Genomic DNA, 1,153,433 nt, shown 5'->3' with positions numbered 1-1,153,433 from the left:
TACCTTTGGGAAGTCCTGTAGATATCTGCTACATTATCTTTAAAGCCCCATGATGAAAATGGCCCAACCACCTATGCCACAACTTGCCAATGTCTTGGCTTTGCACCAATTCTACTTTTGTACACAATGTTGGACAATCATCTACCTCTAGCTTATAGAGATTCTTCACCCGAATCCTTATCCTCTTGGTCTGACCTGTGGCTATGTGTCTTAGGAACGCCTTTCTTTTACTTAAGACAACATCGTAGCCTTTGTCCTCCAACATCACGACCGATACCAAGTTCTTCTTTAGTCTAGGCACATACATCACATCTGTCAAGGTGAGAGGAGCTCCATGCTCCCTCTAAAAGCAACCGTGTCCACTCCAGAAACACTATACCTTCCATTGTCACCCATCTCTATGTGTATCTTGAGGTCTTTCTCCTCCAAGGCACTGAATAATTTTTTTCACCGATCATGTGGAATGAGGCTCCACAATCAAGATACCAGACACAACCCATCATCAATGACACCATGCATGCGATGAGGGTAAAGTCCATTTTGAACTAAGAGGCTAATGCCTCACCTTCCTATCCTTCCAAGGATCCCTTCTTAGACTTCTTCGATGGGAATTAGTCACCTAATTTCCCATCTTGTGACAATTAATGCATCTTACTTATACATGTCACTCTTCTTCCCTCCATGAGAAGAATTCGATTTGAAATGGGAAGCCTTCCTCTTGCCTTCCCTTTCCTTACTTGCTAAGGCCAGATTCTTCATCATCATTCTTGGATGAAGAACCATCTCGTGTGCTCCTCCTGATATCCTCTTACATAAGATCTGACCACAGTCGTTCCCAATCCGACAGTTTCTCCCTTCCATTCATAGAGTCCTAGTAGCTATTCCAACTCTTTGGAAGGCCAAGGAGAGTGAGGCTCACCATATCATCATCGACAGTAGTTATTCCCACACTGCCAAGCTCATCTCTGCAGGTGGTGAGCTTGTTCAGATATGTGGAAATAATATCACCCTTCTCCATCTTGATTCTTCAAAGCTTATCCTTGAGCGCCAATTTCCTCTGGTCCCTATTGTTCTGGTAGAGGTCCTTCAATGTCTTCCACATTAAAAATGGAGTATCCTTCACATGGAGACTCAAGACAATATGGTCTTGAACTCCCTCAAGGATGATATGTCTCACCTTCACCACACACTTCTTCCACTCTGTTATCGTTCAGGTTGTTCCCTAGCTCCTAAGGGAATACGGTCGAGGTAACCACTAACCAATCTTTTAGCTACAGGTCCTAGCCTACCTGCAACCAGAGAGGGCTCTCTCTTTATATTCTAGCTTTGCTTTGGAGTAATTTTAGGCTAGTTATGATGTACAGGGTTTTGTTTTAAATTTGGTTGGATGATGATTTCAAATAGAACTGGTATGCGGTTTTCATAACAGCTTAGACCATTGGGCAATGGAGTCAATGATTTTGTACTGCTGAAAGTGCTTATTGGGGAAGAGGTAATGCTACAGAGCCAGACAGGCATCTATGGAACAATTCTTCAAATTTGGGAGATGATGGCATGACATCAGGGAATGAAAGGTAATCAAGGATCTTTCACTATGCTAATAGAGGGAACATATGAGAATATTATCTAGGAGCAATTAAGAATTCCTAAACAGAATTCATAATAAGAGAATCAATGCAAACACGAGCAATCAAGAATTCATATTTATGACTAATTCTGAAGAAAACGTAGTTAGTAATAGAGATTGAGCTGAGGGTGCATTCAAACAAGTCCTAATCTATTCCTCTTCCCTATTACTAAGATCATGAAACATATATGTGAATTTTGCAAACACAGAAAAGACAAAACATGGTTTAGGAAAACTTATTGTTCCATTAAACAACACATGAATTTTGTAGCAGAACGTAGCTCATTACTTTCACATCCAGACAGTGCAGAGACCATGAACTTCACCAGCCATTTGTATTATAAAGTCTGAAAATTTACAGCGCAACTCTTAGAGAGAGAATCACCAACCAACCCAAAATACATTCCATGGGGAGGTATATATACAAAATAAGATACAAAATATCTAGATGATGAGTCTTCATGTAATAAATTACATCACCAACTCTTCCAAGGAAGTAAATGAAGAAAGTAAATGCTGCAGTAAATATTAGTGTATTAGCTGTCCATTCTGTCAGAGAATTTTGACTTTTGGGACCAACTGAGTCGGTTGGGGCCGCGCTTTCAAATTTGCATTTTTTCGGGCTTTCTTTCCGAGCACTTTGATGAGTCATTGGTTTGACCTGCTCCACCTGTTGTCTAACTGCTCTATCTGGTGCCTGCGTACTCAGCTCTGCTGACCTGTAGATGACCTGTAGCTGACCTGTAGCTGACCAAAATTTTAAGCTGAAAGAAGAGGAAAGAGACCGAAATCACTTGGGCAAAATTTCCAGCATTGCCTGCCACCAATCCTCTTTAGGTAGTTGATGTCTTTGTATCTTTATTAATGTCTCATCTGCCTCAGTATATCTGTAAAAATTGGGCGGGACCTCAAACAAGTGATTGATCTCATGCTCAATGTAAAACATGTTTTCTAATTTATCATAAAGAGATTGTCCAGAGGGAGGGCCTGCTTCTTCTAAGGAACTTGAAGATGCTGTAATCTGATTTGTAATAAAATTATTCATCCTGGTGGCATACTGTTCCCGGGTCAGCAGTCTCCCGACGCTAGTCAATAGACTGGGCAATCCTCTGCTATGCAATGCTACAAGCTTTAGCTTGAAATCATCTACTTCTGCTTGCATTTCCTGACACTTTCTTTCTATACTTTGCACAAAATTTCTTAGAGTCAGCACCTTTTTTGTTGTCAGAACAGTATCTGTCTTGTTACTGATGTCTAATGCTGCCAACTCCTCTTAAGTATGAGTGTTCAGGAAATGAATCATTTTAGTAGCCTGCTCAGGCATGTTTCCCAATGCTACCCTAGCCCTTTGATTCTCAAATTGAGCTAGGCCTATTAATTCTATCTGTTCATGCATGGTTTGGATTGATTTCCATTGTCTAGTGATTGATTGGCCAATTTTGGCCCACAAAATCTTTTTTATTTCAGCTAGAGTTTTTTCCAAATTCAGCTCATTCTCCAAGGCTTTTATTTTGTCGTTCAAGGCCTCTATTTCCCTTGTTTTTCAGATACTGTCACCTTGGACTTATCGTAGCTTACTTCTAGTTTGGCCAGCTTTTCCTTGGCCTCTTTTATCTCTGTTGCCTGAAGTTCTAGCTCCTTGACAACTTTCATCATTTCATCCATGCTCATGCTAGATTCAGGTGCTGTTGTTGTTGCTGCTGCTGTAGCATCTGTGGTGGATGAAGCTGTTGTGGATGTTGGGATGATAGGAGGGATCGCTGCTACTTGTGTAAGAGGAATAGGGACATCAGTTGGAACTGTTTGAGGTGGCTGGGAGGTCGACTCTCCCTGCTTGCCTTGAACTGCTCTTTCCAATTCTTTCTCCATATGAATTATTCCTTCGTTCATTCTCATCAGTAGATCCATTGTATCCTCAGCATCTTTTTCTTGCACCAGCTCTGCAGTTTGTGGGTGCATAGTAGAAGACAACCCCAATTGTTTTGTAAGGGCAACAATATCATCTTCGTTTTTCTTCATAAGGGCTCTGACACCCTTAGGATCCTTGGGATCATTTCCTAGGTCCACAATAATGTCCTCCAATGTCTTTATTCTGTTGTCTTTGGTTGAGGAGGACATTCTTTCCAAGTCTAGCTGAGTATTTGTGTTCTTCAAAGACTCCTTCAATTCATGGGCCAACATGGCCTTATCTGCTAGAGTGGCATAGACCATCTCACCCGTTTTCTTGTGCAGCTCTATTTGATCCGGGTGAATGTCCTTAGCAAGGACCTCTAAATTTGTCTTGACATATTCTGCAGCTGACTGTGGCTGCTGTATCTTGGGCTTGAAGTGGCTGAGAATCATTTTTTCCTCTTTGAAGTCATATGCTGCTATCAACCTTTGCTGTTTGGCAGGTGTTGCCTTAAGAAACTGATCATATAACTGTACTCTTAACAGCTCATTTTGAGCCTTGATTTCCATGAAATCAGTTTTGATACTAGGTGGCCGCTTGCTCTGTTGTGTTGAGGAGGATACCTCCATGCCATGCTGGCTCTATTGCTCTTGCTGGAAAGAGCTAGTAGGTGTGCATTGGGTTGCTTCCCTTTCTCTCCTTGGACTTTCTAGGATGTATTCACTAATTTCCTCCTCAATTGGAGGATCAACTCTTTGCCTCTTGGCTTAAGGCTGCTGCGTAGACCCACTAGCAGGTGTGGAGTCTTCTCAGTTGTGCTTCTTACCTCTTTCCTCATTAGCAGGAGTTTGCAATGCTGGCACTTGTAGTGCCTCAGTCTGTTGTGGAGGGGCCTGCCCTTGATCCTGCTCTTTTGAGGTAGCAGGCTGTTCTGTAACCATTTCTTGCTCTGCATCCATTGGATCCTTACCTTTTGTTGTGCCTGTTGCTGGTGTAGACCGTTGTTGGGAAGCTTGTGAAGATGCAGCTGTAGATGGACCTTCTCCGACTTGCTGTGGCAGTTTGAAAGTTACTTGGTCAAAAGAATCCAAGTCAAGAGTTTTTTCTAGATCTTTGACATTTTGCTCCATAATTTCCTCTTGAGTAAACTCCTCAGCTAGTGTCCATGCCAGCCACTCATCTTGGTTGGCATATTGTTCATTTTGTGGGACTCTACAATGCTCATATGCTGTCAGCCTATATTTAACTATTCTGGCACTGATAAAGCCATCCGAGTCATAAGGAACCCACCAAAAACTTCTTTTCAACTTGACTTTCTGCCCCAATATTTGGTCAGCATCTTGCCAACCCTCTTTCTTGTTCATAATAAAGGGGCCTAGATAGTCTCTAAATTTTAGGCGAGCTTTCTTCTTGGCACTATGAAAATGAGTGAGGTCTGAATTGATGAGTTGCTTGTAATATTCTAAGGCAAAAAGTCTCATTGGTACATATCTTGGGAGCCTGTAAGGACAGAGCTCACAACCATAGATTCTAATGACAGTGTGATTTTGGTAGAGATACCAATCACCTATTTTGTAATTCTTGGACAGCTGCAAGATCTTCTGCATGTCATATGATAATCTAGGAGGAGGAGTTCTCATTAGGAGACAAGAGACTGGGTATACAAATTGGTCAATGAACTCACAGTAGGAAAATGGAGAGTTTTGAACCTCATGAAAAACTGATGACCAAAAGATGACAGACCTTCTTTCACCCTTAGAATCCAACTTTTTGATGGGGCATTGGAAGCATTCAGACTGGTAATACATGAACAAATGATAGATATATGATGAATATTTAAGATTCCCTCCCTATCCAGCTTCACTAGTTGGTCATGTATTTTATTGGCTATGAACTTGGCATAGTTATACTTGACTGTAGGGGGCTGTCCTGGGCTGTATGCAGATAGCAGAACCAGCACTGTTTCATCAATGTGCTCTTTTGTTCTAAAACCTAGCACAGAGGAAATCATATCTACAAGCAGCTTGCCCACCTAATTGAAGTTGACATATAGGAATGGAGGTGGCTCAGTGGGTTGGCCGTCTGTCCTCATGAATGTCTTGGCAATTCTTGCAATCTCAGAGCTGGAGAGCTTGGAGCCTTCATCAAGTAAGTAGTTCATAGAGAAAGGAAACAATAGCTGAGTCTGTTTGAAGTTTAACATCTGGTTGATAGAGTTAGGAGTAATATGAAAAAGTATGCTCCCAGATGGAGACTTGACAGCTCTCTGAGTTGGCTCATAGTTCTCAGCACACAGACGGATAATCTCAGGAAAAATATTAACAGAAGGAAGGAAGTAAAAACGAAAATTAGACTCCCATATGCCATACATGTCACAGTTGCCTAAAAAACTGTTTCTCAACTGGCAGAAGGTTTGCAAGTGATTCCTGTCCCCAACTAAATCATGAATGAGCTAACCTTGATCAGCTAAGGGCATTGCTTCAAGCTCTTTGTTGGGTGGATTCATAGGAGTGATGTTTATAGCTTTTGGACTAGCCATCATAAAACCTTTTTTGATGTTATATTTGGAGTTCATTTTAGAGCAGTAACAGACTGAGGATAACTGCTTCTAAGGATTTGTAAAGGGGTTGCAGAATGAGTTCAACTGAGCAATAAGCTCCAATGTTTGTGGCTATCACAAAGAGGACAATTTGCAGAGTTTGGAAGGGATTTTCTATTTTTGATAAGCTCTCTGGATTAACAGACTGTAAGGGCAACTTGCAAAAATAAATGAGGATTAGCAAAACTCAATTTATTGTAGTTTTTGAATGGAATGTGGTAGAAAAAGGATAATGCCGAGCGGTTGTGGAATTTTGTCGGGAACCCGAGCTTAAAAATGGTTTTCCATGGTGAAATTGTGAATGGACGGGGGTTGGCAGGGTTTTCTTCTAACGGGGGAGAGTAATGAGTGAATTTAGGTAGTATTTAGGCATGTGAGATTTCAATTTAGGAATTTGCAGGTTTTTTAAGTATGTAAAACAGAGAGAATGGCAAGAACAGGGGAAAACGGGCGAAATTGGGCAAATACATGGTTATAGTGGCACCGAGGGAAATTGAGCTGGTGCAATGGAGAATAATGGCGGCGAATTTGGAGACGGCAGGGGCACGCTTGGTTGAATTCAAATTCTGGAAGCAAATGGACGCAAAACAGCACACGCAGCTCTCCAACACGACCAATGAAAATGACTAAAAACAGTCGAAACGTGTGTTTTTTTATAAAAATTTGGCATATTTGCGCTTTTGGCGATGACCTCATCATGATGTCATCGGCGGGTCCTCGGTACGGAAGAGTGACGTGGCAGCTGATGAGGATGGCAACATGGAAGAAGACACGCTGGCGGAACAGGGATGCAAGCGTATGAGGTGGCGGTGACACGGGGCAGCGGGAGGGGCCGACGCGGTGGTGACGTCACGGCAACGTGGTGCTGACGTCGCTTAGCGGAAGGTGGTTTCTGGTTTCCTCCTGCACCACCTTTTAACATAAGCAGTATCGGGGAGGGGGCCTCTGAACACGCCGGGAGGACGACACGTGGCGGGGGTACGATAGAGAAACCGCCCATCCCCCGGACCTTAACCTTCGGCGGATCGGGGACTGAGAATGACCGCCCATTATTGATCTATTGCATGGCAGATCGGACGGAGGACGGCACAGGTGAGATGATAAAGGGTTAGGCATGGGACCTGCCAAATATATTAAAATAATAACGCGCCAGGGGGGGCCCAAAACTTTGGATAGTGGGTTTTATGGGTATACGCTGGGGGTAAAGTTTAATGTCTAATTAAAGTATTTAAACACCAAACATTAACAAAGAGCGCGAGAAGGAGAAGGGTTAGGTTTATCCACAAAGGAGGAGGACCATGGTTATTACTTTAACTAGAGGTTAAAGTAACTCCGGGTTTAGGACGCGGAAGGGTTCATAATAGTCCCAGATGGACTATTATTTCCCGAAACTATATTTACATAGCTATAATTCTATAGGGTAGGATATGTAATATTTTTTGGAATTTTATATAGTTTTTGTAGCAATAGGGATGGGAAAGTAGTTAGGGAGCTATATAATAGAATTAGAAGTTAATATGAGTTTGTGAGGTGAAAGAGTATGGGAGAGGCTAAGTTTATGAACTGAAATTTAGACATAAGAAGTGAATGGAATGTGGAGGAGTGATTTTACACAAGAAATGTGGCTTCTTTTCATTGAAGAAAGTCAAAACTTGACTTGATATTTTACAAGAATGAGGTGAAAACAGGACTGGTTGGGCAGATCCCAAGGTCCTCAAGTGGTGTTAGTAAGAGACTTTTTTAGGGGGAGTGAAGGGAAATTAGACATGCTTCCAAAGTTCTGCCACCAAACAACTGCTTTGACACTTCTGTCATTGATGAGACAAGTTTTGTTTAACCATACAAAAAGAGATCAAAATCCTACTTCTGCAACCTCAAACTACCTACCCAGCCTAATACACCTAACATTTTTTATTCCTTGTGAATGGGTGCACTTAGACTTGCAAACCCTGATTGTCCTCTTTTCTTTTGATTTCCCTCCTATCTAAATGTACCCTTATCTCTTCCAAGGGCCCAGATTAAGCAGTTGGGCTCCTTTACTTTCTCTTTCTAGCTACTCATCTGCCAAGCTTAAACTGTTTGGACAGATACTCTTTCTCTATTCTATAATAAGCAATTTAAACATGGAATGATCCAGATTAAACTATTGGATCACCCATCAAGTATGATCAGCAGCAATATTTACACATTGTGAGGCTGCTAATGAGATAGTAGTGGCATTTTGGCTGGCCACTTTCCTGGTCATTATTTGGGGTTCATTTTTATTTTTCTTTATGACCAATTTACTCTTTTTGCCCTTTGATGATTCTTTTAGGGCATACCCTCTTTACATTTTTTAACTTTCTTTTTTCTTTTCACAAAATATGGAACCTTTGCAGCATCAAAGATGAACATATTTGGCACTTCTAATGTCAATCATGAAAAATGAAACCTATTGGTATACGAACCTAACAGTGGCTCCACTTGGGGATGGCTTTTCCAGGTGAAAAGCCGAGAACAACAGGTCAGATGGCCTTATTTTTCAAAATAGCCTGAAACTTCCTTGTGTTGGAAACAAATGATCTAAATCTTTGTAACTTGTATGCAGTACCTTTTGAACTGATCTGTCTGAAATTAAAGCTCTGATTCTTGCTGGTTCCTTTGAGTGCTTATCAACATCTTCATACTTCCCAAGTCCTTTTCTTTGTTCTCTGTTGTAATTTCGAACTATATACCAAAGTGGAATAATTCCCTAATTTTTTCCTCAAAATCTGCTGCATTTGTTCTTGATCTAATTGCTGTAAATAAAAACTGCTGGAAATACAAATATTTATGTACAAAATACGATTGTGGTATGCTCATCAAAGGGGATCAAAATAATGTTTGAGCATTCTCCCATTGACTGGGCCTTCTTCAGTATTTGTGCCATCCAAACTCTTCAAGAAGTAGGTATTGTTACCTTGTACAACATGAATAACATAAGGTCCTTTCCACAGAAAATCAAATTTTCCATGCTTCCCTTTATCTTCCCTCCTAGAATCCCATCTCAGCACTTTGTTTCCTATGAAGAAGTCTTCAGCTTTTGTTCTTTTGTCAAACATCTTTTTCAGCTTCTCTTGCAGTACTTGGGTTCTGTGATATACTTCTTCTCTTGTTTGCTGCAAGTGTATAGTCTGATTGATCCTTCTTTGAATATCATTAGGCTCTGCTTGTATTTCTTGCAGCAATCTGATCACAGGGATTCCCAAAGATGAAGGGAAAACAACCTCTAGACCATAAACTAGTTCATATGGACTTGTACCAATAGATCTTTTGGTGGTCAATCTGTCTACCCACAGTGCATTTACCAGCTTCTTGTGCCAATTCTTTTTGTTCTCCTCCAAGACCTTTTTGATGATGTTGATGAGGCTTTTGTTGGAGGAATCAGCTAGGCCATTACCTTGAGGGTAATAGGCTATGGAATGGCCTAGAGTAATGTGGTATCTGTGACAGAAATTGATCATTCTTTTGGATTTGAATGCAGCAGCATTGTCTGTAATGATCTTTTTTGGACAGCCAAACCTGGACAAGATATTGGTTTCCAAAAATTGCATGATGATTGAGTCATTGGCTTGCCTACAAGGAATGGCTTCTATCCATTTGGTAAAGTAATCTGTGGCAGTCAAAATCCATCTATGTTGGCCAGAAGATGAAGGGTGGATTTCGCTAATGAAGTCTAAACCCCTTTGTTGGAATGGTCTTTCAGTTGAAATAGGTTTGAGGGGTAAAGGTAACAGCTTTCTTTTGCCTTCAAATATTTGGCACTTGTGGCATGAGACAACAAATTTCTTCACATCAGCAAACAAGGAGGGCCAATAGAAACCAACCCTTAGTATTTTATCAGCTATGGACTTCCAATACAAGTGTCCACCATAGTCCCCTGCATGAAATTATTTTATAACCTTGTCAGTTTCATTGAATGTTAGACAATTAAGAAAAATACCTTCATGATTTTTCCAAAACAAGGCACTGTCTATAATAGAAAACTTTGATGCTTTCATTTTTAAGAATCTCTTTTTTGTTCTGGACAACCCTGGAGGAGCTTGCAGGTTTAACAATACAAAACATATATCAGCATACCAAGGGGATTGTAAAAAGGCTTGATTGATCTGTGGAGTCGCCATCTCCTCTTCATTGTCTAGTTCATTGATATTAAGGGCTTGGAAATTGGTTTCAGTCATTAGTTTGGCTAGTCCTTGTCCTTTTATCAGTTTTGTAGGCTTGATTTCAATGTCATATTCCAAGATATTGGCAATCCATTTGCCCCTTTTGCCTTCAATTCCTTCTTGAGTTAAAATGTCCTTGACCACTGCATTTGGAACATAGGCTATGACATGTGAGTATAAAATGTAAACTCTGAAATCCTTGATGGATTTTACAAGGGCATAAGCTTGTTTTTCCATGATCTGATATTTTAAGGGAGCATCTCTAAGAGCTTTGCTGAAAAAGGGAATGGGCTTCTCACATCCTTAGTCATCCTTTTGTAATAGGACAACAACAATTGTATGTTCAGAAGCGAAGGAAAAAATGATGAAATCTCTATCTATTTAGGGCTGGTGAGAACTGGTGCTTTTGTTAGGGCTGTTTTGATGTCCTCAAAGGCTTGTTTGGCTTCCAGGGTCCATTTTACTTTAGAATCTTTCTTCAGCATATTGTTTAACAGTCTTATGAGCTCGGCCAAATTAGGAATGAATCTTCTCAAGAAGTTAATCTTCCCTAGAAATGCTTGTAGTTCTTTGATGTTTCTTGGATGGGGAACTTGAAGGATAGCTTGAATTCTGTTCGGGTCAATCCTAATGCCATCTTTTGAAATGATATGACCTAGGAGCTTGCCTTCCTCTAGGCCAAACAATGGTTCCTTTGGATTCAAGGATATGCCATATTTTCTGCAAATTAGAAACACTTGCCTTAAATGTTCTAAGTGTTCTTGGTCTGATTTTGAAAAGGCAGTAAGATCATCAAGGTAGACTACTAGGAAATCATGGATTTCTTTGGTGAAGGCTATATCCATTGCTCTTTGAAAAGTGGCCCCTGCATTTTTGAGTCCAAAAGGCATTTTGACATATTTAAAGGTCCCCCAAGGTGTTGTAAAGGCAGTTTTGTCTTGATCGTCCCGGTGCACTAGGATCTGATTGAAACCTGAAAATTCGTCTAACAATGAATTTCTAGAAGCTCCCACTACCCTTTGTAGGATATTATCCATTTTTAGTAAAGGGTAGTGATCTTTGAGGGAGACTTTGTTCAAATTTTTCAAATCAACGCATAGTCTTATCTCTCCCGTTTTCTTTCTAGTAGGTACCAAATTTGAAATCCATTCTGAGAACCTAATAGGTGCAATAATTCCAGCCTCATACATTCGTTTAACTTCTTTTTCAATCAGGGGAAGGAGGAAAGGATTCACCCTTATAAGCTTCTGTTTAAAAGGCTTTTGATTCTCTTTCAAAGGTATAGTATGTTGGATGACTGAGGTATCATAGGACTTGAGGTCCTCATAACTCCAGGAAAACACATCTTGGAATTCCTTAAACAAGTCAATGTATTTCAATTTCTGATCAACAGGCAAGGCTTTGGAGAGTTTTACCATTTTGGGATTTTCTGAGGTTCCAATGTTGCAGTCCTCAATTTCAGCATTCAGTGGTTGCATTTTTGGCTTCCTTGAGATGTCATTTGAATCGAATAGATCTTCCAAAGGGGTTAAACCTATAGGCAGAAAATTGTCTTTTAGATCAATTACTTCAGCTTCTGCCTCAGCTATTTCATCAAAATCTGTTTGCTTCAGCTCTTGTAAATTGTTGACATCAAAAGTGGTTGGGTGCAAAATCAGATTTGTTGTTTCAGCTGATATATGTTGTTCAATTCTGTCTATCTGTTGTTGATCATCCACAGTGTTTGTGTCAATGTTCATGCTGGAAAATTCTTCCTTCAAAGTCAGGAAGTTATTTATCTGTGTGTCACTTTCAAAGACTTGCCAATTTTTGACATTATCTGGGACAACAGGCCTATGTTTGATTTCAGCTGTGAAATGGTGGTTAGGATCAAATGGTAGCTTGCATGTGCTGGCAAAAGTTGCCAAGCTATGTGCATGTAAATTATGCTCTCTTGAGATTTTGGTGAGTTGAGATTCTGAGAAGGTGTCAAGTATTTCAATGGCTGCTCCTCTGTAAACTCTCAACCTATGATCATTTGTGACAAAATTTCCCTTCATCTGTTGTATGATTAGATCTGAATCCCCTAGAATTGAAACCTTGGTTGCCCCTAGACTCTTGATCAGTTTGAGACCTAATAAAAGGGCTTCATACTCAGCCATATTGTTTGTACACCTGAAATTTAACCTATATGCATGACCTTCAGCATGGTCATTCTGCATGTTGTGTATCCAAACCCCTGCCCCTGCTCCTAATTTATTGACTGAGCCATCAAACTCCAAATACCATAGGATTTCATGGTCAAGACTAGCATTGAGAGTTTTAGAAAGTTGCACCATGGGCAGATTGGGTTCTTGTAAGTCATTTGTTATGTCATTTTCATTTGTTGCATCAACCATATCAAGGATTTTTTGATCTTGGCCACTAGATTGTTCATCTATGCCTTGTGTTTGTGCTGCTTCTAAGAGTTTGAGATCGGTTTTGGGACACATGTCAACATTATATAAAATGTATGAATCCATGTCAGAATGTATTGAATAGATGGGGAAGTTTTGGGGTTTTTCTTGACTGCTCACCACATATTTCATTAGTGTTTCCCAATATAATCTCTTTGGCTGTCCAAATACTGAAATAGTGGCATAGGACATGTCTAATTGCAAAGATCCTTGGAGTTTGGCCCCCCAAGATCTTGACAAAAGCATACCATACTTGGGTGGAATGTCAGCTACCACCACATCCATCAGAATTGTTTTGGTTGGATATTGGACCAAGGAGACACACAAGTCTTTAATTAGGCCTAGACACCTGACTTGGCTGGAACCAAATGAGAATAAATCTTTGTATGGTCTTGTGATATCTAGGTCTAGTTTTTCCATCACAGATTTCGGCATTAGGTTATGGGAAGCTCCTGAATCAAACATTGCATTGTGCAACACCTTGTCATGAATATTTAAACTGACATAAAAAGGTGTAACTCCTCCGTTCGCTGTTTTTCCATTGACCTCAGGACCAAAAAGTAATTCAGGTTGATCATCTAGAACATTTACATCATCCCTATTTTCTGGTATTTGGGGTGACCTATTGATTTGCTGTCTATATACTTCATGTTTGGAAAACTCAGAGAGAGGAATGGCTATTTTCAGCTTACCAATTTCTGCTTCTAGATTGAAGGGTTTCTCCACTGGACTTCTTGTGTTGTGATCAACAGACTTTTCTTTTTCGGCTGAATCTTCAGTGATATTCTCTTGATTTTGAATGTTGTTTTGAGTCAAATCTGTTTTTAAATTATTTTTAGGAATACTGCTTGAAATTTGTTTTGTGGGAGGGCATGTAAATGTCTTATTTTTAGTGCGTTGTACCTCTGATACATCTTCCACAGTAACTTCTCTTGGGTTTGGGTCTATTTTATCAGAGGATTCTGTGAGATCAGCTTTATCTTTTACTTTCTTTGGCTATTTAGTATCTTTCAGCTTGCTGTGTTTAGGCATGTCTATAGTTCTACTCCTCAATTTGTAATGTTTATGAACCTCATAGACTGCTGCATCATAGCCTTCTCTAAAATCAAATGACTCTCCTGATTTCGTTTGAAACTGATTGAAATTATGGGCCTCTTGATCTTCTTGTGTTAGAAAGACTTGGTGTTCACTGTCCAAACCCATCAAGTTGATGTGAGGGTCCTCGGTTGGTTCACTAGATGTTCAGGCTTCAGCATAGTTTTCTTGAAAAGGAGGTCTAATGTTCTGATCAGGGCCAGGCCTTCCAACATTTGGATTTTGATTCTTTCTAAAGTTTGGGTTTCTTGCAGTACTTGGTTGACCTTCCCATGATGACTTTCTTTCGATGGTTTCCACTCTATCTCCTAGTCTGTCCATACCTTTGATGATTGCATCCAATTTTTGTTCAAATGCTGAAGGTTCTTCTTTAAAATTAGTTCTCCTTTCAACTCTTGCCCTGTTTCTTTTAGCAATTAGGTTTGCCTCTACACTAACAACTATATTCTGCATGTCTGCTAAGGTTGGAGGGGCTCTTTCCCTCAGTTGATATGCCATGTCGGAATCAAATCCATCAGGGAATTTGATCAAAGCTAAGTCAGGTGGAGGTCTAAGGTTTTGAGGAATGGCATTGTAAACATTGTTGAATCTTGCACAATAGTCTAGGACAGTTTCTTGTGGGCCTCTTTTTATAGTGTCATACTTAGATAAAATGTGCAGTGGATATTTTTCTTTTCCCATCTGTTAAGAAATGTATGGTAAAGAGCATCTGGATTGGCTATGGAATTTGCAACAAGTGCTCTAAACCAAGTTCTTACTTCCCCTGTTAAACTTTGGACAAAAATTTTCATTCTCACATCATCATCATCTATCTCATAATTCTCAAAATAGTCCTGCATTTTCTTAGTGTGTTGTAGGGCAGTATATGTACCTGTACCATCAAAATAAGTGATCTTACTTTGATAATCTTGAGGCATAGCCCTAGGATTTCCAGGTAACTGTAAAGGGGCATATCTATTTGCCATATTGACAGGGATAAATGGGACAACAGGAAGGAATGGAACAACTGGGACAACAAGGATAGTAGCAGAAATATGTGTAGTGGATGGAGGTGCAGAGAAAGTGCTTTGAGAGGTGGATGAGGAAGAAGGAGAAGAAGGAGCAATGTGAGGACGGACTGAAGGTTTAGCAGGAGTTGGAATATAGTTTTGCTGAACTGTTTCAGGACTTGAATCAGCAAAACCTTCTTGTTTCTCTTGTTTCCTAAGGATCTTTGGGATTAAGTTGGGATTGTAAAAAACAGTTAGAGGGTCTGGGTCAGGATTTGACCTGGTATAACGAGTCTTCTTCTTTGGAGCCAGCTTCCAAATTTTTTTTGGTATTTTTCTGGGAATGTTTTAGATTAGAAGGAAAATGGTCAAATTTTGGAACCGCTGTTTACAGCTTAAAACTAGAATGAAGATTGATTGAAGCAGCTTTTATTTAATCCTGTAAATGCAGAGCAAGAACAGTTTCAAAGGCTTTCTGGCTGACAGTTAGGCTTCATCTGTAGTTTTAAGGAATAGACAACAATTGGAAAAATTCGTTCTCCCCAGCAGAGTCGCCAATGATGTTATCGCTCAGGTTGTTCCCTGGCTCCTAAGGGAATACGACCGAGGTAACCACTAACCAATCTTTTAGCTACAGGTCCTAGCCTACCTGCAACCAGAGAGGGCTCTCTCTTTATATTTTAGCTTTGTTTTGGAGTAATTTTAGGCTAGTTATGATGTACAGGGTTTTGTTTTAAATTTGGTTGGATGATGATTTCAAATAGAACTGGTATGCGGTTTTCATAACAGCTTAGACCATTGGGCAATGGAGTCAATGATTGTGTACTGCTGAAAGTGCTTGTTGGGGAAGAGGTAATGCTACAGAGCCAGACAGGCATCTATGGAACAATTCTTCAAATTTGGGAGATGATGGCATGAAATCAGGGAATGAAAGGCAATCAAGGATCTTTCACTATGCTGATAGAGGGAACATGTGAGAATATTATCTAGGAGCAATTAAGAATTCCTAAACAACATTCATAATAAGAGAATCAGTGCAAACACGAGCAATCAAGAATTCATATTTATGACTAATTCTGAAGAAAACGTAGTTAGTAATAGAGATTGAGCTGAGGGTGCATTCAAACAAGTCCTGAGCTATTCCTCTTCCCTATTACTAATATCATGAAACATATATGTGAATTTTGTAAACACAGAAAAGACAAAACATGGTTTAGGAAAACTTATTGTTCCATTAAACAACACAGGAATCCTGTAGTAGAACACAGCTCATTACTTTCACATCCAGACAGTGTAGAGACCATGAACTTCACCAGCCATTTGTATTATAAAGTCTGAAAATTTACAGCGTAGCTCTTAGAGAGAGAATCACCAACCAACCCCAAATACATTCCATGGGGAGGTATATATAGAAAATAAGATACAAAATATCTAGATGATGAGTCTTCATGTAATAAATTACATCACCAACTCTTCCAAGGAAGTAAATGAAGAAAGTAAATGCTGCAGTAAATATTAGTGTATTAGCTGTCCATTCTGTCAGAGAATTTTGACTTTTGGGACCAACTGAGTCGGCTGGGGTTGCGCTTTCTAATTTGCATTTTTTCGGGCTTGCTATCCCAGCAGTTTGATGAGTCATTGGTTTGACCTGCTCCACCTGTTGTCTAACTGCTCTATCTGGTGCCTGCGTACTTTCTGACCTGTAGATGACCTGTAGTTGACCAAAATTTTAAGTTGAAAGAAGAGGAAAGAGACCGAAATCACCTGGGCAAAATTTCCAGCATTGCCTGCCACCAATCCTCTTTAGGCAGTTGATGTCTTTGTATCTTTATTAATGTCTCATCTGCCTCGGTATATCTGTAAAAATTGTGGGGGACCTCAAACAAGTGATTGATCTCATGCTCAATGTAAAACAGGTTTTCTAATTTATCATAAAGAGATTGTCCAGAGGGAGGGCCTGCTTCTTCTAAGGAACTTGAAGATGATGTAATCTGATTTGTAATAAAATTATTCATCCTGGTGGCATATTGTTCTTGGGTCAGCAGTCTCCCGGTGCTGGTCAATAGACTGGGCAATCCTCTGCTCTGCAATGCTACAAGCTTTAGCTTGAAATCATCTACTTCTGCTTGCATTTCCTGACACTTTCTTTCTAGACTTTGCACAAAATTTCTTAGAGTCAGCACCTTTTTTGCTGTCAGAACAGTATCTGTCTTGTTACTGATGTCTAATGCCGCCAACTCCTCTTTAGTATGAGTGTTCAGGAAATGAATCATTCTAGTAGCCTGCTTAGGCATGTTTCCCAATGCTACCCTAGCCCTTTGATTCTCAAATTGAGCTAGGCCTATTAATTCTACCTGTTCATGCATGGTTTGGATTGATTTCCATTGTCTAGTGATTGATTGGCCAATTTTGGCCCACAATTTTTTTTTTTATTTCAGCTAGAGTTTTTTCCAAATTCAGCTCCTTCTCCAAGGCTTTTATTTTGTCGTTCAAGGCCTTTATTTCCCTTGTTTTTTCAGCTACTGTCACCTTGGACTTATCGTAGCTTACTTCTAGTTTGGCCAGCTTTTCCTTGGCCTCTTTTATCTTTGTTGCCTGAAGTTCTAGCTCCTTGACAACTTTCATCATTTCATCCATGCTCATGCTAGATTCAGGTGCTGTTGTTGTTGCTGCTGCTGTAGCATCTGTGGTGGATGAAGCTGTTGTGGATGCTGGGATGATAGGAGGGATCACTGCTGCTTGTGTAAGAGGAATAGGGACATCAGTTGGAACTGTTTGAGGTGGCTAGGAGGTCGACTCTCCCTGCTTGCCTTGAACTGCTCTTTCCAATTCTTTCTCCATCTGAATTATTCTTTCGTTCATTCTCATCAGTAGATCCATTGTATCCTCAACATCTTTTTCTTGCACCAGCTCTGCAGTTTGCGGGTGCATAGTAGAAGACAACCCTAATTGTTTTCTAAGGGCAACAATATCATCTTCTTTTTTCTTCATAAGGGATCTGACACCCTTAGGATCCTTGGGATCATGTCCTAGGTCCACAATAATGTCCTCCAATGTTTTTATTCTGTTGTCTTTGGCTGAGGAGGACATTCTTTCCAAGTCTAGCTGAGTATTTGTGTTCTTCAAAGACTCCTTCAATTCATGGGCCAGCATGGCCTTATCTACTAGAGTGGCATAGACCATCTCACCCGTTTGCTTGTGCAGCTCTATTTGATCCATCGGGTGAATGTCCTTAGCAAGGACCTCTAAATTTGTCTTGACATAATCTGCAGCTGACTGTGGCTGTTGTATCTTGGGCTTGAAGTGGCTGAGAATCATTTTTTCCTCTTTGAAGTCATATGCTGCCATCAACCTCTGTTGTTTGGCAGGTGTTGCCTTAAGAAACTGATCATATAACTGTACTCTTAACAGCTCATTTTGAGCCTTGATTTCCATGAAAGCAGTTTTGATACTAGGTGGCTGCTTGCTCTGTTGTGTTGAGGAGGATACCTCCATGCCATGCTGCCTCTCTTGCTCTTGCTGGAAAGAGCTAGTAGGTGTGTGTTGGCTTGCTTCCCTTTCTCTCCTTGGACTTTCTAGGATGTCTTCACTAATTTCCTCCTCAATTGGAGGATCAACTCTTTGCCTCTTGGCTTCAGGCTGCTGTGTAGACCCACTAGCAGGTGTGGAGTCTTCTCAGTCGTGCTTCTTACCTCTTTCCTCATTAGCAGGAGTTTGCAATGCTAGCACTTGTAGTGCCTCAGTCTGCTGTGGAGGGGCCTGCCCTTGACCCTGCTCTTTTGAGGTAGCAAGCTGTTCTGTAACCATTTCTTGCTCTCCTTACCTTCTGCTGTACCTGTTGCTGGTGTAGACCGTTGTTGGGAAGCTTGTGAAGCTGCAGCTATAGATGGACCTTCTCTGACTTGCTGTGGCAGTTTGAAAGTTACCTGGTCAAAAGAATCCAAGTCAAGAGTTTTTTCTAGATCTTTGAAATTTTGCTCCATAATTTCCTCTTGAGTAAACCTCAGCTAGTGTCCCTGCCAGCCACTCATCTTGGTTGGCATATTGTTTAATTTGTGGGACTCTATAATGCTCATATGCTGTCAGCCTATATTTAACTCTTCTGGCACTGATAAAGCCATCCGGGTCATAAGGAACCCATCAAAAACTTCTTTTCAACTTGAGTTTCTGCCCCAATATTTGGTCAGCATCTTGCCAACCCTCTTTCTTGTTCATAATAAAGGGGCATAGATGGTCTCTAAATTTTAGGCGAGCTTTCTTCTTGGCACTATGAAAATGAGTGAGGTCTGAATTGATGAGTTGCCTATAATATTCTAAGGCAAAAAGTCTCCTTGGTACATATCTTGGGAGCCTGTAAGGACAGAGCTCACAACCATAGATTCTAATGACAATGTGATTTTGGTAGAGATACCAATCACCTATTTTGTAATTCTTGGACAGCTGCAAGATCTTGTACATGTCATATGATAATCTAGGAGGAGGAGTTCTCATTAGGAGACAAGAGACTGGGTATACAAATTGGTCAATGAACTCACAGTAGGAAAATGGAGAGTTTTGAACCTCATGAAAAACTGATGACCAAAAGATGACAGACCTTCTTTCACCGTTAGAATCCAACTTTTTGATGGGGCATTGGAAGAATTCAGACTGGTAATACATGAGAAAATGATAGATATATGATGAATATTTAAAGATTCCCTCCCTATCCAGCTTCACTAGTTGGTCATGCATTTTATTGGCTATGAACTTGGCATAGTTATACTTGACAGCAGGGGGTTGTCCTGGGCTGTATGCAGACAACAGAACCAACACTGTTTCATCAATGTGCTCACTTGTTCTAAAACCTAGCACAGAGGAAATCATATCTACAAGCAGCTTGCCCACCTCATTGAAGTTGACATATAGGAATGGAGGTGGCTCAGTGGGTTGGCGGTCTGCCCTCATGAATGTCTTGGAAATTCTTGCAATCTCAGAGTTGGAGAGCTTGGAGCCTTCATCAAGAAAGTAGTTCATAGAGAAAGGAAACAATAGCTGAGTCTGTTTGAAGTTTAACATCTGGTTGATAGAGTCAGGAGTAATATGAAAAAGTATGCTCCCAGATGGAGACTTGACAGCTCTCTGAGTTGGATCATAGTTCTCAGCACACAGACGGATAATCTCAGGAAAAATATTAATAGAAGGAAGGAAGTAAAAAGGCAAATTAGACTCCCATATGCAATACATGTCACAGTTGCCTAAAAAACTGTTTCTCAACTGGCAGAAGGTTTGCAAGTGATTCCTGTCCCCAACTAAATCTTGAATGAGGTAATCTTTATCAGCTAGGGGCATTGCTTCAAGCTCTTTGTTGGGTGGATTCATAGGAGTGATGTTTAGAGCTGTTGGACTAGCCATCATAAAACCTTTTTTGATGTTATATTTGGAGTGAAGTTTAGAGCAGTAACAGACTGAGGATAACTGCTTCTAAGGATTTGTAAAGGGGTTGCAAAATGAGTTCAGGTGAGCAATAAGCTCCAATGTTTGTGGCTATTACAAAGAGGACAATTTGCAGAGTTTGGAAAGGCTTTTCTCTTTTTGATAAGCTCTCTGGATTAATAGACTGTAAGGGCAACTTGCATAAAGAAATGAGGATTAACACAACTCAATTTACTGTAGTTTTTGAGTGGAATGTGGAAGAAAAAGGATAATGCCGAGATGCTGTGGAATTTTGTCGGGAACCCGAGCTTAAAAATGGTTTTCCACAGTGAAATTGTGAATGGACGGGGGTTGGCAGGGTTTTCTTCTAACGGGGGAGAGTAATGAGTGAATTTAGGCAGTATTTAGGCGTGTGAGTGATTTCAATTTAGGAATTTGCAGGTTTTTTAATATGTAAAACGGAGAGAATGGCAAGAACAGGGGAAAACAGGCGAAATTGGGCAAATAGCTGGTTATAGTGGCGCCGAGGGCAATTGAGAATAATGGCGGTGAATTTGGAGATGGCAGGGGTGCGCTTGGTTGAATTCAAATTCTGGAAGCAAACGGACCCAAAACAACACACGCAGCTCTCCAACACGACTAATGAAAATGACTAAAAACGGTCGAAATGCGTGTTTTTTATAAAAATTTGGCATATTTGCGCTTTTGGTGCTTTTCTGCGATGACGTCAGCAACGGGTCCCGGGTACGGAAGAGTGACGTGGCAGCTGACGAGGATGGCGACGTGGCAGAGGACACGCTGGCAGAACGGGGACGCAAGCGGATGAGGTGGCGGTGACACGGGGCAGCGGGAGGGGCTGACGCGGTGGTGACGTCACGGCGACGTGGTGCTGACGTCGCTTAGCGGAAGGCGGTTTCCGGTTTCCTCCCGCACCACCTTTCGGCATAAGCAGTATCGGGGAGGGGGCCTCCGAACATGCCAGGAGGACGACACGTGGCAGGGGTACGACAGAGAAACTGCCCATCCCCCGGACGTTAACCTTCGGCGGATCGGGGACTGAGAATGACCGCCCATCGTTGATCTATTGCATGGAAGATCAGACAGAGGATAACACAATTGAGATGATAAAGGGTTAGGCATGGGACCCGCCCAATATATTAAAATAATAACGCGCCAGGCGGGGTCCAAAACTTTGGATAGTGGGTTTTATGGGTATACGCTAGGGGTAAAGTTTAATGTTTAATCAAAGTATTTAAACACCAAACATTAACAAAGAGCGTGAAAAGGAGAAGGGTTAGGTTTATCCACAAAGGAGGAGGACCATGGTTATTACTTTAACCAGAGGTTAGAGTAACTCCGGGTTTAGAACGTGGAAGGGTTCATAATAGTCCCAGATGGACTATTATTTCCCGAAACTATATTTACATAGCTATAATGCTATAGGGTAGGATATGTAATATTTTTTGGAATTTTATATAGTTTTTGTAGCAATAGGGATGGGAAAGTAGTTAGGGAGCTATATAATAGAATTAGAAGTTAATATGAGTTTGTGAGGTGAAAGAGTAGGGGAGAGGCTAAGTTTATGAACTGAAACTTAGACATAAGAAGTGAATGGAATGTGGAGGAGTGATTTTACACAAGAAATGTGGCTTCTTTTCATTGAAGAAAGTCAAAACTTGACTTGATATTTTACAAGAATGAGGTGAAAACAGGACTAGTTGGGCAGATCCCAAGGTCCTCAAGGGGTGTTAGTAAGATACTTTTTTAGGTGGAGTGAAGGGAAATTAGACATGCTTCCAAAGTTCTGCCACCAAACAATTGCTTTGACACTTCTGTCATTGATGAGACAAGTTTTGTTTAACCATACAAAAAGAGATCAAAATCCTGCTTCTGCAACCTCAAACTACCTACCCAGCCTAATACACCTAACATTTTTTCTTCCTTTTGAATGGGTGCACTTAGACTTGCAAACCCTGATTGTCCTCTTTTCTTTTGATTTCCCTCCTATCTAAATGTACCCTTATCTCTTCCAAGGGCCCAGATTAAGTAGTTGGGCTCCTTTACTTTCTCTATCTAGCTACTCATCTGCCAAGCTTAAACTATTTGGACAGATACTCTTTCTCTATTCTATAACAAGCAATTTAAACATGGAATGATCCAGATTGAACTATTGGATCACCCATCAAGTATGATTTAGCAGTAGTATGTGCACATTATGAGGTTGCCAGTGAGATAATAGTGGCATTTTGGCTGGCCACTTTCCTGGTCATTCTTTGGGGTTCATTTTTATTTTTCTTTATGACCAATTTACTCTTTTTGCCCTTTGATGATTCTTTTAGGGCATACCCTCTTTACATTTTTTAACTTTATTTTTTCTTTTCGAAAAATATGGAACCTTTGCAGCATCAAAGATGAACATATTTGGCACTTCCAGTGTTAATCATGAAAAATGAAACCTATTGGTATAGGAACCTAACACACTCAACCAACTCTTGTGCATTAGCTGAAGCTGGCTTTGGGATTTCTTGATCAATGATTTCCTTCAAGCCATTGACTTCTAATAAAACCTCCATTCTATCTTTCCATGCTATGTGATTTGAGCTACCTTCCAAGGCATACTCGAGTCTCAAGCCATATAATGCCATTGGCCAACCTTGGAGTATGATATGAATTAGATTTGCACATGCAACCCCGAATTTCAAACTTCAAATTCTCTTCTCAGTATACTTTTCACAACTCCGATACCTTGTAGAAAATTTGTGATAGGTTAACCCGATAATGCAATATAAATCAAAGCAGAATACTATAACCTACTTCTACTATCAATTTTCAGAAGCTTAAATATCGAGCTGAACAATATAACCAGAAGAAGAAGAATCAATGGCACAATACACATGAAAATACTTTGGGGAAAGTCTCAGATAAAAACCCCACACTATTGTATTATCATACATGGTGGAAATACATAGGACTTATGCAAATCCTTAGCTCTCACAGCTAGCCAGCTCTCAGTAAAATCCTCACAGATGCTCATAGGCAATCTTGGCTTCTCTCCAGCCTTCCTCTTTTCCATCCAAGCTCCTATTTCCTTGCGCTCTTCCTTGTGGATGATTATCCTATTACCAAGTGTAAAAACAAGCCTTCAAAATTGCGTAATCCTTAAGGATGAATCCTTGACTGCATGCATGAGTTTTCTCCATGAGAAAACACATGCAACTGATAGTACACTGTCCTTGAACATTAATCTCAACTAGGTATTTCTCAGAATAGATGTGCATGAGTTTCTGATGAGGGAATCTTCAGTTAACTAGAGTAGCACTATTTGAGTGCATTAATGCATCAACTGACTGTTAACTCACTATTAGTTCCTCAAATAGTTTGGAACTAATTTAACTAGACTTAACTCTGTAAACTGAGTTAACTAATTACAACTCAAATATAACTCAATCTTATCTCCTTAATTTAAGGGATAACTCTTGCATGACTTCAGAAATACTTCTAACTTGAATTTCTCCAACTAATTAATTTAAAATAAATTAATTAATTATTTCCAAGTAGCTATTAAGACTAAATCTGATTTTAATTCACAATTTAATTCAAGGACAAATTAAACTGTAATATTATTGTTTCCATATTTCAACATACATATTATCAAGGAGGGATAGTAGATGAAATGGGGGGATTATTTAGCGTAAGAGAACCCTAAGACACCAAGAGAATTCACCAACACCCTCATGTAGTGGACATCTTCAAAAGACACCAGTGGTTGGGTTTCTTTGAATTGATAAAGGGGTATGATGATGATCATTCTCATGAATTTTCCATGCCATTACATTATCAAGAGGAAGATAATGCCACCACTATTATCAGAGGGTTGGCCATCTCTCTCAGTCCTGAAACCTTAAGCAGAGTGACCACCTTGCCTTTAGGAATTAGGTGGAGCAACGAAGACAATCAAGTGAGTGTCACAACTAGGAAAAACTTCTTCCTTTAAAAAGAGAAGCTTGCAGAAGATAATAATGGACTAAGAAGAGAAAGTCTACCTTACCCTAGGGATGAGGTAGCTTACCATATCCTCAAGTATATATCTTGTGAAGGAAGATTAAGTGTGGTTTATGCCTACCACTCTAGATTGCTCCATGAGTTTAGATTCAAGGCATAATTTCCTTTCCCTCAAAGACTTAATGTCCCCCATTTCCTCCTACAATCAATCACGGAGATGAGTCAGAAGGTGAGGGAGGGGAAGCACCATCACTTAGCTCACCATGGACTCATCAAGTTAATAGCAATGGATGCTTTGAACCACTTGAGGATCCCTATCTTATGGAAAAAATTTGTGGACATTGATAAGGATACTTTCATAGAAACCAAATCCATCACACTTGGAGAGAAACCAACTTCTAGCATTGGGGGTAAAGAAGGAAAAATAGAGCAATAAGAAGGAGAAAAAATAGAGGAGTAAGGGGTGGAAAAAATAGAAGAAGAAGAGAGGAAAATAGAGGAAAAAGAGGTAGCAAAGACAAAGGTAGAAGGAGCATAAATGAAAGGAGAAGAGGGGGAGAAGAAAGTAGAAGAAAGAGTAATCCTTGAGGAGACTTCTAAACCTAAAGGAACATAAGAATAACCACGTCAAACAAGTCTATCTCTAGGGGATACGGAACAGGGAGTAGCTACAACATTAGCTATATTGGGCACTCCTGTCAAGCCCAAGTGGAAGTAATCAAAACAAGGTCCCATGTATTTTAGAACCAGGAAGAGTACTAGAATTAGAAAAGGAAAACCACAAACTCCTAGAAATATTCCTATCATTATTGATGAGTCACCAAGTAAAAAGGAAGAAATAGGACCCAGTGACGGAAATATTGAGGAGGTCACTCCTCCTAAAACCAAAACCAAGTCACCTGTAGCATCTATGAGTAGGCCCACCACTAGGTCAGTCATCTTTAAGAAGCCAAGGACACAATATTCCTTTAAGAAAGTAGAAAAAGAGAAGCTAGAGGAGGATTAGGGTTTGCGACAGGAGAGACAAGGTTTGCTATATGTGGGGTAGAGTCTACTACAAGAATAATAGGGGAGATTAAGGAGCACAAAAAAGAGCTACAAATGGAAGCCACCACCTCAAGGTCAATTGGAAAATACCTACAAGAGCTTCAAGAGCCTAACCCACAACCTAGCTTGGGATCCTACTACAAATTTATTGAAGGAGGAAGGATTATCCTTGAAAATTTTGTAATCCCACTCCTCCGTGAGCTAGAGATAGAGAGAGGCAGAACCCACAGGTTGATGAAAATTTCCAAATTCAAGAATGTGGAAGTTGTGGGCCTCATGGAGGATAATGCCATTGAAATGGTTAAGGAGTTAAGTGATTTGATACTGAGGGAGTCTATTATGAAGGAGAAACTATAGGCAAAAAACACAAGTTTAAGAGAGAGACTATAGGAGAAAGAAACACAACGTTCCACCATGGAAAGTCTCTCTATGGAATCCTTGCAATGCAAGAAGCCATAAAAGCATTATGCTCTCTTCCTCAAAGAATAGAGACTTCAGTTCCAAATAAAAACTCTAGCCCAATATGGATCTCTTCCTTTTCAAGACTACAAGAAGTTTATTGAGTTTTGCAACCAAACTAATATAGAATGCAGGGAAAAATTAGCTAAACTCTATATGCACAATCTCACTTTGACAAATTTGAATTTTTGGGATCCCAATTCAAGATTTGGAGACATGCAGCTACTAGAGTTAGCATCTTGGTTGACTCATGAGGAGACAAGAGACAAGGAGGTGAAAAAGGTAATGGCAAAGGAGGATAATGAACCCTTGTATATCAGATGAGAGCTAGTGATCCATAAGGATGTCATCGAAAATCATGGCCTCATCTCCAATGATGGCACTTTAGCACCCAAATACATTGCTACCTAGGAGCAAGCCATTCTACACTTTGAAGACACATTTAGAATGTTGGAAACCAAAATTCTGCAAGCTTTCTAGAGAAGATGGCATGCCTTACCCCACAACCTACAAATCAGAGAATATCACTCTCTTGAGAGGCTAAGGAATGATATGGGGAGAACACCATTCTACAAGATAATCATGTAGATAATGAAAATTAGGTGGATAGGACTCAAACTTAGTCCACCCTTGCTCCTAGGCTTACAAGAAGGAAAAGATGAAGCATAAGAGCAGAGGGAGTGGACATAGATAGAAAGGAATGTAGGTTTTCACCCATAAGAGGGCACACCATATGAGGAATCTTGGGATGTTAGGAAGGCCACTAGGGTAACGAAAGAGATTCACATAGACTAAGTTGTTCAAAGGATGAGCAATACCTTTAGCAGGGGCGTGATGACAAGGCCCATCAATAGGTATATTTTGAATATCATCATGCCATCCTCCAGCCTTAAAACTATCCTTCTCTCACATCAATTCACATTTTTTGTTATATTATGCCTATTAAGAGGAGAAAAAGGTGTTTTCATAATATGTGGTTTAATTGCAAGAAAAAGAAGCATTTTTGAGGAAATTACTATGTAGGGGTTTGATGGAGACAACTAGGAGAGAATCTAGGGGGGTTTTCCACCTCCTTAACTCCCTACCTCGACTTGGGATCATATCATCCTATCTCACCAGTTCAAATTCATTGGCAGCTGAGTGACTCTTAGTCCAAGTGACACTCAAGAGGGACAAGATCCACTATTTCGGAGATCAAGGAGGGAATCACTCCTACTTTCAAGGGAGATTATATAAGCTGACTTTTTGTATAAATAAACAAGAATAAAATCTCATTAGGATTCAAATTTTTTGTTCAGCTAGGTGTAGCTATTGAGCTAATCTTGACATTGTCACTTTGAACTTTTACGTGATGTATGAGACTTGTACTTTTTGATAATGAGAAGTTGGATTTTAAGCTGCATCTGAGTTAGTTTTAGAGGGTTGAGACCCTTGGGTTTGGGACCAACCAAAAGGATTTGGTCCCTCTTCTTGTACTTATGTTTTTGTCTTGATTCCAATAAATTCATAGTTTCTTTCATTTTAGTAGAGATTAAGCTATAAAAACCTATGGTTGCAAGCCTCTACATCACCTCTTTTGTGGGAGAACGAGTGGAAGGATTCAAAACCTCAGTCCAAAAATATCATGTTTATGATTTCTTGCAAATAGATGAATTTTAGTTGTTCCGATTTACAATTTATTTTGTAGATTAGAAGTCATTTTAGTGATTAGAATAGTGTTATGGCATAAAATATATTTTATTTAAATTCAAATCATCTTTTCCATCATAGGTTATCTCATTTTATTAATGATCAATGAATGTATGTATGTGATTTATTGCATTATTGTGTTGATCTACAATGAAGGGAACCTTTACCACTTCCACCTTCTCTTTCCAACTTCCATTCTATCTTAAAACTCCGTTTTCATAAGTCATTTTTCCGAGTAAGTTTAGGACACCCTGAGCTTTCATCCTAGTGCAAGATAGATCTCTGAGAGGTCCTGAGCTTGGATAAGTGGCTCAACCCAAAATCCCTTCTTTTTATTCAACCTCCATCCACCTCTCCATACCCTCAAGATGTCATTTTCACCCTCAAAAGCCACCCGAAACCCCTCCTACAACATTACAGGCCCTCTTGTAGCAATACGGGACCTCCTGTAGAAGCCACGTGTAGCATGCATGTAGCAACACTTTCCTTCATTAATTTTTATCCCCACTACAATTTGAGCTCAATAAAGATGAATAATGACCCTCAAATATGATTTGATGATTAGGGGAAGCTCTTAGGCCACTCCAACCATTCATTTTCCTAACTGCAAAACATAGTATAATTAGTTAATTTTTTATCACAAGTATGATGAAAGTAGGTTATAGATTTTCAAGCAAGTGTGAACTAGGTAGATGATACATGAAATTATGATTGGTAGTTTGATGAATTATGCAAGATAAAATAACTTCCTTTCTGTAAGTAGATTTGGTAGCTTGATGAATTTTGCAAGATAAAATAACTTTCTTTCTGCAAGTAGGCTAGAACTTATCCTTTGATGAATTGATTAATTAGAATCTACAAGTTGAGTAAATGGAATTTCCACTTTCATAGCTAGAATTAGTTTTCAATTGTACTTTAATCAACAAGCTTTCATTTCAATTCAGTAGGAGGAATGGTCTCTGATAACTTTGATCTAATGTCATGACTAGGGGTGGCATGAGTAGAATCCAATTTTTTGTGCATATAGAACTATCACCTCTAAGTTTGTATAAACCCTGAGTTGATAATTTGAGTTTAGGAGCCCTTGGGAGTTGCAACATTATTGGTGCAATAATAGGGCTCACCAATAGGAACATTAGTTTTCAGATTAAAGAAAGCTTTGTATGGGATAAAATAGGAACCTAGGTTGTCATATGAAAATATAGGTTCCTTCTTTCTTTAGCAGGATTTTATGTGAATTCAACGTGATCCAAATTTGCATACCAAATTTGATGCAAAGGGGCATGTAGTACTGATTTATTTGTATGTTGATGACCTAATTATTACATGAAATTTAGTCAAAGTAATTGATGAAATTAAGGAGCACATGTTACAAGTATTTGAGATGAATATTCATAAGTTACATCACTGTCTATGTCTTGAATTTTGGAGAGATGCTAGTCAAACTTTTATTACTCAGGGTAAGTATTCCAAAGAAGTGTTTAAAAGTTTTAATATGGATTAGTGCAAATGTGCTTTTGTTCCAATGCAACAAAATGTGAAACTTCATTTTGATGATGGCTCAAAGGAGGTAGATGGTACATTTTATAGACAATGGGTGGGAAGTTTGAATTATCTTACTACAAACATACTTGGTTTAGCATATTTGTTAGTGTGTTAAGTCGATTTATGGCGAGAATTCTAGAAAGCCATTGCAAAGAAGCAAAAGGAGTACTCAAGTATCTTGAAGGGACAATTGATTTTGGTCTAGAGTATACTTATTCATTTGATGTTGAGCTGACAAGTTACTCAGATTCAGATTAGGCTGGTAATCCAAATGATAAGAGATTTACTACAGGTTATGCATTCAGTATTGGATCCAGGATTGTTTCATAGAGCAACAAGAATCAAACAACTGTATCATTGTCATCTACTAAGGTAGAATATAAAGCTTTGTGTGCAACAACTTGTGAAGCGATTTGGTTAAGGAGAGTTCTTCAAGATGTTGGAGAAGAAAAAAAGAAGGCCAAAGTGATCAAATGTGACAACCAAAGCTCAATCAAGTTGGAAAATAATCCTATGTATCATTCAAGAACAAATCATGGTGATTCTCAGTTTAATTTTATTAAAGATAAGATACATTCTAAGGAATTTTTTCCTAAATATTGTAATACTTGTGAAAATGTTGCTGACATTTTCACAAAGCCCCCTTGGGAAGATGAAATTTGAATTGTTTAGGGAGATCTTAGGTGTGGATATTAATCCTTTCTTCACTAAGGGGGGAACTTAGAAATAATGGAGAAAGGTTGTTTTGTTATTTCGATTATTTTTTAAGATTAGAATTAGATCCTATTTTATAGGATATTATTGTGATCTCCCAAACAAAATGTAACCATTTATATTTCTATATGTGTGATTGTTTTAATCAATGAAAGCAACGCTAAGGCACCCTAAGGTGATCCCCACCTGAGTTGCTGTGGATTCATTCACTTGTTTTGTCTTCCTATTTTTAATTTGAAATGTAACATATATTGTGATATTGAAATGTTATTTTATTATTATATATATGTGTGTGTGTATGGTATTATTATAATAGTATTTTATATGTAATAATTTATAGATGAATAGATTATGGGATATGAAATAAATATGATTGTTAATTTTAGAGTGAGAAAAGGATGTTATCATAGGCAAAGTTTGGATGAATAAAGTTTTTGACTTAGATAAAGTCTTATAAACATAATTTTCCACACAACATGCGAAAAATTTTATAGCTTATACCATAAAACACAAAGGAGGATAGATGACGTACCTCTCTTTGATGCTAAAATCCGTTGGTTTTGTCCTTGATTCTCTCTCTTCCAAGCTCAATCTCCTCTTCGCCATTACAAATGAATACTTGCAAGGAAAATCATGTGGAGACAACAACTGCATACATAGCAAAAACAATTTTGATATAAACCATATAACGAATCAAGGAGTATTATACTAAATGCGAAATCATTGACACATTTATGGAAAGCAAACACATAATGTATTATTAATATATGGTAAAGGGAGCATTACAAAAATTTAAGCCTTGATGTTGGAAGCCTCCTTTAGGTGAGTTTCCAAGTCCTAGCCTTAACCTTGAAGCACTCCTTTCTCCTTAGCAAAATGGGTAGCATTTGGGCATATTTTAGCATTAGGAAGGAAACCAAATAATATCCAACCAGTTGTGGATAATAGGGATCTCATTTATAGGGAAGGAGAGGGAGTTAATGATCCATAAAAGGAGGGAGGGGTTCCAAAACTCAAGGTAAGTATCCATGATAGTAGGAACAAGGACCAAAAATGAGAGATCTCGCTCTAATCCTTATTAACATGTAACCAGTTCATTGTTCTCGAGACTTCTAGTAAGAGAATATTCTCATCCACTTTAGGAAAAAATACCAGAAGAGGTTCAGTGCAAGTTTTCCTTATAAAATTTGTGTTGGTTGTGCTAGGATAGTATAATGCAACAAGTTACTGGCACAAGTCACTAGTGATGCAAAAAGTGTTGATCCTGAAAACAACGTTTCTTGATAAGTTTCTTCAGAATTATTTTAAGGCAAGTTTTCTTCTTTTCTTTATGGATGATTCTAAACATGTTTCATGGTGAATACACTGACATATTTCACCATTTTGACACTTTAGGATATGAGACGGGGAGTGTGAAAAAATATTGTATAACAGATGCCCCCTAAAGCATGAAGGAAGAATGGGAAGTGACATTTTAAATGCTTTATAAGTCAAGGTAAGGACTCAGAGAAACATCGTTAGGAGACCTACAAATCAAACACGATACAAGATATTTAACATCTCTTATGAAAGTATGCCTAATAATACATCTCTGAGTAGGCATCTAACAATAGATGAATCCACAGCATGGACACATCCATCCAAATAAAAAGGATTGTGTGTATGGATCCATGGCATGGGCGCAACCGTACGAATAGAAAGGATCATGTGTACAATCATGAATATCTAATAACTTCACACAACCTGGATTTATCAGACGAAACCCAGGGTATTCATCTCTATCTCGATCCAACCAAATTATGAATCCCACCATGTGAATAGATGTGTCAAAGTCGAACATGGTAGAAAACCACCTGATTACTGGTCAATGATGGAAACTGTTAACATGCATGAGAGAAACCACCAATAATGACGATGGCTCTCAAGGTACAACAACACAATCCACGAGTGTGAACAAGGAAGTTGAAGTCGATCACTCACAAAATCATTCAATCGAAAACCTGTCATGTGAACCTATCATCGAATGTGAAGAACCTGCCATTGAGGCATGCAAGCTCCAAGGTAACGAAAGAAAGTTTCTAGACCATATTCCTAGATAACATGTTGGAGTCGAAATGAAGTGATCCATCAAAGGAGGGCCATAATGTTTCCCATATCATTGACACACAACATAGTATTTATCAGAGTTGGCAAGATTGATTAGGATTGTTGTAGAAAACTCAAACAGGTTATAAGTGGTTCGAAGTGCAGATGGTACTTCTCTTGAACATATCAGTGACATGACTTTGGACTTGGAAGCATTTGACTCAACATACAATCATAGGTCTTGATGACAATAGGATATAATCGAGTGAGAGGCAAATGGATTCCCAAAACCCAAAAAGGCAAGTGATGAAGTGAGGATAACCCAAACGTGACAGGAGAAACAAATAAGTTTCATGTTCAAGACCGACATGTTTCCTTTATACAAAATAAAGGACATGCTTGCTTCCATTTTTCCCCACTATTTCTAGCAAGTACCTCTTTATTTTTAAACCCATGCTTGAAGAGGATACCATATGCTTGTCGTGTAAGTTCATCCTTCAGATGAATCCATCCTAGTATTTTTAACAAGCCCTAGGAAGGAGTAGCTTGGTCTCGTCATGGTGACAATTCCTTCATTATTTTAGTTTTACAAGTCCAACGGAAGGGTAACTTGACATCTTTTTCATGTTTAGAGAGTTTGTAAAAGAGGAAAAAAAGAAACTCTAGAGGTCCTTTTTCGTAGATAGTCTCTTAAGCTCGAAAAGGTAGAAAACAATACTCAAGAGAACCTCTTAGATGCTTGACTAAGGTATTCCTTTTTCATAACTTAGTCCATCTCAATCTGAAAAAGTATTAAACCTATACTCAATAGACATCTTTTCATTTACTTTTACGAGTTTGAAAAAACAAGTGCTCGGAAATATTTCCATATTTTTGGAGCCTGAAAGAGTTGAAAGAGAACTCCTCTTGGAGGAATGAGTGGTATAGAGGGATAGCATCTGGCTCTAGTGATAATGGAACTGCTCAAAACATAAAAAGGTCAAGAGGCTAGCTAATAATACCACTCATCGCAAATGTTCCTCATTGGGCAAGGGTAAAAAAACCAAGTGAAAGTGTATGAACTACCAAAGAGATCGTGACGATGGAATGAAAAAACCAAGGCTCATATAGCAAAAAAAAGGTTGATAAAAAAGGAAATCACGAGAGGTAAAGTGGGAATGGTTTCATTTTTACACAAGCTTGAAACATGGGAAACTATGCTTGAGGATACTTGAAGATGGTTTCATTTTTTCACAAGCTTGAAACATGAGAAAAACCTATGCTTGGATTTGGTTTCATTTTTACATAAGCTTGAAACGGAGACAAACTATTCTTGAGAAAAGTTTTCATGCCCCTAACGTAATGACTCAATTCGAGGTACATGCTCCCCAAGCTTCATTTCATTCACCTAAGCATACTTCTAGATACTAATAGGTGGATGAGATGAAGGTCTATTTACAAGATCAAGTGAAAGAATCAACTAGGAATTTATGAGATCTAATCAAAGACTTGAATTGGAATGTGATTTGTTTCATTTTTTAATGAGCTTGACATAGGAAATGAACCATTCTAACGACACCTTGTTTCATTTTTTAACGAGCTTGACAAAAGGAACTCTGCTTTGGGAACCTTGATTCATTTTTCAAGGAGCTTGCCATGAGAAAAGTAACTATGCTCCAGGAACCTTGATTCAGTTTTTAAGGAGCTTGACACAAGAAAAGGAACTATGCTCTAGGAACCTTGATTAATTTTTTAATGAGATTGGCACAAGAAAAGAAATTGTGCTCCAAGGTCCTTGATAATGGCCCATAAGAGGCCATGGATTCCAAGAGGTTCTCATCAGATGGGAGAAAAACTCTTTAGAAGGGATACACATCAAGGGATCTAATGGAAATATTAGGCTCCAATGCCCCTAGTACATGATGCACTATATCACTGGCTAGATCATAAGTAGATGCTCATGGAAAAGGTGGCCACATAATTAACCTGTGGCAGGGGTGATACTACTTGAATACACGAACCATTTAGGGAAGATGGTTGATTGGGAGACAAATTAGGACCAACAAACAAAATTTGATCAATGGCCACGATTCTTCCTTCATGCGGGAAACATATCACACAAAAGAGAGAAGAGACAAGAGCTCCCATGACATAAACATAATCATGGCCAAGTAGTAAATTAAAAAGCAAAGGGCCTTGAAAAACCATCACATTGATATAGACAAATTTTCCTCCCAAAGTAATAGGAAACTTAGGAAGGATCCATAATGGTTGATTGGTTCCTCTGTTAAAAGCTAACATATTATGGGTAATGGGCACAATGTGTGGATAACCTAAATCTTTCCAAGTAGTTGAGGACATAATACTAACAAATGCCAGGTACGAGTATATTATAAGCTCATATAGTGATCTGAAAGGGCACGTAAGAAGGATGACGATATCCTTCCATTCGACTCTAATCAAAGGAAGTGACTATACTACTTGGAGGGGTTACCATGGGAATGGGAGAATTTCCCCCTTGCATTATAGGAATGGGAGGATCACTCCCCTGTACCGTGGGAACAAGATAATTTCCCCCAAATTATTTGGAATCTAAAGATACAAGAAGAACCTTAGTGGTATGAAGTTCACTCTCTACGAGAAAGGTACGATCAAATAAAGGTGGAATCGATTCAAACATTTTCTCAACCAATTGTTGGTTTGGAATGAGCTCATGCGATCCAAATTCAGAGAGAGTGGGATTGACTAGAGATGAATTCTAATCAATTACTTGATCAACTAGTGAAGCATCGGGGGAAAGCTTTTGATAACCAGTTGAAAGACGAGGCTGAGAAGTTGTAAAGTTGTCCAAAACTTTTGAGAGTTCATCCATATAAGGAAAAAGGTGAATATGATGATTTCCTTCACATAAACTATAGGGAAATTTGACTTTATCCATTTTCCCATGGACCTTACTATCACTAGTTGAGGGTTTGTCACCAACATGATATCCAGAGGATGATGAAGAAGGTTAGTGTGAGCCTGTAGACCACACTTCTAATACCTTGGGAATACCAGGATAATCTCTAAGAAGGTGGTCACCCTTACAAATTATGCAAGGGAATTTACCTTTACGGGGTTGATTGGAAGGTTTCTCAACATCAATTGCATCGATAACATTGGTTGCTTGGTTTCCCCCTTTCTTATTTTTCTTATTCTTAATATTCCTTTTCTTCTTCTTCTCATCCACCTAGTTACTAGCTTACAGGCTTTCACCAGACGAAGCGGAAGAAGAGGAAGAAGACCGAACAGGTGAAGAAGGAAAAGAGTCAACTTTAGTATTAGTTGGAGGTTGATATGGTTTAGGTGGAGGAGAACCCAATTGAGAAGTAGTTTGGAAATTCGGAACCATAGGGGTTGAAAACAACCAAATTGAAAAACTAATGGTAAATCCGAGAAGGGACAACATTGACATATACAGAGCACCAACATTTCCAAAAGAAGGAAAAGGACTAGGATTCTTGTCGGAGGGGTTTCCTTGATTGATGGAATCAAGAACTATTGCCATTAGAGTCAACCTAAGATCTACTAAGGAGTATTTCCATAGGAAGGATGTTGTTCTGAGGTCAATTAATTTTAGAACTTAAAAGAAAAAAAAAATGTTAAATAGGCACAAAGGTTTACCAAACAACCGTGAATTGCAATATAAACCTTGGCAAACCAAGGAAATAACATACGACCACCAATATCCCTAAAAGTTATGTTTGATATATCACAATCTACAAGGTGGCATACTTGATTTCCTATGGATGAATAGGAACCCATAGGGGACTCCCAAAATATACCCGATGGTATGTGGGAGTGCAGTTTGTAGTAGTGTTTTCTAATGTGTAACCGTTCAATGAGAGAATTCCCATATACTTTCCATGCATGGAGCACCTCCAATATACCCGAAAGTACTAGAGAAAGATCCTATAGACTTCTGTACATGGAAGGGGATTTCAAACCCATGATGCAACACTGGAAAATAATGACAACTCCTACATTTAAGGACATGGGAACACATCTCTAGCCTAGGTCTTTGAATATTTTCGTTAATGTTCAAAATTCTCCATAGGTTAATTGAGGTAAATTTTAAAGTTGATCTTGAATTAAGTTTCAGTTTCAAGGCTCAAAAATCGATGTCACTTGAACACACATATAATGCAACCAATATGAAAAAATGATTCTTTTCATTTCAATGAAAGCTATCTAGTGTAGGGAAGAAGTTCAAACATTGATACACCAACCAAGTAAGAAACAAACAAAGCTTCCTAACTAGATATTCCACTTTCACTATTCCAATGCAACGATAAAAAAGTAAATGAATTTTAATTCACTAAATTTCACCTACATGAATGCTTTTTATTTTTCTTTTCAATTAATGAGAATGCACTTTTATCTTTCAATGCTAAGAGATGTAATCTATGCTCAATGATAATCCCAAAAATGACTTTTCAATGCAATGTAATCTAATGCAATTTCGAAAAGTAAACTTTGAGATAAAATCTAAGAAAATGAAAATTCCATTTCTTTTATGGTTTTAAAAAGAACTAATAATGCTTTAACCAAAAACAAATTAGTATTCGTTCCACACACACAAGCAACAAACAGTAAATTCAATTGACTCAAAGACCTAAATGTTGGTTGTGGATCCTGATTATCTTATTTATTCAGAGGTATCGTCGTGTTGGACCCCAGTTCGTAACATGGTGACAACGCCACCCATCATTTAATCGTCGTTGGGAAGGTCATGGGGGGTGACAATGATTATGTGAGCCCCCGTGAAGCTAAAAATAGATGTAAAATTGCCTTGTAAAATATTATAATTTCGTAGTCAATGCGAGTCGTTCATTAGGTGGATGATCTGATCGTAAAATTTACATTTAATTTAGGATTTTTTCCCCTAGAAGGTGTTGAGGCCTCGAAAATCGTTGCTTCAACATAGGGTGAAAACCACCCAATCGAGACCTTAAGACATCTCCTTTCCATTTAAGTAGTGGCTCTAACTGCGGATAATGGGACCAATTTCCCAATGAAAGATGATTGAATGAATACGTAATGCTTATAGTGGAGTGAAGTAGATGGATTTGAAGCAATGAATCAAATGGAAAAATAATTGCATTAATCTATTCTATAACTCGGGATTGTTTAACGTTTATCTAGATGTGATCTATAATGATTTTCCATAGTAAATGACAATATAGAGTACTCAAACACTAATGGAAATAAAGCTTATTTTAAGATGATCACTTTGATTAAGTACTTAATCAAAATAATGTGTAAACTCATATTGCATTTAGAATATCACAACAAATTGTCTAACATGTATAAAAATATCAATGGCATCATGATCAGTAATGAATACATGTAACATTGTTTTTTAAATATCAAGTACTAAGCAGTTTGAAAAGATAAATTTACTATTTACTTATGAAGAAAATAAAGCTACAATGATAGAAATACAAGATATACTTCACTCATCTCATAAAAGAAATAGCAACAGTTTATTCCTTCTCACAAAGATGATTCTAGGATTACAGTAGTGCAACTTCTCAAAATTATTTATGAAAATCCAAAAAACAATGTTTGAGTCATTCTACTGAGAAAAGTATGAAAGTACAATAGTGCGAGCTTTTTAAAGCCTTTCTTCATAAAATTCAATACCATTATTTACTACAACAGCTAAGCTTAAAAAGCATAAAACAATTCTAATCTATTGTGCAAAGTGTTGAAGGCATTAAATAGATCCCTTCAACAATGCTTAAAGGAAAACAATATTTTGGTAGAAGTTTCTGAAAATGGTTTGTTGTCATCATTAGCTTCATTTGTTCCATTGAATTATTCAGATGTCTATCTATCTATTTGAGCTGATCCGCCACTGATCAACACAGTCTTCTTTATCTGTCATGAACCTGAACACGGAAAACAAGAATCGATAAGATGGAAATAAATGAGATTGATAAGTGAGTTTTATTTGAAACAAATCACTTTTGCAAGAAATCAGGAAAACATAGAGCGCAATAAATCTAACATAGACATCATGGAGAGGAATGCTGAGTGAGGAGGTGGAGCTTTACGGCTTATCGGAAATCAGAGTTTTGGGGCAGGACTTCAGAATAATCGCAATCGGTATAGCCCGAGAGTATTTCATATAAAATCCAAAAAGGGGCCTTCTCAAGTAAAATTGCAATCGCAGTCGCAATGGGTAGGAGACAAAGAAACAATGTTCTTTTGTTATTCGAGATAGCCGAGGATGCGGGGTATGTATGGGTTGGAGTGAATAATCTCATTGGGTTCGGTCTAATCGCAAATCGCAAATAAGCTAGGTTGAAAGGTTTATTATAAGCCATGTCCCTTTAATTTTTGTGATTGCGGGATCATGGGTTGATGTCAGGGATGACATCATAGTGACATCACTATGATGTGGCGGATGATATGAAATGGTGGCGTGGAAAATGATGTGGTGATAATGTGGATTTGACGTCATTGATGACATCATATCGTAATCAACGTTAGGATGAGGCATAACATTTTTATAATTTTGTGATTGTGGGATAGGCCCCAGATGCGATATAAATATAAATCGCAATATATAATCCCGACGAGTCTGGGCCTTATCGCATATCTCAATCAGAAAAGGCAATGGTTCTTGCGATAGCTCCAGACGCGGGATTTAAATGAATTGAAGTTGATAATCCCTGCGGGTTTGGTTATATCATATTATCGCAATCGACATTCTGTAGCAGGCAGAACCTTTAGACTCATCAATACTCTGATAGCTCTAGAAGCGAGATTTAAATGAAATTGATTTTATAATCCTGTGGGTCTGGGCTTAATCGCATATCATAGTCAGCAAAGGACGCTGTTCTTCCGATAGCTCCGGGCGCGAGATTTAAATGAAATGAAGTTGATGATCCACGTGGATCCGATTATATCGCATATCACAATCAATAGTGTATAGCAGGCTTAAGTTTTTTTTTAAAGCCTGTGGTAGTCAGGGACCCGGGGTTTTATGGTTTGTATTGGATAATCCTCGCACGTTCGATTTATATTACAATTGCAATGGAGTTTTGTGGAGTGGTCTAGTTCCTTATGATACTTGTGATGTGGGGTATGGATGCGATATTTTAACTTGGCAGATTTAAATCTCTGGTCACGTTCAGAGTGATATTGTATATCGCAATTAGTTAAGGCTCAGAATTATGTTATTTGGAACCTTTTGCGATAGTTATGGATGCGGGGTCTTATGAATTAGGATGTATATTTTCTCGTCAGGTCTAGTTTAATCACAACCACAATGGAGTTTGGATTATTTCAACATTAGGGGATTAAAACCCTAATTTATTTTGTTTAAATAACCCATATTTTTTAATACTTAAGGTTTTTTAAGCCTAAGTATAGACTTGATCTTATAGGGCTATGAAAATTTGGTTTTTTGGGATAATCAAGGTTTAATACTTGGGTTTGAATTAAAAAACCTAAGTATTAAACTTTGATTATAAGATTTTTCTAAAATGAAGGGTCCTTATTTTAATATAATAAATTTCATAGGAAATTTATAATATATTAAAATGGGGGTTGTTGGAGAGTACAACAATTGGCAATTTACTGGAAGAACCAATTATATATGATAAATGAAAATTTCCAAAAATTCATAAAAATAATCTAAGAAGTGAAAACTATTTTTGGAAACATCTAGATAAATAAAACTACTCTCACTATAAAACTCATTAACTTGCAACCTCTTTTAAAAACCTTTTGTGAATTAAAAACACCTATTTACTTGTATCATTCATTAATCAGTTTATAAAAAATAAAGTAAGGGGCCTTTTACGACTTAGATTTAAAATGTACTCGTTCGTCACAGGTAGAGCCATTGCTGCCAGTAGGCATTCATAGCCTCGACAAGGTTACCTTTTATAAAACAATAATCCAGTGTCCCATCCATTTAATAGTGCAATAATTAGAGGTAAATTTTATTTTTTCTTATATATATATATATAATTTTTTATGCTAAAAATCCATTGTCCTGGTTTGGTGGCCAGATAATGACAATGCCATTCACTGGTAACAATTAAACTGAACAAGCTGGCTCGTGATGAGACCCCTTGTCTTACAATTAAAAATCATAAACCATTACCTTGATTTGGTGTTCAGAGTGGTAATGTCAATTTAATTGGTTCCTTACGAACATGGTAAGCAGGCTCATGATGAGACCTCTTATCTTTTTAGATTTATTATTTTTTAGAATTACACTCTAAAAATTCCCTTTTTAGTGGATGGGAAGGATCAATGACTCCTTAATCGTTTTGGATGACAAATCTAAGTTGAAAGTTTTAAGTCGTAAGACAATCTTTACTTTTTAAGGATAACCTTTTTGACTAAAACTAGAGTAGAAGGATATAACTTTTTGAGGTTTTTTAAAGATTTTACAACTTAATAGAAAATATTTTCAGAGTTATATATTTTTTGTCTAATTTTCAATTTTGGTAAGTACTTCTTAAAAATTCCTACCTTCAAAATAAAAAATAAAAATAACTTCAAGAGATGTTTGAAAAGTCAATAGAGTATTATTTAACATTTATTTAACAAAATCTATAAAAGGAAAATAAATTGCAGTGAGATGTACAATGGGAGTGATTTTTTATAAATTTTATTCTTTATTCTATTTTTTCTTTTAAGAAATTACAAAAATAATTTCTTTAAGATGAGCCCATTTATAGGAAGATAATCTCTCTTTCCTGATAAATCTTGAAGTATGAATGTAGATGGGCTTATCTGTTCAACAATCTTAAATGGACCAAGACATAATTTCTGAAATTTGGTATGCTTCCCTTTTTCTCCGTGTGCTTTGTCCCACTTGAGAACTAGATCTCCAATGTGGAAGGATCTTTGTGTGACAAAACTTGCATCAAAAGAAGCTTTCACCATTTTTTGATGTTTGGTGTGTGTGAGTTTGGCCTTTTCCCTTTCTTCTTCTAGTTTTAGGATTTGTGAATTTCTTAATTGCAATGAAGAAGAAGTTGTTTCTTCAATAAATTGAACTAGGGCTAATGAAGGAAGATGTAAATGTGATGGAATAATGGCTTCCTTCCCATAGACTAGGTTAAATGGAGAAGTGCCTATAGAGGCCTTTTGAGTTATCCTATCAGCCCATAGAGAAAATATTAAAGCTTTATGCCAGTTTCTTTGATTATGACCTACAATTCTTTTTATTATTCTAAGGAGATTTTTATTAGTGATTTTGCCAAACCATTTCCCTGGGGATAGTAATTAGAAGAATATTTGATTTTAAAACCTCTCTTAATTAAAAATTCAATCATATTGGTACCTGAAAAATAAGATTCATTACCAAATATAAGTGCAGAAGGCAAACCAAATCTTGTAATGATAAATTAATCAATAAATTCAATAACAGATTCAGAATTGACTACCTTTAGTGGAATTTCTTCCACCCACTTAGTGAAGTAATTTGTAGCAGTCAGAATATACCTATGTTTTTTAGAAGAATGAGCAATGATCTCACCTATGATATCTAGTACCCATTATTTGAATGGTTGATAGATGTTGACTGGCTGCAGAGGCAAAGTTGGTTTCCTTTGTCTTCCAGAAGTAGTTTGGCATGTTTTGCATTGCTTCACATATGCGTGGGCATATTTGAAGAGAGTGGGCTAGTAGTATCCAACATGTAAGATTTTGTGTGTTGTAGTATCTCCTCCAAAGTGTCCACCTGCTGGTCCATCATGAAGCTCCTGTAAAACTGTTTGTGCTTCAGACTTTTCTAGGCAAATTAACAATATGGAATCATAGTTTCTCCTAAATAACACATTATCAACGATCTCATAATTTTTTTCTTTTAATCATAAATCTCTTTTTCTTTTATAATTGAGTTCGGGAGGAGCATATCCATTTTTCAAGTAAAAAATTAAATCAGCATATTGGGAATCAGTATCAATTACACTTACCTCAGAAATGTGTTTATTGTTACCTGTATCCCCTTCGGCTGGTATGTTGGATTGTCCTGTAAGCAGCTTGCAGAAACCTTTCCCTCTAACAATTTTGGCTGGTTTTATTTCGATATTATATTCCTACAGAGCTGTTACCCAATTTGCTCTCTTTTCTCCTAATTCTTTTTGCAATAGTAATTGCCTCACTGCTGGGAATGGGACTATTACTTTCATGTGTGTTTTTAAGAGAAAAGGTCTAAAATGATTTACAGATTTATATACAACAAATGCATGTTTTTCTACTTCTGAATAATTCAATTCAGCACCCTAAAAATTTGAGCTAAAAAATGAGATGGGTGCTTCAATTTTCTAATTATTAATTTGTGTCAAAACAACGTCATAAGACGTTGAAGAAGAAAAAATATGTAAGATGAAATGATTGGGGAAATTAGGAGTATTTAAAGAAGGTGCATCGATAATTGCATGTTTAATTAAATCAAATGATTGTTTTTCATGCTGGCCCCATTTAAGAACTGTGTTTTTCTTAATCATTTGTTGTAATGGTAAAATGATTTGTGAGAAATCAGGGAAAAACCTTTTAACAAAATTGATTTGTTCGAAGAATGATTACATGCTTTTTTTGTTGTATGGTGGAGAAATTTATGAAATTTCTTTTATTCTATCAAGGTCAATGTAAATTCCATTTTTTGACATTGTTGTTCCTTAAGAAACCAATTTCCTGGCTATAGGGAAATTGTGCTTAAGACGTTAATAAATATGATTTACTGTCACTTAGATATATGTTGTGTCTTTAAATGGACCTGGAAACTTGGTTTTTAACCTTTAGTACATGTATGACCAGAACATCTCAGAATGCCATTTGTTGCTAGATTTAAATGATGAATGAAGAAAGCTTGAAGAAAAGTTAAATATAGTATGCTGATCTTTCACAGAAATTACTATCCATCACTTAGAAGAATTATGGAAATGAGAACTAAATCATAGAAAATATGCTGCTTAACATAGAAACTACCACCTATGACTCTAGGAGAAGTTAAAGATAATATGTTGGTCTTTCACAGAGACTATTATCTATAATTTAGAAAATAAGGTGGGAACTTCAAGTATAGGAGCGCTCTTTTAAGGAACTTTAACTTTATCTACATAAGCAAATAAAGACCTGCAGCTTCATTACTATACTTGAAAGAAGAAAACATAACATGACACATAATAGAGAAGGTTACAAAATTATACCCAACAAATCCTATAAAGTTTTGATTCTTTCATTAATCAATGATGATATCAGGAATACAGTGGCCTAGTCTTCAGGTTCTCCAAAATTCCCACCATCAACCCTTTCACTGTAAATTTTCCTCCTTTTATACATTTGTGAAACAGTTGTTGATCTTTGAAATTGTTAAATCAATAAACTATTTATCTAACTATCTGAAGTAAGAATTATTGCAAAATATTACCTAGAGGGTAAAGACATCTCAAAGAACATAAAATAACAGAAAATAACTGAACATAGAAGAAGACAATGACTGCTGGCATTCGACTCTGTTAATCGGCTCTTGAGTTCCTCTGTGGATGCTTCAATAATACTTAATCCATTTAAACCGTAATTATCTACATTAAACTTTTACTTGTGCGTAGACTGGGGCTTACGTATATATTCAATGCGCTTATATTGGCCAAAACATAAAGAAAACATGTCCATCTGCCTTTTCTTCGGATTTGGCTTTAACATTGATTTTTCCCTTTACCAAGTGAAATTAATGCAAACCTTTGGTAACTACGGGACTGAAAAAGTATTAACTCTGCTTCATAAATCCATCGGATCCGCCTTGTCAACCCTTCGTTGACTTCCCATCGCATTATTTGCATTAATTTATATTATATCTCTTTTATAATAGATATACACCATAAACATGCTTTTTTTGCTTCTAACATGGGATCTGCACAATTTTCGAGGTATAATTTCCCGCCAATTCATCCCCACCGTAGATCTGCACTTTTTAGATTAGACAATCTATAAAGGTTTCAGGTGGGACATAAGTGTTTGAAATAATACTGAGAGGGGGGTGTGAATCAGTATTATTAAATTATTTTCAATATATCTTCCAGATTTATACTTTAATTTATTCTTCAGATATTGATCATTAATTTGTATGTCAGTACCATATAATAATGAGCAAGAACAAGAAAAAACAGATAGTCACACTAAAGAACACCAGATATAAGGTGGAAACCCAATGTGGGTGAAAACCACCTGCTGCAATATGTCTCTATCTTCTTTCAATTAGAAACTTCTTTTACAATAATTTTGTATTGGTGCAGTCCTTTACCAGTACGCAGGTTGCAACCTGCTGAGAGCTACAACCCTCTCTCATTTTCCAGTCTCTCCTGGAAGGGAGCTACAACCCCCTTAGCTCTTGTACTAGCTGATCTACTAGTACGTAGGTGCTGACCTACTTCTTTTCTTCCAAGGACCTCGTTTCATTAATTTTCAGACTGGATCCATGAACATCAAATAATCATCAAGTACATGTGAATCAACCAATCTCCTTTTACAATCACACAATGAGTCAACCAATAAATTCTCAGAATGCAGTAACCAGAAAGGCAATACCAATAATCTAAACCTAGAACTCTTCAGAAATAGATAAAAGGCAGCCAACAAATATTTCAAGAAAAGTCTGCAACTTCACCAATAGAAACCTGCAAATATCCGCAGCTCTTTTGTGTCTAAACTGCGCAGATCCGCACCTGATCCTTCTTCTGCTCTACGTACCTCTGCACCTACTCCTTCTGCTGCACTACGTACCTTTGCGCAGATCCGCACCTGCACTGTCTACCTGACAGTGTACGTCTGCACCTGGTCCTTCTGTTCCTCTGTGTACCTTCGCACTGTGCCTTCTGCTACGCTGCGTACCTCCGCACCAGCGCCTTCTGCTGCGCTGCGTACCTACGCACCTTCACCTTCTGTTGAGTTGCATACCTCTGCACCTGCACTGTGGATCACCTGCGGACCTCCGAATAGAGCCAATTTATCAGTCCTCCAATGTGCCACAGACTGTCAGATCCACAGATCTGATCATGCGCCAATGAGATCATGATAGATCCGCCTTACAATTTACAGAATTCACCTTGATTTAGATCTAGTGTTATCAAACCGATCACCCAAAATTTCAGATCTTAAGATATTCAATATTCAAAAGTATCTAGCCAAATGATCTCCTTTCCTTTTTATAGGCAAGCCCATACTCAAACCAAGGGTCAAAACCATAGAGAACTGATACAAGGGACCCAAAACCGGGGTTCAATAATTTAGATGCTATACCATGGACCAAAACCATAGGATCATATACATCGGACTAAATACCATGGACCATTCATAAGAATTCCCACGTGCGCGTGCTTCTCTGCATTGAAGTGAGTGAAATTGAGGTCCACACCTTTTGAACAGAGTACTTGCGGGTATGTCCGCACTTCTTGGTTGGGGTACCTGTGGGTCCGCAACTTTTCTTAGGCTCACCTGCCGATATCTCATTTTCTATGATTTTGAGAGCTTGAACAGAGATATGCCTCTTGAGTGAGTTGTCATCAAATACAACACCTGTGCCATAGTTCCAAACCTGAATCATAATGCCAACAATAAGCCCGGAGAATACCCGCCCGAAATGGGTAGTTTCCTCTCTCCTCTCGACTGCTACATGTTGAATATTGAGTGGGATAAAACCATTTACCATTTTTGCTCCACCCAAAAACCTGCCTTATAACTTGAAATCTAGTTTTCGTATGCCTTGCAGACCTACCGGGCTTATAAATCATAATATGTATGCACTTCAGGTTCGGCTTTTCTATTATAATCCTTTATAATAGAAATACATATAAAGTTGCATAAACAAAATATATGAAGGGCTTATGATATAGTGGACCTGCAAGAATTTTAAACATGATATATATAATATTGGGTCTAGATCGTTGTCACAAATTGCAATAGGAAAGTGTTATGCAACATTGCAGACCCGCTGGGGCTTATAAAATGCAACATATAGTATTTCGGGTCCGGTTCGCCATCGGTCATCGCAAGCGGCGGAACCAATGTACATAACCTCTGTGATAAGTGGTCCTACTGAGACTATTAAACATAATGTATATCTGTTTCAGGTACGCCCATCGCAAATCGCAATCAGCGGAACCCAACCTGTATATGTATATATATATATATATATATATATATATATATATATATATATATATAAGGCTCTTTGTTATATTGCGGAACCGATGAACTTTATAAAGCATAATATATATATTTCAGGTCCAGGCCTTTAACTTTAACACTTATTTCCTATGTAAATTTGATATATTTATGCTTTGCGATATATATGTATATGTATATATATATATATATATATATATATATATATATATATATATATATATATATATATATATATATATGCATTCATATAACCATTAGCTTCATCCTGGGCTATATCGGGGCCGATTCTTCTATTTTACTTGTTCCTTTACAAAGAAAATATACCTGATATACCATTATTACTCCTTCCTGTTGCTTTTATCTATTTTTGAAATATCTTCAAGTTCTTGTATGAAAAATGAATATTAAAGGTAACGAAAAATGCATGTTACAACATCTGGCTCCACCTGGGGATAGTGCTTTTTCCACAGAAGCACTAAGAACCGTAGATTAGTGCCTTATCCATTAGGCATGGAGTCATATATTGCTTCGCTAAGCTTAACTGTGTGAAAATTTGTACAGTGAACACACACAAATATCTGCAGTGATAAGATGCTTGCGATTTGATAACAGAATATTGAGAATCTTAGACTAGTAGCCTTAGTTGGGCATGGAGTCCAAAACTGTGAAAACCCTGAAATTTGACAATTGAAACCAGACAGTCTTGAAGTCTAACACCTCTGCAAACTAGTTTCCAACTAGGAAAGTCACCCTTATTCATCACTTAATGATGAAACTGAAGAACTGCAACTAGAAACCAAATGCTCAACACCTGAGCTTATTTATGTACAAGGTCCTACATATGTACATGACCGACCTCAATCAGGTGAATCCAATCTTCCAATGATACCAGATTAGCATTTGATTGCATAATCTTGAACCATTCTTCCAGTGAATTTCTAAAATACAATTCATCCTGAATGAAAAATAAACTATGCATAAAGGTAGATCACAACAAAAATTATAAGTATATCCACAAAATGATATTTGTATACTACTGATAAATTCCTCCATGTAATCTGCCACAGAATCTTCAAAGTATGAGAAAAAATATGTTCTTGATTAGCTCCAAAAAAGAAATTCTCTATCTATGAAGGTTCTTGCTCAATTGAACCTTCTGTTGGAATAATACGTTCAACAGAACAATTAGCAACATCTTTAAGAAAATTATATATGTCACTTTCATGTCTCCACTTTTCATCTCTAAGCTTTGATTGAAAATAATTTGTAATTTTAACCTTAGGAAGAAAAATAATTTTTTTCACATTACTAAATGACATATGGTCAACTTCAAAGAGATTATTTACCTCTTATCCATGGGAATCCTTATGTTCTTCAATGCATTGATATACCATCTCTTTATCATCTTTCTTTTCACATAATATAGAATCTTTTTCTATGATAGATGGTTCAATATATTGTTGTCCAACATATCCCTCTTGCTGGTTTCTTCCTGTATGTTCAACACCCAACTGATGAACTTGAAGAGCTTCATCCTATTCCCCATTTAAACCATTTTCATTATATATAGGAGGATCATCAAATTTAACAAAATAGGAACTCTGGGGATTTATTTGCAACTCAATCATTTCTTCCTCTTCTTGACTGCTGAGCAGAGACTCTTGATGCATGTTTGAACTTTCCTCCATCTAAATACTCTCTTGATTTGTTTGGAACAAATTCAACCAATTATCTGCTTGGGAGATCATTGGAGAGAAATGTTTTATAAAATTTTCCACATCATTTTGAGAAAATGATGCTCGATCTGCTTGGAACATAGTCAATCAATTCTTTGCTTGGGAGATTATTGAAGAAGAATGCTTTATAAACTTCTCTGCATCATTTTGAGAAAACGATATTTCCTCACTTTCAGAGACTTGCTCATAGTTAATCTGGCTATAATCTCTCTGAATTATTGATATATTATCAACAAGATCATCAGTTTCCTCAACATGATTATCTTGAGCTTTTAAAGTTTCTTTAAAATCATAATATTCGCAACAATTTTTAGAAAGAAACTTGTGTGGATAATAAACTCTACAAGAAGAATTGAATACTAAATGAAAATCTTTCAAAGATGAAATGCTTGAATGAGGCAGAGACCTGAACCAATGCCTAGCTTCTAGGTCCAAAGAAAACATAAAAAACTTCATCTTAACATCTTCATGAATGATGCCATGTTGCTCCATGCATTCATGAAACTCTTGGAGATGCTGAGCTAGATCTTCATATTCCTTTCTACTGAATTTTGGAAGATACTCATCTTGGACATAATATGCAGGAATATCATGAGGATAGCCAGTGATCCTAGTAAAATCAAATGGATCAAATTTATGGGCTAAGAATGTAGGGAGAGCCATTAAAACCCAAAAAAGAAAACTTCAAAGTAAAGTGGAGTCACCAATCAATGTTGTAAGTGAAAATCATAGGTGTGAATGTAAAACCTCTTGCTGAAACTTGTCACTCTCAAGAATCAACTTCAAACTTTAATGAATTCAAGAAAAAGTGTTCTTATTCTATTGCTTTGTAGTCTGTGGTCTTTGTTACAATGGATTTGCATTTTATTAATTTTATTCAAAACAACCAAGTATTTCCTCCTCACTGAACAACTAGAGGAAAATAATGAAAACCCAGGGAAAAGTGTTCTTGTCTTCTCTCGCTGGCAATGGCGCCAATTAATGTTGTTCCTTAAGAAACCAATTTCCTGGTTATAGGGAAATTGTACTTAAGACATTAATAAATATTATTTATTGTCACTTATTTGTCACTTAGATATATGTTGTGTCTTTAAATGAAGGACCTAGAAACTTGGTCTTTAACCTTTAGTACATGTAGGACCAGAACATCTCAGAATGCCATTGGTTGCTAGATATAAATGATGAATGAAGAAAGCTTGAAGAAAAAGTTAAAGATAGTATGTTGATCTTTCATAGAAACTACTATCCATCACTTAGAATAATTATGGAAATGAGAACTGAATCATAGACAATATGCTGCTTAACACAGAAACTACCATATGTGAATCTGGGAGAAGTTAAAGATAATATGTTGGTCTTTCATAGAAACTATTATCTATAACTTAGAAAATAAGGTGGGAACTTCAAGTATAGGAGCGCCCTTTTAAGGAACTTTAACTTTATCTACATAAGAAAATAAAGACCTACAACTTCATTACTATACTTGAAAGAAGAAAACATAACATGACACATAACAGAGAAGGTTACAAAATTATACCCAAAAACTCCTGGAAACTTCTGATTCTTTCATTAATCAATGATGATATTAGGAATACAATGGCCTAGTCTCTGGGTTCTCCAAAATTCCTACCATCAACCCTTTCACTGTAACTTTTCCTCCTTTTATACATTTGTGAAATAGTTGCTGATCTTTGAAATTGTCAAACCAACTATTTGAAGTAAGAATTATTACAAAATAGTACTCAAAGGGTAAAGACATCTCAAAGAGCATAAAATAACAGAAAATAACTAAACATAGAAGATGACAATGACTGCTGGCATTTGGCTCTGTTAATTGGCTCTTGAGTTCCTCTTTGGATGCTTCAATAATGCTTAATCCATTTAAACTGTAATTCGCTGCATTGAACTTTGACTTGTATGTAGACTGGGGCTTACGTATAAATCGGATGCGCTTATATTGGCCAAAACATAAAGAAAACATGTCCATCTGCCTTTTCTTTAGATTCGGCTTTAACATTGATTTTTCCCTTTACCAAGCGAAATTAACGCAAACCTTTGGTAACTGGGGGACTGTAAAAGTATTAAATTTGCTTCATAAATACATCGGATCTGCCTTTTTAGTGCTCCGTTGAATTCCCATCACAAATTGCAATCGGCCCTTTCCAGTGGTGTATTAACATAATGTTGGATTTACGCATAAATCCTTCATATTTGTGCTATTTATATTATATCTCTTTTATAATAGAAATACACCATAAACATGCTTTTTCTGCTTTTAACGCGGGCCCGACACAATTTTATAGGTATAATTTCTTGCCGATTCATCCCCACCATAGATCTACGCTTTTCATATCAGACGGTCTATAAAGGTTTCGGGTGGGACATAAGCCTGGAGAATACCTGCCCGAAATGGGTGGTTTCCTCTCTCCACCTGACTGTTATGTGTTGAATGCTGAGTGGGATCGGGTCAGTTCCAATAAAACCATTTACCATTTTTTCTTTGCTCGAAAAATTGCCTTAAAACTTGAAATCTTCTTTTCGTATGCCTTGTGGACCCGCTGGGCTTATAAATCATAATATGTATGCACTTTGGGTCCGACCTTTAAATTATAATCCTTTATAATAGAAATATATATAAAGCTACATAAACAAAATGTATATGAAGGGCTTACGATATAGTGGACCCACAAGAATTATAAAACATGATATATATAATATCGAGTCTGGATCGGTGTCGCAAATCGCAATCGGCAAGTGTTATGCGACATTGCGGACCCGTTGGGACTTATAAAATGCAACATATAGTATTTCAGGTCCGGTTCGCCATCGCTCATCGCAATCGGTAGAACCAATGTATATAAAATCTGCAATAAGTGAACTCGCTGAGACTATTAAACATAATGTATCTCTATTTTGGGTTCGCCCATCGCAAATCGCAATCGGCGAAACCCAACCTGTATATCTATATCTATATCTATATCTATATCTATATCTATATCTATATCTATATCTATATCTATATCTATATCTATATCTATATCTATATCTATATCTATATCTATATATATATATATATATATATATATATATATATATATATATATATATATATATATATATATATATATATATATATATATATATATATATATAGATAAGGCACTCTGTTATACTGTGGACCCGACGAACTTTATAAAGCATAATATATATATTTCAGGTCCGGGCCTTTAACTTTAACACTTGTTTCCTATGTAAATCTGATATATTTATGCTTTGCGATATATATATATATATATATATATATATATATATATATATATATATATATATATATATATATATATATACACTTACTTATGCATTCATATAACCATTGGCTTAATCCTTGGCTATACCTGGTCCGATTCTCTTATTTTACTTGTTCCTTTACAAAGAAAAAATACCCGATATACCACTATTAGTCCTTCCTCTTTCTTTTATCTATTTTTGAAATATCTTCAAGTTCTTGTATGAAAAATGAATTTTAAAGGTAACAAAAAATGCATGTTACAACAGACACAATAAATCCTAAGCGTTTCCCTTCACTAAGAGTGAATTTTTTTTTTTTAGAATTTAATGAAATACCATACTTTCTACAGTGTTCAAAAACCTATTTTAAGTCCTGTAAATGCCTATTTCTATTTTTTGAATAAACAGTAATATCATCCAGATAAACAACAACTGTTTTATTTAACAAACCTTTGAAATCTATATCCATGGCTCGTTGGAAAGTAGCCCCTGCATTCATTAAACCGAATGGCATTTTTTTGTAGGCATAAATTCCCCATTTGGTTATGAATGTAGTCTTTAGCTTATCATTTGGGTGGACCATAATTTGATTATATCCAAAGAAACCATCAAGGAAAGACATAAGTTCAGAACCAGAAATTGATCGTAAAATCTGTTCCATAGTGGGTAGAGGGAAATTATCCTTTTTACTAGCTTTATTAAGATTCCTAAAATCTATACAAATTCAGATATCGCCATTTTTCTTCCTAACAGGTACCTAGTTGGAAACCCATCTTGAATGCCTAATAGGAAAAATGATTTTAGCCTTAAGGATTTTATTTAATTCTGTTTTGATTTGATTTTCTAAGTTCGGATGAATTTTCCTTAGTTTTTGTTGGACAGGTTTATCATTTGATATCATCAGGATTGTATGTTGAATGATAGAAGTGTCAAATGTTTTCAGATCTTTGTAACTCCAAGAAAATACATCCTTATATTTATTTAACAAATTAATGAAGGATAATCTTTCTTCAGACAAAATACCAAGTCCTAAATTGATGTTTTGGGGATTAAGATTTGTCCCAAGATTTATTAATTCAAATCTCAGAGTTGAACTCTACAGTTTTGAATTAGTAACTCTTTTAAATCTATCTTTTAAATCATATAGACCCTCAAGTTTAACTACAGAATTGGGTATGGGATTATCCTCAATTTTTTGTTTTAATTGATCATCTTGTTCATCCTCATCAATTATTTGGTCATCGTATGATTTTTCAGAAGTGAAGAAGTTTAAAATTTCATCATCATCATTGAATACCTGCCAGTTGGTGGTATTATCAGGAATGGATGGCCTAAAGATTAATTCTACAGAAAATATATTGAGACTGTAATCTTCAGATGAGATCAGTTTTGATGCAACATTAGCAATAAGGTCAGTGTTGGCATTCTGAATTCTAGGAATAACAGAAATATTAAACGCTAAAGAATGTGAAATGAGAGACTGAACTAATGACGGATAATGCTTGAAGTATGTAGAGATACAATGCATCATGTTTCTCACTTATTTAATTACAATTTATGAATCTCCATAAAATTGAAGGTATTTAACGTCAAGGCTAATTGATTTATAGATATCTTGCACCAATGCCTCATATTCTGCAATATTATTTGTGCATTCGAATTCCAATATGCAAGTCAGAATTGTCTTCACACCTTCAGGATTAATCAATATGCAACGTGCTGCTGCTCCATCGCTTGATTTCAACCCATCAAAATACAATGTCCAAAATAAAAAATTAAGTAATGGTTTTTCTAGCATATTTACACATCTGGAAAACTCTGTCTGTGAAAAATTTTCAATTTGAGAAGTTACAAAATTACTCAGAAATGGTGACGTTTGTGCTTTAAAATTATCAAAAAATTATTCAGTAGAGTAGTTTCCAAGAATGTTGTTATTAAATGCTATTGCCTCATTTTTACCTTCGAAATCTGTTACTAAATGTTTTATGTGTTTTTCTCAGTTGATTCTAATTTGATTCGGCTTTCCATTAAGTGGGAGCCATAAGTGAGACCAATCAGTGGCAAAATAACCATGTAGTTTTTCTGACCAATCTCTATGAAGAATTAAACGTAGAAATCTGGGATATCAGCAACAAGTATATCAATTATTTGACAAACTTCAAGGTTCGAAGATAATCTAATAAGAACTGAATTCATTTCTCCTATGACATTGAATTTTGTCCTATCAAGTTGCACAATGTGAACTGGGGTTTTCTGGTGTGACATCTTTAATTTCAGACAAAAATGTATATGACATGATATTCGAAGAGGCCCCTGAATCTACCAAGCAGTTATGTACATTTTTATTAAATATTTCAAAAGTCAAAAGAAAAGGAGTATGTGAGTTAGACCTGTCACCTATCAGAATAGCATAATTGGAATCAAATAATTGATGAACAGGAGGTTTACCCATTTCGTTAGAAGCTTTGGATACAAGATCAGTAGGAAGAGGAGAAGCATGTACTACATTCAACTCTTCTAGTAAAAATTTCTGTTTTTGTTTGAGTTTAGTGAGTTCATGGAGGGAAATGTTTGCTTTTATTTCCTTCATATCCTCAACTATATTGTACTGAATAGTATCTAAAACTACTAAGGTTCTAGGTGAAGATGGAGAATTGAATGAAGATGGAATCTCTTGGGGAGAAGTGGAAGTGGATTTTTTAACAACAAATTTATCTTTAGCAATGGAAGTTGAAGGTTTCTGTTTCTAAATTGATTGTTTAGGATCAACTGAACCTTTACTTCTTGTGCTAATAGGTAATGCTTCATATTCATTTTCACTATCAAAAATAGGAAGCATAAATTCCCACATTCCATTTAACTCAACTATTTGTTCATCTTGGGATTCATCAACAGAAAATGTTGCTTCTTCCTCATCTTCATCATTAGTTTTTGCATTAGAGATTGTGTTTGGAGGTTGTGGATTAGGTGGCTGATTTCTTCTGAATGGTATAAAAGGTTTTTTGGAAGAGGATTCAACTACTTGTTTTTTTATCTCTACCATCTCATTAGACAAAGTTTTAAGGACTTGTTGTAAGCCTTCAAGATCAAAGGGATCTTTAGGTGCTTTCTTTTTAGTTTCATCCTTAAATGTAACTCTTTTTAATTTTTTGTCTTCTTGATCTTTTTTCTTTTCTAGTGCATTTATCCCCTTCTCTACAGACACAACTTCTTTCATGTTATCTACCAAGGTATTTTTATTATCTCTATCTACAAAAATTCCTATGTTAGAAGGAAGAGATGAAATATACCATTCAATTTGTACATCGACACCAGGTCTAGAAGTAGCTGGGATTTTATTTAACAATTTGTTAAATCTAGAATTGAAATCTTTTATCTTTTCCCCTAAATTCATTTTTAAATTTGAAAGTTCATTGATAAGAGATGCAGTTGAGTGATCATCACCAAATTTAATAAAAAATTGTATTTTAAAAATATCCCAATTAGTAATAGAATTGGCTGGTAATGAAAAGTACCAAGACCCTATTGATACTGTAAGAGTGTATGAGAATAATCTAACAACAACATCTTCTTCGTATACCCCATTAAGATTGATGGCTAACATATAGTTGTGAAGGTGTTCTTTAGTGCTAACATATAGTTTTGAAGGTGTTCTTTAGTAGGTAACCCATCATCAGGATTGAATTTTGGAAGCCATTTTCAGGATGTTTTGGTAGAGGATGAAGTGTTGCTGGCATTTGAACAACTCTCGGATTGGACCATGGTCTAGCTACCATTGTAACAGTTGGAGAGGTGGATGTGATGAAGGAAGAAATGGTAGCTATGATACTACTTCTTGAGGCAACACTAGTTGTTTGTGTAGAGGAAGTGGAAATAGATGAAGTGAATTGTAGAGAAAAAGGAAATGAAAAGGGAAGAAAAGGAGATGTTGGTGAATGAGAGAATGAGGTAATATCACTAGTAGATGTTTGGAAATTTGATGTAGCAGTTTTCGTTCGGTGGGATTGAAGTGGAAATTGAAATGGAAAGATGCCAAATTTTTCACTTTGGGACCGAGTTAAAACACCAATTCTTGGAAAAATAGAAGTTATTCTTCCTTCAAAATCTTTGGATGATTCAGACTTTTCTATTGAAATGGATACGTCTTCTAATTTCTTTATCAAAGATGTAATTTTTGGTGATACTAGAGTATAATCCACAGGGATTACCTCGGGAAGTATTATAGGAGACTTCAGAGGTGATTGTATAACTTCTAATCTAAAAGTAAGAGGTTCTGGAGGGGATCTGGAAGTTGTAGGAGATTCAGAGGGAGAATGACTCTTGGAATGGCCTTTTTCTTTTGGATTGGAATTACTTGCCATTCATAGTGTGCATGACCTCCTTCTAGTGTGAAAAATTGTTGAGGCCTTGAAAATCACTGCTTCAACACAGGGGGAAAACCACCTGGTCCAAACCTTAAGACAACTCCTTTTCTGTTTAAGTAGTGGCTCCGACTGGGGATAATGGGACCAATTTCCCAATGAAAGATGATTGAATGAATGTGTAATGCTTATAGTGGAGTGAAATAGATGGATTTGTAGCAATGAATCAAATGGAAAAATAATTGCATTAATCTATTCTATAACCTGGGATTGTTTAACTTTTATCTAGATGTGATCTATAATGATTTTCCTTAGTAAATGACAATATAGATTGCTCAAACACTAATGGAAATGAAACTTATTTCAAGATTATTAGTTTGATTAAGTAGTTAATCAAAATAATGTGTAAATTCATATCGCATTTAGAATATCACAACAAATTTCTTAACATGTATAAAAATATCAATGGAAACATGATCAGTAGTGAATACATGTAACATTGTTCTTTAAATATCAAGTAATAAGCAGTTTGAAAAGATAAATTTACTATTTACTTATGAACAAAACAGAGGTACAATGATAGAAATACTAGATATACTTTTCTAAGCTCATAAAAGAAATAGCAGCAGTTTATTCCTTCTCACAAAGATGATTTTAGGAGTACAGTAGTGAAATTTCTCAAAATTCTTTATGAAAATTCGAAAAACAATGTTCCAATCATTCTATTGAGAAAAGTATGAAAGTACAATAGTGTGAGCTTTCGTAAGACTTTCTTCATAAAATTCAGGACCCTTATTTACTATAGTAGCTAAGCTTAAATAGAATAAAACCAATTCTAAACTATTGTGTAGAGTGTTGAGGGCATTAAGATCCCGTCAACAATGCTTACAAGAAAATAATATTTTGGTAGAAGTTTCTGAAAATGGTCTATTGTCATCATCTTGTCTGTCTGTTTGAATTGATCTGCCACTGATCAACACAATTATCTTTCATTGTTAAGAACCTAAACAAGGAAAGCAAGAATTGATAAGATGGAAATAAATGAGACTGATAAGTGAGTTTTATGTGAAACAAATCACTTTTGCAAGAAATCAGGAAAATGTAGAGCTCAATAAATACGACACAGACATCATTGAGAGGAATGCTGAGTGAGGAGGTGGAGCTTTACGGCTTATCGGAAATTAGATTTTTGGGGCAAGCTTTCAGAATAATTGTAATCGATACAGCCCGAGAGTATTTCATATAAAATCAAAAAAGGGGCCTTCTCAAATAAAATCGCAATCGCGATTAGAATAGGTAGGAGATAGAGAAACAATGTTATTTTGTTATTCACGATAGATGTGGATGCAGGGTATGTATGAGTTGGAGTGAATAATCCCGTCGGGTCTAGTATAATCACAAATCACAAATTGGCTAGGGTGAAAGGTTTATTATAAGCCATGCCCCTTTAAATTTTGTGATTGTGGGATCCCACAGTAATGTCTAGGATGATGTCATAGTGATGTCACTATGACATGGTGGATGATGTCAAATGGTGACGTGGAAAATGATGTGGTGACTGATAAGTTATGTGGAAGGTGACGTGGTGATAATGTGGATCTGACGTCATTGCTGACATCATATCGTAATTGGCATTGGGATTATATCATATGCCTCATCCCAATGCCGATTATATCGGGTCTAGCTATATCGCATATCACAATCGGCAGTGTGTAGCGGGCAGAAACTTTAGACTCTTGGATACTTTGATAGCTCTGGACATGGGATTTAAATGAAATTGATTTTATAATCCCACGGGTCTGAGCTTAATCACATATTACATTCGACCAAGGCAATGGTTCTTGCGATAGCTCCGAACACGGGATTTAAATGAAATGAAGTTGATAATCCCCGTGGGTCTGGTTATATCGCATATCACAATCTACAATGTGTAGCAGGCTTAAGCTTCTTTTTTTTAAACCTACGGTAGTCACAGACATGAGGTTTTATGGTTCGTATTGGATAATCCCTGTGGGTCCAATTTATATCACAATCGAAATGGAGTTTAGTGGAGTGGTCTAGTGCCTTATGAGACTTGTGATGTGAGGTATGGGTGCGATATTTTAATTTGGTGGATTTAAATCTATGGTCGGGTCCAGATTGGTATCGCATATCACAATTGGTTAAGGCTCATACTTTAGTTATTTGGAACCTTTTGTGATTGTTATGGATGCAGGGACCTATGAATTTTGATGTATATTTTCCCTTTAGGTCTAGTTTAATCGCAATTGCAATGGAGTTTGGTAGATGGATGTTAGGCCCCTATCCTACTAGTGCAACCCCTTATTGTTATTAGTACAACCCACTTATTATATTGATGTACCCATGTGGTGCCCATATTGTTACTATTGTGCCCCATAGAAGCCCACTATTGTTATTATTGTGCCCCTACATTATTATTGTTATGTCGGCTCTGATTATGTTATGACCCCTTAGACTCCTATATATAGAAAGGAGGTCTTTTCATTTGTATCATCGAAGAATTGCTCATTTATGTAATGTAAAGGAGGTTGCCCCCTTGAAGAGGCTAAATTCTAAGGCATTGATCTATCTTTTCTATCTTTTCTTAAGCTGGTTTCATAACAATGGATCTTGAGCCTTTGTAACTTTATTTATTTGCAATGCGGGGAGGCGGGATGAGTCAGAGTTTGTTAAGATTTCAACATTAGGGGATTAAAATTCTGATTTATTTTGTTTAAATAACCCATATTTTTTAATACTTAGGGTTTTTTAAGCCTAAGTATAGTTTTTATCTCGGGGGCTTTTAAAATTTGGTTTTTTGGGATAATCAAGGTTTAATACTTCAGTTTTAATTAGAAACCTAAGTATTAAACTTTGATTATAATATTTTTCTAAAATGAAGGGTCCCTATTTTAATATAATAAATTTCATAGTGAATTTATAATATATTGAAATGGGGGTTGTTGGACAGTACAACAGAAGCAAAACCCTCGCTATATATGAGGGAATTGTATTGCAGCTAAATATATGTGTATTTGGAGGGAGAAAGAGAAAGGAGATTTTATGAGAGCGAAGAGGGAATTACAATAGATTTTTAGTAGGTTGTATCTCTTAATTTTTATGGATAATATAAAAGGAAGAATTGGTTGTTTCTCCGTGGACGTAGCCCAAAATGGGTGAACCACGTATATCTTTGTATCTCTCTTATTTTATGCATTTTCTATGTTTATGTTTATGCAATACTTTATGTGTTCCATTGCAGCTCTGTAATATATAATTTTCTATCAACTAGTATCAGAGTCGATGCCTATTTGGATGCTAAAATTGCAGGAGAGAAGGGTTACTGATTCGAGTGGGAGAAATGGTGGAAGATGGTAGGTTTAGGGTAAAAAAACTTGACGACTAAAACTACCAGTTGTGGAAGATGCAGATGGAAGATTATATGTATCAAAAAGATCTGTACCTACCACTGAGCAGAAAGACAAAGAAGTTGATGAGTATGTCAAACAAAGAATGGGATATTCTCAACAGAAAGGCACTTGGAACAATACGGTTGTGCCTAGCAGCGTCAGTAGCCTTTAATATTTCGAAGGAAACAACCGTAGAGGGTTTAATGTCAATATTGAAAAAACTATATGAAAAACCCTCGGCCTTAAATAAGGTATTTCTTATGAAGCATCTATTTAATATGAATATGTTAGAAGGTGGATCAGTTGCTAATCATTTAAATGAATTTAATATGGCAACCAGTTAGTTATGTTCTGTAGGGGTAAATTTTGATGATGAAGTTAGGGCTCTGTTATTTTTGTGCTCATTGCTAGAAAGTTGGAATGGTTTAGTTGTGGTTATTAGTAACTCTGCCTCTGGATTTAGTACTTTAAATTTTGATGATGTTGTCAATGCAATCCTTAGTGAGGAAATGTGACAAAAAATCTCCTGTGAGACATCAGGTAATGCTTTGATTGCAGAGACTAGGGGAAGAAAAATGGAAAGAGGAAAGAGCCCAGGATATCACAATAAGTCAAGGAAAGGTGGGTCCAAGTCCAGATCCGGGATAGTGTGCTGGAAATGCAGGAAGAAAGGACACTTGAAGAAAGACTGTAAGTCTTGGAAGGGAAAAGAAGGAGACACACAACAAGAAAACAATCATGAAGTGAATGTGACAGGTGATGTGTTGCAAGATGCTTTGATTCTTTCATTAGAAAATATTATTGATGCCTGCATGGTAGATTCAGGGGCCTCATTCCATGCCACACCTGATAGGAAATATTTTAATGATTATGCTCAAGGAGATTTTGGACAGGTTCGTTTGGGTGATGATAAGCCCTGTAAAATCATAGGAATGGGTAAATTTTTCATAAAATAGAGAAATGGAAACCAATGGATATCAAAGGAGGAAAAGCATGTTCTATATCTGAAGAAAATTCTAATTTCTATAGGGTAGTTAGGAGGTGAAGGTTGTGTAGCTACTTTTACAGATAAAACCTAGAAGGTCACTAAAGGATCCCTGGTAATAGAAAAAGGAGAAAATGTTGGTACATTGTATTTATGCAATGGTATTTTCAATTCTCTTAATGCCTTAACCTCTATAGGAGTAGATACATCATTGTGGCATCATAGGCTCGGGCACATGAGTGAGAAGGGGATGCAAATTCTTCACTCAAGAAATTTGTTTCCAGGTTTGAAGCGTGTTGATTTGGAATTTTGTGAATTGTGTTTATGGAACATAGAAGAGTTAGATCTCTGAGAGTTGGGAAAGAAAAGATGAATGAAAAATTAGATCTTGTGCATACAGATGTATGGGGACCTTCTCAGGTATCATATCTCAGTGGCTCTTGCTATTATGTTACTTTAATTGATGCTGCAACCAGAAAAACCTAGATTTATTGTATTCGAAATAAATCTGATGTATTTGATACTTTTAAGAAATGGAAAGCTTTGGTTGAGAATGAGATAGGAAAAAGGTTTAAGTATCTCAGGTCAGACAATGGAGGTGAATATTGCAAGAAAGAGTTTGATAAGTACTGTTCAGAGCATGGAATTCATAGAGAGAAGAAAGTTCCAGGAACACCACAAGGAAATGGTGTGTTAGAAAGGATGAACATGACAATCATGGAGGATGCAAGCTGCATGAGATTGCCTTTACAATTTTGGGTAGATGTTGTAGATATTGTTGTTTATCTAATAAACAGAGGTCCTTCAAGTTCCTTGGATGGTGGTATTCTAGAGGAGGCATGTATAGATAAAATGGTAAACTACTCATTTTTAAGACTTTCGGTTGTGAAGCCTTTGTCCACATTAATAAAGAAAATAGAACAAAGATTGAGGCAAAATCAAAGAAGTGTACCTTTATTGGATATGGTTTTAATGATTTTGATTATCAATTTTATGATTATGAAAATCAAAAAATCATTAGGAGAAGAGATGTCATATTCAATGAAAAGGTTTTGTATAAGGATTAGATGCAAGAAAATAAACAAGAAAAAGAAAACAAAGAATACACAATGCTTGTTGATATCACATAAAAAGTAAAGCTGTCTGAAAACATAATGATTAACAACCACAACAACAACAAGCACATCAAACACCTGAAAGTGGTGTTAGAATATCTACCAGGATAAGCAAACCCCATGAATGGTACTCCCCTTCATTATATTATGTATTTTTTGCTGATTTTGGAGAACCAAAATATTATGAAGCAGCAATGCAGGTAGAAACCAGGAAGAAGTGGGAGATAGCCATGAAAGAAGAGATGGACTCCTTGGTACATAACTAGACTTGGGACTTAGTCCATTTTCCTACAGGTAAAACAACATTACAGAATAAATGGGTTTACAGGTTGAAGGAAGAACATGGAGGTAAAAAAAGGTATAAATCTAGACTTGTGGTGATGGGGTTTGCACAGAAAAAAGGTATAGACTTTGATAAAAAATTCTCCTGTTGTTAAAATGAATTCAATCAAAACTTTTTAAGTCTAGTAGCAACAAAAGATCTGCATATTGAGCAGTTATATGTAAAGGTGGCCTTTCTCCATGGGGATTTTGAGGAAGATATCTATATGCAACAACCCCAAGGATATGAGGTCAATGTTAGAATATTAGATCTACTAAACTAGCTATCTATCTAAGAAACCAACAATATATCAACATATAAATAAGAACATAAAGAGAACAAGGAAAAAGAATACAACAGATATATGTGGTTCACCCAATTGGGTTACACCCATGGGAAGGTTGTCTTCTATTATCTCTAGAAATCTCTTACAATCATACAAAGAGAGCAACTACAAATAACCCGATACAAATGGCAGTATGTTGTGAGCCCAAGAAAAGATATAATGGTATCACAAAATGATATATATCTTAAGATGCTCCCTTGACCATATTATATACCCAGAGATGTGGAGGAATTACTCTCACATATTAAATGTGGGATAATATAGTTCTCCAAAATAGCACCTCTTTATATAATAAATGGATACAAGAGTATACTATGCCATAATAAATATGTGATATAATGTATTACTCTCTTACATAAGGTTGTGGACAAATTCTAATCATAGAGCCATGGCTACTATGATCTAGAACTTTCTTTGAATTTAACCATCAACGTCTATCTTCATTTTTTGTTACCTGGGCACTCATTATTTTTTGTAGATTTTCTTTCTATCTAGTCGCCATTAGGCTTCTCTTCAGATCTGGGCATGATTCTACATATTTGAGTTTTTTTTCTCATAACCCTAACTTTGTTATGTAGTTTTTTGTAGAATTTCTTTTTTCAAGGGGCTCTTGATTGTTTTTCTGTAAGATCTATATGGTTTTTGGATTCTCCTCAAGGAGATCTATCTTCCAGTTGTAAGATTTGTGATTTTCGTCCAGTTTTTTGGTCCTTTTTTTGCAGGGTGGAAGATTGGCGAACCGAGGGTTTAGGTCAAAATTTCGTCCACATAAGTGGATGTAGAGTGGTTACACCATTTCCAAAAATTGGTTATAATAATCATTTGGAGCATTATTGAGTGTGTTTTGTTTTGACACCTAACATTTTTCGTCAAATCTATTACATTCTGTGTAGAATTTCCCAGAACAGAGTAGGTATTTTGGTTCCTCTCGCTGAGCTACCCAATTTTAGAAAACAAATAAGCTCAAACAGAGTACTGGAAGAAAAATTATTGTTGATTTAAGATTGAAGGTTTTTTCAAGTTTTCTGGTGACGGCAGAACGAACTACAAAAATTTACATTTTTCTATCCACTTTTTCTCTTGTCATTTCTTGCATTTGGATTTATATTTATTGTCAAAATTTCTATCATTATGACTTCAAAAGTAGCTTCTATTCTTGAAATTTTCAGTTCTAACTATCTTGCATGGAAAAGGAAAATGATTGATGTTCTCAGGCATAAGAATCTATGGAGGTTGGTTAATTGTGAACACAAGAAACCTACAGATGCTCAATCCTTGATTAAATGGGAAGAAAAGTGTGATCAAGAAAAATGGCTTATTGGTCAAACAGTTATAGATAGTCTTCAAGAGAGTATTAAGGCAGAAGATAGCCAGGTTGAGGTATGGATAATTATTGCTTCTTTATTTGATAAATCCGATGATGTTTCTACTTATTACCTTGAAAAGAAGATTCATGAGCTAGATCCTACTAATTTTGATAGAGTAGAATTATATCTTGCTAAATTGAAAACCTTCAATGAAAAGTTAAATAATTGTGGAAAATATTACAAAATGATAGATACTTCCCTTATCATTCTTGTAGAATAAAAATTGCCATCTTGTTTTGACATGTTCATCCAAACTAGGAATAGGGCTCTTGAATTGTCTCAAAGTACCACGAAACCTGCTTTTGATTATTTATGTAAAGGGTTGATTAATGAGTAAGAAAGGTTGATTGCTTCAGGAAAAATCTCACCTAATAATTCTCGAATGGCACATAATAAGAATCCTAAGAATATAGAAATTTTGAATAATATGACACTTATTCACAGAGATTATCCCGATTATACACTATTGTGGAATGCATGCATAATACATAACCTCCTCTATGTTGATCATAAATTTTGCGGAATTAAAAACAATGAAACATCAATCGCATGCGCACATTAACACAGTATGTAACCCGGGGAAAGCATACAGCTGAAAACCCCACACTATCTGTATATTATAATGATAGAGAACATGTAACAATACATAGTACAATACTCCTCACAAGTACTCAGTACTATCTCCACTTGCTACACATAAACTAGCTTAGATCTGAATCAATCACAGGTTCAAATCTCCTCCCCTGCTTGCCTGCCTCCATTGCGCAATCCTGCATGAGAATGAATGAGAATGGCTAATCCAAACTTGTATTTTCCTTGGCTGAACCATGCAATCCTCATTGGCAATACTCAATCCATTGATTGTGCAAGATCTCATGCACAACTATAGTCACAACTGATAGCAATCTCAACCTCTAACACCTGTCTCCACTGAACTGTCCATGCACTGATTTAACTGATGTATTCTTTAGTTGCTTTATGAGTTAATAATTAGTGAATTAATTAATAATTAATTCACATCACTCATCACTAGTGTATTCTGCAGTTAGACTAAATACAACTAGTTTAACCAAGTCAAACTGAACACAATTCAATCAACTCCACCAAAACTCAACCACTTGAGTTCTAACTGAAGTCCACCATGCAATAGCTCAACTAACTCACAAGAAAAGCGTATTTCCTTCTGACAGCTGCATGTGCCACATCTGTAGCTCAAACTGAAGTTCTCCAAGAGGATAAGATAATGTTTATAGTCCAAATATTATTAAGAGCTAATAATATTCGATTGTTCTATTTTTAGCCTGACAGTTTAAAAATAGACTCCGCCCATATGTCTAAAAATAGAAGTCCATCTATTTTTACCAACATGACCAATCATCCACAAATATCATCCTGCAACTCATAGACCATGATCCATATGTCTAAAAATAGACTTTGCGCCAAAAATAGCCTGCGGGCCCACTTAGTGAAGGCGACTCCTTTCCACTAAGATCCATCATCTTGTTGCATTTTCAAAACTCCCTCTCAACAAGATATGGATTATCTGCAACCCCTATCCTACAGCTCTTGAATGTTCTGCATGCAACACATTTACCCGTTCCACTTGCTCCATCAGCACTTGGAACAAAAACACTCCCAACTGACCACTCTGTTGGGCTAGGAACATACTCTGATGCTGAAGCTCTATCTGCTGCTGCAAAGTGCTCCCTCTCTGAAATCTGTGCTACTGCAACATCTCCATGAATCTCGCACCATTGCACACTTCTCTGTGCCACCTAGCACTGTGCAAAACACTTGTGCCTCTCGCATTGCTGCAGCCTGCTAGCTATGCGCTGTCCTGGGATTACCTACACTGTTGTTCTCTCTGCCACTCCATCCGCATCTATCTCTACCCAATCAGTCAGTTCCTACTACTCCACATCGGGGCTCCCGTAGCAAGGTATCATCCAAGAGGTCGGGTACCTCAAGGATCCTGCCCCTCCTCCTTGGGATGATCACTCTATATCACCCCACCTCCTACCTGGAGGTATGGCTACATGTGATCCCTCAGCCCACCTGGCTCAAAGTTTCCCCCTACTGGAGGTCTCTGCATGAGTAGATGTCTCTACTCGATCTCCTCTCAGCTTCCCTTGTTGTGGCTGCTCCACAACCTCCTGAAGCTGCTGCACCAATCATGGCTCCTCCACAATCGTCTGGGACTTCTTCTGGCTCTACATGTTGAGAGGTAATATACGCTCCCTCTCAACCACCAAGTCTCCATCAGTTGCCTCGCTGCTCAAGGCTTTGCATGCATCTTGAACCTCAAGAGCATACAGGTTCTTGACTTGAACCCCTATCTTCTGGGTTTCTCCAGTTGTCTTACTGCGCAGGAAAGCCTTTCCCTCGCTGAAAACAACATCATATCCCTTGTCTTCTAACATCGTGATTGACACCAAGTTTCTCTTCTGTCCTGGTACATACTTGACATTGGTCAAGGTAAGGCGAGCTCCATGATCCCTCTGAAAAATAACTGTTCCTACACCTGAAACACTATACTTCTCATCATTACCCATCACTATGAGTATCTGGAGATCTTTCTCCTCCAAAGTACTAAACAAACTCTTGTCACCGGTCATGTGGAAAGAAGCTCCACTGTCAAGAAACCAACCACTTCCCATCATGGATGAAACCATGCATGCAAAAAGTGTGAAATCCAACTCAAACTGTGACGCAAGTGCCTCACCTTCAGATCCTTCCCCAGATCCCTTCTTGGATTTCTTCTTTGGGCAATTAGTAGCATAATGGCCCAACTCATGACAACGAAAGCATCTCAACTTCGACTTGTCAACCTTCTTCCCATCATTGGAAGAACTGGATTCGGAAAGAGAACCCTTCTCCTTCCCCTTCTTTGCTTTGGCAGCCAAAGCACAATTTTCTTCATCAGATGACTTTGATGAAGATCCGTCCCTGGTATTCCGCCTTATCTCCTCTTGCACAAGATCTGACCAAAGTCTCTCCCATCCTGGCAATTTCTCCCGACCATTGACAGAGTCCTGATAGGAATGCCAACTCTTCGAAAGACCAAGGAGAGCCAAGCTCACCAATTCCTCATCATTGACAGTCACCCTCACACTTCCCAGCTCATCCCAACATTGGGTGAACTTCGTGAGATACTAGGGCATACTGTCTCCATTCTCACACTTAATGTTTCTGAGTTTATCCTTGAGCGCCAACTTCCTCTGGTCACTCTTGCTTTGGAATAAATCTGTTAATGCTTTCCACATCAAGTATGGAGAAGCCTTTCCATGCAGGCTGGACACAATGTGATCCTTCAGGCCCTCCAACAGAATCCTTCGACACTTTGCTGTCTTCTTTTGCCAAGCCTCAACGTGAGCAGCATCAGCAGGCTTTGGGACCTCAGCCTCTATGAAATCCTTCAACCCATTGTCATCTAACATTGCCTCCATCCTGTCTTTCCATGCAATATAATTCGAGCTGCCTTCAAGGGCATACTTCAATCGCAATCTGTTGAAAGCCATTTCAACTTTGACACCAAGAAAACACTGTTGCAAATTCGAATTCCACCAGCTCAAAACTCAACTGCTTCTGATCTAAAATTCGTGAGAACAAAGTATTTCTTGTATAGATATTGATTGTATGGGCATTCACCGGATATCTCACCTTCCAAAAGAAGGATGAATCCAGAGGCTACCTGGCCCAATTACAGACTCTGCCTGAAGAAATAAAATGTAATCACTTTCTGAATAATAGATCTGATGATCAACTCTGCTCTGATACCATGTAGAAATTTTGAATAATATGACACTTATTCACAGAGATTATCCCGATTATACACTATTGCGGAATGCATGCATAATACATAACCTCCTCTACGTTGATCATCAATTTTGTGGAATTAAAAACAATGAAACATCAATCGCATGCACACATTAACACAGTATGTAACCTGGGGAAAGCATACAGCTGAAAATCCCACACTATCTGTGTATTATGATGATAGAGAACATGTAACAATACATAGTACAATACTCCTCACAAGTACTCAGTACTATCTCCGCCTGCTACACACAAACTAGCTCAGATCTGAATCAATCACAGGTTCAAATCTCCTCCGCTGCTTGCCTACCTCCACTGCGCAATCCAGCATGAGAATGAATGAGAATGGTTGATCCAAACTCATATTTTCCTTGGCTGAACCATGCAATCCTCATTGGCAATACTCAATCCATTGATTGTGCAAGATCTCATGCACAACTATAGTCACAACTGATAGCAATCTCAACCTCTAACACCTGTCTCCACTGAACTGTCCATGCGCTGAGTTAACTGATGTATTCTTTAGTTGCTTTATGAGTTAATAGTTAGTGAATTAATTAATAATTAATTCACATCACTCATCACTGGTGTATTCTGTAGTTAGACTAAATACAACTAGTTTAACCAAGTCAAACTGAACACAACTCCATCAACTCCTCAATCAACTCCACCAAAACTCAACCACTTGAGTTCTAACTGAAGTCCACCATGAAATAGCTCAACTGACTCACAAGAAAAGCATATTTCCTTCTGACAGCTGCATGTGCCACATCTGTAGCTCAAACTGAAGTGCTCCAAGAGGATAAGATAATGTTTATAGTCCAAATATTATTAAGAGCTAATAATATTTGACTGTTCTATTTTTAGCCTGGCAGTCTAAAAATAGACCCCACCCATATTTATAAAAATAGAAGTCCATCTATTTTTATCAACATGACCAATCATCCACAAATAGCATCCTGCAACTCATAGACCATGATCCATATGTCTAAAAATAGACATAGTCTAAAAATAGACTTTGTGCCCAAAATAGCTTGCGGGCCCAATTAGTGAAGGCGACTCATTTCCACTAAGATCCATCACATTGTTGCATTTTCAACAAAGAAAATTTTTAATAATGATAAAGGTTTGTATTCACACACTTCTAATCATACTAATAATAATGGTCATTCTTCTCATGCACATCATGAAACTAGTAAGAGGAAGAAATTGTATGATCCTTGTAAGCATTGTGGTAAAACTAACCATCCTAAAAAGAATTTCTTTAAAGTGAAGCATTTAATGGCTAAAGCTAACAAGAAAAATTCTAATGAATCTCAAGTAGCTTTATGTGCATTTGTTGTTTCGTCTAGTAATTCTTCTTCTAGTGTGGAATGGATAATGTATTCCGGTGCTTCTAAACATATGGCTGGTAATGCTTCTTTATTTACATGTTATGACATTAATAAGCATTCATCTCAAAAATTCTCTATTGGTGATGGTAAACAACTTTTTGTAATTGGTTATGGAAATATTAATGTTGCTAATGGTCAATTGAAAGATGTTTTTCATGTTCAAAGCATGCCCATCAACTTACTTTCTATTTATTGTGCATGTCATAAAGGTTTTAAATTTCAAGCTTGGCCTGATCAGTATGTTCTTAAATATATCAACCGAAATTAAAAAGTAGTCTCTTCCGGTCCTATTGACCATACAATTAGTTTATATAAATTTGTTGGTTTTAATTCAACTAAGAGAAAACCCTTTTATTCCCATGTTGCTCATGTTGATGAACTAAGTCAATTATGGCATGAAATATTAGGTCACTTGAATTATGGTAAAATGAAAATACTAACTAAAATGGTTCATGGTTTGCCTCATATTTCTTCTACTACTGGTGTTTGTGAAGGATGTGTTCTTGGTAAACATCATAGAGAAATGTTTGATAAAGGTAAAGCCTGGTGTGCTAAAGCACCTTTGCAATTAATTCATAGTGGTATTTGTGGTCCTCTTGATGTTACTTCAATATCTCATGCAATTTATTTTCATACCTTTATTGATGACTTTAGCAGAAAATATTGAGTTTATTTTTTGAAAAATAAAAGTGAAACATTTGTAAAATTTGAAGAATTTAAATCCATGGTTGGAAATGCATCTGGTAAGAGTATTAAAACCTTGTGATCTCATAATGGGGGGAATTTGTTAAGCAATAATTTGATGCATATTTATCTAAACATGGTATTCAACATCAAAAGATTGTTCCTTACACACCTCAACAAAATAGTGTTGCTAAAAGGAAAAACAAAACTTTAGTTGAAATGGATAGATGTATGCTTTATTCTAAAGGACTGCATAAGAAATTTTGGACTGAAGCTATCTATTGTGCTAATTTTATTTTAAATATAGTTCCTACTAAATATGTTAAGCATGCTAACCTTGAGGAAAAATGGAATGGATGCCAACCGGATATTAGTAATTTTAAGTTGTTTGGTTGTGAATGTTGGGCTCATATTCCTGATGAAAACTAGAAAAAGTTAGAACCCAAATCACACAAGTGTATCTTCATTGGTTATGATGAGAATTCCAAGGCTTACATGTTGTTTGATCCTTCTAATCAAAGTGTCATAATCAGAAGGGATTTTCAATTTCATGAAGTATCTTCTCCACTCGAGTTTGTAGAATCTCATGTTACCCTGAATTTACCAATACCAAATGTTACTCCTATTCTTGTTACTCCTTCCAGTTCTGTGCCTCTTATTGATCTTGATTCTTCCTCTCCCTCAAGTATTCCACCTAAAACTCATGAAGCTTCTGAAGTGACTCATGTTCCTTCTACTCTTCCTATTTGGGCTCGAAAAACTCTTGAATATGTAGGTAGTGAGGTCAGAAATCCTTCTGACACTCGTCGAACTAGATCTAACTTTGCTCTTATGACAAAAGTTAAGAGAACAAGGAAAAATAATAAAATAGATATACATGGTTCACCTAATTGGGCTACATCCACGGGAAGGTTGTCTTCTATTATCTCATAATTATCCTACAATCTTACATAGAGAGCAACTACAAATAACTCAATAAAAATGGTAGTATGTTGTGAGCACAGGATAAGATGTGATGGTATCACAAAATGGTATATATAATAAGAGGCTCCCTTGACCCTATTATATACCTTGAGATGTGGAGGAATTACTCTCACATATTGAATGTGTGATAATATAATTCTCCAAAATAACACCTCTTTATATAATAAATGGATACAAGAGTATATTATGCCATAATAAATATGGGATATAATGTATTACTCTTTTACATAAGATTGTGGGCAACCTCCGACATAATACAAAGACATTATTACTTTCCAAGGAATATAATATATTCCAACACTCCCCCTTAATAATGTCTAGGAGAAGGGACCATCCTAAAACTAAGGAAGGAAGGAGTCATTACTGATCCCCCTTGATGACAACTTCCCTCATCTTAAGGATTTGGTGAAGATATCGACTGCCTACTACTCAGTGGGACAATACTCCAGAGAAAGAAGCCATGGGTGATAAGACCTCGAATATAATGAGAATTAAGGTCAATATGCTTTGTCTTGGAGTGATATACTGGATTATAAGCAAGCTAAATTGCACCATGATTGTCACATTTCAACACAGGGGATGATTTCAAAACTAGACCAAGCTCGGTAAGAACATGCCATACCCAAACAACTTCTTTAGCTACTCTATACTTTGCCTCACATGAAGATAAAGAAAGAGTCTTTATCTTCTTGTTGGACCAAGAGATCAGACCTAAACCAAGTTGAAATATGTAACCAAAAATTGACCATCAATCAGAATTGTCACCTGCTCAATTAGAATTTGTATAACCAGAGAGTAAACTTGTAGCATTGCTCAAATAAAATACACCACAATGCAATGTCCCTTGTAAATATCGAAGAATTCTCTTGGCTGCATGCACTGACTTTGATGAGGTTGCTGCATGAATTGAGAAACCATACTAACCGCAAAAGAGAGATCTGGTCTACTGTAAGTTAAATATATCAAACTAGCAATGAGTTGATATTAAAGAGTAGCATCAACTAATGGAGTGGTACACTCAAAAGTCAACTTTACACTGGATTGAAATGGCATAGGAGCAGGTTTATAATCACTCATATGGAATTGAGCTAATAAATATGTCTCATACTTAGGCTGAGAGAGAAAAGTACCATCGGCGATATGCTAGATCTGAAGACCCAAGAAATAGTGCAATGTATCGAGATCTGTCATCCTAAACAACTTCTAAAGAGAAATTTTCATATCTTGATTAATAGAAGCTAGTTTCCAGTGATAATTAGATCATCCACATATAAAAAATAATGAGGACATTATCACCAAAGTTCTTAACATACATATTTGGATCATATATATAACGATTAAAACCATTATTCAATAAATATGCATCAATTTTATCATGCCAAGCCCTAGATGCTTGTTTGGGACCATATAAATATTTGTGTAATTTTCATATTAAACTTGAGGATTCAGCAAAAATAAAACTAGGTGGTTGTTGCATTTAATTTTCTTTAGTAAGATCACCATTTAAAAAGGCACTTTTAACATCCATTTGATGAATTTCCCACTTATAAGATGTAGCAAGTGATAAAATGGTTCTTATTGTGTTCATTTTAGCAATAGGAGCAAAAGTTTCATTATAATCAATACCTTCAAGTTGATTAAAACCTTTTGCAACTAATCTAGCTTTGTGCTTTTTGATCTATCCTTTTGTAATGAAATTATTTTTATAACCCATTTACACCCAACTAAATTCTTTCCTAAAGGAAGAGGAACAAGAGACCAAGTCTTGTTTCTCAAAAGAGATTCATATTCAGTAGACATAACTTTTTCCCAATGAGGCTTACCCTTAGCTTGATCATAAGTAGTATGATCATCCGTGGCCAAAAGAGAAAAGTTGGATCTAGTTCAACAAGTGTCAGAAGCATTTCTGACCTCACTACATGCAGATTCAAGAGTTTTCCGAACCCAAATAGGAAGAGTAAAAGGAACAAGAGTCACTTCAGGAGCTTCATGAGTTTTAGGTGGAATACTTGAGGGAGAGGAAGAATAAAGATTAATAAGAGGCATATAACTAGAAGAAGGAGTAATAGGAATAGGAGTAACAAGTGGCATTGGTAAATTCAGGGTAACATGAGATTCTACATACTCAGGTGGGGAAGAGACTTCATGAAATTGAACATCCCTTCTGATTATGACACTTTGATTAGAAGGGTCAAACAACTTGTAAGCCTCGAAATTCTCATCATAACCAATGACGATACACTTGCGAGATTTGGGTTCTAACTTTTTCCATTTTTCATCAGGAATATGAGCCCAACATTCACAACCAAACACCTTAAAATTACTAATATCCAATTGACGTCGATTTCATTTTGCCTTAGGGGTAACATGCTTAACAAATTTAGTTGGAACTCTATTTCAAATAAAATTAGCACAATATATGGCTTCAACCCAAAATTTCTTATGCGGTCCTTTAGAATAAAGCATACATCTATACATTTCGACTAAAGTTCTATTTTTCCTTTTAGCGACACCATTTTTTTGAGGTGTGTAAGGAACAATATTTTGAGGTTGAATACCATGTTTAGATAAATATGCAACAAATTATTGCTCAACAAATTCTCCCTCCCCCCCCCCCCCCCCCCCCCCCGCATTATCAGATCAAAAGGTTTTAATACTCTTACCAGATGCATTTTCAACCATGGATTTAAACTCTTGAAATTTTCCAAATGTTTCACTTTTATTTTTCAAAAAATAAAGCCACGATTTTCTAGTAAGTCATCAATAAAGGTAAGAAAATAAATTGCATGAGATATTGAAGGAACTTCAAGAGGACCACATATATCACTATGAATTAGTTGCAAATGTTCTTTAGCATTCTAGGCTTTACCTTTATCAAACATTTCTCTATGATGTTTACCAAGAACACATCCTTCACAAACACCAGTAGTAGAAGAAATATTAGGCAGACCATGAACCATTTTAGTTATCATTTGCATTTTATCATAATTCAAGTGACCCAATATTTCATGCCATAATTGAATCAGTTCATTAGCATGAGAAACATAGGAATAAGAGGGTTGTCTCTTAGTTGAATTAGAACTAGAAATTTTTTATAAACCAGTTGTATGATCAACCCGACCATAAGAGAATACTTTGTAATTTCGGTTGATATATTTAAGAACATATTTCTCAAGTCAAGCTTCAAATTTAAAACCTTTCTAACATGCATGATAAATAGAAAGTAAGTTGATGGGAATGTTTTGAACATGAAAAACATCATCTAATTGACCATTATCAACATTAATATTAACATAACCAATTACGAAAGAACCATAATCCATAATCCATTCCACATTAGAAGAATAATTGCTAGATCATAGTAGCCATGGCTCTGATACCATGTTAGAATATTAGATTTACTAAACTATTTATCTATCTAAGAAACCAACAATATATCAACATATAAATAAGAACATAAAGAGAACACAGAAAAAGAATAAAACAAGTTGCATCCAGGAGAATGTTGTCTTCTTCTATGAGCACGGGATAAGATGTGATGGTATCATGAAATGGTATATATCTTAAGAGGCTCCCTTGACCATATTATATACCTAGAGATGTGGAGGAATTACTCTCAAATATGGGATATAAAGTATTACTCTTTTACGTAAGATTGTGGACAACTTCTGACATAATACAAAGACATTATTACTTTCCAAGGAATATAATATATTCCAACAATCAAAGGGAAGGAGAAACTAGTGTGCAGGTTTAAGAAGAGCTTATATGGCTTAAAACAAGCTCCAAGGTAGTGGTATCTAAAATTTGACAGGTTTATGTCTGAACAAGGTTATATTAGATGTCACTCTCATCATTGTGTTTATCTCAAAAGGAAAAATTATGGCAGATATATTATATTATTATTTTATGTAGATGAAATTCTTGTTCTAGGTAATAACATGAAGGAAGTAAATGTGCTCAAAGGAAAATTGGCAAATTCATTTGCAATGAAGGATTTGGCTACTGTAAAACAAATCCTTCATATGACAATAACTAGAGACAGGAAAAATCACAAATTAACATTGTCTTAGAGTGGGCACATACAAAATGTGTTGGAAGTATTTAATACGCAGAATGCAAAACTAGTTACTACACATTTGGCTAGCCATTTCAAACTAAGGAGATGTGTCCCAAGTCTCAGGAAGATATGGTTTATATGTCTAAAGTTCCATATGCATCAGTAGTTGGAAGCTTAATATATGGAATGGTCTGCACAAGCCTTGATATTGCACATGTAGTGGAGCTTTAAGTAGGTACCTAAACAATATATGAAAAGAACTTTGGATGACAGTGAAGTGGATTCACAGATATTTGAGAGGTACCACAAATCAAGCATTATGCTTTGGTGGTTAAAATATTGATCTATAGCGATATGTTGATGCAGATATGGAAGGTGATAGAGATAACAAGACGAGAACCAAAAGGTATGTGTTTACTGTAGGTGGAACAACTGTCAATTAGGTTTCAAAATTGCTGAGTGTTGTTGCACTCTCAATGGTGGAAGAAGAGTATGTTGCTGCTACACAGGCTAGTAAAGAAATGATTTGGTTACAAAGGTTTTTGGATGAATTGTGTAAGAAGCAGGTGTTGGGTAGGTTATATAGTGACAACTAGAGTGCCATTCATCTTGCAAATAGCTTATCATTTCATTCCAAGACTAAACATACAAATCTCAAGTACCATTTCATATGATCAGTGTTGGAAGATGGAAAGTTGAAGATGGAAAAGATACACACTAGCCAGAATCATAGAGATATGTTAACAAAAGTTGTAACCAGGGAGAAACTAAGATTCTTCTCGATTTCAATTGGTCTTCAAGTATGATGATGAAGATGAGAAATATCCAGGTCCAAAGTGGAGTCATTTTCCATCAAATGAAGCAATGTGGAGTTGTTATCATCAGTTTCCAAGTGGGAGATTATTGGGTGTGGAGCTTGATTATCTTCTTTGTTTAGAGCTATCATTGTGTTGAACCCCAGTTCATAATGAGGCGGCAATGTTGGCCGTCATTTAATCACCGTCAGGGAGGTCCAAGGGGGGTGACAATGATTTTATGAGCCCCCTCTTAGAAGGGGTTCGGGGTTAGTGCCCACAAAGCTAAAAATAGATGTAAAATTTCCTTGTAAAATATTGTAATTTCACAGTCAATATGAGGCATTCATTAGGCAGATGATCTAATAGTAGAAGTTATGTTTAATTTATGGTTTTTTTTCCCTAGAAGGCAACCCTCACTATACATGAGGGAATTGTATTTCAGTTGAATATATGTGTATTATGAGCGGGAAAGAGAGAGGAGTTTGTGTGAGAGTGAAGAGGGAATTACAATGGATTTGTTATAGGTTGTATCTCTTCATTTTGCTAGATAATATAAAATGAAGGACTGGCTATTTCTCCATGGATGCAGCCCAAATCAGGTGAACCATGTATATCTGTCTCTCTCTCTCTTGTTTTATGTGCTTTCTGTGTTTGTGTTTATACAACATTTTATGTGTTCCATTGCTCTGTAATATATAATTTTCTATCACTAAAGACTCAACCAAAATTCACTATCACTACTTCAAACAATGGGATGAACTTTTGAAAACAAATAAGAAATCAACAAAAATAATGGCAATTTCTATGCACACAGAGCAGGAGAAATACTTTAGAGATCAAGACATTCTAGATCTTCTATCAAAAACCCTAAAAAAATCCAAATTTTGGGATCCATGCTACTTTAATGGTAAAAACCCATGTTGTCAAGGTCTTCAGTGTGACTGTAGTGGGGAAAATTTGCACTGACAGCGTGAATGGTTCTGGAGAAAATGTGTTGGGTGAGAAAGACTTAGGAAAATGAAAAGAAACTGAAAGAGATATCCAAACTTCACACTATAAAGAACATACTACTTATAATGCAAACCCATAATTAACCTAAATTACAGATCATTGGGAGGTTGGCCAAACTAATAAAAAAGACTAAACATAAAAAGGAGGTTTGAAGGGTTATAAGCTCCCCAATGGAGTCACCATTTCATTGTGTAGGTAGTCCTTTCTGTGGACAGAAATGATCCCTTGTGTCCTATGGGAGGATCTAGCAACAAACTGGACAAATATGGGAAAAATTTCCTAACTTATACCATAAAATACAAAGGAGGATAGATGACCTACCTCGCTCTGATGCTAAAATCTGTCGGTGTCATCCTTGATTCTCTCGCTTCCAAGCTCAATCTCCTCTTTTCCATTAGGAATGAATACTTGTAAATTCTGTGGAGAGAGCAAACACATACATAGAAAAAACCATTCCAATATAAACCATATAATAGATCAAGGAGTATTATACGAAATGAGAAATGGTTGACACATTTATGGAAAGCAAACACATAATATATTATTAATAAATGGTAAAGGGAGAGTTACAACCATTTAAGCCTTGATGTTGGAATCCTCCTTTAGGTGAGTTTCCATGTCCTAGCCTTAACCTTCAAGAACTACTATCTCCTTAGCAAAATGGGCAGCATTTTGGCATAGTTCAGTACTAGGAAGGCAACAAAGAAATAGCCAATCAGTTGTGGATAGTAAGGATCTCAATTATAGGGAAGGAAAAGGACTTAAGGATCCATAAAAGGAGAGGTTTCACAACTAAAGGGAAAGATCCATGAAAGTAGGATCAAGGACCAAGAATGGAAGATCTCACTCTAATCGTTATTCACCTATAACTAGCTCATCGTTCTCGAGATTTCTAGTAAGAGAAGCTTCTCCTCCACTTTAGGAAAAACTATCTGAAGAGGTTCAGTGCAAGTTTATAAAAGCACCACTAGTAGTGCTAGGACAATATAGTGCAACAAGTTACCAGCACAAATTACTAGTGATGCAAAAACTTTGATCTTGAAAACAAGGTTTTTTGACAACTTTATTTAGATTTTTTTCAAGACAAGTTTTATTCTTTTATTTAGGGATGCTTCTGAACATGTTTCATGGTGAATACAGTGACAAATTTCGTCATTTTGACACTTCAAGATACGATATGGGGAGTGTGACAAAATAATCTATAAAAACTATTCCCCCCATGATTTGTTACTGTGATTTTCCAATGTTTGGCAAAACAATACTCCCAATCCTTCTCTTAGATGTCTCTCTTCAAATCTAGGGTAAAGTTACTCAAAATCAGGCTTTTTGCAACTCTCTATACTTTCTTGTAGTACAAAGTCTTCTCCTATAGCAAATTTGTCCCTTCCTATAGCAGTGTTGTTTCTCGTGTAGCATGGTAGTTTTTGCCTTAAGCTGCACAGTTGTGGGTTCTCTAGTGGTTGGCCTTCTCATGGGTGTCAAAAGTTGTTGAGAAATGGAAACAAGAAATTCTAGTTTAATTTGTCCTCGAATTAAACTGAGAATTAAAATCAAATTCTATTCACATAACAACTTGTAAATAGCTAATTATATTTAATTAGCTTAATTAGTGTTACCACCAAAAATTGATCATCTAGCCTAATTTACTAGATAGATTGAAGTACACCATGTATAGTAAAATTGCTTTTATTGTGAGAAATTAATTAATAAACCACCTTTGTTAAGTAATTTATAGTTAAACCCATGATGAATAATTAAATAAATCATTATTTATTTGATTTTCTTCTAGGAATAATATATTAAACCATTTTTCAATTATTATACCTTGTCATATTTGACCCAATCATGAAAAATAAATAGATAAATCATTAACTATCTTATTTTTCACAAAGAATAATTAATTAATCACTAATTAATTATTATTCTTTTTCAAATTTGACTAAATCCCTTAGGAATAATTAAATAAATCCTTATTTGTTTATTATTCCTTAACTAATTCCTTGAGATAATAAATAAATCATTTATTTATTTATTATTTGTAAATAAAAGTTTAAATAATTTTTCCCTCCTAACCAAATATAATAAAATATTCCAAGTGGTTATTCCAAGAATGGGATCAATAATATTTTATTATTGCTCATTATTCGAGGATAACTCAATATTTTGTTATAAATAGAAGGGTTTTCCATTCATTATTCACTTTTGATTATTTTCATTGTTGCATTCACTGTTGTAACTCTGATTATTTTCATTTTCGCACACCATATTTTTGTTGGGTTTACACATTATAGAGGAGAGAGACTCTACATAAGCTGAAGACATTTGAGGATAGCCAAGAACCCATCCCATAGAGGGGGAATGGTAACATTTATTTGTTCCCTTCACAAGTGTTATAATAAAAATATTCTTTGTATATCTAGTTTCCATTGCATGATTGGAGTCATTGCTCTTTATTTTTGCTGTTTAACTATGATTGTGGCATAGATCTGAACTTTGGTAGGTTTTGTTTCTATCAGTTGCTATAGATCTACAATGTTTAGCATCCATTTATATTGTTGAGATTGTTTGTCATCCACAATCTTAAGTGGATTATTTTTGTACATCTTTGAGAAGAAAACACTACAACAAAATTTGCGACTCCGCTGGGTTTTATACTTACGATCTAGAAACCTGGGTGACCTTTGGTTTTTAGCTTATGATTTCTTCTTTTTTTAATTCCCTTAATGTTTCCAAGTTTTCTAACCCTAGATATGTTAAAATTTTGACTTCCACAAGCTTTCTGCTCTTTTCCGTAGGTCACAGGAACCAGTTGTGACAAAGGCAACACTTTTTTCCGAGATTTTCTGATTGGGATTCAAGGAGCAGAAATCACACTTTTTAGCCCAAAAAGTGAAATATGAAGGCTAGAGTGCACTTATTAGCCCAAAAAGTGCAATCCCTACAAGAAAACAGGCCAGTACCTGCAATTTATGGGTTTTCGGGTTTTTCTCAGATTTATTTCTGGGTTTTGCATAGATTTATCTACTGGGTTGTCTGACCTTTGTCTTATCCCGCTTAGGCCTTAATCCACTCTGATTTAATCATCGAATTTGCAATTAGCCTCCCATAGGGCTTCTAGTATGCTTCCACCTTTCTAGGAGGAGTTTAGCTGAGTGAGTAGTCTGAGTTTCTGCAATGCTTTCAACCACATTTTCCAGATCTGTACCCTTCTGTTTTAGATCTATTAAGATAGGTTGTTACCATCCATGGTTCCACATTTAAACTTGTTTGGTCATTGGCCTTAGGGTCCCATCGTTTTCCCTAGGTGTTACACCCATCTCCCTATATTTTTGCAGCGATATTCCCCTTTGTTTTTTGTTGTTGCTGCACCACTTTCCAGCAGCTTAGTGTCACTTAATCTGAGTCACATCGAAATTTAGATCTCTTAACCATTTTAGTGTTTTTCTATTGATTTAGCCACCAACCAGCACAGTGTTTGCAAGCTCAGTTTGGGTGGGGTTTAGTTAATTGTTTTGCTGTTCAATCTATTATTAATTTCAGTTCATTTTCAGAAAGCTTTTTCCTTTTTTACAAACACGATCCGGGCTTAATCAATTATTACACTTGCACACACAAGAACACCTTAAATGAAGGGAGCTTGGTTTATACCGCCAAGCCAAGACTTAACATAATAAATTTATCTCCCCTCATCGAGGCAAAGGCATATTATTGATCTCCCTTCACCATTTCCAAGTCACGTGTGTCTTACCACCATTGTGCCACCAAGGTGATTATCGTGGAGACTATTAGGCCTTCACCCCTAGTTTCTGTTTGGGCATATTACCCCTCCCTGTTAGGTTCGAGTTCATATCCCTCCGAATCCCCATACTGAATCTTCTCCTGGTTCACCTGATTCCTCATCATATTCTGAGCCTCCTTCACCGCATATCGTCACCATATCTAGAACCACAGTGGGCGTAGAAACCCAACCTAGTGTTGGCTCTGGTTCTATCCTGGTGGTCACATCAAGAGGAATAGTCTCAAGAACTGTTTCGATAGCCCCCATGCTCCCCTTTATAGCTGGGTTAAGTTTACCAGATTTTAACTAGTTGATAAATGAACCCATAAACCATGATCTTGGTTGGTATTCTATGCCAACTAAGCTTACCTTAGACATCCCAAAGTTTGAGGGTAATGCTAGAGAGGATTCTACCAACCATGTTCGATCCTTCCACATGCGGTGTTCATCCAAATCCATAACCGATGACTCCATCCATCTTCAGTTATTCCAATGCACGCTCACTGGAGACACTACAAAATGGTATGTAGATCAACCCATCACATCTCATTCCATTTTCACAATGCTTTCTAAAGAATTCCTTTCATATTTCTAGTTACCTACCTGGTATGACACTAGTATAGATATATTGACCTCATTCCATTAGTCTTCCGCCACTTGCCTTTCCAATCATGTACAAGAGTGGTGTCAAACGAGGAGCACATGCTATGCCCCATCCTTTAAGGACCGTGTCTATCTAGATTGGTTTTGTAGGAGCCTCTGAGCACCCATTAGAAAAGATGTCACATCCCATTTTCCTCAGATTGAGAAAGAATCTCTCCAAACCGCTCTGAGATATGACCTGATTTATGCATAATCTGGTTATGTCTATACCGTCATTCCAAACCTCACTCATCCTAGAAGTGATAATGCACCGGGGGCATCTCATGCCACCGAAGGTATCGTTGGATCCCTTTCACAGTATTCACCATATAATCAACAAAGTTATGGCTATCTGCAGTGGGGCACCAGCTCCTCTAACACTTATGCCTCTCCTGCTAGCAACATGTTTTCCAAACCCCAACTTGTCTACCAGATTGTTTCTCCTCCTTATGCATAGCCTAGCACTCCAACCCCTCAAGCATTAGCACCACCGCTTCCCATGAATCCTCGGCCCCAACAACCACCACCCTCTTAGGGTCAGGTATTTGCGTAGTAGAGTGTAACCAGTCCCCAAAATTCAAAGAAAAAGAATAAGGGGAAGGGTAAGAAGGGTAACTAAGGTAATCAAGATAACCAACCTAGTGAACCCTAGGGGAACCAACCTAACACCAATAACCAACAACAGGGTAGCCAACTCAAGCAGAATAAGGCCATTCATACAAACAAGCCTTATGCATGTTGTGGTGTACATGGTCATTATACACATGAGTGTCCTCTCTTACCCTAGATGCACCAAATGTGGGAAGATCAAGTAGCTTCTAGAGGTCAATAATTGCCTCAGAATCTTGCGCCATATCAATGTTAGTGCTCACAAATCCTTTCCCTCAACAAGGATTTATTGTTGCTCAACCTCAGCCAGGTCACACAGCCCATCCCCCTAACCTTCTAGCCTTGGTGACTACCAGATCCTTATGATGAACTTTGATGAGGTTAACCCCTCCAATATCAACCTGCAAACTTGGTCACGTCAATATGACAACCCCTCAACTTCATCTGCCACTAAGTCCAAAACTAAAGTATCTACTGAGCCTCTTACAACACCAAATGGTCTATTATAGATCCCTCAACCTAAATTTGAGGCCATTCCTAAGATCCCAAAGGGACCATTATGTCGTAATGCGGCTTCTAACCGAACTGCCCATACACACAGTATAGTAGATGACTTGGTGCAATCACCTGCTGCCATGTCGACGTTGGAAGTGCTCCAATCATGTCCATATCAAAAGAAAGCTCTACTAACTACCTTGGGTGCAGTAGATCCTTCTGACGATCATTTGATTGTCTTCCTGATTGATACATCAAAACATCCCTCACTCCATTCATCTATTGCTTTCCACAAACTAGTTAGAGTCCAAAACTGCATCATCTCCTGATGCATTACTGATGAAGGCACATTCACCTGTGCGATGTCCACTGCTATTTGGAAACAACTTAAGTCACTTGATTTGTCCCCCTCCACCATCACTTTGCGTGCTTGGTGTTATAGACATATTTGGGCACATCAACCCCAAAATTATATGTCGATTTATTAGGACTCATCAACCCCTAAAAGAGTTGTTTCATACCCTAAAGGAACATAGTCATCTGAATACATCATTCCCTAAAAGTTCCATATGAGGAACCATCCAGAAATTGCCTAAATTGAACCATACTGGTTGCTCCATTGGCAAAGTGCGATGCATACTGAGTGGTACACTACCAGGGTGTGATGCATACTGTTTAGGCCTTCTATAGGGTGCGATGGGTGAGGATGGACAAATTTCCGAGACAGTTTTTTAGTTGGTTGCTCATGGAATCTTCTAGAAACTTCTCCTGTGCCACTTGCCTCTCTGAATTCGCCCAGGGATGAACAAGGGAACTAGGAAACCATCTCCAATCCCTTGTCTTGTGGAACCAATTGTAACAAGTGGAATGACACTAATCAAACCCCATGGATGACTCACACCCTTGCAAACATCTATAAATGGATCCCTCATCTAAGAGATTTGAAGGCTGGAATGTTGTGAATTGCAAGTAAGTGCTGATAGTTTGTAATTGAGGAGAGAGCATTGTATTCTTGTTGGTGTGATCTTGCTATTTCATGAGGTGAAGAAGGATTGAAGCTAGGAGGATGGCATTGGATCAGACAACTAGGTTGTAATTCTCCTTTCTATTAATAAATCTCTTCAAGTTTTCTCCCATATGATTGTGCAATTGTGAATGCTATCATTTTGTTCATTATATATCTGATTCTGTAATGTTTATGTTGTAATAGATCACGATGCTTTGATGATTCTTTGTTGCTGTATTTGTGTAGGTACTCTCCAAGCGTGTTAAGTACGGGGAGGAGTTACTGGATCTGCCAAAGGAGAGAGAGATTAGGGAAGGGATCAAGCAAAAGTTCCAGGTTGGTTTTCTACTATCTTTCTCTTATCTGTTACACATAGGAAAGATCATTGAATTGCTTTAAACTGTTGTTTCTAGGGTAGCTTCCAAACCTAGAGGGTTAGTCGTTCAACAAGACACTAATTTTCCCAGAAACAAATTGGTGACTCTGTTGGGGAAATAATATAACATATGTTTGTTTGTTGTTATTGTTTGTTTTATGTTCAATTTGATAAACTATAGACAAAGTCTGAAGCTAGCCAGGTAGCTTTCGAACTGCTCTTGCTTTGCAATTGCATAGTAGATGAATACTGGTTCAGTCAATATCTGGTTTAGTTTATGAATTAAACATTTGAATTGCAAGCAAATCTAGATGCCCTTTTGGTAGCTCAATAACCTCTCAAGACATTCCATCATACTTTGCTCATCATTTTTCATCAAAACCCATCTTATTTCATTAAAAACTGCTCCACATTTGAGCCAAAAACCTTTTCAGTTGCGCTCCCTAGACCATCGCACTATGTTCCACTGTGTTCCAGTATTCATAGCACCTCCTGAGTGTAGAAAGTGCGTTGCATATCAATTTCTGTGAAGCCTAGGTGCGATGATTGATTGAACTCTTTTTCCATTTAGAAATTGAGGGTTTTTGTCCTGTTTTCAGTTTTGTTTTGTTGTTTTGCTGCATATGAACAGTACCGCTTCGCTAAAGCTTACTTTCATCACTTAGATAAGCCTCAATTACATTAGGATTAGTGAATGGTTTTTTGTATTTGTTCCTCATTTACAATCCCTTGTCGAAAATTCGTTTTAGTCGATTTGTCGCTTTGATACAAAAAGTGTCGTAATTGTCATTTTTTGTCGAAAAGAGAAGTGTCGTAAATTCTTCCTTCCCTTGATAATCGATTAAACTTTTCTTGATGTATTTGATTTGATTTGTTTACATTCAAAGTGTCGAAAGCATTTTTATTTGAAATTGAAAGTGTCGTTTCGAGTCTTCCTTTCCCTTTTGAAGGAGAAATTGTTGAAAATGTCATTTTAAGTGAAATATTTTAGATCTTTGCTGCATTTAGTTTTCCCTTTTGCATCTTTCACATTAAGGAGAACGAAAACAAATACATGCATTTGCATTTAGCATTTTTTATTTGTGTGCGAAAAGATGATTTAGGGAAATGCACTAGTGTGTGCTCTTTTCTCTTTGTTTAAAAGCACTGTTATCTTCTTTCCCTAGTAGCTAGGATTTTCATTGCTCAAATAAACAAAAATTGTTTATCATTGTAGATATCATCATTACACGGTGAACCATTGAAAGGCAAACTCTAAACAAGATCAACTTTAAATTGAATTTCAATGAACCTAACAACACTTTGGAACTTAACGCAACATATCTAGAGGTCTAGGCTAGTGACGTGTTCTGGCATTGTTAAAATTAGTGGCTATCATTTTCATTGAAGGTTGGATGATTCCTCCTCCTTGATACGACAAGTACTAGCACGGACTTGTGCTCCCCATACTGTCACATATATATTGGGAGACCACAATAGGCTTAAATCATTTATCCATAGGAAACCAAGTCTACCGCCTTATTGGTCGCAATGCACTGAACACAGCATTTGGGAAGATTGACTGCTGTACATAAGTCCTTGGTAATTTCTCTTTAATTTATCACCAAGGTGTATATTGCAGCTTTTCAATTGGTTTGGTAATCCCTTTGTCTAGATTTTCCAGAGTAGTCACTTTCATTCCTTTTCAACTCTCTAAAAGAAAAGGTTCATCTAAGCACTTGTCCTTTCAGGCTCATTAAAAATCGAAGGTGACTAGAGTCATCTTTAGCTTTTTCTTGACTCTTTAAAATTGAAAAAGCAAACTTGCGTCTAAAGTGTCGTTAAAATTAATTGATTACAAATAACATCCCTATTCCTTAGTTGATCTTAGGTTGAGACATATGGCGACAAATCTGGAGTCCATTGATCAAGGAATCCCTTTTGATGGGAATCCTAGTCCTTTTCCATCTTTCGAAAATATTGGTGCTCCTTATATGGCTACATTGTCCCTTCCGGGATTTACCATTGGCCTGCCAGTACAGTTGTTTTCAACCACTCTGGTTCAAAATATCGTGATTTCTCCGCAATCGAGTACACCTCCAACTGGAAAAAATCAACCTCTAGTTGATCCTAAAGTTGACCCTTTTCCTTCTTCCTCGTTTGTTTCTTCTCCACTTCTTCCTCTTCACTTGGTGAAAGTGTTGGTACTAGTAACCAGGTGGCTAAGAAGAAGAAGAAGAAGAAGCCAATTCAGCAAGGAGGCAACCAAGCAACCATTTCTCTGAATGGAACATTTGATGAAAATCTGTCCATTAAGACTCACAAAGTCAAATATCCATGCATAATTTTTGCGGGAGACCATTTTCGTTGAAATTGTCATTACTTTCCTCAAATCTTGAAAGAATGGTCTTCCCGTTCACACCATCCCATGTCATCAACCTTTGAAGATCATGTTGGTAACATACCATCAACTAGTGATAGTAAAGTTCATGGACAGAAGGGAAAAGTCAAGCTTCCATGTAGGTTATGTGAAGGTAATCACCCCTTTCACCTTTGTTCCTATTTGGATGAAGCCAAAAGAGTGTTGGATAACCATCTTACTTCACCGCAGTGACTTCCATCTGGTTACAAGAAACTCTCCCTAAATCCTTCACTAGTTGATGAACCGACTGACCAAAATCAATCATCGGTCGAAACCACTCTCTCTGAAAGTGAATCCTATGAGTTTATACCCAACCAAAATCAACAAGTCGAGGTAACAGTTGACCCGATTTCACCTTCAGCTAATCGTACCTTTCCCGAAGAGAGTGAAAATGATACCACTCAAGTTCTTTTTGTTACTTCGAATTCTAACGACCTTGGGGGTAATCCGCCTGTTCCATCAAGATAGGAGGAAAATCCTCCAGTTCTCGTAACTCAAGGGGTTAATTCTCCCGTTTCTTTGGTACCCCCTCCAAGTAGTCTAGTCACTTCCTTTGATTGGAATCGATTGGCATGATCCCACCTTCCTTCTTATGTGCCTTTCCAGATCATAGTACAAGTTTGTAAAATGATTGTATCTGACACTATTATAGGTGAAGGTGCATCAGTGAGTATCCTTTCCTCAACCGCTTGGAAAGCACTTGGTTCGCCACCACTTGTACTTGTTACACAGAATTTGTTGGGCTTTAACAGAGGAACCAGTCGATCGTTAGGAATCATTCCTCAGTTACCTATTACTTTGGGAGGGAAAACCATTTATCTGAACATGATGGTAGTCCTAGGCCCTTTAGATTACAATTTACTTATTGGGCATGACTATGTTTATCAAATGGGAGCTATTGTTTCAACACTCTTTCGAGTGATTTGTTTCCCGCATAAAGGTAGGATTGTCACCATTAACTAGCTTTCATTTCCCAGTCCAAATATAGCTCCTAGTCAACCATCATCCCTAAATGGTCCATTTATACCAATGGTACCATCCCTGCCACAGGTTAATTATGTGGCAACCTGTTCCATATCTACATTGACTGACGATCAATTCAACGATGTTGTACATTATGTATCGAGGGCATTGGAATTAGATCTCTCCTTCATGACCACTTACGAGTTGTGATAGGAGTCTGAGGATAGTTCTTTGTCTTGTGTCAACCTCATTAAAAAATGAAACCAAGGGTCTCAGAGGATAGTTCTTTGTCTTGTGTCAACCTTGTTAAAAAAATGAAACCAAGGGTCTCTCAGGATAGTTCTTTATCTTGTGTCAACCTCGTTAAAAAACGAAACCAAGGGTCTCCAAGGATAGTTCTTTGCCTTGTGTCAACCTTGTTAAAAAATGAAACCAAGGGTATCCAAGGATAGTTCTTTGTCTTGTGTCAACCTCGTTAAAAAATGAAACCAAGGGTCTCTGAGGATAGTTCTTTGTCTTGTGTCAACCTCATTAAAAAATGAAACCAAGGGTCTCCGAGGATATTTCCTTGTCTTGTGTCAACCTCGTTAAAAAATGAAACTGAGGGTATGAGCAGAGTTCCTTGTCTTGTGTCAAGCTCATTTACCAAAAAAAAATGAAACAAGGTCCCAAGTTAGATTTCGTAAAATCCCAGTCGATTCTTTCACTTGATCTCGTAAAAGAACCTTCATTCCATCCACTTGATAGCCATGAGTAGTCTACTTAGGTGAATGTAATGGAGCTGGGGGGCATGCACCTAGTGGTAAAGATAAGTTTCCCTGTAGGTTATGTGATTGGTCTATCACATCATTCACCTTTTTCTATCTGGACAAAGCTAAAGAGGTGTTGGATAACCATCCTGCTTCATCGCAGTGACTTCCATCTGGTTACAGAAGACTCTCCTTTTCATCATGCTAGGGGCATGTAAACCAATTCAAGCATTTTTTTCGTTTTAAGCTTGTGTAAAAAAGAAACTGAAGCCAAGCATAGTTTGTTCGTTTCAAGCTTGTGTAAAAATGAAACCGAATCCAAGCGTAATTCCCCATGGTTCAAGCTTGTTTAAAAATGAACCCATTTTCAAATTTTAACCCTTGTGATTGCCATTCTTTCAGTCTTTTTTGAGCCTTGGTGGTTTTCATCTCATCACCACCATCTCTTTGTCTGATTATACATTTTCACTCGTATGTGACCTCAGTTAAATAATTGTTATATGAAGGTATTACAAACTCATGTGCTGGTGTGTGTCTATGTTATTTTAGGAAACATATCGATCAGATTGCAAAATACACAGACACTGGAAAATGGAAAACAGTAAGGAAAACACAGTAAGAAAATGTAAGAACACAACAATTAATAAGGAGTTCACCCTATTCTCCAGGGCTACATCTCCGTTCCAACTTTCAGTGGTGGCCTTCTTTTATTGTGTCTTTAAAGAAGAGAATTACAATGAGGAGCTCAATTTGAGTCTCCTGAAACAGAGAATGTTTGGTAGGGTGCTCCTTGGAACCCCTAAGCCACTAGAGTGCTCAGACTCTTTTCCTTGCCAAATCTTGACCTCTTTGGTCTTTAATGGGAGTAGCCCAATATGGTACTCAATTCCAGACAGATCCTCATAGGGATTAATTTTCTGTTTGATGCTGCCTTACACTGTAGGTCAGCTTGGCTCTCTATTTTTTTGCTTCTTGCTTCACTATTCTTTTGCCTCCTCTCTCTGTCCTCATTTTCTTCCTTTCTTCTTTGTTCTGTTCTATCTCTGTTCATGGCTTAAGGCCAATATATCTCAGGACTTCTCGTCTCCTCTTCTGCCCCTTCAGTTTGCCTGTTGTTGTTCACTTGGAGTTCCCTGCCTTCGCGTCTTCGCCAACGTATCAAAGGGAGTGGCCACTTGTCCTCTCACGAACTGTGCCAGCTCTTCCTCAACAGTTCAGTTTTTCGGTTACACTGTGAAATGAGTCATCTGCCAACTTAGCAGTCAAATCGGACTTCAAACTTATTTATGTCGCGGCTTAATCCCCTGTCAAATACATTTCCTCCATCGGGCGCAATCTCCACCATCAGATCTGGAGCCCCCAGATCCTACGACATTCACTCATTTTGTGTGGCTGATTTGCTCGACCGTTAGCACGTGATGAGTGGCAGTTTCCTCTCTCCTCTTCCTACCACACGTCAGGTGCTGAATGGAATCGTTCGTTTTTCTCCAAATCCGCTTACCACCCAAGGATGCCTCCAATATATACCGCTAGTTTTTGGAGCGCGGGTCCTGCCTTTCGCTTTAGCACTTTCCCCACGGTTTTCCTAGCTTCCATGCTATCGAGTGCTTTAGGGCTTTTCCTTCTCGAGGGGTTTTTCTTGCTAATCGCGCATCAAAAATGCCCTCCGTTTCTTGATCCGGGCTTCCCAAGTGCTAGTTTTGCCACCTACACAGTCTCCATGGGCCTCAGTCAGCGCGCTTTGACCGTGGTCCTCGTCGTTCCTTGTTGGCTGCAAATTGCCACCGTCCAGAGGTTTTCCTGATCACTCCTTATCCATAAATTCGAAGTCTGTCTTGATTTGATACAGTCATGGCACTTTGATTATTTTTCATGGATCTAATTTGGATCACGGCCTTCCCACTGAAAAAGCTTTTGGACCACCAAAAGTTGGTTTTCAAGCATTGACTAAGTGAGGGTACGATCGTCTCACTTGTCCAATCTCTATCCACTTTGCACTACTCAGATTTGAACCCTTGAGCCCAATTCTGAGGTACTCAACATCTACCCTGCGCATCTTCCTCACCTTCCTGTCTAGCACTGTGTCTTCCTGCGATTCATCAAGATATTCAGGTAGCAGGTCATCAATAGAAGGCAATTGACTCTACTCTTTGGGATCCTCAATTAGTGAAGGTTCAAACAACGTTGAGCAATCTGCATTCACGACTGAGTAGATGTGCATGTAAGCTGGTAGATCAAGGTGAAAATAATTCTCACCAATCTTCTTAAGTATCCTAAAAGGTCCATACCTGATAGGCTTTAGCTTTTTACCTTCACCTTGCATCTTGTCCTTGCTGATGTACAGCCAGACTTGGTCACCAACTTGGAAACTATGCTCCAACCGATGCTTGTCATGCCTTGCCTTGTATTTGGCTTGGCTCTTTTCCAGCTGTTCCTGTACTGCCTAGTGGATCTCTTGGATCTATTCAATGAACCTAGTTGCCCTGTCCACATCACTGTGTCCCTCAACTATGGTGTCTTTACCAAAGACAAAATCCAAAGGAGACCTTGGTGTGAAACCAAAATAGGTCTCAAAAGGAGATCTTTGTGTAGAAGAATGTTTTTCTCTGTTGTAAGCATGCTGCACATAACACAAATGCTCATCCCAAAGCTTAGGATGTTTGCTACAATATCCTTTGAGTAACTAGATCACTATCCTATTAACTACTTCTGTCTGGCCATCAATTTGTGGATGAAAAGTTATGATTTTCTTCAATTTAGTGTCCATCAGTTCCCACAGACTTGACCAAAACTTCCCCACAAATTAGGAGTCTCGATCAGATACAATGGAAGTGGGTCATCTAAAATGAACCCATTCACGTTCAAAGAACAATTTTGCAGTTTGTTCAGCTGTAATTTGTTTATTACAAGGTATCAAAATACACATTTTTTTGAACCTATCCACAACAACGTATAGATAATCATGACCTTTCCTAGATTTAGGCAGTCCTCCAACAAAATCCATGGAAACACTTTCCCAAGGGTGAGAAGGAACTGGTAATGGAGTGTACACGCCTAGTTTTCTATTGCTGGGCTTTCTTTTAGCACACATAGTACACCCTCTTACATATCTAGAAGCTGTCTCATTCATATTTGGCCAATAACAAAATCTTTGCAGCTGTGCAACTGTTTTACTTACCCCAAAGTGACCTGATATTAAAGAAGTGTGTGCTTCTCAAATTATCTTTACTCTTTCAGTTTGTGGAATGCATAACTTCCCATAATGGTATAAGAGTCGGTCATTTACATGATAATCCAATTCTTCTACTCTTTTTCCTTGACTTAAAGTTGCATATACATCCTTAAAGTCTACATCTTGAGCATATTGTTCAATGTAACTCTCATGTAACACAAAATTATGCTTAAGTATAGTAGATGCGTTTATAATGGGTCTAGATAACATGTCTGCAACTTTATTATGTATGCCCTTTTTATATTTGATGACTAAATGAAACTGTTGTAGAAAACCCATCCATCTATAGTGTCTCGATTGCTGCAACTTAGTTTGAGAGTGTAGATATTGAAGTGATTGATGATCAGTAAGTATTACTGTCTCTTTGCCCATTAAGTAATGTTTTGACTTTTTCACACTCTGTACTAATGCATATAATTCTTTATCATATGTAGGATAGTTAACTATTGTAGAATTAAATGTCTCAGAATGATAACATATGGGTTTACCATGATGTGTCAACACTGCTCCCATGGCATAGTCACTGACATCTGTTTTGATCTCAAATGGCCTCTGAAGATCAGGCAGTGCTAGTACAGGTGCTGTATTAATCTTTTCTTTCAAGGTGTCGAAGGCTTTCTGATGTTTTCCTCCCCAATGAAACACCTTGTTCAATCTTGTTAAAGCATGTAAGGGAGCTGCAATTAAGGAAAAGTTAGAAATGAACTTCAATATTGTGCTGCTCCTAAGAAGATTCTAACTTCTGTAGTAGATTTGGGTTTAGGCTAGTTTACAATGACTGCCACCTTAGAGGGATCTATATTCAATTCACCACCTGCTACTATATGACCCAAATAATTTAGAGATGTTTTTCCAAATTCACATTTTGAGAGTTTAACATGAATTTTTTCTCTTTTCAAAACATCTAATGTCTGTTTAACATGCTTTAAGTGTTCTTCCTATGTTTTGCTAAAAATCTGAATGTCATCCAGATACACAATAACAAAATTATCAAGAAAAGGTCTAAGTACATCATTCATTAATCTTGTGAAAGTAGCAGGAGCATTAGTTAAGCCAAAAGGAATAACTAGCCACTCATACAATCCATGCTTTGTTTTGAAAGTAGTGTTCCATGCATCTTGTTCTGCAACTCTGACCTGATGGTATCCATTGTGCAAGTCCAATTTGGAAAAATAAACAACTTCCTTCAATTGATCTAAAAGATCATCTATGCAAGGAAGGAGATAATGATTTTTTATTGTTATCTTATTTAGTGCTTGGTAATCGATGCACATTCTCCACGATCCATCATTCTTTCTCACCAAAATGATTGGTGACCCACATGGTGATGTGCTAGGTTTGATGAACCCTTTCTTGAGAAACTCCTGCACCTGCTCCTTGATTTTAGCATTCTCTAAAGTAGACAACCTGTACATTCCAATGTTAGGCAGTGGAGCATTTTGCTGCAAAATAATATCATGTACTATTTCCTTTTTGGGTGGCAGACCTTTAGGTTCTTGAAACAAGATATCATAATCTGAAACAAATTTTTCTAAATCAGCTTGTTGTTCAACATTATAGCCTTCAAATACATTGGTTTTATCAGGTTTCTTTTCCTTTACAACCATCAGTAAGAATTGTTTGCATGAATTTATCATTCTTTTCATCTGCCCCGAGTTTATGAGAGTATAAATATTCTTGAGCTTATGAGCTCTTACAAAATATTTTATTCCATCTTTAACAAGTAGATACTTGTTCTTAGCTCCATAGAAAATAGTTTTTCTGTCATAGAAGTAAGGACTTCCTAAAACAATTCCACATATATCCAAAGGAATTATGTCTAACTCAACCTCATCTACAAATGCTGACCCAAAAGAAAACTTGAGTTTGCACTGTCTAGTCACTTGTAGTTGTGCTTTATCATTCAATCATCCTAATGGGTATGGTTTCTTGTGAGGTGTAGTTACTAATCCCAACTTATTTACAATTGCTTCAGAAATTAAATTTACTTGTGAGCCATTATCAAACAAAGTATCAATCTTTTGATGTTTGGAAATAACTCGAATATGGAAAAGCTCATGTCTTTTTCTCTCATTTTCTTCATCAATAATAGATTGTGAAGAATTACTAGTAGAAGCTTCAGAATTCTTACCTTTTATACCTGTGGCTGCAATAGTTGTTTCATCTCCTGAGTCTGACCCCAAATCCTTCTGAATAGCTGCAATAGTATTCTTCTTCTTTCCCTCGAACTTCTTAGGTCTCAACTCTGGATGCAAAATCCAATAGTGCTCATCATCATGCCCATCCTTTTTACAGTGAGTGCATGAAGCTTTGCTCTTCTGTGTAGTATTAGCCTTCCTTGCTTTCCATTTCTACTTTCTTTTTTTCCTTATTCTTACTTGCAGTGGGTTGGGATGATCCCCCAACTTCTGGACTTCCATTCTTTCCTCTAGCTTCTAGATGAGTAGCTTGTGTAGATACCTCATATGTACTAGTGGGATTAAACATGAGGATAGTGTGCCTCATGTAGCTGTCTAGACCACCAATGTACTTCAACAGAGTCTTAGGTGAGTCTAATGAGATTCCTAGAATCAATGCTCTCTTTCTAAATTCTTGAGTATACCCTTGCACACTTTTCCCTTTCAACTATCGAAGAGTTTGCCAACTCATCATGGCTTGCTGTAGGTAGGCCAATGGATAGAATTGTTTTTTGATTGCAGAAACAAATTCACTCCAAACAGAGATAGTCTTACCATGTCTCTTCAGGTCAGCTTGGGTCCTACCTTCCCACCAAACCAAGAGTTTGCCAACTCATCATGGCTTGCTGTAGGTAGGCCAATGGATAGAATTGTTTTTTGATTGCAGAAACAAATCACTCCAAACAGAGATAGTCTTACCATGTCTCTTCAGGTCAGCTTGGATAGAATTGTTTTTTGATTGCAGAAACAAATTCACTCCAAACAGAGTTAGTCTTACCATGTCTCTTCAGGTCAGCTTGGGTCCTACCTTCCCACCAAACCAAGGCAGTGCCTCCAAGGCATAGGCTTTCCAGCTGAATCTTGCTCTTGTCTGATTCAATACTCTGCACTCTACAATAAACATCAATTTGTCTAATCCAATTGTCCAACTTTTCCACATTCAACTCTCCATCATATATAGGAAAAGTAAATTTAACATCTAGTTTGATCAAAGATGATTTCTTTTTATGTTCAGGGCTATTAGGAGGTGTGAGAAAGTGTTCTTCTTTCCCTTTTCCTTTTGAGTGGTCATGGAGGAAAAACTTATCTTCTCCTTTGTCTTGTTTGGAGCCTGATGCATCTTCATCCTTGTGTTTTACAAAGTCCTTATACATTTCTTCTACCATGGACCTTATGGCTAGGAAACTATCTACGAATTGAGGGTCTGGCCCTAGAGAGCCTCCTTCTTACATTGTCTTTTGAGAATAGACTCTCCCAATTTCAGGATTAGTTTCGACCAACTCTCCTTCTCCTAACTTGAGCTTTGATCTAGTTAGCATTCAACAGCTAAACCAGCACAAGCTTATCTAACCTTAACAGCCTAGAGCTCTGATACCACTTGATCTGAAAATCACTTGTATGTGACCTTAGTTAAATAATTATTATATGAAGGTATTACAGACTCATGTGCTGGTGTGTGTCTATGTTATTTTAGGCAATAGATTGATCAGATTGCAAAATACACAGACACTGGAAAATGGAAAACAGTAAGGAAAACACAGTAAGCAAATGCAAGAACACAACAATTAATAAGGAGTTGACCCTGTTCTCCAGGGCTACATCTCCATTCCAACTTTCAGTGGTGGCCTTCTTTTATGTGTCTTTAAAGTAGAGACTTACAATGACGAGCTCAATTTGAGTCTCCTGAAACAGAGAATGTTTGGTGGGGTGGTTCTTGGATCCCCCAATCCATTAGAGTGTGCAGACTCTTTTCCTTGCCAAATATTAACCTCTCTGGTCTTTAATGGGAGGAGCCCAATATGGTACTCAATTCCTGACAGATCCTCAGAGGGATTACTTGTCTGTTCGATGCTGCCTTACAATGCAGGTCAACTTGGCTCTCTGTTTTTCTGCTTCTTGCTTCATTGTTCTTTCGCCTCCTCTCTCTGTCCTCATTTTCTTCCTTTCTTCTTTGTTCTATTCTGTCTCTATTCATGGCTTAAAGCCAATCTATCTCATGACTACTCGCCTCCTCTTCCGCTCCTTCGGTTCGCCTGCTGTTGTTCACTTGGATTTCCCTGCCTCTACGTCTTCACCAACGTCTCACAGGGAGTGGCCACTTGTCCTCTCACGAACTGTGCTAGCTCTTCCTCAATGGTTCAGTTTTTCGGTTACATTGTGAAATGAGTCATCCGCCAACTCAACGATCAAATTGGACTTCAAACTTCTTTATGCCACGGCTTAATCCCCTGTCAAATCCAGTTCCTCCATCGGGCGCAATCTCCATCGTCAGATCTAGAGCCCCTAGATCCTATGACATTCGCTCATTTCACACGGTTTACTTGCTCGACCATTAGCGCGTGTTGAGCGACGGTTTTCTCTCTCCTCCGCTTGTCATGCATCGGGTGCTAAATGGAATCACTGTTTTTGTCCAAATCTTCTTATTGCCCAAGGATGCCTATGATATATACCGCCAGTTTTCAGAGCGCGAGTCCTGCATTTCATCTTAGTGCTTTCCCCATGGTTTTCCCAGCTTCCATGATATCGAGTGCTTCAAGGATTTTCCTCGTCATTCCTTGCTGGCTGCAAACTGCCACCATCCAGAGGTTTTCCTAATCACTCCTTATCCATAAATTCGAAGTCTGTCCTGATTTGATACAGTCATGGCACTTTGATTATTTTTCATGGATCCAATTCAGATCAATTCAATCTTGTCTAAAAATGAACCCGTTTTCAAATTTTAACCCTTGTGATTGCCATTCTGTCAGTCTTTTTTGAGCCTTGGTTGTTTTCATCTCATCACCACCATCTCTTTGTCTGATCATATGCTTTCACTTGGTTGTTTTACCCTTTTTGAGGAACAGTTGCAATGAGTGTTCTTATTAGCCAGCCTCTTCCCATAAATCAACATGTTTTGACAAGTTCCAATGTCACTGGAACTAGTTGCTTCCCTAGAGACCACACATTCCTCAAAATAGAGTCCTCTTTAAACTCTTTTTAGACTCTCTAAACATGAAAAGATTGTCAAGCGCTTGTCTTTTCCAGGTCGTTAAAGTATTGGAAATGTAATCCCTCCTATATTATTTTATCCTTTTTCAGACCTGAGGGATTATTTTACGAAAAAGAACTTATGGAGTTTTCTTTTCGTCCCTTTTCAAACTCTCTAAACATGAAAAGGACTGAATTATCATTGTCATTAAACTCGTTAAAATAATAGTGATAAACTTGTCCATCTAGATGAGACTGAGTTTCACTGTTGCTAGACTCTTTAAAACATCAAATAGCAACGGGTTTTCTCGAAGGGAAAATTATAAAACAAGCATATGTTATCCTCCTCAAGCTTGACAAAAATAAAGAGGCACTAGTTAGCAATGACTGGGGAAAAAGGGAAAAATCTTGAAGAGTTTATGGTAGCAAGTCACTCTTGAACATGACACTTTCACTTCATCTCCATAATTGAGTTGGGTTGGGTTATTCCATTCACCGGTCATCATACCATTGGCCTTTCATACCATCCATCTTTTGGGGTTAATGCTACCAATTCATCTCAGTGTCGCCTGACATGTTCAAGAGAAGTCATTCAGTTGAGAAATCACCATCCAGTTAATGTCTCATACATTGCAGTACCTCCAACCTTAATTTTTTCATGACTGCCATTCTAAACCTTGTGTCGTCAGTTCATTTTCACCTCCAGAAATCATTTTCTTCGTTTCATGTCGTAGATGTGGGATACATCAAGGCCCTCCTACGACGAGTCACTTCTTGTCGACATTAGATCATTATCCAAGAAGTTGACTTAGAAACTGTTAGCGCTTGAGATTTCACCCTAGGCTGAGGAAGGTAAACCTTCAAGGCAACATCAAACCATTTCACCTCGTAGCTAGCCCTACGGGGTATGAGAAGGCTCTCTCCGGTCTATCTCGGCAAATTTTCAATGGGGTGAGATGACCAATCAAAGGTAACACTAATATTAGGCTAGTAAACTGATTAGGAAGTGTGATTTGGGGTTTTTAATTAAATGACGGGGCTTTTCTGGGCTACATGGACAAAATTACAGCTTGAACAGAGAAATATAATGACTACACAGATTATCAACTGAGGCAAGGTAGGCAAGCAATTTAACACCAAATCTAGATTTTTAAATGGGATGGCAAGACTGGTGAGGAGCTAAGGAGGGCAAATAATACTTTGAATCCTCCTTAAACAGAAGAAAACACTGAATATGAGCAAATTTATAGGAGGAGCATACAATACTATGAATTCCTACCTAAACACTTCATTTGCTCAATTAGATATGATCATGAGGTGAATGAAACATAACAGTTTACATGTGAGACAAAGGGAAAACTTATGCTAAATTAACATACCACATGAATCTCAGCAAACAGAGCTGTGAAATTCCATTAAATTCTCTGCCAAAAAACTGTACAATGAAAGCTCTGTTCCAGCACTCAGCACTCAGAAAACTCTCCCCTCTTTTCTCCTTAACTTACAAATGAAGTTTTTTTTTTTTATATCAAATAAACACAGCTGGGGGAAAAAACAATCGACCCCAAGACCCGGCATTTGTTTTTATCATTATTAATAAATAAACTAACAGAAACAATCAGCTCTTTCTGAAAATAAAAATGCGCTCCTTCTTCTACTCGAACTGTTGAAAACTGATGAAGCGGTGGCATTAGTGTCATTACAGGTGTCACTCCCAATTACTGAAAATAAACATGAGCAGTCGAATCTGTATGTCACTTTGCACATTCTGGGTTTCATAACTGCGCCCCAAATCTCTGCGCTGTTACAATTACAAAAATTAGAAATGGGCGTTTCATCTATGCTAAACATAGAACAACCTTTCCCTAAAATCCTCTAATGACTGACACATGGAGCGCAGATCCCGTTGAATAAAGTCTGGAAATAGGAATCGAATCCTATTCATCTGGTAACAGGTGTCTTTGTTTATTTTTTGGCTGGAGTGAAGGACCAGGTATCAAGGACGTGAGCCAAATTTTCCCACGTTGCTCTGCTTCAGCGAATATTTCTCCATACATTCACATGTATCTTCAACCAACAGGGTTTTGTTTGACTTGCACTTTTGATCTCATCCAGCAATGGAACTCAACGGTCACAGCATTTGATTTTATTTCAAATAGCAATCTCTTCACTTCGATTAGTGTTTTGGTTCATTAGCACAGAGATGGAAATTCTCGCCAAGGATTTGACCACACCTTGGTCACGATTTATTTGTGGGCATATACATTCCCAACACTCCACCCAGAAATTCAACTCAACATTGAATCTACAATAATGCTCAACGCATAGCAATATTGGTCCACGCCATGACAACAAAACAGGTCTGATTCATACATATGTCAAAATGACGCTCCAACAGTGATCCAACCTCTATCAATATACAGCAGGTGACAATGGTGATCAATAAATTTATTTTTCTGCTTTGAAAATGCCATGGCCCCTTTCAGTTCAAGGAATAAGTCCTGTTGTAGAAGAAACTGCTCTTTGGCTTTCATTGTTGATTCCCTGCGCGAATGCATTCCAATGCTGCCCATGGAAACTGTCAGATAGACTACTTAAATAAAAAACAATGCCATCGGACACTGAATATTGGTGATTTGAAAAATGATCGCTGCTTATCCTACTTCTGCTTCCTTTACTAGTTGAAGATAACGAAGATCCATATAACTGAAGGCCATGCGAGCCAGAGGGCAAGGCCTCAGGATGGAATCTGTAATCCCATCTTCTTGAAAGTGGGGGTGAGAAACTCCCATTTGTTCGCCAGTGGGGCTCATTGGGGCCAATGGACCACTCACTACTTTCTCTATTAGATCCATGTGGCCTTACGGCCACACAACAAAGAGACCCCGTCTTAGCTCTGCCGTAATGACCCAGAGATTGATTTCTACTTAGACTTCAATGTCAACGTTGTATCCAATCATTTACCCTTGTATGTGAATAATAACAAGATCCCACAGCCTGCATCCAGAGTGAACTTTCAATATATGGCAACAGACTTTTACTCGAACTCCTGACTGCAATTAATTCCTGGATTTACCATAAGTGGTCTAATATTTTATTTCCTCTGTTCACCAAAAACGTGCAATTCATAATTATAGTGCTCCTTCCGGTTCCTGTTAACATGTTTTTTGACAAATAAATGCCTTGACAAACAGCTTCCCTTGCAATCATCACTTTCCAGCAGAAATTATGGACCAAAAATTCATTAACACACGGTAGATGATATCCATAGAATACATGTAATACTTCCTCTAGTCATATTCTCCAAACCACTTTCTGAAAATAAGATCGGACCTTCAATCTGCCTCTTCCAGGCCCATGTGTATTATCTTTAAAGACCCAATCCTTTTATTCATTCAATAGAGTACATTCATTTTGTGATAAACACCAATGTCCATTATCAACTAACAAAATACTGTGTAAGAGCGTGGGCAAAGCACTGTAACTCAATCAACCCTAATTGAACGTATCCTTGGACCTTTTCCCAAATCTTATTTCAGTGCAGAATGAGATACTACTGTAATGCCTCTGATGGCAAGGATTCCAGCCTGGAAAGAAAACCAATATTCATTCACTTGAATCTCTTCTTTTTGAGTGCTGGACAATTATACTCCGTGGCCTTTTCCCAATCTGAAGGGAATTAATGACAGCTCTGCACAAGCCCAGTAGACAATGGAGCCACTAGAAAAATTTGGGTCATATTCTCCACAACATCAGAAGCACAATCTTTCTACAGTCCCAAACTACAGCCAGACTTATCAATGATTTTCGGTTCAGAAGACTCTGACTGAGAGACCAATGAGCAGCAACGTGTCTTTCTCTCATCACCACATGCAATCATAGGGGAACTCTCGGCAATGGAATCATTCTTATTGGAAGGGCTTTGATTCTCACCATCTGAACTTTTCTGCAGAACTGATTGCATTAGTGCCTTCTCAACTTTGTGGCGTGGTTTACAATTAACATCAATAGAGCTTGAAGCAGGATTCGATGCAAGATCTTCCTCATTCCTGAGACTGTAAAGGGCTGAATCCAACTTCTTTCCACCTCGTATGCATTCTTCAATCCAAGCATGAGTAACAATACACATGTGACTTGACTAAACCAGCCTCCATTCTGGTTCACTTAAACTTTTTTTAAATAGAGCCCCAATGTTGAAGCCCAGAACGTACAAGGTCTTTTGAAATATTCAAATCTTTCCCCGGAGCTGATGTCCCAATGCCTTTGTTCCTTGATTTCAATGAATATCCATGGCTTGATTAAGGCTCCTTGAGCAACCATGCATGTTGAAATATTTGAACCATTCTTCTAACTTTTGCAGGGATCCACATCAAAAACATTGTCGTTTGAAGAACTGTAGAGCCTTGAAACATCATGACAAATTACAAATTAATGATTTCTTCTTCAAAACAGGGTTTTGAAGAAGAATCAATTTTACACTGTCATAAGATGGAGTCTAACAGAAACAACCCTTTTAGGCTTTGAAGCTTGCATACATCAATGGCAAGTTTCTCACTTCCGGTGACAGGTTGACATCAATGGCCTTCAATTGAAAGATTTTGCGTGGTGTTCGACATTAGATCATGTATTCACACCACGTGAATTGTACTGTAGTACCTTGAGGATCATTATCATTATTGGTGATTCCTCTCATGTCTATTAACAACTCACATCACTGGCTGGTAATCAGGCGATGTCTTTCCATGTTCAACTTCAAAACATCTCTTCACATGGTTTGACTTATACATCGAGCGAAGATTGAATGAGTTTGAAGACCCTAGATCTAGTTTCATCCATTCGGGCTGCAATATATTCAGGGATACAAAACATCAAATGTACAAAGGCTCTACACAGATGGTCATACTAATCATGGATGATGACTCTATATCTATAGAATCACCAGTCTGTACCTGCAGACGACTATCTGATCTATGTACATGAAATGAAAATTTATAACATTGAGCATGGGAATGTCTCCCTCAGCTAGATCATGAAAATCATATTATGATTATGTATTGTAACTTATGCAGGCCACCTTTCAGTTCAAAACTTCGGATCCTCATGATAAAGCATTTCACCTGGCATGAATTTTTACGACCTCATGCTTTAGGGGGCAACTGTTATAGACATATTTGGGCACATCAACCCCAAAATTATATGTTGATGTATTAGGGCTCATCAACCCCTAAAGAGTTGTTTCATACCCTAAAGGAACATAGTCATCTGAATACATCATTTCCCAAAAGTTCCATCTGAGAAACCATCTAGAAATTGCCTAAATTGAACCATACTGGCTGCTCCATTAGCAAAGTACAATGCATACTGAGTGGTACACTACCAGGGTGTGATGCATACTGTTTAGGCCTTCTATAGGGTGTGAAGGGTGAGGATGGACAAATGTCTGGGACAGTTTGTTAGTTCGTTGCTCATGGAATCTTCTAGAAACTTCTCTTGTGCCACTTGCCTCTCAGAATTCGCGCAGGGATGAACAAGGGAACTAGGAAACCATCTCCAATCCCTTGTCTTGCAGAAAAAATTGTAACAAGTGGAATGACACTAATCAAACCCCATGGATGACTCACACCCTTGCAAACATCTATAAATGGATCGCTCATCTAAGAGATCTGAAGGCTGGAATGTTGTGAATTGCAAGTAAGTGCTGATAGTTTGTAATTGAGGAGAGAGAATTGTATTCTTGTTGGTGTGATCTTGTTATTTCATGAGGTGAATAAGGATTGAAGCTGGGAGGATGGCATTGGATCAGACAGCTGGGTTGTAATTCTCTTTTCTATTAATAAAGCTCTTCAAGTTTTCTCCCATATGATTGTGCAATTGTGAATGCTATCATTTTGTTCATTATATATTTGATTATGTAATGTTTATGTTGTAATAGATCACGATGCTTTGATGATTCTTTGTTGCTGTATTTTTGTAGGTACTCTCCAAGCATGTTAAGTACGGGGAGGAGTTACTAGATCTGCCAAAAGAGAGAGAGATTAAGCAAGGGATGAAGGGAAAGTTCCAGGTTGGTTTTCTACTATCTTTCTCTTATCTGTTACACATAGGAAATATCAATGAATTTCTTTAAACTGTCGTTTCTAGGGTAGCTTCCAAACCTAGAGGGTTGGTCATTCAACAAGACACTAATTTTCCCACAAACACTTGGTACGAACACTCCTCCTAGCCCCTTGGCATGTACCACAACTATGGAGTGACCCTTGCAGGCAAGATTGTCCATGTCAACATTGATGCCCCTTTTTATTACAACATTCTCTTAGGTCATAGATACACATATTCCATGTCAGCTGTCAGCAGTCATGTCTGCGGTGTTCCGCAAGATGTGCTTCCCCCATGAAGGGAATATCGTTACCATCAATCAATTGACTTACTACAAGCCCACATCTGTGACCTCCCCCGAGTCGATTATCTTGTCAATGTCAAATAAACAATCTTCACCTCCTCTCGCTGGTGTTTCAACTAGAGCCTATAAAGATTCCTCTTTGTTGGGTGCTTTCTCGGGTCCTCCCACTCCTATCTCAGAGCCTAACTCTATGAGTGTTTACATGTTACAAGTGTGACGGGCTACCCTTAAGCATTCTGGTACACCTGATCAACAACCATATCCTAAGCACCCTATTATTTCCATTCTAGCTGAGCCTTATAGATCCACCCCCTTAGGACCTCCTCCGTTTGTGGGTTCCTATCCTATGTTTCCACCAGGTCTCAACCATCTAAGAGCTATTTCGCCAGGACATTACCTTGTAGGCCAGATACCTTTCTTATTCCCCCCTGCAGGAGTATTTTATGTTCTTGTCATGGCTTCATTGGTCCTTCCTAATATGACCCTAGGAATCCCAGTATGGTACATCGATCCCCTTGCAAACATTCTACTTGGTTAGATAAGACCTTATCATGCTTTGACCCCAGTCCAACCGGTCCCTACAGCTCCTGTCACTAGTTCAGTTCCATCACAACCTCAACAGGAACCCATTCTTATTGATAGGGGGAAAATCTAAGAGGAAAGAACCTAAGGACAAGGCTCCCCAAGCTACTTCAGCCCTTAAGGCCCCAAAGCTGTCACCTTTGTGCGCTTTGTGTAAAGTTGTTGGGCATGCCACCAATAATTGTCCCGAGCTTCCTCAACTTAAACCTTTGGTTCATGAAATGTTCCCTGAGTCAAATATCCCTGAAGTCCATGTTAACTTACCGGGACCACCTAAGAAACTCAAAACATTGTGCACAAGCCACCCTTATTCCCTGTGCGATCATCATGGTCACTATTCCCATTATTTCCATCGTCTCGATGAATTTCACGATTGCATTGAAGTGCTTCGTGAATACGAGGCCACTCGTAGTGGAAACCCCCCATCTACCCATGGATTTTGGTACCCCTATTCAACTAGAATATGGGGAATCTGTTCCCACCATCATGGTCCCTCCCCTTGATGTCGAGATGATGGACACCACAGGCGATATCCTTTACGTGTCATCATCCTTGAGTTCCTCACAATAAAACCTTTCTGAGGTTATAGCGAGCGCTTCTATCAAACCTCTTTCGGCTGAATCCCATGTCTCAACATTTGTAGATCCTCCATCTACTATCCCATTGTCTACCATTCAAGATGATGTGTATGTGAACCTTATATCACAGGTTGATGCACCAGGTAACACCGTCGCGTCATGTAGTCAGTCTTCCTCCAGTCCGCCCATCTCCCAGCCTGATGAGGACACCATGGAAGCTATGTCTACCCATGATTACCCTTGCACTTAGGCAAGGGGTCATTTCTATGGAAGATTTTGAAGGCCATTTCCTTCCTAATTCTCCCCATGCGCTCTACCTCAAGAAATTTTTCTCATAGCACATCCCTTTGATTTGCATGTCTTTATTTATGCCATGAAGTTAGGTAGATTGCATCATCTCATATGTTTTCTTTTGAACCTTTCAGATGGATCCATCATCCACATCGTATATCGGTCATGTCAACAGTGCGAGTCACTTCTCCTGGAATCTAGCCTCGGCAACCTAGGCCATTTTTACCTCCTTGCATACATTAGTCCTTTCAAAAGGCATGTGCATTGGATTTGCCACCAATAATCAAGCCAAATATGATGCAATGATAGGTTTGTTAGTTCATTCCCTCGCTCATCACATCCTTCATCTTCATGTTCATTTAGATTCCTTGCTACTTGTCATGCAATTGAATGGTGTGTATCACGTCCATAACCAAGTCCTATTTAGAAACTATCTATGAGTTAAGATGTTGGTACATGAATTTGAAACCATTACGTTCAGTCATGTTCCTAGAGTCCAAAATCACTATGTAGATACCATCGCAAACAACATTCTAGATTGGCATTTATCACATGTATACCACAAAATATAACCATAAACAAAACAAATGGCAAACCATCATCATCATATAAAATTCATAATCATATTATGTATCATAAAAGTGTTTGGAGCCATAGCTCTAAATACATCTGACATGCCCATAGCATGTTACAAAAATCACAATCAATGGGACCCACATGTCCCTACATCCAGTCACTGTCCATCAGATCTCGTGCCAAAGGCTTTGCTCCACCTGCACGTAGATCACATACTACCTAACTAGCCATCGCCACGCATCGCATAATACCTTGCCACTCTAAGGGAAGACCAGTGCACTCATCTATGTATCGATCCTCTAATTCATGCCATCCGTGCTTTGAAACTCCGGTCAAGAGTACGTCAAACCTATGATAAAGATTAGCGAGCAGCATAGTATCCTCTGGACCCTGCTATGACGATGATGTCCCCTGATCTGTAGCCCCAGATGCTGCATCTCGACCTACATATCCTATCGGCTTTACCAGTGCTATGTCTGCATACAACATATTTTACACTTAATACCATATACATGTGATAAAAATATGAAATGCGCCATAGGAATAGCAACTTAATACATACCGTCTGGTCCCCATGCTTGCCCAAGTAGAAATGGCAAGTCAGGATCTCCCTAATAGTTCATCTTGCTATAAGGGTGTTTGGTCAATTTAGTGTGTCCTAAATTGCTACATTAATTATTAATCCGGGAGTCATAAACTGATGAAGTGTGGCGCACTATATGTGCAAGATAGCCTCTTTCTTATGTTTTTGTCATTTTTCATTTTTTTTTTTGTTTTGGGGGTTTTTATTTTCATTTATCTCCTAATGCGAATGGAATTCCTATTCCTGAGTCTCTAGAAGGCAAGTATGGTTATATATTTTAAGGTGATTGTGTCCTCTATAATGGTTCCCAAAACTTAACACTTCAGAAGGTCTTAGAACATACTAGTGATGAAAGTAGTACTTGAACAAGAATGAAAATGTGCTGCTATTTAAAACAAGTAAATAATGTGCTGTTATTTAAAACAAGTAAATAATGAACTACTGATCATGAAACTATCATCTCTACTGCTGTCTAAATATAGAAAAATGATTTAAGCTACTGCACTCAAAGCAATTAAAAATTGCAAGGAAAGTAAAACTAAAATCAAATTACACATTCATAATTCGAGCCCTCGCCAGTAGTCTAGCTATGGCTTTCGGAGGTAACCGACAATGATATGAGCAATTTAATATCTAATTGCAAAAAAGTAAAATTAAAATCAAATTACACATTCATAATTCAATCCCTCGCCAGTAGTCTAGCTATGGCTTTCGGAGGTAACCGTCAATGATATGAGCAATTTAATATCTAATTGCAGAAAAGTAAAAATAAAATCAAATTACACATTCATAATTCAATCCCTCGCCAGTAGTCTAGCTATGGCTTTTGGAGGTAACCGTCAATCATATGAGAAATTTAATATCTAAGCTAACTAATAAAGCAAGGAAACAAAACTAAAATCAACAAAACAGAACTGGAATTAAAAACTAGGAAAAGCAAAGTCAGCAGAGAATTAATCCCATGTCATTAGTCATTGTGAAAATTATATGCAGATGCCCGGGCTGCCTACTCTATCCTGAAACATACATGCACTGATCAGTGTTATACAAAGCTGTAAAATCATGAACAGAAGTGGAATGTTAATACCATGATAATTGAAATATACACAGGTGGAATATATGCAAATGGAAATAAGAAAACAATGCAGGAAACTTTACAGCAACAAGAGAAACAAAACCTCAGCGTATAGGGGCCCTCTGCACAGCCTCAGTCAACAGGCTATCAATCCAAGATTATGTTCACACAATCATGTAGAAACAGAGTCTTCTCATATATTTTATAACACAGTTACAACAATAAAACTAGTGTCACGGCACAGTGGGCTTGAACAACAAAAATTACATTCACAAAAACTAAGACTATGCGTTATAGAAACAAGATATTTATAACAAAGTTTACATAACTGTTTTCTTGTAGAACTGCGTGAACAGGGCACACGTAAAAGATAGCATCCACGGATTTAGCGTACTGGTTGTCGAAAATATTAAATCTATCAACTGTGGCTATTAGATTCTTGACATGGGTTAGTCTACAGGTGGCAACAGACCCCAGAGAGTCAGGAACGGCCACACATCCTTCAGAATCCTTCACGTGCTGGAAAATAGAGTCTGGTTGCCGTAGGACCCTTACGTAGGACCATCGTTTGACCACCATTGACCACAGCTTCCCTTGATGAATTCGGCTGAACCAATAGGACCTGATCCATGTCCAGGTCATTTCTAACTTGCCCATGTGGCTTGTTTTGCCTGGTGACACCTTCAACATAGAATTTAACAAAAACAACTGCAGAAAGTTGAATCAGCTGCGGAAAGTGACTAGATTCCGCAGCTAATGAGCAAAATCTAGTTCAAACAACAAACACAAAAACATAGTCAGAAAACCACTTAAATTCTCTTTTAAAATCAATATGCAATGATATCTGATAGCTTATGGAGTGCTGGTGAGGGAAAAAGTCTGGGAAAAATGTGTAGGAGAGGTGTAATTTCAAAGCTCTACATACCCCCACTGTGAAGGTGTTGCATGTCCCCATGCAACCAAAATTTTAATCACCCTCCTTCAGTTCATGTGTTCTGAGACCTTTGCCAATACATCTAGCCTTCTCTTCTTCTTTCTTGGGACCACTACCATCCTCGACTTCCTCATTAGACACCTGAATTTAAGGTTGATGAGAGCCCTGCTCAACCTTCTATTCTTTCTCTTTAATTTTCTATTTTTCTTCTGCCATAGCCCAAGATGTAACATGGTGTTGTCATGAATGATCTTATCTAGCCTGCTTTGCTCCTTCAATGTTTCATTCTCATTTTTAATGTGTCTATTTAAGACCTCCAGCTCAAAAACTTCCTGTTTCAGTGATTGGATTTGAGCTTCTTGAGCTGTATTAGGCTGGGCAGATGAAGTGCCTGGGTCTCCAGCCATTTTCTCCAAGGAATCTATATAATCATACATTTCTTGCTGGTTCGGGCCTATCTCAGGTGTGGTCTGTCTTGGGCTGACCCCAAAATCCTGTTGAGAAGGGCTGATTTCAAAATATGGCCGAGAAGGACTCATGTCAAAATCTGGCTGAGAGATAGGAGTATGGTGGGGACCACGGCTAGGAGGGATTGCTGAAGGTTGCTCCGGTTTTCCCCTCCTAAATCAATAAAGTGGGGTCCTTTAGTTTGTATTTTTCTCAACTTCCCCTTAAGTCTAGAACTTCTCATTAAGTTTTGTGGGTTGGTGTCCTCTTTCTTCCCACTCTATTTTTCTTTCCCTTTTTCTTTGCTGCAGCTGACTGTTCCTAAGGGTAAACTAGTCTTTCAGATAGTACTTGATGGTATTCTTCTAAGGAAGGTTTTGGGGTTTGATGCACAACCTCAATACTTCTTTTCCCTTTTGATTTTCTTGGCTTCTTACCCCCAGTCTTTCCTTCCTACTTTCAGATAGTCTTTCTTCCCTACTAGTTTCTTCAACTATGTTAGTAGGAGTATCTTGAATTTTATCACTTGTTCTCTTTCTTCTGCTTCTCCTTGATGTGCTGCTTTCAGGGGTTTCTTATGGATCTTTAAAGAAATTTCTGACCAAAAATTTCTCCCATGTGTCCTTGTTTTCTTTTAATTGTTTTTCTATCAATATTTTCACAAGGCCGTGGTGATACAAGTGGGGTTCTACGTCCCCTAGATTCTTTTGGACTGTGGTGGACATTTTCTTCAGGCTATTTAGCAAGAAATAGGGCAAATTAAGAGTTTGGTTCTCTAGAAAATTCATCAGCAACCGGGTGTGATACATGTACATTGACCCGAATCTTCCCTCACAGGTAATGAATTTCTGGATTATTAATAGTAAACTAGCCCATTTTTCTTGTAAAGCAGAGATAGGGATTCCTTTATTAAATATGGTTACATCCATACCTGGATTTCATAGGATAACCCTCCATGCTCTCTCGTCAAAGCTATTATTATTGAACCACCGTTCTCCCTCCTGTGGGAGCTCGGTTGCAGCTGCTATGGATGCCTCCGTGACTGTGAATTTAAGGTCTCCAATCTCTGCTTCTACACCGTCAAAGGACCTCACAAAAGTCTTCGTAACTTCCTTGTTGTAGCCTCTGAATTTTTGAATAAATTGTAACCACCAAGCCTTTCTTAGCATGCCTTTCACTTGCGGATACCCTTCCATAAATTTGGGCCCTTCCAGTTCTGCTCTCAAAAGAGGACCCATTCTTTCCTCCTGTCTTTAAACATGTCTGCGTGGGTATTGGATGAACGGAGGTGAGATGACTGGGTTAGTGGGAGTTGGCCAGGATTTATGGAAAAAACCAGTGACTGTAAACGGAAAACAGAGAACAGGTAGTGGGAGTGAGTTTTTGCAATGGAGCAGAGGCTTATGTGAAAAGGGTAAGAATACAAACACGACTTGAATAGGATAGTAGGAGAGTAAAATGAGCTCAGCAGAGTTTTAAACTGAAGTAGATGTAAACATGCTCAAGAAATGGCTGTGGAATTTGTGCGGTGGAGTAAAGCCGTGATCAAATCAACCACATCCCATAATTACAGGTGGAGTGTCAAAGTACAGCCGAACACGAGTTAAAACTGGAGGCTTGATCTTGAGGCCATTTGAAAATAAATGCAAGGCTTGTGGAGGAATCATACAGAGGTCGTGGAACGGTTATGGAGCTATCAACGCCAATCATTGCATATAATGGAGCTGTGGTTTCAAAACTATGTAAAATGTGCTTTTAAATGGTATTTGAAATAAATCTTACCCATACCTTGGAATTTTTGCTACTTTTCGTCCATTAACCTTTGATCAGCTACTCCTTGTTGATGCTTTTAGGTGCCTCATATCTTCAAAATAGGTCCTTGGTCATACCTGCATTTGATTTTCATGATCATTTAATTGACATCTGACTGTCAGTTTTGAAAAATAGAGTGAGGGTTGCAGAAACTTCTTCTGGCTGTGGAAACTGGGTTCAGTTGCGGAAACTGACACAACAATCATATGACTAAATGGAGATGGATAAATGATGACTGACTGAATGAAAATGGTCATGAAAAAACTTTTATTGGCAGAATGAAATGAAATGGATGAGATGGAGTGGAGTGGAATGAAGTGGAGTGTCACAAAACTGTGAAATGAGAGAGAGATTTTTTTTTTTTTGGAAAATATAGGGCGTCAGGAGTTCTTGATTTTCACCCTGTATTCTCTGTATAAGACTGCCAATCAGTGATTAGTTTTCAGGCTTATACACTTTTCTTTTTTTTTTAGAAACAAAAAGGAACGAAGGCTAGGCTGGTGGAGAAGAAGGATTCTTCTTCACCAGCCTTATTGCAAAATTATCCTGAAAGATTTTGACAAATTCCTCTTTTGAGAGTGGCTTATCATAGATCTTTAATCTATGGCCATTCACAATAAGAGGAGTTTGATGTTCATCAATAGTTTTGATTCTTACCGCTCCATTGCTAAAGATTTTGTCAATCTCATATGGCCCAAGCCAATGAGTCTGAAATTTTCCTTTAAAATCTTTAAACTTGGAATCAAATAGCAATGCCCAATCTCCTTCTTGGAACTTTTCCTCCTTGATGTATTTGTCATGCCACTTAGGTCTTTGATATTGAACTAGATTAGTTCTTAGGATTGCCTCTTATTTGATCTCATCTAGCCCATTCAACTGCTCCATTCTATGCTTTTGGGCTTCTAATAGATCCATTCCCAACTGAATTGCCATCTTAAAAGTTTTGACTTGGAACTCAATGGTGAGCAGGACTTCTTTCCCAAAACAAGTGCATAGGGAGAATGTCTTGTTGTATTTCTCCATGTAGTTTTGTAGGCCCACAAGGCTTCAGGAAGCCTTTCTGCCCAATCTCTTCTGTGTAGATGAACACTTTTGGTGATGATGGCTTCAATAGCTTTGTTTGTAGACTCCACTTGACCATTTTCTTGCGGATGGTAAGGAGAAGATTTTGTGTGCTTGATTTTGTATTCTTCCATCAGCTTCTCCACCAGGTTGTATGTGAATTGACTTCCCTGATCTGTCACAATTTCTTTTGGAACACCAAAGCGAGTAAAAATATCCTCATAAAGAAAAGTAACAACTGAATTTTCAGTAGCAGAAAATAATGCTTTGGCTTCTACCCATTTAGTGACATAATCAGTACATACCAATATATACTTTCTTTGTTTAGATGGTGGATTAATAGGTCCAATGAAAGCTAAAGCCCATTTTTCAAAGGGTTTGATGAGTACCTATGGTTGCAATGGCATTTCGTTTGAAAGGGTAGGTTTCCCTACTCTTTGGTAGTTGTCACACCTTTTGACATATTATTTTGCATCTTTGAAGAGGGATGGTCAAAAATATCCTGAAGAGAGGATTTTATAGGCTGTCCTTTTGTCAGCAAAGCGTCCGTCGCATGGTTCATCATGACATGCTTTGAGGATATCAGGCACTTCATCTTCTCTAACACATCTTCTGATCACAAGATTTAGCCCTGTTTTAAACAATTCGTTAGAAATCCATGAATATTTTGAACTCTCCTGAATAATATTTCTTCTTTCACTAGGAAATAAATGTGGAGGTAGTTTCCCTGTAACCAAATAGTTAGCTATATCTGCATACCAAGGAGTCTTAGTAGTTACTACAAATAAATATTCATCAGGAAACTTATCCTCTACAGCAGAATTCTCTTTAGTATTCTGAATCCTAGACAAGAAATCAGCTACTGTATTTTGTTTCCCTAGTCTATCCAACACAGTAATATTGAATTCCTGTAAAAGTAGGAGCCATCTTGTAACTCTCCCATTAATAACAGGTTTTTTCATTAGATATCTAATCACAGAATGATTAGTATGAATAAAAGTTTCATAGCTTGTTATATAGTGTCTAAACTTATTGATTGCATGAACAACAGCTAAGAACTCCTTTTCAGTTATAGTATAGTTCAACTCAGTGGGAGTCAAATTTTTACTGGTATAGTAAATGGCATAAGGAACTAAATATTTTTGACCCAACACAACTCCTAGAGCTGTATTTGAAGCATCTGTAGAAATATGGAAAGGGAGTTTCCAATTTGGTCCTCTCAAGATAGGCGCTTCAGATATTTTTGTTTTCAAAGTTTCAAATGCTAATTGACAATCAGGATCCCATTTGAATTCACAGTCTTCTGTAAGCAGTTTGAAGAGTGGAGATGCTATTTTAGTGAAGTTTTCTATAAATCTTCTATATTATCCAGTAAATCCTAGAAAACTTCTAACATCTTTTTGACAATTTGGAATAGGCAATTTGGAGACAACTTCAACTTTTGATCTATCAACTTTAATCCCATCCCCTGAAATATGATGTCTTAAAATAATACCTTCAGTAAACATCATAAAGAATTTTTCATGGCTTAATGAAAGGTTTGTCTCTTTACATATTATAAGGACTTTTTCCAAATTTTCTAATGCCTCTTCAAATGAATTACCATAAACTGTAAAATCATCCATATAAACCTCTACACAATCATGGATTAGATCATAAAAGATTCCTAGTATTGCTCTTTGGAATGTTGCGGGTGCATTACATAATCCAAAAGGAAGCACTCGATAAGCAAAAGTTCCCCATGGACAGGTAATTTGGTCTTGTCTTCATCCTCAGGTGCTACCTGAACTTGATTATAACCATTAAAACCATCTAGAAATGAAAAGTACTTTTTGCTTGCTAATGTATCTAATACTTGATCGATAAAGGGCAAAGGAAAGTGATCCTTCAAGGTTGCTTTGTTCAATTCCCTGTAATCAATGCATACCATCCATTTACCATTCTTTTTGGGTACTATAACCAAAGGAGAAACCCATCGGCTATCTGAAATTGGATAAATGAAGTTTACATTGAGTAGTTTTTGGAGCTCTTCTTTCACTATCTCCCTAAGATTTGGATTCATCCTTCTCTGAGGTTGTCTGATTGGTCTACTATTTTCCTCAATATAGATATGATGGATGCAAGTATTAGGGTCAATACCTTTCATATCAGTATACTCCCATGCAAATGTAGTAGAATGTTTTTGCAAGATTTTGGTTAGCTCTCCCTGTTGTGATTTTTCCAAGTTTTTGTTGATATTCAATGTTTTACCTGTAAAAATCTCAATGGTAGAACTACCAAACTCTCCCATAGAGTAAAGAGACATTTGTCTTGATGATAAATACTCAATGTTAGAATCTAACTGAAATTGTGTGTGGTCATATTCTGAAAATGTTTCAAAATTTTCTAATGTGTTCAGAATTTGACTATCTTCACTAATTTCAGAAATGGTAAAGACAGGTTGTATAGTGTCCTCATCATCGACCCATTCATTGTCTCCTACTTCTGTAATTGCTTTTGCTGGAGGATACAAATTGAATTTCTTTGTCGAACTACCTTCAGAAATGTACATATCCTCAGATCTACAACTAATGAAAGCATTAGATGTGGCTAGCCAAGGTATTCCTAAGATGAGTGGGTGCCCTCCTAAATTACTCTTGGGAGTCAAAATCATGAAATCTACTGGATATTCCCAAGAATCTAAGGAGACTGAAGTATCTTCTAATACACCATCTCGTTTGATTATTGATCTATCTGCAAGTTGCAGTAAGGTAGGAGTAAAAATAAGATTAGGAAGTTTTAGCTGTTCCATAGTATGTCTACTCATAATGTTGATAGCAGCCCCTAAGTCAATCAAAGTATTTGGAATTTCTATCCCATTTATATGTGTCTTGACAATTTGACTTCCTGGATCTACATATTTCTGCATGGTAATTTTTCCTACCAAGTGAATTCTTCTTGTATCTCTTGGTTTCCTTCTTGGTATTTTAAGACTCAACTCCTTTATTGTTTTTGCTAGAATAGGAATCTCTCTAATGGCTTGTAGCAAGGGAATCTTGATACAGACATTCTTTAATTCATCTAGGAAATCATAGTGAGGCAACAAGATTTGTTTTTCCACCCCTTTGTCAATTTGTAATCTTTCAGGGAAAGGAGGTGTGGACGAAGATGTAGGTTTCTCAACTATAGGAGTTGTGGGGGTTGAGTCTTTTTCTTTTTCTTTTTGAATGTTTGGGTTTTAAAGAGATGCTTCTTCAGAACCTTTATTGGCTTTAAGAGAATCCTCCTTAGAGGTATCTTGCTTTTGAACATCTATAGAAGGCTTTTCCAAAACTCTACTAGACCTGAGTTGTACATCGTTGAGAGGAACAATCATATAGGTAGGAAATTGTTGTCCTTCTACCATGTAAGCATTCTGAGGATTTTTGTTATTGGAATTTGGCAATGGCTGGGCTGGTAGTTGATTTGTCTTTTGTTGAAATGGAAGCAAGAGTTGAGAATTAGGATTTTGTTGAGAAGGTTGTTGTTGCGGAAATGGTAATGAAAGTTGTGGGTTTTGATTTGGAATTTTTGGATTTTGTTGATTTTGAAAAGATGGAGGATATTGATAAAATTGAGCAAATCTCCCATAAGGATTTTTCATCCCTTGTGCCCATGATTGGTATAGATTTTGAGATTGGGGCCAAGGTTGTTGCCAAGAATTCCAATTTGGTGGGAACTGAAAGTTCATAGGATTGTTAAATCCTTGATTTTGTGGCCCTTGCCATGGTCTTCTTAAAACAAAACAAAGGGATTCTACTGAATTTGGATCTTCCTGAAAGACATCTTTGAGCCCAGGAATTGAAGGACAATCCTTGGTCTCATGGCTTTTTGAGCAAATCACACATGTCTCTACAACTTTTGCATCCAAGGGACATTCCCTTAAAGCATGTTTCTTTCTACATTTTGGACAAAAGATGGCTAAGGCTTCGGCTTCTGCTTTCTGCTTGTTTTGTATTTTAAGGGTGTTTAGTTGTTCACTAAGGATCCCTAGAATATCAGTTTTGAACTCATCAAGCATATTGCCAATCTTTGCCCTACTTACTGATCCGGTTGCAGATTTGTTTGCTCTAATAAGAGAAAGATCTCTAGGCCCTTTTCCAGTTTTAGATTTTCCCCTTGAGAGATGGACACATAGTTTTGCTATGTCATGAAGTGAAGTTGAGAAATATCTCCCTTCCCCATCATGTTTAAAATATCTATACATTCATCTCTAATGGCTTTCAATAGAAGGGCTTTTAAGGTTTCCTCATCTAAATTACTCGTTTTTTCTTTCTTTAAGTTGTATTGAAATATTTCAAGTAAATCCTCCTAGTTTTCATCTTCTTTTTGCATCATCTTGAATACCTCATCCTTATGATTGGTGGGCGTACAATAATCCAAGTATCTATCCAAAAATGTTTGTTTCATATCATTCCAAGTTCTAATAGATTGAGTGACTAATCCCATGAACCATTTCAAAGCTACTCCTTTCAATGTTGAAGGAAACAATTTGAGTTTTTGAGAGTCTTCCATATAATCATAGGTTCGGCACAAGACTTCAAACTCAAATAGAAATGTTTTAGGATCCTCAATTCGCAACCGATAAAAGTTTGGGAGGACAGATGGTGAAATATTTTTCATTGTTGTATGAGTCTCCTCATCGACTATAGGAAATCCAAATGAGTTATCTCCATCCCTTTTTACCCCATTGTTACCTCTACCTCCTCCATTGTTTCTTCCTCCTCTACCTCTACCTCTACCCCCTCCTCCAAATCCATTTACTACTTCCTCTGTCATGATAGTTTCCTCAGAGTTTTCAGAGTCCTCTCGTTCTTCTATTAATAGCGAACAAGGAGGAATTTCTCCCTCTTCTTCTTCAGGTGATTCTACTTCTTTGATTACAATATGTTCCCCTGTAGAAGTGAAGAAAGGTTCTTTCCCTAGGTTAGATTTGATGGATAGTGTGGGAGAGTCTCCTAATTCAGCTGCTGCCCCTTGAATTCCAGGAATCCTAAGGCTGGGAGTGTGAGTTGGAGATTATGGAGGTGTATATTTTCTATGCCTTGAAGTAGCTGGAGTTGTAAAAATCAAACTTTTGGCCCTAGCTATAAACCTTCCCCTAGAATCTCTTGCTTTATGCATGTAATTTTTTTTTATTTTTTTCAAAGTCGGGCTAATAATTCTCTTTCTGATCTTCTAGGTCACACTAGGTGCAAGAAGAGAGCATAATCAAGAAATTATAAAACTAACAACTCTCTTTTCTGATCCTCCAGATCACACTAGGTGCAAGAGGAGAGCATACTTTAAGAAGTTATCAATTTTTCCCTTTTTTTTTAAAGAGATTGGCTACCTAGTTACACTTCCTCGGCAACGACGCAAAAATTTTTGGTCAATTTAGTGTGTCCTAAATTGCTACATTAAATATCAATCCAGGAGTCGTAAACTAATGAAGTGTGGTGCACTATATGTGCAAGATAACCTCTTTCTTATGTTTTGTCGTTTTTTAGTTTTTATTTTGTTTTGGGGGTTTTTATTTTCGTTTATCTCCTAATGTGAATGAAATTCCTATTCCTGAGTCTCTAGAAGGCAAGTATGGTTATAGATTTTAAGGCGATTGTGTCCTCTATAATGGTTCCCAAAACTTAACACTTCAGAAGGTCTTAGAACATAGTAGTGATGAAAGTAGTACTTGAACAAGAATGAAAATGTGCTGCTATTTAAAACAAGTAAATAATGTGTTGTTATTTAAAAAAAGTAAATAATGAAATACTAATAATGAAACTATCATCTCTGCTGCTGTCTAAATACAGAAAAATGATTTAATCTACTGCACTCAAAGAAATTAAAAATTGCAAGGAAAGTAAAACTAAAATCAAATTACACATTCATAATTCAATCCCTTGCCAGTAGTCTAGCTATGGCTTTCGGAGGTAACCGACAATGATATGAGCAATTTAATATCTAATTGCAGAAAAAGTAAAACTAAAATCAAATTACACATTCATAATTCGATCCCTCTCTAGTAGTCTAGCTATGGCTTTCGGAGGTAACTGTCAATTATATGAACAATTTAATGTCTAATTGCAGAAAAGTAAAACTAAAATCAAATTACACATTCATAATTCGATCCCTTGCCAGTAGTATAGCTATGGCTTTCGGAGGTAACCATCAATGATATGAGCAATTTAATATCTAAGCTAACTAATAAAGCAAGGAAACAAAACTGAAATCAACAAAACAGAATTGGAATTAAAAACTAGGAAAAGCAAAGTCGGCAGAGAATTAATCCCATGTCATTAGTCATTGTGAAAATTATATGCAGATGCCCGGGCTGCCTACTCTATCCTGAAACATACATACACTGATCAGTGTTATACAAAGCTGTAAAATCATGAACAAAAGTGGAATGTTAATACCATGACAATTGAAATATACACAGGTGGAATATATGCAAATGGAAATAAGAAAACAATGTAGGAAACTTTACAACAACAAGAGAAACAAAACCTCAGTGTACATGGGCCCTCTGCACAACCTCGGTCAACAGGCTATCAATCCAAGATTATGTTCACGCAATCATGTAGAAAAAGAGTCTTCTCATATATTTTATAACACAGTTACAACAATAAAACTAGTTCATGACACAGTGGGCTTGAACAACAAAAATTACATTCACAAAAACTAAGACTATGCATTATAGAAACACGTTATTTATAAAAAAGTTTACATAACTGTTTTCTTGTAGAACTCTATGAACAAGGCACACGTAAAAGACAGCGTCCACGGATTTAGCGTACTGGTTGTCGAAAATATTAAATCTATCAACTGTGGCTCTTAGATTCTTGACATGGGTTAGTCTACAGGTGGCAACAGACCCCAGAGAGTCAAGAACGGCCACGCATCCTTCAGAATCCTTCACGTGCTGGAAAATAGAGTCTGGCTGCCGTAGGACTCTTACGTAGGACCATCGTTTGACCACCATTGACCACAACTTCCCTTGATTAATTCGACTGAACCAATAGGACCTGACCCATGTCCAGGTCATTTCTAACTTGCCCATGTGGCTTGTTTTTTCTGGTGACACCTTCAACATAGAATTTAACAAAAACAACTGCGGAAAGTTGAATCAGCTGCGGAAAGTGACTGGATTCCGCAGCTAATGAGAAAAATCTAGTTCAAACAGCAAACACAAAGACATAGTCAGAAAACCACTTAAATGCTCTTTTAAAATCAATATGCAATGATATCTGATAGCTTATGGAGTGATGGTGAGGGAAAAAGTCTGGGAAAAATGTGTAGGAGAGGTGTAATTTCAAAGCTCTACAAAGGGTAATTGTCAATGTAAAGGGGCTTCTGATTCCAATGTGAAAAAAACTTTGGCGGAACACCCGTCCGACTCCCCCTCCTTCTCCTCTCCATAGTAGCTACCCCCAATGGTGCATCCTGGGCTCTTGTGTGCCCCCATCTTGGATATGCACATGACGATGGATGGTGGGTATCTTCTCAAAGAAGAATGCACAAAGTATTGTACCAAAAGTGCAGTCACAGTTCACTTGCCTCCTATAAAGACTCAACAGTCCTTTCACTGATGACCGTATCATCTACACCCACCCATAGTAGGTCCCGACCAAAACACTCTCGACCAACATCATCTTCCCACCAGTGATGTGGTGGAACGCTTGGCTACCTAGGACCCATAGCATAGCTGAGGAAATAACCTATGTCTCTAGCCTCTCTATATCGACAAGCAGGATAGTCGTGCCCTTAACAGGAACACCTCGTCGACAATGGAGCCCCAAAAAATCAGTAATGTTTCTCCCATGAGATAATGTTGGATGAATATCCCCCACCACTTCGAGGGGAGGTAGTCTGGTCAAGAAGCAAGTATCCTGTAATGTGAGCTGAATCTTGTGCCCCTGTACGACAAAGACCTCTTAGTCTAGATACCAATAGCTCACAATTATCGATAGCAAGGGCTCACTTGCCCTCATCAGTGGGTTCTCTACCAACTTGATAACCCCATAATGAGCCAATGCCCCCCAAATCACCTGATCACCCTGGATCTCGGATCGAAGAGTATCCAAGTCTATTCATGCCAGTTGATATTTAGGTCTGCCATGCCTACAAAACACCACATGTCTTGTCAGTTTAAAGGAGAAAATAATGGTCTGGACTAATCAACCTATAGTCCCCACCAGGCTAGGAAACCAACCCTCTCTCTACTCCCAAAATGAAGTTTTCAGCCTAGAAAGTGCAAGCTCATAGGTTTCTAGCTGTTTCCTGCAACACAGATCGCACTTCTGGGCCCAAAAATTGTGATGCGACCGTGAGCAAGGGCATGGGTCTCTCAGGGAGCTGTCGGGTGTCAAAAATGAGGAAATAAACCACTGAAATTGAAGAGATGAGTAAGGCAACCTACTTGAAAGTTGTAGATCCTAATTTCGAATGTTGGTTTGTCTGATATGATCTCCACAAGATTTAGGGCCTTTTCCTCCTCTCCAAATTCACAATATCTCACTTAGCAAATGAATCCGAATTGGAGGGAAAACATACTTTCATAGAAAAATCCTCAATTTTTCTATCGCCCATTACGACTAGATCGCAGCTCATTTTTATGAACGTCAAAACCATTGGAAATCTCTCACTAAACTCTATAATGGGTCTTCCTCAGTTTTCGATGATTTGATAGTTCACCAGGAAGCCATTTTTCCAAGAAAGGTCACATTGTTGCCTCTCAAAATCGAATTTTGTTATAAAGCGACACTTGTAATTTGAGGACCCCCTCCTCTTAATACTTTTCATACCATATTTCAACTTTTGTCATGAGTAGCCATCATTTACTCATGCTTTTATGGTCTCCAACGGGCCTAGTCTGTGTGGCGACATCATCGAGTAACCCTTGTTCAAAGCATCTGCGATGAGTCACCCTTGCATTCACAGAGTCTGTTTCATGTCCCATTATATCATGTCATGGTATTCCATCCATATTTTCATACCGTTCATCCCGTTTTGCTCATTTTAGCCTCCATTCATACTGTCCCCTTCCCCTCCGGATAGTCATCTATTTGTCCCTCAGTCCCACTTTTCCCCATTATCCTTAGTGCCAGTCCATCATTCACATTACTATTTTCCCTTGTGCTTTAGTTAAGGATCCTTATTGCCTCACTTATCGCGGGCCCTATTATTTCAACATCCACCCATTTATCCCAAAAGAAAAGCCTAGAGGGCAGTGTATCTTGGTTCCATCTTCCATTTTCTTGGTGCCTTGGATCGAGGACAGGGACTCATCATTGCCCTTTGACATGGTTGTTTCATGTTTGTGATCCACACACTTGATAGTCTAGTGAAGCATTAGATTGTACCAGTGATTCTCGGGTGTGTGTGAGATGTTTCAAACCTCATGAGGGGGTGGCCCTTTAGGTAGCCCCCCACATGCCCGGATGCATTCCTATTATGATACAACCTCATATGTAGTTCCAAAGATTTGATGGGTTTGGTTCCTACCAATTGCAATGTTCATAGCATGCACATCTCCTTCAGATGATCCATTCAGTTTTGCAGATCCCTTCCCTGTCCAACAGGGCTTCTCCAGTTGTTCTACCCTCCCTCCCACCCAGTTTTTGAGGGAAGGGTAATTATATCTCATGTACTTAGATATTATTGTATTCAGTCCTACCTCATATTTTTGCAAGTGCATTATGTATATTGGACACATTGTATTATTTTCTGGATCTGTTATGCCAGCATTTCATGTACCATTCAACATGTACTTCATTTCTCAGTTTTATATTTCTCAGCAAACCATTAATTTTGTACTAAGTTAGCTTGGCGGGTATGGGAATGCCTCCCCCACCTCAGTGAGGTCTGGTACCACAACATAAAAGGATACTTGCATTATTCTTGCCCCCTCTGTCCTTATCCTCTTTCAATTCAACTTCATTGGTCTCTCTCTCTTTCTTTATCTCCCTCTAACTCCCATGTGTTGTCTAGTGATTATGTCTTTACAACGTACTACGGCCATACGTTTTTCTCCTAGCACTCATACGTTGGGGGCAATTTGTTATCACCAAAACAATTGATCATCTAGCCTAATTTACTAGATGGATCGAAGTACACCATGTAAAGCCAATTTTACCATAGTAAAATTGCTTTCATTGTGAGAAATTACTTAATAAACCACCTTTGTTAAGTAATTTATAGTTAAAACCATGAAGAATAACTAGATAAATCATTATTTATTTGATTTTATTCTAGGGATAATTAATTAAACCATTGTTGAATTATTATTCCTTGTCATATTTGACCCAATCATGAAAAATAAACAGATAAATCATTAATTATTTTATTTTCTCTAAGAATAATTAATTAATCACTAATTAATTATTATTCTTTGCCAAATTTGACTAAATCCCATAGGAATAATTAAATAAATCCTTATTTGTTTATTATTCATTAACTAATTCCTTGAGATGACAAATAAACCATTTATTTATTTATTATTTCCAAATAAAAGTTTAAATACTTTTTCCCTCCTAATCATATATAATAAAATATTCCAAATGGTTATTCCAAGAATGGGATCAATAATATCTTATTATTGCTCATTATTCGAGGATAAATCAATATTTTGTTATAAATAAAAGGTTTTCCATTCATTATTCACTTTTGATTATTTTCATTGTTGCACTCAGTGTTGTAACTCTGATTATTTTCATTATCGCACACCATATTTTTGTTGTGTTTACACATTATAGAGGAGAGAGACTCTACACGAGCTGAAGACGTTTGAGGATAGCCAAGAACCCATCCCATAGGGGGGATTGGTAACATTTATTTGTTCCCTTCACAGGTGTTATAATAAAACTATTCTTTGTATACTTGGTTTTCATTGGATGATTGGAGTAATTACTCTTTATTTTTGTTGTTTAACTATGATTGTAGCATAGATCCGGACTTTGGCAGGTTTTGTTTCTATCAATTGTTGTAGATATACAATGTTTAGTAGCCATTTATATTGTTGAGATTGTTTTTCATCCACAATATTAAGTGGATTCTTTTCGTACATCTTTGAGAAAAAAACACTACAACAATTAGCTTAGGAATTTCGAGTTGGAAGTCTTTCTAAAGTCGTGTATATGTTCTCGTTAATTTTTAGGGGTCGAGTATCAGTTTAAATTGAGTTGGAAATTAGATCACTCAGTTTACTGCATTAAGTTAAGCTAAATTAGTTCCAAACTATTTGAGGAACTAATAGAGAGTTAACAGTCAGTTGCTGCACTAGTGCATCCACAAGTGTTACTCTAGTTAACTAAATATTCCCTCATTAGAAACTCATGCATGTCGATTTTGAGAAAGACACAATTTATACTAGAGTGCAGGGACAATATATTATCAGTTATATGATTTACTGAGTTGTATAGATCATGCATGCAATTAGAGAAGGACCTATATTTGGATTGCACAGTTTTGGAAGCATGAAATCCATTTAAATACAGGTTATTCATCCTAGGAATTACGCAAGATATTAGGGGCTTGGGGAGCTGCAGAATTGGCTAAGTGATGGCCAAGATCTAGCTTGTGAGTTGTGAGAGTTGAGCATACTTGTGCAGAATTATTCTAGTGAGAACAAGATTTGTATCTTCACTCATATTTATGATATATACAATACATATAGTAGGGTTTTGAGCAGTGGATTTCCCTAGATACATCTTCTGTTATGTTCCATTGATTTATCCTCTTCTTATTCATATCATTTTCATCGATCTATTGGCCTTCGCTGGTTGAAAATAGAAGAGGATTCTTGTCCCGCGATTTAGTACATTTCATGAACTTGTGAATATATAGGATTTTATACATGGTATCAGAGTTGACAATATACTAGAGGAGATTTTGAGTTTTTGAGTTTTGGGTTACAGGTGAAATTTGAATTTGCAATACATACTTCAGGATCGACAGATGGCATTCTATGGTTTGCAGCTCGAGTATGCCTTGGAAGGGAGCTAAAATTTTATAGCCTGGAGGGATAGAATGGAGGTTGTGATAGATGATAATGGCTTAAAGGAATTCATTGATCAAGAAATTTGTAAGCTAGTAGCATCAGATGCACAAAATTTGGTCGAATGGAAGAAGTGTGGCAAAGGCGAGGTAGATAATCCTTAAGGGAGTTTGAGACCACATTGTCTCGAGACTCCATGACAAGGAAACTCCATATGCTATGTGGAAAAAATTGACGGACTAATATCAGAACATCAATAACCAAAGGAAAATGGCACTGAAGGGAAAACTTCGAAAAATTAAAATGGAGAAAGGCGAGACGATTCCAAAATACTTGACCATGTTCACTGAGTGTTGTGATGAACTTGGAAGTGTTGGAATCATGGTTTTTGACGATGATATCATGAGTCTTGCTCTTCTAGGACTCCCAAAAAGTTGGGATAGTTATCAAGACTTTGTCAATGGTTGGGAGAAGCTGCCAGATTGGGAACAACTGTTGTCGGATTTGATGCAGGAGGTGATCATGAGAAACACCAGGGATGGCTCTTCATCAAAGACTAATGATGAAGAGAAGTGTGCCTTACCTATTAAGGCAAAGAAGGGAAAGGAAAAAGATTCACATTCCAAATCAGATTCTTATCATGGAGGTAAGAAGAAATACATGAAAAAAGTTAAGTGCTTTCATTGTCATGAGCTGATCCATTTTGCTACAAATTTTCCACTCAAGAAGTCCAAAAAGAAGTCCTTGGGAGGAGCGGCGGGTGAGACTTTGGCCTCTCAATTCAAATTGGAATTTTCCCTCATTGCATGCATGGTGTCATCAATGATGGGAAGTGTATGGTACTTATACAGTGGAGCTTCATTCCACATGATTGGGGATAAAGAGTTATTCAGTGACCTAGAGGAGAAATATATCCAGATGCATATCGAGATGGGTGATGACAGGAAGTATAGTGTTACCGGATTGGGCACGATTACTTTTTAGAGGGAGTAGGGGATCCACTAGCATTGAAGAATGTTATGTATTTTCCCAGGATGAAGAAGAAATTGGTATCCTTTTCCATGCTTGAGTATAGAGCCTATTATGTGATCTTCTCAAAAGGAAATGTGTCCCTTCAACACATAGCCACGGGTCAAGTAAAGAAGATAAGATTTAGGTAAAGAATATATATAAGTTCAAGGTAGAGGAGTGTGTTTCTTTAAGCACAAAAGAAAAAGGGTGTAGAGTCGAGACGTTGGCGAGTTGTGGCACAGACGATTGGGCCACTTGCATCATGGGGCTTTGAAGATATTGCAGCAGATCTCTACTGGTCTTCCCAAAGGTACACTTGAGCAAGATGATACATGAAAGGGGTGTACTTTGGGAAAATAAACCAAGTCTTCCTTTCATGATAGAGACAGTCAAGCAGAGGCTATTCTAGAGCAAGTCAATTCAGATGTGTGTGGACCATTCTCAATAGCATCCACGGCCAAAAACAAGTATTATGTTATATTTTTTGATGATTTTTCTAAAAAATGATGGATATTTTACATGCAGAAAAATGATCAAAACTTCACAAAGTTTTGTGAGTTAAAATAATTGTTGGGGAAAGAGTCGATCAAGAAGGTTAAAGCTCTATGGAGTGATAACAGTGATGAGTATGTCTCAAATGAGTTTAAGAACTTTTGTGCAGTAGAAGGGATTAAACGAGAGTTGACAGAACCCCATAACCCTCAACAGAATGAGGTGATCGAGATGAAGAATAGAAGCATAGTAGGGGCAGCGAGGGAGATGTTGCATGATTAAGGCCTCCCACTACAATTGTGGGTTGAGGCATGCAACACAATGTCTTATGTTCAGAACCATAGCCCACATCACATGCTTGAAATGAAGACATCAGAGGAGGCTTATTACGATAAGAGGTCAGATGTTGGTCACTTTAGGATTTTTGGGTCATCGGTATATTTCCATGTGACAAAAGATGCAAGGAAGAAGCTTGAGCCTAAAGTAGAGTTAGGGATATTTTTTGGGTACACTGATACGCCTCATAACTATCAGGTGTAATTGCCAACCAGTAGGATGACAGTGGTTCACAAGGATGTCATCTTTGATGAGGAGAAGGCCATGTGAGTTTCCCTTGAGAGGGAGCTTGAGATACATGTAGATGAGGATCTTTTAGCTCCTAAGATTGAGGAGACTCAGATTGACGTGGAGCAGCCACATATAGAGGACCCGGGAGTGGATACATCCACTCATGAAGAGTCTTCCAGAGAGGGAAAAAAGTGCACCAGAGAGGCTAACAGATTGTTGGATGATCCACGGGAGAATGTGGGAGCACCCACTTCTAAGCACAGGAAGAGGAGGCCACTTGAGAGGTACACTGGATATATGGATCTTATGGGTGAATGTGTTGTGATAGAGCCATCTTCCTTTAAGGAAGTAGTGCAGTAGTTGGTTTGGGTTGATACCATGGTGGTGGAGTATGACTCCATAGTTCGTAACAATGTTTAGGATGTGGTCCCAAGACCAGAGCACAAATCAGTGGTGAGCTCTTGTTGGATTTACAAGGTAAAGAAAGCTACAGATGGTAGTCTGGAGAAGCATAAGGCTAGATTTTTGGCTCATGGCTTAGGTATAGGGGATTGACTATGATGAGACCTTTGCTCCTGTTGCAAGGTACTCGTCAATAAGATATATATTGGCACTATCACCACAGATGGCTTGGAAAATACATAAGATGGAAGTGAAGATAACCTTCCTTAATGTCATGATTGAGGAATAGGTGTACGTAGAGAAACCTGGAGGTTTTGAGACCTTTGATCGTGAGTCACATGTGTGTTGGCTCAAGAGAGTGTTGTATGGGCTGAAGCGAGCACCTCGTGCTTGGTACACCAAGATAGATAGCTACTTCACAGGGTTTGGATTCACGAAGAGTGAAGCGGATGCAAACCTATACTAGATAGTCGTGGAAGGTAAATTGTTGATCATTGTACTTTATATTGACGATCTCATACTAAAAGGTGATGATCATCTGATCAAACCTTGTAAGGAGTACCTTGCAAGATATTTTGAGATGAAGGACATGGGGTTCATGCATTACTTTCTTGGCATGGAGATGGGGAGTTGTTTGCGTCTTAGGGAAAGTATTCCAACAAGATACTTAGGAGATTCCATATGGAGAGCAACAAATGCATGGAGACTCCTCTAGCAGGTAATTAGAGGAAGGAGGATGCTACTTTAGGGGAAGTAGTAGAAGCTACTATTTACAGGAAGTTGGTGAGTTCACTCATTTACTTGGTGAACACATGACCAGATATGTGCTATGCAGTTAACCAACTTAGTCAAGCAATGGTTAGGCCTACCAAGCCGTATTGGAAAGCGACAATGCATGTGTTGAGATACCTCATGGGCACTTCTCAATATGTATTATGGTTCATATGAAAAAAGGGAGTTAATCTTCAAGGCTTCATCGATGCAAATTGGGCAAGGAGTCTATTCGATAGAAAGAGCACATCAAGAGGGATCTTTAGTATTAGGTCAACAATAGTTTCTTGGTACACCAGGAAATAGAGATCGGTTGCACTCAGTTCAGTAGACGAAAAGTACATGGCTGCGAGTCAGGCAGCATGTGAGGCCATATGGATGAGGAAGATCTTGGTTGGTTTGTTTGATCAGTAGATGGATCCAACTGTGATTTACTGCGATAATCAGAGTTGTATCAAACTTTCTGAAAATCCCTTTATTCATGATCAGTCGAAGCATATTGATATCTGATATCATCATCTTCGAGATTATGTATTAAGGTGGATTATGTTGTTAGAGTACATTCCCACGAAGGAGCAAGATGCTGAAATTTTGACAAAGGCATTGTCAAGATGTAAATTTGAGTTTCACAGAGATAGTATTAGGGTAACTAATAACCCCTTTCTTGTTGAGAGGGAGTGTTGAGAAATGGCAACAAGAAATTCCAGTTTAATTTGTCCTTGAATTAAACTGAGAATTGAAATTGAATTCTATTCTCATAGAAACTTGTAAATAGATATTTAAGTTTAATTAACTTAATTAGCTTAGGAATTTTGAGTTGGAAATATTTCTCAAGTCATGTATATGTTCTCCCTAAGTTTTAGGGGTCTAGTATGAGTTTAAATTGAGTTGGAAATTTGATCACTCAGTTTACTTAGTTAAGTTTAGTTAAATTAGTTCCAAACTGTTTGAGGAACTAATAGAGAGTTAAAAGTCAGTTGGTGCACTTGTGCATCCACAAGTGTCACTCTAGTTAACTAAAGATTCCCTCATTAGAAATTCATTCATGTTGATTCTGAGAAAGACCCGATTGAAACAAGAGTCCAGGGACATTGTACTATCAATTGTATGATTTATTGAGTTATGTAGATCATGGATGCAATCAAAGAAGAACCTATGTTTGGATTGCACAGTTTTGGAAGCATGAATTACCTTTAAATATAGATTATTCATCCTAGGAATTACATAAGAGATTAGGGGCTTGGAAAGTTACAGAATTGGCTAAGTGTTGGCCAAGAGAAAGCTTGTGAACTCATGGCGTTGAGCATACATGTGCATAATTTCTCTAGTGAGAACAAGCTTTGTATCTTCACTCATATTTATGATATATGCAATACAGATAGCATGGTTTTGAGCAGTGGATTTCCCCAGATACATCTTGTGTTATGTGTAATTGATTTATCTTATTCTTGTTCATATTGTTCTCATCGATCTATTGGTTTCCGTTAGTTGAAAGTAGAAGTAGATTCTTGTCCAGTGCTTTAGTACATTGCATGAGCTTGTGAATCTACATGATTTTCAACAAAATTTGCTTCCCCTTTGGTTGAAACCTCTCCTCATTTCTCCTACTGCTCCTCGGGGTTACTTGAGTGTATTTTTAATATTTTCCTTAGAGAAGTCTTGGTTGTAGAGAAAGTATCAAATTTTCATTTTTATCTGAGTGGGAGAAGGATGCTAATAATTTTATCAGAACAAAATTTCCTCTATCCCTATCTTGCCTTCAAATATAGCAATTTCCAAAGTGAACTACTGCACAATTGTTTGCTACAGGGTACTTAAGTCAAGCAGAATTCTCCATGCAGATGTATGGAAATTAAAGAGGGAGAAAGCCACTTACTCCTTTCAAGATAAATTTTTCATGTGCATGAGGTTTTAAGGACAACTTTGGTAATTTTGGTTCCCTTTCTCCCTTCAATTATCTCTCGTAGATTCCTTTCAGACCTCCTGTAGCTCCTACAAACATAGTTCAAAGTAGCTCGTTCGCACCCTAGGTAGACTTTGGTAGCATCTAGCTCATCCTTTTGTACCTTGATTGGTTTCTCCAATTGTTTCTTGGGAATGAGTAATTGTGAAAGTGAATTTGAGCCTCGTAATTTAATTCCCTTTTGTGGTAATGGCTCTGTTGTCACTCACTGCTTCCTAAGTTATCAGTTGCCTCAAGTGCCAAACAACAGTGAAATTAAAGTCATTTTTCAGGCCAAATAAGTATCAAAGCCAAATTAGTTCCTCTCCACTATGTAATGCTCGAAAATAGCTTTCCAGTGATATAGAGAAGTCCAAAAAAGGTTTCCCGGATCAGAAGTTAGACCCTGTTGAAGAATCCCTTTGGAAAGACTCATAAAACCCAAAATTGGCTAAGTGTTGAACAAAAATCACAATCGGGACTTGGGAGGCAAAACATATCGCAATCATTGGATTGGCGAGGTCCATGCATAATGACTTATCAGGGGATTATCAACATCGAAGGCTGATATTTTGGTCCTGTAGTCCCACATTACTGCATTTCGGTCGAGCAACATATTTATTGCAATCGGCAGATCGACGCGTCAGGGCACCACATTATCCATATCAATAATGGTTTAAGTCACGAAATAGGAAAGGAGGCCAATTTGTGATGATAGTGTGGGAGGACTAGGGAGAGATGATTTCTGAAATACAAAGGAAATGACCACCAAACCAAGGGTCGAGCCACTCCATCTATCCCCTCCATGCGGTGCAATCCCTCATTATCGCATATCGGTAGGGTTTGAGTCCCAAAATAGCGAAGGGGCGGGGCCAATATTGTGACATGGACCAAAATCGTTGTGGAGAGCCGATCTCCAAAATACAAAGGAAATCATGGAAAAACTGGGCTCGACCAACTTCTTTCTCTCTCCTCGAAGAGGCCAAGTGGCAACTTCTAATTGGTCCTCATAGTTGATGTGGAAGATGACGTCAGTGATGACATGGCAGGGGGACACATGTCACTTGTTTTTAGCATTTTTAGGGTTCCTATGGGGTTGTTTCCAACTGCCATGTGGCACCACTCATAGGGTGACATGTGGTAGTGATGACGTTAATAATGATGTTAGCGGGTTTATGGGCAATTGGTGGTTCCTTGTTTTTGGATTATCGGCGATTGCGATGCGATAAGGAAGGACCCCGTATGCGATATTCCATGAGCTACAATTTACAAAAGTTTTGGGTCTAGGAAATCGGTCGATGCAGCGTTTTGTATGATAAAATGAAAAACCCCTCTGTGTAGTTATTGAGAGCTGTAGCGTTGAAAGGGTCAAGCCCTGGTTCTAGCCCCCCCGTCTTATATGGAGCTTTTATTGAAAGGGGCTATAATAAGGGGCTAAAGAGTAAATAGAGATAGCCCGCGACCATGCACTTGTTCTCTACACCATAAGACAATCAAAGTACTGATAAGACTATACAAAGAGCTTTAAAGGATGGATGAGTTGGTAGCTGGGTGTTTAACAAGGAGTATTGGCACATTTAGGGAAATACGGCCTGTGACACACCTCTATAAGTTAATGCCAAAGGAATTTTAAGACTGAAATGACTTAAGTTGGTTGAAGCATCAAGGAATCACCTCAAACAACTGAAAAAAGCAATGATAGTAGATAACATGGCTCAATTCAAGGCCTCTACTGAAAGGACAAAGAGACACATCCTCCTTCCTTTCTCAATCCTTTTTCTCTCTGTATTAATGTTCGATTTCTTCAAGAAAGGGAATAGATCTTGTTGTAATACTTTTGGGGTAGCAGTGCCTATCACAAAGCTGAGGTAGCTCATTTAGCATGACAGTTGGGGCTCGGGCTCAATATTTTTGTGTAAACTATAATGACAGTTCCCCTCTCTTCTTATAAAGAGGGGGGAGGAATATTAGAAGAAGGGGTTCTGGTTTCAGGTGGTTGTATCGATTCTCGGACCTACAAGGGTTGATATCTTTGAGGTCGATTTGGGCTCAATTTTCTATATTCATGGGAGGGCTTCACTGATTCATTACAGGATGTACAAATTGGTTATTGGACCTTTGAGACTAATGGAAATTCTTTTGCTAATTCCAAACATGGTTGATGTGCAGTAAGTTTTCCCTCTTGTAACTTCATTTCATTGTGTATTTCTTCCTTAAAATGATGTTAAGGCAGTTGTTATGTTTCTGGCTGATAAATGGATTTGTCTTCACTACATAATAGAAGTGAGTACTTGCGAAAAACCACATAATTACTTATGTTATCTTTATGCATGTAGTACCTATCTTCCTTCATATTTACTCGTGTCTATGAGTAGCCTATAGTACCTATGGTGGCTTAGACTTAACTCAATTGTTAAACAGAGTCTGATACCCATTAATATGCAACTTGAAGCTTTACATCAACTCCCCCTATTTCTGTTATTCCACCTTCTTACTCTCACATCTTTTTTTTGAAATACAGTGGCTGAGGACTTTATTTATTATAGCCCTATACATTTGATTTCCTCCTTCCCATATCCTTCTCCTTCGCCACTTCAACTCTAGTTCAATTTGTCTCATTTCCATGTGTAGGCCACTAGAAGAAGAAATCAAGTTGTCTCATTTCCATGTGTAGGCCACCAAAAGAATAAACCATTTCTGTATGAGATTGCTACGTATACCCCCAACATTTGGATCCATGAGTTGGATTGAATCTACCTCATTAAAGGCATATTGAACCAAACCATCCTACCACCATCTTCATTTCTTTACAATTGGAGTGTTGCAAACCTCTCTCGTACCATCTTATAAGCACCCCTGTATTTAACATGTCCTAGGCATTGGTCTACAATCAAACCATAGGTTCTCTCTGGGAGTGACAACAGGCTTAGAGCATGTGGTGACTTGGCCTTTGCATGAATTTTATCTTTTAAGCGTTGTCCCCACTCTTCATAATCATCACCCTTATTAATTTGGTTTTTCCACGTTGCATGAGTGAGAGAGTTAGCTTCACTTAACTAGTTGAGTGTGGTCGAGACTGTTGACCCATCCTTATCTTATAAAACCTCATCTCTCATGCATTGACAAAAAATTTCTAACCATAACATGCTCAAGAGAAGACATGAATAATATTTCATACCTGTACCTACCTGATAGTTCCCAGAGAGGCATGCATGTTGTTGTTAAGTTAATGATCGATCCATGGTTCTCTAGAGGTGCCAATTTCCTTGTTTTTCTTGTACACAGGTCTTCACATGATGTAGTTGACTGATGGTACCTTTCTTTCTTGCAAGTATATCTCCATTTTTTTATTTGTTGTTGTTAGAGTGGATGGTTGACATTAAAATCGATCCTTAGGGATGGTGTGGCTTCCTCAAGCTTCAGGGGTGACCAAATATTCATTTTGGAGAAATAAGAATCATTGGATCATATTTTTTGATGAACCTATGAAGGCTGCTACAGGACCATTTTCCTCCTATAGAAGTCATTTAGTTTATTCTTACAATCTCACACTCCATTCAAGGACTTGGAAAAAGGATTTAGGGACAAGAATAACATCTTCATAAGGTGGTGAAAGTTGTGGGAAAGGGAAAACAAATATGAAGTCAGAGTCCTTTTTCTGTGTTTTTTTTCATGTGTAGTCAAAGGTGGAACCTTGGTGATGGATTTGGTTGAATGGAATGTTGATTGGGGGTGAAGGAATTTGATTGGACATCTCCCAACATTTCTCAATGAAAATAGGACATTTGGGGCTCTTTTTCCAAGTTGATCTCCCTCCTGTAGCACTTTTGGTTGCTCCTGTAGCATTTCAGGATAGTCTCCTATAGAAAAAATATTTTATCCATGTATCTCAAATGATATACTAGATTGACCTAAAAACATTTGAGTAGGTTTCCATCATTCTTATGCATCTCCTCATAAAAACCCTTGGCCAATGGATGCACGAATCGTGAGAAACATAAAACATGGTTGTCAGTGATGGAGGCCAATTTCCAGAAAAGTGTGCATTGGAATTTGCTGAAATTTCATGAGCATGTTACCATCATCCATATGCATCTCCACATGAAACAACATAGCCAATGGATGTACGGTCATCAAGATATGGTAAAAAAAATTTATGAGCTATGTATTTTGGCCTCCTGTAGCGAAACAAAACCCTCTTGTAGCATTTTAGGACAACAAGGAAAATGAATGGGAAAGGCTTGGATGTGATGAGTGTATGTTGGAAATGGATGAGGGTGATGTTTGACATGGGCTTGGTTTTGTTGGAGCATCTGCGCAAAGGAGGAAAATTCTCAAGTTTGACCTCCTTTGACTAGATTTTTGACCAAAATTTTCTTTTGGTGCTAACTTGTTTTCGTTGCTTGCAAAGGTTGGAGAGGACCTGCATGCATCATGGAGGAAAGAAATTTTTCTGTTTTTTTGATTTTTTTTTCTTTTAGTCCTACTAGTATCCTTAATGAGGTTTTCAACTAGTATGTCTGCCTAGGTGCCTCAAAGGAGTTTTCATCTAGGATATTTTCTTTTTCTCTTTTTCCAACCCATTGACTGCCTCATGGAGTTTTTCAATCAATGAGCCAATCTTAGGCGCCTCAAAGGAGGTTTTCACCTGAGATTTTATTTGTACTTTTATTTTTTCATTTTTTATTTCTTTTCTTCTATCCTAGTCTACTTGAAAAAACAAAATCTCTTTCAACTATAAGAATACTTCCATTGGATCCATGTGCACATCAAGATGAAAGATAAACTCATGTGTAGGATTAAAATATATGCTTTTACAAGTGCTTGAATTTTAGAGACCAAGTGCTTTGTCTTTGACCATATCAAGCACTATTGAAGAAGAGGGTGATGTTCCATCTTGTTGATTTTATGGAACCAAACCTCAATATAGATTTGATGCCCTTGGTTCGCTTACCCATCTGGATCATTCTTCATGTCTTATTATACCATGAAATTAAAACCTTCTTCTTTTTGTTGATTATTCTCTTGAACACATGGAGAATCTGATGGTAAACATGAGGGAATGTTCTCAATATTTAATTCTGATGTCTGCTCTTCATCAAGTGCAACCTATGATTCTTTGGTCTTCCTATTTGAATCTTCTCTTTTTGTATGCTTTCCTTCAATGGCATCAAGATAATCTCCTTTTTGCAATACTCTTCTTGTGCTAGGATGAATACCATTTAGATCAAGAGGAGATGTTTGTAAGTCTTGTACCTCAACATTCTAAGTGGGTTGAGTTGCTTCCTTGTGTGGGTTTGGAAATGGTGGTACATGTAGTTGAGTGAGAGTGGATATTTGAGATGGATGTGGTTGAGGTTGTGGTTGTGGTGGAGGTGGATGGTAGGGATAACATGGAGTTGGGTATGGAGGATATTGAGGAAAATATTGAGGATACATGGATTTCTCCCATAAGATCCTTGTCAACCTCGTTGCCAAGATTGGTTTTAGGTTTGAGATGGCCAAGGTTGCCAAGGAAAGAGTGTGCTCCAATTACTTTGAGATGGATGTGCATAATATTGAAATTGTGAATTAGGTTCTTGCATCATATCAAGTTGACTAGGCTTCCATAGTCTTCTTAGAGCTACATAACATAGCTTCTTTGGTGATTGACTTTCTCCATTTGCCTCTTGGTAAACTTCCTTCAACCTCGATAACGTGGGAAATATTTTATAGCATGTGATTACACATGGACAACACAAATATCAACATATTACTTTATATCATCTTGAATTCTTAACATTTCTACTTGTTTTCTTAGATTGCTAAGAATTCCTGTTTTAAAGTTATCAAGAAAATTTCCAAGTTCAACTTGACTTATCAATCTTGATGTTGATTTAGTTACTGTCGCCCTTCCTCTTGATATGTGCTTTCATGTTTAAAAAATTTCTTCAAATGATAATTGGTATATATCACCTCTAATCATGAGATCAAGAAGATCAATCCATTCAACTCTAATTTTTCTAAGCAAGAGGATTTTTAGTGTGTCAAATCCTAAATGATGTAATTTTTCGCTCTTAACATTATACGTGAATCTCTCTATTGGATCACCAATGCTCTCATCTTTTCTTTATTCATTACAAAGGTTTCTTCTTTAAAGTCATGATATTTATATTTTTCTATAAATATATTTTTCATATCATTCCATGATATTATTCAATTAGTCTCTAAACTCATGAACCATTTAAGAGCTCTATCCTTCAATGTTGTCAAAAGAAATCTCAATTTTTGAGTGTTTAGTAAGTAACCATAAGATCTATAAAGGATTTGAAATTCAAAGATAAAGGTTTATGGTTCCTCTAGCCTCATACTATGGAAGTTGGGAAATAAAGAGGGAGGGATGTTCTTCATATGAACACTGATATCAACATCTTGAATGGGAAATCCAAGAGGATATTCTTAATTTTCATCATATCCATCCATTTCTTCTACCTTCGATTCCACCTCTTCTTCTTCTACCTGCAAAATTAGATGGTGATGTGGCTCTTACTACACCACGTGATCGAGTGGGGGGTTTCGTGTTGGAGAAGTATTTTTTATAATTTTTTTGAATAAGAATATTGATTCAATGCAATTTTTCTGTATTTGAAATGAAATATGCTTAATGAAATTCTTGTTCTTGCAGAAAGTAAAATAAATGAATCAACTATGGAAGAAAACAATGCATACTTTGAAACCTTCCTGACAATGGTGCCAAAAAGTGATGAGCCCCATTATTGCAACAAGAATGTTCCAATTCCCAAGGCTACCAACTTAAGCTATCAGCCTAGGGTTTGTACAAACTTAAGAGGTGTCAGAACTATATGTGCAACATGCAATGTGTCCTTATTTCATTGATCTGATGCAATGAAGTGAAAATCATGAAATCAAACACTAACATATTTTCAAAAATGGAAACATTATTCTACTTGTAGAATATAAATTAATACTCTAATTATCGAATGTAGAATGTTGTTTTGAAAAAGGAAATTTGAACTTTTCAACAATAATGCTTGTAACTAAAACCTTAAGGAAGCATGAATTAAAGAATAAATTCAAAACTAATTTGCATTGATGAATCATTCTTTTTATCACTGTGTTCAAGGAAACTTAGATTTAGTAATAGAATCCATGTACTTTTCATAAGAAAACATTCATTGATATTCAAATGTGGAAATCTGTCTTCTAATTATGATTGCAGATTTATACTTGCAGTGAAAGAAAGGTGGCTCTAGAGTGGTATTTGGTTTTCCTCAATAATTAATTCATAGCCTATGGGTCATGATCCAAGCCTAAGAGGAAAAACACAAGATTTTGGAGCAAATCTGGTCAAGTTTACACTTGCTACAGTGGTGCTCCAGGAGGTGCCAAGAGTTGCTACATGAGGCCATGTTTTGCTACAAGATGAGATAACTTGTCGAATGCCCAAGTAAATCAAATGAAAATAGGATGGGAAATTTATTTTTTATTAAGTAGGATTTCTTAGGAATCTATTCCAAGTGGAATCACTCCAAAATACCCCTATTAACACATGCTAAAAAATAGCAAAAAACTAATACTCTAAAAATTGGAAATTCAAGAACTAGAAAACTAGTTAAGCTACCAAATGCATAACCTAATCAAGTGAAAATTATATGGGATAAATTTTGTTATTAACTTAATTTTTTTTATGACCCAATACAATTGGAATAAACTCAAATGAATCTCACTAACATGCTATGAAAAATAGCAGAAAATTACTACTATTTTGCTACAAAGGACTTCCAAATATTCTAAATTCATGACCTAGTAACCTATTGTGGTAAAACACAACCCCCCTATTTTTGACTTGTTCACTTCAAATAATGGAGACCCTCTCTATAATTTTTTTGGTTAAATTCCTTTTAGGATTTTTACTACCCTACGATTATCTTAATTTTTCATTTTCTTTAGATTCTTGTTTTGATTGCTTTGTTAAAATCGATTTTTTATAAGCTTTCCATTGACACATGTTTTACCTCATTTAGTCAGCTGGTTTGTAAATGGCACTACTCTGAAGTCTAATCATTTATGTCGCCCAGGTTAAAAATGCGTAAAATGTACAATATTCCATTTTTGTAATTAAATTAGTTCAATAATGCATTTATTTTAAATATTAACCCCTAGTTAGTTATTACTAACATTTTTTCATTTTTTACTTATACATAACCCAGCCAAATCATGAAGCATCGGGATTTCAGTAATTTATTCCAATTTTCTATTTTCAAATAAATTACTAATCTCAAAAACCCAAAATGTCAAAGTGGTTGTAATTTATTTTTTTATTTTTGTCAAAGTGGTTGTAGTTTAGATAGGTAAATTATGCTTTAGATAATTTCATAACTTAACTAAACCTCAATAAAATTAAACCAAAAAATAAAATAATATATAAAAAAGCGTATATATAATAAAAAATTATTATGTGATTGGAAGATTGCATCAGAGATTTCAATGGCAACAAATTAAAGAAAAAACTCGACACCTCCAGATCTCCAATCTCCCGATTTAATCAAAGGGGCATAAGACATTAAAGCATAAGTCTCATAACAAACTTTGTGATTTGTTAATGTAATTAATATTAAAATAAAATTCATTATCGGGAGATCGCATCGGAGTTTTTAAAATGTAACAAGTTTAGAAGACCTTGACAACTCCCGATCATCGATCTCCCGGTCATTAAAAAAATTAAAGGCATGTCGCATCAACCAACTCTAGTTATAAGCTTTGATTTTTGTTTTTGAGTTTCAAACTCATTCATGCAAATGAGTGAAGTATGGAGTGGTAGGGTAGTTGTAATTTAATATTAGTTTAAATATTTAAATTTTAATTAATTAATATATTAAATATAATTAATTTAATTAAATTAAAATTAATTATTAATTAGATTAATATTAATTAGTTTATAAATAGTTAATTATATATTTTAGTTAATCAAATTAATATTAATTAATAAATAGTTTACTAAATAATTAGTTTAGTTTATGATTAACAATTAAATTAGAATTAATTATTAGATAATTAGAGTCTAATTTAGGATTAGATTTTTTTAATTAAAATTCTGATTTTTAGCCCAGCAATAGAATTTCCAGAATTTTGTCAGATTTGACTCATTAACTTTGGAGGCTCATAGATTGAGTTTTACTTGGCCAAATGAGGCACATGACAGCTCATTGGATGTTAGGTCCCTATAATACTAGTGATTACCCCATTACTATTGTAGCTGTATCCCTTATTAATATTGTTGTGCCCCTATTGTCCCCATATTGTTATTACTATGCCCCATAGAATCCCTCTATTGTTATTTTTGTGGCTTTATATTATTATTGTTAGGTCGGCTGGGTTATATTGTGACTCCTTAGACTCCTATATATAGAAAGGAGGTTTTGTCATTTGAATCATCCAAGAATTGTTCATTTATGTAATGTAAAGGAGGTTGCCCCCTTGAAGAGGCTGAATTCTAAGGCATTGATCTATCCATTCTATCTTTTTTTGAACTGGTTTCATAAAATTTGGTATCAGAGTTTTAGATTCTAGGGTTTTGTTGCTCCAAATAGGTGATTGTGGCATTTTCGCTATAACTTTTTTTCTGAGATGTTTCAGAAGCTTAAAAAACAACCCACTTGAGAAGAAATCGCATTGAACCTTGGTCCAAATTTTAGAGTTTTTCGCGCTATATTTGCGGAGATATGATCCGAGGAAGTTGGTCTTTTTACAGACATCTGAATTACATTCCAAACAGGTGACCTGGAAAAAATCGTCATAACTCTCTCTGAGCATCGGATTGAAATTTCATAAGAAGGTACAGAAAGAGGACAGACTGTAGTTTCTTGTTTATATTTTCAGAGAAAAGGGTCGAAACAGTGACTCGTGGAATGTCATACAATTTCGCTCTACTGAACTAGTCTATAATCAGGTCACTGTGGGAGATTTGGCATAACTCTTTCTTGGAGAATCCAATTTGGATCAAACTGGTGGCATTGGAAAGAGGACACAGAGGACTATTGTAGGTCGCAATTTTAGAATTGGATGATCTGAAATTACAAAGATACATCAGAGGCAATATCGAGCTCCTACAAAGTGAAAAAGGTGTATAGATTTTTTAAAATTTTTTCTTAAGCTTGGTTTGAAAAATTATTTTGAAGAATTCAAAGGGCATAGTAGAGCATTATTATCGGTAACTGATGCCCCAAGGAAAGAAAATGCAAACACCTAGTAAGCAACCTGAAAGCACTAGCATGACTCATGAAGAAGAGGAAGAAATGCTACATGATATATCAAAATTACAAGACCAAGTGCAACAAATGTCACTCTCACAAAAGCTAACAGAAGCTAAGATAAATGGCGTGGAATCTAAGATAAAGGGCATGGAAGCTAAGATGAATGGCATGGAAGCTAAGATGGATGATTTGAAGATAGATTTGAAGACATGCATGGAAGATTTGAAGACAGATTTGACAAAGTTTCTACAAGAAATGCTTACTAATGGTGAAAGGGTAGTAAAGGAAACTCACGATGAGAACAAAAGAAATGTTAATCATGATTTCATAGACTCTAACCTTGGACTGAAGACCCACCATATTCCAAAAATTGATCTGAGGAAGTTTGATGGCAAGGATCCCGCAACATGGATATTACAAATGGAGCAATTTTTCGATCTCAACAATGTGCAAAACACACAAAAGATACGTATTGCAACTTTATATTTAGAACCAAATCAGTTTGTATGGTATCAATGGCTTTGTTGTCGTAAACAAATTATCACTTGGGAAATTTTTACGGAAGAATTGACAGCACATTATGAGGATACAAAAAGCAACACTTTTTTTTATCCAATTGATAAGTCTCAAACAAAAGGGTTCAATAATGGAGCACATTGAAGAGTTCCAAAAATTGAACATAAGGGTAAAAAATATTCCAGAGGAGCATAGGATTGATGTGTTCATAGGGACTTTAAAGGATAATATTCAATATGATGTTCACCTTTGGGAACCTGATTCATTAGAGAAGGCATTCAGGTTAGCAAGAAAAATGGAAAGCAACATTATGGCAACCAGGAAGCATACCACTCACAACTATAAAGATGGAAGTGTTGTTGCCCCTAGTCTTCCACAACCTATAAGATCAACACCACAAAATTGGAAGAAAAAAGAGAAAAAGGGCTTTGTTACAGCTGTGATAGAAAATACACTAAAGGTCATAAGTGTGCTGAGAAGAAATTATTCTACATCGATTGTGAAGAGGAAGAAGAAAAGGAGCAAGAAAGGTCAAAAAGGTCGATATACTCCAGGAACAAAGCCTAGATAAAGAAGAAATGAATCTGACCATATATTGTAATGCATTGGCTGGAATTACCACTCCTCAAACCATCAAGATAAAAGGATAAATCAAAAAGAAAAAGGTAATAGTGTTGATTGATTCAGGAAGTACCCACAATTTTATTCACTGTAAGATAGCAAAAGAATTGAATTGCTTCCTATATCTAGCACCAGAGTGTCAAATGATGGTTGCAAATGGAGGAACTATAAATTTCTCTGGAAAGTGCCATAATATCAAGCTATCCATGGGAGAATATGTATTGAATAGCCCAATGCTTTCCATTCCAATGGGAGGTGTTGATGTTGTACTAGGAGTCCAATGGCTACAATCCTAGGGTACAATAGCTTTTAATTTTCAAGAAATTTTCATGAAATTTTCTATGGAAGGAAAGGAAGTTGAATTAAGGGGTATTTCAGGGAAACTGGGAAAGATAATCAGCTCTAACAATATGAAAAAGCTTCTAAAAAGGGAACAAAGAAGTGTAATTGCACAATTATGTTCAGTAGATGTTTTCACATTGGAATCATCTATTTCTCTAGATCTCCAAAATGTCTTGGACAATCTTTCCAAGGTATTTGAGACTCCAAAAGTTCTCCCACCTATTCGTGATCATGATCATGCTATTCATGTAATTCCAGGAAGTGTTCCTCCAAACATCAGGCCGTACAGATATCCCTATGCCCAAAAGAGTGAAATTGAACATATGGTTGTAGAATGCTAGAGGCAGGTATAATTCAACCTAGTCAAAGTTCTTTCTCTGCTCCAGTAGTATTGGTGCACAAGAAGGATGGATTATGGCGCATGTGTCCGGATTATAGGGAGCTCAACAAACTCACTATTAAAGATAAGTTTCCCATTCCTGTCATTGATGAATTACTAGATGAATTGCATGGATCAATTTACTTCACCAAGTTGGATCTTCGTTCAGGATATCATCAAATCAGAATGAAGACTGAAGACATTCCTAAAACAACATTTAGAACTCATGAGGGTCATTATGAATTTTTGGTCATGCCTTTTGGCCTTACCAATGCACCTTCTACATTTCAAGGTTTGATGAATTCCATTTTTAAATCCACCCTTAGAAAATTTGTGTTAGTATTTTTTTATGATATACTAATCTATAGCAAGTCTTGGAAGGATCATGTTGAACATCTTGACAAGGTGCTACAACTATTGGAGGAGAAAAAATTATATGCAAAAAGATCCAAATGATTCTTTGGAGTGCAAGAGCTAGAATATCTGGGTCATTGTATCTCATGAAGGAGTTAAGGTAGACCCTAGCAAAATTAAAGCCATTAAGGAATGGAAAATCTCCAAATCCATAAAGCATCTGCAAGGATTTATCGGGTTAACAGGGTATTATCAGAAGTTTGTTAAGAATTATGGGAGAATAGCAGCACCTCTAACAACATTATTGAAGAAAGATGCATTTTCATGGACTCCAGGAGCAACAAAGGCCTTCGAACATCTTAAAGAGGTAATATGACAAGCACCGATCTTAGCTACATTAGACTTCACAAAAACCTTTATCGTGGAATGTGATGCTTCAAGAAATGGAATTGGTGTTTTTTTAATGCAAGATGAAAGACCCATTGCTTTTGAAAGTCATCCAATAAAGGGAAAGTTTTTACACAAAGCTATTTATGAGAAGGAAATGTTGGCAATATTCCATGCACTTAAGAAATGGCGACCCTACCTAATGGGAAGACACTTCAAGGTAAAAATGGATCATGATAGCCTTAAACACTTTTTAGAACAAAGATTATCCTCTGAAGAGCAACAAAAGAGGGTCACAAAGATGTTGGGTTATGACTTTGAAATCATCTACAAAAAAGGGAAACAAAATTTGGTGGTAGATGCACTCTCAAGAAAGGATGAGGATGTCGAAGCATTGTTGTGTGCCATTTCTATTATCCAACCAGATTGGATAAACGAAGCAAGGGAGGAATGGAAGAATGATGAAGAAGTGTGGGCACTTATTTGAAAGTTACAATAATATTCCAGTACATCTGATACATTTAGCTGGAAAAATGATACATTATGGTACAAAGATCGCTTATACCTCTATAAGAATTCCCAACTAAAACAAAATATTCTTATGGAATTGCACACTTCTCCCTTAGCAGGGCACTCAGGATTTTTAAAAACTTACCACAGGGTTAAGAAGGAACTTTTTTTGGATGGCCTTAAATCGGATATTCAAAAGTTTGTGGCAAAATGTTTGGTTTGCCAACAAAATAAAGTTGAAACAATTAAGACATCGGATGTATTACAACCTTTATCCATTCCAAGCCAACGTTGGGAGGAGGTTTTAATGGATTTTATCACAGGTTTACCCAAGTTTGAGGGAAAGAGTGTCATCATGGTGGTAGTTGACAAACTTACCAAGTATGCACACTGTTATGATCCTATACCAATAGGTGTCATATTTCATGATTGACTGGTAAAAATCCCAAATATGTTCATCCTTTCCATGCTGCAAAGGTTCCATATTTTCAAAAAATCAAAAAAATTAAAAAATGAAAAGAGGGTATGCCCTAAAAGAAAGATCAAGGGCAAAAAGAATGAATTGGTCAAAAAAGAAGAGAAATGAACCCCAAAGAAAAGACCAGGAAAGTGTGCTAGTCCAAAATGCCACTACTATTCTATTTTTTGCAAAAAGAATCTCATTGTGTGTAATTAGTTGACTTTTGTCTTAATTGATGGATGGCCAAATAGCTTAATCTTGGCTAGTTCATGTTTAAATTTCTTGTTTTAGAAATAGAGAATAAGGTCTATCCAAACAGTTCAAGCTTGGCAGATAAGTAGTTAGGTAGAGAAGCAAAAGAGCTCAACAGCTAAATCTGAGTCCTTGGAAGAAATAAGGGCAAACTTAGATAGGAGGGCAGTTAAAAGAAAAAAAAAGAGAGTAATGGTTTGCTAGTTTAAATGCACCCAAGGAAAAAGGAAGAAAAAATGTTAGGTATAATAGACTGGGTAGGCAGTTTTGATGTTGCAGAAGCAGAGTTATGAGTAATGTTGTCTTTCAAAGGTGATTCATCTTATTACTATCATAAATACCATGGCAACTATGTGGTGACAGATCAAATGATGCATGTCTAACTTCCCCTCACTCTTCTCCCAAAAAACACTTGCTAACCTCCCCCCAAAGAGATTGGGATCTGCTCAATACTCTTAAATCACTCCATTTCATAAAAGGCCTGAGGAAAATAGCATTCCTGCTTAATGCAAATAAACCACATTTCTTGTGTAAAAATCCTCCTGGTCCATCATCCTAAGCTATCCAACTTCATAGTTTGGCGCCCTTTCATTTCCCTAAGCCTAAGTTTTTTGACTCTTTAACTTAGCGCTTTTGATTCAAGACATATTTCTCATTTTAACATATTAACTTTATTATGTAAATCCCTTATAATTTTTTCCTCATGCCCGTACTATATTAATATATAGAACCCCATATTTTTTAAATATTATCCCGACCCCTGGCTAAATTATAGCCATATATTAATGTTATATGGGATCCAAGGTTTATCATAAACCTTGTGATAACCATCTCCGTGCAAGGTTTTGGAGTCAATTAACCCCACGTTATTTGATTAACCAACAAACGTTGCAAACCATATCGAAAAACCCTCCCCGCACGCAAACATTGAAGGTTAATTAACATCGTATTAATTAACAATTTAACACCTCGACAGCCAATCGCAACACCGCCGATATGTTTAAAAGACATTGTTTATTGATTGGGCCCCACACCATATCTTTACACCAGCTCCTTTCACCGCCAACCATCGGATCGGGCCCTCCCCACCCAACGGCCCAGATCCATATCGCAACCCCCTCCGTTGCCAATGTTTACCACTCGGGGAACAGTGGTTTTCTCGTCGTACAGTGGGACGCGTGGCGCCCTCTCGGCATGCTCGCTGCCCCTCCTCTGATACCACCTTAGCCAATAAAGCGGTGTAGGCCCAAAACCGCTTACGGCCCCCGCTGACCCCCTTGCTGAAATCATCACCGCATCATCACCACGTCATCCCACTACATGACAAAATACTTCGTCATGCTGACGTCACCCAACTAAAAAGCGCCAAAATCTAGTCAAAGTCAATTTTTTGTTAAAAATAAAAGAAAACGTCATTTTCACTCGTTTTCGCTTGTTTTTCTCTGCATGACTACTGCATGTGATTTACGTCGAAGCAACTGCTCGACCATATATTCCGCCACCCAGCCAAACAGAGTCCACAGTTCTGTTCTCCAGCTCGTTCCGCAACCTGCAAACTACATATTTTGTCTTCGAAGACAGGTATTTACCTTAATTCGGTTTCCGAACCCTGTGAATTTCAGTTTTCTCTGCAAAATTTTCCAAAGAAGCCAAATTCTAGTTGAATTCACTGTACTGCCTTCAAATAAGCGCACCAGAATCACTGCTCTTTTACCTATTTTTATTGAAAACCCTGCAAATTTCGTTCTTCTTTGTAAATTTCACCCAGTGAGATAAATTCAAATCAACTTTGGTTTGCAATTCCCGAAGAAAAGCCCCAGAACTATTGTTTTGCCTACTGTTGCTACAAAAACCCAAATTCCAATTTGAAAATCATAGAAATTTGAGCAATGGAGGCCCCTGTGGCCCTCAATGTTGCTCCCCTCAATGCACCTCATGAAGACCTAGAGTGGTTACCCCTCGCTGATAGGGATTTTCAAATACAAGACTTAACTGGTTACCAAAACCACCTCCAAGCATTTTGTGAAATTAGAAATAGTCACAGAAGTAACTCTGATTTATATGGGATATGGGAATCCAATCTGCCTAGGTACTACCTCCCCTCAGTCAATGTTTTCCCTGATATAATCCGCTTATGCTGTGCCAATTATGAACCTGTACAAAGAGCAGTTAAGAGTCCATCTGGAACTGTCCTCTTTCATATAACTCCTCAGTCCATAAATGAGATGTTACAATTCAAACCCACTCAGCCTCTGGCTCCTCTTTCTATGGGATTCTTGCTTGAGCAGGGCTCTAAAATACCAAACTCAGAGATAACCCGCATTGCTCAAACATTCATGAGACCAGACTACCAGCCCTAGGAGCCACCTCCCTTTCACCATGCCTGGTTCAATAAAGCTGAAAGATTCAATATTGATATGATATCCTATGTCCTGGGATTTAAGACAAGTGAATATGTTGATGAGACCATCTTAGCTTTGTTGTCCATGTTTACTCCATGACAGCTGATGAGCCCCAAAAATGGACAATTATTCGGGCTCATTCAACCTCTTAATTTGACTTAATCCACCATTCTCATTAGTTTATTGCATGTTTTTGATTATATTTATGTTAATAGAGTGAATTTGGTTAGTCATTATGCCAACAAGTCTAATGGGTGCTTTGTGTAGCCTTTTTGGTCAATTTGGAGACAAAATTGAAGGTCTTAATGAGCACTTGGCAGCCAAATTCGTGGGAGAACAACGGAGAGGATTTGTAGGAAGGTGTCCCCTTCATTTATGGGCCCTTACCTCGAATTCTCCACCATCAGCTCGGAGTTCAAGGGCCACCGAATCAATCAGCACAAGGGCAGCCAAGCAAGTCAAGTAGGACTGCTGTTAACTCCAAGTCTTGGGCAGCCGAGTCCCTAAATTTTAGGAGGACTGTTGGGTCCTCAAATTGTATAAATAAGAATTCTTAGGGCCTCATTTTGGGTTAGCCAGTGGATGTTAGCTAGTTAGCCAGTAGATAGTAGCTAGTAGTTAGTCATTTCATAGCCTTGTTGTAGTCATTTTGTAATTCGATTTGTAGGCAATAGATTAGCTTTGCTTTCAGCTCATTCTCAAGCTCTCCTTGTGGACAGTTTTGATGTAACTCTTCATTCTTGATTAATAAAGATGAATCCAGCTTTGCACCAGCTCTAAATCTCTCTTGGGAGGTTGTAGCTCTTGGGGTTGGGCCCATCTCAAGCGCCCAGTACCTCCCTTGTTTATCTTTATGTGTGTTCGCTGCATTCTTAAAATAAAGTCTGCTCTTTAGATTTAATTCGTGCTTTGTTACTTAGGTTGCTTTTGATGGTTGAAGTAGCTTTTTATGTTTAGGATGGATTGGTAGGAGTTAGTCATGCGTTTATATCTCTTTGATAATGTTTTGTTCACATGCTGTACGTGACTCTTGTCATGAATAAGGTTGCTGTTCACTGATCTCATTAAACTGTTAGATAGATCATCTAATATTTTGATTGTATGCAAGACGTAGTTGGTTTGATCAGGTAAACACTATGCATGGCAACTTCATCACCTCCTCGTTCATCTGAGCCTCGTCCAGATCAGCTCCTCCATCACCAAGTCTGTTCCCTCATCTCCCATCTGCTCTTTTGCCACGCAACCCTACCTTCTTGCCTTTCCATTGCCTAAACCTTCTTTGATGCAAGCTAGACTTCCACACCCTCTCATCACCTCATCCCTCAGTCATTGGGTCATTCCAGGCCCCTACCCTACCTCCCTACCCATTCATGCATTCTCTCCCACTCACCTATCAGTCAAAAACCCAATCACGAAACATCCTGTAGAAGAATTACAGAACTTCCTGTAGAAACCCCTATAGACTTCCTGTAGAAGTTCATAAACACGGTTGCATGGCATCCTGACTTTGTGAAACTCTCTGAAAGGATGATAGGGATCCCTTAGACCCTCTCCGAGTCTTCCCAACCTTTTCCAAGCATTTCTCCTCCTTGATCCACCCCTGCACAGTGAAAAGCCAGTTAAAAGCACATGCATGATAATTCTAATAACTTAAACAAAAATACAAAAAGATGTTTTCTTCAGATAGTGATAACTTAGACACATGCATTTTACCTTCTTAGAAGTAATGGCATCTCTTTCGGTAGTTTGCATGCTCTCCTTTGCATCGGTAGGACTAGCTGGTAGAATTAGGGTTTGCTAGGGTTTGTGTTTCTTTTTGGCTTTCAGTTTCTTTCCGCAAGTAGATTAGCTTCCTTTGAGTTAGCTTTCATCCATCAGTTAAAAAGATTCTTCTAAGAGCTCATAGAAGTTGGCTTGAGCCCCTAGCAGACTTGTGCCAGCTGACCAAGTGACAGCTGCGGCAAGAGCTAGTACTTGTGCATACAGCACCATCGCTTCCAAGTTTGTTACGAACTACCGGGTTGATAAAATTAAAGAAGGGAGTTCCAGGACTTGTAGCATTATTGCTACAATACTGGGGCCCTCCATCTTTTTGGCGCCGTTTCCGGGGAAGCGTCAGAGTATTAGTAATTGTTGCTTTTCTTCTATTTTCCTACTCTCACCTTCTGCCAAGTAGTTTATTTCATTTTCATTCTGCAAAAGTAGCATAGACATTTCCTGCTTTCATAGATTAGCATTTCAATTCCGCAATTTCAATTTTGCAAGCATAGATTAGCATTTCATTTCTGCAAGCGTAGATTAGCATTTCAATTCCGCAAGCGTAGACTAGCATTTCATTCCTGCAATTTCATTTGAGCAAAATAGATTAGTCCTTTCCTGCTTTCATTTCAATTCCGCATTTTCATTTTAGCAAGATAGTTAGTTGCAGTTCAATCTATTTCAGTTTTGCAAGTAGAAGTAGAAAAAAAGCAAAAATCAACCAAAAAGATTTCATTTCATGCCTTGTAGGAGTAGAGATAAGTTAGAAAAATGATTGCACAACACCCCCCTTTGCTTCACACAGCCAACCTTCTCTCTTCTTCGATGGCTGTGACTAAGAAGAACCCATGGGTGGACATCAAGACATATCTGACGAACCTCTAGGGGAGAAGAAGAAGAAACCATTCCTTTGGAGCAAATGGCTACAAGCAGAAATGTTGGGAGCAGTCCCTTGTCCAAAAACAAGTTTGAAGATCAGATAGAAGATTTCAAGAGTGATATGAGGCAGTTTCTTTCCATGCAATTGGATACCTTACAGATCCAAAGGAAGCAAGAGGGAGCCAAGAGTGCTTTGGTCATCTTTTGTCCTAGGTGCACTAGAAAGCATCCTAGGAACGAATGTCCAACGCACTCCCTAGAAGTGTGTTTCATCTGTGAAGAATACCATCCTACAAATCAGTGCCCTTCCTTGCCTGGACTTAAAGTTGCATATCAGAGAGCCAAAGGAGCCACTGAATCACTCCATTATATGAACCAAAGGAGGCCGCATGGACCTAGATCTTACCAGAAGGAACTGCAAGGGACATCCGAGACCTATTATGACCCCTACCAAGCCACTTTCATGCCTTCTTGGGGTCCCCCTGCTCATCCTTCCTGGTTCACACCTCCTCCTTGTTCCTTCACAGATCCATATTATGCCCTACCAGTTGCTCATTCATTTCACTCTTATGCTCAGCCACAGCCTCAGTGGAATGCACCTTATCAAGAGTGGAGGCCCCAGTACAACTTTCATCTCGCTCATTTTCCTCCACCACATGCTCATCCACAACCATCGCCTCCTCCTCCACCAAGGCAACCCCAAATGCCTACCCAACTACAACCCCATCCACATCCATCTCAAATCTACACCCCCACTCAGCTACCCATACCACCATTTCCAAATCCACACATTGGAGTGGTTCAACTCCATTACAATGCTGAGGCACAACATATCCAAATGACTCCTCTTAAGCTCAATGATCTTCACCATAGCTCAGGAAAAGCATTGCAAAAAAGAGATCATCTTGAAAGCATTGAAGGATCACATCCAGCAAAAGAAGATTCCAAAGAGGAGATCAAAGAACCATGGGCTGAACTTGATGAAGAGAAGAGATCAGAATCAGAGATCGAGAGAGTTCCCTCATGGTTACCATCAAATCTTCCATGTGCTCAAGAGAAAGATCAGCAAAAAGAGGAATATGAGAAGGTCATGATAGAAGGTGACATGAAGAATGATCCAGATCAGCAAAAGGACCAAGGATATCAAAGCTATATTGAGATATGGTTTCAGAAGGTCACTAAGTTGCAGCAGTACTCTCTTCTTCAGCTATGTTTGATCCCTTCAAAGTCAGATCATTTGGTCTCTAAAGTCCGGATAGTTGTCCAAGCATGCATTTCGAGCCTTCACATCATTTTTTCTTTAATCTCGATGTGCACATGGCTCCATTGGAAGTATTCTTATACTTGAAAATAATTTTTTTTTAAAGTAGGGTAGGGTAGAAAAAAAAAAAAAAAAAAAAAAAGAGAGAAAAAATGAAAATAAGATGAGAAAATAAAAATCTAAGGTGAAAACCTCCTCGGAGGCGCCTTAGATTGGCTCATTGATTGAAAACCTCCATGAGGCGGTCAATGGGTTGGAAAGAAGAGAAAATAAAAAGGCAATAAGATCTTTGGGTGAAAACCTCCCTTGGAGGCGCCCAAGGCAGGCAATTAGGGTGAAAACCTCCATGAGGCGCCCTAGTTGTTTTTCAAAAAAAAACAAAAGAGAAAAAGAAAAAGAAAAATAAAACTAATTCCATTGGCTAATTGCAGGTTGCAAGAAGGACGTTTCATGACAGGAGGAGCACTCAAATCAAGGTTAAAGGAATTTTTCTTGTGCCTTCTACAGGAAGCTCTGTATTTCTACAGGAAACATCCTGTAGAACCTTTGGACGAGCCAAATCCAATTTCAAAAGTGAATCTAATGGTGGGAATCTGTTGATTAGGCCTACAAGAACTTGTGTGTCCATCCCTTGCCTTTCTCCATCATTTTTTCCACCTCATTATGCTTCTCATTGTGCTTCTACAGGAACTTCCTATAGAAATTGTGGGAAACTAGACATGGATTTCAAAAAGTGGTTTGGCTAACATGGTAGCTTCCTCAAGGGTTCAGAAGTCCTCATGCAATCTTCCAAATCCTCCTCCATCATCTCCATACCTGCATCATAGCCCAAGCTCAGTTTTTCTTTCCATGCAAAAATTTGCAAAATGCCTTGAAGCAAAAATACCTAGAACAAAATTTGTTTTTGCCATAACTTGAAAACCATGCATCCATTTGACAAACCGTTTTATGGGGAATTGTACAAGGGTGATGAAAACATGCCTGAGCAGTTTCATGCCGTTCCGGTGCACGGTTTCCAAGAAATCAGCCTCCATCACCATCAGCCATTTTTGCATTTTCTCCATAACCGTGCATCCGTTTCAAAACCTGTTTCATGGGGATATGCATATGAGTGATGGTAACCTACCCAAGCAGTTTCAGCCGATTCTGATGCACGGTTTCCGAGAAATCAATCTCTGAAATCTTCAGCCATTTTCCATTTTTCTCGAAATCCGTGCATCCATTGATCACGATTTTTCCATGGGAGGTGCATCATGATGATAGAAACATGCTCAACAAGTTTTAGATCGATCCGCTTTACCGTTTGGGAGAAATGGCGAAAACAAGTTCTGGTTCTGTGACAATGCAACAGCAACAGCTTGAACGTGCAGATTTGAACGTGGAAACAAATGCATGCAGCTTAGATCTGGTCAGAGGACACTTGCACAAGGACAAACAATCAAAAATCATCAGCGAAGCCCTCATGCAACCAAAGGATCCAAGCATGCAGCAACAGAACATGAGCATGCAGCAGCAAAAAGCTTCACAAGCAGCCGTTTGACTTCAGGTACGTGACTAAACCTTGTTCATCTATTGCATGAATCTAGTCTAAGCATTGCATGAAAGAATGGAATGGTGAAATTAAGCCATGAATGTAGCAAGACACCCAGTTCTCTAGCACTCACGAGAAAATCACGCAGCATGCGTGGATAGTCATTCACGTGGAAGTTGAGAAACACAGGCAATGGAAGATTTGTTGAGCTTCAGTGCACAGGGCATCAATTGATTAACAAATAGAAGAAGACATGCAGTTCATGATAGCACAACAGTTCATATGGGCTGACACACATTTTTGCCACCTCACTCCACCAAAAATCACGCAGAATTAATGAGCGCTCAGCCAAAACTCATAGACTGCTGTTAACTTGCACTTGCATCATGTTCAACTGAAGTATACATCCTCTGCTTCCTCAAAATGATTAACCTATCATCCTTCGCTGATTGTTTTGGCCTGTTCAAAATTCTCCAGCATACCAAGATCGTGCAGAGGTGCAGAGACATCCTATGGAATCCGGCTAGCATTCTACAGGAAGACAGAGAACTGTTTCTACAGGAAGTTTGGAGAAATGGCAGCAGAAGGAGAAATTGGCCAAGATTTTAGCCAAGGAGGCCACCAGGGCCATCAAAGATGAGGAGAGAGATTGGTTGCTCAGAGGATGAGCAACACTTTCAGTAGGGGGGTGATGATGAGCCCCAAAAATGGACAATTATTCGGGCTCATTCAACCTCTTAATTTGACTTAATTCACCATTCTCATTAGTTTATTGCATGTTTTTGATTATATTTATGTTAATAGAGTGAATTTGGTTAGTCATTATGCCAACAAGTCTAATGGGTGCTTTGTGTAGCCTTTTTGGTCAATTTGGAGACAAAATTGAAGGTCTTAATGAGCACTTGGCAGCCAAATTCGTGGGAGAACAAGGGAGAGGATTTGTAGGAAGGTGTCCCCTTCATTTATGGGCCCTTACCTCGAATTCTCCACCATCAGCTCGGAGTTCAAGGGCCACCGAATCAATCAGCACAAGGGCAGCCAAGCAAGTCAAGTAGGACTGCTGTTAACTCCAAGTCTTGGGCAGCCAAGTCCTTAAATTTTAGGAGGACTGTTGGGTCCTCAAATTGTATAAATAAGAAGGCTTAGGGCCTCATTTTGGGTTAGCCAGTGGATGTTAGCTAGTTAGCCAGTAGATAGTAGCTAGTAGCTAGTAGTTAGTCATTTCATAGCCTTGTTGTAGTCATTTTGTAATTCGATTTGTAGGCAATAGATTAGCTTTGCTTTCAGCTCATTCTCAAGCTCTCCTTGTGGACAGTTTTGATGTAACTCTTCATTCTTGATTAATAAAGATGAATCCAGCTTTGCACCAGCTCTAAATCTCTCTTGGGAGGCTATAGATCTTGGGGTTGGGCCCATCTCAAGCGCCCAGTACCTCCCTTGTTTATCTTTATGTGTGTTCGCTGCATTCTTAAAATAAAGTCTGCTCTTTAGATTTAATTCGTGCTTTGTTACTTAGGTTGCTTTTGATGGTTGAAGTAGCTTTTTATGTTTAGGATGGATTGGTAGGAGTTAGTCATGCATTTATATCTCTTTGATAATGTTTTGTTCACATGCTGTACGTGATTCTTGTCATGAATAAGGTTGCTGTTCACTGATCTCATTAAACTGTTAGATAGATCATCTAATATTTTGATTGTATGCAAGACGTAGTTGGTTTGATCAGGTAAACACTATGCAGGGCACCTTCATCACCTCCTCGTTCATCTGAGCCTCGTCCAGATCAGCTCCTCCATCACCAAGTCCGTTCCCTCATCTCCCATCTGCTCTTTTGCCACGTAACCCTACCTTCTTGCCTTTCCATTGCCTAAACCTTCTTTGATGCAAGCTAGACTTCCACACCCTCTCATCACCTCATCCCTCAGTCATTGGGTCATTCCAGGCCCCTACCCTACCTCCCTACCCATTCATGCATTCTCTCCCACTCACCTATCAGTCAAAAACCCAATCACGAAACAACCTGTAGAAGAATTACAGAACTTCCTGTAGAAACCCCTGCAGACTTCCTGTAGAAGTTCATAAACACGGTTTCATGGAATCCTGACTTTGTGAAACTCTCTGAAAGGATGATAGGGTTCCCTTAGACCCTCTCCGAGTCTTCCCAACCTTTTCCAAGCATTTCTCCTCCTTGATCCACCCCTGCACAGTGAAAAGCCAGTTAAAAGCACATGCATGATAATTCTAATAACTTAAACAAAAATACAAAAAGATGTTTTCTTCAGATAGTGATAACTTAGACACATGCATTTTACCTTCTTATAAGTAATGGCATCTCTTTCGGTAGTTTGCATGCTCTCCTTTGCATCGGTAGGACTAGCTGGTAGAATTAGGGTTTGCTAGGGTTTGTGTTTCTTTTTGGCTTTCAGTTTCTTTCCGCAAGTAGATTAGCTTCCTTTGAGTTAGCTTTCGTCCATCAGTTAAAAAGCTTCTTCTAAGAGCTCATAGAAGTTGGCTTGAGCCCCTAGCGGAATTGTGCCAGCTGACCAAGTGACAGCTGCGGCAAGAGCTAGTACTTGTGCATACAGCACCGTCGCTTCCAAGTTTGTTACTAACTACCGGGTTGATAAAATTAAAGAAGGGAGTTCCAGGACTTGTAGCATTATTGCTACAATACTGGGGCCCACCAACAGCCTCCTGCTATCAAATATGACTATGCTACTTTCATTTCCAACAAGATCCATGACCAACTCTTGAATCTAGACAGAGAAGGAGTCTTCAAGTATACCTCTTATATATATCATCTGTTCCTATATTTTCAAACAGACAGTTTTCAGTTTCCCATCAGAAAATTGGATTCTAAAGGAGAAAGGAGGTCTGTGATCTTTTGGACCTCAGTCTTCCATGAAGTCCATAACTCTCCTTACACTTACTGTGAATTCATTGATTTGTTTATACATCCAGTCTCCTCTCTACTGATGAGAACTCCTCCTCCTAGACTCTCTGGTGATATGCAGAAAATTTTACAGCTCTCCAAAAGCTACAAAATAGGTGACTGGTACTTCTACCAGAATCACACTGAAATCAGAATATATGGCTGTGAGCTGTGCCCTTATAAGCTGCCCAAATATGTGCCTATGAGACTGTTTGCTCTAGAATATTTCAGGAAATTTATCAATTCAGATTTGACTCACTTTTACAGTGCAAAGAAAAAATCTCAGCTGAAAATAAGAAATCAGTTAGGCCCTTTTATCATTAACAAAAAGGAAGCATGGCAAGATGCTGATAAAATATTGGGGGAACAACTCAAATTAAAGAAGAGCTTTTGGTGGGTACCCTATGACCCAAATGGATTTATCTGTGAAAGAAAAGTAAAAAATAGGATATCAGCCTATAAACATTGTAGGATCCCTGAAATAGAGCAATTTGCTAATCAAGATGAGTGGGTAGAGGCCACATTGATAGAAGAGCTTACTGAGCAGGAGAAAATGGAACAAGCTATGAAAAATCTAGAAAGGACTCTTGACCTAGACTCTTTTGGACAAGAATTTTTCAAGCTGTCTCAGCAGATCGAAGTAGGTACATCATCTGCTGGAACTTCACAACAACCTACCCAAGAAAGTACTACACCAGATGCAGAGACATCAAAGGGAAAAGAAGTGCTAGATACAGAGCAACACATAATGACAGATCAGCCAACATCATCAAAGGAACAGGGCCAAGGGAAAATTCCTCCTGTCTAGACCAAAGCACCAGAGATACTGGCATTACAGACTCCTCTAAATGAGGAAAAGGGAAGAAAAAAGAGACAAAGAAGAAGCCACACCCATCAGTGGACCAGCAGAGCAACCAGAGGAAAAAAGGCAAAGAATTAATCCCCTACTTGAAGAGGAAATTATTGAGGAAACCATAGAAAGCCCAAGAGGCGAGAGGGCAACCAACCCACAGACATCCCCAGTAATAGAAACATCCACCAGCTCTCACAGGCAAGACATAGAAAGGCAACATAGTGTGGAAGTTTCATCCACAAGGCCGCAAAGCAAGCAAGGTTCTGATATCAAAAGAACATTCACGGACATCAAGGCCCAGAATGACCCATTGAGGCTGCAACTTTATAATCAATTTCTCAAAATGACCCCCGCCAACCAGCAAAGGTTAATGTCTGCATATGACATTAAGGAAGGTAAAATAATCTTGAGCCACTTTAAGCCTAAAGTGCAGCAGCCACAGTCAGCAGCTGACTACATTAGAACAAATCTGGAGGCCCTTGCCAAAGACATTCATCCTATGGACCAGATTGAGTTACACAAGCAAACTGGAGAGATGGTCTACTCCACATTGGCAGATAAGGCAATGTTGGCTCACAAATTACAAAACTCATTGAACAACACATCGACCCAACTAGATTTGGAGAAAGCATCTTCTTTAGCCAAGGAAAATAGGATAAAGTCCTTGGAGGAAATTATTATCGAGCTGGGACATGATCCTAAGGATGCCAAAGGAATAAAAGCATTGATGAAGAAGAAGGAGGAGGACATTGCTGCCCTCAGGAAACATCTGAAGCTGTCTACTACTATGCATCACAAACTTCAAAGATTGTGTAGCAAAAAGCAGAGGAGGACATGATGGACTTGCTGATGAGAATGAATCAACGATTAAGTGAGACAGAGCAAGCCTTGGAAAAAGCACTACAAGATAAGCAGGGAGAGTCGACCTCCCAGCCACCCGAAATAGCTCCAACAATCACAACTGTTCCTCCTACAGGTATAACATCAGTGCCTCCCACTGTCCAGGCATCAACAACAGAAATCACCACAAGTACAACAACAACAACAACAACAGCAAGCAGCAGCACTACCATGACCACAGAGCAATTAATAAAAGCCATGGAGAAGTTAAAACTCCAAGTATCAGAATTAAAATAGGCCAAAGAGAAATTGGCAAAGTTAGAAATAAGATATGATAAATCCAAAATGACTGTGGCAGAAAAGACAAGAGAGGTGAAGGCATTAGAGAACAAAGTGAAAGCATTGGAAAATGACCTCTCTTTAGATAAGCCTCTGGGAGAACTTAAAGGCATTTTGTGGGCTATCATCAATCAATCCATTTGTAATATATGGAGATCTATCCAGATTATATATGAGCAGATTGACTTGATAGCAGCAACCCAGGCGGAAATTCAAAAGTCCAGAAGTTTATTGGGACATATGCCCGAACAGGCCAACAGGTTAATACATTTTTTGAACACTAAAACCAACGAAGAACTAGCAGCGCTGGACATCAGAGATAGGACAAACACCATTCTAATAATCAAAAGAGTTCTGACCATGAGAACACTGATGCAGAATTTGGAGAGGAAGAGCTAGGACATGCAAGTGGAGGTAAATTCTTTTGTAGAAAGATTTGCAGTTTTGCATGAAAGGGGCTTGCCAAGTCTGGTCAGAAGTAATGAATGTCTGTTGAGACAAGTTGAGTACACACACAAGCTAAATAAACAAGCTGCTGATCAAGTAAATGCTTCATCAAGTACTCCAGGAGAGAAGGCCCTTCCATCTGGCCAAACCCTCTACAACAACTTGGAAAATCTATTCTATATTGAGCATGAAGTGAAACATCCTTTTACAGTCCAGCCTAACTTCTACAGGTACACAGACGCTGATGAGACTTTGAGAAAGCTACAAAGACATCAGTTACCAGAAGAGCAGTGGTGGAAAAGCATGTTGGAAATCCTATAGGCATGTTTCAACTTTTGTGGTACCCAGAATATAACAGATACCATAAAGCGCAGAATGGTAGTGGATAAGAGTCATGCGGGGCAATAGTCTATCAAATCTAAAATTAAATACGCTCGAGGAAGCTGAGGCAGCAGTGCGGAAACATCAGTGGAAGTAGCCACCAGCCGACTCATCGAGCTTACAACTAGCACATCGCACCAACAGAGCGGCCAACACGACAACAATTACTTCTTCGTTTATTTCTCACTGTTTTCAAGATCATTTATTTCTCCTTTTTGAGTAGGTAGAATGAGTTAATGCTAGATATTATCTCATTGAGATATTTTGTAAATGCTTTTGTACAAATACCTCCCCAAGCGAAGTATTCGGGGTTGGTAATACATTTCTTAGATTGCGCTGTAACTCTGAAAACCTTTTGAATACAAAAGCTATTGGAATCCATTGTTGTTGGACTCTCTGGATGTGGAATTGATAGCAGAGGACCATGTTTCAAAATTCTTGAATCATCTTATGGATCAATAAGTCTCTTTTACCTGTGTTTTCAGTTTCTATATTTACTATATCATATATGTTTCATGATCTGAATAATAGAGAAAAAGAATAGCTCAGAATTTGTTTGTTTGCAATGTGCATTCAATCTCTGTTATTATTAATGTTTTCTTCAGAATTAGCATAAACATGAATTCTTAACTGCTCCTATTTCCCCTGGTTCTTACATCCTGAATATTTACTAAGGAATTCTTAATTGCTCCTTAGTAGTACTCAACCATTTTCCCTCTGTCAACATGATGAAGGATTCTTAATTGCCCTTCACCCACTGACTCCATCCCATCTGATTCCAGCTTATAAATTGTTCCAAGATTGATTACCTTGCTCTGTAATACCCCCTCTGTCAAAGAAACATTATCAAGCAGTTCATCTTCATAGACTCCATTTGCCCAATGGACTGAACTTCTCAGATTTACACCCTTGTTCTATTGAATATCACCATCCAAAAATCAAACAAACCCTTGTACTTCATAACTAGCCTAATATACCTTAAACAAAGATAAATTATAAAGAGAGAGCCCTCTCTCGATGCAGATTGGCTAGAACCTGCATCTAAAAGATTGGTCTGTGGTTACCTCGGCCGTATTCATTTTCTTACAACTTTTGGGAACACCTTGAGTGATAACACACACTTTTGTGCATTATCACTTCCATTTAAAGCCAGTACAGTTTCTACTGCATTTATGGAAACAATTCAAAAGCCACATGGAAACCCAGAGATTATTGTAAGTGACAGAGATCCCATTTTCACTAGAAATTTTTGGACATAATTATTTTCTTATATTGGTACTCAGTTAGCTCATAGCTCATCTTATCATCCTCAATCTGATGGGCAAACTGAGATAGTAAACAAATGTTTGGAAGTATATCTTCGTTGCTTTGTATATAATAAACAGACACAATGGGTCAATGGTTGCCTCTAGTTGAATGGTGGTATAACACTTCCTTCCATACAGCAACAAAAATGACCCCATTTATGGCACTTTATGGATATCAGCCACCATCCACCATATCATATTTAAGAGAAAAATCTAAGGTTCAAGCAGTGGAACATCACATCAAACATCAACAACAAGTCCTCCAACTCTTAAAGGATAACTTCGTGTTGGAACAGAATAGAATGAAACAACAGGCAGATCAACATCGCAGCGAAAGAAGTTTTGATGTAGGTGATTAGTTATTCCTACGGCTACAACCATATAAGCAAATGTCCCTCAAGCAAGCTAAGAAGGATACTAAATTATCACGAAAGTATTATGGTCCATACAAGGTGTTGCAAAAGTTTGGTACTATGGCTTACAAATTGGAGCTTCCTGCAACTTCTCGATTGCACCCAGTTTTCCATGTTTCATGTTTAAAGAAGGTCATAGGCAACAAGCTCCCAGTTCAAACAATATTGCTAGAACTTGATGAGGAAGGAAAAATTATATTGGAACTAGAAGCGTTCACAGAAATAAGAACTCGACAGCTACAAAATCGATCAATTTCGGAGTATCTTATCAAGTGGAAGAACTTATCCGCTAAAGATTCCACATGGGAGGATGAAATTTTTATACAGAAGCATCCAGAACTACTTAGGCATTTAGGAAAACACTTTTTTGAAGGAGAGGGGCATGTTAGGTCCCTATAATACTAGTGATTACCCCATTAATATTGTAGTTGTATCGCTTATTAATATTGTTGTGCCCCTATTGTCCCCATATTGTTATTACTGTGCCCCATAGAATCCCTCTATTGTTATTTTTGTGGCTTTATATTATTATTATTAGGTCGGCTGGGTTATATTGTGACTCCTTAGACTCCTATATATAGAACGAAGGTTTTGTCATTTGAATCATCTAAGAATTGTTCATTTATGTAATGTAAAGGAGGTTGCCCCCTCGAAGAGGCTGAATTCTAAGGTGTTGATCTATCCATTCTATCTTTTTTGAGTTGATTTCATAACATTGGAAAGATAAAATCAAGGAGAACATTTCTGAGGAGGTTTCATTAACAGATTTAGTCATTTATTGGGTCTAAAAATAGGCAGAAGATCAAGCTCCACATTTTTAAACAAAATCAATTTTTTGAGTTTTATTTTCTTCATTTTCATTGGCCTAAGCCTCTTCTAATTATAGATTCATTCATCAATAATATCTTTGGTCAATTAAATTCATCATATGAATCAATAGAAAGCTCAGATTTCTTTTTCAATTAATTAATTATATTTGATTGGATTTGTTTTAAATGCCAGAAATAACGTCTTGATTTTATTTTTGCATCTTAATTTATTTTGATTTCTTTTTGCAGAAAAACAGTAGAAGAGATATGGAGAAAAAAATCTCAATCAATGAGAATGCTCCAACAATTAAAGATTGGAATTTTGAGCAAATAAAATTGGATTGGACAGATTTTTCTTCAACAAATTTTCTTCTCAAGAATACCTTTGGAAATATTATAAATGACCGATTGCAGAATGTAATTAGGGGCTGCTCTTCTCTGTGATTTTGAACTTCTAAAAGCATTTCTGCAATAGGAATTTAGATTTGTAGGAGGGAGGAGAGAAAATCTTATATCTAAGGATTATTGAGGATTTTTCCTTTGTATCTTGAATTATGTACGATGTGCAGAGTTTGCACTATTGAAGCTCTATTTTTGAACGCAGAAGTTCAAGCAATGTAAAGGACTCTTTGAGTCCAGGGCCAGAGAAATGGATTTAATATAATTGGTATTTTTAATACTATTGTTTCAAATACTAGTTTCATTTTTATGATAACAAGAATGTATCATTTTATTCATGTTTGTGCACTTGTGTTGATATGGATAATTTATCTCAATGTTGTTATTATGTATATTTACTCTTATGGATTAAATTCTGATTTATCAGTAACTATTTACTTAGAAATCTGTCTTATAAAACTGATTTATTAAATAGTGATGTTTGCGAACTATTTCCACATATTATTGTTTAATTATTGGATTTACTGATTTGACAATCAATATTATTTTTGTGAATTACTCCCTGAATGTTGTTGGTTTATTATTTCAGTTAAGAGGTCTCAATAGGATGTGTTTCAGTATTCATGAATGTCAGTGAATTGAATTACTTCATTAAATTGATATTAACTAAAATCTAGACATATTTAAATCCTTATCATTTAATTATCCTGCTCTTAGTTGGGTTAGATCTATATCTGCCTAATTGAGATAGGATTATGATTAGTTTCTTTTGATTGCATTATAGAATAAGTTTGCATTTAGATTAAGTTCTACATTCTTTTAAGTCCTCTTCTCAAAGAGGCAAAATTTTAGTTGTGACTTGGCTAAACCCAAATCAACTTAAGGTGTTAGAAATTATATATTATGGAGCAATGGAACATATAAAATATTGCAGAAATATAAACACAGAAACGCATAAAACAAGAGAGACACAGATATACGTGGTTCACCCAGTTTGGGCTACGTCCACCCCGAACAACCAGTCCTTCCTTTCTATTATCCAGCAAAATGAAGAGACACAATCTACAACAGATTCGTTGTAATATCCTATGTTTTCTCTCGCAGTCTCACCTCTCTATTTCCCGCTAACCGAATACACATCTATTACATAGCCTCAAATACAATGCCCTCATACAAAGAGAGGGGTTGCCTTCTAGGGCAAAAAACCCTAAACTAAACATAAGTTCTACCGTCAGATCAGCCGCCTAATGAACGGCCCAGATTGACTAGAAATTACTATACTTTTGCAAGGCAATTTTATAGCTGTTTTTAGCTTCGGGGCCACTGCCCCCGAAACCCCCCGCCAGGGGGGGCTCCCAAAGGTCGCAACCGCTCCCCCCTGGACCCCCCCTACATCGAATATTTTATGGGCGGCATTGCCGCCCCCATTTCGAACTGGGGTCCAATGTGGCGATACCTTTGAATATAGAAGATAATCAGGTTCCACACCCAACATAAGGGTCATTCTCTTGCCTGATTAGCAAGAAGAAATGATCTGACATCCCTGTTTATTGGTAGTTAAAAATATTATTGTAAACCAATAGCGATGGGGAAAAGGTAACTCGACCTAGTTAAACCAATCGGAACCACTACTCCAAACGGAAAAGGAGTTGCTTTAAGGTCCGGACTAGGTGGTTATCCCCCAATGTTGAGGCAGACATTTTTGGCCCTCAACACTTTTGGCACTAGAAGGAGGGCCTGAAACTTGTTGTCTATTCAAGTCTTTTCAACAAAATTTTATTTAAATCACGATGGCTCTTCTTAAACTTCCAATTTGGAGTTGTATCCATGGACGAGCATCTTCCAATACTCCACCCGAAGTGATAAGACTCTTGTCTCAGGTAAAGTTTAATGGTAAGAGAAATTCTTCTGCTTTTAATTATGTCTTTCAATTTATTCAAAAATTTTCAAAATATGATTTTCAAGGAATTGATGAAGAAATTTTATGCATAATTCTTACTCTCGCATTCGCGGAAAATGCTAGAAACTAGCGTAGAACTCTTCCAGTTGCCTCAATTCACAGCTGGGATCAATTTGTTACAATTTTAATTTGTAAATATGATGGCTATTATTTTGAACAGGTATGTGATGAAATGGAATATCTACGAAGATTTGAAAATGAGTTTGTTAGAAATTTTAATATTCAATTTCATTTGAATTATTTAAAATTTAAAGTCGAAGATAAACCTACAGAAGAAGAATCACTAGATTGGTTTGAATATATTTGTTCTCTTCCTCCCGTTCTCAATCCATATGAAATTAGTTCAAGCTTTGTTCCATCCCTTTCCAACATAAATGAGAATTCCAATATGGAAGTTCAAATAAATTATGATGAAGTGCTCTCACAAAGCTTAGAAAATATTTCTAACCAAATGCAAGAAGATAACAACAACAATTTTGGAGAAAGAGCTGCCTTGAAATCTGAAAATTACTTTACAGTGAATTCAGAAATTCAGATTGCAAATCATCAAGTAAAAGCAGCAATCAAAGTAAACATAACACGCAAACTGCTGTACAAATTTCTGAATTTTTTCATGAGAAAATGCCAAATTCAGAGAACCAAAGCACAATTCTTCAAGAAAGCATGAGTAGATAAAGGAATGATCTACAATCTGAAATTTACAATGAGCATAATATACAAGAGTTCTTAAACAGAGACATTTTTAAATGCATTGTTTCAGATTCACATTTTTCCCTTATCCTGATATTTTTATTGATGGTAATATTATTCATCTTGTTAGTAACAATATTTCAAAAAATAAAGAGGTTGATCTAGATGAATTACTAATAAGTTTTTATCAATATAGAGAAATAATTTTTTATCATTCTTTTTCCATTAATGAACATGGAATTTTTATTCCTCCTTGTTTTGATATATTGGACGAGATTGAAATGAATTCTAGAGAATATTTTGAAGTCATTTATGATAATTACTCTGACATTGAGGATGTTGATTTCTATTCTTCTCAAGAGAATCCTCACGAGAAAATTCAAATAACATCTAAAAATGATGAACATTTCAAATTAGAAAATTTTCCAACCAATCCTCATTCTAGAGCAGCAAATTATCTTCACGATATCACTATTCGAGAAAACATTCCAATTTATGATCCATATCATAATCAAGCTCTCATTCCTACTCATAATCATAATTCTCTTTCTAATTCACAAGTTGGAATTGATAATTATTCAAATTCCATAATTCTGGTCAGTCGTTGTAAAAAAAAATTGTTTCAAAACAATCCCAATTGTGTTGTAATATTAGTTATATCAATAGTGATTTCATTTTATTTTTTCTTTTACACTTATTTTGTTTCACTTTTATTTATTTTCTAATTTTATTTTCCAAAATTTTGATAATTTACACTGGCATATTGAGCACTTTACTATCAAACACTCAATTGATGCATTGCCCTATTGGGAAATTGAAGTTTCATATTATAATCATGAACATCAAAAGCTATTAATATTTCAATTTCAATCAATGCTAATGTTTTATCAAAAGCTTCTATCTTCTCAAAGGCAATGTCAACAAGAGAATGTATTTTTACAATCTGGCCAGCAATCCAATTCAATTAATAATCTTCCATTATATCTAATAGATTTCCATCCATTTTTCATTAACTCATTTGAAAAATATTTGGAAAGTTTTCCTTCATGGAAGATTGTTAATAGTTTAACACTTACACATAACACTAACAATTTTTTCTAGGCCTTTGAATTTAAAAGCTCATATCCACAATCTGGCCTGTCATCTCCTCTTTTGAACATTTCCCAATCCTTAATGGAAACCCATCCAGATTTTTATGATCCAATTGGAATTCAGTTGGAAAGGACATTTCAAAAGAAGGTGATTGTAAATAAGCTGCTAACAATAACTGTACATTCTGATTTCATATTTAGCTTTCTTACTTTAATTAGATTTGTATTTCTATTACTAACGTTTTAACTATACCTATATGCAGACATTAAAATGAGAGAGTGATTACATTGGAAATATGACTATACCTAGTCAATTTTGTGTATATGGTTAGAATAGTAGTAGAATTAATTTAGTTAGTTTGTTTTATATAGTTAATTTATTCTTAAGAGTTCTGCAAATAAAAATAAATAAAACAAAGAAATCAACCCTTCTCATACATGTTCAGTGAAAAATTTTCTTCTTATTGGAAACTTCTTTTTATTCTTGCTTCCCATTTTTAAATCAAAATCTATTGCAAAAATACCTCTACTCATGACTATATCTCTGCCTGTTTTAAACAATGTCTTGACTAAATTCAATTGAGTTTGCACTTGGCACCGATCACCTCAAAGCCACTTTTCTTCATTTAGAGATTTCTCTTTAAAGTTTTCTTTTTAAATTTATATATCGAAGGTTTCGATGATATAAAGCTTCTTGACATCATTATCACGTGAAAAATATAATTTTCTAAGCTCAAAAGCTTAATACCAATTTGCTTATTATTAATCAGTCTAACTTTTCACTATATTCACATGAAGTTTATATTATTTTCCTCAAAATTGGTTAAAATGACCTTAAGGGTGTCCATGCTACTATGTGCACATATTTGATTATATTCTTTCATAATGAGTGGCTTTATCTTATCCTATTTTTTAGTTTATTATCTGATGCTGCAATAAGCATCATATTTATTTACTAAAGGCATTACTAAACAATCACTATAACAATACAGATTATTCTCAAGTTAATTCGTAATGAGCAGAGGTAATAAATTGTTGTTGCAATTCAAAAGGGAGCATATTCTCATTTTCATTTCTAATGAATTCTATGAATTTCAAATTTTCTGAACATGAATAATTGATTTCCTTTAGCTTGATTGCCCACTCTAATTTAGAATAAATAATGAGATGATTTTGAACAAAGTCAGAATTTTGATAAATCCAAGGAAGAATTTGAAGATTCATGAGGTAAAATTTACAGACAATTTCCTTCCAGGTATGCATTTACAAGTTCATTTTCATTTATTTTCTATTTTCCTTAGTTTATTTCTGATTCTTGTTCTGTTTCATTTGCAGGTTTCCATTTATTTTCGGAACTTGAAGTAAGCAGCAAACCCATTTCAAATTTGCAAGAAGTTCAGAGAAATTTTATTTGTGATTCATTAGAATTTGAGCATTCATTAACTTTTCTTTTATTCATTAAAAAACCCAATAGACATTTAAAACAATATCGAAAGATTCATATTGAAACATTTCATATCGCCGATACTAAAAAATCTATACATCTTCGATGTTCTTTTTCGCTCAGTCTTCGATAAAATGACTTTACCAATATTGTAATGTTCACATACTTCTGGACTCGATATGAAATATCGTGTCCATTCAATTGCAATAATGGTAGAGTCATAATTTTAAAAGTACCGATGTCTCGGATCCGATATGATATTAAATTCTCATAATAAATTTATCGGGTTCATTCTTCGTCGCATATGGGTGTATCAAAAATATGACATCCTCTACTTAATTTTTTCGATCGCCAATTTCTTTTGAGGTCCAAAGCTAGTTCCACCTAAGAGCCATGTCATCCATCGCATTCTCGTTATTGCAAGAATCATATTGGCATTTCCGACATGACAATTTTCCAATATTCCGATATGCCGATATCGCTATCACTTCATCGCATTTTTTGATGCTCATATCGCAATTTCGAATTTGCTATGTGCGATGTGCGATGTGTGAAGTATAAAGCATGACATGACTATCCCCCAATCCTCAACATAACATTTCTTTAATATTGTGATCGCTCCATCTCATCGGATATATTCTCATCGCATGTTATCATATCGCAAATTTGCCATTGTAACAAATATATCACATCACATAGTTAAAATGAAACCTTATCTTAAGATTTTCCGATACGACAAACTCCAATGCATGCCTCTATGCCATTAACATTTAATCGATATATGGCATATCAACAAAGGTGAAATTTTGCAGATTAAACTTTAAGCATGGTGAATAATCATGCAATGCGAATCATCCGATAATGCATTGGCTTGTATGGAATATTTTAAAGAAATCTTGGGTAACCGATATGGTATTAAAGCAATTGATAACAAATTTGCAGCATATTTAAATTATTTCGATTTCTCATATATTTCAGTATTAAATAATTCCATAATTAATATGAAATTCAAGAACTCTTTATCTTCACATTTAAATTTCATTATCTTTGATTTGGTCTTAATTATGGACAATTTAATAAAATCATGGAGTTTATATGAAACTTATAATATTTTGAGAACATTCATCACTGCATATTTTCATTCTCATTTCTGATGCATTTGTTTTAATTTCGAATCCCTTGAACACAAAGCATTCATTTTTTAACATTTTGTTGCTTGCTTTAGTTTAAATAAAATAAATAATGATTTTGCGTTATAGGATTTTGGTTATTTTGACTTCTTCATGTTTTAATGTTAACTAAAACAAGAAGTCAATTAGTATTGGAGAAACTGATACCTCTCAGGTAAGATCAAATGCAATTATCCAATGGTAAAATTCATGTACCCACTTTCATTAATTTCCATTTCGTTACTTCAGTTTCATTTTTGTTTTTCTGATATATAAATCTGTTTTGTAGCTCTTCATAAAAGCTTTCAATCATCCGCCAGATCATATTTTAGAAGTCTTATACTCTTTTCCTGGTTTTATTTCAAGAAGCAACAATAATCTTCGTTGAAATAGCTACACTAGGAAGTTTCTGAATCTTTATTTTGTTTCTTTAAGCATTCATTTTATTAGAAAATGATTAAGATGATGCTTTGAAACAAGAAGATTGACATCAGACAGAAATTTTTCATTGTGTCTGAATTTTATCATCATTGCTATCTAAAGCCTAAAACATTTACAATCCTGCAAGGTATAATTTATCTGAATTTCGACATAAGAGGGAATGATTACATGATTATTTTCCTTTACTTCATTTTGTTGAGACATTGGTATAAACATTCTTGTTAGAGTTTATCTTTCAAAACTTGGATTTTCCTTTCCACTTTTAATTTCTTCATTTTTATTTTTGTTTGCTGATTTCTTTTTTCACTTTAGCTTAAGAATTATTTTCTTTTTGTTTTCAGTTTTAATTTTGGTGACTTTGCCATGATTTATATGGAAGGCCTTCTTGTTACCTAAAAATGGTCGACATACATAGGGAAAAATTGTTAATAGTCTACTATTAGTTTTTTCTTAAAATATTTTAATAAAAATTGTTTTTTTTATTAGAAAGGTAGACATACTTAACAAAGAGATTACAAAACAAGAGAAGTTGACAAAGTATCATAAAATCTGAGAGATTTCTTTTTTTATCAAAATTGTAATTATTTTGAGATTTCAATATTTTATTAAGATTTTTCAAAATTCTATTATTAGTCAAGAAAAATTATTTTTAACCAAGTAAAGACACTTTACAACAAAGCACCTTTAACTCTGAAATTGTCATTCTTAACTCTTAAGGAGTCAATGATTCTCCCTGTCCCAAAAAGTCTTATTTTTCTAGAGTGTAATCCAAAAATATATTTATAATTAAAAATTAAGAGGTTTCATCATGAGCCTGCTTACCATGATCATAAGGGAAAAATAGGTTGACATTACCAACACTGCTAAACAAACCAGGGTAATCACTTATGATTACAAACAATTATAAGACAAGGGGTCTCATCACGAGCCAGCTTGTTCAGTCCAATTATAACCAATGAATGGCATTGTCAACTATCTGGCTATCAAACCAGGACAATGGCTTTTAAGAACTAAAAAAAATAAAAAAAATACAAATAAAATAAACATATAAATGGATTTATCTCTAGGTCAATAATTTTTAAATAGATGAGATTTTGAATCATTCATGATTAAAAGGTAACCCTGTCAAGATTATAGATGTTCGCTGGCAGCAGTGGCTCTACCTGTGACAAACGAGTATATTTTAAAAGCTAAGCTATAAAGTGACCCCTGCTTTATCTCTACAACTAATTGAAGACTGATATGGAGTTTTGAAATATTTTAATTTATGACGAATTTTAAGAAAAATTACAGTAAGATGATTCTTGCTTTTATTTGGAATAATGAACCTAGGCAAGCATTCCAAAAATAATTTTCTCTTCTTTAATTATTTTTACTCTAATTTTAAGAAAATCTCATTCATACCAAACATATATAACTGGTTCTTCTCCCGCGTGTTGACATTGTTGTGGTAATACACAACCATCCCATTTTTTACTTGTTCACTTCAAATAATGGGGACCATCTCTATAAATTTTTTGGTTAAACGTCTTTTATGACTTTTATTACCCTACGATTATCTTAATTTTCAATTTCTTTAGATTCTTGTTTTGATTGCTTTGTTTAAATCAATTTTTTGTAAGATTTCCATAGATACTTGTTTTACCTCATTCGGTCAGTTGGTTTGTAAATAACACTCATTTGAAGTTTAATCATTTACGTCGTCTGGGTTAAAAATGCGTAAAATATACAATATTCCATTTTTGTAATTAAATTAGTTCAATAATGCATTTATTTTAAATATTAACCCCTAATTAGTTATTACTAACATTTTTTCATTTTTTACTTATACATAACTTAGCCAAATCATGAAGCATTGGGATTTCAATAATTTATTCCAATTTTCTATTTTCAAATAAATTACTAATCTCGAAAACCCAGAATGTCAAAGCAGTTGTAGTTTATTTTTTATTTTTGTCAAAATAGTTATAGTTTAGATAGATAAATTATGCTTTAGATAATTTCATAACTTAACTAAACCTCAATAAAATTAAACCAAAAAATAAAATAATATATAAAAAATGTATATAAAATAAAAAATTATTACGCGATCAGAAAATCGCATTGAAGATTTTAATCCCAACAAATTTCAAAAAAACGTCAGCACCTCCCAATCTCCGATCTTCCAATTTAGAAGACCTTGACAACTCCTAATCACCGATCTCCTCATCATAAAAGAAAATTCAAAGGCATGTCGTATTAACCAACTCTAGTTATAAGCTTTGATTTTTGTTTTTGAGTTTCAAACTCATTCATGTGAATGAGTGAAGTATGGAGTGGTAGGGTAGTTGTAATTTAATATTAGTTTAAATATTTAATATTTAAATATTAAATTTTAAATTAATTAATATATAAAATATAATTAATTTAATTTAATTAAATCTAATTATTAATTAGATTAATATTAATTAGTTTATAAATAGTTAAGTATATATTTTAGTTAATCAAATTAATATTAATTAATAAATAGTCTATTAAATTAGTTTAGTTTATAGTTAACCATTAAATTAAAATTAATTATTAGATAATTAGAGTCTAATTTAAAATTAGATTTTTTTAATTAAAATTCTGATTTTTAGCCCAACAACAAAATTTCTAGAATTGTGCTAGATTTGACTCATTAACTTTGGATGCTCATAGATTGAGTTTTATTTAGCCAAATGAGGCACATGATGGCTTCCCTTGATGTCTGGTGAGATTGTACCTCAGATTAAGTCCTCTTATGAGCCGCTCCAGAAATCCACTATCCCGATACTTAGAGATTGACTTGTTTTTGGTACAACTGGAGAATTTGCTCGATGTACCAAGTTTATCATCAATCGCGTACATCATGGTTCGCTCATTGGAAAGATAAAATCAATAGGAACATTTCTAAAGAGGTTTCACTAATAGATTTAGTCATTTATTGGGTCTAAAAACAGGCAGAAGATCAAGCTCCGAATTTTTAAACAAAATCAATTTTCTGAGTTTTATTTTCTTCATTTTCATTTGCCCAAGCCTCTTCTAATTGCAGATTCATTCATCAATAATATCTTTGGTAAATTAAAATCATCATATGCATCAATAGAAAGCTCATATTTCTTTTTCAATTAATTAATTGTATTTGATTGGATTTGTTTTAAATGCCAGAAATGACATCTTGATTTTATTTTTGCATCTTAATTTATTTTGATTTCTTTTTGCAAGAAAATAGTAGAAGATATATGGAAAAAAAGATCTCAATCAATGAGAATGCTTTATCAATTAAAGGTTGGAATTTGAAGCAAATAAAATTGGATTGAACAGATTTTTCTTCAACAAACTTTCCTCTCAAAAATACCTTTGAAAATATTATAAATGGCAGATTGTAGAATGTAATTAGGGGCTGCTCTCCTCTGCAATTTTGGACTTCTAAAAGCATTTCTACAATAGGAATTTAGATTTGTAGGAGGGAGGAGAGAAAATCTCAGATCTGAGAATTATTGAGGATTTTTCTTTTGTTTCTTGAATTATGTATGATGGGCAGAGTTTGCACTGTTGAAGCTTTATTTTTGAATTAGAGGAGTTCAAGCAATGTAAATGACTGTTGGAGACCACAGTCAGAGAAATGGATTTAATAACTTAGTATTTCTAATACTACTGTTTCAAATACTAGTTTCATTTTTATGATAACAAGAATGTATCATTTCATTCATGTTTGTGCACTTGTGTTGATATGGGTAATTTGTCTCAATGTTATTATTATGTATCTTTGCTCTTATGGATTAAATTCTGATTTCTCAGTAACTATTTATTCAGAAATTTGTCTTGAGACTAATTTATTAAATAGTGATGTGTTGCGAATTATTTTTGCATATTATTGTTTAGTTATTGGATTTACTGTTTTGACAATCAATATCATTTTTGTGAACTGCTCTCTAAATTTTGTTGGTTTATTATTTTAGTTAAGAGGTCTCAATAGGATGTGTTTCAGTATTCACGAATGTTAGTTAATTGAGTTACTTCATTAACCTGATATTAACTAAAATCCAGACATATTTAAATCCTTATCACTTAATTATCTTGTTCTTAGTTGGGTTAAATCTATATCTTCCTAATTGAGATAGGATTAGGATTAGTTTCTTTTGCTTGCATTATAGAATAAGTTTGCATTTAGATTAAGTTCTACATTCTTTTAAGTCCTCTTCTCAAAGAGGGAAAAATTTTAGTTGTGGCTTGGCTGAACCCAAATCAGCTTAAGGGTCATTCTCTTGCCCGATCAATAAAAGTAAATGATCTGATATCCCTATCTATTGTTAGTTAAAGATATTATTGTAAACCAATAGGAATAGGGAAAAGGTAACTAGACCTAGTTAAACCAGTGGGAGCCACTACTCCAAACGAAAAAGGAGTTGCTTTAAGGTCCGGACCGGGTAGTTATCCCTCAATGTTGAGGCAAACATTTTTGGCCCTCAACATAACCCAATCCAAGTAGCTCAATGACGTAGATGAATTTTAAAATTTGTTCTAAGGATGGATCATGCTTGTGAATTTGTAATTAACCTGCAAAAAACTCACTTAAATCGTTTAACCAATGTAACCTACAACAAAAGAAGCATGAATAATAATTGCATAAATAAGATATTCAAGTGAAAAAGACATTCAAAGGAAATAAAGAAATTGTACAAGAGGGATTTGAGGCTCCTGGGATGGCCAAGCCTAAGGAAACTTAGAGTCCTATAAAGAAAACTTCTATATGGTAATTATGATTGTGGACAAAAGTATCTCCCCTAGGTTAGTGGCTAACCTAAAACAACAAAGAGACAAGGAACACAATTCTTTTCCTTAAAGTAAATCGATGATGGAGGGATGCCTACCTAGAATCCTTTGCACACTTTTCTCCTTTTTCTTGGAAGATCCAATTCCAACTTTGAAAGCCAAAATTAGAACTTGAACAGTTTGAGAACATAAGCCAAGAAACTACAATATCTATGTAGTATCATTTAAGTACTTCATTCAATAGATCAACATGGTATTGAAATAGATGAAATAACAACATCACATATAGGAAAAAAATGAATTATTTGCATTAATATAAATGGAAGGAGATTACAACCATAAGTAGCAGTTGATCTTATAGAAGAGCTCCTCCAAATTGTTAACTTGTCATTTCCTTGTCACAATATGCACCTCCAATCACCCTAAATGCATGAGATGATAACCACTCACTACAACAACATAAGGGCGGAATTACTCTCCAAATCCAACCCCCAACCACATAGAACACTAGGACTATATAGAGAAATAGGGTAACTTGGGAGTTCTTATCCAATTACCAATCTAGGGCAAGATATCCACCTTTGATAGAGGGATAGGATCAAAGGATGATTGGTGAAAACTCTAAAGTAGGGAAGGATAGGACCCAAATGTTTTATCCAAGGTAAGTAGTTGAAACAAATTCTGGAAACTCGTAGATGGGGAATCTCCTGGAATCCAAATCATTCTCCCGGATTTATAGAACCAATGGAAGTGCAAAGGGGAGAACCTTTTGGTGACCAAGGTAGACCATAGTGGAGCGACATGCAGGTGAAAGCACCCTAGTAGGTTTACATGGAGCGTTGGTCCTCAAATTGGCTCAAATGATGTAGTTTAGGGTTGAAATTCTAGGGGATGAAGGGGACATGTTTAGGGATTTGTGTAAGATGGTGATAAGGGGGAATAGGATGTTGATTGTTACCATTAGGTGGCTCACTGATCAGATGTGACAAAATGTCCTATTATAGAAACCAAGCTTTAGAAGCTAAAAATGGCACCAAACTTCGTTATTTGAATCAATTCATGTACATCTATGTTAGAAATGAAAGTGGAGCTACTAAATAACAAGTTTTCTCCACAATAAGACTAATAAATATCTACCCCTAGAGAAAAATTCGAATTGGTATTTATAAAAATTGGTGGGGAATCATTATCCTTTAAAGGAATAAGCTTTCCCGTCCAAAATCCGTCAAATGGTGGATCTGGTTCGCAATACTAGGAATTTGCATTAAAGAAAATGGAACACATTCCTAGATTTTCTCAATCACTGGAGCTCCATAATTTGTACAATTCATAATATCTTGTTCATTTATTCCAATCTTGATCCTCTTGTAGTAAGGAAAAAGCCCCTAGATCATCTCATCCTCTAAATCTTCATAATTTGCCCAATATTCTCACAATATTCTACAAAAATAAATAAAGTTAGGCACAAATATGAAATTATATATAAACCTTCCTAATGAACGTATTAACGCTAAAAATATGTCATCTAATGCAAAAAAAGAGAGGTTTAATGTGCTAAAGGATGTTGAGATGGGCCTAATTTATGTCTAATTTTGAGGCCGATCAATGACATTAACGGTAAGGGATATGCCATATATATGTAAGAAACTTTCTTCATTAATGAATGATATTGTAGGCACCAACATATTATTACATTGGTTTTCTTGCACCAACCCCCTAAATTTTTTCACTGACACCGCCAAAAGGAGGAACCAACCCCCTAAGATGTTTTACTGGCACCAACCCCATCAAAAGTATAGGCACCGATATGAAAGATGCTTAATTGAATCCTTTGTTTATGTATTTGGCTTTGTTTTGTACCACTTCTATGTTTTTAACTTTACTCCCTATTCTAAATCCTCAACTTCTGTCAATAGAAATCCTCTGAACTTATCCTTTGACCTATTTAGTGATCATACATCCTCTACAAGCTCCATTCCATAGACTTATTTCACATGCACCATAAAACCGCAACACATGAAAAAACAACCTTTGACAAACTGAACGAAATTCACACCCACCTTCCAAACTTCTCTAGTTTATTTATACTACACCAAATTTAAAAAATGTGGTAGGACTGACATTCTCTGGAAGATTATCCAAAACACTTGAAATATTATTTTAATGTCTTTTACTAGGGATCCAATCCAAATTACTTGGATATGACTTGGTTCCATGAGTCCTTGACTCCTCAAGGGCATCAATATTAATTCCATAAAACCATATGATATGACCCCTGTTGAATACATATCCCATTTAATCTAGGTTGGATTCTACTTGCATGTGACTAGTTATTAGACATCTATATTTCCATTCACCTAGATTGCTTTTAACTTCGGGTTCATGGTCTTCAATGCCATACTGTGTGATCAAGAATGGGGACCATAAGCTTAACAACTAGCTCACCTATTCATTTTTATCCAAATTTTGGCTTAAGCTTTAATATGCTAGCTTGCTCCACACTCGGAAGCCCAGATAGCCAAATAACCTCTTATTTGTAGGACCATATTAGATGTGGAACATTGAGTAATTTTCCTTTGAAATTGTATCCAGATCTAGGTTTCAATATTATGTGCATTGTTCCTATACCCTCAGACCACCAAATGCTTGGATAACTTCTCCATTCTACATATACCCAAAGTCTTAGAACATTAACCAAATTAATTTTTCAACTGTATCCAGATTCAGTCCATTTGACGGTGTCAATGAAACATACACCCTAAATTTTAGATAATTTAGATAACTTGCAACATCTTAGAACTGTATCTCAAGGGAACTTTGACCTATTCCTTTGAATTCACTCAAATCCATATTTAGATAGTTTTAAAAGGAAACCTATGACTTGATGAAAACCAAAATCACTAGAGGGATAGAGAGCTTGAAATACATACCTTCTTCTATTTTTGGGAAATTTGCCTTGTTTATCACCATTTTGGCCAAAACTTGAATACACAGAAAACCATGACCAAAACAATCCTTGCCACAAATCATGAAACTTCAAGATCTGCCATGTCAAAACTTCGAGAACCAATCAGAAATTTCCACATGGTTATCTTGCCTCATTGTCTCTACCATGTCACATCCATCGCATCTACCAGACTAGCTTTTTGCTACATGTCATTCAACATCATCGCAACATGTCATTCAAAATAGGCCCACTTAGCCACCAAAAAAGTCTAAATATACCTGCCATGTGTCCTCACCTCAAGGTGCCACATTATCACCATCTTCCACTTGATTCCACTTGCCATCCTACCTATACTACCATGTCATCTAGGGTCCACTTACTAGTTAAAGAAAAAATCTAAAATCCAATGTTTTTGGTTATGAAGTTCTCTATTGCACCCTATAAATGTCTGGATGCAAAGAAACATATCTAGTATCCAACTGTTGGTCCAATAAAAATTGTGGCAAAGGGCCCATATGCCTGGATATGTTGAAGAAGCCTAGATACATTGCTGAGACCTGGATATTAGTAAAACATGGAACTTTGACCAGTTGGAACCTTGCTTGAATTATTCACTTCAAATTGATTTCTCTTTATTTTTTGAGGAGTTAGGAGAAGTGGAATATACCATTGGAAAGGTCTCAGAACATGTTATTTAACCATACAAATTTCATTATCATTTGGATCTGGGAGATAGAGAAGAACTATAATTTTGACAACATTTTATTCATAATAACAACACATATTGAACAATCCCCCATGTTGTTGGATTTTGACATCAATGACGCTATAGTTGACATCAAATGATAACATATGTGCAACAATATCGCCCTTTTGGATTGATGGAAACACTACCAGACATTTGTATATTCATTGATGATATTGGGCCAGACTCCCCCACCTGCTTGTTGAATGTTGAGTGATCCTCTCCTAATGTTTACACATTCTCCCAATTTGACATCATTAGGAAATGGCATATACTCCCCATTTGTTGGTGCATACAATTCCTTGAATGCCCCCTGTCACATACATGACTCTTAGTTGTAATCAATGAGCCATTCCTCTTTGCAAGGAAGAAATTACTCCCATTTTCTATCTAAGATATTCAAAACTTTCTCTAGGTAGAGATTTGGTAAATATGTCTACAATTCGTTCTTTCATTGGAATGTATTCCAACTTAACAATTTGATCAACAATGTGTTCTCAAAGAAAATGGTACTTGATAGGAATGTGCTTTGTTTTAGAATGCATAACGTGATTTATGCTTAGCACTGGTATTGTCACACATAATGTGTATAGTATGATCACCATTTTATTGAAGATACTTGAGATTCTACTTCATCTATAAGACTTGAGTACAACATGATGTTGCTGCAATATATTTTGCTTAAGTTGTGGAGAGGGAAATGGAATTTCGTTTCTTCTTAAGCCAATAAACTAAACAAAAAACTAAAAATATGCTCTTCCACTGTGTTAGGGTCCTATTATTTATAGGATCAAATGATGGTTGAATGATTTCTTTCAGTATTTCATAATGTAAATAATATTGCATACTGCAAATGATTTCCAAAAAGATAAATAAATGAAAATAAAAAAAAGAAAAGAGGATATATAAAAAAAAAAAAATAGAAAAATAAAAAGAACTGATAAAAGAACCCCACAAAAAAGAATAAATGTGAAAGTGATGCCAATTGAAGTGCCATTGATAGTCAAATAATTTGGTAGAGAATAAATTCATGAAATTGTGTGCTGCTTGTTTAAAATGCCACAATACTTCTCTCTGTTTGAAACATATAGTTTAATCATGTTCAAACAATTTCAATTTATGTCAATTAGATGAGAGTGAATAAATTAACCAAATAGTGTAATCTTGGTTGAGATTAAGTAGGTAGAGTAGGTGAATAAATTAATCCAACAATTTAATTTGGATTAATGTAGTTGTTAGATTAGTTTAGTTGTTTGGATAGATATTTTTAAGTCCTTTAAAAATGGAAAAATAAATAGGGTTTGCACTTTTAAATGCACCCTAAATAGGTTTAGTTATATTACTTTAGGGAAGAAGTGAAACGTATCACATGGAAGGCTATTTGTAATATTGCGATTTGTCCAAAGTTTGGACTTTATAGTAAAACTATCCACTTGAGATACGATGTGGGACCACCTATGGTAAACCTTGCACATCTCTTGACACCTAATCATGACCCCTCTTTGATCCAATGGCTCTTAAGCCTTTTTAGATCCCCTGCTATGATTCTCTTTAACGACGAGGAGGGGGGAGGGTCCAAAAATAGGTATAGCCCGATATTACATGTCTTCTCCTCATGATTTCAGACCCCCTTCCAATACCACATACTGCTTTGACCCCCCTTCAAACACAGTTTTCCCTACTCCCGTTGTTTTCCGCATTCCTGCCAACATTCACCCACCACGTCCCTTCTCAATCATCACTACCCTACTTCCACGTATCCATCCTTCCTAACCATTCTCGCTAACGGTCTCATTCCTCCATCCGCCTATCATGCGCCACCACATCAATGACCGTTACACCAATTCCATTGCAGCTCCCTCCTATTACCTCCATCCCGTTGCTGAGTAAATGCAGCGCTAGGACAGTCGTTTATCTAATGGTCCCGCTACATGTGAAAAATTATAAATTCTCACTTTCTCCTGCTATCACAACCTTTCTCACTTTCCTAACTATTACATTGCTCCTGATTCCTTATTTTTTTCCTATCAACCATTGATTACATAGGAATTCCCTCCAAGATTTTTCCCGCAAAATTAATAGTGAACCTCTGCAATTTCGTCTTTCATCCTCTGTAATTCCATTTTATTACCATGATGGATCCTAAAACTACCACAGTGGTAAACCCTATGGTCGCTCCCTATGGATTTAGACCACATCCCCCTTGTTGACAAAGATTACAAAATTGCTGAGACACAGTGTGAATTTGACCTCTTCGAATTATGCTGCTGGTTTCATGATACTTACCTTTCTCTGATGAAATTAACATCTAGCAATCTAGACTACCCCTATTTATCTTTCCCCAATCCTACTACTTCCTTGAATTCTTCCTCAAATGTCATGCGTCTTTCCTCTCAAGTAAGAGGGCTATCATCACTCCTAATGGTGAAATCCTTTTCACCATTACCTCTAAAATTATAAACCAAATGTTGCAAGTCCCCTAGAGTGACTCTCTGACTCCCTTTTTCATTAAGGCTTTCAAAGAAATCTATCAGAAACTCAATTTTCCTCAGAGAGCCAAAATTTTTGAGGTCTTCCTACTAAAAGATTCTCAACTCCCCAAGAAGAATCCCCAATATCCCTCTTCTATTTTTCCTCAAAGAACTAGATATATTATCTTTGTCTTGTCATACCTTCTTGGTTACTTTTTAGATGAATGGGTAGATGAGCCTATTTTAGGCTTTCTATCCACTCTTTCTACAGAAGAAGGACTATTAGTCACCTTTGACTATGGTCACTTCCTTGCAACTATAATTCATGAACAATTCCTTCAGTTTTTAACTGAAGGAATGTTCAGATATTCTTCCATTCTTATGTACATATTCATTTTCTTCCAGACAGATAGGTTTCTCTTAGCAGTAGAAGTTCAATCAGCAAGGAGATCCTCATTCCATTATTTTCTAGACATCCATCATCAAAAAACAATCACATGAATTTATTTTTACAGAGTTTATTAATCAGTTTGTGTATCCATCAACTTGCTTGTTGAGTGGCCAACATATTCCAAGAATAAGCGAGGATATTCAGAAAGTGTTGCATCTCAGTGAACAAGTGAAGACAAGATATTGGTACCTATATTAGTGATTTACAAAGATCAGAGTTTATGGCTCAGAGATGCCACTATATAAACTGCCCAAGTACCTTCCGATGAGGATATTTTCCTTGGAGTACATCAGGAAAATAATCCACTCAGACAACATCCATTTTGTGGCAGCTAGGATGAAGTCTCAGTTCATAATTAAGACATAGATAGGACCTTTTATTTGTAACAGTAGAAGAACAGGAGAGGAAGCAGACCTCCTACTAAAACAAATTAATTTCCCTCTTATATTTACATGGTCTTATAGCGCCTTTGGGGTAATTTCTAAGCTAATATTAGAACAGAAAGAAACTCCCTATGTGCATACCCAAAGATCAGAAATAGAGAAGTAAATGAACCAACAGAATTGGGTAGAGAACACATTACAGGAGGCCAAAGAGTAGGTTCTTTCCATAACTACCTCAGAGACTCCTATACCCAGAGAAAAGACTGTTGGCATTATGATGCATGTGATATGAGATAAGTGTTGTCCTTGATGGCAAACCACACTAATGACAAACCTTGATGGCAAACCACACTGATGACAAATCATAGTGCAGAAGGTCAGCAGCAAGGAATTGATGATCAGTCTACAAGTATGAAGAAAAATATATACACGCTGGTTCACTATATACCAAGTCGCGTATACAAGCAGGTTCACTATATACCAAGTCGCGTATACGCAGGTTCGCTATATATCAAGTCGCGTGTACACGCTGGTTGGATTCAGTAAAAGCACGTGTATGTGGAAAACTTATCTTTGGTCCATGACGGTTATTCCTTGGAAGTTGTGCCTATGGTTTTGGACCTTGGTGTCTCGACGGATGTGTTGATCCCTAGTTTTGAGGATGATGGTATTGGATTTCTATGGTTTTGGCTCTTGGTATTGAACAAGGCCTAAGGCTATATAAGGAGAAGGAAATCATTAGGCAAGGGTATCTGAAATGTCTTGAATATCTGATGAAGTATTAGATCCAGTATGCAGGTTATTGGTTGATGATGTATTGCTTGATTTGAGCTAAGGAGAGATCTCATCGGTTGATGGAGAACAAGATCTAAGGAGAGATCGGGATCAAATGGTTTGAAATGAACTATCTTTATATAGTTGATTATGCGTATTTCTAGATCCGCATGACTGACGCAATATTATGTTCTGGGTATAACTGATGTTTGGTATAGCTGCAAGTTATTAAAAAAATAAAATTATTTTTAGATCTGTACGCAGGTTGTCTTCGGTAAAACCGCGTGTATACGCGGGTTGCCTTCATTGAAGTAGCGTATATCTTTTGGAGCTTGATTTTTGGGTTGCAGCTGGGTCTGACTGTTATTGCAGAGTTCTGTAGTCTGCTCTGTGTTCTGGTGACTGGGTTTGACAGGGTTTCAGTGGTTCAGTGATTCAAAGATTGTTGATGTGAGTATTGGTTGTTTTGTAATCTGCTATGAAGGTTGAATGAATTGTGATTGTAATATTGTGCTTCAGGAATATCCAGTCTGAAAATGTATGAAAAGTGGTACCTGAAGGAAAGAACATTGTAGGCCTGCACCTACGTACTAGTATCTTAGCTAGTACAAGAGCAAAGGGGGTTAAAGCTCCCTTCCAAGGAAGTTTGGAGAACGAGAGAAGGTTGAAGCCTTCTGCAGGTTGTAGCCTGCGTACTGGTATAAGGCTGCACCAGTACAAAAGATTGTAAACTGAAGTTCTTATTAAAGAAAGATAGAGACGACTTGCAGCAGGTGGTTTTCACCCACATTGGGTTTCCACCTTATATCATGGCGTTCATGTGTGTGGCTTTTGTGTGATGATCTGTTCTGTTATACTGTTTACTCTTAATATGGTGAATAAGGACCTGATGCACTTAACTGAAGATAAACTAACTAAATTATAAGTTTTCTGGTTATACGCTGTTTTCTTTAGACACAGTAGCATGTACACGCTGGTTCACTTAACTGAAGTAGCGTATATGTTTCTGAGCATTGAAAAAGTATTATTGATCTGATAATACTGATTCACCCCCCCCCTCTCAGTATTATTTTCAACAATTGGTATCAGAGCAGGTCCTTCAGAGAAGCTTGATTGCTTGAAGGTAGATCGTTCATCATGAGCAACTACGAGAGAGAAGCATCAATCAGGCCACCGGTTTTTGATGGGACAAACTTCAATTATTGGAAGGTAAGAGTTACTGCCTATCTTCAGTCTCTTGGTACAGAAGTTTGGGACATCGTAGAAACAGGCTACGCTTTTCCTTCAGCTACTCCTACAGATGCAGCTGAGAAAAAGAAGTATGAAACAAATGCGAAAGCAGTCAGTACCCTATTAGGATGTATATCCCAAACGGAATTCATGAAGGTAATGCACTACAAATCCGCAAAAGAGATATGGGACAAAATTGTCACGAGCTATGAAGGAGATGAACAGGTAAAGCGTGCTAAACTTCAAACTCTCAAGATTCAGTATGAGACTCTCAAGATGTATAATGATGAAAGTGTGGCTAACTATTTTCTTCGGGTAGATGAGATCGTTAATTGTATGAAAAATTTGGGTGAAGAAATAAAAGAGGCTATAGTGGTTGAAAAGGTTCTAAGATCATTGTCCCCCAAGTTTGAATCTAAAGTATCTGCAATAGAAGAAAAGGAAAATCTACGAATTCTTACTATGTCTCAGCTACATGGAATTCTAACTGCTTATGAAATGAGAAAGGGAGGTCCATCAGACAGAAGAGAAGCTGCTTTCAAGGCATCAGGCAAAGAAGATTATTATGAAGCAAGCCACGTCCCAGAAGAAGAGGAAGAAGAATCAAATTTTGTCAGAAATCTTCAAAGGGGTTCTGGAAGGTTCAGAGGTAAGTTACCTTTTAAATGCTTTGCTTGTGGAAGAGTAGGTCATTATGCTGCAAAATGTCCTTATAAGGATAAAGGAAAGGAACCTGCTAGATGGAACAAGAAACAGAGTGCAAATAAGAAAAGCTACTACACTCATGAAGATAGTGATGGTCTATCGAATAGTGATGAAGATGAACGAGGTAACAAATATAAGTTGTTAATGGCATTTGAAGATGATGATTATATGGATGCTATAGATGTGGATAACCTTTATGATAAAATTACTAGACTCAAGAGATGTATAGAAGAAAAGAATATGATCATTGATACTCTACAATTTCAAATTGATGAAAAGGAAAAACATCTTGAAAAACTAGAAGGTGAAATTGTTGGTCTTAGAAAAGAGATTGAGAAAACAAAAGCTATTAATCTTAAATTTGTTAAAGGATCTGAAACCCTGGATGAGATTATCAATGTGCAGCGATCTCCTCTGATCAAGACAGGTCTTGGATATAATGGAGAAACATCTCAAGCCTCTACCTCTAAAAGTTATCTTGATGCAGCAAGGAAAAGCGAGCAAAGGCCAAATAAAAGTAATCAGGTGAATCAGGGACAGTTTACCTCAAGAACAAATAAAGACCATCAAGAAATTTGGGGACAAACTGCCTTAAGGACAAACAGAAGCTACAATCAGCCACAGGTAAAATCTTCCCAATTTGCTCCAAGAATAAATAGAAGCTACAATCGGCTGGATGATAGATCTGATTATTGCAGAATTTTCTTTAATGGCCAATGCTTTTCTTGCCATAACTTCGGTCACAAAGCAGCTCAATGTGTTGCATACAAGACAATCATGACTAGAGAAGCTCAAAAGCAAGGGAGAATGACTGAAACCATGAAAAGGACTTATAACAACTTTTCGTTTCTTGAAAATGAAGTTGAATGCTCTATTTGTAATAACTTTGGTCATGAAGACTCTGAATGCAGGAGCAGGTTCCGGAAGACAATTCAGAAGGAGCAAAACTCAAATGTCAGAACATGGAGAATAAAGGAACCACAACCAGAAAGATGTGGGATAGCCTTTTATGTAGAAGGTCAAGAAAGTCTATGGTACATTGACAGCGGATGTTCGAAGCATATGACAGGGGACAAAGAAAAGCTTGAGTCATATACCGCATTAGAAAAGGGGAAGAAAGTTTCTTTTGGAAATGATATCTCTGCAGCCATAAAAGGAAAAGGTGTGGCTCCATTGAAAGAGAAGGTCAAAGCTGGAAATGTTTTGTATGTTGATGGATTGAAGCATAATCTTCTGAGTGTCAGTCAGATGTGCGATCAAGGAACAGAGGTAATATTTAGATCAAATGGATGTTGTGTTCGTGATCTTGATACAGGTAAAACAGTGATCAAAGGAAGAAGGACTCCAAATAATCTATACATATTTGAAGAAGGACCACAACAATGCTATTTGAGCAAGGATGATGAACACTGGCTATGGCATCGAAGGTTGGGGCATCTAAGCTTTTCACAAATAAGGAAAGCATGCAAATATCAGGCAGTTCGTGGTCTTCCAGATATCAAAATTCCAGACAACACTATATGCAAATCTTGTCAGTTTGGAAAGAAAACCAGAACTAACTTTCCAGAGAAGGAAGGATCAGCTAGCATGCCTCTTGAGCTAGTACATACAGATACATGTGGTCCATTCAGAAAAAGAACACCTCGAGGAGAAGAATACTTGATATTATTCATTGACGATTTCTCCAGGTTTGTCTGGTTAGGACTTATGAAGCACAAAGATGAAGCATTCGAAAAATTCAAATCCTTCAAAGCCTTGGTTGAAAATGAATCAGGACACAAAATTAAGTGCCTCAGATCTGACAGAGGTGGGGAGTTTACCTCAAACGAATTTTTCGATTTCTGTGAAGAACATGGGATAAGAAGAGAATTCTCTACAGCTAGAACTGCTCAGCAAAATGGGGTGGTGGAAAGAATGAATAGAACAATCCAACAAATGGCTCGTGCTATGCTTGATGAATCAGGTACTCCCGCAACTTTCTGGGGTGAAGCTGCACATGCTGCGGTTATTATTCTTAACAAAACAAATGTCCGAGTAAACAACACTCAAACACCTCATGAGCTCTGGAGTGGCGAGACTCCTTCGGTGAAGCACTTCAAAATATTTGGGAGCAAATGTTATATTAAGAATACTGATGAGCAACTTAGCAAACTTGAACCAAGAGCAGATGAAGGCATTCTTCTTGGTTATTCTCCACATAGCATTGATGTAGTGGTTGATGAGAAGGGATATATTCCTAGGCAAGTTCATCATGAAGACATTGAAGAAGATGAAGGCTACACTCAAAGGCAGAATGATGAAGAAGAAGAACCTCAAGAAGAACCAGAGGAGCAGGCTAGAATAGAAGAGAAGACTCCATCCAGATATGTTCAAAAGAATCATCCAGAATCTCAGATTGTGGGGCAGAAAGAAGCAGGAATACAAACAAGAAGAAGAGTTGCAGAAGCTTCAAGCTATTTGGCATTACCTTCTTCCACTGAACCACAAAATGTGAAAGAGGCATGCAAAGATGAATGTTGGGTCAAAGCAATGGATGAAGAACTTGAGTAAATCGAAAAGAACAACACTTGGGAACTGGTTCCTAGACCAAAAGATAAGAATGTCATAGGGACAAAATGGGTCTTCAAGAATAAATTGAATGAAAATGGAGAAGTAATTAGAAACAAGGCCAGACTTGTTTGTAAAGGGTATGCGCAGCAAGAAGGGATAGATTTTGAAGAGACCTTTGCTCCTGTAGCAAGACTTGAGGCCATCCGAATGTTCCTTGCTCTCTCAAGCTTTCAAAACTTCAAGGTATTTCAAATGGACGTGAAATCAGCCTTTCTGAATGGAGACTTAGAAGAAGAAGTATATATTGAGCAGCCAGATGGTTTCATTCTTGGGAATGATCCAAACCTTGTATGCAAATTAAAAGAGGCTCTCTATGGTCTCAAACAAGCTCCAAGGGCTTGGTACTATCGATTGGACAAATATCTTCACCAACAAGGCTTTTCAAAAGGATCAACAGATAGCAATCTCTATATAAAAATTGAAAATAACAAATTGCTAATACTTGTTGTTTATGTAGATGATATTATCTTTGGCAGCAATGAAGAGACTATGAGTCAAAACTTTGCCTTGGTTATGCAGAAAGAATTCGAAATGTCACTACTTGGAGAATTGACATACTTTCTTGGATTGCAAATCCAACAAAATGAAGGAGGCATCTTCTTGTCTCAAACCAAGTACCTCAAGCAGATCTTGAAGAAGTATGGCATGGAAGATTCAAAGCCAGTATGTACACCCATGGTTACAGGATGCAGCCTCAGTGCAAATGATGAATCAGCAGCAGTTCATCAACCAACTTATAGATCCATGATTGGGAGTTTTCTTTATTTGACAGGTACCCGACCAGACATCATGCATGCAGTCGGAATAGTTGGGAGATTTCAGGCAAATCCAAAGGAGACTCATCTTCAGGAAGTGAAGAGAATCTTCAAATATCTTCAAGGGACACAAAATTATGGATTATGGTATCCTAGAGATACAAATCTCACACTTCATGCTTATACAGATGCAGATTGGGCCGGAAGCGTGGATGACAGGAAGAGCACAAGTGGTGGTGCATTCTTTATGGGCTCCAGATTAGTATCTTGGTTCAACAAGAAACAAAGTTCGATTGCCTTATCTACAGCTGAAGCAGAATATGTGGCTGCGGCATCTTGTTGCACACAACTTCTTTGGATGATGCAGACCTTGCAGGATTTTCAAATCACTTGCACTTCACCAGTCTCTATCTTATGTGATAATACAAGTGCAATCAGCATTTCAAAGAATCCAGTCATGCACTCAAAGACCAAGCACATACCAATCAAGTACCATTTTCTTCGGGAACAAGTGCTTAAGCAGAAGGTCAAGTTGGAGTATGTTCCTTCTAAGGAACAAGTTGGTGATATTCTCACAAAACCACTGCCTAGGGAAACTTTTGAATATCTCAGACAAAAGCTGGGAGTAGTTGATGCTTCATCCTACTGTTGAAGATTGTCTGTTCTACAGAAAATTTGGTATACGCAAGTTATGTAAGGGATATCCGCGTATATACGCCGATTTATGCTGGGAAAGTCGCGTGTATGGTGTACGCGTGTTGCAGAAAGCATATCCGCGTGCATACGCTGTTTTCTGCAGGAGAAGTCGCGTATATGGAGTTCTGAACAGCAAAGGCAGACTCCGGTCGGAGAAGGTCTGAGATGGGTATGCCAGAATTCTTCAGGCACAAGTTCAGGGGGAGTGGGGAGCAGCAGGAGAAGGAGCTCAGAAGGAAATATTGGTTTCTGATCTAAAAGATGTGTATCAGATGCTGCTTGTGACTTTCATAAGTCTTGGTCTAGATTTGTTGTCTCTATGTCATGTATCTCTTCTGTGATATCTCTTTTTTTTGGTGTCAAGGTCATGTAACGGCCTATGTTGGTTTCCCCACTATGCCTGGGATGAATGATGTAATATAATTGGTTGTTTCTGATGTATCCCCTCTTGGTTGGGAGTATGGATGTATGTATTGAGTCTTTTGGAAATAGGAAGGTCCCTTATGGTGTATAAGTCTTGGTTCTTTTGAAGAACATCTTTTGCAGATATTTCCTACAGTCAGGAAGAGCATGAACAGCACACTTCAGCAGTACAGAGACTTGGCATGTACTCAGGGGGAGCATTGACAGATTGGTACACTTTGGCATATACAAAGGGGGAGATCATTCAGATATTTCAACAGATACTCAGGGGGAGTATGGACAGCGAAATGTTCAGCAAAAGAAGAGAACATCTTGGTCCACCCTTTGCCCTTGATGTCAAAGGGGGAGAGTGATTTGGTGTTGTTGCCATCAAGTCCAAAGGGGGAGATTGTTGGCATTATGATGCATGTGATATGAGATAAGTGTTGTCCTTGATGGCAAACCACACTGATGACAAACCTTGATGGCAAACCACACTGATGACAAATCATAGTGCAGAAGGTCAGCAGCAAGGAATTGATGATCAGTCTACAAGTATGAAGAAAAATATATACACGCTGGTTCACTATATACCAAGTCGCGTATACAAGCAGGTTCACTATATACCAAGTCGCGTATATGCAGGTTCGCTATATATCAAGTCGCGTGTACACGCTGGTTGGCTTCAGTAAAAGCGCGTGTATGTGGAAAACTTATCTTTGGTCCATGGCGGTTATTCCTTGGAAGTTGTGCCTATGGTTTTGGACCTTGGTGTCTCGACGGATGTGTTGATCCCTAGTTTTGAGGATGATGGTATTGGATTTCTATGGTTTTGGCTCTTGGTATTGAACAAGGCCTAAGGCTATATAAGGAGAAGGAAATCATTAGGCAAGGGTATCTGAAATGTCTTGAATATCTGATGAAGTATTAGATCCAGTATGCAGGTTATTGGTTGATGATGTATTGCTTGATCTGAGCTAAGGAGAGATCTCATCGGTTGATGGAGAACAAGATCTAAGGAGAGATCGGGATCAAATGGTTTGAAATGAACTATCTTTATATAATTGATTATGCGTATTTCTAGATCCGCATGACTGACGCAATATTATGTTCTGGGTATAACTGATGTCTGGTACAGCTGCAAGTTATAAAAAAAAATAAATTTATTTTTAGATCTGTACGCAGGTTGTCTTCGGTAAAACCGCGTGTATATGCGGGTTGCCTTCATTGAAGTAGCGTATATCTTTTGGAGCTTGATTTTTGGGTTGCAGCTGGGTCTGACTGTTATTGCAGAGTTCTGTAGTCTGCTCTGTGTTCTGGTGACTAGGTTTGACAGGGTTTCAGTGGTTTAGTGATTCAAAGATTGTTGATGTGAGTATTGGTTGTTTTGTAATCTGCTATGAAGGTTGAATGAATTGTGATTGTAATATTGTGCTTCAGGAATATCCAGTCTGAAAATGTATGAAAAGTGGTACCTGAAGGAAAGAAGATTATAGGCCTGCACCTACGTACTAGTATCTTAGCTAGTACAAGAGAAAAGGGGGTTGAAGCTCCCTTCCAAGGAAGTTTGGAGAACGAGAGAAGGTTGAAGCCTTCTGCAGGTTGTAGCCTGTGTACTGGTATAAGGCTGCACCAGTACAAAAGATTGTAAACTGAAGTTCTTATTAAAGAAAGATAGAGACGACTTGCAGCAGGTGGTTTTCACCCACATTGGGTTTCCACCTTATATCATGGTGTTCATGTGTGTGGCTTTTGTGTGATGATCTGTTCTGTTATACTGTTTACTCTTAATATGGTGAATAAGGATCTGATGCACTTAACTGAAGATAAACTAACTGAATTATAAGTTTTCTGGTTATACGCTGTTTTCTTTAGACACAGTAGCGTGTACACGCTGGTTGATCCGGATTTAAACAGGAACGCAACAAATTACAGAGATAACCATATACACAAAGATGCAGCGGAAATAATACTTCATTTCATTAATGGAAAATACTGAAATATGCTTACAAACAGAAATGGCAATAAACTAGCTAGGGCGATGGTAGCTTATCTCTGAGAAGAGATGTGATGGCTACATGCCTCTGAACTGTTCTGAACTGTATTACAATGAGGCTCGAAGGCCTATTTATTGTTGAGAAACAATGGAAAACCCTTCACATACCGAAACCTAACCCTAGAAGATGAAACGCCAAATTGTGGGCCCCGTTTGGGTAAATTGGTACATCAATTTCCCGGGGTCGTAACTTTGGCATACGATCTCCGTTTGACGCGTACGATAGCTCGTTAGAAAGATCTATCCGAGTACTACCACTTTGGGGGACAACAAAGGGCTCGGTTGCCCCAGAATTCCAAAAAAACGTCGTTTAGGGCCTCAAAACGGCTCCGGAAGTTCAGGACCCAAAAAACTGCTAAAAATAGTAAACTGTGCTACAATTAAGGAAACTGAAAATGCTGAGAAAGACAATGGTGGGGGTCCAGGTGGACCTGGCAGGTGGCCACCAATATCCACCTGGATCATTCCTCCCCCCTTAGGAAGCAATGGTCCCCATTGCGTTGAGCTCCTCCATGAGATGAGGAAACCTCTGCTGAACTTGTTCCCTGGTGAGCCACTTGCCCTGCTGAAGGAGTTGGCCTGCTTTGACAACTCGATACAGTTGGATATGCTGTTGGCGAGTGTTCTTGATCTGTGTGTCCATGATCCGATCAGTTGCAGCTTGTTCCATGCAATCTGGATTTAATTCTGTGGGTTTGAGCTGTTCTGCAATGTCGGATGTGTCTAGCAATGGTGGAAAGTATGGCCGAAGGCGGTCCACATTGAACACTGGGTGCAGGCCAAGGAATGGGGGAATGCTGAGCTCAAATGCATTGTCTCCCATAGCCTTAGTAATGGTGTAAGGACCATATCGAAGTGGTCTCAATTTCCGATAGGCTCCAGTAAGGCGTTCCTTTTGCAAATGCAACCAGACTTTGTCGCCCACCTGAAACTTGTGTGGCACCCGGTGTTGATCATGTCGCTGCTTGTACTTGGCATTTGATTTCTCAAGAATGTCATGGACCTGCTGGCGAATATGTTGGATGCGCTCAATGAAGCTGGTGGCCTTATCTGTTTCGGACTGGACATGAGCTGAATTCATGTGAGTAGCTGCAAGTGGCATGGCCACATCAATGGGGCATAGTGGCTGGAATCCTAAACCCACCTGAAAAGGGCTATGGCCAGTGGAGCTGTGAAGAGCTCGGTTGTAGCTGTGCTGAACATAGGGGAGGCTCTCGTCCCATGTGCGTGGATGCTTTGAGTTATACATGCGCAGAATGTGCACAATCATCCTGTTGACAACCTCTGTCTGGCCATCAGTTTGAGGATGGAAGGCTGTGGACTTCGTGAGTTTGGTGTCCAGCATTGACCAGAGACTGGACCAAAATGTGCTGAGAAACCGACTGTCCCGATCTGAGATGATAGACTGTGGGATCCCAAAGTGCACCCACACTCGTTCAAAGAAGAGTTTAGCAGTGGCTTCTGCTGTGATATTCTTCTTGCAGGCCATCATAATGGCCATCTTTGAGAACCTGTCGACGACCACAAAAACACAGTCATTTCCATGCTTAGTGGAAGGAAGGCCTGACATGTAATCCATGGAGATGGATTCCCAAGGTCGACTAGGGGTAGGCAACGGGGTATAGAGGCCTTGCTTCTTAATGGTCGGTTTGGCAATGGCACAGGCAGTACATGATCGGATGTACTTCCCAACATCCTGTCGAAGATTCGGCCAATAGAAATAGTTTTGCAGTACTGCCACTGTTTTCTCGACCCCGAAATGCCCAGCAGCCCGACTGTAGTGTGCTTCCCAAATCATCTTGGCACGCTCGCTTGAAGGAACACAAAGGTGACCGAGGTGGCATAATAGGGCATCCTGGAGGTGAAAATCTGCAACCTGCCGACCCTCCAAGAGTGTCTGGTATGTGTGGCCGAATTCTGGGTCGCTTTTGTAGAGAAGTGGCCAATCAGAAGTCTCGTGCCCGCAAGAGTTGAGCACGGTGGTTAGCGCCATGATCGGTGGTCGACTGAGGCAATCTGCAACATTATTGGTGCTGCCCTTTTTATACTTGATATTCAAGTGAAACTGTTGCAGGTATGTAGACCACTTCTGATGGCGATCATTCTGCAATTTCCCTTGGGTCTGTATGAACTGCAGAGGTCGGTGGTCTGTGTGGATGACCGTTTCCTTCCCCAAAATGTAATGCTTCCATTGTCGGCAGGCCTGTACAATGGAATACATCTCTTTATCATAAGTGGGGTACTTCCGGACTGTGTCTGAAAGTGTTTCACTGTGATATGCCACTGGATGTCCATGTTGAGTAAGGACTGCCCCAATAGCATAGTCAGAGGCATCTGTCTCGACCTCAAATGGTTGTTGTAAATCTGGTAACGCGAGCACTGGTGCCGTGCAGAGGCGATCCTTCAACTCCCTGAATGCCTTCTGTTGAGATTCAGACCAAAAGAATTTTGCTTTCGCCCCGCCCTTGGTGACTTGACTCAAGGGCCAAGAAATATGAGAAAATCCCAACACAAACCTGCGGTAGAAGTTGGCAAGACCTAGAAAGCTGCGGAGCTCTGTTAGAGTGGTTGGAGAGGGCCAATCCCGAATGACTTGGACCTTGGCTGGATCGACATGCACCCCCTGTTCATCAATGATGTATCCCAGATACTGAACCTCGGTCATGCCAAAAGTGCATTTCTCCAAATTGGCACATAGCTTGTGTTGCCGCAGTGTTTGGAGAACCTGTCGGATGTGGTGGAGGTGCTCTTCCCAACTCTGGCTGAAGATCAGAATGTCATCCAAGTATACTACTACAAAGGAGTTGGTGAATGGCCGCAAGATGTCATCCATTAGCCTCATAAAGGTTGCAGGAGCATTCGTCAATCCGAAAGGCATGACCAACCATTCGAAGAGGCCCTCCTTGGATTTGAAGGCAGTCTTCCACACATCTGAGGGTTCAATTGGTACCTGGTGATATCCTGACTTCAGATCGATCTTGCTGAAATATTTCGCCCCCTTTAGTTGGTCTAGGAGGTCATCAATCCGCGGGATCGGGTACCTATTACGGACAGTGATCTTGTTCAGCGCCCGATAGTCAATACAGAGTCTCCACGTCCCATCCTTCTTCTGTACCAACACTATCGGGCTCCCACAGGGCGAAGAACTCGGACGGATGTGACCTTTCTGCAGGAGCTCCTGAATCTGCCTCTTGATTTCATTGTTCTCCAGAACGGAGCGCCGATAAATTGGTCCATTGGGTAGCGGCGCACCTGGGGTCAGATCGATGGAGTGCTTGACTTGACAGTGCAGAGGAACCCCTGCCGGGGAGGTGAAGATGTCTTCGTACTCCTCCACAATCTTGTCCATCTGTAGCTGCCGTGCAGAGGGACCCCGTTTGGAGGCCGCGGCCACTGTCTTCTTCTTCCCTTGAGGGCGTATCATCAGGAAAACAAATTTCCTGGTTTTGGAAATGATCTTACTGCATTGTTTTGCAGTAATCAAAGAGATGGCGGCAGGTGGTGCTACCTCTGGTATCCTGAACAACTTATTTCCCAATGTAATAATAACAGCACGGGGCCTTGATTCATACACAGCATGTCGCTTCCACAAGTATGGTTGTCCTAGTAATACATCACAAACTTCAAGGGGAGCAATGTCACACAATACCTCATCCGTGAAGGGCTTGATGTTGTATGGAAGGCGACACTGCTGGCTCACGCGAAGATCTCGCCCTTGGTGAAGCCACCCAATGGTGTATGGTTGTGGATGTGCTGTGGTCGGTAAGCCCAACCGCTTCACGACCTCTGCCGAAATGAGGTTCTTTTGACTCCCGCTATCAACAATGAACTGTATCGGGGAGCCCTTTACCCACATCTGGGAGTGGAAGAGACGCTCCTCCTCCTCTGGATCTTCGGGTTCATTTTTCTGGATCTTTGCGGTAGCAACAGTGGCGCTGGGATCCGCATCAATGATCTGCTTCCCTTTTTCATACCCCTTATCGGGTTCTGACTCAGAGTCGGAACATGCATCTGATTCTGAAACCTTTAGCTCAGCCACCAGTGACTGCTTGGCCCGACACTCACTTGTGTTGTGAGTGGAGCTCTTATGGAACTCGCACCATTTTCCAGTGTCCTTTCTCGGCTTCGCGGCGTTGCTCTTTGCTTGCAGCTTCGGCTGGTTGTCTTGGGCTGTCCCGCCTTGGCTTTGTCCTTTGTTCTGTGGTTTAGGGGCACCTTTCCCCTGCTTTGGATTCGCAGATCCAAAGTCTCGCTTCTTTTGTTTAAACTTCTGCTCGACCTTGACGGCATACCGGTATGCTGCGCCGAGCGAGGGGATGTTTAGGAACTGTATTTCTTCCTGGATGTACTTGTGCAGGCAGCCACGGTATTTGAGTATCAAATGTTGCTCCGAATCCTTGATACCCAACTTTGTGCGAAGGGTATGGAAAAGATTGGTGAACTCCGGCACGTCTTGGTCCCTTCCCTGCCGCAGCGTGGTCCACTTTATGTATTCATCCTCATAGCTTCCGACAGGGTAGTACTGCTCCTTGATGGCATCCCGGAACGAATCCCAGGTGGGTGCGGCTGAAAATAGTGAGCCAGTACTTTCATCCTTCTGCTCGCAGTAGGTTTCCCACCAGTCCTTGACGTGGGGGGCTGCTTTGAGAAGAGCAAAAACAATCTTTTCCCGACTCGAAAATTCATGAACAGAAAAATAACCCTCTAGCAGATTTAACCATTTATCTACGGCATCGGCGTCTATCTGACCCTCGAATATGGGGATTTCAAAATTAACTTGTACCTTAAAGGGTGTGGCGTTTCCAGAGGAGCTGCTGGAAGCCGATGCGCCGCTTCTGGGTAGCCGCTGAAGGATCTGCGCAAAGCTGTCCATCATCGCGTTCCGTTGTCGCTCGAGCGCTTCTTCGAGCAAGATTTTGATGGGATCTCCTGCCCCCTCGTCTTTCTTCTCGTCCGCCATGGGAGGCCGTCGGGATTTGCGAGGCTGGTCTTGCAAAGGTTCAACCAGTTCAAGCCCTAACTCCTTATATCCCGACCTTGTTGGGGACATGCAAAGAAAAACAGAGAAAAAGCAGACCGCTCTGATACCACTGATCCGGATTTAAACAGGAACGCAACAAATTACAGAGATAACCATATACACAAAGATGCAGCGGAAATAATACTTCATTTCATTAATGGAAAATACTGAAATATGCTTACAAACAGAAATGGCAATAAACTAGCTAGGGCGATGGTAGCTTATCTCTGAGAAGAGATGTGATGGCTACATGCCTCTGAACTGTTCTGAACTGTATTACAATGAGGCTCGAAGGCCTATTTATTGTTGAGAAACAATGGAAAACCCTTCACATACCAAAACCTAACCCTAGAAGATGAAACGCCAAATTGTGGGCCCCGTTTGGGTAAATTGGTACATCAATTTCCCGGGGTCGTAACTTTGGCATACGATCTCCGTTTGACGCGTACGATAGCTCGTTAGAAAGATCTATCCGAGTACTACCACTTTGGGGGGCAACATAGGGCTCGGTCGCCCCAGAATTCCAAAAAAACGTCGTTTAGGGCCTCAAAACGGCTCCGGAAGTTCAGGACCCAAAAAACTGCTAAAAATAGTAAACTGTGCTACAATTAAGGAAACTGAAAATGCTGAGAAAGACAATGGTGGGGGTCCAGGTGGACCTGGCAGGTGGCCACCAATATCCACCTGGATCATTCCTCCCCCCTTAGGAAGCAATGGTCCCCATTGCGTTGAGCTCCTCCATGAGATGAGGAAACCTCTGCTGAACTTGTTCCCTGGTGAGCCACTTGCCCTGCTGAAGGAGTTGGCCTGCTTTGACAACTCGATACAGTTGGATATGCTGTTGGCGAGTGTTCTTGATCTGTGTGTCCATGATCCGATCAGTTGCAGCTTGTTCCATGCAATCTGGATTTAATTCTGTGGGTTTGAGCTGTTCTGCAATGTCGGATGTGTCTAGCAATGGTGGAAAGTATGGCCGAAGGCGGTCCACATTGAACACTGGGTGCAGGCCAAGGAATGGGGGAATGCTGAGCTCAAATGCATTGTCTCCCATAGCCTTAGTAATGGTGTAAGGACCATATCGAAGTGGTCTCAATTTCCGATAGGCTCCAGTAAGGCGTTCCTTTTGCAAATGCAACCAGACTTTGTCGCCCACCTGAAACTTGTGTGGCACCCGGTGTTGATCATGTCGCTGCTTGTACTTGGCATTTGATTTCTCAAGAATGTCATGGACCTGCTGGCGAATATGTTGGATGCGCTCAATGAAGCTGGTGGCCTTATCTGTTTCGGACTGGACATGAGCTGAATTCATGTGAGTAGCTGCAAGTGGCATGGCCACATCAATGGGGCATAGTGGCTGGAATCCTAAACCCACCTGAAAAGGGCTATGGCCAGTGGAGCTGTGAAGAGCTCGGTTGTAGCTGTGCTGAACATAGGGGAGGCTCTCGTCCCATGTGCGTGGATGCTTTGAGTTATACATGCGCAGAATGTGCACAATCATCCTGTTGACAACCTCTGTCTGGCCATCAGTTTGAGGATGGAAGGCTGTGGACTTCGTGAGTTTGGTGTCCAGCATTGACCAGAGACTGGACCAAAATGTGCTGAGAAACCGACTGTCCCGATCTGAGATGATAGACTGTGGGATCCCAAAGTGCACCCACACTCGTTCAAAGAAGAGTTTAGCAGTGGCTTCTGCTGTGATATTCTTCTTGCAGGCCATCATAATGGCCATCTTTGAGAACCTGTCGACGACCACAAAAACACAGTCATTTCCATGCTTAGTGGAAGGAAGGCCTGACATGTAATCCATGGAGATGGATTCCCAAGGTCGACTAGGGGTAGGCAACGGGGTATAGAGGCCTTGCTTCTTAATGGTCGGTTTGGCAATGGCACAGGCAGTACATGATCGGATGTACTTCCCAACATCCTGTCGAAGATTCGGCCAATAGAAATAGTTTTGCAGTACTGCCACTGTTTTCTCGACCCCGAAATGCCCAGCAGCCCGACTGTAGTGTGCTTCCCAAATCATCTTGGCACGCTCGCTTGAAGGAACACAAAGGTGACCGAGGTGGCATAATAGGGCATCCTGGAGGTGAAAATCTGCAACCTGCCGACCCTCCAAGAGTGTCTGGTATGTGTGGCCGAATTCTGGGTCGCTTTTGTAGAGAAGTGGCCAATCAGAAGTCTCGTGCCCGCAAGAGTTGAGCACGGTGGTTAGCGCCATGATCGGTGGTCGACTGAGGCAATCTGCAACATTATTGGTGCTGCCCTTTTTATACTTGATATTCAAGTGAAACTGTTGCAGGTATGTAGACCACTTCTGATGGCGATCATTCTGCAATTTCCCTTGGGTCTGTATGAACTGCAGAGGTCGGTGGTCTGTGTGGATGACCGTTTCCTTCCCCAAAATGTAATGCTTCCATTGTCGGCAGGCCTGTACAATGGAATACATCTCTTTATCATAAGTGGGGTACTTCCGGACTGTGTCTGAAAGTGTTTCACTGTGATATGCCACTGGATGTCCATGTTGAGTAAGGACTGCCCCAATAGCATAGTCAGAGGCATCTGTCTCGACCTCAAATGGTTGTTGTAAATCTGGTAACGCGAGCACTGGTGCCGTGCAGAGGCGATCCTTCAACTCCCTGAATGCCTTCTGTTGAGATTCAGACCAAAAGAATTTTGCTTTCGCCCCGCCCTTGGTGACTTGACTCAAGGGCCAAGAAATATGAGAAAATCCCAACACAAACCTGCGGTAGAAGTTGGCAAGACCTAGAAAGCTGCGGAGCTCTGTTAGAGTGGTTGGAGAGGGCCAATCCCGAATGACTTGGACCTTGGCTGGATCGACATGCACCCCCTGTTCATCAATGATGTATCCCAGATACTGAACCTCGGTCATGCCAAAAGTGCATTTCTCCAAATTGGCACATAGCTTGTGTTGCCGCAGTGTTTGGAGAACCTGTCGGATGTGGTGGAGGTGCTCTTCCCAACTCTGGCTGAAGATCAGAATGTCATCCAAGTATACTACTACAAAGGAGTTGGTGAATGGCCGCAAGATGTCATCCATTAGCCTCATAAAGGTTGCAGGAGCATTCGTCAATCCGAAAGGCATGACCAACCATTCGAAGAGGCCCTCCTTGGATTTGAAGGCAGTCTTCCACACATCTGAGGGTTCAATTGGTACCTGGTGATATCCTGACTTCAGATCGATCTTGCTGAAATATTTCGCCCCCTTTAGTTGGTCTAGGAGGTCATCAATCCGCGGGATCGGGTACCTATTACGGACAGTGATCTTGTTCAGCGCCCGATAGTCAATACAGAGTCTCCACGTCCCATCCTTCTTCTGTACCAACACTATCGGGCTCCCACAGGGCGAAGAACTCGGACGGATGTGACCTTTCTGCAGGAGCTCCTGAATCTGCCTCTTGATTTCATTGTTCTCCAGAACGGAGCGCCGATAAATTGGTCCATTGGGTAGCGGCGCACCTGGGGTCAGATCGATGGAGTGCTTGACTTGACAGTGCAGAGGAACCCCTGCCGGGGAGGTGAAGATGTCTTCGTACTCCTCCACAATCTTGTCCATCTGTAGCTGCCGTGCAGAGGGACCCCGTTTGGAGGCCGCGGCCACTGTCTTCTTCTTCCCTTGAGGGCGTATCATCAGGAAAACAAATTTCCTGGTTTTGGAAATGATCTTACTGCATTGTTTTGCAGTAATCAAAGAGATGGCGGCAGGTGGTGCTACCTCTGGTATCCTGAACAACTTATTTCCCAATGTAATAATAACAGCACGGGGCCTTGATTCATACACAGCATGTCGCTTCCACAAGTATGGTTGTCCTAGTAATACATCACAAACTTCAAGGGGAGCAATGTCACACAATACCTCATCCGTGAAGGGCTTGATGTTGTATGGAAGGCGACACTGCTGGCTCACGCGAAGATCTCGCCCTTGGTGAAGCCACCCAATGGTGTATGGTTGTGGATGTGCTGTGGTCGGTAAGCCCAACCGCTTCACGACCTCTGCCGAAATGAGGTTCTTTTGACTCCCGCTATCAACAATGAACTGTATCGGGGAGCCCTTTACCCACATCTGGGAGTGGAAGAGACGCTCCTCCTCCTCTGGATCTTCGGGTTCATTTTTCTGGATCTTTGCGGTAGCAACAGTGGCGCTGGGATCCGCATCAATGATCTGCTTCCCTTTTTCATACCCCTTATCGGGTTCTGACTCAGAGTCGGAACATGCATCTGATTCTGAAACCTTTAGCTCAGCCACCAGTGACTGCTTGGCCCGACACTCACTTGTGTTGTGAGTGGAGCTCTTATGGAACTCGCACCATTTTCCAGTGTCCTTTCTCGGCTTCGCGGCGTTGCTCTTTGCTTGCAGCTTCGGCTGGTTGTCTTGGGCTGTCCCGCCTTGGCTTTGTCCTTTGTTCTGTGGTTTAGGGGCACCTTTCCCCTGCTTTGGATTCGCAGATCCAAAGTCTCGCTTCTTTTGTTTAAACTTCTGCTCGACCTTGACGGCATACCGGTATGCTGCGCCGAGCGAGGGGATGTTTAGGAACTGTATTTCTTCCTGGATGTACTTGTGCAGGCAGCCACGGTATTTGAGTATCAAATGTTGCTCCGAATCCTTGATACCCAACTTTGTGCGAAGGGTATGGAAAAGATTGGTGAACTCCGGCACGTCTTGGTCCCTTCCCTGCCGCAGCGTGGTCCACTTTATGTATTCATCCTCATAGCTTCCGACAGGGTAGTACTGCTCCTTGATGGCATCCCGGAACGAATCCCAGGTGGGTGCGGCTGAAAATAGTGAGCCAGTACTTTCATCCTTCTGCTCGCAGTAGGTTTCCCACCAGTCCTTGACGTGGGGGGCTGCTTTGAGAAGAGCAAAAACAATCTTTTCCCGACTCGAAAATTCATGAACAGAAAAATAACCCTCTAGCAGATTTAACCATTTATCTACGGCATCGGCGTCTATCTGACCCTCGAATATGGGGATTTCAAAATTAACTTGTACCTTAAAGGGTGTGGCGTTTCCAGAGGAGCTGCTGGAAGCCGATGCGCCGCTTCTGGGTAGCCGCTGAAGGATCTGCGCAAAGCTGTCCATCATCGCGTTCCGTTGTCGCTCGAGCGCTTCTTCGAGCAAGATTTTGATGGGATCTCCTGCCCCCTCGTCTTTCTTCTCGTCCGCCATGGGAGGCCGTCGGGATTTGCGAGGCTGGTCTTGCAAAGGTTCAACCAGTTCAAGCCCTAACTCCTTATATCCCGACCTTGTTGGGGACATGCAAAGAAAAACAGAGAAAAAGCAGACCGCTCTGATACCACTGATCCGGATTTAAACAGGAACGCAACAAATTACAGAGATAACCATATACACAAAGATGCAGCGGAAATAATACTTCATTTCATTAATGGAAAATACTGAAATATGCTTACAAACAGAAATGGCAATAAACTAGCTAGGGCGATGGTAGCTTATCTCTGAGAAGAGATGTGATGGCTACATGCCTCTGAACTGTTCTGAACTGTATTACAATGAGGCTCGAAGGCCTATTTATTGTTGAGAAACAATGGAAAACCCTTCACATACCGAAACCTAACCCTAGAAGATGAAACGCCAAATTGTGGGCCCCGTTTGGGTAAATTGGTACATCAATTTCCCGGGGTCGTAACTTTGGCATACGATCTCCGTTTGACGCGTACGATAGCTCGTTAGAAAGATCTATCCGAGTACTACCACTTTGGGGGGCAACATAGGGCTCGTTCGCCCCAGAATTCCAAAAAAACGTCGTTTAGGGCCTCAAAACGGCTCCGGAAGTTCAGGACCCGAAAAACTGCTAAAAATAGTAAACTGTGCTACAATTAAGGAAACTGAAAATGCTGAGAAAGACAATGGTGGGGGTCCAGGTGGACCTGGCAGGTGGCCACCAATATCCACCTGGATCATTCCTCCCCCCTTAGGAAGCAATGGTCCCCATTGCGTTGAGCTCCTCCATGAGATGAGGAAACCTCTGCTGAACTTGTTCCCTGGTGAGCCACTTGCCCTGCTGAAGGAGTTGGCCTGCTTTGACAACTCGATACAGTTGGATATGCTGTTGGCGAGTGTTCTTGATCTGTGTGTCCATGATCCGATCAGTTGCAGCTTGTTCCATGCAATCTGGATTTAATTCTGTGGGTTTGAGCTGTTCTGCAATGTCGGATGTGTCTAGCAATGGTGGAAAGTATGGCCGAAGGCGGTCCACATTGAACACTGGGTGCAGGCCAAGGAATGGGGGAATGCTGAGCTCAAATGCATTGTCTCCCATAGCCTTAGTAATGGTGTAAGGACCATATCGAAGTGGTCTCAATTTCCGATAGGCTCCAGTAAGGCGTTCCTTTTGCAAATGCAACCAGACTTTGTCGCCCACCTGAAACTTGTGTGGCACCCGGATGTTGATCATGTCGCTGCTTGTACTTGGCATTTGATTTCTCAAGAATGTCATGGACCTGCTGGCGAATATGTTGGATGCGCTCAATGAAGCTGGTGGCCTTATCTGTTTCGGACTGGACATGAGCTGAATTCATGTGAGTAGCTGCAAGTGGCATGGCCACATCAATGGGGCATAGTGGCTGGAATCCTAAACCCACCTGAAAAGGGCTATGGCCAGTGGAGCTGTGAAGAGCTCGGTTGTAGCTGTGCTGAACATAGGGGAGGCTCTCGTCCCATGTGCGTGGATGCTTTGAGTTATACATGCGCAGAATGTGCACAATCATCCTGTTGACAACCTCTGTCTGGCCATCAGTTTGAGGATGGAAGGCTGTGGACTTCGTGAGTTTGGTGTCCAGCATTGACCAGAGACTGGACCAAAATGTGCTGAGAAACCGACTGTCCCGATCTGAGATGATAGACTGTGGGATCCCAAAGTGCACCCACACTCGTTCAAAGAAGAGTTTAGCAGTGGCTTCTGCTGTGATATTCTTCTTGCAGGCCATCATAATGGCCATCTTTGAGAACCTGTCGACGACCACAAAAACACAGTCATTTCCATGCTTAGTGGAAGGAAGGCCTGACATGTAATCCATGGAGATGGATTCCCAAGGTCGACTAGGGGTAGGCAACGGGGTATAGAGGCCTTGCTTCTTAATGGTCGGTTTGGCAATGGCACAGGCAGTACATGATCGGATGTACTTCCCAACATCCTGTCGAAGATTCGGCCAATAGAAATAGTTTTGCAGTACTGCCACTGTTTTCTCGACCCCGAAATGCCCAGCAGCCCGACTGTAGTGTGCTTCCCAAATCATCTTGGCACGCTCGCTTGAAGGAACACAAAGGTGACCGAGGTGGCATAATAGGGCATCCTGGAGGTGAAAATCTGCAACCTGCCGACCCTCCAAGAGTGTCTGGTATGTGTGGCCGAATTCTGGGTCGCTTTTGTAGAGAAGTGGCCAATCAGAAGTCTCGTGCCCGCAAGAGTTGAGCACGGTGGTTAGCGCCATGATCGGTGGTCGACTGAGGCAATCTGCAACATTATTGGTGCTGCCCTTTTTATACTTGATATTCAAGTGAAACTGTTGCAGGTATGTAGACCACTTCTGATGGCGATCATTCTGCAATTTCCCTTGGGTCTGTATGAACTGCAGAGGTCGGTGGTCTGTGTGGATGACCGTTTCCTTCCCCAAAATGTAATGCTTCCATTGTCGGCAGGCCTGTACAATGGAATACATCTCTTTATCATAAGTGGGGTACTTCCGGACTGTGTCTGAAAGTGTTTCACTGTGATATGCCACTGGATGTCCATGTTGAGTAAGGACTGCCCCAATAGCATAGTCAGAGGCATCTGTCTCGACCTCAAATGGTTGTTGTAAATCTGGTAACGCGAGCACTGGTGCCGTGCAGAGGCGATCCTTCAACTCCCTGAATGCCTTCTGTTGAGATTCAGACCAAAAGAATTTTGCTTTCGCCCCGCCCTTGGTGACTTGACTCAAGGGCCAAGAAATATGAGAAAATCCCAACACAAACCTGCGGTAGAAGTTGGCAAGACCTAGAAAGCTGCGGAGCTCTGTTAGAGTGGTTGGAGAGGGCCAATCCCGAATGACTTGGACCTTGGCTGGATCGACATGCACCCCCTGTTCATCAATGATGTATCCCAGATACTGAACCTCGGTCATGCCAAAAGTGCATTTCTCCAAATTGGCACATAGCTTGTGTTGCCGCAGTGTTTGGAGAACCTGTCGGATGTGGTGGAGGTGCTCTTCCCAACTCTGGCTGAAGATCAGAATGTCATCCAAGTATACTACTACAAAGGAGTTGGTGAATGGCCGCAAGATGTCATCCATTAGCCTCATAAAGGTTGCAGGAGCATTCGTCAATCCGAAAGGCATGACCAACCATTCGAAGAGGCCCTCCTTGGATTTGAAGGCAGTCTTCCACACATCTGAGGGTTCAATTGGTACCTGGTGATATCCTGACTTCAGATCGATCTTGCTGAAATATTTCGCCCCCTTTAGTTGGTCTAGGAGGTCATCAATCCGCGGGATCGGGTACCTATTACGGACAGTGATCTTGTTCAGCGCCCGATAGTCAATACAGAGTCTCCACGTCCCATCCTTCTTCTGTACCAACACTATCGGGCTCCCACAGGGCGAAGAACTCGGACGGATGTGACCTTTCTGCAGGAGCTCCTGAATCTGCCTCTTGATTTCATTGTTCTCCAGAACGGAGCGCCGATAAATTGGTCCATTGGGTAGCGGCGCACCTGGGGTCAGATCGATGGAGTGCTTGACTTGACAGTGCAGAGGAACCCCTGCCGGGGAGGTGAAGATGTCTTCGTACTCCTCCACAATCTTGTCCATCTGTAGCTGCCGTGCAGAGGGACCCCGTTTGGAGGCCGCGGCCACTGTCTTCTTCTTCCCTTGAGGGCGTATCATCAGGAAAACAAATTTCCTGGTTTTGGAAATGATCTTACTGCATTGTTTTGCAGTAATCAAAGAGATGGCGGCAGGTGGTGCTACCTCTGGTATCCTGAACAACTTATTTCCCAATGTAATAATAACAGCACGGGGCCTTGATTCATACACAGCATGTCGCTTCCACAAGTATGGTTGTCCTAGTAATACATCACAAACTTCAAGGGGAGCAATGTCACACAATACCTCATCCGTGAAGGGCTTGATGTTGTATGGAAGGCGACACTGCTGGCTCACGCGAAGATCTCGCCCTTGGTGAAGCCACCCAATGGTGTATGGTTGTGGATGTGCTGTGGTCGGTAAGCCCAACCGCTTCACGACCTCTGCCGAAATGAGGTTCTTTTGACTCCCGCTATCAACAATGAACTGTATCGGGGAGCCCTTTACCCACATCTGGGAGTGGAAGAGACGCTCCTCCTCCTCTGGATCTTCGGGTTCATTTTTCTGGATCTTTGCGGTAGCAACAGTGGCGCTGGGATCCGCATCAATGATCTGCTTCCCTTTTTCATACCCCTTATCGGGTTCTGACTCAGAGTCGGAACATGCATCTGATTCTGAAACCTTTAGCTCAGCCACCAGTGACTGCTTGGCCCGACACTCACTTGTGTTGTGAGTGGAGCTCTTATGGAACTCGCACCATTTTCCAGTGTCCTTTCTCGGCTTCGCGGCGTTGCTCTTTGCTTGCAGCTTCGGCTGGTTGTCTTGGGCTGTCCCGCCTTGGCTTTGTCCTTTGTTCTGTGGTTTAGGGGCACCTTTCCCCTGCTTTGGATTCGCAGATCCAAAGTCTCGCTTCTTTTGTTTAAACTTCTGCTCGACCTTGACGGCATACCGGTATGCTGCGCCGAGCGAGGGGATGTTTAGGAACTGTATTTCTTCCTGGATGTACTTGTGCAGGCAGCCACGGTATTTGAGTATCAAATGTTGCTCCGAATCCTTGATACCCAACTTTGTGCGAAGGGTATGGAAAAGATTGGTGAACTCCGGCACGTCTTGGTCCCTTCCCTGCCGCAGCGTGGTCCACTTTATGTATTCATCCTCATAGCTTCCGACAGGGTAGTACTGCTCCTTGATGGCATCCCGGAACGAATCCCAGGTGGGTGCGGCTGAAAATAGTGAGCCAGTACTTTCATCCTTCTGCTCGCAGTAGGTTTCCCACCAGTCCTTGACGTGGGGGGCTGCTTTGAGAAGAGCAAAAACAATCTTTTCCCGACTCGAAAATTCATGAACAGAAAAATAACCCTCTAGCAGATTTAACCATTTATCTACGGCATCGGCGTCTATCTGACCCTCGAATATGGGGATTTCAAAATTAACTTGTACCTTAAAGGGTGTGGCGTTTCCAGAGGAGCTGCTGGAAGCCGATGCGCCGCTTCTGGGTAGCCGCTGAAGGATCTGCGCAAAGCTGTCCATCATCGCGTTCCGTTGTCGCTCGAGCGCTTCTTCGAGCAAGATTTTGATGGGATCTCCTGCCCCCTCGTCTTTCTTCTCGTCCGCCATGGGAGGCCGTCGGGATTTGCGAGGCTGGTCTTGCAAAGGTTCAACCAGTTCAAGCCCTAACTCCTTATATCCCGACCTTGTTGGGGACATGCAAAGAAAAACAGAGAAAAAGCAGACCGCTCTGATACCACTGATCCGGATTTAAACAGGAACGCAACAAATTACAGAGATAACCATATACACAAAGATGCAGCGGAAATAATACTTCATTTCATTAATGGAAAATACTGAAATATGCTTACAAACAGAAATGGCAATAAACTAGCTAGGGCGATGGTAGCTTATCTCTGAGAAGAGATGTGATGGCTACATGCCTCTGAACTGTTCTGAACTGTATTACAATGAGGCTCGAAGGCCTATTTATTGTTGAGAAACAATGGAAAACCCTTCACATACCGAAACCTAACCCTAGAAGATGAAACGCCAAATTGTGGGCCCCGTTTGGGTAAATTGGTACATCAATTTCCCGGGGTCGTAACTTTGGCATACGATCTCCGTTTGACGCGTACGATAGCTCGTTAGAAAGATCTATCCGAGTACTACCACTTTGGGGGAGCCAACATAGGGCTCGGTCGCCCCAGAATTCCAAAACAAACGTCGTTTAGGGCCTCAAAACGGCTCCGGAAGTTCAGGACCCGAAAAACTGCTAAAAATAGTAAACTGTGCTACAATTAAGGAAACTGAAAATGCTGAGAAAGACAATGGTGGGGGTCCAGGTGGACCTGGCAGGTGGCCACCAATATCCACCTGGATCATTCCTCCCCCGTTAGGAAGCAATGGTCCCCATTGCGTTGAGCTCCTCCATGAGATGAGGAAACCTCTGCTGAACTTGTTCCCTGGTGAGCCACTTGCCCTGCTGAAGGAGTTGGCCTGCTTTGACAACTCGATACAGTTGGATATGCTGTTGGCGAGTGTTCTTGATCTGTGTGTCCATGATCCGATCAGTTGCAGCTTGTTCCATGCAATCTGGATTTAATTCTGTGGGTTTGAGCTGTTCTGCAATGTCGGATGTGTCTAGCAATGGTGGAAAGTATGGCCGAAGGCGGTCCACATTGAACACTGGGTGCAGGCCAAGGAATGGGGGAATGCTGAGCTCAAATGCATTGTCTCCCATAGCCTTAGTAATGGTGTAAGGACCATATCGAAGTGGTCTCAATTTCCGATAGGCTCCAGTAAGGCGTTCCTTTTGCAAATGCAACCAGACTTTGTCGCCCACCTGAAACTTGTGTGGCACCCGGTGTTGATCATGTCGCTGCTTGTACTTGGCATTTGATTTCTCAAGAATGTCATGGACCTGCTGGCGAATATGTTGGATGCGCTCAATGAAGCTGGTGGCCTTATCTGTTTCGGACTGGACATGAGCTGAATTCATGTGAGTAGCTGCAAGTGGCATGGCCACATCAATGGGGCATAGTGGCTGGAATCCTAAACCCACCTGAAAAGGGCTATGGCCAGTGGAGCTGTGAAGAGCTCGGTTGTAGCTGTGCTGAACATAGGGGAGGCTCTCGTCCCATGTGCGTGGATGCTTTGAGTTATACATGCGCAGAATGTGCACAATCATTCTGTTGACAACCTCTGTCTGGCCATCAGTTTGAGGATGGAAGGCTGTGGACTTCGTGAGTTTGGTGTCCAGCATTGACCAGAGACTGGACCAAAATGTGCTGAGAAACCGACTGTCCCGATCTGAGATGATAGACTGTGGGATCCCAAAGTGCACCCACACTCGTTCAAAGAAGAGTTTAGCAGTGGCTTCTGCTGTGATATTCTTCTTGCAGGCCATCATAATGGCCATCTTTGAGAACCTGTCGACGACCACAAAAACACAGTCATTTCCATGCTTAGTGGAAGGAAGGCCTGACATGTAATCCATGGAGATGGATTCCCAAGGTCGACTAGGGGTAGGCAACGGGGTATAGAGGCCTTGCTTCTTAATGGTCGGTTTGGCAATGGCACAGGCAGTACATGATCGGATGTACTTCCCAACATCCTGTCGAAGATTCGGCCAATAGAAATAGTTTTGCAGTACTGCCACTGTTTTCTCGACCCCGAAATGCCCAGCAGCCCGACTGTAGTGTGCTTCCCAAATCATCTTGGCACGCTCGCTTGAAGGAACACAGAGGTGACCGAGGTGGCATAATAGGGCATCCTGGAGGTGAAAATCTGCAACCTGCCGACCCTCCAAGAGTGTCTGGTATGTGTGGCCGAATTCTGGGTCGCTTTTGTAGAGAAGTGGCCAATCAGAAGTCTCGTGCCCGCAAGAGTTGAGCACGGTGGTTAGCGCCATGATCGGTGGTCGACTGAGGCAATCTGCAACATTATTGGTGCTGCCCTTTTTATACTTGATATTCAAGTGAAACTGTTGCAGGTATGTAGACCACTTCTGATGGCGATCATTCTGCAATTTCCCTTGGGTCTGTATGAACTGCAGAGGTCGGTGGTCTGTGTGGATGACCGTTTCCTTCCCCAAAATGTAATGCTTCCATTGTCGGCAGGCCTGTACAATGGAATACATCTCTTTATCATAAGTGGGGTACTTCCGGACTGTGTCTGAAAGTGTTTCACTGTGATATGCCACTGGATGTCCATGTTGAGTAAGGACTGCCCCAATAGCATAGTCAGAGGCATCTGTCTCGACCTCAAATGGTTGTTGTAAATCTGGTAACGCGAGCACTGGTGCCGTGCAGAGGCGATCCTTCAACTCCCTGAATGCCTTCTGTTGAGATTCAGACCAAAAGAATTTTGCTTTCGCCCCGCCCTTGGTGACTTGACTCAAGGGCCAAGAAATATGAGAAAATCCCAACACAAACCTGCGGTAGAAGTTGGCAAGACCTAGAAAGCTGCGGAGCTCTGTTAGAGTGGTTGGAGAGGGCCAATCCCGAATGACTTGGACCTTGGCTGGATCGACATGCACCCCCTGTTCATCAATGATGTATCCCAGATACTGAACCTCGGTCATGCCAAAAGTGCATTTCTCCAAATTGGCACATAGCTTGTGTTGCCGCAGTGTTTGGAGAACCTGTCGGATGTGGTGGAGGTGCTCTTCCCAACTCTGGCTGAAGATCAGAATGTCATCCAAGTATACTACTACAAAGGAGTTGGTGAATGGCCGCAAGATGTCATCCATTAGCCTCATAAAGGTTGCAGGAGCATTCGTCAATCCGAAAGGCATGACCAACCATTCGAAGAGGCCCTCCTTGGATTTGAAGGCAGTCTTCCACACATCTGAGGGTTCAATTGGTACCTGGTGATATCCTGACTTCAGATCGATCTTGCTGAAATATTTCGCCCCCTTTAGTTGGTCTAGGAGGTCATCAATCCGCGGGATCGGGTACCTATTACGGACAGTGATCTTGTTCAGCGCCCGATAGTCAATACAGAGTCTCCACGTCCCATCCTTCTTCTGTACCAACACTATCGGGCTCCCACAGGGCGAAGAACTCGGACGGATGTGACCTTTCTGCAGGAGCTCCTGAATCTGTCTCTTGATTTCATTGTTCTCCAGAACGGAGCGCCGATAAATTGGTCCATTGGGTAGCGGCGCACCTGGGGTCAGATCGATGGAGTGCTTGACTTGACAGTGCAGAGGAACCCCTGCCGGGGAGGTGAAGATGTCTTCGTACTCCTCCACAATCTTGTCCATCTGTAGCTGCCGTGCAGAGGAACCCCGTTTGGAGGCCGCGGCCACTGTCTTCTTCTTCCCTTGAGGGCGTATCATCAGGAAAACAAATTTCCTGGTTTTGGAAATGATCTTACTGCATTGTTTTGCAGTAATCAAAGAGATGGCGGCAGGTGGTGCTACCTCTGGTATCCTGAACAACTTATTTCCCAATGTAATAATAACAGCACGGGGCCTTGATTCATACACAGCATGTCGCTTCCACAAGTATGGTTGTCCTAGTAATACATCACAAACTTCAAGGGGAGCAATGTCACACAATACCTCATCCGTGAAGGGCTTGATGTTGTATGGAAGGCGACACTGCTGGCTCACGCGAAGATCTCGCCCTTGGTGAAGCCACCCAATGGTGTATGGTTGTGGATGTGCTGTGGTCGGTAAGCCCAACCGCTTCACGACCTCTGCCGAAATGAGGTTCTTTTGACTCCCGCTATCAACAATGAACTGTATCGGGGAGCCCTTTACCCACATCTGGGAGTGGAAGAGACGCTCCTCCTCCTCTGGATCTTCGGGTTCATTTTTCTGGATCTTTGCGGTAGCAACAGTGGCGCTGGGATCCGCATCAATGATCTGCTTCCCTTTTTCATACCCCTTATCGGGTTCTGACTCAGAGTCGGAACATGCATCTGATTCTGAAACCTTTAGCTCAGCCACCAGTGACTGCTTGGCCCGACACTCACTTGTGTTGTGAGTGGAGCTCTTATGGAACTCGCACCATTTTCCAGTGTCCTTTCTCGGCTTCGCGGCGTTGCTCTTTGCTTGCAGCTTCGGCTGGTTGTCTTGGGCTGTCCCGCCTTGGCTTTGTCCTTTGTTCTGTGGTTTAGGGGCACCTTTCCCCTGCTTTGGATTCGCAGATCCAAAGTCTCGCTTCTTTTGTTTAAACTTCTGCTCGACCTTGACAGCATACCGGTATGCTGCGCCGAGCGAGGGGATGTTTAAGAACTGTATTTCTTCCTGGATGTACTTGTGCAGGCAGCCACGGTATTTGAGTATCAAATGTTGCTCCGAATCCTTGATACCCAACTTTGTGCGAAGGGTATGGAAAAGATTGGTGAACTCCGGCACGTCTTGGTCCCTTCCCTGCCGCAGCGTGGTCCACTTTATGTATTCATCCTCATAGCTTCCGACAGGGTAGTACTGCTCCTTGATGGCATCCCGGAACGAATCCCAGGTGGGTGCGGCTGAAAATAGTGAGCCAGTACTTTCATCCTTCTGCTCGCAGTAGGTTTCCCACCAGTCCTTGACGTGGGGGGCTGCTTTGAGAAGAGCAAAAACAATCTTTTCCCGACTCGAAAATTCATGAACAGAAAAATAACCCTCTAGCAGATTTAACCATTTATCTACGGCATCGGCGTCTATCTGACCCTCGAATATGGGGATTTCAAAATTAACTTGTACCTTAAAGGGTGTGGCATTTCCAGAGGAGCTACTGGAAGCCGATGCGCCGCTTCTGGGTAGCCGCTGAAGGATCTGCGCAAAGCTGTCCATCATCGCGTTCCGTTGTCGCTCGAGCGCTTCTTCGAGCAAGATTTTGATGGGATCTCCTGCCCCCTCGTCTTTCTTCTCGTCCGCCATGGGAGGCCGTCGGGATTTGCGAGGCTGGTCTTGCAAAGGTTCAACCAGTTCAAGCCCTAACTCCTTATATCCCGACCTTGTTGGGGACATGCAAAGAAAAACAGAGAAAAAGCAGACCGCTCTGATACCACTGATCCGGATTTAAACAGGAACGCAACAAATTACAGAGATAACCATATACACAAAGATGCAGCGGAAATAATACTTCATTTCATTAATGGAAAATACTGAAATATGCTTACAAACAGAAATGGCAATAAACTAGCTAGGGCGATGGTAGCTTATCTCTGAGAAGAGATGTGATGGCTACATGCCTCTGAACTGTTCTGAACTGTATTACAATGAGGCTCGAAGGCCTATTTATTGTTGAGAAACAATGGAAAACCCTTCACATACCGAAACCTAACCCTAGAAGATGAAACGCCAAATTGTGGGCCCCGTTTGGGTAAATTGGTACATCAATTTCCCGGGGTCGTAACTTTGGCATACGATCTCCGTTTGACGCGTACGATAGCTCGTTAGAAAGATCTATCCGAGTACTACCACTTTGGGGGGCAACATAGGGCTCGGTCGCCCCAGAATTCCAAGAAAAACGTCGTTTAGGGCCTCAAAACGGCTCTGGAAGTTCAGGACCCAAAAAACTGCTAAAAATAGTAAACTGTGCTACAATTAAGGAAACTGAAAATGCTGAGAAAGACAATGGTGGGGGTCCAGGTGGACCTGGCAGGTGGCCACCAATATCCACCTGGATCACTGGTTCACTTAACTGAAGTAGCGTATATGTTTCTGAGCATTGAAAAAGTAATATTGATCTGATAATACTGATTCACCCCCCCCTCTCAGTATTATTTTCAACATATGTGCACTCCGCTCCACTTGAAAGTAGTACCAATGATTCTCCATCATCCTCGACTACTAAAGAGACTTCAGCTATAACACCTCATACACCAGAGACATTCACAAAACATAGGCAGTTGGATATTTTCCAAAGATATAAAGAAATTAAACAAAGGAATGAAGCCATTCATGACAACATTTCTACTCAATTCAGGAAGAAGTCTTCCTCAATCCAACACAAGCTCATTTCGGCCTATGATATAGAGAAAGGGAGAATGCATATGGAATTCTTACAGGCACAGGTTCCACAACCAAAATCAGTCACTGACTTCACGCAGACTACCTTTGAGTTTGACACAAAGGATGTCCATCCTTTGGATCAAATGGACATGCACAGGCCAAAAGGAGAAATGGTCTACTCGACCTTCACATAGACTGCCCTCACTGCTTCTAAATTACATCTATCTTTAAATAGTGTTCAATCTCAGCTTAAACTGGAGAAAGTTTCCTCTCTGGCCAAAGACAACAGAATTGAATATTTGGAGGAAACGGTGATCAAAGCAGGTTTTGATCCTAGTAATTCAAAGGCCATGGAAGAAATTATTAAGAAGAAAAATGTTGACATAGCAGCCCTGAAGAAGTAGTTAAAGTTTCTTGCAACTGAAGATCCCTAATCAAAGGAGTTAGGAGAGACAGACTTACAGAAAGAATAAATATTAAAGATACTAGTGGAGCGGAGTGCACATATCAAGGAGATGGAAGCAAAGATGGACAAATTTATCAAAGAGAAGGAGCATAGTTCTCAACTACAAGTGGTTCCTCTTGATGCAATACCAATTCCATCCCTACTTTAAACAGGAATTCCGACAATAGCTACAATAGTAGGAACATTCTCTTCTATAATACTTCCCACATCAACTGCAGATGATTCAATTAAGTTGTCCCAATCCCTCGAAAACATGTCTATACAGGGAGAAGAAATAAAGAAGTTAAGACAAGATATGAAAGTCCTAGAGGAGCAGAGCAATAGATATGAGAATTCTCTCATGACAGAGATTCAGAAATCTCAGACACTTCCCCAAAGATTGTAGAAGATGGAAAAAGACACTACCATGGGTAATACCTTGGCCCAGGTCAAAGAAAATATTTGGAAATGGATCAATGAAGATATGATAGATATTTTGCCTTCAATACAAATCATATTTGAGCAATAAGAACTGATCGAAGGATCTAATGAAGCCATTAAGGAAGTCAGAAAAAAGTTGGGTGACAAACCCAGTGAAGCTACTAAGCTCATCAAATTCCTCAACTCTAAAAATAAACAAGAATTAGAAGAGTTGGAGATTTAATATAGAACATAAAATATATTGGAAGTCAAGAAGGTGTTGACTAAGAGAAATTTGGGAATACAACTTGAAGAAAAGTGCCAGATACTAGACATTGGTGTACAGAGATTCTTCAACAAGCTGGAAGCCCTCTACAAAAAGGGACTTCCTAATTTATTAGTAATAAACGTTAAACTTATCATGTGGCCCGATTACAATGAGAAATTGATGACCAAGGCCAAAGACAGCTCTAAATTTACAGGTGGAAGAATCAGCATGACAAGAAAAGCATTCTTGGAAGAGTTGGCATATGAACTGCACATTCAGTATGAAATTAAACACATATTCATTTCCAAACCAAAATTTGCTAAATATATTGAAGTGGACGAGTGATGAGCCTCATCATTGGCTGATTATATGGGCCTTAATTCACCTCCTAGCTTAGTCAAACCAAATTTTCTTACAACTTATTACATGTTTTTGATTATATTTTGTTTATGAGATGAGTTAGAGTGGAATATCATGCCTAGTGGACTAATATGCATGGAATGCAGGTTTGAAGGATAAAATCAAGGAATTTTGGCAAAGACTAAGGTTGAAACTCAAATGGGACAAGGGAGAGGGTTTTTAGGAGGTAAATCCTCCTCATTTACTTCTCCCCTATTCGAATATTCCTCCATTTATCACACTAGCTCGGAGTGGAAGTAGCCAAGTCATGAGGATTAGAAGGCAACCAAGCAAGTGAGAGACAAAGAGCTATTTTATCTCGAGTTTGGGAGCCGAGCCTCCCTAATTTTAAGGAAGTCATTGGGGACTTCAGTTGTATAAGTAGAGAGGCCTAGAGCCTCATTAGGATTCGAATTTTTGTTGTAAAACTCTAAGTTATTTTCGAGCTCCAGACTTGTGGAAGATTTTGATGTAATTTTCTGTTTGGTAATAAGAATGAGTTTTGTTTTGAGCCAGCACTAAGTTAACTCAGAGGGCTGAAGCTCTTGGGTTAGGGCCCAACCCTAGTAGCCAAGGCTCCTCTTTTTGTATCTGTATGTTTAGTTTAGTTTCATAGCTTCATTGTTAATTTGTCTTTAGAGGTATTTTCATTGCAAGTAGTGTAGATTTGACTGGTTGTTTATTAGTTTGATTCCATTTGTGCCTCACTTCAGTAGCATGATTGGCAGGGATAAAAGAAGCACAAAAAGATTGTCAATAGGTGTCTTGGCCTCACTTCTTCCCTCTGGGATCATGATTTGAGGAAGGGACCCTTATGTAACCCCAAAAACAGAGAGCTCTATTTCTTTCATAAGCTTTAAGAGTTTACTATATTTAAGCTAGAATTTGATCAGTTTCGCAAAGTAGGCTTGCATTTCCATCTATTCTATCTCCATTATTGCAGTAGATCTCATCCATGATTCCATTCCTTTCAGTTACTTTCCTCATGCATAAGGTAGATAATTATTTCATTAATTCTGCTTTTCTAGCTTATGAGAATGCTTCTTGTTTACATGACTTTTTATAAATTATACACGTTTAATGCAGAGCAGGTGCTTTAGGAGAAGATAGAGACCTCATAGCCATCAATCACCTTCCACTTCATCTTCCATAATTATTCCTTGATTTCACCATTGCCTTCACTAATTTCATCATTTTACATAAAAATTCTTCCAAGCACATTGAGTGAATCCAACCATATCCTAGCCTTGTTGTTGACTTCTGAGTGATCCTAGGCCTTTTATCACTCCATTACGCCCATAAAACACCTTCCCTAAGCCTTCCATCACCTCCAACACCTCTCGTTTTTCTCTTGGTTGTATCCTGTAGAAATACAGGGAATCCTATAGGTTTCTAGTACATCCTATAGGTTTTCCTGTAGTGGTCTGTTTTGTGGCTAAATTGAGGGAAAACCTTTAGGAAGCCCCCAAAGGTCACCCAAGGGTCTCCCAAACCATCCATTCATCTCCTAAACTTTCCAGCCATCCTCAAATATCCCTAAACCACCTACCACATCACCAAAAGAGATTAGTTTGCATATTTGATTTTGCATGAAAAGAACAAAAAGACAAAACAAAGTTATTTCAGTCCCTTTACTTGCACAATAGTGATGTTTGATGATTTTAACTTCCATACTTAGATAATATCATTTGGTTCATTTTAATTTAGAATTATTGCAAAGCATAGTTTCTTAGCAGTTAATCAGGAAATGGTGTGATTTAGCATTGAATTTCGGTCTTTTTCATTATTGCAATAGATCAGCTCTCTCTTAGAGTAGATTTCCCTTTCTTTCATCAATAAACCAAGCTTCATCTAAATCCATAGAAGTCTATCTTGAAAACCCCCAGTGGTCTCTCGCTAGTCGAACAAGTGATAGAAGGCAAAACCATCACTTTTACTTGTGTATACAACACTGTCACCTCCAAGTTTGTACAAACCCCGAGTTGATAAAGTAAAGTTGGTAGCCTAGGAGTTGCAGCATTCTTGCTGCAATACTGGTGTTAATCACTTTTTGGCACCGTTTCTAGGGAGGTGTCTGAGTAATATGTGATTACTGCTTTCTTTCTTCTACTTATTGTTTCTACTATTGCCATTAGTTTCATTTATGAAAAAGTAATTTAGTTTTCTTTTCATTTTTCATTCTTTGCCCTCCTTTCCATTCTGCAAGTTAGATTTCAATCAATTAGCTAATATTTTCATTCAGTCAGTAGTTCTCATTTAGTTTGCAATTTTAATTCTACAAGTTAGATTTCAATTTAGAAATTAGTTTTTTCATTCAGTTAGTAGTTTTCATTCCATATGCAAATTTAGTTCTACAAAGCACTTTCAAAATTTGAAAAGAAATCACAAAACCAAACCAAAAGAATTTCCTTTCATGTCTCATAGGAATAGGGATAACTTATGGAATTTTTTTCCAAATACACCCACTACATCCAACAACCAACCTTCCCTCTTCTTCGGTGTCTGTGAACTGGAGGAACCCTTAGGTGAGCAACCAGACATATTTGAAGAACCTACGGGGGAAGAAAAAGAACCCATTCCTACCGAGCCATTGGCTGAAAACAGAAATGATAGAGGGAATAGAGAGAGAGAGTTGAGTGTGTCTTCCCCATCATGGAAAACAATAGGGACACTAAGATGAAAAATATGTGCCCCTCTGCCCTTCCTCATTTCCATGGCCTAACCATAGAATACCCTAACACTTTCCTATTTGAGTTTGTTGCTATATGTTGAACCTATGGCTATACAGATGATGAGAAGAAGTTGAAACTATTTCCATCTACCCTCAAGGATGCAACTTTGTGTTTACCCGAGGATAACATCACAACTTGGGCTCACATGCAAAAAGCCTTCAACAATAAGTATCACGACTACTATAGGCCTAAGGACACTAAAGAAGAAATTTTTAGGATGATCTTAGGCAATGATGAATCCCTAGAGGATTATGAAGAAAGATTCCACCTTGGTTACAAAAGGGTCAGGTGCACACTTGACCCCGAGTCACTAAAGTTGGTCCTGCTTAGGGGAGTAAGGGAAGATCTTTTGGATACCCTAGACTTGTTAGCAGGAGGAGATATCTACTAGTTACCCTATGAGGACATCAAGACTATCTTTAGAAACCATTCTAGTGTAGCCAGGAAAAAGGGTAGGGGTAGTAAACCTATGGTCAGTACATCCTCTTCCAACTCATCCATCAAGGCTGAAATTGGAAACATGCTGGAAGATTTCAAGAGTGATATGATGCAAACCCTTTCCTCACAAATCAACACTATGCACATTAAGAGAAATCAGGAGGAAGCAAAGAGAGCCTTGGCCATTTTCTATCCTAGGTGCACTAGGAGGCACCTGTTGTGGCTAGCAACAACCCCCCTTCTTATTTAATATTAGCACTAATACTAAATAAGTGGGGACCCTTATTCAAAATTAAAAAAATCAATTAATGCTTGTATTTCCTTTTTCAATAAAACTTACTATCATAAACTTAGGAGAATACCCTCAAAAACATAAAAAGACTTAAGTTTTATGATAAGTTAGAAGGAAATCACTCCTTAAAGCACGTTGCATTGCAAAAAGGGTAAAGGATACCTTCTCACAAGCAGAATTCTAAAAATGCGAAATCGCGATGCGAAATCATGCATGAAAAACCCTCATCGCATCGCATGCATTAAACCTCACCTATGCTGAAGTACCTCCAAAACACTGATATGCGATATCGCATCTCACAAATCGCATTTCGCAAAAAACACATTGACGAATTCTTGCCGCACATAAAGGATTTGCGATATTGCGACATTGCGATTTTGCGATACTGCGATCTGCGATATTATGAAGCAAATCGCAAAATAGCCTTATCGCAGATCTTCACGACCCGTCATTCAAGAAATCTTTTTCCATAAACTGAGGCCCAATTATGCACATTTATGTTAATTAATGAGTTAGTTGGCAACTATTAATGAAATATGATTTTGATCTTATCAAGGAGCCAGTTCACGTAAGGTGATATATTTTATATGTTTTCTGCATTTAAAGCTTTCCCATCACCTTTTCTTATCATCGTTCTCACCTCATTTGTAAACTGCAGGAGCGAAGAACTGAGAAGTATACAGAGCAAAGAACAAGATACTATGGGAAAGAAGGGTAAAGCTCCCAGTTCCGAAGATAAAGAGATGGCTCCCTTATATACAGACACCACCTGCAACAGAGATGCCGGTATCACTACTTGGGAAGGCATGAATGGTTTACTTGAGGAAGAAGATCCCAAAGTAATGGAGGTAACAGCCACTGTAGGCTCAAACAGGTCTTCTGAGGCATCTATTACAAATCTAGCATGTTCTTTCTTGCACAGGATAGCAGTGAAACCCAAAATTCTCCCATATATGGACATGGTTAAATGGATACTAGATGATGTTGATATCACGTATAAAGAAAACAAAGCTCAGAATCAATCCAAAGGTTAACCAGGTTGAATTGGGATTCTTACTGGGCATACTTGGTAAAGCCACAAAGCCACTGCATGACTCTCAAATGTGTCATCAATTCTACCGAGAAAATGGTGCCAGCTCTTATAGATTTCGTTTTCGCAGGACAGCTAAAGGCAGAAGTCAACCAGCCAACTCTCCTCAAGAAAATGTTGAACGCATGCGATTTTAAGGAGTAGATACATAAATAGTTAGTTAGTAGTTTTAGTTTTAGTTTTGCTTTATTTTTGCCTGAAATGAGGACGGTCATTTAAACCGCATCCTACATTTTTTGTAATAAATTATTTTTAGAATTAGTTAGTAGTATTTAAACCCTTCTCATGCATTTAGAGAAGGGTCAAGAAATTTATCAAAAACTTGTCCTCAGAACATGCACTTTTGCACCCTCCGAGGAGGTTTTCATGAATGAATGGAATAGGATTTATTGATATCTGCATTTAATATCTACTACTGATGTTGCACTTTTGTACTCTTAGTGGATGTTGGATTAAGAAGAAATAGATCATTATTGCTGGAGCTCATGAGTAGAACTAGTTATAAATGGTACTTTTATCTCTTAACTATTTCTGCTTATGTGTTATGTTGATATTCATGTTCAGTTATTTATATATGAATGATTAAATGCTCGATTTATCACTTGGCACTTTTGTAAGGTGATAGCTATTTATTTATGCTTAGTATATGAGTAGCTTACTATGCGATATGTTTTTCACAACTGTTTCATCTAACTTTTATATGAAATAGTTTATCTTTATTGAATTTTTTTTTCATAGCAGTTGAATGATCTTTATTACCAACTGTCATCTGAAATCATTTTAGATCGCATAAAGGAAAGATTACATCCCAGGTTAGTTTAGAATTAGATATTTCTGTTTATTAGATTACAATTGCATGTTGATAGATTAGATTTAGAATAAAGAGGAATCATTAGCTAAGAAATATCAATTCTCAACACACACACACATATATTGGGAAACTGGTCCCATATCCCTAGTCAGACCCACTATACCAAACGGAAAAGGAGCTTCTAACCAAGGTCTGGACCGGGTGGGTATCCCCCTTGTTGTAGACCTGATTTTCGAGGCTTCCACATATTTGGCTCTAGAAGGAGGGCCATAACTGTGAATGAAAAGAAAGTCTAAATCTAAATACCATTCTGAGAGTAAATCACCCTCACCATCTCCCCCGACTTCTCCATCGCACTTAGAATCTCCAAATCTTGAGCAAGAAGTCGAAACAACAACAACCACTGCCATAAACCCTAATATTTCAGAGAAATATACTATTGAACCTACTGAAGTTGAATATTTGATTCATAAACTTCAACGATTTTCAATATCATCTCAAAGATCTGATAAATCTCAAGGTAGTGTGACTTCGTGATATAATCCTACTCATCTTCTCACTAGATTAAAGAGTGAAAAGTTTGGTATTGAGCCAACTAAGTTACCTCTACCTACAAGGAGGAGAGCCAGGAAATCACCTAAAGGGTCTGATAGTGAGACTCTTTTGTCATCATCATCCATCTCAACTTCCCCACCGCAAAGTCAACCATCCATTTCTCCACTTCAAATCATCGTCCATCATACCACTGGAACTTCAACATCTCCTTCTCAAACATCAGGAACTATAATATCCTCATCTTCCCAGCCGTAGGGATCATCTTCTGCACTTTCCTCTATTAGCAGTTCAACGATGGCCCAAATGCCATGGAACAACCTGGGGGCAGTCTTAATGCCTGCGCCCTTGAGTCAACTACTGACCCTTCCTGAAAAATGGCTGCCTAAGTTTAATCCTGAAGCAGGCATGCTAGCGGAAGAACACATAAATAATTTTATGTTATCCATCAATCTTAATGGGGTCACTAATGAAGACGCTATTGTTCAGCTATTCCCTTACACATTGCAAGGAGCAGCTGGATCATGGTATTTCTCATTACCATCCGGGTCTATTACTTGTTGGGACATCTTCCAAGAACAAGTCTTGACTATGTTTGGTGATGACAGGTCCACTGCAACATTAGTCAATGACCTGTCTAAACTTAGAGCTGAGTCAAAGGAACCTATCGAAGATTTTAACTAGTGTTTTAATAAACTATTGAACAAAATTCTTACTGCTTCTAAACCTAGTGAAGAAGTACAAAGTGAATGGTACATCTCTACATTACCATCAAACATAGCAATCTTCGCTGATAGAGCTAACAAAACAACTTTAGATGGAAATATGAAGGAAGCAATAGCGGTAGAGAAATGTATCACAGCTCTAGAAAAGAAAAACGCCATTGAAGAACGTAAATCCAAAAAGGTTTCTTTCAAAGAAGATCCAAAGAAAGAACAGCCCAAAGACCCATTCGATTTATAAGGATTGCAAAAAGTTTTGAAGACCATACTAACGAAATGGTTGATATAAAGAAACAAGTAGCAGAGACTTCTTCTAAAAAGCCTTATAAGCCTTATAGAAGAAATCCTTCGAATGATTCAAAGCCTCCTAGCGCTATTACAAGTTCTGAATCAGAAGAAGAAGAAAAGGAAATTACTACCGACGTGCCTATCGATGAAGAAGAAGTTGTAGAATTACAAGGTATGTGGGATTTCATCCTCCCCGATGAAAAGGATCAAGAGGCATCGCCAGTTAGTACTCGAAGTAGAAATCAACTTGATCCTCTTCAGTCTACTCCTAAGCCAAAAAGCGTAACCTCAATGCCTAAGGATAAAGTGGCAGTCAAGGAAACTACATCCAGAGTGACTCAAACAAGCCTAGTCCAAACAGATTCACCAACTCCATCTAAAACATTGATTGTTTTGGATGAAATGGAGTATAACATCATAGAACACATGAAGAATACTAGGGCCAACATCACTTTTTATGAATTGAGCAAGTTAAAACATCAGCAAAATCTCCTTTTGAAAGAATTGCATGCAGTATCAGTTGCACCAATGCCCACCACTGTAATCTCGCAAGCTTCCCATGAGATGGGAAGACCTCTAAATACTGTGATTAACAAAGTTGAGCCAAATGACATCGCCCTAATTGGAGGAAGGTCAAGATCTCATACTCCGCCATTTCTTCTTACTTATGAAATTTTCAATAAAATTTTGCATAATTGTTTAGTGGATTCAGGAGCCTCATCCATATTTTACCTAAATCAATTTTTGCAAAGATGAACGTTCAACCTCAAAAATCTGTTGTGCATACAGTGCAGCTGGATCAGTCGCAAGTTGAAGTGATCAGCGAATTAAATTAGGTTACTATAAGGCTGTAATCCAATCCAAAGGTATGTCAAGTTATCGATATTTTAGTTGCAGACATTCCAGAATTCTATGGCTTAATTCTTAGCAGGGATTGGTCAGAAAGCTTCATGGATATTTTGCAACTGATTGGTTGCATATGTGGCTCCCTTACAACGGTAAGCCAAATCAGATAAAGGTTGAGCGAGAAAGGCATTAGAAATACATGTAACAAAATTGGAAGGAGTAAACAAACCGGTAGCATACAACAATAATATAATTGGCAACTATTTTGTTGATTCTTTCTTAGGAAATTTCAATGCTCACACTTCACCTTACTTAGAAAATTCTGTTTTATCTCAAGTAGAAAATTTTTCTCAGACAGATAGTTCTAAATGTATTAATTTTATAGATAATCCTGTAAATAAATCTTTATTTTGGAAGTTATTTTTTGACAGTTCTAAGTCTAATGAAGGAGCAGGAGCAGGATGCGTATTAGTTAGCCCAGAAGGAAACAAAACTATGCTAACTTGTAGACTCGAGTTCGATTGCACCAATAATACCGCAGAATATGTGGCTTTAGTCCAAGGATTATAAAAAGAAATCGGATTGAACATCAAATATCTACAAGTCTTTGGAGATTATGAAATTGTTGTCAGACAGGTACGGAATACTATACATTGTCTATCAGGTCATTTAAAGCATTACCAATCTTTAGTACAAGATCTGACTGAACATTTTATAGCATTTAATATTTCATCAATTCCTAGAATCCAGAATGCTAGTGTCGACCTCTTAGCAAACGTGGCTTCCAAGCTCATTCCCTCAGAAGACTTTAGCCCCAATAGATTTTCAATTGAATTAATCTTTAGACCCTCAATTCTTGATAACATTACAAATTGGAGAATTTTCAACGATGATCCTAATATTGTAAGCTTCCTCACCTCTCAGGGATCTTATACTAATCAGATAATTGATGAGGACCAACATGACAGACAATTGCAACAAGATAGCACTAATAATGCTATGCCAAAATCAGTAGTCAAATTAGAAGATCTATATGATTTAAAAGATCAATTCAAAAGATCAACCAATTCAAAGCTTCAAAGTTCAACTTTGAACTACGAATTAGTGAATCTAGGAACTGATACCAAGCCACAGAATATCAACCTAGGCCTTGGCCTGGCTCCTGAAGAAAAACTAGCGTATGTTCGTCTCTTGAAACAATACAAAAGTGTCTTTGCTTGGAACTACGATGAACTTAAGACTTATGACACTTCTATCATCCAACATACTATCCCAATGATAAATGATGAAAAACCTGTCTAGCAGAAACTGAGAAAGATACATCCTAATTTAGAAAACCAGATCAAATCTGAGCTTAATAAGCTATTGAAAGCCAAAATCATTTTTCCCGTACGACATTCTCAATGGGTTTCCAATATGGTTCCCGTTACAAAAAAGAACGGAGACATTAGAATTTGCATTGACTTTCGAAATCTGAATAAAGCTTGCCAAAAAGATAATTTTCCTTTACCTCCTATGGAGAAAATATTACATGCAGTTGCAGGATTAGAATTAATGTCCTTCTTGGATGGTTTCTCCAGTTATAACCAAGTGTTGGTCCATCTCGATGATCAATTAAAAACCACATTCAGGACCAAATGGGGTACTTACGCCTATCAAAAGATGCCTTTTGGTCTGATTAATGCTGGTGCCACATTTCAAAGAGCCATGGACATCGCATTTAAAGGATTAGTAAGCAAATTGGTAGTAATGTACCTAGATTATATAACTGTATATTCAAAGAAGCGAGGCAATCATATCAGATATTTAAAACAGATCTTCCAACGGTGTCAAAGGTATGGAATTTCACTTAACCCAAAAAAATCCTTTTTTGCATTAAGTGAAGGAAAACTTCTTGGATTCATAGTGTCGAAATCTGGAATCCACATCGATCCTGACAGAATCAAGGAAATTTCCGAAGTACCTTTGCCTCACAACAAGAAAGCTATGCAATCTTTCCTTGTCCAGATTAACTTTGTAAAGAGATTTGTTCCAGATTTTTCAAGAATCATGTCTCCTTTACAGGCAATGATTAAAAAGAACTCAAACTTCAAATGGGGCCAAGACAAATATGAAGCATTTAATTTGATCAAACAAGCAATTGTTAATGCTCCATCTTTAGCAACACCCAATTTTTCCAACCCTTTTATTTTATATACATTTGCATCTGATAAATCATATGCTGCGATACTCACTCAACCAAATCAAGACAAGGTGGAAGCCCCAATTACTTTTTTCAGTTCAAATTTACAAGGGGCTGAGTTAAATTATTCAGACGTAGAGAGACAAGCATTTGCTGTTTTCAAAGCGATAAAATATTTTAGACCCTTTTTACTTTAAACCCATACAAATATCATAGTACTGTTTCCAATGGTGAGAAATCTTTTAGTACAGAAAGATGTGGGTGAGAAAAGAGCCAATTGGGTTACCACATTACAAGAATATGACATTGAGATTAAACCAAAAAATATTGTTAAAGGTCAAGGCTTTTGAAAAATGCTAGCTGGAGCATCGCTTATTTCCGAAATACCATCTACAGAGATACAAATGTGCGAGGAAAGCCTAAACGATGTTGATTCATTATATGTTGATATCATATTCTATCTAAATAACGGATATGCCCCTTCAAATCTTGATTATACAAAGAAAAGAGATTTAAGGTTGAAGGCTAAGCAATATCAGCTCATGAACGATGTACTTTTTAGGATGAATTATGATTCTATTCTCCTTAGATGTCTTGAGAAATATGAAGCTGAAAAGGTTTTGTAGGAACTCCACGATGGAACAGAAGGTGGACATTATGCTGGTGATACTACTTCACATAAAATCCTCCGTGCAGGCTATTACTGGCCCACATTATTCAAAGACGCGCATCACTGTGTAAGAAAGTGTCAAACTTGTCAAACTACTGCTGGAAGACAAAAGAAGCCATCATTACCTTTGCAGCCAGTCAACATTGAACAACCTTTTGATCAATGGGGATTGGATATAATAGGTGAGATTGTTCTGCACTCTTCTAAACAACATAAGCACATCCTTACAGCTAAAAATTATTTTACTAAATGGGTAGAAGCAGTTCCTCTCGAGATAGCTAATGCCGAACACTTCATTGAATTTATATATCAGTTCATAATCACCAGGTTTGGTTTACCCTCTGCTTTAATGTTTGATAATGCATCATAGTTTTCTAGCAATGCTATGACTGAATTTGCACTCAAAAGAGGTTTTAAGCTTAAGCACTCTGCCAATTATTACCCACAGGGGAATGGGTTAGCTGAATCTACGAATAAAAATTTGATTAGGATCATTAAGTGAACCATTGACCAGAGTCATAAAAATTGGCACAAGTCTTTAATATATGCTTTATCGGCAGACCGAATAACACAGAAATCCTCTATTGGCACTTCTCCCTTTAATTTAGTTTATTGGAAAGAAGTGGTTCTTCCAACTCATCTAGCAATTCCCTCTTTGGCCTTAGTTCAATATGTTGATGAAACACCAACTTCTTCCTTACAACTAAGGTAGTTACAAATCCTTAAGCTAGAAGAGCAAAGAGAACAGGATAAAATAACTCATGCTCATCACCAAGCATTAGTAAAAGCTTCTCTTGACTCAAACATGATGTCCAGAAAAGACTTTCAGATAGGGGATCTAGTTTTAAAATGGGACAAGGCTCATGAGGAAAAGGGCAAACATAGGAAGTTTCAACAAATGTGGCTTGGCCCTTTCCAAATCGTAGAAATCATAGGCCCATCCACCTTTATGTTACAGGATTTAACAGGGAAAAGAGAAACTTTACCCATTAACGGGTAGATCCACAAAAAATACTTTCCATAAGAGATTGTCCTTATATTTTGTAGATTAGTTTTTCTTTACTTTCATAATAAAACTAGTTGTAGATGGTTACAAGTGGAATTCACGAAAAAGACAAGTATTTCTTTTAGATTTTGTTTTTCTACTTGTATAAATAGAAATAATCTAGAAAGTTGGTCATTATTATTGAAAGATACAGTCAAAAAGCTATAAGCGTGAATATGATACCAGTTTCAACCTTGTAAATTTTTTATAAAAAGCTACCTTTAGTGGGAATTTGTTTTATATCAGTCCAATGAAAGGCCTCAATAACAAAACAAAGATTCTCTGTAGAAAATCTCTTTCCAAAACTCTACCATTGTCGTCCAGAGCTATTCTTAAGGAAACAATGACTTCCTCCCCACTTAAGGAATCACAAGCTTCAAGGAATAATCCAATGATACACTTTAAACTTAAAGAATAAGAGGTATGATCACGAGCTAGCTTGTTCAGCAAAGCTATAAATCAAGTGAGTGGCACTGTCATAATTTGGCTATCAAACCAAGGCATTGTTATTTAAGGATTAAAAGAGAATGAAAGCAATAAGTGTAGATATGGATTTCTCTTTGAAAATTGTATATTTCTCCAAATGGGATACAAGATCATTGCTGGGTAACAGGTAGCCCTGTTGAGGCTATAAACGCTTGCTGGCAACAATGGCTCTACCTATGACAAATGAGAATATTTAAACTAATTTATAGAGAAGGCTTTGTTTTTATCTTTATAAATCAAGTAGTGACTGATGTAAATACAATGACTAGCTCTAGGAAGTAAATAAACAAAGTTGACATAGGCAAAACAAACTATCAAACATCAGGAACTGTAATATCCTCATCTTCCCAATCGCAGGGATCGTCTTCTGTGCTTTCCTCTGTTAGCAGTTCAATGATGGCCCAAATGCCATGGAACAACCTAGGGGGAGTCTTAATGCCTGTGCCCTTGATTCAACTACCGGCCCATCCTGAAAAATGGTTGCTTAAGTTTAATCCTGAAGCAGGCATGCTAGCGGAAGAACACATAAATAATTTTATGTTATCCATCAATCTTAATGGGGTCACTAATGAAGACGATGTTGTTCGGTTATTCCCTTACACATTGCAAGGAGCAGCTGGATCATGGTATTTCTCATTACCATCCGGGTCTATTACTAGTTGGGACATCTTCCAAGAACAATTCTTGACTAAGTTTGGTGATGACAGGTCCACTACAACATTAATCAATGACCTGTCTAACCTTAGAGCTGAGTCAAAGGAACCTATCAAAGATTTTAACTAGCGTTTTAATAAACTATTGAACAAAATTCTTACTGCTTCTAAACCTAGCGAAGAAGTACAAAGTGAATGGTACATCTCTGCATTACCATCAAACATAGCAATCTTCACTGATAGAGCTAACAAAACAACTCTAGATGAAAATATGAAGGAAGAAATAGTGGTAGAGAAACGTATCATAGCTCTAGAAAAGAAAAATGCCATTGAAGAACGTAAATCTAAAAAGGTTTCTTTCAAAGAAGATCCAAAGAAAAAACAGCCCAAAGACCCATTCGATTTAGAAGGATTGCAAAAAGTTTTGAAGACCATGTCTAACGAAATGGTTGATATAAAGAAACAAGTAGCAGAGACTTCTTCTAAAAAGCCTTATAAGCCTTATAGAAGAAATCCTTCGACTGATTCAAAGCCTCCTAACGCTATTACAAGTGCTGAATCATAAGAAGAAGAAGAGGAAATTACTACCGACGTGCCTACCGATGAAGAAGAAGTTGTAGAATTACAGGGTATCTGGGATTTCATCCTCCCCGATGAAGAGGATCAAGAGGCATCGCCAGTTAGTACTCGAAGTATACATCAACTCGATCCTCCTCAATCTACTCCTAAGCCAAAAAGCGTAAGCTCAACGCCTAAGGATAAAGTCACAGTCAAGAAAAATACATCCAAAGCGACTTAAACAAGCCCAGTCCAAACAGATTCACCAACTCCATCTAAAATATTGATTGTTTCGGATGAAATGGAGTATAACATCATAGAAGACATGAAGAAGACTAGGGACAACATCACTTTTTATGAATTGAGCAAGTTAAAACATCAACAAAAGCTCCTTTTGAAAGAATTGCATGCAGTATCAGTTGCACCATTGCCCGCCGCTGTAATCTTGCAAGCTTCCCATGAGATGGGAAGACCTCTAAATACTGTGATTAACAAAGTTGATCCAAATGACATCGCTCTAATTGGAGGAAGGTCAAGATCTCATACTCTGCCATTTCTTCTTACTTATGAAATTTTCAATAAAAAATTGCATAATTGTTTAGTGGATTCAGGAGCCTCATCCAATATTTTACCTAAATCAATTTGTGCAAAGTTGAACGTTCAACCTAAAAAATATGTTGTGTGTATAGTGCAGCTGGATCGGTCGCAAGTTGAAGTGATCGGCGAATTAAATCAGGTTACCATAAGGCTGTCATCTAATCCAAAGGTATGTCAAGTTATCGATATTTTAGTTGCAGACATTCCAGAATTCTATGGCTTAATTCTTAGCAGGGATTGGTCAGAAAAGCTTCATGGATATTTTGCAACTGATTGGTTGCATATGTGGCTCCCTTACAATGGTAAGCCAAATCAGATAAAGGTTGAGTGAGAAAGACATCAGAAATACATAGTAACAGAATTGGAAGGAGTAAACGAACCGGTAGCATACAACAATAATATAATTGGCAACTATTTTGTTGATTCTTTCCTAGGAAATTTCAATGCTCACACTTCACCTTACTTAGAACATTCTGTTTTATCTCAAGTAGAAAATTTTTCTTAGACAGATAGTTCTAAATGTATTAATTTTATAGATAATCTTGTAAATAAATCTTTGTTTTGGAAGTTATTTTTTGACGGTTCTAAGTCTAATGAAGGAGCAGGAGCAGGATGCATATTAGTTAGCCCAGAAGGAAACAAAACTATGCTAACTTTTAGACTCGAGTTCGATTGCACCAATAATACCGCAGAATATGAGGCTTTAGTCCAAGGATTATAAAAAGAAATCGGATTGAACATCAAATATCTACAAGTCTTCGAAGATTATGAAATTTTTATCAGAAAGGTACGGAATACTATACATTGTCTATCAGGTCATTTAAAGCATTACCAATCTTTAGTACAAGATCTGACTGAACATTTTATAGCATTTAATATTTCATCAATTCCTAGAATCCAGAATGCTAGTGTCGACCTCTTAGCAAACGTGGCTTCCAAGCTCATTCCCTCATAAGACTTTACCCCCGATAGATTTTCAATTGAATTAATCTTTAGACCCTTAATTCTTGATAACATTACAAATTGGACAATTTTCAACGATGATCCTGATATTGTAAGCTTCCTCACCTCTCAGGGAACTTATACTAATCAGATAATTGATGAGGACCAACATGACAGACAATTGCAACAAGATAGCACTAATAATGCTATGCCAAAATCAATAGTCAAATTAGAAGATCTATATGATTTAAAATATCGATTCAAAAGCTCAACCAATTCAAAGCTTCAAAGTTCAACTTTTAACTATGAATTAGTGAATCTAGGAATTGATACCAAGCCACAGAATATTAACCTAGGCCTTGGCCTGGCTCCTGAAGAAAAACTAGCATATGTTCGTCTCTTGAAACAATACAAAAGTGTCTTTGCTTGGAACTATGATGAACTAAAGACTTATGACACTTCTATCATCCAACATACTATCCCAATGATAAATGATGGAAAACTTGTCTAGCAGAAATTGAGAAAGATACATCCTAATTTAGAAAACCAGATCAATTCTGAGCTTAATAAGCTATTGAAAGCCAAAATCATTTTTCCTGTATGACATTCTCAATGGGTTTCCAATATGGTTCCCCTTAGAAAAAAGTTCAACGGAGACATTAGAATTTGCATTGAATTTCGAAATCTGAATAAAGCCTACCAAAAAGATAATTTTCCATTGCCTCCTATGGAGCAAATATTACAGGTAGTTGCAGGATCAGAATTAATGTCCTTCTTGGATGGTTTCTCCAGTTATAACTAAATGTTGGTCCATCTCGATGATCAATTAAAAACCACATTCAGGACCAAATGGGGTACTTACGCCTATCGAAAGATGCCTTTTGGTCTGATTAATGTTGGTGCCACATTTCAAAGAGCCATAGACATCGCATTTAAAGGATTAGTAAGAAAATTGGTAGTAATCTACCTTGATTATATAACTATATATTCAAAGAAGCGAGGCAATCATATCAAAGATTTAAAACAGATCTTCCAACGGTGTCAAAGGCATGGAATTTCACTTAACCCAAAAAATCCTTTTTTGCATTAAGTGAAGGAAAACTTCTTGGATTCATAGTGTTGAAATCTGGAATCCACATCGATCCTGATAGAATCAAGGAAATTTCCGAAGTACCTTTGCCTCACAACAAGAAAGCTATGCAATCTTTCCTTGGCCAGATTAACTTTGTAAAGAGATTTGTTCCAAATTTTTCAAGAATCATGTCTCCTTTACAGGAAATGATTAAAAAGAACTCAAACTTCAAATGGGGCCAAGACAACAAATGTCGAACACATCATTGAATTTATAGATCAGTTCATAATCACCAGGTTTGGTTTACCCTCTGCTTTAATGTTTGATAATGCTTCGTATTTTTCTGGCAATGCTATGACTGAATTTGCACTCAAAATAGGTTTTAAGCTTAAGCACTCTGCCAATTATTACCCATAGGGTAATGGGTTAGTTGAATCTACGAATAAAAATTTGATTAGGATCATTAAGTGAACCATTGGCCAGAGTCATAAAATTGGCACAAGTCTTTAATATATGCTTTATGGGCAGACCGAATAACACAGAAAGCCTCTATTGGCACTTCTCCCTTTAATTTAGTTTATTGGAAAGAAGTGGTTCTTCCAACTCATCTAGCAATTCCCTCTTTGGCCTTAGTTCAATATGTTGATGAAACACCAACTTCTTCCTTACAACTAAGGCAGTTACAAATCCTTAAGCTAGAAGAGCAAAGAGAACAGGCTAAAATAACTCATGCTCATCATCAAGCATTAGTAAAAGCTTCTTTTGACTTAAACATGATGTCCAGAAAAAAATTTCAGATAGGGGATCTAGTTTTAAAATGGGACAAGGCTCATGAGGAAAAGGGCAAACATACGAAGTTTCAACAAATGTGGCTTGGCCATTTCCAAATCGTAGAAATCATAGGTCCATCCACCTTTATGTTACAGGATTTAACAGGAAAAAGAGAATCTTTACACGTTAACGGGCAGATCCTCAAAAAATACTTTCCATAGGAGATCGTTCTTCTATTTTGTAGATTAGTTTTTCTTTACTTTCATAATAAAACTAGTTGTAGATGGTTACAAGTGGAATTCACAAAAAGGACAAGTATTTCTTGTAGATTTTGTTTTTCTGCTTGTATAAATAGAAATAATCTAGAAAGTTGGTCATTATTATTGAAAGATACAGTCAAAAAGCTATAAGAGTGAATATGATACCAGTTTCAACCCTCTAAATTTTTTATAAAAAGCTACCTTTAGTGGGAATTTGTTTTATATCAGTCCAATGAAAGGCATCAATAACAAAACAAAGATTCTCTATAGAAAATCTCTTTCCAAAACTCTACCATTGTCGTCTAGAGCTATTCTTAAGGAAACAATGACTTCATCCCCACTTAAGGAATCTCAAGCTTCAAGGAATAATCCAATGATACACTTTAAACTTAAAGAATAAGAGGTCTCATCACGAGCCAGCTTGTTCAGCAAAGCTATAAATCAAGTGACTGGCACTGTCATAATTTGGCTATCAAACCAAGGCATTGTTCTTTAAGGATTAAAAGAAAATGAAAGCAATAAGTGTAGATATGGATTATCTTTGAAAATTGTATATTTCTCTAAATGGGATACAAGATCATTGCTGGGTAACAGGTAACCCTGTCGAGGATATAAATTCCTGCTGGTAGCAGTGGCTCTACCTATGACAAATGAGCATATTTAAACTAATTTACAGAGAGGGCTTTGTTTTTATCTTTATAAACCAAGTAGTGACTGATGTAAATACAATGACTAGCTCTAGGAAGTAAATAAACACAGTTGACATAGGCAAAACAAACTATCATTGACGGCTGAAAAGCATAGTGTATTTTATCTTTCTATAATAAAGTTTAATTTTCTAGGAAATTTTTTGTTTTGGAAGTTTAGGAAAATCAAAAGAAAAGTAGAGATAACTAGTTCTTCCAAGTGAATCGACAATTGTTGTGGCCAGAAACAACCCCCTTTCTTATTTAATATTAGAACTAATACTAAATAAGTGGGGACCCTTATTCAAAATTTAAAAAAATCAAGTAATCCCTGTATTTCCTTTTTCAATAAAACTTATTATCATAAACTTAGGAGAATACCCTCAAAAACATAAAAAGACTTAAGTTTTATGATAAGTTAGAAGGAAATCACTCCTTAAAGCACGTCGCATCACAAAAAGGCTAAAGGATACCTTCTCACAAGTAGAATTCTAAAAATATGAAATCACGATGCGAAATCATGCATGAAAAACCCTCGTTTCATCACATGCATTAAACCTCACCTACGCTAAAGCACCTCCAAAACGTCAATATGCGATATCGCATCTCGTGAATCGCATTTCGCAGAAAACACATTGACAAATGCTTGCCGCACATAAAGGATTTGCGATATTGCGACATTACAATTTTGCGATATTGCGATCTGCGATATTATGAAGCAAATCGCAAAATATCCTTATCGCGAATCTGCACGACCCGTCATTCAAGAAAGCTTTTTCCAAAAACTGAGGCCCAATTATGTGCATTTATGTTAATTAATGAGTTAGTTGGCAACTATTAATGAAATATGGTTTTGATCTTATCAAGGAGCCAGTTCACGTAAGGTGATATATTTTATATGTTTTCCGCATTTAAAGCTTTCCCATCACCTTTTCTTATCATCGTTCTCACCTCATTTGTAAACTGCAGGAGCGGAGAACCGAGAAGTATACAGAGAAAAGAATAAGATACTATGGGAAAGAAGGGTAAAGCTCCCAGTTTCGAAGATAAAGACTTATATACAAACACCACCTGCAACAGAGAAACTAGTATCACTACTTGGGACGGCATGTATAGTTTACTTGAGGAGGAAGATCCTAAAATAATGGAGGTAACGGCCACTGCAGGCTCAAACGGGTCTTCTAAGGCATCTATTACAAATCTAGCATGTTCTTTCTTGCACAGGATAGCGGCGAAACCCAAAATTCTCCCGTATACAGGCATGGTTAAATGGATACTAGATGATGTTGATATCACGTATAAAGAAAACAAATCTCAGAATCAATCCAAAGGTTAACCAGGTTGAATTGGGATTCTTATTGGGCATACTTGGTAAAACCACACAGCCACTGCATGACTCTCAAATGTGTCATCAATTCTACCAAGAAAATGGTGCCAACTCTTACAAATTCCGTTTTTGCAGGACAGCTAAAGTCAAAAGTCGGCCAGCCAACTCTCCTCAAGCAAATGCTGAACGCATGCAATTTTAAGGAGCAGATACATAAATAGTTAGTTAGTAGTTTTAGTTTTAGATTCAGTTTTAGTTTTAGTTTTGCTTTATTTTTGTCTGAAATGAGGACGGTCATTTAAACCGCATCCTACATTTTTGTAATAAATTATTTTTAGAATTAGTTAGCAGTATTTAAACCTTTCTCATGCATTTAGAGAAGGGTCCAGAAATTTATCAAAAACTTGTCCTCAGAACATGCACTTTTGCACCCTCTGAGGAGGTTTTGATGAATGAATGGAACATGATTTATTGATATTTGCATTTAATATCTACTACTGATGTTGCACTTTTGTACTCTTAGTGGATGTTGAATTAAGAAGAAATAGATCATTATTGCTGAAGCTCATGAGTAGAACTAGTTATAAATGGTACTTTTATCTCTTAACTGTTTCTGCTTATGTGTTATGTTGATATTCATGTTCAATTATTTATATATGAATGCTTAAATGCTTGAGTTATCGTTTGGCACTTTTGTACGGTGCTAGCTATTTATTTATGCTTAGTATATGAGTAGCTTACTATGCGATATGTTTTTCACAACTGTTTCATCTAACTTTTTATATGAAATATTTTATCTTTATTGAATTCTTTTCTCGTAGCAGTTGAATGATATTTATTGCCAACTATCATTTGAAATCATTTTAGATCGCATAAAGGAAAGATTACATCCCGGGTTAGTTTAGAATTAGATATTTTTGTTTATTATATTACAATTGTATGTTGATAGATTAGATTTAGAATAAAGAAAGCATTTTACTTAGGAATCATTAGTTAAGAAATATCAATTCTCAACGCACACACACACATATATTGGGAAACTGGTCCCATATCCCCAGTCGGACCCACTATACCAAACGGAAAAGGAGATGCTAACCAAGGTCCAGACCGGGTGGGTATCCCCCGTGTTGTAGACCCGATTTTCGGGGCTTCAACAACACCCTAGGAATGAATGTCCATTAAATTCTATTGAAGTCTGCTTAGTCTGTGAAGAAAACTACTCCACAGACAAGTGCCCTTCTTTGCTTGGACTCAAAGCTGTATATCAAGGAAGAAGGGGTCATTGAGTAGCTCTGCTACCCAAACCAAAGGATACCTCATGGGCCTAGGCCATACCAACAGGGCATGCAAGGGTCATCCCATGCATACTAAAACCCAAACTAGACCACATCCATACCTTCTTGGAGACCCCCTACTCATCCTTCCTGGTCTACACCTCCTCCTTTGGCATTTACATCTCAATATCACTCCCAGCCAACCGGCAGTCATTTCAACCATATGCTCTGCCACAACCTCAATGGAATGCACCGCCTCAGGGGTGGAGGCCCCAATACAACAATTCTCTAGCTTTATTCCCTCCACCACCTGCCCAACCACATTTTTTACACTACTGTCCACCCAAGCAACCCTAGATTCCTTCCCAGCCAAATCCGAACCTGAACAACAGACAGGCTCAACAAGTATATAGTGGAGAGACATCATATCCAATGTATGTTATGGAAATCTAGGAAATTAACCTGAGATCTGGGAGAGTTCTCCCAGATAACAAACCTCCACCTCCACCTAGGGAGGTTGAGGAAGAAAGAGAGGAAAGCATTCTTAAATTAAATCCACCCTTTCCTGAGAGATTAACCCAACCACTTCAGTGCACCCAGAAGAGACTGAACTTCTGGGAGAATTGAAAAATATATGTGTAAAGATTCCACTTCTCCAAGAAATAAAGGATGTGCCTATTTACAATAATTTGATTAACGAGAAGTGCTTCAAGCATCTAGGGAGGCGAAGAAGAGATGCCCCTACCATTAGTGTCATTGGACAACTGTCTGACTTAATGCTGGGGCAGGTAATATGTCCAAAGTATTTGGACCGTGGAATCCCTGTAGTAGATGTGCACATCAATGGTACCATTGTCCCAGAAAATTTGATCGATCTTGGGGCTTCTATTACTGTGATGACCAAGAACACCGTGCTCAAGCTCAACCTCCACGGTTCATTGAGAAAGACCATAACGGTCCTGCAACTTGCAAACCGCTCCACAATGACCCCTGAGGGGATTGTGGAGGATGTGATGGTCTCCATTAACTCTTGGGAGTACCCTGCAGATCTCCTAGTTCTCCAACCTAAGGCTAAGATTACTTGTTACCCTCTCATCCTTGGGATGCCCTGGTTGGCCATTGTTGATGCTTACATCAGCTACAGAGCTAGGAATATGACCATTAAGAATGGGCATATGTCCAAGCAGTTAGTCCTATACCCTCCTACTCAACTATCTCTCGAACATGACTTCCCTTTATGGCTGGAAGAGGAGGAAGAAGATGAAGTTTATACTGCCCAACTTTCTACCTTAGAAACAACCATTGGAGGAGGACCACAAGATGAATACAATTTGATTAAATGCTTTCTCCAGTGTCCAACTCCCAGTACATTGTCCCTATAAGAAGTAGTAAAGAAAACACACAACAACCATCCAATTGATATGTACTTGGCTGATTCCAATCCTCTCCATGTCAAAACCATAGAATTCAGCCCTAAGAAAACTCTAAAAATCAATCCATCTCTTTTTGTTCTCCAAGAGGGGAAGTTATGCAACATGCTAAAGGAACATCTGGATGCCTTCACTTGGAGTTACAAAGAAATGAAGGGAGTACACACCTCAATGTGTACTCACCATATCTATATCAAGGAAGGTTGCAAGCTAGTATGACAACCCTAAAGGAGGATGAATCCAACTCTTAAAGATATAGTCAAGGAAGAACTGCAAAAATTGCTAGATGCGGGATTCATTTATCCTATCTCCGACAGTGAGTGGGTCTCCCCTCTGGTGTTAGTTCCCCAAAAAAATGGTAAGTGGAGGATTTGTGTCGATTATAGGGAACTTAAAAAATCCACAAAGAAGGACCATTTCCCTTTACCTTTCATCGACCAAGTGATAGATGGCCTGGCAGGGAAAAAGTTTTTCTCTTTCCTAGATGGATTCAGTGGGTACAATCAAATCTAGATTAGCCTAGAAGACCAAGATAAACCATCTTCACTTGTCCTTGGGGCACTTTTTCCTATAGGGTCCTTCCTTTTGGCCTATGAAATTCTCCTGCCACCTTTTAGAGAGCAGTCTTGAGTATCTTTTCTAAGTCAGTCCATGATGCAGTAGAAATCTATGTGGATGATTTCACACCTTTTGGGGGTGATTTCGAGGAGGCTTTGTCCAACTTAGGTGAGGTACTGCACAAATGCATTGAGATGAATATGTCTCTCATTCCTGAGAAATGTGAATTCTTGATGATTGAAAGGATCGTACTAGGTCATTCAATATCTCAACAAGGACTACAGGTGGACCCCAACAAAATAGCTATTATCCAAAGGGTCCCACCTCCTCAAATGTAGAGAGATGTCAGAAGTTTCCTAACATCAGCTAGATACTACTAAAGGTTAATAAAGGACTTCAACAAGTTGGCCTCTCCTTTATTTGGGTTGTTGGCCAAGGAGTCTGAGTTTATATGGTCAAAAAGTTGTCAAGAGGCCTTGGACATCTTGAAGAACAAGTTAACAACTGCCCCAATTCTCCGAGGCCCAAATTGGGCCCTTCCTTTTCACATTCATGTTGACTCACACAAAACAATAGGAGCAGCCCTAGGTCAAATATATGAAAATTTTCCTTATGCCATTTACTTTATCAGTAATAATTTGTCAAAGGTCGAACTGAACTACACAGTGACTAAAAAGGAGCTCCTAGCTGTTGTGCAGTTATTGAACAAATTTAGGCATTATATTACAGGCTATCAAACATTTTTGCATACTGACCATGTTGCAATCAAATATTTAATGAATAAACCCGATGTGAATGCTCGTATTATAAGATGGTTTCTTTTATTACAGCAGTTTGATTTAACTATTGTTGATAAGACTAGTAAGGAAAATGTTGTTGCAGACTTTTTTTCTAGATTAACTTTGCCTACAGGTGAAGAGGAAATGGTTAATGACCAGTTACTATATGAGCACTTATTCACCATTTCAGTTCTCTCTCCATGGTTTGTTGACATAGTAAACTATTTGGTATCTCCACAGTTCCCACCGAACTTGTCCTCCAAAGAGAAAAGCAAGATTATAAGGAAGAGTTCCCCCTTCACTTGGATTTGGGGGCAACCTCTTCAAACTTGGCCTAGATCAAATCTTGAGAAGGTGTGTCAGGGAGGAGGAAGTCTTTGACATCCTTCTGACCTGTCATGATGGGCCTTGTGGAGGTCACTTTGTAGTAAAGAGGACAACATTCAAAGTGTTACAAGTAGGCTATTATTGGCCCACTCTTCATCAGGATGTGAAAAGATATATTAGTCATTGTGATCGGTGCCAAAGGATGGGAAATCCTACTCCAAGGGATGAAATGCCTTTACAGCCTCAAGTGACTTTCGAGCCATTTTACAAGTGGGGTATGGACTTCATTGGACCTATTGACCCTCCTTCCAAGAAAAAATAGTACATCATTGTGTGCACTGACTATCTGACCAAGTGGGGAGAAACTAAGGAAATTAAGGCAGCAACAGAGGAGAAGGTGGCTAATTTCTTAAGGGAGAATTTATTTTACAAATTTGGGTACCCTAGAGAACTGGTCACTGATCAAGGTAGCCAGTTTACCTCCAATATGATTGAAGGCTTGCTCAGCCAGCACAAGAGTAAGAATAGGACTTCCACTCCCTATCACCTACAAGCTAATGGGCAAGTGGAGGTGACCAATAGAGCGTTGGAGGGCATCTTGACCAAAGTGGTTAACAGCAGCAGGAAATATTGGGCAGATAGACTAGTTGAGGCCACTTGGGCCTATATTACCACCTGGAAGACCACCACTAGATTCACACCCTATGAGCTAGTCTATGGGAAAAAGGCCCTATTGTCCATTGAGTTTGAGCATAACACACTAAGGATGGCAGCACAACTATATCTAGATCTCAGTAGTGCACAAAAAGAGAGATTGTTGTAGTTAAATGGTTTAGATGAGCTCAAAATGTAGTCCCTCCTACAAATGGAGGTAACCCAACTTCAAAGGAATACATGGCATGATAAAAAAATCAAGGGTAAACAATTTTAAGAAGGTGAATGGGAATTGTTATATGATTCCATATATAAATACTTTAAGGGCGAGTTGAGGACAATATGGCTAGGACCTTATGTTATAGATAGATGTCATGATAATGGTTTAGTGCAGATCAAGACCATAGATGAAGAGGTCATTCCTTTACTTGTTAATGGGCACCGATTGAAAGTTTACAAAAGACCATTATCAAAGCAAGAGTTCATTGATGGTATCAATAAAATAGTGATGGTAGTGGAGCAAGTTTCAACTCTTGCCTCATCAAATCACTGAGAAAAAAAAGAAAAATAAGGACTTAGGTGAAAACCTCCATGAGGCGCCCGAGTCTCACTGTTGGGTTGAAAACCTCTTGGGGAGATCAAATGGTCTCAAAAAAAGGAAAATAAAAAGATCCCTGGGTGACAACCTCTCTTGAGGCGTGAAGGGCAAACAGCTAGGATGAAAACCTTGTAGAGGCAGCTTAGTTGTTTTCAAAAAAAAAAAAAATTCATGAAAAATTATATTTGCAGGTCAACAAGGAGGATAATCAGAGAAAAAAGGAGGATAAAAAAGGGACCTATTTCACTCACATTATTATTTTTCCACTCATTATCATTCATCACTCCACCATTTCTTCCATTTTTTCACCCCTTTGCTTCAGTTTACAAGGGGACTGTGTTTTCTATAGGATCCTATGTAAACCTACAAGATCCCATGAATGTTGGAAATAATACTGAGGGGGGGGGGGGGGGGGGGGTGAATTAGTATTATCAAATCAATCACTTTTCATTTTCATTCTTAGATACATATACGCTACTTCAGTTATGGGAAACTGCGTATATACACAATTGTGTCTAAAGAAACCAACGTATATTAGTAAACTTATGATTCAGTTAAAATGTTGATCTTTAATCAGTGCATCAGAACTTCATTAACCATAAGAACAGTAAATAGGTGTAGTAAAATAGAACAGATCATCACACACATGAACACAAGATATAAGGTGGAAACCCAATGTGGGTGGAAACCGCCTGCTACAATTCATCTCTATCTTCTTTTAATAAGAAACTTATTTTTACAATATTTTTGTACAGGTGCAGTCTTATACCAATACGCAGGCTTCTACCTACAGAAGGCTACATCCTTCTCTGGTTCTCCAGCTTCTCTTGGAAGGGAGCTACAAACCCCTTAGCTCTTGTACTAGCTGACGTACTAGTACATAGGTGCTGACCTACAGAAGGCTACAACCTTCTCTTTTCTTCTAGGGACCACGTTTCATAAATTTTCAGACTGGATCCATCAATAATCAAACATCAAATACATTTGCATTAACCAATCTCTTTTGCTTCATTCAAAACTAAATCAACCAATTACTTCTCTGAATGTTGTAACCAGAATACATTAATAGTAACCAGAAACCAATCCTAAACCCAGAATACTGCAGTAATAAACAAAAGTAGCTAAAACATATTTCATGAGACGTACGCTACTTCAATATGCAGAACCTGTGTGCATATGATGCTATATTAAGGCCAACCTGCATATACGTTGTTTTGAATTAATGAACTGGCATGTATATGCACCATTGCTATGCCGAACCTCCATACAGATCTATAAAGGATAATATTACCCTTTTCAGATATTCAGACATCATTAATACCCAAATCATCAGATTTATAGATCAAGTCATGCGCCAAAATTAACAGATCAAAATCACATAAAGATACTTCTCTTCAAGCCTTAAGATCTTGACCCATCAATATAACTTATCCTTCTCCTTGCGCTCAGGTTCCTTCTTGATTCAAATCCAGCTATGCACTAGTGACCAGTATTCTAGATCTTTCTCTTCATAAGATATTCAATCCTTGAGTACCTTTGCCTAATGATCTCTTTCTCCTTTTATAGTCTTAGGCCTTACCCAATACCATGGTCCAAAACCATAGAGAATCAATACCATGGACCCAATACCCGGGTTCAACACTTCGGACGAGATACCATGGTCTAAAACCATAGGTCCAAATACCAAGGACTAAATACCATGGACCAAAAATAATTTTTCCCACATGTATGCACTTTTCCTTACATGAAAGTGCATGCATACGCATACACACCTTTTTATCGGCAATCCCGCATGTATACGTGACTTGGTTAAGAGGAACCTGTGTATATCTCTTTTTCCTTCATTCTGAGAGCCTGAATTGTGATCTATCATTTGAGTGAGTTGCCATCAAGGACAACACCTGTGCCATAATGCCAACAATCTCCCCCTTTGGACTTGATGGCAACCCCAAGTCACTCAAATTCATTCTTCCCCTATGTCATCAAGTGCAAAGGGTTATGCTCCCCATGAGTACATGCTGAAATCTTTGCTCTGTTGTGCTGTCCAAGCTCCTCCTGACTATAGGCAGGGTCTGCGAAAAGATGTTCTACAAGAAAGAACATGACTCTATACATCATAAATTACCTTCCTATCACCAAAGACTCATACATACATCCATATCCCAAGTGGGGATTCAATCATCTGCCCAACCAAGTGGGGATACACCAAAAGTTTACACATGATAAAACAAGAACATTGCATCATCCATCCGAGGCATAGTGGGGAAACCAACATAGGCCGTTACATGACCTTGATAATAAAAGAAATAAATGACATAGAGACTAAATATCTAAGATAATACTATGATAGTCATCAGCAAGTAACATCAACATCATTTGTCAATCATCATTAAGACTGGCAACCATAATCTCCCTCTGCACCTGTTCCACCTGAAGCAAAAACAGCTGTGAAATTGAACCAAGATCTTCTACGATAATGCCAACAATGCATTATTAGAATTATATGCTCCCCCTGAACCTGTTCCAGATGGTCTCTGTCAGACCCATATCAGACTATTTTCATCCTGATTCTGGCCCCACTGTTTGTCTTCAAACCATAATATACGCGACTGTGTCCATAGACACCTGCGTATGTATGTGGATACACTTCATGAAACTCATGTACAACCACTGTTTTTTGAAACAGATAATTTCAACAACAAGATGATGCATCAACTACTCCCAACTTCTGTCTGAGGTATTCAAATGTATCCCTGGGCAATAGTTTGGTGAATATATCAGCAACCTATTCCTTGGAGGGAACATACTCCAATTTGACCTTTTGTTCAAGCACTTGTTCCTAGAGAAAATGATATTTGATAGGTGTGTGCTTAGTCTTTGAATGCATGATTAGATTCTTTGAAATACTGATTGCGTTTGTATTATCACAAAAAATGGAGATAGGTGGAGTACAAGTGATTTGAATGTCTTGCAATGTTTGCATCATCCAAAGAAGTTGTGTGCAACAGCCACATATTCTGCTTCAGTTGTAGATAATGCAATTGAGCTGTGTTTCTTACTAAACCAAGATACTAATTTGGAACCCATAAAGAATGCACCACCACTAGTTCTTTTTCTGTCATCCACGCTTCCTATCCAATCTGCATCTATATATGCATGAAGTGTGAGATTTGTATCTCTAGGATACCATAAGCCATAGTTTTGTGTTCCCTGAAGATATTTGAAAATCCTCTTAACTGCCTAAAGGTGTGCTTCCTTTGGATTTTCTTGGAATCTTCCAACTATTCCCACTGCATGCATGATGTCTGGTTGGGTACCTGTCAGATAGAGTAGACTACCAATCATTGATCTATAGGTTGGTTGATGCACTGCTGTTGATTCATCATTTGCGTTGAGGCTGCATCCTATTACCATAGGGGTACATACTGGTTTCGAATCCTCCATCCCATATTTCTTCAAGATTTGCTTGAGGTACTTGGTTTGTGATAGAAAGATACCATCTTTGTTTTGTTGGACTTGTAAACCAAGAAAATATGTGAGCTCACCAAGTAAGGACATTTCAAATTCTTTCTGCATCACCAACGTGAAGTTTTGACTCATGGCTTCTTCATTGCTACCAAAGATGATATCATAAACATACACAACAAGTATTAGTAATTTATCATTATCAATTTTTATATATAGATTGCTATCTGTTGATCCTTTTGAAAAACCTTATTGATGGAGGTATTTGGCCAAACAAAAATACCAAGCCCTTGGAGCCTGTTTAAGGCCATAGAGATCCTTTTTGAGTCTGCATACAATTTTTGGATCATTCTTAAGGATGAATCCATCTGGTTGCTCAATGTACACTTCTTCTTCTAAGTCTCCATTTAGAAAAGCAGATTTCACATCCATTTGATATACTTTGAACTCCTGAAAGCTAGAAAGAGCAAGGAACATTCTTATGGCATCAAGTCTAGCAATTGGTGCAAAATTTTCTTCAAAGTCTATGCCTTCTTGTTAAGCATATCCTTTACAAACAAGTCTGGCCTTGTTTCTAATAACATCTCCATTTTCATTCAACTTGTTTTTTAATATCCATTTTGTCCCTATGATATTCTTATCATTTGGTCTAGGAACCAACTCCCAAGTGTTATTCTTTTCAATCTACTCAAGTTCTTCATTCATGGCCTTGACCCAGCATTCATCTTTGTATGCTTCTCTTACATTTCATGGTTCAATGGAGGAGAGCAATGCTAGATAGCTTGAAGCTTCTGAAATAGTTCTTCTTGTTTGTACACTTGCCTCTTTCTGCCCCAAAATTTGAGTCTCTGGATGATTCTTCTGGATGTATCTGGATGGAGTCTTGTCTTCTACCCTTATTTGTTCTTCTGGTGCCTCATAGGTTTCTTCTTCATCATTAGTCTAATTTGATGTTGAAGGATAGTCCTCATCATCTTCAAAAATATTTGTATCTTACCTTCCTTGGATTGTTTCCTGCTTCATCAACCACTACATCAATACTTTCAACAATTTTTCCAAGTTTTTTATTGTAACACTTATATCCTTTACTTCGAGAAGAGTAACCAAGGAGAATTCCTTCATCTGCTCTAGGTTCAAACTTGCCAAGGTTTTCATCAGTCCTTTTGGTGTAACATTTGCTTCCAAAAATTTTGAAATATTTGATCGTAGGAGTCTTACCATACCAAAGTTCATGAGGAGTTTGAGTGCTGTTTAGCCGGACGTTTGTTTTGTTGAGAATAGTAATGACAGTAAATGCAGCTTCACCCCAGAAGGTTGCAGGAGTTCCAGACTCATCAAGCATAGCACGAGCCATTTGTTGAACTATTCTGTTCATCGTTTCCACTACTCCATTTTTCTGAGTAGTCCTTGCAGTCGAGAATTCCCTTCTTATTCCATGTTCTTCACAAAAATCGAAAAATTCATCCGAGGTAAATTCCCCTCCTTGATCAGACTTGCGGCATTTGATTCTGCAATCTGATTTGTTTTCAACCAAGGCTTTGAATGCTTTGAACTTTTCGAAGGCTTCGTCTTTATGCTTCAGAAGTCCTATCCAACACATCCTGGAAAAGTCGTCAATGAACAATACGAAGTATTATTCTCCTCGAGGTGACTTTTTCCTTGATGGACCACATAAATTAGTATGGACAAGTTCAAGTAGCTTACTAGCTGATCCTTCCTTCTCAAGGAAATTAGTTCTAGTTTGGTTACCAAACTGACATGATTTGCATATTGTATTGTCTAGAATTCTGATGTCAGGGAGATCATGAACCGCCTGATATTTGCATGCTTTCCTGATCTGAGAGAAGCTTAGATGCCCCAATATTCAATGCCATAGCTAGTGTTCATCATTCCTTCTTAGATAGCATTGTTGTTGTCCCCCCTTGAGTATGTATAAATTATTTGGAGTTCTTATGCCTTTGATTACTCTTTCTCTTGTATCAAGCTCACAAACAATACATCCATTTGATCAAAATATTACCTCATTTCCTTGATCACACATTTGATTGACACTCAATAGATTATGTTTTAAGCCATCAACATACATAACATTTCCAGCTTTGACTTTTTCTTTCAAAATAACAGAACCTTTACCTTTTATGAGAGCATGGGTGTCATTTCCAAATGAGACCTTCCTTTCCTTTTCTAAGGTACTATATGACTGAAGTTTTTCTTTATCACCTGTCACATGTTTCGAGCATCCATTGTTGATGTACCACTGATTTTCTTGTCCTTCCACATATAAGGCTATACCACATATTTCTGGTTGCGGTTCTTTCTTTCTCCATGTCTTGGGACTCAATGAAGCTTGCTCCTTCAGAGTCATTTGCCGAAACCTACTCTTGCATTCAGAATCTTCATGACCGAAGTTGTTATAAATAGAACATTCTATTTCATTTTCAAGAGCAGAAAAGTTTTTGTAGGTCCATTTCATGATCCCAGTCATACTCCTTTGTTTTTGTGCTTCTCTAGTCATGATGGTCTTGTAGGCAACACATTGATCAGCTTTGTGTCCAAATTTATGACAAGAGAAACATTGGCCATTGAAGAAATTCCTGTGATTATCAAACCTAACAACCAAATGATTGTAGTTTCCATTGACATCCATTCTTGAGGAAAATTGAGAATGATTTACCTACAGTTGGTTGTAGCTTCTGTTCATCCTTGAAGTAGATTGCACTTGATTTACTTGGTGATCTCTATTCATCCTTGAAGTAGATTGACCCTGATTTATCTGGTGATCTGCTTTATACCTTTGTTGTCAATTGTCAACCTATTCACTTCTCCTTGTTGCATCAAGATAACTTTTGGAGGTGGATGGCTTCTGTGCTTGAGATGCTTCTTCAGTATATCCAAGAACTTTCTTGATTAGAGGAGAAAGCTGCACTTTGATAATCTCATCTAAAGTGTCAAATCCTTTAACAAATCTAAGATTAAGAGATTTTGTTTTCTCAATATCTTTTCTAAGTCCCACAATTTCACATTCTAACTTTTCATTGCGTTTTTCCCTTTCAGCAAATTGGAATGTCAGAGTATCTATGATCATATTCTTTTCTTCTAAACAAATTTTAAGTTTAGAAATTTCTTCATAGAGATCATCTTCATCTATAGCATCCAAGAAATCATCATCTTCAAAAGCCATCAATAATCTATAATCATCTTCATCTTCATCACTATTTGAAAATCCATCACTATCTTCATGTGTATAATAGCTCTTTTTACTTACATTCTGTTTTCTATTCCATCTAACTAGTTCCTTACCTTTGTCAAGCTTATCTTTATGAGGACACTTGGCTGCATAGTGACCGACTCTTCCACAAGCAAAGCATTTGAAAGGTAGCTTCCCTCTGAATCTTCTAGAACCTCGTTGAAGGTTCTTGATAAATTTTGATTCTTCCTATCCTTCTGACATATGTCCTGACTCATTGTATTCTCCTTTTCCTAAGGCTTTGAATGCGGCTTCTCTCATGTCTGATGGACCCCCTTTCTCATTTCGAAAGCAGTTAGGATTTTGTGCAGCTGAGACATGGTAATACTCTGAAGATTTTGCTTTTCTTCTATGGCAGAAACCTTTGATTCAAACTTAGAGGACAAAGATCTTAGAACCTTTTAAACTAAAGTGACTTCTTTTATTTCCTCACCCAAGTTTTTCATGCGATTCACGATATCATCTATACGTAAGAAATAATTAGCCACACTTTCATCATTTTGCATTCTGAGAGTTTCATATTTAATTCTGAGAGATTGTAGTTTTTCATGTTTTACCTGATCGTCTCCTTCATAGCTTAGAACGATCTTGTCCCATATTTCTTTAGCGGTTTTGAGCTGCATAACCTTGACGAATTCTGATTGAGATAGATTCCCCAATAGAGTATTGACAGCCTTTGCATTTGTTTCATACTTCTTTTTACCCGCTGTATCTGTAGGAGTTTCTGATGGAATTGTGTATCCTCCTTCCACGATATCCCAAACTTTTGTACCAAGAGATTGAAGATAGGTTGTGATTCTTACCTTCCAATAGATGAAGTTGCTCCCATCAAATATTGGTGGCCTAATAGATGCCTCCTTTTTGTAGTTTCTAATGATGATATATCTTCCTTCAAGCAATCAAGCTTCTTTTGAAGGACCTGCTCTGATACCAATTGTTGGAAATAATACTGAGGGGAGGGGGGTGAATTAGTATTATCAAATCAATCACTTTTCATTCTCATTCTCAAATACATATATGCTACTTCAGTTATGGGAAACTGCATATATACACAACTGTGTCTAAAGAAACCAGCGTATATTAGTAAACTTATGATTCAGTTAAAATGTTGATCTTTAATCAGTGAATCAGAACTTTATTAACCATAAGAATAGTAAACAGGTGCAGTAAAACAGAACAGGTCATCAAACACATGAAGACAAGATATAAGGTGGAAACCCAATGTGGGTGAAAGCCACCTGCTGCAATTCGTCTCTATCTTCTTTTAATAAGAAACTTCTTTTTACAATATTTCTGTATTGGTGCAGTCTTATACCAGTACGCAGGCTTCTATCTGCAGAACGCCACAACCTTCTCTCGTTATCCAACTTATCCTAGAAGGGAGCTACAACCCCCTTAGCTCTTGTACTAGCTGATGTGCTAGTACATAGGTGCTGACCTACAGAAGGCTACAACCTTCTCTTTTCTTCCAGGGACCATGTTTCATAAATTTTCAAACTCGATCCATCAATAATCAAACATCAAATACATCTGCATTAACCAATCTCTTTTTCTTCATTCAAAACTGAATCAACCAATTATTTCTCTGAATTCTGTAACCAGAATACATTAATAGTAACCAGAAACCAATCCTGAACCCAAAATACTACAGCAATAAACAGAAGTAGCTAAAACATATTTCATGAGATGTGTGCTACTTCAATATGCAAAACCTGTGAGCATAGACTGTTGTATTAAGGCCAACCTGCGTATACACTATTTTGAATTAATGAACCAGTGTGTATACGTGCCGCTGTTGTGCCGAACCTGCGTACAGATCTATAAAAGATAATCTTACCCTTTTAAGATATTCAGACATCAGTAATACCTAGATCATCAGATTTATAGATCAAGTCATGTGCCAAAATTAATAGATCAAAATCACACAAAGATACTTCTCTTCAAGCCTTAAGATCTTGACCCATCAATAGAACTTATCCTTCTCCTTGTGCTCATGTTCCTTCTTGATTCAGATCCAGCTATGCACCAGTAACTAGTATTCTAGATCTTTCACTTCATAAGATATTCAATCCTTGAGTACCTTTGCCTAATGATCTCTTTCCCCTTTTATAGTTTTAGGCCTTACCTAATACCATGGTCCAAAACCATAGAGAATCAATACTATGGACCCACACTAGATACCATGGTCCAAAACCATAGGTCTAGATACCAAGGACTAAATAACATGGACCAAAAATAAGTTTTCCCACATGTACGTGCTTTTCCTTACATGAAAGTGCATGCATACGTATACGTGCCTTTTTATCGGCGATGCTGCATGTATACGTGACTTGGTTAAGAGGAACCTGCATATATCTCTTTCTCCTTCATTCTGAGAGCCTGAACTGTGATCTGTTATTTGAGTGAGTTGCCATCAAGGAAAACACCTGTGCCATAATGCCAACACTGAAAACCTACAGGATGATCCTCTAGGAATTACAGTGGCTCGATAATCCTACAGGAAGTGACCCTAGGGAAAAAAATGACCTGTATTTCAAAGAAATAACACCACTACATCAACATTTCATTACCATACCTATGTCCACTTTCGTCAACCTTACAATCACCATAAAAAAAATCAGTTTCAAAAAAATATATTTGTTACAGTCTTCAAAAAAAAAAAAAACATGAAACAGAGAGCAGAAGGGAGTATCACCTGAGTATGTCTCATTTCTCCACACTCCTAGTCTTCCTCTCAATCCATGTCACCATCCTCAAAATCCCATCAGATTGTATGATTAAGAGTTCTGAGGAAGAAGCATCTACAGGACATCCTGTAGGAAATCTTGTAACATCCTATCCCACAGAATACAAATCATGATTGAAACAAGCTTCCAACATAATGGTCCAAGAGTAGAAGGAGCTCCAAAGTAGCACTGGCACCAACATCTTCAACACCAGGTACCTGCACATCAAAGGAATCATCAGAGAGCAATAAAAAAAAAAATAGCATGTAGCCAACACACAACAAACACCTCTGGTCTTCAACAAATGCAGCATGGGTTAGCACCATGGGTAAGTATCCTGCTCACTCTGTCATTTGCTTAATGTAGTTAAAATATGTAAAGGTTATGAGTAAGTTGGTTTATAAGCGAATGTTGGCTAGTTAACTTGTCCACCTGCGTTTAGTCGACGAAGACAAAACAGTTGGTCCTCCCACACGTGGCAATAGTCAAGTCAAAAAAAGGATAAGAACAAGACAAAAATAGTTAAGTCTATGGAGGCATGAACTGAAGGTTGATTACGAGGAGGGGGAAATGATGAGGTGGTAGTGGGGACCAATGGTAAAAAACTAGAAAACTCACCTCCGCTGCCATCACACCACCTCACATAACTCGACCATAAGAAGAAATATTTGTTGATCAACATTCACTCATGGATGCATTTCCTCGAGGCTCACTCTTGCAAAAGCCACTCTCATACCCATGCCACCTACAGAAGAGGAAAACTCCATCATTTTTTCTGCACAGGGCTTCCTACATGATTGCACAGGAAATCCTACAGGATTGCACACAGGATTCCTACAGGATACAAAGAGACAGTCTATAGGATTGGTCGAGAGGAGTTTCAGAGGGGAAAACATGGGGGTTTGCCACGTCAAACACTATGAAGAGGTAGGATTTGTAATTACTTCCGTTTTTCCAAGTGAATTGAACAAGAAACCATCTAGTTTGAGTGAATTTGGCAGCTATGAAAGGGAATTGTCCACGTAGTCATTTTAGTTATTTACTGCCGCATGTAACAATTGTATCAACCCTCTCATTTCCTCAAACTTCACAAACAAAGATGACATGAGGGTTTAATAGAAGGGAGCCCATTAACATTGTGAGAATTCAACAACACCCTTAGGGGCTAGAAATCTTCACAAGGCATAATTGGATGGGGTATTTTGAAAAATTAAGAGGGTATGATGATGAAGTGGCCCGAGAGTTTGCTCTCTCCCTCATTCCACTTACCAGAGTCCATGCCACTATTGTGGTAAGAGGCCTCTCCATAGAGCTCACCCCTGAACTCATCAGCAAAGTTACCACACTTCCCCTAGGAGTACCATGGAGGAAGGAAGACAAGGGAGATAGCCATATTGCCAAGAGGAAATCACTATAAGAAAAAATGACATTGGTGAGGGGCGAAAAACATCACCATAAGCTCATTGGTGATGGTCAAAAGAGCCTTCGTCACCAAAAATTGAATGTCACCGAAGGTCGCACCGCCAAGAGTATAGGTGTTGTGGTGACATTTAAAGCTCGTCGCCTATAATGATTTATAATGACGGATAGATACCATCACCATTTCATATGAGCAATGGTGACAGACCATAGCCTCCGTCACCAAAAACTGAACGTCACCAAAGGTGGCATCGCCAAAAGTATAGGTGTTGTAGTGACATTCAAAGTCCATCACCAATAATGATTTATAATGATGGATAGCGACTGTCACCATTTCATATGAGAAATGGTGATAGACCATAGCCTCGGTCACCAAAAACTGAATGTCACCAAAGGTGGTGTCACCAAAAGTATAGGTGTTATGGTGACATTCAAAGTCTGTCACGAATATTAATTATAATGATAGATAGTGACTGTCACCATTTCATATGAACAAAAACGATTTATTATGATGGATCTTTCATGGCCGTCACTGTTGGTGCATATATATGGTGAAGTTCATTGACCGTCACCAAAAGCTGCATTACAGAAGTATAGGTGTTGTGGTGACATTCAAGGTCCATCACGAATAATGATTACAATGACAGACAATGACCATCACCATTTCATATCAACAACAATGATTTATGGTTACGAACCTTTGAGGGTCATCACTATTGATGCGTATATATGGTGACGTTCATTGATCGTCACCATTTCATATTTTGGTGAGTGTCCAAAAATTTCACCAATGCTAATTGGTGATTGATGATGGTCAAAATAGCCTCCATCACCAAAAATTGATCGTCGTCATTCCATATGAATGTCAGGGCACGATGGAATTGAACCACCAACCTCCTGCTTGTAAAGCAGGTGCTCTTCCATTGAGCTAGCACCCTTTAAAGAATTATACTTTGAAACTTCATAAATTGTAAATTCTACAGCTTTCAATAAATTAAAGTCTCGGCAATATTTTACTAAACAAGCAAAGCAGCATCGAAATTGCAGGTCCCTACGTAATGGTTATCAAAGTTATGAAAAGTGAGTGAAGGGAAGAATAGTTATGTATAAGTGAATTAATATGTTAAATTGAATACTCAATTAGAAGTGAAATTCTGAAGACATTTATAACCTATAAATGACCTATAAATAGCAAATGCACCAAATATTGCAAAGGAAATCTCATAAGTGGATAGCATATGGAAGAAGAGCATTGATGAAGACAGATGCAATATGTTATAGGTTGAGTGAAAGAAAAATCTCAATGTTGTTTTCTGGTGTTTAGATATCTGAATGATATCTAAACTTCTGTGCAAACGTAACACGGATCTCCAGAAACCAAATTCCAAATTGCATTTGGTGAATTTCACAAGTCTGCACTCAAAACATGACAGTAACCAACAAATAAAAAAATTGACTTGGACAAAAATAAATAGCTTCACCTTCATTCTTGAGCTGCTTCTATTTACTTGAATTTGACTTGTGACATTCTTTATCTGACAAGGAATCAAAATTATCACTAGTATTAAATTCATCCAACACAGACTTTGGAGATCCCATTGACATCTGCATTTTTGTTGACATGTCTAAAAACCATGGAGATCCATGTCAATAGTAGAATAAGATGTGTGTCTGCTACTCAAGAACACATTCCTTATTAACCATTGTTACTTGACAAAAACCAAAGAGATAACACAATATCAACGTATGCAAAATCCCCTAACGAAATATAATCATAACTTAGCTAAGAATTCTAAAAGATGTTCTTAAATAATAAACTTTGTATTTGGAAATTTTGTTTCTTTATATTTAAAAAAGACTACATTATACAACACTTATATCTATTTATCCAGGCAATTATATCATAGCATATGTTACACAGTAGAAATCTACAATGCCTAAAGTAAAAAGACAAATTTGCTCAAGAAACTAGATTTAGAAAAGAGCTTTCAAAACTATATGTTTTTCATCAAAGCTTTAATTAGTTTAACAATAAACTAGAAACGAACAGGACAATGGCCAAAGTCATTATTCATACAAATAAAGCTAGAGTCATTATTTCCACTGCAGATAACTGAAATTTGGAAAGTGGTCTAACAGTTAGAGCTTATTTGTAGGGAAGACTTGTCAATACCGTCATTTTTTTCCATGGTTTGTTGTGTCTCTAGATCCATATTAGATAGCTTGCTATTCTCAAGTTCTACCTTTCAAGTATTGATTTCTGGCTCTCCCTTTAAAACAAAATTCTACCACTCCATTTGATTTTGTTTTGTCAATATAATTGGTAGGACCTTCCCATCCTTTGTTTTACATCAATCAATAACCATCCATCAATTATATAAAGAATAAGATATACACAACAAAGGCCAAAGATGCGCTTGTTGTACAACTATGTTCTAGGACTCATATGAGCTTGCTAGTGCAAATAGCTCACCCTGAAAAAATAACATCCATGTGGAATTTACAAAACTTTTTTAAATCAAGCTCCAAGTAAACCAATCAAAATATGAACATCCTTTTAATCAATAAAATCTCTCACTTAATATAAAAATGGCCTAGAATTGAATGTTATATCAACCATGTCAAGCAACTAACATTAGGTGAAAAATGCAAGCCATGCAGATTGGATTATTGAAATAATTGATCTAATAAAGCTCAAAATCAAACAGATAACTTACAGCTAAGAAACACAAATAAATGACTTACAACTAAGACATGAGGTTGCCCTTTCAACCCTGTCGTTAAATAACTCTTCTTTATGTCACAGACCATTAAACTTTTCCTAGTGCCAAGTGGAAGTGGTATTGTAACATTAACCTCTGATAGAGTCTGTTTCCATGACTACTTCTCAAGATCCACTCCATTACCAGCATTTGGGGCTAGATAACATGCAAAAACCATCAACATGAAAATGAAATCTACATCCTTGTAAAAAAATGGGAGGAAAAAAAAAATCCACAAATTGAAACAGATTGTAGGATAACTCATTCCTGCAACATGATTATCCTTTCATGAGCAATAAAAAAAAAATCAAGAGAAATGTAATTTTTTTCCACATTTTGACATTCATTTATTTTTTCATATTCTATGAGAAATTGATGAAAAAAATCAGCTAAAGCTTTTCAACATCAAGATTATAGTAAAACATATACGAACTGCTCCAACACAGATATAATCCTAAACATAAGTATTTATACATATAAGTATTTATTTAGTACATTGTATTTTGTGAAAAATGGAAGTCAAATCTTTGAAATAACACAATTTATGGTACCACTGCCTTACGAATTCCATTCATTCGAGTATTTACGAATTCAATTCAAGAATTTCTTCAAAGTTCAAAGCTCAAACAATTAACATGTAGATTATATATCTCACATTTATATATCCTAATTTCTAGACATTGAAATGACACTTTTTAGCATACTATTGTGAATTCAGCCCAAAATGCTAGAAAAAAATATCGATGGTTATTTTTGTTAAAAATGAAAGCTACGAGAAAATTCTACTTTGAATAGATCCTTTGGGGAAGATAATTGTGGCATTGAATTCATATTTTTGAGAGGACTAAAATCGATCTAAAGATCATCAAATTTGGATAAGTAGAAGTGGAATTTCGAATTTATGTTTCTCATGTAAATTATTTAGGTCGGCCTCAACTATATGTCGGCTTAAGAAGATCAAAATTCATGCCCACTCAACTCCACTAAATTGTATATATAGAGGAGATTCCTCTTTCATTTGGGACACATCAATCAAAAGAAAAGGATATATCGCAGGCAGCGAAGATTAAGGAGGATAAATTATGGTTATGGTTGGCAATGTTTTGGTTAGGGCTTTGTCATAACAGGTCTGAGTTTGGAAGCAGTGCTTCACTATGGTTAAGGAAAATCTTATATATGGTTGTGACTTGTTTCGTATGGGACTTCTTCCTATAGTTTGGCCGCAGCTAGAAGATATTCTCACAGCTTGACCGCAAACCTTGAATCACTTGCCCAAGAAGCTAAAATACAACTGAAAGTCACTGACCTTATATGATAGTATTTGGGTGCTTGTTGAGGATGACATGGAAACTTAAAAACATGCTAGGACTACTAAAAATAATAGAGCCCTTGTAAGAAGAAAAAGGTTGCACTATTTGCAGATATTCAAGGGCTGGAGAAGCATGCTTCAAAAGCCCTAATCTAGAACCACAAAGATAATATCAACGATGACCTTAATGTGGTCATAAACGAGCTCCTTAAGCCAATGAAAGAGAGCATCATGTGAAATAACGAAGGCCACAATAGAAAGGAGGGATTTTGGATTAGTCAACTTAGAAAGCAATGGACTATTGTTGCCCTAACCAGGCTGATCTTCTACAGCAATATGATTCGTCCTCTATGACCAAACTGCCTAGATTATAAGATTGAATGGATCTAAGAGCAGTGATGCCTGATCTTCATATTAGCAAGTTATTTTATATCATTGTACTCTCTCTCTTTCTCTGTTTAACATTTGATGATAATAATAAGACTATTTGATCAAGGGTTTTCCCCATCTTGGGGTTTTTCCCTGGCTTGAGCCATATTCTCGTGTCTTTCTGTCTTGGCTTTTCTTCTGCATTTATTATTTATGTTCTTTCGTCAGTTACTGTTATATAATGTCTAATGTGATTGGTAAATGGATTAATGGGCATATGGTTGAATGAAGTATCTAACTTAAGCAAATAACATGTTGTGAATTACTATAATGGAGCATATTTGATGGCTAGTTTGACCCTCCCTTTTGATGCCACGACTTGGAAAATGATGGCTTGAACTTCTAAGAAAAAATTGGTGCTGGATAGGTTAGCGAAAATTTGGGTGAAACTACCCACAAAAAATACCTTCAACTTACTGATAATAATTGATACGACCTCCTGAAGTGATCCCAAAGTTTGGGAATGAGTGAATCAACCCCTTTTTTCCTACACAAACTGCAGATGGAAAATATGACCTCAAAAAATCCCACGGTCTCTGGTGGTACCCATGACCTGGCAATGAGATGAATCTTTAGCAATAAATACTAGTGAAATATCTAAGTGGTATTTATTTATTTTATTTTATTTATTTATTTATTTGTATTTTATTTATTTATTTTTGGATCAACTAGGGTGGATTTGTTTCACCACCGAAACTAATTCACTCAAGGGTTTCACCCTTAGTAGAAAAGCCACAAGAGCTCTCCAAATTGTTATGAGAAAATGATTGTGCATGCCCAAAGAGTGAGATTCATCTCTCTTTTATCATCAAAATTCTACTGGTGTCTTTTTTATATCGATTTTTTCCCTTGGTGTGATCATTCAGAGAGGAACATTACACTTGCACTGATATTGACTTCTTTGAATATCATGCTATACATGATACAAGTGGGGTTGGCCCTAAACATTGGTGGATGGCTTAACTGTTAAAATTGGAAACTAGGGCAAAACTCCATGTGGGTGTTGGGCCTTAGTTTTGGTCTTATTTTTGCTCTAAGAAACTTACTAATCCATCTATTTGCCATCCATTTTCCCTTCATTCATCCCATTTTGATGTATATTTGATATCCATTCAAGTATTTAATTTTAATTTTTGAATTTCTAAGGTTTTTATGAAAGTTTGGTTTTTAGTGCAAAATTGGCAGATTCAAAAATCCCCGTAATAGCTCTATGGTTGATATGGTTGCAAGACACTTGGGCACGAATTGAATGCATGGATGGACAGCTTGGGAACTAGGACTAAGCCAGCTATGCTTAGTTCAAACAGAACAAGCTTTATTAGGCCCATTTGGTGCTAGTCAATCATGACTAGTCATTCAGAAATCCCATATAAATAGGGCAGTTTTGAGATTCTATAGGATTGGTCATATTTCTTGGGATGGGAGTAATGAATTCAACTTAGATAGGTGGATGAGAGTATATGGGTTTGTTTGAGTGAATATAGATCAATTTGTTTCATGAGACTTCTTATTTAAGAGCCAAAACTTTGATGGCTTATGTATTGACTTATTATACTTTTATGCTGTGACACCTTTGGATTGAAGAGTTAATTTGAAGACCTGTGTTATTATTATTTTTCTGTTCAATGCTATGGATGTGTGACTGAATTTAAGCTTCTGATATCACCTCTCAAGTGTGCAAGGCAAGGGTGGAGCTTCCCCATTCCAAGCTAAGTACACTTCCTTGTTAACTAGTTTTATTTCTTGTAATCTGGTTATTGTAGAACTGGTTTTTCAAAGCTTTATTTCAGATTGCTTTATGGTTCATGCATGGTGATTGATTTCATTAGTTCTTAGCTTATTCATCACTTTATCAAGTTGGAAAAACAAGTGTTCAAGTTGAGCATACCTTCTACTAAAATGATGAATTAAAACTACTTTCCTTTGTTTGCATGCAAGTAGTTTCTTATTGAGATTTTAATATTGAGATGAATGAATTATGATGAAATACCTTATGTGTCTCTTAAATTAAGATCTTCTTTCATTAATCATTTATCCATCTTAAGTTCTTGGTTTTAACCTTTGATTCATTAAGTGGTAATTGAGGCAAAAGTGGACTTCTTGAGTCAAGAACCATTTCAATGTTTTTCCTCTTTTAAACTAATTGAATTAGAGTTGTAGGATGTATTACTTTAAGCTTTTGAATAACTTATCTTTCAAGGTTTGATTACATCTGATCTTCACATATAGTGAACTTGCCTCAAAGCATAAACAACCCGGATTGATAAGAAATAATTGTGTTAATTTAGGTACACAAATTAGCTCAACATTTTGGCGCCGTTGCCGGGGAGGCAAATATCGGCATAGTCAATAGAAAGATAAATTTCAAAACAACAAAAACATTAGTTACATACCTTTTTAGTTATGTTTCTTTATGCCTAGACATAGAGATCCTCAAGGTAAATTTATTAAAAACCCCCCACAAATAGAGATAGGATCATCAAATACTCCAGTTACTGTTAATCCAATAATTGAGGAATTGGCAGAAAAACAAAGAACTGGACAAAGATTAACTTTGATTGAGAGGAAAAATTTGTTAGCTTGGGAATCAAAGCAAAAACAATCTTCAATTTCTGGAAAACAAAAAGAAATTATCAAAGGAAGACAACCTGTCTTTCCATCCATAAATCCTCCTATCTTTCAACAACCTGAATCTCCACTCAAAATTGAAATAAATCAACCAATGGCAGAAGAGGGACATGGATCTATTATTTACACTCCTGAACAACGAGTTGAATATGAAAGACAACAAAGAGAATGGAGAAGAAAGAGAGAGGAGGAGGCAAAACAAGAAAATGATAGAAAGATAGAAAACGATCGAAAAAGACAAGAAGATGGTAATGATCAAGAGTCTACCTTTGGCTTTCCAATAGTAGACACAAGTGCAATATTAGGAGAAGAAGTGAAAATGAAAAATATTCCACCTTCTGTATTGCCAAATTTTTATGGAATGTCCACAGAAGATCCTGATGCATTTATGTTTGAATTTGATATTTTATGTAGAACATATGGATACACTGATGACATTCATAAACTTCGTCTTTTCCCTGCAACATTAAAAGCAACAGCTTTAAAATGGTTTATGGGTTTAGGAGAAAAAACAATAGCTTCTTGGGATGATATGAGATCAGTCTTCCTTAAAAAATATCAAGCTTATTGTAGATCTAGAGATTCAAAGGAAGATGTTTTCGGAATGACACAACAAGAAGATGAAAGTTTAGAAGAATATTTGGAAAGATTTGCATATAATCTACAAAAATCTAAACAACACTCTCTAAATCAAGAAACCATTCGAACAATCTTTCTCAAGGGTGTAAGGGATGAATACCTTGAAATTTTGAATGTGATGGGTAAAGGAGACATTCCAAACCTACCATTCGAAGAAATTGTTGAGTTATGTCAAAAATATTCTAGAGGAAGATCAAAAACAGGAAAAAGAGAAGCAAGTTCAAAAGCAGCAAAGTCAGCTGCAGGAGGGATAACAAGAGCTGAAATAGGAAGCTTATTGGAAAAATTCAAAACAGACCTCTTGAGTACATTAGGGACACAAGTAGATGTGCTAAAAGCAAACAAGAAGAAAGAAGAACAAGAACAAGCTTTAGCAATCTTTTGTTCCAAATGTAGGAAGAAACATCCATTGAGAATGTCCTTTGGATAGTATTCAGGTTTGTGGTCTTTGTACAGAAAATCATTCCACAGAAAATTGTCTAAGATGGAAAGAATTACAAATGAACTCAATGGAAGAAGTGCCAGGAATAGAAGGTTTTTATTATGTAGCACCACAAAGACCATGGCAACCTAGGATGCCTCAACAAAATCAACAACAATTCCCTCAACAAAATTACCTCTATCCACCTCAAAGTCCTTGGACCCCTCCAATGCCATGGAAAGCTTGGCCTCCACAACAATATTCACAACAACCTGCACAAGGTTGGAGAGGATATGGTTATGGAAACTAGCCGCCTCAACAATATCAACAAAAATACCAGTAACAATACCAATAGCCATTTGCATATCCACAATATTCACAATCCATACCATTTCAACAACAACATTCTGAATATCCACAATCCATGCCATTTCCACAGCAGAATCCGCCACCGTTGTTGACCCAACCACAACAGTTGCAGCTACCCACAAATCAACCCAGGCCAACTCAATTACCAGCCCAACCAATGGCAAATCCGAATAATAAGTTGGACAAATCTGCATACACTGTAGAGGAAGCAACATGTTTTCCCAAATATTCGATTCTTCCTCTTAATGATGTCCATCTAAGGTCTGGAAAAGTGCTTAAAAATGATTCTCCTCCAATCATAGAAGAACCAACTGAACAAGGAGAATCACCTGAAACATCACAAATTGAGATACAAATTCAGAAAGGAAAAAACATTACAACACAAACACCACCTTATCCTGAAAGGTTAGTGGAACAACAAAAAGAAATAACCCTTCCTGAATTTGATATTTTAGATGAGTTAAAAAATGCTTATGTAAAAATTCCTTTGTTGAAGGCAATTAAAGAAATACCAATATATGCTAAAACAATAAAGGAATTGTGCATTAAGAAATCAGGGAAAAAGAAGAAGGATCCTACTACAATCCAAGTCATTGGTAAACTAGCAAGCCTTATGTCTACAAAAACCATAGTAGAGAAATATATTGAGCCTGGTATCCCTATGGTTACTATATCAATAAATAATTTCTCAGTACCAAACACATTAATAGACTTGGGAGCAGCTATAAATGTAATGACAATGGAGACAATGAAAACTCTACATTTAAACAACATTAGATCAACTTCTACAATTCTAGAATTAGCAGACAGATCTAAAGTTGTTCCTAAAGGAATACTAGAAGATATCATAGTCTCTTTGGATTCATGGGAGTATCTTGTTGACTTCCTTATCTTGCAACCAAAAACAAATTTGGGAGGACATCCTCTAATCTTAGGCAGACCATGGTTAGCTACCGGTGATGCCTTCATAGGATGCAGATCAGGAAGCATGATTATTTCACATGGAGATGAAAGGAAACACATTGCTCTTTATTCACCTACACAATCAACTTCTTTAGAATCAGTGCTTGAAACTCAAGAAAAACAACAAACAAAATCAGTTTTAAGTATAAATCAATTCTTTGATTTTAGAGAAGAAGAAGAGAATGAAGACTTAATGGATCTTTTCATTTCAGAACCAAGTATTTCAGAGCAGCTTAGAGAAGTCCAATATGAAGCTGCAAGTAACCTTTTGAATCAATGCTTTCAGGAAACTTGTACTGTTCAAACTTTGCGGAATTCTTTTATAGACATCTTTCCTGTAAACACAATCTCCAATCCAACAATAAAAACAATTGAGGTATATCCTGGAAAACATTTAAACATTGGAAACCAGTTGCAATCAGCACAAGAGCAAGAGGTAATTGTATTATTACATAAATATTCAAAAGATTTTGCCTGGGATTATACTGACATGCAAGGAATCCATCCTAGCACATGTATCCACCACATCTATACAGATGATCAACTCAAACCTGTAAGGCAACCACAAAGATGAATGAATCCCATGATGAAAGAAATAGTGAAAGAGGAATTGCAAAAATTGTTAAATTTTGGATTCATCTATCCTATTTCAGATAGTCAATGGGTTTCTCCACTGGTTATTGTACCAAAGAAAAATGGAAAGTGGAGGGTATGTGTGGACTATCGGGAACTAAACAAAGCTACACTAAAAGATCATTTTCCTTTACCATTCATTGATCAAGTGTTAGACTCATTAGCTGGAAAGAAATTTTTCTCCTTCTTGGATGGGTTTAGCGGATACAACCAGATAAGAATAGCAATAGAAGACCAAGACAAGACAACATTCACTTGCCCATGGGGAACCTATGCATATAATGTTTTGCCATTTGGTTTATGCAATGCACCTGCAACTTTTCAACAAGCAGTGCTTGCAATATTTGCTGATCTAATTCATGAATGTGTAGAGGTTTATATGGATGACTTCGCAGTTTATGGAAACACATATAATGATTGCCTAAATAACCTTGAGAAAGTTCTGAAACGATGCATTGAAACAAATTTGTCATTAAGCAATGAGAAATGCTATATGATGTTGACAGAAGGAATAGTTCTGGGACACCATATTTCTGCTTTAGGAATTAAGGTGGATCCAGCAAAGATCCAAGCCCTAGTTAACTTAATGCCTCCTACAACACAAAAAGAGGTAAGAAGTTTCTTAGGCTATGTAGGCTATTATAGACAATTCATTGAAAACTTCAGTAAAATAGCCCAACCTTTGTTCAAACTATTAGCAAAAGATATTGAATTTCACTGGACAAATGACTGTCAAAATGCATTTCAAATTCTGAAAGAAAAATTATCAGTTGCACCCATTCTCCGTGGGCCAAACTGGTCTTTGCCATTTCATATATCAACTGATGCATCGATACCACGATAGGTGCCTCTCTTGGGCAGAAAGAAAACTTATTCAATTATGCAATATACTTTATAAGCAAGAATCTAACACCTGCAGAGTTGAACTACACAGTCACAGAGAAAGAAATGTTAGCCGTTATACATGCAGTAAACAAATTCATACACTGTATAACAGGATATCAAGTTTTCATTCATACAGATCATTCAGCAAGCAAATACTTGATGAATAAACCCATCACCAATGGAAGAATAACAATATGGTTACTGTTATTGCAAGAATTTAATATCACAATACAAGACCGGCCAGGCAAGGAAAATCAAGTGGCTGACTTTCTATCCCGCATACATTCACCCAAAGATCCAAATCCGGTTGTAGATAACTTTCCAGACGAACACCTGTTTGCCATAACAGTAAAAACACCATGGTTTGCAAACATTGAAAACTATTTATCTTCTGGAAAATTTCCAACTCAATTCTCTAAAAAGAAAAAATGAAAAATTGTTAGAGAAAGCTCTAGGTATAGTTGGGTAAATGGTGATTTATTTTATACTGGTTCAGATTTGATGATTAGAAAATGTGTGCGAGAAGATGAAATATTAGAAATTCTAAGAGCATGTCATGATGAACCATGTGGTGGTCATTTTGCAGACAAATGAACAACATATAAGGTGCTGCAATTGGGCTATTACTGGCCATCCATCTTCAGAGACTCTAAGGCATATGTCAAGCAATGTGACAGTTGCCAGAGAACAGGGAGACCAATCACATCAGATGAGATGCCGCTGAAGCCACAGGTCCTCATAGAACCATTTGAGCAATGGGCACTTGACTTTGTTGGACCTATCAATCCACCATCAAATGGAAAGAGGTACATCCTAGTATGTACAGATTATGTAACCAAATGGGCAGAGGCTAAAGCAGTGAACAGAGCAATAGAAGATACAGTGGTCACCTTTCTCTTTGAAGAAATCTTTGTCAGATATGGAGTACCTAGACAAATTGTAACAGATCAAGGGACACAGTTTACATCAAAGCTAGTACGAGATCTAACAGAGAAATACAAGATCAAACACAGGAAATCTACACCATATCATCCTCAAGCAAATGGGCAGGTTGAATCAACAAATAAAGTCCTAGAGAATATCATGACTAAAACAGTACAGATGTACAGAAGAGATTGGTCTGAAAAATTAAAAGATGCGCTGTGGGCCTACAGAATCACATGGAAGAATACAACTGGTTTTAGTCCATACCAGTTAGTATATGGAAAAGAGGCCTTATTGCCTATAGAGTTTCAGAAACAAACATACAGACTAGCAACTGAACTAGGACTAGACCTGACTGAAGCACAGCAGCAGCGGATCATGGAACTGAATCAATTGGACTAGCATCGTCAACAAGCCATAGAACATACTACATTGGTGCAACAACAAAGAATGAAGTGGCACGACAAATATATCAAAACAAAGACATTTCACAAGGGAGACTGGGCATTACTTTTTGACTCCAAATTCAAAGACTTCAAAGCAAAGTTCACAACACACTGGCTAGGTCCATATGAAATTGACGAAATCTTTGACAATGGAGCAGTAAAGATCAGGACAATCGACCAGGACTCCACCTCATTTATAGTGAATGGACATAGGCTCAAAGTTTATAATAGGCCTATCAAGTAAAGAAGCATTTATGAAACAACTGATAGAAGACACAGAACTGGAAATCATGGCACACCAGGCTCAGCCATCTTCCAGTCTTGTAGTTGAATAAAAAAAAAAAAAAAAACATATATATAAAAACAAATAAATTTTTTGCTAGTGAAAACCAGGAAACTGGCACTCAGCAAACACGAATTCATAGGGGAAAACCAAGGCAACTTGGACTCTATGAATTCCTTATTCTTGTTCTACTATTCTCGCATAATTTTAATGCAGGAACTCTCCACAGACAACTGACTTGAGGACAAGTCACATCCTAAACAAGGGGGAGAATTGCATCAGATCTTTAGCTGGAAAGCTGAAGTATAGAAGGAACTTGTATTTTCAACAGAGGGACCTGAAATAAGAAATCATTACAGAGGGACCTGAAAAACAATTCAAGAACCAGAGCATGAAGAACAAGGAGCAGCAATAAAGTTTACTTTTCAATCCATCTACAACATTTGATCAATTGATTTCATCCCACTTGTACAGACATCATCCAGGGGAGTATATGTATAGTCATTTTGTGCTTGAAAATTCAATTTTTTCTTAGAGATTTTTAGTCTTTGTTAAGTTGAAATTAGTACCTGAGGATATTCATTATCATTTCATATCCTATATTCCCTATACATACCCTATAACCCTTATACATCATATTCCATTTCATCTCCATACATATTCCCTATTTATTTCATGATCATTAACCCCTAAGTATTTTTCTTTAGAAGCTTAAAAAGACCAAACTGGGACAACTTTTCAACCTGCACATACGACTCAAGAATTAGTGATGGTGATAATTTTAAATATGACCTAAGATGGTCATTTTAAAATTATAAAGATGTGCATATAATTAAAACAAAAAAAATCATGCGCTATATGAAAATCAAAGCAAATAGATGTCATATGAAAACATATGCCATAGTCCAAATGGTTTGCATGTGCTATAGTCATACATATATCATAACCCAAAGCGCATATATATGATATAAATCAAAGCCTATATATATATGGTATAAACTTAGGGCATGAAAGGAAGGGCGCATATAATACAAGGTATGATGTATAAAGGGAAGGCCACGCCCAAACCATATGGCACGACTGCGTATATAAGTTAGGAGTATTGCAGCGGGGTATTGTTTAAATGATAATTGCACATCAAACTCATTGCAATACAAACGCATGGTTGAACATCATTGCATATGCGAACGCATGAGGAGCACGGGTATGAATACACGACGGTGGCAATCATATTGTATGTAGCCAAAGGTTAAGCACTGAATGAAACAACATCACCAAAACGACAAATACCGGCCAGCACACAGGTACGGGGTAAACACCGTGGCATGGCGACTGTTTGTCATTGGACTATGCACTGTACAGGAGTTATGCGCATGACTTTCAAACTAGAACTATGATTCGGCCATCCTCATGACACAGTCGGGCGACTAGTCAAATAGGACACCCATACCAACCACACACTGTAACACCAATAAACAAGAAGCGCACAGTACACCCATGAAACGGTCATGAACCGACCGATGGTTCTTGCACTGTTTAACCTCATTCTTCATTGCCGAATAGCTCAGAACGATGGTGTTTGGAGCTGCAAACTAGTGAAAAGGAGAGTGAAGCGGGTTTAGGTGGATTTAAGAAGGAAAATTATCCCGGCTTTAACGACAAGTGATCACCGATTTTCGGGATTCATTCAGGTAATGGAATAGTTTGTTTAAGCTCGGAAAATAGTGGAGTATAGTTGTGAACTGTCTGTTATTAATGGTTAAATTATTCTGCCCTTGCCACCAGTCAGTTGAATGAATGAACAGGGATTTGGAGCGCTGTTTAATATTCCTTAGAGCTCGTTGATAACCAGGTAACGCCGAAACCACAGTAATAAGTCGGTTGATTCACTGCGTAAATTATGGCATAAAACACTAGTGAATCACATAGAATTTAAATGTAAAATTACTGCATGGATAACACGTTAGGGTATGGAATCGCATGTGAAGTTTTAACGGCGTGCAGTGTTGTAAATCACAACGAAATATATGAATAGAGGAGGCACCAAAATGTGATTTTTGTGGCATGTTTGTGTTGCATGGCACTGTTGGTTGAATGGCACTATTTGTTGCATGGCACTGTTGGTTGAAAGCGCGCTGTTGGTTGAAATGTGCACCATTGTTTGACTGCGCATTGTTTTGATTGCACATTAATATATATCCTTTGTTTTATTGCGCACTGTTCTCATTCATATAACCGATATATCATATGCCTGTGCATGGAAACGGCCGAATGGTAAACAAACCTAAGGCATGTGTCTCTGTTATGAACCCTTTTTGCTGTTGCGCGTCTTTGTTTTGACCAAAACAATGGATTGAAGTTTATGTGGGCCGAACGAGCCATGTCATGCTTAAAGAAGAGCTGTGCGATTTAGTTGCTGTGTAATGTGTTTAAGACCGAGTGTTGATTGCCAAAGGGAGTAGGGCCGAGCCATTTAAAACTCATTTTAAATGCGCTATTTTTTTAATTTTTGTTTTGAGGCTGAGAGCATTTTGGCAATTTTCAAAATTTTTATGATGAGGCCGAGAGCCATGTGAATGCGCTGCTAGTCAAAACACTGCTTGTTTTTAATGATTGTACATACACAGTGAAAATATGGCTTGATTTTGGTGACAGTATACACAGTGTAGGGTGATGAGCATACATGGAACAGTATGAAAAATTGTTTTCATATGTATTTTGTTTACAAGAACAGAGATTAGCATATTGACAAGGATATACAGGTGTTTGATTGCTTGAACAGGGAGTTAAAACAGTGATGCTGCAGAGAAAGAGTAAACAGAGGTTAAGGAAATCAGAGTTAAATTGTTGTGAGGAGGAAGGTAAGCTTCTTTGCTTTCAAAATTTCATTTTGAAAAAGAACAATAGTTATAAATTTTTATTGTCAAGATGAAATTAGTAACAACAGAGGCATACATTCACTGGTTTTCAAAAACAATGTCAGCCAGAGTAGAGTCAAAATTTTAGATAGAGAGCTGGGGGAAGGAAACTATAGAAAAACTTTACCAAGCGGGGATGATAGGCTTTTTACAAAAATTTGATGGCCACTCTGAAGAGATAACCAGGGACTTTATAAATAATTTTAGTCAGGACCAGACACGAGTAGGAGATGTTATTATTCCTGTAATTCAGGAATATCTTTCCCAAGCTTTAGATCTACCCATGATAGGTGAGAAATATTACAAAGGCCTGCACTTCAAGGAGAAAGCATGGACATTCTTTCTTGAGAAGAACCGGAAAGGGAATTTTGATAGAACAAAAGGGATACCAAGGGAATGGTTCAATGAACCATGGGGTGAGTTGGTTTTGGTCATCGAGAAGTTTTTGACTTGTGATAGAGGATATAGCGTTGCCCACTTGTATCATGTCAGGCTTCTACAACATATTAAGGGAGAGGATAAGATTAACTTGCCATATTTCCTATATAGGAGCCTCTTGAGAATGCTTGAAATAGTAAAACATGAACACAGGCCTAAAGCAGGACAGATTTACCACCAAGGATTGATCAAAATCCTAGTTGAGTATCAGGTGAGGTCACAAGGCATAATATGGAGAGAGTTCATGTCTAAAAATCAGTTCATTGAACAGATTAATGAAGTACAGGATAAAATAGAGCAGGAAAACAGAGGATTGATGAATTCACCCTTGTATCCCAGAACAAGAGCTAAACAACAAAATAACATGGCCATGCAGGAAAATGAAACATCTATTATGTCTATTCCTAGAAGATTTAGGAATAAAAGTCTCATTGACTTAGACAAGGAAGTAGAAACATATTCCCCAAGACAACAAGAAGAAAATGACATTGCATAAGAAGTATTTGAGAGGGATTCTTCATATGATGATGCAGCAGTAGCATCATTAATGAAAACAACACAAGATTTTGAAAAAGAAATCAATTTGGGAAGAATCAGGGACTTAACTGTTGGAAATAATACTGAGAGAGGGGGTGAATCAGTATTAGCTAATTCTTTTAATAAATCTTCCTTATTTGTTCTTTGAATTAGTTTTGCATGTCAGTACCATAAAATAATGAGCATGAACAAAGAAAACAGATAGTCACACCAAAGAACACAAGATGTAAGGTGGAAACCCAATGTGGGTGAAAACCACCTGCTGCAATATGTCTCTATCTTCTTTCAAATTAGAAACTCCTTTTACAATGGTTTTGTACTAGTGCAGTCCTTTACCAGTACGCAGGCTGCAACCTGCAGAGAGCTACAACTCTCTCTCGTTTTCCAGTCTCTCCTGGAAGGGAGCTACAACCCCCTACTTCTTTTCTTACAAGGACCACTTTTCATAAATTTTCAAACTGGATCCATAAGCATCAAATGATCATCAAGTATACGAGAATCACCCAATCAATTGTAGTAACCAGATCAACAATAATAGGACCAAACGCAGAACACAGCAATGATAAACAAAGATTTTAAGAGAAGTAAGCAGTTTCACCCATGTACTGCCTGCTTACAGTAAGCACCCTGCTCAACTGCTCGCCTGCTTACGTACGCACCCTGCTCAACTGCTCGCCTGCTTACGTACGCATCCTGCTCAACTGCTCGCCTGCTTACATACGCACTGTAGTCAACTGCTCACCTGCGTACCTCGCTCTGAGTCCATTGAACTGCCTGCGGACCTCCGCACCTGCAACCCTTCTGTGCCTGCGTACTGGCGCACCTGAAACGCTTCGTTCCTGCGTATGTACACACTTTTCTTTCACTGTACCTGCATACCTTCGGGCATAGATGATTTCAAGACTTCAGAAATAACCCAGACAGTCAGATCTACAGATCTGAACATGCGCCGAAGAGATCTCAATCCATCAGTAGATTCACCTTATTTAGATCTAGACATACTCCCAAGAGATCATAATATTTCAGATCTAGCCCTCATAAGATATTCAACCCAAAACATGCTCAAGCCAAATGATCTCCTTTGCTTTATATAGGAAAGCTCTTCCTTAAATCATGGATCAATACCACGGGCCGACACCATAATAACACAATACCGTCGGCTAAATACCAAGAGTAAAACATAAGAAAACCCCACATGTGAATTTCTTTGCCTTGAAATGTGTGCACTGGGGGTACGCACCTCCTGAACGGGATAACTGCGGGTATGTACGCACTTTATGTAACACTGACCTGCGTGTACGCACCTTATGTAAGGTGTACCTGTGTACCCCTTATTTTCTTCAATATTTGATAGCTGATCATCAATCTCTACTACTGACTTGAGGTACTGTGATCTATCACCTGAATGGGTTGCCATCAAGGACAACACTTTAGCCGTAATGCCAACAATCTCCCCCTTTGGAATTGATGGCAACCTCAAAACTTCAGCTTCATTCTCCCCCTTTGACATCAAGGGCAAAGGGTTATGCTCCCCCTAAGATCATGCTCCCCCTGAATATGAACCAGATCTGCAACGAAGAACCATAATCCACCATGAAAGAGATAGAGACATATTGCAGCTACTTCCAAGATCTCCTTCTGCACATCCTCCATAATGCCAACAATGCATTATATGCTCCCCCTGAACCTGTACCATCAATGAGAAGAGGTTCAGCAATAAGATGATGCATCAACAACCCCCAGCTTTTGCCTGAGGTATTCAAAAGTGTCCCTGGGAAATGGTTTGGTGAGAATATCAGCAACTTGTTCCTTAGAAGGAACATACTCCAACTTGACCTTCTGTTCAAGCACTTGTTCCCGGAGAAAATGATACTTGATTGGTATGTGCTTGGTTTTTGAATGCATAACTGGATTCTTTGAGATGCTGATTGCACTTGTGTTATCACATAAGATGGGGATAGGTGGTGTACAAGTGATTTGAAAATCCTGCAAAGTCTGCATCATCCAAAGGAGTTGGGTGCAACAAGATGCAGCAGCAACATATTCCGCTTCAGCTGTAGACAAGGCAATCGAACTCTGTTTCTTGCTGAACCAAGATACCAGTCTGGAACCCATAAAGAACGCACCACCACTTGTGCTTTTCTTGTCATCCACGCTTCTGGCCCAATCTGCATCTGTATAAGCATGAAGTGTAAGATCTGTATCTCTAGGATACCATAAGCCATAATTTTGAGTCCCTTGAAGATATTTGAAAATTCTCTTCACTGCCTGAAGATGAGTCTCCTTCGGATTTGCCTAAAATCTTCCAACTATTCCAACTGCATGCATGATGTCCGGTCGGGTACCTGTCAAATAAAGTAAACTTCCAATCATAGATCTGTAGGTTGGTTGATGTACTGCTGCAGATTCATCATTTGCACTGAGGCTACATCCTGTGACCATGGGTGTACATACTGGTTTTGCATCTTCCATACCATATTTCTTCAAAATCTGTTTGAGATACTTGGTTTGAGATAAAAAGATTCCTCCTTCTTTTTGTTGGATTTGCAAACCAAGGAAATATGTCCGTTCTCCTAGCAAGGACATTTCAAATTCTTTCTGCATGACCAAGGCAAAGCTTTGACTCATAGCTTCTTCATTGCTCCCAAAAATAATGTCATCTACATACACAACAAGTATTAGCAATTTGTCATTTTCAACTTTTATATAAAGATTGCTATCTGCTGATCCTTTTGAAAAGCCTTGTTGATGAAGATATTTGTCCAAACGGTAGTACCAAGCCCTTGGAGCTTGTTTGAGACCATAGAGAGCCTTTTTCAATCTGCATACAAGATTTGGATCATTTCCAAGAATGAACCCATCTGGCTATTCAATGTACACTTCTTCTTCCAAGTCTCCATTCAGAAAGGTTGATTTCACGTCCATTTGAAATACTTTGAAGTTTTGAAAACTTGAGAGAGCAAGGAACATTCAGATGGCCTCAAGTCTTGCAACAGGAGCAAAGGTTTCTTCAAAGTCTATTCCTTCTTGCTGTGCATACCCTTTACAAACAAGTCTGGCTTTGTTTCTAATTACTTCTCCATTTTCATTCAATTTATTTTTGAAGACCCATTTTGTTCCGATAACATTCTTATCTTTTGGTCTAGGAACCAGCTCCCAAGTGTTGTTCTTTTTGATCTGCTCAAGTTCTTCATCCATTGCTTTCACCCAACATTCATCTTCGCATGCCTCTTTCACATTTTTTGGTTCAGTAGAGGAGAGTAATGCCAAATAGCTTGAAGCTTCTGCAACTGTTCTTCTTGTTTGTACACCTGCTTCTTTCTGCCCCATAATCTGAGATTCTAGATGATTCTTCTGAACATATCTGGATGGAGTCTTTTCTTCTATTCTTGTTTTCTCCTCTGGTTCTTCTTGAGGTTCTTCTTCTTCATCATTCTGTCGTTGGGGGTAGCCTTCATCTTCTTCGATGTCTTCATGATGTACTTGCCTAGGAATGTATCCCTTCTCATCAACCACTACATCAATGCTGTCAATAATTCTGCCAAGTCTTTTATTGTAGCATTTCTATGCTTTGCTATGTGGAGAGTAACCAAGAAGAATGCCTTCATCTGCTCTAGGTTCAAGTTTGCCAAGCTGCTCATCAGTATTCTTGATATAGCATTTGCTCCCAAAGATTTTGAAGTGCTTTACCGAAGGAGTCCTACCACTCCAGAGCTCATGAGGAGTTTGAGTGCTGTTCACCCGGACATTTGTTTTGTTGAGAATAACAACCGCAGCATGTGCAGCTTCACCCGAGAAAGTTGTGGGAGTTCCTGACTCATCAAGCATAGCACGAGCCATTTGTTGGATTGTTCTGTTCATTCTTTCCACAACTCCATTTTGCTGGGGAGTTCTTGCTATAGAGAATTCTCTTCTTATCCCATGTTCTTCACAGAAATCGAAAAATTCATTTGAAGTAAATTCCCCACCTCTGTCGGATCTGAGGCACTTAATTTTGTGACCTGATTCATTTTCAACCAAGGCTTTGAAGGATTTGAATTTTTCGAATGCTTCATCTTTGTGCTTCATAAGTCCTAACCAGACAAACCTGGAGAAATCGTCAATGAATAATATCAAGTATTCTTCTCCTCGAGGTGTTCTTTTCCTGAAAGGACCGCCTGTATCTGTATGTACTAGCTCAAGAGGCATGCTAGCTGATCCTTCTTTCTCTGGAAAGTTAGTTCTGGTTTGTTTTCCAAACTGACATGATTTGCATATGGTGTTGTCAGGAATTTTGATATCTGGAAGATCGCGAACTGCCTGATATTTGCATGCTTTCCTTATTTGTGAAAAGCTTAGATGTCCCAACCTCCGATGCCATAACCAGTGCTCATCATCCTTGCTCAGATAGCATTGTTGTTGTCCTTCTTCAAATATGTATAGATTATTTGGAGTTCTTTTGCCTTTGATTACTGTTTTACCTGTATCAAGATCACGAACCAGACATCCATTTGATCTGAATATAACCTCGGTTCTTTGATCACACATCTAGCTGACACTTAGAAGATTATGCTTCAATCCATCAACGTACAAAACATTTCCAGCCTTGACCTTTTCTTTTAACTGAGCAATGCCTTTTCCTTTTATAGTTGCAGGAGTATCATTTCCAAAAGAGACTTTCTTTCCCTTTTCTAGAGCAGAATAAGACTCAAGTTTTTCTTTATCACCTGTCATATGCTTCGAACATCCACTGTCAATGTACCATAGATTTTCCTATCCCTCTGCATAAAATGATATCCCACATCTTTCTGTTTGAGGTTCCTTTATTCTCCATGTTTTGGTGCTTGAGGCTTGTTCCTTTTTCTGCTGAAACCTGCTCCTGCATTCAGAGTCTTCATGACCAAAGTTATTGCAAATAGAACATTCAACTTCATTTTCAAGAACCGAAAAGTTGTTATAGGTCCTTTTTGTAATCTCGGTCATACTTCTTTGTTTTTGAGCTTCCCTAGTCATGATCGTTTTATATGCAACACATTGAGCTGCTTTGTGACCAAAGTTATGGCAAGAAAAGCATTGTCCATTGAAGAAACTTCTGCGGTTATCGAATCTACCAGCCAATTGATTGTAATTTCTATTGTCATCTATTCTTGAACCAAATTGAGAAGATTTTACCTGTGGCTGGTTGTAGCTTTTGTTCACCCTTAAGATGGATTGCCCCTGATAGTTTCTGTTTGTAATTCGTCCCTGCTTTACCTGATGATCTTCATTGTGCTTTTGCTCATTTCTTCTTGCTGCATCAAGATAACTTTTTGAGGTGGATGCTTGAGAAGTTTCTCCATTATAGCCCAGACCTGTCTTGTTTAGTGGAGACCACTGCACATTGATAATCTCATCCAAAGTTTCAGATCCTTTGACAAACTTAAGATTAATAGCTATTGTTTTCTCAATCCCTTTTCTAAGACCAACAATTTCACCTTCTAATTTTTCAAGATGTTTTTCCTTTTCATCAATTTGAAATTGTAGAGTATCAATGATCATATTCTTTTCTTCTATACATCTCTTGAGTCTAGTAATTTCATCATAAAGGTTATCCACATCTATAACATCCATATAATCATCATCTTCAAATGCCATTAACAACTTATATTCATTACCTCATTCATCTTCATCACTGTTTGATAGACCATCACTATCTTCATGAGTGTAGTAGCTTTTCTTATTTGCATTATGTTTCTTGTTCCATCTAGCAGGTTCCTTTCCTTTATCCTTATAAGGACATTTTGCAGCATAATGACCTACTCTTCCACAAGAAAAGCATTTAAAAGGTAACTTACCTCTGAACCTTCCAGAACCCCTTTGAAAATTTCTGACAAAATTTGATTCTTCTTCTTCTTCTTCTGGGACGTGGCTTGCTTCATAATAATCTCCTTTACCTGATGCCTTGAAAGCAGCTTCTCTTCTGTCTGATGGACCTCCCTTTCTCATTTCATAAGCAGTTAGAATTCCATGTAGCTGAGACATAGTAAGGATTCATAGATTTTCCTTTTCTTCTATTGCAGATACTTTAGATTCAAACTTGGGAGACAATGATCTTAGAACCTTTTCAACCACAATAGCCTCTTTTATTTCTTCACCCAAATTTTTCATACAATTAACAACCTAATCTACCCGAAGAAAATAGTTAGCCACACTTTCATCATTATACATCTTGAGAGTCTCATACTGAATTCTGAGAGTTTGAAGTTTAGCACGTTTTACCTGTTCATCTCCTTCATAGCTCGTGACAATTTTGTCCCATATCTCTTTTGCGGATTTATAGTGCATTACCTTCATGAATTCTGATTGGGATATACATCCTAATAGAGTACTGACTGCTTTCGCATTTGTTTCATACTTCTTTTTCTCGGTTGCATCTGTAGGAGTGGCTGAAGGAAAAGCGTAGCCTGTCTCTACGATGTCCCAAACTTCTGTACCAAGAGATTGAAGATAGGCAGTAACTCTTACCTTCCAATAATTGAAATTTGTCCCATCAAAAACTGGTGGCCTGATTGATGCTTCTCTCTCGTAGTTGTTCATGATGAACGATCTACCTTCAAGCGATCAAGCTTCTTGAAGGACCTGCTCTGATACCAATTGTTGGAAATAATACTGAGAGGGGGGGTGAATCAGTATTATCTAATTCTTTTAATAAATCTTCCTTATTTGTTCTTTGAATTAGTTTTGCATGTCAGTACCATAAAATAATGAGCATGAACAAAGAAAACAGATAGTCACACCAAAGAACACAAGATGTAAGGTGGAAACCCAATGTGGGTGAAAACCACCTGCTGCAATATGTCTCTATTTTCTTTCAAATTAGAAACTCCTTTTACAATGGTTTTGTACTGGTGCAGTCCTTTACTAGTACGCAGGCTGCAACCTGCAGAGAGCTACAACTCTCTCTCGTTTTCCAGTCTCTCCTGGAAGGGAGCTACAACCCCCTACTTCTTTTCTTACAAGGACCACTTTTCATAAATTTTCAAACTGGATCCATAAGCATCAAATGATCATCAAGTATACGAGAATCACCCAATCAACTGTAGTAACCAGATCAACAATAATAGGACCAAACGCAGAACACAGCAATGATAAACAAAGATTTTAAGAGAAGTAAGCAGCTTCACCCATGTACTGCCTGCTTACAGTAAGCACCCTGCTCAACTGCTTGCCTGCTTACGTACGCACGCTGCTCAACTGCTCGCCTGCTTACGTACGCATCCTGCTCAACTTCTCGCCTGCTTACGTACGCACTGTAGTCAACTGCTCACCTGCGTACCTCGCTCTGAGTCCATTGAACTGCCTGCGGACCTCCGCACCTGCAACCCTTCTGTGCCTGCGTACTAGCGCACCTGAAACGCTTCGTTCCTGCATATGTACGCACTTTTCTTTCACTGTACCTGCGTACCTTCGGGCATAGATGATTTCAAGACTTCAGAAATAACCCAGACAGTCAGATCTATAGATCTGAACATGCGCCGAAGAGATCTCAATCCATCAGTAGATTCGCCTTATTTAGATCTAGACATACTCCCAAGAGATCATAATATTTTAGATCTAGCCCTCATAAGATATTCAACCCAAAACATGCTCAATCCAAATGATCTCCTTTGCTTTATATAGGAAAGCTCTTCCTTAAATCATGGATCAATACCACGGGCCGACACCATAATAACACAATACCATCGGCTAAATACCAAGAGTAAAACATAAGAAAACTCCACATGTGAATTTCTTTGCCTTGAAATGTGTGCACTGGGGGTACGCACCTCCTGAACGGGATAACTGCGGGTATGTATGCACTTTATGTAACATTGACTTGCGTGTACGCACCTTATGTAAGGTGTACCTGCATACCCCTTATTTTCTTCAATATTTGATAGCTGATCATCAATCTCTACTACTGACTTGAAGTACTATGATCTATCACCTGAATGGGTTGCCATCAAGGACAACACTTTAGCCATAATGCCAACATTAACTGACCAATTGGAAATTAGCAAAATCTTGGAAAAACAGTTAAAAGAGGAAAACAAGGCAAATAAGAAAGATAATGCTAAGTTGGTCAAGGCAAATGAAAAGTTAAATGAAGAGTTGGGGAGACTGAAATGGAAAAATGATCTGCTTTCTAAGCAAGCATTTAAATGGCTAAAGGAAAAGAATATGTGGCAGGCAAAGTATGAAAAAAAGAAAGTAAAAGCAGCTTTGTTCAAGGAAAGACATGACACAGGTTTGGATTGCTTGTTCAGGGCAGCACAACAGGAAGCATCTATAGGTACAACATCTACTACAGAGAGAAGAAGATCAAAGAGGAGTAAGCAAGCATGAGGACATGCTTGATGATAAGCAAGGGAGAGATGTTGGGCCTTACTTTTGGTCTTATTTTTGCTCTAAGAAACTTACTAATCCATCTATTTTATATCCATTTTCCCTTAATTCATCCCATTTTGATGTATATTTGATATCCATTCAGGTATTTAATTTTAATTTTTGAATTTCTAAAGTTTTTATGAAAGTTTGGTTTTTAGTGCAAAATTGGCAGATTCAGAAATTCCCGTAATAGCTCTATGGTTCATATGGTTGCAGGAAACTTGGGCACGAATTGAATGCATGGATGAACAGCTTGGGAACTAGGACTAAGCCAACTATGCTTAGTTCGAACAAAACAATCTTTATTAGGCCCATTTGGTGCTAGTCAATCATGACTAGTCATTCAGAAATCCCATAGAAATAGGGCAGTTTTGAGATTCTATAGGATTGGTCATATTTCTTGGGATGGGAGTAATGAATTCGACTTAGATAGGTGGATGAGAGTAGATGGGTTTGTTTTAGTGAATATAGATCAGTTTGTTTCATGAGACTTCTTATTTAAGAGCCAAAACTTTGATGGCTTATGTATTGACTTATTATACTTTTATGCTGTGACACCTTTGGATTGAAGAGTTAATTTGAAGACCTGTGTTATTATTATTTTTCTGTTCAATGCTATGGATGTGTGACTGAATTTAAGCTTTTGATATCACCTCTCAAGTGTGCAAGGCAAGGGTGGAGGGCCCCCATTCCAAGCTAAGTACACTTCTTTGTTAACTAGTTTTATTTCTTGTAATCTGGTTATTGTAGAACTGGTTTTTCAAAGCTTTATTTTAGATTGCTTTATGGTTCATGCATGGTAATTGATTTCATTAGTTCTTAGCTTATTCATCACTTTATCAAGTTGGAAAAAAAAAGTGTTCAAGTTGAGCATCCCTTCTACTAAAATGATGAATTAAAACTACTTTCCTTTGTTTGCATGCAAGTAGTTTCTTATTGAGATTTTAATATTGAGATGAATGAATTATGATGAAATACCTTATGTGTCTCTTAAGTTAAGAGCTTCTTTCATTAATAATTTATCCATCTTAATTTCTTGGTTTTAACCTCTGATTCATTAAGTGGTAATTGAGGCAAAAGTGGACTTCTTGAGTCAAGAACCATTTCAATGTTTTTCCTCTTTTAAACTAATTGAATTAGAGTTGTAGGATGTATTGCTTTAAGCTTTTGAATAACTTATCTTTCAAGGTTTGATTACATCTAATCTTCACATATAGTGAACTTGCCTCAAAGCATAAACAACCCGGATTGATAAGAAATAATTGTGTTAATTTAGGTACACAAATTAGCTCAAAATTGGGTCTTCTTATTTGTGGCAACCGATATTTTTCTTGGATTCCTCTTGTCGAGAGGTGTAGTTTTGATCTAAATATCATCCAATTCCGACATGTATTTGTAGGTTTTAACCACATACAGAAATTAGCTGCATGCGAATTCTAAAACACAGAAAATAAACAATGCAAGGGCATAACACATAAAACACATATACACAGAGATTTTCCCCTAGATCCCAAAACCAGGACTACCAGCTTGATTTTTCATTATATTCCTTTCAATGTTATGATACATATTTATACATTTCGAAGCATCCAATACCATGGACTGAAAACCATCGCATCCAAAACCATGGACTATAAACCATACGTAGATTAGTCATGGAAGGAATATAACACAACCCAACATTCTCCCACTTGTTGTTTTCTTTCCACAGGGGGCCATAGGAGAGCTTAGTCATTTTTCCAACCTTGAAACATCCATTGTTTCTCTAAACTAGAAGAACTTTTTAGAGCTCACAGATTTTGTCAATGCATCTGCAGTATTCTTCAAAGTGTCCACCTTTACTAGCAACACCTTTTTGTCTTCTATCATATCCCTCACAAAGTGATACTGAACATCAATGTGCTTTGTCTTTGAATGATAAGCAGGGTTCTTTGCCAAGAAAATTGCACTTTGGCTGTCACAGTCTATCCTTATAGCTCCCTATACTAAACCCATACTTGAACACAATCTCTGCAACCAAACTGCTTCCTTGCTTGCATGAGTGGATGCCATTTATTCTACCTCTGTAGTTGATAGTGCCACTACAGATTTTTTCTTACTCATCCAACTGATTGCACCTCCAAATAGGTTAAACACATACCCACTTGTAGATCTTCTCTGATCCAAATCTCCAGCACAGTCTGCATCAACAAAGCCATGGATATCCAAAAATTTGTCCAATCCTGGTCTTTCTTGGTAGCACAAACGATAATCACTAGTGCCACGCAAATACCTGAAAACCCACTTCACTGCTATCCAATGCTCCTTCCCTGGTTTTGACATAAACCTGCTCAATACTCCCACTACATGTGCAATTTCTGGTCTAGTACAGACCATTGCATACATAAGGCTACCGACTACAATTGCATATGGAACACGGGACATGTCCTCTTCCTCTTCTTGTATCTTGGGACACTGTTCAGTAGATAACTTTACACCTACAAGAATAGGAACATTCACTGGTTTACTATCTTGCATATTAAACCTCTGCAGTATTTTCTCAACATACTTCCTCTGGTTTAACCAGAGCTTCCTCTTTGCCCGATATCTTTTAATTTCCATGCCCAAAATATAGTTTGCAGCACCAAGATCTTTCATGTCGAATTTGGAGGACAATTGGGTCTTCAAATCTTGGATAAATTCTTTGTCATTTCCAACTAGCAACATATCATCCACATACAAGACCAGATAAATAAAATGGTCACCAATTAATTTAAAATACACACAGTGATATGCTTTTCTTCTCGTGAAGCCAAGTCCCCATATAAATGTATCAAATTTCTAATACCACATCATTGGTGACTATTTTAACCCATATAGAGACTTCTTTAACTTGCATACCAGTTCTTTCTTACCCTTCACTGCAAAGACTTCAAGTTTCTTCATGTAGATATCCTCTTCTAGATCCCAACAAATTCTATCTTCACATCCATCTATTCTACCTCAAAATCAAAAGTGGTAGCAACAGATAAAAGTAATTTAATAGAAGTTACCTTGGAAACAGGAGAAAAAATATCACCAAAATCAATTCCCAACACCTAGGAATAACCTTTTGCTGCAACCGAGCTTTGTATTTCTCCACCTTTCCTTCTGCATTTGTCTTCTTCTTGAACACCCATTTTCTACCAATGGGTTTCCTTCCAGATGGCAACTCCACCATATTCCAAGCCTCATTTTTGTGCAAAGATGCCATTTCATCAACCATGGCCTCTTTCCAGAGTTTTCCATCCTCTGAATCTACTGCTTCCTTCACAATTCTGGGATCATCATTAGCAATAGATAAAGCAAAATTTGAACAGAAAGCATATGGACTATACCTTTTTGGCTGCCTTCTTTCTCGAACTGATCTTCTTACACCTGGAGTTTGTGGCTCTTCATCTTCTGATTCCTCCTCTTCTATAGATTCTGATTCTTCCTCCTTTAGCTCAAACTCTATCTTCTTAGGTTCCTTTGGTTGGACTTCATGTTTAATAACATCTTTCACCTCTCTAAACACCACATCTCGGTTGTACACAACCTTCCTTGTTGCTGGGTTCCAAAGCTTATAACCCTTTAAACCATCCTTATACCCAATAAAGATGCACTTTTCAGATTTACTATCCAACTTGGTTCGTTTCTCCTTTGGAACATGTACATATGCATCACATCCAAATACCCTAAGATGTAAAAGAGAGGGTTTCTTACTAGTCCATACCTCTTGTGGAGTCTTATCCTCCAACACTGATGAAGGTGATCTGTTGACCAGGTAACATGCTATCTCCACTGCCTCTACCCAGAATTCTTGTCCTAACTCGGCACCACTGAGCATGCTTATTGCCCTTTCCATCAACGTCTTGTTCATTTTTTCTGCAACTCCATTTTTATGAGGTGTATATGGAGTATTATTATATCATGTGATACCACACTTTTTACAGAATTCTTAAAATTCCTTACTACAAAACTCTCCACCGTTATCTATCCTCAGCACCTTTATCTTCTTCTCTGTCTAGTTTTCCACTAGAGCCTTAAATTCTTTAAACCGGTCAAAGAATTCAGATTTCTTCTTAAGGAAATATATCCATGTATTCCTTGAGAAGTCGTCTATAAATGATACATAGTACATAGACTTATCCAGTGATGGAACCTTCACAGGTCCAAACACATCACTATGCACAAGCTCTAATATTTGTTTCACCCTCTTACCACCAGAGGGGAAACTCACTCGATTCTGCTTCCCATATACACAATTTTCACAGAAATCAAAATCCAGAGATCTATTACTCATACCTTCTACCATTCCTTTACCATGAAGTATTCGAAGGTCCTTCTCTCCAATATGTCCAAGTATTTTATGCCACAACATGGTCTTCTCTCCAGAGACCACTAGATTTTCTACTCCACTCTTTGGAACCACAGAACTGTTGCACCCATCAACAATAGTGCTACCTTGTATCTTGTACAGAGTTCCAGTCCAAACTCCCCGCATCAATACTAGTGCTCCTCAAACCATCTTGCAGGTATCATTCTCGAACACTATTTTTACACCTGCATCATCCAGCTTGCTTACAGAAATCAGATTTCTGGCTAATGCAAGAATATGCAGAACAGCTGGAAGTGTTCTAACTCTTCCACCTTGCAACTTAAACTTTACTTTTCCACGACCAACGATTCTAGCCTTCCTATCATCCCCTAAGAAGACATCACCACCATCGTATTTATCATACTCGCAAAACCACTCTCTATGGGGAGTGAAGTGCAAGGATGCACTTGAGTCAATAAACCATGCCTCATGATCTATATGTGTACTTGAAGAAGCCAAGTACACATCCCCACCTTCATCTGAGGTGGTTTTCACCTATGCAGAAGAAGCATCATCAGATCCCTTTCCTTTGTCAGGAGATTTAGATTTACAGTCCCTTTTGTAGTGCCCTTCCTTTCCGCATTTCTAGCACACCACTTTACAGGTTTTCCTGGAGATTTAGATCTCCATCTATATTTGGATCTCCCAGTCGATGAGTTATTTTTGTTTCTATTCTAGGACCATCCTCATACAGACAAGGTATCACCATTCTGGTTCTCCATATTTTTCCATCTCATCTCCTCCGTTAGCAAGGATGAGATTATGTCATCAAATTGCAAGGCAGTTGCATTGCTACCTATTGCAATAACCAGACTATCCCACGAATTTGGTAGAGAACACAACAAACTGATGCACTTATCTTCATCTGAAATTTTAATATCAACAGATAATAACTGACTAACCATTGTACTAAATGCATTCAGATTCTCTGTCACCAAGGCTCCATATTTCATCCTCAGGTTATACAGGTTTTCTATAGGAACAGTTTATTCACTAGAGACTTACATTGGTACAAAGTCCCTAACTTGTCCAACAAAGCCTTCATAGTAGCTTCCCTTGATACATTCAACAATATTGAATCTAAGACACACAATCGTATTGTGCTCTTAGCCTTTCGATCCAACTTCTTCCATTCTTCATCGGACACTATTGTTGGTTTAGTACCTAGATATACCATGATCCACTGATCTTTATCCACCAACAGATCCTCCATCTTTAGTTTCCACAACTCAAAACTTTAACCATTAAATTTCTCAATCTCTATCTTTCCACTGCTCGCCATCTTCTTTCAACACTAGAATCGATCCCGAAGATCTCCCACTGAACAGGATCTACCACAGGCCTGAGCGAAACCCCTCAGCAAGAAAGGTGTCCCCTTGAAGCCAAAATGGCACTGATACCAAATGTAGGTTTTAACCCCGTATAAAAATTACTTGCATATGAATTCTAAAACACAGAAAATAAACAATGTGAGAGCATAACACATAAAACACATATACACAGAGATTTTCCCCTAGATCCCAAAACCAAGACTACCAGCTTGATTTTTCATTATATTCCTTTCAATGTTACAATACATATTTGTACATGCCGAAGCATCCAATACCATGGAGCGAAAACCATTGCATCCAAAACCATGGACCAAAAACCATATGTAGGTCCGCCCAACCTAATATAGGGTCCAAAAAAAAATTCCTGGGTGCTACCCCGAATCCTGTAGAGGGGCTACCCATCCCCCAATGCACAATCAACGCAATGAAGGGGGGGCTCTGCCCCCCTCTAACACCCCAATTCACTACGTAGGTTAGTCATGGAAAGAATATAACACAACCCAACAATACTCATGAAGTTATGAATTTATTTGTGTTACTTGACAATTTGTTAAGGTCAGCCAACAACCAAATTACCCCAACTTATCATCAACATTTCATTATAAATAGAAGAGTTATTCAAGTCATTTTTCACACACACTTCTCCTAAGATCTCTCTCCACTCATTTCAATTTGGTGGCTAGAGAAATCAAGAGGGAGAATTCCTAAACGCAGTGGAGGAAGGGTCCTATATGTCGTTGATGGAGGAAGCCTAGCCACTGTTCAAAAGGGAGATCTAGCCATGCCCTAAGGATGTATGGTCATTATCTTAGAGGTGCCCTAATGCCCTAACAACAAGCATTATTACGCAGTAGCAAGAGACCTAATCAACAACCCTAATCGTTGTTAAGAGAGACCCATACGCAGTCTTGGGAGGCTCCTATTTACTATCATGAAATGGCCTTATACACAACTCCCTTAGCTACAGTTTATGAGGCCATAATCAATGACATATGAAGGCCAAAAGCCGTAATTAGAGGATCCCTTATCACAGCTTGAAACGAACCCTTAGATGCAACTAGAAGTGTGGACCTAGCCACAGAAAAAGGAGTACTACAACAGTGTGAAGGTTCTGTGTTAATACCACATTGTTGTAAGTGATAGTGTGGTCTCATTCAAGGTTTTTTAGGCATGATAAGGTTGGTCTAGAGCTCGATTTGTGGGCATTAGAAGCCGCTTAAAGGAGGAGCAAGAAACTATTGTTTAATGGCTGATTAGGTCATTGCTTGAAGGGATCAAAGTTATAGTCCATTGCTAGGCTAGGCTACAGGCCATAGCTAGCAGTTGGAGACCTTTTTAGGAGTTGCGTTCAGAAGGTAAGCAACCCTATAAGGCAGTGTATGGTTGGAGGGACTGTATGAATGCTAGTCATAGTCAATAGGTGGAATGTGGGGTGTGTTTAAGGTGTTGTGGCACTTAGATCTTGTGCCCTAACTAGTGACCAAGTCTGCCATGAAATGCACCAGTCCTTGCAGCATATGAAAAGTGCCAGATTAGCAGCCTTATCATGATCAGTGAAGCAACAAAGGAAGGAGAGTCTTATTGAAGGAAAGCCTCAGTATTCTAGGTAATTGGTTGAGTTATTCTAGGACTATCATCTATTGCATATCTTCAGTCCTTGGTATCAGAATTGCAACCTCATTGCATCATTGTCACGGAGAAGATCTTTGATCTCCTATTTGGAAAGTCAAGTATTGACTTCAAATCATTGTACTCTATCTCTTTCTCTCTGCTAAACTATTGAAGAATATAAGAAGAATTGATCAAGGGTTTCCCCACATTGGGGTTTGTCCCTGGTTGGTGTTACATCTTGTGTCCTCTTGTCTTGGCGTGTCTTCTATTGTTTATGTTTATGTTCTATCTGCACTTTACCTTCATGCTAATATGATTGCTAATATGAATATTGACATTGGGTTAATATGAAAAATTGAAGTAAATATCTCTAAGCATAGAACATACCTAAATTTAACATGGTATCAGAGTTGAGGTGAAGACAAATCCCAAGCAAAAGTGGAAGATAAATCACCGAAGACTATTGGAAAGGGAAAATGGCTCAATGGGTTCCTCATCCTAGTTCTCGATTGAAGACAAGCTCCGTGAAAAGTCTGACTATCATGGATGGAAGATGTCTCATGATCTGACATTGGAATATCAAGAAGTGTTTGATTACATGAAGGGTAAAATCCCTGAGCCCTCATCAAATGCACCAGCCACAACAAAGAACAAGTACACCAAGGGTGAAGTTAAAGTGAAGAAGATTATCAGAGATTCCATTGACAAGCGTTTGGTGGCCTACATCTCCGATCTAAACACCTCCAAGGATATCTACGACAGATTGGTAAGCATGTTCAAGGTTAGTGATTCAAATCAAATTTTATTTCTCAAAAATAAGATAAAGGATATTAAGAAGGGTAAAGACGAGGGTATTCAATCCTACTTCTTAACGATCTCTAAGATTAAGAATGATCTTCTATCGATTAGAGAAATCATATTGTATTAATTCCATCTATAGTTTGTGTAGGAAAAAGGGGGCTAGTAGTTGTTGCTAAAGAAATACCAAGGCAACAAAGGAAAATGCATGAATTTTTTGAGCAATTAACTACAAATTTCTTGAGGGTGATAGAGCTCATGGAGGCGTTGGTATCATCAAGCTAGCAAGGAAAAAAGGAAAGTAAATACAAGACTGATGATGATGATATAAGAAGAACTAAAGACTTAGTGGTGCATACCAAGGCAAGCCTAGAGGAAGACTTGAAGATTGCCAAAGATCAAGGAGCTTTGGAAATTACATATGAAGGGAGCCAAAACAAAAGTGATGAATCAAAGGATATGGAGAAGGATATGAAGATCACTTTTCTAGAAAGCACCCTCAAGGAATCGATGAAAATGATTATTTGATAGTTAACAGAGGACCAGAGAAGTCCAAACCTAGCCAAGAAGATTATGGTGACACTGGTCATTCTATAAATAATGTTGGTGGCAGTATCAATAAGAATTATTCTACCACTATCAAGGAACAACAAGCTAAGTTTTCCATCAAACGACTTGGAGTCTTGTTAGAACACATTGGAAATGAAAGGAAGATATTTGAGAGGGATAATCCAGCTATCCCTAGTACTTGTAAAGAAAATATTACTGATCCAACACAAAGTAGTAGGACCTTGGGTTTATTGCCATGTGTGATTACTTTACAAGGAAGAAACATGAAATTTTCCCAAAGTTCAAACAAGGATCAAATTATGAAGGAGACTCTTTTCAACTCTTGTAAAATGGAAGGTATTGAATTGGGGGATATGTATCATCATCAAAATAGCAACAAAAAGAGCTACACTCAATTACCCAACAACATAATTATAGTTTTTGATCGAGGTAAGGGGAGAATACACCAGAAATGGTGTAGTTCCTTTGAGAATGGCCTAATTGAGAAAATGGGCCATTGGCATAATTTCAATGAAGAAGTTGTAGAACCATATCCTCCACTCTTTGTTAAGGAAATTTGTAGGCCAGAGGGTATTAGGTCTTTAAACTTGGAAACATTGTTAAAGGAAGGCGTGCCTAGTACCTTTTGGCCCTTCTTAAATGAATATGATTATCAGTTAACCAACAGTCTGTCTCCTTTTGAGGCTTTGAAGATTTTGAAACGAATACCTCGGAAAACCATGAAAGAATTAGGTGTGACAACTTCGGTAATATATCCAAGTGCATTTATTTTAGATTTCTTTCCTAAATGTGCAGTAATTGCTGATATGAAATTTACACTGAAGAAGATTATTGGCGCCATTGGAAAGGTCAAAGAATCAAATTCTAGCAGAGCTAAATTCTTGTTACATAATCTATATGTATCAGCTTTTGTGGATAGGTTGCATTCAATCTCTTCAGGGTTTGCCCCACTCAATGGAGTCATTCAATAAGAACTTACAATCTATACCCTTGGAGATTTAGTTGCACATTTTCATAGAATGAAGCCAGATGATGATCTTTCTTACTATAGAGGTATTTCTCCCTACAAAATTTGCAAGGCTCTATTTGTAGAATGCCTTTTGAGGCATTAGGCTCACCACTCTTTGAGAAGTGATGGAGAAATTAATGCTATAGAAGAACTACTCGCTCCTCCAGAAATTGATGTTAATGGATTTTAGGGCTCATCAAATAATCATCTAGTATCCTTGATGGGGAATAAGAAATTTCATCAAATTACAATGTTATCAAAAGGCTATAAGATGAGATTGAAGGACCTCTGAAATTGCGCTTATTGTGGGAAGCTTCAAAGGTGAAAAATATAAGGCTAATAAAATACTCAATTGATTGGAACTTATAATTAAGAGGCATTTCTCTTTCAATATGGAATCTCATAATGTTGTATTTTCCTTCCCATTGTATAGTGAGGTTGTTGAATTCGTTTATTATAGAGACACCATGGTCCACACATTTGTACGTGCTTTCACAGATGATATATATAGAGGCAACGAAAGTGTCAACAAGTTTATCACAAGCCAAACAATGTTATCATACTCATATTTGGTGAAATTCCTCAAGGAGAAAAGCTTAAAATTAGATGTTCTTGTTGTTCGTGCAATGCAGGTTGATGATGTTTCTGAGATTACAACAACGTTATTTTGTATAGTTGAAGAAATCAGAGATGACCTTTATTACTGTAGTGACATAATTTGTGCCAGTATTTCTAATTTGAGCAGATAGATGACACATAATTTTCTTCATTTATTGGTTTTGCAAGATTTTCTACCATCCCTTAATTTATCTCTTCCCAATATGAGCACTCTTACATCATTGTATATAACGTCTTGTCTTTTACAAGTGGTCAATAACAAATAGTTGGTGAATATTATTGCTACTGCTTTTCTGTGACCACAAACATTGGCCATTAGAACCTTCAACCCTGAGTGCAATGGTCATTTATTTGTTGGAGATGCTAAATGAGAGCACAGAGGTAGCTATTGGGAACGTGATCTGCCAAGGATAGGTTTGGGGCTAAAATCCCATGTTTTGGGTCTCATTTTGTAATAAATTTGTAAAGCCTCCACATTTTGTGGTCGTTGAGTGTGAAGGTATCATAAGTCATGAAGGGTTGTCCACCGTTATTTTTGTAAAGTAAAGTCAGCTATAAAGACCTACCCATGGTCCGCGGACCATGGGATTGTATAAAAAGAGATAAGTAAGTAAGCTCTAAGTAGTCATAAGAAGTCATAGGTGGTAGAAGAAGTCTTGAGTGATAAGGAGAGAATTCTAAGTTTTAGGTCGTAGCGTAGGTAGAGGCTCTATAGCTAAGTGTGCAAAGGCCTAGGGTAGAAGTCTGCAACTGAATGCGTGGACCCCTACAGCTATGTGCGCAAGGCAGATAGAGTCTGTAATCATTTGAAGATATCAATAAAGAGAAGCATTCTACAAATTTTGTGTCTTTGTTTCCTATTAATGCATCTTGCCATATTGTGTATGAATTTCATTTATAATGCTTATGTGATGTGCGAATGTATGTAATTCCATTGGATAATTGAACGCAAATAAGGATATCTGTTTACACGACGCTAACTGTGATTGTTTAACAAGATAAGTAAGAGACTTAAGCTAGTTGGGAATCTGCACAATACGCTGCCCTACCAGCACGAAAGTACCTAAACCACAGGTTAGGGCTATGCAAAGGCCAATCGTACCCCTATGCAGAGGTATTGTAGGGTGGAATAAAGGGCTAGGCTGAAAAATCCCTAGAACTTAATGACCTACATGTGAGCAACAATAAAAGGAATAACCCAACATCACAACCATCTCAGGGTGCGGAAACTTGGTTCTAGCATCCCCCCCATACTGCTTCGGGTGAGACTTTGGTCCACGCTGCAACATCCCCCCATACGTCTTCGGGTGAGACTTTGGTCCGCGTTGTGTGGGCTAATGCTGAAAGGGCCAGTAGTGTAGGGATTTGTTTGGCTAACTAATGCTAAACCTGGGTCAGGCCCCACCAAGCCAACAAATGGTTTTGTTTCTAGGACCGAAATCTACGTGTATCATTGGAATCCAACTAAGAAAGAGATCAGAGACTAGTTGGATAGGAAGATCCACTAATCTACAGCGTAAGAGGACAAAAATCCACGACTGAAAAAGGAAAAGTGGCTGGACAAGTACCTATACAGAAAGATCCATGAGATCTTTTTCTGTTACCTTCCAGTTGAGCTATATGAGTGGATCACGAAGCTAGAAGATAGCCAAGGAAGGTGGAAACTTGACGGTCCTATTGTCTGGACCCCAGAGTTAGTATAGAGATTCGAAGCCTCTAAGGATAAGATCGCCCACGCTATCGATCATTGGCTCGATCGCATCATAGGAGGATTTGTGACTGAATTTGCAGTCAATACCTTAGTTAGCTATAGCGAGGTGGAGCATTGCTTTTTCAAAGGACCATGAGGTAAGTACTTGAAGTCTTTGAATACCTAGATTAAGATGTTATTGTGTGAAAAACAGGTTATGCAACTACCTTGATGTTCAAAGCTACGTGAAGCAAAAAAACTTACAGAAACGAAGGAATAAAGGGTCTTGAATATAGTCCATTGATTTCACCTCCAATGGGTGATGAAGAGGGAGTAGCGCAAGCTTCTTCGCGAAGTGATATTAAGATAATAAGATAGGGATTCCCGGGACTACCACCTCCACCCACACCACCTCCAACTTCACCACCATCACCTGCGACTTCACCCATACCAACTCCACCACCATCGAAGTTCAATATAGCAAATTCAGTGAAGCTTCCTTTGTTCAAAGGTTTGGGAAATGAGGACCCAGACCAGTTCTGGTTCATCATAAAAGTTGTGTGGGAAGCTCAGGGCATCACGGATGACCACATGAAGAAAGAAACACTAGTTAGTGCTCTACAGGATCACGCGCTAACCTGGTATTTTAAATACTTTAATGATAACCCAAATGTCAGAGTGGTAGACATCTAGATCGTGCTGAATAAGGAATTCAGTAGGCCTAAATCTGAGGCACAGTCAATTGTAGGGTTCAAGGAAATCACGATGAAACAAGGCGAGACACCTTGGGAATTAGATCAAAGGTTGAAGTGTAAAATCCGCTAAGCTAATATGAACTTAATAGATGGACAGCACCGCAAATGGATCGTGGCTTCGCTCTTGCCACACCTAAGGGTTGCGTTATCACAACAGAAGATAACAACTCAGGTAGAGGCCTTGGAGATTTCAATGGGACTACATGAAACTTTGATACAAGATCTAAATATGGGGGTTCAACAAATCCATGCACAGTTGCAAAATCTTGAAGTAGGATAGAATAGTTCGACCAAAGGTGCATGAAGAGGTATGGTGCCTGAAATGCAAGGGTCAGGGGCATGACAAAGACCATTGCCTGGTCTTTGTGAACTACATGGCAGAAGGGGGACCGATGCCTTTGAGGCTGAAAGCTCATGCAAGACCAAGCGCGAGGCTTGCATTGTGGTGTGCTATATGTCAGGTAGCAGGAAAACATGCGACGGATAACTATCATTTGCTGTAGAAGTTTGTACAAACCCTGCAACAACTATTCTGCAACTTCTACAGGTTGGTAGGGAATGATGAGCGCAACTACAGAAGTTATGAATTGATGATGGTGGTGAGCACCAGTATTGCAGCAATAATGCTGCAACTCCTTGGGCTTCCTACTTTCTTTTATCAACCCAGTAGTTCATAACAAACTTGGAAGCGACGGTGTTGTATGCACAAGTACTAGCTCTTACTGTAGGCTGTCACTTGGTCAGCTGGCGCAAGATCACTAGGATCTCAAGCCAAATTCTATGAGTTTCCATAAGAAGATTTTAACTGTGATGAAAGAAAGCTAACTATACAAAGATTGTTCTACTTGCAGAAAGAGAAAGAAGACTGGAGTGTAAGGAAAACCCTAACAAACCCTACTTTTTCCAACTAACCCTAATTTTTCAGAAAGAGAGATGAAAACTAATGAAATGGGTGCCATTAACTACTAAAAAGGTAAATTACATCTATTCAATCTTTTCCTAAAAGAAAATGAGAAAAGAACATCTTTTTGCGTTTTTATGTGTTTTATGTGAAATTGTTATGCATGAGATTTTGTTTGTTTGTGATTGTGGCAGAGGTTCGGTGGTGATAGAGGGTGGATTTGGTTTTTTCAGAGGTGTAAGAAGGTGTGGAGGGGTCCTAAGAAGACTTTTCTAACCTTATGAAGACTTCCCCTACAATTGGACTTCGAAAAATCACTCACAGGAAATTCTATAGGAGGCTATAGGGGATCTATAGGAGGATGCCAAGAGCTATTTTTAGAGGTTTTAAGAGTGGAAAAATGATGGGAGAGGGTATTTGAAGACTAGAGGGATGTGTTGAGGTGTCTGGGGCTTAACAAGGAGGATCAGGAAAGAAAATGATGGTTGGATTTGTTCAAATGACGAGAAGAAAGCTTATGGAAAAAGTGCAGAAATTAGGGCAGATTCGTGAAGGACTGTGAATGACTTGTGAAACCTGTGAGAAATGAGATGATGTTGGCTACTTTATTGATGTACTATGAGCTAAGGTGTGTTGTAAGAGATCTACACATCTAACTACTGAAATTGAGCAAGAAAAGGACTAGTTGCATCAAGAAAACAGAACCATATCTCTTGTTAACCTAATTTCTGACCTAGAAACATGAAGTGTTGAACAATACCCTATGAGTAGAAAAGCTTGCAAAAATATTTATTACAGAAACAAGAAATAATCTTGGCAAAATGAATCTGAAGAAACACTTTAACTTTTCAAATCAAATCATCAGACTAGAAATTGCATGGAAGAAGCAAAACTGTGTTTTTGGTGGCAGCAATGGTGCCTTGACCTAAAATCATGGTCTGAGGAAGGGAGAAAGGAGATCAGGGCTTATTGTTGGCCTTTTTGAATCTTATCCTATCACTGTATTAACCTACTTCACCAACTGAAACAAAAGAAGCTATGCAAACCATCAAAAGCAACCTAAAACAAGGTAAAATGAATCTATGTAACAGAAATTAACTCATGAACTGAAGCAAAAACATATAAGTACAAAGAAAGAGGTGCTAGGAAGCTTGGGCTGGGATCTAAATGAAGAGCTTTAGCCCTATAAAAGAAATCAGTGTTGGCTCAGAAAATATGTCATCTCCATTATCAAAATAAAAGTCACATTACATAAACTGTTCACAAAAATAAGCTCAAAAATGAGCTAAACAAGAGCCCCACAAAAGTTAAAAAATTCTATCAATAACTAGTCAAACTAATGAGGCTCTAAGCCCCCCTATTTATATGAATGGAGTCCCACAACAGCCCTCCTAAAATCAAGGGGCTCGGCTTCCCATAACTAGAGATAGACAACAGTTCTTCTTGACTTGCTCGGCTGCCCCCTTGGATGCATCGATGTGGCTGTTTGTGCTCTGAGTTTCTGATGGAGGATTCGAGGAAGGGAGTCATAAATGAGGGGGACACCCTTCTACAAATACTCTCCCTTGTTTTCCTCGAATATTGGCTGCAAAATGCTCATTAATCCTTTGACTTTGTCCAAAAATTGACCAAAAAACTGCATAAAGCACACATTAGACTTCATGGCATAATGACTAAGCCAATTCACTCTATTAGCATAAAAATAATCAAAAACATGCAATAACCTAATGAGAATGGTGGATTAAGCTAAGTCAAGATTCCAAATGAGCCCATATAATTACCCATTTCTGGGGCTCATCATCACCCCCCTACTGAATGGGTTGCTCATCCATTGAGCAACTAGTCTATCTCTTCATACTTGATGGCTCTGATGGATTCCTTGACATCCCATGATTCTAATGTGATATCCTCCTCTTTATCATGGAATCTTGCCTTTCTATCCACCTATTCCCACTGTTTTTGTTCTTCTTCTTCTTTTACACCTTCCAGTAGTCCTAGCACCAGTGGAGGACTGAATTTGAGGCCAATCCAATTGGTCTTCAAACTTTGCATAGAGTGCTTATACAGTGGCACTCTCCTCAAGGCTTCTCTCATCCTATTTAGGGAGTGATACTCCTTGATCTGTAGGCTGTGTGGCAATGTGTTCCACCTTCTCATGCAAGCATGAATGTAGTCATCTCCAAACAATCTCTCCATGTCCTCAAAATGTGCAATAGCCTGGGCCTGCTTATTGAGATACTTAGGGACAATTTAAGGATTATCTGCAAGGTGTTGGTGGGCACTGATGAGAGCCATGAGGTTTGCTAGCTTAGATTAGATCATTAAGGGTTCATTTAGCTCTTTTGCCATTAACTTCTTGATTTCTGTTGCCCTTTTCTCCTCATGGCTCATCCAAGATGCCATGGCCATCAGTTGAAAGTCTCCTAACACAGCATTGGGGTCCCATAGGTTCCTATCAGTAAGGGCCATGTTATGTAAATAAAACTATGCCAACTTTGCCTTTTCCTCTACTGAACTATGGTCACATAGATCCATGAATTGTCCATAATCCTTAAAAGGTGTGGTTCCTCTCTAGGCCAGAGTCATGATCTAGAACTGGAGCCACTGATCTTTGAGGTATAGTACATATGATTTGGTTGGCTGCTTGCATTGTAATGCCTCCATAGCCCAGCTGGCCATGCAGTCTAATTAGGATTCTCTTTCCTATAACTGTCTCCTTAATATTAATATTTCATTTTCTACTCGGGGTTCCCTTTCTTGTAACTATTTTCTCAACACTTCAATTTATATTTGGGTTTCCCTTTCTTGCAGCTATTTTATTAACATTTCAGTTTCTACCGTGGATCCCCTTTCTTGCAGCTGTTTTCTTAACATTTCATTCTCTGCTTCCAAGTGAGATCTTTTGATTGCTTCTACATGTTTTATAGTCGCCAGATCTCTTCCCATCTCTCTCAACTTGTTCTCCATGTGGCCAATGTCTTCCACCCCTTTGGACTTTGCAATTTGCATCCATCTATGGCTCCTTACTCTTTCTTTTTCCATCTCAAAGAAAAGAGGGACTACAAACTTCTGTGGGATGATTTTCCCTCCTTCCAAAAGGTTGTAATAAGAGCCTAAACTAGGTTGTGGGTCAGGTTCTGGTATTTTTGATGTTTTATCCTTCCCCTTGATCTACTCTTCTACCCTTTTTTCAAGTTTCTCAGTCTCTTGTAGCTTTGTCAAGGTCTCCTGTAGAGCGGTCTGCACCTCCTATAGGACAGTTTTGGAGTCCTATAGCTTTATCCTTTCCCTCCAAGTGGAAGATCTAGGGCTTCCTCTTTCATAGGTGATGGGAGTTCTGGATGGAGATTCCTCTTTTTTAGTAGTAGGAGAATCTTCAATGGTGATAGGCTCTTTTGAGGGTGGTTGAGGCTTTCCCATCTTTATCCTGGTGCTTTTTTGATCCTTGAAATACATGTATAGTTTCCTTTTTATCTTTGGTTTGGGCTTAAATAGGGCTCTGAGTGTAGCAAGAATAGCAGCTGCCTCCCTTTCCAGTGTTTCAGGAGACACTTTTTCCTTTGGTGCTTCTGTTTCTTCTTATTTTGTCTTTTCTGCCTCTACATGTTTTATTTCTTCTATCCCTGTTTTAATTTCCTCCTCTTCTTGTTTAGTTTCTACCCTTTCTGCTGTAGTCTCTGTCTTCACTGATTTAGTCTTTTTCCTTTCTGTTTTAGTCCTGTTTCCTCTTGTCTTAGGTTCTTTCTTCTTCTCCGTTGTGGTCTTATCCTTCTATGTTTCCTATTTTTCTTCCTCTATTTGGGTTTCTTCCTTCCATGTTTCAGGTTCCTCTTCCTTTGTTTGTGTTTTCTCTTCCTCTTCTCTGGTTTCCTCCTCATCTTCCCCTTTTTGTTCTTCTCCCTCACTTTCAGATGGACTAAGGTCATATGTGAGGGCTTTCACATCATCTTCCCTTGTCATATTTCTAAAAATCTCCCAGGCTATGGGGATTGTGAAAGTGTAGAGGGCATCTTCCACCAACAATTTAATTAGCCCATGGTGAGCTAATTGGTCTGGAACTCCTGCCTTCAATTTGATGCTAGATTCTATTAAGGATTGGAGGAGAAAATAGGGAATACTGAGTTTTTGGGGTGCAGGAAGTTCCATGCCATATCTTAACTCATGCAACAGTCTGAAATGGTACCCATAAACTATGTTTTATCTTCCTTCACAAGGGATGTATTTAATAATCTAATAACTGACCTCATCCCAGGGGTAAGGTATGCTTGTTCTCCTGATGCAATTTTTGTCCTCCATAGGATGCTCATTAGGCTGGAAAAAGGTTTTCTTGGCAACTTGGACCAGTAGTTTTTCTTCCTTACTCCAGGGTAGTCCAAGTGGGAGACTGGTAACCTTGTTGATGAATTCTGGGGTGATTTCTATAGTGAGACCCCTGAAACTAAGAGTGGCAATTGTTTTTGAGTGAGGTGTAAAAGACAAGGAAAATTCCTCTGTTACTTCTTCATCATACCCATGAAGCTTTTCAAAGAAGGGCATCCAATTTGCTCTAGTAAAAAGGGCTACCACCTCTGGGTGTTCATGTAGCCTAGTTGAGTTCAGAGGTTCCTTCCTCATAAATCCCCCTGTCATGATGTTCAGAGTATTTTGGAATATCTCAGGTGAAGAGGGAGAAAACAAATTTCAAACCCGAAAACAGAGAAAAAACTGAGGTTTTCTTTCAAGAAACAGGGAGAGTTTTTAATGCAATTTTCCTTCCTTCCAGGCTCAATTTTTCTAAACTTGCATTACTCCTTTGGATATGTGAGTATGAAGGTGGTGAAGGAGACAATATCTTAGAAACAAAGAGTAGATAAAATTGTGTTTTTCTTAAGAAATAAGTAGACTTTCCAATGTAATTTCCTTCTTTACAGGCTTAATTTTTTCTAAAATTGCATCACTCCTTCGTATATGAGAATACCATGGTGGAGAAAGAGACAACACTTCAGCACAGAGAGCAGATAAAAAGATTGTGTTTTTCTAAAAGAAACAAGAAGACTTTTGATTTCAATTCTTCTTCCTTTTCACTCAATCCTTTGCTTGAAATCACATCACCCCTTGTATATACGAATATGCAAAGTGGGTTTACTAGAGCCTACCTCTTCGAGCTCGAATTTGCCATAAAACCCTGATTTTTCCTCTGCGAGACTGCTCACTGGCCCTCCTATAGAAAGGGCTCATGTAGGATCTATTTCTGTTCCTGTAGATCCCGATAATGTTCCTGTAGAATCCAATAGGCAAAAGGGTTCTGAAAATGACAGAGAGTGACTGTTTCGAGGCTCTGGAGATGATAGGTAGCTTGTTGTAGTCGAGAGCACGATGATACAAATGAAAACAAAGATGGTGAGTGTGGTAGAGAGAGCGTACTTAAGCTTACAGGAGAGGTTTGCGGTGATGAGATGAGGTGGAAAGAAGGGTACGTTACCCTCAATCAGATCGTTTGTCCCCACTGCAGTGTCATCATGAAACTTTATGCCGCCTACCCGCAATCATTTCCATCATTTGCATTGGAGTTCAAAATATCTACCACTACCTGTTTTGAGATTCTTATGAGTTGACTGGACACACATGTAGAGTGAAATTTCGCTGAGCGCTGTTGAATTGGACGAGTGTTTCCAGTTAGTTAGCCATCGATCTAGTTTAATCTCAACCATCCCATTTGTTCATGTAGTTTTGGATCATACAAATGCAACAGAGGAACGGGTTTAGACACTTACCTGTAAGTTGAAATGTGCGCGCTACAGTGCTGCTACATGCCTAGACTTTGGTGCTATATCCATGTATTTCTGCTGCCACATGCTCGTGGCTTCTGTATAGGTAGCTCAGTTTCCTTGTATAGGTGATATTCGATCAAGATCTAGCTTCTTATGTGTTTTACATACCTGTGACTGCACCGATTCTGCTATTGGAGCTTGATTTTTAATGGGATTAGCTGCTACAGGAGTTCTACAAGGACTCCTGTAGTTTCTTCTCCCTCTAAAATTTTTAGTTGAGGCATATGCAGGGACATCGGAGGAGTCTATTGAAGATTCCGATGGTCATGGATAAGTAGTCAGTAGGCTGTAGGTTAGTTGTAGGGGTGTTGTTTTTTATTTCCCTTTTTTTTTTAAACAGGATTTCTGCATTTTATTTGCAAGGAGGAAAGAAAAGATTAGAAATGTGGTGGTGTAGGTATGGAATGGATGGTTATGATGACAGATGGCTATAGGATGGCCTATAGGCCTTCTGTGAAAGTTTCTAGCTCTTTAATCCCTTCTTTGACTTGACTTCGAGCTCTTTGTGATTTCTACAAGAGCCTCCTATAAAGCACATAGTGCTTCCTATAGGATCCACAGATTTCAGAAAAAGCAATACCAGAGGATGGAAAAAGATAGAAACGATGAAAGAGGGCCTAGAAGAGATGTAATAGGCTTGTGGCATGTCCCCTTTCCTTCTGTGGTCCTCCTGTAACCTGCAATGCACTCAAAAGAAGTTATTTTTTCTTTTTCTATTTTTTTTTTTTAAGAGACAGATAGGGCACCTTCAGGAGGTTCTCACCCTACCTGCCTACCCTGGGCGCCTCCAAGGAGAGGTTTTCACCCAGGGATATTTATTCTCCTCATTTTTATTTTTTTTCATCTCTGGGCTGCCTCAAGAGAGTTTCCAGCCCCAGGATGGGACTCAAGCGCCTCATAGAGGTTCTCACTGGAGTCCTTATTATATATATATATATATATATATATATATAGATATATATATATATATATATATATATATATATATATATATATATATATATATATATATATATATATATATATATATATATATATATATATATATATATATATATATATATATATATATATATATAAAATGAGTGGGTGAAGTGGAGGCAGAGATTTGCTCCACTACCAACATTATTTTACTTAGCTCTTCAATGAATTCTTGCTTGGAGAGGGGTTTCTTATATATTTTCAACCTATTCCCATTGACAAGCATGGGGATGGCTTCTTCATAGATGGTCCTGATCATAACTGAACCATTGTCATTGCACTTTTCTACTGTGTACAGTCCCAACCATCCTGTCCTTAGTTTTCCCTTGAAATCTTTATACCTTGAGTCATATAGTAGCACCCAATCTCCTTCTTGGAATTGTTTCTCCTTGATGCTTCTGTTGTGCCATATCTTCCTCTACAACTAGATTACTTCTGTGTGGAGAAGGGCCTGCAATCTCTATTCATGCAATCCATTAAGCTGGAGTAACCTTTCCTTTTGTGCATGGCTGAGATCTAGGTCCAACTAAGCTGCCATCCTTAGTGTATTGTATTCAAATTCTATTGACAGCAAAGCCTTCTTTCCATAGACCAAATCATAGGGTGTGAACCCTGTGGTGGTCTTCCATGTGGTGTTATAGGCCCAAGTGGCCTCAACCAATCAATCTGCCCAATATTTCCTGTTGTTGCTCACTACCTTAGTCAAAATTGCATCCAAAGCTCTTTTGGTGACTTCCACCTGTCCATTGGCTTGTGGATGGTAGGGGGTGGAAGTCCTGTGCTTGATTTTATGATGGATGAGTAGGTCTTCAATCAGATTGGAGGTGAACTAACTGCCTTGATCTGTAACCAGTTCTCTTGGATACATGAACTTATAGAATATGTTCTCTCTTAAAAACTCAGCTAATTTTTCTTCGGTTGCTGTCTTGATTTCCTTTGTCTCTACCCATTTTGTCAGATAATCGGTGCACACAATGATGTATGATTTCTGGTTCGAAGGAGGGTTGATAGGACCCACAAAGTCCATGCCCCACTTCTCAAATGGCTCAAAAGTCACTTGAGGCTGCAAGGGAATCTCATCCTTTGGAGTAGGTTTCCCCATCCTTTGACACTGATCACATTGGCTAATATATCTCCTAACATCTTGATGAAGAGTGGGCCAATAGTAACGTGCTTGCAGAATTTTGAAGGCAGTCCTCTTTGCTGCAAAATGGTCTCCACAGGGCCCATCATGATAGGCCAGGAGAATGTCAAAAGCTTCCTCCTCCCTGATACATCTTCTCAAAACCTGATCTGGGCCAAGTTTGAAGAGACTGCCCCCAATCCAAGTGAAAAGGGCATTTTTCCTCATGATCTTGCTCTTTTCTTTTGGGAACAGGTGTGGCGGGAACTGTGTTGAAACCAAGTAATTTGCTATCTCAGAAAATCATGGAGAGTGTACTGAGATAACGAATAGGTGTTTATCTGGCATCTGATCATCCACCATTACTTCTTCACCTACAGGTAGATTTATTCTAGACAAAAAGTCAACAACAACATTTTCCTTACCAAGCTTATCAACAATGGTTAGATCAAACTGCTGCAATAAAAGCAACCACCTAATAATGTGAGCATTCATATCTGGCTTGTTCATTAAATACCTAATTGCAGCATGATCAGTGTGTACAAATGTTTGATAGCCTGTGATGTAATGTCTAAATTTATTTAAGGAATGTACTACAACTAGGAGTTCCTTCTCGGTTATTGTGTAGTTCAACTCTGCCTTTGACAAATTTTTACTTATAAAGTATATGGCATAAAGAAACTTTTCATCAATTTTCCTTAAGGCTAATCCTATTGCTTTCTTCGAGGCATCTGTGTGAATGTGGAAAGGTAGGGCCCAGTTTGGACCTCTCAAAATTGGGGCAGTCACAAGTTTACTTTTCAAGGTATCTAGGGCTTCTTGACAGCTGTCAGTCAATATGAACTCGACATCTTTTCCCAAAAGACCAAACAATGGAGAGGCTAGCTTACTGAAATCTTTAATGAATCTTCTATAAGATCCCGCTAAGCCTAGGAAACTTCAAACAACTCTCACCTTTTGAGGACATGGGACCCTTTGGATGATGGCAATTTTGTTGGGGTCCACTTGTAATCCTTGCTAAGAGATTACATGACCTAGCACGGTCCCTTTAGTCATCAAGAATTCACACTTTTCCAAATTGAAGGACAAGTTCCTTTCAATGCACTAGTCCAAAACTTTTCCCAGGTTAGACAAAGCTTCTTGAAAGCTAGAACCATAAGGAGTGAAATCATCCATATATATTTCCACTGCATCATGAACCAGTTCAGAGAATATACTCAATACTCATCTCTGGAAAGTGGTGGGAGCATTGCATAAACCAAAAGGAAGGAGATGATATGCAAAGGTACCCCAAGGACAAGTGAAAGTGGTCTTATCTTGGTCTTCCAGGTTGATTTAGATCTGATTGTACCCACTAAACCCATCTAGGAAGGAGAAAAAAATTTCCCTATCAGACCATCCAACAGTTGATCTATGAAAGGCAAATGAAAATGGTCCTTCTTGGTGGCCTTGTTTCGTTCTAGATAATTGACATAGATTCTCCACTTACCATTTTTCTTTGGCACTAGCACCAAAGGAGAGACCCATTCACTGTTAGAGATGGGGTAGATGAATCCTACATCCAGTAGCTTTTGCAATTCTTTCTTGACAACGTCTTTAAGGGCTGGATTCATCCTCGTTTGAGGTTGCCTGACTACTTTGCAATCGTCCTTAATGTAAATTTGATGAGTCTAGACTGAAGGGTGCACTCCCTTCATCTCCTTATAGCTCCAAGCAAAGGCATCCAAATGGTTTCTCAATAAGCTACATAGTTCCTTCTCCTAAGAGGTGGATAGGAATGAGTTGATTTTCAAGGTTCTTTTTGGGATGAACTCTATATTGTTAACTCGGAGAGAGGTCGGGTCAGCCACATAGAAATCAACTAAAGGATTGTCTTGGGTTTCTTTCACTAGCTCTTCTAATGGCAACATACTGGGGGGTGGATTCTGAATCAAGTTTTCAATGAGATCATCCTCAATTTGTGGTTCCCCCCCATGGGAGCTTCTACTGCACACAGTGGTGCAGAATAGACTTCAGCCTCATCTTCCTCCTCCAACTAGAGAGGTAGATCATGTTCTAAAAAAGATTGGGCGGGAGGGTATAGGACTAGCTACTTGGACATATGCCCATTCTTGATTGTCATGTTCCCAGTTCGACAGCTAATGTAGGCATTTGGAGTAGCCAACCAGGGTCCTCCCAGGATGAGAGAATACCCAGTGAGCTTTGCCTTGGGTTGGAGAACCAGGAAATCAGCAGGGTACTCCCAAGAATCTATGGAGACCATTACATCTTCCACAATCCCTTCATGGATCATAGTGGAGTGGTCTGCTAACTGTAGTACTGTTGTGGTCTTTCTCAGGGAGCCCTAGAGGTTGAGCTTGAGCATAGTGTCCTTGGTCATCACATTAATGGCAACCCCCAGATCAGTCAGGGTATGGGGGATCATGGTGGCATTGATGTGGACATCGACTACTGGGCTTCCAGGGTCTAGATACTCCAGACAGATTACCTACCCCAACATCAGGTCGGACAATTGTCTTATGACATTGATGGTTGGGGCATCTCTCTTGCGCCTACCTAGATGCCTGAAGCACTTTGATCATCTTGTTGTATATAGGCACATCCTTTATGGCTTCAAGAAGTGGTATCTTTACACATAATTGTTTCAATTCTCCGAGAAGTTCAGTTTCTTCTGGGGTAGGCTGTGTTGTTCTGGATAATCTCTCAGGAAAGGGTGGAATTGCTTTTAGTTCACTTTCCTTTTTATCTTCCTCATCCTCCTTAGGGGGAGGCTGGCTATCTGGGAGAACCTTCCCAGATCATAGTCTAATCTCCTGAATCTCCACAGCTTAGGTTGGGCATGATGGTTCCCCACTATATATTTGTTGAGCCTGTCTGTTATTCGGCTTCGGGTTTGGTTGAGCAGGAATTTCGGGTTGCCTTGGTGGAGTAGGAGGCAATGGTTGCAGTTGAGCAAGTGGTGGAGGCAAAAGAGTGGGAGGAGAGTTGTATTGGGGCCTCCACCCCTGATGAGGTGCATTCCACTGAGGCTATGGCTAAGCATAGGGTTGAAATGAATGAGCAGCTGGTTGAGCATGATATTGAGATGGATATGACCAAGGAGGAGGTGTGGACCAAGAAGGATGAGCAAGGGGGCCCCAAGAAGACATGGAAGTGGCTTGATTGGGGTTGTAGTATGCCTAGGATGTCCCTTGCATTCCCTGCTGGTAAGGTCTAGGTCCATGCAACCTTCTTTGGTTTATGAAGTAGAGTGGTTCAATGGCTCCTTCAGCCCCTTGGTATACAACTTTAAGTTTGGGCAAGGAAGGGCACTTATTTTTAGGATGATCTTCTTTGAAAACTAAATAGACATCTATAGAGTTCAATGGACATCCGTTATTAGGATACCTTCTGGTGGACCTATGACAAAAAGTGGCCAAATCCCTCTCTTCTTCCTCTTATTTCCTTTTGATATGCACGGTATCCATTTGCATGGCAAGATTCTGTAGCATCTCACTCTTGAAATCTTCCAGCATGTTTCCAAATTCACCTTTGAGGGATGAATTGGAGGAGGAGGTACTGGCCATGGGTTGACTCCCCCTACCTCTCTTTTTGGTTACCCTAGAATTGTTTTTAAAGATAGTCTTGATGTCATCATAAAGTAGTTGGTAGATGTCTCCCCCAGCCAGTAAATGGAGGGTGTCTAGAAGTTCTTGGGGAAATCCTCTTAGCAGGACCAACTTCAGGGATTTAGGGTCAAGTGTGCACCTGGCCCTTTTATAACTGAGCTGGAATCTCTCTTCATAGTCCTCTAAGGATTCATCACTTCCCATGGTCATTCAAAAGATTTCTTCTCTGGTATCTTTTGACCTACAGTAGTCCTGATATTTGTTATTAAAGACTTGCTACATCTGAGCCCAAGTTGTGATGTTGTTGCCAGGTAACCTAATGAACCAACGCAATGTTGCATCCTTGAGGGTATAAGGAAATAGTTTCAACTTCTGCTCATCTTCTGCATAGTCATAGGTTCAACAGATAATAGCAAACTCAAATAGGAAGGTGTCAGGATCTTCTGTAGTTAATCCATGGAAGTGAAGTAGAACTGAAGGGCTTATGTTTTTCATTTTAGTGTCCCTATTGGTCTCTCGGATGGGAAAGGTACCCTCTACTCTTTCTCCATTCCTCCTAGCATTTCTGTTTTTAGCCATTGTCTCAGGAGGGATGGTTTCTTCCTCTTCTTCTCCTATATGTTCTTCAAATATTTCAGGTTGTTCTCCTAAAGGATCTTCTGGATCACTGCCACTGAAGAAGAGAGAAGGGTGGCTTTGTGATGTGGTGGGGGTGTTTGGTAGGAATTTCCTTGAATTATCTCTGTTCCTGTGAGGCATGAAATGGAATCTCTTTTTTGGGTGATTTTTGTTTTTTTTTTCACTGCTTGTACCTACAAAACTGAAATTGATTGAACAAACAAATTGCAACTACTGAAATGAACTCGCTGAAAGGAAAATTTGCGAAATGGAAATGAAAGCAAGGAAATGACTAATCTGGAATGATTGAAAGAACTAATCTACTTTTGCTAAAATGGAAATTGAAAAATTGAAAGGGCTAATCTACTTTTGCTTAAATGGAAATTGCAGAATTGAAAGGGCTAATCTACTTTTGCTGAAATGGAAATTGCAGAAGTGAAATGGAAGCAAGGAAATGCAGAAATTGAAAGAAACAACTACTCTACTTTTGCTGAAATAAACTACTTAGCAGAATGTTGCAGTCGAAAATATAAGAAAGCAGTAATCACAAAATACTCTGACGCTTCCCCGACAACGGCGCCAAAAAGTGGTGAGCACCAGTATTGCAGCAATAATGTTGCAACTCTTGGGGCTTCCTACTTTACTTTTATCAACCCAGTAGTTCATAACAAACTTGGAAGTGACGGTGCTATATGCACAAGTACTAGATCTTACTGCAGGCTGTACTGGTGCAAGATCACTAGGAGCTCAAGCTAACTTCTATGAGTTTCCAGAAGAAGCTTTTAACTGTGATGAAATAAAGTAACTCTACAAAGACTATTCTACCTTCAAAAAGAGAAAGAAGACTGGAGTGTAAGGCAAACCCTAGCAAACCCTAATTTTTTCCAACAAACCCTACTTTTTTCCAACTAACCCTACTTTTGCAGAAAAAGAGATGAAAACTGATGAAATGAGTGCCATTGACTACTAAAAAGGTAAATTACATCTATTCAAGCTATTCCTAGAAGAAAATGAGAAAATATTTTTTTTTTGCGTTTTTATTTGTTTTATGTGAAATTGTTATGCATGAGATTTTGTCTATTTGTGACTATTATAGACATATTTGGGCACATCAACCACAAACTTATATGTCGATGTATTAGGACTCATCAACCCCTAAAATATTTGTTTCAAACCCTAAAGGAACATAGTCATCTGAATACATCATTCCCCAAAAGTTCCATCTGAGAAACCATCCAGAAATTGCCTAAATTGAACCATACTGACTGCTCCACTGGCAAAGTGTGATGCATACTGAGTGGTACACTGCCAAGGTGCGATGCATACTATTAAGGCCTTCTATAGGGTGCAATGGGTGAGGATGGACAAATGTCCTGAACAGTTTGCTAGGTGGATGATCATGGAATCTTCTAGAAACTTCTCCTATGCCACTTGCCTCTTTGAATTCGCCCAAGGATGAATAAGGTATCTAAGAAATCTCCAATCCCTTCTCTTGTGGAATCAATTGTAATAAGTGGAATGACACTAATCAAACCCCATGGATAACTCACACCCTTGCACACATCTATAAATGGATATCTCATCTAAGAGATCTAGAGGCTGAAATATTGTGAATTGCAAGGAAGTGCTGATAGTTTGTATTGAGGAAAGAGCATTGTATTCTTGTTGGTATGATATTGCTATTTCATGATGTGAAGAAGGATTGAAGCTGGGACGATGATGCTGGATCAGACAACTGGGTTGTAATTCTCCTTTCTATTAGTAAATCTCTTCAAGTTTTCTCCCCATATGATTATGCAATTGTGAATGTTATCATTTTTGAATGCTATCATTTGTTCATTATATATATGATTCTATAATGTTTATGTTCTAATAGATCATGATGCTTTGACGGTTCTTTGTTGCTGTATTTGTGCAGGTACTCTCCAAGCGTGTTAAGTACAGGGAGGAGTTGCAAGATTTGTCAAAGGAGAGAGAGATCAAGCAAGGGATTAAGCAGAAGTTCTAAGTTGGTTCCATTATCTTTCTCTTATCTATTACACATAGAAGAAATCATTGAATTGCTTTAAATTGTTGTTTCTAGGGTAGCTACCAAACCTAGAGGGCTAGCATTCTTTAGCAATACTAGTTTTCCCAGAAAAAAATTGGCAACTCCACTAGGGAATGAAATGATGTTTGTTTGTTGTTATTTTTAGTTCTATGTTCAAATTGATAAACTATAGACAAAGTCTAAAGTTAGCCAGGTAGCCTTCAAACTGCTTTTGCTCTGCAATTGCATAGTAGATGAATGCTGCTTCAGTCGATCTCTGGTTTATTTTATGAATTAAACATTTGACTTGCAAGCACATCTAGATTCCCTTTTGGTAGCTTAGTAACCTCTCAAGGCATTCCATCAAACTTTTCTCATCATTGTTCATCAAAACCCAGCTTAATTCATTGAAAAAAACTCCACATTTGAGCCAAAACCCATTTCAGTTGCACTCCTGGGACCATTGCATTGTCTTCCACTGTGACTTAATATGCATAACACCTCCCATGTGTAGTAAGTGTGATGCATCTCAATTTCTGTGAAGCCTAGGTGTGATGATTGACTGAACTCTTTTTCCATCTAGAAATTGAGGGTTTTTGACCTTGTTTTCAGTTTTGTTTGGTTGTTTTGCTGCATATGACAATGCCTCTTTACTGAAGCTTACTTGCATCACTTAGATCAGCCTCAATTACTTTAGGATTAGTGAATGTTTTTGTGTATTTGTTCCTCATTTACAATCCTTTGTCAAAAAGTTGTTTTAGTTGATTTGTTGCTTTGGTACAAAAAGTGTCGTAATTGTCGTTTTTTGTCGAAAAGAGAAGTTTCGTAAGTTATTCCTTCCCTGGATAATCGATTTAACTTTTATTGATACATTTGATTTGATTTATTTACATTCAAAGTGTTGAAAGCATCTTTGTTCAAAATTGAAAGTGTCGTTTTTGAGTCTTCCTTTCTCTTTTGAAAAAGAAATTGTCAAAAATGTCATTTTGAGTGAAATATTTCAGATATTTGGTGCATTTAGCTTTCCTTTTGGCATCTTTCACATTAAGGAGAGCGGAAAAAAATACATGCATTTGTATTTAGCATTTTTTTAACTTGTGTGCGAAAATATGATTTAGGGAAATGCACTAGTGTGTGCTCTTTGCTCTTTTCTTAAAAGCACTGTTATCTTCTTTCCCTAGTAGCTAGGATTTTCATTGCTCAAATAAACAAAGATTGTTTATCATTGTAGATTGCATCTTAGGAATTTTAGATCATCATCACATGGTGAACCATTGAAAGGAAATCTCTAAATAATATCAACTTTAAAATGAATTTCAATGAACCTAACAATGCTTTGGAACTTAACGCAACATATCTAGAGGTTTAGGCTAGTGACGTGTTCCGGCGTCGTTAAAACTAGTGGCTATCATTTTCATTGAAGGTTGGGTGATTCCTCCTTGGTACGACAAGTGCTAGCATGGACTTGTGCTCCCTGTACCATCGCTTATATATTGGGAGACCACAATAGGCTTAAATCCTTTATCCATAGGAAACTGAGTCTGCCACCTTATCGATCGCAATGCACTAAACACATCATTCAGGAAGATTGGCTGCCATACATAAGTCATTGGTAATTTATTTTTAATTTATCAACAAGGTGTATATTGCATTTTTGCAATTGGTTTGGTAATCCCTTTAGCTAGATTTTCCAGATTAGTCACTTTCATTCCTTTTCGACTCTCTAAAAGAAAAGGTCCATCTGAGCACTTGTCCTTTCAGGCTCATTAAAAATCGAAGGAGACTAGAGTCATATTTAGCATTTTCTTGACTCTTAAAAACTGAAAAAGCAAAGTTGTGTACAAAGTGTCGTTAAAATTAATTGACTACGAATAACATCCCTATTCCTTAGTTAATCTTAGGTTGAGACATATGGCGACAAATCTGGAGTCCACTGATCAAGGAATCCCTTTTGATGGGAATCCTAGCCCTTTTCCTTCTTTCAAAAATATTGGTGCTCCTTATATGGCTACATTGTCCCTTCCGGGATTTACCATTGGCCTACTCGTATGGTTGTTTTCAATCTCGGTTCAAAATGTTGAGACTTCTCTGAAATCGAGTGCACCTCCAACTAGACAAAATCAACCTCCAGTTGATCCTAAAGTTGACCCTTTGCCTTCTTCCTCATTTGTTTCTCCCTCCCTTTCTTCCTCTTCGCTTGGTGAAACTGTTGGTACTAGTAACCAGGTGGCTAAGAAGAATAAGAAGAAGAAGCCAATTCAGTAAGGAGGCAACCAAGCAACCATTACTTTGAATGCAACATCTAATGAAAATCCATTCGTTAAGTCTCACAAAGCCAAATATCCATGCATAGTGTGTACAGGAGACCATTTTCATCGAAATTGTCCTTACTATCCTCAGATCTTGAAAGAATGGTCTTGCCGTTCACACCATCCCGTGTCATCACCATCTGGAGATCCTGTTGGTAACACACCATCAACTAGTGATAGTAAAGTTCATGGACAGAAGGGAAAAGTCAAGCTTCCATGTAGGTTATGTGAAGGTAAACACCCCTTTCACCTTTGTCCCCATTTGGATGAAGCCAAAAGAGTGTTGGATAACTATCCTGCTTCACCGCAACAACTTCCATCTGGTTACAGGAAACTCTCCCTAAATCCTTTGCTAGTTGATGAACTCACTGACCAAAATCAACCGTCGGTCAAAACCAATCTATCTGAAAGTGAATACGATGAGTCTATACCTAACCAAAATCAACAGGTCGAGGTAATGGTTGAGCCGATTTCACCTTCAGCTAATCATACCTTTCCTAAAGAAAGTGAAAATGATACTGCTCAAGTTCTTTTTGTTACTTCGGATTCTAATGAGCTTAGGGGAAATCCACATGTTCCATCAAGACAGGAGGAAAATCCTCCAATTCTCGTACCTCAAAGGGTTAATTCGCCCATTTCTACGGTACCCCCTCCAAGTAGTCTAGTCACTTCCTTTGATTGGAATTGACTGGCAGGATCCCACCTTCCTTCTTATGTGCCTTTCTAGATCATAGTACAAGTTTGTAAAATGATTGTATTTGGCACTATTATAGACAAAGGTGCATCAGTGAGTATCCTTTCCTCAACTACTTGGCAAGCGCTCAGCTCGCTGCTACTTATGCTTGTTACACAGAATCTGTTAGGCTTTAACAAAGGAACCTATCGACCGTTAGGGATCCTTCCTTAGTTACCTATCACTTTGGGAGGAAAAACCATTTATCTGAATGTGATGGTAGTCACAGGACCTTTAGATTACAATTTACTTCTTGGGTGTGACTATTTTTATCACATGGGAGCTATTGTTTCAACACTCTTTTGAGTGATTTGTTTCCCGCATGAAGGCAAGATTGTCACCATTTACCAGCTTTCATTTCCCGATCCAAATATGGCACCTAATCAACCATCTTCCCTTAATGGTACTTTTGTACCAATGGTATCATCCTCGCCATGGATTAATTATGTGGTAACCTGTTCCATACCTACATCGATTGACGATCAATTCAGTGATGTTGTACATCATGTACTGGGGGAATTGGTACCAAATTTCTCCTACATGATCTCTTATGAGTTCTGAATGATGGTCTCCGAGGATAGTCTATTGTCTTGTGTCAACCTTGTTAAAAAATGAAACCAAGGGTTCGAGGATAGTTCGTCATCTGTTGTCAACCTTGTTAAAAAATGAAACACGGAGTACGAGCATAATTCCTTGTCTTGTGTCAATCTCTTTTAAAAATGAAACAAGTTCCCAAGTTCCAAGTCGAGTCTTTCCCTTGATCTCATAAAAGAACCTTCATTCCATCCACCTAATAGCCATCAATAGTCTACTTAGGTGAATTTAATAAAGCTTGGGGGGCATGCACCTAATGGTAAAGTTAAGTTTCCCTGTAGGTTATATGATTGGTCTATCACACCATTCATCTTTGTCTATCTGAACGAAGCCAAATAGGTGTTGGATAACCATCCTGCTTCACTGCAACAACTTCCATCTGGTTACAGAAGACTCTCCTTTTCATCATGCTCGGGGCATGTAAACCAATTCAAGCATATTTTTTCATTTTAAGCTTGTGTAAAAAAGAAACTGAAGCCAAGCATAGTTTGTTCATTTCAAGCTTGTGTAAACATGAAACCAAATCCAAGCATAGTTCCCCATGGTTCAAGCTTGTCTAAAAATGAACCCATTTTCAATTTTTAACCCTTGTGATTGCCATTCTGTTAGCCTTCTTGAGCCTTGGTTGTTTTCATCTCATCACCACCATCTCTTTGGCCGATCATACGCTTACGCTTTGTTGTTTTACCCTTTTTGAGGAATAGTTGCAATGAGTGGTCTTACTAGCCAGCCTCTAACATAAATCGACATGTTTTGAGAAGTTCCAACATCACCAGAACCAATTGCTACCCTAGACACCACTCGTTACTCAAAATAGAGTCCTCTTTAAACCCTTTTTAGACTCATTAAACATAAAAAGATTGTCGAGCGCTTGTCCTTTCCAGCTCATTAAAGTATTGGAAATGTCATCCCTCCCATACTATTTTATCCTTTTCCGGACCCGAGGGATTATTTTACAAAAAATAACTTATGGAGTTTCCTTTTCATCCCTTTTCAAACTCTCTAAACATGAGAAGGACCAAGTGATCCTTATCGTTAAACTCATTAAAACAATAGCGACAAACGTTTCCATCTAGACGAGACCGAGTTTCACTGTCGCTAGACTCGTTAAAGCATTAAATAGCGACAGGTTTTCCCGAAGGGTGAATTATAGAACAAGCATATGTTATCCTCCTCAAGATTGACAAAAATAAAGAGGTACTGGTGAGCAATGACTGGGGAAAAAAGGGGAAAAAACTTGAAGAATTTATGGTAGCAAGTCGCTCTTGAACATGAAACTTTCACTTCATCTCCATTATTGAGTTGGGTTATGTTATTCCATTCACTGGTCATCATACCATTGGTCTTTCATACCATCCATCTTTTGGGGTTAATGCTACCAATTCATCTCAGTGTCACCGACATGTTCAAGAGAAGTCATTCAGTTGATAAATCACCATCCAGTTAATGTCCCATACACTGTAATACCTCCTACCTTCATTTTTTCATGACCGCCATTCCTGAACCTTGTGTCGTCAGTTCATTTTTCACCTCTAGAAATCATTTGCTTCATTTCATGTCATAGATGTGGGATACATCAAGGCCCTCCTACAATGAGTCACTTCTTGTCGACATCAGCTCATTATCCAAGAAGTTGACTTAGAAACAACCCTTTTAGTGCTTTGAAGCTTGCATACATCAATGGAAAGTTTCTCACTTCCGGCGACAGGTTGACATCAATGGCCTTCGACCGAAAGATTTTGCGTAGTCTTCAACATCAGATCATGTATTCACACCACGTGAAGTGTACTATAGTACCTTGAGGATCATTATCATTATCGGTGATTCCTCTCGTGTCTGTTAACATCTTACATCATTGGCTGGTAATCAGGTGATGTCTTTCCATGTTCAACTTCAGAACATCTCTTCACATGGATTGACTTGTACATCGAGCGAAGATTGAATGAGTTTGAAGACCCCAAATCTAGTTTCATCCATCCGGGCAATGATATATTTAGGGATATAAAAACATCAAATGTACAAAGCAGATGATCATCCAAATCATGGATGATTACTCTATATCTGAAGAATCACCAGTCTGTATCTGCAGAAAACTATCTGATCTATGTACATGAAATGAAATTTATAAAGCTAAGCATCAGACAACTATCTGATCTATGTACATGAAATGAAATTTATAAAGCTAAGCATGGGAATGCCTCCCTTAGCTAGATCATGAAAAATTATATTATGATGATGTTTCCAGGAAAACTAGTGTCTTTTTTATTGACTAGCCCTCTAGGATTGGCAGCTACCCTAGAACAAAATAGTTTAAAGAAATTTGTGATTTCCTCTATGTATGATAGATAAGAGAGAGGCTATCCCGCTTAGAGAATACTTATAGAAACAAAGTAAGAAAGCATCATCAAAGCACCTTGATCTATTATATCATAAGCATTGCAGAATCAGAAATACAATGAACATACAATGGCATTCACAAATAACAACATTCACAAATACACAATTGTATGGAGGAAAACCCAAATAACTTTATTAAATAAAAGGGAGAATTACAACCCAACTGTCTGATCTAGCATCATCCTCCCAGCATCAAAGCCCTCTTCATCTCATGAAAAGCAAGATCACCCAACAATACAATGCTCTTTCTCAGACACAGACTATCAGCAGTTCCTTACAAATTACAAAATTCCAACCTCCATATCTCTTAGACGAGGGATCCATTTATAGATGTATGCAAGGGTGTGAGTCATCTTTGGGTTTTTTATTAGTGTCATTCCACTTGTTGTTTTTGGTTCCACTTGGAGATTTCTTGGATCTCTTACTCATCCCTGGGCGAATTCAGAGAGGCAAGTGTCATAGGAGAAGTTTCTAGAAGATTCCATGAGCATCCACTTAGCAAACTATCTTGGACATTTTTCCATTCTCGCTCATCGCACCCCACAGAAGGCCTCTTCAGTATGCATCACACCTGACTAGTGTAGAAGTCAGTATGCATTGCACCCTGACAGTAGAGCAGTTAGTATGGTCTAGTTTAGGCCAGTTTTGGATGGTCTTTCAGGTGGAACGTTTGGGGAATGATGTAATCAGTTGACCATGATATTTTAGGGTATGAAAAAACACTTTTAGGGGTTAAAGAGCCCTTTTTTATTGACATATAAGATTGGGGTTGAAGTGCCCAAATATGTCTATAATAGTTGCCCCTTAAAGCATGAAGTCATAAATCTTTGATGTCGGGTGAAATGCTTCACCATGAGGATCCGAGGTTTTCGAAAACTGGAAGGTGACCTGTATAAGATACAATACAATACATCATCATATATAATTTTCATGATCTACCTGAGGCGGGCATTCCCATTCTCAACTTTTATAAATTCATTTCATGTACATAGAACAGATAATCATCTACAGTTGCAAACTAGTGATTCTTCATATGTAGAGTCATCCTCCTTGGCTTGGATGACCATTTGTGCAGCTTCTGTGAACGTTTGATGTCTTTATATCCCTGAATATATCGTAGCCCGGATGGATGTAACTAGATCTAGGGTCTTCAAACTCATTCAATATTCACCCGATGTACAAGTCAATCCATGTGAAAATATGTTCTGAAGTCGAACATAGAAAGACATCGCCTGATTACCAGCCAATAATTTGAGCTGTTAACAGATGCCAGAGGAATCACCGATAGTGATAATGACCCTCAAGGTACTACAGTACAATTCACGTGGTGTGAATATATGATCCAATGTCAAACACCACGCAAAATATTTCAGTCGAAGGCCATTGATGTCAACCTATCGCCGGAAGTGAGAAACCTGCAATTAAGGCATGCAAGCTTCAAAGTACTGAAAGGGGTATTTCTAAGTCGACTTCTTGGATAATGAGCTGATGTCGACAAGAAGCGACTTGTCGTAGGAGGGCCATGATGTATCCTACATCTACAACATGAAACGAAGTAAATGATTTTCTGGAGGTGAAAAGGATCGGCGAAACAAGGTTGAGGAATGGCGGTCATGAAAATCAAAGATTCTGGGTTCGATCCCCAGTGGAGTCGCCATTTTGTTTATGGGAAAACTAGTGTCTTTTTGATCGACTAGCCCTCTAGGATTGACATCTACCCTAGAAACAAACAGTTTAAAGCAATTTACGATTTCATCTATGTATGATAGATAAGAGAGAGGCAAAGGAACCAACCTGGATCTTCCGCTTAACTCCTTTCTCGATCTCTCTCTCCCTTGACAGAGCTTGCACCTCCTCTCCTACTTATCTCGCTTAGAGAATACCTATAGAAACAAAGTAAGAAAACACCATCAAAGTAGCTTGATCTATTATATCATAAGCATTGCAGAATCAGAAATACAATGAACATACAATGGCATTCACAAATACACAATTGTATGGAGGAAAACCCTAAGAACTTTATTAAATAAAAGGGAGAATTACAACTTAACTGTCTGATCCAGCATCATCCTCCCAGCGTCAAAGCCCTCTTCACCTCATGAAAAGAAAGATCACCCAACAATACAATGCTCTTTCTCAGACACAAACTATCAGCACTTCCTTACAAATTACAAAATTCCAACCTCCAGATCTCTCAAATGAGGGATCCATTTATAGATGTATGCAAGGGTGTGAGTCATATCTGTGTTTTTTATTAGTGTCATTACACTTATTTTTTTTGGTTCCACTTGGAGATTTCTTGGATCTCTTACTCATCCTTGGGCGAATTCAGAGAGGCAAGTGTCATAGGAGAAGTTTCTAGAAGAGTCCATGAGCATCCACTTAGCAAACTGTCTTGGACATTTTTCCATTCTCGCTCATCGCACCCCATAGAAGGCCTCTTCAATATGCATCACACCTGACTAGTGTAGAAGAAAATATGCATTGCACCCTGATAGTAGAGCAGTCTGTATGGTCCAGTTTAGGCCAGTTCTGGATGGTCTTTCAAGTGGAACTTTTGGGGAATGATGTAATCAGTTGACCATGATCTTTTAGGGTATGAAACAACACTTTCAGGGGTTAAAGATCCCTAGTTTATTGACATCTAAGATTGGGGTTGAAGTGCCCAAATATGTCTATAACAGATGATGTATTGTATTGTAACTTATGCAGGTCACCTTCCAGTTCGAAACTTCGGATCGTCATGATAAATCATTTCACCCGACATGAATATTTACGACCTCATGTTTTAGGGGGCAACTGTTATAGATATATTTGGGCACATCAAACCCAAAGTTATATGTCGATGTATTAGGTCTTATCAACCCCTAAAATAATTTTTTCATACCCTAAAGGAACATAGTCATCTGAATACATCATTCCCCAAAAGTTCCATCTGATAAACCATCCAGAAATTGCCTAAATTGAACCATACTGACTACTCCACTGGCAAAGTGCGATGCATACTGAGTGGTACACTGCCAGGGTGTGATGCATACTATTTAGCTCTTCTATAGGGTGCGATGGGCAAGGATGGACAAATGTCCGGGATAGTTTGCTAGGTGGATGATCATGGAATCTTCTACAAACTTCTCCTGTGCCACTTGCCTCTCTAAATTCACCTAAGGATGAATAAGCGATCTAAGAAATCTCCAATCACTTCTCTTGTGGAATCAATTGTAACAAGTGGAATGACACTAATAAAACCCCATGGATGACTCACACCCTTCCACACATCTATAAATGGATCCCTCATCCAAGAGATCTAGAGGCTGAAATATTGTGAATTGCAAGGAAGTGCTAATAGTTTGTAATTGAGGAAAGAGCATTGTATTCTTGTTGGTATGATCTTGCTATTTCATGAGGTGAAGAAGGATTGAAGCTGGGAGGATGATGCTGGATCAGATAACTGGGTTGTAATTCTCCTTTCTATTAATAAATCTCTTCAAGTTTTCTCCCATATGATTGTGCAATTGTGAATGTTATCATTTGTTCATTATATATCTAATTCTGTAATGTTTATGTTGTAACAGATCACGATGCTTTGATGGTTCTTTGTTGCTGTATTTGTGCAGGTACTCTCCAAGCATGTTAAGTACGGGGAGGAGTTGCAGGATCTGTCAAAGGAGAGAGAGATCAAGCAAGGGATTAAGCGGAAGTTCCAGGTTGGTTCCATTATCTTTCTCTTACCTGTTACACATAGAATAAATCAATGAATTGCTTTAAACTGTTGTTTCTAGGGTAGCTGCCAAACCTAGAGGGCTAGCATTCTTTAGGAATACCAGTTTTCCCCGAAATAGTGACTGTGGTAGAGGTTCGGTGGCAATGGAGGGCGGATTTGGTTTTTTCAGAGGTGTAAGAAGGTGTGGAGGGGTCATAAGAAGCATCTAGTAACCTTCTGAAGACTTCCCCTACAATCAGACTTCGAAAAATCACTCACAGGAAATTCTACGGGAGGCTGCAGGGGATCTACAAGAGGATGTCGAGAGCTATTTTTAGAGGTTTTAAGAGTGGAAAAATGATGGGAGAGGGTAGCTGAAGACTAGAGGGATGTGTTGAGGTGTCTGGGGCTTAACAAGGAGGATCAAGAAAGGAAATGAGGGTTGTATTTGTTTAAATGATGAGAAGAAAGCTTATGGAAAAAGTGCCAAAATTAGGGCAGATTCGTGAAGGACTGTGAATGATTTGTGAAACCTATGAGAGATGAGATGATGCTAGCTTCTTTATTGATGTATTGTGAGCTGAGGTGTGTTGTAAGAGATCTGCACATCTAACTATTGAAACTAAGCAAGAAAAGGACTAGCTGCATCAAAAAAACAGAACCATATCTTGTAACTTAGAAATCGGAGAACCCACAGTAAAAACCATCAATGTTTCAAATCCCAACAGGGATCCATCATCAGGACTATTTTTAATGTTGATAGTAGAAGAGCCCAGTTGCGAGATTTAAATAGTTATGAGGTGAGCTTGTTTTGTTTTAAGGAAAAATGAAGGTCGGCTGTTTAATAATTAACAATTAATTTTATCCAAATATTTAGGTTTTTATCATTTTCATTTTTTTTTTTTTTTGGTAAATTAATATTAATAATAAATATTAAAGGTGAAATTTCATTTATAATAATTAATAATTTTATAAAATAAATAATTTATAATCAAAGTAATTAATAATTTTTATAATTTTAAAATAATTTATACTAATAATAATTTATGATAGTTTATAAAAATAATAGTAATAACTAATAAGTATTATAATAAATATTCACTACTATATTATTAACAATTTTGGTTATAAATAATAAAAATATTAGTAATAATTAATGTTATATTACATATTGTTATTATAATAGTAAACCATTTTTTTTATTAAATTAAATATTAATGGGACTATTTTAGGGATTAATTAGATTTATTTTTATGAATTAATAATAGTGCTAATAGTTTTATAATAATTTAAATAAATAATAATTAGTGATAGTTTATAGTAACTTTTATAATAATAATAAAACATAGTAATAATAATTAATCATTAGTAATAGGTAATAAATAAATATTATAAATAATATAATATCTATTAATAGTTAGTTATAAATAATAATCAAAGTTAATAATTTATTTATTTATTTTTTTGTATGAATTAATAATAATTCCAATATTTACTAGTCATAATTAATAATAATAGTACACAATATAAATTTTGACTATTTAATTATTAATAAATTTTAATAGATTATTAATTATTATATATTCAAATATTAATTATTAATATTTTGAGGTTGATTATTAGGAGAAACAGTAGAAATAAAAGAAACTAGGACTCGCTAAATAAGCCTAAGAGGAAAGGGAGGGGGAGAAAGTTACCTATAAAGAGCTAAACCTAGGAAGCATTGGAGGTCTTAATTTCTCTGATTAAGGGAAACCAACTACTACTGATCTCAATGCCATTGTCCCTGTTGAGATTATGTGGGTGTTTCATAATCTCAAGAGCCTCTCTAATCTTTCGCCTATGATGATGTTCTTCTCTTGCGACAATTGAGGTGTTTTCCACACATAGATGGAGAAGTAAGAAAATGGTTCAAAAACTTAGCATCAAGTAGTATAGTTAACCTTGCTATCTTTCACCAATCTTTCCTGAATAGGTGGGAAACCAAAAAGAGTCCTCTTTAGATCCTTAATGAATACAAAAGCCTTAAGAGAGGACCTAATGAAACCGTAGAAGAATATTGTGACAGATTTAATAAGGCTTACAATGCAATACCATATGCCATTAAATCTCCCCCTAGCTTGGCCTTGATACATTTCCCAAAAGGATTCGATGTTGATATGGCATATCAACTTAGAGAAAGAGATCCCACTATGTTAGAGGAAATGCAAACAAATGCACTCAAAGTCGAGGCTAATTTATTAGCCAAAAAATATAAATTGAAAGCTAACAAAAGGGTTACTATCAAAGAGGAACCCTCAACTTCTTCCACCACTGATTATAAAATAGACAATCTACTTTGAACTGTGGAGAAAATGATGGATAGAATAAGCATAACTAATAGGGCTCCTCCTAGAGAAATCTAGACTCGTCAAATTAGAAATCCAAACCTTAGAAGAAACCAACCCCAGATCAAACAAAGGGACCCAAAAGATCAAGATCAGCATGTAAGACCTCCTTTCCACGATAACTACACAGATGAGAATGCAGAGATAGCTAATGATATAGATGATACTCAAATAACTTTAATGGGAGTAAATGATAATGATTCTACTTTTCTTACTCAAGAAGAACAAGACCATTTTCTACTATCCCAGGATGAAATATAACTTGAAGAATCCAAAGAGTATAAAAAGGGTTTTGAAAATGAAATTATGGAAGTCTATAAGCAATGCAATTTGAGGAGTAGGAAAACACTTGCTACTCCAACTAAAAAGTCAGTTGATATACATGCTACGATGAACATTGAGATTCTTGCTAGAAAGGATCTTGAGGTTCCAATCCAAAAAACCCTTGACAATGCATCCAAACCAATTCAAACAAATGATCCTGTTATGCTCCTATACCAATAGGTGTCATATTTCATGATTGACTTGATTAGCTCTGCAATATGTACATACCTTTTCTTGTTGCAAAGGTTTTCCATATTCTTAAAGAATACAAAAAAATTAAAATAGGGTATACCCTAAAAGAAAAATCAAAGGGTGAAAAGAATAAAAGTGGTCAAAAAAGTGAAAGAAATGTACCCCAAATAAAAAGGACCAGGAAAGTGTGCAAGTCCAAATGCCACTACTATTTCATTTTATGTAAATAAAGTATCATGTGCAGTTTACTGAACTTTATGCTGTAGTTGATGAATGGCCAAATATGTTAACCTTGGCTAGTTCATGTTTCAATTTTCTGTTTTAGAGATAGAGGATAAAAATCTGTCCAAACTATTTAAACTTGGCAGATAATTAGACAGGTAGAGAAGCAAAGGAGCTCAATTGTTTAACCTGAGCCCTTGGAAGAAATAAGTGCAGACTTAGATAGGCTTTCCATGTAAAGAAAAGAAAAGCTGAAAAGGGTTTGCTAGTCTAAATGCACCCCTGGAAAAAGAAGGAAAAATGTCAGGCACAGTAGGCTGGGTAAGCAGTTTTGATGTTGCAGAAAGAGACTTGTGATTGATTTTGTCTCTCAGAATGATAATCTTACCTCTATCACAAGTACTAGGGCAGAGGCATGACTAACTCCCCTCATGTTTCCCTGAAATCATTTACTAACTTCCCCATTGATATTAAGATATGCTTAATATCACCAAACAACTCCTTCCATTCATCTCATTTCATAAAAATCCTAAGTAAAACCCCTTTTACTTAGGAAAATGCACAAATATCACATAAAAACCCCTCTTTTCCCCTTTAAGCCTGAGTTTCCTAAACATTAAACTTGGTGCTTTCAGTCATTTTCCATATTAACTTTTATTATATAATTCCCTTGTAAGAATACCCTTCCCTGTATTAATGTAAATATACAATAAAACCCCAAAGTATTAATATCCCGCCCCCTGGTCGAATACGACTATAGCATTATGTTTATCGGGGATTAATAGATTTATTTGAAATTTATTAACAACCCAAACCCCACATGCCATATGGGACTAATTAACCTCTGGTTAATTAACGAACCATCACCCCCGAACCAATCAAACCCGCCCCGATATTATTAAAAACCATTATTTAAATATATCGGGCCCGCTCCTTAACCCTCCGCCATCTCCGACGCCCGTCGGCCATCAGATCTAGGCCCGCTCATCCAACGGTCCATGCTCATATCGTGCCCCCCTTCCATCCAACCTTTAACTTGTGGGGAACCAATGGCATTACTCTCGTACCCTTACCACGCATCAAGCTCTTGCTGTGATCGCTACCTCCCCACCCGAAACCGCCAAACCCCAAAAGTGGTGCGTGGGAAACCGCTTACCACTCTCTGCTTCACAACGAAATGTCACATCGTCATGACGTAAGCCACACAATAAATGCCAAAAAGCCTCACTAAAGCCAAAATTTTATTAAAACCACGATAAAATGTCATTTTCATCCATTTTTTCTGCGCACTGTTTTCATGAAAAATACGTCCGGTTGATTGCAAATCACGTCCAGTCCGCCACCCACCCAAAAAACTCCAGAAACCCACTCTGTAGCTCATCCTGCAACCTGCGAATTACACGGTTCGCCTTTAAAAACAGGTATTTGCCCCTATTCACTTCTCGAATCGGTAATTTCATTTTTTCGCTGTGAATTCTACCCAAAAAGAGCAAAATTCAAGTAAAATCAGTCCGTGGCTGCCATTCCAGGACACCCAAAATAGTTGTTTTGCGCATTTTCCCACAGAAGCCCGAAATTCCGGTTTGAAAACACAATAACCAAACATGGAAGTTCCCGCAACACTGAACGTCGCGCCACTCAATGCACCCCATAAGGACCTGAATTATTTGTCTTTAGCTGACAAAGATTTCCAAATAAAAGAGTTAGTTGGTGATGTTAGCCTCCTGCTACAGAAGGTTAATCATCTTTCATGATCGATATTTTTACATGCCAAATATGTCGTACTATGCATGCTGCAATGCTCCATATTTGCTACAGATGACTAGAGAAGTATCCATGAAGGTGTGCTAGTTTTAATGCTACTTTTGTTCCAGTTTTGATGAGTAATCCATTTTGATCAGTTTTCAGTTAAGGATAGGCCAAACAGCTTAATCTTGGCCTCCCTAGGTTTCAATTTCTTGTTGTAGAATATAGAGAACAAATATCTGTCCAAACAGCTTAATCTTGGCAGATTTGTAGATAGGTAGAGAAACAAGGGTTCTCAACAGCTTAATCTGAGCCCCTGGCTGAAATAAGTGTAGAAGTAGATAGGAGCACAGCAAGAAGAAAAGAGTGAAAAGCTGAGTATGCTAGTTTAAGTTCACCCAAACCAAAAAGAAGAGAAAATGATAGGTGAGTAGGTCGGGTAGGTAGCTTTGTGGGTGCAGAATCATGCTTGTGATCCATTTCATATTATCAAGTGTTATATCTATCATATCACAAGTTGAAGGCGGTTTTTTCAGTTGGAGGACTTCAAGAAATGCATGTCTAACTTCCCCCTTCTTCCTCTCCCCCAAATCACTCACTAACTTCCCCAAAAGAGGTCAAGATCTGCTCGGTATCTCTTAGTTTCATCATTCTCCATATCATTTACCTTGGTGAAGATCTGCTTCACTCAAGGAATGTCCATACTGCTTCTATGAATCATTTCCCCCCTTAATAGCCTAAGATCTGCATACTTAGCACTCTCTGATCATTTGTCATGTTAACTATTAAGTTTACTATGTAGCTCCCTATCTATTTCCCCTTCCCCTACTAAAACTATGTATATGACTCCCCTATATATTTATCCCTCCCCCTGGTTGAAAAATAACCATATACATCCTTGGGAATTGCTAAGTTTATCTGAAACTCAGCAAGAACCCTCATTGCCCCCTCAAACCATCTTCTCATGCATTTTGGACACTTTCCAATACATAGAACCCTTCATCCCCCCTAACTATCTCCCAAGTGCATAAGGACTCATTCCTTTGCATAGTTTCCCTTCACATGTTTAAAAATCACCCCTTTGACCTTGGTTTGCCTTTATAAGGCATGAAACCCCTTTGACCATGAAACCCCTCTCAAAAATACATCACTTTCCTCCTAAGTGCCTTTGGACTCCTTCCAAGGCATAAGAATACGCAAAACATGCAAAATCCATGAAAAACCTTCAAAAAATGATAAAATCCTCCCTTTTTGGCTATCGGACCCCTTCCGATGCCTTAGAATCCATGCCAAACTATAAAGGAACCCTTCCAATTTCCCAAAAGGCTTGGCAGTTCACAAAAACATGGGTCCGATATAATAAAGTTTCATTTGGACCCCCTCCGATGCGATATCGCTATCGGGAGGGGGCAATCATATGTTCAAATATCATATATAACTCCTCCGAATTCATGTTTTCTTTGCATTTTAATAAAATGCATGCTCCGATGAGAAAAGGATCGATTTGATCCCCCTCCGATGCGATATCTCTATCGGGAGGGGGCAGTGGCATATATAAGCGCAAATGGCTAAGTCTCAAGGCATGTGCCCTCCCTCCAAAAATGGCTAAGTCTCAAGGCATGGGGCATAATGCCGATAGGCTGGACCCGAAAAGATATAAAGTGGACCTGTAAAAGCATTTCGGGTCCGCCACATTTCGGCATTTCTATGTGGCAGCCCCATGACCCCGCCGACAGCGAAATGCTGAATCCCATAGCCTGATCCGAAATATTACAGACAACATTTCAAAAGGCATTTTGGGTCCGCGCAGTTCGTCGATTCTATATGTGTCACCCTCCCGATCCCCTCCGATGCGATTTAGCACTAGCCGTTGGATCGGCCCGCGCCGGATCCAACGGCCAGGATTTTAAGGCTGCTACAGTGCCCGCCAAAAGCCAATTTTTGATTAAAATTTCATGTTTTTGGCACATTTTCTGTGTTATTCGGAAATGGGCCGTTTTCAAAGGTTTTGTGTGCGGCGCCCGTGCCCGCCCAGGTATAAAGGAAATGATGGTTTCCTTAACCATTTTGAGATCGCTCCAAGCCCTGTTTTTGCTCTAGGGGGCCAGTATCGGCCTCGGCACAGTCGGCAACACTTTTTCCTCCTGTTTGCACCATTTTTCAAAGTTTAAAGCTAGTTTTGATCGGCCAGAGCGCCGATAGCATTCCAAAGGCCACGGGAACCTTTGCAGCAGTTAATTTTGCATTAAAAGGCAGAAAAGGGGCGATTTGACAGCGTAAAGTGTATCAGAGGACAGCTCGTGGCACAAGGCACTCTTTCAGTCCATTTTTGAAGCTACAGGACCATGTGCATCCCTATAGAACCATTTTGATGAGGCTGCTCCCTCATACGCAGCCGTTTTAAGTTATTTCATGCATTTATTTCCAGCACAAATCAACATTAGAAGCAGTTATTGCGCAGATCTTTTTTGATTTGTTTTGATAGATATTTTGTAGACATTTCTTCTATATATACCACTCTCTGCACAGTTTTAAGGGTTGGTTGGTTGATAATTTGGATCAGAGACTCGCACTGTATACCTATTATTTTCTATAATCAAAGATTTCTTAAAGGCTTGGAGAACGGACTATCTGATGTGGTGTCACTGGTTTTGAAGAAATGAATATGGAATTCATGTGTTGTGATATGAATCAATAAGTGTTTCTTACCTCTGTATTTCAATTTCATGAATGCTCAAGTTGCAGAACAAAAGATTAGTTTGGAATTTGCTTAAATGCACTCTATTCTCAGTTTCTGTGACTTCTTAATGTTTTCTTCTTGATTTAGGCATAAATATGAATTCCTTTATGGCTCATGTTTTCTCTACTTCACAAATGAATGACTGTTAACTAGGAATTCTTAACTGCTCCTAGTTAGGGTTTATTCATTTTCTTTCTGCTAATTTAATTGAGAGACTCTTAATTGCCTCTCTTTTCCTTAGCTCTCACTCCATCCGTTTAAGTTTAAAAGTTGTTTCATATGCAGCTATCTTGCTCCATATTCCTCTTGTGACCAAGAAAACGCACCAACAGTTTTACTCCATGACTCCATGCCCAATGGTTTGAAACTTACCACACTATGCATTGCCTCTCTGTTTGAAAGCATCCTCCTTTCCACCAAATTACAAACCAAAACCCCTTGAACCCGATACCTAGCCTAAAATCACCATCAACAAAGCTAAATCAGAAAGAGAGAGCCCTCTCTGACTGCAGCTGGGCTAGAACCTGCAGTCCAAAGTTGGTTAGTGGTTACCTTGGTCATATCCTTTCCGAAGCTTAAGGACAACCTGAGTGATAACAGGTGACATGAACCATCTCCAGGCTTTCTGCCAAGTCAGGGATAGTCACCTAAACAACTCTGATATTTTTGGAATATGGGAATCCAACCTCCCCATATATTTCCTTCCCTCTGTCTATGTCTTCCCAAATATTATACACCAATGCTGTGCCAAATATGACCCTGTCCACAGAGCAGTTATGTCTCCTTCCTAGACTGTGATTTTTTACATAATTTCTGAATCTATAAACCAAATGCTATAGTTTCACCCACTCAGCCTCTTGCTCCTCTTACTATGGGATTTTTACTTGAACAGGCCTCTAAATTACCCAATTCTGAGATAACCCATATTGCTCAAATGTTCATGCAACCAAACTGCCAGCCTACAAGCCCACCTCCCTATTTGTATGTCTGGTTCACAAAAACTGGAAAACTTATTGTTGACATGATATCCTTCATCTTGGGATTTAATACCAGTGAATATGTGGATGACATCACCCTAGTCATGTTGTCAATATTTACTCCAGGACAGCCCCCTGCTATCAAATATGATTATGCCACTTTTATTGCCAATAAAATCCATGAGCAATTCATAAATCTGGACAGAGAAGGAGTCTTTAAGTACACCTCATTCATATACCACCTTCTACTATATCATCATCCAAACAACTTTTCTTTCCCTATCAGGAGGTTGGACTCAAAGGGAAATTAAAGGTCTATGATCTTTTGGAGCTCTGTATTCCATAGAACCTATCAATCCCCTTATACCTATATTGAGTTCATTGACCTATTTGTGCATCCAGCTTCCACCCTATTGATAGGAGCTCCTCCTCCTAGAATTTCTGGTGACATGAAAAAGATTTTACAGCTTTCCAAGTAGTATAATATAGGTGACCGGTACTTGTACCCGAATCACACAAAAATTAGAATATATGGTTGTGAACTTTGTCCATTCAAATTGCCTAAATATGTACCCATGAGGTTATTTGCATTAGAGTATTTTAGGCAACTCATTAATGCAGACTTAACCCACTTTTGTAATGCAAAGAAAAAGGCTCAGCTGAGAATAAAAAACCAATTAGGCCCATATATCATCCATGCTAGAGAGGCCTGGGAAGAAGCTCACAAGATTTTAGGAGAACAATTCAAATTGAAGAAAAGCTTTTGGTGGGTGCCATATGACTCAAATAGTTTTATAAGTGACAGAAGAGTAAGAAACAGGCTGTCAGCTTATGTTCATCATAGCATCCCAGAAATAGAACAGTATGCAAATCAGGATGAATGGGTAGAAGGGACCTTAATTGAAGAAATTAGTGAGCAAGAAAAGATGGAAAAAGCTATGAAAGATTTAGAAAAAACCCTTGACCTGGACTCTTTTGGATAGGTATCTTTCAAGCTACCTCAGCAAACAGGAGTTGGTACATCCTCCACTGGAACTTCTCAGCAGCCTGTACAAGAAACCAACACACCAGTTACAGGGACTTCAAAGGGCAAAGAAGTGGTAGATATAGAGAATCCTATAATGGCAGACCAGCCAGCAATGTCAAAAGAACAGAGTCAGGGGGAAATTCCTCTAGCCCAAACCATAGCACCAAAAATCCCTGCATTACAAACTCCTCTAAATGAGGAAAGAAGCAAGAAGAGAGACAGGGAAGACCCCACACCTATCAGTGGACCTGCAGAACAGCTGGGTGCAAAGAGGCAAATATTGAATCCTCTATCAGAGGATGAAATTATTGAGGAAACCACTGATAGTCTAAGAGGTGAGAGGGTAACCAGCTAGCAGACTTCCCCAGTGATAGAGACATCAACTAGCTCACACAGGCAGGAGCTATAAAGGCAGTAGAGTGTGGAAGTTTCATCCACTAGGCCACAAAGCAAACAGGCCTCGGACATCAAAAGGACATTCACTAAGATAAAGGCCAGGAACGATCCACTAAGGCTTCAAATTTACAACCAGTATCTTAAGATGGCCCCCACAAACCAACAAAGATTAATGTCAGCATATGACATAAAAGAAGGAAAAATGATAATGAGTTACTTTAAGCCCAAGGTGCAGCAACCACAATCAGCAGCTGACTACATCAGGACAAATCTGGAGGTCTTAGCCAAGGATATTCATCCCATGGACCAGATTGAGCTTCATAAACAGACTGGAGAGATGGTATACTCCACACTGGCTGATAAAGCTATGTTAGCTCATAAATTACAAAACTCCTTGAATAATACCTCTGCTCAGTTAGATTTAGAGAAATCTTCTTCTCTAGAAAAGGACAACAGGATCAAATCCTTGGAAGAAATTATCATTGAACTGGGACATGATCCCAAAGATGCCAAAGGCATAAAGGCACTGATGAAGAAAAAGGAAGAGGACATTGCTGCCCTAAGAAAACAGCTGAAACTACCTCCTTCCATGCACCCACAGACTGTAGAAGTTGTATAGCAGAAATCCGAAGAGGATATGATGGACCTGCTTATGAAACTCAATGAAAGATTAACCGATACTAAGCAGGCACTGGAAAAAGCGCTAAAGGAAAAGCAAGGAGAGTCGACCTCCCAACCACCTGAAGAAATCCCTGCAGTCACTACTGCCCCCTCCACACTTATAACAACATTGCCTCCCACTGTCCTGGCATCAACAGCAGAGGTCATCACAGGTACATCAACAACAATAGTAGCACCAAGCAGCAGTACCAATATGAGTACAGAGGAAATGATAAGAGCCATGGAAGAATTAAAACTACAGGTGTCAAAATTGAAACCAGTGAAGGAGCAATTGGCAAAGGTGGAAAAGAATTATGATAAATCCAAGATGAATGTGGCAGAGAAAACAAGGGAGGTCAAAACATTAGAGAACAAAGTAAGAGCATTAGAAAAGGATCTCTCTTTGGATAAACCTCTAGCAGAAATTAGAGGAATTTTGTGTACCAACATCAATCAATCCCTTAGTAATATGTGGAGGTCTCTCCAAGTCATTTATGAGTAGATTGACTTGATAAGAGCGGCCCAAGTGGAGATTCAAAAGACAAGAGCTTTATTGGGACAAATGTTTGAACAAGCTAACCGGATGATACATTTTTTGAACACCAAGACCAGCGAAGAACTAGAAGCACTAGAAATCAGAGACATAATAGGTACCATTCTATAAATCAAGAGAGTTCTAACCATGAGAACTCTAATGCAAAATTTGGAAAGGAGATGCCAGGACATGCAGGTAGAGATTAATTCTTTCACATAAAAGTTTACAGTCTTGCATAAAAAAGGTTTGCCAAGTCCTTTGGGAAGTAATGATCATCTGATGAAACACATAGAATATGTATATAAATTGAATAAATATACTACTGATCAAATCACTTCATCAACGAGTGCTTTAGGAGTAAAAGCACTTCCATCTGGCCAGGCCCTCTACGACAGCCTAGAAAATTTATTCTACATTGAGCACGAGGTGAAGCATCTGTTCACCATCCCACCTAATTTCTTCAGATACACAGAGACTGACGAAACTTTAAGGAAGCTTCAGAGACATAAATTACCAGGACCGGAGTGGTGGCAAAGTATGTTAGAAATTCTATAAACTTATCTTTGGTACCTTGGTGAATTGAAAATTTTAGACCATTTACCATAATGCGGAAGACAGAAATAAATGAGAGTCATACCGGTCAAAGTATATCAGATCAGGGCTAAGGAATATCTAGGCAAGACAGAGCAGCCAGCACAAAGTATCAGTGGAATACAACTGTAAACTGACTCACACAGTAGCCAGCACATCTGACAAAGCCGGAGCAGCCAGCGCAGCATCAGTTATGGTTTCTCTGTTATCGAGACTATTTGTCTCTATCTTTTGTAAAAAAACGATGAGTCATCACTAGATATTATCTCCATGAGATATTTTGTGAGATATTTTTGTATAAATACCCCCCTTAATGAAGTATTTGGGGTTGGTGGAAGTTCATAGTTTTTTACTGTAATACTGAAGTTTTTGGAATAAAAAGCTGTTGGAACCATTTTTGTCTAGCCTACTGGATGAGGAATTGATGCTGAAGACCTATTACAGAATTCTTGAATCAACTTGTAGATTAATAAGTCCCTTCTAACTTGTGTTTGATAGTTTATATGTTTGCTATATCATCTATGTTTCATGATCTGAATAATAGAGAGAAAGAATAACTCAGAATTTGCTTGACTGCACTCTGTTTTCAATCTTTATTATTCTCTATTTTTTCTTCAGAATTAGAATAAACAGTTAATTCTCAATTGCTCTTGTTTCCCCTGATTCTTTCCTCTTGAGTATTTGCTAAGGAATTCTTAATTTCTCCTTAGCGATAATCAACCATTTTCCCTCTGTCAAATATGATGAAGGATTCTTAACTGCCCTTCACCCATTTTACTCCATTCCATCTGATTTCAGCCTTTAAATTGTTCCATGTTTGAGTACCTCATTCTGTGATGCCATCCTCTGTTTAGAAATCGAATCCAGGAAGTTGTCCTTCTTTGACTCCATCATGCCCAATGGACTGAAACTTTTCAGTTTCTACCTCACTATTCTATTGAATCCTTCCAACCAAACTCAAAACAAAACCCTTGTACTTTATAGCTAGCCTAACACATTTCAAAACAAAGCTAAGTCATATAGAGAGAGCCCTCTCTGGATACAGATTGGCTAGAATCTGTATCTAAAAGATTGGTCTGTGGTTACCTCGGCTGTATTCCCTTTCTTACAACTTTGGGGAACAACCTGAGTGATAACATCATTGGCAACTCTACTAGGGACTTGAATAATTGTTTGTTACTGCTGTTTATTTCATAAGCTATAGATGGAGCCTGAAGTTAGCTAGCTAGCTTTTGAAACTGCTTTTGCTATGCATTTGCAGGAGTAGATAAATGTTTCTTCAGTCTATCTCTGGTCTAGTTTGCGTTTTGAACGTCTAGTTCCAAATACTTGATTAGTTCCTTGTTTCAATAAAATTTCTAGGAAAATTTTGAACTCTTACATTGAAAAAAACTCTTATAAGATACTGTTAAATTTGTATTGTTAAAATATTTCAAGAAAAACCAAAAACATACTTAGAAACTGGCTCCAAAGAAAAAGATCCGTTACACCAGATCAAATCCAGATCCAAATCCCCCACCTATCTTTGAAAATCCTAATCTGATTCCTAAGATCCTTAGAAGCCAGGAGAGCCAAGAACATTCTGCTAGTTCACCCCTTGACAAACATTTGCAGAACCCTATCCAAACTGAGCTTACTTCTGGAAAAACACCAATCCTTTCTGTCATTGCTGCAGCTTCTTCAAGTTCTCCATCAGCACCTCAAACTATCCTTCCCACTCCTCCATTTATAGCATACATTTCCACTGTTATCCCTATTCTTCCAGCTGTTACACTTGTCTCTGAAATCATGGAAAACCAATATGCTCCCCTACAATTATCTGCAAATCCAGGGGGTATGCCTCAAGATTATCAAAGCAAAATCACCTATTTGATAGTACTGGCACTTACATAGCTCAACAACATACCAAGAAAATGACAGACTATTTTGAAAACTATGAGATTGATGCTGATGATGTGAGAATGAAAGTCTTTGTTCAAAGTTTAATTGGGGATGTGTTGGGGGCCCCGAAATCGGGTCGACAACAAGGGGGATACCCACCCGGTCGAGAACCTGGTTGGCGGCTCCATATCCGTTTGGTATAGCAGGTCCTCTGGGGATGACGGGACCAGCTTCCCATTCTAAGGGGTGTGTGTGTAGAAATAATGATGTATGTGTGGGGGGAATGAAAATAGGAAATCTCTAACTATTCTTTAACTAATCTAGTTCTGAATTCTGAAATGATTCTATATTACTTTAATCTAATAAAGACAATACTTCTAATCTACACTAACCCGGGGCAGAATTTTTCCATTATGCAATCTAGAAAGATTTCTCAGAATAACTGGTAATGAAGATTATTCAGCTATTATGAAAATATAAATCAATAAAGATGAACCTTCTTGCATAAAAAGTTAAACAAGACGATTGTGAACAGCATATTGCATAATCAGCTATTTATGTATCAAGCATAAATCAACGACTCCACCGTACAAAAGTGCCAAATGGTAGTCCACTCATTCATACGTTAACATATAAATAACATCAACTGTATATTACTCAAAGGATGCAAGTAAAAACTAGTCAAGAGATAAAAGTACCACTTATGACTGATTTAAACCTACAGACTCTAAGCAATAATGATCTATCTCTACTTGCTTCTAATGCCTACTAAGAGTACAGAAGTGCAACATCAGTAGCAAGTATTAAAATGCAAACATAAATAAATCTCGATCCGTCCATTCATCAAAAACCCCCTCCGAGGGTGCAAAAGTGCATGTTCTGAGGACAAGTTTTTTGACAAAATTACGGACCCTTCTCCAATGCAACGAGAAGGGTTAAATACTACTAACTAATCAATCTTAATTACATGAAATTAGGGAATCGGCTTCAAATGACCGCCCTTTTACTAAAAGCAACTTTATTTCTAAACTTAAAATCTAATTTCTGACCGTTTCTGTATATCTCTTTAGTGCTGTCAACAGTGCAACATTTTCCTGGGAAGAGTCGGCTGGCCGCTTTCTTCTTTCGCTCGGGAGATAAAAGTGGAAATAACAGGAGCTGGCACTTCCTCCCGGCAGACCAGAAGATATTTTCGAAAACCTTTCTCTAGCTGGGTGTATTCGCCGCGTGTATACTTAGCATAACCCAGGTTCTTCTCGAACTGATTTTGCTGTTGCTGTTTTCGGTTTCCGGTCGTGCGAATGACTGAGTGGGTTAGGAGTCGTGCTGTATGGACATCTCCCTGTTTTAAGAATTGTTTCCGTTCTTTGTTCCAGGTTTCCCTGAAGCGTCTTCCTTCTCTGCTTTACCAAGTCTGAGCTTCAGGATATTTCCTGAACATGCTGCTTTTGTGCGCCTTTGACTCTAAGTCCTCGATAGTTCGGTTTCATCAGTGCCGGTTGGCTGATAGTCTGGAACCAACGGTTCTGCTGCATGCGGCATCCGTTTGCGGCGGAATTCTCTCTCTGCTATCTGATTGGCATTTGCCTCTTTCCCTCAAATGTTTCCTGCATATAAACTTATATTAGTTGCGTGTCTTGCAGTCTACGCAAAGAAGAAGGGAAATGAAAATACTTGACGTGAAAGTATTAATCTCTAATAAATGCACAATCCTGACATTCATCATGACTTGACTCTTCGATAAATGTAATGCAATCATTCCTAGATACTCAAGCATGCGGTCATTAAATTCCTTGAAGGCGCGCACTTAATCCTGGGTTTATCGTGTGATAAGTCTTTTCAGATCGCAGATCGCTGCCATCGCAGATCGCAGATCGCTGCCATCGCAGATCGCAGATCGCTGCCATCGCAGATCGTAGATCGCTGCCATCGTAGATCGCAGATATCACAAATTTTTGTTTAATGGTTACGCCGCATGGCGCGATGCTTGCGATTTGCGATGTCGCATATCGGCGATCGGCATTTCTTGAAGGTCTTCTTTTAAAGGGGCGCGTGCGATGTATGCGACACGATGAACTTCGCATCGCTCCGTCGCAGTTTTGCCTTTCGCGTTCGAGCAATGCTTCGGCCTTTCTTTGCGATGCGATTTAAGCCTTAGGGAGAGAAATACAAAAACTTTAGAAAAATATTTTTTTGGGATTTTTATTGAGGGTCCCCTCTTTGCTTGACATTATTGCTAATGTCAAGTGAAGAAGGGGGGTTGTTGGTGACCACAACAATGGCGATTCACTGTGAAGAACCAGTTATCTTTGCTTGTTCTATTGCATTTTCACTTCCAAAACAAAAAAGTTTTCTTATGCCTAAATTTTGTTATGGACAGATAGAGTATTACCTTTTATCCTGTCTATGATGCTTCATCACAACTTCTTATTTCATTCTGATTGTTTGTTTCCTCTGGGTTATTTCCTGTATTTATACTTAGTCATTACTCAGTCTTTTCAAAGACAAAATAAGGTCTTCTCTGCGTACTGGCTTTGTAAAGTATACTCCTTTGTCGCAGGTAGAGCCTCTGCTGCCCGCAAGCGTCCATAGCCTCGACAGGGTTACCATGTTATCCAGCAATGATCCTTTTTCCTGCTTGAGGTTATTTACAACATTCCAGAGAAAAATCCTTTTGACACTTTTTCTTTCTTTTTTGATTTTTTTTTATTCTCTAAAGAACAATGTCTTGGTTTGGTGGCCAAATTATGACACAGTCATCCACTTGATTTACACTTTTGCTGAACAAGCTGGCTCGTGATGAGACCCCTTGTCTTTCGATTGCAACAATCTTGAGTCGTTGCCCTGTTTTGATAGACAGTAGTGGCAAAGTCAGCAAGTTATAATATCTGTGATCATGATAAGTCGGCTCGCGATGAAACCTCTTATTCTTTGAGATATAGTGTTTTCTTGGATTGTTTCTCTGGATGCTGCGATTCTCCTTAGCAGGGAGGAAGTCATTTTTTTTCCTTAAGAAAGCTTTGGACGACAATAATAGAGTTTAAGAACAGCAGTTTTGCAGAGAATACTTATTTTGCTATTGATGATACTTTTCATTGCATTGGCATAAAACAATTTTTTGCCAAAAGTTACTTTCATCCCAGATTTCTTTGTAAAGTTGGAACTAACATCAAATTCAGGCTAAAGTTAACCCTACCTGTCAATAATAAAAGTCAGATTTTTCGAAAAGTTTTGCTATTTATACAAGTGAAATCAAAATCTGATAGAGAAATGGTATGTTTCTTCATGAATACTATTTATGATCCTTCACAACCAACCTTATTTATGAAAAATGGAAAACTAATGTGAAAAAATTAAAATTAAAATTATCCTACAAAAACAGAAGGATGACCTTCTATGGGAAATATACTTTGAGGATTTGTCCGTTTACAGGCAGAGAATCTCTCCTGCCTGTCAAGTCCTGCAACACAAAAGTCGATGGGCCTAAGACTTCTACGATTTGAAAAGGACCAAGCCATAGCTTCTGGAATTTCGTATGTTTGCCCTTTTCTTCGTGAGCCTTATCCCACTTTAAAACTAAATCACCCATCTGAAAGTTTTTTCTGGTTATTATGTTCGAATCAAAAGAGGATTTTATCAGCGCTTGGTGGTGAGCATGGGTTTTCTTGGCCTGCTCTCGTTGTTCTTCTAACTTGATTATTTCCATTTGTCTTAGTTGTAAGGGAGAAGTAGGTACTTCGTCAATGTATTGTACTAAGGACAAGGAGGGAATGAGTAAGTGAGTAGGAAGAACTGCTTCTCTCCCGTAAACCAAATTAAAAGGAGAAGTTCCGATAGAGGCTTTTTTGGTAATTCTGTCTGCCCATAAGGCGTTTACCAGCGCTTTGTGCCAATTCTTTTGGTTTTGGTCGACTGTCTTTTTGATGATCCTAATTAGGTTCTTGTTCGTTGATTTAGCCAACCCATTACCTTGAGGATAGTAGTTGGCGGAATACTTTAGTTTGAACCCTCTTTTGAGTGCGAACTCAGTCATGGTATTTCCAGAAAAATATGAAGCGTTATCAAATATTAAGGCCGTTGGCAATCCAAACCTAGTTATGATAAATTGGTCTATAAATTCAATAATATTTTCAGAGTGGACTGTCTTGAGAGGAACTGCTTCTACCCATTTGGTAAAATAATCGGTAGCCGTAAGGATATACTTATGCTGCTTAGAAGAGTGAGGAACGATCTCACCTATTATGTCCAAGCCCCATTGACTGAATGGTTGGTCGATGTTAACCGGTTGTAGTGGCATGGGCGCTTTTCTTTGTTTTCCTGCAGCAGTCTGGCAGATTTGGCATTTTCTTACGTGATTGTACGAGTCTTTGAACAGCGTGGGCCAGTAGTATCCTGCACATAAGATTTTGTGTGCGGTGGCTTCCCCAGCATAGTGTCCACCTGCTGGTCCATCGTGAAGTTCCTGCAAAACCTTTTCGGCTTCAGTTTTCTCAAGACATCTAAGAAGCACAGAATCATAGTTTCTTTTAAACAGGACATCATTTATGAGCTGGTATTGTTTAGATTTTAATCTCAAAGCTCTTTTCTTGATATGATCCAGTCGTAAAGGAGCATATCCGTTCTTAAGAAAATAAATAATGTCGGAATATAACGATGCTGTGTCGTTTAGGCTTACCTCATACGCGTTTACCTCTTTAGGCGATTCTTCGGGGATTTGCGATGCTCCAGCTAACATCTTGCAGAAGCCTTGGCCTCTTACGATGTGTGCCGGCTTGATTTCCAGGTCGTATTCTTGCAAGGCGGTGATCCAATTCGCTCTCTTTTCACCCACATCTTTCTGAATCAGGAGGTTTCTTACCGCTGGGAATGGTACTATGACCTTTGTATGAGCCTTTAGCAAGAAGGGTCTGAAATATTTGACCGCTTTGAAAACGGCATACGCCTGTTTCTCTACGTCCGAATATTTCAGCTCAGCACCTTGTAAGTTTGAGCTAAAGAATGCGATTGGGGCTTCTGCCTTTTCTTGGTTTGCCTGGGTCAAGATCGCAGCATACGAATTTTCTGAGGCAAACGTGTATAAGGTGAATGGTTCTGAAAAATTTGGGGTTGCTAGGGATGGAGCGTTGATGATGGCTTGTTTGATTAAGTTAAATGCTTCGTGCTCGTCTAGACCCCATTTAAAAGTTGAATTCTTTTTTATCATATTTTGTAAGGGCGAAATAATACGTGAAAAATCCGGGACAAATCTTTTCACAAAATTGATCTGTCCTAGGAAGGATTGCATGGTCTTTTTGTTATGGGGCATGGATATCTCGGAAATTTCTTTGATTCTGTCAGGTTCTATGTGGATACCAGATTTTGACACTATGAACCCGAGCAATTTCCCTTCGCTTAATGCAAAGAAAGACTTCTTTGGATTGAGCGAGATCCCATACCTCAAGCATCTTTGAAAGATCTGCTTCAAATCTCTGAGATGGTTGTTTCGTTTTCTGGAGTACACTGTTATATCATCCAGGTAAATCACTACTGACTTATTGACTAATCCTTTAAACGCAATGTCCATGGCTCTCTGGAAGGTAGCCCCAGCATTGATCAGGCCAAATGGCATCTTTCGATATGCATAAGTGCCCCACTTGGTTCGGAACGTAGTCTTTAACTGATCCTCGGGATGCACCAGTACTTGATTGTATCCTGAAAATCCATCCAGGAATGACATCAATTCTGAGCCTGCTACTGCCTGTAGAATTTTCTCCATAGGTGGAAGGGGAAAATTATCCTTCTGATAGGCTTTGTTGAGGTTTCGGAAGTCAATACATATTCTAATGTCTCCGTTTTTCTTCCTAACGGGTACCATATTAGATACCCATTTGGAATGCCGAACGGGGAAAATTATTTTAGCTCTCAACAACTTATTAAGCTCGGTTTTTATCTGATTTTCTAGGTTAGGGTGCATTTTCCTGAGCTTCTGCTGGACGGGCTTCTCGTTGTCAGTCATAGGGATAGTGTGCTGAATGATAGAAGTGTTATAAGTTTTCAGCTCATCGTAGTTCCAGGCAAAGACATTTTTGTACTGTCGTAGCAGACGGATATATGCTGACTTTTCTTCAGGAGCTAGGCCTTGGCCTAGATTGACGTTTTGGGGTTTCTCGTCGGTTCCCAAGTTCACTGATTCGTAGTTCAGTGTTGAACTGTAAAGTTTAGCGTTAGCTGACCTTTTGAACCGACTTTTCAAGTCATATAAGTCCTCTAATTTGACCACCGATTTGGGTATAGCATTGTCAGTGCCACTTTGTTGTATTTGGTGATCGTGACAGTCTTCGTCGATTATCTGGTTTGTGTAAGATCCTTCAGAGGTGAGGAAGCTTACGATGTCTGGGTCGTCGTTAAACACTCTCCAGTTGGTGATATTGTCAGGAATGGAAGGTTTAAAAATTAATTCTACGGAAAACCTATCAGGACTAAACTCTTCAGAAGGGATAAGCCTAGAGGCTACGTTAGCCAACAGGTCTGCGTTTGCGTTTTGAATTCTTGGAATTGACGAGATGTTAAATGCTATAAAATGTGAAGTGAGATCTTGCACTAACGATTGATAATGCTTTAAATGACTAGACAGGCAATGTATGGTGTTACGTACCTGTTTTACGATGATCTCGGAATCTCCAAAGACTTGAAGATACTTAACATTTAGTCTGATTGCTTTGTATAGACCTTGAACCAAGGCTTCATACTCTGCTGTGTTGTTCGTGCAATCGAACTCAAGTCTGCATGTGAGCATAATTTTGTTCCCGTCGGGGTTGATTAGAACGCATCCTGCTCCTGCTCCCTCGTTGGATTTAGATCCATCAAAATATAATTTCCAAAATAAAGAAGTATTTACAGAATTATCTAAAAAACTAAAACATTTCGAGTCATCAGTTTGAGAGAAGTTTTCAACTTGTGATAAAACTGAATTCTCTAAATAAGGTGAAATATGAGCACTGAAATTGCCTAAGAAAGAATCTGTTGCGTAATTGCCTACAATGCTGCTATTGTACGTGATGGCCTCATTTTCTCCTTCTAGCTCCGTCACTATGTATTTTTGGTGCAATTCTCGTTCAACCTTTATCTGGTTTGGTTTACCATTGTATGGTAACCACATGTGTGACCAGTCAGTTGAAAAATATCCGTGAAGTTTCTCTGACCAATCCCTGCTGAGAATTAAGCCATAGAACTCAGGGATATCAGCTACCAGAATGTCGATAACCTGACACACTTTTGGGTTAGACGACAATCTTATAGTCACCTGATTTAGTTCACCAATCACTTCGACTTGTGATCGATCAAGCTGAACTATTCGTACCGCGGACTTTTGAGGTTGCACACTTAATTTGGCACATATTGACCTTGGTAAGATATTTGTTGAAGCACCAGAATCGACCAAGCAATTGTGCACGTTTTTGTTGAAGATTTCGTATGTGAGGAGAAAAGGAGGAGTATGAGATCTCGATCTACCTCCAATCAAGGCGATGTCATTGGGATCAATCTTATTGATCGTATTGATTGGAGGTCTTCCCAAATTGTGGGAAGCTGCAGCTGTAGGTAAAGATGTAGTAGGCACAGCATGTAATTCTTTCATCATGATTTTCTGCTGGTGTTTCAGTTTACTCAATTCGTACAGAGTGATATTAGCCCTAGTCTTCTTCATATCATCAATGATGTTATAGTCCATTTCATCCGACACTATTAGTGTTCTTGATGGAGGCGTCTGTTCAGATTGGACTGGGCTAACCTGGGTCGCTTTAGCAGTTATCTTTTTATTTACGACCCTGTCTTTTGTTGCGGGGCTTGCGCCCTTTTGTTTTGGGGTAGTTTGGGGAGGATCAAGCTGGTTTCTGCTTCTCGTGCTAACAGGGAGTGCTTCTTGATCCTCTTCCTGTGGGAGGATGAAGTCCCACATTCCTTGAAGTTCTACGACTTCTTCCTCGTCGGTCTGCCCTTCAATGGCATTCTCTTCTTCTTCATCTTCTTCAGATTCAACGTTTGAGACAATACTGGGTGGTTTCACCTCGATGGGAGGATTTCTTTTAAAAGTCCTAAAGGGCTTTTTTGAAGAAGTCTCAGCTACTTGCTTCTTGATATCGACCATCTCATTGGACATGGCTTTCAAAACTTTTTGTAATCCTTCCAAGTCGAAAGGATCTTTTGATTGCTTCTTCTTGGCATCTTCTTTGAAAGAGATCTTCTTTGATTTGCGCTCTTCCAGAGCGGATCTCTTTTCTAGGGCTACTACGCGTTTTTCCACTGCTAATGCTTCTGTCAAATTGTCGACTAGCGTGGTTTTATTCGCCCTATCTACGAAGATAGCTAAGTTTGGAGGTAAAGCTGTGATGTACCATTCACATCTAACTTCATCGTTGGGTTGTGAGGCAGCAGGAATTTTGTTGAGGATCTTGTTGAACCGTAAGTTAAAATCTTTGATAGGTTCCCTAGCCTCAGCCTTAAGATTAGATAGGTCGTTAATCAATGTTGCCGTGGATCGGTCATCACCAAACTTAGTGAGGAACTGACTTTGGAAAATGTCCCAGCTTGTGATGGATCCGGAAGGTAACGAGAAGTACCATGACCCGGCTGTTCCCTGCATAGTATAGGGGAAGAGCCGGACAACAGCGTCTTCGTTAGTAACTCCATTGAGGTTGACCGAAAGCATGAAGTTATTGATATGTTCTTCGGCTAACATTCCTGCTTCTGGGTTAAATTTAGGTATCCATTTCTCTGGATGGGCCGGTATAGGACTCAAGGGAGGCGACATCAAAACCGCCCCTGGATTGTTCCAAGGAGACTGAGCCATCGCGGAGTTGCTGGCTAATGGAAGTGTAGAAACTGACCCTTGATACTAAGAGGGTGAAGAAATCAGGATCTTCGCTGTTTGAAGAGGAAGGTTCGTGGGAGATGGGAAAGTGAGTTGGAATGGAGGAGTGGGTGGTTGACTTCGCGGTGAGAGAGTTGATACGGGCGAAGTGGATGAAAGAGTCTTACTGTCAGACTCTTGGGGTGTTTTCCTTGCTCTTTTTCTGGTAGGAAGAGGGAGTTCACTTGGCGGTATGCCAAATTTTTCACTCTTTAATCTGGTAAGGGGATGAGCAGGGTTGTACTGCGAAGTCACGCTGCTTTTAGATCTATCAGACCTCTGGTTAAAAATGGAGAATCCCTGGAGTTTACGAATCGAAGTTTGAATTTCAGGGGGCTCAATAATAGATTGGTCTGATATATGCGAATATGTAGTAGTGGTAGATACTCAAGCGACTTCAGATTCCGGATTAAACCGTGTATGGGAAGTCGGGGGAGTTGATGAGGGTGTATTACTCTCAGAATGGTTTTTAGATATTGCTTTTGGTGCCATTCATAGTTCAGGCCCTCCTTCTAGCGCCAAATATGTTGGGGGCCCCGAAATCGGGTTGACAACAAGGGGGATACCCACCCGGTCGGGAACCTGGTTGGCGGCTCCGTATCCATTTGGTATAGCGGATCCTCTGGGGATGACGGGACCAGCTTCCCGTTCTAAGGGGTGTGTGTGTAGAAATAATGATGTATGTGTGGGGGGAATGAAAATAAGAAATCTCTAACTATTCTTTAACTAATCTAGTTCTGAATTCTGAAATGATTCTATATTACTTTAATCTAATAAAGACAATACTTCTAATCTACACTAACCCGGGGCAGAATTTTTCCATTATGCAATCTAGAAAGATTTCTCAGAATAACTGGTAATGAAGATTATTCAGCTATTATGAAAATATAAATCAGTAAAGATGAACCTTCTTGCATAAAAAGTTAAACAAGACGATCGTGAACAGCATATTGCATAATCAGCTATTTACGTATCAAGCATAAATCAACGACTCCACCGTACAAAAGTGCCAAATGGTAGTCCACTCATTCATACGTTAACATATAAATAACATCAACTGTATATTACTCAAAGGATGCAAGTAAAAACTAGTCAAGAGATAAAATTACCATTTATGACTGATTTAAACCTACAGACTCTAAGCAATAATGATCTATCTTTACTTGCTTCTAATGCCTACTAAGAGTACAGAAGTGCAACATCAGTAGCAGGTATTAAAATGCAAACATAAATAAATCTCGATCCGTCCATTCATCAAAAACCCCCTCCGAGGGTGCAAAAGTGCATGTTCTGAGGACAAGTTTTTTGACAAAATTACGGACCCTTCTCCAATGCAACGAGAAGGGTTAAATACTACTAACTAATCAATCTTAATTACATGAAATTAGGGAATCGGCTTCAAATGACCGCCCTTTTACTAAAAGCAACTTTATTTCTAAACTTAAAATCTAATTTCTGACCGTTTCTGTATATCTCTTTAGTGCTGTCAACAATGCAACATTTTCCTGGGAAGAGTCGGCTGGCCGCTTTCTTCTTTCACTCAGGAGATAAAAGTGGAAATAACAGGAGCTGGCACTTCCTCCCGGCAGACCAGAAGATATTTTCGAAAACCTTTCTCTAGCTGGGTGTATTCGCCGCGTGTATACTTAGCATAACCCAGGTTCTTCTCGAACTGATTTTGCTGTTGTTGTTTTCGGTTTCCGGTCGTGCGAATGACTGAGTGGGTTAGGAGTCGTGCTGTATGGACATCTCCCTTTTTTAAGAATTGTTTCCGTTCTTTGTTCCAGGTTTCCCTGAAGCGTCTTCCTTCTCTGCTTTACCAAGTCTGAGCTTCAGGATATTTCCTGAACATGCTGCTTTTGTGCGCCTTTGACTCTAAGTCCTCGATAGTTCGGTTTCATCAGTGCCGGTTGGCTGATAGTCTGGAACCAGCGGTTTTGCTGCATGCGGCATCCGTTTGCGGCGGCATTCTCTCTCTGCTATCTGATTGGCGTTTGCCTCTTTCCCTCAAATGTTTCCTGCATATAAACTTATATTAGTTGTGTGTCTTGCAGTCTACGCAAAGAAGAAGGGAAATGAAAATACTTGACGTGAAAGTATTAATCTCTAATAAATGCACAATCCTGACATTCATCATGACTTGACTCTTCGATAAATGTAATGCAATCATTCCTAGATACTCAAGCATGCGGTCATTAAATTCCTTGAAGGCGCGCACTTAATCCTGGGTTTATCGTGTGATAAGTCTTTTCAGATCGCAGATCGCTGCCATCGTAGATGGCAGATATCACAAATTTTTGTTTAATGGTTACGCCGCATGGCGCGATGCTTGCGATTTGCGATGTCGCATATCGGCGATCGGCATTTCTTGAAGGTCTTCTTTTAAAGGGGCGCGTGCGATGTATGCGACGCGATGAACTTCGCATCGCTCCGTCGCAGTTTTGCCTTTCGCGTTCGAGCAATGCTTTAGCCTTTCTTTGCGATGCGATTTAAGCCTTAGGGAGAGAAATACAAAAACTTTAGAAAAATATTTTTTTTGGGATTTTTATTGAGGGTCCCCTCTTTGCTTGACATTATTGCTAATGTCAAGTGAAGAAGGGGGGTTGTTGGTGACCACAACAGGATGTTAGAACCTGGTTTAGAGCACTCCCTGCAAACATTATCGCTGACCTAGAAGCCCTTTATCAAACCTTCTTGAACAGATGGGAAAAGAAGAAAGATCCTCTCCACATTTTATCAGAATATGAAAACTTGAAGAGGGGCCCACAAGAAACTGTTCAAGATTACTGTACCAGATTTAATAATGTATACAATGCTATTCCTCAAAATCTCAGACCTCCCCCAGATTTGGCCTTGATCAAATTCCCTGATGCATTTGACTCTGATATGGCATACTAGCTTAGGGAAAGAGCTCCTCGAACCTTAGAAGACATGCAGAGTATAGCTGTCAGCGTTGAAGCCAACCTGATTTCTAAATGAGCTCGGGCTAGAGCTGAAAGGAGAACACCTTTCAAAGAAGAACCTTCTGCATTTGAACAGAAATTAGATGCTATTATTAAAGGAATGGATAGACTCGGTGATAGAGTAGAAACCATTGAGAGGAAATCCTCTTGGGATGGTCAACCAAGCAACACTGGGAGAAATCCAAATTTCAGAAAAAACCAAAACCCTAATATTGGAAAGGTTGGTCCTAACCAAAACATTAAGCCTCCATTCCAGGAAAACTATGCCGAAGCTTCAACTTCTAGTGAACCAGCAGAATACACTCAAATTAACTTAATGGGCCTCAATAGTGATCAACAAATTTACTTGACCCAAGAAGACCAAGAAGCTCATACTCTTAATCAATTCCAAACTCAATCAAGTGAATCATTTGATTTTAGGGAGGGATATGACACAGCCATTTATGAAGTCCACAAGAAATACAATCTAAGGAGCAGAAGGATAGATGTCCCCAAAACCAATAAACAGAAAGAAACCAAGCAACCTAACAAAGCCAAGGTTAAGAACCCTTCTGTACAACCCCTTCCTTGAACAGGTCCTAACCCAAATAGTCCAATAGTTTAAGATGTATCAGACAATCAACAACCTAACAGACAACCTTCCACTTCCACTTCTCCCAAAGGAAACGTGGAAGAACCTCCAGAAATTGAGTTGGAAGCAACTTCAACTCAAAACACTACTATTGAAAAGGAAAAAAGCACTGAAAATACAGCAGAGAAAGACAATCTGACTGCTCGAAATGAAAAAATTCAAACAGAAAATCCTTTCAACCTTGAGACCGAAATAGGAAAATTAAAGATAGCCATTCCATTGTTAGAATTGGCAAAGCATGATGTCTACAGAGATAAAATTAGCAGATCACTCCAGATTTCGGAAAACAAAGATGCAGTAAATGTCCTCGATGATCTGCCTGAATTAATTTTTGGCCCTGAGGTAAATGGAAAATAAGTAGATGGAGGGGTTCCTCCTTTCTATGTAAGTCTAAACATTCATGATAAAATACTTCATAATGCCATGTTTGATTCTGGTGCCTCTCATAAATTAATGCCTAAATCTGTAATGGAAAAGTTGGATCCAGATATCACCAGGCCATACAAAGACTTATTCTCTTTTGACTCAAGCCAGGTCAGATGTCTAGGATTGATCAAAGATTTATGTGTATCATTAGTTCAATACCCTGCCAAGACCATCTTAATGGACGTGGTGGTAGCTGACATCCCACCAAAATATGGCATGTTGTTGTCTAGATCTTGGGGTGCTAAGCTCCAAGGATCTTTACAATTGGACATGTCCTATGCTACTATTTTAGTATTTGGTTAGCCAAAGAGATTGTATCGAGAAACTTTAATGAAATACATGGTAAGTAGTTAGGAGAAACCCCAGAATTTTCCCATCTACTCCATGCATTCTGACATGGACTCCTTCATTCTATACAATGCTGAAGTTAATCCTGCAAATAAAATCAAGGTTTTAGCACTTGAAAAAGAAAAAGTTATAAACGAAAAGTCTAGTCTTCAATATCAAGAGATTGCTGAGAACAATGATATATTAGACACTCGGGAGAAATTAGATGAAATTAAAGAAACCTGTCTTCCTATCAAGCAGATTACTGCAACTCCTGATACCAATGATAAACATGAAATTCTCTGGTACTTGGAATTTGATGGTTCAGACAATAAATTAGGAGTGGGAGTAGGAATTTGGGTACACAATCTAGAAAATGATCATGCTGAAGGACATGCTTACAGGTTGAATTTCAGATGCACTAATAATATGGCTGAATATGAAGCCCTCTTGCTACGACTTAAATTGATCAAAAGTTTAGGGGCAGTCAGGGTATCAGTTTTGGGAGACTCTGACTTAGTCATCCAACAGATAAAAGGGAACTTCCTCACGAATGATCCAAGATTAAGATCTTATAGAGGAGCATCAATTGAGATCCTCAATACATTTCAGGAAACACAGCTTGCCAAAATTCTAAGGAAACATAATTTGCATGCTCACAGTTTGGCAACATTTGCCAGCACTTGTAAATTACCATTTGAACCTAATCATCAGTTTACAACTGAGATTAAACATAGGCCAACCATACATGACAATGTAAAAAACTGGCAAGTGTTTGACAATGATACTCAGATTAACAATTTCTTGACCCTATTTGATAAGAGGACCAAGGCAGAAGATTTTTACCTAGGGGACAAAGTTTTAAAATGGGACTCCAGAAGAGAAGACAAAGGAAAACATGGGAAGTTTGACTTCCTATGGAAGGGACCTTTTATTATTCAGGCCTCACAGGGAAACAATACCTACTTTTTGAAGAACCTGGATGATTCAGAAGCCGAAGAAGGGCCAATTAATGGGCGAATGCTGAAACACTATTTTGATCTAGTTTGTTGATATATCCTGACTCTAACATGTTGATCCAGGTGGATGTTGGTGGCCACCCACATATCCCATTTGGACCCCCACAACTGTATCTTTCAGTTTTTCAGTTTCCTTAATTATAGCGTAGTTTACTATTTTTAGCAGTTTTTCGAGTCCTAAACTTCCGGAGCCGTTTTGAGGCCCTAAACGACGTTTTTTGGGAAATCTACTTCCCCGAATTTTTAGATAAAAAATCATCCTTTCTGTTGTATTCCTCGGAGAGATCTTTCCAACGGGCTATCATGCACGTCAAACGGAGATAATACGACCAACTCGCGACCCCGGGAAGTTGGCTGTCCAACTCACCCCAAAACTGGGCCCACAATTTGGCGTTTCATCTTCTAGGGTTAGGTTTTGGGATGTGAAGGGTTTTCCATTGTTTCTCAATAATAAATAGGCCTTTGAGCCTCATTGTAAGATAGTTCAGAACAGTTCAGAGGCATGTAGCTGACACATCTCTTCTCAGAGATAAGCTACCATCACCCTAGCTGGGTTATTTCTATTTGTAAGCATATTTCAGTATTCTCCATTAATGAAATGAAGTATTATTTCCGCTGCATCTCTATTTTTATGGTTATCGTATCTCTGTATTTATGGTTATCTCCGTAATCTATTGCATTCCTGTTTAAATCCGGATCAGTGGTATCGGAGCGGTATGCTTTTTCTCTGTTTTTCTTTGCATGTCCCCAACGAGGTCGGGATATAAGGAGTTAGGGCTTGAATTGGTCGAACCTTTGCAAGACCAGCCTCGCAAATCTCGACGACCTCCCATGGCGGATGAGAAGAAAGACGAGGGGGAAGGAGATCCTATCAGAATCTTTCTCGAAGAAGCCCTCGAGCGGCAAAGGAACGCGATGATGGATAGCTTTGCGCAGATCCTTCAGCGGCTACCCAAAGGCGACGCATCGGCTTCCAACAGCTACTCTGGAAACGCCACACCGTTTAAGGTACAATTTAATCTTGAAATCCCCATCTTCGAGGGTCAAATAGACGTAGATGCCGTAGATAAATGGTTAAATCTGCTAGATGGGTATTTTTCTGTTCATGAATTTTCAAGTTGGGAAAAGATTGTTTTCGCTCTTCTCAAAGCAGCCCCCCACGCCAAGGACTGGTGGGAAACATACTGCGAGCAGAAGGATGAAAGTACAGGCTCACTGTTTTCAGCTGCCCCCACTTGGAATGACTTCCGAGATGCCATCAAGGAGCGGTACTACCATGTCAAAAGCTATGAGGACAAATACATCAAATGGAGCACACTGCGGCAGGGACGAGACCAAGATGTGCCAGAGTTCACAAATATTTTTCATACCTTCGTACACAGTTGGGTATCAAAGATTCTGAGCTGCATCTGGTACTCAAATACCGCGACTGCCTACATAGATACATCCAGGAAGAGATGGAGTTCTTGGACATCTCCTCACTCGGCACAGCATACCGATACGCTGTCAAAATCGAGCAAAAGTTCAAACAGAAGAAGCGAGACTTTGGATCTGCAAATCCGAAGCCCAAAGGACAAAGCCAAGGCGAGGTGACCCAAGACAACCCCTCGAAGTTGCAAGACAAGAACAACACCACGAAGGCGAAGAAGGACACAGGAAAGTGGTGTGAGTTCCACAAGAGTCCCACTCATAACACAAGTGAGTGTCAGACCAAGTAGTCACTGGTGGCCGAGTTGAAGGCTTCCGAATCAGATGCATGTTTCGACTCTGAGCCGGAACCCAACAAGGGGGATGGCAAAGGGAAGCAAATCATTGATGCGGATCCTAGTGCCACTGTTGCCACTGCCAAGATCTAGAAGAATGAGCTCGAAGAGCCAGAGGAGGGGGAACGTCTTTTCCACTCATAGATGTGGGTGAAGGGTTCGCCGCTGCAATTCATTGTCGACAGTGGCAGCTAAAAGAACCTCGTTTCAGCAGAGGTCATGAAGCGGTTGGGCCTACCAACTACGCCACACCCACAACCGTACAATATCAGGTGGCTTCATGAAGGACGAGATCTCAAAGTTCGCCAGTAGTGCCGCCTTCCCTACAGCATCAAGCCCTTCACAGACAAGGTATTATGTGATGTTACACCTCTGGATGTTTGTGATGTACTATTAGGCCAGCCATACTTGTGGAGGAGACATGCTATGTATGAGTCAAGGCCTCGCGCTGTCATTATTTATTTGGATAATTCATTATACAGGATACCAGAGGTAGCTCCACCTACCACTACCTCTTTGATCACTGCTAAGAAAGGCAGCAAGCTCATCTTATAGACTAGGAAATTTATTTTCTGTCTGGTTCACTCTCAAAGTAAGGGGAAGATCGTTGCTACATCCATGACCCCCGCAAAGGGTTCCTCCACGCAGCAGCAGCAACATAGGGATACAATCATGACAGAACACAGGGACAACTTCTCCTTACCCAGAGGGGTACCACACAAGTTTCAGGTGGGTGACAAAGTTTGGTTACATCTGCAGAGAGAACGCCTTACCAGAACCCATCAGAAACTCAGACCACTTCAACATGGTCCTTACACCAGTAACAAGGCTGTGGGCAACAATGCTCTGAAGCACAACATTCCTCCATTCTTTCGCTTGCACCGATTGTTCAATGTGGACCATCGCTGACCATGCTTCCCACCATTTCTGGACACATCAGAGATTGGAGAACAGCTCACCAGAGACCCAACTTAGCATAAGCTTCCTCATCTCAAGGAGGAACTCAATGCAATGGGGACCATTGCTTCCTAAGGGGGGAGGAATGATCCAGGTGGATGTTGGTGGCCACCCACCTATCCCATTTGGACCCCCACAACTGTCTCTTTCAGTTTTTCAGTTTCCTTAGTTATACAGTAGTTTACTATTTTTAGTAGTTTTTCGGGTCCTAAACTTCCGGAGCCGTTTTGAGGCCCTAAACGACGTTTTTTGGGAAATCTACTTGCGCGATTTTTTAGTTAAAAAAATGTATTTTCCGTCGTAGTCCTCAGAGAGATCTTTCCAACGGGATATCTGCATGTCAAATGGAGATAATACGACCAACTCGCGACCCCGGGAAGTTGGCTGTCCAACTCACCCCAAAACGGGGCCCACAATTTGGCGTTTCATCTTCTAGGGTTAGGTTTTGGGATGTGAAGGGTTTTCCATTGTTTCTCAATAATAAATAGGCCTTTGAGCCTCATTGTAAGACAGTTCGGAACAGTTCAGAGGCATGTAGCCGACACATCTCTTCTCAGAGATAAGCTACCATCGCCCTAGCTGGGTTATTTCTATTTGTAAGCATATTTCAGTATTCTCCATTAATGAAATGAAGTATTATTTCCGCTGCATCTCTGTTTTTATGGTTATCGCATCTCTGTATTTATGGTTATCTCTGTAATCTATTGCGTTCCTGTTTAAATCCGGATCACATGTACATAAGGAAGTTCAGTTTCTGCAGCTTGAAAATAGTGATAAGCTGGTTTATTACAACAATAAGAATAGGAAGGAATGTGCAGAAAATTTTGAGAAACAGTGAAGGAATTTTACCATTTTTGTTTTGCTCAAGAAAATTGCTTATATTGTATATGATCTATTTATACAATTTTCTACTTTGAACAAGAGAATATTTTAGAGCACAACAAGAGTTGTTTAGAATGCCATCTGACTTGTTGTTCTTGACTTTTCACGAGGAAAAGCCATCCCCAAGTGGAGCCAGTGTTATGCTCCTATACCAATAGGTGTCATATTTCATGATTGACTTGATTAGCTTTGCAATATGTACATACCTTTTCTTTCTGCAAAGGCTTTCCATATTCTTAAAGAATAAAAAAAAATACAAAATGAAAAGAGGGTATACCCTAAAAGAAAAATCAACGGGTGAAAAGAATAAAAGTGGTCAAAAAAGTGAAAGAAATGTACCCCAAATAAAAAGGACCAAGAAAGTGTGCAAGTCCAAATGCCACTACTATTTCATTTTATATAAATAAAGTATCATGTGCAGTTTATTGAACTTTATGCTGTAGTTGATGAATGGCCAAATAGGTTAACCTTGGCCAGTTCATGTTTCAATTTTCTGTTTTAGAGATAGAGGATAAAAATATGTCCAAACTGTTTAAACTTGGCAGATAATTAGACAGGTAGAGAAGCAAAGGAGCTCAACTGTTTAACCTGAGCCCTTGGAAGAAATAAGTGCAGACTTAGATAGGCTTGCCATGTAAAGAAAAGAAAAGCTGAAAAGAGTTTGCTAGTCTAAATGCACCCCTGGAAAAAGAAGAAAAAATGTCAGGTACAGTAGGCTGGGTAGGTAGTTTTAGTGTTGCAGAAAGAGACTTGTGATTGATTTTGTCTCTCAGAATGATAATCTTACCTCTATCACAGGTACTATGGCAGAGGCATGACTAACTCCCCTCATGTTTCCCTGAAATCATTTACTAACTTCCCCAGTGATATTAAGATCTGCTTAATATCACCAAACAACTCCTTCCATTCATCTCATTTCATAAAACGCCTAAGTAAAACCCCTTTTACTTAGGAAAATGCACATATATCACATAAAAACCCCTCTTTTCCCCTTTAAGCCTGAGTTTTCTAAACATTAAACTTGGCACTTTCAGTCATTTTCCATATTAACGTTTATTATATAATTCCCTTGCAAGAATACCCTTCCTCGTATTAATGTAAATATACAATAAAACCCCAAAGTATTAATATCCCGCCCCCTGGTCGAATATGACTATAGCATTATGTTTATCGGGGATTAATAGATTTATTTGAAACTTATTAACAACCCAAACCTCGCACGCCATATGGGACTAATTAACCTCTGGTTAATTAATGAACCATCGCCCCCGAACCAATCAAACCCGCCCCGATATTATTAAAAACCATTATTTAAATATATCAGGCTCGCTCCTTAACCCTCCGCCATCTCCGACGCCCATCAGTCGTCAGATCTGGGCCCGCTCATCCAACGGTCCACGCTCATATCGTGCCCCCCCTTCCATCCGACCTTTAACTCGCGGGGAACCGGCGGTATTACTCCCATACCCTTGCCACGCATCAAGCTCTTGATTTGATCGCTAACTCCCCGCCCGAAACTGCAAAACCCCAAAAGTGGTGTGGTGGGGAACCGCTTACCACCCTCCGCTTCATGACAAAATGTCACATCGTTGTGACATCAGCCACACAATAAACGCTAAAAAGCCCCGCTAAAGCCAAAATTTTATTAAAACCATGATAAAATGTCATTTGCGTCCATTTTTTTTGCGCATTGTTTTCATGCAAAATATGTCCGATTGATTGCAAATCACGTCCAGTCCGCCACTTGCCCAAAAAACTCTAGCATCCTGCTCTGTAGCTCGTCCTACAACCTGCAAATTACATAGTTCACCTTTAAAAACAGGTATTTACCCCAATTCACTTCCCGAATCGGTAATTTCATTTTTCGTTGTGAATTCTACCCAAAAAGAGCCAAATTCAAGTAAAATCAGTCTGTGGCTGCCATACCAGGACACCCAAAATAGTTGTTTTGCCCATTTTTCCACAGGAGCCCGAAATTCCGGTTTGAAAACACAAGAACCAAACATGGAAGTTCCCGCAGCCCTAAACGTTGCGCCCCTCAACGCACCCCATAAGGACCTGAATTATTTGTCTTTAGCTGACAAAGATTTCCAGATAAAAGAGTTAGTTGGTGACATGAACCATCTCTAGGCTTTCTACCAAGTCAGGGACAGTCACCTAAACAACTCTGATATTTTTGGAATATGGGAATCCAACCTCCCCATATATTTCCTTCCCTCTGTCTGTGTTTTCCCAGATATTATACACCAATGCTGTGCCAAATATGACCCTGTCCACAGAGCAGTTATGTCTCCTTCCCAGACTGTGCTTTTTTACATAACTGCTGAATCTATAAACCAAATGCTACAGTTTCACCCCACTCAGCCTCTTGCTCCTCTTACCATGGGATTTTTACTTGAACAGGCCTCTAAATTACCCAATTCTGAGATAACCCATATTGCTCAAATGTTCATGCAACCAAACTGCCAACTTACAGGCCCACCTCCCTATTTGTATGTCTGGTTCACAAAAACTGGAAAACGTATTGTTGACATGATATCCTTCATCTTGGGATTTAATGCCAGTGAATATGTGGATGACATCACCCTATTCATATTGTCAATATTTACTCTAGGACAACCCCCTGCTGTCAAATATGATTATGCCACTTTTATTGCCAATAAAATCCATGAGCAATTCATAAATCTGGACAGAGAAGGAGTCTTTAAGTACACCTCATTCATATACCACCTTCTGCTATATCATCATCCAGACAGCTTTTCTTTCCCTATCAGGAGGTTGGACTCAAAGGGAAATCAGAGGTCTGTGATCTTTTGGAGCTCTGTATTCCATAGAACCTATCAATCCCCTTATACCTATATTGAGTTCATTGACCTATTTGTGCATCCAGCCTCCACCCTGTTGATAGGAGCTCCTCCTCCTAGAATTTCTGGTGACATGAAAAAGATTTTACAGCTTTCCAAGCAGTATAAGATAGGTGACTGGTACCTGTACTAGAATCACATAGAAATTAGAATATATGGCTGTGAACTTTGTCCATTCAAATTGCCTAAATATGTACCCATGAGGTTGTTTGCATTAGAGTATTTTAGGCAACTCATTAATGCAGACTTAACCCACTTTTGTAATGCAAAGAAAAAGGCTCAGCTGAGAATAAAAAACCAGTTAGGCCCTGTTGTGGCCACCAACAACCCCCCTCCTTATTTAGTATTAGCAATAACACTAGGTAAGAGGGGACCCTTAGGAAAATTTCAAAAAATCAATTAAGGATCATGTATTTTACTCCTTAAGAAAACATCGCATCGCGCAAAGAATGATAGGACACTTCCTTATGAGTAAAAAATGATAAACTGCGAGATTGCGACGCAAACTCCATCGAATCGCATGCATTAAGAAATTCTCACATTGGAAAACCTTAAAATCGTCGATATGCGATATCGCAATATCGCATATCGTAAAGTTGCATGAAAAACACATAACGATTGAACGATTTCAGCGATATGTGATTTCACGATAACGCGATCCGCGATCTTGCGATAGCGCGATCAAGCGACCTCGCGATCGCACAACACAATGAATTCGCGATAATGCGATACTGCGATAACGCGATGTTGCGATGCGAATCGCAGAAACAGTCCATCGCAAATTTCCCACGCTCAATATTCAAGAAAAGTTTTCCGTAAACCAAGAACTGGATACACGCTTTAAATGATAATTAATGAATTATACGCCAGTTGTTAATGAAAGATGGTTTTGTGTTTTTCAAAGAGCCAGGTTACGTCAGATGGCATGTTTTTGTACATCCGTACAGTTTAAAAGCTTTCCTGTCAATTTTCATTCATTACTCTCTCCTCATTTGTGTACTATAGGAACGAAAAACGGAAGTTATGCAGAGCAATGTGTAGGAAGCTATGAAGGAAAAGGGTAATGCTCCAATGTTCAAAGACAGAGAAAAGACACCCGCATGCAACAGAGCCGCAGATTCACAGAACGCTGTTGAGCCATCCATCACAGATATTTCATTCACAGCTGTGGTTGAATGAGTAATTGAACAATGCTGATATCAACATGCGGTTTAACGCTCAAGGTCAGAAGCTCACGAAAGTAGTATTTTTACAAATTTTGAAGCTTATACCCGATGAAGGAAAAGGCGCTAAAGGCAAAAAACACATCAGAGAGGCCCGGATCAAAGAACGGAGGCAGTTTCCGTAAATCGCGCATCGCTGAGAAAATTGTTCAAGAAGCAAAGCCTCTAACTGCTCAGTCACCTGTAAGCCCGGAAAATGCAAGAGAGCAATGGTAAAGAACAAACTAGAAACAGAAAGCTAGAGAGAAAGGAAGAAGCAATTCAAGGGTTAACCAAGTTAAACTTGGATTATTACTGGGCATACGAAGTAAATGCACATAGTCAGAAGATGACTCTCGAGTATATCATCCATTTTGCTGAAAAGATGGTGCTAGCTCTTACCATTTTTGTTTGCTTAGCTCAACCAAAAGCGAAAGACAGTCAGCTGACTCTCCCAGGCAAATATTGAATGCTCGCAACTTTAAGGAGCAAATGCAGAAATAGTTAGATATTAGATTTAATTTTTAGAAATGGTTTTGCTTAGAAAAAGGGCAGTGATTTAAACCGTATCCTAAATCTGTGTAATTAAGTTATATAGTTAGTAGTATTTAAACCCTTCTCATGCATTTAGAGAAGGGTCCAGAAATTTATCAAAAACTTGTCCTCAGAACATGCACTTTTGCACCCTCAGAGGAGGTTTTGGTGAATGAATGGATCAAGATTTGTTGATGTTTGCATTTGATATCTGCTACTGATGTTGCACTTCTGTACTCTTAGTGGATGTTAGAGCAAGGAAAGATAAATCATTGTTGCTTGAAGCTTATGAGTAGGACTAGTCATAAATGGTACTTTTACCTCTTGACCATTTCTGCTTATATGTTAAAGTGATATACAGTTTTTAGTTGTTTATGTATTATTGCATGAATGATTGGGTTATCATTTGGCACTTTTGTACGGTGATAGCTATTTATTTATGCCTAATGTATGAATAGCTCATTATGCGATATGTTTTTCACAACTATTTCGTCTAACTTTTTATGCAAAGTGGTTCATCTTAATTGATTTCCTTTCTTATAATCGCTGAATGATATTTATTACCAGTTGTTATTTGAAATCTCTTTAGATCGCATAATAGAAGAATTACATCCCAGGTTAGTATATATTTAGATGTGTTGTTTATTAGATTACAGTAGCATAGAATTAAATTAGAATATCTTAAATAGGAACTATTAGATCAACAACATCAAATTATACACACACACACTCATAGATTGGGAAACTGGTCTCATTATCCCCAGTCGGACCCGCTATACCAAACGGATAAGGATCTGCCAACCAAGGTCTGGACCGAGCGGGTATCCCCCTTGTTGTCGACCCGATTTTCAGGGCTTCAACATATTTGGCGCTAGAAGGAGGGCCTGAACTATGAATGGCAAGTAAATCCAAATCTGAATACCATTCTGAGAGTAAATCACCCTCATCATCTCCCCCGACTTCTCCATTACACTTAAATCCAGAGTCAGAAGTCGCTCGAGTATCAACCGCTGCTACACACCCTGATATTTCAGAACAATCTACCGTTGAACTTCCTGAAGTCGAATCTTTGATTCACAAACTTTAGCGATTTTCCATTTCTCCTCAAAGGTCTGATAAATCTCAAGGTAGCGTGACTTCGTAGTACAATCCTACTCATCCCTTGACCAGGCTAAAGAGTGAAAAGTTTGGCGTTCAGCCAACCGAATTACCTCTTCCCACCAAGAAAAGAGCGAGGAAATCACCTAAAGAGTCCGACAGCGAGACTCTTTGGTCAACATCGTCCATCTCAACTTCTTCACCGCGAAGTCAACCATCCACTCCACCACTCCAGATCATCATCCATCCGTCTAATGGAACCCCCACAACCCCTCTTCAATCATCTACAATCGTAATATCGTCATCCTCCCAGCCGCAGGGATCATCTTCTGCACTTTCCTCTGTTAGCAGTTCAACAATGGCCCAGTCTCCATGGAATAACCCTGGGGCGGTCTTAATGCCTACACCCTTGAGTCAAATACCAGCCCATCCTGAGAAATGGCTGCCTAAATTTAATCCCGAGGCAGGCATGCTAGCAGAAGATCACATAAACAACTTCATGCTATCCATTAGTCTCAATGGGGTTACTAATGAAGATGTTGTTGTTCGGCTTTTTCCTTATACACTGCAAGGAATAGCCGGGTCATGGTATTTTTCACTACCCTCCGGATCCATCACAAGTTGGGACATCTTCCAGGAGCAATTCCTAACCAATTTTGGTGATGATAGGTCTACGACAACGTTAATCAATGACCTATCCAATATTAGAGCCGAAACTACAGAGCCTATCAAGGATTTCAATTTACGTTTCAACAAAATTTTCAACAAAATTCCTACTGCTTCCCAGACCAGCGAAGAAGTACGATGTGAATGATGTATCACCGCTCTACCATCGAACATAGCAATCTTCGTGGACAGGGCCAATAAAACAACCTTAGCCGAGAACATGAAAGAAGCAATAGCAGTAGAGAAACGAATAATAGCCCTGGAAAAGAAATCCGCGATAGAGGAACGTAAATCCAAAAAAGTCACCTTCAAGGAAGACTCCAAGAAGAAACAAGCAAAAGATCCATTTGATTTGGAAGGATTGCAGAAAGTTCTAAAGACCATATCCAATGAAATGGTCGACATAAAAACGAAAGTAGCAGAAACTTCTTCAAAAAAGCCCTACAGAGCTTTTAAAAGAGGTCCTTCAACAGATTCAAAGCCACCCAATGCCATTTCAAATGCTGAATCCGAGGAAGAGGAAGAGGAAATTTCCACTCAAGGGCAGACTGATGACGAAGAAGTTGTGGAATTGTAAGGAATGTGGGATTTCATCCTCCCATAAGAAGAAGATCAAGAAGTATTTCCAGTTAGCACACGAAGCAAAAATCAGCTTGATCCTCCCCAAACTACCCCTAAGCCGAAGAGCGCAAGCTCTGCAATAAAGGATAAAGTCGCATCAAAGAAAACGACGTCTAAAGCGACTCAAACCAGCCCAGTCCAAACAGATGAAACAACTCCATCTAAAACACTGATAGTGTCGGATGAAATGGAGTACAATATTATAGAAGACATGAAGAAGACTAGGGCCAACATCACCCTTTACAAACTGAGCAAGTTGAAGCATCAACAGAAGATAATGATGAAAGAATTACATGCCGTGCCAGTTGCACCTTTGCCTGCCGCTGTACTTTCTCAAGCTTCCCATAACATGGGAAGACCTCCAACTAACGCGATCAATAAGATTGATCCAAATGACATCACTCTAATTGGAGGAAGATCAAGATCTCACACTCCCCCGTTTCTCCTTACTTATGAAATCTTCAATAAAAATGTGCACAATTGTTTGGTAGATTCCGATGCTTCATCGAATATTTTACCCAAATCCATATGTGCCAAGTTAAATGTTCAACCACAGAAATTCGTAGTTCGCATAGTTCAGCTAGATCGATCTCAAGTCGAAGTGATTGGCGAACTAAATCAAGTAACCATAAGGTTGTCATCCAACCCAAAGGTATGTCAAGTTATTGACATTTTAGTTGCTGACATTCCTGAATTCTATGGCTTAATTCTTAGCAGGGATTGGTCAGAAAAACTTCATGGATACTTCTCAACCGACTGGTCGCACATGTGGCTACGCTACAACAGTAAACCAAATCAAATAAAAGTTGAACAAGAGTTACATCAGAAGTACATAGTAACGGAGTTAGAGGGAGAAAATGAACCAGTAGCGTATAACAGCAGCATTATTGGAAATTACTCGGTAGATTCTTTCCTCGACAATTTCAATGCTCATGCGTCACCCTATTTAGAACACTCTGTTTTGTCCCAAGTAGAAAATTTTTCTCGAACTGATAGTTCGAAATGTATCAATTTTTTAGATAAACCTATAAATAAATCTTTGTTTTGGAAATTATTTTTTGATGGTTCTAGATCTAACGAAGGAGCAGGAGCAAGGTGCGTTCTGATTAGTCCGGAAGGAGATAAAATCATGCTCACATGCAGACTTGAATTCGATTTCAAAAACAATACAACAGAATATGAGGCTTTGGTCCAAGGCCTGTACAAAGAAATCGGGTTAAACGTCAAGTATCTTCAAGTTTTCGGAGACTTTGAGATTGTGGTTAAATAGGTACGTAATACTAACATTGCTTATCAGGTCATTTAAAACATTATCAATCCTTAGTTCAAGATCTGACTGAGCATTTCATAGCGTTTAATATTCTTCAATCCACAGACTCCAAAACGCAAGTGCAGACCTTTTGGCTAATGTAGCTTCTAAGCTTATTCCTTCCGAAGATTTTAGTGCAGATAGATTCTCTATAGAATTAATCTTTAGACCATCCATTCCTGACAACATCACAAATTGGAGAGTATTCAATGACGATCCTGATATTGTAAATTTCCTCACATCTGAAGGATCCTACTCCAATCAAATAGTTGACGAAGACCAGCACAATCGACAATTGCAACAAGATAGAACTAACAATGCTATACCTAAGTCGGTGGTCAAGTTAGAAGACTTGTACGATTTGAAAGATCGGTTTAAGAGGTCTACCAATTCAAAACTCCAAAGTTCAACCTTGAACTACAAATTAGTAAACCTAGGGACCGATGCTAAACCACAAAACATTAATCTAGGCCTCAGCCTAGCCCCTGAAAAAAAACTAGCGTATATTCATCTTTTGAGACAATATAAAAATGTTTTTGCCTGGAATTATGATGAGCTGAAAACATACGACACTTCTATCATCCAAGATACTATTCCCATGATCGATAATGAAAATCTTGTCCAACAAAAGATGAGAAAGATCCACCCAAATTTAGAAAATCAGATAAAAACTGAGCTCAATAAGTTATTGAAAGCCAAAATAATCTTTCAGTCAGACATTCCAAATGGGTCTCCAATATGGTACCTGTTAGAAATAAAAAACGGAGATATTAGGATTTTCATTGACTTTCGAAACCTTAACAAAGCCTGTCAAAAAGATAATTTTCCTCTACCACCTATGGAACAGATACTGCAGGCAGTGGCGGGCTCAGAATTAATGTCTTTCTTGGATGGATTTTCAGGATACAATCAAGTGTTGGTACATCCTGATGATCAATTGAAAACCACATTCAGAACTAAATGGGGCACATACGCATATCGAAATATGCCATTTGGTTTGATTAATGCTGGTGCCACATTTCAAAGAGCCATGGACATCATATTCAAAGGTTTAGTCAATAAGTCTGTAGTAATTTATTTGGATGATATAACATTGTGCTCGAAGAAACGAAGCGACCATCTCAAAGACCCGAAACAAATCTTTCAACGGTGTTTAAGGTATGGAATTTCACTTAACCCAAAGAAATATTTTTTCACACTAAGTGAAGGGAAGCTTCTAGGATTCATAGTGTCAAAATCTGGTATTCACATCGATCCCGACAGAATCAAAGAAATTTCTGAAATATCCCTACCTCATAACAAAAAAGCCATGCAATCTTTCCTTGGTCAAATCAACTTTGTAAAGAGATTGGTTCCAGATTTTTCACGAATCGTGTCTCCTTTGCAAACCATAATTAAAAAGAATTCAAATTTTAAATGGGGCCAAGATGAACATGAAGCATTCAACCTGATCAAACAAGCTATTATTAATGCTCCATCTTTAGCAACTCCGAATTTTTCAGAGCATTTTATTTTATACACATTTGCCTCAGATAAATCATATGTTGCGATTCTAACTCAAGCAAATCAAGAAAAAGTGGAAGCCCCAATTGCGTTTTATAGTTCAAATTTACAGGGTGCTGAACTAAATTATTCAGACGTGGAGAAACAGGCTTATGTTGATTTCAAAGCGGTCAAATACTTCAGACCTTTCTTACTCAAAACCCATACTAAGATTATAGTACCATTTACAGTGGTAAGGAATCTTCTAGTACAAAAGGATGTGGGTGAGAAAAGGGCCAATTCGGTTACTTCCTTACAGGAATATGACATTGATATCAAACCAGCAAACATTGTAAGAGGTCAAGGCTTCTGCAAAATGATGGCTGGAGCATCATAAATTTCTGAAATTCCATCCGAAGAGGTACAAATGTGCGAGGTAAGCCTAAACAATACATAATCATTACACACTGATATCATTTATTATCTTAAGAACAGTTATGCTCCTTCACACCTCGATCATACTAAGAAAATAGCTCTAAGGTTGAAAGCCAAACAATATCAGCTCATAAATGATATTCTTTTTAGAAAAAATTATGATTTTGTTCTTCTTGGGTGTCTTGAGAAAGCTGAAGCTGAAAAAGTTTTGCAGGAACTCCACGATGGGCCGGCAGGCGGACACTATGCTAGAGATGCTACTGCACATAAAATCTTGCGCGCAGGATATTACTAGCCCACGATGTTTAAAGACTCGCACAATTACGTGAGGAGATGTCAAGTCTGTCAAACTACTGCTGGAAAACAAAAGAAGCCATCCTTGCCACTACAGCCGGTAAACATCAAGCAACATTTCAGTCAGTGGGGCTTGGACATAATAGGTGAGATCGTTCCTCACTCTTCTAAGCAGCATAGATACATCCTCACAGCAACAGATTATTTCAGTAAGTGGGTAGAAGCAGTTTTGCTCAAGACGGCTAATTCTGAAAATATCATTGAATTCATAGATCAATTTATAATCACCAGGTTTGGATTGCCATCCGCTTTAATGTTTGATAATGCATCATACTTTTCTGGAAATACAATGACTGAATTCACACTTAAAAGAGGATTAAAACTTAAATATTCGGCCAATTACTACCCACAAGGCAATGGGCTAGCTGAGTCAACAAATAAAAACCTAATCAGGATTATTAAAAGAACAGTTGACCAAAATCATAAAAATTGGCACAAGGCTTTGACATATGCTTTATGGGCAGAACGAATAATGCAAAAAGCTTCTATTGGCACTTCTCCCTTTAATTTAGTTTATGGGAAAGAAGTGGTTCTTCCAACTCACTTAGCAATTCCCTCTTTGTCTTTAGTTCAATACATTGATGAAGTACCCACTTCCTCCTTAAAGCTAAGACAAATGGAAATAATCAATTAGAAGAACAACGAGAACAGGCTAGGAAAACGCATGCTCATCATCAAGCATTAGTAAAATCCTCTTTTGATTCAAACATAATGACCAGAAAATATTTTCAGATGGGAGATTTAGTTTTAAAGTGGGACAAGGCTCATGAAGAAAAGGGCAAACATACAAAATTTCAAAGAATGTGGCTTGGTCCTTTTCAAATTGCAGAAGTCATAGGTCCATCAACGTTTGTGTTACAAGATTTAGCAGGTAAGAGGGATCCTTTGCCTGTTAATGGACAAATTCTCAAGAAATATTTTCCATAGAAAATTATTCTTCTAATTTTGTAGAATAGTTGTTTATCTTTTTCATAATAAAACTAGTTGTGAGTGGTTACATTAGGCATTTACGAAAAAGACACCAATTCTCTTTCAGATTTTGAACTTTTCGCTTGTATAAATAGCAAATCTTTTGGAAAACTGATCTTTATTATTGATAGATATAGTTAAAAACTCTAGCCTAGATATGATACTAGTTTCAACTTAAAAAAGTTTGATGAAAACAACCTTTAGTGAAGAAATTGTTTTATCTCAGTACAATGAAAGGTATCAATAACAAAATAAAGATTCTCTGTAGAACAGCTGTTTCCAAAAAACCTATTATTGTCGTCCAGAGCTATCTTAAGGAAACAATGACTTCCTCCCTGCTAAGGAAATCGCAACTTTCAGAGGAACAACCCAAGAATACACTTTATCTTGAAGAATGAGAGGTCTCATCACGAGCCGGCTTATCATTATCACAGATATTATGACTTGCTGACTTTGCCAATACTGTACACCATAGCAGGGCAATGAATCAAGATTGTTGCAATCAAAACACAAGGGGTCTCATCACGAGCCAGCTTGTTCAGCAAAGTTATAAATCAAGTGAATGACTGTGTCATAATTTGGCTACCAAACCAAGACATTGTTCTTTAAGAATAAAAAGAAAATCAAAGCAATAAGTGTGGATATGGATTTTTTATTTGAAAGTTGTAGGCTGCCTTAAGTAGGATACAAGATCATTGCTGGGTAATAGGTAACCCTGTCAAGGCTATAAACGTTTGCTGGCAGCAAAGGCTCTACCTACGGCAAATGACCATATTTAAAACTGGTTTACAGAGGAGACTTTGTTTTATCTTTAGAAGACCAAGTAATGACTGATGTAAATACAAGGACTAGCCTGAGGAAGAAAATAATTGAAGTGGAAAATGGTTGAAACAAAATATCATTGACAGTTTAGAGCATAATGTATTTTATCTTTCCATAATAAAGTTTAATTTTCTGAAAAATTTTCTGTTTTGGAAGTTTAGAAAATTTAATAGAAAAGCAGAGATAACTGGTTCTTCCAAGTGAATCGCCAATTGTTGTGGCCACCAAATACCCCCCTCCTTATTTAGTATTAGCAATAACACTAGGTAAGAGGGGACCCCTAGGAAAATTTCAAAAAATCAATTAAGGATCATGTATTTTACTCCTTAAGAAAACATTGCATCACGCAAAGAATGATAGGACACTTCCTTATGAGTAAAAAATGATAAACTGCGAGATTGTGACGCAAACTCCATCACATTGCATGCATTAAGGAACGCTCACATTGGAAAACCTTAAAATCACCGATATGCGATATTGCAATATCGCATATCGCAATGTTGCATGAAAAACACATAACGATTGAACGATTGCAGCGATCTGCGATTTCATGATAGTGCGATTAGTGATCTTGCGATAGCGCGATCAAGCGACCTCGTGATCACACAACACGATGAATTCGTGATAATGCGATACTGCGATAATGCGATGTTGCGATGCGAATCGCAGAAACAGTCCATCGCAAATTTCCCTGGCTCAATATTCAAGAAAATTTTTCCGTAAACCAAGAACTGGATATGCGCTTTAAATGATAATTAATGAATTATACGCCAGTTGTTAATGAAAGATGGTTTTGTGTTTTTCAAAGAGCCAGGTTACGTCAGATGGCATGTTTTTGTACATCCGTAGAGTTTAAAAGCTTTCCTGTCAATTTTTATTGTCATTACTCTCTCCTCATTTGTGTACTGTAGGAACGAAAAACAGAAGTTATGCAAAGCAATGTGCAGGAAGCTATGAAGGAAAAGGGTAACGCTCCAATGTTCAAAGACAGAGAAAAGATGCCCGCATGCAACAGAGCCGCAGATTCACAGAACGCTGCTGAGCCATCCATCACAGATCTTTCATTCACAGCCGTGGTTGAATGAGTAATTGAACAATGCTGATATCAACATGCGGTTTAACGCTCAAGGTCAGAAGCTCATGAAAGTAGTATTTTTACAAATTTTGAAGCTTATACCCGGTGAAGGAAAAGGCGCTAAAGGCGAAAAATGCATCAGAGAGGCCTGGATCAAAGAACGGAGGCAGTTTCCGATGCGCGATTAGCGCCTAGCGCTAATCGCGCATCGCTAAGAAAATTGTTCAAGAAGCAAAGCCTCTAACTACTCAGTCACCTGTAAGCCCGAAAAATGCAAGATAGCAATGGTAAAGAACAAACTGGAAACAAAAAGCTAGAGAGAAAGGCAGAAGCAATTCAAGGGTTAACCAAGTTAAACTTGGATTATTACTGGGCATACGAAGTAAATCCACATAGTCAGAAGATGACTCTCGAGTATATCATCCATTTTGCTGAAAAGATGGTGCCAGCTCTTACCATTTCTGTTTGCTTAGCTCAACCAAAAGCAGAAGACAGTCAGCCGACTCTCCCAGGCAAATATTGAATGCTCGCAACATTAAGGAGCAAATGCAGAAATAGTTAGATATTAGATTTAGTTTTTAGAAATAGTTTTTCTTAGAAAAAGGGCGGTCATTTAAACTGTATCCTAAATCTATGTAATTAAGTTATATAGTTAGTAGTATTTAAACCCTTCTCATGCATTTAGAGAAGGGTCCAGAAATTTATCAAAAACTTGTCCTCAGAACATGTACTTTTGCACCCTCAGAGGAGGTTTTGGTGAATGAATGGATCAAGATTTGTTGATGTTTGCATTTGATATCTGCTACTGATGTTGCACTTCTGTACTCTTAGTGGATGTTAGAGCAAGGAGAGATAAATCATTGTTGCTTGAAGCTTATGAGTAGAACTAGTCATAAATGGTACTTTTATCTCTTGACCATTTCTGCTTATATGTTAAAGTGATATACAGTTTTTAGTTGTTTATGTATTATTGCATGAATGCTTGAGTTATCATTTGGCACTTTTGTATGGTGATAGCTATTTATTTATGCCTAAGGTATGAATAGCTCATTATGCGATATGTTTTTCACAATTGTTTCGTCTAACTTTTTATGCGAAGTGATTCATCTTAATTGATTTCCTTGCTTATTATCGCTGAATGATATTTATTACTAGTTGTTATTTGAAATCTCTTTAGATCGCATAATAGAAGAATTACATCTCAGGTTAGTATAGATTTAGATGTGCTGTTTATTAGATTACAGTAGCATAGAATTAAATTAGAGTTAGAATTAGAATATCTTAAATAGGAACTATTAGATCAGCAACATCAAATTATACACACACACACTCATAGATTGGGAAACTGGTCCCATTATCCCCAGTCGGACCCGCTATACCAAACGGATAAGGAGCTGCCAACCAAGGTCCGGACCGGGCGGGTATCCCCCTTGTTGTCGACCCGATTTACGGGGCTTCAACAGGCCCATATATCATCCATGCTAGAGAGGCCTAGGAAGAGGCTGACAAGATTTTAGGAGAACAATTCAAATTGAAGAAAAGCTTTTGGTGGGTGCCATATGACCCAAATAGTTTTATAAGTGATAGAAGAGTAAGAAATAGGCTGTCAGTTTATGTTCATCATAGCATCCTAGAAATAGAACAGTATGCAAATCAGGATGAATTGGTAGAAGGGACCTTAATTGAAGAAATTAGTGAGCAAGAAAAGATGGAAAAAGCTATGAAAGATTTAGAAAAAACCCTTGACCTAGACTCTTTTGGACAGGTATCTTTCAAGCTGCCTCAACAAACAGGAGTTGGTACATCCTCCGCTGGAACTTCTCAGCAGCCTGTACAAGAAACCAACACACCAGTTATAGGGACTTTAAAGGGCAAAAAAGTGGTAGATATAGAGCGTCCTATAATGGCAGACCAGCTAGTAATGTCAAAAGAACAGAGTCAGGGGGAAATTCCGCCAACCCAAACCATAGCACCAGAAATCCTTGCATTACAAACTCCTCTAAATGAGGAAAGAAGCAAGAAGAGAGACAGGGAAGACCCCACACCTATCAGTGGACCTGCAGAACAACCGGGTGCAAAGAGGCAAAGATTGAATCCTCTATCAGAGGATGAAATTATTGAGGAAACCACTGACAGTCTAAGAGGTGAGAGGGTAACCAGCCAGCAGACTTCCCCAGTGATAGAGACATCAACTAGCTCACACAGGCAGGAGCTAGAAAGGCAGCAGAGTGTGGAAGTTTCATCCACTAGGCCACAAAGTAAACATGCCTCGGACATCAAAAGGACATTCACTAAGATAAAGGCTAGGAACGATCCACTAAGGCTTCAAATTTACAACTAGTATCTTAAGATGGCCCCCACAAACCAGCAAAGATTAATGTCAGCATATGACATAAAAGAAGGAAAGATGATAATGAGTTACTTTAAGCCCAAGGTGCAGCAACCACAATCAGCAGTTGACTACATCAGGACAAATCTGGAGGTCTTAGCCAAGGATATTCATCCCATGGACCAGATTGAGCTTCATAAACAGACTGGAGAGATGGTATACTCCACACTGGCTGATAAAGCTATGTTAGCTCATAAATTACAAAACTCCTTGAATAATACCTCTGCTCAGTTAGATTTAGAGAAAGCTTCTTCTCTAGCAAAGGACAACAGGATCAAATCTTCTTCTCTAGCAAAGGACAACAGGATCAAATCCTTGGAGGAAATTATCATTGAACTGAGACATGATCCCAAAGATGCCAAAGGCATAAAGGCACTGATGAAGAAAAAGGAAGAGGACATTGTTGCCCTAAGAAAACAACTGAAACTGCCTCCTTCCATGCACCCACAGACTACAGAAGTTGTACAACAGAAATCCGTGTTGGAAATAATACTGAGAGGGGGGGGTGAATCAGTATTATCAAGTTCTTTTAACAAATATTCCTTATTTATACTTTGAATTATTTTTGCATATCAGTACCATAAAATAATGAGCATGAACAAGAAAAGCAGATAGTCACACCAAAGAACACCAGATATAAGGTGGAAATCCAATGTGGGTGAAAACCACCTGCTGCAATATGTCTCTATCTTCTTTCAAATTAGAAACTCCTTTTACAATGATTTTGTACTGGTGCAGTCCTTTACCAGTACGCAGGCTGCAACCTGCAGAGAGCTACAACTCTCTCTCGTTTTCCAGTCTCTCCTGGAAGGGAGCTACAACCCCCTACTTCTTTTCTTTCAAGGACCACTTTTCATAAATTTTCAAACTGGATCCATAAACATCAAATGATCATCAAGTACATGTAAATTACACAGTCAACTGTAGTAACCAGATCAACAATAATAGAACTAAACCCAGAACACCTTATCAACAGAAGAATTCAGTCAACAGAAGATCTTAAGACAGATACGCAATTTTTCTTTCTCTGGCCTGCATTGTTACGCACTTCACCTTCTGCTTCCCTGCGTATACCCGCAGAGAGCCTTCTGCTGCACTGCGTACCCACGCACTGCTTCTTCAATCTCGCTGCGTACTGTTACTGTAGGTATGCACCCAGAGACACTATCACGCCGCGTAATGCTACTGAAACCATGCAATCATAGATACGATCGTGCCGCGTCCTTTTACTGTGCGTACGCACCTGAACCTCTATCGCGTTGCGTACCCACGCAGTTCCCCTTCTTTTGCTCTGCGTACCCATGCAGCTCTTCTGTTTCTGCTCTGCATACCCACGCAGCTCTTCTGTTTCTACTCTGCGTACCCACGCACTTGCTCCGTTAACCACCTGCGTACTTCTGATTAGGGCCGAATTGGCAGTTCACCAGAGTGCCTACAATTAGTCAGATGCCCAGATCTGATCATGCGCTCGAGAGATCACCCTTCACAGATTCGCTTTCAACTTCACTTTCATATAGATCAAGCTTTAAAACAATAACCCAATATTTCAAATCTTAAGATATTCAATTTGCAAAAGATACTTATCCAAGTGATCTCCTTTGCTTTATATAGGCAAGCTCCTCCTAAAATCATGGATAAATACCATAGATAACCAATACCAGGGGCCCAAAAACATGGGGCTCAATAATAATAATAATATAAAACAATACCACGGGCCAAAACCATAGAGTCAAGAGCGGCGGGCTAAATACCATGGGCCAAACATAGGAAACCCCACGTGAACGTGCTTCTCTGCCTTGAAGTAAGTGAAACTGGGGGTACGCATCTTCTGAACGGGTGTCCTGCGTGTCAGGCCGCGGTCCCTTCACGGTGTGCCTGCGTGTACGCACCTTCTGAACTGTTCTCCTGCGTACTTCTTAATTTTCAACATTTTGAGAGCCTGATCAGAGCATTGCCACTTGAGGGTGTTGCCATCAAGTACAACATCTATAACATAGAGCCATACCAGAATCATAATGCCAACAATCCGAAGAGGATATGATGGACCTGCTTATGAAACTCAATGAAAGATTAACCGATACTAAGCAGGCACTGGAAAAAGCGCTAAAGGAAAGGCAGGGAGAGTCGACCTCCCAGCCACATGAAGAAATACCTGCAGTCACTACTGCCCCCTCCACACTTATAACATCATTGCCTCCCATTGTCCTGGCATCAACAGCAGAGGTCATCACAGGTACATCAACAACAGTAGTAGCACCAAGCAGCAGTACCAATATGAGTATAGAGGAACTGATAAGAGCCATGGAAGAATTAAAACTACAGGTGTCAGAATTGAAACTAGTGAAGGAGAAATTGGCAAAGGTGGAAAAGAATTATGATAAATCCAAGATGAATGTGGCAGAGAAAACAAGGGAGGTCAAAACATTAGAGAACAAAGTAAGAGCATTAGAAAAGCATCTCTCTTTGGATAAACCTCTAGCAGAAATCAGAGGAATTTTGTGGACCAACATCAATCAATCCCTTAGTAATGTGTGGAGGTCTATCCAAGTCATTTATGAGCAGATTGACTTGATAAGAGCGGCCCAAGTGGAGATTCAGAAGACAAGAAGTTTATTGGGACAGATGCCTGAACAAGCTAACTGGCTGATACATTTTTTTGAACACAAAGACCAGTGAAGAACTAGAAGCACTAGAAATTAGCGATAGAACAGGCACCATTCTATAAATCAAGAGAGTTCTAACCATGAGAACTCTAATGAAAAATTTGGAAAGGAGATGCCAGGACATGCAGGTAGAGATTAATTCTTTCACAGAAAAGTTTACAGTCTTGCATAAAAAAGGTTTGCCAAGTCCTTTGGGAAGTAATGATCGTCTGATGAAACACATAGACTATGTACATAAATTGAATAAATATACTGCTGATCAAATCACTTCATCAACGAGTGCTTCAGGAGTAAAAGCAGTTCCATCTGGCCAGGCCCTCTACGACAACCTGGAAAATTTATTCTACATTGAGCATGAGGTGAAGCATCTGTTCACCATCCCACCTAATTTCTTCAGATACATAGAGACTGACGAAACTTTAAGGAAGCTTCAGAGGCATAAATTACCAGGACCAGAGTGGTAGCAAAGTATGTTAGAAATTCTGTAAAATTATCTTTGGTACCTTGGAGAATTGAACATTTTAGACCATTTACCATAATGCGGAAGACATAAATAAATGAGACTCAAACTGGTCAAAGTATATCAGATCAGGGCTAAGGAATATCTAGGTAAGACGGAGCAGCCAACATAGAGTATCAGTGGAATACAGCTGTAAACCGACTCACACAACAACCAGCACATCTGAGAAAGCTGAAGTAGCCAGGCGCAGCATCAATTATGGTTTCTCTGTTATCGAGACTATTTGTCTCTATCTTTTGTTAAAAAACGATGAGTCATCACTAGATATTATCTCCATGAGATATTTTGTGAGATATTTTTGTATAAATACCCCCCTTAACGAAGCATTTGGGGTTGGTGGGAGTTCATAGTTTTTGACTGTAACACTGAAGTTTTTGGAATAAAAAGCTGTTGGAACCATTTTTGTCTAGCCTACTGGATGAGGAATTGATGTTGAAGACCTGTTACAGAATTCCTGAATCAACTTGTGGATCAATAAGTCCCTTCTAACTTGTGTTTTATAGTTTATATGTTTTCTATATCATCTATGTTTCATGATCTGAATAATAGAGAGAAAGAATAACTCAGAATTTGCTTGACTACACTCTATTTTCAGTCTTTATTATTCTCTATGTTTTCTTCAGAATTAGAATAAACAGTGAATTCTCAATTGCTCCTGTTTCCCCTAATTCTTTCCTCTTGAGTATTTGCTAAGGAATTCTTAATTGCTTCGTAGCGGTAATCAGCCATTTTCCCTTTGTCAAATATGATGAAGGATTCTTAATTGTCCTTCACCCATTTTACTCCATTCCATCTGATTTCAGCCTTTAAATTGTTCCATGTTTGAGTACCTCACTTTGTGATGTCATCCTCTATTTAGAAACCGAATCTAGGAAGTTGTCCTTCTTTGACTCCATCATGAAACTTTTCAGTTTCTACCTCACTATTCTATTGAATCCTTCCAACCAGACTCAAAACAAAACCCTTGTACTTTATAGCTAGCCTAACACATTTCAAAACAAAGCTAAATCATATAGAGAGAGCCCTCTCTAGATAAAGATTGGCTAGAATCTGTATCTAAAAGGTTGGTGTGTTGTTACCTCGGCCGTATTCCCTTTCTTATAACTTTGGGGAACAACCTGGGTGATAACAGATCCCTCCACTAGCCAACAAAGAGACATATCCCAAAAGGATTTGGCTAGTAAACAATAGGCTTCCAATTTAAACAAAATTCAGGCATCATTTAATATATAACATGAATTGGAAAAGCTCAAAATACCCATTCCCCTAACTGAACTAGTGAACAAAATGACATACATATCACAAGTAATGAAAGCTTTAAGCATAGGAGAGAATAAAGATATGTTCAATGTATCAGATGATCAACTAGACATATTGTTTTGCCCAGAAGTCAATGATAAAGATGGAGTTGTACCACCCTTCTACATTAGCTTAAATATTCATGATAAAATCTTACACAACGCTATGCTTGACTGAGGGGCCCCTTAGAATCTCATGCCTAAGGTAATCATGGAAAAATTGAGATTAGATATTACTAGAAGATACAAAGATCTGTATTCATTTGATTCTAGTAAAGTAAAGTGCCTTGGACTTATTAAGGATTTATGTGTCAAATTAATCCAAATACCTGTGAAAAGTGTGGTAATGGACATAGTTGTTGCTAACATACCTCCTAAATATGGCATGCTTCGTCACATTCATGGGGATCTAAACTCTAGGGAACCCTACAAATGGATATGTCCTATGCTACAATTCCAATATTTGATTAGAATAGGAGACTATATAGGGAAAAACTCATGAAATTCATGGTCACAACTCAGGAGAGACGTCATAATTATCCCTTATATTCTGTCCATTCAAACCTTGATTCCTTTATTTTGTATAATGATGGAAATGTGTAGGAACAAGTTCCTAATCAAAACACTATGTTCTATCACACTGAGGAATTCCAAACATTAACCAGTGAATGGGATGACTCAGATGAAACTTTATGGAATTTTAGTTTGGATGGATCTGTTAATAAAGAAGGGTCAGGAGATGGCGTATGGGTTTTGAATTTGAAAACTAATCACGCAGAGGGTCATTCCTATAAATTGAATTTCCAATGTTCTAATAACGTAGTAGGGTACGAAGCCTTAATCTTAGGGGTGCATATTTTAAATAATATGGGTGCTAAATGAATTTCCATTCATGGAGATTATAAGTTGGTAATTAAACAAATTAAAGGGGACTATTTTGCTAAACATCCTAGGATGAGAGCCTATAGGAATGTTGTGTTGGATTTTATGGAATATTTCATTGAATATTGTCTACTTGTGGTTTCTAGAGATCAAAACATTTTTCCTGATGGTCTGGCTACTTCAGAAAGTACTTGTAAATTACAATTTCATCCTACTCGCCAATATATTGTCGAAATAAAGAACATACCTACTGTGCCAGATAATATTAGATACTGGAAGGTTTTTGGAAATGATGCCCATATTTAAAAAAAATTGCAGTCTAAGGATGAATCTAAATATGCTTATATAGATACATAATTTTATTTATAATATACTGTACATAATAGTGTGAATAAATTAGAATTAAGAGAAATAGATCAAGAGAAACAAGAAACAAAAATTTTACAACTAAAAGACAATGTTTTTCCAAGGGGATTAGCTCCATTAGAATATTTGTTTGACTTTAATGATGTAGCTAAGAAGCCCAAAATTGAACCCACTCGAGCAAGAGTTGAGGAATGTAATATTTGAACTCAACAAAAGCCTAAGATAATCAAACTATCTAAATATTTACCCTCGGCGGAAAAGATAAAGTACATTGAATTTTTCAAATAATTCGTAGATGTCTTCGCCTAGAGTTATGAGGATTTAAAATCCTATGACACCAGCATTATACAACATAAGGTTCCCTTAAAAGAATATCATAAACCTTTTAAACAAAAATTAAGGAGAATCAACCCAATGCTTATGCCTCTTATTGAAAAAGAGGTTAAGAGAATGTATGATACAAAGATCATAGTGCCATTAAAATATTCCAAATGGGTGTCTAATTTGGTTCCAACAAGGAAAAACATTGGTGAAATCAAACTCTGTATTGATTTCCGAAACCTGAATAAAGCCTCCTTAAAAGACAATTACCATTTGCCCAAGATGGACCACACTCTACAGAAGGTGGTTGGATCTAGTAGAATTTCTCTGTTAGATGGATTTTTTGGTTATAATCAAGTCTTAGTACATCTGGAAGACCAAGAGAAGACATCATTTACTACGCCCTAGAGCAATTTCATGTATGTGAATATGCCTTTCGATCTAATGAATGTTGGGCCACCTTCCAGGGAGAAATGGGCTTTACCTTTGTGGATGAAATGGGTCATTTTATAGTCATATATCTTGATGACATCACTATTTTTTCGAAAATAGATGAGGAACACTTACTTCACCTGAGAAGAGTCTTTGAAAAATGTAGGAAATTTGGTATTTCCCTTAACCCAAAGAAAACATTGTTTAGTTTACAAGAAGGAACACTGATAGGACACATAATTTCAAAGGAAGGAATCAAAATATATCCCAGCGGAATCGAAGGTATATTAAGAATAAATCCCCCTAGAAATGTAAAGGAAGTACAATATATCATTGGAGAGATCAATTTTTTGAGGAGATTCATTCCTAATCTAGCAGAGCTTTTAAAGAATATAAAAAACATGTTAAGGAAAGACACTGAGGTTAAATGGAACATTGAAGCTAAACAATCATTTGATAAGCTAAAATAGACTTTAACTCAGGCTCCTGCATTAATTAGTCTAGATTTCACAAAATATTTTCTCATTTCCTCATTTGCTTCTCAACACACGATTGCTGCAGTTCTCTTACAGAAGAATAATGAAGACCATGAACAACCTATTTCTTTATTTATCAAATCTTTGAGAGATGTTTCATTGAAATATGACATCATGGAAAAACAAGCTTTTTCCCTGGTAAAAGAAATAAAAGATTTTAGAGTGTATATCCTCCATTCACATATAATTTCCTTTGTTCCAAATGCAGTGGTTAAAGATATACTGACCCAAAACAATCCTAATGGGAAGAGGGGTAAGTGGATTGTGATTATATTAGAATATGACATTGAGATTCAACCTACCAAACTCATTAAGGGTCATGGGTTAGAAAAATTAATGGCCGAATCTAATTTACATGCTTTGGATATAAATTTTCTAGCAATATTAAATGAACTAGATGAGTTGAAGACTCCACATGTAGCAGAAGATTTTTCTACCTCTCCCTGGTATGCAAACATTATTTTTGTTCTACATCATTTACAAGCTCCTCCTGGTTTGACTAAAACAAAAGCTAGATTTATTAAACTCAACGCTGTGAAATTTTTTATTCTAGATAAAAATTTGTATTGGAAAGATGCTAGTGGAGTTTTACTAATTGTTTTGTTGAAAAATGAAGGAAATAAAGTGATGCAGGAATTTCATGAAGGAGACTGTGGTGGACACCTGTACTGGAAGACTACTACCAACAAGATCCTAAGGGTAGGACTTTATTGGCCAACCTTAATTTTTGACGTCCAAAAGAAAGCCACCTCATGCCACAAATGCCAAATATTCGAAGGAAAAAAGGAAACTATTTCCCTTACCATTAAAAACCATATTTGTTGAAACTCCTTTCCAACAATGGGGCCATGACTTTATAGGAGAAATTCACCCTTCCTCTTTTGCCCAACATAAGTGGATTCTTATAGCCATTTATTACTTTACAAAATGGATAGAAGTGATGACTACTAGGTAAGCCTTGATGCAGCAATCATTAAATTCCCAGAGAACAATATCCTTTCAAGATTTGGATGCCCTAGGAAAATCATTACAGATAATGTTGCAGCATTCAGGTCAAAGAGGATGGTAGATTTTTGCAACAAATATCAGATAACTTTGGGACATTCTACAACCTATTACCCTTAGGGAAATTGACTGGTAGAATCTTCCATCAAAAGCTTGGTTAATATTATTAAAAATTTATTGTAGGATAACAAGAAATCATGGCACAATAATCTTGTCAATGCATTATGGGCAAATAGACTTACTATCAAGAAGTCAATTGGCATGTCTCCATACCATATAGTTTATGGAATAGATGTTTTTTTCCAACATCGTTGGGAATTCCTGTTTTGAAAATTCTTCAAGAATTAGAGGTTGAACCAAATGAACTACAAAAGAGAATAAATCAAACAATTCATCTGTAGCAGTCAAGAGAGGAAGTTCACAATAGAACTCAGTTGATCCAGGAAAGTATAAAGAAGACAACTGACAGAAGAACTAAGGCTGATGATTTTCAGATCAACAATCATGTTCTGAAATGGGATTCCAAAACAAGAGAAATTCAAGCATGGTAAGTTTGATAATTTGTGGATGATACCTTACATTATTCATGCTTACAAGGGTAATAGTGCATTTTTCTGAAGGACATGGACGAAACAGAGTTACCTGGAGGACTTGTCAATGGTAGGATACTGAAGCATTATGTTTTTCAGGATTAAAAGTAGTTTTAATGACACCCATTATATATATTGTTTACTTTTTACTGTCATGATTGGGTATATTATGTCTAAAAGTTGAAACCCATGGAGAAGGCCCTAAGTTTTTAGTCATTTTTCCACCATAACTACAATAATTACAAAAAATCAGATGCAGTAAAACACTAAAGGGAAGGATTCAAGGCTACTAGTCTATTGTTCTTGACACCTCACAAGGAGAGTACCATCCCCAACTAGAGCCACTGTTAAGGTCCTATAATTTATAGGATCAAATGATGATTGAATGATTTCTTTCAGTATTTCATACTGTAAATAATATTGCATACTGCAAATGATTTCCAAAAAGATATATAAATGAAAATGAAAATGAAAAGAGGGTATATAAATAGAAAAAATAGAAAAAGAAAAAGAAAAAGAAATAATAAAATAACCCAAAACAAAAAAAAATAATAAATGTGAAAGTGATACCAGTTGAAGTTCCACTGATAGTCCAATAATTTGGTAGAGAATAAATTCATGAAATTGTGTGTAGCTTGTTTAAAATGCCACAATACTTCTTTTTGTTTAAAACATACAATTTAATCATGTTCAAACAAATTTAAATTTATGTCAATTAGAATAGAGTGAATAGCTCAGCCAAACAGCGCAATCTTGGCTGAGATTAGATATGTAGAATAAGTGAATAAATTAATCCAACAGTTTAATCTGGATTAATGCAGTTGTTAGATTAGTTTAGTTGTTTGGATAGATATTTTTAATTCCTTTAAAAATGGAAAAATAAACAGGGTTTTCACTTTTAAATGCACCATGATTAGGTTTAGTTAGATTACTTTAGGGAAAAAGTGAAATTATCGCATGCAAGGCTATTTTTAATATTGAAATTTTTCCAAAGTTTGGACTTTATAGTAAAAATATATGCCTAAGATATGATGTGGGACAGTCGATAGTAAACCTTGCACATCTCCCTATCCCCGATCATGACCCCACTTTGATCCAATGACTATTAAGCCTTTTCGAATCCCCCCACCATACCACATACCGCTCTGACCCCCCTTCAAAAGTGGTTTTCCCTACTCACGTTGTTTCTCTCATTCCCGCAAACATTCACCCGCCACATCCCTGCTCAACCACCACTCCCCTACTGCCACATATACCTCCTGCCTATCCCTTCCTGCCAACGGTCCTATACCTCCATCTGCCTATAATGAGTTGCCACGTCAACGACCATTACAACAATTTCGTTACAGCTCCCTCTCGTTGCCTTTGTCCCATTGCTGAGTAAATGTAGCTCTAGGATAGTCGTTTATCCAATGGTCCCACTACATGTGAAAATTTATAAATTCTCACTTTCTCCCACTATCATAGCCTTTCTCACTTTCCTGACTATTACATTGCTTCCGATTCCTGCTTTTGTGCCTATCAACCACTGATTACATAGGAATTCCCTCCAAGCTTTTTCCCACAAAATTAATAGTGAACCTCTACAATTTCATTTGTCATCCTTTGTAATGCCATTATGTTACCACAATGGCTCCAAAAAATTCCACTATGGTAAACCCCATGCACACTCCCCCTGTGGATTTAGACCACATCCTCATTGCTGACAGAGATTACATAATTTCTGAGACACAATGTGAATTCAACCTCTTCGAATTACGCTACTGGTTTCATGATACTTACCTTGACCACTCTGAAAAGATTAACCTCTGGCAGTCTAGACTACCCTTGTTTGTCTTCCCCTAGTCCTACTACTTCCCTGAATTCTTCCTCAAATGTCATGCCACTTACCTCTCAAGTAAGAGGGCTATCATCACCCCTAATGGTAAAATCGTTTTCACCATTACCTCTGAAAGTATAAAACAAATGTTGCAAGTCCCCTGCAGTGAATCTTTGACTCCCTGTTCCCTTAAGGCTCTCAAATAAATCTATCAAAAACTCACCTTTCCTCAGAGAGCCAAATTTTTTTAGGTCTTCCTACCAGAATATTTTCAACTCCCCAAGAAGAATCTCCCATATCCCTCTTCTCTTTCCCCTCAAAGAACTAGACAGATTATCTCTGTCATGTCATACCTTCTTGGTTACTTTTCAAATGAATGGGCAGATGAGCCTTTTTTTGGCTTTCTATCCACTCTTTCTACAGAAGAAAGACCATCAGTCACCTTTGACTATGATCACTTCCTTGAAAATGTAATTCATGAACAATTCCTTCCATTTTTAACTGAAGGAATGTTCAGATATTCTTCCATTCTTATGTACATGTTCATTTTCTTCCAGACAGACAGGTTTCCCTTTTGCAGTACAGAAGTTCAATCAACAAGGATATCCTCAGTCCATTATTTAATGGACATCCATCATCAGAAAACAATCACATGAATTCAACTTCATAGAGTTTATTGGTCATTTTGTGTATCCAACAACTTTATTGTTGAGTGGCTAGTAGATTCCAAGAATTAGTGAGGATATTCAGAAAGTGTTACATCTCAGTGAACAAGTGAAGGTAGGAGATTGGTACCTATAGCAGTCATTTACAGAGATTAGAGTTTATGGCTCAGAGGTGCCACCATATAAGCTACCCAAGTACCTTCCAATGAGGATATTTTCCTTGGAGTACATTAGGAAAATAACCCACTCAGACAACATCCATTTTGTTGCAGCTAAGAATAAGTCTCAATTCAGAATTAAGACACAGATAGGACCATTTATCTATAACAGTAGAGTAGTAGTAAAGAAAGCAGACCTCCTGCTAAAACAAATGAATTTCCCTCTTAGATTTACATGGTATTATGACCCCTTTGGGGTAATTTATAAGCTAAGAGTGGAACAGAAATCAAAACCATATGTGCATATCCAAAGACCGGAAATAGAGAAGTATATGTACCGACAGAATTGGGTAGAGAACACATTACGGGAGGCCAAAGAGTAGGTGATTTTTAAAACTGCCTTAGAGACTCCTATACCCAGAGAAAAGACTGAGAAGATACTAAGAGAGGAGGACTCTCCTTCAGTCACAAAAGTCTCAGCCAAGGAATTCAAGATATATACACAGAAGATTAAGACAAGCTCTAAGATTGACTTCCCACTACTGGAGGAAATATAGGGCGCCATTGTACTCTTGGGACTTCAAACTTTGAAGTTTGACAATAGTTGTTAGCTTGAGGTGGCCTAACCCAAGTTCAACATTAATTAGCCAAACAAATTCCTACACCATTGGCCCTTTTGGCATTAGCCCGCGAAACCTGAACCGAAGTCTCAACCGAAGCAGTATGGGGGGATGTTGGAACCAAGTTTCCACACCCTGAGATGGTTGTGATGTTGTTTGATTCCTTCTATTTCTACCTTCACGCAGGTCGCTTCATTCTAGGGCTTCCAAGATGAGCCCTATATTCTGTCCTTTTGTGCCACCACGAGAGGGTACGATTGAGCTTCACGCATCCCTAACCTGCTGCTTAGGTACTTTCGCGCTGTTATGGCAGCGTGCTGTGTAGATTCCCAATTAGTCAAAGTGATTTTCTTATCTCATTAAATACTTAAAGTTAACACTGCACAAGAAGATATCCATAATTGCGTTCAATTATTCAATGTAATTGCATTCATTTGCACATCATATAAGTATAATAAAGGAAATTCATACATAAAATATCCAAACGTATCAACAGAAAAAAGACGCAGAAATTGAAGAATATCTCCTTTTATTAGTATCTTTCAAGTGTTACAACCTCTATCCACCCTGCGCACACAGTTGTAGGGGTCCGCACACTTAGTTGCAGACTTCTACCCTAGGCCCCTGCACACTCAGCTGCAGAGCCTCTTCCTATGCTACAACCCAAGACTTAGACTTCTTCTTTAAAGCTATCACTCTATTACATGATCTGGCATTTTATTGATGCCTTAACTACTTAGAGCTTAGCTCTTTTTATACAATCCCATGGTCTACGGACCATCGATAGATCTCTTACAGTTGACTTTAATTTACAAAACTAAGGACATACTACCCTTTTTGACACATACACCTTCACTCTCCATGACCACAAAATGCGGAGTCTTTAGAATTATATTACAAAAATTGACTTAAACATGGCTTTTATCCCCAAAACTGCCCTTGGGGGATCTCGCCCCCAACAAGCCCCCAACACAAACATTGTGACTCACCCTCAAGTCACTTGGTAGGCATGGAGATCTTTGCATGAAGCCCATCCAGCTTGACCCGGATGACCACAACCTCATCCATGCACTGAGCTGCTACATGCTTCGCATCTTCAACTGTCTTCTCGGTTACTGCTCCTATACTGTCAGCTTGAAGCTTTTCTTGTGTCACTTGCAGAGTTACAAGCTTGCCTTCAATGTTTCTTGTGACTACGTAAGCTTCCTCTAGCCATGGCTTCAGTCGCACCTTTAACACTGCTTCCTTATGCAGCATTACGTCCACATGTTCCTTCAATTGCTTGGCTTCCTGCAGCTTGGTTAACCTTTGTGTTAGTGCGACGGTTTTCATTATGCCCTTTGTGGTGAAGTAAAATTTTAAGTGTGGACATGAACGGATTCTTCTAGCCCGATAATGGGTCTAGCCAAAACAGATACATTCTATGGAAGATTTTCTTAGGTTAGAATCAATCAAGAGGGCCTACCTCTTGGTCACTTATCCTACTTGATGGTGTCCTCGATTGCTTTCTCCAACAATCTCTTGCTTTCTTCTTCAAGTTCTTGAAACAAGTAAACAACAACAACACACAAACATAATAATAGACAAATTGCAATTCAACCTACTTAATGAGTCAAGAAAATGGAAAATTTTAGGGTCTAATGTTTGCCCAATGGGCTAATTTTCCATGATTTTCCACAAAAATGATTTTCCAATTTCCAATTTTTATAAAAGATGATTCACCCAAATTTTAGAATATAAAATTATTTTACCTTAAAAATTTCCAACATTATATAGAGACTGTATATAAAATCATTATAAATTTGAATAATTTTACAAATATATCAATAAACATTTTATAGTTTGCATATTAGGGATTAGTGAGCTTCGCCAATGTTTTAGACTTCAAGAAAATTTTCCATCCTTAAAATTATCCTTAGTCAAGAATCATCAAGACACGAATATGTAATATTACAAAACATGTAGGAAATCAATTGATAGTTGCATATATTAATATCAAAGAGAGATTACAACCATTCGTCTTGACGTCGCAGTCTTCCTCTGACAAGACCGGGTTCCCACACACTTCTGCTAGCATTCCATGATGGCTTCAAACAACAATAGTTTAAAGGCTCTTCCCTTTAGACTTCACTCCAAACCAAACACACTTCTCCCTCACACAACTAGATGGCTACAACTAGTAATAGCTTGCTTGTCTAATCAAAATAGTATACTCACACTCAGCCAACACTCTAACTAGCTTGTGCTTGGGAAGAAGGGAGGTTTATATAGGAAATATGGATGGGAGATGGATCCTCCTCTCATGGGAGAAGTACTTGTCCCTTGAGTTAGTTCCATCATTATAGGGGAGAGGAGCCCAAACTGTCATCCTCGACCCCATCCGGCCAAACCATTTACCAGACTTCTATTACAAAGCTTCTAGAGCTAGAAGCTATGGCTCTAATTTAAAAAAAATTCCATAACAAGACCAGAGCAACTGGAACATAACTCAGTCGCACCAATTGGAATGGGGAATATGCTAATCTCTGAACATCAGCGCGGGGAAGACAAAGGTCATTAGCATCGGTCTATTAAACTTGGCAAACTAGAAGTTTTAGGGGAAATGGTACAAAAGGGAATTTATTTGCTCGTGAAGAGGGACATAATGGGAGTTTCTTCATGAAGAAAAAGCATGTGGGATTCACTGTAGAAGTCCTCAAGGATCAAGAATAGGGAATACAGGGACAATGACAAAATATTGTGTAACACCCTTAACTTCGTCATAGTGTTGTTAGAGTTCGTGTGCTTCTGTCTCTAGCATTTGGATGTTTGGGTCCTCCTGCAAGCTGGTTAGGACCTCACATGGTTTCTTGAACAACTATGTGCAGTCTGCTACTACACTGTCCACCACCGCAACTGTTTCTGTGACAGCATTTGCTCTTTGTTCCTTTACCTCTAGTAGTGTTGAAGGTTGGGCCCTCACCTAGAGCTCTGTAATCTATACATTCAGTTCGAATTGAACCCACGCCATCTCTATCCATGTGTCGTGCACCCCTATGGCCAATTTATGGATGTGGACCTTGGCTGGATCCTCCTCTGGAATAGCCAACTCTGGGACCATTCTGCATGCCTCCACCATGACCTGCATGATCTTCTTTCTCTGGTTGGTTGCCTCAGCCTCAGCGGTGATGGCAGCATTTCTCTGTAGGGCCATTTGTTCATTGTTTATCCTTTGTTTGTTGATCACCTGGAGGGCACGGTGCTCATGGGTCCTCAGCTCTACAATTACTCCATCCTACAAGAGGTGGAGTTCTTTGTGTGGAAGCACTGCTAGGTTCAGTCCAACTCCATTCAAGGCACTAACAGTGGGCTTGTTAGCCTCATTTTTCATGGTCCGTGCTCCATCTAGCAACACTAACACACTGGAAGCCTTCGTGTGCAGTATATCGATAGCCTCTGACATGTTGATAGCCAAGCTGGTAGACACCATACCAGCTTGCAATGCACAGGTCTGCAACTCCTGTAACCTGGTCTAGATGGCCCTTAGTATGATCTGCTACTACTTTTCAAATTGTTGCAGGGCCTCCATAGTGACATCTCTGACTATGTCACCGATGTCATATAAGTCACCCTCCGTCAATGTGATAGGGTCCAGCGAGATCTTGGTCGCTTTGGATTTCTTTTTGGACCCTCCCTTCCCTAGCTCTCTTAGGCACTTAATGCAGGCGAACATCGTCTAAGGGTTCGCGTCATGCTGCTTTGTCTCCTCCTCTTTGATCTCAGGTGAAGACGACCAAGTGCCTTTGTCAAAGGTCCAATCTGTGCCACCTATCTATTTTCATGCCTCCTTTCCTGCCTATTCCACCTGGGCCTTCTCAGCAGCCTCCTTTTTCCTCTTTTCAACTAGCTGCTCCATCTTGAGCTTGGCCTCTTTCCTTCTTCTTCTATGCGGAAGACTTGCTTCCACCCACTGCCAAGTCCGTGGTGGTGTGCCACTCCATCGGCCATTTATCATGCACTGCATCGATGGCATCATCTATGGCCAGGTACGGCAAGTCGTACCACTTCTGCACAGGGGCCTTCCACACCCTGATTGATATTTGATAGAAATCAGCTTTAAACTTGGCATAGCTCTGCAAGTTAGCGTATACCGTGGGCAAAAATCATGGCTTGTGATTGATGGAAATTCTGATATTCATTTCCATCAAGATCCAAAAGATCTTGTTGTCTCGAACTCACTCTGTGTCCTTGGTCACTCACAATGAAGCATACTTCGCTGCTTCAGGAAGGTATGGCATGACCGAATGGAATTGGCTCTCCTTTGGTAGCTCCCATGCTACTAGCATAATCGATAGCAAGAGTCACACGTAGTGGAATGTCTTACTTTTCTCTTACGCTTCGTGGAAGTTCGTCAAGAACTCTTTGCAAAGGCAATCTGGCTAGTTAAACTGGACTCCTTTTGGGCACTGTTGTGTGAGTGCAATGACAGGTGCCAGAACCTCATCGGTGCGGCACTTCCGCATGACCTTCCCTGCAAGGATCTGCGTTGTCACCTTCATAGTGAGGTCGCAGATGTTGGAGATAGCGTAGCCATGCAACTTCTTCAGCAGCTTGAATTTCTCCTGCATTAACTCTGTGAGCACCTTCTTGCCACCCTTGCCACCAAAGATCATAGCTAGATTTTCGCCTATATACAGAAGGCACATTATTCAGTGGATTAACATATCTTTGATGGGTATTGGCTCCTCCATCCATAAACACCCATCATGCAACAAGCACAACAGCTGCTTGATGACCAAAACTGTCACTGGGGTGTGGTTATAGTACGACACCCAGAATAGGTTCAGCAATCCTGTCTTCTCTACCCCTTTGAGCCACCTCCATGCATCCAACATGGTCATTCCCATATTTGTGTATATGACGTGGCGCATCAGCTACTGAGTCGCCAGGTGCGAGAACTTCTCATGGCCAACCAAGTCCTAGTCTTCAACCTTCAGTGTGGGCACTTGGGCCAAGCGCGGACCATCGAAAGTAATTTCATTCGGTAGTATAGGGGTTTGCAGGGGCATCTTACTCTCATCAATGTCCTTTGGGTCCTTGGACTTAGGCTTGTGCGGAGGGACATACTCCAGCAACCGTGTAATGGGGTCCACACCCTAGGTTTCAACCTCCTCTACTTCCACTCCCACATCCTCATCGTCCATCGGGATGTCTTCGATATCCTCCTCCTCTACTTCTAGGTTTATAGTCTTTCCTTTCTCCTGTGTAGTGGGATTTTGTGGGTTTTGCATTGGCGAGGTGCGCACCGGTATGGCAAGCAATTTTCCCTCATTCTCCTTCACAGTTTCCTTGGTTGGGTTTGGCTTTGGTCTCGAGGTTCTCGAGGATTTAGGGACCTCCTCCAATACTTTGGCCACTTTCAGGGAAGCTACTTCAGCCTCCATATCGATTTCCTGCACATTCTCCTCAGTTGCCACTTCTTCGGTATTCATAGCTTCTACGTGTGTCGATATGACGCTATTCACTAGTTCCTGTATCTCCTTTGACAATTGTTCAAACACCAGACTCGCTACCAGACCTTGAAATAATTCACGGTTCATGTGCACCTCAGAGCACAACAACTCAATTCTCAAAATGCCAAGTGTTTTTCTCTGGACAGACACTTGTAATTTATAGGGCATTTTGAATTCAAATCCTACCGTTCCCCCCAAAATCGGTTCATTAATGCTGGATTGGTGGTAGATTTTCAAGGATGTAAGCCATAAATTTCTTCTTGAATGTCGATCACTCGCTCCACTTGGACTCACTTATGCTGTCTTTTCATGAACAGTGACTTTAACGATCACTTTTTGGCTGACCTGTGCGATTTCTACCTGGGTAGCGTAGTGCCCTCCGCTCTATCGCTGACCTAGTGATACATCCTTGCCTCACACAATCTTCCAATCACGTAGCTCCCCAACCCGAGGAGTGTAGTTTATAGTTCCACACCTCCTTTCAGCTACCTAGAGCACTAACACTGTGCTACCTTCATTTAGTCACATGGGAAGACCACCAGTGTATGACTTCAAGCGACTTCCATTCACCTTCCCAGGGAAGGGCTCTCCATTCAATTTGACCAGCTATACTGCTCCCCCATCAGTAATCTCCTTAATAACACAAGGCCCTAACCAGTGCATCCTAAACTTCCTTGGAAATTTATCAAACTTACTATCATATAGAAAAACTAGGTCATTTACCTTAAATGAGCACAACTTAATGTGTCAATCATGCCATGCCTTTTCGCGCTACTTCTAGACCTGTTGGTGAAATCCTACTAAAAATCTTTCTTCCTCCAATTCATCTAGCTGTGCGAGCCTCTCCTCTAGGGCTCCATGATCCTTCATACCTGTGAGTGCTGCTATGCACAGGCTAGGCTCAATATACTCCATATACATTACCACTTCTACACCATAGACAAGCCTAAAATGGATTTGTCCAGTCAACTTCTTGCATGTCGTTCAATAAGCCCATAGTACTATAGCTATGCGTAGGTCCCAGTCACTTTGCTAAGCATCATAAACCTTGGTCAGCATGTCTTCGAGCACTTTTTTGAATGCTTCCACCATCTAGTTAGCCTACAGGTGATAAGGCATGCTCTTCTGATGGTATACCTGAAATTCCTATGTCAGCGCATTGATCGTCTCATTCAAGAAGTGTGTATCACGATCATTCATCAATATCTTCGGACAATCAAATCGCGTCAATACATGCTCAAATAGGAACTTCACGGTAGTCACGCTCGGGCAATCCTTCACTGGCTGTGCTTCTGCCCAATGAGTCAAATACTTCGTCGCAGTGATAATATACCTTGCTTCTGTCTTTCCTTGTGGCTGAATGGGTCCTACAAAATCTATCACCCACTTTTGAGAGGGTTGTAACATCATTTGTGGATTCAAAGGCATCTCATCCCTCCATGATGGTTTTTCAATCCTTTGAGACACATCGCATGCCTTGTAATATTCTTTTGAGTCCTGATGAAGGGTTGGCCACCATAACCCTGCACGCAGAATCTTCTGCGCGGTTGCTCCCCCTACATAATTTCCTCCCGCGGCGCCCCCATGAGTGTCCGCGAGGATGTTACTTCTTTCGAACTCAAGTACATACTGTCGCAATATCTCATCAGTCCCCATCTTGAATAGATTCCCAGCAATGAAAGACTAGTCTATTGTGCTCACCACTAATTCCTTCTTTTGCTGGATAGTGTACCCTTCCAGTGTAGTTCATGTTGTTAGGAAGTGTATTATATCCTCAAAATGACCATCTGCGATGCACACTACAAATAGTTGCGCGTCAAGCAATCCTTCTTCCAAGTTAGTAGGTTCCTCCCATGTTTTGATGCATGACAGATGGTCTGGTCCTGCGTTCAATCGTCCAGGCTTCACAACCACTTCAAAATCATACTCCTGGAACAATAAGAGCCACCTACAGATTCTCCCCCCAACACAGGCTTATTGACCAGGTACTTCAGCATGGAGTGATCCATATACATCTTAAAATGGTCTCCCAGCAAGTAGTGCCTATACTTCTGGAGTGCATACAGCATAGCTAATCCTTCGCACTCAGTGGTGGAATAATTCTTCTCTACTTTGGATAATCTTCGGCTTGCGAACGTGATAGGATGGTCCAAGCCTTCTCCGCTAGCCTGTGTCAGAACTACTCCAAGCACTATACATGATGCATCGACATGCACATGAAACTCTTTCTTCCAGTCCTGGAAGACAAGAATCGGTGCAGTAACCATATTTTCTTTCAATATATCCAAGCTCTTCTTGGAGTCATCATTCCAACAGAATTTGACATCCTTCTTCAACAATTTCTCAATAGGCGCAGTGATCTGAGCATATCCCTTGATAACTTTTTGTAATATCTCGCATTTCCCAAGGTAGCGCACAAGTGTTTGACACTTCTCAGCTTTTCCAAATTTAGTATCACTGTGATCTTCATAGGGTCTACCATCAATTCCTGTCTGCAAACCACATGCCCCAACAAATTTCCAAAAGGAACACAAAATAAACACTTCTTGAGATTGAGCGCGATCTGGTATCTTCGACAGGTATCTAGCATCAGGCACAAGCTTGCTACATGGTGCTTAACCAATGCAAATATAGTCCAGTCATCAAAATATACCTCCATGAACTTATTAATAAATTCCTTGAATTCCACAACAACCACGCATGAGAAGATTATAGGCACATTCTTCAATCCAAACGACATTACAATGTATTAAAAACAACCCCACTTAATCACGAAGGTTGTCTTTCTCCTATCCTCTAGCACGATTTTGATTTGGTGGTACCCAGAGAACCCATCAGTGAAGTAATATGCTTCCTGGACACCTACATTGTCCAACACTTCATCAGTGAACAGAGTCGGGAAAGGATCATGCACACAAGCGTCATTCAGTTTTCTGAGATCCACACATATCCTTATCTCATCCTTCTGCTTCTTCTCTTACACCACCATTGGGCTTACCCAGTCAAATTCTTCCATAGGCTCGATGATACCTACCACGAGCATATTGTCTAGTTCTAAGAGGACCTTCTCCTTCTATTTCAAATTGAGACAGTAAGGTCTTTGCTTAACTAGCTTCACGTCAGGTTTCAATGTGATCTTCATCATTCCTAGGTCCTCGATTGTCCCTTTCAGGTCCGTAAACTTGGTAGGGAATAAGTCCTGATATTTGTGGAGAAATTCAGCGACCTTATCCATCATCGTGTCGTCCCAATAGTCTCCAATCTTCATGAATTTGGGTTTTGCCTCTGTACCAATGTTCACTTGTTTCGTTTTCAACAATGCAGTTATATCAGTGTTCTCAATCTACAGTCCCTGAACCTCGTAGTGACCTTCTGTTTTTGGAATGTTAATCTTTCGCAAATCCTCATCCTCTTCTTCAGCAGTTATTTTATAACATTCTAGTGCGCGACTTAGCTGAGTAGCCCATTCAGGATGAATCAAGTCTAAAGGATCCCGTGGTATCCTAAAGATCGTTGCTTTCACCTCTTGTAGCACTTCATCAATACTGTCAAACCCATCCTCAAAACTGAACATCATCATGAATCCCCCATGCAAGATATCCCATTCACCTTTCCCATGGCAGAGCTCTGTTTCTACATAACAATTCATGGGGACAACATCAAAGGTATGACAGAACAAGTGCACCCACTGAGGTTAGGGCTTTTCTCCATAAGCTTGGGTCCATTTGGCCAAATGCATGCGCGGATCATCCTACCCATCATACTTATCCATTAGTCGCATCTTACGTTTCCCAAATCATGTTCTCATCATCCTCCTACATTCGTGCCAATCATCAAAGCTTCCTTTATGCGTACCCCACTATCTTGCGGGAATGGCGTGCAGTGCCTAGTCTAATGCATGGAAGCGTTGCTTTTCTGGTACCTCCCTTTCAAATGCATCCAAAAAGATGTATACCTCATTCAGACCATCATAAGTAGGCAGATTTATTACCTCTTAGGACACAGTGCAACGATCGGGTCATCATGTTGCAATTCAGCGTAGTTACTTCATGTGACAGATTCTATCAACATTCTATTTCTTTATCAGAGTCCGCAGTGCAGGAACTCTCACAATCCATGTAATCTATCCATCCGCTGTGGGATTCACCTAATCTTGGTCTCACGCTGTTATTTTATAGATACAGTCTAGATCGTCATCACTTTCATAATCACAGCCTAGTTCCGTATAGCACGATCCTTCAGCAGGATCAAGGGGTACTATTACGCACAATGATTTCTTCTCAAAGATCATCTTTCGCTTCTTTAAATTGATTACCCCATTCATATCAGTAGCCCAGTCAATTCCTAGGAGCACAGGATAGGGATTTTTGTCATCCACTATCTCTATTACTTCAAAATCATCCAGCATGCTCGCTCCCTCAATATCCACGGTCACCCCCTGCAGCCACCCATGGGGATGATCTTTTGTTGATTCACCATCCTTAGCTAAATCAAAGACCATTGCAGTGTAGGTCTCCCCATTCGTTCCCAAGTCTACTTCGGTAGGAAGTTCGCATTTGACCCCAAGTCTAAAATAACCTGATCCATTTCATACTCTCCTATCTGCATGGTTAGTCTCATCTCCCATCCCATCCTTGTTTTATGCTTTCCAATCTTTCGTACTACGTGCAACTCACTTGGCACAGTCCTGATGCATCTATTGATGAGCTCTTGTAACCATTTAATAGACTTACTATCACGTAGTAACTTCATATAGGTCTCTAGGAAAGTTGTGAGCATAGAGGGGTCCATCTCCTACTTAGCCTTATCCTTGCTTCCTAAGGCAGAGGCCTCAACGAAACTCTTCTTAGCTTCCATGAATATTTCACATGCGTGTTCCAAATCAAGCTCAACCTCCTTCACTGAAGCTTTGCGAACACATGTACTAGATTCTGGTTGTTTCCCCTTGTCATATCCTATTGTGATTCCACATTTTTATCTTCCTTGCATGGCTCAAACCTCATCATCTGCAGGTTCTGAGTTGACGGGGGTGGTAGCACCCCTTTGTCATGTATCCTCACTATTAGCATAGGACAATATTTCATTTCATGATAAAACAATTTGCAATACTTGCACTACGGACGTGTTGGATTAGTACAATCACGGGCGTAGTGTTCTGGTCCTCTGCAATTGTAGCAAATCAACTGTCCTCAACCTCTACCAGGTCCTCCTGAAATCCTATTTGCACCATTCATGTGCTCTGGTCAAGGGGCCTGTTATAGACATTTTTGGGCACTACAACCCCAAGCATGAAATGTCCATAAACCAAGGGCTCCTAAGTCCCTAAAAGTGTTGTTCTAACCCCTAAAGGAACAAGGTCAACTGATTACAGCTTCTCCCAGAAGTTCTCCATGAAAAACTGCTCAGAACTGGTCAAAACAGGATCATTTTAGCTGCTCCATAGGTAAAGTGCATTGCATCTCACCTAAACACACTGTGTGGGTGCGTTGCATTTCAAAAATCCCTTCTATGGGGTGCGATGGGCGAGAAGTGACAAATGGCAGTGTCATTCCGCGAGGTGGAGAGGCATGGAAACTTCCAGAAACTTCTCCTGTGACACTTGCCTCTCTGAATTCGACCAAGGATGAGTAAGAGATCATCAATGTCCAAGTGGAAGCAAGAACTATCAGAGGGAAGACACTAATCAAATCACAAGCTGACTCATCTCCCTTACAGATATCTATATATGGATCCTACATCCTAGAGATCCGGAGGCTGGAATTTTGCATATTGTAAGGAATTGTTGTTGGTTCCTTGAGATAAGATCAGATTGTTGGGTGATCTAAGCTTTGTATGAGGTGAAGAGGCGCTTCCTTGCTGAGGGGATGATGCTGGGTCAGAACAACTGGTTGTAATTCCCTTGGCTCTTTCTTGTTTATCAATAAAAGCTATTCAAGTTTTCCTCCGTACTCTTGTGTCATTTATGTTTTCTGCATTTGTATGGTCAATTTACATCTGATCCTAGATTGTTTATGATTATAGATCCATGTTCTTGTATAGTGCTATGCTACTGTGATCTTATAGGTACTCTGTGAAGCTCAACGTGCAAGGGAACAAGTAGCGAAAGTCTATCAGGAGAGAGAGGAATCGAACTAGGAGATTAGCGCAAGACAGAGGTTGGTCTCCTTTGTTCTTCTCTCATCTATACTTCATAAAGGAAAAACGAAAGTAGCTTTACTTTGTTTGTTTCTAAGGTAGCTATCACACCTTAGTGGGATAAGCAATTCTGTGTAGACACTTTTCCCTGTAACAAAATGGCGACTCCACTGGGGATGAATTAGTTTGTTTGTTTATCTTCCTTGTTGTTTATTTTATAAACTTACAGACGGAGCCTGAAGTCGAGCCAGGTAGCTTTCAAACTGCATTTGCTATGCAAATGCAAAGTAGATAAATGCTGCTTTAGTCAATCTCTGGGATTTGTTTATAAATTAAACAACTGATTTACAAACCCTATGATTGCCCTTTGTGATAGCTCTTAGATCCTCCTTAGATCTACCCCTGATTGTTGCATTACTGATTACCATTTGCTCGGCCAAAACCCATGAACTGAACTGCAAACTGTGACTCGGAACCCAAGCAAAGTCTCATCTCTGGCCCAGCGCAGGTACTGTTCTAAGAATCTGAAATTCAGCGCACTTCCCAAGTGTAGTAGGTGCGTTGCATTTCAATTCCCTGTGTTATAGATGCGCTGATTAAACTAGGCATTGTTCAGTTTTGGTTCCTGTGATTCATTCTTTCCAGTTCTATTCATGAATTTTGCTACCTGTAATCAGTATATCTATGTTTGAAACCCCTTTTCCTTACTGTTATTCCGCCTCCTTTGTACAAAAGAACTGTAAATGTTTTTGTGTATTTGTTGAGTCATTTTCAGTTCTCCTTTGCAAAAGTAATGTAATCGTACTGTCGTCCTTTGATTTGAAAGCGTCGCAAGTGTCGTTTTCAATCATAGGAAAGAGTTTGGTTGCTTTAGATAGTCGATTATCCTGTTACTATTGTATTTGGTCTGAATTTGTAATTTTTCTAGTGCCAAAATCAAGTATTCATTTCCAAATCGTAAAGTGTTGTGATTGTCTCCATTTTTTATTTCGAAAAGAAATTTGTTGATAATTGTCACTTGAAAAGTAATTCGGATTTGTGCAGTAGCTTTCTTTTCTCCATTCACATACTAACAAAGCCGAAAACAAACACATGCATGTGCATTTGCATTTAGACTGTCTGATTGGTTTGATTTAGGAAAGTGCATTTAGAGTGTGCTCTTTGCTCTTTGTGAAAGAATACTGTCTCTCTTTCCTTAGTAGCTAGGATTTTCATTGCACAAAGAAGATAAAAGACTGTTTATCATCTTAGATTGCATTTTAGGAATTACACATCTACATCTCGCGGTGAATCTGAAAGGAAAACTTCATAAACAAGATCAACTATAAAATAAATTCAATGAATCTAACAACGCTTTGGAACCTAACGCACAACATTTAGAAATCTAGGCTAGAGACGTATTCCGGCGTCGTAAAGCCTGGTAACTGTTGTTCTCACTGATGGTTGGGTGATTCCTCCACTTTGAGACGATAAGTGCCAGTACGGACTTGTGCTCCCACGTACCGTCGAGTATATTTTGGGAGACCATAATAGGCTTAATCCTTTATCCATAGGAAGCCGTGTCTGCCGCCCTATCGATCGCAATGCACTGAACACAGCATTCGGGAAGATTGACTGCCGTACCATAAAAAGTATTCTGTAGTTTTGCGATTGGTTTGGTAATCCCTCTACCTAGATTTCCAAAGCAGTCCCTTTCGTTCCTTTTCAGACTCCTTAACGGAAAAGGTCCATCTGAGCACTTGTCACTTCAGGCTCATTAAAAATTGAAGGCAACTAGAGTCATCTTTTGTTTTTTCTCGACTCTTAAAAATTGAAAAAACAAGTTGTGTCAAAGCATCTAAAATTCATCTAATTCGGAAACATACTTCCCCTTTATTTTTAGTTGATCGAGTAATCCGCAATCATGGAAGAAAGTCAATTGAAACCCCGTCGTTTGTGGAGGCTTACGAGTCAACCGTCTTTGTCTCCGGAATCGAAGCTAGTACGGACAAAGCGAACTCATTTAACCGGTTCCAAATCTCCTGTTAAAGTTAGAACAAGTGTTCCAAAAACATCAAATATTTCAGTTACTCCAAACATTTCTAGAATCCCTGCCTTTACAGAAGAAGTTCAGTAGCCACAAAAGGACAGTGGTACCGATCCTAGTCTAAGGGTAAACACTTGTATCACTGAACCAGTTCCATCTACAACCGGTTCGGAGAGTGTTGCTCCCCAAACATCTGTCACTGCAGATTCCATACCTTATTCAGCACCAGAAATATTCTACGGACCTGACGGTCTACCCCTTCCACCTGGTCTGATTGCTATAGAAGAGATTGTGGAAGATCCTCCATCTAGTACTCCATCGCAATTTGGAGTCAGGATCACTCTATATCCTTCTTCATCAGAATTTAGTCTACCGCCAACGGAAGCTCCTGTAGAAACGCTAGGTAATATTTTGGATAGACTAGAAATGTCTGAACAACCGTCAACATCTAGGACTGTGTCGTCTGACACAGTGACGACAGAACTCCTTGCTATCACTCCAACAATGTTCGTCGGTATACCATCTATCCCAAATAGCTCTCAATTGCTAGAAGGAGCCCACTCAGGGGCCATTTCGACGGTATGGTCTGTTCCTATTTGTTCATCTGGAATAATATCCGGAAACTCTTATGTTTGAGTCTCAACAAATTGATCCATTTGGAGGTCAATTTGGGCAGTTCAGCCCTCAAGGGAAAACCATTCCCTTAAGTATCGGATTACCACTGTATGGGGGGCAGTATGCCCTTTCATTATCCCCTCCAGGAGGACAGCCATACGGGAGTTCACAACAAAATTCGGGTTATGCTGGAATTACTTCAAGCGGTTGGATATCGATACTACCTCAACAACCAAGAGTTGTATATTCGATGCAACAATGCTTACCTATGTCAAGTATACCAACTACGCCAGCTATTGTGATGGTGTCGCAAGTTCAAGCGCTGCCTGTTGTATGCCAACCTCAGGTTTCTCAGGTTGTAATGCAACAGTCCCTTGACCTTGCAACTCAACCACAATCGCCGACTGGTGGAATGACACAGGTTCAAACGGGTACAATTACCCCTCATCTTGGTCAAACAGTTAGTATCGGGCAACAACACATGGCATCGCAACCATGGCTAGTGAAATACCAACAACCGCAGTTCCAACAAGTATACCAAAGTTCTGAGCAACAGATCTTTGTGAATAGTGGGCAACCGTATATTCAAAACAGTCAAAATCAACCATTTTACAATGGTCATGCCCACCAACCTTACCAGAGTTACCAGCATCAAATACATTATGCTGGTATGCAAATACCAACTGCTCAGGCAATCCCATCTTATCCTGGGTATGCTTCACCTAACCTGAATCAACAGTTACCCTTCATGGCGACTTTAGAGTTACCTGATTTAAATCGGTTAACAAACGATCCAATCGCTTACGCCCCTTGGTGGCCAGCGATTCCACATAAACTTCCATCAGATATTCCTAAATTTAATGGAAATCCAGGTGAAGATCTATCGAATCATGTGATGACCTTTCATCTGTGGTGTTCATCAAACACCCTAAACGATGATTCGATTAGGCTTTGCCTTTTTAAGAGGACGTTAACTGGTCCGGCAGTAAAATGGTATATCGAATTTCCTAGAGCTTCATTCAACAACTTCAGTACCCTCGCCACAACCTTTTTAACCCATTTTCAGTTACCGATAAGGTACGAAATGGGAACGGAACTTCTTACCAACTTCAAACAAACGACGACCACTCACATATCTGATCATATACATGAGTGGAAACGTCGTCGTAGAATGGTGAAAACGTATGTTCCCAATTAGCTCTTAGCTGAATAGTTTATCAAGTCATTAGTGCCTTCCATCACGGAAGATGTGGCAAAAGGGGGAGTCGTCACCGAAGAGCAGGTTATCGCTCGTGCACAATATTTGGACTTGATTTACACTCAGTCCGGCACACTCTACGATAAAATACCTGACACTCCTAGACCAGAATTCTCAATTCCTCCTCCTCCTAAATCAAACAATGACTCTCATGCCGGCGATGGTGTGATTGGCGCAACAGACACGAAATCGACAAAGGCTACATCTAAAAAGGCCCATAAGATTTCTGGTCAAAATGCAAATGAGGAACTTCTTGCCTCAGAAGTAAATGCCGTATCGACAGATAAAGGCAAAGAAACCAAGCAACTAGGGGGCAAGAAGAAAGGCAAAGGGAAGAAGAAGAAACAGGAAGAATCATCACCTGAAAAATCTTCTACAAACCCTCCTGGAAATAGGAAACCAAAAAGTCCATGCTTTATATGCGATGAGGATCATCGGACCGCAGATTGTCCACACAGAGCTGAGCTTAAAAAATTCTTCAAGAATTCAAAAACCTCGGCAGTATTGACTGATCCGTTTCCAAATCCAGGGACAAATCTGGTTGACAATGAAGATGCTTCCCGGTGTCAAGTTTTGATGTTGTTGGTTTCCAAACAGCAAAATGATGCTTTGATATCGACAAGAAATAAAGATTATGGGAATCCACAGCTGTCGAACAACAAGGATAAAGATCAACCTAGTAGTTCAACAACAACTTCGACAGAAATTGCGCCACCCATCATTCCCGAGTTGACAATAAAACCGCTAAAGGGAGTAGTACACAAGTCGACGTTTAATCCCCACGCTAGAGCGGCATAGCATTATAATTTAGTGGAATATTTGGCCCAATCGCCATCCGCTATGTCGACTCTTGAGGTACTACAAAATTGCCCATCCCAAAAGCAGGGTTTATTATCAGCCATTGGTGGGATAGACCAAAAGGATTTCAATCTTGTATCCTTCGATCATAAAGGATACGATCCTCAGTTACCAGCTCAACTAGCTTTCCTCGTTCAAGTGAAAGCCCTCAACAAAACTATTCATCGAACAATTATTGATGAGGGGGCATCTACATGTATTATGTCGATGAGTTGCTAGAAAACTTTAGGATATCCAACCTTGTCGCGATCTTCGACGACATTAAAAGCATTTGACGAACGAACATTGATGAGCCCCAATTTTTGGTACAATTTGGGCTCATTTTGGCCTATTTTACTTGCTCAACCATTCATCTTTTACTGTTTATGCATTCATTTCTTAGTATATTCGTGTGTTTGTAGGAAGAAGGGCAGACATTATATTTGTGTGGCTAATACATGTTGATTTCAGGTTTTTGGCATTAAAGAGAGCAAAAGACCACGTAAATGGAGACAAGGAGACAGCAAGGAGGACATTGCAGGTTTATAGGGAGGTTGTCTACGGCCTTAAATGACTTTCCTCGTAATTATCACCTCAACTCCGAGCTCCAACAGCTCTCCCCACCGAGCTCAAAGGCAGCCAACTCGTTCTACAGGATCAGCAGTTTTACAGCAGTTTGACTTCAGTTGGACAGCCAAGCCCCACGAATGAAGGAAGCCTGCCTAATCATCATTTTGTATAAATATGCAAGCCGTAGCCTATGTTAGGAGCTTTTTGAACTTTGGAATTACATTTGTAATTGTTGTGCACGAGTTGCAAGCTTGGTTTTTGTTTTTGTGTAAGCCAGTTTTGGCATGACATTAGATTTTTGATATGAATAAAGGCAACCAGATTTGGATCTAGTTCTGAGCTTTTAAGGGAGCTATAGCTCTCAGGTTAGGGCCCAACCTGAGAGCAATAGACCTCCTCTGTGTTGTAATGTTAGTTACTTTTCGTTTCCAGCACTTTAGTTCATTGCTTTACCATGCAATTCGAAATTACAGGTTGCTGAGTTAGTTTTTATGAGATTGAATGAGTTTAGCTTATGGTTGAAATGCTTTCAGTTGTTTAGTTAGACTAGCAGGTTGATAATACATTGGAGCTCCAAGGAAAAAGGTTGAGAAAGCCTCCACTGCCATCTCTGTTTGGAGATTGGAATGCAGTCTACACCAACCACCAAAAATACGCAGTTCTTCACGTTATACATGCTGCAACATAGTCACGGTTATGATAGATTCTTCCATGCACTTCACACTTGCACCATACACCTTCATCCCAGCTTCATGCACATTTCTCTTCACGCTTTGGATTGTTGTTCATTGAGTTCATAGCACAGGTAGCATAGGTTAATGAATTTTCGTCTTGGTGACAGTCATAAGCCATTTGTTTTATTTACACTGCTCTTCATCGTTCCATTACCTTCTCCTTCGCCTTGATCACGCATGCAACCACATCCTTGACCTTTGCTCCACTCTGTTATCTCCCAAACTCCTCCACTCCTCACGTAACTTCATTCTCTTAACCTTTCGTTGTTCTAGCCCTCCATCTTCCAACCTACTTCATATACTCGTTCTCCATCCTACTTCTCCACTCCTGAGCCATCACCAGCTTTATATCTACCTTACATATCTCCCCCTACCATTCCATCACTCCACCATCACTTCAAACACCCACGGTAGGTCATCCTGTAGCAATCTGTAGACTTCCTGTAGAAACCTCTGAGTTTCCTGTAGGATCCCCTGCAGACATCCTGTAGGAGGCCACTCACTCAGTTGCTAAGCCTCTGAACGTGAGGAACCTCTGTGGACAGATGCTAAGGATCCCTGGGGACCTCTCCTAGCCTCCCCAACCTTTCCCCCACTTTCCTTCCTTCTACATCACATCTGCACAACCAAACCCTAATAAGCACAAAATCACACACTTTCCTTCCTTCTACATCACATCTGCACAACCAAACCCTAATAAGCACAAAATCACAATCACTCCATCCACTTAAAGAAAAAATACAAAAACATGTCTTTTAAGATGCAAGTAGCTTAGATTCATGCATTTTCACTTATTAGAAGTAATGGCATCATTGGTAGAAGTTTCCTTCACATTCTTTGCATCATAGAGGTTAGACTAGTTAAATTAGGGTTTCCTAGGGTTTCTATGCTTTGATTTGCTTTCAGTTCATTTTTGTCAAGTAGATTAGTTTTCCTTGAGATAGCTTTTGTCCATCATTTAGCAAGCTTCTTCTGAGAGCCTATAGAAGTTGGCTTGAGCCCTAGCGGACTTGTGCCAGCTGACCAAGTGACAGCTGCGACAAGAGCTAGTACTTGTGCATACAGCACCGTCGCTTCCAAGTTTGTACGAACTACCGGGTTGATAAAATGAGAGACAGGAAACCCCAGGAGTTGTAGCATTATTGCTACAATACTGGAGCTCACCATCTTTTTGGCGCCGTTGCCAGGGAAGCGTCAGAGTATTAGTAATTGTTGCTTTTCTTCTACTTTCTTACTCTTGCTTCTGCTCAGTAGTTTATTTCATTTCCATTCTGCAAAAGTAGCATAGACATTTCCTGCTTTCATAGTTTAGTATTTCCTGCTTTCATAGATTAGTATTTCCTGCTTTCATAGATTAGTATTTCCTGCTTTCATAGATTAGCATTTCCTGCTTTCATAGATTAGCATTTCCTGCTTTCATAGATTAGCATTTCCTGCTTCCATAGATTAGTATTTCTTGCTTTCCTAGATTAGCCTTTCAATTCCGCAATTTCATTTGAGCAAGATAGTTAGTTGTAGATCACTATGTTTCGGTTTTGCAGGTACCAAAAGAAAAAAAGCAAAAGCAATCAAAAAAAGAAAAGTCCTTTCCATTTCATGCCTCGTAGGAACCGAGATAAATCAGGCAAATTCCTACCCAACACCCCCACCACATCACTAAGTCACCCTTCTCTCTTATTTGGTGATAGTGACCCAGAGGAACCTATAGGTGAACATCCTGAGATATACCAAGACCCTATAGAAGAAGAAGAGTTAGAGACCACTCCATCTGAAGCCATGGTTGATAATAGAAGAGAAGATGAGAGAATAGAAGGTGCCTTCCCCATCCGAGAGACCAATGGAGAGACGAAGATGAAGAACATTAGCCCCTCCGCCTTGCCTCACTTCCATGGACTGACCACTGAGGATCCTGATACCTTCTTGTTTGAGTTTGCTTTCCTTTGTAGAACCTATGACTATACTGAAGATGAGCAAAAGCTGAAGCTTTTCCCTTCAACTCTTAAGGATGCAGCACTACGCTGGTTCATGGGATTACCTGGGAATAGTATCACTACTTGGGCTCAGATGCAGCAAGCCTTCAATACCAAGTATAGGGATTACTGTAGGTCTAAGGAAACCAAGGGAGAAATCTTTTGGATGACCATGGGAAATGATGAGTCCTTAGAGGATTATGAGGAGAGGTTCCAACTTAGCTATAAGCGGGCCAGGTGCACACTTGACCCTGAATCCCTCAAGTTGGTCCTACTCCGAGGAGTCCCTGAAGATCTCATAGATACCCTTCATATGTTAGCTGGGGGGGAAATTTACCAACTGCCTTATGAGGACATCAAGACTATGTTTAGAAATCACTCCAGGGCAGCTAGGAAACGAGGAAGAGGAAATCTCCTCTCCACTGGTGTCCCTTTCTCCAAACATGAGTTTACAAACCAATTAGAAGATCTTAAGAGTGAGGTGAGACAGACCATTGCCATGCAGCTGGACACCTTCAGGATCCAGCGGAAGAAAGAAGAAGCTGAGAGAGCCTTGGTTGTCTTCTGCCCTAGGTGCACCAGAAGACACCCTAAGAATGAATGCCCATTGCATTCAGTTGAAGTGTGTTTCGTTTGTGAGGAAGACCATCCCACAAATCAGTGTCCAACCTTACCTGGGTTTAAATCCATGTACCAAGGGACCGAAGCCCCCACTGAACCTCTCTACTTCATCAACCAAAGGAGGCCGCAAGGATCTAGACCTTATCAGCAGGGAATGCAAGGGGCACCACAAGCTTATTACAACCCCAACCAATCGACTCCCATGCCTTCTTGGGGTCCCCCTGCTCATCCTTTCTGGTCCATGCCTCCTCCATGGTCTTATCCACCTCAGTACCCTACTCAACCTACTTCTCATTCATATCATTAACATGCCCAGTCACAGCCTCAGTGGAGTGCACCTCAGTCGGGGTGGAGGCCGCAATACAACACTCCTCCTGCCATTTTGCCTCCACCACAAGTTCAACCTCAGCCTTTACCTCCTGCTCCTCCAAGACAACCTCAAATGCCTGCTCAACCGAACCCGAACCCCAACAATAGACAGGCTCAGCAGGTATACACTGGGGAAACATCATGTCCTACCTATGCTGTGGAGATCCAGGAGATCAATCTTCGATCTGGGAAGACCCTTCCAGATCGCCAACCTCCTCCCCCAGAGGATGAGGAGGATAAACAGGAAAGTGAACCAAAGGTTATTCCACCCTTTCCTGAGAGACTAGCAGCCACCACACAACCCAACCCAGAGGAGGATGAGCTTCTGGGAGAACTCCAGCAGTTGTGTGTGAAAATACCACTTCTCCAAGCCATCAAGGATGCGCCCATATACAACAAACTGGTTAAGGAAAAGTGCTTCAAACACCCAGGCAGGAGAAAGAAAGATGCCTCAACCATCAATGTCATAGGACAACTGTCTGACCTTATGCTAGGACAAATCATTTGCCCAAAGTATCTAGATCCTGGAAGTCCTGTAGTAGATGTTCACATCAATGGCACCATCATCCCTCACACCTTGATTGATCTGGGGGCCGCCATTAATGTGATGACCAGGGATACCATGCTCAAACTCAATCTTCAGGATTCCTTGAGGAAGACCTCGACAGTACTGCAACTAGCAGATCGCTCCACCGTGACTCCCGAGGGATTGTGGAGGATGTCTTGGTCTCGATTGACTCTTGGGAATACCCTGCAGACTTCCTGGTTCTGCAACCAAAGGCAAAGCTTACTGGATATCCTCTCATTTTGGGAAGGCCTTGGTTAGCTACTGCAGATGCTTACATAAGTTGTCGTGCAGGAAACATGACCATCAAAAATGGTCCCATGTCCAAGCAGCTAGTCCTATACCCTCCTGCCCAACCCTCCTTAGAGCATGAATTACCACTTTGGCTAGAAGAAGGAGAGGAAGACGAGGTGTACTCAGCACCTCTGTGCACCCTAGATACCACTAGAAGAGACCCTCCAACCGAGGATGACTTGATTGAGACTTTGATCCAGAATCCACCTTCCAGTGCACTATCTTTAGAGAAGTTGGTGGAGGATGCCAAAGCTAGCTCCTTGGTGGATCTTTGTACAACCAACCCTGTCACTCCCAAAGTCAAGAATGTGGAGTTCGGCCCTGAGAGAGCATTAAATATCAGCTCCTCCCTATCTCCTTCCCAGGAGAAGGAGTTGTGTAACCTGTTGGCCAGCCACCTAGATGCTTTTGCTTGGAGCTATAAGGAGATGAAAGGAGTCCATCCCTCGGTCTGTACCCATCACATATACATCAAAGAGGATTGTAAACCGGTTAGGCAACCCCAGAGGAGAATGAATCCAGCCCTTAAGGACATTGTTAAGGAAGATTTGCAGAAACTGTTGGATGTCGGATTCATCTACCCCATCTCAGATAGTGAATGGGTGTCCCCTATGGTCTTGGTTCCCAAAAAAAATGGGAAATGGAGAATCTGTGTGGACTACCGAGAGCTGAACAAAGCTACCAAGAAAGACCATTTCCCTCTACCTTTCATAGATCAAGTGTTGGATGGACTGGCAGGAAAGAAGTTCTTCTCTTTCCTGGATGGGTTTAGCGGGTACAACCAGATTCAAATCAGCCCGGAAGACCAAGATAAGACCACCTTCACTTGTCCTTGGGGTACCTTTGCCTACCGTGTCCTTCCCTTTGGGCTATGCAATGCTCCTGCTACCTTCCAAAGAGCTGTCTTAAGCATCTTCTCGGAGTTGGTCCATGATGCAGTAGAAATCTATATGGATGACTTTACCCCTTACGGGGCCAACTTCCAGGAAGCATTGTCCAATTTGGAAAAATTCCTAACCAAGTGCATCGAGATGAACTTGTCCCTTAGTCCTGAAAAATGTGAATTCTTAATGACTGAAGGGACCGTGCTAGGCTATACCATCTCTCACCAAGGGTTACAGGTGGATCCTAACAAAATTGCTCTAATCAAGAAGGTTCCACCTCCACAAAAGGTAAGGGATGTTAGGAGTTTCTTGGGATTAGCAGGATATTACCGAAGATTCATTAAAGACTTCAGCAAGCTAGCCTCGCCATTGTTTGGCCTGTTGGCAAAAGATGTGGAGTTTAATTGGACTGACGATTGTCAGAAGAGTTTGAATGAATTAAAAGACAAGTTAGTGTCAGCCCCAATCCTGAGAGGTCCAAACTGGGCCCTACCTTTCCACATCCACACTGATGCCTCGAACAAAGCCATAGGTGCAGCCTTAGGACAAGTGGAGCAAAAACTTTCATATGCCATTTACTTCGTTAGCAAAAACTTGTCCAAAGCTGAGATGAATTACACTGTAACCGAGAAAGAATTCTTAGTTGTGGTCCATGCACTGAACAAGTTCCGACATTATATCACTGGTTATCAAACATTTGTACATACTGACCATGCTGCAATCTGATATTTAATGAATAAACCAGATGTGAATGCTCGTATTATTAGATGGTTACTTTTATTGCAGCAGTTTGACTTAACCATTGTTGACAAACCAGGTAGAGAAAATGTTGTTGCTGACTTTTTATCTAGATTGGATTTATCTGCAGGTGAGGATGGAACAGTGGATGACCAGATGCCCGATGAACATCTGTTTGCTATCTCAGTACTCTCTCCATGGTTTGCTGATATAGCAAACTACCTTGTTTCAGCACAGTTCCCTCCGCATCTCTCTTCGAGAGAGAAGAGCAAAATCATCAGAAAGAGTGCCTCATTTACCTGGATCGGGGGAAATCTGTTCAAGCTTGGCCTCGATCAGATCTTAAGGCGTTGTGTAAGGGAGGAGGAAGTCTTTGACATCCTCCTCACCTGTCATGATGGGCCTTGTGGAGGACATTTTGCAGCAAAGAGAACCGCCTTCAAAATCTTGCAGGCAGGCTACTATTGGCCCACACTTCATCAAGATGTCAGAAGATATGTCAGCCAGTGTGACCAATGCCAAAGAATGGGGAAACCGACCCAAAAGGATGAGATGCCTCTCCAACCTCAAGTGACTCTTGAGCCATTTGAGAAGTGGGGTATGGACTTTGTGGGCCCAATCAATCCTCCTTCGAGGCAAAGGTCTTACATCATTGTGTGCACTGACTACCTGACGAAGTGGGCAGAGACCAAAGCAATCAAAGTAGCAACAGAAGAAAAGGTGGCCGAGTTCTTAAGAGAAAACATCTTCTATAAGTTTGGCTATCCAAGAGAGCTGGTCACCGATCAAGGGAGCCAGTTCACCTCCAACCTGGTTGAAGATCTACTAGCTCATCACAAGATCAAGCATAGGACTTCCACCCCCTATCATCCTCAAGCAAATGGGCAGGTGGAAGTCACCAATAGAGCATTAGAAGGGATCTTGACCAAGGTGGTGAGCAGCAGCAGAAAGGACTGGGCAGATCGCCTGGTTGAAGCCACATGGGCTTACAACACCACTTGGAAGACCACCACCGGCTTCACACCTTATGAGCTGGTCTATGGGAAGAAAGCTTTGTTGTCCATTGAGTTCGAATACAACACTTTGAGGATGGCGGCTCAGCTGGATCTAGATCTCAGCCATGCACAACAAGAAAGGCTATTGCAGCTGAATGGACTGGATGAGCACCGCATGCAGGCCCTCCTTCACTCAGAAGTGGTTCAACTTCAGAGAAAGGTGTGGCATGAACAACATCTCCATGACAAGCAATTTCAGCTGGGAGATTGGGCTTTGTTGTATGACTCCAGATACAAAGATTTCAAGGGGAAGTTGAGAACCAGATGGCTCGGGCCATATTCAGTGGAAAAATGTCATGACAATGGATCTGTTCTTATTCGGACCATTGATGAGGAAGCCATCCCCATGCTTGTCAATGGGCATCGATTGAAGATCTACAGGAAGCCTCCCTCAAGACAAGAGTTCATCAAAACTATGGAGAAGGCAGTATTGGTCATAGAGAAGGGTTCTGCCCCTGCTTTGGGCATACCCTGAAGAATCTAAAAAAAAAAAATAATAATAATAATAAATAAATAATAAAGATCCTTGGGTGAAAACCTTTCTGAGGCGCCCAAGGCAGGTGGTAGGGGTGAAAACCTCATTGAGGCGCCCCTGCTATCTTTCAAAAAACAAAAAAACAAAAAAAAAAAGAGAAAAAAGAGAAAAAAAAAACAAACAAAAAGAAAAATACAAGATCAGCAAGTTTATTATGTGAAAGTTGCATGCAGATTGCAGGTGTTCTATGGAGGAGAGGAAGCCTCTCAACTCAAGGCCAAGGGTCCTTATCATGCAGCCAGGACACCTCACCAGCACCTCCTCCAAGAATGCTCATTTTCTTCAAGGTATGTGCACTTTCATTACAGCTTGAGTCTTCTACAGGAAGACGCAGATTTTCTACAGGAAGACGCAGATTTTCTACAGGAAGATGCGGATTTTCTACAGGAAGGTGCAGATGTTCTACAGGAAGAGCTGCCTTTCTACAGGAAGCTCTGTATTTCTACAGGAAACTTCCTGTAGAAGCTCAGAACGGCCCAGAATGCATTTCATGAACAGATCTGGCGGTTAAGGGTGGGTTTGGATGCATGCATGCCACCATTGTCAACCATGCACATTGCTGCAACATTATTCCACCATCCGTGTCGCCATGCAACAAAGTACCTGCATCAAAAAAGGCAGATCGATGAGTTCTCGGGAAAAGTAAACTGTCAATGAAAAAACGCCGGAGATCTCACCTCCTGTTCACCACAGTCGTCCAGAAGCACCGAGCATGATCGTGAGGCCATCTATCGTCGTGCAGCATGCACCCGAGGAGGAAGAACGGTACCAAGACATCCCGCGGGAGTCCTGTAACCGTTAAACCTGCTAGAGTGGATACCATTCACCGCGCGGGCCATCTGAAGTAAAATGTGGGCGCATGCAACCAAAGCATGCCATCTATCAGCGGCAGCTCGTGAACATAAACCTCCGGGACTGTGTAAGATCGCCAGCAGCAGGTAAATCGATTCCTCAGCATCCCAAAGAGCTGAAACACCGTGTACAGCCACGCAGGTAAGTGTCTCAACCCTTCTCTCCTTCAGACTGCATGAATGATTACTTTTATTGATTGCTAAGCGTAAAGGTGAATGGGTTGAGCATCGGTGTGGCCATTTGGCCGGCCACGTCAGTCAGTGAATGGTCCAGTTGGATGTATGAGTGGCGGCCAGGACAAAACGTATGGGCAGCATGCACGTGAGAAATCCCGTCGGGAAAAGAACGACTAATAGAAAAAGGCGGCGGTAGATCCGCAGGAATTGATGTAGCAGCAAGGGAACGCACAGTTGAATGATGGGGATGACGTCACCCAACGGTCCGGCGGGGACAGCTCATCCCCCGCGCCACGAGTTCCGCCAAATTCAAAATCTAATCGGCTAGATCGCATTCATGCATGCACCAACCACCAGTTTGAACTCGAGCGGCGATCCTGATCCTTTTGCAGAGTGATACGCCGAGTCTTTGGCTATCAGAGCGGTCGAAGAAGCACACCCAAGGCGCAGACCGACTGTAGACTCTCCCGAAAAATCGCGCGGCATTCTACAGGAATACTGCATTCTACAGGAACGCTGTCATCCTACAGGAACACAGTCTTCTACAGGAAAGTGGGTGCCTCATGTAAAAAGGTGGCCGAGTAACGAGGTAACCCTGGACTTTTCATGCAACTGGTCATTAAAGGTGGTAGGATTGTCATTCACCGTCTGGTTATAGAGAAAGTGGTGAAATTGCTGTCTGTGTGCCTATACTGTCATTCTACAGGATTGTTGAGTAATTAGACTGTGTCATAAAATTTTGTGGGTTATGCGCATTGTTCTACACTCTGTCTCCGAAACTAAACTCTCTTCCACCATCACCACCTCCGGTTAAGAAAGCTGTGCCATCAGGCCGGGTGGGTTTATTAGGCGAGAACCCACTGATTCAGATAAATTGAGGAGAAATCGGGAAGTGGTGGAGCTCTTCACCCGAGCACAATGGATATCATTTTGTGATAAGCTGCAGGGTTACGATGATGAAGTGGCCGAGGAATTCTTGCAGGCCTTGAGGCCAAAATCCAAAACGCTGGCCACAGTGAATTTCAGAGGCCTAAGCCTCAAGCTCACCCCGCAATCTATCAGTAGAATCACTGAACTTCCTATGGGTCTGCCGTGGGATAAAGAAGAACGAAAGCTGAGCCAGCAAGCCAAGAAAGAGTTCTTCCCACCTGAGGAAGAATTCTCGGAGGACAAAAATGGGGTGCGAAGGACAAGCTTGTCGCCACCATGGAACGAAGTCAGCTTGCAAATCATGAAATATATCACCTGTGAAGGTCGTTATAGCATCGTGTATGCATATCACTTTCGGCTGCTCAATGAACTAAGACACCGGATTGATCTTCCTGCAGAGCAGAGACTGAGCATCCCTTACTTTTTGCTACAGTCCTTGATGGAGTGCGCTACAAAGCTCAAGGACGGCATACCGGATCAGGTAGCCCACCATGGGTTAATCAAGCTTCTTGTGGAGGATGCGCTCCACTCATATAAGGTTCCCCTCTCATGGGAATCATTTAGAAATTTAACGAGAGAGGGGGACATAAAGATGTTGATTGAAGAAACGGGTTCCTCTAGCAGTGAGGAAGAAGAGGCAGTAGCCGAGAGTAAGAGAGGGAAAGGCCAAAAGATCCCGACTCCAGCACAGAAGAAAGAACGAAAAGAGAAGCATGAGGGAAAGGATGACAGAGCAAAAGAGGACACCCCCATCCTGTCAGCGAGAGAAAAGAGGTTGAAGAGTAGGACGGACAGAGCTGAGGTGGTCCCCGTCAGCCCAAGCACCTCATCAGCACCTGCAGCCAAAGCCAAAAGTGAAATCCATGCAGCCAAGGAAGAAAAGGTGGTGACATCTGCGTCTACAGGAAACAGAAGCAGGCTTCTACAGGAAGCCCGAAAGCAGTCCCTACAGGAAAACAGAAGCAGGCTTCTACAGGAAGCCCAAGAACAACGCCTACAGGGAAGCAGCAACAGGCTTCTACAGGAAGCCCAAAAACACAGACGCAGGCTTCTACAGGAAGCCCGAGAACAACGCCTACAGGAAAGCAGCAACAGGCTTCTACAGGAAGCCCAAAAACACAGACGCAGGCTTCTACAGGAAGCCCAAAAGCAGAGAAGGGGTCTTCCACAAGAAGCCCGGCAGTGGTCAAAACCGGGTCTTCTACAGGAAGCCCAAAGCTCGTAAAGAAAGGGTCTTCTACAGGAGGGCCGAAAGTGGATAAAGCAAGGTCTTCTACAGGAAGCCCGAAAACAGAAAGGGAAGGGCCTTCCACAAGGAGCACTGGGAAAGTAAAAAGCAAGGAAGAGAAGGCTGGTATTCTCGAGAAGGAGGCAGCAGCTGCGCTGGCCGCCCTCAGCACACCTGCAAAGCCAAAGGAGAAGAGAGAGAGGGAGATCCCTCTACCTTTCGAAGCCAGGAGAAGTCAGAGAATGAAAACGGACAAGTCGCAGCCTCCACCCAGCAGCCAAACCACCTTAGGGAGTGTTCCTACTTCACCCAGTGAGAAATCTCCCTCTAAAACACCGGCCACCCCCGAGAAGGGAAGCCCGAAAGTCACCTCCTGGACACGAAAGATAGGCCAATCGCCTTCCGAAGCCCGGCTCAAAGAAACAGGAAAGAGGGAAGAAGTTCCACCCTCGTCACCACCAGGGGCAGAGAAGGCAGGGCCATCAAAAGCGGGAAAGAAAGAGCCTGTTCCAGTCCCTAGTCCTCGGCCAAGGACAAGGAGCAGGAGCAAGGTTGCTCAAGGATGAGCAAATGGTTTAGCTGGGGGGTGATGATGAGCCCCAATTTTTGGTACAATTTGGGCTCATTTTGGCCTATTTTACTTGCTCAACCATTCATCTTTTACTGTTTATGCATTCATTTCTTAGTATATTCGTGTGTTTGTAGGAAGAAGGGCAGACATTATATTTGTGTGGCTAATACATGTTGATTTCAGGTTTTTGGCATTAAAGAGAGCAAAAGACCACGTAAATGGAGACAAGGAGACAGCAAGGAGGACATTGCAGGTTTATAGGGAGGTTGTCTACGGCCTTAAATGACTTTCCTCGTAATTATCACCTCAACTCCAAGCTCCAATAGCTCTCCCCACCGAGCTCAAAGGCAACCAACTCGTTCTACAGGATCAGCAGTTTCACAGCAGTTTGACTTCAGTTGGACAGCCAAGCCCCACGAATGAAGGAAGCCTGCCTAATCATCATTTTGTATAAATATGCAAGCCGTAGCCTATGTTAGGAGCTTTTTGAACTTTGGAATTACATTTGTAATTGCTGTGCACGAGTTGCAAGCTTGGTTTTTGTTTTTGTGTAAGCCAGTTTTGGCATGACATCAGATTTTTGAATATGAATAAAGGCAACCAGATTTGGATCTAGTTCTGAGCTTTTAAGGGAGCTATAGCTCTCAGGTTAGGGCCCAACCTGAGAGCAATAGACCTCCTCTGTGTTGTAATGTTAGTTACTTTTCGTTTCCAGCACTTTAGTTCATTGCTTTACCATGCAATTCGAAATTATAGGTTGCTGAGTTAGTTTTTCTGAGATTGAATGAGTTTAGCTTATGGTTGAAATGCTTTCAGTTGTTTAGTTAGAATATCAGGTTGATAATACATTGGAGCTCCAAGGAAAAAGGTTGAGAAAGCCTCCACTGCCATCTCTGTTTGGAGATTGGAGTGCAGTCTACACCAACCACCAAAAATACGCAGTTCTTCACGTTATACATGCTGCAACATAGTCACGGTTATGATAGATTCTTCCATGCACTTCACACTTGCACCATACACCTTCATCCCAGCTTCATGCACATTTCTCTTCACGCTTTGGATTGCTGTTCATTGAGTTCATAGCACAGGTAGCATAGGTTAATGAATTTTCGTCTTGGTGACAGTCATAAGCCATTTGTTTTATTTACACTGCTCTTCATCGTTCCATTACCTTCTCCTTCGCCTTGATCACGCATGCAACCACATCCTTGACCTCTGATCTACTCTGTTATCTCCCAAACTCCTCCACTCCTCACGTAACTTCATTCTCTTAACCTTTCGTTGTTCTAGCCCTCCATCTTCCAACCTACTTCATATACTCGTTCTCCATCCTACTTCTCCACTCCTGAGCCATCACCAGCTTTATATCTACCTTACATATCTCCCCCTACCATTCCATCACTCCACCATCACTTCAAACACCCACGGTAGGTCATCCTGTAGCAATCTGTAGACTTCCTGTAGAAACCTCTGAGTTTCCTGTAGGATCCCCTGCAGACATCCTGTAGGAGGCCACTCACTCAGTTGCTGAGCCTCTGAACGTGAGGAACCTCTGTGGACGGATGCTAAGGATCCCTGGGGACCTCTCCTAGCCTCCCCAACCTTTCCCCCACTTTCCTTCCTTCTACATCACATCTGCACAACCAAACCCTAATAAGCACAAAATCACAATCACTCCATCCACTTAAAGAAAAAATACAAAAACATGTCTTTTAAGATGCAAGTAGCTTAGATTCATGCATTTTCACTTATTAGAATTAATGGCATCATTGGTAGAAGTTTCCTTCACATTCTTTGCATCATAGAGGTTAGACTAGTTAAATTAGGGTTTCCTAGGGTTTCTATGCTTTGATTTGCTTTCAGTTCATTTTTGTCAAGTAGATTAGTTTTCCTTGAGATAGCTTTCGTCCATCATTTAGCAAGCTTCTTCTGAGAGCCTATAGAAGTTGGCTTGAGCCCTAGCGGACTTGTGCCAGCTGACCAAGTGACAGCTGCGACAAGAGCTAGTACTTGTGCATACAGCACCGTCGCTTCCAAGTTTGTACGAACTACCGGGTTGATAAAATGAGAGACAGGAAGCCCCAGGAGTTGTAGCATTATTGCTACAATACTGGAGCTCACCAAACATATACCCCATATTGTATTCTAAGTAACTTGAAGGTTGAACTAGGAGGGAAAACAATAGAAATAGATGTTGAGGTAATCGACGGAAATCTCGATTACAACATCCTACTGGGAAGACCATGGATATATGCCATGGCTGTTGTTGTGTTGACCTATTTTAGGAAGATTGCATTTCCCTTTCAAGGAGGGATTACAATCGTCGATCAACAAAACTTCCTCCCCAATGGTTCTCAAGTTACACGAAGCATTCCAATGATCCATGGAAGCCCCTATTCGCTTCAAAATATCGGAGTAGGCCTACTAAAAGATCCTATATTAATGGGAACTTTCGCCCTTCCACCTCCAATCAATTTGGCGAAAGTAGCGTCAGTAGGAACCTGCAACATGATATCTTCTAAGAAGATCTTAGAAAATGATATTGACATGGATCATGCGCAGGTTTTGCCTCCAAGCCCAATAGAAATATTGTAGCAATCAATGTTCCTAGCATGGGAGGCAAACCCAAATCAACGCTCATCAAGTGTTTGGATAGATAGGTCTGAGGAATATGGTACCCCTTTAGATCCTTGGTCACGAGTGCATGTCACCGATGAAGGAATTGTTCAATCAATGGTAGTTGAAGGGGCACCATGGGATGATTACCACCGTCGTTCCCTTCTTCGGAATTGTGAAGAAAATACTCCTGATGACCTTTATCATCCTTCAGTTTTTGATTTCCTATCAAATACTGTAAACACGGTGGATTCCGAGGGAAACTTGTCCAACATTGAAGAGACTATCACCATAAATATCTCAACCAAAACACATGTTGTAGAGAATATTTATGTTGGCAAATGTTGTTCTCCTTCAAAACTGGAAATATATAACGCTCTTTTTTGCGAATTTAGAGATGTCTTTGCTTGGTCATATAGTGAAATGCTAGGCATTGACTCGAGTATCGTTGAACATGAAATCAAGATGTATCCAGATGTCAAACTAGTACGACAACAGCTACGGCAGGTGCACCCCAAGAAAGTCGCTGCCATTAAGGCAGAAGTTGAAAAACTTCTCCATGCTGGTTTCATTTACCCAGTTCCTCTAATCGATTGGGTATCGAATATTGTCCCTGTTATGAAAAAACAAGGAACAATTAGATTGTGCATCGATTATAGGGATGTAAATCAAGCTTGTCCAAAAGACAACTACCCTACACCCTTCATCGACCAAATAATTGATGAATGCGCTGGATGCAAAATCTTTTCATTCATGGATGGATTCTTTGGGTATAATCAAATAAATATCCGCCCACAGGACCAGTCAAAGACTGCATTTATTTGTCCATGGGGCACATTCGCATATCGAAAATTACCCTTTGGTTTAAAGAACGCAGGGGCAACTTTTAAGAGGGCAATGAATTATGCCTTCCATGACATCAAAAACATCGTTCAACCATACCTCAACGACCTACCAACTCATTCGCGAAAGCGGACTGATCATCCGCAGCATTTAAGAGCGATATTTCTACCTTTCCGACACTACAAAATACGACTCAATCCACACAAATGTGTATTTTGTGTCAGTTCTGGTCGTTTACTTGGCTTTGTAGTCTCGAAAGATGGGATTCGTCTCGACCCATGTAAGGTTCAGGCAATCATAAATTTGCCTCCACCTTCAAATTTTCTTCAGATTCAGAAACTCCTAGGGAAAGCAAACTTTTTGAGGAGGTTCATTCCAAATTACGCCGAACTTGCTAAAGGTTATACGCGTCTTTTGAAAAAGGAAGTACCCTTTGTCTGGGATCAGGTTGTGCAAGCTTCCTTTGATGCTTTAAAAGAATCCCTAATGAAAGCATCATTAATGTACACTCCTGATTATCAAAAAGACTTTAACCTGTATCCGGCTACAGCGGATACAACCATCGCAATGGTTTTAGTTCAAGAAGACAACGGAATTGAACATCCTATATATTATTTAAGTAAGAACTTAAATGATATAGAAAACAGATATTATTATGTTGAAAAGCTAGCACTCGCAGCTGTTCAAGTGATACAGAGATTTCGACACTATGTCCTCTTTCGAAAAACTACCATTCTGTCAGATTGTGACTCCATGACTTATATATTGTCGCGACAGTTGCTGGGGGGCAAATATTCAAAATGGATAGCAATTCTGCAAAAGTTTGATCTGGAATTTGTAAAATCCAAGTCAAAGAAAGCTCTGGTTTTCGCAGAATTATTATGCGATCTCCCATCATCATCCAACGATGAAACATCCGAAGAAACAATCGTGGACGAAAATTTGTTTCTGATATCTTCAAGCAATCTGTGGTATGGGGATATAATCATTTATCTCCAAACCCAAAAATATAGGCCAAATACCTCTCGCTCCAAACAAAAACGTATTCGATACCAAGCAAAAGACTACATGATCGTCGGTGATACACTTTACCGTCGTGGTATCGATACGGTTCTGAGAAGGTGCCTCACACATGAAGAGGCCGAAAAAGTCCTGAATGATTGCCATTCAGGCGCGTGTCGGGGCCATCAATCTGGTTATGCTACAATGCAAAAATTTTTACGAGCAGGATACTTCTGGTTCAAAGATTCCATAACCACAGTGAGAAGTTGCCATGCTTGTCAAATTTTCGATAGCAAAACCAGAAGACCACCGGCACCTCTGCAGCCAATAGTTGTTGTCGGGCCTTTCGCCAAATGGGGCATCGATTTCATGACATGTAACCCCACCTCGACCGGGGGGCATGGGTATATCATAGTCGCAGTCGACTATTTTACCAAATGGGCCGAGGCGATGCCTACATTAGATAATACTGGTGAAACAGCTACCCTCTTCTTTTTCAATCATTTAGTCGCTAGATTCGGCGTCCCACAAGCTATAGTCATAGATCATGGATCACATTTTCGCAATCACATGATGGTCGAATTAGCTGCCAAACTAGGGTTGTCTCATGACAGCTCTGCTCCATATTATCTGCAAGCCAACGGACAAGTTGAAGCACTCAACAAGGTCCTGAAGCGCATGCTGCAAATGATGATTGGAGTTCACAAAAGAAGTTGGCACCTAATCCTGTACTCAGCCTTGTGGGCTTACCGAACATCGGTAAGGAATGCGATCGAGTTTACACCTTTCCAACTGGTATATGGCCTGGAAGCAGTCTTACCAATCCAGTGTGAAATCTCGTCCCTCAAACTCGTAATTGACCTTCTCCCCAGAACTTCAAAAGAGGAGGCTCGTTTCTTGGAACTTATCCAATTGGATGAAACCCATCGTGATGCCGCTTTGGCTAACGAAGCCCATAAGAAATGAGTCAAAGTGCAGTTCGACAAGAATGTCAAACCCCATGTCTTCTCAGAAGGTGACTTGGTCTTGCTTTATGACCAAGAATCCGATAAATTGGGGGCAGGTAAATTCAAGTCTTTATGGATGGGCCCCTATATTGTTAAGTGAGTGTTAGCAAAAGGAGCCTACGAGTTAATGGATTATGATGAAATTCCACTGGCACAACCTCGTAATGGGTTGTACCTCAAGCATTACTATGCGTGATTTAGTATAGTAACCTGTATGATTTTGTTATGTTTTTTTTTTCACTAAAGTGTTTGTTTTGGTCAAGTAATCCACTTTTTACATTCATTGCAGATGTCAAACCTATTGGAGTCATGTGTTGGATATGTCGACAGAGCGAGTCGTAGTTCGCGGAACCTATCTTCCATGGCCTGGGCCATTTTTTATCCAAGCGGCGAGTTAGTAAGTTTCAGAGGGGTATGTATTGGTTGATCAACGAATAACATCGCTGAATATAGCGCGTTGATAGAACTTCTCTCTGATGCCATCACACATGGTATACGCCGACTGATTGTCAGGCTAGACTCACAACTCATCATACTACAACTCACTGGTATCTACTCTGTCCGAAATCCAGCTATTTATCGCATGTTCCTAAGGGTTAAGATTTTGGAAAGACAATTTGATTTTATTCAATATCAGCATATTTCCAGAACCTTAAACACATTAACTGACTCATTGGCAAATTATGTGTTAGATAGACATTTGCAACATTTATAAAAAGAAGCATACCATCAATATTTGCATTTGGATCATGTAACTTAACCAAAATAAAGCTTCGAAAATAAAATATATATATATAACTGTTTATGGTTTACACATAATGTTCTGTAACCAAGACAAAATTGGTCAAATGACCAAAAACTCAAAACGCTAGGGGGCACCCTAGTCTAATGATGCTAGTGATAGCAAGTCACAGCCTGTGCGATCATGCGTAAGAGCCAAGTCCATCGTCTTGTTACACCAGTAGTATGCTGCTACAACCTCAAGGGTAGCTCATCAGTCCTCACATCTGGAATACCAAGAGTGAGGCCCTCAACCTGTTCCTGTAATGCTATGAGAGTCTCGGCCACATCAAGGTCGCGAAGGATAGCCCTTCCAATAGCCTCTCCTATTGGGGCGGTAGCTGGCACTCTCAGGCGTACTACTGGCCGAACGGGACCAACATCGGCATGAACACATGAGTTTAGTTAAGTCTTGACAGAATAAAGCACAAGGACATTATAAAAGAAAAACGATAAACATGGATATGGTCAAAGAATTTACCAATGGCGCCCCACTATTCGCCAGCCGGCAGTACTAAATCTGGATCACCTCGGAAGTCCATACCGGCATATGGATACTCGAAATAAACCATCTCCTGACGATCAAACCACCCGAAGAAGGTATCATAAAAGGAAATCTGAGACTGACCAGCATGCCTAGACATATGGTCGACCCATCTCTGCATACGTGGTTCAGTCGGTGAAGGTAAATTGAGTGCAATATACTGCGGTTGCATCAGTCGTATCTTTTCCAAGGCAAAGGCGGTCAAGATAGAACCATAACCAAAGTTCTTCAACCTCCCACTCTTCACCTTGGTCAACTATTCTTTCATCACACGAAGTACTGCGTCGCACCAGTTGAACACCTTCGGTTGGAGACATTCCAAGGCATACTGCATATAAGATCGGTTGGCTACATGAAGAGCCGCACCACCAGCCATCCTACCAAAAGTGAACAGAATAGTCCTGAGAGACCTGCTAGTGACATCACGGATGATGATCTTGTCGTCCTTACTCGCCTGAGATCCCTCTCTGCAATATCGGTGAACATAATCTCTCACAGATTCACCTCCTCGGGCCGAACCTGATAAAGAGATGGGGGCACCCTGCCTCAACAAGCCAGTCAAGAAATCGATGTCCACTACAGTCAAGGGGATGGATTTTCCCCTAATCTGGAACACCTGGTTTGCAGGATCCCAAGCATCGAGCAAATACTGCAGCAAGTTGATCTGTTGTCTCATGCTAGAAATGCGGAAAAACTTCAGCAAGCCACAGTTCCGCAGTGCGTTTACTGTAACCTGATCATGTAAAGAAAGCATGTCATCTTCTTCATGCTCACGTTCTCGCCATGTAATAGTCATCTTGCTCCAAAGATCTCTGAAAACAAACAAGAGAAGAGTTAGATCCTGATCTTGGTAAGAAACAGGCAAAATTTCCATCAAAAACTGTGCATAAAATTCCTTCCTTGCACCCATCGCACCTATAGTAGTGCTTTGGGTGCGTTGCATGTCAGATGGCCAGTAGACAGGCCAACATCCAACGCACCTTTCGATACACAAAGGGTGCGCTGAAGACAGGGCGAGTTTTTCAAACCCCATAGGCTCAGAAAAACCAGGAATCAAGCTTAGAATGCAAAATGGAAAGCATGGAATGAAAGAGCTCAAGTTTAGCTCCTACCTGGTCCAGACGGTGCTGAGAATCGTCCACAGAATCTCCCGAAATCAGCTGATGAAAATCAAGGGGGGAAAGCACCTCCAAAACTCCAACAAACCAAAGTTCAAATGAAATGGTAAAATGAGAGGTAAAAGCACTTTTACATTACTTTTTACGTAGTTTGAAGTAAAATATTAGTGTTCTAACTCATTTTTCAAACATACATTGTTCATTTCTGACTAGTTTGATGAAGCAATTAAAAATTCAGTACAATCTTTGAAAGAACAAAGCTATTTATGGGAAAGTCAAGAAGTGACCATTGTATTGAGCAGTTTTAGCGCATAGTTCAAGCTCGTTAAAAAATAAACATAAGCCATGAGAAAATGTTTCCCCCCGCGTTTAAGCTCATTAAAAAATGAACTATTTCCTGGTAAATAACCATCGTGAATGTAGTACTTCAGCCTTTAAAAGCCTTGATCGTGTTCTCATCATCACCTCCACTCTGTATTGGTCGATCATTCACCTCCATTTGATTGTTTACCCCTTTTGAGGAACAGCTGTGAAGAGTGATCTCACTAGCCATCCTTGTAACACTGTCGTGATTGGAACATTCCAAACCTTACCTAGAATCAGCTGCTACCCAATTTTATCCCTCGTTCCTCAAAAGAAGAGTCTCCTTTAAGCTCTTTTCAACTGACTCGTAAAATATGAAAAGATTGCCGAGCCATTGGCCTCTCCAGCTCGTTAAAGGGACCGGAAGTGCTATCCCTCCTATAAATTTTAATCTTTTTGGACCTGAGGGATTATTACACAAAACGATCGAGCGCTTGTTTTGTTCGGCTCGTTAAAATATCGAAAATTCATCCCTTCTGTATTGTTTTATACTTTTTCGGACTTAAGGGATTAGATGACGAAAAAGGAATTTTGGAGTTTCCTTTATGTTCCTTTTCAGACTCTCTAAAATTGAAAAGGACCGAGTTATCTTTGTCGTTAAACTTGTTAAAACTTAATAGCGACAAACTTGTCCATAGCAGACAAGAACGAGTTTCACTATCGCTAGGCTCGTTAAAACATAGCGATGGGTTTGCTCAAAGGGAAAATTATAGAACAAGCATATGTTATCCTCCTCAAGCTTGACAAAAATAAAGAGGTACCGGTCAGCAATGACTGGGGAAAATTGGGAAGAAAACTTGCAGAAACTTTGTTTGTAGCAAGTCACTCTTGAACATGACACTTTCACTCCGCATCCAAGTCGGGTTGGGTTGTTTCATTCACCGGTCACATCACCATGGTCCCATCACACCATCCACATTTTGGGTAATGCTACCAATCCATCATGTCAGTGTCGCCGATATGTTCAAGAGAAGTCATTCAGAGAATTCACCTGTGTCTCACCCGCTACAATACATTTACACTCCATTCTTTCATGACCGCCACCCTGAACTGTATGTCATCAGATCATTTTCACCTCCATTAAAATCATTTGCTCCGTTCTGTGTCATTGATGTGGGATTCATTAAGGCCCTCCTGTGATGGATCGCTTCTTGTCGACATCAACTCATTATCCAAGAAGTCGATCTAGGAACACCCCGTTCAGTACTTTGAAGCTTGCATGCCTCAACGGCAAGTTTCTCACTTCCGGCGACAGGTTTACATCAATGGCCTTCGACCAAAAGATTTTGCGTGGTGTTCGACGCCAAGTCCTTTATTCACACCACATGAATTGTACTGCAATACCTTGAGGGTCATTATCATTATCAGTGATTCCTCTCGCGCCTATTAACATCTTACATCATTGGCTGGTAATCAAGCGATGTCTTTCCATGTTCGACTCCAAAAAATCTCTCACATGGATAGACTTGTACTTCAAGTGAAGAACGAACGAGATTGAAGACCCCAGATCTAGTTTCATCCATCTAGGCTACGATATATATTCAGGGAAATAAAGACATCAAATGTACATCATTGCTGCACAGATAATCATCCAATCAAAGGGATGATGGCTCTACCAGAATCATCAGTCTACACTCAGATGATTGTATGTCCAATGTACATGAAAATGAATTTATAAATCTGAGCATGGGAATGCCCGCCTCAGCTAGATCATGAAAATATTATGAAGATAATGTATTGTATTGTATCTTATTACAGTTCTCCTCCTAGCTTGAAATAACTTCGGATCCTCATGATAAAGCATTTCACCCGACATCAAAAGATTAACGACCTCATGCTTTAGGGGGCAACTGTTATATACATTTTTGGGCACTACAACCCCAAGCATGAAATTTCCATAAACCAAGGGCTCCTAAGTCCCTAAAAGTGTTGTTCTAACCCCTAAAGGAACAAGGTCAACTGATTACAGCTTCTCCCAGAAGTTCTCCATGAAAAACTACTCAGAACTGGTCAAAACAGGATCATTTCAGCTGCTTCATAGGTAAAGTGCATTGCATCTCACCTAAACACACTGTGTGGGTGCGTTGCATTTCAAAAATCCCTTCTATGGGGTGCGATGGGCGAGAATTGACAAATGGCAGTGTCATCCCGCGAGGTGGAGAGGCATGGAAACTTCCAAAAACTTCTCCTGTGACACTTGCCTCTCTGAATTCGACCAAGGATGAGTAAGAGGTCATCAATCTCCAAGTGGAACCAAGAACTATCAGAGGGAAGACACTAATCAAATCACAAGCTGACTCATCTCCCTTACAGATATCTATAAATGGATCCCTCATCCCAGAGATCCGGAGGCTGGAATTTTTCATATTGTAAGGAATTGTTGTTGGTTCCTTGAGATAACATCAGATTGTTGGGCAATCTAAGCTTTGTATGAGGTGAAGAGGGGCTTCCTTGCTGAGGGGATGATGCTGGGTCAGAACAACTAGTTGTAACTCCCTTGGCTCTTTCTTGTTTATCAATAAAATCTATTCAATTTTTCCTCCATACTCTTGTGTCATTTATGTTTTCTGCATTTGTATGGTCAATTTACATCTGATCCTAGATTGTTTATGATTATAGATCCATGTTCTTGTATATTTCTATGCTACTTCGATCTTACAGGTACTCTGTGAAGCTAGGCGTGCAAGGGAAAAAGTAGCGAAAGTCTATCAAGAGAGAGAGGAATCGAACTAGGAGATTAGCGCAAGACAGAGGTTGGTCTTCTTTGTTCTTCTCTCATCTATACTTCATAAAGGAAAAATGAAAGTAGCTTTACTTTTTTTGTTTCTAAGGTAGCTATCACACCTTAGTGGGATAAGCAGTTCTATGTAGACACTTTTCCCTGTAAGAGGGCCGCATTTTGGCCTGAACCCTATAGGCGAGAGTTCTATCCATCATCAATTCATTGCTCCTGCAAGTACACTCATCATGCCCCATCAACCTTCAAAAGTTGCAGAACAGTTGTTGCGTTGTCTGTACAAACTTCTATAGCAAGTGATAGTTATCTATGGCATGTTTTCTGGCTACCTGACAGATAGAGCATCATAATGTAGGCCCCGCGCTAGGTCCTGCTTGATCATCTGGCCTTAAAGGAAATGATCCTCCTCCTGCAATATATTTTGCAAAGACTAGGAAATGGTCTTTGTCATGACCTTGAATCTTGCATTTCAAGCACCATAACTCCTCGCACACCTCTGGTCGAGGTCATCCTGTCCTACTTCAGACTTTGCATCTCAAGGCACAGATTCTTCAGGTGTGCATGGATCTGCTGAACTCCTAGATTCGGCTCTTACATTGGAATTTCATGTAGTCTCATGGAAACCTCCAAGGCCTCCTCCTGATTGGTTATCTTCTGATGCGACAATGCACTACTTAAGTGTGGTAGTAGTGAAGCTACAAACTACTTGTGATGTTGTCCATCTGTCAAATTCATGTTGGCTTCATGAATTGTACACTTGAACCTCTGATCTAATTCCCAAGGTGTCTCACTTAGTTGCATCACAATTTCTTTTAATCCCACAATCGACTACACCTTAGATTTAGGCCTACTAAATTCTCTATTCAGTGTTGCCTTGATGTCTTCCACTCCATCATTCGGGTTATCATTAGAGTAATTAATATACCAAGTTAGCGCGCAATCTTGCAGAGCACTAACCAGTGTCACCTTCTTTATATGATCCTCTGTAACACCTTGAGCTTCCCATACAACCCTCACAATGAACCAGAATTGGTCTCGGTCCTCATTTCCCAATCCTTTGAACAAAGGAAACTTCACTGTATTTTCAATACTGAACTGCGGTGGAGGTGGAGGTGGTACGCGTGAAGTTGGAGGTGAGGGTGGTGAAGTCAGAGGTGGTGTGGGTGGAGGTGGTATTCACGGGAGTGCTTATCTTATTAACTGAATAGCACTTCGCAGAGAAACATTCGCTATCCCTTCTTCATCACCTCGGGGAGGTGAAATCAAGGGACTATACTCTGGACCCTTTTTTCCTTTATTCTTGTAAGTTTTCCCACTTTGCGTAGTCCTGAACATCAAGGTAGTTGCATAACTTGTCTTTTGCACAATAGAATTTTAATCCAGGTATTCAAAGATTCAACGTACTTACCTCGCGATCCTTTGAAAAAGTGTCGCTCTACCTCATTGTAGCTGACTAAGATGTTGACTGCAAATTTAGTCACAAATCCTCCTATGACGCGATTGAGCCAATGATCGACAACACGGATGATCTTATCCTTCGATACTTCCAACATTCGCACTAGCTACGGGGTCCACACAATAGGACTGTCAAGTTTCCACCTTCCGTGGTTATCTGTTAGCTTCGTAATCCACTCGTATAGCTCAATAGGGTAGGAGTAGAAAAAGATTTCATGGATCTCTGTATACAAGTATCTATCCAACCACTGTTGCTTTGTCATTCGTGGGTTTTTTTTCTCCTGCATCGCAAATTCATGGACATTCCTATCTGTTATGAAACCAGAACACAATAAGATAGAAAAGAGAGACAAACGCCTTAGAATTTAGCCTCTTCGAGGGGGCAACCTCCTTTACATAACACAAATGAACAATTCTTGGATGATACAAATGAAAAGACCTCCTTTCTATATATAGGAGTCTAAGGGGTCATAATATAATTAGAGTTGACATAACAATAATAATGTAAGGGCACAATAATAACAATAGTGGACTTCTATGGGGCACAATAATAACAATATGGGGACTACATGGATAGAGCAATATAATAAGGGGTTACACTAGTAGTATAGGGGCCTAACATGCCCCTCTCCTTCAAAAAGTGTTGTCCTCAATGCTTGAGTAGTTCTTGATGATTCTATATAAAATTCTTATCCTCCCATGTGGAATCTTCAGCGAGTAAGTTCTTCCACTTGATGAGATACTCTGAAATTGATCGAATTCATAGCTATCCGGTTCTTGTTTCTGTGACTACTCCAGGTTCCAATATGGTTTTTCCTTCCTCTTCAAGTTCTGGAAATATTGTTTGAATTGGGATCTTCTGCAACTTTTGAATGAGTGGCCAAACATCTTCGTCCTTCTTCCATTCATCCCTTGCTTCATTTATCCAATCTAGTTGGATAATAGAAATAGCACAAAACAATGCTTCCACATCCTCATCCTTTCTTGAGAGTGAATCTGCAACAATATGTTGCTTCCCTTTTCTATAGATGATGTCAAAGTCATAACCCAACATATTTGTGACCCATTCTTTCTGTTCTTCTAAATGTAATAGTTGTTCTAAAAAGTATTTAAGACTATCATGATCCATTTTTACCTTGAAGTGTCTTCCTATTCGGTAAGGTCGTCATTTCTTAAATGCATGTAGTATTGTCAACATTTCCTTCTCATAAATAGCTTGCTTGATATGTAGCAGTAAAAATACCCAATCATCTACATCAAAACATTTTTCACTACGATGTTGATCTACCTGTTGTTTCATTCGATTTTGCATAAAAGTGTTGTTATCCTTTAAAAGTTGGAGAACTTGTTGTTGATGCTCGATGTGATCTTTCACTGCTCGAACCGTTTTCTTCTTGATATGTCCTTCTATCTTGAGAGTTTGAGGATTGGTAATTTCTTCCAATGCTTTACAAGATATGGTCGGATTCATTTCTTGATGCTCGATGTGATCTTTCATTTCTTGAATATTTTTTTTCTTGATATGTCCTTCTATCTAGATAGTTTGAGGAGTGGTAATTCCGGCCAATGCATTACAAGATATGGTTGGATTCATTTCTTCTTTCTTGATGTGATCTTTCACTTCTTGAACCTTTTTCTTCTTGATATGTCCTTCTATCTTGAGAGTTTGAGGAGTGGTAATTCTTGCCAATGCTTTACAAGATATGGTCAAATTAATTTCTTCTTTCTCTAGGGTTAGGTCCTGGTGTATATCCTCTTCTTTTGATGTTTCTTGATCTTTTTCTTCCTCCTCTTCATACTCTATGTAAAATAATTTCTTCTTAGCACACTTATGACCTTTAGTGCATTTGCTATCATAGTTGTAACAAAGCCATTTTTCTCTTTTTTCTTCCAATTTTTGTGGTGTAACCCTTGTAGGTTGTGGAAGTCTAGGAGAAACAACACTTCCATCTTTATATTTGTGAGGGGTAGAATTCCTTCTTGCCATAATTTTTCTTTCCCCTTTGTAACAAATCCCTATCTCTTTTTTCTTCTAATTGTTGTGGTGTTTCTCTAAAGAAGGTGTTGCTCTTTGTATTCTCATAATGTGCTATAATTTCCTCTGTGAAAATTGACCACGTAACAAGTTGTTTACGACAACAAAGCCCTTTATACCATAAAAATTGATCTTGTTCTAAATATGAAGATGCAATACATACCTTTTGTAATAGTGGTACACCATGTAGATCAAAATATTTCTTCATCTGTAGTATCCAATTTACCGGATCCTTGCCATCAAACTTCCTCATCTAGCTTTTTCTTGATTTTAGGAGCTCGATCTTGAAATGGTTGTAACTCTATACTTTTGGATATTTAAGTTCTGAAATTGTGACTTATAGTAGCCCTCTATATTCTCTTTCCAATGCCACCAGTCTGATCGAATTTAGATTCCCCAAGAAAGATTTATGCACAATCTCCCAAGATTACCCAATTATATACCTTTTCAGAAGATCGAACCTGTATGAAGTGCCATGTGTCATTGTTTTGACGTTAAGATCTAAAAAATATATACAGGAAACTACAGTCCACCCTCTATTTGTACCTTCTTACGAAATTTCAATCTGATGCTCAAGACAAAAGTTATGACTATTTCCCCAGGTCACCTGTTTGGAATGTAATTTGGGAGTCTACAAAAAGGCCAACTTCCTCATATCATATCTCCACAAATATAGTTTGAAAATTTCTGAAATTCAGACCTGAGGTTCAGAACGATTTTAGCCCAATTGGGTGTTTTTTTTAGCGTTTGAAACATCACAGAAAAAAAGCTATAGTGAAAAATCCACGATGACCTATTTGGAGCAGTGAAACCCTAGAATCCAAACCTCTGATACTAAATGTTATGAAGCCAGATCGCAAAAAGATAGAAAAGAGAAATAAACACCTTAGAATTTAGCCTCTTCGAGGGGACAACCTCCTTTACATTACACAAATGAAAAATTCTTGGATGATACAAATGAAAAGACCTCCTTTCTATATAGGAGTCTAAGGGGTCATAATATAATCAGAGCCGACATAACAATAATAATGTAAGGGCACAATAATAACAATAGTGGGCTTCTATGGAGCACAATAATAACAATATGGGGACTACATGGGTACAGAAATATAATAAGGGGGTTGTACTAATAACAATAAGGGGTTACACTAGTAGTATGTGGGCCTAACACTATCCAACAAGTCTCTAATATCCTTCTTAGTTGGATTCCATTGATACAACATCACACATCAATTATGCAGATTTCAGTCCCAACAATAGAAACATTTGTTGGCTTGAGGGGGCCTAACCCAGGTTCAATGTTAATTATCCAAAGAAATCCCTACACCACTGGCCCTTTCAGCAGTACCCAGCAGAGTGCAGACCGAAGTCTCACCCGAAGCAGTATGGGGGGATGATGGAACCAAGCTTTTGCACCCTAAGATGGTTGTGATGTCATTTGATTCCTTCTATTCTTTCCTTCCCGCAGGTCACTGTTGGAAATAATACTGAGAGGGGGGGGGGTGAATCAGTATTATCACATTAATAAAACTTTTTCATTTCCATAATCAGATTCATATATGCTACTTCCACAACTTCTTATGATTAAGTTAATTGATATTCAATGAGTGCATTAGAACATTATCAACCATATTATCAGATAACAGATGCAGTAATAGAGAATAGATCATCACACATAAGGCACACACATGAACACCATGATATAAGGTGGAAACCCAATGCGAGAGAAAAACCACCTGCTGCAAGTCATCTCAATCTTCTTCTTAATAAGAAAATCCTTTTACAATATTTGTACTGGTGCAGTCTTATACCAGTACGGGAGCTACAACCCCCTTTGCTCTTGTACTAGCCAATCCATTTACTAGTACGCAGGCTACTACCTGCTACAATGCTCCAAAGATCTCCCTTAGCTTTTGTATTAGCGTAGATACTAGTACATAGGCGCTGGCCTACAATCTTCTCTCCTCCAGGTACCACGTTTCATCAATTTTCAGACTGGATACACTGAAGCACAACACATAATCTGAAAGGCCACTTTTCATCCAATTTTCATACTGGACCCAACAACAACATTGAAGCTCATAATCAAACAACCTTCTGAATCACCCAATCACCAGATCCATACATATACAATGATATTATGAGAGTTATCAACCAGATCTAGTACATAAAGATAAGTCATTAATCATGCTGTTATCTGAACTCAATACCAGTAACCAAACATCAGTTATGCACCCAAAACCCTGCAGAATAGTCAAAGGCAGTTAAAACAAATTTTAAGCAGGGATCGCAACTTCACTGGTATAGATCTGCGGATATCTTTACTACCTCCGCACCTGCGCCTTCTGTGGCGCCGCGACCACCGCACCTGCGCCTTCTGTGGCGCCTCCGCACTGCGCCTTCTGTGGCGCCTCTATGGCGCCTCCACACTGCGCCTTTTGTGGCGTCTCTGCACTGCAACTTCTATGGCGCCTCTTCACTGCGCCTTCTGTGGCGCCTCCGCACTGCGCCTTCTGTGGCGCCTCTGCACTGCGCCTTCTATGGCGCCTCCGCACTGCGCCTTCTGTGGCACCTCTGCACTACGCCTTCTGTGGCGCCTCTGTGGCATCTCCACACTACGCCTTCTATGGCGCCTCCGCATTGCGCCTTCTGTGGTGCCTCCGCACTACGCCTTCTGTGGCGCCTCCGCACTTCCGCAGCTGCAGCGCTCGAGAGATCACCCTTCACAGATTCACTTTCAACTTCACTTTCATAGATCAAACTTTCAAAACAATAACCCAATATTTCAGATCTTAAGATATTCAATTGCAAGAATGATTTAGCCAAGTGATCTCCTTTGCTTTATATAGGCAAGCTTCTTCCTAAAATCATGGATCAATACCATAGATAACCAATACAAGGGGCCCAAAAACATGGGGCTCAATAATACCAAGGACTAACTACCATGGACCAAAGGTAAGTTCTCCAACATATACGCGCTTTTCCTTGCATGAAAGTGCGTACCATGGTCCAAAACCATAGGTTCAAATACCAAGGACTAACTACCATGGACCAAAGGTAAGTTCTCCAACATATACGCGCTTTTCCTCATAGGTTCAAGTACCAAGGACTAACTACCATGGACCAAAGGTAAGTTCTCCAACATATACGTGCTTTTCCTCATAGGTTCAAATACCAAGGACTAACTACCATGGACCAAAGGTAAGTTCTCCAGCATATACGCGCTTTTCCTTGCATGAAAGTGCGTGAACTTTTTCTCTTCATGAAATAAACTTTTCTCTGCATAAAAGTGCGTGAACTTTTCTCTACATGAAATAAACTTTTCTCTGCATAAAAGTGCATGAACTTTTCTCTACATGAAATAAACTTTTCTCTACATATAAGTGTGTGAACTTTTCTCTACACTATAATTTATTATCTGAGATGAGTGGGTTTCCATCAAGTACAACATATGTATCATAATTCCAACAGTCACTTCGCTCTAGGGCTTGCAAGATGAGCCATCTATTCCCTCCTTTCGTGCCACCGCGAGAGGGTACAATCGACCTTCGCACAGCCCTAACCTACTGCTTAGGTACTTTCGCGCTGCTATGGCAACATGCCGTGTAGATTCCAAATTAGTCTAAGTGATTTTCTTATCTCATTAAATACTTACAGTTAACACCACGTAAGCAGATATTTGTAATTGCATTCAATTATTCAATGTAATTGCATTCATTCGTGCATCATATAAGCATAATAAAGGAAATTCATACATAAAATATCCAAAAGTATCAACAAAAAAAAGATGTATAAATTGAAAAATATCTCCTTTTATTAGTATCTTTCAAGTGTTACAACCTCTATCTGCCCTATGCACATAGCCGCAAGGGTCCACGCACTCAGCTATGGACTTATACCCTAGGCCTCTGCACACTCAACTATAGATCCTCTACCTACGCTACAACCCAAGACTTAGACTTCATCTTCAGAGATATCATTCTATTACATGATCTGCCATTCTATTGATGCCTAAACTACTTAGAGCTTAGCTCTTTTTATAAAATATCTTACAGTTGACTTTACTTTACAAACTAGGAACAACAAGAGTGTTGTCCCCAGTGGAGTCGCCAATTCTGTTGGAGCGAATCGTTCCCCTAGGGCTTTTTGGGTTGAAACCCTAGCAGACTGAAAGTTATCTATTCAAAGAAACACACATTCACCCAGCCATTATGCTATTATAAGCAAATTCTATTGTAAAGGGGTACGTACCTTAGGTCCTACGTTTGAGAAGGCTCTTAGGGTCCAAACCCTTCTTGGAGTTCCCTTCTTCTCTTTTGTCCTGCAAAACAACCAATTCCAAAGAACACAGCAGTATATGGAAAAAACCTTATAAAGAAACCATCTTCATGTTATAAATAAAGGTAGTTAGTTATGAAATCCAAACAACAATTTACATATGAATTCTAAACATGAATATCATAAACATAAAGAAGATTTATATCAGGAACCAAGACATGTGTTTCTTTTATTGTAGACAAATAAAGTACATAAAAAGGAATAATTTCACCTGAGTCACCTTCAATAGGCTCCAAGCAAAGCTTCCTTCTGGATCCGTTCCATCCTCAAGCCTTTAACAAACTCCTTCCATGACTCTCTCCATGATGTCATAAATGGTGGATGAACATCAACACACAAGGAAACAAAGGTTTCCTGTACAAAATGGGGGAAGTGCAGAAGGAACAAGGGACTTCAGACCTGGTCAGGGGAAAAATCTTAGCATAATAACCTTTCTCTCTCTTCTCTCCTCTCTTTAGGCCTTCCCTTTGAGGTCTTTTTATACCTCTCCCAAAGTAGTTTTTTAGTTGGGAGTTGGTTGGGAACAGTTGGGCCACAGGCACTAATCGGTGATTAGCAGGTAAAACCCGCGATCTCCGCCTGAAAATAAGGAGTTTTATATTTTTTTAAGTGTTTTAATACATATACGCGGGTTGGGTATACACAAACCCGCGTATACACGCGTTTAACTTAGGGCAATGTTGCGTATAAGGGATAAAACATTGTTTTTTAAATTTTAGGACCAGGTCTGGAAGGAGGGGTTGCCCTAGGCCATGAGTGCAGCATCACAAACCATAAGAGTGAGACTTGGAGCTATAACAAAGGGCGGAATACCCTTTTTGACACATACACCTTTGCGCTCTGTGACCACAAAATGCAGAGTCTTTAGAATTATATTACAAAAATTTAGTTAAACATGGGCTTTTAGCCCAAAAACTGCTCTTGGGGAATCTCGCTCCCAACAACAGTACCACGAATTATCCATCATCCTCGACTAATAAAGAGACTCCAGCTACAACACCTCATACACCAGAGACATTCACAGAATAGAGGCAGCTAGATATTTTACAAATATATAAAGAAATTAAATAGAGAAATGAAGCCATTCATGACAACATTTCTGCTCAATTCAGGAAGCAGTCTTCCTCAATCCAGCACAGGCTCATTTCGGCCTATGATACAAAGAAATGGATAATGCATATGATATTCTTACAAGCACAAGTTCCATAACCAAAATAAGAAACTGACTTCAAGAATACTACCTTTGAGTTTGAGGCAAAGGATATTCATATTTTGGATCAAATGGAAATGCATAGGCAAATAAGAAAAATGGTATACTCAGCCTTCAAACAGACTGTACTCACTACTTCTAAACTACATCGTTCTTTAAACAATTTTCGGTCTCACCTTAAATAGGAGAAGGTTTCCTCTCTTTCTAAAGACAACATAATTGAATATTTGAAGGAAATGGTGATCAAAGTAGGCTTTGATCCTGGTAATTCAAAGGCCATGGAGGAAATTATTAAGAAGAAAAATTCTAACATAGCAGCCCTGAAGAAGCAGTTAAAGTTGCCTGCAACTGAAGATCCCTAAGCAAAGGAGTTAGGAGAGACAGAGTTACAGAAAGAAGAAATGCTAAAGCTACTGGTGGAGCAGAGTGCATAGATCAAGGAGATGGAAGCAGACATGGAAAAGTTGATCAAAGAGAAGGATCAGAGTTCTCAACTAGAATTGGTTCCTCTTGATGCAGTACCAATTACATCCCTACTTCAAACAGGAATTCCTAAAGTAGCTACAATAGTAGGAACATCCTCTTCTACATTGCTCCCCACATCAACTGCAGCTGATTCAATTAAGTTGGACCAATCCTTGGAAAACATGTCTATACAGGGAGAAGAAATAAAGAAGTTAAGGTCGGATATGAAATTCCTATAGGAGAAGAGAAATAGATATGAGAATTCTCTCATGACATAGATGCAGAAATCTCAGACACTTTTCCAAAGATTGCAGCAGATGGAAAAAGACACTGCCATGGGTAATACCTTGGCCCAGGTCAAAGAAAATATTTGGAAACGAATCAATGAAGATATGATAGATATTTGGCCTTCAATACAAATCATATTTTAGCAACAAGAATTGATCAAAAGATCTAATGAAGCCATTGAAGAAGTCAGAAAACAGTTGGGTGACAAACCCAATGAAGCTACTGAGCTCATCAAATTCCTCAACTCTAAAAATAAATAGGAATTAGAAGAGCTAGAGATTGAAGATAGAACAAAAACTATACTGGAAGTCAAGAAGGTGTTGACTAAGAGAAATTTGGTAAGACAACTTGAAGAAAAGTGTTAGATACTGGACATCGGCATACAGAGATTCTTCAACAAGCTGGAAGCCCTCTACAAAAAGGGACTTCCCAATTTATTATTAATAAATGATAAGCTCAGTACATGGCCTGATTACAGTGAGAAATTGATGACCAAGGCCAAAGACAGTTCTAAAGTTATAGGTGGAAGAATCAACATGACAGGAAAATCATTCTTGGAAGCGTTGGCATATGACTTGGACATTCAGTATGAAATTAAACACATATTCATTTCAAAACCAACATTTGCTAAATATACTGAAGTGGACGAGGTTTACAAAATGTTACTGAAGACAACTATCCTGAGTGAATAGCGTTGGGATAAATTATGTGAATTACTAGAGTAACCAATGGATTTGGTTGTACAACTCAGCATCTAACAACACAGAAGGGTTCGAAGGGCCAGACAGTCAGCAATTCCACAAATCTAGTGCCAGCACTTCAGAAAGTTAAAAATTTCCTAAATATTTTTAATAAGTTATATAGATTCAGTTTAGGAATTCCTAAATACATCCTAGTTGGTTTTGATAGGAATTTTTGTAAATATCTTATAAATACTTCTTTTTTAGAAGTATCAAGGGTTGATTTCTGCATGGATTTTTGCATTCCATAACGTTATTGTACTATTTTCATTTGATGGGGTGATCAATAATAAAAAGGACATTCTTCACAGGATTCATGTGTTATAATATCTGGTGATGTGCTTCTTTCATTGTTAATTCTTTATTACTTTGTTTCCATGCTTATGTTTTCTGAAATCTGAATTATTTTACAGAAAATTGATGAACAAAATTTGTTGAAAAATACACTATGCTTCTGGCTGTAGGTAATTTCTATGTTTTATTTTGATATCATGTTAAGGAATTCTTAATTTCTCTTTAACTTCTATTAAACTTATATATTTTCTTCTATTCCATTTCACTTAAATATAAAGAATCCAATTAGTTTAGCTACCTTTCCCTGTGAAACTCCTTTCTAAAAGCTGAAATAGACCCCCTTTGAACTATAGAATCCATGGCCCAATGGAAGGTTCAGGCACTTAATCAACCAATCAATTTAAAACCAAACTTAGAACACTCATAACTAACCTAATATCTAATACAACAAAGTTAAATCTTACAGAGAGAGCCCTCTTTGAAACTGACAGGGCTAGATCCCAGCGTCCAAAGTAGGTTTGTGGTTACTTTTGTGATTTTCTTTTGCAACCTCAAAAAATTACGGAGTGCTAACATACTATTTCTCTTTTTATCATCAACACTTCTAGCCCAATATGCATATATATAAGCTCTAAGAGTAAGATTTGTTCCCCTTGGATTCCATAATCCATAATCTATGATGCTCTCTAATATCTAACTATTATTTTGACTACATTCACATGAGATTCCTATGGGATTGGTTGAAATATGCCCACCGGACTTACTACATGCATGATATCAAGTCTTGATGTTTTTTAATAAATAAGGTTGTTAATCATGGTGTAGAATTTCCTATAGATTCACAAGCTCATGCAATTTACTAAAGCACAGGACAAGAATCTACTTCTACTTTCAACCAACGGAAGCCAATAAATTGATGAAAACAATAATAGAAAGAAAAAGACTAATAAATGGCACATAACACAATAAGTATCTATAGAAAGCCTCAACTGGAAACCACCACTATCTGTATTGCATTAAATCAGAATTCCAAGATGAAAATACAATGCTTGTTCTCACAAGAACAATCCCAACACTCAGTATGATCAATCTCCCAGCTCACAAGCAAGCTCAAGCCAAACCTTAGCCTCTTCTGCTACTCTCCAAGCCCCTATTTCCTTGAACCCTTGGTAAACTAATTTGGATGAATACAATATGATCTACTCAACCTTGAGCTTAACCTACAAAAGTATTTCTTATCCTCTACTTGATGACTTCCTTTGGCTAATACTTAGCCAAATTTCCAAGCCTCCAAGATTCTAATTCTTTGCACAATTCCTGAGAGAATTAGCTCATATTTAAAGGGAAATTCATCATCTAAAACTACACAATCCAAAATTAGGTCCTTCTCTGATTGTATACTTGATATTTACAACTTAGTAAATCGTACAACTAATAGTACACTATCCCTACACTCTAGTCTCAACTGGGTGTTTCTATAAACTAACATGCATGAGTTTGTGATGAGGGAATGTTTAGTTAAATGGAGTAACACTTTTGGATGCACCAGTGAACCAACTAAATTCTAATCCTCTATTAGTTTTACAAACACTTAGAACTAATTTAACTGACCATAACTCTGTAAACTAAGTTATCTAATTACAACTCATAAATAAACTCATCTTGTACCCCTAAAAGTTAGGGAGAACATATACATGAATTCCAACTTAAAATTCCTAATTTAATTAAGTTAACTTAACTTAGTTAACTATGACAAGTTGCTGAGAGAAACCTAGTAAATAAGGAAAAACCTCCTATGGTGGCGGCGGGAGCGAGTGAGCAGCGATGGTGCAGAGAATAGCAGAGACGGTTTCTAATGGAGGGTGGTAGAGGAGGGAGCTCGACTCCCTCCTACAAGGACGTAGTATCCAACAAAGGCAAAGCAACGGTGACAAACAGCAAAGGAGTGGCTGGGGAAAAAAACAGTGATAATGATAAGGGGACAGAGGGAACTAAGACCAAGGTAAACAGTAGCATAAAGGACAAGGAGGAAGAAGACAAAAATCATGGTTCACGAGACCATAGGCAAAAGGGACCTTGCAAGCCTAAAGCTAAAATCACTCCCAGAGTAATATTAAATGACCCTGCTCTACAAGCACATAGAGAACACATGGGGAACTATGCCATTATCTATAAGTTCATGGGACTATGGCCCACTGAAAAGGCTTTACAAACGTGGATCAAGTATCACTGGAAACCCAAAGGAAGCATTGACCTACATCTTGGGTCAAAGGGATTCTTCACAGTAGTGTTCGCAAACATCGAGGACAAAGATAGAATATTCGAAGGAGGACCCTAATTTTATGCAGCAGCTGGTCTCTATATGAGGCCTTGGATAATGAACTTCGTCCCAGCGTGGGAGACCTTCACCTTGGTTCCAGTATGGGTAAGACTATATTCTCTTCCTCTTGATTATTGGCAAATTGAATTGATAGCAGCTATTGGTAATAAACTAGGGCGTTTTGTCAAAGTTTCTGAAGCCACAAGAAGAGGGAAATATACTTCATTTGCAAGAATATGTGTGGAAATGGATCTTTCAGAAGCTCTTCCGGATGAAGTTATTTTGGAAGTTTTTGATGAGGAGTGGGTGCAGACAGTGGACTATGAGCATATCCCATTCAGATGCCATAGATGCCATGAACATGGACATCTGTTCAGAGATTGCCCTCTCAGTAAAGCAGACAACAAAGGGCACCTTAATACTTCGAAGGAGACAAAGAGCTTTCAGAAAGTGGCAAGCAAAGGTAAAGGGGGAAAAAGGGAATAAAGCAACAATAGAACGAAAGGTAGAAGGTCAGTCAGAACAAGTTTCAAGTGCTGGAAGAGAATGAAGAAAACATGAAGGAAGATAATTCTCAGGAGAAAGATCCTAATGAAAAAGAAAAGGAAGAAAATAGTAAACAATCTCAAGATATGGGTCATCAAAATGAAACTGTTATGAGTGAGACAGAAATGGAGATGGACTAGGAAATGACCCAAAGTGAAATAGATCTGGAAGATCATGAATTACAAGAAATTCTAGACAAGGAAAACCTAGATCTGGAAGGATTCCTAAGGCAGGGATCCAAGGGAGGAATAGAATCAATACCTCCTGAAGAATGCTCTAGAATACAACAGTTATTTTTATGGAAAACCCAGGAAAGAGGGTCGGATAAAGGTAAAAGTATTCACAAACAGGAGCACAGAGGTGTGAAAACTATGAAATCAACTCCAGGATTAGCAACTAGAAATCCAGGAAAGAAAAGGGGCAGGAAAAAGAAAAACGAGCTCTTGATGGAATGTGGAAAGCTAATGATAGATTCAAGTAAGATGAAAGACCTAACCAGTTACTCTTTCACAAATCTTTAATTATGAATTTCATCTCTTGGAATATTAAAGGTCTAGGTAATAAAAGAAAACAAAGAATGTTAAGTAACAGAATGAAAATAGCAACACCAGATATAATCTTTATTCAGGAAACAAAGTGTTCCATTCAAAAATTAAAGCAAATCCACAGCAAATGGATGGACAGATTTGAGTTTCTTGAAGTGAAAGCAGAAAACATAGCGGGAGGCATCCTCACTCTATGGAACCCCAGAAAGTCAACATATTAGATGTGGAGGCTTCAAGAAATTATTTATCTATAATTATTCAACCAGTGGGAGTTGTGGACACCTTCCTCATCACAAATGTTTATGGTCCACAAAGAATAGAGGAGAAACTAAGACTCTTAAACTCCTTGGCAGAGCTCAGAAGCAGACATGAAGAAATACCTTGGGTCTTGGGAGGAGATTTTAATATGATTAAATCACTTTCAGAAAAAAATAAAATAAAATAAAAATAAAAATAAATAAAAATAAAAAAATAAAAAAATAAAGGAGGCACCAGATTGCTCCAAACCTTTACAGATGATATGAATTTGGTTGACTTGGCAACGCATAATGGCCTTTTTACTTGGAACAACAAAAGAGGAGGTGAGGCTCAGGTCGCCTCCAAGTTAGACAGATTTTTGATCTCAGAGGAGCTTATGCTAGCAAATAGAGAAATAACAGCTAAAGTTCTACCCTTTGGAGGTTCTGATCACTGGCCGATCCAACTAGAACTCAAGGGGTTTGATTCTCCTAGGAATAGACCCTTCAGGTTTGAGAATATCTGGCTCTCCCACCTAGAGTTCATCAGCAACATTGAAAAATGGTGGGTAGAATATTTGCAGATCCAGGGCACTAATATGTTCACCCTACACAAAAGACTTCAGCATATTAAATTCAGACTCAAAGAATGGAACAAGAAGGTTTTTGGCAACATTTTTGTGGATAAAAAGGCAGTGGAAGCCAAACTACAGGAACTCAATCAAGCATTGATCACAAAGGGTTTTGATAAAGTTAAAAGTCAACAAGCTGATAAACACCATCAAGAATGGGAGAAATTATGCATACAAGAGGAAATCTTTTGGAGACAGAAGCCTCGAATTCAATGGCTCAAAGAAGGTGAACGTAATACTAAATTTTTTTCATAGGTCCACCATAGCCAATAGAGCTCAAAATAGAATCTCTTCAATTTTAAATGACAATGGGCAGCTCCAAACCTCTCACAAGAATATTGAAGAGGTGTTGGTTCAAAATTTCAGAAGTATCACTAAGGAAAACAATCCAGACAAAGAGTAATGTATCAAAGAAATTACAAAAAATATCCCTAAACTGGTGTCAAGAGAGGATAATTTTAACTTGAACAAACTAGTCACTAAAGAGGAAGTCAGTGAGATTATCAAGGACATGCAGAATGGCAAATCTCAAGGTCCAGATGGTTTCAATGTGGATTTTTTTAAGGTCTGCTGGAACATTGTCAAGTAGGACATTCTGAATGTAGTGGAGGATTCCAGAAGAAGCAAGACTATTCTAAAAGCCCTCAACACCTCCTTTATCTCTCTGATCCCCAAACAGGATTCAACCCTAACTGCTGATAAGTTTAGACTCATTGATTTATGTAATGTGGTATACAAGATTATATCCAAGGTATTGGCTAGCAGACTCAAACCTCTTCTTCCTCCTTTAATCTCAGGTGAACAATCTGGTTATGTGGAAGGCAAAAAAATCCTTAACAATATCATTCTAGCCCACGAGATAGTTCACACGCTAACTAGCAAAAAACAGGCTGGTATAATCATGCAATTAGATATTGCCAAAGCATATGACAAGGTAAACTAGCTCTATATCAAGAGGATCCTTGCTACTTTTGGGTTTGATCACAACTGGGTCAGATGGGTTATGGCTCTGGTTACATCCTCCAGCTTTTCTATTCTAGTGAATGGATCTCCTTTAGATATCTTCACTCCTTCTAGAGGTCTCAAGCAGGGCGACCCTCTCTCTCCCTTTCTCTTTATCCTCATGATGGAAGGATTAGGTAGAGCCATTAAGCAGGCTAAAGCCTTGGGAAAAATTAAGGGCCTTCAATTATCAGAGAATGGTCAGACAATGACTCACCAACAATTTGTGGATAATACAATTTTGCATGGAGTTCTTACAGTCAAAGAAGCTTCAGCGTACAAACAAATCTTGAATAACTTTGCCTTGGCTGCAGGTATGGAAGTCAATCTCTCCAAATCAATTTTTTTTTTCTTAAATACTAACATTGCAATTCAAAACCACGGGGCTTTGGATTGATGGTGAATGGGTGCACTGTTAAGGCACTCCTTGTGATAGGTCACCGGTTCAAATCCCCCGTGGGTACTTAGGTTAGTCTTAACTAGAAAAAAAAAAACATTGCAATTCAAAGAAATATCTCAAGAATTCTGGGCTTTCAAAGGGATTCCCTCCCTTCAAAGTATTTGGGAATTCCCCTTACAGCGAGGCCCCTGCATAGAAGTATTTGGGAACCGGTTCTCAACAAGATGCAAGACAAGGTTAAAAAATGGACAATCAAATCATTGAACGAGGCGAGTAGGTTGACACTGACAAAAGTCGTTCTACAGTCAATCCCGGTTTTCTTTTTATCAGCTCTCCCAACTCCCAAAGGGGTTTTATAGCAATTCAGGAATATCCAGAGAGACTTCCTCTGGGGCAAGGAAGAAACAAGGAAGAAATGGGCCCTTGTTTCTTGGGATAAAATATGCAAACCTAAGAGTCACGGGGGCCTAGGATTAGATGATCAGGAAATTTTAAGTAATGTACTAGGAGCCAAACTCTGGTGGAGATGGGTTAAAGAACCAGAAGCTCAATGGGATAAAATATGGAAAGAAAAATATGAAATTTCATGGCAAACTAATGATCTTATTAGAATGTCTGGCAGCATAAAGGGCTCTTACATCTGGAATAAATCCTGGGAAAACAAAAGCCTAGTTCAAGACCACAGTTTCTAGGAAATCAGAGCAGGAGATCTTGCTCTCTTTTGGGAGGACAAATGGCAATAAGAACCAATGCTGTTAAAAGAGGACTATATGAACCTCAAGCAGGAAACATATTCCCAGCGACTAACCAAAGTTAAAGATTTTTGGAATCTCCCTCATAACTCAAGAAAATGGAGAAATTGGAGGAGCCTAGACTGTAGAGATGACAGCCCCCTAAAAATAAAAGCTGAGGAAATTATGAGCTTGCTAAGACAAAGGAAAATCTTGGTAACAAAGGGGCAGGATCAGTTAAGATGGGGCCTCAATAAAGAAGGCTCCTTTAATCTTAAGGAAGCTAAGAGGATTATCCTGAACCTAGATCCCAGTAATGCAACTAATTCTTGGCAACAACTTTGGAGCCACCAAGGGTGGATGAAGATCAAGCTATTCATGTGGTTAGTTCACCACAAAAAAATCTTAACTTGGGACAACATCAAGAAAAGAGGAGTTATTGGGCCTTCTAGATGTCAGCTATGTGAAGCTCAAGAGGAAACAATGGAGCATATTCTTAACAGTTGCACCTTTACCACCTGGTTGTGGGATTCTTTTGCCACCATTTTTCAACAAACAAATAGAGATAAAGGAAGCATCACCAATACCCTGAACAAGTGGAGAAGGAATTTTTAGAGAACGAGATTATAAATTTGTCCTGGGCCTTTATGCCAAGCTTCATCATTTGGAGTGTTTGGAAAGAACGGAATAAAAGAATTTTCAAGGATGAAAAAACTAGCCCTCTTTGCCTGATGGATTTGATCTTGAAGCAAATTAGGGAGACAGTTAGTACCACTGTTCGCAATTATCCCAAAAACCCTCCCACAGAAAGTGAGATGAGAACTCTCAGGCAACTGAGAATGCAAGAGATCAGTACCAATGGACTCAGCAAAAGAGAAGGAAATTTGGGAAAGGAAAAGGATTTCTGGCAGCCTCCTCCAAAAGGATACCTCAAATGCAATATTGATGGTGCTTCAAAAGGCAACCCTGGAATAGCCGGATACGGAGGGGTGTTAAGAGATGAAGATGGAAGTATAAGCTTCATCTTCCACTGCCACTTAGGTAAAGCCACAAATAACATGGCCAAATTAATGGCCTTAGAACAATGCCTAGAACTACTGAATCTAAGTCAGAGCTCAAATGTCATCATAGAGGCAGACTCAGAGATCTCAATAAAAGCTGTTAAAAGAATCAGTTGTGGAGCAGAGCCGGAGAAGGTCTCAAAACACTGGAGACTAATACAAGTGTATCAAAGAATACAAAAGCATCTCCTAAGTCTAAGAACTGTTAGTTTCAGACATGTTAGACATGAAGCCAACAAACTAGCGGACACTCTAGCCAACCAAGGAGTGATTAATTCAGAGAGCAGATTTGAAATGAACTGGTAGGAGATAACTCAGGGTAGAATAAAAGATATTTGCGAAGAACAAGCGGTAGAAGATAGAGAAACTTTTAAACATTGGGCCAGAAAGAAAGATACAGTATAATGATGTCTAAACAGGTTAGATCTCAGTTCTCGAGGTGGCACTTGGTAGATGGGCATGCTCAAAGTAGTCCTTTAACACCCTGGTGGAAGGTAACCAAATCGCTTTCCCTTCAGATTGTTCTACAAGGTTCTATCCACAGTCAACGGTGATCTTTGTTGCGTATACAGGGTTCTGGTTTCTCGGTGAAGGCGGTTCCCCTTCATTCCTCTCTCTGGTCAGAAAACCAGGCTCAAGTGGTTTATGGGTGATCGTACAACTTTTTTTTGGTAAGTGGTTTACCTTTTATGGGAGTGATTCCACTAGGCTCTGCCACGTGGCTAGGGAGGGGTGATGAAACCACCCTCCATCGCACGTTAAGTTTCGCACTTATTATGTGGTGTGATATTTCGTTGTGCCATCCGATTTCGTTGGTTGATCGAACGGGCATATTTGCAAGTGCTTTTCGTGGGGCCATGGGTCTTGTCAGGCTGGTCGGGTAAAGACGTGGGTGGTTTGTGAAGCCTTTGATTAGGCTTTTGTTTTTTATTGTTCTACCTAAGGTTTGATTTAAGTGATTAATTTGGTTTGTTGTAAAGGGTTGGGGCTTCACTTTGGCAGCATGCCCTTGGTTTTCCTGAGTCCATTCAGAGGTCAAGCTTATTGTACATTCTCTAAATTAATTGTTGGTTTAATGAAATAGAAGGAACTACTCTTGCTTAAGCAAAAAAAACTATGAAAAGTTGCTATGAGAAAAGAATTACAATTTTAATTCACAATTTAATTCAAGGACACATTAAATTGGAATTTCTGGATTCTATTTTTAACCTTTCTTGTTTCTATTTGAAACACTCCCTCTCAACAAGAAAATGAATTCAACTCGATCTCGATCTTGATCCCGAACCTTTGGAATGTTCTCCATGCAACACTTCTCTCTAGTGTTGTTGCTACAGCAACTCCAGAAACAAAAAAAACATCCAACCTGAATCATTATGATGCATCTGTCATCAAAGTCTCTAACTAATATTGCCTCTGTCTACTGAAAACTTTGCGCTTCTAATGACTCTGCCTTTATGCACTATTTTCAACCCTTATCTATGCTCTTCAGTATCTGACTTCTCTAGCCTCTGTCACTTTTATCTCTGACTGCATCAATCCCATTGATTCGTCCCGCTATTATGTACTTTGGGCTCTCGTAGCAAGGTATGATCCATGAGATAAAACCTCTCAATGCATCCTGCCCAATTTCAGCCCTCTTGGGACTATCACTTCACATCCTCACATCTGGAGGTGTGGCTACATGTGATCCCTTTGCTCACCTGGCTTGAACTTTCCCCCTACTGGAGGTCTCTACATGATTGGATGCCTCCACTCGGTCTCCTATCAGCTTCTCCAATTGTGGTTACTCCACTATTGTCTAAGACTACTTCTAAGACTGCTTCTAAGACTGCTTCTAAGACTACTTGAGTGGATCTCTCCACTCGGTCTCCTCTTAGCTTCTCCAATTGTGGCTACTCCACAATTTTCTGAGACTTCTTTTCAAACTTCTTCTTCAGGGACTGCATGTTGAGAGGTAATTTACTCTCCCTCTCAACCACCAAGTCTCTAGTCTTTTCCTTGCTCCTCAAGGCTTTGCATGCATCCTCAAGAGCATACAGATTCTTGACCCATGAACCGATTTTTTTCCCTTGTCCCATGGTGATGTGTCTAAGGAAAACCTTTCCCTTACTAAAAACCACATCATAGCCATGGTCTTCTAATACCGCGCCTGAAACAAGATTCTTCTTTAGTCTTGGAACATACATAACATCTGTGATCCTGAGAGGGGAGCTAGAATCCCTTAAAAATGTAACTGTACCGATATCGGTAGCTCTATACCTCTCGTCATCTCCAAACTCTATGCTTTTCTTGAGGTCTTTCTCCTCAAAATCACTAACGAGATCTCTATTCCACATCATATGGAATGAGGCATTGCTGTCAAGATACCACATGCTTCCCATGATGAGATGGTCATGCATGCAATGAGAGTGAAATCAAGTTCGAATTATGAAGCTATAGCTTCACCTGCTGCCTCTACTATCAGCTCCTTCTTGCTTGCTTTCTTCTATGGGCAGTTCTTGGCATAGTGTTTGTGCTTGTGACAATGAAAACACTTGAATTTTGTCAAGTCCATCTTCTTTCCACCCTCCTCATCTTGGGAATTATTTTCCTTGGCCTTATTTTCCTTAATCACTAAGGAAAAATCCTCTTCCACTTCCTTGGAAGAGGTCCCATCTCTAATGTTCCTCCTAATCTCCTCCTGCATCAAATCCGACCATAGTCATTCCCAATATGGTAGCTTCTCCCGACCATTGATAGAGTCTTGATAACTATGCCAACTCTTTTGGAGTCATAGAAGAGAAAGACTCACCATATCATCCTCAGCAACCATGATTCCAACAATTCCATGTTCACCACTACATTGAGTGAACTTGGTCAAGTAATTAGGAATTGAGTCTCTCACCTCCATCTTGATTTTTCAAAGTTTATCTTTCAGTGCCAACTTACTTTGGTCACTATTGTTCTGGAAAAGGTCCTTCAATGATTTCCACATAGCATGTAGAGTTTCCTTCCCATGGAGACTCAAATAATGTGGTCCTAAACCCCCTCAAGGATTATGCACCTCGCCATTACCACACACTTCTTCCATTCAGCCAGATTCTAAGCATCCGATGTCAGTGGCTTAGGAATGTCTTGATAAATGAATTCCTTAAATCCATTGTCTTCCAACACGACCTCCATCATGTCCTTCCAGGCTATATAATTCGAGTTGCCATCTAAGGCATACTCGAGCCAGAAACCATAGAATGCCATCTTTCGATCCTGAAGTATGTATTTCAAATTCGAATTTCACCTGTAATCTTGAACTCAAAACTTCGAAATATCCTCTAGTATATTGAATTCAGCTCTAATACCATGTCGAATAGCCTATAGATTCACAAGCTCATGCAATTTATTAAAGCACGGAACAAGAATCTACTTCTACTTTCACCCAGCGGAAGCCACTAGATCGATGAAAACATTAATAGAAAGAGGAAGAATAATCAATGGTACATAACAAAATAAGTATCTAGGGAAAACCTCATCTGAAAACCCTCACTATCTGTATTGCATTAAATCATAAGTCCAAGATGATAATACAATGCTTTTTCTCACAAGAACAATCCCAACACTCAGTATGATCAATCTCCCAGCTCACAAGCAAGCTCAAACCAAACCTTAGCCTCTTTTGTTTCTCTCCAAGCCCCTATTTCCTTGCACCCTTGGTCAAAGAATTTAAATGAATATAATATGCTCTGCCTGATGAGTTCCTTTGGCCAATACTTAGCGAAATTTCCAAGCCTCTAAGTTTCTAATTCTTTGCACAGTTCTTGAGAGAATTAGCCCATATTTAAAGGGAAATTCCTCATCCAAAATTGCACAATCCAAAATTAGGTCCTTCTCTTATTGCATGCATGATATTTATAACTCAGTAAATCATACAACTGATAATACACTATCCCTACACTCTAGTCTCAACTGGGTCTTTCTCTGAACTAACATGCATGATTTTCTGATGAGGGAATCTTCAGTTAACTGGAGTAACACTTGTGGATGCACCAATGCAACAAATTACTACTTATCCTCTATTAGTTCCACAAACATTTAGAACTAATTTAACTTACCATAACTCAGTAAACTGAGTTACCTAATTACAACTCATAAATAAACTCATCTAGGACCCCTAAAACTTAGGGAGAACATATACATGACTTCCAAAATACTTCCAACTCGAAATTACTAAGTTATTTAAGTTAACTTAACTTAGTTAACTATTACAAATTGCTATGAGAAAAGAATTACAATTTTAATTCGCAATTTAATTCAAGGACAAATTAAATTGGAATTTCTAGATTCTATTTTTAACATTTCTTGTTGCTATTTTCAACACATGGACCTGTAGATGGTCTGGTTTACTTTTGGAGACTCATCATCCTTAATAAGATTGTATCCTGTTATAAAGGGAGTTCTCACTAATGCACAACTTTCCACACCAAAATTATTTAATATTTCCTTAAGGTACTTGGCATGAGAGATAAATATGCCTTTTTCTAATTGATGAACCTGCAAACCAATAAAGAAAGACAATCCCCTCAACATAGACATTTCAAAATCATTCTACATTTTAGTTGCAAAACTTTTATTCATAGAATCAACACCACTTCCAAAAATTTTGTCATCCACATAAATAACAATAATAAGCAAGTTATCTTTTCAATCTTGAGGTAAAGGTTGTTTTCTACTGCCCCTCTCTTCAAGCCTTGTTGTTGAAGATATTTATCCAATCTAGAATATCATGCCCTAGGAGTATGATTCAAACCATACACGTATTTCTTCAGTCTGCACACATAATACTTGTCTTTTGATAGTTAGAATCCTTTTAGCTACTCAACATAAACTTCTTCTTGCATTTATCCATTTAAAAATGTTGATTTTACATCCATTTGATAAACTTTAAACCCCTTAAAGTTTGCAAAATCCAAGAACGTATTGATTTCTTCAACTCTAGCTACCAGAGCAAATGTTTCTTTGAATTCCACACGTTTGACTTGTTCATATCCTTTACATACAAGCCTTTATTTGTTTCCCATTACTTGTCCATCTTCATTGAGCTTATTTCTATAGACCCACTTGGTTCCAGTCACATTGTTGTCCTTAGTTCTTGGTACATACTCCCATGTCCTCCTTATTTTGATCCAATTCTTCATTCATGAACTTAACCTAGTGTTCATCTTGACTTCCCTAAGCAATGTTATGAGGCTCCATCATGGATAACATACCTAAGATATCTTGGTTTAATGTGCTCACAAGCTCCCTTATCATTTTAACTCTTGATTCCCTATCTCCAAGAATTTGGCTATATGGATTATTCTTTTGGACATACCTGGATGGGGTTCTTGAATGCAATGACTCACATTCTTCTCTTTTTTCTTCATCATGCTCTGAATCTTGATTTTTATCTTCCTGCACTTCTTGGTAGATGATTTTTTATGCCTAGGTTCGAGGCAATGTCTCATCTATTCTTACATAAATGAATTAAACAACCTTTCAAGTCCCTTTGTTGTAAAATTTGTATCTCTTTCTTATATATGCATATCCCATAATAATTCCTTCATCATATCAAGAATAAAATTTCCCTAAATCATCTTCATTTACCTCATTTTCATTTTCTTCCAAATACTCTGAGGTATTTGACAATGGATAGTTTAACTTTCCATAGTTCATAGGGAGTTTTAGTATTGTTTAACCTTATTCAAGTATTGTTCAAGATATACACCATTTTGTACACTGCTTCTCCCCAAAATCTATCTAGTAACTAAGCTTCAAAGAGCGTGGATTTGGTCATCTCTTGTACTATTTTATTTTATCCTTCAACCACTCCATTATGTCATGGAGTTATTGAAATAGTAAATTTTCTTCTAATTCCATGATGTCATAAAAATCATTGAATTTGTTTGAAGTGAAATAACCTCCTCTATCAATTTTCAAGCATTTTATTTTTAGATTTGTTTCATTTTCAGCTAGATTTTTGAAGGCTTTAAATTTCTCAAAAGCCTCTAGTTTTTCTTTAAGAAAGGTAACCCATGTCATTCTTGTATAATCATAAATGAAAAACATAAAACACCTTTCACCTTTCAGTGTTTAAGTCTTCGTTGATCCATATATGTCTATATGAATGAGTTCCAGAGGCATGGATGTAGAATATTCTTTTGTTTTTAAGAAGATTGGTTTGTTTTCTAAATTGGCATACCTTATAGATGAAAATTATGTGGTTTTTATATTTTTGGCATGTCTTTTATGTCTTGTGCTTCTATAACCTTTACCAAATTATCAAAGTTGATGTGTCCAAATCGTGTGTGCCTTAGCTAGCTCTCTTCTATCTTTCCCATACAATGTTTTTATATTTCAGCTCCATCAATAATGTATACATTACAAAAAGTTCTATTATCCTTTGCCACCAGCTTTGCTATATTATCATTTATAATTTCACATATTTTGGAATTGAGTGGGAGATCATACCATTTATCACACATTTGATTGATACTCAAGAGATTGTGTTTCAGTCCTTCCACATACACAACATTTTGAGACTCAATTCGTCCACTATCTATGTTGACTTTCCCTTTTCCAACTATTCTTGCAAATTTATTGCTACCAAGAATTACCTTTCCTCCATCCTTTTCCTTAAGTTTAATTAATTTAATCTAATCTCTTTTCATATGTCTTGAACATCCAATATCAACATACCATTTTTTTCTTGTTTTTGGGCATATAACAGGAGATGGTGCTCTTCCTGCTTCCCTTGTTTTTTCCATATAGTTGTATTTCTAATGGGACATTATTCCTTTCCTTGGATTCAAGACCTATTTAAACTACTTCTGCAATCTCATTCTTTATGCCCATAGTTGTTGCATGAGTAGAATTCAACATAATTCAACAGGGCGGAAAAATAATTTCCTCTACATACCACTTTCATATGTACCTTTCGATTTGCTTCTTAAATTTTTGTTCATTGGAGTTCTCATAAATTCTTTCCTTCCATAATTTCTTCTTGGATAGGCTCTACGATCAATTGATTTATGACCAAAAGTATTACATGAGTAATAGTGTCCATAAAATAATTTTTTTTACTTGGATAAATATTGCTTACTAAAAGGAATAACTTTGTTGAATCTGTTTTGCCTGCTTCCCTTGCTATAACATTACTAATTCATAGCTATGTTTGTGTCTTTTAGTGTGTTTTAATGGCTTCCATATTCTCCTTTTTATGATTTCTTTGCATCTCCTTTAGCTTTATCTGGATGACTCAACCCTGTTTTGATGAAAGACGATTCATGACTTTGTTTTCCTTTTAAACTATTATTGAGTGCATCAACATAGTTGATGGGTTTCCTACATCCCTTTTCTTGTTTTTGTAGATCTTGACTCTCCCTTGGTGTTCTTTGAATTCTCTTCATAACCAAGATTTTTCTTTATTAATGGATAACTCTGATAACTAAGGATGTGATTGAGTAACTGAAAACCCTTTATTAGCTTCACATTTTGATTGAGTTGGTCTGAGACCTTTCCCAGTTCTTTTCTTAAAAGAACAATTTCCTCATCCAATTGTTCACGGTTTTCTTCCTTTCCTTTCAATTTCCTTGACATAATACCCTTTATCTTTTTAGTTTCTTCTAGTTTAATTTTAGAAGAATGACTAAACCTGCATCACAATATTTATCCTTATATTCTTACAAGTGTTGTTATAATTGATTTACCTTTTTCCTTATATGTCTTAAATCTTCCAGGATACTTACAAGTTATCCTTCAAAATCCACTTCTGCTTAAATCTCTTCTTCAAAATTTTGATCATTCATGGATATGAATAAGATATCTCCACTTTCATCATCAAACATGCATTCATTATTTTCATAATAACTATCTTGTTTGGAGGAAAAACTTTTCTTTTCAATATTGTCTTCTTTTATGATCATGACATTTGAATCTTACTTCATCATCATTATTATTTGATTTTTCATAAGGACATTTAGATACATAGTTACCTATTCTACCAAATTCAAAATGCTTTAATAGAAGCTTACCTTCGAACTTTCTAGTTCCCTATTTAAGCTTTCTTACAAATTGGGCTTCATCTTCGTCTGATGCATGACTATATTCATCCTATACCTTATGCTTGTTCATTTATTTAAATGTTATAAATGTGTATACTCTTGATCTTGACTTCTAGTTATTTGTTCTCAATTTGTATGCAATAAGAATTCCATGAAGAGTTTCCATATTAAGACTTTGAAGTTATGATGACTCCTCAATAGCTGAAATTTTTGGGTTAAACCTTGAGGGAAGGGATCTTAATATTTTGTGAATAATATTAAATTCCTTAATTGTCTCACCAAGACCTCTGATTGTGTTTACTATCCCATCGACATGTAGAAAGAATGATGCAACATTTTCATCTTCATACTTTTTCAAACTTTCGAACTGACTTCTATAAGTTTGTAGCTTAGCCTCCTTTACTTTTTCATCTCCTTCATAACAACTTTAAATATTTTCCCAAAGTTATTTGGCTAACTTTCAATGCATTACTTTGACAAATTTTGTGTTTGATAAACCATTTAATATGGAATTATTTTCCATAGCATTATTTGTATAGAGTACTTTACCATTTGCATCAACTGGAGGAGTTGCAGGTACCTAATAACCATTTTCAATAGCCATCTAGACATTAGTTCCTAAAGACTAAATGTAGGTACTCATTCTTATTTTCTAAAAGGAATAGTTTGATACATAAAACAAAGGAGCCTTGTTAAGGAATATTCCCTATGATTGACCATGTTACTTGGTGATCTACCTTCTAGTGGTTAATTATTCATGAAGGAACTTGCTCTAATACTAATTGTTGGAAATATAATTATATTGAGAGGGCAGGGGTGAATCAGTATAATTTCCAATATTAACCAGTCAAAACACTTTTAGTGCACATATCAAATTAGTCACATCAACAAAAATGGGTATGCCATATATATGTAAGAAACATATTTTATTAATGAATTATATTGTAGACACCAACCTACTATTACAATGATTTTATGGCACCAACCTAAAGAAGTTACGAACCCCCTAAGATATTTTATTGGAACCAACTAGAAGGACACATTATAGCATACCCCCATCCATGTTGGATACCATACTAGGGGTAGAACACTATCATTAGCCCAACCTCCAAAGTCTTTTTATGGAAATGGGGTCTTAAATTTCATAATTTTTCAAAATCCTTAAAACCAAAAATAAAGATCACCATTATGTCCATATTATCAAGAGATTTTTGGAAATACAAAATTTTCCTTAATCCAACTCTCCGATCAAAAGTTATGTCCATTTAAATATTTAGCTAATAACCTCTTTTCATATCATTGGGCTTTGCCACATGGCACCCACATGGTCCCCTTGTTATTCCCACATGACACTACATGTCATAACCATGTCATTCCCCGATAGGGTCCATGTCAGAGCGCCACCCCCTTTGCATTATGCATTGGCATATGCCACATAATCACAACGCAGTACCACCATATATGGTGCTTAACAAATGTTTTTGAGGCAATATGGAAGTTTTTCCTTGTCAAATGATAGGAAGGCTTCTCACCTCAACCTCCTATCTTGACATGTTTCCTTGGACACCATATCATGCACACAAGAAAAATTTGGAGGTGAGACAAACTATTCCATGTCAAATGACAGGTAAGTTCCTGTCTCAACCTCGTATCTCATCATATTTCCTTGATGCTTCAACTGTGGCACCCTTCCAACACTCTTGAGATGAAACCCCCTTCTATGTCATTTGCCAGGATCATTTCTCCATCTCTATATAAATACTTGTTGATGTGACCCTTCCAAACTCCCAAGATAGAACCCTCTTTTTATGCCATTCATCGAGAAAATTTCTCTCTCTCAACATAAAATATCATTGATGTCACTCTAACATCACCCTTCCAAAACTCTAAAGTCAGAACCCCCTTTTTATGTCATTTGTTGTGATCCTTTCTTCGTCTCGGCTTAAAATATCACTAATGTCATTCTGAAGTCACCCTTCCATGTGGCTTCCTTTGAGCAAGTCACATGTCATATGCTTTTAAGCCTTTTGACCCTCCAATGTGGAAAAATATGACTGCCACATGGCACACCACTATGGCACCATGCCAGCATCAGTACACATCACCTACCACCATGGCCTATGTCCCATTGGTTTCAACCCTCTGATGAAAAATAAGGATTTTATATTATAATACTCTGGAATTTCCTAGGACTTGGGCCTCGACCATCCTTTGTAACTCTCAAGGCCTAAGACAAAATTCCATCCTCGTGTTATTTTTTGGGATTTCTCCATCTCAATCGCCTATCTTGGCCTTCCATAATGGTTCACAATATAGGGCTCCTTGAGAGAGTACCCTAAGACATAGAAATTATCATAACCTACTAGACTTACCTCTAATATCGACCTCCATCTCATAGCCAAAACTCATTGTGCACATTTGAAAAATCCCCCAAGCTCCTAAGATCCCAAGTTCTTGAGACAATAAATGTAGCCATCTCTAGTTGGTCCAACATTTTTGTCTTGGAATGTAAATTAGTCCATTTATAGTGTTAATATGTATATGTTTACTTGGTGGGCACCCTCTAGAACTTAGTCATTTTTCTCTAAGTGACCCCCTCCTGAGATTCTGATGCTTGCATATTGGAACATATATAGACATGTGTATATACAACCTGTGATGAGTCAAAGGGCTTTCCCTCCTGAAATTACATTTTATACAAATGATATCTCTCTTAAGCTTAACAAGCACTTGGCTCAGTCGATACATAGATAAAAATAGATAAACCAATATCTCTATTTATCTTTAATTTTATATGCATATGCCATCTCTCTCGAGCTTAAAAATATATAAAGGCATGGTATTAAACCATTAAGATATGAGAATTAAATCAACAATAGAGATTTAACTGTCTCTTATGCCTAGGCCATTAGGCTAAAATCCACGCTCAGAAATAGACAAGAATTAATTTATTCCCCATTATTAACATAGGAAATAACTATATTCAATAATCACTCAAGAAATCAAAGTTACACATTCCTACTGGAAGTCAATCCCCATTCATACTTGAAATCAACATTCCTCAATATTAGCATAAGCATTTCAGTAGTACATTAAACATATACATAGTATTCACATACGCGGGAACTTAAGTAAGAACTTATCTAACTAAGGAATTCTGGCAACTGAAAATGGGACTTCAACTCTCCACCCAACCTTAGGATGATTGCATTGTACTCTTTATTGCTATCAATCACCCCCAAGCCAAATTCAGAGTCTAAGGGGGTAGTTTTCTAAGAAGCTCACAACCATTGCAACTCAATGGATTTTGATACAGTAACCAAAACAATTTAGGGGGTTTGAAGCATAGCATAGACAATATCAATTTAGTCTTGGAGAGGGAGATAAGTAACAAGGAGTTTTTCCAATTGTATTACTCTTGTAGGAATAAGAGTGAACTTACCAACAACTTCTCAATGGTTCTTTCACCCATGTTCTCAAACCCACCCCCCCCCCCAAGGCTACACCAGGTGTTATTAGCCCACTATTTTTTGGTGCCTCTACCTATTAGAAGTTCTCAACCAACATAGTCTCAAGTGTTTTTATCAGACTCAAGAACAAAAATAGAACTTTTTGATTCTCATCTAGCAAGCCCTCTAGGTTTTTCTCATCCTCGCTATCATGAAAGCCTCTTTGCTCCCCAAATTTTCATCTTCCTTCCATACACTACCTACCTAGCCTTCTCAATCATGCCATTTTTTTCTCCCTATATTTCTTCCTCCTATACCATAAGCCTCACCTTCCATCTTAACTCTGTCAAAACCACTCCCCCAATGGTTTGTGGCTTATCATCCCCTTTAGGATCCCATTTCCTTCATTAATTTTTATAGAAATTATGTCCCCCTGAATCAGGAAATTTGGTGATATTTTAAATGCAAACTATGGATTGCAAATAACTCCTCCTCTTGCAGACCTCAGAATCCATGTCTGATCTCAGTCAGTCATCCTTCTTTTTATTAGCCATCATGTACATGAATTTACAAGTCATAATAACATTTACAAGAGGGTTAGCAAAAAGGTTTGTCACATACTTCACCCCCTTAGAGGAACATCATCCTCGATGTTCCATATCCAAATACACACCTTATCTATGAGAGACTCATATATACAAAGCTCTTATTCTCAATTACATTACAATCATATTTATTTTTTCTTACCCACCAAACAAAAATGGGTATAACACCTTCATTTCCTCATACATATCTCATGTGGCTTCCTTTGGTCAGAATTACTTCCATTGTGCCTTGACCTATTAGATTGTTTGGTTTTGGAGCATGATTTGCCTCCAATTTTGAATGCATAGAGGTTTAGGCTAGAACTCTCCTTCTAGTTCTACTTGTAGCACTGACCAATCAATCACATGATTAGTATCATCCACATATGTTTTGAGTAAAGAGACATGGAAAACATCATGAGCTTTTGTTGTGGGTGGTAAGGTCAATTTATATGTCACTGGTCCTACTCTTTCTAAAACTTGAAATTCTCCACAACACCACAGTGCCAACTTGGCACATGATCCAAATTTCAAGGATCTTTTCTTGGGTTTGACTTAGAGGTACACATGATCCCCCACTTTGAATTCTTTATGCACCCATTACTGGTCTACATAGCTATTTTACCTATCTTGAGACACCTTTAATTTCTCCTTGATGGTCACCATATCTTTCTCCATCTCTTTCAACATATCAGGCCCAATATGAAAACTATTCACTGGATCACTTTAATTGATAGGATTATTACCCTCTCTCCCATAAAGAGCGTCGAATGGACTCATATGTAATGATTCATGGTACCCATTGTTGTAAGCAAATTCAATAAGTGGAAGAAACTCCTCCCACTTCCTTGGCTAGTGCATGGCATATATTCGAAGCATGTCATCTAATATTCTATTTTTCCACTCTGTCTACCCATATGTTTGTAGATGGTAAGTTGTGTTGAATGCCAACTCTATTCGAAGGCCCACAAACAATTCCTTCCAAAACTTGGAAGTAAACTTTACATCTCAATTTGAGATAATTTTCTTAGGTATTCCATGCAATCTCGTGACCTCATTTATGAATACTTGGGATACATCACTTGTTATATAAGTGGATTTTACAGCCACAAAGTGAGCATCCTTTCTCAATTTTTCTACCACAACCATGATGGTATCATGTTCCATGGTTGTTTGTGGAAACCTTGCATATAATCCACTGAAATCACCTCCCATTTCCACTAGGAATGGGAATTGGTTGTAGTAATCCCATTGGATGTCTACACTCATCTTTAACTTGCTAACATTCAATGCATTTTGAGATAAAATCAGCCACCTCTTTCTTCATTACAGGTAAAAAATACCATTTCTTGATGGTTGTTAGCATTTTTTGATAACCTGGGTGACCAAAATATGACTTCTTTCGAAGCTAATTTAATATGAGATTCTTCAAGTTATTCTCATTTGGCACATATATTATTTTTTTAACTCTTACCAGCACATCCTTAAGCTCATTATCCTTCACCCTGCCTAGTGCTTGCTATAAATTTTCCTTCAATTGTTGATATTTAATACCTTATTTTCATGATATTTTAATTATTTCCTTGAGATCATTCCCATAATCACTTAAGGATTTTATATGGTACATTAGCACCCTCTTGTTGAGTGCATCAACAAATAGTTTTTCTTTTCCCTTAATATATTTTATCTTGAAGTCAAATTCACTAACTGTTGCCAAACATCTAGCTTGTATGGAATTTAACTTTGGTTGGTCAAATAAATATTTAAGACCCCCATGATCTATCACCAATGTGAATTTCCTTCCAAGAAGATCATTTCTCCATATCTTCAATTCATGAATGATGGCATCCAATTCTAAATCACGTGTCATGTATTTTTTCTCATGCTCATTTAGCTTCCTTGATTCATAACAACACCACTTGGCCTTCTTGCATCAAGACACCACCAAGTCCCTCATTACAATCACATTGCAAACCAAAATTCCTTGTGTATGTCTACTATTGTTAACACTAGTGCATGAGTAAGCAAATAGTTCAACTATTCATGCTCGCAACACATTCAACTTCCCATTCTTCCCCTTGTTCTATCACATTGTAATTGGATAACCAATTTTAGTGATTTTTTTAATAAATCTCTTGTAGTATCCTTATAACCCCATAAATACTATAATATCAGCCACATTTATTTGTGTTGGCCATTCCATAATAGATTTAATCTTCTCTGGGTCAAAAACTACACCCTCCTTTGAGATGATATGTCCCAAATACTAAGACTAAGACTGAAATAAATCACATTTGTAGATATTTTCATATAACTTGTGTTCTCTTAACAATTGTAACACTAAACTAAGTGTCCCTCATGCTCTTACTTGGTTTTGAACAAACCAAAATACCATCAACAAATACCAATACAAATTTGTCCAAGAATGGACTCAATATGTTGTTCATCTGGCACATGAAGGTTGTTGGTGCATTAGTAAGTCTAAAATCCACAACCACAAATTCATAATGGCCATATCTTGTCCATAATTTGGTTTTATCAATGTCTCCATCCTTGATATGCACCTTGTGGAAACTATACCTCAAATCGATTTTCAAGAACACCACTACTCCCTACAATTGATCGAACAAGTCATCAAACCACAAATTTTTTCTTTATGGTAGCTTTATTAAGATTCCTAAAATCTATGCACAATCTAAGTGTTCCATCATTATTCTTTACAAATAACACTGGTGCACCCCATGGTTGCACACTTTGGCTTGATGTACCCGTTTTCTAACATTTCCTTGAGCTACAACTTCAGCTCCATGAGTTCTAAAGTAATAATTCGATACAAAGCTTTAAATGTTGGCAATATTCCTAAAAATAAGTCTATGTAGATGTCCACTTCCCTATGTGGATTTAATATAAGTATCTCCTCAAAAGATGCATCTTCATATTATTTTAAAATTGGTCACTCCGTTACGGTACTATCACCATTATTCTCAAAATTGTTGACCGCTTGAACAACAAATAATTTGGATCCTTTATGGAGACTCCTCTTAACTTTCATCGTTGTCACCAAGCGAATTGTTGAGGGTTATATTTTTCCTAGTAGCATTATTATTTCACCATTGTCATTAAGGAATTTAATTGATTTCTTAAAGCAATTAATCTTGGTTCTATGTCGAGCCAAACAATCCATTCCAAGCAATGCATCATACACACTAAATGGTAATAAATTAAAATTGATTTTTGCGCTCATGTCTTTCAGCATTAAGGGGCATGATCTAATAATACTTTCCACTCTTCTTGTTTTCTTTATTCTAATGATATTTTCGTGATGTTGTAGCTAGATCCCAATTCATGTTGCTTTTGCCTTTCTAGTTCTAAGAGACTTTGTAGTATAACTACATTCACTTCAACCTGCTTATCTTGTGCCCTGAAAGACCTCTCATTTTCATCTTTGCAACTCCTTATTTCATCCCTTCAAATTCTCAAGGTAATTATCCAATCAAGAGATCCTACATCTCCTCTCTTGTCAATTTATTCTTCCTTCTCATGTCCATGTTGTGACCTTCCAGTGCTATACTATACCATTTTGTTGCTCATCCATTTTATCCCTAGGTGCCTTCTTATGTGTTATTATTCACACATAGTTGTTAGCACATCAATATATCAAGTAGACTTATTCATCATTATCATGTAAATTCTTCCATAAACACATGGTCATTAGTATATGAAACATCAATTTTCACAAGTTAGTTCCCATGACACAATAGATTTCAATATATAATCCATGTTTTAATTCCACAACAACATATAGTAGAAATCATATATAAATACTCTATTAATGCTTTACGCCCTGGTGTATTGTACCAAAACCTTAACTTTTTTTCCTAGAGGTCCGTGTTGAACCTACTATTCTAATTATCTATGATGTCTAAATAACAAAGTTCTAATTATTTTCTAAAAGATTCAAGTGTTGAAACCTTTGTTATGATAACACTACAACATAACCCAATCCACCTTGAAGACCATACTAAGCATAAAAGGAGGTGTTATCATTGACCCAAACTCAAAAGTAATGTTATGGAAATGGGGTCTTAAAATTTCATCATTTATTAAACTCCTGTAAAAACCAAAATAAAAATTTCCATTGCATTCATCTTGTCGAGAGCTTTCTAGAAATATAAAATTTTACTCAATCTAACTCCTTGATTAAAATTTATGGCCATTTAAATATTTGGCCTATAACATCTTACCACGTCACCAAGCTCTACCACATGGCACCCATGTGGTCCCCACATGGCGCTCCATGTCATCATCATGTTATTCCTCAAGAAATTCCATGTCAGAGCTCTGCCCCCTTGGCATTCCAAAGTAGCATATGCCACATCATCAAAACGTGGCCCCACTGTATATGGTGCTTAACAAAGTTTTCTAAGGTGAGACAAAAGTTTTTTCTCGTCAAATGAAAGGAAGACTTCCTATCTTGGCATTTTTCTGTGGACACAATATCATGAACACAAGAAAACGCCTAAGGCTAAATGGAATTTCCACATCAAACAATGGGAAAGTTCCTAGCTCTACCTTGTCTCTCATTATATTTCCTTGGTGCTTCAACCATGGTACCCTTCCAAAACTCCCCAGGTTGAACCCCCTTTTACGTCATTTTCTAGGAGCCTTTCTCTATATTGGCATAAAATCGCGTTGATGTCACTCTAACATCACCCTTCCAAAATATCCCTAGACACAACCCCCCTTTTATGTCATTTTGCAAGAACTATTGTCCATCTTGGTATAAAATCTCGTTGATGTCACCCTTCCAAAACTCCTGAGACGTAACACCCTTTTTACATCATTTTCCAAGAACCTTTCTCCATCTTGGCATAAAACCTTTCTTATATCATTTTGACATCACCCTTCCCTGTGGCTTCCTTGGGGCGAGTCACATGTCACTCAATTTTAGGCCTTTTGACTCTCCAATATAGCCAAATCTGACTGCCACATGGCATACCACCGTCTCAATACACATCACTTGCCACCATGGCCTGGGTCCCACTCGTCTTGACCCTCCAGTGTAAAACAAGGATTTTTCATTATAATACTTTGGCATTTCCCATGTCTTAGGTCTCCATCCTTTGTAATTATCAAGGCTTGATATGGAAATCCCTCTTCACATTATCTATTAGGATTTTCTTCATCCTAGCCTCCTACCTTTACATTCCACAATGGTTCACAACCTGGGTCTCCCCAATAAAGGACCTAGAGATGTAGAAATTGTTGTCACCTACTGGACTTACCTCCCTTCATGACCTCCCTCTCTTCACCTAAAATCATTGTGCACATTTGTGAAATACCCCTTGGCACAATATCTTGAGGTCTTGAGATGAGAAATGCCACCATATCCTATCAGTCCAACATCTTCATCTCAACAAGTAAAGTAGCTTATTGCTGAAATTAATATGTGTGTATTTATTTGGCGGGCACCCTCTAGAACTTAGTATTTTTTATTTGTGAGACTCCCTCTTGATATTTTGATGCCTGCATACCAAAACATATATAAACATATGTATATACAACCTGTGGCATATAGTCGATAGGGATTTCCCTCCTGAGCATGCATTTTATACAAACACTATCTCTCATGAGCTTAACAAGCACACTACTCGACCCATACATAGATATAAATAAATAAAACATTATCTCTCCTGAGCTTAACAATATACAAAGGCCTGTTATTAAACCATTAAGATGTGAGAATTCAATCAATAACAGAGACTTACCCATCTCTTATGCTCAAGACATTATGCTAAAATTTAGGCTAAAAAATAGACAAAGGAATTAATTTATTCCCCATTATTAAAAAAGGAAGTATAACTATCTTTAGCAATCACTCAAGAAATCAACATTCCACATTCCTACAAGAAATCAATATTCATCATTCATACAGGAAAACAACATTCCTCAACATTAGCATAAGCATTTCAACAATACATTGAACATGTACATTATATTCACATACATGGGAACTTAAGTATGAACTTACCTTATCAAGGAAGTATAGAAACTGAGATTGGGACTTCAACTCTCCAGCCAACCTTAGGTAGACTACAATACATTCTTTGTTGCAGTGAACCATCCCCGAGCTAGATTCATAGTCTGAGGAGGTATTTTTCTCAAAAAATCCCAACCATTGCACCTTAATGTATTTTAATATAGTAACCAAAACATCTAATGGGGTTTCAATCATAGCACAAAGAGTCTCACTTTCGTCTTAAAGAGAGAGATAAGTAACAAGGAGGTTTTTCAGTTGCGTTACACTTGTAGGAATAAAATTTCACTTACCAGCAACTTATCAATGCTTTAACCTTTCAATGCCCCCCCCCCCCCCCCCCCCCCCCCCCGCCCAAGGCTACACTAGGTGTTATCAACCTCGTACTACTCGGTGTCTCAACCTCTTAGAAGTTTCAAACAACATAGTAGTCATGGGTTTTATCAGCCCTGGGAACACAATCATAACTCTGTGATTCTCAACGAGCAAGCCCTCAAGGTTTCTCTCATCATGGCTATCATTAAAGCCTCTTTTCTCCTCGAATTCTCAACTGACTTCCATACACTTCCTTCCTAACCTTCTTGATCACACCCTTGTTTTTTCTCCCTGTCTTTCTTCCACCTATACTGCAAGCCTCCTCTTGTGTGTTGACTCTATCAACACCACTCTGTCGATGGTTTGTGTCTCATCCTCTCCTTTAGGATCTAATTTCCTTCATTAATTTCTACAGTAGGTTCATCCCCTACAATCAAGAAATTTAGTGATATTTTAAATGAAAACTATTGCTTACAAACAACTCATACTCTTGCAAACCCATGAATTTGTGTCCCATCTCTAGTCATCATTATTTTTAATTAGGCATCACGTACATGAATTTGCAAGTAATAATAATATTTGTAAGACGGTTAGCAAAAAGGGTTGTCATAGGCACCAACCCACTAAGAAATGTAGGCATCGACTTGAAAAATGTTAATTGAATCCCTTGATTATGTCTTTGGCTATGTTTTGTATTACTCCTTTGTTATCCACTTTACTAGCTATTATGAATCCTCAGCTTTGATCAATGGGAATCCTCTGAACTTATCCTCTGACCTCTTTTGTGATCACATGTCCTTTAAAAAATTCATTCCATAAAATTATTTTGCAACTTTCATAACACCAGATGCCTTTATTACTTCTCCATTCTACATAGAATCACAACCTAGGAATACTAACTATACTACTTTTTCAATTGTATCTAGATCTAATCTGGTTTGATGGTGTCAATGTAGTGTACAAACTGGATTTTAGATATGCTAGATAAATTGCAACAATGTGGAACCATATCTCAAAGGAACTTTGAATTATTCCTTTCACTTTGCTCAAATCTGGATATGACCTATTTTAAAACTAAACTTGTGAACTAATGAAACCCCAGATCATCAGATGGATAGACAGCCTAGCTGCCCTAGTTAACCGGGGGGCCAAAGGGGAGGTAAAACCCCCCCTTCATTGCACTAATTTTGCAGTGAGGGGGTCACAAGGGGTTTGACGGGGGTGGTTAGCCCCCCTCTATGGGGTCCGGGGTAGCGCCTCGGGGAAAAACGTTTTGGACCCTATATTAGGTGGGCGGACCTACCTATGGTTTTGTGCATGGTTTTTTCACATGGTTTTGGGCGTGATGATTTTCCGTCCATGGTATTGGATGCTTCGGCATGTATATATATGTATTTTAACATTGAAAGGAACATAATGAAAAATCAAGCTGGTAGTCTCAGTTTTGGGATCCAGAGGAAAATCTCTGTGTATATGTGTTTTATGTGTTCTACTCTCACATTGTTTATTTTTTGTGTTTTAGAATTCGTATGTAGGTAATTTTTGTACGGGGTTAAAACCTAAATTTGGTAGTGTTATAGACTAAATCTACGTCAGGCTAAGCAAGGCAAGATCTAAGGTAACATCAAACCACGCTTAACCTAGTAGCTAGCCCTACCAAGTTAGGAGAGGGCTCTCTCCTTGTCAATCTCAGGAAAATATGGCCAATAAAGCTTGAGATGACTAATATGAAGACTAATTTTAGGCTAGGTATATGCTCAGAGGATTTTGATTGAGTTTTATGTTGGTTTGCTAGCTCAAATGTGAAAGGCAGATTTGGGTCCGGGGAATGGACACAGTCTTGCAAAGGTTTCTGTGGGGCAAGGTAGGCAAATGGTTTAGTACTTTAAAATTGAGTGAGATGGAGAGTCTTAAGACTGGTGAGGAGTTGGAGAGGGCATGAAATTCTCAGGTATCCTCTTCAAAATATTGAAAACATAGAAAACTAAACAAACCCTAGGTAAAGCACTGCAACATCAATGAATTCTACCTTTATCCTTGACTCATTTAGTTAAGTTGAACAAAGAGAGATGATGGCATACATAAACACATGTAAAATTGAATTACAGAAGGAAAAAAAATACCAAATCAACTTGCCACAAGAATCCCACAAAATGCTGCAAACCCTGGTCTATTCCTTTGCCAAACTGCAAAGATGAATGTACAATAATGCTCAAACATTCACAAGAGTTCAACCTTTACCAATGACTGAAAAACTACTAGATATAGGCAACAAACAACTCATGCTAGGCTTTGGAGGTCGAATTCATGATTTTAGGAGCTATTTCAACAAGATCTAAACTAAGAACTAAAAAGTATTTAGTGGAACAGCTTGCCTCTAAAACCTAGGAAACTGATTCATTTAGTTTCAAACTACATTTTCATGATGTATCTACCTCCATGAGTAAAATTTTAACATATTTACATCAAATTCCATCAATTTACATCAAATTACATCATGAGTTTGACCATGAGAGAGAGAAAATTCAAACTGAGAAAAAACTAGGCGAAAAAACAGAGTTTTTTGGCAAAAAAGTCAATTTTCCATCCTGTGCGCCGCGCCTCTGTCCTTGTGCATCGTGCCTTTTGCAGCTGATTTTGGAGGCCTTCTCATGCACAAAATTTTCTCTAAGTGGGCTTTTTTGAAAGGCCTATCTGTCTACTTTCCAGAATAGGTGGAATTTTTGAGTTTGGTGTCCATTTGCCCCTCCAAAGGCGATTCCTCCCAACACTGCTACCTATGTGGCCAAAAAGGGGCAGAAAGGGCATTTTTTAGGTGTTTTTTACCCTTTTGGAAGCTCAAAACTTGACAAAATTTCTTGGACATTTGTGGGCATTCATATTTTTTCCTGAGGAATCCAAAAATGCTAAGTTTTCCTCCAAAGGAGGTCCCTAGCAAAAGCGTGCTCTAGGTGGCACGACACACCAGGGAGAAAAACCTATGTTTTGCTCCAAAAATTCAAAATTGACAAAAAGTATCCCAAATTTCTTGAAATTTGGACTAAGTTTCTGGCATCAAGTGTTATGTTGGGCGAAGGAAGTCTCAACCAAAATCTTGAGCTTTTCTTGCTCTTTCTTCCTCCTCAAAAGCTTTCCTCAACTTGGCCTTTAAAGTCCTAATTCTTGCTTTGCAACTTTTGTTTCTTGCCAAATAATGAAAAGCCATGTGCCGCAACATGTCCTTCTCCTTGTTAGCCTTGTCCAGTAGCCTCTCCAAGTGCATGTTCATCTTCTCCAACCAATACTCCTTGTCATTCTCTATCTCTTGTTCAATGGAAGTCAAAGTGACATGGTCCTCTTTGTCATTTTGCCTCTTCAGTTTCAACATTTCTAGCTCCATTAGGCTTTGCTTATCCTCCAACTGTTTGTTCTCTTTCTTGTTCATCATCTATATTATCCTCGTGCATCTTCTCTTTGCCTTTGCTTTGCTGCTTATCATAGTCATATTCACTGTCTCTTTCCATTGTTTCCCTTGGTTTTGAAAAATGTGATTATATATGAATGGTTTGTGGATAATAGTATGGAATAGGATGGAGGAATGGAATGGGCAGAGTGTATGGGGAAGGGAGTGTGGAAATGTATGTGTGAACAGGGTTTAGGGATGTGAGTAGGGTTTAGGGAGTGAGTAGGATAAGTGTGTAGGGTTTTAGGGAGAGTTTGTAGGGTATAGGGAGTGAGTAGGATAAGTGTGTAGGGTTTTAGGGAGAGTTTGTAGGGTTTATGGAGTGAGTAGAATAAGTGTGTAGGGTTTGGTGATGTGAATAGGGCTTGTAGGGTTTTTAGGGAATGATATGGTTTGGGGATGCAAATTAGGGTTTTGGAATAGTGGGAATTAGGTATTAGGATTTTAGGGTTTGGGGATGGGGGGGTAGGATGAGTGGAAATGAGAGAGGAAAGGGAAATGAAATTTGGGAAATTTAGTGGAGGGGAATGTGAAAATGATACATGGGAGCAAAAAAACAACAATGACAAAATTGCAAACCCTAGATAGTTTTTGTAATGTAACTGTGCAGCAAACTAGGGTTTGATATTTCACCTATCAAAACACCATAAAAGATGATAAAATGTCTTGAAATGGAAAAATGGGAGGTTTAACTTACTTGAGGAATGATATTTGTAAGATTTGGAGCTTTAGAAGATCGATTGTAAGAGTTTTTTGGCTTGGCAGACTAGTGTGTTGCGCCTACTTCAAACTCATGTTTGACAGCCTTCATGATGTCCAAATTGGGTGCACGATAGCGCGTTGGAAATATTATCAAGTCTACTTTATAGAACATCTTTAACTTTCCAATTTGTAGGTCATTTTCCCTATCAAAAGTCAAATGTCCCAAGACTAGTCAAAATGTGGAAAATGAGGATGCCTAAAGGTAGAATGCTATTGCGGTCAACTTTTGAAGGTCTTCCTCAACCCCAAATTGAGCTCATGATAGCTCATTGGAATTATATTTGTGTCTAGTTATCATTTTACTCATAAAGCAAGTCATGTGGCCAACCAAGCTAGGAGAAATCTTTATTTTCCCAAGGTCACTTCATAGGTGCATCAATTCTCCTGAGGCAAATGTATTTTTGACATTTCTCTAAAACCATGACACCTGTGTAAAAATTGGAGGTTTTTCTTTTTTTTCCTATTTTGGACAAAAAATTCTCTCATTTTTCCCAAATTCATCTTTTCTTGCTCAGAAAAATCATTGGATTAAAACCTATCCCGATGTGTGGAACATGGGATTTGTAGAAATGAAGTGAAATGAAGGGGATAAGGGGCTTCTAAATTCTTGAGAAAATTTTGGGAAGTAGTGAGGGATGTTAGGAAGTAGGGAAAAGATGAATTTCAAATATTGAGTGAGGGGAAGGGGTATAAAAGGGCAAAACACAGGCCTAGCCTAGAAAATTGTCAAATAGTAGCAAGAAACTAGGGTTTGTGCGAAAATGAGGAATTTGAGGGATATCAGTGATGGCAAGTATTTAATAAGGTACATTAAGGATAGGGGAAGGTGTATGAACATCAAGATACAAGTTTTGCTGATGATTTGACCATCCAAGAGAAATTACCTTCAAAACCCTATGACAGGGAAATGAACCTTACCTAGGCACAACTGAAGCATGAAGAAGGTGTAAAATGACCCATTGGAACCTGACATGATGATGAAAACCCTATAAATGATGGTACACTCATCTGAATGGTGACATGGACCGAAATTTAGACAACTTTGAAAGGAGTGAAAACAAACCCTAGACCTAATACCTAGTGACCAAATTTTACTTTAAGATTATCTGAAATGACAAAATTTGACTGTAGCATCCTAAAACCACTTTGTAAGAGCATATTTGTTCATTGGTGGAAGGCTTCAAATACTGACACTAACATTGGCTCCAATGGGGATGGTAGCTCCTTGGAGGTACCAAGAACGGCAGATCTTTGGGAGAGCAGACCAGTGCCTTATCCATTGGGCAATGGAGTCAAAAACTCAAGCTGAAATGCATGACTGAAAACTAATGACTTGACAACACAAACTGACTCTCACTCAACTAAAAACTGACTCGATACTTAAACACAACTGACAAACTGGAAATGATGCTCAAAATAGAGCTTATTCATCAAAACCTACTCTAACAGTTCCATTCATCACCTGATCAAGTGAAATGAAACAAAAAATGCAACCAAGTAAGTATTCCGGCTACTATTTGAATTCTCCGCAAGTGCTTGCTTATGAACAACAAGAGAGAACTACTGAAAGGAAACTCCCATGAAAACTTGTGAACAGATCCATTGAATACTATGGATTCTCTATCCGCCCCAAAAACACTGCATAAGGGTCTTGAAATTCATGCACATTGGAACTTATCTCATCCAGTGGATTACTTTTCTTCTCCTCATACCATGAATGCAAACTTTGATTTGAGCTTTATGATGAGACTCCTGCTGAAAATGACAAAGAAACTAGCTGCCGGATCAAGTTTGTATCAATATTGTTGTCAAGCTCACAGATAGGAGAAGGACTTTGACTATAGACATCATCCAACACATCAGCTATTGGATCATGAAAAGCTTGAAAAGACTACTGCAACCCATTTTCTATTGGTTCCGATGAGATTACATGATTTCCTACGGGCTGCTCATTTGAAGATATACTATGAAGTTTTCCCTTCAGAAACTGAAATGATTCAAAACAAAAAGGTACGGAATCATCTTGCATCATTTGATGATATGGTCCAGCTTCCAAGTCTTCATCTGCAACTTGACAATCAATGGCTTTTAGAGGCTGCAACTTTGGATATGAAAAGTCTTGAACAAGGTTTTCATTGCTCTCAAGATGGTCCAAATCAAGACTTGTCATCAGTTGATTTCTAATTGCATGAAAGTTGTCTCTGATGAACTGAAACGAAGAAAAACAACAAAGAAAATATCCTTCACTTACTTCAAAATTTGTTGCACTTTCCTCCTCACTGTCATAGCTGATATGCATCGGTTGATCATTGTATTCGAGCTGCTGAAAGTGAACTTCCTCCTCCCACAAACTAGCTGTTGATTTGTCTACAAGAGTAGCTTCTATTTGGAGAATATAATCATCATCATACTGATCAAACTGAGGCAAATCATCAGTATAAAAGGCATCATCAATCATACATGTCATATAAACAGATCTCTCTTCTCCAAGATTATCTATAAAACAATCATTATTAGATCTATGACAACTGGGACAAGAAAGAAGATGTTTTGGATTAGAAACTTGTTCTTCTTCAATCAGCAAGCCATGGGCTTGAACATTATACTCATTCCTTGTGATGATCCTTTGCATCATCTCTTCCATTGCACTTACCAAAATTTCAAGCTTTACCTATAGAGATGTCGATTCTTCCGGATCTATGTTCTTCATCTCTTCTTCCTTCAACTTTTCCCTTCTAATCAACAGATTAGCCTCTACATCTACTGCACTGTTCTGCATCTCTTCAAGTGTTGCAAGATTCCTTTCTCTCAGCTGAAACTCCATTTCCAGATCAAAGGCTTCTGGGTAGTGCAAGAGAGCAGATCCAGGAGGAGGTCTTATATTAACCGACATTGAAAAATAGACTTTGTTAAACCTGGCAGAAAACTGTTGTACTGTCTCCCATGGCAATCTTTTTAGCTAGTTATACTCTTCTATAATCAAGAAAGGGTTCTGTCTTACCACCCACCTATCGAGGAAAACTTTGACGAACTGCTGGAAATCTGAGATGCTCGCATCAGGCAGGGTTTTGAACCAACTCTTGACTTTGCCTTGCAAAGAAAGAGCAAAAAGCCTAATACTGACATCTTCTTCATCAACTTCAAAAAGGTCGAGAAAAGACTCAAAATTCAGTACATGTCTCTCAGCAGTGATGTTGTTGCATTCACCATCAAATCTTGGTAGATATAGGTCATGATTTTTAGGGAAAGCATGGGATATAGGAGGTAAAATCAGAGGCTTGTATCGATCTAGAATTTTACAAGGTATAGGGGTATGTACAGAAAGTATAGAATCAGTCTTGATCTCTTGAGGCTCATCAGTTTGAAGATGGTCATCACAAGATTTAGAAAAAGGGTCTTGATCAAGCTCAAAGGCATGCAAATCTTTGGTATTCACAATCTTCAAAGGGAAGGAATCAAATGCAGGCCGAGGATCTTTTCTCAAATACAATATACTTTGTAAAGCCTTCTTGACATTCTCAGGAAAAGAGAAGAGATAATTTATAACAAAGAACAAAATGCCTTGGATGAAATTCCAACTTGAATACCTGATTTTTCCATATTGTCCTTTCATGTTTTTGCTGGTCAGGCTCATCCTCCAGTGGAGTCCTTGTATATGATCTCGAAATTGATTTAGAGTCGCTAGGTGAATAATTTCCGCCTTCCAGTGTCTGATCATTGTCCGCCATCAACAATCATATCTAAACTTAATTACATTTTGCTGAGGAAACCAGATGTTCAGTTCATAAACTAAATCGGAGATTGATTGAAGCAACATTCATCTACTATGCACTTGCAGAGCAAGAGTAGTTCGAAGGCTATCTGGCTAACTTTAGGCTCCCTCTGTAGTTTATAAAGAAAAACAATGATAATAAAAGTTTCTTCCCCAGTATGGTTGCCAATATGTTATAGCCTAAATCTACCTCAGGCTGAGAAAGGCAGGATCTAGGGTAACATCAAACCACGCTTAACCTGGTAGCTAGCCCTACCAGGTCGGGATAGTTCTCTCTCCTTGTCAATCTCAGAAAAATATGGCCAATAAATCTTGAGATGGCTGATATGAAGACTAATTTTAGGCTAGGTACATGCTCAAAGGAGTTTGATTGAGTTTTAAGTTGGTTTGCTAGCTCAAATGTGAAAGGCAGGTTTGGGTCTGGGGAATGGACACGGTCTTGCAAAGGTTTCTATGGGGAGAGGTAAGCAAAGGTTTAGTACTTTAAAATTGAGTGAGATGGAGAGTCTTAAGACTGGTGAGGAGTTGGAAAGGGCATGAAAGTCTCAGGGATCCTCTTCAAACTACTGAAAACATAGAAAACTAAACAAACCCTAGGTAGAGCACTGCAACATCAATGAATTCTACCTTTACCCTTGATTCATTTAGTTAAGTTGAACAAAGAGAGATGATGGCATACATAAACACATGTAAACTTGAATTACAGAAGGAAAAACAATACCAAATCAACTTTCCACAAGAATCCCACAAAATACTACAAACCCTGGTCTATACCTTTGCCAAACTGCAAAGATGAATGTACAATAATGCTCAAAGCATTCACAAGACTCCAACCTTTACCAATGATTGAAAAACTACTAGATATAGGCAAAAAACAACTCATGCTAGGCTTTAGGGGTCGAATTCATGAGTTAGGAGCTATTTCAACAAGATCTAAACTAAGAACTAAAAAGTAGGCAGTGGAACAGCTTGCCTCTAAAACCTAGGAAACTGATTCATTTAGTTTCAAACTACATTTCCATGATGTATCTACCTCCATGAGTGAAATTTTAACATACTTACATCAAATTCCATCAAGTTACGTCAAATTACATCATGAGTTTGACCATGAGATAGAGAAAAGTTAAACTGAGAAAAAACTAGGCGAAAAAATAGAGTTTTTTGGCAAAAAAGTCAATTTTCCATCATATGCGTCGCGCCTCTGTCCCTGTGTGTCGTGCCCTTTTGTAGTTGATTTTGGAGGCCTTCCTATGCACCAAAGTTTCTCTAAGTGGGCTTTTTGGAAAGGTATATCTGTCTACTTTCCAGAACAGGTGGAATTTCTGAGTTTGGTGTCCATTTGCCCCTCCAAAAGTGAGTTCTCCCAACATTGTTTCCTGTGTGGCCAAAAAGGGTAGAAAGGGCATTTCTGAGGTGTTTTTGACCCTTTTTGAAGCTCAAACTTGACAAAATTTCTTGGCCATTTGTGGGAATTCATATTTTTTCCTGAGGAATCCAAAAATGCTAAGTTTTCTTCCAAAGGAGGTCCCTAGAAAAAGCCCGCGCCAGGTGGCGCGGCGCACCAGGCAGAAAAACCTATATTTTGCTCCAAAAATTCAAAATTGACAAAAAGTATCCCAAATTTCTTGAAATTTGGACTGAGTTTCCTACATCAAGTGCTATGTTGGGCTAGGGAATCCTTAGCCAAAATCTTGAGCTTTTCTTGCTCTTTCTTCCTCCTCAAAAGCTTTCCTCAACTTGGCCTTTAAAGTCCTAATTCTTGCTTTGCAACTTTTGTTTCTTACCAAATAATGAAAAGCCATGTGCCGCAACATGTCCTTCTCCTTGTTAGCCTTGTCCAGAAGCCTCTCCAAGTGCATGTTCATCTTCTCCAACTAAGACTCCTTGTCATTCTCTATCTCTTGTTCAATGGAAACCAAAGTGACATGGTCCTCTTTGTCATTTTGCCTCTTGAGTTTCAATATTTTTAGCTCCATTAGGCTTTGCTTATCCTCCAACTATTTGTTCTCTTTCTTGTTCATCATCTATATTATCCTTGTGCATCTTCTCTTTGCCTTTGCTTTACTACTTATCATATTCATATTCACTGTCACTTTCCATTATTTCCCTTGGTTTTGAAAAATGTGATTATATATGAATGGTTTCTGGATAATAGTATGGAATAGGATGGAGGAATGGAATGGGCAGAGTGTATGGGGAAGGGAGTGTGGAAATGTATGTGTGAACAGGGTTTAGGGATGTGAGTAGGGTTTAGGGAGTGAGTAGGATAAGTGTGTAGGGTTTTAGGGAGAGTGTGTAGGGTTTAGGGAGTGAGTAGGATAAGTGTGTAGGGTTTGGTGATGTGAGTAGGGCTTGTAGGGGTTTTAGGGAGTGATATGGTTTGGGGATGCAAATTAGGGTTTGGGAATAGTGGGAATTAGGTATTATGGTTTTAGGATTTTGGGGATAGGGGGGTAGGATGAGTGGAAATGAGAGAGGAAAGGGAAATGAAATTTGGGAAATGTAGTGAAGGGGAATGTGAAAATGATACAGGGGAGCAAAACAACAACAATGACAAAATTGCAAACCCTAGACAGTTTTTGTAATGTAATTGTGCAGCAAACTAGGGTTTGATCTTTCACCTATCAAAACACCATCAAATATGATAAAATGTCTTGAAATGGAAAATTGGGAGGCTTAACTTACTTGAGGAATGATATTTACAAGATTTGGAGCTTTAGAAGATCGATTGCAAGAGTTTTTTGGCTTGGTAGACTGTGCGTCGTGCCAACACCCAGGTGCACCGTGCCTAATTCAGACTCATTTTTGGCAATATTCTCGATGTCCAAATTGGATGCACAATATTGCGTTGGAAATCTTACCGAGTCTACTTTCTAGAACATCTTGAATTTTCCAATTTGGAGGTAATTTGCCCTATCAAAAGTCAAATATCCCAAGACTGGTCAAAATGTTCAAAATGAGGATGCCTAAAGGTAGAGTGCTATTACAGTCAACGTTTGAAGGTCTTTCTCAACCCCAATTTGAGCTCATGATATTTCATTGGAAATTTCTTTATGTTTAATTATCATTTGACTCATCAAGCAAGTCATTTGGCCAACCAAGCTAGGATAAATCTTGAGTTTCCCAAGGTCACTTCAGAGGTGCATCAATTCTCCTGAGGCAACTGTATTTTTGACATTTCTCTAAAACTATGACACCTGTGTAAAACGTGAAGGATTTTTTTCTTCCTTGGCCTATTTTGGACAAAAAACTCTCTTATTTTTCATAAATTCATCTTTTCTTGCTCAGAAAAATCATTGGAGTAAAACCTATCCCGATGTGTGGAGCATGGGATTTGTTGAAATGAAGTGAAATGAAGGGGATAAGGGGCTTCTAAATTCTTGAGAAAATTTTGGGAAGTAGGGAGGGATGTTAGGAAGTAGGGAAAAGTGGAATTTAAAATATTGAGTGAGGGGAAGGGGTCCTATCAGGCCAGGTAGTAACTCCACAAAACAAAAATGATTCGTATATTCATTCAATCAGGTAGGTCTGTTATATACATGAGGGAGAGACTGTTCAGTTCATCTCCCGATGATTGTTCACATTTCTCATTTATTTATTCACGGATATTTACCCAATCACAAGGATTAGGTGTCAACATTCCCCCCCTTAATCTGAAGGGATGTTGGTGAGTCCAAGCATCGTTCTGAATCGTTCAAGCTTTTCTCTTACAAGCGCTTTGGTGAAGATGTCTGCAATTTTCTCATTTGTGGAACAATGACGGAGATGGATTGTTTTGGCCTCAACATGATGTCGAATCAGATGATATTTAGTATTGATGTGCTTTGTTCGATCATGGAACTTTGGGTTCTTGGCCAACTTTATTGCAAAGGTGTTGTCAATCATGAGTGGAGTTGATTGTACTTGTTTTACCTGCAAATCTTCAAGAATTTTCCTGAGCCACACAATTTCTTTTGTTGCTTCAGCTGCTGCCACGTATTCTGCTTCTGTTGTGGAATCTGCTGGAACTAATTGTTTGCGTGATCTCCAGGAGACATCTCCTGATCCAAGACTCATAGCATATCCTGAAGTAGATACCCCAGTTTCTTTGTCTCCATCGAAGTCTGAATCAGAGTATCCGATCAAGCTGAAGTCATCCACCTGTGTGTACTTGATTCCAAAGTCTTGAGTTTCCTTCAAGTACTTTAGAACTCTTTTTGCAGCAGACCAATGTCCCTCACAAGGCTTTTGCATAAATTTGGAGAGGATTCCAACAACAAATGAAATTTCTGTTCTGGTAGTAGTTAGGTAGTTGAGACTTCCTACAAGATATCTATACTTTGTTGCATCCTCAAATTCCTTTCCTTCAATAGATGTGAGCTTTAAGTTTTGTTCCATTGGAGTAGTAAGAGGATTGCACTCTGTCATGCCAAACCTGTTCAACAAATCTCCAATGTATTTCTTTTGAGAAAGAAATATGGACTTTGGATGTTGGGTTACTTCAATGCCAAGATAGTAATGAACATAGCCCAAATCAGTCATTTCAAAACTTTTCCCCAATTCCTTCTTTATGGATGCAATGTAGCTTTCATTGTTCCCTGTCATTAAAAGATCATCTACATATACCACAATATATAAAACTCTTTTGCCAACTTTTGACAAATAAAGTTGCATCATCAAGATCAAAACGTTTGAAATTGAGTTTCAGAAGATGCTCAGTTAGTTTTTCATACCAGGCTCGCGGTGCTTGTTTGAGGCCATACAAGGACTTCACAAGTTTGCATACTTTATGTTCATGTCCTTTCACAACAAAACCTTCAGGCTTGGACATAAAAACATTATCTTTTAGATCTCCATTCAAGAAAGCCGTTTTTACATCCATTTGATGGACTTTCCAACCGTTCTGAGCTACTAATGCAAAGAGTGTCCGGATGGTAGCCCATTTTGCTGTGGGGGCAAAAGTCTCCTCATATTCGACCCCTTCCTTCTGTGCAAAACCTTTTGCCACAAGCCTACCTTTGTGCTTGTCAAGTGAGCCATCAGCTTTATACTTGTTCTTGTAGACCCACTTGCAACCAATTGGTTTGGTTCCAAATGGAGGATCAACCAGCTTCCAAGTGCCATTATTTATGAGGGCATCATACTCCTTTTGCATCGCTTCTTTCCATTCATCATGAGAAGCAGCTTCTTTGAAGGAAGTTGGTTCAAAATCTGTAGACAAGTTCAATTCACAATCATAAGAAACATCCATATCAATAGGTGAATTAGAGTCATCTACATCACCTCCATTTTGTCGGTTTGAATTTCTGGTTCCTGTTTTTCCAATTTCATCAGGATGAACACTTTCAAGTGTCTTCATCAGCCACTTTGGGGACCTTTCTGAGATGGTCCAGGCTGCTCTTTTGATTGAGTTGGGACTGAATCAAGATTGAGTCTCCCAATTCTATCAATTACTTCACTTAAAGCATCATCCGTTGTTGTAGTTTCATGCAGGGGAGAGTGTTCTTCAGAAGAAGATTCCACATGTTGATCTAGTATAGGAATCCCCCCTTCAAGAAGTGGAATTTGATTATCAAATTCTTGAAATGATTTTGTTTTTGCGAATATATCCAAGCGATCAAGTTGCCGCTCAACAACATTGTTAGTTTTGGATGATTCAAGAAAAATTACATCTCTAGATACAACAAACTTTTTATTTACTTCATCATAGAGGCGGTATGCTTTGGAGGTGTTTGAATACCCCAGGAAGATACACTTATGAATTCTAGCACCAAGTTTGTTTCTATGTACCTTTGGTATCAAAGCATAACAGGTGGAACCAAAGACCCTGAGATGTTTTACCGAAGGAACATGTCCATACCACAATTCATAAGGAGTCTTGTTTTTTATAGAATTAGATGGACATCTATTCTTTATATATGCAGCACATAGAACAACATCAGCCCAAAACATTATCTTTACATTTTTGAAGAAAAGCATGGATTGTACCATATTCAAGATTGTTCTATTCATTCTTTCAGCTACACCATTCTGTTGGGGATTATAAGGCACATTTGTTTGATGTTTGATCCCATGTTGGTGAATATAGTTTTCAAATTCACTTGATGTGTATTCTTTTCCATTATCAGTGAGAATAGACCCAATATGAGATTTTGCATCATTTTCAATCCATTTATGAAAATTATTGAATGTTTGAAAAACATCAGATTTGTTCTTCAATAAATAAACCCAGCACATTCTGGTGTAGTCATCAATAAATGTCATGATATATTTATTTCCATTTGCAGAAGAAATAGGCATTGGACCACATAAATCTGAATGAATGAGTTCAAGTTTCCTATGTTCTCTTGAATTTGAATCATGAAAAGACTGTTTGCTATGCTTTCCTAGAATGCAAGCATCACATTGCTTAAGTTTCCTAGGAATTGTAGGCAAATTAGCAACACCATTTTTCTTCAATAAGTGGAGACTGTCATAGTTCAAATGTCCAAATATAGCATGCCATAATAAGCTTGATGGAAGTATACCTTCTTCATGATGAAAATTGTATGAGAAATGGTGTGCATGAGCAGATGTTCCTTGCAGTTTGAGAAGCCTTTCTTCTTCTATTCCCCTCATGACAAGTGAGTGGTCAGATGCTTTTCTTACCTCAAGCTTGCCATCAAACATATGAATGGAGTGACCTTGCTGGCAGATGTGGACCAAGGACAACAAGTTTCTCTTGAGCTGTGGGAGATATAGAACATGATCCAGAAGAAAGTCTGAAAGACCAGGCAGTTTAAGCCTGATTGTGCCAAGCCCTGATGGCTTGATTTTTTATTGATCTGCAAAGTATACTGCTCCATCAACATTGTCAGTAAAATCTTCAAAAAAATCTTTTCTATGAGTCATGTGACAGGTTGCTCCTGAATCAAGCAACCAATCATTTTTCCATGAAGCAAGTGAAGCATTAAACAAATCTTCATTTACTCCAATGTTACATTGTGCCTCAACATAGTGAGCAGATTCAGGTGCTTTACCTTTGTCTATATCATCAGTTTTACCTTTCTGTTGGTTTCGTTTCTGCTCAATTTTGTCCCATGGTAGCTTGCATGTAGAGGCATCATGTGATCCATTTCTTTTGCAGCGAATGCAGTGCAAATCTGTCTTTTTTCCTTGAGAATGTCTGCCCCCCCTACCTCTAAAATATCTTCCTCTTCCTCTTCGTCCACCTCTTCCTCTTGTAGAATCTTGAGCAGGATGCTTTTCTTTATGAGCAAGGCACACAGTCTCTTCAGAAGTTTCAGGGGCTGTCTTCTTTCCAAAAGCTTTCTCTCTTTCATCAAACTTTTTCACAAGAGAGTCAAAGGTTATATCTTTGAGATTTCCATTTGCTTGCAATGACTCAAGATAATTGGAGTAAGTAGGATAAAGTGCCTTGAGAAAAGCAATAAGAGGAATATCCAAATCAACCTTAGTGGATTTTATATCATGCATTATAGAATTTACTTCAGATGCAAGAGCAAGAGGATCATTATTTTGCAGTTCAAGAGTGAAGAGTTTAATCATGAGTTAAACAACTTCAAGTGAAGAATGTGAGTCATAGAGTTCTTTCAGCTTTTGTAAGGCTTCAAAGGAAATTGAATATGACAAAATATGGCAACTCACCTCTTCATTTGCAGATGCTGCAATTAATGCATAAGCTTTGCTGTTCTTGTTTTCCCAAATGACGAGCTCTTTGTCTGAGGTAGGTTGTACTGGGTCATTGTCTCCTTCTCCGACACACACTCCTTTCCACAACTCATTGAAAATGAGGGTGTGTTTTATCATCCGGGACCATTTAGGATAGTTCTCCTTGCTAGTGAGAACTATTCCCACCATGGATATGATTGAATGCATTCTGTAAAAAAAAATATTTCTGCTGATAGAATAATACTTCTGATAGCAAAAAAAATGTGCTTTTGTGGAGAAAAAAACTTATGCTGCTAAAAAAATGATTCTGATATGAAAGTGTATTCAAAACCATCCAAAATCTGAGCAGGAATAGGATTCTGCTACGCCATTTATATATCATTGACCATTGAAAGGAATGCTGATAACCATGCTAGCAGTGTCATAAAAATCTTCACCAGATATAACTTTTTAATCCATTATATTCCATGTCCATCATATAAAGGCAATGTGGAAAAAACCTAACACGCATTTGAAGTGATATATGGTCATAGTTTAAAATTTTAGCACCAAAAAAGGAACGCCCAACGAATATGGGGTTTATCCATAGGAAAAATACCACAGCCAAACACTAACCATCAACTCGAAATGACATGAAAGACTCCTCTCGAGCCCTCTAACTTGTATAAAGTCAGAAATCCTTCACGGTTGGATTCATTCATTACAATTTCTATTATATGCTCGGCCTCACAATTGGATGAAAATGAGCTTGTCAGAACTCACGCACAGGAGCTTCACCCTAAGATATGTCCTGAGTTCGAATGGTCCGCAGCCCTTCACGGTGCACCGCTATTATTTTGCTGATGACAATGAAGAGAGTGAGGTGTATTATTCATGCTCGCCAGTCAATATGTAAAAAAACTTGCAATATTTAAATACACAAACAAAAGAGAGGCCGAAGAGTATTATTGACCGGAGGGGGGCAATTCACCGCCCAGTACAGGTCGAGGGGAAAGAGATCGTTGTTTTGTATAAAACAAGGTGCATCTGCTGGGATAAATCCTTCTCGAAAAGTTCTTGGCATTTCCTAGAAAGTCGAACGATGTATTCTTGGCATTTCGTAGAAAGTCGAAGCCTACGAATTTTTTTGGCATTTGAAAAATGCAAGATTAATTGTGTTCGCAGTATACTCGGATTTCACCCGAGAGACCCGGGTTCAAGTGCCGATAGCGAAAAGAGATCACAGAATCAATTTTTTTTTTGTTTTGTCAAGGCAATGCTCCATAATCAACTTGCCCAGGGTTCTGGATACCTGATTCAAAAGCCACGACAGCCGCAACAACAGTTTCAAGGGAATATGGCAGACATAATTTGAATGTAACTGATAGACAGCGTTCAGAGAATATGAAACGTTTATGGAGTCTAAGCGTATTCAGATGAACAGGGCGCAGGACTTATAAATAGAATATGTCAAGGCAACGCAAACGTTCCCATACCATGTCAGATGAATGTCATACAGAGAGCGCAGGTACAGAGAGTGCAAGTATGGCAGACAGAACGTAGGTAATCAGTCTCAGAATTATATGGAGAGTAGAGCAGCAGACCAGGAGTTACAAAGACATAAAGGCTAAACAGGGAGCTGGCTCTGATACCATGTCAGGCCAGGCAGTAACTCTACAAAACAAAAACGATTCGTATATTCATTCAATCAGGTAGGTCTGTTATATACATGAGGGAGAGACTGTTCAGTTCATCTCCCGATGGCTGTTCACATTTCTCATTTATTTATTTATAGATATTTACCCAATCACAAGGATTAGGTGTCAACAGGTCCAAAAGGGAAAAACATAGGCCTAGCCTAGAAAAGTGTCAAACTGTAGCAAGAAACTAGGGTTTGTGCGAAAATGAGGAATTTGAGGGATATCAGTGATGGGAAGTGTTTAATAAGGTACATTAAGGATAGGGGAAGGTGTATGAACATCAAGATACAAGTTTTGCTGATGATTTGACCATCCAAGAGAAATTACCTTCAAAACCGTAGGAGAGGGAAATGAACCTTACCTAGGCACAAATGAAGCATGAACAAGGTCTAAAATGACCCATTCAAACCTGGCATGATGATGACAACCCTCTGAATGATGGTACACTCATCTGAATGGTGACATGGACCGACATTTGGACAACTTTGAAAGGAGTGAAAACAAACCCTAGACCTAATACCTAGTGACCAAATTTTACTTGAAGATTCTCTGAAATGACAAAATTTGATTGTAACATCCTAAAACCACTTTGTAAGAGCATATTTGATCACTGGTGGAAGGCTTCAAAGACTGACACTAACAGGTAGCAGAGTTGTTTTGGCTTGAAAGGGACACCTTTGTTGCTGAGGGGTTTCACTCGGGCCTATGGTAGACCCTGTTCAGTGGGAGATCTAGGGGATCGATTATGGTGGTGAAAGAATATGGAAAGCAGTGGAAAGATAGAGATCGAGAAATTTAATGGTCAGAGTTTTGAGTTATGGAAACTTAAGATGGAGGATCGGAAGGAAAAGAGCATAATACGATTGTGTGTCTCAAATTTAGTATTGTTGAATGTATCATGGGAAGCTATGGCTAAGGCTTTGTGGGACAAGTTAGGGAATTTGTACCAATCTAAGTCTCTGGTGAATAAAATATTCATACGGAAAAAGTTACATAACCTGAGGATGAAAGATGGAGACTTTGTGACAGAGCATCTAAACACATTTCATACTGTGGTAAGTCAGTTATTATCTATTGATATTAAAATTTCATATGAAGATAAGTGCATCAGTTTGTTGTGTTCTCTACTAGATTCATGGGATAGTTTGGTTATTGCAATATCTAGCAATGCAATTTCCTTGCAGTTCGATGAAATAGTCTCATCCTTACTGACAGAGGAGATAAGACAGAAAAATATAGAGAGCCAAAATGGTGAAGCCTTGTCTATACGAGGAAGGTCCCAGAATAGAAATGAAAATAAGTCATCGAGTGGGAGCTCTAAATCTAGAGGGAGATCTAAATCTCCAAGAAAACCTGTAAAGGCATGCTAGAAATGCAGAAAGGAAGAGCGCTACAAAAGGGACTGTAAATGTAAAGCTCCTTACAAAGGAAAGGGATCTGATGATGCTCCTTCTGCAGATGTGAAAACCATCTCAGATGAAGGTGAGGATGTGTACTTGGCTTCTTCAAGTACACATGTAGATCATGAGGTATAGTTGATTGACTCAGGTGTATCCTTTCACTTCACTCCCCAAAGAGAGTGGTTCTATGAATATGAGAAATATGATGGTGATGATGTCTTCTTTAGGGATGACAGGAAGTCTAAATCAGTTGGTCACAGAAAAGCTAAGTTGAATTTGCAAGGTGGAAGGATTAGAACACTTCGGGGTGTTCTGCATATTCCTACATTGGCCAGAAATCCAATTTATGTAAGAAAGTTGGATGATGCAGGTGTAAAAACAGTGTTCAAGAAGGATACATGTAAGATGGTTCGGGGAGCACTGGTATTGATGCCAGGAGTTCGGATTGGAACTCTATGCAAGCTGCATGGTAGCATTGTTTTAGATGGGTTCAACAATTCTATGGTTCCTGAAAGTGGAGTAGAAAATCTAGTGGTCTCTAGAGAAAAGACCATGATATGGCATCAAAGGCTTGGACATATTAGAGAGAAGGGCCTTCGAATACTTCATGGTAAGGGTATGGTAGAAGGTATGACTAATAGCTCTCTAGATTTTGATTTCTATGAAAATTGTGTATATGGGAAGCAGAATTGGGTGGGTTTCCCCTTTGGTGGTAAGAGGGAAAAATATATATTAGAGCTTATGCAAAGTGATGTGTTTGGACCTATAAAGGTTCCATCACTGGGTAAGTCTGGTTACTATGTATCGTTTATAGATGAATTCTCAAGGAATACATGGATATATTTCCTTAAGAAGAAATCTAAAGTCTTTGACAGGTTTAAAGAATTTAAGGCTCTGGTGGAAAACCAGACAGAGAAGAAGATAAAGGTGTTGAGAACAGATAATGGTGGAGAGTTTTGCAAGAAGGAATTTGAATAATTTTGTAAGAAGTGTAGTATAGCACGAAAAATGACTACTCCATACACACTTGAGAAAAATGGAGTTGCAGAAAGAATGAACAAAACATTGATGGAAAGGGCAAGAAGCATGCTCAGTGGTGCCCGATTAGCATAGGAATTATGGGCAGAGGCGGTGGAGACTGCATGTTACTTGGTCAATAGATCACCTTCATCAGCATTGGAGGATAAAACTCCATAAGAGGTATGTACTAGTAAGAAACCCTTTCTTTCAAATTTGAGGGTATTTGGATGTGATTCTTATGTACATGTTCAAAAGGAGAAAAGAACAAAGTTGGATAGTAAATCTGAAAAGTGCATATTTATTGGGTATAAGGATGGTTTAAAGGATTATAAACTTTGGAACCCAGTAACAAGGAAGGTTGGGTACAACTGAGATGTGGTGTTTAAAGACGTGAAAGATGTTATTAAACATGAAGTCCCATCAAAGGAACATGAGAAGATAGAGTTTGAGCTCAAGGAGGAAGAATCGGACTCTACAACAGAAGAGGAATCAGAAGATGAAGAGCTAAAACTCCAGTTGTGAGAAGATCAGTTTGAGAAAGAAGGTAGCCAGAAAGGTATAGTCCATCTACTTTCTGTTTAAAATTTTCTTTATATATTACTGATGAAGATCCCAGAACTGTGAAGGAAGCAGTAGATTCAGAGGATGGAAAGCTCTAGAAAGAGGCCATGGTTGATGAAATGGAATCTTTGCATAAAAATGAGACTTGGGATCTGATGGAGTTTTCAGTTGTAAGGAAACCCATTGGCAACAAATGGGTGTTCAAGAAGAAGACAAATGCAGAAGGAAAGGTGGAGAAATACAAAGCTTAGTTGGTAGCAAAAGGTTATTCCCAGGTGCTAGAAATTGATTTTGGTGATAGTTTTTTTTCCTGCTACCAAGGTAGCTTCTATTAGATTATTTTTATCTGTTGTTGCTACTTTTGATTTTGAGGTAGAACAAATGGAGGTGAAGAAAACATTTCTTCATGGGGATCTAGAATAGGAGATTGATATGAAGCAACCTGAAGGCTTTGCAGTGAAGGGTAAGAAAGAATTGGTATGCAAGTTATAAAAGTATTTGTATGGGCTAAAATAGTCACCAAGGATGTGGTATCAGAAATTTGATACATTTATACAAGGACTTGGCTTCACCAGGCACAAAGTAGATCGCTGTGTGTATTTTAAATTAATTGGTGACCTTGTTATTTATCTGGTCTTATATGTGGTTGATATGTTGCTGGTTGGAAATGACAAAGAAATTACCTAGGATTTGAAGACCTAATTGTCCTCCAAATTCGACATGAAATATCTTGGTGCTGAAAACTATATTTTGGGCATGGAAATTAAAAGAGATTGGGGAAAGAGGAAGCTCTGGTTAAACTAGAGGAAGTATGTCAAGACAATACTGTAGAGGTTTAAAATGCAGGATAGTAAACCGATGAAGGTTCTTATTCTATAGGTGTGAAGTTATCTGCTGAACAGTGTCCCAAGACACAAGAAGAGGAAGAGGATATGTCCCAGGTTCCATATGCAAGTGTAGTCAGTAGAATGATGTATGTGATGGTATGTACTAGACTAGACATTGCACATGCAGTGGCAGTATTGAGCAGGTTTATGTCAAAATCAGGGAAGGAGCACTGGACAGCAATGAAATGGGTTTTCAGGTATTTGCGTGGCACTAGTGATTATGGTTTGTGCTACCAAGGAAGACCAGGATTAGACAAAGTGTTGGATATTCATGGCTTTGTTGATGCAGACTGGGCTAGAGATTTGGATCAGAGAAGATCTACAAGTGGGTATGTGTTTAACCTATTTGGAGGTGCAGTCAATTGGATGAGTAAGAAACAATATGTAGTGGCATTATATGTTAGGTCCAACCCTAACCCCCTTATTTATGTAATAGGGTCGAGTCATAGTTATAGTTAGTTAAAGAGTCAATAAAGCCCATATTAATAATTGTAAGTGGTTAACCTGCATTTAAAGAAAGGGACCACAGTTAGTTGCAAACGGGCCACGGTATTAGATAGATGGTATTAAGAGAACCATGGTACTGACCCATGGTATTGCATGTATGAATCCTATATAAAAGATAGAGACTCCCCATTGAGGAGCATCGTGTCTTATTTTGTAATCGAGCCCTCCTCTATTGGAGGTTGCCCCTCGAAGAGGCAAGTGAACATTTCTTTCATCTCTGAATAATAAAATACATGTTGTTATTTCTCATTTTGTTTTGTGTTATGGGTTTTGTTTCTTCGTATATTTGGTATTCTGGCATCTTCTCACAGGTCGACAGCATAACTAGTGATATCAGAATGCTTTCCAGGGCCGGTGGTATCTCCATTTTTATCATAATTTTTTTTTTTGGCTAGAGACGTGTTCCAACGTCTTTAAACCACGGGATTTGTCGTTGAGTGCATAAACCTGCAGATTTGGGGAGGCATGCACGTAGGAAATACAAGAGGTGGTCGCGCTTTTTGGACTCCCTTGTAACTCCTGTGGGTACCCCTTCGAGTAGTAGCACATTAGACAGAACCGCGCACAGACTGTCTTCCACATACCCTCTGGGTATATCAAAAGCCCCCTAGGCTCACCTGAAACCTCGCCGTAGATAAACCGTCAGCCATCTTGCTGCTACAGTACACCGAGAACATCACTTGGGGATATTACTCGTGCGTACGATATGGTAGTCGGGTAGTACGGCTAAGGATACAATTGATCCTCCTTAGTTAGTGCCCTGAAATATTGGGCCAAGTACTACTATTGGACCCTTATGTATATTGCGATCTATAGCACCTGACACTCCTTGAGACCATAGTTCCCTCATCTCTCTAAAGATTAGATCTAGCAGTTGGGGTTTTGTCACCACCGCAACAATCAAATCCGCCAGTTCAGGGTCTACTGCCACAGTACCATTTAGATCCGTTGCCGCTGCAATCCAACTCACATTCAGCAGTTGAGGGTTTCGTAGACAGATCTAACCATTTATGTAGGGAGGCTTGTGGCTCCTATACCCCAGGGTGATTCTCTTAGGACATTGGACAGGATTAACTTTTCTGGAAATTGGCCACTGCAGTATTGATAAGCGGGGAGTAAAACTCCTTTCGGAGTAAAAAAAAAAGTATGAGGCCCTCTTGGGACATTTATAAGAGACTTATCCCATAAGAATTAGGACGATGAGCTGATCGAGGTGGTACCATTCACTTTTCAGCTTCAATTTTCAGGTGGTCCCAAATTTTTCAAAGTGACGACAAGTGACCTGGATCTGTGTATGGTGGAAACCAACGCTCAAGCCATGGCCAATGAGAAGATCGAGACAATTGAAAAACATTTGGCTTCTTTAGCGGAGCAAATAAAGTGTTATGTGTTGACACCTAATCATCAGGATTGGGTGAATAACTGAAATTGATGTAAATAAATAATGGAGAATATGGATAGTCACCGGGAGATGAAATGAACAACCTCTCCCTCATGTATATAATAAACACCAACCTAAATGAAATCAATGAATTGAATTTCGTGGAGTTACTACCTGGTCTGACATGGTATCAGAGCCAGCTCCCAAAATAGTTGTAACTCCCTTATGCCTACTGCTCTCTGTCCTCTGTTCCTGTGGAGTCTGCCTATTGAGCTCTCTGTCCACTGTCTACTATGCTCTCTGCCCTCTATGTCTACTGCGCAGTCTATCTACTGTTCTCTAAATTCAAAAAGCGTTGAGTATAGCAGCAATTGTGAATAACGTTGGTGCGGTGAGCGATTATGAAGAACGTGGCGACCACAGCGGGAGACGAACCTACGAACGCTGGTGTGGTGAGCCATTGAACTGTTTAAATAACGTTGCATTGAAATATTTCTTTTTTCCATGTAAAATAATTCAAGTTCTTGTCTGAGCATTTATGGTGACGAGAGTGTGTCTGAATGGCACGAGGTGCCACTTTATTCATCGCCTGAATCTCAACAATTAGAACAGACACGAATTCAATTTGCCAGTAAGCGTGGATGACTCTGTGGTGTGGGTAAACCCCTTTTACATTGCACATGTTGTAGATGGAACCAAGAAGAAAAAGATAATTCTCTTAGGAAGCACACCACAGTCGATTGGCCCAGAAGGGGTTGCTTTTTTTTTAGTAATCTTTACACTTTCGAATCGATGCTTCTATCATCATCAATTAAATGCTCTTTGTTCTTCACAAAATTGCATTAGATGCAAACCACCCTATATATATTTATGACCAATTTTGGTTGAGCAAACAAGTGAATCTTGAAAAATCTTGTTGAATGCCCCTTTGAATTGTAATTTTTTAAAAATTACCACCAGAAGTACAATTTTACTGTATATTGGCAGAAGTATTTTTCTATCACCAGAAGTATATTTCTTTTATAGTACACAGTTTTTTACAGTACAAGATTTTACAATGCATTCAGTCATATCCATTGTGGGAATAGTTCTCACTGGCAAGGAGAACTATCCTGAGTGGTCTCGGATGATAAAACACACCCTTATTTTTAATGAGTTGTGGAAAGGAGTGTGTGTTGGAGATGGAGACAAAGAGCCAGAACAGCCTACCTCAAACAAAGAGCTTGTCATTTGGGAAAACAAGAATAGCAAAGCTTATGCATTAATCACAACATATGTAAATGAAGAGGTGAGTCGCCATATTTCGCCATTTTCAACTGCTTTTGAAGCCTTACAAATGCTGAAAGAACTCTATGATTAACATTCAGCACTTGAAGTTGCTCAACTCATGATTAAATTCTTCACTCTTGAACTGCAAAATAATGATCCTCTTGCTCTTGCATCTGAAGTAAAGTCTATAATGCATGATATTAAATCCACTGAGGTTTAATTGGATATTCCTCTTATCGCTTTTCTCAAGGCACTTTATCCTACTTACTCCAATTATCTTGAGTCATTGCAAGCAAATGGAAATCTCAAAGATATCACCTTTGATCTCTCTTGTGAAAAGGTTTGCTGAAAGAGAGAAAGCTTTTGGAAAGAAGACAACCCCTGAATCTTCTGAAGAGGCTATGTGCCTTGCTCATAAAGAAAAGCATCCTGCTCAAGATTCTTCAAGAGGAAGAGGTGGTCGAAGAGGAAGAGGAATATTTCAGAGGCAGGGGGGACAGACATTCTCAAGGAGAAAAGGCAGATTTGCACTGCATTCACTGCAAAAGAAATGGATCACATGATGTCTCTACATGCAAGCTACCATGGGACAAAATTGAGAAGTGAAGAAACCAACAGAAAGGTAAAACTGATGATACAGACAAAGGTAAAGCACCTGAATCCGCTCACTATGTTGTGGCACAATGTAACATTGGAGTAAATGAAGATTTGTTTAATGCTTCACTTGCTTCTTGGAAAAATGATTGGTTGCTTGATTCAGGAGCAACCTACCACATGACTCATAGAAAAGATTTTTTTGAAGATTTCACTGACAATGTTGATGGAGTAGTATACTTTGCAGACCAATCAAAAATCAAGCCATCAAGGCTTGGCACAATCAGGCTTAAACTGCCTGGTCTTCCAGCCTTTCTTCTGCATCATGTTCTATATCTCTCACAACTCAAGAGAAATTTGCTATCCTTGGTCCACATCCGCCAGCAAGGTCACTCCATTCATATGTTTGATGGCAAGCTTGAGGTAAGAAAAGCATCTGACCGCTCACTTGTCATGAGGGGAATAGAAGAAGAAAGGCTTCTCAAGCTGCAAGGAACCTCTGCTCATGCACAAAATTTCTCATACAATTATCATCATGAAGAAGGTACACTTCCATCAAGTTTATTATGGCATGCTAGATTTGGACATTTGAAACATGACAATCTCTGCTTGTTGAAGAAAAATGGTGTTGCTAGTTTGCCTACAATTCCTAGGAAATTTAAGCAATGTGATACTTGTATTCTAGGAAAGCATAGCAAACAATCTTTTCATGATTCACATTCAAGAGAACATAGAAAACTTGAACTCATTCATTCAGATTTATGTGGTCCAATGCTTGTTCCTTCTGCAAATGGAAATAAATATATGATGACATTTATTGATGACTACACCAAAATGTGTTCGGTTTATTTATTGAAGAACAAATCCGATGCTTTTCAAACATTCAAGAACTTTCATAAATGGATTGAAAATGATGCACAATCTCATATTGGGTCTATTCGCACTGATAATGGAAAAGAATACACATCAAATGAATTTGAAAACTATCTTCGCCAACATGAGATCAAACATCAAACAACTGTGCCTTATAATCCCCAACAGAATGGTGTAGCTGAAAGAATGAATAGGACAATTTTAAATATGGTACGATCCATTCTCTTCTTCAAAAATGTAAAGATAATGTTTTGGGCTGATGCTGTTCTATGTGCTGCATATATAAAGAATAGATGTACATCTAATGCTATTAGAAACAAGACTCCATATGAAATGTGATATGGGCATGTTCCTTAGGTAAAGCATCTCAGGGTCTTTGGTTCCACCTGTTATGCCTTGATACCAAAGGTACATAAAAACAAAATTGGTGCAAGAAGTCATAAGTGTATCTTCCTGGGGTATTCAAACACCTCCAAAGCATACTGTCTCTATGATGAAGTAAATAAAAAGTTTTTTTTATCTAGAGATGTAATTTTTCTTGAATCATCCAAAACTGACAATGTTGTTGAGCGGAAACTTGATCGCTTGGATAGATTCACAAATGGAAAATAATTTCAAGAATTTGATAATCAGATTCCACATCTTGAATGGGGGATTCCTATACTAGATCAACATGTGGAATCTTCTTCTGAAGAACACTCTCCCCTGCATGAAACCCCAACAACGAATGATGCTTTAAGTGATGTGATTGATAGAATTGGGAGACTCAACCTTGATTCAGTCCCAACTCTATCAACAGAGCAGCCTGGACCATCTGAGAAAGGTCCCCCAAAGTGGCTAACAAAGACACTTGAAAGTGTTCATCCGGATGAGATTGGAAAGACAAGAACTAGAAATTCAAACCGGCAAAATGGAGGTGATGTAGATGACTCTAATTCACCTGTTGATATGGATGTTTCTTATGATTGTGAATTGAACTTGTCTATAGATTTTGAACCAACTTCCTTCAAAGAATCTGCTTCTCATGATGAATGGAAAGAAGCAATGCAAAAGGAGTATGATGCCCTCATAAAGAATGGCACTTGGAAGCTGGTTGATCCTCCATTAGGAACCAAACCAATTGGCTGCAAGTGGGTCTACAAGAACAAGTATAAAGCTAATGGCTCACTTTACAGGCATAAAGCTAGGCTTGTGGCAAAAGGTTTTGCACAAAAGGAAGGGGTCGATTATGAGGATACTTTTCCCCCACAGCAAAATGGGCTACCATCCGGACACTTTTTGCCCTAGCAGCTCAGAACGGTTGGAAAGTCCATCAAATGGATGTAAAAACTTCTTTCTTAAATGGAGATCTAAAAGAGAATGTTTTTATGTCTCAGCCTGAATGATTTTCTGTGAAAGGACATGAACACAAAGTATGCAAACTTATGAAGTCCTTGTATGGCCTCAAACAAGCATCACGAGCCTGGTATGAAAAACTAATTGAGCATCTTCTAAAACTCAATTTCAAACATTATGATCTTGATGATGCAACTTTATTTGTCAAGAAAGTTGGCAAAACAGCTGTATATCTTGTGGTATGTGTAGATGATCTTTTGATGACAGGGAACAATGAAAGCTACATTGCATCCATAAAGAAGGAATTGGGGAAAAGTTTTGAAATCACTGATTTGGGCTATGTTCATTACTATCTTGGCATTGAAGTAACCCAACATTCGAAGTCCATATTTCTTTCTCAAAGAAATACATTGGAGATCTGTTGAATAGGTTTGGCATGATAGAATGCAATCCTCTTACTACTCCAATGGAACAAAACTTAAAGCTCACATCTATTGAAGGAAAAGAATTTGAGGATGCAACAAAGTATAGACAGCTTGTACGAAGTCTCAACTACCTAACTACTACCAGACCAGACATTTCGTTCACTGTTGGAATCCTCTCCAAGTTTATGCAAAAGCCTTGTGAGGGAAATTGGTCTACTGCAAAAAGAGTTCTAAGGTACTTGAAGGGAATTCAAGACTTTGGAATCAAGTATACACAAGTGGACGACTTCAGCTTGATTGGATACTCAGATTCAGACTTCGATGGAGACAAAGAAACTGGGGTATCTACTTCAGGATATGCTCTGAGTCTTGGATCAAGAGCCGTCTCCTGGAGATCATGCAAACAATCAGTTCCAGTAGATTCCACAACAGAAGTAAAATACGTGGCAGCAGTTGAAGCAACAAAATAAATTGTGTGGCTCAGGAAAATTCTTGAAGATTTGCAAGTAAAACAAGTACAATCAACTCCACTCATGATTTACAATACCTCTACAATAAAGTTGGCCAAGAACCCAAAGTTCCATGATCGAATGAAGCATATCAATACTAAATATCATCTGATTCAACAACATGTTGAGGCCAAACCAATACATCTCCGCCATTGTTCCACGAATCATTGAGCAAATGGCATACATCTTCACCAAAGTGCTTGGAAGAGAAAAACTTGAAAGATTCAGAACGATGCTTGGACTCACAAACATCCCTTCAGATTAAGGGGGGAACGTTGACACCTAATCATTAGGATTGGGTGAATAACTAAAATTTATGTAAATAAATAATGGAGAATATGAATAGTCACCGGGAGATTAAATGAACAGCCTCTCCCTCATTTATATAATAAACACCAACCTAAATGAAATCAATGAATTGAATTTCATGGAGTTACCACCTGGTCTGACATTATGAAACCAACTCACAAAAAGATAGAAAAGATAGATCAACGCCTTAGAATTTAGCCTCTTAGAGGGGGCAACCTCCTTTACATTACATAAATGAATAATTCTTGGATGCTACAAATGAGAAGACCTCCTTTCTATATATAGGAGTCTAAGGGGTCATAATATAATCAGAGCCGACATAACAATAATAATTTAAGGGCACAATAATAACAATAGTGGGCTTCTATGGGCCACAATAGTAACAATATGGGGCATACATGGGTACAACAATATATTAAGGGAGTTGTGCTAATAACAGTAAGGGGTTACACTAGTAGTATAGGGGCCTAACATGCCCCTCTCCTTCAAAAAGTGTTGTCCTTAACGTTTGAGTAGTTCTTGATGCTTTTGTATAAAATTATTGCCCTCCCATGTGGAATCCTCAACGGGTAGGTTCTTCCACTTGATGAGATACTTTGAAAATGATCGATTTCATAGCTATCGGGTTCTTGTTTCTATGATTGCTCCAGGTTCTAATATGATTTTTCTTTCCTCTTCAAGTTCTCGCAATATTTTTTGAATTGGGATCTTCTGCAACTTTTGAATGAGTGGCCACACTTCTTCATCCTTCTTCCATTCATCCCTTGCTTCGTTTGTCAAATATGGTTGGATAATAGAAATAGCACAAAACAATGCTTCCACATCATCATCCTTTCTTGAGAGTGCATCTGCAACAAAATTTTTCTTCCCTTTTCTATAGATGATGTCAAAGTCATAAACCAACATATTTGTGACCCATTTTTTCTGCTCTTCTAAAGATAATAGTTGTTATAAAAAGCTTTTAAGATTATCATGATCCATTTTTACCTTGAAGTTTCTTCCCATTTGGTAAGGTCGCCATTTCTATTGTTTCATTCGATTTTGCACCAAAGTGGTGTTATCCTTTAAAAGTTGGAGAACTTGTTGTTGATGCTCGATGTGATCTTTCACTGCTTGAACCTTTTTCTTCTTGATGTGTTCTTCTATCTTGAGAGTTTTAGGATTAGTAATTTCTTCCCATGCTTTACAAGATATGGTCAGATTCATTTCTTGATGCTCGATGTGATCTTTCACTTCTTGAACATTTTGCTTCTTGATATGTCCTTCTATCTTGATAGTTTGAGGAGTGGTAATTCCGACCAATGCATTACAAGATATGATTGGATTCATTTCTTCTTTCTTGATGTGATCTTTCACTTCTTGAACCTTTTTCCTCTTGATATGTCCTTCTGTATTGAGAGATTGAGGATTGGTAATTCTTGCCAATGCTTTACAAGATATGGTCGGATTCATTTCTTCTTTCTCTGGGGTTGGGTCCTGGCGTATATCCTCTACTTTTGATGTTTCTTGATCCTTTTCTTCCTCCTCTTCATACTCTATGTAAAATAATTTCTTCTCAGCACACTTATGACCTTTAGTTCATTTTCTATCACAATTGTAACAAAGCCCTTTTTCTCTTTTTTCTTCCAATTGTTGTGGTGTAACCCTTGTAGGTTGTGGAAGGCTAGGAGAAACAACACTTCCATGTTTATAGTTGTGAGGGGTAGAATTCCTTGTTGCCATAATTTTGCTTTCCACTTTGTAACAAAGCTCTTTTTCTCTTTTTTCTTCCAATTGTTGTGGTGTTGCTCTAAAGAAGGTGTTGGTCTTTGTATTCTCATAATGTGCTATAATTTCCTTCATGAAAATTGACCACGTAACAAGTTGTTTACGAGAACAAATCCCTTTATACCATAAATATTGATCTTGTTCTAAATATGAAGATGTAATACATACCTTTGTAATAGTGGTACACCATGTAGATCAAAATATTTCTCCATCTATAGTATCCAATTTACTGGATCCTTGCCATCAAACTTCCTCATCTCGCTTTTTCTTGATTTTAGGAGCTCGATCTTGAAACAGATGTAACTCTATACTCTTGGATCTTTAAGTTCTGAAATTGTGACCTGCAGTAGCCCTCTGTGACCTCTTTCTAATGCCACCAGTCTGATCGAATTTAGATTCTCCAAGAAAGAGTTATGCACAATCTCCCAAGATGACCTGATTGTATACCTTTTCAGAAGAGCGAAATTGTATCTAGTGGCACGTGTCACTATTCTGACCTTAGGATCTAAAAAATATACACAGTAAACTACCGTCCGTCCGCTTTCTATAACTTCTTACGAAATTTCAATCTGATGCTCAAAACAAAATTTATGATTATTTTCCCCAGGTCACCTGTTTGGAATGTAATTTGGGAGTCTACAAAAAGGCCAACTTCCTCAGATTATTTCGCTGCAAATATAGCACGAAAAGCTCTGAAATTCGGATCCGAGGTTCAAAATGATTTCAACCCAAATGGATTTATTTTTTGGCATCTGAAATGTTGCAAAAAAAACGTTATAGCAAAAATTCCACGATGACTTGTTTGGAGCAGCGAAACCCTAAAATCCAAAGCTCTGATACCAAATGTTATGAAACCAACTCACAAAAAGATAGAAAAGATAGATGAACGCCTTAGAAATAAGCCTCTTCGAGGGGGAAACCTCCTTTACATTACACAAATGAACAATTCTTGGATGCTACAAATGAGAAGACCTCCTTTCTATATATAGGAGTCTAAGGGGTCATAATATAATCAGAGCCGACATAACAATAATAATGTAAGGGCGCAATAATAACAATAGTGGGCTTCTACGGGCCACAATAGTAACAATATGGGGTCATGGGTACAACAATATAATAAGGGAGTTGTGCTTATAACAATAAGGGGTAACACTAGTAGTATAGGGGCCTAACATAAAGACATTAACAGACAGAGTCACAAAGGGCAAGTCAGTGTTACAATCAGAGGCATATGGTTTTAATGAAGACCTTGAAGGAGAATCTAGCCATCATCTTCACTTCCATGGAAATCACCAACATTCCCACCCTTGACCACCCAATTTAGACATGTACGAATTGATGGCTCTAATCCGGCAATATGGGTAGCACAAATGGACCAATATTTCACTCTGAATAACGCCATAGATGATGAAACTAAACTACGTGTGGGAGGACTTTACTTGGACCAAGAAATATGGAAATGGTAGCAATGGCATCAGAAATTCTTTCCAAGGAAAATTAATTGGCAGGTGTTCGCAAAATTCATTTGAGACCGCTTTGACCATGAATCTAATTTTTTGGGTCATCTTACTAAGCTCAGATAGACAGGCATAGTAAACAACTATATTACATCCTTTGAGACATTGGTCTTCTGTAAAACAGGTCTGGGAGATGAATTCTACTTGGAATGTTTTATAAGTGGTCTCAAAGAAGCCATTCAAGCCCATGTCTTGATGCACTACCCATCCACATGGATGGAAGCTTGCACAAAGGCTATCGAAGTGGAATGTGCTTTAGAGGCCCAATCGCCTCGTCCAAATTTCATAGCCAAGGGACGCCCCACCCAGGTTCAGGGCACTACCCAAACACTTAAGGTTCAAAAGGTGTCCCCTGCAAAAATGGCTGAAGGAAGAAAGCAAGGATTGTGTTACTATTATGATGACAAATACTCCCCGGGGCATAAATTCAAGGAACCCAAATTCTTTCAAATTGATGCTACTGATCACAGTTCATCTGAGGAAGCCCCACCCTTTAAGGGACCAGAATAGGAAGATGAGGACAACCAGGAGGACAATGAGCTCCCAGCTACACTAGAAGAATAAGTTATCTCGCTCCATGCTTTGGCAGGCATTTCTTTTTCCCAATTGCTCAAAATTAGAGGTTTTATTAAACATCACCCTATAGTAGTATTGATTGATAGTGGCAGCACACATAACTTTATCCATCAGAGAGTCGCTGAAGATGTTCATTGTTTTGTCAGAGTAGTCTCTAATTTCCAGGTCCAGATTGCTGATGGGGGGGAAATGAAATGTCAAGGCCACTATGAAAATATCAAACTTCAATTGGGAAATTCCCACCTAAAGACCCACATGTTTGCCATCAACATGGGTGGTTGTGACATTGTCTTGGGTGATGAATGGCTCCGCACACTAGGCCCAATCACAATGGATTTCCAAGAGTTATATATGAGCTTTAAGTAGAACAACCACATGCATACCCTCTGCGGACTCCAGGTAGGTACTCCTTCTATCATTATCTCGCATCAAATGGAAAAGTTGTTAAAAAAGGACCATCATGGAATTATCGCCCAATTTAATTCCATCCAGGCCATCAAGCCCACTACTCTTCATATTCATCCTGAGATGCAATAGGTCTTAAATAGCCACCCGCGGGTCTTTGACAAACCTAAAGAGATTCCACCCTCTATAGGGGAACATGATAATAGCATCACTTTGGTCCCATGGGCACAGTCACCGAATGTGCGCCCATATAGATATCCTTTCGCCCAAAAGAATAAAATTGAAAAAATCATCAAGGAACTCCTGGAAGTCGGTGTCATTCATCTTAGCATCAGTCCTTATTCATCACTTGTGTTCATTGTGCTCAATAAAAATGGGGAATGGTGCATGTGTCCAGACTTCAGGACCCTCAACAAGCTCATGGTCAAAGATAAATTCCCTATCCCGTTTGTTGAAGATTTGCTAGATGAACTAAATGGTGCTCAATTATTTACTAAGCTAGATCTTTGCTTGGGCTATCACCAAATACACATGAAAGAAGTAGACATTCCCAAGATTTCTTTCTGAACTCATGAAGGCCATTATTAATTCTTGGTCATGCGATTTGGTCTCTATAATTCCCAATCCACTTTTCAGAGCCTCATGAATCACCTACTCAAACCATATCTCATAAAATTTGTCCTCGTTTTCTTTGACGACATTTTCATCTACAACCTCACCTGAGAAAAACATCTTCAGCATGTATACCTGCTCTTGCAACTGCTCAAGAAGCATAAATTATTTGTCAAATTATCCAAGTGATCTTTTGGCATGGAAGAAGTTGAGTATTTGCACCACATTATGGGGCGTGAAGGTGTCAAAGTGGATCCCAAAAAGTTCCAGGCAATGCAGGATTTGCCCCAACCAAAGACCTTAAAGCGCTTGGGAGGACTCTTGGGTCTCACCGGCTACTATCGCAAATTTTTCTGCAATTATGGTCACATTGCTAGACCTCTCACTCACCTTCTCAAGAAAAAATCATTCCTCTGGACTGATGAAGCACAACAATCATTTATGGCTCTCAAATAGGCCATGTGTTCCACTCTTGTATTGGCACTACTTGACTTCAGCAAATCTTTTGTGATTGAATGTGATGCTTCAGGTACGGGTATTGGGGTTGTCCTAATGCAGGAAGGTCGACCCTTGGCTTTCACCAGCCAACAACTAAGTGGGAAACATATGGGACAATCTACCTATGAGAAGGAGATGATGGACATCTTACATGCAGTGGATACCTAACGACCATACTTATAGGGGCAGCGTTTCCAAATCTGCACTGACCATCAAAGCCTCAGATATTTTTTGGAGCAATGGCTATCCTCGCCACAACAAAATAAATGGCTAGCAAAAATGTTGGGATATGATTATGAGATAATTTAAAAGAAAGGGCACGAAAATTTCATAGCATATGCTTTATCATGCCAATTTGAGGAGGGAAGCACCCTGCTAGCAATCTCTCTTCCCATTCCAGATTGGATTGAAGAAGCCTGCACAGAATGGTTTTCACATCCTTCACTCTCCCAACTCATTAATAACCTGTGAGAAGATCCTAATTCCACAGTGGGCTACTCTTGGAAGGATGAGATTCTTCGCTACAAGGATAAATTAGTGATATCACCAACATCCACCCTCAAAACACGCATTTTGGTAGAGTTGCACTCATCTCCCACTGTAGGCCATGTAGGCTTTCAGAAGACTTATGCTCGCACTCAACGTTCCTTCCTTTGGATAGGCATGAAAACTGACATTCTTACTTTTGTAGCTGAATGTGATGTGTGTCAACACCATAAAGGAGAAACAATCAAGTCCCCAGGAACTTTACAACCATTGCCCATCGTTGCCTCAATCTAGACGGATGTTTCTATGGATATCATTACTGGTCTTCTGAAGTCAGGCAACAAGTCATTCATCATGGTGGTTGTGGAAAGACTTTCTAAGTATGCTCATTTTTTCATGCTACCCCACCCATTTACCCCACTTTGGTGGCTCAATATTTCATGGACCAGATCTTCAAACTGTCTGGCATGCCCACTTCCATTGTGTCTGATCGTGACCTGATCTTAACCAGTAACTTTTGCAGGAACTTTTCAAGCTACAAGGCACACAATTCCAACTAAGTACTTCCTATCATCTCCAAACTGATGGTCAAACTGAAGCAGTCAACAAATGTCTGGAGACCTACCTCAGGTGCTTCACTTCAGAAAAGTGGCATCAATGGTTACAATGGTTACCTCTAGCTGAATGGTGGTATAATACTAACTATCATGCCGCCACCAAGATGACTCAGTATGAAGCAGTTTATGGTCAACTCCCCCCTTCACCTACTTCTTATATCCCTAGATGCTCTAAGGTGCAAGTACAGGATCAACTCCTACAGAACTGTGTAACCATGCTAGCCCATCTCAAAGATAATCTCCATCAAGCTTAGAATTGCATGAAGCAATAGGCAGACCAACATCGTTCAAAGTGCACATTTCAAGTAGGGGATCTTGAGGCTGCAACTATACAAGAAAACATCACTCAAAGACTAGGTCCATTAGAAATTATCTCCAAAATTATACGAAACTTATTAAATACTTCAGCGCATTGGAGAAGTAGCCTACAAGCTAGCCTTGCCACCCACTACAAAATTCCATCCCGTCTTCCATGTATCATGCCTCAAAAATGTGGTCGGGAACAATTGTAGAATTCAAACCAGTCTACCTGAATTGGATGAAGAAGGTTCAATCTAGCTCCAACCTAAACAGGTCCTCGACATGTGAGAATGACATCTGTGCAGTCGCAAGATCAAGGAAGTCCTCGTCAAGTGGAAAGACACCTGTCCAGAAGATGCGACTTGGAAACCAACCACTATTCTTCAGAAGTTTTCACAGCTTCAGCCTTGAGGACAAGGCTATTTTTATGGGGGAGGACATGTTAGGGTCCAACCCTAACCCCCTTATTTATGTAATAGTGTTGAGTCATAGTTATAGTTAGTTAAAGAGTCAATAAAGCCCATAGTAATAGTTGTAAGTAGTTGACCCGCATTTAAAGAAAGGGACCATAGTTAGCTACAAATGGGCCATGGTATTAGATAGATGGTATTAAGAGAACCATGGTACTGACCCATGGTATTGCATGTATGAATCCTATATAAAGGATAGAGACTCCCCATTGAGGAGCGTCATGTCTTATTCTGTAATCGAGCCCTACTCTATTGGAGGTTGCCCCCTCAAAGAGGCAAGTGAACATTGCTTGCATCACTGAACAATAAAATACATGTTGTTATTTATCATTTTGTTTTGTGTTCTAGGTTGTGTTTCTTCATATATTTGGTATTCTGTCATCTTCTCACAGGTCAAGAGCATAACAATATCAACTACAGAGGAAGAATACATGGCAGCCACTCATGCAAGCAAGGAAGCAGTTTGGTTGCAGAGATTGTGTTCAAGTATGGGGTTAGTACAGGGAGCTATAAGGATAGACTGTGACAGCCAAAGTGCAATTTTCTTGGCAAAGAACCCTGCTTATCATTTAAAGACAAAGCACATTGATGTTCAGTATCACTTTGTGAGGGATATGATAGAAGACAAAAAGGTGTTGTTGGTAAAGGTGGACACTTTAAAGAATACTGCAGATGCATTGACAAAATCTGTGAGCTTTGAGAAGTTCTCTTGGTGTAGATAAATAATGGGTGTTGTATGGGTGGATAAATGACTAAGCTCTCTTGTGGCCCCCTGTGGAAAGAAAACAACAAGTGGGAGAATGTTGGGTTTTGTTATATAATTTCCATGACTAGCTGCTGATGAGCCCCAGAAATGGGTAACTATATGGGCTCATTCTGCCTATTATTTTCATTTAATCCACCATTCTCCATAGTTTTGTGCATGTTTTTGAATATATTTATGTCAATAGAGTGAATGGTGATAGTCACTTTGCCACATAATCTAATGAGTGTTTATTGCAGATTTTTGGACATTTTTGGACAAAGACCATGCATTTATGAGCAAATTGGCAACCAAACTCGAGGAAATAGGGCTGAGGACTTATAGGAGGGCTAACTCCTTCATTAATGACCCCTTCCTTGAGTTCTCCATCGGCAGCTTGGAGTACAAAGGCCCACAATGATGATTCCAAGGGGCAACCCAGCTGGTCTAGTAAAGTTGATGTTGTCTTCAATTTTAGGCAGCCAAGTTCCTTAATTCTAGGAGGACTGTTGGGAGTCCCCAATTGTATAAATAAGAAGGCTTCAAGCCTCAATAGGTGAGCCATTTCATAGTATATTTTTGCACTTTTGTGCAACCTTGTACTCAGCTCATTTTCGAGCTCTTTTTTAATACAGTTTTGTGATGTAACTGCTACTTTTTGATAAATGAAGATGAATCTAGTTTTGAACCAGCACTAATCTTCTCTAGAGGGCTGAAGCTTTTGGGTTAGGGCCCAATCCAAGCTACCCAACACCTCCTTTTTGTATTTATATGTTTTTTCTTGCATTCATGAGATAATTTCTGTTGTTTAGGTTAAATCTTGCTTTGTTAATTAGGTTGCTTTTGATGGTTAGAATAATTGTTCTTGCTTCAGGTTGATTAGATAGTTCACTGCAGTAACAGAAAAAGATCCAAAAAGGCTACCAAGCAGGTCTTGATCTCCTTTCTCCCTCCTTGGGACCATGACTTGAGATCAAGGCACTATTGCTGCCACCAAAAACATTGTTTTTGCTTTTCCAATGCAATTGCTAGTGTGAGATTTTGAGTTGGAGAAGTTGATATCAGTTGGATTCACATGCTTAGACCCTTTCTTATTCATTTACCATGGCTTTCTCACATAATTTTCTATCCATAAAGTTCTGTTCAACATTTCTTTGGTTTTAGGTCAAATTTTATGTCAAAATAGGCAAAACTCTGTTTTTTCGATTCTTGCTTGGGTCAGTTTTGAGAAGTGTGCAGCTCACTCGTAGAACACTCTAGCTTATCGTTCCTCCATAACATAGCCTGTACCAGTTCATCTCTTAATATTTCCCCACTCATTCGCCACACTTCACCCATCTACCCTAATTCCTGCATTTTTCCACAAAGTTACTTTCTTGACCTTTGAACAAATCCAACCATCTCCTTCATTCTGATCTTCATTGACAGAGTCCTAGACCCCTCAACACCTCCATCTAACCTTCATTCTCCTTTTTCCATCAGTTTCCCACCTTTAAACCTCCAAAAACCACTTTCGGCCTCCTCTTGTAGATCCTCCTGTAGAACCTCCTGTACATCCCCTGCAGCCTCCTGTAGAAGTTCATGCGAGTGATTTTTTGAAGTTTGATCGCAATGGAAGTCTCTAGAAGGGTACTAGGGACTTCTTAGGACCCCTCCATATCTTCTTCACCTCCTGCAAAAGCCAACTCCCTCTCCCTTCGCCACCAAACCTCTGCACAGTCACAACTAGTTAAAACACAAGCATAATAATTCTACATAAAAATGCTCAAAAGTACAAAAAGATGATTTCTTCTCATTTCTCTTCAGAAGTAGCTTGAATACATGCATTTTACCTTTTCAGTAGTCAATGGCATCCATCTCAGTAGTTTCCATCTCTTTTCTTGCAAAAGTAGGGTTAGTGGGTAAAACTAGGGTTTGCTAGGGTTTGCATTTCATTTCAGTTTTCATTCTCTTTTTGCAAGTAGAATAGCCTCTTTCGAGTTAGCTTTCTTCCATCACAATTAAAAGCTTCTTTTGAGAACTCATAGAAGTTGGCTTAAGCTCCTAGCGAACTTGTGCCAGCTGATCAAGTGACAGCCTGCAGTAAGAGCTAGTACTTGTGCATATAGCACCATCGCTTCCAAGTTTGTTACGAACTACCGGGCTGATAAAAGTAAAGTAGGGAGTCGCAGGAGTTCCAACATTATTGCTGCAATACTGGAGTTCACCACCTGCCCTATTTAATCGGTAGGTTAGAGGGGGAGGCAGAACCCCCCCTTCGTTGCGCCGATTGTGTAGTCGGGGGGTCACATGTGGTTTGAGGGGGGTGTTTAGCCCCCCTCTACGGGGTCAGGGTAGTGCCCCAGGAAAAAAAAATTGGGCCCTATATTAAGTGGGCAGACTTACCTATGTTTTTGTGCATGGTTTTCGCACATGGTTTTAGGCGCGATGGTTTTTGGTCCATGGTATTGGATGCTTCGGCATGTATATATATGTATTATAACATTGAAAGGAACATAATGAAAAATCAAGCTGGTAGTCCCGTTTTTGGGATCCAGGGGAAAATCTTCGTGTATATGTGTTTTATGTGTTATGCTCTTGCATTGTTTATTGTCTGTGTTTTATAATTCGTATGTAGGTAATTTGTGTACGGGTTTAAAATATACACCTTGTTTATCACCATTTTGGCCAAAACATAAATACATGAAAAACCTTCACCAAACAAGCCCTTGGCATGAATCTCGAGGCTTCAGGAGCTACAACATCAAAACCTTGAGAGCCAATCAAAAATTTCCACGTGGTTCTCTTACCATGTTGTCTCTGCCATGCCATTGCCACCTTGTTTATAATGTCAACTTTCTACCATGTGTCATGCCACTTTTTTGCCACATGTCATTCAAAATAGGGCTACTTGGCCACCGATCTACCTATCATGTGTCCTCAACTTAGGATGACATGTCCTCACCTTCTACCACTTGGTGCCACCTATCATCCTATCTATATTTCCATGCCAATTAGGGTCCACTTGTTGGATAAATAAAAAAATAAAAAAATCTAATGTTTTTTGTTAAGAAGTTCTTTATTACACCCCCAAATACTCGAATTCTCAAATGCATAGAAACACATCTAATATCTGACTATTGATCCAATGAATCTTATGAAAAAGGGCTCGAACGCTCAGATATGATGAAGAAGCCTAGATAAATTGTTGAGACCTAGATATCACTTAAAGATGGAACTCTGACTAGTTGGAACCTTACTTGGCTTCTTCACTTCAACTTCATTTTCCTCTTGGTTTTGGTGAAGTTAGGAGAAGTGCCATATACCATTAAAAAAGTATTAGAAAAAATTATTCAACAATACAACTTTCATTCTCATTTGGACTCCAAAGCCAGAGAAGAACTACAACTTTGACAACATGTTATTCATAATGAAAGCATATATTCAACAACTTCCCATGCAATTGGAATTTAACATTAGACATTGTAGTTAACATCAATTACAACATATGTGCAACAACTTGTATCATGTTTCCATTGCGACGCCCATGCACATGTGTAAATTGTGCCCTGGTTTGGCACAAAATTCCATCTATGCACATATTAGGCACCTTAACAAGAATAATAAGCACCAACAAACATGTTTAAACCCCCAAGAGTGCATAATTAAGCCCCTAGGGGCAAACAAAAATGCACCCATGAGATGAGAACTTTGTTGACATTTCACAATGGGCCACCATGTGTCCTTCGTGGTTGGTAGATGCATTTATTACAAACCATTGAATGGAAATCACAAGTCTAGAAACAATCATCGATAGTTGGGTGCCCAATGAATGTCGACACATAAAGAGAAAAAAGTAGCGCAGATTTTATAAGTACGTAGTAATTTCCAATGGTGCAATCGATTTTATCAATATTATTAAAACTGGATAAACACCATATGGAATCGTGAAAGAAAAGGGTTATAAAGTAAATCAATTCCATGATCTCTGTATTTTCATTGCATAATAATCTCTAGTTATGAAGGATCTAATAAGTGGTATAACGTGTTTGGTTGGTAAAATGATGTGTTAAACTATGTAGAACATTGAGAGGGCAGTTAATAAAGCATCCATCTCTCAATGCAAAGTGAATGTGACTAAATCATGTAGAGTAGATCAATTCCATGATTTTGGTCCTCCCATAACATCCCCATCTTTGGTAATGTAGGATCTAGTATGAGCTACATCAAGATTAGTTAAGAAAATGGGCATTGAAGAGACAGTTGATAGTAGAGTTAACAAAAAATCCATCTACAATGTAAAGCAAAAAAGATTATATATTATATAATAAATCAATTCTATTATATAAATCTCACTATTACACCACCATTACTAATTATCATAATCTCTTACTTTAATATGTTGAAAAATGTCACACACTATGAATAATCACTTATTCATTCCCTCCCTATCAAACTATATATCCATAAATTATATTACCCAAACCATTCATAAACATTCAAATTAAATTACTAGTAAACTTTATACTTTATGTGCATTATCTAAAACAACTCAAAACTATTATCTTTAAAACTCTATGAAAGAAACAAATAAATAAAATTTAAATTTAGATTTAATTTGTTTTAAGAATTTTTGTTAGGTTTTAAATCAATTCAAAACCCTCATTATCCTTAAAAGCAAAGGTTAAAAAAATAATAAAAAAATGATCCATAGACATTTCAAATTTAAACTTGAACTCTCTTGAAAACAAAAAGAAACCGTTTTCAACCATCCTTATAGTCACCCTATCCATTGGTGTAAAATATTTCTACACAATGGCCATGTCCTAATGAGCATGAAGTAATATTACATCATTTTCCATCTGGTTACAAGTGGCACATAGACACTTTCCTATTACATAAAAACAACGTATTTTTCTCAACACTTGACCATAATTTTTTGTTTTTCTCAACACCACGTGGACACCAACTCTTCTTAGGTCAAGAGACTTTGTTTGTTTTCATGACTGCCCTGCAATAATGTGCATTGACCTACTATAAATATACATTGGAAAATATTCTCACTTTAGTGTAACGGTGGCGAAATTCCAATATGGGATAAATTTGTTATAAATGTTTGTTTTTTTTGTGTTTTTTCCTTTTCCCATTTTGCTGTAATGTGTTTGTATTAAATTCTATAAAACATTGAAATTCTACCCACATTAAAATTCTATTATCATTAAAGTCCAAAACGGAGGATCGATTTTGTTCCCTTGCAACTTGGAATAACCCCACAAATTGTTTATATTCAAACCATTCAATGATGGCTAATCAAATTTGATTAAAAATTACAGTTGACAACCTTGCTATTAAATTATCACTTTTGTGAAAGCGCATCCACTCTACCTACGTAGTTTTTGAACCCTGAAATAACTTGAGTGGAGCAGATATACATGTTCCATCCCTGAAATAATTGAGAGTGGATTAGATATAAATGTTCCATCCCTGAAATAATTGAGAGTGGATTAGATATAAATGTTCCATCCCTGAAAATTTGAGTGGAATAATAGCTTTTAATGAGTATCAAATCACAACCAATAAGTCCACACGGCGTGATTCGAATATTAAAAGTTAGACATGGTTGCATCAAATGAACCTAACGACTTTAAGGAATTTGCAGAAATATGTGGAAAAAATATAAGGTAGAAAAGATTGAGATAAAAAATATATATTTGTTTAAAAGAATTATTTAAAATGTATATTTTTTGTTATTTATCTGTGTAATTATCTTTTTAATATTTTTGTGTAAAAGAATATTCAATTTAATTTGTTAAACTATTTTACATAATATTTTATTATACAAAATTCACTATTATGAGAACATTTCTTCTAAGTTGGTATGCATTTTAAGAAAGTATATTTGAACAACTTTCTCTTTTTTGTCTTACAAGACATTTTTTTGGGCTTTTGCACAATTTAGAGTTTTAAGTTTCCAATTTCACAAAAAAGGTATAGATAAATGTAAGCTTTTCTATGACCCTAAAACTTGAAATATTTGGAAATGACATTTACTTGAAAATAGAAATCATGATGTTATGACCATGTTTTATTTTATTTGTTAATCCTTAATGAAAATGATTAAAGGATGTTGTACAACTCTAAATCTAGGTTACAACTTACAAGCAGTGTAAACTAGATCATATACACAAGAACGTTTAAACAACTTTCATGCTTGGATTCACATTTGTTACCAATTTCCATTTTGAACATGCATTTTCATCTAAGGAATATATATATCATTTAAGTAATGCATTACTCAATAGTTGATATATAATCGTCTTCCTCTACAAAATTCACCATTGGGAGTGCATTTTCTCAAGCTAGGATGCATTTTAGAAGTAAAATTAAACAAATTACCTTCCCTATCCTACAATATAATTTTTGGTCTTCTGCACAACACAAATTTTTAACATTTATTTGCACAAAAAAGTGGAGGCGTGTGTACAACTTTTCTACAACTCACAACTTTTAATGCTTCATGTAGGTATAAAAAATTGAAATATCAATTAGCCTTGTAGTTAGCAAAGAAGTTTTTTCTTACTTCCAAACATTCAACCTCAACTTTTTGCATGCTTATACATGCAATCAATATATATGCAATTCATCACGTTGCAAGTACACCAACCATGAACAACATCATACCATGATCTTTCATAATCCAACATATGGTTTTATATACATAAACCATGTATATAAACCATATGTTGGATTATGAAAGATCATGGCATAATGTTGTTCATAGTTGGGTGTGCTTCGGCATCGTGATGAAATGCATATATATTGTTTGCATGTACAAGCATGAAAAAACTTGTTTTATATATATATATATAAAGTCTACTAAATGAATAATTCTTCTAGATATTACATTACAACACACACACACAAAAACACATGATCTTTACCTAACATGCAAGAATCGCTAATAGAATCCCTTCTTGTCATACTTGTGACACCACTTATAGCCTATTGCCATTGTTATGGCCTTGCACAAGTGGAAACTCTAGCTTGGGCTAGCACATAAGTCCTCATGATGTATTAGGAACCTTAACAAGAATAATAAGCACCAACAAACAGTTTTTAGTCCCCTAATGGGCATAATTAAGCCATTAGGGGTAAACAAAATGGACCCATGAGATGAGAATTTGTTGACATTTCATAGTGGGACACCTTGTGCCCCTAGTGGTTGGTAGATGCATTTATTGCAAACAATTAAAGGGGAATTAGAAGTTCAACGATAATAAAATTTTGATAAGTACTTAGTAATTTCAATGGCACGATCAATTTTATATGCATTGTTGAAATCTTATCAAGCATAGACACCATATGCAATAGGAAAGAAAAGGGTATTTGATCTTATAGATTAAATCAAGTCCATGATATATGTATTGTCATTACACAATGATCTTGTTATGAAGGATCTAGTAAGTGGTACAATAAGGTTGGTAGGGAAAATGATGTGGGAAACTATGTAGAAGGTTGAGAGCATATTAACAAGACATATTATCTCTAATGCAAAGTCAATGGGACTAAATCATGTAGAGTAGATCAACTCCATGATTTAGGTCATTTCATAACACCCTCATCTTTGGTAATGGAGGATCTAGTGGGAGTTACATCAAGTTAGTTATGAAAATGGCTATTAGGTACATGGTGATAGTAGAGATAACAAGGAATCCATTTCCATATAGAGAAAAAGGGATTATATTTTATATAGTAAATCAATTCCATTATATGAGTCACTATTACACCACCATTTCTAGTTTATCATAATCTCTTACTTTAATCTATTAGAAATAGTCACACAAAATGTAAATAATTAAATAACACATTCTCTCTATATATAATAATCTCTTAGTTTAATTTATTATAAATAATCACACACAATGTAAATAATTAATTCATTCATTCTCCTCACGCACACCCATAAACATTTAATTAAATTATTAAAAAGCGTAAGTGTAGATCCTTTCATCAATCCTGTCCAGATCTGTTTTGATATATTTCCCGATGCTGTTCCCAATGCCTTCCAGAACTCGTTCATTCCAAAAATGCAGAGGTAGATTATATAATCTAACCCAGACCGGCATTTTGGTTACAGTCATTTTGTTTGGATCGAAATCTGGGAACCATGGGGTCATAAACAGCCCCGATGTTCCCCAAAACCAGGGTCCTGCACTAATAACTGTGTCTCTGACTTCCTTGGATGAAAATCTAACTATAAAAAACCCCTTTGAGCAGAGATGGATATCACATTCCATGGTCCAACTGGTGAAGATCCAATGAAATAGATCCAGGGGTTTGGGCCAAAAACTGTTGAAACGGCAAATGAGGGCTTGCGTTTCATAGGACTTTACAAAATCATCCAGCCCAGAAGTATCTAAGTTTAAAGCTGGGGTTTGCTCTGCCTGATCTACTATATATGGCCTGGGTATATGGCCGCCTTGATCTGGAGAGGACCCTGAATCTCTGCTGCCCTGTAAAATGTTTTTATAGGATAACCCTCCCTTGGGTTGGTGCTGAGGTGCAGTTTTTTTCCCCTTTCTCCGCTTTGCTGTCCTTAGATGTAGCCCCTCCTCTCAATATGAGGTTTAAAGAAATGATTGACCCTGGCCCAATCTCATAGCTTTCCATCGATCTGCGGTCTTGTAAAGACCACCTTCCACTAACAAGATGTTGGATCTAGACAGGGTATCCCATTTCTACCCATATTTGTTGTTTCAGTTGAATGGAGGTACTTCCTGCATGAACCCATACTAACCTAGTTTTCCCTTGTGGGGGTTTAATCAAAATCTGAAAACAATTTTTTATTACCTGCTCTGGCTGTGGGCCGAAACCCAGATCTAGCTCTGATTTTATTCACTTTTCCTTTTGCATGTCAAGATCTGCATGAACTTTACTCGATCTATGGATGGTGTCGTCGATCTGCTGTTTGGGATCAATCTGTGCTCGAACGGAGGCTAGATCAAGTAGATCTGAGCCGAGACCACACTGATTTGGTCCGCGTGTTGTAAAAAGGTGCGGATCTACACCAGGCAATCCCCATCTACAATATTTGGATCTCAGATCTGGTAGTTCCGACCCAGATCTGCCAAGATTGGACCTTACGGTTTTGAGGTGGGTCGGATCTGCAGCCCGCAGTCCCCCAACCTTGCATGCCGAAATCGTGAGGAGGTGGGCAGTATTGGAGGATTCAAAACCTGACATTTTTCCGCCTCCATGGTGGATTCTGAAACTTGAAACATTCTTTGCATGCGGCTCATACCTCTTGACGAGCTTTCCTTCCGTATCGTTCTTCGTTATCTTTGGCCCGTCACGCAGATCGTATTTTGGGTGAGGGTCTTCTGCAACGCCAGGATCTTCAAATGGTTTCCAGGCTCTGGGCCTCGTAGCCATACCCGTGCCTGCAACTTTGAAGTCACCATGATACGCTTTCTTCTGGCCGGTCCAGTGGAGTGGAGAGGCTGTGGCTAGCCCAGCAGCGCCGCTTCCAACAGTCGCAGAACCTGTAGTTTCGATACCGGAACATGGGAAAACCCTCGCGCAAGCCATCGCTTCTCCAAGTCAAGAGCCTCAGAGCATCTGTTCTATTTGTTAAACTATTTTACATAATATTTTATTATACAAAATTCACTATTATGAGAACATTTCTTCTAAGTTGGTATGCATTTTAAGAAAGTATATTTGAACAGCTTTTTCTTTTTGTCTTACAAGACATTTTTTGGTCTTTTGCACAATTTAGAGTTTTAAGTTTCCAATTTCACAAACAAAGGTATAGATAAATGTACAACTTTTCTATGACCCTAAAACTTGAAATATTTGGAAATGACATTACTTGAAAATAGAAATCACGATGTTATGACCATGTTTTATTTTATTTGTTAATCCTTAATGAAAATGATTAAAGGATGTTGTACAACTCTAAATCTAAGTTACAACTTACAAGCAGTGTAACTAGATCATATACACAAGAACGTTTAAAACAACTTTCATGCTTGGATTCACATTTGTTACAATTTCCATTTTGAACATGCATTTTCATCTAAAGGAATATATATATCATTTAAAGTAATGCATTACTCAATAGTTGATATATACATCGTCTCATCCTACAAAATTCACCATTGGGAGTGCATTTTCTCAAGCTAGGATGCATTTTAAGAAGTAAAATTAAACAAATTACCTTCTCTGTCCTACAATATAATTTTTGGTCTTCTTGCACAACACAAATTTTTAACATTCTATTTGCACAAAAAAAAGTGGAGGCGTGTGTACAACTTTTCTACAACTCTACGACTTTTAATGCTTCATGTAGGTATACAAATTGAAATATCAATTAACCTTGTAGATTAGCAAAGAAGTTTTTTCTTACATCCAAACATTCAACCTCAACTTTTAGCATGCTTATACATGCAATTCATCACGTTGCCCAAGTACACCAACAATGAACAACGTCATACCATGATCTTTCATAATCCAACATATGGTTTATATACATAAACCATGTATATAAACCATATGTTGGATTATGAAATATCATGGTATAATGTGTTCATAGTTGGTGTGCTTCGGCATCGTGATGAAATGCATATATATTGTTTGCATGTACAAGCATGAAAAAAATATATATATTATATATATATATATATATAAAGTCTACTAAATGCATATATCTTCTAGATATTACATCACACACACACACACACATGATCTTTAAACCTAACATGCAAGAATGCCTACATAGAATCCCTTCTTGTCATACTTGTGACACCACTTATAGCCTATTGCCATTGTTATGCCCTTGCACAAGTGGAAACTCTAGCTTGGGCTAGCACATAAAGTCCTTCATGCATGTATTAGGAACCTTAACAAGAATAATAAGCACCAACAAACAGTTTTAGTCCCCCTAAAGGGCATAATTAAGCCATTAGGGGTAAACAAAAATGGACCCATGAGATGAGAACTTTGTTGACATTTCATAGTGGGACACCTTGTGCCCCTAGTGGTTGGTAGATGCATTTATTGCAAACAATTAAAGGGGAATTAGAAGTTCAACGATAATAAAATTTTGATAAGTACTTAGTAATTTCCAATGGCACGATCAATTTTATATGCATTGTTGAAACTCCTTATCAAGTATAGACACCATATGCAATAGCGAAAGAAAAGGGTATTTGATCTTATAGATTAAATCAAGTCCATGATATATGTATTGTCATTACACAATGATCTCTAGTTATGAAGGATCTAGTAAGTGGTACAATAAGGTTGGTAGGGAAAATGATGTGGGAAACTATGTAGAAGGTTGAGAGCATACTTAACAAGACATATATCTCTCAATGTAAAGTCAATGGGATTAAATCATGTAGAGTAGATCAACTCCATGATTTAGGTCCTTTCATAACACCCCCATCTTTGGTAATGGAGGATCTAGTGGAGTTACATCAAGGTTAGTTATGAAAATGGCTATTAGGTACATGGTTGATAGTAGAGATAACAAGGAATCCATTTCCAATATAGAGAAAAAGGGATTATATTTTATATAGTAAATCAATTCCATTATATGAGTCCCACTATTACACCACCATTTCTAGTTATCATAATCTCTTACTTTAATCTATTAGAAATAGTCACACAAAATGTAAATAATTAATTAACACATTCTCTCTATATATAATAATCTCTTAGTTTAATTTATTATAAATAATCACACACAATGTAAATAATTAATTCATTCATTCTCCTCACACACACCCATAAACATTTAATTAAATTATTAAAAAGATTATATATCATCCATTATATATTCTATGCATTATTTAAAATAATGCAAAACTATTATCTTTAAAACTAGATGAAACAAAAAATTCCTTGGGGAAATATAATTTAAAATTGTTTTTTTTTTTAATATTTTAAATCAATTCGAAATCCTAATAACCCTTAAATACATTAAAAATAAGGTAATTTAAAGATAATGTAATTTAAATTTGTTTTAATTTTTTTATATTTTAAATCAATTCGAAATCCTAATAACCCTCAAATACATTAAAAATATTATATTCATAAAATTTGCTCCATAAACATTTCAAATTTAAACGCTCTTAGAAAAAAAAAATCATTTTCAACAACGTTATAGTCACCACTGTGAATTGGTGTAGAATATTTCTACACAATGGTCATTAAGCCCTAATGAGCATGAAGCAGTATTACATCATCCTCCATCTTGTTATAAACAATGGAGAATACTTTTTGACCGATTCAGGAGCATAATCCCATCTTTGACAACAACGTTATGCATGGCCTTATGGTTTACATTAAAATAAAACATTCTAGATGAGTTCAGGTACAAGTGGCCCATAGGACACATTCCTCTTACCAAAATCAACGTATTTTTCCCAGTCTTCATAGGTCACCCTTTCTAAATATATATATTGGAAAATATCCACATCGGGTGTAATGATGGCAAACTTCTATTATTGGATAAACTTGTTATAAATGGTTTTTTTTCATGGTTTGATGTAATGTGTTTGTATTAAATTTTATAAAATGTTAAAATTCTGCCCGCATTTTTAACAACTCTCCTCTATGTTTGAGATTTACCATCATTCATTGATGATTAAAGTCCAAAAAAGAGGATCGATTTTGTTGACTTTGCAACCAAGGAATTAACCCCCACACATTGCTTATACTCAAATCATTCAATGATGACTGATCAAATTGAAGAAAAAATAAAGCCAAAAACCTTTCTATTAAGTACCTCTTTTGTGAAAGACACATCCACTCTACCTACGTAGGCTTTGAACCTTGAAATAAGTTGAGTGGAGTAGATATATATGTTCCATCCCTGGAAACTTGAGTGGAGTAATAGCTTTTAACAACAATCAAATCATAAGAAAGAAGTCCACGAGGTATTTAAGAACAAGGGGAACATTATGTATATCTACTCCACTCAAGTTATTTCAATGTCTAGAGCCTATGTAGGTAGAGTGGATGTGTCTTTCAAGAAAGAGGTACTTAATAGAAAGGTTTTTGGCTTTATTTTTCCTTCAATTTTCTTGGTCATCATTGAATGAATTGAGTATAAACGATGTGTGGGGTTAATTCCTTAGTTGCAAAGTCAACAAAATAGATCCTCTCTTTTGGACTTTAATCATCAATGAATGATGGTAAATCTCAAACAGAGAGGAGAGTTGTTAAAAATGAGGTCAGAAATTTAATATTTTATAAAATTTAATACAAACCCATTACATCAAACTGTGAAAAAAAAAACCATTTATAACAAGTTTATCCAATAATAAAAGTTCGCCATCATTATACCCAAGTGTGGATATTTTCCAATATATATATTTAGAGAAGGTGACCTATGAAGACTAGGAAAAGTACGTTGATTTTGGTAAAGGAATGTGTCCTATGGACCACTTGTACCTAAACTCATCTAGAATGTTTTATTTTAAGGTAAGCCATCACAAGGCCATGCATAACGTTGTTATCAAGGATGGGATTATGCTCCTCAATAGGTCAAAAGGTATTCTCTATTGTTTATAACGACAATGTAACGAGATGGAGGATGATGTAATACTGCTTCATGCGCATTAGGGCTTTGTGTAGAAATATTCTACACAAATTGATAGTGGTGGCGACTATAGCGTTGTTGAAAATGGTTTTTTTGTTTTCAAATTTGAAATGTTAATGGATCAAATTTTTATGAATATAGTATTTTTAATGTCTGTAAGGGTTATGGGGGCTTCTGGACCATTGTGTAGAAATATTCTACACAAATTGATAGTGGCGACTATAGTGTTGTTGAAAATGTTTTTCTTTTTGTTTTCAAGAGAGTTTAAATTTGAAATGTTCATGGATCAAATTTTATGAATATAGTATTTTTAATGTCTTTAAAGGTTAGGTTATTGGGGCTTCAGGACCATTGTTTAGAAATATTCTAAACAAATCGATAGTGGCGACTATAGCGTTGTTGAAAATGGTTTCCTTTTTGTTTTAAAGAGAGTTTAAATTTGAAATGTTCATGGATTAAATTTTTATGAATATAGTATTTTTAATGTCTTTAAGGGTTATTGGGACTTTGAATTGATTTAAAATTAAATTAAAAAATAAAACACAAGAATTCTTTGTTTCATCTGATTTTAAAGATAATAATTTTGAGTTATTTCAAATAATGCATAGAAGGTATAATGTATAATATTTTTTTTTAACAATTTAATTTAAATGTTTATTGATAGTTTGGGTAATGTTATTTATATATATGATAGGAAGAGAATAAATTAATTAATTATTTACAATTTGTGTGATTAATTGTAATAGATTAAAGTAAGATATTATGATAATTAGAAATGGTGGTGCAATAGTGAGACTCATATGATGGAATTGATTTACTATATATAAAATATAATCTTTTTTTGTTCTATATTGGGAATGGATTCCTTGTTATCTCTAATATTAACCACATACCCAATAACTATTTTTTTAACTAACCTTGACGTAACTCCCACTAGGTCCTCCATTACCAAAGATGGGGGTGTTATGAGAGGACCCAAATCATGGAATTGATTTACTGTACATGATTTAGTCCCATTGACTTTGCATTGAGAGATATATGTCTAGTTAAGTATGCTCTCAACCTTCTACATAGTTCTCATATCATATTCCCTACCAACCTTGTTGTACCACTTACTAGATCCTTCATAACTAGAGATCATTATGTAATGCTAATACATAGATCATGGACTTGATTTAATCTATAAGAACAAATACCCTTTGCTTTCACTATTGCATATGGTGTCTATGCTTGATAAGGAGTTTCAACAATGCATATAAAATTAATCGCGCCATGGGAAATTACTAAGTACTTATCAAAATTTTGTTATTGCCGAACTTTTAATGCCCCTTCAATGGTTTTCAATAAATGCATCTACCAACCATTAGGGACACATGGTGGCCCACTATGAAATGTCAACAAATTTCTCATCTTATGGGTGCATTTTTGTTTACCCCTATTGCCTTAATTATGCCCTTTAGGGGGACTAAACATGTTTGTATGTGCTTATTATTCCCGTTAAGGTGCCTAATATGTGCATGGAGGGATTTATGTGCTAGCCCAAGGCACAATTTCCCACTTGTGCAAGGCATTGCAATGGTAATAGGTGAGAAGTGGTGTCACAAGTACGACAACAAGGAAATTTACGTAGGCATGCTTGCATGTTAGGTTTACAAATCGTGTGTGTGTATACATGCAAATAATATATATGCAATTCATCACGATGTTGAAGTACACCAACTATGAAAAACATCATACCATGATCTTTCATAATCCAACATATGGTTTATATACATGGTTTATGTATATAACATAGTTATCGATGAAATGGAACTATTACCTCAAAATGGGTACTCGAGCCCAAAAACCCAAAAAAATCATGAAAAGACAACCCAAAAATGAAAATTGTTTATGCTAGAACGATGTTTTTTTTTAAGGGTAAATTTTCAACATTTTTTTTAAATGGAAGTAAAAACCATTTTTTTTAAATGGATGAAAAAAACACCTTTAAATTTTTATTTTTATTTTTTATTCTGGAATAACAAAAAAAAAATCGGGTTACAATTTTGACATTTTTTAGCAACGGAGTTAAAGAGAAAATATCTGGACTTTGAAAAAGTATAAAATTCCAACAATTCTCGGACATGATGTTAAAGATAAAATAGCATGTCTCGAATCATGATAATCCCAAGTATTTCCATCCATGTTGTTAAAGATAAAATATTTTGACTCTAAAAAACCTTGAAATTGTAATTGTTTTCGACTATAGCATTAAAGATAAAATATCATGACTTAGAAAACATTAAAATCTTGACAAATTTTCAACCATGCAATTAAAACCAAAGATTATGACTACAAAAAAATGTCAAGTTTTCAAAATATTTCAAGTATGACATTATGAAAAATATTTATGACAAAAAACTTTAAAAATGAACACCCAAGAATAATTTATTGTTTAAATGCTAAATATATAGCGTTTAAAATCTTAGCCTAAGACAACTTGATACATTGCAACAAAAATTATAAATCAACCATCAAATTGACACGCAGTGTAGGTGAACTCGACCCGTTGTAATGAAAACTTAAAGACCAACCATGAAATTGAAACATTGAGGGGGTAGACTCGATTCATTATAACGAAAAATTTTAAAATCAACTATCAAATTGTCCATAATGGGATCGGGTTATTAGACGAGCATCGACACAGACCCTATAGGAAAAAAAATGAAAATAAAAACCAAAATAAAAATAAATAAATGTATAAAGAAATAAAAATGAAAAATACAAAAGAAAACAAAATTCAGATATTGAAAAAAATAAAAATAAAAAGCACAAAAAAATAATACGAAAGAAATTTTGTTTTTAATATTGGTAAAACGAAAAAACAATAAAAAAAACAAAAATTCAATTATTGAAAAAAAACACAAAAAATAATACAAAAGAAAAAAAAATTACTATAAAAAAATAAAAACAATAAAAAATAATACAAAAACACCAAAAATCCAAATATAGAAAAAAAAATAATAAAAAAAACATATATTTTTTTAAAATAATAACAAGAAATAAAGCATAAAAATCTTTAAAACATGACAAAAAAATCACCTGTAAGAAAAAGACAAAAATAACCTAAAAAATTAAAAAAATAACATAAAATTAACTTATAAATATAAAAAAATTAGAAAAAAAAAACAAAAAAAATAAATATCATTTAACAAAAAAATAACAAAATATATTTTTTTTTTTTTTTTTAAATACAAAACATTTAAAAAAAAATACATAACTACACAATTAAATTGAATTAAAAAAAAAAAAATCAAAACAAAACAATTAAAAATTAAAATAAAAAAACAATTAAAAAATCCAAATAAAACAATCAAAATAACTCAATTAAACATAAAAATTAAAAAAAATAATAATAAAAAATTTTAAAATTATGGCCACCCATTGGCGAGGTTGGTCGTGAGTGTGGGTGGGGAGGTGGGTTGCGTCTTGCCAGCCCCCGAGCGGGGTTGGCCGCGGGCACAGGTGGGGAGGCAGTTGCAGCCCGCCTCCCTGCCCATGCCCGCGCTTGCGACCAACCATGCCGATGAGTGGCTATAATTTTTTTTGTTAATTTTTTTATTAATTATTTTTTATATAATTTATATTTTTAACTTTTGTTTTTTAAATATTTTTTATTTTTTTTGTTTAATTTATATATATATATATATATATATATATAATTGTTTGGTTTTGATTTTTTTATTTTATTTTTTTTATTTAAATATTTTATTTTTTAATTTTATTTTAAAGTTTTTGTATTTTTAATTTTTCTTTTTTGTTTTAATTTTATAATTTTTATGATTTTTTTTAGTTTTTTTAATTAATTTTATTTTTTTAACTTAAATATTTTTTTTTTCTATTATTATTATTATTTGGTTGTATTTGTTTTTTTAATTAAAAAAATTGTTATGGATGTATTTTTTTGGTTTGTTTAATATTCATTTTTTTTTTTAATGCTTTTTTGAAATATTTTCTTTTTTTAATTTATTTTTTATTTAATTTTGTTTTATTTTTACATTTTATGGTTTTTTTTTTTTATTTGTTTTTTGGTTTTTTTTTACCAACATGAAAATCACAAACATTTAAAAAAAATATCCACACTTAATACATTAGAAAATCACTAACATTTAAAAAAGGTGTTCATACTTGCTACATTAAAAAAGAAAAAAAATTAAAATGTCAAAATAAACTCTTTAAAAAAATGTGTTGATGCTGCATCAACACTTTTCAAAATCAAGATGAAAATCACTAATGTTTTAAAAAAAATGTTCATACTTGATACATAAGAAAAATTAAAGTGCTAAAAATATGCTAAAAAAATGTATTATGGCATCACCACTTTTCAAAATCTGGTGATTTTTTGCTACCTCAAAAAAATGAGTACTAGTTCATTTTCTCATTTGATCGGTAACTATGTTATATAAACTATATGTTGGATTATGAAAGATCATGGTATGACATTGTTCATGGTTGGTGTACTTGGGCATCTTGATGAATTGCATATATATTGATTGCATGTATAAGCATGCTAAAAGTTGATGTTGAAAGTTTGGATGTAAGAAAAAACTTCTTTGCTAATCTACAAGGCTAACTGATATTTCAATTTGTATACCTACATGAAGCATTAACAGTTGTAAAGATGTAAAAAAGTTGTACATATGCCTATACCTTTGTTTGTGCAAATGGAATGTTAAAACCTTTTGTTGTGCAAGAAGACCAAAAATTATATTGTAGAACAAAGAAGCTAATTTATTTAATTTTATTTCTTAAAATGCATGCTAGCTTGAGAAAAGTGCACTCGTAATGGTGAATTTTGTATGATGAGATGATTTATATATAGGCTATTGAGTAATGCATTACGTAAAATGATATATGTATTCCTTTAGATGAAAATGCATGTTCATAATAGAAATTGTAACAAATGTGAATCCAAGCATGAAAGTTGTTTTAAATGTTCTTAGGTATATGATCTAGTTACATTGCTTGTAAGTTGTAACCTAGATTTAGAGTTGTACAACATCCTTTAATCATTTTCATTAAGGGTTAACAAATAAAATAAAACATGGTCATAACACCGTGATTTCTATTTTCAAGTAACGTCATTTCCAAATATTTCAAGTTTTAGGGTCATAGAAAACTTGTACATCTATCTATACCTTTGTTTGTGCAATTGGAAACTTAAAACCCTCAATTGTGCAAAGACCAAAAATTGTCTTGTAGAACAAAGAGAGCAAGTTGTTCAAATATGCTTTCTTAAAATGGATGCCAACTTAAGAGAAATATTCGCATAGTGGTAAATTTAATATAATAAAATAATGAATATATAGACTATTAAATAATACATACTGTAAGATTATGTAAAATGACTTAACAAATCAAACCAAATAATTTTTTACACAACAATATCAATATAGATAAATGTAAAAAGATAATTACAAAAAATTATATATATTTGCTAAACGATATACATTTTAAATCCTTCCTTTAAACAAATATATTTTTCCCACATATTTTATTTTACTTGCCATTCAATATTTTCTACCTTATTTTTATTCCACATATTTCTGCAAATTCCTAAACATCCTGAGGTTCATTGATGTAACCATGTCTAGGTTTTAATATTGAATCATGCCATGTGGACTTCTTGATTGTGATTTGATTCTTATTAAAATCTATTACTCCACTCAAATTTTCAGGGATGGAACATTTATATCTATCCTGCTCTCAATTATTTCAGGTATGGAACATGCATATCTCCTCCACTCAAGTTATTTCATGGTTCAAAGCCTACGTATGTAGAGTGGATGCGCTTTCACAAAAGTGGTAATTTAATAGCATGGTTTTCCACTCTAATTTTTTAATCAATGGGTTATTTACCAAGGTGCACATTATTGCAGGGCAGTCATCAATGGGTAAGTAGGTCAATGCACATTATTGCAGGGCAGCCATGAAAGCAAACAAAGTCTCTTGAACTATTAAGACTCCACGTGGTGCTCCGAAAAACAAAAATTTATGGTTGATTGTTGAGAAAAATCCGTTGATTTTTTTCTTTTTAATAGGAATTTATCCTCTCGGCCACTTGTAACACATGACCATTGTGTAGAAATATTCTACACCAATGGATGGGGTGACTATAAGGATGGTTGAAAATGGTTTCTTTTTGTTTTCAAGAGGGTTTAAGTTTAAATTTGAAATGTTTATGGATCAATTGTTTTTTATGGATATGGTTGGTTTTTAATTTTTAACTTGTTGAGGATCATGAAGGTTTTGAAGCGATGGAAAAAAATAAAAATAAATTTAAATTTAAATTTTATTTATTTATTTTATAGAGTTTTAAAGATAATGTATAAAACACATAAAATTTGATATTATTTTTTAAGTAATTTAATTTGAATATTTAATATGATTATGGATGGGTATATAAGTTGATAGAGAAAATGAATCAAATAATTATTTGCATTTAGTGTAACATTTTCTAACAGATTAAAGTAAGAGATTATGATAATTAACAATGGTGGTGTAATATTGAGATTCATGTAATGGAATTGATTTACAATACAAAATATAATTTATTTTTCTCTACATTCTAGATGGATTCCTTGTTAACTCTACCATCAATTATCTAGTCAATGCCCATTTTCTTAAATAACCTTGAAGTAGTTCCTACTAGATCCTCCATTACCAAAGATGGGGATGTTATGGGAGGACCCAAATCATGGAATTGATATACTCTACACAATTTAGTCCCATTCACTTTGCATTGAGAGATAGATGCTTTATTAACTGTACTCTCAACCTTCTACATAGTTTACCACATCATTTTACCAACCAACCTCGTTATACCACTTATTAGATCCTTCATAACTAGAGATCATTACATAATGACAATATGCAGATCATGGAATTGATTTACTGTATAACCCCTTGTGTTCGCTATTGCATATGGTGTCTACGCTTGATAGGGAGGTTAAATGATATAGATAAAATCGATTGCACCATTGGAAATTACTAAGTAATTATAAAAATTTTGCCACTTTTTTTGTCTTTGTGTGTCAACATTCATTGGACACCCGACTATGGGTGATTGTTTCTGGATTAATAATTTCCATTCAATGGTTTGTAATAAATGCATCTACCAACCACGAAGGACACATGGTGGCCGACTGTGAAATGTCAACAAAGTTCTCATATCATGGGTGCATTTTTGTTTGCCCCTAGGGGCTTAATTATACCCTCTTGGGGGATTAAACATGTTTGTTGGTGCTTATTATTCTTGTTAAGGTGCCTAACATGTGCATCGAGGGAATTTTGTGCCAACCTAGTGCATAATTTCCACCTGCGTAAGGTCGTCACAATGGTAATAGGCTACAAGTTGTTGTGCATATGTTGTAATTGATGTCAATTGCAATGTCTATGTTAAAGTCCAATAACATGGGTAGTTAATGAATATGTGCTTTCACTATGAATAACATGTTTTCAAAGTTGTAGTTCTTCTTTGGCTCCCAAGTCCAAATGAGAATGAAAGTTGCATTGTTGAATAGCTTGTTCTGAGACTTTTCTAATGGTATATGGCACTTCTCCTAACTACACAAAAATCAAGGGGAAAATGAAGTTGAAGTGAAGAAGAAAGCAAGGTTCTAACTGGTCAAATTTATGTCTTTAAGTAATATGTAGGTCTCAACAATTTCAACATATCTAAGCATCTTATCCCTTTTTCATAAGATTCATTAGATCAATAGTCAGATATCAGATGTGTTTCTCTGCATCTGATAATTCGAGTATTCAAGGGGTGTAACAAAGAAATTATTAACAAAAAACATTTGATTTTTTTTATTTTTTTCTTTATCCAACAAGTGGACCCCAACTGACATGGAAATATAGATAGGATGGTAGGTGGCACCAAGTGGTAGAAGGTGAGGACATGTGGCAGGTATATCTGAACCTTTTGGGTGGCCAAGTGGCCCTATTTTGAATCACATGTGGAACAACGCGGCATGAGACATGGTATAAAGTTGACATTATAGACAAGGTGGAAATGAAATGGTAGAAATAACATGGCAAGAGAACCACGTGGAAAGTTTTGATTGGCTCTCAAGGTTTCAATGTGGTAGCTCCTGAAGCCTCGAGATTCATGCCAATGGCTTGTTTGGTGATGGTTTTCCATGTATTTATTTCTTTTCCAAAATGGTGATAAACAAGGAAAATTGTACCAAAATAATAGAAGGCCTAAATTATAGCCTATCTAGCCATCCAGTGATCTGGGGTTTCATTAGTTCACAAGTTTACTTTTAAAATAGGTCATATCCATATTTGAGCAAAGTGAAAGGAATAAGTCAAAGTTCCTTTGAGATATGGTTCCACATTTTTGCAAGTTATATAACTTATCCAAAATCCAGAGTGTATGTTGCATTGACACCATCAAACAGATTGAATCTAGATACAATTGCAAAAGTAGACTAGTAAATTTTTCTAGATTGTTGTTTTGTGTAGAATGGAGAAGTAATACATGCATCTGGTGGTCTGAGGGTGTAGGAAGCATGCACATAATATTGAAACTTGGATCCACACACAATTACAAAGGAAGAATGTCCAATGTTCCACATGTGCCATGGATTTTCACATAAGAGGTAATATAACTATCTGAGCCTCTATGAGTCGAGCAAAATAGCACATTGAAGTTTCAACCCATATTTGGATACAAATTAAATGTGATCTAGTTGTTAAAGTTGTGGTCCCCGCTCCCAATCGTATGGGATATCATTGAAGCCCTTGGAGTTGGAGTTAAAAGAAATATGGGTGAATGGAAATCCTTCAGAGATTCCATATGCAAGATTGCAAGCCCATGGACACTCCTCTAGATACTAATTGGAGTAAAGAGGATGCTTCTTGATGGGTCCCATCAATAGTTATATTTTTAGGCCCATTTTTCTATCCTCCAACCCTTAAAACTCTCCTCTTCTCACATTAATTTGTATTTTCATCCATAATATGCTAAGTAGGAATACTAAAGGGTACTTGTCGTATTTCATGTCCCAATGTGATTAATATGCGGGAAAAAGAAGCATTTTTGGAGATATTTACCATGCAAGGGCTTATTGGAGACATCTAGAGAGAATATAGGAGGTTTTCCCACTACATTAACTCTCCAACTTGACTTGAGATCAAATATTCCTCACCAACAGCTTGAATTCACTAGCAGTTGAGGAACTCAAGTGCATGTGAAGATCCAAGGGAACTAGATTCACCAATTTCGATATTTTGGAGAGAAGAAATCCACCTTTCAAGGGAGCTTCTCCTCAACTAATTTTTGTATAAATAAACAAGCCTAAATGCTCAATAGGATTCAAAATTTTGTTGGAGATAAGAGTAGTTATTGAGATCCTAGTGCTTGATACTATTATTTTCCTCTTTCATGTGATGTATGTGACTCTTATTTTCTGTCAATGAAAATATTACTATTGGCCTACATCTGAGTTAACTTTGGAGGGTTGAAACCCTTGGGTTTGGGCCCAACCTAGAGGCTTTAGTCCCTCACATGTATTATTTCCTTATTCTTGTTCAAGTTATTGTATTTCTTTCCTTGTTTAAGTACAGATTATATTAAAAATATTGTAGTTGCATGTTTGACCACCACCTCTCTTGTGGGAAATGTGGTTGGAGGATCTACAACCACAATAAAAAAACTTGTTTTTATGATTTCTTGGAAATTGTTAAGTTTTGGATTGTAACTCTTCTGCGTGCTTGGTTTCTGAAACTTAGAATTTAGTAGCATTGGTTTGGCAATTAGAGTAGGTTTATGTTGTAGGGTAGAGTAGATCTTATAGAAATAAAATTCAACTCATTCTTTCCACTTTGGTTCATTTTCCTGCAATATTGATAATTTGAAGCATCGAATTGATTAGTATGCAAGGATTGATTTTTACTTTTAGGGGTTAGAACATTGATCCACATCCACTTAGGCCATTCCATCTTCCTCTTGGACACCTCATATTGCTCTCAAACTCTGCCACTGAGATCACCCTTACAGGGCCAATGAAGGACACCGTGGGCATGAAATGTTGTGCAAGACAGGCCTCTGAGTTGTAATGGGCTTGGAAAAAGGGATCCCACACCCTTTATTCACATTCATCCACCTTCCTCCACCTTCAAGACACCATCCTTTCCCTCAAAAAGATCTCAAATCCATTCTTGTAGCAAAACAAGGCCTCCTATAACACTTCCTGTAGCACTGCCTAATTCCAACCAAATTTTCTCCACGCCTTGAATCTTACATTTTGAAGTTGAATAATGGTCCCCAGGCTTTGATTTCATGATTAATGAGACTCCAAGACCACTCCAAACCTATCTTTTCCTCACCGCAAACACAAAACAAGAAGTAGAATTAGACTTAGTATTTTTGAATTCCATAGTTGTGTTGAAGATTGAATTCCCCATTTTCAAGCAAGTTGCAATTAGGTAAATGATGCATGCAAGTAGAATATTAATTCAATTGGTGTGCAAGTCGAGTAGCATGGTTTACTTTTACAACTAGACTAGTCTATTCCTTTCATGCAATTACAACTAACCTTTACATTTAATGAATGATACTTGCATTTATCTAGTTAGAATCATGTCCATTCTCCTTGCAATTGTGATATGATTTTATAGGAAATTCTATGTGTAGTTAGTTGAAGGAGTCGTCTTTGAAATCCTTGATCTGATCTAGTGACTGAGGTAATATGAGTAGACTTAACCTACTATGCATATAACACTGTCACCTCTAAGTTTGTAGAAACCCCATGCTGATAATTTAAGTCGATAGCCTTAGGAGTTGTGACATCCTCGATGCAATACTGGGGCTCATCACTTTTTCGTGCCATTTTCAAGGAGGTATCCAAATAGGTGTTGTCTCTGCTTAGGATTTACTTGCTTTTTTCTTTCTATTTTTCATCAACCTTATTGATTTGAAAACTTCAAGAAAGTTAAAAAAAAAAAAACAAAGAGCTACTTCTTTCATGCCTCGTAGGATTAGGGATAGCCAAGGGAAATTATTATAAAAAATCCCCACCCCTTCAAGCATCCAACCTTCACTCTTCTTTGGTGATTGTGAAGTTCCCTCTCTGACTACAGGGGAGTTAGAAGACCCTCTAGGTGACCAACCTAGAATTTTTTACGAACCCATAGGGGAAGAAGAACCTATCTTACCTACCTAAAACATGGATGAACACAAACATAATGATATTTTACCTATAAGAGAAACCAGTGGAGAGGCCATAATGAAGAATATAAGCCTTGTTTCCCTTCTATATTTCCATGGCCTAACCTTTGAGGACCCTGACACCTTCATGTTTGAATTTGTTCTTGTTTGTCAAACCTATGACTATGCCTCTAATGAATAGAAAATGAAGTTGTTTCCATATACCCTCAAATATGTAGCCTACGCTGGTTTATGAGTTTACCTGGAGGTAGCATCACTACCTGGGCCCAAATGCAACAAGCCTTTAATGACAAGAACAAGGATTACTGTAGGTCTAGAGAAACAAATGAGTAAATATTTAGGATGACCCTAGGACCAAATGAATCCTTAGAGGACTATGAGGAAATATTCCAATCCAATTATAAGAAGGCTAATTGTACCCTTGACCTTGATTCACTCAAGCTAGTTCTTCTCTGAGGGATCAGGAAGGATGTAATGGAAATCCTCAACATGTTTTTTGGAGGATACATCTACCAATTTACTTATGATGACATCAAAACGTTATTCAAGAATCACTCTAGGGATGCTAGGAAAAAGGGTAGGTCTAGCCAAGGCTTGGTTAGTTCATCTTCCTCCACATCTGCCATCAAACATGAGATAGGAAGTATGTTGGAGGATTTTAAGAGTGAAATGTTGCATACATTTTCCCTAAAGCTAGATATTATGCAAATTAAAAGAAAGCAAGAGGAATTAGAAAGGGCACTAGTTATCTTTTTTCCTAGATGCACTAAGAGACACCCTAGGAATGAGTACCCACTAAATGTCATAGAAGCATGCTCCATCTGTGAAGAAAAAAATGCAACATACAAATGTCCTTCTCTATTAGGTCTGAAATTTGTATACCAAGTGGTAGAAGGGGGTTCAAAGCAACTTTACTTCATTAACTAAAGGAGGCCTCAAGGCCCTCATCCATATCAATAGGGCATGTAAGGTGTGCACTATACTCATTAAAATCCAAATCATAATGCACCTTTCCAGCCTTGGTACCCTTCCACTCATCAATCATGGCCCACTCCTCCTCCTTGACCTTATACTCCTCAGCATATTAACCCTCCTTCCCAACCATATCGACCTCAATATTCCCAATGGGGCAACCCTTCATAAGGGTGGAGGCCTCAAACAACCAAACCTCATGATTTAATGCCTCCACCTCAACCTCAACCATAACTCCCTCACCATACCCCACCTAAGAAACCTCAAATTCCTTCTCAACCCAATCTGAACCTGAACAATAAGCAGGCACAACAGGTTTATAGTGGGGAGACATCCTATCCTGATTATGTTGTGGAAATCCTAGAGATCAACATTCGATCTGAGAATGTGCTCCTAGATAATCACCCACATTCTTCACTTGGAGAGCTTGAAGAAGAGAAGGAATGGGTTCCCCTTGAGCTAATCCACCTCCTTACCCTGAAATGTTAGTCCACCCTAAACAACACACCCCAGAAGAGGTTGAACTTTCTAGGGAATTGAAGAACTTGTGTGTCAAAATTCCCCTTCTCTAGGCCATCAAATATGTCCCCATTTACAACAATATTATCAAGGAAGAGTGTTTCAAAAGGCCTGGGAGAAGAAAAATAGATACCCCCACTATCAGTGTTGTTAGATAAAGTTATGATTTGATGCTTGGGAGGGTAATCTCCCCAAAGTACTTGGATCCTAGTAGCCCAATAATGGATGTGAAAATTGATGGAATTATGGTCCCTAATACCTTGATCAACCTTGCCGCTACAATCAATGTGATGACCAAGGAAAACATGCTCAAGCTCAACCTCCAAGGGGCCTGGAGGAATACCACTACAATATTGCAGCTTCCATACCTATCCACAATGGCTCCTAAGGGGGTTATTGAGGATGTAATGGTCTCCATTGAATTGTGGGAGTACCCTAATGATTTCCTTGTTCTCCAGCCCAAAACCAAGTTTAATGGCTATCCTCCCTAGGAAGACCTTGGTTATCCATTGTTGATGCCTACATTAGTTGCAGGGTTGGGAACATGACCATCAAGAATGGGCATGTTGGGCCCCTATAATACTGGTGATTACCCCATTACTATTGTAGTTGTACCCCTTATTAATATTTTTGTGCCCCTATTGTCCCCATATTGTTATTACTGTGCCCCATAGAATCCCTCTATTGTTATTTTTGTGGCTTTATATTATTATTGTTAGGTCGGCTGGGTTATATTGTGACTCCTTAGACTCCTATATATAGAAAGGGGGTTTTTTCATTTGAATCATCCAAGAATAGTTCATTTATGTAATGTAAAGGAGGTTGCCCCCTCGAAGAGGCTGAATTTTAAGGCGTTGATATATCTTTTCTATCTTTTTCTTGACCTGGTTTCATAACATTTGGTATCAGAGCTTTGGATTCTAGGGTTTTTCTTCTCTAAATAGGTCATCGTGGAATTTTAACTATAACTTTTTTTATGCATTGTTTTAGAAGCTAAAAAACAAAATCCATTTGAGAAGACATCGCGCTAAAGCTCGGGTCCGAATTTCAGAGTTTTTCATGCTATATTTGCGGAGATATGATCTGAGGAAGTTGGTCTTTTTGCAGACTCCTGAATTACATTCCAAACAGGTGAGCTGGGGAAAATCATCATAACTTTCTCTCTGAGCATTAGATTGAAATTTTGTAAGAAGGTACAGAAAGAGTACGGACTATAGTTTTTTGGATATAGTTTTTAGAGCCAAAGGTCAAAACAGGGACACGTGGCACGTCGTACAAGTTTGCTCTACTAAATTAGTATATAATCAGGTCATTATGGGAGATTTGGCATAACTCTTCATTAGAGAATCCAATTGGGGTCAGACTGGTGGCATTGGAAAGAGGACACAGAGGGCTACCACAAGTCACAATTTCATAATTGGATGATCCGAAATTACAGAGATACATCAGAGGCAATATCGAGCTCCTACAAAGTGAGAAAAGGTGTGTATATTTTTTAAATTTTTGCTTAAGCTTGGTTTGAAAAATTATTTTGAAGGAATTCAAAGGGCATAGTAGAGAATTAGTATCGGTAACTGATGCCCCAAGGAAATAAAATGCAAACACCTAGTAAGCAATCTGAAAGCTCTAGCATGACTCATGAAGAAGAGGAAGAAATGCTACATGATATATCAAAATTACAAGACCAAGTGTAACAAATTTCACTCTCACAAAAGCTAACAGAAGCTAAGATAAATCGAGTGGAATCTAAGATAAAGGGCGTGGAAGCCAAGATTGACAATTTGAAGATAGATTTGAAGGCAGATTTGACAAATTTTCTACAAGAAATACTTACTAATGGTGAAATGGGAGGAAAGGAAACTCATGATGCAAACAAAGGAAATGTTGATCATGATTTCATAGACTCTAATGTTGGATCGAAGATGCACCATATTCCAAAAATCGATATGAGGAAGTTTGATGGCAAGGATCTCGCAACATGGCTATTATAGATGGAGCAATTTTTCGATCTCAATAATGTGCAAAACACACAAAAGGTATGTATTGCAACTTTATATTTGGAACCAAATCAGTTTGTATGGTATCAATGGCTTTGCTCTCGTAAACAATTTATCACTTTGGCAATTTTTACGGATGAATTGATAGCACATTATGAGGATACAAAAAGCAACACTTTTTTTAGCCAATTGATAAGTCTCAAACAAAAGGGTTCAATAATGGAGCACATTGAGGAGTTCCAAAAATTGAACATAAGGGTAGAAAATATTCCAGAGGAGCATAGGATTGATGTGTTCATAGGGGCTTTAAAGGATAATATCCAACATGATGTTCACCTTTGGGAACCTGATTCATTAGAGAAGGCATTCAGGTTAGCAAGAAAAATGGAAAGCAAAATTATGGCAACCAGGAAGCATACCACTCAAAACTATAAAGACAAAAGTGTTGTTGCCGCTAGTCTTCCACAACCTATAAGGTTGACGCCACAACAATTGGAAGAAAAAAGAGCAAAAGGGCTTTGTTGTAGTTGTGATAGCAAATACACTAAAGGTCATAAGTGTGCTGAGAAGAAATTATTCTACATAGATTGTGAAGAGGAAGAAGAAAAGGAGCAAGAAAGGTCAAAAGAAGAGGATATACTCCAGGAACAAAGCCTAGATGAAGAAAAAATGAATCCGACCATATCTTGTAATGCATTGGCGAGAATTACCACTCCTCAAACCACCAAGATAGAAGGACAAATCAAGAAGAAAAAGGTAATAGTGTTGATTGATTCAGGAAGTACCCACAATTTTATTCATTGTAAGGTAGCAAAAGAATTGAATTGCTTCTTATATCCAGCACCAGAGTGTCAAGTGATGGTTGCAAATGGAGGAACAATAAATTGCTCTGGAAAGTGCCATAATATCAAGCTATCCATGGGAGAATATGTATTGACTAGCCCAATGCTTTCCACTCCAATGGGAGGTGCTAATGTTGTATTAGGAGTCCAATGGCTACAATCCTTGGGTACAATAGCTTTTAATTTTCAAGAACTTTTCATGAAATTTTCTGTGGAAGGAAAGGAAGTTGAATTAAGGGGTATTGCAAGGAAACCAGGAAAGATAATCAGCTCTAACAGTATGACAAAGCTTCTAAAAAAGGAACGAAAAGGTGTAATTGCACAATTATGTTCGCTAGATGTTTCCACATTGGAATCATCTATTTCTCCAGATCTCCAAAAAGTCTTGGACAATCATTCCAAGGTATTTGAGACTCCAAAAGGTCTCCCACCTATTCTTGATCATGCTCATGCTATTCATCTGATTCCAGGAAGTGTTCCTCCAAACATCAGGCCGTACAGATATCCCTATGCCCAAAAGAGTGAAATTGAACGTATGGTTGCAGAAATGCTAGAGGCTAGTATAATTCAACCAAGTCAAAGTTCTTTCTCTGCTCCAGTAGTATTGGTGCACAAGAAGGATGGATCATGGCACATGTGTCCGGATTATAGGGAGCTCAACAAGCTCACTATTAAAGATAAGTTTCCCATTCCTGTCATTGATGAATTACTAGATGCATTGCATGGATCATTTTACTTCACCAAGTTGTATCTTCGTTCAGGATATCATCAAATTAGAATGAATACTAAAGACATTCCAAAAACAACATTTAGAACTCATGAGGGTCATTATGAATTTTTGGTCATGCCTTTTGGCCTTACCAATGCACCCTCAACATTTCAAGGTTTGATGAATTCAATTTTCAAACCATTCCTTAGAAAATTTGTGTTAGTATTTTTTGATGATATACTAATCTACAGCAAGTCTTGGAAGGATCATGTTGAACATGTTGACAGGGTTCTACAACTATTAGAGGAGAAACAATTATATGAAAAAGGATCCAAATGTTTCTTTGGAGTACAAGAGGTGGAATATCTGGGTCATATTGTATCTCATGAAGGAGTTAAGGTAGACCCTAGCAAAATTAAAGCAATTAAGGAATGGAAAATCCCCACATCCATAAATCATTTGCAAGGATTTCTCAGGTTGATAGGGTATTATCGCAAGTTTGTTAAGAATTATGGGAGAATAGCAGCACCTCTAACAACACTATTGAAGAAAGATGCATTTTCATGGACTCCAGAAGCAACAAAGGCCTTCGAACATCTTAAAGAGGCAATGTGCCAAGCACCTGTCTTAGCTACACCGAACTTCACAAAAACCTTTATTATGGAATGTGATGTTTCAGGAAATGGAATTGGTGTGTTGTTTTAATGCAAGATGAAAGATCCATTTCTTTTGAAAGTCGTCCAATCAAGGGAAATTTTTTACACAGAGCTATTTATGAGAAGGAAATGTTGGCAATACTCCATGCACTTAAGAAATGATGACCCTACCTAATGGGAAGACACTTCAAGGTAAAAACAGATCATGATAGCCTTAAATACTTTTTAGAACAAAGATTATCCTCTAAAGAGCAACAAAAGTGGGTCACAAAGATGTTGGGTTATGAATATGAAATCATCTACAAAAAAGGGAAGCAAAATGTGGTGGAAGATGCACTCTCAAGAAAGGATGAGGATGTGGAAGCATTGTTGTGCGCCATTTCTATTATCCAACCAGATTGGATAAACGAAGCAAGGGAGTAATGGAAGAATGATGAAGAAGTGTGGGCACTTATTCAAAAATTATAACAAGATTCCAGTACGTCAGATACATTTAGCTGGAAAAATGATTCGTTATGGTACAAAGATCACTTATACCTCTGTAATAATTCCCAGCTAAAACAAAAGATTCATATGGAATTGCACACTTCTCCCTTAGGAGGGCACTTGGGATTTTTAAAAACTTACCACAAGTTAAGAAGGAATTTTTTTGGGATGGCCTTAAATCAGATATTCAAAGTTTGTGGCGGAATGTTTGGTTTACCAACAAAATAAAGTTGAAACAATTAAGACACCGGGTCTATTACAACCTTTATCCATTCCAAGCCAACGTTGGGAGGAGGTTTCAATGGATTTTATCACAGGTTTACCCAAGTCTGAGGGAAAGAGTGTCATCATGGTGGTAGTTGATAGACTTACCAAGTATTCACACTTTTGTGCATTATCACATCCATTTAAAGCCAGTACACTTTCTACTGCATTTATGGAAACAATTCAAAAGCTACATGGAAACCCAAAGATTATTGTAAGTGACAGAGATCCGATTTTCATTGGAAATTTTTGGACAAAATTATTTTCTTGTCTTGGTACTCAGTTAGCTCATAGCTCATCTTATCATCCTCAATCTGATGGGCAAACTGAGATAGTAAACAAATGTTTGGAAGGATATCTTCGTTGCTTTGTATCTGATAAACAGACACAATGGGTCAAATGGTTGCCTCTGGCTGAATGGTGGTATAACACTTCCTTCCATACAGCAACAAAAATGACCCCATTTTTGGCACTTTATGGGTATCAGCCACCATCCATCACATCATATTTAAGAGAAAATTCTAATGTTCAAGCAGTGGAACATCACATCGAACATCAACAACAAGTCCTCCAACTCTTAAAGGATAACCTCGTGTTGGCACATAATAGAATGAAACAACAGGCATATCAACATCACAACGAAAGAAGTTTTGATGTAGGTGATTGGGTATTCCTATGGCTACAATCATATAAGTAAATGTCCCTCAAGCAAGCTAAGAAGGATAATAAATTATCACCAAAGTATTATGGTCCATACAAGGTGTTGCAAAAGATTGATACTATGGCATACAAATTGGAGCTTCCTGCAACTTCTCGATTGCACCCAATTTTCCATGTTTCATGTTTAAAGAAGGTTATAGGCAATAAGCTCCCAGTTCAAACAATATTGCCAGAACTTGAAGAGGAAGGAAAAATTATATTGGAACAAAAAGCAGTCACAGAAACAAGAACTCGACAGCTGCGAAATCGATCAATTTCAGAGTATCTTATCAGGTGGAAGAACTTATCTGCTGAAGATTCCATATGGGGGGATGAGAATTTTATACAGAAGCATCCATAACTACTCAAGCATTGAGGACAACACTTTTTTGAAGGAGAGGGGCATGTTGGGCCCCTATAATACTAGTGATTACCCCATTACTATTGTAGTTGTACCCCTTATTAATATTGTTGTGCCCCTATTGTCCCCATATTGTTATTACTATGCCCCATAGAATCCCTCTATTGTTATTTTTGTGGCTTTATATTATTATTGTTAGGTCGGCTAGGTTATATTGTGACTCCTTAGACTCCTATATATAGAAAGGAGGTTTTGTCATTTGAATCATCCAAGAATTGTTCACTTATGTAATGTAAAGGAGGTTGCCCCCTCGAAGAGGCTGAATTTTAAGGCGTTGATCTATCTTTTCTATCTTTTTCTTGAGTTGGTTTCATAACAGGGCATCTCTAAAAGAAACTTATGTTTTATCCTCCTACTCAACCTTCTATTGAGAATGAATTTCCCTTGTGGTTAAAGGATGAGGAAGAGGAAGGATTTTATCAGGAATCCCTCTACCAAGTCTGCACACTAGACACTGCTATAAGGGGAGGAAGCTTGATGAAGATGACCTTATCAACCATGTCTTATAGAATCAGCCTTCCACTATCATGCCAGTTGATGAACTGATAAATGAATCCAAGAGTAATCCTTGGATTATTTTGTGCTTTGTTGAGTCTAGCCTAGAACATACCAAGGTGTTGGAGATTAGCCCATCCAGAACCCTAAAGATCAACCCCTCTCCCTCAATCCAGTAGGAAGAACAATTATGTATTTTGTTGAGACAACACTTGGATGATTTTGCTTGGGACTATAAGGAGATGAAGAGTATGCATCCCTCAGTATGTACTCATCATATCTACATCAAAGAGGGATGCAAGCCTATGTTCCAACCCCAGAGGAGGATGAACCAAACTCTTAAGGATATTGTGAAAGAGGAATTACAAAAGCTACTGGATTCAGGGTTCATATACCCCATTTCAGATAGTGAGTGGGTGTCCCCTCTTGTTTTAGTCCCCAAGAAAAATGGGAAGTGGAGGATCTGTGTTGACTACCGAGAGCTTAACAAGGCTACAAAGAAGGACCACTTCCCTTTGCCCTTCATTGACCAAGTCCTATATGGCCTTGCAGGGAAGAGATTCTTCTCCTTCCTAGATGGATTTAGTGGATACAACCAAATACAGATCAGCCATGAGGACCAAGATAAGAACACAGTCACCTGTCCTTGGGGTACCTTTTCCTATAGCATCCTTCCATTCGGTTTGTGCAATGCCCCTGCTACCTTTCAGAGGGAGGTTCTAAGTATATTTTTTGACCTTGTTTATGACATTGTTGATATATACATGGATGAATTCACTCCTTATGGATGTGACTTCTAGGAAGCTCTTGCTAATCTCTGTAAATTCTTAAAGAAATGCATTGAAATGAATCTTTCACCGAGTCCTGAGAAATATGATTTTTTATGAATGCAGGAACTACCCTTGGCCATTACATATTCAAGGAAGGTATATAGGTTTACCCCAATAAAATTAGCATCATTAAAAGGGTCCCTGTCCCTCAAAATCAAAAAGATGTCAGTAGCTTCCTTGGATTGGTTGGGTATTATATAATGTTCGTTAAAGACTTCAGTAAATTGGCTTCACCATTGTTTGGACTACTAGCTAAAGATTTAGACTTTTGTTGGACAAAAAATTGTCAAGAGGCCTTTGAAGTGCTAAAAGAAAATTTGACCACTCACCCATCCTTAGAGGCCCCAAATGGAAATTACCTTTCCATATACAAACATATGCATCAGATAAAGTTTTAGGGGAAGCCTTATGAGAAGTGGAAGACAAATTTCCTTATGTTATCTATTTCATGAATAAGAACCTTTCTAAAGCTGAGCTAAATTATACTGTCATTGAAAAGGAACTCCTAGCTATGGTACACTCTTTGAACAAGTTTAGTCATTAAATAATTGGTTATCAAACTTTTTTCCACATTGATCATGCAACCATTAAGTATTTAGTGAATAAACGTGATCTCAATACTAGGATAATTAGATGGTTGTTATTATTGCAGCAATTTGATTTGAAAATTATTAACAAATTAGGGAAAGATAAGGTGTTTGCATATTTCTTGTTAAGACTGACCTATAGAAAAAGAAGAAATGGTAGATGATAAACTCCCAGATGAACACCTCTTTTCCATCTTGATGCTCTCTCCTTGGTTTGATGATATAGCCAACTACTTGGTTTCTGGGAGGTCCCTCCTAATCTAGCCTCCAAAGAGAAAAGAAATATTATTAGGAAAAGTTCCCCATTTACTTCGATTGGGGGAAATATTTTCAAGTTGGGGTTAAATCAGATTGTGAGGAGATGTGTGAGGGAAGAGGAGTTCTTTGACATCCACTTAGCATGCCATGGTCGACCCTGTGGAGGCCACTTTTCTGTTAAGAGAACAACCTTCAAAGTTCTACAAGTAGGTTATTATTGGCCCACTCTACATCAAGATGCAAGAAGGTACACCACCAAGTGTGATCAGTGCCAAAGGATGGCTAAGCCCACACCTAAGGATGAAATTCCCTTACAAACTCAAGTGACTTTAGAGCCATTTTAGAAATGGGGCATGGACTTCATTCGGCCCATTGATCCTCCATCAGGACAAAAGAAGTATATCATTGTGTGCACTGATTACCTGACTAAATGACCTGAAACAAAGGAAGTTAAGGAAAAAATTTAGCAAAATGTGGCTAAGTTTCTAAGGGATAACATACTCTACAAGTTTGGTTTTCCAAGAGAGTTGATTATTGATCAAGGGGCATAATTCACCTCAAATATGGTCGAAGACCTCATGAAGCAACACTATATCAAGCATAAGACAACCACTACCTATCACCCTCAGGAAAATGGGAAAGTGAAGGTCACAAATAGAGCATTCGAGAAAATTTTGACCAAGGTTGTTAACAACAACATAAAGGATTGGGTAGATAGACTTGTATAAGCCACTTGCGCCTACAACACCACTTGGAAGACCACTATTGGATTTACTTCATTCGAACTAGTCTATGGGAAGAAGTCCCTGTTGTCCATTAAATCTGAATACAATACCTTAAGGATGACATCTTAATTAGACGTGGAATTCACTGCAGCACAACAAGAGAGGTTTCTCTAACTCAATGGTTTAGATGAATTCTAGCTGCAATCTCTCCTGCACACTGAGGTAATCCAACTACAAAGGAAGATTTATCATGACAAACACATTAGGGAGAGGAATTTTCAAGAAGGTGATTCAGTCTTGCTATATGATTCCTGATTCAAGTATTTCAAATGAAAATTAATGACAATATGATTGGGTCCCTATCTGGTGGAAAGATGTCGTGAGAATGGTTCTATCCAAATCAAAACAATTAATGAGGAAGGTATTCCCTTACTTGTTAATGGTTACAGGTTAAAGTTGTACAAAAGGCCTATGTCTAAAGAAGAGTTTATTAATTCAATTAGTGAGGAGTTGAATATGATGGGGAGGCTCACATCCCTCAGTCCACCAAGATTATAAAAAAATAAAAAATAAAAGTAAAGGGCCTAGATGAGAACCTAAATGAGGCATATCAGGCCAACTCTAGGGTTGAAAACCTCTGTGAGGTAGCCTAAGAGCAAAAAAAACAAGAAAAATAAAAAGATAGAGAAGAAAAATAAAATGAAAATATCCCCAGGTGAAAAGCTCCTCTGAGGTGCCTAGGGCAGGCATGAAGTTTGAAAACCTCTCCAGAGATAGTCTTCATGTGTCAAAAAAAGAGAGAAAATAAAAAATAAGAAGACACAAGGAGGAGTCCTTACATCAATTTTGCTAACATTTCTCTTTTGCGGGACTCCAAAGAGTCAAAGGGATAATGGTTATAGAATAGGGTCCATAGTCCATTTCTCCATTTTCGCCAACTATCCATTGCATTTTCATCATTATTCATCCACCTCCCTACCTCTCTCCATCATCTAGAGAAAAACCAAACCATATTTTGCCTCAATCTTGCAACGCTACAAGATTGTCCTGAAGTGCTATAGGACTATCCTAAATTGCTATAGGAGAAACTTGAAATGATATAGGAGGAGATCCACTTGGAAAAAGGGGCCAAAAGGTTATATTTTTCCTTGGAAAATTTTGGGAGAGATCCGCTCAAATTCCTTCACCCCTCATCCACTCCATTTATCCAATTTCATACTCGAGATTCTACTTCTGCCCACATATAAAAAAACATAGAAAAAGGACTTTTCCTTCACCTTTTTCTTTTCCAGAAACTTTCACCACCTTCTAAATATTATTTTCCTATCCCTAGACCCACCATGATTTGTCCAAGTCCCTGAATTCAATATGATTTTTTGAGGAGTAACTTAGTGACTTCTACAAGAAGGAGATCAGTCCTATAGCAACTTGCATAGATACAACAAGACCATGTACCAAAAAAATTTTGCAGCTCCAGAATGAAGATTTGGCCACCCTGAGGCATGAAGAGGTCATTCCTCAGGTATAGAGAAGTCACACCATTCCCGAGGAGTATTTGTAAGGTCATCTATCCACTCCAACAACAACAGATATAACAATGGAAGGAGGCCTGCATGGAAGAAAGATATCATTGTTCGATTACATCATTATGTTGTGAAGACCTATGCATAAACAAACAAGGGAAGTTATCACCTCCAAAGGAGAGTTGATCGATCATAATCTCAACAACAACATGCATGCATCTCCAACAATTCAACATCATAGGTAGGCTCAGATATGACACCCCTCACCTCTTCCCTATGCACATAATGGTAAAAAAATGTGTTTAATAACCGAGAATGGAGTTTTTATGGGCTTGAGGTGGCTAGTAAACTTGGCCACCTTCGATTAGTACACTGCAGTCTACTCAGCCACTCATGCAATGTGGAAAAGTCAATTTAGGGGGCTGATAATTACGAGGAATGGAGACAACGATTAAAAGAGGAAGTTTGTGCAAGACCCAATTCACCAAAGTGCTCTGAGCCATTACCACAAAAGGGAATAAAAGTACAAGGCTTGATTCCACTTGCACAATTTCTCATTCCAAAAAATAGTTGGAGAGACCCACCAAGGTACCAAAGGATGAGCTAGATGCTACCAGAGTCTACCTAGGGTGCCATTGAATTGCTACAGGATGAGTTTGCAGGTGTTACAGGACCGGATACCACTACTACAGGAGGACCTGAAGTGATACAGGAGCGCAAAAGAGAAGTTACAAGGATGAATTAAGGGGAGAAAAGGAACCAAAACCACCAAAAAGTTTCCTCAAGCCCCAATGAGCATGAAAGAGTCATCCTAAAATGGTTAAGTGGTCTCCTCCCTCTCTAATTTTGATATAGTTGCATGAATAATTTTTCTTACTACGAGTACCCTGTAGCAAACCCTTATGCAAGTAATTTCCCTTGAAGGTTTATCGCATAAGAAGGCAAGACAAGAGTAGAGGAAAGTTTTTTTTTGTATTCAAGCTTTTGTGATCCATAATGAATTAAACAAAGTCTTTTAGTAGAAATCACATGAGAGAATTTTTTTGCCAATGCTTTTCGAACCAACAAGTGTGGTTCTTACCATATTTAAGGGTATCATCTTTCTCCTCCTCTAACCAAAAGAGAAAATCATTAACTACTACCTCTGCACCCTAGACTGCTCAAAGAAAAATATTGAAAATTCCACTCAGATAACTTAGAGAAGGAGCAATAAGAGAAATGGGAGGATGTTTCGATTGAAGAGAACCCACAGAAACCAAAAGAATCCATCAACATCTTCCTATTATGGAGATTATTTTGAGACATCAATGGATGGGATTCTTTGAGAAATTAAAGGGGTATGATGATGAGGTAGTCCATGAATTTTCCATGGCCCTCAATTCTCAGGGAGAAAATAGTGCCACTATTGTTGTTATAGGACTTGAAGTCCATTTGAATGAAGAACGCATAAGAAAAGTAACCACCATAACCATAGGACTTTAATGGGGAAAGGAAGATAAGGTAGTAGGTGTTACAGCCAAGAAAAACTTCTTTCTCCATAAAGAGAAGCCCGTGGAAGACAAAAATGGAGTAAGAATAGAGAGCCTCCCTTACCCTTGGGATGAAGTGGCCTATCATATCCTCAAGTACATATCTTATGAGGGGAGGTTGAGCAGTGTGTATATCTATCAGTTTAGGCTACTCTATGAGCAAAGGTTCTAGATAGAGTTACCAATTCCAAAAAGAATCAGTGTTCCACATTTTCTCTTACAATCCATCATAGTGAGGGAAGGGAAGCACCAACACATTTCCCATCATGGCCTCATCAAGCTCATTGTCATGGATGCCTTAAGAGACCTAAGGAACCCTATACTATGGAATGGATTTCTGGGCATGGTCAAGGAGGTATTCATTGAAACACACGCACTTACCTTCACACAACAAGAAAAAACACCAAGAAAGAAGAGAATGAGAAAACAAAAATAGAAGAAGGAAGAAGCAGAAAAAGAGGAAGAAGAGGAGGAGAAAGAAGAAACAAAGGAAAAATAGGGAGATAAATGAGGAGAAGAGGAAGAGAACCCTAAGGAGCCCTACAAACCTCAAAGGATAGCAAGATAAGGGAAGAAAATAAGCCTCTCACCAAGAAACACATAACAAGAGGTGGCTGCCACATTGGCCACACTTGGCACACCTGTCAAGCCCAAGAGAAGGCATCCCAGGCAAGGCCCCTTGTACTTTAAAATGAGAAAGAGCACCAGGATAAGGAAAGGGAAGCCTCAACCTCCTTCAAAATTTCTATCACAATTGATGAATAAACCAACAAAAGAGAAGAAGTGGGACCTGATGAAGGAAAAATTGAGGAGGTTACCTCCCCTGAACCTAAGGGTAAACTACCTTTTCCACCCATAGGGGGGTCCAGCACTAGAGAAGTCACATATAAGAGGCTCAAAGCACAAGATTACCTGCTACAAGATAAAACAAAGGAGACAGACAAAAACAAGGATGCTATACGGAGAAAAAGGCCAATTATAGGAGAAATAGGGGCTGCTACAGGAGCAATAAAAGATGCTATAGGAAGGGGCAGTGACATCAAAAGGAAAATAAGAACGTCACCAAGAAATCTAGGAGTCTGATCCACAACTTAACCTTGGATCCTACTACAAATTTGTTGAGGGAGGTAGGATTATACCCGAGAAATTTTCAATACCACTCTTCTTTGAGGTGGAAAGGGAAAGAGGTAGAACTCATAGATGGATGAAAATTGCAAGATCAAAGAAGGCGGAATATGTGGATCTCATGGAGGAAAAAGTGAATGAAATGAGAAAGGAATTGAATAACTTAAGGCTAAGGGAGTTAGTCATGAAGCAACAACTACAAACAAAGAACACAATTCTAAGAGATCAACTAAAAGAAAAAGAGATACAACTTGCCACTATGGCAAGTTTATCCATGGAAGTCATACAATGTGGAAAACCATGCAAATCCTATGCCATATTCCTCAAGGAGAAGTGGTTGTAATTATAGATAAAGACATTAGCACAATATGCCTCTCTACCTTTCTAAGAATACAAAAAATTCATTGACTTTTGCAAAAAGGAAAGTATTCAGGATAGAGCCAAATTGGATGAGTTCAACATGCACAATATGTTTCTCATAGAAATGAACTTTTGGGAACCCAACTCAAGATTGGGGGACATGCAACTAATGGACCTACCCTCTTGGTTCACCCATGAATAAACAAGAGTTTAAGAAGTAAGGAGGGTGATGACAAAATAAGAGAAGTATCCTTTATACATCATAGAAGAATTAGTGAGCCCCAAGGCTGTCATCAATAACCACAACCTCATCTCCACTGATCCTGAATTGGAACTTCTGTATATGGAATCCCAAGAACAAACTATCCTTTGAGGACACCTTTATGATGTTGGGGAAAGAAAGTTTGTAGGCTTTCCAAAGAAGATGGCATGCTTTTCCTCACAATTTGAAAATCAGAGAGTATCACCCTCCAGAAAGACTAAGGAATGCCTTGGAGAGAACCCCACTCTACAAGAGAACCATGCAAAGGTTGAAGATAAATTGGATAGGAATCAAACTCAGTCCTCCCTTATTATTGGACCTACAGGAAAGAAGAGACCACGCAAATGAACAAAACGAGTGGACAGACATAGAAACAAATGCAAGGTTTTATCCACAGGAAGACACACCATTTGAAATGACTTGGGATGTCAGAGAGGCTATGAGGGCCATGAATGAACTTCACATCAGAGACTGAGTTGCTCAGAGGGTGACCAACACCTTCAATAGGGGGGGTGAAGATGGGTCCCATCAATAGGTATATTTTGAGGCCCATTGTGCTATCCTCCAACCCTTAAAAATCTCATTTTATCACATTAATTTTCATTTTTAGCCACAATATTCTTAGTAGGAATAGTAAAGGGTGTTTTTCACATGTCATGGCCTAATGTGATTAATATGTAGGAAAAAGAAGCATTTTTGGAGATATTTACTATGACGGGGCTTGTTGGAGGCATCTAGAGAGAATATAGGAGGCCTGTCCACTACATTAACTCTTCAACTCAGCTCGAGATCAAATATTCCTGACCAAAATCTCTAATTCACTAGCATTCGAGGAACTCAAGTGTGTGTGAATATCGAAGGGAACTAGATCCACCAATTTCAAGATTTTGGAGGGAAGCAATCCTCCCTTCAAGGGAGCTTCCCATCAGCTACTTTTTGTATAAATAAATAATCCTAAAGGCTCAATAAGATTCAAACTTTTGTTGGAGATAGGAGTAGCTACTAAGATCCTAGTGCTTGATACTGTTATTTTCATCTTTCATGTGATGTATGTGACTCTTATTTTCTATCAATGAAAAACTTACTATTGGCCTACATCTGAGTTAACTTTGGAGGGTTGAAACCCTTGGGTTTGGGCCCAACCCAAAGGCTTTACTCCCTCTCATGTATTATTTCCTTGTTCTTGTTAAATTTATTGTATTTATTTCCTTGTTTAAGTAGGGATTATATTACAAAAATTGTAGTTGCAGGTTTGACCACCACCTCTCTTGTGGGAAGTGTGGTTGGAGGATCTACAACCACAAGCCAAAAACATGTGTTTATGATTTCTTGGAAATTGTTAAGTTTTGGATTGTAACTCTTCTACATGCTTGGTTTCTGCAACTTAGAAGTTAGTAGCATTGATTTGGAAATTAGAGTAGGTATATGTTGTAGGATAGAGTAGATCTTAAAGAAATAAAATTCAACTCATTCTTTCCACTTTGATTCATTTTGCTACAATATTGATCATTTAATGCATGTACTTGATTAGTATGTAGGGATTTTTGTTGACTTGTAGTGGTTAGAACACTCATCCACATCCACTTAGGCCATTCCACCTTCCTCTTGGACACCTCATACTTCTCTCAAACTCTCCCATCGAGATCAACCTTACAAGGCCAATGAAGGACACCGTGGGCATGAATTTTTGTGCAAGATAGGCCTATGAGGGGTACTAGGCTTGGAAAAAGACCTTCCACACCCTTAATTCACCTTCATCCACCTTCCTCCACCTTAAAGATACCATAATTTCCCTCAGAAATCCCTTGGACCCACTCCTGTAGTAAAACAAGGCCTCCTATAGGAAAATAGGGCCTCTTGTAGCACTTCTTGTAGCAGTCCTATTGCACTGCCTAAATCCAACCAGATTTTCTCCAGACCTTGAATCTTTCATTTTGAAGTGAATAATGGTCCCCAGGATTTGATTTCATGATTAATGAGACTCCAAGACCACTCCAACCCTATATTTTCCTCACTGCAAACGTAAAATGACAAGTAGAATTAGACTTGGTATTTTTGGATTCCATAGTTTTGTTGAAGATTGAATTACTCCTTTTCAAGCAAGTTGAAATTAGATAAATGATTCACGCAAGTAGAATATTAATTTGATTGGTTTGCAAGTAGAGTAGCATGGTTTACTTCTGCAACTAGACTAGTCTATTCCTTTCATGCAGTTACAACTAGACTTTACATTTAATGAATGGCATTTTCATCTCAGTAGTGAGAATCATGTTCAATCTCCTTACAATCATGATATGATTTCATAGGAATTTATATTTGTAGCTAGATGAAGGAGTGGTATTTGGATACCTTAATTTGATCTAATGACCAAGGGTAGCATGAGTAGAACTTAACCTACTATGCATATAACATTGTCACCTCTAAGTTTGTACGAACCCCAAGTTGATAATTTAAGTTGAGATCCTTGGGAGTTTCAAAATCCTTGATGAAATACTAAGGCTCATCACTTTTATAGGAGAAGAAGTATATTCCACTATCTACAGATAGTTTTTACGGTCCTTGATGTACTTGGTGAACACAAGGACCAACATTTATTTTGAAGTGAACCGTCTTAGTAAGTTTATGGTGGAACCTTTCAATCTTCACTGGAAAGTAGCAAAACATGTTCTTAGATAACTCAGAGGCACAACATATTTTGGTTTATGGTATAGGCAGATTGATGGAGTGAAGGTCCGAGGCTTCATGGATGTAGATTTGGCAGGGAGTCCCTTAGATAGCAACAACACATTGGGAGCAGTATTTAATGTTGGGTCAGCAACAGTTTCTTGGTACAACAAGAAATTGTTGGGTTGTGTATATTCTTTCCATGATTAGCTACCCTAGTTAACTGGGGGGTTAGATGGGGGGCAGAGGCCCCCCTTCATTGCGTTGATTGCGCAGCGAGCTGGTCATAGGGGGTTTGAGGGGGGCGGGTAGCCCCCCTCTACGGGGTCTGGGGCAGCGGCCAGGGGAATTTTTTTGGACCCTATATTAGGTGGGGCGAACCTACCTATGGTTTTGTACATGGTTTTCACACATGGTTTTGGGTGCAATGGTTTTCGGTCCATGGTGTTGGATGCTTCGACATGTATATATATGTATTGTAACATTGAAAGGAACATAATGAAAAATCAAGCTAGTAGTCCCGATTTTGGGATCAAGGGGAAAATCTTTGTGTATATTTGTTTTATGTGTTATTATATCGCTATTGTTTATTTTCTATTTTTAGAATTCGTATACAGTTAATTTCTGTACGGGGTTAAAACTTACATTTGGTATCAGAGTTGTTTTGGATTCATGGGGACACCATTGTTGTTGAGGGGTTTCGCTCGGGCCTGTGGTAGACCCTGTTCAGTGGGAGATCTATGGGATCGATTCTGGTGGTGAAAGAAGATGGCGAGCAGTGGAAAGATAAAGATCGAGAAATTTAATGGTCAGAGTTTTGAATTGCGGAAACTCAAGATGGAGGATCTGTTGGTGGATAAATATCAGTGTATCGCGGTAGATCCGAGTTCTAAACCAACGGGAGTGTCCGATGAAGAATGGAAGAAGTTGGATTAGAGGGGAAAGAGCACAATACAATTGTGTGTCTCAGATTCAGTATTGTTGAATGTATCAGGGGAAGCTATGATGAAGGCTTTGTGGGACAAGTTAGGGGATTTGTACCAATCTAAGTCTCTGGTGAATAAACTATTCCTACGGAAAAAGATATATAACCTGGGGATGAAAGATGGAGACTCAGTGACAGAGCATATGAACACATTTAATACTATGGTAAGTCAGTTATTATATGTTGATATTAAAATTTCAGATGAAGATAAGTGCATCAGTTTGTTGTGTTCTCTACCAGATTCATGGGATAGTTTGATTATTGCAATAGGTAGCAATGCAATTGCCTTGCAATTTGATGAAATAGTCTCATCCTTGCCGAAGGAAGAGATGAGACAGAAAAATATGGAGAGCCAGAATGGTGATGCCTTGTCTATACGAGGAAGGTCCCAGAACATAAACAAAAATAAGTCATTGAGTAGGAGATCTAAATCTAGAGGGAGGCCTAAATATCCAGGAAAACCTGTAAAGTTGGTGTGTTGGAAATGTGGAAAGGAAGGGAACTACAAAAGGGATTGTAAATCTAAAGATCCTAACAAATGAAAGAGATCTAATGATGCTACTTCTACAGAGGTGAAAACCACCTCAAATGAAGGTGGGGATGTGTACTTTGCTTCTTCAAGTACACATGTAGATCATGAGGCATGGTTGATTGACTCAGGTGCATCCTTACACTTCACTCCCCATAGAGAGTGGTTATGTGAGTATGAGAAATATGAAGGTGGTGATGTCTTCTTAGGGGATGATAGGAAGGCTAGAATAGTTGGTCGTGGAAAAATAAAGTTGAAGTTGCAACCTGGAAGGGTTAGAACACTTCCGAGTGTTCTGCATATTCCTGCATTAGATAAAAATCCGATTTCTGTAAGCAAGTTGGATTATGCAGGTGTAAAAATAGTGTTCGATAAAGATACCTGCAAGATGGTTCGGGGAGCACTGGTATTGATGCGGGGAGTTCATATTGGAACTTTGTACAAGCTGCAAGGTAGCACTGTTATTGATGGGTACAACAATTCTGTGGTTCTTGAAAGTGGAGCAAAAAATATAGTGGTCTCTGGAGAAAAGACCATGTTATGGCATCAAAGGCTTGGACATATTGGAGAGAAGTGCCTTTGAATACTTCATGGTAAAGGTATGGTAGAAGGTATGACTAATAGCGCTTTGGATTTTGATTTCTGTGAAAATTGTGTATATGGGAAGCAAAATCGGGTGAGTTTCCGTTGTGGTGGTAAGAGGGCAAAACAGATATTAGAGCTTGTGCACAGTGATGTGTTTGGACCTATGAAGGTTCCATCATTGGGTAAGTCTATGTACTATGTATCATTTATAGATGAATTCTCAAGGAATACATGGATATATTTCCTCAAGAAGAAATCTGAAGTCTTTGATAGGTTTAAAGAATTTAAGGCTCTGGTGAAAAACCAGACAGAGAAGAAGATAAAGGTGCTGAGAACAGATAACGGTGGAGAGTTTTGTAGTAAGGAATTTGAAGAATTCTGTAAGAAGTGTGGTATAGCACAGTAGAAGACTACTCCATATACACCTGAGAAAAATGGAGTTGCAAAAAGAATGAACAAGACATTGATGGATAGGGCAAGAAGCATGCTCAGTGGTGTCGAGTTAGGACAGGAATTCTGGGTAGAGGTGGTGGAGACTACGTGTTACCTGGTAAATAGGTCACCTTCATCAACGTTGGAGGATAAGACTCCACAAGAGGTATGGACTAGAAAGAAACCCTCTCTTTCACATATGAGGGTATTTGGATGTGATGCATACGTACATGTTCCAAAGGAGAAAAGAACAAAGTTGGATAGTAAATCTGAAAAGTTCATCTTTATTGGATATAAGGATGGTTTAAAGGGTTATAAGATTTGGAACCCAGTAACAAGGAAGGTTGTGTACCACCGAGATGTGGTGTTCAAAGAGGTTAAAGATGTTATTAAACATGAATTCCAATCAAAGGAACCTGAGAAGATAGAGTTTGAGCTAAAGGAGGAAGAATCATACTCTACAACAAAAGAGGAATTAGAAGATGAAGAACCACAAACTCTAGGTGTGAGAAGATCAGTATGAGAAAGAAGGCGGCCATAAAGGTATAGTCCATTTGCTTTCTGTTCAAATTTTGCTTGATCTATTACTGATGATGATCCTAGAACTATGAAGGAAGCAATAGATTCAGTGGATGGTAAACTTTGGAAAGAGGTCATGGTTAATGAAATGGCATCTTTGCACAAAAATGAGGCATGGGATCTGGTAGAGTTGTCAGCTAGAAGGAAACCCATTGGAAGAAAATGGGTGTTCAAGAAGAAGACAAATGCAGAAGGAAAGGTGGAGAAAGACAAAGCTCGGTTGGTAGCAAAAGGTTATTCCCAAGTGCCGCGAATTGATTTTGGTGATATTTTTTCTCCTGTTGCCAAGGTAGCTTCTATTAGATTACTTTTATTTGTTGTTACTGCTTTTGATTTTGAGGTAGAACAGATGGATGTGAAGACATCATTTCTTCACATGGATCTAGAAGAGGAGATCTACATGAAGGAACATGAAGGCTTTGCAGTGAAGGGTAAGAAAGAACTGGTATGAAAGTTAAAGAAGCCTCTGTATGGGATAAAACAGTCACCAAGGATGTGGTATCAAAAATTTGATACATTTATACGGGGACTTGGCTTCACCAGAAGCAAAGCAGATCACTGTGTGTATTTTAAATTAATTGGTGACCATGTTATTTATTTGATCTTGTATGTGGATGACATGTTGCTGGTTGGAAATGACAAAGAAATTATCCAGGATTTGAAGACCCAATTGGCCTCCAAATTCGACATGAAATATCTTGGTGCTGAAAAATATATTCTGGGCATGGAAATTAAAAGAAATAGGGCAAAGAGGAAGCTCTGGTTAAACCACTGAAAAGTTATCTGCTGAAAAGTGTCCCAATACGCAAGAAAAGGAATAGGACATGTCCCGTGTTCCATATGCAAGTGTAGTAGATTGCCTGATGTATGCAATAGTCTATACTAGACCAGACATTGCACATGCAGTGGGAGTATTGAGCAGGTTTATGTCAAAACCAAGGAAGGAGCATTGGACAACAGTGAAGCGGGTTTTCAGGGATTTGCGTGGCACTAGTGATTATGGTTTGTGCTACCGAGGAAGACCAAGATTGGACAGAGTTTTGGATATTCATGGCTTTGTTGATGTAGGTTGGGCTGGAGATATGGATCAGAGAAGATCTACAAGTGGGTATGTGTTTAACCTATTTGGAGGTGCAGTCAATTAAATGAGTAAGAAACAATCTGTAGTGGCACTATCAACTACAGAGGCATAATACATGGCAGCCACTCCTACAAGAAAGGAAGCAATTTGGTTGTAGAGATTGTGTTTAAGTATGGGGTTAGTATAGGGAGCTATAAGGATATACTGTGACAACCAAAGTGAAATTTTATTGGAAAAGAACCCTGCGTACCATTCAAAGACAAAGTACATTGATGTTCAGTATCACTTTGTGAGGGATATGATAGAATACAAAAAGGTGTTGATGGTAAAGGTGGACACTTTGAAGAAAATTGCATATGCATTGAAAAAATTTGTGAGCTCTGAGAAGTTCTATTGGTGTAGAGAAACAATGGGCATTGCAAGGCTGGATAAATGACTAAGCTCTCTTGTGGCCCCTTGTGGAAAGAAAACAACAAGTGGGAGAATGTTGGGTTGTGTTATATTCTTTCCACGACTAGCTACTGTAGTTAACTGGGGGGTTAGAGGGGGGAGGGTGGAGCCCCCCCTTTGTTGCGTTGATTACGCAGCGGGGGGGTCATAGGGGCTTTGAGGGGGGCCAGTAGCCCCCTTCTACGGGGTTTGGGGCAGCGACCCAGGGAAGTTTTTTTTGGACCCTATATTAGGCGCGGCGAACCTACCTATGGTTTTGTGCATGATCTTCGCACATGGTTTTGGGTGCGATAGTTTTCGGTCCACGGTATTGGATGCTTTGGCTTGTATATATATGTATTGTAACATTGGAAGGAACATAATGAAAAATCAAGTTAGTAGTCCCAGTTTTGGAATCCACGGGAAAATATCTGTGTATATTTGTTTAATGTGTTATTCTCTCACTATTTTTTATTTTATGGTTTTAGAATTCATATGCAGTTAATTTCTGTACGGGGTTAAAACCTAAAGAAATAAATATTTGTAGCACATAGCTTAGCAGAGGCCGAGAATATGGCTACTAGTCAAGTATTGTGTGAGGCAATTTGAATAAGGAAAATCCTTGTTGGTATCTTTAGTCAGGGGATGGAGCCTAAAATGATTCACTGTGACAACCAAAGTTGTATAAAACTCATTAAAAATCCAGTGTTTCATGATAGATCCAAGCATAGAGGCATCAGGTATCATCACTCGAGAGATTGTGTGTAGAAGAGGATTGTTATGTTGCAATACATTCCTATAGAAGAGCATGATGTAGACATATTAACAAAGGATTTTTCAATAGGCAAGTTCAAGTTCCATAGGAGCGGGATTGGGGTTGTTCAAAACCCTTTTCTTGCTAAGAGGGAGTGTTCAATTGTAGCAGGAAAAGGCTTAATTTGACTTGTGCCATAGTCAAATGGAGAAATTCGAATTTCCACAGTAGTAGGATGACTTGAATTGTAGTTAATAGGAGTGACATGGCCAAGTCACTTAGTTATGTTAGTCAAATCGAGTTTGTGGGAAAAAAGTAGAGTTGTGCATGAGTTGGTTGCTAAGATCTAGCAATCTAGTGGAGTTATAGTTAGTCAAACTCAATTATCTGAGCTCTAGTCATGAATAAAGTCAATAGGAGTTCGGTTGAGTAGTTGTAACTATTGTTAACTCATTGATCTCTTAGTTAACTCATCAATTTACTAAAAATATCCCTAATCATGCATGCAATTCGAATTTCCTAGTTGAATGGAGGAAAAATGCATCAATGTAAGTATTATTGTGTACTAGTGAGTGTACATAGTTTGTGTAATTGAAGTGAGCTAATTTCCTTAGGAATTGTGCAAGGAAATAGGGGATTCCTATTTTTTAGGAGCAGGAATTGAATAGGGAAATAGGAAGAAGTTGTAGGCATATTTTGGCTAATTGTTGGTCACAGCAGGAGATCAATATTGTAGTGCAGATTGAGCTTCAAGGATTGAATTTTTCATTGTAATTGTTTAGTCAATTTAATTGTCTTAAATTGATTATATCGACCAGATTTGGTAAACTTGTGAAGTTCAAGTGCACAATATATGCTAGAATCCCTTTTTATTAAATAGGATTATTAATATGAATGATTGATTTATTGAAAATTTATTTCTAAGATTTGTTTTATATTTCCTATTTCAAAATGAAATCAACATTCCTATATAGTGAAATGAAACTAAAGCAAACCTTTTACTTGAAAAATGAAACCATAGTAAAATAACACTAAGAGAATGAAACTATAAAGAATTCACATTTGCAAAATAAAATCACTCTTGCTAAATGAAACTACAATAAATTCACACTTGCAAAAATAAAAACTAAATTAACTCACACTTGAAAAATGATTAAGCAAATTCACACTATCTTATTAAAGAAACTAAATTGATCTATTGTAGCACACATCTAAATTTCTAAAAGCATAATTACCTATCTATTGATCTATCATTCTTACATAAACCCAAAGATGAAATTGAATTCTAAAAACTCATGCTTTAAAATGAAACATTTTAGGAATGAAAATTCATAAAGAAACACACTCATATACTAAAAGGAATTCACTCATGTGTTGAAAGGAAATCACTTTTAATTTGAAATGAAGCTACGAAGCATCCTATGATAAAAGTCATTACTCTGCAACTATCAATTCAATCTACTTAAGAATGATAACGGAAAAGCACATGAACACAATTAGATGATTGTATCAATTGATGAAAGGAAGGCATATAAATGACTGTATCCAAGGAAGCATGTAAATGACTAAATCTAATGATCAAAGAAAGCATGTAAATGATTGTAATAAAAGACAACTGAAACTACATCAAATGATAATGAAAACATGATAAAAACTACAACAATTGATAATAATAAAAAAACATGTAAATGCAAAACCTTCACTATTTGTAGGGGCCCTCCACAAACAAGCAGTATCAAAGCTTTAAACAATCAGTTAGCCATGCATTAGAACTTCAAGATGTCTTCTTCATTAACAAAGTAAAAGAAATAGAGATTTCAAATCAATACTGTTGCATATCAAAATTAACCTCCTCCTCTTTGTTTCAATGGAGTGTTTATATAGGGGTTACAATGTAACTTCATGGAGATTCATATGGCTAAATATCATAACTGAATGGAAACCTAATTGCCATGAATTTGATGAAGCAGAGTCCATTCCAACCTCTGTTTGTTTGATTGGCTTTTTATTGACACATGTGTGCATCGTTTGCTCACGCAACCTGCAAAATAAGGTTCCAAAGAACCAGAAATATCTCCCAAATGGTAACGAATTTGGGAAAAATGCTCAATATAAACTTAATTGGGCCTGTTCTGAAAAAAACCCATGTTTTTTTCCAAGGTTCACTTTCTTTATGAGGTTCTTGTCACTACTGAGTTATGCATAATTTGTTCAATCCTTGGTAGAATGTCATATTGTGAAGAACACATCAAGACTCTTACTACATCCATATAATGTGCTTTCCCTCCTTGTGAAATTCATCTCATTAGCATGGTTGGAAATGATCATAAATTGCAACCCATAATGCTTTTCTTCTTATCATCCATGCGTAGAATTTTTTTTTTTTATAGCAACTAATCCTACTTCAACAATGTTATCAAATAGTTTCCTCAAGAGCTCACAAACTAATGAAATAAGAAGAATTTTTAATGTGAAGCTTTGACAAGATGAGCTGCACATAACACAAAGTAAGAATTGTAGGTGAGGGTTGTACAATTTATGAAAGCCTAAAATATACTTCCAAGTGATTTCAAGAGTGTGAACAAAGCCTTCTTGCAACATTGTTCTTCTTGTGGCTTTGTACTCATCATTTCTTGGCTTCCATTAGAAATACGAAGATGAACAATATGACATATAATCCAAATGCACCATCTACTTTTTGATCATGTGCTACAACCATGTACTATGATGGTTCATTAAGAAAATCATCTCCACATTTGAATTAGTCTCATATGAAGGCCAAAAAGGTCAAATTGTTCATCAAGAAGATATGAATTAATTTATATTGCAACAAGAAGAGATGTAAACATGAGAATGGCGGAAGACAATGTTATTACTAGGGCAAACATAAGGTCTTATGAAGGAAAAGATTATGCAATCATGGGATGGGGTTCAACCATACCAAGTTTTGTAGAGTATCCAATAAGGAATGAAGGTTGGAAACAATTATTGGGATTGATTATGCATGCAAAGTAGAATATGAATGAAGGATTGAGAAAATGGTTTGAAGAATGTGGATATGATAGGGTGAAATACATAGATCACATGTTTTACAATAGCTTTTTTATTACAATTTACAAAAAATTTAACAAACTAAAAAGTTAAAGGCTAATTTTACCTCAAGTTTATCTTTTGGAATTGGAGAAGGGAACACGATCTGATGGCTGATTTGGTGTTGACTTGGCTCAAGTACTATGCTCCATGATGCATTGACCTCTACTTTGACCTTGCTCCACAAAATGTATCTTTTTCATGTAGCAGACTTGTTTTTCCCATTTCTCTCAAATGGTAAATCAAATTCTCTTGAATTTTTCTGAGATTGTTACCATTAATATTATGCATCTTCCCACAAAATATCTCGGCCAATGGGTGCACGGATTTCAAGAAAATTGAGAAATAGATGTAGGTGAAAGTGACCAATTTCTTGAAAAATACATATTGGAATTTCTTGAAATTTTGTGTATTTATTTATCCTACCTAAATGCATTTACCATAAAAATTTTAGGACCAACGGATGCATGGTTTTCAAGATATGGTCAAATCAATTTCTGCCCTGTTTCACCCTTCACGTTGCCCAATGTTGCAACAAAAACATATGCCACAAACTCATTTTAAGGCCAAATTGAGTGATTCAAAAAGGAAATGGTGTATTTTTACCTTTTTTAATGCCTCAAGCCTTCAGAATCCCATTTTGATGAAGAAAAGATTCTACTGTGCAAAAATACCGAAATCTGGCCTAATCTATCCATAATGGTGAAAAATGAAAATCTGTCTTAAAATCCCACTGAAAATTCTTAGAAAAATGCACTTTTTGGGAATTTTTTCGACATATTACTCAATTTACCATATTCTTAGAAAACCTAGAAGCTCATAATTTTTTATTTCTGCTCCAATCTCCTACAATATTTGTGCCAAAACTGCCTCTGGAACAAGTTGCTAAAACGAAAATAGGTTGTTATAGCAATAACTGTAGAAGCTGCAACTTTCCATAGCTATTGTAGAAAATGTCAATTTGTACAGAGAGTTGTTTTCTCCGAGTTTGAACTTCTGATTTGGATTGTGTACTGCATGTTGAAGTCGAAACCATGAAACATAATGCATATTGATTGAAATAGGCCCAATTTTATTGTTTTGCTTGAAAATGAAATGAATGAAAAAGTGTTGTAATGGTGCCATCATGGTGCTGTTGAAAAACAAGATGAACATGCTGCTACAAGAAACCAATAAAATATATTGCTGCAAGTTGTTTTTGATTCCATAAAACCATTAGTCTTCATCCAAAACCAAAAATCATGGTACAATTCTTACCATGCGAATGAATGTGCCGAAGTCGAGCATGGAAAGAAATCATTGGATTACTGATCATTAATGAAAATCGTTAACCAATGCGAGAAAACTCACCGATAATGTAAATGAGTGTCAAGGTACCTGAGTGCATCTTGACAGGGACGAATGAATGTGTTGAAGGCAAGTCACCTACAAGATCTAACAATTAAGAGATATTGTTGTATTCTTATTGTTGTCAACGAGGAGGCTTGCCATTGATGTATTCAAGTTCCAAGGCACTCCAAATAATCTTTGATCTTGATCCTAGATAAGGTGTTGAGGTTGATGGGACAAGATATGTTGGAAGGTGGGCCTTAAGGAATCCCACATCAACCAACTTGAGCATAGAACCAAAAATGATTTGAAGAACCATAATAAAAGATTGAAACCATCATAAAATTACAAAAATTATTGTGAACTTTTCTCGCCAGTTGCCTGGTTTTCAAGCAAAGCTCATGTCCAATTGTGCCATCAAGCTAGTTTTCACAATATGACTTATTTTTCTCTTTACTTTTTTTTTTAATATGTCCTACTTTGCTTGAAAAATAAATCTCGTTCAAGTATATGAATACTTCCAATGGAACCATGTTCGTAACAAGATGATAGATAAACTCATATGCAGGTTTGAATATACTCTTTGATATGTACCAGTATATGAGAGACCAACCGCCTTGATTGAGATGATGTTAGAAGATACTGAAGAATGGAGTACTGGGATCCAATGACTATCTTGAACCAAGATTCAATGTAATCTTGCCTTCCTTGGCTCCTTGCTATCGTGCCATGCAAGTCTTTAGAGATGTGATTCCAATTCATAGAATTTGGTGATAGGCATGCATGAAACTTTTCAATCTCAAGTTACAACAACTTCTCTTCATCGACAGGCATCCATGATTCTTGGACCTTATCTAAACCTTCTTCTTTTGGTTTTTGTTCTTCAATGGTAGTTGGTGAATCATTTTGAAATACCTCAACATTGTAAAGGATTGAGGTGTTTAATTGTTGGGGATATGAAATGTTTGTGCAGGTAGTGGAGTGGGAATGGATTTTTGGGGTGCTTTTGTGGGTGGTAATGGGAAAGGTTGAATTTTTTTCAACCGAGGGTGATATTGATGTTGCGGTGGAGGTGAATGTTATGGATAGCATTGATGTTGGTATTGAGAATATTGAGGAAAAGATTGAGGATATGGTGGATTTCCTTTGTAGGCCCTTTGCCAACTTTATTGCCAAGATTGGTTTTGAGGTTGGGATGGCCAAGGTTGGAAAGGCAAGGGTGTATTCCAATTACCTTGATATTGTTGTGCATAACCCTGAAATTCTGCACAAGGATATTGCATCATATTGGGTTGATGAGGCTTCCATAGTCCTCTTGGAGCTACATAACATAGTTGCTATTTTGCTTGATCCACTCCATTATCCTTTTGGTAAACTACCAGCTTCAACCCTCGTAATGATGGGAAATCTTCAGTAGTATGTGATCCCGCACAAATTTTACAAATTTTAATGTTATCAAGTGGACATTCATGCAAAGAATGTTTATTTGCACATTTAGAGCAAAATAAAGCAACATTTTCAAGTTTTTTCTTAGCATGTCAATTTGTTCATTTAAATTACCAAGAATGTTTAGTAAATTGTTAAGTTCAGTTTGACTTACCAATCCTGTTGTCAATTTACTTACTCTTGCCATAAATGGATCTTGAGGGGATCTTACATACTTTTCTTTTCCTCTTGATATGTTCTTGCACAGTTCACAAATCTATTGAAATGGAAATTGAGAGACATCTCCTTTTCCCACCAGGGTAAGAACATCAATCCATTCACCCTTTATATAATTTAGTAGGAGAGTCTTTAATATGTCTGATCCTAAATTATGCAATTTAGATACTTTGATATTATAAGTAAATCTCTCCACTAAGTCTTCTAGGTTTTCATCCTCTTTTTGGATCATCTTGAAGACTTCATTTCTAAGGTCATGGTGTATGCAATAATCCCTATATTTTTCCAAAAATACTCTTTTCATATAATTCCATGTCCTTATAGAATTTGTTCCTAAAGTCATGAACCATCTAAGAGCTTTATCCTTCAATGTTGTTGGAAACAAATTCAATTTTTGAATGTGTAATGAGTAGCCATAAGATCTACAAATGATTTCAAATTCAAAAATAAAAGTTTCTGGGTCTTTTGATCTCATACCTTTGAAGTTAGGAAGTATGGATGGAGGGATGTTCTTCATTTGAACATTGACATCAGTTTCTTGAATGGGAAATCCAAAAGGATATTCCTCATTGTCATCATCTCCATCCATTTCTTCAACCTCCTTTGTCATCTCTTCTTCTACCTGCAAAAATAAGAATTCATGATGTGGATGTGTGGTTCTTACTGCACCACGTGATATAGTGGGGGTGGTAGGTGATTGAAGGTTATTTTTGTTGTCGTTGTTGTTGTTGTTTTTTTTTAAGAAAGTAAAAGGATCCTATTTACACTTCCCCGACAATGGCACCAAAATGTTTAGTCAATTTACTTGTCTTAAATTGATTACATAAATTATCGAGCGGAGTTGGTAAACTTGTGAAGTGAAAGTGCACAATATATGCTAGAAGCCCTTTTTATTAAATTGAATTATTAATATGAATGATTGAGTTATTGAAATTTTATTTCTAAGAATTGTTTTATATTTCTTATTTCAAAATTAAATCAACATTCCTATATAGTGAAATGAAACTAAAGAAAACTTCTGACTTGAAAAATGGAACCATAGTATAATCACACTAGCATAATGAAACTATAAAGAATTCACACCTGCAAAATAAAATCACTCTTGCAAAATGAAACTAAAATAAATTCACACTTGCAAAAATAAAAACTAAATTAACTCACACTTGCAAAATGAAATTAAGAAAATTCACACTATCTTATTAAAGAAACTGAATTGATCTATTGCAGCACACATCTAAATTTCTAAAATCATAATTACCTATCTATTGATCTATCATTCTTACATAGACCCAAAGATGAAATTTAATTCTAAAAACTCATGCTTGAAAATGAAACATTCTAGGAATGAAAATTCATAAAGAAAGACACTCATATACTGAAAGGAAATTCACTCATGTGCTGAAAGGAAAATCACTCTTAATTTGAAACAAAGCTATGAAGCATCCTATGATAAAAATCATTACTCTACAACTATCAATTCAATCTACTTAAGAATGCTAATGGAAAAGCACGTGAACGTAATTAGATGACTGCATTAAATGATGAAAGGAAGGCATATAAATAATTGCATCCAAGGAAGCATGTGAATGACTAAATCTAATGATCAAAGAAAGCATGTAAATGACTGTAATAAAAGAAAACATAAACTACATCAAATGATAATGAAAACATGATAAAAACTACAACAATTGATAATAAAAAAGACATGTAAATGAAAAACCTTCACTATTTTCAGGGGCCCTCCATAAACAGACGATATCAAAGCTTTAAAAAATAAGTCAGCCACGCATTGGAACTTCAAGATGTCTTCTTCATTAATAGAGTAAAAGAAACAGATATTTCAAATCAATACTACTGCATATCAAAATTAACCCCTTCCTCTTTGTTTCAATGAAGTGTTTATATAGGGGTTACAATGTAATTTCATGGATATTCATATGGCTAAAGATCAGAACTAAATGGACACCTAAATTCCATTAATTCGATGAATCAGACTCCATTCCAACCTCTGTTTGTTTGACTAGCCATTTATTGAAACATGTGTGCATCATTTGCTCACGCAACATGCAAAATAGGGCTACAAATAACCTGAAATATCTCCCAAATGGTAAAAAAATTTGGGAATACCACTCATTTTAACTTAATTGGGTCCGTTCTAAACAAAACCCATGTTTTCGTTTTCCGATATTCGCTTTCATTTACTCAGAAAAAGTGTTTGACGTTGACTAGTCAAAACTGCTGCGATTTCCCCTTGATCTTTGCCTGGAGGTCCACATGTGTGAGGTGGGTGGAATTTTACCAATCACAATCCATATTGGAGCTTCTAGAAACATTTTCCATGTGTTGGATTTCATTCTAGAGTGGTGATACTACCTCAACCATGGAGGTAGCTACGGAAACTTGACAAATCTGCAGTGGCTTGAACTTGCTAAACTGTCATTAGTAAAACCATGCAAAATTCTTCTCAATTCATTAAAAATAATGGAAATAATAATAATAAACCATGTAAACATGTATGCATAAATTTGGTGTGTTTTATTGAGGAATATGGCTAAAAATGCTAACAATGAATGAATGGAATGATGTAAAATGGATATTTCGGTTAATGGAATTATGACAATTTGGGAGCCTAACAGTGATTGATCATTTTCTCATTTGATATGATACAAACAAAGGAGGGATTTTTTCCAGTTGGGTTCCCCAGTAAAAATATGATGTTCATTTTGATTGAATGATTGCATGCGTTTCTATTGTATGTCTTCCATTCCATATATTTAGTAGAAGAAATTTGTGTCTATTGATTTCAGTTTTATTTCATTAACAACTACAAATTTCGTGTTATTTCCACACCAATTACATTTTTATTCCGTGGTCTTGGAACAAGATCCCAATTTTGGTTTTCTTTGTTTTATTAAGTTCTTCATTCATAGCTTCAATCCAACATTTATCTTGACTTAATTTATTAAAATTTTGAGGTTCAACTGTAGATAAAAAAGCTATATTTGCATGACTAAATGAACCAATGAACTTCCTTATAGTTTGTACACCAACTTCTTCATTTCCAAGAATTTGGATTTCAGGATGATTTTTCTGTACATACCTGGATGGAGTCTTTTCTGGACCAACTTCTTCTCTATATTCTTCCTATGATTCTTCATGCTCTTCTTCCCCTTCATTTTATTTGATGTCATTGTTTAGTTATTCATCATTTCTAAATTCATCATAATGTATTTGTCTTTTGGGACAAATAAAGCCTTGTCTACTTTTACATATATACTTTCAACAATTTTGTGAGGTCTTCTCTTGTAACAATTGTACCCTTTCTTTTGGAAGAGTAGCTAAGTAGAATACCTTCATCTTCCTTTGGTTCAAATTTGTCAAACCTATCATCATTTCTATTGATATAACATGTTCTTCCAAATATTTTAAAATACTTTACTCAAGCATGTTTTCCGTACCACAATTCGTATGATGTTTTATCATTGTTTACCATCACATGGGATTTATTGAGAATATTAACAGTTATTTTCACTGCTTCCCCCAGAAAGGTATGAGGTGCTCCTAATTCATCAAGCATGGCACAAGCCATTTGTTGAACTACCTGGTTCATTCTTTCAACAACTCCATATTGTTGAGGGGTTTTAGATATCGAAAATTGTCTCTTGATCCCATTCTGTTCATAGAAGCCAAAGAAATTATCTGATGTGATTTTACCTCCTCCGTCTCACCTTACAAACTTAATATTTATATCCATTTGGGTTTCTAGAAGGGCCTTGAATATTTTAATTTTTTCAAAGGCTTCATATTTAAATTTCAACAAACTGACCCAACACATTCTTATGTAGTCATTAATTAACAACATAAATTATTGCTCACCTCATGGAGATATTTTCCTCATTAGCCCACATATGTTTTTATGGGTAAAATCGAGAGGGATTTCTGTAGATTATTATTTTTCCTTGAATTGAACTCTTGACTACTTACCAAACTGACATGATTTGTAAACAATATTTTCAAGTGGAATGGTCTTGGGAATATCACGAAAATCCCCATTCTTGTTTATTTTAACCAATTTATTGAAACTAATATGTCCTAAATTCTTGTTCCATAGTCAAATTTCTTCATTTGTTCCCAAACAATAGTTGTCATTGTCAACTTCTAGGATATATACATTATCTGAAGTTATAGTTGCTTTGATTATGGTTTCCTCCATATTCAACTCTTTGACCACACACTCTTTTGATCTGAATATTACCTCATGTCTCTGGTCACAGATATAGTTGACACTCCACATATTATGCTTAATTCCATCTACAAATAAAACACTTTGTGCCTTGGTTTTTCCTTTCTTCAAGGCAATTGTCCCTTTACCTTTTATTTATGAAGTGGTAGTATTTCCAAAAGTAAAATTTCCATTCTTAACTTCATCAAAGGAAATAAATTTATTGTTTTGGCCTTTCATATGTTTCGAACTTCCACTATGAATGTTCCACTGGTTTTCTTGATTTTCGGCATATAAAACCAAACCACAGTTTTTTGAAGATGGAATCTTAATTTTCTATATGTTTGGAGGATCTTTCTTTCTTTCAAGTTGATAGGAAGATAACTATATACTTATACATTCACTTTCCTCATGTCCAAAATTGTTGCAAATAGAACATTCAATTTCATCCATAAGAAGGGAAAATGCATTATTGAAGGATATATTAGACTTTGTTGATTTATTCAAATTAGAATTGACCATTGATTCTCTAGTCTTGATAGCTTTGCATGTTGAGCAGTGAACAAACCTGTGACCAAAGTTATGGAAAACAAAAAAATGACCATAGAATAAATTTGAGTACCTAGGAATGTAGAATCTTCTTCGAATGTTTGGCCCTTGGCTATAAAAAGGATGGAATTCTGATCTTGGCTTCCTCCTTGCTTGTCTATGATTTGTGTGGCTTCCCTCATTCTGATTTTGATGAATATTATATTTATTACTAACTTCATTTTGTTGACCATTGATTCCCTTTAGATCATTAAGATAGCTTTTCTGTTATGCATTTATTGAAGTCTTGGGATCTTAATCTTTTTTATCCTGATTCTGTTTTCCATTGTATATGAGGCCTATCTTAAATAATGTAGACCATTTATCACTAATAATTTTCTCTAGTGTTTCAAATCCCTTAACAAAACTTATATTCAAATTTACTTGTGATTTAATCTTCTCAAGATCTTTCCTTAGTGTTACAATTTATGACTCCAATTTCTCACAATGCTTCTCTTTCTCTTGAATTTGTTTCATTAGAAATTCCTCCAGTTTATTAGATTCTTCTAGGAGGACTTTTAAAAGGGTCATCTCTTCATCAATATTATTCTATTTCTCCTTATATGCTTGAATGTCTTCTTTCTAATTTTTATTTATATTCCTGAGCTTACTTGTTTCTTTCATTGCATCTAACGATTCATATTTCTCATCAAAATATTTTAATTCACTATTATCTATACTAGGAAATTGATCTTCAAGAGCCATGAGAATCTTTGCATGAAAGTTAGAGTCATATTCATAATCTACTTCATTATTTCATGAATAAAACTTTTCTTGAGAGAGAAGTTCTTCTTGACACTTTTCTTAGGGAATTTCTTTCCTTTTTCCTTATCAACAATATCTTTGTATGTACATTTAGCAACAAAGTGTCCTATCATTCTAGAATTAAAACACTTAAATGGAAACATACCTTTGTACTTTCCCCATCCCTTTTATAGCTTTCTGAAAAAGTTTTCCTCCTCGTCATCTGAGATGTGGCTAGAGCTCTCTTGTCCTTGATTTTGTTTGCCTTTGCTTCTAGCCTTGAAAGTAACTTCTTTGAGTTCAAATTGGTCTCCTCTTGTACTCATTTCATAGGCAGACAGGATTCCATGGAGAATTTCCATGGTTAACTAGTTTAAATATTTAATTTCCTCAATTGCTAAAACTTTGGAATTGAAACTGGGAGTTAGCAATCTTAGTGCCTTTGGAACAATTGTAGAATCCTTGAACTTATTGCCAATACTTTTCATAGTATTTACTACATCTACTATGAGGAAAAAATTGGAAACACTTTCATACTCATGCATCTTCAGATTTTCATATTGTATTCGATATGTTTGAAGTTTTCATTCTTTACCTTGGTGTCCCCTTCATATATATTTAAAATTTTTTCCCACATCTCTTTGGAAATTTTGTACTACATTACTTTCACAAATTCTAGTTTAGCAAGTCCTCCTCGGATGACATTCATTGCCTTAACATTATTTTCATATTTCTTCTTTCCTACTTCATCTGTTGGAGTGGTTCCTGGATATTGATACCCATTTTCTATTACTTCCTAGACATCTACTCAAAGAGACCTTACGGATGATCTCATTCTTATTTTCCAAAATGTAAAATTTGTTCCATTGAATAGATGGAGTTTGAGTGAAAATACTTCCTCTTGACTAATCATTTGCATAGGCTCTTTCTTTTAACAATTAAGATAAGACTTGAAGAAACGCGTTCTACTACCAATTGTGGAAATATTATTTATAATGGGGGGGTGAATCAATATAAAGTCACTTTGATCATCAATTTACTTTTAAAGCAATACTTATTAAATTAGCAACAACACTATGTATGAAATTCAAAATAATAAGAAAAATGACATGAGAAATACACAAGACACAAATATTTTTTAAGATGGAAACCCATAAAAGGAGAAAACCACAATTCTTCTTCTTCTCTTCTTCAATATTTACATACGTTCACTGGCAACGGCAAGTTGGAAGCACCCACTCCCTTACAAAGTTTTGGCAGCAACCACTAGCAGGAAGCACCCACTCTCTTGCATTATTTTACTAGACCCACCAACGGAAAGCACCCACTCCCATTGCATAATTTTGCTTGCACACACTCCCTCAAATCAATTTTGTAGCAACAACCAACTGGAGGCACTGACCCCTAAAACCACCATGGACCTCCATTCCATCCATTTTCAAACTAGATCCACTTTCTTCAATATATAAACTTTAGAATCAACAAAAAAACATTCAAAAAAAATTCTTCTTTAAACATCAACACTATCACTTGATAACTAACAAAACCTTCTTGGAGCTCTCGACATCAACAACATATTATCAATAAATTTATGAGTGATATACTAATCAGAATATGCTTCAAGTACATAAATAATATAGTGGAGTGAGCAAATTAACCAACAAGTATTTCATAGCCTCAAATATTCTTCACCAAGTTAAACCATACCGTTTCTATGACAACTTATAACAACATACTACATACACAATTTTGTCCTACACACAAGGTCTGAACCTAAACCATGATTTCATTTTGAGGCATATAGTGATTTATGATTTATAGAACCTAACAATGTGATGCAATAATGATACTAGACAAATTTTCAATGTAAATGGTCTAAGTATCTGGTAGCACACTAAACATTATGCAATAGTAGGAACAAGGGAAAACAACACACAAACATTTTCCACATGGAAAGTCCCTTATAAGAACCCTACACTTACTTTAGACATCATGTAATAGTAGTAATTTGCTAAATCTCCACATAGTAATTTAGCTCTGCATACCTCTGTTATACTTCAACAATCATGATTTTACACTAACCCGAAAACACTCTTCGGTACAATTCCCTTCTATAGAAATAAATTAGAGATCATTGATTACCAGGCATAAAGCTAATGGAATCGACCTGTAAGAGCAATTATATTCATAGACTCTTCACATTGGATCATAAATCACACACACTAAACACACATATAAATCATTAAATTCACCATTGATCGCACCAGATAAAATCATGCACACAATCGCTCACCTTACGCACTAGGTATGAGACACACTTCTTGTCTGCACGCTATTTTTGTCAGATCAGTTAGATATACAACCATACTGGTTCACTAGAACAAGAGATCAGTCAGACTATGATAACTCTAGATTCAATGCCAAATTAGGTAAGATGAGACCACATCAGATTCGAAAAGGCAATGCACATATCACACCTTACTTCTACACATTGCATCACACCATATCATAGATAATGCCTATGCCAAAATAAAAGAGAAACACAAAATTTCAACCATTGACTTTTGTTATCAGTCTTTGATTTCTTGATTACCTACCTTATGTATTGGAAAATGGCTTGAGGCCCTAAACACAAGTCTGTATCATAAGTGGCACACCTAGACCAAAATAATTAGTTACCTTATGCATTGAATCAGGAACAATAGACATAGAAATAGCCTCACACCTTTCATCACACATTTACCCCAATCATGCCAGAATAAAGAAACAAAAACCATTACAATTAGACATGTGATTGCGCTAGACCCAATCAAGATTCTACACCGTCATATACGACCGTACACCTACAGTAGAACAAATCTCGCTCACATATGCATCAGACCAAAGGATAGATACCATGTGATTATATAAGAAGATATATCCATATGGCCTCCCAAAGCTGCCATTCGTTAAGGGTATAAATACACTTCGATCCTTTGATCGATTCAAAGTCAACACCTTCCTACCATGGGTATTTACCATGGTAGATTTGATGAGAATCAAGCTAACATAAAACCATGAGAGAATACCAACAATGTAGACCTAGTTTTTGAGGCGTTGGTCAGGGTAATTTTTTTTCACTCCCTGCCAACATCTATGTAGGCTATAGAGGGGAACCCTGCATAAATGATGTAATATGAACATTATTGGTTAACGCAATTATGTAGGTTTTATGGAAGAAGCCAACATAAATGATGTTAATAATCTTAAATACCTTCGTATTGCTTCTTCTTTGATAATTTCCCTACATCATCAACTTGTAAGACATTCACTTAGATTCTCTCAAAAATCAAGGCCTTGCTACATCACTATTGACATCAATGGCAACAACAAATTTTACTTCCATTCTAAGTGTTAATTTGGAATTCATAGTTTAGTAACTTTAACTACTTAAAAAACCTTAATATGATATGGTTCTTTAGAATATCTATTTTTAACTTTCTTAAAATAACAACATGTTAGGAAAATTTGAATTATTTACATTCAACATAATGGGAGGAAAATGTTTTTTTTTTTCTTATTCATATATACACATCTATAATTATTTTCAAAATTTTGAAGAAATAAAAGTTGTCAACTCAATTTGCGATTAAAAAAATGCTTTCCAAATTTGAGTTTAACTTTAGGTTTTGTTATTAAAAAATTTATTTCTCAAAATATCACAAATTTTGTTTCCATTTCTAGTGTTGATTTGGATTTTGCAATTAAAAAAATGCTTTTTAAATTTGAGTTTAGCTCTAGTTTGAATTGTTATTGACAAATTTATTTCTCATCATTGCAAATATCACAAATTTTGTTTCCATTTCCAGTGTTAATTTGGATTCCATAGTTTAGTGACTAGTGACTTAAATTATGTTAGAAAACCTTGTTATGACATGATGCTTTGGGATATATAATATAATTTTCATTTAAGAGTTACAAAATATAACATAGTTTCTAAAAATTAAATGGGTTAAAGGATCATAAAATAAACGAAAGTAGATAATGTCCATCAACTATTTTGTTAATATCACACATGGAGTAAGAAAGGCCTTTAAAACTATATCAAATGTTGAAAGGCCTAATGAAACTTAAGACTTGTAAGACTTGTAAGACTTGTACTAGGACATAAGGTTTGAAGACCTGCGTATTTATTTATGTATTTGGATTGCAGGGAATGACTTTAACTCCATCCATGTTTAGAAATTTGTTCATTTTAGTGGTAGGTAATAATCAAGAGAATTGTTCGGTTATTTGATTCAATTTTATGTGACAATCGTGGGAATGATTATGTAAACATGAGAGAAGCATTTTGTTTTGTTACACACTAAATTGACCCTAATGCTAATGTAAAAGAGTCTATTAGGCCTTTAAAATAAGGTAATATTTTTTCCAAGCCACTTATCTTCTTTTAATGGATTTAATTTTTTTTATTAATTTAAAATGTTGAAATTTAATAGCTAAGAGGAGGTAAGAGGAGGTTAAAGAAAGTGGGGAAGATGACCTGCAATCAACAAAGAACAAAATATACAACCAAGGCACACATTTATCTTTAAATTAACAAAAATGAAATGAGTATTCATGAAATTAAGACCTTGTAATTAGCACATCCTCACTAATTGAACCATCCCCAAGATTTGATTTAATGGACACTATATGTCAAAACTCAAATACACTGGTGAGAAATATTGTTTCGGTTAAGGTAAAATGATTTTCTTGTAACATACCCCCTTCTATCCCTAGCCCTACTAAGGTTAGAATGAGGCAGTTACTATGTTGATCCAATCTCCAAGGTCTAGTTATGTGAATGGGGTCCAAATTTTTCAATTTTTTTCCTGACTTCCTTAAAACTTAAAGTGGATAATTCCATTGCATCTATATCATCGATACCTTTCTGATGATATAGAATTTGTCTCAATCCGACTCCCGGATAAAAATATAAGGTCGATTATAGTCTTGACCAATTAGCTAGTGTCATGCCATCTCCCTGCCACATGGTGCTAGCGTAGTCCCCATGTGGCTCCCACATCGCTATCCAAGTCATGGCCACATGGCAACTACCAACCCGCTCATATTTGTTAAACCTCCCTTAGCACACCCCATTACACAATACACATATATCATTGGTGTAGTACGTGGTGCGGGCCCCTCCCCCTACCATCTCATCCTGGAGATTAAATCTCGGGAATCTGTTGTGCCCTTCATTTGAAAACTCCATGGTCTGGGGATCTAGTGTGACATCGAAAAAGCCAAATGTTGGGGTGCAAAGCCTCTAGGATGGTCCAATGACGATAATGCTTTTCCCAGATCAATGGTCCATATCTCCTTTGTGTAGTCCATCGTATATGGGCCACCATGCAATGCCACCTCAGTAATTTAATCGAAGGAGTTCTCTATGGGCCTCCTTTTGAAATCCTTGGAGTATAACCTCCTAGGTCATCCAATGGTGGAAAATATAAGATGACCATCGATGGTCCCAAATTTCTTCCACTCGCGCCCTTAATCAAGGCACCTGAACACATAATTCAGATGGTTACAATGAGGTTGACTCATTTTCCTCCAAGGTGCTAAGGTTCCAACCACACATACATATATGAACATATGTAGATATAGTTGGCACAACCCCTTGGAGCTATCCTTCCTGAGCTTAGCCAAACCTTGGCCCTGCACGATTCTTATATATATATATATATATATATATATATATATATATATATATATATATATATATATATATATATATATATATATATATATATATATATATAAACAGAGCTACCTCTCTCATGCCTATAAGTCAGAAGTTAAGACTTGATAGCCAAATGATTTCAGTCAAAATTTAACTTAATATGACAAAGATAGTTTATCTCTATATTCCCAAACCATTTGGACCAATTTACAGACCTAGGATGATTACAGGAATAATCCCATTCCTGAGAAGATGTTCAAGATGCCAGTAACACATTTTTGTGCCAGAATCACATCCCTGAATGTTAGTCCAACAAATTACCAGCCTTGTGCCAACATATAATTATTAATACAAGAATCATAAACAAGCATTGGCATATCAAATACACAGGAATTAACCATTCCTCATCAGCTACCCATAAAATACATTACACATAAAATCAACACTCCTTCGTATAATATAGGCACTAAGCAAAAAAAAGAACTTAACTCATTCCTCAGATATTACATAGAGAGCCAGCTTTCCCATTCTTTCAGGTAACAAACATTTTGTATATTCAAATAACATTTAAATGGCACAATAAAAATATATTAACATTCATTAGCATATGAGACATAATTAATACTTATCTTGTAGTAATGTTTCTGGTAACTGAGATTGGGAATCTAACTCTCCACCCAACCTTATACAAGTTACAACCAAGCCTTTGTTGTAGTTGTCACCCTCAAGCCAGATTCCATAGCTTGAGGAGGAGTGCTTCCAGAGCAACAATTCAAAATTTTCAGATGCAATAGGGTGTACCAAGACCACAATGCCTTCACCCACTAGAGTTCAATAACACGAGAAGAATTATTTTCAATTTAGGGGAAGGTTAAAAAAGAACAGACTACCATGGGAGTCTGGATATCATCCATCCAGGTAGATCCATATAGAGAGCAAGCACCATTTTTCCCAACCCAGGGCCACACCTAGTGGTTCAATAGTCCCTCCAGTACTTAAGTGTCTCTAACCCTTGGCTAGTAGGTTCATCAATTTACAAGCTTCCCGACGGGTTCAATAGTCCCTCAAGTACTTAAGTGTCTCTAACCCCTCGCTCATAGGTTCATCAATTTACAAGCTTCCCAGTGGGTTCAATAGCCCTTGAGCAAGCCACACACAGTGGGATCAACATCCTTAAGGCAAGCCACTCACTCTGTAATTTTTGTTATCCTAGCCAACAAGCCACACATAGTGGGTTCAAGAACTGCAATATTATAGAGGGAACTCTTTCAGTAAAAAAAAAAAACTTGATTAAGATAAAACAAAAACACCCTCCCTTGTCCCTACACATCCTTCTACTAAGTAAATATGTTCCAGGATTCTCTAATTCCAATGCTTGTCCCTTTAGGTTACATATCGTTGTGACTCTTATGGATGCTAATATACTTGCCTCTTCAGGTTATGGAGAGGGGATTCCCTTCATTTACTCTAGCCACTACAAGTTGTGTTCTACCGCCTCTGTCTACCAGCACAACTAGAATTCATTAAATTCAACTCTCTCTCTGTCTCTTGTAGATATTTTCAGACAGTTTTGTATAGTTCCTTGCCATAGGTTTTTTAGATGATTTTTTTTTAAATTGGTTCATTTAAAGACAAATCATTTGGCACTTATATCAACCCATTTCCTCGAGCAATTCTCCTTCCTCGAACTATGGAATATGTGTCCCAATTTTTTAGGCATTTGTATGACAAAAATAGAGATAATAATTACAACAGAAGGGAATTTTCAAGGGTTTTCACAAACACTCCCCTTTGGAGGAACACCATCCTTATTGTTCTATAACAAAAAAAAAAAGGGGTCTTAAGCCAAAACAAAATTTATTTGGAGCTTTATATGTACATTTATTTACAACTTTATTTACATTTTCTTCATTCAGTAAACAAAAAAGGATATGTTTCCCACATTTGATTAGTCATTTATGATGTAGCTTCCTTGGGCCCAAAGTGCCTCCACTACACCTTGATTTGTTCCATTACTCTATTATGGAGTGTGGGCTGCTTCCATTCCAAGATGCATAGAGGTTTCGACTGGAATTCTCCTTTTGGTTCCAACTATAGCATAAACTACTTAATCATATGATTAAAATCTAGCACATACCTTTTAAGAAATGAAATAAGGAAAACATTGTGAAATTTTTACTAATGGAGGCAATGCCAACCTATAGGTTGCTGACCTTAGTCTTTCAAGCACTTCAAATGGCCCACGAAACTATGGTGCCATATTGGCACATGACCCAAATTTTGAGTAGCTTTTCTTGGGTCTAACTTGCAGGTATACATGCACTCCAACTTTGAACTCTTTATGTGTCCTATGGTAGTCTACATAGATTTTTTATTTGTATTGTGCCACTTTTAATTCCTTCTAATAGCTTCCATTTCTTGCTCCATTTATTTTAACATATTAGGCCCAATGAGGACCCTATTGATTGGATCACTCCAACTGATAGGAGTGTTGTCACTCCTCCCATACAGTGCTTCAAAAGGGCTCATCGTTAGATATTATTGGTACCCAATATTGTATGTGAACTGTACAAGCAGAATGTATTATTCCCATTTATTTTACTAATGCATCACATACATCCTCAACATGTTCTTGAGGATCCTATTTGTCCTCTCTATTTTCCCATCTATCTGTGGATGATGAGATGTGTAGAAAGTTATTTCCATCCCTAAGCGTGTAAATATTTCTTTCCAAAACCTTAAAGTGAACTTGGCATCTTTATCGTAGACGATATTCTTGGGAACTCCATACAATCTTACGCTTTCCTTTATGAAAACTTGAGCCACCTCAGTCACTGAGTTTTCATAAACTAGGTCAAACCAAATGAGATGAAACCCGGTTTTGCAAACCAGGTCAAACATAACTTTGTTTTTCTATGACTTTGTATATAATGATCAACGTGTAGTTTTGTGACATTACTTTGATTTTGTAACATGTTAGGTTTTAAGTTTGATTTAAATATTTAAATATATTACTTTAATACAATCTTTTAATATTATTTAACTTTTATTTAATTTAATTAAATTTTAATTAAAATTTTGTTTATTTAACTATGGTATATAGTTGATTTCTGAATTAACTAATTTATAATGAATTTTAATGGTATATAATTAATTAATTTTATAATTGTAATTAAATCGTATATATTTAATTAATGAAATAATTAATTAGTTAATAGTTAATTAGATTTCTAATTTAATTTATAATTAAATTTTTTTTTTTTAATTTCAGCTGAGACAATTATTTTTCCAGAATTCTCACAATTTTGACACTTTAACTTTGAAAGTTCATAAGTTGAGTTTTACTTGGACAAATTAGGCCCAAGACGACTCATTAGATAGATAAAATCGTGGAGAACATTTATGAAGTGGTTTCATGGCCAGATTCAATCATTAAATGAGTCTGAAATTTAGCAGAAAATTAAGCTTCGAATTTGTAACCAAAACTAATTTTTTGAGTTTAGTTTTTTGCATTTTCATTGGCCCAAAGTCTCTCTTGATTACAGATCCATTCGATTATGTCCTCTTTAATCAATACGATTTTTACATGGATCAATGCGAAGAACACATTTCTTTTTATTTATTTATTTAATTAAAATTTGATTGGAGATGTTTGTTTTCCAGATATGGTATTTTTTATTTTAATGTACATTTTAATTTAATTTTTATTGGTTTTAACAGGAGAACAGTTAAGGAGAGGAGGAAGAGAAGATTTGGATCAATGGTATTGCTCCAACAAGAGAGGAAAAATAATGGTAGCCATTCAAATTCGTGGGAGCAAATTCGCTTTCTAAACAGTTCTCTCATTTTGATTTTACTTTGTAATTATAAATTTGGATTGGAGAGAATGTGAAGGGGGGGGGGGGACTTCTCACTTCTGCAATTATGTAGTTCTTAAAGCACTATCGTAATAGGAGTTTCATGTTGTAGTGAGAGAGGATCAATCTCAAATCTGGGAATTATTGGGATTTGTCTCCTTTCATTGTGAACTCTATATGAGAGGCAGAGCTTGCACTATTGCAACTCTTTCTTTTAACAACAAAGTTTATGCTTTGGAGGAGATTGTAGGAGATTAGATTTAAAAAATAGAGCATGAGAACAAGTTCAAATAAATTTGTATTAAAAATACTATTATTTTTAATGTGAATTTCATTCTTGATAGCAAAATTATGTTGATTGGATTTATATTGTGAACTATTGTCGATATGAATTCATGTCTTACAGATTAGTTATATAATTTGTTTGTCTCATGAATCAATTGCCAATTGTATCTTTTGCTCTGATATATTAAAACTAGATTTATGAGTAACTATTTACTCAGAAATCTGCCATCTAGTTCTGATTTAATTTCCATTGGCATTATGTGAACTACTTCCTAATTTTATTGGTTCATCATTCATTGTTAATATATCTCTGAAAAACATGTTTGCTAATTATAATATTAGTTAATTGAGCTAATTCATTAGCTACATATTCATATTAAGTCAGACATGTTAAAATCCCAATTATTTTAATATCCTTCTTTTGGTTGAAAGAAGGATTAATCCTTATTTCCATCAAGATAGGCTTAGCATAGTTTTCTTTTTGCTTGCATTATAGATTAAATTTTTATTTAAATTAAATATTTCATTCTAGAATTCCTCTTCTAAAAGAGGAAAGACCATAGTTGTGGTTTGGCTGAGCCTTAAATCAACTTAAATATTTTCTTCCTTGCTCATGCACAACAAAAAGGCTAATTCGATTTATCTTTCTTTGTTGGTGAGTGTTGTGGCCACCAACAACCCCCCTCCTTATTTAGTATTAGCAATAAGACTATGTAAGTGGGGACCCTTAAATTTAAAAAAAAATCAATTAATGCTTATATGTCACTCCTTAAAAAAATATTGCATCGCGCCAAGAACGATAGGGAATTTTCTTATGGGTCAAAATGATAAAATGCGAGATTGCGACATGAACTCCATCGCATCGCATGCATTAATAAACACTCACGTTGGAAAACCTTGAAATCATCGATATGCGATATCGCATATCGCATGTCGCAAAATCGCATAAAATGCACATAACAATTAAACGATTAAGCGATCCGCGATTTTGCGATATTGCGATCTTTGCGATAGTGCGATCAAGCAACCTTGCGATAGAACATCGTGATGAAATTGCGGTAATGCGATACAACGAAATGCGATACTGCGATGCAGATCGCAGAAACATTCCATCGCAGATTTTCCTGGCTCAATATTCAAGAATTTTTTTTTCCATAAACCAAGAACTGGATACGCGCCTTAATGATAATTAATGAATTACACACCAGTTGTTAATAAAGTATGGTTTTGTGTTTTTCGAAGAGCCAGTTCACGTCAGATGGCATGTTTTTGCATATCCGTGGCATTTAAAGCTTTCCTGTCATTATTTATTATCATTACTCTCTCCTCACTTGTGAACTGCAGGAACGAAGAACAAAAGTTACACAAAGCAATATGCAAGAAGCTATGGGGAAAAGGCTAGAGCTCCAATGTTCAAAGACAGAGAAAAGGTGCCCTCATAAACAAATACCGCATGCGACAGAGCCGCAGATTCACAAAATACTGCTGAGCCATCCATTACAGATCTTTCATAGACAGCCATGGTGGTACTGAGCGATGCTGATATCAATAGGCAGTTTAATGCTCAGGGTCAAGAGCTCACGAGGTCATTATTTTTACAAATTTTGAAGCTTTATACCCAATAAAGATGAAGAGGTGCAAAAGGCGAAAAACGCATTAGAGAAGCCCGGATCAAAGAACAAAGGCAGTTTCCGCCTAGCGCTAATCGCACATCGCTGAGAAAATTGCTCGAGAAGGAAAGCCTCTAACTGCTCAGTCACCTGTAAACCCGAAAATTGCAAGAAAACAATGGTAAAAAACAAACTGGAAACAGAAAGCTAAAGAAAAGGCAGAAGCAATCCAAAGGGTTAACCAAGTTGAATTGAGATTATTACTGGGCATACGCGGTAAAGCCACATAGTCAGTGGATGACTCTCGAGTATATCATCGATTTTGCTGAGAAGATGGTGCCAGCTCTTGCCAATTATGTTTGCTTAGCTCAACCAAAATCGGAAGACAGTCAACCGACTTTACTCAGGCAAATACTGAATGCTTGCAACGTTAAGGAGCAAATGCAGAAATAGTTAGATATTAGATTTAATTTTTAGAAATAGTTTTGTTTTATTTTTGCTTAGAAAAAAAGGTGGTCATTTAAACCATATCCTAAATCTTTGTAATTAAGTTATTTAGTTAGTAGTATTTAAACCCTTCTCATGCATTTAGAGAAAGGTCCAGAAATTTATCAAAAACTTGTCCTCAGAACATGCACTTTTGCACCCTCAGAGGAGGTTTTGGTGAATGAATGGAACAAGATTTGTTGATGTTTACATTTGATATCTGCTACTGATGTTGCACTTCTGTACTCTTAGTGGATGTTAGAGCAAAGAGAGATAAAACATTGTCGCTTGAAGCTCATGAGTAGGACTAGTCATAAATGGTACTTTTATCTCTTGACCATGTGTTAAAGTGATATACAGTTTTTAGTTGTTTATGTATTATTGCATGAATGCATGAGTTATCATTTGGCACTTTTGTACGGTGATAGCTATTTATTTATGCTTAATGTACGAATAGCTCATTATGCGATATGTTTTTCACAACTGTTTCGTCTAACTTTTTATGCGAAGTGGTTCATTCTTATTGATTTCTTTTCTCATAATAGCTGAATGATCTTTATTACCAATTGTTATTTCAAATCTTTTTAGATCGCATAATAGAAGAATTACATCTCGGGTTAGTATAGACTTAGATGTTGCTGCTTATTAGATTACAATAGCATAGCATGAGATTAAAGTTAGAATTAGAATATCTCAATTAGGAACTGTTAGATCAGGAACATCAAAATCTACACACACACACTCATAGATTGGGAAACTAGTCCCATATCCCCAGTCAGACCCGCTATACCAAACGGATAAGGAGCTGCCAACCAAGGTCTGGACCGGGCGGGTATCCCCCTTGTTGTAGACTCGATTTTCAGGGCTTCAACAGTGAGTTAAAGACATATTTTAAGCCATCAGAGATATAAAGAAAGAGGGCAACTAGACCCAATTGAACCAGCCAAAACCACCATTCCAAATGGAAAAGGAGTTTATTTAAGTTCCTAACCGGGTGGTATCCCTTATGATGTTGAATGGTCATTTCGGGCCATCAATAGGTGTTAAGGTTCCAATTGCACATACATATATGAACATATATAGATATAGTTGGCACAACCCCTTAGATATATCCTTCCTAAGATTAGTCGAACCTCGATCTTATGAATTTATATGTGTGTGTGTGTGTATGTGTGTTTGTGGAAACAAAGCTACCTCTCTCGTGCCTATAAGTTAGAAGTTACGACTTGTTAGCCAATTGATTTTAGTCAAACTTTAACTTAATATGGAAAGGATAGTTTATCTCTCTATTCCCAAATCATTTCGACCAATTTACAGACCTAGGATGATTACAGGAACAACTCCATTCACAAGAAGATGTTCAAGATGGCAATAACACATTTTTTTGCCAGAATCACAACCCTGAATGTTAGTCCAACAGATTACCAACCATGTACCAACATATAATGATTAGTATAAGAATCGTAAACAAACATTGGCATATCAAATGCATAGGAATTAACCATTCCTCATTAACTTCCCAGAAAATACATTACACAAAAAATCAACACTCATAATATAGGCACTAAGAAAACATAATAACTTAACCTGTTCCTCAAATATTACATAAGGATTCAACATTCTCATTCTTTCAGGAAACAAACATTTCATATATTCAAATAAAATTTAAATGGAACATTAAACATCTATTGGCATATGAGACATATGAAATACTTGTCTTGTAGTAAAGGGTCTAATAACTGAGATTAGGACTCTAACTCTCAACCCAACCTTAGACAAGCTACACCCAAGCCTTTCTTACAACTATCACCCTTGAGTCGTATTCGAAAACTTGAGGAGGAGTTCTTCCAAAGAAACATTGCAATAGTTTTAGTCGTAACAGAGTGTACCAAGGACACACCACCTTCACCCACTAGAGTTCAATAACAAGAGAATAGTTATTTTCAATTTAGAGGAAGGTTCAACAACAAACAAGCTACCATGGGAGTGTGGAGATCACCCATCCAGGTAGTTCCATTGAGAGTAAGAACCAGTGTTCCGAACTCAGGGACACAACTCGTAGTTCAATAGCCCTTCAAGTACTTGGGTGTCTCCAACTTCTGGCTAGTGGGTTCAACAATTTGAAAGCTTCCTAGTGGGTCCAACAGCACTTGATAAAGCCACACATAGTGGGTTCAACAACCTCAAGGAAAACCACTTACTTTGTAATTTATTTTGTCCCAGCTAGCAAGGCACACATAGTGGGTTCAATAGTTCTGCTACTACTGAGGGAACACTTTCAGTCAAAACAAAACTTGATATGGACAAAACAAAAACTCCCTCCCTTGCCCATGTGCATCACCTTCTTAAGTAATTATGCTTTAGGCTTCTCTAATTTCATTGGTTGACCCTTCAGGTTGCGTACTATCATGACTCTTCTATGCATGAATATACTTGCCTCGTAAGGTTACACAAAGGGAATTCTCTTCATTTACACTAGCCACTAAAGGTTGCATCCTACCGCTACTAGTGTGGCCATAATTCATTAAAATTGGGTCTCTCTCTCTCTCTCTCATGTATTTTAAGAGGGTTATGTATGGTTCCCAACCACTCCTTTTTTGGCTGAATTTATTTGAAATCGGTTCATTTAAAGACAAAGCATCTGGCATGTATATCAACCCATTTCCTAAATCAATTTCCTTCCTCAAACTTTAGAATCTATGTCCCAATTTCTTGAGCATTCTCAATTTGAAAAAAATAGGGATAATAATTACAACTTGACAGAATTTTCCAGAGTTGTCACATTGGCTCATGTCTATCTATAATAACCCAAGAAGTAAAACCTATATGCATGCCATTTCTAGCTAATAATTTATTCAACTTAGCATTAGGAGGTGGAGCACATATTTCCTTAAGGACCATATCACCAATAGATACCTAGGGAAATTTAGTTAAACTATCAAGCGTCCATGTGATTAAGAAAATAAACAAAATCTTATGCACATTTACTCATCATAAGTGTTAGGCATGCATTCATGTGGTGCACATTTATTCTTACATGTCAATACACTCTGAATAGGAAATCCAGGTCTTTTACATATTTTAGAAATGCTACATGAACAACATGCATAGTAATTACTAATTTCTACATGTTGTAGAGACAAATAAAGGGTACCAATAATGTTTTTTGTGGGACATCGACAAAGAAAAACTAGTTGGTAACAGAATCATTCCCACAATATTCTTGATTACCCTAGTTCTTGATGGCTAGGAATATCATAACTCTAGTGGTGGAGGATCATGAGACCATTTGTGGTTGTTTTAGGCTCCAATTATGGTGTTTAAACACAATAGCCCTTCACTATCACCACCCCCATTAACCATGGACACACTATGGTAATTTCCAACTGTATGGATAGAAAATCCATAGAGTTGGTGCTAATGGTGATCCTTTCCATTCTAGCTACTTTCTTTGTAGCATGTGCATAGATTTGATATTGGAGTTGCACAAGATAAATTGAAAGTGTTATTTTGATACCAGTAAGGGGAAATTCAATTAGCTAAGAATGCATCTTTTCATACATGAAGCAAACACATTTCCATACATTATTACCTGAGACAAATTTAAGTATTGAAACCTTACACTAGTGCAATGCTAAGGGAATGGAAATTGAGAGACTATTTCCTTATTTCTTATCAACTAAGTGCCTTTCCTTCTCACTATATATTCATTGAGAATTAATATAATTATTAAATTTGAGTTATTGGAAAAACAATATGTACTCTTAAATCTCAACTAGTGCTTCTATTATTATGATATTGCTTTGTTCCATAATGGATTTGGCTATTTTGAATTGATTTCTCATATTCTTTATGTCAATGTGGCATGAATGTACTTATAAGATAAGCTATACGGGGCTTGAACTTCATTATTTTGTAGGTTTTATCTAGATCTGAATGACCATGATGTAAATGCAAGTGCAACATCACTAGTACCAAAGCTAAAAGCACCAACAACTAGAATATGCTTTGGAATCAATCTTCAAACAAACTTAAAAGTTATGTCTATGGTCATAGAAATATATTGGGCTTGGGAACATATTGTAGAACTTTCATTCTTAATTAGATAGCACCTACCAAGCACAACAAACAATTAATTATGCAATGTAGGAACCATTGCATCCTAGTTTCAACCAAAAAAAACCAAAACTATTATAGACTATTATAGAAAGGTATGTAGACATTTATTGAAATGAAAGATAAGGTTGTAGAAGTACTCCTAGTTTAATTTCAAGAATGTTCACGCGAATTATAATTATCCACTAACATTAACATTTATTGTCTTTGTAATTTGGGTAGGTAAGAATTCATAGGAAATGATTCTACTCATTGATAAATACTTATGTTTATATCATTTAACCTTTCGTTTTTTCTCTCAATAACTCTATGTATTTACCTCCAGATTTCATTTTTCCACGCTCTATGCAAGGCGTTGGTGAGTGCATTAGTGGGATTGGTAGCTAAAAACATGTGGTTGTTTTTAGTGAACATATATTTTCTTCCTTCAGAGATGCCCTTTTCATTATGCAAGGTATATAGACATTCGTTGCAATGAAAGACAAGGACATATAAACATTTCCACCACCAAAGGGGTTTGCAGAGCCAAAGATGGTATAGGGTGGCATGGCCATTGACATGTATATAATTAACCAACATGAATTTAATTAATATATGGCAAATTGATTTAAAGTGGGATATATTACCAAGAACGTCACCACCACCTTGGTAATGAGACTTCAAAGTTGAAGGTATATGGTGGCATGGCCATTGACATGTATATAATTAACCAACATGAATTTAATTAATATATGGCAAATTGATTTAAAAAGGGATATATTACCAAGAACGTCACCACCACCTTGGTAATAAGACTTCAAAGTTGAAATACAATAGTATGTAATAGAAGTAAAGTTTAAAATTTATTTTAATTGTAATAAAATGTATTATTTATATTTCCCTCTGTTCATATTAGAGTTGATCAAAAAAATAAAAAATTATAGTCAAACTAATGGAAAGTCAGCATGCAACATATTGCTTAGTTCTTATCCTTTGGAAAGGAATAATAATAATAAATCTATCTATATTTTTTAACACAACCATGGTCAGAAGTATTGTGATTTATTAATTTGGATTATTAGTTATATTTGCAATATTTTTTTCTCAATAAAGTAGAGCTTTTATCAATTTTAAACTTTAATCATTTTTTCAAATATTTGGGTCAATCAAAAATAGAATAAACTTTTAAAGCCAAAGTTATATCATACATAGAACATGAATTATAATGAAATTTGTGTCATACTTGAAAAATATTCTAAATCCAATTTGACTTTGCAAAAATGAGGAGTCATATGTATTCATTATCGATCTCCTTTGAGACTAAGAAACCAATGTAGATACATCTTAATTCAAGATTCATTAAGATCCAATCCTTGAAGGTGCAAAAATATAGAGTTTTAACTTATTGTCATATGATTTTAATGGAAAAATAAGAGATGTAGTGTTTTTTTTTAAGAAACTTCTTCATTATAGACATTGAAACAATTATTATGAAAATATTTAATATATACATTCAAACAATTCACTAAAGTTATTTGGAAATATCTTCCCATAATTATGTTATATTTTATTTTTTCCAATGAAATCCTCATGGAAAACCCTCTAAGTATTTCTCCATGATCCATGGAAAGTAATGTGGTAACTCATCAACCCCCATTATGGAGCCTAACCTTAATAGGATCAAGAAAGTGAACCCAAGATCTCCCCAATTTTGGGGCATAGATAAGAGGTCTAAAATCTGGCTCATGAACTTTGAGTTAAACCTTAGGGCTATTACAATCACTTTATATACAAATAAATATTTTAATATTTTATTTTTGGTCAAAAAACCATGTTGAAATACAATTTTGTTTTCTATTTGAAGCCAACATTCAAACATCTTTTTGGTTATTAATATCTTATTATATTTTTAAATGTAATCTATCAACTCTATTTTTTAGAATGGAATTACACATCTCCACTATACCAAACCAAAAAAACCTATAATCATAATAAACCTCGTTAAATAAAAATCAACAACATCCACTAATTCATAAATTGATCAATGTTCATGTACTCTTTCAAAAGTGGTGTTCATCTATCTATAATATTCCTTTTATTTGACGTTTTTTCCTACAAATCCATGCTATAACATATCAACTTAACGTTTTGTAACTTTTTAGTTTGTTAATGAAACTATAATAAAATCTAAACTACATTTTGTGAGTAGTGCATGTCAAAGCTCACATATTTTGTGAGAAAAAACACTTCTCTTGCTTCCCAAATTCCAAGTCAACCCACCCATCATATCCTACATGTGCATCAAAGATGGCATATGTAGTTGTTTGACATAAAACTAAATTCCTACACCCATGTTTTCTACTAATCTAATATGTTTTTCCCTCACATCATGTCATGTTTGATCTAGACATTTCTACCATCCTAAATCTCACCTAGGAAAGTCATCCCATTAAATGACTTGGTACTTTACAACGGTTTGTTTTCATTTCCTAAATTTTGGTTTCTCCTTGACCGAATTCATTTTTTTTATTACTATTGTAGAAACATAGACTTCACATTGACTTTTGTATTCCATAATTGCTCCTTGTTTATTCTTTCCATGGACCTAAGTGCTCCAACTTTTAATTTTTTGTTTCTTCAAATTTTTCTAAAAACTTAGGCTATGAAAACATTATTTTTTCTTTTATTATTCCCACTTGAAATTTGAAGGGCCACTATACTCTCATTATCATGCAATAATATGTTTATATTTCACTGAGGATGGGTCTTTCCTTACTCAAGGACCTTTATAGACATAGATATATAATAATTGCATTGGTCTTACCTACTACGATCTCAATAACTAAGTCACCAATAATTTTATCCTAAACATGGCCTATCCTAAGGCTTCGATATTTGCTATAGCTCAATTCTCTTGTCTCACTATAGCTTCGATATTTCAAAGTACATTGAAGATGATCAGAAAATTGTTTGACAAATTATCCCATTCAAGCACTTGATATAAGTAAGGAGGAAAAATAGTGATACAAATAGAAAGAAAAAGAGAAAAAATAATGCAACCACATCCAATGTAGGGGCACCATATGAACATCATGGCTCCAAATTTTTCCATAGCCAACATCACTTTTATAAAACATTTAAAAGTGGGTCCACAAGAACATACAATTAATTGCGGAAAATCGTGTGGAACAAAACTTGGGGATATTAATGAATGGGAACAACAAAAATCCAAGAGAGGCTCTAGGGAATGAACACACTATGGGAAAAATTAAGAAATTAAAATTTGGATAAATGGAAGGTTATAAAACTAAAAGATGAACTCAAGAGATCTTAGAAAGTGTAGCAATAAATGCTCAATTTGACTTTAGCCTTTGTCAAATTGAGTAAGTTGAATTTCCACATCAGCAGAACAATTTGGAGGCAGTTAACTAGTGTGGCATGGCTCTTGTCACTCAGTTAGATCAACAAATTTAAGTTAGTGGGCTTGAATTTCAATCATGCATGTGTTTATTGCTAAAGTTTAGCAATCTAGTTCAATTATTTTCAATTTTACTCAGTTAATTGACCTCTAACAATTAATAGAGTCAATTGAAGGTCAGTTGTAAAGTGGGACAACAGTTTAACTGAGAGATCTATCAATTAAATGATCATTCATCCCAAAATATCTCATGCACACATGGAATTCGAATTCCTTAGTTGGAGTGGAGGAATTAAGGCTAATGTAAAAATATTTGTATACTCGTGGAGTGTACAAAATTTTGGATGAAGGCAATTGATTAATCATTGGGAATTGCACAAAGAAATATGGAATTATGTATTGTTTAGGATATCTAATTAGCTCATATTTTTGCAAGGAAATAGGAGGATGGAAGAGGCATAAAGTGGCTAAGTGTTGGCCAAAAGTTCTCTTTCAGTAGGGAGAACAGTTGTACCTTACAGGTGGTGCTCAAAGTTGGATCATGTAGTTGTAATAGTTTCTCTATTCAAATAATTAATGAAAAGAGGGTTGAGGGGTTTTTCCTAGTTGGGTTCCCCTAGAAGTCACTGTGTACTTGTGGTTTTTCTTGTTGCATGTCTATGCATGGTGTTCTAAATTGGGATTTCTATTCCGCAGATTAGTATAGTAGAATTGTGTCTCTTGTTTTTAGTTCGAAACCTTGATCAGTTGTAATTTCTATCAAATTTATACATGGTATTAGTGACCTAAAAGAAAATTAGAACCAGTATTTCAAATTTATTCCTTAGGAATTTTGAATTTGAAGCTTCAGTGTAGCATGTTTTCCTCGAATTCAGAAGAATATCTTTCAACAGATTGAGATTGGAGTATGCCCTAGAGGGTATATTGAATTTCATAGCCTGGAAGGACCAGATGGAAGTAGTGTTTGATGATAATGGATTGCTTGAATATACTCAATATGACATTAAAAATCCAACAACATCAGATGCACAACAGTTAGCCCAGTGGAAGAAGGACATTTCCAGAGCCATCAGGATTATCCTGGAAGGTGTGAGATACCATGTGGTCTGAAATCTCCATGGAAAAGAAACACCATATGGTATGTGGAAGACACTAACCGAGCTATTCAAAGATAACAACGACCATAGAAAATTGGCCCTAAAAGAAAATCTTTGAAACATTAGGATGCAAAAAAATTATACCATTGCACAATATATTCCAGATTCACACAAGTTCAAGATGAGGTTGGAGGGGTTGTGGTGAATGTTGTAAAAGATGATCTAGTGATCCTAGCTCTTCTAGGCCTTCCAAAATCCTAGCACAACTACCAGGACTCTGTGATGTTAATTTTTCATAGGGCTACATTATTCTTTTCTTTTATAATTGCATTTCTTCATTAATACATTAAGTTCACCCCATATCATCATTAAATTATTCAAATATACATCATTATTAATCAGCATATGCAAATATATAGAAAGGAAAACATCATCATCATCATCAATGCAACAAAACATAAAGGAATAATAAAAGAAAAACATGCACACACATAGAGACACTAGGATTGGTTCGAGACCAGGGAAAAACCCACTATGGGGAAAACCTTTGTAAATCTTCTTCTTCTTATATTGTCATCAAATGATTCAACAAAAGAGAGTACAATGATCCATAACTTTATCTATGCAACAAAACAACTATGATATCCATGAAATAGATATAATAATGCTTGAACACAAAACCTTGATTCAGATGACTGTAATATGTTGTCGCCGATTGTAGAAAATTGTTGGGTACTAATGTCACTATGTCGAACACTGTTGAAAATTATATGGAATCTTCGTAATACTGAAATCTCATCTTTGAGTCCTGGATGCAGGAAGTAGGAGTTGTGCGAGCATTTATAGTAGATTTGGATGCTCTCTATGAACATAATGTCAACATCTATGGCAGCCTAGACACTCCCAGACCATTATGTGCATGTTTCTGGGCTCAAACTCACCAAATCTGCTTCAAAACCCTCGGACGTTCTCTTACAGTTGTCATGTGTGCATTCGGGATGAACTAGATGATCTTAGGACCACTCTATGCAAGCGTTCAGGGACTGATACCTTCAGATCTACCTCTAGAACCCTTGATGCTGTCATGAGATTTTGTGCCAATGTCTATGGTTCTTTGGATTCTCTCACAAGCTTGTGTGCGAGTGTCCAGGGACCAAAATGCCCAGTTTTGTGCTAATGTCCAGGAACTAGAAAACCCTAGATCAGTGCGAGCTTCGACCCTGAGATTGTTGACACTTATCTAAACTTTCCTCCAACAGACCTGTGCAAACCAAGACAAGAAGGGAAGAGAAGATGTCTTGATCAATGTGTCCAAATGAGCTTGATATCTCTTCTATTTATAGGATTTCTTGAGGGTCCACTTGGCGTTGAGGCTAACCTAAGTAGTTACACATGTGGTTAGGGCTGACCCATTCCATAATAGATGTACGAATAAAATAATTCAAAACTCAACTTCCTCTTAAGCAAATAAGGTGATATTTAGGTTGATTTTGGTCCTATCGAAAATAAGAATCTAATGCAATCATTATCTTAGTCATTTGAGTTTTTTAAGGAGTAATTTGACTGCAGTTGAAAAAATTAACACTCCTTCTCAACTAGGAAGAATTCCAACTGCCAATATCTATCCATTGATCAATATGCCATTCTGGAATCTTCAAGTGTCATCACACATCATCATTTTACATCTCGATCTATCCTTTTTTTATTCCTACTTATCTCTTGATTGTTCTTACTCGCATCCTAAACATTCTCGAATCTAAAAGAAGAAGAATTTGTTACCGGAGGGGAGCTCAAGCTACCACCCTCTCCATCAAGCTACTACCTGGAATCTCTACAAGCAAGCTACTACTTGGAATATCATCATTAACCGTCATTGGAGACAATATCATCAAGGAGAACATTTCAAACTGGAACCACATCGGGGAACACATCTCAACCCAAAATCTCATGGGGGAGCTATACATCTAAAACCCCATATCTAGAAATAGGATATCCAAACACACAGGGGAGCACATCTCGACCCTGGGATCACATCAGGGAGATCAATCTCAACTTGGAATCACATACGGTTTTCTCCACCCATCCTGTTTCCTATTGATCTTCCCATCGATGACCCTGAATAGTCATGTGGTAGAACACTTGCATCATAATCGACTTGGGTTGTACACCCCAAGTACAATCTCAACTCGTTGGCTAAATGAGGAGTGGTATTCCTGACAAGTCTACTTGCTTGTGGCTATCATGCCAACTAGGGAATACTCTGCAAAGACAAAATAAGGGAGCAACATTCTCCGACACTATGAATATAGGGGAGAAACATTCTCCAACCCTATGGGTAATAGATAGGGATAACGCCCTATTTTCCAGAGTTCCCTCAACCCCAGGCGCCCTCCATTTGAATTCCTCACCCCAGGAGCTCAGACAAACAGGAAGATTTGGCTCAGTGGCCTCGATCAGAGCTGCTCTCATCATACTCAAATTTGGTATATGCTTGTCTCAATAGTAGTTGTTTCCTGTTCATACGGAAAATCAAATCAAATATCATGTCAGATCATATATAATCATATAAATCACAAAAGGATACCATAATCATCCTCCCTCTCAAGGAGGTGCCAACCACAAGCTTGATCTTGTTTCGAATAGCTACACTTTCTCAATATATGAGAGTATCCATGTCATATCCATATCATGCTCAAAAACTCTCTAAGGAGCTTCTTCATCGTGCCTCACAACTAGCCATGCTAGAAACATCGTACTCATCCACAATCGTACTATGGACCTTTTGTCCAAGATATCATGGAAGATCTCATGCTAAAGAAGCATCCAAATGTGCTTCACAATAATATCTATTAATAACAATTCATCCATGCAATCACATATCGCAGGAGAATTATCTCAGTCTTAAAAATAGAATATCTCATGTAGATATTTCAAACGATGCTTGATGGCAACTCTATGTGAGTGAAGCAGATCAATCATGAATTTATTCGGGTTCTATGCACATCATACATATACAGATGGATGTTAAAAATGGAACATAAATGTTTCAAACAATTGTAGGGTGCCATGTCAAGTTCAACAACATCTTGAACTTAAAATTGGAATATCTAAGGATTTTCATTTTCATTATTCAAAAACATTTTCCAATAGCTTTGCAATATGGAATTTTCTTCCCAAATTCCATAAATTGATTCAACATGCCATGATACATCATTTCAAGCATAAGAAGCTATCTCCCTCTGATTTAAATCATTAGAGGCTCATCACCTGTCAAGAGTATATCATCGGGGTATAAAACCAAAACCATAACCAAAATCAAAGCCATACCTTGGAACTCATCATTTTGAGTTCATCAAATAATTGTAAAATATAGACATATCAGGATTGGGTATCTTGCTTCATGCTATTCTCTAAGAATAATGTCTTTCTAAGCCATCATAATCAGCCTTACATAAATCAATGTTGTACCATCACATCAGAAACGTTAGATTATCAAATCTTAGAAGTTAGATCATGACCATTATTGATTTCTATATGAAACTGCTTGAGGATTATGTAAATTGCAAGTTAATGAAATTTGTTTTTATGGTTCTTAAGTTAAATTCTTTAACAAATTTAAACATGAATTTAACTCATAAATTGTAGAAAATTATAGAGAATAAAGCCATAACAATAACCAAAAAACATCAAGTGATGAAGGAGTTCACCCTTGCTGTGCTACATCTCTTAGTCCAGCTTCCAATGCTTGGCCCTCTTTCATTATGCTAAAAAAAAAAGGTGATTACCATGAGTTACAATGCTCAAATAGCTTCAAAACCTTCTCCAATAGCTTCAAAGCTATCAAGAACCCATGTCTAGCCTCTTTCTGCTCCCAAAAAGACCAAAAAATGAGAAAGTTATGATCTTTCCTCCTTTTCCCAAATTTTGTAGCTAAACTCCCCACAATTTGGCCCAAACCTAGCATGAGTGCCCCGAACATGGAAACTGTCCTCAAAACCTGGCACAATTCCCACTCGGTGGAAAAATTTGTAGGACCATTAAAATGGCCTATAATCCCCCAGTTTTGTGCACCCTCGGTCATGTGCGGTCCCCATGGGACCTGGGGTTGCCCCCCCTCCACTAGCAGTCTTCTTGGCGGTCTTGGTGGTCGGGCTGGTGCATTCACATGGAAGGTTAACACCCAATGGTTTGACTAGCAATGAGTGTTGTGGTTAAGTGGAAGGGATGCCACATGGGTGGTTAATGGTTAATGTCACGGGGATGATAAATGGTTTGGAATGGTGTGGTTTATGCTATGGTCTCCAACCATTTCACATAGGCGGTGTTAAGTTAATGCCGATGTAAAGGCTACAAGGCTGGGCTAGACCCTAGCCTTGGCTCCCCTGTCCGTGGTTCTGTGGTGCTAAGGTGGCTAGGGGCTAGGGGATAGGCCTTCGCCCAACCCCCATGCCATATGCGGCCAACCTTTAACATAAAATTGTATTTCTGCCAATGTTTTAACAAGGAACTTGTGTAGTGTACTGGCAGAGGTTGTGGTTGGTTAATGCGAGGTATTCGGTTCAAATCCCATGGAGGTGCTAATCCGACCTTACCCCAATTTTAGTGGCCACCGAGATGCCATGTGGCAGCATCTGACTGGGCCACATCACCAACACCACAAACTAATAAAAATATGCCAACTCAGCACCAATGAAATCCTGCCAAGCGTTGAGCTGCCATTGGCTCTTAAATCCTAGTCATCTTGCACAGTCAGCATGCCCAATTAGCATGCCACGTCAGCAGTACAGACTGCTGACTAGGTAGTGCTGCACAAAATTTTGTTTGTTTGCCAAATTGATCAGAACTCATTTTTGGGAGCATACGACATCAGTTTTCCACAAAATGAGTTGTGAAAGATTCAGAATGACGAGATCTATCCAGTAATTCCATTTTCAAGCCATTTTGACAACTTTCATTTTTTAGCATATTTTTGATCCAACAGATCACTCCTCCCCACTAGAATATTTTGGACCCCAACATCTCTTTATTAATGAATAATTATATGAGGGTACAAGCCCATCACCCTTCCAATCTCAACCCACTCGAATTTGCCTGAATTCAACAATTTGAGCTTTTCATTAAAACTGATCTTTTCCCTTGATTCTGGATTATCTTGTCTTGCTGTTGTAGATACCATCTTGCTGCAATTTCCCAGGATTTGCAGAAAAAAAGAAATGTCCTTGAAGGAAAAAACATGTTCCTTCCTCAATAGTCAATCAAAGGAAACTTAAACAACTTGAAATCCTTCTCACCTCGAACATTGTCGATATGAAGATGTTTATATTGTCTTGCCTTGTACTTGGCTCGACTCTTGACCAAGTTTGTTTTCCATTTCCATGTACCATTTTGAAACCAGCAAGAACAATATGTGGAACATATGCCTTATTTTTCAAATTTCTTTGGCACTTGATCTTTGACCTTTGCACTCTTTAGCACTGACATCTTATTCCCATCACTGTTCAACAATGATGTATGTTGCTGCAATTTTTCCTCATCTTGTTTACCTCTTTTAGAAGGAAACATTTTAGAGCCTTGAAACAACTTATTACAACCATTAGCAACTTCAATGAAATCAAATTGTTCATTTTATGCATCTCCTTGAAAGGCCTCATTCACAACATCTCTATGCTTGAACATTAACAAAGAAATTTTTTGACTTGCATTCACATTTCTCTTCATTTGTCCTACATGCATAAGAGACAAACTTATATTGTTCCTATGTGCTCTAACTATGTACTCATCTCCATTCTTGAACAAGTGCTACTTATTCTCATGGAGATGAAATATTTCCCTCCTATCATAAAGATATGGGCTTCCCAAAACAATACCATAAATCTCAAGCAGAACTACAATAAGTTCAACTTTGTCAAGAAAGTTTGCATTGATTGCAAATCTTAGGATACACTTCCTTGTCACTTGCAAACTTTCATTTTGCATATCCATCCTAAAGGATACAGTCTTGGATGTGAAATGGTTTCTAAATTTAACTTCTTTACTAAGTCTTCAGAAATCAAATTTTCTTGAGAACCACTATCACATAGTGTGTCAATTTTGGTATGCTTTGAAACAACTCTAATGTGGAAAAGTTCAATTCTTGTTTCATCATCTTGAGTATCATTAGAAAAATTTGAAGAACTAGTGCTTGCTATGTTCTTACCTTTCAAACCCATCGTTGTAATCTTGGTTTCATCTCCTGAATTTGAACCTAAGTCATGTTCTACAATTGCAGTTATTTTCTCCTTCTCTTTGTTTTTAAGTTTGTTGGGTTTCAACTCTGGATGGAGTTTCCAACAATGATCTTCATCATGGCCATTTTTAAAACAATTTTTGCATGTGAGTTTTTCTTTTTCCATTTTAATAGAAGCATTCTTCTTCCCATTTCCCTTAAGCTTACCCTTTCCTTTTTCTCTAAACTCAAGGGAACTCTCACTTTTCTCTTCTGGACTATGTTTCCCTCTTGCTTCTAGATGTGTGGCTTGAACAAAAACCTCATGTAAGTTTGTGGGATTGAACATGAGAATAGTGTGCCTAAGGTAGCTATGTAAACCTCCAATATATTTTAACAAAGTGTCTTGAGATGACAAATTTACACCCAATACTAGTGCTCTTCTCCTAAACTCTTGAGTATAATTTTGAACACTTTGTTCTTTTCCTTGTCTAAAATTCTGCTAGTCCATAATTTCTTTCTGTATATAAGCTAAGGGATAAAACTGTCTTCTAAGTGCAGCAATAAAATCTATCAAACCTCTTGTGTTTTGGCTTCCCACCAAATCAAAGCATCACTTTCCAACCTTCATGAAGCCAATTGAATCTTTGTTCCATCATCCTTGATGTTTTGAATCCTGCAATATCTTCAAGTTGACGAACCCAATTATCACGTATTTCAACATTCACTTCACCATCATACATAGGAAAATCAAATTTAATATCAAGTTTCTGTTGAAATGTGGCAACAAGAATATCCCAATTTTAATTTGTCCTTGAACTAAAACCGAATTTAGTCTCACCAGCTGCTTGGAAATAATTAATTGATTCATTGTGGATTAATTAGTTGGAGAAATTCAAGTTAGAAGTCTTTCTGAAGTCATGCAACAATTATCCCTTAAATTAAGGAGATTATCCCTTAGTTAAGGAGATAAGAGTGAGTTATATTTGAGTTGTAATTAGTTAACTTAGTTTACTGAGTTAAGTCTAGTTAAATTAGTTCCAAACTGTTTGAGGAACTAATTGTGAGTTATGAGTTAGTGCATACATGCATGCACTCAACCAATGTACTCCAGATACTCATCAGTAACTCATGCATGTATATTCTGAGAAATACCCAGCTGAACTAAATGTAAAGGACAATGTACTATCAGTTGCATGTGTTTTCCTATAAGGAAAACTCATGCATGCAAAAGGAAAGGTTCCTTAAGGATTGTGCAGTTTTGATAGGGTGTGAGATTAGTGTGTGAGATCAGCTTTCCACTTGGTAATAGGAGGATCGGCTAGGAGAAACAGTGCAAGGAAATAGGATCTTGGAGGACAGAGACGAAGGCTTGTGAGAAGCCAGGATTGTCTGTGAGAATCTCTGAGGATTGTACTAAGAGCTGGATAGCTGTGAGAGCTAAGGCTTTGTAAAATTCTTATGTATTTCCACTTTTTATGATAATACAGATAGTGGAGTTTTTAGCTGAGGCTTTCCCCAAAGTATTTTCTTGTGTATTGATTCTTCTTATTCTGGTTATATTGTTCAACTCGATCTTTAAGCTTCCACAAATTGAGAGTAGAAGTAGGTTATAGTATTCTCCTTTGATTTATATTGCATTATCGGGTTAACCTACACACATATTTTCTACATGGTATACAATATACAGAGAAGAGAATTCGAAGTTTGAAGTTCGGGGTTGCAGATGAAAAATCCAATTCTTATCATACTTCAAGGTTGGCCAATGGAATTCAATGGCTTGAGACTCAAGTATGCCTTGGAAGGTAGCTCGAATTACATAGCATGGAAAGATCGCATGGAGGTTGTATTAGAAGACAATGGCTTGAAGGAATTCATTGATCAAGAAATCCAAAAGCCAGCTTCAAATAATGCACGAGAGTTGGCTGAGTGGAAGAAGTGTGTGGCGAAGGTGGTGGGCTCCAGTATTGTAGCAATAATGCTACAACTCCTGGGGCTTCCTATCTCTAATTTTATCAACCCGGTAGTTCGTACAAACTTGGAAGCGACGGTGTTGTATGCACAAGTACTAGCTCTTGTCGCAGCTGTCACTTGATCAGCTGGCACAAGTCCTCTAGGGCTCAAGCCAACTTCTATATGCTCTCAGAAGAAGCTTTCTAAATGATGGACGAAGGCTATCTCAAAGGAAATTAATCTATTTTGAAACAATGAGCTGAAAGCCAACCAAAACATGGAAACCCTAGTAAACCCTAATCTGACTAGCTTAATCTCTATGATGCAATGGTGGGAGTGCAAATGTCTAAGAATGATGCCATTACTGCTAGTGATATGAAATGCATGAACTTAAACTACTTCCATTAAAAAGAACATTGTTTTTGTATTTTTTCTTAAGTGGTTGGAGTGATTACGGTTTTGTTTCTTATTAGGGTTTGGCTGTGCAGAGGTGGTGCGAAGGGAGAGAAAGCTTGGGAAAGGTCAGGAGGGCTAGGAGAGGTCCCAGGGGATCCCTAGCATCAGTCCACAGAAGTCCACAATGTTCAGGTGCTCGGCAACTGAGTTTGCAGGCTTCTACAGGATGTCTGCAAGGGATCCTACAGGAAACTCAGGAATTCTACAGGAAGTCTGCTAACTTCTACAGGATGTTCTACCGTGGGAGTTTTGGGTGATGGTGAAGTGATGGAGCGGTATGGGTGGATAGGTGAGATGGAGATGGAGCTTGTGATGGCTCAGGGGCAGAGAAATAAGATGGAGAAAGGGTGCACGAAGTTGGTTGGTGGATAGAAGGATGGAAGCAACGAAAGGTCAAGAAAATGAAGCTACGTGGGCAATGGAAGAGTTGGAAGATAAACGAGCTGAACAGAGGTCGAGTAGGTGGCTTTAGGCGTGGTTAAGAAGAAGAATAAGGAAATGGAATGATACTGAGCAGTGTAAATAAAACAAATTGCTTATGTCTTGCACCAAAAACGAGAATCCATTAACCTGTGCTACCTGTGCTATTAAACCAATGAACAGCAATGTAAATCGTGAAGATAAGTCGTGCATGGAGTTGTAATGAAGAAGTATGGCTCAAGATCAGAGTGCATGGATGGTTCTATGATTAAAATGACTGTGTTGCAGCTTGCATAAAAGTAAGAAAAACTGCGTTTCTTTTGGTTGTTGGTACAGACTGCACCCCAACCTCTAAACAGAGATGGCAGTGAAGGCACTATCAACCTTTTCTTGGAGCTCCAATGAATTAAAATCTTCCTATTCTAACCTAAGCAACTGAAAGCAATTTAACCATAAGCTAATCCTACTCAATCTCATTAAAGAAATCAAATCAGCAGACTGTGTTCTTGAAATGCATGTCAAAACAAAGAAACAAAGTGCTGAAAAGAAAGGCAAATAACACTACAAATAAGAGGAGGTCTATTGCTCTCAGGTTGGGCCCTAACCTGAGAGCTATAGCTCCCTTAAAAGCTCAGAATTAGATCCAAATCTTCTTGCCTTTATTCATAATCAAGAGTATAATGTCATGCCAAAACTGGCTTACAAAAACAAACACCGAGCTGTAGCTCGTGCTCAGAAATTACAATATTAGTTCAAAAGTTCAAAAAGATCCTATCAAAGGCTACGGCCTTCATATTTATACACAATGAAGATCAAACTGGCTTCCTCCATTCGTGGAGCTTGGCTGTCCAACTGAAAGTCAAACTGCTGATCCTGTAGAATCCGTTGGCTGCCTTTAAGCTCGGTGGGGAGAGCTATTGGAGCTCGGAGTTAAGGTGAAAATCACGAGGAAGGTCATCAAGACTGTGGACAACCTCCCTATGAACCCGCAATGTCACCTTTGTTGTCTCCTTGTCTCCATTTGCGTGGTCTTTTGCTCTCTTTAATGCCAAATTTCTGAAATCATCATGTATTAGCCACATAGATATAATGCCTGCCCTTCTTCCTACAAATAACACGAATATACTAAGAAATGAATGCATAAGTGATAAAAGATGAATGGTTGAGCAAGGTAAGTAGGCCAAATGAGCCCAAATTGTACCAAAAATTGGGGCTCATCATCACCCCTCAGCTAAAATATTTGCTCATCCTTGAGCAACTTAGTCCAAATCTTCATCCTTCATTGCTTTTACTGCTTCCCTTACATCCCAAGCCTTTGTGGTAGTGTCCTCCTTGCTGACATGAAACCCAGCTTTCCTGTTCACCTCTTCCCATTGTTCACTGTCATCCTCCTATGTATTGCCTTCAGTCAACCCTAGCAGTAGTGGTGGGTTGAGTTTAAGGCCAATCCAGCTAGCCTGGAGGCTTTGCATGGATTTCTTGTAAAGTTCTACCCTTACAAAAGCTTCCCTCATCCGAGTTGGGGTATGGTACTCTCGGATTTTCAAACTGTGTGCCAAGGTATTCCATCTGCGTGTGCATGCTTGGGCAGCACTTTCTCCTAACAGTCTTTCCATGTCTTCAAAATGAGCTATGGCTTGGGCCCGTTGGTCCATAAATCTCAAGGAAGCTGTGGGATCAGTAGACAACTGTTGGTGTGCTGAGATGAGTGCAACCGGATCCTCTGGTTCTGCTCGAATGAACAGTGGCTCGCTCAATTCTCGGTTCATGACCGGTTTTGCTTCAGCTGCTCTTTGATCCTCATGGTTCAATCATGAAGCAAACGCCATCAATTGCATATCACCCAAGGCAATATTGGGATCCCAGGAGACTTCATTAGGCAAAGCCAAATTGTGGAGGTAGAACTCTGCTAATTTGGCTTTGTCTTCTGACGAACTAGTACTGCACAATTCAGAAAATTGTTGTGGGTTTTGGATCTGAGAAATACCTCTTTGTGCCAAGGTATTTATTTGGAACTGCAGCCATTGATCTTTTAAGTACAAACCATAGGATTTTGCAGGTTGTTTGCACTGTATTGCCTCCATGGCCCAGCTGGCCATGCAGGCCAATTGTGCTTCCTTTTGCTGCAGCTGTTCTTTTGGAGCTTGCACTTCAATTTGTGCTTGCTGTTCTATTTCCTGTAGAAGTGTCATTGGCTCCTCAAGACTGGTGGTCAGCTCCTTTTTGCCTTGTTGTTCTTCTGTGGTGTCTTTGGAGGATGTTCCTGCCCCTTCCCTTAGCTCCTGTAGCTGCAATCTCAGCTTCTGGTTTTCTTCCTGTAGAAGCACACGTTGGCAATTAGGCACATGTTTAGCCATGGTGAATTCACTCCTGACCTCCTTGAGTTGCTCTTGTAAGGGACCTATGTCCGCCACACCCTTTGACTTGGCGATCTGCATCCATGTGTGGGTACAGACTCTTTCTTCCTCCAATGAAAAAAATAGGGGTACAGTAAATTTCTGTGGTATGATTTTGCCCGCCTCTAAAAAGGTGTAGTATGAACTCAGACTAGGCTGAAGGCTGGGCTTTGGTATATGTACTCCTTCTGCCTCTTTAGGTGGCTCTACCTCACCCTCCCTTGGTGGTGATGAGGGTCCTTCTCCTTCCCTCTTCTCCGTTTCCTGTAGCCGGGCCAAAGTGTCCTATAGAATATTTTCAGCCTCCTGTAGCCGAGCTTTTTCAGTCAACAGGTCTAACCTTTCTTGCCACGTATTTTTCTTTGGACTCCCCTTCTCATAGGTGACTGTTATCTTTGAGGGGGACTTTTCCTTGGGAGAAGCAGGGGTATCTTCGATGAAAATCGGGCTGCTGGACGGAGGCTATGGCTTGCTCGTCTTTATCCTAGCACTTCTTCGAGCTTTAAAGTATAGAGGGGTCTCCCTCTTCCTCTTTTCTTTTGGCTTAGGTGGCGTGCTGAGGCCAGCTAGTACAGCTGCTGCCTCCCTTGCTAGAATGTCCACCTTCTTCTCCTTGGGTTTCACCATTTCAGGGCTTCCTGTAGAAGACCCTGTTTTAGCCAACTTCGGGCTTCCTGTAGAAGCCCCTGTTTTGGTAATTTTCGGGCTTCCTGTAGAAGCCCCTTTTTCAATGATTTTCGGGCTTCCTGTAGAAGCCTGTTTCTGCTTTCCTGTAGACACGGGTGTCGCCACCTTGGCTTGCTTTGCTGCATGGGTTTTGCTTTTTGGTTGGGTTGCGAGTGCTGATGAGGTACTTGGGCTGATGTGGACCACCTCAGCTTTGTCTGTTCTGCTTTGCAACCTCTTTTCTCTTGCTGACAAGATGGGTGTGTCACCTTTTTCTTTGTCATCCTTTTTCTCATGCTTCTTCTTTTGTTCTTTCTTCTGCACTGTGGTCGGGGTCTTCTGGCCTGTTTCTTTCTTTTCTGCGGCCACTGCTTCTTTTTCCTCACTGCTGGAGGAACCTGTTTCTTCAGTCAACATCCTTATGTCTCCATCTCTTGTCAAATTTCTGAATGATTCCCATGAGAGGGGAACCTTATATGAATGAAGTGCATCCTCCACAAGAAGTTTGATCAACCCATGGTGGGCTACCTGATCTGGTATGCCTTCTTTTAACTTTGTGGCACGCTCAATTAGAGACTGTAGCAGGAAATAAGGAATGCTCAGTTTCTCTTCTACAGGAAGATCAATCCGGTGCCTCAATTCAGTGAGCAACCGAAAGTGATACGTGTACACGATGCTAAAACGGCCTTCACAGTTTATATACTTCATGATTTGCAGGCTAAATTCATTCCATGGTGGCAGCAAGCTGGTTCTTCGCACCCCATTTTTGTCCTCCGAGAATTCCTCCTCAGGTGGAAAGAATTCTTTCTTGGCCTGCTGGCTCAACTTCCTTTCTTCCTTATCCCATGGCAAACCCATTGGAAGTTCAGTAATTCGACTGATATATTGCGGGGTGAGCTTGAGTCTTAGGCCCCTGAAGTTCACTGTGGCCAGTGTCTTGGATTTCGGCCTCAGAGCCTGGAAAAATTCTTCTGCCACTTCATCGTCGTAACCCTGCAATTTGTCACAAAAAGATATCCATTGAACCCGTGTGAAGAGCTCCACCACCTCCTGGTTTTCCCTTAACTTGGTTGAATCAGTGGGTTCTCGTCTAATAAACCCACCCGGCATGATAAAACAGTTTCCTTAACCAGAGGTGGTGATTGTGGAAGAAATTTGGTCTACTGAGACAGAGCGTAGGATTACGCTTCTGTCATGCACATAATCCACAAAACTTATCCCTGAGGAACTTAACACAGTTTAATTACCCTGACATCCTGTAGAATGACAGTATAGGCACAACAGACAACAATTTCACCACTTTTCTATGACCAGACTGTGGACGACGATTCTGCCACCTTTAAAAACCAGTTGCATGAAGAGTTCAGGGTTACCTTTTTAATTTTCCACCTTTTTACGTGAGGCACCCACCTTCCTGTAGAAACTGCGTTCCTATAGAAGCAGCACGCGATTTTCGGGAAAGACTGCAGTTGGTCTGCGCTCTGGGTGTGCTTCACAAGCGTTCTGATAGCCAAAGGCTCGGCGTATCGAACTGCAGAAAGATCAGGATAGCCACTCGAGTTCAAAATGGTGGTTGATAAATGCATGAGGGCAATCTAGCCGATTAGATTTTGAATCGGCGGAATCCGTGGCGCGGGGGTGAGTTGTCTCCGCCGGACCGTTGGGTGACGTCATCCCATCATTCAACTGCGCGTTCACTTGCTACCGCATCAATTCCCGCAGATCTGCTGTCGCCTCTTCTGTTAAACTCGTTTTTTTTCCCGACGGGATTGCTCTCACGTGCGTGCTGCCCATTCTTTTTGTCATGGCCGCCACCCAAACATCCAACTAGACCATTAACTGGCCGACGTGGCCGGCCAAATGGCCATACGGCCGCTCAACCCATTCACCTTTACACTGTGCAATCAATTCAAAGTAAAATTCATGCAATCTGATGGAAGGAAGGGTCGAGACACTTACCTGCGCGGCTGCACACGATGTTTGGGTTTTTTGGACGCTGATGAGTGGATTTACCTGCTGCTGGCGAACTTACACAGGCTCGGAGGTCCATGTTTACAGGATGCCGACGATGGATTGGATGCTTTGGTTGCATGCGCCCGCGTTTCATTGCATATGGCCGGCGCTGTGAATGGTATCCACTCTAGCAGGCTTAACTGTTACAGGACTCCCGCGGGATGTCTTGTAACAGTTCTTCCTCCTTGGGTGCATGCTGCACGACGAAGGATCTGGCCTCACGATCACGCTCCCGGAGCTTCTGGATGACTGGGATGAATATGGTGTGAGATCTCCAACGTTTTTTCATTTAAAATTTGCTTTTTCTTGAGAACTCATTGATCTACTTTGCTGGTGCAGGTAACTTCGTTTCATGTCGACAATGATGGCAGGGCGAGGTGACAACAATGTGCAAGGGAGATAACAATAGTTTGCATGCGTCCAAACCGATCCTCAGTCATTAGATCTTCTCATAACATGGATTCTGGATCGTCCTGGGCTTCTGTAGGAAGTTTCCTGTAGAAATACAGAGCTTCCTGTAGAAAGGTTGCGTTTCCTGTAGAGAGTCTGCACCTTCCTGTAGAAAATCTGCATCTTCCTGTAGAAAATCTGCGTCTTCCTATAGAAGACTCAAGCTGTAATAAAATTGCACATACCTTGGAGAAAATGAGTATTCTTGGAGGAGGTGCTGGTGAGGTCTCCTGACAGCATGATAAGGATCTTGAGCTCTGAGTTGAGAGGCTTCCTCTCCTCCATAGAACACCTGCAACCTGCATGCAATTTTACATAATGAATATGCTGACCTTGTTTTTTTTTTGTTTTTTTGTTTTTTTGTCTTTTTTCTCTTTTTTTTTGAAAGATAACAGGGGCGCCTCATTGAGGTTTTCACCCTTGCCATCTGCCTTAAGCGCCTCAAAGAGGTTTTCACTCAAGGATCTTTTTCCAATCTCTTTTTTTTTTTTTTTTTAAAGACAATAGGGGTGCCTCCATGAGGTTTTCACCCCTACCACCTGCCTTGGGCGCCTCAGAAAGGTTTTCACCCAAGGATATTTATTATTATTATTATTATTATTTTTAGATTCTTCAGGGTATGCCCAAAGCAGAGGCAGAACCCTTCTCTATGACCAACACTGCCTTCTCCATAGTTTTGATGAACTCTTGTCTTGAGAGAGGCTTCCTGTAGATCTTCAATCGATGCCCATTGACAAGCATGGGGATGGCTTCCTCATCAATGGTCCGAATAAGAACAGATCCATTGTCATGACATTTTTCCACTAAATATGGCCCTAGCCATCTGGTTCTCAGCTTCCCCTTGAAATCTTTGTATCTGGAGTCATACAACAAAGCCCAATCTCCCGGCTGAAATTGCTTGTCATGGAGATGTTGGTCATGCCACACCTTTCTCTGAAGTTGAAGCACTTCTGAGTGAAGGAGGGCCTGCATTCGGTGCTCATCCAGTCCATTCAGCTGCAATAACCTTTCTTGTTGTGCATGGCCGAGATCTAGGTCTAGCTGAGTTGCCATTCTCAACGTATTGTATTCAAATTCAATGGACAGCAAAGCTTTCTTCCCATAGACCAGCTCATAAGGTGTGAAACCGGTGGTGGTCTTCCAAGTGGTGTTGTAAGCCCATGTGGCTTCAATCAGGCGATCTACCCAGTCCTTTCTGCTGCTGCTAACCACCTTAGTCAAGATCCCTTCTAATGCTCTATTGGTGACTTCCACCTGCCCATTTGCTTGAGGGTGATAGGGGGTGGAAGTCCTATGCTTGATCTTGTGATGAGCTAGTAGATCTTCAACCAAGTTGGAGGTGAACTAGCTCCCTTGATCGGTGACCAGCTCTCTTGGATAGCCAAACTTATAGAAGATGTTTTCTCTTAGGAACTCGGCCACCTTTTCTTCGGTTGCAGCTTTGATTGCGTTGGTCTCTGCCCACTTTGTCAGGTAGTCAGTGCACATAATGATGTAAGACCTTTGCCTCGAAGGAGGGTTGATTGGGCCCACAAAGTCCATACCCCACTTCTCAAATGGGTCAAGAGTCACCTGAGGTTGGAGAGGCATCTCATCCCTTTGGGTCGGTTTCCCCATTCTTTGGCATTGGTCACACTGGCTGACATATCTTCTGACATCTTGATGAAGTGTGGGCCAATAGTAGCCTGCCTGCAGGATTTTGAAGGCAGTTCTCTTTGCTGCAAAATGTCCTCCACAAGGCCCATCATGACAGGTGAGGAGGATATCTGAGACTTCCTCCTCCCTTACACAACGCCTTAAGATCTGATCGGGGCCAAGCTTGAACAGATTGCCCCCGATCCAAGTAAATGAGGCACTTTTTCTGATGATTCTGCTCTTCTCTCTTGAAGATAGGTGCGGAGGGAACTGTGATGAAACAAGGTAGTTTTCTATATCAGCAAACCATGGAGAGAGTACTGAAATAGCAAACAGATGTTCATCGGGCATCTGGTCATCCACTGTTCCATCCTCATCTGCAGACAAATCCAATCTAGATAAAAAGTCAGCAACAACATTTTCTCTACCTGGTTTGTCAACAATGGTCAAATCAAACTACTGCAATAAAAGTAACCATCTAATAATACGAGCATTCACATTTGGTTTATTCATTAAATATCTAATTGCAGCATGGTCTGTATGTACAAAAGTTTGATAGCCAGTGATATAATGTCGGAACTTGTTCAGTGCATGGACCACAGCCAAGAATTCTTTCTCGGTTACAGTGTAATTCAGCTCAGCTTTGGACAAGTTTTTGCTAACAAAGTAAATGGCATATGGAAGTTTTTGCTCAACTTGTCCTAAAGCTGCACCTATGGCTTTGTTCGAGGCATCAGTGTGGATGTGGAAAGGTAGGGCCCAGTTTGGACCTCTCAGGATTGGGGCTGACACCAACTTGTCCTTCAATTCATTCAAAGCCCTCTGACAATTGTCAGTCCATTTAAACTCCACATCTTTTGCCAACAGGCCAAACAATGGCGAGGCTAGCTTGCTGAAGTCTTTAATGAATCTCTGGTAATATCCTGCTAACCCCAAGAAACTCCGAACATCCCTTACCTTTTGAGGAGGTGGAACCTTCTTGATGAGAGCAATTTTGTTAGGATCCACCTGTAACCCTTGGCGAGAAATGGTATGGCCTAGCACGGTCCCTTCAGTCATTAGGAATTCACATTTTTCAGGACTAAGGGACAAGTTCATCTCAATGCATTTGGTTAGGACTTTTCCCAGATTGGACAATGCTTCCTGGAAGTTGGCCCCATAAGGAGTAAAGTCATCCATATAGATTTCCACTGCATCATGGACCAGCTCCGAGAAGATTCTTAAGACAGCTCTCTGGAAGGTAGCAGGAGCATTGCATAGCCCAAAGGGAAGGACTCGGTAGGCAAAGGTGCCCCAAGGACAAGTGAAGGTGGTCTTATCTTGGTCTTCCGGGCTGATTTGGATTTGGTTGTACCCGCTAAACCCATCCAGGAAAGAGAAGAACTTCTTTCCTGCCAGTCCATCCAACACTTGATCTATGAAAGGTAGAGGGAAATGGTCTTTCTTGGTAGCTTTTTTCAGTTCTCGGTAGTCCACACAGATTCTCCATTTCCCATTTTTCTTATGAACCAACACCAGAGGGGACACCCATTCACTATCTGAGATGGGGTAGATGAATCCAGCATCCAACAGTTTTTGCAATTCTTCCTTGACAATGTCCTTAAGGGCTGGATTCATTCTCCTCTGGGGTTGCCTAACCGGCTTACAATCCTCTTTGATGTATATGTGATGGGTACAGACCGAAGGATGGACTCCTTTCATCTCCTTATAGCTCCAAGCAAAAGCATCTAGGTGACTGGCCAACAGGCTACACAGTTCCTTTTCCTGGGAAGGAGATAGGGAGGAGCTGATCTTTAACGTTCTCTCAGGGCCGAACTCCACAGTCTTGACTCTGGGAGTGACAGGGTTGGTTGTACAAAGATCCACTAAGGTGCTAGCTTGGGCATCCTCCACCAATTTCTCTAAGGATAGTGTACTAGAAGGTGGATTCTGGATCAAGGTCTCGATCAAGTCATCCTCAGTTGGGGGGTCTCTTCTAGTGGTATCTAGGGTGCACAGAGGTGCTGAGTACACCTCGTCTTCCTCTCCTTCCTCCAACCAGAGTGGTAAGTCATGCTCTAAGGAGGGTTGGGCAGGAGGGTATAGGACTAGCTGCTTGGACATAGGACCATTTTTGATGGTCATATTTCCTGCACGGCAACTTATGTAAGCATCTGCAGTGGCTAACCAAGGCCTTCCCAAAATGAGAGGATATCCAGTAAGCTTTGCCTTGGGTTGCAGAACCAATAAATCTGTAGGGTATTCCCAAGAGTCGATAGAGACCAAGACATCCTCCACAATCCCTTCGGGAGTCACAGTGGAGCGATCTGCTAATTGCAGTACTGTCGAGGTCTTCCTCAAGGAACCCTGAAGATTGAGTTTGAGCATGGTATCCCTGGTCATCACATTAATGGAAGCCCCCAGATCAATCAAGGTGTGTGGTATGATGGTGCCATTGATGTGGACATCTACTACAGGAATTCCAGGATCTAGGTACTTTGGGCAGATGACTTGCCCTAACATAAGGTCAGACAGTTGTCCTATGACATTGATGGTTGAAGCATCTTTCTTCCGCCTGCCTGGGTGTTTGAAACACTTTTCCTTAACCAGTTTGTTGTATATTGGCACATCCTTGATGGCTTGGAGAAGTGGTATTTTTACACACAACTGCTTGAGCTCACCCAGAAGCTCATCCTCCTCTGGGTTGGGTTGTGTGGTGGCTGTTAGTCTCTCAGGAAAGGGTGGAATAGCCTTTGGTTTACTTTCCTGTTTATCTTCCTCATCCTCTGGGGGAGGAGGTTGGCGATCTGGTAGAGTCTTTCCAGATCGATGATTGATCTCCTGGATCTCCACAGCATAGGTAGGGCATGAGGTTTCCCCAGTGTATACCTGTTGGGCCTGTCTATTGTTGGGGTTTGGGTTCGGTTGAGCAGGCATTTGAGGTTGCCTTGGAGGAGCAGGAGGTAATGGCTGAGGTTGAACTAGTGGTGGAGGCAAAATGGCGGGAGGAGTATTGTACTGGGGCCTCCACCCCGACTGAGGTGCATTCCACTGAGGCTGTAGCTGGGCATGTGAATGATATGAATGAGAAGTAGGTTGAGTAGGGTACTGAGGTGGATAAGACCATGGAGGAGGCATGGACCAGGAAGGATGAGCAGGGGGGCCCCAGGAAGGCATAGGAGTCGATTGGTTGGGGCTGTAATAAGCTTGAGGTGCCCCTTGCATCCCCTGCTGGTAAGTTCTAGGTCCTTGTGGCCTCCTTTGGTTGAGGTAATAGAGAGGTTCGGTGGGAGCTTCTGTCCCTTGGTACATGGCTTTAAACCCAGGTAAGGTTGGACACTGATTTGTGGGATGGTCCTCCTCACAAATGAAACATACTTCAACCGAATGCAATGGGCATTCGTTCTTAGGGTGTCTCCTTGTGCACCTAGGGTAGAAGACAGCCAAGGTTCTCTAAGCTTCTTCTTTCTTCTGCTGGATCCTGAATGTGTCCAGCTGCATGGCAATGGTCTGTCTCACCTCACTCTTAAGATCTTCTAATTGATTTGCAAGCTCATGTTTGGAGAAAGGGACACTAGTTGAGAGGAGGTTTCCTCTACCTCGTTTCCGTGTTGCCCTGGAGTGGTTTCTAAACACAGTCTTGATGTCCTCATAAGGCAGTTGGTAAATGTCCCCCCCAGCTAACATGTGAAGGGTATCTAAGAGGTCTTCAGGGACTCCTCGGAGCAGGACCAACTTGAGGGATTCACGGTCAAGTGTGCACCTGGCCCGCTTATAGCTAAGTTGGAACCTCTCCTCATAATCCTCTAAGGACTCATCATTTCCCATGGTCATCCGAAAGATTTCTCCCTTGGTTTCCTTGGACCTACAGTAATCCATGTACTTGGTATTGAAAGCTTGCTACATCTGAGCCCAAGTGGTGATACTATTCCCAGGTAAGCCCATGAACCATCGTAATGCTGCATCCTTAAGAGTTGAAGGGAAGAGTTTCAGCTTTTGCTCATCTTCAATATAGTCATAGGTTCTACAAAGGACAGCAAACTCAAACAGGAAGGTATCAGGATCTTCAGTAGTCAGTCCATGGAAGTGAGGTAAGGCGGAGGGGCTAATGTTCTTCATTTTCATCTCTCCATTGGTCTCTCGGATGGGGAAGGCACCTTCTATTCTCTCATCTTCTCTTCTATTGTCAGCCATAGCTTCAGATGGGATGGTTTCTAATTCTTCTTCTACTATAGGATCTTCGTATATCTCAGGAGGTTCACCTATAGGTTCTTCTGGATCACTGTCACCAAAGAAGAGAGAAGGGTGACTCAGTGATGTGGTGGGGGTGTTGGGTAAGAATTTGCCTGTTTTATCTCGATTCCTACGAGGCATGAAATGGAAATACTTTTTTTTTTATTGCTTTTGTTTTTCTGTGGTACCTACAAAACTAAAACATATTGATCTACAACTAACTATAAAGATGCAGAATTAAACTGAAAGCAGGAAAGAACTAATCTACTTTGCTCAAATGAAATTGCAGGAATGGAAATGCTAGTCTACGCTTGCAGAATTGAAACACTAATCTACACTTGCAGAAATGAAATGCTAGTCTATGAAAGCAGGAAATGCTAATCTATGAAAGCAGGAAATGCTAATCTACGAAAGCAGGAAATGTCTATGCTACTTTTGCAGAATGGAAATGAAATAAACTACTTAGCAGAAGGCAAGAGTAAGAAAATAGAAGAAAAGCAACAATTACTAATACTTTGACGCCTCCCCGGCAACGGCGCCAAAAAGATGGTGGGCTCCAGTATTGTAGCAATAATGCTACAACTCCTGGGGCTTCCTATCTCTAATTTTATCAACCCGGTAGTTCGTACAAACTTGGAAGCGACGGTGCTGTATGCACAAGTACTAGCTCTTGTCGCAGCTGTCACTTGGTCAGCTGGCACAAGTCCGCTAGGGCTCAAGCCAACTTCTATATGCTCTCAGAAGAAGCTTTCTAAATGATGGACGAAGGCTATCTCAAAGGAAATTAATCTATTTTGCAACAATGAGCTGAAAGCCAACCAAAACAAGGAAACCCTAGTAAACCCTAATCTGACTAGCTTAATCTCTATGATGCAATGGTGGGAGTGAAAATGTCTAAGAATGATGCCCATTACTGCTAGTGATATGAAATGCATGAACTTAAACTACTTCCATTAAAAAGAACATTTTTTTTGTATTTTTGCTTAAGTGGTTGGAGTGATTACGGTTTTGTTTCTTATTAGGGTTTGGCTGTGCAGAGGTGGTGCGAAGGGAGAGAAAGCTTGGGAAAGGTTAGGAGGGCTAGGAGAGGTCCCAGGGGATCCCTAGCATCAGTCCACAGAAGTCCACAACGTTCAGGTGCTCGGCAACCGAGTTTGCAGGTTTCTACAGGATGTCTGCAGGGGATCCTACAGGAAACTCAGGAATTCTACAGGAAGTCTGCTAACTTCTACAGGATGTTCTACCGTGGGAGTTTTGGGTGATGGTGAAGTGATGGAGCGGTATGGGTGGATAGGTGAGATGGAGATGGAGCTTGTGATGGCTCAGGGGCAGAGAAATAAGATGGAGAAAGGGTGCACGAAGTTGGTTGGTGGATAGAAGGATGGAAGCAACGAAAGGTCAAGAAAATGAAGCTACGTGGGCAATGGAAGAGTTGGAAGATAAACGAGCTGAACAGAGGTCGAGTAGGTGGCTTTAGGCGTGGTTAAGAAGAAGAAGAAGGAAATGGAATGATACTGAGCAGTGTAAATAAAACAAATTGCTTATGTCTTGCACCAAAAACGAGAATCCATTAACCTGTGTTACCTGTGTTATTAAACCAATGAACAGCAATGTAAATCGTGAAGAGAAGTCGTGCATGGAGTTGTAATGAAGAAGTATGGCTCAAGATCAGAGTGCATGGATGGTTCTATGATTAAAATGGCTGTGTTGCAGCTTGCATAAAAGTAAGAAAAACTGCGTTTTTTTTGGTGGTTGGTACAGACTGCACCCCAACCTCTAAACAGAGATGGGAGTGAAGGCACTATCAACCTTTTCTTGGAGCTCCATTGAATTACAATCTTCCTATTCTAACCTAAGCAACTGAAATCAATTTAACCATAAGCTAATCCTACTCAATCTCATTAAAGAAATCAAATCAGCAGACTGTGTTCTTGAAATGCATGTCAAAACAAAGAAACAAAGTGCTGAAAAGAAAGGCAAATAACACTACAAAGAAGAGGAGGTCTATTGCTCTCAGGTTGGGCCCTAAGCTGAGAGCTATAGCTCCCTTAAAAGCTCAGAATTAGATCCAAATCTGCTTTCCTTTATTCATAATCAAGAGTCTAATGTCATGCCAAAACTGGCTTACAAAAACAAACACCAAGCTGTAGCTGGCTTCCTCCATTCGTGGAGCTTGGCTGTCCAACTGAAAGTCAAACTGCTGATCCTGTAGAATCCGTTGGCTGCCTTTAAGCTCGATGGGGAGAGTTGTTGGAGCTCAGAGTTAAGGTGAAAATCACGAGGAAGGTCATCAAGACTGTGGACAACCTCCCTATGAACCCGCAATGTCACCTTTGTTGTCTCCTTGTCTCCATTTGCGTGGTCTTTTGCTCTCTTTAATGCCAAAAACCTGAAATCATCATGTATTAGCCACATAGATATAATGCCTGCCCTTCTTCCTACAAATAACACGAATATACTAAGAAATGAATGCATAAGTGATAAAAGATAAATGGTTGAGCAAGGTAAGTAGGCCAAATGAGCCCAAATTGTACCAAAAATTGGGGCTCATCAGAAGGTGAGATAGATCATCCTTGAGGGAGTTCGATACCATATTGTCTCGAGTATCCATGGGAAGGATACTCCATTTTCAATGTGGAATACATTGAAGGACCTCTACCAGAACTGTAGTGACCAAACGAAATTGGCGCTCAAGGATAAGCTTCAAAGAATCAAGATGGAGAAGGGCAATACTATTTCCACATATCTGAACAAGCTCACCACCTGCAGAGATGAGCTTAGCAGTGTGGGAATAACCACTACCGATGATGATATGGTGAGCCACGCTCTCCTTGGCCTTCCAAAGAGCTAAAATAACTACCAGGACTTTGTGAATGGAAGGGAGAAACTGTCGGATTGGGAACGAATGTGGTCAAATCTCATGCAGGAGGAGATTAGGAGGAGCACACGAGATGGTTCTTCATCCAAGAATGATGATGAAGAAAATCTAGCCTTAGCAAGTAAGGCAAGGAAAGGGAAGGGGAAGGCTTTTGATTCCAAATCGAATTATTCTCGTGGAGGGAAGGAGGTTGACAAGTCTAAAGTGAGATGCTTTAATTGTCACGAGATGGGACATTATGCAACTAATTGCCCATCGAAGAAGTCCAAGAAGGGATCCTCGAAAGGATCGGAAGGTGAGGCACTAGCCTCTCAGTTTGAAATGAACTTTACCCTCGAGTGGGCACAGTTGCTTTTCAGAGGGAGCATGGAGCTCCTCTCACCTTGACAGATGTGATGTATGTGCCTGGACTGAAGAAGAGCTTGGTATCGGTTGCGATGTTGGAGGACAAAGGCTATGATGTTGTCTTCAGTAAAGGAAAGGCGTTCCTAAGACACATAGCCACGGGTCAGACCAAGAGGATAGGGATTTGAGTGAAGAATCTCTGTAAACTAGAGGTAGATGATTGTGCAGCATTGAGTACGAAAGCAGAATTGGTGCAAAGCCAAGATATTGGCAAGTTGTGGCATAGGCTGTTGGGCCATTTGCATCATGAGGCTTTGAAGATAATGCAATAGATATCTACAGGACTTCCCAAAGGTAAACTTGAGCAATTTGACGCATGCAAAGGTTGTACCTTGGGAAAGTACACAAAGTCTTCCTTTCATGATCGAGACAGTCGAGTAGAGGCTATCTTAGAGCGAGTTCATACTGATTTGTGTGGACCATTCTCAACGACATCCACATCGAAGCAAAGGTATTATGTGATTTTCATTGATTATTTTTCTCGTAAATGTTGGATTTATTTCATGCAGAAGAAGGACCAAACCTTCACAAAGTTTTGTGAGTTCAAAGCTTTGGTCGTGAAATAGTCAAGGAAGAAAAGGTCAAGGCCTTGAGAAGTGACAACAATGGAGAATATGTCTCTCAATAGTTGAAGGGCTTTTGTGCAGTGGAAGGAATTAAACGAGAGTTGATGACACCTCATAACCCATAGTGGAATGGGGTGGCTGAGAGGAAGAATAGAACTATTGTAGGGGCAGCATGGGTGATGCTGCATGACCAAGGCCTACCACTTCACTTGTGGGTTGAGGCATGCAACACAACAGTCTATTTGCAGAATAGAAGCTGGCATCGCATAATTGGGATGAAGACACCAGAGAAAGCCTTTTCTGGTAAGAGACCAGATGTGGGTCACTTTAGGATCTTTGGCTCATCGGTATATTGCCATGTGACAAAGGATGCACTAAAGAAGCTTGTGCCGACAACAGAGTTGGGGATACTTGTCGGGTACACTGATACACCTCACAACTATCGGGTGTACTTGCCTACGAGTGGGAGGACATTTGTTCATAGAGATCTCAAGTTTGATGAGCAGAAGGCCATGCGCGTTTCCCTTGAGAGGGAGCTCCAACTACAAGCTGTGGAGGAATTGTTGGTTCCTAAGGAGGAGGAGCCTCAGACTGATGAGGAGTAGCTGCATGTAGAGGTTCCATGAGTGGAGACATCCACTCAAGTAGAGTCTTCCAGAGATGGACGAAAATGCATAAGAGAAGCTAACAAATTGTTGGAGGATGCGAGAGAGAATGTGGGAGCACCATCTTCTTAGTGCAGACAGAGGAGGTCACCTAAGAGGTGCACTAGATACATGACCCTTGTTGGGGAATGTGTTGAGACTGAGCCATCTTCCTTTGAGGAAGCAATGTAGCAGTCGATTTGGGTTGATGCTATGGTGGAGGAGTATGACTCCATAGCTCATAACAGTGTTTTGGATGTGGTTCTGAGACCGGAGAACAAGTCAGTTGTGAGTTCTCACTAGCTTTACAAGGTAAAGCAAGTTTTTGATGGTAGTGTGGAGAAGCATAAGACAAGATTTGTTGCACGTGGCTTTTCAGAGGTTGAGGGGATTGACTATGATGAGAATTTTTCTTCTATCGCAAGGTACTCATCTATCAAATCGATTTTGGCACTATCAACATAAATGGGTTGGAAGATCCATCAGATGGATGTGAGGACTGCATTCCTCAATGGAAATATTGAGGAAGAGGTGTACATAGAGCAGTAGGAATGTTTTGAGACCTTCGATTGTGATTCGCATGTGTTTTGACTCAAGAGAGAATTGTACAGGCTTAAGGAGGCACCTCATGCTTGCTACGCTAGGATAGGAAACTACTTCACCGGGTTGGGCTTCACAAAGAGTGAAGCGGATGTGAACCTGTACAACATCGTGGTGAAAGGTAAGTTGTTGATCATCGTACTTTATGTTGATGATCTCATATTGACTGGTGATGATCAGTTGATCGTGTCTTGCAAGGAGGACCTTGCAAGAGAATTCGAGATGAAAGACATGGGTCTCATGCATTACTTCCTTGGCATGGAAGTGTGGCAAAAGAATGGGGAGTTGTTTGTGTCTTAGGGAAAGTATGCCAATGAGATACTCAAGAGATTCCATATGGATAAGTGCAAGCCCATGTAAACTCCTCTAGCTAGTAGCTGGAGGAAGGAGGATGCTACTTCAGGAGAAGTAGTGGAGGCTACTGTGTACAGGAAGCTTGTGGGTTCATTGATGTACTTAGTGAACACGCGACTAGATTTGTGCTATGTCGTGAACCAGTTAAGTCAAGCCATGGTTCAGCCTACCAAGATGTTTTGGAAGGTGACAAAGCATGTATTGAGATACCTCATAGGCACATCTCAGTAAGGATTATGGTATAGATGGATAGAGGTAGTGAAGCTATAGGGCTTCACTAATGTAGATTGGGCAGGGAGTCCATCAGATCGGAAGAGCACATCAGGAGGGATTTTCAACCTTGGGTCAATGACGGTTTCTTGGTATAGCAAGAAACAGAGGTCAGTTTCACTCAGCTCGGCAGAGGCTGAATACATGGCTGCAAGTTAGGCAGCATGTGAGGCCATCTGGATGCGGAAAATCCTAGTTGGTTTTTTTGATCAGAGGATGGATCCAACTATGATCTATTGTGATAATCAGAGTTGTATCAAATTCTCTGAGAATCCAGTATTTCATGATAGGTCCAAGCACATCGACATTCGATATCATCATCTCAGAGATTGTGTAGCGAGGAGGATCATGTTGCTGCAGTATATTTTGACAGAGGAGCAAGATGCTGACATTTTGACAAAGGAATTGTCAGTGTAAATTCCAGTTCCATAGAGACATGATTGGGGAGGTAGATAATCCATTTCTTATTGAGAGGGAGTGTTGAAATGTGGCAGCAAGAATATTCCAATTTTTATTTGTCTTTGAATTAAAATTGTGAATTAAAATCGAATTTAGTCTCACCAGCTACTTGGAAATAATTAATTAGTTCATTATGGATTAATTTGTTGGAGAAATTCAAGTTAGAAGTCTTTCTAAAGTCATGCAATAGTTATCCCTTAAATTAAGGAGATAAGATTGAGTTATATTTGAGTTGTAATTATTTAACTCAATTTACTAAGTTAAGTCCAGTTAATTTAGTTCCAAACTATTTGAGGAACTAATTGTGAGTTATCGGTCAGTTGATGCATGCATGCACTCAACCAGTGTACTCCAGATAATTGAATATTCCCTCATCAGTAACTCATGCATGTCTATTCTGAGAAAGACAAAGTTGAACTAAATTTCAAGGATAGTGTACTATCAGTTGCATGTGTTTTCCTATAAAGAAAACTCATGCATGCATAAGGAAACATTCCTTGAGGATTGTGCAGTTCTGACAAGGTGTGAGATCAGTTTTCCACTTGGTAACAGGAGGATCACCCAGGAGAAACAACACAATGAAATATGAGCTTGGAGGACAAAGAGGAAGGCTTGTGAGAAGACATGATTGTCTATGAGCATCTGTGAGGATTGTACTAAGAGCTGGCTAGCTGTGAGAGATAAGGCTTTGTATAATTCTTATGTATTTCCACTTTGTATGATAATACAAATAGTGGGGTTTTTAGCTGAGGTTTTCCCCAAAGTATTTTCTTGTGTATTGTGCATTGATTCTTCTTCTGGTTATATTGTTCAGCTCGATATTTAAGCTTCCGAAAATTAATAGTAGAAGTAGGTTATAGTATTATGCTTTGATTTATATTGCATTATCGGGTTAACCTACACATAGATTTTCTACAGTTTCAATAAGGGATTTTTACCACGTCCCTTTGGAGATTGTGGAGGTGTTTGTGAAGGGGTAGTTGTGGAAGAGGATGAAGATGATTGTGAATATGAAGATGAAGGTGGAGAAGGTGGTGGTTTATCACCATTCCCTTTAAGAGGCTTGTCCTCATCTCCTCCTTTTCCCCCTGAAGAACCCTCTCCCTATGCAGGCTTGGAGCTCTCACTTTGAAATATTGTGTTTCTCTCTTCATAGAGAACTTTCACCATCTCAGTCATGTCAAAGAATTATTTTCTAAAAGACTTCTCATCCTCTGACATATTATCAGCTCCTCCTTCATGAGACACGATGACTTAAGCTTCAGGAACAACTTGAGGTGAAACTTGTGGTGGAGATTGTGGCAAATGTGATCTCCTTGTCCTTTTTCCAAATTGAAAACTTGATCTATATATGAAACTAATTAAGGATTATGTAAATTGTAAGTTAATGAAATGAGTTGTTATGGTGCTTGAGTTAAATTCTTTAACACATTTAAACATGAATTTAATTCATAAATTGCAGAAAATTTCAGAGAATAAATCCATAACAGTAACCACAAAACAACAAGTGATGAAGGAGTTCACCCTTCTTGGGCTACGTCTCCTGGTCCAGCTTCCAATGCTTTGCCCTCTTTCATTATGATAAAAAAAAAGGTGATTAGCATGAGCTAGAATTCTCAAATTGACTCAAAACCCAATCCAACAGCTTTAGAGCTATCAGAAACCCCTGTCTAGCCTCTTTCTGCTCCCAAAAAGACCAAAAACTGAGAAAGTTATGATATTTCCTCCTTTTCCCAAATTCTACAGCTAAACTCCCCACAATTCAGCCCAAACCTAGCATGAGCGCCTTGAACGTAGAAACTAACCTACAAACCTGGTACAAATCCTGCTTGGTGGGTGAATTTGTAGGATCGTTAAAATGAGCTCTAAGCCCACAATTTTGCGCACCCTCGGTCATGTAGGGTCCCCATGGGACCTAGGGCTGACCCTCGGGGTTGGCCCCCCTCCCTTGTCGGTCTTCTTGGCAGTCTCAGTGGTCAGGTTAACACATTCACATGGTAGGTTAATTCCTAATAGTTTAACTAGAAGTGAGTGCTACTGTTAAGTAAAAGGGCTTTCACATGGGCGATTAATGGTTAATGTCGTGGGGAGGTAAATGGTTTGGAATTGTGCAATTTATGCTACGATCTCCAACCATGTCACATGGGCAGTGTTAAGTTAATGCCACGGTAAAGGCTACAGGGCTAGTCTAGGGCCTAGCCCTTGGCCCAGTGCTTGCAGTTCCATGGCACTGGGGTGGCCAGGGGCTACACCTTAGCCCAACCCCCCATGCCACATGTGCCCAACCTTTAATATAAAAATGTATTTCCGCCAACGTTTTAACAAGGAACATGTGTAGTGTAGTGGCAAAGGTTACAATTGGTTAATGTGAGGTCTTCGGTTCGAATCCCAAGGAGTTGCTAATCCAACCTTACCCCAATTTTAGTGGCCACCGAGGTGCCACATGGCAGCCTCTGGCTGGGTCACATCACCAACACCACAAACCAATAAAAATATTCCAACTCAACACCAGTGAAATCCTACCAAGTGTCGAGCTACCATTGGCTCTTGGAGCCCAATCATATTACATAGTTAGTAGGCCTAATTAGCATGCCACGTCAGCAACACAAACTTCTGACTTGGCAACCCTACACAAAATTTTGCCTATTTTCCAAATTGATCAGAACTCATTTATGGGAGAAAACATCGTCCATTTTCAATGAAATGAGTTGTGCCATATTGAGAATGATGAGCTCTATCCAGTCATTCCACTTTTGAGCAATTCCGTCAACTTTCATTTTTGAGCATATGTTTGATCCAACGGATCAATAATAAAATTCATTATTATCATAGTATCACTACTTTCAACCATGAGACAAGTGGAGCTCATAACAAATCATGACTTCATCATGCCAAAAAGTTTTAATTATTTATGCAATACCAATCCAAACTTTATCAAGTCATAATCATAGCATAAGTCATTTCTGTCACTAGATGCAAATGCATACACCAAGGATGAGTTATGCAAGTTCCAAGTTCATGCTGAATCAAAACTATCAATACTTCAACAAATGTGCTAGGAACAAGGAGGCCAATACAAAATCATTTTTCTGAATACCCACATAAGTCATTATGCCCACATAACATAGATGTCATGACAAATCAACAGTCATAAAATCAAATTATCAGGTCAATTCCAAATTTGCTATCGTAGAGAGATCTATAGTCAAAGCATATTTCAATCATAAATTCAAAGTTATTTTCAAGCATCATGATAAAACCCTGCTCATCTATATCAATCAAGAAAATCATGCCAACCTCTTGTAGCACAAACATATTGACATATCTATATGTATGTCCCGGTCACCTAAAAACACAAGTTCAGTTTTCATGTTCATATTATGGCAAACATTCAACCTTTTCCTACTTGCAGATATTGTTGTTATCTATGACACATATGTAGGATTGACAACACCCAGGTGAACATCTGATTTCATGCATAGTGATCAACAATTTAACACAACAATTTCATAAATCAGATTACAGTGGCAAAATATGTTAGAGACACCTTGATTCAGAGTTCAAATAGCTTCAGAAATATTTAGATGATGGTCAGTTGTAGTCAAACCCCTGGATGCTCCCTTCAAGTTAGCATGGGTGCGTCTTTAGCTTCCTGGACACTCTCTGGGCTTTAGCATGCATATGTCCAAGGATGAGATTTCCTAGTTATGTGACTACTTCCGAAGTAGAAACCCTAATTTATGTATGGGGTTTAGATCTGAGACCTGTTGCAGATCAATACTGTAAGATGCACATAAATCATACTGCAGTAGTATAAAATGAAAATAATTGTGGGAGTAAGAATCTTGAGAAGAGGTTCTCCCTCTGACTAGGAATCCACTTCATTCATCTTTATTCATGTCATCAATCTGTCTTTACTACAGTCATGCAACAACGGAGCTATTAGATCATAAACATATATCTATCATGGTCATCAACATCATGTCATCCATATTTTATCAAGTTATTAGACTTGAAACATTAGAGCAACTAACATGTGTAAGCAAAATAACACTTTCTATCAAGATAACCACACAAGTTCGGTCGATCAGATATGCCATAGTTACTCATCACATCAAGACATGACCATAGTTAGTAAGAGATCTAGATATGGATCTTACACTTATACCTCTAACATCAAGGTTACCATGTTATTTGTTATCAATAATATCATGTAAGGTCATTCAATAAAACTTCATCAAAACATTGAGAGTTTCAAGCTCTCTTTCCATATGCTTTCATCATGCATATCACAAGCATTATCAACAGACTCAAGTATAGGAGTCAATGATCTATCCTTCTATATGAAATCCATCATGACAAGTATCAAGAGTATCATTTACTAGAGTCAAGGTGCTAGCATTATTTATAGGATCAAGATTTCCAACGGAAGGATGTTAGCCAATCATCAAGTGTATCAATGTATCAACATTAGATAGCCTCATAGAATTTAATAAGATCAAAATGTTCAACACCAAGTGCATCATTTCATCATAGGAAACATAGATCCAAGTTACTTTCATATGCATGTATACATTCTCATCATACCTTAGGGCTTATCGAGCCATCTAAATTTATAGCTAAAATACAACATACCATGCATACCTTGTGGTATTCAAATATTTGTGCACCTTTTTATAACTAGCTTGTAGTGCTTGTCACCTTTTCTTCAAGTACACCTTTACCTCTTTCCATATATAGCCATCCTTCCTACATCTCCAATGATCCTTAATAGGGATCCACTTATCACATCTCATCAAGGAGGTGAGAAACATCCATATACTCAAATACATATGCAAGAAGTATAATCAATAAACATAATCATCAGATCTATAAATCTAGACACAAGTAAGAGGCATCATAAGTCAAGAAATACTTTTCTTTAATGAGAGGTGATGCAATCCCTCTTGAACCAATCTTCAAGAGCCATCAATTTACATGGTCCATATTCAAATGTTGTCTTCAGTTGTCCAACCAGGTCTACTAGGGATTGTCCCATCTAGGGCTTCATCAAATCTCCCACAAGTGCTTGAGTATCTTCACATTGACCATACTAGGTTTCATATCTCATATCGTTTCCATAAACCAGGGTTTCTCTCCAACCCTAATTTCATAGAAACCATCAAACCCTAATAATCAAGTTTACTAGGGTTTTATTCAAACCCTAGAATTATTTTAGGTCTCCACCATCCTCTTCTTTCTTGCATCAAAGGTGTCATCATTGGGGTGATCTCCATGGACTTTCTTCATCCCAGCTCTAATTCCATGTTAATTTTTCATAGGGCTACATTGTTCTTTCCTTTGATAATTGCATTTATTCATTAATATATTAAGTTCACTCCATATCATCATTACATTATTCATATATATACCATTATTCATTAGCATATGCAATTAAATAGAAATAATGACATCATCATCATCATCAATGTAGTGGAACATAAAGGAGCAGTAGAAGAAAATCATGCACACACGAAGACACCAGGATTGGTCCGAGACCAAGGCGATACCCACTATTGGGAAAACCCTTTCAAACCTTCTTCTTCTTAGATCACCATCAAATGATTCAGGAAAGGAGAGTACAATGATCCATAACTTTATCTATGCAACAAAACAACTATGATATCCATGAAATAGATCTAATCATGCTTGAAAACAAAATCCTGATTTTGATGACTATAATATGTTGTCAGTGACTATAGACAACTGTTGGGTACTATTGTCACCATTCTGAACACTACTAAACATTGTGCAAAATATTCAGAATACTGAAATATTATCTTTGAGTCTTGGAAATGGGGAGGAGGAGTTGTGTGAGTGTCTATAGTAGATCTGGACGCTCTTTGTGAACTAAATTCCAACATCTATGGTAGCTTAGATGCTCCCAAACCATTCTATGCATGTGTCTGGGGTCAAACTCACCATTTCTGCTTCAAAAACCTTGGATTATCTCTTCCAGTTGCTATACATGTGTCCGGGAACCGATACCTTCAAATATGCCTCTGAAACCCTGGACGCTCTCATGAGCTTCTATGAAAGCGTCTATGGGTCTCTGGACACTCTCACAAGCTTGCGTGCAAGCATCCAAGGAATAAAATTCCCAGTTATGTGCTAGCATCCAGGAACTAGAAAACCCTAGATCAGTGTGAGCTTCGACCCTGAGATTGCAGACCCTTATGCGAACTTTCCTCCAACAGACTTGTGCGAACCAATACAATAAGAGAAGAGAAGATGGATTCATCAATGTGTCCAAATGAGATTGAGATATCTTCTATTTATAGGCTTTCCTAAGGCTCCACTTGGGGTTGAGGTCGACCTAAGCAGTTACACATCTGGTTAGGTCCGACCCATTCCATAATACATGTATGAATAAAATAATTCAAAACTCAACTTCTGCTTGACCAAAAAAGGTGATATTTAGGTCGATTTTGGTCCTATCGAAAAGAGGAACCTAATAAAATCATTATATCAGTCATTTGATATTTCCAAGGTGGTATTTGACTACAGTTTCAAAAATTAACATGTGAAGAAGGGGAAATTACCAAATTGGGAAAGGTTGTGGTTTGATTTGGTACAGGAAGAGACCAGGATAAATACGATATATGGAGTAACATCCAAAGAAGAGGAAGAGGACTTTGTTCTAGTTGGAAAATGAATCAAGGCCAAGAGAAAGAAGGCCCAAGGTGAGGCTGAGTCTAGCTAGAACAATCGAAAGAAGAAGGACATAAGAAGGATAAAATGTTTTCACTACCATGAATATGGGAATTATGTCACAAAGTGTCCGCACGGGAAATCCAAGGAGCTTGCAACAGGAGCAAGGGGATATGCATTGACACCTCAATTCGAGCTATATTTCACCCTCCTTTCTTGCTTGGAAAGCACAGTAAGAGGGATTGAATGGTACCTATATTTTGGTGCCTCTTACCATATGACAGGAAACAAGGAATTTTCCAGTAGCCTAAAGGAGAAGGATCTCCTGATGCATATAGAACTTGGGGATGATGGGAGGTACAATGCTACAAGAATTGGTATTGTAACATTTAAGAGGGAACCAAGCTTCCATATTCACCTCAAATATGTTATGTTTATACCTGGGATGAAGAAGAACTTGATCTCTATAGCAGTATTGGAGGATAAAGGCTATGATGCTATTTTAAGTAAGGGGAAAACCTTTTTGAAAAATGTAGCTATCGAGAAATTAAAGAATTTTGGAGTTAGAGTGAAAAATATCTACAAGCTAGAGGTAGATTTTCCCATGCATTCAACTACACCTCTAAGACTGAGGTGGGGCAATGTCGAGCCTTAACCCTAGAATTGTAAATAATTGGGCATGATCCATAGGAGAGCAGTTGCAGTATACTTTTCTCATGGATCATTACCTTATTGTAGGGGCCCACAATGTTCAATAATATAAGAATTAGTGTCATTTGGTGTAGTGAGATGTTGAGGAGCACATAGGAGTGTTTATAGAAGTGCAGGAAGCACAATGCGTAATCAACATCACTGTAGTCTTCCCAATAGAAAGTTACAGAGACACAATTGATTCAGTGTTTTTGGATGCTTCTCAGTTACAGTTGTTGTAGTAGCAGCATCAACAGTGAGAGGTAGTGCTATAGTACATTCCACAAGTGTTGGATTTGGGTACTGCAATATCCATTTCATGCTAAGAGGGAGTGTTAGAAAGTGTAGCAAGAAAGGCTCAATTTGACTTTAGCTTTAGTCAAATCGAGTAAATTGAATTTCCACATCAACAAGACAACTTGGAGGAAATTAACTAGTGTGACATGGCTCTTTTCACTCAATTATATCAAAAAATTCAAGTTAGTGGGCTTGGAGTTCAGTCATGCATGTGTTGATTGCTAAATTTTAGCAATATAGTTAATTTATTTTTATTTGCACTCAGTTAACTGACCTCTAACAATCAATAGAGTCAGTTGAAGGTTAGTTATGCAGTGGGAAAACAAGCTAACTTAGAGATTTGTCAGTTAACTAATCAATCAGCCCAAAATAGCTCATGCATGCATGGAATTTTAATTCCTTAGCTGGAGTGGAGGAATTAAGGCTAATGTAAAATTATTTGTACACTAGTGGAGTGTACAAAATTTTGCATGCAGCAATTGATCAATCCTTGGGAATTACACAAGGAAATGGGGACTTCCCTATTCTTTAGGATCTTGAATTAGCTTAGATTTGCACAAAGAAATAAGAGGTTGGAGGAGGCATAAAGTGGCTAAGTGTTGGCCATAATTTTTCATTCTGGGGAGAATAGTTTTACCTTTGTAGGTGGTGCTTAGAGATGGAGCATGAAATTGTAATAGTTTCTATATTCCACTGATTAATACAAAGAGGCTTGAGGTATTTTTCCTAGTTGGGTTCCCCTAGAAATCATTATGTACTTATGGTTTTTCTTGTTGCATGTCTATGCATGGTTTTATAAATTGTGATTTTTGTTCCGCATATTAGTAGATTATAATTTTGTCTCTTGTTTTCAAATAGAAATCTTGAGTAGTTGCAATTTATGTCAAATTTCTACAAGAGCCAAATAATAACCATGAAGGATGTGAAGGATGATTTGAAAAAAATGATAGAGGAAACATTTCTCTTTGGTTTTGATAATTTATATATTGATCAAAATGATACAAGGATGTTTGCCATGCTCATGACAACAATTTGGCTGACAATGAGGAGGCTAGTTCTGGTGTAGAGTTTCAACTAGTATCTGAATCTATTTATACTGATGCAATGTCAACTATTGGTGGAAAAGAAAAGAGAAGGGATTCTTTGAATGAATAGAACATAAAATTTAAACTTGGCATTGTTTAACATACAAACATGCAAGATCCTTTCAAGTATTATGTCTCAACAAAGTCTTGTTTTAGATTCTCTTGAACAATAAGGTTAAATAAGGGATTATGATGTTGATCAATCCATGAATGGACACACTGGTTCAAATATTTCAAATAGATCTGGGAAAATCAATAAGACAATAGATATCCATATGAAGATTCTTTTTCATAAATTCAACTCAAAATGTTAGTGCTTTTAATGAAGAATGCACACTTATACCAATGATACCTATAAATATGTTTAAATGGAGAGAAATATTATTGAAAAGTGAGACTTGATAAGGAAAACACTAAGAGGTTATGATGGTTCTAATGGAATGCCCACAAATATCCACTATGATATGGGTTAAGGAAAGGCCTAAATGGTGGAAATTATGTCAACATTGATCATGCCAAAAGGAAAAAGAAATCACTAGAAGTATCCTACATACCAACCACCACTCTATTGCACACATTGTCAAAGGAAACTATTTTGGCTTTATGAAAGGAAATTGAAGCTCTACAAGAAATAGTAAATGAATTATGACTAAAAATTGCAGCACTTGAATAGCACTAAAGACCTAGAAATTCACTTGGGAAAACTAGAATAGTTCAATAACTTACTATGTAGAATACATGCCCAAGGTGAAAAGACAACCATCTAAATGATGGAAATACAAATTAAAATAATTGAGCTACAAAGCCAACACTTCAGAAAAAATAATAAAACAATAGTGGGAATAATATCACTATCAAGAATAGATGGGTCCATCATTGGATGAGGAAGAGATTAAATGGGACAATAATGTAATTGATGAAATCAAGAAATTGTTGGTTAGGGATAAATAAGAAAAAACTATGTTAAAATAATAATTAAAAAAATAATAGAACATAGGTACATATACATGCACTTGATGAAGGATGGTAGGAGAAGGAGATGGTGACACCTAAGGAAGTCAAGTTTATTGGCCTAGAAAAAAAAATTACAACACAAGGCTACTAACTTTATAATAAAGGAGTGAAGAAAATAATGTGAGCATGAAGAAACAATATACATAGTGGTAGGACTCTTGAAATATATCATGGGGTGGTGAATCCCAATACAAACAATAGAGAGTGTGGGAAAATGACAAAGCCAACAATGTAGAGAGAAATTTTGATGAACGCATTATTGAATGATTCACAAGACACAAATCAAATCCTATAAGAAAGAAGGGGGTTGATCAAATCATTGTGTACCAACTCATAGGAGAGATTATGGAGAGAAAAGTGAACAAATGGATAGAGGTAAAGGAAAAAGACAAATAGGACAACCTACTTTCTCACCAAAACATTTCACAATCAACTATTCCTTCAAATTTAGGAAAATAAAATAAAACGCTTGGGATTACAAAGACAAAGAACTATGGTGTTGTTTACTCAATTTTGAAAATAGCTTTGACAACATATTTGAAAAGAATATTTAAGAGAGCTTAATGAAATTGAGGATCCTGATGGTTATGGGACAATAATACATAGGTTATAGGAGTAGGTAAAGGATAAAATTAGAACTTGAAAGAAAAAAATAGTTCATTTCGCAAATTAAAATGAGAGGTCCATGAACTAACCCAATGAGGAAGCCACATAGAGACACTTAGTATAGATGGTCAGCCATCAATAACTACATGGGAAGCGTTTAAAAACATCATTAAGTACCACTTCTACCTTATTGTGCATCTAGAAGACTCGTGGATATGTTGGCATCACTTCAAGTAAAAGGAAGAGTAGTGTGTGCAAGAATATGCCACCAAGTTCCGAAAAATGGAAGTTATGTTGGTCTTATCTCCTGAGAACCTATACATGCTACTCAAGTATCTAGACAGACTACATGGTCATTTAAAAAAATAAGTGATTCTCTTTAAACCTAGTATAGTTATGAGGCCTATGTGAAAGCACAATTTATACAAAATATATGTCATAAGCAAGGACAGTCAAGTGCTTTCAAACAAAAAGACTGCCAAGATGATTCCAATGAGGGTAAGAAGAAGTGGAAAGGAAAGGAGAAGTAGAAAATAACCACTACACATAAGTGCAAAGATCTAAAAAACCATTTCAACAATTATAATATCAATGGATGCACCAAATATAAATTTTGAAATTTATATCCAAAAGTGAATCCAAAGAATCATAATAAGGATGCAATGAAGAAGAACCTACTAACCATGGATTTAGGAAACATGGTAGAGAGTAGTTTGGATGTGGATTAAAATATTTTCTACATTATAGTGTAGGTGAATGTATGTAGCCTTCATCAAAAGTAAGAGAAGGAAATGAATAAACCTTTCCACATTAAGATTCTTGTCAAAATGAATAAGGTGTATGCTCTATTTGATTCTAGTTGATAGGCTAACCTCATAGAAGAAGATATATTCAACAAGATTTGATTGGAAGCTCATGATAATCTTAACCCATACCCATTGGGAAGGCTAAATAAGGATGCAAATCTCAAGGGTGCTAAATAGTGTAAGATCAAATATTTTATGTGTAGAACATATTGATGAAATGGAGGTAGATGTAGTACTACTTGATGTGTGTAGTGTAGTGTTTGGAAGCCTCTACATGTATATGACAGATGCAATCTTCATAAGAAGATAAAACCATTACCACTATATTAGGGATGGGAAGTTTTTAATCATCAATTCAAACAAAGGTAAATCTAATATATCTCTAGTAAGGGATGACATGGCCAAGAAAATGATCAGTTCTAGTAGGAAATTGTGTTGCTTTTCTTAAGAGAGAATGTGGTGAATCAGTAAAACTAAAATTATTTAGGTGGATATTGGTGACCACCCACCTATTCCAGTTGGACCCCTGATACTATATTTTATCATTTTCATATGTTTTAGCATAGTTTCCTATTTTGACAATTCCCTTTTTTGGTAGTTTTCGGTTCCTAGACTTCCAGAACCATTTTGAGGCCCTAAATGACATTTTTTTTGGGAAATAGGAAAACATGGATTTACATGTTTGTAGACGAAATTTCTTTTCCTCAGATAGACTTTTCTAATGAGTTATTATGCACACAAAATGGAGATCCTATGCCAAATTTACAAGCCTGGGAAGTTGATGTTCCAACTAACCCCATCGAGGCCCATATGATTTTGAAGCTTCATCTCCGAGGGTTAGGTTTTTTGATGTTTATGGTTTCTCATTTTTTTCATGATAAAAAGGCTACCAAGCCTCATTGTAACACAATTTATAAAGCACATGATCGTCACATCTCTTCTTAGAGAAAATCTACCACCGTCGTAGCTAGTTTTCCTTCGTTCTACATGTAAACAATTTTTAGCATTTGCTATTTATTAATTAAAGTTTAGTTTCATTGTATCTGTGTGCTTATGTATTAAATATTTATTTCATTTTTTTCCTAACAACGTAAACTTTGAAATGAGAACTGATATTGTTACCTGCTTTGTAGAGATATCAAAAAAGTGACCCGATTTTGAAAAGGGGCGATGCAGAACACATATTTTTTTAGAGCATAGTTTTTGGCACTTTAAATAACCGATACGATTACTCGTTTCGTAGGGGTAATAAAAAAGTGACCTGATTTTGAAAAGTGGTCATGCAGAATACACTTCTTTTTTTTCGGAGCATATGTTTGACACTTCAAATTTTATTATGTATCAAATATAAATATTTGTTTTTAAATGTTAGTGATTTTCACGTTGATTTTGAAACGTGTTGATGCAGCATAGCTTTTTTTTAGAGGATTTATTTTTCACACTTTAAAATTTATTATGTCCATTTTTTTTGAAATTATGATTACTTAACAAATTTTCAAGTTGTTTTATTTTTCTTTTTTATTTTAAAAGTTGATTACTTAAAAAAACAAATATATATATATATATATATATATATATATATATATATATATATATATATATATATATATATATATATATGAGACAAAAAAAAAAAAAAATTATCTCATAAACCACAAAAGAATTTGGAAAAAAGAAACAAAATTTAAAATATATATATATAAAATTAAGTAAGTAAAAATAGGAAAATTTAAAAAAACTTTAACAAAAACTAGAAAAAAATTTAAAATTAAAAACAAACTTGATTTAAAAAAACAAACAAACAAACTTGTAAAATTAATATTAAAAACATTTAAAAAAAACTAAAAAAACAAAAATAAACTCAAATTATATATTAAAAAAAATGAAAATTTTAAAAATAAATATATCTTTTCAAATTAATAATAATAATAATAATAATATATTTTTGATTTAAAAAAAAATAAATAAATTATTTTTTATTAAGCCTTAGATTTTTTATTTAAACAAAAAAAAGTTAAAAATTAAAAAAATTATATATATTTTTTTAAACAAGTCCTTTTTATTTTAAAAAAAATTGACCCCCGCTACTTCCCGGCCACCCGCGGTATTTTTCCTAGTTGGGTTCCCCTAGAAATCATTATGTACTTATGGTTTTTCTTGTTGCATGTCTATGCATGGTTTTATAAATTGTGATTTCTGTTCCGCATATTAGTAGATTATAATTTTGTCTCTTGTTTTCAAATAGAAATCTTGAGTAGTTGCAATTTATGTCAAATTTCTACAAGAGCCAAATAATAACCATGAAGGATGTGAAGGATGATTTGAAAAAAATGATAGAGGAAACATTTCTCTTTGGTTGTGAAAATTTATATATTGATCAAAATGATACAAGGATGTTTGCCATGCTCATGACAACAATTTGGCTGACAATGAGGAGGCTAGTTCTGGTGTAGAGTTTCAACTAGTATCTGAATCTATTTATACTGATGCAATGTCAACTATTGGTGGAAAAGAAAAGAGAAGGGATTCTTTGAATGAATAGAACATAAAATTTAAACTTGGCATTGTTTAACATACAAACATGCAAGATCCTTTCAAGTATTATGTCTCAACAAAGTCTTGTTTTAGATTCTCTTGAACAATAAGGTTAAATAAGGGATTATGATGTTGATCAATCCATGAATGGACACACTGGTTCAAATATTTCAAATAGATCTGGGAAAATCAATAAGACAATAGATATCCATATGAAGATTCTTTTTAATAAATTCAACTCAAAATGTTAGTGCTTTTAATGAAGAATGCACACTTATACCAATGATGCCTATAAATATGTTTAAATGGAGAGAAATATTGTTGAAAAGTGAGACTTGATAAGGAAAACACTAAGAGGTTATGATGGTTCTAATGCCATGCCCACAAATATCCACTATGATATGGGTTAAGGAAAGGCCTAAATGGTGGAAATTATGTCAACATTGATCATGCCAAAAGGAAAAAGGAATCACTAGAAGTATCCTACATACCAACCACCACTCTATTGCACACATTGTCAAAGGAAACTATTTTGGCTTTATGAAAGGAAATTGAAGCTCTACAAGAAATAGTAAATGAATTATGACTAAAAATTGCAGCACTTGAATAGCACTAAAGACCTAGAAATTCACTTGGGGAAACTAGAATAGTTCAATAACTTACTATGTAGAATACATGCCCAAGGTGAAAAGACAACCATCTAAATGATGGAAATACAAATTAAAATAATTGAGCTACAAAGCCAACACTTCAGAAAAAATAATAAAACAATAGTGGGAATAATATCACTATCAAGAATAGATGGGTCCATCATTGGATGAGGAAGAGATTAAATGGGACAATAATGTAATTGATGAAATCAAGAAATTGTTGGTTAGGGATAAATAAGAAAAAACTATGTTAAAATAATAATTAAAAAAATAATAGAACATAGGTACAGATACATGCACTTGATGAAGGATGGTAGGAGAAGGAGATGGTGACACCTAAGGAAGTCAAGTTTATTGGCCTAGAAAAAAAATTACAACACAAGGCTACTAACTTTATAATAAAGGAGTGAAGAAAATAATGTGAGCATGAAGAAACAATATACATAGTGGTAGGACTCTTGAAATATATCATGGGGTGGTGAATCCCAATACAAACAATAGAGAGTGTGGGAAAATGACAAAGCCAACAATGTAGAGAGAAATTTTGATGAACGCATTATTGAATGATTCACAAGACACAAATCAAATCCTATAAGAAAGAAGGGGGTTGATCAAATCATTGTGTACCAACTCATAGGAGAGATTATGGAGAGAAAAGTGAACAAATGGATAGAGGTAAAGGAAAAAGACAAATAGGACAACCTACTTTCTCACCAAAACATTTCACAATAAACTATTCCTTCAAATTTAGGAAAATAAAATAAAACGCTTGGGATTACAAAGACAAAGAACTATGGTGTTGTTTACTCAATTTTGAAAATAGCTTTGACACCATATTTGAAAAGAATATTTAAGAGAGCTTAATGAAATTGAGGATCCTGATGGTTATGGGACAATAATACATAGGTTATAGGAGTAGGTAAAGGATAAAATTAGAACTTGAAAGAAAAAAATAGTTCATTTCGCAAATTAAAATGAGAGGTCCATGAACTAACCCAATGAGGAAGCCACATAGAGACACTTAGTATAGATGGTCAACCATCAATAACTACATGGGAAGCGTTTAAAAACATCATTAAGTACCACTTCTACCTTATTGTGCATCTATAAGACTCGTGGATATGTTGGCATCACTTCAAGTAAAAGAAAGAGTAGTGTGTGCAAGAATATGCCACCAAGTTCCGAAAAATGGAAGTTATGTTGGTCTTATCTCCCAAGAACCTATACATGCTACTCAAGTATCTAGACAGACTACATGGTCATTTAAAAAAATAAGTGATTCTCTTTAAACCTAGTATAGTTATGAGGCCTATGTGAAAGCACAATTTATACAAAATATATGTCATAAGCAAGGACAGTCAAGTGCTTTCAAACAAAAAGACTGCCAAGATGATTCCAATGAGGGTAAGAAGAAGTGGAAAGGAAAGGAGAAGTAGAAAATAACCACTACACATAAGTGCAAAGATCTAAAAAACCATTTCAACAATTATAATATCAATGGATGCACCAAATATAAATTTTGAAATTTATATCCAAAAGTGAATCCAAAGAATCATAATAAGGATGCAATGAAGAAGAACCTACTAACCATGGATTTAGGAAACATGGTAGAGAGTAGTTTGGATGTGGATTAAAATATTTTCTACATTATAGTGTAGGTGAATGTATGTAGCCTTCATCAAAAGTAAGAGAAGGAAATGAATAAACCTTTCCACATTAAGATTCTTGTCAAAATGAATAAGGTGTATGCTCTATTTGATTCTAGTTGATAGGCTAACCTCATAGAAGAAGATATATTCAACAAGATTTGATTGGAAGCTCATGATAATCTTAACCCATACCCATTGGGAAGGCTAAATAAGGATGCAAATCTCAAGGGTGCTAAATAGTGTAAGATCAAATATTTTATGTGTAGAACATATTGATGAAATGGAGGTAGATGTAGTACTACTTGATGTGTGTAGTGTAGTGTTTGGAAGCCTCTACATGTATATGACAGATGCAATATTCATAAGCAGATAAAACCATTACCACTATATTAGGGATGGGAAGTTTTTAATCATCAATTCACACAAAGGTAAATCTAATATCTCTAGTAAGGGATGACATGGCCAAGAAAATGATCAGTTCTAGTAGGAAATTGTGTTGCTTTTCTTAAGAGAGAATGTGGTGAATCAGTAAAACTAAAATTATTTAGGTGGATATTGGTGACCACCCGCCTATTCCAGTTGGACCCCTGATACTATTTTTTGTCATTTTCATATGTTTTAGCATAGTTTCCTATTTTGACAATTCCCTATTTTTGGTAGTTTTCGGTTCCTAGACTTCCAGAACCATTTTGAGGCCCTAAATGACATTTGTTTTGGGAAATAGGAAAACATGGATTTACATGTTTGTAGACGAAATTTCTTTTCCTCAGATAGACTTTTCTAATGAGTTATTATGCACACAAAATGGAGATCCTATGCCAAATTTACAAGCCTGGGAAGTTGATGTTCCAACTAACCCCATCGAGGCCCATATGATTTTGAAGCTTCATCTCCGAGGGTTAGGTTTTTTGATGTTTATGGTTTCTCATTTTTTTCATGATAAAAAGGCTACCAAGCCTCATTGTAACACAATTTATAAAGCACATGATCGTCACATCTCTTCTTAGAGAAAATCTACCACCGTCGTAGCTAGTTTTCCTTCGTTCTACATGTAAACAATTTTTAGCATTTGCTATTTATTAATTAAAGTTTAGTTTCATTGTATCTGTGTGCTTATGTATTAAATATTTATTTCATTTTTTTCCTAACAACGTAAACTTTGAAATGAGAACTGATATTGTTACCTGCTTTGTAGAGATAGCAAAAAAGTGACCCGATTTTGAAAAGGGGCGATGCAGAACACATATTTTTTTAGAGCATAGTTTTTGGCACTTTAAATAACCGATACGATTACTCGTTTCGTAGGGGTAATAAAAAAGTGACCTGATTTTGAAAAGTGGCCATGCAGAATACACTTCTTTTTTTTCGGAGCATATGTTTGACACTTCAAATTTTATTATGTATCAAATATAAATATTTGTTTTTAAATGTTAGTGATTTTCACGTTGATTTTGAAACGTGTTGATGCAGCATAGCTTTTTTTTAGAGGATTTATTTTTCACACTTTAAAATTTATTATGTCCATTTTTTTTGAAATTATGATTACTTAACAAATTTTCAAGTTGTTTTATTTTTATTTTTTATTTTAAAAGTTGATTACTTAAAAAAACAAATATATATATATATATATATATATATATATATATATATATATATATATATATATATATATTTATTTATTTATTTATAAAAGACAAAAAAAAAAAAAAATTATCTCATAAACCACAAAAGAATTTGGAAAAAAGAAACAAAATTTAAAATATATATATATATATAAAATTAAGTAAGTAAAAATAGGAAAAATTAAAAAAACTTTAGCAAAAACTAGAAAAAAATTTAAAATTAAAAACAAACTTGATTTAAAAAAAAAAAAAAAAAAAAAAAAAAACTTGTAAAATTAATATTAAAAACATTTAAAAAAAACTAAAAAAACAAAAATAAACTCAAATTATATATTAAAAAAACATGAAAATTTTAAAAATAAATATATCTTTTCAAATTAAAAATAATAATAATAATAATAATAATAATATATTTTTGATTTAAAAAAAATAAATAAATTATTTTTTTTTAAGCCATAGATTTTTTATTTTTTATTAAGCCTCTATATATATATATATAGTTGAGTATATTTTTGTTTTTTAGGTTTTTCTAAAAAAATTTACTCTTAATTTTAGTAGTTTTTAAATTTTGTTTTTATTTATTTTTTGTTTTTAAATCTATATTGTTTTTAATTTTCATTTTTTTTTAGGTTTTTCCTAATGTTTTTTTAAATTTTTAAATTTTTACTTAAATTTTATAGTTTATTTATTTATTTATTTTTTCTTTTCTATATTTTTGTGTTTTTTTTTTCTTTTGCCAATTTTTTTTTATGGTTTACAAGATATTTTTTTTTCCATTCCTTTTCTTTTAAATATGTTTTTATTATTAGTTATTTGTTTATAATTTTTAAGTTTTTTTTAATTTTTTAATTCTTATATTCTATAGGTTAATTTTTTTTTTAACATTTTTATGATTATCTTTTTTTGATGTTTGATTTTTTCTTTTTTAACTTTTTTTTATATATTTGATTTTTTTTTGGTTTTTTATTTTTATTTTATGTTTTGTTTGTAGTATATATTTTAATTTATGTTTTGTTAGTTTTTTTTAACTTTTTTTTGTTTTGTGTTTTTTCATTGTTTTAATTTTTAATTTTTAAATTTTATTTTATGTTTTCATTATTCTTTTGAAATTTTAATGTTTTTCGAGGTCATGATAAAATCTTTTATGCCATTATTTTGAAATGTTGAAATTTTACCCTTGAAAAAAAAAATGTTATTCCAGCGTCAACACTTTTCGTTTTGAGGGTGCTTTTTGCACAAAATTTACCATTGAAAAAAAAAGTGTTATTCGAACATCAACACTTTTCATTTTGAGGGTGTTTTTTGGACAAATTTTTCACAAAAAATTGGTTTTCACCGCCATATTTAAAACATGTTGAAAATTTACACTAGAAAAAAAGTTGTTATTCCGGCATCAACACTTTTCGTTTTTAGCACTATTTTTTATGTTTTTACGGGGTTTTTTGGCCAGATTTCTCGTTTTGAGTTTATAGTTTATGTTTCAAAGTTTACATTGTTTCCTTCATAAATATAGATCAGTGGTATCAGAGCGATCTTCTCTTTGTCTGTTTTTATGTTCATGTCCACAATGAGGTCAGGGTACAAGGAGTTGGGACTCAAACTTCTTTAACCCTTCCAATACCGTCCTCACTGACCTTGACGACCTCCCATGGAAAAAGAAAAGAATAACAAGGGAGTAGGAGATCCTATCAATTTTTTTCTCAAAAAATCCCTCGAGCAATAAAGGAATGAGATGATGGATAATTTTTCCCAAATCCTTTGGCAGATACCAATGGGTTAAGCATATTCATCCAACAATCAATTCGGAGGTGTTGTCCCATTTAAGGTATAAGCTAATTTTGACATTCCCATATTTGAAGGATATATAGACGCATATGCTCTAGATAAATGGTTAAATCTACTAGAAGGATATTTTTTGGTCCATAATTTTTCTGATAGAGAAAATATTACTTTTTCACTCCTTAAGGCCACCCCCCATGTCAAGGACTGGTGGGAAACTTATTGTGAGCAAATGTTCGAGGAGGAATCCTCACTATTTTTAGTCGCACCATCTTGGAACTCCTTTCGAGATGATGTTAAGGAACAATATTAACCTATTGGGAGATATGAAGAAAAATACATAAAGTGCAACACACTATCATAGGAAAGGGACCAATAAGTGCCAGATTTCACGAATATATTTCATACCCTACACATGAAGATAGGTATCAAAGACTTTGAGCAACATATGGTGCTCAATTACCATGGTTGTCTGCTAAAATACATATAGGAATAAATGGAGTTCCTGGACATATCCTCGCTTGGTGTAGCATATTAGTACATTGTTAAGATCGAGCATAAATTTAAATAGAAGAAGCAAGACTTTGGATTTGAAAATTCGAAGCAGGGTAAGGGAAACCCCAAACCACAGAAAATATGACATAACCAATTTGGAATGGCATAGGAAAACCTGTCGAAGACAGAAGCAAATAATAGTAAAGGGAAAATGAAGAAATACACTTGAGAAAGTGGTGTGAGTTCCACAAGAGCCCCATTCACAACATAAGTGAATGTTGCGAAAATTAGTCACTAGTGGTCAAGATGAAAGCATCAGAGTTAGACACATGTTCCAAATTTGGGCCAGAACCCGACAAGGGGAAAGAATCAATGATGCATAAAATAGCACCACTGTTTCCACCACCAAGGTTAAGAAAAGTGAGCCCGAAGATCTAGAGGAGGGTAAGCATCTCATCCACTCATAGATGTGGGTGAAGGGTGCTCCGCTACAGTTCATTGTTTATAGTGGGAGCCAAAAGAACCTCATCTCATTAGATTTCATTAAGAATTTATGCATGTTGAAAACACCACTCCCACAACCATACCCCATCGAGTGGATCCACTAAGGGTGAGATCTCCGCATTATCCAGGAGTGTCGCCTGGCCTACAACATCAAGCCTTTCGCAGATGAGGTATTGTGTGATGTTACTAGCATTGAATTTTATGATGTTTTATTAGGCCAACCATACTTGTGGAAGCATCATGTTTTGTATGAGTCTAGACCTTGTACTATTATTAGTACTTTGGGCATAAAACTATATAGGATACCTGAGGTAGATCCACTTGCCAACATTTCTTTGATCTATACTAAGCAATCTAGTAAGATCATCTCACAGTTTAGGAATTTTTTTTTCTTCTTAATTCCCTATCAAAGTAAGGGGAAGATCATGGCTACATCCATGACCACTAGAAAGGGATATGTCATGCAACAAAATGAAATGGATAGGGTCGTGGAAGAGTACATGGACATCTTCTCCTCACCCTTGAGGGTACCTTTGCACTGTCAGGTCAAGCATTCAATTGATCTAACCCCTGGTGCACCTCTATCTAATGGGCCAATCTACCACTTCTCTCTTATGGAAAAAAAAGAAATCAAGTGGAAAATCTAGGAGTTTATACAAAAAAAGGTACATCCAACCAAGTTCCTCACCTTGTGGGAGCCCAATTGTACTCGTGCAAAAGAATGATGATACCTGGAGACTCTGCATTTATTATTGGGAAATAAAAAAATCACAGTTAGGAATAGATACCTGATCCCATAGATTGATGACCTTCTTAACCAACTCAAGGGGGCTAAGTGCTTCAATAAGATCGACGTGAAGTCTGAATATCACCAAGTTCTATTAGAACCCACATATATGTGAAATACCACCTTCAAGTCTAAGGAGGGTCTCTTTGAGTGGTTGTCCATGCCCTTTGAGTTGACAAATGCCCCTACAACTTTTATGAGGTTTATGGATGACATATTACAACCTTTCACCAACTTTTTCATGGTTGTATATTTGTATGAAATCCTCATATTCAGCAAGAGTTGGGCAAAGCACTTGCAACATATTATGTACGTCCATAAAACCCCATGGTAGCACAAGCTATGTGCCAACCTAGAGAAATTCTCCTTTGGAATGGACCAAGTCCAATATTTGGGATACATAATTTATGAGCAAGGAGTGCATGTGGATCTAGCTAAGATCCAATTAATTCAGGATTGGACAACCCCGATCAATCTAACAGAGCTTCGTGGCTTCTTGGGCCTTACTAATTTTTATGAAAGATTCATGTTGGGGTTCTCTCATATCACTTCACACTTGAGTCAAGTTACCAAGGGTGGAACAAAATAAATTGTTTTCTTGTTAGAGTCCGAACATAAGGCATTGATTAAACTGAAAACTGCCTTTACTTTGCACCATTCCTTGCCTTTCAGTGCCTACAATAACCATCTGAGGTTGAAACAAATGCCTCCGAGTATGTTATTGGTGCAACCCTCACTCCACAAGGTCATCTAGTGGCTTATCAGAGTGAGACACGCTTTGATATTGTTTGAAGGTATCCCACCTATGATAAGGAAATGTATTCTATTGTGCAGGCCTTCTAGCAATGGAATCATTATATTCTAGGGAAGGAGATGATCATCCACATGGATCACTCAGATATTTGATTTATGCAGGCACATGAAAAGTTTCAGAACAATCTCCATTAGAAATATTTGAATATTAAACACAATAAGTGTAGCACCAATCACATTGTAGCTACCTCAGTCAGCCCTATATTTTAGCACTGAGCATATTTCTCAAATATTGTGGGAACAAGATCTCTAGATGGTTGCAACTATGTGAAAATGACTTGGAATTTACTACCACCAACAATGTTGATTTCTGGAAATCCAGTTCAATACTTCCACCTTCAGGATGGATTGTTGTACTATTTGGGGCATATTTGTATTCCTTCAAGTGATCTTACAAAGTTGATTTGGGAGGTGCATTACAACCAGGTCACATGAGACTTTGTTTTGGAGAAGATAGTAGAAGTACCGCGGAAGTATTTTTATTGGCCAAAAATACCACATGATGTTGGAAAATATATTAGATCATGTACTTCCTATGCCATCACCAAACCAAACATTAAGAAGAAAGTATTGTACACATATACCTACTCCTAGTTGTCCTTGACAATCCATATCCATGGACTATATGTCTGTCCTTTGTTGTACCAAGCATAGTAATGATTGTGTGTTTGTGGTTGTTGATATATTTTCTAAGATCGCCATATTGGATACCTACAAGGAGAGTATCACAAGAGAAGCCACTACCAATCTCTTCCTCGAACGAATATGGGTACATTTTGGGATACCATGTTCGATTATATCATATTGAAATAGTAGGTTCCTAACTGCATTCTGGTCAAGCCTCTAGTCATTTTTGGACACCAAGCTCACCAAGTCGACTACATTCCAACCCCAGAATAATGGTCGAACAAAGGTCATCAACAGGATGAAAGTGCATATATTATGCATGTACAACTCTATGTATCCATGAACATGGGATGAGAGTCTCCCATATGTGAAATACATTTACAACAAAGCTCTCCATATCTCATCATGCCACATCCCCTTTCAGGTGGACCTGGGATTTCAACCATTATGTCCCATTGATGTTGCAATGCCTCTTTCAACTACACAAACATAATATGCACATTTTCAATTTGAAACTGGAAAGGAAAGAATTTTTATTGAACATGTTCAACACATGCACTAATAAGTGGTGAGCCCTAGTATTGCACCAAGAATTTTGCAACTCCCAAGTGATCCTCAACCCAAATTATCAACCCAAGGTTCATACAAACTTAGAGGTGACAATGCTATATGCACAATAGGTTTGGTTCTACTCATGCCACCCTCATTCATGACATTAGATCAAGGCATTCAAAAACCATTCCTCCTACTAAATTATAGTGAAAGCTTGCTGATGAAATCACAATTGAAAATAATTCTAGCTATGATAGTGAAATTGCCATTTGTTCAATTTGTAGATGTTAATTAATCATTTCATGAAAGGGAAAGAGCTAATGTACTTGTAGAAGGATAACTACTCTCTCTTTCATAATTCATCAAATCAACAACATAATTGCATGTATCATCTATCTATTATACACTTGCTTGAAAATCAGAAACCTAACTTGCATAATTCTTGTGATTGAAAAACACTAATTCTACTCTATTTTATAGTGAGGAAAAGGAATGGTTGAAGTGGGCTAGGAGCTCCTCTTGATAATCAAATCACAACTTGGGGTCATTATTCATCTTTACCAAGCTAAGGTTGAAGTGCGGAGAAAAGTAGGTGAAGAAAAGTGGTGCTACAGGCCTGCAACAGAAGGTCGTGTATTGCTTCAGGAGAACTTGTAATGCTACAAGAGGGGTTCTGAGAGCCTTTTTAGGGTAGAGATGATGTCTTGAGGGCATGAATAGGTATATGGAGGTTGGAGACAGTGAATGAAGGCTAGGGACACCTCTTAGCCTAGCCCATGACCTCTTAGAGGTCTGTCTTGCACCATGATGAGTGCCCATTGTTGTAGCTTGTAGAGATAGCCCCTGGGTTGAAAAGAGACCAGTTCCTGGGACATCTTGATGGGTGTCTTAAATATTTTCTAAAATTAACATCACACACAAATTTTAATGTTTAAAGGGAAAATTTTCTAGAACCATCCTTAAGAGGAGGATTACAAATCCTGATGCAAATAGTTAATCAAAGAAGCATTACTATTAGATCTATAGCGGCCAACATCACATGAATTTGTAGTTCTTTAGTGGTTATAGTATTTTTGGTAGAAGACAGTAACAAGAAGGAAAATCGATACATTGGGCTTAATTGTTAATAATATGATGCATCAAAATTCAGAGTGAAGTGGTTAGAACAAAGACTTGAATGGAATGAAAAGACACATGGACCGCATTTTAAGGATTAGCTCTCATATCAGTACAAGAATCTCTCATCAACATTAGACTAAGATGAATCCATAATCCATGAAAACATTTCCAACAGATAATATTACATGTAATCTAAGAAGAATAATGAAAACATATGGAAAAGACATAGAAGGAGCACATACTACAGATTAAGATGAGCTAGAATCACCAAAATGTTGTATTAATCTTCCACAAAGAATACATTTCATTCGAAAGTAAACAAAGCTTCTCTCTTGGATCACAAAATTCTGAACCCTTCGTTCAGTCTCATAAAATTGTTTTTATAGGCCCGCCTCAAAGGGAGAAGTTGTTACAAAATATTATTTATTTATTTCATTACAATGGAAAATCATAAAAAATCCTTACTGTGCTCTATGGCACAATTGTACTAACTTAAACCCTACCTGGCTGGTTGAAGATAAAATATTACATAACTAGGAAATAAAATGTTTCATAATCGACGTAATATGCAGTATTAGTGATCACGATGAGGAGGTTGTGGAGGTTTCATGGAAGACTCGATGATCTAGAGCACAAGAGGGTTGACGAACTACTCACATCTTTGCTACAGTGTTGGCGCTGGAAAAGGAGGTCGGAAGAATCATTGATATGCAATCTTTAGGTTGGTCAAGTCTGTGTAGCTCAATCTAGGGTGAAACAAGGTTTTGACCATCCCTAGTAGTTGAAATTCCCTCTTTAGATAGTTAACCACAGTCTTTCCCTTCAGAGTAGCAGTCTTCTCATGAGAAGAGTATACTTTGCTTTTGGCCTCCACTAGTCTCTCAATGTATTTTCCCCATTGGTTAGCACTTATCCATAGTCCCATCAGTTAGGAAAACTTGCTCTGACAATCCTTTCAAACTCAGTGTTGAAGGCATCCACATTATTTGACACCACCTCTAAGTACTCCTCAGCTTTTATCTTGGCTTCCTCCTTTTAGACAACCATGGAGATCTCCATGATAGTAGTTACTCTGTCCACCACATCTATGGGCCTCAGTTCACTGAACGGCCTCTCATTCACAAACCGAATGAACATTTTACCAATGTGGGAGTTATTTTCTCCTCTTCTTTGGCCAATAGGATAAAGCCTTCATAGTCCTTGATAACGACCTTCTGATCATCCATTAAGGCTATGTATTCCTAGTGGTTCTTCATCTCTTCAGTGATCTCATCCCAGACTGGTCTTGACTTATAGCAAGGACATGTTTCCTTTTAGCTTTTCCTTGAGCTCAGTGATCTCTTGGTTTGTTGCCTGTAGATTCTTGCCAATGATTTATGCATTTGTATTGGTAGTCTCCAACTTCTTCTCTTACTGTTTCAAGCTTTTCTGGGAAACATCTAGATTATTTTGCACCCTTTTAAGCTTCCAAAATGAAATCTGGAGTTCAGTGAGGGTCTTAGTGGGTTGTCCAGTTGGGTTTTAAGGGTCTTCGGGATATATCACTGCACATATATGTGCATCTATCCCCTTTTGCATCTTTGTTTCTTGTTTATTTAGAACTACTATTTATTTCTTCATGTCAATGAGCACTTTGGCCAATAACTCCTTCTCTTATACTTGTGCAAGCTCCTTGGATTAGACATTCTCACTAGCTTGCATATTCAACTTATGCCTCAGCTCCTGGATTTCTATTTGGGAGATTTGGAGGAGAGCTTCAAAATTTATTTTATCTTCAAGGTTCACTCCTAATTTCATGACCAGCTCCTTGAAGCTCTCATTTTTCATGTGGAGAGCCCTTGAGTTGGCTCTCTCTTGCTTCTACCTAGTTTCGATCTAATCCAGTGGTTTCTCAGCTTTGTTGATGGTCATGGAATTTATTTTGAGCTCGTTGTACATCATTTCTCCAACCTACCTATGAAAGTTTATCTTGTCTGGCAAGGGAACACTTGTTAGTTCCAATGAAACATCCAAATATTTAATCTGGGAACCTGAAGGCAGAGACTTTTCCAATGGATGTTCAAGTGAAAAAAATCATCTGATTTCTTTCTAAATCCATAGCAGCCAACAATCTGGTCTAGTATGGAACTGAGTGAGATGCCATTTGTTGATGAATATCCTCTCTCACCTTCTTATTTATTTCTTTAATTGCCTTTCTAGTAGACCAGCTTAATCCAGTAGCAACTTCACTTCCTTGTGCACCTAGAACAACTACCTTAGAAGAGGATGAGGCATCATCTTGTGATGGTTCCTCCAAGGTCACTTAGAAACCTAGTTGATTGGGCCTTGCCTCCACTATCTTGGTTTCAAGTTCGTCTTATTCTGTCTCTTAGGTCTTTGCCTTCTTCACTACATGTACATCCTCCATCTCTATATCTCCAGCCTGGTCCATGGTCCTATTTTGGGATTTTTCCTTGACCATTGAAGGCTCGGTCTCCATTTATGTATCCATAGGCCATGAATCAAGGTTATATTTCCATTCAATTTTAGGCCTATACTCATGTTCATAGGTTGAAGCTTTGATCTTCTCCCTCCTTTGAGAAATGACACCATGAGGGTCATAGTGCCAGACATCTCCTAGCTCAAAATTCATTTTCTTCAGTAATGATTCAGTTGCCTTGAAGACCTACCTGGAATTGACAAAAAAGGGCCACACGAGATTTCCCAATTTGAACATATGTCCCTTCTTTGCAGGGAAAAAGTGGAGCTGGTTTGTGTTGAGAATCTACTTGACAAATTCCAAGGAAAATATCCTCATAGGCATGAACACGGGTTGATGGTAAGGGGGAATCTCACATCCATAAATCCTAATCTTGGTATGATCCTAAAAAAGGCACCAAACCCCTACCTTTGTATCTTTGGTGAGCTCGAGAAGCTCTCTTTGCTGGGGAAGAACTCTGGGGGAGAAAAGCCATGAATAATCTTGTATGAGATGGCCATCTAGGTGGATATTAATTGGGAGTATCCATCAACATATGTCCTTTCTCTAATAGTAATGTCCCATTCAAAAACATACTTCCTCTGCTTGTTGCTATCCACCAAGCTGAGGCCTAGATACTCAAGCTCATCCACATGGGTATAAACAAAAAAGTATAACAATAGAGAATAGTACTTGAAATCAGATGTAGTGGAAAAATGGTGTAGTTGAAACCTTATGGCCTCAGCTAGGTAGGCTGGAATATAAAATAAGTGGGCATGCTGCATCATTTGTCCTAAAAACCCCAAGGTGGATTTGTTGTCTATGCTGGTATCATCACCCCCAGAAGATGGGAAATTAGAGACAGGATAGGTTGAATAGGCTCAGAAAATATCGTGATAGGAAAGTTTTTAGCTATAGGTAGTGCTTGTAGGCTAGGGGCCAATACCATCTATAGGAAATATTGTCGTTCATCATCTTGGAGGCTTGAGTACTGATACACTAGGGTGACATCAATGAACTATTAGAGCTCTAGAGGACTGGGGTAAACTAGGGCTCTATGGATTAATTATGGGGTTACTTCAATGATCTTTACTCTAGAGGAAGAAAAAAAGTAATTATTTTCATCAATGTTTGTTGTGGCTAGCCAGGAAACAAACTATGGAAAATGGTGCATAGTGGGTATGATTTGATAATACAGGTCAGAATCCACTACCTGGAATGGGTCCTCCCCCCTGATGTGGTTGTCATATAGGTCAAAGTGGAGGTTAGCCAGGTGATAGGCACAAGTTGCGTCAACTATTTTAGCCTTTGTGTCCGTGAGTGTTTCCACATTGGTATAGGTTTTGACCTCTTGGGACTTTAGGGTCTGGGGGTCGCTTTCTTTATCTTACTAATCCCTTGAATGAATTAATAGTTGTACAACAAATATTGGGATTACCTGGTTGTATTGAAGTGAGCAGAAAATGATGTTGGGGTGGAGGTACTTAGTCGACAGACCTTGAACAACATTCTGGATGAGTGACTAGTGGGAGAGTGACGCAAGAGTGAAAACAGGTTTAAAAATGGAGAGGCAGGAAGGTTTTTATAATTGGTGTGGGAGAAAAGGTTTGGTGATGTGGGGTGACATCATGGAGGGTACACCCGGAAGGATGTGGTTGGGTGATGGCAAAGATAGATAGATAGGAGCAGGGGCGAGTGGAGTTACCATTTCTTCAAAATTAATGCTCACTTGCAATGTTGCTTGGAGATTGGTCCAAGTGGTGGGTGGTCCCCACTCTAGCCATCCTTTGGCGGGTTGGATAGAGAGAGGGAGGACCCTGTGTTCCCCCACCCAGAATAAATATGGATCGTCGGATCTAGATCTGTGGATCCATTCTAGGAGGTGGGTGCTCATTTAACACCCGAGTAGGTCCCCACCCTAGAAATGCTTCCGAGGGGGTTCAGGTAGAGATTGACGATGATCCACCTTGAAGATGCCTGAACTTTAACTGACAAAACCCGCATGCATGAAAATTGTCTTTCTACCCTATTGTGCATTCCTGATAGGGGTCCAATAGGTGGCTACTACACTGTCAAAACCTCCAACACATCTCCAAGCCCTGATAGTGCCCCCCATAATCGATTTAGTTGTTCTGTGACTTTAGGAGGCTCTCCACATGATTCAGGAGGTTTTTTAAAAGGAAATTTAACTCTTAACTCTGGCTCTGATTTATCAATTTCTTGAAGCACATGAGGAAGGGTAACAACACCCATGGTGTCCTAAATCTCCTATTCAGAGTCACTATGGAAATAGATTTTTGGGGGAAGAATTGAGGGATGGAAAGAGAAGATGGAGAAGTCCAAAATGGAGGTGAAAAAGGTGTCCTTCCCTGCATATACACACAACGTTGCAACTAGCCACATACATACATCCATTGATCATTAACACAATGTTATAAACTATGATAGAAAATATTAGTTGAATTTGCCATCTATTTTATGCAATAACACTACTCTGATCACTAAACTAACTCCTAAGTTACAAAAAGTAGATATGAAGAAGGAAAACTAACATCTATCTATTTCCAATTAATCATAAACACAATGTTTTTGTGCTGATATTGTGAATCCTTCCAACCATTCTCCCAAAAGAGAGGTGATGTAGAGGCTTGAAATCACAGGTTTTTATAGCTTAATCTCTACTGTAATGAAAAAAAACTATGAAATGCTTAGAATTAAGAACAAAACAAAAGTACCAAAGAGGGACCAAAGCCTATGGGTTGGGCCCAAACCCAAGGGTCTCAACCCTCTAAAACCAACTCAGGTGCAACTAAATAACCAACTTGTCATTATCAGGAAGTAAAAGTCTCATACATCACATGAAAGTAAATATAACAATGTCAAGCTTTGAGATTAATAGCTACACCTAGGTGAATCAAAACTCCAAATCCTAATGAGATTTTCATCTTGTTTATTTATACAAAAGGGTAGTTAATAACATCTCCCTTCAAAATAGGAGTGATTCCCTCCTTTATCTCAAAAATGGTGGATTTGGTCCCTCTTGAGCTTCACTTGTACTAGGAGTTACTTAATTGTCAATGAATTCAAGCTGGTGAGAGAGGATGTTGTGATCCCAAGTCGAGTTAGGGAGTTAAGGAGTTGGAAAAACCCACTAGATTCTCTCTTTGTTGTCTCCATCAAGCCCCTGCATATTAAATTCCTCAAAAATGTTTCTTTTTCCTGCAATTAAACCACATTATGCCACATAGTATGACAAACACCTTTTACTCTTATTACTAAGAATATTATAACCAAAAATGTGGATTAGTGTGAGAAAATGGTAATTTTAAGGTTGGAGGATGGCATAATGATCTTCAAGATATACCTATTGATGGGTCTCATCATCACCCCCCTCTTGAAGGTGTTGCTCATCCTCTGAGAAACTTAGTCATCCATGGGAAGCTATTTCATGGCTCTGTGTTGGCTTAGTGGGTCCTGACCCAGGTTCAAAGTTAGTTGTGCCAAAAAATTCCCTACACTACTCGCCCTTTTGGCATCAATCCACAGAGTGCGGATTGAAATCTTACCCGACACAATATGGGGGGATGCTGGAACCAAGTTTCCGCACCTAGAGATTAGCATGATTTTGTTTTATGCCCTCAATCTGCATTCACGCAGATCAATAAACCTTTATGGCTTATCAATGTGACTTCCTTTAATTAGCCTCTATACCTCCACGAAGGTCTATGACTGGCTTTCGCTGACCCTGAATAGGTAAATTAACTGCTTACGTGCATCCAAGATTATTCTTAACCTAGTATTTACTCAAATATGCTTAAGTGTTTGATAACTCTCACATAAAATGATATAATCTTCGTGTAAACCCTTAATGTCAATTGTGTTCACATAACAATATAGATCCAGTAAATTCATGCATCAATACAACATTATTTCATAAACCCATCATTCATCACAACATAAAGCACATTCATACATAACATAAGTACATAGGTAAAGAACATGAATTTTTGTAATAATCTTCTTTATTAATATTCAATTCAGCTTACAAACTCAAGACTTCCCTGTGCACTTAGCTGGAGGGTTCCACGCACTCAGTTGCGAACTCTACTCTAGGCCTCTGCACACACAATTGAAGAGCCTTTTCCTCCTCTAAAACCTCTACGATCTTCCTTCTATTGACCCATCACATTTGTCTTCATCAATATCCTCTTGCCTAAGGATCCCTAAGACACACCTATTTATACAATCCCATGGTTCACGGACCATTGGTAGTTCTTCAAAAAGTTGACTTACCTTACATAAAGAAGGGTAAAACCCTTTTTGACTCTTTAACTATCTACATGCTCTGCGATGACAATTTGTGGATAATTTTACATTTATTTACATAAAAATTGGGCTTTTGCCCCAATATTGACCCTAGGGGACCCCATCCCAATAGGCCCCCAACACAAATATCGTGACTCGCCCTGGAGGCACTCCGCTTGCACAAAGATATTGCTACGAAGATCCCCCAGTGCCACCTGTGCAACCACTACTTCAGCTACGCTCTGCGTGGTTGCCTGCTTGATCTATTCTACCAGCTACTCTATGGTTGGTCTTGCACTGTCCTACTTAATTTTCTGTTGGATACTCTGCAATTTCACCAACTTTTCTTGAATATTGGTGGAGACTAAGTAGGCCTCATACAACCAAGGCCCCAATCTAGCCTTAAGGGCTACCTCTTTCTTCTGCTTTGCTTCCACTTGTGTATGTAACTGCTTAGCCACCTGAAGCTTGGTGAGGCATTGTGATGTAGCAACGGTGCGCACCACCACCCTCACTTCATCGTATTTCTGTTGGAGCTTGCGAACTTCTATATTCAATACCTACATGGTGGGATATTCTCGTAGGCTTGTCACTACTTCCATATCCTACTCAAATAGCACGGTGCAGTCCACCACGGTAGCATACATCATAGAAAATCCATCCTTGACAGTGGCTTCGTGCTGTTCCCTTACCTCTGGCAGGGTTGATGGATGTGACTTCAGCTCCAATTCTATTATCTTCATGTTCAAATTGAACTGAACTCTGACCACCTCTGCCTTGGCATCCCACACGCTCGCAACAAGTTTTTTGTTCTTTTCCTCCAGTGGTGCCTCCTCATAGATATGAAATTTTGGCACCGTCTTGCATGCTTCTGCCACCGTGGTAGCTAACTGAGTGCTCTACACCTGGATTGTGTCTTTTTCTTTCAAGGCCTCCATCTTTTTGGTGAACATCTACTCGTTGTTCACTCGATACTCGCTTATGAGGCTAAGCGCGCACTGCTCCCGTGCTCTTAGCTCTGATGTCACACCTAGCTGTAATGTGTGAAGGTACCCATTGGGGAGTAGCCAGGTTGAGGTCGATGTTCTTTAGAGAAATTAAGACGACCTTGTCACCAAATTCCTCTACACTGAAGGATCCTTCTGGTAACACGACTACCTAGAGATCCAATGATTTGACTATCTCTGTTGCCTGATTAGTCCCGAGTGCCAATCTTGTCTATGTGACACTTCCCTGCCCTACGCCCACCTAGATCCTACTCATCTAAATCTGCATCTCACATAGGTCCTTCTGAATGGTACTTAGCACCTACTGTTGTTGTTGTTCGAACTGCTGGAGCAGTTCCACTATAGTATCACACACCTTATCTCCAATTTCATCAAGGTCACCTTCTGTTATAGTGATTGGATCCAATGATGACTTTGTTGCTTTGGATTTATTTTGGGGCCCTTCCTTTTCTTGTTCCCTATATCGCTTCACCTGGAAGGGAGTCCTCTGCTCCTCTTGACTACCACCACCTTGCTTGGACTGCTCCTCTTTCCCTGTTTGGGGTGAAGGGGGCTTACCACTCCACCCAGAGTCACGCTCTTCTTATTTGGCCTGCTGCTTCGCGACGTGCTCCTCTTTCACCCAGGCCTTCTCCTCGGCCTCTTTTTTGCACTTCTTAGCCAACTGCTAGACCTTCTACTTTGCTACCTCCTTCTTTTTCTTCTCCATGGATTTTCTGGTGCCTGCGGCCAGATCGATGGAGAATGCCAATTTGCCAACCAGTGCTTGATAGTTTCCTGGATGGTGTCGTCCATGGTCAAGTAAGGTAGATGAAACCATTTTTGTTGTGGATCCTTTCGCTCCCTGATATATATGCAGTGGAAACCTGCCTTAAACTCTGCATATTGTGCTAGTTGCTCAAACAATATTGGGGATAACCGTGGCTTCTGGTTGATGTCCATATGAATGCTCACCTCCATCAGCACCTAGAAGACTTTGTTCACTATGACCCGCGTAACATCCTTTATGGCCCAAAGGAAGGAAAATTAGGCAGCCTCTAGCAATCCTTTGTCCATAGGAGGAAATTGACTATCCTCTAGTAGGTCCCAAGCCACTAGCACGATGGAGAGTAATAACCACCTATAGTGGAAGGTTTTTCTCTCATCTTGTGCCTCCAATTGAATTGCCCGCCCTCTATGCACTGTGTAGCCAATGAAATTACTGGCGCTGGAACCTTGTTTGCGTGAAATTTTCTCATGACTTTCCCAGCTAGAATTTGTGTAGCAACTTGTACAGCAGGGTCGGTGATAGATGTGATGGAGTACCCACGCGGCTTCTTCACTAGATTGAATTTTTCCTTCATCTTCTCTGCGAGGTTACTCTCACTCGTCTTTCTACCAAACTCCTTGGCTAGATTCAACCCTAAGTGCGGCAATAGTGTGATCTGATGGATCATCATATCAGTGATTTGGATTGGCACGCTTAGCCACAAACATCTGTCATGCACCAAGGTCAGTAATTGCTTGATAACAATGAGATTGATGTTGGGCAGGTGGTAGGGGGGCACCCATAGTAGGTTTAGCAACCCCAACTTATTCACTCCACAGATCCACTCCGCAGGCTCCAACACAATGACACCTAATTCCTTGTAATATACCCTCTTCATATAATTCTCTGTTGCAAGGTGGGGGAACCTCTCATGGTTTGCCAAATCCCAGTCTTCCATCTTTAAATGGGGAATCTGTGCCAAGTGCGGACCTTCAAAGGTGATGCCCTCCAGTAGCAGTGGTGTGTTTAGGAGGAATTTTCCTGCATTTGGGCCCTTAGGGACCTTCACTTTTCCCTTACATGGAGGGATATAATCCAGAAACTTGGAGATAGGCTCCACACCCTCAACATCTATATCCTCCGCACCCTCTTCAACCTCCAAATCTACCACTTTTGCCTTGTCCTTTGCTGATTGTTTTTCCTTCCTTTGGGCCTGGGTAGCAACATGCTTCCTCGGTGACCCGCACACCGGCATGCGCTTCTTTTTCTTGTCTTTCTTAGGCTTGGGGACATCTTGCACCGAGGTAGGTTTTGGCTTAGGCGACCTTGGTGCCATAGGCACAGTAGCTAGAGCCTCCATGCTCACAACTTCTGGAATTGCTCCCTCAAAAGCGACATCTCCACCAGTACTCATAGTTTCCATGGGGCTTGGTCCTAGCATCTTTTCCAGGATGAATATTTAATTTATCTCTGATAACTTGGCAAATGCAGGGCTCGCGAATAAATCCTCACAATATGAGCGATTCATATGCAATCAATAACACAACTCAATAAAATCTTTAAGGATGAAAAGTGTTTTCCGTTGGACAACCACGCGTAATTTATAGGTGAATTCGAATTCAAATTCGACTGTCTCCCAAAAATCCATCCATAAATGATGATTTGGCAGTAGATCTCCAAAGATTTCAGCCTTAAATTCCTTAAATTCCATCCCCCCTCTGCTCTTAACCATCTCCTGGCAATGAAATCATGAACAGTGATTGTAACGGTCATTTTCTGGATGTGTTGTGTGGTATCTCCCCTTAGAGCACAACTCCCTTCACGTGCCTTCTGATGTTGTGACATTAACCCTTTTTGCACAGCCCCTCTATTACATAGTTTGACCAGCCGGGCAGTGTAGTTTATAGTCCTGCACTTCCTTGCAGCTTCTTGGGGCGTTAAGACTATTCTACCATCATGTAGTCATTGGGCCGAATCCCCCGTGTATGTTTTCAATCATCTTCCATTTACCCTTCCTAGAAATGGATCTCCATTCAACTTCGCGAGCTGAACTGATCCACCACTTGTAATTTCTTTGATGACATATGGTCCCAGCCAGTGCATCTCAAACTTCCCTGGAAACTTAGCAAACTTACTGTCATATAATAAAACCAAATCATTTACCTTAAAGGTGCACAGTTTGATGTGTCAATCGTGCCAAGATTTTTTATGTTCCTTGTGAGCTTGCTGATGGAATCCAACCATAAATTTATATTCCTCGAGCTCCATTAGTTGTGCGAGCCATTATTCTAAGGCTCCGCAGTTCACCATTCCTGTGAAAGATGCTATGCATAGACTAGGCACAATATACTCCATAGGCATCATAGCTTCTATGCCATATACCAACCTAAAAGGTGTCTGACCAATGAGCTTTTTACAAGTAGTTATGTAAGCCCATAATACTATCGGGATGTGCATATCCCAATCATTCCACTGTGCGTTACAAAACTTTGTTAGTGTATTCTCCAATACCTTATTAAAAGCCTCAATCATTCCATTAGCCTGAGGATGATATAGCATCCTCTTCTGATGGTAACCCTAGAACTCTTCTATCAGCGTGTTGATCGTTTCATTAAGAAAATGTGTACCACGATCACTCATCAAAAAATTTGGGCAACCAAACCTGTTCAACACATATTCAAACAAAAATTTTGATGTTTTTTCCCCTATACAGTCTTTCATGGGCTATGCCTCCAGCCGTCTGGTCAAATATTCAGTCACAGTGATGATATAATGCGCACCTTTCTTCTTGCCTAGGGGTTGAATTGGTCCTACAAAGTCAATTTCCCATTTCTAAAATGGATGCAATGACACTTACGAATTTAGGGGAAGCTCATCCCTCTGCAATGGCCTTCTCATCCTCTGACATGCATCACATGCCTTACAATATGCTTTAGAGTCTTTATGCAGCGTCGGCCACCATTGCCCAACATGCAAAATTTTCTACGTTGTTTCTTTCCTTGCATAATACCCTCCCGCAGCTCCTCCATGAGCTTCAGCAAGGAGAATATTTCGCTTAAAATGAGGCACATAATATCGAAGTATTTCTTCCAATACCATCTTATACAAATGGCCTGCAATGAACGAAAAGTCTGTCGCGCGCACCACTAATTCTTTCTTCTATTGACTGGTATATCCCTCTAGAGCCATTCTTGTAGTCAAGAAGTGGATAATGTATGCAAAGTGATTATCCACTAAGCACACAACGAAGAGCTACACTTCAGGCAACCCTTCCTCCAAATTGGTATGCTCCTCTCCTGTTTCAATGCATGATAGATGGTCTGGTCCCGTGTTCAATCTTCCTGGCTTCACAATTACTTAAAAATCATATTCTTGAAACAACAACATCCATATGCATATTCCTCCCCCCCTTCAACATAGGCTTATTGACTAGGTACTTCAATGCATAATAGTCTATGTACATCTAGAAATGTCCACATAGTAGGTAATGCCTGAATTTTTGGAGTGCGTACACCATAGCCAACCCTTCGCGCTCTGTCGTCAAATAATTCCCTTTTAGATTTTGATAGCTTCTTGCTTGAAAATGATATAGGCTCCCAACACAATACATGAGGCATCAGCGTGCACATGGAATTATTTCTTCCAGTCTGGGAAGACCAAGATCAGTGTGGTAACCATTTTCTCCTTCAAGACATCCAAACTGTGATGACATTCTTCATTCCAACAGAATGTAGCGTCCTTCGTTAGCAACTTTTCCATGGGCGTGGTAATCTGAGCATAACCCTTGATGAACTTCCGATAGTATCTAGTATGACCCAGTGTTGCGCATAGCTGTTTCCACCAGGGTCCACCATTAATCCTTGCTTGCACACCACATGACCCAGCAAGATTCCAAAGGGGATGTAGAACAAGCATTTCTTCAGGTTTAGTGCAATCTGATACCTTCAGCATGTATCCAACATCAAGCGCAAATTGGCTACATGGCGCTTTACTAGCCCAAACACTATCCAGTCATCGAAAGACACTTCCAAGAATTTGTGAATGAACTCCTTAAACGTCATAGTGACTACACGTGAAAAGATCATCCATGCATTCTTAAGTCCAAAAGGCATCACTATATATTGGAAACATCCCCATTCTATCGTGAAGGTGGTCTTAATCCTATCTTCTGGCGTGATCTCAATATGATGGTATCCAGAGAACCCAACAATGAATGAGTAGGCCTCCTACCCTCCAACATTATCCAATACTTCATCTGTGAATAGTGTCAGAAAAGGATCATGAACACAGGCATCCTTAGGCTTCCTAAGATCTACAAAGATCCTTATTTCATCCTTTTGCTTCTTTTCCTGAATTACCATTGCACCCACCCAATCAGACTCCTCCACAGGTTCAATAACATCTACTTCAAGCATCTTGTCCAACTCCAAGCAGACTTTTTCCTTGTAATTGGGATTAAAGTGATACAGCCTCTACTTAATCGGCTTCACATTTGACTTCAAGGTAATCTTCATTATGCCCAAGTCTCCTATGATACCTTTTAGGTATGAAAATTTTGTAGGGAACAAATCTTGATATTCATGGAGCAACTCAATGACCTTATCTATTGTGGTATCATCCCAATAATCCCCAATCTTCACTAAATTTGGCTCTGTCTCAGTGCCAATGTTTACTTGCTTAGTTTTCAATGGTGTGATGATGTCTGGATTCTCTATCTGTGATCCCCCTACCTTGCGGTAGTCACATTATGTTAGGCCCCTATACTACTAGTGTAACCCCTTATTGTTATTAGTATAACCCACTTATTATATTGATGTACCCATGTAGTGCTCATATTGTTACTATTATGCCACATAGAAGCCCACCATTGTTATTGTTGTGCCCTACAATATTATTGTTATGTAGGCTTTGATTGTATTGGGACCACTTAGACTCCTATATATAGAAAGGAGGTATTTTCATTTGTATCATCCAAGAATTGTTCATTTATGTAATGTAAAGGAGGTTGCCCCCTCGAAGAGGCTGAATTCTAAGGCGTTGATCTTTCTTTTCTATCTTTTCTTGAGCTGGTTTCATAACATTTGGTATCAGAGCTTTGGATTCTAGGGTTTCGCTGCTCCAAACAGGTCATCGTGGCATTTTCGCTATAACTTTTTTTCTGTGACATTTCAGAAGTCACAAAAAAAACCCATTTGAGAAGAATTGGCGCTGAACCTTGGGTCCAAATTTAAGATCTTTTCGCACGATATTTTAGGAGATATTATCCTCGGAAATTGGTCTTTTTGCAGACTCTGGAATTACACTCAAAACAGGTGACCTGGGGAAAATCGTCATAACTTTCTTTCTGAGCATCAAATTGAAATTTCGTAAGAAGGTACAGAAAGAGGACGGACTTTAGTTTCTGTTTATATATTTTTCAGAGTCAAAGGTTGAAACAGTGACACGTGGCACTTCATACAAGTTCGCTCTAATGAACTAGTCTATAATCAGGTCACTGCGGGAGATTGTGCATAACGTTTTCTTGGAGAATCCAATTTGGATCATACTTGTGGCATTGGAAAGAGGACACAGAGGGCTACTACAGGTCACAAGTTCAGAACTTAAAGATCCGAAAGTACAGAGTTACAGTCGTTTCAAGGTAGAGCTCCTAAAATCAAGAAAAAGCAAGATGAGGAAGTTTGATGGCAAGGATCCGGTAAATTGGATACTTCAGATGGAGCAATATTTTGATATACATGGTGTAAAACTGTTACAAAAGGTATGTATTGCATCTTCATATTTAGAACCAGATCAATTTTTATGGTACAAAGGGCTTTGTTCTCGTAAAAAATTTGTTACGTGGTCAATTTTCACGGAGGAAATGATAGCACATTATGAGGATATAAAGAGCAACACCTTCTTTAGAGAAACACCACAACAATTGGAAAGAGTAAAAGGGCTTTGTGACATAATGGAAAGCAAAATTATGGAAACCAGGAAGCATACCCCTCACAACTATAAAGATGGAAGTGTTGTTTCTCCCAGCCTTCCACAACCTACAAGGGTTACACCACAACAATTGGAAGAAAAAAGAGAAAAAGGGCTTTGTTACAATTGTGATAGCAAATGCACTAAAGGTCATAGGTGTGCTGAGAAGAAATTATTTTACATAGAATATGAAGAGGAGGAAGAAAAGGATCAAGAAACATCAAAAGAAGAAGATATGTGTCAGGACCCCATCCCAGAGAAAGAAGAAATGAATCAGACGATATCTTGTAAAGCATTGGAAAGAATTACCACTTCTCAAACTCTCAAGATAGAAGGACATATCAAGAAGAAAAAGGTGCAAGAAGTGAAATATCACATCGATAAAGAAGAAATGAATCCAACCATATCTTGTAATTCATTGGTCGAAATTACCACTCCTCAAACTATCAAGATAGAAGGACATATCAAGAAGAAAAATATTCAAGAAGTGAAAGATCACATCGAGCATCAAGAAATGAATCCTACCATATCTTGTAAAGGATTGGAAGAAATTACCACTCCTCAAACTTTAGAGATAGAAGGACATACCAAGAAGAAAAATGTTCAAGCAGTGAAAGATCACATCAAGCATCAACAACAAGTTCTCCAAATTTCAAAGGATAACGCCACTTCGATGCAAAATCAAAGGAAACAACAGGTAGATCAACATTGTAGTGAAAAATGTTTTGATGTGAGTGATTGGGTATTTTTACTGCTACATCTCAAGCAAGCTATTTATGAGAAGGAAATGTTGGCAATACTACATGCACTTAAAAAATGGCGACCTTACCGAATGGGAAGATGCTTCAAGGATGAGGATGTGGAAGCATTGTTTTGTGCTATTTATATTATCCAACCAAATTGGATAAACGAAGCAACGGATGAATGGAAGAAGAACGAAGAAGTATGGCCACTTATTCAAAAGTTGCAAAAGATCCCAATTCAAGCAATATTGCCAGAAATTGAAGAGGAAGGAAAAATCATATTGGAACCTAGAGCAGTCACAGAAACAAGAACCCGACAGCTACGAAATCGATCAATTTCAGAGTATCTCATCAAGTGGAAGAACTTACCCGCTGAATATTCCACATGGGAGGACAAGAATTTTATATAGAAGCATCAAGAACTACTCAAGCGTTGAGGACAACGCTTTTTGAAGGAGAGGGGCATGTTAGGCCCCTATACTACTAGTGTAACCCCTTATTGTTATTAGTATAACCCACTTATTATATTGATGTACCCATGTAGTGCCCATATTGTTACTATTATGCCACATAGAAGCCCACCATTGTTATTGTTGTGCCCTACAATATTATTGTTATGTAGGCCTTGATTGTATTGGGACCACTTAGACTCCTATATATAGAAAGGAGGTATTTTCATTTGTATCATACAAGAATTGTTCATTTATGTAATGTAAAGGAGGTTGCCCCCTCGAAGAGGCTGAATTCTAAGGCGTGGATCTCTCTTTTATATCTTTTTGTGAGCTGGTTTCATAACACATTATAGCATTCTAGTGCATGGAGTAGTTGGGTGCTCTAATCTGGTTGAATCAATTCCAAAGGATCCTGCGACATTCGGAAGATCACTGCCTTAACCTTCTGTAGCACCTCATCAATGCTTTCGAACCCATCTTCAAAGCTGAAGGTCCTCACAAATCCTTCTCTTAAGATATCCCATTCCGCGATGTCATGGTGGAGCTCCGTCTTCAAATACCATTTCATAGGGATTATATCCAGAGTGTGACAAAATAAATGCACCCATTATGGATGCAGCTCCATTCCATAAACCTTAGTATATTTGGCCAAGTGATCACGTGGATCATTCCTCTCATCATACTTCTTCGTTACCCATACCTTAGGTCGACCACACTGCATTCTCATCATCCTTCTATAGTCGCGCCACTCATCAAAGATTTCTTTGTGCGTACCCCACCACAGAGCAAGCATAGCGCACAGTGCCCAGTCCAATGCTTGAAAGTGATAATCCTTTGGAACTTATCTTTCAAAAGCATCCAAAAATTTATCCACGTCAGTTAAACCATCATAATAAGGAAAATTTCTTACCTCTGTCGACACACAACGCAACGATTTGGTCATCATGTTGCAGTGTAATGTGGATACTTCATGCAGCCTATTTTGCCAATGTTCCAATTCTTCATCTGAATCCGAGGTACAGGAACTTTCGTGGTCCCATGCAATTCGTCCATCAGTTATCGAATTAACCTAGTCTTGGTCTCAAGTTGTTATCTTATAAATCTAGTCCAAATCATCATCACTTTTGTCATAGTCGCGGATTGGTTCAGTATAGTGGGGTCCTTCTGCAGGGTCTAGTGGGATTACCATGCGGAGTGATTTCATTTCAAATGACATTGTCTGCTTCTTCAAATTGATTACCATGTTCATGTCGATAGCCCAATCGATTCCCAGGAGCACAGGATATGGATTGTTTTTATCAACAATCTATATCACTTCAAAATCAGCTAGCACACTTGTTCCTATATCTATGGTCACTCCATGCAATCACCCCATAGGGATAATATTCTATTGGTTTGCCATCCTCAATTGAATTGGGGACCACAGCAGTGTAGGTCTCCCCATTCTTTCACATGTCTGTTTAGGAAAAATGTTTGCATCTGACCCTAGATCCAAAATAACTTCATCCATCTCATAGTCTCCTATTTGCGCGATGAGTCTCATATCGCACCCTGTTCTCGTCTGTGTTTGCCTATTTTTCAGATTGCGCGGTGTCCTTCAGGAGAACTATCCTTAACAAAACACTTATTTATCAATTCTTGTAGCCCTTTTACAGCCTTCCTATCATACAACAACTTCATACAGGTCTCCAAGAAGGTAGTAGGCATGGAGGGGTCAACATTTTCACAAATCTTGTCCTGACTTCCTGAGGTAGAGGCCTCAGTGAAGCTTTTCTTTGCTTCCATGAAAAGTTCCTTCATGCGCTCTAGGTCAAACCAAAATTCTTTTTCTGGAGCCTTGCGGACCCATTCAATTTCTTCAGGTTGTTTCCCTTTATCATCACCAGTCATCATTCTGCTTCGCAGCCCAATATTCAAATTGGGATCCTCCTCGCGGGGCTCGATCCTCATCATCTATAAATTTTGAGTAGGTTGCTGAGGCTACACCTTCTTCTCCTTCATCTCAACTATTAATAAAGGGCATTCTTCTATGGCGTGGTCAAACTGAGTACAATACCGACATGATGGGCATGTCTGGCTCGTACACTCCGGCATGCAGTGTCCTGGTACTATGAAATTATAGAAAATAACTTGTCATCGACCTCTACCAGGTCCTCCTCCTCCTCAACCTCATTCGCACCAGTTGTTGTAGCATTCTTTGGTTTTTATAAGTTAGAATAAATTAGACAAAAAATGAAAATGTATTTAAAAAATGTTAAGATAGGATATGGACAAAATTAATATTGAATAAAAAATGTTAGGAAAATATTTTGATAAATATTTCCATATCAAAGAAAATGTTAGGGTAGATTCCCTAAAAAATGAAGGAAAAATAAAATGTTAGGTTAGACAGGAAAGAAAAATAAATCAACTCTGAAAGTGTTGCAAATCTAAATGCCACTACTTTGTTCTAAATTCGGTTTGAAAAATAATAGTTGTGTGCAGTTTGTTTAGATGCCACACTAGGTTATTTTATCCAATTATACAGTTGCATCATAATTGGATTTGTTTTAAATTAATTTTCATAGGTAGAAAATAAATTGGCTCAACAGTTTAATCTAAGCCAATGGAAGAAATAAGGTATAGAGATAGATTGTTCATAAAAAGAAAATATTGGGTTGCTAGTTCAAATGCACTCTAGAAGGATAAGTAAAAATGTTAGGAATAGAAGGGTAGGTAGAAATGTGAAAGTTTGAGATGCTGAAATGGTTATTTCCTAAAGATCAAAACATTAAGGGGCGCGAGTAAGCATCACGCAAGTTCCTTGTACGATACTGTTGTCAACCGTTGGATGACTGCTAATTGTTGATTGTGGGATCAATATCGCATCGCATCATTCATGAGTGAATGAACCTTAGGCAAAAGAAAGTGTGATTTACGATGTCACTGCCACCCGTTAGATCTGGAGAGAGGAGATGAATGACGTAGAGTGAAGTGTTGTTCTAAAGGGAAGTCAACGTGGGACTGGTTGTTGTTCAATTGTTGTTCAGTTGCTGTTGAATTGTTGTTCAATTGCTGTTCAATTTTTGTTCAATTGACCTCCTGCGTCATTTTTCGAATAACTAAAGTTCAGACTTTATGTTATTTCATTCATATGCTATCACTTCATTCATTAAAACACCCAGACCCACAGCCGCCGCGTCCGCCTATCATATCATGACCCCATTGTTCATTCCCTGTTCACACATTAAACTCCCTCCACCTCACCTCTCATCTTGCACACTCCTCCGCAATCATACGACCCACACTCCCTTTCAGCCCTCATTCGTCATCCGAAGTTTATCGGTGGGGGGGGGGGGGGGGGGGGCCTAAATGGGCAGTCTGCCTATATAAACCACAAAAGTACCTTTTAGTCTTTCGGGACTAAAAATCCCAAAACCACAAACCGCTCTGTCTTACCGCAAAACGCGGTATCCTTCATAGCTATTACCGCCACCCCATGTCACCTCCACATCATGTTTCACTTCATGTCTCTTGTCCAATCATCTGCCGCCTATCCATTTCCCATTCATTTCCTCTCCTGCACATTTATAACAAATGTTTGTTAATTAACCTGTTGGATAATTAATGCATTTTTATATGTCCGACGCCACCCTCCCACTCCATTTTTCTCTTTATAAACATTGTGTCATGCATTTCAAAGGTTACACAGTTGACTTCTGAGACCAAGATTATTCTTCAAGACCACCTGCTCATATATCTCAGCCACTTGTCCTATTCGCAAGCACGTCTTCTGGGTCCACTTGTCAGTTACATGTCTCCACTTTGGTAACTCCTTTTATCATTTTGTCAATTGCAGTCCTAAATTTTGTTTGACAAAATTCCTCCCAAGGGAAAAGCAATTGCAAAAGTTTCAAATCCTATAATTCAAGCACAAATTGATTTCCACCATACTCCATTAGTTGACAAGGATTGCAAAATCATTGAGACTTCTTCTCAATTTGATTTATTTGAAATTTATTGTTGGTGGGAAGAGTAGCTAATTAACCAGAGTGATGAAATTGGGCTTTGGGAATCCCAATTACCTCACTATATTTTTCCACAAATACACAAAGCTCCAAATTTCATGAGAAAATGCCATGAATCCTATGATCCCAACTAGAGAGCCATTATCTCACCTACTGGAGAAATCCTCTGTCCTATTAACGCTGATTCAATTGAGAAAATGTTGTAGGCCCCTTCCACTACACCAACTCATCCTTTTTCTCATGAAATTCTGATAGAATCTTATAACAAATTGGACTTTACCAAGAGATCCCAGACCCTGGAACTATTTTTAGCAATTGGTAGTCCTCTACCAAAGAGAAATCCCCCTTATGATTCATCTATGTTTCCTGATATAACCAAGCATATTACTACTATCATGTCCTATTTGCTGGGTTATCACTTTGATCAGTCTATCAATGAAGCCATCCTTGGTTTCTTATCCATATTTTCTTCTGATTCTAAGCCTACTGTTATTTATGATTTCAGTCATTTCATAGTTGAAACCATACATGAGTAGTTTGTCAAATTTAACACTGAAGAAGTATTCAAGTATGCTTCAGTACTTGTGTATCTTTTTATATATTTTTAGGGAGACAAATTCCCATTTTCTTTGCAGAAACTTAATGAAGAAGGATCGCCACAGTCAGTGATTTTTTGGACTTCAATGGGGATGAAGGAGAAAGAAGAATTCACATATAAGCAGTTCATAGAACTGTTTATTCATCTAGCCCTTAACCTTATGAGCAACACTCCATTACCAAGGATCAATGATGATATCGTCAAAGAACTTGAGTTCATAGATGAATCTGCAACAGGAGATTGGTATTGCTACCAAAACTACATAGAAATCAGGGTTTTTGGCTGTGAGCTTCCACCCTACAAACTGCCAATTTACCTCCCTATTAGAATCTTTGCACTGGAGTACTTATGGAAAAGATTGAATGCAAATGAAGTATATTTTGTAGCTGCCAAAAAAAAACGTAGTTTAAGCTCAAAGCTCAATTTGGTCCCTTCATTTGTAATACCAGGGTAGCAGGGGAGGAAGCTGATAAGTTGCTAAAGGAAATGAAATTTGTTGTCAAATTCTCTTGGTCATATGACCCATTGGGAGTCATCTCCAAACTCAGGGTGGAAAATAAATTCACACCATATCATCATATAGCTAGGCCTGAGATAGAACAGTTCAAGAACCAGTTGGAATGGACAAAGAATACCCTCCAAGAGGTTGAGGAGCAGGCAGTCTCTACATCAAATATGCAAACTTCAATTGCACGGGAAAAGACAACCAAGAGAGGGAGGGAAGAAAAATATTCACCTATAACAGAGGCAAAAAGCCAAGGCTTCAAGGTTTTTCATAGGAAAAAGAAACAAAGGGTCTCTATGAATATTGATTCACAGTCTAGTGAAAAGTGTATACAATCTCCAACTCAATCTACCTCTTCTCATGAACAACAGATAGTCCAAGTTGTTGGAAGCACTCCAGAGAATAAAGAGGAATACATCTTCCATGTCTTTAGTGAAATAAAAAATAAAAATAATGAGGAATCGAAGTTGAATACTTACACCCAGTTCTGGAAGCATTTTTCCAGCTCTCAAGCAAGGCTTCTTTCAGTCTTCGATTCTGAGAAGGGGAAGATGCAAATGGCTTTCTTGAAGACGCAAGTTCCTCAGCCCAGGACTGCAGCACAATATAATAAACACACTTCTTTTGAATTTAATGTTAAGGTTTTGCATCCAATTGATCAAATTGAGATGCACAAACAAACTGGACAGATGATTGCTTCAACCTTGACAAACACTGCTATGAGTTTGTCAAAGATGCAGATTACATTGGCCAACCTTCAGTCACAATTAAAGTTGGAGAAGGTCTCCTCATTAGAAAATGATACCAAGATTCAGACTTTAGAAAATCTAGTGTTAAGGATGGGATATGCTCCCTCAAACATAAATTCTATAGAGGAGCTCATTAAGAAAAAGAACACCGAGGTTGCAGCATTAAAGAAGCAACTGAAATTACCAACATCTGAGGATCCAATGGCCAAATAAATCGAGGAGACAGAAAATCAAAAGTTAGATATGATGAAACTCATCATAGAAAAAAATTTGCAGATAAAACAAATGGAGGAGCAGATGGAAAAATTGGTTAAAGAGAAGGAGGAAGCTATCAAGAACATTCAAACTTTAGTGGATGTATTCTCTCTTGTAGCAGTTCCCATCACTATAGTTTCTACTACAGCCACTACATAAGCAACAAGTATAGCAGAAGGAGCTGAACAACTTACTGAAGCTATTCAGAACTTGTCTATCTAGACTTGAGAAATCAAGAAACTAAAGGATGAACTCAAAGAGTTACGGCTTATGAAGTCTATATCAGACAATTCACACACAACTGAAACAAACAGACTCAAAGGCCAAGTGGAAATATTGAAGAAAGAACTCACAGATTCTTTCATAGGAAACAAGTTGGGTTTAGTAAAAGAAATTATGTGGGAAGCAATCATAGAGGCAATCAAGGAGATTTGGCCCTCCATTAAGATAATATTCAATCAAAAAGATCTCTTATAGAAAGATCAGGAAGCAGTGGAATCCATAACTAAGCAGCTGGAGGATATGCCAGAGACTGTCTCTGATATAATCAAATTTCTGAATTCCAAGGATGACTATGAGCTTGAGGGGTTAAGGATAAGTGACAGAACTACAACAATATTAGAAGTAAAGAATATTATCACTAAGAGAAATCTCAACCTTCAGCTACAAGAAAATTGCAACAATGTTAACAACATGGTTCAGAGATTCTTCAACAAAATTGAACCTTTTATCAGCAAAGGTTTACCTTCTATGATGGTTATTAATGATAAATTGATAGCAATTGAGGATTATATCAAAACTTTAAAAGAGGTGGGCACCCATGTAGCTTCAGTAGCCAATATCAAAGGATCAACAACACCAACTCTCATAGTAAAAACACTCACAGATTATTTCTTCATCCTGGATGAAATCAAGCATATATTTTTGGTAAAACCCATTTTTACTAAATATACTGAGATGGATGAAATATACAGGAGGGTAAAAAATATTTCTATCCCAGATAAGGAATGTTGGGAAGAATTAACAGATTTACTTGATTAAGGATTATTGAACAACATTCAATTATTGAGGGAACAGTCAGCTAGCTTCAACCACTTTTCAACTTTTTCAGTGATAGTCATCAAACAACGCAACACCAAAGCAGTGCCAGATCATTAGACGATTTTATTTTGATTGTGTAAATAATCTATTTTTGTAAAAGAATTTTAGGATATTTTTCATCCTACTGTTGAATAAATAACTCTCTTCGCGAGTTATTAAGGGTTGCACCCTTGAAGAAGCATTTCTAGACATCTGATGTAATGAATATTTTTGGATCATTAATGCAAAGTGAAGGTTTCTGAATTCTTTTTTACACAGTTTGTGTTTCCTATAAGTTTTTCAGTGTCATTCATTATGTTTTTTCTTCATATACTTGTGTCTTGCAAAGATAACTAGGTAGGAATAATTGTGTTTCAATATATTCCTATAAGATTTCTGAAGTGATGATCTATAAAGAGAATGAATTAATGAACTATTTGTTTAATTAATTCCCTCAAAATTAATTAATCATCAACATCTTCTATAAGCTCATGTGTATTTCCTCAAACCCTTAAACATAGTTTAAAGGTTTTCATACTTATGATTATTTAGCTTTCAATTTGAAAACTGTGGCAATCATATTACTTTTATGTTTCTTCTCATCATCATAAAAATTATTTCACTATGTACATATTTATAGCAGCCCTCTGCTAAGATATTGATATTATTCAAGAGGTTAGGCACATTAGTTCTATATCTGTTTCATCCATTGGTCTCCCAAATTAAAACAAAAACCCCAAAACATTTATCTTAGATGCTCTGGCATAATAACTGACCATTACTATCTTAGAGGTACAACATCAAACTGGCTCTGTTGTTGGGGACTCGAATTTCATTAAGTTTTCATGGGGAAATTATATGTATTCTATTCCTTTAAGGTGATTAAAGGTCTATAAAGGTTAAAATCCTTCACCTGGCGACTCCACTGTCCCAAACTAGCACCTTTTAAGCACACTAGATCTCATTCAAAGGCTGACTTAGTTGATCCTCTGTCAGACCCTGAAAAAATTATGAGAAAAGCCAGTTCTAAAAGGGGACATCAACCATCTTCTTCTTCTTATTCAGTCTTGCAGTCTGAAGATTTAGCATGATTTGATCCTTGTAGTAACATTCCATCCAATCCAGATTACTCCCACCTATCACCTAGGGTTGCTGAACTCTTAAACAGGAGAGTTGATTTTAAATCAACATTTCTCATTCATTCATTTAAATCTCATCCAGAACCCTCACTACCACCAGGATCACCTAAAACTGAGTCTGACTTGGGTGTTAATCTACCATAATACAAACCAACAGATTTCATATCCCCTACCACTTATTCATTTCCCCAAACTTCTAGACAACCTGAAGCTTCTACTTCTGAATATCCTGAAGGGACCTTATCTGTTTATTCAAATACACTCTTTGAAACAAAGGAGGGTAGTCATCCATAGGTCTAGAAGTTAGTCTTAAGACTCCTTTGAAATCATTCAAGAGATCCCCTCCTTCTTCACCTCCAGCTAGTTCTTCACCCCCTCAATCACCTTCTTTGACCCCTTCTTCATCTTCTTCAACTTCTTCATCCACACAAACACCTCATGCACCACCTCCCAGTATGGATTTCTGACCTATTATACAGGCTAGATATGCAGCTTTAGTCTTACCTCCAAATCTCGATACATTCCCAGCTGGATACTTGAAATACCTTCCCAGGTATAATGAAGAAACCGGTCCTTCTACTGAAGACCATCTTCAAGTCTTTTTAGACTTTGAAGATAAAATGAATATTGAACAAGAAAATGTTTACATGAGGTTGTTTGTACAATCGCTTGAAGGAAATGTAAGAATTTGGTTTAGGCAGTTACCTGCAAATTCCATTAGAAATTGGGAAGAACTTAAAAATATATTTAAAAATCAGTGGGGTGTGAAAAAAGATCCTCTTTACTTTCTCACTGAGTTTGATGAACTTAAAAGAAATTTTGGTGAACTTGTGTCAGACTATCAAAAGATTCAATAAGCTTTATCATAAAATGCCCCCTGATTGTAACCCCCTGTAGCAGCAACAAAGTCTAGATTTTCTAAATCCTTTGATGATGATTTTGTTGTTCAACTAAGAGAGAGAACTTCAAGAACTCTTGAAGACATGAAAAAAATGCTATTGAGGTAGAAGCAAATAGGGTTGCTTCAACTTCTTTGAAAGCTAAAGAGGAAAAGGCCCAAAGAAAACTCAAATTGACACCAAAGGCTTCTAGTTCCTCTAAGACTAAAACTGAAGATTCTAAAATAGATGAAATAACTTCTCTTCTTAGAAATCTATCTAATAGAATTTCCAAGATTGAGACTCAACCTAGGACAATTCAACAAACAGTTTCCAAACCCCAAAATCAAAATCAAGGTCAGTATAAAAGAAATCCACAATTACAAATTCTTCAGAGACCTAGTAATGATCAACAGATTCCCACTCCTTTGTTGATAGATGATCAACAACCTGATGATAATACTATGACCATCACTAAAGATATAAATAATATGGATACTTCCTCTGATCAAACAGTTATTATTCCTCTTACACAACAAAATCAGGTTCAAGAAGATCAAGAATCTTCACAGGTTTCTAAATACCGTGCCTTCTCTAAATTTTTAATTGCAGAGTTGAGCAAAAGATATGACCTTAGGCCTAGACCTGGCCTTGAAAGACCTCCTAAGGAAACTACAATAATTGAGCCTCATGCCAAAACTGCTCAAACTCAAACGAATTTTATGCAACCATTAGATCAGTCAATTGATACTCCTCAAAATGACAAAAATGCATTGACTACATTTAATGTTGAAAAAGAGTTAGAAAGAGTTAAAATCTCAATTCCTCTTTCACAACTTTCTAAAAACCCTGGGTATAAAAATCAGGTCTCCAAATGGATACAAAATACCTCGGTTGATGCTGAAGATGATATCATCAGTCTGCAAGATGAAAAACCAACAGTTTTTTTTGGCTCAAGCTCAGATATGATAGATGAAATAGTGCCTCCTTTCTATGTAACTCTTAAGACAAATGATTCAATGTTGTATAATTATATGCTTGATTCTGGAGCATCACATAATCTCATGCCAAAAACTATAATGGATCATTTGAAACTTGACATAACTAGATCCTATCATGAATTGTACACCTTTGATTCTAAAAGGGTGCCTTGCGTAGGATTGATTAAGGATTTAGTAGTCACCCTTGCCCAAATTCCAGTGAAAAGTGTAGTACTTGATATAGTTGTCATAGATATCCCTCCGAAATTTGGAATGCTCCTTTCAAGGTCTTGCTATGCCAAATTAGGGGGAACTCTTTAGATGGATATGTCTTATGCTACTATTCTAGTTTATGGGGGAGAAAAACTAAGATTATATAGGGAGGTGAGATTTGTGCACACTGTTTGCAAAACAGACCAGCCAAGGAACCATCCCATTTATGAAATTGACCAAAATTTTGGTTGCTTTCAACTCTCTTTAGACCAAGTGCATGAAACTCAAGTTAAAATTGAAGATGTAATTGAAAGTTCAGTACCAAATCAAACTAATGTATGGAAACTATTCTTTGATGGATCCTGTAAAAAAGATGGATCAAGAGCTGGAGTAGTTTTAATATCACCAGAAAAAGAAAACATTACCCAATCATGTAAGCTCGACTTCAAAGTTACAAATAATGTGTCTAAATATGAAGCTTTCCTTTTGGGATTGAAATTAGCCAAAAACTTAAAGTTTAAAAACTTAAGTGTTTTTACTGATTCAGAAATTATTGTCAAACAAGTGAGAAATATTTGCCAAACTAAACACCCTAGACTTAGGTCTTACCGAAATGAAGTATGGGATTCAGTTGAAAACTTCTTTGATGCTTTTAATTTGACTTATATTCCAAGAGATCAGAATATTCATGTAGATGCCTTAGCTATTTCTACTAGTTCATTTAAAATTCCCGATCAGACTAATTTACTCTACCAAATACAAGTCAAGTATAGACCATCTATCCCAGACAATCTAAAACACTAGCAGATATTTGAAGATGATGAACACATGAAATATTTTATGCAAGTTGTAGATCAATTTTCTATTCTACAAATTGATGAAGATAGATCCGAAATAAATGAAAATACAAGTGAGAATGATACTTTAGATTCTAGTTAAGCTAGGGTTGAAGTTGAAGACATGGTTTTTGATTCAAGGTATTATGGTGGGGAGTGCAGGGGAGAGTGCTACTCCCACTTACAGTCGAGAAATCATAGAAGGAAGTAAGGACACGGGAAAGAAACATTTCAAAAAACCTGTGGAGAAGATTTCAAAAGCACGAAGATAGGGGACATTTGGGAGAAGTGGAGATCAGGATTAGGAAGGAAATCAACAAGAAACTAGCAAATAAAAGGAGAATGGAGGTAGCAGTGAACAATAGGTTTCCATAAAGACAACTGGGGTCTGCAATCCCAAGTCAGGAATTATTCCCCGAGTCATATTGAGTGACCCAACAATACAGGCACATAGGGATCATTTGACGAAGCATGCAATCATATGCAAGTTCATGGGGTTATGGCCAACGGTGAGGGCATTACAAGTCTGGATAAGGAGCCATTGGAAGCCAAAGGGAGAAATAAATTTACATCTAGGATCTAAGGGCTTTTTCACAGTAGTGTTCACAGGCTAGAGGAAAAGGATAGAGTGTTTGAAGGGGGGCCCTATTTCTATGTTGCGACAAGACTCTACATGCGGCCATGGATGATGAACTTTGTCCCAGAACATAAAACATTCACATCAGTACCAGTTTGGATCAGACCATATTCCCTTCCTCTGGATTATTGGCTACCAAAATCCTTGAAAGCCATAGGCAACAAGTTGGGTCATTTTCTAAAGATCTCAGAGGCAACTCTAAAAGGAAGGTATACCTCCTTTGCCCAAATATGTGTGGAAATGGATCTATCTGGAGCCCTTTTGGAAGCGATAATTTTAGAAGTATATGGGGAAGAGTGGGTGCAGATTGTGGACTATGAGCACATACCATTTAGATGATGCAAATTCCATGAACATGGGCATCTATATAGAGACTGCCCCGCAATCAATAGGGAAGGCAACCAGAAAACCACTGTGGAGAGAGATCACAAGGGTTTCACCAAGGTCGGGAGTAAAGGGAAAGGGGGAAAGTGTCCACACAAGAATGAAAATAAAGAAAGACATACAAGACACAACAGCTTCAAGATCCTGGAGGAAGAAGAGGGGAACAAGGAGACAATTCAGGAGAGGGAGAATGTAACAAAGGAGTAGGATAAGGTAGCTGACATGGAGGATATCACAGTAAAATACCGGAAAAATGATGATCTACCAAGCTTGATGGAGATCAGTGGGGACTAGGAGATGACTCCAAGTGAAGTGGGAATAGAGGACCATGAGCTATGGGAGATTCTGGATAGGGAAAATCTAGATCTAGAGAAATTTCTGGAACAAGGAAAAAAGAAAGGAGTGGACTCCCTGCCAAAAGAGGACTATGATAGAGTACATCAACTCTTTCTTTGGAGGTCATAAGCGAAGGGAGCTGGAGTCAAAAGAAATCATGAAAGCCAGGAGCTAAGTGGGGTCAAGATGATGGAGAATTGTTAGGCACAATATCCAAAGAACATAGGTAGGAAAATAGGAAGAAAGAGACAGAATGAACTGCTGAACGAATGTGGAAAACTGTTGATCAACTTAGGTAAGGTGAAATATCTTACCAGCTATTCCTTTACTAACCCTTCTTAATGAAGTTCACAACCTGGAACATTAGAGGCATAGGGAATAGGAGGAAACAAAGAAATCTTAGTAACAGAATGAAAGAAGAAAAAATAGACATGGTTTTTATTTAGGAGAAAAAATGTTCGATGGAAAAGATAAGAGATATTCATAATAAGTGGTTATTCAAATATGAGTATTTATAGGTTAAGGCAAACAATTCAGCAGGGGGGATTCTCACCTTGTGGGACACATAGGAATTTGGAATTCTAGATGTTGAAGCAACCAGGAACTGTCACTCCCTGAAATGTCAAATTGTAGGGAACAAAGAGATATACATGATTAAAAATGTTTATGGACCTCAAAAGCAAGTAGACAAACTCAAGTTGATAACCTCCCTGGAGGATCTAAGAGCAAGACATCCCGTTTTGCCCTGGATAGTTGCAGGAGATTTCAATATGATAAGATCTCTTTCAGAAAAAAAGAAAAAAGAAAAGAAAAGGAGGCACTAGATAGCTAGGAAGAGACTGCATGGTCTTCCAGAACTTCATTATGAACATGGGTCTAGTGGATACTGAAACAAATAATGGAACCTTCATTTGGAACGACAAAAGGGGAGGGGCTAATCAAGTTGCTTCCAAACTTGATAGATTCATTATTTTAGAGGACCCCCTTCTCACAGGACCTGCAATGATAGCCTCCATTATGCCCTTTGGAGGATCAGATCACTAGCCTATATAGCTGGAAGCCACCTTTATGGGCACACCAAGAAACAGCCTTTCAGGTTTGAAAATTACTCGCTATCACACCCTAATTTCACTAGTAACATTGATAAATGGTGGAGAGAGGAGTTGAATATTCAAGGCACAAAAATGTACTTGCTCCAGCAAAAACTTAAGCATATCAAATCTCGTCTTAAAGCTTGGAACAAAAAGGAATTTGGAGATATATTCAAAGCCAAAAGAGAAGTTGAGTAGAAGCTCTAGGAGATCAATCAGATCAACATCACAGAGGGATTCACTAAAGAGCGGCAAAAACTAACTGGCTCTCTGCAAGAAGAATGGGAGAATCGATGCTTACAAGAAGAAATTTTCTGGAGCCAGAAACCAAGAATACAATGGATTAGAGAGGGAGAAAGAAACACAAAATTCTTCCACAAATCTACCATGGCTCACAGGGCACACAACAGAATCACAAAGATCAAATACTCTCAAGGTATTGAGCTTGTTTCTCACAATAATATGGAATCGGTCCTTGTACAGCACTTTTGCAATATTGCAAAGGAACCACTGGAGGACAGATCTAGGTTCATTGACCATTTCACTCAGTATATCCCTCAGCTGCTTACTAGAGAGGACAACCACAATCTCAACAAGCCAGTATCGGAAGAGGAGGTCAGTGAAGTGATTAATGAAATGTAGAATGGAAAAGCACCAGGCTCGGATGGATTTAATGTAGACTTCTTCGAAGCCTGTTGGGAAACTGTCAAACATGATATCCTCGAGGTTGTGGAAGACTCAAGAAGATCCAAAAAGATATTGAAGGCTATGAATGCATCCTTCATAGCTCTGATTCCAAAGCAAGAAAATGCCATGACTCTGGATGGATTTCGACCCATAGCCTTATGTAATATGGTGTATAAAATTATCTCCAAAGTGATAGCCAATCAACTCAAACCATTTCTACCCTCTCTCATCTCGGAGGAGAAAATAGGCTATGTGGAGGGAAGACAAATCCTCAACAATATCATCCAATCTCATGAGGTGGTACATTCTCTCAAAAGCAACAAACAAGCTAGTATGATCATTCAGTTGGACCTAGCGAAAGTCGATGACAATTTGAGCTGGTCTTACATAAGAGAAATTCTAAAAGCCTATGGTTTTGACTAGAATTGGATAAGATGGATCATGGCATTAGTTGCCTCAACCAGTTTTTCCATACTGCTTAATGGAGCTCCATCAAGGACCTTCACACGCTCCAGAGGCCTCAGACAAGGAGATCCGCTCTCACTGTTCCTCTTCATCCTCAAGATGGAAGGGCTAGGCAGAGCGATTAAAATGGCAAATGTTGAAGGACAAATTCAGGGTATCAAACTTACCATGGATGGAGAGGAAAAAACTCACCAACAATTTGTGGATGATACAATGTTGCAGGGCATACCCACAGTTAGGGAAGCCAGAGCAATCAAAAACATCTTAAATGACTTTGCTATGGCAGTGGGCACAGAGTTAAGCCTTAACAAGTCCAAAGTTTTTTTCTTTAACACTAATATTGCTATTCAGAGAAACATTACCAGAATTCTTGGATTTCAAAGGGACTAGCTACCTTCCAAATATCTTGGCATTCCTCTTACTGACAAACCTCTAAGCAAGAAAATGTGGGAGCCAATATTAAATAAACTTTAGGACAAGGTCAAAAAATGGACATGCAGGTCATTAAATTTGGCAGGATGCCTTGTACTCACACAAGCGGTCTTGCAGGCCATTCCCATTTTTATGTTTTCAGCTCTTCCTGCTCCTCAAGGTATTAAGCAACAGATAAGAAGCATACAAAGGGAATTTCTGTGGGGCAGAGGAGAAGAGAAAAAAAGTGGGCTTTAGTAGCTTGGGACAAGCTTTGCAAAACCAAGAGCCATGGTGGATTGGGGCTTCACGATCCTGAGACCCTCAGCAGAGTTTTGGGAGCCAAGCTTTGGTGGAGATGGATTAAGGAACCAAATGCCCCCTGGGCTAAGCTTTGGAAACAGAAGTATGCCAAGTATTGGCAGGAGAAGGATCATATTAGAATGTTAGAGCAACTAAGGGGCTCCCATATTTGGAACCTTGCCTGGGATAATAAAAATATTGTTCAGCAACATTATTTTTTGGAAATTCGAGCAGGGGACCTTGCTCGATTTTGGGAGGATAACTGGCAACAGGAACCCAACCTTTATAGGATGAACTTGCAGCTCTCAAAAGTAACACAGACAACAAAGGTATGGTTTTGGTAAAAGAATTTTTGGATCAGGGAAGGAATAATGGAAAATGGAAGAAGTGGAAGGATCTAGGATACAGTGATGAAAACCCACTGAAGACCAAGGCCGAAGCTCTCACCCAGGAGATAGAGCATAGAAGGATTCTAGTTTCTTCCTCAATGGATCAATTAAGATGGGGAAATAACACTAAAGGTAAATTTAACCTCAAAAAGGTTAAACAGGAAGTCACAAGATTTAACTTTGTCAATCCTGATCAAGTCTGGAAGAAACTTTGTCAAATTCCACATTGGATGAAAATAAAGTTATTCATCAGGCTAGTGCATCAAAGGAAGATCTTAACTTGGGAGAATATCCTTTAGAAAGGCTTCATTGGTCCTTCCAAGTGTTACCTATGTGGTGCTCTTGTGGAGATGATTGAACACCTTCTCAACCTCTACCCTTTCACTTCAAAGGTGTGGGACTATGTGGCCTCTATTTTTTGACAAACTTATAGGGATAGTCTCAGCATATCCAATATTCTTAATAACTGGAGGAAAAACTTCTTAGGGAATGAGATAGTTAATAAAGCATGGATTTTGATTCCAGGTTTTGTCACCTGAAATGTGTGGAAATAACGTAACAGTTGAATCTTCAAAAAAAAAAAACAAACAAGCCCCAATACATAATTGAGCAAGTTCTAAGGCAGCTCAAAGACACAGTAAGAAGCTTGTTGAGGACCCTTCCTAAAGATCCTCCTTTGCCCCAAGAGGAGAGAATTATTCTTCACTTGGTTCTCCAGTCTATCAGTCCTCTGGGAATAACAAAGGCAGTGAGCCTTATAAACAAGTGTGTTAACATTTGGAAGCCTCCTCCTTATGGTTTCTTAAAGGTTAACATTGATGGAGCAGCTAAGGGAAACCCAAGATTAGTGGGATTTGGGGGTGCCATAAGGGATGATCACAGTCAAATACAGGAAATATTCCATGGCCACTTGGGGAAGGCCACTAATAACATGGCTGAGCTCATGGCATTAGAGCAATGCTTGGAAATCTTGGTGAATTCAAGTTCACACAATGTTATAATTGAAGCGAAATTGGAATTAATTATTAGAGTGGCTAAGAAAATTAGCAATGGAACCTCTCCAGAGAAAGTGTCGAAGCACTGGAAGCTTTTGCAAGTTTTTCACCTCATCTATTCCCACCTACAAACCCTTAAAACCGTCAGATTTTCTCATGTGAAAAGGAAAGCGAATATGTTAGCGGGTCGATTGGCGAATGAAGGAGTCACAAATAGGGATAGGGATTCTAGGTATGCTTGGAATTTGCTACCCCCAAGAAAATTGCGAGAGGACTGTCTCTGTCAAGAAACCCAGGATATACAACTATGGACTAACAATATGGATCAAAGGGACCCAGAAGACCGGCGGGAGGTTGGAGAACCCCACACAGTCTAACCCACCTTGGTTCGGTTACTTTCCAAAGTTTGGTATCCTTTTGATTGAGTGATGAAAGGTTTGACTTGGATAGCTCCATAGGATGAGGTATCCTTCTTCATATGGCTTAGGTGGTGTTTGATAGAGAATCCAGGTGGATGGGATTGGCTCAAGAATTGCCCGCTGGACGGAATTGAAGGACAACATGTGGTGAAAGGACATGTTGGTTTTTTCCACAAGTCAACTGTGCCAATACCACAAGCGGTATATCGGGCGGGGTCTAAATGGTTTCTGGTTTTTCTGAGTTTGGCTTCGATTCCACTCTTCGAGCGACACATAGCAGAGCAAGGAGAGAGAAAACCACCCTCATTGGGTGGTTATCTCTCGCACATCTCATCCTTCCGATATTCACGAAGACCATTGGATCTTAGTTAGTTGATCAATAGTGTCAATTTGTTTGTGCTTGTTGCTCAGACCCAAAAAAAGATTATAGTGTTACACTTTTAATTTTCGTCGAGTCCGTTTGATAGCTTTTAGCTTGGCTTGTGGTGGGACCTTTGGTGGACGCACGATGAATCAATTGTGGCCTTTTGTGTCCTCCAGTTCAATGGACTAGCCCTCCAAGGAATACTAGGCTCATTCGATGCATGGCAGCACTACCAGATGACCTTGTTCCTTAATTGTTGGGCGATTCTCCCCAGCTTTCCTGTTTAGGTTTCTCTTGGTTTTGGATGATTGCTTTGGTTCGGCCTGCCCAGTTGTCTGTTGAAATCTCACAGAGCGGGGGCGGCTTCTCATAAATTATGTATATTTGGCTAATTTTAATAGAAGGTCCTACTCTTACTTGATCAAAAGAAAAATATACTTTAGATTTCAGTTCAAAAATTGTTGATCATGATATTATTCAATTGTCTAACAATTTTATTCCCAAAGGCTTGATACCTTTAGAAAAATTGTTTGATCAAAATGATGTCCTCTGAAATCCTCAATCCATTTCTTCGGAAGAGGACATAGAAGAAATTAACATTGAAACAAATGATGATTTCAAAAGCATCAAAATCTATGCATCTCTAGACCCTGAGATTAAAACTCAATATCTTAAGTTACTTCAAAATTATAAGGATGGTTTTTCTTGGACCTATGCTGATCTAAAAACTTACGATACTTCATTAATACATCATAAGATCCCTTTGAAGCTAGAAGCAGTACCTTATCAAAAAAAACTTAGGAGGATTAATCTAGCCCTTCTACCAACTGTCAAAAAGGAAATTAAGAAAATGCTAGATGCCCAGATCATTCTCCCTCATAGATATTCTAATTGGGTTGCAAATTTAGTTCCTGTTAGGAAAACGAATGGAGAAATCAGACTTTGTGTGGACTTTACAAATTTGAACAAAGCATCATTAAAGGATAATTACCCTTTGCCCAAAATGGATCAGTTACTTCAAATGGTTTTAGGAGCACAAAGAATTTCTATGCTTGATGGTTTTTTAGGTTATAATCAAGTGAATGTTGATACAATAGACAGGGAAAATATAGCCTTCACTACACCTTGGGGTACATTTATGTATGCTAAATGCTGGAGCAACATTTTAGAGAGCTATGGATGCCTCCTTTATGGGTCAAGCAAACAAATTTGTGGTTATTTATCTTGATGACATTACTTTTTTTCTAAATCTGATCAGAAACATATAAAGCACTTGATGAAGGTTTTTGACAGGTGTAGGAAATTTGGGATATCAATGAACCCTAAAAAGTCCTTGTTTGCTATCAAAGAAGGAAAACTATTGGACCATATAATCTCAAAGGAAGGAGTGGTAATTGATCCCAAGCGTGTGTCTTCCATTGAAAGAAATTCAAGCTTTTTTAGGTAAGATTAATTTTTTAAGGAGATTCATCCCAAATTATGCAGTGATTGTAAAGGATATAACTAACATGCTTTGAAGGGATCATGAAGTTAAATAGACTGTCTAGGCATGCATTTGATCAGATCAAGAAAGCTATCTCCAAAGCTCCCGCCTTGGCTAGCCCTGATTATACTAAACCATTCAGTATCTTTTCTTTTGCCTTAGAAACAACCCTTGCTCTTGTTCTATTACAAAAGAATGAAGATTCCCATGACTAGCGCATAGCCTTTTTTAGTAAGGTTATGAGAGATTTCGAGCTTAAGTATGCCATGATCGAGAAGCATGCATATGCCCTCATTCAAGCCTTGAAATATTTCGGGATGTATGTCCTACATTCAAATATTACTGCTTATGTTCCTAATGGTGCTGTAAAAATTGTTTTAACTAAAACTGACACTGATGGGAAAAGAGGTAGGTGGATCACTCAAATACTTGAGTTTGATCTAACTATCAAAACCACAAAGCTAGTAAAAGGCCAGGGATTAGCCAAGCTTCTAGCAGAATCCAATTGCAAATTGCTTGGAATCAATTCTATTTTAGAAGTACATGGGAAGAATCCACAAGAACCTTCTATCCTTGCACAAGGGAAGAATTAAAAAGAACCTTTCCTAATTTTACAAGGGGAGAATCCACAAGAACCTTCTCTTAAACCTGAAGAAAAGAATCCAAAAGAACCTTTACCTTCAGATCATATTAGCCTTTTACATATTGATGACAAATTTCTAGTGTCAGATTGGTATCAAGACATTGTAAATTTTCTGCTCCATTTTGAATGCCCAACATCATTTTCCAAAGCCTAGTGTAGAAATCTTAAATTGAAAGCATTCAAGTATTGCATCATAAATGAAAATTTGTACTCGAAAGATCCACTGAGTATTTTGTTATTATGTTTAACAGAATCAGAAACTAAGGGGAGGATTTTATTGGCCAACATTTTTCTTACAAGTCGGGGCAAAGGTCATAGGTTGTGTTCCTTGTCAGATGTTTGCTAGTAAGTAGAAACTAGTAGCTCTTCCACTAGTACCATCAATAATTTCATCACCTTTCCTTCAATGGGGATTATATTTTGTTGGAGAAATCCATCCCACTTCAAGTAATCATCACATATGGATCCTCATAGCAATAGACTACTTCACTAAATGGGTAGAGGCAATTCCGGTAAGAAATGCTACCGATTCGGTAGTAATTAAATTCATTAAAGAAAATATCTTATCTAGGTTTGGTTTCCCAAATCAAATTGTCACAGATAATGCAGTAGCATTCTCTAGTGTTAAAGTGATTGAGTTTTTCCAAAAATACCAGATTCTGTTACATCATTCAACTCCATACTACCCTCAAGGTAATGGCCTCACAAAATCCTCAAATAAAATTCTGGTAAAGGTAATAAAAAAGACCCTAGCAAATCATAAAAAGAGCTGGGACTCTCATTTAAATTATGCAGTATGGGAAAACAAAATAACTCCAAAAATATCTACTGGGAAATCTCCTTTTTAGTTAGTCTATGGGAAAGATGTAATTTTTCCACCAATTTGGCTTTCCTAGCTATAAAATTCTTGCAGGACTCAACAGATGAACCTGATGATTTTTCGAGAGGATAAATCAGATTATTAAAATAAATGAAAAAGAGATGAAGTTCAATACAAATTGAAGAAATATGATAATAAAATGAAAATCCTATTTGACAGAAGAGCCAAGGAAATGGACTTCAGGGAAGGTGACCTAGTTCTAAGATGGGACTCTAGGAGGGAGGAAAAGGGAAAGCATGGTAAGTTTGATAACCTATGGTTTGGTCCTTTAGCAATTGCTGAAGTAAAGGGTAACAATACTTTTGTGCTACAAAATCTTGAGGGACTATATTCCACTTATCCTAAAAATGGAAGGTTTCTTAAACATTTCATTCAATAATGAGGATTTTGAATACCTTTCACTGTAAAAACTCTGGTTTCTTTTACGTTTTAAGCTGTCAGTGATATTTTTTACAGAAAAGGACTCCATAGCTCAAGGAGAAGGCACATGGATCTGCAGGGCGATAGATTATTTTACTAAGTGGGCCGAGGTGATGCCTACATTCGAGACAGACGGCAAGACAGCTGCAATTTTCGTATTCAATCACATAATTGCTAGGTTTGGTGTCCCACAAGCGATAATCACTGACCATGGGCACCATTTTCGAAACGTTATGATGACAGAACTTACGGGCCAGCTTGGTTTGCGTCACGATAGTTCAACTCATTATTATCCACAAGCAAATGGTCTGGTTGAGTCTATCAACAAAGTTTTAGTTATCATGATCCAATGAATCATTGGTATTCATCGGTCGAATTGGCACAAAATGTTATTTTCAGTGCTTTGGGCGTACCGAACCTCAGTGAAAACATCAACAGAGTTCACTCCTTTCCAACTAGTTTACGGTTTGGAAGCTGTGCTACCCATTGAATGCGAAATCCCGTCACTGCAAATGGCCATCGAGTTGCTTCCAGCTACTTCCGAAGAGGAGAAGCGTTTATTATACTTAGCTCAATTAGATGAGAATCGACGTAATGCTGCATTGGCAATCGAGACTCACGCAAAATGGATGAAAGCTCAGTATGATCGAAATGTGACCCCTCGAAATTTTTCGGAAGGAGACCTAGTGTTATTATATGATCAAGCTAATGATAAATTAGGTGCTGGAAAATTCGTTTCTATGTGGCATGGGCCCTATATTGTCAAGCGAAAGCTAGCAAAAGGGGCCTATGAGCTGGTAGACTTTGACGGGGACTCTTTGGGTAAACCCAGAAATGGACTTTACCTAAAGAGGTATTATGCTTAAAATATGGGTATGGAGATTTTAGTTAGGTTAGGTTTTTCTTTCTAGCTGGTGTGTTTGTTAGTTTAGACAGTGTGCTTAGCTTAGAAAGTGTGTTTTCGTCATTATTCTGACTTATCTTGGTTTTACTCTTGATGACGCAGATGTTGATGCCTCTCAAAACATACATTGGTTTCGCTGATGGTGCTTGTCGTAGTACACAGAATATCTCTTCTGCAGCTTGGGTCATCTATTCGCCCTCTGACAAGTTAGTTTCTATGCCTGGGGTGAGCCTCGGTCAAACAACAAACAACATTGCATAATACAGTGCAGTGATTGAGTTATTGTCTGAATCCATTTCATTTGGGATTCGAAGTTTGATAGTGAGGTTAGATTCTGCACTCGTTGTATTACAGCTTAATAGAGTGTATGCCATTATAAATCCAGTGTTATTAAGGTTATTTTTGAGAGTGCGTTTCTTGGAACGTGAGTTTGATTACATTGAATATCAACATATTCCAAGGTCTTTAAATACATTGGCAGATGCAATTGCTTCTCGAATGTTAAATAGACATTTGCAATAATTATACATGTAAATTTAAAACCATTCCATAACATGATTTACAAAATAAGCCGGTAATAATGATATATATAGATAGGAGTGTGTCAAAAAATACATCGTCTTCGATCATAGGTTGAAAAACACCTTATGATCGGCAAAAATGATAAGTACAAAAAACCAAAATGTCACATGTGTCTACAAAAACGACCATCCAATCACTGGTGATGATCTCTATATGACACCACTGCACGAGCTACTCTACACAAGAACCTCCTAAAAGGTCCTGGGACCCCGACTACAAAGCGCTGAAGCCTGATAGGAATATCATCTATGGTAATCTCTGGTATGTCTGCTGTAAGACGCTCTAGGTCATGCTCCAACTCAGCTAAAGTCTCTGTGGCCTCGTCCTGTGGGGCCAGTGCCGCTGCAACTGGTAGTCTCCTCTCGAAAAGCCGGAGATTGGTTGGTCGATGTGAGCCTACATCTGCATTTTGAAAATTGTTACTGTCAGTTTTGAGACGATATAAAAACAAAAAAAAATAGATAGTTTAAAAACTTGTAGAAAATGAAGTTACCTGTATCATCCCATTGTTCTCCCGGTGGAAGAATCATGTCCGGATCTCCACGAAAATCAACGCCGGCATAAAGAAAATCTTGTATAGAAAATACCTGGTCCTCTAACCAGTGAAAGTACTCCGCAGTAAATCGAAAAACATCAGTTCCCTCATCAGGATGACAGGCCATAACTGCAACCCATCGTATCAATTTGGGCTCTCGAGGAAGCCCAACACCAACAGTGAGCTGTTGTGGGATCAGCATCGGAACCCTCTCTAAGCCAAAACTCACAACTAAAGGCCCATAACCAAAAGTCTTCAGCTGCCCGTTTTTGGCTCGAGTCAGTTGGCCTTTTACATTGGCCAACACAGCATCACACCAGTTAAAAATGGTACCTCGATAGCAATCAATTGCCATTCGCATCTGGGACCCAGTGACAATGTGCAAAGCGGCAGCCCTGCAAAGTCTGGTAACTGTAAAGGCAATCACCATAAGTTCAGGTCAGGATAAAGTTTTGATCTCTATCCCCTTCTCCTGGTTCTGAGTGTTACACCACTCTAGTTGGAGACTAGCGATGGACTGGCCACCCGGCCTAGTCCCGAACAGAGTCAAGTGTTCGCCTCTCTTGGGCAAACCAGTGAGAAAGTAAATATCTGAGGGCTCTATCTCGAGCTGGTGCCCTCCGATATAAAAACACTGCTCCTGAACATTCCACCTTTCGACCAGCCACACTAGGAATCTCACTTGGGCCCTCATGTCAGGTATGGCCCAGTACTTATAAAGGCCGCATGCCTTCAAAGCATCAATTGACGATTGATGATTAATGGCGGCCAAATCAACATCTTCGTGCTCTCTCTCGCACCAATCAAGCATGGTGGGCAATCTACACACCAAAAAACATCTGTTAGATTCAATGAAATCAAAAAAATTTGGTCCATTTTGAAGAAATTGGGGTTTGAAAACTCGTTTTGCAGGGTACGCACCCCGCCTTTAGGAACAGGGCGTGGGTACGCAGGTTCCCTTAAGGCAAGGTGCGTACGCCCGACATTTTCCCAACTGCGAAAATGTCGGGGTATGCGGGTCACCAGTGGAGCACCTGCGTACCCCGAAAGGCGGATCTTGAAACCCCAAAGCCTCCAAAAAATGAAACTAGGGCCTAAAAATGAATTCCAAATGGATGAAAATGAAGAGGAGGATATTGTGAATACCTGAAAGAGACGACGTTCGGTTTCGACGGTCGGATTCTCCGCAATGTCCACGGGAAGTTTCTTGCTAAAAGCCCTTTTTCTCTCCTCAATAGTAAAATGGTAAAAATGAATTGGTAAAAGCCCTTTTTATAGGTTTTTTGGGTAAATAAATGGTAAATTTGTTTATTTTTCACCATGAAAAGGTATTTTTCAAAGTATTTTTATCTATCGTCAACAGGTATAAGTAATGTGCTGGTTTTTGTGCAGGATAAAGGATTTTCAGGGAAAATTGTCATTTTTTACAAACAAAAACATCAGAGTCATATTTAAGCCCTTTTCTGACTCCTAAAACATGAAAAGATTGTTGAGCGTTTCTTTTACACTCGTTAAAATGGAATTAAAAGATGGTCCTCTTATAGCCCTTTTCTGACCGTAAAAACGTGAAAAGATTGCCAGATTTTTGTCGTTTCAAATTTGATATTGGAAATAAAACGACGTGTCCTTGATCGCTTTTTACTTTTCAGGTCAAAGACACTAATCATGAAAGTACTCCTTGGTCGTAAAGATCAAGTGGTTCTCTCAAGTATTTAGTTTATACTTTTTCGGGCTTGGGAGACACAAACTTACGAAAAAGGTTAACCCTGGAGTCTTCTTAAGTTTTTCAGACTCTCTAAAATTGAAAAACACCGAGTTTCTCCTATACTGGACTCGTTAAAATTTCACAGTAAAGGACCTGTTCGATTACAAACAAGAACGGACCACTCCTTCTTAGGGTTCAAAACTAAACTAAGTTTGACTCATCCAAAGGATGAGCTTATAATCAAGCAAATGTTATCCTCCTCAAGCTTGTAAAAAATAAAGAGGTACTTGCCAGAAATGGTGGGCGAAAAGAGAGAAAAATGAGCCTATTTTTTATCCTTTGTCTCAGAGAAACCTTATCGCCACTCTTGAACACGACACTTTTCATTCACCTAGGTTGGGAAATCCTTTGCCTCATAGTTGATCAAACCACATTGAAAGTTTTCAGCCGGGTTCTGGGTATTAAATTTGAGTCAATTGTCACCAAGCCATCTATTGTGTCGTTATGTGTTCAAGAGGTCACTGCAAATAAAACATTCATCTGCAAAATACCTGCCATCCATCTTGACCATCCCTAAGTCAGTCCTTACAGCTACATTTCTTCAACTTGATTTATGATTTCGTGTTGTGGGCTTGCCTACGACGGATTTCTTTCTATCGACATTAGCACATTATCTAGAAAGATGATCTAGAAATCGTCAGTACCTTGAAATCTGCATGCATCAATGGCAGGTTTCTCGCCTTCGACGACAGTTTACATCATTGACTTTCAATCGAAGGATTCCGTGACATGTTCGACATCAACACATTCATTCACATCTCATGGATTGTACTGGGTACTTTGAGAACCATTGACATCACTAGTGGTCTCTCTCACACTTGTTAACAGTTTACATCATTGACTGGTAATCAAGTGGTTTCTACCATGTTCGACATCAACTCATTTATTCGCATGGATAGAATCGTACTATTTCGGGAAGTATAAATGAAGACCCTGGATCTAGTTTCCACCATCCAGGCTGCAAGGAGTTTTGTATTCATTATATAGTAGACTAATTATAAACAGATGGCTGCATCCATACTATGTCTACATGAGTCTATGATTATGATGTACTGCGAAATCATTCTTATATCAGAGCAGTAGTTAGTTTGTTAGTTAAAGTTTTTGATCTGAGTATGGGAATGCCTACCTCAGCGATGATATGATCTCATACATGTATTTTGTGTTGAATATTTGCAGGTTCCGACTGGGCTCTCCACAAGATAATCCTTGAAATGATAAAGTACTTCACCCTTCCTAGATGATATGAAACCCTAATCTACTACAGGCTTCGCACTTTAGGGGGAAATCTGTTACACTAAAATTTGTCACCATAACTATTTGCAGTCAGTATGGCTCCATCAATAGTCATACTGTCCTCCTTGGCAAGTCTTATACCTCTGCTCCTCATGTCAAACTCCAAGAAAGAGAGAAAGTCCTTAAAATATATATATAACTCTGGTTACGCAGTTCCTCTTATCCTTACCTGCGTGTACGCACCTCAAGTTCATAACACCTGCGTACTTGTATGCTCTGTTTGTAAAGGGGTGGGTGCGTACTCCTGTAAAGGTCAAAAGGCGCAAGTTTTACTCCAAAAAAGTTACTTGTGGTCGATTCTAGAGCATTCTAGAAGATGGTTTGACATGGATTGAGCGCCTCCAGATGGTTCATGCATCCCAATGAAAGAGGAACTTATCCCATGAAGAGGGGAGCTATCCCATTGAAAGAGGGGCTTATCCCATTCATGGTGGACCTGATTAACTTCCTCCAAAGCACTATAAATACAGGCATTGGGCCAGAGGGAGGGGAGGTTGAAAGCTGAACATTCCTAAGGGTAGATGCTGCTGAAATTAGGACTCCCTTTTAGAGCTTGAGAGGAGAGATTCCAATCCTTTCTTAGCTTCATTTGGAAGTGGGTGAGCTGATCAAAGTAAAGGAGAACTCTTGCTGGACCCTGGGAGGGACCTGCACAACACCAAGGCACTGGTTGTAATGGTTTCTTTTGTTTCCAATTAATGCAATTAAGTTCATTTTTCTCAACAAGTTATTATATATAATTTGTTTCATAAACTCCTTGGTCTTTATGATGAATATGTTATATTATATGAGTTATTCAGGTGCTATGTAATCGTTTGCTTGTTAGTGAATGCAGGCTTCAAGGAGAAGGAGCTCATCTGGATCAGAGAGGCTGGACTACAACAAACAAGCGTTGGACTAAAGGTAAGCCTTAAACACCTGGTTGCTTTTATTTTAAATGCATATTTAGGGAAAGATAGTGCTTGATTGTTTTGTTTGTCACTTGAAAGCATTAGCTTCTAGGGAGGTCGGTTTTGTCTGCAAAATTGACTCTTTCCGCATGACAAAATACGCATGCCCCCCAGCCGAGTGAGGGTTACATGTAATAAAATCGATACCCCATTTGGCAAAAGGACTAACGGAAATTATAGGGTGGAGAGGAGCTGCAGGTGGAGCACGCATCTTTCGATCAAACACCTGACAGTTGTGGCATTTTCGGACCGCAGTAATACAATCTTTAAACAAGGATAGCTAGAAGTAGCCAGCATGCATCTTTTGGGCTGTGGCATACCCAGACATATGACCGCCACATGCTCCAGAGTGACAGTCATTTAGAACCCTTTCTGCCTCTTCGTGAGTTAAGCAACGTCGAAAAATAGAGTCCGCCCCACGTCGATAAAGAGTATCTCCAATAATTTTGTATTGTTGGGACTAGAATCGAATTTTCCGACGTTCTGAATTTGAAGCTTCAGGCCGAAAGGATTGGGTCTGGAGATAGATGATGATATCCCCATACCATGGATCCAAAGTGCTGATTAGAAACAAAGATTCGTCCGCAATGGGCTCCTCTGCCACAGTTTCTGTGTCAGCACGCGGGAAGTCACACAATAACTCTGCAAAAACTAAATATTTCTTAGACTTAGATTTCTCAAACTCCAAGTCGAACTCCTGCAGGATAACAATCCATTTGGAGTACTTGCCCCCTAGCAATTTTTTAGTCAAAATGTAAATCATAGGGTTGCAATCCGAAATGACTGTAGTTTTACGGAGTAAAATGTAGTGACGAAAACGCTGGACAGCTTGAACGGCTGCCAATGCCAATTTCTCCACATGTGAGTATTTTAGCTCAGTGGGATTTAACGTCCTGCTAAGGTAATATATCACATGTTCCGTCCCGAATTCATCTTCCTGAACTAAGACCATGCCAATGGTGGAATGGGAGGCGGCAAGGTACAAAAAGTAATCCTGGTTGTAGTTGGGAGGATGCAACAACAGTGCATGGGTCAACGCGTGTTTGAGTGCATCAAAAGATTTCTGAGCTATCTCATCCCAAGAGAATTGAGCGTTCTGTTTCAACAACCGGGTAAAACCCTTTGTAACCTCGGCGTAGTTAGGAATGAATCATCGTAAAAAGTTTGCTTTCCCCTGCAAACTTTGGAGTTGGCGAAGACTCGAAGGAGGAGGCAATTTGATGATAGCTTCTACCTTCGAGGGATCGACACGAATGCCGGCTTTCGAAACTACAAATCCTAGCAATCGTCCCACTTCTATACAGAAGACACATTTGTGTGGGTTCAACCGAATACGATAATGCCTACACCTCATGAAGATTGCTCGTAAATGGACAAGGTGATCAGCTCGATGTAATGAATGAGCGGGCAAATCATCGAGATACGGTTGCACAATGTGTTTGATGTCATGAAACGCATAAGACATCGCCCTTTGAAAAGTTTCTCTGGCGTTCTTAAGCCCAAAAGGTAATTTGCAGTAAGCAAATGTCCCCCATGGACAAATGAAAGCCGTTTTTGGTTGATCGGCAGGTAGAATATTGATTTGATTGTAACCGGAAAAACCGTCCATAAAGGAAAATATTTCACTGCCGACACAATCATCAATGATTTGATCGATATAGGGCGTTGGGTAGTTGTCCTTTGGACAGGCTCGATTAATGTCCCTATAATCGATGCATATTCTTATTGTTCCCTGTTTTTTGTTAACCGGAACAATATTCGATACCCAATCTGTTAACGGGATCGGATAAATGAAACCTGCTTTCAACAGCTTTTCAACTTCTACTTTAATTGCAATAGCTTTTCGTGGGTGAATCTGACGCAAACGTTGCCGGACGGGTTTAGCATCCGGGTAAGTCTTGATCTCATGAACAACAATTGCGGGATCAATTCATGGCATTTCCTCGTAGGACCAGGCAAACACGTCACGGAATTCTTGAAATAGGGCCTTGTATGTCTGGATTTCATCATCTGTACACGAGGCACCTATATGAATGTTTTCAACAATTCCAGGTTTAACTGAAATGTCAATGGGAATAGTTCGAGAAATATTTCCCAAATTCAACTCTGAATCAGGATGTTTCATGGGATTCTGAGCTTCCTTGACATATTCAGCTGTAAAAATTGATGAGAAATCATTTTCAAAACGATCATGCTCAGGTAAAAACGAAGATCTATGATGGAGATCGTCCCATGGTAAGTCATCTATACACAGGACCTCACGAAGTTGTTCGTCAGATGACACAACTTCGAGAAACACTATTAACGCCGAGGTTGATGTGAAAAGTGATTCCTCACGGACCACATTCATTTGGTCGACTTTGGTTGAACACGGGTCGGAAAAAGACTGCACGGCTTCATAGGCAATTTCATATGGACTCAACGGCATAGAATTACCAAATGAGTCTATTTTAGATTCAGAAGGAACGATCCAAGGATCGTCGTAATAAATTGCGTCTGATGTAACCATATGAATGGTTGCAAATGAAGATGATGCGTTGAGTGGAGGAAAAGGAAAAGTTCCCAGTAAACCGACATCTTTAACTAATCCTACACCAACATCCTTATATGGGATAGTCATTTTACCGACATGCTGGATACTCTCTGAAGAGGTTGGGTCGGATGAAAAGTAAGTCAGTTGTTCTATTGTTACGATCTTTCCATTATGTGGAAACTTTATTACTCGGAAGACCGATGAAACGACCGCTGTCATAGCGTAAGTCCAACTTCGACCCAAGAGAAGGTTGTAGTCTAGAGGGGCATCAACCACCTCCACATCTAGACTAACGGTTTTTCCTTCAACCCCTATAGGAAAATCCTGTAGAATGCCAAAAGGACGGAACCCACAGCCATCAAAGGCCTTAAGAATTTTTGGGGATTGATTTAGTGAAGGAGAACCAAGCGATCTCCAACACTGCATCAACATAATACACGTGGAAGCTCCCTCATCAATTACAGTCCGATGAATAGGCCTGTTTTTTACTATCACTGGGATCTGGAAAGCCATTCGATGAGGTAAATGCGGTGTACTATTTTTTAGATCAAAGATTATTAGGTTCGGTACGTGAACATCAACAGCTCCTATAGCCGACAAAAGTAATTTGCGTTGTGCTGGGCACGATTGCAGCACTTTGGCGGGCGGTTTGATTACTAAGTCTGGGTTAGGCTTCTCGATCTGTAGTGGATCGGAACCAGGAGCTGAGGTTGATGGATTAGAATGAGAAGATTCTGCTTCTTTGCCATCAACAAGACTTTTACTACCATAATCTTGCGATCGAGTCGCAATCCTTACATGAGACATCATCAAAATGGGTTCTTCAGTGGCACTCGAGGAAGAACCTATCATTTTGCTATCTTTTGGAAATGGGTCCTTCAAGACAGTAGGAATTTGGGAACCCTTAGCGATTTTCGCAACCTCTGCTCGATGAGGGCAGTCTCTTGTAAAGTGTTCTTCTTCACAAATAAGAAATGGATAACGAGGCTTTCGCTTTTCATCATTGGATTTCGCCTTTTCAGTTTTCTCCTTTGGAGTTTTGTCTGCTTTATTATTCTTCTTGCCTTTCTTCTTCCCACCGATTTTTGATTTAGCCGTAGATGACTCTACAGCGTGAATATCGGCGGAGAGTTCAGCAGAAGAATCTCCTGTCGTGGAGTCTGGTAAGGTTATAATAGGAGAAGAATTCTTGGAAGACTTCTTCTTGCTTTTAGTAGTCACCGTACCAATCATGCCATCAGCGGCATGAGACCCTGACGGAACAGCAGCGATTTGATTTGACTTAGGAAGATCTAGGATCTTTTCATGTAACGTACCTGACTGAGTATAAACTAAGTCAAGGTACTGCGCTTGAGCAATCACTTGCTCCTCAGTAACTACTCCGGCCTTAGCTACGTCTTCAGTAATCTTCGGTAATGATGATTTAACAAACCATTCAGCTAAGATCTGGTCCGGGATAAAAACTTTCACTAACCGCCTTCGACGTCTCCATTCATGAATGTGATCGGAAATATAAGTGGACGTCAATTGTTTTAATGAAGTTAGTAACTCTGTGCCATTATCATATCTGACCGACAACTGAAAATGAGTTAAAAACGAAGTAGCTAACTGGCTAAAATTATAAAAAGAGGCTCGTGGTAACTCAATGTACCACTTGGCCACGAGATCAATGAGAATGCACTGAAAAAGACGCAAGCGGATCGAATCATCCGAGATGGAATTTGAGGCACACCAGAGGTGGTAAGTCATCACATGATTCGACGGGTCCTCGCCAGACTTACCCTCGAACTTGGGAATGTCACTGGGCAACTTATTAGGCATTGGTGGCCAGAACGGAAGATAATTAATTGGATCGTTCGTTAGGCGTGACAAGTTTGGTAAATCCAAAGTTGCGATAAACGGTAGCTGCCGATTAGGATCCCTAAAACTCTGGGTCACTATACCAGCCCCAGGAGGAGGATATCCAGGATAACTAGGAATAGGAATCGCATTCGGGATATTGTATCCTCCTGGAAAACCAGGATTAACCGGACCGTACTGGGGTTGTTGTGACTGTTGATAAGTGTACCCAGGATACGGTTGATACTAGTAAACTGGCTACTGGACAGCAGGACCGAATTGGTACTGTCCTTGGTACGGTTGATAAGTGAATTGTGGTTGACTTGTGACAATCGTACTTAAACCAGGTTGTCCTACAGGCATCTAAACCGTAGTTTGAATCGTGGATCCAGACGATGGTAAATATGTCTGAGGAGTAGTTACAGGGACAGTAGAAACCGGAGTGTTGTGGGGAAAAATGCCTATGCAGGACGACCCTATCCACCTAAGGTGTGATAGTGCCTTAGCAACAAACAAAGACAGTTATTCTAGTATTCTTCCTTTATGAATTAAGAATGAAGAGAGATGGATGGACTAACCGGTGTCTTCCGTTTGTCCCTCTATCCAGTTTCTCTTCTCTTGGAGAGTTCCCAGCTACTTGCCTTCTCGCTCGCCCAACTTCAAGAGGTTTCTGCAAGATCACAAGAAGAGAACACTACACAAGACATGGATTCATACTCATAACTAGTTCAGGATTAGAAACAAACTAAATATACTAATGCAATCATACATCAAAAATACATCAGTATATAGGAGAAACCAAGATAGCTTTATTGATGAATAACAAGGTTCAGGAAGAGATACAACCCAGAGGGCTCCAATCCATCATCTCCTTCCCAGCAAATGGAATTCCTATCTTCACCCCCTTCAAAGCATTAAGCACCCAATGATTCCAATCTCAAACCAACAGCAATTCTTTACAATAACAAAATTCCAGCCTTCTAGATCTCATGGAGGAGAGATCCATATATAGATGTTTGGAGAGAGGATGAGTCAGCTTGAGATCTGACTAGTGTCCTCTCCCTCTGTTAGTTCTTGATTCCACTTGGAGATTTGGAACCTCTTACTCATCACCAGTCGAATTCCCTGAGGCAAGTGTCATTTTGGAAGCTTCCTGGGTTTTGACACCTTGAGAAACGAGATTGCCACATGTCCACTCTCGCTCAGCGCAGGTAGCCAGTGTTCCCTTTGAAATTCAGCGCAGGTAGCCAGTGTTGGCTTTGACATTCAGCGCAAACAGCTAGTGGAGCCACTGAATTGATCCTGAATTGACTTGTTTTTTAGCAGTTTCTGGTGGAGAACTTCTGTGAATTGCTGTGGTTTGTTAGCCTTCTTCCTCTAGGGGTAGGAACAACATGTTTAGGGACTTTGGATCCCTTAGATTATGGACATTCCATGCTCAATGCTGTAAGGCACAAAAATGTCTATAACAGTTGCCCCCTAAAGTATGAGGCCGTTTATCGGGTGAAATGCTTTATCAGGGGGATCCGAAGTTCATCCAATGCTGGGAGGAGACCTGTAATAAGATACAATACAATACATTATTTTTCATACTGCTTTCATGATCTAGCTGAGGTGGGCATTCCCATGCTCAGCTTTATAAATTCATTTTTTTGTACATAGAACAGACAATCGTCTGATGGTAGACTGATAATTTTGATGAAATTATCATCCTTTGAGTAGGATGATTATTTGCTGCAATGATGTACATGTCAATGTCTTTATATTTCCTGAATATATATCGCAGCCCAGATGGAAGAAACTAGATCCGGGGCCTTTAAACTCATTCGATCTTCACTCTAAGTACAAGTCGATCCATGTGAGAAATGTTCTGAAGTCGAACATGGAAAGACATCGCTTGATTACCGGTCAATGATGTAAACCATTAACAAGCGCGAGAGGAATCACCGATAATGATAATGACCCTCAAGGTACTGCAGTACAATTCACGTGGTGTGAATAAAGGACTTGGCGTTGAACACCACGCAAAATCTTTTGGTCGAAGGTCATTGATGTATACCTGTCGCCGGAAGAGAGAAACTTGCCATTGAGGCATGCAAGCTTCAAAGTACTGAAGGGGTTGTTCCTAGATCAACTTCTTGGATAATGAGCTGATGTCGACAAGAAGCGATCCATCAAAGGAGGGCCTTAATGAATCCCACATCAGTGACACGGAACAGAGCTAATGATTTTGATGGAGGTGAAAACGATCTGTGACATATGATTCAGGGTGGCGGTCATGAAAGGATGAAGGATAATGTATGGCAGTGGATGGGACACGGTTGACTCTTCTGAACGACTTCCCTTGAACATATGGTGACACTGATGCGATGGATCGGTAGCATTACCCCAAATATGGATGGTATGGCGAGACCATGGATGTGACCGGTGAATGAAACAACCCAACCCGATTGTGGTATGGAGGAAAAGTGTCATGTTCAAGAGCGACTTGCTACCATCAAAGTTTTCTTGAGTTTCTCCCTATTTTTCCCCAGTCATTGCTGACCAGTACCTCTTTATTTTTGTCAATCTTGAGGAGGATAACATATGCTTGTTCTATAACCTGCCCTTCGGGCAAGCCCATCGCTATGTTTTAACGAGCCTAGCGATAGTGAAACTCGTTCTCGTCTAAAGACAAGTTTGTCGCTATTTAATGATTTTAACGAGTCTAACGACAAGGATAACTCGGTCCTTTTCATTTTTAGAGAATCTGAAAAGGTACATAAAGTTAACTCCAAAGTCCTTTTTCATCATCTAATCCCTTAAGTCAGAAAAAGTGTAAAACAATACAGAAGGGATGAGTTTTCGATAGTTTTAACGAGCCGAACAAAACAAGCGCTCGATCTTTTTATGCAATAATCCCTCAGGTCCAAAAAGATTAAAATCTAGAGGAGGGATAGCACTTCCTGTCCCTTTAACGAGCTGGAAGGCCAAGGACTCGGAAATCTTTTCATATTTTACGAGTTAGTGGAAAAGAGCTTAAAGAAGACTCGTCTTTTGAGGAACGAGTGATAAACAGGGTTAGCAGCTGATTCCAGGTACAGGTTGGAATTTTCCAATCACGGCAGTGTCACAAGGATGGCTAGGTGAAATCACTCTTCGCAGCTGTTCCTCAAAATGGGTAAACAAACATATGGAGGTGAACGATCGGCCAAATGAAAAGTGGAGGTGATGGTGCAAACACGACCAAGGCTTTAATGGCTGATGATATTACATTCACTGTGGTTTTTTACCGGGTAGTTCATTTTTTAACGAGCTTAAACGCGGATTGAAACACTTGCTCGATCTTATGTTTATTTTTTAACGAGCATGAACTATGCGCTAAAACTGCTCGGATCTTGCGTTTATTTTTTAATGAGCATGAACTGTGTGCTAAAACTGCTCGAATCTAAGTTTGCATGCCCCCATCATAACAATGCAAATCGAGGTGCATGCCCCCCAAGCTTCATTGCATTCAACTTGGTGGTTGGAATGAAGGTTTACCTATCCTCATGACTCCTTGTTTCATTTTTTAACGAGGTTGACACGAGATTAGAACCGTCCTCGGAGTCCAAATCCATTAGATGTAGAAGGTTTCATACTCCACTGTGGCCACTTCCGCCAGATTACTTGGAGGCGGTAGGGCAAAAGTACCCATTAAAGCAGGGTCTTTTAGGAGACCTACTCCGATATTTTGGAGCGAATGATTGCTTCCATGGATCATTGGAATGCTTCCCGTAACTTGTGAACTGTTGGGGAGAAAAGTTTGTTGGTCGACGATTGTAATTCTTCCTTGGAAGGGAAATGCAATCTTCCTGATGTAGGTCGACACAACTGCGACCATGGCATAGATCCACGGTCTTCCTAGCAGGATGTTGTAATCAAGATTCCCATCGATGACTTCAACATCTATTTCTACTGTTTTCCCTCCTAGTTCAATTTTCAAGTTACTTAGGATACCATATGGGGTATATGTCCTTCCGTCGAATGCTTTTAATGTCGTCGAAGATCGCAACAAGGTTCGAGATCCTAAAGTTTTCCAGCAACTCATCGACATAATGCATGTAGATGCCCCCTCATCAATAATTGTTCGATGAACAGTTTTGTTGAGGGCTTTCACTTGAATAAGGAAAGCTAGTTGAGCTGGTAACTGAGGGTCATATCCTTTATGATCAAAGGCCACAAGATTGGAATCCATTGGGTCAATCGCACTTATTGCTGATAATAAAGCTTGCTCTTGGGAGAAGTAATTTTGTGGTACCTCAAGTGTCGACATAGCGGACGGCGATCGGGCCAGGTCCTCTATCTGTGCTATTTTCGCACAAGGATTAAATGTCGATTTGTGTACTGCTCCCTTTTGCGACTTTATCATTGGCTCAGGAACGATGGGTGGCACAACTTCGGTCAAAGTTGTTGTCGAACTACTAGGTTGTTCATTAGCCTTGTTGTTCGACAGCTTTGGATTCCTGTAATCTTTATTCCTCGTCAAAGCATCATTTTGCTGCTTTGATACAGACAACATAAGCACTTGGGATCGGGAAGCATTTTGATTAGCAACCAGTTCGGTTCCCGGGCTTGGAAACGGATCATTCAACACAGCTGAGGTTTTCGAACTCTTAAAGAATCTTTTAAGCTCAGCTTTGTATGGACAATCTGATGTCCAATGATCCTCATCGCATATATGACACCCCGTAGGGGGTTTCCTTTTTCTCCCTTTCTTTTTCTTCTTGCCCACTGGTTGCTTCATTTGTTTTCCCTTGTCGTCCGACACGGCACTTACTTCCGAGGCAAGAAGTTCCTCATTTGCATTTTGACCGGAAATCTTACAGACCTTTTTAGATATAGCCTTTGTCGATTTCATGTCTGTTGCGCCAATCACGCCATCGCCGGCATGAGAGTCATTGTTTGATTTAGGAGGAGGAGGAATTGAGAATTCCGGTCTAGGGGCATCAGGTATTTTGTCGTAGAGCGTGCCGGATTGAGTGTAAACCAAGTCCAGATATTGCGCACAAGCGATGACTTGCTCTTCCGTTACGACTCCCCCCTTTGCCACATCTTCCATGATGGCACGAAGTAATGACTTGATAAACCATTCAGCTAATAGCTGATCGGGAACATACGTTTTCACCATCCTACGATGACATCGCCACTCATGTATATGATCAGATATGTGAGTGGTCGTTGTCTGTTTGAAGTTGGTTAGGAGTTTCGTTCCCGTTTCATACCTTATGGGTAATTGAAAATGGGTTAAGAAAGTCGTGGCTAGGGTACTCAAGTTGTCGAATGAAGCTCTAGGCAATTCGATATACCATTTTGCTGTTGGACCAGTTAACGTCCTCTGAAAAAGGCGAAGCCTAATCGAATCATCGTTTAGGGTGTTTGATGAACACCACAGATGAAATGTCATCACATGATTCGACAGATCTTCACCCGGATTTCCATTAAATTTAGGAATATCTGACGGAAGTTTATGCGGAATCGTTGGCCACCAAGGGGCATAAGCAATTGGATCATTCGTCAGCCGGTTTAGATCTGGTAATTCTAGAGATGCTACAAAGGGCAACTGTTGAGTCAGGTCAGGCGAAGCATACCTAGGATAAGATGGAATCGCCTGAGCAGTGGGTCTTTGCATACCAGTATAATGTATTTGATGCTGGCAACTTTGACAAGGTTGATGGGCATAACCATTATAATATGGTTGTTGGTAACCGCTTTGTAAATGCGATTGCCCATTACTTACAAAGACTTGTTGCTCAGGTCCTCGATATGATTCCTGGAATGGGGGTTGATGAGTTTGAACCAGCTCTAGTTGTTGGACCAGTTGCTGTTATCCAATACTGGATGATTGACCAAGATGAGGAGTCATAGTACTTGTTTGAGCCTGAGTCGGTCCAGATAAGGAGGCACTAACCGGAGGTTGTGATTGAGTTGTCGAGACAAGAGGCTGTTGTATGGCAACTGAGAAACTTGGGGTTGACATACAACAGGTAGCGCTTGTACTTGCGACGCAATCACCATACCAGGTATAGTGGCAACATTCGACACAGGGTGGACTGGTTGCATTGAATATGCAACCCTTGGTTGCTGAGGCAGTATCGGTACCCATCCGCTGCATGTAATTCCAGTTTGACCTGAAATTTGTTGTAAACTCCCATATGGTTGTTCTCTAGGGGGGAACAATGAAAAGGCATACTGCCCTCCATATGGTGGCAATCCAGTACTTAAAGGGTAGATTGGCCTTTGAAGACACATTGGATCAATTTGTTGAGTTTCAACATAAGAAATACCAGATGATAATCCGGATGAAGAAATAGGAACTAACCATGTCGTCGAAACTGTCTCTGATTGGAATCCAGCTTGTTGTTGACAATTTTCCAGGACAGATGGTATACCAGCGAACATCGTTGGAGTAGCGGCAGGAGGCTCTGCCGCTGCTGTGTCGGATGACACAGTCCTGGATGTCGACGGTTGTTCAGACATATTTAGTCTATCCAAAAGATTTTCTAGCGATTCTACAAGAACTTTGTGATGAAGGTAGATTAACTTCGAAGATCAACGAGGGAAAGGTGATGATTATTCCGTTTAAAATAAATTTTAACGACGCTTGGACACAACTTGCTTTTTCAATTTTAAAGAGTCGAGAAAAAGCTAAAGATGACTCTAGTCTCCTTCGATGTTTTAACGAGCCTGAAGTGACAAATGCTCAGATGGACTTTTTCCGTTATAGAGTCTGAAAAAGGCCAAAAGGAACTACTCTGGAGTTCTAGGCAGAGGGTGTGCCAAACGTTTCACAAAACTGCAGAATACTTTTTAGGGTACGGGCGGTCGATCTTCCTGAATGCTGTGTTCAGTGCATTGCGATCAGTAGGCGGCCGACATGGCTTCCTAAGGATAAAGGTTTTAGCCTATAGGGGTCTCCCAATATATACGCGACGGTACGTGGGAGAACAATCTGTACTGGCACTATCGTCCCTCAGGAGGAATCACCCACCATCCACGAGATCGACGATCACCAGGCTTTACGACGCCGGAACACGTCTCTAGCCTAGACCTCTATGTTGTGCGTTATGTTGCAAAGCGTTGTTAAGTTCATTCAATTTATTTTAGGTTGATATTTTTAGAAGTTTGCCTTTCAAGGTTCACCACGAGATGTATGATACAATTCCTAAATGCAGTCTAAAGATGATAAGCAAGCTTTATATCTTTTCAACTTTGAAAATCCTAGCTACTAAGGGAAAAGAAAGACACCATCTTTTCTCAAAGAGCAATCAGCACACTCTAATGCACTTTCCTAAATCAGACATGCAAACTATCAAGATGCAAATGCACAATGCAGGTGTTTGTTTTCCGCTTTCTTAGTATTGATGCCTACATAGAAAGCTTTTTGTACAACTTTGAATTTGCTTTTAAATGACAAGTACAAACAAGTTTACTTTTTCAAAATCAGAGAGGGTAGAAGAGATTACAACACTTAACGATTTTCGAAATGAATACTTGTTTCGACACTTAAAAGAGACAAACTCAAACCAAATGCAAAAGTAAATGTATAATCAACTGCAAACAGCCAATGAACTCTCTTCTAAGATCACAATCAACAGATCTGAATCAAGGGCTACAGGATGACTATTTCACTCTTGCAAAGGAAAACTGCAAATGACGCCACAAACACATAAAAACACTCACAGTCTTTTTGTACAAAAGGAGGCGAAATTTAAGCAGAGAAAAGGAGTTATCAGACTGGTACCTATGCTGGTTACAGGCTGCAAAAATCAGAGATCAAAACAAGGCAAAACAGAGCAGAGAACCCCAGCTGCACAAGGGCAAACAGGATCAGCGCAACCTCAACACAGGGGTTTTGACATTCAGCGCAGGTAGCCTTCACGGGACCTGCGTTGAAATGCAGAATCCCTTCACTGGGTCTGCGCTGAAGGAGAAACTCTCGTTTCTCACTGGTTCTGGTCACATATTGCTATTTAATCTACTGTTTTAGGCCAAATAAAAACAACAAGCAAGGTACAATCAAAGGGATGCTTTGAGGGGGTACTAAGATCTATCACAAAGGATCATCAAATCATTTGTGAGTCCATTGTTCAGATCATAGACAAGTCCAGTGATTGGATCAAAGCAGCAACTGTCTACTTTGCATCCGGGAATAGCAGATGCAGTTCGATTATTGCCGTCGAGTCTATGAAACAAACAATGATAGAAACACAAATAAAATGACTAAACAGATCTCCCCAGTGGAGTCGCCAATTTGTTGTGGGGAAAAATGCCTATGCAGGACGATCCTATCCACCTAAGGTGTGACAGTGCCTTGGCAACAAACAGAGACAGCTATTCTAGTATTCTTCCTTTATGAATTAAGAATGAAGAGAGATGGATGGGCTAACCGGTGTCTTCCGTTTGTCCCTCGATCCGGTTTCTCTTCTCTTGGAGAGTTCCCAGCTACTTGCCTTCTCACTCGCCCAGCTTCAAGAGGTTTCTGCAAGATCACAAGAAGAGAACACTACACAAGACATGGATTCATACTCATAACTAGTTCAGGATTAGAAACAAACTAAATATACTAATGCAATCATACATCAAAAATACATCAGTATATAGGAGAAACCAAGATAGCTTTACTGATGAATAACAAGGTTCAGGAAGAGATACAACCCAGAGGGCTCCAATCCAGCATCTCCTTCCCAGCAAATGGAATTCCTATCTTCACCCCCTTCAAAGCATTAAGCACCCAATGATTCCAATCTCAAACCAACAGCAATTCTTTACAATAACAAAATTCCAGCCTTCTAGATCTCATGGAGGAGAGATCCATATATAGATGTTTGGAGAGAGGATGAGTCAGCTTGAGATCTGACTAGTGTCCTCTCCCTCTGTCAGTTCTTGATTCCACTTGGAGGTTCTTGCTTCCACTTGGAGATTTGGAACCTCTTACTCATCACCAGTCGAATTCCCTGAGGCAAGTGTCATTTTGGAAGCTTCCTGGGTTTTGACACCTTGAGAAATGAGCTTGCCACATGTCCACTCTCGCTCAGCGCAGGTAGCCAATGTTGGCTTTGACATTCAGTGCAAACAGCTAGTGGAGCCACTGAATTGATCTTGAATTGACTTGTTTTTGAGCAGTTTCTGGTGGAGAACTTCTGTGAATTGTTGTGGTTTGTTAGCCTTGTTCCTCTAGGGGTAGGAACAACATGTTTAGGGACTTTGGATCCCTTAGATTATGGACATTCCATGCTCAATGTTGTAAGGCACAAAAATGTCTATAACACGGAGCTGTCGATACTCCAGAAGTAAATGTGGTAGATGGAACAGATGTTGCGGTAGTTGCAGCAGTTGTTTGAGATGGAGTATGAGGCGAAATAGTCCCGAACTGAGAAACTACCGAAGGTACAGAAGTTTGAATATTAGACTGGACTGGTTGCTGGGGTGGACCAGAAACTAAGGGTTGTCCAGTTTGAGATGACAACTGTACATTTGGCTGCAACACCTGTTGAACTTGTGATGGATCCCACACTATGTTTATTCCGGGATATTGACCCATAACAGGTTGAGGATATTGAGATCCATAACCAGGTTGAGGGAAGGATTGATAAGTGAAAGGTACATTTCCCGTACCTTGAACATAAGATTGACCTTGGGGTGGTTGGAAACCTTGACTCGAGTACTGACCTTGGGGTAGATACCCTTGAGGCATATACTGATACTGGGGTTGACCTTGATGTATAAATTGATACTGGGGTTGACCTTGGGGTACATATTGAGTCTGGGGTTGACCTTGAGGAATGTAATGTACCGTAGGCACGTACTGTCCTTGAGGTTGCCCCCCAGATGCAAATTGTGTACCTTGAGGTTGCCCCCCAGGCGTTAATTGAGGCTGCCCCCCAGGCGGTAACTGGCCACCTTGAGGTTGAGAAGCGAGAATAGAACCTGACATCATAAGAATGTCTTCTACACTCAACGGCTTTACACCATTGCTTCCAGTGAACATCCTTTGTTCAATGGGTTGAGGAGATGCTCCTGAAAAAGTACCAGACAGAGACTGATACCCAGCAGGAAAAGAAGGACCGTCGTACAAAAACGATTCAGGCGATTGAGTAAACATGGACGACTGACCTGACATATTTACGGGAGTATAAATACCCCTAGGTGGATAAGAAACACGAGGTGGTGAAAAACTCGACACTGAGTTGTCCAAATAATTAGTTAAAGAAAGATACCAAGTAGTACTTCTAGGTGGACTGTAAAAAATGGATTCACGCTCCCTTAGATCAATAGTAGGTTGATTTTCAGGGATAGGGACGCCTATTTCTTCTTCCGGAGCAAGTTCTTCAATAGCTATCAAACCAGAAGGAAGATTTTTGGTGATGACTCTTTCTACCCTAGGTGAATTAGGAACACTAGAAGCCGGAGAGACTAACCCCGATGTTGGAGTAACAGGTTCAGATATCTCAGGTTCTTCGCTTATATCACTAGTAGATGAAAAACTACCAGCAAGCTCGGAAACCGAAACAGCTTCAGGATTATAACTTGTTTCTAGACTTTGGTAATCTGGATGAACAACCAACGAAGACTCTCCTTCTTCAGGTGACCCTACTTTACTACCACTAGGAGTTACAAGGACTTTCAAACCTTCGTAATGGCCCGGGACGTCTTCAGGAGGTTGGCCCCGAAGTCTATGGGACTTCCTCAACAAATCAGCCACGGTTACAACCTCAGGAGACTGGCCCCGAAGTCTACGGGACTGTCTTGGTAATTCAGCCACAGCTAAAAAGCACACGCAAACAAAGTAAAATCTCAAAGCAAACTACCTAAAGTCTCTAAAGAACCAAACAAATTCGAATCATACGCCTAAAGAATCTAGGGCGTCAAACCAAACACAAACAGTAACCTTCCGGACCGAAAACACTAGTTGGTGATGAAATCCAACATCGCTGAATTCAGTACAGAAGTGGCGGGTGGAACAGTTACCCCGGCAACCTGCTTAATGAATAGACTGGACCAAGTTCCTCCACTTAAACCGTCTCGAGTGAAGTGAACCCCCCAGAAAATCCAAGTGAGTCTAGCCGACGTCTGCTCCAGGTACAGTGGGATCTTCCCTCCACCGTCACCTTAGGAAGAATCCTAAAGATAATAGTCACTAAGGTCACCAACAGCAACAAATATACCTGGGGGAACAGTCTACGATCCGATAGCACGCAAGGGCAGAGTAACAAGATCAATCCCCTTGCTGGCTCCTTGAAAATAATCCAAGGTTTACCGACAAGTGACCCCAGGCTCCTCGACAATGGTTAATCCGAGGTTTACCGTTTGTAGTACGTGCGTATCTGGCGTCGTTCCCAATGAAGGAGGATTGATTCCCTCACTGGTTCGGACACGATCTCGTGCTTCTCCTTTAAGAGGAGCTTTCCCAGAGTACAAATGAAACAGTTGGATTTATCCTACCACAAGATAAGCTACTTGTTTGGTTTTACTGTCTTGGAGAGTTAATTACTCTCCTACTCCAAGACACTAGTCTGATCTATATTGGTGTTTCAGAGCCCTAGTAAATAAAAAAGTTACTAAGTTGATTTTACTTTAAGCGTTAATTTTTATGGATTTTCTTTAGGACAAAAGGTAGCGGAGATGAAACTGATGGTGTGTAGACTCGACTCAAATCCACTAAAAAGATGCACCTAGGATGAAACAAAACAATCTTTCCTTTTCAATGAATTCCCTAGCTAAGAGAGTTGGAGAATGCAAAACTTATAAAGACAACTTTCTTGGCAATGAAAATCAAAGAAACAATCTCTTTTATCTTTTCCAAAGCACACAACACATGACCACTAATTATTTCATGAAAACTTCCTTTCTCTTTTCAAAGACTTCAAACGCTACTAAAACAAACTTTGCTCAAAAGAGATTTTGTATTTTTTCCTATTTAACAAAGCACGTAAAACTACTTAACAGAAATCAATCTTAAGATCTATGACAATCAAATCAATCTAAGATCTATGAAAACGAAAATCAACTTAAGATCTATGCAAATCTAAGTGAAATTCACCTAAAAGCAAATCTAATGAGGTAAAAGCCTACAAAATATAATTCCAGGATGTTTTACTTAGTTACAATCCAACCAAGGACTAATTCATGCAGAATCATAAACTAGTCAAAAACAAAATAAAATGTTTTTGTTCTTTTTCTTAAGAATGAAATTCACAGCTTAACAAACAAGCCTTCTCGAAATTCCGCAAAGAGACAACACAACGGTAGGTTTCTCACAAAGGTGGATTTTATGAAAGGTCTGACTCCTAAGAAGACTGAAAAGACCAGGGAGATCCAAGGCTTTTACAACTTCTAAAGCCAAAGTCACTACAAGACTAATGCAAAAATCAAACCTAGGGCTAGAATCTCTTTGAACTTCACTAAAACCCTTGACGCTAATGAAACAAGCTTAGGTGAAAACTTTTGATAGGTAAACAGTGGATCTGGGCAGCAAAAATAAGCTATAAACAAAATCTAATAGGAGAAAAAGGAAAAAATGGAAATTTTCTAGGCTTTTGACAGGGTACGCAGGCAGCCTGTTTGCACAGGTGCGGCCACGCTCTGTGTATAAAGAAAAAATGCGTACTAGTACGCACTGTGCTTAACGCAGAGGGTGCGTACTGCTCTCAAAATCAAGAAAAATAAAAACTAACTCAACCCTAAGCTATTCCACCCAAATTCACAGTCAATCAGTCAAAAACTAGAAAGAAATCATATTTTCTCAAATCAAAGTATCAATCAAAAGAGAAATCAATCAAATCCATGGATTCCCCAGTGGAGTCGCCATTTTGTCATGCGGAAAGAGTCAATTTTGCGGACAAAACCGACCTCCCTAGAAGCTAATGCTTTCTAGTGACAAACAAAACAATCAAGCATTATCTTTCCCGAAATATGCATTTAAAATAAAAGCAACCAGGTGTTTAAGGCTTACCTTTAGTCCAACGCTTGTTTGTTGTAGTCCAGCCTCTCTGATCTAGATGAGCTCCTTCTCCTTGAAGCCTGCATTCACTAACAAGCAAACGATTACATAGCACCTGAATAACTCATATAATAAAACATATTCATCATAAAGACCAAGGAGTTTATGAAACAAATTATATATAATAACTTGTTGAGAAAAATGAACTTAATTGCATTAATTGGAAACAAAAGAAACCATTACAACCAGTGCCTTGGTGTTGTGCAGGTCCCTCCCAGGGTCCAGCAAGAGTTCTCCTTTACTTTTATCAGCTCACCCACTTCCAAATGAAGCTAAGAAAGGATTGGAATCTCTCCTCTCAAGCTCTAAAAGGGAGTCCTAATTTCAGCAACATCTACCCTTAGGAATGTTCAGCTTTCAACCTCCCCTCCCTCTGGCCCAATGCCTGTATTTATAGTGCTTTGGAGGAAGTTAATCAGGTCCACCATGAATGGGATAAGCCCCTCTTTCAATGGGATAGCTCCCCTCTTCATGGGATAAGTTCCTCTTTCATTGGGATGCATGAACCATCCGGAGGCGCTCAATCCACGTCAAACCATCTTCTAGAATGCTCTAGAATCGACCACAAGTAACTTTTTTGGAGTAAAACTTGCGCCTTTTGACCTTTACAGGAGTACGCACCCACCCCTTTACAAACAGAGCGTACAAGTACGCAGGTGTTATGAACTTGAGGTGCGTACACGCAGGTAAGGATAAGAGGAACTGCGTAACCAGAGTTATATGGATTTTTAAGGACTTTCTCTCTTTCTTGGAGTTTGACATGAGGAGCAGAGGTATAAGACTTGCCAAGGAGGACATTATGACTATTGATGGAGCCATACTGACTACAAATAGTCATGGTGACAAATTTTAGTGTAACATATATTCCACTTATCCTAAAAATGGAAGGTTTCTTAAACATTTCATTCAATAATGAGAATTTTGAATACCTTTCACTGTAAAAACTCCGGTTTCTTTTACTTTTTAAGCTGTCAGTGATATTTTTTACAGAAAAGGACTCCATAGCTCAAGGAGAAGGCACATGGATCTGCAGGTTCTCTGCATTCTACAAGAGAAAGTAGTCCCCAGTTGGAGCCAATGTTGTAGCATTTTTTGGTTTTGTTAAGTTAGAATAAATTAGACAAAAAATGAAAATGTATTTACAAAATGTTAAGATAGGATATGGACAAAAAAAATATTGAATAAAAAATGTTAGGAAAATATTTTGATAAATATGTCCATATCAAAGAAAATGTTAGGGTAGATTCCCTAACAAAAGAAGGCAAAATAAAAGGTTAGGTTATACAGAAAAGAAAAAGAAATCAACTCTGAAAGTGTTGCAAATATAAATGCCACTACTTTGTTCTAAATTCAGTTTGAAAAATAATAGTTATGTGCAGTTTGTTTAGATGCCACACTAGGTTATTTTATCCAATTATACAGTTGCATCAGAATTGGATTTGTTTTAAATTAGTTCTCATAGGTAGAAAATAAATTGGCTCAACGGTTTAATCTAAGCCAATGGAAGAAATAAGGTATGGAGATAGATTGTTCATAAAAAAAATATTGGGTTGCTAGTTCAAATGCACTCTGGAAGGATAAGTAAAAATGTTAGGAATAGAAGGGTAGATAGAAATGTGAAAGTTTGAGATGTTGAAATGGTTATTTCCTAAAGATCAAAACATCGATGGCGGGTAAGCATCGCACAAGTTCCCTGTGCGATACCGTTGTCAACCATTGGATGACTGCTAATTGTTGACGGTGGGATCAATTTCACATCACATCATTCATGAATGAATGAACCTTGGGCAGAAGAAAGTGCGATTTGTGATGTCACTACCGACCATTAGATTTGGAGAGAGGAGATCAACAACGTAGAGTGAAGCGTTGTTCTAAAGGGAAGTCAACGTGGGACCGGTTGCTATTCAATTGTTGTTTAGTTGTTGTTCAATTGTTGTTCATTTGTTGTTCAATTGACCTCCTGCATTATTTTTCAAATAACCAAAGTTCAGATTTTATGTTATTTCATTCATATGCTATCACTTCATTCATTAAAACACCTGGACCCATAGCCGCCACGTTCACCTATCATATTTTGACCCCACCGTTCATTCCCCGCTCACACATTAAACTCCCTCCACCTCATCTCTCATCTCGCACACTCCTCCGCTATCATACGGCCCACACTCCCTTTCAGCCCTCATTCGCCGTCCGAAGTTTATCAGTGAGGGGGGGGGGGGGCAATGGGCAGTCTTTAATACCACCTATATAAACCACAAAAGTACCTTTTAGTCTTTCGGGACAAAAAATCCCAAAACCACAAACCGCTCCGTCTTACCCCTGAACGCAGTATCCTTCATAGTCGTTATTTCCACCCCACGTTACCTCCACATCACGTTTCACCTCATGTTTCTCATCCAATGTCACCTATCCGTTTCCCATTCATTTCCGCTCCCGTGCATTCATAACCAAATGTCTGTTAATTAACCTGTTGGATAACTAATGCATTTTTAAATATTCCACACCACCCTCCCACTCCATTTTTCTCTTTATAAACACTATGTCATGCATTTCAAAGGTTACATAGTTGACTTCTACGACCAAGATTATTCTTCAAGACCACCTGCTCATACAGCTCAACCACTTGTTCTGTTCGCAAGCACATCTTCTAGGTCCACTTGTCAGTTACCTATCTCCACTCTGGTAACTCCTTTTACCATTTTTTCATTTACTATCTGTAGTTTTGTTTGACAAAATGCCTCCCAAGGGAAAAGAAATTGTAGAAGTTTCAAATCCTCTAATTCAACCACATATTGATTTCCACCATACTCCATTAGTTGACAAGGATTGCAAAATCATTGAGACTTCTTCTCAATTTGATTTATTTGAAATTTATTGTTGGTGGGAAGAGCAGTTAATTGACCAGAGTGATGAAATTGGGCTCTGGGAATCCCAATTACCTCACTATATTTTTCCACAAATACACAGAGCTCCAAAGTTCATGAGAAAATTCCATGAATCCTATGATTCCAGCCAAAGAGCCATTATCTCACCTACTAGAGAAATCCTCTATCCTATTAATGCTAATTCAATTGAGAAAATGTTGCATGCCCTTGCCACTACACCAACTCATCCTTTTTCTCATGAAAACCTGATAGAACTGTAATGGATTTATGGAATGTTGCAGAGGGTTCATTAGCTTTCAAAGGACCTACATAGGCTTGTCAATCTCTAGGAAAGGTTTGAGCAGTTTTTTAGTTGAGTTAACTGATGTTTGACCTTCCTTAGCCCCAATCACATGCATGATGGGTTAAGGGAGTAGTTGGAGATCTCCAGCCACATGGAGGTAGGCTCAAGGGAGTGATTATAGCTCCAGTCGCTCAAAGAATAGTGCTAAGGGAGTGACTGAAGGATTTCACGAGTTTTTCTCTGTATTCCTCGTGTTTCTTAGTCAATTTTGGTGTTGTGGCAATGTTATTAATTAGGAATTTTTGGCATATGATCAAAAGAAGTTTATGGGTCCTCTAGAAGTTGATAAAGGTTGAATACATCAAAGGGCTGGTGGAGTTAGTGATTGATTTGGTCAAGAATCTTTCCTCGACAAAATATAAAGCATGTGAATAGATTCATTGAGTCTTCCATAACATGTTGCATTTACTGAGTTAATCATCTCAAAAAAATTTAAATAGAATAAGGCTTTGATTTCATTTGGTTGGTTGTGGTGAGAGTGTGAGACTATTCTATTTTCAGGGCATTGTGAGTGAGTAGACATTGTTTCAACTACTCACATTGTATTGCAGATATATTTCAAAGGTGTGTATGCAGAATTCAGTGGTAAATTGGGTTGCAAAATGGAGGAGAATTGAGTGTAGTGTGTTGAGATTGTGGTGATTATAAGAGAAGAAGAAATCCCTCTCTGGGAAAATAATTGATTCAGAATTGATGCGCAGACTGCTAGAGATGTTGGGTTGCTCATGTTGAGTGAATTTCAAACCCAGTCTAAAAGTATATGAAATGTGGTTCGCATGAAGGAAGTGAAGGCGTAGAGGCTTCAGTGTAGATAGTGATTTGGCTGATGTAGTAGTAGGAAGAGTTTTCTCCATACAATAGGAGTTTGAGAGTCCAATGGTGGTTGGGAAAGGACTTTTGGTCATGGGAGATTCTAGATGATGTCGTTCATAGACCCATGAGAGAAACAAAGTTATGAATTGATAGTTCTCAGTATATTGTAGAGGAATCCAAATCTTTTGGCTTATGGTTGTAAGCTAATCCATGTAAATTTGTTCATTAGATTAATATAATATTTGAGAAACACAATAGCAATGTTGGGTTGTGTTATATTCTTTCCACATAGTTAATAGGGGGTTTGAAGGGCACCCGTAACCCCACTTTATGGGGTCTGGGGCAGCGCCCCGGAAAATTTTGGTTTTGGACCATATGTTAGGTTGGGCGGACCCACCTATGGTTTTGTGCATGATTTTCACACATGTTTTTTGGACGCGATGGTTTTCGGTCCATGGTATTGGATGCTTCAACATGTATAAATATGTATTGTCACATTGAAAGGAACATAATGAAAAATCAAGCTGGTAGTCCCGGTTTTGGGATCCAGGGAAAAATCTTTGTGCATATGTGTTTTATGGGTTATGCTCTCGCATTGTTTATTTTATTTGTTTAAGAATTCGTATACAGGTAATTTCTGTACAGTGTTAAAACCTACATTTGGTATCGGAGCTGTTTTGGCTTCAAGGGGACGCCTTTGTTGCTGAGGGGTTTCGCTCGGGCCTGTGGTAGACCCTATTCAGTGGGAGATCTGCGAGATCGATTCTGGTGGTGAAAGAAGATGGCGAGCAATGGAAAGATAGAGATTGAGAAGTTCAATGGTCAAAATTTTGAGTTGTGGAAACTCAAGATGGAGGATCTGTTGTTGGATAAAGATCAGTGGATCGCGGTAGATCCAGGTACTAAACCATCGGGAGTGACCGATGAAGAATGGAAGAAGTTGGATCGGAAGGCAAAGAGCACAATACGATTGTGTGTCTCGGATTAAGTATTGCTAAATGTATCAGGGGAAGCTACGGCAAAGGCTTTGTGGGTCAAGTTAGGGACTTTGTACCAATCTAAGTCTCTGGTGAATAAACTGTTCCTGCGGAAAAAGCTGTATAACCTGAGGATGAAAGATGGAGACTCGGTGACAGAGCATCTGAATGCGTTTAATACTGTGGTAAGTCAGTTATTATCTGTTGATATTAAAATTTCAGATGAAGATAAGTGCATCAGTCTGTTGTGTTCTCTACCAGATTCGTGGGATAGTCTGGTTATTGCAATAGGTAGCAATGCAACTGCTTTGCAGTTTGATGAAATAGTCTCAGCCTTGCTGACGGAGGAGATGAGACGGAAAAATATGGACAACCAGAATGGTAATGCCTTGTCTGTACGAGGACGGTCCCAGAACAGAAACAAAAATAAGTCATCGAGTGGGAGATCTAAATCTAGAGGGAGATCTAAATCTCCAGGAAAACCTACAAAGGTGGTGTGCTGGAAATGCGGAAAGGAAGGGCACTTCAGAAGGGATTGTAAATCTAAAGCTCCTGATAAAGGAAAGGAATCTGATGATGCTCCTTCTGCAAAGGTGAAAACCACCTGAGATGAAGGTGGGGATGTGTACTTGGCTTCTTCAAGTACACATGTAGATCATGACGCATGGTTGATTGACTCAGGTGCATCCTTTCACTTCACTCCCCATAGAGAGCGGTTCTGCGAGTATGAGAAATACAATGGTGGTGATGTCTTCCTAGGAGATGATAGGAAGGCTAGAATCATTGGTCAGGGAAAAGTAAAGTTGAAGTTACAAGGTGGAAGGGTTAGAACACTTCCAGGTGTTCTACATATTCCTGCATTGGCCAGAAATCTGATTTCTGTAAGCAAGTTGGATGATGCAGGTGTAAAGACGGTGTTCGAGAAAGATACCTGCAAGATGGTTCGAGGAGCACTGATATTAATGCAGGGAGTTCGGATTGGAACTCTGTACAAGCTGCAAGGTAGCACTGTTGTTGATGGGTGCAATAGTTCTATGGTTCCTGAAAATGGAGTAGAGAAGCTAGTGGTCTCTGGAGAGAAGACCATGTTGTGGCATCAAAGGCTTGGACATATTGGAGAGAAGGGCCTTCGAATACTTCATGGTAAAGGTATGGTAGAAGGTATGAATAATAGCTCTCTGGATTTTGATTTCTGTGAAAATTGTGTATATAGGAAGCAGAATCGGGTGAGTTTCCCCTCTGGTGGTAAGAGGACGAAACAAATATTAGAGCTTGTGCATAGTGATGTGTTTGGACCTGTGAAGGTTCCATCACTGGGTAAGTCTGTGTACTATGTATCATTCATAGATGACTTCTCAAGGAATACATGGATATATTTTCTTAAGAAGAAATCTGAAGTCTTTGACAGGTTTAAAGAATTTAAGGCTCTGGTGGAAAATCAGACAGAGAAGAAGATAAAGGTGTTGAGGACAGATAATGGTGGAGAATTTTGCAGCAAGGAATTTGAAGAATTTTGTAAGAAGTGTGGTATAGCACGGCAGAAGACTACTCCATATACACCTCAGCAAAATGGAGTCGTAGAAAGAAAGAACAAGACGTTGATGGAAAGGGCAAGAAGCATGCTCAGTGGTGTCGGGTTAGGACAGGAATCCTGGGCAAAGGCGGTGGATACTGCATGTTACCTGATCAACAGATCACCTTCATCAGTGTTGGAGGATAAGACTCCACAAGAAGTATGGACTGGTAAGAAACCCTCTCTTTCACATCTAAGGGTATTTGGATGTGATGCATATGTACATGTTACAAAGGAGAAACAAACCAAGTTGGATAGTAAATCTGAAAAGTGCATCTTTATTGGGTATAAGGATGGTTTAAAGGGTTATAAGCTTTGGAACCTAGTCACACGGAAGGTTGTGTACAGCCGAGATGTGTTGTTCATAGAGGTAAAAGATGTTATTCAACATGAAGTCCAACCAAAGGAACCTGAGAATATAGAGTTTCAGCCAAAGGAGGAAGAATCAGACTCTACAGTAGAGGAGGAATCAGAATATGAAGAGCCACAAACTCCGGCTGTGAGAAGATCAGTTCGAGAAAGAAGGCAGCCAGAAAGGTATAGTCCATCTGCTTTCAGTTCAAATTTTGCTTTGTTTGTTACTGATAATGATCCCAGAACTGTGAAGGAAGCAGTGGATTCAGAGGATGGAAAACTCTGGAAAGAGGCCATGGTCGATGAAATGGCATCTTTGCACAAAAATGAGGCTTGGGATTTGGTGGAGTTTCCGGCTGGAAGGAAACCCATTGGCAGCAAATGGGTGTTCAAGAAGAAGACAAATGCAGAAGGAAAGGTCGAGAAATACAAAGCTCGGTTGGTAGCAAAAGGTTATTCCCAGGTGCCGGGAATTGATTTTGGCGATATTTTTTCTCCTGCTGCCAAGGTAACTTCTATTAGATTACTTTTATCTGTTGCTGCTGCTTTTGATTTTGAGGTAGAACAGATGGATGTGAAGACAACATTTTTTCACGGGGATTTGGAAGAGGAAATCTACATGAAGCAACCTGAAGGCTTTGCGGTGAAGGGTAAGAAAGAACTGGTATGCAAGTTAAAGAAGTCTCTGTATGGGTTAAAACAGTCACCAAGGATGTGGTATCAGAAATTTGATACATTTATACGGGGACTTGGCTTCACCAGAAGCAAAGCAGATCATTGTGTGTATTTTAAATTAATTGGTGACCGTATTATTTATCTGGTCTTGTATGTGGATGATATGTTGCTAGTTGGAAATGACAAAGAAATTATCCAGGATTTGAAGACCCAATTGTCCTCCAAATGCGACATGAAAGATCTTGGTGCTGCAAACTATATTTTGGGCATGGAAATTAAAAGAGATCGGTCAAAGAGGAAGCTCTGGTTAAACCAGAGGAAGTATGTCGAGACAATACTCCAGAGGTTTAATATGCAGGATAGTAAACCGGTGAAGGTTCCTATTCCTGTAGGTGTGAGGTTATCTGGTGAACAGTGTCCCAAGACACAAGAAGAGGAAGAGGACATGTCCCGTGTTCCATATGCAAGTGCAGTGGGTAGCTTGATGTATGCAATGGTATGTACTAGACCAGACATTGCACATGCAGTGGGAGTATTGAGCAGGTTTATGTCAAAACCTGGAAAGGAGCACTGGACAGCAATGAAGCGGGTTTTCAGGTATTTGTGTGGCACTAGTGATTATGGTTTGTGCTACCAAGGAAGACCAGGATTGGACAGAGTGTTGGATATTCATGGCTTTTTTGATGCAGACTGGGCTGGAGATATGAATCAGAGAAGATCTACAAGTGGGTATGTGTTTAACCTATTTGGAGGTGCAGCCAGTTGGATGAGTAAGAAACAATCTGTAGTGGAACTATCAACTACAGAGGCAGAATACATGGCAACCACTCATGCAAGCAAGGAAGCAGTTTGGTTGTAGAGATTGTGTTCAAGTATGGGGTTAGTACAGGGAGCTATAAGAATAGACTGTGACAGCCAAAGTGCAATTTTCTTGGCAAAGAACCCTGCTTATCATTCAAAGACAAAGCACATTGATGTTCAGTATCACTTTGTGAGGGATATGATAGAAGACAGAAAGGTGTTGCTGGTAAAGGTGGACACTTTGAAGAATACTGCAGATGCATTGACAAAATCTGTGAGCTCTGAGAAGTTCTCTTGGTGTAGAGAAGCAATGGGAATCTCAGGGCTGAAAAAATGACTAAGCTCTCCTGTGGCCCCCTGTGGAAAGAAAACAACAAGTGGGAGATTGTTGGGTTGTGTTATATTCTTTCCACGTAGTTAATAGGGGGTTTGAAGGGCACTCGTAACCCCACTTTATGGGGTCCGGGGCAGCGCCCCGAAAAATTTTGGTTTTGGACCATATGTTAGGTTGGGCGGACCCACCTATGGTTTTGTGCATGATTTTCGCACATGTTTTTTGGACGCGATGGTTTTCAGTCCATGGTATTGGACGCGATGGTTTTCGGTCCATGGTATTGGATGCTTCGGCATGTATAAATATGTATTGTAACATTGAAAGGAACATAATGAAAAATCAAGTTGGTAGTCTCGGTTTTTGGATCCAGGGAAAAATCTCTGTGCATATGTGTTTTATGGGTTATGCTCTCGCATTGTTTATTTTCTTTGTTTAAGAATTCGTATGCAGGTAATTTCTGTACAGGGTTAAAACCTACAAGCAACAGGGTGGTTTTCTCCCAAAAGGGTTTCCACCAGAAATACTTGTGTTCATGTGTGTGCATGCTTGTATTTCTCATGGCGATTTATCATGTTGCTATTATTTCAGATTATTGTTTCTAATCTGTTTTATTTGATAATATTTTTAATGTGCATGGATAATAGACTTGGAGAAAAAAAATGGTGAAAATTGATACAAAGGCCACCACTACTAATTCACACCCCCCCAGTAGTGAGTATATTTCGAACACAATCTAATTCCCTTGTGAACAAATTGTTCTTGCGGAAAAAGTTGTGTAACCTAAGGATGAAGAATGGAGACTTTGTGACGAAGCATTTAAATACCTTGAATAATATTTTTCAGTTAGTTATTATTTGTTGATATTAATATTTAAGAGAAGACAAGTACATATTTTTGTTGTGATTTTTTACTAGATTTGTGGGATATTTTGCTTGTCGCCATAGGGAGTAATGTAACTAATGTAAGTTTTGATGATATATTCTTATCCTTTTTATTAGAGCAGATGGGACAGAAAAATATGGAATTTCAGAGAACAAATTCCTTTTCTGCAAGAGGATTCTCCCATAATAGATATAAAATTAGTTCCTCAAGTGGGAGAAATAAATCTATAGGAATATCTGAATTCCCAATAAAATTCATAAATGCATGTTGGATATGCGAAAAATAAGGGCATTACAATAAATCTTGTAAATCCAAAATTATTAAGAAAGGGAAGCGATTTGATGATGCACCTTGTATAGAAGAAAAAATGTCTTCATATGAATGATGGGAATTACATTTGGCTTCTTTAATTACATATGTAAATCATGAGGCATGGTTGGTTAACTCAATCATATCTTTCGTAAGACTCCTCATAAGGAGTGGTTCTAGGAGTATGAAAGATATGATGGTGATGGTGTTTTTTTAGGAGATGAATCAACAGTTAAAATCATAGGACAAGGAAAAGTAAAGTTGAATATCATGGTTGGAAGGATTATAACACTCCCTTGTGTTCTACACATCTAGGATTGGTCATAAATTTTATTTATGTAAGAAAGATGAGAAATGAAGGTGTAAAAATAATGTGTGAAAATGATACATGCAGGATGGTTCAAGGGAAAATGGTATTGCTTAGGGAAGTTTGGGTTGGAACTATTTATAAGTTGTTGGTAAGAATTGTAAGTGATGTGTTCAACAATTACATTATTTATGAGAGTGGGACATAAAAAGGAAAAGCTCCTACATCCTCTGGAGAAAATACTATGTTGTGGCATCAAAGACTGTGGCATATTGGAGAGAAACACCTTTGAGTACTACACGGTAATGGTATGGTAGAAAGTATGTCTAATTTCTCTCGGGATTTTTATTTCTATGAACATTGTTTATATGGGAAGCATAATCAAGTAAGATTATCCTCTAGTGCTACGAGGTCAGAGGGATTATTACAGTTGGTGCACGGTGATGTGTGTGGGCCTATGTTGGCTCCATCACTAGGTAAATCTATGTATTATGTCTCAATTATAGATGAATTTTAAAGAAATACTTTGATTTATTTTCTTATGAAGAAATATAAATCCTTTGACAAATTCAAAGAGTTTACAATTCTTATGCAAAATTAGACAAAGAATAAAATTAAGGTGCTAAGGATAGATAATGATGAAGAATTCTACATGAATGAATTTGAATAACTTTGTAAAAATACTACTCCATACACAACTCAACATAATGTAGTTACAAATAGGATGAATAGGATGTTGATGGAGAAAGCAAGGCTCAGTGGTGTCAGTTTAGGATAGGAATTTTGGGAAAATACAAATGATATTGCATACTACCTGGTAAATAGATCACCTTAATTAGCGTTGGATGAGAAGATCCCACATGAGGTATGGACTGCTAAGAGACCTTCTCTTAAACATGTCAAGGTATTTGGTTGTGATTCTTATGTATATGTTCCAAAGGAGAAAAGGAGTAACCTAGATAATAAATATGAAAAGTGTATCTTTATTGAATATAAAGATGGTCTGAAAGGTTATAAGATTTGGAACCTAGAAACTAAGAAGGTATTTTATATTCAAGATGTAGTATTAGAGAAATCAAAGATGTATTAAAACAAGAAGTCCTAACAAGGCAGAAAGAACCATAAAATATAAACTTTTAACTGAAATATGATGAATCAGACTTTGAAGAAAAAATTAATTAGAAGAAGAATAACCATATATTTTAGTATTGAGGAGATTGATTTGAGAAAGAAGCTAGCTAGAAAGATATACTCCGCCTGGTTTTCATTCAAAATTTTCTTTATTTATTATCAGTGATGCTCCTAGAACTGTTAGGGAGGTAGTGGATTCATAGGATGGAAAACTTTGTAGAAATGCCATGATTTAGGAAATGGAAGCCTTAGACAAAAAGGAGACTTGGGATCTCGTAGAGTTGTCAGCGAGAGGAAAACCTATTGGTATCAAATGGGTATTTAAGAAGAAATTTAATGTAGAAGGTGGAGTTGATAAATACAAAGCTCAATTAATAGAAAAAGGTTATTCCCGGGTGGACGGAATTGAATTTGGTGAATTTTTTTCTTTAGTTACCAAGCTAACTTCTATTATATTTATTTTTGTAACACCTTCCTCCCACATCTACCCAAGTAACCATTCCAACCCAGTAAAAATGCGAAGAGAGGCTACTATGATTGGATTCGAACTCCTATATGTGACCTTAAGGAAGTGGAGTCGACGGAACACATCAACCAACCTATCCACATTAGCAACATAACCCTCAGGAGACATGTCATCCACTTAAACATCCTATCCCTGGGTCCCAGTAATGTTCTAGAAATCTTAAGCCTCAGTCGCTCTCATGCTATAGGCATGAGAGCATCCAAAAACCAAAAGTTACTCTCACAGGCTTGCCTGCCAACATCCAATGACCTAATTTTCCAGTGTTATGCCAGCGACCCTGGGCTTTGAGCCACTTGTGCAGGCCCAAAGCCCAGGTCACTTCCCATAATGGAATGATAGCTTAAGATCAGTAAAAGAACAGGGAAACAATGATGCAAAAGAAAAAAGTCAAACAAGACCTTAATTAGACCCCTACTAGCCATGCCAGGCATTTCGTCAAACATATCATCAAGATGTAACTTACAAGTTTAAAAATCTGAATCAAGTGTAGGGATCTCATACTTATCTGAGAATCGCTATGATCCATTGTTCCCTCATGCCATTTGTTGCATTACCATCTATTAAGCCATAGATGCATTATCCATTCATTTACAACAAAAAACATGCTAAGAGCCATACATAGTTGTTTTCATAAAACACACATATCACCAACATAATAACAACATAAATACTCAGGAAAGTACAAACATATAGACCACATATAATCCATCAAAATTCTCATAGATATACAAGGAGAAATAACCTTTCATTAATCATGCAAAAACCAAACCTGAGATGGGACTTCCACATTCCACCTAACCATAGAATGGTTGAGCCAAATCTCTCTTCATTCATTCACCCCAGTGCCATATTCCAAGCATGAATATGGGGCTCAAACCAAAAGAACCAACCAAAGCATACCGAGGCTAAACCACCTCAACCTCATCAATTGAAACCACGCTTTAGCGTAATCCATCCTGGATCACTAGGTCGACACAATTAACACATCATAACAAGATTTACTGTGATCTCCACCCGATCACTAGGCCAAACAAGCATGGATGCCATCGGATTTTTCCACCTACACCGTGAGGAATTTTCATGTCTCCTAGTCTCTTAGGCTTTACTGCAATCTAAACCCAGATCACTAGGCCCTAAACCGAGACCCACTCTCCAATATTTACCGCATATCCCAAACCCAGGATTACTAGGCCCAACGAAGAGCAAACCACCTCTTGCCTTTACCGTATATCCTTCCATTCACCGGCAAGGATTCCTAGGCCCACTGAGGCAACACAATCTTGGCTTTACCGCAACCCATAGTCTGGCTCAGGGTTCACTAGGCCAGTGGCTTTACCATGATCCATAGTCTGATTCAGGGACCACTAGGCCATGTGCTCTATCATTCAGAGATCCACCCCACTCAGCTTTGAATCCATCTGGAAATCCAGCTCAACCAAAACATGAGAACCCCATCACACCATGGCTATCTAGAAATGGCAAGGCTAGGCTGAAAACATTGTTACACTTGGAAAAACCCATGCCATGATAGAAAAGAACCACATGAAATACCATGCATGCAAAATCTAGCAAGAAAAATACACATGAAAATCGATACCTACAATGAATCATGTTGTATCTGCTTGATATGGACTTTCCCTGATTGATCTTTGCTTCCTCTTGCCTTCTTTTACTTTCTTGCTACAAGAGAACTCTAAGTGTCCAAGAGTGAGAGAGAGAGAGAAAGAATAATGAGAGAGCTCCAAAACTCAACTGGCAAAAGGTTATCGAATTATCCTCATAAACCTTTTTGAGAATGAGGCCTCTATTTTCTTCATTTTCCATTATTCTCCTTCGGTTTCCTCCTCACATGCAACTTGTGACCTTTCATCTCCCTTTTCTCCTAATTTCCATTATTTTCATAAATAATTGTGCCAAAAATCCCATTTTGTCTTTCCAAAGCCTTAGCCATTTCCTTTGCCAATTTCCTTATCCATAAACAATCAAATGAACACCCCCTAGGATGTATTGTTGAGCATTCAGCTTGGAATAAGTGTCCCATCAACCGTGGTTATTATTTTCTCCTTTATTAACTTTTATTGCGTGGAATTTTCACCAGGGATGTCACAATTTTATTTTTTTTTGCTAATTTTGATTTTTAGGGAAAACAAATGGATGTGAAGAAAGAATTCCTACATGGGGATCTGGAAGAATAAATCTACATGAAGCAACTTGAAGGTTTTGATGTTAAAGGAAACGAAGAGCTAGTATGCAAGATTAAAATGTATGTGTGTGGGTTAAAGCAATTACCAAGGATATGGCATAAAAAAATTGATAACTATATATTGGGACTTAGCTTCACAAGGAGCAAACAAAATCATTATGTGTATTTCAAATTAGTTGGTGATAATATTATTTATTTGGTGGTGTATGTGGATGATATGTTGCTGATTAGAAATGACAAGGAGTTCATATAAGAAGTGATAACTCAGTTGTCCTCTAAATTTGACATGAATGATATTAGTGCTATAAATTTCATTTTGGGCATGGAAATTAAGAGAGATTGAGAAAAGAGGAAATTCAAGTTAAATCAATGGAAATATGTCGAGATGATTTTATAGAGGTTTAATATGCACAAATGTAAACTAGTAAAGGTCCCTATTCCTACAGGAATAAATTTTTCTGGATAATAATGTCCCAATACATAGAAAGAGGAAGACAACATGTCCCATGTTCAACATTCTAGTGTGGTTGGAAGTTTGATATATGCAATGGTTTGTACTAGATCAGACATTACACATATAGTGGGAGTATTGAGTGTGCATGTCAAAATAGGGAAGGATAATTGGACAACAGTAAAGATGATTTTTGCTAGTATTTGAGTGGCACTAGTGGTTATGGATTTTGCTACCAATGAAGACTAGGGTTGGAAAGGGTGTTGCAAATACATAGCTTTTTTGGTATAAACTAGGTTGGAGATCTAGATCACATAAGATCTATAAGTAGGTATATGTTTAACTTTTTTGGAGGAGATATCAATTGGATGAGCAAGAGATAGTCTATAGCGGAACTCTCAACTACAGAAGTTGAATATATGGAAACCACTCATGCAAGAAAGGAATTTGTATGGTTGAACAGATTGTGTTCAGGTATTGGGGTAAGTACAATGAGCTATGAGGATAGATTGTTATAGTCAAAGTGAAATCTTCTTGGAAAAGAACCCAACATATCATTCTAAGAAAAAGTGTATGTATGTCTAATATCACCTTGTGAGAGATATTGTTGAAGGTGGATACTTTGAAGAATGTTGTAGATTCATTAAAAAAAGGTATGGGCACTGAGAGTTTATCTTGGTGTATAGAAGCAATGACCATTTTTTCCCTAGATTTTTTTTATCATGTACTCCTGCAAACCTTTGTGTGAAAATAAAATAACAAGTGGGAGAATATTGGGTATGTGTTATGTTCTTTGCATGACTACTTTCATGTGTTTTATGTTGCATTGGTCACAACTGGGGGGTCGCAAGAGGGGTAATTCTCCCTTGCTTGGAGGGTTAGCATCGGGGTGAAATACCCCCTACACAAGTGTTTGGGAGTATCATACACCCCCCCCCAAAAAAAAATAAAAATGGGTGGTTTTTTCATCTATTTTTTGGATATTTTTGGCACGCAATTTTCGCATTTAGTGGTTTGTGGCACATGATGGTTTAGCCCATGGGTTTTTAGTTATGGAAATTGATCCAAACTTAAATAGGAACACAAAAAATTATAGATATAACCATAAATACAAAGATGCAATAGAAATAACACTTCATTTCATTAATATCAAACACTGAAATATGCTTACAAATAGAAAGGAAGTAAATCTAGCTCGAGTGATATTATCTTATCTCTAAGGAGAGATGTGGCAGCTACATGCCTCTAAATAGTGTTACAATGAGGCTCTAAGGCCTATTTATTATTGAAAAACATTGGAAAACCCTAAATATCCAAAAACCTAACCCTAGGAGATGAAGCGCCAAAACTTTGGGCCCTGTTTGGGTAACTTGGTACATCAACTTCTCGGGGTCATAACTTTGGCACACGATCTTCGTTTGACATGCACAATACCTCGTTATAAATATCTGCCATTGTACTACAATTTTCGAATGCAAACATTAGATAATATGTTTTCCTGGTTTTCCCAAAAAAACGTTGTTTAGGGCCTCAAAACGGATATGGAAGTTCAAGACCCAAAAAAACTCCAAAAATAGTAAATAGTGCTACAATTAAGGAAACTGGAAAACTGAAAGAGACATTGGTGGGGGTCCAAGTGGAATAGGTGGGTGGCCACCAATATCCACTTGGATTAGTCCTCCACCCTTAGGAACCAATGGTCCCCATTGTGTTGAGTGCCTCTGTTATCACTTAGAACTAAAAAAAAAAAAATTGCATATAATCCTTTGTCCTAGTTCAATGTCAAAAGTCTGTGTCAAATTGTTTTCGTTTTATGTTTCTTACTTAGGGTTGGAGCTTTAAAGGTGTTTGATTTAAATTATACTTGAATCCTATTGGTCATCCTCCACCATCATGGTTTCATAAGTCATGTATTGTCTTATCCTAGTCACTGATTCTTTTCGTGATTTCGCAGCGTAATATCCTATTGGCCAGTTTCGCAGCGTAATCATTGTTCAGCCATTCCGCAGCGCGTTATCGTTAAGCCGTTTCGCAGTGCATTATTAGAATTCAAAACTAACCGCGCTGCGAAATCGTAGATTCGTGCATTTCGCAGCGAATCTTTCCCAAAGTGTCAAGTCTGTTGATGAGTCACCAATTCTGTCCTCTCATGTCAGTTTGTGTACCTCCCGTAGCATGTCTAAACACTCATTAGTCACTACTCCACCAATAGATTTGTTGAAATGCACAGAAATATCATTCCAATGGATTTTACCGTGCATGGATCTTTATGATGATCGTAAGCGATGCATAAGTGACAAGCTTGTATGATGATGTATTTGAGTTTTCAAGCGAGGCTGTTTTCAAGCGAGCCTGATTACAAGCGAGGCCGAGTTAAAGAGAACTGAACCGCCATTTCAACTGAAGCTGTTGGTCATTGTGTGTGTGAATATTTCAAAAGCAAAATGGAGAGGAAAGAACAAAGATCTGGAAAATGCCAGAGGACCGAACTTGAAGGTTTGGACATAGCATTGAGAGATGAAGGCGTGAAGAAAGCATTCAAAGATGCCGGGTGCTGGAACTTTTGTAAAAAGCTGCAAGGAGGACATGCGTAGGTAACCAAAGAGTTTTCTTTAAACGTCACCGGTTTAAATTCAAAAATAGTTATGTTGGAAGTTCAAGTGTCTCCGGAGGCAATAGCTGTTGTAACAGAGATCCCAAGAGGGCGGCAAGAATGGTTTAAAAATTTTAAGTTTGATATGAATCCATGCAAAGAGTTTTTAAAAGAGGCATATGTGAATGAAGACTTAACAAAAGTAGTGCCCAGAAACTATGTCAAGGAGCATTATGCCCTTCTTCTCACCTGTATTCAGAAATACTTGACCTGTGAAGGAAGATACAATAAGGTCTACTCTTATCACTTCAAGCTGCTTTTACATTTCACTGGGAAAGCTTCCATAGACATTCCTTTTTACTTATTTCGCAGTTTGAGTAAAATGTGTGATAAGGTGCAGCTGAGGAAAGAGGATTGTGAAACCTCTTTGTTTCACCATGGTTTGGTTAAATTGTTAGTTTTAGATGGCCTCCAGAAGATAGGCAGAGACTGGAATTCGTTCATTTTCATGGCTGGTTTCCAAAGCAAAATTGGCCTTACTCCACAACCAGTTAAAGAACAACCAGTCAAAGAACTCACGATAGCTGAGCTTCAAAAAGAGGCAAGAGATAAAAAGCAAGCCAAGTCACAGCTAAGAAAACCAGTGAAGCCACTGATCATTAGAGAACAACCTCAGCAATCAACAAAAGAAGAAGCTCAGCATAAGAGGACTGTACCTGAAACAAGTAGATCTGAAACAGTGTCAAGGGTAAGGACAAGAAGCCAAATAAGTAAAGAAAAAGGTAAAGCCATAGCTGTTGAAGAAAGCCCAGTATCTAAGGCAAGCCTGAATGATTTATTGGAGGCCATTGAGTTTGAAAAAATTGAACCAGTGCATATTGATTTGACACAGTCATCACCAGAAAGTACCAAGAAGTCTAAGGCCTCAAAAAGGTTGAAGTTTGATGAGCCAGGTGAAGAATTCATTTTCAAACCCAGAAGACCTATTACAAGGAAGCAAGTAAAGGAAGCCGAGAAATTGCCCAGAACAGAGGAAGCCGAGGAATTGCCCAGAACAGAGGAGGCAGAGAAAATTAAGCAAAAAGACACAAATAGAAAAGTCATCATATCTCAAGGAGGTAATATTATAGCTATAAGGAACCAGTTAGAAGTAGCTAAACATGAGATTTCTAAGGTGAAGAATGCCACTAGGGAGTCTACAGTCAGGTATGCAAATTATCGTAAAGCTGTATGGAAAGGAAGTGAAAACCTAGTAAACCAGTTGGATTCAGTAGCCGATGTTTACACATGGACAGTTCCAGCAATCAAAGAGGCCAAATTCATCAGAAAGATAAATATGCATCTAAGAGCTGAAAATAAAGCTATGAGGAAGAAAGTTGAAGGCTTGAAGGCACAGCTAGGCCAGTTAGCTGCTAAATGAAGTTGTTGTTCAAAGAAAGGTTTTGTTCCAAATTTTGTCAAATTTTGCTTAGTTTTATTGTTTTGAGGACATGTAGATCCCTGCTATATGTATCAAAGATCAAAAGGAGTTTTGGCAATCAAATGTCTAGGCGGTAAATACCTCAGGGCAAAGACAAGGTGTTTAAACAATTCAGCAGTTTCGTAGCGCGCTACGAAACTGCTGTAGGTGGTGTTTTCAACGCAGACAAACAGTTTGGTAATATGTGCGGAAATTTTCAAAAGGAAACACCTAAAGGATATGTAAGAGACCAAATGAAGCCAACACAACCATTCAGATCAAGACAGGTGTACCTTTAAAAGGTGGAATGCTTTAACTCAAGTTTAAAGTTTCTGTTATAAAGCCACTTTATTACCGGTCATAGGGTATTGAATGAGTTGCATACAAGGAATTTTGGCTTGCACACTTGGCCATCGATGAAGCCTCCAACACATCAGGAACATGGTGGTGTTCTATATTTTTGGGTTATTAAAAGGGCTAAAAGACATGTTGTTGTATATTCGAAGTTATGGAGGACTGGAACCGAAAAGCAAGGGATATCACCTAACATCACTGAGCAGTTAAAGCATTCAGCATCCAAGGCCAACATGGAGCATTAAATACTCATCTCAGTAATCATCTCAGCCATCTCAGCCAAACTGAAAGGAGACCAGGTGTCAAAGAACAAGGAGGAATCATTCTACGAAGAAGATAGAGTTAGAGTCATAGTCAAATTAGAACTCTTTAGAACTCCAGTTAGCACTTATTGTATTTAATAGTTTGTTGCAAAGCAGATAGGGGTCATAAAAAGTAGTTATTGAATTCCCCTCATGCTGGAGGAGGAATCTCGAATTAGGTAGAATAAGAATTCTATATATAGCTAAGACAGTGATGTAATGAGGGTTGGAGATTTTATAAAAACAGAGTACTGTTTTGGCTTATGTAGAAAAACAGAGTTCAGTAATATAATAAAACTGCTTTTCTTCTCAGGATTCATAAAGTGTTTCTATGTTCAAGATGTATGGTTTTGCTTTATCCCTGATCTATTTTACAGTTGCATAAATGTGTAATCACTCAGAATTCACTTATGCTGCTCTGATTTCCTGTACACATTCATGAACTGTGGTTTTATAAGAGTTGTGTTTTGAACATTTAAATGCCACATGCCCTGACTTCTATGTAAAGGCTGTATCATTATTTGCTGAGATTTTATTGACTCCATAGGCCCAATGGAAACTTGTTTAACGTTTTTCCAGCCTTCATATTTATCAATGTTATTTCACAAGAGTTAGCCATCTTATTATTAGTCAAAATCAATAACCCTTGAGAGAGAGCCCTCTCAGGCTAAGGAGGCTAAGCCTTAGTCTAAAGATTGGTTTGAAACAGTTACTTGAAGTCTTCCTGGTCTGCAGCCTTCCAGGGCTTGATTTTGAGATAACAGCCTCCATGAGATGGGTAAACTTCTACTAAACTTGGTCCCTGGTGAGCCAATTTCCTTGGTGCAGGAGTTGGCCAACTTTGACAACCTTATATAGTTGGATGTTCTACTGGTGAATTTTCTTGATCTGTGTTTCCATGATTCGATCAATTATGGCATGTTCTATGATGTATGGGTTTAACTTTGTTGGTGTGAGTTGTTTTGCAATGTCGGATGTGTCCAGCATTGGTGGAAAGTATGAAGATGGTCTACATTGAACATTGGGTACAGACCAAGGAAAGGTGGAATGTTGAGATCGAAGGAATTATCCCCTATAGCCTTGGTGATGGTGTATGGCCCATATCAAAGCGAGAAAGCTTGGGGTGGGGTCCAGCGAGGCGTTCCTTCTGCAAATGTAGAAAAACTTTGTTGCCCACCTGGAACTTGTGTGGCACCTGAAGCTGATAATGGATTTATTTGTACTTAGCATTGGCTTTGTTCAATATACCATGGACCTACTGGAATATGTGTTAAATGTTCTTAATGAAATGCCTTGTCAACTTCAGACTGGACGTGAGATGAATCTTCTTGAGTGGCTACAAATGGTATGGCCACATCAATAAGATATAATGGCCAAAATCCTAGCCCTACCTGAAAGGGGTTGTGGCGTGTTGAGATATGGAGATTTATGTTGTATTTGTACTAGACATAGGGGAATATTTCATCCCATGTGTGTGGATTCTTTGAGTTGTACATGCGCAGAATGTGTAAAATCATCTTGTTGACGACCTATGTTTGGCCATCCGTTTGGGGGTGGAAAGTCATGGACTTAGTAAGTTTGGAATCTGGATTCGACTAGAGACTTGACTAAAATTCACTTAGGAATCCATTGTCCTGATCTGAGATAATGGACTTTGGGATCCCAAAGTGTACCCACACTCGCTGAAGGAAGAGCTTAGCAGTGGCCTCTATTGTGATACTCTTCTTGCAGGACATCATAATGGCCATCTTAAAGAATCTATCGATGACCATGAAAGCATATTCATTGTCATGCTTAGTACAAGGAAGGCCTGACATGTAATCCATAGATATGGATTCCCAAGGTTGACTAGGAGTAGGCATAGGAATATATAGGCCTTAATTCTTGATGATTGGTTTGGAAATGGTGTAGGTAGTGTAGGATCGAATGTACTTTCCAACATCCTCACGAACGTTCGACCAATAAAATACTTATGAAGTAATGCCACTATTTTCTCTACTCTGAAATTTCCAACGACCCGACTGTAGTGCGCCTCCCAAATCATCTTGGCAAGCTTTCTTGAAGGAACACAAATGTGTCCCATGTGGCATAACAGTGCATCCTAGAGGTGAAAATTTGGAACTTTCTTACCCTCTGAATTGTCTAGTATGTGTTGTCAAATTCCGGATCTCTTGTAAAGATGCAGCCACCCCGAAGTCTCATCCTCATAAGATTCAAGCACAGTGATCGGCGCCATGACTGGTGGTCAGCTGAGGTAATCTACAACATTGTTGGTGATGCCCTTCTTGTACTTATTGTTCAAATGGAACTATTGCAGGTATTTGGACCATTTTTTATGGAAATCGTTCTGCAACTTCCCTTGTGTCTATATGAACTGCAAGGGTCGGTGGTCTATGTGGATAATTGTTTCCTTCCCCATAATATATTTCTTCCATTGACGACAAGCCTACATAATGGAATACATTTATTTGTCATAGGTGGGATACATTTATATTGTGACTGAAAGTCTCTCATTATGGTAAGCCACTCGATGCCTCTATTGAGTAAGAACTACACCAATAGTATAGTCGGAGGCCTATGCCTCAATCTCAAATGGTTGCTATAGGTCTGGTAATGTGAGCATTGGTGAAAATCAAAGGCTAGGCTTCAACTCGGCCAACACAAAGAACATTTATTTCACTCTACCCTTGGTGAGTTGACTTAAATGCCAAGTGATATGAGAGAACCCGAACATGAACCTGCAGCAGAAAATTGTAAGACCCAGAAAGTTGTGGAGCTCTGTTAGAGTGGTTGGGGTTGGACAATCCCGAATGACTTGTATCTTGGTTGGATCTGCATGCACACCCTTATTATCAATGATTGATATGTTTTTGAATGTTAGTTTTGTTGTGCTAATTTCAACTTCATAATTAAAAACAATTTCTTATGATTTGCTTCATGTGCATAGGATTCCTTTATGGTGTTTGTGTATGAAAAGGTAAATTTTGTCAAGTTTTATGTCAAATTCATGAGTAAAATGGCATGTAAGTAATTTTTTGAACAATATCAAACAAATGTACAGCAAAGCATCAAAATGAACACTTAACACAGTGTTTTGATGAAGGAGTTCACCCCTGCTGGGCTACATCTCCTTGGTCCATCTTCCATGGCTTGGGCCTCTGTATTAGCTCAAAATGGGAAAACGTGTTGTTTTTAATGCTCTATTGCTCCTAAAACCTACTTCAATGTTCTTATCACATCAAAATCATCTAGGAATGACATTTTCTGAGCTCAATTTGGTTGAAAATTGCAAAAGTTATGGCAAACACAGTTTCCCCTAGGAAAACTCCACTAAAATTGGAGGAACTCCAGTTAACTTTGCCAATTTTGGAGAAAAATATGAATTTATCGGACTGCTATAAGTTTTGCCAACTAAATCCCACATTTAATTATGGATAAACTTGTGTTAATAACGTGTTAATCATGATTAGCGCATTAAGCATGGGGTTATGTTAATTGTTGGCCAGCGGTTATGCAATAGTGGTCACATGGGAGGGGTTTGGCCCTCTCCTCCCCCAATCGTTAACGTATATCATAACAAATATATTTTGCGACCATAGTATTGTAAGAACTATTGGTGCAATAGAACAGTAAGACGTGGGCATTGTGTGGGCGAGGTCGCGGGTTCAACTTCACTGACCTGTCATAAAAAATTTACCATTGCATGCTGATAATGTCTAACCTTTGGGGGAGGGACACGTGACAGCCTCTAGGCTTGCCACATGTCTCCTCTTCATTGGTCCTTCCCTGACCAATAAGAAATTTCCAACTCACCACACTACAGACCAACCAGATTGCACCACTTAGCAAGACCCCATTAGCCATTGACTAACCCTTTGACCTGGCACGTCAGCATTATGGACTGTTCACTGTGTAGTGATTGTACTTCTTCTTTGCAAAATTATTCTGTTTGGAAATGTGAACATAACACAATATATTCCTCATACGATATATATTTTGAGTGAAACAAGTTGCGTTGGGATCATATCACCGGGACAGACGAAGTCGTTCAGGTTTTGAGTGATTCTGACCACTTTGATTTTTGAGCTAAATATTGATCGCCTAATCATTCCCCCCACTGGAAGCCTTTTGGACCCCAAAATATACTATCAATTGTTTAGAAGGTGAGGGTAAAACTCCATCACCTTCTCAATCTGCATCCATTTGGGCTTAAAAGGATTTTGTCCCTCGCGTCCCACTCGAAGGTATTCACCATTCCCTTTCTTTGAAGTTCTAGTTCTTCTGTCAAGTATGAGATCTTGTTGAATTTCATCAAGATATTCTGGTGACAAATCATCTGTTGATGGCATCCAAACATGCTCTCCTTGATCATCAATGAAAGGAGGCTCAAACAATCTCAGATTCTCAACATTAACAATGGAGTATATTTGCATATAAGGAGGCAAATCTAGCTTAAATGCATTGTTACCAATCTTTTCCAGAATTTTTAAAGGACCATAATGGATTGGCTTTAGCTTTTTACCTTCCCCCTGAATTCTCTCTTTCCTAATACATAACCAAACTTCATCTCCAATTTGAAATTTATGATCGACATGGTATTTGTCATGCCTCGCCTTGTAGCTTCTTTGACTCTTTCCAAGTTGTTCTTGCACTATGTGATGTATCAACTGAATTTGCCCAATGAACTTCCTTACCTTATCGATGTCACTATGACCATCAATGGTGACATATTTCTCAAAGATGAAGTCCAATGGCGATCTTGGAAATTACCCAAAACATGCCTCAAATGGCGATGTGTTTTGTGGAAGAATTTTTTGCCCTGTTGTATGCATGTTCAATGTAATGCAACTATTCATCCCACAACTTGGGATGTTTGCTACAATATACTCTAAGAAGATGAATGATTTTCCTGTTGACCACCTCGGTTTGTCCATCTATTTTCGGATGAAAGGTTGTACTCTCCTTCAACTTAGTGTCCATCATGTCCAACAAATTTGACCAAAAATTTCAAACAAATCGAGAATCTCGATCACTTACAATGGAAGTAGGAAGACCAAAATGAACCCAAATATTTTGAGATAAAAGATGAGTTGCTTGTTCAGTTGTAATTTACTTTTTACATGGTGTTAGAATACACATCTTGTTCAACCTATCTATAACTACATACAATTAATCATGACATTTCCCTGACAATGGAAGACCTCCTACAAAATCCATTGACATACTCTCCCATGGACGTGAAGGTACCAGAAGTGGAGTGTACAATCCTAGTTTCCTATTGCTAGGCTTACTTTTTTCACACAAAGAACATCCTCTAATGAAATGAGACACATTATCAAACATGCATGGCCAATAACAATACCTTTGGAGATTCACTATTGTCTTTCCTACACCAAAGTGTCCATTGATCAATGAAGTGTGTGCCTCCCTTATGATACTATTTCTTTCTCCCTGTGGAATACATAACTTTCCCAAGTGATACAACAAACTGTTATGTACATGGTAATCTAATTCTTGAATTTGGTTTCCTTGCCTCAAGCTTGCATACACATCTTGAAATTCATTATCATATTCATATTTCTCAATGTAACTTTCATGTAAAACATAATTGTGCTTGAGTATAATAGATGAATTTACAATAGGCCTAGAAAGCATATCAGCTACCTTACTGTGGATTCCCTTTTTGTACTTAATAACCAAATGAAACTGTTGTAGAAAACCCATCCATTTGAAGTGTCATGATTGATGCAACTTTGACTATGATTATAAGTACTACAATCGTTGATGGTTGGTATGGATAATGGCCTAGTTCCCCGTCAAGTAGTGTTTCCATTTTTTAACACTTTGTACCAATGCGTAAAGTTCTTTGTCATAAGTGGGATAGTTAGTCACAACACCATTAAAAATTTCATAATGAAATGAAATGGGCTTACCATGTTGCATAAGAACCGCTCCCATGGCATAATCACTAACATCCATTTGAATCTCAAATGGATATCTAAGATATGGAAGAGCCAATACCGGTGTTGAACTGATCTTTTGTTTTAAAGCATCAAATGCTTTTTTTTGTACATCTCCCCAATGGAAGAATTTCTTGACACTAGTCAATGCATGTAGTGGAGCTGCAATGGAAGAAAAATTAGCAATAAATTTCCTCCAATATTGTGTTGCCCCTATAAATCTTCTTACTTCTATAACTGTACTGGGCTTGGGCCAATTCACAATGACCTCAACCTTAGAGGGGTCTATCTTCAGCTCACATCCTCCAACAATGTGCGCCAAATACTCTAAAGAAGTCTTACCAAATTCACACTTTGACATCTTTAAAAACAATTGTTCTTTTCTCAATACATCAAGTACTTTGTTCACATGCATGACATGTTCATCTCTGGATTTTCTGAATATGAGAATATCATCTAAGTAAACAATGACAAAATCATCTAGAAATGGTCTCAATACATCATTCATAACTCTCATGGAAGTAGTTGGAGCATGTGTAAGACCGAAAGGCATAACAAGCCACTCAAACAATCCTTGTTTAGTTTTAAATGTCGTTTTGGAAATGTCCTCTTCAACTATTCTAACTTGATGATAACCACTTCGTAAGTCTAACTTAGTGAAATACTTTGCATATCTCAATTTATCAAGAAAATCGTCAATTCTTGGGAGTGGATAATGATTCTTTACCATTATCCTATTTAGTGCACGGAAATCCACACACATGCACCAAGTCAGTCCCGTCCTTCTTTGGCACCAAAACAATTGGTGAACCACATGGCGAAATAGATGGGCATATGATAACTTTGTTCATAAATTCTTAAATTTGATTTTTTATTTCCATACTCTCCATGATCGACATGTGATACATGCTAATGTTTGGAAGTGGAACATCTTGTTGCAGTTGTATCTCGTGCTAAATTCCCCTCTTGGGAGGTAACCCCTTTGGTTCCTGAAACACTTCACCATGCTTTCTTACCGTATCAAACAAATCAGATTTTAACTTATCATCAGAACCTTCAAAAGATTCATAATATATATCATTATTTTTCTTGATCATGAGAAGCACAAAATTTTTACTTGCACTTACTAGTCTCTTCATCTACTTTGCATTAACCAAAGAAATGCTTAATTTTTTGTGATGGGCTCTCACAATATACTCCACTCCATCCTTAAGGAATTGGTATTTGTTCTCTGGCGATAAAATACCGCTTTCCTATCATACAAATATGGGCTCCCCATAATAATTCCTGAGATGTCAAGTGGAACTACATCTAACTCAACTTCATCAATGAATGTTTCAGTAATGGAAAACCTAAATAAGTGTTTCCTTATAACTTGTAAATTTTCATTATTGACTGTCCAACCCAAGGGATATGGCTTATGATGAGGTATAGTTTCAAGGTTAAGATTTTTGACCAAGTCTTCTGAAATTAAGTTCGATTGTGACCCACTATCAAATAATGCATGAATATTTGTATGATTTGAAATTACCCTTACATGGAACAATTCTATCCTTGATTCTTCATTTGGAGTGTTTTTGTGACTATGTGAGGAACTAGTGCTTCTATAGCTTCTTTTCCTTTTGTGACCATGGCTGAAATCTTGGTCTCATCACCAGAATCGGATCCAAGATCATGTTGTGTGGTATCGATCATCTTTTGTTTTCCCCTTATTGTTTGTTTTTTTAGGCCTTAGTTCGGGATGTAATTTCCAACATTGGATTTCATCATGCCCCGCTTTGGAATAATGTTTGCATATAGTTTTCTCCCCTTATTTCTTTACACTTGCATTCTTCTTTCCTTTCCATTTTCCACCCTTCTCTTTTGTAGGAATTTACAGGGTAAGTTCCTCAGATAGAACACCAAAGGACACCGCTCACAAACAGATCGTAGATCAATACACCAGTACTTTTGACGTGGTTAAAACCCTCAAAGAGGGAAACAGTCCACGGCCTGAGCCAACACGGCCACTTCAGGAAATTTATTAATAAAAGAATGAAAATTTACATAAGCTTCTCTCATGAACGGTTAACCTACAAATCACCCTACATGCTCTTTAAATAGAGATCATGGACCAATCGGGTGTTAAGCCATGGATCAAGTGTTGGTAATACCGAGGAGAGAATGAACCGTCAAATCACTACATATCGTGACCGTCGGATTGTATGTTACAAATGTACATAGTAAAGAAACACACTTTACCTAACTCTATACTAGACCAAGTTGTACTTAACTATTTCCTATGTGTCGGAATATCCTAACATCCCCCCTTAAGAACAACTTGGGATAGGATTGAAGGATTTACAAATATGACACAATAGGAGAAGGAAGGAGGCACTAGAGCATATCCCCCCTTAGTGACAACTTCCTGAACTCCAACCATAAATCGAAGTTTAGTGAACTTCACCTCTGTGAGAGCCTTTGTAAAGATGTCTGCAACTTGATCATATGTTGAACAATATTTCACTTCAAGAACATGGTCATTAATGAGCTTTCTGATGAAGTGCATGTGCAGTTCAATGTGTTTGTTTCACTGATGTTGGACTGGATCTTTGCATAGTTGAGTGGCACTTTGATTATCACACCAAAGTGTAGTCGGATGTTGCTGCTGAAAGCCAAACTCTGATAGGATCTGATGAAGCCACAAGGCTTCCTTACTAGCTTCTACGGCACCATGATACACTGCTTCTGCTGAAGAAAGAGAAATGGCACCTTGTTTCTTGCAAGCCCATGTAATAGGTCCTGAACCAAGAGTGAACACGTAACCTGCAGTAGACTTCCGATCATCAGGGTCACCAACCCAATCGGAATCATTGAAACCAACCAATAGAGGAGATGCTTCGGCACTGTAATGAATCCCAAACTGAACTGTACCTCGAACATAACGAAGTATTCTTTTAGCTTCTTTCCAATGGCTTTCACGTGGGTTTTTCATAAACCAAGAAACAAGGCCAACAACAAAGGAAAGGTCAGGACGAGTATGGGTTAGATACAAAAGTTTTCCTACAAGTTGACGGTATAAGGTAGCATCAACTTCAGGAGAAGTACAAGTGACTGAAAGTTTGACTCCAGACTGAAAGGGAGAAGGGGCTGGCTTACAGTCTTCCATGTGAAAATGGCGTAGAATATCACAGGCATACTTGGATTGGGAAATGGAAATACCTTCCTTGGATTGAGAGACTTGAAGACTAAGAAAATAATGTAAGTGTCCTAAGTCTGTCATTTCAAACTTCCTTTTAAGGCTAGACTTCACATGGTTTATAAGGTTGGGATCACTACCAGTCAGGATAAGATCAGCAACATAAAGAACAAGAATGATAAGGGACTTGCCCACTTTCTTGGTGTAGACAGTATTGTCAGAATGACACCTAGAAAAGCCATTTTCTAAAAGAAAGTTATCCATTTTGGCATACAAAGCTCGAGGAGCTTGCTTGAGACCATAAAGGGATTTCTTAAGCCAACATACAAGGCTGGAGTCTGTTTGTATAAAGCCAATAGGTTGTTCCATATAGATTTCTTCATGCAAGTCCCCATGCAAGAAGGCAGATTTAACATCCATTTGATGGACTTCCCATTTGAAAGAGGCAGCAAGGGAAAGAACAAGGCAGATAGAGTTCATTTTGGCAACAGGGGAGAAGGTTTCAGTATAGTCAATGCCTTCAACTTGTGAAAAACCCTTAGCAACAAGACGAGCTTTATGTTTATCAACTTTCCCATCTGGTCCATACTTGGTTCTGTAAACCCATTTGCATCTAACAAGTTTTCGTCCATTTGGTAGAGGAACAAGATCCCATGTATAATTTGCCAATAATGAATGATATTCTTCATTCATAGCTGTTTCGCAATCTGGATGCCCTGAAGCTTCTGCAAAGGTGTCAGGATCATAATTCACTGAAGCTTGAACCAGTAAAGAAGAGGCTCTCTTGAACAGAGAATGTGTACGTCGCTGATCTGTAGGATCACCGGCAAGGTCACCTACTGCATCCCGAGTAGCACGGACACATTTTGGAAGTTGAGGAGCTGAAGGAGGATCCTAAGAAGGTGGGGGAGGATTTTCATCCTCGCTTTCATCATCTGAAGAAGAAATATTTTCAAAAGTAGAAGAGATAGGGAGAGGTGGCACATCCGCCGAACTAGGCTCGCAGGCCGATATATTTTCAGCAAACTTTACATCTCTTCTAATGATAACATTTTTGGAATTAAGTGGAATAGGTCTATATCCTTTGACATCTTCAGAATATCCAATAAAAATACATTTTTCACTCTTAGGTTCTAAAGCTTTATGTTTCTCATCTGGAATATGGGCCCATGCTTCACTTCCAAGAACACGAAAGTGACTTACATCTGGTTTGATTGAGCTCCATGCTTCTTTTGGAGTGATATTCTTTAAAACCTTAGTAGGAGTGCGATTTATTATGTAATTTGCACAGTTAATTGCTTCTACCCAATAATTAAGACTAAGTCCTTTAAATTGAAGCATACAATTAGCCATTTCCTTTAAGGTGCGATTCTTCCTTTCAGCTACACCATTTTGTTGTGGAGTATATGAACAGTATGTTGCATTTGAATTCCATTCTCAGTGCAAAAGTTGATGAATGTGTTTTTAACATATTCTCCGCCATTATCAGATCTTAGCTTAAGAATTTGATGTCCAGATTGTTTTTCAACAAAGGCCTTAAAGGCCAAGAACATGTTAAATACTTCACTCTTGAGTTTTAAGAAGTATACCCAAGTGCGTCTGGAGAAATCATCAATGAAAGTTAAGAAATACTTGTAGCCAGAGAATGAAGCAACTGGAAGTGGACCACATAAATCACTATGCACGAGCTATAAAGGGGCTAAGGCGTGCCAAGAGGCACGTTTTTCAAAATTGTCCTGATGATGTTTTCCAAGTACACATCCGAAACAAACACCATCTCTGCAAGATACCATTGGAAGACTTGTTACCATATTTTCTTTACATAGATTCTGAAGAGAGCGATAGTTTAAGTGACCAAATCGCTCATGCCAAAGTTTGCTCACTTCATCATTATGAGCAACAAATACTGAGGGAAGATTTGGTGATCCAAAGTTGTGAAACTTATACAACCTTGTAGAATCATCAGCAATGCCAGTAGCTAAAATCTGTCTAGGAGCTCTTAGGTCCTTAATTACAACATCGTGAGGTGAAAATTCAATGATTTTACCTTCACCTGAATGGGTTATCTGATATAGAGATAGAAGGTTGCAGGATAAGGTTGGAACACATAATACATCATTAAACTGACCATTGTCTAGATGAACAGTTCCAGTCCCTACAACATTAAGAGATCTATCATCACCAACATATATATTTTTGGTGTTACAATCATTTAAAGAAGAAAACATGGCTTTGTTTTTGGCCATGTCATAAGAAGCTCCAGAATCAATGAGCCACTCATGATAATGAGAAGAAGAAGATACATTTAGTGCATAGCCAGACCGAGATGCTTGACAACCACATGCAGAAAGTGTCATTCCTGAAGATGAAGTTGAAGTTGAAGATTGCTCCAAATGGATGTTATGCTTCTTCATTGCTGCTTCCAAGGCTTCCATCTTCTTAAAGCATCTGGATTCTAAGTGGCCATCTCGATTACAAAAGTTGCAATGTCTATCAGTCTTCTTCCATTTGTTTTTATTTGTCTTATCGTTTTGTTGAAATGATTTTTCATTTTGAGGCGGAAATTGCTTAGGACCCTTGTTTGGTTTAGGACCATTCCTTTTAGGATACGACTTCTTAGGATTATTTGAATTTGGTTGTTGTTGGGCGGCTAACGCTTTCTTAGAAGAGTTTCCAAGATGAAGAAGACCAAGGTGTAAGAGTTTTTCTTGTTCTCTTATTAAAGAATCACAAAAGGAATCAAAGGAAGGGGACGTGTAGGCTTGTCCTTGAGAAATGAAGGCTTCTCTTGTAGAATGGAAGGTGGAAACAAACACAGAATAGGTTGGTCCCAACTTAGTAAGAATGGAGTAGATAAGGCTACTATCTTCTTTCTTAACCTTAACACCTTCCAAGAGAAGTCTAAGGGTCTTGAAATTGGACAAAAAATCTTCAATGCAAGAAAAATTATTGGGGTCCAATGTAAGCAATTCATTTTCAATTTGATGGGCTTTAAGTTCATTTTTAATTCCAAAGACTTTAGTAATCTGTTTCATTGCTTCATCAGGAGTATCAAGTTCTGCAATATGGAATCTAAGATCTGGAGAAATAGACATCCCTATCAACCCACGTGCTTGGTCTTGCCTATTTTCCTATTTAGTTTCCTTGTCTTCATCTTTCGGTTTGGTCTCTTGGCCTGTGGCTATTCTGTAAATACCTTTACTTCTAAGTAAATCCACAATGTAGGACCACCATTGGAAGTAGTTGGTGCTGTCAAGAATAACTTGGCATGGACTTTCCATTTAAAAAAAAAAAAAAACTGAAACTATAGATACTGAAACTAAGTGTTTCAGTGGAAAGATCTCGAAAAATTAGGCTGTTTCAAAAAAACCGGTTCTGAAAACGACTTCCGGATGAAGAAGTTATGGCTTTTTGAAGAAAATTTGATGAAGTCGCCGACGAAGTGAGAGAATGTGCAGAAATGAAAAATCCGCCCCCACAAAATGGAGACTTGAACCCAAGACCTCTACTCTCATAAAGTAGCTTTGCACCAAGTGAGCTATACAAAACGTTTGAGAGAGAGAGAGAGAGAGAAAGGGGGATTGGTGCTTTGGGTTGCGTGCTTGCTTTGAGAAAGCTCTTTTTCCCTACAAAATATAAAACACAAAACCCAACACGGACATACAAAAAAAAATGAACCTTGCGGCTCAAAGTTAGCTTTAGCCGGAAACTAAATATTTTCCTCAATTTTTCTGATTTTCCGAGATCACACTAAGGCGCAGCGGAAAAGAGCATATGCATGAGAAAAATCCTTCCTTTCTGTTTCTGATTTGCCCAAATTGCAGAGAGTCGCAGGGCAAAGAGCATACGCAGAAATGAAAGGTATAGATCCGTTAATAAAAAAGCTAAATAAACCGAAAACCGAAATAAACGGAGAGAAAATAACTATAAACTGCAAATAAACATTGTATACCTCCAAATCTTAAAAATGAGGCAGCTAGGGCTACTGGAAACCTTTTCGCGTGAAACGAAAGGGGTTCCTCACTGGAACAGATGCTCCCAACATAACAGAGCAGTCCTCTCGGCCCGAAAGCAATCAGAAACAGTAGATCTAGGAAACGGTAGTCGGATGCAGTTCTACCGGCTTCAGATTTGGATCACCAACGGACGCGGCCCTCAAATAGCTCTGATACCATGTAGGAATTTACAGGGTAAGTTCCTCAGACAGAACACCAAAGGACACCGCTCACAAACAGATCAGAGATCAATACACCAGTACTTTTGACGTGGTTAAAACCCTCAAAGAGGGAAACAATCCATGGCCTGAGCCAACGCGGCCACTTCAGGCAATTTATTAATAAAAGAATGAAAATTTACATAAGCTTCTCTCATGAACGGTTAACCTACAAATTACCCTCCATGCTCTTTAAATAGAGATCATGGACCAATCGGGTGTTAAGCCACCGATCAAGTGTCGGTAATACCGAGGAGAGAATGAACCGTCGGATCACTACATATCGTGACCGTCGGATTGTAAGTTACAAAATGTACATAGTAAAGAAACACACTTTACCTAACTCTATACTAGACCAAGTTGTACTTAACTATTTCCTATGTGTCGGAATATCCTAACATCTTTCTCCTTAATGTTGAATGGCTTCTTCTTAGTACCCTCTTCCTGAATGTTCGTTCCTCTTGCTTCAAGGTGTGTGGCTTGCTAACATACCTCATCTAAATTTCTTGGATTGAACATAAGGATAATGTGTTTTAAGTAGGAATGTAAACCCCCAATATATTTCAAGAGAGTATCTTGGGAATGTAAATCCCTTTTCCTAAACTCTTGGGTATAGTCTTGAACTGTTTGGCCCTTGAGTTGCCTAAAATTTTGCCAAATCATAATGGCTTTTTGCATATAGGCTAAAGGATAAAACTTTCTTTTAATTGAAGAAACAAATTCAACCCAAGAAATGGATATCTTACCATGAATTCACATTTCCTCTTGTGTCTTTTCTTCCCACCAAACTAGTGATGCTCCTTCTAGCCTCAATGAAGCTAACTAGATTTTTATGTCATCTTCTTGAAGATTTTGAATTCTGCAACAAACCTCCAATTGTTGAATCCAATTGTCTAACTTTTCTGCATTCGCCTCACCATTGTACATGGGAAGTTCAAACTTAATGTCCAATTTGAGTAAGAGAATTTTTTCCTTTTGGGGTTTTTGAATGAGTATGAATAGTTTTTGTGGTGGAAGTGGAAGATGATGTTGTTTGAGATGATGAGAAAGATGATGAATATGGTGGAGATGGAGGAGGATTTCCTCCATTACCCTTTGAATCCTTCTTTTTGTCTTTTTTATCTTCTAAGCTTCCCTCTCCATGTGGGGACTTAGAACTCTCTCCAACCATTCTAGTATTCCTCTCTTCATAGAGGACTCTAACCATGTCAGTAAAATCATAGAAATATTTCTTGAATGCTTCCTCTTCTGAAAGACCATTAGTCTCTCCTACTCTAGACATGATGGCTTTGGATTCAAGCTCAGCTTCTGGTACTGCTTGTACCTCCTCAATCTCAATTGAAGGTAAAACTTGAGGTACTTCAAGTGAAGCTGGGATTGAAACTTTGGGTTGAGATTATGGCCTTGTGTCTCTCCTTCTTTTGGGCATTGCCTCAGGTTTTGCAACCAATAGTTTCCCTTCTCCTCTCTGCAACTTTAACCTTGTAAGAATCACAAATTTTCAACCATTAAAACCCTACTTTCACAAAACTCAAGAAATCAAGAAAACGACCTTTTCTCTGATACCAACTTGATTTGTTTTTGAATGTTAGATTTTCTATGCTAATTTAAACTTCAAAATTAAAAACAATTTCTTATCATTTGCTTCATGTGCATAGGTTTCCTTCATGGTGTTTGTGAATGAAAGGGTAAATTTTTTCAAGTTTTATGTCAAATTCATGAGAAAATTAGCATTTAAGTAAAGTGTTGAAAAACAGCAAACAAATGTATAGAAAACCGTCAAAATGAACACTTAAAATAGTGTTTTGATGAAGGATTTCACCCCTCCTGGCCTACATATCCTTTTTCTAGATTCCATGGCTTGGGCCTCTGTATTAACTCAAAATGGAAAAAAGTGTTTTTTTAATGTTCTACTGCTCCTGAAACCTACTTCAATGTGCTTAGAACATCAAAATCATCTAGGAATGACTTTTTCTGAGCCCAATTTGGTTGAAAATTGCAAAAGTTATGGCAAAAACAGTTTCCCCTAGGAAAACTCTACTAAAATTGGAGGAACTCCAGTTAAATCTGCTAATTTTGGAGAAAAATCTGAATTTATCGAACCACCAGAAGTTTGCCCAACTTATTCCCACATTTAATTATGGATAAACTTTTATTAATTATGGGTTAATCATGATTAGTGCATTAATAATGCATTATTTTAACCGTTGGCCAACGGTTATGTAGTAGTGGTCACATGGGAGGGGGTTGGCCCATAGGGCTGGACCTCTCCTCCCCCAACTGTTAACATATATCATAACAAATATATTTTGTGACCATAGTATTGTAAGAACTATCGGTGTGGTAGAATGGTAAGACGTGGGTATTGTGTGGGTGAGGTCGTGGGTTAGACTCCGCCGACCTGCCATAAAATATTTACCACTACGCGCCAATAATGTCTAACCTTTGCGGAGGGATATTTGGTGTCCTTCGGGCTTACCACGTGTCTCCTCTTCATTGGTCCTTCCCCAACCAATAAGCAACCACTAACTCACCACACTGTTGACCAACCAAATTGCACCACTTGGCGAGGCCCTGTTAGTTGTTGACCAACCCTTTGACCTGCCCAATCACCTACCGCGTTAGTAGTACGAACTGTCGACTATGCAGTGACTATACTTTATTTTTTGGCAAAATTCTTCTATTTGGAAAAGTGGACAGAATGTGATATCTTCCTCATACGAGCTCTGTTTTGAGTGAAACAAGTTCTGTTGGGATCGTATCACCAAGAAGGACGAGATCATTTAGGTTTTGAGTGATCCTAATCACTTTTAATTTTGAGCTAAATATTGATCACTTGATCAATGATGTACACATATATTGAACTTGGGTCATGCCAAAAGTGCATTTCTACAAATTTTCACACAGCTTATGTTGTCACATGGTTTGGAGGACCTGTCAAATATGATGGATGTGCTCTTCTCAACTCTAGTTGAAGATCATGTCATCTAGATACACCACCACAAATGCATTGGTGAAGGGTCGCAAGATGTCGCCCATCAATCTAATGAAGCTTGTGGGGGAACTTGTCAACCTAGAAGGCATGACTAACAATTTGAAAATACCCTCCTTGGATGTGAAGGTAGTCTTGCACACATCGAATCGTTCAATAGGCACCTAGTGATAACCAGACTTCAAATCGATTTTGTTGAAATATTTGGCCCCCTTAAGCTGGTCCAAAAGGTCATCAATCCATGGAATTGGGTATCTATTCCATACAATGATATCTTTTAGTGTTCGATAGTCAATATAGAGTCTCCAGGTCCCATCCTTCTTTTGTACCAATACAATCGGGCTCCCACAGGGTGATGACCTTGGCCTGATCTACCCTTTCTGCAACAACTCCTTAATCTGCCACTTGATCTCATCGTTCTCTAGAACATAGCATTGACAGCTCGGTGCATTGGGTAGCAGCACACTCGGGATCAAATTGATGGAGTGATTGGCCTGATAGTGCAAAGGCACCCTCGTAGGTGTGGAGAAAATGTCCCTGTACTCCTCCATGACCTTGTCCATCCATTGCTTTTGTGCGAATGAGCCTTGTATGGAAGTCGTGGCCACAAAATTCTTCTTGCCCTAAGGGCGAACCATAAGGAAAATAAATTTCCTAGTCTGTGAAATGATCTTATTGTATTGCTTTGCAGTGATCAAAGAAATGGCGGCAGGTGGGGCTACCTCCAGTATCCTATAAAACTTATCAAAATAATAATCACAGAGTGAGGTCGAGACTCATATACAACATGTTGCTTTGACAAGTATGGTTGTCCTAATAATACATCACAAACTTAAAGAGGGGAAACATAACACAGTACCTCATCCATGAAGGGCTTAATGTTGTAGGGAAGGTGACATTGTTGACTAACACGGAGATCGCATCCCTGGTGAAGCCACCCAATGGTCTACGGTTGTGGATGTGTTGTAGTTGGTAGGCCCAGACACTTCATGACCACTATTGAAATGAGGTTCTTTTGGGTCCTGTTGTCAACAATGAACTGCAGTGGAGAACCCTTCACCCACATCTATGAGTGGAAGAGCATTCCCCCTCCTCTGGATCTTCAAGCTCATTATTCTAGATCTTGGTGGTGGCCATGGTGGCACTGGGCTCTGTATTAATGATTTTCTTCCCCTGGGCTCTGTATTAATGTTTGAATATGCATCAAATTCAAAATCCTTTAGCTAAGCCACCAGTGACTTCTTAGCCCAACACTCACACGTGTTGTGAGTGGAGCTCTTATGGAACTCACACCATTTTCCCATGTCCTTCTTTGTCTTCGTGGTGTTTTTCTTTGCTTGTGGCTTCAGCGGGTTGTCCTGGGTCGCACCGCTTTGGATTTTTCCTTTGCTTTGTTGTTTGTAGGCGCATTTCCATTTCTTCGGATTCGCATATCCAAATTCTCGCTTCTTCTATTTAAATTTTTCTTCAATATTGATAGTGTATAAGTATGTCGTGCCAAGCGAGGAGATGTCCAAGAACTCCATCTCATCCTGGATGTACCTATGTTGGAAACCATGGTAGTTGAGTATCGAATTTTGCTCAGAATACTTGATACCCAACTTTGTGCGAAGGGTATGAAAAACATTGCTAAACTCTGGCATGTCTTGGTCCCTTGCCTGCTGCAGTGTGGTCCACTTTATGTATTTATCCTCATAGCTTCCGACAAGGTAGTACTTCTCCTTGATGGCATATCAGAAAAAATTCCAAGTGGGTGTGGCTGAAAATAATGAGGGTGTACTTTTGTCCTTCTCACAGTAGGTTTCCCACCAATCCTTAACATCGGGGGTGGCTTTGAGAAGTGAAAAAGTAATCTTTTCCTGGTTTGAAAAATCATGAACAAAAAAATATCCTTCTAGCAGATTTAACCATTTATCTATGGTGTCTACGTCTATCTGACCTTCAAATATGGGGATGTCAAAGTTAACTTGTACCTTAAATGGTGTGGAACTTCTAGAGTAGTTGTTGGAAGGAGATGTGTCATCTTTGGGTAGTTGCTAAAGGATCTGGGCAAAGTTGTCCATCATCGCATTCCTTTGTCACTCGAGGGCTTCTTTGAGCAATATTTTGAAAGGATATCTTGCCCCCTCATCTTTCTTCTCTTCCACCATGGGAGACCGTCAAGATTTGCAAGGCTATTCTTTCAAACGTTTGACCAATTCTAGCCCTAAATCCTTATATCTCGACCTCGTTGGGGAAATGCAAAGAAAAATAGAGAAATAAAAGACCGCTCTGATACCACTGATCTGAACCTAAATAGGAAAGCAAAAAATTACATATATAACCATAAATATAGAGATGAAATAGAAATAAAACACTGAAATATGCTTACAAATAGAAAGGAAATAAAACTAGCTCGGGCGATGGTAGCTTATCTTTGAGGAGAGATGTGGCAAATACATGCCTCTGAACTATGTTACAATGAGGCTCGAAGGCCTGTTTATTATTGGGAAACAATAGAAATCCATAAACATCCAAAAATATCATCCTAGGATACAAAGTGCCAAAACCATGGGCCTCGTTTGGGTAAATTGGTACATCAACTTCATGGGTCGTAAATTTGGCATATGATCTTTGTTTGATGCGCAAAATACCTCGTTAGAAATATCTATCCGAGGAATACAAATGTTGAATGCAAACAACAATGAAAGACCTATGTTTTCCTGGTTTTCCCAAAAAACATTGTTTAGGGCCAAAAAACAGCTCTGGAAGTTCAAGACCTAAAAAATTACCAAAAATAGTAAATTGTGCTACAATTAAGGAAACTGTAAAACTTCCAAAAATAGTAAATTATGCTGCAACTACGGAAACTGAAAAACAGAAAGACACAATGGTGGGGGTACAAGTGGAATAGGCGGATGGCCACCAATATCCACCTAGATCATAAATATGGTTGTATTCTAATCCAAGGTAAATGGATTGGTGCTACAAATATATATTATTATAATATTTTAAAGAAGAATACATTAGAAAATCAATTTGGTTTTCTTGGTTTAGAGTTTGCAGGGTAAAATATTTGTGTTAATATGTATGTTTGCCATTACATCTTTTCTATGTTATTAACAATCTATTTGCAACAATTAACTATGTAGGGTTAAAACATAAGGCCAAGTCTCATAATATTTCTGCGACCGAGGATTCTTCACTTCTTCTTTGAGAAAAAGAAGGATTGTGAGCTAATCTTTAGAAGCAACCCATATTTGTGGGCTCAAAAGGAATGTATCTCAAAAAATGGATGCCAAATTTCAACCTTGCAAATGGATTTCCTTTGGTTATTCTTGTCTAGGCCTCACTTCATATATTTTCAAAGGTTTAAGACTCTTATTGGGAGTTGATTGAAGACTTCATCTCTTAACTTGGATCTAGTGGATGTAAAGACATCGAAAGAAGAATATACTTGCACAAATTTCAAGATGTGGAATAGCCACATTACAACCATGTTTGATCATTTCCTCATCCATAGTTCCCTTTTAAAAATCCTTTATTCCTTCTACTCCTTTATTCTCCCCAAGATTTTCTTAGAGCATAAACCCATTTCTCTCATGTTTCTTGGAAGATACTAACTTTGAGTCACTTCCTTTAAAATCTAATCCTCCTTGGCTTCAAGACAAATTGGTATTCTATCTTAGTTTAAAATCCTACATCTCATGGGTCACTAGTTATCTTGTTCACATTTGGAAGCAAAATCTCAAAGCTACATAGTTGGCTTTGATAAAGTCGGTCAAGTGCTCCCCCTTGCATTGAGCTAGAGTCATCAAAGAGTTGTATAATTAACTTTCATCCATTCAATCAATAATTGAAAAAGATTATTCCACACCATAATTACTAAAAGAAGAGTTGAAAGCTTTCAAAAGGTACCAACAAGCTCTAAGAATAAAGGAAGAGAAATCTGTAACCACCACCTCCCACATTTACCCAATTTCGTCAACCTACTAGGGTAAACATAATGGGAAGAGCTAATATAAAATGGCTTAACCTCTTAAGTATATTTAAGGAAGTGGAATTGACAAACCGAAACTTTAATGACCTTCCTCGAGCTACAGGACCCCCAAGAGCTAAACCACCCCTCTAGGTGCCCAAACCCTAAGTCAGATTGATGTTTCACTAACCTGAACTCCCAGCCACATGCACAAGCCTGCATCCATGCAATGGTAAGCCTCCATTCATAGGCATAAGCCTGCAAGGGAGTGACTGCACTCCCTATTTCCCATTTTTGTGCCTGGAACCGCGGAATCTATGCCACCTTTTGAGGGCTAAACTCCAGATCACTGCCCGAAACTTGATGAAACTTTCCAAGACAACTAATAGCACAAGGAAAAAGCCTCTAACACAAAACTTGATCAAGGAATTAACCTAACCAGTCCTAACCATGACATATTTCATCAAACACATAGTGAACATGTAGTCTACAGGTCATAAATTACATATTTGAACATAGGGGTCTCATACTTATCTAAAAATCATCAATAAGGTTTGATGCCCTCTCACAATAGTTGAATTATCATCTATTAGGTCATACATTAATTAATCATTCATTTACCAATAAAAACATGTTAGGAGCCATAACCAAAGCCTGTTATGAAACCATGCTTATAAAGAGCATATAATTAGAACAATAACAATGATAAAATGACGATCAAATCCACATAATAACAAGTACATTTATTCATAAAATACAATAGGAAAAGAGCTCTTATCAACATATGCAAAATCCAACCAAGTTAGGGACTTCCATGTACCACTGAAACATATATTGGGCTAAACCATATCTCTTTTTCATCTAATCACCCTTGTTCCATATTCCAAGCATGAATTTCAGACTCATAACAAAACAACTAAGACTTCCTTAGGCTTTACTATAATCCTGCCAAAAGCGGTCAAGGGACTCCTAGGCCCGAAGCAAGAACCTACACAACCATGCTTTACCACAATCTTGCTATTACCGTTCAATGCATTCCTAGGCTCAAACAAAAAACATACACTGCCAGGCTTTACCGCAATCTCACCAAAACCGGTTAACGGATCGCTAGGCCCTAAACAAGCTTGGATGCCTCCAGATTTCTTCACCAATAACTTCAAAATTTTTCTCTTCTCCACCCTCAAGCTTTACCACAATCTCGCCATTATGGGTCAAGGGATTCATATGCCCTTGGGAATTTTCTTGAGACCACCTCACCCAGTTCCAAAACCATCTAGCAATCCAAAGCTCAACCAATGAAAGAACTCCATCACACTATGGCTATCTCGAAATGGCAAGGCAAGGTTGAAAACCACTATCACACCTGGAAAAATCCATGTCAATGACAGCAAGAGAACCAAAAACACACATGCATGTGCCATGTATGCCAAACTAGCAAGGAAATCATACATGCAACTTGATACCCACAAGTTATCCCAATGTAGCCACTTGATCCAACTCTTCCTTTCTTGACCCTTTCTTTCCTTTGCTTTCTTTTCCTTCATTTTCCTTCCTTTATCCAATGCTAGAGTGCTCCAAGAATTCTCTAAGCATGCAAGGGTATGAGAGAGAGAGAATAGAGAGAGCTCTATGCTAAAACTGACAAATGGTTGTGAACTAATCCTCATAAGCCTTTTTATCATTGAGACCTTTATTTTCTTCAATTTCATCCTCACATGCAACTTGTGATATTTCATCTTCCTTTTCTCCTATTTTCTATTATTTTCATAAATAATATGTCAATTAATGCCTCTTTGACTTTTCAAAGCCTTTGCCATTGTCTTTTCCAATTTCCTTAGCCATAATTAACCAAATGAACACCCACTAGGATGTTTTTCCCAACATTCAGCTTGGAATATGTGTCCCATGACCTTGGTCTTAGTTTGCCCTTATTAACTTTACTACATGGACTTTTAACTGGGGTTGTTACAAAATCATGGATTCTATGGTTGCAATATAGAGATAGAAACATAAAATTATTTCAAAGATAGGATAGAGAAAGGTTATGGAGAAATGATGTCAAAGAAATTGTGACTATAGATGAGGAGACCTCAGCATTTGAATATAAGAAAGAAATTTCCTTTAATCATTTTGTAAACATGCATATATAAAAATATGGAGTTTATTCTCTAGACATGATAATTCTTGAAAATATCCCCCAAATTATGCTCTTGAAAGAAAATGAATCTTTTTCAGGTAATCACTGAACAAGAAATACAATAAGCCATTTTATGTCTAGGTCTGCATAAAGCTCTTGGTCCATATGGATTTAGGGTATTATAATTTTATAGAATTTTTTGTCATATAATATAAAAAGATGATTATAATGTTGAAATATGTTTAACGATACTCTAGAATAGGAGGAGGCACTGATATGACCTTCTTAGCACTTATATCCAAGCAATGTAATCCCTGTACCTTTTGTAGATTTTGAGAAATATTCCTCTATAATGTCTCCTACAAGGTCATGACCAAAACCATAGCCAACATAATTAAAAAAAAAATTGACAAATATAATCTCAAAAAATAAAAGGGGATTCATAGAAAAAATCCCAAATAGTAGACAACATGATCATGATGCAAGAAGCCATACATTCTAGTAGAATGAGTGGAGAAAAAAGTACAATCATTAAGATTGACATGGCCAATGCTTTTGTTCGAATATGTCACTCCTTCCTCTTTGATTCCATGCATAAGTTTGGTTCCATCTCCCCCTTTATTCGTTATAAATTTTCCTACTTTGGAAACCCTTGGGTTTGCCCTCTAGAAAATGGTACACCCACAAGTTTTTTCAAATTCAGTAAGGGTTTATGCAAGGTTTCTCTCTCTCTCCTCTTATATACATTATCATAGAAGAAGGCTTAAGCATAAATATAGAAGATGAATGGGAAATAGGTTAATTGTTTGTAATAAAGTTGATCCAAAGAGTTGAAAGTATCAACCACTCCTAATTCATATATGATACCCTCTTCCTTAGATGAGCTTCCTCTTTCAAGGCAACCATGTTCAAAGCAACATTGTAGCTATTTGTCATGGTTTCCAAGGGGATTTTCAACAATGATAAAAGCCAAATTTATGCCTAGAATTTTGGGTTGTGTTATATTCTTTCCATGACTACCCCACGTGCAGACCTACCTATGGTTTTGTGCATGGATTTCCCATATGGTTTTGCGCATGATGGTTTTTTGTCCATGGTATTTTGTAGATCCAGTCAAGGGAACTATGGTTATGTTCTAATCCAGGGTTTATGGATGCTTCGACATGTATACATATGTATTGTAACATTGAAAGGAACATAATGAAAAAACAATCTAGCAGTCCCGATTTTGGGATCAAGGGGAAAATCTCTGTGTATATCTGTTATATGTTTTATGCTCACGCCATTGTTTATTTTCTATTTTTAGAATTCATATGCTAGTAATTTCTGTACGGGGTTAAAACCTACATTTGGTATTAGAGTGTTTTTGGCTTCAAGGGGACGCCTTTGCTGCTGAGGGGTTTTTCTCAGGCCTATGGTAGACCCTATTCAGTGGGAGATCTGCGGGATCGATTCTTGTGGTGAAAGAAGATGGCAAGCAGTGGAAAGATAGAGATCAAGAAATTTAATGGTCATAGTTTTGAGTTGTGGAAACTCAAGATGGAGGATCTACTGGTGGATAAAGATTAGTGGATCGTGGTAGATTCAGGTACTAAACCAACATCAATGTCAGTTGAATACTGGGTGAAGTTTGATCGAAAGGAAAAAGAACAATATGATTGTGTGTCTCAAATTCAGTATTATTGAAGGTATTAGGGGAAGCTTCAGCGAAGACCTTGTGGGAAAAGTTAGGGACTTTGTACCAATCTAAGTCTCTGGTGATTAAATTATTCCTACAGAAAAAGTTGTATAACCTAAGGATGAAATATGGAGACTTAGTGACAGAGAATTTGAATGCATTTAATATTGTGGTAAGCCTATTATTATCTGTAGATATTAAAATTTCAGATGAAGATAAGTGCATCAATTTGTTGTGTTCTCTACCAGATTCGTGGGATAGTCTGGTTGTTGCAATAGGTAGCAATGCAACTACCTTGCAGTTTGATGAAATAGTCTCATCCTTGCTGTCGAAGGAGATGAGACAGAAAAATATGGAAGGCCAGAATGGTGATGCCTTGTCTGTACAAGGACGGTTCCATAACAAAAACAAAAATAAGTCATCGAGTGGGAGATCTAAATCTAGAGGTAGATTTAAAGGAAGGGCACTTCAAAAGGGACTATAAATCTAAAGCTCCTAAGAAAGGAAAGGGATCTGATGATGCTCCTTCTATAGAGGTGAAAACCGCCTCAGATGAAGGTGGGGATGTGTACTTGGCCTCTTCTTCAAGTACACATGTAGATCATGAGGTGTGGTTGATTGACTCAGGTGCATCCTTTCACTTCACTCCTCGTAGAGAGTGGTGCTACAAATATGAGAAATATGATGGTGGTGATGTCTTCTTAGGGGATGAAAGGAAGGAAAAAATCATTGGTCACGGAAAATTCAAGTTGAAGTTGCAAGGTGGAAGGATTATAACACTTTTAGGTGTTCTGCATATTCTTGCATTGGCCCGAAATCTAATTTCTGTAAGCTGGATGATGCAGGTGTAAAAATAATGTTCGAGAAAGATCCCTACAATACAGTTCGGGAAACTGGTATTGATGCGGGGAGTTAGAATTTGAACTCTATACAAGTTTCAAGGTAGTGTTGCTATTGATGGGTGCAACAGTTTTGTGGTTCCTGAAATTGGAGCGGAAAATCTAGTGGTCTCTGGAGAAAAGACCATGCTATGGCATCAAAGGCTTGGACATATTGGAGAGAAGGACTTTCAAATACTTCATGGTAAAGGTATGTCTAATAGCTCTCTGGATTTTTATTTTTGTGAAAATTTTGTATATGGGAAGCAAAATTGGGTGAGTTTCCCCTCTAGTGATAAGAGGGTGAAATAGATATTAGAGCTTGTTCACAGTGATGTGTTTGGACCTGTGTCAGTTCCATCAATGGGAAAGTTTGTGTACTATGTATCATTTATAGATGACTTCTCAAGGAATACATGGATATATTTTATCAGGAAGAAATCTGAAGTATTTGAAAAGTTTAAATAATTTAAGGCTTTGGCGGAAAACCAAACAGAGAATAAGATAAAGGTTTTGATGACAAATAACGGTGGAGAGTTTTGCAAGAAGGGATTTGAAGAGTTCTGTAAGAAGTGTGGTATAGCACGGAAAAAGACTACTTCATACATACTTGAACAAAATGGAGTTGCAGAAAGAATGAACAAGACATTGATGGAAAGGGCAAGAAGCATGCTTAATGGTGCTAGGTTAGGACAAGAATTCTGGGTAGAGGCGGTGGAGACTGCATGTTACCTGGTCAACAAATCACCTTCATCAACATTGGAGGACAAGACTCCACAAGAGGTATGGACTGGTAAGAAACCTTCTCTTTCACATATGAGGGTGTTTCAATGTGATGCATATGTACATGTTCCAAAGGATAAAAGAACAAAGTTGGATAGTAAATCTAAAAAGTGCATCTTTATTGGATATAAGGATGGTTTAAAAGGTTATAATCTTTGGAACCCAGAAACAAGGAAGGTTGTGTACAACCGAAATGTGGTGTTTATAGAGGTGAAATATGTTATTAAAAATGAATTTCCTACTAAAGAAACCTGAGAAGGTAGAGTTTGAGCTAAAGGAGGAAGAATTAGACTCTACAGTAGAAGAGGAATCATATGATGAAGAGCTACAAACTTCGGCTATGAGAAGATCAATTCGAGAAAGAAGACAACCAGAAAGGTATAGTCCATCTACTTTATGTTCAAATTTTTCTTTATCTATTACTGATGATGATCCCAAAACTCTGAGGGAAGCAATATATTTAGAGGATGGAAAAATCTAGAAAGAGGTCATGGTTGATGAAATGACATCTTTACACAAAAATGAGGCTTGGGATCTGGTGGAGTTGCCGACTGGAAGGAAACCCATTGAAATAAAATGGGTGTTCAAGAAGAAGATGAATGAAGAAGGAAAGGTGGGGAAATACAAAGTTCGGTTGGTAGCAAAATGTTATTCCCAAGTGCTGAGAATTGATTTTGGTGATCTTTTTTCTCCTGTTGCCAAGGTAGCTTCTATTAGATTACTTTTATATGTTGTTGTTGCTTTTGATTTTGAGGTAGAGCAGATGGATGTGAAGATAACATTTATTCACGGGGATCTAGAAGAACAGATTGACATGAAGCAACTTGAAGGCTTTGCGGCGAAGGGTAAGAAAGAACTGGTATGCAAGTTAAGGAATTACCCTGTTGGAAGCTATGAAGACAAGTACATAAAATGGACCACATTATGACAGGAAAGGAACCAAAATGTATCAGTGTTCATAAATATATTTCATATCTTGCACATGAAGCTGGGTATCAAGAACTTTGAGTGACATATGGTGCTCAAGTACCATTTTTTTATGCACAAATACATTGAGGCAGAAATGAGGTTCCTAGAGATCTCCTCGCTTAGCGTAGTATACTGATATGTTGTTAAAATAAAACAAAAATTTAAACAAAATAAGTGAGGCTTTGGATCTACCAATATGAAGCAAGGAAAAGGCACTCCAAACTAAAAAAAAGGATAGAACCAGGGTGGAACACCCCAGGACAACCCATCAAATCTACAAGGAAATAATAGCAAATGGAAGACAAAGAAAGACATGGGAAAGTAGTGTGAGTTCCACAAGAGCCCCACTCATAAAAAAAATAAATGTCATGCAAAGAAATCATTAGTGGTCAAGCTAAAAGCTTTTGATTCAAATGAAATTTTTTATTGTTAACCAAACCTTGAAAATGGGAAATAAATCATTGATGTATAACCTAGTGCCAATGTTGCCACCACAAGTTCCAACAAAGCGAGCTTGAAGATTTGGAGTGTTGGGTTGTGTTATATTCTTTACACGACTAGCCCCATGGTTTTGTGCATGGTTTTCGAACATGGTTTTGGGCGTGATGGTTTTCGGTCCATTGTATTGGATGCTTTCGGCATGTATATATATGGATTGTCACATTGAAAGGAAGATAATGAAAAATCAATCTGGTAGTCCCCGTTTTGGAATCCAGGGGAAAATCTCTGTGTATATTTGTTTTATGTGTTATGCTCTCACTATTGTTTATTTTCTGTTTTTATAATTTGTATGCAGGTAATTTCTATATGAGGTTAAAACCTACATTTGGTATCATAGTTGTTTTGGCTTCAAGGGGACGCCTTTGTTGCTGAGGGGTTTTGCTCGGCCTGTGGTAGACCCTGTTCAGTGGGAGATCTGCAGGATCGATTCTAGTGGTGAAAGAAGATGAAGAGTAGTGGAAAGATAGAGATCAAAAAATTTAATGGTCAGATGTTTTAGTTGTGGAAACTCAAGATGGAGGATTTGTTGGTGGATAAATATCAATGGATCGCGGTAGATCTGGGTACTAAACCAACGGGAGTGTTCGATGAAGAATGGAAGAAGTTGGATCAAAAGGCAAAGAGCACAATATGATTGTGCGTCTCAGATTTAGTATTGTTGAATGTATCAGGGGAAGCTATGCCGAAGGCTTTGTGGGACAAGTTAGGGACTTTGTACCAATCTAATTCGCTGGTGAATAAATTGTTCCTACGGAAAAAGTTGTATAACCTGAGGATGAAAGATGGAGACTCAATGACAGAGCATCTGAACGCATTTAATACTGTGGTAAGTTAGTTATTATCTGTTGATATTAAAATTTTAGATGAAGATAAGTGCATCAGTTTGTTGTGTTCTCTACCAGATTCGTGGGATAGTCTGGTTATTTCAATAGTTAGCAGTGTAACTGCCTTGCAGTTTGATGAAATAGTCTCATCCTTACTGACAGAGGAGATGAGAAATAAAAATGTGGAGGGCCAGAATGGTGATTCCTTGTCTGTACTAGGATGGTCCCAGAACAGAAACAAAAATAATTCATCGAGTGGGAGATCTAAATCTCTAGGAAAATTTGTAAAGGTGTGCTGGAAATGCGGAAAGGAAGGGCACTACAAAAGAGATTATAAATCTAAAGCTCTTGAAAAAGGAAAGGGATATGATGATGCCCCTTATACAGAGGTGAAAACCACCTCAAATGGAGGTGGGGGTGTGTACTTGGCTTCTTCTTCAAGTACACATGTAGATCATGAGCCATGGTTGATTGACTCAAGCGCATCCTTTCACTTCACTCCCCATAGAGAGTGGTTCTACAAGTATGAGAAATACGATGGTAGCGATATCTTCTTAGGGGATGATAGGAAGTCTAGAATCGTTGGTCATAGAAAAGTAAAGTTGAAGTTGCAAGGTGGAAGGATTAGAATACTTCTGAGTGTTCTGCATATTCCTGCATTGGCTAGAAATCTGATTTCTGTAAGCAAGCTAGATGATGTTGGTGTAAAAACATTGTTCGAGAAAGATACCTAAAAGATGTTTCAGGGAGCACTAGTATTGATGTGAGGAGTTCGGATTGGAACTTTGTACAATCTACAAGGTAGCATTGTTATTGATGGGTGCAACAGTTTTGTGGTTCCTGAAAGTGGAACAGAAAATCTAGTGGTATCTAGAGAAAAGACCATGCTATGGAATCAAAGGCTTGGACATATTGAAGAGAAGGGCCTTCAAATACTTCATAGTAAAGGTATGGTAGAAGGTATGAATAATAGCTCTCTCAATTCTGATTTCTGTGAAAATTGTGTATATGGGAAGTAGAATTGAGTGTGTTTCCCCTCTGGTGGTAAGAGGGTGAAACAGATATTAGAGCTTGTGCACAGTGATGTGTTTGGACCTGTGAAGGTTCTATCACTAGGTAAGTTTGTGTACTATGTACGATTTATAGATGAATTCTCAAGGAATACATGGATATATTTCCTCAAGAAGAAATCTGAAGTCTTTGACAGGTTTAAAGAATTTAAGGCTCTGGTGGAAAACCAGACAAAGAAGAAGATAAAGGTGTTGAGGACAAATAACGGTGGAGAGTTTTGCAAGAATGAATTTGAATAATTCTATAAGAAGTGTGGTATAGCACGATAGAAGACTACTCCATACACACCTGAGAAAAATGGAGTTGCAGAAAGAATGAACAAGAGATCGATGGAAGGGGAAAGAAGCATGCTCAGTGGTGCCAGGTTAGGACAGGAATTTTGGACAAAGGCAGTGGAGACAACATGTTACCTGGTCAACATATCACCTTCATCAGCATTGGAGGATAAGACTCCATAAGAGGTATGGATTGGTAAGAAACACTATCTTTCACATCTGAGGGTATTTGGATGTGATGCATATGTACATGTTCCAAAGGAGAAACAAAGTTGGATAGTAAATCTGAAAAGTGCATCTTTATTGGGTATAAGGATGGTTTAAAGTGTTATAAGCTTTGGAACCTAGTAACAAGGAAGGTTGTGTACAGTCGAGATGTGGTCTTCAGAGAGGTGAAATATGTTATTAAACATGAAGTCCAACCAAAGGAACCTGAGAAGACAGAGTTTGATCTTAAAGAGGAAGAATTAGACTTTACAGCAGAATAGGAATCAGAAGATGAAGAGCTACAAACTATGATTGTGAGAAGATTAGTTCATGAAAGAAGGCAGCCAGAAAGGTATATTCCATCTTATTTTTGTTCAAATTTTGCTTTATCTATTACGATGATGATCCAAGAACTGTGAAGGAAGCAGTAGATTCAGAGGATGGAAAACTCTGGAAAGAGGACATGGCTGATGAAATGGCATCTTTGCACAAAAATTAGGCTTGGGATCCAGTGGAGTTGTCAGCTAGAAGGAAACCCATTGGCAGAAAATGGGTGTTCAAGAAGAAGACAAATGCAGAAGGAAAGGTGGAGAAATACAAAGCCCGGTTGGTAGAAAAAGGTTATTCCCAGGTGTCGGGAATTGATTTTGGTGATATTTTTTCTCCTGTTGCCAAGGTAGCTTCTATTAGATTACTTTTATCTCTTGTTTTTGCTTTTGATTTGAGGTAGAACAGATGGATGTGAAGACAACATTTCTTCATGAGGATCTGGAAGAAGAGATCTACATGAAGCAACCTGAAGGCTTTGCGGTGAAGGGTAAGAAAGAACTGGTATGAAGGTAATTTCTATACGGGCTTAAAACCTACATTTGGTATCAGAGCAGATCTACAAGTGGGTATGTGTTTAACCTATTTTGAGGTGAAATCACTTGGATGAGTAAGAAAAAATCTTCAGTGGCACTATCAACTATAGAGGCAGAATACATGGCAGCCACTCATGCAAGCAAGGAAGCAGTTTGGTTGTAGAAATTGTGTTCAAGTATGGGGTTAGTACAGGGAGCTATAAGGATAAACTGTGACAAGAAAAGTGCAATTTTGTTGGCAAAGAACCCTACTTACCATTCAAAGACAAAGCACATTGATGTTCAGTATCACTTTGTGAGGGATATGATAGAAGATAAAGGTGGACACTTTGAATAATACTACAAATGTCGACAAAATCTGTGAGCTCTGAGAATTTCTCTTAGTGTAGAGAAACTATGGGCGTTACAGGGATGGATAAATGACTAAGCTTTCCTATGGAAAGAGAAAAACAAGTGGGAGAATGTTGGGTTGTGTTATATTCTTTCCATGACTAGCCCCCCTAGCTAAACCGGGGGGTTAGAGGTGGGGCAAAGTCCCCCTTCGTTATGCCTATGTGCAATGGGGGGCGATTATAGGGGGTTTGACGGGGTGGTTAGCCCCCCTCTATGGGGTTTGGGGCAGTGCCTTGGGGAAATTTTTTTTTGGACTCATGGTTTTGTGCATGGTTTTCACACATGGTTTTTAGCACAATAGTTTTCGGTCCATGGTATTAGATGCTTCGGCATGTATATAAATGTATTGTAACACTGAAAGGAAGATAATGAAAGATCAATCTGGTAGTCCCGATTTTGGGATCCAAGGGAAAATCTCTGTGTATATCTGTTTTATGTATTATGCTCTCGCTATTGTTTATGTTCTTTTATTAAAATTCATATGCAGGTAATTTTTGTACGGGGTTAAAACCTACATGGAGGAAGTTGAGCATCTCTTTCACTCACAAGTGTGGGTGAAGGGTGATTTGTTGCATTCCATTGTCGATAGTGGGATTCAAAAGAACCTCATCTTAGTAGATGTCATTAAGTGGTTGCACTCGCTGACAACACCACACCATCAAGTAGCTCCATTAAGGGTGAGATATTTTCATTAGCAAACAATGTCGTCTACCCTAAAACATCAAGTCTTTCACAGACGAGGTATTGTGTGATGTTTATCCCCTTGAATTTTGTGATGTTTTGTTAGGCGAACCATACTTGTGGAAATGTCATGTTGTGTATGAGTTCAAAACTCGTACTGCCATTATTACTTTGGGAAGAAAAGTATACAAGATACCATAGGTAGCCCCCCTACTACCAATTTCTTTGATATTTTTTAAGCAATGCAATAAGATCATCTCCCAAATTGGGAAATTTATTTTCTTCCTGATTACTCTCAAAGTAAGGGGGAAATCATGACCTCTAGAAAGGGCTCGTCCGCGCAGTGGAGGAAATTGGATAAGGTCATGGAAGAGTACAGAGACATCTTCCCCTCACCATGGGAGTACCTTTGCACTTTCAAGTCAAGAATATTAAATTGACTTAACCCCTAGCACACCTCTACCAAATCATGCCAATCTACTGGCGTTGTCTCCTAGAAAACAAGGAAATCAAGCAACAGATCCAGGAGCTACTATAAAAGGGGCACATCTTACCAAGTTCCTCACCCTGTCGGAGACCAATTCTACTTGTGAAAAATAAGCATGGGACTTGGAGACTCTACATTGATTGTCGAGATATGAACAAAATCTCAGTCAGGAATAGATACTTGATTCCTTATATTGAGGACCATCTTGATCAACTCAAGGGGGCCAAGTACTTCAGAAAAATTGACTTGAAGTTTGTTTATCACCAAGTTGCAATAGAACACATGGATGTGTGGAAGATCGAATTCAATTTCAAGGAGGGGCTTTTTGAGTGGTCAGTCATGCCCTTCGGTTTGAAAAATTCCTCAGTAACTTTCATGAGGTTTATGGATGCCATCCTTCGACCTTTCACCTAATCATTTTTGGTTGCATATATGGATGATATCCTCATCTTCAGCAAGAGTTGGAAGAGCACTTACAACATATTCGACAGGTCGTTCACACTCTATGGTAGCACAAGTTATGTGCTAACTTGGAAAAAAATATCCTTTAGCATGGACAAGTTCCAATATCTAGGTTACATTTTTTATGAGAAATGTGTGCATGTGGATCTATATAAGATCCAATTCATTTAGGATTGGTCGGTCTCGACAACTCTAACAAAGATTCGCATCTTCTTGGACCTTGCTAATTTCTATCAAAGATTCATGTTAGGGTTCTCTCATATCACTTGGTCCTTAAGCCAAGTTACCAACAGTAGAGGAAAATAAAAAACAAATAGCCTAAGTCACAACAAAAGGCATTCATTGAACTGAAACATTGTATTTTCTTTGCGCTAACCCTCACCCTACTAGACCTACAACAACCATTTGAGATTGAGACAAATGCCTCAGACTATGCTATTGGTGTAGTCCTCACTCAAAGGGAATTTGATGGCCTACCATAATGAGACACTCTTTGATACTGTCTGAAGATACCCCACCTATGATAAGGAGATGCATTCCATTGTACAAGCTTTTCGGCAATGGAAACATTATATTTTGGGGAAGGAAAAAATAATCCACACGGATCACCAGCCTCGTCAATTTATGCAAACATAGGGTAAATTACAAAATGATCACCACCGAAAATGGTCCACATATCAACAACAATTCCATTTCAACATTGAATACAAGAAGGGTGGCACCAATCACATTGTAAACTACCTTAGTTAGCCCCTGATTGTGCCAATGAACACATTTCTCAACTCTTGTGGGCACGATACCTCTGTAATATTACAATTATACGACATTGACTTAAAATTCGCTACCACCTACAAGGTGTTGATGATCAGTAGGCTAGTTCTAGACTTCAACCTTTGGGATTGACTTTTGTGCTACCTAGGACACCTTTTCATTCCTTCAAGTGAGAATTCCAAGTTGACTTGAGAGGCACATTACATTCAGGTCGCAAGGCACTTTGGTGTGGAGAAGATAGTGACAATATTGTAGAAGTGTTTTAATGGTCAAAATTTTGATAGGATGTTGGCCAGTATATTAGATCCTACATTGCATACACCATCGCCAAACAAACCATTAAGAAGAAAGGCCTATACACACCTTCGACTACTCTTAACAAACCTTGGGAATCCATCTCAATGGACTACATGTCTTTCCTTCCTTCTACCAAACATGGCAATGATTGTGTGTTTGTGTTCATTGATAGATTTCTAAGATGGTTGTTTTGGCTACGTGAAAGAAGAGTATCATAGTAGAAGCCATGACCAAACTCTTCTTCGAATGGGTGTGGGTACATTTCGAATCTTGCAAACCATCATATCATGTCAAGATAGTAGGTTCCTAAATGCATTATGGTCAGACCTCTATTTATTGTTGGACACCAAGCTCACCAAGTCAACTGCATTCCACCCCCATACTGATGGAAAAATAGAGGTTGTCAATAGGATGATCTTGCACATTTTATGCATGTACAACTCCAAGCATCCCTGAACATGGGATGAGAATCTCCCATGTGTTCAACATAACTATAATAAAGCTATCATAGCTCGACTAGCCACAACCCCTTTTCAGCAAGCCTAGGATTTCAACCATTATGTCCCATTAATGTTCCACTTACCCTTGCAACTACATAGGTAGAATATGCACATGTTTAATCTAAAGCTGAAAAATATACCAAGTTTACTTAATGAATTTAGCACATTTTCCAACAATTCCATGATATCTTGCACAAGGCTAATACTAAGTACAAACAATGTCATGATCAACACTAGGGGCCACACAAGTTTTAGGTGGCAAATAAGGTTTGGTTGCATTTGCAGAAGGAGCGTCTTACAAGGGCCCATCAGAAGCTTTAGGCTCTCCAATATGGACATTACACCATAACCAAAGCTATGGGTGACCCTGCTTTTGAGCTAAGTATCCCCCCATTCCTTGGCCTACACCTAGTGTTCAATGTGGATCGCCTTCAACCATACATTCCACCATTGTTGGACACATCAAAAATTGCAGAGCATCTAACACCGATAGAGTTCAAACTAGATTGCATTGAATAGGCCACAACTTATTAAATCATGGACACACAAATTAATAACACCCATCAACAAAGGATCTAGTTGTAATGGGTTGTCAAAGCAGGTCAGCTCCTGCACCAAGGTAAGTGGCTCACCAAGGACCAAGTTCAATAGAATTTTCCCCATCTCATGGAGACACTCAACACAATGGATATAATTGCTTCCTGGGGGGGGGGGGGCGCTATTCCAGGTGGATATTGGTAGTTTCCCACCTATTCCACTAGCTCAAAACATAATTTTCCTATTTTGGCAGTTTTCAACTTTTGGCAATTTCTAGGTCCTGAACTTTCGAAGTTGTTTTGAGGTCCTAAATGAAATTCTTTGGGAAAATGGTTTGATGGAAATAATATACTTCCATCAATATTCAGAAGTTGTTCTCCTCAAATAGACATTTCTAATGAGCTATCATGCATGCCAAATGGAGTTCGTATGCCAAAGTTATTACCCTCAGAAGTTGACATTCCAAATTACCCCATCATGGCCCATAAGCCTTTGGCACTTCATCTCCTGGGGTTAGGGTTTTGAATGTTTAGGGTTTATCATTGTTTTTTCATGATAAAATTGCCTATGAGACTCACTATAACACATTTTAAGAAGGCACGTAATCATCACATCTTTTCTCAGAGATAAGCTACCAACATTTGCGCTAGTTTGCTTTCATTTTGCATGTAAACAGTTTCAACATTTTTATTTATTAATTGAAGTTCAAGTTCATTGTATCTCTGTATTTTGATTTTAAATATGTATTTCATTTCGTTCCCTTCTTAAATCCAAATCAAGGGAGGAGTTAGGGCCCATATCCGTGTCCCCTTTGTATTTCCAATTCAGAGACTTCTTGTCACCTTTTCATAGATTGCAACTACACCAGGAGAGTCTAGCTATAAATAGTTATAGGATTGAAACATAGACTTAGTTAGGCCAACTCTCTGAAGAAATTATTGAAGGCCTTGTAGCACCAATATATTAGATCCTAGAATCAAAAACCTCTCCACAAAATGATTTAGATGTATTTTCTCAAATACGTATGCTGGAAAGTTTGGTTGGTAAGGAAAATGCAAATAAAGCCAAAACAAGTTGCAAAAAAATCCAAATAATTTCTCTTAGAGAATATGAATTTGGAATGGATTCAAATAGTATTATACAATAATATTGACAAAGAGTAAACCCAATGGCTTATTCAATTAAATATTAGTGTAACTATCCCATATTTTAGCCAAAATCAACTACCACAATGCTCATGTTGGCAGCTTCAACTTTATGTTCAAGAATTTCAAAAATAAAGTACTAAGAAAAACACATTTACTTTATTTTAATATGATTTTCAAATGGAAGCTGAGAGTGGTTGGTTTGAGTGGGGTTTTCACATATCTAGGAGGGATCATCAAGTGCACTTATGTTTGGAGTCTAGGAGTCCCATCAAATAACCTTGCATAAACATACGCCCTCCTTCAAGGAGTTTGAATTGCATCCTCCCTAGACATTCTTAATTGTTAATAGTGGGGGTTTCATTGAATGTTATTAGGCATATGGTGTTAGACACTAATGCTTCAAATTTATAGAGTTACCATGGTCTTCTCCATAATTTGGTAGATACTACAATATATCCAAGAGGAAAAAAAAATCATGACCTCTGACAAAACAATCAAAAGGTGGATTATTTCATTAATTATGCAACTAAGGAAAATGGGGGATACATTAATATTAATGGAAAGGTTTATAAACAATCAATCCCTTGATGATGTGTGGCCTATCTCCTTATGTCAAATTATTATTTATGGAGCATTTGGCTCCCATGCGGAAATATGAGCGGCACATTATTCATTTGGGGATGATGTGATAGATCCATCATTGCATACCCACTTCGAAATCAAGTTGTAATTATGAACTAATCATTGTAGAAATTCCCACTGTAGATCAACATATTATGCAATATACTAAAGCAAAATACAAGATCTACTTCTACAACAAACTTTGCGGAAACTTAATCAAATATGAAAAAGATCAATGAAAACATAACTGAGAATGAGAAATCAATCACCCATAACACAGAAGAAATAACCCGGGGAAAGCATCAGCCTAAAACCCCAATCTCTGTATTATCATACAAGTGGAAATATGTTTAAGTTACAAAAAGAATCAGCTCTCAAGCTATCTTGCTCTCTCTGCAATCAAACATTACAGCTCACGAACTGAATAGACACAATATATGTCCTCCTCAAGCCCTCCAAGCCTCCTATTTCCTTACGCAGTTTTCCTTGGGTTCTAGTGATGTTGAAAAGTGTGCAACAAGAAATGCTTGTTGAGAGTGCAACAAGATGATGGAGCTTAGTGAAAAGAGTCGCCTTCACTAAGTGGGCCCGCAGGCTATTTTTGGCGCAAGTCTATTTTTAGACTATGTCTATTTTTAGACATATGGATCATGTCTATGGATTGCAGGTTGTTGTTTATGGATGATTGGTCAAGTTGGGAAAAATAGATGGACTTCTATTTTTTGATGAAAGTGTGAGTGATCACAGTGTGAGTGATCAAAGTCTATTTTTAGACTGGCTGTCAAAAATAGAAAAGTCAAATATTATTGTCTCATAATAATATTTGGACTATAAACTTGATCTTATTCTCTTGGAGCACTTTAGTTTGAGCTACAGAGGTGGCACATGCAGCTGTCAGAAGGAAATACGCTTTTCTTATGAGTCAGTTGAGTTGTTGCATGCATGACTTCAGTTAGAACTCAATCAGTTGAGTTTGGTGGAGTTGATTGTGGAGTTGATGGAGTTGTGTTCAGTTTGACTTGGTTAAACTAGTTGTAGTTAGTCTAACTACAGATAGACTAATGATGAGTTGTTAAACTAATTATTAACTCATGATGCAACTAATGAATACATCATTTAACTCAGTTGCATGTCAGTGCATGTTCAGTTCAACAGGGACAGGTGGTAGAGAATCAGATTGCTATCAGTTGTGACTATAGTTGTGCACCAGATCTTGCACAATCAAGGGATTGAGTATGCCAATGAGTTTTCTCACGTATTTGCCCAGTATTGTAGCCTTTTCTCATGTCCAAAAAAGTGTGAGTGATTATTTTGAGGTGAAATACGAGTTTGGGAAGCCATTCTCATAAGTTCTTGAGTAGGTATTGAGCTGTGGAGGCAGGCAAGCAGTGGAATAGATTTGGAGATCAGATTTGAGCTGTATTGTGTGTAACAGGTGGAGCTAGTACTAGATTGCTTGTGATAAGAATTGTACTTGGTAATGTTACATGATTCAATCAATATAATATACAGATAGTGTGGGGTTTTTTAGCGAGATGCTTTCCCCGGGAAAATACTGTGTTGATATGTGTGATTGATGCTTCTATGTGCGCCTGTGAATGTTTCTACTTTTGTAAATTGATGATCAACGTAGAGGAGCTTATGTATTGTGTATGTATTCCGCAATAGTACATGATCAGGATAATCTCCATTGAATATGTGTCATATTATTCAAAATTTCTACATGGTATCGGAGCTGCTTGATTTTTAGAAGAGATTTTTACAGGATATCAAGCGAGGATTGATCATCAGATCTATTATTCAGGAAGTGTTTACATTCTATTTCTTCAGGCAGAGTCTGTAATCGGGCCAGGTAGCCTCTGGATTCATCCTTTCCTTGGAAGGTGAGATATCCGGTGAATTCCCATACAGTCAATCTCTGTACAAGAAATACTTTGTTCTCACGAATTCTAGATCGGAAGCGGTTGAGTTTTGAGCTGGTGGAATTCGAATTTAATTCCAAAGAAAGAGATAAAACTTAGAAACATTCAGTGTGAGAATGGAGACAGTATGCCCCAATATCTCACGAAGTTCACCCAATGCCGGGATGAGCTGGGAAGTGTGGGGGTGACTGTCGAATGAGGATGGCGAGCCTAGCACTCCTTGACCTTCCTAAGAGTTGGCATAGCTACCAGGACTCGGTGAATGGAAGGGACAAACTGCCAAATTGGGAACGACTATGGTCAGATTTGATGCAGGAGGAGATTAGACGGCGCACCAGAGACAGCTCTTCATCTATGCATGATGAGGAGAACTATGCCTTAGCGAGTAAGGCGAAGAAGGGAAAGAAGAAGGTTTCTCTTTCTGAATCCAGTTCTTCAAATGATGGGAAGAAGGTTGACAAGGCGAAGGTGACATGCTTTCGTTGTCATGAGTTGGGTCATTATGCTACTAATTGCCCAAAGAAGAAGTCAAAGAAGGGATCTGGGGAAGGATCTGAAGGTGAGGCAGCCTCACTTGCTTCACAGTTTGAGTTGGACTTCACACTCTTCGCATGCATGGTTTCATCCATGGTGGGAAGTGGTTGGTTTCTTGACAGTGGAGCTTCTTTCCACATGACCGGTGACAAAAGTTTGTTCAGTACTTTGGAGGAGAAAGATCTCCAGATACTCATAGGGATGGGTAATGATGAGAAGTATAGTGTCTCAAGTGTAGGCACGGTTATTTTTCAGAGGGAGCATGGAGCTCGCCTTACCTTGACCGATGTCAAGTATGTACCAGGACTGAAGAGAAACTTGGTGTCGATCGCGATGTTGGAAGACAGAGGCTGTGATGTGGTCTTTAGTAAGGGAAAGGTTTTCCTTAGACACATCATCACTAGACAGGTGAAGCAGATTGGTTCACAGGTCAAGAACTTGTATGCTCTTGAGGTTCAAGATGCATGCAAAGCCTTGAGCAGCGAGGCAACTGATGGAGACTTGGTGGTTGAGAGGGAGCGTATATTACCTCTCAACATGCAGAGCCAGAAGAAGTCTCAGACGATTGTGGAGGAGCCACGATTGGTGTAGCAGCTTCAGGAGATTGTGGAGGAGCCACAACAGGGGAAGCTAAGAGGAGATCGAGTAGAGACATCTACTCATCCAGAGACCTCCAGTAGGGGGAAACTTCAAGCTAGGTGGGCTGAGGGATTGCATGCAGCCATACCTCCAGGTAGGAGGTGGGGTGATGTGGATTGATCATCCCAAGGAAGAGGGGCAGGATCCTTGAGGTACCCAACCTCTTGGATGAGACCTTGCTACGAGAGCCCCAGATGTGTAGTAGCAGGAACTGACTGATTGGGTAGAGACAGATGCGGATGGAGCGGCAGAGAGAGCGATAGTGCAGGGAATCCCAGGACAGCGCATAGCTAGCAAGCTGTAGCAATGCGAGAGGCACAAGTGTTTTGCACTGTGCTAGGTGGCACAGAGAGGTGTACAATGGTGCGAGATGCATGGAGATGTTGCTGTAGCGCAGATGTCAGAGAGGGAGCACTTGTCAGCAGCAGGTAGAGCTTCAGCATCAGAGGGTGTTTCTATCCCAACAGGGAGGTCAGTTGGGAGGTGCAGTTCGGATGCAATGCTGGGAGATAGAACCAGCAGCAACACGGATGCAGTCAGAGATCAAAGTGACAGAGGCTAGAGCAGTCAGATACTGAAGAGCACATAGATGCAGAGTTTCAGTGGACAGAGGCAATAGCAGTCAGAGACTTTGATGACAGAGCAAGTGGACCGGCCAGATGTGTTGCATGGAGAACATTCCAGAGTTACAGGATCGAGTTTGAGAGGAAGCCTTTCTTGTTGAGAGGGAGTGTTGAAAAGTGTGCAACAAGAAATGCTTGTTGAGAGTGCAACAAGATGATGGAGCTTAGTGAAAAGAGTCGCCTTCACTAAGTGGGCCCGCAGGCTATTTTTGGCGCAAGTCTATTTTTAGACATATGGATCATGTCTATGGATTGCAGGTTGTTGTTTATGGATGATTGGTCAAGTTGGGAAAAATAGATGGACTTCTATTTTTTGATGAAAGTGTGAGTGATCACAGTGTGAGTGATCAAAGTCTATTTTTAGACTGGCTGTCAAAAATAGAAAAGTCAAATATTATTGTCTCATAATAATATTTGGACTATAAACTTGATCTTATTCTCTTGGAGCACTTCAGTTTGAGCTACAGAGGTGGCACATGCAGCTTTCAGAAGGAAATACGCTTTTCTTATGAGTCAGTTGAGTTGTTGCATGCATGACTTCAGTTAGAACTCAATCAGTTGAGTTTGGTGGAGTTGATTGTGGAGTTGATGGAGTTGTGTTCAGTTTGACTTGGTTAAACTAGTTGTAGTTAGTCTAACTGCAGATAGACTAATGATGAGTTGTTAAACTAATTATTAACTCATGATGCAACTAATGAATACATCAGTTAACTCAGTTGCATGTCAATGCATGTTCAGTTCAACAGGGACAGGTGGTAGAGAATCAGATTGCTATCAGTTGTGACTATAGTTGTGCACCAGATCTTGCACAATCAAGGGATTGAGTATGCCAATGAGTTTGCTCACGTATTTGCCCAGTATTGTAGCCTTTGCTCATGTCCAACAAAGTGTGAGTGATTATTTTGAGGTGAAATACGAGTTTGGGAAGCCATTCTCATAAGTTCTTGAGCAGGTATTGAGCTGTGGAGGTAGGCAAGCAGTGGAATAGATTTGGAGATCAGATCTGAGCTGTATTGTGTGTAACAGGTGGAGCTGGTACTGGATTGCTTGTGATAAGCATTGTACTTGGTAATGTTACATGATTCAATCAATATAATATACAGATAGTGTGGGGTTTTTTAGCGAGATGCTTTCCCCGGGAAAATACTGTGTTGATATGTGTGATTGATGCTTCTATGTGCGCCTGTGAATGTTTCTGCTTTTGTAAATTGATGATCAACGTAGAGGAGCTTATGTATTGTGTATGTATTCCGCAATAGTACATGATCAGGATAATCTCCATTGAATATGTGTCATATTATTCAAAAATTTTACAAGTGATGCCACATGTGTGAATTGGCCTCATCACACTCACAAAACCTAAAAAAGTAATTACGCAATCCTCAAGGAAAGAATTCCTTCTGCATGCAAGAGATATTCACAATGGAATATTCCTACAACTGATAGTACAATGTCCCTCCATCTAATCTCAAATGGGTCTCTGTCTGCACTAACATGCATGAGTTATTTATGAGAGAATATTCAGTTATCTGAAGTGCAGCAGTTACATGCATGCATGCATTAACTAACTGAACTTACAATTAATTCAACAAATTGTTTGAATTAATCTAATTGGACTTGACTCAGTTAACTGAGTCAAATAATTACAACTCATCCTTATCTCTTTAACTGATGGATAAATTCCTCAATTAATAGAGAAACTGCCGCATGTCCCCACATAGACTTCATGTTTGATTTTCTACAACTAATTAACTCATGGTGAATTAATTAATTATTTGACAAACAGCTGCTAAGATCAAATTCGAATTTTTACTTCTCTATTTTAGTTCAGGGACTAACTAAAATAAGAAGGTATCTCGAAATGCTATTTATAGTAGTACTAAATTTAGAACTTCTATATTTAGCATTTCTTATTGCTATTTTCAACAATCACCTCTCTTCACACGAATTCAATGAGTTTATCATATGATAGAAATAGATTTTGATGGCATACTTCTATTATGTAACTTGTGGTCTATTTGTTTCATGCTTAGCATTTGACAATATAGGTGATTAGTGTTGGATGTGAGGGAATTTGGATCCTTCGTTTGATGAATTCACAACCTGGTCTTCCTTATGTCTCAAGTATCCCTCCACTTAGGTTTATTGTGGTTCCTTTCATTCCCCCTCTCTGAGTGAAAATATTTTACTAGACCACTATTTTCCCAGTGATTTTCAAAGGAAAAAGAGACACATCTACAAAGTGGAAGAGGAATCTAAAACCATAGCTTTGTTATTATTGAATTGTCTCAAGGTAATCTAAACAATATCTCTGTCATTAACTAAATTGTGGCGACAAGATAGGAAATGTAAGAAACAAAGCCTAACATGCTAGGACTAAATGAGCTAGCATAGGACCCTCTCACTATTGTGGCAATAGGGGTAGCTAAATACAATGGCACTACTCTCCCAACGAGTTAGTTAAAATTTTTTAGAGTTTTATGGATCCTAGGGACCTTCTATAGGATTTATACTAATGAGATTTTTGTAAATATCTTGTATATCATTTAGTTGGTTGTTGTTACCTCAAACCAAGACATTCGTTCCTTACAACCATTTGACTATATGAAATAGAGACTCGTAAATCTCTTTTGTACTTTGGCTAACTAACAACAATCTCAACATTTTACATAATGTAATCTATCTTCGAGTTCTTGTTAAAAAATGGTAAGAAAATTAGGAAATAGCATAACTAAGAACTAGCATACATAAGTTGAGATGTGAAATAGGGAGATGGGAACAAGAAGCCAATGCATTTTCAAAGTAAATATTATAATGGGGATGCGGACTACGAGGTAGAAACTAAGCAACAATTTGACTACGAGGTAGAAACTAAGCAACAATTTCTCCTACATCATACAACATACTTGCAAAATAGGGAGAGGTCAAAGTTGCATAAAAAATAATGAGAATCCACTTTTTAGAAAGACCAATGTAAAGTACATCAAAGTTAGTTGAGAAAATGACATAAGAAATAAGAAACACGTAAATGGTCAAAAAAAAAAAAAAAAAAAAAAAGAATCAAATGACTAATACTTAACTAAGAGCAAATAAATGTAAATCTAATTAAATGAACCAAATTCATAATATAATTTTTTTCATTATTAATAACCATAATGATTATATTTTCTTATTTTATCTTTTTTACAATCACACACAAAATCAAAATTTGCTTATCCCATATACTTGTTTACTCCATATAATCATTCATTTATAAGATGGTTTAACAATATATCTCTCTATTTAATGAATATTCAATAATATAAACAATTCAATAAAATACAATTTTAGCCCTTCAACAAAATATGTCAATTTATTTAATGGGTTATAAAGTTATAATTAAAAGTAATGACATAACTGTGTATATATTCCCATATTATCAATCATATATTTTCTCACTTTATTTAATATTTTTCATAGGATTATATATATTTTCTCACTTTATTTAATATTTTTCATAGGATTATATATATTTTTAAATATATTAATACGTAAAAAATATGTATAATTATTATTTCATTTAATGATTAGATATTATATCAAGATTTTCTATTTTTATGTTGATAGATATGTCTATTTTGAAATAAAACTTCTAAAATTTAGATTTAATTATAAAAAATTATTAAGTAGACAATAGCAATTTAACTTTTATGATAAAAAAATCTTGGTACATATTTTTTTAAGTGTATATATGTTTAACTCTTATTATTATTATTATTATTAAAATCAAATAAACGGGTATGAGAATTTTATTAAAAAAGAGAGTTAAATTTCTTCAAAATTATTAATATTTTTTTACAGATTGTTGATAAAAAAATTCCAAAATACCCCTAAAATCCAAATACATTTACAATCCATTTTTCAAAATACTCCTAAGATCCAAATACATTTACAATCCATTTTTTAATATTGTTTGATTTAATTTTGACTAGCTTATGGTTTTCCTTAACGAAATATATTTTCCCTCTTCCCCACTTGAATCCAACCCCCATTTTTTTGTTGTATTCTATAGATCACCCTTTGATGAGTGATCGTTGTTGTCTTCAGTTTCATTTTTTTTTGTATCCTATAGACCACCCTTTGTTGTTGTATCCTATAGATCACCCTTTGATGAGTGATCGTTGTTGTCTTCAGTTTCATTTTTTGTTGTATCCTATAGATCACCCTTTGATGAGTGATTGTTGTTGTCTTCAGTTTCTTCCTTATCTGCTTGATCTACACAAGAAGTCGTTTTTCCAAAAAAATTCTTTGGGGATTTAGAGGGGGATCCGACTTTCACTAGGGTATGTTGCGCTCCAACTGTCATTGAATCTGGAGGGTCCTCATACACTTCTTCATCACTGGTTTTTGTTTCCTTAGGTGAATATTCTTTAACAATAACTTTTTAATTTTTTTCATGTTTTTCCATTGCTTCTTTTTTACCCGGAGTTTCTTCTTCTTTGTATACCCTATAATGTTCGATTTGAGCTCGATTCTGGGTTGCAGCAATAAAACTTCCCTAATTCACCAACTTCCCTGATTCACCAATGGAAGATAACGTTTAGAGGTTCCAAAGATGCAAGGGAAGGTTCAGGGTCTTACCCAAATAGGGGTAGTGGAGATTGGTGTTGTAAGGAAATCAAAAGTGGGAGACTACGGATGCATAAAGAAGCTTGTAATGCCCCAAATCTAGAGCCCGAATTCACAAATTTTCTACTTATACTCAATATTATCAAAAGCTACAACAAAAAAACTCCAAGCCAAAGTGCAAATATTCAAACCATCAATGAAGAGTGATTTCCACATATCAAAAATCCACTTGTGGAAATCAATCAATCACGAAACTCGTTAAATTTGCATACCAAACCCTTATCTGCAAAAAAAAAAATCACAATTGAAGACATCCTCTTTCAAAGGATCATTAAGGGTAAAGAACAAATCTTGATTTCAACATGGGACTATACGAGACCATGGCTTTAGCTGCTAAAAAAACCTTGCTAAAGTCCATCTCAATCATATATCACCATGAAGTGAGTTGCAGAAATTCACACTCTTGGACATGTGGCACTTTATTATTGTTTTTAATTAATAGTAATAATAATAATTTAAAATAGTTTATTTTTTTGATATTTTTTAAGTCTTGGTAATGTGAGATATATTATGAGATAAGTGCTTTGATGGCTCTGAACATTTACTAGTGTTTCAATTTATATGGCTATAATAGTATGTAATTAGTTTAAATTCATCTTAAACCAGGATTTATCCAACATATAAAAGAATCAAACTTTTTAATGTGTAAATTTATTTAAGTATGGGGGATTTTCGCAGTGCATTATATTATATCATTTTTGGGATTCAAAAGCGTTAAGTAAGTCATTCAAAGTAACCATTTCCATAGTCGTAAAGTGACAAATTTCTCAATTTTTTTTTGAATAGTTCACTTAGCACTCATTGCATCGGGTGATGCTCACAGGGGTGAAGAAGTGGGATTGAAACTAGTGAAATGTGGAGAACGAATCACATAGCATCAATCATCACTTCCAGGGCTTGCAAAAAAAATCAGGACTTGAGGACATCCCCATCCCAGAACTCCTTTGGCTCAAGCGCGCTTAACTGTGGAGTTTTTCCCCACAATCAAGCCCACTTAGCTTGCTACCCCATTTGCAAAACCTTAGCAAGTATTGTGCCTCATGAACCATTCAGGTAGAGATCCCTTGACTCTTTTTGAATTTAAGTATGGGGATCTCTACCTGAATGGTTCATGAGGCACAACCCTAGACTCAAGGTTTTGCAAATGTGGCAGCTTTATTATTGGGCTTAATTGTAGTAAAAATAATAATTGAAAAGGAGTTCTGGGATGGGTGACCTCCTGGGAAGTCCTGGTTACCGGGTGCAAGCCCCGGAAGTGATGATTGATGCTATGTGATTCGTTCTCCACATTTCACTAGTTTCAATCCCACTTCTTCACCCCTGTGAGCATCACCCGATGCAATGAGTGCTAAGTGAACTATTCAAAAAAAAAATCATGAGAAATTAGTCACTTTACGACTATCTCTCATGGAAATGGTCATACTTTGAATGACTTACTTAACGCAGTTGAATCCCAAAAATGATATCTAATGTAAATTTATTATTTTTGTAAGCCCCGTAGTAGTGGTCCAACAACTACATGTGAGGTTAAATCCCCACAAAGTCCTTCAATCCATTCCTAAGAGCAACTATGTAAGCCTGTAAATATTATGGCTTTGAAAAAATAATATCAATTTTTTCAATATCAAGTATTAATTCTTTCGTATTAAAAAAAATTACACGTCAATAAATTTGATCTTTCAGATTTTCGATATATCCAAGTTTAAGATGAATCTTGATTAACTTTATTTTCTATATTTTATCTCTCACACCTATGTAAATAGTTATTTACTTTTTATTCAATTTAACTTTATATTATTTTAGATAGAGCCAACTTGTACTTTCTTTCAATCATAGGTTCATTATAGTTTATTTCGTTTATTCATTACTTCATGGCCATTTTACTAGGTGTAAAGTACCTCACCAATCTCCATAGATAATCAACCTCTATAACCATTCAATCTTTGAAATTAATTAGTGTACTTGAAGTTATGGTTTCAGTAGCAAGATTATGAGATCATAATTTAATGAATTAATATGATGTAATATGCCGTTGCCCTAACTTCAGACAATCAACTTGTACAGCTGCTATACCATTTAATAACATCTTTGAGAATAAATTACACAAATGATATTATGTTTAAAACAGCAGGACTACTGGATTATAACTTGCTTGGTGAATATGATCCAATATGCCATCGCCCTCCATTTTGTTACATAAACTTCAGAGAATCAACCTCTATAACTATTTATGCCCATAATGCCTAAACTTTGAGAGTAATTTACTCATATGATGCTATGCTCTAAGTAGCAGGTCTGTCGGATCATACCTTACACCAAATGAGTAAAATAAATAATTCTACATGAGTTGAATGTAGGCTGGTAGCTTATCAAAACCTTTGAAGATTTTGACACAGAACTTAAGAGGCTGATGTTGTGAAAAGCAATCTCAGAATCAAGCCATTTTCTCTGATAACAAAGTGGGTCAAATGAAGAAAAATCATAAACAAATGTTACATAATATTTGTTGTGTCAAACAATTTGAAGACATACAGTTAAGCTGCACATAGTTTGGTTACACCTGGTAGTTACAGATTGCAGATCTGTTAGCTTCTTCTTTTTTTTCTTTTGTATATCAAAAGGAAACGTCCATGCTCTGTATCTCTGGAGGTCTACCACCTAGTTTGTGTAAGAAGGCAGAAACTCATCATTAGATAATCCAATAAAGAAGAAAACATCAGATCATGCACCAGCAGACCAAAATAAGAATTTTGGTAACTGATTCAAAGGCTTGTGCTTGCTAGAGACCTTTCAATCTCTTCCTACTAGCAAAGCAACTGGGGATGTCCCATCAGATGTGATGGTTCGCTTCCCATATGAGCTTGTGGTAGCATGGGAGGTAGTAATGAAATCATCAAACCGCTTACTCATCAAAGGTGTGTCTGCTGCCCAAGGGGGGTCAGAATTCACCACAGGAGGTGGTTTATCGCCAGCAAGCATTTGCACTACCTGTCTCATACTAGGTCTAGCTTCAGGGTGAGGATGAGAACACAGCAAACCCAGTTCAAGAACAAGCCCAACTTCTTCAACAGGGTACTCGTTAAGAAGTCTAGGATCAGCTGCCTGCAAAAGTTTCCCATTGGAATGCAATTCCCAAACCCAGTCCACCAAGACTAATTCTTCAGGAGACCTCTTCGTATCAACCGGCCTTCTTCCACAAGCTACTTCAAGCAATAAAGCCCCAAATGCAAACACATCAGTACTTGTGGTGGCCTTACCAGTATGGGAAAGCTCTGGAGGAATGTAGCCAATGGTTCCAACTACATGGGTGGTGTGGGGATTTGAACCATGCTCGTATAAACGAGCAAGCCCAAAGTCTCCCAATCTACCGTTCAAATCTTCATCTAATAAGACATTGCTTGCTTTGATATCTCTATGGATGACTCTCTGCTCCCATTCTTCATGAAGATAAAGCAAAGCCGAGGCAACCCCTTTCAAAATTCTATACCTCTGCGCCCAATTCAACAAATTCTTTGTACTCTCAAACAAGTGCTTGTCAAGGCTACCATTCGGCATATAATCATATACAAGCAGAAGCTCATCTTTATACCTACACCAGCCTTGAAGCTGAACTAAGTTCCTGTGCCGAAGCCGGCCAATGCTCGCAATCTCTGCAACAAATTCCCTCACCCCTTGCTTGGATTCATGCGAAACCCTCTTCACCGCAACTTCCAGTCCAGTGCTGGGAATAACACCTTTATAAACTCTTCCAAAACCCCCAAATCCCAACAGCTCTTTCTCCCTGAATCCCTTTGTGGCCTCTTTCAGTTCACTGTATGGGTATCTATGAGGCCCACATTCAAGCTCCCATTCTTCAATCACCTCAGTCTGTCGAATCCTCCTAATAAGGTGAACTGCTGTCAGAATTGCAATAACCGTGATACTTACAGCAGCTATGGATACCCCAACCGTGAACCTTCTAGTCTTCACCATAGAATTTGCAGATGTAATCTGAGGAAGCTTTGAGAGTACAAGGTCCTGTGCAGGCCCATTCATCCTGAAACTCCATCCCAGAACGCGATGAGCACTAGAAAGCAGCCCTGTAGCTGCTGAAAACCCCGCATACATCTTATCAAGAAGGACATCAGAGAGATTAACATGAAAAGATATAAGTGGCCGATCAGGCTTCGGCATCCCTCCTGGTACAATACTTACATTAAGCAGACTCTCTGCACCATCAAAGTCTATCCAACACTGAATGCTCCTCTGAGATTTAAGATCAAATACCTGAACTGTCCCATTACTGGTCATGTAACCTGCTGGTGCAGACATATTCGAAATCAGACTGTTGATATCGATACCCACATGGTTATCATTAATATCCTGAAACTCAAAATCTCTATCGGTATCAAACTCCACCGCGAATACATGATTAGAAGCGTTCCCATTGTTGGTAGCATTGAACAGGCCGAGGTACTGCCTGGGCGAAGCTCCCTGCAATCCCTTAAAAGGGGCCAGAACAAAGGCCATACCGTGGCCTCCGAGAGTAGGGTACTGTGGCACAATGGACAAAACGAAGGTAGTACTGAAAGAAAAAGTGGAATTATTTGAAAGATTCTTGAACAGGAACGGAAACGGATAAAAGGCATGGCCTAACATACTCTGCGTGGCATTCGTGAGCTCTAAAACTCCGGCAGGATTGATATTCGCCATTCCATCCAAGGTCAGGTTGCTGTTTCCGAATCCATCGAAAATAAATTGATTCAATTGGGCGAAAGCCAAGACAGAATTCAAACAAAGAAAGCAAACCCATGAAAACATCCGGGCCATTCGATTGAACGCCTTTGCTAGACGAGACTTGGAAAGGCGCAGGTCGCTGGATCGAAACGCCGCATGGCCTGACCGAGTTAAATAATCGGCGGAGGGCAAAATATTAGTACTGGTATTTATTTTATCTGGCAGGCCCTGGTATGACAGTTTTGACGCACATGGAGGGGTTGACCTGGGATTTGGAAGACGAGCCGAGTGTTTGTGGTGACAAAAACTGCCAGCTTTGACAGGCACTGCCGCGACTGTGGAGTCGAGCTTTTGTTGTTTGTTTCTTCATTAACGGAGGAAAGCCTGCAGAGGGGAGGAAAGCCTGCAGAGGGTTACGCTGATCTAGTCTGGCATGGACTCACAGGCCAACTGTTAGAAAAAAGAGGAAGATTGTAGATAAACCAACATCCATTTTGCTTGGAAGAGTGCCTGAGCATCAATCAATTTGTGATCTGTGCTTCCATTAAATAAATTTGTCTGTTAGCCTGACAAGAAAACCGTTCCACGGATTTATATCGTAGCATAAATTTAAATTTAAGTGACTGCAATTTTGAAGCATAGTTAGATTTTTAATATTTTACATAGATCTGAACATTTAAAAAATTTTAAAAAGTTTGTTTTCGCACGGCAGTTTAATTGGCTATAGTATCGTAAATGAAGTATTATGTAGGGCAATAGTCGTGTAAATGATAGTTGTGTAAAAGGGCATATTTACATATCTTAGGTTTAATGTTTAAATTTTCTAATTTAGTTTATATTTAGAGTTTTTAGGGTTAGTAGGTGGAATGGATTTGTTCACATAAATACAAATGTCTAGTTTAACTATATGTTTTTTCCTGAAAATTATGGAAATTTTGACAATATTTTAATAAAATTTAGCAAAGATTTTTGTAAATCCAGGTTACATTTTTCAAACTTCAAGGTTTTGGGTGTCCCAGAGGTTTTTTATGGTGGTGAATCAATTTCCACCATAAAAAAAAATGATTGACACTGAGAGTGCAAGTTTTTTGAAATTTTTTTCCCTAGATTCCCGCCACTTTTGGTCCTCCAGGCAATTCCTCCGCTTCGGTAGACACTTCCTAGGACGTCGTAGTCTAAATAGATCGCGTTTTTGCCTAAAAATCATGAAAATTCCGGCAAGATTTTGATAAAATCTAGCAAGGATTTATGTAAATCCATGTTACAGTCGTCAAACTTCAAGGTTTTGGGTGCCCTAGAGATTTTTGATAGTGTTGAATCCATTTCCACCATAAAAAAACACAATACAAACACTGCAAGTGCAAGATTGCCTGGCCACTTTTGGTCGTCCACGAATTCCTCTGCTACACTTCCCAAGATGTCGTAGTCTAACTAGAGTGCTTTTTTGCCCTTAAAATCATGGAAATTCCTACAAGATTTTGATAAAATCCGGCAAGGATTTTTGTAAATCGAGCTTACAGTGGTAAAACTTCAAGGTTTTGTGTGCCCAAAGGTTTTTGATGGTGCTCAATCCATTTCCACCATCAAAAACATGATTCAAACACTGTTAGTGCAAGATCCAACCACTTTTCGTCGTCCAAGCAATTCTTCCCCCTCTGTAGACATTTCCCAAGACGTCGTAGTCTAACCACATTGTTTTTTGCTCTGAAAATCATAAAAATTCTGGCAAATTTTTGATAAAATCCGGGAAGGATTTTTGTAAATCCAGGTTATCACTGTCAAACTTCAGTGTTTTGGGTGTCTTAGACATTTTTAATGATGCTGAATCCATTTCCAGCATCAAAAGATGTTTTGAAATTTTTTTGCCACCACTTTTAACTATCCAAACAATTCCTCCTCCACTTCATTAAACACTCCCTCACAACACTAATCCATTGCTAATTCTTTAAAATAACAACTATTAAAAATAATATTATAAACTGAAATGAAATTCAGAAATTTACATAAAATTTTAAAGTGAACTTTTATTATATTTATATTTCTTGTGTCGGTGAGCCTTACGCTACGGGACAGGGTTGTTTTGATCTTTTCAAAATTTGTATAAAATTCTAAAATGAAATTTTTATTATATTTATATTTATTGTGCCGGTGAGCCTTACGCTTCGGGAGGTGGTGTGGGTAGGTACGTCTCTACAAATCGCATATAAATAAAATTCATATTCATACCTCGAAAACATTAAGTCAACTTAAATGAAGAAATTCCTTCAAAAAAATTATTATATTTTAAAGAGTACTTGGGAAGAGTAAGTGAGGTGGTGTAAGGAAACCCTTGTTTCATGTCAATATCATGGTGTGTGGTCTATTTCTTGTGATTTGATAGTTGTAAAAGATTTTATTGGAACCCCATTCCGGTTATTTCGTGCGGTTATTTCGTGAGGTCAACTCTGGGCAGGTAGGGTGGTTGTTTCTTTCACATTAGGAGAAGATGTTAGACCAGAGGGATAGGTAATGGGAATATTTTTGTTATTTTTTATGTGTGGTTATTAGGGTAAATTTGTTTTAAATTTGAAGTTATTAGATTATTGAAAAAGATTAGATTTGAGACTTTTGTGATTTATATTAAGAAGGGTTAGATTTGAGACTTTTGTGATTTATATTGTAGATAATGTTTTTTGGATTAATCACATTATCAGGATTTGGTCCGCATTTTGAACCAACTAATTTGGTTAATCCTTGACAAGGTGAAACAATCATGCAATCTTCATGAATAAATAGCATGCATTCATCATTGCCCAAAATTAACCGTTGAAAACCATTTGTTGGAGATTAGCTAAACAAGTAAATAAAAATTCTAAAAAAGTAGATAGGAATTATTTAATATTATAAATTTAATTATAAGTTAGTTGTTAGGAGTACAAATAATAATAATATATTGTTAAGAATACTTCATAAATTAATAAGGGGGTTAAGAATAAGTTATAAATATTAATAAAAATAGTTGTTAGGAGTTTATATATAATATTAAATAATAATAAGGTGATAGGGTTAAGAGTTAGATCCAAAATATTATATATTATAAAATATAGGGTTAAAAGAGGTTAAGAGTAGGTTTCAAAATATTATATATTAATAAAGTTATTAGGAGCTCAATAATAATTATTGAGAGAGGGATTAAATTTTTCAATGTTTTTTATTATGATTGTTTTTACATAATATATTATTTTTTATTTAATAATTAAAAAAAGATTCAAAATATAAATTTAAATTTAAAATAATTTTAATTTTTTTAATTGATATTATTTTCTTATAATTATTGGTCGATAGGCGTATATATGTGAATTTTAGATGGAAGGAGGTTTGTTGATTATTATTATTTTTTTAATTGAGAGCTCAGATTGATTCTCAAGGGAATATGCTCAACATATGCTCACTCTTAATGCTTATCAACAATTGCAGTGTATTACAGAGTTTGTTAGGTTACATTGACTTTTAATAAATTTAAAAAATTAGATTCGTGGCTCCCTGCCCACCAATTTCCTAGGGATTTGAGATTATTCCAATTCTAACAAGTTCCTCCATGATAAGTTCCTCATTATTTTTTATAACATTCATTTATATATTGCAAATTTTATTTAGCAAAATGGTCCATTACTTTTAGTAAATTTTAAAAATTAGATGTGTGTCATGTGGCTCCCCACCCACCAATTTCCTAGGGATTTTATTGACTCTATTTAATTTGTTTAATATTATAAATAGTTAATTTCATATTTTTTTTTCCAAGGAAAAAAACGGTAACTTTTTATTAAAAAATTAATGAAAAGTTACACTAGCAGATGCAATGAAGCATTCAGTATGTTGCCACATGGGCTCACAGCGTTAGTAAACTAACGTGCACAAAGAATAAGAAGGAGAAGAGAAAAGAGAAAGAAAAAGGGGAAAAAAGCCTGACTTCCGGCAGTGAGTAAAACTCACGCTTCAGGTTTTTCGCCCCTTTTTCTTTTCAACCTTGCGCCACTCTCCCACAGTGGCCTCGGACGAAGCAATGACTAACTGGGTTGTTACATTATGTTGCCCTGTTTCTTTGTCTGAGTCTGAAGTATCTGAGTGATGCTGTCGTTTGATGCCTCCCATGCTTTGATCCATGCTTGTCATCTCTGTCTGATTTTGCTGTGTCTCTGCCTGAATTGAGTGTGGCTGTAGCTCCTTGTTGACTGCTCTGTTTTCCTTCTGGTTCTCTATTTCAACCTCCTCTATGGTGGTATCATCCTCCTCTGCTTCTGTTTCTTCGTCTTCTGATACTGTGGGGGCTTTCTTTTCCGCGGTTCTCTTCTTTATGACATTATCTATGTTCTGCCATCCTTTGTGCTTCCTTTGTTGTGGCTTGCTCTTGTTAAGGCTTTTGCATGCATTGAACAGATGACCTGTTTGTTGACATCCCCTGCATCTGAATGCTGTATTCTCATAGTCCAAAGGTTGTTTCCATTGAGTATTGTTGAAATTCAGGATGATGCTTTCCGGTAACCCTTGGCTGAGATCTACCTCGACACAAATTCTAGCAAAGGTAAAGATTCCTTTTAAATGTCTCTCTGTATCAATCTTTAACATTCTTCCAAGGGTATTCCCTATAGCTGATAAGGATGTAAAGTGCCAAAAATGCATCGGAAGATTATGTAACCTTACCCATACCGGCATCCTTGACACCACCATGGTATTTGGATCAAACTCCGGGAACCAAGGGGTAACAAATAATCCCGCACTGCCCCAGAACCATGGTCCTTCGGTGAGAGCTTTTTCCCTCTCTTCTTCAACGCTAAAGACTACTATGAAAAAACCTTTCGAGCATAGGTGGATCCGGCAGTTTTTTGTCCATGCCGTGTGAATCCATTGATACAAAGCATCCGATCTAGGCCAGAAGCCGTTAAATCTACAAATAACGGCATTTTTTTGTAGATCTGAGAATATGCACTTTACCTCTGGGAAATCCAAAGGAATGGAGGGGCTCTCTGGTACTTCATCCACGATATACTGCCCTAGAGGTATATTAACAGTTGCATGTTCTTTCCCCTTTGGAGATTCTTTCCCTTTTGCTGCGTCTCTGTATGATCCTATAGGTTTTGATGTAGATCCCTTAGATCCACCTCGCAGTCGGTGATTGAGGATAACAGTTGAGTCCTTTGCAACCCTGTAATGCTGGAGTGTGTGTTGATCCTGCATGCAGAGCCCTGAAAATAAAAGATTTTGTAATGCAACTGGAGTACCCAGTTTGACCTGGATCTCTTTTTTTAATTCCAATACAGTCATCCATTCCCAGATCTGCATACAAACGTGTCTTCCTTCTGTTGATCTGATAAATATTTGCTTCAGCTCTGCTGTGTCTGCCTTGTTTAGGTCCCCTTTTACTGGTTTGAGTTCTGGGTCTGGCTGGCTTCCATCTGTCTTTTGCCTAGATCTGGCCAGATCCGATCGTTCCACCCCGGAACTATAGCGATTGGCCCGTTCTGGTGAGCCGTTTCCCAAATCAGGGCATCTTTCCCTCCTTGGAGGGTTTCGACCCTTGGAGCTATCACTAGCAGAACCAGAAGAAAAAGTCCTCGACCTGGACCTCGAACTGGGACGAGAGCCCGATGTAGAGGAGGAAGACGCTGACCCTGAAAACGAGGAGGAACCCGAGTCTGATCCCGACGGCGGTGCAGCTGCTCTACCGCGCGCAGACTTCGCCATGGCTTCTCCGCCCTTCTCCGCCATGACCTGGACAGTATGAGATTGAATGCTGAGTACACGTCCCGTTCCAGAAGCGAAAGCCCGGGAGTAAGAGAAAGGAAATCTGAAAGGCGGCCGAGAATCGACGCAGGTGCTTCTCATCCTGAGAAGAGATGCAGCAGCTCGTAAAACCCTAGTCGGAGGCGCTCCTCGGCTCTCTCCTCCCACCAATCATTCCAATAATAATAGTTAATTTCATATATAAATAAATAACAACTAATTTATAACAACTAGTCTATAATTAAACATTAATAAATATTATTTTAATTAATTCAATAACTAATTCCTAACAACTAACTCTGGACCTGGTGCATCCTTGTTATTTATTCTTTGAGATTAATGAATTTTTTCATCTTTGTCTTGAGGGTGAACCACATTAGTTGGTTTGAAACGTTTTATTTCTATTTTAAACTTGACCAAATCTTAATGGTGTGATTAATCCGAAAGGCACTCTCATTTACAATATGGATCACAAAAGTCTAAGATTAACATTATTCTAATTCTAATAAGTTCCTCATTATTATTTATAACATTCATTTATATATAAGAAAATATATAACAAGGTATTTTCTTACGTCTTCACTACACTGCAAATAAATTTGATCCATTCTGGTCCTTAACGTGTTCAAAGATCAGATTGTGTACTCCAATCTTATGCTCATGCTGGAAAAATGTGAGCTACAAGTTGTGAATGCTACGTCTTCTTCGATTAATAAAAAAGTTTTCCATACCTATATAATAAGGTATTTTCCTATAATCGTGGCAACATATTACTTCCCTCTCTGCTTTACTAGTATCTAAACATACATATATTTGTAGGATAGTGACAAATTTAACATGGACAACTCTATGAGAAGTTTGGGCATTTGATATTGGATCACAAGCCCCACTTATGGGCCCTTGACTCTCAAGAGGAATATGTGTCGCCGCACAAATGAGGAGTACAAGGTTTGACCCGCTTATGCCACAAATCTCCATGAGATAACTATGTTTGTGCTATAAATTTAGTAACTGAGTGTGGTTTAGATCTTAATGATTTGAAGGAGTGCTCTATGGAAGATTGTTTTACTTTTCAAATACAAATGTATGAAAGTAGCTCAACTATGAATTTGGGTTGTCCTAGGTTTTCAGTGTAGGATTAATGTAGAATTATGTAAAGTAGCATGAATGAATTTGTGCTCTAAAATTAATTAGTGATCATTCAATAACAAATTTTTAAATTGCAAGCTAATCTTCTTAGTTTTTTCTCTAAAGATCAATATTAATCTATTTTAATCATAAATCTAATAAGTATTTAGAGTCGCATGATTTCTTCTTGCGTAATTTTTTTTAAAATTCAAATTTGAAAAAAAATGTTTGTATCTCAAAGATAAAATAGATAGAAAAATATAGCCCAAATATAAAATAATAGCATTACTTGACATGTTTAAAAATGTTTTAACCATAGAAAATTATTTATTTTCATTGTACATATTAGTTGACATTGAAATATTTTACTTAATATGGCATTGAAATATTTTACTTATGAAGTACATTGTTTATAAAATATTTTACTTATAAAGCACATTGTTTATATTAATAAGTTCCATGATAAGTTCATCCATAATTAAATAAATTTAGAAATTTAGAAATTATGGTTAATGTTTTGAAATATACTTTTATTTTTAAAATTTGAAATGCATTCTATTGTAAATTGATTATAAGTAAAATAGATTAAGTAAAAATATAATATTAATAATTATTAATATGGTTCTTATACTTGTATTAATATTATTGATAATAACATTAATTCTTAATATTATTGATAATTGATATATGTGATTGATATGAGCTTATAAATGTTTATCAACAATGTTTATTAATGTGGTTGTGCTAATTATAATAAGATGTGATAACATCTCCCATACTCAATGACAACATCTTTTTTTTATACTTATTTCAATTATAACAACATTTTCATACATTTTATATAATTCTAAGAAAAAAGGTTTTGATAATAAAAATAGAAAGCATTAAAATCTGTTTTTCAAAAATATTTTAGGTATTTTAATACTTTTATTTTTTTCAAAATATATTTATATAAATAAATAAATTGTTGATGAATTTTGAATTAAAAAAACACAATATTTAATATTATAATAATTAAAATTGATTTAATAATAACTATTAGGTTAAAATATATTTTTTAAGGAAATTAGTTTTTATATCTCATATCATTTTAATAAATTTAATTTGTTAATAGAATTTGAATTAATTAATTATATATACCATAATTAAAAATAAATATTTTATTAGGATGAAGAGAATTGAATCTATAATCTTTTTAATGTGAAAAAATGTTTTTACATTTAACCCATGATGATTATAATTGAATTTCAACCCTTTTTTTTAAAGAATCAATCAATATATAAATGAATGGATTCACGTAACCAGTTAATATTTGATACCACATAATTTTTTACATAAAAAAATGTTTTTACATTTAGCCCAAGATGACTATAATTGAATTTCAATTTTTTTTAAAAGAATCAATCAATATATGAATGAATGGATTCACGTTACCGGTTAATATTTGATACCACATGATCTTTTACATAGCCTTTAGTCTTGATGATGATAGAGCACATGAGATATTTGGTATTTTAGAGATATTAAAAGGAATTGAATTGATTTTTTTAAAATATATAGAAATAAATTAACGACACAAGCTCTTAATAAGAATGAAAGTTTGTTTTCTTATAAATTACCAATAAATTATATATGAATGATTTATATTTACATATAAATAGGAGGTTGGTCATAATATGCAAGTTTTAAGTATGATGGCTTGGGCTTTGTTTGCCATTATGGATTTTATGTTGTGGTTCACTTCCAACTCGCTTAATTATTTTGCTATGTCTTTGTAATTTCGTCTTACTATAATCCATTCAAAATTGGGCAACCAGAAACATGGTTATTTTAGAAAGGGAGACTAGCATCATAGACACTCTTCTCAACTTTTCTAGGTAAGCTCCCATTTTTTGTGCATGCCTCTAATTTTTCCTATTCATGATATTTTTCTATGGATTTTAGTAGTAGTCTAGTGTTAAAGGCCCTCTCTCTATAGTGTTCTCACCTACCCACCCCTTAGTCCTAAACTCCTATTTCTTGTGGACTATGTCCTTTATTACTCTCTACTCTTAGGCTTTCTCTTGACGGCATTCACGGGGAATTTTGCTTCGTTGTCAACTCAGAATCCCCTTTCTCTATTATCTCTTTCATGGGTTATTTGTGATATATTTCTAGTTAATAGGGATATATGGGTCAACATGGTCACTTGGTCTATAGTGCTCAACAAGGTATGAAGACCTTAGATGTGATTTATTCAGAGAAAACCCCTCCCCTAGCCGCCCCACAACCTGTGCTGAAATAAATATGGTCTAGAGTAGAACAAAGCTACCTCCACAACGATGACATTGAAGAGAATGTAGGACATTGGGTCCCAGATACATGGAACACAAGAAACAAGAACACCAAATACTTGCAAATTATAGACATTACTCGAAAATTAAGGCCACTAAAAGAAAAGTTCTAGTAAAAAGTAATAAAACACAACAGGGAATTTTATTGTGTTGGGATACGCTCTAATTACAAGTGAAATAATTGTATCATAATGTTTCTACTTTGGCTAAAAATATCATTGGACTTTACGAACCTTGAAAATAATGTTAATAACCTAACCCTATACATGTGGACTCAACCTCTCTTTGAGAGACACAAATTCATGCTACTTTTATATATATATATAGATATAACACCATTACACTTAAGCATCAGAATAATCCTAAGTCTAGCTTTTAATTTTGTAAACCAAAGTGCCAACTTTTAAATATTACCCAAAAACACAATTTATATCTTTGTAAACTAAGTTGTGGTGAGCTAAATATTATAATCAACCCCATAAATTTGATACCTAGTGTGAATCCATTGTTTTAGATAAAATTCCTACAGCAAAAGGTCAACAAAGTCGGTCATTCGTTTGGACGTAACGACCGACCCCTGACAACCAAAGGCTACTTATTTTCTCCATGTATCCTTATTTATTGCTCGCATAATTCTCGAGTGGTGACGAGAGCAAACAAACTTCCTTGACATGTGAAGACTCCGTGTCCTCCTCGTGTCAAAATAACAAACTTTATTGCAAGTGCTCGGACAAATCTGGCGAATAGTCAAAAATCCCAACTCATGTAAGAATGTTTGATTTGGTAAGGGGAGTGTATCACATGGGCCACTTGTGCCTTTAACTTATTTGCAGTGCTTTATTTTAATGTAGGCCATCATGAAACCCTATATAGAATTATTGTCATGGATAGGGATTATGTGCCACAAGTTGATTTCCCATTTGTTTGCATAAACAACATGCAAGATGATGCAACATTGATCTAATAATACTTCACGCTCATTAAATGGCAAATGGAAATTTGTTATTGTGAGTGTGGATGGACAGATGAATAGAGAGAGTGGTCTAGTTAATTATTTACATTTTGTATATGTATTTTCAAGGAATTCTAATAATTAAACGGTGTAATGTAATGGCAGAATTTAAGTAATGGATTTAATTTATTTTACAATATTTTGTTTCCCTTATATGAATGTTTATTTAACTTTATTATGTTTATTTAACTTTATTTCGATTATCTATTTATTGATTTACATCATTTTCTTAATCAAATTTATTGTATTTTTTATTAGGTTCTTTATAATTAAAGATGGTGGTCTAGTGGCAAGACCCAAATCATATACTTCAATCTATTCTAGTATTTTTCATTAGGTTTTTTATAATTAAAGATGGTGGTCTAGTGGCAAGACCCAAATCATATGCTTCAATCTATTCCAGGGGCTCTAGCCCCTTAAGCACTTTATATTAAGGATGTAATCTTTGTTAACTCTGTACTCAACCATGTTCGCACTTTATATTAAGGATGTAATCTTCATTAACTCTGTACTCAACCATGTTCTCAATTGCTTGCATCATTTTTTCAACTAACTTTATTGTTCTTCCTATTAGATATTCTTAAAACATTGATTTCCAATTTTTGATAGCAAATATAACATCTCCTTGATTTGTAAATATGTTGCACAACATAAGAGAATGTGTTACTCAGTTTCTAGCACCTATACATTTTCACATTCTCAACACAACCTTTACTCCCATTATCACTACTTAAGTTGTTCTAATCTTCATTTTCACATATTATCTATGTGTACAAGTTGGTTATCAGTTTCTAGTACCTATACATTTTCACATTCTCAACACAACTGATCCGAATTGGATCCTAAAACTCTCTAAGTTTTCATGATTGTTTCAAATTATGCTAAAAGATTCAAGTCCTAGAAAAGATCGAAGCTATCAGAAGGAATCCTCATAACAGTTGCAGGTGTGGCCAGAGAAGAGCAACAAGGACCCTCGGTCGAGCGCGCAGACCGTTGGCCCATGGTAAAGCGCAATGGCACAAAACTGGAAAAATCGAAGGCCAGATCAGGGAACAAAGGTGGATTCTGATCGCGTATCGCGTATCGTAGGGCGTCCCCCTTAGTGAAGGAAAGCCCCGAAATGCTCGGACCCGAAAATGCTATAAAACTCGGAAAAGTGTTAGGTGTGGATCATGATTATTTGGAGGTCTTTGTTTTCAGCCGGATGTATACCCCAGGAAGATTGTACACCCCTCCACGCGGGGGGGACATGTCCCCCCCCCGCGGGGGTCCCGGGGGGCTAATCCTCCTTGGCTAGGGGGTGCGGGGGCCAGTGGTCCCTTGGCGGGGGTTTCAGGGGCAGCGCCCTCGAAACTAAAAACAGATGTAAAATTGTCTTGTAAAAGTATAGTAATTTCTAGTCAATCTGGGCCGTTCATTAGGTGGATGATCTGATGGTAGAATTTATGTTTAGTTTAGGGTATTTTGCCCTAGAAGGCAACCCCTCTCTTTGTATGAGGGTATTGTATTGAGGCTGTGGAGTATGTGTGTATTCTCAGAGAGAGAAACAGAGAGGTGAGACTGTGAGATAAAACAGAGGATATTACAGCGGATCTACTGTAGGTTGTGTCTCTTCATTTTGCTGGATAATAGAAAGGAAGGACTGGCTATTCGGGGTGGACATAACCCAAACTGGGTGAACCGCGTATATTTGTGTCTCTCTGGTTTTATGTGTTTGTGTTTTTCCGCATATTATATGTCTTGCATTTCTCTGTCGTATATATAATTTTTTCTAACAAAAAGTAACTGTTTCGGTTCTGTAGCGCGGATTCCCCAAAACCGCAGGATATTGGAAGGCTTCGAGGTGGTAAGCAGTTTTGACTGAGTCCCGCCTGATGGCACACATCGAACTACACGCGTCCGGTGGAAGAGAGAGAAAACCGCCCGCATCAGACGGGTAAACGTCGTGCGACTTGTCCACCCGATATGAAGGACGACTGTAGGATTTAGGGGGTCCAGATCGACAACGGAGATATGTCCTAATGATTGACCGGATTTGACAGGTCAAAAAGCAAGATGACAGGGATTTGACGTCCGACATGGATGATGAGTTGGCAAAGGGTTCATGTTCGCGAGCAATCTTGAAGCAAACATATTTAACAACCATTCGAGTATGATTCAGGGAATCTGACACCCATTTCGTTAGCAAACAGGTGGCCACCTCCCTGCGAGGCATTACCCAGTGATGATGATGCAGAGCAGAGGAATTCGAATGGACAAAGGAAAGGAAACCAGAAAGCCGGGAAGCAGAAATGACTAGTTGAAGAGCAAACTGGCTTTAAAGCCATGAACTAACAGAAGCAGAACGAGAGGCATACATCGAAGAGACACAGAAAGCTAATAGCATATAATAGAGAGTAGAAGCCGAGCTGACCTGAAGGCAGCATCGATCCAGACAGAGCCAAGAGAGTCAGAGAGTCTGTGTACTCCATTGAAGGCTTGAGAGGTTCAAACAAGCTCCTCGGTATCGGCCTGTCATACTACTGTGACCCTCAGATGTCGAGTTTCAGTAAGGAGAGTCTGTGTATTCCATTCCTACTGACTTCCATCTGTTAGTGAGACTCGAATCGAGCTCACTGTTGTAAAAAACTCTGCTTGAAAACATAATAGAGAGGCCACCACTGAAAGGTTGGACCAGGAGACGTAGCCCAAGAACATTAGGTGAACTCCTTATTAAACTTGTTTTGTTTACATGTTTGACTGTTATGTTTTCTCTGATTTTCTCGATGTCTATGTATTCTAGTAATCTTATCGATCCATTGCATAAGTAACATAGGCACATCCATGCACATGAGTCTGTAATACCTTTCATTCTTTATCCTGGATAAATTCCAGATCAAGTGGTATCAGAGCTCAAGTTTATTAAGGTTAGACAAGCTTGTGCTGGATTTTGTTGTTGAATGCTAACTAGATCAAAGCTTAAATTAGGAGAAGGAGAATTGGCTGAAACTAACCTGGAAATTGGAAGAGTCTATTCTAAGAGGAAAATGTCAGAAGAAAATCCCTTGGAATCAGACCCCTAGTTCATGGATAGTTTTATGACCCTGAAATCCATGGTGGAGGAAATGTATAGGGACTATAAGAAACATAGAGATGAAGATGCATCAAGCTCCAAACAAGACAAAGGAGTAGAAGAATCTCTCCTCCATGACCACTCCAAAGGCAAAGGGAAAGAAGAAAAATTCCTCACGCCTCCTAATAGCCCTGAACATAAAAAGAAGACATCTTTGATTAAATTAGATGTTAAATTTGATTTACCAATATATGATGGAGAGTTGAATGCAGAGAAGCTGGATAATTGGATCAGACAAATTGATGTTTATTGTAAAGTGTAGAGAATTTACTCAGACAAGAGTATGATTCAGCTGACCAGCATATGCCTTAGAGGCACTGCCTTGGTATGGTGGGAAGGCAGGACACAAGCTGACATGAAGAAACATGGTAAGATTCTTTCTGTTTGGAGTGAATTTGTTTCTGCAATTAAAAAGAAATTCTATCCACTAGCCTACATGTAGTAAGCCATGATGAGCTGACAAACTCTTCGACAACTAAAAGGGCAAAGTGTACAAGGTTACACTCAAGAATTTAGGAAAAGAGCTTTGATTCTAGGAATTTCTTTAGTCTCACCTGAGACTCTGTTGAAGTACATAGGTGGTCTACACAGCTACATGAGGCAAACTATCCTCATGTTTAATCCCACTAGCATAGATGAGGTATCCGTTCAGGCTACGCATCTAGAAGCTAGAGGTAAGAATGGGAACCCAGAAGTTGGGGGATCATCCCAACCCACTGCAAGCAAAAATAAGGAGAAAAGAAAATAGAAATGGAAAGAAAGGAAGATAAACATTGTATAGAAGAGCAAGTCCTCATGCACTTACTGTAAGAAGGATGGGCATGATGATGAACACTACTGGAATCTGCGTCTGGAGCTGAAACCTAAGAAGTTCGAGGGAAAGAAGAAGAATACTGCTGCAATTATTCAAAAAGATTTGGGGTCAGACTCAGGAGATGAAGAAACAATCACAGCCACAGGTATAAAAGGTAAAAATTCTGAAGCATCTACTAGTAACTCTGCACAATCTACTGATAATGAAGAAAATGAGAGAAAAAGACGTGAGCTTTTTCATATTCAAGTTATTTCCAATCATCAAAAGATTGATACTTTGTTTGATAGTGGCTCACAAGTAAATTTAATTTCTGAAGCAATTGTAAAGAAGTTGGGATTACTAACCACACCTCACAAGAAACCATATCCATTAGGTTGGCTATGTGATAACGCAAAGCTACAAGTTACTAGACAATGTAAACTTAAGTTTTCTTTTGGGTCAGTATTTGTAGATGAGGTTGAGTTAGATATAATTCCTTTGGATATATGTGGAATTGTTTTAGGAAGTTCTTACTTGTATGATAGAAAAGCTATTTTCTATAGATTTGAGAACAAGTATCTACTCGTTAAATATGGAATCGAATATATTGTAAGAGCTCATAAGCTCAAGAATAATTATACTCTCATAAACTCAGGGTAGATGAAACAAATTGTAAATTCATGCAAACAATTTTTACTGATGGTTGTAAAGGAAAAGAAACCTGATAAAACCAATGTATTTGAAGGCTGTGATGCTAAACAACAAGCTGATTTAGAAAAAGTTGTTTCAGAGTATGATGTAGTGTTTCAAGAACCTAAAGGCCTGCCACCCAAAAAGGAAATAGTGCATGATATTAATTTGCAACAAGATGCTCCATTGCCTAACATCGGAATGTACAGGTTGTCCGCTTTAGAGAATGAAAAAATCAAGAAGAAAGTACAGGAGCTGCTTGAGAAGGGGTTCATCAAGCCTAGCACATCACCATGTGGGTCTCCAATTGTTTTGGTGAAAAATAAAGATGGCTCGTGGAGAATGTGCATTGATTACCGAGCACTGAATAAGATAACGATAAAAAAAATTTATCCCCTTCCTCGCATAGATGATCTATTAGATCAGTTAAAAGAAGCTGTTTATTTTTCCAAGTTAGACTTGCATAGTGGCTATCATCAGGTCAGGGTTGCAGAACAAGATGCATGGAAGACTGTTCTCAAAAAAAGCAGGGGTTGTATGAGTGGCTGGTTATTCCTTTTGGCTTAACTAATGCTCCTGCTACTTTCATAAGAGTAATGAATGATGTACTCAGACCTTTTCTTGATGATTTTGTTATTGTATATCTGGATGACATTCTTATATTTAGCAAAATGTGGGAAGAACATTTAAAGCATGTTAAGGAGACACTAGATGTTTTGAAAAGAGAAAAACTTTATGTTAAACTCTCAAAACGTGAATGTGGCAAAACATCTTTGAATTATTTGGGACATATAGTAGGGGGTGGTGAATTGAAGATAGATCCCTCTAAGGTTGCAGTCATTGTAAACTGGCCTAAACCCAAATCTACTACAGAGGTTAGAAGCTTCTTAGGAGCACCACAATATTGGAGAAAGTTTATTTCTAACTTTTCCTTAATTGCAGCTCCCTTACATGCTTTAACAGGATTGAACAAGGTGTTTCATAGGGGAGGAAAACAACAAAAAGCCTTCGACACCTTGAAAGAAAAGATTAGTACAAAACCAGTACTAGCATTGCCCAATCTTCAAAGACCATTTGAGATTGAAACCGATGCCAGTGACTATGCCATGGGAGTAGTGTTGATGCAGCATGGTAAACCCATATGTTATCATTTTGAGACATTTAATTCTGCAATATTTAACTATCCTACATATGATAAAGAATTGTATGCATTAGTACAGAGTGTGAAAAAGTGGAAACATTACTTAATGGGCAAAGAGACAGTTATACATAATGATCATCAACCACTTCAATATCTACACTCCCAAACTAAGTTGCAACAATCAAGACACTATAGATGGATGGGTTTTCTACAACAGTTTCATTTAGTCATCAGATATAAAAAGAGCATACACAACAAAGTTGCAGATATGTTATCTAGACCAATTATAAATGCATCTACTATACTTAAGCATAATTCAGTATTGCATGAGAGCTACATTGAACAATATGCTAAAGATATAGATTTTAAAGATGTATATGCAACTTTAAGTCAAAGCAAATGAGTAAAAGAATTGGATTATCATATTAAGGACCAACTCTTGTATCATTGTGGGAAGCTATGCATTCCACAAACTAAAAGAGTAAAGATAATTTGAGAAGCAGGCACTTCTCTAATATCAGGTCACTTTGGTGTGAGTAAAATGGTTGCACAACTGCAAAGATTTTGTTATTGGCCGAAAATGAATGAGACAGTTTCTAGATATGTAAGACGGTGTACCATGTGTGCTAAAAGAAATCCCAACAATAGAAAACTAGGCTTGTACACTCCACTACCAGTTCCTTCTCATCCCTGGGAAAGTGTTTCCATGGACTTTGTTGGAGGACTGCCTAAATCTAGGAAAGGTCATGACTATTTATATGTTGTTGTGGATAGGTTCAGCAAAATGTATATTTTAATACCTTGTAACAAGCAGATAACAGCTGAACAAACTACAAAGTTGTTCTTTCAGCATGTATGGGTTCATTTTGGATTACCCACTTCCATAATATCTGATCGAGATACCCGATTTGTTGGGAAATTTTGGTCAATCTTGTGGGAATTAATGGACACCAGGATGAAGAAAAACACAACTTTTCATCCGCAAATAGATGGCCAAATAGAAGTGGTCAACAAGACAATGATCCAGTTGCTCAAAGGCTATTGCAACAAGCATCCCAAACTTTGGGATGAACATTTATGTTATGTGCAGCATGCTTACAACCGAGCTAAACATTCTCCTACATAGAGATCTCCTTTTGAGACCTATTTTGGTTTCACACCAAGGTCTCCCTTGGATTTTATCTTTGGTAAAGACATAGCAGTTGATGGACACAGTGATGTGGACAAAGCAACCAAGTTCATTGAACAAATCTAGGAGATTCACCAGGTAGTACAGGAACAGCTGGAAAAGAGCCAAGCCAAGTACAAGGCAAGGCATTACAAGCATCGGATGGAGCATAGTTTCCAAGTTGGTGACCAAGTCTGGCTGTATATCAGCAAAGACAGGATAAAAGGTGAAGGTAAGAAGCTGAAGACAATAAGGTATGGACCTTTCAAGATACTTGAGAAAATTGGTGAGAATTATTTTCGCCTTGATCTACCAGCTTACATGCACATCTACTCAGTTGTTAATGCAGACAACTTGAGACTATTTGAACCTTCATTAATTGAAGATCCCGAAGAGCAGAGTCAATTGCCTTCTATTGATGATCTGTTACCTGAATATCTTAATGAGTTGCAGGAAGATGCAGTTCTGGATAGGAAGGTAAGAACTACACGCAGAGGTGATGTTGAGTACCTCAGGATCAGACTCAAAGGTTCAAAGCCAAGTAGTGTGAAATGGATAGAAATTGAGCAAGCGAGGAAGCAATACCATCACTTGATTGATGCTTGAAAGAAAACCAACTTTTGGTGGTCCAAAAGCTTTTTCAGTGGGAAGGCCGTGATCCGAATTGGATCCTAAAACTCTCTAAGTTTTCATGACTGTTTCAAATTATGCTAAAATATTCAAGTCCTAGAAAATACTGAAGCTATTAGAAGGAATCCTCATAACAATTGCAGTTGTGGCCAGAGCGGAGCAATGAGGACCCTCGGTTGAGCACGTAGACTGTTGGCCCATGGTAAAGCGCAATGGCCAAAACTGGCAAAACCGGAGGCCAGATCAGGGAACAGAGGTGGATTCCGATACGTGATTAGCGCTAAGCACTAATCGTATATCGCAGGGCATCCACCTCAGTGAAGGAAAGCCCTAAAACGCTCGGACCCGAAAATGCTATAAAACTCGGAAAAGTAACTATTTCAGTTCCATAGCGTGGATTCCCCAAAACCGGCAGGATATCAGAAGGCTTCAAGGCGGTAAGCAGTTTTGATTGAGTCCCGCCCGATTCCACACATCGAGTGACACACGTCCGGCGAAAGAGAGAGAAAACCGCCCGCATCAGACGAGTAAACATCATGCGACTTGTCTGTCTGATATGAAGGATGACTGTAGGATTTGGGGGGTCCAGATCGATGACGGAGATACGTCCCGATGACTGACCAGATTTGATAGATCAAAAAGCAAGATGACAGGGATATGACATCTAGCGTGGATGATGAGTTGGCAAACAATTCGTGTTCGCAGGCGATCTTGAAGCAAACAGATTTAATGACCATTCGAGTATGATTCAAGGAATCTGACGCCCAGTTCGTTAGCAAATAGGTGGCCACCTCCCTGTGAGGAGTTACCCAGTGATGATGATGCAGAGCAGAGGAATTCGAACAGATAGAGGAAAGGAAACCAGAAGACCGGGAAGCGGAAACGAGTAGTTGAAGAGCAAACTGACTTTAAAGCCATGAACTAACAGAAGTAGAACGAGAGGCAGACAATGAAGAGACACAGAAAGCTAATAGTAGAGAACAGAGAGTAGAAGCCGAGCTGACGTGAAGGAAACATCGAGCCAGACAGAGCCAGAGAGAGTCAGAGAGTTTGTGTACTCCATTGAAGGCTTGAGAGGTTCAAGCAAGCTCCTCAGTATAGACCTGTCATACTACTGTGACCCTCAGAGGTGAAGTTTCAGTAAGGAGAGTCTGTGCACTCCATTCCTACTGACTTCATTCTGTTAGTGAGACTCGAATCAAGCTCACTGTTGTAAAAAACTCTGCTTGAAAACATAATAGAGAGGCCACCACTGAAAGGCTGGACCAAGAGACGTAACCAAGGAGCATTGGGTGAACTCCTTATTAAACTTGTTTTGTTTACATGTTTGACTGTTATGTTTTCTCTGATTGCCTCAGTGTCTATGTATTCAAGCAATCTTATCGATCCATTGCATAAGTAACATAGGCACATCCATGCACATGAGTCTGTAATACCTTTCATTCTTTATCCTAGATAAAGTCCATATCAACAACCTTTACTCCCATTGTCACTACTAAAGTTGTTGTAATCTTCATTTTCACATATCTATGTGTACAAGTTGGTTCTTAATTGTGTTATTACTTACATTTCATGTGATGAGATGTTAAGTTTTAACTATTTTTGTACATTGATCTCCTCTTGTTTATTGAAGTTGTCTATGTAGTATCTTTATTTTACTTTTGATTTTCTTTCTCCATTTTCCCTTTCTGTAACATTCTTTTGCATGACTTTTTCAAGGGTTTTTTAATCCATTAAGTTCCTTTCTTATTCTTTATCACACTCTTCAAATAATGTGTAGAAATTTCTCATTTCTCACCCCGGTTTTCAGTTTCTCCTTATTTCTCCCATATAGTTAAATGCCCTTTCCCATAACTATACATTTAACAAGATGAAAAAAATAAATTTGCTGAAAACACAAATTCTGAAAATTTTACAAAATGCTGGAAATTGCAGAAATAAAAATCAGCAATAATAAACAGCCATTAAAACACATTTAAACACTGAGATTTTTGGTCAATGTGACCCTGGAAAACCCCCTACAACTCTTGGGGAAAACCAGTTTGAGAGCTCTTCTTTATTTCAGGAAAATGCCTTTTTACAGTAGGAGAAATGTTTAGCAAAAAATCAGCAAAAAGACTTTTACAACTTATCTCAGCCTTGCTGATACACCGCTGCTGATACACCGTTGCTGTTGCTGATACATCGCTGCTGATAAACTGCTGCTGTTGCTGATACACGGCTGCTGATGCTGATACACAACTGCTGATACACCGTTGTTGTTGCTGATAAACCGCTGTTGTTGTTGATACACTGCTGTTGTTGCTGATACACCGCTGCTGTTGCTGATACACCGCTGCTGATACACTGCTGCTGATGCTGATACACAGCTGCTGCTGCTGATACACCGTTGTTGTTGTTGATACACAGCTGCTGATACACCGCTGCTGTTGTTGATACACCGCTGCTGATACTCCGCAGCTGTTACACGGCCCAGAAATCTCCCTTGCTCTCTTGCTCTCCTTCTCTCAATCTGCTCATGAAAGAATTGAATCGAATGTGATCTTTTCCTCCTTTTCCTCCCTTAATATAACTCCAAGTGACTCTTGGGTGATCCAAGTGACTTTTGGGTGATCTCTAAATCCAATGGCTGAAATAGATTTAGATCAATGGCTGAGATTAAATGCTCATTTAAATCTCACTTTTTATTTTTTAATTCACCCCACTTTAATAAAGACCCACTTAGTCATTTATTTCCAAAGTCACTTTTCCTTTCTAATTTTTCATTGACTTTATAAAAGTCACTTTAAAATTAGACTTAGTAACTTTATCACTTAAAGTCACTTTTAAATTAGATTTAACTTTATAAAATTATAAAGTCACTTTAGGAGAAAAATTAAATTCTTTTGGACACTTTTCCCTAGGCCAAAGATCAAAGCCTAAGGGAACCACCTGTCCTCCGGTACCAAATTTCAACACTCCCTCTTACCGAGGAAGGTGTTCCTCACCACACCCATCTTGTCTCTGAAGTAGACATGCTTGCCCCGTGGTAAGGCTTTGGTAAGGATATTTGCAACCTGCTCATCAGTGGAAATATACTCAAGCTTCACAACTCCCTTCTGAACATAGTCTCTGATGAAATGATATCTGATCCCCATATGCTTTGACCTGTCATGAAATACTGGATTCTCCGTGAGTTTAATGCAACTCTGATTATCACAGTAAATCACTGAAGGTCTCAACGGCTGACCAAATAAGCCAAACAACATCTTGCGAAGCCAGATAGCCTCACAACTAGCTAGACTGGCTGCCATATACTCTGCTTCCGCTGAACTCAGTGCTACTGACTGCTGCTTCCAGCTGAACCATGACACTACTGCTGAACCCAACCCAAAACAGCACCCTAAAGTGCTCTTCTTATCAGAAGCACAACCTGCCCAATCAGAATCAGTGTATCCTGCCAATCTCACTCCATCTCCCTACCTGTAGTCTAGACCATAATCCACTGTCCCCTGCAAGTATCACAAAATGTGTTTTGCAGCCAGCCAGTGAACCTTCCTAGGCTCACACATAAACTGACTCATCGTGTTGACTGCAAAACAGATATCTGGTCTAGTGTTGACCAAATACATCAAGGAACCAATCAGCTGCTTGTACAATGTGGGATCCACCAACTCGGAATCCGAAGCATGAAGCTTCTTCCAGTTGGTGATCATCAGTGTCGACATGGGTCTACAATCCTCCATGTGGAATCTGCTAAGGATGTCCACAATATACTTCCCCTGCCCCAGGAAGAAATGCCCCTCCTCCTGCCACACCTCCAAACCCAAAAAGTAATGCATCAAGCCGATGTCCTTCATCTCAAACTCCGCCGCAAGATCTCTCTTGCAGTGCTCTATGAGTCTCTCTGCACCTGTAATGACCAAGTCATCCACATACAGCACCAGAATGAGAGGCTCCTCACCAATCACAATAAAGTAAAGGTTCGGATCTGCCTCACTCTTTGTGAAACCCATCCCCTGCAAATATGTATCTATCCTGGAGTACCAAGCTCTAGGAGCTTGCTTCAGGCCATAAAGGGCCTTCTTCAGTCTGCACACATGGGACTCCTTCCCATGCACCTCAAAGCCCCGTGGTTGCTCAATGTACACCTCCTCCTGTATGAAGCCATTGAGAAATGCGGTCTTCACATCCATCTGGTGGATCTTCCAACCCATCTATGCTGTTATCGATATAATGGAGCGGATCGAAGTATATCGAGCCACGAGAGCGAAGGTCTCCTCATAATCAACTCCCTCTACCTGGGTGAACCCTCTAGCCACAAACCTCGCTTTGAATTTCTCAATGCTGCCATCTGCAGCATGCTTTACCTTGTAAAGCCATCTGGAAGTAACCACGGATTTTCCCTCAGGCCTCGGAACCACCTCCCAAACATCATTCTTCATGATAGAAGAATACTCCTCCTGCATGGCCTCTCTCCAGACCTGCTGGCTAGCTGCCTCCTCATAGCTAGAAGGCTCAGAGTCAAGGATGCTGGTAACCATCGCCATATAGCTACAAAACCTCTCAGGTGGTCTACTCTCTTTGACAGGCCTCTTCGGCTCAGCAACAGATGTGGCATCTCTCAAGGTGTCCTGAAGCCACTTGGGATTTCTCTTCCCTGAGCATGCTTCTCCCATAGGAGAATGAAACTCCTCCTCCTCATCACCATCAGTAGCCTGAACTCCTGACTTTCTGTCTGCTATCCTCTTGCCTGCACCTGAACCTGTAGAAGCTGAGGCACCGTGTGAACTGTCCATCAATGGACTCCCTAGTGAACTGCTCTGTGAACTGCTCTGCATGCTGCCCGGAGCACCACCCCTCTGGCTCGGCGAGCCACTGCTCACTGACGGACCTGACATCCTCATAGATGTACCTCCGGATCCTCCTGATCCCTGCCCACTGGATCCCTGTGACTGACTCAACTGCTGCTGAGGGTCTGGCTGATCCAAATACTCTAACTCCCGTGACCTCCTAAAGGCCCTGTCCTCCTCGAACTTCACATCCCGTCTGACAACAACTCTCCTCTGTGCAGGAATGTAAATCCGAAAGGCCTTTGAGGTCTCACTGTAGCCCACAAAGATACCCTTCTCTGCGGTGGGCTCTAGTTTGGTCCTCTTCTCTTTGGGTATATAGGAGTATGTAATGCATCCAAAGATATGAAGATGACCAATATCATGCTTCTTCCCAGAGAAAGCCTCCTCCGGAGTCATGTACCCCAAGGCACGATGCAGACTCCTGTTCTGCAAGTAAACAGCTGTGTTGCAGGCCTCTGCCCACAAGAACAATGGCAACCCCTGATCATGTAACATGGCTTTGGCAACCCCTATGATGGATCTGTTCTTCCTCTCAGCAACCCCGTTCTGCTGGGGGTTGTAAGGAACAGTGAACTCCCTCCTAATGCCTGCCTCCGCACAATAGTCAACAAACTCTCCAAGGGTGTACTCTCCTCCATTGTCCGACCTCAAGGACTTGATATTTCGACCTGTTTGAGTCTCCACAAGAGCTCTGAACTCCTGAAACCGCTTAAAGACCTCACTCTTGGTCTTCAAAAAATAAATCCAGGTCCTCCTGGAGTGATCATCAATGAATAAAACATAGTACTCATATCCACTCAAGGAAACATGAGACATCTGACCGCTCACATCGGAATGAATCAAATCAAGTATCCCCGTCGCTCTGCTGTCACTGCTGGGAAAAGGGGATTTGGCAAATTTGCCCATCGCACAACCTCTGCAAGTATCAAAGTGATCAGTACTGAAATCTGGCACACCTGTAGTGATCTCCCGCAATGTCCTCAAGGCTCCATGATACATATGTCCCATCCTGCGGTGCCAAATCTCACACAACTCAGAACTGCTAGCTCTGTTGTCGGTACTACTGCTCAATGCCAAAAGGGGCTGGAATGCAAACTTGTACACCTTTGCATGGCGTACACCTATCACTCTAGCTGAATCAGTTGGAGTGCCCCTGGGATACATCAACACCTATCCTCCCCTGAACAGTACCTCATATCCTCTGTCCTCCAAAGTTGAGACAGATATGAGGTTCTTCCTCATCCCTGGCACATAAAGAACCTCTGACACCTTCAAGGGAGGTTTGGACTCCCTCTAAAATGTCATTGTCCCCACCCCGACTGCTCTAACAACTCTGTCATCACCGAGTACCACCTCAATATCAGTGCCACTCTCTGAAAGCTCTGAGAAGTACTCACGGACTCCTGTCATATGACGTGAAGCCCCACTGTCCACATACCAGATACCTGAAGATGCTCCGCTAATCGAGGGAAAAGCATGCTCCCTCTAAACCTGTGTGGCAGGTGATCCTGCACTAGAGGACTCACACGTAGTGAACGCAAACTCTCGGTCAAAACGACCAGCAAAGTCCTCAATCTCTGCTGAAGCTGCCACGTCCTGGTTCTTCCCCTTCTTCTTCTTCTTCTCCAGACACACAACTGCATAGTGTCCCATCTTTTGACAATTCCAACACTTCACCTTGGAATAGTATTTCTGTGTGTTCCCCTGTTTACCTTTACCTTTGCCTTTGCCCCCACCACTGCATGTGGAAGCCTGCTTCTTCCCTTTGCCTTTCTTGCCTCCTGCCACCAGTGCTACATCCTCATCCTGCTCAACTGGCTTGGCTGCCCCAAGCTGACCTTTCCTGATCTCTGTCTGAATGCAATCATCCCAAAACCTCTTCCATGTGGGAAGGGTCTCACGTGCACAAACCCCATCAGCAAAGTTCAACCATGAATGGGGGAGGCCATTCACTGCAATCCACACCAACTCAGTGGGTGGAATGGCCTCTCCAATCGCTGCCAACTCATCTCTCACATTAGTAATCTTTGTGAGATATCCAGCTGCACTATCATTACCCATCTTAATGTTCTTCAACTTCTCCTTCAAGACCATCTTTCGGTTCTCATTGGTACTCTGGTAGAGATTGGAAAACGCTGTCCACATCTCATGGGCATTGCTCTTTCCTCTCACATGAGGAATGCAATGGTCTTTGATTCCGTCTGGAATCAGCCTCTTACCCTTGTTGTTCTTTTTATTATAAGCTGTCAACTGAGTAGCATCAGTAGGCACAACAACAGGGTTCTGTGTGGTATGCACCATGATATCCCAGACTTCTGCCTCCTCAAAGATACTCTGCATTCTCTCCTTCCAAACGTTGTAATTTGTATGCCCATCCAGCCTATCCTCCACCCTCAATCCCAATGACATCCTGCTGTCCTAAAACTGAAAAATAGCACCGTTGTAGTAAAAATAAAACTGCTGTTTATGAAAAAATCAGCTTGCTGGAATTTTCTGAGTGAAAAATCAACAACTGTAATTTTTCCTTTTGCTGTCCCAAACTGCCCTTCAGCACTCAAGCTCCTATACCATGTAGAAATTTCTCATTTCCCACCCCGGTTTTCAGTTTCTCCTTATTTCTCCCATATAGTTAAATGCCCTTTCCCATAACCATACATTTAACAAGCTGAAAAAAAATAAATTTGCTGAAAACACAAATTCTGGAAATTTTACAGAATGCTGGAAATTGCAGAAATAAAAATCAGCAGTAATAAACAACCATTAAAATACATTTAAACACTGAGATTTTTGGTCAATGTGACCCTGGAAAAAACCCCTACAACTCTTGGGGAAAACCAGTTTGAGAGCTCTTCTTTATTTCTGGAAAATGCCTTTTTACAGTAGGAGAAATGTTCAGCAAAAAATCAGCAAAAAGACTTTTACAACTTATCTCAGCCTTGCTGAAACTCAGCCTTGCTGATACTCCGCTGCTGATACACCGCTGCTGTTGCTGATATACCGCTGCTGTTGCTGATACACGACTGCTGATGTTGATACACAGCTGCTGATACACCGCTGCTATTGCTGATACACCGCTGCTGATACACCGCTGTCGTTGCTGATACACCGCTGCGGCTACACCGCTGCTGATGCTGATACACAGCTGCTGCTGCTGATACATCGCTGTTGTTGCTGATACACAGCTGCTATTGCTGATACACAGTTGTTGATACACCGCTGCTGTTGCTGATACACCGCTGCTGATACTCCGCAACTGTTACACCGCCCAGAAATCTCCCTTGCTCTCATATGTATACAAATAGATTGTGACAACGATTTCCCATTCCTAGATGGAAATGGAAGACAATTCACATTGATTTAGTATAGGTGATCTGTAAACTACCATGGATATTCCACTAAATAGTTTGTCACAACAAGTCTAATAAAAGTATACTAAAATCCAAAATTTATGCTATGAGGGTTAATTTTCCCTATATTTTTTGCAGTTATTAAATTCTTTATTTTACTTATGCATACAACATATAAAATGAGGAAAATAGAGGTTAGATAAAACAATCACTCATAAACCACAATGACACTAAGATATGACCCGACTAGAAGGTGAGGTTTCTCTACTCTCTCTTTCTCTGAATGGAAATGGTGCAAATATAAAGGAGTGAGACCTATGGCCCATGGGCTACTACGGAATACAAACCCTCTTTGTTCTACCATCTTTTTGTTCACTCTTAGCCACTCTACTCTACTATGGAACTAAATGCACTAGAATAGAATTGAAACCCTTTTCCTCCTAGTGGTTCGATTATAACACAACTCGATAGCTAACTAGGGGTTAAATTTGACCCATTCAACCCTCAATATGAGTTACAAATCAACCTTCTACAACATTATTCATAGTTTCCATGTGACTAACCTTTTTTCCATGAGTAATGGGGGTTGACATGGCATCCTCTTGAATTATGGTGTTAAATCATGATATGTTAACTTTTAGAGGCATAAATTTTGTGTATGAACTCTGATTAATTTGATTCTTGCACCATTGGAAAGGTATTTGAGTATATAATAAAATTAGGGCTCTCCACACTTAAATGGTGATTCTTTACCCCCCAAAAAATCATTTAAGGCCTCAAATTGGCCTCGAAAGGTTTCTGACCCAAATTTGCCAAACGAGATCTTGCCACTAAAGTACTATTTAGTGCATTGATTTTGGTTATATGAAAATGGAGGAAAATAAAGGTAAATAATACTATACATTTTTCAAAAGGCAAAAAAAGAGGCAAAAGGTAAAGAGTACTAACCATTTTTTAAAAGCTTGTTTCATTCACCTTTTGTATATGATGCTCCACCTGGCTACCAGAAACTAGTAGCAGTGATGAAGCCTAAAATTTAGAGACTTCTTTTAGTTCTACATCCTATTGCCCAACTAAGAAAGCAATGAAAACCATTTGATTTATTTACCCCATTTAGAATGCCTTAGTTGTTATAAGAATGTATGGGTGGAACCAAAACTTGAATTTGAAACCAACCTTGATTGCCCTTAATTTTTCATTCCTTTAAGGAGTTCGATTTTATTTTTAGAACATAGGCCTTCATATTTTTCCTTTTGTGTGAAGCAAGGGCCACGTGAATTCATTGTTGATATCTTTATTGTAAACTATTGATATTGTTATGATGTTCACCTTCATGGTTGCTCTGCAAAAACCATAACAACCATGAAAATAGTTAAGAAAGAGAAAATAAATAACAACCATGAACTTATCAATATGTCTTCAAGTCTTGAGACATCCATTATGATAGTGTCATGTCTTTCAAATGCCAAGAGAATTACAAGACAATGCAATATATATGTTGTCCAAGGAGGAAGTAATCATATATTTTTCTTCTGAGATAAACCCTCTCACCAACTCTCACATGGGTTTCATAATTGGATATTTGTGTTACTTGTAAGGGAAAAATATATAAAATTAAAATCATCTTAGTTCTGGTTTCTGAGAAATTATAAGGGAATAGTACCTAAATGCTTGTATCAAAGCTAAAACCATAAACCCAACACATAGAATTGCTAAGAAATCAATGTAACTATACATATAGAAAAATACTACAACTTTTCTTAATTCTGAAAGCATAAAGTTCAAAATTTTCTTAGAAAAGTTAGGCATAGTAGTTTTCATGTATGAAAAGCAAGCTTTGACTTCATAGGATCCATCCTTCTCAAGGAATATTGCTTTTAAACTTGCTTGTTTGTGCACTTTTGTGTAGGCCTCAATCACTCACTTCTTTTTCATATAGTTCTGGAGATCCCCTATTCTAATGGCTATTGACACTCATGTAACAGCCCCAGGTTAATTTTCCATGTAAATAAAGGGACATATAAAAGGAAAAAGTAAAACCAAGGTCATGGGACATGTATTCCAAGTTGAATGAGGGGAAAAACATTACATTGGGATTCACTTGTGGTTAATTATTTATTAGCTATGGAAATTGGCATTAGCATTAGCATTGGAAAAATACAAAGGGAAATAAGTGGCAATTAATTTAAGAAATAAAGGAAAATAAGAGAAAAGGAAGATGAAGAGACAAGAATATGCATGCAAGGGAAAATGAAGAAAAATGAAAAGAAAAGAAAAGAAAAAGGGAGAAAACATTCAAACATTCTCACTTGGATAAGGAGAAGCAAGAGAGAGAGCACTTGGACACAAGGAAGACACAAGCAAGCAAGCAAGGAAAGCAAGGGAGCGCAAGAAGAATATTGGAAAATAGTAAGAAAGGGAAGAAATCAAGCAAAGAAAGAACAATCAACAAGAGGATTTTGCAGGTAACAGGTTGCATGTTTGATTATCTTGTTGAGATGTGAATGCATGGTTTATGCATTGGTTTATTGGTCATGTTTGTTGTCATTGGCATGGGATTTTCCTGGATTGACAATGATGTACAACCTTTCCTTTTCCATTTCCTAGATAGCCATGGTATAGTGGGTTTTCATTTTGGTTGAGCTTTGGATTGCTGGTGGATTTGGATTTGGTTGAGGTGGTCTCAAGAAAATACCAAGGGTTGAGGGTGGAGATGGTTTTCTCCAGGAAGCTCTTGATAGGTGGGTGGAGACAAGAAAATTCCTCCGGGTATGGTGAAGAAATATCGAGGCATCCAAGCCTCTTATTAATGATATTTCTCATGGTTTGACAAGTTATGGGATAGTTATATGAATGCATGAGCTAATTTGTGTTTTTTATGTCTAGTATGAGAGGGAGGTGAACCTTCTCGATGATTCTCTAATTAAACTAATGAAATAGTGAAAAAATATGCATTCATGACCTACAGGTACTATGTTTACAAAATGTTTGCATAAATGATTATCATGTATTTAACAAGATTGGATATGAACAAAGCTTAGAAATAGGTTGAGAATACTCAAGAAACTTGTTAATAAAGTCTTGGAAGGATCTGGTAAGTTAGATGATTGTTGGATTAAGTTTATAGAGCCAAATCCTGAAACTAAGAACCTATTGCGACAACGAGACTAAAGTTGGATCATACATGCAACTGCAGCCACGAGGAGGATGGATCATTCCTAAGGTTGGAATCTTGCAGTTGCACTAACATGCCTTCATCCATGTTGCTGAGCAATAATTTAGGTGAATAAGTGGGTCTTGGCTCAGGGAAGATGATCACTTGGGTTAGCCAGGTTGATATCAAGGTGACCATACCTCTCCCAGTGTTTACAGTGAGTTTTGGACAAGTGAACCTCATTTCCCTAACTAAATCTTGGAAGTCAAGTCATGCATAGTAAATCTCATCTCATGTTACCCTATAAGCAGGTGAAAGTGGGTAAATGTGGGGTGTGGTGTTATAGAGTGGTATTAGAGAAGGTTCACAACATTGGACCTCAAAGTTAAAGAATATTGTTAAACATATAGATCTGCACATGTCTATGTGTTTATCATGTATGCATGGAATTTATTTTATTGTTAATGTTGTTCTAGTATCTTGATTCATGCATGTATTGATATGATCCTGATATTGTTATTATGTATCATGCTAATATGAATTGACCTATGAAGATGCAATAGTGTCACAACAATAAATTGAGGTAGTTATTTTGATTATGCTTTTATTTACCTAAAAAGGGCATATTGTAGGAAAATGGAAGGTTAAGAGATGAAGAGAAGAATGATTAAATACAGTTCATATGACTCCTTGTACAAGCCAAAAGAGAAATTAGTAGGGTTGTAGAACTCAGTTGAGCAACAGGGAGGGGGAGACTCTTCTGATGTAATAGATAAATTAATAAGTCTGAAGGCATAGATCATAAGTTGTAAATTTGATAATGAGAGGTTGATTGAAGAAAAGGAAAGGCTTGCAAAATCTCAAGAAAAGCAAGTTGAGGTCAATGCAGTTATTCTTCAAATCCTTTCAGATTTGCAGAAGCAGGGACAACTGGGGATTAATCGTGGAGATAGATAGGAAGAAAGGAATAATGGGGCAGATGGAAGCAGGTATCAGAAAGGTACATGATGGATAGGGATTGTAATACCCTCATCCCACACTTACCCAAACTTACCAATCCACTGGGGTAAATATGTGACGAAGAGTTACTAGGACATGACTCAACCTCCTAGGTATAGTTAAAGAAGTGGAATAGAAAAACTGAAACCAAACTAACCTTTCTCAGGAGCTACAAGACCCCTAGGAGGTAACCAACCACTCCAGGTGCCCAACCCTAGAGTTAAATTGCTTTTCCATTATCATGAGCTCTCATTCGCTCCCATGACAAGGCAAGAAAGTGGTTAAGACCCTTCATTCGCTCCCATAAGCCCACATCCCAGTGACTATAACATTTTTCACCAAGTTCTATGCCTGCGATTGCGAGATTTGAGGCACTTTTTTAGGGCTATGACTCATACCTCTACCCATAACCTAATGAAACACTCAGGAATGATAAATAACATAGATACAAAGCCTTTAACTCAAAATTTCATCAAGGACTTAACCTGACTCATCCTAACCATGATAGGCATTTCGTCAAACACATCATGAACATGTAATCTACATGTCATAATTACACATCTGAACATAGGGATCTCATACTTATTTGGGAATCATCAAGAAGGTCTGATGCCCTCTCATAATAGCCACATTATCATCTATTAGGTAATACATTCATTAACATTTCATTTACTAATAAAAACACGATGAGACCCTTGACTCAAGTTTGTCATAAAACCATGCTTATAACCATCATATAACCAAAATCATAACAATGATAGAACAACCATCAAAGCCACATGATAACAAATACATTTACTCATGAAATAAAATGGAAAAGAGATCTTATTAACATATTCAAAATCCAACCAAGTTAGGGACTTCCATATACCACCTGACCATAGATTGAGCTGAATCAAATCTCTCTTTCAACCAATCACCCCCGTGCCATATGCCAAGCATGAATGTGGGATCTCATGGAAACAAACCAATCAAAACCAAACCAGGGATTCCAGAGGCCAAACCACCTCAACCCTCAACTAATGATTCCACATCATGTTCGAACATCACTAACCATCACCAGATCAGTCTCTACCAAATTTTCTAGGGCTCCAGAGCATTTGTTCCAAATCGGCTCTAGTGTTGAGAGATCTAGGGCATGAATAATTAAAGTATTTCTCTGCTTAATAATTTCTTGTGATATACTTTTACTTCTTAGCTTATATTATTTTCTTCCTTATGTTATTATTGTGTTATTTTCATAAGGACAATTACCAATGTGCACAATAAAAGACAAGTGACATAGTATGTAGGCTTGTCAGCCAGGGGAAAAACCTCTCACCTCTTTAGAGGAAAACCCGATCAAAATTCTTCTTCCAGAACTTCAATTTATGAGTACCAAGACCATGAAAAGTACCCTTGACTCAAGTATCCTCCCAAGAACCTTGTCACTAACCATGATACTCGTCCCATTTAGCTGCATTTATGGATTTTTGAGTCACATCGCTAAGGCCTGAAAACCGAGACATAATTCAAGATAAACTTTAAAATGAACTCAATTAACCTAAGGCGCATTTGAAACCTAATGATCACATATAGAAGGTCTAGACTAGAGACATGTTCCGGCGTATTTAAACCTAGAAGTTGTTGTTAGCTTTGGCACTAGACAACACTAGTATGGATTTGTGCTCCCTGTACCATTGAGTATATAACAGGAGACCCCTCTAGGCTGCAATCATTTATCCATAGGAAGCCGAGTCTACCACCTTGCAAACGTGATACACCGAACATAACATTCGGGAAGATTTCCTACCCGTACTTCTCAGTTCGCCTGGTAATCCTTTTTACTTAGATCATCCAGAGTAGTCATTTGATATTTTTGACTCATTAAACTTAAAATATCATTTGATCGTTTGTCCTTTCGAGCTTGTTTTCAATCGAAAGTGAGAGAGTCATCTTTGTTTCTTTCTCGACTCTTAAAACATGAAAGAGCACCAGTTTATTTATGCATCTTAAAAAATTGATTGCCCACGATCTTATAACATCCTGTTAGTCTTTTCTAGACCAAATCGTGAGTTTTCCCTAAAGAACATTTTAAAGCCTTGAAGTTTATCTCTCTTTTCCTGTTAACTAAGACAAGGTCATTGTGGCTGAACCATCTGGTTCACCTAGTTCCTCTTCCTATCCTCCGTCTGAAATATTGTTTGAGGAGCCTTTTCCTAAATTATCGGAGTCACTCGAGGACCAAGGTGTTGAACTCAGAATCATTCTGAGCATTCAACCTTTGTCATCTCGTCCTCTGCCTACTTCAGATACTGGGTCACCTGCTAATATTGGCTTGGAATCTCTGGACAATCCCGTCCAAACTCCTGAGAGTTCATCGACTACTGACGGTCAGCTTGGACTGGTTATATATCCTCCGAATCCTTTGTTTGACCTTGTTGTGATATCACCACAATGTCCGTACAGTCCATATGATCATCCGGGTGTTCCTTTGGAATTATCCCCTCGTACATCTTCGGTCGTTGTCGTCGTTTATTCCCAGCTATGGAACCCGAAGGCGATGCTCCAGTTACCTCTCTGGATGATTTGGAAGCTTCTACTCCACACTGTCAAAGAGGAAGGACATCAATTTCCTCTTGAAGGTTTCCCCTATATAGGGAGCATTCCCATCAATGTGTCTCGAGATTTACCACCTAATTACGTGACTTTGGCACAATTGGTCTTAGTTATGCCTAGTTCCTCATCACTTTATCATAACCCTGTTTGGGTGTCTGGCGCCATGCCTACTATAGGTCTGTTCATTGTGAACCCGACCTCCCAACAGGCAGTTACTTCAGTCCTGGTGCTACCCACCATTTCGAACCCTCTTGTGTCATCTGTCCCAGCCACCCATTCGGTTCAACCGATGGTCTCGAAGAATGTTACTATTAGTTCTTCGATCCCTCCAGTAAGTGGCCAAGCTATACCACTGCCTGGGGGGCATAATCTGAGTGTTTCTATGGCGTTAGGTGCCACCAATGTGAGTAGCTCACAAGCTCACATGGTTGGCATGAACTAACCTTCTTATGGCATTATCCAAAATCCTACTGGTCCTGCTGGATCAAGCAATGTCGAGTACCAATAGGTGCCAAATCCTGTTGGTCCATCTGGGTCAAGCAATTTCCAGTATTAGCAGTCTTATGAGGCTCAATTTTAGTACCAAACTCCTTATGTTCCACATGGTTCTCGAGGAATGGTCAATCTGCCTTACGTACTTTAGTCTGGGCAGTATGTTCAGCCTGGCCATCCACTTTTCAGGTTGGCTATGGTCAGATTCAGTTCGGAAATTTTCTGAGAACTGTTGAAGTACCCTTGCAACAACAAGGACAACCGCTGTAGCAACAAGGGCAACCTTTGTTGCAGCAAGGGTCATCCACGCAACATCAAGGGCAGATGATACTGCAACAAGGACAACTACAACAACCGTAGGGGCAACCCTCGCAATAGTTGCAGCAAACCATGCAACAACAAATGTAGTCTACTCTGCAAACCTCCCAGCATATGTCTTCGCAGGGCCAACCTCTACAGCCATAGGGATAGCCTTTGCAGCCGCAAGGTCAACCCTTGCAGCAGCAGAGCCAACCTGGGCAGCAGCTACCCTTATATACATATCAACAGGGTCAACCCTTGTAAGGACATGACCGGGGTCAAGTCCTGCAGCAGCAGGCCCAAAATCCTTATGTCCAAGGACAGTAGGTTAAAAATGCTCTTGTTCAGGGGCAATAGGTTCAAAACCCATATGTCTAGGGACAACAGGTGCAATATCCATATGTCCAAGGTCAACAGGCTGAACAAACTCTTAACCTGTATGTTTCTTATCAACAACCAATGACTAGACAGTTTCAAGGTGTTCGAGGTCAAAATCTTCCCTACGTCCAAGGTAACCTACAGTGGGGGAAAAATCAAATGCCATATGGCCAAAACCCTCCATTATGGGGCCAAAATCCTTATCAGTAGGGATGGGCTCCTCCGGTTGGACCCACTTATCGACCTCAAATGCCTTTTAATACTCAATTATCATTCTTGGCCACACTGGAGTTGCCAGATATGTGTCGACTCATGAATGACCCAATTCTTCATTCGCCATACTGGCCTCTGGTTCCATCCAAGATCCAAAATGATTTTCCTAAGTTTGATGGAAAATCAAAAGAAGATCCTCAATCCCATGTGATGACATATCACCTCTGGTGCTCTTCGAATTCTTATGTTGATGATTCTATTTGTCTCTGTCTTTTCCAACAAACCCTCACAGGTGTTGTAGCCAAGTGGTACATCGAGCTTCCTTGAAGTACTTACCATGACTTGAACTCTTTAGCCATGGATTTCCTCAGGCATTTCCAATTGCTGGTTCGCCACGAAACTGGCACCTATTTTCTCACATCTCTTAAGAAAGATACTGCAACACACATATTCGATCACATCCATGAATGGATACGTAGAAATCACCTAATCAAATTCAATATTGCTAATCAGTTGCTCACTAAATGGTTTACCAAGTCATTCATCTCTCCCATTGCTCACGATATAGTCATGGGTGGGTGTGTTACCGAAGAACAAGCCATTGCTCGTGCCCAATACTTATAGCTTGTTTATTCTTAGTCTAGCACTTTGTATGAGTTATTACCCAATGCTCCACAACCATCATCCGATCCCACGACATTGAAGTGACATGCTACACCTCCTGTTGATGGAGTAATTGGTTCAGTGTCCCAGACCCCTGCCAAATCTTCTTTCAAATAGAAGTCGGTCTCAAACACTGCTTCCAATAGTTCCTCTCAGAATCCAACTGGCCCTGGTAAAACCTCAGAGGTCCATGATGTCCAGTATACCACATTGGACAAATCCTCGAAAGGTAAGAAGAAAGGCAAAGGCAAGGGTAAAGATAATGCCCCAAAACAGGGTCCTCCTAAGTCGTCTCAGTGACTCTTCACATCGGAAGCCTAAGTATTCATGCCTCATTTGCAAGGAGGATAACTCTAATAAGGATTATCCCCGATGGTCCGAAGTTAGTTGTTTGCTTAGAGGGACCCCAGCTATCCTAAAAGAGTTGTTTCCATCTCAGCAGACTCAAATGGTAGACCAACCTCAATCGTCCGCTTCCTCAGGATCTCAAGTGTTCATGATGAGTACACCTATTAATGTGGCTACTAGATCAAAAGATTATCAAACTCCTACTCTGACAACCAAGAAAGAGAAAGAGGCCACTCCTTCTTCTGCCCTGAGTTTTGGCCCTCTTCATATCGAGTGCCCTAACCCTAATTCCGCCATTCGACCACCTTCTTGAGGTGTGCTAAGGAAATCCTCATATAACACCAATGCTCAAGCCGCTTCAGCACTATAATATTTTCGAGGATTTGGCTCAGGTGCCATCAACTATGTATACTCTCGAGGTACTCCAAAGTTGTCCATCTTAGCGGAAATCCTTGCTGTCAGCTATTGGGGGTATTGATCCTACCGATTCCAATTTGATATGTTTTGATCTAGAGAACCACGTTCCATGCCTGCCTCATCATATTTCCTTTCTCATTCAGGTAATCATCAATGAGAAAACCATTCATAGGACTGTCATTGATGAAGGTGCTTCTACATGCATCATGTCAGTTTCCTGTTGGAAGGCAATTGGTTCTCCTACTTTGAACTAATCCCCTAACACTTTGGAAGCTTTTGACTGGCGTGACTCGCAACCCTTCGGTGTCTTACCCAACCTTGCCATTACTTTGGAGGGCAAGACAATACACGTCGAGGTAGAGATTGTTGATGCTAATCTCAATTATAATCTTCTACTCGGACGGAGCTGGACCCATGCCATGCATGCTGTAGCCTCCTCCTTGTTCTGCGTGATTTGCTTTCCCCATCAAGGGAAGATCATCACAATCGACCAACTGTCCTTCTTTGCCTCTTCCTCCTTGGATGGAAATGTTCTGTATGTCAAGCACACTAGTGCTCCTTATGAGAGTGTGGGGGCAGGTCTTTTTAAAGATTTTGCCTTGATGGGAATTTTTCCACTCCCACCTCCTCATGTTGCCTCTGTCAACATGATCTCGGTAAAATCTAATCCTTGGGTCATACCTTCACCAGATCTTGTTGGTACTTGGGGCGAGGTTATGCCACTTAGTCCTACCGAATTCAATTACATGGAAATTGTTTCAGCCTCAAGTCCCGTATCCTCTAATTCTCCTGTTTCAAGGACTTCTCTTGACACATATTCTCAATCCCCATGACTTGGTGCTTCACAATCTTATGATCCCTTAGCCGAGACTTTTCTTGCTGAATAGAGTATCATGGAAGTAATGTCTCTTGACGAACCACCTTGGAACGATACTCATCATTGTTCCTCATTCCTGCCTCACCTGGCAGTCATGTCTACTAATCTTGAGGAGTTCTCTTCTCAGTTTCCTTCCCTCCTGCTTCTGGCACCGATCCTGACTCATGAAGTATGGTAGGAAAGAAATCTAGGTAATATTAACCAAACAATGCCAATTGATATTTCTATCAAACCTGGTATCATTAAACATGTCCATATTGGGGTAACTTGTTCTCTGGATGAGATCAAGACCTATACTCGTCTATTTCAAGAATTCCCCGATGTGTTTGCATGGTCATATGAAGAAATGCCTGACATTGATACTAGAATTGTTGTTCAGGAAATACTAACTTATCCTCACACGAAGCCCATTCGTCAATGGCTCCGCCCATTGCACCCTAGGAAAGCGGCTGCTATCAAGGGTGAAGTTGAAAAACTTCTCAAATCTAGATTCATTTATCCAATCCCTCTTACAGATTGGGTATCAAATATTGTCCCAGTGATAAAGAAACAAGGCACGATCCGCATTTGCATTGATTACCGTGATCTCAATCGTGCCTATCCTAAGGATAACTACCCCACTCCCTTCATTAATTTGATCATTGATGAATGTTCTGGGAGCAAAATTTTTTCCTTTATGGATGGTTTTTCTGGTTACAACCAGATTAACATTGCATTGGCTGATCAAGAAAAGACAGCTTTTATCTGTCCGTGGGGTATTTCATGTACAAAAATCTCCCTTTCAGCCTCAAAAATGTTGGGGCTACATTTCAGTGGGCGATCTCCTATGCATTTCACGATATTTGCAACATCGTTCAGAATTACTTGGATGACCTTCTCGCTCATTCTCGTAAGCACCAAGATCACCTTGACCATCTTCGGCAGATTTTTCTTTGCTGTAGACACTACAACATTCGGTTAAACTCGCATAAATGTGTTTTCTGCATTGAATCTGGACGACTCCTTGGATTTATCATTTCGAAGGACGGTATTCACCTTGATCCACTTAAAGTCAAGGCCATTGCAAATTTACCCCCTCCATCTTCATTGCACCAACTCCAGAGCCTGCAAGGAAAAGAAAATTTCCTCTATCGTTTCATACCCAAGTATGTTGGGCTAGCTTTAGGATTTACTCGGTTGCTCAAACAACTAACAACCTTTGTTTGGGATGAGGTTGCCCAAAGTCTTTCGATGACCTCAAGGCTATCCTCATAAATGCTACTTTGCTGCATCCCCCATATTATCATCGCGATTACTTCCTTTACCTAGCTATAGCCCCTAGCACCACTGTTATGGTATTGGTACAAGACGATGACGAAGGAAATGAACATGTTATCTACTACCTTAGGCGTAATCTCCTTGACACCGAAACACGTTATGCCCATGTCCATAAGTTGGCTTTGGCTGCCATACATGATGTTCAACGCTTTCGGCACGCCATTCTCGTACGTACTACTACTGTGATTTCTGAATGCAACCCCATGACCTACATCCTAGTCAGTTGCTGGGGGGAAAGTATTTTGAATGGATCATCATCCTGCAAGAATTCAATTTGGTATTTACTACTACCAAAACTAAGAAATCACTAGTTTTCCCCGAGTTGATTTGCTCCCTTCCTTCTACGTCTCTCACCACAGGTGCAGATGAACAGCTTCCAGATGAGACTCTTCTTGATCAACACCCTTGACCCGTGGTACGACGATATCATCGTGTATCTCCAAGTGTCCACGTTTCAGTCTGCGTTGACTAAGGATGATTGTCGACAGATTCGCCATCACTCCCAACCCTACCGTATTATTGGCCATAATTTATACGATGTCAGTGTCGATTTAGTTCTTTGCCAATGTCTTACTCTTGAGGAGGCTGAGAGAGTTCTCAATGACTGCCATTCTGGGGCATGTGGTGGTCATATGTCTCGCTATGCTACCGCACAAAAACATCCTTCGTGTTGGTTATTTCTGGCCGTCCATTTTCAAGGATTGCATCCTTGCTGTTCGCAAGTGCCATGACCACCAAATTTACCAATGCAATATGCATGCCTTGCCCGCTCACATACACCCTGTCATTATCGTTGGTCCTTTTTCCAAATGGGGCATCGACTATATGACATGTAACCCTCGTTCGGTCGGGGGGCATGGATATGGTTATATTATCATTGCTGTGGATTATTTCACCAAATCGGCCAAAGCGATGCCTACATACTTTGCAGACGATAAAATGACGACTCAATTTCTTTTCAATCACATTATTTCCAAGTTCGGTATACCTCAAGCCATTTTCACATACCATGGATCCCATTTTTGAGATTACATGATGGTTAAGTTGACCTCTACGTTGGGTTTGTGCCACAATGGCTCAACCCCGTATTACCCTTAGGCCAACGGTCAAGTTGAAGTTGTGAAAAAAGTTTTGGTTACAATGCTTCAACGTACTATTGGCATGCACAAGTCAAATTGGCATCTCATACTCTTTTCAACACTGTGGGGTTATTGAACCTTGACCAAATATGCCATTGGTTTCACACCATTCCAGCTTGTTTATGGTTTGGAAGCAACGTTACCGGTTGAATGCAAAATTCCTTCACTCAAGCTAGCTGTCAAACTTCTCCTCGAAACATCACCTCTGGAAGAGCACCTTTTATATTCAGAATGGATGGATGAGACTCATCGTCTCGCTGCTTTGGTCATCAAAGAATAAAATAAGCAAGTCAAGTCCCATTGGTCGCCCCCCCCCCCCCCCCCCATGCGTTCCTTGAGGGTGATTTGGTTTTACTATACGATTAAGATAATGATAAGCTGGGGGAAAGAAAGTTGGAACCCATGTGGCATGGGCCCTACATTGTTAAACATGTTTTTGCAAAAAGGGGCCTGTGGAGCGATAAAAAGGTGTCTTTTGAACTCCTAATTACCTTCAAATTAATTATCAACCCAGGGACGACTTTTTATTTCAAGAGTGTACTCAGTCTGAGGCGGCTATTCACCCAAGAGTAATGTTTCGTAGTATAGTGCTTAAAACACAAAAGTAAATGAAATCTAGAAACAAAATCTAATTGGAACAGCAAGAAACTGAAATGTTCTAAACTAAATCATTCATTCAAATAACCATCAATCGAGGATACAGTAGCAATAACTCATTCCTCTAGAAATTGATGCAATTAAAATCAAACTGGAACAAGACAATCAATCTGGGAACGAGGAAGCAATAACCAATGTTCTCTACAGTTGACAGTCCTGCTTTAAAGCAATCAAAAGGAAATCGAACTTGAATTAAAGCTGCCACTAAACTAGGAGAACTCTTTAAAAGCAAGCATTGCATCAGTGGAAGGTTCGGAAGCGATAACCCATCCCTCTAGAAACTGATGGAAAGGAAATTAGAGCATGGACCATAGGTCTGGGAGCTAGGCAGCGACTGCTGAGGCTCACTACAGCCTTAGACCTTCTCTCACACCAAAGCAGCAAATGCAAGTAAATGGAACGGCAAAAAGTAAAATGGAACAGCAAATAGGAAATGGAACAACAAGTCTAAAATGGAATAGCAGTAAATGGAACAGCAATCAAATATGAATGTACAACAATCCCAAATCAAGCACGCAACACACTTATCATTAAAAGGGACAGTAATCTGAGCTTCGATACAATATGCATGAATCACAGTTATAAAGTAACAGCAATTGTAACGGAACAACAATCCCGAATAAACGGCAGTCAAATTAATAATACATCATACAGTTGTACCGATTTAGGAACATACAGCGCGGTTAATTTATAATTGAATATCAATCTGTAAGGAACAACAATGTTATATAAATTATCAAACGGAATAGAAATGCGATACAAGGTTAAAATGATAACATAGCATTCCTGTTGAAAATAACAATAGTATCCAATCAAATATATATAACAACGCTGATATGTAAAACAGTAAAGTGCATCAGATTACTGAATAGAGTAAAAGAAAGAAATCAAACCACACATGAAGCATAAAGATATAATACAGCAGCAGCGTACTCCACCGGAGGCTGGGCCCTTAGCCACCAGCGGATGTTGCTGGGTTACTTCAGGATCAAAGATGAAATGGCAACTAGATTTATATTAAAATATCAAAGCAGAGTTACAGTGGATTACAACAAGAAATCTCTCAATCTCTCATCCATTATCCATTCTCTCTGCCATCCTCAATTCTGAATCTTTAATTCATCCTCAATTCCATCATTCGAATCCCTCTGAAATCACCCTGAAATCACCCTGAAGTCCCCCATCTCTGATCTCTGTTTTCATTTAAATAGAGAGATCAGAGAGAAGTTACAATAAAGATAAGTACAACATGATTTCTTTTACAAAATTGGATTGATTCTAACCAGTTGATCAACAAGAAAATATATTTCCTTTCATCTCTCAACAAAAAGCAAGACGAATTTGGCTTTGCAGCTGAGATTTGGAGGACGGCCGCAACAGCAAATCTGAGAAAATCATGCTCAAAGAACCCTGCGTTTCTCTCAGTACAAGCCGAATTTGGGCAAACCGTTCTTTGATTAAAGTTAATTGGGCCCGTTCTGGACAAAACCCATGTTCCGGATTTTCCAGATTCTGCTCCATTTGCTCAGAATCTCAACCGCAAAATTGTCACTCCTTATTCCAACGCATTTCTGAGTTGGCACTTTTAAAAATCAAATCTTCAATCTGAAAATTATCTTGGAGGCTAAAAATGGTAAATAATGTTATAACCAACTTATTAAAACTATCATTGATAAAATAATTCATAATCATGAATTTATTAGAAATAAAGGAGAATAGATAATATTCATTCACAAGAGCATAAATCATTTATAAAATGGATTTAAATGATAAATTATAACAAATGATATGATGAAGAATAGTGGAAATGGGTGGGATAAGTGTTTAAAAGTGATAATAATAATGGCATATTAACGACCCAACATACCCCCACACTCAATATGTTGCATGTCCTCATGCAACGAAAACTGAATATATTGCATGTCCTCATGCAACCCAAAGACAAAAACCATGTGTTAACCAAGCAATAAAAATTTGAGAACAAATGAATGCTTCCTTAATTAATGAATATTCAATTTTAGCAATCTCGATGAAGGCATAACAATTTTTACATTGACATTCAACTATATGTATGAAGTTGCAGCAAAATATGACATAGATAACAACAAACTTCATTAACCATTTTCCCAAAAACTACAAACCAGATTTTGTTGAAATGTTTCAAGTAGATTTGTAATATATGAAGGCTTCTATAATCCAAAAATTAGATTGTTTTGATGCATGGATCATGAGATATAAACAAAATGGCTGTAGGTGAGAGTGCCTGATTTCCGAAATTTTATGAACCAATATTTCTTGAAATTGTGTGGGTTTGTATTAATGATACGTATGTGTTTTCCAAAAATCACAAGAATTGAGTTCATAGTTTTAAAAATATGTGGAAATCAATTTCTACACTGAAATTATATGCCTTAAATGAGAAAGAAAATAGAAAACATCCATCATGCGTAGCAATTCCTCCGCCTCTTTGAAAAATTAGCATGCCCTCATGCGATGATAGAAAACAAATAGAGGTGGTTGCTACTATCTGTTGAATTCTATGCTTGGTGTAAAACAACATGGAATAAGGGAGGTGGTGAGAGTGAATAAGAATAGCAGTGGATGATAAAGAATATGAATGACGTGGTCATAAGAAAGAAAGGAATGAAAGGAACACTCCCCCACACTCGAAAATGATATGCTGCTGAAAAAGGGGAAGTGGTAAAGATGTGGAGCGAAGGATGATAAAGAATGCTCAAAATGGATTTTTATGAAATTCTCCTAAATTTGTAATAAATCAGAAAATTATGCGATTTTACCTCAAGTTATACCTCCGAAAATGTGGAATGACATATATGGACTGGCATGTGGTGAAGCTGATGTAGGCAGAGTTGGTGCTGAAAGTGATACAAAAGGTGGAATCCCGGTAAGCACATCATGTCTGAACAATTGTTCACGTTCGCGAGTTGCTCGAGCCTCTTCTGTTAGTTGCAATAGTGTGGTCATGCTGCAAATAGAATTCTCCATACTTGTTGTTTTCCTGTAAACAAAGCACTATTTTGCATACAATGTTCTTGAATCCATAGTGTTAGTTTTGAATAGAAATAGATAAGATGCCTGCAAAACTTTCAGTCAGAAAAACTGTTGTCAAATCAACAAGTTATGGCAGAGTGTAGTAATCATATCGCATGCAATTCCATAATGCATACATTCCCCCCTCCAATTGAAAAAGGAATGTCATGACCATAAAGCATATGAGAGGGGTTACGCTGACGGCAAGACACAAGAATGAACAATATATCAGTAAATGAAGCAGAGTACACATATCAATGATAGGACAACGAGAGTTATGATTATAATGAGAGCAGAGTGTGTAAGGATAGTTATGAATGAGAGATAGGACGCTTTGGATTTATGATAGTTTATGCAAAACGAAAAAGGACAACACTATGCTAAAAAGATGCTTTGCTGACGGTATTCTAGCTGAAAATGATGTGATTGATCATAAAACAATTTCTCATGCATAAAGGTTCAAAACAGGGAAAAAATTAAGGAAATAACTTCTCTGATAAAAAGAAAAAAATAAGAAAAGGGTATTATAATAATAATTGACGATAAGATATAACTTCAATACCATAAGCAGAGCCGCTGCTGCCAGCAGGCGTCCATAGCCTCGACAGGGTTGCTTTTTAACCCATATGAGCCAGGATCCTCAATTTATAAATGGAGAGTTACAGTGCTGTTCTACAGAAGAGATCAGTGTGCTGGCGTGGTAACCAGATAATCACACTGCCATTCACTGGGATTTAGCAAAATTGATCAGGCCGGCTCGTGGTGAGACCTCCTGTTCCAAGGATAATTTGGCTATCCAATGGATCATAACCCTGGTGTGGTGGCCATAACAGGAATGTCACTCTGTTACAGCCTTATGAACATGGTAGGCTGGCTCGTAATGAGACCCCCTATCCTCCATCTGCGAACAAAATTTTGTTATTATTACACATTTTGATGATAAAAAGAGGGAGGCTCAGTACTCCTTAAGAGCAGGGATGGTGGAAGAAGTTGAACATGTCAATAGAAAAAAATATACCCATAATCTCATTTATTACAGACAGAGAAGATTATAACCAGGGATGATGGAACCAGCATGGTATTAAGATGATCAATCAATATCATGTTCAACAGAAAACAATGCAGTAAAGTAGTATATAAATAATTGTGTCCCTTTTGAAAAAAATCTATCATCAAGGAGTTGTCCTGTTAAAGATCATAACGTGAATGATATTAACTCGCTTCAATAGAATCGATAACTCTTGTCCTCATAAAAATAGTGTACTTCATGCTATAAAATGAAATCAGTAAAATGTGGTTGAGATGAATTAGGAATAATCCCACAAGAGGAAGGAAGGGTTGCTCTCGAAAATAATCCCAAAGTGTTGCTCTTTTGAATGAACAGTAAAAACACTCAAAAAGTGGTGTTCCGTGTAGGGAACAACAAAGAAAATGCACACCAAAAAAACAAAAATACACACAAAAAAACGGGAAAATGGAAATGTCGTTCCTTTGGAAAAAGGAACAGCAAAAACTAAAAGTGTCATTCATTTGGAAAAGGAACAACAAAAACGCAAGTGCCGTTCCTTTGGGAAAGGAACAGCAAAAATCAAAGGTGTTGTTCCTTTGGAAAAGGAACAGCAACAACACAGGTGTCGTTCCTTTGGAAAAGGAACAACAAAAATCAAAAGTGTCGTTCCTTTGGAAAAGGAATAACAAAAATGCAAGTGTCGTTCCTTTGGAAAAGGAACAACAAAAATGAAAAGTGTCGAAGTGCTGTCCCTTTCGAAAAGGAACAACAAAACGTGAAAGTGCAGAAGTGTTGTTCCATTCGAAAAGGAACAGCAAAACGTGAAAGTGCAGAAGTGCTGTTCCATTTCGAAAAGGAACAGCAAAACGTGAAAGTGCAGAAGTGCTGTTCCATTTCGAAAAGGAACAACAAAACGTGAAAGTGCAGAAGTGTTGTTCCATTTCGAAAAGGAACAACAAAACGTGAAAGTGCAGAAGTGCTGTTCCATTTTGAAAAGGAACAACAAAACGTGAAAGTGTAGAAGTGCTGTTCCATTTCGAAAAGGAACAGCAAAACGTGAAAGTGCAGAAGTGCTGTTCCATTTCGAAAAGGAACAACAAAACGTGAAAGTGCAGAATTGTTGTTCCATTCAGAAAGGAACAACAAAATGGACAATTATAAAATGCAAACATGCAAAAAAAACAAATTAGCTGTTCACAGCATTGATGCTGAGGATGAATTACTTTGAATGAAGCAACACCTGAAACAAAAAATATAAGAAAGATTAGAAAAGAAACAACAAAAAACAGTATGTAAATAAATAGATTAAGTTACAACAGCTATGATGTGATGTCAAAAAAATGATTTATTCGAAAAATGTTTTGGCAGCAGTGACAAGACATGAATATTCAAATGGAAATCAATTCTTCATTTCTTCTATTATGAATCCATTGGGTAATGAGTTGGATGAAATTCCTTTGTTTCATTTAAAATTTCTTTTAAAAATCACTCGTCCATAAATTGACCTTCTTTATTTTCCCAAGACCTGCAAAAAACGAGTATCTACCTGCAATAAAACATTAAATCATGAAGAAAGAGAGGTGTACGGGCTCCCCTAATCCAAGAATTATGTAAAAAAACTAACAAGTAGTTACTCTGTAGAACAAATCCACAGAGAAAATAACAAAGTAAAATTTATTTGTTACCTGTGGGAGAGCAGTGGCCAATCATACTAACTTGCAGTGTTTTAATCACAACTTCTTTGTTTTTCGTCGAAATTGAGTGATTTCAAAGCAAAATGAGAGCTAATTCAAAGGGTTATCTCCAGTAGAAACGAGTTTTAAAGATTCAATGCTATGATATGTCAATTTTAGTTAGAACAACCTGCATAACAGAGTCATTTTTGATTACCCAGCTTAGACCAACAGTTGATATTTCAAGCATAATTTTTTCGTTTGGTGTTGGATTCAAATGATTCAAATTGGAAATGAAATTATATTCATTTATTTATTTCCAATAGAAACAGGTTTTGAAGAGAAGAAGAATTGATAGGTCAACTACTGTAAGGAACAACCGGAAAGACATAGTTTTAAGGGTGCTGATTTACGATAGACAGTCAGTACTTTAATCATAACTTCCCCATACGATATCGAAAATGAGTGATTCCAATTGCATTGTAAACTAGATTCATAGGGGAATCTACCATAGAAACAGGTTTTAAAAATTCAAACATTTAGGCCTCCGAAAACTGATTGTCCTAACTCTGTTCCTGAGCTGCCCACTAGACACCCTGTCAATGTTTTGTTTTTAACTTTTTCGTTTCAAATCCAAATTGAGTGGTTCAAATTGGGTTAGAAAGTAGACATCAAGGGTTACCTAGGGTAGAAATAGGTTTTAAAAATATTCACTTTTGGTCCCTCAAAACATGACTGTCCCGACTGTTTTTCCAGAAAGTTCATCAAGCCCGCAAGCCAAAAAAATGATATTCAAGCATTTTTTCAAATTGGTGATAAAAATGAAAATGAGTGTTTGTAGAACTTATTATTTCTATTATGATTCATCTACATACACAAATAGATTGAAATATTTATCACCGATGTTGATTTCGATAGCGTGTTGCAACAAAAGAAACAACTAGTTTTACAAAAATAAAAAAATGTGTTTGTTTTATTTCTTTATTTATTTTATTTTCTCCACTATCCTACTCTTCTTTGAGAATTGAATATGTTTATGTATAAGAGTATTTACAGTGGAACCATGTTAGAAATAAGGCCTCATGTATGCACATACCCAAATTCAAAAAATGCATGTTGATAAAAATTAGGGTATGAGAAGCCAACTTCCCTTGAAAAGATGGTTTCAAAAATTTTTGAAGTATGGAGTGATGATGCAAACACGTGATGGAGTGAAACCAATCTTCAATATATCCGTTACTTTCTTGATTTCCCATCATACCATGAAGTTCTTGAGCTTTTAAAATGATTTGTTGGTGCAACCTACAAGGAACCTCATTTTCTTCCATAGCTTCTACAATTTTTGAATTTGAAACACTCTGAATCTCATTGTAAGTTTTCTCTAATGGCACATGTGAGATAGAATGGGTGGGAAGGGTGGGTAAATTTGGCAGTTCAACACTGTAAGCATGTTGTACTGGTTTATTGTGGTGAGGGTGTGGAATTAGTTGAGCAGTAAATTCAAAAAAATGTTGGGCAGTTTCTTACCATAACAGAAGATGTCCTTCATGTGTTCCTTCGAAGCTCCTTCTTCCAATATTCCTGTCAATTAGTTAGTGAAATGGGTGGTGCTTACATCACCACTTGAGTGAAATTATGTGATTTATTTTTCAAAATTTCTATTTTTTCCTAGTCATTCACACAAAAATTCAAACATCTATTTCTATACAAGAAAGCAACAGCAAATATGTTAGGAAAGCGGACAGTGGAGCAGGGCTTTTACATGCTCCGTACGCAGGTTCTTACCTTCCGTTTTTAAGATCCAACTCTTCCCTAACAGGCACTCATCAGATTCACACTACTCTTTAGAAATGGCTACACTCTCCCCGGCAACGGCGCCAAAATGTGGAGCAATAAAAAGGTGTCTTTTGAACTCCTAATTACCTTCACATTAATTAGCAACCCAGGGACGACTTTTTATTTCAAGAGTGTACTCAGTCTGAGGCGGCTATTTACCCAAGAGTAATGTTTCGTAGTATAGTGCTTAAAACACAAAAGTAAATGAAAGCTGGAAACAAAATCTAATTGGAACAACAAGAAACTGAAATGTTCTAAACTAAATCATTCATTCAAACAACCATCAATCGAGGATACAGTAGCAATAACTCATTCCTCTAGAAATTGATGCAATTAAAATCAAACTGGAATAAGACAATCAATCTGGGAACGGGGAAGCAATAACCAATGTTCTCTACAGTTGACAGTCCTGCTTTAAAGCAATCAAAAGGAAATCGAACTTGAATTAAAGCTGCCACTAAACTAGGAGAACTCTTTAAAAGCAAGCATTGCATCAGTGGAAGGTTCGGAAGCGATAACCCATCCCTCTAGAAACTGATGGAAAGGAAATTAGAGCATGGACCATAGGTCTGGGAGCTAGGCAGCGACTGCTGAGGCTCACTACAGCCTTAGACCTTCTCTCACACCAAAGCAGCAAATGCAAGTAAATGGAACGACAGAAAGTAAAATGGAACAGCAAATAGGAAATGGAACAACAAATCTAAAATGGAATAGCAGTAAATGGAACAGCAATCAAATATGAATGTACAACAATCCCAAATCAAGCACGCAACACACTTATCATTAAAAGGGACAGTAATCTGAGCTTCGATACAATATGCATGAATCACAGTTATAAAGTAACAGCAATTGTAACGGAACAGCAATCCCGAATAAACGGCAGTCAAACTAATAATACATCATACAGTTGTACCGATTTAGGAACATATAGCGCGGTTAATTTATAATCGAATATCAATCTGTAAGGAACAACAATGTTATATAAATTATCAAACGGAATAGAAATGCGATACAAGGTTAAAATGATAACATAGCATTCCTGTTGAAAATAACAATAGTATCCAATCAAATATATATAACAACGCTGATATGTAAAACAGTAAAGTGCATCAGATTACTGAATAGAGTAAAAGAAAGAAATCAAACCACACATGAAGCATAAAGATATAATACAGCAGCAGCGTACTCCACCGGAGGCTGGGCCCTTAGCCACCAGCGGATGCTGCTGGGTTACTTCAGGATCAAAGATGAAATGGCAACTAGATTTATATTAAAATATCAAAGCAGAGTTACAGTGGATTACAACAAGAAATATCTCAATCTCTCATCCATTATCCATTCTCTCTGCCATCCTCAATTCTGAATCTTTAATTCATCCTCAATTCCATCATTCGAATCCCTCTGAAATCACCCTGAAATCACCCTGAAGTCCCCCATCTCTGATCTCTGTTTTCATTTAAATAGAGATATCAGAGAGAAGTTACAATAAAGATAAGTACAACATGATTTCTTTTACAAAATTGGATTGATTCTAACCAGTTGATCAACAAGAAAATATATTTCCTTTCATCTCTCAACAAAAAGCAAGACGAATTTGGCTTTGCAGCTGAGATTTGGAGGACGGTCGCAACAGCAAATCTGAGAAAATCATGCTCAAAGAACCCTGCGTTTCTCTCAGTACAAGCCGAATTTGGGCAAACCGTTCTTTGATAAAGTTAATTGGGCCCGTTCTGGACAAAACCCATGTTCCGGATTTTCCAGATTCTGCTCCATTTGCTCAGAATCTCAACCGCAAAACTGTCGCTCCTTATTCCAGCGCATTTCTGAGTTGGCGCTTTTAAAAATCAAATCTTCAATCTGAAAATTATCTTGGAGGCTAAAAATGGTAAATAATGTTATAACCAACTTATTAAAACTATCATTGATAAAATAATTCATAATCATGAATTTATTAGAAATAAAGGAGAATAGATAATATTCATTCACAATAGCATAAATCATTTATAAAATGGATTTAAATGATAAATTATAACAAATGATATGATGAAGAATAGTGGAAATGGGTGGGATAAGTGTTTAAAAGTGATAATAATAATGGCATATTAACGACCCAACATACCCCCACACTCAATATGTTGCATGTCCTCATGCAACGAAAACTGAATATATTGCATGTCCTCATGCAACCCAAAGACAAAAACCATGTGTTAACCAAGCAATAAAAATTTGAGAACAAATGAATGCTTCCTTAATTAATGAATATTCAATTTTAGCAATCTCGATGAAGGCATAACAATTTTTACATTGACATTCAACTATATGTATGAAGTTGCAGCAAAATATGACATAGATAACAGCAAACTTCATTAACCATTTTCCCAAAAACTACAAACCAGATTTTGTTGAAATGTTTCAAGTAGATTTGTAATATATGAAGGCTTCTATGATCCAAAAATCAGATTGTTTTGATGTATGGATCATGAGATATAAACAAAATGGTTGTAGGTGAGAATGCATGATTTCCGAAATTTTATGAACCAATATTTCTTGAAATTGTGTGGGTTTGTATTAATGATACGTACGTGTTTTCCAAAAATCACAAGAATTGAGTTCATAGTTTTAAAAATATGTGGAAATCAATTTCTATACTGAAATTGTATGCCTTAAATGAGAAAGAAAATAGAAAACATCCATCATGCATAACAATTCCTCCCCCTCTTTGAAAAATTAGCATGCCCTCATGCGATGATAGAAAACAAATAGAGGTGGTTGCTACTATCTGTTGAATTCTATGCTTGGTGTAAAACAACATGGAATAAGGGAGGTGGTGAGAGTGAATAAGAATAACAGTGGATGATAAAGAATATGAATGACGTGGTCATAAGAAAGAAAGGAATGAAAGGAACACTCCCCCACACTCGAAAATGATATGCTGCTGAAAAAGGGGAAGTGGTAAAGATGTGGAGCGAAGGATGATAAAGAATGCTCAAAATGGATTTTTATGAAATTCTCCTAAATTTGTAATAAATCAGAAAATTATGCGATTTTACCTCAAGTTATACCTCCGAAAATGTGGAATGACATATATGGACTGGCATGTGGTGAAGCTGATGTAGGCAGAGTTGGTGCTGAAAGTGATACAAAAGGTGGAATCTCGGTAAGCACATCATGTCTGAACAATTGTTCACGTTCGCGAGTTGCTCGAGCCTCTTCTGTTAGTTGCAATAGTGTGGTCATGTTGCGAATAAAATTCTCCATACTTGTTGTTTTCCTGTAAACAAAGCACTATTTTGCATACAATGTTCTTGAATCCATAGTGTTAGTTTTGAATAGAAATAGATAAGATGCATGCAAAACTTTCAGTCAGAAAAACTGTTGTCAAATCAACAAGTTATGGCAGAGTGTAGTAATCATATCGCATGCAATTCCATAATGCATACATTCCCCCCTCCAATTGAAAAAGGAATGCCATGACCATAAAGCGTATGAGAGGGGTTATGCTGACGGCAAGACACAAGAATGAACAATATATCAGTAAATGAAGCAGAGTACACATATCAATGATAGGACAACGAGAGTTATGATTATAATGAGAGCAGAGTGTGTAAAGATAGTTATGAATGAGAGATAGGACGCTTTGGATTGATGATAGTTTATGCAAAACGAAAAAGGACAACACTATGCTAAAAAGATGCTTTGCTGACGGTATTCTAGCTGAAAATGATGTGATTGATCATAAAACAATTTCTCATGCATAAAGGTTCAAAATAGGGAAAAAGTTAAGGAAATAACTTCTCTGATAAAAAGAAAAAAATAAGAAAAGGGTATTATAATAATAATTGACGATAAGATATAACTTCAATACCATAAGTAGAGCCGCTGCTGCCAGCAGGCGTCCATAGCCTCGGAAGGGTTGCTTTTTAACCCATATGAGCCAGGATCCTCAATTTATAATTGGAGAGTTACAGTGCTGTTCTACAGAAGAGATCAGTGTGCTGGCGTGGTAACCAGATAATCACACTACCATTCACTGGGATGTAGCAAAAGTGATCAGGCCGGCTCGTGATGAGACCTCTTGTTCCAAGGATAATTTGGCTATCCAATGGATCATAACCCTGGTGTGGTGGCCATAACAGGAATGTCACTCTGTTACAGCCTTATGAACATGGTAGGCTGGCTCGTAATGAGACCCCCTATCCTCCATCTGCGAACAAAATTTTGTTATTATTACACATTTTGATGATAAAAAGAGGGAGGCTCAGTACTCCTTAAGAGCAGGGATGGTGGAAGAAGTTGAACATGTCAATAGAAAAAAATATGCCCATAATCTCATTTATTACAGACAGAGAAGATTATAACCAGGGATGATGGAACCAGCATGGTATTAAGATGATCAATCAATATCATGTTCAACAGAAAACAATGCAGTAAAGTAGTATATAAATAATTGTGTCCCTTTTGAAAAAAATCTATCATCAAAGAGTTGTGATGTTAAAGATCATAACGTGAATGATATTAACTCGCTTCAATAGAATCGATAACTCTTGTCCTCATAAAAATAGTGTACTTCATGCTATAAAATGAAATCAGTAAAATGTGGTTGAGATGAATTAGGAATAATCCCACAAGAGGAAGGAAGGGTTGCTCTCAAAAATAATCCCAAAGTGTTGCTCTTTTGAATGAATAGCAAAAACACTCAAAAAGTGGTGTTCCGTGTAGGGAACAACAAAGAAAATGCACACCAAAAAAACAAAAATACATACAAAAAAGCGTGAAAATGGAAATGTCATTCCTTTGGAAAAAGGAACAGCAAAAACTAAAAGTGTCATTCCTTTGGAAAAGGAACAGCAAAAACGCAAGTGTCGTTCCTTTGGGAAAGGAACAACAAAAATCAAAGGTGTTGTTCCTTTGGAAAAGGAACAGCAACAACACAGGTGTCGTTCCTTTGGAAAAGGAACAACAAAAATTAAAAGTGTCGTTCCTTTGGAAAAGGAATAACAAAAATGCAAGTGTCGTTCCTTTGGAAAAGGAACAACAAAAATGAAAAGTGTCGAAGTGCTGTCCCTTTCGAAAAGGAATAACAAAACGTGAAAGTGTAGAAGTGTTGTTCCATTCGAAAAGGAATAGCAAAACGTGAAAGTGCAGAAGTGCTGTTCCATTTCGAAAAGGAACAGCAAAACGTGAAAGTGCAGAAGTGCTGTTCCATTTCGAAAAGGAACAGCAAAACGTGAAAGTGCAGAAGTGTTGTTCTATTTTGAAAAGGAACAGCAAAACGTGAAAGTGCAGAAGTGCTGTTCCATTTCGAAAAGGAACAGCAAAACGTGAAAGTGCAGAAGTGCTGTTCCATTTCGAAAAGGAACAGCAAAATGTGAAAGTGCAGAAGTGCTGTTCCATTTCAAAAAGGAACAGCAAAACTTGAAAGTGCAGAATTGTTGTTCCATTCAGAAAGGAACAACAAAATGGACAATCATAAAATGCAAACATGCAAAAAAAACAAATTAGCTGTTCACGGCATTGATGGTGAGGATGAATTACACTTTGAATGAAGCAACACCTGAAACACAAAATATAAGAAAGATTAGAAAAGAAACAACAAAAAACAGTATGTAAATAAATAGATTAAGTTACAACAGCTATGATGTGATGTCAAAAAAATGATTTATTCGAAAAATGTTTTGGCAGCAGTGACAAGACATGAATATTCAAATGAAAATCAATTCTTCATTTCTTCTATTATGAATCCGTTGGGTAATGAGTTGGATGAAATTCCTTTGTTTCATTTAATTTTTTTTTTTAAAAATCACTCGTTCATAAATTGACCTTCTTTATTTTCCCAAGGCGTGCAAAAAACGAGTATCTACCTGCAATAAAACATTAAATCATGAAGAAAGAGAGGTGTACGGGCTCCCCTAATCCAAGAATTATGTAAAAAAACTAACAAGTAGTTACTCTGTAGAACAAATCCACAGAGAAAATAACAAAGTAAAATTTATTTGTTACCTGCGGGAGAGCAGTGGCTAATCATACTAACCTGCAGTGTTTTAATCACAACTTCTTTGTTTTTCGTCGAAATTGAGTGATTCCAAAGCAAAATGAGAGCTAATTCAAAGGGTTATATCCAGTAGAAACAGGTTTTAAAGATTCAATGTTATGATATGTCAATTTTAGTTAGAACAACCTGCATAACAGAGTAATTTTTGATTACCCAGCTTAGACCAACAGTTGATATTTCAAGCATAATTTTTTCGTTTGGTGTTGGATTCAAATGATTCAAATTGGAAATGAAATTATATTCATTTATTTATTTCCAATAGAAACAGGTTTTGAAGAGAAGAAGAATTGATAGGTCAACTACTGTAAGGAACAACCGGAAAGACATAGTTTTAAGGGTGCTGATTTACGATAGACAGTCAGTATTTTAATCATAACTTCCCCATACGATATCGAAAATGAGTGATTCCAATTGCATTGTAAACTAGATTCATAGGGGAATCTACCATAGAAACAGGTTTTAAAAATTCAAACCTTTAGGCCTCCGAAAACTGATTGTCCTAACTCTGTTCCTGAGCTGCCCACTAGACACCCTGTCAATGTTTTGTTTCTAACTTTTTCGTTTCAAATCCAAATTGAGTGGTTCAAATTGGGTTAGAAAGTAGACATCAAGGGCTACCTAGGGTAGAAACAGGTTTTAAAAATATTCACTTTTGGTCCCTCAAAACATGACTGTCCCGACTGTTTTTCCAGAAAGTTCATCAAGCCCGCAAGCCAAAAAAATGATATTCAAGCATTTTTTCAAATTGGTGATAAAAATGAAAATGAGTGTTTGTAGAACTTATTATTTCTATTATGATTCATCTACATACACAAATAGATTGAAATATTTATCACCGATGTTGATTTCGATAGCGTGTTGCAACAAAAGAAACAACTAGTTTTACAAAAATAAAAAAATGTGTTTGTTTTATTTCTTTATTTATTTTATTTTCTCCACTATCCTACTCTTCTTTGAGAATTGAATATGTTTATGTATAAGAGTATTTCTAGTGGAACCATGTTAGAAATAAGGCCTCATGTATGCACATACCCAAATTCAAAAAATGCATGTTGATAAAAATTAGGGTATGAGAAGCCAACTTCCCTTGAAAACATGGTTTCAAAATTTTTTGAAGTATGGAGTGATGATGCAAACACGTGATGGAGTGAAACCAATCTTCAATATATCCGTTACTTTCTTGATTTCCCATCATACCATGAAGTTCTTGAGCTTTTAAAATGATTTGTTGGTGCAACCTACAAGGGACCTCATTTTCTTCCATAGCTTCTACAATTTTTGAATTTGAAACACTCTGAATCTCATTGTAAGTTTTCTCTAATAGCGCATGTGAGATAGAATGGGTGGGAAGGGTGGGTAAATTTGGCAGCTCAACATTGTAAGCATGTTGTACTGGTTTATTGTGGTGAGGGTGTGGAATTAGTTGAGCAGTAAATTCAAAAAAATGTTGGGCAGTTTCTTACCATAACAGAAGATGTCCTTCATGTGTTCCTTCGAAGCTCCTTCTTCCAATATTCCTGTCAATTAGTTAGTGAAATGGGTGGTGCTTACATCACCACTTGAGTGAAATTATGTGATTTATTTTTCAAAATTTCTATTTTTTCCTAGTCATTCACAAAAAATTCAAACATCTATTTCTATACAAGAAAGCAACAGCAAATCTGTTAGGAAAGCGGACAGTGGAGCAGGGCTTTTACATGCTCCGTACGCAGGTTCTTACCTTCCGTTTTTAAGATCCAACTCTTCCCTAACAGGCACTCATCAGATTCACACTACTCTTTAGAAATGGCTACACTCTCCCCGGCAACGGCGCCAAAATGTGGAGCGATAAAAAGGTGTCTTTTGAACTCCTAATTACCTTCACATTAATTATCAACCCAGGGACGACTTTTTATTTCAAGAGTGTACTTAGTCTGAGGCGGCTATTTACCCAAGAGTAATGTTTCGTAGTATAGTTCTTAAAACACAAAAGTAAATGAAAGCTGGAAACAAAATCTAATTGGAACAGCAAGAAACTGAAATGTTCTAAACTAAATCATTCATTCAAACAACCATCAATCGAGGATACAGTAGCAATAACTCATTCCTCTAGAAATTGATGCAATTAAAATCAAACTGGAACAAGACAATCAATCTGGGAACGAGGAAGCAATAACCAATGTTCTCTAGAGTTGACAGTCCTGCTTTAAAGCAATCAAAAGGAAATCGAACTTGAATTAAAGCTGCCACTAAACTAGGAGAACTCTTTAAAAGCAAGCATTGCATCAGTGGAAGGTTCGGAAGCGATAACCCATCCCTCTAGAAACTGATGGAAAGGAAATTAGAGCATGGACCATAGGTCTGGGAGCTAGGCAGCGACTGCTGAGGCTCACTACAGCCTTAGACCTTCTCTCACACCAAAGCAGCAAATGCAAGTAAATGGAACGGCAGAAAGTAAAATGGAACAGCAAATAGGAAATGGAACAGCAAGTCTAAAATGGAATAGCAGTAAATGGAACAGCAATCAAATATGAATGTACAACAATCCAAATCAAGCACGCAACACACTTATCATTAAAAGGGACAGTAATCTAAGCTTCGATACAATATGCATGAATCACAGTTATAAAGTAACAGCAATTGTAACGGAACAGCAATCCCGAATAAACGGCAGTCACAAATTAATAATACATCATACAGTTGTACCGATTTAGGAACATACAGCGCGGTTAATTTATAATCGAATATCAATCTGTAAGGAACAACAATGTTATATAAATTATCAAACGGAATAGAAATGCGATACAAGGTTAAAATGATAACATAGCATTCCTGTTGAAAATAACAATAGTATCCAATCAAATATATATAACAATGCTGATATGTAAAACAGTAAAGTGCATCAGATTACTGAATAGAGTAAAAGAAAGAAATCAAACCACACATGAAGCATAAAGATATAATACAGCAGCAGCGTACTCCACCGGAGGCTGGGCCCTTAGCCACCAGCGGATGCTGCTGGGTTACTTCAGGATCAAAGATGAAATGACAACTAGATTTATATTAAAATATCAAAGCAGAGTTACAGTGGATTACAACAAGAAATCTCTCAATCTCTCATCCATTATCCATTCTCTCTGCCATCCTCAATTCTGAATCTTTAATTCATCCTCAATTCCATCATTCGAATCCCTCTGAAATCACCCTGAAATCACCCTGAAGTCCCCCATCTCTGAACTCTATTTTCATTTAAATAGAGAGATCAGAGAGAAGTTACAATAAAGATAAGTACAACATGATTTCTTTTACAAAATTGGATTGATTCTAACCAGTTGATCAACAAGAAAATATATTTCCTTTCATCTCTCAACAAAAATCAAGACGAATTTGGCTTTGCAGCTGAGATTTGGAGGACGGCCGCAACAGCAAATCTGAGAAAATCGTGCTCAAAGAACCCTGCGTTTCTCTCAGTACAAGCCGAATTTGGGCAAACCGTTCTTTAATTAAAGTTAATTGGGCCCGTTCTGGACAAAACCCATGTTCCGGATTTTCCAGATTCTGCTCCATTTGCTCAGAATCTCAACCGCAAAACTATCACTCCTTATTCCAGCGCATTTCTGAGTTGGCGCTTTTAAAAATCAAATCTTCAATCTGAAAATTATCTTGGAGGCTAAAAATGGTAAATAATGTTATAACCAACTTATTAAAACTATCATTGATAAAATAATTCATAATCATGAATTTATTAGAAATAAAGGAGAATAGATAATATTCATTCATAAGAGCATAAATCATTTATAAAATGGATTTAAATGATAAATTATAACAAATGATATGATGAAGAATAGTGGAAATGGGTGGGATAAGTGTTTAAAAGTGATAATAATAATGGCATATTAATGACCCAACAGGGCCTATGAGCTAATTGATTATGAAGGTAATCCTTTGGACAAGCCCTGAAATGGGATTTATCTCAAAAAGTACTATGCTTAGGTCATCTTGCATGGTTACTTATGTACATTAGTGTTGGGCCATACATCTCCTGCGCAAGTTGAAGAATGAGTGATCGTGACTGATGTGTGAAAACATCCAATAGCCTTGGATGATGCAATAAGAGTGTATGCTGAAGCCACTAGCTCAAGTGTTCACTTTCTAATAGCTGAGAATGAGCAAATGGTGAAGGAACTACAGACAGCCAAGCAAGGAGGAGACTTGGTGACAATGTGTGCCCGAGCTGAACTGAAGAAGGAAATACTAGATGAAGTATTGTCCCTTGAAACAATTATGCGAGCGTTGTACTCCAAGTTTGCTACTATGCATAAGGAGGTCATCCATCTCAACAGATGGAAATAATGATGTGCTAGAAGAGCACTTATCTTAACAAACTTGGATGCCGTTGTTGATGACATGCAAACATGGACGATGAAATACAAGGGAGCCTCACTTCACTTGCCTAAGATGATGAGGGAAAATGCGGTCGAGCTGAAAGCACATATCTAGAGTCAGATCTGGAACAATGAAGAGCTCCCGCAGCTCATCACTAGCATACAAGCTTCCCATGCACGAGTATTCAAGAGTATGGATGTTATGGTGCACACACATGCGATCCCATCTATTGGGACTCTCACCCAAGCGAAGACAAAGAAACAGGTCCGACTAGAGCTTGACTCATACTTTGATGAGTTGATGCACATTTCCACCAGCCCAGACTTGCCCATCAGTGCATACATCATGCACAAGTATGTTGTTGGTCCAGCCGCATTGAAGACAATGATGCACATGCTTTCAGATGAGTTGGACATAGGAGCCCGAGCAGTGTACCTGGATGCTATGGAGGAAAGAGTCAAGTTTCAGACGGATGCCACCACAGAACACATTGAAACCATCAAGGACTACAGATCTTGGCATTAGTATGTTACCGTCGATCGACACAACTTCAGAAAGACTTCTAACTTGACTTTCTCCAACTAATTAATTTAAAATAAATTAATTAATTATTTCGAAGTAGCTGTTAAGACTAAATTTGATTTTAATTCACAATTTAATTCAAGGACAAATTAAATTGGAATATTCTTGTTTCCATATTTCAACAAAATGAATAATTAATTATACATCAATATAAGATTCATAAATGAATTACAACATAACTTTGATGCATAGACACATTTTATATCAAAAACAAAACAACATTCCTTTTTATTGAAGTAAGCTACAGATAATGTGGAGAAATACGACCTGAGTTCTTCTCCGACTCTAAGGAGAACTGTCCTCCGGATCCATCCTTTCCTGGCCTTCAGCAATCTTCCTCCATCACCAACACAAGGATATCTCAAGAAAGATGGGGGATATCTATAATCAAGGAAACAAGGATTTCCTGAAGCTTTGGGGAGTGCAGGAGGCACAGGGATTCTTCAAACTTGATCAGGGATAATCTCACTATAGTATCAACATCTCATCCTTTCTCCTTTAAGTCCTTCCCATGAGGTTTATTTATACCTCTCCAATTTAGTTTTTTCAGTTGGGAAATAGTTGGGCCACGGGCAATAAGAGGTGAGTAACAGGTAAAGCCTGTGGACTCCGCATGAAATTAAGGAATTTTTTTTTTTTAAAGTGTTTTAACATATGTACGCAGCTTGGGTATATGCTGACTTACGTGTACACACTTTTATCACAGGGAAAAGTAGCATATAGGGAATAAAACATTGTTTTTTAGATTTTGGACCAAGTCTGGAAGGAAGGGTTTCCCTAGGCCATAATCAGAGCATCAGATCTACCAAGAGTGGTAAATGTTGCTATAACAGATTCCCCCTAATATATGAGGTTAGAAGGGGTACATGATGGCCAAAATGTATTAAGTGTATGGAGAGAATCATGCCGAGATCGAGGAGGAGTTCACCAGAATTAAACCTTCCAAGCCATTGAAAGAGATTAGAAAGAAACTGTTGTCTGTGGCGGGCATACCCATTCTCAGAAATAGTAAAGCATTTATGCATGTCAAGTAAAAAAGAATATCCAATATGCATACAAGCATAAAGAAACTAGAAATGCATAATGGATCATCTAATCATAATCAAGAAAGTACATGTTTGAATACCACATATAAAGAGCTGATCAATGATGCTGAAGTATGAAGCTGATCACTGAAGTCAAGAAACTGATCCAAATAGTACCAAGTGAACATGATGGAATAAATGGTACTACACCGTAACTCGGGTGCTAACATATAAGATGTCACTGTAAGGAAATGCAACATATAATGTGGATGGTGTCAACTAGCAGAAACAGGAGCAACTGACAAGTGAACTAGGACATGCTGATGCAAACCCAAGGTCTTCACTGACCGCCCTGGTACATTTCTACACAATGGGAAGGAATGATCTGAAGTCAACCATGTGAGAAATCATTTGATTACCGGTCATTGATGTATACCGTTAACAAATGTGAGACTACTCACCGATAATGATAATGAGAGTCAAGGTACCCAGTACAATCTAACAAGTGCGAATAAATGAGTTTTAGTCGAACACTTGAAAGAATCTATCAATTAGGAGACAATGATGTTTTCCCACTATCGATAGCGAAGGAATCTGCCACTGGTGACTGTAAACCCTAAGGTCCTGCCAAATGGACTCTAGATCTCTTTCCTAGAGCAATGAGCTGAAGTCAATGGGAAAATATCCACTAGAAGGAAGGAATTAAGCCATCCTTCATCAATCTAGCTCGAGTGTAACATGTAGGCCAATAATGTGGAAGGAATTGGATGAACAAAGATGTAGTAACCCAACCAAAGCACATTTTCGGCGTACACAAGATGTCGCTAGCGCACGATAGAAACCATCTGGACCAACCAATAATGAAATCTAACACAAAGGCGAGGAATCCACCAATGGGGTCAAATGGAAACCAAGAAACTGCACGAATCCCAATGTGTGATAATGAAATTTGATGTCGAACACAAGGGAAACCACCCAGTCAAAGACCCATGATACTGATCGATGTTGAGCACAAGGTGACCTATCAATAATGAAAATAGGGCTAGCAAGAAGTCAATGGAGACCTTCTCAAACCGGCACGAGCAAAGGACCAATACAACTGATGTGATAATGAAAATGACGCTAACAACTAAGGATGGCCGACTAAAAAATAGGTCAAGAGACACCACAGAGAGGCCGACTCAGGCTTACTTCCCTTGAACAAAAGCATGACTCAACTGTGACTATATGGCAACATATGATAACTCTGTATAAGTTTGTCATGCAGGAGGCATAAGAAAACTCTCCATATGATTGGAAGAGGTAACCAATTCGAGGAGAAATTACTAAATAAGAAGGTTAAGGCTTTCCTAAGTAAAACTAAAGCCCACCCCAATGGAGGAAATACTTTCTTTTGAGTGCTTTGTTCAAGGGCGACACAACTGACTCTGGCTGCCATCAAAATATGGAAATAATGTCTCGTTTCCGTTCTTTTTGGAATATATAATTTTTTGTATTTTTCTTTTATATGAAGCCTGAACAAGAATAAAAGAATGCTATAGTACAATGGAAAGAATGAGTGTCGAAAAAAGCAGATGCTCTAGTTCCTAGGAGGGGAACATTCCTATCCTCAATGCAAGGTGGCGAAACTGGTCAAGGACACTTAAAGGGATGTTCTTTCCATGGGTATAAGGGTGTGTCAAGTTGTAGAGGCTAAGTGCTTGCAAGGTTGATTTTGCATAAGACATGGTCGATAAGTGGCTTAAACATGAGTCCAATTGAAGTTGGCTCAAGGCCAAAAGGTACAAATAGTCAATATGCAATGCAACAGTACAACTCAACACAAAGGAGCCTCTAGGTTATATGGCCAAAAAGATAGCAAAGAAGGAGAGGAATGAGGGTTCAATGCACAAGTCATGGTAAGACTAAATAGGACTACCGAGCCTAAGAACAGAAATTCAGCATGGGTTCCGAGTGACAACAAGGTACTGTCTAGGGCGCCCATGATAAGGTAGGCTCTACCACACAAGTTATGACACTTCTAAGCAATGAGAAGGTTCTACACCATAACTTGGTGGGGTCGATCCTAAGGCCAAAATGGGAAAGGAAACTGATAAGTGCACAATGTAGGTGAAAAACCTAACCTATATGCCAGTTTCGAGAACCAATACCTGTCAAAATGGATCAACCATAAAAATGTCCAAAGGAGAAATCTTCCAAGTTCTGTAGACATAAATAGGAACACTAGACAAGAAGTTAATACATCCCACATATAAACTTCAGATAAAATCTTGTGTTATAGAATAAAAAACTTGAAAATGCATACCTTATATATACAATATGGTACAAGGAACCACACAACCTTGCGGCTTACGCATAATAGTTATTTTGGACAAACGCCTTGTAGGGCTCAGGCTAAGGACTCCTTTGGTAGTTTGAATTCATGGCTTCAAAAAATTCCTCCTGTGAAGGCATATCAAACTCCAAGAAATCATGAGAACTACAAGGATAAAAAGAGGGAATTAAGGGGTCCCATGTCCCTATAGGAAGAATCTCTCGGTCAACTGCTGGGACCAAGTCCCAAGAAGGAGAATAATAGGTCAAAGGATCCTTCTCAGAAGTAATTGAACATTGAGGATTCAATGCCACATGCTTCACCCGTGGCGGGGTAGAGTCTACTTGAACACTTGGAACAAACCAAGGGGTATTTTGTAGTATATTCGAATTAGGGTGCTGATTACTAGATGCAAGCTGATCAACAGTGACAATATTTCCGTTATGAGGGAAACACATCACTCGAAAGAGTGAAGACACCACAACATTCATCGCATAGACATAATCACGCCCAAGTAGCATATTAAAGTCAAAAGGGTGATCAACCACCATCATATAGATTAAGATAGTCTTCCCACCCAAAGTAATAGGCAAATGAGGAAGAACACCCATAGATTCACCAGGTCTTCTATCATAGGCTAACAACTGACTCTCTGCTGTCAATAGCTTTGGAGAACCCAAATCTTTCCAAGTCAAGGAGGATATGATACTTGTAGAGGATCCTTCATCCACCATACATCGATATATGTTTGTGGAATTAACTCTGACCTTTATTTGGAAAGGTGCAGTGGAAGGAAGACGAGGCTCGACAAGACTATCCCAATCAAAGGGGACACTCCTAGAACTTGGAGGGGGAACATTAGAAGAAACCAGAATGCCCCCTATACCAGAAGACTCTGTACTAGAAATCAAACAGACTCTGTTGTTAGGCATTTCACCCCCCAAAAGAGGAGTGTAATCAGCCAGAGATTGCACTGGCTCAACCACATTGTCAACCAATGGTTGATGAGACTGATGAGAAACCATATCAGATTCAAGAGTAGAAGAACTTTCATACTCGGACCATATCCTTTTTACCTCTAGAATACCAGGGCATAAATGAGTAAGATGGTCTCCCTTTCATATCTTACAAGGGAACTTAGGTTTAAAACTTCCACGCCTAGGTTTCTTATCAACATCCATTCCACGAACTTGACTAGCAGTGGTTTGCCGAGAGTACTGAACATGACTTGTAGAGGTCAATGACTCTTTCCCAAGAGAGATAGGACTTGTGCCCCCCACCCTACTCACAGAAGCAGTTGAGTCAATAGAAATATGACTCATGGAGGTAGGTGACCCATTTCTAGTATGACTCGCAGTGACTAGAATTATGCCCCCAACGTGACTTGTAGTGACTGAAAGCTCATCTCCAACATGACTAGCAGAGGTTGATGATGAATTGCTAGTATGACTTGCAGTGACTAGACTTGTGCCCCCAGCATGACTTGCGGTGGCTGAAAGCTCATCTCCAACATGACTGGTAGAGGTTGATGATGAATTACTACTATGACTTGTAGTGACTAGAATTGTGCCCCCAGCATGACTTGCAGCGACTGAAAGCTCATCTTCAACATGACTAGCAGAGGTTGATGATGAATGTATAGAATTATTCTTCTTCCTCGTCTTCCTCTTTCTCCTCTTTTTAGATCTCTTATTACAAGGAGGAGGAGAAAGAGGAATCCTAGATTTCTCTTTGAAAGAAGATGAACAATTAACACCCATGTGATGCCCTTGAAATAAATCATTCATCTGAGAAGCTTCAAGAACATCTGGAATATTCAGAGTCGACCACAACCAAACTGGTAGTCCAAAATTCAATTCAAGAATATTCAAAGTGGCCATCAAGGGGGTACCGATGTTTCCAAAGAAAGGAAAAGCACAAGGATCCCCTTTTGGGATGGTATATTGGTTGGTTTCCACATGAATATTGGCCATATCTATCTTATTCGTAGATCCTTCCCTTTCGGGAATGTACAAATGAATTTCCAAGGAATATAGACGCACAATCAAAACCTTTTCCCTCAAGGAGGCAACTCCACAACTTTCAAAGGAAAGATAAAAAAACCCTTCAAGATCGGTGGAGTGGTAGGTCAGTCACTCTGAATCTAAAGTCCAAAAGTGATAAGACAAAAATACCTAAAGCCAACTATATACAGAGATCAAAGAGAACTCGACTATAAAGTCCCTAAAGATACAACCAATCAAGCAACTTCCAAGTATTTCCGCTTCGGGTGATGAGGATCGGACACTAAAATACAATAAAGCAAAGTGAGGGACCTTCTGAAGATAGTGTGGGATAATGACGGCCTAGGCCTACCAGCAAAGGTATCAGAAGCAGTTACACTGACCTCCAAACAACAACATTTTCTGGTTCAAGCACCCAAGCTTCACAAGGGTACCCTCCAGAAGTATTGTTGAACGTGATGCAACATCAGCCTCAGGTGCCACGGGATTCCCCTCCGCAGCCACCTATGCGATCCCTAGGAAAGGCCACTATGGATACCAATTCGTATCAAAATCTGGGCAGAACAATCATGAGGCGGGATCCAACAACTAGGAAAGGGGGTATCTCTATTCCTTATCTTCACTCTCCCTCATGCTTAACTCCCAGTCACAGAGCTTTCCCAGTCTTTCTAACGATATTTGGTTTCTCTCTTTACTCAACTTTTAAGTTTTGTAATTTGAGCGGCCTTGGAGAGTTAACTCTCCACTCACCTAATCCAAGGCCCTAATGAACCTAAATTTTTTGGTGTTTTTTATTGACAAAAAATAAAAGTTCTAGTTCATTTTATTAATCACTTGATTTTATAGAGCTGTTCTTTAAGTCATGGGAATTACGAGAGTGAAACTAATGATGCTTTGACGCAACAGAAACCAATAGAAACTTAGGTACATGCCAATGCAATTATTTTATTCAATGAGAAGGGATTTCTATAGAGTTCTATGAATAAACTTGTAAACGTAACTTTTTCTTTTTCTAGAAAACACACTCCACACACCCAAAAGCTAACAAAAAGACTAAAATGTCTGTAATGCAAACTATAATGATAGTGCATGGGTGCTTATACAAGAAGAAAAAATGTGTTTCTTTATAGAGACAATAAGCCAACTTGAAAATGAAGAGGGCAAAAATTTGAACACAAATCTCTCTTCAAAGCAAGCAGAACAAATCACAAAAGATCTCAATTCACTTCTCAACAAAAAACAAAAGAAACCGTAAACCAAAAAACTTGGAAAAAGAAAAACAAAAGCAATGTTTTTTGAGCTTTTTCTTTTAGGGAAACAAAAACAACTTTTTGAAGTCACAAAAGTACTACTAAAACCCAAAAGATTAATAAATAAGCAGAATGAATCTTTCAATCTCGCAAGTTATAAAATAAAAAATGAACGAAACTTGAAAAAGAAAGGCTACAACTTGTACAAACTGACCCAAATAGCAGAAAAAGGTTTCGACAAAAGGACCAAAAGGCCAAGAAAGAAATACTTTCAAACCTGACAAAAAGAATCTCAAAAAGCAAGAAAAGAAATAAGGCCACCAAACAAGGGAAAGCAAAGCAAGAGAACTTGAAATCCGAGCTAAAAAGGAAATTGAAAACAATTTCCTGTTCTGGAATACCAGAAAAACCAAGAACTTCAAAACGAAGCCTTGAATACCAATATACAAACTAAAAACTTGCTTAAGAAGCAAACCTAGGCCAAATATTTTTAGTGAGAAGGAGATATTGAAAAAGAAAGCTTGCAGGAAAAGTAAATTCTCTAGACAGTAGATGACCATACAACAACAGAAATCACTGGGCTACAAACCTAACTGGGCAGAAAGATTTGAAAAAAAATCATCAAAAAAATTGCATATGCGACTGTGTAAAAACACAGAAGTGTGCACACGAATTTCTAATGCAGGAAACTCGCATATACGCGAGTCTTCTTTACAGAAACATATGTGTATACGCTACTATAAACAAAGTAAACAACGTATACAAAGCTTTATAAGGAAAAACAAAAATCAAGGTTTGATAAAGAAGATTAGACTTGATGCCTCAGATAATAATGGACCAAACAATACTGTAAAAGCAAGCAATCAAGAAAGTGAACCCTGATTGAGAACAAACAACCCAATCCAGGAATAACAATATTGTTATCCCCAATGGAGTCATCAATTCTATTACGGGTGAAACCACCCTAGGGCTTTGGGTTGAGAACCCCAACAGAGAGGGAAAACCTCAACAAGAAATGCTCAAACAATCATTCAAAACCTTATTCTACTAAATCACGTAGGAGTGTCCTTACCTGATCTCCTTCGTTTGGGTAGATCCCAAAGGGTGCAAACTCTCAGCTTCTCCTAATGTTCTTGAAACCTAAAAATGATTCAAATAGAACATACACGATAGTAGAAACATAAAGGATATACATGATGTTAACTTTAAATCATATAAATGAATGACTAATTATACATCAATATAACATTCATAAATGAATTACAGCATAACTTTGACACATAGACACATTTTATATCGAAAAAATAACAACATTCCTTTTTATTGAAGTAAGCTATAGATAATGTGGAGAAATATGACCTGAGTCCTTCTTTAGCTCCAAGCGGAACCGTCCTCCAGATCCATACTTTCCCGACCCTCAACAATCTTCCTCCATCACCAACACAAGGATATCTCAAGCCAGATGGGGGATATCTATAATCAAGGAAACAAGGGTTTCCTGAAGCTTTGGGGAGTGTAGGAGGCATAGGGATTCTTTAGACTTGATTAGGGATAATCTCACTATAGTATCAATATCTCATCCTTTCTCCTTTAAGGCCTTCCCATGGAGGTTTATTTATACCTCTCCAAGTTAGTTTTTTCAGTTGGGAAACAGTTGGGGCACAGGCAATAGGAGGTGAGTAACAGGTAAAACTCATGAACTCCTCTTGAAATTAAGGAAATTTAATTTTTTAAAGTGTTTTAACATATTTACGCGAGTTGGGTATCTGTTGACCCACATGTACACGCTTTTATCATAGGGAAAAGTAGCGTATAGGGAATAAAACACTGTTTTTTAGATTTTGGACCAAGCCTAGAAGGAAGGCTTGCCCTAGGCCATAATTAGAGCATAAGATCTACCAAGAGTGGTAAATGGTGTTATAACACCCCACCCTTTGCTATAAATAGTCCCTCATAACTCATTGTACAATATTTTGGTCAGCCAATCTTCTGATAAGATTACCTTGGAGAGAGCTTGAACAATATTGTAATGAGCCTTGGTTTCTCCACCACACAAGGCTAGTACATCTCTTTGGAGGAGTAGGCAGATGTGGCTGTAACGTTCCACTATTGGAACTAGTGGTTGGACATGGATGTATTGTATGACTGAAACTTACACTCTTTATATAATAAGAGGCAACACGTTTCATGCATATCTTGTATTGTATTCTATGCTATCTGGTTTACTCTAAATGATATATGTATTGTTCACTTACGCATGCATGTATGGACTATTCTGTATAAGTATGTCTACATATTTTTGAAATGTATTGTTGGTTTAACCATTAATTTGGATTGCTTTCTAACTCTCTTTCCATCTTGTGATGCATCTTCGATCGTGTGTTCCCTTCCAAGCCAAGTACTATTACATGTTTCCAAGGGGCGCACTCATCTCAACCCACATGTGTCAGAACCTTTCATGCACCTTCCTTGACTCATTGCAGTTGTCACACCCTTGCTACCAACAGAGTTATCTTACTTGCCTCTGTGAAAAATCATGGTCAAGGCATTACCATATGACCCACTGCTGGGACTCCTACACCAAATGGTCTGAGGTCTAATTGGGACTTCGTACTGGGGAGATCCCCTAACATGTTGGCTGGTCCAACACCGTCAACACGATATCACAAGGCTTTTAGAGTTGTATCCCCACTGTCACACTTATTTGTTGATTGCGATGCCCTGGACCCTGAAACCCCACGATATGCCCGATACGCTGATAAATCGGACTTGTTGATATGTGATTGGCGATATCAGTGATCGGCCAATTGCAAATTCAGGTGTCTTCCTCTTTGTAGTTACTTTAGTAAGACCCGATATACGATTTGCGATGAGCCTGACCCTTAGCCATTTTTCTTTGTTTTCTGGCTTTGAAAGTGTATATTCAATCTACTCAAACTTCTAATCCAGGAGTCCATTTTCAGCCTTCCATATACCATGTTCCAATAACTATGCAATGGAGAGGTTCCGATGAGGCTTTGAGTGCTTTTGTGGCTTGGGAGATGGCTTCATAATTCACTACTCTTTGTCAACTTTGATCAACTGAAAACTCATAATGTGGTGAGTGACAACAAAGACAATGGGAAAGAAACAAAAGAAGAAAGCACCTCAGTTGAAGAAGACATCTCAAAGAGACAGCGACATTGTTAGAGACAATTGCCTATTTGGTGGAAGCAAATATTTAGATTCATAATCACCTCAGAATGAAGATGAAAAAGAAAAATAATTATTAGGTACTAATTTTTGGTCCTCTGGTGATACTTTTCATTGTTAATGCAAGGTTGAAGATAATGAATGTGATAATGAAACAACTAAATTTTCTCTTATGGGTGAAAGTGGAAGAAATATAATGACCATAGAAGTAGAAGTTAAAAGGCTCACAGATAAAATTAGAGATCAACAAGATCGATTTGATAAAAGGGAATGTACCTACAAAGAAGATGTTACTAGGTTAAAAAATCAGTTGGAGGAAGGAAACAAAATGAGGAAGCAGTACAAGGAAAAGGAAGATCAATGTCAAAGGCTGCAGGATGAAGTAACATCATTGAGAAATCAAGTGAATGAAAAGGATACAACAACCAAGGAACTTAAAGAAAGAACCAATTAATGTGAAGGTTTTGAAGTTGAGTTCATCCCTCTAAAAGAAGATCTTGAAAAATCAAATAAGCAGAATGAAGAACTACTTCAAGCATTTGAAGAACAAGAAAATGAGATTCTCAAATTAAAACAACAAGTGGAGGAAGGAAGAAAAGTTGAAGAAATCATGAAGAAGCAATATCTAAAAAAGGAAAAGCAATATCAGGTTGAAGTAAATATCCTTAAAGGTAAATTAGAAGAAAAGGATAAAATTTGTTGATTTCAAGATAATACTAATATTTTGGATAATATTCTTAGTAGTCAAAGGTCTCCTACCATCAAATTTGGTCTCGGTTTTCATGAAACTGTTAAAAGAAAATCTACCTCACAAGCTCAAGCAAGGAATTCTAATGCAAAATCTGAAATGCTCAACAAATAGATAAGAAGTCAACCCCATAAACAACCAAGGAAAGAAAGTCTTCAAATAAAATCATTTACTAGTAACTATAGAAGTGTTAATCGATATCTTCCTCTGATCAATATTGTTGAATGTTCTATATGCCATAATTTTGGACATGTTGCACATATTTGCAGAAGTAGAATGTTTCTAGCTAATAACCATCTCACAGAAAGGTCATCGGCTTCCATGTACTTTAAGGGATATTGCTTTTCTTGCAATATGTTTGGTCACAAATCCATTGATTACTATAGAAGGAATATGAAACATATAAGATGTTACACTTGTAACAAGTTTGGGCATGTAGCAAAAGAATGTAGGAACACATCTATGGATCGTCATAGACAATATGGTAAGCAACCAAATAAGAAAATTGATATCAAAAAATTTGAAAAAGATGGATCCACCAATAAGCAAGAAAAGGAAGATCAAATAAGATGTGGTCTTGCTCTCTTCTCATTTGAAGATGTGTTAGAAAGTTATATATTACGGAGAAATGGAACACATAAAATATTGTAGAAATATAAACACAAAAAATGCATAAAACAAGAGAGGCACAGATATACGTGGTTCACCCAGTTTGGGCTACGTCCACGGAGAAACAACCAGTCCTTCCTTTTATATTATCCAGCAAACTGAAGAGATACAAGGTACAACAGATCCGCTGTAACACCATCTTCGCTCTCAATCCCCTCTCTCTTTCTCACTCAGAATACAGATCTACATAGACGCAATAAAATTCCCTCATATATAGTGAGGGGTTGCCTTTTAGGGCAAAAAACCCTAAATTAAACATAACTTCTATCGTCAGATCTCCGCCTAATGAACGACCCAGATTGACTAGAAATTACTATACTTTTACAAGGCAATTTTACATCTATTCTTAGCTTCGAGGGTGCTGCCCCCAAAACCCCCCGCCAAGGGGGGGGGGGGGGGGGGGGCTCCCTAAAGGTTGCAGCTGCCCCCCCTGGACCCCCCTGTAGCGAATATTTTACGGGTGGCGTTGTCGCCCCATTTCGAATTGGGGTCCAATGTGGCGATACCTTTGAATACAGAAGATAATCAAGCTCCACACCCAACAATCTCCCACTTGGAGACTGGTTATAGCAACTCCACTGCTGCTTCATTTGCTGGACAAGGACTCCTCTTTGGACCTGGCTGTTTCTCATCTTCTTAATCATACTTGAAGACCAATTGAAACTAAGTATATTCTCAGTTTCTCCCTAGTTACAACTTTTGTTAGCATATATGTAGGATTTTGGCTAGTGTGTATCTTTTCCAACTTCAACTCTCCATCTTCCAACACCGATTGTATGAAATGGTAATTGAGATGTATGTGTTTAGTCCTAGAATGAAATGCTGAGTTCTTTGAAAGATGAGTGGCACTTTGACTATCACTATATAACATGCCCATATCATGCTCCTTACCCAATTCACCCATAAACCTTTGTAACCAAATCATTTCTTTACTAGCCTTTGTAGCAGCAACATACTCTGATTTTGTTGTTGAAAGTGCAACAACACTTTGGATTTTTGAAACCCAATTGACAACTGTTCCACGTGCAGTAAATACATTTCCTGTAGTGCTCCACCTGTTATCTCTGTGACCTACCATATGTGCATCAACATATCCTTGTAGAGAAATGTTTGAACCACCAAAGCATAATGCTTGATTTGTGGTACCTTTCAAATATCTGAGAATCCATTTCACTGCCATCCAATGTTCCTTTCTTGGATTGTTCATGTACCTGCTTACAACTCCCACTGCATGTGCAATATCAGGCCTTGTGCAGACCATTGCATACATTAAGCTTCCAACTGCTGATGCATATGGAACTTTAGACATATAATCCATGTCTTTTGGGTCTTTGGGCACATTTCCTTACTAAGTTTAAAATGGCTAGCAAAAGGTGTACTGATTGGTTTTGCATTGTGCATATTAAATCTTTTCAACACCTTTTGTATGTACTCAGTCTGAGACAATGTTAATTTGTGATTTTTTCTGTCTTTTGTTATTCTCATACCAAGGATTTGTTTTGCAGCTCCCAAATCCTTCATTGCAAATGAATTTGCCAATTTTCTTTTGAGCACATTTATTTCTTGCATGTTAGACCCTGCAACAAGCATGTCATCCACATACAATAACAATATAATACAGCTTCCATCATTTTGCTTTTTTAGATAAACACAATGATCAAAGTGACATCTAGTATAACCTTGTTTAGACATAAACTTGTTAAATTTTAGATACCACTACCTTGGGCCCTGTTTTAATCCGTACAAGCTCTTCTTCAACCTGCACACTAGTTTCTCCTTCCCTTTTACCTCATATGCTTGTGGCTGCTGCATATATATCTCTTCCTCAAAATCCCCATGGAGAAAGACTATCTTTACATCTAATTGCTCAAGATGCAAATCTTTAGCTGCTACTAGACTTAGAATAGTTCTGATTGAAGTCATTTTAACAACAGGAGAAAATATTTCATCAAAATCAATACCTTTCTTCTGTGCAAACCCCTTCACCACAAGTCTAGCTTTGTACGTCTGTTTTCCTCCATCTTCTTCCTTCAACCTGTAAACCCATTTATTCTACAATGTAGTTTTACCTGCAGGCAACCTGACTAAGTCCCAAGTCTGGTTATGAATTAAGGAGTCCATCTCTTCTTTCATGGCTAGCTCCCACTTCTTCCTACTTTCACCTGCATTGCTTCTTCATAACATTCAAGTTCACCAGAATCAGTCAACAATAAATAATATAATGAAGGAGAGTATTGTTCAAGGGGTATACTTATCCTAGTAGATCTTCTAACACTACTTTCAGGTGTTTGGGGTGCTTGTTGCTGTTGTGGTGGTTGCTATTGTTGTGGTTGTTGATTATTATTATTTTCAGGCACCTTTACTTTTTCAGTGATATCATCAAGAACTATGCATTCCTTGTTTTCTTTTTCTATTTCTTTTCCTGCAATTGATTCTTGTACAAGACCTTTTCATTGAATATTACATCTCTGCTCCTAATGATTTTGTGATTTTCATAATCATATAAGCAATAACCAAAATCATTAACACCATATCCAATAAAGGTACATTTCTTTGACTTTTCCTCAAGCTTTGTTCTATTTTCTTTATTAATATGGACAAAGGCCTCACAACCAAAATACTTTAAAAAGGAGTATTTTACCTTTTTTCCTATCCATGCTTCCTCTAGAACACCACCATCCAAGGAACTTGAAGGCCCTCTATTTATTAGATAAACAACAGTATCTACAACATCTGCCCAAAATCGTAAAGGCAATCCTTCATGCAATCTCATGCACCTTGCACGCTGCATGATTGTTCTGTTCATCCTTTTTGACACACCATTTTCTTGTGGTGTTCTTGGAACTGTCTTCTCTCTACGAATTGCATGCTCTGAACAGTACCTATCAAAATATTTGCTGCAATATTCACCTCCATTGTCTGATCTGAGACAGTTCAATTTCTTTCCTGTCTCAATCTCAACCAAAGCTTTCCATTTATTGAAAGTATCAAATACATCAAATTTATTATTAATACAATAAATCCAAGTTTTTCTAGTTGCATCATCAATAAAAGTAACATAATAACAAGAGCCACCAAGAGATGATACCCGAGCAGGTCCCCATACATCTGTATGCACAAGCTTTATTTTTTTGCTCTTCTTTTCTTTCCCAACTCTGAGAAATCTAACTCTCTTCTATTTTCCATAAATGCAATTCTCACGGATTCCAAATCAACATTCTTCAAACCCGACAACAAATTCCTTAAGTGAAGGATCTTCATCCCCTTCTCACTCATGTGTCCGAGCCTATGATGCCATAATGCTGCACCTGCTCCTTTAGAAGTTAAAGCATTAATAGAGTTAGAAATACCATTGCATAAATACAATGTACCACCCTTTTCGCCTTTTGCTATTACCAAGGCTCCTTTGGTGACCTTCCAAGCTTTATCTGTGAAAGTTGTCACACAACCTTCACCGCCTAGCTGCCCTGCTGAAATCAGATTTTTCTTCAGATCTAGAACATGCCTTACCTCCTTTAGTAGCCATTGGTTTCCATTCTGCTGTTTTACAAGAACCTTACCCATTCCAACAATTTTACAGGGTTTACCATCACCCAAACGGACTTGTCCAAAATCTCCTTGAACATAGTCATGAAAGTATTTCTTATCAGGTGTGGCATGGAATGAGGCCCCTGAATCTACAACCTAGGAATCAGTAATATTTTCAAAAGAAAGAATCAAAGCATCTTGTAACAACTCACCTGTCACATTTGCTTCATGATTGTTTTCTTGCTGTGCATCTCCTTCTTTTCCCTTTCGAGATCTACAATCTTTCTTTAGGTGTCCTTTCTTTCCACATTTCCAGCACACTATCCCCAATCTAGACTTGGATCTACCTTTCCTTGATTTACTGTGATATCCTGAGCTCTTTCCTCTTTCCATTTTTCTTCCCCTAGACTCTGCACTTAAAGCATTACCCGATGTCTCACCGGAGCTTTTCTGTCGCATTTCCAACTAATGATAACACCGACAACATCATCAAACTTTAAAGTACTAGATCTAGACACAGAGTTACTAATGGCCATTACTAAACCATTCCAACTTTTTGGCAATGAACACAAGAATAACAGAGCTCTAACTTCATCATCAAATTTTACCCCTACAAAACTTAACTGACTTGTAACAGTATTAAAATCATTTAAATGGTTTGCAACATATCCACCTTCCGACATCTTCATATTAAATAACCGCTTCATAAGAAATACCTTGTTTGAGGCTGAGGGATTTTCATATAGTTTCACCAATGCCTTAATCAAACCCTATGTCATTGTTTCCTTCGAAATGTTGAAGGCAATTGACGCTGCGAGGCACAACCATACTGTTCCGAGTGCCTTTCTATCGAGAAGGTTCCATTCTTCATCTATCATACCCGTTGGCATCTTTGTTTTTCCGTCCAATGTTAGGTATAAATATTTTTGATACAGATAATCTTCCATCTGCATCTTCCACAGCGAGAAGTTTTGGACGTTAAATTTCTCGACCCTAAACTTACCATCTTCCGCCATTGCTCCCACTCAAACCAGGAACCTTTCTCTCCTGTGAGTTTGTCAGCCAAATAGACCTTCAGCTCTGATACCAGTTGTTAGAAAATTATATATCACGGAGGAATGGAACACATAAAATATTGCAGATATATAAACACAGAAAACGCATAAAACAAGAGAGACACAGATATATGTGGTTCACCCAGTTTGGGCTACGTCCACGGAGAAACAACCAGTTCTTCCTTTTATATTATCCAACAAACTGAAGAGATACAACCTAGAGCAGATCGGCTGTAACACCCTCTTCACTCTTAATCCCCTCTCTCTTTCTCACTCAGAATACACATCTACATAGACACAATACAATCCCCTCATATATAGTGAGGGGTTTCCTTCTAGGGCAAAAAACCCTAAATTAAACATAACTTCTACCGTCAAATCTCCGCCTAATGAACAGCCCCGATTAACTAGAAATTACTATACTTTTACAAGGCAATTTTACATCTATTCTTAGCTTCGGGGGCACTACCCCTGAAACCCCCTGCTAGGGGGGGCTCCCCAAAGGTCACAGCCGCCCCTCCTTGGACCCCCCCTGCAGCGAATATTTTACGGGCGGCGTTGTTGCCCCATTTTGAACTAGGGTCGAATGTGGCAATACCTTTGAATACAGAAGATACTCAGGCTCCACACCCAACAAGATGAAGATGAATGGTACATAGATAGTCGATGTTCTCATCACATGGCTAGAGACACGAGTAAAATGGAGTCTCTCATGAAGAACAATCATGGTAATGGTATTCTTCGAACTAATGTTTCAACAAAAGTTCTACGACCAGGTATAGTCAAGATAGACTCAGGGGAGATGAAAGTGTTAAATATCAGTATTTCACTTCCTATACGTGAATCTTATGAATACAAGTCACGTGTATATGAGAGTTCTAAACTGCACAGTCATGTATACTTTGGTTTGATGAAGAAACAGCTGGACAGACTCAGGAAAAGGGTCTGATATGATTCAGTCAATTATCAATTGTATTTTCAATTTTGACAGTTGATGATTACAGTTTGTTGATGCTATTTAGAAGTTCTTTTGGCCCTTATAAGTTGTTGATATCTTGATATATAATTGGTTGATGATGATGCCTTGATGATTCTTACTAATATATGAAATTATCAGATCCGACAGTGAACAGTTGGCACAGATTGAGGGGGAGATTTGTTATGCTTCTAATAATGCATTGTTGGAATTATGTTTTCTTTATAAGTCCTCGGTACATAATGATTCTTATCAATGTTGATGATGCTTATGTTGCTGAAGTATTTAATTGATGCATCATGCTATGTTGCGGTCATGGGTTTCCTATGATGAAATCACTTATGATACTTATATATTTCTTGAGCCACATAGTTGTTTTGATGCTACTGATCAGATTTATGGATGATTCTTTTGATGCATATAGTACATATGTTATGTTACTTACATGGTGATCTTCATAAGTTCAAGGAGAAAAACAAAGCTTGAGTACACAACTTCATTATTTTATTATGATAAATGTCACTCATTACTTTTAAGTTCTGTCATCATGACTTCAAAGATGCATAAATTTCATACGGTGCAGTTATGAATGAGGATTCATATAGTTCTTAGCTCTCATGTGGTATATTATTTGAGGATTGTTGCTCTTGATGGTATCAAGAAAGATTGACAAATCACTGTGATCTCATGGCTTACTTTTCTCATTGATGAAAATCTAAATACATAGTGTTATCTCTATGATGGATTCATTACAGATAAGGATCACATGGATGATTACTTAAGTTGCATATTGGTAAATGATGTCGGTATAAAAGATCTTCTTGTATGAAGAAAATTGACCAAGAGAATGTGTTATTGCAGGTTTCATGAAGATATTGCTATTTGGAGACATGGCTTAATTAGTCACATAATGATGATGATATGGAATGATGAATACTTCTTCCTATTTTAGTTTATGATGATAGGCTTGGTTCTCAAATATGTTGATTATCATGGTTGATGCTTATTAGATATGAGATGTTAAAAAACTCCCTAGTGATGATACATGCTTGATATATTGAGGAATGTTGTGGAAAGAACATGCAGTTCTTGATACGATGATAATGTTGTGGTCATGGATGATGAATATGGTGCTTTCACACGTATATGATATGATGTGAATGGTTTTGTGAAGGTATAGGCATTACTGCTGGGAGATATGGCATATGTTTAGTTGATTCTTGAAAGGCTATGTTTTTTTATGAACATAGATTAAGGCATTTTCTACTAAGGAAAAAGAGCAAGTTGATATTGATAAGGTCAAGAGGATAAGTTGATAGCATATATATACGAAAATGTATATGCAACATACTTAGTCACAGGTTGATGATATTAAAGCTACATTGTCTTATCTTGCGAATTGACGATGGAAATATACAGGTTGTTGTTCTTGATGCTACTAACAGATGCTTATGGTGCATATCATATATGGTGTATGAGAGTTGTTGATAGCTATCATGGTATTGATTAGGTCTTTGATCATTGTTATAAACGTCAATTGATGTAAAGGTCATATAAATACATATGATGTACTCATTAAAAAATTCAGCCATGTATGAACTATTATGGTCAAGTCCTTTTTGAACATATGATGAATTTTGAAACTCCTCTGTGTTTGGGAAGTTGATGTAATAATGATGTCAAATGTGCAAACCCACTTTCATTGGGTGACTGCTGTAAATCTTTGGTGATAGGAAAAGTTCTATGAGTCATAGAATCATGTACTTCATTTTATATCCGTAAGAGATTTCAGCATATGCTCAGGGGGAGAGCGATCAAAGAATTCAACGTGTGCTCAGGAGGAGCATGGTCAGTATTCATATTAAGCAGGGCATATATGGAAGTCTTCATTCAACATTGGTCAGCCCTTTTCCCTTGATTTCAAAGAGGGAGAGTAGCTTGGTGTTTGAGACTAGCTTGGTGTTTTGAAAATCTAGGTGCTTGGCTTGATGTATTTACAGGTTGTGGTGACTGAATACCAAAGTGGTTGCCATCAAGTCCAAATGGGGAGATTGTTGGCATTATGAATTAGCTGTTGTCCTTGATGGAAACCTACCTGATGAGTTGTAGTTGATGACAACCTATTTTATGAATGGAAACCTACTTGATATGTTGTCTCTTGATGAAAATCTACTTGTTAAAGGTATAAACATGATGTGTTTGGAGATGTGACAGAGTGTTCTAAAAAATGCATGGCAGTTCAGAGGCAGAGGAATGATAAAGTTGGAAGTTCAAGAACTATACACGAGTTCCTCAAGGAAAATTCGTGTATACACGTGAGTTTAATGAAGCAAAGTCACGTATATTTTTTTCACCATGGTATTCTAAATACCAGGGGTATTTACCATGGTATTGGCCCACAGTAATGAGCATGACAACGAATATTGATCCTACCAAAGAATACCATTGGCATAACTATGGTTTTGACCTGTGGTATTGAAAAAAGGCTAAACTATATAAGGTGGTGAAGATCAAAATGTGCAAGGGTGAAAGTGATGTAAATCTTATGAATGGTTAGATCTAAAGAAAATATTCATGTTATGGGTTTTTTATGCTTTTATTGACCTAAACTAAGTATGCACCTGAGAGTTTGATCATGGATATGATCCAATAGATTTGAAATAATTATGCACTGATGAATACAATGATGGATCAGGATCATGCGACCTGAAATGACTTTCAATTGTATAATCTGCTCATGGATTGACCAAATATAAGTACTGATACATGTTTTTGTCTCAGAATAATATGGTCTGGGCCTTTCTAAAGTTCTGAAGAGCTGCACAATTTTAGATCAAAATTTGCAGATATATACACAGGTTGGTCTCGAGAAAAGTGTTCAAAGTCACATACAAAGTAAGGGCTTTTGTTGATAAATGACCGATAAACCTTATTAGTATTGTTGCTTCTCTATTGTCTATCAATGATGTCCTCATGATTGATGTCGGTTGAATGATAATGTCTGAAGTAGAACTAATTGAATGATGAAGTTGAATTTGGCTATTGATTGATTGAACAATGTTAAGATTACTTGTTGATTGTGTTTGAAGATCAAAAAAAGTTATGTGATTGGTTTAGAGTGTTCCAGTAGATCTGAGTATGATTCAATGTTCTTTTTCATAATTGCATCAGTCAAGTTTTCAATTTTAAGTATATTAAGATCTGTATGCGGGTTTCTCTATAGAAAAGCACGTATGCACACAGATTTCCTTAAGTGAAGTACCGTATACATTTTTACAAATGGATGATCAAGATTTATAGTAACAGAATATGGTTTCTGTGATGTACAGTATGATGTTTGATTCAACGATCTAACTGTTCTAGTTGATTGGTTGAGTTTTGATTAAGTTTTAGTTGATTGGGTTTCAGCAATTGATTAATTCAGTTGTGTCAGAGATTGATGATTGTGTTACAGTGATGAGTTATATTTTGATTATTGATATTGAGCTTAAGTGTTGAACATGGGTCCAGTTTGAAAATTTGATTAAATGTGGCCTACAAGTTATGATGTGTTGTAGCAGGTGGATCCAGTGTGAAAATTTATGAAACGTGGTCCATGGATGTTGCTGAGGGTTGGATCCTTCAATGAGGGAGTTGGAGCTTCCTGCCAGTAGTAGCTGGTAATCAGATCAGGGGGTTGAAGCTCCCTTCCAGTAGTAGCTGGAGAACAGGTTAAGGTTGTAGCCTTATGCAAGTTGGTGCCTGTGTACGGGTACAAGTTTATGCTAGTACAAGAACCAGGGGGTTGGAGCTCCCTTCCAGTAGGATTTGAAGAACAAGTGAAAGTTGAAGCCTTATTTAGGTGGGTTCCTACATACTGGTATGAGTCTGCACCAATACAAGATTGTAAAAATATTTTTCTTTATATTAAAAAGAAGACAAAGACGACAAATCCTCGAATTGGGTTTCCACCTTAAATCCTGGTGTTCATGTGTGTTGCTTATGTGTGATGGTTTATTTTGTTCTTACAACACATGGTTACTGTCTATATAATGTTTAATAAAGTACTGATGCACTAGCTAAAGACCAACATATGATGAATTAATTGAATCATAATTTTACTTGATGTACGCTAATTGTCTTAAGAACAATCGCGTACACACAAAAGTTCCTTTCAGTAAAGTCACGTATATAAATTTGAATATGAAATCAAAAATTTATTGATTTGAAAATACTGATTCACCCCCCCCCCCCCCCCCCCCCCAAGTTTTTTTACGAACAATAACAACTTGGTTTTAGTTACTAGTCATGGAGCCTTGGTTGAACAGATGCTCTAGAGCCCTTGGTGGTTTGAGTTACTAGTCATGGAGCCTTGGTTGGACAAATTCTCTAGAGCTCGAAAATAATTGTGGGTTGAGTTACTAATCCTAGAGCCTTGGTTGGAACAAACGCTTTGGAGCCTTGGATGGCTAGGATGGAGACCAATCTGGTGATGGTTTTTTGATGTCCGACCGTGAGGTGGAATCACTATTTGATGGGTTGAGGTGGATGGCCTCTGGAAGCCCTGTATGAGTTTTGATTGATGTGTTCTATGAGATCCCACATTCATTCTTGGAATATGGCATGGGGGTGAATGGTTGAAGAGAGATTTGGCTCAGCCATTCTATGGTCAGGTGGCTAACTTGTCTTCTTAGGGTTCTGTTGATGATGTTGGATGTCTGTATGGTGTGTTTCCATTGGTTCCACTTCCTTAATGTGAATTAGGAGGTCGAATCATATGATAGTGGCCTCTCATCACATGATTACCCCAACTGGTTGGTTGCTTAGGTAGATGTGGGAGGAGGGTGTTACAAAGATTCTTTATCAATAGTTCAAAATATCAAAGTAATAACCAATAAAACAATTTAAAAGAGAATCGTAAATAGATGGAATAGTAACACTATAAATAGATCATCCTTGTGTGGGTGACAAGGATGGCGAATACTGGTTGAAAGCCTACCACTAAGAATAAACTCTGAGAATATTATCCAACTCAACAAGTGACTATGGATGAATTTTGACTTGAAATGAAACAACACGAGCATCCAACATAGGCAATAGTTGAATAATATGTTCATTCAGGAACTTGGTGCTTTGATACTCACTGAATGGTTCAACAACGAACTCTTAGGTTTGATCAAAGTTGACATATGACAATTGATTAACTCTATTCTTGAATTGTTGCCTATTTTCCTATACTTCTAGTTTTAATTTGTCAGCTTGATGAAGAAGATAATTTGTATATATGATCCACATTTTAGTGTGTTTGAGCAACCGTATAGTTGATTGGATAAGAAATTCGTGGAGCCTTTATTTATCTTTTATCATTGGTTTTAATATTTGCAACTGAGCTTTCCATGAATGTATTACAATAGATTTTTGAAACTTTCTAATAATGGGCAAGCAGGAGGTATTTCTACCGAGATCCCACTGCCACTGCAACAATTCTTTAATTTTTTTTTTGAATCTTCAAATAGATTTTCATGTCACAAAACTCATTTATTAAAACATCAACTTATTTTTTCATAGTCTGCAATTTTTCTAGATGATCACAAAAATGCATATGTTCATGCTGAAGTCTTTGATTATTACTAATTTCCTTGTCTTTGAATTTTTCCATATTAATTACACTGGCTTCTATGGCTTCTGTTCTCTGTAACAAGTGGGTGGCTTGAGTGTTAGGTCCTTATAGTACTAGTGTATCTCGCATATTTTTATTATTTGTTCCCCATATAAACTCACTATTGTTATTATTGTGCCCTCACATTATTATTATGTAGGCCTTAATTATATTTTGACCTCTTAGACTCCTATATATACAAAGGAGGTCTTGTCATTTGAATATCCAATATTATTTTCATTTATTCTCCCTTGAATATGCTTATTTTCAAGTAGTTGATCTATCTTTTCTTCTATTTTCTGATCTGTTTACATAAAATTTGGTATCAGAGCTCTGGACTCTAGGGTTTCACTTTTTCAAATAGATCATCTTGGAATTCTCTCTCTCTCTCTCTCTCTCTCTCTCTCTCTATATATATATATATATATATACACACACACACACACACACACACACACACACATATATATATATATCTATATATATATGTGTGTGTGTGTGTGTGTGTGTGTGTGTGTATATATATATATATATATATATATCTTTTTTCTATGAGGCTTAAGAAGATGAAATTGAGATCACATGGAGCCAAAATATTGATGAATATCGTGTACAATTTTTAGAGCTCTATTCACTATAGTTTTAGAGATATTGTCTAAGGAATTTAGGGTTTTTGCATGCTCTAGAAGTTTCTCTCAAAATGGTGTTCAAAGGAAAATATTCATAACTTTCTCTTTATGCATCAGATTTGAATTTCGTAAAAAGTGACAAAATTGCATATACTGTAGTTTCTCAAATATCATTTTCAAGGTTGAAGGTTAAAATAGTAACATGTGGAATCCCTTACAAGTTCACTCTACTGAATTAGTCCATAATCAGGTAGTCTTCGAAAAAGTGGCATAACTTTACCTTAAAGAATCCAATCTTTATCTAACTAGTGGGTTTGGAAAGAAGACACAAAGGGATACCATAGAAAGATATTTCAAACTTTGGAGAGTTGAAATCACAAAGATGCAACAACTACAAGGTTAACTTTCTCAACAAGCTCAAAATTGATCTTTTAAAAGGGGTGTATTTTTAAATTTGCATAACTTTTGTTTGAAAAATCAGTTTGAAGTTAATCAAAAGGTGTAGTGAAGCATATACATCATTATTTGGATCTAACATACCTCGCAACAAAAAAATGGATACGCTCAGTAAGCCAACAGAAAGTGATACTATGATGCATGAAGAAGAGGAAGAAATGCAACATGATATATCAAAATTACGGGACCAAGTGAAACAAATTTCACTTTAACAAAGAGCAACCAAAAATCAATCGGATGGTTTAAAATAAAACATGGAAAGTGTTGATTTGGGGTAGCATAGGATGTGATCTAGCCATGAAAATTGGTGGAGAGGCTAAAGCACATGAGATCTCCAAGACCCAGAAATGGTTTGGGCAGATTCTACCTGGTTAAGGATATATTAAAATAATTATTAGTTTTAATGGAGTTACTAAGTCTAAACTTAGGAAAAATAAAGTATTATTGGGTATTAATATAAAACATGGTTAGAAGTTTCTAAAGGAAATGGATCAAGCCAAATATAATCTTAGCCTTTGATTAAGATGTAATCTCGGTCATTGAAGGACCGACAAGAAAAGTATAAGAGGAGGCTTGAGGGTCAGTTGGAGAATACACTAGAGTGATCATTCATTCGATTTTCTAGAGTGGGGTTTGCTAAGAGAAATCGAATCATTGATTAGAGTTGTAACAAGGGGCAGTGTGTACAAGGCAGAGAGGTAGAGATAGTGCCACAAGACTAGTGCAGAGGCAGAGAGGCAGACACAGTGTCGTGCGGATGAATCGTTCTTGCGGACAAGACCGATCTCCCTAGTATCTAATGATATCTAGCGACAAGCAAACCAAAAAAATTCTATCTTTCTCTAAATATGAAATTTATAAATAAAGGCCAATAGGTGTTTTAGGCCTACCTCAGGTCCAGTGCTAATTTGTGGAAGCCATGCTCCGTTGATCCAAATGAGCTCCCTTTTAAAGAATCTGCAAACACAAACAAGCACACATATTAAATAGCACCTTCATAGCCAATATAATAAACCATACTTATCATGATGATCAAGGAATTCATGAAATAAACCATAGAAGACAATTTATTGAGGAAAATGAAGCTGATTGTATTAAATTTAATCAAAGAATAACTTTACAAACTTGGTGCCTTGATGTTGTACAAGCTCCTCCCAGGGTCCAGCAAGAATCTCCTCTACTTTGACAAGTTTCACTCTCTTCCCAAAGAAGCCAAAAGGTGTGTAATCTCTCCTCTCAAGCTTAACTAGGAAGTCTCAATTCCAACAACATTTACCCTAAAAAATGTTCGGCTTTCAACCTCCCTAGCAACCAGCCCAATGCCTCAATTTATAGAGTAGAGGAGGGAAGTTACCAAGTCCACCTTCAAAGGGATAAGTCCTCCTTCAAAGGGATAAGCTCCTCTCATCAAGGGGTTAGCTCCTTTAGTTATGGGATGCATGAACTACCTAGGAGCAAACCAACCACGTCAAGATTCCTTCTAGAAGCGTCCAGAATTAACCCAAAGTGAGTTTTTAAGAATAAACTTGCGCCTTTTTGACTTTCACAGGGGTCCGCACCCACTCCTTTAGAGACAGAGCGGGTAGGTCTGCAGGTAACATGACTAAGGGGTGCGGGACCGCAGGTAATGGTAAGAGAAAGTGCGGAACCAGAGTTTTATTGATTTTCAAAGACTTTCTCTCATTTTTAAAGCTTGACATGAAGAGCTGAGGTTTGAGACTTGCAAAGGAGGACAGTATGAGTGGTGATAGACTCACACTGATTGCAAAAAGTCATGGTGAAAATATTTTGCGTAACAGATTGCACCCTAAAGTGCGAAGTCTGTAGTAGATGAGGATTTCATTTATCATCTAAGAAGAGTGAAGTACTTTATCATTTCGAGAATCATCTTGTGGAGAGCCTGGTTGGAACCTGTAAAAACATTCAATGCAAAATATATATATGAGATCATATCATCGCTGAGGTAGGCATTCCCATACTCAGATCAAAACTGACTAGAAAACTAACTAAATTGCTCTGATATAGGAATGATCTTGCAATACATCAGAAGTATAGACTCATGTAGACACAGTATGGGCGCAACCATCTATTTATAAATATTTCATTGTATAATGAATACAAGATTCCTCGCAGCCTGGATGGTGGAAACTAGATCCAAGGTCTTGATTTCTACTTCTCGAAGTAGTACGATTCTATCCATGTGAATGAATGTGTTGAAGTCAAACATGGTAGAAACCACTTGATTACCAGTCAATGATGTAAACTGTTAACAAGTGTGAGAGAAACCACCATTAATGTAAATGGCTCTCAAAGTACTCAGTACAATCCATGAAATGTGAATAGATGTGTTGATGTCAAACATGTCACGGAATCCTTTGATCGAAGTTCAATGGTGCAACCTATCGTCGAAGGTGAGAAACCTGCCATTGAGGCATGCAGATCCCAAGGTACTGACGATTTCTAGATCATCTTTCTAGATAATGAGCTGAAGTCAATAGAAAGCGATCCGTCGTAGGCAAGCCCATAACAGGAAATCATAGATCAAGTTTGAAGAAATATAGTTGCAAGGACTGCCTCAGGGATGGTTAAGATGGATGACATATATTTTGCAGATGAATGGTTTATTTGCACTGACCTCTTGAACACATAACAACACTGCAGATGGTTTGGTGGCGATTGACCCAAAGCTAATACCCAGAAACCGGCTGAAGACTTTCAATATGGTTTGATTAACTGTTAGGAAAAGGATTTCCCAACCCAGGTGAACAAAAAGTGTCATGTTCAAGAGTGGTTAAATGTTTTTATGAGACACAAAGTATGATAAACAGGTTCATTTTTCTCTCTTTTCCCCCACCATTTCTGGCAAGTACCTCTTTATTTTTGACAAGCTTGAGGAGGATAACATTTTCTTGATTATAAGCTCATCCTTCGGATGAGTCCAACTTAGTTTAAATTCGAACCCTAAGAAGGAGTGGTCTGTTCCTGTTTGTAATTGAACAGGTCCTTTACTGTTAAATTTTAACGAGTCCAGTATAGGAGAAACTCGGCGTTTTTCAATTTTAGGGAGTCTGAAAAAACTTAAGAAAACTCCATGGTTGTCCTTTTTCATAAATTTGTGTCTCCCAAGCCCGAAAAAGTATAAAATAATACTTGAGAGAACCGCTTGACCATTACAATCAAGGAGTACTTTTCATAATTAGTGTCTCTGATCCGAAAAAATAAAAAAGCAACCAATGACATGAGGTTTTATAACCAATATCGAATTTGAAACGACAAAAATCCGGCAATCTTTTCATGTTTTTACGGTCAGAAAAGAGCTGTAAGTGGACCGTATTTTTAATTCCGTTTTAACGAGCTTAAAAAGAAAAACTCAGCAATCTTTTCATATTTTAGGAGTCAGAAAAAAGCTTAAAAGTGACTAATGTTTTTTGTCGAACATGATCAATTTTGCCAGAAAAATCCGTTATCCTGCACAAAAACTCAAACATTACTCATACCTATTTAAAATAAATGAAAATGCTTCAAAAGTTACCTCTTTAAAGTGAAAAATAAACAAATAAAAAATTCATTTATTCAAAAAATCTTATAAAAAGGGCTTTTGTAAATTCATTTTTACCGTTTGACTTCAGAGTGAGAAAGAGAGCTTTTGGGTAAGAAACTTCCCGTGAAGATTGCAGAAAATCCATCCGTTGGAATCGAACACCGTCACCTCCAGGTAATCCACATCACCTTACTCTTGCATTTCAACCATTTGAAATTTTGTTTTTAGGTTTATTTTTTTATTTTTTGGAAAAATTTTGTTTAAAGGTCCGCTCGCGGGGGTCCGCAGGCGCAGCATGCGAAACCTGCGGACCCCGACTTTTTCGCATGCAGAAAAAAGTCAGGGGCCCGCACCTGCTGTATAGGTAGAGTGCGGACCTACACACTGTCTCTAACTTAGAGGGTGCGGTCCCCGGAGCATATATTCTAAAAATCCAAATTTTCCAATATCTGCCCAAAAACTTTGATTTAAGATGTTCTAATCCGCCTTTTCTTTGAATGTAGGTTATACATTATGCTTAGTTGTCGAGAATGGGAGCACGAGGATGTGGATGCTGCCGCACTAAATCATCAACCCTCAATAGATGCATTGAGGGCATGCGGGCTATATAAATTCTGGGCCATACCTGGCATGAGGGCCCAAGTAGACATTTTGCAGTGGCTAGTAGACAGGTGGAATGTGCAGGACCAGTGTTTCATTATTGGTGGCCACCAACTCGAAATGGAGCCGGAAGACATTTAATTTTTGACTAGTTTGCCTAATAGAGGTGAACAATTGACTCTATTCCGGACTAGGCCAGGTGGCCAGTCTGTCGATAGCCTCCAGCTAGAGTTTTGTAACGACCAAACCAAGGACAAAGGGATTGATATCAAAACCATTTCTCGTCCTGAACTCAAAGTGATTGCATTTACTGTCACCAGGCTCTATGAAAGCGCAGCACTACATATGGCCATTGGATCCCAAATGCGGATGGCAGTAGACTACTTTCGAGGCACCGTCTTCAACTGGTGCGAAGTTGTGCTGTCTAATGTAAAAGGCTAACTGACTAGAACAAAGAACTGACAACTGAAAAACTTTGGATATGGTTTCTTAGTTGTGAGCTTTGGCCTAGAGAGGGTCCCAACGTTGGTTCCACAACATCTTTCTGTTGAAGTTGGACTTCCCCAAGAGCCCAAACTGATGCGTTGGGTTGCAGTTATGGCCCGTCATCCTGAGGAGGGTTCAGAGGTTGTTTGATTTCCTCCTGAGTATTTTCATTGGTTGGAGAACCAAGTTTTTGCTATTCAGGATTTTCCTTATGCTGGGATGGATTATCGTGGTGACCCAGACATGGCTTTTCCACTAGGAGAGCAATGGGATGACTCAGGTAAAATCATTTTCAACATTTTCTAATTTAATTTTTTTTGTTTTGGTTTTTAAATCGTCCCAAAATTGATAGTAAAAAGTTTCAAATGCAGATGTAGGTCCATGGCGACCAGCCACTCTCTGGCCCTATGAGAGGAAACAGCCAGCTGCAGCAACACCAGCCCCATGGGACGAATCTATAGAGACCCCAGCCGAATTGGAAAACCATCTAGAGTGTTTGACAGCAAAAATTCCAGAGACTAGCATAGATGACATTCCTCTTAGGCTACACTGCTATGTGTTTGGGGTCCCAGGACCTTTCAGGAGGTTCCTTTGTAGGGTGGCACGTACAGTGGTTTCTTATCATGATCATCATCAGTGATAGGATGATCGCCTGTTGTAGACTCATATGACATTTTGCTTTTTGTACTGTCATTTTTGCCGATCATAAGGTGTTTTTCAACCTATGATCGAAGACGATGTATATTTGACACACTTCTATGCTATGCTATATCACTATTACCGGTTAACTTGTAAAACATGTTATGGAATGTTTTTAAATTTACTTATTTGATTATTGCAAATGTCTACTTAACATTCGAGAAGCAATTGCATCTGCTAATGTATTTAAATATCTTGCAATATGCTGATATTCAATATAGTCAAATTCACGTTTTGAGAGACGAACTCTCAAAAATAATCTCAATAACACTGGATTTCTAATCGCATGCACTCCATTAAGCTGCAATACAACGAGTTTAAAATCTAAACTCACAATCAAACTCCGAATCCCAAATGAGATGGATTCAGATAATAACTCAATCACTGCACTATACTCTGCAATGTTGTTCGTCATTTGACCGAGGCTTACCCCATGCATAGAGACCAACTCATCAGAGGGCGGATAGATAACCCAAGTTGCAGAAGAAATGTTTCTAGTATTACGACAAGCACCATCATAAAAACCAATGTATGTTTGGAGAGACGTCGACATCTGCAATATCGAGAGTAAAATCAAGATAAGCAAGAATAATGACAAAAAAACTCTCTAAACTAAGCACACTTTTCTAATCTAAAACACACCAACTAGAAAGAAAACTAACCTAATTAAAATCTCCACACATAGATTTAAGCATAATATCTCTTCAGGTAAAGACCATTTCCGGGTTTACCTAAAGAGACTCCGTCAAAGTCTACCAATTCATAGGCCCCTTTTGTCAGATTTCGCTTAACAACATAAGGACCATGCCACATGGGTACGAATTTTCCAGCGCCTAATTTATCATTTTCTTAATCATACAGTAAGACTAGGTCTCCTTCCGAAAAATTATGAGGTATAACATTTCGATCATACTGAGCTTTAATACGTTTGTCATGAGTTTCAATTGCTAGTGCAACATCACGTCGATTCTCATCTAGCTGAGCCAAGTACAACAAACGTTTCTCCTCTTCAGAAGTGGCTGGAAGTAATTCTATGGCCATTTGCAATGACGAGATTTCGCATTCAATGGGTAACACAGCTTCCAAACCGTAAAATAGTTGGAAAGGAGTGAAACCATTTGATGTTTTTACTGAGGTTCGATATGCCCAAAGCACTGAAAATAACATGTTATGCCAATTCGACCTATGAATCCCAATGATTCGTTGGATCATAATGACTAGAACTTTGTTGATGGCTTCAACCAGACCATTAGCCTGTGGATAATATGGAGTTGAACTATCGTGACGTAGGCCAAGTTGGTTTGTTAGTTCATTCATCATAATGTTTCGAAAATGGCGCCCATGATCAGTGATAATCGCTTGTGGAACACCGAACCTAGCAATTATATGATTGAAAACAAAAATTGCAGTAGTTTTGCCGTCTACCGAAAATGTAGGCATCGCCTCGGGCCACTTGGTAAAATAATCTATCGCAAGGATGGTATACGCATGCCCCCCGGCCGAGTGAGGGTTACATGTAATAAAATCGATACCCCATTTCGCAAAAGGACCGACGACAATTATAGGGTGGAGAGGATCAAGTGGAGCGCGCATCTTTCGATCAAAAATTTGGTAGTTGTGGCATTTTCGGACCGCGTTAATACAATATTTAAACAAAGATGGCCATAAATAGCCAACGCGTAATATCTTTTGGGTTGTGGAAAACCCAGAAATATGACCGCCACATGCTCCAGAGTGACAGTCATTTAGAACCCTCTCAGCTTCCTCATGAGTTAAACAACGTCGGAAAATAGAGTCCGCCCCACGAAGATAAAGTGTATCTCCAATAATTTTGAATTGTTGGGATTGAAATCGTATTTTTCGACGCTGAGTTCTTGAAATTTTAGGCCGAAAGGATTGGGTTTGGAGATAAACTATGATATCTCCATATCATGGATCAAGAGTGCTGATTAGAAACAAGGGTTTGTCTGCAATGGGTTCTTCCGCCACAGTTTCAGTATCAGTACGCGGGAAGTCACACATCAACTCCGCAAAAACTAAAGATTCCTTTGACTTAGATTTTTCAAACTCCAAGTCAAATTCCTGCAAGATAACAATCCATTTGGAATACTTGCCCCCTAGCAATTGTTTGGTCAAAATATAGATCATAGGGTTGCAATCCGAAATCACAGTAGTTTTGTGTAGTAAAATGTAATGACGAAAACATTGGACAACTTGAACAGCTGCCAAGGCAAATTTCTCCACATGTGAATATTTTAGCTCAGTGGGATTTAAGGTTCGACTAAGGTAATATATCACATGTTCACTACCGAATTCATCTTCCTGAACTAGTACCATTCTGATGGTGGAATGCGAGGTGGCGAGATATAAAAAGTAGTCCTGGTTGTAGTTGGGAGGATGCAATAACGGTGCATGGGTCAACGCGTGTTTTAGTGCATCAAAATATTATCAACTATCTCATCCCAGTATTATGTTTCAACAACCTGGTAAAACCCTTTGTTATCTTGGCGTAGTTAGGAATGAATCGGCGTAAAAAGTTTGCTTTCCCTTGCAAACTTTGGAGTTGGCGAAGAGTTGAAGGAGGAGGCAATTTGACAATGGCTTCAACCTTCGAGGGATCGACACGAACGTCGGCTTTTGAAACAACAAATCCCAGTAACCGAACCATTTCTATACAGAAAACACACTTGTGTGGATTCAACCTAATTCGATAATGCCTACACCTCATAAAGATTGCTCGTAAATGGATGAGATGATCGGCTCAATGTAATGAATGAGCAGGTAAATCATTGAGATAGGGTTGCACAATGTGCTTGATGTCATGAAACACGTAAGACATGGCCCTTTGAAAAGTTGGACCGGTGTTCTTGAGCCCAAAAGGTAATTTGCAATAAGCAAATGTCCCCCATGGACAAATGAAATCCGTTTTTGGTTGATCAGTAGGTAGAATATTTATTTGATTATAACTGGAAAAACCATCCGTGAAGGAGAATATTTCACTGCCGGCACAATCGTCAATGATTTGATCGATATAAGGAGTTGGGTAATTGTCTTTTCGACAGGCTCGATTAATATCCCTATAATCGATACATATTATTATCGTTCCTTGCTTTTTGTTAACAAGAATAATATTCGATACCCAACCGTTAAGGGAATTGGATAAATGAAACCTGCTTTAAGTAATTTTTCAACTTCTTCTTTAATAGTAGTAGCTTTTCGCGGGTGGATCTGACGCAAACGTTGCTGGACGGGTTTAGCATCTGGTAAGTTTTGATTTCATGAACAACAATTGATGGGTCAATTCCTGGAATTTCCTCATATGACCAGGCAAACATGTTGTGGAATTCTTGAAATAGGGCCTTATATGTTTGGATTTCATTTTCCGTACAAGAGGCACCTATATGAATGTTTTCAACAATTCCAGGCTTCACCAAAATGTCAATAGGAATAGTTCGAGAAATATTTCCAAAATTTAACTTAGAATCAGGATTTTTCAATGGATTTTGAGGTGCCTTGACATAATCAATTGTAAAAATAGATGAAAAATAATTTTCAAAGTGATCAATCTCAGGTAAAAACGAAGATCTATGATGAAGATCTTCCCATGGTAAATCATCAACAGACAAGATTTCACGAATTTTCTCATCAGTGTGAACAAGTTCGAAAAAAGTTGTTTTGATGTTGAAAGTGATTCTTCATGGACCACATTCATTAAGTCAATTTCGGTCGAAGAAGGGTCAAAAAATGACTGTACGGCCTGATACACAATTTCATATGGAATTAAAGGCATAGCATCACCAAATGAATCTATCTCAGATTCCGAAGGTACGATCCAAGGATCATCATAAACAATAGTGTCTAATGAAATCATATGAATGGTTGCAGTAGAAGGTGATACGTTAGGAGGAGGAAAGGAAAAAGTTCCTAGTAAACTAGAATATTTAACTAGTCCTACTCCAACATCCTTATAAGGGATAGTTGTTTTGCCGACATGCTGAATACTTTTAGAAGAGGCTGGGTCGGATGAAAAGTAAGGTAGCTGGTCTATAGTTACTATCTTTCCATTATGAGGAAACTTTATAAGCCGAAAGACCGATGAAACAACAACAGTCATAGCATAAGACCAACTACTACCCAAGAGAAGGTTGTAATCTAGAGGGGCATCAACCACTTCCACATCTAGATTAACAATTTTGCCTTCAACCCCTATAGGTAAATCCTGTAAAATGCCAAAAGAATGGAACCCATGGCCATAAAAAGCCTTTAGAATCATCGGGGATTGATTAAGTGTAGGAGAACCAAGCGATCTCCAACACTGGATCGACATAATACACGTTGAGGCTCCCTCATCAATTACAGTCCTATAGCAAGGTCTGTTTTTTACTAACACTAGAATGTGGAAAGCCATTTGATGAGGTAAGTGAGGTGTACTATTTTCTAGATAAAAAATTATAAGGTTCGAGTCCTGAATACCTACAGCTCCTATGGCTGACAATGGCAATTTACGCTCTACTAGACATGATTGCAGCACCTCCAAAGTCGACATTGTTGAAGGTGAAATAACCAAATCTTCAACAATGTTATAGTTCTGAGTAGCTCTCGCATGTGGATTGAAAGCTGACTTTCGAAGTATACCCTTGGCGGGTGGTTTGATTACTAATTCTAGGTTAGGTTTCTCGATCTGTAGTGGATCGGAACCGGGAGTTAAAGTTGATGGGCTCGAATTAGAAGATTCTACTTCCTTACCACCAACAGGACTTTTACTTCCATAACTTGCAATCATGTCGCAATCCTAACATGGGACATCATCATTATGGGTTCTTCTGAGGCATTTGAGGAAGAACCTATCATCTTACTATCTTGACTAGGAAAAGGATCCTTCAAACAGCAGGCCTTTGAGAACCTTTGACGATTTTCGCAACCTCAGTGCGATGAGGGCAGTCTCTTGTAAAATGCTCTTCGTCACAAATGAGACAAGGATAACGAGGTTTGCGTTTCTCATCAGTAGATTCCGTTTTTTTTGGTTTCTCTTTCGAATTTTTATCTGTTTTATTTTTCTTCTTCCCTTTCTTTTTACCGCCAGATTTTGATTTGGCTGTAGATGACTCTACAACATGAATATCGGCAGAAATTTCCGCGGAAGAATCTCCTGTCGAGGAATCTGGTAAAGTTATGATAGGAGGATATTTCTTGGAAGATTTCTTCTTACTTTTGGTAATAACTGTACCAATCATACCATCGGTGGCATGAGACCCTGAAGGAGCTGCAGTTATTTGATTTTGTTTAGGAATATTGGGGATTTTCTCGTGTAACGTACCCAACTGCGTATAAACGAGGTCAAGGTACTGAGCTTGAGAAATTACTTTCTCTTCAGTAACGACTCCTACCTTAGCTACATCCTCAATTATTTTAGGTAGTAACGATTTAACAAACCATTCTGCTAAGATCTGATCCGAAATAAAAACTTTCACTAAACGTCGTCGACGTCCCCATTCATGAATGTGATCTGAAATGTAAGTGGATGTTGGTTGTTTTAATGAAGTTAATAATTCCGTGCCATTGTCATCTCTGATAGGCAACTGAAAATGAGTTAAAAACGAAGTGCCTAACTGACTAAAGCTATAAAATGTCACTCGCGGTAACTCAATGTACCACTTGGCCGCAAGACCAATTAGAGTGCGTTGAAAAATACGTAAACAAATCGAATCATCTGAAATGGAGTTAGATGCACACCAGAGGTGATAAGTCATCACATGGTTTGACGGATCCTCTCCTGATTTACCTTCAAACTTTGGGATGTCACTGAGCAACTTATTCGGCATTGGCGGCCAAAACAGAAGATAATTAATCGGATCGTTCGCAAGGCGCGACAAATCAGGCAAGTCCAAAGTTGCAATAAATGGTAACTGATGATTAGGGTCTCGAAAACCCTGGGTCAGGAGACCAGCCCCAAGAGGAGGATATCGAGGATAACTAGGAATTGGGATTGCATTTGGGATATTATATCCTCCTGGAAAACCAGGATTAACCGGACCATAATGGGGTTGTTGAGGTTGCTGATAAGTAATCCAGGGTATGATTGATACTAATAGACTGGGTTTTGCACAACATTGCACAACAGGACCGAATTGGAACTATCCCTGGTACGATTGATAAGTAAATTGAGGTTGACTTAAGACAACTGTACTTGGACCCGGTTGTCCTATAGGCATTTGAACCGAAGTCTGAATTGTGGGTCCAGACTGAGGTAAAGATGCTTGAGGAATTGATGCAGGAACAGTAGAAACTAGAGCTGTCGATACTCCAGAAGTAGGTGGGGTAGATGGAACAGATGTTGTAGCAGTTGCAGCAGTCGTTTGAGGCCGAGTTCAAGGCGAACTAGGCCCAGGCTGAGAAACTACAGAAGGTGCAGAAGTTTGAATAGTAGGCTGGACAGGTTGCTGGGTTGAACCAGAAAACAAGGGTTTTCTAGATTGAGATGACAACTGCACATTCGGTTGTAAGATCTATTAAGATTGAGATGGATCCCACACTAAGTTCATTCCAGGGTATGGACCCATAGAAGGTTGAGCATATTGAGGACCATAACTGGGTTGAGGGTAGGATTGATAATTCAAAGGTACATTTCCAGTTCCTTGGACAAATGACTGACCTGAAGGTGGTTGGAAACCTTGGGTTGGGTACTGACCTTGAGGTTGATAACCTTGAGGCACGTACTGATACTGGGGTTGACCTTGAGGTACATACTGAGTCTGGGGTTGACCTTGAGGAATGTACTGTCCCGAAGGTATGCACTATCCTTGAGGTTGTCCCCCAGGCGGTAATTGGGTACCTTGAGGTTGCCCCCTAGGCGATAATTGAGGACCTTGAGGCTGCCCCCCAGGCGGTAACTGGCCACCTTGAGGTTGCGGATTTGGAATGGTACCTGACATCATAAGAATATCTTCTACACTCAACGGCTTAGTTCCGTTATTACCAGTTAATAACCCTTGTTCAACAGGTTGAGGAGATGCTCCCGCAAAATTACCAGTAAGTGACTGATACCCAGAGGGAACAGAAGGACCGCCATATAAAAATGTTTCTGGAGATTGAGAAAACCTGGATGACTGTCTCGACATATTCAAAGGAGGATAATAACCTCTAGGTGCTGGATGAAAAGGAATGCGAGGTGGTGAAAAACTTAGTCTCGATTTTTCCAAAAAATTGGTAAATGAAAGATACCAAGCATCCCTCCTAGGTGGACTGTAAAAGATCGATTCATGCTCCCTAAGTTCTATAGCTGGTTGATTTTCAGGGATAGGTATACCTTCTTCTGGAGTAACAAGTTCTTCAATAGAAATAAGTCCAGAAGGAAGATTTTGGGTAATGACTCTTTCTACCTTGGGTGAACCAGGACCATTGGAAGTTGGAGAGGCAAATCCTAATGATGGAGTAGCAACAGGTTCAGTTTCAGGTTCAAAAATTTCAGGTTCCTCGGCTAATTCACTAGTAGAAGAAAAACTACCAGTAACTTCGGAAAATGAAACAGGTTCAATAATATATTCTGGTGCTTGAACTTGATAATCCAGATGTACAACTAAATAAGATTCTCCTTCTTCGAGTGACCCAACTCTACTGTCACTAGGAGTTACAAGCGCTCGTAGCCATTCAAGCTGGATTGGTGAAAACTCAGGAGGTTGGCCCCGAAGTCTACAGGACTGCCTCGGTAATTCAGCCACGATTAAAAATTTTAATTACTTCACATGCAAACAAAGAAAAATATCAATGAAAACCACCTAAAGTCTCTAAAGAACCAAAAAATTTTGAAACACACGCCTAAAGAATCTAGGAGGTCAAATCACACATAAACAACAAATTTCCGTACAAAAAACACTAGTTGGTGATGAAATCCAACGTCACAGAATTCAATACAGAAATGGCGGTTGGAACAGTTACCCCGACAACCTTCTTAATGAATAGACTGGCACAAGTTTCTCCACTAAACCGTCTCGAGTGAAGAGAACCCCCCAGAAAATCCAAGTGAGTCTAGCCGATGTCTGCTCCACGTATAGTGGGATCTTCCCTCCACCGTCACCTTAGGAAATAATCCTATAGAATATGGTCACTATGGTTACCAATGGAAACAAATATACATGGGGGAACAGTCTGTGATCCGATACACACGCAAGGGCAGAGTAGCAAGCTCAATCCCCTTGAAGGCTCCTTGACATAATCCAAGGTTTACAAACAAATGACCCCAGGCTCCTCGGCAATGGTTAATCCGAGGTTTACCGTTTTTAATACATGTATATCTTGTATCGTTCCCAATGAGGAAGGATTGATTACCCCACTAGTTCGGACACGATCTCGTGCTTGACTCCTTTAAGATGAGCTTCCCAAAGCATAGATGTAACAATTGTTATTTATCTCCTACCGCAAGATACAACTACTTGTTTGTTTTACTATCTTGGAGAGTTAATTACTCCCTACTCCAAGATACTAGCATAAGCTATGTTGGTGATAAAAAGCCCTAGAAATAAGAAGATTGCTAGATAGATTTTCCTGTAAGCGTTATTTTTATTGGTTTTTTCTTAAGTCAAAAGGTGCGGAGATGAAACTTTATGGTGTGAAGACTCGACTCCAAAACACTAAAAATGCACTTAAGATGATAAACAATCCTTTTTCTTCAATGAACTTCTAGCTAAAGAAAGAGTTGAGAATGCAAATGCTTGTAAAAATAAATCTTTCCTTAACAATCAAATGAAAAGAAGAACTTTTTGTCTTTTTCAATACACTCAAAAACAAGACTACTAATTATGCTCACGAAAATTTCCCTTTCTTTTCAAACAATCAAAAAACTACAAAAACAAACTTTTTCAAAAGAGATTTTTTTTTTTAATTTTTATAAAACACTCAAAACTATTAAAAAATCTAACCTTGATATCTATAAATTCTAAAAATATAATTGAAGTAAAAGCTTACAAGATTTATTTTCAAGGATGTTTTACTTAGTTATGAGCAAACTAAGGACTAATTTGTCCAGAATCACAAATTAATAAAAAACAACCAGCTTTTGTTTTCTTTTTTAAAAATGAAATCCAAAACTTTCAAAACAAGTTCTTTCGAAGCTTTGCAAAAAGGAAAACAAGATGTATTCCTCAACAAAGGCAGATTTTACAAATCGGTCGGACTCATAAGAAGACCAGCAAAAATCAGGGTGACCTGAGGTTTCTAAGGCTTCTAAGCTCTGAGTTACTACAAAGACCAAACGAAATCAAGCCAGTGACACAAAACTTCTAGAAATTTCACCTAAAACCTAAATGCCAATGGAATTAACCTACGAAAAGCTTCCCACAAGACACGTGCAGATCTGGACAGAGGCTAAAACATATAAACAAATCCTAGGTTCAACAAGATGAAAATATTTTAGTTTTTCAAAATTTTGACAGGGTCGGCAGGCCCCTGGTATAACCAGGCGCGGTACCGCACTGTGTAGTAAAGGAACAGTGCGAGTATGTCTGCACTGTGTTACAAATAGTAGGTGTGGTCCACAAACAAAAAAACATTTCAAAAACTAATGAAATTACCCAATCCCAGACACATCAAGAAAAAACAAGAAACAGAGAATAGTTTCTCAAGTCAACGTAAAAGCAAAGGCAAAAACCAAAAATTCAAGTCCCCAGTGGAGTCGCCATTTTGTCGGGCGGATGAATTGTTCTTGCGGACAATACCGATCTCCTTAGTATCTAATGATATCTAGCAACAAGCAAACCAAACAAATTCTATCTTTCTCTAAATATGCAATTTATAAATAAAGGCCAATAGGTGTTTTAGGCCTACCTCAGGTCCAGTGCTAATTTGTGGAAGCCACGCTCCGTTGATCCAAATGAGCTCCCTTTTAAAGAATCTGCAAACACAAACAAGCAAACATATTAAATAGCACCTGCATAGCCAATATAATAGACCATACTTATCATGATGATCAAGGAATTCATGAAATATACCATAGAAGACTATTTATTGAGAAAAATGAATCTGATTGTATCAACTTTAATCAAAGAAGAACTTTACAACCTTGGTGCCTTGATGCTGTACAAGCTCCTCCTAGGGTCCAGCAAGAATATCCTCTACTTTGACAAGTTTCACTCTCTTCTCAAAGAAGCCAAAAGGTGTGTAATCTCTCCTCTCAAGCTTAATTAAGAAGTCTCAATTCCACCAACATTTACCCTAAAAAATGTTCAGCTTTCAACCTCCCTAGCAACTAACCCAATGCCTCAATTTATAGAGCAGAGGAGGGAAGTTACGAGGTCCACCTTCAAAGGGATCCTTCAAACGGACAAGCTCCTCTCATCAAGGGGTTAGCTCCTTTAGTTATGGGATGCATGAACCACCTAGGAGCGAACCAACCACGTCAAGATTCCTTCTAGAAGCGTCCAAAATTAACCCAAAGTGAGTTTTTAAGAATAAACTTGTGCCTTTTTTACTTTCACAGGGGTCCGCACCCACTCCTTTAGAGACGGAGCGGGCAGGTCCACAGGTAACATGACCAAGGGGTGCAAGACCGCAGGTAATGGTAAGAGAAAGTGCGGAACCAAAGTTTTATTGATTTTCAAAGACTTTCTCTCATTTTTAAAGCTTGACATGAAGAGCTGAGGTTTGAGACTTGCAAAGGAGGACAGTATGAGTGGTGATAGACTCACACTGACTGCAAAAGTCATGGTGACAATATTTTGTGTAACACACAGAGCCAGAGAGAGCCACACAGAGGCTAGCAGGGACTGCATTGAGGCCAGAAGGGCCCGCGTCATCCACACAGAGGTTGCAGCAGTGACACAAAGAGCCAGAGATGTTGCGCAAAGGCTCAAAGGGCTGACACGGAAGGTTTTAGGCTGACGTAGAGGGCGGGAGGGTTGATACAAAGCCTCAGATTGTGTTGGAGAGGGTTTCGTGGGGCAGATTTTTAGAATATCTGTTTCTGAATAGAGAGGTATTACTGCCAGATTTTTATCTCTGTCAGGTGAGTCATTTTGGCACCCAGTTGTACTCAGAAAGAAGGGTTGAAAAAGATGCTGCGAGAAAGGATTCCTAGTGGTGACAAGGTGTTCCATAAAAATCATGATGAGGATAAAAAAAATATGAATTATGATTTTAGAGACTCCAATGTTGGGTCTAAGATTATCTACATTCCAAAGATCGATATGAGGAAGTTTGATGGAAAAATCCGGTAACATGGATACTAGAAATGGAGTAGTTCTTTGATATACATGTTGTGAAACACACGCAAAAGGCACACATTGCATCTTTATATTTAGAAACCAATCATTTTTTAAAGTATCGATGGCTTTGTTCTCATAAAGCATTGGTCACTTGGACAATTTTTACAGAGGAATTTATAGCACATTATGTGGATACAAAGAGAAATACATTCTTTAGATAATGATAAATTTCAAACAAAAGGGTTCAATTGGGTAGCACATTGAGGACTTCAAAATATTGAATATCAAGGTAAATGTTATTCCATAGGAGCATCTGATTGATGTCTTCATAGGACTTTAAAGAATAGCATCAAACATGAGGTTTTCGTTTAGGAACTTAAATCAATAGAGAATGCAGTCAAGGTGATAAGAAAAGTTGAAACAAAATTATGGCAACAAGGAGGTCTACCACTCACAACTATAAAGATAGAAGTTTTTTCGCTCCTAGCTTCCCACAACCTACAAGGTTGACACCACATACAACGGGAAAAATGCATCTCTTGTAATGCATTGGCTGGAATTACCACTCCTCAAAATGTCAAGATAGAAGGATATATCAAGAAGAAAAAGGTGATAATGATTATTGATTAAGGTGGTACTCATAATTTTATTCATTGTAGGGTAGCCAAGGATCTGAATTTCTTTCTATATCCAAGACCAAATTTTCAAGTGATGGTTACAAATGGAGGAACTATAAAGTGCTCAGGGAAGAGCCATAATATCAATCTAACAATGGGGAAATATGTGTTGAATAGTCCAATTCTATACATTCCTATGGGTGGTGCAGATGTTGTATAAGGTGTCCAATGTTTACAATATTTGGGGATGATAGATTTTAATTTTCAAGAATGTTTCTTGAAAATTTTCTCGAAAGGAAAGGAAATTGAATTAAGGGATATCAAAGGGAAACCTAAGAAGATAATAAGATCTAATGATATGACCAAGATTTTGAAGAAGGAAAAACCAAGGGTAATTGAACAATTATGTTCTCTAGATGTTCAAACATTTAAGTCATCATTTCTCTAGATATCCAAAGAATCCTTGACAATCATTCCAAGGTATTTGAGACTCTCAAAGGTCTCACATCTATTCGCGATCAAGGTAATGCTATTCACTTGATTCAAGGAAGTTTTCCTCCAAAGATTAGACCTTACAAATATCCTTATGCCCAGAAGAGTGAAATTGAATGTATGGTTGCCAAAATACTAGAGGCAGGGATAATTCAACCTAGCCAAAGTTCTTTCTCTTCCCTAGTAGTATCAGTGCACAAGAAGTGTTATAGACATTTTTGGGCACTACAACCCCAAACATGAAATTTCCATAAACCAACGACTCCTAAGTCCCTAAAAGTGTTGTTCTAACCCCTAAAGGAACAAGGTCAACTAATTACAACTTCTCCCAGAAGTTCTCCATGAAAAACTGCTCAAAACTGGTCAAAACAGGATCATTTCAGCTGCTCCATAGGCAAAGTGCGTTGCATCTCACCTAAATACACTGTGTGGTTGCATTGCATTTCAAAAAGCCCTTCTATGGGGTGCGATGAGCAAGAAGTGACAAACGGCAATGTCATTCCGCGAGGTGGAGAGGCATGGAAACTTCCAGAAACTTCTCCTGTGACACCTGCCTCTCTGAATTCGACCAAGGATGAGTAAGAGATCATCAATCTCCAAGTGGAAGCAAGAACTATCAGAGGGAAGACACTAATCAAATCACAAGCTGACTCATCTCCCTTACAGATATCTATATATGGATCCCTCATCCCAGAGATCCAGAGGCTGTAATTTTGCATATTGTAAGGAATTGCTGTTGGTTTCTTGAGACAACATCAGATTGTTGGGTGATCTAAGCTTTGTATGAGGTGAAGAGGGGCTTCCTTGCTGAGGGGATGATGCTGGGTCAGAACAATTGGTTGTAACTCCCTTGGCTCTTTCTTGTTTATCAATAAAAGCTATTCAAGTTTTCCTCCATACTCTTGTGTCATTTATGTTTTCTGCATTTGTATGGTCAATTTACATCTGATCCTAGATTGTTTATGATTATAGATCCATGTTCTTGTATAGTGGTATGCTACTGTGATCTTACAGGTACTCTGTGAAGCTGGGCGTGCAAGGGAACAAGTAGCGAAAGTCTATCAAGAGAGAGAGGAATCGAACTAGGAGATTAGCGCAAGACAGAGGTTGGTCTTCTTTGTTCTTCTCTCATCTATACTTCATAAAGGAAAAACGAAAGTAGCTTTACTTTGTTTGTTTCTAAGGTAGCTATCACACCTTAGTGGGATAAGCAGTTCTGTGTAGACACTTTTCCCTGTAACAAGAAGGATGGATCATGGCATATGTTTCCATATTTTAGAGAGCTCAACAAGCTCAATATTAAATATAAATTTCCCGTTCAAGTCATTGATGAATTGTTGGATGAACTACATGGAGCAATTTACTTCACGAATTTGGATCTACATTCAAGATATCTTCAAATTATAATGAAGATAGAAGACATTCCAAAAACAACATTTATAATTCATGAAGGTCATTATGAACTTTTGGTCATGATTTTTGGCCTTACTAATGCACCTTCCACATTTCAAGGTTTGATGAACTCCACTTTCAAACCCTTCCTTAGAAGATTTGTATTAGTATTTTTTGATGATATACTAATCTGTAACAAGTCTTGGAAAGATCATGTTCAACATGTTGACATGCTTCTCAAACTATTGGAGGAGAAACAATTGTATGCAAAATCCTCCAAATGTTTCTTTGGGATACGTTAAGTGGAATATTTGGATCATATTGTATCCCATGAGGGTGTTAACGCAAACCCTAACAAAATTAAAATCATCAAGGAATGGAAAATCCCCACAACCTTAAGGAATCTTTGAGGATTTCTTAGGTTGGCAGGGTATTATCACATGTTTGTTAAAGGAATTATGGTAATATATAAGCACCTCTAACAACATTAGTGAAGAAAGATGAATTTTGTTGGACTCCATAAACAACTAAGGCCTTTGAAAATCTTAAAGAGGAAATGTATCAAGCTCTGGTATTAGAAACACCAGACTTCACAAAAACCTTTATTGTGGAATTTGATGCCTCAGGAAATGACATTGGTGTTATTTTAATGTAAGAAGGAAGACACATTGCTTTTAAGAGTCATCCATCAAGGGGAAGTATTTAGAAAAACCTATTGATGACAAGGAAATGTTGGAAATATTACATGCATTGAAGAAATGGTTCCCTTACCTAATGGGAAGACACATCAAGGTAAAAACATATCATGATAGTCTTAAATACTTCTTGGAAAAAATATTATATTCAAAAGAGTAGAAAAATGGGTCACAAAGATGTTGGTTTATGACTTTAAAATCATCTACAAAAAAGGGAGGAGACATGTTATTGTATATGCAATGTCAAGAAGGGATGAGGATGTGGAAGCATTGCTATGTGCCATTTATATTATCCAACCTAATTTGATAACTAAAGAAAGGGATGAATGTTGGCTTGAGGGGGCCTAACCTAGGTTTGGAGCTATTTAGCCAAACAAACCCCTGAGCTACTAGCCCTTTCAGCAACAGTCCATGGAGTGTGGACTGAGGTCTCACTTGAAGTAGTATGGGGGGTTGCTGGAACCAAGTTTCCACACATGTGAGATGTCTGAGGGGTCAATTTAGTCCAACAGTGAATACCCTCGCGTAGGTCACTTTGTGCACTACCCCGACTTGCAAGGCCTTCGCGCTTTGTTATACTCGCCTTCGCATAGCCCTAACCAGGGGATGAGGAGCTTTCGCACTGCTAAAGCAACGATTTGTACTATTTACCCAAATTACACCACAGATCTTACTTATATTCTTATCACAGTTATTTATCTTCGTGTAAATAGATACTTTATCTTATATTCACTTATTCAATGCATTCATATAAGTTCGCGCAACAAATAAATAGTAAACTTGCAATTCATACCCAATATACTTCAATGCATAAAATTAGAAAAGATACATAAAAATAATGTAAAACTTCTCTTTATTAATGCTTCAATCGGTTACAGACTCAACCTGCCCTGCGCACTCAGCTGCAGGGGTCTGCGCACTCAGCTACGGACTACTAGGCCTTTGCGCACTCATCTGTAGATTCTTCTCCTACTCTACGACCCAAAGATGCGACTTTACACTTTAGACTCAATGCTTCATCATTAAATCTTCTGTTAACTTCTACTTCTTTATAACTTAGAGCCTCACTCTATTTATACAATCCCATGGTTCGCAGACCATGGGTAGAACTCTTAAGCCGACACTACATTACAAAAGTAAGTGTGGACAACCCTATGACTTAATTAAAACTTCGTGCTCCACACCCACAAATTGCAGAGTCTTTACATCGGACTTGGTCAAAACTTGGGCTTTAAGCCCCAAAAATTGCCTTGGGGGGATCCTGTGCCTAACAAGTCCCCAACACAAACATCGTGACTCACCCTCGAGGCACTTTTTCACTGCGGAGATCTTCGCACAGAGACCTCCCAAAACTGCTCGGGCTGCTACAAGGTTGGCAACGCATTGAGCGGCTACCTGCTGTATCTCCTGGATGCATTGTTCATACACCATGGTATTTGAACTACTTCCCTGTATCTGCTCCTATGTTCCCTACATCTGTTTATAGTCCTGTGCCTCCTTTCAGCTCCTTGGAGCGTTAAGACCGTGCTTCTGTCGTCTAGTCAAATAGCCAGGCCACCCGTGTATGGCTTCAACCGATCATCAATCACTTTTCCTGGAAAAAATCTGTCGTTTATTTTTACTGTCTGCGACGCACACTTCACCATCTACATCGCGCCACCATCCATGATCCCTCTCGTAATATACGGTCCAATCCAAGGCATCAAGCTAATCAACTCTCAACGGTAGTCCCCAAATTTGTCAACATAATCGTGCGCATCCTGTTTTATTACCATAGTTTTCTTATCGAGAAAATCCTTCTTTATTCCTTCCTCAATCTTCTTTACTTCTGCTTCCACCAGAGTGATTTTCTCCCTTAACCGAGCTATTTCATTCATGAGTTCTACGAGCCTAAGATTACCCTGTTGGATCTCTTCATCAAGTCCCAATCATTCTTCTTCGTTTAGCTGTGCGATCCCTTTTTCCAAGGCTTCGCAAACCGTCATTTCCACGGGCGTTGCTATGTGTGGACTAGGCATGATATACTCAATTGGTATTACAACGTTTGCTCCATAGGCAAGCTTAGAAGGCATATGTCTCATCAATTTCTTGCACATTGTCCTATAATCCCACAAAACCGCTGGTACGTGCAAGTCCTAATCATTTCGCTATGCATTATATACCCTAACCAGTGCTTCGCACACTTCATTAACTGCTTCTGTGTGGGTAACCTTCTGCACACTCGTTCTTTCTAGACTTGGTCATTCCAACTTGAGGGACCATTCACGCAATTTCCTCCCCAAAACATGCTTATTGACTGTGTTCCCCAACGTGAAGTCCATGTGCATCCACACAGGTTGTTTACCATATGCCTGTACCCACCAGGAAAGATGTGTGTGCGGACAATCTCGTAAATTGTATTTATCTATTAGTTGCATCTTAGGCTTCCCAAAATTCATGTGCATCATTCTCCTGCATTCGGGCAGTCGTCAAAGCTTCCTTGATGTGTACCCCACCACCTCGCGGGTGTACCGTAAAGTACTCACTTCAAAGCTTCGAAACATTGCTTGTCCAACACCTCCCTTTCAAATATGTTCAAGAAAGCATCTACCTCATCTAATCCATCATAAATAGGAAAATCCCTCACTTCTGTCGATACACAGTGCAGTGATCTTGTCATCATGTTATATTTCAACATGGTTACCTCGTGTAACCAGTTCTGCCATCCCTCTATCTCTTCATCTGAACCCGACATATAGGAGCTTTCGTGCTCCCATGAGATTCATCCATCCATTGAGGGACTTACCCAATATTGCTCTCATGTGGTTATATTGTAGATGCAGTCCAAATCGTCGTTGCTTTCATAGTTGCATACCAGCTCTGTGTAGTGCGATCCTTCCGCAGGGTCCAAAGGTACGACTACACATAGAGACTTTTTCGCAAAAATCATCTTGCGTTTCCTCAAATTAATCACCCTGTTCATGTCAATGGCCCAATCGATTCTTAAGAGCATGGGGTAGGGTTTGCTGTCATCAATAATCTCTCTCACTTCAAATTTTTCTAGCGCACTTGCCCCTTCAATATCCACGGTGATTCCCTGCAATCTCCCCATAGGTATTATATTTTGTTGGTTTTCCATTCACAACTAGATAGGAGATCATTGCAGCGTAGGCCTTCCCATGCACTCCCATGTCTGCTTCGGCAGAAAGTTCACATCCGATCCTAAATCCAGAATTACTTGGTCCATCTCATATTCTCCAATCTGCGTGGTCAACCTCATTTCTCTTCCCGTCCTCATCGCATGCTTTCCAATCTTCGGACTACACGCGACTCTCCTGGCGTGGTCCCAGTGCATGTTATTGAGTTCTTGCAATCCCTTTACAGCCTTACTGTCGCGCAGTAGCTTCATGCATGATTTTAGGAATTTCGTAAGCATAGATGGGTCCATTTCCGACTCTGATCTATCTTTGCTTCCTAAAGTGGAGGCATCAGCGAAGCTCTTCTTAGCTTCTATGAAGGTTTCCTTAGCGCACTCCAAATAAAACTCTGCTTCCTTCGTCGGAGCCTTGCGAACCCAAGTACTATCTTTGGGTTATTTGCCTTTATCGTCTCCCGTTGTAATTCCACTTCTGAGCACAATGTTCACATTTGGATCTTCCTTGCATGGCTCAAACCTCATCATCTGTAGGTTCTGACTCAAGGGAGGTTGTAGTGCTCCGTTGTCCTGTGGCCTAGCTATCAACGTAGGACAATCCTCCATCTCGTGATCAAACAAGGTACAATACAGACATGATGGGCGCATTGGATTCGTACAATAATGGGCATAATGTCTTGGCCCTCCGCAATTGTAGCATATGAGCTATCTCTAACCTCTTCTAGGTCCTCCTCTGCCTCGGCCTCCTCCGCACCCTTGAAATCTGGTTCATGCCACTCCTGCGTTCTGGTCAAGGGGCTGCATTTCGGCTTGAACCCTGTAGCTGGGATTTCTATCCATCATCAGCTCATAGCTTCTACAAGTGCGCTCACCGTGTCCAACCAATCTACAAAAATTACATAACAACTGTTGCGAATTTTGTGTGTACTACTATAACAAATGGCAGTTGTTTGTAGCATGTTTTCCTCCTATTTGACAAATCGCACACCACAAAACAATCACCGCGCTAGGTCCCGCTTGTGCCTCTGGTCTTAACGGAATCGGTCCTTCTCTCGTGAGGTAATTCACGAACACTGGGTAGTGGTCCTTGTCATGGCCTTGACCCTTACATTTAACGCACCATACCTCTTCACGCACTTTTGTTCAGGTTGTCCTATCCTGTTTCAAAGTCTACATATCAAGGCATAAGTTTTTCAACTACGCGTGGATCTGCTGAACTCCCAAGTTAGGATCTTGTATCGGGGTCTCATGAAGCCTCATCGTGATCTCCAAGGCCTCTACTTGAGTCATTAACCTTTGTTGTGACAACGCGTTCCTCAACTGTGGCGTCAACGATGCTACAAACCATTCACAGTGCTGTCCATCCGTCAAGGTCATATTAGCTTCAAGAATTGTGCACTTCAATCTCTGATCTAACTCCCAAGGAGTCTCGCCTAGTAGCATTTCAATCCCTTTGTATCCAATGATCGACTGAGCCTCTGAATTCGGCCTGCTAAATTCTCTATTCAATGCAATTTGGATATTTGCGATCCCTACATTCAGATTGTCATTAGAATTCTTAATATACCAGGTCAGTGTGCGATCCTACAGAGCACTGACTAGCTTCGCTTTCTTTATATTATCATATGTAACTCCTTGTGCTTTCCATACGGCTCTTATCACGAACCAAAATTGGTCTGGATCTTCATTTGCTACTCCCTTGAACACATACAACTTTATCGCGCTTGCCATATTGACTCGCGGTGGAGGTGAAGGTGGTACGGGCAAAGATGGAGGTGAAGCTGGTGGTGGTGTGTGGGTGGGGGTGGTATGTGCGGAATCCTCTTCCTTATAAAATTGATCACACTTCGCGGCGAGACATTCGCAAGTTCTTCCTCGTCCCCTCGCGTAGGTGAAATCAAAGGGCTATTCTCTGGTCCCTTACTTCCTTCTTTTCTGTAGGTTTTCCACTTCGTGTGGCTCCGGACACCAAGGTAATTGCATAACCCTCTTTTCACACAATAACATTTTAATCCAAGTATTCAGAGACTTTACGTACTTACCTCATGGTCCTTTGAGAAAGCATTGCTTAGCCTCGCTACAACTAACTGAAGTATCTACCGCGAAATCAGTAATGAATCCTCCCATAATCCGATCAAGCCAGTGATCAACAGCGTGTGCGATCTTATCCTCCGATTCTTCCAATATGTGCACCAACTCTGGGGTCCACACAATAGGATTGTCAAGCTTCCACCTTCCTTGGCTATCTGCTAGCTTTGTGATCCACTCATACAGCTCAGTAGGGAAAGATGTGAAGAAAATTTCATGGATATCTATGTATAGGTAGCAACCTAGCTACTCTTCCTTTGATAGTCACGGATTCGTGAATTCTCCTGTCCAACCAACCTTCTATTTCTTTCTTATTTGGATTCCAATGATGCGAAATCAGACATCTATATGCACATTCTGGTCCTGATAACAGAACCATTTGTTGGCTTGAGGGGGCCTAACCCAAGTTTAGAGTTATTTAGCCAAACAAATCCCTATACTACTGGCCCTTTTGGCAATAGTCCACAGAGTGCGGACTGAGGTCTTACCCAAAGCAGTATGGGGGGATGTTGGAACCAAGTTTCCGCACCCTTGAGATGTCTGAGTGGTCGATTTAGTCCAACTGTGAATACCCTCATGCAGGTCATTTCGCACACTATCTCGACCTGCGAGGCCATCGTGCTTTGTTATACTCCCCTTCACGCAACCCTAACCAGGGGATGAGGAGATTTCACGCTGCTAAAGTAGAGATCTATGCTATTTCCCCAAGTTACAACATAGATCTTACTTATCTTCTTATAACAGTTAGTTATCTTCACGTAAACAGATACTTTATCTTATATTCACTTATTCAACGCATTCATATAAGTTTGCACATAAAATAAACAGTAAACTTTCAATTCATAACCAATATACTTCAATGCATAAAACATGAAAGAATACACAAAAATAATGTAAAACTTTTCTTTATTAATGCTTCAATCGGTTACAGACTCAACCTGCCCTACGCACTCAATTGCAAGGGTCCGCGCACTCATCCGCGGACTACTAGGGCCCTATGCACTCAGCTGCAGATCCTTCTCCTACTCTACGACCCAAAGACATGATTTTACCCTTTAGACTCAATGCTTCATCATTATATCTTCTGTTAACTTCTACTTCTTTACAACTTAGAGCCTCGCTCTATTTATATAATCCCATGGTCCACGGACCATGGGTAGAACTCTCAAGCGGACACTACATTACAAAAGTAAAGGTGGACAACCCTATGACTTAATTAAAACTTCATGCTTCGTGGCCACAAACCACGGAGTATTTACATCGGACTTAGTCAAAACTTGGGCTTTAAGCCCCAAAACTTGCCTTGGGGGGATCCCATGCCCAACAATGAATGGAAGAATGATGAAGAGGTATGGACACTCATTCAAAAGTTGTAGCAAGATCCCAGTGCATCTGATTCATTTATTTGGAAAAATGATTTTCTTTGGCACAAAGATTGCCTATATCTATGTAAGAATTCTCAACTTAAACAAAATTTTCTTTTGGAATTGCAAAACTATCTTATAGGAGGGCACTCAAGATTTTTAAAAACTTACCATAATGTTAAGAAGGAATTTTTTTGGGATGGCCTTAAATCTAATATTCTCAAGTTTTTGGTGGAATGTTTAGTTTTCCAACAAAATAAATTCAAGAAAATTAAGACCCTAGGTATTTAAAAACCATTAGTCATTCCAAGTCAGCATTAGGAAGAGGTCTCAATGTATTTTATCACAGGTTTAACAAAGTCTGAAGAAAAGAGTGTCATCATGGTGGTAGTTGATAGACTTACCAAGTATGCAAACTTTTGTGCACTATCTCATTCTTTCAAATCCATTACAGTTGCTATTGCATTGATGGAAGCAATTCAAAATATAAGTGGAAACACAAATATTATTGTAAGTGATAGAGATCCCATTTTCAATGGAAATTTTTAGACATAATTTTTCTATTTTCTTGGTACTCAATTAGCTCATATATCATCTTATCATCCTCCATCTGATGGAAAGCTGAGATAGTAAAGAAATGTTTGGAAGGATATATTCGTTGCTTTGTATCTAATAAACAAATACAATGGATCAAGTGGATACCCTTGGCATAATGGTGGTATAATTATTCCTTCCATATCGCAGCAAAAATGATCCCATTTATGGTGCTTTATGGATATCATCCCCCATCCATCAAATCATATTTAAGAGACAATTCTAAGTTTAAGCAGTGGAAGATCACATCAAGAATCAACAACAAGTTCTCCAAATCTTAAAGGATAACCTCACTCTAGCACAAAATTGAATGAAATAATAGGAAGATCAAAATCACAGTGAAAGAAGTTTTGATGTGGGCGATTAGGTATTTTTACGACTACAACTATACAAACAAATTTCCTTCGAGCAAGCTAAAAAGGATAATAAATTATCACCCAAGTACTACAACCCTTACAAGTTGTTGCAAAATATTGGTGATATGGCATACAAATTGGATTTCCCTAAATATTTGTGAGTACACTCAGTTTTCCATGTTTCATGCTTAGAGAAGGTTAGAGGTAACAAGCTTCTAGTTCAAACCATATTTCCAAAACTTGACGAAGAATGAAAAATCATATTGGAGCTTGAAGAAATCATACAAACAAGAATTTGATGGCTACGAAATAGATCAATTTCAGAGTATCTCATTAAGTGGAAGAACTTACCTGCTAAAGTTTCCACATGGGAGGATGAGTATTTTACTTAGAAGCATCTATAACTACTCAAGTATTGAGGACAACACTTTTTTGAAAGAGAGTGCATGTTAGGTCCCTATAGTACTAGTGTAGCTCCCACATTATTATTTTTGTGCCCCACAGAAGCCAATTATTACTATTATTGTGCCCCATAGAAGCCCACTATGGTTATTGTTGTGCCCTTACATTATTATTGTTATGTAGGCCCTAATTATATTTTCACCCCTCGGACACCTATATATACCAATGAGGTCTTGTTATTTGAATCATCCAAGATTTTTTCATTTATTTGATGTAAAAGGAGGTTTCCCCCTTTAAGAGGCTTATTTTCAAGTCGTTGATCTATATTTTCTTCAGTTTTCTGACCGGGTTACATAACAATGAGCCTCTTTCTGCTTTATATCTACCTATGTGTTATACAGAACTTATACCTACGGATAAATATATCTTCCCTAAGTGGGTAGTTACACTTAGAAAAATTGAAGTAAAGATGTTTAACCTTTTCCTACAATAAACAGATAAGATAAAAGAACCTACCTATGATCCTTCGCTTCCTTTGATTTCTTTCGAGTCGCTCCCGTCGCTCCCGCTAAATCTGAATTCACTCAATTGGTACTTGCCAGCATAAACAGAATACGACAACAATCAAAGCATATGATCTATTTATTTTAAAAAATGGAATCGACAACATTTGAACATACATTCATCATATATATAGACAAAAGTATTGGAAAAGGAACAAAAACCTTTATTGATTGATAGAATGAGAAGTTACACCCAATGTGGTTCAATCTCGTGTCATTCATCCAAATTAGTGCAAGCCCTCATCACACTAATAGCAACATCAATCTAGCAGCATAACATTACTTTGACAATGATTTCAAGTCTCTAAACCAACAATATTTCTCTATATTATCCAAGCCCTTTTGGCTCTATGATGGGAGGCCAATTTATAGATGAATGCAAGTGGTTTTGTCATTAACATGACATTGAATGGTTTTACATAATTGGATGATTAGCTTCCATGTTCAAAGGGATGAGAGGAGAGAGGATTAGATGATCCAAGGCTATCCTAAGTCGATCGCATCTTGATAGGATAGGAGTTGGGTTCCTTCTAGAAGGCTCTAGAAAGGAGGAATATACTCAAGGTCCAATGAACATTTAGAGGATTCTCGCTTGGCGTAGGCTTGAGTGGGCTTAGGTGCTCTACAATGCAGCCTTAAATGGGGCTACCTACTCTGCAGAGCACTTACACCTGACCAGGGGTGCATTGGTGACCCAAGGAAGCACATCAGTAGGGCTTGAATTAGGAAACTCTCATGGATGAAAGCATTCAATGAGGTGTCATGTCTAAGGCATGTGGAAACTGAATTAGGGTTTGATAGAACCTGTTTACATTGATTTTATTGTCAGGAGTGATGTGCCCAAATAGATCTATAATAGCTGCCCCATAAAGCATGAAGTCAAAAATGATAATGTTGAGTGATATGCTTTATGATGTGATGAGGAGGATCATAAGAAGATGATGACCTGCATCAATTACAATACATAATATCATGATACCTTTGATTTATTCATGAATTGTAGAGGGAATGCATACCCATGTTCAACATATAAACTTTTCATTACATGTACATGTTGTGGCCAGCAACACCCCCCCTTGTTCATTTAAGTGTTGTCCAAAATACTAAATGAATGGGGACCCTTAGTTAAATTTTAGAAAAAAAAGCAAGAGTTTCCTTTCTTCAAAATAAGGTTACCATCGTAAGCTTAGAAAGGTCCTTTGAATATTTTTTTAACCTAAGTCTATGATAATGGAAATATTGTTAAAGTCGCGTTGCAAAAAAGATAGGAAATGCCTCCATTTCTCTACAATATCGGTATGCGCAAGACTCTCGTGTCAAGCATAATATCGCATCGCAATAAAGTAACACTCATAAGGAAAAAACTTCAAGATTTACCGATCTGTGATAACACCGATCGCAAGATCGCATATCGCAGAAATGAGCTGACAAGATTCGGCAAACATTAAACTTCTGCGACCTGCGATGTTGCGATCGCTGCGATATTATATTCGCGCGATCTGCGATGTTGCGATCGCTGCGATATTATATTCGCGCGATCTGCGATGTTACGTAAGAAAATCATAAATCACTTTGTCACGAATCCTTCGGGCACGCCATTCAAAGAAAAGCGACTTACCATAATCTGACTCAAGATCATGCGCTTTTAATGATAGTAAAGGAATTAGTTGTCAGCTATTAAATAAAATGAAGACGCGTGCTTTTGTAAAGAATTACTTCACGTAAGGTGGCATATTTGATATATCTGTTGCATTTAAAACTCTCCCATCACCTTTCTTGATCAGTCATTTCCATTTCACTCGTAATCTGTAGGAACGAAGAACTAAAGACGATTCAAAGCCAAACGCAGGAAGAAATGGGAAAGAAAAATAAAGCTCAAGGATCTGAGGCGAAGGAAAAGACGAAGGAGATGGCGCCTTTGTATACAGACACAGCTTGTAACAGAGACGCAGGGGTATCAACATGGGAAAGCATGTACAGACTGCTTGAAGAAGAGAATCCCAGAATAATGAAGGTTGCTGCTGTCACGGGCTCAGAACGCTCTTCCGAGGCGTCCTTAGAGGAGCTAGCATGTTCATTTCTTCACCGGATAGCAACAAGGCCCAAAATTCTACCATATACGGATATGATCAAGTGAATACTTGACAATGCAGAGATGAACAACAGACAATTCAAGGTTCAAGGACATGGGCTCATAGGATCATTCGCTGCGCAAGATTTAAAGCTTATGTATCATCTTCCTGAACCGCAGGCGACTTACAATGCACAATTCGTTAAGAAATTTGTGGCAGAGAACCCAAACCTAGCAGAGACCACCAAAGATTGGTCCAGAAAAGAGGAGCCGCTCAAAAAAAGACAAAAACGGTATGTACAGCACTGGTTCCCTCACCTCTCCATATTGTTTTGCTGCGGCCATGCTTTGTAGATTATTTGGGATGTCAGATATCAATAAGTTTTCGTCTGAATGGCTACCATTAATAGATGTTGCCACAAATGCCGATATTATGGATTGGGCCAAGATCTTTTCTGATAATCTATACATGGCTATTATCAATTACTGGTCTAAAAGATCCTTGTCTCAAAGGATCTATCCTCCTTTTTATCTGTCCGCATACGTTATGGATTCTATTTGTTATGTGTCTAAATTTCCCACTATGGGTTGGAAATGGACTACCCAGGACCCATTACCTATCCATGTTTATCATAAGATGTTATGGGATTCTCAGTTCGTCCCGCACTTCTACCATATTTGTCACGGGCTTATCTTACCCTTGTATAGAATGATGTATGATGAATACCCCCCGAGGTGCTCACCCGAGGCACAGATAGATATCATCCCCATCGCAAGATGGTTTGGGGAAGAATGGTTCACCTATATTAGAGTGTTTGGAAGCACTGTACCTCCGCATGTCCTGCCTCTGTATATCCCTGATAAACTTTTGGCTCGGGAAATTGCATATCAAACCTGTTCAGAAGGCGGCCTGACCAAAGACCTAAAAGACAAAAAGAAGGCCATATGGCCTCAGTTTCCTATAGCTTGTGGGGCCTTTTCATTGTTTGATGTAGGACACGCTTTCACCGAAGTGGAGAATGTGACATGTCTACAATTATTTAAATTCTCAGTGAGGCCATTTGACCCAAATGATGTTGCCCAAGATTTCACAACGAACGTCAAAATAAAAGTATTCGTTGGAAAGAAAGATTTGTTTGATGATTTGTTTCAGAGTAGAAGCTCACTCCAGGAAATTTTGCGGGAAGCTCGGTCGAAGTTGTCTCCAGATGACCTCCAAAGATTCATGTTATACAGGGAAAGAAGGTTGGTCAGTGTTCCTCTAGAGAAGCTGCGACTGCCTGCCAGAGAACCAACTCCAAGCGTTAGCCTCAGTGGAAACTCTAGCACTTCCAGATCTAAATCTAACACTGCGCAAGGAGTGCCTAAACATTCTAAAGGGTCTGGAAGCGACCAAGGAAAAAACGAAGAAACAGCTAAAGATACAGCTCAGTCAAGTGCAATGTCGCAACAGCAGGTTATTGCCTCCCCGCCAAGAGATGTCCCCCCTCTTGACATTGAAGCGCCACCCGTCACAACAGAACTGGACAAAGAATGGGAAACCTTCAATGAGCTGATCAATCTTGAAGGGCAAGCCACAAGAACACCTGTGAAAAACACACAAGTAGCGCAAGAAGTGGTTTTGACCATAGTCAGCAGTGTCACAGAAACGGAGCACATTCCTATCGCTCCACCTTCTGAGCTTCTACTTAATGTAGAAGAAATTCCCCCACTGGATGTATTCTATAGTCCCCAACATAAAGCAGTTGTAAGGAGACAGAGGAAGAAAAGAAAACTAGAAAGTACACTGTCACAAGATGCTGAACATTTGGACGTCTTATGGAAAGACCCCAACAATAACCCAACTGAAAATCTCACTAAGTTGTCTCAGATCGCAGGAGCATATGCTTTTGCAACTATTGACAAGGCATCGGAAGTTCAGCAACTGTTGAAATAACAAGAAGATGAAATACAGCTACTACAACGACAATTGCAACAAGCCAATGCTAATATTGAAGCTTCCAAACAACTCGAGAAGTTGCAGGAAGACTTTCAGCAGATGCAGATAGGCTATCAAAGAAGTCTAGACGAGAAAGGAAAACAATTGCAAATTTTACAAGAAATTCATAAAGATGAGCCTAAGCTTGCGGAATTTATTTCAGAATCTATTGGCTTAAATGAGCAACTATTGCAGCAACAGGAAGAGTTGGGATGTAAGATATCACAGTGGAGTCACTATTGCGAGCTGAGCGATAAAATCACCAATCAAGTGGTAGACTTGCGGAGTGACTATGATGAGAGTGACAGACGAGTGACGGAATACTTAGCTTGGCAGGATGAAGATGAAGGGAAAAGAGCAAGTGCACCCAGAATAAACGAGAATCATAAAGAATTGCTCTTTAATAAATGGGACGATCAAATCAGGCAGGCGGAACAAGCAGCGGAGACAGCGGCCACACAAGCAAGCATTCTTATTGATTGTGTAAATGAGAATTTACACAGGACCAATTTAATCGAAGAGACCACCCCGGGGTACCTACCAAATAAACTACGACTCGAAGCAGAAGGCGCAGGAAAACGGAAAATCGATCCAAGCATTAAACAGGTTGAATTGGGAGTGTTACTAGGCATACTTGGTCAAGCCGCATAGTCAATGGATGACTGTGAAATGCATCATAAACGCGGCTGAAAAAGTAGTGCCAGCTCTCATAGATTCTGTTTTCACAGCCCAGCTCAGTGCAGAAGTCAGCCAGCCGACTCTCCTCAAGCCCATGATGAACACTTGCAGCTTTAAAGACCAAATTCAGAAGTAGCCTTATTTTAGAATGTTGTTTTTTCTTTAAAATTAGATTAGAAAAAGGACGGTCATTTGAAAACCGCATTCTAAATTTTGTAAATACACTATTATTAGAATTAGGAAGTAGTATTTTAACCCTTCTCATGCATTTAGAGAAGGGTCCAGAAATTTGTCAAAAACTTGTCCTCGGAACATGCACTTCTGCACCCTCAGAGGAGGTTTTGATGAATGGATGGATCGAGATTTATTAATGTTTGCATTTGATGTCTGCTACTGATGTTGCACTTTTGTACTCTTAGTAGATGTTAGAACAAGTAGAGATAAATCGTTTTTGCTTGAAGCGTGTGAGTAGGATTAGTCATAAATGGTATTTTTATCTCTTGACCATTTCTGCTTATATTCTTAAAGTGTATACAGTTTTCAGTTGTTTATATGTTACTGCATGAATGTATGAGTTACCATTTGGCACTTCTGTATGGTGGAGCCATTTATTTATGTCTGATACATGAATAACTTATTATGCGATATTCTGTTCACAACTGTTTTGCCTAACTTTTTATGCAAAATGGTTTATCTTAATTGATTTCTATTCTTATGATAGCTGAATGATCTTTATTACCAATTATTGTTTGAAATCTCTTTAGATCGCATAATAGAAGAAATACACCCCGGGTTAGCGTAGATTAGATGTGTTGTTTCTCATTAGATTAGCATAGAGTTAGTTTAAAAGTTCGAATTAAATTAGCTTTAAGTACTCTTAGATCAGCATCATCCAACTCTGCACACACACACACCCTTAGATTGGGAAACTGGTCCCATTATCCCAACCAAGGTCCAGACCGGGTGGGTATCCCCCTTGTTGTCAACCCGATTTTCGACGCTTCAACATATTTGGCGCTAGAAGGAGGGCCTGAACATAGTGTCTGTTTGAATGATTTTCAATTGTAACATTTGAATCGGGATGGCTGCTCACAAACTTCACATTTGGAGTTGCATCCATGTTCCTACCTCTTCCAACACTCCACCTGAAGTGGTAAGACTCTTGTCTCAGGTAAAATTCAATGGTAAGAATAATTCTTCTGCTTTTAATCATGCTCTTCAATTTATTCAAAGAGTTTCAAGTTCTGATGTTCAAAGAATTGTTGAAGGCGTTTTATGCAGAATTTTTACTCTTACATTCACGGCGGAAGCTAGAAAATGGTGCAGAACCCTCCCAGTTGCCTCAATTCACAGATGGGACCAATTCGTCAAGACTTTCATTTGTGAATTTGATTGTTATGACTATGACCAGGTATATGATGAAATTGATTATCTACGGAAACAAGATGAATCTGTTAGGGATTTTAATATGTGATTTCATCTTAATTGTCTAAAGTATGATCTTGAAAGTGAACTCATGGATGAAGAATCTTCAGATTATGCTGAGCATTCCCTGCCTCCTATGTCTGATCAAGCAGAAATTAGTCCAAGCTTTGTCTCATTTTCTTCTAATGTGAATGAGAATTCCAATTTGAATATACAAATCAGCCATGATGAAGAAAGTCCCCAAAGCCTAGGAGACATGCATGCTCTAATGCAAGAAGACAAAAGCGAGAATGTTGGAGGAAAGCCTGCCTTGGAACCAGGAGATGACTTTGATACAAGGTCAGATAATCAACAAATGCAGATGCCAAGGTTATAACAACAAACTATTTCTCTTTGAAAAAGTATCAGTACACAAAGGTATGATCTAAAGCCCGATGTCTATGATGAATCTGATGAACAAAGATTTTTCCATGATGATATTTTCAAATGCATTGTTCCAGAATCACATTTTTCTCTTTATCCTGATGTTTTTAGTGATGATTATTTTTCCCCTCTCAATATTAAAGATATCTCAAAAAGTATAGAGGATTATTCAAATGAGTCATCATTAGGTTTTCAAGATAAAAAGACAGCTATAGAACATCCTTTGATCATTTTCAAACAAGAACCACTTGATCTTCCTTGTCTGAAAATATATGACGAAAAAGAGAAATCTAGGGAAACCTGTAAAATCATTTATGATAGCTACTTTGACAACGATGATGTTGTTGATTTATCCCAAGTAACTCAAAAAAGCTCAGATAATGAGAGATATTCTAATTCAGGAATCATATCAGTCAATCCTCATTTCAAAGTAAAAGATCATTTGCATGATTTTACTATCCAAGACAATACCCCGATCTATGATTCATATCATGAGGAAACCCCCATACCTGTTCACAATCATAACTTGTCTTCTGATTCACAACAAGGAATTCGAAATTGCTCGGATCCCATAATTCTGGCCAGTTCTTGTGAAAAACAAGATATTCCAAGTCAATCCCAGTTGTGCTGTAACATTATTTGTACAGATAATCATTTCTTTCTTTCTCACTTGCACTCATTTTGTACAAAATCGGATTGTGTTTTAAATTTTCAGACTTTTGATAGATTACTATGGTATGTTGAGCACCTTATCAAAGAACATTCGAAAGATGTGCTACCATTTTGGAAAGCTAAACTGTGTCAAGGAAGTATAGAACTTTTTCAATTCCAAGATCAATCAATATCAGACTTCCTTAAAAAACTTCTTTGGCATCCAAAACACCATCAACGAAGGAAAGTACCTTTCGAAACTTGTCGGCAATTCGCGCCAATTGATAAATCTCTTTCCAGAAATTTCCATCTATTCTTCATTGATTTATTTAGTGATTTATATATGGAAACTTTCCTTTTACAAGAAATCGCTAAAAGCTCGACTTTAACGCACAGTAGGTTACAGGCCATTAAAACTAAAAAATCATATTCGCAACCTGGCTTGTCATCTTTCCTATTACGAGATCATCAATCCATAACATAAATTCATCCTGATTTTTATGATCCAATAGGTATCCAGTTGGAAAGAAGTTTTCATGAGAAAGAAATTTCAGACAGAATTCCAACTGAAGTTACACATTCTTATTCCACATCCAACATTAACAGTCCAAGAAAAGTTTTGTTCTTAACACTAATGTTTGAAAGTTACACACGTGTAGGAATAAAAATGAAAAGATGGCTCCACTGGAAATATCATTTCACCTAGTTAATTTTCTGTATATAGTTAGAATAGGAGTAGGAGTAATTTAGCTAGGTTATTAGGTTTACTTTTGATAGTGGTAGGCAAAATAAGAGAAGAGATTATCCCTCTTCTGTACATAATCCTAGGGAATGTCTACCTCTCATTTCGTTAAATATTTTTCTCCATAATAAAATTTGCTATGGTTAACAACATTTGACATTTACTAAAGACACCTTTTCTCTATCAAGATTTTGAAATTCTGCTTCTATAAATAGCAAATCTTTTGAAAACTTGATCTTTATTATCAATAGAACTTTAACCCAGATATGATACTAGTTTCAACTTCAAGAAATTTGAAGAAAGCAATCTTAGTGCAGAAATTGTTTTATGTCAGTAAAATGAAAGGCATCAATAAAAAAATAAGGATTCCCTGAAGAAACAGCCATTTCCAAAAAAACTCCATTATTGTTGTCCAGAACTTTCTTAAGGAAAGAAAATTTGACTTCCTCCCTGCTAAAGAAAATCGCAGCATTTAGAAAAAGACCCAAGGATACACTATCTCTTGAAGAATAAGAGGTCTCATCACGAGCCAACTTATCATGATCACAGATATTATAACTTGCTGACTTTGCCATTACTGTCCACCAAAACAGGGCAACGACTTAAGATTATTGAAATCACAAGACAAGGGGTCTCATCGCGAGCCAGCTTGTTCAGCAAAAGTGTAAATCAAGTGAATGACTATGTCATACTTTGGCTACCAAACCAAGACATTGTTCTTTAACAATTAAAAAAAAAAAGTATCATTCTGGGTTCTTTCTTTAAGAGTTGTAGATTACCTTAAGCAGGATAAAGGATCATTACTGGGTAATAGGTAACCCTGTCGAGGCTATGGACGCCTGCTGGCAGCAGAGGCTCTACCTGCGACAAAGGAGCATATTTAAAAGGCTGCTACACAGGGAAGACTTTATTTTATATTTTTTTACAAGACCAAGTAATGGCTGATGTAAATGCAAGGACAAGCTGAGGATACAAGTAATTAAAATAGAAAGAGGTTGAAACAAAATATCATTGACAGTTTGAAGTATAATATGCTTTATCTTTTTATAATAAAGTTTAAGTTTTCTGAGAATTTTTTTTTTTTTTTTGGAAGTTTGAAAACGTCAATAGAAGATCAGAGATAACTGGTTCTCCCAAGTGAATCGCCAATTGTTGTAGCCAGCAACACCCCCCCTTGTTCATTTAAGTGTTGTCCAAAATACTAAATGAATGGGGACCCTTAGTAAAATTTTAGAAAAAAAAGCAAGAGTCTCCTTTCTTCAAAATAAGGTTACCATCGTAAGCTTAGAAAGGTCCTTTGAATATTTTTTTAACCTAAGTCTATGATAAGGGAAATATTTTTAAAGCCGCGTTGCAAAAAAGATAGGAAATGCCTCCATTTCTCTACAATATCGGTATGCGCAAGACTCTCGTGTCAAGCATAATACCGCATCGCAATAAAGTAATACTCATAAGGAAAAAACTTCAAGATTTACCGATCTGCGATAACACCGATCGCAAGATCGCATATCGCAGAAATGAGCTAACAAGATTCGGAAAACATTAAACTTCTGCGACCTGCGATGTTGCGATCGCTGCGATATTATATTCGCACGATCTGCGATGGTGTGATTTGCGATGGCGCGATCTACGATGTTACATAAGAAAATCATAAATCACTTCATCACGAATCCTTTGGGCATGCCATTCAAAGAAAAGCCACTTACCATAATCTAACTCAAGATCATGCACTTTTAATGATAGTAAAGGAATTAGTTGTCAGCTATTAAATGAAATGAAGACGCGTGCTTTTGTAAAGAATTACTTCACGTAAGGTGGCATATTTGATATATCTATTGCATTTAAAACTCTCCCATCACCTTTCTTGATCAGTCATTTCCATTTCACTCGTAATCTGCAGGAACGAAGAACTAAAGACGATTCAAAGCCAAACACAAGAAGAAATGGGAAAGAAAAATAAAGCTCAAGGCTCTGAGGCGAAGGAAAAGACGAAGGAGATGGCGCCTTTGTATACAGACACAGCCTGTAACAGAGACGCAGGGATATCGACATGGGAAAGCATGTAAAGACTGCTTGAAGAAGAGAAGCCCAGAATAATGAAGGTTGCTGTTGTTGCGGGCTGACAACGCTCTTCCGAGGCGTCCTTAGAGGAGCTAGAATGTTCATTTCTTCACCAGATAGCAACAAGGCCCAAAATTCTACCATATACGGATATGATCAAGTGGATACTTGACAATGCAGAGATGAACAACAGACAATTCAAGGTTCAAGGACATGGGCTCATAGGATCATTCGCTGTGCAAGATTTAAAGCTTATGTATCATCTTCCTGAACCGCAGGCGACTTACAATGCACAATTCGTTAAGAAATTTGTGGCAGAGAACCCAAACCTAGCAGAGACCACCAAATATTGGTCCAAAAAAGAGGAGCCACTCAAAAAAAGACAAAAACGGTATGTACAGCACTGGTTCCCTCACCTCTCTGTATTGTTTTTCTGCGGCCATGCTTTGTAGATTATTTGGGATGCCGGATATCAATAAGTTTTCATCTGAATGGCTACCATTAATAGATGCTGCCACAAATGCCGATATTATGGATTGGGCCAAGATCTTTTCTGATAATCTATACATGGCTATTATCAATTACCGGTCTAAAAGATCCTTGTCTCAAAGGATCTATCCTCCTTTTTATCTGTCCGCATATGTTATGGATTCTATTTGTTATGTGTCTAAATTTTCCACTATGGGTTGGAAATGGACTACCCAGGACCCATTACCTATCCATGTTTATCATAAGATGTTATGGGATTCTCAGTTCGTCCCGCACTTCTACCAGATTTGTCACGGGCTTATCTTACCCTTGTATAGAATGATGTATGATGAAGACCCCCCAAGGTCCTCACCCGAGGAATAGATAGATATCATCCCCATCGCAAGATGGTTCGGGGAAGAATTTTTCACCTATATTAGAGTGTTTGGAAGCATTGTACCTCCACATGTCCTGCCTCTGTATATCCCTGATAAACGTTTGGCTCGGGAAATTGCATATCAAACCTGTTCAGAAGGCAGCCTGACCAAAGACCTAAAAGACAAAAAGAATGCCATATGGCCTCAGTTTCCTGTAGCTTGTGGGGCCTTTTTATTGTTTGATGTAGGACACTCTTTCACCGAAGTGGAGAATGTGACGTGTCTACAATTATTTAAATTCCCAGCGAGGCCATTTGACCCAAATGATGTTGCCCAAGATTTCACAACGAACGTCAAAAGAAAAGTATTCATTGGAAAGAAAGATTTGTTTGATGATTTGTTTCAGAGTAGAAGCTCACTCCAGGAAATTTTGCGGGAAGCTCGGTCGAAGTTGTCTCCAGATGACCTCCAAAGATTCATGTTATACAGGGAAAGAAGGCTGGCCAGTTTTCCTCTAGAGAAGCTGCGACTGCCTGCCAGAGAACCAACTCCAAGCGTTAGCCTCAGTGGAAACTCTAGCACTTCTAGATCTAAATCTAACACTGCGCAAGGAGTGCCTGAACATTCTAAAGGGTCTGGAAGCGACCAAGGAAAAAACGAAGAAACAGCTAAAGATACAGCTCAGTCAAGTGCAATGTCACAACAGCAGGTTATCGCCTCCCCGCCAAGAGATGTCCCCCCTCTTGACATTGAAGCGCCACCCGTCACAACAGAACTGGACAAAGAATGGGAAACCTTCAATGAGCTGATAAATCTCGAAGGGCAAGCCCCAAGAACACCTGTGAACAACACACAAGTAGCGCAAGAAGTGGTTTCGACCATAGTCAGCAGTGTCACAGAAACGGAGCACATTCCTATCGCTCCACCTTCTGAGCTTCTACTTAATGTAGAAGAAATTCCCCCACTGGATGTATTCTATAGTCCCCAACATAAAGCAGTTGTAAGGAGACAGAGGAAGAAAAGAAAACTAGAAAGTACACTGTCACAAGATGCTGAACATTTGGACGTCTTATGGAAAGACCCCAACAATAACCCAACTGAAAATCTCACTAAGTTGTCTCAGATCGTAGGAGCATATGCTTCTGCAACTATTGAAAAGGCATCAGAAGTTCAACAACTGTTGAAAGAACAAGAAGATCAAATACAACTACTACAACGACAATTGCAACAAGCCAATGCTAATATTGAAGCTTCCAAACAGCTCGAGAAGTTGCAGGAAGACTTTCAGCAGATGCAGATAGGCTATCAAAGAAGTCTAGACGAGAAAGGTAAACAATTGCAAATTTTATAAGAAATGCATAAAGATGAGCCTAAGCTTGCAGAATTTATTTCAGAATCTATTGGCTTAAATGAGCAACTACTGCAGCAACAGGAAGAGTTGGGACATAAGATATCACAGTGGAGCCACTATTGCGAGCTGAGCGATAAAATCACCAATCAAGTGGTAGACTTACGGAGTGACTATGATCAGAGTGACAGACGAGTGATGGAATACTTAGCTTGGCAAGATGAAGATGAAGGGAAAAGAGCAAGTGCACCCAGAATAAACGAGAATCATAAAGAATTGCTCTTTAATAAATGGGATGATCAAATCAGGCAGGCGAAACAAGCAGCGGAGACAGCGGCAACACAAGCAAGCATTCTTATCGACTGTGTAAATGAGAATTTACACAGGGCCAATTTAATCGAAGAGACCACCCCGGGGTAGCTACCAAATAAACTACGACTAGAAGCAGAATGGAAGCAGAAGGCGCATGAAAAGGGAAAAGCGATCCAAGGATTAAACAGGTTGAATTGGGAGTGTTACTAGGCATACTTGGTCAAGCCGCATAGTCAATGGATGACTGTGAAATGCATCATAAACGCGGCCGAAAAAGTAGTGCCAGCTCTCATAGATTTTGTTTTCGCAACCCAGCTCAGCGCAGAAGTTAGCCAGCCAACTCTCCTCAAGCCCATGATGAACACTTGCAGCTTTAAAGACCAAATTCAGAAGTAGCCTTATTTTAGAATGTTGTTTTTTCTTTAAAATTAGATTAGAAAAAGGACGGTCATTTGAAAACCGCATCCTAAATTTTGTAAATACACTATTATTAGAATTAGGAAGTAGTATTTTAACCTTTCTCATGCATTTAGAGAAGGGTCCAGAAACTTGTCAAAAACTTGTCCTTGGAACATGCACTTCTGCACCCTCAAAGGAGGTTTTGATGAATGGATGGATCGAGATTTATTAATGTTTGCATTTGATGTCTACTACTGATGTTGCACTTTTGTACTCTTAGTAGATGTTAGAACAAGTAGAGATAAATCTTTTTTGCTTGAAGCTTGTGAGTAGGATTAGTCATAAATGGTACTTTTATCTCTTGACCATTTCTGCTTATATTCTTAAAGTGATATACAGTTTTCAGTTGTTTATATGTTACTGCATGAATGTATGAGTTACCATTTGGCACTTGTGTACGGTGGAGCCATTTATTTATGTCTGATATATGAATAATATTATGCGATACGCTGTTCACAACTGTTTTGCCTAACTTTTTATGCAAAGTGGTTTATCTTAATTGATTTCTATTCTTATGATAGCTGAATGATCTTTATTACCAGTTATTGTTTGAAATCTCTTTAGATCGCATAATAGAAGAAATACACCCCGGGTTAGCGTAGATTAGATGTGTTGTTTCTCATTAGATTACAATAGCATAGAATTAGTTTAAAAGTTCAAATTAAATTAGCTTTAAGTACTCTTAGATCAGCATCATCCAACTTTGCACACACACACACCCTTAGATTGGGAAACTGGTCCCATTATCCCCAGTCGGACCCGCTATACCAAACGGATAAGGAGCTGCCAACCAAGGTCCGGACAGGGTGGGTATCCCCCTTGTTGTCGACCCGATTTTTTGGGCTTCAACAGTACACAAATTAGATAGTTGTCTATAGATATAGATCCATTATAAGATGACTATCTATGTAAAGCCATGGTACAGATGATTTAATACTCTCTTGAAATCGCAGCCCGATGGATGAAACTAGATCGAGGGTCCTCTATCTCGTACAATCGTTTTCTCAAGTACGAGTCTAACCATGTGAAAATGTGATCTGAAGTCGAACATGGGAAGGCACCGTCTAATTACCAGCCAATGATGTAAGCTGTTAACGGACGCGAGAAAAATCACCAATAATGATAATTATTCTCAAGGTACTACAGTACATTCTGCATGGTGTGACTAGATGTTTTGAGGTTGAACACCATACAACGTCTTTCAGTCGAAGGCCTGTGATGTCAACATGTCACCGGAAGCAAGAAACTTGCCATTGATGTATGCAAGCCTCAAGGTACTGGAAGGGTGTTTCTAAGTCAACTTCCTGGATAATGTGCCGATGTCGACAAGAAGCGACTTGTTGCAGGAGGGCCATGATGTATCCCCCATCAACGAAACGAAACGAGTGTAATGATTTTGAAGAAAAAATCTATCTAATGACACTAAATGAATTTGCAACATTGACCCAAAACCAAAGTGATGGATGGTGTGATAGACCATAGGTATGAGAACCATCAAGCAGATAACCTAACCCAAATAGTCACAGAGATGAAGTGAAAGTGTCATGCTCAAGAGAGACTTGCTACCATGAAGTGATTTATCCCTTTTCCCATTTTCCCCAGTCATTGTTGACCAGTACCTCTTTATTTTTAACAAGCTTGAGTAGGATAACATATGCTTGATGTATAATTCTACCTTTGGGTGAATCCATCGCTATGTGATGTTCTAACGAGTCTAGCGAAGGTGAAACTCGGTCTTGTCATGATGGGCAAGTTTGTCACTATTTGATGCTTTAACAAGTTTAACGACAATGAGAACTTGGTCCTTTTCATGTTTAGAGAGTTTGAAAAGGGACAAAAAGAAAACTCCACAAGTTATTTTTCGTAAATTTGTCTCTCAAGTCTAAAAAAAACGTAAGATAATAGAAGAGATAGCCTATTTACCATGTTCGATCAACGTATTCCTTTTTCGTAAGTAATCTATCTCAGTCCGGAAAAGGGTTAAACTTATACTGAGTAGATGTCGTTTCCAATCCATTTACGAGCTGAAAAGGACAAGCGCCAGACAATCTTTTCATATTTTGAGAGTCTGAAAAGAGTTGAAAGAGGACTCTAGGAGGGTTCCTTTTTCGATGTTTAAGAGAGCTCGAAAAAGAGATAAAAGTATGCTCTGTGGTCAAAAGTACATTTTAGATCATGCACGTCAAATTCACTATGTTAGCTATAAACCTGCTCACTGAACCACCAAACAGATTAAACATACCTGTTTCATTAGTAAAAATAGGTAAAAACTATAGTCTATTCATTTAATGAACATGAAATAACCATAAAACAAGAATTTACCAAGTCATTTTACCATTTGACATTTACCATTCAGTTTTGTGCTCTGAACCAGTTTTTTACCTCAAACTTCAGCAACTGATTGCAGAATATTCTGTGGATCATTCTTCATGCTGTCAGGACTAGGTGGGAGATCTACCTCTTATCTTTCATTTAAGGTCATTCTTTTTCAATTTCAGGCAAAAAATTTAGGGTTTTTGGGTCCCTAGGGTAACTATATAACGCCCTAGGATCAGTTCACCCTTATGCATCGAAAACTGCGTTGTAGAGTAGTCAAACAGAAGGGAAACTGATCTACATCGTACTGTCTAAAGATCAGGGGTGCGTTGTGCGCAATTTAGAAATTTGACTCATCATTTCTACCCAAAATCTCTTTAGTTTTTTGCATGAAATGGATCCTAACTAAGCCTATGGTGTGATTTCAGACTTTGATCGGATCAGAATGGATATCACATGGCATGAAAGAGAACATGAAGAACAAGATATGGTTGCCATAAATGATCCTGGTATCGTTGAGGCCCTTAGAGATTGTGGGTTACTCAAATATATCAGGTTATCCAGGATGAGGCAACAGCTAGAACTATTGTAGTTCATGGTTCATTCATGCGATCCAACAGACCATGTTTTTCACATAGGGGAAAAAGTGCTCCCTATATTGATCGATGATATTTACTTTTTCACAAGATTGTCGAGACGTGGTGCCCCAATTTCTCTTTCAGGTTCTACCTGTGGGGGTGAATCAATGAGGGATGACATTCGACAATTCTCCTGGCTAGGTACATAGCCTAGCAAAGATGGAAAGATAAACATCAGGGATGTTCATGATTTTCCGTTGCGAACAATCTTCTTTACTATTGCAAAGTTGGCAGGTAGTGTGACAATTCAAGTTGCGAATAAATCATACATGTAGTAGGTGCTCGAGTGTCTCGAGCCAACTATGTTCAACTGGTGTGAGGCAGTATAAAGAGAAAGAGCAGCTGACTAAAGTAAAAAGTGGTAAGACGAAAAATTTCAGCTATGGATCGATCTTGATCGCTTTTACTTTGGAGAGAATTCCATTGATGCAACCTCAACATGTGACACTTAGTTTAGCTAATCCTAGATATCCATGGATGCAGAGATGTGTAGAGTTGATGGCTGGACATGCTGGTCAGTCATCAACCTCATTTTCTACCGCATTCTTTATTTGGCTCCATTGACAACATATTGTCATAGAGGAGCATCCATATGTATGGATGGATTTCCGTGGAGATCCAGATTTGAGATTACCAGTGGGTGCTCAATGGGGTGCTATAGGTAAATTGTTTTGACCATGCATTTTGATTTTTTGAGTTTTTACATGTTTTTGTGTTTTTTGATGTTTCCAAGACTAAAATAAAAATGTTCTCATGTATATAGATGTTGGCACTGTTCGACCAATGGGTCATCAACAGGAGGCGGGTGAACCAGCGGGGAGAAATGTTGAAAGAGAAGTTCTCCAGGATTTAGATCTGATCGAGACATTGGTAGAGTTGCAACATCATATAGAGGGGTTAACCCTCAGTATACCGGATGTTTGGATCGAGGAGTTACCGATGAGACTACAACACCATACTATTGGTGTACCTAGCCGTTGGATGAGGCTATTGCACATGATAGCTCAGGCAGTGACCTGTTATCATGAGCATCATTAGATCTACATAGGATGATTTAATGTATGCATTTTGAGGTTTTAAGGTTAGATGACCAAAATGTCTTGGACACAATTTTTTGTAAAAACTTTGAACGTCTATCTGTTTTACTTTCAGAGTTTTTGTATGGTTATGTGTAATCCTATTCAATTGTTGATGTGAATTGAAAATTTACTCTTTACATATGTTGTAAATGTCTGTTTAACACGTAATCCACTAAAGAATCAGTCAATTTGTTAAAGTTTCTGGAAATGTGTTGATATTGAATGTAATCAAAATGTATTTCCAAGAGACGAACTCTAAGGAATATATGATGAATAGTTGGATTTCAGACGGTATAAACATGCGTAAGTTGTAGTACGACAAGTTGTGAGTCTAGCCTGATAATGATTCGGCGAATTCCAAGTGAAATGGCATCAGAGAGGAGTTCGATCAATGCGCTATACTCAACGATATTATTCGTAGAACGATTGATACAAATCGCTTAAAAACTCACTAACTCACCACTTGGAGCGAATATGGCCCATGCTGCAGAGGATAGGTTCTGCGTACTATGACTAGCACCATCAGCATAACCAACAAATGGTTCCAAAGATTCCGACATTTGCAACAAATTCAAAGCAGATTACTAACCACATAAAAACTCTAAAAGTCACACTGTGACACACCCACACAATCAAGCATAGTAAAGTTTAAGGTACAATCCGTTTTAGGGCTCTGACAAAGGAATTACATCATAATCAACCAACTCTTAAGCGCCTCTTTCCAAAACACACTTGACAATTTAGGGGCCCATCCATAGTGGTTCAAATTTTCATGTTCCTAATTTATCGTCTCCCTGATCATAAATTAAGAACAGGTCTCCTTCTGAGAATACGTGAGGCTTGAAATTATGGTCATATTGCACCTTAATTCATTTCTTTTGTGCTTCGTTGGCTAATGTGACTTCACAACGTGTTTCATCTAGATGGATGAGTTCTAAGAAATGTGCTTCCTCATCAAAAGTGTTAGGTAACAAGTCAATTGTAAGTTTTAGTGATGAAATCTCACATTGTATTGGCAAGATTGCCTCAAGAACATACACCAATTGGAAAGGTGTGAATCCATTTGTGTTTCTTACTGAGGTTCGGTAAGCCCACAAAGTTGAGTGCAAGATCAAATTCCAGTTTCATTTGTGAACTTGTATCATTCGTTGAAGCATTCACTTAAGGAATTTGTTGATGGCTTCAACTTGTCCATTAGCCTGTAGATAATAAGGAGTAGAACTATTATGTGAGAGTCCTAACTTGGCAGTTAATTCAGTCATAATGTGATTGCGAAAATGCAAACCATGAAATGTAACTACATCTTGTGGTACACCAAACCATGCAACCACATGGTTGAAGAAAAAAAGTGCAGCTGTCTCAGCACAGTTGTTTAATGTAGACATCGCCACGACCCATTTCGTAAAGTAGTCAATGATGACAATAATATACCCATGCCCCCCAGCTAAGTGAGGGTTACATGTCATGAAATCAATGCCCCATTTTTCAAATGGTCCAATAGTCATGACAGGATTAAGTGGTGCAGGTGGTAATTGAGTTTTACGGTCAAAAATCTTGCATGCATGACAACTTCTGACAATAGTAATGCAATCGTTAAATATGGTAGGCCATAAGTAACCAGAACGGAGAATTTTCTATGGGGTAGCATAACCAGATAAATGTCCACCACAAGCACCAAAATGGCAATCATTTATAACTTTCTCGCCTTCCTCATGTGTGAGGCACCTATGCAAAATCGTATCGATACCGCGATGGTAAAGGGTGTTGCTAATGATCAGATAATCTTTGGCTTGATATCGAATACGTTGTTGTTACAAGCGAGAGGTATCGGACCAGAAATTTTGGGTTTGGAGATAGATCAGTATATCTCCATACCAAGGGTCAGATGACGAGATTAGAAACAGATACTCATCTGGAATTGATGGTTCCGTTGTTGAGTAGATGGTGGTAGAGGGAAGGTCGCAAAGAAGCTCAGAAAAAACTAGAGATTTCTTTGACTTGGATTTAATGAATTCCAAAACAATTTCCTACAAAATGACGATCCATTTTGAATATTTTCTCCCCAACAATTGATGTGACAAGATGTATGTCATAGGGTTGCAATCCAAAATGACAGTGGCCTTTCGGAGTAGGATATAATGGCGAAATATCTGTACAACTTTAACAGAAGCCAAAGATAGCTTCTCCACGTAAGAATACTGAACTTCCATGTAATTGAGATTACGACTCAAATAATAGATCGGATGTTCAATCCCATATTCTTCTTGGACTAAAACCATTGCAATGGTTGTATCTGCAGTGGCGAGATACATGAAATAGTCATTCTAAAATTTAGGGGAATACATTAATGACGCTCAGATCAGGTTATCTTTGAGAGCATCAAAAGAATCTTATGCAACCTGGTCCCTGTTAGAGCTTGGAATTCACCTAGGCTGAGATAGACAAACTCTCAAGGCTACATCAAACCATTTCACCTCGTAGCTAGCCCTACGAGGTATGAGAAGGCTCTCTCGGGTCAGATTTGATAGATCTTTCAATATGATTAGGCTGACCAATTAAGAATAAAGATTTTAGGCTAGTAAATTGATAGGGGGGTTGATTTAATGATTTTTGGGGTTTTTGGTGGCAATTGGAGGGAGTGCAATTCAGGGTGCGGGGATTGAGCATAGTTTTTGCAGGGGGATCTTTGGGGCAAGGTAGGAGTGAGCGCTGATGCCTTAATCTGAGATGAATGATCAGGGATGATAGAGGAGGAGCTAAAGAGGGCAAACAACCATTTTGAATCCTCTCTAGACAGTAGAAAACATAAATATTGAACAAACTAAAAAGCTGAGCATGTCAAAGCATGAATTCAAACTTTACCACTTCATCTGTCCAATTAGAAGCAAAAGAGAGATGTGGAATACATAAAAAAACTTACAAGAACATGTAGAGAACACACCATCAACACAACAATCCACAAGAATCCACAATGATGTCTGCAAAACCCTGGCCTTCCTTTTCCTTAAATTGCAGAGATAGATGTACAATATAAAATAAAGCTTTCTCCCACAAGAGTCCAACCATGAAAATGAGAAAGAGAGAGCATAATATATACCATCTAACTCCTTTCCCCACCTCTAGGGGTCGAGCTCAGCTTCCTAGGAGCAGTTTGAACTGATTCTAAACTAAGCACTAGATAATAGGCAGTCAAACAACTTGCCTCTATTACTTAGCTAACTCATCCATGCATTAATTATTCACTTTTTACATCAAGGAAACTTCTAGAAGGGTAAAGAGAGATAAAATCTATCAATGTGCCATGAAAATTATACATTCATCCATCATCTACAAGTAAAAATCATCAACCAAGGTGAAAACAGTGTTTTCTGGCCTGAAAAGTCAAAACTGCCAAATTCAGCTCGAGTGGTCGCGCCCCCTGCTCGAGTGGTCGCGCCCCTTTGCAGCAACTTTTGAGTGGGTTCCACTGGTCCAAATCAGGTGCAAGATGGCTCATTGGAAAGCTTGTTCTGTCTAATTTCCATCCCAAGTGGAATTTCTGGATTTGGAGTTGATTTGACCCCTCAAAAGTCAATTCTCCCAAGGTCACTTTCTGCAACTCAAAAAGTGGGCAGAAAGTCATTTTTTTGATGTATTTTGAGCTTTTGGAGGCCCAAATCTCAAAATCAAGCTTCTCCCAAGTATAGGTAATTTTATTTTTTGCATGCCCTTTCCAAAAATGTCAACTTTTTGCAATTCCGAGCAATCCTCACGAGTGGTCGCGCGGGGGGTGAGACCACTCCACAGGCAAAAACCTGTAAATTTCCAAAAAATTTCCAAAATGCTCCAAAACTCTCAAAATTTTTAGATTTTGCTGCTGGATCAAGGCTGATGAGTACCATGGTGAGTGAGGGATGCCTCAGCCAAGATACGGAGTGGTTTTGTCCTTTTCTTCTTCTTTTGGGCCTCTGACAGCTTCCTTTGGAGAATTTTCATTTTAGCCTTGCAAACATGCAATCTTGCCCAATAGTGTGTTTTCATGTTGCGTAGCAGCTCTTTGTCATGATTTGCCTTCTCCAACAATCTCTCCAAGCGAAGATTTGCTTGGATGAGCAATGACTCCCTATCAGCGGGCAATGGGTCCCCGGGCCTCCTGCGGTTCAAGCCTCTGTTACAGCGGATTCTCCATAATTCATCCAGCTCTTTCTCCGTCTCTAGCTGTTTGTTCCGTTGCTCTAAATAAGTGATAGTCCACTGAGCCATCTCAAGCTTCCGCTGCAACACAAGGTTCTCCTCCTCTCTCTGCCTAATGAGCTCATAGAAATCTGAAGAGGAAGGAGAATGAGCATCAAGATCAGTGAAATCAGGATGTGCCTCGCCAACTGCCTCATCCTCAACCATGGGCTGCTTGCCCTCTCGTACTGCCTCTGCTGCTGAAGGATGCGAGGCCCCTTCCACCTGGTGTGGAGATAACACTCGCTGATCTGAAGAGGATGACAAGACCCCTTCCACCTGCTGTGGAGAAAGTACTCGTCGAGCTGCTGCAAATAAGGTCCTATGACCTCTCTGATAAGTGACCCGAGGAGAAGAAGCCATATGTCTCAGAATACTAGCCTCGGGCTGATGTGATGGCCCTCCCTCCTCGTGAACTGCCTCTGGCTCTGGCTGTGTGAAGAACTCACGGGAGATAAAATCTGCCCAAGGAATGCCCTGCTGGCTCAGCTGATGGGAAACAACCAGCTGGATGAGACCATGATGACACAAGCTCCTGAACTGCCGAGCTGGGGTCTGCTTCTGGAAGATAGAGACCATCCTCTGAATGTCATGAAAGAGATAAGCCGGGATGTTCATCATTCTTACCCTGGTGAAGTGCATCAGCATGCGGATGTGACAAGCAAATACCCGTGAGAATCTCCCCTCGCATGTGAAATAGTGCATAATAAGCCTCATGATAGATGCATATTCCTCTCGGAGGAACCTGATAGGAAAGTTCCCTGACAAGTTGTGTATGTATGTTGGCCTGACATATGGCTCAAAGTAAACAAAATCCAGCCACTTGCGCTTTGGCCACACCTCACCCACATTTGGTATCCCGGTAGCCTGTGAAATAGCCTCTGGAGAAAACACAAAATCCACCCCTGCAAGGGTGACCTGCCCGTCATGAAGGTGTAGAACAAATAACCGGGCCAGCTCCCTATGATGCTGAATCTGTGCAAGCCTCTCGCAAAACTGATAGCATGACATGTACTGAAAGCAAGTCACTGCCAATGGGCAAGCCTGCAACTCTGCCAATGAAGTGGGCTCTTCCCTCTTGTGATGACCACCCTTACCTCCTTTGCGAGGCCTCCGCTATGTCTCAATCTCATTGGATGAAGATCGGTCATCACCTTGCTCATTAGTCTCAGTGGTTGACATAGTGTGATTGAGCAAGGTGGAATAAATAAGTCAAGATGACTGCTGCCCTGCCTGCAAAATGCTGTGAAGTATGTTGTTTTCAAGGGGAAAAATCATGAGGGAAATGTTAGGGGAGGGAAATTACATAAGGAAAGGGAAAATATATATATAAACAACAGGGAATTTCGAAGGAAACAATCACACAATGTTAAACATGTCATTCTATCTCTCATCATTTGCAAATTAATACTTTATTAGGGAAAATTTGTATTTTGAGCACCAAGGGAAAGGACAATAAAAATCTTCATCATGGAGGAAATAATGGCATGGGCATAGGGGAATAGGGTAGCATCAATGATGTACAAGTAACAGGCTGCTCCTTTGCTTATTTTGTCTTTTAATGCCTTTCATAAGCATACTCTGTTTTTTTCACATGTAAAAATGGCCATTTGATGCTAATGGAAAACAGGGGTTTTGGGTATTTGATTACAAGGGGAAGAGAAGGGTTGCTGTGATTATTTTGCAATGGAAGGGAGAGGGATTGTATCAAGGGAATTAGGGGAATGAGGGGAATAGGTAGGAAAACAGAGTCTAGGGAAAGGGAGATGATACCATGTTAATGCACAAACCCTAGCACAACAAAACTGCTCCTTTTTGATAGCTAGCAGCTGGTACATTTGATAAACTTCATCATGATTTTCACACAGCTTCTAACCTTTGATATTTACAGCAAGATGACATTTTTCTTTTGTTTTTTATAAGGCTATGCAAGTTATATTTTTTACTCTGTTTTTGTGTGATTATAAGCATGCCTTGTCATCATTTTCTTTTCTTTTTACTATATTTGTTTTCATTCTTTTGCTGTGCAATCTACATATATAATTTGCTGTGTGTAATAGTGTAGGGTTTGAGCATGATGCATGGTAGAAAACTAGGGTTTGAAATAGGGTTTAGGAGGGGTTAGGGTTTTATGGAATTGGGCTGGGGTTTTAGCATTACTTGCAAATGAGATTGACAAAAAACAACACTCTAACACTTGTGATTTTATAATGGGAAAACAAATGGAGGGAAATAAGGAAAAATTAACCTTGAAAAATCAACAATACAACGTAGCATAAGCTTGCAAAGACAACAAATCTCTTAACCTATCTTTCATTAATTTTTGCATGATGAAATGACCACAAGCATCTTATTCATCCATGGCATGATCATAAATATGTGAGGGAGGCATACCTTGAAAGATCCACGAGCAAATTCGAAGAATTGGCGAAGTTTGGGTGAGTTTTGGTTTACACAGGACGAGTGGTCGCGCCCCTCGATGGAGTGGTCACGCACCGTTGGAGTGGTCGCGCGCGTGTATTTTTGCAAAGGAAATGAGCGCTGGAGTGGTCGCGCCCCACCCAGGTGGTCGCGCACCCCTGTGGAGTGGTCGCGCACCCTCAGAAAGCCCAGAATTTGCTGCAAATTGTCAATTTGCCTTCTCACCTCTCTCTCTTGCGTTTTCTTGCCTTCAAATGCACAATGAGTCTCTTTTGGGAGGGAATCGGCCTTTATATGCTCACATTTGAAAAAATTAACTTGAAAAACCCACTTTATAATGTTTTCACTTTTGCATTCTCTTTAACACTATTTTTGAGTTGATTTTGTCCTGAAATTAGCTTTTTGAGGCGTTTGACTCCGTTCTTTTTGCAGGTTGACCATCTGATGGACTGTGGCGAAGGAACCAGGGTTGTTGCCGGCACTTTTGCAAACTTTTGAAAATTTCTTTATTTTTACAAATTTGACATGACCTTGGACTTAAAAAACAGGTTTTTTAAATCCAAGGCATACAATGAGCTGTAGCTGATGAAAATAATAATGAAACATATGTACATACCTCCTTCTGGCTTGCTGGACACTCACTGACCTTGAACTCATGACCTTGTAGTGATTTTGACTCAGAATCCTAGACCTAAGACCTGGGACCTCAAGACAAAAATAAAAACAAACATGACTCAATTTCATTGTGGTATGACCTGATCCAGCAAAGCCAAGAAGGGAACAAAGACTAGCCCTCCATTCAGTTTTATGGCATGTCTAACGGGATGCAACACCTACTTACATATGCAAAGAGCTATTGATCACTGATGGAGGACTCAAGACCGACACTAACATTGGCTCCAATGGGGATGGCAGCTCCTTGGAGGTGCCAAGAACCTCAGACCTCTTGGGAGAGCAGACCAATGTCTTATTCATTGGGCAATGGAGTCAACTAGTACAAATATAACCATACTCGAACAGACCTTATTTGATTTGGATTATAAACTGAAAACTGTCAAAAGACTATGACTCAAACAAACTGAATTTTGCAGAAAATAAACAAACTGAAAACTTCACACCAACCAATCTTCATCCTCGGAATTATAGCCTTCACTGCGGGCCCCAAACTAAGGATGAGAGATCAGATCATACTTGCTGTAATGAAGGAAAACGGTAATTACAATGAAGATGATTAGAGCAGCATTGCTCAAGCATGATATCTTTTCAGAAGCCGGCCATTCACCGACCCACCGGGACATTCATCCCCATTCAACTCTTTGAGAATGAAAGCATTGGGACCACGAAATGCAGCAATCTTATAAGGACCTTTCCACAAATTATCAAATTTACCGTGCTTACCTTTGTCCTCATTTCGGGCATCCCACCTCAAAACAACATCCTCCAGCTGAAAGTTTTCCGACTTTGCCTTCTTGTCATAGATTTTCTTGATACGTTCTTGCAGCCTTAAAGAGTTTTGGAGAACTTCTTCCCTTGTTTGTTGTAAGTGGACCATTTGATTGATTCTCCGTTGCATTGGATCCATATCTTCTCCCGTTTCTTGAAGTAATTTCGCGACCGGTACACTAAGTGATGTTGGAAAGACTGCATCAACTCCGTAAACAATCTCAAATGGCGACATTCCAATGGACTTCTTTTGGCTCACCCGATCAGCCCATAATGCATTTACCAATTTCTTGTGCCAACTTTTCTTGTTAATTTCCAGCATCTTCTTGATAATGTTCACTAGTGACTTATTTGACGATTCGGCCAGCCCATTACCTTGCGGATGATAAGCGGTGGAGTGACCCAAGCTGATGTTGTACTTATAGCAAAAATCCACCATCTTATTGGACTTAAAGGCAGCTGCATTATCTGTGATTATTTTGAATGGACAGCCGAAACGTGACAAGATATTAGTTTCAAGAAAAGAGATAATTACCGAATCTGTGGCCTGCCGAGTAGGAATTGCCTCTATCCACTTTGTGAAGTAATCGGTAGCGGTCAAGATCCAATGGTGCTGCCCGGATGATGCTGGGTGGATTTCGCCAATAAAGTCTAAGCCCCACTGCTGAAATGGCGCACTAATCTCCACCGGTTTGAGAGGCAATGGCTGCAACTTTTGCTTTCCTTGAAATATTTGGCATTCATGACAGCTCTTCACCGCTTTGTACACATCAAAAAATAGGGAAGGCCAATAAAAACCAGCTCGCAAGATCTTGTTGGCCGTTGTCTTCCAAAACAAATGACCTCCATAATCACCTTTATGGAAGTCTTCCACTGTTGCCTTCGCTTCCTCTTCGACCAAACAATTCAGCAAGATGCCTCCGGGATCTTTCCAATAAAGTGCAGATTTCAAAATGCAAAATTTAGCAGCCTTTAGCTTTAATGTTCTTGCCTTTTTTCTTGACATTTCGGGAGGTGCAGATAAGTTTTGAAGTACATAAACTATATCAGCATACCAAGGTGAAGAAACAAAGATGTCTGATACCTGAACTGCTGAATTTTCTTCGTCACCATCAGATAAGGCAGCGATCAAGTTGATATCAAGAGCATGAAGGTTTGTTTCAGCCATTAATTTTGCGAGACCTTGACCTTTAATCAGCTTGGTAGGCTTGATTTCAACATCATACTCTAAGAGAGCAGCAATCCATTTGCCTCTCCTACCTTCCGGCTCTGTTTGTACCAAGACATCCTTTACGGCCGCATTAGGAACATATGCCAACACATGAGAGTTGAGAATATATACCCGGAAATCTTTCAAGGCTTTGATCAGCGCCAAAGCTTGCTTCTCAATGATGTTATAGTTTTGTGCTCCATCTCTAATAATCCGGCTGAAAAAAGCTATTGGCCTCTCAACTCCTTCTCTTTTTTGCATCAATACTGCTGCCAATGTATGCTCGGAAGCGAAAGAGAACAAGATGAAATCTTGAGTATAATCGGGACTGATCAAGGTAGGGGATGAAGACAAGATTACCTTGATTAGATTGAAAGATTTGACTGCCTCCTCGGTCCACTTAATCTCGCTGTCCTTCCGAAGCATATTGGTTATTTCTCTAAGGTGCTCTGCAAGGTTGGGAATGAAGCGGCGCAGAAAATTTAATTTGCCATTAAAAGACTGTATTTCCTTCTTGTTTCGGGGCTGCTCTAGCTGCTGAATTGCTTCCACCCATGCGGGATCAATTCGGATGCCATCTTTGGAAATGATATGTCCCAGCAATTTGCCTTCACTCATGGCAAAAAGACTCTTTTTCGGGTTCAAGGAAATGCCATATTTTCTGCACTTTTGGAACACTTTAGTTAAGTGAAATAGATGCTCTTCATCTGACTTGGAAAACACGGTTAGATCGTCAAGATACACAACTAAAAATACATCCTTTTCATTAGCGAAAGCCATATCCATAGCTCGCTGAAATGTGGCACCCGCATTTTTCAACCCAAATGGCATTTTGGCGTAGTGAAATGTTCCCCATGGTGTAGTGAAGGCTGTCTTATCACGGTCATCCTCGTGCACTAAAATCTGATTGTAGCCGGAGTATCCATCAAGCAATGACATTCTTGAAGCGCCCACTACCCGCTGCAATATGTGGTCCATTTTAGGCAGCGGATAGTTGTCCTTTAGCGACACTTTGTTTAAATTTCTGAAATCTATGCATAAGCGTATTTCACCGGTCTTCTTTCTCACAGGCACTAGATTGGAGATCCAATCAGAAAAGCGAATAGGGACTATAATTCCAGACTTGTAGAGCCTATTGACTTCCCTCTCAATCGAAGGCAACAACTTGGGATTGATCCTCCGCAACTTTTGTCGAAAAGGCTTTTGATTTGGCTTTATGGGAATAGTATGTTGAATAATGCTTGTATCATAGGTCTTTAAATCTGAATAATCCCAAGCAAAAACATCAGAAAATGATGACAATAATCTAATGTATTGATTCTTTACCTTGAGCGGCAATGCTTTTGATAATTTCACCATCTTTGGATTCTCGGCTGTTCCAAGATTCACATCTTCCACACCTTCTTCTGTTGGCATCAAAGTTGGCTTGCGGGCCACATCATCTTGATCAAAAAGTTCCTCCAAAGGAATTAACCCTTTAGGAATATAATTGTCTTTCAGCTGCAAAACATCCATTTGATTCACTCCTTCAGGCTCCATATCTATTGAGATTTCTTCGAATTTACCTTCTCCATGCAAGAAATCTTTGATCTCCTCGTCATCTTGAAACACTTGCCAACATCTTTGATTATCCGGGATTGTAGGACGGTGCTTTACATAGATTTCGAACTTGTTGCTTGAATTCATTGGTATCTTCAAATTACTTGCTGCCTTTGCCAATGCATCCGCCACACCGTTTTGAATTCGGGGCACACAAATCAAAGTATGTTCTGAAAATCGCTTCAAAATATCTAGGACAGCATTGCGATAAGCCCGCATACGAGGGTGTTTGGCTTGAAATTCCCCCTTCACTTGTTTGATAACTAATTCGGAGTCGCCATAAACCGCTATCTTCTTTGCTTTCAATTTGCGAAGGATTTTCAAACCAGCAATAAGAGCCTCATATTCCGCTTCATTATTTGAACAATCAAAAGCTAATTTATAAGAACACACCCGTACCTTGCTTGGAACTTGGTTTTGGACTGAAAATGGACTTCGAATCCACACACCTATGCCAGCTCCATCGCTGCCCACTGCACCATCAAAATCCATGGTCCAAAGACCCTCCTCATCATCATCTAATTGCTGCACTTGTGATGCTGTTTCAGTCATAATTTGCTGCCCATTTGTCTCAGCGATTGATCTTATGACAGCAGTCCTTTCTTCGCTTTCCGTTCTCAAAACTTCTCTGAAATTTTCTGCAATACCTGGGATATCTTCTACCTGAACTAGCTGACTATCTATATCATTTAAATTTTCCGCAAACAAAACAAAAGATTCTAAATCTGTTTTTACATAATTTACAGGATGATTTACTGGCTTTTCCTTGCTAGTAATCATATACTTCATCTTTTGCTCTCGGTACACCTTTCTCATTTGGCCAAACACCGGAATAGTAGCATATGAAAAATCAAGCTGAAGTGTACCCTTTAGCTTAGCTCCCCATGACCTTGAGAGCAGCATGCCAAACCGTGGAGGAATGTCCGCCACCACAACATCCATCAAAAGATTCTTTGCTGGGATTTGATCTAGACTCACAACCAAATCTTTAATCAAACCGATGCATCTCACCCGGCTGGAATCAAATGAGTATAGATCATGGTACTTTCTGGTAATGCCAAGTCCCAACTTCTCCATAATCGCCTTAGGCATTAGATTGTGTGATGCTCCTGAATCAAACATGGCGTTGTGAAGAATAAAATCATGAATTCTCAAGCTGATATAGAATGGAGGAACATCACTTTCGGGAGACTCACCATTTAGCGCTGGCCCAAAAATCAACTCCGGCTGATCATCCTCTACGTTCACCGCATCTAGCATTGGATCAATGTTGAACATCTTGGAAATTTGTGCTCTGTATGTGTTGTTCTTCATGACCTCCGTCAATGGAATGGACAACTTCAATTTTGAGACTTCATTCTCAATGCTAAAAGCTTGATTCTTCTCACCTTCTTTTGCCGGATTGTCTCGCTTTTCCACTCTATCTTTGGGTACATTTGATGGCTGATCCATCATGTTTGCTGGAACTGTTTGAGTTGATGAAGGATCCATGACTTCTTTACCCTTTCTCTGTGGAACAGCAGCACCATTCTTTGCCAAATTTTCTGCCCTCTTTTGAATTGGATGTATGGGAACTGTTCGGTTTCTCAACTGTCTCTGCTGGCCTTGTTGAGCTGATAAAGCATGTAAGTAACCTCGTTGGTACTCCTCAGACTCATCTTGAAGTATCACATCATTAGATAGAATGTAATGCTCATCTTGAGGTGTATAAGCATTACTTACCAGCTCTTCTTCTTCCGTGATGTATGTGGGCAGATCATCGGGAGTGAAAAAGTGATTTTCTTCAGCCACACCTTCACCTTCATCTTCTGATTCTTGAGTGACATAATTTTGCTGAAATGGAGGTTGGATTGGCTGCTGCACGGCCGCTTCTTGTGCTCGTGTTTCCCGCTATTTGATTCTATATTGGGGCTGCTGTTGTTGACCTCTGAAGTTTGGGTTTCGAACTTGAGGTTCCGGTTTGCCAAGACTAAGATTTTGGAATGCCTTTTTCATCTCTTCCACTGTACGAAGAACCTGAGAAGTGGATGCTGCCTCTTCTTTGATTGTGACCTTCTTCTCCGCTTTCATTCTTGCCCTTTTTTCATTCAAATTAGCCTCCACACTGACTGCAATTTTCTGCATTTCCTCCAAGGTAGGAGGATCTCGGTCCCGCAGTGAGTAGGCCATCTCCGGATCGAAACCATCTGGGAACTTAAGCAATGCGGACTTTCTTGATGGTCTCAAATCATCGGGTATAGCGTTATATACTGAATTAAATCTGATTATATAGTCTTGAACCGACTCACCCGGATTTCGCTTGAGGTTGTTGTACTCGGCATTGATTTGCAGCGGGTCTTTCCTTATTTCCCATCGGTCCAAGAATTGATTCTCGAGTGCTTCCAAGGTGGTGATGTTGTTAGCTGCCAATCCTCTGAACCATTTTCTTACTTCTCCGGCAAATGTTTGCACGAAAAACCGCATGGTAACATCTTCTTCATCTAACTCATATAGATCAAAGAAAGTGGACATTTTATCGATATGTTGCTGTGCTGTAATACTTTGTGGAGTGCCATCGAACATGGGAATTTTACTTTGGTAATCAGCAGGCATATCATGAAGATTAGCAGGCAATACAAGTGGGGCAAACCGGGCTGCCATTTTTCTTGGTAATGTAGGTCTTGGGGTAGCAGGCGGGGTAGGTGTGGCAGTATGAGGAGTAAGAGGAGGAGAAGTAGTGTGTGAAACCGAAGGCGAGACAACTGTAGATGGGGGATGAGTAACTATGGGAGTGATGGCAATATAAGGGGGATTTGACTGTTCATGCGCCGTGATAGAGGATCCAATATGACCAGAGATATTTTCAAGGAAATCAGCAAGAGTTGTAGCTTGTACACGTGTCTGGAGATTCCTCAAAATGAAATTTTCAACTAATTTATTATGCCTCTCGAATTCAATAGCAGCTGCAAAATCAGGATTAGGAACTAGAGTAGCAAGTGCACTTTCAGATTTAGCTTTAAACAACGACAACTCAAAACTTTCATCGAAATTAAGATCTTCAAGATACTCAAAAATAGCTGGGCATGAATTAGATCTAGCAATTGGTCTTGGATCAGTAGCCAGCTTGTTTTCGCGAATAGACTAGGAAAGGAAAAACCGCTCAGCCGTATGGAATCTCTTAGCCTATCATCCGAAGCTTAGAGTCCATAATGATATTGGGATAAAGATGTCACTGAAGTGAGAGTTTCAGAAGCTCACGGAGATTGACTGAAGCAGCGTTTATCTACTAACGCTGATGTAAAACAAGAGCGTGTTCAAAGGCTACCTGGCGTGACTTCAGGCTCCGTCTAAGACTTGCGAAACTCACACATCAACACACAAACAAGTTTGTTCTCCCCAGTATGGTCGCCAATATGTTAGAGCTTGGAATTCACCTAGGCTGAGATAGACAAACTCTCAAGGCTACATCAAACCATTTCACCTCGTAGCTAGCCCTACGAGGTATGAGAAGGCTCTCTCGGGTCAGATTTGATAGATCTTTCAATATGATTAGGCTGACCAATTAAGAATAAAGATTTTAGGCTAGTAAATTGATAGGGGGGTTGATTTAATGATTTTTGGGGTTTTTGGTGGCAATTGGAGGGAGTGCAATTCAGGGTGCGGGGATTGAGCACAGTTTTTGCAGGGGGATCTTTGGGGCAAGGTAGGAGTGAGCGCTGATGCCTTAATCTGAGATGAATGATCAAGGATGATAGAGGAGGAGCTAAAGAGGGCAAAAAACCATTTTGAATCCTCTCTAGACAGTAGAAAACATAAATATTGAACAAACTAAAAAGCTGAGCATGTCAAAGCATGAATTCAAACTTTACCACTTCATCTGTCCAATTAGAAGCAAAAGAGAGATGTGGAATACATAAAAAAACTTACAAGAACATGTAGAGAACACACCATCAACACAAAAATCCACAAGAATCCACAATGATGTCTGCAAAACCCTGGCCTTCCTTTTCCTTAAATTGCAGAGATAGATGTACAATATACAATAAAGCTTTCTCCCACAAGAGTCCAACCATGAAAATGAGAAAGAGAGAGCATAATATAGACCATCTAACTCCTTTCCCCACCTCTAGGGGTCGAGCTCAGCTTCCTAGGAGCAGTTTGAACTGATTCTAAACTAAGCACTAGATAATAGGCAGTCAAACAACTTGCCTCTATTACTTAGCTAACTCATCCATGCATTAATTATTCACTTTTTACATCAAGGAAACTTCTAGAAGGGTAAAGAGAGATAAAATCTATCAATGTGCCATGAAAATTATACATTCATCCATCATCTACAAGTAAAAATCATCAACCAAGGTGAAAACAGTGTTTTCTGGCCTGAAAAGTCAAAACTGCCAAATTCAGCTCGAGTGGTCACGCCCCCTGCTCGAGTGGTCGCGCCCCTTTGCAGCAACTTTTGAGTGGGTTCCACTGGTCCAAATCAGGTGCAAGATGGCTCATTGGAAAGATTGTTCTGTCTAATTTCCATCCCAAGTGGAATTTCTGGATTTGGAGTTGATTTGACCCCTCAAAAGTCAATTCTCCCAAGGTCACTTTCTGCAACTCAAAAAGTGGGCAGAAAGTCATTTTTTTGATGTATTTTGAGCTTTTGGAGGCCCAAATCTCAAAATCAAGCTTCTCCCAAGTATAGGTAATTTTAGTTTTTACATGCCCTTTCCAAAAATGTCAACTTTTTGCAATTCCGAGCAATCCTCACGAGTGGTCGCGCGGGGGGTGAGACCACTCCACAGGCAAAAACCTGTAAATTTCCAAAAAATTTCCAAAATGCTCCAAAACTCTCAAAATTTTTAGATTTTGCTGCTGGGTCAAGGCTGATGAGTACCATGGTGAGTGAGGGATGCCTCAGCCAAGATACGGAGTGGTTTTGTCCTTTTCTTCTTCTTCTGGGCCTCTGACAGCTTCCTTTGGAGAATTTTCATTTTAGCCTTGCAAACATGCAATCTTGCCCAATAGTGTGTTTTCATGTTGCGTAGCAGCTCTTTGTCATGATTTGCCTTCTCCAACAATCTCTCCAAGCGAAGATTTGCTTGGATGAGCAATGACTCCCTATCAGCGGGCAATGGGTCCCCGGGCCTCCTGCGGTTCAAGCCTCTGTTACCGCGGATTCTCCATAATTCATCCAGCTCTTTCTCCGTCTCTAGCTGTTTGTTCCGCTGCTCTAAATAAGTGATAGTCCACTGAGCCATCTCAAGCTTCCGCTGCAACACAAGGTTCTCCTCCTCTCTCTACCTAATGAGCTCATAGAAATCTGAAGAGGAAGGAGAATGAGCATCAAGATCAGTGAAATCAGGATGTGCCTCGCCAACTGCCTCATCCTCAACCATGGGCTGCTTGCCCTCTCGTACTGCCTCTGCTGCTGAAGGATGCGAGGCCCCTTCCACCTGGTGTGGAGATAACACTCGCTGATCTGAAGAGGATGACGAGACCCCTTCCACCTGCTGTGGAGAAAGTACTCGTCGAGCTGCTGCAAATAAGGTCCTATGACCTCTCTGATAAGTGACCCGAGGAGAAGAAGCCATATGTCTCGGAATACTAGCCTCGGGCTGATGTGATGGCCCTCCCTCCTCGTGAACTGCCTCTGGCTCTGGCTGTGTGAAGAACTCACGGGAGATAAAATCTGCCCAAGGAATGCCCTGCTGGCTCAGTTGATGGGAAACAACCAGCTGGATGAGACCATGATGACACAAGCTCCTGAACTGCTGAGCTGGGGTCTGCTTCTGGAAGATAGAGACCATCCTCTGAATGTCATGAAAGAGATAAGCCAGGATGTTCATCATTCTTACCCTGGTGAAGTGCATCAGCATGCGGATGTGACAAGCAAATACCCGTGAGAATCTCCCCTCGCATGTGAAATAGTGCATAATAAGCCTCATGATAGATGCATATTCCTCTCGGAGGAACCTGATAGGAAAGTTCCCTGACAAGTTGTGTATGTATGTTGGCCTGACATATGGCTCAAAGTAAACAAAATCCAGCCACTTGCGCTTTGGCCACACCTCACCCACATTTGGTATCCCGGTAGCCTATGAAATAGCCTCTGGAGAAAACACAAAATCCACCCCTGCAAGGGTGACCTGCCCGTCATGAAGGTGTAGAACAAATAACCGGGCCAGCTCCCTATGATGCTGAATCTGTGCAAGCCTCTCGCAAAACTGATAGCATGACATGTACTGAAAGCAAGTCACTGCCAATGGGCAAGCCTGCAACTCTGCCAATGATGTGGGCTCTTCCCTCTTGTGATGACCACCCTTACCTCCTTTGCGAGGCCTCCGCTGTGTCTCAATCTCAGTGGATGAAGATCGGTCATCACCTTGCTCATTATTCTCAGTGGTTGACATAGTGTGATTGAGCAAGGTGGAATAAATAAGTCAAGATGACTGCTGCCCTGCCTGCAAAATGCTGTGAAGTATGTTGTTTTCAAGGGGAAAAATCATGAGGGAAATGTTAGGGGAGGGAAATTACATAAGGAAAGGGAAAATATATATATAAACAACAGGGAATTTCGAAGGAAACAATCACACAATGTTAAACATGTCATTCTATCTCTCATCATTTGCAAATTAATACTTTATTAGGGAAAATTTGTATTTTGAGCACCAAGGGAAAGGACAATAAAAATCTTCATCATGGAGGAAATAATGGCATGGGCATAGGGGAATAGGGTAGCATCAATGATGTACAAGTAACAGGCTGCTCCTTTGCTTATTTTGTCTTTTAATGCCTTTCATAAGCATACTCTGTTTTTTTTCACATGTAAAAATGGCCATTTGATGCTAATGGAAAACAGGGGTTTTGGGTATTTGATTACAAGGGGAAGAGAAGGGTTGCTGTGATTATTTTGCAATGGAAGGGAGAGGGATTGTATCAAGGGAATTAGGGGAATGAGGGGAATAGGTAGGAAAATAGAGTCTAGGGAAAGGGAGATGATACCATGTTAATGCACAAACCCTAGCACAGCCAAACTGCTCCTTTTTGATAGCTAGCAGCTGGTACATTTGATAAACTTCGTCATGATTTTCACATAGCTTCTAACCTTTGATATTTACAGCAAGATGACATTTTTCTTTTGTTTTTTATAAGGCTATGCAAGTTATATTTTTTACTCTGTTTTTGTGTGATTATAAGCATGCCTTGTCATCATTTTCTTTTCTTTTTACTATATTTGTTTTCATTCTTTTGCTGTGCAATCTACATATATAATTTGCTGTGTGTAATAGTGTAGGGTTTGAGCATGATGCATGGTAGAAAACTAGGGTTTGAAATAGGGTTTAGGAGGGGTTAGGGTTTTATGGAATTGGGCTGGGGTTTTAGCATTACTTGCAAATGAGATTGACAAAAAACAACACTCTAACACTTGTGATTTTATAATGGGAAAACAAATGGAGGGAAATAAGGAAAAATTAACCTTGAAAAATCAACAATACAACGTAGCATAAGCTTGCAAAGACAACAAATCTCTTAACCTATCTTTCATTAATTTTTGCATGATGAAATGACCACAAGCATCTTATTCATCCATGGCATGATCATAAATATGTGAGGGAGGCATACCTTGAAAGATCCACGAGCAAATTCGAAGAATTGGCGAAGTTTGGGTGAGTTTTGGTTTACACAGGACGAGTGGTCGCGCCCCTCGATGGAGTGGTCACGCACCGTTGGAGTGGTCGCGCGCGTGTATTTTTGCAAAGGAAATGAGCGCTGGAGTGGTCGCGCCCCACCCAGGTGGTCGCGCACCCCTGTGGAGTGGTCACGCACCCTCAGAAAGCCCAGAATTTGCTGCAAATTGCCAATTTGCCTTCTCACCTCTCTCTCTTGCGTTTTCTTGCCTTCAAATGCACAATGAGTCTCTTTTGGGAGGGAATCGGCCTTTATATGCTCACATTTGAAAAAATTAACTTGAAAAACCCACTTTATAATGTTTTCACTTTTGCATTCTCTTTAACACTGTTTTTGAGTTGATTTTGTCCTGAAATTAGCTTTTTGAGGCGTTTGACTCCATTCTTTTTGCAGGTTGACCATCTGATGGACTGTGGCGAAGGAACCAGGGTTGTTGCCGGCACTTTTGCAAACTTTTGAAAATTTCTTTATTTTTACAAATTTGACATGACCTTGGACTTAAAAAACAGGTTTTTTAAATCCAAGGCATAAAATGAGCTGTAGCTGATGAAAATAATAATGAAACATATGTACATACCTCCTTCTGGCTTGCTGGACACTCACTGACCTTGAACTCATGACCTTGCAGTGATTTTGACTCAGAATCCTAGACCTAAGACCTGGGACCTCAAGACAAAAATAAAAACAAACATGACTCAATTTCATTGTGGTATGACCTGATCCAGCAAAGCCAAGAAGGGAACAAAGACTAGCCCTCCATTCAGTTTTATGGCATGTCTAGCGGGATGCAAAACTGACACTGATGAGACACCTACTTATGCATATGCAAAGAGCTATTGATCACTGATGGAGGACTCAAGACCGACACTAACTCTCCCCAACAATTGATGTGACAAGATGTATGTCATAGGGTTGCAATCCGAAATGACAGTGGTCTTTCGGAGTAGGATATAATGGCGAAATATCTGTACAACTTGAACAGAAGCCAAAGATAGCTTCTCCACGTAAGAATACTGAACTTCCATGTAATTGAGATTACGACTCAAATAATAGATCGGATGTTCAATCCCATATTCTTCTTGGACTAAAACCATCGCAATGGTTGTATCTGCAGTGGCGAGATACATGAAATAGTCATTCTAAAATTTAGGGGAATACATTAATGACACTCAGATCAGGTTATCTTTGAGAGCATCAAAAGAATCTTATGCAACCTGGTCCCAATGGAAGGGAATTCCCTTTTTCAAAAGATATATCCTTTAGCCATTTTAGCATAGTTGGGAATGAATCTCCTTAGAAAGTTAGCCTTCCCTTGGAGTCTCTGTAACTGAAGTAAATTGGAAGGTGGAGGCAAATCAAGAATTGCCTTAACCTTCAAGGGGTCGAGTCAAATTCCTTCTTTGGACACTATGAAACCAAGAAAATGACCAAAACCAACACAAAACACACATTTATGTGGATTGATTCGAATTTTGTAGTGTCGGCACTGTAAAAAGATGGCTTTCAAATGTTGCGGGTGATCAACCCGTTTTTGTGAATGAGCAGTTAAGTCATCTAGATAGGGTTGAACGATGTGTTTGATTTCATGGAAGGCATAATTCATTGCCCTCTGAAAATTTTCCCCAGCGTTCTTCAAACCAAAAGGGAGTTTCCTATATGCGAATGTGCCCCAGAGAAAAATAAAGGCAGTTTTGGTCTTTTGGGCAGAAATTGATCTGATTATAGCCGTAGAAGGCATCCATAAATTAAAATATTTAACATTCGGCACATTCATCAATTATATCATCAATAAAGGGAGTGGGATAGTTGTCCTTTGGACAAGCATGATTAAAATCCCTATAATCAACATAAACTTGTATTGTTCCTTCTTTCTTCATGACAGGAAAAATATTGGAAACCCAATCGGTAAGAGGAACGGGGATATGAAACCAACATGCAAAAAAATTTCAACTTTTGCTTTTATGGCAGCAACCTTCTTTGGATGAACAAGACAAAGGCGTTGTCATACCAGCTTGACATCAGGATACATTTTAATCTCATGTTCAACTATACTAGAATCAATACTTGGCATTTCCTCATATGATCAAGCAAATATATCATGGAATTCACAAAAATGAGCATGGTAAGTTTCGAGTTCCGATGGAGAACAAGATTTTCCAACATGGATGTTTTTTACAATTCTAGGTTTGGTCAAAATATCGATAGAAATGGTTTCTTCGATATTCATTAAGTTTCGTTCGGAATCGATTATGTCTATAAATACAAAATTTGAAAGGAAATCAATGATTGAAGGATGATTTAGTTCCTTTGGAATATCTTTTATGTGATCTAGAAGATGGGATCGATGATGATAATATGCCCATGGTTCTTCTTCTGTCATCATTAATTGGATGATTCCTTCATCAGCAGAAAATGTACGTGAAAAAGGATCAGAGAAAGTACCCTATTCTAACGAATGATCAACCCATACAATCAGTGATGATGGATTTGGCTTTTCTGCGCAAGCCAAAAGGATTGATTGCTATGTGAGCTCAATTTGGCTTAGCAATATGGTTTCATTACACATATCAACTTCAGAATTATTGGAAATCTTCCATGAGTTAGATGAAGTGGAAGATATCATGTTACAAGTCTCAACTTTTTCAACTTCCGTCGTTTGTGATGGTGACGGTAGTGAAAAGGTGCCCATTAGGGAAGAATCTTTGAAGAGACCTACTCCAATGTTCTGAAGAGATAATGGAGGTCTGTGAACTAACAGAACGCTTCCAGTTGCCTATGAACTAGAGGTGAAGAAGGCAAGTTGATCAATTACTTTTATTTTGCCTTTATGAGGGAAATCTATCATACAAAAGTATGTTGAAACTACAGCAGCCATAGCATAAAACCACGGTCTTCCTAGTAAAATATTATGGTCAAGGGGTCTGTCAATGACCTCAACTTCAACAGTTAGAGTTTTTCCCCCTAGTTCTATCTGGAAGTTACTTAAAATTCCACAAGGTGTATAAGTGCGACCGTGAAAATATTTTAACATCATAGGTGATCGTGACAAAGGAGGTGAGCCAAGTGTTTTCTAGCAATTCATTGACATGATACAATTAGATTCACCTTTTTCAACAATGGTTCGATGAATGAGGTGATTCAAAGCATTTACTTGGATCAAGAATGCTAACTGTGCTGGTAATTGTGGCGTATAACCCACATGGTTAAAAACTACGAGATTGGAATCCGTTGGATCAATTCCATCAATTGCTGACAATAATGCATGATTTTGGGAGGGACAATTTTGAAGCACCTCAAGCGTTGACATAGCAGAAGGTGACTGAGCCAAATCTTTACTATGTTATGATTTTGTATTGCTCGAGTTCAAGGGTTGAATGCAGATTTATGGACAACTCCCTTAGGTGATTTTATTGTTAACTCTGGTGAAATGGGTGGTGGAATGGAGTTAGACGAAGTCAAAGTCCGAGTATTGAGTTGATCTATAGCTTGGTTATTCGACGACAACAGTGGATTACCATAATATTTACTTCATGTAATCACCAAAACATCAGTCTTAGGATTAGTGGCAGATAGCATAAGCACTTGTGAAGTGGAAGCATGATCTGTAGCAACCAAATGAGTCTCTAGGTTTGGAAAAGGGTCTTTCAACACAACGGATGTACTAGAAGTCTTAAGAAGTTTTGAGACTTCAGGACGGTGAGGATAGTCTCGCGAAAAGTGCCCCTCATTACAAATTAAACATGGGTAATGAGGTTTCCTAGCCGGAGAAGAGGAATCGGATGATTTCTCTTGAGGGGGAGAATTTTGTTTCTTTTTGGTTTTCCCCTTTTTCTTGCTTCCTGGTTGCTTTTCATTTTTACCTTTGTCAGATGAAACAACATTTATTTCGGAAGCAACTATATTATCAGGTGTATTAGAGGTTTGATTTGAAATAGCAAGCATTTGACTAGATGGTCTACTTGCTATTTGAGTGCTTGAAGAACCTATCACACCGTCACTAGCATGAGAGTCCTTACTGGATGGAGGTGGTGGAATAGTGAAAGATGCTCTAGGTGTATTTGGGATCTTATCATAGAGCATGACAGACTGGGTGTAAATCAAGTCTAAGTATTGGGAACGAGAAATTACTTTCTCTTCAGTAACAACTCCTCCTTTAGCCACATCCTCTGTGATAGATGGCAAAAAGGATTTAATAAACCACTCGACTAAAAGCTAACCAGGGACAAAAGTTTTGACCATTCAACAATGATGACGCACTCATGAATATGATCATAAATGTGAGTAGCAGTGGTCTATTCAAAGTTGGTCAAAAGTTTCGTTTTAGTTTCATATCTAATGGGTAACTGAAAATGGGTTAAAAATGTAGTGACTAAGGCTATGAAATTGTCAAATGAAGCTCATGGTAATTCAATATACCACTTTGTGGCCAGACCAGTGAGCGTTCGCTGGAAAAGACGTAATCTTACTGAATCATCATTTAGGGAGTTGGATGAACACCATAAATGAAAATTCATAACGTGATTGGATGGATCTTCTCCAGGGTTTCCATTGAACTTAGGAATATCAAAAGGCAATTTGTGTGGAATCACCAGCCACCAAGCTGAATAAAGAATGGGATCATTTATAAGCCGATTTAAATCTGGTAATTCAAGTGTTGCGATAAAAGGCAACTGTTAGTTTAGGTCGGCTTGAGCGTAACCAGGGTAAGATGGAACTGCCTGGGAAATATGCCTTTGCATACCAACATAAGGAATCTGTTGTTGGTAACATTGATAGGGGTAGGTTTGTTGAGCATATCCAGTATAAGGTTGTTGCTCGGAACCAGGATAAATTTGTTGTTGACCAAAACCAGCATAGGCTTGTTGACTAGAACCTAGGTAAGCTTGTTGTTGACCAAACCCAGCATAGGCTTGTTGACCAAGTCTAGGATAAGTTTGGTACTGTTGGAATTGTTGTTGTTGGTATTGTGGCTGCCACGGTTGTTGATACAATGGTTGTTTCCCACTAGTATAAGTTTGACCAGGTTGTGGATAAATTAGACCGATATAAGTCTGAGTCATCCTAGTTAATGGTAAACTAGCCTAAAGTTGTTGGATTTTAGACACAAACAGTTGTTGTAAAATGGCCTGAGAAGACTGAGTCTGTAGACCTGAAACTTCAGGGTAAGAGGTTGAAGGATTAGCTTGCAAAGGTTGAGATACAATCAACTGAGCTTGCGACTGTGGTAAAGTTGTAATGACAGGTGTAGTAGGTATGGATGAAACAGGTTGTATTGGTTGTGATGGATACACAAGCCTTGGTTGAACAAGCATTGTAGGTTTCCATTGACAAACAACCATTTCGGAATAAGTTTGACCTAAAGATGACGATATACTGCCATATGGTGGCCCTCCAGATTATGGAGAATAAGCAGATTGGGCATATTTTTCTCCATATGGAGGTAATCCAGTGTTAAGTGGATACATTGGATGGTAAACAGATGGACCAACTTGATATTGATTTGATGGATCAAACTATTTAGTATCTGTAAGTGAAGAACTAGGTAAAATTCTAGTGGACGACATGGGTGAAGACCATGGACTAGAAGAAACACCGGAGTGAGTTCCAGATAATGATTGGTAACCTAATGGGATGGATATAACACCATATAGATGTGATTTAGGTGTTGTGGTAAAAATCAAAGAAGTAGCGACAGTAGATATTGTCGCAGCTGTAACAGATGATAGAGTCTGTGATGTTGTTTTAACCATAGTCAAATGATCCAATAAATGTCCTAATGAATCTACGGGGGTTTGAAAGTAAACAGGCTCAAGAGGAGCAATATAAGTTAACTGAGGAAAAGAAGGATAAAGATAAATCCCTGGTCCAAAATGAGTTGGAGTTCTAGGTGAAGTTTCTTCTTCAAATTCCTCTTCAATAGCAATCAAACTAGATGGAAGGATTTCACCGTCAGGTCCATAATAAATTTTCGGTGTTTGACACTACGGTAAAGGAGAAGTATCAATAGTTACAGATGTCTAAGGATAAACTGGTCGATCGTCTTCTGGTACAGGAACAACTGTGGGTTGTTCAACTTCGTGATCCAAGTGTTATGGTAAAAGAACAACGGGTTCAGGATGAATTTCTTGAACAACTTCTGGTTCAGAAGTAACTTCTTGTTGAACTATGATAGGTTCGGGATCAACTTTCGGTTGAACAAATTCAAGTTCAGAAGTAATTTCTTATTGAACAACTTTGGGTTTAGGATCAACTTCTTGTTGGAAAACTTTAATTACCGTTTCACTAAGTTCACTTTTAGTGTCCTCAGGTAATTGTAAAGGTTCCACTTCAGTAGCAGATAAACTAGTAATAGTAGGAGTAATTGGAATCACAGTACGTACTAGTATAGGTGACTCTAGTAAATCAGATGAAGAACCAGAATTTTGTGATGTACTGGACTCAGTTAAACGAGACCGCTTTCGCCAACTAGGTGTATCTTCAAGCGGTAAAGGCAGTTTACTCGCTGTCCTACGTGAACGACAGGGTAAAGTTTGATTTTCTTCCACGATTGCTGATTGATTTTATTATAAAAAGAAATAAACAAAAAGAGGGTAATCTAGGCAAAAGAATTACCAAGTAACTGTGAACTACAATATACCACCTCAGAGGAGCCAAGGAATTAACATACATGCAGGTAATATCCCTGAATGTTGTTTTCGGTGTATCACAGTATACAAGGTGGCTGACTCGGTTACCTATGGATGGATAGCAACCTAATGTATTCCTCCCAAATATACCCGAAAGTACATGGAGGCCCAATCCGTGTTAGCGTTTTTTAATGTGAAATCACACAGTGAGAGCATTCCCTAATACTTTTCGTACTATAACACCACTGGATATACCCGAAAGTACGTGGACGAGCTACGATATACTTACATACGTGGAATGAGGTATCACACTCGGAATGTATCGCAGATCGTTAGCGACAACTGCTATGTTTAATGATGTCGAAACACGTCTCTAGCCTAGACCTCTAAATGTTATGCGTTAAGTTACAATGCTCCATTAGGTTAATTGAGATAAATTTGAGTTGATCTTATTTAGTAGTTTGCCTTTCATGTTCGTCGCGTGATGTTTCTAAAAATCCTATAATGCAACTAAGATGGGAAACATTCTTTTCATTTGATTTAAACAATGAAAACTGTAACTAAAAGGGATAGAGCAATCAAAATATTTAAACAAAGAGGGTAGAGTACATTTAATGCAACTTTCCCTATGCCATTCCTACAAGCACACACAAACTCTTAAATGCATTATGGATGTTTTTATTTTCATTCCTTTAATGTTTAGATGAACATAAAGAATCTAAATGCACAAACGATCAATCAATGCTTTTCACAAGAAACGAAGACTTTAAGACAATTTGCTTTTCAAAGAAATGAAGACTTTACGATAATTTGTTTTTAGGAAAGTAAAGACTAATCAATGTAAGCTAAATTTGGGACTGATTCGATAATGATAAAGAAAACATAAATAAACAATGAACAAACGAAGACAAAGTTGGCATGGAAATGAAATGCTAATTTGGACTTCAGGGACAGAGAAACATTGACCATTTAGCAAACAAGATGTGAAACAATTTGGAAAAAATCAAGCAAAAATATGGGTTTTTGGCTTGACAGGGACCAACGCAGCCTTGAGTGGGAAGCAGTGCATTGCAAAGCACTCTGTCAAGAACAATAGTGCGTTTATGCCAGAGATCACTACCAGCACACAAATAAGCACACATTTTGACCAAACAAGCTTCAAACACACTGAATATGGGTAAATGAACTCAAGCAAAGTCTACTGGTGTTGTTAAGACAAGGGATAACTACCAGAAACGATGGTCGTTCCCCAATGGAGTCACCAATTTGTTATAAGAAATTTATACCTATGGATAAGTATATCTTCCCTAAGTGGGTAGTTACACTTAGAACAACTAAAGTAAAGATGTTTAAACTTTTCTTACAATAAACAGATAAGATAAAAGAACCTACCTGTGATCCTTTGCTTCCTTTGATTTCTTTTGAGTTCCTCCCGTCGCTCCCACTCAAACTGAATTCGTTCAATCAATATCTGCCAACATAAACAAAAGACGACAACAATCAAAGCATATGATCTATTTATTGTAAAAAAATGGAATCGACAACATTTGAACATACACTCATCATAGATATAGGCAAAAGTATTGGAAAACAAACAAACAACTTTATTGATTGATATAAGGAGAAGTTACACCCAATGTGGTTCGATCTCATGTCACTCATCTAGCTTAGTCCAAGCCCTCATCACACCAATAGCAACATCAATCCAACAGCATAACATTACTTTGACAATGATTTCAAGTCTCTAAACCAACATTATTTCTCTATATTATCCAAGCCCCTTTGGCTTTATCATGGGAGGCCAATTTATAGATGAATTCAAGTGGTTTTGTCATTGATATGGCATTGAATGGTTTTCCATAATTGGATGATTAGTTTCCATTTTCAAAGGTATGAGATGAAAGAGGATTATATGATCCAAGGCTATCCTAAGTCGAGCTCATCTTGATAGGATAGGCGCTGGGTTCCTTCTAGAAGGCTCTAGAAAGGAGGAATATACTCAGGATCCAATGAACATTTCGAGGATTATCGCCCAACGCAGGCTTGATTGGGCTTAGGTGCTTTGCAACACAGCCTTGAATGGGGCTACCTGCTCTGCAGAGCACTTACCCCTGACCAGGGGTGCGCTGGTGACCTAAGCAAGCACTTCAACAGGGTTTGAAATCAGGAAACTCTCATGGATGAAAGCATTCAATGAGGTGGCATATCTAGGGAATTTAGCAACTGAATTAGGGTTTGATAGACCCTGTTTACACTGATTTAATCATTGGGAGTGATGTGCCCAAATAGATCTGTAACACTATGACATACTTTTCACTTCAACAATTTTGTTATTTAACTATGCTCCCAAATTTGAATAATCTTAATCGAGTAAGATTAGCTTGTCATGCTTTTACTTGATGACTTCTTTAACTTTGTTGGCCTTATGAATTATTGCATTAGCATATGCTCCAACATATTGTTCTAATTCATCAAATTCGTCATTTGAGGTTGAAGAAGACATTTCCCAAACAATTTATATTTTTTTTGTTGAGATAGAGGTGCCATGTGAACTCTCTGTTTCTGAAATCCTTCTCTTTTAGCTACTCCTCCTAAATATGCCCTATTTCTTGGTGTTGTAGAACACTTCAATTGAAGGAATTTGTTGAATTTTAAATTCAAAATCATTAGTTTATTGAGGTACCTCCTCAAGAATAGGAAAATTATTTATAGGAGTTGAGATAATAAGATGAGGATTAGAGACAATAATGTTTGTGAAAACTAGAGAGTCCATTTACATAAGGTGTTCGTCAACAAGCTGCATGGACAAAGAACTACAAACTGGCTCTAACATGGATTGACTTTCAACTTGAATGAGATAGGTTGAGACCATCTAGTAATGCAATTGCCATTCTCCCTGTATTTTGGGATCAATAACGAGTTCAAGAATATCCCCCTTTTGAGGCACAATCTTCTGTGAAATATTTTTCCATAAAGGAACAATTTTCTCCGAAGTACTTTCCTTTTTAGAATCAATAGATATATATTTAGGTTTCTTAATTAGATATTTCTTGTGCACAGGAGATGAGTGACTAGTAATCTTCTGAAGGCCAATTTCTTTAGGCTGGGTGCTCTTTAGAAGAACATCTTTCTAAAGAGATTTTTGTTTAATATTCTATGGGGTGTTGGGCTTCACACTTGCACTCATTTGCATGGATGAAATAGAAGGTTGCACTCCATTATTTTTCATTTCCAGTTAATTGTAAAATAGGAGGGAATGTAACTATTTCTCTCCCTGTACAATATAAATTCATGTCGTTGGTTGGTTGGTAATTCATTCACCCTTGCGAGCACTTCTAGATATGAGGATGTGTACTTAGATAGATCAACAAATACATAAGTCTCATGAATATGCATTTTAAAACAAAGCATGCAATGATATTTTTAGCTTCTCTCCTAGGGTCATAATATTTAAGAGGAATTGCAGCTAACTTAAGAGGTTGAAAAGGGATAAGTTATTTTTGCCATGAGGATAACTAATTATAGAATGTAGGCCCACACAAAGATGGAATTAAGACCAAACATTTTTGGTCGCTATTTTTAATTCATAAGTAATTTGATAGGAATTAACCTCCTATATTGGAGTCCATCTGGAACATATATAGGAAGAGCATGTGGGGGAGAAAGGTAGCCCACAATCTTGTTAGAGGTAAAGTTATGTTCACAATACCAATCTATGATTTTTTGAAGATAATCAATGGCTATCTGAGAAATATTGGAGGGTTTCCTGTCAAAGAGAGATTCATGAAAAATAATCATAACATGGTGACAAATGACATAAAAAAGCTAGAAGTATTTTTCCTCCCAAAGTTTCTTGTGATAGATGTGGATAGGATTAGGGTCAGTAGGTGTCTATTTCTAGACCACAGTTGGAAGGGTTGTTGATTGACAAATAACATACATGATAAAAGAAAACATATAGAAAGGTGGTTTAGGAGTCAAGGTTTGGTGTTATAAACATGTGAGGGCATGTTGGGAAATATTATTTGACAGTGTTTCAAACTAATTGAAATGGTTACCCTCGACAACTCTTTGAACGATAGGAACCCAATCAAGAGGAAAATGACTAGAACTTTTGTAACCAAACAAATGACATAACATGGAAGCAAGGTAACAAAAAAGAGAGGAAGAAAATAAATGGGATAATAACGAGAATGTTCTCAGTTATGCTTCTCGGGGACACTTCTCCAATCCTTTATTAAAGTGGGAAGAGTTCTATCGATTTATTTTCATTTTGTTTTCATGGAACTATCAACAAATCTCTAATTCAAAATTAAACTAGGTGTGGGCAATTTGTACATACTTTGGATGTCATTTGGCATGAAAGACCCAACGAATGTACCCCTTGGAGTCATAATCTCACGATTTGGAATGTTGACGAAGTCCACAACCGATTGAACTAGGTTTATATAAGGCATTAGTCTTGGTCTAGTGACAACTTTATGTAACATGAACCTTCTTGTGTCAACTAATGTGTACTCTAGTTCATCATTCTCTTAAGTGCATCACCAGGAACAATTGGACCAGTTTTTTTGTCTAAAGCATCTTGTAATAAACCTTCCATTAACTTGTAGAATCCCATCCCAGCTTGATATTATGTCATCCTGACTAATCATTGTATCTGAATACAAGTTATTCTCGAGAATTTTATCATCAAATTCTTCCATGACTTGTGTTGCAGTTCTCGGAGGAGGTGGAATTTCCTCTATCTGCCCATAATTGATGATTAGAAAGAACACTAAACACAATTCCTTTTTAGAGGATTGAAACTATTGCAGAAATTCCCTATTGCACATAAAAACAATAATTACAATGAGTTCAAGATGAACCAAAAAAAACTACCAAATGTTACTAAATAGAAAGAGGATAGTAAATAAAATTTAATAAGAAATTACATAGTGATACTAATAAGTGTTTGCTTGCTTCGAAATCCACCCATCCATGTGAATATCCCTGATGGCATGTGCCAAACGATGCATTTGAAATGACATGTGGTGAGGAAATTTAGTGCAAGGAACTCGCGAAGTACTCTGGCAATGCGATTTTTACAAAATTAATTTTATTTTCATAGCTTTCCTATTTGAAAGAAAAGCAAGGGTTACGATGACTGCATGAATAATAATGAACCAAATATTACTAAGTATAAAATGCCAAATCATAACCATCGGTTGGTTTCCAAATATGACATCGGTCATGTGAATATGTCTCGTTGCATCTATTAAATGGTCGCTTTGAAGTGACATCTAATGATATGACAATACCATAATGGCAGGAGTAACTGTACTGGAAGGAAGTCACATCAATTTGATCTAGCAGGAGACGTTTCCATTTTCTTCTATTAATCTTCCCCAAAATGTAACGGTTTCATTTTCGGCAGGCCTGCACAATAGAATACATCTCTTTGTCATAAGTGGGATACTTTCAGACTGTGACTGAAAGTGTCTCACTATGATATGCCACTGGATTCCCGTGTTGAGTAAGGACTGCCCCAATAGCATAGTTAGAGGCATCTGTCTCAACCTCAAATGGTTGTTGCAAGTCTGGTAATGCGAGCACTAGTGCCGAGCAGAGGTGATCTTTCAATTAAGTGAATGGCTTCTGTTGATATTTAGACCAAAAGAATTTTGTTTTCGCTCCTCCCTTGGTGACTTGACTCAAGGGCAAAGTGATATGAGAAAATCCCAACATGAACATGCAGTAGAAGTTGGCAAGACCTAGATAGCTGTGGAGCTCTGTCAGAGTGGTTGGAGCTGGCCAATCCTGAATGACTTGGATTTTTGCTAGATCCACATGCACTCCCGGTTCATCAATAATGTATCCCAGATACTAAACTTGGGTCATGCCAAAAGTGCATTTCTCCAAATTGGCACATAACTTGTGTTGCCGTAGTGTTTGGAGAACTTGTCAGATGTGGTGGAGGTTCTCTTCCCAACTCTGGCTGAAGATCATGATGTCGTCCAAGTTTACCACTACAAATGAGTTGGTGAATGGCCGCAAGATGTCATACATTAGCCTCATGAAGATTACAGGAGCATTTGTCAATTTGAAAGGCATAACAAACCATTAGAAAAGGCCCTCCTTGGCTTTGAAGGCAGTCTTCCACACATCACAGGGTTCGATTGGTACCTGGTGATATCCTGACTTCAAATCAATCTTGCTAAAATATTTTCCCCCCTTCAATTGGTCCAAGAGGTCATTAATCCATGGGATCAGGTAACTATTACAGACAGTGATCTTGTTTAGCGCCCGATAGTCAATACAGAGTCCCCAAGTCCCATCCTTCTTCTGTACCAACACGATCGGGCTCCCACGGGGTGATGAACTTAGATAGATGTGACCTTACTGCAACAGCTCCTAAATCTACCTCTTGATTTCATCGTTCTCCAGTATGGAGTGCCGATAGATCGGTCCGTTGGGCAGTGGTGCACCTGGGGTCAGATCGATGGAGTGCTTGACTTGATAGTGCAGAGGAACCCCTACAGGGGAGGTGAAGATGTCCTCATACTCCTCCATGACCTTGTCCATCTGTAGTTGTCGTGCAGAGGGGCCCTGTCTAGAGGTCGTGGCCACGTCTTCTGCTTTCCTTGAGGGTGTATCATCAGGAAAACAAATTTCCTGATTTCGAAAATGAGCTTACTACATTGTTTTGTAGTAACCAAAGAGATGGCAGTCGACGATGCTACCTCTGGTATCCTGTACAACTTATTTCCCAAAGTAACAATAACAGCACGGGGCCTTGATTCATACATAGCATGTCACTTCCACAAGTATGGTTGTCCTAATAATACATCACAAACATCAACAGGAGTAGCGTCACACAATACCTCATCCGTGAAGGGCTTGATGTTGTATGGAAGGTGACACTGTTGGCTTACATGAAGATCGCATCCTTGGTGAAGCCACCCAATGGTGTATGGTTGTGGATGTGTTGTGGTTGGTAAGCTCAGCTGCTTCACGACCTCTACTGAAATGAAGTTCTTTTGGCTCTCACTATCGACAATGAACTGTAGCGGGGAGCCCTTTACCCACATCTGGGAGTGGAAGAGACGCTACTCCTCCTCTAGATCTTCGGGTTCCTCCTTCTGGATCTTCATGGTGGCAACGGTGGCGTTGGGCTTCGCATTGATAATCTTCTTCCCTTTATCATTGCCATTGTTGGGTTTTGACTCAGAGTTGGAACATGCATCTGATTCTGAAACCCTTAGCTCGGCTACCAGTGACTGCTTGGCCCGACACTCACTTGTGTTGTGATTGGAGCTCTTATGGAACTCACAACACTTTCCCGTGTCCTTTTTCGGCTTCACGACACTATTCTTTTCTTGCAGCTTTTTCGAGTTGTCTTGGGCCACCCTGCCTTGGCTTTGTCTTTTGTTCTGCAGTTTGGGGAAACCTTTCCCTTGCTTCATATTCGCATATCCAAAGTCTCGCTTGTTTTGTTTAAACTTTTGCTCGATCTTGACAGCATATCAGTATGTCGTGCCGAGCGAGGAGATGTTCAGGAATTCTATTTCTTCCTGGATGTACTTGTGCAGGCAGTCGCGGTATTTGAGTACCAAATGCTGATCTGAATCCTTGATACCCAACTTTATGCGAAGGGTATGGAAAATATTGGTAAACTCTGGCACGTCTTGGTCCCTTCTCTGCCGCAACTTGGTCCACTTTATGTATTGGTCCTCATAGCTTCCGACAGGGTAGTCCTTCTCCTTGATGGCAGCCCGAAATGAATCCCAAGTCTAAAAATAGTGAGGCCATACTTTCATCCTTCTGCTCGTAGTAGGTTTCCCACCAGTCCTTGATGTGGGGGGCGGCTTTGAGAAGAGTGAAAGTAATCTTTTCCCGGCCGAAAAAATTATGAACAAAAAAATACCCTTCTAGCATATTTAACAATTTATCTACAGTGTCTGCATGTATCCGACCCTCAAATATGGGAATGTCAAAGTTAACTTGTGCCTTAAAGGGCGTGGTGCTTCTAGAGTAGTTGCTGGAAGTAGATGTGTCGCCCCTGGGTAGCCGTTGAAGGATCTGGGAAAAGTTTCCATCATCGCATTCCTTTGTCGCTTGAGGGCCTCTTCGAACAAGATTTTGATAGGATCTCCTACCCCCTCATCTTTCTTCTCATCCGCCATGGGAGGTCGTCGGGATTTGCGAGGCTGGTCTTGCAAACGTTTGACCAGTTCAAGCCCTATCTCCTTATATCCCGATCTTGTTGGGGACATGTAAGGAAAGACAGAAAAAGAGCAGACCGCTCTGATACCATTGATTTGGATTTAAACAGGAATGCAACAAATTATAGATATAACGATACATATAGAGATGCAGCAGAATTAATACTTCATTTCATTACTCTAAAATACTAAAATATGCTTACAAACAAAAATGGAAATAAACTATCTAGGGCGATGGTAACTTATCTCTAAGAAGAGATGTGGCGGCTACATGCCTCTGAACCTGTGTTACAATGAGGCTCGAAGGCCTATTTGTTGTTGAGAAACAATGGAGAACCCTAAACATCCAAAAACCTAACCCTAGAAGATGAAATGCCAAACTGTGGGCCCCGTTTAGGTAAATTGGTACATCAACTTCCCAAGGTCGTAACTTTGGCATACAATCTTCGTTTGACACACACAATATCTCGTTAGAAATATCTATCCAAGAACTACAACTTTGGGAAGAGAAACATCGGTCCATGGACCCATGTTGCTCCCAGTTTTCCCAAAAAACGTCATTTAGGGCCTCAAAACGGCTCTAGAAGTTTAGGGCCCAAAAAAAACTGCTAAAAATAGTAAATTGTGCTACAATTAAGGAAACTGAAAAGCTCAAAGAAGCAATGGTGGGGGTCCAAGTGGACTTGGCGGGTGGCCACCAATATCCACCTAGATCAAATGATCAGTAGAATAATGTTGGGAAGTTAAATTCCTTAGAAAATTTGCCTTGAGAAATGCCAAGGGGATGGAATCCCTCAGAAGGTGCAATTTGTATTATTCGTGTATCAATGTCATGGATGACATGAGCATTGAAGTACCCATGCACAAGTGTCTGAGTTATTGGCTCTAGATCATCATCAAAATACGTGAATCTAGTTGATTTGATGTTGTATCATTATTTTCATGGTTTTGTTTATTTTGATCAAAGTGTTTTTTGCATTCAATGTTGATTACTATCTTCTCATTTTTGTAGAAATTGGTGTTACACAAGTCACATAAAGAAGTCATTACTTTTTTGGGCCAAATTTTCCCAAACAAATAAGCATTTTGTGCTCCAGTTTTCTCTTTAGCATAAATGCAATTGTCATGCATTGATCAACATCTCTAAGAAAAATTGTTTGAACTCCATCCAAGTTGGTAGGAACATTTATAATTGTGCTTGTTAAACCAATCTGTGACCTTTTGTAACCAAGTTTTCTTATTTGTGCAAAATCCATTCTTGGTGCCACCAATATTTCCTTTAGATGTGTCAATTTTGCAACATACATCAATTCTTGAATTCGACGAATAAACATAGGTGATGAAAATGCAAGTATCTTTTCATTGGGTATTGCATTATTAAATGATTTGCAATTTTTTTCTTCTATTTTGATTTAGTTCACTTTTGTTGCGGGCAAGATATAGCGAGAATTGCACAATGCAATTTTATTAATGAGTTTCATGTCTTTTGCGAAGAACAATCTATCACAAATGCAACATGAATTTGTAGGTGTGTCTTCAATCGACTGAAGATATTTCTCAATTTCCTTATTTGATTGCACGTGTTATTTATGTACTTTCTATAGAAAAGAAACTTGTGTTCAAATTGAAGACTTCAATTGATGCAACCAAATGTGTTACTTATTGAATTCATTGGAAGAAGGAACAAAGCCTATTTTGTTCTTATGTGTGTGAATTGAGAAAGAATCATCATCTTGTTTTGATAATGTCCAACATTTAGCAACTTCAACAAATTTCCCTTTTCTTGGAACTATAGTATCAATTGATCAATTTCTCAATTGCATATAATATGTAGTACAAATAAGCTCATCTTCATAAGCATGCCTAAAATGCACATTTGGCATTGAATTACTGGTCTCTCTTTCTTGCATATTTTTATCATGGTTAATATCATCAATACCACAAACTTTTAGAAGTACATGATAATGTGAATCTGATCTAGACATTGGTAGTTGCAAAAGGTACAAGTTTATAGATGAAGTGCTTGATGAATTAAATCTCAAAGTGGCAACCCTCGTGTCTGCATTCTAGATGGATATGTTAACATTAAGAATTTCACACATCCATTGTATTGCAAAATCGTTTCCTTCTATATGTCTAGATGCATATGGCATTGACAAGTCGATGATATATAACCTTTCCAATCATTGAAACGTTGTTCCTCCTCAATAGTCCTAATATCCAAATGTTATCTCAAGAAATTGATAGCTCTAATTTCATTACAAAAGAGACAATTGTAAACAATTTGTGTAATTATTTTTCTCACTCCAATCATATCAAACCATGGTGCAAATGTACAAATAGATTCAAAAAATTATTCATGGAAGCTATTGAAAAAATGCCCATAGATCAAGAAGCCATCTTGTAATAGGACTTGCTCAATTGACAACATGTCAAATTCCCTATACTAGTATTGGCATGTTGAAATGAATGTACCATCTGATTTAGGAACTATAGCCAACATGTTTATTGTATGATACAAAATGAGTATTTCAAAATGCCCCATACAGGGTTATGGTTATGTAGCAAAATATTATGCTAATATCCATGAGTTTCTTGATTGAGGCAAAGATATGGTTTTCCATTTATGTGTAGAAAAAAATTCATTGGAACTGACAACCAATTAGAGAACCATTTGGCACAGAAATAATCTCCCCATAAGCTAACTTTGGATGGAGCACGAACATAAAAAGGTGTAGACGATCCTTCCAAGTACATCTCAATATCATTAACATTGTGAAGGTCTCAAAGAAACTCATGTGTCAATTCAATTCACAATGAATTCAAAGCAACATCATCTTGGTGATCTAAGCAGTATTGGAAGTTATTTACATCTCCTTGTCATACTTCAGTTGAAGTGTATCGGAAATGCAGAAGAACAAAAAATGAGTCAAATAGACAATCACTAGGATAATACGCAAAATTATTCAATCTCTATAAATTGAATCTAGATAAATTGTGATCAATTTCTTGCAGATTGGCTTCACTTAATGCAAAAGTAATTTTCATTTTGATTAACCCTATCAGAACAATATGACAACTTGTTCAATGCAACAATTCTTTAGTTCTTGGCTCTGTGACAAAGAAGGTCAAGAAATCAAAGCACAAAAAACGAAACACAATATATTCAAATAGAAATATTGGAGAAAATAAATAAACGCATCATAATTACAAAGCACTAAACCAACATGAAAACAACGACAATATTTTGAAAAACAGGTTAACAAAACAATAGCTTATGACTTTCAATTACATAAGAAGATTTATAAATTTCACCATATTCTGGAGATTATGCTAACTGGACAACAATGAAAGAGAGATATACTATTGACCATATTTTCCAGAATGTTATCACCAGGACCTCTAGATTCTTGAACAAGCGGCCTCTTATTTTATCAAACATTTGAAAAATATTTAGCTATGAAAATGCACTATTAGGTATGCAAACAGATTCCTTTCCAAGAAATAATTAGTTGAAAAACGAGCAACTAGCAGGCACCTGATTTAACTTGTTCACTATTGACATAGAGACCTACTTATCAGCCAACTAAATTCTTAGAAATGCTAATGTTAACAAGAACCACTTTATCTCAGACGAAAATCACACATGACAACTGTAAACAAGTTTCGGAGAGAGTTACATGTTAATCAAAATAATTTCAATCACAGATGAAGCATTCCTGCATGAAAACTATGGTAGACACTCATACCCAATTTACAAAAAAACTTCCATTCAGATTTTCTGGGCTTATTTTATTCATCATTTGCACAACAACTAGGTATACAAACATATTCCTAACCAACAAAGAATTATCTAACAAGTGAGCAATGAACTAGTAGTTTATTTAGTTTATTGACTATTTCCATAGAGACCATCATGAATGAAGCATCCCCACCTGAAAACAATGCAGAACACTCGTAGCTAAGTCTCGAGCACATTTGCATCTCGTGTTCCTAGATTTCCCATAGGAAACATTCTCGGAGGAAAAAATCGGGCAACCACCACATCTAAGTTCCGAGAAACATGTATCTGAGGTCCCCCAACTTATTCTATCGGGAATTTGTGCAACAGATAGATATGAAAATATATTCCTAGCCAAGAAAGTATTAATTAACGAGAGAGAAACAAACATGAACCTGATATAGTTTATTCACTATGTCAATAAAGAACATCTTGGACGAAACATTCCTACATGAAAACCATAGAGAACAATTGTAGCTAAGTTTTGGGTAGACTCACATTTGATGTTCCTAGGCTTCCTAGTGTTCGAAAATCAGAAAGGCTGCAAATATTTTCTCAATCTTGATAATTACTTGTGATGTTACTTGTTATTACCATTCTTTATATCTTCTTTCTTTACTTCATCAAGTAATTACACAAAGTAGCAGTACATAAAATAATGAACATAAGATGTAGGCACATCCCAGGGAAACCCCCCCTCAAGGGGAAAACCTAGTCAAAGTAATTCTTCCTTTCAATAGTATTCATTGAGACTCTTCACCCTAGACCTTGACCAGACCTTTCCTCCACACCAAGTTAGACTCCATAAGATTGATCTCTTCCCAGCAACTTCAACTATGCAACAACTTGTGGTAGCTCACGACTTCCGAAAATAGTCCAATTTGGGAGGCTTCGTTCTCCAAATCTAGAGCATGAAATAAAGAGAAACCACCACCAAAATTTCGATTTTCCTTGACTCCTTAGACTCCCCCAAACTCACATTCAGTTCGGCTTCCCGACAACAGACTTTCCTAACTTCCTGCGCACTTCTTCCCATCAAACATATTTTCACACTTCTGCCCAGAAGAGAGAGAATGAGAAGTGATGCTAGAAATGAATTTGTAGTCCTTCCTTTAATAGGCTTCTTTTGGGGTAGAATGGGTCCTTAGGCCGACTTGATCTTCTCTTAGACCGACAAGGTGTGGAGGTTCCATAATTCATATTTGACTCAATACTAAACCAATTTACATTATTCAAAAGCCCAAGAAGGGTCTCTTTAAATGTACAATAATTCTATAGACTCAAAATAAATCATAGAAGTCCTCAATGGGGACTTTAACCTAAAACATGGTGACCCAAGCATGAAATCCATGCTTTAATAAGTCACAACAATAATAATAATAAATATTTTCTTTATTCTTTTGACAAGTACATTATTGAAGACTGGACATAGTTACTTTTTCCAACACTCCCTCTTAACTAAGGAGGTATTCATAATATACATATACAATGGAAGATCTCAAACTATGTGAACCATGAAGAACTTGAGGCACCTTAATTCCATGGACTAGATTCCTAACCAGGGAAATCTACTCAATGAGTCAATCATTTTAGGAACCACAATGCCATGGAATAGATTGCTGACAATGGAAATCTATCCAGGTTGGACTAAGGTGGATTCAAGCTTTCAACGCCTCTAGGTACCATCAGGCTCACTTTCTAACCACCAACCCAAAATTCCAGGTGTGTGTCAGAGCTTAATTACCAACGCCACCTTTCAAACTTCGAGGACTCAGACATCAACACAAAGTGTCTACAAGATGTCTCCCCAGGAAACGGTTCACTCGCAATCCTCAACACCCCTTGATCCAACATATCAAGGATAACCAATCTCTACCAATCATACTGATTTGTAACCAACATGCTTTCATTTGAATCTTTGACAAAAGTTTCCTCAACCATACATTTTTCTTCCTACTTCATAAGCAACAACATATTTTTTAGTCAGATCTTGCTTTCCTTCTTTCATCAACACTTCAAAATGCATTCTCCAATTTCCTTTTCTTGTTCATGGCCTTCATTCAGACTTATGGTTGTTATTCCTGGTCCAGCGCATGACTCACAAAGCAGAGAACCATATATGACACCCCCTCTCAACCAGGAAGCACCTCTTTATCCGGATTCCCTCTTAATCTTAGGGAAGTCTCTTCTAGTCATGCTTTGTCCGAGAGATCAACTTCTTCTTTTTAGACATAGAGAATATTTTTGTTGCTTCCAATTATTTCATCAAAGTTATCATCATTCCCATCATGCTTATCACATCTTCACCAAGTTGAATATTGTGTACCAGCATAGCTTGCTCGTTACATCGAACATCTTCACCAAGTTGAAGATTGTGTACCTGCACAACTTAGATAGCAAGTACAACCAAAACTATAGAAGCATGATGTTAGCCATATTAGAATCATGGAAGCATTTCAAATTTATTCATATTATATACCCATATTTAAATACAAACAAGAGACATATACTCTTCAACATCTTGCTAGGGACTTTATACACCCTATACTCCTTCATAAGATCATTCATTCCAGATAGGGTTTCAATATGTCTTCCAAAGGTATGACATACCTTAATACAACATATAGAAAATCCTAGAAACCATTCACATAAAATATGGATCTAAAAATCATATAACAACCTTCCAAAATACATGTGTTAGAATTCTTAGTAGGGATTCATATAAATCCTAGATTTCATAAAATCAATCAAAGTCAATCACAACTTAGTCATAAACCTGAACAAGTTCCACTAGGGTTAGTTCAAAGACCCTAGAATTTCAATCGACCATCAATCAGTCATTAACATGACCAACTACTACTAAGGTTACTTGTAAACCCTATATTTCCATTTTCACAATTTCAACAATCTTATACAAATCTCAAATCATCATATTCTAGAGATTTTACTTTGACTAAGGTTTAATTCCAAAACCTTAGATTTCCAATCTCAACAATCATTACATGCATAAATCTCAAATTGTTATATTTCACACTAGACAATGTCACTACTAGGGTTTAACTATAACACCCTAGATTTCCAAACATCAACATCCTAGAATTTCAGACAAGGACTTCATTAAATCCTAAGACTCATGACCATCAATGACTAGGTCAACACACATATCTACGAATTCATAACCATACATAAGCATATCATATGTCCAATAACATCAATACCTCTGACCTAGACCAAGCTAGGGATTCAACCAAAAGGACATATCTCTATTCATCATCATGGAACATATATTTCATATCATGTGTTAGTCAAAACCAACTTCACAACAATATAAAATAAGAGTTAGACACATAATCATTTTGAACACACTAGGGTTTGATCAAAAAATACACACATACCAAATAAATCAATTCTAAGACAATATAGGGTTCTTTCTCACACATTCCACCAAACCGTAATGAGCTAGGGTTCCAATGTAGAACACACATTCAACCAAACCCCAATGAGCTAGGGTTTAGATGTAGAACACATAGAAAACCCTATATCACCAAACTTCAAAGGTTCCAAGATTTTAGATATTATCATTCCATCCTATCAAGTTAGGATTTCCCGACCATACCAAAATCCCTAACATGAAATCATCAATAGAGACTAGTATTTCACAAATCCCTAATCATCTTAGGGTTTCAAATATTCACAATAGAATACCCTTAGGTTAGGGTTTTTCCAGAACTTGTCTAGGGTTCTACCAAATAAAATAAGAGTGGGGTGGGTAGATTTATCAAGAGATGAATCACCCAAAAAAGAATCATTAGGATTCAATACTACTAGTCATAACAAGATTAGTAATAGATCCTCAAATGAATAATCCTTTCAATCAGTGAATCCAAAGTATACCTTTATTTCTTGACTAACCTTTTCCCGAAAGATCCTCTTTCTTGCATATGTTTTCCCTAATCAAGACAACAGAGGGAGAAAGGTGATTAGTACTTTAATATAGTCAAAACTAAATGAGTACATGAACCCAAAACTAAGAAGACATGAGATACTTATCTTTGAGGGTTGTTGGTAGCTCCCTCCAAAACTTGAGGGAAACCCACAAACTTAAAGCAATACAAAATTTTCTTTTCCAAAGATATGTTAAAAACCTATAAATTCTAAAACATATCAAACAAGTTATGTAAAGAAAATGACTTAATAATGTAAGTCCTTGATGTTGGATTCTTTAGGCTTGACCTTTTTTGAGTCTCCTTCTTCAGTAAAGTTGGCTTGATCTCTTCCTCTCTTCTTATTCCTTGGATTCTAGGGGCAGTCACTCTTGTAGTGACCTTTCTTATGACATTGATAGCACTCTATCTGAGACATGTCAACCCTCATCCTTCATCCCTTCAATCTCTTTTATTTATGATGAGAAACATAAGAATTTTATAATTCTTCAGGATTGACAACCATTGAGATCCTTAATTCTTCTTGACTACATCCGGTCCATAATTCTTCAAAGGTGGGAGATACCTTCCAACTATTGAGACCTGAAGCAAAATCACTCCGAGAGGATGGAAATCCTAATATAGGGTTCATCACCAATTCTTTGTCTGGAATAATCTCATTGATGGCTAAAATATCATCCCTAAGTCTAGCTATCTTTACAAAGAAGGTTGTAACAATATCTTCTTTAGTCTTCTTTGTATTTCTCAGCCCGTTGTTTAAACTTGCTAGTTGACCAATGTTCTTAATAGTGAACAACTTCGAAAAGGCTTCATACATCTCCCGAGCATTATTGATGTTAGCTATGAATGGGACAATATTGTATTTTATCCCTTCTACCATTATAGTCATAGCCACCAATTCTAAATCCCTGAATTTCTCTGTGTCGGCATCACTGGCTTCTTTAGTAGGATTTTTTACATTTCCTTTTACCAAATCTAACATCTTGTTATTTTCAAATATTAGGTCAATCCTCTTCTTCCAGAATCTCAATTTATATGCTCCTTCAAGCTTGTTCTCACCCTTGATAGAGTTAGACATCTTCCTTGAATATGATATATTCCTTCCATGAGATAGTGCCTATGAATGGATCTGCCTTTTTTCTTCTTCTTTCTTTATCAAAGCTCTGATACCATGTTGGAAAATAAGAAAGGTAGTAAATATTTTCTCGATCTTGATAATTACTTGTGATGTTACTTGTTATTACGATTCTTTATATCTTCTTTCTTTAGTTCATCAAGCAATTACACAAAGCAACAGCACATAAAACAATGAACACAAGATGTAGGCACATGCTAGGGAAAAACTCCCATCGAGGGGAAAACCCAGTCAAAGTAATTCTTCCTTTCAATAGTATTCTTTGACACTCTTCACCCTATACCTTGACCAAACCTTTCCTCCACACCAAGTTAGCCTCCAGAAGATTGATCTCTTTCCAACAACTTTGACTATGCAGCAACTTGCGACAGCTCATGGCTTCCAGCAGTAGTCCAACTTGGGAGACTTCATTCTCTCAATATAGAGCATGAAACAGAGAGATACCACCACCAAAATTTCTCTTTTCCTTCACTCCTTAGACTCCCCCAAACTTGCATTCACTTCAGCTTCTTGGCAACAGACTTTCCCAGCTTCCTACTTCGCACTTCTACCCAACAAAAAAAAATTCGCACTTTTGCCCAGAAGAGAGAGAATGAGAAGTGATGATATAAAGGAATTCATAGTCCTTCCTTTTATAGGCTTCTTGTGGGCTATAATATGTCCTTAGGCCAACTTGATCCTCTCTTATGCTGACATGGTGTGGATGCTCCATAATTCATATTTGACTCAATACTAAATCTATTTACATGATTCAAAAGTCCAAGAAGTGTCTCTTTAAATGTACAATAATTCTATAGACTCATAATAAACCCTGGAAGTCCTAAATGGGGGCTTTGAACTAAAACATGGTGACCCAAGGATGAAACCCATGCTTTAATAAGTCACAACAATAATAATAAAATTTCTTTTCTTTATTCTTTTGACAAGTACATTACATGAAGCCTCAAGTAAATTATTGAAGACCAGACATAGTTACTTTTTCCAACACCTAGATGAAACCTTATCAAAAGAAAACATCGAGGAACTAATACATCGATGTTCTGGGGAATTTGTATATGATACTTCCAAACAACTATTGAAAATATGAGATGCAGACAACTATAAACTCGAAAACAAATGATTACATCCATTCCACTATTTGACTAGTAGAATTACCATGAAGTCACCAAATTTGACTCTCCAATGTCACTAAAGTAGAACATCTTGAGAATTAAGTAGGATAATTTGGTTTCAAAAGAAACCCACTTGCACTCGGTGTTCCTACACTTCTGGGAGGAAACATTCTCAGAGGAACACCCTAGGGAACAACCGCATCGAAGTTTCGATCAACTTGTATCTGGGATCCCCAAAGTCATTATACACAAAATTCATGCAAATGTTGCAAATTTTCATAGAATCTTACAATCCTAATATCTAGACAACTTTAAGATCGAAAACCAACAATTAGAACCATATCACTAATTGACTAGTAGGACTACCATAAAGTCATGAAATTTAACTTAAATGCACACTATACATTAGTGAAAAGCCTCAATGTCCAAGATTACTCTAAAACCACAGAGCTCTAATTTCACCGAAGTAAAGTATCTCTAGAGTTAAGGAGAACAATTTGATTCCACAAGAATCCTTCCTGCATTAAACTTGTGGGGAAAACTCGCACACAAGCACCCAAGAGATCTGCATGTCAAGGAGAGAAATTTCATCCTGAACAAAACCTTCTCGCAAGAAATCCCATCAGCACAATCGTACCTAAGTTCTGGCAAATGCTGCATCAGGCAATCCCTCGTTCACTATATATGGTATATGCCCAATAGATACTATGCAAATATATTCTTGACTAGAAAATAAACATTTGAAGAACGAGAAACTACCAATCACGTAATTGAACCTAGGGAAGTGATGGGAATGCCTGTAGAATCTTAAAATCCCAGGTTCCATATCATGATAACCTCAAAAAGAACAATTACAACCACACTTTGTAAAGGAAACCTTCTGGGAGGAAAACCTCAGGGAACAACTATATTGAAGTTCTAGGGAACTGGTATCCAGGATCTCGGGACTTATTATATATGGGATATGATCAAATGACTAAAATGACTATAGAATCTTAAAACATAAGATTGATACAACTATAAACTAGAAAACCAACAATTATAGTTATACAATCAGTTGACTAGTAGAACAATTCCATTCCAGAGGAATCCTTCCCAAATAAAACCTGTGGGGCACACTCATATGAAAGCACCATTGCATGTTAAGGAGAAAAACTTCATCTAAAAAAAAACCTTCTCACAAGAAAGACCACCAGCACAATCATACCTATGTTCTATATCCAACATTCCTCGGCTCATTCTATCTCATATATTCCCAACAACTAAAGATGCAAACACATTCTTGACCAGAAAATAAAAATTTGATGAATGAGAAATAACTAGGCACCTGATTGAACCCGAGGAAGTGATACAAACATCCCTAGAATCTCAAAATCCCAAAATTCATATCACTATAACGTTGAAAACAAAAGATTACTATCATATCATAAGTTGACTATAGGCATGGGAGGCCTATGTGGTACCGAAGCAGACATGTTATCAAGAACAATTAGTCCACGAAAGAAAATAATCACACCTTGAGAGAAAAAAGAAGAGATCAAAGAAACCCAAAGAAACCATGTTAGATTCTCCTTAATTAGTCCATGTTACAAAATATTCTCCATTGATGAAATAAAACAATGATGACCAACGAAGAAATTCAAGAATTATAAGCATCTTGATGAAAATCAAGGCATATAGGAAAAACTAGCACAAAGTCAATTGCAACCAAGACAACCAAGAAAATGAGAAGCATACTTTCCTATCACTCACCAACTTAAGATTACAAGAAGCATATATGGAGCGGTCAATGGTTCTCATGAAATTTGCATCATAAAAAATTGCAATGAAACTAAACTAAACCACACTAACATCCAAGAATAAAAGGCTATATATACAATGGAATTAACTTTATTCAACTAGTCATATAATTGCAATTTACTTTCTAAGCCAGCAACAAAAGTTACCTAGATCTATCTCCTGCGAGTACTTAGAAACCCATGAAAACAAGAAACCCACACAAACTCGCCACTTCTTTTGAAAACACTGAAAAATCCACAAAAATGGGAAACTGGGTGAAAATATTGAGATATTCTACAAAGAATGGGTAATCCACCATGACAAATTCCCAAAGGCTAAAAAGGAGAAATGCATCAGCTGAAACCAATATAGGTTTTGAATTGACATCAGGAGCACAGATTAACATAACATATTTCTTTGGAAGGATAATTGTGCTAGTGAAAAATTTGATGGCTGGGAGTTGAAACTGACCTCATTCATGCTACCATCACAAAAAAGGTTTATTGCAAAAGCTCTCTTCTAGAATGAGAAACCCAAAAAAGGTCTCTAGATCTCATGAAAACACTAGTAAACCCACAAAATTTCTCCAAATATTCAAACCCTGGAATTGAATTATGTCACACAATTCTCTATATGAATCTAAATTTCTAAATTTTCCCTGTTAGATACCTCCAATTCATCCTCAACTCTATACCATGTGCATCAACAAATCAATATGACATTATTGAGACCTTGCCTGCCACTTCAAGAAAACCCCATCTTCCATCCGATTGTATTTATAGTAGTTGTAATTTGACATCAAATAAATTTTAATGCAATCCTCCTTGAACTCTACAAAGCATTCTCCAAACCTTCAAATGCTAGAATGATATTATGTCACACAATTCTCTCTATCAACCCAAATTTCTTCACCGACAACTTCTTTTTTACTACATTTACCATCCCTATAATAACATGTCAAACAACCTTAGTGCAAACCTCCTCAAATTGAGAAAAATGGCCAACTTTGGTACAGACTAAGTATGAGGGGGTCTCACCCCGACACTCGAAGTTCTAAACCTACAAGACCATTTAACTATCAAACACTATAACAAACCTGGTGAAAATTGTTGAAAAGTGTGCAAAAAGAAATGTAAATTTAGAAATTGCTAAAAATACAACTGTTAAAAATAGCACTTCTAAAAATAGCAGTTTGGCCAATTAGCATTTTGGACACCTTGGGTGAGAGGTGAAACTGCTAAAAATAACATCTTCTAAAAATAGCATTTCTGGGTCCTTTCCTATTTATAGCAGTACCTGGTCTATCTGTAAGAAGTAAATTCGAATTTGGTCTTACCAGCAATTTGGAATATTAATTAATTAATTCTCCATGAGTTAATTAGTTAAGGAATTATGAACTTGAAGTCTTTGTGAGAACATGCAATAATTTCTCCACTGATTGGGGAATGTGTCCTTGATTTTCTCCATTGATTAAGGAATTAAGGATGAGTTCTATATTGAGAGGATCAATTGACTTAGTTTAACTTAGTCAAGTCCAGTTACATTAATTTAACAAGTTGTTAAATTAATGAGATTCAGTTTGTTGATGATTGCATGCATGTGACAACTGGTATTTTCAGATAACTGAGTATTCACTCATGGATAACTGATGCATGTCAGTTTAGACAGAGACCCAGTTGAGATCAAAGAAGGGACAGTGTACTATCAGTTAGATGAATATTTTTCCTATAAAGGAAGCTCATCCATGATGAGGATTTATCTCCTTCAGGTTTGTGCAATTAAATCAGAGGTTAGTGAGTGTGTGAAGAGGCCAATTCACACAGGTGGCAGAACAGGACCCCAAGGAAAACTACACAAGGAAATAGGAGGCTTGTAGGGCAGAGGAGAAGGTTTGTGAGAAGCCTTTGACTATCTATGAGTAGCAGAGGGATTGTACTGAGAGCTGCATAGCTTTTGAGCTAAGGCTTTGTGTAATCTGGACTATATTTCCACTTGTATGATAATACAGAGATGGGGTTTTAGGCAGGTGCTTTCCCCGGGTAAATTCTTCTGTGTTGTGTGCGACTGATTCCTTCTTATCATTTATATGTGTTCTTATTGATGTTTCTCATGGTTGATTAAGTTTCCGCTAAATTGTTTGTAGAAGTAGATCAAGTGTTTTTCTTTAGTACATTGCATTACTAGGTTGATCTACAGGTGGGAAATTTCTACATGGTATTAGAGTTGACTGATTTGTAGAATTAACAAGTTGTTAAATTAATGAGATTCAGTTTGTTGATGCTTGCATGCATGTGACAGCTGGTATTTTAGATAACTTTGTATTCACTCATGGATAACTGATGCATGTCAGTTCAGACAGAGACCCAGTTGAGATCAGAGAAGGGACAATGTACTATCAGTTGGATGAATATTTTTCCTATAAAGGAAGCTCATCCATGATGAGGATTTATCTCCTTCAAGTTTGTGCAGTTAGATCATAGGTTAGTGAGTGTGTGAAGAGGCCAATTCACACAGGTGGCAGCACTGGATGCCAAGGAAACTGCACAAGGAAATAGGAGGCTTTGAGAAGCATTTGACTGTCTATGAGCAGCAGAGGGATTGTACTAAGAGCTGGATAGCTTCTGAGCTAAGGCTTTGTGTAATCCAGACTATATTGCCACTTGTATGATAATACAGAGATGGGGTTTTAGGCAGGTGCTTTCCCCGGGTAAATTATTCTGTGTTATGTGTGATTGATTCCTTCTTATCAGTTATATGTGTTCTTATTGATCTTGGTCATGTTCGATTAAGCTTCCGCTAAATTGTCTGTAGAAGTAGATCAAGTGTTTTGCTTTAGTACATTACATTACAAGGTGATCTACAGGTGAGAAATTTCTACATGGTATCAAAGCTCGCTGATTTGTAGAAAAATTCTACAAAATTCTACATGGTATCAGAGCTAGCTAATTTGTAGAAAAGTTCTACAAAATTCTACATGGTATCAGAGCTAGCCGATTTGTAGAAAAATTCTACAAAATTCTACATAGTATCGGAGCACAGGTGATCAAGGAGAGAATAGCATACTAAGAGGAGATTTCAAAGTTTTGAGTTTTGGGCCGAGAGTTTGCAGAGCAGATATGAAAATTTGTGTACAAAATTTTCAGCAATAAATAGCAGATTTGGATTCCTTGCGAAAAAATACCCAAAAAAAATAAAAAATAAAAAATAAATAAAATAAAATTCAGTTGAATCGGGATTCGGATGAGGGAGATATCACTGATTTAAAATCAACTCTTTTTCTAGAAAATTTTGTGACGGCGGAAAAGTGGAAATAGACTGGTGTGCTAACTAAGAACCTGTATGCACTTGAGGTACAAGATGCATGCAAAGCCTTAAGGAGCAAGGTGAAGGTTAGATACTTGGTGGTTGAGAGGGAGAGTAAATTACCTCTCAACATGCAGCGCCGAAAGAAGTCTCAAACAATTGTGGAGGAGCCATGATTGGTGCAGCAGCTTCAAGAGGTTGTGGAGTAGCCTCAACTTGAGAAGCTGAGAGGAGATCGAGTAGAGACATCTACCGATGTAGAGACCTCCAATAGGGGGAAACTTCGAGCCAGGTGGGCAAAGGGATCACATGCAGCCATACCTCCAGGTAGGAGGTGGGGTGATGTGGAGTGATTGTCCCAAGGAGGAGGGGTAGGATCCTTGAGGTACCTAACCTCTTCGATGAGACCTTGCTACGGGAGCCCCGATCTGGAGTAGTAGGAACTGACTAATTGGGTAGAGACATATGCGAATGGAGCGGCAGAGAGATCTATAGTGAAGGGAATCCCAGGGAACCGCAGAGCATGCAGGCTGCAGCAATGCAAGAGGCACAAGTCTGTTGCATAGTGCAGGTAGCACAGAGAAGGGTGCAATGATGTGAGATGCATGGAGATGTTTCAGTAGCATAGAGGTCAGAGAGGGAGCACTTGTCAGTAGCAGGTAGAGCTTCAACATCAGAGTATGTTTTTGGCCCAACAGAGTGGTCAGTTGGGAGTTTTTTTGGTTCTGAGTGTTGCAGGAGCAACCGCACTTGGTAGATGTGTTGCATGCAGAACATTCCAGAGTTACAGGATCGGGTTCGAGAGGAAGCCTTTCTTGTTGAGAGGGAGTGTTGAAAAGTGTGCAACAAGAAATGTAAATTTAGAAATTGCTAAAAATAACACTTCTAAAAATAGTTGTTTGGCCAATGATCATTTGGGCCACATTGGGTGAGAGGTGAAACTGCTAAAAATAGCATATTCTAAAAAAATAATTTCTGGGTCCATTCCTATTTATAGCAGTCCCTGGTCTATCTGTAGGAAGCAAATTCAAATTTGGTATACTAGCATTTTGGAATATTAATTAATTAATTCTCCATGAGTTAATTAGTTAAGGAATTATGAACTTGGAGTCTTTGTGAGAACATGCAATAATTTCTCCACTGGTTGTGGAATGTGTCCTTGATTTGCTCCATTGATTGAGGAATTAAGGAAGAGTTCTATTTTGGGAGGATCAATTGACTTAGTTTAACTTAGTCAAGTCCAGTTTGATTAATTTAACAAGTTGTTAAATTAATGAGATTCAGTTTGTTGATGCTTGCATGCATGTGACAACTAGTTTTTTCAGATAATTGAGTATTCACTCATGGATAACTGATGTATGTAAGTTCAGACAGAGACCCAGTTGAGATTAGAGAAGGGATAGTGTACTATCAGTTGGATGAATATTTTTCCTATAAAGGAAGCTCATCCATAATGAGGATTTATATCCTTCAAGTTTGTGCAGTTAGATCAGAGGTTAGTGAGTGTGTGAAGATGCCAATTCACATAGGTGGAAGCACTGGACCCCAAGGAAACTGCACAAGGGAATAGGAGGCTTGGAGGGCAGAGGAGAAGGTTTGTGAGAAGCCTTTGACTTTCTATGAGCAGCAGAGGGATTGTACTGAGAGCTGGATAGCTTCTGAGCTAAGGCTTTGTGTAATCCAAACTATATTTCCACTTGTATGATAATACAGAGATGGGGTTTTAGGCACGTGCTTTCCCCAGGTAAATTCTTCTGTGTTATGTGTGATTGATTCCTTCTTATCAATTATATGTGCTCTTATTGATCTTGCTCATGTTCAATTAACCTTCTGCTGAATTGTTTGTAGAAGTAGATCAAGTGTTTTTCTTTGGTACATTGCATTACCAGGTGATCTACAGGTGGGAAATTTCTACAACTAGTTGATTTGTAGAAAAATTCTACAAAATTCTAAAAAAATTCCATGTAATAAAATTTAATAAAGGCACAATAAGACCACGGGTAAGGGACACATATTCCAAGTTGAATGTTGGGCAAATATATCCTAGTGGGAATCATTGGATGTGTTTATGGCTAAGGGAAATTGGAAAAGGCAAAGGCAAAGGAATAAAAAGGAATTTTTGGCACATTTATTTATGAAAATTAAGAAAATTAGGAGAAAAGTAAGTGAAAGGTCACATGTTGCATATGACGAGCAAAATGAAGGAAAATAATGGAAAATGAAGAAAGTAGAGGCCTCATTAATAAAAAGGCTTCTGAGGATCATTTGGTAACTATTGTAAGTTTAGTTTTGGAGCTCTCTCATTATTCTCTCTCTCTCTCTTTGACAATTGGTCGCTTAGAGTTTTGTTGGAGCACTCTAGCTTTGGAGCAAGGAAGGAAAATCAAGCAAAGGGGAAGGAAGGAAAGCAAGGAAAAAGGAAGGAAGAGTAGGATCAATCAGCTTCAGTAGGAATACTTGCAAGTAACATATTGCATGTGTGATTTCCTATAGGGTTTTGACATCCATAGATTTGCATGTTCGTGTATGGTTCTCTTGCTATTGGTGGCAAGATTTTTCCGGGTTATGAAAGTGGTTTTCAACCTAGCCTTGCCTTTTTTGGATGCCATGGTGTGTTGGGATGTTTATCTCAGTTTTAAGATTTGGAATTCCCTGATGGATTATGGAATATATGGTCTCAAGGTTCATTCTCAAAGGCCTAGGAATCCCTTAACCGGTTTTGACGGGATACACGATAAAGCCTGAGGGTGGAGTCTCAGTTTAGGGCTTAGTGATCCAGTGTGGATTGCGATAATGCTTGAGAGGCTAGTGTCTCGATTTAGAGCCTAGTGATCCAGGATTGGATTGCAGTAAAGCCTAAGAGACAAGGAGATGGAAAATTAATTAAGGATAGTGATGGATTCTGGATGGCATTCCAAGTTCGGTATAGTTTTGTGATTTGAGCATTGACTTTGGTGTGATTGTTGTTTTGTGAGGGTGGAGGTAGTTTAGCCTTTGGATTCCCTTTGTTGTTTTTGGATTTTTTTATCCATGAGATCCCACATTCATGCTTGGAATATGGCACAAGGGTGAATGGATGAAAAAAAGATTTGGTTCAGCCATGTCTACGATCAGGTGGTACGTGGAAGTCCCGAACTTGGTTAGATTTGCCTATTGTTAATAAAAGATAAGTTCTCTTTCTTTTTTTAATTACTTAATTAGTTAAGGAATTATGAACTTGAAGTCTTTGTGAGAAGATGCAATAATTTTTCCACTAATTGGGGAATGTGTCCTTCATTTGTTCCATTGATTGAGGAATTAAGGATGAGTTCTATATTGAGAGGATCAGTTGACTTAGTTTAACTTAGTCAAGTTCAGTTTGATTAATTTAACAAGTTGTTAAATTAATGAGAGTCAGTTTGTTGATGCTTTCATGCATGTGACAACTGGTATTTTTAGATAACTGAGTATTCCTCATGGATAATTGATGCATGTCAGTTTAGATAGAGACCTAGTTGAGATCAGAGAAGGGACAGTGTACTATCAGTTGCATGAATATTTTTCCTATAAAGGAAGCTCATCCATGGTGAGGATTTATCTCCTTCAGGTTTGTGCAGTTAAATCAGAGGTTAGTGAGTGTGTGAAGAGGCCAATTCAAACAAGTGGCAGCACTGGACCCCAAGGAAAACTGCACAAGGAAATAGGAGGCTTGGAGAGCAGAGGAGAAGGTTTGTGAGAAGCCTTTGGCTGTCTATGAGTAGCAGATGGATTGTACTGAGAGCTGCATAGCTTCCGAGCTAGGGCTTTATGTAATCCAGACTATATTTCCACTTGTATAATAATACAGAGATGGGGTTTTAGGCAGGTGCTTTCCCCGGGTAAATTCTTATGTGTTATGTGTGATTGATTCCTTCTTATTAGTTATATGTGTTCTTATTGATGTTGCTCATGGTTGATTAAGCTTTCGTTAAATTGTTTGTAGAAGTAGATCAAGTGTTTTGCTTTAGTACATTACATTACCAAGTTGATCTATAGGTGGGAAATTTCTACATGGTATCAGAGTTGACTGATTTTTAGAATTAACAAGTTGTTTAAATTAATGAGATTCAATTTGTTAATGCTTGCATGCATGTGACAACTGGCATTTTTAGATAACTGAGTATTCACTCATGGATAACTGATGCATGTCAGTTTAGACAGAGACCCAGTTAAGATCAGAGAAGGGACAATGTACTATCAATTGGATGAATATTTTTCCTATAAAGGAAGCTCATCCATGATGAGGATTTATCTCCTTCAAGTTTGTGCAGTTAGATCAGATGTTAGTGAGTGTGTGAAGAGGCCAATTCACATAGGTGGCAGCACTAGACCCCAAGGAAACTACACAAGGAAATAGGAGGCTTGGAGGGTAGAGGAGAAGGTTTGTGAGAAGCCTTTGACTATATATGAGCAGCAGAGGGATTGTACTGAGAGCTGGATAGCTTCCAAGCTAAGGCTTTGTGTAATCCGGACTATATTTCCACTTGTATGATAATACAGAGATGGGGTTTTAGGCAGGTGCTTTCGTGGGTAAATTATTTTGTGTTATGTGTGATTGATTCCTTCTTATCAGTTATATGTGTTCTTATTGATATTGATCATGTTCGACTAAGCTTCCGCTAAATTGTTTGTAGAAGTAGATCAAGTGTTTTGCTTTAGTACATTGCATTACCAGGTGATCTACAGGTGGGAAATTTCTACATGGTGTCAGAGCTAGCTGATTTGTAGAAAAATTTCTACATGGTATCAGAGCTAGCTGATTTGTATAAAAATTCTACAAAATTCTACAAGGTATCAGAGTTAGCTAATTTGTAAAAAAATTCTACAACATTCTACATGGTATCAGAGCTAGCTGATTTGTAGAAAAATTCTACAAAATTCTACATGGTATCAGAGCACAGGTGATCAAGGAGAGAACAGTATACTGAGAGGAGATTTCAAAATTTTGAGTTTTGGGCCGAGAGTTTGCAGAGTAGATCTAAAAATTTCTATACAAAATTTTCAGAATAAATAGTAGATTTGGATTCCTTGCGGAAAAATAACCAAAATCAAAGAAAAAATCGGTTGAATCAAGATTCGGATAGGGGAGATATCGCTGATTTAAAATTAGCTATTTTTCTAGAAAATTTCATGACAGCGAGAAAGTGGAAATAGATTGGTGTGCTAGTCAAGAACCTATATGCACTTGAGGTACAAGATGCATGCAAAGCCTTAAGGAGCAAAGCAAAGGTTAAATACTTGGTGGTTGAGAGGGAGAGTAAATTACCTCTCAACATGCAGCACCAGAAGAAGTCTCAAACAATTGTGGAGAAGCCACGAATGGTGCAGCAGCTTCAGGAGGTTGTAGAGCAGCCACAACTAGAGAAGCTGAGAGGAGATCGAGTAGAGACATCTACTCATGTAGAGACCTCCAGTAGGGGGGAGCTTCTAGCCAGGTGGGCAGAGGGATCACATGCAGCCATACCTCCAAGTAGGAGGTGGGGTGATGTGGAGTGATCGTCCCAAGGAGGAGGGGCAGGATCCTTGAGGTACTTAACCTCTTGGATGAGACCTTGCTACGGGAGCCCTGATGTGGAGTAGCAGGAACTGACGGATTGGGTAGAGACAGATGCGGATGGAGCGGCAGAGAGAGCTACAATGGAGGGAATCCCAGGACAGCATAGAACATGCAGGCTGCAGCAATGGGAGAGGCACAAGTGTGTTGCACAGTGCAAGGTAGCACAAAGAAGGGTGCAACTGTGTGAGATGCATGGAGATGTTGTAGTAGCGCAAAGGTCAGAGAGGGAGCACTTGTCAGTAGTAGGTAGAGCTTCAGCATCAGAGTATGTTTCTAGCCCAACAGAGTGGTCAGTTGGTAGTTTTTTTGTTCCGAGTGTTGCTGGAGCAACCACACTTGGTAGATGTGTTGCATGCAAAATATTCTAGAGTTTTGAGAGGAAGCCTTTCTTGTTGAGAGGGAGTGTTGAAAAGTGTGCAACAAGAAATGTAAATTTAGAAATTGCTAAAAATAGAACTGCTAAAAATAGCAGTTTGGCCAATGAGCATTTTGGCCACCTTGGGGAGAGGTGAAACTGCTAAAAATAGCATCTTCTAAAAATAGCATTTCTGGGTCCCTTCCTATTTATAGTAATCCCTGGTCTATCAGTAGGAAGTAAATTCGAATTTGCTCTTACCAGCAATTTGGAATATTAATTAATTAATTCTCCATGAGTTAATTAGTTAAGGAATTATGAACTTGAAGTCTTTGTGAGAACATGCAAAAATTTCTCCACTGATTGGGGAATGTGTCCTTGATTTGCTCCATTGATTGAGGAATTAAGGATGAGTTTATATTGAGAGGATCAGTTGACTTAGTTTAACTTAGTCAAGTCTAGTTAGATTAATTTAACAAGTTGTTAAATTAATGAGATTTAGTTTGTTGATGCTTGCATGCATGTGACAACTGGTATTTTCAAATAACTGAGTATTCACTCATGGATAACTGATGCATGTCAGTTCAGAGAGAGACCCAGTTGAGATCAGAGAAGGGACAGTGTACTATCAGTTGGATGAATATTTTTCCTATAAAGGAAGCTCATCCATGATGAGGATTTATCTCCTTCAAGTTTGTGTAGTTAGATCAGAGGTTAGTGAGTGTGTGAAGAGGCCAATTCACGCAGGTGGTAGCACTGGACCCCAAAGAAACTGCACAAGGAAATAGGAGGCTTGGAGGGCAGAGGAGAAGGTTTGTGAGAAGCCTTTGACTGTCTATGAGCAGCAGAGGGATTGTACTGAGATCTAGATAGCTTCCGAGCTAAGGCTTTGTGTAATCCGAACTATATTTCCACTTGTATGATAATACAGAGATGGGGTTTTAGGTAGGTGCTTTCCCCGGGTAAATTATTTTGTGTTATGTGTGATTGATTCCTTCTTATCAGTTATATGTGTTCTTATTGATCTTGCTCATGTTTGATTAAGATTCTACTAAATTGTTTGTAGAAGTAGATCAAGTGTTTTGCTTTAGTACATTGCATTACCAGGTGATCTACAGGTGGGAAATTTCTACATGGTATTAGAGCTAGCTGATTTGTAGAAAAAAATCTACATGGTATCAGAGCTAACTGATTTGTAGAAAAATTCTACAAAATTCTACAAAAATTCCATGTAATAAAAGTTAATAAAGGCACAATAAGACCACGGGTAAGGGACACATTTTCCAAGTTGAATGTTGGGAAAAGATATCCTAGTGGGAATCATTGGATCTGTTTATGGCTAAAGGAAATTGGAAAAGACAAAGGAAAAGGAATAAAAAGGAATTTTTTGGCACATTTATTTATGAAAATTAAGAAAATTAGGAGAAATGTAAGGTGAAAGGTCACATATTGCATATGAGGATTAAAATGAAGGAAAATAATGGAAAATGAAGAAAATAGAGGCCTCATTAATAAAAAGGCTTCTAAGGATCATTTTGTAACTTTTGTAAGTTCAGTTTTGGAGCTCTCTCATTATTCTCTCTCTCTCTCTGTCTCTGACAATTGGTCGCTTAGAGTTTTGTTGGAGCACTCTAGCTTTAGAGAAAGGAAGGAAAATCAAGCAAAGGGGAAGGAAGGAAAGCAAGGATCAAGGAAGGAAGAGTAGGATCAATCAGCTTTAGGAGGAATACTTGCAAGTAACATATTGCATGTGTGATTTGCTAGATGGTTTTGACATGCATAGATTTGCATGTTGGTGTATGGTTCTCTTGCTATTGGTGGCAAGGTTTTTATGGGTTACGAAAGTGGTTTTCAACCAGCCTTGCCTTTTTCGGATGCCATGGTGTGTTGGGATGTTTATCTCAGTTTTGAGATTTGGAATTCCCTGATGGATTATGGAATATATGGTCTCAAGGTTCATTCCCAAAGGCCTAGGAATCCCTTGACCAGTTTTGGCGGGATACACGGTAAAGCCTGAGGCTGGAGTCTCAGTTTAGGGCCTAGTGATCCAGTGTGGATTGCAATAATGCTTGAGAGGCTAGTGTCTCGATTTAGAGCCTAGTGATCTAGGATTGGATTGCGGTAAAGCCTAAGAGACAAGAAGGCGGAAAATTAATTAAGGTTAATGATGGATTCTAGATGGCATTCCAAGTTCGGTATAGTTTTGTGATTCGAGCATCAACTTTGTTGTGATCGTTGTTTGGTGAGGGTGGAGGTCGTTTAGCCTCTAGATTCCCTTTGTTGTTTTTGGATTTTTTTATCCATGAGATCCCACATTCATGCTTGGAATATGGCACGGGGGTGAATGGCTGAAAGAAATATTTGGTTCAGCCATGTCTATAGTCAGGTGGTACGTGGAAGTCCCGAACCTGGTCAGATTTTCCTATCGTTAATAAATGATGAGTTCTCTTTCTTTTGTACTCGTTTATATGTGGATTTAATGGTTTTTATCTCGCTATTATTTCCATGGTTTTATTGTTGGTTATAAGCATCATTAACTGACTAGTTCATGTCATTGTTACTTCATGTATTTACTTGTAATGGTTAAAATGATGGATGCAATACCTAAGTGATGTCATAACAGTTCAAGGGAGAAGGCGGTGATCCTTCTTGTCATGTTCCATAAGAGTTTTCAGTCATTCATTTTTTTGTCTTGTATCCTATACCTGTAGATTTCATTGATGCCAAGCATTTGACAAAATGTCAGTCGCAGTTGGGGATGGTCAGGCCTAGTCCTGAATTTGATTTTTGGTTTATTAGTCTTTTCATCGTGTGTTTAATGGATTCTAGAAGTTACAACAACTTTTGGGTAGTGGACAAAATTATGGGCTAGAAAATTGCCTTAAATTTTGCAAACGTTGGCACAGGTTTGCTAGCAAAAGTCCCCGGACATAGGCATGCAGGCTTGTGGGAGTGTCCATAGGTCCCTGGACGATGGAATGTCCATACAATGAGAGAATAAAGAGGTCAAGAGGTCTAAAAAATTAGTGGGACCAGGGGGGCAGTATGCCTAAGTGGCTAGGTTGCCTCTTAGGAATTTTGTTGCTGATGTGGAACGTATGGTTGATGTGTTTCCGTCGATTCCATTTCTTTTAGGTCACTGAGGAGGTTCAATCCTATCATAGTAGCCTCTCCTCACATGTTTACCCTAGTTGGATGATTACTTAGGTAGATGTGGGAGGAGGGTAGTTATAGATTGGTATCAGAGCATGGTTCACCCCTCAGACTGGATGGTTTGTGTGTTGGTAATGAATTCATGTCAATTGCACATGTGTCAGTCATCCTTGAATGCTTGTCACATATGCATGGTGTTGGTCATGGTTGTAGTGATGTCACCATGGGAATACATATGTCATTGTGTGAATTGCGTTGTCACGGGTGTATGATTGGGCACATGTTATTTATGTTTGCATACGATCAATATACAATGATATGTTTGTTGTTGTCACGCATGAGGTCATGGCATGTGTATTTGATATGGTCATGCATTATGACTAGAATCTAGCTAGAATGATGGACATATGGTTACATGCCTATGTGTTATATTTTATATGTTGTCATGATTATATTGTACATCTATCACATTGATTTGTTGATCTTGCAGACAATGTATCCTCCCTGAAGTATACTAAGGTACATTGAATTATTGTGATTTGGTTTAGCTAGAATACTATGCCTTGCAGGAAAGAGATTAAAATGGCTAGCAAGATGGTAGACTACCTAGACTCTCCCTATGAATCAGATGAGAAATGTGGTGTTGGGAACTCTTCTGATTTGGAAGATAGATTGAGAAGCTTGAAGGAAGAAATAAGGAGTTGTAAGTCAGACAATGAGAAAATCATGCAGTCACAAGATAAACAAGAAGATGTTAATGCAATAATACTTTAGAGTTTCTCAGAATTGCAGCAACAGGGACCACTTCGGATTAGCCATGAGAAGGAGGACATAACTAATGGGGCATATGGCATCAGGTCTTATGGTGGTGACAAGTTAGACAGAGACAACACGATTAGAGATTGCATGTTGTTGGACACTCTAGATAGGAGAGGTGATGAAAACAGGTACTATTCTAGTTCTGGTTCAGACTAGCATTGTGATAATCATCATTATCATCCTTACAGGAGGAGTGATAGGGGATACCTTCTAGATGAGTTTCAAAAACCAAAGCCACCTACCTTTGATGGAGAGATGAATAAATCACAAGATCCAGAGGCATGGTTTCCTAGTATGAGGAAGTTCTGTAGATTGCATGAGTATTCAGAAAACATGAAAGAAAAGATAGCCACTTTCAGTGTCAAAGGTAAAGCAAATATTTGCTGGGAAGATGTGAAGAATGTTAAAGGTATACATGAGGATGATTTGACTTAGCATGATTTTGAGAGGCTCTTCAAGAATAAGTATTTGTCAGAGAGATACTTTGATGAAAGAGATAAGGAGTTTTATGAGTAGTGGATGGGTCCCATGACAGATGATGAGTATACTAGCAGGTTCTTGGAGTTGTTCATATATGTGCCTTACCTCAGTGAGAATAAGGCTAAGGTTAAGAGATTCGTCAGTGGAATTCCAGTTGCATACAATGACCGGATTGAGTTCGATGAGCCTAGGTCGTTGGAGGAGGCCATCCGAAAGTTGAAACATTGTTATGAGAAGTCAAAGCGCAAAGTTGAGCCTAAGCATGACTTGAAAGGAAATGATAAAGCTAAAGGAAAATGGCCACCAAAGTGAGGAATACCTCAGGATGCAAGTGAGAAAGAACATTTATTCCCTAACAAGAAGTTCAATACAACTCAGAAGAAATATGGAGAGAAACAGGTTAGATATGGTGGTAGAGAACCATTGCAGTGTTGGATATGTGGCAAGGATCATTGTAAGAGGGATTTTCTACAGTATCAAGGTGGTAGACCCCAGATCTATAGTGCTCGGGAGGCACATACAGTTGGTGATGTTGGTCATAGAATTCCTCGGATCTATGCAGTTGTGGACAACAGGTAGGTGGATCATCAAGAATCTATCATTGAGACGGACGGTAAGCTTTGTGACCAAGTTGTTTCTATTTTGATTGATCCTAGATCTAACTATAGCTATATTAATCCTGACCTAGTGGATAAGTGTGGTTTTCAAAAATAAGTGCATGCATAATCTTGGTTGGTGTAGTTGGCTACAATTACAAACAAGAGAGTTCACCATTGGGGAAGAGCTTCTGCATTTGACTTAAATGGTATGCCTACAATAGCACATTTGAATGTACTACCATTTGGATCGTATAGTATGATTTTGGGTATGGATCGTCTGTATCTTCATAGGACCGAAGTGGATCGATTCGATAAGGCCATTGAGTGTGTGGATGATAGTAGGGAAAAGAGAAATTTGCAGGGGAAGAAGAAGCCTACATTAGTGAGGATGGTTACCACTATGCAGGCTAAGAGTAGTTACAGAAAAGGTTGTGTGATGTTTGCAATACATATATCTAGTGAAAAAGGAAAAGATATTGAGGATGCAAAAATCTTCAAGAGGTACCCTGTATTGCAACAATATTAAGATGTGTTTCCAACAAATATTCCAGAGTTGCCTCCTCACAAGGAAGTGGATTTCTCTATTGAGTTGGTGTCAGGGGCAACACCAGCATCAAAGGTACCTTACAAGATGAGCACTCCAGAGATAGTAGAGTTGAAATTGTAGTTAAACAATATGCTTGACAAGGGATACGTTAGACCAAGTGTGTCGCCTTGCACCAGTGTTGTTCGTAAAGAAGAAATATGGTACTCTCAGATTTTTCATTGATTACAGGCAGTTGAGCAAGGTAATGATCAAGAACAGGTACCCATTGGCGGGGATTGATGATTATTTGATCAGTTGAAGGGAGAAAAAAATTTCTCTAAGATCAACTTGAGATCAAGATACAATTAGGTATGCATCAACGAAGAGGATATCTTTAAGACCGCGTTCAGGACCATGTCTGGGCATTATGATTTTGTTGTATTTCCATTTTGTTTGACTAATTCTCTAGCTACATTTATGTGTTTGATGAATAGTGTGTTGCGTCCTTATTTAGACAAGTTTTTTATTGTATTCATTGATGACATATTGGTATATTCTAAAAATGAGGAAGAACATGTCGAGCATTTAGTAGCAGTTTTGAGATTGCTAAGAGAGCACCAGTTGTGCGCTAAGCTTGGCAAGTGCATCTTCTTTCATACAGAGGTGCATTGCTTGGGACATGTCGTTTCCAAGGAAGGCATAGCAGTAGATCCATCAAAGATAAGGGCCATCATGGAGTGGGCAGCTCCTAAGAATGTGGATGAGGTTAGATCATTCATAGGATTGGCGGGTTACTATAGGAGGTTCATCAAGAACTTCTGACGCATCGCATATCCTATCACATCATTGCAGATGAAAGGTAAGAAGTTCGAATGGATGAAAGAATGTGCAACTAGTTTTGAGCAGCTCAAGAAGTTGGTGACACATGCACCAGTACTTGGACACAACTTTGCTTTTTCAGTTTTTAAGAGTCGAGAAAAAGCTAAAGATGACTCTAGTCTCCTTCAATTTTTAATGAGCCTAAAAGGAAAAGTGCTTAAATGGACCTTTTCTTTTAAAGAGTCAAAAAGGAATGAAAGTGACTACTCTAGAAAATCTAGACAAAGGGATTACCAAACCAATCAAAAAACTACAATATACACCTTGGTGATAAATTTAAAATAAATTACCAATGACTTATGTGTGGCAGTCTATCTTCCCGAATGTTGTGTTCAGTGCATTGCGATCAATAAGGTGGCAGACTCAGTTTCCTATGGATAAAGGATTTAAGCCTATTGTGGTCTCCCAATATATACGCAACGGTACAGGGAGCACAAGTCCGTGCTAGCACTTGTCTTATCAAGGAGGAGGAATCACCCAACCTTCAATGAAAATGATAGCCACTAGTTTTAATGACGCCGAAACATGTCACTAGCCTAGACCTCTAGATATGTTGCATTAAGTTCCAAAGCATTGTTAGGTTCATTGAAATTCATTTTAAATTTGATCTTGTTTAGAGTTTTCCTTTCAATGGTTCACCGCGTGATGATGATATAAAATTCATAAGATGCAATCTACAATGATAAACAATCTTTGTTTATTTGAGCAATGAAAATCCTAGCTACTAGGGAAAGGAGATAACAGTGCTTCTAAGCAAAGAGCAAAGAGCACACACTAGTGCATTTCCCTAAATCATCTTTTCGCACACAAAAAAAAAAATGCTAAATGGAAATGCATGTGTTTGTTTTCGCTCTCCTTAATGTGAAAGATGCAAAAAGGAAAACTAAATGCAGCAAAGATCTGAAATATTTCACTCAAAATGACATTTTCGACAATTTCTTCTTCAAAAGAGAAAGGAAGACTCCAAAATGACACTTTCAATTTTGAACAAAAATTCTTTCGACACTTTGAATGTAAACAAATCAAATCAAATGCATCAAGAAAAGTTCAATCGATTATCAAGGGAAGGAAGAATTCACGACACTTCTCTTTTCGACAAAAAACAACAATTACGACACTTTTTGTACCAAAGTGACAAATCGACTAAAACAAATTTTCAACAAAGGATTGTAAATGATGAAAAAATACACAAAAACATTCACCAATCCTAAAGTAATTTAGGTTGATCTAAGTGATGCAAGTAAGCTTCAGTAAAGAGGCACTGTTCATATGCAACAAAACAACCAAACAAAACTGAAAACAAGGTCAAAAACCCTCAATTTCTAGATGGAAAAAGAGTTCAGTCAATCATCGCACCTAGGCTTCACAGATTTAGGTGCATCGCAATTAATACACTCGAGAGGTGCTATACATACTGAGTCACAGTGGAAGACAGTGCGATGGTCCAGGGAGCGCAACTGAAATGGGTTTTGGCTCAAATGTGGAGTTGTTTTCAATGAATTACGCTGGGTTTTGATGAAAAAGGATGAGCAAAGTATGATGGAATGTCTTGAGAGGTTACTGAGCTACCAAAAGGGCATCTAGATGTGCTTGCAATTCAAATGTTTAATTCATAAACTAAACCAGAGATCGACTGCAGTAGAATTCATCTACTATGCAATTGCAAAGCAAGAGTAGTTCAAAGCTACCTAGCCGACTTCAGACTCTGTCTATGGTTTATCAAATTGAACATAAAAAAAAACAATAACAACAAAAAAACATCTATTCATTCCCCAGCGGAGTTGCCAATTTGTTTCTGGGAAAACTAGCATTCCTAAAGAATGCTAGCCCTCTAGGTTTGGCAGCCACCCTAGAAACAACAGTTTAAAGCAATTCAATGATTTCTTCTATGTGTAACAGATAAGAGAAAGATAATGGAACCACCCTGGAACTTCCGCTTAATCCCTTGCTTGATCTTCCTCTCCTTTGACAGATCCTACAACTCCTCCTCGTACTTAACACGCTTGGAGAGTACCTGCACAAGTACAGCAACAAAGAACCGTCAAAGCATCGTGATCTATTACAACATAAACATTATAGGATATATAATGAACAAATGATAGCATTCATAAATGATCACATTCGCAATTGCACAATCATATGGGAGAAAACTTGAAGAGCTTTATTAATAGAAAGGAGAATTACAACCCAGTTGTCTGATCCAGCATCATCCTCCCAGCTTCAATCCTTCTTCACCTCATGAAATAGCAAGATCATTCCAACAAGAATACAATGCTCTCTCCTCAATTACAAACTATCAGCACTTACTTGCAATTCACAACATTCCAGCCTTTAGATCTCTTGGATGAGGGATCCATTTATAGATGTGTGCAAGGGTGTGAGTCATCCGTGGGGTTTGATTAGTGTCATTCCACTTGTTACAATTAGTTCCACAAGAGAAGGGATAACAGATGGTTTTAGATCCCTTATTCATCCTTGGGCGAATTCAGAGAGGCAAGTGGCATAGGAGAAGTTTCTAGAAGACTCCAAGAGCAACCACCTAGCAAACTGTCCTGGACATTTTTCCATCCTCACCCATCACACCCTATAGAAGGCCAAAATAGTATGCATCGCACCCTAGCAATGTACCACTCAGTATGCATCACACTTTGCCAGTGGAGCAGGCAATATGGTTCAATTTAGGCAATTTCTAGATGGTTTCTCATATGGAACTTTTGGGGAATGATGTATTCAAATGACTATGTTCCTTTAGGGCATGAAACAACTCTTTTAGGGGTTGATGAGCCCTAATACGTTGACATATAAGTTTGGGTTTGATGTGCCCAAATATGTCCATAACATATGTGGTAGTCAAGATCCATCTATGTTGGGCAGAGGAAGGGGGATGAATTTCATCAATGAAGTCAAGACACCACTTTTGAAATGGTGCTTTTGTAGATATTGGTTTCAAAGGTAATGGTAATAGTTTTATTTTTCGTTCAAAAATTTGACATTTGTGACATGAGGTTACAAATTTCTTTACATCAGAAAATGGAGTGGGCTAGTAAAAACCAGCTCTTAAGATCTTGTCAGATGTGGTCTTCCAGTAAAGATGTCCCCCACAGTCACCTGCATGAAACTCTTGTAATATTTTGTCAGATTCTTCCTTTAACAAACAATTAAGAAGGATGCCTTCATGATTTTTTCAAAATAAAGCATTGTCGATTATGCAAAACTTCAAAGATTTCATTTTTAAGAACCTACTTTTAGTCCTGGATAACTCAGGAGGAGCTTGAAGATTTTGTTGAACGTATATAATGTTTGCATACCATGGTAAGTCAGTAAAGGCCTAGCTGATCTATGGAGTCGCCATCTCCTCTTCATTATCCAATTTTGCAATGAAATTTATGTCTAGGGTCTCACAGTTCGATTTAGCCATGAGCTTGGCTAAACCTTGGCCTTTGATCAATTTTGTAGGTTTAATTTCTAAGTCATATTCTAATATAGTAGCTATCCATTTCCCTCTCTTTCCATCTGGTCCATCCTGTGTTAGGATGTCTTTGACTACAGCATTGGGAACATAAGCTATTATATGAGAATATAGGATATAAACTCTAAAATCTTTAATGGATTTGACTACTGCAAAAGCTTTCTTTTCCATTATATTATACTTTAAAGGTGCATAAAGAAGGCTATTGGTTTTTCAAAACCCTGATCATTTTTCTGCAGTAGGACTGCAGCAATGGTATGTTCTAAGGCAAAAGAAAATATGATGAAATCCCCATCAAACATTGGATTGATGAGAACTGGTGTTTGTGTTAAGGCTAACTTTATCTCTTCAAAAGACCTTTTAGCCTCAAGTGTCCATTTAATAGTCAAATTTTTCTTTAACATGTTATTTAGTAATCTAATTAGTTCAGCTAAGTTAGAGATAAATCTTCTCAAAAAGTTTATTTACCTAAAAAGGATTGTAGTTCTCTAATTTTCCTAGGATGTGGTATTTGTAAAATGGCTTCAATTCTTGCTGGGTCAATCCAGATACCATCTTTGGAGATTATGTGGCCTAGTAATTTTCCCTCTTCCAACCCAAATAAATATTTTTTAGGATTCAGAGAAATTCCATACTTCCTACACTTGGTGAAGACCTGTCTCAGGTGATCCAGGTGTTGCTAATCTGATTTAGAGAATACCATGATATCATCTAGGTATATTACCAGGAAGTCATGGATTTCCTTAGCAAAGGCTATGTCCATTTCTCTTTGAAAGGTGGACCCTGCATTTTCTAACCCAAAAGGCATTTTCACATACATGAAAGTGCCCCAATGAGTAGTGAATGCAGTTTTTGCCTGATCGTCTGGGTGGACTAAAAACTGGTTATAACCAAAAAACCCATCTAGCAATGAGATTCTGGTTGAACCTACTACCCTTTGTAATATGTGATCCATTTTGGGAAGAGGGTAGTTATCCTTGAGTGAAACTTTATTTATATTCCTAAGGTCAACACATAGTTTAATTTCACTAGTTTTCTTTCTTGTAGGTACCAAATTAGAAACCCAATCTGAGAATCTAATTGGTATAATGATCTTGGCTTCGTACATTTTTTTGATTTCCTTTTCAATAGAAGGCAATAGAATGGGGTTTATCCTTATAAGCTTCTGTCTAAAAGGCTTATGGCTTTCTTTTATGGGAATGGTGTGTTGTATTATGCTGGTGTCGTAGGACTTAAGGTCCTCATAACTCCAAGAAAAAACATCTTGGAATTCCTTTAACAGTTCTGTGTATTTCACTTTTTCATTAGGAGGTAAAGACTTTGAAATTTTTATCAGTTTGGGATCTTCCTCAGAGCCTATATTACACTCCTCTATGTCTGATTTTAAGGGTTCCATTTTTGGCTTTCTAGGGGCATCGTTTGAATCAAACAAGTCCTCAAAAGGAGTTAATCCTTTGGGAAAAAAATTGTCTTTAAGATTGATGACTTCAGATTCTTCATCGATTTCCTCATCAATTTCAATTTGCTTTAGGTTTTGAATATTTTATTTTGTCAACTTTGTGGGATGGAATCTATCTACCTTTTCATCTTCTACTTTGTTAATTTCTATTTTATCAGTGTAATCAAAATCTAAGGTTATGTCCGTATCTATGTTGCTATTTACAAATTCTTCATCTAGAGTCAGAAAATTGTTAATTTGTTGATCGTTATTGAATACTTGCCAGTTCTTTAAGTTTTCAAGAATAGCAGGTTTGTGCCTAACCTCAGTAGTGTACTAATGGTTAGGTTGAAATGGCAACTTGCAAGTACTAGCAAACATAACTAAACTGTGAGCTTGTATATTGTGTTTTCTTGGAATAACAACAAGCTTGGTTTCTAAAAAAGTATTTAGTATTTCTACAATTTTTCCTCTATAAAATCCTAACCAAGGATCCCTGGTCATATAAATAGTGTTGATTTGTTTTATTACCAACTCAGAATCTCCCATAATAGAGACTCTTATAGCTCCTAACCTTTTGACCAATTTGAGAAGCAAAAGAAGTGCTTCGTACTCGGCCATGTTATTTGTACATTTAAAGTTCAATCTGTAGGCATGACCCTTTGAATGATCATTTTCTAAGTTGTAAATCCATACTCCTGCTCTTGCACCTAGTTTGTTTACTGACCCATCGAATTCAAGATGCCATAGAATTTCATGTTCATAATTCTTACTGTCTAGGGGAACAAAATATTCTTTGATTAAAGTATCTAGGTCATCTTTATTATCTGAAATCTCTTGAATTTGGACACTTTGATTTTCTTTTGCTACTACAATTTCTTTTGGTTCTGCAATAATGTTGTTTGAAGTGTCTTCTTGGTTTGATTCAACATTGTAAAGAATGAAAGAATCAATATCAGAATGCATTGAATATATAGGAAAGTTTTGGGGTCTCTCCTGGGTACTCACTACATACTTCATCAGAGTCTCTCTATACAGTTTTTTAGGATGTCCAAAGACTAATATGGTAGCATATGACATGTCTAGTTGCAGAGACCCCTAGAGTTTGGCACCCCACGATCTAGACAACAGCATGCCATATTTAGGTGGTATATCAACAACAACTATGTCCATAAGAATGGTCTTAGCAGGGTATTGCACTAGGGAAACACACAGGTCTTTTATAAGTCCTAGGCACTTAAATTGGCTTGAATCAAATGAAAATAGGTCCTTGTAAGGCCTGGTGATATCCAAGTTTAGCTTATCCATAACAGATTTAGGCATAAGATTATGTGAATCCCCAGAGTCTAGCATGGAATTATGTAGGATTTTATTGTGGATGTTAAGGCTAATGTAGAAGGGTGGTATCCCTCCTTCCACTGGTTTTCCATTAACATCAGGACCGAAAATTAACTCAGGTTGATCATCAAATAAGTTAACAGAGTCTTCATTCTCAACGAAGTTTAAAGATTTGCTTATTTGAGATTTGTAAGTTTCATGTTTAATCAGTTCTATTAAAGGAACTGAGATTTTAAGTTTGGCCACCTCTGCTCCCAAATTGAAAGGCAAAGGGGATTTATCTGTTTGAACAATTGAAATCTTAACAACAAGGTTTGGAGTAGTTTTTTCTTCTTTTTCAATGTTTGGAGTCTTTTTTATTGGATTTTCTAATATAATTTCTAGAGATTGTTCCATTGTTTCCTTGGAGGGAACTGAAGTGGAAGGTTGATCATTAGAAGGTTGGTCATTGGTTACATCTTCAATGGTGGGATTGGGAGGGTTCTAATTTGATCTATACAGGATTTGGAGAGTTTTTGTGATTGGAGATCCTTCAACTTTCTTAGGTTGGTTAGGTACTACTTTCTTGTTTTGGTCTGGAACATCAGTGTTCGTTTTGCTCCTCAAATTGTACTGTTTATGCACTTCGAAGACAGTAGAGTCATACCCTTGCTTGTAGTCGAATGATTCTCCAGTCTGGGTTTGTAATTGTTGAAGCATGTGTAATTCCTGATCATCTTGAGTCAGAAAGACAGTTTCTTCATCATCTAACCCCATTAAGTTAATTTGGGTGTCCTGCTCAGGGTCTTCTAAATGGGAAGTTTCAGCATAGTTCTCTTGGAAAGGAGGTATAATGTTCTGATCAGACCCATTTTTACCAGTATTTTGGTTTTGGTTCTTCCTAAAGTTTGGATTCCTCACTGGAGGCGCCTGTTGGTTATCCCAAAGAGGTTTCCTTTCAATGATTTTTATCCTATCCATCAATTTTTCCATTCCTTTGGCTAAATCATCCAATTTTTTATCAAAGGGTGTAGTTTCATCTTTCAAGGGTGTTCTTCTTTCGTTTCTAACCTTAGCTCTTTTGGATAGCAGATTAGCTTCTACACTAACTGCTACACTTTGCATATCTTCTAGGGTTGGGGGATTCCTTTCTCTCAGTTGAAACGCCATGTCAGTGTCAAACCCGTCTGGAAACTTTATCAGGGCTAAGCTAGGTGGAGGTCTAAGGTCAAGTGGTATTGCGTTATATACATTGTTAAATCTAGTATAGTTATCCTGAATGATTTCGTTTGGTCCCCTCTTGAGGTTTTCATATTCAGAAAGAATTTGAAGAGGGTTCTTTTTCTTCTCCCACCTATTTAAAAATTGCTGGTAAAAAACTTCTAAATTATCTATATTATTATTAGGCAGAGATCTAAACCATGTTCTCCCCTCTCCAACTAGAGTTTCGGCAAAAATTCTCATTTGGACATCTCCTATGTCAATCTCATGCAGTTCAAAATAATATGTCATTTTTCTTGTGTGTTTTTGTGCTATGTAAGGTCTAATGCCATCAAATAGGACAATTTTACTCTGGTAGTCTGGTGGCATGACACCTTGAGGGGCAGGCATCACAAGAGGGGCATATATGTTTGCCATAGCTCTGAGTTGTGCAAGATTGAGAATAGGAGTTGGGGTAACAAGGGTAATGGGTGTTTGATGGATAGCAATAGGCTGATGGGGAAGCGAAGGTATGAATGGAGGTGAGGAATGAACTTCAAAAATGTGAGGAAATGATGGTGAACTAAAGGAAGTTGAAGTTGTTTCAAAAAGTTCAGGGATCCTATCAATAGTAAGGGATGACTGAGGGGAATTTAGAAGGTACTGATCGATTGACAAGTTTTCCCTTTGGACTTCAAGTTCTGCTGTAAATTCTGGATCTAGAACTATGTCATCAAGTGCACTCTCAGACTTGGTTCTAAATAGGGAAAGGTCAAAATACTCATCAAAAGGGAGGTCTTCTACAAACAACCACTCATTAGGGCAGGAATTGGATTTAATTAAAGGTCTTGGGCTTACTGAACTTTCTTGTCTTCTGATTATTCTCGAAATAAGGTTGGGATTGTCAAATACAGGGGGAGGATTTGGATCAAGGTTGGCCCTTGTATAGTGAGTTCTCCTTGAAGCCAGATTTCAAGCTTTTTCTAATTATTTTCTTTTTTTATGAATTTTTTGAAATAAATTCTAATAAACCCTTTAAGAGGCTTGAAAATAAAAATTTGAATTTCTCAAAGGTTTATTAAGACTGAGGGTTTTAGTTCCCCAGTGTGGTCGCCACTATGTTATCACTCAGAAGTCTTCCCTAGAAGTTATTAAAAGAAGGAATAATCTGAGGTAACCACAAACCTAATCTTTTAGACTCGGGTTCTAACCAACCACTTCCAGAGAGGGCTCTCTCTTTATAATTTAACTTTGTTTTGGGTGGGATTTCAGGCTAGTTCTTAGTGCTCATGATGTTTTGGTTTTGATTGGGTGGTGAACTTAAGGGAACAGATGGACAGAGCAAGTATTCAGGCCATTGGGCTATGGAGTCAATCAAAGAGTGGCTTAACTGGAGTAGATCAATTACTAAAGGAGGAGTTCACAGGGTAGGCTAGCACAACAAAAAGCAAATCTGCAGGTTCAAATGGATGAGGTAGTCATAACCAGGGTAAAAAAACAATGAAGAATCCTTAAACCGAGATCAAGATGAAAAACATAAGGAGATCAGTAGCAAAGGGAAACTAAGAATCATTTACTATGGACCTAAGGGGGGAAACTACGGAAGTGAGGTAGAAATTAAGAATTCCCGGACTAAGATAGTTTAGTAGAAAACAGTGAGAAATTAAACAATCAAGACAAAGAACATTAAAGTTAATTCTAAAATATCATCCCTTATTTACTATTCAGATTTCATAGAGAAACATGTGAATATTTATAAACATGAAGAGAAAACAATAATAAACACAAAGAGATAATACTTATTTGATTTCCACTGTGCAAGCCAGTCTAGTCTTGATTACAATAGCTCCTTAACTTGATATGAGATGTCTATAGAAATGTCTTTTAATCCACCCTAATTACTTCGAAATGTGAAGTATTTATACAAAAAACGTTACAAAATATCTCGTAACAGTTTGAGAATTATTCTAGGAAATCAAAAATATCTTCAAGCATGAAGATAGAGACAAATGAAAACTGCCTTCTTATTGTCCCTTTTATTGTGATTGTGCTGGCTGTTGTAATTCAAATTTGGCTCTTTCAGTTGTTTGATATCTGTGTGCTAGAATCACTTTATGTCTTCAACCTACTGATACTCTTTACCTGCTACACTTTGACCCTATTTCACCTATTTTACCTGGCTGCCATATGGATTTACTGCAGTAACTTTATAGTAAATCTGTTAATTTTATCCACCATTCATCTTCAGGTAATTTCATCTTTAGCATCTTTCTATATGTCTCATCAGCTTCGGTGTACTTGGCAAAATTTGGCTTGTTGACAAATAGGTGCTTTACCTCATGCTCTAGGAAGAACAGATTTTCCAGATTGTCATACAATACCTTTCCTATGGGCAGAGCTTTTACCCCTGAAGTACTAGCTTGGTTGTTGGCCAACTTGTTTAGTCTTTCAACGTAGTCCTCTTGGGTCATAAGCTTGTCATGGATGACCATAGGACTAGGGAGGCCTTTTTCCCTCAAAATACCAAACTTTTTCATGAATTTATCAATATCAGCTTGGATGCTTTGGCATTTCTTCTCAAGATTGAGCATAAGGTTCCTTTTAGTAAGAATCTTCTTGATTTCTATGATGGTCCCTGTCCTATCTTCTATGCCCAGTTCATCCAACTGATACTTGTTCTTTCTGTTCAAGAGTTTTATCAGTTGGTTGGCCTCTTCAGGCTTGTCTCCTAGCTATTCTCTTGTCTTTGGAATTGCTTTGGTGGCCATTTTCACCAGTTCAATCTGCTCAAATATTACTTGAATTGATGGCCAAACATCATTAACAAAGTCAATGATGTTGGCCCAGAGCATCTCCTTTATATCTCCTAGTGGTTGTTGCAATGTGAGACTTAGTCCCTTCTAACCCTTATACCCTGCCACCTATAGCTTCAACCAAGAATAGGAAGGTAAGCACTAGGATCTTTACTCCCTCTACCTTGTTTCCACACAAACTAGTTACCCACCTGAAGAACTAGACCTCGTAGCCCTAGACCATGAAATGAATGAATGTTGTTAAGTCCTTTTCAAGGATTTTTATCCTTTCACCCATTCTTTGACTCTTATGAGCTTCTTCTTCCCATTGTCTTTGTGCAAGTTTGTAGTCAGTTTCCAAACTTGACACTTTTTCTCTAAGCCTTTTCAGCTCTGTAGCCTAGATGGTCATTTCCTCCATGGATTTTACTAATTCAACTGTCTTCTTTGTAGATGTACCTGCGCTTGTAGATGTACCTGTGACTGGCATAGTTGTAGCTGGTGGAACTGTTGGTGCTAAGGAAGCAACCAATGTAGAGGGCATTGTTCTAGAGACTGTAGGAATGACAGTCTGTGGAGTGGTGGCCAACTCACTCTATTTAGATTGAATCAATCTGTCTAACTCTTTCTATGTTTCTTTTAATTGATCATTTAGCTTAAGGACTAAGTCCATAAGCTCCTCTTGTTCCTTCTGGGTTTCTAGTACTTCAGTTGTTTGTGGATGATGTAGATGAGGGATTTTGAGCTGCTTTTTCAAGGCATCTATGTCATCATTTTTCTTTTTTATTAGCTTTTATGTATGCTTTACATCCTTAGGATCATGTCCCATCTCTATGATTAAGTCCTCTAAGGACTTTATCCTAGTATCCTTGGCCTTCGAAGAGGCCTTTTCTAGTTGGAGTTGTGTTGATATATTATTCAACGAATTTTGTAGCTGATGTGATGCAATGGCCTTGCTAGTCAATGTGGAATAGACCATTTCTCTGGTCTATTTATGCAATTTTATTTGGTCGATAGGATTTATATCCTTGGCCAGCACCTCAAAATCTATCTTCAAGTAATCTCCTATAGACCTAGGTTGTTGTGTGGTAGGCTTCATGAAAGTCATTTGCATCTTAACTTCTTTTACATCGAAGGCTGACATTAGCCTTGTTTGATTAGTGGGAGACATTTTAAGGTATTGTGCATAGCTCTAGGTCTTCAACCTTTCATTTTTGCCCTTTATCTATTTGTATTTCTCTCTAATGTCCTGGTCCTGGCCAGTTGGAGCCCTGAATGAGGATGCTTCCACGCTCAGTTGGCTTTCCAGCATTTGAGCCTATGTAGTGGAAGTTTCTTGTGTTCCTCCAAAGGGAGTGGCATGTCTGCTCTCTGACCTTTATGTACCTGTGGTTCTAGTTGTTTCCTCTATAAACTCTTTTTCTGAAAAAGGATTTAACCTTTGCCTCTTGATATAAGTCTGTGCAACAAGTTTGCTAGGAGTGGCCTCCTCCCTATCTCTTTTGGGATTCTTATCCTCATTTAGAGGATTCTGTACAATAGGAGGGGTACTCATGATGTGTTCTGGATGAGCCAGCTCTTCTGATGTCTGGTTGCTCTAATTCTTCTTGCTCTTGAGGTCCTTCTTTTGCTTGTTGCTCACTATGTTCCTGTGTTTCCCTTTGGGATTGGGATTCTCTTGGCACCAGTACAAAGGAATCTTCATCAAGTATTCTTTATAGATCAATCAACACATTATTGACAGCAACTTCTATGCTATCTATATCTACTAGAGAGTTCTCCACCCATTCTAGTTGATTTTCATATTGTTCTATCTCAGGAATTATGTGGTGGATATAGGGAGACAATTTTTTCTTTTGCCTTCTATTGCAGATAATCAAAAGGGTCATATCTCCATATGAAGCTTTGTTTCAATTTGAGCCTTTGAAGGATTTCTTCTGCTTTCTTTCCAGCTTCCCTACTGTTTCATATAAAGGGGCCAAGCTGGTCTTTTATTCTGAGTTGAGCTTTCTTCTTGGCCTTTACAAAATGTACCTCTTCTGAATTAATTATTTTCCTGTAGAACTCTAGAGCAAACAATCTCATGGGGAGGTATCATGGTAGTTTGTAGGGTGCTAACTCATAGCCATATATTCTAATTTCAGTGTGATTTTGGTACAAGTACCAATCTCCCACTTTGTGTTGTTTAGACAACTATAAGACCCTCCTGATATCTACATTGATTCTAGGGGGAGGACTTCCTAACAAGATAGTTGCCCCTGGGTGCACAAAAAGATCTATGAAATCTGTATAAGTATATGGAGAGTCATATTGGTGGATTAATGTGGTCCAGAAGACTACTGATCTAGGCTTTCCTTTGGTATCAAGCTTTTGAAGTGTAAATGGGAATTTATCAGCTAGATAGTATAAGAAAAGATTATATAAAACTGATGAGTACTTGAATACTCTTTCATTGTCCATTCTCATGAATTGATCATGCATTTTATCTGCAATGAATTTGGCATAATCAAACATGATGGCAGGGGGTTGTCCAAGAGTGTAAATGGACATGAAGGCTATAATAATCTCATCAATAAACTCGTTGGTAGTCTGGCCTAACACACTGGATATCATTGCTATGATGTCTCGGCCAAGTTCAGAGAATATGGTCCACATGTATGGGGGAGGGTCCTTTGGAATGTATTTCTCTTCCACAATGAAGGTCTGAAATAATTGAGCAAGTTTGATGGAGGTGATTGTAGGGAATCTGTCAAGAAGGTCTCCAACAGAAATGGGGGTCAAGTTTTTCCCTAGTTGCAACTGCAGTATTTCATTAATGGATTCAGCAGTGATGGTGAATAATACAGTATGGTCAGGAGTCATCACTGCTCTTTGGCTGGGACTGTAGTTCATATGGCAATAGTGGACAATTTCAGGGAAGATATGAACTCTAGGGAATTGGTACTTGGGAAAACCTGATTCCCAAAGACCTATTTTGTCTGCATGGTTTAAGTACTAGTCTCTATACCTGCAATATAACTTTAGCGAGGATTCATGGACAGAGGTGTCCTTGATTTGAAAGTCTCTGTATACCAAACGGAGATGGTATAAGTTCCGGTGGGGAGTAGTAATTGGTAGGACATTCAATGCAACTAGAGCAGCCATCCTTGGTTCTTGTGGATTCAAGAATGGGGGCGAAAGGTTTTCAGTCAAATTGGGAGCAAATTGGTTCAATTCAGAGTAGTTTAGGATTGTTGGGCAATTTTTTTACTTAATTACTTAATAACTTAAAGCAATTGAATAACAAGTTTGGGAATTAAACAGGGTTTCTCAGTGATTTTGGGTAAATGCCTGGTTTTGGCCCTGAACGGGTTGATGGGCGACTGTGCACGGTTTGCAGGAGATGTACGTGACTGAAGATTGATCTAGAAGTTCAGCAGCTTCATCAAGTTGGCAGTTGGACGTGGGTTGACGGTTGCACGTACTATGGCACTTGCATGGAGGTCTGAGTGTCTTTTTCACGATAAAACTAAAAACAATGAGTTTTTTTTTAGATTTATTTGTAAATTCAACCAATTTAGTGGGTACATGGGGAAAGGTACATTTGTCATTAACCGAGGGATGAAACATTTTGTCGTCTAGAGGGAGGCGGTATACGGGTTTGGGTCGCAATGCTTTTGGGCTCGGGCGGTTTCGGGGAGAGGTCACCCGATGCCATTTATCAGGTGACACATAGCATTGAGGTCCAAATTGAAACCACCCATATCGGGCAGGTAAACTTCGACCTTCGGAGGTCGCCCGATATGATTGTCAACCGTCGGATCAAATGGGGCCTGATCGTACGTTCATTGGGGTGGAGTTTTGACATGAGGTTTAATGGAGGGTCCTAGAGGAGGTTTAAGATTGGTGGGATTAAGTTAAGCAATGGCTTATGGCGGATTAAGGGTGTCGCAGGTGATTCTATTGGCGGAGGGTTTTGGTTATTAATTAATTGTTGATCGACTAATTAACCCATTAATCATGTCATGATATTAATAAATTTTATGTTTCAAACTTTAGGGGCGGGGTATTAATATAATGGTTTTTATTATATAACTATAGGGGAAGGGTTTATTGCTTTTTTGGGATTTAATATATATAGTTAGAAATTAGTATGATGCTGGCGGGAAACAAATAAAGCGCTAAGTATAGTTCATTTTGTTTATTTGTTTGCTTGTAAACACATGATACTTAGGTTTTAAGTGTTCTTTGGGTTTTGAAGAAAGGGGTTTTCACATGGGGGGTGATCACTTTTCTAAGGTTTTACCCTTAGAGAAAGGAGTTTATTAGGGGAAAATGATTTTTCCTTAGGAAAATGATGTTTTTCTTAGGAAAAGGGATTTGTTGGGGAATATGAGTGAATTTGAAGGGGGTGAACACTTATGAGGGGTCTTTTAGTACTTAGGACCTATAAGTTATTGGGTCGAGGGTCCAGTACCTCCGGAAGTCAGAGAAATGCTCTAAGCCCCTTTAACTTAAGATTTTAAGTACTTTAAGACTTTCCTTGGAAATTAGTTAAGTGGAAAATGTAATGAATGAGGGAGGTTAATCAATTGACTTTGTGTACTTTGATGAATTGTCAATTTTCATCCATACTTATAACTTTGATGATGAAGGTGAATAATATGATCTTATCTAATCAATCATCACAATTCTGCAACCATTCATCTACTTACCCATCTACTCATCCTATCATTTTTACTTCTCTTTATTAGGGTGCACTTAAGCTGGCAAACCCTTTATCAAAACTTTTCTTTTCTTTTACAAAAGTAATCTATCTATGTCTAACCTTATCACATCCAAGGGCTTAGATTAAACAGTTGAGCTCCTTTTATTTACTCTACCTATCTACTTATCTACCAAGATTAAACAGTTTGTTCAGATTTTATTCTCTATCTCTAAGCATAAAATTGAAAACATGAAATAGCCGAGTTTAAACATTTTGACCATCCATGGATTGTGGCAAAGGTAACAAGCTGCACAAAATCTTTTATTCTACATCAAATGTAAATAGTAGTGACATTTTGACTTGTACACTTTCATGGTCTTTTCTTTCTTGGGGTTCATTTTTTCATCTTTTTTACCTTTTTATTCTTTTTGTCCTTTGATTTTTCTTTTAGGACATACCCTCTTTACATTTATTTGTTTATTTATTTATTTATTTATTTTTTATTTTTTTTTTATTTTTTTATTTTTTTATTTTTTTTTAATGGAAAACATTTGCAGAAAGCAAAGGTATGTTCATATTACATATTTAATCTCATCCATTCAAAAATTATGACCCCTATTGGTATAGGAACATTACAACTTCTACAATGGCATTCATTATGGCCCACAAGTTAGCAAAAATTGCAAAACAACTGCTTAGGAATCTGTACAAACTTTTGCAGTAAATCACAGTTATCAGTCACGTGTTATCCTGTTAGCTGACAGATAGTGCACCATAACGCAGCTCCCGCACTCGCCCCAATGTTATTCTCGGGTTTAAGGGGAACAAGACCTCCCCCAATAATATAGTTCTTATAGATTGGGCAATCTTCCTTATCATGTCCATGAATCTTACACTTCAAACACAAAACCTCAGCGCACACCTCCAGCTAAGCTTCCTTTCCTTTCTTCAGGATCTGTAACTCCAAGTGCAGGCTTTCCAACTGTGAGTGAATCTGTTGCACTCCTAGATTCGTATCATGTATGGGTGAAGCATACAACCTCATCGTTATTTCCAAAGCTTTAGCTTGTGTGGCTATCTTTTGATGTGACAAAGGCACTCTCAAGTGCAGAAAGAGAGACACTATATACCAGTTGCGATGCTGGTAATCCGTGATTATCATATTGGCCTGCCTGATCAAGCATTTCAATCTCTTATCAAAGTCCCAAGGTGTCTCATCTATCTTTTGTCAAATTTCCTTAAACTCAATTATTGATTGTGCCTCTAAATTAGGCTTATTGAACTCCTTGTTTAGAGATAGTTGGGTATCTACCAACATCACATTGGGGTTATCAGTGCAATACTTGATGTACCATGTTAAGGCGCGATCCAGTAAGGCTATAACTAGCTATGCTTTCTTAATATTATCATTCGTAATATGTTGTGTTATCCAAACATCTCCTGCAACAAACCAAAATTGTTCGGGATCTTCGATCCCTACCCCTTTAAAAACTGGCATCTTCATTGCATTTGCCATGTTGAATGGTGGAAGTGGAGGTGGAAGGGGTGAAGGTGTAGGTGTATGAGGCAGAGGTGGAGATGGAGTGGATGGATGAGGTATCCTCAGGATACCCTGCGTAATTAACTCAACTGCACTTCGTGCGTAGTCAGCATCGTCCCTTCATCGTCGCTTGAAGGAGGTTCAATAAGCAGACTATATTTTGGGCTTGATCCTCTGTGTCTTCTAAAGAATCTCCCACTTCGTGTAGCCCCAAACATCAAAGTAACTGCATAACCATCTTTTCACATAACAACATTTTAATCGCAGTCTTTAATGATTTCAGATACTTACCTCGCGGTCCTTTAAAGAGCCTTAGTTCTGCTTCGCTATCGCTGATATTTCTGTCGATCGCAGAACAATTCACAAAACTTCCCAATGTGTTAGTAATCCAGTGATCCACAACCCACACGATATTGCTTTATGATTCCTCCAGACATCGTACCAGTTCAGGAGTCCACACTATAGGACCTTCAAGCCTCCACTTCCCCTGACTATTGGCCAATTCAAACAACCACTCATGTAGTTCTTCAAGGAAGAAACATAAGAATGCGCAAGTCTTGTCTATGTACAAAAATCTTTGCAACCACTACTCCTTGGATACTTTAGGGCTCCTTTTCTCTTGAGTCATAAACGCATGCATGTTTCAATCAATCCACTTGTCAATCTCTTTCTTTGTAGAAAACCATTTATCACACATATCTCAGATAGATCCCGATCCCAACAACAGAACCATTTGTTGGATTAAGGTGGCCTAACCTAGGTTCAAAGTTGTTTGGGGAAACCAACAAAACCCTAACTTCTAGCCCTTTTGGCAACAACCTACATAGCGAAGGTTATAGTCTCACTCGAAGCAATATTGGGGGATGCTAGAACTAGGTTTCTACATCCAGAGACAAAGTGATAAGTGGTCTTAAGCTCTGGTAGCTCAGATCTTCCTTTGTGCAGATCAGTATCCTTCTATGGTATGATACTATAACTCTAGGAAAACGGATTCTAGACCTTCGCGAAGGACTGTGATCAGGCTTTACAGACCCCAAAGAGGAAAACTATCCACTTTCGCACACTAATTAATGACCCTAGATATACCTTCACGCAGACCTACCCAATTCATCAGAGATAATAACAGAATTAATCTTAACTTTGAGAAAACATATAATTACTTAATTCATGCATAACTATGATAGATTCAATAGATTCGCGCAGCATTTATACATTATTCCAGAGAAAACATATTATTGAGTGACAGAACATAACATAAACAGAATTAACAATAATACTCATATGCAAGATATTTCTTCAAAATCAGTCTTCATTCAGTTCCAACATTCAATTTGCAGACTTCTCCACCGTACACACTCAGCCGCAGACTTACGAAGGCCTCCTGTGCACTCAGCAGCAAGAGCCTTCCCCTTTCGCCTAAGTACAGAAAGCAGAGCCTTCCTGCCTTAGCACTTTCCCAAAGTAATCTCTATCTTGACTTATCTTTCCTTAGCTACTACTAGTTACTTATTCTAGACTCGCTATGACTCAAATATATAGCATTTCCAATATAATACCATGGCCTGCGGCCCATGGGTGAGTCTCAAATCCAACCTATTACTTACCCAAACAAGGGGCTATATCCCCTTTGACTCCTATCTAGTTGCGCACTCCGCATCCAGATTTTATGGAGACTTTACATTCCTTACAAAAAATTTACAAAATTGGGTTAAACTAACCCTGGGGACCCTATCCCCATAATACCTCCACATATTCAATGCATGAATGATCACTACCAACTCAAGATCATGTGTCAAATAGTTCTGCTCGTGCTCATTTAGTTTCTATCAGTCATAACATACCACCTATATTTCCTGCATAAGAAATCTACCCAGTCCTCTCTTGAAAGAATTTGTACATACCATGAACTCTGTCCGGATCTATGATCTTTAACACTAGAGCATGTTTCAACAACTACTTTAACTTCTCAAAGCTAGCTACAGATTCCTATGTCCGTTCAAACTTCTTACCTTTCCTTTGCAATGATGTGATGGAATAAGAAATCTGTGAGAATTTCTTGATGAACCTCCTGTAATAACCTGCTAACCCCATGAAGGCCCTTACCTCATCCACATTCCTAAGAGCTTCCCACTCCATGATAGCTCTTATCTTTTCTAAATCCACTATTATGCCTTCCTTGGAAAGCACATGTCCCAAGTAATGTACCTTGGTCTGAAAGAAATTGCACTTGCTAAGATTAGCATATAATTGATGCTCTCTCAACAATCTCAATACTATTACTAAGTTTTCGGCATGCTCTTCTTCATTTTTATAATATACCAATATATCATCAATGAACAAAATAACAAACTTGTCCAAATAAGGACGCAACACATTATTCATCAAGCACATAAAATTAGTTGGAGCATTAGTCAAACCAAATAGAACTACGACGAACTCATAATGTTTGTACCTGGTCCGAAAAGTTTTCTTGTGAATGTCATCTTCTTTAATGCATACTTGATGATATCCAGATCTCAAATCAATCTTCAAGAACACTACTGCTCCCTTAAATTGATCGAACAAATCATTAATCCTCGGCAACGAATACCTATTCTTGATGGTCACTTTGTTCAACTGCATGTAATCAATGCACAACCTGAGAGTACCATCCTTCTTCTACGCAAATAGTACATGTGCGCCCCATGGTGATACACTTGGCCTAATGTATCCCTTGTCAAGAATTTCCTTCAACTACAAATTCAACTCTACCAACTCCAGTGTGCTCATCCTGTAAGGTGCCTTAAGTGTTGATGTTGCCCCTAGTACCAACTCAATAGAAAAGTATACTTCCCAGAAAAGTGGAAACTCTGAAATATCTAGGGGAAATACATCCTAAAACTGTTGTAAAACTGGGTACCTTCTCAAAACATCTGCATCCTCAATTTCCTTACCTTTTTCACTAGAAATTTGCACTATAAATAACACACACCCTTGTCTGTGACTACGCTTGGCCTGCATAACTGTCATCATTCTCACTGATGTTGATTTCTTCCTACCCTGCAAGACTCTTTGTTCCACAATGTCATCCAGGCACTCAATAACCTTGTCATAACAATCCACCTTGGTCCTATGCATATACAACCAATTCATACCCAAAAACATATTATATGATACCAACGGTAATGCATTCAAATGTGTTGAGGTAGGAATACCATTCAAATCAAATGCACAAGATCTTACCCAATGATGAACTTGCTTCTTTGTACATGTAGCCAACTACACTAACCAAGACTCTACATGTACTTATTTATTCAAGCCACACTTATCCACCAAGTTAGGATTGACATAACTATAATTAGATCCAAGGTCAATCAAAATAGAAACAACTTGATCACAAAGCTTACCGTCCATCTCAATAATAGAGGTCTCGTGATCTGCATGCCTGTTATCCCTCGTTGCATAGATCCTGGGATACTTTGTCCAACATATCCCATTGTCTGTGCATCTTGAGCATTGTAGATCTGTGGTCTACCACCCTGATGTTGTGGACAATCTATCCTATGATGCTCTCCTCCACAAGTCCAACACTGCACAGGCTCCCTATTTTCACTCTTATTTTTCTCCTCAAACCAAAGTCCCTATACTCTTCCAGATGTATTGAACTTCCTACATGGTGCCACATTCTCTTTGTTACCTGTATCATGAGGTATTGCTCACTTTTTGTCCCATTTTCCTTTATTCTTATCATTACCCTTCCAATCATGCTTAGTCTCAGATATGCATTTCGATTGCTCATAACAATGCTTTAGCTTTCTGATGGCTTGGTCCAATGATTTAGGCTCATCGAACTCAATCATGTCTTTGAATTCCACTGCAGACCCACTAATGAATCTTTGAATCTTGGCCTTCTCCTCCTTGAGGTAAAGCACATACCTTAGTAGTTCCAAGAATCTACTAGTGTACTCCTCGTCGGTCATAGATCCCATATTCAGCTCATAAAATTCTTTTTCCTTGTCATCATAGTATCTCCCTGATATATACTTCTTCCAGAATAGCCTCTCGAACTAAATCCAAGTCAAATCCTCCTCATAAATATCTCTAAAGTTATTTACATCTTCCCACCAAATATATGTTTTACCTTTAAGATTGAATGTAATTATTTTGGCCTTCATGTTCTCTGAATAATCATGCAATTTTAAGAACTTATTTATTCCAAGAAACCATGCTTCTGCATTTTGTGACTTCTTCATATCTCCATCAAATGTAGGTGGCTTTGCTTTCTTAAACTCATCTGAAACATATCCCTTGTCACTCCTCCTATAAGGATTATAACGATGACGATCATAGTGCTTGTCAGAACTAGAACTAGAATAGTGTTTGTGTCTATCACCTCTCTTATCCGAAGTGTCCAAGAACCTACCATCTCTGATCATGTCATCTCTATCTGAATTGTACCCACCAGGAGACCTACTTTCCTATGACCCATTAGTTTTATCCTCATGTCCATGACTGATCCAAAGTGGCCCCTGTCGCTGCAATTCTAACAAACTCTGAAGGATTACTACATTATCCTCTAATTATTTCTCCTTTTCCTATATGATTTTGTCATTATATTCTTTGCAAATCCTTATTTCTTCCTTAAATCTTCTCAATGTTTCTACTAAGGTAGAAGAATTCCCAACACCATGCTGCTCATCCACTCCATAAGGAGAATCTTGTGAACTGTAGTTTACCATTATACTACTCATCTTGATCTCTTTCTTGCAAGGAATATTATGTTATCTAAACCAAATCACAAACAAACCAACATACCTTAGCATAATTCAGGAGGATATCTCATCTACAAGATCAACCAATCATTGTAATACATGCATAAACATAATTATAACAACATGTAAATATGTAGCACATAGATAAGAAAAACATATAAACATTATTCCAACCATGGTCCAGTCATCAATGCATGACCATATCAATCACATACCATGACCTCATGCATGAAAACAACAACCATACCAATGTACACTTGACAACACGTAAGCACTTGACATGCATAAACAACACATAACAAATCATACACTTAAGACAACACATCCCACAACCACACCATCAACCTTCACACGGCGACATCACTACAACCATGACCAACACCATGCATATGCAACAAGCACATATACCACAATCATAAGGAACACATATGAAACCTACGTGAATGCATGACCAATACACTGCCCATCTAATCTAAGGGGTGAACCATGCTCTGATACCACTCTGTAACACCCTCCTCCCACATCTACTCCCACATCTACCCAAGTAATTGGCCAACTAGGGTAAACATGTGATGAAGAGTTACTATGATATGATTCAACTCCCTATGTGTCAGTTAAGGAAGTGGAACCGACGGAACACAACAACACAAACCTTCCATACCTACTACAGAACCCCCAGGAGCCATCCAAATCTTCCAGGTGACTAACCCCTGAGAAAAAATAACTTTTCACTGCATTAATCCCCCAGTCACTCCCATTACATGGGAATGAGTGCGACTGGGACCCTCTAGTTGCTCCCATAGCATGGGTATGCCTGCTAATGTGGAATTTCCCAAGAATTTATGTGCCTGTGACTTTAAACTATGTGCCACGTTTTTAGGCCTAGGGATCAAGTCACTGCCTAGAAATCCATGACACTTCCATAAATGAAAGATATCAATGGAATAATGATACAAATGTAATTACTTGGACAAGGAATTGACTAGACCCCTACTAGACATGACAGGAATTTCGTCAAACATGTCACAAATATGCATTCTACAAGTTTAAACAACATATCTGAGCATTGGGGTTTGATACTTATCTCAGAATCACTAAGAAGCATTAATGCCTCATCACAATAACTACATTACCATCTATTAAGCAATATATTCATTGTACATTCAATGATTAACCAAAACATGATGAGAGCCATACATTTCCACTGTCATAAAACTCATTCATAGTCGACATATAAACAAAAATATCAATGATATAATAGCCATATAAGCCACATATAAACAAGTATATTTACCCATAAAATACCAAGGAGAAAGAGAGCTCTTATTAATGATTTCATAAGCTGACCAGGTGTGGGACTTCCAAAAACCACCCAACCATAGACTAGGCTGAACCAAATCTTTATTTTAGCCAGTCACCCTCATGCCATATTCCAAGCATGAATGTGGGATCTCATAAAACAAATCAATCAAAACCATACAGGGCTTCCAGAGGCCAAACCACCTCAACCCCCAATCATTGATCCCACCTCATGGTCAGACATTACTAACCATCACTAGATTGGTCTTTTCCCAAGCTGTTCAGGGCTCCAGAGCATTTTTTCCAACCAAGGCTCCAGGACTAGTAACTCAACCCACAACTGTTGTTGGGATCCAAAGCGTTTGTCCAACCAAGGCTCCAAGGCTAGTAACTCAACCAACCAAGGGCTCCAGAGCATTTCTCCAACCAAGGGCTCTAGAGCATTTTTCCAACCAAGGCTCCAAGACTAGTAACTCAACCCAAGTTGTTACAAGGCTCTAGGGCATTTGTTCAACTAATTCTCTAGGAACTAGTAACTCAACCCACAGCTAAAAGAACATGAGAACCAACCAGAAAACAAATGGAAATGAACCCACAACACCATATCTATCTAGGAAATGGAAAGGCTAGGCAAATACACTATCAATCTAGACAATCCTCCATGCCAATGACAAATCATAATAAGAAACCACATCAAGGAAAATTTTAAGGATGGAAATTGATCTTAAAGTTTAGAAACCTTGGAAAATCTTAGCGATATGTTTGTAAAAATATTCAAATGTCTAATAATTTTATATATTCTATATAAAACTTTGGTGATTTTTAAGGTAAAATAATTTTATGATATAATTTTTGGGTGAATCATTTGCAGGGAAAACAGAAATTGACAAATATTTTTTTTGGAAAAAACATAGAAAATTAGCCCACCTATGAATATTAGCCCCTAAAATTTTCCCTAAACCACATGCATGCCAAAACTAGTGAGGAAAACATACATGCAACTCAGTACTTGCAAGAAAAACCCGTTATAGTCATTGATCCTGATGTCCTCTTGCGTTTTCCTTCTCTTCCTTCTCCTTCTTGCTCCAAAACTCCAAGTATGCCACACTCCTCCAAGAGTGCTCCAAGAAAACTCTAAGTGTCCAAGAATATGAAAGAGAGAGAGAATAGAGAGAGAGATTCAAAAGTGAACTGACAAAAGGTTAAAAATTGATCCTCATAAGCCTTTTTATCGTTGAGGCCTCTATTTTCTACATTTTCTAATATTTTCCTTCATTTTCATCCTCACATGCAACCTATGACCTTTCACCTTCCTTTTCTCCTAATTTCCATTATTTTCATAAATAAAATGTCAATAAATGTCTCATGCCTTTCCAGATCCTTTTCCATTGCCTTTGCCAATTTCCTTAGTCAATTAACCACGAGTGATCCCCATCACTATGTTTTTTCCCAACATTCAGCTTGGAATACGTGTCGCATGACCAAGGTCTTATTTTACCTTTATTAATTTTGACATGGATTTTTAACCAGGTTTGTTATAGGACTCACACATTAGGTCCTTGTACTCCACCTAAAAACCAAGCATAAAAATGTATAACAACTGCACATTGAAGTACTGAAAAGAGCTTCCCTCATGAACACATATTGAGAAAAGACTAAGAAGGGTTACACTACATAAATAACCGTTGCTATAGATGAAATAAGAAGGTTGGAAAATCCTTACAAGTTTCTCTTCATACTCAAAATGGCTTCAAACTACTTCCAAAAACTTTGATTGTCTCTAGCACTAAAAGACAAAATCCTACAAAAAATCCTTCATAAAGTGCTCAAGTTAGAAAACTAAGTTTGCCATTGCATCTAGGACACTCAAGAACCCCCATCTAGAGTCTTCTCGAGCTTAAAAAGGTTCAAAATTGAGAAATTCATGCTTCTCCAAGCCAAGCTCTACTATCTGTCCCACAATTTGGCCAAACCTGCTAACTGTGCGACATTTTTTCCCTTTTCACAGTTAGGGAAGTGACAATTTCACCCGCAAAAGGTGAATTTTGTCGCCTCATTAAAATTCCCAATAATACCTATGCACAAAAACAAGGCCACATGGCATGCATGAGCCCCTGGGCTGGGGCCAATGGTCTGCCCCCAATGGCGCTGGCTCCTTTTCCATTGGGCTGTGATCACGTGGAAGCGATGTGTCTGAGGGTCATGGCCAACTACCTACGCCCTATGCTGGAGCTCTTGGTAACTGTAGCATGGTGGCCATATGGCTAGGGGCCGGGGCCAATTGTCCCCGCCCTCTGGCATCACTCTTGCTCTGATCCTGTGTGTCCCATAACACCGAGGGTTGGGGCTTAATCCGTTCCCTTCTCTAGTAGCACCTCCGCCAAGGTCGTATGCCCTGTGGTGTGACTAGGGATTGGGACTAGTCCCTGCCCCTTCCAACTTTACCTTCCACTAGCCCTGTGTTGGTATCATGTAACCTAGGGCTGGGGCTAACTGCCCGACCCCTTCTCCTAAATTCCCAACACTTAAAATTTAAATATAATATGCCCACATGGTATGTTAAGAACCAACTGTGGCGCGGTGGTGGAGGCCAAAGTTTGTATGCGGCAGGTCTGGTGGTCAAACCCCGCCGAGCCCTTCGGGCCAAACACAAAGTTTTTTACCAATAATGAGGTGCCATGTTTCCTTACTAGGTCCTAACCCAAGTTCAGAGTTAGTTTTCCAAATAAATCCCTACACTACTGGCCCTTTTGGCATCAATCCACAGAGCGTAGACTGAAGTCTCACAAGAAGCAGTATGGGGGGATGCTGGAACCAAGTTTCTGCACCTAGAGATTAGTGTAATGTCGTTTTATTCCCTAAATCTGCCTTCACGCAGATCGATAAGCCTTTATGGCTTATCGATATAACTCCCTTTAATCGGACTTTGGACATCCGCGAAGATCTACAACTGTCTTTCACGGACACTAAATAGGTGGATCAACTACTTACATGTATCATAGATGACTTATAACCCAGTAATTACTCTGATCGGCTTAAGTGTTCAATAACTTCTACATACAACAAGAGAATATTCACGTAAACAATTAGCAGTAATTGCATTCATGTAACAATATCAATCATGTAAATTCACACATCAATACATCATTATTTCATAAACCCATTATAACATAAGGCGCATTCATATAAACAGAAGTAAAGAGATAACACAAGTATTTCTGCAAAAATATTCTTTATTGATAATCAACTCAATCTTATAGACTCAAGACTTCCATGAGCACTCAACTGCAGGGGTCCACACACTCAACTGCAGACTCTACCCTAGGCCTCTGCACACATAGCTACAGAGACTTTCTTTTAATCTAAGACTTCTACGCCCTCTTCCTTCTACTGACCCATTACATTCATATTCATATCTCTATTATTTGCCTTAGAGATCCTAAGACACACCTATTTATACATTCCCATGGTTCGTGGACCATGGATAGATCTTCAAAAGCTGATTCAACTTACATAAAAGAAGGGTAAAACCCTTTATGACACTTTAACTATCTACACGCTCCGCGACCACAATTTGCGGAGAATTTACATTTTATACAACAAAACTTGGGCTTTTGCCCCAACAGTGACCCTAGGGGACCCCATCCCAACAGGCCCCCAACACAAAGATCGTGAATTGCACTTGAATCACTCTATTGGTGTGGAGATCTTACTGTGAATACCTCCCAACTCTACTTATGCCATTGCCACTTCAATCATACTTTGTGTGGCTGCCTGTTTGATCTACTCCACCAGCTGCTCTATTGTCAGTCTTGCATTGTCCTCCTTGATTTTATGTTGTCTTCTCTGTAGGCTCGCTAAATTCTCTTGAATGTTGGCGGAGATAATGTAGACCTCATCCAACCAAGGCCCCAATCTGGCCTTGAGGACCACCTCTTTCTTCTACGCAGCTTCCACCTGTAGGTGCAGCTACCTGGCCTCCTACAGCTTAGCAAGGTGTTGTGTGGTAGCAACGGTGTGCGTCATTGCTCAGACTTCATCATATTGTTGCTGGAGTTCGCGAGCTTACGTATTCAAGGCTTGCAGGGTGGGATCTTTCTACAGAGCCATGACTACCTCCATTTCTTCCTCAAAAAGAACAGTGCAGTCTGCCACCACGGCATCCCCTGTCACAACACCATCCTTCACAGTGGCTTCACGTTGTTCCCTGACCTCTGGCAGAGTTGAAGGCTATGACTTAAACTCTAATTCTGTGATCTTCAAGTTCAGTGCAAACTTAACTCTAGCCATTTCTGTCTTGGCGTCGCGCACTCCTGCAACGAGCTTTCTGATCTTCGTCTCCAACAGTGCTTCCTCAAGTATATGTATTTCAGGGACTGTTCTGCAGGCTTCTGCCACCATGGCTACAAGCTGGTCATTCTAAGCCTAGACTTTCTTTTGTGCCTCCAGCGTTGCTGATTTCTCAAAGAAAATCTGTTCATTGTTTACTCTATACTCGCTTATAAGGCTCAGGGTGCATTGCTCCTAAGCTTTAAGCTCCACTATCACACATGCTTGCAGCGTGTGAAGAAACTCATTGGGGAGCATGGCCAAGTTGAGGCCGATGTTCTTCAGAGAGCAAACAATAGCATTGTCAGCGACCGCCTCCATGCTCAAATATCCATCTGGCAGCACGATTTCCTGGAGATCCAGTGACCAGACCATCTAGGCTGCTTGAGTGATCCCTGGTGCCAAACTTGTTGATGCAGCACTGCTCTGCCCTGCACCTACCTGGATCCTATTTTCTAGGATCTGCAACTCGCACAGATCCTTCTGAATAGCACTCAGTGTCTTCTATTGTTGCTGCTCAAACTGTTGCAGCAGTTCTGCAGTGGTATCCTTCACCTTATCACCTATTTCATCTAGGTCGTCTTCAGTCAAATTAATTGGGTCCAGCAATGTTTTGGTAGATTTTTTTTCTTTTGCAGCCCTTCCTTTTACTGCTCCCTATACCGCTTCACTCGGAAGGGAGTTCTCTACTCGTCCTGACCGCTCCCGCCCTGCTCTGATTGCTCTTCCTCCTCTGTTTGGGGCGAAGGGGACCTCTCACTCCGCATAGAACCGTGCTCTTCTTGTTCTTCCTGTTTCTTCACGGCACGCTCTACTTCCACCCAGGCCTTCTCCTCAGCCTCCTTTTTCTGCTTCTCATCCAACTACTGAACCTTTTGCTTGGTTGCCTCCTTCTTTTTCTCCATGGACTTGCTAGTCCCTGAGACTAGATCGGATGGTGAATGCTAATATTTTGGCCAGAACTTGGTGACCTCCTCAATAGCGTCATATGTAGCAAGGTAGGGTAGGTCGAACCATTTTTGCTTCTAATCCTTCCGCGCCAGGATGTATACGTGGTGGAAGTCGGCTTTGAACTCCGCGTATCCTGAAATTTGTTCAAACACAGTTGGTGACAACCGCAGCTTCTAGTTGATGGTTGTGTGAATGCTCACCTCCATCAACACCCAAAAGACTTTACTCTCTATGACCCACGCAACATCTTTTGTGGCCTAGAGAGAGGAAAACTTTGCAGCTTCTGGAAAATCCTTCTCCACGGGAGGAAACTGGTTGTCCTCCGGCAAATCCCAGGTGACCAAAACAATCGAGAGAAATAGCCACGAATAGTGGAATGTTTTGCTCTCATCCTGTGTCTCTCTTCAGTTCACGAGGAACTCACTACAAAGGTAGCGCGCCCAGTTGAACTGCATGCCCTCCGCACACTGTGTAGCCAAGGAAACCACTAGCACCGAAACCTCTTCCACATGGCATTTTCATATAACCTTGCCAGCCAAAATCTGCATGGCAACCTTTACCACGGGGTTAGTGATCGAGGTAATATAGTACTCGCGTGGCTTTTTGACAAGCTTGAAATTGTCCTTAATCTTCTCCGCAAGGTCGCGCTTGCTCGTCTTCCCGCCAAATTCCTTGGCCAGATTCAATCCTGAGTGTGGCAACAGTGTGATTTGATGGATTAGCATATCGGTGAAGGGGATCAGGGCACTTAGTCACAAGCACCTGTCATGCACCAGGCATAGCAACTGCTTAATGATGATCAGGTTTATGTTAGAATGGTGGTAGTGGGGCACCCATAACAGGTTCAACAACCACGACTGGTTCACTACGCGAATCCACTCCACAGGCTCCAACGCGGTGACACCATACTCTTTGTAGAAGACCCTCTTCATGTAGGTGTATGTAGCAAGGTGCGGGAACCACTCATGGTCCGCCAAACCCCAATCCTCTAGCTTCAAATGTGGGATCTGTGCCAAGCACGGACCTTCAAAGGTTAGGTTCTCCAGTAATAGGGGTTTGTTGAGGAGGAATTGTCCTACATTTGGGTCCTTAGGGACCTTCACTTTCCCCTTACGTGGAGTGATATACTCTGGCAACTTAGATATAGGATCCACCCCCTCGGTGTCTATATTTTTCGCACCCTCCTCAACCTCCAGATCCACCACTTTCCCTTTCTCTCTAGTGCTCGGATTTTCTTTCCTCTGGGCCTATGTGGCAGCATGTTTTCTCGATCACTCACACACCAGCACCAACTTCTTTTGCTTATCTTTCTTCAGCTTGGGGACCTCTCTCAATGGTGTAGGCTTCAGCCTAGGCGACCTCAGCACCGTAGGCACTGTAGCTGGAACCTCCATGCTCATTTCCTTTGGGGAAGCTTCCTTAGAGGCGATAGTTCCTCCAGCACTAGCAATTTTAGCGGGACCTGGTCCTAACATGATGTCAGTAATCATTTTTCGATCTAACTCAGGGAACTTGTCGAAATTCATGCGCACGAGACAACACAACATAGAAGTTCTAAGGATGCAAAGTGTTTTTTCTAGATGACCACGGGTAATTTATAGGTGAATTCAAATTCAAATTCGACCGTTCCCACCAAATTTTGTCAATTAATGTTGAATTAGTGGCAGATTTTCCAAGATCTCACTCTTAATTTCATATTTAAATGCCTTAAATGCCTCCCCTCGGCTCCTCTTAACCGTCTCCTAGTAGTCAAATCATGAACAGTGACTGTAATAGTTACTTTCTGGTTGTGTTGCGTGGTCTCTCCTCCTATAGCACAGCTCCCTTCTTGCTTCTTCTGGTATAGTGGCACCATTCATTTCCACACAGGCCCCTTATCGCGCAGTTCTTTAAACCGAGCAATGTCGTTTATAGTCCCGTGCCTCCTTCAGTTGCCTGGAGCGCTAAAAATGTGCTACTATCATGTATTCATTGGGCCAGATCCTCGATGTATGGCTTCAATCGACTTCCATTTACCTTCCCCATAAATGGATCTCCATTCAACTTCGCGAGCTAAACTGCTCCACTATCTGTAATCTCTTTGATAACATAAGGCCCCATCTAGTGCATCTGAAATTTTCCTAGAAACTTATCAAACTTACTGTCATATAATAAAACTAAATCATTTACCTTAAAGGTGCGCAATTTGATGTGTCGATCGTGCCAAGCTTTTTCACATCCCTTCTGAACCTGCTGATGGAATCCAACCAAAAACCTATCTTCCTTGAGCTCTATTAGTTGCGCGAGCCTTTCTTCTAAGGCCCCATGGTCCGGCATTCCTGTGAAATCCGCTATGCGTAGACTAGGCACAATGTATTCCATAGGCATTACATCTTCTACACCATAGACCAACCTAAAAGGTATCTGACCCATAAGCTTCTTACAGGTATTTCTATAAGCCCATAACACTACTAGTATGTGCATGTCCCAATCATTTCGTTGCGCTTTACAAACCTTCGTCAGCACATTCTCCAATATCTTATTAAAAGCCTCAACCGTTCCATTGGCCTGAGGATGATATGGCGTACTCTTCTGATGGTAAACCTGGAACTCCTCTATCAGCGCGCTGATCGTTTCATTGAGAAAATGCATACCGCGGTCACTCATCAAAACCTTCAGGAAACAAAACATCATCAACACATATTTGAATAGGAATTTCATTTTTGTTTCCCCCATACAGTCTTTCACAGGTTGTGCTTCCGCCCATATGGTCAAATTTTCGATCGCGGTGATGATATATCGTGCACCCATCTTCTTGCCTGGAGGTTGAAGCGGCCCTACAAAATCAATTTCTCATTTCTCAAATGGCTACAATGACACCTACAGATTCAAAAGTAGCTCATCCCTTCGCGAAAACCTACCTGTCCTCTGACATGCATCGCATGCCATGCAATATGCTTTAGAATCCTTATGCAGCGTCGGCCACCACAGCACGCAAAATCTTCTGCGTTGTTGCTTTTCCTACATAATGTCCTCCCGCAGTGCCTCCATGAGCTTCAGTGAGGATACTGTGTCTTTCAAAGCATATAGCATCAAAGTATTTTGTCAGATCCCATCTTATAAAAATGGCCTGCAATAATTGAAAGTTCTATCACGCACACCACCAATTATTTCTTTTGTTGAATGGTGTATCCCTCTAGAGTTGTCCCTGTGGTTAGAAAGTGGACAATGTCTTCAAAGTGATTATCTGTTACGCACACCGCGAAGAGCTGTGCGTCAGGTGGCCCTTCCTCCAAATGAGTTGGCTCCTCCCCTATTTCAATGCGCGACAGATGGTTTGGCAACGCATTCAACCTTCCTGGCTTCACAATTACTTCGAAATCATACTCTTGAAACAACAGTAGCCATCTGCATATTTTTCCCTCCAACAAAGCCTTATTGACTAAATATTTCAATGCATAATGGTCTGTGTACATCTTAAAATGTGCACCTAGCAGGTAATTTCTGAACTTCTGAAGCGCGTACACCATATCCAAGCCTTCTCGCTCTGTCGTCGAATAATTATTTTCAACCTTAGACAACTTCCTACTCACAAACGCTATAGGGTGGTCCAATTCTCCTTCACCGGCCTATATTAGCACTACTCCTAGTGAAATACATGAGGCATCTACATGCACATGGAATTCCTTCTTCCAGTCCGGGAAGACAAGGATCGGCGCGGTAACCATTTTCTCCTTTAGTACATCCAGGCTGTGCTGACATTCTTCATCCCAACAGAATGTAGCATCCTTCTTCAGTAACTTTTAGATAGGCGTGGTAATATAAGCATAACTTTTGATGAAGTTCCAATAGTATCCAGTATGGCCCAGTGTTGTGAACAGCTGTTTAACACTCCTTGGCGCCTCCAAATTGATTATAACTATGATTTCAACAGGGTCCACCATTAATCCTTGTCTGCACACCACACAACCCAACAAGATTTCGAAAGGGACGCAGAACAAGAATTTCTTCAGGTTTACCGCAATTTGATACCTTCGGCATGTATCCAACATCAAGCGTAGACTGTCTACATGGCGCTTAACTAGCCCAAACACGGTCCAATCATCGAAATAGACCTCCAAGAACTTGTGAATGAACTCTTTGAATGTCGTGATGCGTGAAATATCGTCGGCACATTCTTAAGTCTGAAAGGCATCACTGTATACTGGCAACATCCCCATTATGTCGTTAAGGTGGTCTTACTCCTATCTTCTGGCGTGACATTTATCTACTGGTATCCAGAGAACCCATCAGTGAATGAATAAGCCTCCTGCCTGCCAACATTATCTAGTACTTCATCTGTGAACGAAGTTGGAAAAGGATTATGAACGCAAGCATCGTTTATCTTTTTGAGATCTACATAAATCCTTATTTCATCCTTCTACTTCTTTTTCTGAACAACCATTGGACTCACCCAATCAAATTCCTCCACTGGTTTAATAATACCTACTGCAAACATCTTGTCCAACTCCAAGCGAACCTTTTCATTGTATTTGGGATTAAGGCGGTATGGCCTCTGCTTAATAGGCTTCGCGTCTGGTTTCAAGGTGATTTTCATCACTCCCAAATCGCCCATGATGCCTTTTAAGTTTGGAAATTTCATGGGAAATAAATAATGATATTCGCGGAACAACTCAATGACTTTATCCACCATAGCATCATCCTAGTAATCCCCTATCTTCACAAACTTCAGTTCCGCTTCTATACCAATGTTTACCTGCTTAGTTTTCAGTGGTGCAGTGATGTCAGGGTTCTCTATCTGTGGTCCCTCTACTTCACGGTGGTCTTCTGCTTCGAGGATGCTAATATTCCTTGGATCCTCAACCTCTCCTTCAGCATTCATATTATAGCATTCCAGTACATGGCGTAGCTGGGTGCTCCAATCCGGTTGAATCAATTCCAAGGGATCCTACGGAATTGTGAATATTGTTGCCTTAACCTCCTGCAGCGCTTCATCAATACTCTCGAATGAATCTTCAAAGTTGAATGTCCTCACGAACCCCTCTCTTAATATATCCCATTCCGTAGTGTCGTGGTGGAGCTCTGTTTCCAAATACCAGTTCATAGGTATGATGTCCAAAGTGTGACAGAAAATATGCACCCATTCTGGCTTTGACTCTATTCCATAAACCTTAGTCCACTTTTCCAAATGATCACGCTGATCATCTCTCCCATCATAATTCTCAGTTAACCATACCTTGGGGTGATCAAATCGCATCCGCATCACCCTCCTATAGTCGTGCCATTCTTCAAAACTATGTTTATGTGCACCCCACCATCGTGCGAGCGTAGCGCACAGTGCCAAATCTAGCGCTTGGAAGCGATGCTTCTTAGGCACTTCCCTTTCAAATGCATCCAAAAATTTATCCACATCAGTTAGACCATCATAATAAGGAAAACTTCTTACCTTGGATGATACATAGCGCCACAGCGCTTTAGTCATCATATTACATCGCAGTGTAGATACTTTATGTAATCTATTTTTCCAGTGCTCCAATTATTCGTCTGAATCTAATGTACAGGAGCTTTCACGGTCCCATTCAATTCATCCATCGGTGGTTGGATTAACCCAATATTGGTCTCGCACTGTCATCTTATAATTTGGTCCAAGTCATTGTCGCTTTCCTCATAGTCGTGCACCAGTTTAGTATAGTGTGGTCCTTTTACAAGGTCCAATGGTAATACCATGCAGAGCGTTTTCCTTTCGAACGACATTGTCTGCTTCTTCAAATTGATGACCCCATTCATGTCGATAGCCCAATCAATTCCAAGGAGCGCGAAATATGGATTGTTCATCAACAATCTCTATCACTTCAAATTCAGTCAACGCGCTCGCACCTTGTATATCTACAGTTACTCCATGCAATCTCCCCATAGGGATAATCTTTTGTTGATTTTCCATTCTTTTGTGGCCACAACAACCACCCTATTAAAACCTGCCCTGGTAGCAATTTTGAATGGGTCCCCTAGAAGTTTGATCTTTCACTTCTACGAATGATAACTCTCTGAATGATTTGTTTTATCCCGGGAATTTTAACTCTTTCCCGAGTCAAATCTTCATTTCTTAATGGTTAAGGTCCCCTTAATAAATCTTTGCACCACGATTCATCTATAACCCTTTCTAGCCCTTCATTCATATCCTTCATCGGGACTTTTTCGACCCTCAAAACCTCCCATCGCGTCCTTATTCCTATATTAATGCCTTGATAATAGAAATACTATACAACATGCATAACTTACCTTTTCTGCCTTGCCTCGGTCTTCACACATTTTGCATGCTTTTATCACTTATCGCAATCGGCGCTTTCAAACCTGTGCATCGACCCAAGCTTCAAAGTTCCGCGATACCCCGAACCCACCCAGATTATTAATCATAGCACATATATTTTTTCGGGTCCACTCCCCAATCTCAAATCGCAATTGGTGGAACCCGAGGCCCATACACAAGGCGTTTCGCGATATGGCGGACCCGCCAATATTATTAAACGTAGCATATATATTTTCGGGTCCGAAGCCCATTGCAAATCGCAATCGCACTTTGCCAAGACCCAAAGCCCAAGCTTCATACATTGTGCAATATGGCGGACCAGCCGGGATCGTTAACCACAATATATATCTTTTTGGGTCTACTCCCCCTAATCGCAAGTCGCAATTGGCAAAGCCCAAGGCTTATACATAAGGTGTGATGCAATAATCCGGACCTGCCAAGACTATTAAATGTAGCATATATACTTTTCGGATCTGGCCTATCGCTAACCGTAATCAGCGGTTGATGAAAGTGAAGCCCATGCGATATGTGAAAGGGCGATGAGTGGACTCGGTGATAACTATACGCCCGGGTGCATAATATTTGAAGTTCGGCCTTATGTCCCAACCGCGGGTTTTCCTGTGTTTCCTGTGTATTCGATAAAATGTTGTGGTCCGGGTTTTCAAAGAGAAATCCCACATGGCGGACCCACTGGAACTATTAACCGCATCACATATAGATTTTGGGTCCGCCTCCCCAATCGCGAATCGCAATCGGTAGAGTTCAACGTTTATATATATAATACGATGGGATATGACGGACCTGCCGGCATTATTAACCATGGCACATATATATTTCGGGTTTGGCCTATCGCAAAGCGCAATCGGTAGAGCCCAAGGCTTAAACATAAGGCGTGATGCGATCAGCGGACCTGACAATGATTATAGATCCGGGGGTATATTATTTGAAGTCCAGCCTTATGGTTTGGCCGCAGGTTTTCCTGTGTATTCCCATGTATTTCGATAAAATGTTGTGGTTTGAGTTTTCAAAGGAAAATCTCGTAGAGTGGATGGTCGGCTTTTGAAGCATTGTTAAAGCAATCCTTGAGTAAAAATGAATATTGTGGGCAACGAGAATATGTGTCAAAGCAGGTTCGGTGGTTTGATAATTATAGTTGCTCTGCATTGCAAGATTAAATAGAAATTGTGGTTGAATGCAAGGTTTTTTGTGATCATGTTTGTCATAATTCTCATAATCATAGCAAATATGAATTATTTCTGCAGGCGAGTTCAAGTGGACCTGGTAGCAGGTAAAGGCGATTTATATCAAGATGACACCTTTGCACTGTTGGTGTCGATATTGCAAAGACAGATTCTGCAGAAAAGGATATGAACCACCATAGTGCATAATGGAGGCACGTGCCATGCCAAGAGGAAGCATAGCGTTGATACATCAAGATGTTATTACCTCCAAACACACCTTCAATCATGCCAGATGTGGGATGATGAACACAGTATCTTCAGTTTTCTTCAGGAAATGATAGGGAATAACGTCCACTCAAATATAGGTGCGAAGGGATGACACGCAGTCATCCTCTTTTAATCAACATCTATTCATTTCCACAGGAAATGAAGCGCTCCAACAAATATGCCCTCTACGTGTCAACGATTACACCGACTGTTCTACGATTGTATATTCTAAGTTGTATATTGAAAAGAGAAGGGAGCTGAAAGGTTAAGGGAAGACCGAGGATTAGTTCCTTCTGCATAAATATTACCTCTGGAGATGAAGGGAGGACTTTTTTTGGGCAGAATAATTTTTGATTTATTGTGCTAATAAAGAAGATTGTTTGGTTGAGAAAGAGCCTTTTTTCAAATTCATTTGCCTCTTCTTTCATGTGTTTTGAATCAAGATGTTGTTGCTGGAATAAATATAAATGTGATTTGTTTTTATGCATATTGATAACAGATAGTTCATGACTAGTCTTGGTTATCCAAATATGATTTGTTACCATGGTTAATTCATGAGCGATTGCTGATTCAAGACATTGTTAAACATCAGTTGCAAGCTTTATTTATATGGAAAGGAATGTGTTTTCCTGTATAAGTAATTAGGTTGCAATTAAGATTTAATACAGCCTTGTTCATCTGTGAACCAGTGATTGATTCGTTAGGACTTGGAATCTATATATGATGTTTAGCCTCCTTTTGTTATGCTCCTACAGGATAGATTAGAATAGTTAGAATTAGCATAAGTAGTTAGAATTAGTGTAGATAGGATTTGATACATACAGGTAAGTTGTTTCTCTTTGTTGATTTAATTGAAGTCTTCCTCCAAGAAGCAATCTTTCAACACCCATAACAATTTACAGGATCCTTTAAAACCCTTTGGAACTAGCCATTCCAAACGAAAGTGGATCTGATTGGGGTTTGCGATCAGGTTAGTTCACCATGTTTGCATAGCGAACATTCGTCATGTCAACACATTCTTAATTGAATCGAAGACCACTGTAGCGTAGGCCTCCCCATCTTTTCCCAAGTCTATTTAGGCAAAACATTCACATCTGACCCTAGATCCAAAATAACTTGATCCATCTCGTATTCTCCTATTTGTGTGGTGAGCCTCATCTCGCGTCATGTTCATGTCTTATGTCTACCAATATTTCTGACCACACGGTGCCCATTAGATGTATTATCCATGCCAGCACATTTATTTATCAACTCTTGTAATCCTTTCACATCCCTTCTGTCGCACATCAGTTTCATGCAACTCTCCAAGAAAGTAAAAAGCATGGAGGGGTCAACTTCTTCCTATAGCCTATCCTGACTTCCTGAGGTAGAAGCGTTAGCAAAGATTTTCTTTGCTTCCATGAACATCTCCTTTGCGTCCTCCAGATCAAACCCAACTTATTTTTCTGGAGCCTTGCGACCCATCCATCTTCTTCAGGTTGTTTTCCCTTATCGTCACAAGTCGTCACACCACTTTGCAACACAATATTGACATTGGGATCCTCTTCACAAGGTTCTACCCTCATCATCTGCAGGTTATGGGTAGGCTACTGAGGTTGTGCCTTATTCTCTTACATTTTAGCTATCAATATAGGGCATTCTTCTATCGCATGGTCAAACTGAGTACAATACCGGCATGACGGGCATGTCGAACTTATATACTCCCACGCGTAGTGTCCTGGCACTCCGCAATTATAGTAAAATAACTTGCCCTCGACCTCTACCAGGTCCTCCTCCTCCTCAACCTCGTCCTCATCCCTGATATCCTCCACGCACTCCCCCGACACCTTGATCCAGAGGCGAGTTTCTGTTTGCATCTGATACGTGGGTGTTCTTTCCATCATTATTTCATAGCTATGACAGTTACGCTCATCATGGCCTACTAGTTTACAGAAGTTGCAGAATAATTGTTGCAGCGTCTGTATGGATTTTTGCAGTAGGTGGCAATTGTCTATTACATGTTATCCTGCTACTTGACAGATAGCACACCACAGCACGGACCCTGTAGTTGGTCCTGCTGGGGCTTCCATCCAAACTGTATTTTCCTTCTTCAAGCTCTGAAACTCCAAGCAGAGGTTCTGCAACTCTGCATTAATCTGTTGAACTCCCAACGTCACATCTTGGATAGGCGTCTCATGTAATCTCATTACGATCTCCAACACTTCCGCCTGCGTTCCTATCTTTTGTTGTGACAGAGAAATCCTTAAGTGAGGTAGGATTGCGTCTATAAACCAATCCCGGTGCTGATCGTCTGTGAGATTCATATTGGCTTCAAAGATTCCGCACTTCAGTCTCTGATCCAACTCCCTGGGTGTTTCACTGATCCTCATCAAAATTTTCTTGAACCCCACTACTAACTGTGTTTTAGACTTAGGCCTACCAAATTCCTTGTTCAGAGCAGTCTAAGTGTCCGTTAATGATGCCACCAGGTTGTCAGTGCAGTACTTAATCTACCCCATCAACACGCGATATTGTAGAGTAGTAACCAACTATGCTTTCTTCATATGATCATCTATAATATTTTGTGTTGTTGTCTATACAGCCTTTGCAATGAACCAAAACTAGTCCGAGTATTCATTTCCCAAGCCCTTGAAAATGGGAAATTTCATCGTATTCGACATATTGAACAATGGCGGAGGTGGTGGTGGTTTGGGCGAATGTGTATGCTGTGGAGGTGAAGGTGGAAATGGCGTGGACGAAAGAGGTATTTGTGGAAACCCTTGCTTTATTAAATGGACAGTTCTTTGCAGTGAATCCTATGTTGCTTTCTCGTCATCACTCAGAGGAGGCTCAATCAGCGGGCTATATTCAGGGTCTGTTCTCCTTGTATCGCTGAAGAACTTTCCACTTTGTGTAGCTCCAAACATCAAGGTAATGACATAACCCTATTTTCACACAAGAGCATCTTACTCCAAGCATTCAAAGATCTCAAATACTTACCTTGTGGTCCCTTGAAAAAGCGTCGCTCTGCTTCATTGTAGCTGACTGAGGTATCGACCGCGAATTATGCCACAAATCCTCCTATGACTCGATCAAGCCAATGATCGGCAATTCACTCGAGCTTATCTTCAGAAGCTTCCAATCTCTATACTAGCTACAGGTTCCACACTATTGGATCGTCAAGCCTCCACATTTCTTGGTCGTCTGCCAATTTAGCGATCCACTCGTATAGTTCAATTGAGAAGGTGCATAAGAAGCTCTCATGTATCTTTGTGTATAGTTATCTTTCCAAGCACTATTCTTTATTCAAGCACGAGTTTCTGTTTTCTTGTGCCTCAAATTCGTGGATCTTTCCATCCAACCACTCCTCAATTTCTTTCTTGGTTAGATTCCAGTGATGTGACATCCCACATCTATTTATGTAGATCCTGATCCCAGAAACGGAACCATTTTTAGCTTAGTGGGTCTTGACCCAGGTTCAAAGTTAGTTTTTCCAAACAAATCGCTACACTACTGCCCTTTTTGGCATCAATCCGCGGAGTGTAGACTGAAGTCTCACCCGAAGCAGTATGAGGGGATTCTGGAACCAAGTTTCCACACCCAGAGATTAGTGTAATGTTGTTTTATGCCCTAAATCTACCTTCACGCAAATCGATAAGCCTTTATGGCTTATCGATATAACTCCCTTTATTCGGCCTTTAGACCTCTGTGAAGATCTACGACTGTCTTTTGCAGACCCTAAATAGGTGGATCAACTACTTACGTGTATCAATGATGATGTATAACCCAATAATTACTCTGATTAGCTTAAGTGTTCAATAACTTCAACATACAACAAGATAATCTTCACGTAAACAGTTAACAGTAATTGTGTTCATGTAACAATATCAATAGTGTAAATTCGTGCATCAATACATCATTATTTCATAAACCCATTATAACATAATGTGCATTCATATAAACAGAAGTAAAGAGATAACACAAGTATTTCTGCAACAATCTTATTTATTGATAATCAATTCAATCTTATAGACTCAAGACTTCCCTGTGCACTCAGCTGCAGGGGTCCGCGCACTCAGCTGCGGACTCTACTCTAGGCCTCTGCGCACATAGCTGTAGAGCCTTTCTTTTACTCCAAGATTTCTACGCTCTCTTCCTTCTACTAACCCATTACATTCGTCTTCATCTATATTCGTTGCCTTAGATATCCTAAGACCCTTTATGATACTTTAACTATCTACGCCCTCCACGACCATGGCTTGTGAAGACTTTACATTTTATACAACAAAACTTGGGCTTTTGCCCCAAAATTGACCCTCGGGAACCCCATCCCAACGTGCCACGTGGTGGCCTCTAGTTGGGCCACGTGACAACCTTCTATTGGGGCACCCAAAACTGCACAAACCAATCAAACAGTGTCAACTCATCCCTATACGGAGAAACACATGGCGGGATCTCATTGGCCCTCTATACACCTAGTTGGCATGCTAACTTCAGCATGACATCAATAGTATAGACTGCCCAGCCAACCCATCTGCAAAAAAAAAAAAATTGTTAGTCAAAAACCTCAGAACATCATAACTTCTTCATACGATGTTGGATTGAGGTGATTCAAGTGTGGTTGGAATTAGGACGACGAACACTACAACTTGATGCCAGTTTTAGGAGATTCCGAGCACTTTCATTTTTGAGCCTATTTTTTATCTCTATATCATTCCTTTTGCTTCTACATGGATATTCTATCAAACATAATGAAGTAAACTTTAAGTACAAGAATTGTGTTTGTGTAGTTCCTCTTTTTCATGTTCATTTTACATTAGTACTTCCCTAACTTTCAACATGACTAGACTAGTTTTATTCTTCAATGAAGAAATCCAATAGTATCCATCCATAGTTCAACCTTGAATTAAACCTTGCATAGTTATTTTAGCAAAGGTAATGGCAAAGGCATTATATAAATAAATCATTAGTATTGTCCATTCATTATCATTGCATAAAGTAATAGAGAAAAAAAAAAAATTGAAACAATCACATTATATTACACATTAATTTGAAAAATTAACCTTGGAAACCCACTTTGAAAATACCCTCCTTGTATAATTAATATAGTGCAATGAAAACATATCCACCTAATCACTATTTATGTAATGCCTTTGTCCTCTCACTATTTATATAATGCCCTTGTCCTTTGTTGTGGCTAATGACAAAGTACATGACTTAAAAAATCTCACTACAATGTCTTTCACAGGTCTTTAAATACAATTTAGAAGAATCTTCACAACTAACTATCTTAGACTTAGATCATCTTTTACAATAACAGCTCACAAAACTTCATCAAAATTAATCATTAATTAAAAAACTTGTGGAAAACTAACTATCTTAGCCGAAGATCATCTTTTACAATAATTGCTCACAAGACTTCATCAAAATTAATCATTAATTAAAAAGCTTGTGGAAAACATCCAATGATGCAAAGCTTTTGGATATCTAAAATTAGTTGTATTTATTGAATATGGGTGATAGTGAAACTCTTACATAGGATAGGCATCACATCTTGAATGTATGTGAAATTGTTGGAGTGTGTAAGAATGTAAACATTAAAGATCTTATTGTGTTGACTACAAGGAAGTTAATAAACTTTTTCAACTTTTTATAATAAATTGGAATGTCATTGATTATATATATGGGGATGTCGATTTTCCTAGGGCGGTTCTGTCGGTTATCATGGATGAGGATATAGTTGATTACTCCGAGGACCCCTTTGTATTGGACCCCACTTGGTCAGTTTTCACCCCACATCTGTCGGTTTTTTCCACAATAATTTCGTTGGAGATCCCTACGAACCTAGTTGGAGCACCTGGGGTTTGTTTGGTGCTGGACTACTCGGTTTTCACTCTCTCGGCACAGTAGTTTCACAACCTGACTGGTCTGCCAACCTCCTCTCAGTCATTCACTGGGGTAACTGAAGAGGTTTATTTCCCCCTAACCTTGATTTACCCATGCTCTCCCTGACTTCATTATAGTTTATATTCTCTTGCCTTGACCCACCCCCCCCCCCGTAGTCACTCTCCCACACGACCCCCATGCTTTAAAATTCCCTAGGTCATCTCATACCCTTCACCCTCTGTCACAGTCTCAGTTTTCACCCCATCCCTTTGATCCCTCATCATCCAACCCCTTCCAACTGATTTCCAACTCTCCCACTTTCGATTGCTTCGCGGAATCATCCCCACGTCATCGGGCTTGATTGGGGAATCAGAGTTGGGCTCTGGTTCAGTTCCTTCCTCTTCCCCTCCAGGTAGACCTCCTCCTGGTCGACTAAGGATATCGTCCAAGCAATTCAAGGGGGTAAAGGTTGGTTCAAAGAAGATTTCACTCACCTTTGGTGACGACATTCATATGGGGGATGTGCTTGATACATCTGACCGTGTTCTGGTGGGACAGGTCAGAGGTAAGGCATATTAGGAAGTAAGACTGCGTCAATGGGTATTGGATATTTTGGGGCAGGTACTCAATGAATTACCATTGGTGGTCACCCTCTCTCATGGATGGTTTTCCCTGTGTTTTCAATGCCCAAAATTCATTCCCTGGGTACTATCAAAGCATTGGAATATTGAAATGGCACCGATACTGCTCAAGTGATGGAGTCCCCTTTTTTATCCTGAGCGAGAACACCTTGGGGCTGGGCCAATTTGGGTGCGCCTTCCTGGATTACCTCTTCACTTCTGGTCGGAAGACATATTCAAGAGGATTGGGAACACCCTTGGATGGTATATGGACTATGATAAAACATATATAGTCACTAGGAATATGTCCATGGAAATAATTTTGGTTCATCTTGACACCAGGGAAGGTTTGGAGGAAAATATGCAGTTGCACTGGAGGAATACATGCAAGGTTCAAATCTTGGATTATGAAGGGGTTCCCTATCGCTATTGGAGGTGCCATAAGATAGGGCACCTATACAAATACTCTCCGCTACTCACATCCATCTCTGCATCAGTGGCACACCGTGAACAAGTTGATGTTACACCCACTATTGACCAATGAGGCAAGGATCCTGCACAGGCCAAGGAACATCCAGCGAAGGATTCGCAAGTGGTTTGAGGCGCTCACATGAAGCATGTTCGTCCCCCATCCCCACGTATCACCAGAGCTCGTGCGGCTGCAGCGTCAGCTGCCTATGTTGCAGGTACATTTTCCTTTACTCCCTCTCTACCTTTTGCTTTAGAACCTATTTGTTTTCCTTGTGTATCGACTTTCACTTCTTCTCTTATTATTTGTCCCCCCTTGGTACTTTTCTCACTGGATCCTTCTATACCTACCTTTTACGCCACTCCCCCATCCATTCCTGGGATCCCAGGAACTATTTCCCCTGATGAGCATTCCACTGAATCTAGTCAGTGTCATAATTATAACCTCTATTCACTAGTCCGATTAACTCTTGGGGATGGTGGTGGTATTGGAATCATTCCCCTTGCCCCATCCACCAGATATGCTAGGGGACGGAAATCCAACATGTCAAAGGCCATATTTCAGCCTGGTCTGGATGTGGCCCATTGTCAACAACAACCCATTGACAAGGTCCTTAGAACTATGAACTCTCTCCCCTCTGGTCCTTCATGAAGTGGATTTCCTTCAATTGTCATGGGCTGGCTAGTCCTGCCAAGAAACTAGCTTTCTGTCGGTTGCTCGATTCAGAATTGGTTGACATTATTTTTGTTCAAGAGACTCTTGCACCCTATACACTTATCACCCCCATTCTTGAGACTATAATCTCGAGCTGGCATTTTCATGCATTGGACATTCGTGGGAGGTCCAGTGGGTTGGCACTGGGCTACAATCCCAGGACTGTAAGAATACTAAATTCTTGGAGGGGGGGAGGGGATCACTGGGGCTGACATTTATTCTACAGAAGTTGGTAGGGGGTTGAGGATTATAAATGTATATGGGCCCTGTATCAACAGGACCCCATTCTGGCATCAGCTACTTAATCATGACTAAATGCAAGCTGAGAACATATCATTGGGGGGGCTCCATTTCTATATTGGTCATGCTAAATCATGGGGTCAAAATTCTCAATGTGACTCTCTATCGGAAGATTTTTGGTCTCTACTGGAGGATGACCATCTGATTGATATTCCCATTGCCCGGATTCAACCCACCTGACGAAATCGGAGGATTGGAGATGATGCACTAGCCAGGATGCTAGATATATTTCTAGTAAAGGACACTTTACTAAATCAAGTACCTTTATATTGATAGTGGGTGGGACTTGGGGGCTTGTCTGATCACATGCCCATCTATCTTGAATTTTCTTGTGGAGACCGTAAACCTAAGGCACCTTCAAATTCAATTCAACTTGGCTTAAGGATGAGGGTTACATCCAGATGGTTACCAAGAATTGAAAGACCTACATTCCCCCATTGGGACAATCGACCTCTGAAGTATTTTCCAATAAACTACTAATCCTGGAGAAAAAATCTATTGAATGGGCGAGGGAAAGAAAGATTAAAGATGAGAAGACCCTGCAGAACAAGGAATTGGAACTTGAAAATATGGGGGACAAGGCAAGTCATGGGTTTGTTTCCTCTTAGGCAAAAGAAAGACTTGTCAAACTAGAAATGGACCCTAATAGAATCTTGAAGGACCGAGAAGAAACATTCGAAGTCGGGCCATATGGTTACAGGAGGGTGATGGAAACACAAAGTTCTATCACCAATTTGTAAATGGGCGTTGGGTTATCAATACTATTTGGCATCTAGAGGATGACGATGGTACTCAAGTAACGGCTTTCCATCAATTGGCCACTCTTGGTACTACCCATTTTGGAAGACTGTTCAGAGCCCCTTCGGAGGCTGATCTTGCAGAAATCATCAGGGTGGCAGGCCACTTTCCCAATTTTGTGGATCATGAAATAGGAGAGGGTTTACTTGTGCAGGTTACCATGGGGGAATTGGAAGCCACCCTTAAGTGGTTCAAGAAGGACAAGAGACCTGGACCCGATGGATGGTCGATAGAATTTTATCTTGCATTCTTCAACATCCTTGGGAACGAGCTCCTTCAGATCATTGAAGATTGTAGATTGAGTGGGCGGATGTATGATGCTTTCAATTCTACTTGTATTTCCCTTACTCCCAAGACTGATGACCTTCAATCTTTCAATGACTTCAGGCCTATTTCGCTCTACAACTGTATCTACAAGATTATTGCCAAGATTATTGCTAATTGCCTCAAGCCCATATTATCTAAACACATTTCCCCGAAGAAATTTGCATTTCTTGATCATCGTCACATTCATGAAGTTGTGGGCACTGCTCAGGAGGTCCTACACTCCATCAAAACTAAGAAGATCAAAGGTATGGTACTCAAGATTGATTTGGCTAAAGCCTTTGGCCGTACCAACTTGCTCTATATTCGGATGTTGTTGACACATCTTGGCATTCCATTATCATTTATTCAATGGATCATGAGCTGTATATCTAATTTTTCTTACAGTGTCATGATAAATTATTCAACATCCACATTCTTCCACATGGAAAGAGGCCTTAGAAAAGGATGCCCCCTCTCACCTCTCCTTTTCTTATTAATCATGGATGGTCTAAGCCGACTCATTACTGCAAACCAAAGACAGTGCAGACAAGTTGGCATCAAGATTATAAACAACTGCACTCTCACCCATTTGCTATTTGTTGATGATATTCTCATCTTCCTGAATGGATCATTTTGGGATACCACTACATTCGCAACTGTCTTTCAATCCTTTTGCTTCGCCAATGGAATGGAATGGAACCATCATAAGTACACTATATCTACTAATGGATGCACACCTAATGACTGGCGTTGGTTTTACCAACGAAAAGTTGGCGCTATTCGATTCGAAAGGTTTCCCAAGTTCTTCCTTGCACTAGGAAGCGCAAGCCCCTCCGGGACCTTTCTTTCCCGTTATCCCTATCCGCAAGGGGAAACTCCTATATTGATAAGGGAAGCTCCTCTATTATATAAGGGGGGGGGCGGCTCGGTTCCACACTCTGACCTCAACGAACGAAACAACCTTCGCTATTACTATTATATAAGGTGAAACCGAGCGCAGGGTGCAGTAATTCCCATTCACCTATTTGCAATTTGTCAAGGGCCTTAAATACTTGGGATTTCAGTTAAAACATGTAAATTACCGGATAGCAAACTGGGTTTGGTTGGCGGTCAAAATTGAAAGGATATTAAATATCTGGCACCATAGATGGCTCTCCAGGGTGGGACAACTTATACTTATCAAATCGGTCTTGGAAGCTACTCTAGTATACTAGATGTCACTAGCTTGGATACCGAAGGGAATCATCAACAAGATACAACAGTTGTGTTGTAGATTCATCTAGAGGGTTAAGCAAGAAGGGCACATATTTGCTTGGGCTAGCTGGCAAACGATTGCTCTCCCCAAAAAATGGTGGGGTTGGGGACTGAAAAGACTAGATATTTTTGCTAGTGCTCTGGCTGCTATATTGGGTTGGAATGTACTCACCTTGAGAAATCTTTGGGTCGGTGTTGTTTATCGTAAGTATATTTTTCCTCTCCGTCTGCTTGACTAGCTTAGGCTCCCATCCTAGGATAGAGCTAATATATCATTGGTATAACGAGCAGCCCTAAACACTATGGCACATATAAGGGATGGACTGACTTGTAAGATTGGAAATGGCAGACTGGTTCGTATTGATTTGGATCCATGGATTGGTTGTGGGAACACACATCAACTTCCCCATGAACTGATTCATCAACTCTTGACCGCAGGCTACACTGCCCTGGCACACATTGCAGATCAGGAGAACACTGATATCTTCAGGCAAACATGGAAAGCATATGATACTCTAGGCATTCCCCCCATTTGGTGGGCTAATTGGCTTTTGTACATTAATGCATTGATGGAATCTCATGTCAGAGTAGCGGAGGGGGAAGATGAACTAAACTGGTCATTCTCTCCAAATGGGAAATACTCCCCCAAACATGGATACTTACATATTTTTTCAGATCACAAACCATCCGCAACTGGCTGGTGGTGGACTGCCCTCTAGAAACTGAAGGTAACACCTCGGGGCAAACTGTTCATGTGGTGCATTCTCCGAAATAAGATCCCTACTGCAGACAACTTACAAAAGCGCACCTTCCATGGCTTGGTGCGTATTATGCAAACAGGGAACGGAAACTATTGATCACTTATTCCTAAATTTCCCTATTTCTATCTCCATATGGACGAAAGTTACATCACAACTTCATATTCAAAATTATTGGCAAGGGACGGTGGTCAGGGAGGCATGGCATCGATGGTGGACCAATGCACATACTCATAGGATTCAGAATCTTCCTCTAATGATTTGTTGGTGCATATAGCTTCAAAGGAACAAAATTATATTTACTAACACTACCCCTTGATGGGCAATAGCCATGGCACAACTCATTACATCATTTCATAACATCCCAGAGGATACTTAAGAACCATCTACACGCATCATCACTCCTGAAATTATTGATCATGACATTCCATGGGAATATTTTGATGGCTCGGCGCAACATCATGGCTGCAACGGAGGCATACTACTCCATACCACTAACTCCCATCACTACAAGATCCGGATGGGACTGGGGGGAAGGATGAATAACTATGGAGAACTTATATCCCTTCGTCACTTATTATACTTTGCACTTGTTAAAGGATGTCGTGGTTTACATATTTTTGGTGACTCACAAATCATAATTAAATGGTTTAATCAACAATATGTTTGTCACACACACACACTCTGTCATATTTTGGATGATGCATTGAGACTAAGAACACAATTTGACTATATTTCTTGTCATCACATCTACAGGGAGCGCAACAAAATTTCCAACTTGCTATCCAAAGAAGCCACACACCAGCCAAGGGGGGTCTAGTTGATCAGAGAACCACAGGGCCTGCAGATTTACAGTTATTACCACAGGCCTTTCATGGATGAGAACCATTGACAAGGTCTACTGGCCCTGATTTCGTGTTTTTTGGGCACAAATTTTGATGTAATTATTTGAATTATAGCAATTTATTATGTCTATATCACTAAACTTATCATATGTAATCATCATAGTAGTCTCTCTTATATGAGATTGACTTATTTAAACTTATCATATGTAATCATCATAGTAGTCTCCCTTATATAAGACTGACTTATTTTTGAGACAAAACAATACAGAGTATGACTCTGATCACTAATACGTCATATGCTATCAACATCTTCAACATGTAATTTTCAATTATTAATAAAAATTATGTTTTTTCCATAAAAAAAAGTATATAAAATTGTATTTAACTAATTCAATATATATTTTTATATAACAATACAAACATATTCAATTAGTAATTAGAAGAACCCTACTCAAGGGCTACTACAAAATTTACCAAAAGAGACGACAACGAACTAAATAATTTACCAAAAGAGACGACAACGAACTAAATGTGTGTTGGCAAATATTTTGATAAATTCACACACTAACTGCATAACAATAGAAAATAAATAAATTATGCGTTATTTTCGAGGTACAAGCATGACTAGCCATAAGGTCCGAAGAACTGAGAAAAATATAGTCAATAAAAGGATAAAAACGCACGAGAAAGGCATATTATTGATTTTTTTTTTCCATTTGTAGTAATAGAAAATGCGAAAGATGCCGAGTACGTGGTATCTTGGATAACATGTCACATATTTGAAAAGACACGAGTACCCAGAGATGGATCTGGAGTTGGTTGATAATTAATGATGAATATTAGAAATTAATGGGAAATGATATAAGTTTGTTGATTTTAGAAGTTTATTTTACAGTTTAGTGTAAACTAAGGGTGATGGGTAAGTATATTTATGTTTAATTTGGAGTTAAGTATGTTGATTTTAGAAGTTTATTTTACAGTTTAGTGTAAACTAAGGGTGATGGGTAAGTATATCTATATTTAATTTGGAGTTGATAAATATTTTTTTTAAATAAAAATAAATAAATAAATATTTTCTAAATAGAAGATTATATTAAAAAAATATGTTATGCATGTTTAATTAATTATTCATATTACCAAATATAATTTTATGTTAAAAAAAAAAAAAAACAAACGTGTTAGTAAATGTTTAAATTTTTATTCTTTTCAAAAATATTTCAACACAAGATTTAAATAAATTATTAAAAAAATAAGTTTTTATATTTAAAACATTTGAAATGATTTTAGTGAATTATTTGTTTAGGTATATAATTTTTTGTCTAAATTCAACAAAGATTTTTTGGACTTAACAAGTTAAATTATGTAATCTCTATAGCATTCAAAAATACAACTTAAACAATGAAAAATTACACATTATTTTTTGCACTTAAAAAATTTAATCCCTCGCAGCTTATGTTACATCCATAATTAAATATATTTACGTTAGTTGCATAAAATGGTAAAAATATGATTTATTTTTTGTAATTTTAGTTTGTAAAATTATATTCAAAATTGTCAAATAAATATAACTACAATCGTATAGAAAATAGCTATTATCTTCTCACCCAAATTTCAATCCCACTAGCTATTATCTTCTCACCCAAATTTCAATCCCACAAAAAATATATATAAATATATAGAATTTGACCGAACAAAACACTCCTTTAAAAATAAAAACTACTGCAAGGCTCTAAAAATCATGATATATTTTGACTTCAAGTGATATTAAGATGAAAATGTTTAATGACAAATATCAATCCGCCATGATAATTAATGCATAAACTAAATCTTTTAATATTTGGAGTGGAGTCAAGTGATATTAAGAGGAAAATGTTTAATGACAAATATCAATCCGCCATGATAATTAATGCATAAACTAAATCTTTTAATATTTGGAGTGGAGTTTGCCATTATTAAGTAAGTTAATTTTTTTCCAAATATAAATTTTTTATTTTTTATTTTGAAAATAAAATGAAATGATTTTAAAAATTTGGAAAATTTTAAAAATTTTAAAAGTTTGGGAATTAATTTTGGGTATATTAAGATTTTAGATTAAAAAATCGTTTTTAATATTAATAAGTATTAATTTTTAGTATTATTAATAAAATAAAAATTTAATATTTTTTTAATTGATAAAGCTTTGTAATTTATATAAATATTTTTATTCAATTATTTTAAAATATAAATATAAATTTTATTTTAAAAATTATTTAAATTAAAATTTGTAATAATATTTACTTTATAATTAAAAATATAAATTAATTTTAATGTATTTAAATTTATATTTAAAAAAAAATCAATTAGAATTTATGAGATATATCAACTAACTATATTGTTGATTTTTATTGTATTTTCAAATTATATATATATTAATTAGTTGCATATTTATGGATATTATAATTTAATATTCTATATATTTTTTCATATAATTATTGACACAAATTAAATTATTAATTTAAATATATATATATATATATATATATATATATATATATATATATAAATTAATAATTTCATTTGTGTCAATAATTATATGAAAAAATATATAGAATATTAAACTATAATATCCATAAATATGCAACTACAATAAATAAATATATATATATATATTTGCATATATAATTATTGACATAAATTAAATTATTAATTTAAATAGTATTATATTTATTGATATTTGTTTAAAGATTTGGAGCCAAAATCAAAATTTAGCTTTTTTGCAATGAGGATCCTCCGCACTTAGCAAAAGTAGGAAAGTAACAAACCCTTGTGGAATATGGATTCCCTCCTGAATTGTTAAAAAAGCATTTTCTTGGCGCGCCTGCTCTGCAACAGTCGACTGCTCCAGCTCGCTCCAGGCCTCTGCGCCCCTCAATCTGCCCAGCCTCATCAATGGAGGCCAGCGGGGACCCTGATCCCCCTCCTTCGCCGCCTCCGGAGGTGTTAGCCTTCCGAACAATGATCGCAGCTGGTCCAAAACGCCCTCCCTCAGCTTCACAACAGAAGTTCGTAAAAAAGCTGGATACGATTCCATCAGTAGCCCTACGAGAAGAAGAAACTTGTAAAGTTGTGTTGAACCTGGCGGAGAGAGGCCTTATAGGTCAGTTCACTGGCCTCTGGCCATCTCCCAAGTCGGTGGATGAATGGACCCAAAGGAACTGGAAGCCCCTGATCAAAGAAGGAGTTAAAAGTTATTTTGTAGGCAAGGGTTTCTTTGTGTTTGTCTTTGAAAACCCAGATGACAGAGGTTTAATCTTTAGAAATGGACCGTATTTCATGGGGCCCCAGGGCCTTTACCTGAACAAATGGTCCCTTGATTTTGATCCCACCCAAGACATCCCCTCTGTTGTCCCGGTCTAGGTTAGGCTCCCACATTTACCTCTTCACTGCTGGAACCAAAAATCCCTACAGATCATAGGCAACACACTGGGAAAATACATAGATCAGGCAGCGAGAAAAGACCAGTACTCATGCGCCCATATCTGCGTAGAAGTGGACCTAGAGGAGGGGCTACCAGAAGCTATCAAACTCACAGTAGCTGGGTTGACGCATGTCCAGGGGTTGGACTACAAATAGTTACCCTTTAAATGCAGGCATTGCCACGGCCATGGCCACTTTGCAAAGAACTGTAAAAAGAGAGTAGAGGAGCAAGCAAACAAACAGAATGGGGAACAATGGACCCTAGTCCAGAAGAATGCAACCTCAAAAAAAGGTATAGGAAAAGGCAACATGGACGGAGGCCCTAGCAGCAACAAAGCCAATCAGGAAGTGGAAGTAAATCCAAAAGGGACAAAAAGTGCTCAGAACAATCAAGTTACCCTACCCCAGGAGAATGTAGAACAGGCAGACATACCACCTTCAAACAAGGAGGAAGGGGAAGCAATCCAGACCGAGGCCAACCAAGGCAGTCCCTCTAATCCCTCATATGCAGAGATAGTAAGGAAAAAACCAATTGAAAGCTCTGGCTCCTCGGAGGATGAAACCTACGAGCGACAAACGAAAAACGCTGGAAGGAAATCCTGCAAAGAAAAAAGGTAGGAGGAGGCAAAAAGACTCAAAACACAAGGAAGACAAACAACCATAGAAATGTCTATTGGGCGAAACATCAGACCAAGGCCCTCCAAGGGAGGCCTCAATACTCCCTCAAGCAAATAATGAAGCTCATCTCTTGGAACTATAGAGGACTAGGGAACCCCTCCAAAATAGAAGTAGTCAAGGATCTTATGAAAGCAGAGCCCTCAGATATCCTCATGCTCCAAGAGACCAAAATAGAAGGCCAAGCCCTTCTAGAGATCAGCAGCTCAAAGTGGAATAAAAGAGCAGGCAAAGCTGTCAGCGCAAGGGGAACTTCTGGAGGGCTGGCAACTCTCTGGAACAATGACCTTTTTCATCTGAAAAACCACAAGGAAACACAGCACTGGATCCACACGGAATTGATGCACAAAGCAAGTTGTATATTTCCCTTTTCAATCTCTATGTCCCAGTTTCTTATCATGAAAAGCAAGAGTGCTAGAACTCCCTTTCAACCTTCTTAGAGTAGTCATCCCCTAGCAATATCATCATAGCAGGGGATCTCAACATCATTATGAAAGCAAAAGAAAAGAGGGGAGGGATAAGCAATAGAGATCCCATGCTAGACGAGGTGGAGGAACTCTTTTAGCGCTGGGATTTGCTGGACTTCAATCCTATCAAAGGCTTTTATACCTGGTCCAATAACAGAGTCGGATCAGAACACATCTCAGCTTGGTTAGACAGGTTCATGGTACAAAGCTCCATAACAATGAACAAAAAGATAATCATCACTAAAATCCTGCCCAAACTAGCTTCTGATCATAAACCTATTCAGCTTCTCTTGGAAGATGAAGAAGATCTGGGGCCTATTCCATTCCGGTTCAACCCTCTATGGATCGAGAAGGAAGGTTATATCGAGACAGTGAAGGCAGCTTGGGCCAAAACTTTCACGAGATCCCCAAGCTATGTCTGGGAGCAAAAATTGAAAGCAACCAAGCAGGCTCTGAAGAACTGGATAAAGAGACCAGGCCCCTCTCCTACTGAGCAAAGAAAGGAGTCAGTTCATGCATTGCAGACTCTGCAAACAGAGATGGAAAACAAAGACATCACAACAGAGTTGCTGGAAAAAGAAACAAAAGCCCAACGCTCTGCCCACCAAACTTTCAGAAAGGAAGAAGAATATTGGCGACTAAAATCTAGAAGTTTGTGGTTGAAGGCTGGAGACTGAAACACCTCCTTCTTCCACCGACAATATAGAGTGAGATTGTCAAGGAATCACATAGCAAAAATTAAAACATCAGGCATTGTTTGCAAACGTTTTAACCAAGTCAAAGCTGTTGTTGAAACCCACTTTAGGAATCTTTACAGAGAAGAAACCCACAGAAATAACGAGGAAGCCGTTGAGTTCATCGCCAACATCCCTTCTCTTATTAGCCTTGAAGAAAATATAGCTCTCTGCAGGCCAGCCACAGAGGAGGAAATAATAAAAATTATCTGGTGCATGGACGCAGATAAGGCTCCCGGGTCTGATGGATTTACAATCCATTTCTACAAGTCTTGTTGGTACATTATCAAAGTTGATCTCTGCAAAATGATAGGCTGGTTCATGAAAAAAGCCAAGATAGGCGGAGGAACTAACTCCACTTACCTCGCTCTAATCCCCAAAGACACCAATCCGGAGACATTCGCAAGGTTCAGGCCCATTTCGTTGTGCAACGCTTCATATAAAATACTGGCAAAACTGATAGCAAACCGGATTAAGCCGCTGTTAAAAAGACTGATCTCCCCTCCTCAAGGCGGATTCGTTGAAGGCAGGCATATTCTAGATAATGTAATCCAGGTACAGGAGATCATTCACTCTAGCAAGCAGCGGAATGAAAAAGGCATGCTGATTAAATTAGACATGGAAAACGCCTTCGACAGAGTGGATCGCTCTTTCCTCTGCCATGTCCTGCTCTCATTTGGCTTTTCGTCCCAATTCGTAAATCTTATCAAAGCATGCATTGATAAACCATGGATCGCCCCTTTAGTCAACAGTCGCCCCACAAATTTCTTCCAAAGCCAGAGAGGCATCAGGCAGGGATGCCCCCTCTCACCATTCCTGTACATCATAATGGCGGATACCCTCAGTCGTAAACTCACTGCAGAAAGAATAAACGGCAACATCCCAGGTCTTAAGCCTTCCCATGGAGCTGAAGCCCTGAACCACGCTCTATTCGCTGATGATTCCCTTCTTCTAGGCGGAGCCTCCATCAGAATTTCCAAAGCCATAAACGCAGTTCTCAATAGTTATTGCAGAGCCTCAGGGGCATTAATAAATGAGAACAAAAGCGAAGTTTACAGCTGGAACATAGATCAGAGGGAGCTCTCTGGTATAACCACTCTCCTCGGATTCAAAGGACAAGCAACCTGGGATAGATTCAAGTATCTGGGCCTTCCCATTATATCAGGAGCCAATAAAAGAACACTCTGGAATGAAATAATCTCGAAAATCAAAACAAAAATTGCAGCGTGGGGAGGCTATTGGCTGACGAAGGGAGGCAAAGTAATTTTAATAAAAGCCATGCTGTCACGCTACCAATCTATCAGGCAGCGTTTCTCCTAGCACCAAGAAATGTGGCGGAGCAAATATCCAAACTGCTTAGAGACTTCTTGTGGCAGGGAGGAAAGGGAAATGAAAACAAAATGCATCTGGTGAACTGGGACGTGGTAAAAAAAACAAAGGCAGAAGGAGGGCTGCAAATCAGAGATCCAACTCTTGTCAATTTAGCGCTGGGAGGAAAGATCTTGTGGAAGCTGATCCATGAGCCCTCCCATCCAGTTAGTGTAGTGTTGCGCACTAAGTACAGACCCAACAAATCCCTCAGTAATCTTCAGAACGCAAATACAGTCAACAGCACGCAGGTGTGGAAATTATGTTGTAGGAGCAGTAAGTTCTTCAACAAACAGGTTTACAGGATCCCTGGTAACGGCAAACGCACCCATCTGTGGCTTGACAGTATTATGGGGAAAGAACCTCTGCAGAATAATGAGGACATAGCTGATCTCAGGGACTGGCTGAAGCAAGCAGGAGTCAACACCATATACGATCTGTCAAATTGGGATCACCGTGGAGATTGGGCAGGATGGGATTTTCATGGAGTCCTAGCGCGGTTATCCCACCAACAAACTCTGCTTGAAGATCTGCTGGAGGAAGTAGCGCCTGTCAACAGATCCATGAAAGACAAATGGGGATGGGGTCAGTCTGGAGTCTACACCACAGCAGCAGGATATAGAGCATTGCAGGCTTCAAGAAATAGCAGACAAACTCCGGCTTTTTGGAAGAATGTCTGGGAACCCCTAGCCCTACCAAAAGTGAATTTCTTCTTCTGGACCCTGGCACATAATAAACTCCTAACTGGTGATAATCTGGAAAAAAGGAATATAGTAGGGCCGCACAGATGTGGGTTATGCAGCAGCAACTTCGAAACAGCCCAGCATATTTTCTTGGAGTGCAATTTTGCAAAAGAGGTATGGGGAATTATTTTACATAAATTTCAGATTATTCTGCCTTCACAAATCTCTGTTGCAGACCTCTACGCCACTTGGAGTCGATTCTATCCCCAGTGCATCCCTTCCAAATCATTCTGGAGTAAAATTTGGACAGCCATCCCAAAATATGTTTGTTGGCAGCTTTGGCTAGCTCGAAATCAGCAGATTTTCAGAGAGATGAGGCACTCTCCATTGCAAGTTGCAGCAAAAGCAAAATCCTTTCTCCTGGAAGCAGCCCAACAGCAGTACTTCAAAGAAGACCCATTGTTACTGCCTGAAGAAAAAAGATGGCTAGGCCTGTTAGAGCCTTGCCCGCATAAGCAGCTCCTCTCTCCACAGAAGGCAAATCAGGAATGGCGCATAAGAGATGAAGATGACAAATTCCAATCATGGTGGCGGTCACAAAACTTAACCACAATCTTCTTCGATGGAGCGTCTAAAGGTAATCCCGGAGCCGCCGGTGCTGGGGGGGTCATCTACTCTTCGGATGGGGCCTTAAAAGACTGTTTCAGTTGGGGATTAGGCCAGAAATCTAACAATCAAGCAGAGATTCTTGGGCTGCTCAAAGATTGCCATATAGCAAGAGATAAAGGTGCCAAAGACCTCCAAGTTTTCGGGGATTCAGAGTTAATAATAAAAAGCCTAAAGATGGGAAATCTATTTAGCAATGCCAGCCTCAACAAAATACTGGACAGATTGATGAGAGTTCTCCTAGACTTTGACACATGTAAGTTTTATCATATTCTTAGAAAGTCAAACAGTGAAGCTGATCAAATGGCAAACAAAGGCAGCTCTCTGATGAAAGGACTGCTAATCGTAAACAACGAAAGCATTGTACAAATGCCCTAAAAATCAAGCAGATCTTAATCAGCAACAGGTAGAAATCTGCAATGTAATAGGAGCTGCTTTGGCAAAGACCCAAGTTTTTTTCAAATAAATAAAAATCATAACCGTTTTAGTTAAAAAATAAAAAATAAAAAATAAAATAGCTTTTTTCGTTGCACTCAAAGTTTTGGACATGAAGTCTTAACAGTTCTTGTGTGTTCATATTAAACATGGAATCCGATATCAAAGCTTAGTGAGCCAGAGGCTCATTAGAAGGCAATGTTTAAGTATGTCAGTGCTCACCATGGAGTTGACATGCGTCTCTTTCAAAATAAAAATAAAATATTCTTTTAATAGAAAAGAAATGTCACTTATATTAAAAGAAAAAGAAAAAGAAAATGTTATGCATGTTTAATTAATTATTCATATTACCTAATGTAATTTCATGTAAAGTAATTAGAAGTAAAAAAAAGAACATGTGGTTAAAAGTTCAAAAATATTTGAATACGTGATTTAAATAAGTTGTTGGAAAAAATAAGTTTTATAGTTAAAACACTTGAAGCAGTATTTTACAGTTTAATCATTTTTTTAAGTGTTTAATTTTTTGTCGAAATTAAACAAAGATTTTTTGGACTTACAAATTTAAGTTATTTAATCTCTATAACATTCAAAAATGCAATTTAAAACAATGAAAAATTACACATTATTTTTTGCACTCTAAAATAAGTTTGCACTTGAAAAAATTTAATCCCTTTGGACCCATGTTAAATCCATGTTTAAATAGATCTACACTAATTCTATAAAATAATAGAAATGAAATACATTTTTTATAATTTTGATTTATAAAATTATATTCAAAAACATGAAAATAAATATAACTTTAATAATATGGAAAAATTGTTATGATCCTCCCACCCAAATTTCAATCCCACCTAAATTGACATATCATCTTTGATACATTGAACCATTAAAAAAAACATATTCCAATCAAATCAACCCATTGAATTTGACAAAAAAACACTGCATTAAAAGTAAAAACTATTGCAAAGCTCTAAACAATCATGATATATTTGACAAATATCAACCGATCCAATCCATCCTGATATATTTGACAAATATCAATTGATCATGATATTTAATGCATAAACTAAATCTTTTAATATTTGGAGTGGAATTTGCCATTATTAAGTAGTAAAATATATATATATATATATATATATTTTTATTTCAAATATAAACATTTTATTTTGAAATTTTGAAAATAAATAAAATGAAATGTAATAGTTTTAGTTAATTGAAAATGGTTTTAAAAATAAAAAATTAGGAATCAAGTATTAATTTTAAATATTATTAATAAAATCAAAATAGTTAGTTGAAAAAATTTTATCAAGAAAGTTTTTAGAGGATAATTAATAAATTTTGTAATAAATAATAAATATTTTTATTCAAATATTTTAAAACAAAAATATAAATTCTATTTTAAAAATTATTTAAATTAAAATATTTAATATAAATTTTATTTTAAAAAATTATTTAAATTAAAAAATTTAATAATACTTATTTTATAAGTGTGAATATATATTAATTTTAATGCAGGTAAATTTGTATTCAAATTCATATTAAATCTAAGAATTTAATAAATCATCCATAGTAGATGTCAACTAATTATATTGTTGATTTTGATTGTATTTCCAAAATAAGAATAAATAAATATTAAATCAATCATATATATATATATATATAATTAATTATATATATATATATATATATATATATATATATATATTTTTTTTTTAATTTCTAGTTGCATATTTATAGATATTATAATTTTAATATTCAATATATATTTTCATATCATTATTGACACAAATTAAATTATTAATTTAAATCAATGTTATAGTGTTATAATTATTTTAAAAATATATAGTTTTATTATAATTTAAAATTGATATTTTTTTAAAATTTGGAGCCAACATCAAAAGTCGGTTTTTTAGTGCATTCAAAGTTTTGGACATAAAGTCTTAATAGTTCTTGTGTAATCATATTAGACATGGATCTAGTTCACGCTTCCAAAGTGATCAATCTAAAGAAATTGTATTTTTTTCGTAGATTTATTATAACTGAAACCACTCTGCAAATGAAAGTTAACTCATCATTATTGTGTAAAGACAACTATGCCACTGGTAAATCTTAAGCCATTATCATTTTTCTCTCGAAAAACTTTTAACCAAATAAAAATAATTTTCATCCTTATTAATACTAAAAATAACTTTTTAATATTTTAATATAATAAACTATAATATAAATTAAATATTATATATTAATTATAATAATCAATAAAAATATAATTATTTTGCAAATGGGGTAGCAAGTTAAGTGGGCTTGATTGTGGGGAAAACTCCACAGTTAAGCGCGCTTGAGCTAGAGGAGTTCTGGGATGGGTGACCTCCTGGGAAGTCCTGGTTACCGGGTGCAAGCCCCGGAAGTGACGATTGATGCTATGTGATTCATTTCACTAGTTTCAATCCCACTTCATCACCCCTGTGAGCATCACCCGATGCAATGAGTGCTAAGTGAACTATTAAAAAATCATGAGAAATTAGTCAGTTACGACTACCTCTCATGGAATGGAAATGGTCATACATGAATGACTTACTTAACACAGTTGAATCCCAAAATGATATCTAATATAATGCACTGCGTAAAAACCCCATACTTAAATTCAAAAAGAGTCAAGGGATCTCTACTTGAATGGTTCATGAGGCACAATACTTGCTAAGGTTTTGCAAATGGGGTAGCAAGCTAAGTGGGCTTGATTGTGGGGAAAACTCCACAGTTAAGCGCGCTTGAGCTAGAGGAGTTCTGGGATGGGTGACCTCCTGGGAAGTCCTGGTTACCGGGTGCAAGCCCGAAGTGACGATTGATGCTATGTGATTCATTTCACTAGGTTCAATCCCACTTCTTCATTTCACTAGTTTCAATCCCACTTCTTCACCCCTGTGAGCATCAAATGAGTGCTAAGTGAACTATTCAAAAATCATGAGAAATTAGTCACTTACGACTACCTCTCATGGAAATGGTCATACATGAATGACTTAATCAAATGAGTGCTAAGTGAACTATTCAAAAATCATGAGAAATTAGTCACTTACGACTACCTCTCATGGAAATGGTCATACATGAATGACTTACTTAACACAGTTGAATCCCAAAATGATATCTAATATTTTGAATGAATAATACAATTTATTTGAAATAAAATTAAAAATATATTATTATTTCATTATATTATAATTTAAAATATTTTATTTTTTATATTCATTTTTTTAAACATATTATTTTTATTTTTAATTTTTAATTTTTATAAATTAAAAAAAAAAAAGAAAAACAATAAACAGAACAAAACAAAAAACCAACTAACTTAACACATTTTTGGTAAATTTAGACCAAACGTTTTACCACTCAAACACTCCGTCCTATCCACGTTCGAACACTCCGTCCTATCCACGTTCTCAAGATTCCCATGTTAGAAAACTTATACAACATCGCTTGTCCATCCCTAAAAGCAAAGCATGGCGCACTAAACCAGTTTTGCGGGGAGTAGGTACTAACCTAGGCGCACCTATGATAAATTTATACTTGGAAGAAGAAATATTTTATGACCTTTATATTCTTTCAAAAATTAGTGTTTAAAAAGTATTTCTTGTAATCCAAAAAGTATTAGTAGAGCGGCAGAGTAGGAAGTCATTCAAGACGACTCCTCACGATGGTGCATACTACTGGCCCAAACAGTTTAAGAACTATGGCAAAATGCAGGGCATTTACAACCTGATTATAACTGTCTCTATTATTAGTGGGAATGAAGTAACAGTGCAATGTGTTAAATTTTTTTCCTATATCTAATTTGCAGAAAATGAGATATTTTTGATGTTAGATTGGAAATTAAAAATATAATGAAAAATGTTTACTAGGTTTTGAATAGACAATGATAAGTGTTTTGTTAAGGAGTTTTTTGATGTGAAGTCATTGATTTAATTCTCTTGGATGGACAGTAATAGGTGTTTTGTTAAGGCATTCTTTGATGTGAAGTCACTGGTTCAATTCTCTTCCTAATTTAAGTGATATATTGAACATGTTGAAGATGTAGTCCTGCCAAGCTTAAAAAAAAAATTAAATGTAACATATTATTGATTTATCAGGGTTATATATAAGGAAAACAATAATGATCTGTATAATATCAAGTCGAGGTGATATATTGGACACATTGAAGATGTAGTCCTGCCAAACTTAAAAAAAAAAAAAGATTTAATGTAACATATTATTGATTTATCAGGGTTATATATATAAGGAAAATAATAATGATCTGTATAATATCAAGGTGACATATTGGACATGTTGAAAATATAAAGAAAATAATAATGATCTATATAATATCAAAGTGATATATTCGACATGTTGAAAATATAATTCTGCCAAACTTAAAAAAAATAATATAACACATTATTAATTTATCAAGATTATATATATATATATATATTAAATAACAATAATAATAATATGTATAATATTTTAGCAGGAAGTTTTAATTCAGAGACTTGAAGCTAAATTGAAATCAAATCAAAATTTTGTGGAACATTGCACCTGAAGAAACATGGAGTGGGTGCAAGCCTAACAAGAAACATTCACATATTTTGGAACACCACTTATATGCACACAACAAAGTAGCAGAACAGGTCTAAATTGCACATATTTGGGGGCACTATTAATAATATAACACATTATTATTTTATCAAGATTATATATATATATATTAAATAACAATAATAATAATCTGTATAATATTTGAGCAGGAAGTTTTAATTCAGAGACTTGAAGCTAAATTGAAATCAAATCAAAATTTTGTGGAACATTGCACCTGAAGAAACATGGAGTGGGTGCAAGCCTAACAAAAAACATTCACATATTTTGGAACACCACTTATATGCACACAACAAAGTAGCAGAACAGGTCTAAATTGCACATATTTGGGGGCACTATTTATATGCACAGACCAAAGGAGCAACGTTTCACTTATGATGAACAGTCACAGAAATCTTAGCTGTGGGATCTTGAAGTTAAGAAGCCTGTTGAAAAACAGAGTGTCATATTTGACGAAGCAAGCACAGTTGTGAAAGGATCGGAGTGCCCTGACAATGGGTGAGATTGAACCTAGAAAATTTCCATGAATCTGACGGTGAGGAATTTGAATCAGTGCAGAAGATGCATATGTCAATGAGCAAAAGTATTAAGATTCTGGTGCAGAAGACATATATATCACTGAACAAGAGTCTTAAGATTTTGGTGCAGAACTTGGAAGCGTTATTGATGTGAAACCCGATCTCTTAAACAAGCCATTTGCCAAGATAAAAACTGAGCCAAAATGAATTGAAGAAATATCACAAATAGATGTTGCCCTACATTATGTTTCATCAAATACTCTTCAAAGAACCATAGAACTGCACACCATTTATCTACATTTAAAAATTACAGACTTCAGATCTGTTAGTATTATTTTCTATAAAATGCATCAAAAGAAAAATTTCCAAGCTCTGTAACTCTGGAAATCGACCCTTAATTTGTGTGAGAAGGCAGTAACTCATAATTTGTGTGAGAAGGTAGTAACTCATGCACCAATGTAGCAAAAATAGAAATCTTTTCACACTCGATTCAAAGACTTGAATTAGTTACAGGGCTTTCAATTCAAAGACTTGAATTAGTTACAGGCCTTTCAATCTCTTCCTAGGAGCAGTGAAAGTGGCGTTCTTCCACCAGCTGTAAAGGTAGGCTTCCCATCCGATGTGCTTATACTAGCATGTGAGAAAGTATTTAAAGAACCATGCTTGCATGAAGAAAATGAAAAGATGAAATCCCCAAAAGGTTTGCTTCTTGGAGATGAGTCTACTGAGGGAGGTTCAGAAGGTAGGACAGGAAGTGGTTTATCGCCTGAAAGCATTTGCACTACCTGTCTCATACTAGGTCGAGCTTCGGGATGAGGGTGAGAACACAATAAACCCAGTCGAAGAACGAGCTCAGCTTCTTCAATAGAGTATTCATTAAGAAGTCTAGGATCCACTGCATGCAAAAGCTTCCCATTGGAATGCAACTCCCACACCCAATCCACCAAGACTAGTTCTTCAGGAGACCTCTTCGGCTCAATAGGTTTTCTTCCACAAGCTACTTCAAGCAATAATGCCCCAAACCCAAACACATCAGTGCTTGTTGTGGCCTTACCAGTGCGCGTAAGCTCTGGTGCAAGGTAGCCAAGAGTTCCAACTACATGGGTGGTGTGAGGATTTGACCCATGCTCATATAGGCGAGCAAGCCCAAAGTCTCCTAACCTACCATTCAAATCTGCATCTAATAACACATTGCTTGCTTTGACATCTCTATGCACTACCTTCTGCTCCCATTCTTCATGAAGATAGAGCAGAGCTGAAGCAACACCTTTCAAAATTGTAAACCTCTGTGCCCAACTCAAAATATTCTCTGTATTCTCAAACAAGTGCTTGTCAAGGCTACCATTTGGCATATAATCATAAACAAGCAAAAGCTCTGCCTTATGCCTACACCAACCTTGAAGTCGAACTAGGTTGCGGTGACGAAGCTGGCCAATACTCGCAATCTCTGCAATAAATTCCCTTACACCTTGCTTGGATTCGTGTGAAATCCGTTTCACTGCAACTTCCAGGCGAGTGCTGGGAATCACGCCCTTATATACGCTCCCAAAACCGCCAAACCCCAGCAGTTCTTTGTCCCTGAAACCCTTTGTGGCCACTTTAAGTTCATTGTATGGAAATCTATGAGGCCCATATTCAAGCTCCCATTCTTCAATCACCTCACTCTGTCGAATCCTCCTTATAAGGTGAACTGCTGCCAGAATTGCAACAACCGTGATAGTTACAGCAGCAATGGATACCCCAATTGTGAACATTCTAGTCTTCACCATAGAATTTGCAGCTGCAATATGAGGAAGCTTTGAGAGTTCAAGGTCGTGTGCAGGCCCATTCATCCTGAAACTCCATCCCAGAACGCGATGAGCACTAGAAAGCAGCCCTGTGGATGCTGAAAACCCCACATACATATTATCAAGAAGGACATCCGAGAGCTTAACATGAACAGATATCAATGGACGATCAGGCTTCGGCATCCCCCCTGGTACAACACTCACATTAAGCCTATTCTCTGCACCATCAAAATCTATCCAGCACTGAATGCTCTTCTGAGATTTAAGATCAAATTCCTGAACAGCTCCATTACCAATCCTGTACCCGGCTGTTGCGGCCCTAATCGATGTCAGGCTGTTGATGTCTATGCCCACATGGTTATCGTCAAGATCATCAAACTCAAAATCCCGAACTGTATCCAACTCCACCGCAAATATATGATTATAATCCTTCCCGTTGCTGGAATCATTGAACAGGCCAAGGTAGGGGCTGGACAAAGCTCCATGCAACCCCTTAAATGGGGTCAACAGAAACGCTATGCCGTGACCTCCAAGAAGGCGGTACAGTGGGACAATGGACACAACGAAGGTTGTGCTGAAAGAAAAAGAGGAATTCCTCGAAGAATTCTTAAAATGCAGCGGAATCGGATACAGGGCATGGCCCAACATACGCTGTGTCGCATTAGTGAGCTCTAAAACTCCCGCAGGATTAATATTCGCCATTCCATCCAACGTCAGATTGCTGTTTCTGAATCCATTGAAAACAAAATTGTCGAACTGGGCCAATGCAAAAACAGAATTCAGAAAAAGAAAACAAACCCACGCAAACATCCGGGCCATTCGATGGAATGGCTTTACCAATGAATTCTGGAATGGTGGAGAACGCTGGCATGGCCTGTGAATGTTGTGGGGAGCAACGCAATCGGCATCGACACTGAATTCAAAAGAATTGAGTCAAACCATTTAATTTATGTTAAGCGGCAGAACAAGGGCCAGCTCTGCAGCATATGGAAGATACGGCGGGCGCGTTGACCTGGAACGTGGGCGGTGAGACCAGTGTCTATAGTGATTGCTGCAGCTGACACAATTGGCCAGGCTGTACGCTCACTGATGACATTGTCAGACGCGCTTCTTCATCGTTTCGTAGACAGAAGCAAGCCTGGCGAAGGAGGTGGACTGTCGTGAAGTGACACAGTGTGGCATGGAACTGCAAGCCAAGTGTCCGTTAAGGTTCTAGCCGAACTCTGAAATCAGTTAGATTTCATTCGAACGGTGGGAACGGGCGTGCATTTTTCAATAAAAGATGGGATCGTGGGGTTTCTATTTAAAGCGATGAACTGGGTTATCTAATAACCATGGTTACAAGATTCTTGCATATGGTTGCACTTAATTGTTGTTTTTATATCAATTATTGGATTTTTTTAAATGGTTTTATTGGATTTTTTTTTATTAATACATCAAATAATTTTATTGAAAATTTTTTTTTTAATAATTTTATTTAAAATTTGATAAATATTTTTAAAAGGAGTTGTCTATAATGCGACTTTTTGAGATTCCGGTGACGGAATCCGGCGGAAGAAATTGAGCTGAAATCATGATTTGTTGCAGTTAAAATGGTTTTTTAACTGCATATTCAGATTCAGCACCCTGAAAAACCCCTGGGACAGTTTCATTGTGCAGAAATTAGTTATCAAACTTGGATTTCCATAAATCACTGCCGGATATCGCCGGAAAGGCTTTCAAAAAGTCGCGTTAAAGACTACGGCTTTTTAAAATAGTAAATTTAATTTATTTAATTTATAAAATTAAATCTTAAAAAATTATAAAATGCTAAATTTATTTATGCATTAAAAATATATTTTAAATATTAAAAAATCACAATTTTATATTTAAAAATATTCAATAACATAGAAAATTACAATCTTATTCTAAATTATAATATAAAATTTTAACAAAAAACAATTTTATAATTACAGTTCTTTTAAATATTAATATATTTATATAATTATAATAAAAATATATATATAAAAAATTTGCCTATGAAAGTTTAGAAAACATATTTTAAACCTAAGAAAATTTCAATCTTACTCTGAAATATAATATAAAATTTTAATTAAAAAACAGTTATATAATTACAGTTTTTTTAATATTAAATATATTTATATAAATAATTATATATATATATATATATATATATATATATATAAACTCTAACATATTTTGCTCATGTTTCACGTTAATTTATTTAGAAAACATATTTTAGTCATGTTCCATATTAATATATTGGCACCGCTAAAGCAAGGACCTTATTTTCACGAGTGTCTTATACAATTTTTTGTGGACATATTCGTTGTATGTTCTTTAAATTTGATGGACTGTATTGTCATGTAAATTTTATATATATAAAGTTTTATTAAAATTTAAAATTAATTTATTTATAGTGTAAAATAATAAATGGTGATAAAGTGTATTATTAAAGTATTTAGTGATATGAAAGACATTAACATTAGAGTGCGATAGGTCATTTATCCTCTTTTTTGTTTTCTGGTATAAGCTAGGAAAGTTTACATATATTTGTCTTTGTTTGTTTTTAGATTCTCTCATAGGACTAGAGGGATCGTTTATGTCCGCAGAAAGGATAGCCTACACAATAGTGGAACCAACCAACAAAGGAGCCCCCATGAATTGTAATGTATCCCAAACTAAACTACACCTTCGATATATAGAAGTATCATTTTTGTTACATTCCAATGATTCTCATGAGAAATTTGCATATATTGAACAACAAGACCAATAGGAATGGAAATATTAGGACAAGCATGAGTCAAAAATAAGAGGCTACCAACTAACTAGAGGTATGAAGTGACATCAACTTTGGGTGTAGTGCAAGTGATAACAAGTTTGACTCTAGATTGAAAGGAAGAATAGGATGGTTTACAATGTTCCATGTGAAAGCAATGAAGAAGTTCTCATGCATACATAGATTGGGAGAGATAAATTACTTCCTTTGTTTGTAATACTTGGGGGCCAAGAAAATAATGCAAATAACCTAATTCTGTCATTTCAATCTTCTTCTTAAGGATTAATTTCACATGGATTAAAATTTTGGGGTCACTACTATTGAGGATAAGGTCATAAACATAAAGATGAGGGATTATGAGATGGCTTCCTACTTTCTCAATGTAGACATTGGGGTTTGAATGAAATTTGGAAAAGTTGATGTCATGAAAAATGTTATCCTTTTTTGCATGCTAAGCTCGAGGAGCTTGCTTAAGGCCATAGAGAGATTTCTTACAGTAACAAGCAAATTTGGAGTCACTTTGAACATAGCCAAGAGGTTTCTCTATTTAAATTTGTTCTTTTAGATCCCCATGCAAGTAGACAAATTTAACATCCATTTGATGGAGTTCCCATCCATGTGAAATATCAAGGGCTAGAACAAGGTGGATGGAATTCATTTTTGGTGACATGGGAAAATGTTTCATTGTAGCAAATTCCTTCAACTTGAGAGAATCCTTTACCAACTAATCAAGCCTTACATATTTCAACACTTACAAATGATGCATACTTTGTTCTATACACCCATTTACATCTTATGCACACTTTATTCTATACACTCTTAATCTTAGTCCATGCTTATTCCAATGTATATTTTTTAAATTGTTTGGGAGCGTGATTTACTACCTAATTTGCATTATTCATTTCTTCCACCCAATAAAAAAGGCTTAATCCCTTATATTGAATCATACAATTAGCCATTTACTTTAATGTACGATTCTTTCTTTCAACAACACCATTATGTTGTGGTGTATATGGAACAATATGTTGCATTAGCATGCCTTGTGTAGCGTAGTAAGTAATGAATTTGTTGATGATGTATTGACCCCCATTATCTATTCTTAACATTTATAGTTGATGTCAAGATTGTTTTCCTATAAGGGCCTTATAGGACAAGAAAATTCCAAAAACTTCACTCTTAAGTTTTAAGGAGCAAATCCAAGTGAAAAAGGGTTGAGGTGTGCTAAGAGGCACGTTTGTCAAACTTGTCCCAACAATGTTTTTTGAGAACACAACTAGCACAAACACCATCTCTACTCGAAATGAGAGGAAGAACAATCACCATATTTTGATTACATAGTTGTTGCAATGAGTGATAATTTAGATGGCCAAGTTTCTCATGACAAAGTTTTCTCAAGTCATCATTGTGAGTAATAGAAAATGAAGGAAAAGATGATGAGCCAAAGTTGTCAAACTTAGACAACATGGTAATATCATCAATAATTCCATGGCAAGGATATGTTTAAGGTCTTTTAAATCCTTGATTACAACTTGGTGAGGTGAAAACTCTATTGTTTCTCCTTCACCTAAATGAGTGATCTAATATACTTATAGAAGGTTGCATTAAATACTTGGATCACATAATACGTCATTGAAATGACCATTATCTACTTTAAGTATTCCACACCCACAACACTGAGAGATCTATCATCACCACCACATATTTGTTTTGTGTTACACTCATTAAGAGTAGAAAAATGATTTTATATTTATCCACATGATATGATGCTCTAGAATCAACAATCCACTCATAAAAAGAGGAAGTAGAGGTTGCATTCAAATAGAAACAAGAAGGAGAAAGTGCATGTCCATGAGAAGAAGTGTTAGAAGAAGAAGAATCAAGATCTGTGTTTTGTTTCTTCATTGTTACTTCCAAGGCCTCCATATTTCTCAAACATTTAGACTCTAGATGGGGAAATTTCATCACATAATCCCCCATGGTATTTAAGGTTTTTATCTCAAGCCACACATCATCACCATCAATTACCACATGTTTTAAGAACACATAGATAAGTCCTCAAGAACTGTTAAGGGATGCAAAAGGACATGACACCATCCCATTTGCATGTTGGGATTAATATCCATCCCATTTATTAAATTCCTCCTTATGGTGCATTAATGTTGAGGTGGGACAATGAAGTAATTAAGGCAAAGAATTTGTCATAGCTTCTAAAGAAACATCAACCAAAACATCAACCAATCTAGAACTCATGGTAAGTCTTTCACTTGGCTTTTGGTTGGTTTACTAGAAATTTGGTCTAATTGTTTCAACATCTTGGTGCTTCTAGTGGATTATTATCAATGTGCTTTAGTTTTTGGAATTTTCTCGGGTTTTGGTTCCTGGAATACATCATCGTCGTTTGGATCTAGATTAAAGAGTGGCCTCTATGTAACAGTATCTACTAGTGAATTTTTCCTCTCTTGGTATTTATTTATGTGGTACTTTGAGCTTTAATTTACTTCAAATTCCATCACTCTTAGCTCTAGTTTCTAAATGTCCATGATATAATTATCTTAATTCATTGGGAAATGGATGTGTTGGCTTTTTAAAGTTTGGTGTTATTAACCTTGTTCCTTGAAAATGATAAGAAATCGATAGTTATAGTCCTCTTTAAGGGGAAAACCTCCTTTCTTAATGAACACAATGTGCATGAAAATATTTGATAATCATAAGGTCTCGTCAGTGTATATATATATATATATATATATATATATATATATATATATACATAGATAGATAGATAGATAGATAGATAGATAGATAGATAGATGTGTGTGTGTGTGTGTGTGTGTGTGTGTGTGTGTGTGTGTGTGTGTATGTATATATATGTATATGTATATGTATATATAGGAGACAAATGGTACAATTATAATAAAATAGGAACATGAAAGTTTCTAGTCTAGATAACAATATAACAATCAAAATGTAATCAATCAATATTTGGGGCTTAATAAGGGGTTTAGGGTTAACATGGAGCTGATATAGGGATTAACATGTCCCTCCCATTCAAATAAGTGTTGTCCTCAACATTTAATTATATTTGCATGTTTCCGCATGAACAACTCATCTTCCCATGTCACCTCTTCCATTGGTAGGTTCTTCCATTTTATGAGGTCCTCAGTAATTGCTCCATTTCTTAGTTGCTTAGTCCTTGTTTCCAAGATTGTTTTGTTTCTTGTATTAATTTCCCTTCTTCATTAATCTCTACTAGAATAATTTGGACTAGGATCTTGTCACCAATTACATTCTTTAAGAAAGAAACATAGAAGATTGGATGTATGCATGAAGATGGAGGCAACTCTAATTTGTAATTCATTATTCTAATCCTCTACAACATCTTATAGGGGACATAATACCTCGAAGCTAATTTACTTTCTTTATTTTTGTGTTTGAGGGGCATTTGGTTATATGAGTGTAGCCTCAAATATATCCAATCCCCCACTTCAAACTCCCTTTCATTGCAATGTCGATTTGCTTGTTGTTTCATCCTATCTTGTGCCATAATGAAGTTGTCCTTCAATAGTTTGAGAACGTTTTGTTGGTATTTTATGTGGTCCTCTACTACTCGAGCCTTTATAGTCCCTTTCAGGGTGATGTGATGGATGGAGGATGATAACATAAAGTGTCATAAATGGTGACATTTTTTATGAGCTATTGAAGGAAGTGGTGTTCAACCATTCTACCAAGGGAAACCATTTGACACATTGTGTCTATTTATCATATGCAAAATAATTTACATATCCATATAAACATTTATTCACAATCTCATTTTGTCCATAAGATTTAGGATGGTAAGAGGATCTATGAGACAATTAAGTACCCAAACAAGAAAATGATTTAGTCCATAAATTTCCAATAAAAATTAGATCTCTGTCACTTACAATAATATTTGGTATTCCATGTAGATTTTGGACTATTTCTATGAATTCTTTTGCTACTATATTTACTTTAAAAGCATGAGAAAGAGAGAAAAAAAGGACATACTTTGTTAATAAATCCACCACTACCATAATGAAACTGTTTCCTTTGTATTTGGTTAAACTTGTATAAAATCCACTGAAACTTTTTCCCAGCACTGGCTTGTTATGTTTGATGGCTAAAGGAGCCTTGGGGTCTTGATTGTATCTCCCTTATTTTGTTCACATACCACATGTTCCACCATGAAATTTTGCACATTCATTTGAATACATCCCCTAAAAAATTCTTTCTTGATCCTATGGTATGCCCTCAATAACCCTAAATGCCCTCTTACATGCGAAGTGTGTAATTGTCAATGAAACTTTTGTTTGAGTTGAGAATTCTTACACAACTATAAGTGGTATTAATACCATAACAAATCATTTTTCCACATAATTTTTTCTAGTGAATCGGGTTCCTCCTGTAGTTTTTGAATGATCTTGCATATCTTCAAAGCTTGTTCCCATTATATCCTTTCTTCTTCAACCGAGTCAGATTATGGAATGGAAGGCACATAGTAAAATATGTGTGTCTTCTTCTTTCCTTGAGAGTGCATCTTCCATAATAGTTTGTTTTTCCTTTTTATAGATAATTTCAAGGTCATAACACAACATCTTTATGGCCCTTTTTTATTTCTCTTCCAAAGAGAGTCTTTGCTCCAAGAAGTACTTTAGACTATCATGATCGTTTTTTCCTTTTAAGTGTCTTCCTGTTAGGTATGGACACCATTTATTTTTCATATATGGGTCTGAGTAAGTTCTTTCCTTTAAGTTCAATACTTTCAAGGGAAATGGGGCCTTCCTTCTTGCATTAAAAATGCACCAATTCCAAGACCTAAGGTATCACACTCCACAATGAAGGTTTTTGTGAAGTCAGGTGTTGCCATGATGGGACTTGCACAGATAGCCTATTTAAGTACTTCAAAAGTTTTGGTTGCTTCTTTAGTCCAATAAAATGATTCCTTCTTCAATCATTTTGTTAGAGGTGTTACTATTTGACCATAATTCTTGACAAACTTGCAGTCAAATCTTGTCAATCCTAAGAATCCTCTAAGTTTCTTCAAGGTATTTGGGATTTTCCATTCCCTCATAGCTTTGATTTTGTTAAGATTCACCTGGACACACTCATGTGATACACTATGACCCAAATATTTTACTTATTGAACCCAAAGTCACGATTGGAAGGATTTGCATATATGGTTGCTCTTCCAATAGTCTTAAAACATTGTCAACATGTTGTACATGCTCTTCCAAATATTTTATGTAGATTAGTATGTCTTAGAAAAATACTAACATAATATTTTGAAGGAAGGGATTGAAAATTGAATTCATCAAGCTTTGAAATTTTGAAAGTGCACTTGTAAGTGCAAATGGCACAACCAAAAACTCAAAATGGCCTTCATGTGTTCTAAAGGTTGTTTTCAGAATATCTTATTGCCTTATTCTAATTTGATGATGTCTAGAATGAAGATCCAACTTAGTGAAGAAAATGTCTCCATGCAATTCATCAACAACAGAAATAGGAAGCTTATCTTTGATTGTCATTTTGTTGAGATTTCTGTAATCTAGATGCATACACAACAAAGCATCCTTTTCTATAACCATCATCATCGGTGGTGGGAAAGTTCTCTGTCTAGGTTGAATACCTTTAACATTTCTTGAACCATATGCTTAATTTCACTCTTTTGTGCATGTGAATACCTATAAGGACTAATGTTAGGTGCTACAATTCTAGGTTGCAAATGAATAGCATGGTCATGACCTTGGGTAGGTGGAAAACCCTTAAACATCTCTCCAAATAACTTATAATGATTGTTGATAAATGTTTGGAGATCCATTAGAGAAGAGGATATAAATGTTTGAACGTCTAATGAACACAATTACGCAATTACACCTTAATTTACCTTTTTATCAAATTTTCCATGCTATTAGAGCTTATCACTCTACTAAGTTCCCCTTGGATACATCTGAGCTCAATTTCCTTCCCTTCTAAGAAAAATATTATGAAAATATCCTGAAAATTACGGGCCACTATTCCTATTGATTGTAACTAGTGGGCCCTTAATACAACATCAAAACCATCCATTTGGATTGCAATCATGGGATTAACTAAAAAATACTTTCTCATATTCAACTTAGTATTATGCCAATCCATGAACAATTTATGGTACTGCTATCTGCAACCATTACTTGAAATTTTGGTGTTGGATATACAAAGAAATTAAGAAGTTTTTCCAATTTGTATTTAATGAAGTTATGCATATGACCTAAATCAATCAATATTGTTACATTTTTTATTTTCATATATCCTTCTATATTGAGTGTTTGTGGAGTACTGATGATAGCCAATGCATGAAAAGAGATTATTGTAGTCTCTTCTAGCTCTAGATCTTGTGAAGTGTCCACTTATTGATCTCCCTCTTCTTCACAGTCCATGTCAAATAATTTCTTCTCGCTATATTTAGGGTCCTTACTATAATTGTTGTCATAGTTGAAACAAAGTCCCTTTTCTCTTCCTTCATCCATTTGTTGAGGAGTTAATCTTATTGGTTTAGGAGAGGGAACTTGATTTTCTCTATAATTATTAGTGACCAAATTTCTAGTGGCCATATTTTTACTTTCAACTTTCCTTTCTAGAATAAAAGAATGCTCTAAAAAGTTAGGCTCAAAGAGACACACCTCATGTGAGATGCTTTTATTTACAATCCCATAAATAGGTCTAACAATTATTCTCTAAAATATTCTTTACTATGAGGCTCCACTTTTGGAATTGTTGAATATGCTCTATAACAAGACCTTTTTGTCGAAGATTTACCAATTCAATGAAGAATTTATTGCTCTTAATGTCCCCATAATGTGCTATAAATTCAATTATAAAAATGGATCAAGATAACATAATATTTTCTCCTTTCACAAAGCCATTGATACTATACATGTTATTCTTGTTCTCAAAATATGGATGCAATATTTACCTTTTGTAAGGATGCCACTTGGTGTATATCAAAGTATTGCTCCATAAAAAATATCCATGTTAAAATATCATTACCATCAAACTTCCTCATATCGACCTTTAGAATGTAGTAGTTCCTTGGCGCTGACTTGAATCCCTAATTGTGTGGATCTTGGATTCAAAATTTCTGATTATGGTTTTGCGATTCAATATTTGCACTATCCAATTGTGATAACATACTCCACATATGAGATTTATTCTCAACACCATGCTTCTCCTCATATTCATGATTTCGTTGGATATGCATATCCCTTTTAGGGATATATTTTAATAGAATGTTTTGTAATTCTTTTATTTCTTCCCTGATGGATTTTTGTATGTCTTCCTTGACATTTTGCATTTCTTCCTTATTTTCATTCATGTTCTTTTAATTTCTTCCTTATTTTCATTTATCTTCTTTTTTATTCCTCCCTTATTTTCATTTACATTCTTTTCCATTTCTTTTTAAATCTTTTCTTGATTTTTTGATAAATCCAACTTTTTCAACATACTACCATCAATTTCATTAACTTTCTTCTCTAATCGAGATAACCTGAATTCTAAGTCTTCACATTCTTCATGAATCAAGGATGACCCTTCAGTAGGTCTAATTGGTATAGTAGCTTTCTTTGGAGGCATGTTGGAAAATAATAATAGTAGTCCTCTTTATCACAACTTTTAGTCACAAAAAATATGGGATCATCTAATCAACAACTAGGTCACTTGTAAGTTACATACCTTTAAAACGTTAATTTTGAGATAATCTGAATGGCTAAATTTTTTCTTGATATATCTTTGATATTCAAGTCCTTTTGGAAACTTTGCTCTCTAATACTTAGATATGTATTTTCTATAATTCCACGAGTGTGACCATAATTTTATGTGCCAAAGGAAAGTTATGGTAAATTTCCCAAAATTTGTTGACTTTTGGCCTCTTTCCATGAGCAAACTTGTATAGCGTGCCATGTCTTAAATTCTTCAAATATAATTCTAAAATTTGTACATGAGGTACTTACGTATGTCTCCTAAAATCCATGAATATTTCATAGTATGAAAATTCCCAGAAAAGAAGATATAGAAAAAATACCAAGTTGATTTGTTTAAAATTTATTTCAGGATCATTCACAAACTGTTACTTCCATAGGGTATAACTCTTAAATTTAAATGAACCAAATTCTGAAATTTGAATTAGATAGTTCTCGAGATTTATCCTTAATATGGTCAAAGATTCACTATTTGAAACCTTCCAAAAAAAGTTATTATGAAATTCCAAACTGACTTATTTGAAATTGGTTTCAAGATCATTTATGAACCTTAAATTCCTTAGAGAATATATCCAAAATTATAGGGAACCAAGATATGACCCAGATGCTCACCAACATTTCTCCTCAATGCAATCTAAGTTTCACTTTTTGAAATCTTCCATTAAAAATATTTATAGCGAAAATTCCAAACTGACATGTTTGAAGCTAATTTCAAGAGCATTTAAGAATCCTAACTTCCTTAAAACATATCTCCGAAAATATAGCGAAGCAAGATATGAAGTTTGAACTAGATGTTACTCGATATTTATCTTCAATATTCTACAAGTTTCACCATATGAAGCCTCCTCAATATTCTACAAGTTTCACCATATGAAGCCTCCCATAGAAAGTTTATAGCAAAAATTCCATGATGACTTATTTGAAGTAGCAAAACATTAGGATCATGAATTGTGGTACCAAATATTGTGGAATTGCACCTTAAAAAATGACAAAAAAACCAATAATTATAGTACTCTTCGAGGGGGGGCCTCCTTTTACAATGAATACCATGGACAAGACATTTGATAATCCTAATACTAAGTCTCCTTATTATATATGTATAGGAGACAAATGGTACAATTATGATAAAATGGGGCCATGAGAGGTTCTAGGATACTTAACAATATAACAATAGAAATGTAATTACTCAATATCTAGGGTTTAATGATGGGTTTTAGAGTTAACATGGGGCTTATATAGGGTTTAACATTTGGTTTTTTTTTGGGGGGGAATATAGTATTCTAGTAGTATTGTTGTTTGGTGTGCAGAGCAAGGGGGGCTTTCTTTGATTTAGTGCTCTCCCTGGATAAACTAGGTCCATTTTGATTCATTCATCTTTAGTCATCTTTGTTTTAGACTTAGAAGTATGGATCATAAGGAAGTTCAAGAGATCTAAAGGGATCCAAGGCACTTAGAGCTTATTCAATGCAATAAAGCCTCTCTTTTCTCGATTACCTCCAAGGTTCATGGAAATAAACATCAATGCACTTTACAAATTGAAAATAACATGAGTGTCTTGGTATGAGAAAAGCATAAAACATATGTATTGGAAGTTGAATGTAATATGTTAAGGAACATGGCCATAAACATCAATAAAGGCTCTCACTCTACAACTTCAAACTACAAAATATAAATCAACCTAGTTCAAGCATCTTTTAAGGAAGAGTAGGCAATGCACCAAAATAGAAAGATGATAATGGGTATTTGATAACATCATTCTCCTCCTCCTAATGTAGGTTAGGAGGAAGCTATCAACTCCCTTGTGTTTGATTGTTTTTTATGTTTTTCAAAGTAATAATCATAACAGTTATCTTTATTAAGTAGTATACTTTCAAGGAAAACTAAGATGCAATAAATTTAGACCCTCACAGACTCTCTTACATGGTTTATGAAAGTTTTCAATTTGGATGAAACTTCACAACAATACTTTTTCATGCTTGTTATTTAGTTGTGATGTGACTCTTTTCAATGTAATATTTCCTAAGTTTGGTTCTAATGTGCATGTGCATGTGCATGCATGTGTGCATGTGTGTGTGTGTGTGCATATAGTTATGAAGGCCATATCTATCTTTTCCCTTAATTTTTTTTTGTAATTCTTAGTCAGGTTCTTGTTAACAATGTTTTACATTCAAAAATATGATATTTTCAAGTAGCTTTGACACCTCTCTTCTTACTAACCATGTTGTTTTATTTTTGTAGGTTTCAAATCATTGCTTCCGTATTGTCTTAGCCTTAATCAACCTTTTGAATTTAGTATCATTTATTTTAGCCACTAACTCAATGAACAATATACAAACTTCCTCACAAAATGCCCCTCTTAGTTTGTGATATTCACGATCCAATTGAGTGCCCCGTCTAGTTCACCAAGACCTTTGTGCCTTTCACAACTAAAACATCCCCCTATATCATCTTCACTTTCATATCACTAGTAATGGCCCTTACCCTCATAATGCTTGGTATGATTCACACTATAAAATAATTGAAAGCTTTACCAAACAAATTATAGTGCATACACCCCAAAATTCAAGGCAAATGCACAAAATATATAGAATCATTCTTAGAAGGAAAAGGAATATCAATGTTTTGAACAAATGCTTATCTATACTCAACCAAGTCCAACTCACCCTCAAACTCTTTGGGAGAGCCTCCTCCCTAAGAAATTAATGCTTTAAAAAATAACTTCTTTACGTGGTTTGACTACACCTTTAATCTATACAATGCTCCAAACCAACAAAGCATTTGAGTCAACTATGCAAAACCTATCCATTGTCATTTGTTTTCTGACTACCTAATGATACATGCCATCCTTATGCTCAAATCCAAAATTGTCTTGAGGATGTGGAGAACCTCAAAGATAAAATTTTCAAACATAGCCCTAAAGTCCTAGCAATATGTATTGTTGACATATTTAAATACATGAATTTTCACCTTTTTTTGCCTCTCATATCATCAATCCCATTTACAAAAATGGAGATAAAAATGATCCTAATAAATATTACACTATTATGGTTAGCCATACCTTGCCTAATATCTTTGTCGCATCCTTAAAAATACACATCTCTAAATGGGTAGAGAAAAGCATGACTTAAGAGGGACCATCATTGATGATCATATCCGATATTTTGAATTCAATCATCAAGGAGGCTAAGGTAAACAACCATAAAGTATGATATTGTTTCATGGACTTCATCAAGAAATTTCCCACATTTCCTTGGCACCCATTAGCTACTTCACCCTTGATGGTCTTATTTGTGATGACGATTTATGAGAACATTGTTGGCAAAGAATTAATGAGGATTGAGAGACAAAGGAGGTCCAAATCACTTTAGAACTTTGAAAGGATTGATCACTCTCTCCTACACATTTTGGATTCTACATTGATGAGCTAAATAAATCATGTTAGATTTATTAGGTGCTTCAAATGATTTCTTTATCTCTAGAGTTTTCATTTCTATTCTCCGATTTGCAAATTGGCGATCACCATGTTATGAACTATTATGTAAACCATGAAATCAAGGTTCAAATCCCTCATGGGTCAAACCAACAAAAATATATAAATGAAATTATCTTCATACCTTAGTTAGCGATGGAAGTCAAAAGACATCTTGACATTTTAACTTCTTTTCTTCAAACTTCTATAGTTTATAGTATTATCCATCAAGATTTTGAATGGTGTTACCATACAATATTTGAAGATCAACATTTCAAACCTAAACTAAGTTCTTCATCATAATATTAATGTTAACATAAAAAGAATTAAAAGCAAAATTCAACTTAAAAATATAAAATAAAATAAATATATAATAAAAATTAAAATAAAGATAAAGAAAATAAAATAATAAATAATAATTAAAAAAACCAAATCTAAAGACATTAATATAACATAGGAAAATATAGAATAAGAAAAAAATAAACAAATAAATAAATTCATAGGAGAGAGCATTAAAGGAATCAAAATTTAAAGGGTTAAAATATTTAATTCTTGATCACTAAAAGAGTTTAAATGTAAAGTACTTATGAAATAATAAGTATATGAATAATAATAATGTAAACGGTAAAAAAGTTTAAATAATTAATTAAATAATATGTATATGATTAAGAATTAAAATAAACTAAAAATTAAAAGAAGTAGAATGAGTTAAAAAATTAATAAAATTAAAATGAGCATTGTTAAGATACGAACTAATTTTCAATAAATTTTAAAGTGAAACTAGTATTGGGTAATTCTCAAAACATTTTGGGATGAAAGAGCCTATCACTTTTGAATTACTAAGAGGATCTAAGGTGAAAAACACTTTCTCTTGAATTGTCTGACTCTTACTCATATTTGTTCTATTTTTCATAATCTTTGTCACACTATCAATCTTCTTGACTTGTTAAATCAACAAAACTATAATAGTCTAAGAATACTTCTTTTCTTTTTTTAAATCATAAAAATAATTTCAATGCATTTAAATTATTTTCTTATTTTTTTAAAGTCTTGTCGACTCTATTAATCTTAATAAATTTTAATAATCATCATTATCATTATCAAAATATAATTGTAACTATATATAATAACAAAATAGTATAAAAATATAAATATAAAAGGAAAAGAGGAAATAATGGAATTAATAGTCGATCATTAAAGTAAATGACCCTCGTCATGTTGTTAGCTTTGCGAAGAACAAGTAACCAACTTCTACTAACATCCTAACCATATCTTTTTCAGTAAGTATTTATGCATGCTTGTAAAATTAGTGCTCTGTTTTATAGGTGTGCAGGTGAAGGTACGAAAATAAAAGTTTTAATGTCTAATTCATGTTTTTTAATTTTTAATTGGAAGGAAGATTTGTTTATTAAAGTGGATAAAAAATACAGTATTTCATAATTTTATTTTTTATTTTATTTTATTTTTTATTTTATTTTATTTATTTATTTAAGTATTTCTGTAATGTAGTCTTGTTAAATAATTTTAAATATAATTTTTTTTAAATATATATTAATGATTTATATAGGAGTTGTTTTTAGTGTGATTTTTTGAACTTTTTTGTTTGAGGTGAAATATTGATTTGTATTATTTAAATTGGTTTTTTGACTGTATGTATGGATTTAGCAACCTTAAAAACCATTAGGGCAATTAGATAATTTGGCTGAAAATTTTGAAGTGAAATCTTGATTTGTGTTATTTAAACTAGTTTTTTGACTGCATATATGGATTCAGCGCCCTCCAAAACCCCTAGGGCACTTAGATTGTGTAGGGGTTACCCAACAAACTTGTGATTTCAATAAATTCCTACCAGATTTTGGAGAAATTAGAGCGGAAAACTCACCAAAAAAGCTTCCAAAAAATCGCACTAAAAACATACATCTCCCTCTCTCTCTATATATATATATTAATTATTTAATAAGAAATTACTAAATATTAAATAATAATATTGATAACACAATAATATATCATAATTAATCAATAATATTAATTATTAATTAACAAAAAAATATTAATAAATTATTAATAAATATAAAAATAAATTGTATCTAAAATTACAATAATTTATTGAAACGGAAATACTATAAATATTATTCAATACACATTATTAATAAAGACTAACCAATTCCATTGCTAATATTTTAAATCCAAAATTGTTTATATAACAATTATTTAATATTAATAAGAGGAAAAGAAATATAATATTAATTAAAATAAATAAATAAATAAAATTAGTTTGTAAAACTTTATTTAACTATGGTAATTACAACTTATTAAGTGATTAAATGTCAAAATTTGAATGACAATCAATTGCATTGATAGCATTTATGGTAACAACACCTAAATCATTAACAATTCGTAGAATGTCCTCAATTTTAAGAGTTCTAGGAGTAGGATAATCTGCGAAATCCATGTCATTGCTCAACATAATCTTTCCTTATATTTTTCGATGAGATGATGAAATGAGAGACTGCCCAATAGGTTGATAAATCTACATTTGATAAACCTGTTTAGTCATCTCTATTCAAAAAAATTGAATGCAAATGTTTATGGATTAGCAAAAAATATATATAATAATATTAAAACATATAATAATGTTAGTTTAATCTATTTAACAGATAAAATGGTTTCCATTTGGAAAATTGATAAAATGGTTTCCATACTAATAGGTAAAATATATATATTTTTAATACAAAAATAATTTTAATCTAATACATATTACTAACGTGGAAGGAATTTATAAATACATAATTTAAATATGGGAAGCCCTTCCTATATGCTAAATTTGACAAAAGAAAATGCCTCATTTCTTGTGTAACACATTGACAATGAGTTGCTCCTCCTTCCATATTCTAGGTGTATTTGGATACCTATCGATGTAATTACACATTTCATCATTGAATAACTTAGACGCTGAAGCATGATAAATAATATCAAAACTGTGAATATGAACTATATATTTGTAATTCTTCATATAATTTCAAAAAAAAAAATTCACTCTTTATATCAAGATTGTGAATGCCAGAACCGATGAAAACAACAAAACAAGCTACTAATTGATGTGTGAAATAATATTTAACTTTGATTAGATTTTGACATTAATCAAATTGACATATATATGAGTTTTTTTGTTCGTGGGACAGGGTTACTGAAAGCAATTTGTTCATGTGTAAAGTGATATTAAACTTTGATTAGATCTCACATTAATCAAGTGATATAGAATAATTTATGTTACTTGGATTAAATTGAAAAAGATTGTTTAACGAAACGATCTTGTCAATTGTGTCTCGGAAAAGTGATGGCAATTTCTAAGCATCATGGAGATTTATTTTCCTTGTCTAGTGAGACAAATTCAATGATAAGTTGGTGGAAAGATAACGTGCAAGTATTTTTCAAACCTCAATTTCATATTCAACTATTCAATTCTAGTTGGATTTCTCTAATGACGATTGCTCGCCTTTCTCGTCATCTATAATGATACCTTTGATGTCTCTTTAGGAGTAGTTTCGAATCGGCTTTATTGTTATAAAGTTTTCATTTTCCCCAAGTAGTGAGTGTCTTTTCCATGTGATTATAATCTTCCTTTTATATATTTATGTTCCCTTTGTTATTAGAGTATAATTATAATCTTATTTGACTTAAATATATTAGATTAAATTTTGATTGTTTATATGACTGATTTGTATCATGTACAAAGTAATTGTCTAGAGGATTTATGGTTATTTCTAATTAATAATTTATTTGTGAAAATTGAAACATGTCACAAGTGGGATTTGAATTTAGGAGGGGAAGATAATTAAGTTAGATTTGATTGAGAAGGCTAATTATTTTATTTATTGACGTTAATCTTGTCTTATCAATTAATCATTGGATCTATATTAACCTTATAGTTGTAAAGCATAAATACACATTAAATATTTGGAATTATGAAGTTTAAGGAAAAGTTTGCACTTCGAGAGATTTGATTTCTTTTAGCACTTAACAAAATTCAAGATTAAGATGGATTTAAACTTGCTTTTATTATTATGGTATTTCACTTTTACATTATGGATCTCAACTTTCTTTTCATTTAAGTTTACATTTCTAAGAATTTGATTCCTCCTTATATTAATAAATCAATTCTTAAAATAGATTTAAATTAATATTATAACATTTTATTTCATGTAATTTAATATCAGCATGTATATTAATACTAATATATTAAACTTATTTTTTCATAAAAAAAGATTAATTATTGTATTAGATTGACTTATACTATGTCATGTTTCACATCTCTCTCATATTAAATTACAATTTTTTTAGAAACTATAAATGAGGAAGATACAGCAAGAGTTTGGTTCAAACAAAAAAATTGGTTTCTTGGTTTAAAAGTTTTTCATCAAATACCAAAATAGAAATAATAATTTCTTGCATATCACTACACCTATTTAAACCCTTAAGCAATACATCCTAGTATTTCTTGTAAATATTTTATAAAAAAAAAACATAATATCTTAATAACTTTGCAAAACATTCAAACTAACAAACAACATCGCAACTAGTTACTTCTTCCATTGCTACTTTCTTAGGATAAAAGTCTAGTTTGATGATTTTCTTTGTTGTTGGCCCTTGATGTACTATTTATTCTTCCTTCTAACCTTCACAATTTGAATTTAATGGTTTTTCATTGTTGGGTGCTATAGAGTGCTCTCCTTTGGTCAAATTTATGACTATGTTCTTTAGTCTATTACATTTAATTTCTAAAACAAAAATTTGATGCTTGAGCCAAAGCAAAGTACCCATGATTGTTGCATTTTGAGTGGTGATCTCATTATCAATTTCATGTAATTTATCTACAACAATAATGGTTGGTGTTTCATTTCCTTGGATAGACTCCTCATGAGTCATTAACGCTCTTCTCATTTCCTGTAATTCACAATAATACATTAATAATCCACAACAATTCAATCTCCCTTTCATTATTATTGTATTTTGAGTGGTGACCTCATGATCAATTTCATGTACTTTACCTATAGCAATAATGATCAATGTTTTATTTTCTTGGATAGGCTCCTAATGAGGCCCTAGTGCCTTTCTCATCTCTTACAATTCACTATAATCCATGAGTAATCCACAACATTTCAATCCCCCTTTCAGAAATGAGTTTGATGTTGGCTTTAACCTCGACTTTGCACTTTAAAAGTGAACCCCTCAAGGCGTAGAGATGATTTTTACAATTTCTTATGCTACCTAGCCCCCCATAGTCCACATAAAAAATAATGGAGAGAATTGACACTTAATACAAAGTGAAAATGACAAAATCATTGAATAGATGAGCCTAAATGGAGCAAGCATCTAAAGACATGGAGACAAGTGCTTTCCCAATTCCAAATAAACCAAAGAAAATCCAGCTTGACCACTAATTTGATAATGCAAACATCAAATAATGCATACCTATTAAAAGGAGAGGCTTGTTCCAACAATGAGGGAAATAATTCCCCATAAATACTATTAAGAATCCAACAAGAAATAGTGGGCTCTAAATCAACCATTGTATAATTTTCAAAACTAGAAAATAGCCAAGGGGGACGCTTACTAGGTTCCATAAAGAACTAAAACCAAATGTACTAGGTAGATGACAAATATAGAGCAAATTCCATAGTCACATAAGTTTGAAACCTATTGCCACCATAGATGAATTCTAGCGTGAGGTGTCATTATCCCATTGAGCCTAGGGAAATTATTTTCCTTTGGTTCAAATACTCATGAACATACATACAATACCATGTGAGAAGTTGAATGGAGTCGAGTCTCATAACTCACAATATTCTACACAAAGGATTCCTTACAATGAGTCATGTGATACCATAAATATTTGAAATGTGGCATTCTTTCCATTGCTTAATCACATGATAAGATGTTTGTAGATCTTACCATTGATGACATTGTCCCCAATTTTTATACTTGTGGCTTGATTGGTAAAGCCATATGTTTGACTATTAGTCACTCTTAACATATGATAAAACTAGATGGAAAAGATTTTTTGCTTCTTGCACTCAAATTATCATTAATTCTAAAAGATAATTAACTGAGATAAAATTTATTATCTTATAACTTATAATAACCTTTAAATATCTTACTAAATTAAAGTCTAAATGCAAAAAATGTTAAATATCTTTGAACTTCGAAATAAAATATAAGGTTTTGCAAAATTGTTTGAAGAGTAACCAAAAGCCTAGAAACTTATTACTTATCATAATTTCACACCTACCCCTCCAAATATAAAAAAATATATTATAGCTCCAAATATTAAAAAAATAAATTTTAAAGATAAATATCATTTTCCACATACAAGAAAATCCAACAAACATTTCGAAATTTGAAAAGTTTCTATTGAATATAATGTATATCTACCATGTTTTGATTTGGTTCAAATATTGTAATAACTTGTAAGATTGATCTATGAGCATGAGAAAGGAATAAAGACAATCGTAGCGTACTTGTCGAAATTGAGGGATAACACCTTATTGTTATGGTGCAACTACCTTACTCCTTTCTTACGTTATTAGAAACTTAGTAAAGGTAAGTTTTAGATCACATCCCAACTAGCAGATCGGAATTTGATGTACGGGAATTTCGTGTCAAAACACCCCTGCCTTAGTTGTCTAACCTTTCACCTCACGAAATAATTTCAGTAATATTCGAAGTACGTTATCTAAATGATGTGACAGGTAACATTAATATCAAAATTAGTGAAATAACCATTGCATTAATAAATATGGGAAATACTCATGAAACATGGTCTCTATGTGAAACACTCATGAAATATGGTTCTTGCTTAAAATAATTTATATGAAACATGAGCGAAATATGTGTTTGGGTAGATGGGGTATTTCACTAGTCACTCTCATAACCAAATTATAGATCATAACATCAATAACATCAATATTTCTATGTAGTTAAAACCCTATAAGAGGGAAACATTCTATAGCCCCATCCAACATGGCCATTTGATGCAATTTTATTAATGCAATAGAAAATTTGTACAAGAGAGTTTCTTACATTTGATTATAGGCAATGAGCCTCCATGCTCTATAAATAAAGAATATCATGGACCAAACGGTTATCAAACCATGGAACAATAACAATTAATATCAAGGAGGATCTGAGTTGTGATATCATTTTATGTCTAGAGCATATTGTGATTGCCAAATTACAATGCTACTAATGCATACTAAAGGAACACATTTCTACCTCATTGACACATTAGGCCAAGTTGAACTTAACTAACACCCACGTGTCTAAGTATCCTAACATCCCCCCTTAAGAATAACTTGTGATATGATTAAAGAATTTACAAAGGCGACACAATAGGAGAAGGATGCATTAGATCCTTAATGACAACTTCTTGAACTCCTAACATAGATCAAAGTTTAGAAAACTTTGCTTCTATAAGAGATTGTCAAATCTACGTGAATTGATAATCTATAGGAAGAAAGAGCACTTCAATAACTCCATCATGAATGAACTTTCTAACGAAGTGCTTTTGTATCTCAATGCACTGATGTTGAACTGGATCTTTGGTGAGCTTGATGGCACTCTAATTGTTGCACCAAAAGGTGGTCAAATGTTGCTACTAGACTCCAAACTTTGAAAATATGAAGCCAGAAGACCTCTTGACTTGCATTAACCATTGCTTCGTATTCTACTTCTACTAAAGAAATACCAATAGACTGTTGCTTCTTACAAGCCTAAGTGATAGGTTAAGAACCGAGACTGAAAACATAACTTGCAGTAGACTTCTAATAATTAAGGTCACTAGCCCAATCTGAATTAGTAGATGTTATACAGTATTTTGTCACACTCGTCTTGTATCTTGAAGTGTCAAAATGACAAAAGTTGTCACTATATTCATCATGAAACATGTTCAGAAGCATCCCTAGAAAAAGAAGAAAACTTGCCTTGAAATAATTCTGAAGAAACTTGTCAAAAAACCTTGCTTTCAGGATTAGCATTTTTTGCATCACTAGTGACCTGTGTTGGTACCTTGTTGCACTATACTATCCTAGTGCTACCAATGAAGATTTTATCAGGAAAACTTGCGCTGAACCTATTCAAGCAGTTTTTCCTCAAGTGGAGTAGAAGCTTCTCTTACTAGAAGCCTCGAGAACGACGAGCTGGTTATAGGTGAATAAGGATTGGAACGAGATCTCCCATTCTTGGTCCTTGATCCTACTTTCATGGATCTTTCCCTTAAGATTTGGAACCTCTCCCTCCTTTCATGGATCCTTAACTCCCTCTCCTTCCCTATAAATAATATCCCTACTATCCACAACTAGTTGGCTATTGATTGGTTTCCTTTCTAGTGTTGAACTATGCCCAAATGATACCCATTTTTCTAAGGAGAAAGGAGTGCTTAAAGGTTAAGGCTAGGACTTGGAAACTCACCTAAAGGAGGCTTCCGACGTCAAGGCTTAAGTGGTCATAATTCTCCCTTTACCATCTATTAATAATACATTATGTGTTTGCTTTCCATAAATGTGTCAAGCATTGCTCATTTAGTATAATACTCCTTGATCTGTTATATGGTTTATATTGGAACGGTTTTTTCTATGTATGTGTTTGATGTCTCCACGTGATTTCCCTTGCAGGTATTCATCGATAACGTTGAAGAGGAGATTGAGCTTGAAAGTGAAAGAATCAGGGACAACAACAACAGATGTTAGCATCAGAGTGAGGTAGGTCATCTATCCTTATTTGTGTTTTCTGGTGTAAACTCTGAAAGTTTACATATACTTGTCTTCGTTTGTTGCTAGATCCTCCCATAGGACTAGAGGGTTTGTTTTTATGGATTGCCTGCACAGCTAGATGGCGACTCCACTCGGGACCAACAATTGGTTGAGAAAATGGTTGACTTGATTCCACCTTCAGTTGATCTTACCTTTCCCATAGAGAGTGAACTTCATATCGCTTGGTTCTTCTTGTTTCTTTATATTCCAATGAATTTTAGGGAAACCCTCCCATTCCCACGTACAGGAGGGTGATCCTCCCATTCCCATAATGCAAGGGGGCAGTTCTCTCGTTCCCATGGCACCCCCTCCAAGCAGTATGGTCACTTCCTTAGATTGGAGTCATTTGGGAGGATATCATCTTCCTTCTTACGTGCCTTTTTAGATCACAATACAGGCTTATAAGACACTTGTACCTGTCACAATCACAGATGAAGACTCATCTATTAGTATTATGTCCTCAACTACTTGGCAAGCTTTAGGTTCTGCGCAGATTGTGCTCGCTACCAAAAATTTGTTGGCTTTTAATAGAGGAACCAATCAACCTTTAGGGGTCCTTCCTAAGTTGCCTATTACTTTGGGAGGAAATATCGTCTATATCGATTCGATGGTTGTCTAAGTCCCTTTGGATTTTAATTTACTCCTTTGCCATGACTATGTTTATGTCATGGGAGCTCTTGTCTCTTCTCTCTTTTGTGAAATATGTTTCCCACATGAAGGAATACTTGTGGCCATTGATCAACTTTCATTTTTTGGTCCTAATTTGGCTCCCAATCAACCATCTTCCCTAAATGGTCCTTGTGTGCACCCCCTATGTGGCCACCTATTCCATGCTCACATCTACTAATGATCTAGTCAGTGATATTGTGCATCATGTACTGGGGGCATTAGATCTTGATTTTTCCATTAGATCCCTTGACATGTATCCCTTCTAGAGTGTTTTTCTCTCATCTAATGAGAACCTATTGGAAGTCATGGCCTCTTATGGACCATGAATAAAGGTTCTTGGATCACAGTTACTTTACCTGTGTCAAGCTACTTAAAAAATGAATCAAGGTTCCCGGAGTAGAGTTCCTTTACTTATGTCAAGCTCATTAAAAAATGAAATAAGGTGTCATAAGCATGGTTATTTTCATGGGTCAAACTTGTTAAAAAATGAAACAAATCCCCTTCCAATTTGAGTCTTTGATTAGATCTCGTAAATTCCCAGTCGATTCTTTCACTTGATCTCATAAATGAACCTTCATTCCATCTACCTGTTAGTAACTAGTAGTCTAATTAGGTGATTGAAATGAAGCTTTAGTGACATGTACCTTGAATTGAGTCATTATGTTGGGGGCATGCAAACTTATCTCAAGCATAGTTTTCCTTTGTTTCAAGCTTGTGTAAAAATGAAACCAAATCCAAACATAGTTTTTCTTTGTTTCAATCTTGTGTAAAAATGAAACCAATCTCAAGCATAGTTTCCAATGTTTCAAGCTTGTATAAAAATTAAACCATTCCCACTTTGCCCCTCGTGATTGTCGTTTTTATCAGCCTGTTTTTGCTAGATGAGCCTTGGTTTTTTCATTCCGTCGTCACCATCTCTTTGGCCGATCATACGCTTTCACTAGGTTGTTTTACCCTTGCCTAAGGAACATCTACAATGAGTGGTCTTATTAGCCAGCCTCTTGACTTTTACATGTTTTAAGCAGTTCCATCATGACCGGAACTAGTTGCTATCCTTTTACACCACTCATTCCTCAAGGTGGAGTCCTCTTTTAGCTCTTTTCAGACTCCAAAAAGATTGTCGAGCACTTGTCTTTTCGAACTTGTTAAAGTAAATGAAAATATGTCTACTCAATATACGTTTTTTAACCCTTTTCCGGACTTAGATAGACTAAGTTACGAAAAAGGAATACCTTGGTCACATGTGGCTAAGAGTTTCTCTTTAGTATTGTTTTCTACCTTTTCGACGTAAGAGACTATCTACGAAAAGGGACATCTGGAATTTTCTTTTTGCCTCTTTTTCAAACTCTCTAAACATGAAAAAGACATCAATTTACCCCTCCATCAGACTCGTAAAACTAAAACGACGAAGGAATTTCCACCATGAAGAGACCAAGCTACTCCTTCCTAGGTCTCGTTATAAATACTAGGATGGATTCATCCAAAGGATGAACTTATACGACAAGCATATGGTATCCTCTTCAAGCTTGAGATTAAAAATAATGAGGTACTCGCTAGAAATAGTGGAGGAAAAATGGAAGTAAACACATGTCTTGTAATTTGTATAAAAGCAGAATGTCGCTCTTGAACATGACACTTGTTTGTATCTTGTATCACGTTTGGATTATCCTCACTTCATCACTTGCCTTACTGGGTTTGGGAATCCATTTGCCTCTCATATGACTATATCCTATTGTCATCATGACCTCTGATCCTATGTTGATTCAAATGATTCCAAATTCCAGAGTCGTGTCGTTGATATGTTCTAGAGAAGTCCCATCTGCAATTCAAACCACTTATACCACATTTGACTTTTCTGCAAAAAACCTGAATCACTCTTTCCAACTCTACAAAATCCTATGTTTCATGTTGATGATGTGGGAAACATTATGGCCCTCCTTCAATGAATCACTTCCTGTTGACTCCAACTCATTATCAAGGAAGATGATCTAGAAACTCCCTTTCATTACCTTGGAGCTTACATGCCTCAACAACAAGTTCTTCACATTTGATGATAGGTTCACATCATTGGCCTTCGATCAAATGATTCTGCGAGTGTTTGACTTTAGCTTCATTGATCACACTCATGGATTATGTTTTTTTACCTTAAGAACCATCATCATTATTGGTGGTTTCTCTCGTACTTGTTAATGGTTCATATCATTAACCGATAATCAAGTGGTTTCTACCATGTTCGACTCTGACGCATCTATTCACATGGTGGGATTCATACTTTGGTTAGATCGAGACAGAGATGAAGACCCTGGGTCTCATTTGATAAATACAAGCTGTGTGGAGTTATTAGATATTCATTATTGTACACATGATCCCTTATATTTGGATGCTTGCATCCATGTCATGGATCCATACACATTATCCATTCTATTCAAATGGTTGGGTCCATGTCATGGATTCATATATTGTTAGATCTAAGAATTTTGTGATCAATAATTTAGAAAACAATCTTCCAGATTAATCACATTGTAAGGATTGGGTTAACGTTTCGAGCCAACTAATGTGGTTCATCCTCAGGACAATGATGAATCGCATTAGTTGGTTCAAAACGTTGACCCAATCCTTACAATGTGATTAATCCGAAAGACTATTTTCTAGATTCACATATTGCTATATGCCTACTCAGAGATATATTATTAAGCATAATTACATCAGAGATGTCAAATATCTTGTATCATGTTTGATTTGTAGGTGTCCTGATGGTTTTTCTCCAAGTCCTTTCCTTGACTTGTAAAGCATTTCAACCATCACTTTCCATTCTACCTTCATGCTTTAGGGGGCATCTATTATACAATATTTTTTCACACTCCTCGTCTCGTATCCTGAAGTGTCAAAATAAAGAAATTTTTCAATGTATTCACCATGAAACATGTTCAGAAGCATCCCTAAAAAAAAAAAAAACTTGCCTTGCAAGAATTCTGAAGAAACTTGTCAAAAAACCTTGTTTTCATGGTTAGAGCTTTTTGCAGCACTAGTGACCCATGCTGGTACCTTGTTGCACTATACTGTCCTAGCACTACCAGTGCAAATTTTATTATAAAAACCCACGTTGAACCTCCTCAGGAAGTTTTTTCTAAAATGGAGGAGGATCTTCTCTTACTAGAAGTCTCGATAACGAAGAATTGGTTACATGTGAATAAGGATTGGAACGATATCTCCCATTCCTGGTCCTTGATCCTAATTTCATTATCTTTCCCTTAAGATGTGGAACCTCTCCCTCCTTTTATGGATCCTTAACTCCCTCTCCTTCCCTAAAAATAAGATCCCTACTATCCACAATTGGTTGGCTATTGATTGGTTTCCTTCCTAGTGCTGAACTATGCCCAAATACTGCCCATTTTTCTAAGGAGAAAGGAGTGCTTGAAGGTTAAGGCTAGGACTTAGAAACTCACCTAAAGGAGGCTTCCAACATCAAGGCTTAAATGGCTGTAATTCTCCCATTACCATCTATTAATAATACATTATGTGTTTGATTTCCATAAATGTGTCAGTCATTGCTCATTTAGTATAATACCCCTTGATCTGTTATCTGGTTTATATCAAATGGTTTTTGCTATGTATGCTTTTGTTTTCTCTACATGATTTTCCTTGCAGGTATTCATCCATAATGACGAAGAGGAGATTTAGATTGGAAGCGAAAGAATTAGGGACGACACCAATGGATGTTAGCATCAGAGTGAGGTTGGTCATCTATCCTCCTTCGTGTTTTCTGGTATAAACTAGGAAATTTTACATATATTTGTCTTAGTTTTTTTCTATATCCTCCGATTGGACTAGACGGATCATTTCTGTCCACGGAAAGGATTTCCTGCACAATATTGGAACCAACAAACAAAGGAGCCCCGTGAATTGTAATGTATCCCAAACTAAACTACACCTTCGATATATAGAAGTATCCTTTTTGTTTCATTCCAATGGTTCTCATGAGTTATTTGCATATATTGAGCAACAAGACCAATAGGAATGGAAATATTAGGACAAGTATGAGTCAAATATAAGAGGCTACCAACTAATTATAGGTAAGAAGTGACATCAACTTTGGGTGTAGTCCAAGTGCTAGCAAGTTTGACTCCAGATTCAAAGGAAGAATGGGATGGTTTACAATCTTCCATGTGAAAGCAATGAAGAAGCTCTCATCCATACTTAGATTGGGAGAGAGAAATTACTTCCTTTGTTTGTAATACTTGGGGACCAAGCAAATAATGCAAATAACCTAATTCTATCATTTCAATCTTCTTCTTAAGGATTAATTTCACATGGATTAAAAGTTTAGGGTCACTACTATTGAGGATAAGGTCATCAACATAAAGATGAGGGATTATGAGATGGCTTCTTACTTTCTCAGCATAGACATTAGGGTTTGAATGACATTTGGAAAAGTTGATGTCATGAAAAACGTTATCCTTTTTTGCATGCCAAGCTCGAGGAGCTTGCTTAAGGCCATACAAAGATTTCTTACGGTAACAAACAAAGTTGGAGTCAATTTGAACATAGCCAAGAGGTTGCTCTATTTAATTTTATTCTTGTAGATCCCCATGCCATTAGACAAATTTAACATCCATTTGATGGAGCTCTCATCCATGTGAGATAGTAAGGGCTAGAAACAAGGTGGATGGAGTTCATTTTTGGTGACATGGGAAAACGTTTTATTGTAGCAAATTCCTTAAAATTGAGAGAATCCTTTATAAACTAATCAAGCCTTATGTATTTCAACACTTACATATGATGCATACTTTGTTCTATACACCCATTTACATCTTATGCACACTTTATTCTATACACCCTTAATTTTAGTCCATGCTTATTCCGATGAATATTTTTTAGATCCTTTGGGAGTGTGATGTACTATGTAATTTTCGTTATTCATTTCTTCCACCCAATAAAAGAGGCTTAATCCCTTAGATTGAATCATTCAATTATCTATTTACTTTAATGTATGATTCTTTCTTTCAACAACACCATTTTGTTGTGGTGTATATGGAACAATATGTTGCAGCATGCCTCGTGCAGTGTGGTAAGTTATGAATTTGTTGATGATGTATTGATCTTCATTATCTATTCTTAACCCTTTTACTTGATGTCAATATTGTTTTACTATAAGGGACTTATAGGACAAGAAAAATCCAAAAACTTCACTCTTACGTTTTAAGGAGTAAATCCAAGTGCAAAGGGGTTAAGGTGTGTCAAGAGGCACGTTTGTCAAAATTGTCCCAATAATGTTTTTTGAGAACACAACCCGCACAAACACCATCTCTACTCAAAATGAGAGGAAGATCAATCACCATATTTTGATTACATAGTTGTCGCAATGAGCGATAATTTAGATGACCAACTCATGCCAAAGTTTTCTCAAGTCATCATTGTGAGCACTAGAAAATGAAGGAAAAGATGATGAGACAAAGTTGTCAAACTTGGACAACATGGTAATATCATCGATAATTCCATGGAAAGAACATGTTTAAGGTATTTTAAATCCTTGATTACAACTTGGTGAGGTGAAAACCCTATTGTTTCTCCTTCACCTGAATGAGTGATCTAATATACTTATAGAAGGTTGCATTAAATACTTGGATCACATAATACATCATTGAAATGACCATTATCTACTTGAACTATTGCACACCCACAATACTAAGAGATAGATCAATAGCCCGAAAGGGAGGGCTGATCAGTAGCCCTATACGTCGTAATAAGGAGGCCCTAATATGTTGGTACAAAGGAGACCAAATCTATTGTTCAAAGAGCCTCCTATTCACAGCTATACACAATCCAATGGTGAGTTCTAACCATAGTACAAGCAAGGTGTCCTAGCTGTAATTATGTTGTGCCCTAGCCACAGTAGAAGGAACCATAATGTAGCATGAAACATGAATAGGTTAAGGGACTATTTGAGCATCCCTTTTGCAACTATGTGAGGGTGGTTTCTTCTTGTAAGAAGGTTGAGTTAAAAGGAGCAGTGGAACAAACCTGTTGGGGTATCATTGGAAGAACAAAGTATAATGTTTATGTTGCTATAACAAAACTGAGTGTTAGGCCGTACGCAATAACACCACAGCAAGTATTTCGTATGGGTATTTGAGGGTTCATATCATTAGCATAATATATGGAGTTTTCATGTATAATACTGCTGAGGTCTCAAGCTATTAGAGGGTTGTATGATGCTACTGTAATATGAGTTGGACAGAGCTATTCTCATGAGTTAGTATTATTGTGTTGAGGATTAGTCAGCTAGCAAGGTGCAACGTGGTGATGGAATCACCTTGGAGAATCAGTTGAAGAATGAGGTATGATAAGTATGCCTTCACTTGAGTTCATAACTGCAGTCCTTGTCATCAGATCTACAACCTCATTGTGTCATCTTCATGGTGAATATATCTAATGTCTGATCTCTTATTTTGGCAAGTCAAAGTGTTGACTTCAAATGTATATGTACTATTGAAGAATATAAGAAGATTTGATAAAGGGTTTCCCCACATTAGGGTTTGTCCCTAGCTGGAGCCACATCTTGTGTCCGCTTGTCTTGGCTTGTTTTCTGATGTTTATGTTTATGTTCTATCTACACTTTACTATCATGCTGATGTGATTGGTAATTTGGAATTGATATTGAGCTAAAATGGAAAAATTGAAGTAAATTTCTCTAAGCATAGAACATACCTAAATTTAACATGGTATCAAAGGTGAGGTGAAGACAAAGCCCAAGCAAGAGTGAAAGAGAAATCACTGAAGACGGTTGGACTAAGTCAAACGCTCAATGGGTTCCTCATCCCACTTCTCGGTTGAATTGAAAGAGCAAGAAGTGTTGGATTATGCGAAGGGTAAAATCCTTGAGTCTCCATCAAATGCATCGGTTTCTCTAAAGATCAAGTACACTAAGGGTGGAAGGAAGGGAAAGTGCCTTTCTTACAATAAGTTTGGCCATTATGTAAAGGAGTGTCCAAGTAGAAGGGACATATCACTTGATGATGATGACAATCATTCCAAGGGCATCTTCAATGATCGAAGGAATGACATGTACAATGGAAAAGGAAAAAGAAAGAAAGGAACTCCATGTATGAAGAATTAAATGTTGTTTCTGATAAGTAAAAGGAGTATTATATTATATTGGCCCTCTCCACTAACTCTCCTCCAAACTCATTGGGAAATTGGCTTATTGATAGTGGTGCCTCAAGGCACTTTACCGAATACAAGGAAGCACACTCTAATCTGATAGAGAATGAAACAATCTTGGAGATTATCCTTGGAAATGATGCCACCTATCCCGTTAAGGGTGTATGGAATGTTACTCTTCAATTGAATCAGAGTAACTCGATTCATTTACAAAAAAATATTTGTGTACCTGATCTCAAGAAGAACTTGGAGTTCATTTCGGCAATGGAAGTCAAAGGCTTCAAGGTGGCTTTCATCAATGGAAAGGTATGTGTTTGGAAAAGGAATTTTAAAGATGCTTTTACTCTTGGGTTCATGGTTAGAAATTTGTATCAAGTTGCTGGAAGTCCAATGAGGACCATGTCGTGTGATACATCTCCTCTATGGCATTGGAGGTCTGCCCATCTTCATTGTGGGGCCCTACCCGATGTGAGATAGATGGTGATAGGGATGCCTGAATTCAAAGAAGAGCATGAAGGTACATGTTTGAGATGTACCAAAGGAAATATTACAAGGGGACCATTCCCCTCATGTAATATCAAGACCTCAGATGAGGAACAACACAAGGGGTTTGAGATTCATGATCAAGAATCTCATGTATGCAGGTTGAAGAAAGATATCTATGATCTAAAGAAAGCACCCAAAGCTTGGTATGAGAGGATTAATAACTATCTGATGAAGTTGAGATTCACTAAGAGTGAAGCTGGTCCAAACCATTTCTTTAAGGTTGTGGATGATAGACCTCTCTTATGAGGATGACCTCTTTCTAATAGGTATGGACCCTCTCATTTGCAAAAGTAAGAGGGAGTTGGATTCCGGATTTGGAATAGTGAACTACAAGCCTGTGACTACCTCGATGGAGCTTAACTTTAAGAAGTTATGTGGTAGTGCTATCGGACCTGATTTGGGAAATGCCTTTGAGTTTCGTCAACTCATAGTGGCATTGATGTTCTTGGTGAACTCCTGTCCAAATAGATGTTTTTCAGTTAGCATGTTGAGCCAACATATGGTCGAGCCTCATTGGATTGGTGCCAAGAATCTTCTTAGATATCTTCAGGGCACAATCACTCATGGACTGAGATACATTACTGGAGCTGTGAGGTTGCATTATTATTTTGATGCTAATTGGACAAGTAGTGTGGAGGATTGCAAGAGCACTTCTGGGTTCTGGTTCTCTTTAGGTTCTGCTTCGATATCCTGGATGAGCAGGAAGCAGAAGACGATTGCTTTGAGAACCGCTGAGGCTGAATACATAGCTGAGAGTATGGCCTCATGTGAAGCTGTCTGGTGTTGGAAGATCTTCAGTGGGTTGCTTGGACACGTGCTGGATACCACCGCGATCTTCTGTGACAATCAGAGTGGGATTCGATTGTCGAGGAATCCCATGTTCTATGATCACTCCAAGCATATATACATCAGGTACCACTTTACCTGGGATATGGTACAACGGGGAGTAAGAAGGCTCCAACACTTTGGGACTGATGTGCAGGTCGCTGATATTCAGATGAAGCCCTTGGGAAAGGTCAAATTCTTGACTTTCCGAGAACGACTAGGAGTCTTGGAGATGCCCTCTCCTGAGGATTCTTTTTGATATGGATATTGAGCTCTAGGAGCTCCAGGGGACATGGGGTACTTCTTGGAGCGATGAGAAACCATAAGGTGAGTGGTTCAACCTTCCCCTAGTGGTTTTCTATGTAGGCAGGATGAGTGGTTCATCCTTCTCCTGTTGAGAGACAGTCATAAGGTGAGTGGTTCAACCTTCCCCTAATGATTTGTTGTGTATAGGGTGAGTCGTTCAGCGTTCCCCTAGGATACCCCATGGCAAAATGTAGGCAGGATGAGTGGTTCATCCTTCTCCTACTGAGACATCCTACCCATGCAGTATGGGACTCATGGGAAGTACCTCTCATCTGGCCAATGCGCAGGGAAATGAGGATAGGGACCATAATACTATTGATGGATGCATCGTGTAGTACCGTACTCCCTATGCTAGGATTATATTGATATGAGATCAATTGGAACTGACTTCGGGTCAGTAAGAGTGGTATGAGACACTCTCTTTATTTGGAATTGATTTCGGATCCGTAAGAGTGGTATGAAACACTCTCTTTATTTGGAACTAATTTCGGATCAGTAAGAGTGGTATGAGACAATCTCTTTATTTGGAACTGATTTCATATCAGTAAGAGTGGTATGAGACACTCTCTTTATTTGGAATTGGTTTCGGATCAGTAAGAGTGGTATGAGACACTCTCGTTATTTGGAGTTTATTTCAGATCAGTAAGAGTGGTATGGTACACTCTATATATATGGGACTGACTTTGAGTCAGTAGAGAATGGTATGATACATTCGCAATCACTTCTTCTTCTTCATAGTTCATCAAAGCAAAGAAGAGTAGTGCAGGGCATTGCGTTGATGGCAGAGATAGTATAGACTGGCAGATGGATTAGCAGATGGAGTTCTCCCTAGTTGATAGGGAGTGTTAAAATTGGAAACCAGGGCCAAACTCCATGTGGGTCTACTTATTTAGGGAAAATGATATTTTTCTTGGATTCCTCTCATCAAGAGTGTAGGATTGGTATAAAGATCATCCGATTATGACATGTATTCATGGAGATATGAATTTATTTGTGTTATGTGACAATTCATCAAGGTCGGCCAGCAAATAAACTACCCCCACTTGTCCTCAACATTTCACCATAAATAGCATAGGTCTTCAAGTCATTCCACACACATATCTCTTGTGATCTATTCCTCTCCACTTGTTTTGGTTTTCGAGAAAGGAGAAGTCCCTAGGAGAATACGCTGCCCTAGCCCTAGACACCATCTAAAGAGACATATATGTTGCCCTAAATTACAGTCATGAGACATCTAGACGCAAGCCCTATAGACACAGTCATGGAGGATGATTATCACATTGAAGAGAAGCACCTACATTGCCCTAAAGGAGGCTCTCCTACACAGTCCTAGGAGAGGCTTTAATGCAGGTAAGGGGACACCCTAATCATAGCCATTAAGGAGATCTAACCACAGAAAATGACGCCCTAATCCGATGTCCTATAAGGCTCCCATACACAGTCCTAAAGGAGATACTTAACCACATTTAAGGGTGCACTAGCCGCAACATTTAAGGGTTCCCTAGGCCGCAGGAAATAAGGATTTTTATGCAACAAAGGAGGCACGTATACACAATAATGGAAGAGGCCTTATCTGATGTTATGAAGAGGCCTTATCTGCAACAAAGGGAGGGTTGATCAGCACCCCTATACACTGTAATAAGGAGGTCCTAATACACTGGTAAAAAGGAGACCATATCTATTGTTCAAAGATCCTCCTATTCATAGCTAATTGCAGTCCAACAGTGTGTTCTAACCACAGTACAAGCAAAGTGTCCTAGCTACAATTCCGTTGTGCCCTAGTTGCAGTAGAAGGAACCATAATGCAACATGAAACAAGAATAGGTTAAGGGATTGTTTTAGCATCCCTTTTGCAACTGTGTGAGGGTGGTTTCTTCTTGTAAGAAGGTCGAGTTAAAAGGAGTAATGGAACAAACATGTTGGGGTATCATTGGACGAAAAAAGTATAATGTTTATGCTACTATAGGAAAAATGAGTGTTAGGCCGCAAGCCATAACACCACAGTCAAGTATTTCATATGGGTATTTAAGGGCTCATATCATTAGCATAATATATGGAGCTGTCATGTACAATACTACTGATATATCAAGCTATTAGAGGGTTGTATGATGCTGTTGTAATATGAGTTAGACAAAGCTATTTTCATGGGTTAATATTATTGTGTTGAGGATTAGTCAGCTAGCAAGGTGTAGCATGGTGATGGAATCACCTTGGAGAATCAGTTGAAGAATGAGGTCTGATAAGCATGCCTTCACCTGAGTTCAGAACTGCAATCCTTGTCATCAAATCTACAACCTCATTGTGTCATCTTCATGGTGAAGATCTTTGATGTCTGATCTCTTATTTTGACAAGTCAAAGTGTTGACTTCAAAAGTATATGTACTTTCTGTTTCTCTGCTGAACTATTGAAGAATATAATAAGATTTGAGCAAGGGTTTCCCCACATTGGGGTTTGTCCTTAGTTGGCGCCACATATTGTGTCCTCTTGTCTTGGCTTGTTTTTTTATGTTTATGTTTATGTTCTATCTGCACTTTACTATCATGCTGATGTGATTGCTAATCTGGAATTAATATTGAGCTAAAATGGAAAAATTGAAGTAAATTTATCTTAAGCATAGAACATACCTAAATTTAACAAGAAGCCACTCATAAAAAGAAGTAGAGGTTGCAATTAAAGAGAAACAAGAAGGAGAAAGTGCACGTCCATGAGAAGAAGTGTTAGAATAAGAAGAATCAAGATCTATGTTTTGTTTCTTCATTGTTACTTCCAAGGCCTCCATCTTTCTCAAACATTTAGACTCTAGATGATTTCCTTTCCCATAATAATTACATTGTTTTTTAGTCTTCTTACTTTTTGATTTGGGTCCTTTGTCACCATTAGGACTAGAAGTTGGCTGAGAGGGTTTTGGATGCTTGTTTTTCTTATAGTGGAGGATGTCACTTCTTTGGATGTTTGATTTTATCTTTCTAGTAGGCCACTAAGGCCTTCTTGGATGTACTTGCAATGTTAATCATTGCAATATGAAATAGCTTGTCTTCCTCTCTAATTAAAGTCAAAAAAGGATTCCAAAGTAGGATCTTGATATGCATCTCGTGCAAATTCTCTAGCGGCATAAAATATAGATGCAAAAATATAATATGTAGAACAAAGCTTGAAAATAATAATATATATGTATTGGTAATCCTTTGCATTGACTTTATAGTCTTTACATAAATGCTTACATGTTTTGAAATTAGATAAATAATATCCAATGCAAGAGAAATAATTATGACTTAATTAATGATTTGATTTTCCAGATGATGATAATCATATTATGTTTACTAAATATATTTTTAGCTTTTCCTAGGCTTCATCCAAGTCATCAATTCCTTGCATATGAAATTGTAAATCCATAGAAATGGACCCTCTGATTATATGTGCTTCATCATTCTTATTATCTCATTTGTCATTCTTACTAGTATCAAAAGAGGTTTTTCTTTTCCCAGGGTAATCTACTATGTTCCTTTACTTCTTATTACATCCTCCATGTGGGATTTCCATGAAAAGTAGTTGGTCGGTAAGTAAAAATTCACTTGGAGTGGATATATTAATATATGTAGATAATATGGATTCAAAAGATGAAAATGATTTTCTAGATGGAAAACTTTCGAAAAAATAGGCTAATAAATAAAAAAATGAAAACAACCCTCAAAATGGATTTCGGATGTGAAAGTTTTTCCCTCTGAAAAAATGATGTGGTAGATAAAAGTCACCCCACGTGGTGATGGATGTGTTCGAGAAATAACAAAATAAATATTTTTCCTCATTAGATTTGCCTATAAGTTCATTTTTGCTAATAAGGTACTTTATGAAGTGATCCACTTTTATAAAACACGCGAGAATCAATTTTATAATGAAGTTACTTTATAAATAATAGTTGTATGCAAAAAGAAACTAAAAAATAATATTGAAGCTATTTTATAGTGATTCATTTTGACAATATAGGCGAAATACACTTTACAAAAAAATTATGAAATAACTTAGGTTTGCATGAACATTTTAAAAAGTAACTTAAAGAGGATAAACTTAAACTCATCACATCTTATTAAATAAAGTAACTTTCAACAAAGTGAGCTATTGTGAAACACATAACAATACTAATGAAGGAGGAATGGGGTGTTGTTGTTGGGGATTTTATTCAAAGTGTGTGCTTACCAAAAAAAGGTGTTCTTCCAAAAACAAACATTAGTTTGAAAAAAAAGCCAAAACTGGAAAATAATAGGTTTAGATCTTAGTTAGCTTACCTAGAAAATGCAAGGTTACTTTGTTTTTGATTTGATGATATCACATAGAGCACATGAAAAATAGTATACATAGAAAATAAAACACTTTCTGCTATGTTTCTTATTTATCAAGATCATAGAGAGCTTAGTGTAAAGAACATATGTAGACTAAAAAGGGTAGAAAATTGGGAATAAAAATAGAAAACTGAAATATGAATTACACAAAAAAAATAAAAAATTAAAAGGGTATATTCAGACTATAGCTCTAGATTTGCTAAGAAACTATATATTAGGCAAACATACACCTTTTCAGATGAAACAAAAGGAATTCTTAATTAGAAGTAGCACTATGAACGCAATTGAATGTTTGATCATGCTAGAAATGTATGAAAATAGTAGATATCATAAATGCAACATGGGTTAATATCTCTATCAACAATAGGAGTATCTCTTCAAACAAATTGTAATATCATTTTTTGGAAAACAAAGTATTCCACACAAGAAATATACCTTAAGTAACCACTAACAAAACCTAATGATAGATCATAACTCCATTATTTTTATATGGTTAAAATCCTCTAAGGGGGAAACTTTCCACAACCCTAGCTAATGTGGCCACTTGATGTGATTTAATTAATGCAAAAGTATTTGTTTAAGAGAGTTTCTCATAATTGATCATTGGTAATGACTCTCCATGCTCTTTAAATAGAGATCATGGATCAATCGAGTACTAAGCCACAAACCAATATCCTTTGGTATCGATGAGAATAAGAATCAATAGATCACTTTATGTATAGAACATATTATGACTGTTAGATTACAATGCAACTAATACTTACTAAAGAAACACACTTTTACCTAATAGTCATATTTAATAGATCAAGTTGAACTTAACTAACTCATGTGTATTTAAATATACTAAAAATATAATATTATGATTAAATTTTTTTTCTTATGATTTAAAAATAGTAGTTAAATATATTATTTATAAGTGGCAAGTGTGAAAATCATATTAGATCCTGAAAGAAATTTAGAAACAAGTTTTACTTAAGGCTTAGGAATATTAAAAAAAACAAGCTAAGGCTTATACTCTTCTCCAAGATCTCCTCCTTGCAAAAATAATCCAATATAAATTGATTTATTGTCATAGGAGATTCATTTCAATTAATTTTAGCTTGGGTGGTTGGGTAGAATCACTATGATCCTCCCCACCCAGGTTCAAGTATTGGATTTTGACATGTTGTACCTTTGAAATAAAGTAACTATGTTACACTCTTAAGTGGGTTTATACAATGGGTTGGCCAGGTACCAACAACATCTCTCTTTCCTTCGAGATAAGAGGGAGGATGATTTATTTCCCTGGGTAGTCCCCAATGCCCAAAATTTTCTAGTTGGGGTTATTTCGAGTGGTTGGATGAAACGATTGTTATCCTTCCCACCTAGGTTCAAATCCCTGCTAGTGACATGATAAGCTTTCATGCCTTGATGATTATTGTTGTAATGGCTTTGAGCTTAAGAAAAAAGATCTTAAGTGAGTATGATTATGGGTTGGCATGTACCATCAACCTCACTCTTGCCTTTGGGTTGGGGGGGGGATTATTTATTTCATTGGAAAAAAAGGAGATTCAAGTGTCATTATCAAATTTATGGTTATGAAATCAACCTTGTCAAACAATCATCTTGCTTTGATCATTGTTTAAATAAACAAGGAGGTGAACAACTTAAACATGGTTTCATAGTTTTGTTTCCCAAGATAATTTATTTTTTTAGCCAATTCTTTGGCTAATGAAGTTGTCTCCCTTAACCAATGGGTCTTGAGGAAAAATGTGGGGAAATTTCATCACATAATCCCCAAAGGCATTTAAGGTTTTTATCTCAAGCCACATATCATCGCCATCAATTACCACATGTTTTAAGAACACATAGATAAGTCCTCAAGAACTGTTAAGGGATGCGAAAGGACATGATACCATCCCATTTGCATGTTGGGATTAATATTCATCCCATTTATTAAATTCCTCCTTATGGTGCATTAACGTTGAGGTGGGATAGTGAAGTAATTAAGGCAAAGAATTTGTCATAGCTCCTAGAGCAACGTCAACCAATCTAGAACTCATGGTAAGTCTTTCTCTTGGCCTTTGGTTGGTTTACTAGAAATTTGGTCTAATTGTTTCAACATCTTAGTGTTTCTAGTGGATTACTATCAATGTTCTTTAGTTTTTGGAATTTTCTTGGGTTTTGGTTCCTGGAATACAGCATTGTGGTTTGGATCTAGATTAAAGAGTGGCCTCTATGTAAAATTCTCTACTAGTGACTTTTTCCTCTCTTGGTATTTATTTTTCAGGCACTCTGAGCTTTGATTTACCTCAAATTCCATCACTCTTAGCTCTTGTTTCTGAATTTCCATGATATAATTATCTGAATTCATTGGGATATGGATGTGTTTACCTTTTTAAGTTTTGTGTTATTAACCTTGTTCCTTAAAAATGATAAGAAACCGATATTTATAGTCCTCTTTGAGGGGGAAACCTCCTTTCTCAATGAATACAATGTGCATGACAATATTTGATGATCATAATGTCTCCTTAGTGTGAGTGTGTATGTATGTATGTATGTATGTATGTATGTATGTATGTATATATATATATATATATATATATATATAATATATATATATATATATATATATATATATATATATATATATATATATATATATATATATGAGACAAAGGGTACAATTATAATAAAATAGGAACATGAAAGGTTCTAGTCTAGATAACAATATAACAATCAAAATGTAATCAATCAATATCTGGGGCTTAATAAGGGGATTTAGGGTTAACATGGAGCCTATATAGGGATTAGCATGTCCCTCCCATTCACATAAGTGTTGTCCTCAACGTTTAATTATATTTAGGTGTTTCCGCATGAACAACTCATCTTCTCATGTCACCTCTTCCATTGGTAGGTTCTTCAATTTGATGAGGTACTTAGTAATTGCTTCATTTCTTAGTTGCTTAATCCTTTTTTCCAAGATTTTTTTGGTTCTTGTATTATTTTCCCTTCTTCATTAATCTCTGCTAGAATATTTTGGACTAGGATCTTGTCACCAATTACATTCTTTAAGAAAGAAACATAGAAGATTGGACATATGCATGAAGGTGGAGGCAACTCTAATTTGTAAGTCATTATTCCAATCCTCTACAACACCCTATAAGGGCCATAATACCTTGGTGCTAATTTATTTTCCTTATTTTGGTGTTTGAGGGACATTTGCTTATATGGGTGTAGCCTCAAATATACGCAATCACTCAATTCAAATTCCTTTTCATTGCAATGTCGATTTGCTTGTTGTTTCATCCTATCTTGTGCCACACTGAAGTTGTCCTTCAATAGTTTGAGAACCTTTATTTGGTGTTTTATGTGGTCCTCTACTACTTGAGCCTTTATAGTCCCTTTCAGGGTGATGTGATGGATGGAGGATGATATCATAAAGTGCCATAAATGGTAACATTTTTTATGAGGTATCAAAGGATGTGTTGTTCAACCATTCTACCAAGGGAAACCATTTCACCCATCATGTCTATTTATCATATGCAAAACAATTTATATATCCTTCTAAACATTTATTCACAATCTCATTTTGTACATAAGATTTAGGATGGTAAGAGGATCTATGAGCCAATCAAGTACCCAAACAAGAAAATGATTTAGTCCATAAATTTCCAATAAAAATTAGATCTCTGTCACTTACAATAATCTTTGGTATTCCACATAGATTTTGGACTATTTCCATGAATTCTTCTGCTACTTTATTTACTTTAAAAGCACGAGAAAGAGAGAAAAAAATGACATACTTTATCATTAAGTCTACCACTGCCATAATGAAACTGTTTCCTTTATATTTGGTTAAACCTGTATAAAGTCCATTGAAACTTTTTACCAGCACTGGCTTGTTATCGCTAATGGCTAAATGAGCCCTGGGGTCTTGATTGTATCTCCCTTATTTAGTTCGCATACCAAACGTTCTACCATGAAAATTTGCACATTCATTTTAATACCTTCCCTAAAAAAATATTTCTTGATCCTATGGTATGTCCTCAATAACCTTAAATGTCCTCTTACAGGAGAAGTGTGTAATTGTCAATGGAACTTTTGTTTGAGTTGAGAATTATTACATAAATATAAGTGATATTAATACCATAACAAATCATTTTTCCACATAATTTTTTCTACTGCATGAGGGTCCTCTTGTAGTTTTTGAATTATCTTGCATATCTTCAAAGCTTGTTCCCATTATATCCTTTCTTCTTCAACCCAATCAGATTATAGAATGGAAGGCACATAGTAAAATATTTGTGTCTTCTTCTTTCCTTGAGAGTGCATCTTCCATAATAGTTTGTTTTCCCTTTTCGTATATAATTTCAAGGTCATAACACAACATCTTTATGACCCTTTTTTGTTTCTCTTCCAAAGATAGTCTTTGCTCCAAGAAGTACTTTAGAGTATCATGATCATTTTTCCCTTTTAAGTGTCTTTCTATTAGGTATGGATTTCATTTATTAATTGCATGTAGTATGGACAACATTTATTTTTCATATATGGGTCTGAGTAATTTCTTTCCTCTGAGTTCAATACTTTCAAGGGCAATGGGGCCTTCCTTATTGCATTAAAAATGAACCAATTCCATGACCTAAGGCATCACACTCCATAATGAAGGTTTTTGTGAAGTCAGGTGTTGCCAAGATGGGACTTGTACACATAGCCTATTTAAGTACTTCAAAAGTTTTGGTTTCTTCTTTAGTCCAATAAAATGCTTCCTTCTTCAATCATTTTGTTAGAGGTATTACTATTTAACCATAATTCTTGATAAACTTGCAGTAAAATCTTGTCAATCCTAAGAATCCTCTAAGTTTCTTCAAGGTATTTGGGATTGTCCATTCCCTCAAAACTTTGATTTTGTTAGGATCCACCTTGACACACTCATGTGATACAATATGACCCAATTATTATAATTATTGAACCCAAAGTCACACTTGGAATGATTTGCATATATTGTTGCTCTTCCAATAGTCTTAAAACCTTGTCAACATGTTGTACATACTCTTCCAAATGTTTTATGTAGATTAGTAGGTCTTAGAAAAATAATAACACAATATTTTGAAGGAAGGGATTGAAAATTGAATTCATCGAGCTTTGAAATGTTGAAAGTTCACTTGTAAGTGCAAATGGCACAACCAAAAACTCAAAATGACCTTCATGTGCTCTAAAGGTTGTTTTTGGAATATATTATTGCCTTATTTTGATTTGATGATGTATACAATGAAGATCCAACTTAGTGAAGAAAATGTCTCCATGCAATTCATCTAATAATTCATCAATGACAGAAATAGGAAACTTATCTTCGATTTTCATTTTGTTGAGATGCCTGTAATCTAGATGCATACACCACAAAGCGTCCATTTTTATAACCATCATCATCGGTGGCGGGAAAGTGCTATGGATAGGTTGAAAACCTTTAACATTTATTGAACCATATGCTTAATCTCACTCTTTTGTGCATGTGAATACCTATAAGGACTAATGTTAGGTGCTACTATTCTAGGTTGAAAATGAATAGCATGGTCATGACCTCGGGTAGGTGGAAAACCCTTAAACATCTCTCCAAATAACTTATAATGGTTGTTGATAAATGTTTGGAGATCCACTAGAGTAGAGGATATAGATGTTTGAACATATAATGAACACAATTGTGCAATTACACCTTAATTTCCCCTTTTATCAAATTTTCCATGCTATTAGAGCTTATCACTTTACTAAGTTTCCCTTGGATACCTCTGAGCTCAATTTCCTTCCCTTCTAAGAAAAATATTATGAAAATATCCTGAAAATTATGGGCTTGTAGGTTTTAACCCCGTACATAAATTACCTGCATACGAATTCTAAAACATAGAAAATAAACAATGCGAGAGCACAACACATAAAACACATATACACAAAGAATTTCCCCAGGATCCCAAAACTGGGACTACCAGCTTGATTTTTCATTATGTTCCTTTCAATGTTACAAAACATATTTATACATGCCGAAGCATCCAATACCATGGACTGAAAACATCGTGTCTAACACCATGGACCGAAAACCATCGCGTCCAAAACCATGTGCGAAAAACATGCACAAAACCATAGGTAGGTCTACCCAACCTAATATAGGGTCCAAAACCAAAAATTTTCGGGGCGCTGCCCCAGACCCCATAGAGTGGGGTTACCTGCACCCCTCAAACCCCCTGTGACTCCCCCCACTACGCAATCGATGCAACAAAGGGACGGCTTCACCCCCCTTCTAATCCCCTGGTTAACTACGTAGGCTAGTCGTGGAAATAATATAACACAACCCAACATTCTCCCACTTGTTGTTTTCTTTCCACAGGGGGCCACAAGAGAGCTTAGTCATTTATCCAGCCCTACAACGCCCATTGTTTCTCTACACCAAGAGAACTTCTCAAAGCTCACAGATTTTGTCAATGCATCTGCAGTATTCTTCAAAGTGTCCACCTTTACCAGCAACAACTTTTTTTCTTCTATCATATCCCTCACAAAGTGATACTAAACATCAATGTGCTTTGTCTTTGAATGATATGCAGGGTTACTTGTAAATAAAATTTCACTTTGGCTGTCACAATATATCCTTATAGCTCCCTGTACTAACCCCATACTTGAACACAATCTCTACAACCAAACTGCTTCCTTGCTTGCATGAGTGGCTACCATGTATTCTGCCTCTGTAGTTGATAGTGCCACTATAGATTGTTTCTTACTCATCCAATTGACTGCACCTCCAAATAGGTTAACCACATACCCACTTGTAGATCTTCTATGATCCAGATCTCCATCCCAGTGTGCATCAACAAAGCCACGAATATCCAACACTTTGTCATATCTTGGTCTTCCTTGGTAGCACAAACCATAATCACTAGTGCCACGCAAATACCTGAAAACCTGCTTCACTATTGTCCAATGTTCCTTCCCTGGTTTTGACATAAACCTGCTCAATACTCCCACTGCATGTGCAATGTCTGGTCTAGTACAGACCATCGCATACATCATGCTACTGACTGCACTTGCATATGGAACACGAGACATGTCCTCTTCCTCTTCTTATGTCTTGGGACAATGTTCAGCAGATAACTTTACACCTACAAGATTAGTAACCTTCACCAATTTACTATCCTGCATATTAAACCTCTGCAATATTGTCTCGACATACTTCCTTTGGTTTAACCAAAGCTTCCTCTTTGTCCGATCTCTTTTAATTTCCATGCCCAAAATATAGTTTGCAGCACCAAGATCTTTCATGTCAAATTTGGAGGACAAATGGGTCTTCAAATCCTGAATAATTTCTTTGTCATTTCCACCTAGCAACATATCATCCACATACAAGACCAGATAAATAACACGGTCACCAATTAATTTAAAATACACACAATGATCTGCTTTGCTTCTAGTGAAGCCATGTCCCCGTATAAATGTATCAAATTTCTGATACCACATCCTTGGTGACTGTTTTAACCCATACAAAGACTTCTTTAACTTGCATACCAGTTCTTTCTTACCGTTCACCACAAAGCCTTCAGGTTGCTTCATGTAGATCTCCTCTTCCAGATCCCCGTGAAGAAATGTTGTCTTCACATCCATCTGTTCTATTCAAAATAAAAAGTAGCAGCAACAGATAAAAGTAATCTAATAGAAGTTACCTTGGAAACATGAGAAAAAATATCACCAAAATCAATTCCCGGCACCTGGGAATAACCTTTTACTACCAACCGAGCTTTGTATTTCTCCACCTTTCCTTCTGCATTTGTCTTCTTCTTGAACACCCATTTGCTGCCAATGGGTTTCCTTCTAGCCGGCAACTCCACCAGATCCCAAGCCTCATTTTTGTGCAAAGATGTCATTTCATCAACCATGGCCTCTTTCCAGAGTTTTCCATCCCCTAAATCTACTGCTTCCTTCATAGTTCTGGGATCATCATCAGTAATAGATAAAGAAAAATTTGAACAGAAAGCAGATGGACTATACATTTCTGGCTTCCTTCCTTCTCGAACTGATCTTCTTACACCCAGAGTTTGTGGCTCTTCATCCTCTGATTCCTCCTCTGCTGTAGAGTCTAATTCTTCCTCCTTTAGCTCAAATTCTATATTCTTAGGTTCCTTTGGTTGGACTTCCTGTTTAATAACATTTTTCACCTCTCTGAACCCCACATCTCAGTTGTACACAACCTTCCTTGTTGCTGGGTTCCAAAGCTTATAACCCTTTAAACCATCCTTATACCCAATAAAGATGCACTTTTCAAATTTAATATCCAACTTGGTTCATTTCTCCTTTGGAACATGTACATATGCATCACATCCAAATACCCTCAGATGTCTTACCAGTCCATACCTCTTATGGAGTCTTATCCTCCAACGTTGATGAAGTTGATCTGTTGACCAGGTAACATGCTGTCTCCACTGCCTTTGCCCAGAATTCTTGTCCTAACCTGACACCACTGAGCATGCTTCTTGCCCTTTCCATCAATGTCTCGTTCATTCTTTCTGCAACTCCATTTTGCTGAGGTGTATATGGAGTAGTCTTCTACCGTGCTATACCACACTTCTTATAGAATTCTTCAAATTCCTTACTGCAAAACTCTCCACCATTATCTGTCCTCAGCTCCTTTATCTTCTTCTCTATCTAGTTTTCCACTAGAGCCTTAAATTCTTTAAACCTGTCAAAGACTTCAGATTTCTTCTTAAGGAAATATATCCATGTATTCCTTGAGAAGTCATCTATAAATGATACATAGTACACAGACTTACCCAGTGATGGAATCTTCACAGGCCCAAACACGTCACTGTGCACAAGCTCTAATATATGTTTCGCCCTATTACCACTAGAGGGGAAACTCACTCGAATCTGCTTCCCATATACACAATTTTCATAGAAATCAAAATCCAAAGAGCTATTACTCATACCTTCTACCATACCTTTACCATGAAGTATTCGAAGGCCCTTCTCTCCAGTATGTCCAAGCCTTTGATGCCACAGCATGGTCTTCTCTCTAGAGACCACTAGATTTTCTGCTCCACTTTCAAGAACCACGAAACTGTTGCACCCATCAATAATAGTGCTACCTTGCAGCATGTACAGTGTTCCAATTCGAACTCCCTGCATCAATACCAATGCCCCCCGAACCATCTTGCAGGTATCTTTCTCGAACACTGTTTTTACACCTGCATCATCCAGCTTGCTTACAGAAATCATATTTCTGGCTAATGCAAGAATATGCAGAACACCCGGAAGTGTTCTAACCCTTCCACCTTGCAACTTCAACTTTACTTTTCTGCGACCAACAATTCTAGCCTTCTTGTCATCCCCCAAGAAGACATCACCACCATCATATTTCTCATACTCGCAGAACCACTCTTTATGGGGAGTGAAGTGAAAGGATGCACCTGAGTCAATCAACCATGCCTCATGATCTACATGTGTACTTGAAGAAGCCAAGTACACATCCCCACCTTCATCTGAGGTGGTTTTCGCCTCTGCAGAAGGAGCATCATTAGATCCCTTTCCTTTATTAGGAGCTTTAGATTTACAGTCCCTTTTGTAGTGCCCTTCCTTTCCGCATTTCCAACACACCACCTTTACATGTTTTCTTGGAGATTTAGATCTCCCTCTATATTTAGATCTCCCACTCGATGACTTATTTTTGTTTATGTTTTGGGACCATCCTCGTACAAACAAGGCATCACCATTTTGGCTCTCCATATTTTTCCGTCTCATCTCCTCCATCAGCAAGGATGAGACTATTTCATCAAACTATAAAGCAGTTGCATTGCTACCTATTGCAATAACCAGACTATCCCGCGAATCTGGTAGAGAACACAACAAACTGATGCAATTATCTTCATCTGAAATTTTAATATCAACAGATAATAACTGACTTACCATAGTATTAAATGCGTTCAGATGTTCTGTCATCGAGTCTCCATCTTTCATCCTCAGGTTATACAGATTTTTCCATATGAACAATTTATTCACCAGAGACTTAGATTGGTACAAAGTCCCTAACCTTTCCCACAAAGCCTTTGCCATAGCTTCCCCTGATACATTCATCAATACTGAATCTGAGACACACAATCGTATTGTGCTCTTTGCCTTCCAGTCCAAATTCTTCCATTCTTCATCGGACACTCTTGTTGGTTTAGTACCTGGATCTACTGTGATCCACTGATCTTTATCCCCCAATAGATCCTCCATCTTGAGTTTCTATAACTCAAAACTCTGACCATTAAATTTCTAGATCTCTATCTTTCCACTGCTCGCCATCTTCTTTCACCACCAGAATTGATCCCGCAGATCTCCTACTACCACAGGCCCAAGCGAAACCCCTCAGTAATAAAGGCGTCCCCTTGAAGCCAAAACAACTCTGATACCAAATGTAGGTTTTAACCCCATACAGAAATTACCTACATACGAATTCTAAAACACAGAAAATAAACAATACAAGAGCATAACACATAAAACACATATACACAATGATTTTCCCCTGGATCCCAAAATCGGGACTACCAGCTTGATTTTTTATTATGTTCCTTTCAATATTACAATACATATATATACATGCCGAAGCATCCAATACCATGGACCGAAAACCATCGCGTCCAAAACCATGGACCGAAAACCATCCTGTCCAAAACCATGTGCGAAAAACATGCACAAAACCATAGGTAGGTCTGCCCAACCTAATATAGGGTCCAAAACCAAAATTTTATGGGGTGCTGCCCCGAACCCCATAGAGTGGGGTTACCTGCATCCCTCAAACCCCCTGCGACTCCCCCCACTATGCAATCGATGCAACAAAGGGAGGGCTCTGCTCCCCTTCTAACCCCCAGTTAACTATGTGGGCTAGTAGTGGAATAATATAACGCAACCCAATAGGGCCACTATTCCTAATGATTGTAACCATTGGACCCTTAATAAAACATCAAAACCATCCATTTGGATTGCAATCATGGGATTAAATAACAAATACTTTCTCATATTCAACTTAGTATTATGGAAATTCCATGAACAATTTGTGGTACTGCTATATGCAACCATTACTTGAAATCTTGGTGTTGGATATACAAAGTAATTAAGAAGTTTTTCCAATTTGTATTTAATGAAGTTATGCATACCACCTAAATCAATCAATATTGTTACCTTTTTCTTTTTATATATCCTTCTATATTGAGCGTTTGTGGAGTATTGATGCTAGCCAATGCATGACAAGAGATTATTGTAGTTTCTTCTAGCTCTAGATCTTGTGAAGTGTCCACTTATTGATCTTATTGATCTTCAGATTTTATGTAGAATAATTTATTCTCATTACATTTAGGCTCCTTACTATACTTGTTGTCACATTTGAAACAAATTCCCTTTGCTCTTCCTTCATCCATTTGCTGAGGAGTCAATCTTGTTGGTTTAGGAGAGGGAACCCGATTTTCTCTATAATTATTAGTGACCAAATTTTTACTTTCAACTTTCCTTGCTAGACTAAAAGCATGCTCTAAAAATTTAGGTTCAAATAGACACATCGCATGTCAGATGCTTTTCTCTACAATTACCATAAATAGGTTTGACAAATATTCTCTGAAATATTCTTTGCTATGAGGCTCCACTTTTGGAATTGTTGAATGTGCTCTGTAACAAGACCTTTTTGTCAAAGATTTACCAATTGATTGAAGAATGTATTTCTCTTAATATCCCCATAATTTTCTATAAATTCATTTATAAAAATGGACCAAGAGATAACATAATATTTTTTCCTTTCACAAAGCCATTGATACCATACATGTTGTTCTTGTTCTAAAAATATGGATGCAATATTTAACTTTTGTAAGGATGCCATTGGTGTATATCAAAGTATCGCTCCATAAAAAATATCGATGTTACAAGATCATTACCATCAAACTTCCTCATATCGACCTTCAAAATGTAGTAGTTCCTTGGTGTTGACTTGATCCCTAATTGTGTGTATCTTGGATTGAAAATTTGTGATTATGGTTTTGCGATTCAATATTTGCACTATCCAATTTTGATAACATACTCCATATATGAGATTTATTCTTAACACCATGCTTCTCCTCATATTCATGATTTCGTTAGATATGCTATCCCTTTTAGGGATATATTTTAATAGAATGTTCTGTAATTCTTTTATTTCTTCCCTAATGGATTATTGTGTGTCTTCCTTGACATTTTTCATTTCTTCCTTATTTTCATTAATGTTCTTTTAATTTCTTTCTTATTTTCATTTATCTTCTTTTCTATTCCTCCCTTATTTTCATTTATATTCTTTTCCACTTCTTTTTAAAAAAAATATTGAGAACTTGTTAAACCCATTTTTTTCAACATACTACCATCTATTTCATTAATTTTCTTCTCTAATAGAGATAACCTGAATTCTAGGTCTTCACATTCTTCATGAGTCAAGGATGACCCTTCGGTAGGTATAATTGGTATAGTAGCTTTCTTTGTAGTCATGCTGGAAAATAATAATAGTACTCCTCTTTATCACAACTTTTAGTCACAAAAAAAATGGGATCATCTAATCAACAACTAGGTCACTTGTAATTTACGAACCTTTAAAACGTTAATTTAGAGAATATCTGAATGGCTAAATTTTTTCTTGATATATATTTGATATTCAAGTCCTTTTGGAAACTTTGGTCTGTAATACTCATATATGTATTTTTCTATAATTCCACAAGTGTGACAATAATTTTATGTGCCAAAGGAAAGTTATAGTAAATTTCCCAAAATATGTTGATTTTTGGCCTCTTCCCTCGAGCAAACTTGTATAGTGTGCCATGTCTTAAATTCTTCAAATATAATTCTAAAATTTGTACATGAGGTACTTACGTATGTCTCCAAAAATCCATGAATATTTCATAGTATGAAAATTCCCAGAAAAGAAGATATAGAAAATAAAATTTATTTCAGTATTGTTCACAAACCCTTACTTCAGCAAGGTATAACTCTTAAAGTTCAATGAACCAAATTATGAAATTTGAACTAGATATTTCCCGAGATTTCTCCTTAATATGATCCAAGATTCACTATTTGAAACCTTCCAAAAAAGTTATTATGAAATCCCAAACTGACTTATTTGAAATTGATTTCAGGAGCATTTATGAACCTTAAATTCCTTAGAGCACATATCCAAAATTATAGGGAACCAAGATATGAAATTTGAACTAGATGTTCACCAAAATTTCTCCTCAATATGATCTAAGTTTCACTTTTTGAAATCTTCCAAGAAAAATATTTATAGCGAAAATTCCAAACTGACCTGTTTGAAGCTAATTTCAAGAGCATTTAAGAATCCTAACTTCCTTAAAACATATCTCCAAAAATATAGTGAAGCAAGATATGAAGTTTGAACTAGATGTTACTCGATATTTATCCTCAATATTCTCTAAGTTTCACCATATGAAAACTCCCATAGAAAATTCATAGCAAAAATTATACGATGACTTATTTGAAGCAACAAAACATTAGGATCATGAGTTGTGGTACCAAATGTTGTGGACTTGCACCTTAAAAAATGATTAAAAAAACCAATAATTATAGTACTCTTCGAGGGGGGGCCTCCTTTTACAATGAATACCATGTACAAGACATATTTGATAATCCTAAGACTGAGTCTCCTTATTATATATATAGGAGACAAAGGGTACACTTATGATAAAATGGGACCATGAGAGGTTCTAGGACACTTAAAAATATAACAATAGGAATGTAATTACTCAATATCTAGGGCTTAATGATGGGTTTTAGAGTTAACGTGGGGCTTATATAAGGTTTAACATTTGGTTTTATATTTTTTTGGGAATATAGTGTTCTAGTAGTATTGGTGTTTGGTGTGCAGAGGGGGGTTTATTTGATTTAGTGCTCTCCATGGAGAGACTAGGTCCATTTTGATTCATTCATATTTAGTCATATTTTTTTTAGACTTAGAAGTATGGATCACAAGGAATTTCAAGAGATCTAAAGGGATCCAAGGCACTTAGAGCCTATTCAAGGCAATAAAGCCTCTGTTTTCTTGATTATCTCCAAGGTTCATGGAAATAAACATCAATGCACATTACAAAATGAAAATAACATGAATGTCTTGGTATGAGAAAAGCATAAAACATATCTATTGGAAGTTGAATGCAATATGTTAAGGAACATGGCCATAAACCTCAATAAAGGTTCTCACTCTACAACTTCAAACCCCAAAATATAAATCAACCTAGTTCAAGCATCTTTTAAGGAAGAGGAGGCAATGCACCAAAATAGAAATATGATAACGGATAGTTTATAACATAATTCTCCTCCTCCTAATGTAGGTTAGGAGGAAGCTATCAAATACCTTGTGTTTCATTATTTTATTTTATGTTTTTCAAAGTAATAATCATAATAACTATCTTTATTAAGTAGTATACTTGCAAGGAAAACTAAGATGCAATAAATCTAGACCCTCACAAACTCTCTTACATGGTTTATGAAAGTTGTCAAATTGGATGAAACTTCACAACAATACTTTTTGCATGCTTGTTATTTAGTTGTGTTATAACTCTTTTCAATGTAATATTTCCTAGGTTTGGTTCTAGTGTGTGTGTGTGTGTGCATATAGTTATGAAGGCCATATCTATCTTTTCCCTTAATTTTTTTTGTAATTCTTAGTCAGGTTCTTATTAACAAAGTTTTACATTAAAAAATATGATATTTTCAAGTATCTTTGACACCTCTCTTCTTACTAACCATGTTGTATTATTTTTGTAGGTCTCACATCATTGGCCCCCTATTGTCTTAGCCTTAATCAACCTTTTGAATTTATTATCATTTATTTTAGCCACTAGCTCAATGAACAATATACAAACTTCCTCACAAAATGCCCCTCTTAGTTTATGATATTCACGATCCAATTGAGTGCCCCCTCTAGTTCACCAAGACCATTTGGGCCTTTCACAACTAAAACATTCCCCTATATCATCTTCACTTTCATATCACTAGAAATGGCCCTTACCCTCATAATGCTTGGTATGATTCACACTGTAAAAACATTGAAAGCTTTACCAAGAAAACTATAGTGCATACACCTCCAAATTCAGGCAAATGCACAAAATATATAGAATCATTCTTAGAAGGAAAAGGAATATCAATGTTTTGAACAAATGCTTATATATACTTAACCAAATCCAACTCGCCCTCAAACTCTTTGGGAGAGCCTTCCTTTGTAACAAATTAGTGCTTTAACAATTAACTTCTTTACATGGTTTGAATACACCTTTAGTCTATACAATGCTCCAAACCAGCAAAGCATTTGATTCAAGTATGTAAAACCTATCCATTGTCATTTGCTTCCTGACTACCTAATCCTACATGCCATCCTTATGTTCAAATCCAACAAAGTTTTGAGGATGTGGAGAACCTCAAAGATAAAATTTTCAAACATAGCCCTAAAGTCCTAACAATATATATTGTTGACGTATTTAACTACATGAATTTTCACTTTCTTTTGCCTCTCATATCATCAATCCCATTTACAAAAATGGAGATAAAAATGATCCTAGTAACTATTGCACTATTATGGTTAGCCATACCTTGCCTAATATCTTTTTCGCAACCTTAAAAAATCACACCTCTAAATGGGTAGAGAAAAGCATGACTTAGGAGGAACCATCATTGGTGATCATATACGATACTTTGAATTCAATCAGCAAGGAGGCTAAGGTAAACAACCATAAAGTATGATATTGTTTCATCTTCATTAAGGAATTTCCCACATTTCCTTGGCACCTATTAGCTACTTCACCCTCAGTGGTCTCATTTGTGATGACGATTTACGAGAACATTGTTGGCAAAGTATTAATGAGGATTGAGATACAAAGGAGGTCCAAAGCACAATAGGAGTTTGAAAGGATTGATCACTCTCTCCCACACATTTGGGACTCTAACATTGATGAGCTAAATGAAATCATGTTAGATTCATTAGGTCCTCAAATGGTTTCTTTCTCTCTAGAGTTTTCATTTCTATTCTCTTATTTGCAAATTGGTGATCACCATGTTATGAACTATTATGTAAACCATGAAATCAAGGTTCAAATCCCTCATGGGTCAAACCAACAAAAATATATAAATGAAATTATCTTCATACCTCAGTTAGTGATGGAAGTCATAAGACAACTTGACATTTTAACTTCCTTTCTTCAAACTTCTATAGTTTATAGTGTTATCCATCAAGATTTGGAAAGGTGTCACGTTACAATATTTAAAGATCAACATTTCAAACCTCAAGCTAAATTCTTCATTATAATATAAATTTATACAAAAAAGAAATCTAATAAAAAAGATTAATTTTAACCATAAAAAGAGTTAAAAGTAAAAAACAACTTAAAAATATAAAATAAAATAAATATATAATAAACATTAAAAAAAATAAAGAAACAAAATAATAAATAATAATTTAAAAAACCAAATCCAAATCCAAAGACATTAATTTAACATAGTAAAATATGCTTGAATAAGAAATCCCAAAACCAAAATGAAAAAAAATTCAAAATTGATAGGACTTACAATATTTAATTCTTGATTACTAAAAGAGTTTAAATGTAAAGTATTTATGAAATAATAGGTATATGAATATAATAATGTAAATGGTAATAAAAAATTAAAAGATTAATTAAATAATACGTATAAGATTAAGAATAAAAAAAATACAATATTAAAAGAAGTAGAATAGTAAAAAAATTAATAAAATTAAAATGAAAATTGTTAAGATTAGAATTAATTCATATGTGTTTTAAAGTGAAACTAGCATTGGTTAATTCTCAAAACATTTAGTGAGATGAAAGAGTTTATCATTTTTGAGATACTAAGATCTAAGGTGAATAACACTCTCTTGAATTGCCTAGCTCTTATTCATATTTGTTCTAATTTTCATAATCTTTATCACATTACCAATTTTCTTGACTTATTAAATTGTCACACTACCAATTTTCTTGACTTATTAAATCAACAAAACTATAGTGATTTAAGAATTCTTTTTTCTCTTCTTTTAAATCATAAAAATAAAATTAAAAAACTTCAATTATTTTCTTATTTTTAAAATTTTTATAAATTATTTAATCTTAATAAACTTCAATATTCATTATTATCACAATATAATAATAAAAATAAATATAAAAATAAATATAAATATAAATATAAAATATTAAAAAAATAATAAAAAAATGAAAGGAAAAGAGGAAATAATGGAATTAATAGTCTATCATTAAAGTAAATGACCCTCGTCATGTTGTTAGCTTTGCGAAGAACAAGTAACGAACTTCTACTAAAACGAGTGTTTAGTTTTATGGGTGTGTAGGTGAAGGTAGGAAAATAATCAAGTTTAATGGCTATTTCATATTTTTTAATTTTTAATTGGAAGAAAGATTTGTTTATTGCTGTGGGAAAAAATATAGTATTTTATAATTTTTTTATAAAAATAAAGATCGCTTGTAATGGTAAATAATTTCGAATATAAAAATATTTAAATATATATTAATAATTTAATGATATCTAATTTATATATATATATATATATATATATATATATATAATAGTTATTATTATTATTATTTAATAAAAAGTTACTAAATATTAAATAATGAAAATTAATAATATTAATTGATAATAAAATAATATATTGTAATTAGTAATATTAATTATTAATTAACAATAAAATATCTAAAAATTATTAATAAATATTAAAACAAATTGTATTTAAAATCATAATAATATATTGAAATGGAAAAGCCATAAATAAATATATTATTAATCAAAATAAATAAATAAATAAAACTAGTTTGTAAAATTTCATTCAATTATGGTAATTGCAACTTAGTAAGTGACTAAATGTCAAATTTTGAATGATAATCAATTGCATTGATAGAATTTATGGCAACAACACGAAATTATTAACAATTTGTTAAATGTCCTCAATTTTAAGAGCTCGAGGAGTAGGATAATTTGCAAAATCCATGTCATTGCTCAACATAATCTTTCCCTATATTTTTAGATGAGATGATGAAAGATGTCCTCAATTTTAAGAGCTGGAGGAGTAGGATAATATGCAAAATCCATGTCATTCCTCAACATAAGCTTTCTCTATATTTTCCGATGAGATGATGAAATGGGGGACTACCTATTAGGTTGGTAAATCTACATTTGATAAACCCGGTTAGGCATCTCTATTCAAAGAAACTGAATGCAAATGTTTTTCGATTAGCAAAAAAATATAATAATATTAGTTTAATCTATCTAATAGATAAAATGGTTTCCATACTAACAAGTAAAATACTTTTTTTTTTAATATAAAATTAATTTTAATCTAATACATATTACTAGCGTGGAAGGAATTTATAAATACATAATCCAATTCCAATATGCCAAATTTTACAAAAGAAAATGTCTCATTTCTTATGTAAGACATTGACAATGAGTTGCTCGTCCTTCCATATTCTATGTGTATTTGGACCAATTACACATTTCATCACCAAATAACTTAGAAGTTGAGGCATATTTAAGATAAATAATATCAAGACTGTGAATGTAAACTATATATTTGTAATTTTTCATATAATTCACAAAAAAAATATAATGTTTCACTCTCTATATCAAGGCTCAAATTATATATTTGTGGTTCTTCATATAATCTCACAAAAAAAATATGATGTTCCACTCTCTATATGTGCTATACCCTTGAGTAGTATCTAATATGCCGACAACTTCTGCAATGAAAAAACCTATGATTCAAAAAGCACAAAACTTAAAAGCAACACTCAACATCTATGTTCTCAGCCTAATGGATAAGAACAATCGTACTCTAACGTGCAACTATTCCTATGTAGTTAGGTCAGTAATGGGATAATGGATAAGAACACCCATACTCTAGCCTACAACTATTCTTATGTAGTTAGGTTAGTAATGGGATAACCAATACAACGTGCTAAAAAAATCAGTTTATCTTTTCATGGAGCGAATGCATCAATGGCCAAGGCAACTTAATCCTTGCCACTTAAGTGAGAATTATGCTTTCATAAAACAGACAAATTGATATATGAAATGGAAAAATTAGTTGCCAACTAAGGGGCGAGGAGTTGCATAAATTTTGGTGGGTAGTAACCACTACTAAGCCTACACATTTACATTTTTACTCCTACTTATTAAAGTGTTAAACAACACATAAATAATAGCGTGCAGTAAGTATATTTACATCTTGTTCCTATCTGTTTTTAATGCAAATTTTCCAAACATTTTAATTTTGGTTGGTTTTCCTATGATCACTCCACAAATATATAAAATTGAAATTGATGGCATAATTATTGCAATTGCATCTGAAAATTATGGCAAAAAAACCCGAGGCAGTTATCCACATGGCTCAAAGGCTACAATAAGGCCTTCAAGTTTATGGTCCAATCAAATGTTTGAAAAATAAATTTTGCAATAATATTGAAAAATAAAGCTTTGTTTTTCAAAATTATAAGTTGTATTGGTCAATGCTAAACTAATAGTGGTCTAGAGTCCCATCTTAGCAATTCCTAATAAAGATTTGCAAGGTTTTTAACTAACTTCATCATTCCCCTAATTATGTTGCTCTTCCCAAGAATTCTAGAAACCCTATTAGTCACACCTTGCATGAATGGGACTAGTTTTGATGTCCCCTTAGATTCCTTGTTACAAGTCATATCACAAGGCCTCTTGCATGAATGGGACTAGTTTTGATGTCCCCTTAGATTCTTTGTTACAAGTCATATCACAAGGCCTCTTAGAAGAGCTCCACGGCTAACTTTTAAGTTCACATGATAAATATTAACACATTCTAAATTTAATGACTTCCATGGCCCATTACGACCTTGAATGTTAATAATAGACGTCACTCATACGCCCATAGTCTAGGAATTTACAAGCAATATGAAAGCAAGTCCCATCACCAACTCCGACCTCTAGAGTTTTGGTATTTGGAATCGATTTGCAAGAGTCCCACTCGTGGTCAACAACATCACTAATAATTGTTCACGTTTTCATTATTCCCCATATTACTACATTTGTGTTTTTCAAATATTTTCTTTTTCTTTTTCTTTTTTAAAAGATGCAGTGTAACTATTCAATGTTTTTGTCTTTTTGGCTGGGATTTGATGATAGATTTTTTTAGAGAGATTGTGAAGTTTTTGTTACTTAGATTTTTCCATGAGATTGTGAATTTTTTATTACTTAATATATTTTTTTGAATACATAAATGGATTCAAGGCCTTAAAAAATATATGGGTTGCACAATACATAGCTCAAACTTACTATTTTAAAAAATTCCTACTAAATTTTAGGCAAACTCTACTAAAAATATATATCTAAAATAAAATAAAACACACTAAATAATTAAATTTGGTTTTTTTTAAAAGACCCCTTAATATATTTACCTAATATAATTTTACAATACCATAAATCAATTATTTGAATTGCCACTCAGGTTCATCTAAGTCATTGACTCACGGTCATCTAAATCGTTAAAATCACCGACGAATAGCACTTGGCTTGGGTCACACCAATACTTAACATGACTAGATTTTTACCTACATAATTTTACATGATAACATTCATATCACTGAATACTTTAATAATACACTCTATCACCATCTATTATTTTACACCCTATAAATAAATCAATTTTAAATTTTAATAAAACTTTATATATATATATATATATATATATATATATATATATATATACATGTACATGTACATGTACATGTACATGTACATATATATATATATATATATATATATATATATATATACATACATATATATATATATACATACATATATATATATACATACATATATATATATATATATATATATATACATATATATATATATATACATATATATATATATATATATATACATATATATATATATATACATATATATATACATATATATATATAATATTAAGAAGATATAACTTTTGGCTTGAAAAATTGCGACTCATAGTCATCTAAGTCATTGGTTCACGGTCATCTAAATCGTTAAAATCACTCACGAATATCACTTGGCTTGGGTCACACACCAATACTTAACATGACTAGATTTTTACCTACATAATTTTACATGATAACTGTTGGTGTCGCCCCTGATTCTTTCGCTTCCAAGCTCAATCTCCTCTTCATCGTTATGGACGAATCCCTGTAAGGAAAATCATGTGGAGGCAACAAATGCATACATAGAAAAAACCATTCCAATATAAACCATATAACAGATCAAGGAGTATTATACTAAATGAGTAATGAATGACACATTTATGGAAAGAAAACACATAATGTATTATTAATATATTGTAAAGAGAACATTACAACCACTTAAGCCTTGATGTTGGAAGCCTCCTTTAGGTGAGTTTCCAAGTCCTAGCCTTAACCTTCAAGAACTCCTTTCTCCTTAGAAAAATGGGCAACATTTCGGCATAGTTCAACACTAGGAAGGAAACCAATCAATAGTCAACCAGTCGTCGAAAGTAGGGATATTATTTATAGGGAAGGAGAGGGAGTTAAGGATCCATGAAAGGAGGGAGAGGTTCCACATTTTAAGGGAAATATCCATGAAAGTAGGATCAAGGACCAAGAATGGGAGATCTTGTTCCAATCCTTATTCACCCGTAACTAGGTCGCCGTTCTCGAGACTTGAGTAAGAGAAGCTTCTCATCCACTTTAGGAAAAACAACCTGAAGAGGTTCAGTGTGGGTTTTCCTGATAAAATTTGCATTAGTAGTGCTAGGATGGTGTAGTGCAACAATGTACCAACACGAGTCACTAGTGATGCAAAAAGTGCTAATCCCGAAAACAAGGTTTTTTGATAAGTTTCTTCAGAATTATTTGAAGGAAAGTTTTCTTCTTTTTTTAGGGATGCTTCTGAACATGTTTCATGGTAAATATAGTGACAACTTTCGTCATTTTGACACTTCAAGATATGAGAAGGGGAGTGTGACAAAATATTGTATAACATCCACTAATTGAGATTGGTCTAGCGGCCTTAATTATTAGAAGTCTACTGCAAGTTATGTTTTCAGTCTCGATTCTTAACCTATCACTTAGGCTTGTAAGAAGAAATAAGCTATTGTTATTTGTTTAGTAGAAGTAGAATAACAAGCAATGGTTAATGCAAGTCAAGAAGTGTTGTGGCTTCATATTTTCAAAGTTTGGAGTCTAGTGGCAACATTTGACCACCCTTTGGTGCAACAATTAGAGGCCATCAAGCTCACCAAAGATCCAATTCAACATCAGTTCATTGAGATACAAATGCACTTCATTAGAAAGTTCATTCATGATTGAGTTATTGAAGTGCTCTTTCTCCCTATAGATTATCAATTTACATGGATTTGACAATCTCTTATAGAAGCAAAATTTTCTAAAATTTGATCTATGTTAAGAGTTCAAGAAGTTGTCATTAAGGATCTAATACATCCTTCTCATATTGTGTCACCTTTATAAATTCTTTAATCATATCGCAAGTTGTTCTTAAGGGGGGATGTTGGGATACTTAGACATGTGGGTGTTAGTTAAGTTCAACTTGGCCTAATGTGTCAATGAGGTAGAAATGTGTTCCTTTGGTATGCATTAGTAGCATTGTAATTTGGTAATCACAATTTGTTCTAGACAAAGAATGATATCACAACTCAGATCCTCCTTGATATTAATTATTATTGTTCCATGGCTTGATAACCGTTTGGTCCATGATCTTTATTTATAGAGCATGGAGGCTCATTGCCGATAATCAAATGTAAGAAACTCTCTTGTACAAATTTTCTATTGCATTAATAAAATTGCGTCAAGTGATCATGTTGGATGGGGCCATGGAATGTTTCCCTCTTATAAGGTTTTAACTACATAGGAATATTGATGTTATGATCTATGATTTGGTTGTGAGAGTGACTATTGAATGTGTTTGTTCGATGTAGAATACCATATCTGCCCAAGCACATATTTCAATCATGTTTCATATAAATTATTTTATAACATATATAGCTTAAGCAAGAACCATATTTCATGAGTGTTTCACATAGAGACCATGTTTCATGAGTATTTCCTATAATATAAACCTTTGTTTTGAAGTTTGATTACAATTCTTTGAGTGTCAATTTTATTGCGCTGAAAGGAATTTTATGTAGTCCAATATGAAGGTGATGTGTAATTTCTTTTGTGCTAAACACGGAGTTGTCACGTCGCACTTTGAATATTTATTTTGAAAAATCGATATTAAATTATAAATAAAATATTTCAATATCCACATTAAGTAAAATAATTTTATATCAACTATAATAAAAATCTTATTATCATATTTATATGTGTTTCAATTCCTTAAATTCTTAACATAGAGTTGAAATGTGACATCTAAAAAAGTTAATAATCTAAAAAATATTCCTATATCTACCTTAAATAAAATATTTCTTTTTTTTGCTGGGGCAAAAGTCGGTCCTTCTTTTACATTAATTGAACAAATAGGTTACATTATGAACAAAATCCCCTCGCCGCCAAGGAGACGAGAAAACTGAGGAGAAGCCCACAGGGCCAGCCAAAAGGCCGAGCAGAGAAAACCAAAAAACCTGGCTAAAGAACCTAAGAATCTGGCGAAGCAATCTGCCAACCAAACAACAGACGAGGTTGAGGCCGCATCAACAAGACATTCGAATTTTTGCGGGACCCAACCTCCAAACTGCCCGTAAAATCTAGATCGTAGAAAAACACCTGATGCAATCGACGGTGGCAATTAAAATCGCATCGAAGAAGAAGGCCACTCGTTAGTGAGCGGGGAGGGGCGGTTTTCCTAACCACCTTCCTGCCACGTGAAGGAGCCTGAGAATGATCGCTTCGACGAGGCCCAAACCACTTCCCAAGTGAAAGCGGTGCGATGAGGTGAAAACCACCAATGTAGCGGTTTAAACTTCCGACCCCGAAAAACGAGAAACTCCTGCCGCCAGGGGAATTGGGATTTCATCCACGCAGACTAATTCTTCGTTTCAGAACTTGGAACCTGTAAAGGAAAAGGAGCAGTCCCATGAAAAGGAAAAAGAGGAAACCATTGCACTCCCCCAGCCGAGCAAAGAAGACCAACACGTAAACATCGCTTAATCTTTTCCTACCCCGCGAGCCCAATGATCATAGATTTCCTTGTCCTCAGCGGCTTGAGCCTCGCAGATGGCTTTTAGCCTGCTAGGAGGCATTTCCTGCCAGTTCCTGTTAATTCTACATCCTGTATCAATGACTCCTTTGTTGGCCAGCAGATCTGCAAGTTTATTGGCCTTTCTCCTAACATGAATGAAGCTGACCATACGAAGGCATTGGAGATGTTTATGGATTCTCTGGTAAACTTGTACAAGTCTCCATTGCTTAGATACCCTTTCAGGCGCTGTTTCATAGCTGATTTTCTTAACTGCTTTTATAGAAATTTCGGAGTCAGCTTCTATGAGAACATTGTGGCTATGATTCAGAATGAGCAGCTCCAGACATTGTTCCAACGCCATTAGTTCAGCCATGTTGTTGGTGGCTTTTCCTAAATGGCAGTGGAAAGTGAAAATTATTTTTCCTTCGTCGTCTCTTAACACACCTCCATAACCTGCTATTCTTGGGTTGCTTTTTGAAGCCCCATCAATGTTGCATTTTAGATACCCTCTTGGAGGAGGATGCCAGAAATCCTTTTCCCTTTCTAACACTCTTACTTTTTTGATAAGACCCTGGAGAGTAATCTCATTAATTCCCAGCTGTTTGAGAGTTCTCAAATCACGTGCAGTGGGAGGATTCGAGGGGAAACTACGCACAAAGGTGGAAAAAGTTTCCTTAATTTGATTTAAAATTAGATCCAACAGGCTACTGGCAGTAAATTTTTCATCCTTGAAAATTATTTTATTCCTTTCCTTCCAAACATTCCAGATAGTGAAGCTTGGTGTTAAGGTCTAGGCTGAATTAAGGATATCATTCTCTGAAAGTTCTTTCTCCACTTGTTCAGGGTATTAATGATGCTTCCTTTATCTCTGTCAATCTGTTGAAAAATGAAGTTGAAAGACTCCCACAACCAGTTGATATAGGAACAGTTGTTGAGAATATGCTCTATAGTTTCCTCTTGAGCCTCACATAGTGGGCATCTGGAGGGCCCCATAACCCCCCTTTTCTGAATGTTATCCCATGTTAAGATTTTCTTGTGAAGAACTAACCATATAAACAGTTTGATCTTCATCCAACCTGGTTGGTTCCAAAGTTTTTGCCAGGACTTTGCCGAAACATAGGGATCTAGGTTAAGGGTGATTCTCTTGGCTTCATGGATGTTAAAGATGCCTTCTTTGTTTTGTCCCCATCTTAACTGATCCGGCCCCTCTGTGATCAAGATCTTTCTCTGTTCTAAAATTTTCATAAGTTCTTCTGTTTTTGCTGGTCTGGGGTCTTCTCCTCTGCATTCAATTTTTCTCCAGTTTCTCCATTTCTCCGTGTCATGAGGAGGATACCAAAAATCTCTGACTTTTATTAGTCCTTGGGAATCAGTTTCCTGCTTGATGCTCATAAAATCCTCCCTTAACATCATGGGTTCTTGTTGCCATTTGTCTTCCCAGAAGAGGGCCTGTTCACCATTTCTGATTTCCCAGAAGCTATTGTTCTGAACTAGGCTTCGGTTATCCCAGACTTTGTTCCAGATGTGGGAGCCTTTTATGTTCCCTACCATTCTAATGAGATCACTTGTTAGCCAAGAGCTGGCATATTTTTCTTTCCAGGTTTTGGCCCATTGTGCATTTGGCTCTTTAACCCATCTCCACCAGAGTTTAGCTCCTAGAACTTTACTTAAAATCTCCTGATCATCTAAGCTTAGGCCTCCATGACTTTTGGGTTTGCAAATTTTCCCCCAGGAAACTAGGGCCCATTTCCTTTTTGTCTCCTCCTTACCCAGAGAAAGTCTCTTTGGATATTCCTGAGTTGCTGTAAAACAAAGTCTCTTTGGATGTTCCTGAGTTGCTGTAAAACAAAGTCTCTTTGGATGTTCCTGAGTTGCTGTAAAACGCCTTTGGGAGCTGGCAGGGTTGAAAGAAAGAAAATAGGGATGGATTGAAGAACTGCCTTCGTCAAAATCAGTCTGCCAACCAGGTTCAACGCTTTAAAAGTCCATCTTTTGATCTTGTCATGCATCTTTTTGAGCACCAGTTCCCAAACCCTATTGCTCAATGGTTTGTCCATTAGGGGGATGCCCAGATACTTGGAAGGAAGGACCTCCCTTTGGAAGCCCATTATTCTGGAGATGTTCCTTTGAATAGTAATGTTAGTGTTAAAGAAAAAAAAAATTGATTTAGAAAGATTGACTTCCATACCTGAAGCCATGGTGAAATCTTTTAATATTTTTTTGTACTCTGTAGCTTCCTTGACTGCGGGGATACCCTGCAGCATGGTGTCATCCACAAATTTTTGATGAGTTAAGGCTTGTTCATTCTCCGTTAATTGAAGGCCCTTGATCTTTCCTAGAGCTTTATCTGTTTTAATAGCTCATCCCAAGCCTTCCATCATGAGGATGAAAAGAAAGGGAGAGAGTGGGTCTCCCTATCTAGGGCCTCTGGAAGGAGAGAAGATTTTCAAGGACGCCGTTCACCAGAATTGAAAAACTAGGAGAGGTAACCATAGCCATTACCCATTTGATCCAGTCATGATCAAACCCAAACGTGGCAAGGACCTTTTTGATGTAAATCCAATTTACCTTGTCATAAGCTTTTGCAATGTCTAGTTGCATGATCATACCGGCCTGCTTTTTGCTGGTGAGAGAGTGAACGACCTCATGGGCCTGAATAATATTGTCCAGGATTTGCCTTCCTTCCACATAACCAGGCTGTTCCCTAGAAATCAAGGAACGCATAAGAGGTTTGAGTCTGTTGGCCAGAATCTTAGAAATAATTTTGTAAACAACATTGCATAAAGCAATGGGTCTGAACTTATCAGGAGTCAGGGCTAAGTCCTATTTAGGTATCAGGGAGATGAATGAGGTGTTGAGGGATTTCAGAATAGATTTGATCCTTCTGGATTCCTCAACCACCTCCAAGATATCCTGCTTGACAACATTCCAACAAGCTTTAAAAAAGTCCACATTGAAACCATCTAGCCCTAGAGATTTCCCATTCTGCATCTCTTTGATCACCGTGCTAACCTCTGCTTCAGAAACTAGTTTGTTCAGGTTGAAGTTATCTTCTCTAGACACCATTCTGGGAATATTCTTTATAATTTCTTGGACGTGATGGGCTCTGTCTGGATTGTTTTCCTTAGTGATACCTCTGAAATGTTGAACTATCACAGCTTTGATATTCTTGTGAGTGGTCTGAAGCTCCCCATTTTCATTTAATATTGAGGAGATTCTATTGTGTGTTCTATTGGCTATGGTGGAACGATGGAAAAACTTAGTATTTCGTTCCCCTTATTTAAGCCATTGAACTCTGGACTTTTGTCTCCAGAAAATTTCCTCCTATTTGCATAAATTCTCCCACTCCTGGTTGAGTTTTTCAACTTGCTCATTCTGGGATTTCTCAAAACCTTCTGCTATCATTGCTTGGTTTAGAACCTGCATTTTGATCTCTACTGATTTCTTGTTTGCAAAAATGCTATCAAAATCCTTCTTGTTCCAATCTTTTAGTTTGTTTTTTATGTACTTTAGTCTTTTGTGCAGGAGGAACATTTTGGAGCCCTGAATCTGAAGATCTTCACACCACCATTCTTCAATATTGTTGATGAAGTCAGGGTGGGAGAGCCAGATATTTTCGAATCTGAAGGGTCTGTTCTTGGGAGCATCAATTCCTTTGATTCCCAATTGGATCGGCCAGTGATTAGAGCCTCCAAATGGAAGAACACTTGCAGATATTTCAGAATCTGTGAGCATTAACTTTTCAGAGATCAAAAATCTGTCTAACTTAGAGGCAACCTGAGCGTCACCTCCTCTTTTGTTATTCTAGGTGAAAATCCCATTTTGAGTTTCAGAGTCAACCATCTTCATATCATCCATGAAAGAATTGAACCCTAATGAATCCCTACTGAGGATTCCGATGCCTCCTTTTTTTTCCATAAGAGATTTTATCATATTAAAGTCTCCTCCAATTATCCAAGGGATTTCTTTATGTCTGCTTCTGAGTTCTACCAGTGAGTTCAGTAATCTAAGCTTCTCATCAATTCTCTGGGGACCATAGACATTCGTAACCAGGAAGGTATCAGACATTCCTATTGGTTGAATGCTAGCTGATAGGTAATTTCTTGTTGCCTCCGCATCTATAATACTGATTGATTGGGGGTTCCAGAGAGTAAGTATACCCCCCGCTGTGTTTTTTGCTTTAACCTCTAGAAACTCAAATTTATTGAGCCATTTGCTATGGATTTGTTTTATTTTCTGAATGGAGCATTTTGTTTCTTGAATGAAGATAATGTCCGGCATTGCTAGTTTCATTCTATTACTTAGCATTCTCTGTTTTCTTTTACTTCCTAGACCTCTGATATTCCAAGAGATGAACTTCATAATTAAAGATTTGTAAAGGAGTAGCTGGTTATATCTTTCATCGTACTTGAGTTTATCATTAGCTTTCTGCACCCCATCAGGAGCTCATTTTGCTTTTTTCTGCCTCTCTTCCTCCCTGGATTTCTGGTGGCTAGTCCTGGATTTAGTTTCATTGTTTTTACCCCTCTGAGCTCCTGTTTGTGGTTGTTCTTACCTTTCTCCTGTCCTTGATCCTGCGTTTTCCATAAAAACAGTTGTTGTATTCTGTTGCATTCATCTTGGGGAAGAGAACCTATTCCTCCTTTGTTTCCCTGTAACAGGAAACCTTCCAGATCCAAGTTTTCCTTGTCGAGGATTTCTTGTAGTTCATGCTCTTCCAGATTTGTTTCGCTTTGTGTCATTTCTTGGTCCATTTCCATTTCCGATTCATTTCTCATTGTTTCTGTAAGAGAGTCCATGCCCGGAGAGAGATTTAAATCCTCTTTCTTTTCTTTTTCTGTAGCATCTTCCTCCGAATATTGACTTTCTCTTGTGGTCTCTTCAGTTTCTTCTAGCACTTTAAACTTATTCTGGTTGCCTCTTTGCCCCTCAGTGTGTTGTTGTTTAGTTCCTTTTTTTCCTCCCCTTCCTTTATTGGCCACTTTCTAAAAGTCTTCAGTATTCTTCATTGTATTGAGTTTTTCTTTGTTTTCTTCTTTGCTGAGGGGGCTTTCTCTTAACAAATGCCCATGTTCGTGGCATTTTTGGCATCTGAAGGATATATGCTCATAGTCAACCGCCTACACCCATTCCTCATCTATCACTTCCAGGATAATTTCGTCTGACAGAGCTCCTGATAGATCCATTTCCACACAGATTCTGGCAAAGGAGGCATATTTTCTCCTTCTTGTGGCTTCAGAAGCTTTGATATAGCGCCCTATTTTATTATCGATGGCAGTCAACGATTCAGTTTGCCAGTAATCCAGAGGTAAAGAGTAGAGCCTTACCCACACAGGAACCGAGGAGAAAGTCTCCCTCTCTGGGACGAAATTCATTTTCCATGGTCTCATATAGAGGCCTGCTGCAGCAAAAAAATAGGGTCCTCCTTCGAATATTCTGTCTTTGTCTTCGATGCTGGAGAATACTACTGTGAAGAATCCTTTTGACCCCAGATATAGGCCAATTCTTCCTTTGGGCTTCCAATCATACTTGATCCAAGTCTGTAAAGCCTTTTCAGTGGGCCATAGTCCCATGAATTTACAGATTATGGCGTAGGTTCCCATATGTTCCCTGTGCTCCTGCAGAGCAGGGTCATTTAATATTACTCTGGGAGTGATTTTTGCTTTTGGTTTGTAGGGTCCTTTTAGTTTTTTGTCTCTTGAACCTAGATTTTTGTCTTCTTTGTCTTTGTCCTTTGTGCTGCTGTTTTCTTTTGTTCTGATCCCATCTGTTTCCTTTTCATGGTCTCTAGATCTGTAGTTCATATCGCTTTTACTGTTTTCTGTGTGTCCCTTGCTGCCGCTGGCTACTGCATCTTTGTAGGAGGGATCCGAGCTCCCTCCCCTGCCACTCTCCATACGTATCGACCTCCTCTTTGCTAAAGAACCCTAGCTGCTGCGATTCCTCACCAGTCGCCTTCCGCCTTCGTCAAAGAAGGTGAATCCTCCTTAAACAAAATATTTCAATATCATATATATAATTATAATTTTATAAAAAAATATAAATAAAATCTTTCAATATCATATATATAATTATAATTTTATAAAAAAATTAATATTATAATTTGATATGAAAAATGTATATATCTTAAAAATAATTATATATTTATTTTAATTTCATTCTTAACTAAATTCATCAAATTTAAAACATTTAAAAAAAAATTGAATTTTTTTTGGCTCATCAACAAAATTTGATCCCTCTTAAATTCAAAATTAAAATAAGTCACACTGATGCAATAGTTATTTCACTAATTTTGATATTAATGTTATCTGTCACATCATTTAGATAACGTACTTCAAATATTACCGAAGTTATTTCGTGAGGTGAAAGGTTAGACAACTAAGGCAGGGGTGTTTTCACACGAAATTCCCATACATCAAATTCTGATCTGCTAGTTGGGATGTGATCTAAAACTTACCTTATTAAGTTTCTAATAACGTAAGAAAGGAGTAAGGTAGTTGCACCATAACAATAAGGTATTATACCTCAATTTCGACCAGTACGCTACGATTGTCTTTATTCCTTTCTCATGCTCATAGATCAATCTTACAAGTAATTACAAGATTTGAACCAAATCAAAACATGGCAGATATACATTATATTCAATAGAAACTTTTCAAATTTCGAAATGTTGGACTTCTTGTATGTGGAAAATGAGAGTTATCTTTAAAAATTATTTTTTATTCATTTACTTTTTTAATATTTGGAGTTGTAGGGCTGAAAGAGATCAGAATAAGTAATAAGTTTTTTAAGGTTTTGTTTTGTTTTTTTTTTTTTTTTTTTTTTTTTTTTTTTATATCTATATAATTTTGGTAACATTACATTTTTATCGTGTTCAATTTCTCATATCGATCAGGGAATAGCACAAGATTTGAACCCAAAACTTTCATTGAGTGAGACTTCATTTCTATGCCCATTGCCAACGAGCTACCCCAAGCAAACAAAACCTATACTTTATTTTGAAGTTTAAAGATATTTAACAATTTTTGCATTTAAACTTTAATTTAGTAAGACATTCAAAGGTTATTATAAATCATATGATAATGAGTTCTATCTCAGTTAATTACCTCTTAGAATTAATGATAATTTGAGAGCAAGAAGCAAAATATCTCTTCCATCTAGTTTTATCATATGCTAAGAGTGAATAATAGTCAAGCATATTTCTTTACCAATCAAGCCACAAGTATAAAAATTGGGGACAATGTCATCAATGGTAAGCTCTACAAACATCCCATCATGTGATTAAGCAATGGAAAGAATGACACATTTCAAATATTTATCGTATCACATGACTCATTGTAAGAAATCCTTTCTGCATAATATTGTGAGTTATGAGACTCAACTCCATTCAACTTTTCACATGGTATTGTATGTATGTTCATGAGTATTTGAACCAAAGGAAAATAATTTCCCTAGGCCTTGTGGGATAATGACACCTCACATTAGAATTCATCTGTGGAGGCAATAGGCTTCAAACTTATGTGACTATGGAATTTGCTCTATATTTGTCATCTACCTAGTACATTTGGTTTTAGTTCTTTATGGAACCTAGTAAGCGTCCCCCTTGGCTATTTTCTAGTTTTGAAAATTATACAATGGTTGATTTAGAGCCCACTATTTCTTGTTGGATTCTTAATAATATTTATGGGGGATTATTTCCCTCATTGTTGGAACGAGCCTTTCCTTTGAATGGGTATGCATTATTTGATGTTTGCATTGTCAAATTAGTGGTCAAGATGGACTTTCTTTGGTTTATTTGGAATTGGGAAAGCACTTGGCTCCATGTCTTTAGATGCTTGCTCCATTTAGGCTCATATATTCAATGAGTTTGTAAAGCTTACCCATTTTTACTTTGTATTAAGTGTCAATTCTCTCCATTATTTTTTATGTGGACCGTGGGGGGCTAGGTAGCATAAGAAATTGTAAAAATCATCTCTAGGCCTTGATGGGTTCACTTTTAAAGTGCAAAGTCGAGGTTAAAGCCAACCTCAAACTCATTGCTGAAAGGGGGATTGAAATGTTGTAGATTACTCATGGATTATAGTGAATTGTAGGAGATGAGAAAGGAAACAGGGCCTCATTAGGAGCCTATCCAAGAAAATAAAACATTGATCATTATTGCTATAGGTAAAGTACATGAAATTGATCATGAGGTCACCACTCAAAATACAATAATCATGAAAGGGAGATTGAATTGTTGTGGATTATTCATGGATTATTTTGAATTACAAGAAATGAGAAGGGCATTAAGTACTCATGAGGAGACTATCCAAGGAAATTAAACACCAACCATTATTGTTGTAGATAAATTACATGAAATTGATAATGAGATCACCACTCAAAATGCAACAATCATGGGTACTTTGGTTTGGCTCAAGCATCAAATTTTTGTTTTAGAAATTAAATGTAATAGACTAAAGAACATAGTCATAAATTTGACCAAAGGAGAGCACTCTATAGCACCCAACAATGAAAAACCAGTAAATTCAAATTGTGAAGGTTAGAAGGAAGAAGTAGTACATCAAGGGCCAAAAACAAAGAAAATCATCAACCTAGACTTTTATCCTAAGAAAGTAGCAATGGAAGAAGTAGCTAGTTCCTTGTTGTTTGTTAGTTTGAATGTTTTGCAAAGTTATTAAGATATTATGTCTTTTTTTTTATAAATATATACAAAAAATACTAGGATGTATTCCTTAAGGGTTTAAATAGGTGTAGTGATATGCAAGAAATTAATATTTCTATTTTGGTTTTTGCTGAAAAACTTTTAAACCAAGAAACAAAAAAAACTTTTGAACCAAACTCTTGATGTATCTTCCCCATTTATAGTTTCTAAAAGAACTGTAATTTAATATGAGAGAGATGTGAAACATGACATAGTATAAGTCAATCAAATACAATAATTAATTTTTTATGTAAAAATAAGTTTAATATATTAATATTAATGTACATGTAGATATTAAATTACATGGATTAAAATGTTATAGTATTAATTTAAATCCATTTTAAGAATTGATTTATTAGCATCAAGAGGGATCAAATTCTTAGAAATGTAAACCTAAATGAAAAGAAAGCTGAGATCCATATTGGAAACGTGAAATACCATAATAATAAAAACAAGTTTAAATCCATCTTAATCTTGAATTTTGTTAAGTGTTAAAAGAAATCAAATCTCTCGAAGTGCAAACTTTTCCTTAAACTTTATAATTCCAAATATTTAATGTGTATTTATGCTTTACAACTATAAAGTTAATATGGATCCAATGATTAATTGATAAGACGAAATTGATGTTAATAAATAAAAGAATTAGTTTTCTCAATCAAGTCTAACTTAGATGCTTGAAAAAATAAATAATTATCCTCCCCTCATAGATTCAAATCCCACTTATAACATGTTTCTATTTTCATGAATAAATCATTGATTAGAAATAACCATAAATCCATAAATCCTTTAGACAATTACTTTAACCATAATACAATATATATATATATATATATATATATATATATATATATATATAATAAAATTATAATTACACCCTAATAACAAAGGGAACATAAATATGGAAAAGACACTCACTACTCGGGAAAAATGAAACTTTATAGCAATAAAGCTGATTCGAAACTACTCCTAAAGAGACATCAAAGGTATCATTATAGATGACGAGAAAGGCGAGCAATCGTCATTAGAGAAATCCAACTAGAATTGAATTGAATAGTTGAATATGAAATTGAGGTTTGAAAAATACTGGCACGTTATCTTTCCACCAACTTATCATTGAATTTGTCTCACTAGACAAGGAAAATAAATCTCCATGATGCTTAGAAATTGCCATCACTTTTTCGACACACAATTGACAAGATCGTTTCGTTAAACCATCTTTTTCAATTTAATCCAAATAACATAAATTATTCTATATCGCTTGATTAATGTGAGATCTAATCACATGAACAAATTGCTTTCAATAACCCTGTCCCACGAACAAAAAAACTCATATATATGTCAATTTGATTAATGTGAAATTTAATCAAAGTTCAATATTATTTCACACATCAACAAATTGCTCTCCCGAAAGGGCCTTCGTTAAGTTACATAATATTTTTTGACGTTGATTAGAAAGTTGTTAATTATGGTTTAAGAGATTGGGATGTTTGCAATTATGGTTTAAGATGGCTAATTCACGTAGAATTTAATACCACGTGTCACCTTTGAGTTTAGTCCATCTTAAAGGCTTTAATTATTATTTTAAAAGTTTACAACGTGCTGCGCATGGTTGAGTCCTTTCGCAAGCCCAACAGCCATGACCCCTAATCATAACGCCTTGTGTAAATTCTTATAAATAGCAGGGACTATGGTGTGGATAGCGCCAGAAGTTGATTCTCTGTATTTTCTAAAAGTAAATGGAGGGTGATGACATTTTACATCATATGCATTATATTTTATAATGGGAAAGATTTACAATGATATAATAGCATGGATATGAATTGATTTATTATTATTATTATTTAGGAAAAAGTTATTATTTAAAATAAATTATTGAGATATATAAAAATAAGTTTTCATAAAATTTTTGGGTTTGTAAAAGTGGTTTTTTTTTTTTTTATTACATGTTTTTGGATTTTGAATTTGTTATTTTTTTGTTTATGATTTTTAACTTAAACAAAAATAATTTACATTATATAGGCCATTTAGCATGTCGTTTGTGTCCAATTTTAATATGGTGTTTATAAAGGATTTTCTTTCAAGAGTAAGTGTAACAAGGGTTTGTTTTGCTCATTTTCCCTTTGTTTTTGTGCATGAAGCTCTAACCATTTCCATTCCCATGGGAAATGATGTTAAAGAAAAAGTTCATTTCTAGTCACTTGTTTTGTCGTTTTCAGCATTCACAATTTTGATATAAAGAGTGATTTTTTTTTTTAATTATATGAAGAATTACAAATATATAGTTTATATTCACAGTTTTGATATTATTTATCATGCCTTAGCTTCTAAGTTATTCAATGATGAAATGTGTAATTACATCGATAGGTATCCAAATACACCTAGAATATGGAAGGAGGAGCAACTCATTGTCAATGTGTTACACAAGAAATGAGGCATTTTCTTTTGTCAAATTTGGCATACGGGAAGGGCTTCCCATATTTAGATTATGTATTTATAAATTCCTTCCACGTTAGTAATATGTATTAGATTAAAATTATTTTTATATTAAAAAATATATATTTTACCTATTAGTATGGAAACCATTTTATCAATTTTCCAAATGGAAACCATTTTATCTGTTAAATAGATTAAACTAACATTATTATATGTTTTAATATTATTATATATTTTTTTTGCTAATCCATAACATTTGCATTCAATTTTTTTGAATAGAGATGACTAAACAGGTTTATCAAATGTAGATTTATCAATCTATTGGGCAGTCTCCCATTTCATCATCTCATCGAAAAATATAAGGAAAGATTATGTTGAACAATGACATGGATTTGGCAGATTATCCTACTCCTAGAACTCTTAAAATTGAGGACATTCTAAGAATTGTTAATGATTTACGTGTTGTTACCATAAATGCTATTAATGCAATTGATTGTCATTCAAATTTTGACATTTAATCACTTAATAAGTTGTAATTACCATAGTTGAATGAAGTTTTACAAACTAATTTTATTTATTTATTTATTCTAATTAATATTATATTTCTTTTCCTCTTATTAATATTAAATAATTGTTATATAAACAATTTTGGATTTAAAATATTACCAATGGAATTGGTTAATCTTTATTAATAATGTGTATTGAATAATATTTATAGTATTTCCGTTTCAATAAATTATTGTAATTCTAGATACAATTTGTTTTTATATTTATTAATAATTTATTGTTAATTAATAATTAATATTATTAATTAATTATGATATATTATTGTGTTATCAATATTATTATTTAATATTTAGTAATTTCTTATTAAAATATATATATATATAGAAAGGATGCATGTCTTTAGTGCGATTTTTTGGAAGCTTTTTTGGTGAGTTTTCCGGTCTAATTTCTCCAAAATCTGGTAGGAATTTATTGAAATCACAAGTTTGATGGGTAACCCCTGCACAATCTAAGTGCTCTAGGGGTTTTGGAGGGTGCTGAATCCATATATGGAGTCAAAAAACTAGTTTAAATAACACAAATCAAGATTTCACCTCAAAATTTTCAGCCAAATTATCTAATTGCCCTAATGGTTTTTAAGGGTGCTAAATACATATATACAGTAAAAAAACCAGTTTAAATAACACAAATCAATATTTCACCTCAAACGAAAAAGTTTAAAAAATCACACTAAAAACAACTCCTATATAATATATATTTTAAAAAAAATATATTTAAAATTATTTAACAAAACTACATTACAAAAATACTTACTTAAATAAATAAAAAATAAAATAAAATAAAATAAAAAATTATGAAATACTATATTTTTTTATCCACTTTAATAAACAAATCTTCCTTCCAATTAAAAATTAAAAAACATGAATTAGACATTAAAACTTTTATTTTCGTACCTTCACCTGCACACCTATAAAACAAAACACTAATTTTACAAGCATGCATAAATACTTACTGAAAAAGATAATGGTTAGGATGTTAGTAGAAGTTGGTTACTTGTTCTTCGCAAAGCTAACAACATGACGAGGGTCATTTACTTTAATGATCGACTATTAATTCCATTATTTCCTCTTTTCCTTTTATATTTATATTTTTATACTATTTTGTTATTCATTATATATATATAAAATAGTTATAGTTATAGTTATATTTTGATAATGATAATGATAATGACGATTATTAAAATTTATTAAGATTAATATAATCTATAAGACTTTAAAAAAATAAGAAAATAATTGAAATGCATTGAAATTATTTTTATGATTTAAAAAAAGGAAAGAAGTATTCTTAGATCATTATAGTTTTGTTGATTTAACAAGTCAAGAAGATTGATAGTGTGACAAAGATTATGAAAAATAGAGTAAATATGAGTAAGAGTTAGGCAATCCAAGAGAAAGTGTTTTTCACCTTAGATCCTCTTAGTAATTCAAAAGTGATAGACTCTTTCATCCCAAAATGTTTTGAGAATTACCCAATACTAGTTTCACTTTAAAATTCATGAGAATTAGTTCTTATCTTAACAATGTTTATTTTAATTTTATTAATTTTTTAACTCATTCTACTTCTTTTAATTTTAAATTTATTTTAATTCTTAATCTTATACATATTATTTAATTAATATTTTAAACTTTTTTTTACCATTTACATTATTATTATTCATATACTTATTATTTCATAAGTACTTTACATTTAAACTCTTTTAGTGATCAAGAATTAAATATTTTAACCCTTTAAATTTTGATTCTTTTAATGCTCTCTCCTATGAATTTATTTATTTATTTTTTTCTTATTCTATATTTTCATAGGTTATATTAATGTCTTTAGATTTGGTTTTTTAAATTATTATTTATTATTTTATTTTCTTTATCTTTATTTTAATTTTGATTATATATTTATTTTATTTTATATTTTTAAGTTGAATTTTGCTTTTAATTCTTTTTATGTTAACATTAATATTATGATGAAGAACTTAGTTTAGGTTTGAAATGTTGATCTTCAAATATTGTATGGTAACACCATTCAAAATCTTGATGGATAATACTATAAACTATAGAAGTTTGAAGAAAAGAAGTTAAAATGTCAAGATGTCTTTTGACTTCCATCACTAAATGAGGTATGAAGATAATTTCATTTATATATTTTTGTTGGTTTGACCCATGAGGGATTTGAACCTTGATTTCATGGTTTACATAATAGTTCATAACATGGTGATCGCCAATTTGCAAATCGGAGAATAGAAATGAAAACTCTAGAGATAAAGAAATAATTTGAAGCACCTAATAAATCTAACATGATTTATTTAGCTCATCAATGTAGAATCCAAAATGTGTAGGAGAGAGTGATCAATCCTTTCAAACTTCTAAAGTGATTTGGACCTCCTTTGTCTCTCAATCCTCATTAATACTTTGCCAACAATGTTCTCATAAATCGTCATCACAAATAAGACCATCAAGGGTGAAGTAGCTAATGGGTGCCAAGGAAATGTGGGAAATTTCTTGATGAAGTCCATGAAACAATATCATACTTTATGGTTGTTTACCTTAGCCTCCTCGATGATTGAATTCAAAATATCGGATATGATCATCAATGATGGTTCCTCCTAAGTCATGCTTTTCTCTACCCATTTAGAGATGTGAATTTTTAAGGATTCGAAAAAGATATTAGGCAAGGTATGGCTAACCATAATAGTGTAATATTTATTAGGATCATTTTTATCTCCATTTTTGTAAATGGGATTGATGATATGAGAGGCAAAATAAGGTGAAAATTCATGTATTTAAATAGGTCAACAATACATATTGCTAGGACTTTAGGGCTATGTTTGAAAATTTTATCTTTGAGGTTCTCCACATCCTCAAGACATTTTTGGATTTGAGAATAAGGATGGCATGTATCATTAGGTAGTCAGAAAACAAATGACAATGGATAGGTTTTGCATAGTTGACTCAAATGCTTTGTTGCTTTGGAGCATTATATAGACTAAAGGTGTAGTCAAACCACGTAAAGAAGTTAATTTTTAAAGCATTAATTTCTTAGGGAGGAGGGCTCTCCCAAAGAGTTTGAGGGTGAGTTGGACTTGGTTGAGTATAGATAAGCATTTGTTCAAAACATTGATATTCCTTTTCCTTCTAAGAATGATTCTATATATTTTGTGCATTTGCCTTAAATTTTGGGGTGTATGCACTATAATTTGTTTGGTAAAGCTTTCAATTCTTTTATAGTGTGAATCATACCAAGCATTACGAGGGTAAGGGCCATTACTAGTGATATGAAAGTGAAGATGATATAGGGGGATGTTTTAGTTGTGAAAGGCACAAATGGTCTTGGTGAACTAGAGGGGGCACTCAATTGGATCGTGAATATCACAAACTAAGAGGGGCATTTTGTGAGGAAGTTTGTATATTGTTCATTGAGTTAGTGGCTAAAATAAATGATACTAAACTCAAAAGGTTGATTAAGGCTAAGACAATACGGAAGCAATGATGTGAAACCTACAAAAATAAAACAACATGGTTAGTAAGAAGAGAGGTGTCAAAGCTACTTGAAAATATCATATTTTTGAATGTAAAACATTGTTAACAAGAACCTAACTAAGAATTACAAAAAAAAATTAAGGGAAAAGATAGATATGGCCTTCATAACTATATGCACACACACACACATGCGCGCTTGCATGCACGTGTACACGCACATTAGAACCAAACCTAGGAAATATTACATTGAAAAGAGTCACAACACAACTAAATAACAAGCATGAAAAAGTATTGTTGTGAAGTTTCATCCAAATTGAAAACTTTCATAAACCATGTAAGAGAGTTTGTGAGGGTCTAAATTTATTGCATCTTAGTTTTCCTTGAAAGTATACTACTTAATAAAGATAACTGTTATGATTATTACTTTGAAAAACATAAAAAACAATTAAACACAAGGGAGTTGATAGCTTCCTCCTAACCTACATTAGGAGGAGGATAATGATGTTATCAAATACCCATTATCATCTTTCTATTTTGGTGCATTGCCTCCTCTTCCTTAAAAGATGCTTGAACTAGGTTGATTTATATTTTGTAGTTTAAAGTTGTAGAGTGAGAGCCTTTATTGATGTTTATGGCCATGTTCCTTAACATATTACATTCAAATTCCAATACATATGTTTTATGCTTTTCTCAGACCAAGACATTCATGTTATTTTCAATTTGTAAAGTGCATTAATGTTTATTTCCATGAACCTTGGAGGTAATCGAGAAAAGAGAGGCTGTATTGCATTGAATAAGCTCTAAGTGCCTTGGATCCCTTTAGATCTCTTGAACTTCCTTATGATCCATACTTCTAAGTCTAAAACAAAGATTACTAAAGATGAATGAATCAAAATGGACCTAGTTTATCCAGGGAGAGCACTAAATCAAAGAAAGCCCCCCTTGTTTTGCACACCAAACAACAATACTACTAGAATACTATATTCCCCCCCAAAAAAAACCAATTGTTAAACCCTATATAAGCCCCATGTTAACTCTAAAACCCATCATTAAGCCCTAGATATTGAGTAATTACATTTCTATTGTTATATTGTTAAGTATCCTAGAACCTCTCATGGCCCCATTTTATCATAATTGTACCATTTGTCTCCTATATATATAATAAGGAGACTTAGTATTAGGATTATCAAATGTCTTGTCCATGGTATTCATTGTAAAAGGAGGTCCCCCCTCGAAGAGTACTATAATTATTGGTTTTTTGGTCATTTTTTAAGGTGCAATTCCACAATATTTGGTACCACAATTCATGATCCTAATGTTTTGCTACTTCAAATAAGTCATCATGGAATTTTTGCTATAAAATTTCTATGGGAGGCTTCATATGGTGAAACTCATAGAATATTGAAGATAAATATCGAGTAACATCTAGTTCAAACTTCATATCTTGCTTCGCTATATTTTCGGAGATATGTTTTAAGGAAGTTAGGATTCTTAAATGCTCTTGAAATTAGCTTCAAACAGGTCAGTTTGGAATTTTCGCTATAAATATTTTTAATGGAAGATTTCAAAAAGTGAAACTTAGATTGAATTGAGGAGAAATGTTGGCGAGCATCTAGGTCAAATTCCATTTCTTGGTTCCCTATAATTTTGGATATATTCTCTAAGGAATTTAAGGTTCATAAATGATCTTGAAACCAATTTCAAATAAGTCAGTTTGGAATTTCATAATAACTTTTTTTGGAAGGTTTCAAATAGTGAATCTTTGACCATATTAAGGATAAATCTCGAGAACTATCTAATTCAAATTTTAGAATTTGGTTCATTTAAATTTAAGAGTTATACCCTATGGAAGTAAGGGTTTGTGAATGATCCTGAAATAAATTTTAAACAAATCAACTTGGTATTTTTTCTATATCTTCTTTTCTGGGAATTTTCATACTATGAAATATTCATGGATTTTAGGAGACATACGTAAGTACCTCATGTACAAATTTTAGAATTATATTTGAAGAATTTAAGACATGGCATGCTATACAAGTTTGCTCATGGAAAGAGGCCAAAAATCAACAAATTTTGGGAAATTTACCATAACTTTCCTTTGGCACATAAAATTATGGTCACACTCGTGGAATTATAGAAAATACATATCTAAGTATTATAGAGCAAAGTTTCCAAAAGGACTTGAATATCAAATATATATCAAGAAAAAATTTAGCCATTCATATATTCTCAAAATTAACGTTTTAAAGGTATGTAACTTACAAGTGACCTAGTTGTTGATTAGATGATCCCATATTTTTTGTGACTAAAAGTTGTGATAAAGATTATTTTCCAACATGCCTCCAAAGAAAGCTACTATACCAATTAGACCTACTGAAGGGTCATCCTTGATTCATGAAGAATGTGAAGACTTAGAATTCAGGTTATCTTGATTAGAGAAGAAAGTTAATGAAATTGATGGTAGTATGTTGAAAAAGTTGGATTTATCAAAAAATTAAGAAAAGATTTAAAAAGAAATGGAAAAGAATATAAATGAAAATAAGGGAGGAATAAAAAAGAAGATAAATTAAAATAAGGAAGAAATTAAAAGAACATGAATGAAAATAAGGAAGAAATGAAAAATGTCAAGGAAGACATACAAAAATCCACCAGGGAAGAAATAAAAGAATTACAAAACATTCTATTAAAATATATCCCTATAAGGGATATGCATATCCAACGAAATCATGAATATGAGGAGAAGCATGGTGTTGAGAATAAATCTCATATGTGGAGTATGTTATCACAATTGGATATTGCAAATATTGAATCACAAAACCATAATCACAAATTTTGAATCCAAGATCCACACAATTAGGGATTCAAGTCAGCACCAAGGAACTACTACATTCTGAAGGTCGATATGAGGAAGTTTGATGGTAATTATATTTTAACATGGATATTTTTTATGGAACAATACTTTGATATACACCAAGTGGCATCCTTACAAAAGGTAAATATTGCATCCATATTTTGAGAACAAGAATAACATGTATAGTATCAATGGCTTTGTGAAAGGAGAAAATATTATGTTATATCTTGATCCATTTTTATAATTGAATTTATAGCACATTATGGGGACATTAAGAGCAATAAATTCTTCATTGAATTGGTAAATCTTCGACAAAAAGGTCTTGTTATAGAGCATATTCAACAATTCCAAAAGTGGAGCCTCATAGTAAAGAATATTTTAGGGAATAATTGTTAGACCTATTTATGGGAATTGTAAATAAAAGCATCTCACATGAGGTGTGTCTCTTTGAACCTAACTTTTCAGAGCATTCTTTTAGTCTAGAAAGGAAAGTTGAAAGTAAAAATATGGCCACTAGAAATTTGGTCACTAATAATTATAGAGAAAATCAAGTTCCCTCTCCTAAACCAATAAGATTGACTCCTCGACAAATGGATGAAGGGAGAGAAAAGGGAATTTGTTTCAACTGTGACAACAATTATAGTAAGGACCCTAAATATAGCGAGAAGAAATTATTCGACATGGACTGTGAAGAAGAGGGAGATCAATAAGTGGACACTTCACAAGATATAGAGCTAGAAGAGACTACAATAATCTCTTTTCATGCATTGGCTATCATCTGTACTCCACAGACACTCAATATAGAAGGATATATGAAAATAAAAAATGTAACAATATTGATTGATTTAGGTCGTATGCATAACTTCATTAAATACAAATTGGAAAAACTTCTTAATTTCTTTGTATATCCAACACCAAAATTTCGAGTAATGGTTGCAGATAGCAGTACCATAAATTGTTCATGGATTGGCATAATACTAATTTGAATATGAGAAAGTATTTGTTATTTAATCCCATGATTGCAATTCAAATGGATGGTTTTGATGTTGTATTAAGTGTCCACTAGTTACAATCAATAGGAATAGTGCCCCGTAATTTTCAGGATATTTTCATAATATTTTTCTTAGAAGGGAAGGAAATTGAGCTCAGATGTATCCAAGGGGAACTTAGTAGAGTGATAAGCTCTAATAGCATGGAAAATTTGATAAAAAGGTAAATTAAGGTGTAATTGCGCAATTGTGTTCATTAGACGTTCAAACATTTATATCCTCTTCTCTAATGGATCTCCAAACATTTATCAACAATCATTATAAGTTATTTGGAGAGATGTTTAAGGGTTTTCCACCTACCCGAGGTCATGACCATGCTATTCATTTGCAACCTAGAATTGTAGCACCTAACATTAGTCCTTATAGGTATTCACATGCACAAAAGAGTGAGATTAAGCATATGGTTCAAGAAATGTTAAAGGTATTCAACCTAGCCAGAGCACTTTCCCACCACCGATGATGATGGTTATAGAAAAGGATGCTTTGTTGTGTATGCATCTAGATTACAGAAATCTCAACAAAATGATAATCAAAGATAAGCTTCCTATTTCTGTTGTTGATGAATTGCATGGAGACATTTTCTTTACTAAGTTGGATCTTCATTATAGACATCATCAAATTAGAATAAGGCAATAAGATATTCTGAAAACAACCTTTATAACACATGAAGGCCATTTTGAGTTTTTGGTTGTGCCATTTGCACTTACAAGTGCACTTTCAAAATTTCAAAGCTTGATGAATTCAATTTTCAATCCCTTCCTTCAAAATATTATGTTAGTATTTTTCTAAGACATACTAATCTACATAAAATATTTGGAAGAGCATGTACAACATGTTGACAGTGTTTTAAGACTATTGGAAGAGCAACAATATATGCAAATCCTTCCAACTGTGACTTTGGGTTCAATAAGTAGAATATTTGGGTCATAGTGTATCACATGAGTGTGTCCAGGTGGATCCTAACAAAATCAAAGCTATGAGGGAATGGACAATCCCAAATACCTTGAAGAAACTTAGAGGATTCTTAGGATTGACAAGATTTGACTGCAAGTTTGTCAAGAATTATGGTCAAATAGTAACACCTCTAACAAAATGATTGAAGAAGGAATCATTTTATTGGACTAAAGAAGCAACCAAAACTTTTGAAGTACTTAAATAGGCTATCTGTGCAAGTCCCATCTTGGCAACACTTGACTTCACAAAAACCTTCATTGTGGAGTGTGATACCTTAGGTCATGGAATTGGTGCATTTTTAATGCAAGAAGGAAGGCCCCATTTCCCTTGAAAGTATTGAACTTAAAGGAAAGAACTTACTCAGACCCATATATGAAAAATAAATAGTGTCCATACCTAACAGGAAGACACTTAAAAGGAAAAAACGATCATGATAGTCTAAAGTACTTCATGGAGCAAAGACTCTCTTTGGAAGAGAAATTAAAAAGGGTCATAAAGATGTTGTGTTATGACCTTGAAATTATCTATAAAAAGGGAAAACAAACTATTATGGAAGATTCACTCTCAAGGAAAGAAGAAGACAGACATATTTTACTATGTGCCTTCCATTCCTTAATCTGACTGGTTTGAAGAAGAAAGGATATAATGGGAACAAGCTTTGAAGATATGCAAGATCATTCAAAAACTACAGGAGGAACCCAATGCACTAGAAAAAATTATGTGGAAAAATGATTTGTTATGGTATTAATACCGCTTATAATTGTGTAAGAATTCTCAACTCAAACAAAAGGTTCATTGACAATTACACACTTCGCATGTAAGAGGGCATTTAAGGTTATTGAGGGCATACCATAGGATCAAGAAATAATTTTTTAGGGGATGTATTCAAATGAATGTGAAAAATTTCATGGTGGAACATGTGGTATGTGAACAAAATAAGGGAGATACAATCAAGACCCCAAGGCTCCTTTAGCCATCAGACATAACAAGCCAGTGTTGGGAAAAAGTCTTCAGTGGATTTTATACAAGTTTAACCAAATATAAAGGAAACAATTTCATTATGGTAGTGGTGGATTTATTGACAAAGTATGTCCTTTTTTTCTCTCTTTCTCATGCTTTTAAAGTAAATATAGTAGCAAAAGAATTCATAGAAATAGTCCAAAATCTACATGGAATACCAAATATTATTGTAAGTGACAAAGATCTATTTTTCATTGGAAATTTATGGACTAAATCATTTTCTTGTTTGGGTACTTAATTGTCTCATAGATCCTCTTACCGTCCTAAATCTTATGGACAAAATGAGATTGTGAATAAATGTTTATATGGATATGTAAATTGTTTTGCATATGATAAATAGACACAATGTGTCAAATGGTTTCCCTTGGTAGAATGGTTGAACACCACTTCCTTCAATAGCTCATAAAAAATGTCACCATTTATGACACTTTATGTTATCATCCTCCATCCATCACATCACCCTGAAAGGGACTATAAAGGCTCGAGTAGTAGAGGACCACATAAAATACCAACAAAACGTTCTCAAAATATTGAAGGACAACTTCATTATGGCACAAGATAGGATGAAACAACAAGCAATTCGACATTGCAATGAAAGGGAGTTTGAAGTGGGGGGTTGGATATATTTGAGGCTACACTCTTATAACCAAATGTCCCTCAAACACAAAAATAAGGAAAGTGAATTAGCTCCGAGGTATTATGTCCCCTATAAGATGTTGTAGAGGATTAGAATAATGACTTACAAATTAGAGTTGCCTCCATCTTCATGCATACATCCAATCTTCTACGTTTCTTTCTTAAAGAATGTAATTGGTGACAAGATCCTAGTCCAAATTATTCTAGTAGAGATTAATGAAGAAGGGAAAATAATACAAGAAACAAAACAATCTTGGAAACAAGGACTAAGCAACTAAGAAATGGAGAAATTACTGAGTACCTCATAAAATGGAAGAACCTACCAATGGAAGAGGTGACATGGGAAGATGAGTTGTTCATGCAGAAACATGCAAATATAATTAAATGTTGAGGAAAACACTTATTTGAATGGGAGGGACATGTTAATCCCTATATCAGCTCCATGTTAAACCTAAATCCCCTTATTAAGCCCCAAATATTGATTGATTACATTTTGATTGTTATATTGTTATCTAGACTAGAACCTTTCATGTTCCTATTTTATTATAATTGTACCCTTTGTCTCCTATATATACATATACATATACATATACATATAGACATAGACATACACACACACACACACACACACACACACACACACACACACACACACACACACACATATATATATATATATATCTATCTATCTATCTATCTATCTATATATATATATATATATATATATATATATATATATATATATATATATATATATATATATATATATACACTAACGAGACCTTATGATTATCAAATATTGTCATGTACATTGTGTTCATTAAGAAAGGAGGTTTCCCCCTCAAAGAGGACTATAACTATTGGTTTCTTATCATTTTTAAGGAACAAGGTTAATAACACCAACCTTTAAAAAGCCAACACATCCATATCCCAATGAATTAAAATAATTATATCATGGACATTTAGAAACTAGAGCTAAGAGTGATGGAATTTGAAGTAAATTAAAGCTCAAAGTACCACAGAAATAAATACCAAGAGAGGAAAAAGTCACTAGTAGATACTGTTACATAGAGGCCACTCTTTAATCTAGATCCAAACCACGATGATGTATTCCAGGAACCAAAACCCAAGAAAATTCCAAAAACTAAAGCACATTGATTATAATCCACTAGAAGCACCAAGATGTTGAAACAATTAGACCAAATTTCTAGTAAACCAACCAAAAGCCAAGTGAAAGACTTACCATGAGTTCTAGATTGGTTGATGTTTCTCTAGAAGCTATGACAAATTCTTTGCCTTAATTACTTCACTGTCCCACCTCAACATTAATGCACCATAAGGAGGAATATAATAAATGGGATGGATATTAATCCCAACATGCAAATGGGATGGTGTCATGTCCTTTTGCATCCATTAACAGTTCTTGAGGACTTATCTATGTGTTCTTAAAACATGTGGTAATTGATGGTGATGATATGTGGCTTGAGATAAAAACCTTAAATACCATGGGGGATTATGTGATGAAATTTCCCCATCTAGAGTCTAAATGTTTGAGAAATATGGAGGCCTTGGAAGTAACAATGAAGAAACAAAACACAGATCTTGATTCTTCTTCTTCTAACACTTCTTCTCATGGACATGCACTTTCTCCTTCTTGTTTCTCTTTGAATGTAACCTCTACTTCTTCTTTTTATGAGTGGATTGTTGATTCTAGAGCATCATATCATGTGGATAAATATAAAATCATTTTTCTACTCTTAATGAGTGTAACACAAAACAAATATGTGGTGGTGATGATAGATCTCTCAGTGTTGTGGGTGTGGAATAGTTAAAGTAGATAATGGTCATTTCAATGACGTATTATGTGATCCAAGTATTTAATGCAACCTTCTATAAGTATATTAGATCACTCATTCAGGTGAAGGAGAAATAATAGAGTTTTCACCTCACCAAGTTGTAATCAAGGATTTAAAAGACCTTAAACATATCCTTGCCATGGAATTATTGATGAACTTTGGCTCATCATCTTTTCCTTCATTTTCTATTACTCACAATGATGACTTGAGAAAACTTTGTCATGAGAAACTTGGCCATCTAAATTATCACTCATTGCAACAACTATGTAATCAAAATATGGTGATTGATCTTCCTCTCATTTCAAGTAGAGATGGTGTTTGTGCTAGTTGTGTTCTCAAAAAACATTGTTGGGACAATTTTGACAAACATGCCTCTTAGCACACCTCAACCCTTTTTCACTTGGATTTGCTCCTTAAAACTTAAGAGTGAAGTTTTTGGAATTTTCTTGTCCTATAAGGCCCCTATAGGAAGACAATCTTGACATCAACTACAAATGTTAAGAATATATAATGGAGGTCAATACATCATCAAAAAATTCATTACTTACTACGCTACACAAGGCATGCTAATGCAACATATTGTTCCATATACACCACAACATAATGGTGTTGTTGAAAGAAAGAATCGTACATTAAAGTAAATGGCTAATTGTATGGTTCAATATAAGGGATTAAGCCTTTTTTATTGGGTGGAAGAAATGAATAATGCAAATTAGGTAGTAAATCACACTCCCAAACAATTTAAAAAATATACATCAGAATAAGCATGGACTAAGATTAAGAGTGTATAGAATAAAGTGTGCATAAGATGTAAATGGGTGTATAAAACAAAGTATGCATCATATGTAAGTGTTGAAATATGTAAGGCTTGATTAGTTGGTAAAGGATTCTCTCAAGTTGAAGGAATTTGCTACAATGAAACATTTTCCCATGTCACCAAAAATGAATTCCATCCACCTTGTTCTAGCCCTTGATATTTCACATGGATGGGAACACCATCAAATGGATGTTAAATTTGTCTACTTGCATGGGGATCTAAAAGAACAAATTTAAATAGAGAAACCTCTTGGCTATGTTCAAAGTGACTCCAAATTTGCTTGTTACTGTAAGAAATCTCTCTATGGCCTTAAGCAAGCTCCTCGAGCTTAGCATGCAAAAAAGGATAACATTTTTCATGACATCAACTTTTCCAAATTTCATTCAAACCCCAATGTCTACATTGAGAAAGTAGGAAGCCATCTCATAATCCCTCATCTTTATGTTTATGACCTTATCCTCAATAGTAGTGACCCCAAAATTTTAATCCATGTGAAATTAATCCTTAAGAAGAAGATTGAAATGATAGAATTAGGTTATTTGCATTATTTTCTTGGCCCCCAAGTATTACAAACAAAGGAAGTAATTTATCTCTCCCAATCTATGTATGCATGAGAACTTCTTCACTGCTTTCACATGGAATATTGTAAACCATCCCATTCTTCCTTTCAATCTAGAGTCAAACTTGTTATCACTTGCACTACACCCAAAGTTGATGTCACTTCATACCTCTAGTTAGTTGGTAGCCTCTTATATTTGACTCATGCTTGTCCTAATATTTCCATTCCTATTGGTCTTGTTGTTCAATATATGAAAATTTCTCACGAGAATCATTGGAATGTAACAAAAATGATACTTCTATATATCGAAGGTGTAGTTTAGTTTGGGATACATTACAATTCATGGGGGCTCCTTTGTTGGTTGGTTCCACTATTGTGTAGGTTATCCTTTCTGCGGACATAAACGATCCCTCTAGTCCTATGGGAGGATCTAAAAACAAACAAAGACAAATATATGTAAAATTTCCTAGTTTATACCAGAAAACACAAAGGAGGATAGATGACCTACCACACTCTGATGTTAATGTCTGTTGGTGTCATCCCTGATTCTTTCGCTTCCAAGCTCAATCTCCTCTTCGTCGTTATGGATGAATCCCTGTAATGAAAATCATGTGGAGGCAACAAATGCATACATAGAAAAAATCATTCTGATATAAACCCTATAACAGATCAAGGAGTATTATACTAAATGAGTAATGAATGACACATTTATGGAAAGAAACCACATAATGTATTATTAATATATTGTAAAGGGAAAATTACAACCACTTAAGCCTTGATGTTGGAAGCCTCCTTTAGGTGAGTTTCCAAGTCCTAGCCTTAACCTTCAAGAACTCCTTTCTCCTTAGAAAAATGGGCAACATTTGGGCATAGTTCAACACTAGGAAGGAAACCAATCAATAGTCAACCAGTTGTGGAAAGTAGGGATATTATTTATAGGGAAGGAGAGGGAGTTAAGGATCCATGAAAGGAGGGAGAGGTTCCACATCTTAAGGGAAATATCCATGAAAGTAGGATCAAGTACCAAGAATGGGAGATCTTGTTCCAATCCTTATTCACCTGTAACCAGGTCGCCGTTCTCGAGACTTGAGTAAGAGAAGCTTCTCATCCACTTTAGGAAAAACTGACTAAAGAGGTTCAGTGTGGGTTTTCCTGATAAAATTTGCATTCGTAGTGCTAGGATGGTGTAGTGCAACAATGTACCAACACGAGTCAATAGTGATGCAAAAAGTGCTAATCCCGAAAACAAGGTTTTTTGATAAGTTTCTTCAGAATTATTTCAAGGAAAGTTTTCTTCTTTTCTTAGGGATGCTTCTGAACATGTTTCATGGTAAATATAGTGACAACTTTCGTCATTTTGACACTTTAGGATACGAGAAGGGGAGTGTGACAAAATATTGTATAACATCCACTAATTGAGATTGGGCTAGCGACCTTAATTATTAGAAGTCTACTGCAAGTTATGTTTTCAGTCTCGATTCTTAACCTATCACTTAGGCTTGTAAGAAGAAATAAGCTATTGTTATTTGTTTAGTAGAAGTAGAATAACAAGCAATGGTTAATGCAAGTCAAGAGGTGTTGTGGCTTCATATTTTCAAAGTTTGGAGTCTAGTGGCAACATTTGACCACCCTTTGGTGCAATAATTAGAGGCCATCAAGCTCACCAAAGATCCAATTCAACATCAATTCATTGAGATACAAATGCACTTCATTAGAAAGTTCATTAATGATTGAGTTATTGAAGTGCTCTTTCTCCATATAGATTATCAGTTTACATGGATTTGACAATCTCTTATAGAAGCAAAATTTTCTAAACTTTGATCTATGTTAAGAGTTCAAGAAGTTGTCATTAAGGATCTAATACATCCTTCTCCTATTGTGTCACCTTTATAAATTCTTTAATCATATCGCAAGTTGTTCTTAAGGGGGGATGTTGGGATACTTAGACATGTGGGTGTTAGTTAAGTTCAACTTGGCCTAATGTGTCAATGAGGTAGAAATGTGTTCCTTTGGTATGCATTAGTAGCATTGTAATTTGGTAATCACAATTTGTTCTAGACATAGAATGATATCACAACTCAGATCCTCCTTGATATTAATTATTATTGTTCCATAGCTTGATAACCGTTTGGTCCATGATCTTTATTTATAGAGCATGGAGGCTCATTGCCGATAATCAAATGTAAGAAACTCTCTTGTACAAATTTTCTATTGCATTAATAAAATTGCGTCAAGTGATCATGTTGGATGGGGCCATGGAATGTTTCCCTCTTATAGGGTTTTAACTACATAGGAATATTGATGTTATGATATATGATTTGGTTGTGAGAGTGACTATTGAATGTGTTTGTTTGATGTGGAATACCTTATCTGCCCAAGCACATATTTCAATCATGTTTCATATAAATTATTTTATAACATATATAGCTTAAGCAAGAACCATATTTCATGAGTGTTTCACATAGAGACCATGTTTCATGAGTATTTCCTATAATATAAACCTTTGTTTTGAAGTTTGATTACAATTCTTTGAGTGTCAATTTTATTGCGCTGAAAGGAATTTTATGAAGTCTAATATGAAGGTGATGTGTAATTTCTTTTGTGCTAAACACGGAGTTGTCACGTCACACTTTGAATATTTATTTTGAAAAATCGATATTAAATTATAAATAAAATATTTCAATATCCACATTAAGTAAAATAATTTTATATCAACTATAATAAAATTCTTATTATCATATTTATAGGTGTTTCAATTCCTTAAATTCTTAACATAGAGTTGAAATGTGACATTTAAAAAAGTTAATAATATAAAAAATATTCCTATATCTACCTTAAATAAAATATTTCTTTTTTTTGCTGGGGCAAAAGTCGGTCCTTATTTTACATTAATTGAACAAATAGGTTACATTATGAAAAAAATCCCCTCGCCGCCAAGGAAATGAGAAAACTGAGGAGAAGCCCACAGGGCCAGCCAAAAGGCCAAGCAAAGAAAACCAAAAAACCTAGCTAAAGAACCTAAGAATCTGGCGAAGCAATCCACCAACCAAACAACAGACGAGGTTGAGGCCGCGTCGACAAGACATTCGAATTTTTGCGGGACCCAACCTCCAAACTGCCCGTAAAATCAAGATCGTAGAAAAACACCTGATGCAATCGACAGTGGCAATTAAAATCACACCGAAGAAGAAGGCCACTCGTTAGTGAGCGGGGAGGGGCGATTTTCCTAACCACCTTCCTGCCACGTGGAGGAGCCTGAGAATGATCACTCCGACGAGGCCCAAACCGCTTCCCAAGTGAAAGTGGTGCGATGAGGTCAAAACCACCAATGTAGCGGTTTAAACTTCCGACCCCGAAAAAACGAGAAACTCCTGCCACCAGGGGAATTGGGATTTCATTCACGCAGACTAATTCTTTGTTTCAGAACTTGGAACCTATAAAGGAAAAGGAGCAGTCCCATGAAAAGGAAAAAGAGGAAACCACTGCACTCCCCCAGTTGAGCAGAGAAGACCAACACGTAAACATCGCTTAATCTTTTCCTACCCCGCGAGCCCAATGATCATAGATTTCCCTATCCTCATCGGCTTGAGCCTCGCAGATGGATTTTAGCCTGCTAGGAGGCATATCCTGCTAGTTCCTGTTAATTCTACATCTTGTATCAATGACTCCTTGGTTGGTCAGCAGATCTACAAGTTTATTGGCCTTTCTCCTAACATGAATGAAGATGACCGTATGAAGGCATTGGAGATGTTTATGGATTCTCTGGTAAACTTGTATGAGTCTCCACTGCTTAGATACCCTTTCAGGCGTTGTTCCATAGCTGATTTTCTTAACTGCTTTTATAGAAATTTCGGAGTCAGCTTCTATGAGAACATTGTGGCTGTGATTGAGAATGAGCAGCTCCAGACATTGTTCCAACGCCATTAGTTCAGCCATGTTGTTGGTGGCTTTGCCTAAATGGCAGTGGAAAGTGAAAATTATTTTTCCTTCGTCATCTCTTAACACACCTCCATAACCTGCTATTCTTGGGTTTCTTTTTGAAGCCCCATCAATGTTGCATTTTAGATACCCTCTTGGAGGACGATGCTAGAAATCCTTTTCCCTTTCTAGCACTCTTACTTTTTTTATAAGACCCTGGAGAGTAATCTCATTAATTGCCAGCTGTTTGAGAGTTCTCAAATCACGCGCAATGGGAGGATTCGAGGGGCAACTGCGCACAGAGGTGGAAACAGTTTCCTTAATTTGCTTTAAAATTAGATCCAACAGGCTACTGGCAGTGGATTTTTCATCCTTGAAAATTCTTTTATTCCTTTCCTTCCAAACATTCCAGATAGTGAAGCTTGGTGTTAAGGTCCAGGCTGAATTAAGGATATCATTCTCTGAAAGTTCTTTCTCCACTTGTTCAGGGTATTAATGATGCTTCCTTTATCTCTATCAGTCTGTTGAAAAATGAAGTTGAAAGACTCCCACAACCAGTTGATATAGGAACAGTTGTTGAGAATATGCTCTATAGTTTCCTCTTGAGCCTCACATAGAGGGCATCTGGAGGGCCCCATAACCCCCCTTTTCTAAATATCCCAGGTTAAGATTTTCTTGTGAAGAACTAACCATATAAACAGTTTGATCTTCATCCAACCTGGTTGGTTCCAAAGATTTTTCCAGGGCTTTTCCGAAACGTAGGGATCTAGGTTAAGGGTGATTCTCTTGGCTTCATGGATGTTAAAGATGCCTTCTTTGTTTTGTCCCCAAATTAACTGATCCAGCCCCTCTGTGACCAAGATCTTTCTCTGTTCTAAAATTTTCATAAGTTCTTCTGTTTTTGCTGGTCTGGGGTCTTTTCCTCTGCATTCAATTTTTCTCCAGTTTCTCCATTTCTCCGTGTCATGAGGAGGATACCAAAAATCTCTGACTTTTATTAGTCCTTGGGAATTAGTTTCCTGCTTGATGCTCATAAAATCCTCCCTTAACATCATGGGTTCTTGTTGCCATTTGTCTTCCCAGAAGAGGGCCTGTTCACCATTTCTGATTTCCCGGAAGCTATTGTTTTGAACTAGGCTTCGGTTATCCCAAGCTTTGTTCCAGATGTGGGAGCCTTTTATGTTCCCTGCCATTCTAATGAGATCACTTGTTAGCCAGGAGCTGGCATATTTTTCTTTCCAAGTTTTGGCCCATTGTGCAACTGGCTCTTTAACCCATCTCCACCAGAGTTTAGCTCCTAGAACTTTACTTAAAATCTCATAATCATCTAAGCTTAGGCCTCCATGAATTTTGGGTTTGAAAATTTTCTCCCAGGAAACTAGGGCCCATTTCCTTTTTGTCTCCTCCTTACCCCAGAGAAAGTCTCTTTGGATGTTCTTGAGTTGCTATAAAACGCCTTTGGGAGCTGGCAGGGTTGAAAGAAAGAAAATAGGGATGGATTGAAGAACTGCCTTCGTCAAAATCAGTCTGCCAGCCAGGTTCAACGCTCTAAAAGTCCATCTTTTGATCTTGTCATGCATCTTGTTGAGCACCGGTTCCCAAACCCTCTTGCTCAATGGTTTGTCCGTTAGGGGGATGCCCAGATACTTGGAAGGAAGGACCTCCCTTTGGAAGCCCAGAATTCTGGAGATGTTCCTTTGAATAGCAATATTAGTGTTAAAGAAAAGGAAAATTGATTTAGAAAGATTGACTTCCATACCTGAAACCATGGCGAAATCTTTTAATATTTTTTTGTACTCTATAGCTTCCTTGACTGTGGGGATACCCTGCAGCATGGTGTCATCCACAAATTGTTGATGAGTTAAGGCTTGTTCATTCTCCGTTAATTGAAAGCCCTTGATCTTTCCTAGAGCTTTAGCCGTTTTAATAGCTCATCCTAAACCTTCCATCATGAGGATGAAAAGAAAGGGAGAGAGTGGGTCTCCTTATCTAGGGCCTCTGGAAGGAGAGAAGATTTTCGAGGGCGCACCGTTCACCAGAATTGAAAAACTGGGAGAGGTAACCATAGCCATTACCCATCTGATCCAGTCATGATCAAACCCAAACATGGCAAGGACCTTTTTGATGTAAATCCTGTTTTCCTTGTCATAAGCTTTCACAATGTCTAGTTGCATGATCATACCGGCCTGCTTTTTGCTGGTGAGAGAGTGAACGACTTCATGGGCCTGAATAAAATTGTCCAGGATTTTCCTTCCTTCCACATAACCAGACTGTTCCCCAGAAATCAAGGAACGCAGAAGAGGTTTGAGTCTGTTGGCCAGAATCTTAGAAATAATTTTGTAAACAACATTGCACAAAGCAATGGGTCTGAACTTATCAGGAGTCAGGGCTGAGTCCTGTTTAGGTATCAGGGAGATGAATGAGGCATTGAGGGCTTTCAAAATAGATCTTCTCCTTCTGGATTCCTCAACCACCTCCAAGATATCCTGCTTGACAACATTCTAGCAGGCTTTGAAAAATTCCACATTGAAACCATCTAGCCCTAGAGCTTTGCCATTCTGCATCTCTTTGATCACCGTGCTAACCTCTGCTTCAGAAACTGGTTTGATCAGGTTGAAGTTATCTTCTCTAGACACCATTATGGGAATATTCTTTATAATTTCTTGGATGTGATGGGCTCTGTCTGGATTGTTTTCCTTAGTGATACCTCTGAAATGTTGAACTATCACAACTTCGATATTCTTGTGAGTGCTCTGAAGCTCCCCATTTTCATTCAATATTGAGGAGATTCTATTGTGTGTTCTATTGGCTATGGTGGAACGATGGAAAAACTTAGTATTTCATTCCCCTTTCTTTAAGCCATTGAACTCTGGACTTTTGTCTCCAGAAAATTTCCTCCTGTTTGCATAAATTCTCCCACTCCTGGTTGAGTTTTTCAACTTGCTCATTCTTGGATTTCTCAAAACCTTCTACTATCATTGCTTGGTTTAGAACCTGCATTTTGATCTCGACTGATTTCTTGTTTGCAAAAATGCTATCAAAATCCTTCTTGTTCCAATCTTTTAGTTTGTTTTTTTATGTACTTTAGTCTTTTGTGCAGGAGGAACATTTTGGAGCCCTGAATCTGAAGATCTTCACACCACCATTCTTCAATATTGCTGATGAAGTCAGGGTGGGAGAGCCAGATTTTTTCGAATCTGAAGGGTCTGTTCTTGGGAGCATCAATTCCTTTGATTTCCAATTGGATCGGCCAGTGATCAGAGCCTTCAAATGGAAGAACACTTGCAGATATTTTAGAATATGTGAGCATTAACTTTTCAGAGATCAAAAATATGTCTAACTTAGAGGCAACCTGAGTGTCACCTCCTCTTTTGTTATTCCAAGTGAAAAGCCCATTTTTAGTTTCAGAGTCAACCATCTTCATATCATCCATGAAAGAATTGAACCCTAATGAATCCCTACTGAGGATTTTGGTGCCTCCTTTTTTTTTCGTAAGAGATTTTATCATATTAAAGTCTCCTCCAATTATCCAAGGGATTTCTTTATGTTTGCTTCTGAGTTCTACCAGTGAGTTCAGTAATCTAAGCTTCTCATCAATTCTCCGGGGACCATAGACATTCGTAACCAGGGAGGTATCATACATTCCTATTGGCTGAATGCTAGCTGATAGGTAATTTCTTGTTGCCTCCGCATCTATAATACTGACTGATTAGGGGTTCCAGAGAGTAAGTATACCCCCCACTGTGTTTTCTGCTTTAACCTCTAGAAACTCAAATTTACTGAGCCATTTGCTATGGATTTGTTTTATTTTCTGAATGGAGCATTTTGTTTCTTGAATGAAGATAATGTCCGACATTGCTAGTTTCATTCTGTTACTTAGCATTCTATGTTTTCTTTTACTTCCTAGACCTCTGATATTCCAAGAGATGAACTTCGTAATTAAAGATTTGTAAAGGAGTAGCTGGTTAGATCTTTCATCTTACCTGAGTCTATCATTAGCTTTCCGCACTCCATCAGGAGCTCATTTTGCTTTTTTCTGCCTCTCTTCCTCCCTGGATTTCTGGTGGCTAGTCCTGGATTTAGTTTCATTGTTTTCACCCCTCTGAGCTCCTGTTTGTGGCTGTTCTTACCTTTCTCCTATCCTTGATCCTGCGTTTTCCATAAAAACAGTTGCTGTATTCTGTTGCATTCATCTTGGGGAAGAGAATCTATTCCTCCTTTGTTTCCCTGTAACAGGAAACCTTCCAGATCCAAGTTTTCCTTGTCGAGGATTTCTTGTAGTTCATGCTCTTCCAGATCTGTTTCACTTTGCATCATTTCCTGGTCCATTTCCATTTCCGATTCATTTCTCATTGTTTCTGCAAGAGAGTCCATGCCCAGAGAGAGATTTAAATCCTCTTTCTTTTCTTTTTCTGTAGCATCTTCCTCCGGATCTTGAATTTCTCTTGCGGTCTCTTCAGTTTCTTATAGCACTTTAAACTTATTCTGGTTGCCTCTTTTCCCCTCAGTGTGTTGTTGTTTAGTTCCTTTTTTTCCTCCCCTTCCTTTGTTGGCCACTTTCTGAAAGTTTTCGGTATTCTTCATTGTATTGAGTTTTTCTTTGTTTTCTTCTTTGCTGAGGGGGCAATCTCTTAACAAATGCCCATGTTCGTGGCATTTTGGGCATCTGAAGGATATATGCTCATAGTCAACCGCCTGCACCCATTCCTCATCCATCACTTCCAAGATAATTTCGTCCAGCAGAGCTCCTGATAGATCCATTTCCACACAGATTCTGGCAAAGGAGGTATATTTTCTCCTTCTTGTGGCTTCAGAAGCTTTGATATAGCACCCTAGTTTATTACCGATGGTAGTCAACGATTCAGTTTGCGAGTAATCCAGAGGTAAAGAGTAGAGCCTTACCCACACAGGAACCAAGGAGAAAGTCTCCCTCTCTGGGACGAAATTCATTTTCCATGGTCTCATATAGAGGCCTGCTGCTGCAAAAAAATAGGGTCCTCCTTCAAATATTCTGTCTTTGTCTTCGATGCTGGAGAATACTACTGTGAAGAATCCTTTTGACCCCAGATGTAGGCCAATGCTTCCTTTGGGCTTCCAATGATACTTGATCCAAGTCTGTAAAGCCTTTTCAGTGGGCCATAGCCCCATAAATTTACAGATTATGGCGTAGGTACCCATATGTTCCCTGTGCTCCTGCAGAGCAGGGTCATTTAATATTACTCTGGGAGTGATTTCTGCTTTTGGTTTGCAGGGTCCTTTTAGTTTTTTGTCTCTTGAACCTAGATTTTTGTCTTCTTCCTCTTTGTCCTTTGTGCTGTTGTTTTCTTTTGTTTTGGTCCCATCTGTTTCCTTTTCATGGTCTCTGGATCTGTAGTTCATATCGCTTTTACTGTTTTCTGTGGGTCCCTTGCTGCCGTTGGCTACTGCATCTTTGTAGGAGGGAGCCGAGCTCCCTCCCTTGCCACTCTCCATACGTATCGACCTCCTCTTTGATGAAGAACCCTACCCGCCGCGATTCCTCATCAGTCGCCTTCCGCCTTCGTCAAAGAAAGTGAATACTCTTTAAATAAAATATTTCAATATCATATATATAATTATAATTTTATAAAAAAACTAATATTATAATTTGATATAAAAAATGTCTATATCTTAAAAATAATTATATATTTATTTTAATTTCATTCTTAACTAAATTCATCAAATTTAAAACATTTAAAAAAAAAAATTGAATTTTTTTTTGCTCACCAACAAAATTTGATCCCTCTTAAATTCAAAATTAAAATAAGTCACAATGATGCAATAGTTATTTCACTAATTTTGATATTAATGTTATCTGTCACATCATTTAGATAACGTACTTCAAATATTACCGAAGTTATTTCGTGAGGTGAAAGGTTAGACAACTAAGACGGGTGTTTTCACACGAAATTCCCGAACATCAAATTCTGATCTGCCAGTTGGGATGTGATCTAAAACTTACCTTATTAAGTTTCTAATAACGTAAGAAAGGAGTAAGGTAGTTGCAACATAACAATAAGGTATTATACCTCAATTTCGACCAGTACGCTACGATTGTCTTTATTCCTTTCTCATGCTCATAGATCAATCTTACAAGTAATTACAAGATTTGAACCAAATCAAAACATGGCAGATATACATTATATTCAATAGAAACTTTTCAAATTTCGAAATGTTGGACTTCTTGTATGTGGAAAATGAGAGTTATCTTTAAAAATTATTTTTTATTCATTTACTTTTTTAATATTTGGAGTTGTAGGGCTGAAAGAGATTAGGATAAGTAATAAATTTTTTAGGGTTTTGTTTAGTTTTAAAATATAAAAATATATATATATATATTTTTGATAAGATTACATTTTTATCGTGTTCAATTTCTCATATCGATCAGGGGAATAGCACAAGATTTGAACCCAAAACTTCTATTGGGTGAGACTTCATTTCTATGTCCATTGCCAACGAGCTACCCCAAGTAAACAAAACCCTATACTTTATTTTGAAGTTTAAAGATATTTAACAATTTTTGCATTTAAACTTTAATTTAGTAAGACATTCAAAGGTTATTATAAATCATATGATAATGAGTTCTATCTCAGTTAATTACCTCTTAGAATTAATGATAATTTGAGAGCAAGAAGCAAAATATCTCTTCCATCTAGTTTTATCATATGCTAAGAGTGAATAATAGTCAAGCATATTTCTTTACCAATCAAGCCACAAGTATAAAAATTGGGGACAATGTCATCAATGGTAAGCTCTACAAACATCCCATCATGTGATTAAGCAATGGAAAGAATGACACATTTCAAATATTTATCGTATCACATGACTCATTGTAAGAAATACTTTGTGCATGATATTGTGAGTTATGAGACTCAACTCCATTCAACTTTTCACATGGTATTGTATGTATGTTCATGAGTATTTGAACCAAAGGAAAATAATTTCCCTAGGCCTTGTGGGATAATGACACATCACATTAGAATTCATCTGTGGAGGCAATAGGCTTCAAACTTATGTGACTATGGAATTTGCTCTATATTTGTCATCTACCTAGTACATTTGGTTTTAGTTCTTTATGGAACCTACTAAGCATCCCCCTTAGCTATTTTATAGTTTTGAAAATTATACAATGGTTGATTTAGAGCCCACTATTTCTTGTTGGATTCTTAATAATATTTATGGGGGATTATTTTCCTCATTGTTGGAACAAGCCTTTCCTTTGAATAGGTATGCATTATTTGATGTTTGCATTGTCAAATTAGTGGTCAAGATGGACTTTCTTTGGTTTATTTGGAATTGGGAAAGCACTTGGCTCCATGTCTTTAGATGCTTGCTCCATTTAGGCTCATATATTCAATGAGTTTGTAAAGCTTACCCATTTTTACTTTGTATTAAGTGTCAATTCTCTCCATTATTTTTTATGTGGACCGTGGGGGGCTAGGTAGCATAAGAAATTGTAAAAATCATCTCTAGGCCTTGAGGGGTTCACTTTTAAAGTGCAAAGTCGAGGTTAAAGCCAACCTCAAACTCATTGCTGAAAGGGGGATTGAAATGTTGTGGATTACTCATGGATTATAGTGAATTGTAGGAGATGAGAAAGGAAACAGGGCCTCATTAGGAGCCTATCCAAGAAAATAAAACATTGATCATTATTGCTATAGGTAAAGTACATGAAATTGATCATGAGGTCACCACTCAAAATACAATAATCATGAAAGGGAGATTGAATTGTTGTGGATTATTCATGGATTATTTTAAATTACAGGAAATGAGAAGGGCATTAAGTACTCATGAGGAGACTATCCAAGGAAATTAAACACCAACCATTATTGCTGTAGATAAATTACATGGAATTGATAATGAGATCACCACTCAAAATGCAACAATCATGGGTACTTTGGTTTGGCTCAAGCATCAAATTTTTGTTTTAGAAATTAAATGTAATAGACTAAAGAACATAGTCATAAATTTGACCAAAGGAGAGCACTCTATAGCACCCAACAATGAAAAACCAGTAAATTCAAATTGTGAAGGTTAGAAGGAAGAAGTAGTACATCAAGGGCCAAAAACAAAGAAAATCATCAACCTGGACTTTTATCCTAAGAAAGTAGCAATGGAAGAAGTAGCTAGTTCCTTGTTGTTTGTTAGTTTGAATGTTTTGCAAAGTTATTAAGATATTATGTCTTTTTTTATAAAATATATACAAAAAATACTAGGATGTATTCCTTAAGGGTTTAAATAGGTGTAGTGATATGCAAGAAATTAATATTTCTATTTTGGTTTTTGCTGAAAAACTTTTAAACCAAGAAACAAAAAAAACTTTTGAACCAAACTCTTATGTATCTTCCCCATTTATAGTTTCTAAAAGAACTGTAATTTAATATGAAAGAGATGTGAAACATGACATAGTATAAGTCAATCAAATACAATAATTAATTTTTTTATGTAAAAATAAGTTTAATATATTAATATTAATGTACATGTAGATATTAAATTACATGGATTAAAATGTTATAGTATTAATTTAAATCCATTTTAAGAATTGGTTTATTAGCATCAAGAGGGATCAAATTCTTAGAAATGTAAACCTAAATGAAAAAAGCTGAGATCCATATTGGAAACGTGAAATACCATAATAATAAAAACAAGTTTAAATCCATCTTAATCTTGAATTTTGTTAAGTGTTAAAAGAAATCAAATCTCTCGAAGTGCAATCTTTTCCTTAAACTTTATAATTCCAAATATTTAATGTGTATTTATGCTTTACAACTATAAAGTTAATATAGATCCAATGATTAATTGATAAGACGAAATTGATGTTAATAAATAAAAGAATTAGTTTCCTCAATCAAGTCTAACTTAGATACTTGAAAAAATAAATAATTATCCTCCCCTCATAGGTTCAAATCCCACTTGTAACATGTTTCTATTTTCACGAATAAATCATTGATTAGAAATAACCATAAATCCATAAATCCTTTAGACAATTACTTTAAGCATAATACAAATAATATATATAAATAATCATAATTTAATATATAATATGTTTAAATATAATATTCATTATTTTAATTCATTTTTTTATAATAAATAATAATTAAAACTCAATAATTTATTGGTTAACTCCAAAAATAAATAAATAAATAATATTAATATAATTACACCCTAATAACGAAGGGAACATAAATATGGAAAAGACACTCACTACTCGGGGAAAATGAAACTTTATAGCAATAAAGGTGATTCGAAACTACTCCTAAAGAGACATCAACGGTATCATTATAGATGACGAGAAAGGCGAGCAATCGTCATTAGAGAAATCCAACTAGAATTGAATTGAATAGTTGAATATGAAATTGAGGTTTGAAAAATACTTGCACGTTATTTTTCCACCAACTTATCATTGAATTTGTCTCACAAGACAGGGAAAATAAATCTCCATGATGCTTAGAAATTGCCATCACTTTTCCGAGACACAATTGACAAGATCGTTTCGTTAAACAATCTTTTTCAATTTAATCCAAATAACATAAATTATTTTATATCACTTGATACTTGATTAATGTGAGATCTAATCAAAGTTTAATATTACTTTTTTTCAGAGAAAAAATTTATATATGGCCAAAACCTACAGATATTTTTTACAATCAATATAACCGAAACCAGCAGAATATGGCCGAAACCAGCAAAATACAGCATAGCCCACAAAATAATATTACTTTTACACATGAGCAAATTGCTTTCAGTAACCCTGTCCCACGAACAAAAAAACTCATATATATATGTCAATTTGATTAATGTGAAATTTAATCAAAGTTCAATATTATTTCACACATCAACAAATTGCTCTCCCGAAAGGGCCTTGGTTAAGTTACATAATATTTTTTTGACGTTCCCCTTACAATCATAAAACCATATGATTAGAAAGTTGTTAATTATGGTTTAAGAGATTGGGATGTTTGCAATTATGGTTTAAGATGGCTAATTCACGCAGAATTTAATACCACGTGTCACCTTTGAGTTTAGTCCATCTTAAAGGTTTTAGTTATTATTTTAAAAGTTTACAACGTGCTGCGCATGGTTGAGTCTTTTCGCAAGCCCAACAGCCATTACCCCTAATCATAACGACTTGTTTAAATTCTTATAAATAGCCGGGACTATGGTGTGGATAGCGCCATAAGTTGGTTCTGAGGGTGATGACATTTTACATCATATGCATTATATTTTATAATGGGACAGATTTACAATGATATAATAGCAAATTAATTAGCGGTATGAAGTGATTTATTATTATTATTATTTAAGAACAAATATATTATTTAAAATAAGTTATTGAGATATATAAAGATAAGTTTTTATAAAAAAATTTGGGTTTGTAAAAAGTGGTTTTTTATTCTTATTACATGTTTTTGTTTTTGGATTTTGAGTTGTTAATTTTTTGTTTACGATTTTTAACTTAAATAAAAATAATTTATATTATATATGTTACCCATCTCTCTTTGGTTTGCTATCTAGCATGTCCTTTATGTCTAATCTTAATATGGTGCTTCTAGAGGATTTTCTTTCAAGGGTAAGTGTACCAAGTGTTCTTTTGCTCATTTTCTCTTGTTTTTTTTACATGAAGCCCTAACCATTTCCATTCCCATGAGAATTGATATTCAAGAAGAAGTTCATTTCTAGTAGCTTGCTCCGTCATTTTCATGGGTTTTGGCCTCAACTTGTGGATCTTCATGACTGATTCATGAAATATTAGATTCCACTAATTAAATCGGAAGCCTTCATTCACAATTCTGCAAAGGGATTCTTTGTTGTTGAGTTTGACATTGTTGAAGATAGAGATGTGATTCTTAACATGGGTCCATGATTTTGGGACAATGTAGGTTTCTCCCTATTTCAATCCTTTGACAAAGGTTCTAGCCACAAATCCTATTGGGGTGAAACTTTCAAATTTGTCACTGTATTTTTGGGGTTTACCCTCCTCTTCAAGCCAATGGGATAACTTTAGGAAAGTTCATTTTTGTCTCTCATGAAATTAGAAAGCATAGTATAACACAATGGATTTCAGTATAAGGTTTCAAGAAAAAATTAGGTTGATAGGTAAAAATTATTCCTAGACCCAAAAATTAAATTATGAGAGCCTATCTTCTTGGATTGTAGGGCTTGTTTCAACACATATCATATTGCAACTCAATGCCCAAAGGGGTTTAAGAAAAATAAGAAGCATCAACGAAAATCATCCTAGTGGATTGGTTCTTGAGAGGATCTCCAAATAGTCTCATGATATAAATCATTAATAACAAACCCTTCAATTCAATTGACTCTAGTACCTTAGTTAAATCAATAAGAACAGATAACCCAAAGCTTGAAAACAAAAGAAATCCCACAAGATTTGAGGAAATAAAATCAACATAAGTTAGGTTCTTGGCCAACAATGAGTTGGGAAGATCAAGGTCAAGAAGTTGAGTCTCTAGAACAAGAAGAATCACTAGCTCAAAATACTTTAATCTTGGAAGCCTACTAACAAGGTCTCCAACGACGTAAAAAAGAAATCGGACAAAATTAAAGACAAAGAAGAAGAAATCCTCTATAGTATCTCAACTAAGGGCAACAAGAAATCAAACACCAAACCCGGTTTAATCATGTATTGTTTTTATCTCTTATTATATAAACTAATTCGTCTAAGTATACTTATGCTAGAAATCTTGGATATAATTCTTTTGAGAATTTGGAAAATTACGTCAATAACATTTTTCATAGAGATTTGATATTTAGTGATCTAGAGCTTTCTATCTTTTATTTTTGGCAATCTAGTTATTAATTTTCCTTTGATGTAATTTAGTTAGCTATCCTAACTACAAAAATTTACTAAGTATAAATCTCCCCATTCTATGAATAATAATATATAATTACAATTTATAAAAAATCGAATAAATATATATAACAAAAAAAACTACAAACTTTTATTAAATATAAATCTCCTAATTCTACCACTAATAATATATAATTATAATCCATTAAAAATGATATATATATATATATATATATATATATATATATATATATATATATATATATAGATGGGAGCTCTGGCGATCGGCGGCAATGGAGATAACCTAACCCTACTCTCGACCCTGGTTCATGCCCTTTTCCCCATGGCGGTTATCAGTTTCAAGTTCATGGATCACGGGTCTCTGACCAGCGCGGGCCCTTAGTGCGTACAGCAACCCCGGATTTTTAGGCACCTGGTTTACCCTAGGGTTTTCCACCTTCCCGGCGATCTTTCACGAGCTGGTTTACCGTTTCAACTGACTTTCGGTTCCCTGGTCGGCAGGTCTTGGGAGTCACTATTTGTCGGGTTGCTATGGTAGAGGAGGACCTCGTGGACTATGAGGAGGACCCCATGCCAAATCAAGATATCTGGGCATATAATAACCGACCAGCCATGGAACCCTGGGGAAGAGAACAAGCATCTGCGACAGTTGCCTCCAGCCTACAACCCCACCCGCCGCGCTCAGGGAAGAAGAATCATACGGATGTCAACCTAGCGGACCTTCCGGTTCTTGAATGCCCGCCTCTCTCGCCGGCCACGCTCCATCTTTTGGGTTCCTGCCTGCAGACTTCTCCATCTTTCGATTCACCTCTTCAGACCGCTGCACAGCCCACTCTGCCGTCGCCTCCACCTCCCGTTCAACCCTTGAACCCATCATCTATTTCACTGACGCCGGCAAACCCTCACGGTCCTCTGCGTCCATCCCGTCCCACATTTCACCCTGGCTCTAGCAGCTTGAACCCCCGCTCCCCTATCCGCTCGGGCTGCTTCAGCTCCCCGCTGCTACCTGCTCGTTCGGCTGGGTCTGCACAGCATAGTACATCCGACCCGTGTCGTAAGCTCCTCAAGGACTTCCCCATCGGCAAACGCTCTGAAAAACATAAAAAAGGGAGGTGCCTTCGAGCCATAGACTCTGATATCAACCTAACTTTCGGAGAGGACGTCCAGATGGCGGATGCAATTGACACTGCCCGAAAGGTTCTGGTCGGCAGGGTTCGTGGTCGAACATATTCTGTGGAAAGGTTAAAGCAATGGACGGAGGAGATTTGGGGATCACTGCTTAAGGAATTACCAGCTATCAGGGTCCTAGCTAGAGGATGGTTTGCATTACACTTTCACCGACCTGAATACACCCAATGGATCCTATCCCAATTCTGGCATATAGAATTGGCACCTGTTCTGCTGAAGCGTTGGGATCCACTGTTTGATCCGGAGCGAGAACAATTGGGCGCCGGGCCCATCTGGGTTCGTCTACCAGGCTTGCCCATGCAATTCTGGACTCCACAAGTTTTCAAGCGCATAGGAGATGCGCTGGGCACCTATCTTGAGCATGATAAATCCTATGAGCAAACCGGAATTATGACCATGGCTCGAATCCTTGTACATCTAGACACCAGGGATGGGCTGGAGGAGAAAATCACCCTGCATCGCAGACATTTTTTGCGCAAGCAGCTGTTGGATTATGAAGGTGTTCCATTCCGATGCCGTCGATGTCATAAAGTCGGCCATCTGTACAAGGACTGTCCTCTTCTTTCTGGAGTGACCTCGGAAAATACTAAAGGCAATAAACAACAGCCATCAGTGGAACAAAACAGAGGTGATATCAATCAAGGAGAAGGAGAACTAACGCATAATGAGGCCCCTGCGAATGCGGAACCTGAAGGCAACAAGAAGACGAACAACAGAAGGAAGGCTTCATCGACTCCTGCACCACCTCGCACCTGGTCCAAGACAGCGGAGGCTGCATCATCTACCCCGGGGAAAGAAATGCAATTGCTGACCGGCTTTCGAAAGAAGCAGCGGATCGTCCTCTAGGAGATTGGCTGATCAAGGAATTCACTCCAACAGGGACGCACAGATTTTATCACAGAACATATATAGAAGGACCTCTACAGTGAGGCAATGGCCTCAAATCTGAAAATTTTGATAAACTTTAATTTTGCATATACTCTTGTATATACCTCAGTATATTTCAGCATGATATTATGTACAGTTTTTATGCACCTATTATGATGGACAGTACCTATCTCAGTATCCCAATGGGAACCTTATGTAATTATTTTTTGCTTTTTGAACAGTGGGGACAACTCATAATACAGCATATGCCCATGGGCATCAACAGCATGTAATTTCTTATTAATAGAAATTATGAATTTTCTTCTTCGGAAAAATATATATATATATAGAATCTAACTTTTTATTATAACTAATTCATATAAATATAATATATGAAAATTTTCAATTCTCATCATTATGTAATATAAAATTATCAATTAATTGGATGTGTAGACTCTAATAATAATCTAGTTAGTTAACCAGGATGGCAGGAGGGGAGGATCCTTTGGGATCCCGATGAGTAACATGAAATTAAGTTTTCCTGGGACATGGTAAAGAAACCAATAACATGGTGGAGATGTACAAGCTCATGTTAGGCTTTCAATTAGCTAAGGAAAGAGTCATCTCCATGATCACAATTGTTGGGGACTCTTTCATAACAATTCATTTTTTGCAAAAGGGGTCAAATCCTAAGGCTAAAAATTAAATCTCATCCTCCAAAGAATTAAGAGCATATTGGATTCCTTTTGGCACAAAAGCTTCTTTCATACCCTAAGGATCCAAAATTCTGAAGCAGATAAGCAAGCTAGCCAAGCTTGTAATCTGGTGAAGGGGAAAACAAAGACCAATGGGATATGGGGATGTAGAACCATACCATGAATTTAGCTGTGGGAGTGACATGTTCCTTTCCTCATAAATTAGGGATAAAAATTGAGCCACGTTGAAAATCTTATATTTAAATGAAATTTCTTATGGATTAAATGCATCCTCTATGTGTGGTTTAATCAGGATGTACGAGCGAGGCATGTCTAGTGAGGTTGGAAGAAACAAGCATGCAAGACACACACCACCTTGTCCCTCACCTCGGGTGAATATGAATGGAAAGATCTGGTCTCACTTCTCATTCTACGAGCAAGGAAAATCCGAGGAATTCGACTTGGGTGATTTATTGCTCACCCTTGAGGACAAGATGGATCCTACATGGGAGGTACAAAGCTCAATCCTTTCATTCATGGAGTTTGGTAATGCAATTGATATGGAATTCATTTATTTATGGGAGACTGGAGGCAATTGGTTCATTGTGAGAATTTGGTTATGTTATCTCCCTGCTTTGAGGACTCTCTTGAGCCTGCAAAATTTCGAAGTGGGGCTTATACAAGGCTTCGACCTTTCATGGCTTGTTGCTCAACCCTTAGTATTTCCTTCTAAATAGTAATTTTCAATTGGTCTCTCGTCTGACAGAAGAATATCTATTTAGTTGAACTGAAGTCTTGGGCTAACTCGGTAGTAGCCTTTTGGGAAAGAGACAGCCTAGGTGGAAAGCCTCATCAGCTTTAATTAGTTCCAGGTTTTCATGTCTATTGCGAACATAATTTTGTTTTTACCTTTGTGATGGGCCTCCAAATTAGACACAAATTAAGGCCCATATAACCTTTCTTAAACACATATAGACTATATTAAAACTCTCCTTCTACACTTAATAATGTTTTTTTAGCTTTAATATGTTCTTAATAAGGTTTATAAATAATTGCATAGTATGTGCCTAATATTATTTATTTTTGTAGAATATAAAAAAAATATTGAGTAAATTATGAATGAGATGATATAGGGACTTGCTTCCTACTATAGGATGGACCAAGATTGGATAATAAATGAACAAGATATTATGAAATTATTGAACAAATTCTGGAGCTCCAATGATTGAGAAAATCTAGGAATGTGCTCGCTGAAATCATTTAATGAAGATTCCTATTGTTGGGAACTAGATCCACTTTACGAGGGATTTCGGAGGGGAGAGTTTCCTCTTGTAACAACCCTGGTGAAAATTCCATGTAATAAAAGTTAATAAAGGAAAAATAATAACCACGGTTGATGGGACACTTATTCCAAGTTGAATGTTGGAAAAAACATAGTGACGGGGATCACTTGTGTTTGATTAATGGCTAAGAAAATTTGAAAAGGAAATGGCAAAGGCTTTGGAAGGAAAAATGGCATTTTGGCACATTTATTTATGAAAATAATGGAAATTAGGAGAAAAGGGAGGTGAAAGGTCACAAGTTGCATGTCAGGAGGAAAATGAAGGAAAATAATGGAAAATGAAGAAAATAAAGGCCTCATTAATAAAAAGGCTCATGAGGATCAGTTTACAGACTTTTGTCAGTTCATATTTGGAGCTCTCTCTCTATTCTCTCTCTCATACTCTTGGAAACTTAGAGTTTTCTTGGAGCACTCTTGGAGAGTATGGCATACATGGAGTTTTGGAGCAAGAATGCAAAGGAAGAGCAGGAAAGTGCAAGAGGACATTGGGATCAACAACTACATCAGATTTTGTTTGTAGGTACTGAGTTGCATGTATGTCTTCCTCACTAGTTTTGGCATGCATGGCATATGCATTTGGTTTATTAGTGATGATATGTCACAGGCATGGAGGATTTCCTGGATTGACAATGGATTTTACTATCCTTTCCATTTCCTAGATAGTCATGGTGTTGTGGTTTATTTTCTTTGTTTTCGGGTTGGTTCTCATGTTTCCTTTAGCTTGGGTTGAGTTACTAGCTCTTAGAAGCCCTGGATGGACAAACGCTTTGGAAGCCTTGTAACAACTTGGGTTGAGTTACTAGTCCTAGAAGCCTTGGTTAGACAAACATTCTGGAAGCCCTGGTGGGTTGAGTTACTAGTCCTGGAAGCCCTGGTTGGATAAATGTTCTGGTAACCCAACGACGGTTGTGGGTTTAGTTAATAGTCCTAGAAGCCTTGATTGGAACAATTCTCTAGAGCCCTAGAAGGCTTGGGTAGAGACCAATCTGATGATGGTTTTGTAATGTCAGAATGTGAGGTGGAATCAATGTTTGATGGGTTGAGGTGGTTTTCCTTTGGAAGCCATGGATGGTTTTGAATTGATGTGTTTTATGAGATCCCACATTCATTCTTAGAGTATGGCATGTGGGTGACTGATTGAAGAGAGTTTTGGCTCAACCATGTCTATGGTCGGGTGGTTTATGGAAGTCCCACAACTGGTTGGCCTTTGTATCATTAATATGATGTTATTTATCCTTGTTATTTCATGATTATTATACTGGTTTATATGTGGATTATATGGTTGTTGTTTCCTTGGTATTTTTGTTGTTATTATGTTGGTTATGAACATGTATTATGATAGTATCTATGTATGGCTAGTTGAAAATAATTAATATTATATTGTATCAATGGAGAAATGGTTACATGGTTGTAATGTAACACCTTGATTAGTTCCTAGATTGTAGGAGTTTGTTCTCACCTCCCTATTAATTTGTGATATATTTATTGATTCATCTTTGATTAATTGATGAGAGGGTGTACGTTCCAATTTATGCAGTCTTCAGGCGCTGCTTGCTCACCTGTGAGCTGTTGGTTAATTTAATTCATTTCTTTTCTTTCCAGTTTTCTAACATGGTATCAGAGCTCTGATCTGGAGAGCCTGATTTAGCTACAAAGCCGTATTGGCTACATTAGAGCTTTAGTGGCTACAGATCCTTCGTGGCTACAGTGCCCTAGTGGCAACATCGGAGCCTTAGTGCTCACAGTTTTGGAGTCTAGGTGGTTGGGAGTGGACATACCTTACTCACAGGAGAAATTTATTTTCTCACAGGTCTCAGCTGATCATCACAGTTTTTGGAGTAATAGAAGCGATGATCAATGCAGATCTCAGGGTCTAAAGCGCGATGATCCGACCATTAATTAGAGCGATTTTGTTCATCGGCCCCAAAAATCGTGTTTTTTCTGATATGAAGGAGCGGTGACTTGTTTTTCTTATGGTTCTGTGCATGAGATCTTGCCAGGTCGGTGGTGGATTTGAGTGCATACACTAAGATCATGGTAGATTGGTTATGGATCTGCGATTGATTCAAAGGTTCTGGTATGTGTTGAGATTTTTATTTATTTTTTTATTGTAGCTTGTAATTGTTCACTTGGTTAGAATTGACTGAAGATCGGTGGATCTGGAATCTAATTAGTTGAAAATGAACAATTTCACAAAAGCTTATCTCAACGAGACTAAAAAACTCGATGGGACCAATTATACCAATTGGAAATTCAAGCTATAGACGTTGCTTGAGGGATCGAGCACATGGTCAATCGTTAGCAGTGATGAGCAGAAGCTGACCATTTTAGAAGGTGGTACGACAACACTAGTACAATATTGGGATAAAAGGGAGAATAAGATGAAAGTATTATTGAAGATTATGTTAAAGACAATATTATACCACATATCAGAGACTATAAATCATCTAGTGAGATATGGACTACACTCAAGAACCTTTACCAAACGCACAACACCAATCACATCTTGTCGTTCAAAGGCAAGTTATTTTCCATGAGGATGGAGAAGAATGAATAGGTCGTTGGATTCATTGCACGGGTCAAGGACCTAAAGGACAGATTGGGTGACATCAGGGAGAAGGTGTATAATTCAGATATTTTCACAGTGACATTGAATGGGATGACGGATGAATACCAGATGTTCATCATAAGCTTGTCTGTAAGGGAGAAAGCCCATGCATTTGAAGAGCTAATAGGAATCTTGATACAGAAAGAAGAATGGTGGCATAATTTGAGACCACAGAGTGTCGATATTGCTCTGATGGCGAAGAAGAAGCAATACAAAGGGAAACAACCACATGGACAAAAAGGCGATGGCGTTTTTCAGAAAATACCATTTAGAGGTATGTCTCCAAGTAACAGTGGTAACAAATCTGACATTAGATGTTTTTACTGTGGGAAAACCAATCATTTAGCTAAGTTTTGTTTTAAGAGACAAACATATGAGGGAAGAAATAAACAGAGTAAGCACACTTGGAACTTTGCTGATGAAGGTCACAATCACGGTCTTCGATTATTCGTAGCTGATTATGCTATTTCTTCTCTTGAGAAGGATGAGGCTGAAACATGGTTCGTAGATTCAGGCGCATCATCACATATAACAGGTAATAGACATTGGTTTGAGAATTTTAAAGAAACTACTTGTGGAGCTAAAATATATCTAGGTGATGATAGAGGTTATCATATTAAGGGGTACGGTAATATTCCGGTGATGTTTCCTGATGGTAATATCATATATATTAAAAATGTGATGTATGTACCTAGAATCAAGAAGAACTTGATTTCTGTTTCAATGATGGTAGATCAGGACCTACAAGTTGAATTCTTCAGAATATACTGTGTCATAAAGGATAGCAAGAAGGAACCAATTGCATCAGGAGTGCATGTGGGATGCTTGTATAGGTTGAACGTCAAGAGCATGCCACACCAAGATATGGCCTCAATAGGATTGACAGTTGAGAATAATTGGCATCAGAGACTCGGTCATCTTAACCTACAAGATCTCATGATGCTGAAAAGAAAAGGTATGGTTGATGGACTGCCTATTTTTTAGAATGTTCATTTAGATTGTGATGGATGTGCATTAGGGAAAATGCACAGGGAAGAGTTTACGTTGAATGCTAATAGGAAGAAAAGAGATATTCTAGATCTTTTGCATACAGACATATTCGGACCTATGCAGACTAGGTCGCTAGGTGGTGCATATTATTTTTTACTCTTTACTGATGAGTGCACTAGATTCTCTTGGGTATAATTTATTAGGAAAAAGTGCCAGACATTTCAATGTCTTAAAGAATTTAAGAATATGGTGGAGAAGCAAACATGGAAATTCATTAAGATTCTCCACTCTAATCAAGGGGGAGAATACAAGTTGGGAGAGTTCATGAAATTTTGCAGGAATCATGGGATTATTCAACAGTTCATAGTACCTTACACTCCGCAACAGAATGGAGTTGTTGAATGAAAGAACAAAACCCTTGTGGAGTGCGCACGAAGTATGATTCAAGGTAAGGGTCTATCCAATGGTTTTTGGGTTGAAGCCATCAACACTGCAGTATACTTGAAAAATAGGAGTCCAACTAAATGTCTCAATTTTAAAACTCCTTTTGAAGCATTTTATGGATATAAGCCTACAATGAATCATTTAAGGGTTTTTGGGTCAAAATCCTTTGCCCATATTCCCAAGGATGACAGGAAGAAGTTATATCCTAAGGCCACGAAATGCATCTTTGTAGGATATTGCACTGAGTTTAAATCTTATAAGTTGTTTAATCCTTTGACTCATAAAGTTTTTGCAAGTTGAGATGTGCTATTTCATGAGCAGGCTGAGGAAGGAAATAAGGAGAGAAACCTTGAAGAATGGCACATTCCATTGTTGATGGAAGAAAGCAGTGAGGACAATTAGCAACAGCAACATCAGGAGAAAGAGGAAGAAGCAAGTTATGTAATCAGTAAGTCAAGCCCGCTAAGGTCTGAAGCAGAAAGATTTGTGGTGAGTCCCTTACCAAGAAGATCAGGTAGGTAGACTCAACTACTAGGCAGATTGAAAGACTATGTTTTAATGTCAAACATTTTAAATGTTATAGAGCCCACAAATTATAAAGAAGCTAGTCAATCTCATGAGTGGAGGGCTGCAATGAATGAAGAATTTGAATCTATTATTAGAAATAATACTTGGGAACTAGTTGAATTGCCTGAAGGAAAAATACTCATAGGTTGCAAGTGGCTTTACAAACCTAAATTTAATGTAGATGGGAGTATAGAAAAGTTTAAAGCTAGACTGGTAGCAAAGGGTTATTCACAGAAAGAGGGAATTGACTATGAAGAAACCTTTGCTCCTGTAGCCAAACTGAATACTATTAGAATGTTAATTGTAGTAGCTACAAAACATCAGTGGAAGCTACACGAGTTATATGTTAATTCTACATTTCTAAATGGTGATTTAAAGGAAGAGGTTTATTTAATGCAGCCTGAAGGGTTTGTTAAACAAGGGCAGGAGCATTTAGTTTGTAGATTGAAAAAGGCCCTTTATGGTTTAAAACAGGCACCCAGGTCTTGGTACGAGAAGATTGATTCATTTTTCTTACAACATGGTTTTCATAGGAGTAAGAATGACACAAATCTATATATCATGTATGATGAGAAAGGGCAGATAATTTTGATTTCCTTGTATGCAGATGACATGATTATAACAGGTAATGCATATGCATTAATCAAAGAAATCAAACTACAGATGTTACAGGTTTTTGAAATGAAAGACATCAGAAGTTTACATTACTATGTAGGTCTGGAAGTGTGGAGAGGCTTTGGACAAACTTTCCTTAAGGGAAGTATGTTAGAGGACTGCTCAAAAATTTCATAATGGAACAATGTAAGACAACATCAGTACCTGAAATTGTGCAAAGACGATGGCTCTAAGGAGGTGGATGCTACTTTGTACAGGCAGCTAGTTGGTAGTCTGACATATTTGACTACAACTAGACCAGACTTAGCATACCTATTAGGGTGTTGAGCCAGTTTATGTCTAAACCTCTAGAAAGTCATTGGGTAGTGGAAAAAAGTGTACTGATGTATCTTCATGGTACTTTGGTATTTTATACACTGATACATCTGATGTTACTTTCGCAGGCTTTTCAGACTCTGTTTGGACGGGTAACCTAGATTATCGACGATCAATCAAATGTTATGCATTTAGTGTTGGATCTGGGGTAATAGCATGGAACAATAAAAAGTAGAGCACTGTGTCTTTATCTTCAGCTGAAGTCGAGTACCAAGCAGTATGCGCAACGACATGTGAAGCTATCTGGTTGAGGAGGCTTCTCCATGATGCAAGAGAAGATAAGAAAGAAGTGATTGTCATCAACTGTGACAACCAGAGTTCCATTAAGTTGGAGAACAACCCAGTGTTTCATAAGAACACGAAACACATAGATACTTAGTTTCACTTTGTTAGAGAAAAAGTCCAGTCAAAAGAAATTTTTATTGAATATTGTAAAACATGTGACAATGTGGCTGATATTTTTACAAAGCCTCTTGGGAAAGTGAAGTTTGAATTGTTTAGGGGGATGTTAGGACTTCAGGATAATCCTTTCTCCATTAAGGGGGAGAGTTGAAAATAATTAATATTATATTGTATTAATGGAGAAATGGTTACATGGTTGTAACGTAACTCCTTAAGTTAGGATTAGTTCCTAGGTTGTAGGAGTTTGTTCTCACCTCCCTATTCCTTTGTGATGTATTTATTGATTCATCTTTGATTAATTGATGAGAGTGTGTACGCTCTAGTTTATGCAACCTCCAGATGCAGCTTGCTCACCTGTGAGCTGTTGGTTAATTTAATTCATTTCTTTTCTTTCCAATTTTCTAACATGTCTCTCATCATGTTTCTAATTATAAAATAATGAAAAATGTATCTATGACCTAATGGATGAAACTACAACTAATGTGTTGAGGCATCAATGCTTCTTAGAGATTTTCAAATGAGTATGAGACCCCTATGCTCAGATATGTTGTTCACACATGTAGATTACATATTTGTGACATGTTTGACAAAATTTCTATCATGGCTCATGGGGGTCCAGTCAATCCCTTGTTAAAGTAATTGAATTTGTATCATCATTCCATTGTTATATTTCTACTTTGAAGGTGTCATTTAGTTATGGGCAATGACATGGGCTATGGGCCTGAAAACGTGGCTCAAATCCCAGGCACACATCACAACAATGGGAAGAAAAGTCCTTGGATACTAGCATACCATGCTGTGGGAGTGTCCAAAGCCTTCTGGATGTATGTATGCCCATATCAAGGGAGCGTTCAGGATTTTAATGGTTTAAAAACTCAATGGGACCTAGGGGATGGTTAACTAAGAGAATGAGATGGCTATTGGGAGTCATGTTTCTTATGTGGAAGGTTTTTATGGTGTGTTTCATTTTATTCCACTTCCTTAACGTGACTTAGGAGGTCGAATAATATCATAGTAACTTCTCGTCACATGTTTACCCTGGTTGGTCGGTTACTTGGGTAGATATGGGAGGAGGGTGTTACAGAGTGGTATCAGAGCATGGTTCACCCCTCAAATTGGATGGGTTGTGTGTTGGTCATTCATTCTTTTTGGTTGCATATGTGTTTCTTGCATTTTAAGACCATGTGCTTGTGACATTTGTATGGTATGGGTTATGATTGCAGTGAGTTTGCTCTAGGAAGTTTATGGTGTTGTTGTGGAGTGTGTCGTCATGAGTGTATGGTTGATTATGCATTTTATTCACATGTGGTCAAGTGTATAGTGATGTGGTGGTTGTTGTCATGCATGAGGTCATGATATGTGTAGTTGATATGGTCATGCATTGATGACTGGACTCTATCTAGAATGATGGTTGTATGGTTATATGCTTATGTATTATATGCATATATGATGTCATGGTTATGTTATACATATATTATGCTGATTGGTTGATCTTGTAGATGAGATATCTTCCCCAAATTATGCTAAGGTATGTTGTTTTATTGTGATTTGGTTTAGATGACATGATATACCTTGCATGAAGAATATCAAAGATGACTAGCAAGATGGTAGACTATAGTCCCCGAGACTCTCCCTATGGATCAGATGAGAAATGTGGTGTTAGGAACTCTTCTAATTTTGGCAGACACACTAAGAAGCTTAAAGGCAGAAATAAGGAGTTGTAAGGAAGACAATGACAGAATCATGCAGGCACATGAGAAACAAGTAGAGGTAAATGCAGTGATACTTCAGAGTTTGTCAGAATTGCAGTGACAGGGACCACTTCGGATCAGCCATGAGAAGGAGGAAAAAACTAATGGGGCATATGGAAGTAGTTATCGTGGTGGTCACAGATCAGATAGAGATGAAATAGTGAGAGATGGAAGGTTGTTGGATACTCCAGATAGGAGAGGTGATGGACATATGTACTATTCTAGTTCTAGTTTAGATATGCACTATGATCGACATCGTTATCATCCTTATAGGAGGAGTGATAGGGTATATTTACTGGATGAGTTTAAGAAATAAAAGCCACCTACATTTGATGGTGAGACGAATAAATCACAAGATGTAGAGGCATGGCTGTTGGGTACGAGGAAGTTCTTCAGGTTGCATGATTATCCAAAGAACATGAAAGCCAAAATAGCTACATTCAGTCTCAAAGGTAAAGCATATATTTGGTGGGAAGATGTGAAGAATGTCATAAGTATTCATGAGGAGGACTTGACTTGGAATGAGTTCGAGAGACTATTCAAGAAGAAGTACCTATCAAAGACATACTTTGATGAAAGGGAAAAAGAATTCTATGAGCTAAAGATGGGATCAATGACAGATGAGGAGTACACTAGCAGGTTCTTGGAGTTATTGAGGTATGTGCCTTACCTCAAGGAGGAGAAGGCCAAGATTAAAATATTCATTAGTGGATTACCAATTTCATTCAAAGGCATGATTGAGTTCGAAGAACCTAGAGGAGGCCATCTGAAAGCTAAAGCATTGTTATGAACAATCGAAGTGAATATTTGAGATTAAGCTGGACTAGAAAGGTAATGCAAAGAACAAAGGAAAATGGGACAGTAAGCGAGCAAGACCTCGGGGTACAGGTAATAAAGAGAATGAAACACCATCTAAGAAGTTCAATGCATTTGACAGAGGATAGGATTTCGACCTAAGGAGCAGAACAAGGATGCAGGATAGAAGCCTATAGAGTGTTGGACTTATGGCAAAGAACATCGCAGGAGAGATTGTCCCCAAAATCAGGGTGGTAGGCCTCAGATATATAGTGCATAGGAGGCACAAACTATTGGGGATGTTGGGTAGACTATTCCTCGTATCTATGAAGCGTTGGATAACAGACATGCAGATCATTAGGTATATATCAGTGAGATGGATAGTAAGCTTTGTGATCAACTTGTTTCTATTTTGATTGACTGTGGATCTAATTATAGCTATGTTAGTCCTGACTTGGTCGATAAGTGTGGTTTGAATAAAGAAGTTCATGCAGAGTCTTGGCTAGTGCAGTTGGATACATATACAAAGAAGCGAGTTCATCATTGGGTAAGAGCTTGTGCATTTGATTTGAATGGTATGCCTTCCACAACACATCTGAATGCACTACCATTGGGATCATATTGTATGTTGTTGGGCATGGATTGGTTGTACCTTCATAGAACCAGGGTGGATTTTTATGAAAAATCTATTGAGTGCTTGGATGATAATGGAGAACCAAGATTTTTGTGAGGTAAGAAGGAAGCAACATCAGTTAGGATGGTGACAGCTATGCTGGACAAGCATAGTCGCAGGAAAGGGTGTGTGTTATTTGCAGTGCACATTTCTAGTGACAAAGGTAATGAAGTTGAGGATGCATATGTTTTGAGTAGGTTCCCAGTTCTACAACAGTTTCAGGATGTATTTCCTGAGGATATTTTAGAGTTTCCACCTCATAGGGAAGTAGAATTTTCTATTGAGTTGGTGTTAGGGGCAGCTCTGGCATCAAAGGAACCTTACAGGATGAGTACACCTGAGTTGGTAGAGATGAAGTTACAGTTGAAAAAAACTATTGAAAATGGATAACTTAGGCCAAGTGTATCACCATGGGGTGAACCGGTACTGTTTGTGAAAAAGAAGGATGGTACTCTCAAGCTATGCATTGACTACAGGCAGTTGAACAAAGTGACCATCAAGAACAGGTATCCGTTACCAAGGATTGATGACTTGTTTTATTATTTGAAGGGAGAAACAATGTTCTTGAAGATTGACTCGAGATCGGATATCATACGATACACATTAAAGAAGAGGACATCTACAAGACAACTTTTTGGACTAGGCATGGGAATTATGAGTTGGTTGTAGTTCCATTTGGTTTAACTAATTCTCCAGCTACCTTTACGTGCTTGGTGAATAGTGTGTTGCGTTTGTACTTGGAAAAGTTTATTATTGTGTTCATTGATGACATATTGGTATATTCTAAAAATGAAGAAGTGCATGATGAGAATTTAGCAGCAATGTTGAGATTGTTGAGAGAGCATCAATTATATGCTAAGCTCAGAAAGTGCAGTTTCTTTCACATTGAGGTACATTACTTGGGGCATGTTGTTTCCAAGGATGGAATAACAATGGATCCAGAAAAGGTAAGAGGCATCATGGAGTGGACAACTCCCAAGAATGTAGATGAGTGATCCGGATTTAAACAGGAACGCAACAAATTACAGAGATAACCATATACACAAAGATGCAGCGGAAATAATACTTCATTTCATTAATGGAAAATACTGAAATATGCTTACAACCAGAAATGGAAATAAACCAGCTAGGGCGATGGTAGCTTATCTCTGAGAAGAGATGTGGTGGCTACATGCCTCTGAACTGTGTTACAATGAGGCTCGAAGGCCTATTTATTGTTGAGAAACAATGGAAAACCCTTAACATTCCAAAACCGAACCCTAGGAGATGAAATGCGAAACTGTGGGCCCTGTTTGGGTAAATTGGTACATCAACTTCCCGGGGTCGTAACTTTGGCATACGATCTCCGTTTGACGTGTACAATAGCTCGTTAGAAAGATCTATCTGAGCACTACCACTTTGGGAAGGGAAACATCGGTCCATGGAACCATGTTGCCCCCAGATTTCCCAAAAAATGTCGTTTAGGGCCTCAAAACGGCTCCAGAAGTTCAGGACCCGAAAAACTGCTAAAAATAGTAAGTTGTGCTACAATTAAGGAAACTGAAAATGCTGAGAGAAACAATGGTGGGGGTCCAGGTGGACTTGGCAGGTGGCAACCAATATCCACCTGGATCATTCCTCCCCCCTTAGGAAGCAATGGTCCCCATTGTGTTGAGTTCCTCCATGAGATGAGGAAACTTTTGCTGAACTTGTTCCCTGGTGAGCCACTTGCCCTGCTGAAGGAGTTGGCCTGCTTTGACAACTCGATACAGTTGGATATTCTGTTGGCGAGTGTTCTTGATCTGTGTGTCCATGATCCGATCAGTTGCAGCTTGTTCCATGCAATCTGGATTTAATTCTGTGGGTTTGAGCTGTTCTGCAATGTCGGATATGTCTAGCAATGGTGGAAAGTATGGCCGAAGGCGGTCCACATTGAACACTGGGTGCAGGACAAGGAATGGGGGAATGCTAAGCTCAAATGCATTGTCTCCCATAGCCTTAGTAATGGTGTAAGGACCATATCGGAGTGGTCTCAATTTTCGATAGGCTCCAGTAAGGCGTTCCTTTTGTAAATGCAACCAGACTTTGTCGCCCACCTGAAACTTGTGTGGCACCTGATGTTGATCATGTCGCTGCTTGTACTTGGCATTTGATTTCTCCAGAATGTCATGGACCTGCTGGCGAATATGTTGGATGCGCTCAATGAGGCTGGTGGCCTTATCTGTTTCAGACTGGACATGAGCTGAATTTATGTGAGTAGCTGCAAGTGGCATGGCCACATCAATGGGGCATAGTGGCTAGAATCCCAAACCCACCTGAAAAGGGCTATGGCCAGTGGAGCTGTGAAGAGCTCAGTTGTAGCTGTGCTGAACATAGGGGAGGCTCTCGTCCCATGTGCGTGGATACTTTGAGTTATACATGCGCAGAATGTGCACAATCATCCTGTTGACAACCTCTGTCTGGCCATCAGTTTGAGGATGGAAGGCTGTGGACTTCGTGAGTTTGGTGTCCAGCATTGACCAGAGACTGGACCAAAATGTGCTAAGAAACCGACTATCCCGATCTGAGATGATAGGTTGTGGGATCCCAAAGTGCACCCACACTCGTTCAAAGAAGAGTTTAGCAGTGGCTTCTGCTGTGATATTCTTCTTGCAGGCCGCCATAATGGCCATCTTCGAGAACTTGTCGACGACCAAAAAAACACAGTCATTTCCATGCTTAGTGGAAGGAAGGCCTGACATGTAATCCATGGAGATGGATTCCCAAGGTCGACTAGGGGTAGGCAACGGGGTATAGAGGCCATGCTTCTTAATGGTCGGTTTGGCAATGGCACTGACAGTACATGATCTGATGTACTTCCCAACATCCTGTCGAAGATTCGGCCAATAGAAATAATTTTGCAGTACTGCCACTGTTTTCTCGACCCCGAAATGCCTAGCAGCCCGACTGTAGTGTGCTTCCCAAATCATCTTGGCACGCTCGCTTGAAGGAACACAAAGGTGACCCAGGTGGCATAACAGGGCATCCTGGAGGTGAAAATCTGGAACATGCCGACCCTCCAAGAGTTTCTGGTATGTGTGGCCGAATTCTGGGTCGCTTTTGTAGAGAAGTGGCCAATCAGAAGTCTCGTGCCCACAAGAGTTGAGCACGGTGGTTAACGCCATGATCGGTGGTCGACTGAGGCAATCTGCAACATTATTGGTGCTGCCCTTCTTATACTTGATATTCAAGTGTAACTGTTGCAGGTATGTAGACCACTTCTGATGGCGATCATTCTGCAATTTCCCTTGGGTCTGTATGAACTGCAGGGGTCGGTGGTCTATGTGGATGACTGTTTCCTTCCCCAAAATGTAATGCTTCCATTGTCAGCAGGCCTGTACAATGGAATACATCTCTTTATCATAAGTGGGGTACTTCCGGACTATGTCTGAAAGTGTTTCACTGTGATATGCCACTGGATGTCCATGTTGAGTAAGGACTACCCCAATAGCATAGTCAGAGGCATCTGTCTCGACCTCAAATTGTTGTTGTAAATCTGGTAACGCGAGCACTGGTGCCGTGCAGAGGCGATCCTTCAACTCCCTGAATGCCTTCTATTGAGATTCAGACCAAAAGAATTTTGCTTTCGCCCCTCCCTTGGTGACTTGACTCAAGGGCCAAGTAATATGAGAAAACCCCAACACGAACCTGCGGTAGAAGTTGGCAAGACCTAGAAAGCTGCAGAGCTCTGTTAGAGTGGTTGGAGATGGCCAATCTTGAATGAATTGGATCTTGGCTGGATCGACATGCACCCCCTGTTCATCAATGATGTATCCCAGATACTGAACCTGGGTCATGCCAAAAGTGCATTTCTCCAAATTGGCACATAGCTTGTGTTGCTGCAGTGTTTGGAGAACCTGTCGGATGTGGTGGAGGTGCTCTTCCCAACTCTGGCTGAAGATCAGAATGTCATCCAAGTATACTACTACAAAGGAGTTGGTGAATGGCCGCAAGATGTCATCCATTAGCCTCATGAAGGTTGCAGGAGCATTCGTCAATCCGAAAGGCATAACCAACCATTCGAAAAGGCCCTCCTTGGATTTGAAGGCAGTCTTCCACACATCAGAGGGTTCGATTGGTACCTGGTGATATCCTGACTTCAGATCGATCTTGCTGAAATATTTCGCCCCCTTTAGTTGGTCCAGGAGGTCATCAATCCGCGGGATTGGGTACCTATTACGGACAGTGATCTTGTTCAGTGCCCGATAGTCAATACAGAGTCTCCACGTCCCATCCTTCTTCTGTACCAACACGATCGGGCTCCCACAAGGCGATGAACTCGGACGGATGTGACCTTTCTATAGGAGCTCCTGAATCTGCCTCTTGATTTCATTATTCTCCAGAACGGAGCGCCGATAAATTGGTCCATTGGGTAGCGGTGCACCTGGGGTCAGATTGATGGAGTGCTTGACTTGACAGTGCAGAGAAACCCCTGCAGGGGAGGTGAAGATGTCCTCGTACTCCTCCACAACCTTGTCCATCTGTAGTTGTTGTGCAGAGGGACCCCGTCTAGAGGCCGCGGCCACCGTCTTCTTCTTTCCTTGAGGGCGTATCATTAGGAAAACAAATTTCTTGGTTTTGGAAATGATCTTACTGCATTGTTTTGCAGTAATCAAAGAGATGGTGGTAGGTGGTGCTACCTCTGGTATCCTGTACAACTTATTTCCAATGTAATAATAACCGCACGAGGCCTTGATTCATACACAGTGTGTTGCTTCCACAAGTATGGCTGTCCTAATAATACATCACAAACTTCAAGGGGAGCAATGTCACACAATACCTCATCCGTGAAGGGCTTGATGTTGTATGGAAGGCAACACTGCTGGCTCACGCGAAGATCTCGTCCTTGGTGAAGCCACCCAATGGTGTATGGTTGTGGATGTGCTGTGGTCGGTAAGCCCAACCGCTTCACGACCTCTGCCGAAATGAGGTTCTTTTGACTCCCGCTATCAACAATGAACTGTATCGGGGAGCCCTTTACCCACATCTGGGAGTGGAAGAGACGCTCCTCCTCCTCTGGATCTTCGGGTTCATTTTTCTGGATCTTGGCGGTAGCAACAGTGGCGTTGGGATCCGCATCAATGATTTGCTTCCCTTTGTCATTCCCCTTATCGGGTTCTGACTCAGAGTCGGAACATGCATCTGATTCTGAAACCCTTAGCTCAGCCACCAGTGACTGCTTGGCCCGACACTCACTTGTGTTGTGAGTGGAGCTCTTATGGAACTCACACCATTTTCCAATGTCCTTTTTCGGCTTCGTGGCGCTGTTCTTTGCTTGCAGCTTCGGCGGGTTGTCTTGGGTTGTCCCGCCTTTGCTTTGTCCTTTGTTCTGTGGTTTAGGGGCACCTTTCCCCTGCTTTGGATTCGTAGATCCAAAGTCTCGCTTCTTTTGTTTAAACTTCTGCTCGACCTTGACGGCATATCGGTATGCTGCACCGAGCGAGGAGATGTTCAGGAATTGTATTTCTTCCTGGATGTACTTGTGCAAGCAGCCACAGTATTTGAGTATCAAATGTTGCTCTGAATCCTTGATACCCAACTTTGTGCGAAGGGTATGGAAAAGATTGGTGAACTCCGGCACGTCTTGGTCCCTTCCCTGCCGCAGCGTGGTCCACTTTATGTATTCATACTCATAGCTTCCGACAGGGTAGTACTGCTCCTTGATGGCATCCCAGAATGAATTCCAGTTGGGTGCGGCTGAAAATAGTGAGCCAGTACTTTCATCCTTCTGCTCGCAGTAGGTTTCCCACTAGTCCCTGACGTGGGGGGCTGCTTTGAGAAGAGCGAAAACAATCTTTTCCCGACTCGAAAATTCATGAACAGAAAAATAACCCTCTAGCAGATTTAACCATTTATCTACGGCATCTGCGTCTATCTGACCCTCGAATATGGGGATTTCAAAATTAACTTGTACCTTAAAGGGTGTGGTGTTTCCAGAGTAGCTGCTGGAAGCCGATGCATCGCTTCTGGGTAGCCGCTGAAGGATTTGGGCAAAGCTGTCCATCATCGCATTCCGTTGTCGCTTGAGGGCTTCTTCGAGCAAGATGTTGATGGGATCTCCTGCCCCCTCGTCTTTCTTCTCATCCGCCATGGGAGGCTGTCGAGATTTGCGAGGCTGGTTTTGCAAAGGTTCGACCAGTTCAAGCCCTAACTCCTTATATCCCGACCTTGTTGGGGACATGCAAAGAAAAACAGAGAAAAAGAAGACCGCTCTGATACCACTAATCCAGATTTAAACAGGAACGCAACAAATTACAGAGATAACCATATACACAAAGATGCAGCGGAAATAATACTTCATTTCATTAATGGAAAATACTGAAATATGCTTACAACCAGAAATGGAAATAAACCAGCTAGGGCGATGGTAGCTTATCTCTGAGAAGAGATGTGGTGGCTACATGCCTCTGAACTGTGTTACAATGAGGCTCGAAGGCCTATTTATTGTTGAGAAACAATGGAAAACCCTTAACATTCCAAAACCGAACCCTAGGAGATGAAACACCAAACTGTGGGCCCCGTTTGGGTAAATTGGTACATCAACTTCCTGGGGTCGTAACTTTGGCATACGATCTCCGTTTGACGCGTACAATAGCTCGTTAGAAAGATCTATCTGAGCACTACCACTTTGGGAAGGGCAACATTGGTCCATGGACCCATGTTGCCCCCAGATCTCCCAAAAAACGTCGTTTAGGGCCTCAAAATGCTCCAGAAGTTCAGGACCAGAAAAACTGCTAAAAATAGTAAGTTGTGCTACAATTAAGGAAACTGAAAATGCTGAGAGAAACAATGGTGGGGGTTCAGGTGGACTTGGCAGGTGGAAACCAATATCCATCTGGATCAATGAGGTGATATCTTTCATGGGGCTAGTAGGTTATTATAGGAGGTTCATCAGGAATTTCTTGCAGATTTCTTATCCTATCACATCATTACAGAGGAAGGTAAGAAGTTTGAATGGACAGAGGAATGTGAGGTCAGTTTTGAGTAGCTCAGGAAATTGTTGACACATGCACCAATGTTAAAGATTGTAGATCCAAACAAAGAGTTTGTAGTATGTACATATTCTTGCAAGAGAGGACTTGGTGGAGTCCTTATGCGGGATGAAAAAGTGGTATGCTATGAGTCACGAAATTGAATGAGCACGAGTAGAACTACCCAACACATGACCTTGAGTTGGCAAAGATCATACATGCATTGAAGATGTGGAGGCATTATCTTCTTGGCAGGAGGTTTGTACTGATGAGTGATCACAGTGGTTTGTGGTATCTATTTGACCAACAAAATCTGAATGGTAGGTAGGCTCAGTGGTTGGCCACGATCAGTGAGTTTGAATTTAAGATCAGGTATATCAAAGGTAAAGAGAATAGGGTGGCATATGCTATTAGCAGGCGGATACAAGTAAATCACATTGAAGTTGTGAGTTCTTATGGCATAGATTTACAGGATAGGATTTTTCAGGAAGGTCAACTATATGTCAGGTATATGGAGATTGTGCACAGGTTGCAACAGAGTTCAGGTAGTGGTATAGGTACAGGTACAAATAGATATAGAGGTGGTGATATAGGTACAAGTAGTGGTAGCATTACACGTATAGATGCAGGTGCACATGATGGGGACTATCATCTCACAACAGATGGATTGGTTTATATTTAGGGACAGGATATATGTGCTAGATAACAATGAGCTCAAGAAGGTGATCTTAAGGTATTTTCATGCGAAACCATATTCAGGTCACCTAGGTTATCAAAATACACTGACAATAGTGAATAAATTCTATTATTGGTCGAATTTGAAGAGAGACATAGCAAAGTTTGTGGCTAGGTGCTTGGATTTTCAGCAGGTGAAGGCAGAGTGTAAGCATCCAGGTGTACTTCTACAACCAATTTTGATCCCAGAGTGGAAATGGGAGGTCATTTCCATGGAATTTATCACAGGTTTTCCAATGACAATGAGACAACATGTTTCCATCATGGTAGTAGTGGACAGGTTGACAAAGGTAGCACACTTCATTCTAGTGAAGTCTACATTCTCAGCTAGTGATGTAGCACAGGTATTAATTAGAGATGTGGTTAGGTTGCATGGATTTTCGAAGAAGATTGTGTTAGACAGGGATGCGAAGTTCACTTCCAAGTTTTGGAAGGAGTTATTTGCAAGTTTGGGAATAGAGTTGGCCTTCAATACATTTTATCATCCGCGGACAGATGGACAGACTGAGAGGGTCAACAAGATATTGGAGGACATGCTGAGGATGTATGTGATGCATTAACAACGAAATTGGGAAGAGTACCTGCCACTGGTACAGTTCACTTACAACAATGGGTACTAGAAGTCACTAAGGATGAGTCTGTTTGAGGAATTGTATGGGCGGAGTTGTAATACTCCCATCAGTTGGAGTGATACAGTTAACAAGGTGTTGATTGGACTAGACATGTCGACAAACATGGAGTGGGAAATGTAGGTAATCAAGAAGAATTTGAAAGTAGCACATGATAGGAAGAAGAGTTATGCAAATCGGAACAAGTTGTTCAAGGAGTTCTAGGTTGGGGAATAGGTGTACTTGCGCATCAAACCAAAGAATAGCTCCTTGCATATTGGATCATGTGCTAAACTAGCACCCCAGTTTTGTGGACCTTTCAGGATTATTAAGAGGATTGGACCAATAGCCTACCAACTTGCACTAACTTTGACAGTGAAAGTCCGTGATGTTTTCCATGTGTCATTGCTTAAGAAGTATGTAAACGATGTTGATCATGTGATTGAATGGTCTGTATTGTAAGTGGATCCAGAAGGAGAATTCCAACCAGAACCACAGTGCATTTTGCAGAGAAAGATGCTCATGCTTGGAACCAAGTAATCGAGTAGGTTAAAGTGCAATGGAAGCACTTTGGGCTCGATGAATCTATATGGGAGATGGTGAATTAGATGCAAGCTATGTATCCTTCCTTATTTGCTGGTTGAGTGGATGTTTTGGTATATGTTTTGGTGTTGTTTAGTAAATGTACATATGTATATGGATGTAAATACCTCCTTGAGCTATGTTGTAAATTTCCAATAAGTGGTATGGGTGTCATGTCATTATGATATTATGCTTGCTATGTTGATTTGTTGGTTTGCTTCTCAGTAGGATGATCATTGTAAATACTGCAATGATCTATGTTATAAAGCTCCATGGGAAATATTTTTTTCTTACAACAGCCTTGTTGGTTGTAGGTGTTGTTGAACACCAATGACAATGTTCCCCCAAGGGGGAGGGTTCTGTAACAACCTTGTGAAAATTCCATGTAATAAAAGTTAATAAAGGAAAAATAATAACCACGGTTGATGGGACACTTATTCCAAGTTGAATGTTGGGTAAAAGCATAATGATGGGGATCACTCGTGGTTGATTAATGGCTAAGGAAATTGTCAAAGGAAATGACAAATGATTTGGAAGGAAAAATGGCATTTTGTCACATTTATTTATGAAAATAATGGAAATTAGGAGAAAAGGGAGGTGAAAGCTCACATGTTGCATGTGAGGAGGAATATGAAGGACTATAATGGAAAATGAAGAAAATAGAAGTCTCATTAATAAAAAGGCTTATGAGGATTAGTTCACAACCTTTTTTTTAGTTTAGATTTGGATCTCTCTCTCTCTATTCTCTCTCTCTCATACTCTTGGACACTTAGAGTTTTCTTGGAGCACTCTCGGAGAGTGTGGCATACTTGGAGTTTTAGAGCAAGAAGGCAAAGGAAGAGCAAAAAAGCACAAGAGGACATCTGGATCAACAACTACAACAGGTTTGGCTTGCAGGTACTGAGTTTCATGTATGTTTTCCTCACTAGTTTTTTCATGCATGGAATATGCATGTGGTTTATTGGTCATAATTTGTCACTAACATGGAGGATTGCCTGGATTGACAGTGGATTTTCCTAGCCTTTTCATTTCCTGGATATCCATGGTGTTGTGGGTTTATTTCTTTATTTTCTTGTTGGTTCTCATGTTTCCTTTAGCTTGGATTGAGTTACTAGCTCCTGGAAGCCCTGGTTGGACAAACACTCTCGAAGCCTTGTAACAACTTGGGTTGAGTTACTGGTCCTTGAATCTTTGGTTGGACAAACGCTCTTGAAGCCCTTGGTGGGTTGAGTTACTAGTCCTAGAATCCCTGGTTGGAAAAATGCTATGGAAGCCCGATGACAGCTGTGGGTTGAGTTACTAGTCCTGGAAGCCTTGGTTGGAGAAAATGCTCGAGATCCTTAGAAGGATTAGGTAGAGACCAATTGATGATGGTTTTGTGATGTCTGACTGTGAGGTGGAATCATTGTTTTATGGGTTGAGGTTGTTGGCCTCTGGAAGCCCTGGATGGTTTTGGATTGATGTGTTTTATGAGATACCATATTTATGCTTGTAATATGGCACGAGGGTGACTAGCTGAAGAGATTTTTGGCTTAGCCATGTCTACGGTCAGATGGTTCATGGAAGTCCCACAACTGGTTTGCCTTTGTATCATTAATATGAGGTTATTTATCCTTGTTATTTCATCATTATTATATTGGTTAATATGTGGATTATATGAATATTTTTTCCTTGGTATTTCTATTGTTATTATGTTGGTTATGAACATGTATTATGACAGTAGCTATGTATGGCTCTCATCATGTTTCTAATTGTAAAAGAATGAACAATTTATCTATGGCCTAATGGATTAAACTGCAACTAATGTGTTGAGGCATCAATGCTTCTTAGCGATTCTTAAATAATTATGAGACCCTTATGCTCAGATATGTTGTTGACACTTGTAGATTACATATTTGTGACATGTTTGACAAAATTCCTGTCATGGCTAGTAGGGATCCAGTCAAGCCCTTGTTCAAGTAATTGCATTTATATCATAATTCCATTGTTATCTTTTTGCTCTGAAGGTGTCATTAAGTTCTGGTTAGTGACCTAAGCTCTGGGGCTAAAAAAATGACTCAAATCCCATGGACACAGGCATAACACTGGGTAGAAAAGTCCCTGGATGCTGGCATACCATGCCATGGGAGCATCTAGAGCCCTTTGGATGCGTGCATGCCCATATCAAGGGAGTGTCAGGGAGTGTAATGGTTTAAAAACTCAGTGGGAACCAGTGCTTGGTTACCTAAGAGGTTGGGATGGCTCTTGGGAGTCGTGTTGCTGATGTGGAAGGTTTGTATGGTGTGTTTCAGTCGGTTCCACTTCCTTAACATGACTTAGGAGGTCAAATCATTTCATATCAACCTCTCATCACATGTTTACCCTGTTTGGCCAGTTACTTGGGTAGATATGGGAGGAGGGTGTTACACCTTATTTCAAGGAGGATGCTTCCCCATCAATTTGTATAAGTATGAATTCAAATTTTCCTCTAGGGGCATGTATTTCTTAGTCTTATTTTGGAGAAAACTTGTAGTTTAGCAGCTCTACTTTCATTTCTAGCAAGGATGTACTTGGATTGATTCAAATAATGAAGTTTGTTGTCATTTTCATATTCTAAAGCTTAGTTTCTTCATAGGAATATGAGAATCCTTGGGCTTGGCCATCCCAAGAGCCTCAAAGCCCTCTTGTACAATTTTTTTTATTTCCTTTGAATGCCTTTTTCACTTGCATCTCTTACTTATGCATTTACTATTTATGCTTCTTTTGTTGTAGGTCATATTGGTTAAATGATTGAAGTGAGTTTTTTTGCAGGTTATTTATGAAGTCACAATCATTATACATATTTAGAAAAACCTTGCAAATTCATATCCATGATTGATCTACTTGGATTGGTTTACTAATTCCCAATTTTGGGATTTCTGGAAGTATTGTGTAGCAAAATAGTAGTAATTTTATGCTAATTTTTAACACATGTTAATGAGATTATTTCAAGTTGATTGCACTTGTATTGGGGTTTAAAAACATCCAAATATATAAAAAAAACATCCCACAATATTTTCTCTTTATTAGCCTAAACATTTCGGCACTTAGATCAACTTACTAGTTCATTGCTCTGAAATTTCTGGTTTATAGTAGTAATTTTCTGCTATTTTTTAACACATGTTAATGGGGTTCTTTTGAGTTGATTCCACTCGGATAGAGTCATAAATACATTCAAGTTAATAATAAAATTTACCCCATATAATATGAATTTGACTAGGTTAGGCATCTGATACGTTAACTAGCTCACTAATTCTTGAATTTTTGGTTTTTTTAGTAATTTTCTATTATTTTTTAGAACATGTTAATAGGGGTATTTTTGAGTGATTCCACTTGGATTGGAGTCCTAGGGAATCCTACTTAATAATTTTTTTTGTCCCATCTCATTTTCATTTGATTTTTTTGGGAATTCAACAAGTTATCTTGAGAAGTAGCAATCCTATAGCAATCTTGTAGCATCATGTAACAATTTGTTTTAGAGATTTTCCTTGCCTAGTTTCACTCCAAATTTATGGTAGAAGTAGATTCATAGCCTATGAAGGCTCTAAGGCCACTTTGGTTGAGTTGAGGCTTGGTTAGGCCGTGTTGATGCCCCGAAAATCGTTGTATCAACATTGGGGGATAACCACCCGGTCCGGACCTTAGTACAACTCCTTTTCCGTTTGGAATGGTGGCTCCGACTGGGGATAATGGGACCAGTTTCCCAGTAATGGATAAACAGGATGAATGAATGATTGGTTGACTAATCTAATGATAGGCGAATAACTTGATCTATTGGCGAAATAAAAGAACTACTACTAATCTCGGGAACTATTGTACTTTTAAAGTGTAGCGCTTGATGATCTATATTTATAAATAGGCATGTAGATGACTCTATTCAATAAACATGGACTTTTATTCACTCAAGAATTACTCTGCTTAAATCGTTAAACAAAGGGATCAGCGCAATATTGCTACACTTTATATATCATCGATACATATATGATCAAAGGAAAGGCATCCCATAAACATCGAATAGTGGAAGGAATAAAGAAATGCTGTTAAAACACATACATATATTCGATAATAGCAAAGGTGATCAAATAACAATTCATATGAAAAGAATGAATTCAGACATAGATAATAGTACCATATGAGCTGCTAGACACTCCCAATATCAATCGCTATTTGAGATTCTTCCTTCAACGCAGAAATACTTTCAAACAAAGACAGTAGTGCACATTTGCATAAAAGCTTCCTTGTCAAAATTAGAATAACTGGTCCAGTTTCATAAAAGAATATGGCTGAAGCACAATAGTGCAACTTCAGTCTTTAAGTCAAGTACAAAACTTTATGACCCTTTCCAAAACAATGAAAGGGTCTATAAATACTTAATTAATCTAACTATCTACGAAACTGAAATCCTACTTAATTGGTATCAATTGATTTTGATCATATTTTTCTCAGCAATCTGGCAGTCGGTGGCATGAATCATCAAGTAGGCTGTTTGCCTTTAAATCTGAGCTGACTTATCGCAAGCATCGGCTCCACTTCGGGTGGTTTGTTGAGGCGAGAGCTGAGCTGGGCGGCATAGGTGGCATCCTGAATATCGGGGATAATATACCCGATTGCATCTGTAAGGCACTTGAGGGCGGCTCTCTGAGTGTGTGGTTTTACCAAGAAGAACCAATAGGTGTCCCACGTTAAACTGTTAATTCCAGCAATTAATCTCCCTTTTTCCTTTAGATCTGGATAACATGACTGCTCCAATGTTTTCATCGCTGTCAATTTTCCTGGTGTGGATTGGGAAATCATGTTTGACAAGTAGAGAGTGTTATTAACTAATTCAACCAAATTGCTTGAAGTTGATTTGCATCTTGAAACTGCCCTCTCTGCTTTCATTAACTGGGACTGCCATTCTGTAAATAGTATATCTTTATGTGACTCTAAAATTCTTGGTAAATTCGCCGCTTGTCCTTGATCAGTATCTTGCCAGTCAAGAAATGCAGCTATCGTTTCTTCAGCTTGATCCAATTCCGTCCTAGCCTTTTCTACTTTATCACTTATGGATGCCGTTTATTCACATAGTGGCTCTGCTTGGGCGATTTGTTGACATAGAAGCTTAATTTGGGCTATCAATGTAGTATTTATCTGTAGTTCTTCTACTCTGAATTCAGTTACTTGGGGAACGCCCTTTGTCTTCTCAAGCTGTGCTGATAGTTGAGCAATTTGCTCATCTTTTGTTTTCAACATTTTCTCATTTGCTGCCTTCAATTGCGCCAAGGCCTCTGACAATTCTTTCTGCTTTTGGATTGCACTGTGGTCAATCCTTTGTTTTTCTACCTGCAATTGTTGAGTTAGTTGATTGTTTACTTGCTGTTGTGTCAACAATTGCTGTTCTGCCTGCTCCGCTTTCTTCTTTGCTTCAGTTAGCTGTGCCTGTAATAAGAAGATTTCCTGGTCTTTTGTTTTCAGTAAAAGACTCACCTCCGATGCCTTATCTATCGTTGCTACCGAATAGGCTCCAACATATTGTGACAGTTTTGTCAGGTCATCAGAGGGGTCAAATTCCTCCTTCCAAACCATATTGCCCGTGACCGTCTGTTCTGGGAAAAGGGAAGGTTGATCAGTCCTTCTTCTCTTCCTCTGCGTTTTACTACAGCTTTATGCCTTGGGATGTAGAAGACATCCAAGGGAGGAATCTCTTCTACCTGCAAAATGATTTGATCGGAGGGGTCCTTTGGTATTATTTCTATTTCTTTTGAAATGGGTGGGCCGCTGGTTCCACTTAGAACTTGTTGTGAAGTGGTTTCATGTGTGTCTGCTGCTTTCGAAGTTTCGGTGTCCTTTGAACATTCCAGACCACTGATAATAGAATCAAATTGCTGCCATTCCTGGAGCAATTTTGGGTCAATATGAGTATCCACATTTACTTCAATGTTGGTCTGTTTCTGCTCTTTAATCTAGGTCTCCTCCCGCACTTTCTCCTGCTCTTTAGTCTGAGTTTCCTCCTGTGGCTTTTTTGGTTCTATTGTTGTAACCGGAGGTTCCTTTGACTGTTGCCGTTCAGGCTCGCTTGACGATGTTGTTGGGGTTGTTGCTAATAGATCTAGAGGCAGAGTTTGCAACCTCTGTTCTCTAAGTCTGTTAAATTCAACCAACCCTTCATCTTGATATTTCATTCTCGCAAATGCCTTAACCTGCATTATTGACTCAGCTGAGGAGAACAGGTCATCAAACATATCTTCTTTATGATCAAACTTTGACAATTTGGCCTGTTCGAGTGCATTATAGGCGACTTTGTTGGGATAAAATTGCCTATTAGGGAGAGTTGCTAGAGTTAATGATTTCATCTTTGTAGCTTCTTTCTCTGCATGTTTGAGATCATGCAAGGTATAGACACCGCATCTCAAAGGAAAAGAGGGCCAGCCCTGCTTCTTATTTTTCTTGAGAGTCTGTGTAACACTCTCAGCAATGATCTGGTAAGCTATTTCCCTCACCAGCAGTTTATCAAGTATGTACAAAGGAAGGACGTGAGGTTCGGCTTGGCTACCGAAAACTCTTATATAAGTGAACTTTTCCTCCTCGAACCATCTTCCTACTGATGTTAAGTCAATCCCGGCTTGGTAGGAAATCTTGGGAGCAGGTTTATCAAAAATAGAGTAATGAATAGGTAACATAAAGCCATTGCAGACTTGGTATAAATGGTGCTTATAAGAGGATTTCCATAATTTCTGATGGTATATGTGAATAGGCATGGGGTCTTGTGGCGTCCACCTCCAGCCGAGCACAGGAAATTCAAAATTAAAACACAAGGTATCTAAAATATAGGCACTGTAATAGAATGGGGGAATTAGCCTTTCAGTAACGCGGGTCTTATTTCTAAACTCAAGAACAGCTGTTGCTAGTTTATCTGAGAGAATAGTGGCCCAATCCATTATTTCACTGTTACATGCCGCTTCCATCAAGGGAACCATTTCTATAGTGAAATTAGAAGAGTCGTGCAACCCACACAATCTACACATCATTATTCCAGCATAACAATAAGGAGAACATAGGGAATCAACCGAGTACTTACCGGAAGATTCATGTTTGTGCTTTGCCGGATTTTGTCTCCAATCCCGGATGGGTTCATATTCAACTTCATTCTCTTTTCAGAATTTCTCCAAAAATGCCTTGTTGTACTTCTTCTCTGGCTCAGGCAAATGATACATTTGCCTTAAATCATCAGCCTTGAATGACCCGAAAATTCTCCCGTCTCTGGTGCAGAAGGTTCTGTCCATGATCGGGATTTCCTCAATTGCCCATCGCACTACATCTGTATATGGGAGAATTTTCTCCCGAGCTGCTATCCGATGAAGGAAGGAGTCAGCCAGGTCTTTTAAAGTACCATCAGATTTCCGAGTTGAATCTGCAGAAGCTTGTACTGTTGTCACTTTAGGTTCTTTGACTTCAATCAGATTGTAGGTACTTTGCCAAGTAGTTCTGCCGAGACCAGAACATGTAGTATCAGATATCAATCCTTTCTTTTTGTTTGTTGGATCAGCGACGGCTTGTCCTGTGGCTGGCGCAACGGAAGCGACTGTGGTTTTCTTAGATTTCTTCCCCATTCTGCTTGAGTTTTCTTCTTTGGATGAATTCTGCACAGAAGTGAAAATGAACGTAACACAGAGAATTGGCAATGAAAACCCAATATGAGAAAGATAAATTGATCAATGCGTGATGAGGGATTAGCTTTTAAAATGGCCGCGAATACAATCTATGGGAAGATTTCAGGACTTATTATTACATTAAATGGCTGTTTAAACCTGCCAATCCTTTAAATGCCCATCATATCATTAATCGGCTGAATGATTCGTTTAAGCGTGCCTTGGATGTTTTGGCGGTTGAGCGCAGGTAAATCATTGTTCGACAGATCAAGCTTTTAATATGAATTGATCGTAATATCCCTCTGTCTTAACGGTTTTTTTGAAATCTGCGCTTTTGGCTTTATCGCAATCGGGCGTCGGGGAAAACTTAACTCCTTATGTTGACACCTTTTGAAATCCCCGATCGCCGATAGCGATATCGCATCGCATCGGGAGTATGGGCGCTCTATGAAAACATGGATAGCATACCGCCGATCGCTGATAGCGAAATCGCATTGCATCGGGGTGAATGGCCTGGGGCGCTTTAAGAACATGCATAGAATATTGCCGATAGCTGATAGCGATATCGCATCGGCGAAAACCAATGGGCCATTAACTTATGCTCCCTATGTCATTGCGATATGCGATCGCTTTATCGCAATGATAAAAGATTGATTATTTGTATTATTATGATCAAAATGGGTTTATTGAAAAGGTTTTCATAATGTTTTTCATTTTGTTTTCGGACCTTTTTTGAACAATACAATATTGATACCAATCAAAACTAAAAGGGACCCATTTCATATGATAGTTTTTCTAGAGCACAACAATTGGCGATTCGCTAGAAGAAACAATTATCTCTGAAAAGTATGGAAATACTTAAACTTTTTCAAAATAGAATTCTCATTAAAGGAAAAATTCTAATATAACTAGGTATATTTGCATTCTAAATAAAATAAAACTATCTTTGTTAATTTCCTCTCTTGTTTAAAATTAGATACATTCTAAGTTTTAAATTGGCGTTTATTGGTTTATAATGATAAAACAGAGAACCTTTCCAAATCAGCTTTTAGAATTGACTCCTTTGTCATAGGTAGAGCCTCTGCTGCCAGCAAACGTTCATAGTTTCGACAGGGATACCTTTAAACCATATTATTGTCCATGGTCCCATCCACTTAAGAGTGTGATTAACAGAATGAATTCAAAACATGTTTTCATATTTTGTATTTCCTTTCATTTTTTGTTATTGCTAAGATAAAAAGCCATTGTCCTGGTTTGGTGGCCAGCTATTGACATTGCCATTCACTGGTAGTAATCTAACGGAACAAGCTGGCTCGTGATGAGACCCCTTGTATTATAATTCTAAGCCATTACCCTGTTTTGGTATGTAGTATTGGTAATGTCGGTTAAACTATTTCCCTATGAACATGGTAAGCAGGCTTGTAATAAGACCTCTTATCTTTAATATCAGATATTTTAGAATTACACTCTGAGTAACCATAATCTTTGGTGAATGGGATGGACAATTTTCTCCTTAAGAGTAAATGGATGACAAGGTAAGAGTTAAAGATGCTGAAGTTGGATTAGTTTCTGTTTTGATATTGATAACCCTTTTGTGGCCAATCTGAAAACATAAAATGATTTACAATACTTCTAAACTTCGAGAAGGGTTCACAAAAATTGAATTGTGATTTTGGAATGCAACTATACCTAGTTTCCTAGAAATTATCTCTCTTATGTAAGACTTCTATTATTTAAAAGTAAATATCCACACTACCTCTGTTGAGCAACTTTTAAATACAGCAAAGGTCAATGGAAGATACCTTACAACTTTATTTTCTAATGGTCCTACAAATTACAAAACTCTATTAAACTAAAAAGGAGAAGGGGTTACCTCCTCAATTAAAGAATTTCTTTAAGATAAGGCCATTAACAGGGAGAGAATCTCTCAAACCTGATAAATCTTGTAATATGAAGGTCGAATGGCCTATCTTCTCACAGATCTGAAATGGCCCAAGCCACATCTTCTGGAACTTGGTGTGTTTTCCCTTGTCCTCATGGGCTTTGTCCCATTTCAGAACTAAATCACCGACTTGAAATTGTTTTGAACCAGATGAGACTGAATCAAAGGATGACTTGATGATTTGCTGATGTTTCGCATGAATAACCTTGGCTTTTTCCCTTTCCTCTTCTAATTTTAGAATTTGGTCATGTCTAAGTTGAATAGAAGAAGAAGGGCTTTCCTCAATAAACTGAACTAGGGCTAAGGAAGGAAGGACAAGATTTGTTGGTATCACTGCTTCTTTTCCATACACAAGGTTAAACGGAGAAGATCCTATAGAAGCCTTCTGTGTTATCCTATCAGCCCATAGTGCGAATATTAAGGATTTGTGCCATGTTTTATGGTTCTGCTCGATAGTTCGCTTAATAATTTTAATCAGATTTTTATTTGTAGACTCTGCTAAACCATTACCCTGAGGATAGTAATTAGCAGAATATTTTAATTTAAATCCTCTTTTAATAGCGAAATCAAACATGGCATTGCCTGAGAAGTAAGATGCGTTATCAAAAACAAGAGCATTTGGGACACCAAACCTGGTAATGATGAATTGATCTATGAATTCAATGATTGCCTCAGAATTTGTTGTCTTCAAAGGAATTGCTTCAACCCACTTAGTAAAATAATCGGTAGCAGTAAGGATATACTTATGCTGTTTGGAAGAATGCGGAGTAATTTCCCCAATGATATCCAATCCCCATTGCTCAAATGGCTGTTCAATGTTGACCGGCTGCAAAGGAAAAGCTGATTTTCTTTGTCTTCCACTAGAAGTTTGACAATTTTGGCATTTCCTTACATATTCATGAGCATCTCTAAACAGAGTGGGCCAATAATAGCCAGCATGAATGATTTTATGGGCTGTTGTGTCAGCTCCAAAATGTCCTCCTGCTGGTCCATCATGTAATTCCTGCAAAACCTTTTGTGCTTCAGGTTTTTCTAGGCATCTTAATAAGATTGAATCATAATTTTGCCTAAAAAGCACATCATCAATAATTGTAAATTTTTTTGCTTTCAATCTAATGGCCCTTTTGTTTTTGTAAGACAGGTTAGGAGGTGCATATCCGTTTTTCAAATAAAAGATTAAGTCAGCATATTGTGACTCAGAATCAGTAATACTTATCTGGTTAATTTCTTCGATTTGATCTGTATCACTTGATTCTGGAATGTTGGATGCTCCTGCCAATAACCTGCAAAAACCTTGACCTCTAACAATCTTTGCTGGTTTAATTTCTAAGTCATATTCTTGAAGTGCTGTAACCCAATTTTCCCTTTTTTCACCTATTTCCTTTTGGATCAATAGTTGCCTTACTGCAGGAAAATGAACTATAACTTTTGTGTGGGTTTTTAAAAGGAAGGGTCTGTAATGTTTGACAACTTTATATACAGCAAAGGCTTGTTTTTCTACTTCGGAGTAATTCAATTCAGCACCCTGAAGATTTGAACTATAAAATGAAATGGGTGCTTCCAAATTGTGATCATTGAGCTGCGTGAGTACTGCCGCATAAGACAAGGTGGATGCGATAGTATACAATGTAAAATGATTAGAAAAATTAGGAGTATTTAAGGCTGGGGCATTGATTATTGATTGCTTGATTAAATCAAATGCTTCCTTTTCTGCTGATCCCCACTTAAAGACTGAATTTTTCTTAATCATAGTTTGAAGTGGCAAAATAATTTGAGAAAAATCTGGAACAAATCTTTTGACAAAATTGATTTGGCCTAAAAATGACTGCATGGATTTTTTATTATGAGGGAAAGGGATTTCAGAGATTTCTTTGATCCGGTCAGGATCAATATAAATGCCATCTTTAGACACAATAAAGCCTAAGAGCTTTCCTTGGTCAAGAGCGAAGAAAGATTTTTTAGGGTTAAGAGAAATACCATATCTTTTGCAGCGTTGAAAGATTTGATTTAGATCATGCAAATGATTTGACCTCTCTTTGGAAAATACAGTAATATCATCTAGATAGACGACTACTGTTCTATTAATCAACCCTTTAAAAGCTATATCCATCGCTCTTTGGAACGTCGCTCCTGCATTAATAAGTCCGAAAGGCATTTTCTGATACGCATATGTTCCCCATTTTGTTCTGAATGTGGTTTTAAGCTGGTCATCAGGATGGACCAGAACTTGGTTATATCCTGAGAAACCGTCTAGAAAGGACATTAACTCAAAGCCTGCTACTGATTGGAGTATCTGCTCCATGGTAGGTAATGGGAAATTGTCTTTTAAGCTCGCCTTATTCAAATTTCTGAAATCAATACAAATCCTAATGTCACCATTTTTCTTTCTGACTGGCACCATATTGGAGACCCAGTTTGAGTGTCGCACGGGAAAAATAATCTTAGCTTTCAAGAGTTTGTTAAGTTCAGATTTTATTTGACTCTCTAAGTTCGGATGTATTTTTCTCAACTTCTGCTGAATTTCTTTCTGATCGGGAAGCATTAGAATGGTATGCTGTATGATGGATGTATCATATGTCTTTAAATCATCATATTTCCAAGCAAAAACCTGTTTATTTTTTCTTAACAGCCTAATGAATGCCTCCTTCTCTTCCAAGGAAAGTCCTAATCCTAAATTAATGTTTTGAGGAGTTTGCTCAGTGCCAAGGTTTATCAACTCAAACCTTAGGGTAGAACTATGGAGCTTTGCATTAGTCACAGGTTTAAACCTGTCTTTAATATCATAAAGATCCTCTAGCTTTACCACAGGCTTAGGGATTGAATTTTCCTCAGTTTTACCTCTCATTTGAAGGTCATGCTCATTTTCTTCGATGATTTGATCATCATAGGACTTTTCGGAAGTTAAGAACTGCAAAATGTCTTCATCATGGTTGAATACTCTCCAATTTGTGACATTGTCAGGAATTGATGGCCTAAAAAGCAACTCTACTGAAAATCTATCTGGGCTGTAGTCTTCGGAAGGTAGGAGCTTGGAGGCAACATTGGCTAGCAAGTCAGCTGCCGAATTTTGAGATCTGGGAATAGGAGAAATATTGAATGCCAAAAAGTGGGAGGTAAGTTCTTGTGTCAGCGATTGATAATGCTTGAGATGGGTGGAAAGACAATGAATTGTATTCCTTACCTGTTTAATAATAATTTCAGAATCTCCGAACACTTTCAAATATTGGACCTTGAGGTTGATGGCTTTATATAGTCCTTGGACTAAGGCTTCATATTCTGCTGTGTTATTTGTGCATTCAAATTCTAACCTACAGGACAGCATTGTTTTTTCCCCTTGTGGGCTAATCAAAATACATCCTGCTCCTGAGCCCTCACTAGATTTGGACCCATCGAAATATAACGACCAAAATAAAGAAGTATTAACAATTTTATTTACAGTTTTCTCAGTATCATTGAAACATCTAGACCTATCTGTTTGTGAAAAATTTTCAATCTGAGATGCAAAATGGTTTACTGAGAAAGGGGATGGCTGGGCAGCGAAGTTGCCAAAGAATGACTCTGATGAATAATTCCCCAAAATGTTGTTATTAAATGCTATTGGTTGGTTTTCTTGCTCAAACTCAGTAACTGTATGGGTCATATGTTTTTCTCGATCAATCCTTATTTGATTTGGCTTACCCTTATAGGGAAGCCACATATGTGACCAATCAGTAGAAATATACCCATGTAGTTTTTCAGACCAATCCCTGCTCAAGATCAAACCGTAAAATTCAGGTATATCGGCTATTAGGATATCAATCCTTTGTACTATTCTGGGATCAGCAGATAACCTGATAGTTACGGAATTAATCTCTCCCAAAACCTGTACTTTAGTCCTGTCCAACTGTACAATATGAATAGCAGACTTCTGGGGTTCAATGTTCAGTTTGGAACAAACTGAAGCTGGCATTATGTTAGAAGATGCCCCTGAGTCAATCAAACAGTTGTGCAGGTTTCTATTGTAGATCTCATAGGTTAGAAGGAAAGGTGGAGTATGAGAGTTTGATCTATCTCCAATTAGGACTGCATCAGTAGCTTCAACCATACCAGAAGGTGGTTGACCTGTATCGTTAGCAGCTTTAGCACTGGGAAGAGGTGAAGTGGGAACAACATTTAATTCTTTGAGAAGCAATTTCTGCTGATGTTTTAATTTGCTAAGTTCAAACATGGTAATGTTTGCCTTAGTTTTCTTCATATCATCAACAATATTGTAATCCATTGAATCAGATACTACCAAAGTTTTAGATGTTGAAGGAGTGTTTGAGGTTGAAGGTTGGTTTTGGGGAACTGCTGCAGGTGGCTTCTTTGTAGATACTTTTTCCTTTGTTGTAGCAGCACCTGCACTCCTTTTCTTTGAAGTTGCCTGAATAGGTTCGGAGGTACTTTTACTCCTAGTAGTGACAGGGAATGCTTCTTCTTCATTATCGGTATTGGAGTTAGGCAATATGAAATCCCACATTCCGTGACATTCAACAATCTCCTCTTCTTCATCAGTAGGTGTAGTTGTTCCTTCTTCTCCTTCTTCAAGATCTGAATCTGCATTCGATATAACATTTGGTGGTTTTGATTTAGTTTTCTTATAATTTCTAAAGGGTCTTTTGGTTGAGGTTTCGACTACCTGTTTCTTGATTTCAACCATTTCGTTTGAAAAAGTCTTGAGGACCTTTTGCAGACCCTCCATGTCATATGGATCTTTTGGGGTTTTCTTCCTTGAATCATCTTTAAAAGAAACTTTTTTGGCTTTTATGTCTTCCAGAGCAGCTTTCTTTTCTAGAGCATTAATGTGTTTCTCCACAGCAAGTGCTTCTTTCATGTTTTCAGCTAAAGTAGGTTTGCCAGCCCTGTCTACAAAAATAGCTATATTGGCAGGTAGGGCGGTTATGTACCATTCGCTTCGGATTTGCTCACTTGGTTTGGAGGCCGTTGGGATTTTATTCAAGAGTTTATTGAATCGGGCATTAAATTCCTTAATTGGTTCCCTATGCTCTATCCTAAGATTGGAGAGATCGTTTATTAGTGTAGCCAAAGACCTATCATCTCCATACTTGGTAAGAAACTGTTCTTGGCAAGTGTTCCAACTGGTAATGGAACCAGAGGGTAAAGAAAAATACCAGGATCCTGCTGATCCTTGCAAAGTATAAGGGAAAAGTCTAACAACAACATCTTGTTCTGTCACTCCTTTCAAGTTGACTGCCAACATGAAGTTATTAATGTGTTCCTCAGCTTGGGTCCCATCATCTGGGTTAAACTTGGGTAGCCATTTTTCAGGAGCATCAGGTAATGCATGCAATGGTGCAGGCATGTTGACTGCACCAGGCCTGGTCCATGGATCTGCCATTATAACAACAGTAGCAGATGATGCTACTGTTGAAATTCCAAATGTCTGGGAAGGAAATAATGTTGCGGAGTGAGCAGATGGGGATGTTAAAGCTCCTAATCCCTGATGGACAACAATATGTAATGGGGGAGTGGATGGTTGACTTCGCACAGGGGAAGGTGAGATGGAGGATGTGGATGAAAGCTCTTCACTGTCAGATCCTTCAGTATATTTCTTCGCCTTTTTCCTTTTGGGTAAAGGGAACTCAGTAGGTTCAATACCGAGCTTTTCGCTCTGAAGTCTGGTGAGAGGGTGAGGTAGATTAAACTGCGAAGTCGCACTGCTTTGTGATACCTCAGATTTCTGTGGTGAAATCGAGAAGCTCTGAAGTTTGTGGATAAGAGACTGAACTTCAGGGGATTCAAGACTTAATTGTTCTGGAGTATGATGGATTTGAGCAGTGGTAGTTGATTCCTCTTCTTCTTGTTTGGATACTGGAGAACCAGCATGCAATTGGGAAGTACGAGGAGATACGGAGGGAGAATTACTCTTAGAATGGCCTGCAGATTTAGGTTTGCTTGCCATTCACAGTTGGGGCCCTCCTTCTAGCAACAAAAATGTTGAGGCCCCGAAAATCGTTGTATCAACATTGGGGGATAACCACCCGGTCCGGACCTTAGTACAGCTCCTTTTCCGTTTGGAATGGTGGCTCCGACTGGGGATAATGGGACCAGTTTCCCAGTAATGGATAAACGGGATGAATGAATGATTGGTTGACTAATCTAATGATAGGCGAATAACTTGATCTATTGGCGAAATAAAAGAACTACTACTAATCCCGGGAACTATTGTACTTTTAAAGTGTAGCGCTTGATGATCTATATTTATAAACAGGCATGTAGATGACTCTATTCAATAAACATGGACTTTTATTCATTCAAGAATTACTCTGCTTAAATCGTTAAACAAAGGGATCAGCGCAATATTGCTACACTTTATATATCATCGATACATATATGATCAAAGGAAAGGCATCCCATAAACATCCAATAGTGGAAGGAATAAAGAAATGCTGTTAAAACACATACATATATTCGATAATAGCAAAGGTAATCAAATAACAATTCATATGAAAAGAATGAATTCAGACATAGATAATAGTACCATATGAGCTGCTAGACACTCCCAATATCAATCGCTATCTGAGATTCTTCCTTCAACGCAGAAATACTTTCAAACAAAGACAGTAGTGCACATTTGCATAAAAGCTTCCTTGTCAAAATTAGAATAACTGGTCCAGTTTCATAAAAGAATATGGCTGAAGCACAATAGTGCAACTTCAGTCTTTAAGTCAAGTACAAAACTTTACGACCCTTTCCAAAACAATGAAAGGGTCTATAAATACTTAATTAATCTAACTATCTACGAAACTGAAATCCTACTTAATTGGTATCAATTGATTTTGATCATATTTTTCTCAGCAATCTGGCAGTCGGCGGCATGAATCATCAAGTAGGCTGTTTGCCTTTAAATCTGAGCTGACTTATCGCAAGCATCGGCTCCACTTCGGGTGGTCTGTTGAGGCGAGAGCTGAGCTGGGCGGCATAGGTGGCATCCTGAATATCGGGGATAATATACCCGATTGCATCTGTAAGGCACTTGAGGGCGGCTCTCTGAGTGTGTGGTTTTACCAAGAAGAATCAATACGTGTCCCACGTTAAACTGTTAATTCCAGCAATTAATCTCCCTTTTTCCTCTAGATCTGGATAGCATGACTGCTCCAATGTTTTCATCGCTGTCAATTTTCCTGGTGTGCATTGGGAAATCATGTTTGACAAGTAGAGAGTGTTATTAACTAATTCAACCAAATTGCTTGAAGTTGATTTGCATCTTGAAACTGCCCTCTCTGCTTTCATTAACTGGGACTGCCATTCTGTAAATAGTATATCTTTATGTGACTCTAAAATTCTTGGTAAATTCGCCGCTTGTCCTTGATCAGTATCTTGCCAGTCAAGAAATGCAGCTATCGTTTCTTCAGCTTGATCCAATTCTGTCCTAGCCTTTTCTACTTTATCACTTATGGATGCCGTTAATTCACATAGTGGCTCTGCCTGGGTGATTTGTTGACATAGAAGCTTAATTTGGGCTATCAATGCAGTATTTATCTGTAGTGCTTCTACTCTGAATTCAGTTACTTGTGGAACGCCCTTTGTCTTCTCAAGCTGTGCTGATAGTTGAGCAATTTGCTCATCTTTTGTTTTCAGCATTTTCTCATTTGCTGCCTTCAATTGTGCCAAGGCCTCTGACAATTCTTTCTGCTTTTGGATTGCACTGTGGTCAATCCTTTGTTTTTCTGCCTGCAATTGTTGAGTTAGTTGATTGTTTACTTGCTGTTGTGTCAACAATTGTTGTTCTGCCTGCTCCGCTTTCTGCTTTTCTTCAGTTAGCTGTGCCTGTAATAAGAAGATTTCCTGGTCTTTTGTTTTCAGTAAAAGACTCACCTCTGATGCCTTATCTATCGTTGCTGCCGAATAGGCTCCAGCATATTGTGACAGTTTTGTCAGGTCATCAGAGGGGTCAAATTCCTCCTTCCAAACCACATTGCCCGTGACCGTCTGTTCTGGGAAAAGGGAAGGTTGATCAGTCCTTCTTCTCTTCCTTTGTCGTTTTACTATAGCTTTATGCCTTGGGCTGTAGAAGACATCCAAGGGAGGAATCTCTTCTACTTGCAAAATGATTTGATCGGAGGGGTCCTTTGGTATTATTTCTACTTCTTTTGAAATGGGTGGGCCGCTGGTTCCACTTAGAACCTGTTGTGAAGTGGTTTCATGTGTGTCTGCTGCTTTCGAAGTTTCGGTGTCCTTTGAACATTCCAGACCACTGATAATAGAATCAAATTGCTGCCATTCCTGGAGCAATTTTGGGTCAATATGAGTATCCACATTTACTTCAATGTTGGTTTGTTTCTGCTCTTTAATCTGGGTCTCCTCCCGCACTTTCTCCTGCTCTTTAGTCTGAGTTTCCTCCTGTGGCTTTTCTGGTTCTATTGTTGTAACCGGAGGTTCCTTTGACTGTTGTCGTTCAGGCTCGCTTGACGATGTTGTTGGGGTTGTTGCTAATAGATCTAGAGGCAGAGTTTGCAACCTCTGTTCTCTAAGTCTGTTAAATTCAACCAACCCTTCATCTTGATATTTCATTCTCGCAAATGCCTTAACCTGCATTATTGACTCAGTTGAGGAGAACAGGTCATCAAACATATCTTCTTTATGATCAAACTTTGACAATTTGGCCTGTTCGAGTGCATTATAGGCGACTTTGTTGGGATCAAATTGCCTATTAGGGAGAGTTGCTAGAGTTAATGATTTCATCTTTGTAGCTTCTTTCTCTGCATGTTTGAGATCATGCAAGGTATAGACACCACATCTCAAAGGAAAAGAGGGCCAGCCCTGCTTCTTATTTTTCTTGAGAGTCTGTGTAACACTCTCAGCAATGATCTGGTAAGCTATTTCCCTCGCCAGCAGTTTATCAGGTATGTACAAAGGAAGGACGTGAGGTTCGGCTTGGCTACCGAAAACTCTTATATAAGTGAACTTTTCCTCCCCGAACCATCTTCCTACTGATGTTAAGTCAATCCCGGCTTGGTAGGAAATCTTGGGAGCAGGTTTATCAAAAATAGAGTAATGAATAGGTAACATAAAGCCATTGCAGACTTGGTATAAATGGTTCTTATAAGAGGATTTCCATAATTTTTGATGGTATATGTGAATAGGCATGGGGTCCTATGGCGTCCACCTCCAGCCGAGCACAGGAAATTCAGAATTAAAACACAAGGTATCTAAAATATAGGCACTGTAATAGAATGGGGGAATTAGACTTTCAGTAATGCGGGTCTTATTTCTAAACTCAAGAACAACTGTTGCTAGTTTATCTGAGAGAATAGTGGCCCAATCCATTATTTCACTGTTACACGCCGCTTCCATCAAGGGAACCATTTCTATAGTGAAATTAGAAGAGTCGTGCAACCCCCACAATCTACACATCATTATTCCAGCATAATAATAAGGAGAACATAGGGAATCAACCGAGTACTTAGCGGAAGATTCATGTTTGTGTTTTTCCGGATTTTGTCTCCAATCCCGGATGGGTTCGGATTCAACTTCATTCTCTTTTCGGAATTTCTCCAAAAACGCCTTGTTGTACTTCTTCTCTGGCTCAGGAAAATGATACATTTGCCTTAAATCATCAGCCTTGAATGACCCGAAAATTCTCCCGTCTCTGGTGCAGAAGGTTCTGTCCATGATCGCGATTTCCTCAATTTCCCATCGCACTACATCTGTATATGGGAGAATTTGCTCCAGAGCTGCTATCCAATGAAGGAAGGAGTCAGCCAAGTCTTTTAAAGTACCATCATATTTCCGAGTTGAATCTGCAGAAGCTTGTACTGTTGTCACTTTAGGTTCTGCGACTTCAATAAGAATGTAGGTACTTTGCCAAGTAGTTCTTCCAAGACCAGAACATGTAGTATCAGATATCAATCCTTTATTTTTGTTTGTTGGATCAGCGATGGCTTGTCCTGTGGCTGGTGCAACGAAAGCGACTGTGGTTTTCTTAGATTTCTTCCCCATTCTGCTTGAGTTTTCTTCTTTGGATGAATTCTGCACGGAAGTGAAAATGAACGTAACACAGAGAATTGGCAATGAAAAACCAATATGAGAAAGATAAATTGATCAATGCGTGATGAGGGATTAGCTTTTAAAATGTCCGCGAATACAATCTATGGGAAGATTTCAGGACTTATTATTACATTAAATGGCCGTTTAAACCTGCCAATACTTTAAATGCCCATTATATCATTAAGCGACCGAATGATTCATTTAAGCGTGCCTTGGATGTTTTGGCGGTTGAGCGCAGGTAAATCATTGTTCGACAGATCAAGCTTTTAATATGAATTGATCGTAATATCCCTCTGTCTTAACGGTTTTTTTGAAATCTGCGCTTTTGGCTTTATTGCAATCGGGTGTCGGGGAAAACTTAACTCCTTATGTTGACACCTTTTGAAATCCCCGATCGCCGATAGCGATATCGCATCGCATCGGGAGTATGGGCGCTCTATGAAAACATGGATAGCATACCGCCGATCGCCGATAGCGAAATCGCATCGCATCAGGGTGAATGGCCTGGGGCGCTTTAAGAACATGCATAGAATATTGCCGATAGCCGATAGCGATATCGCATCGGCGAAAACCAATGGGCCATTAACTTATGCTCCCTATGTCATTGCGATATGCGATCTTGCGATCGCTTTATCGCAATGATAAAAGATTGATTATTTGTATTATTATGATCAAAATGGGTTTATCGAAAAGGTTTTCACAATGTTTTTCATTTTGTTTTCAGACATTTTTTGAACAATACAATATTGATACCAATCAAAACTAAAAGGGACCCATTTCATATGATAGTTTTTCTAAAGAAATAATGATAAGAAATGGGGGGTTGTTGTAGAGCACAACAGGCTGCTATTTAGCTCTTATATTGCTTGCTTCTTGAATGTTGATTTCTGTAATTAGTCTAGATTCCCTTTCCGCAATTTACTTTGTGCAAAGTGTGATTTCCTTTTTGCAAGAGTAATCTAAGAATTTTCTTTCTTGCAAAATAGAATAGAGTTCCTTTACTGTCATTTCCTTTCTAGCTAGATATATCATATTTTCTTAGTTTTCATTATGCTCTACATTTTTGCAAATAGAATAGATTTCCTTTCTGCTATTTACTTTCCAAGTAGAATAGATTTTCTTATTTTTTTTTTTTACCTTTTGCAACTTAGGATTGGCGACTTACCTAGATATTTTTTCATTTGAAGTTGTTTCATTTCATTCTTTCACTTGCATAAAATGGATTTAGACTAGGAAGATGAAGGTGTCTATTGCACATATAGTGTTGACCCCTCTTAAGTTTGTACGGACCTTGGGTTGATAATTTTAGTCGATGGCATTAGGAGTTGCAACATTCTTATTGAAAAACTGGGGCTCATCACTTTTTGGTGATGTTGCCAGGGAGGGTGTCAAAGAAAGCAATCTATTGTTCTTGGAATGATTCATTCTTTCTTTTCTACATTCCATTTTCTGCAAAAACAAAAAAAATGCATTAGGCATCTTTCACAGCATTAACTTTTTCATTTTTTTTTCAATTTTTTTTTTTTTTTAAACGAAAGAAAAATATTTCTTCAACACCACAAACGCCCCCACTTAATCTAGTGCATGTAGAAGAAGAACATGTGGCAGAGAAGTTATAAGGAGGCATGGAGCAGCTCTACTTTTTCAACCCATATCAACACAGGTCTTATCCTCCCCAACCTTTTCAACCACATCAGGGGACTTATGTCATTCCTTATTTTCACCCATATCATCACCTATAGGGTGATCCATATTTTCCTCCATACACATGGTCTTATCCTACCCAATATGTCATTACTCATTTTCATCCATATCAACATCAACCTCCTCAATAGGGTGATCCATATTGCCCTCAACATCCTCAATATCATCCATACCAAACTCAATGCTTTCCATCCCATCCCATATACCTCCACCACAACCACATGCTCAACCACAACCATTTTAAGGATCCACTCCCACTCAATTACTTGCATAACCATTTACAAACCCAAGCAATTAAGTAACTCAACCCACTTACAATGTTGAGATACAAAATCTCGAAGCAAGTACTCTTGATCCAAAAGATATTCATCTTGCATCAGAAAGAGTATTGCAAAGAAGAAATTCACTTGATCTTGTTGAAGAACAACATCTAAAAGAAAAACATCCAAAGGAGCCTAAACAATCATGGACCAAATTTGATGAAGAGCAACCATTAGAGCCTAAGCTTGAAGAATTTATATAATGCTTATCATCAAATCCTTTATATGTTCAAGGGGCTAATCGACAAATAATATAAGATGTGAATGGAACGAAAAAACAAGACATGAAGAATGATCCAGATGAGAAAGCGAACCAAGGGCATCACAACTATATTGAAGTTTGGTTTCTGACAATCACTAAGCAGGAGCACCACTCTCTTCAATAGTATTTGGCATCATCAAAGTAAAAGAAGTTGGTCTCTCATATTTAGGTACATGTCAAAGCATATGTTTTGAGCCTACACATGATTTTATTTGTCATCTTGTTATGTACATGGCTCCATTGGAAGTATTCCTATACTTGAAAGAAATTTTCTTTCTTTCAAGTAGAGTAGGATAGAAGAAAATAAGGAAAAAGAGGAAAATAAAATAAGAGAAAAAAATATCAAGTGAAAACCTCCATTGAGGTGCTTGAGATTGGCTCATTGATTGAAAATCTCCTTGAGGTGGTAAGTGGGTTGGAAAGAAAAAAGAGGAAAAAGGAAAATATCTTAGGTGAAAACCTCCTTTGAGGCACCTAGGAATACCTACTAGTTGAAAACCATATCAAGGCAGCTATTAGGCTTAAGAAAAAATAAAAAATGAAAACAAATTATTTGCTCCATGTATCACTCTCTGATGAATGCATGTTCTCTCCAACCTTTGGAAGCAACAAGAACAAGTTAGGACCAAAAGAAAAAAGTTGATCAAAAACCTAGTGAAAGAAAGTCAAACATGGGTTTTCTCCTCCTTTGTCCAAATGCTCCAACAAGACCAAGGCCATGCCAATCCATCACCCTCATCTATTTCCAACATCCACCCATCATTCCTAAGCCTTTCCCATTCATTTTCCTCACTGTCCTAAAGTGCTATAGGAAAGTTTTGTTTTGCTCCAGGATTGTCAAAATACACATGGCATAAATTGTTTTGACCATATCTCAAAAACCATGAATTGTTTTGTTGAGTTGTTTCATGGGGAGATGCATAAGGATGATGGTAACATTCCCAAGAAATTTCAACAAATTCCAGTGCATTCGTTTCGAGAAATTGACCTCCATCACCTATAACTAGTCTTAATTTTCTCGAGATTCGTGCATCCATTGGACAAGTTCTTTTATGGGGAAATGCATAAGGATGATGAAAACATGCTAAAAAATATTTTAGGTGAATCCAATCTACCATTTGAGAGATATGTATTAAACAAGTATGCTACAAGATTGTCCTACATTGCTATAGGATTTAACAAAATTTCTGTTGGATTGCGATTGACATAGACAAAGAGGTCAGATCTTATGTTTTCCTTTTGGGAATGAAAAAAAGAAGTCTACCACACCATCATCATCCATCCTCCACACCATTTGGCCTCTTTTCCACCCAAATATCCACCTCTATCCATAAAAATTCCCCATTTCCACCCCTTCTTTCATTACTTTCACCACAAACAAGGTTTATAATCCTTGTCCATAGATTGATCATGAATTATCAGTGTTTTTGGAATCATTATCTGAAGGATATTGTTGTCATATAAGGGTTTGTGTGATTGCTACAGGAAGAAATAAAGTCATGTAGCAGTTTGCACAAGCCCTGCAGGACCAGATCAGGAGCACTTGATTGAAGGAACCAACCATCTTGAAGGAGATAATGAGTCATTTCCTTGATTTTGAGTAGCTAAAGGACCCTTTGTCAACTGCTACCATATTATTGATCACCTAGAAAGAAACAACACTTGATTCCAATAGCACCTACACAAAATACAAAGGACTTGCATCATCGAGTTTTAACGAGCAGAGAACATAATTTTTTTATATTGCAGGAAGCAAGGGAGAAAAAAAATTAACCTCATAGAAGACACTCAAAAACAACCTCACCCATGTCTAGATATTATATGCAACCATCACGGGATCATCACTAGCAGCTTTAGAACCACTAAAGGCATCTTCAACAATCATATCAACAACCTCAACATCACCTGCAAAAACACATCAAGGGTAAAACCCAAGTATGAAATCCTCAAAACCTCTCTTACGGAAATATTTTAGCTCAAAAAAAATTGCAAGTGTATGAAGGAAAGGTTTTTTATAGCCAAAATGAGTAGCAGAGCAACCTCAACCTTATCTAGCGGTTAACTTCACTTTTCCACCAAGACACCCACATGTGTGTGAGAGGACAAAAATTATGAAGGGGAATGTGGGGCCAAATCAGTGAACTCAAAGCACTTTGTCTTTAATTTTCGTGCAATGAAAAAACAAAGAAAAATTAAAAAAAACAAGAAATATATCTATACATACATACATACATACATACATACATACATACATACATACATACATACATACATACATACATACATACATACATACATACATACATACATATATATATATATATATATATATATATATATATATTGTTGAGAATTCAACAAGATGATGGAGCTTAGTGGAATGGAGTCGCCTTCACTAAGTGGGCCCGCAGGAAAATTATGGCGCAAAGTATATTTTTAGACATATGGATGATGGTCATGTTGGGAAAAATAGATGGACTTCTATTTTTGGATCACAGCATGAGTGATCAGAGTCTATTTTTAGACTGCTAGTCAAAAATAGAAAAGTCAAATATTATTGTCTCATAATAATATTTAGACTATAAACATTATCTTATCCTCTTGGAGCACTTCAGTTTGAGCTACAGATGTGGCACATGCAACTGTCAGAAGGAAATATGCTTTTCTTGTGAGTTAGTTGAGCTATTGCATGCAGGACTTCAGTTAGAACTCATGTGGTTGAGTTTGGTGGAGTTGGATGTGGAGTTGATGGAGTTGTGTTCAGTTTGACTTTGTTAAACTAGTTGTAATTAGTCTAACTACAAATAGACTAGTGATGAGTTATGTGAATTAATTATTAACTCATAATGCAACTGAAGAATACATCAGTTAACTCAGTTGCATGTCAGTGCATGTACAGTTCAGTGGAGACAGGCGTTAGAGGTTGAGATTGCTATCAGTTGTTACTATAGTTGTGCATGAGATCTTGCACAAGCAATGTATTGAGTATGCCCATGATAATTTCCCAGTATATGCCCATTAGAATAGCTTGTGCTCACATGATTTCCAATGTGAGTGATTCTTAGCAGGTATTGTGTGCAATAGAGGCAGGCAAAGCAGCGGAAAAGATTTGAACCTGTGACTTGGTCAGATCTGAGCTAGTTTTGTGTGTAACAGGTGGAGATAGTGCTGGATACTTGTGAGGAGTATTGTACTATGTATTGTTACATGTTCTTAATCATTAATATACAGATAGTGTGGGGTTTTCAGCTGTAAGATTTCCCCGGGATACATACTGTGTTAATGTGTGCATGCTATTGGTGTTTCATTGCTTTTGATGCCGCTCAATTGATGATCAACGTAGAGGAGGTTATGTATTATGCATATATTCCGCAATAGTATATAATCAGGATAATCTCTGTGAATAAGTGTCTATTATTCAAAATTTATACAAGGTATCAGAGCTGTTGATCATCAGATCTATTATTCAGGAAGTGTTTACATTCTATTTCTTCAGGCAGAGTCTGTAATCGGGCCAGGTAGCCTCTGGATTCATCCTTCCTTTGGAAGGTGAGATATCCGGTAAAATCCCATACAATCAATCTCTGTACGCGAAATACCTTCTTCTCACGAATTCTAGATCGGAGGTGGTTGAGTTTGGAGCTGCCGGAATTCGAATTTTTAGCAGTGTTTTCTTGGTATCAACGTGGCAATGTATTTCAACGGATTGCGATTGGAGTATGCTCTTGAGGGAAGCTCGAACTATATTGCATGGGAGGACAGGATGGAGGCGGTGTTGGATGATAATGGGCTGAAGGATTTCATAGAGGCTGAGGTCCCAAAGCCTACTGATACTGCGCAGGTTGATGCTTGGCAAAAGAAGACAACAAAGTGTCGAAGGATTCTGTTGGAGGGCATTAAGGATCACATTGTGTCCAACCTACATGGTAAGGCTTCTCCATACTTGATGTGGAAAGCGTTGACAGATCTATTCCAAAGCAAGAGCGATCAGAGGAAGCTGGTGCTCAAGGATAAACTCAGAAACATCAAATGTGAGAAGGGAGACAGTATGCCCAAGTATCTCACGAAGTTCACTGAGTGCAGAGATGAGCTGGGAAGTGTGGGGGTGACTGTCGATGATGAGGACTTGGTGAGCTTGGCTCTCCTTGGTCTTCCGAAGAGTTGGAATTCCTATCAAGACTCTGTCAATGGTCGAGAGAAACTGTCAGGATGGGAGAGACTTTGGTCAGATCTTGTGCAGGAGGAGATCAGGCGGAATACCAGGGACAGATCTTCATCAAAGGGAATTGATGAAGAAAATTGCGCTTTGGCTGCCAAAGCAAAGAAGGGGAAGAGCAAGAAAGCTTCTAAGTCTGGTGCAAAAGGCAAGAAGCAGGACATGTCCAAGGTGAAGTGTTTTCACTGTCACCAGAACGGACACTATGCCACTAATTGTCCACAGAAGAAGAGGAACAAGCAAGCTGCTGGATCTGCAGCAGGAGAGGCTCTAGCCTCGCAGTTTGAGCTTGATTTTTCATTGATCACATGCTTGGTTTCAAGTGTGATGGGATCGGTGTGGTTCTTGGACAGTGGTGCGTCTTTTCACATGACAGGAGATCGAGATTTGTTTTCTGATCTGGACGAGAAAGATCTTGGAGTGCACATCGAGATGGGCGATGATGGTAGATATAGTGTGACTGGTATCGGTACCATTTCCTTTGAGAGGGAGTCTAGTAAACCCTTCGTATTGAAGGAAGTGATGCATGTTCCAGGATTGAAGAAGAATCTTATCTCTATGGCGATGTCAGAAGACAAGGGATATGATGTTGTTTTCAGCGAGGGAAAGGCTTTCCTGTGAAGTAAGACAACTAGAGAAACCCAGAAGATAGGGGTTCGAGTGAGGAACCTTTATCAGTTGCATGTAGATGGATGTGAAGCAATGGCATGCAAGGTAGAAGGATTGGTGAGCTGGGATGATGGCGAGCTGTGGCACAGGAGATTGGGTCACCTTCACCATGGAGCCTTGAAGATACTACAACAGATCACTACAGGGCTTCCTAAAGGCACTCTTGCGCAGTCAGATTAGTGCAAGGGGTGTACCTTGGGAAAGTTTGTGAAATCCACCTTTCACGAGAAGGATAGTCGTGCCACGATGATCCTTGAGAGAATTCACACAGACGTGTGTGGACCTTTCTCAGTAGCTTCAACAACAAAACATAGGTATTATGTGATCTTTGTTGATGATTTCTCTCGTAAGTGCTGGATCTTCTTCATGCAGAAGAAGAGTGAGACATACTCAAAGTTCTGTGAGTTCAAGCACTAGTGGAGAAGGAGTCGGGGAAGAAGGTGAAGGCTCTTAGGAGCGATAATGGTGGTGAATACATCTCTGGTGAGTTCAAGGATTTCTGCAGTGCAGAAGGGATTCGAAGAGAGCTCATAGCTCCCCATAACCCACAGCAGAACGGGGTTGTTGAGTGGAAGAACAGAACGATCGTGGGTGCTGCACGGGTGATGTTGCATGATCAGGGCCTACCCCTTCACTTGTGGGTGGAAGCATGCAATACAACAGTTTATGTGTAGAACCGTTCTCCTCATAGGATACTTGGCATGAGTACACCCGAGGAGGCTTATTCTGGTAAGAAGCCTGATCTTTCTCATTTGAGGATTTTTGGTGCTAATGTTTACATGCATGTGACGAAGGATGCCAGGAAGAAGTTGGAGTCGACCGCAGAGGTTGGGATATTTGTGGGGTACAATGATATGCCCCACAACTATCGTGTGTATTTTCCAGACAGTGGTAAGACTCTTGTGCGACGGGATATAAAATTTCAGGAGGAGAAAGCCATGAAGTGTTCGCTTCAAAGGGAGACACACTTGCATGCATATGAGGAGCTATTAGTTCCTAAGGATGAGCTTCAGGATGTGGATCAGCCACAGGACGAGGTTCATGGAGTGGAAGAGACCACTCATGTAGCGCCAACCATTAGAGGGCGAAAGCGCTTGACAGAAGCTGAGCGACTAGCTCAAGATGCAGAGAAAGTTGTAGGACCACCTACAGCCCAACGCAGGCAGAGATAGTCACCTGATCGGTACACTAGATACATGGCTCTTGTGAGCAAATGTGTTGTGACTGAACCATCCTCTTTTGAGGAAGCTGTGGAGGATCCCGCATGGGTAGATGCCATGGTGGAAGAGTATGATTTGATTGTCAGAAACAGTGCATGGGAGATTTGTTCCTAGACCGGAAGGGAAATCAGTGGTGGGTTCGAGATGGATCTACAAAGTTAAGCAGGCAGCTGACGGGAGTGTGGAGAAGTATAAGGCAAGATTTGTTGCCCGAGGCTTTTCATAGATAGAGGGGATCGATTATGAGGAGACCTTTGCACCTGTTGCAAGGTATTCTTCCATACGAACGATTCTTGCTCTCTCAGCGCAGATGGGGTGGCACATTCATCAGATGGATGTGAAGACTGCGTTCCTCAACGGAGTCATTGAGGAGGAGGTGTACATTGAGCAACCCGAAGGTTTTGAGATCTTCAGCAGCGAGTCGCATGTGTGCAGGCTCAAGAGAGCGCTGTATGGGTTGAAACAAGCACCACGTGCTTAGTACACACGGATAGACAGTTATTTCACCGGACTTGGATTCTCCAAGAGCGAGGTGGATCCTAACCTATACCAGATTGTGGTGGAGGGTAAGTTGCTTATCATTGTACTGTATGTAGATGATTTGATTCTAACGGGTGATGAGTTGTTGATACTTTCATGCAAGGACGATCTTGCTAAGGAGTTTGAGATGAAGGACTTGGGCCTCCTTCATTATTTCCAGGGATTGGAAATTTGGCAGCGCAGTGATGGACTATTTGTTTCTCAGGGTAAGTATGCTCAGGAGATACTGGAGAAGTTCAACATGCATGGCTACAAGCCTGTTGATACTCCTCTTCCTGGAGGTTGGAGGAAGGAGGATGCCACTTCGGCAGAAGAAGTGGATGCCACTGTTTATCGACAGTTGGTAGGGTCGCTTATGTATCTGGTCAATACATGACCCGATATATGCTATGCTGTTAACCAGCTTTCACAAGCTATGGTTAAGCCAACCAAGCTCTTTTGGAAGGCAGGCAAGCATGTATTGCGTTATTTGAGAGGCACATCGGGATATGGTTTGTGGTACAGACAGGAGGATGAGGTGAAGCTATGTGGCTTCATAGATGCAGATTGGGCAGGGAGCCCAACGGACAAAAAGAGCACATCAGGAGGGGTCTTCAGTATCGAGTCGACAACAGTTTCTTGGTACAGCAGGAAGCAGAGATCTGTGGCACTCAGTTCAGCAAAGGCCGAGTATATGACAACAAGTTTGGCTACATGCGAGGCTATATGGATGAGGAAGATTCTGGTTAGTTTATTTGGTTCTTACTTGGAGCCTACTGTGATTTACTGTGATAACCAGAGTTGCATTAAACTCTCAGCTAATCCTGTATTTCATGATAGATCTAAGCACATTGACATCAGGTACCATCATATCAGAGATTGTGTGCAGCGGAGAATCATGTTACTTTCATAAATTCCAACGGAGGATCAGGATGCTGATATCTTGACGAAGGCACTCATCAAGAGCAAATTCGAATACCACCGAGGTAGGATAGGGGTTGCTGATAATCCATATCTTGTTGAGAGGGAGTGTTGAGAATGCAATAAGATGATGGAGCTTAGTGGAAAGGATTCGCCTTCACTAAGTGGGCCCGTAGGCAAATTATGGCGCAAAGTCTAATTTTAGACTATGTCTATTTTTAGACATATGGATCATGGTCTATGAGTTGCAGAATTCTGTTTATGGATGATTGTTCATGTTGAGAAAAATAGATGGAATTCTATTTTTGGATCACAGCAGGAGTGATCAGAGTCTATTTTTAGACTGCTAGTCAAAAATAGAAAAGTCAAATATTATTGTCTCATAATAATATTTAGAGTATAAACATTGTCTTATCCTCTTGGAGCACTTCAGTTTGAGCTACAGATGTGGCACATGCAGTTGTCAGAAGGAAATACGCTTTTCTTGTGAGTCAGTTGAGCTATTGCATGCAGGACTTCAGTTAGAACTCATGTGGTTGAGTTTGGTGGAGTTGGATGTGGAGTTGATGGAGTTGTGTTCAGTTTGACTTTGTTAAACTAGTTGTAATTAGTCTAATTGCAAATAGACTAGTGATGAGTTATGTGAATTAATTATTAACTCATAATTCAACTGAAGAATACATCAGTTAACTCAGTTGCATGTCACTGCATGTACAGTTCAGTGGAGACAGGTGTTAGAGGTTGAGATTTATATCAGTTGTGACTATAGTTGTGCATGAGATCTTGCACAAGCAATGTATTGAGTATGCCCATGATAATTGCCAGGTATATGCCCAGTAGAATAGCCTGTGCTCACGTGATTTCCAGTGTGAGTGATTCTCAGTAGGTATTGTGTGCAATAGAGGAAGGCAAAGAAGCGGAGAATATTTGAACCTATGACTTGGTCAGATCTGAGCTAGTTTTGTGTGTAACAGGTGGAGATAGTGTTGGATACTTGTGAGGAGTATTGTACTATGTATTGTTACAAGTTCTCAATCATTAATATACAGATAGTGTGGGGTTTTCATCTGTAAGCTTTCCCTGGGATACATATTGTGTTAATGTGTACATGCTATTGATGTTTCATTGTTTTTGATGCTGCTAAATTGATGATCAACTTAGAGGAGGTTATGTATTATGCATGTATTCCGCAATAGTGTATAATCGGGATAATCTCTGTGAATAAGTGTTTATTATTCATATATATATATATATATATATATATATATATATATATATATATATATATATATATATATATATATATATCTGTGTGTGTGTGTGTGTGCCACTCTGGGGCTAGAACTCCAAATCACCCCATCTCACTCTTGGAGGTATGTCGACGATCATAGTGGAGTATTCCTCTAACCTGGAGGATAGCCTATCAATCTCAACATGAGTTGCAGCTTGGTCTTACTTCTCCTCTTTGTCCTTCTTTCTGAGAGGACACTGGGTACTGTAGTGACCAAGTTCACCACACCTGAAGCACTTGACCTTCGACATGTCCTTCTTCTTCTTTATCTAATCTCCCTGTCCCTGACTGGGACCCTTATATGTGAGGGCCACATTTGCCTCCTCCTTCACCTGCTTCTGTCCACTGCTACTTCCACTTACGGAGCTCTTTAGAAGAGCTCGCCTCAATTCCTCCTGCTAGAAGTCAACCCACATCCTGTCCTAATATAGTAGCTTGTCTCTGCCCAATATGCTTTGGAAAAAGACCTGCCATTCCTCGGATACACTGTTGAGTGCCAATATCACAAGCTCTGTAGGTTGAGGCATTGCCCCAACAACTGGCAACTGGTCCTGGACCTCCTCAATCCAAGTGAGGAAGGGGTCTATGCCTCCCCCCTTCTGCAACTGGATGAGCCTCAACTTCTCCTTGAGGTACATCTTCTGCTGCTCGGAAGTACCCTAATACAATGTGGCGAGAGCATCCCATATTTATTTACAGTATCTTTTCTAGCTATATGTGAAACAACATGATCTCGAACTCCATCTAGGATCAACCTCTTCACTCATGTTGTCTCCTTCTTGTACTCCTTTAGCTGATCTACATCTATGGGAACTGCTACCACTGCATCAATATACGTTTTCTGTCCAAACTCATTTATAAGGAAGGGCATTCTTGCCTTCCAAGTGACGTAGTTGGAAGCTCCATCTAACATGTCATGATCACGTAGCCCAAAAATGGCCATCTTAATGAAATTTTGAAAACCTCCTCTTTCCTTCTGCTCAGTTGTTGCTCTCCTATTCACACTCGCTTATGGAGTGAGAAGATCTGCTTACAATGACTGCTGGTTTGCAAGGAAAAATCAAACTTCTTGAGACTAGAAGTTCCCTGAGGAAAATTTCCCCTTTATATGTGCTCTTCTTCCTTCCATGTGACATTGGCTATGCTCTAGAAAACTACTGTAAAAACCACAACGTCCAGCTACAAATATTGGTTGCTCCCTCTGCCTCTGGAATCATTCGATCTAGTAGGATCCAATTTTTCTGCCCCTCCCTCAGACAAATCAAACCTCCACAATTAATTTGGCCTCCTTGCAAAATGATTGCGTTGCCTTTAGGAATTTCAGCTTGCTACCCATAATGAGCAGTGGAATTCTCTCTTTTCACCTTTGAGCTCCCTGACTGATCAACCTGGCTGTAATACCATGTGAAAATTCCTTAAACCAGAATCCTATTTCAGCAACTAGAAATTATTCTCCTAATTGTTAATTTTATTTAGCAATATATTTGTTGTTTTCTACGGCAAATACTGAACAAATCACATTGCAACCTACACAAATAAAATTATGGAAGAATAAACCCTAGAAGAAATGCTAGCACATACACATAAAAAATAACACAATTATTTTTGGACAAATGTCCCCAGAAAAAACCAACTTGGTAAAATTGGTACAACAAATGAGGGTTTTGTTATTATGCAACAATGAAAAATATGAGTACAATCTGGATGCCTAAAACTGGCAATCCACAGCCAGAAAATATGGGCAAAATACTAAAGGGAATTTCCCTTCTCCCACAGGGAATTTTGACATGACTTTCCTTAAGAAAAATGGCCATCCAAACCCCAACATGAGCCCTTGCGCTGCCTCTGCACTGTCTACAAAACGTGTGGCTCGACACTTCCATTGATGAATTCATTTTGCCTTTAGCTTCTTAGGAAATCATATCTTCGGCCTTCTAGAACCTCTATCTGGCCTTTGGAACTGAGAATGATTTCCCTCACCAGCAAATCGATTTTCCTGTTGAAGCTATTGTGCAGAGCCTTTGCGCTGCCTGTCTGGGATAACTCGACCCTCTTTCTGATGCCTCTCTTGATTTGGAAATATTTCCTCCCAATCACTGTCCTTGGCCCTCTCACACTGCTTCGATCTCTAGCTCTCTCTCTAGCAACTAACTGTTGTTACTCAGGAAATCAATCTGCCAAGAAATTGAACTGCTTAAGTGTATTCTCCATCACCACATTGATCTCCTCTTATAATCCTCTGTTGGAGCACCAATGACCAAGATTAAAACATAATTGATGGCTATGATCATCTTTGGATCGATTCATGTGAGTTTCTAGATGATTCATGCCTTGAGTTAATTAATATTGATTAATTAACCAGTTTTCCTAAGTTTAGACTTAGGAAACATTAAAAAAATGGTTAATAACCTAATTAAGTCACTTCTAGGCGTAATTTCCAGAAACAATTTCTAGGTTTTGGAGATCTCATGTATTCTAGCATCTCCACAAAATTTCAAGGCCAGAACACATCTAATGCAACAAAAACTAACTAACTAAATAATTAACTAACTAACTATATATATATGTGTGTGTGTGTGCGTTGCACTATTAACAATCCAATATGAAGCATGTGTGTAAGTTTTTCCATGTTTTATATGAAAATGACACATGAAATTTATTAATAACATAAAAATATTTCATTGTTGTTCATAACCTAGATAGTTGAATTTCCATTTTAAGTAAAATAATATTATATCAACTTGGTTATTAAATACTAAAATGGATTTTCTAGAACTCATTATGATGTATATCTATAAAATATCTTCCATGCTCAACATGAATACTATAAATGACATTTAAAAGAAATTAATATCAAAATTTTTAATTGAATCTAAATCTAAAGCCCTATTTATTCTAAATTTTAATTAAATTTTAGATCTTTCTTGATTCTAAATATATGGGGTTCACATAAGGATCCTATCCCTAAAAATAAAACCTCCTTGAAATTTTGGAAAACTTTAGAAACTTAAGCACCTCAAGGAACCGAAAGCTTATATAACATATATACACCATTAGGAATCCATCCTAGGCCAAAGGGAAACATTTCTCTATGAATTTTATTCACATTCAAAATTACAAAATTACAAAAGTATTCAATTATCACATTTCTAAATTAAAAAATTCTTATGTTGATCTCTATACTATATTAGATTACTCTTGACTGTTATAGACTTGGCTTTAGGGCTTGACATTTGAATCATCTACTCATCTGGCCAATGAGTGATAGGAATGCAAGTTTCCATAATACGTTCATGGTCAAATTATGTCATCTTCCATCTCCTTGGTTCACTTATCTTCTTTGTGTTGATTCCTATGAGACTGATCTAAGCTGCTATGACTAGATGATTGTATTGACAAGATATATATTCGGGCATAAAATACCTATAAATTATGTGACCACCCTATTTTTTAACCTTTTCAAAAAAATAACCCATCACAACCATGTCAACAATTTGGTATGTGAATTGTCCATCTTCATAGAGTCACACCAACCCGTTTTTCACCTATGTGTATCACATCAAATAGTTGGTCACGTTCTCTTTGTTTCTTGAGGGGGCAGTGACAAAAAAAACATCACCTACAACCAAAATACAAAATATGGATTATTTACATTGAAGATTTCAATTTATATATGAAATTATTAATGATAGACACAACATAGTTTCCATACAACATCAAAGACTCGATCATGTTCAAATGAAACAATGGCCTCTTCATCTTGCATCTCTTGCCACGTCGGAATTGGATGAGTTCCCTTTGTATTAAGAGGGACATATTTCCATCTTTTCACATACCCATGTTTTTCACATTGATCAAGTATACATCAATCAACACCAATGCAAAACTCACAAAAACAAGTGAGATTTCTTCTCTCGATGGAAAATATTCCCCCCATGTCTTTACTCTACACTGAATATAATTATCTTGTTCCTTCTATAGTATTACAATACCAATAAATGGATATATTCACATCGTCAAGTTCAAAATTACGAAAGAACCTACACACAAGACTAATAGATCTGTGACCTTCATGCCCTAAATGAGATATACACCGGTTGAACACCTCTAGTGATGACTTGAGTCAATCTCCATAATGAATCATTAGGTACCTCCTAAGTGATCACTTCACATAAGAAATTTCACCATCATGCTCACCCTTTCCTTTTCCTATTTCAAAATAGCTCCAAGTATGTTGAATTTTTGCATTCTTGTGTAGCTGACTCAACCAATAAAAAGTGTGTGTTGACTTGAACTTCCTTGCACAACCATCTAACCATATCTAATGCTTTTGTTATTATATATCATTTTTTTAATGATTCATAAATCAGGTTAAAGAAATGTCACACGAACAATGTGTCATGCTCATGATCATCGCTAATGTAGAAGTGATACTCCTTAATCACATCACATGACTTGCTATTGTTATCCTACCATCAAAATTAAATTTTACATGTCTGTACAAAACATGTACAAATATGGAAACTTGGTTTCAGTGATAGTACTCACTCTGGATCTCTGTCAGAGGATCAAATGTGTAATTATCGACTAAGTCTACCAATGATATGATTGTGCCTGGCTAGAATACTTCGCGAGAATGCTTAAATTCAAAATCTTTCCACCTAGACCTATGTGAGTGTTTGACATAATTATAAATCTAGTTCTAAAATGCTCCCATGAATTGTGAAATAGGAATCTCATCCTGAACATAGTTTATCCTCCTAGGCACTACAGTTGAAAAATATGGTTGATTTCCCATGACATTCTCATCTCACTTCCATATGATGGTGACATCTAACATCCTAGACTGGTTGCGATGAATAGGAAATTTCCTATGGAACAATGCCAAATCACCACATTCAGTGCATCTTCTCCCACCTATACATATTTTCTTGTAAAAAAACCTTTGCAGTTCCCTTCTGCATAATATTGATGAAACAAAATTGTGAACTGTAGGAGGTGGAGGGTTGTTGTTAAGATTATTCTTGTAAAATTCTTGGGAAGTGTTATAATGAAGTTAGAATTCAACATGATATCAACAACATCACGTGTCACAGATTGTGTTAGGCCTAATAAGCCACGATTTCAATTTTTGAAACATCCTTACGGATATCTTCCCATGGTGATTTCTTTCCTAAAATTCCTTGAACAACGCAACTTATGTCATTTCTACAATGTGCTTAACGTGATCTACATACTCACCTTTAGATATGTGATGTTGTACAACATGATTTTTTTTATGGAATAACATGAGAATGGCTCTCCCAAAACTCTACCACAAGTGCTCAGATTCCTATTGTAACCTTGTCTTGGTAAGATTACCTGGTGATAAGAGCCCAATAAGAAGATTCATCATTTTCGTTTACTCGAACCCTAAATTTGGTATGCTTGTGCAATGTTTTTCTCAAGACATTGAGAAATTTTGACATTATTTCCAACTTTTTTTGTATTGATGTACTTGATGCAACAATAACATTTTTAATATCCCTAGGAGAAGCTCGAACATCGATATTTATTGATTTTCCAAACATAGAGAATGCTTTTGATATATTTTTAGTGACATTCATAAGTGTCTTCCTGCTTATAGCATCTTGGATAACCAAAATCTTTGTGGCATGTTTTAGTTTCTTATGTTTGATCAACCCATGTGGTATCTGAGATTATGCAACAACTGAATGTTTCTCAAAATATTGTTGAATGATGCTATTGGCATGCTCTTTAATAATGCGAGCAAGGATAGGCTCCCCAAGGTCCTCTATTGTGCTTGCATCCAAATTTTCTACAAATATTCGACCCCTTTCCAAACCATTGTGACTCTCTGTTATCCCATAAACTTCAGAGGGCACAACCCATTCTTCTGGTGGTTGATAAGCTTGATAGGGAACATATTTTTCCTCTAGTGGTTGATCAACTTGATAGGGTACATCTTGTTCATCATGTGGTTGATCAGCTTGATAGGGCACATCTTGTTCCTCATGTGGTTGATCAATTTCCATCCCTGCATAGTGGAATACAAAATATACTTGTAAGTCAAGTGAATCATAAGTATTTAATAGTAGATCTACACATGTTTATTTAAGAAATCACCATAGGTGGAAGGTCATGATATGATTGATAGGGTATTCCCCCTGTTTTCCTTTGAATTTAGGGATATCCGATGGAAACTTGGTTGGCATGGGGGGCCATTGCTAATTATGGGCAATGGGATAATTTGTGAGTTTCGTCAAATCTAGGAGATTTAAAGAAGCAAAAAATGGTATCTTGTTGGTGTTAGCCATGATGTAATGACCTTGTGTATTGGTGTTGGTATTTGCATTGGTGTACCCTTCGGGGTAGTATTGTATGGGGTACCCTGTGGGGTGGGGTTAGTTGGAGTACCCTATGGGGTAGTGTTTGTATTGCCTTGAGGGATGGTGGTGGGTGTTGGCTTATATGGGTCTGACCCGGGTTCAGAAGAGTTATTTAGCCAAAAAAATCCTGCAGCTACCGGCCATTTCGACAATAGCCCGCGGAGCGCGGACTAAGGTCTCACCAGAGGTACCAGGGGAGGGTGCTGGAACCAGGTTTTCGTACCCTTGGGATGTCTAGATGTGGTCTGGAGGCTTTGTGCACCATTCTGCTACCTCGCGCTGCTCTGCTTCCGCACAGTTCTGAAACAAGGCTACTTTTCAATACTAAATACTTAATGGTTTGTTATAGATCAGATCTATTTATGAGGGTCTTTAAGAAAACTTTTAACCAAGATAACCAGTGCGTGCACTTAACAGAGATACAGATTTATATTAACCCAAAACATAAGCATGCGCATAAAGAATCAATATAAATACCAATCATAAATTAACTAGATCTGCAATAGCTTAGATTAACACAGAGTTTCCAAAATCAACTTATCTTTATTTCCACTTTATCATCGATACATCCAGATCTACCCTGTGCACTCAACTGCAAGGGTCCGTGCACATAGTTGTGAACTCTTCTATGCCTCTGCGTACAAAGCTGCAGAGCCTCTATCTACTACCCAATACCCTCGACTCGGACTTATAGACTCTTCAAGACTTTCCTTCTCAAAAACCCAATACATACCAGATCCAAGATTACCTCCCAAAAAGCTACCTCTAACCATAGAGCCTCGCTCTATTGATACCTTTCTATGGTCCGCGAACCATGGGTGGGCCGACTCAATTTACATTTCTTTACATTATTTTTGGGTGGACTACCCTTTGACTCAACTTATTACAAATCGTGCTCCATGCATCCCGTGGAGTCTTTACCCAAAATTTCGGGCTTTGTGCCCCATGACTGTTACGCAGGGCTTCTGCTACCCAACAGTTCCCCAACATAATCATAGCGACTCATCCCGAGTCACTCATTACTGCGGTGATACGTGCTGCCTTGGCTTCGCGGTTCACGTCCTCTTCGAGTGATGCTCTTTGTCCTGCTGCTCCTTCGTTGTCTCCTGAAATGCTCTGTCTAGCTCTTGCTTCGTTGTTATTACCAATTCTTGCAACCGATAATGCTCATTCTGCTCTGCTTGGTTAACACAGAACACCCCCTCATAGGATTTTAGCTCTAGCGGGGGAGCTGCATATGGGACCTCCTTGTACCACCGCAACCACTTTCTTCCTTCGTATCTTCTCTTCGCAATGTCTGCTACAGCTTGTGTTGCAATTTTGCAAGACCCTTGCTGCTGTCCGCGAGATCCCAATCCTCAAGGTACATCAGGGACGAGTTATTAACTGCATTTCTACCAGTGGTCTCTGTCTTTCCAGCCTTTCGCTTTTCTGTTGTAGTTTACCGGCCTTCCCCCAGGCGAGGCAGCGACATCCAGACTAATTCTGCTTCATGTCCTCCATTTTCCAGTACATCCCCTCCTGTTGACGTTGAACTCTGCGTGGTGCCCTCAGCTATCAACACCATGTTCCTTAGAGAGCCCTTCCTGTCCATTGGCCAGATCACTAGCCCTGGGCTTACTCCTTGTGTAGAGATAATGAAAAGTTCCATATCGGTAACCAGCTTGCGTTTTTCAAAAGCGCAGTTCGCCCAATGGAAGCCCCCCTGTGATTTATAAGCGTTTCAAATTTCAAATTCATTATCTCCCACCTGTTCTGGCACCTTCGTGTTAAACCTGTGGCAGATCATTCCATGGCTGGCTCATACCCATTCTCTTAATTTCCCGCCGCCCGCTCCCTGTTGCCATAATGTAGACACCTTGTCATGAATAGTTACAACAACGGTCACTTCTCTTCTTATCAACGCAACAATGCAATCCTTTCCACGCAACCGTGACCGTTGTAAGTGGCCAAATCTACGTGCACCCTGGCAATCACGCATCCTTCCCCCAGATTGCTTTATCGTCCCACGCTCTTTTTTAACTGGCTGGAGTGGTGAGATTGTCCTTCGGACGGTTAGTCAGGTAGTCGGCAGACCCGTGTAGAGATTCAAGCGATTGCCATTCAATCTCTCCGGGAAGGGGTCTCCATTGAGTTTGGAAAGCTAAACCGCGCCCCCATCAGTAAATTTTTTGACGACACAGGGTCCCAACCAATGCATTTAGAGTTTTCCAGGGAATTTCTTGAACTTGCTGTCATATAATAATACTAGATCATTCTCCTTGAAAGTGCATACCTTGATATGGCGATCATGCCATGCTTTCTCGCGCTTTTTTTGTACTTGATGATGGAATTCACCCAAAAACCTTTCCTTTTCCGGTTCTTCTAGCTGCGCGAGCATTCCTCCAAAGCCCCGCGGTATGCCATACCTGTTATTGCCACTATCCGCAGACTAGGCACAATGTATTCCATAGGCTTAATGGCCTCCTTGCCATAGACTAATCGAAAAGATGTCTGGCCCACCAACTTTTTGCACGTGGTTTGGTATGCCCATAGTACAGCAGGGATGCGCAAGTCCCAGTCGTTTCGCTGCACATTACAGACCTTTGTCAACGTAGTCTCCAGAATTTTGTTGAATGCTTCAACGGTCCCATTCGCTTGCGGGTGATAAGGCGTACTCTGTTGATGATATATCTAGAATTCCTCAGTGAGTGTGTTGATCATTTCATTCAGAAAATGAGTTACCCTATCACTCATGAGAATTTGGGACATCCAAACCTTGTCAGCATGTTCTCAAACAAAAACTTTTCAGCCATCGCAGCTGTGCAATCCTTGACCGGCTGTGCCTCTGCCCATCAAGTCAAATATTTGGTCGCGGTGATGATATAGCGTGCGCTCGTTTTCCCTTGTGGCGTGATAGGTCCTACGGAGTCGATTTCCCACTTCTCGAATAGCTGTAGCGTCATCTGTGGCTAGAGCAGCATTTCATCCCTTCGCAATGGTTTCCTTGTCCATTGACATACGACACAGGCTCGGCAGTATGCTTTCGAATCTTGATGCAGAGTGGGCCACCACAATCCTACGCAAAGAATCTTCTGGGCTATGGCGCGACCCGCATAATGTCCGCCAGCAACACCCCCCCCGTGTGCTTCGCCAGGATCTGTCCTCGCTCGAACTCTGGGAGATACTTGCATAATATTTCGTCGTTGCCCATTTTGTAGAGGTGCCTTGCAATCACGGTAAAGTCTACTGCGTGTATCACTAGTTCCTTCTTCTGCTAAACAAAATATCCCTACGACATGGTTCTTGTAGTTAAGAAATGGATTATATCCTCAAAGTGGCCATCCGCTACGCGCACTGCATACAGTTGTGCATCTGGGAGTCCGTCCTCTAAACTTGTGGGTTCTTCGCCGTTCTCAATTTGGCACAAGTGATCTGGGCCTGCGTTTAGACATCCTGGCTTTACGATGACCTCGAAGTCATATTCTTGGAATAACAATAACCACCTACAAATCCCCCCCCCCAACACAGCCTTATTCACTAGGTACTTTAGCGCCGAGTGATCAATATACATCTTAAAGTGGCCTCCGAGTAGATAGTGGCGATATTTTTGAAGCGCGTATACCATCACTAATCCCTATCGCTCAGTAGTGGAGTAATTCTTCTCCACTTTTGACAACCGGTGACTTGCGAATGTAATCGGGTGGTCAATTCCCTCCAACACGATACATGACGCATTGACATGCACATGAAATTCGGCATCCCATTTTGGAAAGACCAATATAGGGGCGGATGCCATC

The 1,153,433-nt window shown here is 38.1% G+C and overlaps 1 protein-coding gene and 2 pseudogenes across 1 annotated transcript; 1 reads left to right on the top strand and 2 right to left on the bottom strand.

Moving 5' to 3' along the window:
- Positions 1–736,090: 736,090 nt before the first annotated feature.
- LOC149149306 (L-type lectin-domain containing receptor kinase S.4 pseudogene) lies at positions 736,091–738,930 on the bottom strand (annotated as a pseudogene).
- Positions 738,931–978,185: 239,255 nt separating this feature from the next.
- Positions 978,186–981,796, top strand: LOC149149305 (uncharacterized). The gene is made up of 3 exons (XM_089442449.1): positions 978,186–978,618; positions 978,718–979,961; positions 980,078–981,796. The coding sequence occupies exons 1-3, from the start codon at positions 978,186–978,188 to the stop codon at positions 981,794–981,796; spliced, it is 3,396 nt and encodes a 1,131-aa protein (XP_089298575.1).
- Positions 981,797–987,447: 5,651 nt separating this feature from the next.
- On the bottom strand, positions 987,448–990,034 carry LOC149149304 (L-type lectin-domain containing receptor kinase S.4 pseudogene; annotated as a pseudogene).
- Positions 990,035–1,153,433: the final 163,399 nt, after the last annotated feature.

This window comes from Pinus tabuliformis, chromosome 9 (genome assembly GCF_031772625.1).
Source record: "Pinus tabuliformis cultivar Carrire ecotype Pingquan chromosome 9, CPIR1, whole genome shotgun sequence".
In the NCBI taxonomy this organism is placed as follows: domain Eukaryota; kingdom Viridiplantae; phylum Streptophyta; class Pinopsida; order Pinales; family Pinaceae; genus Pinus; species Pinus tabuliformis.
The sequence above is the reverse complement of the archived record's forward strand: the minus strand, read 5'-3'. Positions and strand labels throughout refer to the sequence as shown.

Excerpts from the sequence above, each read along its gene's own strand:
- LOC149149305 (XM_089442449.1), top strand. The coding sequence starts at position 978,186 with ATGAACAAAAAGATAATCATCACTAAAATCCTGCCCAAACTAGCTTCT. Across the intron at positions 978,619-978,717 it reads TTGGCGACTAAAATCTAGAA|GCATTGTTTGCAAACGTTTT; the intron begins GTTTGTGGTTGA and ends TTAAAACATCAG. Across the intron at positions 979,962-980,077 it reads GGCTGACGAAGGGAGGCAAA|GGAGGAAAGGGAAATGAAAA; the intron begins GTAATTTTAATA and ends TTCTTGTGGCAG.